This window comes from Equus asinus, chromosome 2 (assembly GCF_041296235.1).
Source record: "Equus asinus isolate D_3611 breed Donkey chromosome 2, EquAss-T2T_v2, whole genome shotgun sequence".
NCBI classification, from domain to species: Eukaryota; Metazoa; Chordata; class Mammalia; order Perissodactyla; family Equidae; genus Equus; species Equus asinus.
The window spans coordinates 131,675,034-132,828,466 of record NC_091791.1 but is presented as its reverse complement, the minus strand read 5'-3'; the positions used below and the strand labels follow the sequence as shown (position 1 = coordinate 132,828,466).

Below are 1,153,433 nucleotides of genomic sequence, written 5' to 3'. Positions count from 1 at the left end.
AATAGTGCTGACCCATTGTGAGCCCTCAGTAGACACTATCTATTGTTTCATTACTGCTCCTCCTGCAGCTCTTGGTGGGTTCCAGCGAGTCCAAGATGGGTATTTCTGTGTTTTGGAGCTGAAGCAGCCCGTAGTCCCACAAACTAGAAGTACAGCTGACACATGAACAGGCCAGTTGCAATAAAAATAGGAGAATGGTCAATTCTGGGAGTGGTTTATGCTACCTGAGAATTAGGAAGGTTTCCCAAGGGAGGTGACAATTGAGCTGGGTTTTGAAGATTGATGAGGGGTTTGCTGGCTGAAAAGCAACCACCACCACCACAACACAAAAACACAAACACAAAAATAACAGTAGCTTAAACAAGGTAGAAGCTTATGTCTGACTCAAGTCGAGATCTGGTGGTGGAGCCCCGGGCTCATAGGGTGCTACGTGGTGACAGGCAACCAGGCTCTTCTTATCTTGTTGCTCCACTGTGCAGGGCCTCTATCCCATACTCTCCTCCTGGCACAAGGTGGCTGCTGGAGCTGCAGCAACTCTGTCTCTTTAAGGACACGCCTGGAAGTAGTACAGTGCACTGACAAGCCACTGTCAAAGGCTTCGTCCATGGCCAATCGAACTGCAAGGGAGACTGAGAAAACTCTTCTTTGTTCTGGGTGGCCGTGTGCCCAGCTAGCAAGGAATTAGGGGTCCCGTTACTAAGGAGGACTTGGGGAACAGGCTCTTAGGTCATAATTGGCCCAGTTTGCCACACTGAGGATGGATGACAGGAAAGGTCTTCTTGCCAGAAGGAACAGCACGTACAAAGGCCTGCGTACTCGAAGCACCTGCGGGTTCCGTCTCCACGGGGCCTCCCAGGATCTCCACACCTTCCCTCCTGGGCACCCGCTGGTCCAGTGTGGCTGCTTCCGCGGACTCGCCGCTAGACCCGCTTCTTGCCAGGCAGACATGTCCCATTCCCAGCTCTCCCATTGCTCCAGAGGCCCCCTCCTACCCAGTGCCCCCACGGAGAAACCGAGATGCCTTGAGGAGCTTGTGGTCCCTGATGAGATGGAGCTGCCGGGTGGGGGGCCACAGAGGGACGGGCAGAGCGCTCGTCAGGCTTCTCACCTAGGTCTGGACGGCTGGAGCCGGCGGCCGAGAGGGCGGCCCAGGCTGGGGGCATGCTGTAAACAAAGGCTAGGCGGTGTCTCCTAAGGCACTTCGGGGGCCATGAGGAGAGCTGTCCTGCTAGTTCTGGGGGCCTGAGGTCTGACAGGCTGGATGCTTGAGGGATGAGCCCACTTCCCCGCAGATCACACCACACAGATATGCCTGCTGTGGCGGCTGGGAGCATGGAGTCAGTGCTGTTGGAGAGGAATGGAAGGCACAGAGACGGGATCTTGGAGCGAGCAGTGGAAGCGCAGGCCCCACCCTGAGCCTCACTCCAGGCGTGGAGACAGGAGAGCGGATCCACCCGGCACAAGATCTTGGCGTGGGAATCCAGTTCTGCCTCGGACGTGCTGGGCAGCTTGGAGCCTCAGTCTTCCCATCTGTAAAGTGGCGGTCTGCTTCTCAAGGGCCCAAGGAGGGTTCCAGACGATGGATGCGAAAGGCCTTCACAAGAGCTCGGGTGCTGCGTGGGTGCCTGTTGCTGTAGAGACTTCTGGAGGAAGGGCTTCCTAGGGGGTGCCATCTCTTCAGAATCCTCCAGGCCTGGGCTTTCAATGAGGGTAGTATTGCCTGGCCTATAAGGCCCCGCTGGGGCAGTGGCTTCTCAGAGAGCTGCCCTTGACCACCTGTGCACCCCCTCCCACACCTCCCAGCCCTTCATATCCCCGGCTCTGGAAAGGGGCCTTCAGTGAGCGCAGCCCTCAGGTCAGAGCTCCTCGTGCAGACCCAGCCAGCAGCCCGGCCCTGCCACCAGGCCAGGATTCCACTAACCCGGGGACTTGGACGGAGGAGGCCTGGTGGCTGGCAATGCCAAGTGCGAGAGCGAATACGCGGCCAGGAAGGACTCCCTGCTCACACGCCCTTGGGGACAAGGCAGGCCACCAATGTGGCACATGGCTCCGGGGGTGGCAGCCTCTGGGCAGGCCACGTGTGCCCAAGTGGAAAGCATGTGCCCACCCACTTCAAAGGAAGTGTTTTCCTGCCCCGAACTCAGAGCCCCGGGCAGCTGCAGTCCGAGGCTTTGTCATTTGGTTTTCCCCCCACAAATGTCTGCTCTGGACATGCTGGGGGAGGAAGGGTGTGTTTTATCACAAACCGATAAAATCAGCCAGCCTAGAAGGGAGAAGTGCCCATCTGCTCTGCTTCTGGGATGGAAGGTGGGGTCCAGGGTCTGAGCGGGTGTGTAGACCCAGAGCTCACAAAGGACGCCTATTGTTTCCTTCACCTAGTGCTGCCCCTTTGCGGGGACTGCTCCCCACTGGCGTCAGCCCTGGGTGTCCAGTGGGGTTTGCCACGGTTATTCTCCCCAGGCGGGGAGCTCCCGACCCTGGCTGAGCCAATCAGCGTCTTCCACAGAGAATTTGGAATTAGAACCACAAGACTTGAGCTGAGGCTGGCTGTCCTCACATTGAGAGGCCACGACAACCTGGGAGCTGTTGACAGCCATGCTTTCCACTGCTGACGGGAGGAGGCGACAGGGCTGGAGCTGTGAGGGCAGGATGAAGAGACAGCAAGGGAGTAATAAGGTGACAGGAGGAGGGCAGCCTGCTGGGCACCCTCGGGGCCTCAGCCCTGACTGCACCGATTCCTGAGGCCGCCTGCGTTCTGGTCCGGGTCCGGGACATACCTCAGGCTCCCTTCAATAACTTCCACATCCTGCCCCCCAACATTTTCTTTTTCTTGCTATAGCTAGTTTAGCTGAGTTTCTGTTGCAACTAAAAGCATCCCAGCTGCCATAAAGAAAAGCACAGTGAGATCTATTTTTATATGACTGCCACTCACTGAGACATCCGCTTCCCCTGCGTTATTTCATTAAATCCTGACGATGACTCTGTGAGGTAGGCTTTATTATTATTTCCATTTGACAGATGAGAAAACTGAGGCCCAGAGGGGCTAAGCAACTTGCCCAGAGCCACCCAGCGGACAGGAGTTTGAGGCTGGGCTGGCAGATTCTGGAGACTGAGTAGAAGTCTTCCGTGCACTTACCCAGCCTGCTGGAGGCGGCTGCATGGGAAAGTCACTGGCCTGGGAGTTCTGTGGGGCCTCCTGCGGAGCCTGGGACCGTCTGGGCTCGTTTGATTCTGTTCTATTAAATAAGTTTGTGCATCTTGAGAAAGAGCCAAGCTGGTTGGGCTTTAAGTTTTCAGTACTGGGCTGGAGGTGGCCTCCTTGGGGAGCACAGCCGGGGCCTGGCCGAGCCCCCAGACCCGGCTGGCCAGCGGAGAAGGCTGACATCATGTCCTGCCACAGCTTTGAGGCCTGCCTGTGAGTTGTGGGCCTGGGCAGCCCGGGGCAGAGATGGTCCTCCCCTGGACCCCAAACCGAAGCCGCCACTTCCAGGAGGCCTTTCAGGGCCCAGGTGGCTGTGACCTCTTTCCTGGGCTCCCTGACATTCCCTTGGCCATGGTCCCATCTCAGGACTCCGCAACCTTTGGCTGGGGGCTCCTGCTGAATAACCATGCAGGACAAAACTGACGCCTGGGATAAGCTTCTCCCCTGACTCCCTGGGGGGCGGGGGCGATTGTCCTTGGAGGGTCAGATGGAGAGACCTAACACTGGCTGGGCTACGAGAAGCCATGGGGTCCCAGGGGTGATAGCAGGGGCCCTGGCAGCCTCCAGGAGCCTCAGGGAATAGGCTCAGCATAGGCATGGCTGTGTGCAGACAGGTGGGCTCTCCAGAGACAGAGACCAGAGGCTCCCACCCTTTGAAAATCTGTAAAATCTGCTCATTTGACTTCTATGAATTTATAGTTTCCAAAAGAAATGGCATCATACTATAAGACATATGCAACTTGTTTTTCCACTAAATAGATGATGGTCATCCTTCTAAATGAACAGACACATCTCAGTCATTCTCGTTAACAGTTATCTGATAGTCTATAGAATGGATAGCTCAAAGAAAACTCAGGACTGGCCTCATTATGGATGTAGAGATAAGAATTCGAAGTAAAATATTAGCAAAAGAAACCTAGCATTACACTAAATTAAGAGAACAATAACTCCTGACCCAGTAGGAGTTTATTTCTGGAATGCAAGGATGGTCGATATTGGGGACGCCACTGCCAGGCTTCCTTACCCTGCCGGAGGAGGGAAAGCACGTGGTTTTTTTCAACAGATGTAGAACAGGTTTGCAAGCTGATGGGCAGCCCTTCCTGATAAAGCTATAAGAAGGAATCCTAAACATGGTCAGAAGCATTCACCAAACCCCAACAGCAAACAGGCGGAGAGAGATTAAAGGCAGCTCGCTCACGTCCGGAGCAGACAAGGCTCCAGGGTGCAGCACCAGGACGATTATTCCACATTGTCCCAACTAGAGGCCCGGGCGGAGTGAAGGCGAGGGCGCTCAGGGCGGCGGTGGGGAGGAGCCGGGCCCCAGTGGCCTCTGGGGAAAGTTTGTCCCCTCACTGGAGTGTCCTGCCCCAGAGGCGAATTTACCCTGAAGCTGAAGAAGTTTCAACCTCAGGGCCCCTCACTGGCAGCAGCCCCTTACAGGACTCTGTAAGCAATTCTATCTTCACCCTTTGGGATTCTTTTTCTTATAGACAGCCCTTGAGTTGTATAAGCTTCGGGCCTCCACGCTGGACCCTCCCTGATTCCCGCTCAGCACCTTCCCCCTGGATTTTAATCACTATGCTACAGCACCCAGCCTGCTCCCAGCTAGGTGTGCGGAACAGATTGTGGAGTGAATGGACGAGGAAAGCAGAGGAACGGGACTTGTCCAAGGTCACTCTGCGGTCAGTGACAAAGCTGAGACCAGAGCCCAGGTCTCTACCCGCTCTCTGTGAGCCCCTGCCCAACTCCTCAGGCCACAGCTTGGCCTGGTTTTTGCCCTCATGTCCACCAGGCGGTTCTGGAAGCATAAAGAGAATTAGTTGTGACCTTGGGTAACTGGAGAGGCACCCAAATGAGGGAAGACACTCAGGCCTCCCCATGTGTGCTATGGAGATGCTATGGAGAGATAGAGGCTGTGGGGGCTGGCACTTGTGTTCCTGACCCTCCACTCACTAACCCCTTAGGGTCCCTGTAGCCAAGCAGCCTGGAAGCCAGCCCTGGAACAAGCCCAATCTCTCCAGTCCTCTCTCTCTCTGGGTCCTTCAAGTACATGTTGAGTTTCTGACACTTTGAGGACAGGCTTAAGTGGAGAGTGACAAGGAGAACACACAATAAACATGGCCCTGTGCCCTCCCCACTCAGGCTGTATTGTACTCAATGAAAATAGCAGCTTGGACAACAGGGTGATTACCCCCACTTTTTTTTTTTTTTTTTTTTTTTTGGTGAGGAAGATTGGCCCCGAGCTAACATCTGTTGCCAGTCCTCCTCTTTTTGCTTGAGGAAGATTGGCCCTGAGTTAACATCTGTGCCAATCTTCCTCTATTTTGTATGTGGGACACCATCTCAGGGCAGCTTGATGAGTGGTGTGTAGGTCCATGCCTAGGATCCGAACCTACAAATCCCGGTCCACCAAAGTGGAGTGCGCAAATGCAACCACTACACCACCAGGCTGGCCCCAAGGTGATTCCATTTTTAAAAAAATAAATCTGTACTTATAGGCATATATTCACATGGGGGAAAATCTAGGAAGCTATACTCCAAAAAAGATAACAAAATTGCTCTCCAGGTAATGAAATCCTGGTGGATTTCTTTTTTTTTTCTTTTAGCTTTTCTGTATTTTCTAATTTTTCTATAGTTATTATATATTACTTGTGGAGAGGCAGAATAGTGCAGTGTTTAGGAGTCAGAATGGGGTTAGCATCCTAGCCATCCCTCATTCTAGCTCTGTGTGATTGCCCGTGTGTGTGCGTGTGTGCATGCGTGTGTGTGTGTGTGTGTGTGTAGGGGGCAGGTCACTTGAGCTTCAGGCTATTCCTCTGCAAAATGAAGTGGAGGCAACATGAAAAGCCCAACACACTGCAGCAGAGAAACCTGCAGACCCCACCCAGCTATCAGATTTTGCATCACTAGGAACGGGGCAGACGCACCCGAGAAGCCCCCAGCCCCAACGTTCCTGCTGAAAACACTGAACCTGAATCTAGTCCTGAGGAAACATCAGATGAATCAATAGAGTGACCTTGTGCAAACACTCGGCCTGGACTTTTCAAAGATGCCAATGGCATGAAAGGAATAAAGAAAGAAAGAGTCTGGAGAACTTTTCTAGATTAAGGGAGAGGCAAAGGGTGATCCTTGATGGGACCCTGGGTAGGATGGGGACCCTATAAGGACATTATTGCGACATGGGGCAAATTTGCATATGGACTGTACCTTAGAAAATAGCACGGCGATGTGGAATTTCCTGAGTGTCATCACTGTATAGGGATTGCGTAGGAAAACGTCCTCCTCCTTAAGAGAGAGTTGCTGAAATACACAGGGGAAAATAGCATGATGTCTGCAACTAAATCTGCAGTGGTTCAGAGGTGAAGTCAATAGAGCTAAATTAAATTCAGTGAAGTGCCCAGCCCAGGGTAGACCTCAGTAATCACCAGCCACTACTCCATCCCGCCTCCAGCTGCCTTGGCCCTGCCCCCTCCCTAGAGGGCTGCTTTTCCTTCCAGCCCCTCCCCGAGCCCCCTTTCCCAGCGGAGGTGGCGGCAGGGAAGGCTCCGGAGAAGAGCGGGAATCAGGCTGCTGCCATCACCGTCACCGAGACTCAAGGTTTCCCTAGACTCACGCTCCAGACAGCCCATCCCCGCCTTGGTCCGCACGCCCCGGCTCCGCATTCAGTACAGATATCCGTGGGCTGTCCCCACTCTTCCAGTTTGCTCACAGTCCCCGTGGCCTGGAATGCCGTGCTTTCCTTTCTCGTCAGTAAGATCCAACTCCCCCTTCAAAGAAACCCCACTTAAGTGCTCAGAGACCCTCCTCTCTCCCAGCCGAAGGAAGAAGCAGCCTTTCTTGAATGCCCCTTGTGCTGTTACTCCACTCTGCAACACCTCGGTCATCCTGTCACTTCCATGAGCCCGGAAGCTCCCATTCACACGGACCAGGCCACAAACGCCCCTGTGTCTCTAGGATGTGCCGGTGCCCGAGCTGTAGGAGACACTCTGCACGTGTTTATTGACAGAAGTTTTGGTGCCAGCACGAATCTGCTGCCATTGTGGAGATAAATTAGATCCACACTGGTATATTCATAGAATGGAATACTATGCAGGTGTCAAAAGAATGACATGGGTTGGTATGGAATAATCCAAGACGTGGTAATGACTGAAAGAAGCAAGGTGCACTATGTGAATGCAGTCAATGCCGTTTGTGTAAGGACAAAAAGTCTATACACTTGCACTAGCGAAGGTGCCCCAGGAGGGGAACGGGGGGCTTGGGGGACGCGAGAGGAGGGAGAGATTTTGACTTTGTGCGCTGTATATATGAATCTGTTTAACAGATTACATGATTTTTATTGACAATAGAGCACCCACTCTTTGGGGGAGGTTGAGGGAACCCCAGGAGTTGGGTGCTGAGGAAAGAGGGGCAGAGCAGGCGGGTATCACCTGGGTGGGGGAGATGTGTGGGCTGCCTGCCTGCGGCTCTCTCTGCAGGACCCTGACACGGAGCCCCCGGCAGTGGAGGGGTGAGCGGCCTCCCAGAATCCTCAGCGCCACAGGCTTCTCCCACACATGTGAGGTCCCGTCCTCTGGGCCCGCAGCGCCCCGTGCCACCCACTTCCATGCCTCTGCCGGCTTGTGCCTTCACTGGGGACGCCCTGCCTCCATGGTCACAGGCTGAGTCCTGCTTGGCTTTCAAGGCCCCTCTCAGCTCCTGCCTCTGCGTCCGTGCTCCTCCAACCCCATCACGCTGTCTTGCTCCCTCGGCCCTCAATGTTCACTTCACAGCCCTCAGAGCCCAGTGGGCCCAACTGGGAGAGAAGGAGAAGGCGGGAAGGGCATCCAAAGAATTCTGCCCCACTGGCCTTTCTCAGGCCTAGGCCTCCTGCTGTCCAAGTCCTTCACCTGTTCCTGGGGCTGGGACAGAGGTGGCTGCCCCAAGCCCGGACTCCCCTCTCACCACCCAAGGACGGGGCACTGTGTGCCTCCTGGGGCCCCTTTGCACAGGGAAGGGACTGGAACATATATAATAGGATGCATGTGTTAAAGAAAAAGTTATTCTGACCCGTGAAAATGGTTCAAACAGTGGGGAAGGAAGCTTTATTCAGGACCATTGTGATGCGTGTCAAGGCCATCACAACAGCAGGGATGGACAGGGCTCAGCTCTGGATGCAGCAAAGACAGCTGGGGATTTGCAGCCCCCAAGCAGGAGGAGGGCTCAGAGGATGAAAAATTACTAAGAGGAGACAGCAAGGGTAGGACTCCCGCTTAAACTGGGCCAGGTGGCCTAAGACAAGGCCTAGGGACAGGCCCAGTTGAAAAGAGGACTCAGAGGAGCCCGTCTGAAGTTTGGTCGAGGAGAGAGTCTTTATCACGTGTTACGGGATCTTGGGAAAACTCCCCTTTCCAGGTGAGGAGCTGGAGGCTCAGAAGTAGTCGTTTGCCTGAGCTCTGCTCTGCTCCACCTCGCCCCCAGGAGGCTCAGCCCCAAAGCTCCTGCTACATCTCTCTGCCCCTTGCTCACAAGTATGGGTGAAAGAACCTGGGCTCTAGCCCCAATGTTGCCACTGACTCATTGCTGTGTGACCCTGGTTAAGTCCAGTCCATCTCTGGGCCTCTTGACATGACCCAGGAACAAAGCCATGGGAATCCTCTGGCCAAGCCGTGGGAGCTCATGGGAGCCGGGTGGTCCAGGCCTGGGCCGGCCAGGCAATAATTAGCTGAGAGCTCCAATGGAATGTTAAGTACCCAGCCCTGGAATGCAGCTCCTGCATCAACCCCCCCCCGACCCTCATCAGACAGGCCCCGCCGTGAAGATAAAAATCAGGGTGGGCAGGCCCTGGGGACCCTGTCTTAGGAGCCCCCCTCCCAGGGAGTGCATCTCTTTGGCCTCTCCCAGGATCTCCCCCCATTTAGAGCTCCCTCTCTCTTAGGGCTTTGCAGGTGCGGTCAGGAGCTCCTGAGGTGGCCCCCGTGCCGCTGCCCACTGTATGGACACGCTGTGCAGTGCCCTCTCCTTCAGTGTGGGCTAGCTCAGCGGCTGCTGCCAACAAAGAGAATACAGCAAAATGATGGCATGTCGCTTCTGACTCTAGGTCACACACAGACCATGGCTTTCATCCTGGGCACCCTTTGCTCTCTCTGAGTGAAGCCAGCTGCCATGTTGTGAGCTGCCCAATAGAGAGGCCCATGCACCAAGGACCAGAGGCAGGCCTCTGGCCACCAGCCAGCGAGGCCAGCAAGGCCAGTGAGGAACAGAGGTCTGCGGTCCAGCAACCCACGAGACACCAACTCCTGCCAACAAGCACGTGAGTGAGCCTGGAAGCAGATCCGTACCCCGTCAAGCTCAGATGACTGCAGTCCTGGCCAGCAGCTTGACTGCAGCCTGGGAGAGACCACGGGGCAGGGGGCCAGCCAGGCCATGCGCACACTCCTGACCCACGGAATCTGGAAGATAGCAAATGTGTGTTGTTTTAAGTTGCTGACTTTGGGGACAATTTGTTACGCGGCTGTGGATAACTAATTCGACACATAAAAATCAAGTGCTTACAGGGTACCTGGCGCCTTTCCCATCATTCTCTCCCCTGCCGTGCTTGGGAGTTCAGCCCATTTCACAGACATGGAAGCTGAGACTCAAGAGGTCCCGTGACTTGCTCAAGAGCGTCTAGCTGGAGAGCTGTGAAGCCAGAACACAAGTCCAGGCTCTTTACCCACAAGCCCCAAGAAGATGGGGCATCCTACCCAAGACTTGTCAGGGCATTTCCACCTGCCTCATTCTTGAGCATCAAAGTCAGGCAGATATTATGACTCCATTGGCCAGATGAGGAAACTGAGGCCCAGAGGGGAGACTGGCTTTTTTAAACTCATAACACATAAAGTCAGTGTTAGTTGCAAAGCCATGGTTGGAACCCAGAGTCCTGAGTTAGGCTCCAGATCCGTATTTACCACACCCCAGGCTGCCTCCCCACACCAGTCCTGCTCAGACAGAATCTCATGGAACGGGGATCAAAAGAAGGCAGACATGAGTGGTTCTCAGCCTGGGTTCCTCAGGCTCAGACCAGGGTAAGTGCCAACCAGGAGGGCACCTGTGCCATCCAAGGCCTATTCTTTGGGGCCTGAGACTTTGAGTCAGGGCCCCGCCCTGACTGAAGCCTAAATGGTCCTGGGGTCAGGAGATGGAGCTCATCCTCAGATGCCAGGACCACAGCCTGACTGTCCTCAGATACCCCGCATGGAGGAGGCAGGAGTCCCAGGCAGGACAAGACGGGCAAAGGGTCTCCCCCATGTGCTCGGCCAGCAGAGATCCGGTGCTCTGCTGTCTCCACTTCTAGTAACGACCTGGGAGTGCCAGATTTGGGGGTCTTGGGCCCAGGCAGAAAGATGGGCAACATCTGGTGAGAGCAATCGCCAGATCCAGCTCCTGGTGCATGGCTGGTCCAGATGCACTGAGAACCCTCTTCCTTCTCACATGACAGGGAGCCGTGTACGGGTAGGACTGCATGGCTCCTGCTGGGGCCTCACCCCAGGAGGACACTCAAGGGAGTCTGACGTGACTCCACTTCCACATTCCTGTCACCAGAATGCTTTAAAGTGAGAGCACCTCCCTCCAAAGACGGCCTCGTTCCCTCCTTCAGACCCAGGCCCCCCTCCCAGCAGTCATGTTGGGAGGTCACCGGCTGTCCCAGGCAGGAAGGACCATCTGGTTCACCTCGAGCTCCCAGGGCCAACCTCGTCAGTTTACACCTAAAGGCTCAGAGGCCCAGGGGAGGGCACCTGACTTGCCCAAAGTCACAGAGCCTGGACCGCCAGGTCCGGGATTAGAACCAAGGTTTTCCAACTCTCAATGCAGGGTGAGGGCCCTGGGCCAGTGCTTCTCAAACCTCCGCTTATATCAGAATCACTGGGGGCTTGTGGAAACACAGGTAGCTGGGCCCCAACCCAGAGTTTCTGATGTAGGCCTGGGCGGGGCCTAAGAATCTGCATTTCTGACAAGTTCCAGGTGCTGATGCTGCTGGCGGACGACCACACTTTGAGAACCTCTCTGTCTCCCAAATCGCTCTCCTGATGGTTGCCCAAAGACAGACCAGGTCACTCTGCAGAGACCCTGCTTGCCTGACCGGGCACCGCCTCCTCTCAGGGAGCGCGGCACGGCTGAAAGAACCAGGAAGGGCAGGGCCCTGTCTCGTTCGTCTGTCAACCATTTGCCAGGCAGCTTCCGTATCTGCTGACCCATAAAACCCACAGATGTAAATGACACACCCCAATTTCATAAGGAAACATTTTTTTAAAAAATTCATTTCTTTTATCATAACCGTACCAAAAGCTTCTCCTTTTGTTCAGGTAAATCGAGTATTACAGGCAGGAATATTTTTGTTAAGAAATGACCAATAGGAGTCAATGGGAAGTGAAATGATTCTCCCTGCCGTCTGTTTTGTGTTTCCACGCTTCGCCGCCAGGGGCTGGTGTATTTTTTTTTGGCACTAAAGTTTCCATCCTCAAAGCTGATGCTTTGGATACCAGGTAACTGGTGGATCCGTGATACAGACGCAGATTCATATGTGGATGTGGCTTCAGAGACAGATAGAGCTGCAGATACAGACACAGCTGAAGATGCAGAAGTGATGTTCCCTAAGGAGAAAGGACACACTTCCTCCCTCCCCTTCCCTCGGCCTAGAATGTGGATGCGGAGGGAGCCAACGTGGACACATCCAGATGGCAGAGCAACGAGGTGGACGGGGCCTGGGTGCCTAGAAAGCCTCGTGGAGAAAGATCAACGTTCCAGTCCTGGGCAATCCTCCCGGGGTCGTCACGGGAGAGAGAAGCCAGCTCCACTCTGACATGGCTCTGACTAATACGTCACACACCATGGCCTCCAGCGGACAAAAAGCTCCTTGAGGGTAGGGACGGAGCTGCCCTCTTTCGCACCAGACCGCCCAGAACAGGGCCCCCCAGCACATTTCAGTTCTGGTCTGCCCTTCCTGGGCAGGTAACCTGGGGCCAATGTCCTCCCTGGCCTGTTTCCTCTTCTATAAAATGGGACTAAGAAACATTCTCCTAAGACCATCGTCAAGCCCAGTGAGATGTGTGTAAAACCTCAGCCCCATGCTGGCACATAACCAGCCACATAAACGGTGCCTGTTATCAGCTATGAGTTTCCAGAAATCCGGTCCTGTCCCCTCCCCCCGCTTCAAACCATTGCTCCCTAGTTCCCTTAAGATAAAGTCTAAACCCCCTACTTTGACCTGTAAGACCCTTTATGCTCCAGTCCTGTCCACCTCCCTAGTCTTATCACTCATACTTTGAACAATACAGCCAGATGGGGTTGCTCTGGCCTCCCATCTTTCCCAGGGAGTTGGCTTAAGGTCAGAGGGAAAGGTAAGAAATATGCTTAGTCCAAACGACCCTTGAAGATCCCGTAAACTGCCCATAGGTACAGTACCCGGACCTAGTACCTCTCAGTAAGTCCAAAGCAATTTTCCTCCAGTGTAGAAACGGGTGGCTATATTTTCAGTTGAGCATAAAGTAGCTGGCTTGTGTTTAGGGGCCTCTTGGAAACAAAAGTATGTCTCTTTAATCACTGGAGTCACATTCTGAATTAAGAGTTCCTACGATGCTTCTCTACTGTATTTTCAGTCCTTGTGACGTGCGCTGTCCTCTTACCTCCAAGCCTTTGCACATGCTGTTCCTTCCACCTGCGATACCCTTCCTGCCTCCCGCTCCACTTGGCCTGACCAATCCTCACTCCTCTTCCAGGCCTCTGTGCAGGTGCCACCTCCTGGAGGAAGCCTTCCCTGGCTACCTCCCACCCCTTCTTCTCCGGGCAAGCGTAGTCCCCGAACCTCCTAGCCCCGGGCAGCCCTTCCCTCGCTGGGCCTCATTGCGTCTCTGCTCGTCGGTCTTTCCTACCGAGTCCTTCCTTCTCTTTCGTTCAGCGCTCAGTCCCAGCGCCTAGCACGGAATTTGGCGCACGAGAAGTTCCCAAAGAAGTGCTTGGAATGAATGCACCAGGAGTGAACGGCGGGGACGGTCAGAGATGCCGCCGCTTCCGCCGCCGGCCTCCCGGGGAGGGGGGACGGGGAGGGCAGGAAGGGGCCGGGGAGCGCGGCGGGGGCCTCTCCTTCCCCAGCCTCCTCCCAGACCCTTCCCTGCCCAACAGGGCGCCACTGGCCTGTCCCACACCCTCTCTGCCGCCTGCCCAGTGACCTAATTATTGTTTTTTCTTCCAGCCCCGCTGAGGGGAAAACAGAAATTCCTGGTGGATGACACAGGCCCGGCGGCCGCCGGAGAGCCGAGCACGGGACCGGCTGCGCCCCGCCCGCCGCCCGCGGGGCCCGCGCGTCCTCGGCTGAGCGCAGAGCGGCCGGCGGCCGGGAAGTCGCGGCGCCCGCGGATGGGGAGCCCGCCGTCCCGAGCGCCCGCGGCCGGGAACAGAGCCGGGGACGGAGCCAGGCCGCGCGGGCCGGGGGCCGGAGGCGCCAGGCGAGGGCGGGGCGGGGGTCCGGACCCGGCCCAGGGTTCGGCCGCGCAGCCCAGAGGCGGGGGCTCGGGGCCGGGGCACCCCTGCCCCTTTCTGGGCCCCGCGCCCACTCCAAAAAGGAGCGCTGGGCCTGGAGCCAGACGGCCTCGGGGTCACGTGCCCCGACCCTGGGGGACCATCCGTGGGTCCTTGATGCTGGAGGAGCCTCAAGTGCCCCTCCGTGAAACGGGTTAACAGCAGCTCCGCAGGCAGTGAGGCGCGCGTGGGTCGCCCCTCTCCTCCGGGCCTGGCAGCTGACGGATGCTCCGTTTCTTTCACTTCTTAGGGAAAAGGGCCCTCAGTCGTTCACGGCTTCCCGCAGCGAATGATGGCTGAACGCCTGCTGTGCCAGGCACTGTGTTAGGCCTTGGGGTTACAGCATGAAGACAGACACGGTCTCACATTCTCAGGGGAGACAAGCAATAAGCAAACGCTAAAAGAGTCAGTGGCACAGAGGGTGCTTCAGATGGTGACAGGCGTCATGGAGAAGAATAAAGGGGTGAGGAGAGTGGGAGGAGTTCTGTTTTAGACTCAGCATCCTCGGAGGAAGGTCTTCATGCAGGGCCCTGGGAGCTGAGGCCTGAGTGAAGTGTGGGAGTGAGCAGGGCAGTGACCTAGGGGAAGGCTTTTGGACAGAGCAAACAGCAGGTGCAAAGGCCCTGCCTCCCCCACTACCCCTGGCTGGCAGAATTACTGTTTCAGGCTCCTGGTCTCCAGAAGTACCGACCACTCCCCTTTCTCCACCAATCCACAGGAAGGAAGCCTGAAGAGCAGATCTGGAGTCAGAGCCTGGCCCTGCTACTCAGTAGCTGTGTGACTTTGCACAAGTCACTTAACCTCTCTGAGTGGTAGTTCTTCCATCTATCACATGGGGAGGATAATGATATGTTCTTTACAGGTTTGTATGAGACTTCAATGAGGTGACACTGACACACTGACGTGTTGCAAGCCCAGGCTTGGGCATACTTACATGCTCAAATGAATGGTCTGTGGGATCCCTAGGAAGCCCTCAGTTTCTACATCTGAAAATTGGGTCTCTTTCTGACTTGGAGTGAAAAGTGGCCTTACGTTTCCCCCGTCTTAGTGCTGATGAGGAGACAAGTAGGAGAACGGTGAGCAGCTTGAACAAACTCTGGGAGACGAGGCCCAACTGTGGTCTGGTGTTGGTCACTCCTGGGAGTCTGAGCCCTGTTTATAGAAGAGAGGGAAGCAGTAGGACAGACAGCCACCCCGCCCCCACGCTGGACTGTCCAATCTCAGCCAGGCATTGGGGGGTTCAGAGAGGAGCCTCCAGCAAGCCCAGGGCAGGGCAAAGGCGTGACACTGCCGCAGCTCACCTTTCCTGTCCTCACCTCTTCCCTCAGCTCCCTCCCTTCCTCCCCCGTTAAACTTGCTCATCCTCAGGAAAGGGCAGGAGGTCATTCACTTCACCCAGCAGAGAATCTCAGTCCTTAGAGATGGTTCCACCATACTCCCTCATTTGACATATGGGAGTGTGAAGCCCAGAGAGGGCAGGACTTTGTCAGACAACACACAGTTGTTCTGGGGTATGAGACTTCATGCCGGCATGAACTAGGGCTGTTTCTTCACTGTCCTTCATGGCCAAGTCCCACCCATTTTACGGAAGGAAGAAACTGAGGCCCAGAGCTGTAACGTGAAGCAGCAAAGGCTCTCAGGCCAGCAAGTAGCAGTGGGGAATGAAGAATATATGCTAGGCAGGGGTGGAGGGGAGGCAGAAACTTCCCAGACCCCTCAAATCATTCCCAGCCCCGCCTCTTTTGAAGATGATCTCTAAGCCCCCACAAGGGTAAAGGCATATGGGGAGGTGTGTGGCCATCAGTTCCCCCCTCACTCGGGAACGCTAAATTCCCCCCATCCTAAAGGGCCAGCCCAGCAGCGTCCAGATGCACACTGGCACCCTTGCCCATCTCGCTCCCCTCCGAGCTGGCTGTTATAGCTGAGTCATGGCCGTGCCTGGAGGCCACCATGTTCAAGCTGGGCCCTGCCACCCCATGCCCACCGGCTCTAGACCAATGCCGTGGTGCAGCTTAGTCTCAGGACTTGGACATCAGCAGCCAGTCTGGCAACAAAAGCCCCTCCTGGCCTGGGACTTTTGCCACTAGCTGCTCCAAGGGGTTGCTTTTCGTTCGTTCATTCATTCATTCATTCAACAAATATTTCTGGAGAGCCTATCAGGTGCCAGGCACCGTTGCACACCTTGACGGTGGAGCACTGAACAAGATGGGGAGGTCCACCCTCCAGGGTTCACGTTCTAGGTGGGGGACAGGCAATAAACAAACAGACACAAAATGTCCCGTCAGAGGGAGGTAAAAGGGGGAGGGGACAGCACGGGATAGGGGTGCTCTTTTAGATTGGGTAGTTGAGCAGAGGCCACCCCAAAGTGGAGGATGCACCCTGTGAGTGTCTGGGGCAGGAGAGGCTTGGAAAGAGGGAGCTGTAGGTGGAAGGCGGGGAGGAGGCATGTGCTCAGCATCCTTGGGGGATGTCGAAGAAGACAGTGGGGCTGGAGCGAGTGGGGAGAGAGGGAGGACATGAGACTGGAGAGCGAGGGCCCAGCCTGGCTGTGCTCTGTGTGGTTCTGAGTGCCCCACTCGTTCTGCGTCACCCTCGGGTGGAGCTGTGCCCTCCCGAGGTGGCCTGGACATCCCTAGAAGCCAACTACAGAGCAGGCTGTCTGGGACACCCCTTAGCTTCTGCTCTCTTTTGGCTCCCTCCACCCTTGCACCCCCTTTACCTGCTCTAAAAAGCAAGATTAAAAAGATGGACAAGGAAGCTGGCCTTCCCCAAGAAGACTTTGGTGTCGGAAATTTCTGGATTCCAGACCAGGCTCACCTACGTAGTAACTGCGTGAGCTTGGCTGAGCTACTTAAACTCTCTGAACCTCTGTCTCCATATCTGTACAATGGGCTACGCATTCCTACTGCCTAAATAGCTGTGACAGCTCAGCGTCCACCTGCCCTCACCCAGGAGGGCCCTCCGAGCTCCACACCCAAGGGAGATGAATGCTCACGTCCCAAAGGCAACTTGTCGGTCACAATAGCCCCCAAATGGAATCAACGCTGACGTCCATCAGCAGAAGAATGGCTGGATAAGGCATGGCACCGTCGTGCAGCGGAGTAGTACCCAGCCACGACATAAACCACAAGACTGATGGATGGACGCACTGATGTGGGTGAATCTGACGTGTTGTCGAGTGAAAGCAGCCAGGAACAGGCACGTGTCATTCCATTCATAAGAAGTCCAAGAACAGGTGAAGCTAATCTGTGGTGACAGCGGTTACCCTCAGGGGTGCTGACTGGGCGAGGCTGGAGGGAAGTTTTCTGTATCGCGATCTGGTTGGTGTCACATGGGTTTATATGTGTGTAAAAGTTAACAAGCGGAGATCTCTGCGGGTCATGCTATGTGTCTTATACCTCAATGAAAAGGTCAAAAGGAGAAGAAGCGTGCTGGCTGGAGAGCTGGCGAAGAGTAAATGAGATGGAGAGCGTGGATGTGCCTGTCCCAGAACAGGACTTGGGGACGTTCCAGCTTCCCCAGTGCCACCCTAAGGGACAGGAGCACCCTCCAGCACACAGGCCCCTCCCAGCCTGTCCCGCCGTGGACCGCCAGGGACCGCCATGGACGGAGCATGAGCCAGGGTCAGATGATGCCGTGCTGTTGGGACTGAGGGATGGAATGGGACCGCGGCTTTTTTTTTTCCCCTTTTTGTTGTTTGTTTTATTTTTTCTGTTGCTTTGCTTTGTGATGCGAAAATTATAGTCTTTATCACTAGATGTGACAACTCGCTGGCACTCAGGTCCCCCTGGAGTAGGGAGCGCTCAGCTTTCCCAGCCTGGGGCCTATGAGATGGCATTGAGAGGAGCCCCTCTCTTTGCAGATGGGCAAGATGCCTCAGAGAGAGGCTTGAGGACCCCAAGATCACCCAGCAGTGGAGCGGCAAAGCCCCACCCCCACCTGCCACTGACCCATGTCCACAATGCCCCCAGGATCAACTGGCTGGGGACAGCTGTACAACTCCTACCTTTCCACACTCTTCCGAAGTCATTGTCCCAAGCCCAGAGAGGGGAGTGACTTCCCGAAGGCCACACAGGAAGTCAGCCACAGAGCCCAGCAAGGCTGTGGTTAGGGGAGGGTGAGAGGCTGAAGGCCTGGCCTGCCTGGGCCACCATCCAAGCTTCCCCCTCATGCCCATGGGGGCAGGGCCCCTCCTGAGCAAAGGCCGGGGTGAGTGTTGCCTCCCACTCTGAAGAGTATCAGTGGGGGGAGTACTTTTATTATCAACTCAGCTCGAGGGGTGGGCTGCTCGGCCAGGTAGGTACATGGTGAACTGTCACCCCCTCCTGTCTCGCTCAGGACACCACGGGGCCCAGCTTCAGAAGAGCTGATTCTCTGGGCTGGGCAAGGGTGCCTTCCAGCTCCCGCAGCAGACTGGGCCTCCCTCAGGGCAGGGCTGTGCCTCCTCCATCACGCCACAGACTCCTTACTCCTGGGCACCTCGGCTCTCCATTCTCCAGCCCTTTGGCCCTGAGTCTCACTCTAGGAGCCCCCAGGCTGACTAGGTGTCCCTTCGTGCAACTCCCACTCCAGGCCAGCCCCCTCGGAAAGCCTGGCATGGAGGCCTGGGTCAGGTCCGGGTGGGGTGGACCTTCCAGTGCCCTCTGCCTGGAAGCTCCTGCGGCTGTGGGCCATGCCTTATTTGTTCCTGGGTCCCTTACCCATCATAGAGCCTGGCATAGAGTGGGCTCTTGTGACATGAAGGAGGTGACTGGGGAGGTCATTTGAGGGCTGTAGGAAGAGATTCCAGGCCCTCCTACCCCACCCCCCAAGTCCCCAGGACCGCAGTCTGGAATTCCATTGAGAGCAGCGCACTTCCTGACATTCTCTTCATGGGAATCAATCAGGGGATTAGTTTATTTCACTCTCGGGCCCAGAGGCCTTAGGAACTTTTGAGGGTCGGACTGAAGACCTGGGTGGGGAGGGGTCTGCCAGCCTGTTGCTCAGCCTCTGGCAGAGAAGGGCTCCGACTCCAGGGAGGGGCTGAACTCTGGAGCCAGGCTTGGGCTGCAGGGGCCCTTGGGGCCGGCGGGAACAGTGGGGCCTGTCTGGGAGGGAGCCTCTGACAGACGCTTTATCAGGCCCTGTCGCCGTCCTTATCTGTGGCTTCTTAGCAAAGAAGGAGCCACAGTCCTCTGCCGCGCTCAGACCACTCCAGGCCTGGAACAAAGCAGCCGAGTCAGCTGGCGGCCCCATGGCTCTACCGTCAGACCCACGGGCTCCACAGCCCCGCAGCCCACGTGGAGTGTTCAGGGGGGTGACCGGCCCAGGCTGGCGACGGCCCGTCTGCTGGGACTCCCCTGCCAAGTGCCCGCCGCCACAGGGACCACCTCCCTGAGGCCTGTCTGCAAAATGGGGATGAGGCACGAGGTCACCCCAGCCCCTCCAGGGCCCGGCTGAAATGTCAGCCACAAAGGACAGGACACAGAGGGGCCTGTCCAGGAACAAGGGCCAAGTGTTGGTGTGGGATGAGGGCTGGGGCCGGGCTGGTCAAATGTTTACTTGGAATGGCTCGAGTAGGCACCCTCGGGCCACGGGGGCAGCTGGCGCCTGGCATGGGGCCCCTCTACCCACCACCACGGGGCATTGCAAAGATTCAGACCTCTCCCAGCTGGGCCCAAATCCAAAAGGACTCAGAGGGGACTGCCAGTCAAAGCCGTGGCAGGGTCCCTCCCTCCCGGTCCCTGCTCACTGTTAGAGGGAGAAGGAGCTGGGGGGACTGTTTCCATCTCATTCTGGAAGCACCTGCTTCTCTGGCTTCCTGCAGGGCTGCCATGAATGGTTGGGAAGGTTGTGCACCACAAAAGGCACGTTGCCACCGAAGCGAGTGGGCCTGAAATCCTTGCACCTGGGCGAGGAGCTGCATCAGCCCAAAGGATGATTTTTGCAACTGCCTGCTAGGAGGGGGCACCTTGGTGTGCTGGGCGCTGGGAGCGTTAAGATGACAACGTGGTTCCTTTGGTATGAGCTCGTAGTCTTTTAAGGGTAGGTTGCCTAGTTGAATTTGAACTCAGATAAACAATGACAGATTTCTTTTGAAAGTATAACTGTGTCCCAATATTGCAATATTGCACCTTCGGAGTGTCAGGAGGGTCAAGTCAGACCTCCCTCACACCCTCCAGCATCTAGGGGCCTAGGGGTCATGGAGGAGACTGTAGGCGGCTGGAGAGGCAGGCGCGTGTGGCTCAGAGCAGCCTGAGAGGTAACAGGGGTGGGACAGAGTGTGGGCTTGGGGGCCGGGGTACTCTGAGCCAGATGGGGCCACTGGAGGGTTTGAGCGCGCACGCTGACGGTGTGACAGGCGCCCTCTGGTGGCCATGTTGAGAATAGGCTGGAGGGGCCCGGCCCAAGCAGGCCGGCCTGGGAGGTTTTCTGCAGGCATCCAGGCCAGAGGACCAGAGCACAGAGCTGGAGAGAAACGGCTGATTCTGGCCGTATGAACTTTGTATAATGGAAATCGCCAAACATGTACAAAAATAGAATAGCACAAGGAGCTCCCACGGCCCCATCATCCGCTTCAACCATCATCAGCTCGTGGCCAATTTTGTTTCAAGGACATCTTTCCCCCCTCCCAGCAGCTGGATGATTTTGAAGCAAATCCCAGATATATTAATTCATCCATAAATATGTCAGAGTGAATCACTAAAAGATAAGGCCTGGATATATGTTGAAGCAGGAGCCACCAGGAATTGTCCCAAAGACCTCCAGCAGCTATTTGGAGAGAGGGGCCCTGACTCCATGAGCCCACTGCTGTGCAGTTAGCTTCCCATCTTAGGGCCATCCCTCCTAAAGCTTTCTAGTGTTTTCCTCCCAGGCTCCCTCTCTCCTACCCTCCTGTCTGCACACTCTGCTAGTGGGATGCTCCCCAGGCTGGGACCTCGGGGTGCTGGCACTGACTGCCCGCCTTCTCCAGACCTCACAGCGGCCCAAAGCCTCTCCTCTGTTTGCCTCTGTTTGTCTAGCGTCCTGAGAACAGGACTGTGCGGTGTGGCCACAGCGGCTCCTCAGGCCTTGGAGACAATCGCTCCCTGGGATCTCAGGAAATGCAGGCGCCCTGGGTGAAGGCGAGGGAAGAAGGCAGGAGTCACAGATGAGGTCCAGGGACGCACATTCAGACGTAGAAGCCCTAGTAAGTGCAGGGAGGCCCTTGGCTTTCCAGGGGGCCACCCCCCTCAGGAAGCAGCCTGCCTCTGCTTCTAATTTCCTGGCAGCCTTTGGCTCCGTCCCTTCCCCTTTCTGGGCCTGGTCATGCAGGGCTTCTCCCTTCTCCCCTTCTCTCAGATTCTGCACCCGCAAAGTCTCTGGGATGGGAGGAGCTGAGGGGCTAGCTGGAGTTGGGGAGAGGCAGCTGGGAACATTCTGACCAGCCACGCACGCACACTGAACCCCATGATGCAGGCCTAGTGTCCCTGCTTTACAGAAGAGGAAAGCGAGGTATGGAGAAGTGAAGACACTTGACTAGGGTCCCCTCGTTTGTAGGCAGCATGACCGGGACTTGAGTCCAAGGCGAAATGCTCGGCGGTAGTGCCCAGGTGCCTCCATAGTTCTTGAGGCCCCATCCCGGGCAGGGCCCTCCTCAGCAGGCCCAGTCCTGCCAGGGCAGGACAGCTCTGCAGTGGGGAAGACGGGGTTGAAACCAGAGATCTCTGACTCCATGTGCACCTTCTACTACACTGCAAGAACTGGCTTAGAACAGTAACGTGTGTCATGACCCAACGCCATTGGTTGTCTGGCTCAGGCATCCTTTTTCTGCAAATAACTCCTCTGTCTTGTTTCATGCACGTGATCACACTTGATCTTTCTGATGACCATCGGAAGAGGGTATGACGCCCATTCGGCTCTTACAGGTGAAGTACCACACGTGCCCCCGGGGAGACTGTGTTTGGAAACATCCTGAATCTTCTCCCAGGTTTGGGTTGCTCCCTTGAGCAGCCATGGATACTTACGTTCTTCTAGCGCCCCCTACAGCCCTTCAATGACGTTGAATCACCCTGCTGGGTCATTCAGAAAGTTTTTCTTGAACAGTTTTCTTTCCCTTTTTAATCTAATACCTCCCTCAGCTGCCACATCTGGGCCTGCCCCTCACAAGTTTGGACCCACCTTGTCCCTCTCACTCCACATATCTAGCTATAGTTACAACACATTTGCCTCTGCAACTCTGTCTTCAAGAAACTAGGGTACTATTATAAAGGCTCCACAAATTGGGGAGGTTGTCAAGCTGGGGAGCCACAAGCAGGAGTCCGGGGTTCGCCAGCCTGGGAACGATTTGGGGTGAGGTCTGTGTTCCCCCATCAGGTTAGACTAAGGGTCTTCCAGGGAAGGAACTGTGTCCCCCACTGGGATAATACCCTTCAGAGCAAGGGCTCTGCCCTCTGCCCACCAGTCAACAGGCATCAGCAATTACCGCCTCAAGGCCTGTGTCAGTTCATCACCCCTCCCCAACAATGACTAAATTTTTACAACTTGTTTGTTTTACAACTTGTTTGTTTGACTCAGGATGCAAATAAGGTGCACCCAGTGTGTTGGTTTATGTTATGTTATGTTATGGTTACGTTACATAAAGACAATGTTTACGTGTCTTTGCGTTACTCTGCTTGGAGGTCATTCGGAAGAGCCCTTCTCTTTGTGGTTCTAGCAGTAACTCAAGGCCGAGATTTATTGGCTTCATTTTGCTTTCAGGTTTTGTGAATTTATTGGAAAATTTTAGATTTTGTTTAAGGTTCCAAAGTCTATCATACAAAATAAAGTATACTTAGAAAGGTCTAACTTTTATTTGGGTCCTCCTCATCCAATTCCCCCTTCCCGTAACTGTTCATTGAAAAAACTACGCTTTATCCTTACATCGATTTATATATATGTGTACACACATACGTGTGTGTGCATCTATTACGGACAGACATATACACGCATATATTCGTATCTGTCCCTTCTTCTCCCAGATGAGTGCTCACACACGGTCACACCTCTCTCCTTCTTGCTTCATTCGTGGGGCATCTTGCCCATGATCTCGCCCCCAGCAGTCTGTCAAGATCTTTCCGTTCCTTATTCTTCTTCACAGCAAGCCCTCCACGGTGCCGACAACCACGGTGCCCTTCCGATAGACGTCTTCCCTGTTTCCGGTCTTTTGCTGTCACAAATAGAGTTGCAATGACAAGCCTGTGCCTACGTCCTTGGATACACCTGCTGGAGCAGATTCCCAGCAAGGGCACTCGTGGGTCGCAGGTCGAATACACACATGTAGTTTCCCAGCTTCGGCCAGATTCCCCTGCAAAAGGATTGCACGGTTCCGCGTTCCCAGCGCCTGCACAGGAAAGTGCCCGCTGCCCCGCAGAACGTGTCCCACTCTGCAGGACTTCTGCCCATCTGAGAGGTAGGAAATGGTACCATCAGGAGTTTCAGTTTACATTTCTTTTATTTGAACGATGTTGATCCTATTTTCCTACCGTTATGAGCTATTTGCATTTCTTTTTCTGTGAATTGTCTGGTAACATTTTTAGCTTATTTTCCTAGAAGGTTGTTGGTTTATTCTTTCTTGACTTTTAGGAGAGTTCTTAATAAATTTGAGACATTAATCCCTTGTCTATGATAAAAGTTCAGGTATTTTCCCCATTTGGTCATTTGTCTTCTTTCTTTCTTTGTTCATTCATCCATTCATTCATTCATTCATCAGTCAAGCTTCTGAGCCCTCCAGGACCACCCTCTCCCAGGCTTCTAGAGGCAAACACCTGCTGTCCTAAAAAAACTCTCAGCCAAGGGGTCTGCCCAGCAAAGCTTGCTCACTCTGTCACTGTCACCATCACGGCTGTGATTAGTCTGGGGGTGGGAGTAGAACACCCTCCCTGATGCCCCCCGGAACTCCCACGAACAGAGAGTTCATTACAGCGTGATGTGTAATAGAATAAAGCTAGAATGTAAATGTCCACAATTAGGAAATACAGTGATAACAATAACGACCATGTTAACACTCACTGAGTGCTTACCGCGCACGTAATCACACCTAACCCTCACAAGGAACTCACAAGGAGGCCCTTCCTGTCTGCATTTCACAGAGGCGGACAGTGAGGCACAGAGAGGGTAAGCGGTGGGGCTGGCATATGATGCGTTCATCTCATGGCACATTAAACCATCATTTAAAATTATGATGATGTGCCAACATTTAATACCATGCGGAAATAGGTACATTATAATGTTAAGGGTGTGTGTGTGTATGAATAGAATAGACAATCTTCCTCAAGGAAAAAGAGAAAGATTGGTACAGATGTTAGCTCAGGGCTGATCTTCCTCACAAATAAATAAATAAGAAACAAACAGGAGTGTGCTTTTTGCCATAACATGCAGTGCTTCTGCCAGGAGGGAGGAGACTGAGGAGGCTGAGAAAGAGTTGGGGGCTTGGGCAGCACAAGGGTTTAGGGCCTGAAAGGCCAAGGCAGCCTGAGGCACAGGCACTGACAAGCCATGTCTGAGGGCTCCTGAAAGTTCTCCAAAATCATCCCTACTGCCTGTTACCATTCAAGGTCCACCATGAAAACTGATCTACAGCATCTCGAAGGCTTTCTAAGCATCAAGAAAATGGAAATCAATGATTTTGGAAAGGAACACCTCATCCTTTATGGTTTGAATTTGAGAGCATCATCTGCAGTAGCAGCTTCATTGCTGCACTAGTCCAAACACTTCTGTGTAATTCTCTTCCACATCCTGAGGACCTCCTGTCCCCTGCTGTTTACAGAAGATAGCCCAAGGAATGGGAGATGGCCATCCCACAACGGTGGAAGCTCCGAACTCTAGGCCTTGGGAATTCTCTACTAATAGGATCTGACACTTTTCTGAAGGGTCATCATAAGTTTAAAAAACTCCTCAGATTCAGAATGTATGAGTGGGAAGGGATCCCAGAGGTGTCAAGGCCATTCCTGTCATAGGGCAGAAGACGTGCAGGGAGACCTTGGAGAGGGGGAAGGGCTCACAGAAGTTAGTGGCAGAACTGGAACTAGAACACAGCTCTCCTGATTTCAGCCCAACTCTCTGGGACCACGTTGTCTCCTTCCATCAAAGAGCAATGAGGCTACACTGAGCAGCAGCTGGAGGGGCCAGGCTCTGAGCCAGCAGCAGGTCACCGTCCCCACCCTTCAGGGGCTCCCAGGGGCTGAGGCTGAGGCTGAGGACTGGGATCAGGACTCATGGAAATGGGGGTGGGTGGAGGGCTGGCAGGGGTGGGTCCAGAGAGCGGTAGGGAGAGACCGGAAAGTTTCCCGAGGGAGTTACATAGGAGGTGGAGGGATGAACGGGACCTCATCACCAGGGGACGCAGAGAAGGGCATCGCAGGAAGGGGAGGAGCAGGGCCACCTCATGGGAGAAGGGAGCCGATCTCTCCTGTCCCCAGGCTGCAGTGGGTTCCCGGCGGGCTGTAACCAGGACCCCTGGTGTCCTCCTCAGGGCCCAAGGGCGCAATCTGTAACCTTACGGGGCATTTGCACGCATGGAGACTGGTGGGACACGGTGTGTTTTAATCTAAAAGAAGGACCCTCGAGTGGCGGAGGCAGGCTTGTGACAGACGGTGAGAGGAGTCCCCCTGGAGCCGTGGTGGTGTGAACGCCGTGTGTGCTGGCGTGGGCTGCCTCTTTCTGTCTTAACTCTGTTGGATTTCAAATTGAAGTTTAAGAGCCAACTACTCGTGTCCAACTGTTGAGGTGACCGCTCTCTCCTCTCTCACTTTGATCACATCACCCCACTCTCTGAGCCTCAGTTTCCCCACATGTAAAACGAGACAGGTGGACTTGGTGTTCTCGGAGGCCCCCTCCGCCTGGGGCCGGCTCTGAAGTCCGGTCTCGGGCTCGCTCTTTGAGGGGCTGTCAGAGGCGCCCTCCGGTGGCCAACATTGGCCGTGCAGCCCGGGATGCGCTTGGCCGCCCGCTCGGCCCTCTGAGCGCGTCTGAGCGCGTGCGTGTGTGTGAGCACGCCTGTGTGTCGGGGATGCGTGGAGGCTCGTCACACACAGAATGCAGAGCTTCTCTAACTGTCTGCTCCTGATGAAAACGCACGCAGAGAGGTGAGGCCCTTCAAAACAAAGGCACAGGCTGGCAGACCCGTCCTGGGGCTTGCCCGGGACCCCCAGGGCTGCGAGCTCCTGAGCCGCCGTCTCGCTCATAGGTGTTGAGAGCATTACCTCTTTGCTCCAAATATCATCCTTGTCGCCCTTCTGCTGAACAGGGTGAATATCAAAGCCCTGGCCAGGGCGTTTGGAGCCCTCCAGAAGCTGACCTCTGCGTCACCCCTCTGGCCTCATTTGTCACTCTTCTCCTTTCTTGTCTCATACCAGGTGAACTATCCCATCCTTTGCCATCTCCTAACCTCTGCTCATACTGGCCCTTTTTCCCAGAGTGTCCTGCCCTCTCCTTTAGTCCCCACAGCATCTTTCAAGACTTGGCTAAACGCCACCTCCTCCAGGAAGACTCCCTAGATTTTTCCACTTAGGTCTGGGCTCTCCTTCCTCTGAACCTCCTGGTAACTTTGTTTACGTCTGTCTCCTGGGACGTAGAGAGTTTGGAGTTTACCCCGGTGACTTAGGTCGAAGATGTCCAGTTCTGTAGACCCTCCCTGAGGACTGGCTCCATGTCTGCTTCATATCTGAGTCCTTCCAAACACTGAGCCCTCCTCGCTGGCATCAAGGCTGTCCTCCGCGGAGCCCTGCCTCCCCTCTTCCTCCCCACCTCCTCTGTACCCTCGGCTTTAGGGCTTTAGACAGTAGGGACTGCTCTCGTGGAAGGAGGTCTGATGGTACAGGAGAAAGACATGAGCCTCACATTCCTGTTGGGTCCTGCCCTTCAGCAGGCCAGTGGCTGCCCAGAACACAAGTCCAGCTGCTGAGCTGTGTGTGGGAGGCCAGTCTCCGGGTGTCCAGGATGAAGGACCAGACCCAGGTCATTGCCCAGCTCTTTCCTTCAAGGACAGAAGTAATAACTGCAATCCAGACAGCAATGCCCCTGGCTTTTATGTGTTTTTGTTTGTTTGTTTGTTTGTTTTGCAGAAGTCTGCTATCGTGTCAGTTTGTTGTGCTCCGTGTCATGAAATTCTCACACAGCCCATTTATAGATGAGGAAACATGGGATCAGGGAGGCTGAGTAACTTATTCAAGGTCACAGAGCTCTGAGTGGGAATGGTCAAACTCAGTCCTTGCTTTCCAAGCGTCTCCAAATCCTGTGCAGTTTCCGGAATACTTTGCTGTCACTTGTGCCCTGCACATAGTAGGTGCTTGGTGAATTCCTGGACAATAAAACAGACATAAATGAATATATAAATCCCTTTCTGCTTGACTGCATCAAGTCTACCCATTCACCTGTGAGTGGGAAGAGTCCCAGAACTGGGTTTGTCTGAGAGGGGAACGGCTCCAGGGGCCGAAGGGGCAGGTGGTGCCTGGGTCCCGGGAGGGGTGAATTCCCTGAGTCTGAGCGCTAGGGGGCGATGGGTCCTGGGCATGGTGAGGACCGGCACCTGCTGGCCCACTGTCCCAGGTGGTGTGTGGCCCATTGGTGTCCCATTCAGAGCCACAGAGTGGTCCCAGGGCCAGGAGTGGCCTGCAGGGTAAAGCTGTGGAATTAATCCACATTCTCTGAGAAGCAGCTGCCAAGGCAGGATTCGACGGGAGAGGTTTCTTGGAGGAAAGACGGATGAGAGGACCGAGAGGGGCTGGAGGCTGGGGGAGATGCTGAAGGAGGAGGGGAGGATCAGGCGGCCGAGGGGAAGTGATTTCGACTGTAGGGCAGTTCTGAGAAGGTCCTGCAAGGCCACTGGGGAGTCCCCTAGCCAAGGCACCTGGGGAGGGTCCGCATCCCCGGGATTGGGGCTCCGTCACTGGCTCGCGGGCGGCCCCCAGGCCCAGGCCTCGCTGGTGCCCCTGGCGGCAGGGGCGGGTGCTGGGACCACCGGCCGCATGGTAGGAAGGCTGTCTGCTGGCTTCTTTGATTTTTAAATTGTAGGCTGACCTCCAACTGGTGAGGGGGCCACTTCCTCCCTCTCTCTCCTTGACCCCGTCACCCTCTGAGCCTCAGTTTCCTCACGTGTAAAATGAGGCAGGTGGACTTTGTTTTTACGGCCCAGAGCACTGCCGCCGAAGCCACTGGTCACTTCTCCCACAGTCAGAGATCTGAGAGGGGTGTCCTCCCGGTCACCCCAAGCCTTCCGCCTCCCAGGGCCTCCTCTCCCAGCATGGCCGGGTGGTGTGTGTGTGGGGGGGCACGGTCCCCAGCGCCGCCCGGTAGCTGGAGGGAAGGAGAGTCAGCACCCTGCAAACCCGGGGGGAAGCTGATTGGCCCAGCTGGGTCAGGTGACCAGCTCTGGTCCCATCAGCTGAGGCCGGTGGGTGGCGCTCCCGCGGGCTGTGGCTCAGCAGGGCGCAGGAGGTGGTCCCCGACATTGGAGGTGCGCCCCGGGGCCTGGGGCTGGCCCTGCGGGGCGGTGGGGGAGGCGTCCACGGCTCTCTCTGGCTGAGCACTTCCTCTCAGGACCACACGCCCGGGGGCTCCGAGCCCCGGTGCTGGACTCTAGTTCATCTGGGCTCTGGGGCCTGCGCCCCGCCTGGTCCCAGGACGTGCTGGCTTGCCTGCCCTGCCCTGGTCCACCAGATAGGCTGGTCTCTGCGGGCCAGGACAGGACCGTGCCTGCCTCGTGGCCGCCGCCCCAGGGCAGGAGCCTCGGCCCGCCCACCTGGAAGCCCCTGGTAGGCGGGGACCACTGAGGTTGGATAGCCCGGGTCTAGTCTTGGGTTTGGGTCCAGCTCATCCACTAACTTGAGCTAGTTCCTTCCCTCCTCTGGCCTCAGTTCCCTCATCTGTCAAGTGGGTATCAACACCCCGAGCTGATGGGGAAGAGGCTGTGTGGTGTGGAGGTTTGGGGCTCGACTTCTGAGCTGATTAGTTTCCAGCTTCTCCGGGTACTTGCTCTGTGACCTTAGGCAAGTTACTCATTTCTTGAAGCCTCAGTTTCCCCATCTATAAAATGGGAACGAAGAAGAATCTCTCCTTTGTTCCCAAAAAGGTGACATGAGGAGTCAATCAGAGAAAGCTCCGAGACCGGCGTCTGGCGTCACCTCCCTGTGATGTGGCCGTGCTATGCAACGTGCCGGGGGGTACTCTTACTCATCTCTTAGTCTCCGCCTCTTCCTCAGCGCTGGCCCTCACAGCCTCCTGGCTAAAGGGTCAGGCAGTGATCAGGGCCTGGCCCACAGCGGGGACTCGACCGGGCATGAAGAGTGGGACTGCATCGTGGACCTCCTGCCTGGGTGGCCTCAGCCTCCTCCGTTCAGCATTTACTGAGTACTTCAGCCTGGCAGGTGAGTCCCTGCCCTGAGGGCTTCCCAGGCACTTCTGCACTGGGCCAGTGCGCCCTGCTCTGTGATGGCTCACGACAGGCTTGGGAGGAGCCTGTCTGGGATGTCTGGAGGGAGGGAGGGAGGAGACTCAGGGGAAGAGAGAGGAGAGGATGGAGTCCCCAGTTGGGTTTGGGGGTCCAAGCACGGTGAGGCCTTGGGCCCCTGGTGCCGCCCAGGAGGTGGGAGGAGCCTGGACCTCCTCGGGCTGCCACAGGTACTGGAGTGGAGTGGACATCGTCCAGTGGGCACGCCCAGGCAGGTGGGCCTGATGTGGCCTCATAGAGCTCCCAGGAGCAGCAGAAGTCTCCAGTGTGCCCAAGAGGGGTTCCCATACCCTGGAGTGGTGGAGACACAGCAGCATGTCTGTGCTGTGCCCAAGAGTATGACACAGACAAGGCACACAGGGCAGAGGACCCCGAGAGGCTGAGGTGGAGCCCAGAGGGAGCCTGTGCATGGTCAGTGGGCACAACGTCTGATGTCCAGACATGTTGGGGGAAGACAGCAAGGCAGGTGACCCAGACCCGTATCCTCCTCCTGCTCCCCTCCCCCACCTCAGTGCTACACAATCCCCACCCCACCCAGGACCTGAGATGTAGCCTTGGCTAAGATGAGCTGTCCTCCATCTAAGCGAAATGAGGGCTCATGATAGAAACACAATTCAGTTAGAGACGGGAAGTTCTGTTTCTCATATACCTCAGCTTGTACCTGCTACCCAAGGGTAAAGCGGACATCATGCAGGTGCATTCAGGCGAAAAGAGGTGGCTTTCAAAGAGAGTCAGACTCCCGTTAAGCTTTACATCTGCAAGACAGGACAATAAAACTTCCACAGACTATTAGGGAAAAGATTTGCAACCCAAGAGTCTTTACCCCGGTCTTGATACCATTAGTTCAGTTGGGGCCCTTTTTGGGAGAGGAGGACTAAACAAAATACTCAAGGAAATACTCAAACCAAATGAAAACTGGGTTAGAAGGGAGATGTCAATATAGGGCATGAAAAAGTGGACAGGAAACTGTAGGAAGGAATGGATCCCTATGGTTAAACCTAAATGGATGATGATGTGATTAACAAAATTAGTAGTTTTAAGCAGGGATTCTTGGAACAAAGCCACGCTATAGGAGTGAGAAATGAAATAATCAACGTCTGCAGTGTCCAGTATGGTAGCCACTAGTCACATGTGGCTCTTTACAATTAAATTAAGTAAACTTAACTGAAATCAACTATTCACTTCCTCAGCGGCACTAGCCGCTTTTCAAGTGTTCAGTGGCCATATGTGACTAGTGGCTCCTATATAGGACAGAGCAGATATAGAACATTTCTGTCATTGCACGAGGTCCTTTTGGACATTGCTGGTCTAAATTATCAGCAAATCCATGGAGGGGAAAGGATGTTTTGGAGAATAGTGAATAAAAGTATTCTAAAGATCTTTTAAAAGGATAGTGGAGAAGTGAACAGGCAAAACTAGCAGCAAACTCGAAAAGCAGAGTAGAATTTGTAAATAAGCAAGTGATGATGGTGGTGGCCAGGGGATTTGAAATAAAGAATAAAGAGAAAGCTGACCAAGCAAGAAAAGGCAAAGGAGAAAGAGGGAGGAAAATAAAATCAGTAGTAAATACGAAGTTAGGTGGGAGAAATAAACCCAAGTTTCTTAGCTATTGCAATCACTGTGACCTGGATGAAGCCCCCTCTCAGATGTCAAGGGTGCCATTTCCAGCACATATATAAAGAGATATCCCCTGGGATGGGACACCTAAAATGCTGGATAAGTTTTTTCAAATATGTTTTTAAAAACATAGTTTAGATGACAGAAAATAAGGGAAATGTCAGTGTTCAGGAGCATCAAGACACATTGAGTCCTCAGAGGTAAATCCATCTTGGCATTTGTCTGAAGGGTGTCTGACTATCCCTGGCAACCCAAAGTCTGGGTTTAACAGGCTGCAATCTCACGGCACAGAAGATGATTCCTGGGGCCCAAGCAAGGTGGGAAATAGGTGAGAAGACCCATGCATAAAGCTAGGATCTGAAAGGGCTAGCAAACTAGGGGAAAAAGTGCCCACAGAGCTTTGTCTGCCTCTGTCTTCACTGGGTTTGGAGCAGGGGAAAGAAGGGTCTTCCCCAGGAATCTCTAGGACAAGCCCAGCTTCAGGTGGGTGTGGCGCCAGAATTCACGCTGTCTATGTTACTCCCCGCGCTCCCTCCTCCACAAAAACTCATCGAAAGTGCAGTTTCAAGTGTTCCCCACATGCCTGATGAAGCAACTGCAAATGGTCCCTGGAGGCACGCACTTTAAATCTAGGCTCCAAAGAATTCTCACAGATAAACTTCCGAGGAACAGGAGGTCACGCTAAAAAAAAAAGTCATTAAACAGAAGAGGAAATAAGCTACATGAAAGGAGAGTCAGCAGAAACAACATTGCTGAATCAGACCAATAATGACTGAAGATATTGGAATTATCTGTTATAGAATATAAAATAATTATGTGTGGTTTGCTTAAAGAAATTAAAGAGGTGATTGAATGTATGACAAAAGAATGAGAAAGAGTACCAAAGCCACTTAGATGAATTTGAAAAAGAACGAAATAGAATTTCTAGAAATGGCAACTATAACTGAAATTAAAACCCAATGGATAAAGGATTGGTTCTAGCAAAAAATGCAGTTGATAAATTAAAATAGAATACTAAAAAATGTTTAAATAACCCAAAGAAAGAAGGAAAAAGGAAGTAGAGGAAGAAAAAACACAGACAGCAAACAGAAAATAAATAATAAAATGACAGACCTCAATCCAAACATGTCAATAATTACGTTAAATTTAAATGGACTAAACACACCAATTAAGAGAAATAAAGGGTCAAACTGTATTTAAAAAAAAAAGATACAACTATATGCTGCCTATAGTTATATTGACATAATCATAATAATATAGATAGGTTAAAAGGCTAACATACATATACTAAAAACCATTGAACAGTGCTCTTTAAATGAGTGCATTTATGGTATGTGAATTATATCTCAAAGTTGTTAAAAAAAAGATTAAGATACACCATGCAAACACCAATCAAAAGAAATCTGGAGTGGCTGTATTAATATCAGACAAAGTAGACTTCAGAGCAAAGAAAATTCCTGGGGATAAAGGGACACATTACAAAACAATAAAAGGGCCTGTTCACCCAGAAGACATAGCAATCCTAAGTATGTCTGCTCCTAATAACAGGACTTCAAAATGCATGAAGCAAAACCTGATTGAACTGAAAGAAGAAATGGAAAACTCCACAATTATACTTGGAGACTTCAACATTCCTCTCTCAGTAATTAATAGAACAGATAAATAGAAAATAGCAAGGCTATAGAAGAACTGAGCCATAAACCAGCTGCATCTAACTGACATTTATAGAATATACTATCAAAAAACAGCAGAAAACAAATTCTTTCCAAGTGTGCAAAGAACATTCACCAAGAAAGACCATGTCTTGGTCATAAAACAAATCTTAACCAATTTAAAGTAATTGAAATCATACAAAGTTATTAGATCACAATGAAATCAAACTAGAAATTTATAGCAGAGCAATAACTGGAAAATCTCTAAACGCTTGGAACTTAGACTAACACACTTTTAAATAATTCATGGGTCAAAAAGAAAGTCTCATGGGAAATCAGAAAGTATTTGGAATGGAACGAAAATAAAACATCAAAATTTGTGAGATTCAGCTTGAGCAATGCTTAGAGGGAAATTGATAGCATTAAATGGTTATATTAGAAAAGAAAGATCTCAAATCAACAATCTAAGCTTTCATCTTCAGAAACTAGAAAAAGAAGAGAAATATAAACCTAAAGCAAGCTGAAGAAAGGAAATAAAAAAGACAAGAGCAAAATTCAATGAAATTGAGAACAAGAAAACAATAGAGAAAAATAAATGAAACAAAAACTAGTACTTTGAAAAGATGAATAAAATTGATAAACCTCTAGGTGGATTGACTAAGAAAAAAAGAGAGAAGACACAAGTTAACCAATATCAGGAATGAGAGATGAGCTATCACAACAGACCTCACACACATTGAAAGGCTAATAAGGGATAATAAAATGAACAACTCTACAAAATAAATTGACAACTTAGATAGAATGAACTAATTCCTTGAAAGCCACAAACTACTACGAACTCATCCAAGAAGAAATAGATAACCTGAGTAGTCCTTTACTTATTGAAGAATTTGAATTTATAGTTAAAAACCATCTGAAAAAGAAAACTCTAGACCTGGAAGATTTCACTGACAAATTCTACCAAGTGTTTAAAGAAGAAATCAAACTGATCTTTTCACAGATAATCTCTTCCAGAGAATATAAGAGAAGGAAACACTTCCCAATTCACTTTATGAGGCTAACTCTATCCTGATACCCAAAACAGACAAAGCTAGTACAAGAAAAGAAAACTACAGGTCAACAACCCTCATGAACATAGATACAAAATCCTTGTTAAAATTTTAACAAATCAAATACAGCACTGTATAAAAAATTAAGTGGGTCTTATCTCAGGAATGTAAGACATTGACAATCAGTCAGTGTAATCTGCTATATTAACAGACCAAAGAAGAAAAACTACATGAGCCTATCAATCAATGCAGAAAAAGCATTTAAATTCAATGTTTATTCATGAACGTCCGTAAAACACTCTCATGACATCCACAAAAACTCTCAGAAACTAGAATAGGGGACCTCCTTAACCTGACAAATGGCATATACAAAAAGACCTGCATCCTGCTCAATAGTGAAGACTGAATGCTTTCCCCCTAAGATCAGGAACATGGCAAGGATGTTCATTCTCATCACTCCTATTCAACCTTGTCCTGGAAGTCCTAGTCAGTGCATTAAGGCAAGACAAAGAAATAGAAGGCACACACATTGGAAAGAAAGAAAGAAAACTATCCCTTTTTGCAGATGACATGATTCCGTCTTGAAAATCCCAATGAATCTACAAAAAACCTACAGCTTATAAGAGAGTTTGACAGTGCTGCAGGAAACAGGATCAATACACACAAATCAATCATATTTCTATATACCAGCAACAAACAATTGGAAGCTGCAGTTTAAAAAGAATAATTGCAATAGCACAAGAAATAAAATAATTAGGTATAAATCTTACAAAACAGTTGCAGGATCTGTGCTGAAATCTACAAAACAGTGATGGAAAAAAATCAAAGTTGACCTAAATAAACAGAGGAGCATACTGTTTTCCTGGACTGGAAGATTCAATATAGTTAAGATGTCAATTCTCCCCAAATAGGTTGATAATGTTTACACAATTCCCATAGAAATGCTGGCAGGGGGCTGGCCCGGTGGCACAGCAGATAAGTTTGTGTGTTCTGCTTTGGTGGCCCAGCGTTCGCCGGTTTGGATCCTGGGTGCAGACCTACATACTGCTTATCAAGCCATACTATGGCATGCATAAACTAGAGGAAGATGGGCATGGATGTTAGCTCAGGGCCTATCTTCCTCAGCAAAAAAAAGGGGGGAAATTGGCAGTGGATGTTAGCTCAGAGCTAATCTTCCTCAAAAAAAAAAAAGAAACACTGGCAAGATTTTTGGTAGATAGTTACAAGCTGATTTTAATATTTATATGGAACTAGACTAACAAAAATCATTTTGAAAGAGAAGAATAAAATTGGAGGACTCAATTACCCAAATTTAAGACTCAATACAGAGCTAAAATTGACCAAATTATAGCACATAAATCAAGTTCCAACACATTTCAAATAATTTGTATCACACAGAAAACATTTCCTCAGCATAATGTAATTAGTTTAGAAACCAACAAAAAATGGCTTTGAAATTTAAACATTTGGAAATTGATAAGTTCACTTGTAGACAACTCATGGATCAAAGAAAAAACATAATGGAAATTAGAAAAACTTAGAACTGAAGAAAATTCTTAGAACTTAATGAAAATACCACCTATCACAATGAGTGGGATGCCATAAAGTGACATTTAGAGGGAAATTTGTAGCCTAAGTGCTTATATTCCAAAGGAAGAAAGGCTGAACATTAATGAGCTAAGTACCCTATTTAAGAAGTTAGAAAAAGAACAGCAGAATAAATAGAAAGAAAGAAGGAAAGATCAAAGCAAAAATAAATGAAATAGAAAATATCTCAAAAAAGAGGACCAATGAAGCCCAAAGCAGATAGTTGTTTTTTTTTTTTAAATTACTAATAAAGTTGACAAACTTTGTTATGGTTTCCTGGAGGATGATGACAACCACCAAAATCTAAACAGTTTCACGTTGCCTCCCCAAAACATAGATTTACAAAAAGAACAAATAAAATAATCTTACAGATAATAAATTCCAACATACATGAGAGAAGGGAAACAACTATAAATGTACGTGAGAGTAGGGATGTTTCATTGAAACCAACAGAGCCTACGGTAGGGCAGAGTCAGATGGAGACTGCAAGAAAAAGAGGAGATTGCAAACCTGGTGGTGGAGCCTAGATAAAACCACCCCCAGAAGGTAAGTCTCGTCCTGAGTGGGAAACACTGATGGATCAGAGCACTGTCTATTGGGGAATTGGAGAGAGGGGCTTGAGAGTGCGGGACTGAAGGTGGCAATCTTAGAAGGCACCATTATTGTGAGAGAGAGAGATGACTTGGAGGGAGAGGAATCTTTTGAATGATTCATGGTGAAAAAAAATGAAGCAAGTAGTAGAAACTTAGGTTCCTATAGAAGCAAAATAAACTTTCTGTTAAAACCGCTTCACTTCACTACACTAGCAAAAGAGGACACTTGAAGTAAGACGCTTAGTCAGCTTCCAAATCCTTTTCCTTTGTCTATGTAGAACTACCTGTAATTGCCGGTCTAGAAAAGCGTAAGATATTAAATCTAAACAGAAAATGGTAGGCAACATTACACAAACCTACTATAAATCAGAAAATGAGAATAAAAAATTTCAGCCAATAAAATCCTCTCTCCAAAACCAATGGTGAAGTAGAGGAAAACTATTACAGAACACCACAACTTGACTTAAATATCCTTAAACAAGCATTTGCAGATATGAAAAAATAAAAACCCATCTCAAATCAGGAACTTGAAAGCGCAGAAAAGAAATAGACAAAACCAAAGCAATAGAAAGATGAGTTTACTAAATTCAGGAAAGAAATGGCAGAAAAAGACAAAATCATCTCAGAAATAAAGAAAAAAATTACAAGCTGCCCAAGGGAGAATAGAATAGATTACAAGGTGATCATAGATGAAGATGAAGAGGAATGAAAACAGCCAAGACTACGAAAATGAAATAAAGAGATCTAAAAAGATCAGAGGGAAACGAATGGCTGGAGAAGGCAGGCAAAGAAGATACAACATTTATGTAACTAGAGTCCCTTAAAAAGAAAAAAAACCCAATTAAACACAACTAAAATTTAAAATTATAACACAATAACAGTTTCTGGAAATAAAATAAGACCTGAAACTGTGTTCAAAGGGTTTACCCTTGGGAAACCGGAGAATTAGTTGGGAAAATAGACCTGGAACAGTCAACTCCAAGACATTAGACTTGAGGAATAGAGAAACAAATCCTCTGGCCTCAAATAAAAAAAGATCAATTCCCTTAGAATGGAAAGAAAATCAGTTTGTCATTAGAGTCTTTAATAGCAATAGATGAAGAAAGACAACAATGGAACAATATTTTCAAGAAACTCAAGGGAAGAAAGTATAAGCTAAGGAGTTTTAGATCCAGACAAACATAAGTATAAAGGCCAGGACTCAGAATATTGTACTCACAAATCATTCCTGAGGAATCTGCCTGAAGATCATCATTATTCCCTTGACTGAAGGAGGCCTGGGTTCTAGTCTTTCTTGGGGCACTCTGTTGTGTGATGTTGGTAAGTCACTTCCTCTCTCTGGACTGTTGACTTGGACATCTTTAAGGTCCCTTTTAGCTTTAACTATTTTAGTTTTAGCTGGTCTTAATAAAGATCTCGGGACTACAGACTTGGTGAAATGGAGTAGAAAGAGCAGGGTCCTATGGTCAGATGGACTTGGGTTGAAATACTCTCTGCCCCATCCATCCATCCAGCCATCCATCATCCAGCCAGCCAGCCAGCCAGCCATCCATCATCCATCCATCCAACCATCCATCCATCCATCCATCCATCCAACCATCCATCCATCTATTCACCAAATATTTGAGAAGCCCCAGTGTGCTAGACACACTAGGCTCTGTGGATATAGTGGTGAGCCAAGCAAACCCAGGGAGCTTACATTCTAGTGGCAGAGGTAGACATTTAACTAATAATCACACAGATGTATTATCACAAATTGTGGTAAGGCCTGTGACAAAGTATGCAGGATTCTCTGAGCACGGACAGTGGTTGGGAATGCAGAGGCCAGGGCAGGCTTTCCTGAGAAGACGACATCTGGGCTGAGCTTGGAAGGATCGGGGAGTCTCCCAGGGGAAAGGGTTTGGGTGGGCGTTCTGGACAGAGGGGACAGGGGCTGAGAGTTCTGTGGAAGAGGAAGCACAAACCTTTGAGGGCAAGTGACAGGAGCAAGAGGCCAAGTGATGTGAGAGATAGGGGCCAGGTCCCAGGCTGAGGGTCCTGTCTATAATAGCAGTGGGAACGCGTTGAAGGGTTTGAAACAGAGGCATGATTAGAACCATGTATTAAAAAGATCATTCTGACTGCACTGGGAAGAATGACTCAGTGGGGGATGGGGGGCAGGCCAGAAGGGAGGGAGGTAAATCAGGTCTTCGCTGTGTGGCCTTGGGTGTGTCACTCAACTTCTCTGAGCCTGAATGCCTGTAAAACTGGAATAATAGTGCTAACCTACAGGACCGCTGTGAGGATAGGATGAAATCAAGGGTGCAAAATGCCTGGCACAGAAGAAGAAATTCAACAAGGGTAGCTCCGTTTTACTATTTAGTTTACCTTAGACAAGGCAGAGCCTCTAAAAATAGTTTATGGTGTCTTCTTTTCCTCTCCCCTCCCTCCCTCTTTGGGCCCTCTGCTCCGCACCCCACTTTGGGAATGTCTGTGGTGGGAACTGAATGTAACTTGCATTTCAGTGCAGCAAAGTCACACTCTGGAGCAGAAACACGTGTGGGGCGTGTGAGGACCGTGACTCCGACAGGAGTAGGACCCCTGGGAGCCGCTCCCCCACCCGCTCTTTCCCTGGTCAGTATTTTTGAGGCTGTAGCTCAGAGCTGTCCAGACCTCTTAGAACAAGAATAGAAATCTCCTCTGCAGGACTATCATTTCCAAAGCAAGCACAAGAAACACTACAACAGGGATTCTCTCTCTTGCTTCTTTTCCTCTCTCTTTTTTACTGCTCTCCATGTCACTCCAGGAATGTAAACTAGTTTGAAGCTCTAACTCCTTGAGCCCTGGGACAGTGGAACCCAGCTTTGAAAAAGCTCCTGCATGCCCTCGCATTGTGGGGCAACAACAGCTGGAACAAGCATGCATTGCACACGTACAGCCTGAGAAGACTGGCCGCAGAATTGTGCACACCCATCTCTTCTTTTCTAATGAGATTTAATATATGTTTGATAAAGTGCACCATGCGTTCCAATCTTACGTGCACAGCTCAATGACATTTGACAAATGTAACTACCACCCTAACCCAAATCTAGAACATTTCCGGCACTCTAGGAGATCTCCTCATGTCCTCTTCCCGGTCAGTACTACTCCTGACCCCAGAGGTCATGATTTTTCTGACTTCTGTTCACTATCGACTAGTTTTGCCTGTTCTTAAATTTCACAGAAAGGGAATCTACAGCATGTACTCTTTTACTCAATCTAATGCCTGCAGATTCAATCATATTGTTTCATGTTCTTGTAGATTGTTTATTTTCATTGCTGTATAGCATTCCATCGTATGGATATACCACAATTTATTTATCCCTTATCCTGTTGATGGATATTGGGTTGTTTCCAGTTTGGGCTGTAAGGAATAGGGCTACTGTGAATACTCTCTGGCACAAGTGTTTAGGTGTACTCGGGCACTCACTTCTGTTGGGCCAGGAGTGGAAGTGCTCGGTCGTCGAGTATGCATAGGTTCAGCTCTCACTGATGCTACTGAACAGTTTTCCTAAGTGGTTGACCCATATTGCATTCCCACCAGGAGCTGAGTGACAGAAATCCAATTCAAACTGGCTTCATCAAAAAGAGTATAGGCCCACACAACCGAAACACGGGACAAGGGAGGGTGCAGCTGCCTCGGGGGTGGAAGAGATCCTGCCAGGCTCCCTCTGCTTCTCTCTGCACATCAACACGATTCTCTTTGACAAAAGACTATCTTCCCTCTTGTGTCAACCCGGCCTCACATTTTGCAGGTCCACTAATTGACCCAACCTGGATTCTGTACCCACCCCTGAGGGCCTGTGATAGGCAGTCCCATTAGAACCAGGGGAAGGTTCTATGGAGGAGGGGAATGGAGGGGGGGAAGAGGAATCCTCGCAAAAGACAGGCAGCACTGTCCCCAGGCTGCACGGGAGCTGTCCACTGCAGGGGCAGCGCTGTCCCCAGGCTGCACAGGCGCTGTCCACTGCAGGGGCAGCACTGTCCCCAGGCTGCGCAGGAGCTGTCCACTGCAGGGGCAGCGCTGTCCCCAGGCTGCATGGGCGCTGTCCACTGCAGGGGGCAGCGCTGTCCCCAGGCTGCATGGGAGCTGTCCACTGCAGGAGCAGTGCAGTTCAGCAGAGACGGCGGAGCGTTGGCATCAGGTGTGTGGACTCTGTTCCCAGCTCTGCGGCACTCTCCTCTGAGCCAGGGAACCCTGGGCAACGGCTACAAACTGAATGTCTGTGTCCCCCCAACATCCGTATGTTGAAATCTAATCCCCAATGTGATCGTATCTGGAGGTGGGGCCTTTGGGAGGTGATGAGGTCATGAGGGCAGAGCCCTTATGAATGGGGCTAGTGCCCTTATAAAAGAGGCCCCAGAGAGCTGCCCTGGCCCCTTCCAGCATGTGAGGGCTCAGCAAGAAGGCGGGCGCTGTCTCTGAACCAGGAAATGGGCTCTCGCCAGACCCAAATCTGCTGGCCCCTTGATCTTGGATTTCCCAGCCTCTAGAACTGTGAGAAATACCTTTCTATTGTTCATAAGCCACTTAGTCTGTGATATTTTGTTATAGTGGCCCAAACGGACTAAGACGGCGATTCATTCAGTTTCTCAGAACCTCAGTTTCCTAATGGATAAAAAGCAACAAACACCTACTCCACAAGGTTCTTGTGAGTAGTAAGTCAGTCAGAACAGCTAAAGCCTCTTGCCCATAATAGATGCTCATAATGCTCCTTCCGTCCATGCCCCACAGAGCAGGAGCTCCCGGGGGCTGGGCTGAGTCCTCTCTCCTCACGACTCCTAGAACTGTGTTCTGTCTCTAGGGGCTGCTTCTCCTTGTCACTGGTTGAGAGAACAAATGTCTGGGGACAGGAGGGGCCGTCACTCTGGACTGCCCATGTGCGTCCCGGCAGCTCCATCGGCTTACCCTGCGCTGGCTTCAGCGGAAAGGAGAGATCTGGATGCTGACTCAGTTAGGAATGATGTTCTGGGAGGTTCCCCAAATGGCAGCTTAGACAAATTAGAGTTTCACTTCCTTCCTTTGAATAAAGGAAGCATGGAGGCAGGCAACCCACTGCTGGTCCAGTGGGTCCTTCATGCCATCAGGGGCCCAGAATCCTTCCTTCACTCGTGGTCCCAATTTGCTGTTCGGCCTCATCCTGCGCACCCATGGTCCTGGAGAGGGGAGGGTCCAGGCACGTGGTCACCAAGCCTCCCCCCTTGTAAGGGGCTTGCCTGGAAGTCTCACTCAACAATCTGCCCTTACGTCTCAATGACTGTGTCACCTGGCCACCCACGTGAAGCGTACGGGGAGGCTGGGAAATGCTCTGGAGGCTCCACGAGTATTAGCTGTTGTGGTCCTGACGTGGTGCCAAGACCATATGGGCAGAGGCTGGCAGCCTCCTCTGGCTAATTTTGGGAATGTTGTCCCAGAGTGGAGAAGAGCCATCACCGTGGAGGACATAGTTTTCTTTCCAGGATGTCTGTCTCAATGGACATAGAGAGCAGCTTCCGGTAATGAAGCTGAGGGCATCAATGTCAGGCAGGTAACCAGTAGAGAGAAGAGCTGCCTGGAGCAGGATTCACTGAGGCCTGGCAGCAGCTGTGCGCTGACTGTGCCAGCGCCACCAGTCAGTGCCCACTGAGGCCATAGCTCCAGTCCTTCCTAAGGAAAACGCCCATGTGCTGCAGGCAGCCTCATTCTGTCCCAAGTGGCCCTGTGCCACCCCTTGCCCCTTGGTCTCAGCTGATTGGACTAAAGGCTGGCACCCACTCCATGAGCAGCCAACCCACAGGCTGGCCAGCCACCTACGCCCTTGCTCAAAAAATGATCCAGCCATTCAGACTGCCTGGTTCAAGGACTTGACCTGACTGTGTGGAAAGAACTTGCGGGTGGGAGCAGAACAAAAGGAAGGAGGCAGCCGGGAATGTTCCGCCCCGGGTGCCAGGGCTTGTCCTAATCCGCATGGTCTCTTGCCAGCCGGGCCCAGGGGGCTCCAGCTCAGATCTCCACCAGCTTCCCTCCTAGCTCCTGGTGAAGTCATCCCTATCGCCAGTGCCCCCACCTTGAGCTGCTTCTTCGAGAGGGCCTCTGCTCCTTACAACCAAACATACTGTATGGTCCCCAGTTTTTAAATCAAGTCCTTCAAGCGCTTCCTGTAGAAATTCAGTTGATTTCAATAATGGGATCAAAGGCAAGCTTTTGCAAGTTCATTCTGGTGAGGGTGAAACATCTGATATTATTGTAAATATTCTTGCAAATTCATTTACAAAGTTCAGCATCAAAGAATTATTTGTGCTTGTAAATATGAATATAAATTTTAGTCAAACACAGCAGCGTAGTAAAAACAATATTTATATCCAATTAGGAAATTCATGGAGCAGAAATGAACTTGGAATTGGCGATGGTGCCCATATAATTGAAAATTGGGAGAAAACAAGCTGTGAGGGTATATCAGTTGAAATAGAAGTTGCAGTTATTCGTATGTACACTCACACACAGAGTAATTACACTACAATATTTTTGTGGCAAAGATGATGTTTCCTAGAAAACATGTTTCAATATGGCAGCAGGACCAGGACGAGGGTCAGGTGAGTTGGCACCCACCTCAGGTGCAAAGTTTCAAGGGACACCAAAAAACCCAGGAATCAAGACAAAGAGTATTTTAAATGCAATATTTTAAATTTCAAAGTTAATGAAAAAGTCCATGAAGAACAAAATATCGAAATTTTAAATAAAGAGAGGATCGGCTGTATGGATGTTTCTTTTTGCCTCAGGCTCCCGAGTGACTTGGCGAAACACAGCATGGCTGCGTGTTTTCTTTTTGCTGTCTGCCCTCAGGCGAATTTCTTAAATGTTTGAGCCTTTGAAGAATTACTTTGTAAATCATCCTAAGTGTTTACAATGGCAATGAACATTTTGTAAATGAGCCCTCTAAATTTTGTTCAAAAGCAATTGAGAATCTTTCATTAGAGTGTTCGACAAGTGTGCCAACGTGAATTTTTTGAAGTTTTATCAAATTTGAGGTGTTGGAAGCAAAGCTTTTAGCAAATTTCAGTTATTGCACGCTGGAAAACATTTACATTTATCCCTCAAAAGCAAGGGAGTTGCTGAACAGATTAAGTGAGCAGAGCTCAAAGGGTGGCCAAGGTTTAATTTAGAAATTCTGTAATTTTTCTTTGTAAGACCTTGAGTAGAGGGGAAAATATTTTGAGCTCCTATTTTTTTTTAACGATTTTATTTTTCCTTTGTTCTCCCCAAAGCGCACCGCCCCCCCCACCCCCACCCCCGTACATAGTTGTATATTTTTAGTTGTGGGTCCTTCTAGTTGTGGCATGTGGGACGCCGCCTCGGCATAGCTTGATGAGCGGTGCCATGTCCGCACCCAGGATCCAGACCTGTGAAACCCTGGGCCGCCAAAGTGGAGCTCGCGAACTCAACCACTCGGCCACGGGGCCAGCCCCGTACTCTCAGTCTTAAGCAAAGGAATGGATCTCCTGTCACAGTCTGGCCCAGGCGTTCCTTCCTGGAAACGAGGCAGTGTGGGGTAACTTTAGGGCCTGCACCCAATCTCTAGCTCCCGTTTCACTTGCTTCAGGACCTCCAGCAAGTCACTTAACCTCTCTGAGCGTCAGAGAGAGAGGTTGGCTGCCTCGCGGGGTTGGCGTGAGGGTTCGAGGATATGATGTGTGTAAAGAGTTTAGCACGCTGACATGGAAGGTGAGTGGCACATAAAAGACAGCTTGTTGTTGCTGTGTTTTATTATTACTAATCAACTCTTTCCAAGAGGCATCTCAGTTTTGAAAATAAGTGTGACCAAAGGGCTCCCTGTGAATATAATGGACCTGCTGTAGGTTTGCGGGGGGAGCCCATTAAAGAGCAGCTGAACGGAGTGACAGTTGAGCGGGGCGCTGCGGCCCCCTTCTCCACCCAGGCCCTCCATCTCAGCAGGGCCCTGGGCACTGCCAGCACCTGGGCCCGGTCCCAGCGTGGGGGTCCCCTGCCCTGCTCTCTATCCTGGTCCCAGCTGGGAGGGAAAAGGCGACCTCGCTGGCTGCAGCTGGGCTGTAAAGGGAAGCTTTGAGGGGATCCTGGCAGATGGCGTCTACATGCTTGGCTGTGCAGGAATGCTGTAGCACGGAGAAGCCTTAGTTACTGAGCGCCCAGTTCCACAGGCTCTGCACACCCCCACACCCATGCTTCTGGGCACGGGCATTCACACACCCTCACCCTCCCTCCATGTGCTTCCGTGCACTCACACTAACGTGTGCGGTAGGCAGAACAACGGCCCCCAAAGAGGTCCACATCCTAATTGCATAACCTGTGACTATGTCACCTTACATGGCAAAAGGGACTTTGCAGATGTGATTAAATTAGGGGTCTTGAGACAGGGAGATTATCCTGGGTTATCTGGGTGGACCCAATGGAACCACAAGGGCCTTATAAAGGAAACAGGGAGGTCCTGCCTTGCTTGATGTTGGCTTTGAAGACGTATAGAGAGGCCACAAGCCAAGGAGTGCAGGCTCTGGACGCCGGAAAAGACTAGGGAGCGGATTCTCCTCAACGGTCTCCAGGGGCGCAGCCCTGCCAGCCCATTTTGGCCTTCTGACCTCCAGAACTCTAAAATAATAAATCTGTGTTGTTTTAAGCCACTATGTTTTTTTAAGCCATTAAAAGTTTTAATACACCTTTGTGTATTCAGCGTCCAGATCAAGAAACAGAACGTTGCCAGCACCACAGACATCAGTCATTCACAGATCACCTCCTGACTTTTGCCTCATCCACATGCCACCTTTGGGATTTTTCTTACAGTTATTTACTTAACATTTTTCTTTAAATATTTACACCTTTACTTAACTATGTTTATTTGAAAAAAAAACTTTATCGCTTTGTTGAGAGTTAAAAACCATTATTATGAGCCATTATTGACGGCCAGTATTCTATTTGAAGGCAAATATAAAAGTAACTACTGTGGGGGCCGGCCCAGTGGCGCAGCGGTTAAATGCGCACCTTCTGCTTCAGTGGCCCAGGGTTCGCTGGTTCGGATTCCAGGTGCGGACATGGCATCACTTGGCACGCCATGCTGTGGTAGGTGTCCCACATATAAAGCAGAGGAAGATGGGCACGGATGTTAGCTCAGGGCCAGTCTTCCTCAGGAAAAAGAGGAGGATTGGCAGCAGTTAGCTCAGGGCTAATCTTCCTCAAAAAAAAAAGTAACTACTGCTGCTGAATTCCAGCTTGATACTCCCACCTGCTGGAGGCTCTGAACCTCAGGAGGAGCTTGAGAGGCATTAAGGACTGACCAGCACCAAGCCCAGGCTTCCACTTGTATCCAAGGACAAGGATTGAAAGATAAATGAAAAAGAACTTTAGATAATGCTATTTAGTGCCCAATCTGTGTCTGCCCCCATACTTTATGTCCCAGGCCACCAGCATTGACCCTACACTGCCTGAAAGAGCAGGGGGCTTGTTTCTGATTCCTCTTAGAATGGCCTACAGCTCACTAGCTGTGCAAGCCCAGGAGGGTGACTTAACCTCTCTGAGCCATAGTTTCTTCAATGGCAAAGGAGGGAAATACAGTCAATTCTGATTATTCACAGTAGCCAGTTTCTGTAAATTACCAGGGAACACTGAGTTAGCAAGTACCTAGCCACATTCCCAGGGAAAATACAGGGTTAGGTTTCTGCCAGCCTCTGATCACATTTTCATCAATTGATCAACACAGTCAGCCCTCCATACCCCTGGTTCCGCATCTGCTGTTCACCCAACCCCAGATGGAAAGGCCCATGATAGCTGCCCCTACTGAACGCCTACAGGCTTTTTTCTCGTCATTATTCCCTACACTACAGCATAACAACTATTTACATGGCATTTACATTGTATTCCGTATTACAAGTAATCGAGACAGAATGTGCTGGAGGTACAGGATGTGCTACAGGTTTTATGCAAATACAGTACTATGGCCGTTTTCCAGAAGGGGCTCAAGCATGCACAGCTTTTGGCATTCCTGGGGTAGGGGGTCCTGGAATCAATCACCCAGGGATACGGAGAGACAACCGTACTTAACCTTGTTTTCTGTGTGTTTCTGTTTAGATACTTTATTTAATATATAGTATTGATTCATTAACAAAACAAACGCACCTGTTCTGACACACCTGTTTTCCCTTTAAGGCACACTACAGCCTGCCTGCTCTTAAGAATACTGGAAAGCACTTCAGCACTACGCTTGGGGCCACTTAAAATAGCGAAATCACCAACAAAAATGTGAAAAGCGTGGCACTAAACAGACCATGAAAAGCACACTTGTTCAGTGTGAGCTGAAACAAGAAGGCAGAGCATCGTGTGCTGGACTTCAGCCACACACGTGTGCACAGGAGGACTCAAAATTTTCAGTGCTCTGCACATGACTGAAAAGGACCGTGAAAGCGAGGTTGAGTCTTCATTGGGAGTTAAAATAAATTTGATGGAGTAGGCAAACCCGCAAGTACAGAATCCATGGACAATGAGGACCGACTGCAGTACCCGCCTCTCTGAGTTGTCGCAAGAGTTAAAAAGGTAACAGACGGAAGGCCTGTAGCTGTTCCCCCTCCGCATAGTAGGTCCTCAATCCACGTAGTTGTTACTGCTGTTCTGCTACTCCCTGGTTCTGCGACTTCAGCACCTCAGACTCTCGAGGCAGCGAGGTACCCATTTTCAAAACGGGGTGCTATGGGGTCAAGTGACAGGATACACGCGGAGGGACCCTGCCCCGAGGTGGCGCTCAGAGCCTTGGTTGAACTGGGTTGAATTTCCCGCAGCGCTTTTCTCCATTCTGAGGAGCCCATGGACATGCACACTCCCGAGCCACGGGCGGCGGAGGACACTGAGGGAAAGCGAGTGGGCTGGACCCGAGGGTGGGGGCCTCCTTAAACTGGGCACTCTGGGCATCTGTCCCCTCAATCTAGTGCCGGGCCTGGCACCTACCCTGAGGGGTCGTCTGGAAAAGCAGGTTGGGCCAGGTGGTGGAGGAAAGCTGGGCACAGGCGCTGGGTTTTACGTTTAGGGTAGAAGGGAGCCATGGAGGTTTGTGGAACAGGACCGTAATCGGGATGAAGTGGGTTTTCAGACGGCAGCTCTGCGGTAGCATGGAGGAGGGGCGCTAGAGATAAGGCTTGGGGCAGCCTGCCTGCTGGGTGGCAAAGGCCGAGAGAAGGCAGCTCGGAGCCACATATTTCTCCTGGTGCCGTGGCTGCGGTTTACCCCAAGAGCACCCCTGACGGCGCTGTGGCCTCTGCTCCTCTCCCTCGGGCTACATCTGCCAAAGCCGCCGAGCATCCAGGTCTCCTGCGCGCTCCACACCATTCCTCTGCTCGCTAGATTATTCATTAAGAAAAACGGTCTCCGAAGAGTGCGGCGGCTGGGTAAAGTTTCACCAGCACTGGTGGGAGATGAACGAGGCAGACCCAGGAGTGTGACCGGGCCTCCCCCCTCATCTCCCGCTGCAGGCCCCGCACTGGCCCGCACATGTGCACGCGTGCACAGCACCCCGCGGGCACACACCTGTGCATGCCTGTGTCAACACTGTCAGATGGATGTGTGGTGCATCACACAGACAAGAATGGCCTGTGCCACACCCACAGGCTGACACAGACCTGCATAGCCCAGGGCGTGGAGTCAGGCCGCTGGTCTGCATCCCGGCTCTGCCACTTACTGGCAAGTCACACAACCTTCCCAGCCTCAGTCATCTCATCTGTAAAATGGGAGTAACAATAGACCCTCTTTCAGACGTCTGTCACAAGGGATGAATGAGACCCCCATGCTTAGCACTGGGCCTGGCGTGCGACAAGTGCTCCATCAGTGTTTGCTTTTACCATTTCTCCTTGTTCGTGGTAACACCATACAGACCAGCTCCACAGGCTTCCCCTCCTCAAACTCCTAATCCCTGACTCCCATCCTTTTATAACCTCTGTGTGGGGAAGGCCTTAAAAGATTACCGAGGCAGCTTTTGGCCAGTCTCTTTTAGATTTTTTATTTTTCCTTCTTCTCTCCAAAGCCCCCTGGTTCATAGTTGTGTATTTTTAGTTGTGGGTCCTTCTAGTTGTGGTATGTGGGATGCCGCGTCAGCATGGCTTGATGAGCAGTGCCATGTCCACGTCCAGGATCCAAACGGGTGAAACTCTGGGCCGCTGAAGTGGAGCGCGCGAACTCTGCCACAGGGCCGGCCCCTGGCCCGTCTCTTTTAAATGGTGCGCAGTGACCTGTTCCTTTCTTGTTTCAGGGATGGTATAGCTATCATTTTAGGGAGGCAGCGAAAACTTCCATTGTAAAGTCCTGCAGCGAGGGGGAAGAAGCAGCGGTGAGAGATGAAGGGGAAGCTGGGAGGGTGACCCGTTCCTGGTTTCAGCCCTTCCTGAGGCCAGCTGCATCTCCTTGGACCCCTCCTGAACCACATTCATGACCTTCCAGAAAATTCCCCTTTTTGATTAAGTAGCTTTAGTTGGATTCTGTTACTTGCAGCCAAAACTAATAGAGAGCCAGGTGAACGGGGTCCGCTTGGCCTCACCTAGAGCTCAGTCCAGCGAGGGACAGGCAGGCACATGGCGGGCAGTCCCCTGTGGGCAGGGCAGAGACCAGGGAGCACGGGCAGCTGGAGCACAGCACAGGGATGCGAAGCCAGCCTGGGTGGGTGGAGGGAAAAGGGGTTTCTCCAAGGAAATGACCTCTGAGGTGAGGAAGGGAGCGGGAGAGGGCAGCCACGGCAGGGGACACAGCTCTCAGACACCCTAGAGAAAGCCTGGCCTGTTTTATACGTGGACGTCCATGTCTGTGTCTTTATGCTTCTCACAAATGGCAACAATCCGGCGGCTTGGAGAACCTCACCACCCTAGGCATTTCCCCTCTCGTGTTCATGGTGGGGACGGTGTCATTCCCCCATTCCCAGGGGGAGATCAAGGCTCAGCCAGCCCTGCCTTTTCTTCCAGCAGACTCCAGGAAGCACCTGGAACCTGGACCTCCAGGCTGAGGTGGCGCTGGAACATGCATCTGAGGCTGTGCAGAGAAGGGGGGGGGGCGCCTGTGTCCTCCACAGGGGCAGTGAGGACCAAGGGGACCCGGTTCTGGGGGCGGTGAGAAGGCCTCCCGTGTGGGGGGCTGAGGGGAGGATGGGGGGCTGGCAGAGGGAGCAGGCAGCCGGTGCCGAGCAAAGGGCGGAGCTGGGAACGCCAGCCTGGGAGGGAGAGGCTCCAGGCACCGAGAGCCTCTGGCCGGATGCATTGCACTGGGAGTGCCAGGAAGGCCCCGGGGCCAGGCGGAGCTGTGATGACACAGCCCAGGTCCATACGCCTGCCCCTAATTTAAACATATTTCTATCTACACCTTAGGGACAGAGACAGAGACCAAGACGGGGGGCACCATGACGGGCGCACTGCTCCATCTCATGTCACTCTTTCCACCATCCTGTGAGGCAGCTATCCTTATTCTCATTTTTCAGATGAAGAAATCAAGACTCAGAGAGGTGATGCCACCTGCCCAAGGTCACACAGGTAGTAAGTGGCCACAGAGCCACCATGTTACGGTAAAACCGCTCCAGTCCGGCCCTCGTCTTAGCCGCAGACTTACTCTCTGAAACTCAGCCTGTGCGGCAGAAGGAAGCGGCCAGGAGAGATGCTGGGAAGCTGGTGAAACACGGCACATACACTCACTCGCAGCTCTGCGTCCCAGGCCACAGCCCTGGGGTGCCGCGATCCTCTCTCCTCCTCCCATCCCCGCCCTGCACTCCTTCAGAACGTACAGACTCTTAGTTTACACAGACTCCTTACAAATGGCACGGAGGAAAGAGCACGGAGCCCTGAGGCAAATCTGTTAGCATCTCCATTTCTCTTTCCTTAGCTGGAAAATTGAGATAAAAATAAGCACTTCAGGGCCCAGGGCTCCTTCAGGTCAGAGAATCTTAAAGTCACGGTGTCCTTCATGGAACACTATGCCACTTTGACATACTTAATTCCATAGGACAAGAGCGCATTTATGGAAGAAAATATAAATAACACATCATGTCTGCAGGATAGTGCATCTTTAGTGAAAATATTACACATAGAACTTAAAATCAAGAAAATGCCTCCTTTAATTTTTTCCCCTGTAAATTGGAAAAGTCTCTGTGATGTTTCCAGCAGGACACCCAGGTCCTGCTCATCCTTCCGGTGCCAGTTTGAGAACCCCTGGGCTGGACATGGGAGACCAGTGTTCTAGTCCCTATCTGGCCATCAGGTTGCTGTGTGACTTTGGGCAAGTCACTCACCTACTCTGGGCTTCTGTTTCTCCTCGATAGAGGGAGGAGTTGGGGTGGACTAGTCCTTTTCAGTTCCAGCCTTCAAAGATGTCCTGGAGTCTTGCTTCTCAGGGTCACATTCAGGATCCCCATGGGCCAAGGTCAGATGTGAAGTCATCTTTTCCTCCAGGTCCCCATCTGTGCCTCCCCTCCCACCCCATGGGGAACCATACATGGGAGCCCTTGGGCCAAGGAAATGCTAAGGAAGTGCTGCTCTGTCCCCTCACTGGAGGCCCAGTCTCCCCAGTCTAGGGCCTCAAGACCCTACCTGATTGTCTGCTGGGGATCCAGGCTATTAAAGTAATTTACATAGTAATTAACAAGGTTCCGTTAGCTGATTCCTGGAGCCAGAATGCTCTGCCTTCCTCTCCTTTAGGAGTTCACAGTCCCAGGCTGGGGACCTGTGGGGGTTTGGCTGGCAGAGCAGTGAGGGGAGGAGTTTTCCGTGCTCATGTGTCCCAGCCCCACACCCAGGGAAGAGAAACAATGACATCGCGAAGGCCCCAGCTGGCGGGGTAACGAGGTCTGGGGCGAAGGGGCGCCTCGTGAGCACTTGGGGCCTGAAACCCCAAGAAGAAAGACAGCCGTGCGTCTCAAGGCATGCGTCTGTTCTGCAGCCCAGGGCCTGGTGCCTCCAGAGCTCCTCTTTCAAGATGACGCAAAATTTCTCATGTCCTTCTGGGCCTCCTGACAACAGATTACGTGTATGACCATAATAAGATACAAAGCCACCCCAGTTACTGCCTTGGAGCCTATCTGCAACCCTGTGAGGGAGATGTTACCTTCTCCATGGGAAGGATGAAGAAACTGAAGCCCAGAGAGGTGAAGTAACTTGCCCAGGGTCACAAAGCCTGTAAGTAGCAGAGTAGGACTAGAACCTGGGTCCTCAGACACAATCCATCTCTTCCCACTTGGCCAGTGGTTCCTAAACAGCTCTGTGGAGCCCCGGGGGATTCTCAGAGTGATTTGCCTCAAAGATAAGGCGTTGCTGAGAGGACTGGAAAACCCCCTCCCATATGTGCAACCCTCCTGTCATGTCCCCACCCACACACACACACTCCCCCAAACAGGGCAGACATCTACCTGTTGGACCTCTAGGTAGGATTGTGTTTGAATGCCACAGCTAGAAAGGCTTTTAAAACCTTTCTTCCACAGAATTGTCGCAAAAGGGACCTGTCCCTGGGCACTTCACTGCATCTCTCCAGCTGTGATTGGAGGCCCTGGAGCTGGGGACCCTCCAAGGCTCTGATCTGGGGTCCCGTACCTCTGGTCCTTGGTCCTCCCATCAGGCTCCCTGCAGGTTAAGCCCGGGGCCCCCTGCCTACCCAGCCCCTCTGGTCCCCCCTTCTCCCACCAAGCCTGGCTGGTGGGCGCCTTTCTTGCTTGTAGCTCCTGATGAGGATTTTAGGCTGGTTAATTTTAAAACTGCAGATGAGAAGCAGGCTCCGAGGAGTGGAATTTGCTTGCCCTTTGATGAGAGACAGTTGCATTTGTGAAGGAAATCTCCATGCCTCCCTCTCTGCGCCAGGAGGAAGGGGGAATGGCCTTATCTCTGGAAACTCTTAATGGGGAAGGCAAGAACTTAAGTTGTTTACTGTCTGGCAACCTCACATAACTGACCCCCCCCAACATCCTCCTTTGTGTTTAGCTGAAGATAATATTTAAGCGGTGACTTCTGCCATTTACTCAATTTGGTTTGATTCTTATCTAAAAGTTGTGGGACCGATGGCCGGACCCTACCCGCAGTGGTACCATTTTAACTTTTTTTTGTCTTGTAAAGAGGTAACTCACATACTTATGCCTTAAATTTAGCCTTACTCTCCACCCATGTTTGCAGCAGAAGCGGCAGCAGCAACATGCCGGCAGCAGCTTTGCCTGCCCATGGGTCCTGTCCCCATGCCAGCGGCGGCAGCAGCAGCTCCCCATGCCAGCAGCAGCTCTGCCTGCCCATGGGTCCTGTCCCCATGCTGTTCCACGCTATTCTCTAAATAAAAGAGCACTACTGTCAGACCTTGAGAGTCCAAGAAATCTTTCTTTCGACTCCTTGGCTCACCGACCCCGCATCGGCTCCCCCTGCCCAGCCACCAGCCTCCCACTGCTCTGTAAAATCTTCTCTTTGGCTCTGTTGTCCCTGATCAACCAAGGAAAAGGACAAATGGGAGGCGGGGATGACAATGATTCTGGCATCTCAACAAGTTTTGAGTAGCTTTCCTAAACTTACTCACTCGGCAAACATTTCAGGAGCTGTAAGGGCCAGCAGCTGAGGATAAAAAGATACATGAGCCTGACCCTGCCCTTGGAGAGCTTATGGGAAGACGCAAGACACTCCCAACTGTCGTTCCCATAGATGATGTGCGGGGTGCAGTGCTGGGGTGTTGCAGACCCCGTGGGGGGGGCAGGAGGAGCGGGCGAGTCCTGATGGGGGACAGGGCAGACATTAGGGAAGGCCACCAGGGTTAGAGGAGCCGGAGACACTGTGAAGGTGGAGGAGCGGTTGGCCAGCCGGGAGGGGCACATCCTCGCCAGAGGGAACGGCATGTGTGAGGGCTCGAGGCAGGAGGACAGAGGGCATTTGTGTGGCTCCACACAGGTGCATGAGGCAAAGCGGGGGAGTGGGTTCTGGGGAGGCAGGCGGCAGCCCAGCTGAGGAGCCCAGTGAGGGGCCTGGCCCTCAGGCCTGCTGCTTCCCGCTCTCCTCTGCAGCTCCCTCCACAGGCCCCTCTCCTCAGGGCACCCTGAGGGGCCACCTGGGCTGTGGGTGAGGCTCAACAGGGGAGTCATAGCCGAGGAGCACCCCCACAATGGTGCCCCCCCACTGTGCTCTCCCTGACGCTGGACCTTCCCTCCCAGGCCTCGCTCCTGAGGGAGGCTCAGCCGTGCCTTCCCAAGACCCGGGGACCAGGTGGAGAAAGTCACAACTAGCGAGACAGCAGCTTCTCCTTGTGGGGCCTCTGTCACTCCTCTGCACTAGTAGGGCTGTGGCAGATGATGGCTAAAGCCCCTTGTGGGCTGGATTCCTCCTGTACAGACAAGGTCACTATTATAATTGCACTCCCCCCCAGAAGCAGGGCCTGAAACAAGTGTTTGAGCACCAGTGGTTTATTAGTGAGGTGATCTCGGGAAGCAGCAGGGGGTGTGAGAGGAGGAAGGAGTGAACACAGGGTGCTGGGTGAGCAGAGCACCCCTGTGGGCAGCCGGGGCTCCGCGCCACCAGGGAGCTCTGGGGGGCTGTGTGACACACGTCTTCAGAGTCGTCCTGTTCAAGGGGACACGAAGCCGGGTCTCCATCCCCCCAATTCCTGTCTCTCTCTTGTTGAAAGCTGTTCCCAGGGGCACCTGATCCCTAGCATTTCTGACCTGCCCCACTTGCGGGGTCAGCATCCTCCTGCAGCCAGAGAAGGTCTCCAGGGAGAGAGTGGCAGAGGCATGCCATTGTCATGAAGGCAACAGGGTGTGCGGAATGGTACTTCCTAAGGGAGTTTGGCTGGCATGGATAGTACATTCTCTAGAAATCCAGACCCAAAGGGACTGACATGACTTTCGCTCGGTCACACTGCGAGTCAGCGACAGGCTGAACCGAGAAACCGAGTCTCCTGTCTGGTGTCACCCAGGACTCGCTCTGCCACCATATCCCTCCCCAGCACCTCCATGTGGTCAGGTCCCCAAATCATCCTTGCCCTTCCTCACATGGTTTAAAAAGAAAACTTTGGTAGCTGATATGAATGTGTCTTGAAAAACACCAAATGGTCCAAATCTATGAGCCTTTGGGCCCTTCACTGAAAAAAGCCTTATCATCTCCATCTTTGCACCCCAGTCCCTAACCCAGTGGCCCAGCACATAGTAGGCCCTCAACACACAGGCTGATCTGCTGTTTTGGCCATTTGCTGTGTGGCATGGGGCAATTCCTACGCCGTTTTGGCTCTCAGTGTCCCCGTTTGAGAAACAGACACGATGCCCGCCCGGCTGACATCCTGGGGGGTTGTAGCAGCTATTCCGCATGACACACGGCTCCTAGGAGGTGCTCCACAGGCGTCTTCACGATCAAGACCGTTTAGGAAGCTGCACGAGGCTCTCACCCCAGAGGGAGGGGCAGTCACGGTGGTTAGCTGGCGAGAATGCATTATGAGTAAGAGACGCCGCCCGCCCCTGCGGGTCCAGTCCCAGGTCGGGTTTCCTCTCCCCCCGCCCCACCCCCGGCACATTCCCGCGTCCCTGAAGCTCATGAGTCAGGTTTTCCGCCTCCCGCGATTTCACAGCTCCCCGCCAGCCAAGCTGTTTTGCAGACCCAAGTTGGTAATGACAGATTCTTCTCTCCTGGCCCTCCACTGGCGAGACCGCGGAAAGTATTTGAAGCACGCAGCCGGGAATGTACAAGCTTCCATTCACCGGGCTTGGCAGGAGCCAGCCGTTTCTCAGCCAGCGCTTTTGACTAAGCCTTCTGCGGCTCCGGTTTCCCAGGAGCTCGGCGGCTCAGTTTTTCGGCAGGGTTTATACCTTCTTTTTTCCTTCAGAAAATTAACCCCAAAGCAGATTCTGAATCATCCCGCCCCGGGAACCTGGCGCGCTCTCTGCTGGGGGCGTGGCTCTGGAGGCTCCCCAGGAGAGCCGGCCTCTGCCTGGAGGGAGTCTGCTGCCCGTCCGGACTCCTTGGGCCCAGGTGGCCTGAATCCAAGGAACCTCTGGGGAAAGTGATACCTGGAGCTCTTTCAGATCTTCTGCCAGAGAAAGATCTGGTTAACCTGTCCCAGGCGTCTGCAACTTTGACTGAAACGCATCCTCCCGTGGAGATGAAGGAAGGGAGAGGGATAGAAAGACCAGGGACTCTGGGCCTCTGTACACCTGGATGTCAGTCGCACATCTGCTCCCACTTGGTTTCATCATCTCTACAATTATTGCCATGAAAACCCACCTCCGGGATATCGTGAGGTTTAAGTGGCAGCACAGGGAAACACCCAGTACAATTCCTACTCACAGTAGGTGCACAATCATTTCCTCTCTTCCTTATGTCTTGGTCACTGATTCTACCATCTCCTCACAAAGCTGTTTGACGAATGAATGAATGAAGGACTTTATATACCTCGACACTTTCTGCTCTGGATGATCCCCTCTTCTCTCAACAGTTCAAAGCCATGGAATAAATATTTGCTGAGCGTCAGTTCTGTGCACAGAGCAGAGCTAGGTGTCATGGAGATGCCCTTGATGCTAAAGCCACAGTCCCTGTGGTAGAGGATTTTCTGGTTGAGGGAGTGAGGGAGCAGGCACCAGGGGGAAACAACAGGGTGGATAAAATGTTGTCCACTGGAGGAATACTCACAATGCTTTTGCTCACTCGCTTACACGTGTTTGCTCATTCCTGCAGCAAGCGTTTACTGCAGGAGGAGGGCCTGACTGCCCCTCACCCCCGATGGTAGTTCAGGGGGCTTCTACAGCAAGCCCTTTCCGTTTTACATCCCTCTGTTCTATTTGCTGTGAAGGGATGCATGAAGTGCTTTGGAAATGAAAGGTCATGCTGTTCCCGCTGCCTAGAACACCCTTCCCTCCTCACACACCTGGAAAACGCAGGACCCAGCCCAGAGAAGGTGGGCACCCCTTCTCTGAGACTCCCTCCCCAGTCCCCTGAGGTGCATTTGGCTGCTCCCTTCTCTGAGCCCCACAGCACTTCGGTCAGAACAGGGGTACTGCCCCCAGTGCACTGCATCCTGACGGGCTGTTTCCATGACTGCCTTTGAGGAGATAGCACGTGAGAGTCGGGCACTGAAGGGGAAAATGGAGTGCCCAGTCCCGGCTCCCTAAAAGCAGAGCCTGAGTTGGGGATTTGGAAGCACGGGGTTTCTGGGGAGCGTGTTCTCAGGAGGAGTGAGGGGAGCAGGATGGGGCAGCAAGGATGTGGTCTCATCTGGAGCCCAGCCTCAGCCTGGTCCACGGGAATCCACTCCAACCCCCTTCTGTCGCGGGGGCAGCCTCTGTACGCCTGAGCCACTTAGTCTGTGGTCGGAGGGGCAGGCAGGGTAACCTCCCAGGTCAGCTGGCTCTTCTTTGGCCAAAGGCAATTCTCTGCAAGAGGATGGCTGTGAGCTTCGGCCGCCAGCACTCCAGCAGTGGGGGACGGGCGCCTCAGCTGTGTAGGGGACCTGGATGGGGTGCCCACAGCATCCCCTGGCGGGGGGCCAAGGAAGGATCAGGAAGGAGCATCAAGATCTCCACCAGCTCTTTTCCAAGATGGTGCCCATGTTCTTGAATTTGACCCCCCATCTTTCTGTCTTTTACTGAAAGGACTCAGAGGCAGGAACAGAGGGGCTCCGCAGAAGCTGCACACCTATGGGTGGGGGCAGGGCCAGCGTCCCCGAGAGGGGCAGCAAGGAGAGGGGGTCCTGCTCTTCACCACTCGCCTCACAGAGTGCCCTGCCGTCCTTTGTGGCCCGGTGGACTGACCTCCCTTCCCCGTCCGGACCCAGTGAGTCTTTCCATCCTCCGGGCACCCTCCGCACTTGACCACAGACCCAGCAGGCAGTGAGGACTTGCTTTGCCTTCCTGAGCCCACAGTGAATTCTTAAAAGCAAGGGCTTTATCTTATTTTAGTTTTCCTACTGCCTACCTCAGTGCCTTGGCATTTAATAGGTGTCCAATAAACATTATTGAGTAAATAAAATAATAGATTCCTTAATTTTCCTATGAGGTGGGGGAGGGGCCAAGATCCCCTCTGGTATCACCGTTTGCCAAGGGTGCGCTTGTGTTCAGGCAGGGCTGGGCTGTCCTTGCTCGTCCCACCCCAAACCCCAGCCCCAGCCAGGGCTGATCCTCCGCTCGGCTCGGCTCCACGTGCATCCTGCGTGGCGGCCTCAGGCGAGGGTGGCCAGTGGGACACGGCAAGGACAGAGAGCTCCCACTGGCCTGGCTCACCGATTCCTTGGCCTTAATTTATATGAAATGTGACTCCATCCCTCACAGCCTGTGCCCAGCCTGGGTCGGTGCAGGTAATGATGATATAGGCTCATTTATGCAAGATTATCCTTTTATCACATTTCCAGACTCATTTATGAGGCTCATGTTTCCCCCCGAGGGCATCATCAAGCAAGTTAAGTTGTACTATTTCCCTCCTGCAGAGAACTGGCGGGAGCCTCCCTCGTTGACGGATGAGGCCCGCTGCCTTTGCCAAATAGGGTCGGCGTGATGGATCTTTTACTTGTGAATATTATAGCTGGAAATTAGCATGTTTATTGAGGTAGAATGTGTTTGTTTACATTCCACTACCCATGGCATTACCTCTTATGACCTGACTTATTTAGTTGAGGATAAGCACAAATGATCCGCATTTTGGCACCCACAAAAAAATTAATGAACTCCCAGATATAGAATTCAGCCTTAAGTAAACACACCAGCGAGGTGGGTGGGGGCAGAGGGGCCGGGAAGGGCTCTGGGGGTTGGATGGTGAGGAAGGTGGACTGTCTGGTACTTTGACCTGACCTGGAAGGGGCAGAAGGTTGAGGGATGGAGGAAGAGTGAGAGCTGTGTGATCGGGCATCCCATGCAGGGCCCAGGGCCAGCATCCAGCCTGTCTATTGAGTGGAGGTGACTTCTCTTGAGGGAGGAGGAAGGAAAGAGGGAGAGGATTAGGAGTGTGAGCCGTTTTCCCAGGGATTCTCCTGGAATTCCTCTGTGGCTTGATGCAGGAGTGAGAGGATGGCCCAAGTTCACAGACTCAGGATGGGGAGAAGCAGACTAGGGATTGGGCAGAGATGATGAAGACGCAGGTGAATGACGATGGGACCCCAGAGGCCAAGTTCCCCCCGGGAGCCTGCTCCTCTCCTCACACTCGTGCCTGCAGCAGCTCTGAAGCCCAGCTTCTCTCTCCACCCCCAGTTTGCTGGGAGGCTGCAGGATCTGGGGTGCAAACACTCATTAACCCTACGTCCTCTTGTCTTAGAAGAAGAATCTGAGGTCCAGAGAAGTGGAAGGATGTGGCCAAGGTCTTAGAGGCAGAGGGACACCAGCACCCTAGCTCCCAGCGCCCCTGCCACCTTCCTGTGGCTTTAAACCCGAGGCCTTATGATAAGGTGCAGAGCGTGCATCCTCCGGGATGTTGCTTTGGGGACCCGGGAAAGCTTGGGCCCTGTGCCTGGCCAGCAGAGGCCTGAATTTCCCCCCTGAAACCAAGATACCTACCTAGTTTATCCCCTTTAAAGAGTAGAGTCCCCGGAAGAGGGCTGAGTTCTTGGTCATTGCTGTGTCAGGGTGTGAGGGATTGAGGGAAGGAGGACAGCTCAAGGCTGACAGTCGAAGGCCCCAGAATAGCGCGACTGAGAGACCCCGGAACACGCTGTCCCCCTGCCTCAGTTCTTCCAAATGAGCAAACCCACTGTCGCTGTCCCAACCCTGAACTGCTGAATGGGAAGATGGGAGGGGGGTCCTGCCTGGACACTGGAATCAGACAGACCTGGCTTCTAATTCTGGCTCTCGCTCTTCCCAGCTCTGTGACCTGTGTGAGCTTGCAGCAGTCACTTAATCCCTGGGGAATTATAACGCTCACCTGCCAGCGTTGCCGTAAGATTAAAAGAAGGAAGCGCTAACGCGCTTAGCTGTAGCACTTAGCGCCCATTAGGGTTTATTATTTTTCCTTCCCACTGAGGTACTGCAATTTACCCTGGCTTTCCCACAAGTGGGGTTTGGTGGAGGGGATTGAAAGAGACGGACAGAGAAGGAGATCGGTTCCCTCCACACTCTCTGTCCCTTTCCCCTTGTTGGGCCCTGATGTGGACCTGCCGGCCCTTCCCATGGAGCCTGCCGGGTGCCCGCGAGGCGGAGTGGGGCAGAGCGAGGTGTGCATTTCAGCTACACATCTGTCAGGGATCCGGGGAAGCTCGATGCTTCCTGACCTCAGTCCCCTCATCTGTGAAATGGGGCCAGCCTCCCTGGTAACCTGGGAAGCAGCCGGGTCCACATCCAATTTGTCTCTGAATCGCCAGTGCCCAGCACAGTGTCAGGCATGGAAGAGGTGTTCGGTGGTGGCTAGATGATGGGCAGAGAGACCGGACACTATAGCCCGTGTTCAGAGGACTTTTTCTCTAAAGGGCCAGAGAGTGAATATTTTGTTTTGTGAGCCATACAATCTCTGTTGCAACTACCCGACTCTCCTGCTGTTGTGCAAAAGTGACCACAAACCAGGTGTGGACAAGTGAGTGTGTCTGTGGTCCGGTAAGACTTTGTGTGTACAATCAGGGGGCCGCTGGATTTGGCCACAGCTCTTCACTTGCGTGGAGTGAGGCCATGGCAGTCTTTGGACTCAGACAGCTGGGCTCAAATTCCAGCACCTCCACTCTTCAGCTGTGTGGTCTTAGACAAGTGACTTACCCTCTCTGAGCCTGCATTTTCTCCTCTGTAAAATAGGGGATGATGGCTTCTACTTTTTCAATATTTCCCTCGCCATGCCTCTGGGGCTGGGCTCAGAGAAGGGCGCAGGAAAGACTTGCAGATTGCCTTAGAAATGGTCTCTGATGATAATCACAATTCCTGACGAGTGTATTGTGCTTTTCGATTTCCTGCACATTTCACATGCATCTCACTTCCTCACTCCATCCCCTCAGGATGGGTGCAGTATTATTATATGCCCACTTTACAGATGAGAAAACCAAGGCCCAGAGAGACTTGGAGACTTTCTGGAGGTCGCTGTCCGAGTCCTCTTGGGCTGCGATAACGAAGTCCCACAGACTGGGTGGCTTACAAACAGCAGAAATTCATTTCTCACAGTTCTGGAGTCTGCAAAGTCCAAGATCGAGGTGCTGGCAGAGTAGGTGTCTGGCGAGGGCCCACTCCTCGCTCCTCGTAGACGGCTGTCTTTCCACTGTAACCTCGCCTGGCCGAAGGGGCTGGGAGCTCTCTCCGGCCTCTTTCATGAGGGCACCGATCCCATTCAGGAGGGCTCTGTCCTCGTAACCTAGTCACCTCCCAAAGGTTTGCCTCCTAATGCCACCACATTGGCCATCAGATTGCTTTCTTTCTTTCTTTTTTTTTTTTTTTATTAAGGTAACTGGTTTATAATGGGCATTAGGTTTCAACATGTGAGTTTTGGGGGACACAGACATTCAGTCTCTCTCTAGGAGTCTAACAATCAGTAAGGGCCAGAACAGGGATTAACCCAGATATTTCAGCAGCAGACCCTTGCATTTCCACCACACCAGAACCATCATAAATAAGCCTCTCCCCCAGTCTGCCTGCCCTGCCATGGGCTGTCAGCAAGTGTTCTGGCTCAGGTGCTGGGCAAGTATGTAGCTCAGGTCCTGGTCTCTCTGTGAGAAGTGGCTACTTCTCATCTCCTTTGAGACTGACAGGCTAGAAACACAGGGATCTGGGCTCTGCAGCAAAGGGTGAGCAGATTGGGCTGGAGTCAGGGTGAGGGGGAGGTGACATTGCTGCAGGCTGAGGGATCCCTCCTGGGGCAGAAGGGGGATGGGCAGGCAGTGCTGACCTGCTCAGAGATCAAGCTTTCATATTCTGATAGAGCAGGAAACCCTGTATCAGTTAAAGATTTAGCATTTGGCAGCAAGTAACCAAGACCCAAAAAGCTAAAGCTTAACAAAAACAAGAAATAAAACAAAACAAAAGACAAGACCTATTTTTCTCTCATGTACTGTGAAATCCAGGGTGGTCAGGACTGGGGCAACAACTCCAAGATGTCATCAAAAATTCGGGCATCTTCTATCTTTCTGCTCAGCCTAGTGGCTCTGCAAATGTCTTCCATCCTTAAGGTTACCTCATAGTCACAAGATGGCCACTGGAGCTCCAACCATCAGGGTCACACTCTAGGTGGGAGAAAGGAGGAAAGGGGGAAGGGTGGAAGGGGTGCCTGCCAGCTGAGTCAGCTCCTTGTTAAAGAAGACTGCTTGGGAACCCCACCCAAGAAGGGAACAACTTTGGCTTTCATCACATTGACCAGAATTGGTCTCAGGGCCAGCCGTATCTAAAACAGAGGTCAGGAAATGTGGATGTTGTAGCTGGTACTTCACTGCCCCAGTCAGGGCTTTGCTAGGAAGGAAAAAGTGGAGAATGGATACAGGGTGGGCAAACCTAGCCTCTGCCTCCTTCCTCTAATTTGCCAGGTGAGGAAATGAAGGCTAAGTTGCCCAAGACAGCACAGAAAGGGGGCATACCTGAGGGCAGACCCCAGAGTTCTTGACTCCAAGGCAGATGCTTTTTCCACTGTCTGTGCTGCTTCACTTTGTAGCCACACAGCGGCTCACAAATAGTAATGTTATTAAAATCATTAATGTGATTAAGCGTGAACTATGTGCCAGGGACTATGCTAAAGTCTTCCCAGCTTTCTTCCATTTAATCCAGTACCAATCATCTGAGGTAGGCCTTGCTGTTATTCCCATTTTACGGAGGGAGAAGCCGAGGCTCAGCTGAGGGAGGGGACTGGTGCAGGCCACAGGGCCTGTAAGTGTTGGAGGGGGCTGGAAACCCCGATTCCCCACCCAGGCTGTGAGCAAGTCAGTGCACGCGATTAAAGTGACCCGGGGACAGCTGTGGGGTCGAGGTGGGTCTCTCAGGGACCCTGCACATCAGGAACGCCTGCAGACCGCAGCAAGAGGCAGGCAGCAAGCCTTCCACCAACCGAGGGGGCTCCCGGCCCCCCACCCACCTGGCCAGCCTCCCTCTCTGCAGCTCCTCATTCCAGCCAATTACTCCTAATGGAGTGATATGAAATGTAACTAACTTGGGGAAATATCTGTATACTTTAATTAAATCAGCTCGCAATTAGCCATCTGAGTAATGAGGCTCAGGTGTTTACTCCCTCTGAGCTGGCGGGCCAGGGGAGCCGACGGCAGAGGGATTTTGTGCAAATCGCACGGTCCCAGTGACAAGTTCCTCAGGGGTATGGAGGCAGGTGCTGGAAGCCCCAGGAGAGGATTTGGCCCAAATTTGCTATGATTAAATAAATACGGCACCTCAGAGAGGAGCTACTCATTTGTGGGACTAAATTTTTAATGGCCACAGCTGTTTTTCTTACTAAAGAAATACCAGGGCCTTTAATCCAAACACCTCATGGCAAAGGGCTGAAAATTACAGGTGTCCACTGCGTGACCCTAAAGTCCCCAAACGTGGTAAAGGCCTGGCCGTGCCGGTTGGCCGCTCTCCAGCAAGGGGTTCCCTAAAGGCCGCCAGCTGGCCCGGCTGGAGCCAGGGCGAGGTGGGTGAAGCATTTGCACTGGGGGCAAAATACAGCAATCAAATAATTTCTTTTTTTTTTTTGAGGAAGATTAGCCCTGAGCTAACATCTGCTGCCAACCCTCCTCTTTCTGCTGAGGAAGACTGGCCCTGAGCTAACATGCATGCCCATCTTCCTCCACTTTATATGTGGGACGCCTACCACAGCATGGCTTGATGCGCGGTGCCATGTCTGCACCCAGGATCCAAACTGGTGAACCCCGGGCCACTGAATCGGAACATGCGCACTTAACCACTGCGCCACTGGGCTGGTCCCTCAAATAATATTTTAATGCAATATATTTTAAAAATCAAAATTAGTGCAAAAAATTGATGATTAAATTTGAAAATTTTACCTAACGACACAGTCTGTAACGATGCCATGCTGTGCTGAGCCATACTGGAGTCTGAAGCAAAAGGAGTGTCTTTATTTACAATTTTGATATTTTGTTCATCATGGATTTTTTTGCATTGCTTGTGAGTTTTAAAAATATAGCATGAAAATATTATGTATCTTGATTACTGCGGTTTTTGGTGCCTCCTTAAATTGTGTTCCCCTAGGCAAGTGTCTCACTTCCTAACCCCAGTCCTGGCCCTTAGAGTTTGTGTCTCCTTTAGTACAATGACCATTCTGTGTGTCCCTCCAGGACCCAGCTGGGTTCGTAAGGGCTCTAAGTGGCAGACTTTACAGTGGCTGAGACGAGGGTGGCAGTTGGAACCCTAGACCATTAAAGTAGACAGCAGTCTCGTGATTGCTCCAGCAAGACCCAGAGACCAGAAGCAGCTGGCCTGAGGTCACACAGCAGGTCGGTGGCAGAGCTGGAGCTGGGTTTTCCCAATTCCCAACAAGGCTGTTCCTCATCAGAGGAGGGAAGGGCTTTTCAGATGACCCGGGGTGAAAACCATCGCAGAGCCGGCCTCCACCAGGGGAGGCCCTCGTAACATGATCCATGGTGGATGGTGTTGACTGGCTGATGCAGACCCCACACACAACCCCCTTCTCTCTCCCAGTGGCTGGTACAGAGGTGGCCACGTGGCCCTGTTCTGGCCATTAAGACATAGCAGAAGTCGTTGGGTGGGGCTGACGGGGACAGACTCAGCTGTCCATTTGGCCTTTTTTGCCTGTTCCTCTTCCCCTTTCCTGTCTTAAACTTGTCCTCTGTGCCTGGAGGTGAGCGGCTGCCTCGTGACCTTGAGGACAAAGGTCACACACTAAGGACGGTAGAGCAGAAAGAGAAGTGGAGTCTGGGCCCCGAGGCCCCATTAACGCTCTGTTCCAGCCCTGGGCTGCCTAGCCCGGCCCTTCTGAGTGAGTTAAATTAAAAAATCAATGCTCTCTGCTCAAGCCACGATTAGCTGGATTTTCTGATGATCACAGCTAGAATGCAATCCTAGCAGTTCCCTTGGCCATGGGACAAGACCAGCTTTGGGGGAAATTCATTCGATATTCACATGGCTCACTCCCTGCTCATCCCGGTCTTCTCCTCCTCACCTCCTCAGAGAAGGCTTCCTTGACCACCCTATCTAGATGTCAGCTCCCATCACTTTCCATTGTGTTTCCCGCATTATTTGTTATGGCTCTTGTCAGTTACTACTTGACATGATGCTGCATAATTATTTGTTTGTTACTTGCCTTCTCCACTGGAATGAGTTCCACGTGGGCAAACCTCCTCTGTCTTGTTACATGGCTGTAGCCCCAGTGCCTAGAGCAGTGGTTAGCATATAGTAGGTCCTCAATGAATATTGTTGAATGAATGGACATAGTCTGAGCCACTCGGGCCCTGAGCCTTCACTCCTGCCTCTGACATCTGCCAGCTCTCTGTGGCGGTGAGTTAACTTGGCCCCTGGAATTAGGATTTCCGCTTCCTCTCTGGCTCAGCCTCTCGGTACCCAGTTGCGAATTCCCATGCAATGAACACCCCTGGACACCCCGGGTCCCGACCAGCTTGCCCATGGGCTCTGCCGCTGCCAGCCTGTCTCACTGGACATCCACTCTATCCATGCCTAATGACAGTCAGGCCCCCTCTACCTGGGACATCCTTCTCCATCCTCATTCCCAGTGTCATCGTCCTTGTGGAATCTCAGGCAGTGATGACACGGTGTGGGAACTCCTGGCTTTCCTGTTGACAATACATCAAAAGCCATTACCTCCTGGTTCTGATTTCCAAGATGGAGCCTGCCTCTAGGAAAACAAAACGAATGGGTTTGGTGTGCCAGACTCCATTAACCGGCTACCCGAAGTAATCAACATCAGGAATTCAAGGAAATTGCTGGAGCAAATTGAGAAGCCAGATTATTTGGGTCTCTTGATTGAGATTAGAAGAATAATTGTTTGAGGGTTCCATTTAATAAGCTTTGTTTACTAACCCCAGATCTTGTTTTGATAGTTCTGCCTCAATTATCGGGAGTATGACCCCACTAAATACATAATTTTGACATTGTTGCTGATAGGGACCTCAAAGGTCCTCTACCCAGATCCTTTCATTTTATAGATGAGAAAATGAGGCCAAGAGAGGAAAGGAACTCCCAAGGCCCCCAGGGATTAGAGACTCCCACCAGGGCGCTTCTACTTCTGAGAAAACCAGAGAGAGGTCCAAGGAGCCTTAGAGGGCATCCTTGTGACCTGGGCCATTGGTGCGTCCCGAGGGGTTTGAAGAACCAAATCTCCTCACTAGGTTAGGAAATACTTGGGCAAATATGATGGGAGGGGGCAGCGTGTCACCGTCTCCAAGTACCTGAGTCTTCCTTGGAAGGTAATGGTGGCTGCCACATAGATGCTCCCTCTGCCAAGGACCCATCTTTACCTTGTAGTTTCTGAGAATGCCATGGAGCCAGAGTATTACAGAGAATCACCGCCTGTGGGGGACAGCCTGGAGAACCTTCCGTGAGGCCTGGAGAGGGGACTGGAGCTGCCCAGGTCTCTAGCAGCCAGGGCTGGAATCTGAGTCTCCAGAGTCCCCAGTTAGAGTGCTGTTCCCGGCTCCACACTGCTCAGTCCAGCTCTCCATCCAGTTCACGGCTCCAGGATGTCCATCTAGGAGGCCGGGAGGGCAGACCCAGACGGCCGGCCCCGCAGATGCCTTCGGGTTCCCAGGGGAGTCGGGGAACAGGGTGTGGAAGAGACAGTGAGTTAGGGAACCAGAAAAGGCAAGGAGAATCATGGCTGGGTGTGGTCAGGGAGGTTTCCTCACGGAGGAGTAGAGGCTCTCTGCCCTTGGAGAAAGAGCAGGATTTAGAGGGCAGACGGGTACTTGATCTCAGTGGGGAACCAGTGGGTGTGTGAGAGCTGTGCAGACGAAGTTCATTGATCCTACAGTTTTTCTGGAACCCTTATTATAAGTCAGGTTCCTGACATATGCCATTTATTTTAATGCTCACAACAACCCTATGAGGGAGCACAGTAGTTTCACTTCTGTTTGGCAGTTAGGGAAATGGGTATAGAGACATTATGAAGAATTTGAACCTAGGAGTGGATGTCTCCTTCCACTACAGGATATGCAAATGACTTATAATCGGAGTCCGAGGGATGGACTTGCATGGAGAGGTTTGAGGGTGGGCTCACAGGAGAGGGGTTCGAGGTACCCCTCCTGCCCTGGGCCCACATCGCAGTTGGGCCCTGGCTCCCTCTTTCCTGTGAAAGCCCTTCTAATATTCACAGAAGCCTCCTCACCCCACCAATCATTCATGCATTCATTCTTCAGACAAACGTGACCAGCACCTTCCCTTCCTTCAGGTGCTGAAGTAGATATTGCAGATACAAAAGTTAAGAGGATATGGTCCCTTCCCTCAGAGCCCACCAGGGACTAGATCTGTCCCTGCTTCCTTCTGTAGCTCAAGCATCACTCTCATCAATTGACTGCATCGTCCTAACCATCTTGGTCACTCATCCCAGAGTCCTTAGTGGGTCTAGCGCCCCCACCATCTTTGATCCACGCTTGCGTTAACACCATCTAACCTGATATTCATTCTTTCAGCAGCTATACCCCATCTGTAGCTCGGAACCAGTTTTACTCAAACCTCAGGGATTTAAAAGAGGAACCCGCTGTCAAGCCAAGTGTCCCCATTCTAGGCTCAGCCAATTGATTGTTTGAACTTAAATGGGAAACTTTACATTTTTTGTAGGTTAAATTTCACCTTATTGCAGTCAGCCTATTTTTTGTAGCCTCTTAAATACTTTTTCCAGTCTATATTTTGTCACTCAAGGCCTTCTGCGATGCCCTGGAATGTGGAAAGTCTGCTTTTAGAGTCTTCATTCAAGAAAGTAAAATGCAAAATAGAACAGAGATAAGGCCAGCCCTACACATTCTCCCCCACCCCCAGACAGCCTTCCCATCAATTGCTCCCTATTCTTTGTGTGGGGTCGACTACACAGCTGTGAATCTGCATATCTAAACTCTCATCTTGTCCCATCTCTCCATTTAGTTCACAAGGCTAACGAGAGAGACTTATCAAATGCTTTGCAGAAGTCGAAACACATTCTGTGAAAAGCACCCCATAAGCAGGAAAATAGGTGACTTTTCCTAGTGAATCCCCACTAATTCCTAGTGGTCACCGTTTCTTTTTTTCTAACTGCTTGTAGACTAGGAGAATACCCACAGTTGCAAAAGGAAGTTCTACAGAGGGAGGCAACCACTTTGCAGACGAAGGATGACAGGATTCCATTGCCGCAGGAGATCCAGCTTCACCCCCCAGGCAGCAGGAGGAAGTGCAGACGTGGAAGAAACTAGCAAAGGAGGCTCCATCAGGGCAAGTGTGCCAAGAACAAAACCACAAGAGCTTTTCCATGAGAGAACAATTTAAAAACTGAATCTGGAAATGATAGTAGAAAGAGAATGAGCTGGAACCTTTGGTCTTGTCTTGGGGGCCAGGCCATGGGAGAGAAGGGCCCGTCCAGTATTGCCGGGGCTGAGGTGTGCAGCCCTGCACTAAGGGCTGGTCGCGCACAAGAAGACAGAACACACTGCTGATTCTCCTGGGAGCTAAGGGTACAAGAGGAGACATGACAGCAGCCCGAGCTGTGGAGCATCTTCAGGAGCCCTTCCCCATGCAGTCACTGAAAGGGGCTGGCTTTTTCATACAGGTGTGCCCCCTCCAGTCCTGGTTAATTGGTACCTAGGCATCGTACCTGCAAATCTCACTACAGCCAGCAGAGGCGGTATTTGCTGTACTTGAAAAGAGGTGGGGTTTTTCCCCAAACATGCCCCCTGGTGGCTGCTGTTGGAATCACAGGACCTCTGTTAAGGATAAGCATCGGTAAGGATGACGATGCCTAGGACAAATCATTCTGCTTGCGAGAGAGTGCCAACTTGCTTTACTGTTTGCAAAGTCACGGGAGCCATCAACAATTCCAGGTGATGAGAAAACCACCTGTGGAGGCGAAACAAAGGAAAACGACTAATGCAAAGAAATTTAATAGGAGTATTTGTGTTGGGGATGGATGGAGGGGTTGTCCAGACAGGACAGAAGACAAGAGGGAGAAATTCAGAAGGAAATGAAAATGGACCAGCTCAATGAGATTGGAAGAGTCCCTGATCTATGCCTTAGACCGAAGCTAATCTGTCACTCTTAGGGGCCTCCCTCACTTTGCCACTTAATTTAATTCCACAGGCCTGTACTGAACAGAGAAGTGCTTGCGAGAGCTACGCAGTCCTGAGTGGTGAGGAGCTGTTCTCGTCTCTTGATCAAGCTGCCCAGAGCGTCCGACCCTGGAATTCTGTGACACGCTTGGGGTCTTGGGGAAGGTGCCTTCCTAACTCATGCATTCTTTCTTTTTTTAAAAAAAATTTTGATTATGGTAAAATACATATAACATAAAGTTCACTGCCTTAACCGTTTTAAAGGATATAGTTCAGTAGTAAGTACATTCACATTGTTGTGCAACCATCACCACGATCCATCTCCAGAACTCTTCTCATCTTCCCAAACTGAAACTCAGTAACTGTTAAATACTAACTCCCCAGTCCCCACTCCCCCTAGCCCATGGCAACTGCCATTCTACTTTCTGTCTCTATGAATTTGACTATTTTAGGTACCTTGTATATGTGGAATCATACAGTATTTGTCTTTTTGTGACTGACTTATTTCACTTAGCATAATGTTTTCAAGGTTCATTCATGTTGTAACTTGTGCCAGAATCTCCTTCCTTTTTAGGGCTGCATAATATTCCATTGTATGTATATACACATTTGCTTATCCATTCATCTCTTGATGGACCCTTGGGTTTTCCCTTCCACTTGGTTATGGTGAGTAATGCTGCTGTGAACGTGGGTGTGCAAACAGCTCTTTGAGTCCTTGCTTTCATTTCTTTTAGGTATGTACCTCAAAGTGATATTGCTGGATCATATGGCCATTCTATTTTTATCTTTTTGAGGAACTTCTGTACTTTTCCACAGCTACTTCACACATTCTTGTGAGGAAATGCCACCCTTGCTTAAGCCAAACTCAAAGTCTCCTGAGGAATGAGAAGTGGAGCGTTCCTGAGGTGGGATCCCATCCCCAGGCGGAAAGGGAGGGCTCGTACTTGTCCAATTTCACCTCTTGCTTCTCTCCCTTATAACCCTCACCCTGGACATGAACAGCACCCACATATTTAAGCCAAATTTCAAATCCACCAAGGCTGGAGCAGAGAAGCACCCCAGCTTCCTTGGCAGATTGGAGCGGGTAGAGGCCCAGAGAGTGGGTTGGGGAGTGCTGTTCTGTCCATATGAAGTCTAATCCTTTTGAGCCAGGGGGAATTGGGGTCCACACTGAGTCCTCATCAGATAAGGAAGGAGAATCAACCCTAAGTGATGAAAGAAACACTCACAAAACCGGGATCTCCTTCTCCCCTCACGGCCCCTGCCTTGTTCAAGAGGGGACAGCTCCTCTTGGAACCCATTCCTGCCATTACTCGATGCCACCTGCAGGGGGCAAACTGGCACAGAGGAAAGTGCGGGTTTGGAATCAGAGAGACCCAGGCTTCCATGTTCCTCAGCTGCTTCCTGGTCAAAGGACCTTGGACGGGTTCCTCAGTTTCACGCAGACTCATTTCATAGCCCACAAGACCAGCGACGATCGTGTCGACTTTTGCACTGTTGTAAAGTTGACATGACATGGCCGTGTGGAGCGCCAAGCGCAGCGCCCGGAAGGGAGGCATTCCACGAGTGTTCCCTGTCTTCCTTCCTGGCCAATCCTTTCTCAGTTACTGACTCGAGTCCTGTTCCTCCAGACTTTTCATCTCTCCAGGCTACCAGGGCCCGTCTTCAGGGACTATTCGCACCAACGCGGCTCCACCTTTGATTATTTCCCGTTGGCTTCTTGGTCCAACTGGTCTCCAGATTGGCTCAGACACGTCCCTCTTGTCCCTCTCGGGCCTCCCAATTCAATGGCTGCCTGGGGAGGCGGAGGGCACCATCCCCTGTCGGAGCTGATTCCAAGGCAAGCAAATGCTTTTGCCTCCAGCCTCCTCTGGCTGCAGACTCTGTGTGAGGGGGGCTTGGCCAGCTCAGGTGAGCACCAGCAGCCCAGCCCCGGCCTTGCCTGGCTTTTGTTAGATTGTGTTACAACCTTAACGTTACTTAACTGGAGAGGACTTTGGGATGTGTGTGTGTGTGTGTGTGTAAGTGTGTTAATAGCAATTTGTGATAGATGCCTTTGGCGCCCACACATTCAATAACACCCACACTCATGAAAAAAAAAAACTGGGGGGAGGGGAGTCGCTTTTATGGGAGATAACATAACTGCTTGCAATTTGGCTATTCATTGTATCTTTGGCATTTTATGTACTGCATTAGCGGAGGCAATTTCATGCATATGGATATAATGCATTAAGTGGAGGCATTTAAATATAGTGAAACTAATTTTATGATGATTAGTTGAAGGAAAACATTGCATTCGTATCATCTATATAGAAGCCAATTTGCATGAAAATGCCCAAAGTTGCTATGCCAACATTTTCTGTGCTGCTGGTCGGGGTCGTCTCCGAGTCAAGACTTTGTATTAAAAATCGGTCTCCAGTGCCCATGTCTTTTAATTCATTGCAAGCTGTAGGCCATTTGCTCACAAAGCGCTCGCAGTAAAACAAATGAATAGCTAAAATACTCATTTGCATGATTCCCATTTGAAAACGATTCCCCTGAAATTAAAAAAGCGTGTTACTCGGTTGTGAAGATGGATGGGCCAGTGAGGCGGGCAATTAATATTTCCGGCGTTCTCTTTAAAGCCCTCCCAAGACCAAGAACAGCACATGCCAGACAAATTGGGCCCCACCACAGTCTCAGGGCCTCAGCGGCAGCAGCTTGCTTCCACTGTCTCCCCTTTATTGTCTCACTTACATTATGCAGTAATTAAAACTATTTACCATTCCTACTTATCCGCCATCTGCCACCACGGAAGGTTCCTCTTCTTTAGAAAGCCTTCTTAAAGAGCAGCGAGAAGAGGGAAGGCTTGGCACTGACTGTGGAGAGGGCTTCACGGGTCTTTTCCCCTCCCCCGCCATGTCTGCCTGTCCCTCGGTGAAAGGAAGGACTGAATGACGGAGGAGGTCAGGTGTGTGATGCTGAGTTGGCTGTGGCTGGGTGGGAGTCAGAACACAGCTTCCTTCCTCTTTTGGGGGGAGTGTTAGCTTAGATCTGGGGTGATCCATGTGTCTCAGGGGAGCCTAGGCCCTGGGTCTTCTCACAAATAATGACTGAAAAAGATCTGGGGGCTTTGGCCATGCAGTTGTAGTCGGGGGCAAAGCCACCAACCACAGTCGTGCAAGTTGTTCACTGCACAAGTGTGCCCAGCACAGGGGGCTGTAAAGGCTGAAGTCCATCCTGTGATCCATGCACCAATCTGAGGTCCTGTGGGCTGTGTCTGCCCCAAGGGGGCGCCACCTTCTAATTCACACAGAGGCGATCTATGACCTAGCTGTGGCCTTGTCTGAGAGAAGCCATTTTGAAAGCAGCCAGGTCGTTGCCTCTTTTCTGTGACAAGTGATGCCCCCCAGGCTGGTTCAACCGGGGCACCTGGCCCTGCACAGGCTTAGCATTTGTCTGCGAAGGCCGAGCTAGGATGTATGAAGAGCGGCCTCCTCTGTGAACATTTCCGTTTCCTCCTGGGCTCAGTCCCCGAAGCCAGCACAGAGTCGAATAAGGAGAAGCCAAACGCAGCAGGAAATGGGGCCTAACTCTCGCCAGGACAACGGGTGGGCCCGGAGCCTGCAGACTTGTGGCCGATGGCACGTCCTGGAGGACAGGGCCTGCATCGACAATGCTTTCTGCTCCCTCTTCGTTTCGGAGCCCACCCGGTGCTGGGCACACAGCAGGTTTCCCAAAGTACTTGTTGAATTAAGTCGACAAGGAAGCCTCCAGTCTTGACGTCTCTGCCCAGTCGTGAAACCTCCTCTGAAGCTGCATCCAGTAGATTCTCTCAGCTCACACCTCGCCTTTCCATTTTAGTGGTCTCTTTCTGGAACTCAGCCAAAGGGTTTGGATGTGCCTAGAACTGAGCCCCTTGGCGGTGACTTTTCTGGCTCCATCCCCCACTAGAGGCCTCGAGGCCGCACATATGTGGCCGTCCTAGGCCTGGAACACCCCTTCCCCGTCTTCTCACCTCGGTAACTTCACCTCTGCTTCTCCATTCTCCTAGGAGATGGACCTAGCTTGCCCAGGGCCCCAGAGACAGCTCTCTTGGCCTCAACCAACTCATGTGGATTTGAGTTGGTACTTGACTTAGCTGTCACACCCTCCAACTCCAGGTGGCTCTGGAACCCCCTGGCACTGCGTGGATCAGAGAGGACGCCTGGCTGTTCACAATCCGGTGATAAATGCTTTACTGAAGATGTTGGTTTGGGTTCCACACAGGAAAGGTGAATTTCAAACAAGAGCTTTGTCCAACAATGGTGTGGACTGTCTCTGAAGTTAGTGAGTTCCATGTCATTGTCACTAAAGATATGATGGCATCTGGGAGTCACACATCAGAATCTCTACCCCCATCACAGAGGCCCCTGCTGGGCACTGAGATGAGTGAGTCTCAGTTTCTAGACTAGAGAAACTCCTTCTCACTAACAGAGAAGGAACGTCGATGGACAGTGTAGGTCATAGAATTAAATAAATACATATGTTGGGAAAAGGCAAGACTTAGCCTAGAGGACAATTCTCTCCAAGGCTTGGCCACAGTCAGGGAGGGAGCGAGGGGTGCCTTCTGGGGCCTCTCAATGCTGTCACATCAGCAGCTACTTATACCACCAACAGGAAACACATTCCCTGCCCAAACCTCAGCCACCATCTATCTCCCTGGGCTCCTACAGACTGGCCAGGGTGAGAGGTGGCTAGCATGCTAGAAAGAGCACTTACCTTGGGGGCCATAGCCCTAGGTGGGGATCTCCCCTCTGCCATCGACTGTCTGACTCCAGGGCAGTCATTGAAACTCTCTGCTAGCCTCGGTTTCCTCATCCACTAAATGGGATTCATGCCTCCCTATCTTGAGACAGGTTGTCTTAAGTCCATTAGTTAATACAGACCTCATATTTTGGTGCCCACTCTGTATCCCCAGAGTGGGTGTGTGCCCTCCTGGAGCAGATGGAAGCATCTTTGTACAGCGGAGAAGCTGTCTGTTCTCTTAGCTCGCACCCAGGCACAGTCCAGCTCTGCGATTCAGAGTCAGGCGCTTGAACACCTGGGCCTGGTCTTGGTGAGGAAGGGCAATATGCCCATATCCAACGTTGCTGAGCACCCACTCTGTGCCATCCCCTTCACGTGAGCGACCTCCCTCCGAGTCTTACGGTCTTCATTCTACCTGGCTCGGAGGACCCATGTTGAGTCCCAGAGTCTAGTGCTTTTTCCTAACTTGCTGTGTGACCTCAGGCAGGTCACTTGCTCTCTCTGAGTCTCCCTCTCCCCATTGCCACTCCACGTCTGCTGCAGTTGCCCATCCCACACTGCCTTTCAAATCCTCCGCTGACTGCTAAGCTGCCTCTCCTGCAAATCTTGATAATTATTATTGTGAAGCTTTGTTATCAAGATGTGAATGAGAGAGAAGCATTCCTAGTGGCTGAAGAAGACATCAGTAAAATGGGAAGCGGGAAGCTGGGAGGGAGGGGAAAAGAGCAGGAAATGCAAAATCGACCCCACGGAAACCGTCACCTGTCATATTTGGAGGCATTGGCCAGAGGGAAAGAAGGGGAAAAGCCAGCTACCCACTTAGTACAGATCAATACTGCACCAAAATAGACTCCCATGCAGGAAACGATCTTGCTTCATGGCCCCGGAAAAAAATTTAACATAGAGAAGCCATTTAAAGCAGAAAAAATATTTGTATGTAAAAGGAAATATTTTAGGTAGGAGTTGAATACCAAATGATTTTGGGTCTCTGTGGGGAGTAATGAGGCATAGCAAACACACAATGCTATATGCATGTGATATTATCATCGCACGCCTCGGAAAGCTTTTAAATCACAGAAATGCAGTTGGGACCATTGTACAAAATAAACATCCCACTTGGTGTCTTGCCTGCCCTAAGTTCCTTGATCTAGAGCGGGACCGCCAGATTTTTACAGCCCCGTAAATTAACGTGGTGCTGATTTGATTGAGCTAAATTAATAAGACTTGTGCTTTGCTGCAAAATAACTATTACAGTATGTTGTGGGGACGCACTGCCGATAAGGAAATTGCCGCCTTTAACAATCCCACTGAAGTTTCATGGAGGATTTCAAAATCGATTTTAATTAAAACAAAAGCCGATGTGTGGCAATAATGTGGGTGTTAAGGAGAGAAAATGCAAAATGTCTTTTTAAATCCATTTTAATATGTCTTAAGGACTGGATGATCGATGTGGTGCCGGCCGCCGGCTGACACTGCACGGGCCGCCGCCTCATCCCACTTTTCTCGCGCTGGCGCCCCGGGCCCACCCGGCTGGCCTCTGTGCTGGCTCTTGGTTTCGGCGAGGGGTCCTCTCTTGAGTTGGGGTCCGGGGGGAAGACTCGTTTTCGAGTGCTCTCCATCCTGGAGACTGCAGCAGGAGCCGGGCCCCGTCTTCCTGGCCCTTCAGGACAGGGCCACAGCTCTGGGCCTGGCTCTGGCCTCAAGCCCCCAGGTCCCCACTAGCCTGTGAGCAGCTCCCTGGCTGCTGCCCGTGCTCGAGGCGGCCTCTGGGAACCTGACGGGCAGGGGTCTTAACTAAGAGACAGCTGGAGGAACGGCCAGGGCCTGAGGAGACCCGGGCAGAGGGGGCAGGCCAGGGCCCCTGCAGACAGGACCATGGAGAGCTGGCCCAGGAAGCTCAAAGCTGGAGCCCCTGGGGGCCTTGGGGCCGCAGGATGCCCAGCCTCAGGGCAGCGAGTGGCGCTGTGCTGGGGCAGGAGCGTGAGTTTGGTTGGTCTGCCTGCGAGACCCATTCTAAGTCTCCACCTCCCGTCACCTCAGTTTCCTCAGCTGTAAAATGGGAATAATAATAGAATTTACCTCATAGAACTGCAGTGAGGATGAAATGAGGTTGGTGCCTGGTGTGCAAATGCCTAGAAATGTTAGCTATTGATACAGAAAAAAACAGCAACAACAATGCTAGCTTCCTGTTTACTTGTCATGTTTTAAATCAGAGACAATCAGCTCTTTCTTCAGGTCCTGCTATATAATATCACAGTACTAACAGGAGAACAGGTACCGATATTTGGAGGCCCTGCAATGTCCCGGGTGCTGTTCTGACGGACTTGTCCGCACACACTGTCTCATTAGTCCTCACAGCAGCCGGTGAGGCTCGGAGGTGGCGGGAAGCGTCCGCGTCACACGATGTAGTAGTCAGTGCTGGAGCTGGGATGGGAATGAGACCTGGGGACCCCACAGCCCTGCTCTGCCACTAGGTCAGGGGCCTTCAAGCTTCTTTGAAAAAATACATTTTCCATGTGGTTCAGTGTATACACCCCTCCCTTATAACTAAAGTAGAAGTCTCACAAAATAATACCTGTATTACATAGGATGCATAGAGTGTTTTTTATTCTATTCTGTTTCCTTTCTGAAAGAAATTGTTCATGACTCACTAAATTCTTTGCAGCCCATTCTTGCAACTCAGCCCTCGGTTTGGAAAACGCCACACACTCCCGCACCGACTGGGAGACCTCTGTTGTCTCGTTTGACCATCCCACCTGTCGCAGGAGGTGGGTAGTGTTGTGTCCATTTTAGGGATGAGGAACAGAGATTCAGGAAGGAGGAGTGGTCTCGCCCCAGCCCTGACCACACAGCTTGTGATTGCTCAGTGTCTCGGCTGTCCCTCAGCCCCTCCCCTAAGCCATATGCTCCATTAGGGGAAGCACCACGTTTGCCTGTTCCCTCCCTGTGTCTGCCGAGCGCCTGGCATGGAGCAGCCCCCAGTAACTGTTTGTTGAATGAATGAATGAGTGGTGGGGCCAGGGCACCACTTCTGGTACTTGACCTCCACAGCTCACCAGGCTCCATTCCTGAGTTCTCTCTGGCTTCTCTCGGGTACCATGCTCCCTCCTTGAGGAGGAGGCCTCCTTGTGTCTCCCAAAGGTAGAGTTGGTTGGCTTCCCAGGTCTCCAGGTCAAAGGTGATAGCTGAGAGGACTAGAAAGACTTTCAGGCAGAGGAAGTGATGGGCCCTCTCAGGGGACCTCTGCAGGGAGAACCCACAGCCCACCGCCTAGTGGGCCAGGAGGGAGGAGTTGTGACCATTCAGAGGAGGCAGGAAGGGAAGTTCATGGAGAAGCAAAGGGAGCTGTGGCCCTCCATTCAGCTGTGGGAGGGGCGTCAGGTCACATCCTTGTAGGACGGAGGCTGCAGTGTCCTCATTGGCTAATCGGGAAACAATTACAGGGCAGAAGCGGCAGCCTCTGTCAGAAGTTTGCCCTTAGACACAGGGGGAACTCGGTCTGCCTGTCCACTCCGCTGGCCCAGACAGGAGGCTGAGCTGGGGCATCCTAACGGTGCTAATGAGGGGGTCCTATGGATCCAGACAGCGCCTGGGGCTGGCAGGAGGCCCAGGGGAGAGGCTGGAGGGCAGGGTGGGGCCACAAGCCAGCTTGGACGTGTGCTGAGTGCCGGGAGCTGGCTAAGGGCCAGGAGCTGTGGGGAGACTGCAGCAGAGCGGCGTCTCAGAAGCCCTGGGGAGGAAGACGGTGAGGGCGCAAGGCCCCTAGGAGGCTGCCAGCCCTCCAAGCCTCAGGCTCCTTCCCACGGGGAGTCTCCACCTCCCTTTGCCAGGGGACACCGGTCCCTTGGCTGTTCCTTCCTGGAGTTTTATCCTGAAGGGGCTGCTCAGTCCTGTTGTAGAAGGTTCCATTTGCCACAGCACCAATGCAGAGGAGACCCCCAAGGGATGAGCCAGCCCTTTGGACAGCTGGGTCCCCACCCCTGACAATAAGGTAAGGTCACCTCATCCGTGCCCTCGCCACACGCTGGCTACCTCGTTCTGTGGGCCTCGAGATAACCACCTCCCCCAAACATACCTCCACCAGTTGGGCTATGGGGTGCAGGGCCACTCCCTCCCACTCATGGCAAAGCAGAACACTGCAGCTCACCAGAGCCAGCCTAGCTGCGTCTAAGCCCCAGGTTGGCTCCTTCCTGAATGGGCGACCCTGGGCAAGTTATTTCAGCGCTCTGAGCCTTGGTTTACCCATCTACAAAATGGGATAATAATAACAGTACTTAGCTTACAGGACTTTCATGAGGATTAAATGAGCCACGGCTCTACTCTCTTTATAGCTGGGGAGGCTGACGTCTGGTGGGGCTGGGGCCAGCGCAGGCCCTGCAGGGATGCAGTCAGACCCAGCTGGATCCGGGTCTCTTGACTCCCAGGCTGAGGACGGCTCCCCGCCTCACAGCACCCCCCGGGGACCCCCTCTGCTTGCTGCTTGGGGTCGGAGGGGAGGAGCAGAAGGCTTCCTGGCCAGGCGCTCCCTCTCCACAGGGGCTCGAGGGCCTGACGGGAATCGGAGTTTTCTTTTTTGCTCCTAATTTTATCTTTAAATCCCCATGTTTCTTCCACTCATTTCAGGTTTTTATCATCCACCTCATTTTTTTACTCCCTCATTCCTATCTAGCATTTACATACCTATCTACTATTCCTACTTACCTTTACCAATCCTCCCACTTTTTTTGCACTTTAAACAATTAATTTACTATCATTTTTACTTTTTGAATTGGAGCCAGCTGCTCTAATTCAAAGTTTGCTCCGAGTGTTTGCTCCCAAGTTTCCTCTCACGTATGTATTTTTTAGCTTTTTATTTCCCAGGTTCTAATATTTTATTTTTTAAAAATCCGATTGATGTTATTATTCATGTCCTCACTATTTTTGACTCTTGAATTCCTTTCACTATTTTTTTAAAAATTTTATCATCTTATTTTCCTTCTTAATTTTGACCTTTTGTGATTCTCTTATCCTGCCCGTATTATCTGAGTCTATTTCCCCCTCCTCTTGCTCCCTTTTTGTAACTTCTTTACCTGGGGATGGTTGTTGACACCAGGAAGCAAGATGGAGGATGCAGGGGAGTCACAATGAAGAAGGAGCCTGTCCTCACCCAGGGATGGTTGGACACCTCAGCCCCACACTGTCTCTGTGGTTGTCGATCTGGAGTGCCCATTTAAGCAAGGGGCTTCAGATCCCTCACAGTTCACTCAATGTGGTCACAGGACTGGCTCATTGGAATCAAGTTGCCTCCTGGCCATTTATGTCAACTGAGCTTTAAGAAGAGCTGTATCTCTTAAAACCCACAGTCTTCACTGTATCAAGTCCGTGGATCTGGAGAACCATGCCAATAGTGCATTGGGTGTTGATGGCACCTCTCGATATCAATCAGTCTTCCACTTCTTTCCCCCTCCCTCACTCCAGTCCAAGCTGCCGTCCTCTCTCACCCTGACCACTGCTACAGCCTCCAGATTTCGCCATCCAAACTGGCTCTGACTGTCTCCAGCCGCTCCTCACACAGCAGCCACAGCCGTCTTTCTTGGAGTGACATCTGATTACATCATTCTCCTGCTTAACAGCCTCCAAGGACCTTGGCGAAACAGTGGGAGGTTAGGAGAATCAGGACCATCCTCCCTGGAGAACACAGACCAATGACTCAGGCGCGTGGGCAGAGCTCATCCAGTGGGTGAGGACCTCCACCATCCTCAGCAGGAGTTTGTGGTCAACAGCCACCACTCCAGAAAAATGTTAAAAAAGAGAAGGAGAGAGAGAGAGATGACATTTTAAAAAGATGGAAATGTTAAATTTAGAAATTAAAAACTTAATAATTGAAGTAAACCCTCAATGGATGCATATAATAGCAGATTAAACATAGCTGAAGAGAGAGTCAGTGAACTAGATGAATGCAGCAAAGAGAGAAAAGGAGATGGGGAATAGAAAAGAGAAGTTAAGAGATATGGGAGATAAAAGAAGATTTCTAATATACATCAAATCAGAGTTCCAGAAAGAGAAGAGTAAGAGAAGTGGGCAGAGGCAATAATTCAGAAAATAATGGCTAAGAATTTCCAAACCTGAAGAAAGATATTAATCCCTAGTTTTAAGAAGCTCAATAAATCCCATAAAGGTTAAATAAATGAAATTCACATGTAAATTCATCAGAATGAAACTGGAGAACATCAAGGACAGAGAAATGATTCTAAAGCTGCCAGAGACAGGGAAAAACAGATTACCATCTATTCAAGAGGAAAATCTAGATTTGCAGCTGACTTTCCACAACAGCAGTGGGAGCCAGAAGATAGAATATTTTAGCACGTGTTGATTAAACATAACCACTGACCTAGAATTCTGTAATCAGTGAAAATGTCTTTCAAGAATAAAGTGAAATTAAGTTTTTCAGATAAAAAAAGAGGAAAAAATTTGCCATTAGCAGTGCCTCACTAAAGGCAAGGCAAAAGGCTGTGTTGAAGGGGGAAAGAAGCTGATCCCAGAATGAGGGACTGAAGTGCGTAAACACTTGAAGAACGCAGCACCTGGTAACTGCATGGATAAGACTAAACAAACGCTAGCTGCTTTAATCTATAACGATAGTGTTACGTGGGATTACAATAAGAGATAGAATTTAAAATATTGAAAACACAAACATATCAATCAGGAGTTAAATGGATTCAAAGTGTTCTAAGGCCCTGTGTGGTCCAGGAGGAGGGTAAGGTATTGACTAATGTTAGCTACTGATAATTTTTGAATAAATGTTGTTGTCATTTCCAGGTTAACTATTAAAAGAATAGAAACAGAATATACCTTTCAAACTAGTTGAGAGCAATTCTGAATGGTCAAAAATATTCCATTGGGGCCAACCCTATGGCCGAGTGGTTAAGTTCATGTGCTCCGCTATGGCAACCCAGGGTTTCACTGGTTCAAATCCTGGGTATGGACATGGCACCACTCATCAGGCCATGCTGAGGCGGCGCCCCACATGTGACAACCAGAAGGACCCACAACTAAGAATATACAACTACGTACTGGGGGGCTTTGGGAGAAAAAAGGAAAAAATAAAATCTTTAAAAAAAAAATTCCATTAATCCAAAAAAGGCAAGAAAGGAGAGTAAAAGAAACATAGAAAAGGTGGAGAGAATAGAAAGCACAAAATAATGTAGTAGAAATAAATCCAAATATATCAGGAATTACATTAAATATAAGTGGAGTAAATGTTCCAGTTAAAAAGCTGAAGATTATCAGACTACATTTAAAAATACTAGAAAAACGTCTAAAGTGCAAGGATACCTCCAAATGGATGGAAAAAAAATTATATCATGCAAATATTTACTGAAAGGAATCTAGTATAGCTATATTTAATATCAAACAGCATAGTCTTTAAGGAGAAAATAATTATTAAAGATAAAGAGGGACTTTGTACAACAAAAAAATGAGCAAAATACAGCTACATGCAAAAACGGGGATGAAATTCACATATGTAATGATGAGTGAAAGAAGCAGGACACCAAAGAATCATTATGGTATAATTCTATTTACATGAAGTTCAAAAAACAGGAAAAATTGAACTATGTTGTTTAGTGACTCACAATTGGTGGTAAAATTATAAAGAAAGACAAGAAAATAAAACCCACCGAACTCAGGGTAGTGATTACATCTTGGGGGAAAGCAGTTGTAATGAGCAAGAGGCACCCAGGAGTTCAGGGGTGCTGATGAAGTTCTGGGTTTGGTAATTGGGGAGGTGATTGCTTAGGGGTTCCGTTTATAATTGTGCTTTACACTGCACGTGTGTATTTAATGTATGTTTGCATGATTTATTTCACAACTGAAAAGTGGACACTCTGAGCTCTAGACCCTTTTCCATCACGTGGTGTCTGTAAATTCTTTGATATTCCTCTCTTCAAGAGATAGAAGCTAATTCTCCTCCCCTTGAATGTGGACTGGACTTAGTGATTTGTTTCTTACAAATTGAATAAAGTGGAAGTAGCGATGTGTGACTTCAGAGACCAGACCATAAAAGGCCCTGTAAATTCCTCATTGCTTTCTCTTGGATCCCTTGCTCTGGGGGAAGCCATGTTGCGAGGACACTCAACCAGCCTGTGGAGAGGCTCATGTGGTGAGGAACTTAGGCCTTTCGCTGACAGCTGAGTGAGCAAGCTTCCTGGGAGGCAGATCCTCCAGCTCTAGTCAAGACTTAGCTGATTTCAGGTCCTGCCAACATCCTGATTGCAACCACGTGAGAGATCCTGAGCCAGAACCACATGGCTAAGCCGCTCCCAGGTTCACGTCACACAGAAACTATGAGTCAATAAATGTTTGTTGTGTTAAGCTGCTGAGTTTTGGGATAATTTGTTACATAGCAAGAGGTAACTAATACGTATCACTAATTTGCCGTGTGGTCAGGTTGCCTCAGTTTGGGGCCTCAGTTTTCTCAACTGCATAGTGGAGAAGTTGGGCTAGATTATGAATGGCAAATATATTTCCTCTTGCCATAGAAATGCCAATCAGTGAAGAAGAATTCTGAGACTGCACCTAAGATCAGGGCGACACAGGGCAGCAATTGACCGAAGGGGACCAGGAGAGTGGCAGCTTATTTACCGTGTGTATTCTGCCCCAGGCTAAAGGATCGCTAAATCCGCGGAGGCGAAATCATCTTACTCTTCCCCCTCACTAGATATAAGTCTTTCGGGAGCCCACACTCCTTAGCCTAGCAGTGACAAAGCAGCCAGTCTCCTTCTAACACGGTGCCTTGGCCTCTCAAGTCCTCAAGTCTGAAATCACTCACCTAAGAAGCATTGGCCGAGGCTCTGGAGATGAACCCGGCTTCCAATCTTGTCTGTCACTTAATAGCTGTGTGACCTACGAAGAAGCTGCATCTCTCTAAGCCTCAGTTTCCCCACCTATAAAATGGAGATTTCTCTTGGGATTGAAGGAAACTCCACGGCAACTAGTCCATCCGTTCATCAGGCGTCATTGGCTCATCCTCCATGAGCCCCTCTTGAGCTGATGGTGTTCTGGGGGATAGAGAGCGGTAGCCCAGAGTCCCTCCCTCAAAGAGCTTGCTGTCTGCCCCAGGAAGCAAGTCTCGGCCACACGGCACTGTCGGAGACCCTTTCAAGCCAGTACGAGCACAGTGCCTACTGGTCTGGAGTGACGGCCTATGCCCTAGCGGTTCTCCAAGTGTCGTCCCCAGACCAGCAGCATCCGCATCACCTGGGAACTTGTTAGGAATGCAGATTCTCAGATTCACTCAGACCTATGAGTCAAATACCCCAAGGGTGGGCCCCGTGGTCTGTGTGGTCCCAAGCCGTCTCTGTGATTCTGAGGCACGCTCAAGTCAGAACCACAGCTCTAGGCAGTCAGACGACAGAGGGAGCAGGCCTAATGGAGGGTCTGGAATCGGAATGCTAAAGAATGACTAGAATTTGGATAGACAAAGAAAGGGCAAAAGCGGTTTCAGGTGAGGGCAACAGTGTGAGCAAAGGTGAGGAGGTGGGACAATTCGGCATGTGCTAGGCCCAGAGGGAAACCCGCTGATGGAACAGAGTACAGGTGCTGGGAAGAGCAGGAGCCGGGCTGGGATAGGTAGGGCCTCAGGTGCTGAGCAAGGAGCTTGGTCCTGTTGGACCAGGCCACAGGGAGCCCTGCAGGTTTTTGAGCAGGAGAGTGACAACCATCTGGCACTTCTTTTAGAGCCACAGGCCAGAGTCCCTTGCCTAGGTCTCACTGAGCTCCTAATGCAGAGGAGTGCCTCATTCATCAGTATCCTCTAAAGCCACGGGGATGCTGCTGCGAGGAGGCGGGCCAGCAGCCACAGCTCCCTCCTGCAGGGGACCTCCCGGGCCCCAGCCTAGCACGGGCCGTGGGCAGGTGTTGAATTATGAATGGAGGTTGCCCAGAAATAATTGCAAACATTATTGCCCCCCACACGTGTGTGTCCTCTGCGCGGCTATGGCAATAGATTTTGTTGCTTTAACTCTCCAGGGTCGTTATAAATTACAGTTCTCGCTTAACAGTGGGGCAGGGAAACCGGGCGGCGGGGGGAGGGAATCCCGTCCGAAAGGCCTAAAAGGGACAGACCCCTCAACCGTGTGCCTTGGTCACCCTCAACTTTTCCTTTCGTTTGATCCATTCTACCCATCCCTATTAAATAACTAATTATTTAACATCTTTTAAAGCTTTGTTATATATTAGAACAGGCAGGACACAAATGAGTGCTTTTAATAATATAAAAGCCCATTAGCTTCATTTACTGTTAATGTTAAAATAAACATGAGGCAATTTAGATATACTATTCCAATTTCACGGAAACTTTGATGTTTTTCTTCTCTAGTCACATAATTAAGGGAAAAACTACTAATGATATTAAGTTTGTACAGTGTTAATGACAGAAACAGGCACAAGCTGAAATTGCAGCCATTAATATGAAAAAATAAAATATTTAACAGGGGAGATAGATGAGTGCAATTTTAATAAACCAAAATGAAGAAAATTAATTTTAGAAAGTTCCACAGTCGTTCACATGTTACCATTACACAAGCTGTCTAATGTTTTATTTTTGGGGTCTGGATTATTTATTGACGGTCCAGAGGAATGCCCTGGTTTTTGCGTACTGTTTTGTGGATGATGAAGGTTTTGCCTTTCTTTGTTTAATTCTCTTCCTTTTCCCCTCGCTCTACCACCAGTCTCCAAACAGAAATGTCTGTATTTACAGCATGTGCTTTGACAGATGGACCTTCCAACAACCTGTAGATGAGATGCAAGAGGTGGTGTCATGTGACCCACCGAGAGAGTATAGCCGTGACCAATGACAGCCAGGAGCTGGGTGGTTACAGGGGCTGAGACGTTGGGGCTCCCTCACAGGTGACAGTTGGCTCCAGAAAAAGGAGTCCTGTGTCTGGGTGGGGACAGCTACTGCTCTGTCTTCAGCTTTCCTCTCTGCATCTGGATCTTTCCGCTTGTAGCGGGTTGAATAGTGTCCCTCCAAAACTCACATCTACCTGGGCCCTCAGAATGTGGACTTATTTAGAAACAGTGTCTTTGTTGATGTCATTAAGGTAACGCTCTAGAGATGAGATCAGACTGTGTTAGAGTGGGCCCTAAATCCAGTGAGAACATCCTTAGAAGAGCAGAAAAGACACAGAGGGGAGAAGGCCAGGAGAAGACAGAGGTAGAGACCGAGCGATGCTGCCACATGCCGAGGAAGGACTGGAGCCCACAGAGCTGGGAGAAACAAGGAAGGATTCTCTCTAGAGCCTTCAGGGGGAGTGCGGCCACGCTGACGCCTTGATTTCGGACTTCCAGGCTCCAGAATTGTGAGAGAAGAAATTCCTGTTGTTTTCAGCCACCAAATGTGTGGTTATTTGTTACAACAGCCCCAGGAAACCAATGCACTGCTGAAGAGCGACACCGTGGAAGTGAGCTTCCCTGACCTGTCTCATGACGGTCGTGAAAAGGTCCAGGGAGCGGGGAGACAGATAAGGTTCTGGGAAGGTAGCAGAATGTGAAAGCAGGACCAGAAGGAAAGGAGGTCCAGGCTGACAGCAGACATGGCATTTGCAGCAAACGTAGCACATGTTACAGAGCCATGGCAACGAGAAGGCGTCAAGTGGGCCAACCCTGAGAAACAGGGAGGAGTCCTGGGGCCTGGGAGCAGGGACTAGGTAGGCTACTGAGCCAGTGACCTGAGCCCAGGGAGGTAAGGCATGGAGCTTGGCTCTAGAGGGTGGAACTGGGTTTTTTGGGAGCCAGTCTGAACAGCAGCATGCGAGCTGATGACCAGTACGAGGAGCTGACAGAGTGCTTGCAACATGAGGCAGGCAGACACCAGCACTCTGCACAGACCCTCTCACGGTCTGCACCAGGATCCAGGGAGACAACTGTTCTAAATACCGACATTGTCTGGATGAGGAACTGGAGACCAGGAGAGGCGAAAACCGGCCTGAAATGGCCTATTGAGTGAGAAGGAGAGATTCAACGTCAGAGTTGGAGTCCTGGCCCCTCACCACCAGGCCAGCCTCAAGGGGCACTTGGGTTCCACCTCATTAATATTTCCAGACGTGGCAGCCCCACACAAGGCCCTGTGGAGGAACAGAGCTGAATAAGACGAGGCTGTGGCAGTGTGGAGCCTGCGTCAGTAACAGGAAAGCCCACCAGGAGTGGCTTATTCATGGAGATGTTAATTTTCTCCCATGACAGGAAATCTGAGGTAGGGCAGCTCCATGGTTTTTCACTTCAGTGACTTAGCAATGTCTTCCAGGATTCAGGCACTCTCCGTCCACATCAGTCATTAGGCTACTATCTCAGCTCCAAACCCACCCTTCTGTGCTGGGCTTTGTGACTCAGGCCTGGAACTCCACAAACCACATTTCTGCTTTGCCAGCTGCTCCCTGTCAAAGTTGGCCAACAGGGGGTGCTGGGGGGAGCCCGCGAGGCTGGAGGAGGGGCTTCCTGTTTTCTTCCTGAGGGCTTCATGCTCCTCTCAGCATGCCTCCAGCAAGGCCTCTTCACCCTGGCAGAGGCCATTCCTTCCAGTAGCAAGGCTGAATGAGTTTGCTGTTTTTCCAACACTCACAGATACAGCCTCATTGCACCCCCTCCTCAGAGTTTGGGTCGAGGCCCCCGTGCGCTCGTCCTCCTAGCTCAGAGATGCCAGCACCAGCCACGCAGCATCTCCTTCTTAGAGGTCTGCGTCTCAGCTCCACGGCACTCCTCCTCTAAGTGTTAATAATTCCAATCTCTTTCCTTTGTTTGCCCAGCCCTAAACGTGGTAGCTGCTTCCTGCAGTTGTTACCTTCCTTTTTTATCCTTTCGGTTACCTAGTTAACATTCTTTGTACCTAGTTAACAATTATTCATAATCAATTCTCCTTAGCATAACTGGTATGGTTCCTGACTCCTGCCTGGACGCTGCCTGATAACACATCTGTAAGGGCATTAGCTGGTGTGCCCCTTTAAAAACCACGTGTCCTTGAGGCTCCTGTCTGTGCTAGGTGCCAGCACTTACGATGATAAGTCCTGGGCTTGGCCAACCCGGCTGCTTTCTCATGGGAGAGTTAGCACCAAGACCCTTGCAGTCTGAGGGAACATGGACGCCCTCCAGGGGAGCGCTGGTCCTTGGAATGCAGGTCATACAGGGACAGTCCCCCTTTGGCAAGCACGTAGCCTTTGTTCCTCTGCCTACTTAAGCAAGTTTCTCTCAGGGGGCGGTAGTGGGTGCACACTGCTGTCCAGCCGGACGCCACTGGACCTTCCCTGTAAGTAACTCCCAATTAATCCGTATGTCTTGTTTGCTGTCTCCAGGTCTTTTCTTTGGTCTCTCGGCAACCTGTCCCACACTGCTCACCGAAGTGGGCGTGTGGCAGGACAACATCTTTCTGCCCTGCTTCCCTGATCTGTCGGTGATGTCACTACTCGTGGTCACAGAGTGGCTGCAGCAATTCCAGCTGACAAATGTTGATGACCAGGCCCAGAGGCAGAAAAGGATCTCTTTCCTCTTGTCCCTGTCCCATATCTTCCTAAGCACAAAGAAACATTCCTACAAGTCCCCCCAGCAAATTTCCCCTTACATTTCATTGGCCAGAATTAGATCACATGTCCCCTCCTCAGCCAGTACCTGGCGGGGGGAATGGGCTACTGGGATTGGTATAGACCAAGCAGGATCCTTCTCCCTGGGGCTGGGCCTGCGGTCACTCCCATGGCCAGGCAGAAGGGGATCAGCTGAGCAAAAGTTGGGCTATAGGCAAGGAAGAAAGAAGAGGGACGGGTCCAGTCAGCGGTGACTGCTCCACCATGCTGTCATCCAGCCAGAGATGCCAACTGTTGCAGATCCGCGTGTTAGGTGCTGAGATGCCGAGCAGGGCACGGTGCGAGCACAGAGGAGGGCACACAGAGGAGTGCAGACGGCCGCTGGATCAGGGGAGGCCTCAGAGCAGGTGGGCTGTGCACTGAGATGTGAAGGATAAGGTGGACTTCACCAGGTAGCAGAGAAAGCAGGACTTTCCAGACAAAACATAGGGCCCGTGCAAAGGCACACACAGGTGGTGAGAAAATGGCACAACTGGGAACAGAGGTGTTGGGTGTGATCTGAGCACAGCGGGACACAGGGGAGTGGTGAGTGTTGTGGCCTTCCAGGTCAACAGAGATGGAGCATAGAAGGCCTGGTGGGGTGTACCCAGGCCTGCTGCGTGTGGCCACAGTGCTTGCGTCAGGCCAGGAGAGGATGGAGCCCGGGCTGCAGGTCTGCAAGCAGGGCCTATGGGAGATGAGTGCCATGGGGCCAGAGAACCAGAGGACCCACAGCTCCCATCTCTGATCCTAGTGGGTGGCTGACCCAGAGACGGCCCTCCCTTCCTCCTTCCCCTTCTCTGCCCACAGGCCTGGCCTTTGTTGATACCACTGAACAGAACGCAAAGAAGAACAAAGACAGGCCCTGCTACAAGGAGTTCAAAGCTTAGGTTTATTTTTTTCTTCACTTTTCTTTTGTGGTTAAAATATACCCCACATAAAATTTACCATTTGAACCGCTTTGGAGTGTACAGTTCCGTGGCATGAAGTGTAGTCATATCATTGGGCACCCGTCAGCACTATCCATCTCCAGAAGCTTTTCGTCTTCCCAGACTGAAACTGTCCCCATAAACAATAAGTCCCCATCCTCCTCCAGCCCTGGCAGCCAACGTTACACCTTCTGTCTCTGTGAATTTGACTATTCTGTGTACCTCATATAAGTGGAATCATATAATATTTGTCCTTTTGTGTCCAGCTTATTTCACTTAGTATGTCTTCAAGGTTCATCCACGTGGTAGCAAGTGTCAGAATTTCCTTCCTTTTGAAGGCTGAACAACATTCCATTGTATGTATTACCACATTTCGTTTTTCCACGCCTCCATCGATGGGTTGTTTCCACCTGTTGGCTAATGTGAATAATGCTGCAATGGACATGTGTGTACAAATATCTGTTTGAGACTGCTTTCACTTCTTTTGTGTATATACCCAGAGCTGGAATTGCTGGATCAAATGGCAATTACATGTTTGATTTTTTCGAAGAACTGCTGTACTGTTTTCCATAGCGGCTGCACCATGTTACATTCCCACCAGCAATGCACAGAGGTTCCGATCTCTCCACGTCCTCCCCAGCATTTGTTTTCTGGGTTGGGGTTTTGTTCTTTTTTAATAATAGCCATCGTAACGAGTGTGATGTGGTCTAGCTTAGCTTTTGAACCGTGGCAAAACCACATGAAAATGAACCAATAATAACACAGTGGAAACATCAACGACCGTGAGGAGGAGGAAGGGACTACGGAGCAAGTAGAAAAGATGTGTGTGTGAGGTGTAAAGATGCTGAGAGCCAGGAGGACATGACATCCCAACAGGCAGGAACTTCGGGGGAAAGCCTGGCCTCGGTTACCGCCTGGTAGAGGGGGGCAGGTCATGGGTGTTGTGGGCCAGTGGGGAAGGCTGTGAATTCGCAGGCGGGGCCTGGACCTGAGGGCCTGTCCCCACTGAATCATATTCCCACCTGACTCTCCCCACCTGCCCAACTTGCACCCTCTCTCCGGGGTCTCGCCAACCTTGGCCCCTCACCATCCCTCCTTTATTTCCCTCTTCTCCAGTTGTATTCCCAGTGCCTAGCCCAGAGTCTGCACACAGCAGGACCTTAATGAGAGTTTGCCAAAGGAAGGAAGAGAGGATGGATGGAAGGATGGTTGTTATTCCCCATTAGACAGACAAGATACTGAAAGGAGAGGGAGATCTCATTCCACGGAATTGCAGCCCAGGCCGAGTCTTCACGATGCTCACTGAGCTCGGAGCCTCACTACTGGCCCAGGGAGAGGAAATTGCTCCTTCAGGTGTCTGCCTCACAGATTCTGCCCAGCAACAGTGCCCCAAATCCGCCCACTCCCCCTCTGCCCACTCCCTCTCTGCCCACTCCCTCCATGGGCCATGCCAACCGGTTGTGACTTCTCCCATGAAACTCCCCCTGCAGAGAGGATGCTGTGCTTTTCCCCATGCCCATGTGTTACAGCAAACAACTGATTACAGGAATTAATTAACTAATAACAGGAAATATTTGAGTAAGTTACTTTCACTTGCAGGTATGTAACGGCTTGTTTGGGCGGCTCCACGTGCATATGAGAGGGTTCGAGACAGCCACAGTGAGGCCCCCCAGGCAGCTCGGATGGTGGGCGCGGGCTCACCTGTTCACTCTGCTGTCCGTGAAGCGAGCCCTTCCCTGGAAAGCAGATCTTCGCTGGTGTCCCCGAGGCATTCAAGCTGTCACGTCTAACAAGATGGCCCTTCATCCCCGACAGTCTCAGAGATTGAGCCGCACACCAAAGGGAAACACATTAACCAATTTAACTATCCGGAATCCAGCGCGATGAACGTCCCAAGGTGTCTTATTACTAGCTCACTGTTGCTTGCCATTACTTATTTGTTAACATTTAAATTTTTCTTAGATTCATTCTTGGGTGGGTATGTTTCCACAAACGCAGGTCTCAGAAAAGGGCTCAGGGACTGTCTGTCTGTGAATGGCTCAGAGTCTCATTGTTCTGAACAAGTTGGTGATCCAAACACCTTCAAACATTTGTGAATGTTTGTGAAAATGCGATTCAAACATTTTCGAGACACCTTCACCTCTGTGACTGAAGTGTTCTTATTAAACCGTATCGAGGAGGCGGGACAGGGTGATTCTCAGATGTGACAAATGGGCGAAGAGGCTGCTGGGGGTGTGGTGGCAGGAAGAGCTGGAGCTGATGAGTCCAAAGACCCGGCTTCTCCCTTCAGGATGTTGCTAACTTGCAGTGTGACCCAGAGAAAGTCACTTCGGTTGGGTCTCAGTTTCTCTGGGAAACTCTGTCAGTGCCCCCACGAATGTCCCCTAGAGGTCCCGTGTCCTTCTGCGCTCACTGTTCCCCACACCGAGCTTTCTTGACCTTGACACTGTGGGCATCTGGAGCTGGATAGCCCTTTGTCGTGCAGGCTGTCCCGTGACCTGGAGCATGTTTAGCAGCAGCCCTGGCCTCCAGACGCTGGTAAGGCCCCTCCCCCGGCATGTGATAATCTAAAGTGTCTCCAGACATTGCCAAATGTCCCTGACTGAGAACCACTGATCTATATGTATGCATGGGCTCTGGGTACGACCCTTCCACTTCTCTGCCACCATGAGGATGGTGGGGTGCTCTGGGAACTGAGAAGAGGGACCCCTAACCTGAGAGGAGGCACCTGGGGGAGGACCCCAGCTGAGTCCTGGGGAGGTACCTGCATGATGTGAAGTGAGGGGGGCCCAAGTCTGGTCCTAGAGCCTCCAGGATGCCCAATGTCAGGTTAACACCTTTGATTTGAGGCACTCGTAGCTCCAACCGGAATGCAAGAATGTGTTCTGAGAGTCATGAGCAACAGGCTCTTGTCAGTCACTGCCATCCTGGCTGGGGCTCTAGTTCAGCAGGTGGAGCCCTGCCACTCGCCGGCATCCTTCAGGGCTTAGCCAGGGGGCCATCTGCTCCGTGAACTTCCCTGGAGGGTTTAGAGGAAAGTGGTCTCCCACTGCTCACCTCCTCTAGCCTAGGGGAATGAGACCTGCCAATCATGGCGAGAGTGGTGGAAAGCATGACCCACAGCATCTGTAGGGGTAGGAGGGGGCAGCCTGGGGGGCGGAGACCTAGGCAGCCAGACACAGGAAGTCTGGCTTTGGGGAACTGGGCCCTGGGACCTAGGAAGAGAGAGGAGAGAAAGATCTCAAGCCCAAACTCCATCTTCCCTACAGTGTTGTCTCTGGCTGATCCACAGGCATCGAGGGCATGCTATATCCAGTTGTCATTACTCAGAATGTGGCCCATGGACCCAGAGCACTGGCATCACCTGGGAGCTGGTTAGAAATGCAGAGTCTCAGGCCCACTGCTAGACCTATTTAATCAGAATCTGATCTTAACAAGATCCCCAAGGACTCATGTGTCCGGTACAGTTTGAGAAGCACTGTTCTAGAAAACTAGAAGTCCCTATTTATTTAGGGAGACTGTTTATGTGACCCTCCCTGTGCTAGGCATTGGGGAGGGTGCGAAGTGGAGCAGATGCCACCCCCCAGGTATTACCTGCCGGCCAGGAGACCAGTCCCCGAGCCTCCTCCCCTGGCAGCCCACCATCCGAAGGGTGAGGTCCCGACTCCTTTGCCCAGCACCCCAAGCCCTGGGCAATCTAAACCTCACGTCCCTTCCAGCCCCTTCCTCCAGGATTCCCCTCCAGATACCTGGGGTCTTGCCAAAAGGAGTAACAAGCCGTTCCCAGCACATGCCTTTCCTCGCAGACCCTGAGGCTCTGAGGGGCCCCATGCCTGTAAAGCACCTCCTGAGTCTCTCTTGTAGTGCCCACTCAAGGGTCACCTCCTCCTGGAAGCCTATCCTAGCCCTGAGGCCAAAGTGAGCTCCGTCCCCTGTGACCTCTCCCGGCCCATCGCCTGCCTCTGTCTGAGGACTGAGTCTCCCTCCCCTGTCGTTAGCCGTGTCCTTGGCCCAGACCCATGGCAAGACCGAGTGCAGGAGCCCAGAGCCCTGCATGGCCAGAGCAGAGCTCAGGGAGGGGTTGTTCACTGACTGACTGACTATGGACAGAGGCAGGGAAATGTGACCCGGTGACCCAAAGAGGGGCCCAGTGGGTGTAGGAAAGTGAAGCATGGAAACTGACGCTTCCTGAGCTTTACCTACGTGATAGCATGCTATGTATTACCCAGCTCCATCCTCAGAGTAATCCCTGAGGCCTCTGTTGTAACCTCATCTGATAGATAAGTCATGTAGGCTCAGAGATGTTAAGCCACTTACCCAAGGTCACACAGATAGTGGGGTTCAAACATCCATCTGTCTGGTTCCAAAGTCCACGGTTGTTAACTATGCCATGAATTGGTCTCAGAAAACCCATAGTTCTGGCTGTGCTGTATAAGTCAATGTGAAGCTAAGAGTTATGGAGCGGAAGATAATTTTGAGTTTATCTGGTTCAGCTAATTGTCTTTACTGATGGTAAATTGAAGTCCAAGGAGCAGAGATATGATTTGCCCAAGGCTGTGGCAGAGCCAAGACCCGATCCCCGGTCTGGGCGACATCAAGGCCTGCTCCCTTTCCTCTGTGCCAGACTCAGGGGAGCGAGAAAGCCCGCAGGCTCAGCTGAGCAGGGAGCCCTCCCAGAGGGGAAGCGTGTCTCCTCCCCTCCAGGCAGTAAGCCGGGCTCTCATTTAACCTTCACAAAGGCCCTCTGTTCATCCCATTTTACGATGGTAGGAAAAATGGTGAAAAGCCGTGAAGTGAGCTTGGTACTCACTTGAAGTGCGCATCAAGACTGGAAGTCTTGAACAGGCGGCCTTTCTGGGCAATCTATACATTTTATCGTCTTTGAGCTATTTTACAACTCTTAAAGAGTTGTAGAAAACTGACAATAATGCACATTATTCTTGTCCATAGGATGCAAATATATTTTGCCTGTTGGAAGGCAAACGACCATTGCCCTGAAGAGAGTGACCAGTTTGGCAACTACAGGCACATGCTGCATAACAATGCTTCTGCCCAGGACAGACAGCATACACCGTGGTGGTCCCATCAGATTAGCACCATGTAGCCTAGGTGTGTAGCAGGCTGTACCATCGAGGTTTGTGTGAGTCACTCTACGATGTTCGCACAGTGATGAAATCGCCTGACAATGCATTTCTCAGAACGCGTCCCTGTCGTTAGGCGATACATGACTGTTTTTCTAAATTCATCTCAGATTGCCTATATCTGTGCTTCTTTGAACCAGTTTTTAACACCTTACTAGTTCCCTCATTAATTAGTGACTTAAATAAAATCTTTTCGATACTAGTTCATCTTTATATTTGTATTAAAGTAGTTTTTTTACGTTTAAAAAATTGTTAAAAACAAGACAGGACAAAAATAGAGTTGCTTATGCTAAGCCCCACGTCACCAACCTGAGACTTCACTTGATTACAGTTTCAGCTCTCCCAGAAATAGAATCCTAAACCAGTTAACGGGGAACAGTCTGGTCAGCACTAGTGGGTCATCCGCCCGAAAGACTCCTACTGTCCCCTAAAGGAAAGTGAACTGGCCACAAGCAGTCTGCTTCTTGCTTGGTGTGACGTCCCTGTTCCCACTCCCTCCTGCCTGTAAAAGGCTTTCATTTTGTACGGCTCCTGGGAGCTCCGTTCTGTCTGCTGCGATGGCTGCTGCCGGACTCATGAATCATCGAAGAGAGCCAATATCTTTAAAATGCACTCGGGTGAATTTTGTTTTTTAACATGACGACACTTAAAATGTAAATACCTTGCCCAGGGTCACAGCTTGTAAGAGCTACAGTCTCGTTCCAAATCTTCTGTTCTTTCTGCTACCCACCCCCTTGCCCAGCTTCGCATCCTTCCTTCTGTAGCTCCTGGTGGACGAGGGTACAGCTGCGTGGTCGCTCAGTTCTCAGAGCGTCAGCCTCCTCAGTTACCAGCTGGGGCTCTCAAATCTTCCCTGCTCGCCTCAACGAGTCAAACAGAGTCGTGGGTGTGGAAGAACCTTGAGGAGCCTGAGAGCCCCACACACAGGTAAGTGTGTTATGACAAAGGAGGTCCGGGGGTCACGGGCTGGGAATTAGAGGATCTGAGGGCAAATTACGGCTCCACGACTTGGCAGCCCTGGGACCTTTTCCAAATTGCTCAGTCCTGCCTGGACCCTCCATCCCCTTAGCTGCCCAATGAGCTTGCCTTGCCTACATCACAGAGATACGGTGGCGATGGAGTGAGACGACGGGCGGGTAAGTGTGTTATAGACCGTCAAGTGCCATGGAGAGGTTAAGCCTTAGTGTGATCATGGCTGCTGTTGTCATTGTCCTCACTCAAACCACGATGGGGGGTGGGGTGAGGGAGCTTGAAGGCAGGAGTTGCTGGCCCCTCTCCTGGTGACTTCTCTGAGGACAAACAGGGGCTTCAAGGAGTGGGGGCTCCTGCCTCGAGCTGTCTGCCCCTCGCCCTCCTCTCTACATCCCTCAGGCACGCCAGCCAGTTGTCCACTCCACCTTCATCTGGAGGAACTTTCCCTGCAAGCCGGGGAGGGCCAGGTTTTCCCAGGCCTTTCAGACTCACGGCTGAGCCGTGCAGGTGTTCCATGTTAACGTCATTCACAGAACCCTTGCATCAGCTCTCGTGCACGTCCCAGTCTATTTATAGCGGCCTGATGATTCTGGAGCCCCGTCCAGCCTGGATGTTTCCCGAGATGACTTTTCACCAGGTGTGAGCTTGTTCAAGTTCAGCCAGCTGAGCAGCTGTGGCGTTCCTCCTTGGCGCAGGGATGAAGAGCAGAGGAAGGCCTGGTCTCTGCCCTCCCCTCCACCGGGAGACAGCATCGCAGGACCTCAGGGTCAAGGGCAGGCAGAGATTATCAAGTCCAAAGGCTCTAAACCCTAGCAGCTAGGTTATCAGAATCACCTGAGGAGCTTTTACAACTCCAGATTTGAGGACCCAGACCCTCTAAATCAGAATCGGAAAGGGCGAGCCATGGCAGGCTTTATTTTTAAAATCTCCCTGGGGCTCCTGGTGCCCAGCAGCCTGGCTTGGAGACCACTGTTCCAAAGCAGTCTCTCTCTGAACACAGAGGAGCCCATGACACAGAGGTGTATGTCAGACGTCAAGGCTGCTCAGGCTTCCCGTGTCCCCTTTTGGATCCCTAGTTCCAGAGGGACAGGTTCTTAAGGGGCTGGCATTTCTCGGAGTGAAACTGCTTGCAGAAGCTGCTGTGGGGGGCAGAGGAAAGCGGAAGGAGCTCTTAGCTGCATTCCAGAACAGATCTGGCTGTGAGCAAACGAGAAAGAGCTTTCCGAAAGCCCGGCTGAATGGATAATTAAACAGATAGCAAAATGGGATGCGGCTGCACACACCTCCCGGGAGCTGGCGGGGGGAGATAATATGCTTTCCTGTCATCAGAAGGCACAGGAGGAAAAACAACTGGGCCTGGCCGTTGGCCATTTAACAATATTGCTTTTGTAAACAAGTTGAAAAATCCAATAACTGTAAAACTTACGGCATGTCCTTAAAAGCCTGTCGCTGTTTTCACCATAAATAGATGAGCGTTTCCAACTGAAGGTGTTCTAATTAAACAGTCCGCATCCCCACGGGCGGCCAGGTCATCCTGGGGGAGGAGGGTCTGATCCCTCCCCATGGCCTCAGGGCCAGGGGTGGGCTGGTGAGCCCGGGCGCGCGGCAGCCATGGAGGTGTTTTGTTGGTAATCATGGCGCTACAACTGAACTACCCTCCCCCGCCTCCCCGTGGTCTCCAACTCGAGGTAGCTCCAAAGAACAAGCCAGCACAAACTCAAAGCAGCCAAGTCTTAAGACGGAGCCCCAGCACTGAGTGCCCACCATGGGCGCCTCTAAGAGGCCAGCCCTTCCCCTGGGAAGAAGGAGAGGCTGTGCAATTCATCTGCAAAGAGACCCTTTGGTGGTGGAAGCGACAAAATAGTAGAAGGTGTAGTTGATGGGGAGAAACACACACACACACACACACACACACACGGAAACCAGGAGAGAGCCCAGCAGTGAGTGAGTGGAACAGGCAGTGGAGCGCAGGCATTTTGGGGCCGGGGGTCTTCATGGGGGAATCACAGAAACTGGATGGGATTCCAAAGGCCATTTGATCCGCCAGCCAGCTCCCATTTTCTGCCTCCCCTGGCCCCACCTACCTCGAATGGGGCCAAACCTCACACGTTAAGGGCACAGCCCTCCACAAGACCCGCACTCCAGATGCCAGCTGCAGGTTCAAGGTTCCCAGGGCCACCCTCGCTCCGACCAGCTGGCTACAAATTCAGGAGTTCCTACGACCACCCTCAGTTTGCTAATTTGCTGGAAAGACTCACAGGACTCAGGAAAGCACTGTATTTATGATTATAGTTTTTTTTAACTTGTGGTAAAATATACATAACACAAAATTTACCATCTTAACCGTTTTTAAGTGTATAAATCAGTAGCGTTAAGTACATTCACATTGTTGTGCAACCAACTCCAGAACTCTTTTCATGTTGCAAAGCTGAGAACTCTGTACCCATTAAACAATAACTCCCTATTCCCCTTCTATCCCGGCCCCTGGCAACCTCCCTCCACCTCCTGTCTCCATGAATTTGATGCTCTAGGGACCTCACGTAAGGGCCATCGTGCAGTATTTGTCTTTTTGATGATTGCAGTTTTATTATAGCAAAAGGTTAGAAATCCAAACCAGCCACAGGCAGAGACACATAGGGCGAGGTCTGGAGGGTTCCACATGCAGAGCTGCTGTCGTCCTCAGGAACGCATCACCCATTTCCAAGAAGGCCTCAGTTCCCTGGAGGATGGGTGGGAAGAGGCAACCCGCTTTTTCTCTTAAAGGACAGGAAACACTAGGAAAACATGCTGCCCTGATATTTGTCAGGTCTTTCTGTATCATTACCCATCAGGCCTCTGTCAGGCAGATGAGGACACTGCAGCTCAGAGGTCAAGGCTCGTGGTAGCCAGTGGGAGAGAGGCCGTGACTTGGGGCCCTGCCCCTCCAAGAGCCTGCGCTGGGCTGGGGTGAACAGGGGCTCCGCCGTGGGCTGAGGAGTGGCCCGCAGGAGACATGCCCGCGTCCAGGGACCTGTGGCTGTGATCTTATTTGAGAAAAAGTGTCTTTGCAGGTGTAATTAAGTTAAAGATCTCAGGATGAACTCATCCTGCGTTATCCGGGGGGTCCTAAATCTAATCACCAGTGTCCTTATCAGAGACACGCAGAGAAGGGACACAGGGAAAAGAGAAGGCCTTGTGGAGACGGAGGTCCAGATGGGAGTGACGCGGCCACAAGCCAAGGAACGCCCGGGGCCCCCAGAAGGTGGAAGAGCAAGGGTGGACTCTCCTCTAGAACTTTCAGAGGGAGTATGGCCCGGCCGACACCGTGCCTTTGGGCTTCTGGCCTCCAGAGACAGGAGAGAACACAGCTCTGTTGTTTTCAGTCGCCGAGTTTGTGATTTGTTACAGCAGCCCCAGGACACTAATACAGAGACCCTAAACTGCACCTCCCACTCACTGTGGCCTCCTCTCAGGATAGATCTAAAGAGGGACTAGCAGGGAAACTGAGGCAGACACCCAGGCAGAAGGGACAGTGAGAGACTGTGGCATATGTGGGCGGCAGTCCAGCTCACAGACTTCTTCCTGGTGGGAGAAGCCCATGGCCTCTGTGTCCACCCTCACTCTGTGCAGCCACTTGCTCAGGGATAGACCCCGTCCTGAGAAGTCTAAGTGGATCACAGTCATCCTTGTCTCTGTTGCCAGTGATTGGTTAGGGGCTGGGCATGTGACCCTGTCCTGGCCAATGAGATGTGAGAGGAAAGGTTTTCTGACTTCTAAAAAGGGATGTAGGGGACCAGACAGTCCCTCATTCTCTCCTGGACCTGTCAGGGGTGGATGGAGCCCCAGTAGCCACTTTGCGACCACGAGGACAGTGAGCTGCCTCGCTGAGGACAGCTGAGGGCAAAAGGAGAAAAGAAAGTACCTGACACCCGATGGTGTTGTCTGGCAGCTGATTAAGCAGCCCCGGAGCGCCCTGCCCCCAGACTTCTTCTTGTGATAATTGAGCTCGTTGGGTCAGAGATTTCTGCACTTGCAGCCAAAGCATCTCCACTCGGTGGTTTTCAAACATTTTTTACCAAATCTCATAGTGAACACATTTTACATTGGAACCCAGCACAGTCATGTAGAGAATGGAAATGAACAATCCATAAGACAGTATGTGCAACGCATTCTGAAATTTTCTATTTTATTCTCTCTCTTTTTCTGTTTGTTTAATTGCTGGTCACAATCTAGTAAATTGATTTCATGACCTATCAACGGTCATGACACACAACTTGGAAAACACTATGCTAAAAAGGCAGAAATGATGCCAGAGGGAGAGAGAATCAAACGACGCAAATGGCACAGACGCCGACATGTTGCAGATGTCTCCGAGGTGGCTCGGGCACAAGACAGACAGAGCCGGACAGGAAGAACCACTCACCCACAGACGCCGACATGACACCCCGAGAAGGGCAGAGATGGAGACAGGTGAGGTCAAGTGGAAATCGCAGAGGCCCAGGGCCAGGGAGCTGGAGACAGAGAGATGGGAAATTAAAAATGAGATGCCGGGACAGAAACACGCCCGGGCGGGGAAATGGAGATTCTGAGACTGAGATGCAGCGGAGGAGGGCGATGGGCCTGTGCGAGAGCCACGGACTCGGAGAACGGAGGCCACCTCTGGGCTGGGATCCCCCGCTGACTAGCTGTGTGGCCTTGGCTGAACCACGTGGCCTCTTGTGGCCTCTGCTTCCTTCTCTGAGAAACGGGACTATGACCTCCTTCGCAGGAGAAAGTCACGATGGGTGCTAGGCCTCCCGGTCTCTGAAGGGCTGTCCCCTGAGCCCCTGCCCTTGACCGGATGGAGAGTCTTAACTGCCACCCACCCAAGGCGTCCCCAGCGTCTGTCCCCCGACAGTCCCCTCCCCTACGCCTCCCAAAGGAGGGAAACCCATTTCCCTGGGAACAGCTGTGTTTCCTCAACAAACAAATGTTCTCTTAAAACGTTTCTGAGGAAGAGCGGATGGTAATGAGTGAACATCTGGCCCATCGGCACACTTTCGTTTTTGGCGGCTCCGGGCGCCCGCCAAGTGACTATTCCCTAATGTTCACCGCGGCCCAGCACCTGCTCTTCCCCATCAGGCTGGTGCCACGACGCCTCCATTAGAGCAGATGCCGGGCTGAGCGGCCGGGGAGGGAGGAACCCCCTCTCCGGCGCCCCTCTGCTCTGCGCAAAGGCAGAGAAGCGGTCTGAGAAGAGAGGTGGCACCCACCTCTGCCCTTCCTTCCTTCCTTCCTTCATTCATTCACCCGCCCCCTGGCCTGTGCAGCTGCTTCTGGGGGTGCAGCTCTGAGTGACACGTCCTTGCCCTCAAGGGGCCCACAAGCTCCTAGACATGCTTCCTCCCTCTGATACAGGGGTTGGCAACCTCGTTTTGTGAAAGGCCAGGTGGCCACGTGGCCTTTGTTCTGTAGAGCTATTCAACTCCGCAGTCATGGTGCAAGAGCAGCTGTGGACGGATGTAAGTGACCCAGCATAGCTGTGTTCTTAGAAAATGTTATTTGTAAAAATGGTGGCAGGCTTGGGGCCGGCCTGGTGGCACAGCAGTTAAGTTTGCATGTTCTGCTTTGGCAGCCCAGGGTTCGCTGGTTCGGATCCTGGGCGTGGACATGGCACTGCTTGTTAAGCCATGCTGTGGGCAGGCGTCCCACATATAAAAAAATAGAGAAAGATGGGCACGGATGTTAGCTCAGGGCCAGTCTTCCTCAAAAAAAAAAAAAAAAAGGTGGCAGGCTTTATTTAGCCAGTGGGTCCTAGATTACCGACCTCTGCTATACTCTAACACCCCAAAGGGAGGCAGTCACATTTTGGGGTCTCTGCCTTAACTGTCCCTCCCACCTGCTGTATTATATGGCCCTACCTGCCCTCCCCCCAGCCGCTGAGGGGCACAATTGGTTGGACCAGGGTGATACTTGACCCAAGCTGGGCCACTCAGAGTCTTGCACCCGACTGGGGAACTGGCCTAAGCGAGTCAGCTTGCGTCTGGGGCTGATCTCGCTGGGAGCCAAAGAGGGCATCTTCCTGTGACTGTGCACAGAGACACAGAAAAGGCTGGGCTGCAGAGCGGGCCGATGAAGCAGACCCCATGGAGAGAGGCTGTCTGGAATCCCAGTGCCCTTCTAGACTCTTCCATTCCCCCAAGGCCTGACTACATCCCAGCCCTGTGTTCTGCAAAGCCCCCCGGATCCTTATTAAAATCTCTGCTTTCCTGTTTAGGCCAGCCCAAATGGTACCTGCTTCAACCAACCAAGCCAGGCACTAGGAACCATTCTGCCTCTGCGCACCGTCCCTGCAGTTAGGTGACATCCGTGCCGGGCCCTGCCCTGTGGTGGATACAGACACGAGTGGGCTCCGTCCTTGCCCCCCCAGCAGCTGATAGGCAACATCCATAGGGGAGATGGACCCCCCGTTCCTCACTCTAGCACGGCCTGTGGTGTACTGAGAAGGAGCCCGTAATCTGCCAGGGAGCGAGAGGTGGGGTGGGAGGTGGGAAATCTGAGGGCCTCGGCAGCAGAGCGGCCAATTGAAGGCCTTGGAGAATGGGTTGACTGGGAAGGAAAATAAGGGGAGGTGGCGTGAGTGCAGAGCAGCATTGTCCAAATCAGCTTCACAGAACAGCAACCCCCCTCTCGCCTTCCTCCTCACCCATACACCTCCCGTTCCATCCAGGTGACAAGGTGCCCCTTAAAATGACTCAACCTTCCAGGCTCCCTTGCAGAGAGGGTGGTCATGTGACACACTTCTGGCCGACGAGATGTGAGCAGAAGTCTGCTGGGGGAGCGTCTGGGATGTGAAGACTCAGACTGACCTTTGCTTTTTGCCTTTTTCCTTCTCCCTGCCTGTTGCCTGAAAGGCTGCTGACACTTTGCAATTGTGGGGATGGGGGGTGCGTGTCAGGGATGGCAGAGCAGGAAGCTACAAGGAGCCTGGGTTCCCAGTGCCATGTCTGAGCCACCACATGGGCGCTGGACCATCCATTTCTTACTGGTTTCTGGCCACTATGGGGGGAGGTGCTTCTCTTACTTGCAGCTCAACACATTCCTAACTGATGCACTATTTTGTGATAAAATGGTACTGTGGACCAAATAAGTTTGGGCATACCAGTTTCAACTGTCAGAGTGTCACAAAAGATATTAGATTATTTATTAGAGGCTCTGAGAAATCTTAATGTAAAAGTAACTGTCTAACCCAATGTTTCTCAAAATATTTGTCCACCAATAGTCCCTCCCACTTTCCAGGACACCCAGGGACAGCCCATGGAACTCACTTTGGGAAACAAGCTATAGTGGAAAGAGTATGGGCTTTGGAGTCAAGGAAGATCTGAGTTGAATGCTGTGGGGCTTCCAACACGTCACTTAACCTCTCTGAGCCTGAGATTCCTACTCCGTAAAACAAGAGACGGTCATATAGACTAAAGGTAATCCAGATGAAGCACCTGGTTCCTACTCAGTCATCAGCAGTTCTCATTAACTCACGTTTTGGAAAGAATACGGCCTTAGGGACAGAAGACCCTGGCTTGAGTATTGCTTCTACCACTTTCTTCTGTGACTTCACTTCTCAGAGCCTCCAGGTTCTGAACTGTAGCAGGGAGATTATAACGTCTGCTTGGGCAGAAGGGGGTTTGTGAAAAAGTGGGGCACAGACAAAAGGCTCACCCAGCGCCGGAGGCATTGTCTGGGCCGAGCTTGTCCTTGGCCCCTGCAGGCCAGCTCCGCCCACCCCACCCTCCCAGAGGCTGCAAACAGAGCAGTTCAGCCTAGGAAGTCAGGCAGGATTGCCTTTGCATTTTCATTTTGTCAGGTGTCTGCCTCGCCTCTCAACTCACCTCTCCATCTTCCTCAGGGATGGCCAGTGGGCCCCTCTGGGGACGCCCCAGGGAGGACCCTCTGCTACAGCCACTCTGTCGCCTTACCACCCAAACCTGCAGGGCTCAGGGCAGCTCCAGCCTTTGCCCATGTCCGGATCCCCCCATGACGAGGTCCCAGGGAGGGGCGGAGTCCTACACTGCCATGTGGGGCCTCAGGGAAACCACTTCTCCTCTGGGCCTCAGGCTCCCCCTCTGTGAAAGGGGGTTTGCAATGTATAATCCTGAGAATGGAGATGAGGAGATGAGTAGACTTGCTTCACAGGGCTGTGGGGAAGATTCAGTGAAAAAAATGTATCTGTAAATATGGCTATAAGTGACAACACGCAACACTCATTGTCACTGTTATTTATCTTTTGTCCTCTCAGCTTCTCTTTGAGGCCTTAGATGCCCACCAACCCCCTAGAGCCCAGAACTTCACTTTTAATTTACCTTGTACTATGTGCCAACTGCTAATAGCCTGCTTTCCCCCACACACCCCTCCAATGCTCCTGGACCAGCCCCTTCGCCCACTGCCAGCCCTCTAAGAGCCCGGGCCCCCTCTCACGAACTCACCTGGTTTCTCCGACTGTCTGAGATCTCCTCTACACTTGGGCCTAAGTAATGTCACAGTTCTTTACTTTCTTGAATCAAGCTCAACCTCAACCTGAATCCACAGCCTCCTGTACCCATTTACAAGGACCAATTCTGGTATCTCTACAGCACCCCATTTCCTGCCCCCTTCTTAGATCCTACTGAAAGCCCCATCACGTGGCGTTCTGAGACGTGGGGCAGGGCCTGGCCCGTGGTCCAGGCTGTGGCTGTTGACATCGCCGCTGCCCCGTCCTCTGCAGATGACTACATGGGGGCTGGTCTTTCTCCTCTGTCCCCTGCTGCATGGGGCTGGCTGCTGAGATGCTCCACTCTGCTGGCTACACCCAGAGCCACAACCCCTGTCCAGCCCCCGACCCCCAGCACCAGCCCATCAAGGCCCTGTCTGCAAAGGGAGGCAGGCACAGGACCCCTCATCTCCTCTCCCAGTGGACCATAGAGAGGCGTCCAGCGCCTTCCAGGCCTGGGGGTACCATCCCTCTGACTCTCAAGTCACCCGGACCCCCAGGCTCTCCCCCCGTCCCCTGGGAACAGCCAGATCCACCCCCAGGATGGACCAAACCTGGTGACAGGCCCTGAAACATACAAAGGCTGTTACTCTGCCCACCTCTCCGGATGCTGGAACTCACAGGTCTGGGCTCCTCTTCCTGGAGAAAGGGAGGGAGGTGCTTTCATTTCCCTCCACCACAAAAGTATGATATTAAATACTTTTTCAATAAATCACCTGTAACCTAACTGCGCAGGCCCCTGGGGCCCACCTACCTGCCCGGGCTCCTGGATTTCTGAAGGAGCGATCCCCTCTAGGCAGCCACCAAGCGCCCAGCCAGCTAAGCGGGCTCAGAACCCAGCTCGGACGGAGACTTGCTTCTGTGATTTGCTAAGGGTGACGCTAAAATGGGTTTGCCTCACGCTCGTACAAGTGTCATGTCCAAAGTGGAAGGGGTGGGAGGAAACCACGGGGGCTCAGAATCCTGAGGGCTTTCAAAAATCCACTACAAAGTGACCCCACAGTGGCAAGCGGCCACATAACTTATCCTTCCCTTGGTAGGTGATCTATACTTGCTGGTGACCAAAGGCTCTATCATTCAAACTGGGACGCGTAGGAGAGAGGAGGGGTCGTTAGTAATTATGCCGGGCAGAGGTGTAAATCAGGCCTTTCCCAGGCAGCCTTGGATGTGTGGCCAGCCATTCAGTGGGGACTGGGGTCTATGTTTTGATCTCATTAGCTCCTGTGAAAGTCTGGGCAAGTCTCACGGTCTCCAACGCAGAAATGATGAAACTGAGGCTGAGAGCAGGGAGGTGATGTGACCAGACCAGGCAGGCAGTTGGGGCAGACTCTGGCCTTCCAGGTGGGCTCCGTTCTCTACAGCCCCTGTCGCTGGCCCAGCCGCTCATCCTGCTGGTTCACCATTAACCTGTCCAGAGAACTTATAAGGGGTCCAGTCCTCGGGCCAGTTTCCAACATCAGGGCCAGAAATGGACACTTATGGAACGTTAAAGGCAAAAGACACAGCAGGTATCTTTATGGTGTTGGTGAGGAGAAACCCTGGCCCACGCAGGGGGCGGGATGAGATGACCTCTGATGACAATTACAGCTAGGGAAGGAAAAGCAAGTCCCAGACCCCATCTGGTGCCGAGTGCTGCATTGTGCAGTGAAGACCACAAGAGGGCGCCCTCGCACCAACAAAGACAGATGCGGGCTTGCCCGGTTCTTCCGAAGATGCAGAGCCAAGAGAGGTCTCTCACTTTTGGTGAATTGTTTGTTTTCATTTTTATTTTTTTCATTTTGAAACAATGTCACACATAAAGAAAAGGTGCAAGTGCAGCACCAGTACTTTTTTCCTCGCATCCTTAAGAGTATGTTGCTGAAACGATGCCCCAGTCCCCCAAGTTCTTCAGCGTGTACCGTATTTCCTCCCAACAGGACGTGCTCGAACGCACGACAGCCACCTACAGCAGAAAACGAGCGTCGAGCCCTGCCTGCCGCCTCATCCGCAGCCCCCATGCATGCTTTGCCAGTTTTGCTCAGGATGTCCTTTGCAGCAAAAGTCTCCAGATCAGAAACACGCTTGCACCTCGTCGTCGAGTCTCTGTCGTCTCCTCCGTCTGGAACAGCCTCTTGGTGTTTCTTTGACTGTTGGGACCTCCGCAGCGTTGGCGCGTTTGCCTCAGTGTGGAGTCGTCTGACGTTTCTCACGACCAGATTCGGGGCCCGCATCTTTGGCAGGAATTGCGCAGTGCTTTTCTGCGATGCCGTCTTCCCATCTCTTCCCGTCCTTCCAGGCGGGGCAGGACTTCCATTTGGCCCGTTCCAGGGGATGGTCGCTTTGCTCACGTGATCAGGGTGGTGCCTGCCAGTCTTCCCCAGGCAACGTTACTCTTTTGCCCTCTGCAATTGAGAAGTATTTTGTGGGAGGTACTTTGACATCATATAACTGTCCTGCTCGTTTTATTCATTTATTTATTCATATGAATATGGGCTCAGGGTGTTTCATCCTGCTCAGTGGGTTATAATCTGTTACCAACATCATATATTTTGGTGCTCAGAATTGTCCCAGATTTGCCAAGTGGGAGCCCCTTCAGGGTGGGGCCTCTGTCCTTTTGACGCGTCCGCATCCGTCTTTGAGCACTTCCTTGCTTTCTAGCACCACTAGATGTTTCAGGCTCATCTTGTGCTTTCTCTGACCCAGTTCTGGAATCAGCCATTTCTCCAGGGAGCCCTGGTTCCCACGGTGGAGAATGGTCTGTAAAAGCCGAGATCTGGTTGCTAGGTGCGCTTGTTGCTGTGGCGATGTTGCTGCTCCCACTCCCCCTTAGTGGTTAGAGCTAGGGAATGACTATATTACTAATTCATGTTTGCTTGCATGTTTATATCAACACACACACGCTCACATGCATCTGTCTGTCTATCTTGAGAACCATGAGTTTACCGTGAAATTTCCGGTTCCAGTCCCCACCACGGTTCCATCTGGTGCTCTCCCTTTCCATATTTGTAACTCCCTTTCCTACCTCTGAGGAATTGGCCTCCCATTATCTTTATATATATATTACTTATCTGGTCAATCCTCTGTACGCAACCAGTCTCCCACTTCTGACACCATCCGCCCCGAGGATGTCCCCTCACCCCACTCAGGCGTTGACACCCCTCCATGGGTCACTGCAGCCACCTTCCTCCACAGGGATGCTGTCCTCCCCTGCTCACCAGGCTGCCCCTCAGTGGGGATGCCCACCTCACCCCACGTGGTCTTCAGCACTCTGTGCAGCCACCACTCAGGCTCCCACCCCTCTCTCTGGGCCATCCCAGTCCCCCAACCCCAAGAGGACACCTGTTGTGCAGCTCAGCCTAAAGGCTTTTGAGCTGTTGAGGAGGAGGAAGAGGGAGAGATTTTTATGTCTAAACAACTGTTGTTTTTTATAGTATCCTGTTCTTGTCTCATGATTGTAATCTCATTTCACGTATTTCTGAGGGTACTGACAGCTTTTGCTTTTTGCTTTGCGATTTCTTCTCCTTGCAGAGTCCGATTCCTTCAAATTGCTTTTTTGTTTGTTTGACAGATATTTAGAGACGTTCTGTGTTAGGGACTCTCTTCAGCCGTCTGGGAATCCCTGGCCACAGGCGCACATCACGGTGAGGAACTAACCAGCGAAGCGGAGCTCTGAGAGCAGGGGGCTTGTCAACTGTGAGAGTTCCTGTGGGGTGAGCTGCCTGGTCATTTAGTTGGGGAACTCCTCACGTCAGGGTCTCCAGGCCACTCTTCTTGAGCTGCTCAGATTCTTGACTCTCTGCCTGGAGGCAGAAGCCTGGCTGCCAGGGCTCAGGGGGCTGGGTTGGGACAGAGGGCTAAGGTGGGGCTGATGTCAGCATCAGGGTGATCACTCAGTCAGTTCTCCAGAGGGTGAGATGGAGCCCTGCCCTCGCCTCTTGCTGGTGCCCACCTGCCAAGAGACCCTCCCATGTTACTCCCTCAAGAAAATAATCCCCAATCTTTGGGGAGGGGCTGAGGGATAAACACCTAGCTGTTTAGAGACGGGGAGAAGCTGGGTCTATCTTTTTCTTGAACAGACTTTCCATGAGTTCTCTTTTAGCCCCTCTCTTCACTGCCTGCTCGGAGATCCTGGAGCGTCCAGTTCCTGAGTCTTCTAACGATTCTGCAGTGTGAGCCAGGCTGGCTCTCGGCTTTCCCCACTGCTGTGTTGGTATTCCATTTCCTTGGGTTTCTGTCTTCCAATATTTTGTTGCCATTACTTCTTCTCCTGCCTTCCCAATCTTTATGCTTTTTAAAGAGTCAACCTTTCCGGTTTCTGTGCTGAGGGCTGAGGAGGCAGCAAAAAGTAGAGGTGGGTGTCTGATCTGCCATCTTGACTCGCTCCACTTGTTACGGGACTGTGTCAGACTCACTCTTTGGTTGTCACCTGCATCATCCCAGCTCTCCAGCTGGACCACAGGACTCTAGCTGGACCTCTGGGAGAGACTCAGTACATCTTTGACGGACAGATACGTCTTTTCTGCAAAGGGGATCTATGACACCTTGACACCCATCATTCATTCAGACCCCACAAATTAGAGTGGCTCCACCAGGACTCGAACCCTAAGGGCCTAGTGACCTCATCCTGCCCCCTGGAGATCCTTCAACCAGCGCCAGGCTGCTCCTGGACTCTGGGAAGTCCCTCTCAGGGGCAGGAAGATGCCAAAGAATGGGCTCGGCTCTGGGGCAGCCATGAATGTGTCGGCTCCCTGCCAAGCTGCTCCCTTGCGTGCCCTCGGGTGGCCCTCCAGCCACTGAGCCTGCCAATGTAAGATAGGGAGGACTAGTGCTGTTTGCCTCCTGCTTCCAGGTGCTTCTCAGCACCTGTGTGGTTGGGCCTGTGTGACTGGTTCTGCCTGATGACCTACAAGCAAAAACAATGTGTGTAATTTTTTAGTTTGGTCACGTCATCGCTGATGCATGGCCCTCCAGAGCCTTCCCGCCTCTGCTGCAGTGATGGGCAGTGTTTCCAACGTGGCTGCTCTTTCATTCTGGGTCTCAGAGTGAGAACGAGGATGACGTGGAACAGAAGTCCCAGCCAACCCACAAAGTTGTAAGGGAGAGACAAACGTGGTGTAGGCCGTGGAAGTGTGAGGGGCTCTTTGTTACTGCAGCATAACCCAGCTTCCCTGACTGATACACCTCATAGAGTTGTGAGGATTTGGTGGTAAGGTATATGAGTGTGCACAGGGCCCTGCCTGGCACTCAGTAAGTGTGATCTCTTTGGTGCCTCAAGGGGACCTGAGAGAGTGTGTGACTCAGGCAGCCTGTTCCAAAACCAGACACAAGAGTCAAAGGTCAGGAGCGGGGTCAACATGGCCACCCTCAGGGGCAAATGAATGCACATTTACTCAGCTCCCAACTCAGTGCTGGGCTCAACTGACGTGTGCTGAGCGACTGCTGTGTGGTGGGCCCAGGGCCAGTGCTCATGATGCGAAGACAGAGAGTTGCAGCCTGGTGGGATCACAGACATAACGGACCATCTTGTGCAATGAGGCAAGTGACAGGAGGACGGAGCAGTAGTTCTGACACTTTTGGGGTGCCGGGCCCCTCGGAGACTCCAGTGAGAACTGTGGGCCTCCTTTCTGGGAAGTGGCATACAAGCATCTGTGCACATACCCACACATTTTTGCACACACTTTCAGGGGTTCCAGGCGCAGGTTAGAATGCCTGAGCCGGGGACAACCAGAAGGCTGTGCAGCTGACGGCCCCTGGCCACAGGTGGCCTCGGGATACGCTCCCTGTAGGAGCCATGGGAGCCGAGTGGCCACAGAGCCTGGGTCCCTGCCTCCAGGAGCTCACAGTCTGGGCCTGGGGGAGAAGACCCACTCCCGAGTGAAGAGCAGTGGCCCCTGGAAGTGTTGGTCCCGACTTGGGTTTTGGGGAGAATTCAGAGATGACAGCTAAGCGGGGGTGGTGCATGGGGAGAATCACCTTGAATTCAGTCACTCTTGTCAGTCTGAAAAGCCTTGAGTCTCCACATGCTCGTTCTGATGCTGGGTGGGGAGTGGGCACAGCAGCCACCATCGGCTCCTCTCCACAGAGATGAAGACCGAGGCCCAGAGAGAGGAGCAATTTCCTCAACTTGCTTCAACTGGACAAACCTTTCCTGACTGGCTCCTGCGTGCCTGGTCCCGTGGCAGGTGCCAGGGAGTCTGGGCATCACCGGGGACCAGACATGTTAGTGGTAAATCGACAGGAATGAGCATGGAGCTGGGAGCGATGGTGTTCCTGGCGGTGTGGTGGGGAGGAAATGCTGAGATGCTTCTGGCCCCAAATCCACCAGTTTAGTCCCTCTGGGAGCAGGGGAGACTCTCACAGAGTCAATGACAGGCAGAGGGAAGGTGTTTCTAGCAGGAGGAGCAGCGGAAGCAGGAGCACAGAGGGGGGCTGATTATGGGCAAGAGAGGCCACGCAAGGACACAGGCAGATTGTGTGGCCCGGGCAGCAGAGGCTGGGCAGGGTTCCCACAGCAGGAGGGCAGTGGCTGAAGAGGGCTGGGTGTGTGGCGGTCTCTCTCAGGGAATGGCATGTTTCTCAGCCCTGAACTGGAGTGCTCAGGCAGGGCATCCCCACCGCTCCTCTCCCAAGGGCTGGGCCAGGGGCTTCCTTTGATTCCACTTCCCACTGACGTGGTCTGGTTGTCTCTGCTCTGCCCCTTCCCACCTGCGACTGCATCTTGGTGGCTAGCTTCCTCCTGGCATCGTTGTGAGCAGAGCACGAGGATCTGGAATTAAGCCCAGACTCCACCACTCACTGGCCATATGACCCGGGGCCTCGGTTTCCTCATCTGTAAGATGTGGATGATGCAAACGCTTGCCCTGCCCTCCCCCAGGAGCCCTGTGAGACTCACGAAGGAAAGTGGGTATGAAAGGCCTTTCCAATCTTGGCCGTCCTTTAGGAATGTACGTGCATTTCAGAGTTCAATCTCAGCCTTCCTGGGGAGCTAGGCGGAGCAAATCATTTTATCCCCATTTTACAGATGAGGAAGCTGAGGCACAGAGAGGTTAAGCGACTCGCCCAATCCCACAAGCAGTGAGGGTCACAATCCTGTGAGTCTGAATCTGGTCTCTGCTTCACTAAGTCACTTCTCTATGAAACCGCCCTGCAAAGAAAATCCCTCTGGATTCCAGCCTGCTGGAAAGGACTTCTCCAGCCCTCAGGGCCCACTCTTCTGGGAGCAAATGAGCAGGAAAGGCGACATCACCCTGAAGTACAGCCAAGATGGTGTGCCTCTCTCCGTCCTGACACACTGGAGTTTGGGGACAGTGAAGCTCAGGATGAGCTGAAGCTGGAATCTGACAAGATGCGGCAGAAATGGTTAACTTGACTGCACCTTCTAGCAAGGTCAGGCCCTTGCAGATCATGAAAGGACCTTGCCCTCAATTCCATGCGGCAAGGAGCTGGTGACTCATGGAGCCCTTGGTCTGTGGTTATGAAATATGTCATCCGTCCATCTGCTCCCCAAACGCTGCCCCTATGCAGCCACCTGTGACTAAGCCTGCCTGAGTCAACAAGCAAGTCAACATGCTGGGGACATTTGGTGGGTGAAAGCTGTCGAGGATATTGGGGGGCCATGTGTTTTTTCTGGCGCCAGGACCAGGGTGACTAAGAGAGGCATGCGTAACCATAGGAACACCCCTCCTACTTATGCAATCTTGATAGTCTTCAAAATACTTTCATCACAGGATCTTGTTGATCCCTGCAGCTATTCTGTAAGCCAAGGAGGGCAGAACTACATACCCTGGGGCTCGAGAGCGTCAACAGGCTGCACCTCGGCCACTCTGAGCTATTCCCTTGCCCATGCAGACATCATTAATCAATCATATCACGCTTTCCAGTCCAGAATCTTTCTCTACACAGCCCTCAGGCAGCCACTACCAATTGATTGAGGATTGTCATCTCTAGTGCAGTGGATGGAGGTCAATTACCCAACCACCTGTGTGACCTAGGACAATTCTTGTCAGTCTTCCCATCTGAAAAACAGGAAGATGGACTGGAAGTCCTGTGTTTCTGTGGAATGGTCTGCCTTCTCTGCTCCCTTCAACACCGCTGGAACTCAGGCTCTTGTTCCTTCTGCAGGGACGCCATGGCGGTCTGCTCCCCAGGCTCCAGCGCATTGCGGGAACTTGCCAACGTGCTCTTCCTAAAGTTCTCTGCTCACGAACTTCCAAAGGCTCTCCGCAGCCTTCCAGAGAGTCCAACTGCAGAGGGTCCGTGATCTGGCCCTTCTGCTCATCTCCAAACTCAATTTCCAGACACCGCTTCACTCTCCTTAGGTTTCACCAAGGTCAACATTTGTTTGTCCGTGTGTCGCCCAAACATCCCACCCCTGGGCCCTTGGCGCTTGTGGTTCCCTCCTCCTGGGGTGCCTGCCCTCACCACCCTTCTCCACATCTACTTCTCAAAACCTTTTCTGTCTTCAAAGGCCGTCTGGGCAAAGGTTGCCACCTCCTTGCCAACTTCATGGATCCCCATAATAGGGGCGCTTTCTGCATCCTGTAAATTTGAGTGCATCATTTTCCTGTTCTCTTTCCACATACCTGTCCCTGCCCCTCCCTCAACCTTCTGACCTACTCAGGAAATTCCAGGTGACTCACAGCCAGCACTAAGTGAAACAAACAGGAGCTACACCTGGTCTGTCCCTTCCTCCAAATAGAAGACATGACGAAGGCATTTTCTGAACCTACTATGTGCAAAGTGCCCAGGGGGCCACCTGGGGCTCTTCGCCCCCTCCACTGCTCTTTCTCCCAGGGAGCAGTGCAGGTGTCAGAGGGGTGGCTTCAGTGCTGAAGGGAGACCTCCTTTGCAAAGTCTGCACCCTGGCAGGTGTGGGGAGTGGGAAGAGGAAGACAGAGGCCAGTCAGGGGACAAGCTCCTCCTCTCTTCCTCCCCCTCTCCAGGAACCCTCATTTTCTGTGCTACTTACTGAGCACTTCCCGAGACACAATGAGGACGTGGTCCCTGCCCTAATCGAGGGGACAAGACACTCATGGCCTCTGTGCCTGAGCTCAGGCTGCTTCCACCATTTGGGCTGCACTTTCACTCCCTCCACCAAGCCCCGTCTAGACTCTCCCAGCTCAGTGCCACCTCCAAGAAGGCCTTCCTGAATGCCCCACCTGGAAATGGCCTCTGCCCACAGACTCCCTTAGCTCTTTAATTGTGCCTGTCACAGAGTGTTCACCTGGCCTCATCTCCCGACAGTCACTTGCGTCCAGGTGACACCACCCCTCCTAGTTCAGGGAGGTCTTTGAGGCCAAGGTCTCTTTCTGAGCCTCTCTGACTCCCCTGGACTAGACATACTGGGGAATGGGTAGCCACAAGGATCTGCCACTCAGAATGCACGAAGAGCATCCGTCGTCAAGCGGACGCTTGGGAGAATGAGTCTCTGGATGCCCTTCCTGAGAGGTCGTCTAAGCCCGCCCCACAAGCAAGCTGGGCCTCAGGGGGCGGCTGCCCTGCCCCTGCTGGCTGAAGACCTTCATGCTGAGCCCATGGGAGTGACAACGGAAACCAAGCCCTCCTCGGGTGGGTTCAGGCCTCAGGCCAGGTGTCCGGGCTCCCCACAACGCCCTCACACCTGCCACACTGGAGGGCCTTGGCAGTCCCACGTTGGGTAGGGACGCCCGTAAACACAGCAGCGAAGTCAGAAGGGCTGTGTGGGCCTGTGTGGAGGAGGGCAGCTCTGGGCTCGAGTCCCGGCTGTGTCACTGACTGGCTGGTGACAGTAGATAAGTGGCTTATTCCCTCTGAGTCTCCATTTCTTTGCTATAAAATGCAGCTGGTGACCACAAAAAGACAAACGCTGTATGATCACACTTACAGGAGGCACCTGCAGGAGTCAGTCCCAGAGACAGAAAGTAGAGGGTGGCGGCCGGGGCGGGGGAGGGGAAGGGGAGCTGGCGTGGAAGGGCGGAGTTCCAGTTCTGCAAGATGAAAAGAGTTCTGGAGATTGGGCGCACGATGCCATGAACGTACTTGACACTCCTGAGCAGCACACTTGAAACTGGTTACCATGGTAAGGTGTACTTTCTGTCTTTTACCACAACTGGTTTTTTTTTTAAAGATTGGCTCTGAGCTAGCATCTGTTGCCAATTTTTTTTTCCTTCTTCTCCCCAAAGCCCCCCGGTACATAGTTGTGTATATTTTAGTTGTGGGTCCCTCTAGTTGTGGCATGTGGGGCACCACCTCAGCATGGCCTGATGAGCGGTGCCGTGTCTGCGCCCAGGATCCGAACTAGCAAAACCCTGGGCCGCCAAAGCTGAGCGCGTGAACTTAACCACTCGGCCACAGGGCCGGCCCCAGAAAAAAGAAGTGGAGCTGATAAGAGCTCTTCCTTCCTGGGGTGGCTAAATGAGTTGATCTCCTCGATCCCTCTGGACACTTGATGAATCTGTCACTTCCTCACTGTCCATTTCCCCAAGAGGGGCGGTCCCTGTGCTGGCGCTGCAGTGAGGGTCCGAGGACAGCTGTAGCCGCAGAAACTGCTCGAGGGTGGCCCGGCCACCATGAGAGGTGGTGAGCTTCTCAGCAGAGGTGGGATGCAAGCGGAGGTCAGGTGGCCAAGCGCTGCTGGCGAGGTGGCCTCAGAACTCCCTCCTCAACCGAGCATTTAGGTGGTTTTGAGCCTGACCTGTGTTAAGCGACTGTGCTCTCGGCCTGGTCATTCTGCCCCGCCCCCACCCCCCATCCAGACCAGGTCCTGAGGACCGGCCACGTGCATCCCCAGGGGACTCACCACCCTGCAGGAGCCTCTGCAAGTCAAGGTGAGCAAGGGAGGAAGTGGTGACAGAAGCAGGCAAGACAGACAACACTTTACCCTTGGGGGTGGGCAGAGGAGAGTGGGCAGTGCCCTCCCTTCCCTGAGCTGCTTTCCTCCTCTGTGAGGCCGTGACAGCAGTGCCTCTTTCACAGGGTAAGTGACAGTAAGTGACAGAATGCAGGAAGGTGCTTGGAACACAGCAAACCCTCAACAAATGGTAATTCATACAAATTGTGAGTTTTTGAGTGTTTAGTGGTGTGTGTATAATTTGTTTTTGAGAGAGAGGGACAGAGATGGGGGGTGAGTGGTTCCAGGCCCAACCCTGGGAGCTGGGTCCTGCCTGGGATGAGGCACCTTCCACACTCTGTCCCCCAACCCCCAGCCATGACCCCTGTCAGAGCAGGGTCAAGAGGCCCAAAGGCCCAGCTCCCCAGAAGCCCTGGGGAGCCCCCAGAGGACCCCACCCCTCAGCTTGTCCTCCCTCGGTGTACAGAGGCCTGGAGCGGGGAGGGACGCCAGGCCCCGGCTTTTCGGCCCAGGGCTCCCTCCTCAGGCCCAGGGGAGCGCCCCCCTCTTGGTGCACTCCCCACACAGGGTCTTTGGCTCTGCCCACCCTGCCAGATGTAGCTCTAAGCTTGTCCATTTCCTCTGTCCCGGGGGAGGTCACTCAACCGGAGGCAGTCCTCAGTGGACAGGAAACCTATGACGGTTGTCAGAAAGCAATTTAGAAGTGACGGAGTCCCAGGACGAGCACAGGAAAACCCATCCCGGGACAGCCCTGGGTTTCCTGTTGTAACTGGTTCTCCAGCTGACCCTCCGGGAGAGGACGCCAGGAGGCGGGGTGGGTGTTCCCGTGAGACTGAACGCCAGGACAAGTCCCGGGAGCTTCCCATTTGCACGATGACAGTAATGATTGTAGGACAGTCACAACATAATCATCCTCATAAGAAACAACAGCTAATATTTATTGCGCACTTGCTGTGGGTTACAGCACTGTTCTAAGGGCTTTGACGTAGATTCTTACTCAATCTTTGCCACAACAGTGAAATAGATGCTATTATCATCCCCATTTTACAGAGGAGGAAACCGAGGCTCAGAGACGGTAAAGCAAAGTCACAAAGCTAGCAAGTGGAGGGTTGGGATCCCGGAGCCCACCTCTCAGCCCCTCTAAGGACCCAGTGGGCAGGATTCGAAGCCCTGTCTCATGCTTCTTGTGGGGTCAGCGAACCAGCGTGTGCAGACACACTCGGGAAACTGCCAACATGAGTTATTAACAACATGACAGCTTCCCTCCCTAGAGAATGTCAGAACCACACGCAAAACCAACACCCTTTTTCTTCAAGAAGAGTCAGCAGGTCACACCTTCCCAGAGGAAGCCAAGAAAAAGCTAGTTTCTTTTTTTTTAAGAAATGAAACATCAGATTTGCATTTTCTTCTCTTTTTTTTTAGAAGATTGGCACCTGAGCTAACATCTGTTGCCAATCTTCTCTTTTTTTTCTGCTGCTTCTTCTCCCCAAAGCCCCCAAGTACATAGTTGTATACACTAGCTGTACGTCCCTCTGGCTGTGGCATGTGGGACGCTGCCTCAGTGTGGCCTGATGAGTGGGGCTAGGTCCACGCCCAGGATCCGAACCAGAGAAACCCTGGGCTGCCGAAGGGGAGCGCACGACCTTCACCGCTGGCCCATGGGGCCGGCCCCAAGAAGCAAGTTTCAAAGAGGACAGTTTCAGAGCAGAAGATGCAGGCCGCACTTAAGGGCCTAAACTGGTGTGATCCAGTCAGATCGTGTTAGAACCAGTTTGCATCCTGATCTGGTCAGAACTGGAATTAGCTAGAATCAGCCTGGACTGGTTAGAAGTGGTCTGAGTCTGTTGTGACTGGTTTGAAGCAGCCAAAACCTGTCTGGCATGGTCATAACCCCCGGCTCTGGTTTCACGAGCGCAGCTTCAAGAACATATTAGAAGTTGGGGATGAGATGTGGGGATGTGGAGTAGGCAGGTGGAGGTAGTGAGAGCCAGGCCTGGCCCTGCCTGGGGAGGGCCTTGACTGCCAAGCTGGAGAGCATGTGACGTCATATCTGTTTCACACCACACGGAACCCTCAAGCGCTGTGCAGACCACGTGCCCGTAAATCAATCAGCCTCTCACCCCGAGATTCAGGGGAGGGAAGCTTTCATCACTTGTTCTGGGTAAATTATTGCACATGGAAGCACATCTTTCGAGTTCTCGCTGGAGCATGAAGTTTCTTGGAGGAGGTTCCCGGAGGAACGTGGAGCCCCAGCAGCCCCCATCCCCCCATAAACACCTCCCATTCCCTCCTTCTCCTCGCCTCCCCCACCTCCCAGCTCTGTGTCCCCAGGAGTCCCCACTGTACCTTCCCAGGCTGAGGGCTCACGAGGGCCCAGGAGGAGGGCTGGGGGAGGCAGTGTTCGCTGCCACCTTCTGCTCCTGGGAGAGCAAGGGCCGAGTGTGCTTTGCAGACGACAGGTGTGATGGAGAAGGGAGACACGGCAGAGTGCAGAAAGCAACTTGTCATTGCCCAGGACCAGATATAACCCACGTCGTCCAGGCCAACCTGCTGTGGGCAGGGGGCTGGGAGCACGGAGGGGCCTGGCCACCCAAGGGGTCCCCTACAGAAGCAGATCTATGAAGCCATGGTGGCTCCAGAACGAGTCCACAGTAGAAACCCAGACAGGGAGAAGTTCTAGGGAAGACCCTTCAGAAGGCGTGGAGGCTAGACCCTCATTTTTCCCAGAGGCCCTGAGTGGGCGGGGCTTGCTCCACGCCCCACAGCCAGGAAGAGAGTCTGCCCTGGCCCTCGGTCCAGAGCCCCGCCTGTCTCAGTAAGGGATGCCCGTCTTTAGGGCTCTTCCATCCACCCGGCCCGCACCTGGAGCACCTGCCTGACACCTCTTGAAGCCCCCCTGCACCCTGGAAACTGGAGGCCACTGACAGGTCACAGGTCAGCCTGTGCAGGCTCCCCCTGTGCCGCTGGCTGGGAGGCCTGACCGCAGGGAGGATCCGCAGCTGCTGGCCTCGGCCTAGCGGGCTCACTGGGCACCTTGCGCCATGGCCATTTCTGGGGCAGCAGATGGCTTGCTGACTACCCTTCCTGGGGCCTCAGCTGTAGGTGGGGGTGACCTCAGGGGCCCCTGACACTAAGGTGCTGGAGGTGACGTTCTCAGAGGAGATTCAAGGAGGAGGGGCTAGTGAGGACAAGCAGGCCTGAGGCACCTGCCGCGCAGCCCCTTCCTCAGATCCCGCGGGAGGGGTAATGTGAGCCGGAGTGGGTCAACCGCACCCCCCAGATGAGCGGCGAGTCCACATCATCACTCCTGGACTAATTGCCACCCCACCCGCCCACCAGGTGCCTGCCCATGTGTCCCCAGCTCTGAGGCCGCTATTAATGACATGTTGCAGCAGCTTTACGAAGCGTGGCTCGGAACAATTTTACACCTCATTTGATTTATGTTCCAGGATTCGCTCCTCTCTTAGAGCCTCCCTCCCTCTGGAGAGATGGTGTGTGTCATCCACACTGGCTTTCTTGTGCTCCCACAGAGCCAGTCCCTGGGCCAGGAGGGGCCAGCCTCAGACCCTATGTCCTGAGCAAACAGCACCCATGACCTGGCCCTTTCTCCCGGGCTTTCTCACCAGGACACGTCCCTGAACCAGGACATGTGAGTGAGGCCTCCACGGGTGGGCTCAGTAATGACCCAGAGACTCCCAGAGCAGAGAAAGTCCTTGGAGCTTGGCCACCAAACCCCCGTCTTACAGATGGGGAAACTGAGGGTTGGAGAGGGTCTTCAGGACCCTCCAGGCCCTTCTGAAGGTCCCATTGCCAGTCTGTGGCAGATGCCTGCCTTCCCAATCTGTAGTGGAGAGGTCAGGATCTGCTCTGGGGGTCACCCAGTCAGCTGTGAGCTGGCCTTCCTGGCAGCAGGACCCAACGGACTGGACTCTTAGTCCAGGCAGTGACCGTGACTAAGGCTGAGGAACGGCCAAGCTTAAAGGCCATTTGTTCCACATCCCTCCTTGTAGAGGGAGGGAAGGAAGGCTCGGAGAGGGGGAGTGACTCCCTGCAAGGTGCACAGCCAACAGGATGCAGAGTTGGGGCCCAAACTCTAGCTTCACTACTCCACGATTTCATCACCTTCTCCCAAGAGGCAAGCCCATTTCCACAAGCAGATCTTCTCATTCGTTTGTTTTTGGGTGTCTCCCAGGAGCTAGGGTTGGTGTTAGGCTCGGAGGATATGACCGTGGACCAGACAGAGAAGCACTCAGGCTACAACCCAGTGTAGTGAGGCTGTGAAGGCAACACGTCTACCCCAGCAGCGGACCCCCATGTTTGGCGAATGATGCCATAGTGAATCTCGGTTGGAAGCCAAGCCTACCTCCCACTTCAGAAGCTGGAAAGGCCAGTAACCCAGAGTCCTAGCCTTGCTTGAGGCATGTGACCCGGGTTCAGCCAATTAGATGGTCCTTCCCAGTTTCGACTCAGCTGGTGACACGAGGAAAGAGGGGACAAGAGTATTCTCTGTGGCCACAGTGCTGGGGCAGCTGCAGTCAGATCGAATGTCCAGGGGCAGGAGCGATGCTGATGGCATCGGTGGTGCAGGCCACAGTGTCCAGTGTTCAGTGCCAGCCTAGAGAGGGCCCCTGGACCAGTTCTGGAGCTTCCTATGGGTGATGTTCCCCACTGCATACCTCAAATATACACCAAAGTAGAGGAGATAGTACAAAGAACCCCCATGTACCCACCACCAAGCTTCAAGACTCATCAACCTTCTGCCATTCTTGTTCATCTTCCCTTTTATAGAACCCATAAACATTTTTTTCTCAAAAAAACTTAATTAAAACTGTATATTTCAGGACAGTTTTAGAGTTACAGTGAATTTGAGCAAATAGCACCAAGCGTTCCCATATACCCCACCCCGCAGGCAATTTCCCGTCTTATTAACATCTTACATTAGTATGGTACGTTTATTACAAGAAATGAACCAGTATCAACACATTCGTATTAACTAAAGTCCACACTTGGTCAGATTTCCTTAGTTTTTACCTACCGCTCTTTACCTGCTCCAGGATCCCACCCAAGAGACCACATTCCATTTAGTTGTTGTGTCTTCTTAGGCTCCTCCCGGCTATGACAGTTTCACAGACTCCCCTTGTTTTTGATGACCTCGACAGTTCTGAGCACTGGTCAGGCATATTGTGGGATGCCCCACTATGGGTATTTGTTACTGTTTTTCTCATGGTTAGACTGGGGTTCTGGGTTTGGGGGAGGGAGACCACAGAAGTGAAGTGGTATTTTCATCGCGCCATATTAAGGTGCTGTGATAGTGTGATATAATAAGAAATACATATTTGGTCTTGTCCCTGGTTCCTGGTACGAGCTCCTAAAACCCTTGTAATTTCCTGAGTGATAGGGTATCAGGAGCATCTTTTGTCATAGTATTTAGTGTGAGTCTCCAGTTCCTGACACAGGAGCTTTAAGGCAGTGGAATCTCCTGAGGGACAAGAGTGTCTTTTGTATGCTAATGAGAGGAGCGGTGGCTGGGGGCCCTAGATAGCATCGGGATGGGGGCTGGTTCTCAGAAAGACCAAGGCAGGATTGGAGGGTAAGAACTTTCACTCCCACCCCACCCCCATCCTCTGGAGAGGAGGAGGGGCTGGAGTCTGACTTAATAATGGAACATCCTAGATGATAAAGCCTCCATAAACTGTGGAGTTCAGAGAGCTCCAAGGTTGGTAAACACATCCGTGTGCTGGGATATCCATGTGGGAGGAACAGAAGCACCTGCACTTGGGACCCTTCTGGGTACCGCTTCAACTGGCTGTTCCTCTGCGCCGCTTATAATATCTTTTATAATAAACTAGGAAATGTTAAGTAAGTGTTTCTCTAAGTTCTGTGAGCCATTATAGCAAATTATGGAACCTGAGGAGAGGATTGTGGGAACCCTCGATTTGCAGCCAAGTCAGACAGAAGTGTGAGTAAACAACCTGAAGGCCTACTACGTGAGATGGTGTCTGAACTGGGGGGCAGTCTTGTGCGACTGAACCCTTAACCTGTGGGGTCTGCCTTAACTCTGGGTAGTGTCAGAATCGAATTAAATTGTAGGTCACCAGTCAGTGTCCGCAGAGAACTGGAGAATTGCTTGGCCTGGGAAATCCACACATCTGGTGTCAGAAGTGTCCTGAGTAGAGAAACAGTTCTTCTTTCACAGACTTCCCTTGTTTCTCACGGCCTTGACAGTTGAGAAGTACTGGTCAGGTACATTGTAGGAGGCCCCCCCGTTGGAATTTGTCCACCATTTTTCTCATGATTAACCTGGGGTTATAAGTTTAGGCCGGAAGAGCACAGAAGTGAAGCGCTGCTTTCATCACACCGTATTAAGGGTGCACGCCCTAAACACGATGTATTGTTGATGTGGCCTGATTGCCTGGCTGAGCTGTGTTTGCTAGGTTTTTCCACTGTGGAGTTACTCATGTTCCCCACTTTCCGTACTGTACTCTCTGGAATGACGTCCCTACGCGCATCCCATGCTTATAGAGTGGGGGCTCCTGCTCCCCACGCGGTGGGGCGGAGGATCTACATAATTTATCTTTTTTTTTTCCTGCTTTTTTTTCTCCCCGAATCCCCCCAGGATGTAGTTGTATTTTCTAGTTGTGGGTCCTTCTAGTTGTGGCATGTGGGACACCACCTCAACGTGGCCTGACGAGCAGTGCCATGTCTGCGCCCAGGATCTGAACCAGCAAAACCCTGGGCTGCTGAAGTGGAGCGCGTGAACTTAACCACTTGGCCACGGGGCCGGCCTCTACATAATTTATCTTAAAGCAGCTTCCAAACATCCCATAATTTTACTCACAAATGCGTCATTATACATCTCTAACAGGTACAGACTTAAAAACCACACATACAGCTATATTACCACTATGCCACCAACACCACCAACAAGGATCCTTCAGTATTACTTAGTATCCAGACCACGTTCAATTTTCCCTAATTGTCTGAAAAAAGTATTTCTGTGGTTGGTTTATCCAAGTCAGGATCCCAAACAACATCTACTCGTTGTATTTGGCTAACATGCTCCTAAATGTGTCTCCATCTATAAAAGTTTTCCTTCCCGTTTTTCGTTTTGCGCCTCTTATTTCCTGAAGAATTAGGGTCAATTCTAGAAACCTTTCTACCTTCTGGTCTTGGCTGATCGCTTTCTCACAGATTTTGTTTAATGTGTCCTCTGGCCTCTGCATTTCCGGGAAACTGGTAGTTACATCAGAGGCTTGATCAGACTCGGGTTCGTTATCTCGGCAAGAATACGTCAGAGGCGGTGCACCACATCAGGGCACATAAATGTCTGGACGTCCCTCTTCTCATGGAGCTGAGATTGACCAGGGGTTGACACATCGTCAACATTTCTCCTCATGGGCTTACCAGTTGCTGCTGATTGAGACCCAGACTGATAGCTTCCTAATAAATCCCTTTTCTTCTTAAACAAAGAAGTCAGTTTCTGTTGCTTATAACTAAGGACTCTGATGGCTAAATCCTAGGTGCCCAACTGAATTCTTTTTTAACGTAACGTGGTAAATACCTGATGAAGTGCCTCCTCCTGAGATGGGAATAGTGTGGAAGTACATGGGGAGGACTCTGGAGCCAGGACCGCCTGAGTTGAGGTCCCACCTCGGCCACCGACTAGCCGTATGCTCAGGGCAACTTTCCTCAATTCCCTCATCTGTAAAATGGGGATGCTGCTGCTGAAAGCAATGCCTACCTCATAAGGTTATCATCAGAATTAAAGTAGTTAATATAGGCAAAGCCCTGAGAACAGCACCTACCATACAGTAAGCATTCAATAATTGTTAGCTGATATTATAATAACAATTTTTTTAAATTTTATTTCCTAGTTGTCTTCTCCTCCCACCCCACATCTTCTCCTTAGGTAATTTCACCCATTCCTGTGGGCTTGGCTATCATCTTCCCTAATACCTCAATGCCAAGAACTCATTTGACTGAAAGATACACCATTGATATAATAGCTTAGTTTTGTTTTGTTGGAGAGGGGAGGGACCTACAGTAAATGCAAACATTGACGCCAAGACATATGTCAATTTCAGAATTGTTAAAGTAGCAGGTGGGAGATTTGCGCTTAGAACTGAGAACATTTGAAACATTCTGACAACTTCCTAAGCCACACTAACCAAACAACCCTCTACCCTGAGGTTAGTGGAGTCTTAGTTGTGGCCCTTCCGGTAGACTTGATGTGCATACAGCCTCTGCGCCATGTGAAGAGGAACCCCAGCTCTGTGCCGTGTGCTCTGCTTGTTAGAAACTGGACATCACCAGGACAGGGAGGTAGATTTGCCCCTGCCACCCTTGGGGAGCATACCCCTGGTGGAAAAAGAGCCCACTCTTAGGTGGAGTGGGTCAGTAGACATGGTCTCTGCCTCAGGACCACCAAGGTGAAGCTGAGAAAGCAGCCCAGTGTCTGGGTCATTGAGTGGCTATCCTCAGATACAAATCTAAGGGATTGGGGCACTTTCTACAAAAGAGTTCTGTGGCATCATAACTGCCATCAAGGAGTTCCATAGGAGCCCCACTGTGAGGGCATATGGAGAGAAATCCATGGGTGACGGCTGTGCCAAGACAATTGGTGGCAGCTCGCCAGCACTGTGGCTCCACTCAGGGATGACCCTGAAGGACAGTGGTGAAGGGAAATCCTCCCAGTGGGCAGACCTTTGAGCAGGGCCCCTGGATGTTTATCTTGCCCGGAAGGAAATACACTAGAAGTTTGGATCTGTGTTCATTCGTGGACGCAGCTAATGGTTTGGTCAGGACTCGGAAGGAACACAGTTGGATACTGGATGGCAAGGATGTCTGAGGAAGAGGCATTTGGATGGGCCTCTCCAAGTGGACTCAGAGGTGAAGATATTTGTGTCCCAAGCAAATGCTCATCAAAGAACAATCTTTGCACAGAGTGATGTTAATAATAAGGTTGACAAGATGACCCATTCTGTGTATTCAACGGGTTCACAAACAAAGCAGCCACGGCAGTATGGATGGAGATTGTGCATGGGTCCCGCAACACGGACTTCCACTTACTAAGACCAATCTGGCTATAGTTATTTCTGAATATTCAACCTACCTACCAACAGCAGAGACCAACACAGAGCTCCCAATATGGCACCACCATCTGGAGAGACCAGCCAAACACCTGGTGGCAGGTTGATTACATTGGACCTCCTCCATTTTGGACGCATCTTTTTTTTCCCCCATTGGAGCAGGTGAGTGTTCTCGATATGGGTTTGTCTTCCCTGGCCCTAATGCTTCTGCCCACATCACCATCCAGGGACTTACGGAATATCTTATTTACTGTCATGGTATTTCACACAGCATTGCTTCTGACCAGGGCGCTCATTTCACAGCTAATGAAGTGCATCATTGTACTTGTGCTCATGCAAGTCATTGGTCTTACCATGTTCCCCATCACTCTAAAGCACCAACCTAACAGAACAGGGGAAATGCTATTTGGAGATCTGGACTTGCAGCCAGACAAACCTGGGTATGAATTCTGCCTCTGACACTTACAGTTGTGTAGATTGGGGAAGCCACATCTCTGTTTCCAGATAGAGTAGAGTGCACACTAAAAATACGGTAGCTGTTATTGTCACTCTTAATGAATAATTATAGGTGCTCCCAAAGAGTCAGCCACATGGATGTTCATCATGGCGTTGTTTATAGTAGTAAAAATTGGAAACTACTGAAATATCCATTAATTGAGGATTGTCTAAAAAATTATGATGCATTAGTTGAATAAAATACTATATAGCTATTAATGTTTTAGAGGAGTATTTAATAAAGTAGGGAGATATTCATGATACATTATTAGGTGAAAAAGGCAAGTTATAAAATAGTAGATACTGTATGATTTCGTTTTATTGTTTTTTCAAAGCTATATATCATGCATAACACTATGCTTGAATAATATAAGATCTAGTGGACATAGTTATTGTTCTCTCTGGGAGATGGAAAATTGGGTGATTTTCATTTTCTCCTTTTGCTTATGCCTATTTTCCAAATTTGTTTTAATGACTATGTATTGGATTTGCAGTGTGAAAAAAGTAAAACCTCCAGAACCCCAGGATTTTTAATGTCGAGAGGCAAAGGGAGACTAGACAAGCTCCGCATGCCTCACCCCAGCAGGCTTCTCCTGCATCCGGGAGGATACTGGCTGGCAGGAAGGAGATTTCGGCCACATCATTTCTGTGACCTCCAGCTCACAGCCCTTCCTTGGCGTGACTCCATCCCTACAGTGCAGCCCCCGGGATGCGGGGCCTGTAAGGGCAGGGAGAGAATTCCCTAGCCCCATCACCCGTAGGGTGGGAGAATGTCACAGCAGCTGCCCCCATGGCCAAGACCAGATATGCCGGCCTCAGGCCATCCGACTGGAATGTGGCTGCCTGGGAGAAACGGGCCCCGACCCAACACCCTGGGCTGCGTGTATTGGCTGAGGTTCACAAAGGCGCTGGCCTTCAGTCTGGCAGATTGAAAATATTTTTCAGTGGAGCCCCAGTATTTGACTGGAGAAACAATAATATTCCTTCTCTGGATGTCAAACATCCGGGTAAATAGAAGCCTTTTTTTCCGTCTTCTCTCTTCCCCAAGGGTTACAAAGGATGCTCTGACACAGGTTTCTGGAAGGGACTCACCTAGCCAGGGTGAGGGCCAACTTGAGCAACAGGGAGTGCTTATTTTTAAAAGGAGAGGGAAATATGTGGCCCATTGCAGGTTTGCTCAAAGGGCCTGGCTTCCTCAGGAGAGGGGGCGTGGGCGAGTGGGACTTGCCTTCTGGACCATGGAGGACTGAGTCGGGTGGTGGGAGTTCAAGCCCCTCTCCTGATGGGAGGCTGGGGCAGGGCAGGGCTCGGAAGGAGCCTGACGGGGAGAACATATCCCACTCAGACTGGGGTTGTGGGTACAGCCAGAGTCAGGGAGCGGCGGAGGGGTCGGGAGTAGAGAGGGAGGTTGAGGGCAGACATTAACTGAAGAACTCCCATTGTTTTCATTGAACTGGAACCCAAGGACTACCGAGCCACAGAAAGCCAATCTCACCCAGCAGCTGGGCAAATCCAGTGGATTTGGCTACACCAAAAAATTAAACGAAAGCATTCCTAACAAGTCCCCAGTTATAACTGGCATTTGGGGGATCCACTGGAGAATTTCTGGGAAAGAAGTTAGAAGGGAGAAACCTTGAGAAACCCTAAAGCTTTCTCAAGTTGCAAAATGAATCCTGAAAACCTTCCCAATGCCTTGGGTTCTGTTGAGCATGATCGTAACCCTAGTCAGCCAGTTACCCCTAGACTGAGCCTTCTGTCCCCTAACTTGCTGCCTGTCTCCACGTCACAGGCACAGCCTGCTTCCTGACTCATGGCCATCCTGCCTGGATATCTGGACCCCTTCAGACATACTCCCCTCCAGGGAAAAAGTACCTCCTTCCAACACTGGTCTGGACAATCCTGAGCCAACCGCAGCTCTGTGGGGCAGACCCACTGACCTGTCTTTCCCCTTAATGGGACATGGTGGCCTCACCCCTCTCAGTGTCATGCTTTACTCTGTAATAATCATTCCTTCACAGGCAGAACCAGCACTCACTTGAGTATCCTTTTACCACAGACGCTCAAAATGAAGACTCGACTGCTTTGACTTGATGGGATAAACTTGAGCCTCTTCCCCAGAAGTTCTTGGAAAACCTTGTGCAGGGCCTCGCTCTTCATATGGACTAGATTCAGCCCAACCCCCAGCAGTCTGTGGAAATCTTGACTCCTCTGCAAAGACTCCAACCCTGAGCCCTGTTGACTCCATTGCCGATCAGCCCCTTATTCTTCACCTCCGCAGCCTCTCCCCGGGTCAAGCACCTTTCTCTCTTTGCTGAATGACTGCAATAGCCTCTTTCCTCTCTCCACTCTGGTCTCCATCCAATCCACTCACTGCACGGTAGTTCCCCTGCTTCAATCTCTTCCCTGGTCTGAATACAATCCGAGCCCCTCACCTGATGGCCCTGTCGCCTGTTCATTGCTTACAGCTCATCTTCATCCACAGTCCTTACCACAGCTCGCCACACTTGCCTTCTCTGTCTCTCTCTGGGTGCACCACTTTGCTGCCTCAGAGCCTACCCCAGGACTGTTCCCACTCCTGGAACACACTCTCCTCACTCAGCTGGCTCTTTGTTATTCTTTATCATCAAGTCCAAGCTTCAGAGAGGCTTTCTCTGACCATCTGAGCCAAGAAAGTCCCTCGTGGCATGCTCTTCTTTCTTCTCATGGCACCTACCATACTTTAAATATTACTTTAAAGTGGATACTTTATTTTATTTATTTATTTACTTTATTTATTTTTATTTATCCACCTCATTCAAAGAGGACACATATTGCTTTAAAGTGGATATCTAATTGGGCATCACTTGTTTAACATCTGGCTTGGCCACTGGACCCTGAGCTCCAGTAGAGCAACAACTACGTCTGTTCATCCCTGTGTGGCAACACCCACATCATCGATGCTCTGAAACAGCTCCTGAGGGAGGGAGCAGGGAAAGGAAAGAGAGATGGGCTGCAAGAGGTGAAGGGCGCCAGCAGCCAGTGTGACTTAATAACAAGAGGCGGCACCCCGGGGTGGAACGGTCCTTGACCACCACCTGTGTGACCTGGGGCAAATTACTTACCCTCACTGAGCCTCAGTTTCCTCACCTGTAAAACACTGATTATAATAATTTCCTTGCTAGGTGGTTTTGAAAATTAAAGGTAATGTATTTGGAGTCTGATCCAATGCCTGGCACTAAACAGGTCTAGTCAGTTATCCAAAAAACACATATTGGAAGTACATGGTGGGCCGGCCCAGTGCTGGGGCCAGGGGCTGCACAAGCCCTCAACTCAAGGAGGATGTCATCTAGGGGCTCTATAAATGGCAGCTATTCATAGTAACAGTACTACTGCGACTACTACTAATAATAAACAAAATGTTAGGAAATTCTCTAGCCGGAGTGAATGAGCCAAGCCCCATGGAAGCCCGCCTGGGAAAACCAGGAGACGAGAGAAGGGAACAGGGTGTGAAGAAAAAATACAGGAGCCAGTGTGTAGTTTACTATAAATCGTCCTTTGATCTTTCTTTCATGGTTGGCTTAGATTTTCCATTTAACCAAACTCAAGAATTCTGTGACTAAGGTATTCATCCACTGAATGGATGTTTATATGTAGGTTGCTCTCAGGACGGAGAGGTTCAGGGGTGAATTTGACGTAGTCTCTGCCCTCAAGAGGCTTACAGGGGAACAAGATACACAGAAAAATCCTATCACAAGGCAGACTCAGGAGATACAGATGAAAGACCATGGGGATCCGGGGACAGGAGCATAGGCTTTGGGAGGAGGAGGCCTTTGAATAGACGGAAGGACAAGTATGAGAGTGAGAAGGAGGGAAGGAGCATGACATAGGGAGAGAAGTGTGGAATATGGAGTCAGATGACCTGTTCCCAGACCCTGGCTAACAATTTGCATTGAGAAAGGTCACAGCTTCTCTGAGCCTTGGCTTTCTCGTCTGTAAAAGGGGGATAATAACATCTCTGCATTGTCGTGATTATTTTGTGTGGTCATCTTCACACACACACACACTCACGCTCACACATGCTCACACACACACACACAGGTTTCCTGGGAAATGTCAGAGCCATGGGACTGAGCCAATGTCCTGAGGTTCTGTTGAGCTCCCAGAAAGCTGGTTCTCACCACCGTCCTCCCTCTGCAGTGGAAAACTGGATTCCCTAGGCCTGGAGGGCATGTGGTCAATAATGGTGATTGGTGACAGTGGCGATGGCAGTGGTGATGGCAGTGGTGCCACATCCTGCCTGGCTCACTGCTCCACACCCTTCCGCTTAATCCATCTGAGATAGAAATCACACTTCCCCAAATCCCAACCACTCCCTCTCTCAGTCAGAGGACTTTCAGGAACACCAGGCTGGGCCTAGCATCCGAGCCAGGGTGGGCCATGAGCCCAGGCTGCCAGAGATGCCAATGGGCTGAAATCGGGCATGGCAGAGCCTGGCCAGCTATTCACCTAACCCACTTCCTTGTCTTCCTGGGCTCGCAGCTAGACTCCATCTTGGTATTTGGGTGAGGCCAGGCAACATAGTTACAATCAATCAAAAGTGAGAGATGTGTGCTCTTTCCAGCCCGGATGAATAAAACCCTCCCACACTCTTTCTCTTGGTCAAGAGACAGTGATGCCCTAGCATGACTGTAGCTTCCATCAGCCAAAGTCTCTGACTGACGGCATGGAGCAGGATGCCCCTACGTCTGAACCCTGCTCTAGAGCTGCCCTGGATTGTTAGATGAGGCATGAAATAAACTTCTATTATGTTTATCCATTATATGTTTGGGTCTATTTGTTACAGCAGCGATCTCTAACTAATACCCCAGAGTAGGGGTGTCCTACCTGAGGGGGAGCTACACAGGAAGGGCCAGAAGAGCAGTTCTAAATCGGCGTCCTTGGAGAAGGCAAGATGTTGTGACCAAGGTGTCTAAATACCAAATGCATGCTCTGTGGGGTCTAAATGGAGTTGAAGGTTAGAAGCTGGGCAAGGAAGGTCAGAGATAGAGGGAAGTGGGTCCTGGGGGGCTGTCGAAAGCAGTGCGGTTGAACCCAGCTTGTTCCCATGAGCTGAGCAGATTTGAAGGTTGCAGCCATTGCTCTTGTGGTTGGGCCCGCCTCACACCTGGCTTGTACCTCCTTCCCTCGACCCAGCCCCAGCCTCAAGCCCAAAGCCTGGTAATAGGGACCCTATGTCATGGCCCTGGGCCCTGATTGATACCCACTACGCAGCCTGATGGCACCACCTATTTTACAGATGAGGAAAAGCAGACCCAGAAAAATGAAGGGACTAATTCATAAAGTTCAAATTGATCTTTCCACCTGGTCTTGGCTCGGGAGCACAGTTTCCGGCAAAGTCCTGCCTCTTTACTGTGCTGGCCAGGCCCTCCCCAGAGGACTGCTTCTGGCGAGCTAGATGTCCAAGCCTGGCCATTGAGAATTAAAAGGAGCTGGTTTCTTCTGGTCCCAAAGAAAAACAAGCTGGTCAGTTTTCTGTTGGTCCCAAGGCAGCTTCTCACTGCCCTGGAGCCCAGCAGACACTAGCCAGTCTGTGCTCAGGGCTGGGGATACAGCACCCACCGGGTAGTGATGACTTCTCGGAGGGAGCTGGCCCCGGCTCAGACCGCCCCGGGTTGGGGGAGAGGAAGCTGAAGACAAAACTGTGCTTCTCGTAAAGGTCTCATGCTAAAAATAAGACAGAGTTAGCCTAGTGAGTGTCTGGAGGGATGCTTGTCTGAGTAGAGCACTGTATTTAGTCTGGATTCTCCAGATGAACAGAACTAATAGGATATATAGACATATATAGATATAGACACACACACGTGTATATAGATACGCACACTAATACGTAGATAATAAGGAATTGGCTCACGCAGTTATGGAAGCTGAGAAGCCCCACACTCTGCAGTCAGCAAGCTGGAGAGCTGGGAGAGATTATGGTATGGTTCCATTCTGAGTCCAAGGGCAGGAGAAGACCAACGCCCTACTTTTAAAGACAGGCAGAGAGAGAAAGTTCTCCCTTCTGGCCCAGTCAAGCTGACGTATAAAATTAACATCACGAGATGGGATGGAGCCCTACAGAGGTTCCTGACTAGGGCAGCCAGACTCAGCAGACTAACACATGAGTGCAAAGCAAGCCTTCTCCTAAGAAAATCAGCATCCCAATAAGATCGTAGCTTTCAGCCTCTGATGACTCTCTTAGGATAAGGTTCTGAGGAACTGAAAACTAGTCTCAGATCTAGCTAAACAATGAAGAGAATTTATTGGTTCTTTTACTGGAAAATTTCAGAAGTGAGCTTCAGACAAGGCTTGATCCAGGGACCCAAATATGTCACCAAGAATCCAGTTTCCTTCTGTATCTCTTCTCTGTCCTCCTTAGAATCACTGTGTTGCCAGAGTTAGCAAGAAAAAAAAAATGAAAATCTAGTTAAATTTGAATTTCAGGTTAACAGTGAATTAATTTTTTAGTATTAATAAGGCTCATTGCAATATTCGAGACATTTATACTAAAAAATCATTTGTTATTGATCTGAAATTTAAATTTTACAGAGTGTCTCGTATTTATCAGACAACCCGATCCTAAGATCAGCACTCTCTCTCTCTCTGTCTCTCTCTCTGTGTCTCTCTCCTTGTTTCGTAGCTCCTATAAATGACAGTTCTTTTCCAGAACCTCAAGCAAACACTGTCTTGTATTTTCTTGGCCTGAAACGCCTATTTCTGAACGAGTTTCTGTGGCTGGGGAATAAGATGAACTGATTGGCTTGGAAAGGAGGCCGGAGGCTTTTGGGAAAGGAGAAGAGGGAAAACGGATGCTGGCGGGGGGGGGGGGGGCACCCAAAAGATGTCTACTACACTGGACTTTCCAGTATCAGTCACAGAATCCAAGTTCCTCAAGGTTGGATGGGACCCTAAAGACCACTGAGTCCAACCTGTGATACAATGCTTGAACCCCCCTTATAACATCCCTGGTGTTCATATCTCTACTGATAGGAAACTCACTTTCTTCCAAGGAGCTCATTCCCTCTTTGGTTACCCTGACCGTTAGAAAGTTCTAGCTGAAGTCTTTGTTTCTTGTATATTTCCACTCATTGGTTCCAGAGCTATCTAGAGGTATCTATAGGGCAGGTTTCTAAAGCAACTCCAGATGAATGGGCACTTACTGTACACCAGGCTCTGGGCTATGTGCTTTCACATCGTTCATCTCATTTCGCCCCACAACACCCTGTGAAATAAGCTAGCGCCTCTTGATAAAGAACTTTGGGAGTTAAGCCAATTGTCCTGATTACACAGCTCATGTAGCGCTGTATTTGAGCACACCCACTTGCCCCTTCACCACGATGAGGAACCAACAGCCTTTCAAATATCTGATGACAGTCTCCCAGCTCGCTTGCTCTCTAGGGACATTTACTCCTTAAAGTTGGTGTCCCAGATGGGACATGCTGTTCAGATGTGGTCAAGGGTTAAAGAGTTGTGGAGGAGGAGAAGCAAGCGGGCCAGAGGGCTTCTTCTACAAATCACTCATCAGTTGATTTCATTGACTTGTCAACAGAAGTTGAGTGTGTGGTATATGCAGACACCACGTGAGGCACTGAGGACAAAGAGAGAGAGAGAGTGAGAGCAGGAGAGAGAGAAAACAAGAGAGAAGATATAGTCTGTAGCAAGAAGGAGCTCAGGGCCAAAAGGGGAAACAGACGTGAAATCAATAATGACAGGAAAATGAGGTCTATAGATATCAAGTATATATATTTACTTGAATATTAGCATGAATCAAATGCTATGAGTCTGGTCACAGGGAGGTCAAGGAGAAAAGGACACTCAGGTAGATGGAACAGCCTAGGCAAAGCAGAGAGTGGTGAGTTCCCACATTCAGACAGAGGATGAAAGGAGAACCTGGTTGTGAAGGTGGTTGTTTGAAAGACTGCCATGCACACGTACGGGTGGGATTCTGACAACATGAAGGAGCTTTGCTTCATGAAGGCCCTCCTGGCCTGGAGCTTCCTTCTTGAAACCATACTGTTTCTGCAGAAAACACTCTCTCTATACATTTCAACAACTTGGTGATTCATTCCCACAGAGGAAACTGGTTTTTAGCATTTGAAAACATCATAAATGAGCAAAGGACACACACAGGCAATTCACACAAAAGGAAATATAGTTAGTAAACAGACATGAGGAAACACAATTAACCTGGCCAGTAATCAAGGAAATGCAAATTAAAACAACAGAGGCGCACATTTCCACCTATTAAATTAACAGCCATAACAAAAAGGTTTAGATGACTATATTCCATTCCGGTGAGGTCTGGGCAAAGTAATGGCTTCAACACTGTTGGAGGCAAGACCGGCTACCAGATCTATAGGGCCCAGTGCAAACTGAAAATGTGGGGTCTCTTGTTTAAAAATTGTTAATAACTTCTAGACAGCAACAGCAGAGAATTTAACCAAATGCTGAACTCTTCTAAGTCCTTGTTGGACATCATATAAGTGAGTGCAGCCCTGTAACAGGAGAGGAGGTGTCCCTTCTCCCACCCAAAGTCAGTCCCTTACCTGTGCTTCTGACCTCATCCCCTCCCACCTGCTCAGGGACCTTATTGCCTATTGTCATTTCTCTCTGGACATTCACTCTCTTGCTTTCAACCAAGTTTTCCCAACAACATTCAATGTACACACAAGTCCACAAGGAAAAAACACCTTCCCTCAAACTCTCACCCCGCCTTCTCCAGGTATCCTCCCACTTCTTCATCTCAGCCACGCTTCTGGAAAGGTCTGTATAGACACGCCATCCCTGTGTCCTTCTTTTCCATATTTCTCCACCCTGTTTGTCTCTCTATCATTACAGGTCTTGCCAAGCTTACCACTGAAATAAATCCATTTGCTGGGACCTTTCAGCAGCATTCCACACTGGTGACCACTCTCTCCTTCCCGTAACACTCTTTCCTCGGCTTCTATGAAATTGGGTCCTCCTGGCTTAAATCCCGTATCTCTTTCAGTCTCCTTGGCCAGCTGTCTTCCATCTGAAAGTGGAAGTTCCTCACTTACCTGGTCTAGACTCTGTTCACCCTCAACCCTTCTCCTTAGGCAAGCTCATCCAGGCCTGTGGCTTTAGTCACCATCTGTACAGTGATGAGTCATAAGATCATGGCTGTAACCCAAATTCTGGTCTGAGTTTCAGACCCACAATCCAACTGCCCACTTGACAGCAACTTTGCCTATCTCAAAGCCACCTTGAACTCCTTAGTACAAAACCACCCCTGTCCTGGTCCTCTTCATTTTTCCCTATGTCTGTGGATGCCACCACCATTCACCCTGTTTCTTATACCAGAAATCTAGCAGTTGTCCTTGATACTCCCGTCTCCTTCCTCTTCTTCTACTATCAAGTCTTGTCAATGTTACCTCCTCAATATTTCCTAAATGCATCCACTTATCTCCATTTCTCTCCCTACTCTTATTATCTAAGCAACTATCATCTTCCATCTTGACCATTTCCATCTTGACCACCTGTTTGTAGCCCACATCCCTTCTCAGACTCCCTCTCCCTACATACTGCAGCCAGAGCGAGGGTTTCAAAGCACACATCCACTTCAGGAGTGTCCTACTGCACTCAGGATAAAGACTAACACCCTTCTCGTGGCTCACAGGCCCCTGCCTGGTCTTGCCCCAGGCTCCCCCAGCTCCTTGAGCTCCAGCTACTGTGGTCTTCTTAACTCTGCCAAAAGGCAGTTGTACATGCTGCTCCCTCTGTCTAGAATTCTGTTCTTTCCACCCCTTTGGTCTAATTATTAGCTTCTAGTCAGGCACAAGTCCCAAGCTCAATCACTTTTTCCTTAGGAAATCCTTCCATTAACCACCGGGCAAAGGAGGGTTCCACCATGAAATACTTTTATAGCTCCATGTCTCTCTCCTTAGTAATGCCTAGCATGCTTATAATTTTATCCATCTGTGCAATGACCTGATCGAGCCTCTCTCCCCAACGAGACGGTAGGGTCTGTGAGTGTAGACTGCGTGTTCTTCCTCATCATTGTAACCCAAACACATAATCAATGTCTGGTAAGAGGAAAGCGCTCAATAAATATTTGGTGAATGAATAGAAATTCATTTAACAATATATTTTGAGAGGTATGGAAATGCTCATATGTTTTGATCCAATAATCCCACTTCTAGGAATTTATCCCAAGAAAATAATCCAAAAAAAAGGAAATGTTTTATACATGAAGATATTAACTACATTTTTTCTAGTAGAACATTTTTAAAAAACATACTGATGTCCAGCACTAGGGGAAATGTTAAAGAGGGGTAGAGCCACAAAGCAAACAACACAGTCATTTAAAAATAGTTGTGAAGACTAAGTAGCAATACCGAAAACAGTTTACAACGTTACAATTGTCTTTCAAAAGCTGAATGCGAAATTGGAATTTTACAACTATGAAAAAATGTTTTATGCACGCAGATAAGTACCAGATGGGAACAAGAAAAAATAAGTGAATTGATTTGTCAAAAAAAGTGGATCATGATTGAATTTTCCATTTCGTCTTGATTTCTCTTAGTGTAGTTCTACTGTTTATGCTCAAATAACACTTTAATGTATTCTGTGAGTTTCATCTAGCAATTACAGGTTGAAGAAAACAGCCCCGTTAAGCTGAGGATCTATCAAAGCACAGCTGGTTCATTTGATTCACTGCACAGAGGGCTCGCAAACGCCTAATAAATAATGTTATTTTAGAACGACATTATGAACCACTTTTGAAGTAGATCCCATGATAATTATACCCTATGTTTATAATATTTTATGTGTGGACATTTTTGCTTTCCTTGGATAAATACCTAGGTGTGGAATAGCTGGGCTATATGGTAGGAATGTGTTTAACTCTTCTCCCCTCACTTCCCTGTGAGCCAGTTTTTTAAATTATTTTATTTTTAATAACAATTGTATATATTTAATAACATATATATTTATAATATATATTTAATAACAATTTGTATACATTATAATATATTTAATTATATATATATAATTGTATATATGTATAACATGATGATTTGATATACACACGCTTAGTGAAATGATGACTACAGCCAAGCTAGTTAACATCCAGCTCCTCACACAGTTACCATTTTTTTGCATGTGGTGAGAGCCCCTCAAGCCTACTCTCTTAGCAAAATTCCAGGATTCAATACATCATTATTAACTGTCGTCATCATGCTGCACGTTAGACCTCCAGACTTAGCCCACCTAACCGAGTCTGGACCCTTTGACCACCATCTCCCCATTTCCCCACCTCCCTGCTCAGGGTAACCACCGTTCTACCCTTTGCTTCTACGAGTTGGACTTTTTTGGATTCCCCGTATGAGTGAGAACATGCTGTGTTTGTCTTTCTGTGTCTGGCATATTTCACCTAAAATACTGTCCTCCAGGTTCATCTATGTTGTCACAAATGATTTCCTTCTTTTTAAGGCTGAATAGTATTCCTGTATGCGCAGCATGGGTGTGGACAATAGGGGAAACGTGACACGGCATATCTCTCACATCTTCTTGGGTTGATTCCATGTCTTGGTTATTGCAAATAATGCTGCAGTGAATATGGGAGTGCAGATGTCTCTTCAAGATACTGATTTCATTTCCTTTGAATATATACCCCGAAGCGGTATTGCTGAATCACATGGCAGTTCCACTTTTAATTTTCTGAGGAACCTGTACACCGTTTTCCCTAATGGCTGCACCATTTTACTTTCTCACCAACAGTGTACAACGGTTCCCTTTTCTCCACATCCTCACCAACATTTGTTATCTTTTATTTTGTTGATAATAGCCATCCTCATAGGTGTGAGGTGACATCTCATTGTGGTTTTGATTTGCATTTCCCTGATGATTGGCGATGTTGAGTATTTTTTCATACACCCGTTGGCCATTTGTGTGTCTTCTTTTGAGAAATATCTATTCAAGTTCTTTGCCCATTTTTAAATTAGGTTATTTATTTTCTTGTTATTGAGTTAACAATATTAAATATTTTGGATATTAACCTCTTATCAGATGTATGGTTTGCAAATATTTTCTCGCATTCTGTAGGTTGTCTCTTCACTCTGTTGATTGTTTCCCTTGCTGTGCCAAGGCTTTTTAGCTTGATACAAACCCATTTGTCTGTTTTTTATTTTTTGTTTATACTTTTGGGGTCATATCCAAAAAACATTGCTCGGACCAATATCAAGAAGGTTTTCCCCTAGAAGTTTATACCTTCAAGTCTTGTATTTAAGGCTTTAATTCATTTTGAGTTGATTTTTGTATATGGAGTGAGATAGGGTCCAATTCCATTTTTCTATACCTGGATAACCAGTTTTTTCAACACCATTTATTGAAGAAATTGTCGTTTCCCCATTATGTGTTCTTGTCATCTTTGTTGAAGATCAATTGACGATAAATGCATGGACTTATTTCTGGGCTCTCTACTCTATTCCACTGGTCTGTATGTCTGTTATGCCATTACTATGCTGTTTTGATTACTATAGTTTTGTATCATATTTTGAAATCAGGTAGTGTGATGCCTCCAACTTTGTTCTTTTTGCTCAAGATTGTTTTGGCTATTGATAGTCTTTTGTGGTTCCATATGAATTTTAGTATTATTTTTTCTATTTTTGTGAAAAATGCCATTGGAATTGTGATAGGGATTGCGTTGATTCTGTAGATTGCTTTGTGTAGTATGAACATTTTAACAATATTAATTCTCCCAATCCACAAATAAGGTATATCTTTCCATTTATTTTTGTCTTCTTCAATTTCTTTCATCAATGTTTTATAGTTTTTTGTGTACAGATCTTTCATCTCCTTGGTTATATTTATTCGTAAGTATTTTTTATGATGCTATTATAAATGTGATTATTTTCTTAATTCCTTTCTCAGCTCCTTTGTCAAAGATAAGCTGTCCATAGATGTGTGGTTTTATTTCTGGGCTTTCAATTCTGTTCCATTGATCCGTGCATGTATATGGCCTTTCTTATGTTGAATTATAGTCCTTCTGTACCTATTTTGTTGAGGGTTTTTATCACGGAAGGATGTTGAACTTTGTCAAATGCTTTTTCTGCATCTATTGAGATGCTCATATGATTTTTATCCTTCATTTTGTTAATATGGTGCATCACATCTATTGATTTGCCTATGTTGAACCATCCTTGCATCCAGGGATAAATCCCACTTGATCATGGTGTATGATCCTTTAGACATCCTATTGAATTCAATTTGCTAGTATTTCATCAAGAACTTTTGCATCCATGTTCATTAGGGATATTGGCTGTAGTTTTCTTTCCTTGTAGTACCCTTGCCTGGTTTTGGTATGAGAGTAATGCTGACCTCATAAAATGAGATTGGAAGTGTTCCCTTCTCTTCAATTTTTGGGAAGAGTTTGAGAAGGATTGGCATTAATTCTTCCTTAAATGATTGGTAGAATTCATGAGTGAAGTCATCTGGTCCTGGGCTTTTCTTTGTTGGGACATTTTTTATTACTGATTCAATCTGTTCAGATTTTCTTTCTCTTTGTGATTCAATCTTGGTAGGTTATGTTTCTAGGCATTCATCCATTTCATCTAGGTTATCCAATTTGTTGGTGTATAGATGTTCATATTAGTGTTTACTTTTTAAGTAACTGTGAAACTGTTTTCCAAAGTGGTTGTACCTTTTTACATTCTTACTAACAGTGTTTGAATGCTAGTGGAATGTAAACGTCCCAAATTCTTGCCAACACATGGTGTGATCCGTCTTTTTGATTTAGCCAATGTAATGGGTGTGTAATGGTGTCTCATTGTGGTTTGGATTTGCATTTCTCTAGTGATTAGTGATGTCAGGAATTTTTCATGTGCTTATTTGATAACTGTGTATAATCTTTGGCAAGGTATCTATTCAAATCTCTTGCCCATTTTAAAATTGAGTTGTTTTTCTTTTTAATATTGAGTTATAAGAGATATTTATATATTCTGAATACAAGTCCCTTATCAGATGTATTTTGCAAATATTTTCTCTCAATCCATGGTTTGCCTTTTCACTTTCTTGACATAATATGGTCATTTGGAGAGAAAATTTTAAAATTTTGATGAACTACAATTCATCAGTGTTTACTTTTACAGTTTGTACTTTCCTTAGCCCAAGGTCACTAAGATTTTTCTCCTCTATTTTGTAGAGTTTTATAGTTCCAGCTATTACCTTTAAGTCTATGACCCATTTAGAGTCAGCTTTTGCATCTGATACAAAGTAAGGGTCAAGGCTCTTTTTTTTTTTTGCATATGTGTATCCAATTGTTCCAACACTGTTTGTGGGAAATATTATCCTTTCCTTATTGAACTTTGTCATCTTTGTCAAAAATCAATTGACCTGGGAAAAGAATAATTTTTTCAACAAATGGTGCTGGGACGAGTAGATATCCAAGAGCAAAAGAATGAAGTTGGAACCCTACTTCATAACCATATACAACAATTAACTAAAAGTGGATCATACACCTATATATAACAGCTAAAACTTTAAAACTCATAGAAGACTACATAGCAATAAAAACAAGCAACAAAAGAAAAAATAGATAAACTGGACCATATCAAAATTAAAAAGTTTTATGTGCAAATGAAAGTATCAAGAAACTGAAATGACAATTCACAGAATGGAAGAAAACAATTGCAAATCACAAATCTGTTAAGGAAGTTGTATCCTGAACCCATTAAAAAACTATTACAACTCAATAATAAAAAGACTACTCAATTTAAAAACAGGCAAAAGTTTTGTAGACATTTCTCCAAGGAAGACATACAAATAGCCCTTAAGAACATGAAAAGATGCTCAGCATCATTAGTCGTTAGGAAAATCAAGTCAAAACCACAAGATACCGCTTTATACCCACTATGATAGCTACAACAAAAAAGATGGCAATAACAAGTGTTGGTAAGGATGCAGAGAAAGTGGACGTCTCATACACTGCTGGTGGGAATGTAAAATGGTGCAGCTGCTTTGGAAAACAGTTTGGCAGTTCCTCAAAAAGTTAAACATAGAGTTATCATGTGACCTGGCAATTCTATTCCTAAGTATATACCCAAGAGAAATGAAAATTATGTCCACACAAAAATTTGTACATGAATGCTCATAGCAGCATTATTCACAACAGCCCAAAAGTGGAAAGAATCTAAATGTCCATCAGTGATGAAGAGAGAAACAAAATGTGGTATATCCATGCAGTGGAATGTTATTTGGCAATAAAAAGGAACGAAGTACTGATACATACTATGACATGGATCAACCTTGAAAACATTATGTTAAGTGAAAGAAGTCAGTCACAAAAGATCATGTATTGTATGATTTCACTTATGTCAAACGTCCAGAAGAGGCAAATCCATGGAGACAGAAAGTAGATTAGAGCTTGCTTAGGGCTGGGTGTTCAGTGATGGTAGAGAGGAATGGCAATGACATCCAATGGGAATGGGATTTCTTTTAGGGGATGAAAATGCTCTACCATTAGATCGTAGTAATGGTTGCCCAACTGCCAATATACTAAAAACCATGGACTTGTACACTTTAAATGAGTGAGTTATATGACATGTGAATTATATCTCAATAAGAGTGTTAAAAAATCAGTTGACCATATATATGTGTGTCTATTTCTAGAGTCTCTATTCTGTTCCATTGAGCTATTTGTCTATCTTGATACCAATACTACAGTCTTGATTACTGTAACTTTATAGATTTGGAAATTAACCAGTGTAATTTCAACAACTTTCTTCTTCTTTTACAAAATTGTTTAGGCTACCATAGGTCATTTTTAGAATCAATTTGTCATTTCCTACACAAAGGTGAGCTGGGGTTTTGAATGGAAAAGCATCGAATCTATAGATCAACTTCAGGAGAACTGAGACCTTAATAATATTGAGTCTTCTGATCCATTTTATATATAAAATTATATATAATCTCCATTTATTTAGGTCATCTTTCACTTCTTTCAGCAATGTTATGTAGTTTTCAGTATGTCAGTCTTGCACATCTTTAATCAAATTTATCCCTAAGATATTTTTCATTTGATGACTCACAAAGTTTTAAAAGAATTATATCAGCAGAAATACTGCTGTGTAGACTGAAAGGGACAGAGACAGCACAGAATGAAAAGAGGCTAAAATACCACCGGCAGGGAGCAGGCTGAGAAAACTGCTCAGCTGCAAATACGTGCTTCCTTTTGTTCAATAGTACTTTTGGCTTTTTAAATTTCCAATTTGTGTGTTGCCAGTATATAAATATATAGTTGATTATCAAATATGTTAATCTTGTATTCTGTGAATTTCCTAAATTCACTTAGTTGTGGTAGTAGCTTTTTGTGGATTCCTTATAATTTTCTACCTAGATGATTGTGTCATCTGCACATTAAGAGTTTTATTTCTTCCTTTCCGGTCTGTATGCATTTTCTTTCTTTCTCTTGCCTTATTGCACCGGCTAGAGCTTCCTACAACGTGGATAGAAGTGGTGAGAGTAACATCCATGCTTTATTCTAGGTGTTAGGGGAACACATTCAGTGTTTTATCACTATGGTCGCCAGTCTCCAAGATGGTCCCAGTGATCCTCACCTGCTGGTATTCATGTCCTTTCTAGTCTTTGTATATTTGGATTGGTCTCTACGTCCAACAGAATAATGAGGAAGTGACAGTGTGTGAATTCAGAGACTAAATCATAAAGGGCCACTGTGGCTTCCATCTTGGACACTCTCTTTAGTATCACTTGTTTAGGCAAAAGCCAGATGCTATACCAAGCAGCCATATGGAAAGGCCCATGTGGCAAGGAACTGTGGCCTCCTTATAACTGCCAGCGTGAAACTGAGCCTTTAACCAACAGCCACGTGAAAGACGCCATGTTAGAAGTGCATCCTCCACCCGCAGTCAAATCTTCCTGGCTGCGGCCCTAGACAGCAAATTGACTGCAACCTCAAGTAAGACCCTGAGCCACAACCAGCCAACTGAGCAACTCCAGACTCCTGACCCTCAGAAACTACCCAAGATAATCAAAGTTTGTTGTTTAAGCTGATACGTTTGGGGATAATTTGTTATAAAGCAGTACATAACTACTACAGATTTTAGTATCTGAAAATGATATGCTATCATAATAAAAACTTAAAATTTGGGGGTGTTTTAGGAACTGAGCCACGAGAAGGAGATGGAAGGACTTTGAGGAGACTCTTCGTGAGGGATTAAGGACAAGCGAGGAGTATGTTATTGGATACTGGAGGAAGGTGGAATCTCGACAGCTATTAGAGAAAGTTTAGCAACACTGTCACCTGCAGTTATATGGAAAATAGAAAACGATCCTAATGAACTGTGTAATTGGGCTAAGGAGATTTCCACCTAGACTGCTGAAGGGGTTCCCTATTGCCTTGCTGCTTATAGTAAAATGCTACAGGAGAGAGAGAAGCTAAAGGACAGATTGTTTTAAAAGAAAAGGAGACAGGACTTGCTGTTTATGAAGATCCCCACTTCTCCAGGTAGCAAACAATGTTAAAATTAAGAAGTGGCTTCTGAGCAAAGATCAAATCCAGGGATCTCTCAGGAAATCACGACCTAGAGATGAAGCTGAGGGAGGGTACGACCATGAAACTCTTTGTTAACACTTCAGAAAGGTCAAAGGTGATGCCTGAGAGGACTGTTCTGCCACACTGTCCCTCTGAAGATTATAAGGGTGGACTCGCTAGAAATGAGTCAGTAAGTGGGACAAGATTCTGGAGCCAGACAGCTAGATAAAGTTGCAAGTGACCCCAAGAGGGATGTGTGGAACAGGTAAGAATTTCCAGGGACTGCCAAGAGGGTAGAGTCTGTGGTCAAGAACATGGACTCTGGTTTAAGTCTCAGTGGTTAAGCCACTTATTGGCTATGTGACCTTGGGCAAGACACTTTGTCCCTGTTTCTTCAGCAGTAAGATGGGGCTCACAGCACATACTTAAAGAGTTGTCGTGATGGTTAAATGGCTTATTCGTGTGAGCACTTAGAACAATGCCTGACGTGTAAACTGTGATTAGTAAGTGGGAGTTGTGGTCATTATTATCTGGGAAGGTGAAGCGAAAAAGCTTGTATTTCTTACAGGAAAGCTGGATGTGGCCTAAGCTATAATTTGGGTGACAAAAGGAACTATAGCCTTAATTTGTTGTCACAGGCTATAGAGGCTGTCACAGTCTATCTAAGACATAGCAGTAACACAGGGACAAATGTGAGACTAGGTCCGAGAGCCATTAATTTGAAAGGGGCAAACAAGTGACACAGACGAGGAGCTGAGAAGTAAAAAGGGGAGAGAGATTGCGATGGTCTGAGAAGACGTAGAAGCAGATGAGGAGAGCTAGAAGGGGTTTTTATGAGCTTGTCCAATATCATCACTTTTGTTAAAGGGAGAAGCTTGGAGGGGAAGCCACACAGCTAAGTGGCAGAGCTGGACCTAGAATGAAGGAATGCACAGTCTCCTGTGCCTGCAGCACAAACGTGAGCATGGGCACCTCCTGCCCTCTCTGCACCAGGCTGGGCAAGGCCTGGCCCAAAATGGCTGGCGCTCACCATCAGAGAAGGGCTGAAATAATAGTAGACCTTTATAGAAGTTTTGCACTTTTAGCTAGTACTTACTATGTTCTAGTCTCAATTGTATTGGGATAAACCAGTTTTGACCAGTAAAAATGACATTTTCATATAGGTCAACCTAACACATTACATTATTTCATCATGATAAAATTCCATGAAATATTTACTATTATTATCTTCATTTTACAGACGAGGAGATTGAGGCACAGAGAGGTGAAGTGACTTACCCAAGGTCACACAGCTGGTAAGTGATGGAGCCAGTTTACAAATCCAGGAGGTGTGATTTCAGAGCCCGTGCTTGTGAACCCCTTCTCCAGACACTGACATAGCTGTGCCCACAGTCTTAGGGGGCTGACCCCGGCACATGTGCCCCAGGCTGACCTCCAGAGTCAGGGAACCAGCTTCTCTCAGGGAATTAGATCAGCCCCAAACCTCCTGGGGCCGTATCAGAAAGCGAGCTCGGGGGCCCAGCCCAGTGAGCTCATGCTGGCGGGGCTTTCCCAACAATGGAACAACTTGTGAGCAGCCGGCATCGCCGTGGAGACAATGTGCTTCTCCAAACACCAGCCACCAGAATAACAAACACCGCTGACTTCCACAGCACCGAAGCCTAAATATTGAAGCTGAGCATCCGTGCCTCACCCCGTGCAGTGATGCTTCAGTGGAAAAAAGTCGACAGTTGCTATTGTCTGGATTCCCCAGAGGGAAGATCTGAGGCTGTGTCTCTAGTCCTGCAAGGCTTCTGCCGCCTGTCTCCAGCCCCCAGGCTGAAAGAGGGCTCGTTTGATGTGAGCCAGACTGGGGGACATCCCACGTCCCTCTGCGATCTTTACGGGCCTACAGCAAAACAAGAAAACAAGGACAAAGGCAGAGTTTTTCCTAAAGCTAAAAGTCTTCCACTTAAAGAATCCTATTTATGGCGCCCAGCTTCCTTTTCACGGCCCCTGTGCTCTCTGTGTCACTGCATCCTCCCCTCTGCCCTTACCAGGCTCCTCTTCTCATGCATACTCCGAATGACACAAGCCTCTCATAGCGGCTTCTGCAGCCCCAGCTCTGGTTCATGACTCAGTGTCAATTTCCACAGCTAACTGCCTCATTCTCTCAATATTTCTTTGCTCATATTCTCCAGAGAGAATCTGATTGACCTAACATGCCTCTTTTACACCGGATCATGTCAGGTGTTGCTGGCCAGCCAATCAGCCAGCTGCCTTTGGGCCGGGTGGCCACCACTGGTTCAATCAGCTGGCATGGCCTAAAACACAACTGCACTTTGAGCAGGTGGTCAGATCAGGCCACTTCCCCTCAGAAGGGACTTAAAAGGCAGGTGCTGTGATTGACACGGCTGGCACAAAAGTCCACTTTGGAGAGTTTGCACCAAAATTGGATTTGCATTTCTCAGTCTAGGAAGGTGTCAGTAGTCATGGATCAGGAAGGTTGCCTGAGATACACAAAGGCGACCAGAGCAGAATCAGGCTCTAGGGGAAATAGTCAAGGGGCAAACTCACACTAAACAGGCAGGATTGAGCCCAAGGAGGGGGTTGCTGAGCAGAGAGGAAGACACAGATTCAGACATATTTCAGAAGAAAATCAGGAAGCCACGGTGAAAAATTGGATATAAGGAATGAACAAGAGGAGGGATAGATGGCATCATGCACTGAGAAAGAACAAGGAAGAACAAGTTTGGGAGATGAAGGAGAAATGGGCAGTTCTCTTCTGCCATGTTGAGACACGAGACATCCTGCTGGATTTACCAACAGGAAGCTGGCTGTTCAAGTATGAAGTTTATGAAAGAAGTCTGGGCTGGAAGGACAGATGTAAGAGTCTTTGGCACGCTGGCAGTTGAAATCGCGGAGTTATGTATCTCACCCAGGGAGAAGCGGCATGTATGACTGACACCTGACAAAAGCGTGTTGGATGAATGGGTGAATGGATGAACGAATGAATGAATGACCTGGCCAAGTCTTGGGATGTGTTCGTGTTTCACTCTTTCCCAAGTGACAAAGCCGCTGGTTGAGACCCTGCATTATGAAAAAGCAGAATGGTAAGTGCAAAGAATACGGGCTTTGAAGGCAACAGAGTTTGGTTGCAGGGTCTGAACTTACCAGCTGTGTGCCTTTGGGCTTTGTCCTTAACCTCTTGCAGCCGTAGTTTCCTCATCTCAAAATGGGTGTAATGATGTTTACCTCATCAGGCCGTAGTGAGGATTAAACAAGATAGCAAGAATAGAGCTCCAAGCACAGGGCTTGATATGTACAGTAGGCATTCAACAGAAGTTACAGACTCCTGCCTCCTCCTGAAGCAAGCATTGAGACCTGGAGAGAATTTGGGTAAGAGCATGACAGAGATTCCGAGAATGTCATACCCTTAGCCAGTGGCCTCTCAAAAGAACCCACTGACTGTGTAAATAATCTCATTTGGAGCTAATGTGAAGAGTCTAAATTTGAGACCTAAGTCAGATAGCCCTCCTGCTCCCTATCCCTACCTCCTGCATGTGCCCTCTGTGAAAGGCCACGCCCATTCATGTGGCCATGGGATCACTCCCCAGTGGATGCTTTCCTCTTGCAGGACTCCCACAGGCCCCAAGGATCTGTCCACCCCCCGCCATAACCCCGGGGAGCCTTCCTCCCGCAGCCTGCAGCTATCCAGGCACCTGCACCCTTGAACGTGAGCGCCAAGTTCCCAGTCCTTGGAACCTTCCCATGAGCCAAGAGCTCCTGTTCTGGCATGCACACCAGTGCTACAGAGATAGAAAATACTCAGGAAAGGGTGTTTCCTTGTTTACCATCAAACACTCAACACTTGGACATTAGTTTACATTAAGTCTTAAGATTTCTTCAAAGAAAGTTATAGAACCCTATTGGGAGAAATAAAGGAAGATGAAAATAAATGGCGAGCCAACCCACTCCAGACTGGAAGATTAGAAATAGCAAAGGCCACACTTTTCCTTGAGTTTCTATACGGATTGAATGTACTACCTATGCAGGCTCCCAAGGGATGCATTCTAAGAGCTGGAGAAATGGACAGTGATGCTCATTTACCAGATTAAATGGTTACAAGGACTAAAATTTCTTTTTAAAGGGTATGATAGTAAATTTAACCTACCAGACTTCATAACATATTACAAAGTGACAATTATCCAAACCATATGGTAACCATGGAGAAAAAGATCAGTGGAAAAGATTAAACGATCCCAAATTAATTCAATATATAGTAAAACTAGAAATAGTCCAACAATGAGGCAAGTAATTACTATATAACAAATGTTTTGGAGAGAACTATAATTAACGCAGAGAGGAGTTACACCTTATACCATTTCCTGCAATAAATTGCAGATGAGATTTTATGCATGTCTGAAAAACAAACCAGAAAAAAAGACAACAGAGTACAATTCCACATTTATCAAATTGGAAGGGAAGCCATCACCAGAGACAAAAAAGATTTTCAAGTTAAAAAATAGGAAACTTTTGTTGAATAAAATATAGGACAAACACAAGAGGAAAATAACAGCCTGGAAAAAAATAAACCATCGATACCTCTAAAATATACTAATTTTTGCTTTTTCACAAAAAGCTCAAATCAGTGCCCAGATTCCACTCAGTTTGCAGCAAAGGAGATGAACAGACAGTTTACACAGGAAGTACAGATGGTAAATCAAAACACGAGAAAGTACATAACTCCACCAGAAACGAGAGAAACACAAACAAACCAGCTCTGAGGTATCAGCACACGCTTATCAAACAAGTCAAAGTAAAATAAAATGGCAAAACCCGGTGTGGGCAGAGCTGTGGGAAACAGGCAGGATAGTCTAGAGGAGGGTGGAGGAGAGAGTGTGGGGCCACACTGCTGGATTCAATCCTGGATCCCCCGTGTGCACTTCCGAGACCTTTAGCGAGTGAGTTAATCTCTCTGTGCCTTGGTTTCCTCATCTGTCAAATGAGGTTTAAACGAGTCCATATCTATAGAAAGTGCTTGGAACCGTGCCTAGCACGTACTAAGTGCTGCACAAGTGTTAGCTGTTATCGTGTCGGGGGGGGCCTTCTCCATCATTTTCTCTTGACTGTAGTAGAAAGGGCATGGCCTTCAGAGCCAAAAAGATCATTCACTCAACAGATATTTACCAAATGCCAGATCCAGGTGCAAATCCCAGTTCCATTAACAATCAGTGATGTCACCTTGTGAAAATTGCTGAAGCTCAGTTTCCTCCATCTGCAAAATGGAATAACACAACCCTCTGCTTAGTCTGGCTCTAGGTGTAAGGCGATACAGCACAATGACGTGCCAGGATGGGGCGTGGCCGGTAGAAGTCCCAAACACAGCTCGGATTCCTCACTCCTCCTCGAGCTCCCGGCCAGTCCACGTGCCCATCCATGTCTGGGGTCACGGCCTCTGCTCTCAGCTGCCTGCCAGCTCGTCCAGATTAAGATTTTTAGATGGCCCAAGCCCTGAAGCCCATGATGACACCTCCCTCCAAAATATGCAAATCAAAATAGCATCACCAATCTGTAAAAGTTGGCTTTTTGATGTACCACAAAACTAATTTGTATGCTACAAACACGTTTGCTTATTTCTGTATTTTCTCTCTCACTCTTGCTTACTGTTTTTGGTTCCCCTGTTTGCTACTGGCCTTTCTCAGGCGGCTTAGCTGGACTGCTGGCAGATCATCTCCATGCTGTAGGGGCCATAATGACCTCAGATTTCCCCCTCCCCAGGGGCATCTGCATTTTAGGTAGTGGGAGCAAGAGCGCCTGCCGACTGAAAGCCTGGCACAGAAGGGACACTGAAAACATTTGTTCGTGAAGTCTCTGAACTGTGATGGGAGGCAGAAGGAGGCTCTCTCTAATGGAGAGACGATGACCAGAGCTCCTCAGATCACACCAGGTCGGTCAGGACTGATATTCAAAATAGTTAACAGGCAGAGCAGCCCGACTGTGGGCCTGGAGACCCTGCTGCGCTAAGCGTCACCTCTTCGCTTATGGGTAATGGGAGGCCCAGGGGTCCTGAAGGGAGGGGTCAGGCAGAGAGCAGGCTCCCGGTATTCCAAAAGCCAGCAGGCCTCGTCACACACACGAGGACCGAACTCCAGGCCGGGTTAGGAGGCTGCGTGGGAACCAAGAGACTTCTGCCATCTCCCCTCCCCAGGCGCCAATTTCCCACAGATGAGACAAAGAAGTCAGACTTACTAATCTTGCAGATCCACTCCAGCTCTGACCGCATGTAATTTTAATATAATAATAACTACAATTTGTAGAAGACAGTGGTATAGTAGAAAAAGCACATGCTCGGATGCTGGAAGACCGAGTTCAAATCTCAGCTGTTGCTGTGTGACTTGGGTCCAAACCGATTGACTGCTCTGAACCTCCACTTTTCACTCATTCAGCAAATGTTTACTGAGCACTCTTTATGTGTCAGGTTTCGGGGACACACTGGTGAATGAGACCTGGTCCTTGTCATCATGAAACTCACCATCTACTTAAGACTCCTTGGATGCAAGCAACAGAAGCTGACTCAAGCCAGCTTAGGCAAAACCAGAATGTATTAGAAGGGTGTAGACCAGTCTGGGGACTCCAGAGGGGAAAGCAGCCAGATGGGAACACCACCAACCACTCTACCGCCCTTCGCATACCTGCCGCGTTGTTCATTCTCTCTCTCCTTCCAGACCCGATTCCTGTGAGCTTCCATTGATACGACATCCCAATTCTAAATTCTCAAGAAAGAGAATCTGATTAGTCCTGCTTGGCTCACATGTCCACTCCCAGTTCAATCTCCTGTGACCATGGGGCAGGGCCACCCAGTACAACCACGGCCTCGGGGACTCGCTCATGTGGTCAGGGGAGGGGTCCAGGTCCCAAAAAAGGGGGTGGAGGGGCTTGTGGATACTGGTGTCCACTCCACACTCTCATGGGTGGTTGTGAAGATTAAACAAAAGTCCATGGCAAGTGGCTGGTACAGAGCCAGGCGGACACAGAGTAGCACTGTGCTGCCGAGCCGCGTTCGTGCTGGTGCCTGAGTCCGAGGGGACATTGCTGTAATGATACTGTCTTTCATGTCTCCAGCTGCGGTATGCCCATTTTTTCCGTTACTTCGTCCCTTTGGGTTGATCGTGGGCCCCACCTCGCTGAGTTGACTTCAGTAAGTTAGCTGGCACACGTGGCGCCCAGGCTGGCCCGCTCCTACGGCTCAACACCTGGCCCACACACGTGGGTGACTGATGTGCTGAGTGAGCGAGAGAGTGAGCAAACGTTCTCCCGCCCAGCCCTCAGCGTGCCACTGGGGGCAGGATGACGGCTGGGGACAGAGGGTCTCCGGAAACTGTCTCATTTCCACTCAGGTCTTCGTTGGAGGACCCTGCTTTCCCCCTTTGATTAGTATCCAAAGGACCAAGAACTCAGCTCCTCTTAAGAACTCGAGGTGGGGATCAAGGACTGGGTTCAAGTCCTCCCACCCTGAGTCTAATTTGCTGAATATCATTGAGCCACTGACCTCACCTCTCTAGCCCTTATTTTCCCCCCTGGCAAATGGATATGGACACAATCATGACGAGGGGACTGGCTGAGGCTGGGGTGGGGCTGGGCGGCAGCCCTTCCCTACCATCCACAGAAGAATCTCCATGCTGCTGAGCAAGCCCTGGCGGCCCCGGAGGGGAAGAGAGCTCGAGGCCTTCCGCCCAGCTGCTCTGTGCCCTTAGGAGCCCCTCTGCCGCTGGCCCATGACTGATGACTTCACCGGCTGTGTGGTTGAAACCCGAGCCGGCTCGCTAGGGGCCGAGCAGGAAGTTTTTTCCTGCGATAGGAGTTTTTGTTCTTGCAAGCCTTGATCTCTAGGCGGAGGAATTTCCAGGCGGCTGACGTCAGCCCCGACTGGGGCCAAGCCCATCGGACCTGCAGCGGGGCTGAGAGAGGGCTGCCAGCAGGTCGGAAGGCGCAGGGTTTCAGGCACCAGGTGGTGGTCCCCTTCCTCTTCTTCCCGCATCAACCAGCTGTGCCCCGGGGTCAGCTCCCTGTGACTCTACTCAGGAGGAAGGCCCTGGGGAAGCTCATTCGCCCTGAAGGTAAACAGAAAGCTGAGTGGAAAGTGGATTCTAATTCTGGTCCAGCCACTTACACTTAGCTGAGTGCCTCAGGCTAGGCACGTAATCTCACTGGGACTCAATTTCCTTTTGTATAAAATGGGAATAATGGTACCTTATACCTCCTGGTAGGGGGTATTAAATGTAAAGCATTAAAAACTGCCCCCCACACAGTAAAGGCTCAGTGAGGATGAGCCACAATTTCTGTTGTTGCTATTCTCTCTCCAGTGAAGAGGAAATGAGATGCCACGTGTGGGCACCAGCAAAGGGCGCAGCTCAAACCCAGAAGCTCTCTTTGCTCACAGACCGTCACGCTTTCCCGTGGCAGGAATCTGGCTGTGCTGTCCTTCCCGGGACCACGAGCCTCCACAAAGGCGACTGAGTGCCCTTCCGAGAGGCTTGGACAACAAAAGTGTAGACCCCCAGTTCTGGGGGCTGGAAGACTGAGCAAGGTGTCAGCAGAGTTGGTTCCTCCTGAGGGCCGGGAGGGAAGGGTCTGTCCCAGGCCTCGCTGCCTGGCTGGTCCACGGCTGTCCTCTCCCTGTGCCTCTTCACCCTGTCTTCCCTCTGTGTATCTCAGTGTCCAAATCTCTGGTCATCGGGACAGCAGTTGTGCTGGATCAGGGCCCCCCTCAAAGACCTCCCTTTAACTTGATTGCCTCTGCAAAGATCCTCTGTCCCAGGACGGTCACATTCTGGGTGCCGGGGGTTAGGACTTCAACATACGAATTCGGGTGGTACACAATTCAGCCAATAACAGTGACCTAGGGGGAGACGGCAAGGCTTAACTCAAAAGTGGATTTCAAATCTTTTAACACCAGAATAGAGAAGATAATTTGGAGCAGAAAGGACTTCTTGGAGTCTGTCAACAACCCCCCCCCCCCGCCCGACCCCAAACATGGCTATTAATGCTAACAATAGTGTTGAGTCTTAAAAGCATTAGAACCTAGTTGGAGCCCAGAAGATTAAATTACTTATTTTCTACTCTAAACTTCCTGCTACCCATTCCTAATTTCATCTGCCAAAATCGAATGTGAAATCCAAGACCCCCCCAATAAAGCTCTGCCATCCTCAATTCCCTTGGCAACAGAGTTGGGCACAAGGAGCACTGACAGGGAGTCCATGGACCCAGATTCTAGTTTAAGCACTTGCTGTGTGGCCTTGGGCGTGTGCCTTCCAGTCTCTGAGCTTCAGCGCCCTCAAGTGTAAAATGTGTGTGTGTATAAGGGTGTGCGTGCAGATGTGGGGAGGTGGGGCAGAGGGTCGGACCGCGGCTCTAACTGGAGCGCCATCAGACGAAGCCGGCACACCTCCCCGAGGGTCAGTTTCACACGAGCATAAGCAACTTAGGATGTAGTTTTAAAACTCCAAACACATGAGTACATTACAGAGCAGGATGCAAAACTGCATGAATGTTTAAACTAAAACATGAGGCTTTAGAGGAACTGGAGAGACACTGGGCTCACGGTGGCTGCTCCGTACTCTACTTGACCCCCAGGGTGAGCTCTTCCCCGTGTGCCAGTAGGCATTTTTCAGTGGAAAAATTTGAGATGCTTTGGACTAGATGTTGGCAAAAGTGTTCCAGTTCAGCGTCCTCGGGGCTTTGCGTCTGAACTCCCTCCAGCATCGAGAACCCCAGGGCGTCTTCCCCTCATCATCCAGGTCAAGCCACCTCTTCACCATGAGGACACCGGCCAATCCCGGGTGAGAGGGCCGCGCCAAATCAGAAGCCCCGCGGCTGGGAGAAGAGGTGCCCGGATGGTGGGCGTGGTAACAGAGGAAGTGGAATTAACCACTGGAGGAAGCAGTCCCTGGCAGCTTGGTAGGGAAATATCTTGGGGCTTCCCCCATCTTCCAGTTCCTCTGATGCTCAAAATGGCAAGAATTTGAAAGTGAGAGTTTGCGTCTCCTTCAAGCTCCAGCCCCCTCTCCTCTCCTTCACAGCAAAGCTACTTGAAGCAGGTGTCTGTACTCACCTCCCACTCGCTTCCCCACCCGCTGTGTTCTAGCTTCTGCCCCCAGCACCCACCTCAACTTGTTCTTTTTGTTTTTTTTAAGATTGGCACCTGAGCTAACATCTATTGCCAGTCTTTTCTTCTTTCTTCTTCTTCTTCTTCTTCTGCACAAACCCCCCAGGACATAGCTGTATGTTCTAGTTGTGAGTGCCTCTGGTTGTGCTATGTGGGACACCACCTCAGCGTGGTTTGATGAGTGGTGCCAAGTCCGCACCCAGGATCCGAACCAGCAAAACCCAGAGCCACGAAGCGGAGCTCGCGAACTTAACCACTGGGCCACAGGGGGCCAGCGCTTACACTTGTTCTTGATCTGTTCCCGAGCGCCCCCTTGTTGCTAATGGCGGATAGTCCTCTTCCGCCCTCATTGCACCCACCTTCCTGGAAGGACACTCCGGCTTTGAGGCGTACTGCCCGCCCTTGGCGTTCGCCTTTCCCCTCCAGGTGCTCCTTCTCAGTCAGCCCTGCAGCTTCTCCTTTCTCTAGCTGCACACCTGCACCACCTCACCTGCTCCGGCAGCTCAATCCCTCTCTTTACGACAACGGCCTCCGTCCCCGTCTCAGGCGGAGAGTTCTGCTGGAGCTTCTGGCCTGGCCACCTGGCTTTTCCCTGGACATCCCATGGGCCTTTCAAATGCGCAGGGCTCAAACGGAGTCAGTGCCCTTTCCCGGACCCCCTCCTTCTACCTGTGTTCCAAAGTGCTGAAACCAACTGGGGGGCTACCCTGCTACCTCCCTCCCCCCCTTCCTCCTCTCATTTTATCTATAGAATAATTGCTTAGCTTCTGCCTCATTTCCCTAACCAGACCATAATCTCCCTGAGGTCAAGGTTTGTGAATTGTACCTCTTGGCATCCCTCACAGGGCCTGGCACAGTTTGGTGCACAGTAGGACCTCAATAAATTGTGTCACTTGATTCCTAAGGGAGGTTAGGGTCAGGTTCTGGAGACCCCTTTCTTCAACATTCTGAGAAAAGCCACCAACGGGGGATGAAAGGCCGTAATCCAGAGCCCTGGGCTTTTGTCCTTGTTCTATCATGAAGTGTCTGTGTGACTGGGAAAGCCATGGCCTGTCAACTCAGCCTCAGTTTCCAAACAGTAAAATGGAGGTTGGGGGAGTGGATTCCTTCTCAGGTTGGGGAGCCTAAAGGGAGCACAGGTTCCTCACAAGGTGGCATGTGGTGGGGGGAAGATGCTGGAAGTGGGGACAAGCAGTCCTGTTCTGTCTTGGGCCAAACCAGCCACCAGACTCCCCTATCTCACAAGCAGGAAAATGGCACGGCCCCCATGACGGATTTCACAGAGAACAACTAGGAAGCAGACCAGGATTCAGACCAGAACACAGCACAGAAATCCAGCCCCTCACCCACTCTCTCCCGCTGCTCTAGACTTTGGTCACCTGTCCAAGTGAATGTCCCGTGTGGTCAGCCAGCCGGACAGCCCGTCCCCACCCCTCCCTGTAACACAGGAGCAAGAACCCGCTTTATGGAACTGGCTTGCAAGCTGCACCGCGAGGACTTTGCTTCCCTGGGTCCAGCTGATTCTAGACGACCTGACACGGAATTTTTAAACCTGAGAGCCGAGGGCCTTTGTGAAGGATGCCCTCGGGAGGCCTCGTGTGAGCAGCCAGCTCGCGTCTCCCTGCAGATGCCTCTCGGATGCCGCACCCAGCCCCGCCCCGCTCGGCTGTTGGGAGGGCTGAGCCGGAACGCCGGCTGCGAGCAGCGGTTCTCAACGGGGAGAGACTTGGCGACGTCTGAAGACACTTTCGGTTGTCACATCTTGGGTGGGGTTGGGGGTGCCACTGATATCCGGTGGGTGGGGGCCAGAGATGCTGCTAAACAGCCTACATGCACAGGACAGCCCTCACAAGGAAGAATTGTCTGAATTATCTGTCCCAACATGTCAACCGTGCCAAGGTTGCGAAACGTTACCACGAAGTCAGACTGCCTGGCTTCGTAGCCCAGCTCCACCGAGAGCAAGTCGCCTCCCTGCCATCTGCCTCAGTTTCCTCAGCTTTAAAATGGGTACAGTACCTATATGTACACATAGGGTGGTTGTCAAGAATAAATGATCTAACTTATGTGAAGCACTTGGAACCGTGCTTGTGACACAACAAAGCGCTGAAGAAAGTATTATTATTACTGTTATTATTTGTGGGATGATATGGGCCTTAACTGTGCTGCTTGTCGCTGCGGCTCGGATGCCAAGCCATTCAGATCTGTAGCGACGTTTTCATCTTGTCACCACATCTGGCAGAATCAGGAAGTCCCACGTCACCGTGGGGGGGCTTGGCCTCTGACGCATGCGCAGTGCTTCCCTGTGGTCTGCCTGAGGATCCCGGGGTTGCTGGGCGGTGCCTCCGAGACCCGCAGCCACCGAGCGCTCGGGCCTTCCGCCGGGGTGGGCTCATCTCCTCACCTTCCTGGCCTCGCTTCCTCGTCCGCCTCTCCAGACTCGGATCCCGAAGCTGCCGGGGCTCCCCGCTCCTGGCAGCAGCCCAGGCTGCTCCCACTCATCTTTTGCTGGAGGCTCAGGGCTGGGCTCCCTGCCCGCTCTCTGGCTGGCGCTCCGGCCTCGGCTCCCCCCAGCATTGCCGCTGGCCGCCTGCGGGGGCCTCCAGGGCACTAGCAAACATGGGGCGGGGGCGGGGGCACATTTCTGTTTTCTTAGTTTTCATGTATAGCTGATCTATACCTGGAACCTTCAAAACCCCCAACAGACAAAGGCAGCAGTGGTGGAAGTTTGTGAGAACGAAAGAGACGAGAAAAGCATTTAAAATGTGCGAATTATAAATATAAATATATCCAGCTTACTTTATATATATATATAAAAGCATTGTGATGAAGTGTATGGGCTACCAAAATCCAATCCTTTTGCCCCCTGAAAGATGTTTTAATTATTTAGGAAGGGTTGGGGGGAGGCAGGGAGAATATTAGAAAATCTAGAATTTGTATAAAAGGAAAACCAGCACTTTCATGGAAGAATTAACTGGCCTTTCCTTTTAATGAAAAAGATCTGTTTTCAAAGGAAGAGATAAAATGCGCTATCATTTAGGGAACAATCAGCTTTAAAAAGGGATCCGGGAGGAACTGGCTCCTGGCGGGGCTGGCGGCATTCTCCCAGAGGACTGGGGCTCCAGAGCGGTTGGCAGACAAGTTTAAGGAGCAGGACAATCCTGCTCGGAACCTGCTCCTCCACTGACGGACAGACAGACAGACAGGAGGGTGAGGGGCTTGCTACACCCCCTCCCCCACGGCTGTACAAGACTGGTCTGTTTCTTGCAAACTGACTGCTCCTCTCTCTGGGAAATTGGACATTTGAAGAAGCTTCTCTCACCCGGTTTGATTCTGAGGACGGGCTAAGTCATTTTCTCACCGGCAAGCCGTTAGCATGGTATCCAAGGTGCCCTCATCCGCTGCGTGATAAACTGAGGCTCTGTTTGATCAAACTGCGGTTTCAGAAGAGCTGTGAGAGAGGAGGCTGCAACCTTTCCCATGAGATCACAGCTCCAAGACCCCAAGACCTTGTCTTCAGTGGGCTCAGGATGCTAGAACTGAGGCCAGCTGTTTGGACTCAGGGATAACAGTACTAAAGACCTCTTTGTTCACTTACTGCTTCATTCATTCAGGGCATATCTATTGAACATCTACTTTGTGCCCCCAGGCATCATTCTTGGGACTGGGGTTACAGCAGAGAACAAAACAGAAAAAGTCCTGCCCACATGGAGCTACTATTTTAGTGGAGGAAGGAGGCTAGTGTGTGGGAAGAGGCGATGCCATTTTAGGGAGTTCTTGGAAGGCCTGCTGAGATGCTGATGATTGAACAAGGACCTGAGAGGTGAGGGGGTGCTGCGCGGACACACCTGGGGAAAGAGTGCTCCAGGCAAAGCAAATGGCCAGTGCAAAGGCCGTGGGGTGGGGGCAAGCCTGGTGTGTTTGGAAAACCAGGGGTGGAACAGGGCAGAGGTGGGAGATTAGGTCATAGGAGTAGTGTGGGGGACAGGGCAGATCATGCAGGGCCTCCTGGGCCAGAGCAAGCCCTTTAGATTTTTCTCCAACAGACAAGAAGCCATTGGAGAGCGTCAGTCAGAAGGACACCACGAATTTTGTAAACTGTTAGCTCATTTCTCAATTGTATTATTGTCCTCATCTTAAAGGTGGGGAAACTGGGTTCAACAAGGCTAAGAGAGTTGCCCATATACAGGCAGCATGAGCTGCCAGGACTCTAAGCCAGACTCCTTGCCTTCCACTCCAGGGCTGTTTCCACCCTCCTGTGTAGTTTCCAAATGTGCTGACCTCTGCTCCTGCCTGAGAGGGCTGGGGAAGCGGCAGACACGCTGGCTCTTCCTGCATCCGACTGCCCGGCCCCTGTTCCACAGCGTCACGTCACTGGAGGGCGCGTCTGGAAGTGCTCTGGAGACCATCAGGTACTGCACATACGGCGAGCTCGACAGGAGCTTGTGAAGAAGCTCCTGACGATTCCTCCTGAACCCAGGTCCCCAGTGCCTGGCAGGCCTCCATTTGAGCACTAGGTTGAGCATTGCTGGCAGCTGTTATTCATCTAGGAAGTTTCTAGTGCCAGCTCCTGTTTCCACCTTTCCCACCCCGCATGTGTGGGTCCACTGGGCTCACCTTGCCCTGGTTCACAGGACAGTCGGCCTGAATAAGGAAGCACTTACACAGCTGGATGTCAGGTCACCCTTTCCGCTGGGCTGCCCGGCACTGTACCTGGCGCCCAGAAAGTGCCACATACCTATGCGTCGCCCTGAGCACTGAGCCTTACTCTCCTGTGTGGCCCCTAGCTGCGGGCCCCTACAACTGGGTCAGGCCTACTCATCCTATGAGGGCTGGGGGCTGACCCCAGAGCTGCCCTGGATCAAGGCCACTGGGTCCTGCTGTAAGGAAACAGCCGGCCTCAATAAATCCAGGACACAGGCCTGGGTAAGGAGTGTGAAGGGCACAGCCATAATTTGGGGTGCTGACATCCAAGTCTGCTTATTTCCCAGCAGGCTGGGGATGAGAAGGAGGTAGTGGTAGCTGGGCCAGTGGAGGGAAACCCCCATCCTCCCTGAAGAGATTGTCCCCCTTTCTTTGCAGGTCAACTCCTCCTAATATCATCACCAGAAGGGTTTACCGCCCCCTGTGGATCCCATAGAAGGTAGATGGACCTACGCTGGCAGACAGGGTGGCCAGAGTTTTGAAGGCCTTCCGTGCCCCTGGACGGTCCTCTCAAAGAAAAGACAGGGAGAAGCGAAATTAGAAGGAAAGAAAGAAAGACTGTAAAAGTTAAACAAAACCACCCACAAATAGCCTGGAAAAAAAAAAAAGACTGTACCATATCATGGCAATTGTGGACAGTTTGGCAGCTGAGCCAGCGATGACTCATTCCTCAGCTCTGGTTGCATAATCCTCCCCAGCCCAGGCAGGAGAATGAAACTAGGAAACGAATGCAGTGACATTTAGTAGCAAAAAGGAAGCCCACACAACATTTGTGCAAGGCCATCCAAAAATAGCGGGCTCCTCCATGCTGGGGTTTGGAAACTATGCATTACACTTGAAAAGCCTGAGTCGCGGCTTTTTTTCTTGGACCACCCACACCCTAATTCAGTTAATTCCAATTCAGCAAATGTTTATTGCAAGCCTACTGTGTGCCAAGCGCTGGGCTAAGGATTTGGGACTGGGAAATCCAGGGGTGCGAGAAACACTAGAAGGAAAATATGGAAAGAAGAATGAATGGGTTTCGGAGCTAGAGAGGCTCTGAACCAGCTCTGAATCTCAGTTTCCTTGTCTGTGAAGTGGGGATAGCAATACCCACCTCACTAAATTAAAGGAGGGTTTAATGAGATGGGGTGTGCTGACGAGCATGTGTAGGGCTTCACCATAGGGCAGCTGCTCCTGCGCACTCTGGAGGAATTCTCACTGTGTGTGTGCACGTGTGTACACTGCAGGACCAAAGTGCCACTGGAGAGTAGAAAGCCCTAAGGGGACTCAACGAAAGGGGCTCTCAAATCTGGTTGGGGTGGTCAGAAGGTCCAGTAGAGAGGAAGAGGCCTTTGAAATGAGCCTTGACTCATTTCAACTGAACTGAACTATTAGACTGAACAGTGGCAGGTATTTCTTCGATGCTCACTGGGTGTCAGGCCCGGTGCCAGGCCCTGGGGATGCAAGGAGAAAGGAAACAAACTCATCATCAATTAGCAATAATCATAACAAAAAAAAGAGAAATAATAATACAGAGAAGGAGTTTGGCATAATGGTTGTGAGTGCTGGTTCTGAAAACAGACTCTGTGTGTACAAATCCCAGCTCTTTTGCTTCTAGCTGTGTGGCTCAAGCAAGTTACTTCACCATTCTATGCCTTAGTTTCCTTTTCTATAAAATGGGGGTGCAAATAGTAACTTCCTGATAGGTTGTTTGCTCTAAAAATTAATTGAAATCATGCTTGCAAAGCACTTAGCAAAATGCCTAGTGCATAAGAAGTGGTCAATAAAGGTAAGCCACCACCATCTCCATTACCACCATCATCACCACCGTCATCACTGTCTTCATCACCACCATCATCACCACCATCTCCATCACCACCATCATCACCACCATCATCACTGTCTTCATCATCACCACCATCTCCATTACCACCATCATCACCACCATCATCATCACCACTATCATCACTGCCTTCATCACCACCATCATCACCAGCATCTCCATCACCACCATCATCATCACCACCATCTTCATCACCACCATCACAGAAGAGAAGGAGGTGCAGAGTCCTCCGGGAGCAGAGACGAACTTGAAGAGTCAGGGAATGCCAGAGAAAGGAAGTGAGTTTTGAAAGACATGTAGGAGTTTGCCAGGAGGATTCTGGAAGGAAGAAGTATTCCAGGCAGGGGGATGATATGAGAAAAAACTATGAATGTGCAGTAGATAAATGTTCAGGAAACAGGAAACGACTTGGGCGGAAAGCCAGGCCCAGAGGATGACCCGAACAGGGAGAGCAAACGCAAGCGGGAAGGGAGTGAAACTCCGTCTTTTCTCGGCGTTTTCCAAGTGTTTCCTGGCGCACCTGAGGCAGTCAGGGAGCTCTGGGCCTGGATGGGGGCACTGGCTCTCCCTTAGAGCCCTTGCTTGCTGTTGGCTTCTTTCTAGGAGATGTCAGACGCGGGCTCATTGAGACTGCGGCCACGATTGCTGTCACATTTTTACTGAGAATACTACCCCTTATGCTGCTCACAGCTCTTGCATCAGGAAACCTCCAGATAAACTCATCTTAGAATTCTGCCAGGAAAAAGTGGAGGTAAAAATGACTTCTAACCTTTATTGGGAGTTTACAATGTGTCAGGCTCTGTTCTGAGCACTTTACACGTATTAGCTCATTTAATTCTCACAACAACCGTACGAAGTAAGCACTATTATTTGTCCTGTTTTATAAGTAGAGGAACTGAATCACAAAGAGCTTAACTAATTTGCCAAAGCAATATAACTAGCAAATGGCAGAGCCAGGACTCAAATCCTGGGAGTCAGTCTCCATAGCTTGTACTCTTAATTCCTTTGTAATGTGGAAAGCTCTTTTCCTTTTTGTGTTTCTCTTTTTGCCTTGGCTACCAGGAGCCTCAGCTGAGTTTTATGATAAAGTGTAGTATCTTCCCACAGCCCAGATTTCCTGGCATAATTGTATTTTTCCTTTAAGACCCTCTAGCCTCCAGATCCAAGCAACTAATCTAGGTTTTCTTCCCACTTCACTCCTCTTTGTAATTTGTGTGCCTGCTACTCTGGACTCCTCACTTTTTCCAGACTTGCCTTCATTGTCATCCCTCCACGCCTTTACTCATGCCAGTCCTCCCACCCAGGATGACTCTTTTTTTAAAATTTAATGAGACATGGAAATTTTATAATTTAGTGAGTAGAAAAGGTAAGTTACAAAACTACATGTATAAAAATACGGGGCTGGCCCTGTGGCATAGTAGTTAAGTTCACACACTCCACTTTGGCAGTCCAGGGTTTGTGGGTTCGAATCTTTGGCATGGACCTATACATTGCTCATCAAGCTATGCTGTGGTGGCGTCCCACATACAAAATAGAGGAAGAGTGGCACAGATGTTAGCTCAGGGACAATCTTCCTCAAGAAAAGAGAGGATGATTGGCAACAGATGTTAGCTCAGAGCCAGTCTCCCTCACCAAGAAAAAAAAAGCCACAAAAACAATAAGATCCCATCTTTAGTAAATAACAATCAAAACATATACACGAAAACAAAGAGAGGTATGCATTAGAATAACATTACATCTGAAAGGTGAAATAACAAATTATTTTTTCTTGATGATCTCTATTTCCTCAATGTTCATGGAAGATATACATCACTACAGTAAATTGCTATTTTTAAGAAAATTATAAGTTAAATTTTTATTTTTAATTTGAAATTTTAAAAATTAATTTGTCACCGTTTGAATCATTTTTAAGAGCACAGTTCTGTGGTATTAAACACATTCACCTTCTTGTGCAACCATCTGGGGTGACTTTCTAACCTCACTCTCAGCTTAGCCACACACACTGTCTTTCCAGAACTGGAGCGATTTTCACCCTCTGTTTACAGCTTTCCCTGTCTCCCTGCTCCCACTCCCCGAGCAGAGATGATGGCTTCTTCCTCCCCACTTTCTCGTGGCAGGGGCCTCTGTGTGTCCCTCATGTCATTCTGCCATAGTGGTGCAGTGACCCAGCTCCAGAGTCTTTGTATCCTGTATTTGACACCTGCTAGCTGTGTAATCCGGGGCAAGTCACTCATCCAATCTGTGCCTCAGTTTCCTCACCTTTAAAAATAGACATTATTAGTCCATTTCACAGATGAGGAAGTCAAAGCTTATAAAGGTTAAGAAGTTCGCCCGAGATCCCACAGCTGGTAAACCGTGGAGCACAGTTAAAGAAGCGGTCTGGCCCTAGAGGAGGCGTGCCCAGTGTCCACCTCCCTGAATGAGGACACTGCCGTTTGCTGATCTCTGACGTGTGGCAGGCTCTAGGCTGGACTCTTGGTGCGATGACCCATTTAATCCTTACAACTAGCCCCGTAAGAAAGGTTACTATCATCCCATTTTACAGATGCAGAAACTGAGGCCCAGAAAGATGAAATCTTTTGCTTAAGTCCCTCAGCAGAGCCGGGATTTGGTGACTATAAAAAATGTCTTCCATGGGGCCGGTCCAGTGGTGCAACAGTTGAGTTTGCATGTTCCGCTTCTCGGTGGCCCGGGGTTCACGGGTTCAGATCCTGGGTGTGGACATGGCACCGCTTGGCACGCCATGCTGTGGAAGGCGTCCCATATAGAAAGTAGAGGAAGATGGGCACAGATGTTAGCTCAGGGCCAGTCTTCCTCGGCAAAAAGAGGAGGATTGGCAGCAGTTAGCTCAGGGCTAATCTTCCTCAAAAAAAAAAAAGAAAGAAGAGAAAAAAATGTCTTCCTTTTCATCACAGTATGAAAAATGATTGATTTCTAAAGTACGTAACTAAAGACTAAAATGATGAGTGCAAATTGTACTTAGGACAGAAAAGGGCAAGACTTTAAGAGTTCAAAGAAGGGGATTCAGTGAGGACTTGAGATTATGGAGAAGCCTTCACAGAAGAGGTGAGGCTGGGCTGAACCCTAAAGACTGGTGGCGACGGCCTGTCCTACCTTGGGCCAGTGGTGAGGCTGAGGGGTCCCCGTAAGCAGTCAGCTCCCAGTTAAGATTAGTGAGGTCAAAACGGGGTCTGGGCCTGAGTCTACTGCCCAGGAGAGGAGGTAAGGCCAAGGCCCAGCCCGAGACGGCCTGTGTCGAAGAGGAGCTCCATCCAGGAGAGGTGAGATTAGAGCAAGAAGGACCCTAGGGTCTGCATCCAGAGGCCCATCCAGCAGGCTGTTGACCGGGCGGCCAGATGTGGGAACAGGCGGAGAGTGGGAAGATCCCACAGGGACACTCATGGGGCCTGCCCCCTATAGTCACAAAGCTCCTCTCCTGAAAGCCACAGCCCCCACCCCTGTGGGTGCCCCTCTACCAGCCTTTCAGACTCAATCTCCAACAGGGAGAGATGCAGGGCAGTGTTCCAGGGGGTCAAAGGCTAGGAGGTGAGCAGGGTGTAATGTGGAGAGCCTGAGAGATAGAGCTGGCGGGAACAGAAGAGGCAGAGAGCCCAGAACACGGAGGGGAGAGGCCCTCTGGAAGTGGCTGTTTATTTACAGCTGAGGCCTTCCTAGGAAGTGGCGTCATCTCTTCCCAAAGCCGGGTCCCCAGGCCTGCACGTCAGAGCTTTGCTGGTTTTGTTCCCGTTGTGTGCTGGAGAGTGAGGCCACTGCCCTTCTGAGGAAACGCTCGGGCGCTCGGGCCCTGTGTGATCAAAGCCGGGCAGGGCCGTCCCGCGTGCTCGCCTTTCTCCTTCCTGGCGACCTCTCACTGGGTTCCACCTTACGTTCACACGACAGCTGGCGCTGCGATTTTGTTTTCTTCCGAAGGCAAGAAGGTAGATCGTGAATAACGGCAACTACTTCTACTGTTGTTTGAGTCTTACTCTGTTCCAGGACTGGCCTCGCCTAATTCCCACAACACTCCCGTCAGTATGATATTAACTCATTTTACAGGTTACACAGCTGAGAGCCGGCCAAGCGGGGCTCCGAGCCCAGGCCTGCCTGATTCCAAGCCTCTTGCTCCAAAGTCCTCTCTGCGGGTTGGGTGGGGGGTGGGAGGGCATCGCCTTTACTGGTTTAATCCTAAAACACCCAACCCGAGACTTTCCCCATCCTTCCTGCTGTACTTTAAGTCATGAACTTCACCAAACCTAGAGATGCAGAGAAGCCAAAAAACAGTCAAACATAATGCCATTTGGTGACAGAGTGCTATGGGGACTCCGAGAGGGGACCTGGTTCAGACTGAGGGGAGGCTTGAAGGATGGAACTTCGAAGTGGAAAGGAAGGATGAGTGAGATGACCCAGTGAAGAAAGCGGCAGGCCATTTAGGCAGAGCTAAGAGCCCGTGGAAAGGTCTGCAGGTGTGGCATACTAGGGCCTTTTCGGGGACACCCTAACGATTTGGTATGAGAGAACCCCCGGGAGTGGCAGGAGATGCCGCTGGTGGAGGTAGCAGGGACTTATCCATCCTTCTAAGGAATTTCGACTTTATCACGATGAAGCAATAGGAAGCCACTGAAGGATTTCAAACAGGACGATGGTGAGGTCTGACTCAGCACATATAGGGGAGCGTTGGAGTCGATCACGGCTCTCCCTACCTTCAAACGGCAGCTGTGACATTGTGGGCAGTGCATGGAGCTCTAATGCTCAATCCTGCATGTGGCCTTAAGCAAGTCACTTCCTCTCTTTGGACTCAGTTTCCTCATCTGGATAAACTGAAGAGGTTGACCAGATGGCCACTGGGATCCTTTCCAACTCTCACATTCCAAGAAAAAAACAAGGATGAGGTTTCCAGATCTGTTCGATTGCTAGGGTGCTCTATGGAACCAAGAAGGCAGTTAGGTGTGAGTTTGGAGTTCAGAAGAGAGGTCTGGTGGAGGAGAAAAACTGGGGACCCCTTGCTGTGGATGAGATTTGAGGCCAGAGGACTGGATGAGATGACCTAGGGAGTGAGTATTGTCACTTTACCCACCCTTCTGCAGTGGGATAACGAGAGAATCTCCCTCCCAGGCTTGTTGTGGGGGTCGAATGGGTTGATGTAGGGGTGGGAGACATCAGATCTGCGGCCAGGTCCAGCGGGTGCATGTCAGGCAGGGACACAGAAGGCCTCCAGCAGTGAGAAGCAAGGCAACTGGCAGACTGTAGCTGGAAGAAGGTGAGCATGAGGCGTGCAGGGCCTGGGTTCCGCCTTGACAGGGCTGGACTGTCCAGACCTCCCTCTAGCTGGGTGCTGGCTGCACGGAGTACTCATGGTCAGACAGCCCGGATTAAAGGATCAGAGGGCACCTGGGAACCTGATCTCTGCAGAGAGGGTGACCGTCCTCTACCAGGCCTGGGGTGAGGTTCTCCCGTTAAGAATCTAGCGCAGTCCCCTCTTCCTGAGAGCCCTGCTGCTCCCGGTCACCCGCCCCCACCCCGCGTCCTCCCTGTACCCATCTGTAAGGGCTCAAGATCAGGCGCCAGGCAGCTGAGCCTGTCAAGCCCCTTGCATTCATCACCCCATTTCATCCTGACAACAGCCGGGTTAGGACGGTTCTCCGTCAGCCCACTTCAGACAAGAGGGGTCAAGCGACAACACTCACTCCCCAGGTCGTCTCACCCAGTCCCTGGCTTTATACATCATCTATCCTCGGGGCTCCCAAATTTCTGTCTCCAATCACACCTCAAGCTCACGTATCCAACTGCCTTCTGAGAATTGGACACTTGGATGTCCAATAGGGACCACAAGCAGAATACGTGCAAAACGGAACTGCTGATCTTCACTGCCCCCGCCTGTGTCCCCACATCTTCCTCGTCTCAGCTAATGCAACTCCAGCCTGCTAGCTGTTTAGGTAAAAAAATGCAAGCATCATCCTCGATTCCTCTGTGGCTCTCCTACCCCACACGCAGTCAACCTTGCTCTGCTCGCTGTGGGGCATGCTTGCTTTCGATGGAGCCGTCCGTGAGGTCACAGAGGTTGAGGGACAGGCTTCTGGGAAGGCAGGTGGGGAAGGGAGATTTCTCTTCCCTCAGGGCCTCAGAAATCACTGATTCCTCAATGAAGAAGAAAGGCACAGTGGGGCAGGGGTCTCCACACCTTCGCCCAGGCCCCTCCTCCCTGGGGAAAATCCATGCTGGGACCTATCGCAGCAGAACCTTAATGGAGGGACCCTGCAAAGAGGAAGAACCAGAGAAATCAAGAAAGAAGAACAAAATGGAGCAAGGAAAGACAGCCCAGCCTCTGCAGACGTTTTCTGGAAGCGTGCATCGGTGGGAGAGGCCACGTGGTGGGGGCGGCCTGATGATCTGCTCCTCACCCGGCCCCACTGTGCACTGCATGTGCCCACACCCCGTGCACCTGTGCTACCCCACAAGCACAGGTCCTCTGCAACCTGGGGTTTGTGACCACGGCCTTGCTCGTCGTGGACTGCCCACTACAGATTCCGTGACTCTGGGGTCTCCCTCTGCAGCATGGGGACTGGCTGCACAGATGGCCCTGCTGCATGTGATAAAAGGCCATTTGCTGGCTGGGGACCCTGAGCTCTCTGACCTCTTGGCAGGAGAGGGTGCCTCCTTCGTTTCTCAAGACTCAAAAGGGCAGAGAGTCTGCTTTCTTCTCCCCTGGGCAGAGAAGTATGTGCACACGGAGCTGGGGAAAGGCTGCATGCAGCCTGGAAGTTGGGCCACCCGGATTCCAGTCCCACTGCTGTCTCTCACTTGCTGTGTGACCTTAGACCAGTTACACACCATCTCAGATTTCCTAACTTTAAAGCCAGCAGTATAGATAAGATGATCTCTACCGTTCCTCCAGAACGGAGATTGTGTCTTATTTATTGTTTCCCGTGGTCCCTGAATTGAGAGATGGGAGAGTACATTCAGTTTGAGAGTGATTGTCTCTATTGTAATGTATTCCTGTTGGAGTTTGTGTGTGTGTTATTTGAACCAGATGTTCTCATTCCAAGTGCAAAGTTATAAATGGCCCCCATTGTCCTGCAGCTGGGGACGCAGAGTAGAGATTTCACACAGATGCCAAATGTGTCTTAAGGTTCAGTTAAACCCCAAGCTCAAGGGACCAAACCACAATGCTCTTGGCCAAAATAAAACGCCCTCCACATTCTACTTCCCGGAACCTCCCCTGCACCTTTGCCGAGGGCGGGTGTCCCAGAGCCGTGGATCCGCCCCAACCCCCGCATGAGAACACAGGAGCCTCAAGGTCAAGTCCGGGGGAGTGAAGAGAAGCGGTGTGGGAGTCACAGTGGACTCGAGTGAGGCCCGCGTCTCCAGACAGGGTCAGCTGGGTGTGGGTGGGGTGGGAAGGGACAGGTTTTCAGGGCTTTTGATGGGGGCTATCTAGAAAACAGTGCACTTCACAGCTTCAGCTGTGTCTGATATTTGCAAGTGCCTTTCCAGTGCCAGGCGTTGTCCAATATGAGAGGGTGCTGTTGAGCTCGGTGCTGTGGGCAGAGCGGGGCTCGGCTCAGCTGGAACCTCCTGAGAAGCACACAGAAGCCCTCCCCTATTTGTCTGAAAGTGAAGTTCAGAGAAGTTAAATAGCTTGCCGAAGGTCACACAGCTCGGGAGGGAGTCACTGACCCAGCAGAGATTAGACCCCTCTGCTTTCAGAGCCTGTGTTTTCTCCCAAGGCTATAGACCAGGGTCTAGATAGAGCTCTGACTTGCCAGGGGATGTGGGCCCCATCGCCTGACCTCTCTATGAAGGTGGCTCAGCTTCTCCCCTGGGCAGAGGCATGATGAAGGTGTTGGCCTGCTTCTCTGCCAGGGATGTCCCAAGGACCCATGCAGAAGGATCACAGGAGCAGGGGAGATGGTCACAGCATAACAGGGCGTGAGCAGGGTGAGGGCAGGGCCAGCACGGTGCGCTGGGTGCAGAGGCTGAGGGTGGAATGCAGAGCCCTGCCTGAAGGGAGACTCTAGGAGGCCAGGCTGCCCACCTTACTTCCCGTCCCCCCGCCCCAGGCCATGGGTCTCCCTAGGCCCCCTTCCCTCAGATTGGATCACACCAACACCTGGTTTGCATCAGGAAGTTCCTGACTGCGAGGGGGCCTCTCCTAGCGCCTTAGCTCTCCCAATTACACAAGGCTTGACGGCTTACCAAGTAGTTCCAATCAGTTTTCATTTTGATCTCCCCACACCTCCTGCAGGTGAGCAGGAAAGGCATTATTATCTCGATTTTACAGCTGCATGGAGACCACAGCCCAGCCCCTTCCTTTATAGAGGCAGATAATGAGGCCCAGAGAGGAGAAGCCACTTGCCCAAGGCCACACAGGTAATGAGTAGCAGAGCCAGGACAAGAAATGAACTCTGCCGGCTCTGCTTTCAGCGGTGTTGTTGCTAACACACAATTTGACCCAGGATGTCCAGGCCTCTAGGACCTCCCCTGGAAGCTGCCTTTTAAAACAAATCCCTGTAATGGTATTTCTCCTGACATCTGTCTTTTCCTCATGAAAGCCAGCTGAAGATTAGGCAAGAAAAAAGATTGTGGGGTGATTCTGACTCCGTTTCCTGTGCGGGGTGACGGGAGAGGAGGAGGCTGATGGAGGGGGGATGGGAGGGATGCGGCGGCGGCCAGCCTTCAGTTCCCGCGGTGCCCTGCAGCCACGTGGTCAGGGGTGGCTGACCCATGTCCTTCTCCTTTTCCATCCTCTCTGTCGCCCAGGCCTGTGGTTATTGATGACCACGCGACTCCTCTGTGACCTGCAAGAACCCTCTTCAGCAAGGATCCATTTAATCACAATCAGAGGGCAGAAAAAGAGGACTCAGACATTTTTTAATAACTAGCAGCCACAAAGAAGACTGAAACAAATTGAATTTTATCAACAGATCCCTCCATTACCCAGAAAATTTCATTACCCTGCGTCCCCCACTCCCTGAGCTTTCTGCTTAACAGAGTATTGACTGAAACCCACATTTCCAAAGTCTGGTCTCAGAGGAGTGGAAGAAGAAAACCCGAATACTTCAGAAAGGCAAGAGACCTCTTCCGGAAATGCAAGAGACCTCACTGAAGTTTTACTCCCTCTGATTGATTTTGGAGGGATGCTGGGCAAAACAAATTAATTAAGCAAGTAACAGGCTGAGGTCCAGCGTGAAGCAAAAGTTCTGTAGACGAGTTATAGAAATAAATGTTAAGCGTCTAAGGGTTAATCATGGAAAACTCAGCAGAATTTTAACCAGCAGCTCCAACGCAGGCTGCTATAATACTAGGGTGTGCGCCAGACCTGGGGAGCAGCTGAGTCTTGGTTCCCAGCAAGGAGAGTGGGTCCTTGCTGTCTGATCCAATTGAGAAATTCATTTTCCACTTTGAAATTTGAAATCACTCCCTTCCTTCCTCTCTCTCCCACCCGTTGTCCCGCAAATTAGCCATCTGGGTGAATGGACCTCATAACCAACTCATCATATCAACACCTTATCAGGGGTATTAACTACTGCCCTTTGGAGTAAGTAGGCAACCATCTGGAACTCAATTTTCCTCCCCAATATAATCCTGAGCATTCAATGGCTCCCTATTGCCTTTAGGAAAAAAGTTAGACTTCTTTGCCTAACATCTCAGGTCCTCCAAATTGGGACCAAAGTTATCCTTCCAGTTTCATCTCCAACAATTGCACATCATATAGCATCTGCCCCAGCCAAGCTACCCTGGCTTTGGCCTTGGCTACCTTCCCACCTATTTATTCGGCTTCTCCCCAACACATATGAGTGCCAGAGAAAAAGATACTCAAGCTCAGCGAAATCTTCCCTTCCCTTCCCTGCCCTGCCTGCAACGCTGATTCTCTGCGGCACTTTTTTGACCTTATATAACTACAAGTGTGACCAATTTAATCCATCATCTGCATATATCTTTTTTCTTCAAGCATGTAGTAAAAATGATGAATTTTCTGAATGAACGAATGAATGAACTTGCAATGAGCCCTTCACAAACGGCAAGCAGGAACAGAATGATTTTTTCAAGCTGTCTGCAGTTCAATGTTCCGTACACAGAAAGGCAAACTGCCATACCACTCTATGAGTAGTTTAAAGGTTAGCTCGTTTAACTGACCAGCTTCATTAGGGGTTGTTAGCACATCAAAGCAGTGTTTACTGAACCTGGGAAAGTGTCAAATTGTGCTCAGGTTCCTCAAACTTCTCCAGAGCTAGGTGATAACAGCTGCTTTCTTTTCAGGAGAAAAATAGTTTCTTTTCTCTGAACACACATCATTGTTCCTTCTGTTGACTAAGATGTCAAGCTGCCTTGAGTTATTTAAAGAGATAGAAAATGTCTTTGTTCCTCAGTGATACTCCCCTTGGATTCCTTTCACTGACAATAAACTTCACCATTATAAGATGTATTTGCTTGCTTTTAAAAGGACACCACGCCATCCATCTACACTCCGTTTTCTGGCTGCTCTCTTTACGTGAAATTGCTCTGGCTCCCTTAAAGTCTTTTCTGTGGGTATCACACTTCTTCAGTGTTGATATGGAAAGACCCCAAGCTTCATGTCCCCTTCCCTGAGGAAGAAAAAAAAACCCCACCTCCTTTTTTTTTTAAGGGCTAATAACTCTATTTTGTGAACATACCATTTAAGCCCCAGCAGTGGAACCAAAGGAGGTGGCTGCTTTGCTGAAATCAGATAAATGGGGCGGCTGCCCTGGTTACAGCGGAGACAAAAGTGCACTTTCCAGGATGACGAGGGCCACATCTGGGAGCCTCAGACCCTCGCCCCTTCCCCCTTGCTGAGGCCTCTTGCTTTCTGTTCAAACAGGAGAGGAGAAAGAATAGCTTCTACTGCTGAGTTCTGACTTCGGGGAGCAGAGGGGAGGGCGCACTAATCTAACACCAGTCTGGTCTGGAGGGTGGGGCATGGGCTGGGGGCCTGCAGGCCCAGGCTTGTGCCCTGACTCAACTGGCTGTTTGGTGACCATGAGCAAATCCCATTCTTCTCTCTGGGCCTCAGTTTCCCCGGCTATAAAATGAGGGAGGTTCGTTGATTGTCTTGGTTTGGGTTTCCCCAGAAGCTGACCTTGAGTCAAGGATTCAGGTGTAAGTAGCTCATTTGGGAGGTGATCCGCAGAACCCCAGGATGAGGGTGTGGAAGTGAGACAGAGAGGGAAGGAAGCCAACACAAGATGTGTTGCTGAGCAGGTCACTGGCGTGGGCACCTGGGGCTCAGTCCCGTCGAGGGGCCCTAGGAGACAGAGTTGGAGCACCCATCAGAGTTATCCTGCCCGAGGGGTGAGGAAGCTGGCGATCCATCGACCGCATCCTCATCCCTTGTCAATGGAGGGCTGTGGCCAGGAGCATTAGCTCTTGGGCGCTTCCGGCTTGCCCTACTCGGGCTCACCGTGCTCGCAGGGACTGGCCTTCCGTGTGGGGGTGTGTGTGAGGAGGACGGAGGGGCGGCACAGACGCATCTGCTCTCAGAATTGCCCGTTGTCTCCCCCAGCCCTGAAAAGCTGTGAGCATACACTTGGGCAAAGCAGGTGAATTTAGGACCTGGGTATGATGTGCAAAGCGAAAGGACGGCATCTTCTGCCATCCCTGACACTCTCTACCCCTTTCCCCGCGGTTCTAGACCTCCAGACTGTTCCCAGAGGCTGATCCAAGTTCATCTCTAACCAGTCAGAATGCTGATCTCAGGCACCGGCCAGAGGAGAACGTGCTGTTCCTATGGACTCCATCCCACCTGCCTCTCCCACTGCATCCAGGATATTGACCCACCCTCCCCACCCCCGCTTCCAAAGCTTTTCACAGTCTGGTTCCAAGACCCCTTATTTTCCTTTGTTTCCCAACACAAATGCTCAGTGCCGTCGGGCCTTCTCCCTCCCCACTTCTGAACAGGTCATTTCTACAGATGCCTCTAGAGTATCTTTCATCTAATTGATCTGTCAGAACTCAGGGCCCAACCGAAACTTCACCTCCTCCAGGAAGTGCTTCATGACCATCCTAGGGTTAGACATGCTCTTCTCAGAGCATCTACTGCCTGGGACGCTCATCTGACCCTATTGCACAAGACTCTGGCATTTCTCGGGGACTTACCTAGCCTCCCTCAAATAGAAGACATTCTTCTTTCTACCTCTTGGCTATCTGTCTTCCAGTGCCTAGCAAGGGTCCAAGAAATAGGAAATGTGGAGATAAAGTGTGAGACAATTAATTTAGTTCAGCAAGTATTTATTGAGCACCTCAGAATACAGATGCTGTGCAAGGAGCAATAGGGTAACTCAAAGATAAATAAGACGCCATTGTGGCTGAGCCAGAGTTTAGAGTCAAAGTTGTCCTAGGTCATAGAAAGTCAGAATTTGTAAGGATGGCCCTAGGAGATCACCAGGTCCAAATCCTTTCCTTCGCAGATGGGAAAGCACAGAAGAAGGGTGACTTGCCTAAGGTCACATAGCTAATGAGTAGTTTTATAGATATTTATTCACAATGGAGGGTCCTAGACTTTCTTTCTTATCTTTTGTGCAAGTTGAGACAATCTTTTTTCTTTTGTCTTTTTTTTTCCCAACTTTGAAGGAACATGAAATTTAATGGTTTCTCTTTCTGAAGATTAGGGGCAAAGAATAAAAATGTCAGTTATATAATAGTCATTTGCCTTAGTCATGCAGCCCTGCCGGAGTGCCGTTGGAACAGAAAGATGATTAAGTTAAACACTGCATATTTATTCCCCTGCGGTCACCCTAATTGGTTCTGCCCCTGTAATTGATTTGACAGGTTATTTTTACTCGGAACGAGCTGAGTTCCTCTGCTGGCTTGTAGATTCAGTGTTGTTCCCAGAGTCCAGGGTGGCAATTGTCCAGATGCCCAGATGTGGGCTGGTTTCCACTTGAGGATCGGGGCGGGGGAGAGACCAAAGCCTAACCTGGGGAGAACGGAGCTTGCAGTGTGCAGGTGTGAGTGTTTAGGGGGTGACGGAGGGAGAGAAGGATAGAGAAGCTCAATGTAATACTTCAAGGGATCGAATCAGGAAGGAGCTAGGAAAAAAATTTAACACGACATCAAACTATGTTAAGGGTTTTACTGTGCGTGCAGAGGAAGTCTTGCATGGCTTGGAGCAGAGGAGTGGGGAGGACTTTTTGCCCACAGAGCCTTCTGTACTTTTTGTCTATTCCAAGCAGCCACCTCTTCCCACCCCTGCAAACTGCTCCCTGAGTACAAAGTACACAGAACCAGCGCGCTCTCGTAGCCTGCAGCACCGGCTACCTACGCATCCTTCTTCCTCTTTGCATGTGGCTCAGTGCCTCCCCTGCGTGCGGGCTGGGAGGGAGAGTGTTGGCAAGTGCTCAGAAACCCATGGGGGGAGGTCTCTAGAGGTGAGAGGGGACCCTTGAGGGAGCTGGCACCCTTCAGAGACAAGCTATGGATTAGGGACATTTCAGTGACCATGTGTGACCCTGGATATCATCAAACCTTTGAAGTCTTCCATGGGCACACAGCTCATAAGTGGTGGCACTTGGGCCGACCCCAGCCGTCGCCTGTTAACACTGTAGTACTCCATTCAGTGTTCTGTGCCAGAAAGAAAATATTTGAAACAGCTGCGTTTAAAACTGCTGAGGGGCCTATTGATGTGAGAATGTTACGGAATCCGGAGTAGTGTAATGCTGGTGGAAGTACATGTGGAAGATGCAGCCCCGCCACTTGCCAGTTTTCTAACCTCTGGGGCATCCCTCCTTCTCATCTGTTAAATGGGCATAACAGTATCCACCGCACATAGTTGTTCTCCGGAGTGTCAGACAGCCCACACGAAGCACCTAGGGCAGGGCCTCCCAATACGTGGCAGCCCTTCCCTCTCTTTTACTTAATCAGGGAGCTGAGCCAATAGGCGCCCCACTTCCCCAGCGCTCCTGGAAGCGGGATTTCCTCCTCGCATTTAACTGCGAACAAGGGCATGGGGTGTGACTCTCCAAAGTCGGGACTGAGTGATGGCAGTGGCCTAACCCAGCCCCACTCAGCAGCCTGCAGGGCCCTGAGCCAGGCCGTGCCCGAGCCCAGGCTGCTGCCCTCCTGTCCGCGGAGCCTGCAGGAGGCGAGGCGGCCCGCGCTGGAGCGGACTGAGGAAGTGAAGTCACCGCCTGGGACAGCAATTCGGAAGTGGGAGAGGGCTGCCAGTGCGGGGCCTGCACAGCGCGGTGGTGGCTTCGGGTCGGCTGGGATTCCAGGCAGGACCGCCCGCAGACGCAGGGGCAAGTGTCAATCCAGGGGCCAGGCCGCGCTTGCAGGGGAGTCCCGGCCCCCAGCCCGTCGCCTCCAGCCGGGTGCCAGGCCCTCCTGGGAGGGGGAGGCGCTGCTTGGGCTTGGAACAGGGCCAGGATGGCCTGGGGAGCAGCTTCTCCCGTGGTCCAGGGGAAGCAGAAGGTGCGCCTCGTGTGTGCCAGGCGCTTTGACACAGATGCAACCATTTCATGGTTCCAGCGGGATCCAACACGACACCAGAAGTCAACTTGACTTTTTTTTTTCTGTCCTTTTTAGACTATTCTCTTTCTTCCCATCCCGAAATAAAATCTGAGGCAGGTCTTGTAGCTTTTCTGGGCCTTTTTAGTCTCCAAGATGCTGTCACTTCAGTAAATAGAAAACCTAGTCGAGTTTAATATCAAAACACCAAGCTCTGATCTAATTAAAATTCTCCCCCCCTGCCGCTCAGGCCCACCCTAGGCTTCAGACCAGCTGGTGGAGGTCCTGGCCATCGCTTGGCTTTCTTCACGGTGCCTCGGCTCCACTTGTTTCTGCTTTGGCCCCTGCAGGGCAAGCCTGGGGTGGAGGAGAGGTGAGGGGCAGGAAAGGTGGCCCACGCTGGTGGGGTGGCACTCGGGTGTTGCAGCATCTTTTGTGGTGCCGGGCCATGAGCCATGCCACTTTCCCTTCTGCTACTTACAAGCCCCCAGCCCCAGCCCTGGGCTCTCAGCTGACCTCCGCTCTGTTAAATTCCCTCCCTGCTTCTGTCTGCCACGGAATCCAGCTGAGAAGCCCCCAGTCGAGCTGCCCCTGAGGCAACAACAGTGGGAGGCTCCCTCCCAGAGCAGCGCCCTCTCTCCCTGCTCCAGCCTGTCCCACCGGCTTCTCACCTTTAGATTTCTCAGGTGTATGTCAGACATCAGTCCCTGTGTGCCCCGAACTCTGAGGCCACATATCTAGCCGTCCGAATGCCCTCCCCAAGCATCTCCTCCCTTCTCCTGTGTGTCCGGGGAACATGTGACACACTCTAACTCTCTTCAAAGAATTTCCCACAACTGTCCCCTTTCGACTCCTCTCTTTGTTACCCTGGAGGTGCTGGCAGAATGTTCTGCAATCTCTTAGCTTGTCCCACGCAGATGCCCCAGGCCCTTGCTTTACGACATGTGGGTACTTGGCACCTGTTGTATTATTTCAGGCCTTTGGGGTGTCAGCTGAGATGAAGGCAGCCAGCACCCCACTGTAGCATCTTGTCAGAAGAGTTCCCTAATGTAATGGTCATGATGGGGGCGCTCCTGCTTTTTTTTTTTTTTTAAAGGAAAGGAATTGGTTTTTTTTGGTTTGGTTTGGTTTTTTTTAAAGGTTGGCACCTGGGCTAACAACTGTTGCCAATCTTTTTTTTTTTTAAGGATTGGCACCTGGGCTAACAACTGATGCCAATCTTTTTTTTTCTGCTTTATCTCCCCAACCCCCCCCCCCCCCCCCGTACACAGTTGTATATCTTAGTTGCAGGTCCTTCTGGTTGTGGGATGTGGGACGCCGCCTCAATGTGGCCTGACGAGTGGTGCCATGTCCGTGCCCAGGATCCGAACCCTGGGCCGCCACAACAGAGTGCACGAACTTAACCACTCAGCCACGGAGCTGGCCCCATGTTTCTTGAGTACTATATGCCAGCCACTATGCGAGGTGGCTTAGATGCAATATTTCATGCCAATTCCCATCTTACAAATGGAGAAACTGAGACTCAGAGAGGTTAAGTGACTGTCCCCAAGGTCACAGAGCTTGTCTGTAGACGAGTTAGGATTTGAACCTAGACTCTCAGACCGACATCTACCCTTTTTTTTTTAAAGATTTTATTTTTTCCTTTTTCTCCCCAAAGCCCCCCAGTACATAGTTGTATATTTCTCGTTGTGGGTTCTTCTAGTTGTGGTATGTGGGACGCCGCCTCAGCGTGGTCTGACGAGCAGCGCCATGTCCGCGCCCAGGATTCGAACCAACGAAACACTGGGACGCCTGTAGCGGAGCGCGCGAACTTAACCACTCGGCCACAGGGCCAGCCCCCGGACATCTACCCTTTTCCCACCACACCTGTGCTGTTCCCTCCGCCCTGTCCTGCCCTGGATCCTCTGCTCTAGCCACAATCTCTCTCTGCTCCCTAAGTACCTCCTGTGCTTGCTCGCTGTCCAGTCGGCGCTCTTGGAATGACCCTGCCCAAACTGTATTCATGAAGGTCCAGTTAAAAGCCCATCTTCTGGGGCTGGCCCGGTGGCACAGTGGTTAAGTGCGCATGTTCTGCTTTGGTGGCCTGGGGTTCGCTGGCCCAGATCCCGGGTGTGGACATGGCACCGCGCATCAAGCCATGCTATGATAGGCGTCCCAAATATAAAGTAGAGGAAGATGGACACAGATGTTAGCTCAGGGCCAGCTTTCCTCAGCAAAAAGAGGAGGATTGGCGGCAGATGTTAGCTCAGGCCTAATCTTCCTAAAAAGAAAACAAAAAAAAGCCCGCCTTCTCCAGGAAGCTGTTCAAGGCGATTTCTCCCTCCTGGTGTGAGAAACACGTCTGAATGTAGCACTTATCCTGAGCCTAGTAATTTACCTTCCCATACACATCTTTATGTTTTAAGTTGTTAATCTATGTATCACTTGCATTAAGTGTACAAATCTTAAGCACAAAGCTTGATGAGTTTTACAAATGAATATGCCTGTCCACCACTTGGATCAAGATATGGAACATTTCTAGAAATTCAGAAAGCTCCTCCTACCCCTTCACCGTCAATACCTCCCCAAAGTGCCACTAGTCTGCCCTCTGTCACTTATAGGTTAGTTTTGCTGGCTTTTGACCTTCATAGGAATGACATACAGCACATGCTGGTTTGTATCTGGCTTATTTCTCCTGTAGGATTACCTATAAGATTGTTGTGTATAACAGTAGTTCATTCTTCTTTACTGTCGTATAGTATTCCATTGTGTGAATACACCATAGTTTATCCATTCTACTGATGATGGATATTTGTGTTATTTACAGTTTGAGGATATTATGAATTTATAAGCATTCTTGAATTTATAAGCATTTCTTTTGATGGGTTTAGTCATTTCGGTTGAGTATATAAGCAGGAAAAGAATTTCTGGGGCACGTTTACACACATTCAGTGACTGATGCTGTCAACAGTTTTCCAAAGTGGTTGCACCAACTTACCTTCCCGCCAGGACTGCATGGGAGCTGCAGCTGATCCCCATCCATGGTAACATTTGGTGTGTCAGTCTTTAAAGTTTTAGCCATCCCAACGGGTGTGTAAGGTTATGGCGTTACGTTTTAATTTGCATTTTCCTGATAATTAATGATGTTGAACACCTTTGTATACACTTAGTGGCCTTTAGATACTCTCCTTCATAAAGTGCCTGTTCAAGTTAGATTTTTAAAAAATTGAATCATCTTTTTCTTATTGGCTTGTAGCAGTTTCTTACATACTTTGGATAAGGTCCTTAGATATTTGTATTATAAATATCTTTTGCTGCTCTCTGTGTTGCTTTTAAATATCCCTTCATTGTCTCTTTTCATGAACAATTTTAAGGACAACCAATTTATCAATTTTATCAATTTTTTTTATGGTTAGTTCTTTTTGTACCCTGTTTCAGAAATCTTTGCCTACCCCCAGGTCATGAAGATATTCTCCTATATTTTCCTCTAGAAGGAATTATTATTTCTCATGCACATCTTTATCCTCTTGCTCCATGTACGTGTATAACTAAGCAAATATAATATTGTTTTGTATATTTTTAGATTTTATACACATATAACATAGTAATAACCTAGTAATATAATAACATATTCTGCAACCTGCTTTGTGTGCTCAGTAGTACATTTATGAGATTAATCTTTGTTGGCATGTGTAGCTCTTATTCATTCACTTTTGCTGGAGCAAAGTTAATTACACTGGATAGATATAACCCCGTCTGTTTACCCTGTCTCCTGCTGATGGACACTCAGGTTGTCTCCCGTGTTCGTCAGCACAAATAACACTTCTGGGGATACCCGTGCAGGTGCCTCCTCGTGTGAGGCTTTCTGTGGGGTGCAGACCTCGCGGACGAGGCTGTGGTTTTAGAGCTGCAGACACAGCACTCAGAAGAGGTGCCTCAGGGGTGTTGAGGAGCAGGACCGGGGAGATGGGTGGGTGGTTGGGGTGGGGTCCTGGGAGTCCCGGCTCTGGGCCCCCATCTGTTTCAGCCAGAGCAGATTTTCTTTTATGCATTACGACCTGGGGTTCTGTTTAACTCTTTGTTTGAAAAATGGATTCTGCTTAAAAAAAAAAGTTTGAAAACAAGTAACTGAGTCAGGGCACTCATTGTTCATAAAGTGTTATAGGTACCACCCGGCTGTGTCAGCTGCAAGGGGATGAGAAATTCCCCCCTCAGCTCAGCCAGGCTACCCCAGCGGCTACTTTGCATCGTTCATTAACTCCACGTGCAGATCCACTTCTCTTCCCAGCTAGACTCTGCAGCCTCAGCATCTGGCTCAGTGAGTGTTTGTTGATGGACTGATTGATGGATAACCTGTTGAATAGCTGGGCACTGTTGTCATCTTGTATTCATGTGTTTTGCAGTTCACAGACCACTTTCATATCTGTCTTTCCCTTCAAACCAGGTAAGTCAGAGCCTTGAGGATTATGCAGTGGAGAGATGACTAGTCCCACTTCACAGAGGAGGATACTGAGGCTCAGGGAGGTGAAGAGATGAGCTCACATGACCGGTAGGCAGCAGATCTGGGACGTGGACCCAGGCCTTCGGATCCGGGCATTGTGCCCATTCCACTGGTATGTGTGGCCTGAAAACACAGCCTTAATGCAGACATTAATTAATAACTAATCCGTGCGCTGCCTTCTGCAGTTTACAAGGTGCTTTCCCTTACATGTTCTCTTAATTTCCACAACCCTTCTGTGGGGAGGATGCTATTATTATTACACCCCTCCTCAGCCCACCCCTTTTCAAAGAGAGAAACTAGTGCTCAGAGGGGGGAGGTGTCTCACCCAGGACCACACAACTGCAGAGTGACGGAGCCACCCTCGACGTCCAACGCCTAGCTCCCCACGCCCTGGTCCACTGGGCCATCTCTCCGCTTTACTCCCCACGCCCTGGAGCAGGGCCCCACACGTCTGGGGGCCAGGCAGGCTTTCAGCAGCCCTCCAGGTCCACCCTCCGGCACGCCTGGCCCTCCCGGGCAGGCCCAGGAAATGGGGTTGGCTCTGCGCTGCTGAGCAGCCCCTCCCATGAGGCCTGGGGTTGTTTTTCTTATCTAAATAAACTCTGCACAAACATGGCTGCATTACTCATGAGTAAGTTATTTGCGATAGCATAGCCCAGAGATGGGGAAGTTCGTTCACCCTGGAATGGTGTCTTAACCTGGAAAAATGAAAGGGGAAGCAGAGTTTTAGACCCAGGTCAGCAAAATCCAAAACGTACTTTTCCTTGGCACCCACCCTCCGTCTCAAGCCTGGGGCACACTTTGCCCCGGTCAGTGGGTCGCACTGGAGGACAGGCAGAACCCACCTGTGCCTGGGGAAAAGGGCGCGTGCGCCCCGAGGGTCGGGGACTGTGTCTTCCGTGGCCTCCGGCTCTTCCCATGGGCTCTCCACAGGAAAGAGGGAGAAACTCTGCTGCATCCTCAGGCCTTTTGTGAAACGGGTGCTGGAATCAACGCCGGGTTCATGTTCCCCACAGTTAAGTTCCCTCACCTTGTGGGCTCGGATCCTTCCTAGGAAGGCCCTGGGATGGGGAGGGGTTGAAGGAGCTGTTATGTAAATGAGGACGTGCATAACTTAGTTCAGAGCCTCCCAGGGCAGCGGCAGCGGTGCGGTTGTTACTGTCGAGGAGGCAGGTAGTCAGGTGGGTGGTGGGAAAGAGAGGATGCTAGAAGCAGTTTATCTTGGCCCACCACCACGTAGCTTTTCACACAGCCTTTCATCTCTCTCTCAGGTGTGTTCATTACCTCATGTTCTGGGCGAGGGCCTGGCTCAGAAGCTCTGTGATGCGCTCAAGGTAGCAACTAGGAGTCCATCATAAACCACAGACAGCGGGGTTTGCGTTTGCCAAGCACTCTTGGACACAAAATCTCAATGGAGCGCCTGGCAGAGCTAGGACAAAAGCCTCGGTCCCTGACTCCTAGATCAGCAGATTCTGGTTTCAGCAGAATGTTTCTAGGATGCCACCTCTGGTCCCTGGATGTGACTGTGCTGGTCCCAAGGAGCATGGGCACTACCTATGGCTTCTGTCCAGGGCTCAGGGACTGCGGTGCCCGGGCTGTGTGGTCACAGGGATCCCTTGCTCCCCTTTACCAGGTGTGGACTGACAGGATGGAGCTTGGAGAGCCTGCAGTTATTGCGCTGTGTGGGCCACGCCCTGGAGGCCTTATCTGATTCCTCTCTGCACTCCCACAGGACGGCCACCAGGACGGGCCGGGGTAAGACCAAGATGCCCCGAGAGATCTGGCCCCTCCTATGAAATTCAAACAAGAACAGTTTTAAACCTGAAAAAGGGCCACCCATCCATGTGGGCTAAACTCAAAATAGCTTCCTGCTTGAATTCTGATTGCACAATCCCCGACGAATGCAAGGAAGCTGGACTTTTCTCCTTGGGCAGGGAGTGGGGCAGGAGCGGGGGGCTTTGCTCTTGGCCTAAGCAGCTATAGCACTGCCTCCTGGGTCACCCAGTCTGCCGAGGGGGCCTTGCACATATGGGTGCTCAGCCCACGTCTTCTAAATTGAATGAGGTGTGCCCAGTTCCCAGAAGAGGACTAAGTCCAAGCAGTACTGTGTTGGGGCGTGGGCAGAGAGTCTGTGCCAGCCCAGCACACACACATGCATGCACACACATGCACGCACACACACGCACACACTCGGGGTGTGGGGAGGAGAATGTGTGTGGGTTCAGTAAACTTTCCTACTTCCAATTTGGAGGAACAGCAGAATAAAAACATGTTGTTCCCTCTCACAGTTAATACCTGTGTTTGGAGTTTCCACATCTGGCCAGGTGTGGACTGACCCCTGATGGTGACTGAGCCTTGTGGACAAGTTTCCCACAGAAGGATCGGCTCTTAGTCCTGAACCAAATGGCTAGAATGCTGGGCCTAGAACCCTCCACTTCAGAGAAGATGCACTTCCACAAAGGGACTTTAGAATTTCCTGCTGCAGCCCCAAGCAGTTGCATTGTACGGCTAACACATTCCTAACCAAAACTAGCCTGGATCTGCTTAAAAAACAACAATGATGGCAAAAATACACTTAATGAAGGTGTAACACACCACAAAACCACAGAAAGTGGGGTTTGAGTTTGAGGGGGAGTGTATAATTGTGTGTGTTTTAGACATTAAGTTAAGGTAACGTGGCTTCACTGGGAAGAATCTGAGGGCAGGAGGGAGAGAACCATGAAAACAGGAGTCTGTGCTGGCTGGGAGCTCAATTCCAGCCTGCCCAGCTCAGCGTCAAGGATGGAGAGTGGTCCTTTGTTAGTGTGTATGTATGTTCATTTTTCATTCATTCATTGAAATATTTATTGAGAGACTGCTTTACACCAGGCACTGTCCTAGACACTTGGTGACACATCCGTTAATTAGATAGACGAGCTCCTGCTCTGTTTATTCAAGTCAGTGGAAACAGAACTCTTATTTTCTGGCTCCCGGATTAAACTGCATGCTCCCCAAGGGCAGGAGGCCAGGCTCTTCTCTTGCGCCTTTCTTCTACAAAGTGCCTGAACATGTGTGCCCACAATGGATGCTCAGGCCACAGGCCCAACGGGCTCACAAAGGAAAGTGAAATCACGTGTCCTGATGCCCCAGGGTGGGGTGGGGGGGCCCTGGACCTCCTTTCCTTCCAGCGTCTCCTCTTCTGTGCTTCTCTCCCAGGCCTCCTGGGTGGCCTTGGCAGGATCAGGCCCTGAGCATTTAGCTGTTGATTAAAGCTGACAAGAACTTGAGGTGTTACTCTCCCACAGTCAGTTGCATCTAGTAGGGGATTCCCGAAGACCAGAGGAATGCGTCTCTATCATGGGATTAGAAGGTCAGAGCTAGAAGAGGCACAAAGGCAGACAGGCTTCAACCAGAATGACAGCTCCCTGGCAGAGTTTAAAGAAAGATTCCAAGGCAGGAGAGAGCTCAGCAGTCCACTTGCAGTGTCTGCCGTGGGTCAAGCAAAGGAGGCTACCTGAGTCTTGTATTTACGGTACCCAAGGTCAGTCCAACCCCTTAATTTTACAGATGAGGAAACTGAGACTGAAATGTAAACACACAAGTAGGGAGCGGGTCAGCTGATGGAACCAGACCCTCCAGAACCCCTGGCACTCCAGTCAGTCAGTTCTCCTGCCACTTAACCAGGCTTCAAGCCCTTCGGAGGAAATCCTCCCCCAACTCACAGCCCACCTCTTCCTGCGTGAGTGAGGTCAGCCCCGATCCAGAGCTGTCTGTCATCCTGCACCCTGTTCCCAGGTTTCTTTTGGTTCCTGTCATTTTCTAGTAATTATTTGTGGGCAGTAAAATACGGTGCAACTAAAGCTGAATCCATACCAGAAATGGCAGGATTGTGGTCCAGGTTGCCTGGATTTTGGCAATTGACACCTCAAACCAATCTTCATGTAAATCCTTCCACGCCTACCCTGCAGATTAGGCCTTTGACATCCCCTACCCAGTGGCCAAATGAGCACTGGGTGAGAACCTGCAATGTAAGTCAGGATGCCACAATTTAGTTATGAGACCTTGGGCACATCACTTAATCTTTCTGGGCCTCAGTTTCCTAATTATTCATTCATTCATCCACCAAACATTTATTAAGTACCTTCGATGTGCTTGAGCACAGGTGTTGGGGATAGGAAAACAAGACAAGGTCTTTGACCTTAAAAGGCTTAAAATCTTCTGTGATGGGTTCTAGGTATTAGCATGGAAGTCTGACTAGGGTAGAGGGAGGGCTCGCTTCTACCTGGGAGTCAGAGACCAGAAGGCTCCATGAGGAGGGTGACACTCGAGCCTAGTCTTGGATGAGGAGGATGTGTTCATCTCATTGAAGAGGTGGGATGTGGAGACCGAAGGGACAGAAAGGACATGGAAGGCAAGAAGGAGTGGCCTGAGCAAAGACACAGTGGCATGAAAGAATCAGGAATATTTGTGATGTGCCTGGAGAGAAGTTGCGATGTGGGGCACAGCAAGAGAGACGAGGCCAGAGATAGCCTGGGTCACACCACTGAGTGCCTTCTGCTCCACAAGGAGTTCAGGCTCTACTGCCTACAGCGGGGCTGTCCAACACGGCAGCCACGAGCCACCTGTGGCTACTGAGCACTTGAAATGCGGCCAGTCCAAATCGAGACGTGAGTGTAAAACACGCAATGGATTTCAAAGACTTTGCACAGAAAAGAATATGGAATAGAGATAATTTTTATATTGATTACATGTTGAAATGATAATATACTAGATATGTTGGGTTAAATAAAATATATTATTAAACTAACTTCACTTTTTTCCTTTTTTAAGTGTGACCTTAAGAAAATTTACAATTACATATGTCACGGTCATGTATTTCTATTGGACAGCACTGCTGTAGACAATGGAAATTACTGAAAGCAGTTTTTTAAAAAGCAGGGGAGATGCAGATTAGATTTGTGCTTTAGAATGCTCACTCTGGCACAGATTGGAGACAATTAGAAGGTGATTGTAGTAATTGGTGGGCAGCAGTGATGGGGGTTGGATTATGGTGGAGGCTGGGTGATTGGGAGATGATGGGGTATTGGTTTCCATAGGGTTTGGTGATGGATTGGATGTGGGAGCCGAGAAGGGAGGAGTCTCTGGGCTGCTGGTTGGGTGACTGTAGACGGTGGTGATGCCCCTGGAGGATGGAGCACTGAGGAGGAGGTTCACGGAGGAAGCTGATGAGTTCACTAACTTGAGATGACTGTGAGCCTCTAATGTCCAGCTGACAGTTTTAGACTGGAGCTCTGGAAAGGAGTTGGGCTGGATGCTTAGGTTAGAGATTGTCAGTTTATAAGGGTTAGGTGAAATTTAAGGGTGAATAAGATCATCAGGGAGAGGAAGTAAGAGAAAAGAGGCAAGGACGTGGCTCTGGGTAGCAACAACACCTGTGGGAGGGCGGGCGAGGACTGAAAACCGCATCTTCACACTGCACGACAACAGTATACCCTCTGATGCCTCAGCGAGGCCACGCAGCCCTCGGCTCCAGGCTAGGAGGGCTTTTAGCAGAGACTTCATTTGTTGATTTCAGAGAAAACAAAAGTCGCAGCTAAAGCTGAAGCTCTCTGGTCCGCTTGAATGGAGCTATTGATGACTAAGTGAGGCAATGAGAAAGGAACCTGCCGCAGGTGCAGTCTCACCTTACAAAGCTGGTGTGGTGAGGACAAGCTGCAAGAATCGCTTTTCAGGGGGCCCTTTGGTAATGGCATCAAAAGTAGCAATTCTCCTTCTAGGGGCTTACTCTAAGAAAATGATCAGAGACGTACATATATGTATATGTAGGAAAACATGTAAAGCAGCACTTTTAGTAATAAGCAAATAAGACTGGGAGCAATGAAATGTCCAATCGTGGGAAACTGGTTTAATAAATTATGGTAGCTCCAAGTGACAAAATGCTCTACAGCCATTCGAAGTAATGTAGTAAATGTATGTTAATTGACATAGAAATGTGAGACCTCATAAAACCTCAATATGTGTTAGCCTTCATTATTTTTAAAAACATCTTTGTTGAGATATAATGCACATATCATACAATTCACCCGCTTAAAAATGTACAATGGTGTTTAGCACATTCGAAGAGTTATGCAACCATCACCACGATTTTAGAACATTTTCATTACCCCAGAAAGAAACTCTGTACCCATTAGAAGTCACTCCCTCCCCCCTCCCTCCCCCAGCCCCTGGCAACTAGTAACCTACTTGTCTCTATAGATTGGCCTATTCCAGGCATTTCATAGAAAAGGAATCATACAATATTTGGTCTTTTGTGACTTGTTCTTTCACTTAGCATTATGTTCTCAAAGATCATCTGTGCCATAGCATGTATCTGTTCTTCATTTCTTTTTTATTGCACATAGCCTTTATTATGGATGTCACTACAAAATTTTAAAATTTCCCTACAATGAAAACATTTTACTTTTATGACAAAAACAACTAAACTCCTCCACTTTAAGCTGGTGTCCTCCTTTTGGTTAGACTGAATTCCTTGGGAGAGGGACAGCTGTCCCTTGTTTCTGTAACTTTCATTTCATTCCTGCAAATCTGAGTGAACTGCAGGATGTTTGTTCCCAGATGCTGGGTTATATGTAAGGTGCAGAGTATTCTAGATGTGTGTATTATTTTGAGAAGTGAGGACTCTGCTTTTCCTTTCACACACCCAGTGCTGGACCACACAAGCATGACCAGGGCCCCTGGAGCATCAGCAGCTGTCAGGCCTGACCGGACTGTCCACATAACCGCTGCCTCCTTCCCCTCCACTCCCCAGAATCCGCAGTCCTTACCCTGGAGAGACCTGGCTGCAATTTCACCCTACGCATTGTTTTCTCTCTCTCTTTAAAATCTTTTGTTTAAAGTGAGGTACGACTTTTATATAGTATATGCTATTCATTTTTAATGTAAAAATAGCATGTCAATATATTAAGAATAATTTAAAGGCATACAATCTCACTGCCTTTATAAAACTATATTTTCATTTCAGCACACCACTCTTTGGTGGCTGTCCATATACACATGTGCTTTTAAAAATAAATACAATTATAATGAACCAACAATTTTCCAACTGATGTTTTTTAGGTCCACATTGCAAACTGAACCCTGGATGGAGGGAGATCCTGGGCCTGAGCCGAGGATGCATTTGTGACTCTTGTTATCCCAGAAAATAGGAAAGGGAAAACACAATGACCTCTAAGAACATACATACATACAAGATGCAAAGATAAAAACACAACCCAGGAAGAAAACACGCAAACATCTGCCCGTTCACTTAAATGTACAGAGCTGGACTCTGTGAAACAATGTGATCTGAACAAGACAGATCTCGGAGGATGGGCAGACAGAAATTTAACACACACGCCTGAATCTCAACACCACCTGTGTATACAGAGAGAAGGACCAACACACCAAACATATACAGTAGTAAAAGCACACACACACACACACACACACAACTAGGCACCTACCGGGATCCTTTCCTGGCCCCCGACTTGCAGACCGGCAATTTCTGAAAGCTGGGAAGGAGCTCCTGCAGGAGAACTCAAGCTAACTGTGAACCCTGCCCTGGGCTCCAATCCATCCGTCCTCCCCCGCAGGCCTGGCCCCTGGGCTCCGTCTGCACAGCTGCGAGTGTCTACGCAGAGCTCCAGGTCCAATCCCCTGGCCCAGATCTCCCTGAGTCAGACCTGGGCCCCTCAGCGCCTTCCTGGGACAGTACCTACACCCAGCTCCTTCAGTCACAGCTCCTCCTCTCAGGGACACTCTGTCGTCAACACCAGGAATGCTGCCGGGGGGCTCTGGGGACAGAGGGACCCATGATAAGCTGGCCATCAGGGTCAGCAGTCCAGCAATTGGACCCTCTGCGTCCCTGGTCCCTGCTCTGTGAAGCGGCAACAATATCCACCTTGTAAGGACTGTGAGAACTTCAAACAAGACCCCATCCCCGAAGCCCGGGCCCAGAGCCTGGCACAGAGCAGACCCACAAATGGTGGTAGTCCCTGGGCCCTCAGTCCCCTGGGCTGTCAGATGGGGCAATGCCTGAGCCTGCAGGCTCCTAGGGGTTGCCGTGAGGCAAGCATTTTAAATAATTTTGACTGGGTTCTCCAAATGTGAGCTATCTGGGCTGGAAGGTGCTGGAAACCAAAGGCTCTGTCTTTTGATCAAACTAGAGAACAATTAGTACGTTGACTGCCACGTGTTGAGCACACCGTGCAGCTGAAGCTCTGGAGCAGAGGGAGAGGTTAGCCATCCTCTAGTACACAGTTCTTCATCATTACAGATCCACGAATTCATTCATTTATTTTCCCCCTTTAGCCTCATCCCCAATTCCCGTATGCCCACCCTCAAATACCTATTCTACTGCGTTCAATGTGTATTTTTCCTTACATATATTTTTATTGTGGCAAAACATAAATAAATAAAATTTGCCATTTTAACCATTTATAAGTATATAGTTATGTAGCATTAATTAGATTCACATTCTTGTACAACCATCACCGCCATCCATCTCCAGAACTTTTCCACCTTCCCCATCTGAAACCCTGTACTCATTGAACACGAGCTCCCCATCCCTCTCCCGCCCCAAGCCCCTGGCAACCACCATTCTACTTTCTGTCTCTACGAATTTGCCTATTCCAGGTAGCTTGGATAAATGGAATCATACAGTATTTGTCATTTTGTGACTGGCTTATTTCACTTCACACAGTGTCTTCAAGATTCATCCATGTTACAGCATGTGACAGGATTTCCTCCCTTTTTAAGGCTGAATAATATTCTCTTGTATGTATACACTACATTTTGTTCATCGATTCACCCATCAATAGACACTAGTGTTGCTTCCACCTTTTGGTTATCATGAATGATGCTATTATGAACATGGGTGTGCAAATATCTGAGTCCCTGCTTTCACTTCTTTTGGGTATATACCCAGAAGCAGACTTGCTGATCAAGTGGGAATTCTATGTTTAAATTTTTTTTTTTTGAGGAAGATTAGCTCTGAGCTAACATCCACCACCAATCCTCCTCTTTTTGCTGAGGAAGATTGGCCCTGAGCTAACATCCGTGCCCATCTTCCTCCACTTTATATGCGGGACGCCTGCCACAGCATGGCTTGATAAGCAGTACATAGGTCCGTGCCTGGGACCCAAACAGTGAACCCCGGGCCACCAAAGTGGAACGTGCGAGCTTAACTGCTGTACCACTGGGCCAGCCCCTACGTTTAATTTTTTGAAGAACCTCCATACCATTTTCCACAGTAGCTGCACCATTTTACATTCCCACCAGCAAAGCACAAGGGTTCCAATTTCTCCATATCCTCTCCAACACTTGTTATTTTCTGTTTTTTTTTTTTAAATAATAGCCATCCTAATGGGTGTGAAGTGGTTCGATGTGTATCTTTTTATTTGTATGACTTCTTTCAAAATATATAGAATTGTTTTGTATATATGTCATTTTTTTACACAAGCAGTATTATGTTATTTATTTCATTCTGCGCGTTACTATTGTCACTTGGAGCTGCTTTTAAGATCCATCCATTTGTTTTATGTACCCAAAGTTCATTGCTTCTAACTTTTGCCTAGTACTCTCTGGTGAGTGTCAGCCATAGCACGTATACTGAGGACGTACGACGTGCTCGTGGCAAGCTCCCTACATGGATTATTTGATTCCTCACAGCAATCCTCAGAGGGAGGTTTTATTACGATTCCCTTCCATGGATGAGGAAACCGACACACAGAGAGGTAAGGGACGTGCCCAAAGTCATACAGCCGGAAGTGGGAGAGCTGGAAATGTCACCCAGTTCTGTCTGGTGCCGTGGGAGAGCTCAGGTGTAAGGGCCACCCAGAGCTACCGACAGAGGCTCTGTCTCAGGAGAGGGCGCTCTGATGAGAGTTTAGTCCTGACTAGATCCTGACTTATCTCCATATTGCCAATCACCTCCCTTCGCCAGATGTCATTTTATGTCTCTGCAAAATGAAGACAGAACAATTTTAATGCTCTTTCTAGATTCACCACTTGCTGGTTAAACCCCCTTTAGCTAATGGAAAAATAAGTCAGGTGTTTGTTTCTTTCCACTATTCCACCTGGCAGCCACTCCAAACACAGGAGAGCCCTTTGGCAAGTCCGCTCGGGAGGCAGTTCCTGGATAGGACCATTGCCAGGGAGACAGTCATTGCCTCCAGCCCCATCCCACCTCTCTTGAACTTTGCACTTAACCATGATGAAAATTTAACTGGGCTAATGTTTCCCTTCCAAGGACAACCTCTGCAAAAGCCTGCCTGGCTGGACCCCAGGAGACCAGGCGCCAGAAGGGAGCTCCTATCCATCTGGAGCGACCCACCCGGTCACTGCCCAAAGTCAAGGGAGCAGGCAGGGTCCCCTTGGCACTGGGGGGAGTCCCTTCCACAGCCCTCCTCACCGCTCTGTGAAACCGGGCTTCTTCCCTTAACTCTTCTCCTGGAGAAAGCGAGGCCAGAGAAGAAAGCACCAGCCCAGAAACGGCCCTTGTTGGACTCACATCTGGGTCCAGCACTGTTTTTCTGCATGTACCGCTGTCCCTGTCACATGGATGCCTGCGTGCAAAGAGTGCAGGAAAGCATGGTTCAGCCGCACAAACTAGCTGCTGACTAGGTATTTCCTCCCCTCAGGAAACTGAGAGGGCTGAACGAAGGGCCCTTCCAATGCCATGAGTTTAGGGGTTAGGTACATGCCAGGCCCTTCCACTACATTAATCTTCAGATCTCTCTTAGTCTCCTTTCCTCCATGGTGCACATCCCCTCCCTGCACCAGACATCATCACTTCTGCCTGTGTAAAATCAGGGGCTTGAATTGGAGGAGAACCATTTTAATGCTCTTTCTAGATTCACCACTCTGCACAGTAAGAACTGTTTGCTCCTTTCTTACAGCTGAGAGAACAGATGCTCAGAGAGGTGAAGTGAGGGAGAGCGCCAGGATTGAAAGCCAGATTAGTCACTGATGGAGCTTGAGGTCCTTTTACTTTATCTGACTGCCTCTCAACAGTTGGACCTGCTTACTTTGATGTTCAGATTCAAATTATCGTTCTATTGGGAGATAATGATTGCAAGGGCCCCTTTCTCCCACCCAGGTACACACCTCCCACCCCGTGGTGCTTCTCCAGGCTGTGAATTTGAGGTTAGGGACTTCCATCTTTCATTTCGGCATCCCCAGAAACGGGGAGGGGGACTGCAACACAGAGATGCTCCATACACACACTCATCTAACCGAAGTGAGCTCCTTCATCCGCACCGCTCTCCATGGCATCTCAGTGGCCCCAAGGTGTGGTCCTATTCCTTTACAACACTTGACTGTTTGCAAAGTTTTTCACATTAGATTTCCACAACTACCCTAGGAGGTTGAGAGCAAAGCTATTTCTAGCCCCATTTTACAGGTGAGCAAACATTGCTCGTAGTGTCACAATAGTGAGCTTGTGTAAAGAACTTTTGTTTTGCAATGAGTTCCATCAGTGATGTCATCTTTGCCTTCCACAACTCTATAAGGCAGCTGGCTGGGGGTAGTGGCAAGAATATGGACTGAGGCCTCACAAAGCATTGGGGTCAAACCCCAGCTTTACTGCTTGGAATCCTAAGTAACCTCTCTGCACCTCTTCTGTAAATGAGGGGTGGGCATAGGGACATCTACCTCAAGGGCCATCGTGAGGATTAAATCAGAGGACAGCACTTGGGCCACCTGGAATGGAGCAAGCCATCAATAAATGTTGATTGCCTGCCTTCCTTCTCTCTTTTGGTGAGGGCTGGGAAGAAGAGAGTGAAACCTAAGATGACAGAGGCTTCAGAATAGCTAGAGGACCAGCCAGGAATTGGAACCAGGTCGTTAAGCGCCAGTTGGGGTTCAAGGATTCTCTTTTAACGGCCAAGCAGGCCGGGAGTTAGAAGGAGGGGAGGGCGGAGAGGTCGCGCTCCGCAGCAGCAGCTGACAGGCTTGTGGGAGGCCGTTCTCTCCGCAAGGCAGGGACCCCCGCAGCTTCTGGGCTGACTTTGTGGATTCGGCCACACCTCATAGGGTTTTGTAACTCCCCACTGGCTTGAGGGTTTGCAGATAACTTCTTTCTCACCACGGGGGTTTCCTGCTGTTAAAAATAAACAAAGGCCTTAGACACCGGGCTAGAGGCCCGGTAGCGGAGGGTCCGCAGAGAAAGGCCCTGGGGCCCTGGGGTAACTTCTGAAAGCAGCCGAGGGGTCTGTGAGCAGATGCCCCTGAATTCTGCTGGTGGGGAGAAAAGCCCCAGAGCTCCGCAATATCCCGGTGTTTCTTCGCTTCCCGCCAAGGCTAACTGAACACATCAACTTCCTGAGCACTGCCCTTTGGCCACAATTTTTGCGAATTCACAGCTTCGGAAACAAAGCTCTCCCCGCTTCTATTCATCGGGTGTGGAATTTCGGATCTTTCTGTGTCATAGGATTCCAAACACTCTGCAATGTAATTTTTCCCCCAGAGGTAAGTTCGAAAGCGCCCCCATCCATTCCTTCATAAATTCAACAGATGTCTTTGAGGCCTATTTTCTGCCAGGCACTCGATTCACAAGGCCCGAGGGATCCCTGGCTCCAGCTATTATTCAGGGTGTCACTGGGGTCCCCAAATCTCCCCTTCTGAGAGCCCAGTTCTTCCTCCTCCCAAGTCCCTCCTTCGTACACAGTCTCGGGGCTCTCCGCCGGTGTGACCTCACCGATGAGACACTAAGAACTGCCCCAGGTCGCCGGCGCCGGCCCAGGCCCCTGACCGGGATCAGCGCGCGCGAGTCCCAGTGCGCGCCCCGACTTCCTGGGCCTCAGCCTTCCGTGCGCCCTCTCTCGGACCCGGGCGCTCCCAGGGGTGCACCGCCAGCCTTTGGCCTGACGGCGCTCACTCGCCGCGAGTCTAACCCTCTCCGGCCGGCAACTCCAACTGAGCTTCCTGAGTGTGGGTTCCGAGCGGACGCCACCGCCCGAGCCCAGCCCTCCCGCCTGGGGCCCCTCTCGCCGCTCCTTTCCCACGACTTCCTCCCGGCGCCCGCAGGACTTCAGGTCGGGGCCGCGCGGGGTCCTGCGCGCTCCAGCCAGGGCCGCCGCTGTCCCCGGTCGCCCACGTGGGCGTGCTCTGCGCCGGGCGGGGGAAGGCCGGGCGCCCTCCCGGAGGCTGGAGGCGGGCAGGGCGCCCGGGGGAGGAGGCGGCGGGGCGCGGGGGAGGAGGCGGGGAGCCCCGGCGGCAAGGGGGCGGTGACAGCGCTTGGAAAGGAGGCTGCACGCGGATTTGCATGAAACACAGACTGGGAGCGGGCGGGAGCGGGAGCGCTGCGCACGCCCCGGGCCGGCCCAGCGAGCGGGCGAGCGGGCCGGGAAGGAGGAGGGAAGCGGGGAGGCAAGGCTGCCTAGGCGGAGGGATCTGCGCATCAAAGCGAGCGAGGCGAGCAAAGTTTGGCTGGGGGTTGGACTTTCCTTCCTGGAGGCGGCACCCAAACAGCTACCCCGTGCGGAAACCCAAACTTTCTTCTGCCACTCCGAGTCTCGCGGCCGCCGCCTCCGCCCCGCGCTCGGGGCCTGCCCGACCCCGCGCCGCTGTCGTCCGCCTGCCCTTCTCCCCGCCGCCCTTCTCCCCGCCGCGGGAGCCCCGCAGGCTGCAGCGCCGCGGCCCGGCCCGGAGCACGGGCAAGTTCGCCGCGAGTTGAGGTGAAGTTTGGGCGGCCGCGGCCGGCCCCGGCCGAGCTCCCCTCTGCGCCCCCGGCGTCCCGCCGTGCCCAGCCCCGCCGGGGGTGCCCCTTGCCGCCCGCGCGCCCTCCCCAGCCATGTCGTCCATCCTGCCCTTCACCCCGCCGATCGTGAAGCGCCTGCTGGGCTGGAAGAAGGGCGAGCAGAACGGGCAGGAGGAGAAGTGGTGCGAGAAGGCGGTCAAGAGTTTGGTCAAGAAGCTCAAGAAGACGGGGCAGCTGGACGAGCTGGAGAAGGCCATCACCACGCAGAACGTCAACACCAAGTGCATTACCATCCCCAGGTGGGGGTCCGAGCGACCCGGGGGCGCGCCCGCCCGGCCCCATCGCATGGCGTGGCCGGCCGGGTGGGGTTGGAGCGGGAGGGATTGTGTGTGTGTGTGTGTGTGTGTGTGCGCGCGCGCGCGTGTGGATGTGTAAGGGGGGGAGTGGGAGCGCGGGCAGGAAGGGGTTGGAAGGGACCCCAAACAAAACCTCTGGATTTGCAAAGATTCCGAGCCTGGGGCTTCCACGCGGCACTCTCACTTCCAGACCTCACATTCGCTTTTCACCTCCGGGAAAGGGGGTGCTGCTGGAGTTGGCCGCCCCCACTCCGAGGAGCTGCGGCTAGAAGTTGAGGCCCGCTTTGTTCGGCTCCGCGGCCCGGAGCCCCTCCTCCGCCGCCGTCTCCCGCCCCCGCGGCCCGCGCTCGTGGAGGTGGTGGTGTCTCTCCCTTTCTTTTCTTCAGTCCTGTCCCCCCACTTCTTTCCTCCTCAACAGGAATGCAGTCCGTACAGCTGGGGCTGTGGGTGAGGAGCGGGAGCCTCCTGATTGACAGATTCCTTCTTCGTTCCCTCTTTGCCTTCGGGATTAGCATTTTTATCGAGTATTTTTAGACTCGGTTGTGCCAGTCTCCCGCCCCCTCCGCACACACGCACTTTAGTTGCCGTGCGCTGCTCTGACTTTCAAATGAGAGACAAGTGGCAGAGAGTAGGGTCTTCTGCCCTGTCTCCGCCGACTGTCTGTGCTCTCCTTTCAGTTTGAGATGGGGAGTGGACGCTGAACAGAGGGGGCTCAGAGCCGATAAGATAACAAAACACACCCCAAAGTGGGCCTCCATCGGCGCTCGCATTCCTGCAGAGCCCTCCTTCCGAAAGCGCTTTGCCATCTGTCTGGACCTCCTTTATCCTCCACTTCACGCTAGCTAGGTCAGGCGGGAGCTCACAGATGGCTGATAGAAGGGGTCAGTGACTTCTCTCCGCTCCCCAGGCCTTCTTTTAGCTTGGCTACGCCTGGCTGAGAATTGGGGTGTGGGGGTGCACCTTGGCCTCCTGCCTCTCTCTCAGCCCCCTTTAAGGTCTGATTCTGCACCAAGGGAGTATGTATGGGGTGGGGGATGTCCCACAGAGACTGTCATCCTTGCTCCTGGGTCAAGAGTGGACTCCATCCTTGGCCACCTGCTTGGGGCAGCTGTACAGGGGCTGCCAGCCGTGTCAGGCAGGCACAAAGCAACATCTGTCCATGGGAACCGAGGGCAGGCCTCCTCTGGAAATAAATGCCACATATGGTGGGAGTGCTGACTTAAAAAATAATAATTCTTTGAAAACTGGGTGGATCCAGTCAATAAAGGGAGAGGGAAGACGGTGTGCTGTCTGGGAATCACGCTCTGCGCTGTGATGGGGAGCCAGAATCGCCTTCAGCAGAGGTGGTGTGACGTGATGGTCAGTGGGCCCTGGGGGCTGGTCCCCGCTCTTGTTCTTGACTCTTCCTTATCCCTTTGGTGGGGGCTGGGGGTAGGGTGAATGAGTGTCCCACTTCTCCCTCCTGGGCAGGGGTTTGCAGAACCTGCCTTCTTACCTGCCTAGGTGCATTGAGGACACGGGCTTTATGCCTTGAAACAGAAACAAAAATTGGTATCAGTTATAAAATGAGTAGCTGCCTGAAGTGTTTTCCAGTTTACAGAGCACTTTCACATGGTTTTATGAGATTCAGAGAGAAACTAACTCCTGGAAAATAGATAAGGCAGTTTGGCTTAAGATTGATCTCACTTTTAAAGTGGAGAAAACTGGAGGAGAGAGGTGGAGAGGCTTGACACAGTAGACTGAGGTTCTGACCCAAAGTGCTCCTTCTCCTACCCGGTGCTGCTCTTCTCCTTGAAGGCTCTGAGTACGTTCTTTGCTGAATGCCAAGCACTGTTAGCTGGTGGGGGGCGCTGGAGGCGGGGGCAGTGTGGATCTTTGTTGGTGAGGTTGCTGATCTTCAATCTGTGGGCTGGTGACAGCCTGCAGGACAGCCTGGCTTTCCCTGGCCTGGGTGGGAGTTTCCCCTCTGGGGGAGTGTAGCTCTGGCCTGCCTCCGAGGTCCTGCAGCCTGAGCCCTGTGAACGCTTTGGGTGTTTCTGAGAGTTGAGGCTGACTTGCCCGCTGGCCTTCTCATGACTCTGTTAGGACCTCTGGTTGCATCTGGATGCATCTTCTGCTTGCCTGGCAGGAACTTAATGCTGAGGCAGATTTTTTTCATCTTTTCTCAGCTAGGAAACCCAGTTGCTTGGGTGGATCCAGACAAAATGGATTTCCATCCCTGGATTTTGTGCCCACGCCTCTGGGTCACCTTGTCTCCCTTGGCAACAGCTGCTGCTGTTTTGGTCATGGGCAGAAAACTAAAGGCCATGTCTTGGGGAGGTGGCTGGCTAGCCTCATGTTGGTGATATCAGTGTGTCTGCGGAGCCCCATAGATCGTGCTGGTGCCTGTGAAATTGTCTGCTCTGGCCACGCTGCCTTTTATAAGTAGGGCTTTAGAAAGTCGACAAAGGGAAGTGTTTACCCTGTTATCCCACCATGTGTGAGGGGTTGGGCACAGGGTGCTTAAAAGTCCTCTCTGAGATCTGGACCCTGGGGTCTCAGGAGCCCTCAGTCTGGGGAGATTTTGATAAGCGTGTTTTGGCTGATATGTAATCGTGAGCAACAACAGCCACGTTTGGCAATTATAGCTGTAAACTCGGGCCTTCCAGACCGCATGCTTGCTTCTCTGTTACACCAGCTCTCACCTGCTTCAGTGAACAGGCGAGCTGGAGTGATGCAGGCTTACTGATATCAAGAATGTGAAAGAGACCGGTGCCAAGGAAGCGGAGAGAGCTTGATTTAGATACACTGACAGAGGGGCTATCAGGATACGCCAAGGTCTGGCAGGATGGGGGAACTTAGACGAGTTGTATAACAGCATCTCACTCCTCACCTGCTTGCATACCTGAGTAAAGCTACAGGCATCTTCCTGGCCAGTTTATAAGAATGGAGTCATTGCATTTGCCACCGAGAGGGAGAGAAGGTGTGTGTGTTATGTCAGTAACAAGGAGCCAGGCACACTTAAAAATGACAGTTCTGATGGACACTGGTAACTTGTGCTTCCACCGATAATGTGGATCCATGTCTTTCCTGTTCCCAGTTGTTGGGAGCTGGACCAACCTTAAGGCCTGGTTTGTTTGGAAGGGAATTTGGGCATTCTGTGTCAAAGCACCAGGTTCAAAGGAAAATGGGGGAATTGAACCAAATGCCAGGAGTGACACACAGCATCCCTACCCTCTCTGTGCATCTATTCTTTTAGCACGGCCACCTCCTGCTATCTACCTGGATGTTGCTAGGCTACTCTTATTCTAGGGAGAAAGAAAAAGATCCTCATCTTTAATACCTCTTTCTTAGGCATCTGGGGACGGACCTATTACCAAGTCTGCAGGAGCGGCTTCTTTCATACCGTCTGGATCTCAGCATCTCTTGTCCTCCCACCTCTCTCAGGTGCTGCTCAGAGAACCATTCTGTGTAGCCCATTGGAAGCAAGCCCACTTCCGGCTGCCAGGGAGGTGGCCCATCCTCTTTCTCTAGTAAATCTTGATTAGAGGAGTTTCACACAGGGGCTGGGAAGAGGAGGGGCCTGCAGGACCGTGGGTAGCTGACTGTGGGGCTGGCTCAGAGCTCTGGCTGAACCTGGGAGCCACCTGACAGTCCCTTGACATTTGGAACATTAGAACTTGCTGCTTGCACCCAGGAGTTGACCGTTACAGACGGCCCCTTGCTTCCTAATCAAGGGTTACACGTTGGATTTTGTTGATTCGTTGATATTCATTGGCCCCCTTTCATGTCTGAGTCAGTATTCCAGGCCATGGGGCGGGGGGGGGGGGGGGGGGGGGGGGGGCGATGCAGAGATAAATTTGCATTGCAGGTCCCTGCCTTTGAGGAGCTTACACTTTAGTAAGGGAAACATTAATTGGGCTTTATTTGAGCGTCTAAATGCTATTTCTTTATAATTCCTAGCTATCAGAAGAAATACGAGCTCTACCATGGAGTGATTTTTTTGAGGTGGGGGGCCTACAATGTGTCATTTAAATATTGTTAAAGTCACTATGTTAGAAAACAAAATAATGACAGCCATATGCTTTCTCTGGAAAAAGCACAGAATTCAGGGCCTAAATCTTGCCATTTTAATACCTAGATGTCTCAGAGCCTTCATGTCCGCACCTGTCAAGTCAGGATGAGAAAAGGCCTGTGGAAGTGTTTTGTAAACCAGAGAGATTGACAGATGTGTTTTGTTTAGCCCTCTGTGTGTATCATTCATTCATTACTAGATTATTCAGTTATTTATTAAATATCTGCTATGATGAGCAAGGTGGGGGCCTGTTCTCAAGGAGCTCCCTGTCTAGAGTGGGTGACGGACTTGCCCGCTGATACAGGGCGTGAGCTGCAGCCGAGGGAGGTAGTGTCCAGGGTCATGGGGGACAGACAGTTAATGCTGTCAGGAGTAGAGGCAGGGATGCCAATGTGAGGTGGAAAACCAAAACGAGGACGGGAGTTACCATCTGAAGGAAGTTTCCAGACTACAGTAGGATCATACAAACTTTAGGGTATACATGGTGATAGTTGCCTCCAAGAACGAGGGCATCTTTATCTTCCGCCTTTTACTAAACTGAGCGCTGCTATGAATATGTCACCTTCTAGCTTGCACCAAAGGGCTAGTGACCTGTGTGCGGTATTTTACTCCGCTGTAAAGCATTCTCTCTTTGAAGTAAAAAGTAATTTAGTATTGCAAACCTGAAATTCAGGTTTCCTCTTTGGAAACAGTTATTTTAGATACATTAGTTCCGAATATAACAGAGAGGGTTGATAAAAAGTGGACAACTTGGGGATGATTGCGGACGCTTAGAATTTCAGAGTTTTGGTGTGACCTAGCTTTTCATTTCTCTGGTTAACACTCGCTGAAAATAAATCCCTGATTGCGGACGCTTAGAATTTCAGAGTTTTGGTGTGACCTAGCTTTTCATTTCTCTGGTTAACACTCGCTGAAAATAAATCCCTGATTGCGGACGCTTAGAATTTCAGAGTTTTGGTGTGACCTAGCTTTTCATTTCTCTGGTTAACACTCGCTGAAAATAAATCCCAGAAGTCTGAGTTTCTGTATGGACACAAGAGCTTTTAATAATACATTTTTAAAAGTCTTTGCAAGGACGTAAAGTTTTGAACGACAATTCTAATAATAGACAAAAGTCAATGAATACAGTAGTCAGTTCTGGTGGGAAATGCAAGAAGTTGATGAAATTGAGAGAATTTGGCTCAGCTTATCACATCAGGAATCCAATTAAATTGAGTTTTTGAAATATAAATATTGGTTTAATAATGTAAACTTGTAATTGCTGTATTATTATAATGGAAATAAAATTAACACGATTTAATGGACTGAGCGACCATTAATTTTCACTTGTTAATTTATTAGGAGGTCTTAATGCCATTTGATGCACAATACAGCCATGATTCTGTGTGAGCTCCTTTATGAAATAAATGGGACTGAGCAGTGCATGCTTTAAAAATTGAAATCAGACTGTATTCCCGTTAGCTTGTTCTCTCCCCTACTTTATCCACCTCTCCCCCAGCCTCCTGTGCGTGCTCTTACATTCTCTAGGGTGGAACGCAGCTTTCTCAATCAACAAGGCTCATGCATAGTCCTAATTAACTTTTGCCCTTGTCTCCTTTGATGTATTGTTCTATTTAAAAAAAAAATAAACCCCGCCCCCTTCTCCAAATCCATATCTGATAGTGTTGGTCAGCTTAGAGGAGAAGGGCCCAGAAAGGCTGCTCATGAAGGCAGCGTGCTGTGCGTGCAGGGCATGCAGGCGGCTGGGAGGTTTCCCAGCTTTTGCAGACACGAATGGCTACTGCCCTGTTGGATGGGACTAGCTCCCCGCCAAGGAGGCCTGGAATCATCTCTTGACCACTGGCAGCTTCCTGGGCCATGGAGCCTTCAACGCCCCTATCTTCAAGCATGGTGGTTCCTGGAAACAGTTGGAAGTGGCCGTATGAACCCTACCCTGCAGAAGTTTGGCTTCTAATTGTACGCTATTCCAAGTTTTAGAACAAAGATCCTAAGAGAACTGGCCTGCCTCATTTTTATGCTTCCCTGCAGGGCACCTCCCAGGTGTCAAACCCTGTGCTAGGTCGCAGGGACAAAACAGTGGCCAAGGCAGACATCGTCCCTGCCCTCCTGTAGCGTCTCGTCCACTGGCTGCTGCCGTGGGCTCTTTGAAGTTGTACTAATGGTGTATGTGTTCGCTCCAGTTAGTTTGTAAATCCTGTTTTCTTGATGCCAGAAAGCCAAATCCCCCATGCTCTGCAGTTCCTTGACTCCTGATGACAGTAAGTGTGTGCGCGCGCGTGTAACATTATTCTTTGTTTTGACTTAATTGTTTGAGGAGTAACAAATCTATAGCACAAGTCACACTATCCACCGTTGATTATCTGAGGTCTCTGCTGTAAGCAGCAGCTGGCCACAGTGGCACACAGCTGCAGAATGTTTTGACAGAGAGACTCAGTTTAAAATGAAAACACAGCAGAAGCCTATTAATTAAGAAGTTTGGCTAATTCTGGACTAGGCTAAAGTTTATTTAGCAGGCCTTTTCTCCCCATAATTGCTGTCAAAGAAAAATTAGTTATAAACAAGGTTTTGGGGATCATTTTGGTGGCAGGAGTCGGCAGACCTGGGTAGGTTCTAGACTTAGCTCTGTTTCTGATTAGCTGTGTGACCTGGGGCAAGTCACTTAACATCTCTGGGCCGCAGATGAGCTGGAAGATAGGCTAGGTAAGCTCTATTGGAGGGCCTTTCCATCTCTAAAGTGGTTTTCATGCAAACGTTTTAGAAGCTCCCATTTACACGCATCCAGTTGGTCAGTGAATCACAGATCTTTCTTAATTGTTAAGGTCCTTAATCCCTATCAGTCTGGTGCCAATTAATTTATATAAATGAAAGTAGTAAAATTATAATTCAGTCCTTAATTGTGGTTATTTTCCCCCTCTCTCCTCTCTGTGTCTCCCTTACCCTGGGAGTCTAAATCGAGTGAAATTACAAAGGAATGTAAAAATAACAAGACGAGGATATAGACGTGGAGGCTGTGTGTCTTGAGATGCTGTGAGCAGTTTTTCTTCTTTTGTTGCTATTTTTGGCTCTTAGAGCAGGAAGTTTACTTAAACTAATGACCACAAATGCCTAAAAATGGTTAAATGTAAGAGGTAGGCATTATAGAGGATACCTGTGGAAAGTGTTTGCTCATATGTCAGAGTTTACCCAGGAAGCGTCCTTTATTTATTTTCAAGCATCTATATAAAGAAAGGCTGTGCCTGATTGCGCAAGTGTGCGCCTGTTCTCGAGCAGCGCGGGGCTTACGGGTTTAAATCCCAGCTAGGAAATGAAAAGTGAGTTTCCCCCGAAACAGTACTTTTTCTGTATCCCCGGGCTTCCCCTGCTTCCATCTGGGAGGTTTTTCTCCTGAATACTTTGCTGGGAGTCAAGACCAGATGACAGTATTGTTTAAGAAACGCCGTGTGAGAGAGGAGCCAAGATGGCGCCGTGAGTAGTCCTCTTTGTCTCTCGCCCTTCGAGTCTACAATTATTTGGACACTTATCGCTTGACAAAGGATATCCAGACAGCATCTCAGGACGTCTGAGACACCCACGCGACTATACATCGGAAGGCGGATGGACTTTCCTCCGGGAGGATGTGGAAATAGGTGAAGGCTCTCCGACCCCGACGGGCAGCCTGGTACCCGCAAGCGGCTTTCTTCCAACGGACGCCCCCAGAGGATCCACGCACGTCTAGGGCAGGAGCGAGAACACAACAGAGGAGCGACGGTGGAAACAGGTGACCAGAACCCTACCTAAACCCCCTGCAATTACTCCTAAACGCAGAGGGAAACTTTGGAGTTGCACACCTGAGCCCGCGGGGAGAGTCTCTCCCCGCCATTGGCGGGGGGATCCAGCCTGGTGCTCGGGGCGCCCGGAGGGTCCCAGAGAGAGACACGGAGGGCACGGAGATCTCCCAGCTGCCGTTGCCCGCCCCGTGGGACTAGGGATTGCCGGAGATCTCGGAGAGGACCGGGGCGGGGGGAATTTTCAAAGGCCGGTCCTGCGACCCGGAGGGGAAGCGCCGGAGCTCCGCCCGGTCAGCAGACAAAACTCTCTGTCTGCCATTAGCAGAGGGGCCACGCTGAGCATTCACGGCTCCGGGAGAGGCCCGGAGAGAAGCCCTGAGGGCGGGGCGACCCCCAGCTGCCGTTGCCCGCCCCGTGGGGCTAGGGATTGCCGGAGATCTCGGAGAGGACCGGGGCGGGGGGAATTTTCAAAGGCCGGTCCTGCGACCCGGAGGGGAAGCGCCGGAGCTCCGCCCGGGCAGCAGACAAAACCCTCTGCCTGCGGTTAGCAGAGGGGCCACGCCCAGCATTCACGCTCCGGCAGAGGCCCGGAGAGAAGCCCTGAGGGCGGGGCGACCCCCAGCTGCCGTTGCCCGCCCCGTGGGGCTAGGGATTGCCGGAGATCTCGGAGAAGACCGGGGCGGGGGGAACTTTCAAAAGGCCGGTCCTGCGACCCGGAGGGGAAGCGCTGGAGCTCCGCCCAGGCAGCAGACAAAACTCTCTGTTTGCTATTAGCAGAGGGGCCACGCTGAGCATTCACGGCTCCGGCAGAGGCCCGGAGAGAAGCCCTGAGGGCGGGGCGACCCCCAGCTGCCGTTGCCCACCCCGTGAGGCTAGGGATTGCCGGAGATCTCGGAGAGGACCGGGGCCGGGGGAATTTTCAAAGGCCGGTTCTGCGACCCGGAGGGGAAGCGCTGGAGCTCCGCTGGGCAGCAGACAAAACTCCCTGTCTGTCATTGGCAGAGGGGCCACGCCCAGCATTCACGGCTCCGGGAGAGGCCAGGAGAGAAGCCCTGAGGGCGGGGCGACCCCCAGCTGCCATTGCCCGCCCCGTGGGTCTAGGGATTGCCGGAGATCTCGGAGAGGACTGGGGCTGGAGAGAGTTCCAGAGACCCAGCTTAGTAGCCTAGGGGGAAACCCTACAGGCTCACAGCAGCCTTAGGGAAAGCCTCTGCACAGCACCAGTAGAAGGCACCCAGCCGCCAGCCACAAGGCTGGAAGACCCCAGGGCAAAAGCAGCATAACTAGGTGTACTAACCACAGACTGTAGAAGATGCCAATAGCTCTCCTGCGACCTATAGAGGACAAGTGAGATTTGGTGGGTGCCGACAGCAACGGAGCGACAAATATAAGTGATCCCACCCCTGGCTGCTGGAAAAGCCCATAACACCGTTGCAGACCCCAAGGAGAGAGCACATCTAGGTGGGCTGCAACAGTAGGCACCTGCAGCCTGAAGCCCCCCTGTGACGGCCCCCACAGCAGAGGAGGGAATCCAAAGGGCCACTGTGGCTACGAAGAGGGGCCCAGGCCCAGTTAGCAACTACGGACAGGGTTCCTGGTTGGTGAAATATAAACAGCTGCTCCTCCCACCGCAGCAGCTGAAACAAGTGAAAGGAGCAACTAAACTCTATCTCCATGCGGAGGCACAAATCAACAACATCAAGCAATATGAAAAAATACATCAAATCTCCAGAACAGAAAGAAAGCAACAAATACACAGAAAACAATCCCAAAGAAAATGAGATGTATAACCTAAATGACGATGACTTCAAAACAGCCATCATTAAGATTCTCAATGAGTTAAGAGAGAATTCTGACCGACAACTCAACGAGTTCAGGAGCTATGTCACAAAAGAGTTTGATACGATAAAGAAGAACCAAACAGAAATATTGGAAATGAAGAACACAATAGAGGAGATTAAGAAAAATCTAGATGCTCTGAACAGTAGGGCCGATAATATGGAGGAAAGAATTAGCAATTTGGAAGATGGCAATATAGAATTGTTGCAGGCAGAGGAGGAGAGAGAAGCAAGACTTAAAAGAAATGAAGAAACTCTCCGAGAATTATCAGACACAATTAGGAGATGCAACGTAAGGATTATAGGTATACCAGAGGGAGAAGAGAAGGAGAAAGGGGCAGAAAACCTATTCAAAGAAATAATGGCTGAGAACTTCCCAAATCTGGTGAGGGAGATGGATCTTCAGGTGACAGAAGCCAATAGATCTCCAAACTTTATCAATGCAAGAAGACCAACTCCACGGCATATAGTAGTGAAGCTAGCAAGAGTCAACGACAAGGAGAAAATATTAAGGACAGCCAGGCAAAAGAAACTAACCTACAAAGGAACCCCCATCAGGCTATCAGCAGATTTCTCAGCAGAAACTTTACAGGCTAGAAGAGAGTGGAATGATATATTCAAAAATCTGAAGGACAAAAATCTACAGCCGAGAATTCTCTACCCAGCGAAAATATCCTTCAAATACGATGGAGAAATAAAAACTTTCCCAGACAAACAAAAATTAAGGGAGTTCATTGCCACAAAACCTCCTCTTCAGGAAATCCTCAGGAAAACCCTCTTTCCTGAAAAATCCAAAAAAGGAAAGGGGCTACAAAACCAAGAGCAGAGGAGATAAGTAGAAGGACAACAACAGAGAGTAGTAGCTCTACATCAGAACAGATTAAACCATGGGACGAGAAACAAAGGAAACTGAAGAAAACCGGAAAACAAGACACAAAATGGGAGTGGTAGGCCCCCACGTCTCAATAATCACTCTAAATGTAAATGGATTGAACTCCCCAATCAAAAGACACAGAGTGGCAGGATGGATCAAAGAACAAGATCCAACAATATGCTGCCTCCAGGAAACACACCTCAGCCCCAAAGACAAACACAGACTCAGAGTGAAGGGATGGAGAACAATACTCCAAGCTAATAATGAACAAAAGAAAGCAGGTGTCGCTATACTAATATCAGACAAGGTAGATTTCAAAGCAAAACAGATAAAGAAAGATAAAGAGGGACAGTATATAATGATAAAAGGGACTCTCCACCAAGAAGACATAACACTTATAAATATATATGCACCCAACACAGGAGCACCAAAATTTGTAAAGCAACTCTTAATAGAACTAAAAGAAGACATCAACAACAATACAATAATAGTAGGGGACCTCAACACACCATTAACACCAATGGACAGAACATCCAGACAGAAAATCAACAAGGAAATAATAGAATTAAATGAAAAATTAGACCAGATGGACTTAATAGATATATATAGAACACTTCATCCAAAAACAGCAGGTTACACATTCTTCTCAAGTGCACATGGAACATTCTCAAGGATTGACCATATTTTGGGAACCAAAGCAAACATCAATAAATACAAGAGAGTTGAAATAATATCAAGCATCTTTTCTGATCATAACGCTATTAAACTAGAAATCAACTACAAGAAAAAAGCAGAGAAAGGTGCAAAAATGTGGAGACTAAACAACACGCTTCTCAACAAACAATGGATCATTGAAGAAATTAAAGAAGAAATCAAATATTATCTGGAGACAAATGAAAATGAGAACACGACATACCAAATCATTTGGGATGCAGCAAAAGCAGTCCTAAGAGGGAAATTCATCGCAATACAGGCTCACCTCACTAAACAAGAAAAAGCTCACGTAAGCAACCTCAAACGACACCTAACAGAACTAGAAAAAGAAGAACAAACAAAGCCCAGAGTCAGTAGAAGGAGGGAAATAATAAAAATAAGAGCAGAAATAAACGATATTGAAACAAAAAAGACAATAGAAAGGATCAATGAAACAAAGAGTTGGTTCTTCGAAAGAATTAACAAAATTGACAAACCCCTAGCCAGACTCACCAAGAAAAGAAGAGAGAAAGCGCAAATTAATAAAATCAGGAATGAGAGAGGAGAAATCACAACAGATACCAATGAAATACAAGAGATCATAAGAGAATACTATGAAAAACTATATGCCAACAAATTGAACAACCTGGAAGAAATGGACAAATTCCTAGACTCCTACAATCTCCCCAAACTGAATCAGGAAGAAATGGAGAATCTGAATAGACCAATCACAAGAAAGGAAATAGAAACGGTAATCAAAAACCTTCCCAAAAACAAGAGTCCAGGACCAGACGGCTTCTCTGGAGAATTCTACCAAACATTCAAAGAAGACTTAATACCTATTCTCCTCAAACTGTTCCAGAAAATTGAGAAAGATGGAGAACTCCCTAACACATTCTATGAAGCCAACATCACTCTGATCCCCAAACCTGACAAGGACAACACAAAGAAGGAGAACTACAGGCCGATATCACTGATGAACATAGATGCAAAAATCCTCAACAAAATTTTGGCAAACCGATTACAGCAATACATCAAAAAGATTATACACCATGATCAAGTGGGATTTATACCAGGGACACAGGGATGGTTCAACATCCGCAAGTCAATCAACGTGATACACTACATCAACAAAATGAAAAACAAAAACCACATGATCATCTCAATAGACGCAGAGAAAGCATTCGACAAGATCCAACACCCATTTATGATAAAAACCCTCAGTAAAATGGGTATAGAAGGAAAGTACCTCAACATAATAAAGGCCATATATGATAGACCCACAGCCAACATCATACTCAATGGACAAAAGCTGAAAGCCATCCCTCTGAGGACAGGAACAAGACAAGGGTGCCCACTTTCACCACTCCTATTCAACATAGTACTGGAGGTGCTGGCCAGAGCAATTCGGCAGGAAAAAAAAATAAAAGGAATCCAAATAGGTAACGAAGAAGTAAAACTCGCGTTGTTTGCAGACGACATGATCTTATACATAGAAAACCCCAAAGAATCCACAGAAAAACTATTAGAAATAATCAACAACTACAGCAAAGTAGCAGGGTATAAAATTAACGTGCATAAATCAGTAGCATTTCTATACACTAACAATAAACTAACAGAAAAAGAACTCAAGAACTCTATCCCATTCACAATCGCAACGAAAAGAATAAAATACCTTGGGATAAACTTAACCAAGGAAGTGAAGGATCTATACAATGAAAACTACAAGACTTTCTTGAAAGAAATTGACGATGACATAAAGAGATGGAAAGACATTCCTTGCACATGGATTGGAAGAATAAACATAGTTAAAATGTCCATACTACCCAAAGCAATATACAGATTCAATGCTATCCCAATCAGAATCCCAAGAACATTCTTCACAGAAATTCAACAAACAATCCTAAAATTCATATGGGGGAACAAAAGACCACGAATTGCTAAAGCAATCTTGAGCAAGAAAAACAAAGCCGGCGGAATCACAATCCCTGATTTCAAAACATACTACAAAGCTACAGTGATCAAAACAGCATGGTACTGGTACAAAAACAGGTGCACAGATCAATGGAACAGAATTGAAAGCCCAGAGATAAAACCACACATCTATGGACAGCTAATCTTCGACAAAGGAGCAGAGGGCCTACAATGGAGAAAAGAAAGTCTCTTCAACAAATGGTGCTGGGAAAACTGGACAGCCACATGCAAAAGATTGAAAATCGACCATTCTTTTTCACCACACACCAAAATAAACTCAAAATGGATCAAAGACCTAAAGATTAGGCCTGAGACAATAAGTCTTTTGGAAGAGAATATAGGTAGTACACTCTTTGACATCAGTTTCAAAAGAATCTTTTCGGACACTGTAACTCCTCAGTTGAGGGAAACAATAGAAAGAATAAACAAATGGGACTTCATCAGACTAAAGAGCTTCTTCAAGGCAAGGGAAAACAGAATTGAAACAAAAAAACAGCTCACTAATTGGGAAAAAATATTTACAAGCCACTTATCCGACAAAGGGTTAATCTCCATAATATACAAAGAACTCACACTGCTTAACAACAAAAAAACAAACAACCCGATCAAAAAATGGGCAGAGGACATGAACAGACATTTCTCAAAAGAAGATATGAATATGGCCAATAGACACATGAAAAGATGTTCATCATCGCTAATCATCAGGGAAATGCAAATCAAAACTACACTAAGATATCACCTTACCCCCGTTAGATTGGCAAAAACATCCAAAACCAAGAACGACAAATGTTGGAGAGGTTGTGGAGAAAGAGGAACCCTCATACACTGTTGGTGGGAATGCAAACTGGTACAGCCACTATGGAAAACAGTATGGAGATTTCTCAAAAAGTTAAAAATAGAAATACCCTATGACCCAGCCATCCCATTACTGGGTATCTATCCTAAGAACCTGATATCAGATATCTCAAGAGTCCGTTGCACCCCTATGTTCATCGCAGCATTATTTACAATAGCCAAGACGTGGAACCAGCCTACATGCCCAGAAACTGATGATTGGATAAAGAAGATGTGGTATATATACACAATGGAATACTACTCAGCCATAAAAAAAGACGAAATTGGCCCATTCACAACAATGTGGATGGACCTCGAGGGCATTATGTTAAGCGAAATAAGTCAGTCAGAGAAAGACGAACTCTATATGACTCCACTCATAGGTGGAAATTAGTATATTGAGAAGGAGATCTGATCGGTGGTTACCAGGGAAAAGGGGGGGTGGGGGGAGGGCACGGAGGGGGTAGTGGTGTACCCACAACATGACTAACAAAAATGTACAACTGAAATTTCACAAGCCTGTAATCCATCATAACATTAATAAAAAAAAAATAAATAAATAAAAAAAAAAAAAAAAAAAAAAAAAAAAAAAAAAAAAAAAAAGAAACGCCGTGTGAGGGTTTGCCTTTGAAACCTCCAGTTATAAATCTGGTCGCTTCTGCCGCGAAGGGTTGCATCACAGACTGCCAGGCCAAGTTGTAGCTCCAAGGTGTCACCGTTTTTTTGTTTTTCTTTTTTCTTTTAGACTGGACTTTTGAAAATAGTAATGCTTTTTGGGTGTGTGTTTTTTAAAGGTCTGTTTTTACGCTGTCACAGCTCAAAAATGCCAAAAGGCATTTTTTCCTTAAAAAATCACCTCTGGGATAAACCCAAATGTGGAGTAATGCATCCAGAAAGGACTTTTTGAGTAGTTACGAGTGGCTGAAAGCAGGCGCTGATGTTGGAAATGGGGTTTTTCCTCTTGCTTCAAATCCTGCTTGTTGTCAGCTTTCTCATACCCTCATTGGATTCAGACTCAAGGTGAGCCCTCTCTCTGCCCCGGAGGGCGGCGGGGGAAGTGGTTTCTTCTGTTACCTCTTTAAATTTTGTGTGTAGCCATTTATCTCTACCCAAACAGATTCTTAAAATATTACCTGTGGAGTAGGGGTGGGGGGCGTGGGTGGAGAGGAAAAGCACAGTACTGAGGAAGGAGCACAGGGCCACAGCCTTGGGTTTGAGCCTGCTAGTCGCTAGCTATGTGGCATCTTTGGGTACATTTGCTTCAGGTGTTTTTTTTTTTTTTTTTCTGCTGAGGAAGATTTGCCCTGAGCTAACGTCTGTGCCAGTCTTCTCTATTTTTTTTTATGTGGGACACTGCCACAGCGTGGCTGGTGAATGGAGTAGGTCTGTGCCTGGGATCCGAACCTGAGAACCCCGGGCCGCTGAAGCCGAGTGCATGGAACTTTAACCACTCAGCCATGGGGCCAGGCACTTGCTTCAGTTTTTTGAGCCCCAGTTTCCTCATCATATATATTCCTCATCATTTTATAATGGGGACGGGACCACCTACCTCATATAAATCAACCTGAATGAGATGAGATAGATCCAGCACTTGGCTGATATTTGTAGCTCACAGCACACAGTAGGTACTCGGTCAGCACTCATTCTTCCCTTTCTAGGGGGACGTTGACTGGTGGTGTCAGTCATTCCAGCAGGGGACCCCTCCCTTGCTCTCCGAGCTCACCATTTGGAGAACCTCGGTTTTCCCTCCAGCACATGCACACCAAGAGCTCACAACCATGCCACTTGTTGGTTTAGGGCTCGGCAGGCTATTGAAAGAGAGACAATCCATGTTCTTAGGTGGTTCTGCCCTCCCCCTTCCCCTTCTCCATCGTCAGTTTTAAAATTGTTTGGCTGACTAAAAATAATAGTATTGAAAACAAACTTTGATGAATCAGGGCTCCTGCGGCGGGGGATGGGCAGGATCCTGAAGGAGAAAGGCCGTGACTCACGCGCTGGTCACCGATAGCCTGCCGGTGAGCGTGTGGAAGTGCACGATGTTTATTGTTGCTGGTGTTTTCTGAGGCCAGTTGGAAAGCAGTTCCGGTTTTAACTACCACCTCACCAGCTAGCTTGGCTGTCAAGTGAGAATGCTCAGCGGCAGAAACTCATGGCCCCACAAGGGCCTGGATGTGGGTGGTGGTACCCGTGACTGCCGTTAGGTGTGTGCAAGATGGGGCTGCCGCTGGGAGGGCCCTGCTGCGGCCCTCCTTCTGGATGTGCTGCTCTTCACAGGGCAGAGTTGTAGGGCCAAGGGACAGCCCATCGAGAGCCTGCACCTCCTCCTTCCAGACCATACTCTGGGTCCCGCCCCTTCGGGTCCCTGCCTCAGTGCTCTCGAGCCTGCTTCCGGGTCCTGTGGGGGCCTTTTCCCCAGGTCTGTCTCCCTAAGGAAGGGCAGCCTGCACCGACCATGGACAACATGTGCACCCCTGGGCCCGAGGGCTGTCAAGGGGTGCAGGGCAGGGGGCTGGAGGAAGTCGATGGAATTCAGGCTTGTGTCTGCAGGGGTGTGCGTGCAGCCTCTCTGAATGTAGGATGGGTGTGCTTGAAGCCCCTCTTAAGTGTGGGATGGTGCTGGGGGTGGGCTGGGATTTGGGGCCAGTTCTCCCCGAGTGTCCACATTCCATGGTGAAACCAAGGAGTCAGAGAACTCTAAGTTCAGACCTGGCCTTCCAGATTTCATTAAGGTATTTGTCAAGGTAGGAGGATGGAGCATATTCTGTTTATCAGTTTGTTACCTTGATTTTCTATCTTTTAAATGTGACATACAGGATGTGGGCCTTCATGTGTCCTCTTGCTCAGGGACCCACGAGGGGTAGGGGCAGGCCTGTTTTTAGCACCATCTCCTTAGTTGTGTGCCCACAACTGATGTCTAGCCTAGGTGGCCCCATTATAGGGACAGAATTGTGGGGACTTCCATGGGGATTGACATCCCTCACCTAGAACCCAGATCAGAGTGGATGAAATGCCGATCAGGGAGAAGGTGAAACATATTGCAGCTGCCCATCTAAAAAAGTGGAGCAGAGATCTGGGTAACTAAGAGAGCATTTGTGGATACGTTTATTGGGCGCTGACTTCGTGCTGGGCCTCACAGAATACAGAGATGTAGAGATGAAGTCCTGTCTCTGAACTGTGCAGAGGCAAAAAGGGACATGCTGACTGCAGATACGGTGGGCTCATGGGAAAGACACTCTAGTAAAGGTCAAACAAAGTGTTTGGGAACCCAGAGGAAGAGCAGCTCTCTTTCTGAGGGATTCAGAAGGCTTCACAGAGGAGGTGATACTCGAGCAGAGCGTTGAAGGATGGATAGGAGTGTAGGAGTAGGGTGGCGGCTGCCGGCTGCTTGGAGTACTGGCCAGACAGCATGGAAGGGCCTGGTGTCTGGGGCAGGCAGGACAGTTGAGGGTGGCCAGAGTGTGGAAGAGGGAGTGGCCAGAGAGGAATCGGAGAAAGATGTTGCCAAGGGCTTCTGTCGGCCAAGCTTGGCATTTGGACCTTGCTCTGTAAGCGCCCAGGAGATTTTAAAGTAGGGGAGTGGCATGGCTGAAGCCACCATTCTGTTCGTGTTTCATTTCCTCCCCCACCCGTGGCCGGTAACAGCAGGTTTTCTGCCTGAGTTATCCAGGTCAGAGTCATAATCCCTTACACCACCATGTGGACAGCTTTAGGCTATGTCTGGACCAGAGTGAAAATAGTGTTTTGTTCGCCGTCAGGAGAGAAGACGAGTTGTACAGCCAGGAGGGCTCTGGGAGCCCAAGTGCTCAGGTAATGAGCCAGTGAGTCATGCCAGCCTCTTGACATGGATTCCTTGGGAAATGAAGCAGAGTGTTGCTGGGCTCCGTGTGGATGTGTGGTCTCCCCCAGCAAAGGCCTCGAGACAGATCTCGGCCTCTCTCGGGGTCTTCCCTGTGCCTGGCATGGGGCCTTTATGTGGAATGTCTCTGGACAGTGTTTTTAGGCTCTTCATTGATGATCCTCTGGGCCAGGCTTTCCAATTTCAGACCACACTACAATCAGTAAAAACACCTAAATTCTCTACTGCAGACTCACAGAATGCCGTAAGCTCATTAAAACAGGTTATATTCCTTAATGAAAGAGTAAAATAGTTCAAGTCAGTGTTGTTCACTTATTTTATCGCCAAGAGCAAACAGCAATCGTGTTGACCATTTAGAGACTGGGTACAATTTACCTTAGCTGGTTAGAGTCAGCTTTTTTGGTTGTTGCTAAGTCTATAGGTTTTTGGAAGATAAAGTTTTGTGTCCGTGGTCTGATTCTGGTTCATGGACCACTTTTGGAAGCGTGGAGAGAGCCCTGTTTCTGAAGGGGCGGCATGCTGCTGTGGAGAGCTCCGAGTTTATGTTGGGAGACCTGAGCGCAAGTCCCTGCTCCCCGCTTATGCTTTGGTGACCTTGGACAAGTCAGCTGACTTCTTTGAGCCTCCCTGTCCTCGTCAGTAAAATGGGAAAAATAATTCCTCCCTGGGCAAGGTTATTGAAATGATTTGTTCAGATGAGCTATGCATTAAAAGCGTCGGCAGACTGTAAAATATTACACAGTGTCACCTGCTATTTCTTTAGGAAGCGCAGCTTTATAGGGTTGCTGAAAACCCTTTTCTGACAGAGATGGAGTTAAGGCGTCCAGGTTCACGTTTAGATTTTCACAGAGACCTTAGAGACAATCACAAATGCTGCAGAGAATTCAGTAGGAGTGTGAACTCAGGGCGGGCATGCTCTGGGGCCTGGTACCGGAAGCTTAGGTGAGGCGATGCTCCTGGCCTTGTCCAAGGATTTGGGTCAGCTGTGCTGACCTGTGGCAGATCACCTGAGCCCTCTCACCTGGGGGTGATCCTTGTACATGTGGCGTGGACTGAGTGCCAACTGTATGCCAGACACCAGGGTGGGCCATCCGTCCCCTGGCTGCTCTTCTTTCCCGGTGTGCAGTACTCCAGGAAGGGTGAGTTGTCCCTGCTTACGGAGGAGCGGCCTCAGGCTTAGAGGACTCAGATGCACAACAGGAATCTGAACTTAGGTTTCTGGCTCCTGACCCCAGTCGTCTGCCCCGAAGCTCCCCAGGAAAGGGCTACCATTCTCATCCTCGTAAGCAAATCCCTGAACTTGCTTAGGTAAGTTGCTTTCGGTCTCATGATAAGAGATGGAGCTGGATTTGCCTCTGAGGCACTCCCCCTTCTAGAATCTAGGGTGACTGTATTATTTATTGAACGAACCAGGACACTTCTAAGAGTGAAAGGAGGCAGTGGTATTATTAATTATAGCCAGAAAGTGGATATAAATGTAGACTGTCCGGGCAAACCTGGGTAAATAGTCACCATGAGTCACCCTGCGTCTGTGTCAGTGATCATGACACCTACCAAGGTAGCTGGGAGGATTGGATCAGTCAGGTCATATGCCACTGCTAAAGTGGAAGGGACTGCCTGAATTATTTACTGCTGTTCTCAGTAAATCGGCCATGAAAACCCTGTGACCAGCAGTGGCACATTGTCTGATACAGCACCGGAAGCTGAGAGGATGGCACGAAAAGACCGGGCAGGGTTCCGCTCTGCTGTTTGCAGGGTGGCGAGGAGTCAGAATTGACCTGATGGCACTAACCACAGATTCTAAGTGAAGTGAACTGCCTAAGGTCATTCAGCAAGTCGGCAACGTAATGTTTGAAAACTGGATGAGAGCTTAGAGATAGTCTAACAAGGTAAAGTTAGCACCAGAGCTTAGTTAATTGGAGTAGGACTCGGACCATTTGGCTGTGCTGATGGCTCCTCTGAGGGGAAGGGGGACCGAAGTGGTAGGTGGCAGTGGTAGGGCATTTACCTGGCTCTAGAATGTCTGCATGCTCATCAGGCCGTGTTCCTTTGAAACCCAGGAGTTGCCGCTAGGCCCAGTGTGACTTAGATGATGTTTAATGGTCAGGAGCGGAGACTTCTGCGAGCTGACCTCTCCTGCTCCCCTGCTCCATTTGAGCTGAGGCCTCAAAGATTCTACTGGCCCGGAGCTGGTGCGAGTTTAGCGGATAATCCTTCTGCTGAAGAATTTTGGAAGGCGTTAAGGAAGGAATTAAAAATAACAGCAAGCGTGCCTTTTCTTTCTCTTTGATTGTGGTAAATGCATGGAATGTGCCAGGGCCGCTGCAGAGCACGTGGCCCCAGATGACCCCCTCTGCCAATGGTATTCTGTAGAGAACACTGAAAGACTTCGGGCTGTTTCATTTCCTCTTAACGTTTTTCAGGATTTATTTCTGTGATTGTCCAAGCCTCATCCTTCTTCTCTTGCCCCAAATAATTAGTTGGAAGTCTGGAGAGAGACTTGAGTCCTCTATACTCTCCAGCCAGACTGTTGCCATGGGCGAGGCCCTGTCTGATGAGCTCCAAGGAGAGCAGCGAGAGTGACAGAGGACAGGCTACAGGCTGGGAAAAGCGAAATGTAAATTCAAACCAAACTTGGCACTTGCTTAGAGAACTTCAGCTGATACTGTGGTGCTCTCGTCATCATCCTTTGTGGCTAGCCGTGTCTTATAAATAGAACAAGATGCATTCCCCATGCCCCCCCCCCTTTTTTTTTTAACCTCACAGACACAAGAAGGCATGTGTGTGGGTGAGTATGGGCAGAGAGTATTAATGATTTATGTTCCAGTTCATCGGATAGTCAGCGTGGGAACTGGGCTCTGGACTTCGTGGAGATGACTAGGCCATCTTGTGGGTAAGGCTGGGATCAGCTTTTGTGTCTGTTGACTCCAGCTCGCCTCACCACGGCCACCCTCTCCTCTGTAGTGGAGATCCCCGGTCCCTCGTGCCTGGATACTGCAGTAAGCCAGTTGGTCCCTTCCCTCTGTGATCCATCCCGTATTCTGTTTCAGGGGTCAGATTCACTGTATTAGGATGCTTTTGGCTGCAAGTAACGCGAAGCCTGACTTCAACAGTGTTGGGGCTTATCATCACCCCTGAGAAGTCTGGAGGCAGGGAGCTGTCAGGCATTAGCAAGGACTCAGGAGCCTTCCATCTTTCTGCTCTGCCGTCTTCAGCCTGATGGCTTTTGTCTTCAAGCTTGACCCTTCATGGTCCACTGATGACCACAGCTGCTCCAGGCATTCCCTGCTTTACACAGTTGCATCCAGGGGCGGAAAAGACTGCTTCTCCTCGGGGGTCTCTTTATCCAGGAAAAACCTTTCCCAGAAGCCTCCTGGTATCTCATTGGCCAGTGTTGTGTCACATGCAGTCAGTGGCAGAAATAATGGATTGGAATAAGCCTCTGGAAGTCAAGGACCCAGGCTATTTCCTTGATTCACTGTGTGCTTAGTACGGTAGTCCCCCCTTATCCACGGGGAAATATTCTAAGACCCTCACTGGATGCCTGAACCATGGGTAGTACTGAACCCTATATACGCTGTGTTTTTTCCTATATGTACATACCTGTGATAAAGTTTAATTTATAAATTGGGCACAGTAAGAGATGAACAACAATAACTAATAATAAAATAGAGAACAATTATATCAATATAATGTAATAAAAGTTATGTGAATGTGGTCTCTCTCTCTCTCAAAATATCTTATTGTACTGTACTCGCCCTTCTTCTTGTGATGGTCTGAGATGATACAATGCCTATGTGGGGCCGTTATTAAGTAAAATGAGCATTATTGAACGCAAGCACTTGGATATTGCCACAGTTGATCTGATAACCGAGACAGCTAAGTGACTAACGGGTGGGTAGCATATACAGCGTGCATACGCTGGACAAAGGCATGACTCATGTCCTGGGCGGGACTTAGTGGCGTGGCATGAGATTTCATCACACTGCTCAGAATGGCGCACAATTTAAAACTTATGAGTTGTTTACTTCTGGAATTTTCCATTTAATATTTTTGGACCAAGGATAACTGAAACCATGGAGAATGAAACTCTGGGTGACGGGGGGACTCCTGTACAGTAGTAGGCACTTAGTAAATTTTAATTAATACTTGTTGACTGCTGTTTTCCTTCTTCTCTGAGTAGACTCCTGAACACTTAGCTGATGTCTTGTTAATTGCTGAGGCTATGGTGGCAAACCAGCCAGAGACGAGTTCCTGCCCTCATGGAGTTTATCAGCTAGATGAGATGGAGAAACACTTATGTAATTGTGTTGGGAGCAGATTGCTGCAGTCTGCCATGGGGCAGCTTTGGGAGAGGTGTCAAATTGGGGCTCGGGGAGACAAATGGAAGTGTGACTAGCAAAGAAGGCTCAGGGCATCTGAATGCTATGCCTGAGGATGACATATTTTGTGACCTAAGCCAGGTCATTTCAAGCAGTTCAGATTTCTGTCTCCACCCCTCCACCAGTCTTGTTTTCCTGTTGACAAAATGAAGATAAAAACTTGCCCATGAGTATGGAGTGGATACTGAGCTAAGAGCCTCCTGCCCCCAGGGGAAATTTTCTAAAGGTTCTTGCGGTATTCTAGCTTCAAAGCTGTGTGCAGTTTAATTGCATGTTTAGTGTCTTTGTGCCTCTCACTGGCTTTGAATCTGCTGGAAACTTTCTCTGAAAGCATACCGATGAAGAAATAAGAATTCTATAAATGTTTAGTGGTTAAAAACAAAGTGCTGGCTGATTTATATAATTTTTTGTCGTTTTCTGATGGAACTTTCAGCAGACGTGGAATACCCTGGAGTCTTCCTGTCACCGTCAGCTAATAACTGACTTCAGGCCTGCAAATGGTTTTTAATTTCAATTTGGAGAAAACAGAGCCTGTCCCAGGGCCTCAAGTTTTACTTTCCCGTTGATCCAGGAGCTGGGATAACTCGGGACCTCGGGGAGCATCTCAGAGCTAATTAAAGATGTTTTGTTTGAGGTTTGCCTGTTTTTCTTGCTTGATTGGAAGAGTTAGTTTTTGCTTTTATCGTTAAAAAAAAGAATCTGTCACCACTGTCGGTCCAGGAGGTGAGGACTGGGGAGAATCGTGCACTTCAGTAAACACGTGTGGCGTTGTCCTCCTGCCCTTTTGGTGTGGTCCCCACAGAGAGACACCTTTGAGCTTGGGCCTGGAACCAAAGCAGCTACTTTTCTTGAAAATTCTTCAGTTTCCAGGAGTGGTGGCCAGGTGAGCCTGGGCGTGAAACCGAACTACGTTGTCCCAGTGTGAGGCCGGTTCTGTTTGATCAGCTTCAGTTCTGAAGGTAATGGCCTGAGTTCGCCTCTCACAGAGGGAGAGTCAGCATGTGGGGAGACGGAGGCCCTGACAGCCATTTCAGGGTGCCCCCAACCCTTTGTTTCACCACGGCTGTGGGCCAGTGGTCTCGGATGTTTGCCTTTGCCTGTTTATAAGAGGGAAGTGTGGTCGTATTTCTCTCTCTCTTGTGGGCTGCACGGTTGCCTTCCTGGGGCTCATGTGGGAAGTGGTTACCGTTAGGAGGGTGAAATAACAGTGCTCACAAAAGAACTTTCATCCAAGAATCTTTTTGAATGTCTTTGGCCACTTTTTTTTGATGTTTATTTTTTGCCTGTCGGCCTTAACTTCAGTGACGAGAAAATCAAACCACGTGCTGGACCTCCTTCTGCCCAGCTGGGCTGAATCAAATCGACGTTCAAACTACTTCTCCTCTCCCCGGGATTCACGGTGGGCATGACTCCCAGGTCCGTAGTTCTCCACAGCTAGAGACCCTCAGCTCCAGCTGCTCCCTGGGTATCAATACCTGAACATCCCAGCAACACCTGGAATAGAACAGGCGCCGTTTCATCCTATCTTTCCCTCACAACCTGAACTGGTCTTCGTCTTCATCATTATCGGAGCCCCCAGATTCAGTGAAGTGTGGAATCAGCGAGTGAACAAATGCTCACAGGAAGGAGCTGCCATCTTGGTGTCCTATTTCCCCGGTGAGGCTGAGGCCCCTTGGCTGCTTTCTGGCAGAGGTTGGCGTTATGACTTTGGGAAAGTTGGCTTGACTTCTCTGAGTATCCGTCTTTGCATCTACAGAATGGCAAAATCAAAGAGAGAATCTCAAAGGTCTAGATCAGCTCTAATATTTCATGGCACCTCTCTGCCCTTTCCTCCTTGGCTGCTTGCCTTTGGCTCTTTTTTTTTTTGTAAAGCTTGGCACCTGAGCTAACAACTGTTGCCAATCTTTTTTTTTTTCTGCTTTTATCTCCCCAACCCCCCCGTACACAGTTGTATATCTTAGTTGCACGTGCTTCTAGTTGTGGGATGTGGGACGCCGCCTCAACGTGGCCTGACGAGCGGTGCCATGTCCGCACCCAGGATCCGAACCCTGGGCGGCCGCAGTGGAGCGCGCGAACTTAACCACTCGGCCACAGATCTGGCCCCTCACTCTTTTCTTGATGCACATATTTTCCTGGGGGACAAATCTAATTTTTCGTCTGATGCTCTGCCTTCAGAGGAGGCCCATTTTTAAATGACCTTATTTAATTCTATTATAGTCACGGTTGAACTCATCCGGTATTTACTGAGCATCTTTAGTTGGTGGTGCCGCCAGATGCTGTCCAGGAGCTGTAAATGCACTGTTGATTTGAACAGTCCTGCATGCTCCTGCCTGCCCGGAGCTTCCCGGCTTGTGTTGAAATGAGGTTCACCTGATGAGAGTCTATTCCCCATTCCTGGTCTAGGAGAAATCAGTATGCAGGCAAAGAGGAATTCTCATTTAACCCAAAGCACAGGCTTCCTGTGCTTCCAGGCACCAGCTGTGTTCCAACCACGGTGCTGTAAAAATACAGGAAGGAAGGGAAACGTGTTCACAGGTTGGTTAGAGATTTTGAAACCAACAATCAACTCTCTCTTATCCACAAGAAACCAGAATCCACTGCTGGCTTTCGGTCTGTCAGACCCGCAGCTCAACAGAGTGCCCTTTCAAAACTGGGGGAGACTTTCTTTGCTGATGGCTTTTTCCATGAACCTCAGCCAGCCAGCAAGTATATTCTTTGAGGATTATGATTTGACCAACACGCTCAGGAATCTTTAAGGACAAGAACCATCTTTGCCCCCGGCTGTTTTAAGGCCAGTGGGGAGATGGAGCCTTCCAGAGATGAAGTAGTGGGAGGATGGCCACTGAAAGCATACAGTCAGTAAACGACGACCATTCCACTGACACTGCTTTTGTCGGGAGTCTGTCACCAGACGGGCTCCTCTGTGGTGCACAGAAGAGAGAACCAGAGGTTGGAGGACCTGGATTCTAGGCCTGGCTCATCGTGAACCAGCCTCATGACCTTGGGTGAGTCACTGTGCTGCCCTGGCCCCTGCTTTCCTCCTCTGTGAACCAAAGGCATTGGCTTAGCAGGATTTTAAAGTTTCTTCCACTTTAAAAATTCTAATTATTGAGCTTGCATTCAAAGAAATGACTGGCTGTGTTACTCATTTGGATAGTTTCAGGATCACTGTAAAATCTCTCTGGGGGCTGGAGACCGGGGCCTGCAGGTGGAGACAGAATGGAAAGAGGTTTGAGGTTCAAGGCAAGCTGTGGCAGCTGAGACTCCTGCCTGACGACTCACATTTGGTTGGTGGGCTCATAAGGCGAGGTCCTCAACCTTGGCTGCTTATAAAAATTCTGATGCCCAGACCACACCTCAGACCAGTTAATTCAGAATTTCTGTGGGTGGGGCCTAGGAATCAGTATGTTTAAAGTTCGCCAGGTAATTCTGGTATGTAGCCGGGATTGAGAATCACAGCCCTAGGTCTTATGTAAAGCTGTGGTTCAGGGTTATGGGTATCTTTTTTGGGGGCTAAAGTGATAGTGGTGGCTTTTAAAAAGACAAAAAGTGCATGCACACAGAAAAAAGTTCTAGATTCTAGAAGCTTGTTGATTTGGTAATCCCAGCCGCCGCTGGTGAACAGTTGCCCTGAGGTTTGGAGCCCCAGTTCTGTCATATCTCTGGGTCAGTGGTTTCTCAACATCTCTGAAGTAGTGGAACCATCTGTAGTTGGTTATTTCTGCTCAGGAGACTCAGAGCATTGAGTTGAGGGGTGGAGCAGGGCTAGGGGTGGAGCAGGAATGGATTAAACAGGCCATTACACACACCCACACTTTTTTCATGAAACTAAGTCAGAGGCCTCAGCCAACGCTGGCATATTTTAGTGTCAGATCCTTGGCAGTGCCCCGGTGCATCCTGGGGGCCGTGAGAGTGTGTGTGCTGTTCTCTGAGCTTCGGAGAAAATGTCCTGCCTTTGGTTGAGAGCGTCCCACCACTTCGTCAGCTGTAGCATCTAAACATCCCTCTTTGTGCCCAGTTGTTGGTGGTTCCCTGCAGGCAGTCTGATGGGGCACAGCTGTCCAGATTAAACATTAATGGGGAAGGGCAGCTAATTCCAGTATCTTTAGGTGGGGAGGGGCACATTGGGGTGGTGGCTGGCAGGCATGTAAAGGTGAGTACTTGATTGGTGTGAAACGAGCTGCAGGAGGGAAGAGGACGCCTCAATTCTGATCAACCCTGAAGGGTTTCACAGATGGGGGTGGGGTTTGAGGAGCTTTTTAAATGACAAAGCTTGAGATGCAGGTGTAGACACATATGCCGGTGTAGGTTGCTGTTTTTCAGACAAATGAGGAATCCATCAGTTAACAAATACTTATGAAGCTGAGCAAGGCACTTAGAGAAATGGAAAATGTGGCCACTAGGTTCAGAGGGCTTCTAGTCTTACTAGGGGTTTGAATACAGTATGGGATGGTAATGAAGGCTGTCTGTGCTGCGGTCCCATGGTGAGTACGTAGGGGTTCTGAAGGAGGCGCGGTGGAGGCTGGGATGGGATGGATGCATCAAGGAAGGTGGACCTGAGTTAGTGAGAGGGAGACACAGCGGCCCCACTATTGAATTGTGCATATCTTCCCCCTGCTAAGATCTTGTGTCTGGGGAGCAGCCCTGGTGGGCACCTCATTGCCAGCAGGAATGGCTTTTTGTTCTTGCTCCCATCAAAATTCTCTGCTTTCAGGGGTAAATTTTCCTCTGGCTTTTCCCTCTTCCTGCACGGGCGGGGTGGTCTTTGCCAGACCCCTGCCCTGATGATTACCATCTGCCCACCTTCATTTCCTGCCTAGTTTCAGTTGGAAAGTCTTTTCTTTCTGGACCCAGAAATACTATGTTATACGATTGTTCTTGGTTCCAGTAGCCAGCTGGCTCCCTCTCAGCGGTGGCTGCGTTTCAGGTATGGATGGGAATGATTATCTGTGCATCAGAAAACTCAAGTTCGTCCTGTGAGCAAGTTGTGTGTTCATCAGTAAATGCAAGACGACTGGCTTTGGTAGGCCCTGGCTGTGGCCAAGCCTGTTATTTCTCTGTGGGTAATTATTCCAGGCTTCACAAGGTCACGAGCTGAGCATAATCAGGGGCAGATAAGAAAGCCATATATAGAGCAAAGTACATATTTCTTAAGGTGGGTGGCAGAGGCATTATATATATGTGTGTGTATGTGTGTTTAAAAAGAGACCTATATTTTCTGGACAGTGGAACTTAAGTTTCCAGTAAACATCTCCTCCCTTTTTACTTTACCTTTTAATTTTGTGTTTATGGTCTCTGTGCTTTGAAATTGTTTTGCTGTGATGCCAGCCCTGCCTGAAACGGGCGGAGCAAGCCGGGCCCTTTGGAAGCCACGCTTTAGGTCAGAGTTCTGAGAGTTACTCTGGCCTGGCTGATTGACAGCTCAGACGTGATTACCGAGCTCATCTAGGAGAATAAAAATAGAAGCTTGGAGCTTGAGCAGGGAGCGAGTATGCATTTATTAGTTTATCTCCACACAGGAGGAATCATCGTGTGTGTAATTCTGGTGTGGGGTTGTGTTCTCTGTTCTCCATTTGCGTGTGTTGATGCCCCCCCTCTGGAGGAAGTCAGAACTGCCAGGAACCCCAAACCTGGAGCTAATTCTCCGAGACTGTGGCTTGGAGGCTGGGCACACACTAGGTTTAGCTGCTGCTAAGTGGAAGTGGCCTCTCCGGATCGGCTTGGTGGATCACACTGTTCATCTTTCTTAGCTTTACTTGTTGGCTGAGGGGCAGTGAGGTGGGGTGGGCAGGGGCTGGGGAAGCCCACCATCGAGACCCTATGGCAGAGAGTATCGCCGAGGCAGGCAGAGTGTCTCAGTGAGTGTGAAAACACGTGGAAGAGGCGAGCAGGAAAAGCTGGGGGAGCAAAACCCACAAAAGCAGCAGAGCTGTAGGGCCGTGCGTTGGGGGCGGTCGCGGAGGAAACTCGGGTGGTGTTTTGCTCCTTCACACACTTTTAGTTCAGCGCTGCTAGGGAGGCTATTTCAGAATCCCCCCTCAAACGGAGGGAGCAGCTGGTCTGGGGTGAGAAGGGGAGCAGCTTCCTGCAGCCGCTCACACCTGGGGGCCCTCAGCACCTGGGAGCACGGGGCGTGGACAGGACTCACCCCCTGCCTTTGTCAGGGCAACCTTTCTCCGGACAAAGCAAGCCCAGTGAACCGAGAAGGGAGGCCCTTCCCTGGGGAGCCTCGGGACCCTGCCCCGCAGAGTTCCCAGGAGACCCCAAATAAAGCGCTTGACGTACAGCAAGCACCCTGAATGTGGGCACGCCCAACAGCTTTCTCTTGCAGAGGGGGCTTTTATGGAGGGAGGAGGTGGCTGCTTTGGGCTGTTCTGAAGAAGCCAGGCTAGGAGACCCCAGGGGGATGAGAGAGACACCCGGAAAACCTGAACTCGCCCCACCATCGGCTCTCCTTGCCAGAAAACCCATTGCTATTTGCTGTTTTTTTCCAACGAATGATCCTTTTTCCCTTTGAGCCCTTTTGGTGCTTTTGAAAGCAGGAGAATAAGCCACATTTCCTTCTCTCTGTGACCTTCATCTTCAGCCTCACTGTGGGGTGACATGTAGCACACTTTCTAGTTTGCAGACAATTTCCATTGTTCTCTCTTTACAGCAGCCCCGGGTGGAGACGGAGCAAGTGGTCTCAGCCCTGCTGTGTAGGTGACCAGGGACAAGTTGTATGTTTGGAGGAGCAGGGACACAGGCGTCCCTCCAGTTCTTTGACAGAGTGGTTCTTTTACTACACCGCGTTGCTCAGAAATAAATGCACATGGTGTGTGTGTACTCACGAGCGTTCCCAATGTGTCCCTTAGATGATAATGGATTCTTATCCACCTGCTGTCCCTGGAAAGGGGAAGCACCACCACCGTGACCTTTCCTATGTATCATATTTTACAGTATACAAAGTGTTCTCACATACGTGATTTCATCTCATCTCCATGACAACTCTTGGAAGTAGGTGCTAGTCGAGATGAGCAAACGAGACCTAGAGATGCTGAGTGACTTGGCCCAGGGCACCCAGCTAGTAAGGGGCCCGGTGGTGAGGGGGTAGCACTGGCTGGATGCTGTGGATGGGGAAGCGAGAGTCCAGTGGAGCAATCAGTGGTATAATCAGTGATCAGAGGCCTTGGGTTTTGCTGTTCTGAAGGCACACAGGGTCCTCGTTCCTGAGCGTGACCCTCTCCTAGGGGGCATGCCTTCCATGTGGAAGCCTGGACCAGTGTGCGAGCAGGAGGCACACCCAGGTCAAGTGAGGGGCCTGCTGAGGAACGGTGACAGGCTGCATGGGAGTGGCTGGAATCGGGGTTCACCCTGCTCAGGGCGGGGCTTTCCTCTTTCACATTACCCAGAGGTGGACTTTGAAGGGTGTATCTGGGAGCGTGGTGCCCTGAGTCCCGGTGCCTCTCCTGGTGTACTAGGTAGACCAGATGGTAGGGGTCTGACAGATTTGTTGACAAACCCAGCTCTGCTACTTTGTAGTTGTGGGCTCTTAAGACAGTCACTTGAACACTTTGAACCTCAGCTTGGGGATACTCAAGATGTCCTTCAGAAGCATGGGGTCCCTGCCACAGTACGGTTTGTATAACAGTAGTCCCCTGGTCAGAAGTGACTTGACAGGTTATCTTGTCCAACCTCCTCAACAGGGGAAACTGAGGCCCTGAGGGATGTAGTCAGATGCCCAAGATCATAGTGAATTAGTGACAGAGCTGGGGTTAGGACCGTGTCTCAATCCCATGCCTGGGGGTTTTGCTTGCTTCTGCTTAGATGACTGGGGTAGTTTTCTCATTAGTTCACACCTTGGCCAATAAGTTGTCTTATGGGGTAAAGTCAGCTGGTGCCTAGGGGTGAAAGTGTGAGGCCTCTGATGTCAGCTGGGGGAGAGGAGATGGTGGGAGAAGGGGCAGGGTGGTGGACCCTTTTTGACGTCTGCCTGTTGGGAACCATGGTTAAGTCGAGTCCTAGTTTTCCACATAAGCTTGATGGCAGACATGTTTCAGACGCTGAGATGTTCCACTCAAGGTTTTGGAAAGTAGACGTACATTTCTCTTAAAGCCCTTGATGCTGCTCTCTACTGCATCCCCACCCCCACCCCCATTTCCCTAGGGCTTTAAATTGTCTTTGGCTCAAGGTTGAAGGTGACCTGTGACAGTGGTAAGGCTGCTGGTCCATTTTGTGCAGTGTTGTTGGGCTGGAATATTGCAAACAGACCACCAAGCTGGGTTTGTCCGAGGCTGAGACCCTCCTCCCCCACTTGAGCGTTTGATTATCGGCTATGGTGTTGAGTCTCGAGTTGGGCACAGGAACCTGTTAGAGTTCCAGAGCAGGGAGCCAGCATCATTTCTTATATTGTTACCATCTGGTTTCATGCAGTCTGTTTCTTTTGATTTTAACTGTGCTTCTTTGGAGAGAAAAACCCTAACAATGGTGGAGAAGTAAGAAACGCCCTCCTCGCCCCCAGCACCCCAGATACACACGTTGCTGTCCTGCTCCTTGGTGGGTGTGGCTGAACAGAATCCTCTCAGTTTTTGAACACCCTCATTTGTTATTCCTGCTCCCCCAGCGGTCTCCGGGCCCCTGTCCCCTCCGATGCGATTTCCCGGCGGGGTTCCAGGCCAGAGCTGGACCTGAGATGGACCTGCCTCCACGGCCCCAGGGGCTGAAAGTGGTTTGGGGTGTCACCCAGTGACCTGCCATGCCCCGGGGCTGGCGATCTGGCCTGGCAGTGATACATTATGTGACCTCTTCAACAAGTGAGTCACTCACCCCCAGATAACCACCCGTACTTTCAGGGGAACTGCTAGTATCATTGTGGCTGTGGCCATGGTTTTTCCAAAATAAGGTGTTTTTAGAAATGAAAGTACAGGGATTGGTTTCCTTAGATTTGTTGTCATGAACTCATGGCTCCCCAACATTTTCTTTGTAAAGACTCACCTTGTTTCCTCTTAAATCGTACTCTTGGACCAGCTTTATATGTTAATAGTAAATAACTGACACTTTTCTAACATTTTTTGGGAAAAAAACCCATGTTTTTATCTCTTAATTTGTCCACGTTTTTTGGAATTGTCCTTTTGCGTAATGTTTTTAGATGGCTGTATCAGAGTGTGTCAGTCAGTCTAACCAGGAAAGCAGGACCTCCATCAAGTATTTATCACAAAGGGAATTTAATACTGGGCCCTGGTTACACAGGTGATAAAGGAGCTGAGAAACTCAATGTGGCAAGGTGAGGTGACATAGAGCTTAGTGGCAGGAAGCCACTGCCATTTCTAGGCTGGAGGGACAGAGGGAAGAGGTGGTATTCCAGAGCCTAGGGTGGGGTCACCGGTGAGCCTATCTAGAGCAGATGTGGCTGCTTCTAAAAATGCCCACCCAAGACAGAAGGGAGAGAGGGGAGAAACGCCCTGGCCTCTCCCTTCCTCCCGCCCTCCACTCTCTTGAGTTCCTGCACTTGTCCAAACCCCACCAGATGCCCCCTGACGTGGGGCCTGGAAAGCCAGGGGTCAGCTCTGGGGGATGCAGAGCACAGGGGATGAGGAACGTATCCAAGGGCAAACGGCACCCAGACCAGCACAGGGTGCATTCCTCCTATTCTAGGTCGGTATTGTCATAAGCATTTCCCCATGTTTCACATGGTCTTCGTAATTGTACATGTTATCTCAAGTGGATGTACCATAGTTAACCTAACCATTCCCCAGCTGGGTGAGTGCTTAAAATGATGATAAATCAGCAGTTCTCAAAGTGTGGTCCCCAGCAGCAGCAGCAGCATCACTGGAGAACTTGTTAGAAATGCAGTCTCAGGCCCCGCCCTGACATCCTGAATTAGAAGCCCTGGGATGGGCCCAGCGATCTGCGCTTTAAAAGCCCTCTGGGTGATGCTGCGTCTTATTGAAGGTGGGGACAGGATGCTGAGGGTGCTGGTGGTTGGGGGTTTTGATCCAGAGCAGTATGGTGTAGTGGAAAAGGCACAAGACTCCAGGGCCGTCTACCTCTAGGGTCAAGCTTCACCCTTGCCATTAACCTCTCTGGGGTTTTTCTTTCCTCTTTCGTTCAACAGCTGAAAATATCAAACCGTGGTGGTGGTAGGAGTGTTAAATGAAATAACGGGCATGATGTTCCCTATCTGGTGGGTCTTCTGGAGCTTTGGGGGAGGAAGTGTGGCAATAGCAGCCAGCCTCTGGGCCATAGTGGCAGTCCCTGAGGCGTGTGGTCTGAACGTCAGTGAGGAGTGCTTAGGAGGCTGGCAAGCGAGCTTTAACTCATTAGGACTCTTGGACTGAGAATTCGATATCAGTAGTCAAGCTTCCCCTGCCCACCCCATTTTTATTAGTGGTACTAACGTGACTCTATGATTATCACCATGCTGTCACTCTGTCCTTTCTGGCCGGTTGGAGTGGAAAGAACTCTGGTCGCAGACCAGGACCCCTGGGTTCCCATGCTGGCTGTATATTCCTGGGCCTATCACTTAACCTTTCTGAGCTGCACTTTCCTTATCTGTGAAACCTCGCTGACCATGGTGCAGATCAGGCAGGGTGACGGCCGTGAAATCTGCCTTCAACCTTAGTGGGCCCCATGAATATGAAGTCTTGAGGGTCCACCCCTCCGCCCAGCCTGTCGCCAGCTTTGCCACCTCTGTAAGCCTCGTGCTCTACTCCCAACGCAGGAGGTGCTTAATCAGAGTTTGTCAGCCAAGGCAGGCAGGCTGGGTGCATCACTCCCCTGACAGTGACCTGTAGAAGGGCACCAGGCCGGGGATCCTCACACATCTTTCTCTTAATCCTCCCAGCAGTCCTATCAAGTAGGGAGTCTTATAAGAAGTAACCAAGGCTCAGAGAGCTTAAGAGGAAGGATGTGAGCAAACCCAGTCCTGAGGGGACAGACAGAGGCCCTCTGTTTCTTAGAGCCATCCAGAGAATTGCTGCTAAGAAGGGAAAAAGGAACTGGGTAAATGTTCTTGCTGACTAGGGGGCTTATTGGGCCCGCGAGTGTTGTGTGTGGGAAGACGAGCCAACAGGAGCTGGTTAGGAGGCTGGTTACCTGAAAGAAACAGAGGCAGCCTGTTGTTCCCTTCTTCCTGCCCCTGGGAGCCCCTGAGAAAAACCTCCTGGACTAGTGGGAGGACCAACAACCATCCCTCTGTAGACTTCGGTGCTTTCCCTCACTTAATGGCTGAGGAAGTAGAGGCTCAGAGAGGTCAAGTGGTTTACCTGAGGTTACACAGGCAGGGAATTTGAGCCCAGATTCTGTTGTTTCTGGTCCAGGCTTTTGTGCATGACATCAGGCTGCTTCCAAGACCCATGGCTGGCCAGTACTTCGCAGTTTTCCAAGCTCTTTCCCACCATCCTGTGGGGGGGTCCTCAGCGTAGGCGGTAGGGCTGCATGAGGCAACTGGCATGGGCTGGTCTTTGGGGTGACAAGTCCAGTGAAGTCAGCCTGAGCCTCGGGCAGGTCGGAAGACGTGTCATCCTCCACCTAGCAAACGTTATCCTCCTGTTTGGGCTGCAACTAGAAGTGACATCAGGATGGGAGGCGGAGCCCCTGGGATGCAACACCAGTTGCTCCCATTCACCCAGCATTTGGGAGTCAGTGGGCGGCCCCTCCTGGGCAGGGCTGAGGGCGTTTACCTGGCCTCCTTCTCAGGTAGACTCAGCGCAAAACGATCTTATTGTTCATACTCTGCTGAAAATTGCTACCCTGCGGAGAAGGCTGTGGCGGGGCAGGCAGGCGGGCTAACGTGGAGCTGGGGCCTGCTCGGGCAGGTCCTGGAGACTGTAGATCACTGCGTTGGAGGCAGGGCTTGGCTTTTCTCTCGATAAGTATACATTATTTCTAATGTAGCCAGGGACGATCTGAAGATCGTAATTAGCTGAGATCTGCTTTACAGGCATTGAGGGAAATGCACGGGGTGCACTAACCCAGGTAAGGGGCGGCCACGGAAGGTTAACGGGCGTCTCAAAGAAGCCTTGTGTTAATGCTCCGCTTAAACCCTGGCAGATTGCAACTGACATGAGGTACCAGAACTTTTAGTCAGTTGGTCTGTCTGTCCTTTCCTTTCCTGAAGTTAAATGCTTTTTAGTTTTAACCCCGCTCCACTACCCAGCCCCTGGGCGGACAGCAGGGCTTTATGGAGGGTGTTTAGAAAGCTCTCCTGTGTGTCTCCTCTACCCTCAGCGCTCACCGAATGCTTCACTTGTGACGTTTCTGGTCACCCAGTGTGCGGCGGGGGATTTCCCCACTCTGAGCAATTCTCAGACTCCCTGGACACCAGCTGGGTGTCCTACAATTTAACTCAATTCTGACACTGGCTACCTGGGCATAGTGTCAGATCCCACAGGTTAAGGGCTCAGTTCTACAAGGCTGCCCCCCCACCCCTTCAGACACCACGCAAGTCCAGATTGTCACCTGTGCTTCTGACCCAGGGGCTGTTGATCAGATTTCCCACCACCTCCTCCTAAGGTCCAGTCAACTTGCTAGAGCGGCTCAGAGAGCTCAGGAAAACATTTTACCAGTTTATTATGTTATATAAAGGATATAACTCAGGAACAGCCAGATGGAAGAGATGCACAGGGCAAGATATTCAGGAAGGAGCTCTGAGCTTCCATGCTTTCTCTGGACACACCTTCCCCCAACATCTCCACCTGGAAGCTCTCTCAGCACTGTCTGGTGGGTTTTGATGGCGCCTTCATTACTTAGGCATGTTTGGTTAAATCGTAGGCTATTGGTGATTGATTCGATCTCCAGCCCCTCTCCCTTTCCCAAAGGTGGGGGCTGTGGCTGCAAGTTCCAACCTTCTGATCACGTGGTTGGTTTCCTTGGCAACCATTCCCAACCCCCTCATCCTTAAGACCTTTCCAGAAGTCCCCTCAGTTAGACAAACTCTGGTGTGGTTGAAAGGGTATTGTTATGGTTAACAAAAGATACCCATTTCACCCTTATTGCTCTAGAGTTCTTTCAGGAACTGGGAACAAAACTAAATATTATAACAAAAGATGCCCCTATAGCTCTTATATAGGAACTTACAGGGACTTTAGGAACTATGTGCCAGGAACGGTGGACAAATCACCATATCACAAGGAGCCCCAGCAGGGTGATGATCAGCCCAGAGATGTCAGCCTGAGCTGGCTGGACAGATCTTGGGAAGTCATGTCACTTTCTGAGCCTCAGTTTCTCCAGCAGTAAAATGGGGATAACGATACCTGCCTCTTGGGGTGCTTGTGAGATTGAGGTAGCGCATGTGCAAAGCTTAGCTCAGTGTTTGTCACCTTTGTAAAAGCCAGTAAATGGTTGGTTCCTTCCTCCCTTCCCTGGTGTTAACCAGATCAAAAGGTGGCTGGTTGCTCACCTAACCTGCTTTACTCTGTTGACAAAGGAACCGTCACACAGTATGGCAGCCTCAGAAAGGTTAAAAAATGCCAGTGACGTCTTCCAGCGAGTCAGGTGCTGAGGTGGAAGGCTTTTCAGTCCACATCCTTTGTGTTTCAGTGTGGGAGCCATCAGCCAACATTTCTTGGACCCGGGGCCTCAGAGTGTAGGGACTTGAGCTAATTTGGCTTTAGACTAACCAGCCAGCAAAGGAAAGGACAGCTGCGAGAGGGTGTCTTGAGCTTGTCCTTCACACAGGTGTGGCTGGCACAGAGGCCAGCCTCCCGGGCACATGGTGTGGGCAGTCACGCAGAGCCCGGCGCTCAGGAGGGTCCTATGCTTGGTTTAACGCCAGTTGTCCGCATCTTGAAATTCTGAATTTCCTTTGGTTTAATGTTTTGTGAGTGAAGCCCGACGAGAGAGCGCAGCATGCCCGTGAGTAGAAGAGACACACACATTGTTCCTTTCTGCCCTGACAGTCTTGTCACTTTCTATTTGAACCAGAACTTCTTTTGGATGCAGAAAGAAGGTGATGTCATTCTAAGAAATGCCAGCGACCGAGGAGTCCTATCATATGCTTTCTTACTTGTGTTACTTCCCTATATTAGCCAACCACTCACACCGAAAATGATGACATACAAGGAAAAGGAAAGGCACGGCACCCACTGTGGCTTTTTCTTACCCCCTCGTTACTCATCAGTAAGCAGAAGGTAGGGAGTGTTGGTGGAATGTGCACATATCAAGAAGTGAAGTAAAAACGGTTGAGTGAGTTTTATGTGTGGTGTTCTTATTCTGGTAAGTCACACGATGTATACGTGTATCCAAGCTACAGAATACGAATTGTGTAATTCTGGTGATTTCACATCCTAGTTAAATGCTCTTTTGTTTGTATTTAATAATGGTATTGCACAGTATAAGTGTGAATGGTAAAATTCATGCTAACAACTTAAAATTCTAATTTTTCTTAGAACAATATTAAATAGCAAATACCAAACACCGTAACAAGTTAAGAGAGAGACATGGAAAAAAGGGAAAAAGTTTTATATTTTAATGTCATTAATGGTCCTTTTATTCCTGCTTTTTGCCCAGAGGGCTCCACGTTTTCATTTTGTACTAGGCCCCACAAATTACAGAGCCAACTCTGCCTGGCATCCTGGGGCTGGAGGTCTCAGGCTGGTCTTGCACACCCAGGCCCTTTGCTAGATCCCTGATCTTCTCGCCATCTTCTGGGTTACAGAGCCAGGAAGCGAAATATAGACAAGTGAGCGTTGGCACTTGCTCTGAAGAGCCCAGGCTGTCTGGGTGAGAGTGGGTCTGTGGATGAAGATCCCAGCTGAGGAATTTCAGAGGCTACAAACACACCCTTGTTGGAGATGTTTTGGGGGCCTACTGTGCATTCACTCTTGTGATTCTGAGTTGTCTAGTGAAGAGGCGTGAGCCGGCAGTGAGCTGAGAGAGAGGCCCAGAATCTCAGCTCTGGCTTGGCCTCCTTGGGCAAGTCCTTTTTGCCTCAGTCAGTTTTCTCATCAGACAATCCTCAGTCTCAGTTATAATCTAGTTAGTAAGAATGTAAGCTACTTGGAGGCTGAATTCTTGGGTCAGATCTCATCTCTACCTCTTACCTAGTTGTTGGATCTCGGGTGTGTTGTTCAAGGTTTCTAGAGCCTCAGTTTCCCTACCTGTAAAATGGGGATAATGGTAACTAAGCACCTCATTGGGTATTAAGTGAGTGTGGGGGAAGGAGTTAACACTGTGTCTGGTACATGGTGTTGAATAAATGGTAGCAATGGTTGTGACAGGGAAGAAGGAAGAATCAAACCGAGAGGTACTAGGACCAAAGTAACATCATCTGGGGACTGTAGCCTTTGAGGTCTAACTTCAGAGATTCTGCGAGTACAAGTACCCAGGGAGCCTCTGCCTTAGACTTCTAAGGAGCTCTTCAGACTGTGTTTTGGAAGTTACTGGAATGAGAGAAAAATTATAGTGCTTGGAGTTTGACCATCTGGGTCCTTGTCTTCTCACCCTCTGTCACCCTCAGGCATGTGACCTTGGATAGGCCCTTCCCCACCAAGCCTCACTTTCTTCATCTGCAAAGTGGAGTGGTGATGGGTCTGTGTGCCTTACAGAGTGAGCTCCAGTTGAGATGGCACAGGTAGAAATCTTTCATAAACTTGAACTCAAGGGAGAGGAGTTAGGAAGAACTGTCTGGCAAATCTTCAGCGTTTGTTTTAATCTTGCTCCCTGTGGTCATGAGAGGCTAAGGAAGAGTTGCTTTGCTTGGGCCCCAGTTCTTCGTCTGTGAGATGAGAGGATAGGACTTTGAGCATAAACTCTCCCATGAGCAGGTTAAAAAGGAAAGAAAGAGGGAGGGAGAGGGAAAGAGAGAAAGAAAATCAGCAGAATTTGGAATTGTCCCCTAACTGGAACCACAATCGCAGGTTTCAGGGACTCAGGAAGGGGTACAGCCCAGCCTTGCGGTTTAGAAACGTCAGATGTTGGGAAGAGAAAGGCCTAGCTTAATGTAGCCGGGGTTCCTTACCACCCCCTGCCTCCTAAGCCCCAGCAGCTTGTTACTCCCCGGCCAACAGCTTGGCAGCACAGAGGCAAACCACAGAGTACATTTGAGGCCCAGATCTGCTCATTTCGAGGGCGGGGCCGCGTTTTTCTCCTGCCACAGTGAGCTAATTAAAGAAAACAAGCTTTGGGAGTTGGGAGAGAGCTGGCCACAGAGCACTTGGGGAGGATTGCTTTGGTTGTGGAGGCCTCCACAGCCCCTGGAGGGCAGGTGAAGTGGGCCTCGGGGTCCCATGCGTCCCCAGGGGAGCCCCGAGGACCCACTGCTGCTTAGCTGGGAGACCCGGATGGGGACAGTGGTAGGGCTTAAGTGGGGTGGGAGGGTGATCTTGGTTTGTGAGGGGACGGGCCAGTGTGGAAGAAGTTCAAGCTACCCGTGAAGATGGGACAGTTTTGAAATGCTTCCTAAATGTGGCCTTTGCCCCAGATTGTGGCCAGAGCCCGTGTCCTGAGAGTTAACTCTGTGAGTGATGATAATTCTCATCTCTCTGGCTCTTTTGATTCTCACGCCGACCTTCGGGAAAGTGGGTGCGACTTCTGTAGTCCCTGAGAGTAAACTGACGCTCAAAGAGGTGGCTGTTCTTGTTCCGAGTCTCAGGGCTGGGAAGTGGGGTAAGGACCCAGGACTTCTGTCTCCAGACCAGCATGCTAATTACGTGGAGGGGGAAGCAGACATCAGTTCCTACTGTCTTGTACCCATCACCGTCCTCCAGGATTGAAGTCCAGCTCCAGCAGCTGCATCCTGTTTTATGGAGGAGGTCTATTGCTGAAACATTGATTGTGTAAATTGAATTATGTTTGCAGCGTACCAGGAAAACCATTTAAAGGAATCCTGTTGTGAGTCATTTTGAAAAATGAGGAATTGCACTATCTCCCCAACAATTTTCTGTTTTGGTAAATTTCATGTGGCAAGATTCCTTAAAAGAGGGGTCCCACTGGTTTGCTAGCTTATGATTAACTGCATAAGGATGCTCTACTCCTCAGGTGCTCAGAAGGAGTCCAGGCATGCTGGAGAGCTGGGGAAGAATGCATAGGACGTGTACAGAATGCCTTGATTCACGTATTCGGAGAAGTTGGGAGCTCGGTGGGGCCTCAGGGGGCATCCAGTCCAGTGATTCGAAAGTGAGCTGGGATGACACTGCTAGGGTGCCATGCGTGCTGTGAGGAATTTTGTCAGGGATGACGATGATGATGATAATGAAGTGAACGCTAATTGAGCACTCACTGTGTACCCGGGACCTTACATAGATTCTTATTTAATTTTTACTAGTAATTAATAGTACTGAAGTTTGTGAATGGTTTACTTACCAATTAATATAAAAAGGCATATTCCTCTATATAATGGAATATTTTTCAGCCAAGAAATGAAGTACATGCTACATCATGGACAAATTTTGGAAACGTTATGCTGAGTGAAAGAAGCCAGATGTAAAACACCACGTATTATATGATTCCATTTACATGATATATTCAGAGTAGGCAAATTCATAGAGACAGAAAGCAGATTAGTGATTGCCACGGGGGCGAGGGTGGGGAGTGACTGCTTAATGGGTCCAGGGTTTCCTGTAGGGGGGGATGAAAACGTTCTGGAACTAAATAAATGGGATGGTTGCACAACACTGTGTATGAACTAAGTTCCAGTGAATTGTGCACATTAAAATGGTTAAAATGGGAAGCTTTTATGTTCTGTGCTTTTTATCTTAATATTTCTTTTTAAATTGTATTCCTCTCACGGTGTCTCTCTCAGAACTTTGGTCCCGATGTGCTTGTGTTGAGTGGGAAAGAAAGGGAAAGGGTCATTTAAGTGTGCACTGAGGTTGAAATAAGCTTGGGGCTTTCCAATTCAGGCTCCACCTTTATGAGGAACCAGAGAGGGCTAGTGACTTGCCCAAGGGCACAGAGCAAGGTACCAGAGTTGGGATTTGGATTCTAGCCATATCACTTTCCATTAGGAAAATCACAGTGGAAAAGTGGTTCTTTTACCTCTGTTATGTTGTAAATTCTGGGCTCTGTTCTGCCTGGTGTTCTGTGCCTTCCCTGGGTACCCATGCTGGTGGAACCACTCCTGGATTAACTCAAGTGTCACGAGGCCCTCGGGTTGTTCGGTAGAAATAGCTGAAGACCTGGGTGATGTCCCCATGCACGTGTCAAGAACAATTCCAGTTGTGCTCCTCAATTTCAGCATTTAGCAAAAGGAACCAATTATGTGTAAACATGTACTTTGGTGTTTGATGAGAGACTCACCATGTGACACTGCTGCTGCTTTTCTTTTCGACTATGAGCATCTGACACTACAGGAAATCAGAAACTTGCCAGTACCTAATTTGTGCTCACTTTGCTTTCAAACCCTCTTGGCCCCAGTACAGGGTAAATGAAACTGTAGCTTATAGTAATATTTATGTATGGGAGTCAATGAGCTGTTTAAATGCTTGGATGTCAGAAAAGCTTTCAAATGTAGCAAGCCCCCTGGCTCTCCCACCCTCTGATTATGTAGTAGATAGGGCTGCCTTCTCCCTCAAGTCATGCTGTAGCAACTGTCCTGGTTGGTGGCAATATGGTGATATTGATGACGACAATGCCATCTAAAGAGGCTGAGCTGTAATTGAATAAAATGTATATTTAATCCATAAGAGAAGGCGAATAAAGTTTCAGGATCTTGGAAGTTAGTTATGCTCTTGGTAAGATCCACGGACAAGGAATGACAGGACCCAAGTTTTATTAGTGACATAACCTTAGCAAAGTGGCCTAAAGTTTCTAAGCTGTGGCTTCCTCCTCTTGAAATGAATAATCTCTCAGCCTCTCCTATGTCCTGGAGTTGGTGTGAGCGTCTGAGTGAGAGGATAGACATTCAAGTGTTTTGTTAGCTGTTTGAGCTTCTTGAGATGATTTATGAAACTGAAGGGTTGGAGGGTCTGAAAGAAACAATGAAGAACTAATGCACACTGGTTTGTGTTGGGAGTTGTGGAGCAGAATTTGCCTTTGTTTTCAGGGGAGCCCAAGTCGTGGGAAGCAGCACTTGGAACGCACGGATATTGATGACTGCCATCAAATCAGCAGGGTTATGGGGCACCTGCTCTGTCTAAAGCAGTAGGAGTAAAACCCAGTTCCTGCCCTTCAGGAGTTCCCAGTTTAATTATGTTTTCATGGGTCACCTGGAAGGCGAGCGTGTTGGGAGCGAGCGCAGCTGACCCGAGGAATCCTCCAGGCCCCCAGGCCCACCGAGCTATTTGCCCCAGAGTCCTGGGGGAAATGCCGTGACTGTGTGCGTGTGTGTTTGTGTTGAAAGAGAGAAAAAAGCCAGGAGAGTAGGATGAGTCAGATTTACCCACTGTTTTTTCCCTTTTGAAACTTCTTATGCTCACACACACACAGCAGTCATGCACTTGCTCAGAAATGTGCGAAAACCACTTAAAATGTGCAAATTGTGGCCCTTTTGAAAGTTAGCCTTGCACCCACATTGTCTTGAGCAGGAATAGATTTGTGAATGTTCAGATCTTTCCTCATGTGCAGGAATTTTGTGTTAGTTTTTTTTTGTGTGTGTGTGCTAGTTCAGGGCCAGCCCAAGTGGACTTGTGTGTGGTGTGTAATGTGGGCTGTGTGTGATGGGAGCAAGGCCCCAGGGAAGTCTGTTAAACAGGAGGAATTCTGAAACTTGTCGTGGTCCCGGTTGGTCTGTAGCAGGCAGTGGCCCAGGATGGCCTGGGAAGAACCACACACCCTGCATTTCTGTAGGCAGGGCATGTGGTCCCCTTAGCTTGGTATTTAAGGTCCTCCAGAGCCCACCACTTTGTGGGTGTACCTTCTCTGTGGCCCTCTGCTCCCGTCAGATGAGGCTCAGCAGGACTCCTCCCCAACCTGCTGTATCCATGGCCTCGCTTTGGCTCACCTTGCTGTTTCCTGGGACCCTTCTCTGAATTCCTCTGTACCTTTCTGTCTTTAAAATCCAGAGCGAGTCCCATCTCCTCTGTGATGTTTTCCTTAACTCTCCCAACTCACTATGACCAGCTCTCCTTTCTCTAAATGGTCTACTGAATCGCTTCCTGGGTCTGGCACATAGTACATCCTCCGTAAATATTTGTGACTGTATTCATTTGGCTCTTCTCCATCATAGGTAACTTGTCTAGGTGTCACTCATCTACCCAAATGTGATCACCGACTTCCCTTGTGCAGGAGCTCAGTCTTAGGCTTGTTTTTTGACTCCTCCCCTGCCGCCCACTACCCTAGTGGTAGGGTAGTAGACAAGGTCTCGCAAGGCCTAGACACTTGTCCCTGTTCCCTGGGGCTTCAGACAAGGCACACAGCCTCCTTGGGACTCACTTCATATCACACAAAGTGCAGATGCTAAGATCCACCCCGCATGTAGTGGAGGCAACCGTGACGATCAGGAGAGAGTGAGGGGCGGGCGCGAATTTTGGAACACTGCAAAGCACTGTGCACACGAGTTATTCACGGTCTTGTGGATAGGCTATCAGAAACTGTGACCTGACATTAATGCTGGGTCCAGCCAGGGGCCTCAGTGTCATGGAGAGCTGGTATATGCTGCAGACTGAGAGTCCAGGACCCCTGAGTTGCACTCACCCTCCCTGGGCCTCTGTTTCCTCAGCTTGACTACCTTTTCCAGCTGGTGGTTGTGGAGCTGTGTAGGGGAGGGGGCGGCAGGTGTGGCCTGTCCACTCCTGTGTGGCTGGAACTCAGCTGAAACAATTAGCAGGGTTCCCTCCAATCCTTAGTGCTTCTGGGTTGGCCATGGCAGCTTTGATGTCCCTGTGAGTGACCTGGACCTCTTTCTTTGTGCCTAGCTTATGGCTAGATCTCCATAAACACTTGCTTTGACAGGTGAGAGAGGCTGTTTGCACTATTTAAGGTGGCAGAATTATTTCACCCTTTCCAGAGGTGTTGACATTTAAGGGTGGTTGGGGTGATGGTACAGGAGGGGAGGCAGGAAACCTGGAGGAAGGAAAGGGGCCAGTAACTGAGAAAGTGTGTATAACAGGCCCTAATTTTCAAAAGTGCCTGCCCCGCTGGTGCGGTGGTGGTGGTGGTGGTGTTCAAAGGCGGGAAGATAGATAAGATCAGACTTCAGGATTTTTGCCTTCTCCCCCAACTTTTGGTGGCTGAGAGCTTTTCCAGGGCAGGCAAGGCAGGGACTGGATATTTTTCAACTTTTGTCACACCTGTATTTAGCACAATGCTTGGTATTTCAGCAGGGTCACTGGATGTTTGAATGAATGAGTAGATGGCGTCCCAATTCTCATCACAGCAGAGTGTCAGGGCGTATGTAAAGTCAAGGTTAGTAACAGATTTCATGGGCCAAGAAATGCTAACCAATGTCTCTGATTATAGAAGATAGGAAGGAAGCTGTCCTCTGTGTCCCTCGTCCCTCTGCATTTTGCGGTCACCCTTCAATATTCTTGACCTCGGGAACGTCTGTGACTGGAAAGGAGTCAAGGCCTTCTCTTCCTCGCTTCCCAGTGGGGGCTTGATTGTGTTCTGCACACAACAAGTGATAAGAATTCATACTAATTATGGGCAGGGCCCTTTTTCCAGTTGATTTCCCTCTCGTCCTGTCTGTTCTGGCAGGTGCTGTCCACAGATAACCTCGTCACGGGACTTGGCACAAATGGTGAAGTTGACACTGGATTGCTGTGTCCGTGTTATCTTGTTGTCTCCTTGATGGTCATTGTCGCACAAGAAACTACTTCCTCTGTGGGCGTCCCTTCACAGAGACCTTTGGGCATAGATAAATTCATAAACTGCATTGCATGAGTGAAGCCATTTCTCTTAAGAATGGGGGTCTTGCTGGAATGCCTCCTCTGATAAGCCCTCTGCGTCCCCAGGCCTCGTCGGTCTCCTGAGGCCCAGTTGTCCCCCGACCTACAGTACCCCACCTGCTTCTCATTGGAGAGTTGTCATGGGAGGACAGACGGTGGCATCCCACGTGCAAACTTCTTTGAGAGTTTGATCTTGCAGGGTGTCCCTGATCTGTTTCCTGTTTTCTCCTGGGGGTCTCAGCGTCAATCTGCCTGCAGCTCCATCTCAGCTACCAGGCCCTGCTGCCTTTGATCGGATGGCCAGGACCCCAGAGAGTGAGCCCTGGCTCAGAGTTTTGTGTTTGACCTTCGGCAAGCTACTTGACTTCTCTGATCCTCCATTTGCTCCTCTGGAAACAAAAAGATTGGCCCAGGTGCTCTCTGAAGTTCCTGCCATCTGTGTCCTTCCTCTGCTGTCCACAGGGAGGGAGGCAGGCACTGCCTCTGTCCTGCAGGGGATCTCGGGCTGGAAGGGCAGGTTGGGTGAGGTTGTGGTGCACCACCACGGAGACCCAGGGCCCTGACCTGTGGGCAGTGAGTCCAGGATGCTGAGAAGCCGTTGGGGTGTAGGGCAAGCGGAGCCCCTCCAGGAGGCACGTATGTTATTCAGCCTTGTGGAATGTGGAGGAACGGCTGGGCTGGGGCAGGGCTACTGAGCAGCTTGTGGCTGTAACTGCGGGCACAATTTCATGGCCTTGAAGAATGGCTACTGTATATACTAGTGATAAATATTAGTCACCGTGGCAGCAGAAGGAGTTTCCTGGGCTGCATTTTTGACACTTCCAGCAAAGGGAAAGCCTTCCTCCTTGACAGGGCGCAGGAGGGAGAAACAGGAAGATGTCTCTCTGGGCTCAGGTGCCAAGCAATTCTCTGACCCTCATACCCTGACTGGGGATCCCATGGGATTTTCAACCACCAGTGACCTATCTCTGCTGGAAGCTGCATAGGGCCTGTTAATGCCCCTTCTTGACATCTCTGCCGGGCCACTCTCTGGGCCTTGCTTGAGCATGTCCCAAATCTAAGCCTTGATTGGCCCTCTTCCCCCCACCCTCCTCATCATCTGCTCAGCCTCCTCCAGTCTTCCCTTTCTCAACGAGAGGACCACCATCCCTTGAGTTGCCTGAGCTAAACCTCAGGAAGTCATCCTTGTGGCCTCCTTCCCCCTCTCCCCATCATCCAGTCCATCACCACACCCTGTCAGTTCTGCCCCCAGAATATCTACATCCCTCTGCTGCCGCATCTTGACTGTGGCTTCCTCGTCCAAACCAGAGTCTCTCTGGCCCAGCCTTCCTCCTAATGGGGCTCTCTGCCTGCCTCTACCTCTCCACCAGGCCCATTCTCCACTGGCAACCAGAATGACCTCTAAAAAATGTACATCTTGTCTGGCACATCTGCTGAAAATCATTCAGGGACTTCCCATTGCCTTCAGGGTAAGGATCCGAATCCCTAACAAGGCTGTGGGGTCTGGCCCTGGCCTGCCTATCCAGCCTCCACCCCCAGCTGGGCTTCTGCCTCCAGCTGGGCTCCCATCCTCACTCTGACCTTCTTACATTTCCTTCCTCAGGGCCTTTGCACATGCTGTCTCTTCTGCCTAGAATGCTCTTCCCCACAGTTGTCAGCTGGCTAATGTAAGTCAGGTCTCAGCTTACCTATTATCTCCTAAGAGAGCCCTCCCTGATTCCCCCCTGCATTTAAATTATATCCCCTGATACACTCTTATAGTACCGGGTTCTTTCCTTCAGAGACCTTACCCCAGTTTGTATTGATAATCTGTGTGGTTATTTGTTTGCTGTCTGTCTGCCCGTGAGGGCAGAGACCATCTCTTTTGTTCTCCACTATGCCCAGGGCATAGGACTGAGGAGCTCAGTAAATATTTGCAGGCATGAATCATTGTGCTGCCATTGCCCCGGCACCCTGATTCCCTCGGGGTCTTCCCCTCCTCTCCAGTCCCCACTGAGTAGCCACTGAGCACCAGCTCTTCCTGGCTTCTGTCCTCTGGCATTAAAACTTATCAGTCCCACATCTCAGACGTTTGCAAGGTGACACTTCATCTGATTACCTAATTCACACTAAGGTGTTAATGTTGCTAATGACATAGTGTTTATTACTCCAGGGGATGCAAAATGATGGTATCAAAGCATATCATTCCCCAGTGGTTTAAAACTCTTCTGTAACTCCCCAGTGAGTCCAAGACGAGTCCAGTCTCCTTGGCCAGGTTTACGAGGCCCCTGTCTGCACAATTGGGCTTCCGTCTCCTTCTGCAGCTTCAGGTCCCCAAGCCTTACTCATCTTCCTCTCTCCCACCCAGCACAATACCTGGCATGGATAGGCCCTTAGTAAGTATTTACTATGTGAATTGTTTTTGTTTTTTGGTGAGGAAGATTGTCTCTGAGCTGACATCTGTGCCAATCTTCCTCTGTTTTGTATGTGGGTCGCCACCACAGCATGGCTTAATGAGTGCTATGTAGGTGCACCCGGCATCGAAACCTGTGAACCCCACGCCACTGAAGTGGAGTGTGTGAACTTAACCACTATGCCACCAGGCTGGCCCCTTACTATGTGAATTTAAAAGAAGTAGATGTTAATGACTCATGCTTTAGCTGAAGCTTTTGGTGTAGTCAGTCGGTCTTTGGGCCGTGGATGCCAGGGGAATGACGGATGGTGGGGATTTCAGGCACAGTGGCCACGATAGTGCCAGGAGACTGCGAAGAGGTAGCTTTATCTCTAAAAAAGGGTAGAGGGGGGTGGCCTTTCAGGGCCCCTGAATCCAGATCCCTCCCCACCTACCACACCACTCACATCGATCGCTTAAGCAACTTGCTTTTCTGCCCAGGATGAGATTTATTAACTCTTTGCTTTCCAGGGTGCCAGAGGATCCTCCTTACTCATCTGATGCAGTTTGTGGTCATCTGTAGGTTGAGGCCAGAGAAGCAGCAAAGGGCTAGAATCAGTCCCTGATGGGAGAATGGCACCCCGGCCCCGCCTGCCCCTCTGAGCCCTGCCACGGTCCCTTGGTCTGCGCAGCCCAATCAGTGCCTGTGCAGCTGTGCTCATTGCGCTGACTGGGCCTCCTTCCTCCCACTCCAACCCCTGCCCCGTAGTCCTTCCCAACCCCCTTGTGGATGTGGCCTGAGAAAACAGGAAGAAAGGAGGAGCCGTTTGGTTTTGTTTTAAGAAAACCCTCCCTTTTTGATTTGTTTTAGTGTTGGGTGCAAAGAGAGTGGCAACTGTTGTTTAAAATGAGTGGGTGATTTTGGCTTAGTGTAGTTTTTGGAAGGGGCAGTTCTCTTCCATGACGCTAACATCTGGGGTGGAAAGTCACCCTCCCTCACCTGGATGACTGAGCCTCCTGGGTTCTCCCTCTGTACCCCCTGCCCTTGGATCTGCTCCTGCACGCCCACGGGAAGCTTCCTGAAGGACGGTCTTGCCCTGGCACCTCCCTGCTTAGAATCGATCCATAGCTTCTAGCACCTTGGGGGTAATTTGGCTTGTCTCTTGGGGTCTGTGCCATGTCCCCCAGCACCTCTTGCTCAGCCTCGCCCTCCTGGCACCTGAAGATGCTGTGAGGTTGCATATTTGCTGCAAACAAGCAGGATTCGTGTGGACACCAGCATTGTCTGTGGAGTATGACTAATTTCAAGTACAACTGCCGTCTTGTGGGAGAGGTCTTTGAAAATCGTTGGCATTCAAGATGGTCACTCTTTGCCCCAAAACATCGAGAATCCCGCTCTGACTCGAGTTCTGCATGCTTCCCCACTCTGCCCCAGGCCATTTCTTGCCTCCTTGCTTTGCCTCCTCTCCAGCCTGGAATGTCCCAAATCTATTCTACCAGCTTCCTCCAAAAGGGAATTTCCTCTTGACCTCCATGAGGAAGCAGCAGTCAGACACCCTCTCCTCCAGTCCTTCCCCGAGCCCCCAGAGCCACTGAGCACACCTGGATCTTAGCATGTACCACAGTAGGTTGAAATCATCTGTGTCTGGATCTGTCTTTTCAGTCTTAGGCAGTGAGCCCCTCGAGGACAGGGGCTCTGTGGGGCTGATCCCTGGGTTGGAGGCTGACAGTGTGCTGGCACCCAGGTCACTCCCTGTAAGTCACTCATTTGGACCACAAGGCAATCTTGCCTTGTTGTGTGAGCTCCATTCTCTGGACTGCACTATTTCTAAATGGAGCTTCTGGCTCTTGTGTATGCCTTCTGGTTGATGGCTTAATATATTGAAATAGATGGTTGTGCTTCATTTTCGTTTGCAAAGAAAGAAAAATAGTGAAAATATAGAGATATGAAAATATGATCTGGAAGTGAAGATAAAGTTATGAAGATTAAAGAGATGTTATGAATGCTATATAAATCAAGACTTGTTTGGAATAGATTTATTTTTCATGGGTTGGTCTTTGTCCTACAGTTTGGTTCTCCTTGAAGGCAGGGCCAGTTCTTATTCTCCTTCGTGTCTTTTGAGCCTAGCAGGGTGCCTGATAGAGCGGTCACTTAATAAATACTTTTCAAATGAATGCATGGGATGAATATGCATTTTGGAATTTCTAGTGCTTGGTGATTAGAAAATTCCCATGGCTCGTTAATTTGTAAGACACGATTTCCATCGTAAATTCTTTGTGTGGGAATGCTTTTTGTGGGGAACGCTTGCCTGCACTGAAACATGCTTTGTGGTAGCAGTTTTGAAAAATTGAGTCATTTTGCTGTGATTGAGGCTAGGTGGCCTTGGGCAAGTCACTGTAACCCCCTGGGACTCGTGACTCTCATCTGTAAAATGGGGTGGGAGGTAGGAATGGACCACATGGCTTCTGAGAGCCTTCTGCTGTCATGCGGCATGTAATTCTCACATCTTCCTCTTTGGCGATTGGACATGGACCATATCCCCAAGGGTTCGTGCACAGAGCTGGAATTCTCCCTGACCTCTTTGACTGCTTTCCAGTGGGTGGAATGCCTAGTTTCTCAGTAGCAGAGAGAAACGTTAATGTGGGGTTAGGAAGGCAAGCCAAGAGCTATCGAATAATTAAAACACGCACGCACAGAAAGAAAAGCGAGAGGGAGAGAAACACGCTTAATGGACAGGGGATGAGTAAAACCCAATGGACTGAGAAAGCCCCAGCGCTGAACTTCACATGACCCCGCGTGCTGCCTGCAGTTGCAACACCCTCGTGCCCCCTGTGCACTGCCGGCCTCTCAGTGATGTCAGCAGGCCTCGGCCCCACAGGAAGCAGGGCTGCCATCAGCCTGGTGGAGCATGCAAAGCCTGCTCCCCTCCACGGCCCAGTTCCCACCCACCCGTAACAAGCAGCCATAGCTCCCAGGCTGGTAGGAGTGGGAAACCAACCCAGTGCTGCTCAGAAAGCAAAACCCCAACCATTAGTGATGTCCGTGCAAGAAAGAGAGGACCAAGGAGGATTGTGGCTTTTTAGGAGTTCTCTGCCTGAAATCAGATTTCCTTTAGAGATGGTGTTTCCTTGTGTTTTCTGAACTCTTCTAGGTCATCAGTTAATGAATGGATTAATTACCTCCTTCATTGTGTGTATATCTGTGAGACCCAGGGGTAGAGGAATAAATAAGACATTGTCTCTTGTGTGCTAGGTGGGGGATAAAACTCATAAACATGCAGAGGTCTAAGGGCTCAAGTCAGGGTACGTGCAAGGACCAACAGCAGACCCGAGAGCTACCACCTCTGCTGGGGACGGAAGGCCAGGAAATGCCTGGCTGGGTTTCCCATGACCCCAGCCCACAGCAGGATGTGTCAGAAGATTTGGATTTAGAGGATGGTGGGTTTGGCAAAAAGAAATGTGTGTATATAAATAGAATGAGATGGGGGGGAGAGAATGCTAATAGTACCTCGGGCTGTCCATCTCCATGAGTGACAGTATTTACCTCACAGTGTTGTTGTGGGGCTTGAAGGAGATAGAGAGGGAAAAAGGACGCAGTTCATTATTAATTAGATCAGCCCCTCTGCCTATGGTTCGCTGAACATCTGTGGTGTATAGACCCGTGTGGGCTGTCCGTGCCCTTAGCTGCTGCCCTCCAGAGGAGAGGTACACTGCAGTCATGGGAGCCTGATTAAATAATTACATAATAGTTAGCTCTATGCAATCAACCTTTTCTTTAAATTTTTTATTTTGAGAAAGCTGTAGATTTACAGATTGCAGGTAACACAGAGTTCCCATGTACCCTTCACTCGGATTTCCCTAATGTTAACGTCTTATGTTACCACCGTACATTTGTTGAAACTAAGAAACCAACATCAGTATGTTACTCTGAACACAACTCTAGACTTTATTTAATCAACCTTTAAAAAAAATAACAGCCTTATTGGCATATAATTCATATACCGTAAAATTCCCTCTCGTAGGGTGTGCACTTCAGTGGTTTTTAGCATATTAACAGAGTTCTGCAGCCATCACTGCTATCTAGTTTTAGAGCATATTCATCACCCCAAAAGAAACCTCATACCCATTAGCAGGTCGTCCCCACCTACCCCCTGGACCTGGCAACCTAATCAACTTACTGTCTCTATGGGTTTGTCTGTTTTGGACATTTCCTATAAATGGAATGGTACAATAGGTTGTCTTTTGTGATTGCCTTTTTTCATTTAACATAATGTTTTCAAGATTTTTGTTGTAGCATGTGTCAGTGCTTCATTCCTTTTTATGGCCAAATAACATTCCGTTGCGTGGATATACCACATTTTGTTTATCCATTCATTAGTTGACGGACATTTGGGTTGTTTCTACTTTTTGGCTATTATGAATAATGCTGCTGTGAACATTTGTGTATAAGTTTTTGTGTGGTCATGTTTTCATTTCTCTTGAGTAGATAGCTAGGTGTAGAATTACTGGGTCATTTGATAACTTTATGTTTAACTTTTTGAGGAACTGCCAAGTTCTTTTTCAGAGTGGCTGTACCATATTACAATCCCACTAGTGTGTGAGAGTTCTAGTTTCTCCAATGCTTGTTATTGTCTGTCTCTCTTAGCTACCCTACTAGGTGTGAAGCAGTATCACATTGTGGTTTTGATTTGCATTTCCCTAATGGCTAAACATACTGAGCATCTTTTCATGCGCTTGTTGGCCAAATATCTCCTTTAGAGAAATGCCTATTCAGATCCTTTGCCTGTTTTTAAATTGGTTGTCTTTCTATTGTTGAGTTGTAAGAGTTCCTTTTATACTCTAGATACAAGTTTCCTTATTAGATAGATGGTTAGCAAATATTTCTCTCCCTCTCTGGGTTGTCCTCCCACTTTCACGATGGCATCCTTTGAAGCACAAAAGTTTTTAATTTTGATGAAGCTAAATTTATTTTTTACTTTTGTTGCTCTTGCTTTTAGTGTTATGTCTAAGAAACCGTTGTCTAACCTAAGGTCACAAAGATTTACTCCCTTATTTTCTTCTAAGAGTTTTATAATTTTAGCTCTTATATTTTAAGTCTTTGGTCCATTTTGATTTAATTTTTGTATATGATATGAGGGTAGGGGTCCAACTTCATTCTTTTGCCTATGAATATCCGGTTATCCAAGCACTATTTGAAAAGAATATTCTTTCCCTACTGAATTGTCTTGGCACACTTGTCGAAGATCAATGACCATAAATGTAAGGGTTTGCTTCTGGACTCTCAATTCTATTCCATTGATCTATATATCTGTCCTCATGCCAGTCTTGATTACTGTAGTTTTGTAGTATTAATCAACTTTTTAAATGTACTTTTTCATAATCTACCTTGTTCCAAAAAGGAATTTGAGGTAACTCTCAGAAATACAGTAAATAAAAAAGGATTGGAGTAGACAGGAAATTAGAAGAGGAGAAAAGGATCAGAAAATAAGATGAGATCAAAGGTAACATTAGTACACGGTATGGCATATGATAAAGTTTTGTGAGATTATTAGATGTGGCCTGCAAATTTGGCTCTGAGCTTCCTAGCAGCCAAAGTTAGAACAGAAATGTGACCTCTGCCAAAAGTAACATAAGTGTCCATAAGATTAAAAAGAAAACCAAATGTTTTCTGGGGAAAAACTCAGTTTTTTCAGTGACTGCAACATGGGGGAATTTCTCCTGTGGGTCCTAGGAACCAGAGCTTCTTAAGCACATAATTGTTTCATTTGTCTTAGTTCTGTCCCTCTAGACTGCTAGCTCTTTGAAGGAAGGATCTGTGACTTATTTCCCTCACATCCACCCATAGTACCTAGAAGGGGACATGGAGGTGCTTAAAAAATCTTGATTGAATTGTTTCTGAAATTCAGAATGTTTATAACATCCTTTGTTGACGGTTCTACCACTAGGTTGAAATTAGTTGGAACTAATTTGGAGGTAGAGAAGTGGCAGCGATTGCTCTTCTGGTTGCATTTTAGAAGTTATTTCTTGCGTTCAGCTCCTTGAGAGCTGGCTGAGTGGTGGTAAACTTTGGGCACAGGTGGGAGGTGTGCCTTTACTCTGGGTGATGGCAGTGACTCTGGAGGCAAGGGAAGCTGCATGGCTTCACCAGCCTTGGAGCCCACCCACCTTTCCACCTCCTCAACCCTGGAGAGTCCTTCTTGTTCACTCTCTCTGACATGCCTTCCAGCTTCCCTGCCTGATGGAAAAATCCAGCATGTGTCAGGGTGGTCCTGGCCCAAACTGGACAATTTCTTGTAGAATTGGGGCCACTGCCACCTATGGTTGTATTTGGCCCAGGATGGCCACTGTACAAAGAGGCCCACCCAGACAGGCCCCCTCACGGGGGGCAAGGAACAAGCTGCCTTTAACTGACTACATATGTCATGTTGGGTGGCCCTCTCCATGGCATCCCCAGTAAAGAGCTTTACTATTTTTTGGTAGCATTCCTTCTTTTTTAAGTAAATTTGAACACCAGCCTCTAGGGGAGGTTATCATTGTTTCACAATTTACAGATGAGGAAATGGAGGCTCAGAGTACGTAAGCCACTTGCTCTAAGTCACAGCTATGTGACTTAGATGTGCAAAGATATGATTCCAGCCCAGGGAATCCTGACTTTGACTTCATCCTCTCCTTCCTTTTCTACCTGCTGGCCCCCAGTCTTATCTAATTTAAGGGGCGTGAGAGGCCAGTATTCTTTCTGCCTTGGGTGGGCACCTTTGGACAGGTGAGTGCAGCTTCCTTGGAAGTTACATTCGCATCCATACGGGAGGCTGTCCACAAGGAGCCCCCTGGGGATCACCTTCTGCACCGTTGGCCCTGTGCCAGGAGCAGCCTTGTGCTAACGTAATAATATAGACTTCTGACTACTGCCTGTAGTCAGAACGTTTCCCACCTGCCGTCTCATTCAAGCCCGGCCACAGCCCTGTGAAGAAGGCAGGATGGGTGCTGTTAACCCCAGTCTGCCCCCAGGGGCACTAAATTGCCCAGGGTTACCAGGTGGTCAGGGTCAGAGGTAGGCTTAGAAGGCAGGTCTCTGACTCGTGGTCTGTGCTCTGACCCAGTCCTTGAGCAAACATGTGTCAAGTTGCACCAACAAGGTTACAATTCCTGGAACTCAGGCTGCTGTGAGTGCCTCCAGGAACACCTGAGCATTTCATTACCCACATGACAAGACAAAGGGAAAGTCTTCTTTCCTCCCACGGAAGTGAAATTTCGCCCACACTCATGGATTTCTTTGTATTGCTCCAGCGCCTGGCTGAGTTCTCAGAACAGAGCGGGTAGAATAGAATCAGGTTGCAAACAGAAGGTGACCTCCCTCCAGAGTCCGCTGTGATGGAAATGCGATGCTGAACAACACCAGCAACAGAACCAGGTTGTTTGGGCTCTACCTCCAAGGTCATTCAGGTGCTGTTTCCAGCCACTTGGATTTCCAGATCTACTGTGTGCTCAGAGCTGGGCTAGTTCCCAAAGACTCCAACTAGAAAGATCCGCATTTGTCATAGTCTTGACTTTGCCCTTGACCCTGGATGAGAGACGTATGTCCTCTGAGCCACGATTTCCTCCTCAGTGAAGTGGGGGTGATGAGGTCTGGTTAGCCTCCCTCCAGGAGTGATGGGGAAGCTGAAATAAGATTTAATGGCATGAACTCATTCGTCCATTCATTCAGCACTTTTTATTGATAGCTTACACTGCCAGGCTCTGGATTCAGTGGTGAATGAGACAGCACCTACCTCGAGACAAGACACTTGCAGTCTGGGGAACCCAGCAGTTACAAATGTCACATTGCACACCGTGGGGACTGGGAATGACCAGGACAGGGAGGGAGCCTGAGAGCTGGAGGCAGAGACACTTGGTTTGTTTGGGGAAGGAGTGGTGGTCAGAGAGGTCTTCCCTGAGAAGTGACATTTGAGCTGAAGTCCAGCGGGTGAGTAGGAGTCAACAAGAGAAGAGTTTGGGTGACAGCAGCCAGGGCAGAGGGAAGAGCAAGTGTGGGAGCCCTGAGGTGAGAGGAACGTTTAACAACAGAGAGAAGTCCACTGGAGGACGGTGGGCATCGCTCTCTACCATCTCCTGTTCAGTTTATTTCAGCAGGTCTTTTTGGAGCAGCTCCTAGGTGCCAAGTGTATCACAAGTGCTGGGGCAGCTCCCAGATAAATCAGGCCACGATGGTTGACGTGAGGGCCCTGAAGGCACAGCCCTGCCGCATGCGTCTGCATGTCCACAGTGCCTGGCACAGAGTGGGCGGAAAGGAGCAGTGGATGTGTTGCTCTAGGATGCAGATCCATGCCTAGCCATGCAAGCCATCTTAGAAACCTTCCCCACGAACTACCATGTGGCCTCAGGCCAGGGACCTGAGCTTTGACTCTCGGATCCATCCTGGTACAGTGCGGGTAACCATAGTACCCATCTCCCGGGGTCCTGTGGGCGTTGCTTCCATCATGGCTGACGTGCTGAGCAAGTGCCTGGCTGGAGAAGCACACGGTCAAGGAGAGCTGCTGGGATGGTTATAGTGGTTATTCCTAGCAGTGCTGTGATTAGTCTTGATAATGGGTGCCACAGGGAATCAGAGAAGGAGAGGTCGCTGGTGCTGGGAGTGTTCCTCAGAGCCCGTGGGAGCTGGAAGGCCAGAGAGGATGGGGGATTCTAGGTAGAGGCTCATGAGCCGAGGCAGGAGACCTCAGCACCAGGAGATGAGGAAGACCCTTGGTGACGGGATCCGTTAGGTATGGAGGAAATGGGTGCATGTTCAGTGAGCTGGGCAGATGGCTTCTCAGCTGTGGGGAAATGACCCAGCCGGCTTTCTGCTTCATGGTCATAGAGAAATCTTGTGACTGGAGATGATGGCATGTCCGATTTGGAAGGCAAAGGTCAGGAGGTGAGAAAGCGGACAAATGGAATGTTTATCTTGAAACAAGTTGTAAATGACTTGGAAATCCCCATGCTTGCTTCCTCCAGGAAGCCGTTCTGGACTCCCCACCCTGTTCTCCTGGGCCCTCCATCACCCCAGCACCTAAACACATACTGTGCGAATGTCTTTGCCCCCCCTTTTGGAGGGTTGGCTCTTTGAGGTCTGGGACCATGGCTGGCCTGTCTAGCAGAGTAACTGGGAAGAGTAATAATTCATTTTGAATGCATAAAGTTTGTGGAGGCCTCACAGGCTGAAAATACTGATTAGGATACATATTCAGGCCTTTTGACCTCAAATCCAGGTGCCTTTCCACCACACTGGCCTCACCCAGGTGGTGGCCCTGGGTTCTGCCCATGAGGAACTAGGTGGCACGGTTTTGTTTAGTCATACCAGGAAGGTAGATGAGAGCCGCTGTCAGAACCAGCAAGGGGCCTCAGACCTTCTAAGTCCAATTCCGTCATTTTCCAGAGGCGGAAGCCGTATGCCCCAAAACAGAAGTGGTGTTGGGGCCAACCCTGAGGTTCGGGTCCTCCGAGTTCCAGCGCCGTGCTGCCCTCACTGCACAGAGTGGCCGTCCCCTTTTGATCATTAGAAAGTGACCACATCCCCAAGTGGGGTTTGAGCAGGTAGTGCAGGCGTAAGACTCTGGTAGAGGTGAGGATGTTTCCCTTCCTGCTGGGAAACCCTCCAAGCTTGTGAGAAAGAGATGTGGTTTGTGGAGCACAGATTTTCAAACTTTCTTTAGAGAGTTCTTGTTAGCTTCAAAATGGCTGGAGACACAGTCAAGTGGTGATGTTTTAATGATAGCAGAGAGAGCAAACAATAAGCACAGTGCATCGGTAATTTATCGTCACAGAGGTCCTTATTAAGACTCTACAGTTCATTCTTTCAGTATGCTTATGGTGGGTGCTGACCTCAGGCGTGGCACGGTGCTGGGCGCCCTGAACTCCCAGCGAGGGATGAGCACATGGCGTCAGTGTGGGCATCGCAGTCGGGGAGCCCGGTGAGGGGCCGTTGGGCACAGCTGAGAGGGACTGAAGGCTGGAGACATGAAATATGGATGGAGCTTTCCTCTTCAGAGCGTTCCTTACCAGCATTAGAGTAAAGGAAGTCTAATGTGTTTTCTGCTGATAAATGGCAGTTCTTATTTCGTCTGACTTCTGGTGTGTTTTGATATTTGCCAAAAAAGTAATACCCCGTCAAGGAGTGAGGGGCAGCCAGCCAACTCTGGTCCAAAGGTGTCTCACTTTTATAGCATACTAGAATTTGGGGGGAGGAAAGATCAGTTTGTCACAAAAAAACCCCAAAAGAGGTCTGCATAGACAATGGCTTTCTCGAGGAGGTTTCATCCAGTGTAGGATGCAAAACCTCTATTTAAAACAGCCAGGTAAGGCTCTGTGCTCTCTCAACATGATGGGGGGGACAGGTACTGAGTCCTGGATACCTCGTCGCGTGGGATAAAAATGCTGGTTTCCTGAGCTGCCTTTCAAGATGCAACCCAGATGCCGCCTTCTCAGTGGTGCCTTCCTCAGGAGCCCTGGCAGATGAGGTCTGCCCTTTCTCTGAGATGCCATGGCATTTCATCATTGTGTCCCCCCTGAGCCCAGGGACAATGCATCTCCTGTTGTGCCTTGCATAGAGCCATGCACAAAGTTAGGTCCTCACTAAATGCTGGTGTGCACCGGCAAACGTTTATGGAGCCCGTGTTACAGGTGACATAAACCAGGCAGCTGGGTGGCTGTGGGAGGAGTTGGGGGGAGACGTCTGAGCTGAGGTACACGTTTGTGAGTAGTCGTCATATGGATGAGGCCAGGTTGAGGAGCGTGTGAGGCTGGGATGAGAAGATCCAGGCCTGCAGCTGAGAAACAGCCCTGTTTAGGGAATGGGGAGAGAGAGAAGAAAAGCAGGGTGGCACATGATGACGTGGAAGCTGAGAGCCACGAGACCCTGCAGTGAGGGGAAGTGAACAGCAGTGCTAGACATCACACAGAATCCAGGATGATAAGGTATGGAAAGCACGTGTTTTGGATTTTGTAACCTGGAGTTCACTTAGTCGCTCACACACCTAAGTAAGGGCGGTTACAGTGGAGTGCTGGGGGCAGGAGCCCATCGTGAAGGGGAGGTGAGGAAGTGGAAATAGAAGACGTGAGTTACTTCTGCTCGTGGCTCAGCTGTGCGGGGAGGAGAGCGCAGGGTGTGGGAGCTAGAGAGGAACCTGGGTGTGAGGGATGTGGCGGGGGGTGGTGGGGGGAGGGAGAGCCCTGTGTGCTTCATGGCCAACTGAATGGAATTGTTTAGTAAGTAGATACATGGAACTCTGGCTGAGTTGTGTCTCAGATTTGCCAAAGACATCCATAAAATTCAGACCAATACACACTCTGGGGAACGGGGCAAATGGATTATTATGTAAGAAGCTTATAGTCCAAAGGTAAAATTGTCTAAGAGCTTCTAAAAGTAAAAAGTCAAGGCAAGTTGGTATTGCTAAAGTGAAATAACACAGGTTGAATTTTTCTAGGAATTTCAAAGGGTAAAGACTTTGGAATTAGTAAGCCTCTTGCATCTCGCTAGGAATGGTTTGTTTGCTTTTTGAACTTTGTTGCTTCTTTTTGCTTAGTAGTAGCCATGAGCCCCTGGAGTATACTGGGTGCTTTTTTGGGAGAAAGAAGAGCATGGGGCAGACTTTGTCCTGAGCGCCTTAGGTGACAGTGAGGAATGGAGGTGGCCCCAGCCTCTGTCAGTGCAGCCATGACTTGGTGTTGGACAGGTGTCGAGGCTGACAAGTCTTGTAATTCTTCTGTGCTGTCTCTTTGGATCAATACGTGAGTGATTCTGTAGACCTCTCTATGTACCAGACTCACTTTGAAGGTATAGGGCGTGGCCTCTGTCCTGGTGACATTAGTATCTGAGCGGGAGGCCTGGCAAAATGTCCATGTTTGGGATGCTTCACGTCACAGGGTGGTATAGAGAGAGCCGATGGATGGGCTGAGGGGAGGCCGGAGGTGGAATGAGATTGCCTGGGAACCTGCATGGAGAGGAGGACGATCTCACCCTGTGCCTGCCCCTTTCTCTTACAGGTGAGGGGTTGGCCTGGGAGGTTAAGTGGATTTCTTAGACTTAGTGGCAACTTCAGGACTTGACCTCAGACCTCTCTTTACAGAGAGTAAGTTATGCTGTGGTAAAAGGGCCTTGAACCCCCTGCCTGATTTGCTGGAACTCTGTCTCGCATGTTTTCAGGCCGGACATGCTTGTATCTGTAACATCTCTAATAACATTTAAGGACTTTCGAGTCTCAGTCTGTGCAGAGGCTGCAGTGTTTCCTGCAGCCTGGCCCCCTGGGTCCTGGCCGAGGCCTGGACCACTGAGTCACACTCTGGCGTGGCGCCCGGTGGGGATTTCCACGCGGCCCGTGTTGTCTTCTCCTCACTTCCTGTCGGCCTCTGACGCAGGCCGGGTGCCAGCGAGGGCCAGGGGGCACTCCCGCCCGCCTGGTGAGCCCCGAGGTGCTGTGGGTGGCTGTCACCCCACGGGTGGCTGTGTCCCCGGCAGGGTGTGCCTGCTGTCTCTGTCATGTGGGTGCTGGGTGGGCAGCTCCCTGGAGGCCCCGGGAGGCTGCAGATGGGCCGGGGGTGGCTCCCCGTTGGATGGGAGGTTTTGTTGAGGAGTGAGAACTTGCTCATGGGGCAGTTTGGGCTGGGCGTTTAGGGTTGTAAAAACCTAGCTTGGCCTAAAATGCCTCCCTTTATCTGCTGACAAGAACATTTGTGAAGAAAACAAAACAGCAGACTTTCAGCCGTTCAGTTTACGCACTTGAGGGAATGATTCCAATAGTGTATCTGATTTCTTTAGGTCTTTCTAAAAAGATCTATGTATCTCTTTGTCTATCTGTCGGCTTCTAGTGCCTCCATTTCTTGATATGAGGATATTCTGCTTTTTAAAAAAACATATCTCCACTGATAGGACTTCCACATCTTGATGCATTTTTCATCCAGAACTTCCCGTGCTGGGTAATTTACAGACGTTATCTTATTTAGCTCTTATCTGTACAGTAGAAAGCCATGTTACGTAATACCATAGCCACTGCCCACATGTGGGTGTTTAAATTTCAGGTAGTTAAAATTAAGTAAAACTCAGAATCGAGTTCCTTCGGGTCCTCAGTAGCCATGTGTGGCTAGTGGCTACCACATTAGCACAGAAGAGGACAGTTTCCTCCTTACAGAAAGTTCTAGCACTGGTCTAAGGTCTGAACTTTATAGGTGAGGAAACTGAGTCCCCCAGAGGTTAAGTTGACTTGACCACTTATAGCCAGTAAATGGCAGAGCTAGAGTTTTAACCCAAATCTGCCTTCTTCCAGAGTCTCTGTGCCTTTTTTTTTTTTTTTTTTTTAAACAAAGCATGTTTATGATTTCTATTTCGGTGGATTCATGTACCAAACCTTTGTTGAATGAGCAACTGAAACATTTTCATTTTATAAATAAGGAAACTGAAGGTACAGTTTTTTTTCTTAGAGAAGAGAGATCGGTCTACAGGCTTCAGGGACTCTTTAGGGCACCTGGGGGTGCTATGAGGACCCCCTCTTCTGCCCTTTTCCCGGACTGCATCCCGCTGAGGGTGCCAGTTTCTGCTGGTGTCTCCACCAGAGTTTGGGAGCGAGGGAGCTAGAATGGCCTTCCTCACGGCGATCCTTTGACCTGTGTCCTATCTGGGGATTTATGGCTGTTGACGATCTCTTGGCAGGGGGGTAATGGGAGGCTGGCCTTTTGTTTGGGCCAAAAGAGGAGACAGGAAATATGTACTAGTTTCTTAGCCAGAAATACTGAGGTCCAGAGAGGTGAGGGCCCTTTGAGGGTCATGCAGCTAACTACGAGCTGGGCTGGTTCTTAAACCTTTGTTTTCAAGCCAGGATTCATCTGATAAGAAAGCAATCACTCCATGGACAGGGAGCGTTTTTTCACGGAGAGAAAAATACAGCAGGGATGTTCCCAGTGGTCCGAAATGCAGCACAATGGGGTGGAAAAGAACAAGGCTGTGGGGTTCAAATCCTGGGGCTCGAAGTTACAGGACTTTAGGCAAGGACTTAAGCTTTCTGAGCCTCATTTCTTCATCTGTAAAATAGGGATAAAATATCTCACTGTGTTTGTTTTAAAGATTAGATTGTAATGTGTAAGAGATTTGCAATTCTTGGCACATTGTAAGTGCTCGTTAAATGGAAGCCATGAATATCACGATGGCATCGTCACCTCTTTCCAGTGCTCTGATGTTACAGCGGGGTGTCCAGCACATAAGGCACTCAGACAGGATGCCCTGAAGTTACACAACCGGATAAACTTATTTTGAAAAGGTCTTTTGGTTACATTTCCAAATAACATGCCCAATGTCTTCTTGCAACCCTTAGACTTCTTTTCAGGTAGAAGACCTCTAAATTTAAAGTGATGGGTCCAACTGCTGATCTGGAAAGATATAATATGTACATCCCAGACTGTCCAAACAGTCTAGAAACAGAGGGGAAATAGTGTATCCTGTTTTCCATCTTTTTGGATACCCTGTGAAATGAGACTGAAGCAAATTAGTGGAAAATAGGTTGTTGTCGTTTTTATTTTAAGGCTTTGGTTTCTTTGAAAGGGAACGTCACTGATGGCTGTCCCGAGGTGTGTAGGTGACCAGCTGACAGCCTGCCTCTACAGCTTATGCAACTTGTCGCTTTCCACAGTGACAATTCACTTCATGATCTGGGCCTGACGGGCCGGAGGAGGAAAAATAGGTTATGTTTAGAGAAAATGGACTTGTTGAAGAAGGGTGGGCAAGTACTTTCTGGAATATTTTCGAAGGGAATTGGAAAAAGAAAAAAAAGGTTTCTGGTTATTCCTGGTGAATGAAAATATTCCTAAATCAGAATGTCTCATTACCCAAAGTCACAGTTGATCAGGGCCTCACCTGTGGCTGTGTTTGAGTAGAACTTAACCATGGCTGAAGGTGAAGTTTCAGCTTTTCATTTCCACCTTCAAAGGTATACCCCTAGGTGTGACCTTGGAGCACCTTGAGAACACTGGCAGGGCTGTGCCCAAGTGAGGGCACAGCTGGAGGGGTTGGGAGGAAAGATGTGACACTGGGGCGGCCAGGAGAAGGCTGGTGGCCAGAAGATGGCCTTGACCTTGGTGAATTTACCTGGCCTAGCCTTACCAATTCAGAAACCTCACTTTGTCAGGCCCGGAGTCAGAACTCCTGGTTCCCACTAACCAGCAAGAAGCTGAAGCACAAATCAAGCCACTAGTTTATTTGTTGAGAAGTATAACCACTGTGAGGTTATGACCAGGGCGTTCTCTCCTTGTGGGCACCCCACCCAGGAAGCTAAATGGTCAGAGGCGTGGGTGGTTCAGGATAAGGGGTGGGGGGAGCCATGGGAAGCAGATGTGTTGAGCGGCCTGGTGCCCTGATGGCTGGGTGCAGCCGTGTGTCCTGGGCAGCCCCCGCTGCTGGGCAGTGCTTGCACAGGCACTGTGGTGGTTGCCCCTGCGCCCCTCAGCCTTGCAGCTTCTGCTGACCACCCACCTTTCTTCTTTGGGAATTAAGACCTGCTCTGTGTGCAGAGAGCCTCTTGGAGGTGACATGTCCCCTTCTCTGCGTAGATCCACAACGTCTTCTGGGTTTACCCTGCCGGGCAGTTACTCTTCGCCTTCTATGGTACCGATGAATGCATGACCCCTGACCTCACTGTTCCTGCCCAAACCAGAAATCGGTCCTGTGCCCTGGCCTCTGGCCGCTCAGTCAGCCCACCAGAGATTAAGGCGGCGGGGCCAGGATGATAGGAATTGACTGCTTTTTTGACTTCCTCGGGCCGTTTCACTTTAATAGCTCAACAGAGGCATCTGTGGTGGCTTGCATCCAGAGTGCGTGGTATTTATTTTTGATTTGAAATATGAAAAGCATTTTTTTAAGACAACTGACTCTCTGAGTCATGCCCAAGGGAGCAAACGGCCTGAAATGTGAGCCGATGCTTGCTGGAGGAGGAGAACAGGAGAGGCTGCTGCTGACTTGACTGGCGCTGGGGTTAGGTCACTGCTGGGATGAAGTGCACTGACCATAAGAGCAACATGTGGGCTAGAGCTGCTGGCGGTGGGGTAATTTATTGCAGCCGCTCGCCTAACCAGGAACTCCACACGCTGGGTTCCCACAGGCTGGGACGACTGCATGGAAACCCACACACGGGCCGTGTTGAGCAACTGCGCTTGAGTAAGAGTTATCTTACTTGGCAGGGTGGGTTACATGTGGGGGTATTTGTCACCGAGCAGCTGTCCGTTTGATGGGCAGCCACTTGATCCCTAGGGGTTGCTCGGTTTTCTTCTTTACTTTTGCTTGGTCTACTCTTACCAGCAGTGTGGTTTAAGAATACACATAATTCCCATTTGTCCAGCCCTTTGTAGCTTACCTTCCTACCTGTCTCTGTGTCTCAGCACCACCCTGCCTGGTAGGCCAGGCCAGGTGTTAGGATCTTCATTTTAGGGATGAGGAGATAGGGGCTTGAGTTGCGCGATTCTTGTCCACTCTGGCTTCACGAGTGGTGGAGCAAGGCCAGAGCACTGTGCCTGGACCCCAGGCCGCCAGAGGCCCATGACCTCCAGTCTCTTAACCCGCTACTAAAGATGTGGATTTCCTGGCTTCTCCCTAGACCTCTAATGGGGGGCAATATACTTCCTTTTATAGCTTCCTGGTGAGGACAAGATAAATCCTCCACACGCAAGCACACGCACTCGGGATGTTCCAGTACACAGGGGGCGCTCAGTAGAGGGCAGCTCGCACTGCGACTGCCTGGTGTCTGGCCATGAGCAGCGGGGTCATCATGGTGGTCAGTTTTTCCACTGCCATCAAATGGGATCCATTTAGCTCGCAGACAGACAAGGTGTAGGGCTGGACTCTGTGCCATGGGCTAAACACTGGCCACTTTGGGCCCCAAATCAAGACCAGACACCAGCATAAACCCAGGTGGCCCAACCAAGGGTGCTCACCAGAGCCAGGCTCATGAATGGATGAGTAAATATTTACCCTGTCTGAAGTCGAATGTGAACCGTCTACCAGGCGTTTTGTTTTTCTCTGTCTCCTCCCTCTCTGCTGGCTGTCCCTCCCCCTTTTAAAAAAAAGACACCGAGAGGCTGAGAGGTTAAGTGACTGGCTTGACACAGCCAACCGTCGGAATGTCCTCTGGTCGTGTCTGAATCCTGCCCCTCCTGCAGGCGCGTCCTCCTTCAAGGCTTCCCAAATTGACTGGCCCACCCTGACCTTTCCCTTCGCCCAACTCTACCTGCAGACAGCCTTCTACCTGTGAACTTGGACAGGTTAGACTTGGACAGGTTAGACGGGAGAGGGCCGTTCGCTCATCCTCTGGCTCCTTCCTCTCCTCCTCTGCAGGCAGTGCTCATTTGGCAAGTAGTTGTGTACAGCTCTTGCATTATTCTTTCATTTTTCATGTCCTTTGTATCCTGTCTTGTGAGTTCCTTAAGGTGCAGAGCTGGGTCTTCTGTTCCTTTCTGTGTGTGTGTGTTTGTACATCTATCGCTTCTCGGCCTTTTGGCTAAGATCAAGTGTGTGTTTGTACATCTGCCTGCTCACCCACCCACCCAACAACACACACTTACGGTCAGCCTATTGTGTGTCCAGCTCGGGGCCTTTTCCCACAGGGTGCTGAAGAAGTCTGTGCCTAAGCTAGAGCTGTCGGCCGGAGCCCAGAGGACAGCGTGGGCTGGGAGGGGCAGGGAGGCAATTTTTAGCGGAGTCAGGAGGAGTTGAGCTTCTGAAAGTTGGGATAACTCAGCCTTTCTGATGAGATCCTCTGAAAAAATACCTGATCGGGCCCTTTGTTGTTCACCAGTCCTTTATTTCCAGGGGCCCGCCTGCACCCTGGCCAGGAAGTTTGTAGGCAACAAAATAGAATCCACCTTCCCTATCACTCACCCCTTTTAAAATGTGACTAATTCTGAGCTGACTGAGCCTGGGCCAGACGTGGAGATGGTTATGCCTGGACCACGTTTTATGGTGTGTCATTTCTGACTTGCTGGGAAATCCTTTGGCGGTAGTGTGGGGGTGGGGCTGGAAAGCAGAGCATTGCTGGGGCTGGAGTTCTTCTAGGATGTGTGCAATTTAGAGACCTCATGCCAACAGGAGTGTGGGCTACGTGCTTTGTCTCATGGACAACAGAGAAGAGCCTGGACTTGGAGTCAGAACGGGCCTGGGTTTGGGTCCTAGCAGTTGGCCCCGACCATCTAGTAGCCTTGGGCATATCGCTGAACCTATCTGAGCCTCCGTTTCCTTATCTGTAAAAAGGCGGATATGAAATTTACCTCATGGGTTTTTGTGAGGGTTAAATGAGCTGGTATATGTTTCTGCCCACTGACATGGTTCCTGGTGCATAGTGACTTCTTGATCCTTTCTAAAAACTTAAGGTTTTATTCATTAGATCCCTAAGAGTATTTTAGGGTGCATTGTGTGTTAAGTGCTATGGGAAAAAAACAAGAGTTAACAGGGGTCTTCTTTCCAGAAGGAATTGCAGTCTCCATGGGGAGAGAATGATGCCCACAGCAATAACTCTTGATTCCTTATATCCTACAGCAATGCCGTCTGAGAGAAATAGAATGCAGGCTACGTAGGTAATGTGAAATCTTCTAGTAGCCATGTTAAAATGTAAAAGGAAAAAGGTGAAATTAATTTTAAATAATATATTTTATTTAACCCAATATATCTAAAATAAAATCATTATCCTTTCAGTGTGTACTCCACATCAAAGTTGTTAATGAGACATTTCACATCTTTTTTTTTTAAAATCATATTAAGTCTTTGAAATCAGTGTGTTCTCTATCCTTGCAGCACATCTCAGTTTGGGCTGGCCACGTTCCGAGGGCTCGGTAGCCGTGTGGGGCTGGTGGCTGTCGTGTTGGACAGTGCAGCTCCTGGACTGATGCGTCAGCTGCTGTCTGCATTTTGGAGGGGAACAGCTGTGCTCATAGGGTCTGTGGTTTGTTTGGGTGATAGAGACAGTGAAGAGCAGAGTGGGGCTAGGGCTCGGGTCTTCACTGCACTAGGAGCAGGGGAAACTTGTATTTGCCGAGTGTCCATTGTGTCCCAGGCACTGTGCCAGACACTCTGTTATTCCGTTGAATTCTCACAACAGCCCGGTGTGGTGGATGGATATCATGTGCATTTTACAGATGAGGTACCAGAGGCTAAAGAGGCCAGGCAGCTTACTCAAGGCCACACAGTCAGGTGGAATTAGAATTCGGACCAAGACTTTCTGACTCCAGGGCCTTCCATTACCTGCTCTCTTCTGTCTACACAGAGAAAGAGAATTTGCACACAGCGTAGTACTTAGGCCAGGCACTCAAGGAAAGCTCCAGGGCACAGGAGGGGCACCTTGGCAGGCCTGTTCCAGAAGGGCTAAAAGCAGCATTCTTTCTGCTCATGGGTTGTGTCTGAAAGGCAGACTCTTAAGCCATTGGGGGGCGGGGCTGCAGAGGTGTGTGGTGAGGGAGAGGAGCCCGGGTTGGGCAGCAGGTGGAGAGGCCGGCTAGCTGAGCCCTGTCCTCCCTGCCACCTGGGAGTGCCAGCTGCTTCATGGAGCTCCAAGCAGCGGAGACTTTCTACTCGGGAAACCCGAAGAATTTGGAGAGGTTGGGACACAGCGAGTTCTGGAATGCACACGTGCTTTCAGCAGTCACATTCTCTCACCAAATACTCACTGAATCTGTGCTCTGGGCCGGAATGATTGGGTGTTATCTTGCCCTGTGTGATGTCGCCGTTTACCTGGGAGGATCCTGCTCTGAGTGTGGTTAGACTTCACAGTAACCTGTGAGAGTCCGCGCGTTATCCTCATTTCACAGCGCAGGAAGCTGGGGCTCAGAGGGGAGATGTCGAGCACGAGGTCCAATGGCTGCTGAATGGAAGCTACAGGACCTCAGAACTAAGTTTTGACTTATTTGTCCGTCTGTCTGTCTAGCTGGCAGTCAGTTATCAGCCTCTCCTACATGCCAGGCATTGAGCTCTGTTCTCAGATCTTTTTGGTTTGTGTGTAGCGTTTGTTCTGTTATATATTTAAGAGCAGTCACGATGCTGTCGGATGTTGAGCAGGGGCATGAGTCTGCTGCACATGAGGCGCTGCTCGAGGTGCTGGGCCCTGTCGACCTCAGGGATTCCTCCCAGTCCTCTTGCAGAGGAGGAAACTGAGAGGCAGAGACACGTTACTTTCCGAGGTCACACAACTCTGGTGGAACTAGGACTTCAGTCCCTTTCTCTTCAGAGCTCAGGAGACAATGCTTCTTTAGGAGAGTGCCTGGCTGAGAATGCTGTATTGACACGAGAGAACGACATCGAGTGTGTGTGAGCCCCATCAAGGCATCTTTTTGTTCCTCTTTCCTGCCCCTCTTCCTTCCTTACGCAGTGCAAGCTCAGGGTGTAGTCCTCTCTAGGTTGGGAGCATCCTGGAGCTGTCATCTTCCATGGAACCAACAGCCTAAGCAGATCTGCAGAGAACCCAGTCCGAACTGCTGGCCATCTGGGAAGCCCTACACTTTAGGGCCAGGGGGGTCTGTGACAGGAAGGTATCTCGGAGAATAACTAGCAAATCGCCCACTTTATAGAGGGGAAACTGAGTCCTACAGAGATCAGCCGTGTAGACTGTGCGTTGTAGGTGCTTCCAAGTATGTCTCTCCCTGTCTGAACAGCAAGTTCCTGTGCTGGGAACCTTGGCCTGACCTTTACCGTTCTTCACAGGAAGTGGATACTGAGAATCACACACTTGCTGGGTGAATGGCTCTGTCCCCACCTCCCCTGCCTGGGCACTTTGAGAGAAACAGCCTCACCATTTGTCCTTTCCTGAGAAGGAAAAATCAAGGAACATTCACACTGCGTGGCATCTGGCCCCCCGGGAGTCTGCATGCTCCTCCGTAGGCAGAAGGAGCAGACCAGGATGGACACCTTGTGCTGCTTGTGGGCAGAGATGAGGGAGCAAACTCCCAAGCCCAGGCTTCCCAACCAAGAGGCAGGGGTTCCGAGGCTCTGGGAGAGGAGGAATTATGGGCGGAAGAGCACTGGTTAGAAGCCTGCATTTATCTGCTGTGTGACTTGGGGCATAGCACCAGCTCTCTGAGCCCCTGTCACCAGAGCGAGGCAGGTGAACTCACAAATAGGTTTGGGTTGATGCCCTTGCAGAACTTGCATAAATCAAATGAGGTGTCACGTTTAACAGTTCTGAATACCCGGGAAACATGACTTAAATGTAAGACAGGCTTTTTTGTCACCAACGAGCTGCCGACACCCTCCACTCGTCACCCTAAGGCAGCCACTGTATTTTCTCTCCTTATAAGAAGACTCCTCCTTGAGTAGGAGCGGGAATGCTCTTCCTTGTGACTTCTGCTCCACCCTTTAGAACAGCCCACCGTCAAGTCTTCTGTGCTCGGGAACATTCGGCCCTGTCCACTCGGACTTCTCTCCTCCCTACAAAGCATCTTCAGCTCCCTCATCCGTTCCTCTCCGACCCATGTTTTGCACCAACTCACTCCCCTTTAAACACTGTCCATCTTGTTGATGGCCCACCCAGTGTCACACCCAGGACAGGATGCAGTAGCCAAATCCAGAGACGTGGCCTCGCTGCTGTGGCCTGTGCCTCCTCTCCAGGCAAGTCGCTGTGACCATCTGACTATGGAAGCGTGAACTCGGTGGCGTTTGCTGAGCTGCTGGTGGAAATGGGAAAAGCCCTCCCGGGTCTCTCATCTGTCATGTTGCCAGAGAAAAACCGTGTCCCGGTCGGCCCGTTTGAGGACTTTCCGGCTTCTGGTTGTAATCTTCCACACTGTAACATAAGTTTGCCCCAGATGCCAATATTATATCGCTGTTTTTTTCAGGAAAACTTAATTGGAATTTTTAATGCATTTTTTGGGGGTGGGCTGTGTTTCCATTTGCCTCTAAAAAACAATGAGAAGGAAAACAAAGTGTGATCTTATTGCCAGAAATGATGGAGCCAAATCTGAAATTAATTTACAAAGTCATTAGTATTTTCCATTTGTGAACCCAGAAATGATTATAAATGCAGTTCCTTGTAATTAACTACAAATTAGAAAAGGGTCAGGAGGACGTTGCAGGGACCGACACACTCAACTCTTGCAGAAGCAGATGGGTGTGGGGGCCCTCAAGGGTTGCTTTGGTTTTTGCTCCAGTCTGTGATTGGGGAAAGTAAGACAGACACAGATATCCTCAGAAGAGAGCACTTTTCCAACAATTCAAACCTGGCAGGAACCTTCAGAATGATCTGTTCTAAGCTTCTTGTTTTCTGAATGAGGCCACTGAGAGACTCAGGGAGGGTAAGCGACTTGCCGAAAGTCACACAGCCAGGAGGGCCAGAACCCCCACTCCAGGCTCCGGACACCCCTGCCCCCGGGTGCTTGTCTGCTTGAGCCCTCCATGTTTGGCACCTGAGATGCTCCTGTCAGCAATGCTCCTCAGTGGAGCAGAGGAAATGAACCGTCCGATCAGTCACCCTCTTCGACACACTTGGGGTTCAGATGTGCTGGTGCGCACTGCATGTCCCCCTGGTTACAGGGAGAAAGCGGTGGTTCTCCTTCCCTTCAGGGAGCCCAGTTATTCCCAAAGTTCATCACAAGCCGAACCCCAGCGCTGCACATGCAGACTCTGCTGTGCTGGGAGCGGCGCGGGCCTGCGGTCAGAGAGCACGTGTGTCCATGCTGAGGTCTTTGCAGCCGGAGCTGTTCCCGCCCGTCCCTCAGCACAGAGACAGGGGCTCTCAGATGTCACCGAGCCATCGGGGGCCTTTTGAAATGCTGTTCCCCTGACCCATTCGATGTGAGGTCCTGTCATGTCAACCCCCCCACCCACCCACCTGGTCGTGGGGTGTGTGTGTGTGTTGGGGGGGACATACAGACCCCGAGATTGGCAGAGCAGCACTGAGAATGGCCACTGCCGAGAGTCCCGGGTCCTGGCTTCCTTGCTTTCCTAACTAACAGGGTCTCTTCACGGGCTGGAAGGGACCCTTCCTTCAAGTTGCACTGCTCTTTCCCGGCTGGACACTTAACCCTATCCCAACCTCTTGGGCTTCCTTTCTTCCCCCTCTGACGCTGGGTGCTGGGACGGTTGTGAAATTACTAAAGGCACGCCACCTGTTCTCCAAGAATCGTATTTGCAAGTGACTGTGCCCGGCTGTGCCCTACCCTGCCCTGCAAGCTGCAGGTGTGATATGGCACCTCACACTCACAGGCACCACGGGAGACCTGATAGCTTTATTTCACAGACGGGGAAACTGAGGTTTACAGAGGTTTCTGTAAATGAGCCTGTGAGGCATGGAGAGGGGGTTGGAACCCAAGCTGTCTGCCCTCTGGAACCTCCCAGTGTCCTGCTGGGCGAGATGTGTCCTGGCTGGCACTGTCCTAGGAGGGTGCCATGGAAGCTGGGGAGGTACTGCGGACAGAGCTGGGCTGGTTTGGGGATGGCAGGAGAGGAGATGGCAGGGGGAAGGGCTGTGTTTGAGGAACATTCCTTGTCTGTCTCGTGGGTCTGCAATCTGAGCTCTGGCACTGTAAGGGTAACAGATGGGTTTTAGGGGAGAGAGGGTGACCCCACCAAGGGTAATCCCAACTTTGGGCAAGAAAGATTGGTTCCAGTGAGTCTCTTTCACCCCGGGACCCCCTCCCTGGACAAGAAGTCCAGGAGGCAGCCCTGGGGGCCCAGCCTGCCCCTCTCACTGCTCTCCTTGCCTGCCAGCTGCGTGACCTTGGGCGGGTGGCTTTGCCCCTTGGAAGCTCACTTTCCTCCTCTGGGAAAGGAAGGGGTCATGACACCTTCTTCATTGTTAAGATTAGATGTGCTGACCCCCGAAACTTCTTGCAAAGTGCCTCGAAGCAAGTAGGTCCTCTCCATGTGATAGTTTTCATTTTCCGTTGCACTCATTTGTTTAAAAAAATAACTTTTTTTCCTCCTATGATAACAAAAATTTTAGAAGACACAGACGAGTTAATATGTTGCTGCATACACTCTCAGGCCAAGAATTTCCTAAGTGTTTACCTACCGGAGGCCTTGGAACTTTGATTTTCTCAGCTGGCTCTGTGTTGATTCAGACACCCTCTCCAAGACGCCAGAAGCAATTCCCCGCCTTGGTCTTTTGTTGTTGGGGTTTTGTGTGTGTGTTTTTGTTGTATTATAAAAATTTGAAACATACAAGTTACAGGTAAATTATAACATGCCCACAGAACTTCCACCAGATTTAACAAATGTTAATATTTTTCCATATTCACTTCAAATGTCTGTAATGTCTTATTTCTTTCCTAAAAGATAGAAAATAAAAAGACTCTGCCGAAGGCCTCCTTTACTCCTTCCCCCTTCTCATTCTTCTTCCTCTCTTCTCACAGGTATTTACTCTCTCGAAATTGATGTGTGTCCTTCCCAGCCAGGATTTTGTTGCTATTGTTTGTAAAGCCAAATAACCCTACTGGAATGTGTTTGAACCACCAAAGCCACTGATCAGCATTTGGGAGAAGCTTAAGTACCCAAGGCCAGGGGAGTGACTTCAGAGAGAGAGCAAACCCACCTACTCCCAAATTGAAATTCCAAAATGATAAATCCGCTGTCTTTGACTTAAAACTTCAGCCTGCCCCCATGGTTAATTGCAGATAGATTCATGTTGTGCTGTTTTGAGCTGCCAGGGTCATCTGGACCTTCCGTGTGAATAAACACATTCTGGAGTCCCTTATTCTTAGAGCAGGTGTTTTGGCTTTTTTCTTTAATGCTTTCCCCCCCTTGATCACAACTGTAACACATGCTTATTGTAGAGAATGTGGAATATACAGAGAAGATTAAAGTCACTCACTGGCCTCCTTACCGGCACCTGCACCCCCAACCCCCAGGGTATAGAGAACTGGAGTCACTGGGTCCTCCAAGTGGGGCAAGCGCCGTGGTCTCTTAGCAGGCAGGCTCTAAGCCTATTTTACAATAGGGTGTGCGTCCCCAAGGTGAGGGAGGCAGCCACCTGCCTACGGTCAGGTCAGTGGCTGGAACCAGAGGCCATCTCCTGGTGGTTGAAGGCCTTTTTCCCATCACGCCTGCTCTTCTTGCTGGGGCCTAATCCTCTGAGCTGCCTTTTCCTGATCTAGGCATTGGGACAGGTACTCATCAGAGGGAAGGGGTCCTGCTCCCTCTTCAGGGAAACTGGGAGGCGTAGCGACAGACCAGGCTGCTTTCCCGGGGTTTTCCTGGGCTTGACCTTTGACCACCTTTTCTGAAAAAGTCTAGGACGTTGTTCATTTTACTATTTTATGCTGACTGCAAGTCAATTTAATACCTCCGCCATTTTCTGGGTGTCACAAACTATTCCCGAGTTCTTCCTTTCTTTTTTTTTTAAACTGAAATTATCTTCATTAGCATCAGTTCTTTTCCAGGGGTGTTGTGCAATAAAACTTCTGTTTTTGTTTGTTTACGGTTGGTACTGATTTTAGCTTCTGCCATTTTGGAATTTTCTTTTGTTCCATTATTCCTACCAAGGCCAATTTTCCTGGGTAAAATTTTGCATATCTCAGTTATTGGATTTTTTTCCGTCAGTTTTTAGTCAGCGACTTTCACTGGATGCAGTTTTAGCTGCTTTTAGTTTTATTTTGTGTTGACCTTTTTTCTCTGAGGTTTATTTTTCCCCTGGGTCAATTGTGCAGTTTTTCAGTGTTGTCAGGAAGATGGGGTTATTCAGTCTGCTTTTTGTCCTCAACAAACATTTGAGGTGTGTGATTTTAGCCATTATCAGTTTTGTTTGGGGTTGATTATTTCTCTCAATCTCATTTTTCTTGGTAATCTGGCCAAGAATGCCCATGGGGATCAGAATGACAGGTCAAAATGTCTTGCTTCTTTTTCGAAGAGTTTGGAACAAGCTTGTAAATTCTTCCTTTGAATTTCTTCTCTCTGCGTGTTTCCAGTGCTTTTCTCTTAGCGACAGAGAAAGTGGGAGCCCTTAGGGGTCAGGCCTGTCCTAGGAAGGGCTGTGTTGTCTCTGTCATCAGATTCCCTGCCTTCTGCCCTGTGACCTCCCAAATTCACCAACACTGAGTGCCTGCACCCTGGGCAACCATCAGAAGAGGCAGCTCCAGGCTGGTATGTCAGGAAGCACAGTGGATGGCGGGTCAGAAGCCCCACACTGGGGACAAGTGCCCTCCCCGCTGTGGGCTGGTCTCCCCATCAGTCCGTGTGTCTACCGGGTTGCTGGCCAGAGAGCTGTTAAAGCTCTTCCAGCTTTCTCCTTCTCTCGGTGAGATGTGGATGCTTAGGGTGTCAGGAAGCCACTGTTCCTGGGGGAAACCCCCACATGGGTAAAGCAGAGGCTTTGCCCATGGTCCTCTGCTCCGTTCCGGTCCCTGGACCCCCTGCTCCCCGCATGACCTCAGGGCCCAGCCTGACACTGCAGCAGGATATGCAGGGTGAGCCTGCTGGCCAGACCACTCGTTCTCCCCAGTCCTGGCTGCGCGGAGTGCCCTCCTGGGACCATTGCACCCAGGGGGACCAAACTCATCTGTGTAAGTAAACATGCACCTCCCCTCAAAGGAGAAGCCCCGCTCAGCCTCTCGGGGCAGCTGGAATGCTGCTCTGGGGGTCTGGGCATTTTTTATTCCTCTGTCCATCCTTTGATTGCTCGCCGTCTCCTTCTGTTAGGCCTGTGACTGTTTTCAGCTGTTTGTATATACAAGTCATGTCAGGCATCATAATTTGTGTTTGTCTGGATCAATAAAAGTAACTCTGGCCGCAGGCCAGCTGAGGATTTATAAACACCCTCCAACTCCTCCCTTCTCTACAAGATGTTAAGACTCCCTCCCATTAGCCCTCCAAGCCGGAGCTGTGGGGTGACTTGATCAGGGAAGGTGTAAAAGGTCATTTCTTTTGATGTGTTTTCTCTTTATCCTTTTTTGTGGAATTTGATCAGTGTTTAAGCAACTGTGGCCTGTCCCTGCCCACTTCAGAGCAAAGCCCTTCCCTGTGCCTATTTACAGAATTACCTTTGAGGGACTGAAGTGCTGGGAACCCATTTAGACAAAGATCCTCCCTTCGTTGAGCTCTCTGTTGCCCAATAAAGTGGGCCTGGGCGTCACCAAGGCAGCCGCCAAGGGGACTTCAAGACGGATCTGGTGGCAGCGATTCTTGTGTGATGTGCTCACTTTGGAAAAGAAGAGGGTCAGGGATTCAGGTTCACACGGACCTTCAGAGTTTTAGGATCCACATTTTCTTCTGTTGGTCACATTAGGGGCAATAATAGGCCTCAGACGCCCTATGAGATCCAGTTACGTCAGGTTTTCTTATAAATGTCAAGGCAGCAATATTCGATTTCCTGCCCTGCCTTTCCCTTCCCGCACGCATGCAGGCCTTCTGCTCTTGCCAGAATTTTTATTAGGGGGAGAGGGCTGTTCGGCTTCCCTCCTCCCTCAGTGGAATCATTCCTTCCCTGGCCTTTAACCCTTTGAAGGTTGGCATGGGAAGACTTTGAATTTAGGGTTAAAGATAAAGCTTCACTATTGGCCTAGGCTGGAATTCAGGTGTGTTGGGAAATCCTTAAGAATGCAGCAGCCCCTCAGGTCCCAGAGCTGGAGCTGGCATCCTGTTAGCGTTTGGTATGAAAAGCAGCTCACGTTCCCTGCTTCCCTTCCGGTGGAGGCTGTGCCTTCGCCAAGCATCCCCTCTAAAGTGAAGTACTACCCTGGCTGTGCTAAAAGGCCCCCAAAATGTTGGCTAAGTAGATTTTTTTTTTTTTTTTTACCCTAACCCAGCTTCCCTCAGTTGAAGGTTTGGTACGACTGTGGGTCTGCAGGCAGGGTGGAAACTGTGCCCCTGGCCCTGACAAGTGAATGTGTTTGATCCAAGAGGGTGGGAGATTCTGGAAGAGACAAGTACAAATTAATGATTTGTGTCACCATAAAAGCTGCCATCCTCTTGGGGCTGGCCTGGTGTCATAGTGGTTAAGTTCACCCACTCCACTTTGTCGACCCTGGGTTTGTGGGTTCAGATCCAGGGCATGGATCTACATACCGCTCATCAAGCCATGCTGTGCTGGCATCCCACACACAGAATAGGGGAAGATCAGTGTAGATGTTAGCTCAGGGTCAATCTTCCTCACCAAAAAAAAAAAAAAACAAAAAACTGCCATCCTCTCTCCTTCCCTAGCCCCCACTGAAAGTAGGGGTGAAGGGTGGGGTAGCCTTAGTTCTCCCTTTGACTTCAGGCAAGAGAAATGGTACCTGGAGGGCGGACTGGTAATGACACTCCTTCCTCTCTCTGTTCTCCCTTCTTCTCCCTACCCTTCTTTTCCTTTCTCTCTTGACCTCTGCCTACCCCAGGTACACTGTGTAGTCCTGGCCATCCCTCCCCAGGCATCCCAGCCTCCCCCACTGTACTCAGTGCAGCAGGCCCTCTTGGGCTGGCCACTGCCACGGCCTGGAGAGAGCCACCACGAGGCTCCCCATGAGCTCTGCAGAGGGTTCGAAGATGTCTTTGCGGGGTGAGCACTGGAAGTTTGAAATCTTCAGGTTGGGAAGCTATGTAGCGAGCCAGTGGCCTTCCTTCTGAGAGCTTTGGGTTCGTAATCCTGGGGGTGAGCCAGGTGGGTGTAGAGCTGGCAGAGGCTCAGGGCGGCCATACAATTTATTACCCAAACCAGGACTCTGTGAGTGAAAGGGGGTGCCATTGATAATGACATCAGGACAATAGGTGTGAATGGAACTGTCCTAAACAAACAGGCCTGTGGCTGTCCTACAACGGCCAGTGCCCGGTGGCCTTTTCCATTTTGTTTTAAGAGGAGTGATGCTCCCCTCCTTGGAAGCGAAGGCTAGAGTTGCCAGCTCAGAGGCTCACAGGGCAGGCAGACTGCGGGAGGTGAGGCCTGATGGCAGAAGACGGAGCAGGAGTGAGGCTTCATTCCCAGTCGAAAAGGGCTTTGGCGACTCGGCATCAGCCGGTGGCCAAGTGTTGCCAGATCTTCTGATTTTTTTTTTTCCAAGAGAAGCCGAAAATCTAGATTTACATATGAAACCTCGCAGTTTTTAAAAGTTGGCAACTAATTTAAAAATCTAAGAAACGCTGTGCAGGCCAACCACAACATCTGTGGGCCGCTGCCTGTTTTCGACCTCCAGCCCAGACCAATTAATTGGTGGCTGTCTTCTTGTCTCCGAATTCCGGCAACGGGAAGTTTCTTACGGAAGTTGCCCAGATTGAGGGTGGGGAGGAGGAGAGAGGAGCTTTACTTGGCTTCCATTGAGCATTCATTTTGCACAATAAATATTTATCGAGCACCTGTTATGTTCAGGGCACTTTCTCCGTTACAGCATGTTTCCTGTTTAACGTTTTGGGATGAGCCGCGTCTCACTCGTGCTGGTGGACTCTATATCGTTCGCTGTTGTGGTCCCATGCCTCTCCCCTGGGATTGTAACCAGGATGGATGCAGTGGGAGGTATCTTAAGAGGGGAGATGGGGAGGGAGGACCTAGGGTCCAGTACTCAGCCTCTGAAAAATTTATTAGCTGCCAGCTTAACACAGCAGAGGTCCCAGGAAACGGTCCTCATCTGAGGAAGAGCCTGGGAAGGTGGAAGCTGGAGCAGAGGCAGCCCAGCCAGAGGTGCTCGTTCTGCGAGGTCCCTGAAAGTTGTACTAGGTCCAGGAGGCAGAAGTCGCCGAGGAACAGCCTGCATTCAGCTCTCTACATGGCAGAACTTTCTAATAGAGCTCTGCATCCTGTGGTGGTTGGGTTAGATGATCTCTAAGCTGGTCTTTCATTATCCAGAAAGTCTGATACCTTGAGGCTGCCTCCTGCACACCCACTAGACTCCTGGGCCTTAACCCCTTTCTGGTTCCTGGCTCTTATTTCTGATGGGCCCCTAGCAGGTACTGGCTTATCTGTACCCTCTGGCAGCTGAGCTGGGGGTCAAGTGCCCCGGGAAAGCCAGGACAACTCTGATTGAAACAGACTCAGTTTGCTGGGGGTGAGGTGGGGGGTGGGGGAGGATAGCAGCTCTTGGAGAGTCTGCTTTGATGCTGTGAAATGGAGCTCACGTCTGGTCTCCTGCACTAGAAATTTTAAATTGGAGATAATAATACCTACCCATAGGATGGTTTGAAGCAACTAAGGCACAGGTTGCTTAAGTAACTTGTTCAAGGCCACACAGCTGGGCAATGAGGAGCTGGGTCCCAGACCAGGTAGTGGCTTCATTGCTCTCTTACCCACTATGCTACACTGTTCGATTTTTAATTTCCTTTTGTGTGTTCATTCTTCCGTGCATCTTTTTTTTTTTCCTTATTGTTTCGGTACTATCAGTGTTCAGATGTTTAATAGCTATGTTTTGTTCCCTGTGCGCTTGGCCAGAAGTAGGAATTCATCACCATCTGTGAACGTTTACTGAGCTGCCATAGTTTGCGTGGAATTGTACTAGCAACGTTTGACCCTGGGACTGCGTTGGCAATAAACTGGGTCTTTCTGCAGAACTTTTGAGGACGAATCACCGACAGGTCGGAAAGAATTTCCTTGAGGAATGAGCTCTGTTGCTCACCTTGCTGATGCTGCCCCCCACCTTTGCTCTTCCCCCTCATGTCAATCTTAAGTATGTTAAGTGCTTTTTCTGCTCAGTGTCCTAGATAAGAGGTTTCCAAATGATGTCCCCTGATAACACCCCTTCGACCCCCTAATCTCAGGCTTCTTGATGGATGGAGAATTGACATCTGGTTTGTTTTGGAATAGGAGGCTGGAATAGGGGAGTCTGGAGGCCTGAGTGACTAGAGGCTGCCAGCATCTTAAGGCATTTGAAAACCACTGTGCTAAATAACAGTGAAGCTGGAGTGACCTCAGACTCTAAAGGCGATGAGAAAAAGAGCTTACCAAGTAGTCTCGCGATACACAGGAAAGGGCCCACGCGGTTTATCAGGTGGGCTCACCATGCTGATCTGGAGCACAGGGGCCTGAGCCGTGTGCAGGAGAGAGCTCGGCATCCCACACACCCAGCAGCTTACTCCTGGTTTGAACACCTTCCTCATTTTCCCTGGCATGTCCCCTTGCTCAGCAGATCATTCCTGGCCAGACCAGACCTCCAGGCAAAACAGCCAGGTCTCTGTGCCCCCGTCCTGGCACCCCTGCGGAAGAGGGGGTGGTCTCTGTGTACGATTTATTCTCTAATGCCAACTTGAAATTTGGTGACCCCCTTGGGGTGCTTCGCCCCTTTGGGCTTTTCATTGTTGACCAGTTGTTCCAAGGTGCGTCAGCCCGGAGTGGTACTTCTCACGTCATCAAATGATGGATCTACAGGCATTTTCACATGAATGAAAAAATAGCTAAGACATGAATGTGGCAGATAGGCCATACTGTTTTTTCAGTGAAATCTTGAGTGTGTACATTTGTCACAATTTTTTAGAACCTAATAATGGAGCCCCTTCGTGTTTCAGCATTGGCTCTTTTCAGAGCTTATCATGCAAGGAACAGAGGAAGACATCCTTGACACAGATTATTGGAACAAAATATGTAGGGCCCTTTGCTTGCTTTTCTGCTTTTTAAAATCAGGCTTCTGATAACTTCCCCATCAGAGTTTAGGGAGTCTTGTTTTTTAAACATTTGTATTGAGGAATAATTGGACAATTATACAATCAATGACATGTATTGAAAGTGCACAATTTGATGAGTTTGACATATATACCCTCTCATGAAACTGTCACCACCATCCAGCTAATGAACGCGCCCGTCACAAGTTTCCTCCTGCCCCTTTGTAATTTTACCCTCCAGTGCCTGCTGCCCCCAGCCCCAGGCAACCACTGAGCTGCTTTCTGTCACTATACATTAGTTTGGATTTCCTAAAATTTTATATTAATGGAATCATACAGGGTGTACTCTTTTTGGGGGGGTCTGGTTTCTTTCATGCACAGCGTAATTTACAGATTCTTCCATGTTTTGGCGTGTTGCAATCGTGAATTTCTTTCTATGGGTGGGTAATATTTCATTGTGTACATACAAATGGAGGAGTTTTGGTCTTAATGTTTGAATAAGCAAAGAACTTAGCTCAGAACATCAGAATTAAGTGATCCGTGGAAAGAGGTATGTCCATGGAGGACTTGTACACTGGTGTTTTCTTTTTGTTTTAAAAGTTTCTTATGGAGGAGTTTTTTCAAAATGTATTTTGAGAGAGCAGATACTTGTTGAGCACTCATCTGACTTTTCACTTAATTAAATCAGAAGGTCTTCAGTGCTCGCCGTGCGGTGCTTGCAGAGCCCAGCGGACTTCGTGTCACGGCCAGGAGCGGGTTTGCAGATGAGGCTCTGTCCGCGGTTAGTGGGCTGCAGCCTATGTGTGCTGGAGCTGCGGTGTTCTAGACACGGAACCCTGCCACCTTTGCAGAAATGTTGCAGTCTTGCCTTCCACAGTCTTCTCCGGGCCTGGCACTGTTTTCCACCTCTGCAGAACGTTACAGCAGATGCGCCTCCCCACCCTCAGTTCTTGGCCGGGTCGGGGTGGGGGCTGAGAGCTGCAGTTTCTGCAGTTCTGTGATTCCTGCTCAGAGCATCGCAGGAAGTTAACTTCGCGGATCCCCTTATCCTCACAGAGCCACGCACACGAGGGGCAGGGTTGCCATGGGAGTTGTGTTCGCGGCATTGGGGCAGTCCCCATCAGGAGGCAGAACGGAATGGTGTTGCTGGAGAGTTGTAAATGTGCTCATTTTTCCATTGTTTAGTGAAATTCTCCTGAAAGAAGTCTTCTGTGTATGAGAAACACCAGTGAGCCTCTGCTTAAGAGTCACAGATTGTCAAAGAAGGGACCTCGGACATATCTGGTCCAACCTGCCCATTGTATGGATGAAGACTGAGGCTCAGAGAGTGGGAGTGACTCACACATAGTCACTAATAACAGACCCGGCACTTGGGAAACCCAGGCAACTGCTTTATGCCTTCACTTTCGTAATCTGTGAGGGTGGGAATTTCGAGAAGACTTGGCAAAATTTGGTAGGCTTTGGAAGGAAATCGTTAATCTCTCAGCCTCTACTCAAAGCTGCTTCTACCATTAAAAAAAAAAAGGACAGCATAAATTGTTCCCAGATGATGTTTCTAGAATGTTCTCTAGTTTCCTGACCTGATCACCAACACATTCCAGAAATTACTTAAAATTCAGTGGCAGGTGATCAGCAGCCTTGTTGGGCATGTCTCTGGCATGTGAATGAAAGGAGACAGGGGACACCTCACGTTTGTGCACCCCTCTCAGTGTGTGAAGGACCTTCATGCGCAGTCTCTCTCTGAACCCCTGGACAGCCTTCCAGGTGAGGAAACTGGCCCTGGGAGATGGAACACCTTGTCTGAGGTCACCCAGGTAGCAAAGAGAGGAGCCAGAACTGTAATCTAGGTGCCAGTTCCCAGTCTCATCTTGTTTCTACCACGTCCCCCTGCAAGGAAAGTGGGTATGCAAGGCAACAGCATGACACAGTGGGAAGACCCTGGGCTTTCGTTTTTGGAGTTCAGAATTTAACTCTGCTCTCCTGCTTGCTGTGTGACCTCGGGGAAGAATCTTACCCTCTCTGAACTTCATTGTCTCCTTTTGGAAAATGGGGCTCTCTCCTATAGGATTAAAGTGTATAAAGTGCTGAGCAAAGAACTTGCTTATAGGAAGCAACTGGTCAACGTTACCTTCTTAATAAAAGTGAGGCAGAGATGGGAAAAGCTAGTTATGAAAAGAGAGCTGGTAAAACAAAAATTAGGACGGATTTGTACAAATTGCGGGATGCCCTTGGCCCTGAGCTTCTTGCACACAGACTTAAATGTTTCCTGGTTTGGTCCATTAGTCCTTGATCCTTTGCAAAGTTAAGATAACTGAGGTACTCACCAGGTGCCTTGCACATAGTAGGCCCTCAGTAAATACAGACTGGCTGATTACGCGCTCTCCCTGCAGGTACTTGGAGCAGCAGAGTGTTTGTGCTTGTGCCTCCCCCCCCCGCAACCCCCCGTTTAAATAAAACAGCAACATCCTGGTGGAGACCAGACTTTGAAGGTGCTCTTCAGGCCCAGGGCAGAGGGGGGTCAGTGGAGGTGAGGCCTGGAGGAGAGCGATGCTGGAGGTGGCTGTGCCATGGCATCAGGGCTCCCAGGATCAGTGCAGACCAGGACGGGGGCAGGGGAGGACGCTGCTCTCTGACACTTAGATGCAGTCTCACTGTCCCCTGTTCGTTTGTTTTTTAAGAACATCTCCGTTTAAGTAATTGATGTTCTGAGCAGGGGAGCGAGGAGCCTATTCCCTCTGCTGGGAGAGCCAGCAGCCACCTAGGCGCAGATTCAGACTTTGTAAGGGGTGTGGGGACAAAGCTCAGCGTTTGGAGAAGAGGTCCTCCTTCCCCATCTGTCCCTCCTGCCGCCTGATGCTGGGCACACAGGACACCCGGGATGCCTCAAGAAGAGGCCCAGAGATGCAGGAACTTGATCTTGCCTGAGGCCTGAAGCAGCTCCCCGCTCATGGCCAGGCCGAGCTGAGGGTGCCCTACTGTGGGGTGAGAAGAGAGCGCCCGGGAACCCTTGCCTCCCACTCCACCAGCCCCGCAAGTGGCCCCAGCCTCCCGTGGCCCCTCCCTCCCCTTTGCTCCTTCCAAGGAGCCTGTTTGAGAATTCAGTGATTCACTTCCCGTCTTCAACCCTTGTTTAGTGTTCGCTCCATTGTTACCAAACAGTCCGGGCCCCAGTGGCATGGGCTGTTCTGTGGCTCTGGCTCAGGAGGGAGGAGAGAGCCAGAGAGCCGGAACTGTTTCCGGAGCCGCAGAGATGGGCCCGGCTTACTTGAAAGCCAGGCTGAGATGGCGCTGGGGCTCCGACAGCTGGGTGTGTGGAGGTTGGGAAATGCGAGAACGCAATCCTCTTTCACAGAAACCGCCCTGGCCTTCCTGCGCTTGACGGAGCCCCTGCCCTTTGTTGTGGTATTAGCTTCTTTGTTAGCCAACAGCTGAGTTTTCCATTTGGGGTCACATAGTTTTGGGATCATGGATTCCTGGAGTAGAAAAAAGAACACTGGAGTTCACTCAGAAGGGTCCTTGGGTAGATGCTGTTCCCTCCCAGGCCTGTTTCCTTGCGTATGGGGGAAAAAAAGGGGGTGGCAGTGAAATGGCTGATCTTTAGAGCTCCCCAAACCCCCAGCTCTGAAGTCCTGGGGTTCCTGAGCCTGGAATACCCCACAGGAGGTCATCTGTGTCCACTCCCATGTCCGGGTCCAATTCCACCAAAACTGGCCACAGATGTAAGCACAGCCGTGAGCCACCGCATTCACTGCATGACCTCTGACTTCTGGGGTCAGCAGGTCTGCAGCCTCCCTCACCTTTCTGGTTGCAAGCACCCTTCTCTCTCAGGAAGTTGTTTGATGTCGATTTAATTCCATCGTGTCGTATCACATCTGCGAGTGCCACTGTTTAGCTGATATTGATGTGAGATTTGGGGGTTTTTTGTTTTGCTGCTAACCTGCAGAGAGAGTCAAAGTTCTGAAGTTTTCTCTCTCCCCTCTGTTTGCTGTTCCATTTATAACAGAGAAGAAAGGGATTTGGTTGGGAGTCCCCATTCCTGATCATGTGTTTGCTCTGCTGGTGGTGATGATTCATGTTTGTTTTCTCCAAGGCCCTACGTGCCTAAAGGAGGTAAAGGAATGGAAGGTGTAGACACGGTCACCTTTAAGCTTCTTTTCACTGCACATCCGTGTATTTCACAGGTATGTGGCATGTCCATGCTAGAAGGCAAGGCGACCCTGGAGATGCATTGAACCCATCATTTTATAGATGAGGTGACACATACCTAGAGATGCCCCGTTATTCAGCAGCACAGCCAGTGTGAGGACCACGGATGCTCTACTTCACTCCCCAGCGTAGGCCCAGATGTCTGCATGCTTTCTCTTCTGCTAAATCCAAGGCTGATAGAATCTCCATTCAACAAATATTTGTTGAGCGAATTTATTACACAGCCTTCTCGCTAATGTCTGCCTACAACTTTAGCCACAGAGGACTTTGTGTCTCTCTGGTATGGCAAGTGAGGTGGGTGGCACTTCCTCGCTCAGAGGCATTGTAACTTCCTGCACTTCCCCACTGGTGGCTTTAGCGTAACTAACTGGCACCTGTGGTTGTCATGCCCCTGCTGTTTTTAGTTGTACCTCTTAAGACCTGCTGATTGCTTAGACCTGCTGATTGCTTAATGAACATTTCTGGATTGGGTCTCTGGCAGTAATATGCATCTGTGGGTCCCTTGCCACGGGGCTTGATGTCTTGATGGGGTTCATAGGGCTAGGGTGCAGCCTGAGGTTTTTATTTGTTTCCTACATCTTCTGATTGTCGATGCACAGAGGAATAATTCTGTTATCATGACCTACTTGTGAACACATGTAACATGCCAGCCTTGTGCTCCATCCAGGGTATAGGGAAAGTTCACTTGGGTCTCCTTGCCCTTGAGGAGCTCATGTCTTAGTTGGGAGGGGAAGTTTCTTAATCATACCAGGCCTTTGGTGCTAAGTGATGATGCGTGTAGGACAGTAGGGACTGTAAGGGGAGGAGAGGAGAACAGAGAGAGGTGTCTCTCAAGAAAGAGCCACAGAGTGGGAAAATTTTTGAGTTGGAGGCATATTTGGGTCTGTCATAGGGCCGGAGAGAGCCTCCGGACCCACGTATCATCTCAGCATGCCACCTCTGGCTGAAGATCCCTGACTTGGGGATGCAGAAGCCCCCTGTTCAGATGCTATGGCTGCAACGTTTTACCTCTGCTGCTTGGGTGAGTTAAACACTTTGAATTTCTGTACCTGTAAATCAGCTTCGAATATCCGTCTGCTGTCTGGGGGTCTGATGAGGTTGGGAGGGGGTGCTGTGTGAATCTTGGCTGGGCCTGGGTGGGCTGGGTGTGGGAGAGGGGGCCTCACCTGGGGGCCTTTCTGTGCTCCTGATCCGAGCTGCTTTGGGCTGCAGCTTCTAGCCCAGAGCCATTTAGTTGTCGAGGCCAGCGTGAGCAGCAGGCTGTCGCCACCCTGACATTGTAAGTGCTTGCCTGGCTCCGCTGAAGTCCTCCTTCTTGTTTGTTTGGAATTCCTATCTTCCTGCCCATAGGGGTTCTTTGCTCTCTTAGGTGAAATTGCCCCCAATGAACCAGAACGTTTTGTTTAGGTACAATAGGAAGTCTGTCCTCTTAGACTGAAAGGAATGCTAATTGGCTGCTTAACTGTCCTCAGGATACCGATGCCCAGAATATACAGGACACCCATTCTTTGTCACCGGTTCGATGAAAACTGCTTATGTAAGCTTGTAAAGCCTTGGTCCAGAAAGAAGCAGAGGGTTTGTGGAATGATGGAGATTGGTGTCCTGCAAATACTATATTTTCTGCATACAAAGTTAGCTATTTAACCTCAAGGTCCTTAAACGAACTTTTTCTAGAAGGGTGGTCATTTCCCACCCCTCCCTTACTTCCAGCCCCCCTACCACGGCTGAACTGAAAGTGCTGAGGATTCTAAAGGCTTTGGGGCCTCTTTTAAAAATAGGGAAAGAGTTGTAAATGTGGCTAAGACTGAAATGTGGGAATGTTCCTTTCCCAGCCCATATTGTACGGTATTTCACTAGGAATTGTTGTAAAATTGAAGCTTGAGGGAGCACTTGTCCGGAAGTACTACCTCTCAGCTCAAAAGTCACTGGGTGCTCAGTTTACTCTTTGCATGTTCTCTCACACTTGTGACATTGTTTTATCTCTCTGGCCAGTGACTCATAATTAAGTCAAAACTGTGCAGTTAACACAAAACCTCCTGATTTGCCCTCTTCACCTCTCCCCCCCAACTCCCCCAGTCACGAATGCCTGCCTGACATTTTCTAGAAGTCTTTGGAAACTTTGATTTGTTTGGTTAATTAGCACAAGGTGGCTAGTTATCATTACTATCGTCATCATCGCCTGGTTCTACTTGTTCAACCAAAAAGTCTGTGAGAATCTTCTCCAAAAAAAGGAGAAGGAAAATCCCACCCGAAACGTGCAGTCTGCCCACAGGAAGTGATTCACGGTGCTCGATTCATGCAAACCTGGTGGGGCAGGAGGTGGGAGGCTGGGAACCGGCTCTGGGAAAAGACGGCCCGGAGAGGATACTCAGACCTTAATGGTTTCTGCTTTGTGGAAGAAAGTGAAAAACAGGATGACTAAGAGTACTGCAATAAGAATTGTTTGTTTAGTGAAGTGAGCTAATATTGAAGCTCTCTGGCAGATAAGACATGAGAAATTACAGTTGTCAGAGGAGGTGACTTTTCGCTGCCCTGCCCTTTTTATTTTTTAAGGGAGCAGAGAGATTTCTCAGTCTTGAGGCATTTATAGCGGAAGGTCGAGGTCTGTGGCCCAGTCCCCCTCGTCACTGTAAGCCCTGATTTTCTCTTCTGCAGAGAAAAGAACCTAAGTTGAGATATTAGATAATAGTCTCCATTAGCTCTTTCTTCCTCTTTTCTCTTCTTTTTACCTTTCCCTCCAAAGTTAGGCTTCGGAGACTGGTAAATGTCTCTCCCTAACCGCTGTTTTTTGTCTCCCACGTGGAGCATCCCGTTGTCAGAGAAAGAAGGAACCCCTTCTGTCCTGTGGCCTTCAGCCTGGCATTCTATTTGGTTCCCCCCCAAATTGAGTATACAAATTAATCCGTTTCTCAAAAGCAGTTTGGAAACCGAGAAGCCTCTGCTTGTTGGCCCTGTGCACAGCCCTGCTGCACAGCGGGACTCCAGGAGGCTGGAATCCCCCAGCAGAGTGATTCTAGACACACCTGGACTCGTGATTCTGTTTCAGACTCACTGTGTTTTATGAGGTGCGCTGTGGGGGTGGCGTGGTCCTGTAAGCTGGAGTGAAGGGCGGGCGCTTTCTGCCTTACGCCCATAGAATGTGCCAAGGGCTGTGAGTGTCCTGAACGTTCTGTGAGTGATCTCTTTAAAAACAAACAGATAAAATGATCGTCAGGCTTAATTCCACTCCCCGTGAATGTTAACTGGCTGAGTGAAATGGCCCTCCCGAAAGTTCTGTGAAGCCTGGCAACTATTCTTTCTTCTTCTTCCCGTAACCAGAGACCAACCCAGATCTCCGTAGCGTCTTCCATTTGTGACTTGAAACCTGTACAATCCAGCTGATATTAGAGAAAAAGCAATCTCCATCAAGTTGGTGCCTGGCAAAAAAAAGCTGTTAAATAGAAAGATTTCAAATGAAACGCTCCCCCTCCTCCCCCTCCCCCTCCTCCCCTCCCCCTCCTCCCCTCCCCCTTCCCCTCCCCCTCCTCCCTCCTCTCCCTCCTCTTCTTCCTTCTTCAGATTTAACTACTCTTTTTGCATGGGGGTGGGGAGAAGGGAGGGGACAAGATGGCTGTCTCACCAGAGCCCAAGGAGAATCTGATGATTCTAACACAGTGGACACACACACATTACAGTCAGAGGGAACTGGGTTTGGGATGTAACCACCCCCCCACCCCGAGTTCAAGGCTGGGCCCTGCTTCTTGCTGTTCTGGGCGGCTTTGGGCTAGTCGCCCACCATCACATGAATCTTGGACCTGTGAAATGGGAGTGAGGAGACCCACCCTGCAGGGTCCCTGTGTCCAGTGAGAAGTGCCAGGTAAACACCTGCTCTGAGGTATAAATTGCTTCTGTTCCCCTCTCCCCTCCACCTGTGCCCACCCCCAGGGCGATTCCTTAGCCCTCACGTTCTCAAGGCCCTCGGGGGCACGCATTTGTCCCTAGGGGACCTTTGGCAATATCTGCAGACATTTTTGGTTACCACAGCTGGGAGTGGGGATGCTGCTGGCATCTAGTGGGGAAAGGCCAAGGATGCTGCTAAACATCCTACGATGTGCAGGACCGCTGTCCTCCCACCCCAGCAAAGAACTTTCTGGCCCCAAACGTCAGGAGAGCTGAGGTTGAGAAACAGTGGGGCTCGCCTTAATCATAGCACGATGTTGAAAAGTTCTCGGTGTACGTGTGCTTTCCAGATGATTATAATTAAGCTGAACTTTCTCCTCAAATCAGCCTCCTTCTTTTCCAAAAAGTACACGCACTGTGCCCACCCCTGGCCCCTTGGGAGAAAGGAAGCCCTGAAGTCTGGATGATCTTCATGTGTTTCCTGTGGGACCAGCCCCCTGCAGAGGGCAGGGCGAGGTCTTCCTTGGCCCCCACCTCCGAGGGTCTGCCCAGGAGGCTTCTGTGATTTCTGAGGCTCCCATTCAGGCCCCGTCTGCCTGGCCGCTTGTGGTGGACCTGAGCCAACTGCTCTGGAAAACCAGCCAGGAGGAGGGGAGACCTAAACCCAGCGGGGAGGAGTACAGAGCACAGCACGGAGGCTTCAGCCTGGCGTTCTGTCAGGTTCCCCTCATCTGGCCGCCGGGAGCACCGGATATTCTCCATCTACAAGTTCAGGTGGGAACTGAGTTCTTGATAGAAATGGTTCAGTGACTGGTATCGAGGGTTGTGAAATCCTGTTTTCAGCTCCTCGTGGGCCAATCTAAACTGGAACATTTAAAAACGTGCTTAGCATACTTACAGAACTTGCTGAGAACACTTATGAAACCAGGCTAGAGCATGTGGTCACTGTGGCAGAGCTTACGACAAAACCTCAATTATCCAGAACCTTCCCCACCACAAACTTCACGTACCCAGATGCCTCCTTTGTGGCACTGAATAACACAAACAGGTTGATGCTGGAAATACTGCTTTTCATTTAAACTCCAACAACCAAAGAAAACATTGGAAGTATCTGGGAATAGTATAGTCAGTACAGCTCAATTTCTTTTTGTTTACAACTTTTTGTTTAATGTAATTTCAAACCTGAGAAAGTTGCCGTGATAGGACAGGAATGACAGCATATGTCCACCCAGAGTCACCAGCTGCTCAGTCCCATTTTTTAAAAGACCTTGGTTTTCCTCAAGAGTGAGACCTTCAGGCAACTTAAGAGTCATACAACAAAGAAGAAATTGTTTTGTTGTACTCAACTTACCAAGGCGGGAAAGTGGACTCAGTATACTTCTTTTTCTTACAGACTCAGACTTCATCAGCAGTGAGGTCTGGCTACAGTGAAGTAGCTACTGGGAGGCCACACTCTGCTCTGTGTTCATTTGCTGGGTGACCTTGGGATGCTTAATGCATCAGTCTGTTTCCTCAACTGCAAAAGGAAGGGATTGGACAAGATGCTGTCAAGGTTCCTCGAGTACCAGCTGTCTGCTGTTCTCCAAAGTGGATTTTCAGGCAGGCTCCTAGTGAACCAGAGCTTCAGCTGACCAGGACACTGTTCACTGAACGTTAGGCCTCTGTGGTTTGTCACCCGCAGCCAGGGGGCCTCAGGCACATAACCTCCGCTAGAACTTCCGCCCAGAACAAAGGATGCTTTGGTTTGGACTTGGTTTAACAAAGGGCAAGGATCCTGGGTGAACCCCAAAACCAAATGACCCTCTCGACAGGAGTGTCTCCAGGGCTGTCACGTACTCTGTTCAGTAGTGGTTCTGGGCTGTCCACGGCACGGAAGAGAGAAAGGCGCGTTCTGATGCTCACATAATGAGGAGCCCCAGAGAATGAGAGATCTCAGAGCAGATCACTGTCACTCAAAGGCCAAATGGAACCAATGCAGGGGGCCTTTTAAAGTCTCTAGCAGAATTTTTTGTACCTTCTTAGAAGGTTTGAAGAGTGAGCACCTAACCCAAACTTGAAGTCATTCAAGCCTTGCTTTTATTTTGAACCATAAAAAAAAAAAAAGCAAAAGTAAAACCCACATACAACACAAAGCTCAAGAAGAGTGGAGGATAAAGATTTTATTGCAGGTGGGTGAACACGAGGATGATGAGCCAGCTTGATTGTGTCAATGGAGGAGAGGTGAGGACCATTCCACTCGTATGGGAGAGGAGCTATTAAACACTCGAGCAGATGGACCTCCCAGCGGCAGCATCTCTGCTCTGGGAGGTATCTTTTCGAGTGTGGGTTTGTGGTAGTAATAGGCAACCCCAAGATGGGAAATAACCCCTTTTTCTCACACTAAAACATAGTGGATATTAAGGGAAAAATATAAGTATACAGAATAAATTGAGTTGAAGTGGATGCCAGAGGTTTGGTTTTACATTATTAATGTGCTACGTGGGCCACTTCAAAAAATTCACATTAGTTGCATATTTGGGGTAAGTTCACATTTTATGCAGATTGACCCTGAAAGCTTATAGGTGGGTGGTTCTCCATAAACAAAATAAGTCCCTCTGAAATGGTCAAGTCTTATCTTGGATGGTATTCAGGGGCAGGAAATCTAGTTATGCCCCATTTTGAGTTAGGAGAAGGAGTAAGTCACACAGCCTGGCTTCAGTTTATGTTACCTCTGGGCCTTAGCAAAGTTGGGTAACCTCTCAGGTGCTCTCTTTCTCCATCAGTCCACGAAGATAATGATACGTGCAAGTTTATTGAGAAGTCTGGTGGTGGAGACAGTGTATCCGTCAGCTAGTATTGGGTGACAACCATTCCAAAAGCTCAGGGGCTTAAAACAGACATCGTGTATGCTGACCGACTCTTCTCTGGCTCACCTTGGCTTGGTGCCGTGCTTGCTGCAGGTTCTGCTCAGTCTCTTCCACTTGTGTTGGTTCCTGGAGCCGGGCCGAGGAGCAGCAGCTGCCCGGGGGAAGCTCTTCCCACGGTGAGGCCAGAGGTGCAAGAGGGCAAGTGGAAACCCATGATGGTATTTGACCCCTTGTGCTCACATTCCATGGGCCAGAGCAAGTCAACAGCTTAACCCAAAGTCGGGAAAGTCCACTCCACCCACGGTAGGAGGAGTAGCAAAGCCATCCAGCAAAGGGCATGGCTACAGAGAGGGTGACCAGCTCAATCTGACACAGTCACCAGGTGACAAGCACACGGCCTGGCACATGGTGGAGTAACTTCTGCCACTATTGTTGTTATTATTACTACTCAATAGGGAAGTCAAAAGAGAAAGCGCGTCTCGGAAAGAAGCCAGAAGGTTGAGTATTGTGTGTGTGTTAAATCTGTTTCAACTGAAATAGGAGAGTGTTAACAAATTTACTTTTCGTTCACTTCTTTGGCTTCAGTGACCAGCACAGGGCCTGGGAGCTGGTAGGTGTTCAGTAACTGGGGATTGCTAAGAGGTCAGCTTCCCTGGTAGGGATGCACTGTGGGATAGCAGAAAAGCACTGTTCACCCCACCCCTCCCCCTCCAGTTCTCAGCGCTGGTCTGGGTTTGAGTTCTGTCCCTAATTTTACAAGTTGTATGCCCTTGGACAAGCCCCTTAAACTCTCTGGGCTAGATGAGGTGCGGTACACCGGTGGTTTGCCATTTTTGTATTCTCACATAGTGGCAGTGTGCCTGGCATGTAGTTTGTGCTGAACAGACTTGGTGTGTTTCTGGAGCTTATGTGCTCTGCTCCCAATCTTCTCCCCAACCCCCGTGTCCACATCTCACCAGTGTTTCACGTCGGCTCCTAGATGGCTCTGGGTAGCTGGTCACTGGTAACAGAGGATGCATGGCAGGAGGCGGCCCCAGCCCCACCCTCTCCTCTGGGAGCGCTCTGGCAGGCTCCACCTCACCGTCAGCATTGGACTCGGGTATGTCCACATCTTTGGCTGTGGCTCCCACCACCATTTTGGGACACTACAGGTCCCATTTGCAGCCAATGGGAGGAAACCTAATTTCCTGCCACAGGAAATAGTTCGGCTGGTGAAGAATATATTTAAGGATTAAAACTTCTGTCAAAAGAGCTTGAGGGAGTTGCTGGAGAAAGACTTTTGGGGGTCTCTCATCCGGAAGCCACCGGGTGTGGGAAGAGATCTCAGTCATAAACGGGGTGGAGGCCCAGAGGCGGTTCCTCAGCAGCTGGTCTTGGGCTAGGAGGCAGGGCTGGGTCAGGGAGAAGAGCGGGTCATAAACAGATCCTTTTCTGCAGCGGGGCTTGTTTCTGGTAACATCAGCTCAGAATTAAGACCTATTTATTAGATTTACTTAAAATGGGCTCTGTGCCCTGTAAGGCTTGGGAGGGTGTGGACCGGACACATGAGCTAAATGAAACCCAGCAGCTGAAACTCCCAATTTGGTATTAGTACTTTGTAAGCACTGGTGTGTATTTTAAGTGGACAGAGGGAGAAAGGAGGACTGCCAGGGGTGACTGTGGGCAGCCCAGACTCTGAACCAAGAGGAGTAGTCACCGATGCATAAAAAGAAGTGAATGAGATGCCCTCCCGTATCATGATTTTGGGAATTGTATGGCCCAGAAGCAGGGGCATGGACCAAATGACTTCTGGGAAATACTGCCAAGCCAGACTAGTGGTCACATGCTCTCAAGCTGGAGATTGTGCCTGTCACCCTGCCCTCAGGGCCCAGCCTGGCAGCCAGGGGCGCTGGCCTCTGCCGGCAGCCCTGGTGCAGACTGCTGTGTGATCCTAGGAGGGGAGACTTGCCCCTTGGGTGTACCGGGTACAGTGAGGTGGGGCCACTACAAACGTGCCCTGTTATCCACCCAGCATTGCAGGGGCTGCTCTGAGATAAGGAACACAGAAGTCTTGTGAGAATTCGAAGCACCAGGCCAGCTGAGGCCTCATAGTGGCCGACCTGGCGGTGCACCCAGATGGCCAAAGCAGGGCACTGGTGTTTTTGACCACCTACTGTACACCTTACTTTGCCAGGTGTTGTCATAATAATAGAGGTGGTAATAATTATACAATGATATTGACAATAGATGGCCGTTGTTTATTGTGTTCCTACTGTGTGCCAAAGGCTTTCCGCACAGAATGTGATTGCATCCTCCCAACAACCCAATGAAAGGGCTGGTATTTCAGAGGAAAAAAAATTAAGAGGAGACATTAAGCAATTTGATCAAGTTCATGGTTATCGAGCACGAGTTCGTACTTGAATCCAGGTTTATGCAAGTCGAAAGCCCCGAAGCTCTTGGCCTTTTTTTGAATTGTGTAATTGACATAAAACAAACTGCACATATTTCAAGTGTGCAATTTGATAAATTTTGACATGTAGACACCTGTGAAACCATCACTACAATCAAGATAGTAAACATAGCCTTTACCCCTTGATAAGCCCCCGCCCCATCCCTCCATACCCACTGTCTGCGGGAACCACTGCTTGGCTTTCTGTCACTCTAGATTAGTTTGCACTTTTCCTTTAAATTACTCTCTCATTTTACATAAACGGAAAGGTGTCTGGCTTCTTTCACTCAGCATAATTATTTTTAGCTTCACCCATGTTGTGTGTATCAAAGGTTTGTTCTTTGTTATTGCTGAGTGGGGTTCCTCTGTATGGGTATCTCACAGTTGGTTTACCCGTTCACCTGCTGATGGACGCCGGGGCTTTTCGGTTTGGGGCTATTACAGATAAAGCTGCTGTGAACATTGGGTGCACCAGTCTGGACAGACAGGTGCTTTCATTCCTCTTGGGTAATCACCTAGGAGCGGAATGAGTGGGTCATGTGGTAGGTTTATGTTTTGAACTTCTGAAGAAACTTCCAGACTGTTTTCCAAAGTAGTTGTACCCTCTTACATTCCCACCAGCAAGGTATGAAGTTTAATTGCCCCACGTCCTTGTCAGCACATGGCACAGTCTTTTTGATTTTAGCCATTCTAATAATTTGTAGTTTTAATTTATACTTCTCTAATGACTAGTGATGTTGAGCACCTCTTCATGTGCTTATTTGCCATCTTTGTATTTTTTTGTGTAGCAGTCTATTCAAATCATTTACCTGTTTGTTTTTTTTTTTTTTTATAGTCGGGTCGTTTGTTTTCTTAATCTTGAGTTTTCAGAATTCTTTATACATCCTGGAAATAGGTGCTCTATCAGATACATTCTTGGCAGGGATTTTCTCCCAGTTTGTAGCTTCTCTTTCTATTCTCTTAAGGATGTCTTTCAAAGACCAGAAGCTTACATTTTGAAGACCAGCTTATCAACTTTATTTTTTAATGGAATGTGCTTCTGATGTGGTATCTAAGCCATGTTTGCCTGTCTCAAGGTCACAGATTCTCTGTTTTCTTCTAAAAGTTGTGTGCTTTTATGCCTTATATTATGACCCACTTCAGTGAATTTCTGCATAGAGTAAAAGGTATAGATTGAAGTTCATTTTTGTATGTGGATATCCAGTTGTTCTAGCACTGTTTGTTGAAGAGACTCTCCTTTCTCTACCCAATTATCTTTGGACCTTTGTTGAAAATCAGTTGTCCATATATATGTGACATTTCTGTACTCTCTATTAGGTTCCATTGATTATCAGTCTTTTTGACATGACCACACTACCTTGTTACTGTACCTTTCTTGATTTTTAAAAATTTAATTATATTATTAAAATAATTCATGTATATAGTTTAAAAACTCAAGAAGTCCTTGAAAAACTCAAGAAGTGTCCCTTCCCCCTCCCTCCCCCTCCCCCCACTCCCTCCCCCCTCCCTCCTCCCTCCCCCCTCTCAACTCAAGAAGTGTCCCTTCCCCCCTCCCTCCCCCTCCCCTTCCCCTCCCTCTTCCCCTCCCCTCCCTTCCCCTCCCTCTTCCGCTCCTATCCTTTCTTTCTCTTCAGGCTCCTAGAGGAAACAGCCCATGTAACATAGAAAGAATTGGATGAGAAATCAGGAAACGGAAGTTCTCTACCTTCAGATGTGATCAACCCTCTGTCCCCCTTCGCCACCTCCTGGATTCTCCTTCCTAACCCTCAACCACAAAAACCGCTCACAACCACATCCCAATCCCCCTCATGCCCAGACCTTACCCTCAGGCACCAGGATTGTGTCAGAGCTTTGCGCAGCACGTGGCTGTCCCGTTTCTGCCCACTCTGTGCCATTTTTTCCTTGTAGGTCCCCGAGCAGGGGTAAGGCCGGAGCCCACTCTGGGTCTCTGTCAGAGTGAGGTGCCTGACTTGAGTGTCCTGGTTCTGGGGGTTTAGGATACAAGGGCCAGAGTGTGAGCGTCCCTTCCCATCAGGGGTGCCCAGAGCATCCTGTCCCCTTCACTTCCCTTCCTAAGGCTCGGCCCTGGGCTGGGGTATCGGGCTGATGGGGACTCTGCCTTTCACGTGCTCTCCTGGGCTGTCTGCCCCATGGAAGCTGAGAGCCTTCTGTGCTGTCCACCAGTACCCCTCCTCCTGTCCTGGATTATCGTTGTTACTGTCAGAGCAAGAGGCCGCCCACTTCCATCAGCCAGGCGGAGACCGGGAGGGCTCCCTCCAGGCCTGAGCCTTTCTCCAGGACCTCCCCTGCAGAGACAGCTACAGATGTCCAGCTGAGGGGCTTTTGTCAAACACTGAAGAGGGAATGTGGCCACTTCCCTGATCTATGGGTACTCATTGGCTTTGCAAGAGCATGAGAAGAGCTGAATAATTCTTTGTCCCTACTCATCTCTTCCCACTCCCTTTCTCCCCCTCAACCCCACTACTCACCGCATTTATCCAGGGCTGGGTTTGGGGAGTGGCTGTTGTAACGTGTAGTGAAAATGCCCTTTGGTGCTTCACAAGGCGCTTTCCAGTGGACACTGAGCTGCGTGAGGTCAGGGGGTGGGAGAATGTTCCTGTTGTACAGGTGAAGTAACTGAGGGTCCTGGAGACCTTGTGACTTGCCCAGTGTCTCACCGCTAGCAGAGTAGAACCCCATCTTGACCCCAGGTCTCATGACTCCACATCTGGCAGTCTTCCTTCTGTACCTCAGGGGCGAGTCCCAGGCTGTCCTCTCTCCTTCTGCCTGGTAATTACTGTTTTTTGGCTGTGGGGGTTCCTTGGTCTGGGGCCCCGCGGGAGGGAGGTAATTACATCCTTTGAGATGCCCTTAGTCAGCAGCTCCCTGTCAGTGCCTGTGACCAGGCCCAGCTCCGACCTTTGTTCTTCCCCATTCCCAGGCCGGTGGCCTGGAGAGTTTCATTGCATTCCTCTGTTTCTCTTTCTTGGGTTGGTGCTTCTAGTTGTGTCTGGCTAGCCCCTCCTTCACAGAGCACCCATGAATTCTATTTATTCAGGCAAATGGGTGCCCTCAGTCACACAGGGGCAGACAGGGAGAGCTTGCGTATGCCTCTCTGCCTACCCTAACCCACTATTGGAAAAGTGGATCTTAGGATGGGCCTTCTTGTAGAAAAAGCAGCACTGCCTCTGGCACCTCGTTATTCCTGAGCATCCATCTCATCCACTCTGAGTGTCCGTGCCCACTGCCCCAGTCTGCCTGTCCACGTGGCCGGAATCATCGCGGGGCCTGTCTCTTCCATATACACAAGCACGCTCAGCCTGGTTAAACATCTCGGAAGCTTCCTATGGCTTTTAGAAAAAAGGCAGACCCTCTTATCATGGCTTCTCAGGCCGTACAGAGTCCACCCTGCCTGCTACCCCAGCTTCACCTGCAGAGTTGATCCTGCCTGCTACCCCAGCCTCATGTTGTGCTCAGTGCTCTCCCTCTCTCCTTTCCTGTCACTCCGGCATTCACTCTGTTCTTCCTCCTCACACATTTTCCATCCTTCCCAGGGCCTTTGTATGTGCTCATCCCTCTGCCTGGAATGCCCCCCTCCCTCACCGTTTTGCCTGGTTAGTTCTTACTTATCCCTTACGCTCTCAGGTCAACCCTCCCCTCCTCAGAGATGCCCTGTCCAGCCCTTCAGCAAAGCAAGGTCCCCAGGGTCCGAAACTCTTGTGGTTCCCTGCACTCTTCCGTCAGAATACTTTCGTAGTTTGTGGCTGTCTTTGATTATTTGATTAATACCGGTCTCGCCCACTGGACCGGGAGCTCCATGGGAGCAGGGACCAGTCTGTGGTCTGTTTCCCTGTGACGTCTCTTTCCCTCACCACTGTGTCCCTAGTGCCACACATAGTAGGAACTCATCAACTATTAAATAAAGGACTCGGTGTGAATGGAGTCTGCTCACTGTCTGAGACCGGCTGTCATCCGAAATCTCCTGGCCCTTCAAAAGCCTCCCCGCTCACTACCTTACTCTTGGCTGATGGTGCTTCTGCCACCCTTGAGCTCCCTGGTTGTCATGTCCTGTAGCGCTGCTCCACCTTTGTCATGCTGATCACCTGGGGATTTTATAAAGAGGAAGATTCTGGTTTGGTAGTTTGGGGTAGGCTCTGAGGTTTTGCGTTTTTAACAAGGTTTCATGGACCCATGCTGCTGGTCCAGGGTCCACGCTTCAGCCTGGCCTGAGAGGTGGGGGCACCAGGTCACAGCGGCTCGGAGGCCAAGTCACCACAGAAGACATTGTTTGCACAGTGATGGGGCACTGTCGCCTGTAGTGTATTTGGCCCAGCGAGGCTGGGGACAGTTGAAGATCTAAGCTTGGTGTGGAGGCGCAGGCCCTGCTCCTGCTCAGCTCCTGCACGACCCCTTAGGACTTAGGTCTGAACTAGGAGAGAGGTGTGCGTGGTGACACCTGGGTCAGCCTGCAGACAACCCTCCAACTGAAAGGTACCCCTGAGAGCTCTGCAGTGTAGACTCTTACCTTTTAAAATTCCCTTTAATTTCCCTCTATCCTGCCCTGCCTCATCACAAATACCAACTGAAAAAGAGAGGGGTTTTTCTTGTTTCCTAGCGTGTGAGGGAGGAACCGGGTGAGTGTTGAGGGCCATTGGAGAGGGCCTGTGTGCTTTGTCATCTTCTCAGTCCCACTGTGGCCCTCACATTTGTACCTAAAGGACTCTCCTTTTCTCGCGCAGTCCTGTCCCTCTCTGCACGCCTCCGCCCGGCTCATGGACCCTTTCAGAGCACGATTCAAGTGCCCTTCCCTTTATGTGGGGGGCTTGGAGAACTCACCCCAGAGCCTGGTGGGCTCAGGGTCTGCTCTGCCAGGCTGGGGAGGACCTGGACCTGCCTTGGTGGGCCTTGGAGTTCTTCTCCTGGGATCCCTTCCAGCACTCACAGTTAGCGATTCTCTGATCTCTTGGCCTCCCGTGTCTGAGAGAAAGGAGGGAGGGGGGAGCTTCCTGAGTCTCCCCAGCAGGCTCGCGGCAGCCACAGGGGGCGGACCTCAGAGAAGCCAAGCCAAATCCACCTCCTGTCTCTTCTCACAGGTCCCTGGATGGCAGACTGCAGGTGTCCCATCGGAAGGGGCTCCCCCACGTCATCTACTGCCGCCTGTGGCGATGGCCCGACCTACACAGCCACCATGAGCTGCGGGCCATGGAGCTGTGTGAGTTCGCCTTCAACATGAAGAAGGACGAGGTCTGCGTGAACCCCTACCACTATCAGAGGGTGGAGACCCCAGGTAGGCACCGCCTGTCGTGGGGTCTGCAGCTACCTGCACAGCATTGCTCCGCCTCCCCCCCAACCCCCGCCACTATCAGAGGGCAGAGACCCCAGGTAGGCACCGCCTGTCGTGGGGTCTGCAGCTACCTGCACAGCATTGCTCCGCCTCCCCCCCCCCCCCCCGCCACTTCCTAAAGGAGCGTCTGGGGTGCCTCTGAGGGTGCAGGGGCTTTGGTGCCAGCCTGGCATTGCCGCTGATCTGCCTCTGCTCTGTCTCCTCTGGACAGTTCTACCTCCTGTGTTGGTGCCACGCCACACAGAGATCCCGGCCGAGTTCCCCCCACTGGATGACTACAGCCATTCCATCCCCGAAAACACTAACTTCCCCGCGGGCATCGAGCCCCAGAGCAATATTCCAGGTAGGCACATGGGCAGGACGGTGGCCTAGGAGGCGGGGGTGCCCTACTGCTCGGCTCTCAGCGTCCTCGGCGTCCCACGCCCTGCACACAGCGCTGGCCCGAGGGGTTCTGACTCAGGACCGCATCCCTGTTGGGAGAGGACCCGTGGCCTTGGCTCCCCGCTCGCTAATGATGCTTTTCTTGGCACGGAGGAGCGGCGGCGTGACCCTTCCGCCCGGCCTCGGTGCAGTCATTTATTTTGGAAGCGGAAATAGCAACGCTGTGTTTCTCTCACCGCCCTCTCGGCCGGGGCTGGAGTTCAGGCAGCATCCCTGACGGTCTGGGGCCTGCAGAGGCCGGGGCAGTGAGGGCCGCTGAGGGTGCGGAGAACTGGCCTGTTGTGAGTAAGCGGGGAGAGGGCTTCCGACCTGGGTGGGAGTTTTTCCTGGGCAAGGAGAAGTGGGCCCCGCCGTCAAAGAGTGCAGATGTTTTTAAAAAGCCCCTTATTTACATGCAAATAATGTGTGAATCGCCCTGACTCTCGGTGGCGTCAGGAAAACTGCTTGGCAGGGCTGGGCTGGTCACAGCGGCAGAGACTGTGGCTGCCTGGCGGTAATCATGTGCCCCTTTCAGAGCGTTCTCATTTGGACGAGCCTTTCCCCCTGAGTGAGTTTCCTGTGCTGAGGTTGACCACAGGCCTGTGCGCGTGGGTCAGAGCGTTAGAGAGAGACCCGCGGTGCGGATCCAGCCTTTTCAGATCTGTCACAGGTGGCGCTGGTCTCTAGGGGGTAGGTCACCCACTCTGTTCATTCGGTAAACCTTAGAGAGCTAGGGCAGGGTCAGGGGGTCATTCAGAGAAGGAGATCACAGTCTGTGCTGTCATTGAACTTGCAACCCACCTGGGAAGCTAAGACGTCCGCTATAGAGGTGACAAATAACAACTCATCTGCATGGGAGTGGATAGAGCAGAAGGGCAGTGTGAGGAGGTCGCCCTTCAGAAGATGGACATGGGCGAGGCTGAGGCAAGCCCCCAGCCTCCCTGGAGGGCTGGGCTTAAACCTGACCTTGAAGGATGGGGAGAAGTTATCTTGGCAGAGGCTCTAGGAACAAGCATTTCAGACTTGGGGGTCGGGATGGTGTGAACAGAGGCAGGTAATGATCCAGGTGGGGAGCTGGGAGGCCAAGGGGCATGAGGACAGCAGGATCCAGGAGCTGGTGTCCTCACTCTGCGGCCCAGAGTTCTTCAGCACCTGCTACTGGCATAGTGGTGTGACTGTGCGACAAGTTTGCAAAAGGTGTCTCGAGGCAAACCGTGGAAGCCATTTAATGAACCACCTTCCTTCTGATTCCCAGAAACCCCACCCCCTGGCTACCTGAGTGAAGATGGAGAGACCAGCGACCACCAGATGAACCACAGCATGGATGCAGGTCAGAGTCTCACAGGGTGTGCACTTAATCCTAGCCAAGTGCCAGCCCTCCCTCCATCTGTCCAGTATTTATGAAGCGACTGCTGTATGCCAGGCACTGTGCCAGGCGCTGTGGATAGAGGAAGAGCTGCTTGCAGTTTGTGGGGGAGACTGACAAGACAACCACCAGTTTCTGTGCCGTCTCATATATGCCCTGATGCGAGATGCCACGTGGCATCACGGGCACAAAGCAGGGTCACCTCACCTAGTCTTGGGAGGAGGTGTTGGGGGCAGAGCAGTATCTTGCAGTGTCGGTTTTTCTTGAGTTGAATCTTGGAGAGGTATAGGTGCTGGCCAAGGTGTCAGGGCGGGCAAAGCGTGTGCCAGGCAGAGTCACGGGGCATGGGTGGGAGAGCTTCGTGTGTTCTGGGGACACTCAGAGAGAGCTCAGTGTGGCTGGAGCATACTCCTCCAGAGTGAGGAGAGACAGGGTGGCCTGTCACTGGAGGCTTCAAGTGTGGTAGGGGCCACTGGGGAGCCACTGCAGGTGTTAAGCAGTCTGTGCCTCAGTGAGATGTTGCTGGCAGCAGTGTGGAGCATAGGCTCCATCACCTGAAATAGCTCAAGAGAACCTGAATGGAGGCAGGGTCTTTGCCAGTGGCCAGCGGAGGCCCCTGAAGCATCTGTTTTTGTATAGTGACCAAATGTGATCTATGTGTTGCTGCCATGAGGGACCCAGCCCAGTTGTCTCCAACCACATCTCCAGATGTTCCCACGTCATTTGTTATGGGACCAAATTGGCTCCACACCAGCGGCTTCTTGAATTGAACCCCAGCTGCCACATAGAATGTGCGCTGCGTTGTGTGTGGTTGGGTGAGGAGGAGGGGGCAGCCAAGCAGATGTTCTGTTGCGATGATGGAGGGCATGCCTTAGACACACACACCCGCTGGACGCAGCAGGGCCCGCTGCCCGTGCACACAGCCCAGGAGAGTATGCAGTTCCTGAAAGAAGGACGAAAGATACTTGCATGCTCGTTGCAAACGTAGTTGCTTAATACCTAGGCTGGGCATTGTGGCACTTTGGGGTTTAGCACCCCCTTCCCAAACACGGCCCTCCGGGTGAGTGTCTGACAGTGTGAACCCAGCTGGAATGCATCGAAGACCTTCCTGTGTTCCATGCCAAGTGACGGCTGCAAGCTTGCAGCTATTAAACGCTGGCATGGGAAGCAGGCCAGCTAAGCAGCGTCTCTCCAGATGCCGTGTTTTTTCTCACTCTCCACTCTTTCTTCCCTCCTTGCTGCTGCTCTTCATGTTTGTAGAATGATTACTGTTACAGAGGAAAACAGACCAAAGGAGACAGTCTGTGTATGGGACAAGCTGCCATCTTTTCTCCCTCTCAGCTCTCCTTTCTTCCCTCTCCTCTCCCTTCTTCCCCATTTTTCTCTGTCCCCACTCCCATCTCCCTCTCCTCCCACAAGGGTACCTCCAGGGCCCTGTTGTGAACATTAGTGATTTACTGAAAACAGACACTGGGCTTTGTAGACCCCAGACAGCCTGTGGGTGGGTGAGTGGTCTCCTGTTTATTCTCGTTCTTCACTCAGAGTTGTCCATGTGGAAACTAGTCCAGTTGCTCATGGACTTGGCTTCCCTGCCGGCTGAGATGTGGGGCCGAGGGTCAATCTTGTCCAGCCCTGTGTCTCCCGTAACATGCATTCGTGCCCTTTCAGACCACTGAGAAGGTCCCACTGCCTTCCTGGGTCTTTATGGCTCCAGCTACCACAAAATAGGAAACCAACATTTATTGAGTGCCTACTGTATACCAGTCATGGTGTAGGCATTTTTTATATGCACGATCTCACTTCATCACCACAAATCACGTAATAGATGGTGTTTTCCCCATTTCGTACCTGTGGGAAAAAATAAAGGCTCAGAGAGGTTAAACCACTTTGCCAAAGTCCCATAGCTGATGCCCGGTGGCGTGTCCAGACCCCACAGCTGATTTGGAAGCTGTGCTTCCTCCAGGACTCTTCCGCATCTCCCGGTGGGAGTGGATGCTGGGGGAGAAGAGGAAACCTGTGGCTCATCCCTTGTCCTTGAGGAGGTTACAGCTGCGTTTAGGAGCGGGAACAGACCTCCATTAACAGCTCAAGGCAGCATATGCTTGAGGCCCAGCCACGAGGACTGGTAGATTTCAGAGGGTGGAGCCGGCCCCACGGGGCTGTGAATAAATAAATAACTCTTCTAGCCCCTTGGATGCTGGAACACAGGAGCAGTGAGCTCAGTGTTGCTCTGTGGAAAGGCAGCCCCTTGGTTTTTTGAAAGGCCGATGCCATGTGGGTCTGTTGCTTTTTTCTAAGAGTACAAGGTGGGGCAGAGGTGATAGAGTAGGAAGACTTGGGTGGGTTTGGACTTTTTCCCACATGCAGCACCGTGTGTTGCAAAAAAAGTCAGTCTGGTTGAGTTGTGGGATTTCTGAGGCAGCTCGCTGAGTTTCCTGAAACCTGGGGAGAGGGCTGGATCGGAATTTCCAGGTGCCTGAGCCTCTGAGAGCAGCGATGGTGATGTCCGGGCCGCCGCCAGCCCCTCCTGTGTGGGAGGGCTAGCCTCCGCTTCCTGGGTCTTTGAGCAGCTGGGGGAGGGCCTTCCCTGCCCCCTCATTTTCCTGGGGGCATAGTTGACAGGGTGGGTTGGTGTAGGGTCAGTGTACCCTCGCTGGGAGCTCAGCAGCCCTGTGGGTCAGGGCTTGGCTAGGAGCATCAACCATTGGGTTGTGGACAAGACCTCGAGATCATCCGCTCATCCATCCGCTGCACGGATGCAGACTCGGGCCCCGGGTGGGGAAGTCCGGGCAGGGATATGGGGTTTGGCCTCCTCCCGGGCCTTGGAGGCTCAGCGCAGCGTTTTCTTCCCACTATGCTGAGCTGCCCCGTCTGGATGCAAGCGTTCAGGAATTTGGCTGTCCAGGCCGAGAGTCTTTTGTAAAGTCTCACAACTGTGTCTCTCCTTACAGGTTCTCCAAACCTATCCCCAAATCCGATGTCCCCAGCACACAATAACTTGGGTGAGTACCTCCTTGTCCATCTGACTGTCACCCCCTCTAGCTGCAGCCCTGACCCGTGGCTGGTGTGGGGAGCGGGCCCTAAGGGTGAGGCTCTAGCCCCCATCCCCCACCACAAGCCCAGGTTTCTGGTTACACTGGTTCTTGGGTCACCCACAGAATGAGGAAACCTGAGAACAGTGGTGGCAGGAAAGACAACCATACGCTGGGTTTGTATTTCCCCTGGGTGGCGGTTAGACGTGAGTGAATGAAAATCCCCCGAACTTCGTGCTCAGGCGATGAGGGTCTGTGGTCAGCCAAGCGTACGTGTGTGGTTTGATGCTGAGCCACCAGCAGCCATGCAGACTCCAGCCCCCCGACTTTCGTAGACTTGTTTCAGATGCACTTATTTGGATTTTATTTGAGCATTTCATCTTACAATGGTGTCTTTTTTATTTAAAACAGCAACATATAAGGAATTATTTTAAAAGGCACAATTGCCCATAATCTCCCCACCCTAATACAGCTGTTTCTATCTCATCACAGTCCTTCTGATGTGTGTGGATCAGGCATATATATTCGTGCCTTTCAGTTGAGATCAAAGTGCATATCTGTTGTTTCATTCGTTCTTATCTTTATATTATTTTGTAAACACATTCTCATATTTAGAGGCCTCCTTTATCATCTCGTGTTCTCTCATGATACCGTGGAGCAGCTGGACCGGCATTTCCACAACCTTCTCTCAGTTGTTGGACTTCTAGGTCATTTTTCTGAGGTTCGCTTTTCTAATCCGGGAGCGTCCTTCAACTCCGGGCCGGGGCCTTCTGGAGGGCTCCAAACAAATGAAACATCTGTTCAGTTTTTATTGTGGGGAATTTTTTATGTGTTGGTTTTAGAAAAATGTGACTTTGGTTTTGTTTTGACCTTTATTGCTAGGGAATAACTGGTGGCTTAGGAAAAGAAAGAGTTAATCCCCAAGCTTGGTGAGTCAGAGTGCATTGGCCTGGCTTCTGTTCCCAGTTGTTCCCAGTCCTTGACTGATAGCATCAGATGAAGAAAGTCATCATTTGGAACGTGGGGAGGTGCTTGAAAACCCTTTAATACAGGCTGACAAGTGGGCGGTGTGAAATGTGACTTTGCGGGATGTGTTTGAACATCTTTGTAAAATAATATCGCTGGGAGCGATGGGCCTTGCAGAAGAAGCTCAGATTCCTGATGTGAAAGGACCGATTGAGTTATTAGAAACAAACTCTGAAGGCCGGAAGCTATGTTAACACTTGAGAAATTAAAGGCCAGGACTGTGAACTTGACTCTGGGCTTTCAGCTTTTGGCTGGTTGAGGTTTAATGTCTGCTCCGTTTTACCCCACTGCGGCCAAGGAAGCGCCTTCTGTCGACAGACTGGGGAGCAGGCATTTGCCTTGGACGCCCGCTGCCTGTCTCAGTGGTTCAGACTGAAAGTTGTCCTGGGTGCGGCTTCGTGTGAGTCGCCCTCTAGGTTGTGTGGACCCAGGATGGCGGGATGGTTCTTGAACTTAGGCTCAAGGCAGGGTGCCCTGTTGATGCCCAGTTCCTCAGGCCCCTTGTCTGCAGGTGGAGAATTCCTAGGTCAGTTCTTCCAAAGGAAGGAACAGCCCCCCAGCCCAGCGGGCAGAGCGGCTGCCACTCTGCTGGGAAGATCTGAATGGGAGGACGAGTCAGCTGACGAGTCAGGGTTAGGACTCATGGTGAGACATGGGCGCTGACAGGCGTGGCTTCCTCTCTGCTTGGCGAGCCCTCAAACCCCCCACTTTACCCATTCAAAACTCTCGGCTTCATCCTGACCCATAAAATCTCCTACCCTCCTGGCATCATAGCCGGAAGCGGGTGAGACGATAGTGAGGATGATGGCAGAGATTTCTCGAGAACTTCTTACTGTCACTCGGAGTGCTTCATGCGCCCGAGCCTAGTCTTCACAACAGCTCTCTACGGTGGTCTTGTCATTTTTCATTTCACAGATTAGGAAACGAAGGAACAGACTGGTTAACTAACTCCTCCCAGGTCACACAACTAGTAAATGCGAGAAGCTGACTTTGAACTCAGGCCTTCAGGATCCAGAGCATGTGCCCCCGTCTGTAGCAGGACCCCACCCTGCTGGCCCCCCGGGGTCAGCTCTCCCCTCTCTCCCTCAGAAGAACAAGGCTCAAGATGGGCACTTACAAACTTGTAGTTGGGGACAGATGTCAGGTTGAGGACCCTGGTGTCCCGTGTGGTCCCTGGATGGGAGCCCTGCCTGCCTGCTTGTCTCTTCCTCACTCATCCATTGCCTAGGTGCTTCCTGCCCAGTCATTGTCTGCCAGTCCAGGTCGGGGGGAGTCAGAGAGGAACCCTGCCGTCCAGGTGCTGATGGCCTTGTTGGGATGAGCAAGGCAGGAGTGCACAATTATAAAGGGAGAAGTCAGTGCAGATGCATTACTGGAGGGTTCAAAGGAGGGAACGATGGCATTCCAGAGGGGACACTTGTTTGCCAGTGGCTCCACTTGTTAGCTCAGTCAGTCAGCCTTGGCTGAGTTCCAAGTATGTACCAATGCTGGGGGTCCAGAGCTGGGGAGGATGCTCGGGCATTCACAGTCTGGCGTGGTTGGCTGGAGGTGTGTGTGTCCCCCTGTGGTACATTGTGCCAGGTGCCAAGGGAAAAGCACAGAGGAGGGAGGAACTGTATATGCTAAGGAAGAAAGTGCCAGATGGGGTGGGAAGACCTCGGAGTTGTGGTGACATGTGTGAGATGGACCTTGAGCGTGAGGTGGGACATGTGAGGCGCACACGGAAGGAAGGACATTGCAGATGAAGGAACGGCATGAAAGAGCAGAGTGAGCTCTGGCGGCATGGTTGGTTGGCATGGCGGGGGCACAGCGGAGAAGATGGGGCTCGGGGGGCACTGAGAAAAGAGCCCTGAATACCAGGCTCATTTAGCCTCTTCTTGCCTACAGAGCAGTCGGTGGTGGGTTCTGAGTTAGAGGGGTTATCTGATGACAGCTTCATAAAGATTAATCTGGCCACTGTGTGGAATTTAAATTCGAAAAGAAATAACTGGAGACCAAAACCCCCACTTTGGCAGCTGTTGCACTGAAGGATGCCAAGATGAATGCTTTAGAGAAATGGCAGCGGGGTTAGGAGGGGGCATTGGAGAGAGAGTCGTGGGCCTGAGTCAGCAGGATTTATTGACCCTCTTTACCTGGGAAGATGGTGAGGCCTCTTAACTCAGGCAGGACACCCAGGGAGACGGGCTGAGTTTGGGTCAGAGGACAAGGGTGAGTTGCCTGTGCTTAACTGTGTCCAGGAAGCAGCTGGACAGTCAGGAGAGAGGCTGGATCTGGAGGTGCAGATTTGGAAGTCATTAGCACGTGTGACAGCCTTTTCCAAAGTGGGGCCAGGGAGACAGGATTTTGTCATCAAGTGAGTTTGGAAAGCCTGTACTGAATCTGGGGTCCCCAGGGCACTCACATAGTAAAGCCTCTGATAAGTCCTGCAAGAAGGAGGCCTGTTTGATCCAGCGTTTCCCCACAGATCTGACCACTGTTGGAACACTTCTCTTATAATCCCATTGACCTTTCATAGATCTCACTCTGGAAACACTGACAAAGTGCAATGAATTCAGCAAAGAGGGAGACCCAGCTCAAGAAGGAAAGAGGGCCAAAGACAGATTGATGGCCCCCTTGGGAGAGAGGCTGAGGGTCAGATGGAGGATGGGGCTGTAGCAGCCAGAGAGGAGGGAGGTGCTGAAGGACGGCAGTGGGCAGGTCCCGCAGAGTAGCAAAATGAGATGTAATAAGAGGCCATTGAGTTTGACATTGAGAGTTCACGGGCATCCTTTGGAGAGCAGTTGTGGGCTGGAGTCAGTGAGCAATGGGCTGAAGGGCCAGTAGAAGGTGCGGAACTGGAGGCAGCATGCAGCAGCGGCAGCCTCTGCCTTTCTTCTTGATGGCCAGTGTGTCCCAAATGGTAGGATGAGGACAGGCACACAGTGAGTTCTTTCTAGAGAAAGATGGAGACATCTCAGGACATCTGATTATGTCTTAGAGAGAAATTATTCTACATAAAGCAAGCATAGGACAGCTGGCTCCTTCTTCATTTTCTCCCAATCCTAGGCAAGGCTGACCCTGCTGTCACAGTAGAGCCACTTCTGGGGGCCTCTGGGGAGCCCCAGGGTGTGATTGAGGGCCAGCTCAGCTCCTCACCAGGGGCAGCTCTCAGGAGACCTGGGGGCTTAGTTTAGCAGGGAAGGGAAGTGAGCAGGTGAGGTTCCTGTTATTACGCCTCGTTCTGGATGAGTCACCTGGAATTTCCTAAGCATTTAAGTCAGAAGGACAGGCTGACGGAGGGGGAGGTGGAGAGAGAGGAAAAGATAGCGAGCTGGATCCTGCCGGTGAGTAAGTTGTTTTCTGCTTTGAAGTGAGACATTTCGGGAGGGGCCTTGGCCTGGAAACAGGGTACCAGGGATGCCCTGGGGTAGCAGCTGAGCTGGAGTTGAAGGAGGTGATGGTTTCCTGGAGGGCCTCTGCAGAGGGAGCCTTCCTCTCCTGCCAGGAGAGAGGGGCCAGAGTGGCAGGGTGGAGGGAAGACCCCTGGCCCCTGAGAGAGGACAGGGGTCAGGTTGCAGGCCCAGCTCAGTTCCAGGTGTCTTCATGCTGCTGAACGGGCCTTTCCTGAGGCCACCTCGGGCTCTCACCTTCTGTAAGCTTGGGAAATCACGGGTGGGTGTCTTAATGACAGGAAGTCAGCTGCTGGCTGTACCCTCAACTCCCGAGGGTCCGGCTCTCAGACTTGGGCCACTCTTCTTGGCCTCACTAACCCGGTCCAAGGCTGGAAGAGCTGGGCTGCTTTCTGTGTACAACTTGGCTTATTGTTACAGGCCATAGGGAGATAGGTGGGAGTTGGTGCCCCGGATGCTGGGACACAGCCGGCCTGGGCCTGCTGGAACAACCCTCAGGTCACAGGTGGCCCAGACACAGGGGCCGATTCTGCACGGAGGCGGTGAGGGGCTGTTTCACAGCACGTGCCCTGGGCCTTAAACGCTGGGTCTGCAGCGATGAGGAGGCGGCAGGCCAGGCAGAGGGAGCAGCAAGGACGGACACAGGGCAGCGTGAAGGCACACGGGGACCGGAGCGTGGAGTCTCCTGGACTGAGGTCAGGCTGCCTCCTGCAGGTGAGGAGACCCAGACGAAGCCAGTCCATCCACCTTTGACCTTGAGCCTCGCAGCGCCAGCGCTCCTGGCCTTTCCCGGTCCCTGCTCTCGGTTTATAGTAGAAAGTTAATTTCCCCTCTGCCTCCCCGCTCTCCTTTACCGGATTTGGCTCTCTCGCACATGTTTTTAATAGGCATCCCTTAATCCAAGGGTTGCCTTCTGGGTTTCATTCTGTTTTCTTTTCCTTAAACAAAACAGAAAGTCTATGCCAGCTTGGAATAGGGCTCAAAACTGAAGCCAGCCAATGCGTTAGGCTGGCAGGGGGCCAGTCATGAATTAAGTGCCCCATGCCACTCGAGAAGTCTGGCCGACACCACACTGGTGGGGGCAGGGGGCCCAGAATGGCAGGAGCTGGAGGTTCCTGCGTCTCCGACACCTCTGCTCCAGGAAGAGAGATTAGCACAGACTCAGCAGTCTGGCCCCGAGCAGGGCTGCTTGAAGGGAAGGTCTTGGACACGCGCCACCGTCTGCCACTCCAGGTGTGCGGAGTCCTTGGCCTGGAGACACAAAACCACTCTCCATTGGGACAAGTCACCTTCCTGCTACAGAATCATCATCCCAGAGGGGCCTTTGGATGGCTTGTCTTCAGGTCCTTTTCAAGAAGCAAGCTTGTGTAAAATTGCTTCTGCATTTGTTGGGGAACTCGTGAAACCAAGGCTGGCTGGTGGGCTTGATTGATGTGGGGGATGGGTCGCCACCTGATGGATTTCTTTTAAGATTTAGTGCCAGGACAAGCGTTGTTTCCTCTGCAGAACTAGTAAGCATTGTGTGTCCACCAACCAGAACCATGTAGCATATTATGCTCCCTTTTTTCCTTGTCTGCTAGGAGGCTCAGTGCCAAGCTGAGTGCTCTTTCAGTAGCTATAATCTCATGGTTATCCTGTGTATAGCCTTCTCCTTTCCAGTGTCCTGACTTTTTGTTTCTCTTGTACTTAACCATGGCATGGATAAGTCTTTTGGTGGGAAAGAAATGAGGGCGTATATGCAATTTAAAAATAAAGTGCCATTCAAAGCAGAACCCAGAGGTGGTAGCCATGCTTTCTGGCCTGCAGCTCCTCTTGCAGACATGCCTTGAGGAAGGAGCAGGGGGCGATGGGAAGGAGAGAGGTAAAGGCAGCGTTCGTTTTTAATTGTTTGCAGAGAAGAGTAAATGCGTGGCTGGGGTGCTGCTCCCGTTCATCCAAACAGCACTCTCTGACATGGCAGCCTTCAGATTTTGCCTTGGCCTGGCTCCACTGCTCCCCCGAACTAGCATCTTCTTAATTATGTGTCAGGCTGCTGCATCCAGTGTTTTCCACAACACTGTCCAGCGTGTGTCTGCAAGTGGCAGGGATGTTTGGATAAAGGCTCAGATCTGCTTGGGAGGGCCTCCTGGGCTAGGACCCCAAGCGCCTCTCTGATTCTGAGATGCCTTGCAGCCCACACTTCCCCAGAGCATGGTTCCGGCGCCATGTTACCCAAGGGGTGGCCTGCCGGCCTTTCTTCTTTTGATGGGTGGGCTGTGTCAGTGTTCCCGAGAGCCTAGCTTGCTCTCTTCTGTCTGGACTCAGCCCAGCGGGGGCTGGACAAGGCTTTATCGTTTGGGGATGAGAACACTGTTCTGTTCTGCACTTTCCTGGGGAAGCCAGGGCCAGCCCAGAACAGCCACAGCTGCCTCTTCTGGCTGACCCTTGCCAGAAGCACAGTGACCTAGATGGTCTGCCCTAGATGTTTTCTACTTCACTGCAGTCACTGCTCAGACTGGGAAACTGAGGCCAGAGAGGGTGGTCATGTCCCCAAGGTCACACAGCCAGGTCAGCAGAGCCTGCCCCTGGGCAGTGGTGGCCAATGGCCCTGACGTGTTGGGTGACCACGTCGAGTGCTTAGATGGCACTTGGATTTCTTTTTTTTTTTTCTTTCAAGATTCTCAAAGCAACATAGCTCACATTTTACTGACCACATTGTTTAGAATACAGCTTATCTCACTGGAATGTCAAAGCATTGAGCAAAGCCAGAGCCGGGTGTGGCTGATGTGGCTCAGCTACCCTCAGGGGCACAGGCTGCAGGCCATAGTGACTCCTGCCGATCACTACCCACTTCCCCAGTAAGTAGCTTAGATCCCCTGTCTTCGCTCCTCTTCCCTTGCTTCACCCTGGGGAGAGAGGAAAGGGCCAGGGAGGCTTTGCCGCTCTTGTGATGGACGTCAGGACAGGAACGGGATGTTCTCAGGTTCATAGAATCAGCATTGTTGTAATTGTTGTTACCGCCTTTTATGGAGTGCTTGATGCCTGCCCTGCACTTCACGTGAGTCAACTCAGTTCATCCACAGACAGCGCCTGGTGGTCAAAAAGATTCTCCATTGGTGGCTGGGGGTGTGCTCACACTCACACAGCTCATCCGTGTCTGAGCAGAGAGTGAATTCCGGTCCCTCTGGCTTGCAAGCTGGTGCTCCATGACCTGGTTAAATGTCTAGGGCCGTGGTTCTCACCTGGGGGCTGTTTTGCCCCCCAGAAGACACCTGGCAACGCCTGCAGACATTTCTTATCATCACAGCTTGGGAGGGTGAGACTGACGTGTGCTCCTGGCATCGAGTGGGTAGAGGCTGGGGATGCTTTGCTGGCTGTCCTGTAATGTACAGATCCTCCTCCCCCGAACAAAGAGTTACTTGACCCAAAATATTGATAATGCCAAGGTCGCGGAACCCGATAGAGGTGTCCCGACCCCCGCTGACAACACCTTCAGGGCGTGTGTGGAGTGTGGGCATGTTGCGGTCTGCAGCTCCTCCCGTGTGTCTAGGTTCTCTTTACCCTCAGGAGGGGTCATGGGTGTAAACCCCAGGAGGAGGTCAGAGCTGCTGTGCCCTCCCCGGGGCACCTGGGCCCCTCCCAGAACAGCTTCGGAATTTTCTCTCTTGGCCTTTACACACTTGCGAAGGTCTGGTGAGCAGAGGTTCGTGGCGGCTCTCGCTGTGGGAAGGTGCCTGGCAGCGGCGAGCAGGGCTCTCGGGCTGGTGCTGAGTCTCGGCATGGTGGGCCCTGCCTGTTGCCCTCACCAGTGCCCACCAAGATGCACCCTGAGGAACCAGGCAGCTCCAAAGAGCGAGTGGTCCCAGCTGGAGGTCCGAGAGGGAGGAAGGAGAAAGAGCAGGAGACCCTCTGATTCTCCATCGAGTGGGTGGGGTTCACGTGGGCAGCATGGGATGTGGTGGGACTTAGTGCTCCCGGCCCAGGCGCGGAGGGTAGGCTGGAGTGTGCGGGTCCTGTTAGAGGGCTGTGGCACTGAGGCAGGTGGGGAATGACGAGGGCTGGCCCGGGGCTAAGAGGACGGGCCGCTGAGGCGTGCGAGATGATGCGGAGATGGGCAGGAGGAGAGCAGGGGCGCCTGGGCGGGTGTCAACCCGGGATGGCTGGGGAGTCACGGGGAAGGAGATGTGGGGTCACCTGAGGGGGAACCTCTGTTTCAGGGGTCCCCAACTCTTCTGAGAAAGAGAACCAACCCCTCCCAAGATGGCAGTTTTGCTTCGAGGAGCCCTTGGTTGAGGAAGCACGCTGACAGCTAGGATAAACTCAGAGTTTCCTTTAGGGGAGTTATCCCTTAGCCACTTGACAGACAGGCGGCTTCTGGGTACATTCGGCAGGTAGTTTCTGTACTGAGCCATGGACCCGCTTCTCTCCGCGCCTGGCGCCTGGGGCCCGTGTGCTTGCAGACACCCAGCCCGGCGCGGAAGCCCGCAGCAGCGCCAGCCTGTCATTTTACGGGCTTGGACGCTGCTGCCCGCCAGGCTAGGAGTCCGTCCAAGACCCGGGAGAGCCAAGAGCTGGAAGCCCTTTTGGGGACAGAGATCAGCACAGGTTACTTCAGGGCCTGTCCAGTCGGGTTGCCCAGGTGCCGGTTGGTGCCTGGCCCTCTTTGGGTTTGGCCCAGCACTTCCCTGAGGACTGCTTCAACCTGAGGCCAGGCCAGGTGGGCAGTGCCTTTAGGAGCTAAACCCAAATGAAAAGTGGCAAGGCTGGTGGCCCGCTTATCCACAAACCTGAGTATTTTGTCCCATTGGATCCTGCAGATTTTATACAATAAAAGGCATGAGGGCGGGGGGATTATAAGACCCCCCCTGAGAGGTGGGGAAACAGTCTTCTGGAGCATCCAGGGGACCCCATCAAGGAGCTGGGGACCTGGGGGGCCCCTGACCCAGCGGCCTGGCCTGTCTCTGCAGACCTGCAGCCCGTCACCTACTGCGAGCCGGCCTTCTGGTGCTCCATCTCCTACTATGAGCTGAACCAGCGCGTCGGGGAGACATTCCACGCCTCGCAGCCCTCCATGACGGTGGATGGCTTCACCGACCCCTCCAACTCGGAGCGCTTCTGCCTAGGGCTGCTGTCCAACGTCAACAGGAACGCGGCCGTGGAGCTCACGCGGAGGCACATCGGTGAGGGGCGCCCGCCTTTCCACGCTCCCCCGACTCCAGCCCCACTCACACGGTGCTGCGCCTCCTGCTGGAAATCGGGGAGAGGACCCATCCCTACCCCCAAGTTCTGATTGCATTTTTAGGGGGCCAGACATGTAGAGTTCAGGTTGCTTGGTCATTCCCGCTCAAAGACATACGTCGTCTCTGAAAATTTGAAAACCACGGAGGGAAACCCTTCACTTAAGGGGGGGCCAGAAAGGGAAGTCTATGAGAAAGCAGCGTATGTAGTTCTCCTAATAAAAATGCCTTAAATTACTGACTGGTGGATAAGCTGGTAGCCAGTCTTAGAGAAGTCATCTTTTCTTTGTTAATTTCCTATATGATTATTCTAGGAAACTTGGAAAAGGTAGAAAGCGAAGAATTGCCCACTGCAGGAACACCACTGCTGCTGACCTTCTGCCTCCTAACACCAGGAGTGCAGCGAAAGACGGCTTTCTTAGTTTAGGGAAGATGGAGCTGTGGGCTGTGTCACTTGGTTTGCTCATAAAATCATCATGCTAAGGATATTCATAATTGTGTGATCCAGAATCACATAGAACGGCTGTATAGATGGTGTAGTGGGGTATTCTCAGATGTCATGCGGAGCCGCCAGGGTTGGCCGAGGGGCTCCAGGGCAAGCTCAGGAGCTGGGCAGGGCCACAGGGGTTCTGGCCCACGTGAACCACAGCGCCTCTGCTCTTGCTGTGTTGTATCTTGGGCGTTCACAGATTTCATTTGAAGAGAGGATTTTGTAATTAAGCAAAGTTTGGAAGCCATGGGTCTGAGCCGAAGTGCTCATTTTCCAGGGGACAACCTGATGCCCAGGGAGGGACAGAGCCCTGCAGAGGCCACACAACAGTCAGTGACAAACAGCCCCCTGCCTCCGAGCCTGCGTCCTTCCCAAACAGCCTCTCCATTTGTTTTACTTTAAAAAAGATGCTGATCCTGATGGCAAACACAGGTGTTTACTTATTCTCTTCATACTTTTCTATGTTAGAAAATCTATATTTCAGAAATTACCCAAAGAGAACAAACGTTTCTGTTCTTTTCACCTGGGTCTTCCCATCTCCACCTCTGCCTCCCGTTCTTGACCGACATAAGGCAGCGGCCCCTCCTTGTGGCCCCCCGAGTCTGCCAGCACCCTGTGTGTCTGTGAGACCAATGCCTGCAGCACCAACCCAAGAAGAAATGGGGAGTGGAGTGGGTGGGGGGTGGGACGGTAGCGGGCCGAGGGGCAGGGGAGCACACTTTCCATTCCACTTGACGTCGCGCCCGGAAAATCGGGCCCTGTGTTCTGACACTCTGGGCCTCTTCCCCAGGAGCGGGAACAGCGACCTTCCCGTGCAGAAGGGAACATCCCCTGGCTGGGCAGAGAGCTCATTGTCAGAGTGTTTACGTAACTGCTTGAATTGCAGAGCCACTTTAAAAATAATTTCTGTCCATCTGGAGGGGATTTAGAGATGACGGAAAAGTAAATGAAATAGACCTGTGGAATGTTTTAGAAAGACGCACTCAGGGGAGGAAGGTGCAGGGGGTGGCACTGAGCCGTTCCTGCAGTGCAGGGCTCCTGGGTGTCTGCTGCCTTGGGAGGAGCCTGCCCATTTACAGAATGAGTTTCTGCATCTTGGAGTGGGAAGGGGCCTAGTGGTCGTGGTGACAGCTGACACCTAGAAGGCACTTACTGTGTGTCTCACAACAACCCCGTGAGGGGCTTATTGTTATTACCCCCACCCTGCAGACGAAGAAACTGAGGCCCGTGGCTAGTCAGTGGCAGAGGCTACCATGGAGACTGAACCCATGCTCTTTTCTCTTGTCCTCTGCCCCCTCCGGCTTCAGGAACCCAGCCTCGCCCATTGTTTCCCCTGCGCGCATTTAGGCTTGGGCTCTGGGTCCCATTCCCTGGTGAAGGTGGCAAAGAGCCAGTCACAGGGAACCCCGGCTGCAGCTCTGCCCCTTTGCTAGCCTCAGCTAGCCCAGAGCCCCAGCGCAGGCTGACCGGCTTCTCTCTAGGGCGGGGCGTGCGGCTGTACTACATCGGAGGGGAGGTCTTCGCAGAGTGCCTCAGCGACAGCGCTATCTTCGTCCAGTCTCCCAACTGTAACCAGCGCTATGGCTGGCACCCGGCCACCGTCTGCAAGATCCCCCCAGGTAAGACCACTTACCCACCCAGCTGCCCTGCGGTCCTCTCCCCGCAGCACATGCCCAGGATGCTGGAGAGGTTTCCTCTTTCTTACCTTTTCTCTTCTTCCGTGTTTGCGTTGCCAACCTGGAGGAGCAAACCTGGAGGGTTTTCTCTGTGCCTTACTGTCTTACTGTGCTCTCCCTGAACCTCCAGGGAGCTGACGCAGCATCGGATGGATCTGCCTTTCACCCATGGGTACCACTCATTGCCCTGTGCACACCCACGTCCATCCTTCCTCCCTCCCTCCCCTCCCGCCCCCAGCAGACCTTAGAGGCCAGCTGAGTATACAAGTCAAAGGCACAAATGGTTTTAATACGAGGGAGGGGTGCCAAGCACCGAGCAAGCGGCACAGATAAGATGCTGTTAGATCCAGGGGGAGAAACACGTGTAATGGTCAGGGTGGATCATGGAAGGCTTTGTGGAGGAGAAGGCATTCAGGCCTTGAAGGAAGGGTCGGCATTAGGCACAAGGTGATGGTGGGGTGGGGACCACGAGGGCTTTCCAGACAGAGGGCACCATATGGGCAAAGGTCTGGAGGTGATGGCGGGCAGGGCATGTACAGGTGGCACTCTGGCTGGAGGAGGGGCTGAGTAAAAGGGGAAATGATTAGAAAGGATGATGGGACCAGGCCTTGGAAGGACGCAAAAAGGTTTTGCTTTTACAGTCATGCATCACTTAACGACAGGGATGTGTTCTGAGAAATGCATCGTTAGGCAATTTCATCGTTGTGTGAGCATAGAGTATCCTTACACAAACCTGGATGGTGTAGCCTACGACACGCCTAAGTGGTACGGTACTAATCTTATGGGGCCACCATCGTACGTGCAGTCCGTCATTGACTGAAACGTCGTTGTGCAGCGTGTGACTATATTCTGGGGAACTGCTAAGGGTTTTCTGAGCAGGGCTGATAAATCCACACCAAGCAGGGATGTCAGACTGCACCTCAGAGGGTAGCTCAAATGAGACCAGGCCAAGGCAGAAGGCCAGGTGGGAGGCTCATCCCACCTAAGGCCTCTACTTAGAAAACCAGGGCACGAGGGCCCAGCCCAAGCCCACTTCTCACAGACGCGCAGCCACTGAGCTTGAGCCCACAGAACACGGACTGTGACGGGCTGGTAGAGTGTGTGGCCTGGGTCAGGCCGTTGACCGTGGCACACATGTGACGTGTCTTTTCCTGCCTGCTAAGTGGCAGATGATAGTGGAGCAGTGGCCCATGCACAGCGTCAACTTAAGAAAGCAGAAAGTCTGAAATGATGAACAGTGCTCTCCATTTCTAGAGCATCGTGTGGTCGTGTTTACAGAGTACGTTTATATCTTTGATCTCACTTGGTCCTCTCCTGTTGTTCTGGCTGTTCAGGTGAGGAGGCATGTTGAGGAGATGAGTTCAGAGAGGTAAAGCCATCTGCCCAAGGACACACAGCTAGTAAATGGCTGAGCCCGGATGAGCCTAGAACTGACTATGTGACCTGCGACTCTAGCGCTCCTCTGCTTCTTGGCTCAGCTGGGGGCCGGAGCCCACGTTCGGCCCTGCTTCCCCACACTTCCCCTTGGGGAGAACGAGAAGAGGAAGCTCAGTTGCCGTGTTGGCGTTCTGCCCCTCCCTTCCCCAGCCCTGCCCTATCTTTCTGGTGAGGGCTGAGTTGGCCATGGTGGTATTTGTTAGCTCATGGAGTGTCATTGCCAGGAGGACCTCCAAGGCCAGCCTCTCGTTTTACAAAGGGGACACAGGCCTACAGAGAGAAAGTGACCAGCCCAGAGTCACACGGCCGGAGGAGGAGCCGCGAGCATTGGCCGGTTGATAGATATCTCCTCAGCTCACCTCCTGGGCGTTTCCGGCGTGTGCTTTTGTCTCTGTTTTTCTGGTTGACACACTCCTGGCACTCGGGCAGCAGGACTTCAAACAAGAGATTTATTAGGGACTTTATTCGTGCCTGTCTCTAGTTTTACGGCTTGGAGAGTTGGACACACACCTTCACGTTGCTGCGAAAGTCACCCCGACCCAGCCTTGTGTCCAGAGGCCAAAACGTGGCCCAGACCTCTCGCTCCGTCCTGGCCCCAGCACAAGACGGCTTTATCAGAGGAGCCCAGGTGCAAGGTGCCCCGGGCTCCTCTGCTGAGCTTCCCATCAGGATGGCGGGCCGCGTAGCCTTTCAGCCGGCCTGTCTCTGCCGGCACGCCCTCTGTCGAATGGCAAGGCCTCCTGTTCGGCAGGTGATCAACTGTGGGCATTCAGCTTGGGTCCCTTGTGTCTCTGTTCCCTGGAGTCCTGCCTGGGCCCCTTGGTCCAGAGCAAGGCCCACCTCTCCAAACCATCTCCCTTGTTCTCAGTGGCTGACTTCACAGTCGCCCTCAGCCTTCCCACAGCGCCGGGAGCTGGCGCTCACAGGCCAGTGTTTAATTCTCCCCCTCACATACGTCAGCTGCGTCTCCCCACTGAGGTGGTGGTGGCTTCAGGGGCAGGGCCTGAGTGGGCCCGTCCCTAGCATGGTGCTGAGCGTGCAGTGCGTGGCCAGTGCGTAGATGGACCACGTGACACTTCAGCTGTGTGGGTTACACCATTCTGGGTGATGCAGGGATGGCTTGAGCCAGAAGGGGAGCACTGGACACATGTGCCTTTCGTCCCCACAAGCGCTGTTTTTCTTCTCTTGGCAGGATGCAACCTGAAGATCTTCAACAACCAGGAGTTTGCAGCCCTCCTGGCGCAGTCAGTCAACCAGGGCTTCGAGGCCGTCTACCAGTTGACACGAATGTGCACGATCCGCATGAGCTTCGTCAAAGGCTGGGGAGCAGAATACAGGTCAGGTCTGGGTGCCATGTGTCACGGGTATCCCCCTACAGGTGACTCCGCAGAGCGGGGGCTCCTCAGAGATGAGCTAGGCCAGCCCTCCCCCCCAAGAGCCGAGAGACCAGGGATCAGAGAGGGTCGGCCTGGCAAGCTGGGGGGGCCGTGCCTCACTTGCTCACCCAGCGCTTCATGCTTTCTCCACTGCTGTGGACACGCTTGTTCCATTTTATCCAGCACAGCCCTGGGTGGGGACATTGGCATCCTCCTCTGTGTGTGGATGAGGAACTAAGGCCCAGGGAGAGAAAGTGACTTGCTTGAAGTCACATCGTGAGTGGAAAAGCTGAGCCTAGAGCTGTGCCCTCGTGGCTGCTTCCTCAGGGCTCATTTGGGGCAGGTGTTGGGACACCCCTCTCCAGGGAGTTAAGTCTTTGTCTCCTTGGTCCTGCCCTCCTCTATGGCTCCATCACTGACTTGGGGGACCCTGAGGATCTAGGCGGCTAACACTGAGAAGCAGGGAAGGGAGGAGATTTGGGGCAGTCATAAAGGAGCAGAGTTTACTTGCTCAGAAAAACGATTTTGTTCAGAGTTTCAGGTATTGGTTTAAACACGGCATTGACCAGGTGCCTGCCTGGTCTGCTCTGTCGAATCTCTCAGACCACTCTGGTTGGGCTTAGAGAAGCCAGTCCCTTTTCTTTCCATGCCTGGACGGGAGTTCCCTGAGAGGCAGGGCCACGTGCCCGTCCTGCTGCCCCCCGCCCAGCCCCACTCCCCGCGGAACGCAGAGGTACCACACGTCAGCCGAGGCCAGCGCCTTGCGAGCTGCTCTCCCCATCTCTTCACTTTTCCAGATGTTTGGAATCCGTGTTGTTGTGCAGTCATTCTGCACCCGGGCCAAACCCATTTCAGTGTTGGCTCTGGGCCACCGTTCATGATGAAATCCAGATGAGCATGACTTATGGAAAGTCAGATTCTCATTAGAGGATTTCGCTCCATGAAATCCTCTTCTTCCATTTACCGTATTTGAGCTGCTGTTCCCTGTCTGCTCCGCGGTGCTGGACAACACAGCACCTTGGTCTGTGGGGTCTCTCTGAGATCCGGGGTGAGTGACCAGTTGAGCAATCAGAGGCCAGATGTCAGGAGAACCCGGTTATGACGGCCTGAGGAGATGAGCCCGGGCCGAAAGGCGCAGTCCGAGGGAAGTTCTAGCCCACCTTTTAGCCCGGGCTGGAATCATTTTAGGGGACGAGAGTTGAAAGGTTATACAATTAATATTTTTTGAGTAGGGAAGGGAAATATTTAAAGATGGACCCCAACAGAAAAGAGCCAGGGGGAGGTCCCTTTGCTTTTCTTACACTCACACTGCAGTCCGGGGGGCCATGCTCTGGGACCCCAGATCGGGCGGGCACCCAAGGCCGAGTGCACAAGCCCATGTCTAGCCCTCCACTTGGGCGAAGTGTCAGCCAAGCAAGGAGGGCGGTATCCTCGGGCCAGCGGCCCTCAACCTGGTGCGGCATCGCAGTCCTCCAGCTTCAAGAGCTGGGGAGAGGCCCCTTGGTGGCAGAAGCCTCGGTGGGGGCCCCGTATCACCACGCTGGACAGGCTGCCAGCAGACCCAGTCCTGGGCGGCCCACCACATCCCCGCCACCTGGCAGCACTGCAGAGCAGCCTCACTGGTGGGTGCGGCCCCTTCCCAGAACAGTCTTGCCCTCCTCCTGCCTCTCGGGCCAAGGAGAGTAAGGTTTCATCCTTTCTGTCTGTGAGGTGGCCGAAAGCGGGGCCCCGGGCCTAGGTCTCTCACCTCCAGCTGGCACCGGCGCCTCCGGCCTCAGCAGATAGCCCTGGGAGCTTGCCTGCGAGCTGCGTCATCAACCAGCCTGAAGTTAGACAAAGTGCTTTGGGGAAAAGAAACGTGTGGTGTGCCTTGGTTTTTTCCAGTAATTGTTCCATGGCTCGCTCTGCTTGTAAGATTTTCCAAAATAAGGCCATAGATGGGAATTATATTAGCCATTGGGAACCGACGGCATGTGGACTCTGTCGGCGCTTTGTAAAAAACACCCCTCGATCAGACAGACACGCGTCATCGCGGGCTGCTGGGGCCGGCCCGGGGCTAGAGGGGGGAGCTGTAGGTGCCGCTCGGGACGGACAGGATCCAGGGAGACCTTTGCTCAGGCCGGAGGGTCTCCGTCGGGGGGCTGATCACGGCAACCGGTGGGCCTCTGGGCTACCTGGAATTTGCCTTACATGTTTAATTCTTTGAGGGCCACCTCCTTCCCCGCGGGAGAACCTGCCTTACTCAAAGCTCTTCCTGATTGGAGGAGTTCAGCCTGGCACCTCCTCTGGGGCCGGATCTAGCAAGGCAGGAGACCGCTCTTTGGCTCTGAGAAGACAACTGTCACCAAAGCAGGAAAAGGTGTTCTCACTTGTCTATGTGTTCTTCTGGACATTTTTTAAGTCCCCCACCCCACCTATTTTCCTGTGTCTTGCAGGAGACAGACAGTGACCAGCACCCCCTGCTGGATCGAGCTGCACCTGAATGGGCCTTTGCAGTGGCTTGACAAGGTCCTCACCCAGATGGGCTCCCCAAGTATCCGCTGTTCCAGTGTGTCTTAGAGACATTGGGTGTGAAGGGGGAGGGTGGGGGAGGGCGGGTTGGGGAAAATGGCCAAGTAGGAGGTGGAGAAAATCAGAATGCAACTCACTGTCATCAAGGAAGAAGAAATTTTTCTCCCTCAACCAAAGCGGCACCAACCTGTTTTCCAAAATACAGAAGCTAACTCAGAGATGGAGTTTATGAACAGCTATGTCTGCTGAACACCTTGGCCCTTTGGCCCCAGTTGGAAGGGCAAGAAATGGCTTCTGCTCTGGTGTCTGGAGCAAACAGGTAGTATTTCGCCATCTGTCCCCTCCCCCCAGCCCTCTTCTTTTTTAATGACAGCAACTGGGATGTCACTGTCCAGCAGGAGATGGCGCTCTGTTCAGGAGCGGAGTGTGAATTCACCTGGAGTGTTTTAGGCGGGTAACAGCCTCTAGGGGTTTGAGCAAACCTCATGCCCAGCACTCTGGCGCTTTTGAGAACAGCCTCTTCAACCGAACATTCCCGAGCCCCGGCCGTCCCACACACCCGCACCCTGCACCCCGGAGCTGGACTGACGTGGTGGGGTAGGGAGGGGGCTCGTCTCTCTCCTCCCCTCTCAGAGTATCCTGACTAGTGTGAGCGGTGTGTTCAGAACGTGCACACGGGGACAGTGGGGAAAAGCTGGTGAGCGACACCCCTTTAAAAACACTCTTAAGTTTGTCCTTTCTCACTTTGAACAGTTGGAAGCATCTGCTGAGGCTCAGTGTGTATACAGTGTAGTTTATATTATCACGTTAATCTCAGAGAGATTTGAATGACGTGAAATAGTCACATGAAGCAGGAGGCAGCTGCCACGTGAGGGTGTTTGGGCTAGGGCGGCACCGCATCGCGGGGTCTCCAGGTGTCTGCGAGACCTCACCCTGTTTCTCATGCATTCGGCTATATTGGTTTACGTAGTCAGTTGCATTAATTAAATGGACTTTATCACATGCTCTTTTAAATGTTTGTTTTATATTAAAAAACAAAAAAATCCTGGCTTGGCGCATTGACTGGGAAACCAGAGTGGGACCCAGCAACTGCCCTCCCGAGGTGAAGCTTTTCCAGGTTTTGTTGAGAAGACACCTGCCAGCACTCTTGGAAGCTGAAATTATGAAGCAAATTCACCAGAAGGGAAAAATCTCAGGCCAACATAGGCAAAGGAAAAGGGCTATTGAAAATTTTTTACACCTTTGAAAATTGCAGGCTTGGTGCAGAGAGCCCTGTCATCTTCCCCCTGGGATCCGAAATTATCTGGCTCACAGTAGAGGATATTCAGCAACAACTATAGCGGGCCTGTCGTGTAATAAGTACTGTTCCCAGTGGCAGTTAGTGAGATAACTCTTATAAATTATTTCAACTGGAAAAAAAAATCAGAGCCCTCGCCTTTGGCCTTTTGCAGAATACAGCAGACAGAATTGCCACTTGCAATTGGTACTTTATTCTTTGCTGCTGTTTTTTGTGTGAAATGACTTATTCCATATTTTGTCATGGATTTCTGCCAGGAAAAAGAAAGGGATTTCCTATGGAAGTCCTGTCTTATTCCAGGTGATGAAAGTGGATACTTTGGGCAGGTATAAACCTCAAATGTGATGACATTTCTGATGCTATATGGAGATGTTGGGGGCGTCCTGGTGCCTCACTGGCAGGATCCTACACTGCTGAAGCTCTAGCCTGGAGGTGTCTAGGTAGGAGAGCTGCTTGCCAAGCCTCCTGAGGACACAGGAGGACGGGAAGAGCACCTTGACCGCCCTGTGCTAGTCTTCTTGCAGGACTGCTGACACAGAACCCAGAGACAACGCAGAGCCCCTCACTCCGCCTGAGATGGTGAAATACTGCAAGGCTGAAGCTTTTGCCTGGGATGAAATGATCTGTGGATTGCTGCTCACAGGCACAGGAGGCTGCCTGAACCTCCTGGGTGTGCATTCCTGCTCCCCGTCAGGTCTCAGTCGTGGTATGAATTGTTCCCTTTCGGCCTCTGCTGGAGCAGTCATGGTGCCCCTCCTAAAAGCATTGGGCAGTGGTCTCGGAGGGCCTGCATTCTCCACCTGCTACATGCTCCCCAAGGTGGGCTTCCTGTGGCACACAGCCGTCTTCCAGGTACTTGGGAACTGGCTTCAGGTACAGCCCCATTTTGGTGATCCAGCAGTCACGTCCTGCTATGTTCGGATGGTGTCTTAGAACCCTCAGTGCTCAGAGCGGAAGGCTACTTCTAGGAAGTGGGAAGTTTGAATTTTGTGTTTTTCCAAAAGCTACTTACTTGGCCCTTTTGCTTTATAGACTAGACTGCTGGAGGAGGATGGATGAGGAAAATGTAGGTAGGCCTACCTTTGGCACCACTGAAAATAAATTCGGTCACACCTAAAGGTTCAGACTTGGTGCCACTCCCATCAGAGAGGCAGTGCGGGCGCCTTGGGGCATGAGTAATATCAGTGTCCTTTCTTTAAGTCACAAAACTAGTTTTAAAATCCTGTTGTATGAAAGGCATTTATACATTAAAGCTTTTTAAAGGACACTTGAAAGGGGCATAAGGAAACAAGGGCGGCTCTAGAGGGGTGACAGTAGGCGCTGGAGAGCAGTTTTAAGTGTAGTTGTCCAGCTACACTCCGTGCGCTGTTCCCCCGGCCCAGGCTCCCTGCCAGGCCCCTTCACCTTGTGGCTTGTGCTGACACTGACCCAAGAGCAGCTAGCACGGGCCCAGGTCCCGGCCCCAGTGCCGGCCCCGGGAGCCAACCTCGATTCCCTTCCTCTCCCCTCCCCTCTCCCTAACTCTATTTAGTAACTTAGATCCTTCCAGCCCTAACCTAGGTAGCTGCCCCAGCGGGTTCGGGTTACAGGCCTGAGCTGGAACGTCATCTCAGTTGGCCACCTTCCTGGCAGGCTGTAGGTCTGACATTTTGAGACAAGCCGAGAGTCAGGAGCGGGGACTTTGACTCTTATCTGGGAAGAATACACATGAGGGCAAGGCTGCTGGCAGACTTCTCCATTGTCCTTATGTTGTCGGGGTTGTATTTTTTTATTGACCGTGGTGATTATTTTTTTAAATCCTTGTTAATGTATTGGAATGAGCTGTAGCACATATCTCGTGCTTAGTTTGTTTTTCTCCATCTCCCCTTGGCTTCCTAGAGTTTGGACATATTCCAGGGCTAAATGCTTTTACTCAAACCACAGAAAAAGGTTTTCTTTAAGTAATGTGTGCCTGTCGTGCATGTGTGCGCGTAGTCTGGGGAGAAGGCGGGGATCTGATTTCATTCTGAGCCTCGAGCTGCCCTTTTGGAGGCTCCATGATGGTTTCTGCTGGGCCGGAGCTCACGTTAGACCCCTCTCGTACTCCTTAAAAGGAAAGCGAGGGAAAGGAATCTGCATGCTTTTCGTGGGACTGTTAACCACGGGGGTTACCAGGAGCGAGAGAGGGCACGAGTTTAGTTCTGGACCCTGTGTCTTACTGTGTGACTTTAAGTGGCAGAGTTGCGAGTTTTCCCCAAATCTAGGGAAAAAACCTCAACACAGCTATGTTGTACCATTTTTCTTTGTGTGGTATAAGTGTTCCCTTCTAGAACGCCTTCAAGTAACAGTCTTTTAAGGAGTATCAACTACTCCTCAAGTGGGTGGGAAAGCAGAACAATGTACACAAAGGGACATGGATCGAAAAAGGCGAGGCGTCTCTGGTTTGGAAGGAGTGAGTGGGGAATGACTTGCTATACAGGCAACTTTTCAGAAACACAGCTATCAGATTAAAAAACTCGGCTATCGTGTAAACTGGATCGAGACGTTCTCTCAGTGATTCTGTAATTGATTTTTTTTTATGCTGAAGTAATGTACACTCTAGCATTCTGGTGTTTTTATATTTATGTAATAATTTCTTAAAACCATTCAAGACATAACTATTTAATTTTTTGAAGAAAGTTGGAAAGGTCTCCTCCCACGGACAGTGGCTGGGAAGAGAATGCTGGTTGAGGGTACAGTGGCTTTTTGGCTCAGCATCCAGAAACCAACCCAGGCTGGCCAAACTCACAGTGGCGTGTAAAAACAGGCAGCTCTGAGTCAGAGAGACGCCCTTCCACGGGGTCCTCTGAACCAGGCAGCGCTCCCTTCCTGAGGGTGAGGACCTTGCATGGACGGATGGAGCTGCCTCCCCTCGCCCTCACTGCTGCTCTCGCAGCCCGGCCATCCTGTTCGGGAAGCGTGTTTTGGTGTGTGTTCCAGGGGGGGTCTGGAACGTGGAGGATGTTGGTTCCCTTCACTTCTCAGCCAGCCTGACCTTTTAATACCTTTGTAAAAAGCATGTATGTATTTATAGTGTTTTAGATTTTTCTAACTTTTGTATCTTAAGAGCAGAGCACCCGTTTAAGCATTGTACCCCTATTGTTAAAGATTTGTGTCCCCTCTCTCCTTCTCTTCCCCCTGTAAGTGCCCTTCTAATAAACTTATCATTGAAAAGCTCCTGTGCCAGGAGCTCAGTCTGATTATTGCTGCCATGTCTGAGTGGGGAGAAGGTTAAAAGGGAGCCCCGCGGGGTCCCAGGGCCTTTGGAATTTGGGCACCAGAGGAAACTCTGAGCCCAAGCGCACTTGGACGAAGGATGCCACGGCCTCCTCTGAGACCTGCCCCCCCTGCCTCATTCGCTCACCAGGGGCAGCACGCAGTGGAAGCCAGTCCTTCAGTGAAAGCAGGAGCCCCTGGGTCAGCTGAGCAAAGGTCAGCAGTCTGGCAGTGGCTGCATCTCGCTTGCTCACTCCCCACACCTAAGCTCCACATGAGTCCCTTCGATACCGTCTGTGCCTGGTCATTGTGCATTCACTTCCCCTGTACTTGAAGGCCCTGGACCTTCAGGATGCCACCTGACCCATCTTCCCACAGGCACAGAGGCAGCTTGAAATTCATAAATAAGTAGGTTTCCACACTTTCCAGCTCAGATGACTTTGTTAGCTCCTGTGAAAACTCATTTTAAATTCAAAACTCCCAAGGCGAAGGACTTCAACATTGTTTCCTTGGCTAAATCTTACACCAATGTGGATTGAGAAACAGGATGATTAGAATGAATAAACAGAATTAGGGGAAGGAGGAGGGCGGAATGGGGCTGGAACAGTCTGTTAGCTGGGCTGCTCTATAGCAGTCTTCCTTCCAAGGACCTCCCTGGAGTCCAGACACCTCCCGGACGGGCACGGGAGGGAGGCAGGTGTCACGGGCACGGCACCTGTGGGCCTCCGGGAACTGTGTCCAGTTCCTACCTTGGTGATTCTTCTTAGCTATTTTTACCCTCCTGCCCTCCAAGCAACTTTCCCCAAGGTTTTATCTTGTCTGTATTTCTCAGCACAAGACTCAGATCTGCACCTCTAAGCCAACCTATTCCTTGAGCTCCACGACTTTAAATTCCAGCTGCTTGTTAAACGTGATCTAAGACATAACACCCCCAGACCGAATCATCTTCCACCTCACTTGAGCAGGCTCCCTTCTCCGACTCCCAGTGTTTATCTGTAGCCTCTCCCCCATTCTCCGACTCCTGAGCAGCTTGCTGCATTCTTTTCCTTGCTCTCCATCACCTCTGCTGCAGCTGCCCTGGTGGATCAAACCTCCCCTTTGCCAAGGCCCTGCTTCCTGAACATGCCGGTTCTCCCTGGCCCTCTCACGCAAGCTGCTCCTGCTGCCTGCTCCTTCTGGGTGGTGCTCCTAGACCACCACACGTACTCTTGACATTCCTCCCTGAATGAGCTCATCTACCCGCAGGATTTCAAACCACATAAATGCTAATGACTCCCAAAACAGTATTTACAGCCCAGATACCAATCGCAAGCTTTAGACAAGTATCCGGCAGCCTGCTGGCTACTGTACGGGGATGTGCCACAGGTACCTCAAACTCACAATTTAAAAAACAGGATTTATGGGGTGGCCTGGTAGCACAGTGGTTGAGTTCAGCAAGCTCCACTTCAGCAGCCTGGGTTCCTGGGTTCGGATCCCAGGTATGACCCTACACCACTCAAGCCATGCTGTGGTGGCGTCCCACATACAAAATAGAGGAAGATGGGCACAGATGTTAGCTCAGGGCCAGTCTTCCTATCAAAAAGAAAAAAAATTCACCATTGCCTTTATTAAATCTCCCTCTCCTCTGGCCTTCAGCCCCATTTTTGCCTCAACAATGTACACACCCTACAGCTACAGAAGTCACAGTTGTCCACCACTCCCTCACCTCTGTCCCATCTGTCCGTTGTCTCCACACTCGCTGCCCTGCACTTCAGGTCCTTGGGCACCTGGACAGCTGCACCAGCTTCCTAACCACTGTCCTAGCCTCCTGCCTGCTCTCCCATAAATGCATCATCCACACTGCCTCCACGAGCTGCCTGACCTCAGGTGGTCCCCCAGTCCACAGCACAAATTCTAAGGTCCTTAACGTGGACCACTTGACCGTTACCATCTGGCCCTTGTCTAGCTCTCTGCAACCCAGCAACGTATGGGGAGTTCCTCACATCTCATAGTTGTCTCCATGACTACTCTGCTTGAATGTCGACTCCTCCCTCCCCAGTCTGCACCCGCTGCCCCGGCCTTTCTGCCACACACTGCCAGTTCACCTGGCTGACTTTCACTAATGCTTTGAGGCTCGGTTCTGGCATCTCCTCCAGAAGCCTTCTGTGAATCCCTCTATCGCCACAGTCTCCTCAACTGTGTGATAACTGTGTCTCTCTTCTCTAGGCTGAGTTCCTTGAAAGCAGGATTTACGTCTTCTTACGGGCCCAGCTGCTTTTGGCCATCACATACTTTTGCTGAATAAATCAATCAATTACTGCCCATATCTAGTAGATTCTACCTTACAATCTTTTGCATCAATTTCCACTGTGCCATCCAATAGTAAGTCCTTATATACGAAGGAATGCCAACAAAATATAGTTCCCGATTACCCTTTATCACAGCCTTTCCAGTATCCTAATTTGTCTCCCTCTAGTCCAGAGACGGCAAATACAGGGGAGAATCACCATCATTCTCTATTTCTCTATCCAGGGTGAAAACCACTCATCATAGTGCTGGGTCCACTCTTAGCCTCAAAATCCCTCTCAACACAGCTGGCCAGGCAGTGTTAATCAGCTGGCCTTGTCTAATACTACTGCTAGATTTCCCTGGAATGTAATTATGGTTAGATGTCTTTTCTGCTCTAAACCCCTTAGCTCCTCGATTACCCCCAGAGTAGGTACAGGCTCCACAAAGTGGTACTTCAGGGTTGTCTCCACCATCACTCCATCCTTATCTACCACCATTTCTCTAACTGGACTACTAGGTTTTCCCAACATAACCCCTTGTTTATCTCCATACCTTTGATCACTAAGAATCGTGCTGCCTCCACCCGTCTGTCTGCCCAAGCTCTTATCCTTATAGCTCAATTCAAGCCTCACTTCCTCTAAGTCAATGGTTAGTCCCAGGTCAGCAGCATCAGTTGTTGCCTGGGACATTAGAAACGCACGTTCACAGGCCCCACCTCCTGAACCAGAAACCCTGGCGTGGGGCCCTCCAGGCGATTCTGATGTGGGCTCAAGTTAGAGAACCAGTGCTCCAAGATGTACTTTATGCTCTTCCCACCCTACTCTGCTCAATCCCTTGGCAATTAATGCTGGGCATGGCACGCTTCACATCCTGCCCGGCACCCTACCTTTTGTGGCCTTGTCTTGCTCGCCCCCTACACCCACCTGAGTTGGACAATGAGCTCCTAAGGAAGAGAACCTGCATGTTACCCAAGTCTGCAGCCTCTGCCATACCTGGCGCAGTCTGGCATCAGAAGGTTCCCCACCAGTGTTGGCTGGATCCTGAGTCCCTGTTTCAGCTCTCACCAGGGTGAAGGAACAGGTTACAGTTGCTTTGTCTCAACTTTAACTTTGAGGCCTCCTAACACCATTAACGACTTCCTGAGAATTTCCTGGAGCAGCAGTATTGATAGAGAACGTGTCCTTGGGCTTCAAATGAAGAGAATCTTCTCTCTCCTCAGTTAGGCGGCTGTTTCCATAAAGTTCCCAGCCCAGGCCTCACTGAGCCCACATTTTTGTGGCACTGAAGCCACTGGTTGATAAGGGAAAGGGGAGAGGCATTGACTGGTCACATCCTTCACAGAAGAGAACCAGGGAGGTTGGTTTTGTGACCTTGTCGTGCCTCCCAGATTTGTAGTTGTGCGGAGGCAGCATTTGAGTCTATCAACAGATACACACAGATATGAAAGTGTTTCAGAGGAAAAAAATTGTTTATTCCCATAGGTTTTGAATCAATACTTTTCCAATAAGAAACAAAGTAGACCATAAACCAATAAGAGCTGGAATGGGCTCAACAGTGCTCCAACAAAAGACCCATGCTGGTCCTATGACCTCTTCTTAATTCTTCCTTCTGCAAACCAGAGAAACACCTTAGAAGCGAGCAAGACACTTCCTAAACTAGAGGAACGGTGACGTATACACTTACCTCTGAATAAAGATATCTGTGCCAAGAGCAAGACTTCTGATGTCACCAACAGGCGCAGGTAGTGCCCCAAATAGGAAACTTAGTTCTAAGACCCTTTCTGCAAGAGCTTACATGCCACAGGGGCAAGGATGGATTACTACACTAAACCCCAAGTGGAATTCAAATCAAAACTGGAGCTTTGCCCTGCACAGTCAGCGTGCTACTTCTATGAGACATACAAATTATGGGCAAGTTAATAGGGTGTTTTCCAACGATGCTGTACTAAGGTGGTACACTTGACCAGATTTTTTTCCATTTTCTGCACCTATGGTCCTCTAATAAGATTTGGTATTTAATGACAGAATGCTAGAGCTAAAATGTCTATTTTCAAATGGGGGAGATGAAGGGCAACTCTGACTCGTTACAGCATTCTCTGGAAGTCTCCATCAATCAGAAGGTTCAATGAATCAGAACCTCTGACCAGTAGACACATGTTTGCTAAATTTAGCCTTGCATCAGCAGACACTCAAGCTCAGAATAGTTCACGGAGCTCTCATCTTACCCTTAGACAGTGATTCTTCTAAGACTGTTTTCCACGGCAGGCCAAGGCAGGGCAAGGGGCACTCCATGTGCTCCTTCGATGGCCATTGTTAAGAGACTGGCCACGGTTAAGGGAATCTGACAAGCTATGGCAAAAATGTTCATCCCCACCTCTCCACAGTAGGAACATGAAGTCAGCCATGGATCACATTTCACGTGTTGTAAGTAGTTTGCAGTAATGGCCTGACATGCTCTATGGTTCTTGAACCACATCCCATATTACTCAGCCATCTAAGTCTAGCTTCCCTGAATCTCCAGCTTCTCTGAATTAGACGTGGCCAAGTTCTATAAATAGAGAGCAAGCAAACTGGTTCTGTCAATCTTCTCATACTCTGGCAGGATAACATATTTTAAAATTATAAAAATATCTATGTCTTCATCACTCTAAAATTATTACATAACACATGATTTTCTCAGGGGGAAAAAAGTTTATTCTTGTCTTTCCCTACCTTCCACCACTCATAGACCTTCAAACTTTGTGATCATAGTCATCATACTATCAAATATGAATCCAAACCAAAATTAAGAGCCTACTATGTGCCAGACACTGTGATACACAGAGAAATGCTGAAGGAAAAAAAGAGTTGTCTCATTTTAAATCCAGATGGACAGTCCATAATGACTGGTCACTTTAGACAGATGGCAACTTTTATTGCACTATTAGCTCATGATCACTCCTCTTAACATGGGCCTTTAGTAGATACCACTGGATACTTTTATCCCACAAGTCCCCTAGAAGGGGCCAATATCCTCAGAGTGGAGATCTTGAAAACATGAGCTGATATTATACATATGCATGGTGGATTCCAAAATAGTGAGTTTGACAAACTCTCCGATTATTCACTCTTTATGCCTAATCCAAAGGCCTCCCCCACACACATCCCCTACTGAAAAACAAGAAAATCATAATACACATGAGCGGACTTTATAAATAAATCACATTTTAATCATCTGGCTTTGTTTAATTCACAAAATCAAGTCCACACCTTTTCCTAGTCTGTTTTCCCTAACCATGTGACTCAACGTATTTTCTGAAGCCTTTCATGTTTTAAGAAAAACATGTTCCACCTTTCATTTTGCAACCCCAGAGCCAAGTGCCCTTCATTCCTAACCAACAGCTAATGCAGGCACCTCAGAGAGACACTGATGGAACGGTGGTGAGCTATAGTTTCAAAAACTTTCAGAATAGTAAAAAAAAAAAAAAAGGAAGGGAAAAAAGTCACTGAGCAAGACAGCCTCCAATATTCCTTGGAATGGCTCTTCCTGAATGTCCCAGTCACTGGAAACTCCCTCCCTGCGGTCGCTCTGGCTGGGACCTGGAGCATTCCATTCCTTCCACCACCTGTTTCAGGGTCTGCAGTGCTTAGAAGACAGTGCACAGAGGGGTCTGGAACTTGCTTCTGCTACTGGCGTAAGGGGCTCCTAGCCCACACTAGGCCAGAAGCAGTTCTTGGCGCCCGTGCCGGCACCATCCCGCCCTGTGCCTGTTTCAAGCCACGGCAGTGACTACACAGCGAAGGTTAATGACATGCATTACAAAGTGTCTACAAAAACAGAAACAGGAGTTTTATTTGCTGGATTTCCCAGTCTTCCTTTGGAAACTTTCCCTTTGGTGGCGTTTCCCAGTTCCCCTGGGGCGGACCCGCTCAGCCCCGGAAGTCACACAAGGCGCTCAGGGATTCAGCGCCTGACGTGTCACATCCTCTCCCACCTCGCCCGCTCCTTACTGTTACTATTTGGGCAGCGATCTCTGGTTTTCAGAGAGAGACGGGGAACCTGGCCTTGTTCTGAGGGTATCAAGGATGACAACACAGCTCTGACCTCTGGAGTAGCAGGGGCGAACTCTAAGGAAGACGAGTTTCTTCACAGTAACACTAATGCAGAAATCTCAGCACTGCTTCCAGGGCCCGTACAGAGAATTCCTCAAGTTTCTCCCTCTCTCTTACACACACACACACACACACACACACACACACACACACACACACTCTCTCTCTCTCTCTCTCTCTCTCTCTCTCTCTCTCTCTCACACACACACACACTCTCTCTCTCTCTCTCTCTCTCTCTCTCTGACTTGGGAGGGGGGCTGTTTTATCCCTACCAGAGCAGGGAAGTTTTACCTCATTTATCATAGTCTAGAAATTCACACTGGCTTCTCAATCCTTCTGAGCATGAGCTCAGATGCTGTATTTCAACTGAAATGCCCAGAAGCATTTTTTTAGCTAGACTAAGGTGAGGGCCACTGACTCTGGCCCCACCTAATCCACAGCACAGATCAAATCTGCAGCTGCAGCACAGCCAGGAGAGGGGGCGCCAGCTCCTGACGCACTGTAACCCGGTGGGAACGCAGGGGATGCTCCTTAAAAGGTCGACCAGGAAGGGCCTGGTGCTGTTCTTCTTCTTTAACTTGGGCAAGTCACACAGACCTCTGAGCCTCATTTCACTTCTGCTCCCAGAACAAAAAAGTCCATTTGAAAAATTCTTACTCCTTATTGTCATTATACTCCTCAATCCTTTATAATATACTGAGGAAGAAAAGAATTCTCCTTAACCCCCTACTGAAAACTAGAATTAAGGGGACCCTGTGAACAAGTCAGGTGGCCAACATGATGATGGGAAGTCCAGCAGGACACAAGCGGGTTGAGCAGGGAAGCATCTCAGGTGAAGAGAGTTAGCATCTTGTCAATCAAACCCTAGTGTGAATAATTCAGTGTTCTTCATCAGATGAGAGGCCTTCAATTTCATCTCTGTCTCCCCCAATGGCCATCCAGAATGCTTTAGCCACCTGGGGAGAGAAGCATGCAACAGATTTTAGGCCACAGCTAAATTTCAGCTCGCTTTATGCATCATACTTTGAACTGATTAAGACCTAAAATTCTACACCTTGCCCTCCAGCCCTGGGGCAACATATATCAAAACCCTTGAATCCCCGACCCAGGACTGCCACTTCTAGAAATTTATACTAAGGATATAATCAGAGTTGTACACAAAGGAGATGTGTAAGGCTATATACAACTTCACTATTTATAGAAGCAAAAACTGCACATGACCTAAATGTCCAAAAGGAGCTAGAGAAATAAATTATGACATGTCCACACAATGGAATACCATAAACCATATACATTTCCTGCCAAGAACATGTGTTGCGTTGGTAATAACAAAACAAAACAAAATAACAAAGAGTTTCCTAGCCCAATAGTTAGGAAGGTAAACATCCTGAGTCTGAATGAAAGTTCCATGTCACTCAACACACATTTGAAAAATCCGGGTTTGACTGCAGCAACTATATTACTATTGTATAAATGTTCAATTAGTTATAATATCCACTGAAACGTTCACACGAAGAGCTTCAGAAGTAAACAAGAGTGACACATCATTCTAACAGCACTGGACCTTTCGTACGTCCTCAATAAATACCTGACGGATTATCTCACCTTTTCTGCATGCAACTTTCTTTGCTCATGAGGAAGCGTCGCAGCCTTGTCTAGGAGGAAAATACATCTTAAGAAATTCATCTAAGAGCACAGGAGAATCGGGAGGGTATGGGTGTTCTAGCACTAGAAGATGGGAGATGGGTCTCAAAGACACATGCTCATAGTGCAGGCATTACAGCTGTTAGGAAGTTTAAGCTCCAAATTCTCCAGATGGGAATCATGTGAGTAAATTGGTAGGAATCTTACTGATTCCATGTTAATGAGACACGCTGAAAGAAACAGAGAGCGGTAAGAGAAGGGAAGGTAAGAGGAAAGAGAAGGGAGGGAGAGGAGAATTTCCCCCAGGGAATTTTTACCAACAGAGGATGGCACAGTCCCCCAGGAGCTAAGTTTCTCAAGACAGCTGAGAGCAGAGCATGGAATCCAATCAGCATTACAAAACAAAACCCTACCGTACAGAACAGAGGAGCGTCGATACGGAGCATGTTAGACACAATCGATCTGATTACCTTTCATTTCCTTTAACTTTGAAAATAGCCTTTCAAAATTCTCCAAATCTCCTCCACCGGTAGTAAGACTGGCTAATTCTTGAATATCCAGATCTAACATGGGATCTGAAATAAGGATTCATCACATTATTTATCACACATTATTTATATATGTGCTAAATATACAGAATCCTAAGGCAAACAATCCTAGCTTTGATGAAAGTCACCGCTGAATGAGCATGCAATGTGGACCAGCTTTACAGCTCATGGCGCTTACCCCTGCTTGGCTGCTGGGGGGTCCTCAAAAAGGAACAGTAACTTATTTTATCCTCACAACACTGAATGAGGCAAGGAATACAGTTTCCATTTTAGAGATGAGAAAACTAGAGGTCTGAGTTGAAGTGACTTGCTCATGGTCACAGCTAGTAAGTCTGACCTTGGATTCAGACTTAGGTGTTTCCAACTCTAAAGGCCACACTCTGCACCAACGTACACTGATTCAACAATAAATGCCTGAAATTTACACCATAGTCACTGTACGGCAAATATCATCACATCTCTGACAACTCCCATAGGGCAATTGACACATGGAGCAACCTGGGTTAAAAATGAGCTCAGCTAAAATTACAGCTAGTCAGAGGTAGAGCTCAATTAAATTCCGACTTTCTTACTACAGATCCTTTACTGTCTCTACCTCAGTATGCTGCCTCTTTATCAATACTTGCTTTTAATCAGAAATTGTATGGGCCGGCCCCATGGCCGAGTGGTTAAGTTTGCATGCTCCGCTTCAGTGGCCCAGGGTTTTACCAGTTTGGATCCTGGGCGCGGACATGGCACGGCTCATAGGCCATGCTGAGGTGGCATCCCACACAGCACAACCAGAGGCACTCACAGCTAGAACATACAATTATGTACTGGGGGGCTTTGGGGAGAAGAAGAAGAAGAAGAAAAAAAAAAGATTGGCAACAGATGTTAGCTCCGGTGCCAATCTTTAAAATAAAAAAAATAAAGAAATTGTACTCATTCTCCACTCCAGGCTGACCACCTCTAGGATGTCTTCCCTGACCGTCACAGCTCACAGGTCTCCTTCCTCAGAATTCGTCCCACACTTCGTGTTTATGGAACCATCTTGGCACTGTCATATGCTACTTTGTTCTCTGACATCTCCCACCATTATGATAAGAAATAAGACTACAGTAAGAGAGAGAGTTCACTTTGCGCCTGACCACTGAGTGCTTTAACCTATATGATCCCATTTCATCTTTGCACAAGTGTTGTGAGGAAAGATTTTTTACCCCTATTTTTACAGAAGGGGAAATCAAGGCCCACGGAGGCTAAATAACTTACTCAAGGTTGTCTCACAAGTGGTAGAGCCACGATTTGACCTAGCTGTCCAGGACTCCACGCCCAAAAATCTCAACCATGACCTTACAAGGCCTGTCTCTACCTTTTTACATGGTAAGCTCCTTGAAGACAAGAATCATAATTCTTTGCATCTACTACAATGCCATACAGATAATTGGAGTTAAAAATGCATTTTGGTTAATAAATTTGCTTTAGTTCAATGAGCATGTCATGCTGGCAGTTGGTATACAGGATAGAGAGAGAAATTTGTGATTTCTCTGTGCCATACGGGGTAATTGAACTGTGGACATGGACAGGGTCACTTCCTGCTTAAACACAGATTTGGAAAAGGAGCTTAAATGGAGCCCTGAGGAACGGAAATATTTAAAGGCTGGTAAAGAAAGGGAACCTACCAAAGAAAGAGAAGGAATAACCAGAGAAGTGGGAAGAAAACCACATGTGTTGGCTGAGTCAAGAGAAAATGTTTCAAAAAGGGATTGATCCATAATATTGAAGGCTGCCAAGAGGTCAAGATGAGGACTGGAAAATATCTATCAGATTTGGTGGCATCGAGGTCACTCGTGAGCTGTTTAGTGGCAAATGGGGCAAAAGGTAGATGAGAGTGAGTCGAGGAGTGAATGGGAGGTGAGGAATGGAAATAAGCTCAGTAAAGAGAGGAGGGAAATGTGAGTTTGAGGAAGTGTTTTACTTTTTGGTTTGGTTTTGTCTTTTTTTTTTTAATTCTGAAATAATTTTAGTCTTACAAAAAAGTTGCAAAAATAGTATATAGAGTTCCCATATGCCCTTCACCCACCTTCCCCTGAAGTTAACATCTTATATAACCAAAGTACAATTACAAATGTCAAGAAGTTAATAATGGTACAGAGCTATTAACTAAACTACAGACTTCCTTCAAACGTCATCAGTTTTTCCACTAATATCTTGTTCCAGGATCGTACACAGAATTTAGCTGTCAAATCTCCTTAGTCTTCTCCAATTTGCGACAGTTCCTTAGTCTTTCCTCGTCTTTCATGACTTTGACACGTTTGAAGAGTACGGGTCAGTTATTTTGTACAATGTCCCTCAATTTGGATTGCCTGACATTTTCTTCTTTGACTGAAGTCATGCCTCTTTGGCAAGAATACCACAGAAGAGACGCATCCTTTCAGCATATCACATCAGAGCGGAGGCGACATCAACATGTCTTATGAATGGTGATGTTAACCATTTAGATGGCTTCTCCAGTGTAAAGTTACTATTTGCCCCTTTGTAATAAATACATATCTCGGGAAAGAAACTTTTAGACCATGCAAATGTCATGTTTCTTCTCAAACTTTCATCTACTAATTGTAACATCCATCAGTGGATCTTGCCTACAATGACTATTACTGTGGTGTGTGGCTAAGGAAGATTCTATTTCCCTCATTCCTTCTACATTTATTAATTGGAATTCTTCTGTAAGGAAGAATAGCCCTCTCTTTCCCAGTTATTTACTCAATTATTTACTTACATTAGTATGGACCTGTGGATATTTATTTTACTCCATGGGTTATAGACTGATATGATATTAATTTATTTTGCTGGTCAAATTGCTCCAGCTTTAGCCACTGCAAGCTCTTTCAGGTTGGTTCCAGTGCCCTTTCCACATGTCCCCATTCTTTTTTGAGCGCTTTGTTACTTTCTGGCACCATGAGATGCTCCCTGTTCATCCTGCATTTTTCCTGCCCCAGCCCTGGCATCAACCACTTCTCCAAGTAGCCCTGGTACCTCTTATTGGAGAATGGTATCTAAAAACCAAGAGCTAAGTGCTAAGTTTGTCCATTGCTACTGGAGTATTGTTGCTTCTAGGCCCTCCCAGTGGACAGAGCTGGGAAATACATATATGTATACTAACACATGCATACCCACATCTGTATTTCTCTATTGCTCTAAGTGTATTTTAAAAAAACATGAGTTCGTACTAATGCCATCCAGTCCAGTACCAAACTGTTCATCCCAGCCTGCCCCTTTCCTCATTTGTAACTTCTTTCTCTTGAGTGTGAGAAACCTGGCTCTCATTACCTGTATTTCCTTATTTTTTCAACCATTATATATATAAAATATATATAATTTCAGAATTTCTAACCCATACCCCTGTGAGAATCGTATTTATTAAGCAGAGTGCAGTACTTCCGGTCAGTCCTTCCTGGTTCAGCCTTATGGTATCCAGTCAGAATACTGTTCCCCGTTATGCGGGTTAGTTCTTGTCTTCCACAGCTCCTTCAGTGTGGTTACTGGTTTGTTTTCATGGCAGAGACTCTATCAGGCTTAAAAGCCAACAGGAAAGACTCAATTGAGTGGACAAGGTTGAATATACTAGAGAAAAGAGACTATATGTAATTTTTTCTTCTTAGTCTTGAGTCTTCTACATGGACTATCTTATAATCAGAAAAAAAGTTTTAAAAATGTATTACTCCACATGAGTCCTCTGCGGCGTAAAGAGGAAACAGAGATGTCAGTAGTCCTCAACAAAAGAACATTTATAGTTACTGTCAACTACGCTCCTGGCTCTCTGGCTTGTGGACAGCAGTCTGGATTCTAGTTTCAGTTCCAGGACCTTCTTGTTAGATGCCCTTGGACAAGTTATTAAACTGCTCTGGGCCTCACCTTCATCTCCATAAACTAACTTCTCTGCCAAACTTCATTACCAAATGAGGAAGAGGATACAAAAGAACTTTAAAATGATGTGAAGGGGCTTCTAAGGTTGTATTATTCTTATTACCATCAATTCTGACGACTGTTAAATACTATGAAAAACCTGTGGAATACGGAGAGAGAAAGCTGTTGCACCGCCTGGTTCTGTTTTAGCTAAGATGATCTGAATTAAGATCCTGCTGAAAGAATGAGAGAGGAACAGAACCCACAGATTTGTTATGTATTCATTCTCGCTCCTTTTTCTGACAGCCATCCACAAGGCTCACATTCGTTTGGGGTACACTATCAATTTTCTCCCCTCGTCCGTGTTTAAAGTCAGTTTCCCCTGGATGATTTGTGCCCGCATACACCTGCTATTCCACGTTCCACAGAGCTGTCCCTTGGCAGCCATGGAGGAACTTACCCACGATGCTATCACCCTGAGCGTCTGCGGTACTCGATGCACCACCCAGATGATCCAAGAGGGATTCAGGCCTATTTGCTGCTTGCAAATGGGGCTGCTGTTGAGGAAAACATACACAAGCAATAATTTAATAGGAGGCGACTTCAGAAATAAATCCAAAAAAGCTCACATTTCTGCTCACTGCTTGGCTTCAGAGAAGCAGCAATAGGAGCTGGACACAGGAGAGATGGAAGAAAGATCAATGTCACACACAAAAATAAGAGGCTACAAATTCACTAACTCAGGTGTATTTTCCCTCAAAGAAAAGTTAGAAAGTGTGATGATTCTGCTATTGACTATTAAAATATATTGTTTGTTTGTTTTGTTTAAAATCCATGTTTTATTCAAAATGTGAAAAGGTACAGGATCATCTCTCAAACAGCTCAGAGACCGATGAGCCGATGAGACAGATGCCTGGGAAGACAACACGGCCCCGTATAACGTGCTCTTGGTGCCAGCACACTGACTGAGGCAAACCTGGACCAAAGTCCTTGAGGACAGAGGGTAGAAATCAGTCTATTAAGCTCACTGAGGGCAGGGACCTCACCTCAGATTTGTACAGGGCCTTGTACACAGGAAGAACTAAAAAAGAAACCATCAATTTTATTTCATATTTAAAGATCTGGAGGCAACTTTATGCCTTATGGAAATTCTAGAACATTTTTTAAAGTACCCTAGCAAAAAAACATAGAATGGCCCAAACAGCAAACACCCTGAGAGGTCTTACTGCTTGAATGCTGAACTAGCCTGCTCTCAACAAACGCCAGGCACTAGGGGGCTGTCTCATATTCTCCTTTTCTCTATTGTTAATACTCTCTGCCACTTCCTAAAGGGAAAGGGAAAAATGATTTACGGTGTAAAGATTCATAATGACAACGAGAAGTTAAAGCCAAAGCAGAAAAAAGATCCAAGAAAAATCTTTACCTCTGAGGGACGGCTCTCTGCTGACCCAATGCTATGGTTTGCTCCGGCCAACGAGCTGAGAAGGCTAAAGCCTTGGTTCCTATCTAAAAAGAAAAAATGCAATCACTGAAATTTTTTATATGCATTTTAAATTGTTAAAATGACTGTGATGATAAAACAATGGCTATTTCTTTATTATAAAAGTTCAACTATAAAAAATAGTTACTATTAATTACCATACTCTCTAAATTCTGAATATTTTTTGAAATCACAGAGTATTAATCCAGGTCAAATATAATGGCAGGGCCATTACAACAAATAAAAGGCCACTCAGGGTTCTGTTTGCAAAGAGTAACAGCACTAAAGTCTTAATAGTCACTATGAACTAATATTCCAGTATTTTAAACAATCAAAAACATTTTTAAAAAAATCAGTGCCAAGGCATTATCATCAGGTGAAAAGGAACATGCATACTTTTTAAAAATAAAGCTCTAATGTCGATCTGCAGCTAAGGCTCCCAGCTCTCGATGTCTGTATTTACAGTGGGGACACGTGTGGAGCAGAACGTCTAGAACTGAGCAAAGTGTAAGCGCCGGCCCTGATCTGCCAGTGTGCCTCAGAATCACCAAGCACTTACTAAAACCGCCCATATCCAAGGGCCCTACTTCGACTGAGGCAGGCTCTTTGGGCCAGAGGCCAAGGCACCTGAACTTTTAGCCAGTACTCCAGGAGAGTCTTAGGATCAGGGAAACTAGACAACAAAACACCGCCTTAGAGGAGAGCATGAAGCCCACAATTCAGGAGTCTAACAGGATAGCAGTCAAAGAACTGCTCTCTCAAAAAGACAACTTCCTCCCACCTTGCCTTTCCTCCCCCATCCCTTCCCTGACCCCATTCTCATCTCTCTTTAAACCACCTACAAACTTCCTGCATCCTCTCCTCTGCCAGGTGAAACCTGTTGTCAGACACTCAGTGACACAGAGGTATCAGAGAAAGAGAATCACTTGCAGTCTCTGTCCTCCTTGCTTTACTAGGGGAGATCTGCCTCTTAAAGTGGACGAAGCCCCCACTGTGGCATGCTGGGTCTAGGCCTGCGGCTCCTTCTGGCCTGACCTCTCACCACGCGGGCAGTTGCCTAGCCTACCTCCTGCAGCATGCGGCTATCCACTCAGGACACCTATGCCTTTAAGGCTACAGAGGTGCTGGGCAGCACAAAGAGCCCGCTCCACAGCCTCCACAGTGGCAGCAGGGCCAAAGGTACACTGTACTCCTGGAGCCCCCTCCTCACCCAGCTTGCTCACTCTGCAAGGAGCTCTCCAGGCCCAGTGCCTGGGTGGGCCCCCTCCAAGGACCAGACATCATCAAGGTTCCACCAAGGTAGGCAGTGGAGGCTCAGAGGCTGAGAGAAGTAGATCCATGTGGTATCCCAAACTGATGGTTTCACAGAGCCTGGTATGTTTATTTAAACATCAGCATAATTCTTTCTTTCTGGGCAATGTGCTACAGATTTTAACGCAATCGTATGCGGTTATGCAATACTCAGGGATTTCACCCGTCAAGTGGATTCATGAGAGCTCTTATGATATACTTCAGGCTCTTTGTACCAAAGGCATTATCTGAGTAATGGAGTACTGCTGTAAGATAGACCTCACTTCTCTTACTGGAAATAACTTAGACTTTGGGTAATTTTCAAACGCAATTCACAAATCTCTCCATATTCCAATTCCACGGCTTATGTGTTTCCTCTGGTGGGCATTACCCAACTTGGCAGGCCAGACTGCAATCCATGAAGAATAAGCAATACAGAGTCAGTTTAGGCATGTTATTAGACCAAAACAGTCCATTTAAACCGCCTCATTCCTTACAGTGCCTGCCTCCAAGGACGGCAGCTGGGACGGGCAGTTTGCGGGGGTTCCAGGGGGTCTGGATACCGCAAACCTTTGTGTATCTGTTGACTTTAGTTCCATGTTCATATGTTTATCTATTCAAAGAGAGTTTTTCTAATTTAACGATTATATGCTATGGGTATTTTACCACAATAAAAAAATTGAATGCAACAATTCTAATAATGGATACAATTATGAAAAAGTCAGGACAGTGGGAAGAGAACTGGCCTAGTGGTCAGAAAGCCTGAATTTCACTTCTGGCCCTGCCTACCAGTGTGATCTTGGACAAATCAATCTTTCCGTGCCTTAATTTTCTGATCTGTAAAATAAGAGGGTTGCTACACATGGTTGGTAAGATGCTTTCCGCTCTAGAAGTTTGTGATTTTATAAAGTAAAGAGGCATTCTTTAGCCTCTCTTGACAGTAACTTTGAAATAGCTGGGCTTAGGGTTTTGGTCTTTTTTGCTGAGAAAGAGTCACCTGAGCTAACATCTGTTGCCAGTCTTCCTCTATTTTGTATGTGGGTCGCTGCCACAGCATGGCTGACAAGTGGTGTAGATCTGCACCTGGGATCCAAACCTGTGAACCTGGGCCGTGAAAGCAGGCCCCCAAAGTGGGGTGCGCCAAACTTAACCACTATGCCACAGGGCTGGCCCATGGGCTTAGGTATTTTTAAAATTACTTAATAGACAGAAAAACAAGAACCTTAAATTTCAGAAGCCTTTTAAGGTTCACAGAGGACTATGAATTTATAATTAGGTTTCAGGCTAATTATAATAATCTGGAAGGGCTTTTGCTCAGTATTTTCTTATAAACAATGGAGAATTTAGTCAACTGAGAGAGTTCACTATATTCCACTGCTTATATTTTAAGGAAGTTAGAAACATAAATTTTCACAATTAGAAAAACAATTCATTTTTGTTTATCCAAAGCAGATTGCTTATCCATTAATGTTGCTCAAACAACTTGGATGATACTTTATACACCTACAGTTTTAAACAAACTCTCAGTACTGCTTGTTCAATGTTTAGCAAAATTCTGCCCATGTCCACCCACTGTAAAACTATTCTTATAGAAAAAGATTACATAAATCTTTTCTTGTTTGCCAGATTTTTCTCCTCAGGATTCAGGGCATGGAAATGTCATCCCTATTAAAAAGGATTTATTCCTTTAGCAGGTAGTTGTTGAAATTGGTGTTAGCGTTTCTGGTTTTATTGATGCCACAAAATACTAGACTACGAAGAAATGAATTAATCTACCTACTCAAATGATTCTTCTGGAACTTCAGAGCTGCAGAAAGGGGAAGTGGCTGAGTGATATAAAATAAATTATTCTGGAAGGCATAGTAAGTACATTAAACTCTGGTCCTAAAAACATCTAATTCAGTTTCAGTTGACTAGTAAGTTGGCACCAGTGGAATAATAGATAAAAACGATAGTGTCATGAAAAAATCTAGTGGTCATTAGCAGAGAATGCTTCCAGGAAGTGTCAGAAACAAAACTATAGCCTCTAGATAAAGATTTGAAGTGACAAATTCTCAAGCCTTGGGGAAAAGCTTATATTTATGGATTTATTTATTTTTAATATGAAGTTTCAAGAAAACTTGAAATATAAGAAATTCTTTGGATACCTCTTTAAAATCTAAAGCCACATTATTATAGAAACATAAAATGCATTTCACATAGCAATTCTGATTTACATTACAAGAGACATTTAGAGAATTAAAAACCTAGGCAAAAAGGGAAATTTTAGTACTATGGGAAAAGGAGAAAATTAGTTCTAAAAAAAGTATTTTTTTCCTGCTAATTCTTCTGCTCTTCTCTCACTTCCCCACTATGTTGTCAAGGTGATGTGATAAGGGTATCAGTTTGCAGGTGGATAAAAGCAGGGACTTGAATCCTAGTCCTACCACTTAGTGTGTGGTCTTACACAGATTACGCCCTCTCTGCACCTCAGTTTCTACATTTACGTATTGAGTCTAACAACACTCACCCTGCAGACTATCGTAAGGGTTAATAGTAACAGCTAATGCTTACTGAGCGCTCCATAGGTGCAAGGTAACATTCCAAGCACTGAACAAACAATGCTTCTTTAATCCTCACAACAACCAAAATATGTCTTCTATACACAAATAGAAATCAACATCTATCTTCTTTATTTCATTATCCTCTTTTACAGAGGATTTATTCATTATTCTCTTTTACAGAGTAAACAGTAACTCAGAGAGATTAAGTAATTTGCCCAAAGTCACACAGTTGGAACTTGAACTTGAAATCCAGAACTCTCTAATTCTAAATTCCATACTCTCTCCATTAAACCCAGAGGTAACATGTAAAGAATAAAGAGTTGAGACGGTCAATGTTTGATATACAAATACTGGATATGACACAAACTTGGCTCAAATGCAAAAAGATGCCTTTTTATTCACACATAGCTCTCTTTTGTTGGTAATCTTTCATGATGCCCCTGGTTTGGACGGATTTTAACTGAACTGAGCTGAACAACTCGGGACCGAATAACGAATCATATGCCACTTCAATGCCACTCATTCCTGATCCCAGCCCAACTCCGTAACTCCTGGAGGCATTGGTCACATGAACTAGTGGCACACAGAGTCCTGGGCATCCCTGCTCTACCTGGCCAGGCCAGCATCCCGGGCCTCTACCCAGCAAATGCCTGTGGTACAGCCAAATATCCCCTGGGGGCAAAATCGCCTCCAACTGAGAACCACTGGTACAGATCTACTAATTAGGACAGGAAAATTCTGGCGAATATTCTCAGATTTTAAGTCATTTCTTGAAAAGATTTTCAACGAAAGAAGAGAATGAAAACATACAAAAGATTCAATCTTGACCTCCTGTCAGCATTAGAGATGCCCTCCCCCAACTCTGGGCAAGTTCTCTAGATGACTTTAGCCCATAATTGCTTCTCCCTCAGCGCCATTCGCCTTTGTAGTCCTATGGTTCAATCAGCACTCTAGAGAACATACTGGTATCAATACTTGTCTTGAGTTTATCTGCCATCCTTAACTGTATCATATACTCCTTGCAGACACAGACATCAGCTAAGGGTTCTTTTACCTTCCATAGCTCCCAGCATCGCTAAATATCCGGGGGGTGCTGAAATATCCGCTGACAGCCTGACGTGACTGTCAGACAAAGGCTGCAAGCATCAGCTCAACAGAGAAGTTTTTACTTCAAATTTATACATCCTGCTCACAATATTGAGAATTTCCATGATCACACCCTGAAAATGCCTTAGATGATCTGTTATATATATATTCTGTGTTCATATTTCAGTCTCATTTCTTTAACGAAGCAATTATTTGGCATCATCCTAAGAAGTTCACATTTTCCCCATGTTTTAAGTTTTCTTTACATCGCTTTTATCTCCCCGCAATATATTTTTTCTACCCATGTGATAAACATGACCAAACTTACCATAACCACAACTAAGATATTTCAACTTACATAGAGAAGCTATGTCTATTTTCAAATGATATTTTAAAATCACATCATCCTATTTACATAAAAACTTATTTTAAGCAAGGACTCCATCAGAAATGATTTCACTAGTATGAGGGAAATAAGCCTACACTTTTATATCACATTCCACTTCTGCTTGACAAATTGAAATGAAACATTTTTGAAATCACAAAAGAATTGGAAGAACCAATTTACTCTCTCTTACTAAACCACTGCTTGAAAAAGACAAAACTTTGAAGTATATTATTGAAAAGAGCACTTACTTAGAGAAACAGGCTTAAGCCCTCACTGCCTCTGGCTGCACCACTGGCTAGGATTCAGGGAGCCTGTGTTCTCCCCATGACATCTGGGACACCTGCTCACAAGTCAAGAACAGTTTCTGCCAATACCTGAACATACAATGAACATGACCAGAAAGTAATCACACTACGTTTTTCCCCTTTTCCTGATTATAAACAATATGTTCCTTGTAGAGAATTTGGAAAACAGAGAAAAGCAGAAAGAAGAAAATTAAATCACCAAAGAAGCCAATTAATACTTTCGTGTGTGTCCTCCTGGTCTTTTTTTCCATGCAGGCACACACACAAACTCTAATAAACTGAACCACACATGAGAAGGAGTACTGTCTTTCCCAAAGGTGTAAAGGAAGGCTGTGCACTAACTCCACTAAGGGTTCCACTGTCAAGTCCTATCTCCAGAGCCTGAAGCAGACTCTTGAAAATCCTCAAAGGAATGTTTAGAATCAAGTCAAAGATCACTCAGAACCAAGTGTGGGGAATAACTAGAGCAATAAAAGGACACTTTCCCATGAAGAAAAAGATGATTTTTCTTATGTGGTTCATAACCAGCTCTAAAAATAATTCCAAAGGAACACCACCTGAAACATTTTGTAAGGTGACCGTGGAATGAGGCCTGCAGTGCCTCCAGGTGACCAACCGGAGGAGATCTCGCACCAGTTATTTGCCTGTAGACAATTTGGGGGTGATTTTTTAGAACAAAGTCTCATCATTTTACTCATACATTTATTCTTTCATCTTCTCTAATTTTTCACACTTCCTTCTGCCCCTTTTTCTCTTAGAACACAATCTCCACCAAATTATGCCTTCTACACACACACACACAGAAATTAATATATGTCTTATTTATTTTATTTTTGACCACAACATTCACAGTTAGACAAGTGTCAGGGATTATTCAAATCATTCTTTCGGTTCCACAATATCAGGCACTGGGATAAAACTCACTCTGACTCGAGGAGCTCAATTCCACAGAACGCAACGTCGCTATATTTCTACTCTATCCTAGGGTTAGGACACTGGTCCAGAGACATGATGCCATTTTCCCAGCATCACCTAGGCAGAGACAGACCCCACGAGAACCCTCTTCATTAACCATTCTTCCTCTCTGTAAATTGATGTTGTTTTGTTTTCTGTAACATTAAATTCAAATTTTTATTTAATAATTTTTTACTCCTTCTTAAAAAAAATTACATTAAAGGCATTAGCCATCTACATTCTCAGGAGAGTAGCCCAGGTATCAGGGAGCAGACAGACCCTGTGTTTTTGGTACTCATTTCTTACCAATCCTGTGTACATCAGTTGCAAATGATTCCTTAAACTGGAATCTGGGATTTCTGCCATGGCCTCTTGTTGCCAAGTAAATTCAGGGGACGTACATTACTAGATGATCGATTCTTTGCATTTATAATAGGAATATAGAAAACTACCATATGAAAGAACTGTTGTTTCTACTATTAAAATTTCACTTAATCCTTGCCCACCTGCATCACTGAAGATTAAACTATAATAGATAAACTGAAAGTAAACTCTCAGGGCTTTTGAAATTCAATCTCTACAATTATTGTTTACCACTGGGGGATCACAGTCACAAGTCTGTAATGTGTGTTTAGTCTAATCCCTCCTCACTGATTAGAAACGGTGAAAGAGCACAGAACTTCCCTTCCTTGCCCTTCACTCCGTGGTGCTATTTGCACAAAGGTCCACTGAATACCCAAGAGCCAGGAGTGCAGCCCTCATCGGTGCTCAGGTGACAAAGCCTGGGATGGGGGCCTTGGGGTAACACTAAACTGACAATTTAAACACGGACACTGTGTACAATGCCACCTTCCTATGAGAAACAGTAAGTGACAACTTCATCTGAAAAACCAAAACAAAGCAACTCATCAGGCTTCTACTAACCATCTTCTTTTCCTTGCCCTTAAAATCAAGTCTTATTTACCAAGTGCCTCCCAAGTTCAAGGCACAGTACTGAGCATGATGCTTGATCATCTAATGATAAAGTGCTTTGCAACCAGGGTTTCTGATGTACCAGACAAGTGGAAAGGTCTCACCAGAGACAAAAAGGGTGGGGGTCGGCGGGATGGACTCACATTGACCCACCGTTTCTCCTTTCATGAAGATAAGGGGACATTATCAAATTATAAAAGACAGACTCAAATGGTAGGTCTCCACAGCCATACACCCTGCTCTGACAGGGGCTGAGGGTAACTCAAGCAGGCAGCTGAGATTTTATCTACCCTCCCTTTCCCTGAGCCACAGCCAGACTTTCAAGTGGAGGAAATGTAAGGCAGACAGTATAGGAAAGGTTGTACAGTGAGCAAACTGATGTGGATGGAGACAGCTAAAAAGCACAGCCTAACTGTAAAGACAGTCGTAACCACTTCATTTCCTGGGCCATCTGAAGTCCTGCTCTCACGCATGTAGTGGAAACTGTGACTTCCCTACAAATCCGACCTTTACAATGCGTACAATGATACCCGGGGATTTCCTTGAAGGCAGAGCTCAGTACAACCAGATCCTTCAGCTCCCTGTTTTTCAACCATTTTCATCATAGCCCCCTAAAGGAAAAACTTCTGTTTCCTTCTCTACTCATAATCAACACTTCTGGGCGCAGGTGTGTGGGTTTTCCCACACCAAGCAATTCTCCAGTTCTTGAAGGACACCAACTGGGTGTCCTACAATTTAACTCTATGCTGACACTAACTTCCCAGAGTTAGTGCAGACCCCCCTGGTTAAGGGCTCAGTCCCACAAGGCTCCCCCTCCTTCAGGCACCAATCCCAGGTCTCAGGTTGTCACTTGTACTTCTGACCAACTGGCTATAAATCAGGGTTCCCATGACCCCCTCTTTAAGTTTGATAATTTGCTAGAACAGCTCATAGAACTCTGGAAAACAGTTTACTTACTAGATTACCAATTTATTATAAAAGACTACAACTCTGGAACAGCCAGATGGAAGAGATGCATAGGCCAAGGCAGCTGGGTGCGCCACCCTCCCAGCACCTCAACGTGTTCACCAACCTGGAGACTCTCCAGACCTCACTGCTTAAGGTTTTTATAGAGGCTCCATTACTAGGCATGATCGATTAAATAATTGGCCATTGGTGATTAACTCTACCTCCAGGCCTTCTCCCCTCCCCAGAGGTCAGGGGGTGAGGCTGAAAGTTCCAACCCTCTAATCACATAGTTGGTTCCCCTGATAACCAGCCCCCAACCTTAGGGGTTTTCCAAAAGTCACTTTATTAACATAAACTCAGGTGTGGCTGAAAGGGGCTTGTTATTGAACAACAAAAGATGCTCCTTTCACATTTATTGCTCTGGAGTTGTTTCAGGAGCCAGGACAAAAACCAAATATTAATTTCTTGTATTACTTTAGGAGCTCTGTGCCAGGAACTGGGGGAAAAGACACACTCCCCTCAGGGCCTTTTTAGATATTTTTTCCTAATTGTGATGCACTCTCCCCACTGAAATATTAATATCGCAGATATACTTTACATGTTTACATATTATATGTATAGCTGCACTTTATACATAAAAAGAGCAACATTTTTTGCCCCCACCTCCAAGTCAATTTTCATCCCTTTGGGGAGATAATGCCCTGTTAAGAACACATGGTTCAGCTTATGAAACAAGACACTGGTAGAGCCAAGAATATAAAACTAGGTTATTACAGGTTAACCCAGAAGTTATGTCTCTGTATCAGAAAGATTCACAATACTCTTAATAATATAAATAAATAAACTATAATCTCCTTCTGGAATAATAATTTGCCTGCAACTGTAGTACTATAATTTAACCTGTTTGCTTTTATAATCTGAAATTAAGTAACAAAAACACATTAACTGAGCACCTAGCACGTACAAATAAGAGTCTTAACTCAAACTGAAGAGAATAATCCATGTGACTCTAAGTAAAATAATGTAAAATGAACTCTCTTTCACTCAAGTAATACATCAATATTTATTACAGTAACTCTCCAGGAGCCATACCTGTACTTTGGATTAAGTGCAAAACTATGGGATTGAGTTAGTATCAACACCATTTCAGACAGCCCTTTACAAAGGATTTATTTAAAATGCAATAAGTAAAAAAGTCCAAAATCTCAGATATGATCATTACTTCCAGCCTGTCTCATTAAAACCTTACTCATGCCTCAACACCTAGGCTGAGGGGGTTCTGTAGGGGATGAACTCTTTTGGCTCTGCCAATAATTTCCCATGCAGCCTGGGTAAATCATTTAACTGCTCCGTGTTCCCTTCTCTAACCAACCAATAACGTAAATCAACACACTGTAATGGAAAAACACACAACACTCCTGGTCAGGAGACCTGCCCTCTGCTCCCACCTTAGCTACTGACTCACTGTGTGAAAATGGGCAAGTCACTTCTCCTCCCTGAGGTCTCATTTTCCCCATCTATAAAAGGAAGTCATCATACCAGATGCATGCATGGAGATTCTGCGTTCTAAATGCCTTCACCTGGCTAATTCATAGACAATATCATACCAAACAAAACAATGCCCCTTATTAAATTCTATAAAATTCAAGAACATATAATCTGAGTCAACCCAGCCAGTACAAGACTTGGTAGAGAAAGTATTGCATAAAAAAATACTGGAAAGAAAAACATGACTGCTCTCCAAGACAACAGTCTTAAAAGTTTAGGCCAAATACCTCCCCAACTTGAATTAGGTACAACTGTCACTCATGAGAATTCACTGTCGCCTCTTTTTGAGCCATATCTATTTTCTGCCTGGATCAGCTCTTAGTGTAATGTTTTCTCCAATAAATTACCTTCTGGAATTTGGGAAATCAAGTCCCTATTTACCCTATAGATACCTTATACCATGTATTCCAATTATATCACGTCTCAGCTTTGGTTTTTCCAAACTTATTACTTTAGATGATCTCCATTCTTGCCACCCCTTTGTTCACTTCAGTAGCCCTAAGCTAACTCTTTTCTGTTGGAACTTTCTTCACCTCCTAGGAAAACTAGGAAGACTGACCAAAATGAAAGCCAGTAACCGGGAGAAGGAAGGAAAATACATCGAGAGAGACAATTTTCGCCACTGTTCTCAGCTCTATGACACAAAGTAAAATAACTATTATTTCCCCAAACTACCAGCATAAAAATATATCCTATCTGCTGAGAATTAACAGGACAGTTCTTTGATTTCTCTATGCAATTAAGTGCTTCTAAGACTGCTTCACAAAGTATTGCAGTACCTCTTATTTGAAGTATTCAACTAAAAAGGGTGGATGATCAGCTGGCAAGGATGCTATAGAAGCCATTCCTGCATTGGATAGAACAGACTAGTTCAAAAGTCCCTAACAGTTTTCTATCCCAAGGCAGTTGAGAGATACGTCATCCTACCAGCCAACTGGTAATACTGGCGTACTAGTTAACATGACCGTCAATGGGAGCCAAGCAACTATGTCAGAGGGTGTTTGCAGCATTGGATATGCACGTCCCTACATCCAGTGGGTCTCAGTTGAGAATCATGGGATTAAATTACTTCTAAAATCTCCTCTAAATATAAAAGTCTACTGATAACCTCACACAGTCTATCTTTATTTGAAGCCAAGTGTCAACGTTTTGCTACCATCATCCAACAGATCCCCCAACCATTCCCCCTCATTTCTTCACAGTTTTAATTACTGGCTAACTGTCATTTTGTCTAATACTACTTCTGTCTGAATTCTTAGCAAGTTCAATACACACACAGATGATCCTTCCAAAAATCTGACTCTCAGTTAACTGAATTTTTGTTTTACCGATGTTGCCTTCTACTTTACTTCAGCCTTGTATTCCCATGGTCAGACCCGAAGACCTTATTATGATCAATAACTACAACCCCTCCATAATCTCAGTTTCATGCATCCCACTCTCAGACCACCACCTCTCTTTCCAGCTCACTCCTCTATACCTCAAACCAACTATCCTTCAATTCCACTGGGACCTCAAAACTACCACCTTTTCACAGACCTTCTCTCCATTGATTTCTCCTTCCCTTTCTTACCCAGCTTAAATTCCACAGCCAATCATTTTAATTAATCTCTCAGGTATACTATCTAATCCTTTGCCTCTCTCTTGCTGTGATACCCATGCTTGGTAAAAGCACAACTGATCATTCCATGGCTGCGCCCATGCAGCTTAAGGCAGCTGGGGAATACACACATACACACACACACACACACACACACAGCCATGCTGCCTGCTTCACTTTTAATTTATCATACCAAATTTCAAGTGGGCCCCTTCATGCTATCTGGCAATCATAGTTTATTTACATCGCTAGGTTTATCTTCTCTCTCCTAGATGACTTTCACATTTTCTTCTCTCCTCAAATCCTAACACTACTTCCTTCTGCTGTCTCATTTGATTAACCTGGCTTCCAACTTCACTAAGAAAACTGAAGCCATCAGAAGAAACTTCCAGATTTCCATACCACATCTCCCCACCCAGCAACATTTGCACCCACATGCACTCTTCCAGGCTCTTTCGACAGATTTACTTTCCTCCTCCTATCCAAAGCCAAGCCGGCCACTGGTACCCCCTCTCACCTACTCAAGGTCGTCACTCCAGCAATTCTCCCTTCTCTCTCCTCCTTCATCAGATTTTCACTCTCTACTGGAGTTCTCCCTTCAGCCTACGAACATGTTGCTCTTATTCTCATCTTAAAACTATAAAAAAATCAACCACACTCTTCTCAGTAGCTCCCACCTATTTCTCTGCTCCTTTATCCTGCAAAAATTTCAAGTCGTTTATAGTCACCATCTCCAATTTCTCTCCTCCCAAACCTATTTCGCCGCAACTACCCTCTTCAAGGTCACTAATGACCTCCACATTGCTAAATCCAAAGGTCAGTCCTCAGTTCTCTTCTTACTTGACCTATTAGCAGCATTTGGCAGAGCGGACCACTCCTTCCACCTTGACAACACTTGACTTTTGCTTCTAGGACTCTAGACTCTTGGTTCTCCTCCCTCACTGATCATCCTTTCTCAGTCTCCTCTGCTGGTTCCTTCTCTTCTCCCTAGCCTCTCGATGTTGGAATGTCCCTGGGCTGAGTCCTTGGTCCTCTTTATTTTGTCCACTTACTCCCTTGGTCATCTCATCCAGGCTCAAGGTTTTAAATGCCATGTATATGCCTCTCTTCCCAAACTCTACATATCTATCCAACTGTCTGCTTGACATCTCCACTCGGAAGTCTAGTAGCCACCGCAAAGTTATCTAGTAGCCACCGCAAAGTTAACATGTCCAAAACTGAATTAATGATATGTCACCCTGCCCCTCAAAGTCTGCTTCATCTGTAGCTTCCTCACTGAAATTGACGGGCAACCTCTCCTTCAAATTGCTCAGGCCCAAATCCCAGAGTCCTCCTTGACAGCTCTCTTTCTCTCATACCCCACATCCAAACTGGCAGGAAATCATGCTGGCTCTACCTCAAAATATATCCAGATCTGACCTTTTCTCAACCCTTCCATGGCTACAGCTCTGATCTAAGCCACCACTACCTCTCACCTAGAACACTGCAACAGTCTCCTAAGAGATCATCTTGGTTCCTCCTCACCTCCACCATCTAGTCTCTACACGGCAGCCAGAGTGATCTTTTTAGACCTGAAGTCAGATCATGTCACTCTCTGCTCGACGCCCTGGAACAGTTCCCAGTTGACTCTGACTAAATGTGAAAGTACCGGCCTACAAAGCCCTAAATAATCTGGTCCTCCCTTATCTCTCTGACCTTCTCCCTTCCTCAGCCACAGTGTGTTCCACGCTATTATTCAAACACATGAGGCACACTTTCACCTGAAGGCCTCTGCTGTAGCTATGCCCCTATGCTCTTCTCCCAGATACCCAGATGGCAAACTATCTCATCTCCTTCCTCAAACCACAAGCTCTCAAGAAGCTCTACCTTGACCATCCTATGTAATATGGCAATCAACACAGCAATCTCAATACCCTTGACCCTGCTTTATTACTTTTTTCATATCACTTACCATCTTCCAACATACCAATGACTTGTACTGTCTAGTGACTACCGCCTCCCCAGAAGGGAAACTCCACAAGGGCAGACATTTTGTTGCCTGGCGTATCCAAAGCATACAGACCAAGGCCTGACACACAAAAAGTACTCGACAAATATTTTTTTGAATGAAAAAATGAACACTTGAAACCAGATCTTAAATGTGGACCAGAGAGAGATTTGAGGTCAACAGAAGAAAACCTTAAATGGCCCAAATACAACTATGGTCTCAATTATGCCCCTAGACAATTAGCTACTTATAAAGGCTGTATTATTGCTTTCAGATCTCAAGGAGGATTGTTTAATAGAAGCACTGGCGACCTTGTCAGGATACTAGCCCATACTAGAGACAAGTACCGAGGAAATCTGGAGGACAGCGCCCACTCTTCCCACCTTTGCCTCTAGGTGACCACACTGGGCACAGTCCTGTCTCTTTCCTCCGGCTTTGTAAATCAGAGAAGTGACTTGCAAATACCACATGATTTAGAAATGGGAGAAAGCAAGTCAGTCAGGGCTAATGCAGCTTTCAAAATGCCTAGTTTACTCCCATGGATTAAGCACAGGCTCTTACAAGTTAGAACTCAATCACTGTCATCCATGTCAGAGGTTCTCAACCAGGGCTGCTATTTGAATTCCTGAGGCACTTACAAAATACTATAGCCGCCCCTCCCTTCTGAAATAAATGGTCTGGGTGAGGCCCGGCAGCACAGGTTGTAAAAGCTTCCCAGGTGATTCAAATGTGCAGCCAGAGCAGGGAGCCAGGGATGGAGATCAACCTCACTTCCCAGACTGAAAATACAGCTCAGACAGAATGACATCTGCCTAAAGTCACATAGCTGAGCGGCAATGTTAGGACTGAAAACTGTCACTTGTCTCTTCAGAGAAACAGCAATAAAGGAGAAATTTCATTACAACACAGTAATTTATAAGGCTACGTGTTATAGTGGTTAAGACTTCAAAATTATACAGATCCACGTTCAACTAGGGCTTTGATAGTTAACAGCTAATATTAGTGGTTCTCAAACTTTGTTGCATATTATAATTACCTTGGGATAATTACCTGGAGAAGATTCTAAAAATCTCTATGCCCAGGCCACACCTCACACCAATTAATACAGAGTCTCTGGGAGTGAGTTTCAGGCAGCAGTACTTTTTAAAGTTGCCCAGCTGATTCCAATATGCAAACAAGTTTGAGATCTGATGAGTTACATAACCTGGAAGAAATCACGTGACCTCTTTAAGCCTAACTCACATGGATATTGTGATTAAATAAGATAATGTATGTATGTAAGCAGCTGCTATGAGTATGATTACCACCTCTCTTCCTTCTACCATTACTATCATCATTAGCGGTACTCCTTCCCTCTTATTGAGATAGTATTCACACATTCTAAAATTCACCTTTTTTAAAGTGTAAAATTCGGTAGTTTTTAGTATATTCATAAAGTTGTGTAACCATCACCACTATCTAATTCCATGAACATTTTCCTCACCTCAAAAAGAAACCCTGTACCCAGCAGTAACCCCTCTTCCCACCCCTGGGAACCACTAAGCTACCTTCTGTCTCTATGAAGTTAACTATTCTGGACATTTCATATAACTGGAATCATAAACTATGTGGCATTTGTAAATGGCTTTTTTCACTTAGCATAACATTTTTGAGATTCATCCACCTTGTAGCATGCATCCATGCTTCATTCCTTTTTACAGTTGAATAATATTCCATTGTATGGATATACCACATTTAGTTTTCAGCAGCTGTTTCCACTTTTTGGCTATTATAAATCATGCTGCTAGGAACATGTGTGTACAAGATTTTGTGTGGACATATGTTTTCACAGTTCTCTTGGGTATAAGACCTATGAGTGGACATTCTCAGCCATATGGTTTAATTTTTTGAGCAACTACTACTGTTCCAAAGTGGCCACAGCACCATTTTACATTCCCACCAGCAGCGTATAGGGGTTCAGAGTTCTCCATATCCTCATCAACACTTGTTATTGTCTCTTTTTGATTGCAGCCGTCCTAGTGGGGGTGAAGTGGTACCTCATCCTGCTTGTAATTTCCCTGATGCCTAACAATGTTATGCATTTTTCACGTTTACTGGCCATGTGTGTATCTTCTTTAGAAAAATGTCTATTCAACTCCTTTGCCATTTTTAAACTGGGTTATTGTCTTCTTATTATTGAATTATGAGTTCTTTATACATCCTAGATACTAGATCCTTATCAGACATATGGTTTACAAATACTTCCTCCCATTCTGAGGGTTATCTCTTCACTTTCCTGAGTATCCTTTGAAGTATGAACGTTTTTCATTTTGATGAAGTCCTATTTATCTATCTTTTCTTTGGTGGTTTGTGCATTATTAATTTTTAAGGAAGAGACTAGAGGCAAAAAGTTATTAGGATATTCTATGACCAGGTAAATTGTTCAGACTTGTAATAAGCAAAGAAGTGAGCTGGCCACTCACTTAAATCATGAATTCCCATTTAGGAAACATACTTTATCTTGGGGGAGGGTAGAAAGGAAGCTACTCATTTCTAAGTGTTTACTTAACTAGATTTTCAGATGAAGTATTTGGCCTTTGAATGCCAAGTGGCCAATAAACTGCAAAAAAATAAAACCCTAGTCAGATTGGTACATTTTCAGGGCTATTTGTCATAACACCTAAATTTTCATAGTCCTTACTAGAACTAGAATTGTTTCTTCAAACTGAGTACATTTAAAATGGATCTTTTTAAACAGTTTCAAACTAGTATTTTTCTGAATCAGTAAAAACTAAAGCCTGGCAGGGCATAACCTCAGTGTTCCATTACTGCTTGATAAATACTAAATAGATAATACATAATTCCAAATAATTAGTGGAGATTATGTAATTTGCGATGTAATAATCTCAAAGGACCAGTCATGACTATAGTAATTTTTCTGACAAAAATAACAAAAAATCAGTTGTTAGTGTCCTTAAGTGGGTGGTGGCACCACTGTCTACGTTTTCCTGTGTCACACTCAGTACGGTATTCACTATTTACATGTGCTCAATTTCTGCCACAGGACTCCATTTCTAATTTGTTCAGTTTCTTTATTTCTCCCCTCTGTATAGAGTCTGAAGTTTTTAAATGCTTTTTTCATTGATTGCCATAATCATATGCTTTTTCCCTCCATAATCTGTTCATGTGGTGATTTAAATGGATTTTTCTTATATTAAAGAATGTTGTGTTCTTGGAATAACCCAACTAGGTCATGACAAACTCTTTTTATGTATTTCTGGGTTGGGGTTGCTAACATTTTGATTAAAATCATGTCATCTCTGTGAATGAGATGGCCTCTAACACTTTTCTTCACTGGCACTGTCTTTAGAGGTTTAGATCATGTTAAGGAACACTGGAATTAATTAGGTCTGCTACCTCTCTTACTATTCTCTAAAATCTTATGTAAAACTTTATTCTTTCATTAAATAATTGGTTGAATTTTCAGGAAAAAAAAAGAATACCTTTAATATCTTTCTTTAATTTGCCAACAAACTTTTTGACTTCATTTTTTGGTTTAAAAAGCTTTGAGTGGTGTTGGCTGCACAACAATGTGAATGTACCTAATGCCTCTGAACTATACACTTAAAAATGGTTAAAATGGTAAATTTTATGCTATGTATATTTAACCACAATTTTTTTTTTTTTAAAGATTGGCACCTGAGCTAACAACTGTTGCCAATCTTTTTTTGTTGTTTTTGCTTTTTTCTCCTCAAATCCCCCAGTACGTAGTTGTATATATTTTAGTTGTGGGTCCTTCTAGTTGTGGCATGTGGGATGCCGCCTCAACAGATGAGCAGTGCCATGTCTGCGCCCAGGATCTGAACCGGTAAAGCCCTAGGCCACTGAAGCAGAGCGCGCGAACTTAACCACTCAGCCATGGGGCCGCCCCTAACCACAATTTTTTAAAAAGTAAGAGAAAAGTAAAAGGAGAGAAAGAGAAAAGTGGGGAGGGAGATGAAAGAGAAAAAGTAGAAAAGATTGAGACCCCCCCCCAAACAAATAAACCAGTCTGAGTACTTGCTGGCAGACAACATTCAAGAAAAGGATGCTGAGAGTAAGGTGCAGTTCACTGGGCACTCAGACCACCCCCAAAGCAAAGGACAGGAGGTAGGTCACCCCGGAAGAGTAACATGACCCACCACATATTCATACAGAGACTTGTCTCGTATCTAAAATGTGGAGCTATTCAAGGATGTCCTTCACACTTCCTAAGACCTGGGTTGCATCCAAATGTCACTTCACTGTATTTCCATATCTAGGGCTCCTCCTAGAGAGAAGATAGTTAAGTTTCCTTCATACCACATAGGCAAGGATCCTCTTAATGGAATTAAGCTAATGGCAATCTTGGTTTTTGACTGACGGCAAATGAATGTACCAATATTGTAGAGAAAAAGAAGAAGAAAAAGATACTTCAGGGCAAAGAACCATGAGAAATCCACAGCATGTCCCTTTGCTTTGCAGTTCTCTTAAGAACACTGTTTAACGTCTAAAACAAGTAAAATGTCATTTTTCCAGAAAATATCTTTGACCATAATTCCAAAGTAATACAGTGTTTTCGGTCCAGCTTCTGAATTTATAGCCATAAATGTAAATGACAAGGCCATACTTCTTTAACATATGAACCAGGGGGACAGATTTGTCAAAAAGTGATTGAAGCCAGATAAGCTTTTCTGAAAATAGTCCTCATAAATATAAAGAGCACCACTGAATATAATTTTATTCCAAATTGATCCAGTTTATGTACCATACCTTAAATATATTTTTAGAGTGAAGACAGTCTACAGCAATGCCTCACTATGCTAAATGCTCAACAAGGATTTGCTGGATGAATCAATGAGAAGGACCAAGCCTCAACTTGAGTTTGTTTTGATAACAGGGAGATGACAACATACGCTAAAATCTCCTTATCTTTTCTAGATCTATCAGGGCCTTATTTTGATTGCTATTGCAAAAAAATAAAATCTACTATCTTTGCAATTCAATGCAACAGACACATTAGATTGCCCCTAGAAAAAATAAAGTGAGAAGGAGGAAGGAGAGAAGGAAAGAAAAGGAGGAAGGAGTATCTTACTATGCCAGAAGGAGCTTCTCCCATGACGACCTGGGTTAGATCAGATTTCAGGCAAACTAAAAAAAAGGAGCCCCAATCTCACTGAATACTCAAGCGTCGACCAAAAATTAAGATGAAATATTCTACTTCTATAAACTGATCTTCCACTTGACCCTTGATCTCAGGGAAGATGGGGTAAGCTCACTGTAAATATGATTTTTCTCATTCCCTTCTACAGTGTTTCACCTAGCATAGCATACCTGGTGAGGCAGCCAATTGTTACAAGACCGAAAAAACACTATACAGGCAGCAGTTCCTAAAGGACTATATTATGGGTTGAACTGTATCCCCTAAAATTCAGATGTTGAAGTTCTAACCTCCAATATCTCAGGATGTTACTTTATTTGGAAATAGAATATTACCTTATTTGCAGATCTAATTAGTTAAGATGAAGTCATACTGGAGTCGGGTGGGCCCTTAATTCAAGACGACTATCGCCCTTATATAAAGAAGAAATCTGAACACAAACAGGCACACAGGGAGAATGCCACGTAAAGACTGGAGTTATGCTGCCACAAGCCAAAGAACTACCAGAAGCTGGAAGAGACCTGGAAGGCCCTAGCACCTTCAGAGAGAGCATGGCCCTGCTGACGCCTTGATTTCAGACTTCTGGCATCTAGAACTGTGAGAGAATAAATCCCCGTTGTTCTGAGCCTCCAGTTTGTCATACTTTGTTACTGCAGCCTCAGCAAACTAATACAGACAACAAGAGGCTAATGTGTGCCAACTAGCCTGCCCCCTTCAGACTGCACTTCAGACCTAGCTTTCCACTTCGCGGCCACTGCCACATCAGCCCGGGCCCCAGCACCTCACTCTTGAGCTGCAGCCACAGCTGCCTGGTCTCCCTGACTTTAGGCTCTCCCTCTACCTGGTTCAGGTGCCAAACTCACCTGCACACCACCATGACATTAACCTTTGAAAGATGCTAACTTCTTTGCATCACTCTCTTGTGAAAAATCTCTAGTGACTCACCATTTCCTGCATGAAAAAGCCCAGATTCTCCTGCCTAGCTCTTTTAAGCTAGCTCCAACTGCTAAGTGAGGTTTTCCTAGTGACCCTGGAAAATACAACCATTATTCTTGATGCTATGCTTTCTCCCCTGCTTGTCACTCTCCCCCTGCACCAACCCAAATCTTGACCATCTCATGAAGACTCCTGCCAAGACCCACTTTCACCTTGAAGCTCTCTCTATACACTCAAGCCCACAGCAAAGGCCACATCTCTGACCTCTATGCATTTACTGCTGTACCAGTCATTCTGCACTCATCAAAGACGGCCTTGCACAGTTACCCAGCATTTTAAAAGTGCACACTTTGATTCCATAGCTGGACTACGAGCTCCTGAAGGACAGGGTTCATGTTTTACAATTCTGGGGGTATTTCTTAAAGCCAAAGACAATGCCAGGTATATTATAGGCAAGCTCTAAATTACTGAATTAACAATTAAACATATATTAAAATTTCTTAGAAATGTTACTTTTGGCTCTTCCTTCAAGTGGGAATTTAAAATTGAACAAATCTATAGATTTCATACAATCCTAATGGTTCCACATACATGTGAATAATTTAAAACTTACAACAGAAGAAAAAACTCCTTGGGGCTTTGAGTCCAAGTTACTTACCATTCTTCATCACTACATTGGACCAGACATTAGCATTCAAGGCTTGAACAATTCGCTTTACTCCTGTAGATTCTGGGAAGTCATCTAATCAGGGAGGGGAAATATATATATTTATACACACAATTATACATACATATATCCCCCTAACCATATTTTTAAATAACTGTGGCTTAATTATCGTGCTTATTTAGTTGTTACTTCACGTTGCAACTTACGTAATAAGGAAAAGAATAAAGCATATACAGAGCTCAGAGCTTCTGATAAGAATATTCTAGAAACTAAAACAATGAAATAAACACACACTATAAAAGGTTTCTATAATAAAGTCATCCCCATTACCTCACCAATGGAATCCACTCATATTCTCCTGAAAATGTCAGTTTCCATTAATTACACAATCCTGGGACAGTACTAGAAATACCAATCTTGGTTATTTATAGATAATGAGTTTCCTGAAGGCAGGAATGGTCCCCTTAGCATGCTATAAAAACCTGTAAATGCCCTAACTTCTCCTGGCAAACACAGAGTAATAATTATTGTTTAAAATAGATATTTAGGGAACAATTTCTTGATCAGAAAAAGATAGTTTAAGAGTGAGAACTGAAATTACTATAACCATAACAGACAAGCAAAGGGTCATTAAAAAAACAACACTAACAACTTAGTTTAGTTAACTTAATATTGGTACTATCCTGACTCTGGAATGTAATTGATACTACTCAAAACAACAGGGCAGTAATCCCCGTTAGCGTACCAATAAAAAGGTGGTATTCTTTGCTACACTATAGATATGAGTGTGAACAAAGGAAATGGAGCTGCTTCAGATAATAATTACTCTAAGACTGCATACAGAAAACAAAGGGAGAAATAGTTTTCATGTAGTTGAAAGAGAAAAGTCTCCTAAGGGTGTACAGAGCACAGTTCACAAAGAACCTGTCTCCAGTGGCCTGGCCCTGGGTGGAAGAGCACAGAATTAGAAGTCAGAAGATCTGAATTTGGACGCAGTCTCTATAACTTACTAGCTATTTAATCAAGGGCAACTCGCCTATGCTGTTCTCAAAGAAAAGTGAGGATGACACCACTCTGTGCACACCTCTCCTAGAGGACAGATGCAATGGAAGTGATGATTTACTGGTGTAACCTTCCCCTCTAGACTGGAAACTCCGTGAAGGCAAGAATTATGTCTTATAGAGTTCATTATTCCCAATGCCTAACACAGCGCCTGAAAGACAGTAGGCAGGCAGTAACTGACGGATTGATGAATCTCTTTAAAGAATACCAACCTACCAACCTAACAGAAACATGGTGAGCATTAAACTGAAAATACTCTATAAAGATGAGTTTATCACCATCAACGTTTAAATGAAGAAATAAAAGCCATGTTTATCTTAACTATGAATGATTCAATTCTTGAAAGAATAACTAATACTTCAGATGATATAACCAGGAACCAAAAATATGGTCTGAAATAAAAAGCCAGAACAAGTAAGATGAAATTAAATATAAATTAGCATAAAGTCTTAGACTGATGTTCAAATAATATATGCAGATGAAGAAGAAGGATATACAGCTTGGGAATAGATTGTATTAAAAAACTCTAGGAAGGTTTCAGTGACCTTATCTAAAGATGGTATGTCAAAAATCTATTTTAAGATTACACTGAATTAATACAAGAACATTGTTCACACAAGGAGCAGGGAGAAGTGTAGTGGTATAAAGGAGATGAGATTCCAAAACGAAAACAGTCTTAAATAAATGACTCAAATGCTGACTCTCAAGGACTATAGGAAGAAAATTCTAGTGCCAGAAATAAGTGATTACACACAAGCTCACAAACACAAAACAGGGCACAAGTTTTATGAGACCTTGAAAAACATGGAAGGAGAAATTGTACTTAATTTTCAACATGCTTAAAAATGTACAGGGAGAAAAATCAGCCTTTTTATTTCATTTTTGTCCTCTTCTTCTCTGCCAGGCTTTTAGTCCCAAATGTGACATTTTGGAAAAATTCTAAATGAGCCAGAATATAGAAAAATGTTTCTTAATTCCTTTTTTAAAAAAATAACGGTTTCATGTAATGATTACTTATATCCTATCTATTTACTTTAATTCATATTGGTTGCCTCTACTTAGAATGTCTCTCCCAAGAACTGGCCTCTTATCAGTGCCACTTCCCTCCCAGTCCTCTTCTACAAGGCCAGTACCTTGTCCATTTCTTCTCCACGGAGCAGCTGACACGTGAGAGGTCACAGTGCCAACAAATTCTTTGAACTTTTAAACAGAAATAACCTCTCCCATCTCTAAAATACCACAGCATCAATATTTTTTTTTATAATACTTATGACATTCCACCTGGCGATTCAATTATTTGTATACATGTTTTGTCTCTTGTACCAGACTATAAGGTTTTCTTGGGCTCAAACCCGTCTTCTCTTGGTAGATCCCACAGCAGCCAGCACAGGTGGACTTGGAAGGAAAAAGATGAGAAGAGGAATAGGGGAGGGAGAAAGAAGAGGGGAGAAACAGAAGGCCCAGAGTGTATCAGCAGGCAGGTAAGTGCAGAGCTACCCCAGGGAAGGGCATTCTGCGTGTATTTCTGGTTTCAAATGTCCAAAAGACATACCAATAGGACTGACGTGCCCCCTGGATTTCTGGGAATTCAGCCTTAGGTTGCTAAGAATTCAAAATAAGGAATATAAACTTTAGGAATATAGGTCAAACTCTCCTTTTTTGGCAGTGGAGAAAGGATAAGAGATTGGGGAAATGAAGAAGATTTAAGGTAGAAATCCTCTACCTTTATCCATAAGAAAAACAAAATTTCAGAAGTCCTAAAATAGGTGGTAAAATCAAATAAACGAATTATTCAACTGGTAGTTAAGACCATATGGATGATTCTGCACAAATATTTTCAAACAGCTAGGGAAAAAATGTTTTTTGAATTTCACTTTGATTCCTCTTCCCTGAATTAAAATAATCTCTCACATCTAAATCCAAAGGCATGTTTTCTCCTGGCACTTAAATACTTACCGTCCTCCTCAGGCAGCTCTTCCGGACTAAGTTCCACCAATTCAAACCCATGTTTGATACACCACTCTTGAGCTTTTTGTCGGCTTACACCTAAAATAATATGCAAAAGAATGTCTGTGAGTAAAAATAAAATAAAACATGAATATTTCTGCAATACTCTCCACAAATCTCAAAGTGTTACCCTTATCGTCAATGTTATTCTAAAGGCATCCAAAATAAACTAATATACAAAAAATGATTTCTCAAACCCAAAGTGTCCATTCTCAAAAAATAAAATGTAGGGGCCGGCCCCAAGGTGTAGTGGTTAAGTTCAGCACACTCTGCTTCGGTGGCCTGGGTTTGCGGGTTCGGATCCTGGGCGTGGACATACACCACTCATCAGCCATGCTGTGGTGGTGACTCACATACAAAAATATAGGAAGACTGGCATAGATCTTAGCTCAGGGCTAGTCTTCCTCAGAAAATAAATAAATTAAATTAAATGTAAATATTGCAAGATTCCAAAGAGAAATAGAAGAAAATATTTTTATAAAGTAATAAAGTCACATGAGAGGTACTGTTCTAGGTTAAGGAAACAAATATATTCTGTCCACCAAGGAATGGCAAACCTATGTACCAACAACTACCACCCCACTGGAGTGCCTTACCATTTTCACACACTCTATCACAGACCAAGATCATCACCTCAGGTAACCATGCCTCTGCCAGTGGAAGCCATGAGGAAACACTATCAAGACCAGATTTCTAGAGGGAGGAAAAACAAACACACAAACAAAAATAGGAAAAGGGACGTTAAGGGAACTCACAGAAAATGTAGGGGGGAAAAAAAGAAAGCACAAAATAATTCCTTATTTAAGGTCCATGGAAAACAAAATCTTACTTGTGAGCTGTCAAAGTAAACCACAAATGCTTGGACAGACTCTGCAATCTCGGCAGTGACGAGAAATTTGTTTGGCACCACACATAGGTTGATATCTGCTGAATAGTATTTATTATCAATGGTCCAGGGATAAAATCTCACAGCATCATTGGCAGTCACTTCCACAGTAAGATCTTCTGTTCCAAGGATATCTAAATAAATGACACAACATTACCATGGAAAGGGTAAAACCAATATACTGGTCAATTTTCTCGGTAAGATACCAGATCAGTATGATACTTTGGCTGCTTCTCTTTATGCAAGAATTTCAAAGGGCCTCCCATTTATTAGGGTATTTTCTTCTCCGATCATTTGATTGTAAAAGTAATGGCGACATAATTTAATTCATTGGCTTTTTTCTTTAAGAACACAAAAATTATTGTGACTAGATTAGATAATAGTAGAGAACAAAACAGTCATCTAACCAAACACCCAGAAAAGAGCAAGGAGAAGAGAAAGAATAATGGCTGTATTTATTTTATTGCTTACATACTTCATGGGAAATGGAAGATTACAATAATCTTCAAGAATTTGTAACTACTTTGTACTTACTGCAAGCTAAAAGGGGGACAGCAGTAAGGCTGCACCATTAAAATGGAAGACCTACACATACTCCTTGGACCAAACGCCTACACATTAATTCAACTAATGAAATAAAAGAACGGATACTGATAAATAACCTCAAGTCCATTTATATTCAGCCTTGTTTAGATTCTTTGAAAGCCAGCTCAAATTCCTGTTTGACAAAGACACTTCTGGCAAATTTTAAATATATAATAGCCAAGCAAATTAAATGATTTAGAATATAACTAAATCTTTCAGAAACCCATGTGCAGCATGGCTATAACTAATGAAATTCGTACAGGAAAAGCCAAGTCAATGATGAAGAAATATAGATGTGGTCATGGAACCACAGAAACATTTTGCTTCCATAATGTCATACAATATTTAGAACTGGAAGAAACATTAGAAATTGTTCTAATTTAAACTCCCATCTCTGATGCCCATACCCACAACCTCCGTTTTATACAGATGTGGAAAACGAGCTTAGAGAAGTAAAATGACATGCCACTAATTGGGTTATTACAAGAATATACAGCAAGAGGCCAGCCCAGTGGCACAGTGGTGAAATTCATGCACTCTGCTTCAGTGGCCCGGGTTTCGCTGGTTCGGATCCCAGGCGTAGATCTATGTACCACTTAGCAAGCCATGCTGTGGCAGTGTCCCACGTATAAAGTAGAAGAAGATGGGCACAGATGTTAGCTCAGAGCCAATCTTCCTCAGCAAAAAGAGAAGGATTGGTGGCAGATGTTAGCTCAGGGCTAATCTTCCTCAAAAGAAAGTGAAAAGAAAAGAATATACAGGGGCCAGCCCTGTGGTTGAGTGGTTATGTTTGCATGCTCCACTTCAGCGGCCCAGGGTTTCACCAGTTCGGATCCTGGGTGCAGACATGGCACCACTCATCAGGCCATGCTGAGGCGGTGTCCCACACAGCACAACCAGAGGCACTCACAACTAGAATATACAACTATGTACTGGCGGCTTTGGGGAGAAAAAGAAGGAAAGAAAAAGAAGATTGGCAATAGATGCTAGCTCAAGTGCCAATCTTTAAAAAAAAGAAAAGAAAAAAAAAGAAGATACAGCAAAATAGCCACAAACTCCTTTTCAATGTATACTAAAATGAATATAAAAAATATTCCTCAAACTCACAATTAGCAGGACACAGAAAACTAGAAGTTAAATTTTAAATTCCAGAGCTAAGATTATATACTTGGAATAGTGCCACAGTTTTTGCTCAACAAAAAGATGTGGGGAAATAATTTAGTCCAAAAGCCTGCTAGGAATAATATATAATAATACATAATGCATGTGTGTATGTGTGCATACGTGCATACTTTTCACTGTTAAACTTTCATCATGTGGTTATTAGGAGGAACTAGTCTGCTGAAAATGAAACCTTTTTAACTAAAAAAACTAAATGTAAAATAAATTTAAGACTTTACCTTTGACACAAGTCACACTTTGATACTAACTTTCTACAATTTTTCATCAAAACCAGAATTCTTATTCTTAAATTAAGAGGGTCTGTGCCAAGATTTGAAAATCTGAATTTACCTTGTCCCTTTCAGAAATCAGCAGTTCTTTCTGCTTAATTTCTCCCTAAAGTCATAATCTTTTATTAATTATCAACCAATTCTCTAGCAACCAGCTGCAACGTCCCTCACAGAGCATTACGACAAGTTTAGGGAGGAAACAAGCAGGAAGAAAACAGAAGTTCTTAAAATCAAAGATCCTGTTTTCATGGAAATGTCTCAGAGGAAAAAGACTCCTAGATCAAAGCCTATGTTGCATTCAAAGCTAATATTCCAAACGTCAAGCAGGTGGCACAGCAATATGCCGAAGGCATACGGACAAAGGCAAACTAGACCAAGGAGAGCAGCCAAAGATGCATAAACCGACTTTTTTTAATGGGTAGGAGGAGCCACCATATGGAATCAGTCTTCATTCATGGGTAATCTTTTAAAATAACAAATTGACTATTTTTTTTAAAGGGGGGAAGCACAAAGAGTAAAATAATGAATTCACTTGTTGTTGAGGGTACAGTACAGAGCATGGGGCCAGTACTCCCAACCATCACCATAATCAGTTCCTGATGTTTCCTAACCTGGTTGTGATGTTAAAAACTGGAATAAAATTTGGGTTATGCTTTTTTTCAAATCAGTGTCTTCAACTAACATGAAAAAATAAAATCAATTAAAATAGATACTAACTGCAATTTGGAATATCTGGACCCATTAAGGGAAGTTCATTTTATTAATCAATGTTCAGAATACAAGAGAACAATGTGTGTTACTCCCAGCTCTTAAAATTTCAATTTTATATTGTCTTTGATTTTCAAATGATTAAGTAAATTTACTTAACACAGAGAAAGAAGCTATTCCTTTCTCTTTTCTCTAAACCTAGATGAGAAGAGAACCAATAAGTTGGAAAATGAATTTCACCTTTCAATGTTTCAGTAGTTGGGTGGTTTTTTCTTTTTTTATTCTTTGTGCTGCCTAAAACAACCTGATAGCTCAATTTACTTATCAGATTTTATTTTTAACATTTTACATCTAATCAGATCCTTTCAATGAGGCTGCATATGGACTTTATTATCACATCTGTGCCATATTAGAACCAGAAAGAGAACAGTGAAGACTGCCTCATTCTAGTTCTTATCATCAATATCATAATGTAGAGTTTAATTTAAAAAATGTAAATGTCTACACTGAACACAGCTTTTCTCTCTCATCTTTTCTATTTAGGTTTCAAATGGTTAGCAAGATTATTCTTTTCCAAATTAAAACAAAAGTCACTCCAACGCTTGTGCACATGGCTAAGAGTTTCTAGAGATCAGCCAGTACAATACACTCCTTTCACAGATGAAAAAACTGAGGGCCAGAGAAAAGAAGCCACTTGCTTAACAGGAGCAGAGCCTAAAACAGAATCCAGGCCACCAGCATTCTCTCCTACGACACTGTGATGCACTGCACGTTACGATATTTAGCATGTGAGCTAGATCACACTAAGTGTCTGCTGGTCACAAGCCAAAACTAACCTACGGGCCTACGGCATCCTCTGCCCTTTTATGAAAACCAGAAATAACAGCCAGAACGAGGGCACCAGAATATATGAGCCTGCAGCCCGCCCAGTGAACCCATCAGAAAACTGTCTATGGGTTTCGGGTATTTATGTGTCAAAAGTGAGTCATAGTGATCTTGTGGGGGTTTTTGCCAGACGGCCCTCCTAGAAAAACCTGCCGTGGTCTCCCTTCTGTGCCCTTCACTAAGCTGGATTTTAGTGCAGTCAAAAAGATGCACAAATAAATTCAAGAGCAGCTGCTCCCTCCTCCTGGTGGATGCTGGCCTGTCTCAGTCACACTGTTGGCAGCCACCTGGTGGAGCTGTAATACATCATTTTTTAAGAGACAAACACTAGGTGATTAATTGCCAGGTCTGTTACTACAAACTTGGTTTCACAGCTTAAAATAGTTAATTTGTAGTGTTTTCAGACGAGAAGTTAAACGTCAAGCCGGTTCCAGTAGCAAGTATAACCTTTCCCCCGTTTTAAGTGCAAGAATAAATCTCCTTCCCCATTTGAGGAACTGTGTCACACAGCCATCAACTCCTGTTGACCTTCTCACTTCCTTGGTGAGCTTATGTCCCTACAGTCGCACAGGGCAAGTTAGTGAAAAGGAGCTGAGAGAGTGGAAGGAAGCTCCACGCCAAGGAGGCGCTCCAGTCCCCCACCCCCGACTCCCTCTTCCTCTCAGCCGCCGGCCTGCTCTGCACCACTCCCTCCGCACCCCTCCCGCCCCCGCCGTCCTAAGTCCCCTCTCCAGAGGAGGCCTCAATGTGGGAAGCAATCAAATGAAAGTGAGCCGGCAGCTAGCTTTCCATGGCTCAGAATCAGTAAGAGGTGATACCCCCTTGAGCATGAATTAGGAAGCGGATTGAAGTTCTAAGGTGAATTCCCAAAACACCACAAATAATCTGTTTTCACACACACACACACAAATACACACACTCATATATATTACCCTCACCTACCCACCCAGCCAAAAAGACAAACAGGTGCATTCCAAGCTAAGAGCACTGATACTTATTGTGGATTATTCATATCTCCTTTAGCACTAGAATTAAGGGCATTTTTAATACTGGAGGAACTAATGTACACTTAACTAATCATGACATTCTCTTCGAAGAAAAACTGTCCAGTGGTTAAATCACATTTTCTACGTGAAGGAAGTGACCGCTGCCACCTCAAATCAAGATGCTCCTTCCAGAAACCAGCACTCTTCTGAGAATGCAGCTGGTTGTATTCTTTCTCACAGAATTGAAACTGCCTCTCCAGCCAGATGTCATAACGTCCCACCCAGATACGAGTCTTTCACAGCATCCCCTCTCCGGGGGACCCGAAGTGCCTCTCCCTTCCCTTTGTGACGCTAGTACTAACCAGAACAGAAGAGGCTGTAGAAGAGAGACAGCACGGACCTGGACTCAGATGGACCTGCATTCGACTGCTCTGCAGCAACAACAAATTAACCCTCTGTGTCTCATTTCCTCACCTGCAAATGGGGACACCACTCTTCATATGGCCTCTTGGAGATTAAGTGACACAATGCATAAGAAAGCTTAGGGGGGCGCTGGACACACAGTAGGCCCTCAGTACATGTTCCCTTCCTCCTTCCCGGCTCTGTTTTTGCATATGTGACAGCACTACTGACAAGAGGGTAGGTTAGAGACACATGGAGGAGACTTCATAAGAAACATTACAATTAGGAAATAACCACTTCTTTTAAACTGCTCTGCCCCTCCCTTCCCCAAATACGCCTTCTCATATTTTTCTTTTCCATTGTTAAGGCAGAGACTGAGACAGAAGAGAAAGCAATTAGGAAAATTACAGGAGGCAGCAAAGTCTGACGTCAGTTGAAGGGGAAAGTAGCCATTATGAAAGAAAAGAACTGAGCGAAATGTGATTTGGGAAAAAATATGAAAGCCAGGGTTTTCATTAACTAGCAAGGAAGGGCAAAGCAAGCCCTTTAAAAATCACAATGGCTCCACACTGTTGCAACCGTTTACAATTTCCTGAGAATGTCATACAAGGTGGATGCAGCTCTGTCAAATACTTTGTAGCAGTCTTTAACCGACAGATTATTCCCCAAGGACTAGGAGTAGATCACGGTGCTGCAATGTACACGGCCTTTGTAGCCCACATGGCATTAAAAGGTTAAAACCGGGGGACGTCCAAGTTGGGGCTTTACACAAACGCCGGGAAATCCTTCTCTGTGATTCTCTGAGTAATCATCCTGCAGCCTCCTGGTGCACGTATATGCAAGATTTGTTTCAGTCTACAGGACAGGTCAGCACTGGAGCAGCATTAAGTTGCTGAGGGAGGAAGAACTGGATTGAGCCAAAGCAACAGCCCACCGCTTTCGCTTTAACAAGAGGACAGCAATTCTGGTTTGCTTACAACACTTAATTACCTTTTCCTCACACACTCCCGCTCTCTGCTCATACTCTAAACTCACATTCCACATGCTTTTGGGCTTTTTATATCACAGTGGAAAAGTTTTAAAAGTTGAAGCAGAGGAAATCCAACTCAGTTCTCCTCCTCCTCCTCAAGTTTACTTTCTCCCAATAGCCATCTGGAACGGGTCACCACAGCTTTATCTTAAAATAATCGGGGAAGGGGGGTCTGTGGTTTCTGCTTGCCCTTAGAAGACCTTCAACGCAGTGAGAGACAAACATGCACAAAAGAACATAAAGAAGCTGGGAGGAAGGGGAGAGGGAATACGGGGAAGTGTTTCACAAGGGCCAAGGAGGAGCCACCAGCCTCTAAGTTTTGCGGGCTGCATGCAAAGACCACTTCATCAAACCCACCGCACAGCCGATGGACAATTCTTACCCATCTTGGGGTGGGGGAGGGAGGGGGACGACACGCTTCTTTGATTCCATTACTGTTACTCATCTACTCGAAATCATAGTTCTAGGCATATATCTAAAGCAGTGGTTCTTTATGGGGAAGTATTTTGCCCCCCAGGGGACTCATGTCAACTTTTGGAGACATTTTTGGTTGTCACAAGTGGGGAGATGCTACCTGGCACCTAGTGGGCTGAGGCCAAGAATACTGGTGAACATCTTACACTGCACAGGACAGCCCCACACAACAAAGAATTACCCAGCCCAAAATGTCAATAGTGCTAAGATAGAGAAACCTTGATCTAATGCAAAGAACTTTTTGGAACTGACTTAATTGTATTCATGAAACAAAATAAAAGTTCTAGAATGCAAAGCCGGTTTTATTCTTTCTCACAGAACTGAAACTAGCCTTTCCAGTCAGGCGTCACAACCTCCCACCACAGACATAAATGCCTTCCAGTTGCATCTGATAAAATCTATCTCAAATGTCTTCTTTAATTATTTCAACCACGAAAATTATCTGGAAATTAATCTTAGATGCTCTGAAAATAATTTATGAATGCTGGTTTTCTGGAAAAAAGAACACATAAGCCTAAACAGGACAATTATAAGATGAAAGTAATGTTTATACTCAAATGGTAATTTTTCCAAACAAATCAGCATCAAGCAATAAAAACCTCAACAGAAAATGTCAGTCTGCTCAGGATGACGACAGTATCTGCAGCAGACGCTAACTCTCTCTGAAAGAAGGTAAACATGGTTGAGATGAATTTTGCAAAACAGAGCAAAGTTTAATAAAGAACATTTACTATGAAGCCCTTGTATTCAAATATCGAAAATAAGCTTGGTCCATTGGAAAAACCACAAAGCTAACAGATCCAACATCCCAGTATCCAATAGGTCCTTCAAGAAGGGTCAAATCATGATTAGGCAACACACCGTCAAAGATCATGAAAAAAGAAAACATTGATAAACTGGACTTCATCAAAATTACAACTTCTGCATTTCAAAAGACAGCATAAAGAAAATGAAAAGACAGGCCACAGAATACGAGAAAATACTTGTAAATTATATACATGATAAGGGACTTGTAACCAGAATATATAAAGTACTCTTATAATTCATTGATAAGAAAACAAAAAACCCAATTTAATAATGGGCAAAAGATTTGAACAGATATTTCACCAAAGAAGACATATGAATGGACGATATGCACATGGAAAGATTCTCAACATTACTAGTTATTAAGGAAATGCAAATTAAAACCACAATGAGATACTACCTCACACCCACTAGAATGGCTATAATCAAAAATACAGATAAGTGCTGTCACAAATGTAGAGAAATCGGAACCATCATGCACTGCTGAAGGGAATGTAAAATGGTGCAGCCACTCTGGAAGACAGTTTGACAGTTTCTTAAAATAGTATAATAGTCTCTTAGAATGTCCATAACAGCATTATTCATAACAGCCAAAAAGGAGAAACAACTCAAATGTCTATCAAATGATGAACGGATAAACAAAATGAGGCATATCCACACAACGGAACATGAAGTATGTGCTACAACATGGTGAATCTCCAAAAGATTAAGCTAGGTAAAAGAAGTCAGACACAAGAGACCTCATATTATATAATTTCCTTTATAAAAAATGTCCAGAAAAGGCAAAAAAGACGGAAAGTACATTAGCGATTGCTGGAAGTGGGGGTAGGCATGGGGAGTGACTGCAAATAGCACAAGGTGGCCCTCTAGGATGACAGAAATGTTCTACACTTAAAAAGCAGATGGATTTTATGGCATTTAAATCACCCCTCAATAAAGCTGCTAAAAAACATGGAAGCTGGAAGAAAATGCCCTCACTTTACTCATGAGGCATGTGACTGAGGCACATGTTTTAGACACTCAGAACAATGATGGCACACATAGAGACATTTGGTTAATATTTATGGAATGAAAAGTTAACCTGCTTAAAGTCAGACAGCTAGGAAGAAGGTAGAACTCAGTGCTCGATTCACAAATTTTTCCCCCCACAAAAGTCCTGGAAACCCGAGCAGAATTCAGACAGAACGGCAATTCTCTTGTGTCACATAACAGTGCTGTTTATTACCAAATGAGCACATATTTTCCAGCTCTGGGTACACTGATTTTGATCCAAGCATGATAATACTTTTCCTCACCTCTATGTAGAACCAGCCTTCAGGTCGCTGTGCGGAAAATTAAACCCTAAATAGGTTATTTGTTACTGAACTTAAAACACCATAAAGGCTCTTGAAGAGTTTCACAACTGTCCTCTTTGTCTTAACCTCTGTCAATCTCGCTTCCCGGATAAGTAACTACTAGAGATGTGTTTGTGGTATCTGTGTGCACCAGCTCCAACACAAATACAATGTCGTATTCAGATTATCATTCTTGCCAGACGTATTTAAAACAATTTTCATACTTTAATCTTTTCAAAAAAACGGTTTTATATCAGATTTCATTATTTATAGAGTGTCATTATTTGTTGAGGAATAATACAGGGCAAAAGGCTGCAAGTTGTTTAAACCAAATGACCACTGCATACTTTCTAGATGTTTCTACCTTTTGCTACACAAAAACAAGCAGTTACATGGCCCTGAAATAGAGGTCTGAGTCTAGATTCGCTCAGAATCTCCAGGACGATACAACACTCTCTGTATCATGAACGGTTTGTGCAACATGGGCTAGGTGTCTAATACTTTTCCCACTGGTGTTTCTTCTCCTACTCTCCACCCCCATTTATTGGAATGCCACTTATTAGGAAGACAAATACCTTATAATCATCTCAGCATCGAAAATATCTAAGGGATTAGTCTAAAACTTCACACACAGAGTCAAATTCTCTACTCTACAAGTAAGGAAACAAATTGGGCACCAACAGAGGTGTTTTCATTTATTATTTAACTTATAGTGCATCTAGTAAGGCTCCAATTACCATGAAAGAAAAAGTGTAAACTTATTTATCACGAGCAGAATAGGGATGAGAGCTTGGGTCTTCTTCTAATTTGTGTTTTTCTGTAGCTGCTTGAGGTAGTCTGAGTGGAGCCTTTTGGTTTACTCTGGGAGTAAGTCATCATTTTTGCGTATCCTTATCCCTAGTCATTTTAGTAAAATCTTCTGTAATTTCTCCTATCCCTACCTCCACCTTGAACACACGCAGTTCTGGTTGCCAAGAGGTTCATCACGTTTCACATATAAAAAAGAACTAAAATTGAATCTTGCCCCCCCCCAACTTTTATGAGCTGAACAATCTTAGAAAATCAAAACTTCTCTGAGCTTTAATTTCGTGCACGCACGCACTTGTGTGCCCACAATGGAAGATAACACAGACGCGTTTCAAAGTCCCTTTGGGTCTGGAGAGAATATGAATTTGTATTTAATCTTTCCCTCTTCCTTAGACTGATGACTTAACATCCTTCTTTTAATAAAAATAAAAATCTTAAGCCTTCTTTTAATGTTAATTGAAGTTTTAAAAATATATTAAGTATGATAGCTAAAAATAAATCAAAGTTCTCCCACGCCCATTATCGGCTGAAATCACTGCTTCAGGCTGACTGCCTACTGAATCACACTCTGTGATGACAACTCTAGGCCCTTGTGGCAGCTCCTGCCGGTCCGATCTTTCTTCTTTTGAAGAAAATAAAGACTTGGGAGTATACATTCCAACCAAAGGCCGAGTCCTACCACAACAAAATAAGCAACTTTGCTTACGCAAAAATGATGACTTATTCCCAGAGTAAACCAAAAGGCTCCACTCAGAATACCTCAAGCAGCTACAGAAAAACACAAATTAGAAGGCAACCCAAGCTCTTACCCCTATTCTGTTGCTAGACAATTTCAGCCATGCTGTACAACAGCCCCTACCTTTGAAATGAGAATGTTCTCCTTGGGAAATTACTTGAAGATCCTTTCGTAAACACAGGAGTCTGACAGATCTAGAAACAAACTCTCAGTCTTGCAGAAGAATGAATGTTTCCCAAAGAAGCAAAGTCATAAATGATGGCTGGCTTTGCCCGTGAAATTCCCCAAAGCTTAGCTCACCCATCGCATAACTGAGGCACCTGCTTCTGCAGTTGTAGAAATCTGAGCACATGGGGATTGCTTCTGTAGGCAAATGCACCTGAATTTCAAACAAAAACGTCAATTTCTCTACAAGTGGAGTGTCTACTGCAACTTTAAAATGGGGCTTGACTCTTCAGTTTTCAAAGTTTAAACACACACACAAAAAATTAAGAATGCCAGAGTTAAGAAGCATTACATAATCTGACATAAAAACAAGTCACACGATAACACAGAATTTTACATCTAGAAAAGATGTTCGAGATGATCTGGAACAACCTTTTATTTTTAACGTTAACCCTACATAGTAGGAGTTACTAATATACAACGTCTCTACTTTGAGTTCACTCAATAGAGAAAATAAAAAGGCTACCAGGCATGCGTAATCCTCTCTTTAAACACAGGGCCTCTGGGCAAGGATTTTTCTTTTTTCTTCCCTCAGAATTAAGACTTCAACCATCCTAGATGGAAATGCGAGTATATTTTAAAACCTTCTTTTAGGGTTAATCTTACACCAATGCCACCACCTTCCATTTAAATAGTTCTGCTTGCTAAGGAATTCCAACACATTTCATTCACACATTCCGGGCACAAAATCTTGAATGTGAACAGACGCCCCCGCACTTACTCCCTGACCACTGTGGGCAAGTCACCTTGTATTTCCAAGCCACAGTTTCTTCCTTCATAAAATGGAGAGAACCTAACTTCAGGGGTTCACAGGGATACAAGAACCAAATCAAACGACGTGAAAACATGTTTGGGAAGAGTACTGACACACATAAATGCTTATGATTATACGATCTCCAAATTTCCACATTTCACTAAAAGAAAGAATTGGGCTCCAAATGCGCACACGTAGAACCCGAATGGCTTAGAGCTGCCGAGGTGGCATTACACACTTTACAACCAAACAAGTCTCCAGCGACTCTTCTACCTAAAGCTCCTTCTAGGAAAGTAGAGGAAGAGGTTAAAACTTAGGCATCCACATTTTAATATTTTCAAAGGTGGAGCGCACAGTTTCAGTACTCCCTCTTGAGGGCAGGAACAGTACCTTAGTCATCATTTTGCTACAGTAACTGCCAGACCAGCTCTGTGCTTACTATCAGAGCACACTCTTCCAGAGTAAAAGTGAAATGTTCATATAACATATATGAGGCAGAGAGAAGTCTGGCCTTGGAGTCAGCATACTTGCTCTCACACTGCACACAGCCTTGCACAAGTCCCTCAGGCGTCCCAGCCTTCACTTCCCTTTAAAAGCCTGCACTGTGGGTCTGTAACGCCCCTTATCTGACGTCAGACATCCACCCAAAACACTGAAAGAGGGCCTCTGAGTGACAAAAATGGAAAAACGTTTCTCACAAAGTCTATCACACACTTTATCTATGTAGAGACTTACTGATTTTTATTTCATGTACATTTGTAACAAACTTGGTTATTTCGTTATGAAATGTTTCCCACTGTGAGTTAAAAGCAGTGAAACAGATCGGATGTCGAAGGAAAGAGAAACTGGAGAACCCTAAAGCTTCCTCTTCCTGACACATGGAATGAAACCAAACCTTCCCCCAAATGTAGGTCAGATTCAATCCTAAATCACACGACGGCCTGATATCACAGAACATTTGACGAGTCATTCATTATGGTAGTCTCCATCTCTTAGGCCAAATTAGACTCAATTCATGATCGATTTAATTCAACCCTTCATTACGGGAAAACAGAATAACGCTCAGCAAACACCGCATACTAACGCTATCCACCATCACCCTCCTCATTACCTGGGAAGAATTCTAAAGCCCTCTTTTATAGTTCACTTTTCTACTCAAGCAATCTCTTCACCAACTGCTCTTGTTTTATTTTTCACTACGTAACATTAATGGAATCACAAAGGAAAGGTCATCTAATTTTAACTGCAAGTTGACTTTTGAGTTATCTAAGAGGCATTTCACATATAGCAATAAAGTGCCTTATTTTACAGAAATAATTTTACCCCCAATGACGCTAATGTACTTTAAAGAAGTACAGGGTTACTATTCGCCAACTAGAGGCGGTCAGCTCCTTCAAGGCAGCGTCCACCATTTCTGAACCTTACAGCACGTGACAGACGACCACAGCCATCAGAATACTTCATAAATATTTCTGATATTGGCTTTGAGAGGACTTTGATATATCAGTAATACAAATCCAAATGCATATAATTCTTTTGGCAAGTTAACTACACCAAGAATCTTGTGCAAATTCTGAGACATTCACTAGATGTAATGTACGATGTAATGTTTATTGAAAAATATCAGGGTCAAAATTATATATGAAAATATAAAATATTAAAACACATTTTATATATGTATATAAATTACATATTATATTAAATATATTAGCAATATATAACATATATTTTTGTATTTAAAATTTTAATTAAAAATATAATATATATTAGATATAAAATGTAAAAAATTATACATAAAGTATCAGGATATGGGGCCGGCCTGGTGGCGCAGCGGTTAAGTGCACACATTCCACTTTGGCAGCCTGGGGTTCGCTAGTTCCAATCCCAGGTGCGGACATGGCACCACTCAGACAGCCATGCTGTGGTAGGCGTCCCACATATAAAGTAGAGAAAGATGAGCACGGATGTTAGCTCAGGGCCAGTCTTCCTCAGCAAAAAGAGGAGGATTGGCAGCAGATGTTAGCTCAGGGCTAATCTTCCTTAAAATATATATATATCAGGATAAAAATCACATGTGAGGGCCAGCCATCGTGGCCTAGTGGTTAAGTTCAGTATGCTCTGAGTTGGTGGCCTGGGTTTGGTTCCTGGGCACCAACTTATACCACTTTGTTAGCAGCCATGCTGTGCTGGAGGCCAACACGCTGAAAAAAAAGAGGAAGAGTGGCATGGGTATTAGCTCAGGGCAAATCTTCCTCAGCAAAAAAATGAAAAATTACATATGAAATGTAATTACAATTTTGTTAAATCCATGCATTGGAAAAAAGACTGGAAGGAAATACACAGAAAAGTCAACAGTAATTGTGTTTGGGTAATGAGACCATGGCTGACATTTTCTCTTCTTCATATGCTAAATCTTATTTAATGAGTCTGTACTACTTTTACAATGAGACAATTTTTAAAAAAGAAAAGCAAGGAAATAAATGGGAAAGAGCACAGCTTGGAAGAAATGGCAGAATTAGAGCAGTTAGTTACCATTTAGTAAGCGCTATACACTTTTACCCTCCCAAGGAAATTTTTAAGTGATCACAAATGATAACTAAGTTATAGAATATTTGTGCTGGAGAGACATCCTGTCTAATTCTGTCATTTGACAGCTACAGAAAAAAAATTATAGCTATATGATGCTTTCCAGATTACAAAGTGCTTTCGGAAATATCACATCACCTGTCTTTCAAACAGTCTGTGAGACAGGTTGATACGCCCCATTTTAAGGATCAGGAAACTGAGGGTGAGAGAATGTCCTTTAACAATAACATCTACCATTTATCGAATGTTTACTATGTGCCAGCCTCTGGGTTAAGCACCATGATCCTGTGAAAACTGTCATCATTTTACAGATAAGAAAACCGAAGGGCAGAGGTTAAGTGTGCTCACTCTCTTGCAGCTGAGAGTCGCTGCTCCGACCTGAAGCCACACACTGAAAACAAGAGTCCTGCGTTATAATCAACCTCACTGAGTCCTTCAGTGGAAGAGCTGAGCTATGACCCAGCCCTGTGCTCTCTACACTGGTCTCCTCGCCTACGGTTTCTTTTCAGTTACTTAGTTTGACAGCCACTATGAAGGTCCAGAGGCAAAGGGAGTAGGCCCAGTCTTACCCAAAAACTAATGCTGGCGGAGGGCCTTCGTCCTAGGAGGAAGGCAAGGCAGCGAACAACTACAGCGGAGGGGACAAGCCAACAGCCTTATATACATCAAGGGGGAGCCCGAACCTCAAGAACAGGGATAGCAACAAAACCCACAATTCCTGCACCTTACACTCGCGTAACTCGCGACCATTTCCAGAGCGCCTTTCGGTTCACCTCCAAGAATTCCCGCAACAGCCCGCGGGCTGGGCGGGCGGGCATTAGCACCACTTTACAGAAAAAGCTGGAAGAAACGCAACAGTGGGACGGGCAGGAAGAAAAGCAAAGAAGGGAAGAACTAGGGGCAGACACCTGGGGGGACTGGGCACCCCGACCGAGTCTGAGGGGCACCCGAGGAGCCACAGGCCCCTGCCGAGCGGAGGGACAGCCCAAGGCCCACGGCAGGGACAAGGAGCCAGAGGGAGGCCGTGGTGCTGAGGCTGTCGCCCGCCCAGGCCCGCGGGTCCGGGAGGTGGCCCAGGAGCCTCCGTACTCACGCTGGACCAGCCTGTCCCCGGTGAAGGAGGAGGAGCAGCTGGTGACGAGCGCGCAGGGGACGCCTGCAGCCATAGCCCCGCTCGCGAGCCGGTTCCGTCCGGGAGCCGCTTCCGCCTTGGGCTGCACCACGGCGGCCGGCGCGCGGGGGAGACACGCCAGGACGGGCGCGTTCTCGGAACGGCGCGGCTGCCCTGACTCCTCCCTCGCCCCCTCTTCCGCTCCCGGTTTAGAACAGGCCAGGCTGCGCTTGGTGTTGCCATGGGGACGAGCACCCTCCGCGGGCGGTTTCCGCGCCTGGGGACTGCGTCCTCCGCTGGGAGGCATCCCTCCCGGGTCCTAGCCATGGCGCAAGAGGCTGAGAACTGCGACCCCATCGGAACCATCTTAATCCAGGTGGGAAATGTGTCTTTCCCGGCCCTGCCCAGCTAAGACCCTTCTGAGCGAGCTGCGGCAGCGCAGATCTACTTGCGCCCACCCATTTGGAGCGGCGCCCCCAGACGGCCTAGATCACGCGAGCGGCACCACCTCTCAGAGAACTCCCAAATATGCCAACCCAGATCTGGTCCACTAGCCGCCTCCTGTGCCTTACCCTGGAGGTTGCGCTCCAGAAGCACGACCATTCTGCCTCTGTTATAACTCGAAAACCATACACGTCACGCCGGAACCTTTACTTCGGAAAAATCCATCTTACACTGAGGCACCATGTTAAAAATGTTATGTTCTGAAAAATTTGAACCCATGATGTGGGGGCGATACAAATCAGCCACACTGGGGAGGTGATAAATTTGGGGAGAAATTGAAACGTGTGAACTGATTTTCTTAAGCACCCAAATTTTGGGGATCTAAAAGTTCCTTGCAAATAAATGAGTCCTGGGGATGTAATGTACAGCATGGTGACTATAGTTAATAATACTGTATTGTATATTTGAAAGTTGCAAACAGAGTAGATCTTAAAAGTTCTCATCGCAAGAAAAAAAAGTTGTAACTATGTGTGGTGATGGATGTTAACTAGACTTATTGTGATGATCATTTAACAATATATACAAATAGCGAATCATTGTGTTGTACACCTGAAACTGTTATATGTCAATTATATCCCAATAAAAATAAATAAGATAAAAGTCCGTTGCTTGGGAACACACACAGAACAATATATTAAAGATAATGGATTGCAAATCAAGTTAAAGTTTTCAATATGAAAATGTGACAAATTTAAAAACTCTGGGAAATAACATTTTCTAATCTGAGGAGGGGAAATATCAAGAAAGTCTTTACTTCCCCAGTACAACTCAGTTTGTGACAGTTACACTCAGATTTTTCCAAAATGGGAAAAGCATTTTGTTGTTTTTTCACATTTACATATGGTAGTTTTAAAACATTTCCATATATCATCCCTTTTAACTTTTGTATTTAGCTCTATTTGATTAAGGCTTGAAGTGATTTGCCTAAGGTCACTCTATTAGGACTTTCACTCAGATCTGCAATGGGTCTAATTTTTCTTCCTGATTTTGGTCTGTTATCTCCCATCTGGGAGAGACTTCTTTAAATTCACCTTTTCCAAAATACAAACCCCTACCCTCACCAATTTCATAGACTTCCCTATCATGAGTCATACCCAGATCATGTTACCTCACCTTTTATTATCCTCTCTTTCTCCATCTCCCTAGAATGAGTTTAGCCAAACTGCAAAGTCTGAGGGAAGTCTCTATAAGACTGCCCTCACTGTGACACCAGGCGCAAGTTCAGGGGTCGCCAGAGCCATCCTCACTTCAGACCAACTGTCTACAAATTTGGGGGCCCCGACCACCTCACACTGGCTGATTTGCTAGAGCAACTCAGACTAATGCATTTACAGTCTCTAGTTCCTCTAGAGGTTGGAACTGATGGGAGCATGGCTCAAAGCCCCCATCACAAATCACATTGTTAGACTGTCTGGTGGCCAAAGCCCTCAAGCAAAGCCACTCCTATCAGGCAGGACACTCGGGGCCTAGAGATCGCCTCCCCCAGTGTCCAAGGGCAAAGCCAAGACCCTTCTTTGGGAAGAGCTAAGAATAGTCACATCCATGCTGATCAGCACCCTACTTGCGGGTGGAGGGCTGTGTAGAGAAAGAGAGCTTACCTGTTAACCTGATTATCGAGGCTGGTCTCTGGATACGGTGTAAAACCCTCCCTGGTACCATGTAGACTGTCTATAACAAGGAAATGTGGAGACTCCACTACTCTCCTGCTGAGTCCCGAGTGTTCGTGAGCACACAGCACCACTCTCAGACATGCCAACAGATTTCACTTCTACCTGGGGCTGTGATCTGCTTCCTGCAAACAGGCTGCCAATAAGCAGCACCTCTAGTGGAGAGAACGCTTGGCTGGGAGTCAGAATCCTGAGGTCTGACCCTGGCAATGACACTCTTCCAGTGGCTCACTGGCTCATCACTTCACCTCTCTGGGCCTCAGTTTTTTCTTCTGGAGGATACACAGCTGGGATTCGATCCAACTCTGATTCTAAATTGGCCCAATTTCCCCAAAGCTACATCATTTCTCTTTACTGTAAAGTGGACTTCCTTTGCTGTTAGCCTAGGCAATCGAATTGTTTCTGTCAATTTATATATTATATATATTTGCCAGAAAAGCAGAGGTACTTCAAATCTCCACTTGTTTCACCCTAATAGAGTACGTGAGGTCGGGGTCTCAATCAGATCCGTGAAGCAACTCTTTAGACGATTGGTTCTCAAGCGTGGTCCTAGGACCAGCATCCTCAGCACCAGCTGGGAACTTGTGAGAAATGCAGATTTGCAGACCCCACTCCAGACCTACTAAATCAGAAGCTCTGGAGGTGGGCACCAGCAACCTTTTTTACAAACCTTTCGGATAACTCTGATGCACACTCAAGTCTGAGAGCTACTGCTTGAGATCATATTGTAAAATAGGAGCTGCAATATGATTTCAAAGAAAAAGAATCAAAGCTAACATGGTGTTTACCAGGTATCATGCACGATTCTAAGTGCTGTGTATATTTTAGCTCATTTAATCCTTACAACAGACCTATCACATAAGTACAATTATTATTTCATGCTATGGAAAGGAAACCAACCAAAGATGAGCATTGCGGGTAGACCCATATACATAGAAAACGTAAGCAATCTTCTCAAACCCTCCATCAATCATGGTAGAAAAAGAAAGTCTTTTTTGAATCCTGCCTTTTCCATTGAATTTTCCCCAACCTTTAGTTTTGTATATTTATAAATTTACATTAGTATATTTGTAGATATTATGCATGCACTGGTTAGTGGCTAGGCTCGAAGGCTCTGGATTCAGACTGCCTAGATTAACCAGCTGTGTTACCTTGCACAGGTTACTTAACCACTTTAAACCTCAGATTTCCTCAAGTATAAAATGAAGATAATAGTATAAACTCCTTCTTAGAAGGCTTCTAAGGATTAAAATATAGGATAACACATAAAGTATAATACTCAACTTAGGTCTAGGGTGGGGCCTGAAAATGTGAATTACTAAAACATTCCCAGGGGAAGCTGGTGCTGCCCCAGGCACCAAGGCTGGGATGAAGGTGCCATTAACAGAGAGAGGGAAGCCAGGAGGAATCCACTCTTTATTTACAGAGATCCTGTTTTTATTTAAATTTTGACATTGTATTCATCATAAAGCTTTGCATTAATTTTGAGGTTTTTTAAATCTTGCATTATAATATTTATTTGAAAAAATACTCAATAGATGTTAGTTATTGGTAGATCTAGTCGCTTCCTCTTTAATATTACTTAGTTTTATGTACATTTCTTTGTCTTTTCAAAGTTAGCCTACTTTTTACTCTAAGCTACTGGAAGAAAAGGAAAAATTGATTTTCACCTGCCTTTTTAACCAGGATTACTCCATTCTCTACTAGAACTTTACGGGTGTTGCTATTTGGCAAACAAGCTATGCCTTGTTTCCCTGATGGAAGCTGATTTTTTGGATATCCCATTTTACCTGGCACAGGATTGGGACATAGATCCTGGGTCTCTGGATAATGATCTACTCATTAATTCAGTCTCCAATAATGTATGCTATGTGCAAAAATGAATGGAACTGGAATAACACTATTATTTAGAAAATATAATAGATGGTACAAGTTAATAATGAAGGTAGTATTTTGATAAAATGTCTAAAATACTTAAGAGAAAATAAGTAAAAAAAGGTCAGTGCTCTAAATTATAAACTCTTTGACTTACTGTGAAAACGTGCCTTATATGTTTGGATTTTTCAGGGCAGTTCTCATTGTTAATATTCCATCCCATTGTCAGATCATGTATCAAGGTCCATGTTTTTAGTTTTGGTTCAGGAAATATGTTTATCGTCTCCACGTGGAGTTCTACTAGGCAGCGTTTCGTTAACTACTACTTTCACTTTCAAGTCTATAATTCAGACTTTTTGCAATTTTAGCGGGATCTTTCCTCAACTAATCAGAATAGTGGGGTTTTACTATAGTGGTAACAATCATCATTGTAATTAAAATGGTAGCCAATTTTTAGTGAGAGCCAAACGCTGTGCTGAGAGCTTTAGATTATCTCAAGTCCGAACAACAACTCTACTAAGCAGGTGTTACTTTTAGCCCCATCTGCAGAAGAAGAAACTAAGGTACAAAGCTGTAAAGTGACTTGCCCACAGTGATAAATCCAGTGTGTCGATCCTTAACGGGTTACGGCATGTTTGTGAAACAATCTTGAAGAAGTTTGGTGTTGACTCTGGGCTGTTTCCTGGGTGCTTTCATTCGTTAGCAGCTCTTAGAAGCTTTGTTTTTGCGATTTATTAATAATAACGTCCTGCCTTTTTAACACATCTTTATAAATGCTTGCTTGACCCAACAATTAAACATATGTTTGTGCAAAGCAAGGATTACCTAGTCTTGCAATCAAAATTAGCTTTTTAATTAGTTTTGGAAATCATATTTCAAAAACCCAACAGTTGTAATGTTAACACCAACCTTATAAATATCGGAGCTAATTGACAGCTTGATATTTCACTGTCTTTTTCATCAATCCCTCTGTCTGATTTGCCAGGAGCATACAACATAACAATGAATGGGAAAGTGATGAGAATGACTTGGCCAACCTCCATCTTTAGAAGAGACGAATCAAATGGGATTACAAGACTGCTTTTGACAATATGGAGCCCGATTGCATGGCTCTTTTAAATTCTAGAGCAAATCTTTGACATTAAATCTTTCAAGGGCTTCTATTAAGCAGCCCTGTCCCCAAATTGTCAAAATAATAATCTCCCTCCAAGTAGGAAATGTATGGAAAGTGATGCGTTTGATGGTCACGGAGATGACGGGTGACACGTAAAATAGAAGAAAGAAAGAAAGAACGAACAGAGATTTAGAACTTAATCTCTTTTCCTACTCAAGTCTGATGACACATTTCCTACAATACTTGCCTCTATTGCAATTATACAAACAGATGTGTGGTTGTTAAAGGGGAGAAAAAAGTATATGGTAAGAAAGGTAAAAAGCTCTTGAGAAAGATTAGGAGAGCAATTCAAATCAATGGGCATTGACTAAGTGCCAGTTATGTGCAAGGAGTCTCACTAGATTTTACAGTTCAGGAGAGGAGAATTTTGTTCTGTGTCCTCCTGTGTGGCTGGTCCTGTACAAAGCACTTTACATACTTTAATTCGTTTTGTTCTTGCCAGTATTCTGAGAGGTAGCTATTTATCCCCATTTTACAGATAAAAACAGTGAAGTTCTAAAAAGCTAAGTAAATCTGCCAAGATCAGTTTAGTAAAGGAGGAAACAGGACTCTAGTTCATATCTGTCTGGCTCCAAAGCCTATATTCATTCACTTTCACATGTATTGCCTCATTTTCATTCAACAATTCTATGAAGTAGAGTAATTCTTTTGTTATCCCTTGGTGAAGAAACTAGAGAAAATATGGATGGTGCACATGGACATCTTAACTATGTACCAGACCAATTACGTATTATCTCAGGACTCCATGAAGAAGTATAATTGTCCACACAAGCCAGATGAAGAAATCAGACCTTTGGTTCCCTGATAAGTAAGCTAGTGCAGTGTTCACTCCCTCCCACAGCTGACAGGTGTAATTACAGAATGATACATGAAGCTGCAAATGCTACAGATACTAGAGCTACGAGAGGGAAATTCAGCACATTCAAAGGATGAACCAAAAATTGTGGGCCTGGAAGTGGGGATTGCCCTTGAACTGCTTCTTTTTACTTTCCAAATGTCTTTAGACAATAGATGGTCAATCAGCTTGCAACAGTAATTTGGACAAAACAATCGAGAGAAGAACATCTTCATCCTCAGTGCCTACAAGCAAACAGTAGGTGTGTTCAAATTTCAATCTGTGAGCCCTGAAGGCTTTACACGACAATTTGTGCAGAGTACAAATGACCAGGTGTGTCTGCCAAGACTGTGATGCCCATTGGTGAAAAGATGCAAATTCTGATCTTTTGACTCCTTGGCTCCGTGGGAACATTCGAGAGGTAATCGATAACATAGGCTGGATCAAGGTGTAGGTCCAGTTATACTAACACAGAAAAGGTAACTGTTTCAAAATGCCTTTAGCAACCCAGTCTGCAGATTGTTATTGGTGTGAGTATTGCTGAAACAGGTGTTGGGTTCATACTTTTGCATAACAAAATGTTTTTCTTGTGGCAGCAGCCCATACAATAATTGGTGCCATCTGTATTTATCCGCAGAAGTTTGGTTTCTAATATGAAAGCAAAGAATCTTATGCTGTCTAATTTCGTAGTGCCCATTTTATTCTGAGGGGGCTTGCCATCGGAGAGATGTTCATCATTTCCAAGGGTAATACACATTGAAGGAAAATGTTACAGTAATAATACGTTGCTTTTTCTTTATGGATCATTTTCATTTCTGACTATGTAAAATAAAATCAAGACCATACACCTATGGAGCTTCTTCAGAGCTGTAAGTGGCGAAGATCCAGCCAGAATGGAAAACTAACAGGCCCTGCCAACATATTTACAATTCTCTTTTTAAAGGCACTGCTTCTATTAGAACCTCTCTTTACTGGAAGTTTTCTATTTTCTCACCTCTTAACCAATTAGTAGAAATCGGAATCTGGCACAAACTGCTTATCATCTCTGGCTCAACTGCTTTACCCTCTGAGAAAGCTCAATCGTGGAGTTACAGTTTTGTCTTGGATCTCTTACTAAAAGAGGAAGTACAAATAGAAAGTCGTATGAAAGCTTAGTTTCTTTAATTCTGAAAGACAATAATGGAATATTCTAATAAAGCATATTTTAGAACCACAGAGACTGTCCTTTTCAATAAATACCATAAAATTCAACTTTATTATCTCTAGCAATTCAAGAAAATTGCAAACCTTTAAAATAACTGTTGCAGGTGGACTATGTACGTATTTTTTCAATATTTTATATTTTTTATCCTTATAGGTCCATGAAGACCTTTATCAGTTAAAGGAGAAATTAACAAACTTCCCACTTGAGGAAAAAGGAGAGACTTTAGACATTCGGAATCTTGAAACAGCAATCAAAAGGACTGAAGTGGGGTTAAAAGTAAGTAGAGATTTAGATATTAAATAAGAGATGGGAAGAAGACAAAGATTCTTCCAGAAGAAAAGAATTGTGGTTCTCACAGGATGCTGTGTAATCCTGTGGCAGAGGTGGACTTAGATTCACCTCTCATTCCTTTCCTTTTATTTCATGATAATGATGATTATTACTGATTGATTGGTTTACATCCTGAAACAATCCACAAAGAATTTAAAATACTGATAATCTAAGATTATGCAGTGATAACCCTAAAATGTGGTTTGATAAAAAGAATTTCGAATTTAAAAAAATAATCACTATTAGTCCAACAATATGCCTGACCAAAAAGAATTCATACCACTCCATTGCAGAGAGTTTCCATCAAATTCACTGGATTCTAAAAAATAAGAGGACTTTTCCCAAATAGCTTAAATATTTTGAGATTTGTCATTTTTTTTCTTGCTTCAGAGCTCATGGGTTTTTTAATGAGGAAGATTGGCCCTAAACTAACATTTATTGCCAATCTTCCTCTTTTTTTTTTTTTTCTCCTCAAAGCCCCCCGGACATAGGTGTATATTCTAGTTGTACATCCTTCTAGTTGTGCTGTGTGAGATGCCACCTCAGCACGGCCTGATGAGCTGTACTAGATCCGTGCCCAGGATCCGAACTGGCAAACCCTGGGCCACCAAAGCAGAGCACGGGAACTTCACCACTCAGCCACGGGGCTGGCTCCTTGAGATTAGTCATTTTTGTGATATTGTAACACAGTGGGTAAAACTAAAGAAATATACTCATATTGGAACAGAGGGAAAAAGCAGATAGGGACTTCATCATTATAGATGGATCTAAGGGCAGGGGAGAATCCAATCTTCAGACCAGGATAATATTCATTTATAAAACAAGGATGTCTTAGTACATGGGTCCAAATAAAGTCCAGCTCCATCTTCTAGATCTCTAACTGTCAGTGTCTCTGCTCTTGCTTCAGACTTTCACTCTACCATGTTATCACTTCATTGCTCAGCTCCGGAGGCAGTGAGGGAGCTGGTGTATTTTGTAGCCTCATGAGACTAGCACATCATTGTTCTATATTACCTGATGGTGAGCGGGCTGGGCCCAGCTGGAGTCTTTGGGTTGGCCATTTTAAATAATCTGTTACCTAAAGGCCAAATTCTTTCCTCGGATGGATGCTTGCTTGAAGTGCTCATAAGAGAAAGACATTACTCCATGTCTGAATTGCCTAGAAATTTACCTGGCTAAGCAATTTACTGACTATTGTACATAGTTTCATTTGTGACAAGGTCTACAGGTCACTCAAGCTTTGAGTCTCAGTTGTTTATTATGCTTTTTGGGATAGTTAAAGTAATTTGGCCTTGAGATGCCTAATGATACCTTAGGCATGTGATAACCACATAGCATGTTGTCTTTTGCCTTAATTACACTATTCAGAGTGTTAACCTAATGAACTGGAGTAAATTAGCTGAGTATCTTAAGTCCATATAATGGCCTAAACTTGAACTTTTCTGTAACAGATTCACATTGAGAAGTATTTAAATGTTGTAAACCAACACGTGTTAACGATTCCTGTTAACGATGATAGCGTATATTCTCCTCACACTTCCAAATGGTAAGTAAAATAGCCATTTCGGGGTCCAAAATAAGTACAATAAAAAAATAACTTTTCTTGTTCAGGTGAGATTACTGTAAAAACAAAATTTTCTTGGCTTTGTTCATATCCATTCCACTAATTTCAGTAGAGGTTTTGCATACAAAGTTAATGGCAGCATTTGGACTTTAATAAAGTTTATTCTGGGTTACTTTTATTGAGTTCTAACGCTTGAAACCATGATAATTATTTCCAGGTCTTAGTTTTGGTGTTACTCTTTTTTTTTTTTTTTTTTTTTTTTAGTGAAAGGTATCCAAAATTCAACTCCTAAAGGAAATATTTTAATGTAAATCAGTTTTTACGCTATTCATGTGGTACTTTCTATACAATTTTTAGTATGTCATATGTGCTTTATTGTAAAGATGATTTTGGTATCCAGGGTAAACAAAACAAAAATAATAAAACTTGCCTGAAATCCTCCTTATGTAATACATTCCTAAGAGATGATTTATCAAAAGTAGAATTGAGTTAAAGAGAAATGACCTTGCCTCGCTTTGGACCTTCTCACATATAGGCTTCCTGAATTTGAGTGTACGTAGATTAAGGTTTTGTACTAAGCTTAAAAATCCTGTGGCCCTATTTGCATTGTAAATATACACCAAGCATAAGTGAATAATATCGGACAGTGAGGTCAAGTTTCAGAAACAGTGCACGAGGAAACATGGAAACGTACTGGCATAGCCAAGTCCTGCACTCAGTATGGGGAGCAGGGCCTTGGATAAAAATCGTACCTGCTTCCTTTCCCCCACGTGATGTAGAGCCACAGGCATCCGTCATCCCCTGGTAGAGACAGCCCTTCCCTGCTCTGTCTAGGTTTTAGTCATTTATGTCTTTGATTTTTACATTTGGGAATTAAAATATGACCTGCAAATAGGTTAATATACACAATCTTTTAAAACAAGGAATCTGTAGGGAAAATAATAAGAAGGATACCATCTTGGAACAAAAAGCATACATCACATATGACAGGAATATCCCTTTTACAACAGTCACAAGATTGCTTTGCTAGCACAGCAGGTCAGTGGTTACAAGGTGAGCGCAGCAGGTCGGTAATTAGTCCTTAGTTTCTAGGAAGAGATCTTTATCCTTAAGGAAGTGCCAATATCGGGGGAAGCTACGTCCCTATCTTTAAGGGCATCATTCTTGTCTTTGGGACATCATAAATGTTTAAAGCAGATGTACAATGTGTACTCAACAGGCCACATCAGGCCCTTTTGGAAAAACAAGGTCAGGGCAAATTAGTTTGAAACCAAATGGCTTCCTCATATACTCCAATATATGCTATTGCTCTTCCTTTGTTATATGTCACCAACCCTAATGAAACTTCTCCTGTCCTGTCTCCAGGTTTCTCTTTGTCCTCTTATCTTGACAAGGAGCAGAGAATCTGGGCTATAGATTTGCGGGTTACAATAGCTGAAAAGAGGAACCTAGGAAGCAATTGCAGCTATAGAGAACCAAACAGAAAGCTTCTGGCAGAGACTTTTTCTTGTGCAGTTCTTCTCCCTTGCCAAGGAGTGTCCTTGCCCCTTATTAGGGTCTGGAAGAGTGAAGGAAGATATTAATCAGGGCGTGGAGCTGGCTCCTAGAAGTGGTCCTTGGACCCTTTCTTTCCTAATCAATACAATATATAATCAGCAGCCCTTCTATCAGGAAGATGGAAGCCTGGAAAGTTTGTATGGGCCCCACAAGCCTGGGGGAGCATCTCAGTCACAGCTGTGGATGTGTGGTGCTAGAGTGGCATGAAATTTGAAAATGCAATGAGATGAGCCAAGGTCAAAAACTGGAGAAAAGTCCAAAGTGGGTGTTCAAAGTAATCAGGCCTGAGGCAGGCGCTGGGAGTCAAAGTGTGAGTCACAAGGAGTGGCTCAGGGAGGAGGAGAAGCGGCAGCAGTAGACGGCAATGGAAAACAGGAGACCCGGGAGATCAGGGGCTGTCGCCTGTGACTGACATGCTCCCAGGTAGATAGTCACACCTGGTTCTGCACTTGCAGGGGTGTCCCAAGAGACTCACGGATAGACTCAGCTTCTGCTGTGGCCTGCTGGGAGATTATATGCAGAGCAGGTTGCAGAACCCAGAATTCCTTCAGGTTCTCCCCTGCCTGAGGGGAGCAGGACTGGCCGATTCATTGCGTTTTTCTTCTGAGGTTCCATGACAAAGTCCTTCATACCCAAGGGAGAAGGTGTTTTTTCGTTACCAATGGCATCACTCACTGAGGAACAGTTTGCTTGGTCTCAGCATTGATGAGCAAGTCAGAGGGGAGACTTAGCTTCATGAAAGCTTCAAGTTGGGACAGAAGCTGGACCTGGCCTTTCATCCCACGTGGCCATCAGTCAAAGAATTTGGGCATGCACCCATAATATGTGTATAATTTATTTATTTATAAGTTACTTACTTATTATTATATAGAGTGAATACATTATAAAATACACCAACATAGAAATTTTTAAATAATGAAATAAACATTTTAAAACATTTTTTTTTTACTTTATTAACAGCACCAAACTAATTTCTCTTGCTAAAAACGATGATTAATTATAACGTTCTGGTTTCTTGACCTTCTTCATCCTGATGGCTTCATACTGGCTGTAGCTAATATCCCAAAACACACTCTACACCTAGCTGAGATTCAGCGTTGGTGCTGGTTAAATGCAAGTCCATATTTCAGTTAGTCTTCTGGATAATTTTTAAGTTTGGGGGGATTTTGGAGGCTGACTTTTTATGGTTCAATTGGGTTATCATCATTTCTACTTTCTAATGTGGCTGAAGAAAAGCTCATACTAAAAGTGTCCATTTTGCCATTTTCTTGTTTTTCACCGATGTTGTTATCATTATCTTCCAAATACAGCGCGCTTTTTGCAGGCATCTTTTGAAGACAACTGTCCGTTTTTTCAGGCTTCGTTTAGTTAAAACCAGATCATATAGTCCATGATCGCTGCATGAGTAAACTGCAGGGCATTCTCACACCCTGAAAGCAGATGTGCCAGGGCTGGCCCCACTCTTCATGCCTTTGTGGTTTGGAGCTTCCACTGTCAGGAGGCCTCCAGAACTGCAGGTGACCTGACTACATGAGGGATCCAATGACAAGCTGAATATCAAATAGTAGGATAAAGTAATTTCTTATTTTATATATTTCTTATTTTATGTGAATAGAAGTTTGTCTATTCTCTTCACACCACCAATGGCATTGTCTTATGTTTCATCTGAGATGTGTGCACCCTATTTGAGAGACCACAGGGCTAGAGTGATGGTTCTTAGTTTTGATTTGCAATCTTCTTTCACTGGAATCCTCTTTCACTGGTTCCCAGATAGGGTCCTGGAATCTGCATTTTAGCAAACAGACTTGATATTCCTAATACCAAGATAATTTGTGCTTGGAATCCCTGGGACAAGCAGGACTCCCTGGAATCAACATTCTTTGGCCACATACAGGGCCTGCCTCTATATGATCAAGAGCCTGGTCCTGGAGGTTCTGCTACCCCATTGCTACGAAGGGTTGGAGCAAGGCTTTTGTGCTAGGATTGAGCCGGGAATGGGACCTGGCAGTCAGGCTGGTAGGACTGCCAACATCTGCCTAAACTGTAAGTTGGAGGGGGTATCAGAGGCCAAAACTCGAGGACAGCAACTCTTTGTGAGAGAGGTGGCATATAACAGGACTACACATCTCTGTTGCTCATTCGACAGCAGAGCACAGTTCCTATGAGTAACTGAGAATCATCATTATTCAGATACACGAGGCTTCATTCTATCCATGGAAACCCAGGAAATCGGGATATTCATTCCAAATGACTGCTATCCTGCATACACCTTTAAAAACTATTTAGAACAGATATACATATCATCATCCTCATTATCATCATTTCACCATCATTGTCACTATTTTCAGTTTGCAAATGGCTGTTTTTTTAACCTATGAAGTGGATTTTGACCCTTTCCTTTTTTTTTTTAATTTTTTTATGTTTTTGAGGAAGATTAGCCCTGAGCTAACTACTGCCAATCCTCCTCTTTTTGCTGAGGAAGACTGGCCCTGAGCTAACATCCGTGCCCATCTTCCTCTACCTTACACATGTGACGCCTACCACAGCATGGCTTTTGCCAAGCAGTGCCATGTCCACACCCGGGATCCAAACCAGTGAACCCCGGGCCGCCGAGCAGCAGAACGTGCGAACTTAACCGCTGCGCCACTGGGCAGGCCCCCCTGACCCTTTCCTTTTAAAGAGGTGCAACATGAGGCTCACACTGGTCTCAAGTCACACAGGTTGTCAATGGTGACGCTCAGATTCAAGTCCAGTCAAATGTCTGCAATCTAACCCTCTTCTCCTTTCCACAGCTGTCTGAAAACCAGGAAGCCTAATTTTCACAAAAGATGGTTTTCCTCTTGAGCAAGTGTTGCTCAAGGGACAATCTGGTAATTTTGTCCAGTAGAGACAAAAACCAGTAGGTACACAAAGTAATGATAATGGATGCCAGCAAATGCGAGATGTTCCTAGCAGTCATTCAGAAAACAACGATAAGGACAATACCAGAAGTGCCATGTTTTCTCCAAAGAGCTCAAAATGCTTTGGCATTGTTTTCAAAATAAGTTTCCCTATTATCCCCCTTTGGCAAGGATTCTTCTTCTGCATCCGAGTGTGGTTCTTGCTCTTATCGTCGCTGACTTTCACTGACCTCTCTGCTTGTGCTATGTGCTCACGCTGTTCTTAACGACCACGCTTCGCTTACTGACACGGGCAGGGTGAGGACCACCTGCACCAGCACCATCAGAACTGCACAGAAATCTTCATTGTATATTCGGTTGTGATGATGTTTGAGGGGGAAAAAACAAGAACAAAGCAAATAAATAACGGTGAGACACAGTGAGAGGGAAAGAAGAGGTTTCTGTGAACTGGCAAGAGTAGATTGGAAGGTACATTTTCACTCAGTTGTTGAAGCACCTTGGAGCCAATCTATTCTGAGTTGTTACAAGGCAGTACACACATCCCACTTATGTAGAACATGACTGCATTCTAGTCATAGAGAGAGATGAAGCACGGGTAACAAGAGGTTAGCACTTGGTCGTCTAGGTGAAAAGTATTCAGATGCCCACTGTTCTTTCAGGTTTTCTGTGGGTTTGAAATTTTTGAAAACAAAAAATAAATTTTTAAAAAGCATCAAAAAAAGATAATACTAACTGGAAAAATATTTGCAACAGATATGTCACAAAACTTCCTAATATTCTTGAGTACAAAGAGCTCTCGCCATTAAAAAAGAAAAACCTAGGGGCTGGCCCCGTAGCCGAGTGGTTAAGTTTGCGCGCTCCGCTGCAGGCGGCCCAGTGTTTCGTTAGTTCGAATCCTGGGCGCGGACATGGCACTGCTCATCAGACCACGCTGAGGCAGCGTCCCACATGCCACAACTAGAAGGGCCCACAACGAAGAATACACAACTATGTACCGGGGGGCTTTGGGGAGAAAAAGGAAAAAATAAAATCTCAAAAAAAAAAAAAAAAAAGAAAAACCTTGATGTAGAAAAAAGGACATCAACAAGCTGCTCACAGAGATAGAAACGCAAATAACCAGTAAAAATGGGAAAAATGTTAATCTCACTGGTAAGCCAAAGAAATGCAAATTAAACGATGTATTGGTATTTTTTCTTTATAAATTAGCAAAACAGATCATTTAAACCACCCTAATGCTCAGTGCTGGTGAGGGGCGGCAGAATGGGCATCCTTCTACTGGTAGAGGTGTGAATTGGCACAAAGTTCTTAAAGGCAATTTTTCAACACATGTGAGAAGATTTTTTAAATTATTATTTTTTAAGTTAGCAGTGGCACCACTAAGAATTTATCCTAGGAAATAAGGAGAGAGATTCATGAATTTCTGTATAAGTTTGTTCATTTCAGTGTTATTTCTAATAGCAATAAATTTGGAAATACCTTAAATGTGAACAGTAAAAGAATGATTAAATCCATAACACATCTATGCATATATTATATAGCTATTAAAACTGATATTGTCCAAGAAATTTTAATGATGTGGAAAAATTCTCACAGTATATGTGGAGGGGAAAAGCGGATTACAACATTTTATTTCAATTAAAATTCACTTCTAAATACATAATCCATGGGGGAAAAAGGATTCCTAAGACATATACTAAGAGAGTTCACTTCTAAGAGGATGGGGTAGACATAATCTCCCCTATTCTGCTAAGTACAACTAAAACTCTGGATATTATATATAAAACAAACCTAAGATGACTTTGAAAGAGAGAGAGAAGAAGGTAGACCAGTTAGGGACCTTGGGACACAAGGAAGGACATGGGATGTGGTTCCCAGATTTCTTTTTGCCTCATATACCCCATATGTGATCTACATCCTTTTTCTTCTCTCTGAAAAACTTCTTTTAACATTTCTTGCACGACAAGTCTGTGGTAACAAATTCCCTTGGTTTTTGTTTGTCTGAGGACATCTTTACTTCCTCTCCACTTTTGAAGGATAATTTTGCTGGATACAGAATTCCTGGTTGATCTTTTCCTTTCCACACTTCAAATATTTCACTCCAATCTCTTCTTTCTTCTGTTGTTTATAAAGAGAAGTCTGACGTAATTCTTATCCTTGTTCTTCTGTAGGTACAGTGTTTTTTCTCTCTGTCTCTTTCCAAGATTTTCTCTTTATCTTTGGTTTTCCGAAGTTTGAATATGATATGCCTAGGTATGGTTTTTTTTTGGCATTTATCATGCTTGGTATTCTCTGAGCTTCCTGGATCTGTGGTTTGGTGTCTGTCATTAATTTTGGAAATTTTTCAGTCATTATTACTCAAATATTTTTTCTGCTCGTTTCTCTCTCTGTCTTCTCTTTCTGACATTCTCACTGCATATCTGTTATACCTTTTGTTATTGTCCCGCAGTTCTTGGATTTTCTGTTCTGTTTCATTCATTCTTTTTTCTCTTTGCATTTCAGTTTTGGAGTTTATATTGACATTTCTTCAAGCTCACTGATTCTTTGGCTGTATGCGATCTACTGATAATCTTGTTAAAGGCATTCCTTAGTTCTTACAGTGTACTTTTATTTCTAGCATTTCCTTTTGATTCTTTCTTAGAGTTTCAATCTCTGTTTACATTACCCATCTGTTCTTGTGTCTTGTCCACTTTTTCCATTGGATATTAATGGATATTAAGATTAATATTTTAGCATATTAATCATAGTTATTTTAAATTTCTGGTTTGATAATTCCAAAATCTGTTATATCCGAATCTGATTCTGATGCTTGCTTTGTCTCTTCAGACTGTTGTTTTCTTGCCTCTTGGAATGCCTTGTAGTTTTTTATTGAAAGCTGGACATAACGTATTGGGTAATAGGAACCAAGGTAAGTAGGCCTTTCTCTGGCTAAGAGTTACACTATGTTTACTGTTTGCTGTAACTGTAGGTGTCTGAGGCTTGAATCTCCTCCACTGTCTTTGTTTTTGTCTCCTCTGTTGTCTTTGGGTTCCCTAGAAGCTCCTTCTTAGATGGAGTCTGAGCCGAGCTGTTCTTTGATTGATGACCCTCTGTTGTACAGAGGCTCTGTAGGTGTGGTGGTAAGGCCTGTGCTGGGGAAGGCATTTGACAATCGTGTGACTAGGTCTCACTCTTTGAGTGGGTCTAGGCTCCTGGACTGTCACCTTCACAAGTTTTTCTCAGCATTTTCCCCTGCCTTAGGTGAGGCGGGAAGACTCGAGGGGGCTGGAGTTCACTAATTGCCCTTCTTCAGGTCTGATAAGGCTTTGGTAAAACAGTTTTTCTTGAAAGCTGGTGCTCATTACAGAGAACGGAACAAAGAACAGAACTCTCTGGGAGTATTTTAACATGGTTTCTTTTCCCTTCCCCACGTGGGGAGCAGGAGATTTTTCTCTGATCTTCACAGTGAGAATATGGGGGCTCCTGGAGGTAAAACTCACCAAGTATGGGGTTCCCTAAGACTTAACCCCTCATAATTTTTAACTCTCAAGCTAATCCATGCGGAGCCTACAGAGATTTGTTGATGAGAGTTTGTGTGTTCTTGCAGGGACTGGCTCTAGCAGCAGGCTTCACTTGGGCCTAACCACCGGTTTTCGGGGCAGCAGTTTTCCCTGTGATCTCAGTTCTCTAAGAGATCTAAGAAGAGATCTTTCTTGGTTTGTTCAACTTTTTCTCGTTGTGAGGATGGGGGTGATAACTTCCAGGTTCTTTACATGTTGGAACAAAGCCAAAAGTCCATAAGTTGTGCTTTTTTTTCTCTTTTCTTTTGGTGAGGAACATTGGGCCTGAGCTAGCATCTGTTGCCGATCTTACTTTTTTTGCTTGAAGAAGATTGTTGCTAAGCTAACATCTATACCAATTTCCCTCTGTTTTGTATGTGGGGCGCTGCCACAGCATGGCTTGATGAATGGTGTATAGGTCTGCGCCAAGGATCCGAACCCACAAACCCCAGACCGCCAAGTGGAATGCATAAACTTAATCACTGTGTCACCAGGCTGGCCCCACAAGTTGCTTTTTAATGATAATTTTACAAAAATGGGCATCAGTATAATCAAGAGATAGAATCATTGGTGGCTGAGTTTCATTGATCTTAATTATGTTGACCATTTTAAAGAACTGGAACCTGCTTTCAAATTAAAATTTTTAAGACACACACTGTACACATATGCTTATTCTTACAACTTTATTTTATTTTACATTACTCTCCCATGGAACTGCCCACTGCTTAATAAGAAAAGCCTTTAACCACTTTTGATCACTAAGTCTTTGCAATTATATAAAATAGCAGAGGTTGAAAGAATGAAAACCTATGAACTGTGTAGGGAGCAGCATTTTAAATATATTTAACATTGGCTATCCTGTGATTTGATTTTCTTAAACAAAAGACAGCATCTTGTATTTTTCTTTCAAGAAATGTTTTACAGTGTAGTAATTCTGTCAATTGTGAGTCATTTAAACACAGCCAGAGATAGAGCTTTTTATTCATGCTATAATGGTCATTATCAGACTTGGAAGCTCTTATGCTTAATAAATAGCTGCAGTTTTTAGTGACTAAAATGCTGAAGATTGGTCTAATTTATTGTAATTACCAATAGGATATTTCCTATAAAATGTAATTTATCTAGGATACATTGTTTTAAAATTACAGTTTGTGAAGCTTTTAAGATAGCAAATTTGATTTTAAATTCTTTTTTTTTTTTTTTTCCCATTTAGGTTGCTTCCAGCTGTAATTGATCAGAAATTATTTATTTTCCCTCTGGAATCTGAGGGTAAACTTTGGAAACCCCAAAAACAGCACAGTACATTTCCACATCCCTTTCCAAGAGTAAAGGTAGGAACAGAGAAATCCAGAGAGACGGAAAGTGGACTAGAGGTTGCTCAGGGCTGGGAGGAGGGGAGAGCCGAGTGACTTCTAATGGATATCCAGTTTCTTTCGGGATAATGAAAACGTTCTGGAATCAGATAGTGGCGGTGGCCGCACAACTCTCTGTATCTACTAAACACCGCTGAATGGTACAATTTAAAAGTGTGAATTTTAATGTATATGAATTATATCTCAGGAAAGTTGTTTGAAAAAAATTTTTTTTAAGATTAAAGGTAGGAAATTTGCTTTGTGTTCTAAATGAGAAAACATGTCGTTGTTTCAGGTATGGTCATGGTATTGTCAATTTCTACGTCAGAAAGCAAAATAAATCAAAACAGAATGCCTTCTAATTTTTGAACAAAGCCCTAGATGGAGAGTCTCCAGGTGGCAAAGGATAGAGCTCAGGAGGTTTCTGACTGTGTCTCCACTGGGTGTTTCTTCAATTTGAGTCCTGTTCCCTCTCGGACTCCCCCAAAGTATTAGTAGGTTGCCTCTTTGGGGTACCAGGTACTGTTACCAGTGCTTTGGGAATACTAACTTCTTTAACCTCCAGAGCAACCCTATAAAGAGGTGTCATTGTTGTCTTCATTTTATTGATGAAGAAACCAAGGTACAGCAACGTTCAGTAAATTGCCCAAGACAACACAGCCAGTAAGAGTCAGAGTCAGGATTATGAACCCAGAAATGTAGGGATCCAGAGCTGTGCTCTTAACCCCTCTGGGACCCTTTTTAAAATAAGAGCTTTATTGAGATATAATTTATATACCATAAAATTCACCCTTTCTAAGTGTTCAATTCAATGGTTTTTAGTATGTTCACAGAGTTGTGCAGCCAACTTATGGTACCCTTTTTATAATTGTTGTATTAGCCTGTATTTTTCCTTCAGTACACTTGCCACAATTTGTAATTAGATATTGGGTTGTATGATTTTTTAAAAAATATCTGTCTGCCCACTAAATTGTAAGCTTAATTAGGGCAACATCCATCTCAGTTTGTTCAGTGCTATATAATGCCAGGGGACTCTCAATAAATGTTTGCTGAAGGAATAAATGAAACCACTACAGTTACCTCTAAGGGTATGCTCATCCCTGTGTAAAATGTCAGTGCAGGCTGCTCTGCACTCCCAAAGCAGCCCGCTCCTACCTTTGTCCTTGCTCTTGTTACACTGGGTTCATTCAGCCACTATCCATGGGAGACTTAATCTGTGCCAAGGACTGTTAGGGGCACGCTGGGATGGGCAATTCAGAGCAGGTCCCTGCCGTCATAGAACTTACATGCTAGTGAGGGGAGACAGACCATCGATAAGAAAATACCAGATGATAATAAAGTCTTGGATGAAAATAAAAGAGAGTGTTGTGATAAAGGGAGCTTAAACTTATCTTGCTTACTATTAAGTACCTGCTTCAGTTAAATTTTTATTATTTTGCCAGGAATCTTAGGAGGGCCACAGAGGGTCTACAAGTGGAAGATTGTAGATCTCTGCTTTATAAGGACGATGAAATAAAGTATCTGAAATTAGAACTGTTGTAGAAGGTAGAGTTGCTATTATTATTCCAGAAAAAAAAACTGGCCAGGAATTAATTTTCCCAAAAGAGTTTTGACTCCTGGCAATGATTATAAAGATAAGGAATCTTATGTGCTGACTATAACCCCGGGTTCTTTTAGCTGCGGTGAGCATGGGTGAGCTTCATTTAGAAAGGGGCAGGGACTGTTTCCCATCCTGACTTCACCTCCAGGGCCTGGATCCCTGTTGATGTTTTATTCCTGATATCAGTGACATCTGCTTAAAAATGCATCACCGCTGGCACAAAAGATAGCCCTAATTTTGCACAGTAAAGTCAATGACAAGCAGTGCTGTTTCGCCAGCTGTTCTGCAAGCCTACTACACCAACTGAAAAGCTTACATTATTAAGTAGTTGTGAAATCCAACTGGGATATTACCACCTCTAATTGCCCACTGCAGACCTTTTCAACTAGGTAAACCCCAGTTGCTCTTTTAAGCTCTTTTTCCAAAGTGGAGAGCTGTTTTTGGAATTCCGTTTCACACCAAAAAACTTAAATGACAAACGGTTAGGAGTTGCTCAGTTGTAATTAAGAATCATAATTAAGAATTGTTTATCAATCTTCTTTTACATTTGAGAAAACCATATTCTGATGGTTTTTCCTCATAGTATGTCTCAGCTCTGACTCAGTGCCAGCCCAGCCCCTCCTGGAAACATCTTGGGCGACAGGCACACGTATCCTCAGAACAGTCAAGGAAAGGGTTTGAAATAAAAACAACGAAAGATGAAGAGGAGGGAAGAAGAGAAGGAGAAAAAGTTTATAGGCCAAGAGAGTATTTGATTTTCTTGTTGTGTCTGACAAGCTAAGTCTGAAGGCAATTTCAAAATAGAAATTCCTAAACTGTTTAGATCAAAGGACCTGCTTAGAAGCGAGATACAGTCGGTGTGTTTGTGGAGGAGGGAAAATAAACCCGTGTCATTGCTTGAGAGTTATTTCCTATGTTAGTTCCATAAAATGGATGCTTTATCAATCAGACATGAAAAAATATAGCATGATCTAATATGCCGCAGCAATGTGTGAGATCTGTGTCTGAGACGGGAATCTTTAATTTTGTGAATTTAGATCTAATTGAGAAAGAAATTTTCAAAGTTTGATCAGAATTAAATTATTGAGGATTTTTTACATTATGAAGAATAATATGGTGAGAGATCAAAGAAGGAAAAGTCAGGGCAAGTAAGGGTGCTTCACAGATTTTCACTGTGAGTTATACCCTACTTCACACTGGGTGGAAAATTGCTGATAAGATGGCAGCTTGATTTTACAGAATAGAGTAGGGAGAGGAGAATGCCTGCCATGAGCCAACCACTGTGAGCTCTGTCTTAGAACGTAAGCTCCATGAGAGCAGAGACTTTTTAAAAATATTCTTTTCCTCTTCCATGGCTTTTTAAAAACGTTTTGAGAATATTCAAACAAACCAAACCATTTCTCCTTCACCTGGATTTAACAGTGTTAACCTTTACCATCTTTGCTTTATCTATCTTTTATTGAAGTGTTTTAAAATATAGACCTACTGATGTTTCACCCTTTAATGCTTGCACAGGCGTCTTTAGAAATGAGCGTATTCCTACTTACCTACAATACCATTATCAGGCCTTAAAAAATTACCAATAATTCTTGAATATAATGACTACCGAGCTCACACTCAGATTTCCCCAATTATCCCCCAAATGGCTTTTACTGATCTTTTATCCAACCCTGGATCTGCTAAGATTTATCCATTGCATTTCGTTGTTTTGTTGCTTAAGTCTCTATCAATCTAAAGGAGAGAGACTCTCTCTCGTTCATTGCTGCCACCAGTGCCTAGATGTGCCCTGTGTGGCATCAGATGACAATATCTGGTTAGAAGTGTAGATTCACATCCTGGCTCTACCACTTACACTGGCACCTTGGCAAGTCACTTAACCTCTCTGTGCCTCAGCTCCACATCTGCAGAATGGGCGTAATGATAACACCCACCTCATAGCGCTTTGTAAGGATAAATGAGTTAACACAGGTAAATGTTTATAACAGGGCCCCATACATGGTGAGTGCTATATAAGTGTTAATTCTTCTTATTATTTGTTGATGAATACTGGTCAACCTCGATTATGTACCTAGTATGTGCCAGCCACTATTTTAGGCGTCAGTCATACTTCTCTGCTCTCTTGGAGCTCACATTCTAGTTGGGGTGGGGTAGGCATTAGGAAAACAAAAAAGGATTTGAAAAGTAAATGTACAGGATGTAAGTTGGCGAGAGAAAAGCTGGAGAAGGAACATAGGGGTGTTGGGACGGTCTCACTTGTAGGGTGACACGAGCAGAAATCTGCTGGACGTGAGGGAGCGGTCATTTGGCTATTTGGAGGAGGAGCATTCTGAGCAGAGGAAACAGAATGTGCAAAGATCCTGAGATAGGAGAGTGAACAACAAGGAAGCCGGAGAGGGATGCGCGAGGGGGAGAGAAGTAGGAAAGGAGGAGGGGCCAGATCTTGTGGCCCATTGTGAGGACTGCGGATGTTACTCTGATGAGAAAGAGACGCGCTGGAGGCTCTTCATCTGATTTGCAACTTGAAAGGGTCGCTCTGGCTTCCATGTTGAGAATATGACGTAAAGGGCAAGGGCAGAAGCAGAAGACCATTCGGGAGCCTCTGTTAGCGGTGATGATGAAGTCCTCTCTCATCCTCACAGCAATTTCTGGGAAGGAATTATCATCATCCCTATTTTACAGATGAGGGAACTGAGGATGAGAGATGATAGTAATTTACAGCTAAGAAATGGGAGGACTAGGGTTCAAACTCAGATGTGTTTGACCTCAAAGTCATGGCTTTTCCTCACCACTGCTAAAAATGCAAAATCCTGGGGCTGGCCAGGTGGCCTAGCGGTTAAGTGCGCACGTTCCACTTTGGCAGCTCAGGGTTCGCCGGTTCAGATCCCAATACGGACATGGCACTGCTTGGCAAGCCATGCTGTGGTAGGCGTCCCACATAGAAAGTAGAGGAAGATGGGCACGGATGTTAGCTCAGGGCCAGTCTTCCTCAGCAAAAAGAGGAGGATTGGCAGCAGTTAGCTCAGGGCTAATCTTCCTCAAAAAAAGAAAACATACGAGATCTTGAGCTCCCTTCCTGTGTTTGCCCCAGGGAAATTTATAACTGGAAAAAAAAAGCAGCAGAATAAATTCTTTATTTTGTCCACAAGTAGCCCTAAGTATCCTCAGAATTTTCCTCAGATATGTCCCTCTAAACTTTCCCAAAGAAACTTCTCAATGTGGTGCTCGTAATAAAGGTGACCTTTTTACGTTCTGATTTTTTGCAGTAATATTAATGTGGCAGTTATGAAGCCACATTAGAATGATGTATAATACGTTATGATACTCTATCATATGTAATGCTGTTTTACCATAATTGGTTACCATTCAATTGGTTTACATATACACTTCAAAGAGGTGTATATTTTACAGTGTGCGTAAGTTGTAGGTAATAGAAGAGGTGATTAGGCATGGTATTTGGGATTTTTTCTATAAAAAATGGGCATCAAAAATTGGTCCTTAGGACTGTATCTTCTGAAACATTGTTGCTATGAGAAGATTCAGTTAGCTACATATTTTTGACTCATAGGACCTTTTCCAGAAACAGAAGGTACTTACTACAACTGCTAAGACTGCCTAAATGTTTTTATATGGCATTCCATATGTCAGTAACATTTCAAAGGTGGCATCCCAGATTTCTCATGCTTTTCTCGCTGGCTTGCAGGAGATGCTAACTTCTGGGCATGCAGGAGAGCCATCACTCCTCGGCCACCAACTCCTGAGAGTTGTTGCAGTGAAGGAAGGGAGGGCGTGGAGTCAGCAATTGGCCATGTGCCATGAAATTGGTACTCTACTGCTATAAGCTGATGATTGTGTCCCTGTGGCGTGTTGTAAGAACAACACAAACATAGTAAAACTAAAAATGTTTTGCGCCAGCCCCTATGGCTTAGTGGTTAAAGTTGGGCACTCTCACTGCTTTGGCGGCCTGGGTTTGTTTCCCGGTTGCAGAACCACACCACCCATCTGTCAGTTACCATGCTGTGCCAGCTGCTCACATAGAAGAACTAGAAGGACTCACAACTGGAATATACAACTATGTACTGGGGCTTTGGAGAGAAAAAAAAAAAAAAGAGGAAGGTTGGCAAAAGATGTTTGCTCAGGGCAAATCTTTCCCTGCAAAAAAAAAAAAGAAAACTAAAAATGTCTTTCATCATTGGTGTGCTATTTCATTTCCTCAAATGTTTTAATTTTAATGCTACTATGTGCTAGGTGCTGGGGATGCAACTCTCAGTGCTGTCGGAGCTCACAGTCTATAGACAGGCGTTCTGCAGACAGTGTGCTGAGGGCTTTAATAGCAGTTTGAAAAAAACGCTCTGGTAGGACTAGTGGTGTGTGCCTCATGCCTGGGCTTCGTGGAACCAGTAAGTGCCTCATCTCTAAAATATGTTTCCAGCACTACGGTCTCTGACCTCAGCATCCCAGTCTGCCTGCTCACATAGCACGTTCTTCCAAGAATTCTTCAACACTACAAGCACCTCCAATCCGTTGACCTCTCATTATCTCACTATTTATCACTTTTGCCCCTTGTCCCTTTCCTCCTTAGCTACATTAGATTACATGTTTGTGGCAGAAATTGTTAGTCCCCTACCCACTATCCATTCCCCAATCTGCATTACTAACAGAACTGTGATTTTGTTTGGGATGTCATCTCTCCATGAGGAAGAAGATTCCTCATGTCTGAGCCTTCCCTGCAGCTCAGTGTGACCGTATGCCCCAGTTCTGTGCAGTGAGTACTGAGCAGCAGTCTACTGGGGGTTGGTCCTAAGGAATTGTTTTGCTTTCCTGATAAAAGGGGATAATCACAACTGGCATGTCCCTTCTCCCCTTCTCCCCTTTCCCCTTTCTTTTTGCCTTGAACAAAGACATGACATCTGGAGCCGCGGCAATCATCTCACAACTACGAGGTGACGAGCCTAAGGACAAAAGGCAACGCTCTGAGAATGGCAGAATGGAAAGGGGAAGAGGAACTGAGCCCCAGTAGCTTTTCTGAGCAGCTGATTTTTAGCTAGAAATATGGCTGCCCAATATAAAGACTACATTTCCCAGCTTCCCTTGCAGTTGGACATAGCTATCTGAGCAAGTACTGGCTAATGAAATGTAAGGGGAGGTATTAAGGGAAGTTTTCTGGAAACTTGCCTAAAAGATAGCTGGCTTACGCCCTTTGACTCTTTTCTTCTCCTTCCACTCTTCTCTGCCTGGATTGAGGTCATGATGGCTGGAACTATTAAGCCAGGAGGAGGTGGCCCATACGTTAGGGACAGCAGAACACTAAGCTGGAAGAAGCCTGGTTCCTAGCAACTTCATGGACTTCCAACTCTGAACAGCCTATCTCTGGACTTCACATACATGAGAGGAACAAATTTTGTCTTATTTAAGCAATATTTTTTGAATTTTCAGTCACATACAAAGAAACTTAGTCCTAACCTTCCTATTATCAAATTCATCAATTTTTCTATGTCTGGACTTATATTTTATGTCTTCTCCTTTGTCTTAATGGAAGAAATATCCCTTCCCATATTAACAGGAACCTCTTATTAAGGGCTTAGCTTTTGCAATTATCCCCTCTCATTAATCATCAATTTCTCACTCTTCAGTATTCCCAGATTCTTGCATGACCAGCTCAGTTTTTTCACTCAGGTCTCAGTAGAACTGTCATCTCCTCAGAGAGGCTGTCCTTGACCACCATATCAAAGGGAGCCTCCCCTTATTCTCTATCCTATTATTCTACTGTATTTTATTTAGAGCACTTATGGCAATCTGAAATTAATTGTCTATCTGTTTATGTGGTTATTATCTGATTCCTTACATCCCTTCAAGAATGTAAGACCCCTGTGGGCAGGGACTTTATCTTTCCTGTTCACCAACACCTAGTAGACTCTCAATAACTGTTTGAATGAATGATTGAATTTTGGGGGAGTAGAAAAGGAGAGATAGAGTTAGGGGAGGACTCTCAGAGGAGTTTATACCTGCTCTGAGTTCAAGGTTGAGCAAAACTGTGCCCAGAAGACACTGAAGAGGGGAGAAGAGGACATTCCCAGAAGAAGACTTTATCTTTCCTGTTCACCAACACCTAGTAGACTCTCAATAACTGTTTGAATGAATGATTGAATTTTGGGGGAGTAGAAAAGGAGAGATAGAGTTAGGGGAGGACTCTCAGAGGAGTTTATACCTGCTCTGAGTTCAAGGTTGAGCAAAACTGTGCCCAGAAGACACTGAAGAGGGGAGAAGAGGACATTCCCAGAAGAGGGAACAGGATGCGCACTGGCAGAGGTGGAGAGAACGTGCCATATGTGGAGAAGGCTGGCCATCCAGCATGAATGGAGCACAGAGCAGTCACGAGGGAATGGCTGGAGAGGGAGCTAGAAAGTAAGAAGGCGCCAGATCACGCCACCCTACGGGAAGCTATTAGAGGACTTTAAAGAGGTGAAAGCATATTTCAGTTAGTGGCCAGAGGTTCAGTCGTTCTGGAGGTGATGCAGAGGATGGGTTGGAGGTCCGAAGACCCATCTTAGGGGCCATTAAGGGGTCCACATAATAATCACTGAGGGCACAGGCCATAGCAGTGCCAGTGGGGATTGGAGAGAGAGTAAAGGATCTGATGGACAGATAGGAGGTTGAATCAAGAGCGCATCGACTAACATGTCTTTACAATGCGGCAGCGCGTTTTGATGGAAAGACTTTGGAGTCAGAGACATAAATCAAATCTTGACTCTCCGCTTTTGGGTTGTGTCACCTTGAGAAGTCACTTATCTTCATTGGTAAAGGAGTGATAACATCACACACTCCCTCTTGTCACTTTTAGGACTAAAGTAAATCGCTTGGGTTCTGACAACACCCTCCTGTCATGGTGGTGATGCTCTGATTGTGGATCCCTCCAGCCCTAGCGGGAGGTCAGAGAGGATATCGTAGGGCATAGCATGTTAGAGTTGAAATAAAAACTAAATCATCAAGAATTACATTTTAATTACACTTTAACTTCACATATGACTTTTTATTAAGAAAATTTATTTTGGAATAGACACAAAAATAGAATGCAACCCATGTAACCGTCACCCAGCTTTAACAGTTCCCATAATTTACCACTTTTATTTCATCTATTCCCTCTGCTTATTTTGGGTAAAGTCTTCAAAAGCAAATCCCAGGCATCATATCATTTTAGCCTTAAATACTTCAGATAAGGTCTTAAAAAAACGTATTATCACACCTAACAAATTCAACAATGCATCAATATTATATAATTCCAAGTCCACATTCAGTTTTCCCTATTTGTCTTAAAATTGTCTTTCTGCAGTTGTTTGTGCAAATTAGGATGTAAACAAAGTCCACACACTGCAGGTGCATCTCATTTTATTTATAAAAGTTTTCTCATTTAAAAAATATCATTTATTGGTTAAAGAAACCAGGTCATTTGTCATATAGGCTTTTCCCCTACAGTCTGGATTTGGCTGGTTGCAATCTCATGGTGTCATTTAACGTGTTCCTCTGTTCCTAGTATTTCATGTAAACTGGTAGTTTTTTCTCAAAGCTTGATCAGATTCAAATAACATCTTTTTGGTGGGAATATTTCATGAGTGGTGCTGTATAGTTCCTTTTATAATGTCTCAAGAGGCAATTTCTTTTTCCTCTTTGAATGAGGTGAAGATTGATCAGTGAGTCCAATTATCACCAGCTCAATCTATTCTTTATAAAGTTCCCCACAACCTTTCACCTAATGGTATTAGCAACCATTGATGTTTACCTAAATATGTCATTTCATTAGGGACTGCAAAGTAGTGATTTTATAATTCTATCATTCCTTCTGCATTTATTAGCTTCTATGAAGAACTTTCCCTTAGCAACTCTTTGGTGAATCTGAAAAAAATAGATCTTCAGGAAAAGCAGGATAAATACTTGATTCTTTCTTTTATCTACCAGCTTTCAGATTTGTTTCTCAATTTTATCAATTAGGTTTTTGGGGGAGAAGGGGAAATATTATTAAGAACACACAGATTTTTATGTATTTGAAGTGTCTCAATCCTTTGCAGTCATTAGTTTTTGACCAGTAGGCTCCTGAGTAGTACTTTATCATTTGCAAGAAACTTAACAAACAACCCCGTGAAGGTAGGTATTATTACCAAGTTTTGCAAATGAGAAATCTAGATCATATGGCTTGAACCAGAACTTGGTGTCTATTATCCTTTCCATTAAACATATAATGGTTGAAAGAATCAGAGTGTTAAAGATGACTGGATTGTTTGTCTTTTTTCCTGTTTTCTGGTTTTGAGATTAAACAGCAGATGTCTTTAACCAGTGGGAATATGATATTAAGCAATATACACTTTAGAAGGCATTACTTGTAGCAAACACTGTTGAGAATAATGTTACGCTGATAATACTGTAACTTAGTAAATAGCCTGTCTCAACTTTGTTTGTGAAGCATTTCAATTTTGATTACTCTGTGTGGGATCTACCGCTCAGATGTATGTCATTTTATGGTCTGCCCATGTCTGGGGAGTTGGCATTACACGCTGCCTAGTGTTTTTAATTCAGAACTTCTTCTAAAAGAAACCTTAGCCTCTTGTGTTCAAACCCTAGTTTTAATAGCATAAGCTATTTCCTTCTTATATAGCTTTGTGGGCATAGTAATAAAATAAATACCACAAAATCACTGATGAGATGAAAATTGAGCTCCCTGCTTCTGTGCAGCCATGTAGGTAAAACAGTAATTGGCTCTGATAATAACTTTTGTTTTTACAAACCAAAGTCTAAATGAGAGTCACATTTGATATATCTGCTTGTAATTACTATCAAAAGGAGAGAATACAAAATTTAGATTGGTTAGTGACTCAAGATAGATTAAATAAATTGCTGTCTTTTCTTGACCAATTTAAGGAAAATTTTTGAAATTATTTCTGATATTTATCTTACTGTTGGTAAAAAATGATCATCTTCCAGAACATGCTTTTCTGCTTAATGAGATGATTAATTTTGTTTTTTAAATCACTTATGCTTATAACTATTTTCCTGTACATCTCTATAGATGGTTTGTAAGACAAATTTAGGTTATGAACGTATTTGTTAGTGATTTTCAGTGAAACCATTTGATATGTTAATATTATTTAAATATAGACTCCTTCAATATGTTTTATAAAGGGAAATTAAATCATTTGTGCTACATATTGTTATTTTGGTATACACATGCTTTCGTGCCAAAATAGTAAAGATTAGAATCTTAATAATTCTAAAGGAGCTTTCCCATTGCTTTAGAAGCCAACTATTACAGAATTGATATTACAAGCTGTAATTTCTGTTGGATTCCTATTTACATTTTGATTTCTTTCCAAAAATATCTGTGCTGGACACTGGTGCCACAGAAATGTAAAAATGAGCATAGAACAACCGGATTTTAATGCCAGTTTTCACAATGATTCTGTATTTGATCATTTCCTCTCTCCATCAGTCCAAGAGCCACACAAGGTTGATGGAACATAAGAAAACCAAGAAAACAGCTAAGGTCCACTGAACCAATGATCCCTGAATTAAAAAGTTCTAACAGAGGTTAGACATGAGAGATGAAGCTGTTACCGTCAACTGTATACAGAATACATATTTGAAAAACACCCTAATTACAGAAGCCACATCCAGTCAATATAATGCATATTAGCAATTTCCCAATCCTTGGTAGAATGGAAATTATTCCGAAAGTTTAATTAAGAAGGAACAAATTATGTGCAGGTTTTAATTTCAATAAAAGAGGCACCGAGCTTCCATGAAAAACTCTGGTATAGTGCTGTGAGTGGGGGCTCCCCACGGAAGGAAGCCATGTATAATTAGGCACTACATTGCTTTTGTCATCACATGTACTTCAAGGAGAAGGGAAGAGATATGCCTTATTTGCAACCTGTGTCCCTGCGTGGGTTAAATAAAGTGGACAGTTGAGTGCAGTTATTTGGAGATTTGGTTTAAAAACTGCTATTGAAAAAATAAAAGGAAGATTTGGAGCCTGTGTTATGAAATAACTTATCTAGACAGCATGCATTCCACGGTATTTTTGTTGTCTTCTCCTTCATTTTGACCTTATGAATGGCACGGGCCACTTATGAATGCTTCAGATCAAAGAAATACCTGGATGATGAACTAAGCCGTCTGATTCCTACAACCATTTTGACAATTGCATCAGATCCTCCTCAGAACTAAGACACTCAGTTGAAAGGAAGTCAGTTTTTTTAATTGCTCACAACGCCTCCTTTTAAAAAAGTCTCAAAGGCCACATGTTATATGATTCCATTTATGTGAAATGTCCAAAAGGAGCAGATCCAAGAAACAGAAAGATTAGCAGTTGCCAGGGCCTGAGAGGAGGCGGGAATGGGGAGTGATCCTTAATGTGTACGAGGTTTCTTTTTGGGGTGATGAAAATGTTCTAGAATTAGATAGGGGTGAGGGTTGTACAACTTTGTGAATATGCTAAAACCCACTGAATTATATACTTTTAAAGGGGTGAATTTGATAGTATGTAAATTATATCACAATAAGAACGTCACCAAAGACTTCAGAAACTGTTGGGACCACCATATTCCTTAAGTGTCAGGTTGCCTTTTAGCATCAAATCGTAGAATGCCAAAGCAGGGGAGGGAGGGTCGGGGGTGGATATTTCTTCAAGAGACCAAGTCTAAGTGGTTCGTTTTGCAGATAAAGAAACTGACTTCCAAAGAGAGGAAGTGACTTCCCAAGGTCGCATGCAGGCAGTTCAGGATAGGGCAAGACTGGAACCCACGTTTCTGGACACCTATCCAGTGCTCCTTTCCACGGCCACTCTTCTGCCTATTTAAGCATATCAGCAATAACTAATTTGAATTGTTTAAAATGAGGAATACCTGGCTCAAAGTGACGCTCTTAGTTTTTCTAATGGAAGCATACATTTTTCCTACAGATAGCAAAATCTCCGTGACGAAGTAAATAAATTTGTTGTGGTAAATTTACCAAGTCCAAACTGAGATTTACCTGTAAACGTCCCTTGAGGAAAATGGCCACATTAACAGACCGAGGGAGCCCTCTACCTGTGTGTGTGTAGTATAGATTTCACTGGCAAAATCCTTGACCTGGAAAGCTAAAAATAAATCAAGACCAGGTATTCTAGTCCTTTGTCCACCTTGGTTGGCTTCTAGCATTATTTCTGAGAAAATGAATAGCATCCAAGGATGCATTTGTATGAGGAGTAGGACACATGGAGGAAAATCTGCAGAAAGTTCCTGTTCCATGAACAAAAGAGACCAATTAGCAGCGTAAATAAAAGACCCAAATAATAGATACATATTTTCCAGTGGGAATTACATTAAAATAATTATTTTCAAAGAACTTTATACTCCTTTGAGGATATAAAATGTTAGTAAGCATTTTTGTTCTTCCAGCATGAAAGTTTCATTGTTTCTTTGTTTCAGCGAAAGATAGGGTTGGATGTAAGAATCATGCAGGATCCTGAGAACATCCGCCACAGAGCTGCTGTCAAAGCCAACTATGGAATCAGTTTGCCACATATTAATCAGAGAAAAGCAAGTGTAAGTAATGAGCTGTTTAAATGAGCTCTTAATTTTCTTAAGACTTAAAAGTTACATATTAGTAGGGTAAGACCCAATGTAGATTTTAAGTAAAGATTTTGATCCTTTCGTCCTTAGAATTTCTGAAGATGAAATGGAGTGGCTTTCATTCTTCTTTTAATTAGAAATGATTTTAAAAATGTAAACTTATTTTTAAAAGGTCTATTTGTAGCTCATTCAGATTTCTCTATTTTATTTGCTGTTCCTAAATAATCTAGTACCGTAATTTTAACAAGGATGGAATAATTTAATAACAAGAAGAATTAATAGAGAAATTTAAAATATTTTATTTCTTTGATAGTAGGCTCACCACTAGAAAAATCAAAACGAAACAACAGCACAGTATCAGCTTCAATGGTATATACTCACACAATATGCAAAATCTAAGAATATTATTCTGAATCTGAAGCAAGCAAGGATTAATCCTCCATGTCAGCAAGATGATGAGAGGGAAAAATAATCAAGTAGCTTTTGGCATTAAGGGATCTCAGAATCTGTGCCTATTTTTGCACGTTAACTTGCTGCTAAGTGTCCAAAGCAAGGATTGTACTCTTTCTGTGTTGTGGGGTTTTCTTAGGAGAATTAAGAGTAGTGCTTCATTTTAATTGGGAAATCATTTTATTTGAGATCATTTCTAATACTGAAAATAACTAGTGAGGTGGTATCTATACATTTTTAAATACATGTGTAACCTTTGGCATCTCTCAAAAGCTCTTAAATGTATACTTTGGTGAAATCAAAACGAAAAGCAAGATTAATTTTAGAGTTAAATTGAAAAACCATTTTCAACCAGCATAATAGTCTCTTAGATTAATCTTCCAAATTTCCTACGTAGACATTTTCAACTGCTTACTCCATTCACGTAACCCTGGAATATATTTTTAGTTCCTCTCGGTGTACTTTGTGTTATTCTAACAGGTTTGGTTTAAGAGCACTTTATCATAGAAATGCTTTTATAGCCTAAGAAATAACCAGAAAGTTAGATATTTTTATTCCTGCTGAAACTTTATTTAAAATGTCACTGTGAATAATATGAAAGGGTCTTTATCTGCTTCCCATGAGCCCAAAGCCCTTGAAAGAAAAATATTATTTCTCTGGCTGTACAGACAGAAGCGGATTTGTCTTGTGTTGTTGTTGGTTTTCCCCTTCAATCTAGAATTAATATTGGCTTAGCTGGTGGAGCGCTGAGGCTTCGTAGCCCAAGGCAACTGCTGCATTGCTTGGAAACTTTTCCCGGTGAATATGGAAGTTTAAAAAGGCATACTTCCAGATTTAGAGAGGATTGTGCTTTGCTTTAATGAATCCAAGTGAAGATTCAGACATAAATAGGAATTCAAAGTTATATCCAAAATTTGGGGCAGAATCTTAGTCGTTCATTATATTCTTTCTAATTCGCAAATAGCCTGAGTGCCTTGGATACTGTGCCCATGTACTTTGAACACAGAGGATTTGGGAAAACACTTTGCCTTGTAGGACATACAGATAATGTACACTCATTGATTGCATTAAAGAGCCTTTTTTTTTTCCCATAAAACTTGACTCTGTAAAAATCCACACCAGAGCACTTTAACATGTATGTACACGATGTATATTTTGCTCAAACTGACTCCTGGCATTTCGATCAAAATAGTTGACCGTATCATTTTATGTTGATGTACAGGTGTGTGAGGGCGCTAACTGAAAACTGGCATTTCCATTTGGGATTTACAGAACACTGTGAAGCATGGTGCAAAAAGTCCTGTGAAAGAAATATTCAGGTGTTTGGTTTTCAACAGTCATGCGGAGCATTTGGGAATAAATACGGTTGAGACTTACCACGTATAAAAAATGGTTTTGAAAGCACTTCCCTAAGCTGCAGCACCGTGTCTAGCATTGTGATGCATGGTTAATTAGAGAAGCCGCATCAAGGCTAATCGCTTTCTAGAACAACTCCAAACACTCAGAGGGGGTTATTATTTGGCTGCCGAGGGCCATGTGTTTCCTTACTTCTTCTGAAACTTGAACAGCTTGTCAAAAGCCTGTAAATAATCTGAGACACTTTGACAGAGCATATTTGAGTATGTAACTAGTTTACATTATTAGTTCCTAGAAACTGGTATTTTCTCCATTTTATGAAGAGGTGTATCCTTCCTGCTAATAAGGGGCCGATGCAAAGATTTTAGTGCATTGAAAACACACTCCAGACACACACACATACGTACACACTCATACACACATCACAAAATTGCCTTCCGAATGTTATGTCCTGTAACTCTGTTATGTAAAATCAATTTATGAAAAAGTATTAAAAGTGAAACTCATCGACTATTTTTTCAGTATCTTAAATCTGCCAAATAATGAAAAAAACAAAACTCTCTCACAGGTTTGTGAGTAGGGCCTTAGAGGTGCAGGGAGGTGAGAAGAAATCTCTGGTACTTTTCATACTTCCTCACTGACATTTGGCTCCAGTCAGACTTTCTAGTGCAACACATTAAAAGGCCTACAGAAAATTTGACTTTGATTTATTTTTTTTAAATAAAAAGTGTTTCTTAAAAGGCTTGAAACATGTATCTGTTAACATGAATTTTAAAAGAACGATTATGAATGCATAACAAAATAGCCAAAGAAAACATTGCTTTGAATTGCGGCACAAATAACTCTGATTATAACTGTTATGACCTAGAAAAGAATCATAAAAACATTTTTCTTTTTGGCAAGATATGAGTTGCTGCAAAATTATACCAGTTCTTTGGTCCCACTTTCCAAATAAATAAATATATAATGCAACGTAAACTTAGAATCCTTTACTTATTCATGAGGTTGAATTTAATACTATTATGATTTCTAGATTTTATGAGTCATACATTATGCAGTGTTTTTCACTAACTTAGTTGGGTAGAAACCACACGTCACAAATCATGGTTTCATTCTTTACGGTGTCACTTGGGGTGTACACAGTAATCTCTCTCACTGAAAGAGCATCCATTTCTGCAGTGATAAAGTAATGGAAAGTGAGGCAATTGTGTTAATGTCAAATGATTAGAAGAAGCACCAGGAGTAAGGGGCGGGGAGAAGGAGGGCGGAGAAAGAAGGACGACTTCAAAACACAATTGTGTTTTAAGCCCATGCATATGGCCACAATTACAGTCACAACATAATTTGGCAACGGTAGCAGAATTAGATTTAAACAAATTGATGTTACACTGCAGTAATTCAGAATGAGCTTGTTGCATTTATAAACCATAACAAGAAGCCGAGTGAATTAATAAACCCTTCTTGTCACTAAAAATAAAAAAGGGAATAATTGCTGAGATGGAGTTAACTTAACAGATGACTATAGTCAGCATCCTTTCAGCCTAGATATGGGAAAGTGAAGGTCACCCCCATCTCAGATGACAAAGAGGGAACATTTTGTTGGTAAACAAATTAATCTTTTGAAAGGTCGCCATTTGTTTTAAGTTTTTATCCAGTTCTTGTCATCTGGAATCAGAGATTGACTGTCATTTCACTAGGCAGGGGTGCAGTTGAAGCAGACAAAGCTGCTTCTGTACATATCAGCATTCCTTGACAAAACTCGGTGCCTGATTGGGATGCTATGGGCTGCTGGTTTACAGCTGTCTCCGGACAAGAATGGAGGCCCACCCCTGAATTCCAATAAGATGGGCCTGCATATTCCGCCTGCTGTAAGCTGGCCCTCTGCCCACAAGTAAAATGTATTGTAGTTCAAGCCAGCAATTATCTCTTTTACTTCCTTCTGTGCTGCTTCTGTTCCCTTTTTCCAAAAACAGATGTGGGTATTCACTCAAGTTCTGCATCTATTCTTTCTCACACCTGCCGGGGCAGAATTTTGACAGAGGTAGAGTTTGAGGGAGCCAGCAGACAACAATCAGATGTAATTTCTTTGAGAGCAGCTTAAAAAGAAAATGTTGATTTTTCAGGAAATGTGGAATCAGCATCTTGGTCCCCCTCCCTTTCCCCAGGAGCATTTGGTAAATTAAATTAGTTGAACAAAAGGAAATAGCTTTAAAGACATTCAGAAATGCCATATCCTATTTATGACGCACAGTCATTACCCAAGGACAGCGATGGCGTACGCCACATCCCATTTCTATCGTTAGGGAGCTTTCTCTTCAGGTTGCTTACAAAGAGTTTTCAAGAAAATGATGACTTTTCATGTATTCCACCAACACGGTGGTGGCGGCGGTGGTAGAAGCGGTGGTATATTGCCTTTGTATGTTGTTATTTAGAATTTTGGTTTTGCATTCGTTTGGAGTGCTGAGAAAGTGAAGAAAGTGATATGACAATTGTCATTGGCTGGTGTCCGGCTTTCTCACAAACGCCCGTTATTCTGGGAGTGGGGAGAGAGAGGCAAACAGAGGCCACACGCTGTCAGATGACGTCCACAGAAAATCTAGCTCTAGAGAGTTCTCTAACCTCCTAAGAAGGCTGTGTTTCTTGAGTTTCTGTGCGAGGATTCCACACGTTCCCAACCCAACCCTGTGCTCACTCTAAGCACTTTCTAGCTCTGAGCATAGTGATTCTGGGTCAGACTGCCTGGTGTGAATGCTTACTAAATGGGGGACCTCCCAGAAACAGCCTCCATTTCCTCGTGTGTAAAATGTCCATAGTAAGAGTATCTCAATTTAAATGAGATAATTCAAAGTAGTTAACAAAGGTCCTGGTACAAATAAGTGCGCTGAAAATATTAGCTATGACCATTGGCCATTTTCACATAGCTTATTGTGCCATGTTTTATACTGTCCTCTAAAGCTTACATTATTGTAGGGGTTGGGGGGGGAGAACCAGAATATTACTGAGGCCCCTTCCAGGGATTCTATTTAATATTTCATATGATGATGGCTTCTTTCCCGCATGGAAATGAAGACAGGGACCTTGTTGTCTGTTCCGTTGGTCTGTGTTTCTAATCCTCCACTGCACCACGCAGTGTTCTGCACGTAGTAGGTACTCAGGAGACACCCAATTTGTCTCCTTGTCCGTCCAGTCTCTGCATTGAAACTATATAACCTGATGCCGAGTCTGGAAGTGAAGTAGCGGTTTTGCTGGCCCACAGTAGGCCAGATTGCACAGGGCATCCTGCCACTGAGCCGTCTGATCGAGTTTACCTGGTAAAACACCCTTGCTCCTGGATTCATATTGTAGCCTTGCCTCCAGCTGTTTCCAGGAACAAGTTACTCTACCTCGCTCATTCTCATTTTCCCAGTTTATCAAATGGGGAGGCTAGATGGGATGCAGTTGGTGTGGTGGGAGGGGTTTGGAGTCGAGTGGATCAGTCTATCTGCCATTTTCCAGGCGTGAAACCCTAAGCAAGCAAACTAACGTCTCCAGTCCTCAGTTTTCTTTTCTGTAAGGTCAAGATAACGGTGCCTGCTAGGCAAGGGTGTTACAGGGATTATGATAATATATTAACATTGCTGGCACATGATACTGCCTAATATGGTTCCTGTCTTTCTGAAAAATGAATTAATATTAAACATTTCATACTTCCGTCTTCACACCTGTGCTTCCAGAAAAGGATCTGATTTGGCTCTTTTCACACACCAGTAAAGGAGTGATACGGCTTAATGCCCTGGTTTTCAAATTGTTGCAGAGAACTCCAATGAGTTTCAGGGAGGTTGCAAGCATTTGATTCATATTTATTTAATTCATATTTCACTTTTTGTGATAAATATTTAAACTATTCTAAAGTGTAATAAAGAACAGTACAGACATACTTAAGTTAGGTACCAAATTTTAATGCATTAGGTACCATTAATGGGTTAATTTGTGCCATCGGGTTAACTGTGAGCACAGGGGTGTGCATGTGTGCATGCATGTGTGTGTATGTACATTTGAATTTCCTATAAAGGTGTTTTTATTAGATAGGGTGTATCTTGGTACAAGTCATATTTTGAAATGCCAATCTGCTCATATACACTCCTATAAATCATACAAAATAAATAAGTGAAGATTAAATGAGCTAATACATGTCAAGTTCTTAAAGCAGTTCTTAGCCCCCAGTAAGCATTCAATAAATGTTAACTGGTATTACTATTTCAACACACGTGTGCTCCCATCCATTAAAAGCCAGGCAAGTCCTCTGGTGCACACGTTTGGCACAGCATACTAGTCAACGGTGCAGTTACAATAATATGTATTGCATCATGATAATATAGCATTACAGATTGTTGCATTGCACATTTTCAGTTTGGGTTGGTTCCTTCCTGATTCGAAGTGTGCTGTACAGTCTTCATTTGGCATCACGGGGTTGCAATGTCACTTTGTTTACAACTGCAGATTAAAGGTCAGCAATAAAGCATCATTTTAAATTTGGACTCCGCATGCAAAGCAAAATTAGCTAGCTTTGAAACTGAGTGAATATCTGAAAGGGAAGGGTCCTGAGATATCCAAAAAGAAACTTAAATGGGACAGGAGGGAACGTCTGAAAGTGTTACAAGACACATTTGAAAAGAACTTTTGGTCATTCAACCCTTCAATAATAATAGCTTTTATTAAGTGTGCCAGCCACTAGGCTAGTGCTTTATGTACAGTATCTTATTTAACCCTTCCACCTATAAAATAGATGTTTTTATAACCGTTTTACACATGAGGAAACTGAGACTAAGATTAAGCTACTTGCCTAAGGTTATAAAGTAAGTAAGAGAGTCAGGGTTCAAATTATTTATGAATCTATTTGTCAGATCTGCCCAAATTGAGCTCGTACCAACTAATTCTTATTTACTAAGGAATGTGAGCAGTTATAGATATTGCTAGTGATTGTATTTTGAAACAAAAGAATCCTACTATTCTTTAAAGCTTCTGGATCATTTTAGCTGAAGAAAATCCTGAGATTATAGGCACCTCAACAAATGGTTAGCAATAGGAAATTACTTCTCTGTTAATGTTAGGATTTTCTCCATCTTGTGCGGCCCAAATAAAATATAGAAATAAATTGTATGCTGTGACAGATGTAAGATTGCAGTCGTTATCTATAACCCTTGATTTCATAAGTTTGCCTTCATCAAAACAGCCTCATTATTTCCAGTGTTTATTATAAACACTTACAAATATAACTAATATGTATACTTATACTTATTTATGTATTTAAAATTCAACATATAAAATTATACTAAATTCTTATAAAACCTGCATTTATTTACGTATCAGCATTCTATTTAAGGTCGCATTTGAAAAGCAGATTCTATTGCTGAAAATAAATTTGAAAATCTTTGGCAGAGAGTATCACCTCTCCCATGGGTTTTTGCTTCTTAACAAGAGTAAATCCTCTATTTAATTAAACCAAAGGAGTTAGACTCTATTAAGGGATTTCAAGCATGAGTGGACAGGGAGCAGAGGGATTTGGGGGGTGCAGGAGGAGAGCCTTTGCACGGCCCTGGACTCATCCCCGGTCGGCAGCCACCTGTGAAGCAGCTAGCCCGGCCCCCGCAGGAGAGCCAGGGCCTTTGCGCTTTGTGACTTGAGCTTTGGACCTGAGTTTGGTATTTGTTAGACTTCGTACTAAGAGGTTATGTTTCTAATCTTGTAATTCCACTTTGATGAGCCAAAAATTAGGAAGATGGAGGCGGCCAAGTCAGCTGTATGATAGGTTTATGTCACAAGGGGTCCATGGATAGAATTGTATTTCAATATAATTGGCTTCCAATGTATGTTATTTTATGCATTTATAAAAACATTATTTTGAGAAGGGGTCCGTGGCCTTTGCTAGACTGCCAACGGGGTCCCTGTCCCGCCAAAAGTTAGAACTCTCTGTGATAGATCTCCTTTCCTTTCATGTGAGCATCTAGCGTGGGGCAAAGTATGTATAAGAACAGAGGAGCATCCTAAAAGCTCTGTATTCTTTATGGAGGGAAGATCCAGTTCTCTCAGTTGACCGTGTAGGAGACCTACGAAAAAGTGCACATATCTGGACTTCCACTCCAGATTTTCAAAAGAATTGCATCTTCGTGAGTAAAAATATAAAACTTCATGCTTTCATCTAACTACCATTGCTTTTCTGTGGCAAGGAGGAAAATGGAACAGCTACAAAAGTGGTAATGCTTGCAATATTGTAGTAAGTATTCTGTTTAAAATGAAGCAAAGGAAAAATACTACAGCAAGTAGCACAATAGCATTAGCCACAAGAGAAACGGGCTGAATAGAATTGTTTTTATCATGGCCCAGGTTAATTATCTACTGAGAGGTACTTGAGATGAATAAATACTGTTGCTGTGTTCTCCAATATTCTAACTCATGGTACCTTAAACTGTACTGGAATTCAAGTATACATTCCTAGCCTTTTAAAAACCTCTTTGGTAGAATATAAGTAAGTACCCATAGACTAGAGTGATTCACTCTATCCTTTCTTTAAAAGCATAGCCTCTGAATCAGAATGTGTAGTGTAAGCCCAGAAGATATTTATCTAGAGGAGATCCCTCTTGTTAGGCTGTAAAGTTGGCATAGTATGCCACCAAATTACCTGATTTATACAGTCTTTTGATATCTATCTCTATCTCCAATGATAGCCTAAATAAATCTGCTTATGGTTAGCAAGTAAATGGTCTGAAAGCAGCCAGGCACACATTAGTGGAAAGAACCACAGACAAGAGTCAGAAGACTTGGGCGCTAATCCTGCCTTTGCCACTGAGACAAGCCAAGTTATGATAGGCACACCATTTAGTCTCTAAAGACTGAGATTCCTCATCTGTACACTGAGAAGACAAACTGGCTTGTTCAGAGTCTTTGCCGGACCCACAGCCCGGATTGTGTGACTCCCAGATTAATGCTCCTTTGGCTCCTTGCAGAACCACCAGTCTCTCAGGAGAGACAAAGCAGTGATCAGTGTAACCGCTGGATGGAGGCAAGCCTTAAGATGGGCCTTTGAGGAGCTGATGGACATGGCTGAAAGCAGAGGTGGCGTGTATGTTAAGCACCGGAAGCAATACAAGCAAAGGCAGAGGTGGAGAATAATGGGAGTAATGGAGGATGGCTTAGAGCTTTGCCTAATCTTGAATTTTTATAAAAGCAAAGCCCAAAAGATGTGGTTAGATGTGTAAGGCCGATTGATGGATGGCCTTGAAAGAGCCACTGAAATATAATTGGGTGATCTCAGTCTAGATCATAAAAAGAAGGGCTTAAGGCAGTTTCTGAAATTAGATCACTCCTCCAGATGCTCTAACTGAAGGGCAGCTTTAGAATTCTCCTGAACGATCTCTCTCCCTTGATGTCCTCATTGGTTATTAAACTTTATTTCCTCTCCCTTTGGCTATAAAGAGTTCTTGAATAGCATTATCTCCTGAACTTGTTAAATGTTCATGAAACTGCCTAATCAGAGTTCCACAGGCTGTACCCCTCCTTGACCATTAACATATAACTCCCTGTCCCCTTCGTATGAATGGCCAGCTGGATAGCTGAGATTGCCTCTTAGCCCTTCCTACTTTCTGACCTAATGCTGAATATCCCACTGCTACCCAGGATTCTACCTGTGAATCCCTCCCTAATCCCCACGTCTCACCTCTCCTTCCAATGTTAGTCAAAAGCAGGTCTTGTTGGGGCAAGAGTTATGGGGGCAAGAGCGAAGGAAAGAGAAAAGGAGTGGTTGACTCCTCGCAAACACTGTCTGCTGTTCTCCTTCTCCCCACACGTGACCCCCACCCCCCATCGCTAATTACCAGCCTCAGCATTGGACAGTCTGAACCACTTCCCCCAATCTCACCCGCCCACCAACCCCCTGTAGTCCCATCCGCCCATGCGAAGAAATGCCCAGGAGACTATCTTAATCCAAGTGCTTCCTGAAATATGGGTGTGTTTCCACACTTGCCATCTGTTTATGCTAAACGGGAAATAAAGGAAAAGTTTGACAGGCTTTTTTCTTCCTGACTTTTCCCCTCTTTTGCAAGAAGTAAAAACCCTCAGAAAATGCCCAGAGTGTTGTTATTTAGCATGAGGATCACAAAAGTAAGTCCACTGGGGCCAGGCAGGTAATAACCGATGGAAGCGACTGAGGGTCAGGGCTGGGTCTACACACTGGGTGCTGAACTGAGAAGGCAGGCCCTCCCTGCGGGAGGAGCGCCTCAGCTCTAGCCCTGTGGCTGGGTTTTCAAAAGAAGCTGGAAATTCATATTCATATTTTTGGTGAAACCTCCTGATTTTTAAATATTTGCTCAAATAATTTATAAAACCCTGTGTAGTTCAAAGAAAGTTGTCTCCAGTCTATACCTGTTTTATAGGTCAGTAATTTGCAGCTTAGCATCTTCTAGAATGCTATTACTTTGGTGCAGCTCAGGATATGACCCTCAGCTTTATAGGATTAGAGACTTGATTTTGGTGGAGTTAATCAACTCTTGGAAGCAACTGAAGTCACAAGAGACTGATGTATAAACTGGAATGCCACTTTATTTATTCTAAAGAGAGCTATAATGGTCCAACAGACCTGAATGTTCAAGTCAGCCTGATCTGATGAACATATTGTGTCCTTATTACAAAGCTACACAGAAAGCCCAGTCAGAAGCCTGCTTAGTGAACAGAGAAACTGACCGAGGGTAATTAGTTGGACGCTCTTCATGGTGAGCAGCACCACACATTTATAGTCTGATGCATCCATCTGTGAAGCTACTCCTGCCAAAGCGATGTGAATACATGCCTGTGAAGTGAGTGGTTTATGGCACTGAGAAATTCTGACTCTCTGATTCAACCTTTTATAATAAATAGCTACTATCTGCTTGGACTTGACGATGTGAGTTATGTTGCGCTGTCCTGAACTTCTTATAGCGTGACCACATTTCTCCCATGGGATGAGTTTACTCATCTTCCTGATATTACGCCCATCTTCCTGAAGAGGAAACTGCAGCTTAGAGAAATTAAGTTACTTGCTCCAGTCATCCAATTAGGGAGTAGTTGAGCCCAGATTCAAATCCAGGCCCACCTGATGTTCGAGCCTATGTTCTTAACCACTGACTTCCTGCTGTAAGAGACCACTCACCTTCAGCTGACTCTTGTTTCTTTGATGACACTAATTAGACCACATTCCTCTTGGGGGCCTGGGTCTTTTAAATCTACTTCTATATGGAGTTGACCACATTGATCGCGTATTTATTTTTCTAGTTTAACACTCAGAGTTGGGTAGCAGGGAGGGGGGATCACATAGTCTGCTTCTGACCTAAGTAATTAGACTATGCAGAGGAGGAGAGGAGCCCTGGCTGGATGAAACAGGAAGCATCAGGAGGAGACAGAGAAAGATGAGAGGTGAGAAGGGACCAGTCCATAATGAAAAGTATTCTTGGGGGACTTCTTGTCGAGATAGCCTGCCTCCCTGATCTGCCCGTGGTTCCCAACCAGGAGAGCCACGTAGAGCCAAAGAGTTCTCCTTCCCGTGCCAGCTGGTGGGATCCCAGTTACGGCCGACGGTTTGTGAGATCCCAGTTATGGCTGATGGTTGGTGAGATCCCAGCTACGGCCGATGGTTGGTGAGATCCCAGCTACGGCCGATGGTTGGTGAGATCCCAGCTACTGCCAATGGTTGGTGAGATCCCAGCTATGGCTGATGGTTTGTGGGATCCCAGCTATGGCCGATGGTTTGGTTCAATTGTGCTAATATCTCACGTGAGCTTGCCTGAGGACCTAACCATTTTCTTTAAGATGTTCCTAAGAAAACTCTTTTCTGAGTTTCAGAATACCCTTTTCCATTTCTAACTTAAAAGGGGCTGATCCTTGTAGAAGGTTATCAGGGGAACTTGGAAAGTGAAAACATGCACTCACCCCAAGGCGGGTAGCTGGCCAAGGAAACATTAACTCAACGTCCTCTTCTCCACCCGTTTAAAGATGTACTGGATACTTAAATATTGGATTAGTGTAATATAACCATAATTTAGGGGGAAAGAGGATTGACTCAGCAAAGTATTTTCAAAACTGTGACCTTCTCATTATGGAATTATCGTTTAATCCAAACACTGAAATCCCAGGGGAAGTACCTGTCACCGTCTTTCCACAGTTGTGGGTTTCTTGTTCCACTTACCCGTAGTCTCGAGTGTAGGACCTAGACTTCGATAGCAGGGAAGATAATTCCCCACAGCCTCCACTTTCTAACTTAAACACTTGCAGGCTGCCTGGCTGTGCTTTTGCTCCAGGCTGCATTGTGAGCTGAAACGTGTTACCTGCTCAGGAAACTGCACAGGAAGTAATAACGAGCGCTTCCGAGTGCTTCTCTGCGTTGGGCATCGTGTTAAGTGCAATACACATGGACTATCTCATGTAATCTTCACAGTACTCCTAGGAGTTAAGTACTGTTACTACTTTCATTTTATTTTTGGGGAAACTGAGGCAAAAGTGGTTAAATAACTTTCCCAAAGTACACAGCTAAAAGTCAAAGAGTCATAATTCAAACTCAGCCAGTCTGACTTCCAAATTGGCTTTTTTTTTTTTGTGAGGAAGGTTGGCCCTGAGCTAACATCCATGCCCACCTGCCCATCTTCCTCTATTTTGTATGTGGGACACCACCACAGCATGGCTTGATGAGTGGTATGTAGGGCTGTGCCTCACATCCGGGCCTGCAAACCCTGGGCTGCCAAAGCAGAGTGCAGAACGTAACCACTATGCCACTGGGCCAGCCCCCAAGTTGGCATTCTTAATTCTTATTCTATGCTACCTCCAGGTAGCTTTGAGGATGGTGATTGTGACCTGCATCTGAGGAGCAGATCTTGGACTCAGCCAAATATTGCTTCCTCGGTGACAAAGGAATTTGATGGAGAAATTTCTCTGCCTTGGTCTGGGAATAGAAGTAAAAGATCCAACTCCTTAGTAAGAGGCTACATGAACTCAAGGATTAGAACAAGAAGGGGCGCTAGTACTTTCCTGCCCCAGATTTGTTGCGATATAACTGACGTATAACATTGTGTAAGTTTAAGGTGTATAGGGTGATGATTAGATATGCATATATATTGTGAAATGGTGACCTCAATCAGGTTAGTTAACACGTCCATCACCTCACACATGACCTTTTGTGTGAGTGATGTATGCTGAGAACTTTTAAGATCTCTCTACGGCTGGTACTTCTAAGATGGAAACTTCTCCCAGCTAGATTGTAAACTCCTCTGAGGGCGGGGACCACATCTCGGACATCAAGCATAGTGCTCGATTTGGTCAGAATCCAATATAAATTCACTGTTGATTTGTGTCTGCGGTTAATGACTTTGAATAACAACTTGTTAAGGGCTTGTGTGATTGAGTCAGGCTGTGTCAAGTTAACGTGAGTCACGGAATACCATGTACCTCATTTGACTACATTTGTAGAGCACTCCTCTTTTTGGCCATAAAAATAAATCCTAGATTTCTTCAGGTAGAATGAATTTTCCCCTCCCTAGATCATCACTGCACGCTCTTAAAGCTTTTACATGCTATGCCTTGAATTTACTGAGCGACATCAAAGAACAGTGGAATAAATACAAAGATATAGTCCTGAAAAGGAAAAAAGATTATAATAAGAATAGCAGTTCTTTCCAAGTTAATCTTTATATCTAATGTAACTCCAATCAAAATTCTTATGGGTTTTATTTGGTTTGCGTGGAATATCAATTCTTTTCAACTTGCCAATATTTATCATCTTGAAAAATAAATGGACAAAGGCTTCCTTTCATTTAATGAAGGTGAATTTTTCAAACTACTTATTAAAACATATAATTACAATAACTGTAATAGCATCTCTGGGTAGAAAAATTAACAGACGGATCAATGGAATAAAAAAATGACCATAGACATTGACTTAGTATAAAAAATAACTTAGAATGTAATAAAAGTGACACTGTAAGTCAGTGGGAAAGGGAGGGCTTGTTAGATAAATGGTGCTGAGTCATTTGGCTAACGATTTGGGAAAAAAGCGTTAAGTTAAATCCTACCCTTACATCCTACACGAAAGAAAACTGGATGAATTAAATTAAAGTAAAATGTTGAAAAAGAAAAAAATAAGAAAACTATAAAAAAAGAATTATTCTTCAAGTCAGTCAAAGAAGATTTTTTTAAACACCATAACCTCATATAATTACAATCCTCATTACAAGAAAAGTCCATATATTGGGTTCCAATCCTAGATCTGTCACTATCTTCTATGTGATTTGGGGGCCAATCTCTTACATTCCTCGGGCCTTAGTATGATCATTTGTAAATTTAGGACATTGGATCAAGTCATCTCTAAGGTCCCTTCCAGTGCTGACCATCCATAACTCTGATTCTGATCAAAATCCGTTTCCTTCCGTTCCCTTCCTTTCCCGTTTATGACCACCAACATAAGACGTGTCAAACAGAAAAGCAGACCAGGTTCAGCTGTTTTCTCTCGTGATTGTGGAAATAAAATTCACAGAAGGTATTAATGTTTTTCGTTTTCCATTTACGCATTTAACAAAGCATTTGCCGAGTACCTATTGTGTACTTGACCCCATCCTAGTGACGCTGATGTGTTATCGCTTTCACGACTCAGAGCACGTCAGAGAGATTACTACTCCCATTTTACAGAGAAGAAACTCAGGATCGTAGAGGTTAAGATCTATGACCAAGTCCTATAATTAATATGTGGCTTGCTCAAAATTGGACCTATATTTTCTTTTGACAGTCTGATTCAGAGTCTAGGAAAATTATCCCAAGAGAAATCGTGCAAAAAAGGACAAGCTCTTACACATACACACACACACACAGTGTTGAGATGTTCTATTCCTTACAAATCAGAGTTTCTCTACTAAATGAATAATGTATTTTTTTAATGGACTTAATTTTTGTTTGGGGTTAATTCCTTCATTGATTTAAGCAAAACCCCCTGAACTAGAAGCGCCTCTCGCCTCCCTCCAGGTTTGCTCAGGCGTCTCTCCCGCAGACTTCAGTGATACAACATAGAAATTATGGCGAAACCCAGCGGAGTCGTTGGAGGGAAAGCCTCAGGCCTGCTCAGGAAGGGCTGCCAGATCAATAGGAAGAGCCCCAGCAGGTCTGCAGCGTGTGCCAACTCGGCTGCTGGGGTGAGGTGAATGAGGACTGAACTTCACTTCGCTCCTGACCCTAGCCGGTATTTGAACCAAAATGCCCGGAGACTGGCACACTTTCTATAATGTGGGAATAAATAGCAATAGCAGACGTAATTATAATGAATGCTAAGTCTCTTCACAAAGTCTCTCTTAGATCTTAATGGAAAGGACTAGCATTTAAACTCATTTCCCCTCATGTGGTTCCTAGTACAAGTTGGGCCAGTAGATTCTGTCTAGACATCAACTTGTAATAGTAACCCTAAGTTCGCAGGAGAAAAATAGATAGAAGGCAGAGGAACATTGGTTGCTCTTCTCCTTTCCTTGTCTTGTGATGGTGTTTGAGTGAGGGTGCGGTATAATATTCACCAATATGCAAAAATCACTCACGTGAGCAACTCAGTCCTTTTTTTCTTGTATGAGATGTAGTAGATGAGTAGGGGAAATGCCAGTACGTGATTATTCTCTACTGATGACTTTCCAGAACTTTAAAATTCCTATTGAAATGCTACAAGTAAATGCTATTAAATATAGAGAGAAAAATAGCAACAAGAAATAGATTTTTATTTGTCTGACTCCATCAGAAAATCCTGAGTCCAGTGTGTTTCAAGCTCCTTTGAAGAAAAGTTTCATGTAAAACCAAGTTATCACTCACCTTTTAACTTTGCAGAATGGCCTAAGATTAACAATTTATAGGAAGTGTAGTTGTTAGCTATGGATTAATCCTTTTAATTAGTTTTTTCCAAAATATATTCCAAAGATTACTAGTGCCTGGGAATGTTAATAGGTATTCCATGAAAGGAGAGTTTTGTGGTCCCGTAAAGTTGGGAAACATGAGGGTACAGAGTCAGACTGATTTTTATACTTTCAGGCCACCTGGAGTCGCTAACATGCTGACGGACGTTATGAATCTTTAGGAGGAGGATGGCGATGCAGTGAAAAGTGCTTCCCGGACTTCCTCCGAGCCCTTTCCTGCCGAACAGCTCGTAGAACTATGTCAGAGGGTCACAGCTCGGGAAGTGTTGCTTCAGTGCTGCATTTTAACGGAAAGATTTTTAGACCATATTACATATTTTCCTTCCTTAGTCACATTTTACTGGAATTTAATATTTTCTTGGGGGCTTTGGGGCGTCATCACTAACTCCACGTTTTTTTAACGTGGTGTGCTGTACAGGGCCTGTGAGGCGTGCAGATGCTCACACCTCAGACCGCCATGCGTTCAAAATGATATTTCTTCTGGAGCCTCCTCCGTGGCCATCGTTACTCACCACATACTTTCTGTTCACAATCACTGCTGCTACCAGCTGCCCTTTCATCATCCTGAGACCCCTTCTAGTTCTGAGAACTGTGACCCCGTGTGTGCCTTTTCTCTTCCTTCCTCCCTCCTTCCTTCTTTCCCTCTTTCTTTTTCTTTCTTCCTTCCTTTTCTCTTTCTCTCCTTCTCTCTCTCTCCCACCCGCCCCCCCTTCTGGCTCTCTTTCTTTCTCTTTTTCTCTCTCTTTTATTTCTGATATTGGTAATTTATGCTTTCTCTTTTTCTTGATCACTCTTGCTGGGGTTCATTGATTTTATTAATCTTTTCTTAGAATCACTTTTGGCGTGGTTAGTTTTCTCTATTATTTGTTTTCTGTTTCATGGATTTCTCCTCTTATCTTTTTTATTCTCTTCCTTCGACTTATTTTGAGTTTCTTTTACTATTCTTTTTTTAAGCTTTTTAAGGTAGAATCTTAGATCATTGATATTAGACCTTTCTTCTTTTCTAACATAAGCATTTAGACTGATAAATTTCTCTCTAAGCAGTGTTTTAGCTGCATCCCACAAATTTGCATATATTGTACTTTCATAATCATTCAATTCAAAATTCCCCTGGTGATGTTTTTCTTTCACTAGTGAGCTATTGGGAACTGTGTTGTTTAATTTCCAAATATTTGGGGATTATTTTAGTTTTCTCATTCTTATTGAATTCCAGCTTAATCCCATTGGGGTCAGAGAACATACTCTGTAAGATTTAAATCTTTTGAAGTTGATTGAGACCTATTTTATGGCCCAGGATATTCTGGTGAATGTTCTATGTACATTTGAAAAGAATGTATATCCCACAGTTGTTGGTTGCACTGCTCTATATATAGGTCAAGGTGGCCGATGGTGATGTTCAGATCTTCTATATCCTTGCTGATTTTTAGAATCAATCTGTTCTACAAATTACTGAGAAGGAATTTTGACATCTTCAACTCTGATTGAAGATTTGTCTATTTCTTCTGTTCTGATAATTTTTGTCTTGTATATTTGGTGTTACTGTTATTAGAGGCATATGTGTTTATGATTCTTATATTTTCTTGGCTAACTCATGCTTGATCTCTCTTTCTCTTTGATAACACTGCTCGTCTTAAAGTCTACTTTGTCTGATATTAATATAGCCCCTCCCTCTTTATTTTGCTTACTGTTGACACAGTTTATCAATCTTTTTTGTTGTTGATACTTCAACCTGTGTCTTTAAAATTAAAATTCATCTCTTATAATAACATATAGTTTTATCCTTTTTTGCTGAAGAAGATTCACCTTGAGTTAACATCTATGCCAATCTTCCTCTATTTTGTATGTGGGTTGCCACCACATCATGGCTGCTGATGAGTGGTATAGGTCTGCACGTGGCAACCAAACCCAGGCTGCAGAAGCAAAGCACACTGGACTTAACCACTAGGCAACAGGGCCAGCCCCTGTTTTATCTTGTTTTTAATATCCAATCTGATAATCTCTGCTTTTTAATTAGAGTGTTTATTCCATTTCCATTTAATGTAATTACTGACATGATTTGATTCAGAACAACCATTTTTCTACCTGTTTTCTGTTTTTCCCATCTCTTTTTGTTCCTTTGTTTCCTGTCTGACTTAGAGTTACACGATTTTTAAAATTTTTTTAATCTATTTTATAGGCTTTTAAGTTATACCTCTTTGTATTATTTTTAGTGGTCACTCTAGGGATTACAATATGCATCCTTAACTTATTAGAGTTCCTTGGAATGATATTGCACCAGTTCACATATAATGTAAGGAACTTGCAACTACAGAATTCCATCCACCTCCCAATCCTTTATGCTTTGTTGTCACATAATTTACATATATTGTAAACTGCACACTATGTTGTAATCTTCGCCTTAAACAGTCAATTGTATTTGAGAGAAATTAAGGGAAGAAAAATACGTATAGTCTTTTATATTTACCATAGAGATCTGAGTTTCCATCTTGCGTCGTCTTCTGTCAGCCTAAAGAACTTCCTTTAAGCATTTCTTGTAACACATGCCTGCTGGTGACACATTGTCTTCTTTTGTCAAAAAAAGTCTTTATATTGCCTTTATATACAATTTTGTGTTGCCAGGTTTTTTTTTTCTTATTCAATGCTTTAACATTCCATTGTTTCTGATGAGAAGTCAGCCATAATTTGGATCATTGATTCCCTATATATAGTTTTTTTTTTTTTCTGGCTGCTTTCAAGTTTTTCTCTTTGTCTTTGGCCTCTAGGGGTTTATGGGTTTATGATGAGCTCACATGTGCTTTTCTTTGTGTTCAGCCTGCTTGGGTTTCTTTGAGCTTCCAGGATCTGCAAGTTTACATTTTCCAGAAAATATGGGGACATTTTGGCCATTATTTCTTTAAATATTTTCCTCCACTATTCTCTCTCTCCTCTCTTTCTGGGATTTTTCAATTACATACAAATTATACAACATGATAGTGTCCTGTAGGTCACTGAGGATCTATTCTTTTTTAAATATTTCTTTTCTTTCTGTTCTTCAGAGTATATAATATCTATTGATCTCTCTTCAAGTTCACTACATTCTCTTCTGCCCACTCCAATCTGCTATCAAGCCGTTTCATTTCAGATATTTTAATTTTCAGTTCTAGAATTCCCATTTGGTTCTTTTTTATAGTTTTCATTTCTCTGTCGAGATTTTCCATCCAATATTTCATTATGATCATATTTCCCTTTAAGTTCTTTAAAATATGTATAACAACAGCTTTAAAGTCTTTATCTGCTAATTCTACTCTCTAGTTCATCTTGACATCTATTTCTTTCTTTTTTGAAAACCTACTTGATTAGGGTATGATTGACATACAAAAAGCTGTATGTATTTAATGTACACAACTTGATGAGTTTGGAGATAAGTATACACCCATGAAACCATCACCACAACCTATACCATAAACTTATCCATTACCTCCAGGGTCTGTTTCTATTGATGACTATTTCTCTTGTGTGGACATTTTCCTGTTTCTTTGTATATGCAATAACTTTTTATTGTTATGGACGTTATAAACAACGTGTTGTACAGACTCTGAATTCCGTTACCTTGCTCTATGTGCTCATTATTATTCAAGCAGCCAATTAATTTGACTAGACTCACATTCCAAACTCTATCCTTGGTGAGTAGCAGCTGAAATCACTGCTCAGTTTTTTCAAATCATTAACTGTTGCACCTTTGCTGGGCTCCTTAGAATCTCTTCCATATATGTGTCGCTCAAAGGTCAGCCAAGGACTTGTATGACCTTTATTTGTAAATTTTGGATCCCTCCCTTGCAACTTCCTCCTTCCTAGATTCCCCCTTATTTTCAGCCTTTATGAAAGCCATAAACTCCATCCTCTTACTTCTCTAGCCAGTAAGACTGGGCCCTTCTTCTTGAATTATAGCCACTCTGCATCTCATGGACTGAGGAGTACTTCTGGGCCCAAAGTCACACACACATAAATCTCAGCTGTTGCAGTTCAAGATCATCTCCCTTCCAGCTTCTGCATGTTTTCAGTTTATCTCAGTACCTTCAAAAAGTTGTTTTTAAAAAATATTTTAGCCAGAGTTTATAATTGTTATCTTCAGGAGGACAGCCTATTAAAAGCTACTCCACCATTACCACAGGGTAACTAAGCTATTATTTAGTCTTGCCATTGTATTATCTTTATCAAAAAGGAAAATATTTGCTATTAATATGTCTATGTTAATTGCTCCTTCCCAATAAATCTTAAGTGGTTGGATTTGTTAAAATATTCTTTTGCTCTATTCCTTCTTTAAATGAGAGAATAAGACAATCAGATGAGTTCTGAATTATGTAATGCCTCCAGGGTACTATACAAATTCTTACAATATATGTTGTAAATGTAATGAGAGAAGTACAAAACAAGTTGTAGGAACCCAGAGGAGGAAGAGATCAGAGGTTATTTCCTAGAGGAGGTTACCTTTAAGCTAGTTGTCAAAAGATGATAGGAATTTACTAGCCAGAGCTGAGAGAGAACATTCTAGAAGGAACATTATAAGCAATGCAAAAAAGTGGGAGCTTGGAGGCTCAAGTCTTACTGGCATAAGTATAATTTATAACTCAAAATCAAGACTTAAAATTTCATGGTGTGAACATACTGCTAGACACAATATGGATAACTCTCACACCAATTTTAAAAGAAAAAAGTCAGGGGCTGGCCACGTGGCCGAGTGGTTGAGTTCACGCACTCTGCTTCAGCGGCCCAGGGTTTCTCTGGTTCGGATCCTGGGAGCAGACATGACACCACTCATCAGGCCATGCTGAGACGGCGTCCCACATGCCACAACTGGAAGGACCCACAACTAAAAATACGCAACTATGTACCAGGGGGCTTTGGGGAGAAAAGGCAGGAAAAAAAAAGAAGATTGGCAACAGCTGTTAGCTCAGGTGCCAATCTTTGAAAAAAAAAAAAGTTTAGAAAAAAAGAAAAAAGCCAGATAGAAAAGAATACGTACTATAATAATCCATTTATGTTAAGTTTGAAAACAGAAAAATAATAGCTGGTACTGGAATTCAGGACAGTGGCGACCTCTGAGTTATGGCAGCCGCTGCAAGGGAGCACAAGGGGGGCCTCTGGGCTGCTCGGAATGCTCTTTCTTGCTCCGGATGCTGGTTACCCAGCGTGTCCGCTTCATGAGAAACGTACCAACTGATGACCTTATGACTAGTGGCTTTTCAAAAATGAATGTTATACTGCAATAAAATATTTGTGGTCAAAAAACCCCCCAACTTCTGTTGTGAAAAAAAAGTTTATGTTATGTATTTCCATATATTAATTCATTATTTCCTCACGACAGCCTTACGGAAGATCAGTGATACTGAATTTTATCTGAAATTGGATTATATAAATCTGAAATACTATGATGTAAAATAACAATAATAAATTATTGCTTTATACACAAAGTTCGAAATAATTCAGACCTCCAAATTTAAAAAATAAAACAAAATTTCGGTTTTTTTCAAAGCTGGTACAGTCTGAGTAGTAAGATATATTTACACTGAAGTTTCTGCAGAGAGGCACTACTTGAGTAAATAAAAATACCCTGTGTTATTTAGGATAAGCGTTCAGCAAACGTAACAAATAACAGTAGATTAAACAGGACAGTGATGTTCTCTCGCCTCGTAGTTTGAGCATAAGCAGCTGGTGGCTGATACGGCAGCTCTACAGCGCCAGCACCCATGCACTTTCCATTTTGTTGCTCTGTCCTCTGGAACAGGCAGTTTTCCACCTTTGATTTAAGATGGCTGCCACACTACCACCGTCACGTCTGTATTCCAGTGAGTCAAATCACTACGATTCTTTACCACTGGCCAGAAAAGACATATAAAGCTACAAGGGAAGCTGGGAAATATCGTTTCTGGCTGGGTAGCACACTGAAGATCAGCCAGCAGTCCTTTCCATACCTGCCATTCTTTGTGTGGCTGTCTTGAATTATGTGAGTTCAGAATTAGGAAACACCTCCGGGAATAGACCCTGTACGTAAAATTCAGCTGCCCTGGAGATAAGAATATCTCTATTTTACAGAAGATGTAACTGAGACTCAGAGAAGTTACATGACTTACTCGCTGTATATTGCTAATTAAAGGACAGAGCTAGGACTCAAATTCAGCGCTCCACGCGCTGGATTTTTGCTTTTATGCTACAGATGCCTCTCCAGGGAGTTTTTCTTCTAGCTTCAAGAATGCTGGTAATCCTGAGTCTGAGAGAAAGTGAGACTCCTGCTGTATCTAAGCTGCGTGGCACAGGGAAAGGAGGGAGACAGGAGACAGCTGGAGGACTTTACTCTCAGGACACAGGAGTAGAGCCGACGACCTGAGCTGTGTTTGGCTCTAAAGGTTCAAGAACTCAGGACGCAGGAAAATACAGTAAAAAGCACCTGGGCCGTGAAGTGGTGACGTGCGTTTGCGGTTCTGCGTCTGGACTAAAAGGCAGTTTAGATGAGTGCCCTAGTTATTTTTCCCTCCCAATCTTTAGTTTCCCTATTCATAATATGGGGAGGAGGATTGGGGTAGAGTTGCAGAAAAAAAGTCATGCAGGTTGCACATAATTTTTTAAATTCACCAAGCAGAAGATTCTGGATCAGAGTAGAGGGGTACAGCATAGCTTTGATCCTAATCCCTTCAGAAATACTACTGGTAAATTATCAAAATGTTGGGATTCTCAGGAATGCTACAAAATCTGGAGAGAAAACCATCAAGGAGGGATCCTTATTTCCCTTCTGACAAGGGGACTTGGAAGAAACAGGTAAATTGGAAAGTGATGTGTCTGATTCTTCCTGAGAGAAGTGAAGTCTTCAGGACGCCACAGAAATGTTCCAAAGCCGCTGGGGTGGGGGTAGAGAGGGATGGCTTCATCCTCAACCAGGCAGGGCAAACCCTGATACAGGATGTTCATAGACTCTCGGGGGAGTGAGGAGGGCCTAAATAGTTTAACAAAGACCGCGTAGGACCTAAAACGAAGGCTGCCCCACCCCAGCCCGCAGGTCACAGACAGGTGGAGAAAACCCAGAATACCCAGTTCTCACGTGTTGCTGGGAGGGAAAAACACACTGGTGCCAGACAATGGGCGAGGACGTACTACATCAGAGCAAGCAGAATGTCTGGGCAGAGCTGCCCAAGTGTGTGCAAGGGGAAGAGAAATGACACGGCGACTGTGCTGATTTGTTATATGAGTGTCAGTATTTCACCCACAACCAACAAAAGAAAGGCGGGCAGGGAGGGAGGGAGAACCATGGGCTGCAAAAGACAAAGAGTCACCCAGAAAACAAGCATAACTCAAAGAACAGAAGGAATTTTCTCACAATTTCTTCACATTATAGCGCAGCTTGAGAGGAGCATAAATTGGAGTTCAACCGTGAGATGATAAACTAGCAGAATGAGATTAAAAGGGAGGTTGCAGACATAAGGAAACAAATTGAATACAAAAATACTTTATGGAACTAATAAATAAACCCTAAATAGAAAGAACAGAACAGACACTGCTGAATATTGAAATATTGACATGGAGAAAAGACTGTAAGCACACTAAATGCAGAGGGGAACGATAAAGGAAATTAATTAGAAGCTAAGAGATATGCATATTAATTTGCTACAGGCTAATCTGCTGTAACAAGGAAATCCAAAAATATAAAGCCTTAAATAAATTAGTTTATTTCTCACTCACAAAACAGTCCACAGGCAAGGAGTTCAAGGCTGGCAGGACAGCTGTGCCCCGGGAAGTCGTCCAAGCCATGGTTCCTTGTATCTTGGTGCTCCATCATCTCCTCTTGCTGTGGTTCCAGACCTTCTCATTCCCAGGGTTGAAGGTGGCTCCTCTCCACACCCATGGTTCAGCCCAGAGGAAGGATGGGAAGGGTCCAGGGCAAGCACTCTAAGGAGATGACCCAGACGTTACACATATCACTTCTGCTGACATCTTATTGGCCTGAATTTGGTCACACGTCCACATTTAGCCACAGGGGACACTGGGAAATATAGTCTGTAACTGGCTAGCTACGAGCTTAGCTAAAACTCAGGTTGTTCTATTCTAAAAGGTACCAGGAGAGAATGAATAGTTAGGTACCACAGTATGAAAGATAAAGATGAGCCAACATTGAATAACATTTAGTGTTCCCAAAACAGAGAACCCAGCAAATGAAAGAGAAGATGTATCCAGTGATAGGATAGAGGAAAATTTTCCGGAAGTTAAGAAAGAGCTGAATCTGCAGATGGAAAGAAAACATTGACTCTCAGGAAAATTTGATTTGGAAAATTTGATTTAAAGGTATTTCCTAGTTAAACATCTGAACTTCAAAGACAAAGAATGCTTCAGACATCCAGGCAGAAGGAAAAATCACCTACCAGGGGCAAACAATGGGGCTGGCCTCAGAGTTCACAGTATTCGTTGTAGAAGACAATGGTGCAGCATCTACAAGGTTTTGAGAAAAGAAGGGATGACCCCAGACATAGTTCAAGTATAAAGGCTCAGGGAAGTAAAATGCCCATGAACACTTGTCGGAAGGAACTGCTCGATAACCAAAGCCAGTCAATCAAGAAGTCAGTCAAAATAAAGATGTCAAGTATAGAGAAGCCGTGACATAAAGAGCTGCTGGCGAGCATTGGGTCCATCTACACGTAGAACTAACACGACATGATCAGAGCAGTTATGCCTGGAGAACAGAGTGTGAAGAGCATAAATCTGGACAATGTAAAATAATATGATCAAAAATTGGGAGGTGAGAGAGAGGAGAGGGGAGTAGCAAGAGAGTTCTAATGTGCTCATCTTTTGAAGCTTGGATATGCTATCCAAAATAAAAACATGATAAAAAAACTTATTGTTTTTTCATAATCACGTTTAATTCAGAGAAGGGTCCACAAACTACTACCTGAGGACCGACCACTTGTTTTTGTAAACAAAGTTTCATTGGAACACAGCGTCACCAATTTGTTTACATATTATTTATGCTGCTTTTTAAAAAAAATATATATATATAACAACAGATCTGAACAGCCTAAAATATGTACTATCTGGCCCTTTAAGAAAAAATTTGTCAATCCTTGCAGTGGAATCTTTTTTAACTCACAAGAATCTTGTAGTAAAGAAATATTTCTTTGAGGTTTAATAATTTGCGTTTAATTCAGCCCTTTCTCCTCCTATTAAATTCATGTCAAATTAAGTTTAATAATGTAATATAAATCCTATTTTTATAAAACGATCTATCAATCATCCTAGAGATGTCGAGGATAATGGATCACCTAATGATATTTGGCAAGGTTTCTTAAACTTTCATCTTTGTGTTTTTCTGCATTATTTGGAATCTTTATAATGAGCATATATCATTTTTACCAGAATAATAAAATAGAATGGGTTTTCTATGTGAAAACACTGGAAGCAAATATACCAAGATAGTAACAATGATTAATTCTGGCTGACAGGAATATGATTGCTCTTTTCTTCTTTAAGCTTTTCTATATTTTTTAAATTTTGAGAAAATTTTAAGCTATTACAGAAGGTTTAGACATAGAGTGATAGAGTTTTGGAAATAGTAATGAAATACCAGATATAAGGGACATTGTTCTATTTATAATATGATTCTTTTATAGTATTATATTCCATATCATATTATACAGACTACAAGGCATGGCTCCAGCATAAAATATAAGGCACGACACAAAGGAGAAGCCAGAGCAGGTGATATTCGACTTCTCTTAGGCAACCAGCACATTCATAAAGCTGGTTTCTTTCACTTGCGTTAATCTCCACCTTCTGGTCCAGTCTCATCCCTGACCCTGCCCTCCTCCTCACGCCCACACCATACTCCAGCCACATAGGGCTCCTCACCTTCGATGACATCTTCACGCATTTGTATGCTATTTTGCTTTGTTGCTGCCGTTCTTTCTACCTATAATCGCATCCTCAGCCTTGGCTGCACGTCAGAATCACTGGGGGGAGCTTTATAAAAGTATGGAGGCCCAGGCTCCAGCCCAGCTATTCTGATTTAATTGCCCAGGGTTGGGGCCCAGGCAGCAGTATTTTTAAAAGCTCCTTGAGTGATTCTAATATACAGCCAGGGCTGAGAGCCATTGCAAAGCCGTCTGCGATACCAGCAGGCGCAGATAATTAGTCCCTCTTCTGCACTCCCAGACCCCTTAGCTTTTCCATTGCTCGTGAAATTTAATGCTTATCGCATTACAGTTAGGGTTATATAGTAAGTGCTCAGTAAATGCTGAAGGTTGTTACATTCCTTCTCCTTCCAACCAAGCAACACACTCCCAAGTGTAACCCTCCCCTCCTACACACGCGCACACACACACACACCCCTCGCTGCCTTTTCAGCACAGCCCTGGGGTCTGGCTTTTACATTGTTGAGATTGACACAATTTAAAGAAGCCAGCAACTTGAACGTGCAGACTGCCTGACAGAATCCGAGTATCACCCGCCTTCCACCTTCTCCTTTGTGGCTTACTTTACACTGTGTTTTATGATGGGTCCCGCGGCTTTAGCTTTCACGAGCAGGTTGTCAGATGTGCTTTATCAAAGGCATTTAGAAAATCCAGATAAACGATGCCGTGTGTCCTGAAACTGCCAAACCTATATTTTACATCTTCACAATGCTCCACAATTTTCTTTCAGTTGAATCTCTCTCTTCCTCCGGTTTACATTTGCCTCCCTGACCCTGAGGTCTGTCAGAGCGGTGGAGACCCTGCCATTTTTGACACTGCACATCCCCGGCTATGTTGATGCCGTGTCTGGAGGACAGTACCCGGGGCGATTATCTCAGCCTCCCTGAGTAGAGGAGCCTCTGGGAGCTACTCAGGCCTGGAGGTGAGGTGGGGAGAGGAGAGCTGAGGATGAGGAAAAGAGACCAAGGCGGTTCGGCAAGACGGATGTTCCATGATAACACCGTGCGCATGTGGGCTCCTCACCCTCGTCAAGGCAAGGCCTTGGCAGCCCCCCGTTCCTCTTCCAACTCTCCTGGAAGGAAACAGACTGCGCTGACGGACCACTCTTTCCTGTTACTCCTGTCTACTCTTTCCTACTCTTTCCAACGACTATTTACAGTCCTTTTAAACTGTCCTCACCAAACATCATCAAAGGGCTCAGTGTTCACGGGGTGGTTGCTGCTCATAGTTTCCCTTAAGCACCACCTCCTGGCAGGGGATCTTAACAACTCTGTCCACGCAGACATTTCTCACCTGGTACAGATTTATTTTGTACAGTGATTTTCTCCCCTCAGTCTTGATGAAACTTCCCTTTCTTTTTCCCTAAGGTCACCATGACCTTGATGAGCAATAAGGTGCAGTACAACTGAGTCTGACGGCAAACTTCACTAATGTAAAATCAGATTAGTCTTAAGGTTGTCTTAAATCCTGAAATGATCGGCGTACGTCTAGTAGACTGTGTGACCTTTCTGTCTTGATTCTTTATTAGCTAAATAGCGAACTGTTAACCTGGTTCCCTTGGAAGTTATGCAAATTAATTAATGTTTGGAAAATGACTTGAAAATTTAAATCGGTCTATAAATACCAAACAGTTGCATCTCCCCTGCTGAGAGGACCCAGGTAATTCATAACCTCCTGTAATAAAGGTAAAAATAGCGTCCTTGGGTCCAACAAGCAAGTGTGATTTATATGCAACACATATCATCTTTAAAATCTAGAAACCATTTAATAGAAACAATCCATATTTCATAACTATAATAAAAGCATTTTGTGACTTTAGGAAAAGTAATTATCTCCTGTAACTGATCCAGTCATGATGTCTTTAACCATTTCTGAAATCTGCACGAGTTCATCTTTAACTGTTAATGTTGACTGATATATTTATCTTTAAATTCTCCCAGTTCTTTTTTTTACCCTCAAAACACTAATATGCATCTCCTGGGGAATTTGCCTGTACAAAACTTTGCTGTATTCAAAACCTCCTCTGTCAAGATTTAGCGCTTTTATATTGAAGTCATTAAAATTGAACAAAATCTTAATAGTTCCTTTATTAACTACTATCTTGACTTTGCATAGTGGAAATCACAACATGTTAATTGGATTTAATTAACTATTTTAAATTACACAAACTCCTGACAGTAGACAATAGCACCGGGAACTCATGAGCAATAAAATTGGAGCTGATATTACTCCTTTATTAAAACTTAATGAAACTATTCATAATCTTATTTATTGTTTACAAGAAGAAAACTGTGTTCATTTTGAAAGCAAAAATGTCTGCTGAAAACAAATTTTGGATCATCTAGGTGAAGGTTCAGAAGTTAATAAAAGGGTCCACCACTTCCAACCTCACGGTTCTGCCAGCTTCTCATCGCACAAGTCCCTATTTCATCCCCATACCGGTCTTACAAGAGGACGCCAGTAAAGGTGAGTGATTCAATGGCCACTTTATGTGTGCAGGAATGTGTGTATGTGGAAGGGAAAGAGTGCTGAGGTGGAATCGGAGGTCTAGGTTTGAATTCGGGCTCAGCCACTAGTTGTCCTGGTTGACCTCAGACAAGTCAGGTCCTCCCTCTGGCCTGGGTGTCCTCCTCTGTAAATCAGAAGGTTGGACTCGATGATCACTGGAGTCCCTTCCACCTCTAAAATCCATCATTCTATGGATTTAATATTTATTTAGACATTGGTGTTATGTATTAAAATTATTATTGCATTTAAGTGACATTATTAGAATTTTTCAAGCTTCTGAACAGATAGCTTTTGAGGCTATTCTGGTAGCATTTAGAAAATTTATTTCAATATACCATTATGCAGAAATCGGAAGCTAGTGTTAATGTAATTAGCATTTAAACCATACAAGTCTTGGTCTAAATTCCAGTCTTTGTGAAACCAGTGGATTTCTAGTTTTTAAGCAAAAGATCATATCACTTTTATCTCCGTATCCCCAGTGCCTAGAGCCATATCTAATATTTGGTAGATACTATTGGTTGAATGAATAAGCAAATGAAAGAGTAAGTGAATGGATGACTAAGGACTGAGTGTCCTCAGTGTAACCCTCTTTACCTCTCCCTGCTACTTAATTTAATTGGCTGAAGTGTTAAAGAATGCCTAAGCGGGTCCCCTTTCATATCTCAAATATAGCCAAGTGAGATGGTCTTTAATTATTCCTCTCTCACTTTCTATCTGCTGTCTGGAGTCTTTTGGACCTGTGGTTCCCAAGGGTTCTTCTGGCACCTGGAGATTTAAAGAGCTCCATCTTGGAGCTCCTTTATCTTCTGACTGTTCGACTGGAGGTGGAGGTGCAGCAAAACTCAAGAGAACTCAGCATCGGCCTAAGTCTGAATTTGTTAAGCTTCCCGCAACTGTAACTATTACTTGCCTAGTTAGGAACCATTCTTGTTCAGAAATCTTTGTGACATAGGCTTTTAGTTAGTTTGCATAATATCTACTCCCTGGGAACACCAAAAAACTCCAGCAGAGTTTCTATTTCTTGTTTTAGTATCATCTTGTATTCTTCCTGGATCAGATTAGGGTGAATGAATGAATCAATTGATCCACCCTTGCTTTAGCAGTAAACACAATAAAAAAATTGCTGCAAAGCAAAGATAAATCTAGAACTATGGCAACTTGGTCCAGAAAAAAATTACATTTTCATCCCTCAATTATCTACCAGAGAACACATGGCCTACCATAATATTTGTAATTAATCAACATATATTTATTACGTACTTGCCATATGTCTGGTACTGTGCAAGGTAATATGAGCGTCAGGAAAGCACAAGCTGCAGAAATGCAGATGCAGTGTCTAGGTTTTTCACATGTTCCTGATGCTCTTAAATGTCATTTAAGCCTCATTCCAGGTCTACACAAGTCCTACATGAGCTGAAAGATTAACAACATGCAAAAGAGAGAATCATTTTGAAAAATGTATGGCAAACTTCCCAACTTTTTCTTGAATTATCTTGCTAAATTCAAAAAAGACAGCTTACTTTCTTTGTTTTTTTTTAATGGTTAAGAATGTGTGTCTCACAGTACACAGACCACATTTTCAACTCAGGCTCTGTGTGACCTCGGGAAGGTTGCTCTCTGATCTTAAAATAAACCCTAAACTCCATAGAGAAGGCATGGCTGACCTGGCCTTCACCCCGTTCTCATCCCACTCTGCTATCTCTGCGCTCCAGCCGCGCGGACCTTCTCTCTTCCTTATCCGGCCATCGCATTTTCCTATCAGGCCTTCACAAGCGCCTTTATCTCTGCCTGTAAAAGTCACTTCCTCACTATCTGTCTTTCTCCTTCATAGATGATTATGTTTTTTGTAACTATATTCTTTATTGTCTCTCACTCAACAGGAAATAGCTCTCTATAAGACGTTAATCCATTTACAGAGATCACCAAATCCCCACTCATCGTAGCTACCAACAAGAAATAATTTCTCAACCATAAACAAACCAAAAATAAAAACAAGACACAAAATTAATAGGGAGTAATACTAAAATTAGAAAAACAGTGTCAACAAAGTTCTATCGCCACTTTGAACTTAGCTGTGGGAGCCAAGAAAATACGTATCTGTGCTTGGTTCCCTGTGAGGTGCACCTTTTCCAGCAATTTCGGATGAATCTTTGGCTCGCCTTGGTGGAATCTCTAAAATTCTTAAAGGATATATATTCCTTAAAGTAAAATCATAAATATCATATAAATATAAAATGAATGCATGTCAAAGATTTTGTTTAACTCATTAAGTAAGGGAACCAGTAAGATGTTACAGTTGATTCAAAGGAGAATCCAAACATCAGAGACATTTATAAATCAAGAATACTGAAATAGATTTGCAAACGGATGCAAAACTGGCTTTTGGCAGGGGTGGGAAGAATTGCCCCTCCATGTGACAGAATTTATTTGCATGTGCATAAACAAAAATTATTTGCATTGCTTTCAGTTTTCCATAAATTAACTTTAATCTCTACAGAACTGTAAAATAAACTAATCAAAACCAAAGGTGATTATAGGATCAGATAATCTCCAGAGGTTCCAGCACTTCAATGAAAAGATATCCAGTAATCTCTTTGGCTTATTCTGAAGTCTTAGATTTTTCCTTCCAATGGTAAATGTGAACATGTGTGTTTGTCTAAAATTAAATGAATTGCTTCAACCAGTGCTAAAGCAAGGGTTAAAATCAGGCTTATATTCTTTGGGATTCTCAGAGAGTGAAACTAACTCTGGTAATTAAAGTATACTGAGTTAGAGGGAGCACTGTTTTTCATACCTGCAAAGCAGACATAGCTCTTGGAAATGGGATTTGATATCTCTAGGTGGAAAATATTTGTGAGGACAAAGAATTAGTCTTAATATTTTAAAGTAGTTAAATTTGGTGTTATAAAAATTTTTTAATGAAGTACTAATTTCAAAAAGGGCTTGACGAGTTACACTCTGGATTGGTAGTTCTTAAGTTTTAAGAGTACACAAGATTGACTTGGATGCTCATTTAAAGTGTAGATTACTGGGCCCAAGCTCCAGTGGTTCTCAAACTTCAAGGAGCACAACTATTTCCTGGAGGCTTCAAAAATGCAGATTCCCAGGCCCGGCCTCAGAAATTTGGACAGGTCTGGGATGGAGCCCAGGAATCTCCATTTTTAATAAGAAGTTCTCCCCCCAAATGATTCCGCAGTGAGTAAACTGAAGATTTCTCTTTGGAATCATTGTTTTACCAGTGAAGTCTTCTTCAGCTCTCCGATCCCTCAGTGATCATTCTTCTGAATTCCTAGAACACTAGACTTCCACATCCTTAATAACAACATAATATAGTCATAGAGGCCGTAAAGCCGAGGGAAACGATATTTGTCCCTCTTAGAGTGTATGCCAACTTCTTTGGCTTAGTCCAGGTTGGCACGCGGTTTGTATCTAGGATTTCCTTGAGACCCAGAATTCTTTACTTCTCTTTCTATGACGTGAGAGCAGCAAGAAGCTGCAGCCCTATCACGAGTTTCTGTCAAGCACTCCTCAAGTTTCTGGGCTTCTGGCTTCAATACAATAGATCCACCTTAATGAAAATTTTGCCCCTGACAGCAAGCTTTGTTCAATTATTCATTTACTCATTAATTTATTCATTTGTTTATTTTTTTTTACAATGCCTCTTGTCCTTAAAAAGCTTTGGCACCAGCTATGCTGACACAGTATGAGTTCTGGGCATTGTAAATCAGTTGCATTAATACCAACCACTTTGCCCAGTTACACTAAAGTAACCTACTTGGGCATTCATATCTTCTGGTGATAGGAGCAATATCGAAAAATAACTCTTTCTTTTATAAAAGATGACGTTACAACAGAGGCATAATTTTAAACACACAGGTTTTCTTTCTTTCAGAACAAAACATTTCCTTAGTTATTACAACTGTGATCTGATTTCTCCGAATTTTTTAAAGAATAACAATATTATCAATAATTGAAAATGTTGTAAGCATGAAGAAGTTTTAGTTTACCTTGAAATTATATTTCTACCTTAAAATACAATTATCATAGTACAAGTTTATTTCATAATACCACTATTAGAAATGCCATTTTTTCTGGGGTTAGAATATGAGGCTTAAACGTACAGGTACTATAGCTCTTCTTTCATGCAAAGGATCATGACATTAGATGTCCTCTCACAAATACGATAATGGATAGAATAAGTCACACTTGTGAAATCTACAGAGCTCGGACTTTGTGGAAATGCTTGGAGTTAAATTCATGTTCTTCTAACCTTCCTTTTTAGGGGTTTTAAGTATGATAGAGCGAGGATTGATTCCACCAACAGCAAGGATTACCTTTCAGAATCCACCCGTTTTACCAAGAGCGGCTCCTCTGCATAATTTTGGTGAAGCACGTAGGATTCCAGCTGCCGGTGAGACAGTCTTGCCTGTATGCTTATTTGGGGATACACCCAAGTTGCCTCCCACCAAAATCTAGTCTTCTAGCATCCAACTTTGATTTCCAATAATAGGACAAGATGAAAGTTGTAATGATTCTGAGTTTCATTTTACTGTGTAAAGTATGTTTAGTCTCTTTGTAAAATACTTATTGAGGGCCTGTGTGCTCTTTGTGTTAGAAGGTTAGTGTTTTCAAGGAGCTTACAGCTTGGTTGGGAAAACAAGACAGACATAAGAAAGATAAATAATAATACAAGTAGCATAGAATAAAAACCAAATGGATGTTAAAGTCTAGTGACACAGGAGTTCAGAGGAATGACTACTGAGAGGTGAGATGATAGAAGAAGACCAAAGAAGAAACAGGATGGAATAGAGTGTTCAACAAAAGCGCCAACCTGAAATCTACTGACTAGTTGCAGAACCTCCGGCAAGCCATTTAATTTCTCTGGGCCTCAGCTTTCCCAGTTATAAAATGAGGGGTTTTGGCTAAACTAAGTCATCTGTTCAACAACTATTTGTTGAATGCTTGCTTTATCCGAGGTAGCATTTAGGTGCTGGGGATGCAACAGAGACTAAGACAGACAACATTTCTGCTCTCATGGTGTTTACATTCTAGTGGGAGATACAGATAATAAGCAGGTAAGCAAATGAGAATTTAAGCTAGTGCGAAGTGCTAGAAATAAAATAAAACAACATGGGTTAGAGAGTGATAAGGAATTGGTTACTTTGCTTGTGAGGGAAGGGTCAGGGAGTGTCTGTCAGAAGAGGTATGAGGCTTGAGATGAGATCCAGATGATGAAAAAGGGCCAGTCATGTAAAGATCTATGAAAGAGCATTTCAGATATAGGACGGCACAGGCACAAAGCCCTGAGGACTAAGGGGGGAATGAACAAGAACTCTAGTGTGATTGGAGGTCCAAGAGCAAGAGAGAGAAAGGGAGGAGATGAGGCTGGAGAGGTAGAGAGTGGTGACCTGATGTAGGCTAGAACAGAGACTATGAGTTGTCCTCAGTATTCGTTCTTTCCCACCTCCACAGTAATAGAGTCATGGGTGGGCACGTGTCATCTTGGCTAAAGACAACATTTCCCAGGCTTCCTTTCAGCTAGATGTGCCACGCAAACAGGTTCTGGACAATGAGGATATAAGCGGAAGTGGAAAGAGAAATGTCTGGACTGTGCCCTTAAGAGGAAAGGACCATTTCCCCTTTCCTTTCCCCTCTCTGGCTAGCTAGGATGCAGAAATGATGGATTTGGGGAGGATAGTATCAGTGGATATGAAGAAAAGTGAACAAATTCAGGTTATATTTTGGAGGTGGAGCCATGAGGACTGGCTGATGGGTAGGCATGAGGGAAAGACAGGCATCAAGTATAAATATGTATGAATGTATAAAAGAATATGTATAAATGTACATCAATTTTGTATCCATTCTACTGTTAATGGGAATTTCAACAGTTTATACTATAGAGTTATTAAGAACTATGAACATTCTTGTAAATGTCTTTTAAAGCACATATGTATGCATTTCTGTTGGATACATATCAAAAAGTAGAATTGCTGAGTCATAGTATATACATATGCTCAGATTTAGTAGATATTGCCAAACAGTTTTCCAAGGTGGTTATACTGATTTATTTTCCTACTAGCAGTACAGGAGAATTTCAGATAATATATATCTTTGTCAACATGATATTTCAGGCTTTGTTTTTTTTTTTTTCAATTTTAGCCATCCTGAAGAGTCTATTGTGGTATCTCTTTGTGGGTTTAATTTCTATTTCCCTGGTGACCAATAAAGTTGAGCGGTTTTTTTTGATATCTGTATTGGTCATTTGAGTATCTTCTTTTGTAAAGTGATTTAAGACCCTGAGCTGTTTTTTTAAAAAATGAGTTGTCTTTATTTTTCTTAGTTATTTATAGGAATTATGTGTGTATTCTGGATACTAATCTTTTATCAGTTGCATGTATTGCAAATAATTTTTCCTACTCTATGGCGTGGCATTTCATTCTCCTGCTGGAGTCTTTTTAAGTTAAACTTGATTTTGAGATAATTGTAGATTCACATGCAGTTGTAAGAAATAGCATGGAGAGATCCTTTACACTCTTAGCTCAGTTTTTTCCAGTAATAACATATTGTAAAACCATAGTACAATATCACAACTGGGGCACTGCTACAGCCAAGATACAGAACATTTCCTTCACCACAAGGGTTCCTCCTGTTGTCATTTTATAGCCACACCCACTTCCCTCCCACCCCACACCCCCTTGTTCCCTGGCAACCAATAATCTGCTCTTCATTTCTATAATTTTATCATTTCAAGTATGTTAGATAAATGGAGTCATATAGTGTGTAACCTTTTGGGATTGGCTTTTTTCACTCAGCATAATTCTCTGAAGATTCATCCAGGTTGTTGCTTATATCAGTAATTTATTGCTTTTTATTGATGACTAGTATTTCATGGTATGAATGTACCACAGTTGTCACACCATTCACCTGTCAAAGGACAGGTGAGTTGTTTCCAGTTTTTGGCTACTATGAATAAAGCTGCTATAAACCTTTGTGTACAGGTTTTTGTATGAACATACGTTTTTGTTTTTTTATGATAAATGACCAGGAGTGTAATTGCTGGGTCTTATGATAGTTGCATGTTTACTTCCTCTATATACATTTAGAACCACATCAGATGGTGTTATAATTTTTGTTTCAACCATGAAATATAATTTAGAAAACTCAAGAGGAAAAGGAAAGTCTATTGTTTTTATCCATATTTTTGCTTACCGTGTTGTTTCTTCCTTCCTGTTGTTCCAAGATTCCTTCTTTCATCATTTCCTTCCTATTTAGAGAATTTTCTTTAGCCATTCTTTTAGGATTGGTATACTAGTGACAAATTATCTTGGTTTTTCTTCATCTTAGAATGCCTTGATTTCCTCTTTATCCCTAAAGGATATTTTCACTAGGTAGAGGATTCTGGGTTGACAGTTTTCTTTTCTTTCAGTACTTAAAAAAAAGTTGAGCCACTTCCTTTTGGCCTCCATGGTTTCTGATGAGACATCCACTGTCATTTGAATTGTTTCTCCCTTGTAGGTAAGGTATTGTTTTTCTCTTGCTGCTTCCAAGATGTTTTTCTCTGTCTTTAGTTTTCAGAAGTTTAACTATGTCTTGGTGTGGATTGCTTTGGTTTTTTCCTGTTTGAGTTTGGCTCAGTTTCTTGAATCTGCAGGTTTGTCTTTTGCCAAATTTGGGAAGTTTTCAGACATTCTTTCTTTGAGTACTTTTTTCAGCTTTGTCTTCTATCCCCTCTCTTTCTGGGACTACAATGATACAAGTGCTGGCTCTAGTCCCACAGTCCTTAAGGCTCTGTTCACTTTTTTCCCAATCTATTTTCTCCCTGTTCTTCAGATTGGGTAATTTCTATTTTTCTATCTTCTAGTTCACTGGTTCCTCTCGCCCCTTTATTCTGTTCTTGAGCCATCCCCTGAAATTTATATTTAGATAATTGTATTTTTCAATTCTAAAATTTTAATTTGGTTCCTCTTTAAATGTTTTATTTTCTTGAGGAGGCTTTCTATTTCTTTGGTGAGATTTTATATTTTTTCATTTGTTTCAAGTGTTTTTCTAATTGCTTGTGGAAGCATTTTTATGATGTCTGCTTTGAAATATTTGTCAGATAATTCTAAGATCTCTATCATCTTAATGTTGGTATCTATTCATTGTCTTTTTTCATTCATTTTGAGATCTCCTCAGTTCTTGGTATGGTAAGTGATTTTCAATAGGAACTTTGACATTTTGCATATTATGTTATGAGACTCTGGTGCTTAAATCTGCTTTAGCTGGTTCCTCTGACACTCCTATTTATTCCCTCTGCATTTGAGGAATAACTCCAATTAGTTGGAATATATTGTCTTGGTTATATATGCTGGATTTTATTTGCTATTACATAGGGATTTGTGGAACAAAGATTTAGCAGCAAAGTTTGTGCTTTATGTCATTCCTCATAGTTAACATGTTATAGTAACTGAAATTTGAACCGTATTGTTGGAGGACTGACATTATTTAACTAAACTATGGTAACAATTTTGTGCATATTGGAACAGTAAAAAGTGAGGACTGTATGTACATTAAATGTGAATGGTCTAAATTCACCAATTAAAAGACACAGATTGTCAGATTGGATAAATAAGCAAGACTCAACTATATGTGGTCTATGAGAAACTCATTTTAAATATAGAGATGTAGAGAGGTTAAAATAGAAGGAGAAAGAGAAGAAACAAATTTTCCTTACAGAAGTATTCCAAATAATATAAGTAGTTACTTCTCCCTCCAGAGGTGGAGCTTAATTCTCCCTCCCTTGACTTACTTGCTCATATCCAAATAAGCATATGGAAAAGGAAAAATAGAAAATTTACAGTGGAGAAACCTAGCAGACCCTACCTTAACCCAATGACCAAGGTTAATGTCACCAGTGATGTCCCCTGATATGATGTGATGAGGAGGGAACTTCACCTCTGTGTTATTCTCCCTAAAAACCCTCAACTCAGTGTAACTATGAGAAAAACATAGACAAACCCAAATTGAGGATATTCTACAAAATACCTGACCAGTATTCCTCAAAACTATTAAGGTCATGAAAAATAAAGAAAGACTGAGAAACTGTCACAAACCGGAGGAGACTAAGGAGACATGATGATTAAATACAATGTGGTATCCTGGTCAGATCCTGGAACACTAAAAGGACAGTGTAAAAACTAATGAAATCTGAATGAAGACTGGAATTTGGTTAATAGTAATATACCAATGCTGGTTTCTTAGTTTTAACAAATGCATAGTAAGGAAATATGTTAACATTAGGGGAAATTGAATGAGGATATATAGCAAGTTTTCTGTGAGTCTAAAATTATTCTAAATTTAAAAATTTGTTTTTTACAAGAAGTCCAAAATAAATGATGAGAAAAGGCATCAATTAAATGTAAATTAAAGATTAATAAAAAGAACAATGGGCAATCATATACCATGCAAAAAATAATCAAAGCTGGATTGACTGTATTAATATCAGACAAACAAGATACATTAGCAAGGATAAAGAGAAATGTCAGTGATAAAAGAGCCAATTCAGGAAGAATATATAACAATCCTAAATTGTGTACCTCATAACAGAGATTGGAAATCCATGAAGCAAAAATTAATGAAATTTAAAAAATAGTCAAATCAACAACTTTAATTGGATATTCCAACACTCTTCTCTCAATAATTGATAGAACTAGAAAACAAACAAAAAAAATCAGTAACAATATAGAAGACTTGAACAACACTATCAACCAATTTTAACACATTTATAGAACATAAAAGCACAACAGCAGAACACTAATTCATTTCAAATGCACTTGGAACATTCACCACAATAGATCATATTCTGGACCTTAAAACAAATCTTAACAAACTTAAAAGAATTGGAATTATACAAAATATACTCTCTGGCCATAACAGAATTAAACTAGAAACCAATTAGAGAAAAATATCTGGGAAATCTCCCAAATATGTGCAAATTAAAGAACACACATCTAAGTAACCCATAGGTCAAAGAGGAAGTCATATGGATATTTAAAAATATTTTGAATCGAATGAAAATAACAACACAAGGTATAAATATTTGTAGGATGCAGCTAAAGTAGAATCTACAGGAAAATTTATTATTATTAAGTATGCAATAGATTATGTCTTAAAAATGTACATATCTTAATTTTAAAACACTTTATTGCTAAAAAATGCTAACCATCATCTGAGCCTTCAGTGAATCATAATCTCTGTTTTTTTTCTGGTGGAGGGGCTTGCCTTGATGTTGATGGCTGCTGACTGATTAGGGTGGTGGTTGCTGAAGGCTGGGGTGCCACATCGATTGACTCTTCCTTTCACAAATGATTTTTCTGTAGCATGCAATGCTATTTGATAGTATTTTATCCACATAGAACATCTTTCAAAATTGGAGTCAATCCTCTCAAACCTTTCTGCTTTATCAGCCAAGTTTATACTATATTTCAACAATCTTCAGAGCATCTTCACCAGGAGTAGATGCCATCTCAAGAGAACAATATTTCCTCATCCATAAGAAGCAGCTCTTCATCCATTCAAGTTTTATCATGAGATCACAGCGGTTCAGTCCCATCTTCAGGCTCTACTTCTAATTCTAGTTCTCTTGCTATTTCCACCACGTTTGCAGTTATTTCCTCCACTGAAGCCTTGAGCTCCTCAAAGTCATGCATGAGGGTTGGAATCAACTAATCAGCTTCTTCCAAACTCCTGTTAATGTTGATATTTTGACCTCTTCCTATGAATCACAAGTGTTCTTAATGGAATCTAGAATGGTGAATCCTTTCCAGAAGGTTTTCAATTTACTTTGCCCAGGTCCATCAGAGGAATCCCTATCTATGGCAGCTAGAGCCTTAGGAAATGTGGTTCCTAAATAATAAGACTTGAAATTACACCTTGATCCATGGGCTGCACAATGGATGTTGTGTTAGCGGGCATGAAAACAACATTAATATTAATCTCATTGTGCGTCTCCATCAGAGCTCTTGGGTGACCAGGTGCCTTGTCAATGGGCAGTAGTATTTTGAAAAGAATTTTTTTCTTTTTGAGCAGTAGGTCTCAACAGTGGGCTTAAAATATTCAGCAAACCATGCTGTAAACAGATGTGTTGTCATCCAGGCTTTGTTGTTCCATTTATAGAGCACAGGCAGAGGAGATTTAGCATAATTCTTAAGGGCCCTAGGATTTTGGGAATGGTAAATCAGGACTGGCTTCAACTTAAAGTCACCAGCTGCATTAGCCTCCAACAAGAGAGTCAGCCTGTCCTTTGAAACTTTGAAGCCAGGCATTGACTTCTCTTCTCTAGCTATGAAAGTCCTAGATGGCATCTTCTTCCAACAGAAAGCTATTTCGTCTACACTGAAAATCTGTTGTTCAGTGTAGCCCCTTCATTAATGATCTCAGCTGGATCTTCTGGAGAACTTGCTGCAGCTTCTGCATCAGCACTTGCTGCTTCACCCTGTACTTTTATGTTATGGAGATGGCTTCTTTCCTTAAACCTCATGAACCAACCTCTACTAGCTTCAGACTTTTCTTCTGCAGCGTCCTCACCTCTCTCAGGCTTCATAGAGTTGAACAGAGTTAGGGCCTTGCTCTGGACTAGGCTTTGGTTTATGGGAATGTTGTGGCTGGTTTGCTCTTCTATCCAGACCACTAAAACTTTCTCCATATCAGCAATAAAGCTGTTTTGCTTTCCTGTCACTCATGTGTTCACTGGAGTAGCACTTTTAATTTTCTTCAAGAACTTTTCCTTTGCATTCACAACTTGGCTAATTGTTTGACACGAGAGGCCTAGCTTTTGGCCTATCTCAGCTTTTGACATGCCTTCCTCACCAGGCTTAATCATTTCTAGCTTGTGATTTAAAGTGAGAGATGTGCGACTCTTCCTTTCACTTGAACACTTAGAGGCCATTGTAGGGTTATTAATTGGCCTAATTTCAATATTGTTGTGTCTCAGGGAATAGGGAGGCCCGAGGAGGGGGAGAGAGACGAGGAAATGGCTGATTGATGGAGCAGTCAGGACACACACAGCATTCATCAATTAAGTTTGCCATGGGCACGGTTCATGGTGCCCCAAAACAACCACAATAGTAACATCAAAGATCAGTAGTCATAGATCACCATAACAAATATAATAATAATGAAAAAGTTTGAAATATTGTGAGAATTACCAAAATGTGACATGGAGACACAAAGTATACAAATGCTATTGGAAAAACAGCGCCAACAGACTTATTTGACACAGGGTTGCCATAAACTTTCAATTTGTAAAAAACGCAGTATCTGCAAAGCACAATAAAGCAAAGTGCAATAAAACAAAGTATGCCTATGTTAGAAAAGTAGGGAGAGCTAAGCTCCCCCCTTAAGAAACTAGAAAAAGAAAGGCAAATTTTACCAAAATCAAGCAGAAGGAAAGAAATGATAGGAAAAAAAGTAAAAGTCAAAGTAATTGAAAAGTAGAAAAAAATAGAGAAACTTAGTGAAACTGAATTCTATTTCTTGGAAAATATCAGCCAAATTGGTAATGTTCTAGCCAGACTAACCAAGATAAAAAGAGAGAAGGCACAAATTACCCATATCAGGAATGAAGGGGCAACATCGTTACAATATACGCCAACATAAAAAATAATCATTTGTGGGGCTGGCCCAGTGGTGTAGTGGTTAACTTTGCGTGCTCTGCTTCAGCAGCCTGGGGTTCGAAGGTCCAGATCCCGGGTGTGGACCCAGCACAGCTTGTCAAGCCATGCTGTGACAGCATCCCACATACAAAATAGAGGAAGATTGGCACAGGCGTTAGCTCAGGGACAATCTTCCTCAAGCAGAAAAAGAGGAAGATTGACAACAGATGTTAGCTCAGGGCCAATCTTCCTTACAAAAATAAATAAATAAATAAATAGATCAGCAGCATCATCATTATCATCATTCAATATAGTTCAACATTGATGACAGGGAAAAAGTCTCCGGACAGAGTAGAAGTAGAAGAGAATTTTGTGAAGCTGATTATTGTTTTCAACCAAAACCCCAGAGTAAGCAATACTCTTAGTAGGGAAACTTTAGAAGCATCCTATTTCTCCATTAAAAGCAGAGACAGTTCAGGGCCTGCCCACTGGTGTAGGGGTTAAGTTCGTGCACTCTGCTTCTGTGGCCAGGGGTTCGCTGGTTCGGATCCAGGCGTAGACCTGAGCACTGCTTATCAAGCCATGCTGTGGCAGGCGTCCCACATATCAAATGGAGGAAGATGGGCACAGATGTTAGCTCAGGGGCCAGTCTTCCTCGGCAAAAAGAGGAGGATTGGCGGCAGATGTTAGCTCAGGGCTAATCTTCCTCAAAAAAAAAAAAAATAAAGCAGAGACAGTTCAAGGATGACCACTACTGCCACCACTGGCCAACTGTTGAACATTGTCCTTGAGGCCCCAGCACATGCAATAAGACAAAGAATGGAATGGAGAGAACAAGGAGGGAGGAATGGGTACCAGCCAGAAATGCATGTGACTACAAACATCAGAAACCCTAACTACCAGTGGCTTAAACACTGAGGAGTTCATTTGTCTCACACATAAGAACTCAGGAAGGAGGGAGTCTAGGGCTGGTGGTGCTGATGAACAGGGCTGCGCGGCTCTCTTTCTGCTTTGCCTTCCTTAGCATGTTTGATTTCATCCTCATGCTTGCCACCTCATGGCTCTAAGACGGCTCCCGTAGAGTTGGGCCTTAACTTACACAGTCCAGGCAGGAAGAAGGGGAAATAGTGGTGCCAGTCTCTTCCCAGAAGCCCCTGGATGGACGTCACCTTACATCTCATTGGTCATATGGCCACTGTTAACTATAAGAAAGGCTGGGAAAGTGAATGTCCAGGGATAAGATTAGCGTTAGGGTTAGGATTTGGGACACACATACTATATACTTAGTATGACACGTTATGCTTGGACTAGTCCATTCATGAAAGTCTGTTCTTCCTCGAGTATTAAATATAGTTAATATTCAGGGCATATTTATACTAAAATGATATTTGTTGTTCATCTAAAATTAAAATTTAACTGTGTGTTCTTTTTAAGATTTTTTGCTAAATCTTGTGACACTAGGACGTGGGCACGTTGTTACCCTGAAGAAACTGAGCTTCTAAAATTAGCCAGGAAGAGAGGGTGATGGCTGCTTGAGAGGCACGTGTCAGTAACTTCCGCAGAAGCCTACAAGTTTCCCCAGAAAGACAACGGTTTTCAGCTGACGTTAACACTGGCAAAATGTATCATACAGATTTTTACAGAAGGAAAATTGAGTCACAAAATAGGTGGTGCCTTCAGACACAGACGCGTTCTTCAAATGCCTGTGTCCCGTAAAATTCGAGGCTGCGTGAAGTTATAATTTAGAGATAGAATTTCTGCAGGTAACTAAGAAAAACTTAAAAAAAAAATTTTCAGAGATACCATTAACTGTGGATAATCCATGTGAAATTACAAACCTTTTAGATCTTTATCCTACCAAATTTCATTAAAATTTTACTAAAATCCTTTTAATATTAGGCCCACTTGAAAACTTCTCAGCTGCTATTTTGTTTCACTTTGGGAGTTTAACCGTAAACCTCGCTTGTCTGCCGGAGCCTGAAAGTTAAACAAAAAGTGTACGGAGCCTGAAGACAATGGGAGTAACCGGCTTTACAGTGAATCTGTGGGTTCAGTCAGCCTGGGGGCAGGGTGTGGACTGGCTTCACAAGTGGGAGAGCCAAGTCCAGGCGGACAGTGGGGCAGGAGAGCACAAAGGTCGAGGCACAAATGTATAGGCTGTAAATGGAGTCTTCGTCCACTTTAGCCCACAGCCCAGGGCTGGGGAGGTGGGGGGCTGGCTCGGTCAGGGAGGCTCCCTGGAAACCAGCAAAACCCAGAAAGGTAGTAAAACTGGATTGGTCAGATGCAACAAACACATCCGTTTTGTGGAGGGGAGTTTTAGTGATAAGACTCTGGAATTCCTGCTACTTTTCAAGAGATGGCTGAAGACATTCCTTGCAGCCCACTCAAGGCAGCGTGAGAGAACTGAGTCCTCAAGGCGAATTCTAAATTGTACCCTGATGGGCTGTATTTGATCCACATCTGTCAATTCTTTCTGAGACTGTTGTTATAGAACTAACACAAAAGGGTGGACTAAGGAAGTGAGTGGAAAGACGCCTCACTTCTTTGACTCAATGAACTATTTAAATAAATTACTTGTTCTCTTTCTTGGAATCAGTAGTGTAAGGATCTTTCTCCCCTGAGAATGTCAGACTCCGGCTGTTTGTAAAGGGCAGTTGGGCTGCTGCCAGGCAACAGGAAAGAGGTAATTTCTCTCCCAAGTATTATCTACCATGTAGGCTTAACTCCCTATGGAGTAGATGTGGTCCCCAAAATTTGTTGCTTATGGATTTAATTAATTTCAAAAATAATATTTACTGTTTTTCACTTGTATTATTTCCCCCAAGCCATTTAAATTCTTTAGAATCATCTTTTTCAGTGACTACACAACAGAATAGTCCATCATATGTAGTTACGTTAATTTACCTTTTAAGTGATTTTGGGAATAATGTTATTTAAAGAAATCTTATAGCAAAACATTTTATAAGACAAAGGTTACTCTCTAATTCACTTGCTTTTAAAATTTGCCTTTTCATCTAGGCAGTTTGTGTAAGGCGAGCTGACCTTATATTCTGATGGAAACGTTGCCCTCCCATGCTTTTGTTTTCCTTTTGAAGTCAATGATTACAAATGTTTCATTGAATTGATGCGCGAAGACTGGTAGTGAACAGTCAATGGGTGACAGAGCCATTTGACTGTCAAGGTGCGAACCCAATAGCATCAACCCAATGACTCAGCCTCTCCTTCTGGAAGAGGTAACATTGCACCACCTCCATCCACAGCCCCTTTCGCTACATCTCGGAAATCACAGCAGACTCCAGCAGAAGTGAAGATCTCTCCCAAGAAACAAAGATCGAAGGTATTCATATTTCTAACTAAGAAAAGAAAATTGTGCTCATTTACAATATTCTCTGAGAGTTTTGGAAATACACATGTCTTGTAGAGTTGTACCTTTCCCATAGAAATTAATACTGTTTCAGCTGCTGCTGGGACGCATTTGATTTTAAAAGAGGGGATTGTTATACAAGTAAATTCTACCATGACATTATCAGTGGAGGCTAAAAGAATTCAATCATGTCACATTATTGCAAGATTAACTAAATGACTGGGTCAACCTAGACCATTAGCTGGTCAGGAGTCCCAGAGTCTTAGCAGTAGGTATTGCTTTATATCCAAATTTGTGTCGCATGGGGTATGTTATCGTGAGGTTTTACTGTATTTCACTTGTCTTTATGCAGAGGATAAAAAAAGCAAGGCATCCAATTTTGCACAGACTACCTTAATGAGGAAGGGGGAAGGAATTCTATATTCTTCCACATTAGGACGTCACAGTACAACATATTCAGCCTCACGAGATTCTCCTGGTTTAAGGAGGCTGGACGTTTGTAGCTTGCTTTCTTATGTTTATGAGCCGCAGACTGACTTGTGATAATTGAAACTTTTCACCACAGAAAGGAGACAGCTGGCAGTGTCTTTTTCAGGGTTTACCCTACGTGGTCATGTTTACAGCTGCTCCCATTAAAAAAAAAGAAAGAGAAACTGAAGAGTGGCACAGAAGAGATTACTCCTACCATGTCTACAGTCAACTGTTACCTGCTCCTCCCAGACCTTCATCTTTTAACGCCCAAATCCCCCTCGAGATGTTTTCACTGCCTTTGCAGCACTGGGGGGCTGTTTCCCCTTAAGAGATTTCCAAGCTGTTTATGGAGCAGCATGTCATGTGACACCCCAGTTGCCATGGCAAATATTTGTGTTTCATGAAAAACGTGGGTAAAAAAAAAAAATCAATGTAAATGGCCAAATCCCAAGATAGACGAGCCTTCGGGCTAGTGTTTGGCCCGCACCATTACGGCTTCAACTTCAGCTGTTTCACAGGCTGTGCGCAGGCCATGGGCTAATGTGCATAATGGGAACAGGCGGGGGCACCTGTTTTGATTCCCACCCTGTTCCCACAGTTTTATAGAGAACAGATCTACAGGTAATGCAAATATGACTAAGTTTTAGCCAGTAAGGGGTCTGCCTCAAAAAGAATTTTTTTTTAATAATGACGTTTTCTGAATGCTAATTAACCCTGCCTTTAATTTCCCTCTGTTGACTTCACAAAGCTTCCCCTACTGCTAGAAGCAGTAGTATTTAAAGACTCTTTCCTGTGGTCTCGAATTGGTACATTTCTGAATTGACTCTTCAATGGTAAATGTCATTATTCATATACTCTGTGGACAGTGTCCTAGCGTGGACGTTAAAAGTCTGAGAGACAGACTGCCTCCTGCCTGGCCTCCTGATAGAGCCGGAACAGATTTAGGATCAGTCCCCACCCCTCAGAGTGGTGCCACACAGAGAAGCCCTTTCTTGTAAATACTTCTCTGCATGTCCTCTAGAAGTGGGACTTGGCATCTGATTATAGTTGTTTTTGTAAATATTTACTTTGTCAAGCCCTTTCTTCAAAGCGAACAGGGCCCTTGGCAAGTAGAGCATCATTGTCTGGGGTGGGAAGGGCTTTCGTGTCTGCACGGAAAGAGGGAACAGGCTGGCCCAGCGGGGGAAGCTGGGGAGGGAGGGGGCGGGAGACTCTGTGCCTTCTATTTGTTTTGCAAAATTGCCCATGAGAGTCATTTTGATTTAAGCTGTGTCTCCTTCTTTATTGTAGGGGAAAGGCAAAAGGTCAAGAGGACATCATGATAAGAAGGTCTGTAATTTGTGTGACTAGTTGAAATTTGGGGTCTGTCACCTGATGTCCCTTCCTTTTGCTGCAGGGCAAAAGTATGGGAGGCAGCTTTGACAGCTGGACACGGCAACAAAAGTTCTTTTGCTCTTCTTTTACAAAAGAAATTAGATCCTGTTTTCAGAAAAAAACCATGGTTCATTTAAAGTGAAAACCCTTTTTCTTCCCCCCTCTGTTGGGACTGAATTACTTCTCAGGCTTCAGTCCAAAAAAGTGATTTAGCATACTCAAAATTTGACTGAATCACGACCGTCTTCAACCTCAATCTAATTTTTCGTGTTTTAAAAGTATACTTAAAAAGAAAGAAAACGCAAAAAAGGATTCAGTTGTCCTCCAGCACGTGCTCGTGTGCGTGCATGGGTGAGTGTGCATTCGTACTCATGCGCACACGCACACTGCATATGTGATGTACTAGGTGAGGGTATGGGATTTAGAGCTAAGCTGACTAAAACAAAGCAACAAAAAAGTTGGAAAAATGAAATAGTCCCCACCACGGCAAGTACATGCCAGCAAGGACCATTCCAGGGGGCCACACAGGTAATCAAAGTTCTGAACTGGAAGCGGGAGGGAGCTGGATTCTCCTCTTACAAATAGAGGAGCTCTGAGCACGCCCCTTAAATTCTCTGCACCTCCCTTTCCTCTCTGAGGAGTCAGTGTGTGAAAGAGCTTTGGAACTACGAAGGGCTTGTTATCATATTTCAATGGTCTATTTTTAAGAGCATCTTCTAGGCCTCCCTTTCTCAGTGATCTCATCAGTAAGAATTTCAGAGGGAGCTCAGCCACCCCTTTTCAAGGAAAAAAGCGCACCTTTTGGGCTCCGCATACTCCTGCAGAGCTGTGACAGACAGGGCTGTGTCTCGGCGATGGATGACGGCATACGGTCCTTGCGAACCTAGACGTGCTGCTCCTGGATAAACTCGTCAGTGCACTTAGACCCTCCAGCTCCCCTGACTGCTTGGGGTGAGGAACCCGTGAGCTTGCTTCTGCGCTTTAAAAATAGGGTGTGCTTTAAGAATACTGAGGCGTTCTTTATCTGGAATATTTCTAACAGCTAATGTTGACTGAGCATGTTCTCAGGGCACAGCACTGATCACCCTCCATACCACTGAACGCTCACAGCAGCCCCAGAAGCTCTGTGCTGGCATTGTCCCCAGGCCCACGCAGCTGGCAAAGGGGTGCGGAGGATCCAGATGACAGAGCGAGCTCCAGAGTTGGTGGTGTCTCCACATACCAGCTTATGAACTCTTGAACATGGGCTAGTTTTCCAAATATGACTACTAGTCCTTGCTGCTACTAGAAGCTAACATGTACTGTGTGCTTACTCGGTGCCGGCTCTGTTCCTCACGCTTTCCATGGAATAGCTCACTTCATTCTCACACCTCAATGCAGCAGGGACTAGGATTACTCCCATTTTACTGGGAAAACCTGGAGACAGAGAGGGGGAGGTCATCCAGTTAGTGACAGAGCCAGCGTACAAAACCGGGCTGTGTGACTGCCAGAGCCTCAAAGCATTCGAAATTTTTTTAAATCTCAACAATTTTTGATGGAAATCTTTCTAAAAGATATTGTGCCTCTCTGCCTTCCTAAAGTAATTTAACGTTTTCTCTAGCCAATGTCATATAGGCATAGAGCCAGTTTCTGCTGTCTTTTTTTGTTTCCTTCGTTATCAGGGCAGTAGTCACTTTGCTGTCATGTCTGCTTTTATTAGCTCTGACTTTAACAGCCTTTCTGTCTTCTAGATCAGGTAACCAGATTAAGTTTGATTGAATGATAAATTTGAGTCAATCAGGTTCTGCATAAGGATCCAAGGAATAAAATCATAAACAACAGTAGACTTTGTAGTAGTTATTTCAAGAATTCTGAGGTCTTTATTTTCAGGAATCTAGTTCAAAGGTTTGAAGTTGCTAGAATTGACTTTCTTGGCAAAAAAATCTTATTACCTCAAGGCAAGCATGTTAACAACTATGTTAGGATCCACTTAATTTTGATTAATATTTTGATCATAAAAAATCTTTTTTTATGGGTAAAACAAGCAAACAAACAAATATGTTTATTGGATGTGAGAGTCCAGGTTAAATTTATGAGGGTGTTTCTTCTGCAAGTAGGGGAGGAGAGGAATGGGCTAAAAAGAAATATAGAGGGGACTTCAATTGTACCTAATGTGTTTCTTTTATTTAAATACATACATAAATATATAAATAATTTAAATATATTTAAATTTTATATTACATTATAAATACAAAATGTACTATATTTTAAAAATATTAAAAACTTGAATATATATTTTTGTCTTCTTTCCTTTAGATATATATATATCATATATATTGTATATATTCTGTATCATCGAACATTAGGACCTCACAGCACAATATAATTCATCCTCATGGGGCTTCTCCTGGCTTAAAGATGCTGGCTTTCTGTAGCTTGCTTTCTTATGTTATGAGCCACAGGCAGACATATAAATACATATATGACATATATATATATGAAATAAAGAAGACAAAAGATTAACATGTGTCCATGGTAGTTTTTTATATTATTCTCTATACTTTTCTGTATTTTTGAGACTTTTTCCAAATTAAAAAAGACAAAATAAAAGAAAATCCTGTTTCCTAAGCCATACTGCTATTGTAAAATATCCTTTGGTATAGAAAGAATAGGTTTAGGTGATAACATTTTAACGTCAAATTTGGAGTCTTGCTTCTCTTAGTCATTTTGTTATATTATTACTTTCTTTAGTATTTTCCCAACGTAGACTCTTAATCTTCTTGTTAGAAAACTGATTATTTTACGGGTAAGTCCGCTGAACTATTTTAATCAAGCAGCATGGGTGACCTTGAACGTCATCGCAGCCCTGTGTGGTCTCGTTTCCCGTGGTCTGTACAAGGAGGAGAGCAGACCAGATCAGTGTCTTTAAGGACGCTCTGTATCCCCTACAACGTCACCCAACACCCCGGGGAAGGAAGAGCAGCAGATGTTCCCAACAGGTGGGGCTCCAGGCCCCTCCCACCCACAGCAGCTGTGTTAACTGCTTTGTGTCTTTACCATCAAATTATAAGTGTTCCAGCTTAAAAATATATCCTATGACAACCACTAGGTGATGTCAGCAGCAGTGCTGGCTTTCACATGTCACATCTAGTAGGGAACAAGCTTACTTCCTGGAGAGTGACAGAGCCCCCGTGGTTTGTGCTCCCAGCACAGTCCAGTCCGCTTTCTTGACTTGCCCGAAAGGGTCAAAGAGGGGGAGGGCATACTTTGGCCAGAATTAGCAAATCAGTCCAGAATTAGTCTGTCTGCAACCTGCAGATGAGGTTCAAAAGGAAGTCCAAGGCTATTTCTTTCTCTTTTAGACTCACTTTCTCTCTTGAAACTTCATTAATTTACCATCTTAAAGGAAGAGGCGAAAAAAAATCTGAAAACAGAAGAAAAACTGTGGAATCTTTTAAAACCATTTTCCATCTTCTCTAATTCGTTAGAAATTGCCACCCTCACATAGGCGTTTTGGGCATGAAACTTTCGAAATGAGTCAAAATTATACAGTTTTATTTGCAAAACACTTTCTCTTGTGAGAAGTTATTGAGAAAAACATCTTTACAAAATTATTCTTTTACTCCTCTTCATAGCATTGTCTAACTGTACATTTTTATTGCATATGATTAACAATTTTACCTATATGCGCCAGAAACAAAGGTTATCAGTAAGGCACAAAATAATCTTCATTTTTTTGACTGTATCTCTTTCATTTATCAAATTATGACTTGATAACTCATAGAAAATTTGGAAAATTCAGAAAGGAGAACAAAGCATGCCTAAGTATGCAAGAAAACTTTTTTCCATAGTACCACAATCCTTTGGCATTATTTGCCCTTTGGCACGCCCCTTTGTTGGTATCATACTGTCTACTCAAAAGTGGCTCTGCTCTTTTCATCTAACAATTTATCATAGGCCTTTACATATATGATTTAAAACTTTATAAAACATCTTAACAGCTACATACTAGTCTGTCTTGATGATATGCCATATTTTTCTTAGCCATTATCCTATTGTTTGACATTAAATTATAAATGTCAAATTATTAATAAGTATTGTAATTATTAGTAAATAATTAAATTAGGGCCGGCCTGGTAGCATAGTGGTTAAGGTCACGTGCTCCACTTCGGTGGCCCGGGGTTCACCGGTTCAGATCCTGGGCACAGACCTACACATTGCTCATCAAGTCATGCTGTGGCAGCATCCCACATATACAATAGAGGAGGATTGGCACATATGTTAGCTCAGAGCCAGTCTTCCTCACCAAAAATCAATCAATAAGTAATTTCCAGTTTTTCTGTGTTAAATAAAATTGCCACAAACATCTTTCCTATTTGTACATAAATTTCTGTAGTTAGGCTCAATCTTAGCAGTAGAACTCCTTGGTCAAAGGCTATGGACATTTTCAGGTCCAAGTAGCCAAATTTTCTATAGTGCTCCAAAACTCAACCTATGAGTTTGCCCATAACTTGTATGATCATAGAACAGCTTTGTGCTATAAACCCAGCCCAAGTAATTGTGAGCTTAAATTTTACTATTCACTCATTCATTCATTCAACTAATCTTTACTGAACTTTTACCGTGTGCCAGGCAGTATACTGGGCACTGGGACTACAGCAGTGAACAGAACAAACCACGTCTTTGCCCTCTGGGATTTATATTCTAGTAAAGGAGGCAGAAAATAAACAGATATTTAACATAATGTCAGGTAGTAATAGGTGCAATGAATTAAAATAAAGCAAAATACATGTGTGGGTGTAGAGAGTGTGACAAAGCGAGGTATTTTAAGAATTCTGCAAGTGTTTTTTAGTGATCTATGATCAACGGACTTGCTGTACGCACATTTTTCCTCAGGAAAATTGTAATGTCAAGCTTTACTTTGGTGATAATGGAAGTTCTTTTTGAGGCTTGCTCTTTTTCCTTCACTTATAGAAAAAACGATGGTGGGTCTTCTCTCGGGAAACTGGGAACCCAGGCTGCTTCTGATCCCCATCCCGACAGGCTCCCTGTAAATATCCCCAGCAAGTTCCACCCATCAATCATAATTGTCCCAAGTGGTCCTCAACTGTGTCACATCCTCTCGGAGAATGTCATAAAGGTAGCAGGAAAGATGAATTCAACGTAGCAGTAAAATGAAATGTCTCTTTAGAAAAGGAAATTTCACATTTGACTGAAAACATACTCCGTCTATTTTTTAAAATCTTCCTGATTTTGTTCTGTTTTATCTTCAACCAGAATTGGATGCACTGAGTGTTTTCGTTCCATGAGGACGCATCTCGGGGTGGGGATTTCTTCTCCTCAGGAAGTGGTTCAGAGTTCAGGAAGACATGTGAATAAAGATGCCTTTAAAGCAACTGCAGAAATTATCACTAGAAAACTGCTGCTGATCTGAGCAGCCTTTCCTCTCAATTCTCTTCTTTTATCTGTCTCCACTCACTGAGTTGTCATTTTGCTTTCTGTTCTCTTTATAAAGGTTAAGGGCTCTGACTCTCACTTTTAGTTGACACTTAAGGTTTACGCAGTTTCTAGGTCCTACGAACTGAGAACTGTCCTGTAGGCCTGCAGACCCTGAAATACTGGAATGTCACTCTTTGGGATTCTCTCCTCATGGCCACCTTTACACATAGTTAGCACAGGCAGCTATTCCTCTGTTGTGGTTTGTAAGTTGCTAGAAAGAGCTTCCTATCTAAAAAATAGAAAAGGAAAAAAAATTCCTGGGTCTTTTTCATGGTACGTGGAGTGATGCTATCAGAGATGTTGCCCTTTGATGAGATGGTTTGACTAGCTCCAGGAGTTTATGAAACAGCAGATACTCCTGGAAGGGGGTCACTTTAAGTCAGAGACACAGAGTGTCAAAATTAGAAGCACCCTGAGTGATCCCCTAATGGAAACTGAAACTTCACAGGAGAAATGACCTTCCGAGACCACAGAGGAAGGTGATGACAGAGTAGAACCCAAATCTTCTCACTTCAAATCCATCACTTTTCCACCAGGCCATGGTTGATCATCATGTTCATAGGGGTTAGTTCAACAGATGGCTTTCCACATAAGAAAGGAACAGTAGGCCAAGGCCAGGTTGGCTCCGATATAGGAGCTGGTAAAAGGAAGTCTGATCAAGAAGAGCACAGCTTGATAAGGGGCCATATGGGAAGTTCTGGGCAGTTAGGGCTATGGGCATTGGTGGTATGGAATATGGAACAGTAACTAGCTATGTGATCTTGGGCAAGTCACTTAACCTCTCTGAGCCTCACTTTCCTCATCTATGGTAATAACCACATGAACTGGAGGTGAGGCACTGTGAAAGATTCTTTACACATATTGTGATCTTCACAGCAACCCTACAGGGACCTTTCATTTTTACAAATGAGAAACATTTAGATTCAGAGAGGATGTTGTCTTAGTCAGCTCAGGGTGCCATAACAAAATACCATAGACCAGGTGATAACAAACATTTGTTTATTTGCTGTCAAATAACAAACATTTATTTCTCACAGTTCTGGAGGTGAGAAGTCCAAGGTCAGAGTGCCAGTATGGCTGAGTTCTGGTGAGAGCCCTGTTCCTCGTTTGTAAATGGCAGACTTCTTGATGTATCTTCAGAGGATGGAGAGAAAGATCATCTCTCTTTTGTCTCTTCTTATAAGGGCACCAAGCTCATTATGAAGGCTCCATCCACCCTCATGATCTAGTTACGTCTCAGAGGCCCGTCCTCCAAATATCATCACGGGGACTAGGGCTTCAACATAAAAACTTTGTGGGGACACAAACATTCAGTCTCTAACAGATGGTAATTTGCCCAAGAGTATGTAGCAGATAGTGGCTCAGCTTGGACTTGATCTCAGATTAGTCAGATTTCAGGGCCAAGGCTTTCCCTGGACCCATCAGAGCCTATTGAGTAAAAGGCAAGGCCAGTGACCTTCAAGACCTCTCCTGCTCTAAACTTTAGGACTGTGGTTATGCTGGATCTCTGAAAACCCTGATGAGGTCGGCTACTCGCTCTGAATATTGTATGTAGCCTTCAAACAATTCTAGCAAGCTGAGGTCTTGATGTCTGTTCTGTACAAAACTTAACACATGGTGGACCCTCAACAAATTTTAAAGAACAGGCCAGACAAATGGCCCACCTGGTCTGCAGGGAATAATGGAGACTCCATCTCTGAGGGTCACTGCACTCCTACTCTGAACCAAGCTCTCGCTTAGAGCCGTAATGGCAGGAAGACATCATTCTTTTTCACACAATGAAATCGCCTGGTTTAATAACTAATAGATATGTTTGGGTGTTTGAGAAACTGAACATTGGCTTAAAGATTTAAAAGTAATTTAGTTTATCCTTCTAGGCAAATCATTCTCTAAAGATGATATCCATGTTGGATTATCCCAAATACTCGACCATTTACCACCAGGAGATCTCGGTTGTATCCAATTTAGAGATCTTTGGCTTCAGTTTAATCCTACATCCACATGCCATCCACACGTTTGAAAACAACACTTTTTATAAAAACATTCAGCTCAGAAATACATGCCTTTTTTTCTGGCATTTTTCTTTGTGGCAATTATTTCTGAATTCCAGAAGGTGATGCTGGGTCTGTCTTTTTTGGTTCACATCTGTCACTTACTGACCTATGTAATCATCATCCTGCCTTCCTGTTTTTTGCTTTAGATTTTGAGTTTCCCCTAAATAACTGCTCCTGAAACTCTCAAAGTTACCTAATTAGTCATTACACTTTGCAAATGCAGAAGCGCATTTCCCAGCTAGTTGACTCGGTTAGTTAAAGCAGGATGCTAATAATTAGGCCACGGCCACAGATACGGGCTGTGTGTGGGCCAGTTAGTGTGGCCAGGGTCCCAAGAAGGACCAGGTGAGCATGTGGACGGCACAACAGAGAGCCATCCCTGCTGGAAGGAAACAGCGTGGCTACTGAGTCAGTAACGTCATGCTGGAAGGACAACACATCTTGACAAAAAAGAAGAGAAGGAAGGAAAGAAGAAAGAGAGAAGAAGGGAAGGAGGGAAGGCAGGCAGGCAGGCAACAAATAATTGTAGTAGATAAGTTCATGGAGGTAAAGAGTAAAGGAGGAATAACAGAAGGAACCAGAACCGGAAGCATGGCGTGACCTTTAATCAGGGCTCTTCTTCCCGGCAGGCTGTGAAGCAGCTTTGTATTTACCTGCTCAATGGATCTCACAGTGCTGATGCACTGCTTTAATTTGGGAAGCCTTTCTCTTGAGAGACATGTCTTTTCTTGCTCCAAGTGTAAAGTGCTCCCAAGAGTGGCATTCCCCGTGACAGATGTACTACAGTTATGCTTTAGCTGACTCCAAACCCATAGCTTCCCCGTGCCTGAGTGGTCTATTTGATGTCCAAGAGTGTGTTTCCTTTGAGAGCAGATCTTTACTGGAATATCATCCAAGAAGGTAGGGAGGTACAATCCCTTTGTTCTAAAACAACCACTGTTTAAATTCTGCAACCCCACTCCCACCCCACGGCTATTCTTTCCAAAGGTCTTAAATCCATTTGCTGGTGTTTGCAAATGCCCTAGACCTACCCATGGAAAGACACTGTCCCAGAGAGACTTAAGAGCCCTCTCCTTTCTAAAGGTCTCCTAAGGTTGTTCTATTTTCATAGATGGTCCCAATTCCACATGACTTTCTGTAAAGATAAGGAATTTCAAAAGTAGTTTAACATTACCAAGGAAACTCGATTTTCTGGCAAGTCTTCCATCCGTGGCTGTGCTTCTTAGAGGAGTCTCAGGCTCTTGTTGACAGGATCAAGCATGTGACTGGCAGGGCCAGCCAGCTCCATACACGGCCATCTGCGATTATTTTGCGTGTCTGTTTCTCACTGATGAAGTACTGTCGTTCTTCTCTGAATTCTAAACTTCCCACCATCAGAGCCCAGTCTTGAAGGAAGATGTAGCCACAGGCCATTTCTGTTGGAACATGTGCCACTTGTCTTCTCCCAGGACGTGCAGCTCCTCCTGCCCACACCGATGTCTGCTAAAGGAGGCATTACTTCTCTAACTCTCTTTTGCCCGTCCAAGAAGTAGGAATTTTTTTCCATCTACCAGTTTGTATTCTCTCTTGGTGCTTTGATTAGATCAGAAAGGACTAAAGTCTTGGCGAGAAGCCTTTTCTATCATTCTTATGCCTATAATAATTCTTAAAAGTATACAAAGCCTGCTGCTGTTTAAGGTCTGCTTCTGACGTTCAAGGAAATTCCCCCTTTTGGACTTACTTCTTGCTTTTCAGCATTTTTACTTGCAATGCCAGTCGAATTAATTATTCCACTACCTGAAACCTACGAAAGGAAAGAATTTGAAGGGTTTTTTTTTTAATTTCTTGCGCTAGCTTATTGTGCTTTTACTGTATATCTCTTGGCTTGCTTTTCTCTTAGATAGCTTTCTGCCTTGAATTTGTTAATTAATATCAGTTAATATTTGCTTAGTAAAGACAAAGCATGAATAATCTAACATAGTAATATTCAACACAGGGCTGTGACATCATAGTTATTGATAAATTAACTGGGTCTTTTTTTTGACCATGGGGCAGAGTGCCTATTTTTCTAGTGCAACAGGTTTCAATAATGAAATGTAGTGGCTTCACAGTGGGCATAGACACAACAAAATTTCCTTTTCTTTTTTTCTCTTTTTTTTTTATAAAGGGGTGTGTGTCACATCGATTGCTGTTGTCATCCAAACCTCTTCTGACTTTATTTTTAAAATAGCGTTTATTCAGTTTTTTTCAAACAGAAAAGCATAAAGAAGGAAAAAACTGCCCATCATCCCATTCTTACAGAACCCCTCTTGACACTTAAAAATAAAAGTAGTATATTTTCATGATTTAAAAATTCAATCAGTACAGATAGGAACAAAATGAAAAGTGGTTGCTTCCTTGGTATTTGTTGTGAGATTTCAGATTTTTGTCTACTGGGGACAGCTCCAGATATGTCCCTAAGAAGACACCAGATTTAAGAATAAAAGAACATATGTCAAGAGAAACCCAGAAAGTGGCAAGGATGGTAGCACACAACACAGTGCTCCTTGTGAAACTCACTCCTAGATATTAAGAGAAGGGGGCAGAAGACTCTAAAATGCTAGGAAGTGATGACCTGTTAGAAAGTCTGAATAGACAGGACGGTGGTGATGAGACGACTTGAAGTTACCATAAAGACTGCACAGAAAGCCTTCACCCTGTTTTTCAGGATTGGTGGGTAACTTATGAGCGAGCAGTGACATGATTCCGCCCATGCAGGTGCAAAAAGTAAATCACAGAGATTATGGGGGCAGCTGACCTCTAACGTATTCTTCTGCTAATGAGTTTTAGGATATATAGTGGCCAAACTTTCGTATTTTGACATGTATGCATTAAATCAAAACTACGATCCATATCTTCCCACCATTGAGTAATAAATGATAATGTGATAGTGTGTTTCTTGACCACTCCTTTAAAGCGGATCACAATTATATTTCATCTCTGACGACACCTTCCTTCCGCAGGCCATGAAAGCCACAATATCTTCCAGGGCTCTGAAGTCACCGTGGGATTATGACTTTTTCATTTATAACGGCGTCATAGACAAGACAGCCCCGGACTTCTTAGCATTCAAGGAATATTTTAGTTTCTCTTGGGGAAGTATTTTTTCTCTCTTGGAGCACATCGAGCAGTTTCTCAGGGACTATGCAATCCCGGAAGTCAAGATAAAAGGCGATAGTTTGGTAGCTCTCCTTCCTGACTTTGAGCTGAAGAATAGACTCAGCAGAAGTGACCTTCTCTCAGTGTTAGAGGACCCAGCTCACGTCCAAAAGTTGTTAAACCTTCCGGGGCAAAGGTACAAGGGCCAAGACGGAAAGGTAAAGGCTGTTGCCAAGATCCAAGCCACGTGGAAATGCTACAAAGCAAGAAAATTCTTCCTCACTTATCGCCAGCAGAAGTGGGCGTCAGGGGTGATCGCCATTGCCTGGCTCCTACACTGCCATAAGTCCCGAGTGAAGAAGATCCTGAAGGAGTCTCGGGAAAGACACCTGGAGAATTTCCGCATCCGAGCCAAGGTACACAAGGCTGCCAGCTGTTAAGGCAGACCTCTTTTTCTAAACATTTCCTGCTTGAGCGATCGCAATAAGTTGTCTCTTTATCTTCCCTTCCTCTCTCCAGCTACCCTCCCTCTCAGCCTCCACTCATCTCAACACATGATGCGCAAACCCTACACTTTTTTATATGTCATATTTTAGCCCTAATCAGCAATCCAGCTTTTGCGCTCACAAAATCTGCTGCAATTTTTCTATAGAAAAAAAAGTCCCTTCACTTTGACTATGGTAGTTCCATCAGAAAATCAATGTTTTAACTGCTTTACCTTTTCTCCCTATATATACCTTCTGGCACTTTAATTTGCTAGGGGAAAAAAAAAATCCTCTCTTGTCTACATTGCTGTCACCACTTTGTCAGAAAGTATTTAAGTTTGCAGACAGCCTTTTAATTAGTGCTCACAATTTCATTTATGTTTGCTTTCTCTTTTTTTCATTCATATTCTGTTAATTAAGTGAGCCGCCTCTAATCTTCCGCTGCCAGTAGCATCATGTAGCCACCTAATTAAATTAATTGGGGAAGATGTTTTAAGTATGTAATTAAATCAATTAATATAATTTATGCCTGGCTTAACTGTACAGTGGAAAAACAGCTGAAGTTTGACTAGATGAAGCCACTGCAGCTTCCTGTCACTGATCAATGCTCTTCTTGATTTTTAGCATCTGGCAGCCAACTGGAATCGCATCAGGACCTCCAGGAGGACTATTATCCATATCCCATCATTAGGTATAACACTTTTGCCTGCAAATCTATCAGCAACCTCTATTACCCACCACATTATGGCTCCTTGATTGAGTTCAAGGAAGGCCCCTTGTTTTATTCAAATTGGTCTCGGCAGGAAAATGTTCTCGACATGATGAGAGTAATAACACAGGGCCCTCGCTCGAAACGGCGTTTAATTTGGGGATTAAGCAAATAAAGTCATTATGTGGGGGCCGCTATTCAGTGGAGAGGTGATTTGCTGTAATTCGCTTTCATCTGTATGAAATGAACTAAAAAGTTGTATTTTTTCCCCCTGAAATAACAGATAATGTTTTCGATCTTCTTTAATGATGGAAGAACACAGGCTTGCATGTGTTGTGGCTGTTACGCCAATAAGCCAGGATATTGCTTGTACACTGTTTTTAATCAAATGTGCAGTCAAAATGATAAGCTACATTCTCTGAAATTATTTAGTTCTAATTACGAGCAGATGGGGTGCTTTATTTGCACCTAGGGCGCCTGAGCAAAAGGAAATGCTGTGTGAACAAGAATAATTAAGAAGTTGAATAGTGTTTTTTGCGCTTAAATAATCTGCAGTTTCATGTTAATTAGCACGAATGTAATTATTTAATTACATTTATGAATTGGGGAGCTTAAAAGCTGTTGTCTGCAACGCAGTGGTAAAATAGGTATGCCAAAGCCACATTGGGAATTTCAGAAATTTGCATTGGATGTTCTTTTCAAACATGAGCCGCTGTCAAAATATTTAGGATTTGTTTGCTTGCTTATTTTGTTTTGTTTTGCATTTTATCAACCTAACGTGTTAAGTTTTCTTGGTGAGGCCAAATTCCCCAAGCTGACTTGGTAGCGTTTTGACAAACAGCAAGACTCATTGAATCTTCATGTTACCTATTAGCTCTTTGTTAAGGCCTTTTAAGTAGAGCAATGCATTAAGGAACCTATCATAATAGAATTCTGGATGGCAACTTATTTGTGTTCCTATGTGAGTATACGTGCTTGTGTACTTATGGGTAGTGTAGGACATAACACATTTAAACCGTAATATGAAAAGCAAAAGAAAAATTGAAATTATTATATAAATATAATTAAGATTATATTTTAAATTAGTAAAATATTAGTAGCAATAAATTAATGCAAACTTTCCTAGATTCTAGAGTGCTTACTCTAGAAAATTTGAGAAAATAGAAAAAAGTTGTAGAAAAGTTGAGAAAATACCTCAGTTGCACAGAGCCTTTTAGTTTTGGGGGTTTTTATGGCTCACAGATGAAATTAGTTCTCTCTTAGGATGTAAGTGAGGGAAGGCACATCTGAACTTCATTCTGACTTAAGCTTTTGTTTGGGTGGCACTCTTTCTGCACACAAAATTAGTTCACACGCAGAAATTGCACTTGTAATTGATTACAACCAGAGAGGCTAATTTCAGACCCAATGAATGGACCTGAGGCTTTAGAATAAGGTGCGAGAGGCTTTGCTTTTACAGCTAATTGTGGGCCTGACCCGATATTATGTGGGAAATTTTGTTTGCGTTCTTTATTTTATTCAAAACTAGAAATAGAAACAGGATCCCCACTTGGCAATGCTGACAAGCACAAAAGTATTATAAACACAATTTCCACAAACTTCTTCCCTCCTGTTCCCCCACCTCTGACCCTTCGAAGCCCCCGTGCAATCAGCCCCGTGGAGAAGTCTGATAGAAAGGAACCTCCGAAGAGGAAAAATCATGAAGGTCATGGTCATGAATAGAAACTGGGCAATAAAAAATAAATCTAAATGAAAGTGTCTGGAGGTTCCCAAAGGGCTTGCGGAATATAAATTAAGTAGAAAAATAACCAGTCAGAAGCTAGAATTAGAAAGCATTATTTTAAAACTAGTTTTCTTCTAGATTACGTAAAATCAGTTTAAATAAATACGTAATAAATCTGAAAGTCTTCCCTATTGCAGTAATTTTTGTTTGTTCACAACATAACCCACTTTAAAGAAAAATTGCTAATCATGTATTTTCTAAGAGATAAGAAGAGGCTCAGCTATTTTTCTCAACTGAACCTTTAAAACTCGCAGTTATGCATTTCGCTAGAGAATACTACTTGGGCTTTGATTAAATAGTATTTGTTTCAAATAAATCTATGCTTTAAGTTTTATGAGATGACTTGTGGACATTAAATTAAGTTTAAATAACGTTAAACTGTCATCGCATACCTATTCCACAGACATAATTGTCAAACCATACTTTAAAAAAAAAATGATGATGATGTACCTTTTCCTGTGACCCGCTCCCTGGGAATACTTGAAGAAGACTTCAGCAACGTTGGCTACACCGCTACTTTGTACCCCCTGCAGGGACTTACCTACACAATTCATGAAAATAGAAGTCAGTGAAAGAGGAGCAAATTTTTTCTCTAAATACAGCCCCCGACCCCAGTCTATTCAAGATAATAATTTTGTTTCCAGAGTTGAGAGCAATTCACTAATCAGAATGGTTGGTAGGAGTGTGAGGCTCAGGAAGGCATCTAATACAAGTTGCAGCCTTCTCCTCTTTTTCTCTTTCTGGAGGAAATTTGCGATCAATTCCAGTGTAGAATTAGTCCCAGAAAGAATTACACCGTGCAGCTAGCCAACTGGGGCTGCACTAACTTGTTTGAACCCTAAAAATGAAAGGTTAGTATCTGATGACTATATTGCAGTTGTAGGCATTTGGTTATTTGCTTTTGCAATTTTGTACCCACAGGAATAATCACATTCTCCAAACCCACCAGCACAGAAAGGATGGCCTTTCAGTAACATTTTTGACCACAAAATATTTATCATGTGTTTAAAAATCTATGGCTTGGTAATGTGAACATTAAGACGATCACATGTTGCAGAGTCACTGTTTTGAAAGGAGGAGTTCTGAAACACGATTGACTGCTACACATTTGGGGAAGTATTTCCAGAGGTGAGAAGAAGTTTCAGCAGCTATTTTTAACCAACAGGAGAGGTTGGATGCTGTTGATTAATTGTCCAAAGAAACGGATTGGCCTTGTCATTTTATAAGATGATAAGAAGAAAGCCATCCTTTCCAGATTGTATAGGCTGAGCTCTTAATGGGATATTGCATATTTTATCATTTTTATTAATTAAATATAACAAAATACTCTGCTGTGGTTCATAGCAAAAATAGAATACTAGAGTCTATTTTAGGCAAAATCTATCAGTCAAATAAGAAAGAACTGCAACAAAGAAACCTAAATCCTCTAGAAAAATCAGAGGTCTAAATAAAACCTACAACTAATTCTGCTTCTAGTTTCTTTGGCTAAGTTATTTCCTCCACTTTTAAATTAAACCCTGTGCTTCATTATTACAGGGCATCATTTGGTGCCACACAAACTCAGTGGCATTTTGTTGTTGTTGAGGAAGATTCGCCCTGAGCTAACATCCATTGCCAATCTTCCTGGTTTATTTATGTATTTATTTTTGCTTGAGGAAGACTAGCCCTGTGCCAATCTTCCTCTATTTTGTGTGTGGGACGCCTCCAAAGCATGGCTGGTGAGTGGAATAGGTCCGTGCCCTGGATCCGAACCTGTGAACCCAGGCCACTGAAGCAGAGTGTGCAGAAGTTGAACCACTCAGCCACGGGGACAAGCCCGCTCAGTGGCATTTTTAAGTATATTGACATTAAATGAAATGCGCCAAGTATGGGGCTCTGATGCTGTGAGCAGGTAGATGAGGCCGCTGCCAGCCGATTAACCCCTAGTGATGAGCTTCCCCCTCACTTCTCTTCCTCCTTTAAAATACAAATAGGGGATATATTGAGGTGGGCTTTTCTCTTTTCTCTCTGTAAGCTTTATTTTATTGCCAAATTGATTTAACGGCTACGAGAAATGTGTATAGTTCAGCTTCATTTTTTTTCCTCTCTGTGCATTATTTCAGCAAATTATCCTTGAAGCTAACATGATTAGTGGTCTCCAAGATACTCCATTCCATAAAATGGTGGATCCTGTTATTGTGAGGTTCATGAAAAACAGTGTTTCCCGCTGGTCTGTACTGCCACAAAAGCCTAAAAGAAAGGATAGGAAAACTTACTTTTGTGCACAACTGACCATGCACTGAGCTGAGAAAGCCCCCGTGCCCATTAGACAGTTGCTCCCTAACACCATGCTCTTCCGCCAGAGGATCAGAACTTGCGCTCACCTCCGTTCGTGAACAGGGGCAGGGTAGAGGACCACGGCCCAGAGTGTAACATCTGAAATCCCATTCTCACTGTGCCTCCAAGCAGCTTGGCACCTGTCTACGTTCTCGTTTCTGAGCTGACAACTCAAAGACAAGATAGACTCTGTTCCTTCCACCTCAGGGCTGGGACCTGAGGACTTTCGATCAAATCTTCACGGTCTTCCACATGTATTTTGGCAAGTAGTATGGAATCCATAGTTTAGCGGTGGTGTTGCCACACCAGATGCTTGAGACAGATGTACTGCCAAGATCTCCCAGACAGCATTCCCAAACACAGCCAGATCTTTGGGATCAGGAACAAAGTATACTTAACTGTTCACATTTCTTGATAATCCAAGTTAAAATTAAAACATATTTGTATTCATCCAATAATCCAAATCAACGCTCATTCACTGGTTACATCAGAGTTGGCCCCAGGACCTTGTAATATTAAATTCCCCAGTTGGGTTTTGAGCCAAGTGATATTGAACCTTGAAATGCAGAAACGGCATTTCAAGTGATGCCAGTCATGGGCCTTTCATAAAAAGAGTCTTGTATATGCTAAGCTATAACTATAATCTTTGTCATCTCCTTCATTCTTGTAAAAAAAAAAAAATTAAAACGCTTGTTCAGCAGTTCTCAGACCTACACTTGTAATGATTTTTGAGGGCCCTAAAGAGTGTTGGTTTAAGTGGTTATATCCATCAATGTTTACCACACTAGAAACTAACACTGAGAAACTTTTTAAAATATTTATTTCAAAATAATAATAAACCTATTACCAAGGTTAACCTAAATAACATAGCTTTATTTTTTTAAAAAACTTTATTTTCAAAAGTGAAAAAATTTAGTGAAAAGAGTGGCATTGGTTGACAAGTTTGCAAATCTCTTAATAGAAGGTAGTTGGATATCTATTTCTGAATTCAATCTGTTGAAATATGTTGTTTTGTTTGAAGCACAGGAGAAAAACCTGGCCTTACATAGATAAGTATTTTGAAAAGAGAAGAACATTTTATAAATTTTATATAGCCTTTTCAGATAATTGTATATATTCTTCTTTGATTTTATACCAAAACTCAACAATGATAATTCTTAAGTGTTAGTTGCAATGTGGAATCTGAAATCACATCTGTAAACTTTTATATTTTGTGAGAGAGTAGGATTGGAAAATGCAAATGTCATTTAGTATTATTTTGAAAATAGTTTTGACCTTCCAGCCCCCCTGAAAGGGTCTTGGGACCTCCCAGGGCCTGCAGACCACACTTTGATAATCACTCGCTTTAGTTGCATGCAATGCTGTGCCAGCCACTGACAGAGAATTTGAACAAGAGAAAGTCCTAACCCTTTTGAAGAGAAAGCTTTCAGAACCACACAGAATCCATTTGGCCAGTTTGCTTTGAGAATATTTTCAAAACTCAACAAATATTTGAGAACCTCCTGTGTTTTCTGTGTTCTCATCACAAAATTCCCTAATCCCCCTCAGCAGCTTCCCCACAAACTCTCATCAACCTGGCATTGGACAGCCTACCTACACAAGCCGGGTAGGCCTCCCTTCTGCTATATCTTCTCCCTTATCTCAGGAACTTGTGCTTTCACACTTGCACAAGTAATTAAAACCTGGGTATAACCATAATGTCTAGATCACATTTCTCTAGATTACTGCAACATGCTGATGTGCAATCAGTTGTGCGGTAGGTCACATGTTCCCCTGCATTTTCACTAGTAGAGTCCTACAGTTGGCTAATGGTTAACACTTTTTTATGATTTGGAGCAATTGAAGGTTATCTGTCTAATGATGCCACTCTTGCTCAGCTTGCATCCAGCGTGCTTTCTTGATTGGAGGAGAAAGGGGTGGAGTTACTGCCACTGTTATAATAACCCTGTGTATGCCCCTAGGAGTGCATGATACATTTGAACATCACCCCTCATGTATTTCAAAATGGGAAAAAGGTTGAGAACTACCGTTCCAGTCCATGGAACTGAGGTGTGGTTGACTACCATCTCAGACCACGTGATCAAATGAATGACAACTACTTGGTAACTGGAAGTCTATTGTTAACCCTTTCTCTGCCTCGGATACCATTGTAAGAAATAGGATTTGGAGACAAAAGAAACAAGGAATCAATCAGAGTAATAAGCAAGGTGTTCAAGAATATGTGATGCCACTGTAACAGCAGGGTCTGTCACAGAGGTGCACAGTCCCAAGGACGCTTAGTCGCTGAGCATGGCCTTGCCCGTGTTCTTGGGTTTCTATGGTTGCTGTGAAGGAAAAGCCAATCCTAGAAGAGCTAGTTTAGTGTGCGTAAAGAGGCAATTGGTGTCATCTGATAGGAGTTTGTGTGGGAGCGGGGATAGAGATGGGAAAGGAGGTGAAGGTAGCTATGGAGAAATGATAGCCAGTAACCATTGATGAGCATCTGTGGTTCAACAGAGGACCAAAAGTCGTTGGATTACTTCAGAGAGGCAGCTCTCAGGTACCCTTCTCTGATGTGAAATGGAGGCAATAATATTTTGAAAAAATATAGAATGCTCTATCAAACTAGGAGTATTTTGCAGGTGACAGGGATGGCCGCAAGGAAAGAGACTGTGTTCTTCCTCTCTGTAGTGACAGGGAAGGGAAAGTACCCATTTATGCCAGTGCTGTTTTATCCTGTTGCTGATGAAGACCTAGAAAAAGCTACAAATCCCTCTTACCATTCTTTGAATTCCCCAGAAGCTCTCCAGATCAGAGAACCCAATTCTATGAGTTGAAAGGAGGGAGGGAATGATGAGAACACATAGGGGAAAGGGCTAGGAATTTAAAAGACAGATTCTTGGAGTAGGGTCTTCAGACCACATTTCATTCACTCATTCGATGGGGATATCACACTGTTCCTGCTCCAATGGAGCTTCCAGTCTGATTCCAGGAGCCGGAGTGATGCGGGGGAGAGGAGACGTACAACAAACAAGGAAGCAAGCAAGCAAAGAAACATGTAATGACAAAATGAGAGAATGCAGGGGAGAAAGGGTGCAGAGAATGACAGGGAGGGGAGACTGAGAGCCTTAGAAGAGCGGTCAGGCACACCTGACAGTGATGAGGGGCTGTGGGCTCCCTACCCTAGAAAAACTGTACTTTGATAGCTCAAATAATCGTGTGCGTGTAATAATAATAATGCCCCTCATTCAAATGAAGCTCCTTTTGAGAACTTAAGTCTGGCTCAGCTGAAGTCAGGAAAGAAATAACAATAATAAGAGTAACAATAACACGTTGAGTGCTTGCTGTGAGATCCCTGGCGCCCCCTCCTCGTCTTTCAATTAGACTGAGAGAGTTATCTGCCAGGGATGGGACTTTACCGGGAGTAAGAGAAGGTAGACAATCTTATTAGTTTTCTCTCACTCTGTAACAAGTTACCAAAAGCTTAGTGGCTTAAAACAATCCAAGTTTGTTGCCTTACAGTTCTGTCGTTCAGAAGTCCTAAAGGACCTAAAGTCAAGGTGCCACAGGGCTGCATTCCTTTCTGGAGGTCCGAGGGGAGAGCATGTTTCCTTGCCCTTTCCGGCTTCTAGAAGCCACTCACAAAAGAACGAACAAGGAAAGCCCCTGGCCCTCCTCCTCCCTCTTTAAAGCCAGCAACTTGCATCTGTCTGTGCCTTTCTTCTCCAGTCACATCCTTTCTTCTGTAGTCACGTCTTCTCCAACTCTCTTCTCTCCCGCCTCCCTCCTCCACTTTTAAGGACCTTGTGATGACGTTGGGTCCACCTAGATAATCTAGATGAAATATCCCTATTTTAAGGTTATCTGTTTAGTAACCTTAATTCCATCTGCAACTTTGTTTCCCCTATGCTGTGTAACCTAACATATTCGCAGGTTCCAGGGACCAGGACATGGATATCTTTGGAGGGCCGCTATTCTGCCTATCACAATAATTGAAAATAAAAGTGAGAAAAGAAGCAAAGCTCTTGGTCCCTTCTGGAGTTCTCTGTTCACACTTGGAAAGTCTTGTCCTCTCTCTTATTTTATGTAACCACATTTGTCATAACAGCTAAATATGTAGTATCTGAACTATATAATAATTTGTAGGTTTGTGTGATCTTGGACGAGAGACAAGGCACTCACTTTGAATTTTCCCACCTACAACATGACAGGATGGAAGTAGATGTTCTCTCAAAACTCCGCCAGTGTTTCTAGTCTGACCTTTGAAATATCCATGTCTTTGTAGATTTCATTCCACAGTGTGATGTGTCACGCCACTGAGCATGTCTGCTGAACGCCCCAAAGCCACAGCATCCTTGCTGGTAGTTTTGTGGTTAAGTCACTGTTGAATTTAATACATGCTGCCAGCGTTGAGGAGATCTTTTCACCCAGGTGTCAACACAGGTACTTTGTGGATGTACAAAACATGAGAACAAATCTGACTTTTTAAAAAATTAACTCCCAACTTCTGCTCTGCTGAGGGTGATGTGCATTGCATTGTGTCTGGCCCACGTAGAATGATCTGTTGCATTTGTTGCAACAGAGAATTTGTCGTTGCTATTGTTATAAGCTTTGGAAGTGCACATACTTCGTAACATTAAAATATAACAGTTTACAGTTTACAAAAGTTTCATATCTGTTATTTCATGTGATCTTCTGTAACAATGTTCTGAGATTGTTAACATACACTTCTTTAAAATGGGTGTATTTTTAGGGTTAACTGGGTAACCAGTCCTATCATAATTCGGCATAGACACTTTATATGCATCCTTGATCAGTGGTAACAGAGGTACCAAGTAATTTGTTGGAAAACTGACCTCAAGCACTTGATTGAAACACAGACTTATTCACTCACATGCTGCATATGCGGCAACAAAGTGATCAGACATCCTTTATGTCTTAAATTGGACATGATCTTAATGAGACAGCTCATCCTGCCTTTTATCTTTTTACCTTTGAAAGGAAATGCACTCACAGAATGCTCTCAGGCACTTTTCTTAATCATACTTTATTCTATAAGCATTTTTCCTGCCTTCTCACAGTCTGGAAATACGTTATTCACAATATATCTTTCTAAACATTTATCTGAATATTAGATAGAATTATACATATGCAAAGTCCCAAGAGTTACAGTATTGCAACCACACATCAAGACGGCATTGTTTATAGCTGTCTATACTAACTTTCATATGTGGAATAATTCCCCCAAATTATTTTAGAAATTAATAATTTTTCAAAAATAATTCAAACAACCCATTTGTCCTTCTGCCTTTTTCGTTCTTAAGTTCAACTGCGTAAAACAAAAGAGAGACTTTTAGATGAATTATAAACTCATTTAATTTCCAGACATTGTCTAATGTTTAAACACTGACATCAAAGCAAAGAACCAATTATCAGAGTTCATTTGATCTGAAGCCCTGTTGCCTGAATTACTGTAGTTTTCCTTATGCTGAAAAGGAAATCTGTGTCACATCTCAAAGTCGCAGTATTTAAAACCACTTTATCCATAGCGGTTTAACTTGAAACATGTGTTTGGGCTCACTAACCACAAGGAGGCATTGAAGCATCTCTTCAAAATGTGGAAAGCAATTTTACTTAAAAAAAAAATTGTTCCTACAGTTGCTGAATTTCATCTAAGCAATCATACCTGCTTGTGAATATGCATGCCTTTTAAACTCCTGTTTTAACCCACTTATTTTCTCTAACCCTTGAAATAGCAGCAGAAAGTGTCGCTGTTGTTTCTTTTGTGGAAGATTTTTGGTCAGTTGTCATCCACATGCATTTTCCTCCTGCTCTGTTTCCAACGGACATGAAGGCAAACTGCAGGACTTCTGTTAGAGCTGACGCCGTAACGGCATTAACCTTCATTGCCCTTTAAAGGTTAAAAGTTCTTTTGACTGTGTGAGCAGAAGCATATTTCTTTAGTATTTTATTACTTAAATACGTATTTCTGACAGCAAGGGTTTCTCTGAAATCTGTGTGTTAGTTTAGAATGATTCTGGGACACATCTTCAAAAGGCCACATAGGAAGCATAAGTTAAAAGCTAAAATAGTTTTTTTCAAACTTGAGCATGACTTTCTTACATGCTGCTTTGAACATTCCTGTTAAATGTCAGAAATTTTCCCCATGCTTTTGTAATCCTAATTCCCAGCAGCTTTGCTGGTATTGAAAAATATGAACCTCTCTGTTGCAGAATACGCTGCTTAGCACATCTTCCAGAATAATGCTTAATCCCCTGAGAAGCAGGGATCACATTCTTAGGAGTTAGATTGTTTCTGCAAGATGCTTCAGAGAAGATCCTTTCCTGGAGTGTGGACTGTGACACTTTGAAATCCTAGTGTGCCATTGTGCCATACTGACTTGCTCTTTCTGGGTTTTGACACCTTCTTTGCCTTTTAGGATATTCCCGGCCTGTGCGACAAAATATTGCCGACTTCAACACACAGCAGAACATGCAGCTGGGGAGGCTGTGTGACATCTTAGGTACTGTAAATGTTTTTACACAAATGGCTCTTTGGAATGTTTGTCAGTGAATGTTGATAAAATGTTTATTTTTTGCTTACTTTTTTTCCTCTATACGGAAAAAGCTTAGATTTCTAATCTGCCTGTGGGTCAACTGAACGTTTTGTTTTAAAGGGCCAATTTACAGTGAAGTCAACTTGAATTAAAAAATAACATTTTTAACCCATTTACTTGGATAGTTTTCTAAATTCTCTTTGCAGCAGGTTTGGATAAGAATTTCTTTCCCATAGCCCCAAATCTTCTTCTTTTACTGAATTTTGCAGTGAGTGAAGTCAAAATTTTATATTTGTGTCAATATTGTCTATTATGATATCTGCGGAATGAGTAGAAGGTGGTATCAGAAATGAAAAGCATTGTGTTTTCATTATAAGAATAAGAGGGAAATGAAGATAGATTTTTAAAAGAAGCTTTTATTTGAGTATATATCATCTAGTTATTAGAAAACAAGAAGTGCCTAGTGGAGGGAATTCTTAGAAATACAGACCTTACGTGAAAGATACACCTTTGTAAAGGTCAAGTTCTGATACTGGTTTGGTCAGTTCTAGATCAGACGCCCTCTGGGCTGAGGAGAGAGGGCTTTGGCTCCTGTTTGACGCTAAGCTTCAGGTTGGGCTTAGAGAATAGAGGTTGCAAAGGCTCAGCAGTAAGAGGGAACCCGTGTGGGAGGTACGGGCCAAAAATTCAAGGTTAAACAAAAATTAGTTTTTAATTAGTTGCCAAATAAGATCTTCTTTGTTTTGTTAAAATATAATTGCTTTGTCCCTTATTTAAGCAAAACGAGGAAGAATTTTAAATTATCAATGACCAACTTAGCTGGCTCCCTGGAATGACATACTTTACATGATCATATATATTTCAGCATCATTATTATTTTATAAATGCCATTTGGTAACAAAAATACATCAGCACAAGAAATTTACAGTGTCCTACAATAATAATAGTGTAATTGCTTTAATCTATTATCTAGGCATTCATATTGTTTTTCAGCATTACAAAAAAAAATTCTTTTTAATGACTTGAGATTGATTTGTTAGTGTTGAGCTATTTCAACTAAAAACCTGACCGGGTGGAAACCACTGAAGTGCGGCAGAGGGCAGACTTTGCTCTAATTTATTTGAATTAATTTTTTTCCTCAGCTTTTTTTATACCCTTCTATATATAGTACAAACCATCAGCAAAGAATTTCTGTACAAAATATTCTCATTATGGGGAAGGACTCGAAAGTATTAGGCTTCAATTTTAAATAATTGAATAATTCAGTCTATGCCCACCTGCAATGGAAAATTTTGCTAATATGGACATTTCTGAGAGATTATGAACCAAATGTCTTTTCTTTGTACACTATCCTCATGATATAGCAATGCAATCCTCAAACCTTTTCAAGAGGAGTAATGAAAGTTCAGAAATAGTGGTTAGAATGTAGAAAAAGTATTTGCTTGTTAAAGTAGGAAGAAACTAGAAAAATTAGTAATAATTTTGTAGAAAAATGAATGAGTCTCTTTTTATTATTCTATTAATTCCTAGTAAAGGGTGTTGATTTTTCTGCTTATTCAGGGAAAAAAAGATAATCCGATCACACTGGGAAGACTTGTCATTTCGATATTGGCTGTGAACTCAGGGTGTCAAGTGGGGACAGCAATGGCTAGTGTTTTCAATTCCTAGATGAGTTAAGCAAGAGAGTGACTGATATTGACTATTGAGTAGCAATCAAAGCAGCCTTCATCTTCATATTAATTCCTTTCCAAAATTACCTGTCAATTAACTTTGAAATTTGTGGATTCATTATCAAACCACATTAATATTGGATACTTTTTTTTGGCCAGAAATGAACAGAAAAGGTGAAATTAGCAACATGATTTATCATTTGTAACTGAGACATTTCTTCCCAAGAAAGATTTATTTTTCTCCTGCTATGAGTCTTTAACTTATTTTTGTTGTTTGTTTTTGTGTCCTACTTTTTTATACTTTAAAAAAACACTGGTTTGGTAAAGCTCTAGTCTCTTCTTGACAACAAGACTTGGAATGACTAATTGGATCATTCAGCAATTGGGTACAAGCTATCTAACTACTGTCTCCCCATTAATTTATTTTGAGGTTTATGTGGCAATTTGGGTTCCAAATTAAATAGGAGCCACTTAAATATTTACATCTCTAGATCACTTGCTCTAGAGCCAGCACTGTGCCAGTTCAGAACACATTGCTTCTAGCTACAAGATGCTTTGTCTCTGGAAAGGGAGATTTCTCCTGCATGCCGAGGATCTCACTTACTGTGTAAGACTTTCCGTCTCCTGAATCCCTCCATTCTCCGCAGTCCCTTTGGTCAGCTCCCGCACACGCTACACTGTACCACGGCTTGGGGGAATAGAAGAAAAAATACACGCCTCACCTGTGGGAAGTTTGGAGAAACAGGATTAATAGATTCAAAACAACAGGATGGAACAAAGAGGACATAATTTCATCGTGTTAACTCTTGAGGCACTGACTAAAAGGAGCACTAGTGTGGAAGGCGGGCTGGGGACTCACTGTGGGCTGGCCCCGTCAGGATGGGCCGTGGGGTAGATTCGTGCATCTGGACTATTTGTTGAGCAGCTACTGTGAGCCAGATCCTGCACCGGGGCTTTATATATATTCTTTCATTTAACACTCCTCAAGCTCCATGCCCCAGGTGATTTTGTTCCCCATTTTACAGATGAAGAAACCGATGCTTAGAAAGGTTATATAACGTGCCCAGGGTCCCTAGGCAGCTGAGCTAGAATTTGATCAGTCTACATTCCGTATACTCTGCCAAACTGAACAGAGGAGTCTTAAGATCCTCTCTTGGCCCTGCCTGACCAAGGAGACATTTTACAGCCCTCCCTCCTTTGGACTTCCCTAAGCACCTGTCTGCATGCTTCTTTGTACCCATTACACCACGCCATGTTTTACGGCTGTGTGCGCATGCGAAATGGTTGCTACCTGGCTGTTGGTTGCCATGCTGTGGTGGCTGCATGTTGCTGTGCTGCTGTAAGCTATGCCACCTGTATTTCAAATACCAGCAGGGTCACCTGTCCCCTGGTGGACAGGATTCAGCGGAGCTTCCAGACTAAGATAGACTAGGAAGAAGGACCTGGCCTCTCACTTCCAAAAAAATTGGCATGAAAACCCTGTGAATAGCAGTGCCAGAAGATGAGAAGATGGCGTGAAAAGACCGGGCAGGGTTCTGCTCTGCTGTGCACAGGGGCACTAGGAGTCGGATCGACTCGGTGGCACTAACAACAATAAAAAAGTGGTTGTTTCTCACAGGTAGCATTTCAGTTGCTTTGATTCCTGTGTTTCCCTCCATGTCTAGCCAAGGGCTTTGCCCCTACCGAGCAGTCATTTTATGAATGAATGGATGACTCGATTGGCTGCTGATCTCCTCTCCATACTCCCTGAACATCCTGCAGCCTGGAGTGGGTAATCTTGTCTCGCTATTCCATTTGGATGGGATATTTAATTAGGATTTCTTTCTATGTTCCTAATAAGAAGGCTGTCTTAAGAAGAAGAACAGTAGGGCCAGCCCTGGGGTGGAGTGGTTAAAGTTCTGCATGCTCCACTTCGGCAGCCCAGGTTCACAGGTTCAGATCCTGGGTGCAGACCTACTCCACTTGTCAGCCATGCTGTGGAGGCGTCCCACACACAAAATAGAAGAAGACTGGCACTGATGTTAGCTCAGGACTAATCTTCCTCAAGCAAAAAAAAGAGAAAGATTGACAATGAATGTTAGCTCAGGGAGAATCTTCCTCACCAAAAAAAAAAAAAAGGAGAACAGCTAAATTAACGCAGTGTTTTTTTTAAGCCAAGAATCACTAAATGTGCTCTTTAAGTAATCTCCTCCTCTTTGGGAATGGAGCAGGGAAAACGTTGGTTTCCTGAAATAATCATTTCTGTGGTCATAATCAGACCATTTATTTGGACAGGACATTCCCTCAATTGGCCCTGCCAAGACCAGGCAGAATAAGAAATTGTAATTTCATCAGCTTTCTAAAGTTAATAGCTCTGTTTTATAATTTACTAAAGTTAATGGGATAAATTTTTAAAGCAGCATGCAATTCCCATTGATGTTAATGGGAGTTCTGGGGCTAAATCCCTACGTATTACTTGAAAGTACACTTCCACGGTACCTCACAGCCCTCCTTCTGAAGAAATTGTTGTGTCTATTTTTTTTGGTGGTAGTGTTATTTATCTTTTCTTTAGAGAAATGCTAAAGTGCAAAAGAAGCCGGTTAAATTGCTAACATTTGTACAAAACGAAACGAAACTAAATTCACCGTGGCTTTTGGATATGGTCTTTATTTTAAACTGTGTGACATCAATCTGATGTCAGAGCTCATAATGTCATTTACCTTTATACCAGTAATTAACATTCTGCTTGTTGCTTTCAGATGCCAACGTGAGCGTCATCTACATCTGCTCCCATCAAATGAGTGACGAGCTACTGCAGTATTACAATAAAATCCTGAGTCTACAGGCAGCTGTCAAATCTGGGAACCTGAAGGACAGAAGTGACCTGCAGGACAGGTTCAAAATTATCACCCCTGAAGCTGTAAACATCTTCACTGTGAGTTTGTCTTCTAATTACTACGGCTTCAGGGATGCAGTAAAATTAAATTGGAAATTTTATAACTTGCAACGCTCTGGTACACATCAGTGAAATATTATTGCAAGTTTAACAGCTTTACTGATTAGACTACTAGTTGGGCTGTAGGAAATAAATATTCCAGTTTAACTTTCAGACTTAGTTGAGCTACCCCCGCCCAGTGTCTCTGTGGCTGAAGCCTAATTGCAATGTTGGGTGGTACCATCAAGTAGGTGAATTTACATCATCTACGGTTCCTTTTTCTTAATTTTGTGTGGAGGACACCAAGGCAGAGAAAGGCTGGGCCTGCCCACGGTCACAAAGCTAGTTAGGGACAGAATCTAACCCAGGGCCCCTGTTTTCTCGTTTCCACAGTGGCATTCCTTGTTACCCCATGGGTTTTTTTCCTCAGGGGAATTTGGCCTGATTTACCATATCACATGGTCCAGAATGAACAAGTTAAAGAAAACATTTTTTTAACTTGCACTGATTTTTAATGAATAGAAGGAATTCTGAGTGGAAACCTGTCCCTAGACAAGAGCTTTTGGGAAATTCATGGAACCACGAGGGCAGCGTTCTAGAATAAGGCAGTGCAAATAATGGCTTGAAATGAATTTCTTTATATTTTAATGAGAATTTAAACTTCCCGTGTTAAACAACCAACATTTTAATATCTAATGGACTACACAATTTTGAGGAAACTTTTTTTTGTATAATTAAGAGTCTGAATTTGCTGATAAAGAGAGCTCTCTCCATTCACAAATGGGATGCACCGAAGTCAACTCTCTATTGCCAGAGAAACTGATTGCGTGCTTTATGTAGGAAATATCTCTGTGCTGAGTTACTGCCCACTAACCCTTCAGATGTGCCATGATTTGACCCAAAAAGAGGCCTGCCAGGGCTGGAGGGGGCTGCTATTGCATTTCTACTTTGCTGGTATACTCAGTGAATTGTTATCAGTTTTTACTCTCTTCTACCACCATGAAGATTTTATTTTTTCATAACTGGTTATCTCAATGTTCCCAAAAAACTCTCTGCCCAGCTCTGTTTCATTGGCATCAGTTGGCTGTGGAAGATGAAGGCAAGGTCAGGGACAGGGTAAGCAAGAGAAAGGACAGGGGACAAGTCATCATATTCTTACTTATATTCTTGGGAACCTCCCAATGTCCTCCACCAACGCCAGCATTGCCTTGGTGCCTCCTAGCTATCCTCTGGCCCTAAGGGCAGAGTTACTGTGGACACTGGGAAGCAAGGGAAAAAAGAACTATCATTAGTGTGCAGTTAATTTCCTGATTTTCTCCAGCCATAAACTGGAGCTAATGCCTGAGAGCTGCCAAGAAGGAGTTTCTGCACATCTGAAATGCCACAGACATTGAAGAGGCGTGGAATGGGGAAGGGGCACTCATTTGGGAGAAGGAACGGGAGTAAACTAACATTTGTCAAATGCTTAGCATCCATTTTCTCCTTTGATCCTCAGAACAGCGCAAGAAGACAGAAATGATCTGTCTCCTTCTATGGCTGAGGAAACCAAGACTTGTTTTCTAGTCCAAAGTTATGAAGCAAAAGTTAGCCAAGAGTATGAACCCAAATCTGTCTGACTGCAGAACACCATCATGAACTGGAGGGACTGCTTTGTTCCCAGATGACCTTGTGGCCTTGGGCAAGCCCCTGTACCTCTCTGGTCCTCTGTTCTTCATCTATAAAATGAGGTGATGGGTTGGAGCGTTTCAGTAATCCTGTTGCCTGAGAAGTGCACCCTCACCGGTCCCCTCTTTGACTTCCAAGCAGGAGACAGGCAGTTAGCACCACCAGAGGCACTGGGCTGCCTTCCTAGTGTCGGTTCGCATCTTTGTGAGTAGAAACAAGTAGGAAATATTTTAAGTCCTCAATATTTCTCCTATGTGTTTAAGTTTAAATTATTTGAGCAATTAATCACTCATAGGCAATCAACTTGTTAAAATACAAAAATTAAACTCTTACTTTCAAATCAGTTCCTGCTCACGTTTGGCTATGGCTTGCTTTCTTTTTAATGGGTTTGAGATTGTATCAGTGCCGCTTTTCATTCAAATGGATGGCTTTGAGGAGATTTTTTTAAAGCATGCCAGAAATCTGTTTGTACATCTCTCCAAGTTACTATACAATGTTTGAATCTGTAATGGTAAAAAGTGCTGTTATAAAGTCATCATGTCTCATTTTGAACATTTTAATGTTTATGAAGACATCTTGAACAACTATCTTTTCTCTCAGGTCAAAAAAAAAATCAGTGGTGATAAATTAAATGTAGCTATAATGTTATGGAATTAGGAGAATTTTAGATTTTTGTCATCCGTGTTAATCCACTGCCTGGATCTGATGATACTGATTTTCTCTAAATGGTCATACAAGACCCGAGGTCAGTGATGTGTCCTCTGCCATCCCTCACTCACATTCAAATCTTTATTAAACTCATGTTGAACACAATGCTACGCTACCATACTGCCCGAAGAAGAAGGCATGCCCACAGACAACTGTAACGGAGTCGGATGGGGTACTTGCCAATAAAGATAAGCAAACTGAGAGAAGACGGAAATCACGCTGCCGGAAATGTGCACAGAACTTTAACATTAGGGTTTATTGCTGCATCTGCCATCCCTTCATTACACCTCATAAACCGACCAGACCTTCACTACCCGATCTGTGAAATGGGAGAAATTGTGGCAGCTGGGGAGTGACACCCGCGCTAATACTGGGGTTGAATCCTGCCTCTGCTCTTTACTAGCTGAGTGACTTTGGGCAAATCCCCTGAGCGTCACTTTCCTCCTCTCCACACAAGGGGCTGTTAACTGGTACAGTGTTGTGTGGATCCCGTGAGAGAAGACGCGTCACAATGCTTTAACCTTGTGAACCTAACATGAAAGGATCGCCACCTTTGAAACATTCTTCTAGGTATCCTGAAAAGCCCGCCCCATACATTGTGACTCAAGTCTCCAGTTCTCCCTGACATTTAATTTTCTTACATTTCTTCATTTGAATAATTTGTAGGGAAAGGAAAGGAGTGAAATAAGCAAAGGGGAAAGACAGTGATCAATCAGATATGAAATGAAAACTCACCACCACCACGTGTTGTCACCAGCCATTGTCTAATGGAACATTGGGTTTCTTAAAACTGCATTCTTAGAAGTGGGTTTTGAAAATGGACTTAAATTATCATGGAAAAGGCATACTGCAGAGATCTAAGGAGCTTAGAATAGAACACTTACTCTGGAGGAAGAGTCCAATATGGAAATCATAGAAATCCTCTTCTCACAGGAGCTCTGTTGTCTTGGGGTGGGGGTGGGGGGTAAAAGATACATAACATAAAATTTACCACGTCACCATTTTAAATGTACAGTTCAATGGCATTAGTACATCCACATTGTTGTGCAACCATCGTATTACCCATTTTCAAAACGTTTTCAACGCCTCAAGCAGAAATTCGGTGCCCACTAAGCAGTAAGTCCAGAAAAGCCCCGGTGTTACATGGAAAGACATCTCAGAGCTGGAAGGACCCTAGAGACTTTAGTCCAACAGCTCATTTGAATATGCGGAACTGAGGCTCCGAAAGGGTGAGCTTTCTAAATCAACTTGCAGGTTACAAAATTAGGCAGGACTGAAATCCGGCGGCTCCCCTCAGTCTCTTTCTCCCACACTCACCAGTTAGACCAGCCAAGTTTGCAAACTGGTGCAGCTGATATTCCTGGGAAACAGTTGCGTGACGTTTCTCCGCATTTTAATGCCATGTTGAGTAGATAATTTTGACTGGACTTGGGGGAGTAGATGCTAGTCTACAAAATCTTTCTGGCACCTTGCATTGAATTATTTGCATGACGTTTTAATGACTTTATTTTAAAAAGAGAGCTTTCTCTGTAACAATAACTACTACTATTTATTCAATATCAACTCAATGGCATGCATTATAAAGCTGTTTTACATTCATGGTCTTTTCTTATCCTTAGAGCAACCCAGCAAATGGGCATTTTTATTCCCATTTAACAGATGGAGCAACTTAGGCTCAGGGAGTCTAAGTCGTTTGTCTAAGTTCAGGGAGCTTATAAGCGATAGAGCTCGATTCACAGCCAGAACTGTTTGATTCCTAGACCCCAGGACTTTCTCGTGTGCCATGCTGCCCTCTTCTCTGGAGGAAGAGAGCACAGTCTTGGGTTTTCACATTCCATCCTTGGCTACGGTCTTTCCCATGCCCATCCTCACCTGATAAAATCCTACCCATCCTTCAAAATGCACCTCAACCCCAATGTCTGTCATAATAATAATGACACCAGCTAACATTCATTAAGTGTTTAGTATGTCCAGGCACTATTGTAAGTGCTTTACGTGCATCATCTCGTTTAATCCTCACAGCATCCCTCTGAGATGGGCACTATTATTATACACATTCCACAGATGAGGAAACGGAGCCCCGAGGAGAATGAGCAACCTGCTTTTTCAGCTCTCCCCACCAGCATGTGGCCTCTGCCTCCCTCCTCCAGGCCTCCGAGGCCCTCTGTGGCTCCTTATGGCCCTTCTCAGCCTTGAATTAGTTCTGCATTAACCGTACTCATTTGTGTCCCTGCTCTTTGAACGCAGAGATGTGATTGTGTTAGTTTTGGTGTGTGCTGACCATCTGGCTCCGTCCTCTGCCCGTGTTAGACCCGCCAGAATTATTTACTTAATCGAATGAGTCAGTCACATGTATTGCTATGCTGGGTCTAAATAGTCAAAAGTGAAATAAAGTTTTCCATTGGAAAATGAATTTGAGTCCTGCTGAAATTTTCAAATATTTTCCATTCGTGAATCCTCTCCGGAGTGTTGGCTAAAACCATGCTAATCATTATAAAAGCACTTAGTCTCTGAAACGGAGTTTGTGGTAGAACTTTGGAAAGAGTATCGAGTCAAGGGCCTTTTTCCTATCGAATCATTTCTAGAGTTGCCAGGTTGGGAGTCCCGTTTGAGAAGAATACTGTGGGGCTTTTTTCTTCATTTTTTGTATTGATTTTCCAGACACCAGTGTTAAACCATGCCAGAAGTGTTGCAGAGATGAATCAGTATTATCCAAAGGCCCCAGCCTCTTTTCCTTCTGACAGAAGGATAATTCCACGTGGATCAAATAAATACAGATGTGTAGTAATTAGTTCTATTCCCAGTGAGCCTATTTCCAACGCACTAAAGATGTGAGCGATTATGGAGCCTCACCCCAACAGCTTTTATCAATTTAAACTGCTAAACAACGGGATAGGTCATAACCCAGCCTGCTATTAATAATGCATTTATTGTGTGCAACGTTATAAATTAGGTGTATGGACTAGAAAAAGAACACCTTTTAACAAGAATAATATGATTTTCCCCCAGAAGCATCATATGTGCCTGGCCACTCTCCTAATGTACAGTCCCAAGGCAATGAAAAGAATAAAAAATCTCATCCAGGGAAAAGACGCCTACATCGTCGGTGGGTTCCTCCACAGAGATGATTTAGCTGTGGCGGATATGTTAAACATACCCATCCTGGGCCCGGAACCTGAGCTGGCTCATCTTTATAGTACCAAGTCCGGAAGTAAACGGATCTTTGAAAGCGCCAATGTGCCAGTCCCTCCTGGAATATATGACATCTTTAGTCACCAACAGGTATGTGGGGTGGACAGGTGAGGCTCTGTTCAAATACTTCGCACCCTCTGCTCTTGTGGGACCTTTAGGTCTTCTGGAGCCAGCCCTCCCGGATGAAGAGCATGTGAAACGCTTGAGTTGATTTGATGGGCTCTCCTTTAGGCCTTCATGTTTCAAAGTGTCTTCCTAATAGCCTTGCAGAAATTGCTGGAATTCCCAAAATATGTACTCATTTGGATTAAGATATTGCAGGCCCTGTTAATGTACTAACCTGCTATCAATATGTATGGCCTTAACATGCATTATCTGATCCTCATATTAGCCAGCCAGTCAGGTAGCAGGACCCCGTGAAATGAGAGTGCGCTTTGGCTAAAAGGAGCAGGTTTGGAAAGCTCCAGAGAGTGAGCCCTTCTGCCTAGTCAGGTTGCAGAGGGCCTGTAGCAGAGGCTGCAGACATCCTTGGCTCTGTAAAAACAATCCTTTGGCTCCTCAGGAAGGGGCCATAAAGGGAGTATGGGGAAAATCCCAGAAAGGTGAAGGGAAATGGCTCCAGACATAAAACTATCTGCTTCTAGGTTTTTGCCTCGGACCAGGTCTATGGCTATGCGTCCTTCCAGCAGATAGTTAGGCCTCTTACTATTTGGAGAACTATAATATCAGCCACCAGAAATGATTTTTGAGTTCACTCTGGCAGGTGTTCTCCCATTTAATTGCTATCTTCTTTCAAAATAAAGAAAATAAAAAGACAAATGGTTGTGAACAGTTCCTAACTTCTGTGTCAGTACATCTCTTGACCATTACTCTGAGGCAATCACAACCGATCCCCACCCTGCCCTGGGAAACTGAAGCACCGTGCACGACGAGGCAGTCTGTGAGAGACAATATTTAGGGATCCTCCTTCTCTCTCAGTTGCCTGATCATGATGCTCGTATCTCACAGCTGCTGAGCCCTAAAATCAAGCCTTTCAGCAAATCATACTTTTCAGAGACTAGTTTGAAGATATTTTTAGCTTATTAAATTGCCCTAAAATGTTCATTCTTGCTAGAGTGTTCTAGGGCAATACATGGCTCACGAAGGAAGTTGCTCTTAAAGGTAGCAGAGCCTGGAAAAGGCACAGGCATTTTTAACAGCAGCAGAAGAGAGAGGCGCCCCTGATCTGGTGTGTCCCTTTCATTGTCATTAGCCTCCACTGGAATCTAAAGATAACAATGTGGATTTCCCGACCCTGCCTCCCAGTACTCGACTGATGGACTTAATGCACGTGAAATGCATTTTCAAACAATCCAATTTCATATGTGTACATTACACTAAATAACCTTCAAAACTTTAAAATGTATGTGCCATATTTATATTGAGTCTCGCTTTCATCTTCACCGGTGAGGACTCAGGCAATCTTTGCTATGAAATATTTTAGAACTTTCTATGTTGATTGTGGTTAAAGATACAAACACATTAAATAGAGCAAACATCCCTCTAATGCTGGATACAGAAGTAGGAATAAAAACCTCCTCCTCGCAGACAAATTGGATTTGAGGGGTGCCATTTTGCCTCTGGCATGTGCAATCTCTGTCACAATAAGCCAAGTTATAACTGAGTTCTACTCTAGTTCTATGAAAACATACGTCTGAGGTCAGCAAGAACTGAAGGACTCCGCTGAGATTCTTCCAGATAGTGACCACCCTCCTAATCTATCTGAGCGTATCAGTGTTTTGAATTTGCCAATGGTGGGGAATCAATAACGCTTTTTACCAATGTGCATCATAAACATAAAGCCAGTGAAAGAAAGCTGTGATTATTTTAATTTGGCTTAATAAATATTCCTATCAGTTGGATTTTAGCAGTAGACGTTTTTCTATTTCTGTTCTGCACCAGTATAAAATGAGTGGCAATGAAAATATTTATTACATCTTTTGAACAGAGAGACTCAAATAGAAAATGATAAATGTTTGGAAGTAGCACAAAGTCATTTGGTTTATGATTAAGTAACTTATTTATTTATTTTTTACATCTAGCATGAGTACAGTGAGCATTTCCTGTTTTGATCCATAAAGTAACCATGCAAGTTCTCTTTCTGGAGTGTGCTGCATATGAAATATTGACAGCTTTGGTTAAATAATCAAAAATGGCGATGCTATTTTAAAGTACTATTCAATTTTCACTTAAAGATAGCACATAATTCTTTCCACTGGTGCAGTCTTTACAATACTATTGATCCTTTTCATTACTGTAGGGGATCCATCAACAGATGCCCATTTATAGGATTCTCAGAAGCAACAAATAATAGGATTTGGAAGAAACAGATAAGAATTCTGATTAGTAGTTGAAACCTCCAAATAGACAATATATCCAAATACACAATGAAAAAGGCTATGCCAGATCACCTTTCCTTCACTAGCAAAAGAGTTTTATTGGATATTAACAGGCCAAAGACCATGTCTACTTCTGCAAAGTATGAATACAGCAAAATATGGTTGAATATAGAATCTACCTTCTAACACAACGTTAGAAAAAGAGGGGACGTAACTTTGGAAGGCACATTGAAAAACTTTCCTAGGCTATGCTCATAGCCGTGTGGTGTGTAGACCAGAGTACTTTTCATTTAAACACCCAAATTATCCACAGACACTACTTGATAATTAGGGAGCTAAGACAATTCCATTTTCACCCTAATTGAATACCCCATGGTTGCATGGGGCTTCCAGGGATCCAAAGTATGCGCCTCATGGTATAACTTCCACACTGCTGTGGACTGTAACATCCCCAGGAAGATTCGCTGGAAAGATGGGACTCAAGAGAACATATTGTGCCTTTAATCCAAATAATCCTAATCAGCTAGCTCCAGACTTCAGCAGAACTATAATCCTGAGTCCTTTCACATTCTTTAGTTAAAAAAATAAAAAATAAAAATCCATTTGGTGAGCAAAAACTCATCAAAAGAGAAGAGAATAAGAGTGTTGCAGAGGCCTAAGTACAGAAAACCATAACCAAGAACAGCATGGGGTAGTCTCAGGAGAGAGAAGGTTTTGTGTTGCTTTGTTTCTTTGTGGGAAGTATAAACTGGAAAGTCTAAAGAGAAGACCAAATAAAAAATCATTTTGCGATCTAATGAATTATTTGTCCCCAAGGCTCTCCTAGCACAGTATTATTTATAATTAAGCAATCTTGCTATAGACTGTTATCTGATTCAAACGTATCCCAAATGGCTTATTGACTGTAAGGAAAGTTGCTTCTCTTGCTCTCTTCTGACTCCCTTCTCCACCTCCACCTTCTCCCCCACCTCTCTGCAGGCTGACAGGAAGCACAGTGAAGAGGGCATGAGCCTAGGTGCTGGAGTCAGAGCCACCTGGGTAGAGCCTGCCCTGCCACTCAGTGCTGTGTGATGTGGGCAGGTTATTTAAATTAGCTGAGTCTCAGTTACTTACATACAAAATGGAGCTAACAGTGGCCTCTACCTCACAGGTTTTTGTGAGTATTAAATGAGAAAACTCGTGTAAAGATCTTAGCCAAAGACCTGGCTCCTACTGACAGTTCAGTAATGTTAGATATTATTATTAATATCGTTGTGATATTAGAGCTTGAACTTCTATCCCTTAGATTTCCATGTGCTTGAGCCCAGTTCTTGAGAAAATACTGTTTCAAATAAAATGTAGGATAGTTGTGTATTCTAGAAAAGTTGCTTTCATGACTGTGTTATCTCCTTTATCTGTCTTGTTCACATAACACTCTTGGCCAGTTGACCAGCCGAACAAATGTATTTCATGTACATTAATGAGGAAAAAATTAGATATTTTATAGGTTATAACATTTAAAAGCTCAGCAAAGCTCCAAGCAGTTAAAGTTTTCAAGACTGTAACTCTTTATAGTCTTGAAACTATAAAAAATATCATTTGAAGAATCAATAAGTAAACACATAATTCTCCAAAAAAGAAAGAAAACAATACCAAGATTCAATTACAGATATTCGAGGATGCTTTCTTTTGCCTTCAAAAGCCAGCAAAATGATAATTTGAGGATTTCTCATAAAGAGGACTATACTTTGAAACATGTCATTGGTCCCATTGGTTAGTGATTTCTTCATATCACACACATAGCACTTAAAACTTCTAATCTGCCTTAATAACTGCAAGATAATTGAATGAACAGACCATTTGAAATAAAGATGCATGAAAAGTACAACTAAGTGACTATAATAATAAGGAATCCAGGAAACTAGCTGTAGTAAGTATTGCTGTGTCTTGGGCCCCACAGATGATAGAACAGCTGAGTCAGCTGATTACCGATCACCTGGAAATCCAGCGCTGGCTCTTTAAAATGGACTATGAGCTCAGAGGAAACGGGACTGCATTCTGTGACATTCCTTCCCACCTAAAGTGCTACAAGTGGATCCTAAAGGAGAGGGGCAAATATGGCCGTGAAGACTGGAGCAAGAAATGGGCGCAAGTGAGTGTTCAATGGTGACGTAAGCCCACGGTGTCTGACAGTTAGGAGATGGAACAGCAGGCTCAGCCGGGAGATGAGAGCACGTCCTTCTAGACTCAGCTGTGCGACCTGCCAGCCGTGAGACCTTAGGCTAGTCATTTTGACCTCCTTCGGCTTTAGTCTTTACATGCAAAGCGAATGGGGTTGATCAGGTTATTTTAAATGTCCCTTCTTTGGGCCCTAAAAGTCTTCATTCACGTCTTCAAATGGATTATGATAATTAGAAAGGGTTTTTTGGTTTTTTTTTTTTTACCATATTCAAATAACATTACAAATCTCATTCCTTCTAAGTGATCTTGATCATATGCTTCTAACAACTGTTGTTATCAAGCTCGCTGTATTTTATTATGAGAGAGAAATTCTATTAGTGAGCGGCTGTCACCTGGAAGCTAGTGTAGGATAGCATTCTGTCAGGAGTCATACGTTTTTGAAGACAATTCAAGGAAATTTATGTAACTGCTGGTCCCTGTGAGATCTTGAGAAAATTATACATCCTCGCCAGAAAATCTCCAGGCAAAAGCTGAATAATACGTAAGAAGTCTTAGCATGTGAGTGGACGTATACAGATTTTTCCATGTATGTTGGTGGAAGAATGAATTGTACAACTTCTTAGTCTGTTCCAAACTTGCTTAATAATTAAAGTAATTTTATACGGTTAAATATAGAAATTAAACCCACCATTCTAAAAGCTGCCTCACTTTGCACCCAGGGGCCTAGACTTGCCCGGCTTCTCTTAATCTCCAGTCTCTGTTTGGGCTGTCCCACTGGTGAAATCATAACTTAGGAAAATAGCAGAAATCAGGAAAATTCAGATGCAAATTCCCTTAGTTGATTCCTTCCCTCCCAACCACATAGTGGTGGGCAGCGGAGTGATTTGCATCCGCTTTGAGCATCCCACCACAGAGGTGCATGAATCAAGACACAAGTGATAGAAAGGGAGGGGCACACGGGAGAACCACATTATTCTTGTGAAAGTGAAATGATGAATAAATCTAGAGAACAGTCAGAAGAGAGAGTTCCCTTTGACAAATGTTGCTGTTCTCCCCATGATCTATTCTGGGCTTTTCTTCCCCCTCCATCAGTGAAGGGACTAAATGCAGTACCTGTCAGGCCAGCTTTTTACATATTATTTAAAGGATACAAAGTGAATTACTCTTCTAGAAAAAAATAAAACAAGGAAAATGTATTTAATTTTGAGGCCCATAGAGGTTTCTCCTGTGTTCTCTTTGAACTGGATTTTATTTTATATTGTATAGAATTTTCTTTTTAAAGCAAAACTGTTGAGATTAAACCATGAAAATTATGACATTTTATTTAAGAAATTGAAATGTTAGTGTGCAAAGTATTTGCTGGTCCCAATATTTCAAACTAGTAATTTTTAAAGAATTCTCCTATCCCTAGACTATGACAAATTGGAAACGTCTGACTTTAAGTTTAAAAAATATGTAAAATATTGACCTTTGGCTGAATTGCACCTAGAAGGCTGACCATACATTATTTAATTTCAATTATTTTAAACTGTACCATTTTAAATTGTCACCAAATACATTTGGCATTGTTGTTAATGTTATTAAATGTGCAACTTTTGAATAATTAATAATCTATTTAAATCATTTTTTAAAATTTAACAAGGGAAATACAATTACTCAGAAATCTCTTTATACTCTGAGAGCTGTGCTTAGTCATGGCGTGGTTAGAAGCCAAAATAAAAATAAAAAATAAAGCGGTTCTGAAGAGCTTTTGTTTTGTTTGTAGAAGACTATTGACATTCTTTGCCTTCAAAGTGAAATCGTATTCAGAGTGGAAGTGAACCGCGGTCTCCATGGCGTGGAGCTGTGGAGAGTTCGGGGGTGGAATGATCCTTTGTTCCAGAAGACCATCATAATGGTGCACATTTAGACATCAAAGCATTACTTTATGAGCACAGGCGTGTTTTAACGTCCTATTACAGTTTGTAGACCTGTTTCTTTCAATAATGAAGATGTTGTGTCATCAAGCCTAGCCTGGCACATACAAAACATATGCTGGCAGGTTATTAAAAATTTCAGCTTCTTGATGAAAGACTATCCTGCAGGCTAAGAGTCCAGAGAAAGACTCCATTCTGGGAGAATTATTAGAAATGAGAATATGACTGTAAGCACTAAATTATGTTAATACTTACAAATAGCATCATTTGCATAGCAGTTTATGACACGATACCATGATTTTTCTCATTGGTATGTTGTAGGCAACAGATTAAAAACAGTGCTGTTTATGGGAGTTTGAACTCTTTTGAGTCTCTTGCGTCTTATGCAGATAGTGGTTTTAGATGTGGGCATGACTCAGTGTAGACTCAAGGATCTAATATATAGGTTATCTTTTTTTCTACCTATCTAATTTAGAACCAGAGTCATTTGACTGGTTGCAGTTGAGATTGGAAACAAAGTCGTGGAGTCAACAAATACTGAAAAGCTATAGTTACATTTTAAAAATCAGTATGGAATGTAGGTGATTTTAGGAAAAGCAGAATGTTACATGATGGCCACAATGAAAACAGAGCACAACTCATTTCTTTCATGGTATGTTGGTACCAACCTTATTCTCCTGATCCTACCAGCTAACAAAACCTGCTTCCCCACCCCCTCAGGTTCCAGTAAACCCACTCACTTACGTACTCAGTGCTTGTTAGCGTTTAATGAATCCACACACTTATACACACTCCAAACTCCCCACTCTCAGTCGGGGGTACTTCTTTTCATTTAGAGGAATGAAGGCTAACGCAAAGGAAGGCACAAGTGTAGGGGAGATACCTTCCTGGACACTCACCTAAGACCGTGCAGGGAGACTCAGGCAGACATTTGCTGTGGTACCAGTCCTTCTTGTGGCTTTTTTCCCCTTTCTTCTTTTAAAGGGTAAGTCTTCCCTCCCTCATTCCTGGGAGATGGGTTTAGAGGCAGTGATGCTACTGGTGACGCCACTTTGCAAAAGATCTTTGCAGAACAGTTTCTCCGTGTACAGAGCTAAGCCAGCTTACTTTTGGGTTTCTCTGTGCAGTCCTTCTTTGGGCCTCTGTTACCTGGATGGAGAGTGTTAGATGTGGAGGTCTTGGCATCCCAATTTTACCACTTAGGAGAAAAAGGATATTGAATTAGCTCTTGAATGGCACTATATAATATTGCAATTTTAGCCCTTTGCAAGAGCAGTTTCCCCATTACTTGTACTTCCGTGTACTTTGTTGAACATTTGATATTAATCTGGGAATCTCCAAGGGAGGAAAATACATACATGTATGTAACTAATTCAAGGCACCCAAGCCTAGAAAAAGTAGAAGAAGCCACAGTCATTATTTTGCTTCCTTGTAGAACTAAATCAGCGAAGAAATACACTATTATGAGAGAGAACCATCAACCCATCAGTGCTTTAGAACTCTCTACATCTCCACTGTGAAGACCTCCACCCATTAGGATGGCCTTATAACTGGGTCCTAGGAGCCACTGTAGGATGGCCAAGCTTGGTGCCTTGTGTAGAAGTTAGTAGGCCGTTACTAGGTGATCCCAAATAACCATTACCCTGTAACCACATAATTTTTTGGAAAAGTTAAAAGATAATGTAACAAGGTTAAAGAAATATTTAACCAAATAAGTACATAATCATTTCCCTCAAACATAGTTGTTTTCATTTTTGGGTATTAATTTCCAAAGGTGCTGCATTTATTTCTTACAGCTACAATGATAGTGTACATGCTGTTTAAACATCAGATCTTAAACATTCTCCATGATCACATGTAGTCGTCACGATTCATGGCTGTATAATATTCCCTTATATTGATTTACTCTAATAGATTAAACCTTTCACCTAAGTTGGAAATTTAGATTATTTCCAGCTTTCCCTTTTTTTGGTGGTGGTGGGGAGGGAGGGAAGAAGGAGGAGGAAGGAAAGATTAGTTTGTTTTTATTTTTGGTTTTGGTATACACCTCTTTTTGCTTCTGTTGAATCATTCCCTAGGAGAAAGACCCAGGAGTAGATTGCCTGATGGCCCTTGTTAGGTATTGCCACATTACCTTCCAAGAAGACCGTACTGATTTCCAAAGCTACTAGCAGAGAATAAGCACACTAGTTTTGCCACCACCTCACCAGCATCGGATATTATAAACTATTTTCACTTTTATTTTAGATGTCAAAATGTATAATTGTTATTACTTGATTACAAGCAAGAGACATCCTTTTCTCATGTCCTTATTTATAATTTTATTTTATGTCAGAAACACATTTTGGTATTAAGAGAAAAATCTAGGTTTTCCAGATTAAGAAAAAAATCTAGAGTATTATTTTTCCCTAGTCATTAAACTACATACAAATGATTATTCATTTGTTTATTTTTTTATCTTAAAATCTTGACTTCTTAGATTATGTATTTAGTAGTTGCCACAATACTGGCCTACACATGAGATTAAGCCTTTTGTAGATCGATAAATACACTGTTAAGGTCTTGACATTTTCCCTGTATTTCATAATAACAATAATAAATAGCATTGTAGAAAACCTGCTGGGTGCCAGGAATTGTGCTAAGCACTTTACATGAATCATCTCATTCCATCCCAAAAAACCCTGGCATTCTTACTCACTCACTTCCACACAGCTTTGATAAGGAAGGTATTGTTACTCTGTTTACAGATGGAGAGACTGATGCTTGGGAAGTTCAGTGACTGGCCCAAGCTCACATGGCTAAGAAATGATCGTGCCTAGCTTGGAACCCACATCCACTGCTCCTGGCCCAGCGCTCTTGCCACACTGAACTGAATCCACTTAGAAAAGACCCCATGTTTGAAAATCCCGGAGCAGTGTTCTCCCTCAGGTCCCTGCTGTTGTGACGCCCTGCCCCTGTGGCAGGTTTTCTGCTTTCTACAGAGACTTGTAGGAAACACAAAGATCCCCGGAACGCAGCAGCCATTGGTCTCAGATTTCTTCCCTTCCTGGCCGCCAGGGGAGCTGCTGTCAGGAAAGGCAGTGAGCTGGGGGAGGTGGAGGGCCGGCCGGCACACCCCTCAGAGCTGCCGGAGGAGCCCTGTCCAGGAGTCCCCATGATTCAGCTTTTGCAACCCAACCGCCTCACGTGCCTATTTACTTGCATGGGTGTTGAGAGTGAGTTTTAGATAGCACCCTTTGGCTGTTGATGGAGGTGACAGATTTCAATGCCTTTCTCAACTATCGTGCTCATTTTAGTGAGCCTCAAATTCTCACAGAGCTTTGAGTGGTCCGTCTTCATAATCAGACGCAGCATTAAAAATACGGTGAGCATTTAAAACCCTGTTTTTTTGGATAAGCAACCAAACGTTTTGTTTGTTTTGGTTCTTTCAATCCCCTGTTCCAGGTTGACATGGTAAATTCCCTTTGAAGCGGAATGAGTGTGGGAATAGGTTAGTCTGAATAACTGAACAGTCAAGGATAACTAAGAGGTAGTCTGGCTTGGGGGGGTCCATAGCCTGGGACACTGAGGTCAGACTCCCACACTCACTAGGGGGAACCATGGGCAAATCTCTGCAGCTCTCCAAGCCTTCATCGGTAAATAGGGATAACATTAGTACCTGCCACCTGGAGGTGGTGAGAATTAAATGAGATAACCTTTATGAATTGGCTAGCATGTACTTAGCACATAAGCCTTTGAGAAATGCTATTTGTTATTATTCTTGTCAATATTACCATAAAATTGCATTACAATTAAATACTGGTAACGTTGAACAACTACATACAATTTAATCTTTTTTTGGTGATTTAGAAGGTCTTTTAGGGTCTTGTAGGCTTCCAGAATATTGTTCTGTACGTCAGTTGTCATTACATAGGATTGTGGCTGTTGAAAATACAGAACATTGACCCGACTGTGCCTACCCAATGATTTACCCAGATAATGCCTTTCAAAGAATAAACCTTGAGAGTGTCTTGGTTTCTTATCATTTGAAAAGAGAAAATAATTCCAATTATTTGAACTTCCTACATGTTGAATAAAGAGGCATTGACCTGATAAAGTAGAAATTATTCTGACCACAAGATTGAGACCCAGTTGCTTCATTTTCTGGTTCCAGTTGGTGTCTTTTCTAATTAGTGTAGCAGCACGGCACCAGGAGCATCCGAAAGGCTTAATTATTTACATATCTTTCCTTATCTCTGAAAATGACTTAGAATGTTTTCTTCCAGTTCAATGGTTATTTTCATGAAGCTGCCAGGCTTGGGTTTGAGGTACTTCTCTGTGCCTGAGGAAGATGACAGGAGAAGGAAAATTGCCTCCCCAAGTTAAATGAAAGCCTGGTCCCCCTTCTGAGGACCTATAATAATCAGCTATACAAGCTGTTGGTTTGTGTGTCCTATTGATTTAATATGGTTCTAATCAGTACATAAAGCTATGGGCCTGCAGTGTGAATTTTTCATATGCTTACAAAGTACCCTTTGATTTTCTGTCACACGTTAATTACAGCGTTTTGCCATTAAATAGGAAGCTTTGTGTAAACTAATTACTAGGTAATCATTGTCTACTGCAAGCGTGCTGTTTGTACCTTTTATTTTATTCTAAAAATGCGCAGATCTCACAGTCTGGAAACACTCTACCTTCCAGCCATTAGCTCTCACTAATTCATAGCATTATTGTGGTGAGAGTGTAGGAGTTGTAATTGTTGTGGTATCAGAGCTGTTAATTACCGGAGTAAACAGTTGAAATGGTGCCAAGGTCTATTGTACAAGGCAGAGAAAAGGAGGTTTAAATGTTACTCCCACCATCTGGGGACTGGGGGAGAGGCAAATGCTCGGGAACAGCAGTGAGGCGCTATCGCCGCCTCAGCTCCGGGGTTGGCGGCCATATGGATCCGGAATATTTTGAATCAATTGAATTTAACTGCCAGTTTTTCGCAATAACAGCGTGGAAGGAAGGAATAAAGCAAAAGATGAGAGGAACGAGAATTGGTTAGTGTTTTCACATCCAGGAAGTCCCCGCTGGAGTTCTTTTGGAAATATCTGCTTTGCTGAAAACCACAGAGCAGGCATGGGCATTTGGAATGGATTCAGAATGAGTTTTACTCTCCTCCGCCCGCGACTGCGCCATTTGCTTCTGGTCGTCTGTCCTCGCGCCCCCTCGGGGAGAGAGGGATGCCCTTGAGAAGGCGCGGACTTTCGTGTAATTGTGCGAGATCAAACAAACAGCCTCACTTTTGGAATTCACTGATTTACGACCCTGGTATTTTAATGAGCATGGTCTACACAAAAATAATAATAATAAACATAGAATGCTATTATATCCACCTCAACTATACACAAATGTATGTGAAAATATCAAAGACGGTACGGCTCTTCACTCTGATTAAGAAAAGTAGATGCTTGCCCATTTCGTTTGCATAAAATTAAAGTATAAATTCTCATGATAGTCTCTTATTTCATTCCACAAACTCTCCCTCATTACTCGAATTAAAAATCAAATTCAAAGAGCACATATGTTTTCTTTTGTTTTTAATTTTCAGTTAAAGGGTTTTTATTAGCATATGCAATTTTCTCAACCAGTGATATTTCTCTAACGGGAAAGAAAGAAACCTATTACCAATAATAATAATTATGGCTACTTCTACTTATGGTTGATTTTAGAACTGCGTGGTTTCTGCTTGAAAATATTGCATAATCTTTAAAGCAGCCATATGTATTTACTTGATGTTGCTCTATATTTAATGTAATTTCCTTTAGAACCATGTTCCAATGTTAAAAATATTTTTTTAAAAATCAGCCACTTGCTGCTGTAACTACTTTTTAGTATCATTCCCCAAATGTGAACATATTCTTCTTTTTTTTAAACCACGCTGGATTATTTATTTTTAATTGTTCCTTTAGCAGATGTTGAAGTAATTCAGTGTAGGGTAAACAGCTCCTTTAAGAAGAGACATCACAGACCACCACATACACCAGGAACGAAGGACAGTGCTTGCCGGGCTTTTATGGTGGCAATTTTGGCCTCTGGGGGAAAATTTTTCCTGCTTTTGTGTATGTTCAATTAAGAATTTCGAGAAACACTTAATCTTTATCTATTGAAACTCCCAGCATGCAGTGCGACAGGGTGAGCCTAGAAAGAAAACCATGGCCCCCTGTGGTGAGAGGGAAAAAGAAACAGCCGTTTAAGTGCTGGAAAGTTGAAAAGGAATGAACCTTTCTAGCGTTTCTGGTCGGGGGGGAAGCAGTTGTGCTGAGCTTTGGAATGGAGGCACGACATATGTGCCTCAGTTGGACAAAACGCTTCTCAAGTCAAATTGACTGCGAGGCCTGCATGTTGGTGCAAGGTGGAGGCCTCGATAATGAGGGACAGACTCCTCGAGAAGCAGCGAGCGGATAATGCTACATAAGTATGGAATTATATACCGCATTTTCACCGTTCTGTTTAATGAGAGCCGCCACCGCAGCGAATCACTTACCACCCAGCCGAAATGGGCCATTAGCTATCAAGGGAAAATTGTCTTTGCCGCTTTCAGCAGATGGAGCAAATATTTTACAAAGCAATTTTACATACCAAAAACATTTGTGTGCCTTGGTAATGTTGGCTGTTTTACATTATGTTACCTTCTACAGCGGCATAATTTTCCATCTCATCGAAGGCAAAGTTGGCATTTTTGATTTTTAAATTCTCAATTAACAATTAAACATGGAGTATTAAAGCAGTCCTTAAACTTTAAGTAGGTGTAGGAAGTGGTTTATGACTTGCTGAAGACATTTTCATTTTTCCTTCTTCCTCTCAGCATATTTTTGCACTCTAAAGAGGGACTCTTTCTAATGATCTTAATGGAAAGGAATGAGTGAAAACGTGACTACTGATTGCAGAATGACAGCAACCAATGCACAGAGCAATCAGAGCATTTGCTCGCTTAAAACGTCCATCTTGGATTGTGGGTACACAGTCTGGCCCACCCAATTGTACCGGTTTAAAATGTTTAAGCTTCAAGTAACAGAAAATCCAACTCAAAATGGCTTTAAAAATAAGGAGAATTTGCTATCTCAGCTAACTGGAAATCCAAAGATTGGCTCTGGCTTCAGATACACCTTAATCCAGTGGCTCAATGTCACCAAGGGCCCAGTTACTTTCCATCTCTCCTCCGTGCTGCTCTCAATCAACTCGTTAGCTAAGAACGGGGTAAGGGCAGTTCCTGAAAGGAACTTTGGGACATTGTTACCCTGAACAAGGGGACAAAGATGCTAGGCAGCCAACAAGAGATGTCCACACTACCATTTTTTCATAAATTTGACAGCACAGACTTACCAGCACTTGTGGATGATGTAAGCTGACCCAGATTGACCATTTAGGCCCACTGATGGCAGTTACAGACGCAGATCCCCTCGCCCTATGGCATACTGGTAGCAACTGGATTTGAATCCCAGGTTGCTGCTTCATGGCTGTGTGACATGAAATGGGAATGATAACAACTACCTCAGAGAATGGCTTTGAGATAATAAATAGAAAAAACCCCTGGCACAGGCCTGCCACTTGATAAGCTTTCAATAAGTGAGAGTGGTTATTTTGCCTAAAAATGACTACGGTGGTAAAATGTATCCTGTGCACAGCAGAGCAACCCTGCTCCATTCACCCTCAAATATGGGATCCCTCCTTTCTCTCCACCTCTGTGCCACCAGCCAATTCAAATCCTGAGCACCTTTCAGGGTACCCCACCCTTTGCCCTCTGAAGGAGGCAGCAGGGGTGGTGGAGAGGATGCTCCCAGGAGTCAGAGGCAGCAGAGGGCTCCTGCGGTCCCACGGTCCCATTCCCTCCTCTGTTCCATGGGGCATTTGTCTTACATGGTCCCTATGGCCCCTTCAACACTGACAGTCTTGCTTAGTGTTTTAGGTCATCGTCCTGCCTTTTGACCTTATGACACCCTCCATTCCTCCATTTAGGGATGTCAGAAGGCTCTAGAAAGCACAACGATCAGGGGAGGTCCCTTGGTTTCTCTTTTGAAAACCTGAGGTTTACAACAATGTCTGAGGTGAGAGATTGGAGGTGATTCGCCAAGAAGTTATTTTACTTAATTCATCACTGCAGATCCAGCAAAGAAGCTTTTAGATAAATGAGTTTTGGTGGGATTGACATTTAAAGCATTCCAATTTGTATTCCTTCTTCTTCCTCGCCCATCCTCCTCAACACACATACACACACACACACACACACATAGAATTTACTCGGGAAAGTTAACTCTCTGGAGTTTGAAGTCGCTTCAGTCATTGAGGGTAGTATTAAATTGGATATGCCAGTGGCTTCCCCTGAGATAGCCTGAATTTCTTTCAGTCAAATATCTCTTCCTTCAAATTTACACTCTCTTGATAGGAAAAGAGCTGAGAGGCAAGGCCCACGCTTGATGGACAAGAATCTCTAGGATGCAATGATCAGGCCGATGGAGGCCCTGTGCCTTCTGCAGACATCTTGGAACTCTCCAAGGTCATGACTACTGTCAATGCACCCTGAGGGGCAAATGTGAATACTGGACAAAGGGTGACAAGGCTGTGCGGTGGTGCAGATGGGCTGAAGTTTCTCCCGGATGGGAATTGCTCCAGAGCCAGCAGCTCCACGGAGAGCGGCTAATACGCGTTGCCAGAGCCAGGGCAATCATGATGGAATGAAAACTCTGGAATTCTGATTTTTCTCAAAAAGTAAAGTGAATTTTTCTAACATTTGTTTATCATCCACAAGGTATATACTTTCCTTTCCACAGCCCCAGAGTCGTTAGCTCTAAATGATCGGCTAGTGTGGATTGTTGCAGTGAGGGCCAAATGAGCTAAGAAACGAGAGTCTGCTGGGACAGGAGCAAGTATTATACAAACGCTGTTCTGATGATTCACATGAATTAGGGGTTTTCCTGGCATGGGTGTGTGTGTGTGTGTGTGTGCGCGCACGCGTATGTGTGTGGTCAAATTTATTCTGAACACAATAAGCCTGGATAGCTACAGATCTTCCCTCACCAGCATCTGCCCTTCACGTTGTGGTAATTGTGTTTGAACTATGCAAAATGGTAATCACCAGAGAACAGAAACTCCCCCCAAAACTGAGAGCTCGTGTCTGACGTCGGTAGGCCCTTGGTGGCCGTTGAGCCCTTGTTGCTCGTAAGGAAGAGGGTGATGTGGGTTTGTCACACCACTGCTGTGACGGAGCCACCCACCAGTTCACAGCCCTCACTGTGCTGTCGAGGGCTGCTTAGGGGGCGGGGATAAGATGAAGCTCGTACCCAGAATGTCTGTTTGCTGCCCTTTCTTGAATGTATGAGCTGCAAGTCCTGCTGTATTTTTTTGTGTGTGTGGTTGGGGAGACAATTCTCTCTTCATTGGTACCAGGGCCATTCTTAGTATAATCCTTGCGTTTCCTATCAGATGCTTTCAAAGTAAAGAAAGAAATTGAACAGTTAATACTCCCTCCATTATTCCTCTCCATCTCTTTTTCTCAGAGTTAATCATGGCCCCAAGCTACCTCTGTGTGTCCCAGCATCCTCAATTGAACGTCACCCCACCAGTGCCTTCAGCTGTGTACTTCTCATGATGGGACGTGATTCATCCTCCAGATCCGTGGAGCAGACTTTCCTCTAGGAAACGCACTCCCTTGCTGTGGTTTGTGCACAGCGTAAAGGCTGTGGATGAAGGCGCAATGGCTGGCTGTGTGAGCAGAGGCAGTGGCGGCAGCCTGGCACAGGGTCTAGATGCCTCACACAAGCTGCGGCCTTATGAGTTAATTGTTGGCCCTCACGTAGCATGTTGCCTCTGAGGTGACACTTCATAAATGGCACCTCATTTATCTTCCCAGTGCCCCTCAGAGGCAGGGAATCCCAGAAAATCCACTCGAGAAGAATTGGTGCTTCTTAAGTGGTCATCCCCCCAGGTGAGTTCCTGGGCAGCGAGGAGGGAGCCTGTTGAGAAGTTCCACATTTTCTCTGATTCTGTAACTCTAGCTGCTCAGGGCTGGGTTCCTGTGTTTACCGCCACCATGATTCATTCCCCAAAAATGTAGTGTTCCCTGTGCAGAGCGCTGGGGAGACTGACCTCAAAGCCACTGACCACGCCATTAAGGAGCCCCCAGGGAGCTGGAGAGCATGAAGAAAGGACACTCAACTGGGGTAGCAGAGAAGGCTTCCTGGAGGAGGTGTGACCAGAACTAACTCAGAAAGGGTGGGGAGGAGTCAGCCGGGGCAGGAAGAGCAGGAAGGAAGGCAGAGGAAAGAAACTGAGCCAGGGCACTTTGGGGCGAGGCTGGGAGCTGGAGAGGAGAGAAGGAATCGGAGGCCAGTCACAGAGGGCCTTCTGCGTGCGTCATGCTGAGGAGTTTCAGCTCGATCCTCAAGGTGATGCAGGCCTAGTTTCAGGATGGAGGTGGCAAGGCTTCCACCTCTTCTTTCACTGCCTCTTCTCCGTCTTTACCCCCCAAAACACACAAACACTTTTTTCCCCTAGTTCAGTTCCTTTAAAGGCCACACATTCTGTAATTTTTTCCCAGTTGTTTTTATTGTGGTCAAATACACATAACATAAAATGTATCATCTTAATCATTTCAAATGTACAGTTCAGTGGTATTAAATACGTCCATAACGTTCTGCAACCGTCATCACCATCCATCTGCATAACTCTTTTTATCTTGTAAAACTGAAATTCTGTACCCGCCAGCTCCCCGTCCCCTCCCCCAGCCCCTGACAACCACCATTCTGCTGTCTGAATATGATTTCTGATACTCTAAGCTATCTGTAATTTTTTGATATATGGATGAGTGAAGGAATGAATGAATGATTTCTCTTTGATGTCTTCACGTGAATGGCCACATAGCAGATCACTGGGCAGGTGGTGCAACACCGTTCAACAGCAGGCAGGAGAGGCCCTTCAATCAGGGCAGAGCAAGAGGAAGTCTCTGCTATCCTGGGAGAGGGCCTGGCCTGCGAGGCTTCCTCCCTGGACACTCGGCTTTCCCAGCGGGGCGGGAATCGGCAGCCGTGCTTCCTCGTCCCACTCTGGGGCATTTCATGACTCACAGACAATCGGTCTTCTTCGATAGAGGAGAATGGTTTTAACTGAAACAAGTATAAAACAAAAGGAAAGATGGGTTTGCAGGACAGTACGCAAAGATGGAACAAACAAGGGCCCAGGTTGTTGGAAAGGTGCATTTTGTGTGCTTGTTTATGATTTAGATGCGGGGCTTCGGGAAGAAGAGGGAATGTAAGGTAGAGAGCAGGGGAAATGTGTACATTGGGCAGGATCCGAAGGGGGAAAGGCCTGAGGCAGAGGCTGGCTGCCCGAGGCTGCTCCCTGCCCTTCCTAAGGGACCTCTCCTGGCGGGGTGTGGGGAGCCATCCTGAACTGCTCGCAGGCCAGGGCACTGCCTCTTCCTCATGGCATTTTTGTTTTATATGTCAAGCACTTACTAAGCTGACTAATGAGACTCTCCCACCAGTATTTTCTGGATATTTCGGAAATTATTCAGATTATTTGGACCTGCCCAGAGAATGCTCTCAGATGTGAACAGATGCTCCAAGGAGCTGGATGGGGTGGGGGAGGGGAGAAGAAGACAATCACGTTTTAATGTCATGGAAATTGGAAATAAATGAGGATACAGAATAGTTCTAAGATTCCTTCCAGCCCCACCTGCCAAAGCTGATCCTTTCCGATTCCTCTGAATTATGGAGTGTTCACTCATAGATTCGGAAGTTCCCCGGCAGCCCAAAGCAAGCCTGAGTTTTTCTTGTCGGTGTCCCATATTTTGACTATGAACACTGCCCATCCAGTGGTTTTGTATCTAGTGCCCTGCCCTACTTCTGGCAGAAATAAAAAAATTAAATGAGTTTTAGTCTAAGACTATCCAAAAAAAAAAAAAATTGTCCTGGCAAACCAAGGCTATTTATATCAAAAAGCCAGGCTTCTTATTCATCAGAGGATTTCCTACTGTTTTCATTTTGACAGGAGGCTTTGTAGTTTGGGGTTGTTTTATGATGATGTGGGGCCAGCCCCACATCTAGTCAGATGAGGCTGTGACCTTGTGGGGAATGTCAGGTGACTGAGGCTGGGCCCCCCAACCACCTCACTCTCCCAACCTGCCCCCACCTAAAATCCCACCTTTACAGTGTCAGTCCATGGTTTAAGAATTTGATCCCACAGTTGTAGGATGTGGAGGCCCCCCAGCAAGGAGGAAAGAGCACAGCTTAAAGAGATGGAGGAGCCAAAGAAGGACCCTGCCAATTCCATGATTTCTCCCAGGGTCAGCCCTATTAGGGTCATAGAATAAAAACCATTCAGTCTGAAGGGTCCCAGGGCCAAGGTAGTTAACCCCACATTCTACATAAAGGGAAACTGAGGCCCAGAGTGGGAAGGCACATTGCCCACGGACATCCAGCTTGTCAGGCTGAACCTGGGGTATCCTGATGCCCAGACAGAAGCCTGCCTTTTAGAGACAACAATTAGCATGAATATTTAGGGGCCCAATCACTTTGAAATATGAAAACCGAAATGGCTGGAAAAATAGAGAAAAATTTCAAAATGGTTTTCTGACTCTGGGTAAACAGTAACCACATTTTTTTTGCCTGTTGGAGGCCTGGTTTTTAATCACTCCACAAGCAGTTTTCATTTCTGTAGTAAAATTGCTTGTGGTTCTATTTAATTTGTTTCTGCAGGAGCCAGCTTTGGTGAAGATCTCCGAGGAGCTGGCGGGCATTTTAGCACAGCACGCACAGCCAGTCAATGAGAAACGGTTCCCGACGTGGGGGAAATTCTTCCAAACATTTCTCAGTCAAGGTAAATAAGACTGGAAAGGTTCTACTGAGGACTAGTCGACACAACCTTGAATTCTAGTTTTGGGTCAACCTGGGGCCAATTTAAATGCCTAGCATCCCTTGTGTTGATTTAGAAAAGTGCTCCTACAGGCAGACTTTGTTTTCTTTTTTAAACTTTGCCTAAATATTTATCTTGCATTCAGCCTCTTAAGTAAATAGGAACCGAGCATGCCAAGCATGACACGCATAGCTCAGGATGCCGGTCCATTTTTTTTGCAGCACGGACTTCTCCTGAGGTGCGGGCTTTGGAATCAGATGACCTGGATCTGAGTCTCATCTGTGACCTTGAGCAAGTTCTTAACCCCTCTGAGGCCCAATTTGCTCACTTACTTCCCAGGTTGTTGGGAGGATTCAATGAAATACAGATGTGAACCTTTCTAGCATGAAGCTGACAGATCTGTTGGTTGTGGGATTACACGGGCCCGGGCAGGGTGGGAAGGGAGGGTGTAGCAAGGACTCCGTTAATGAATAATTTAAGCAAGAGGTTGGCTGGCCAGCCGTCTAACAGGAAGGCTAGAAAGGGATTCTTCACTCAAGGAGGGAGAAGTGGCAGAGTTATGCTGCGTGATCACCAATGTCCTCTCAGATCTAAATTTCTATGATTCTACAAATTTCCACACACACTCCCTGACAGAAAAGTAAAACTAAGAGTCCATCCCATGTATAAATGGAAGAAAATAAGGTGCCCGCAACAAAAAAGGGTCAAGAAGAGGGATTTTCTTAAGTTAGGAGGAGAAGACCATGAAGATCCCCAGGTCCATCCAGGACAGGATGTTAGGAAGTTTCCAGATCTTCTAAGGGCAGCCTGCAAACCTTTCTCTAATTTATTTATTTTCACGTGAGCTTTGTGGAGTGGAAAGAGTCTTCCCAGCCACTGTCTCCCCTCAGCTGCACAGCCACAAGCATAGGCTTTGCCTCAACTTCCTTTCCTCTCTATCCTTTCTTCCTGTCTTTCAGGAACGTTGTAAACACAGGGCTTATGAACAGGAGGCAGAATCAGCTTTGTCGAGCCTGTTTTATACACGAAGAAACAGGCTCAAGGCTGGGAAGTGACCAAGACAAACTCATACAACAAATTCGTGGTGATGGGAACACAGATCTTATCATTTTAGCCCATCTCAAAACTCTGGTTCCACTAAGTCATGTGTTTTCAAATGTTTGCCCAGCTCCAGGCCCAGTGCATACAGCAGGCTCTGCATAAATGTTCACTCACTGCCAGGCCACCCCACCCCAGGTTTCCTAACTCTAAGGCCACCATCTCCTGCCATCTTCCACTATTGCCACAAAATATGCTACAGATTTGACTTCTACATTGTCATAGGATTATATCAAGGGTAATACAATTTTTTAGAAATGTATTTTTTTTCTTTTAAAGATTTTATTTTTTTCCTTTTTCTCCCCAAAGCCCCTTGGTACATAGTTGTATGTTCTTCGTTGTGGGTCCTTCTAGTTGTGGCATGTGGGACGCTGCCTCAGCGTGGTTTGATGAGCAGTGCCATGTCTGCGCCCAGGACTCGAACCAACGAAACACTGGGCCGCCTGCAGTGGAGCGCGCGAACTTAACCACTCGGCCACGGGGCCAGCCCCAATACAATTTTTTAAAAGAGGAATTAATTTCTTTGAAAGGAAAAAAATTAACAGTGAAAAGATGGTGGTCATGATGCTGAGAAGACAATACAAATAAGCTACTTTGAAGAAAAAATAATCTTGTAGGCATAGAGGACAATGTGTTACCACTAAAGCACTATCTTTAAAAATATGCATGATGGCTAAAGCCACAAAGTTATCTGAATCAGACAGACTCAGTGGGTTTTTTTGCTTGTTTTTGTGCATTTTGTTGCATTTACCTTGCTAAATCCCCAACAACTGGTATTTAGCTACAGCACACATTAGCAGGCCTCATTTGAAGAAAAACACATCTCAAATCAACCAAATAGTTTTCCTTCTGAAATTCAGCTTCCTTTAAGGCCAGCTTCAACCAAATGTATAGACATTTAAGGAAAACACCTTTTGTTTAAAGCAACCAATGGCTGCATTTGAGAATTGCTAAAATCTCAGGATTTAACCATATAAGCTGTTCAAAGCCTGTGGGCAGAGGTCACCTCCCAGCAAATTTGTGAAATACAGGCCAAGTTTATATATATATATATATTTTTTTTTTAATTAGATGAAATGGTATCAGTAATCATTACAATTTCTTTTTTTTTTAAGATTGGCATCTGCGCTAACATCTGTTGCCAATCTTTTTTTTTTCTTCTTCTTCTCCCCAAAGCCCCCCGGGACATAGTTGTATATTCTAGTTGGGAGTGCCTCTGGTTGTGCTACATGGGATGCTGCCTCAGCATGGCCTGATGAGCGGTGCCACGTCCATGCCCAGGATCCAAACCGGCGAAACCCTGGGCCACTGAAGCAGAGCGCACGAACTTAACCACTGGGCCTGAGGCCAGCCCCAAAATTTATCTTAATACACCAGGCTCCAGAGGCCATCCTGTTTAAGGAACACTTAGTTGTTTTTACTTTTAAATTACATTATCTAATTCTTTACAAATAATATTTTTAAAAATTTTTTCTATAAAATAAGATTTACGTGAGGCCTAAAAGCCGAAAATCAGAGCTGTGTAATTTTTGTGGACACCACTGAGCTAGCCCACAAAATTAGCCCAGGCTAATATTGTTTCTGTGATGGAGCATCAGATTTGCCTCTGTGATTTTTGTTATTCAGAACAAAAGATAAACTATGACAAATTATAAAGCTCTCCTTATCACCAAGAAGGAATCACACCTATTCCTCAAGAACCACAGCATCTCGCAGCTCTACATTTTTTAAAATGTTTTATAATTGGCTTTATATAGGAGCCCTGTGCCAGACATAATGGTCAGCGTTCTCTTTTGCCTGATAAAAGCCCTAACTTGTCAAAACTTCAAAAAGCAGTGAAGTTGAACAGAAAGTGTCGTCAAGGTACAACCTGTGGACTCTGGGCAGTTAATGCCCCCTGAGGGATCTTCCTGTAATTCTTAGGTTTGTCGTTTATGTAATGAACGGGCACAGACTTGATGATCTTTATAGTGTCTTCCTAGTTATGATCAGAATCACAACTCACATTCATCCAGTCCTAGTACGTGCCAAACATGGGGCTAAATACTCCAGACACAGTATCTCTGAGATTCACAACATCCTGGTGAGGTAGGTTTTATTGTGCCCATTTTACAGATGAGGAAAAGAAAGTTCAGAGAATTGAAGCTATTTGCCCAAAGTCTCACAAGACATGGCAGAGGCAGGATCTGAGCCCAAGTCCGTCTGCCAAAGCCCAGGCTCTTTCTTCCTGCTCTAACTAGGCACAGCCCGTGTGAGCCTGTCCTTTCATCTCCTCCGTGCGTTTCCCACCAGGAGGCGTGGTCGAAGCGTACCCACCTGCAGAAAGCATCACCAACCTGACGGTGGACATGCTGATAGAGCCCAACGGAGAGATCCAGCTGCTGTCAACGGGGGACCAGTTTCATGCCGATGGCCCCTTCATCTCCTCTGGAACCACCGTGCCTCAGGCCTCGGTGGATCCCCAAGTCCTCAGTTCTTTGTGCCTCCAAATTGGAAATGCTTGCAAAATGAGAAATGTGGTTGGCTACCTTTCTATAGACCTGGTGACTTTTATTCACCCCAAGACCATGGAACAGCAGGTAAGTTGACTCGATGCCACGTGAAATACTAAAATGTGTAAAGACTCCGCGCCGTCCACACCTGTGCCGCAGGGAATATGAGAGGGCTTCTCAGATTCCCTGCTCCTTTGGTGAGCTGACTTGTAAATCCCGCCTGTGCTCAGTCCATGCCAATCGAGTGAGACCAGGTGTTATGTCTGGAGAAACTGGACCAGGATCTTCTCGATGGGGCACGGTTGGAGTTTAAGTAACTGCAACTCATCCTGCAGAGCTCTATCATCTGGGCCTCAATTCTGCCCACTGGTGCTCTGCCTGCGTCTCATCGTGAGACTAGTTTATGCCATGCGGGGCCCGAACCTGTCTAGAGTCTGTTCTTAGGTAGAAAGTCAATCCCTAGAAAGGAGTTAAGCATCCTTGTTTCTGTTCCTTTTCTGATCAGCAGTTCACCAGCAACTTGGGCTGTCAATTTTTTTTAAACTTATTGGGAAATATTCCGTAAATATAAAAAGGTCTGAATAATAATATAAAAACATCATGTGCCCACACCCAGCTTAAGAAATAAAGTGGTGCCAGTACCACCTCCAGTCCTGTGGACTCCTTGCCGATGCTCTGAGCAATGTCCTTCCTCCTCCGGGGGGTGACCACTGGCTTACATTTGGGACTTTGGCTCCCTTCCATATCTTTACACTTTTCCTACACATGGGTGTACTCATAAATAATATACAGTTTCATTTTGCATGTTTTTAACTTTCTATAGATCATGACATCCTGTGCATTATTACTCTACAACATGCTTTCATTTATTTAATATTTCATCTGTGAGATTCTTCGTGGGTACATAGGTGGCTCTGATGTATAACATTCTCAAGAAATAATTTTTAACCGTTTTTGCTTTGCCTCCCGCCCCCCAACCAATTATAATGTTTGAATTCACTACTACTTCACAAGTCGTTTTCTAAAATGCCCGTCGCTCCTCCGTGAGCGGTGGGTGACCAGACCTCTGTCTAAAGGCAGCGACCTCCCGCTCTCCCTCTCCTGACAGCCTCTGGCCACCCAACGTTGTAAAATACTGTAGTTGTTTTATATTCATTATTTTCAGTTTTACCATTCTCCATTTCAGCCGGATGATGGTTTCCAGGTGAGAGTTTATGTGTTGGGCAGTTTTCAGCTTGTTTAATAATCGTTTTCCTCTTGCCTTCCTGGGCCTTCCATGGGTTTCAGTTCCTTTCTCAGGCCCAGGCGCTGAGAGAAGAAAGGACGAACTGAAGTGCCTTCAGGAATCCACCTGGTGGGGAGGGAGCACAGAGGCGATGCCCTCCGGTGAGAGAGCCTGGGGTAGGGAAGCAGGGCAGGCTGCCCTCCCCACACCCTTCCTTGAGAAGGAGGGACTACATCTGCAGTCCCTGGGGCGGCAGGGAGGACGGCACTGTGGGGACAGTTGACTTGTACTGGAGCTTGGTATAGGCAGAATGGCAGGCAGCAGTGAAGGGATCTTCTCCAGCCCCAGAGGTGGTCCCATCCCTGGGCTTACCGCCTTTCCAGGCTTCTGGGATAAAGGTCCCATCCTTCACTTGGCGGCTCCCAGGTGCCTTGCCAGCCTCTTCTCACCCTAACTCCCCCTCTTTTCCTGTCTTCTCCCACCACACCAGCCTCTCTAATTCTCCCTTATTCATCCTACTACCTCCTGCCACAGGGCATTTACACATGCTGCCCCTCAGCCTGAAATGCTCTTATCTCTTCTTTTTTACCTAGTTAACCCCCTTCCCATCCCTCATATTTCAGCTCAAGCCACCCTTTCTTACGGAAGCTTTCCCTGCCCTCCCTGGCAAGGTCACATTCACATCTTCCTCTCCTTCATACCACCTACCTTAGTTACAATTTTAAGCTTATATACATGGTTATCTGATTAAAGCTGTCTCCCCACAGACTGTAAGCTCCCTGAGGAGATGTACTATGTCTCTTTTTACTCCTCACTCAAGTCTCAGCGGTATTCCACCCTGGAACAAAGTAGGTTTCAGTAAATATTTGTTGAAAGAATGAATGAATGAACCGTAGAGGTATTCTAGCAGATGGTGGATGGTGGTGCCAAGGCTTTTAGAGAAGAAGCTTAGACATTAGTTGGATGGATGGGATAAATAAATACTACCCCAAGATTCTCTGATTTTATCATACTGTGACTTCTCCTTACCCCACCCTGCTAACACTTGAGTGTATGGCCATTTGTGCCACAGTCTTCAGTAGAACATTGAGGCAGTTCTCAGTGAGCACACCAAAGGGTATTTCCACACTGGCAAGGGAAGTATGCTAGCTCTCTGTAGAGAACAGATTTGCAAAATCACTGGCATATTCTCTAGCCATTTTGCAAATCATGTCACTTTGGAAAGCACCTGAATTTCTTTTCTAATTGGCTTGCTTTGTGGTGTCAATGAAGAGATTGGCATATTACCAACCCCTCATTTCTGCCAGTCTAACGGGGGGGATAATGTTATGTTGTTTTCCTCAGTATTTCCTTGATTGTTAGTGATAATGAACATTTTTTCATATGTTTTTTGGCCATTTATAAAACTTGTCTTAATTGCCTTAGCATATCTTTTGCCCCTTTTAAATTGGACTGTAACACAAATGTTGATTTGTAGACACTCTTCGTATATAAGGAACTCTTATCCTTTGACTGTTACACGTGTTGCAAATATCTTCTCCCAGATTGTCATTTGTGTCTTTTCTCTCTTTTTTCCAGTCATGTCTCTCCACCACAAAATCACTATTTTTTCCTTTGTAACTGATTAGTAATATTTTGTGTGAAGTTGTTCCAAGAGTACACCAATATCTTACTCCTCACCAAATTTCCACCCACAATACTTAGCACCCATTGCCAACTTTCTCCTGAGTCAACCACCACTGTGATAGTAATATTCTGTCTCCATCATTCTTTCTACATTTGTCAGTAGGCAATCCACTGCAGGAAAGACTTTTTCCTTCTCCCGCTTTCCTTTGTATACGTATGCATGTGTATATTTCTACCAGTATGCATGTGTATATTTCTACCAGTTTGAACGCATGCATTTCTATTCTCTTCAGTCAGTTGTATTTTGATACTTTCATCATTTTGATGCTCAAAGTGTCCTAGATTTGGCTAATGGGAGACCTTTCAGGGTGGCTTTTGTGTACTTTTGATATGTCCCCATCATTCTTTGAGCATTGTCTTGCTTTCCAGCACAATGAGATGTTCCAGAGTCATCTTACATTTTCCCTGCCCCAGACCAGGATCAACTTAAGAGCCTTGGGTCCTTTTAGTAGAGGATGGTGTTAAGATCTGAGCCCTTACTGTTCTCATTACTACCAGAGGGTCATGGCTTCTGGTCTCTCTCAGTGGACAGAGCTAGGAAATACATGTGTTATATGTTTACAATACACACACACACATATATACATATATATATATACATGCATGCATCTATAACTGTTTCTATATCTATCAGAACCATGCATTCCTGCCAATATGTCTAATTCCAATCAAACACTTCAAGATTCTTGCTAGACTTCCCCTTTTCCACACTTAGAAATAAATACCTTCTCCAACAGAGAGAAACCTGAGTCTTCATCCTCAATATATTTACTTATTTACTCAATCAATTTATTTATTTGTTCAGTGTAACCAGTCTCCCAATGAATCCTGCCATCTTCCTCGCCTGCCACATCTGTGCCGCACCCCCGCCCACCTGTGCTTGGATGCCAGATGCTGTCATTTGTGTTTCAACTTTATTTGTAATGTTCTTCATCATACTAAAGTTTCAAATAGTCAAATCTAGCTTTTTTCCTAAGCTACTGTATTACCATGAGCTTGTCACTTTCTTTCTGTCGTCTCCAGTTTTCTCAGCTATGAAATGAGTAGGTTAGCTTATTTGACTTCTGAGGAACCTTTCAGTTCAAAAATTATTTATTTCAGTAACGTTTTCATAGTACTTATTTTTATATTCAAAGCTTAATAATAATAATAGTAAGAGTCCCCTTGTTAGAAATTATCACAAGGAAATAACCACCAAGATTTATGTACATGTATATTAATCCCAACATTATTAAGGATAGTAAAAAATTTCAAATAGCTGAAATTCCAATAACAGAGAATTGTTAAGCAAATTATGATAGAGCGATAGAATTGAATACCATGAGAACAGTCAAACTCGTGTTTTTGAAGAATATTTAACAGGAAATTGTTCTTAGAATAATGGAAGGGTAAAACGCATATTACAAAGTGATATATGCAACAAGATAACAATTTTATAAAAAGAAAAAAAAATGTGCGTGCAGAGCAAAGAGAACCTAAAGAGATACACTAAGATGTAATAAGTCATGATTTCCCAATGGAAGATTGAGGGTGTGGTGGGCGGAGTAATGGCCCCGGCAAAGATGGCCGTGTCCTCACCCCTGAAGCCTGTGCATGAGACCGTACGTGGTCACACGTATACAGGATTCTTTTAAGGCTCTTGGGATGGGAAGATCATCCTGGATTATCCAGGCTGCCAATGTAGTCACAAGGGTCCTGCTGGCTTTGAAAATGGAGCAAGTGACTGTGAGCCAGTGAGCGCGCAGCCTCTCGGAGCTGGAGGAGGAGGGAAGCAGCCTCTGCTCTAGAGCCTCTAGGGGGAACGCGGCCCTGCGGACACTTGATGTCAGCCCACTGAGACTTCTGACTTCTCGCTCTTTGAGCCACTAAGCTTCTGGCAATTTGTCACAGCAGCAATAGGAAACTAACACAGAGAGTGAGTTCTGTTTTGTTCTTTGTGCTTTCTGCATTTGCGTTTTTAAAAGCAAACATGCATTATATTTGTGATCAAAAAAGTGTGAATAATGGTAGTCATAAATTTGCATAGTATGTTATAGTTTGCAAAGCACCTGCACGTACATGATCTCACTCACATGCAAACACGTCTTGCAGTAGACACGGCAGGCAGGAAACCGAAGTGGCTGCATCCATCCCCAGTTCTTGCCCTCTGGCCCCAGTTGGGCTCCATAACTTACCATGCTAGTGTGGTAAGAGCAAAGGGGAACGAGAACCAAAGAAAAGGAAATAAAATGACAGTGGCACACCAACGACACAGTTGTGAATCAACTCCAGATAAGAGTGTGGAAAATCCTGTCCAGCCTTCAGGAGATGAGAGTGAGGTTCTAGGGTAGCAGAATGGAGGAACAGTTTTGGAAATGTGGGGTTTAAATATTGGGAACATCAGACAGAACGCAGGATCATTTGGGAATAAAAGGAAACGGGCCAATCTCTGGGAATTGGAGCCGAGAGGAGCACAGTACAAAACCTCTCCTGCCAGCGGACTTACGTCCAAGATTTCAGTACCCTAGGAATGGGGAAATTCCAGGCTTCCCAAGACTCCGTGCAGAATACATGGAGCTACAAGGTAGCCGTGTAGGAGATTTGGCCTTCCCACGTGAGGATGAAGGGAGGGCTCTGCCCCAGGTTACTGTGGAGGAGTCAAACTCTTAAACAAAGGGCAGCACAAGCTATTTCCATACCTGGATGGGTCCCGGAGCCACAGCCCTTGATAGGCAGTATCTGGCCGGTTCCAATAGGAGCATGAAGCACCTACCAAAGGCCTTAGATTGAGGAGAGACCGACATGTTATTGAACAAATACCTTCTGAGGGCTGACTCTGGCCCTGTGCTAGATGCTGAAGGAACAGAGAAAATAAACAAGACATATTCCCTGTCATGAGGAAGCTCATTTCACATCCTTCATCCAGTCTTATTTGATAAACACGCACACAATTGTTTTGTACTCTTACTGGTTCTTAGGCATAAATATTGCCTCTGTGAGATTTCTAAATCATCTAGAAAGCACTGGACCTTGACTTTTTTTTTTTTTTTGGCTCCTCGTGACATCTAAAACAGTGATAGTCACATGACAACCAGTTGATTGATGGACTTTTGGAACTTCTAGAAGATCCAGATCTGTTGGGCTTACTTATTTACCTCTGGGAAATTCTAAAAGAAAGAACAAGTGTTTATTGAGCATCTATTATGTACAAGCCATTATGGTAGGTGCTAGGGAAGCTGCAAAAATGCAAAAGATGTGGAAGTGCCTGCCCTGAGGGAGTTCACAATCTATTTGGGGAGACAGACTTGAAAAATGAATTACAAGAAAAAGCTTAAGTGACAACTACACAGAACAATAAAAAGAGACATCAAAAAGGTAATGTCAGTTTAACTGCCTGCCGTCTGTTTGGAGCAATCAAGAAAGGTTTTTACAGAGTAGGTGGGATTTGAGCTGAATGATAATTAGGATTTGAAGGAGGGTAAGAAAGAGTGTATGTATTCCAAGTGGGAGAGATGCTGTGAAGGACGGTGGCAAAAAGCACAAAACACATGTGGGTAAAAATGATGATCTAAGTCTTACAAACATCATGTCTGACTTGCCTCATATACATATGCATTTATATATGATTCTCCAGTTCTTTTTCTTTAAAGTCACTAAACAATAGAGTGGTAAAGATGTTTTCTGTAGAAATTCCCAGATTAAAAACTTCTTTGTTTTTAGATAGTTGTGAACTTTTGAAATAACTATCTCTGTTATGAGCATTGACAGTTATTACTTAAAAAAAAAAAAAGGAAAGGAAATGCAATCTTTAAGAAAAGAATTTAGATGAAAAACAGCTGCAGGTGACCAGTGATGGCCCTTCCTGGAGAAGTAAGGTAGCTACGCATGGAAATGAGACTTGTTAGAAAGTACAAATTGTGAAGAAAGACAAAAACGGAGACCCTGATGTATAACAGAGAACATGCCATACCTTCTGAAAACTATTTCTAAGAGCTCCTAAATACAAATATATCAGCCTGGAATAGAAAAAAAAAAAGATATCAATGAAAATATTTTCATCGTGATGGGTAACGGGTTCCAGCCCCAGTCTTTCCACTAACCAGTTATAACACTTTAGACAACTCGCTGGACCTCTCTGAGCCTCGTTTTTTCATTGACAAATGGCAAATTCCTGCGCTCCTTCCCAGAGGATGTTCTGAGAGGCTGAGCAGATATAAGGTGCTGTTCTTATTAAATCAAATGGCATAATCACATGTAAAGCTGTCACTCGAGCCCTCAGCAGGTCCTCAAACTGTGAGTGGAATCTGAATTGAATTAGCATTCTTTTTAAAAGTCAGTGAGCATTATCATCATCTCAAAGTGATATATAAGCATCAAAAATGAATATACTTATTTCAGAGAGTGGAAAAACCAAGGTCTACAGAAACATCATAATTCCTTCTTATTCATTGCTATATAGCCAGCACCTAGCACCATGTCTAGCATATAATAGATTCACAATAAATATTTATTAAATGAATGAATGAATACCTCTCTCTGAGTCCCCCTCTAGTGCTCTCATTTGCAAGATCTCCCTATCTCTGTTTTTAAGATATACAAAGTATTCACCAAGGGAGCTCAATGAGATTTACTTTTTCTCTTTAGGGAAGGTATTTTATTTATATAGAAGAAGGTTAACAGTGTATATCTAAATTAAAATTTAATAGACCTTTGGTATGAACAGAAGTGCCAATTATTCAGTGTTTTTAAATGCTATAACAGGCACATTGTGAATCCCAGGTTAATACCTAGTGAAGGGAAAATAGATCCCAAAGGGTTTTGAAGCATTAAAGACCTGTCCCTGTAAAAGGTCTGTGTGTTTGTGTCAATGAAACAGACCTGTAATATACAAGTAATAATAATGATGGTGATGATGATGACTTCTGCAATAAACACAAAGGCAACGATGACAAATTTTACAGCAAAAATTACAATTCTGTTTCTTAACACTAATAATGCAGGTAAACTACTGGCCAACTTTGCTGTATGTATTATTACCACATGTGACTGTCCTTACATGTTGGGGTAACCCCTTACATTGTAAACCTTAACCTTCAGAAAGATTGGACTCAAGCTTAACATGAGCTCCTGAGTAGAACTTTGGTTGGTCTACATGTAACAGACCCGATTCTTCCATTTACATCCAGTCGTCCCACCCGAGACGTCTTCAGATGCCCACGCTCATCATGCAGATCCTTGCTTCCTTTCGAATGAAACCCAGACACATCTCTGCAGACTTTGAGGTCTCTAACTAACTTTAATCACCAGAAACATTGCCAGGGCAGGGCAAGTCTGGGCACTCACACTGCCTCCTGGACTTTTCAGGAGGGGCCATGGTTCCACAGGACCCAGGAGGGCAGTAGGCAGGGGAAAGGAACAGCCTCCTTGTTCATGCTTGGTTAGACCAAAAGATCCTCCCCGTACATGTTTACAGCTTGTCCCCTGGTATCACAACAACAAAGCCGAGTGGCCCTTTCCTACTTCCAGCTGTCCCCTGGGTCAAGACCTTTTGTGTGATAAATTTTCCTTTGCAAAGTTGTTGTTAACATTTATTTTAACTTAACTTTACCTGTACCACAATGTTGGGGTGACAAAGTACAGAGTAATTTGCTCTAGGCCTTACCTCTAGCTTAAAATAGCCCTGAATCACCCCCCTCCCACAATATGGCACTAATTGCTTTTCTCATTGATCACGTCCCAAGTACTCTCCAGGACAAGCAAGCTGACTGGCTTGGTGGTTCCCATGTTGCATAACCGCATCCTCATCCCGCCTCCCACCTGCCACCTTCACTCCTACAACTTGCCTTTCCTTTCTTTTCTGTACTTCCTTTCTTTCAAACATGTTTCAAAGTCCAGCTCCCCATGGAAACTCACCTTAATTAATCCCACTTCAACTGCCACTTCATCCTCTAGCCTCCCAGAGCTGAGGTAACATATTGATGGCCAGAGTAATTATCAACAATAATGTTAACTATTTATTGAATTTTTGTCAAGTACCAGGCCCTCCATTATGTATTTTACATGTAGTATTCCTAATCCTCACACCCTGAGAAGTGGGTATTATTATCCCCAACTTACAAATGAGGAAACTGAGGCCAGGGTGATGCATTCAAGGTCACACAGCTACTAAGTGGCAAATCCAGGGCTTAAACCATGACTTCACTGGCTGCCAAGCCCCAGCGCTTTCTCACTCAGCAGATGCTCACTGTTATACTGCACTGAATTGATGCTGACTTCCTTTGTAAGTCTCTCTTCCCTCCTCAACCACCATCACCAAAGAAAATGTATATTTCTCTTGTATATCCTCAATATGCTTGTTGAATTGAGTTGAACAGCTTAAAGCCAGAAAATACATCTCCTATTTTTTTTAATATATTCCATCCTTGTGCTCAGCACATAAGGTAATCATTAAATGTTAATGACTAAGCAAAATGGAATAAAATCAGTGTTGTGGTAGCCATTTTTAAGCTTTAAGAGTTTAAATGAGCAAGCCCATGCACAGCAACCACAGCTGGGAGCGCCATATTGCCATTAAGCCAGAAGGTGGATTCATGGGATGGGAACATTGAAAACAGACACCACAAGAATGGTTGTCAGTTTTCTAAACCACTTTCTACAAGTAGCTACTGCTTCCTCCTGATAAGAATTTCACATTGATTAGCCTACTAGGTGAAAAATCCCAGGCAAAAACCTTAGTGTCAGAGGAGTTTAGAATAACCAGTAAGTACTGGGCCAACGTTGGAGGTGATATGGGCAATAGAGAGAGTCATTCCCATGTAGCTGGTCAAAAACGTAACAGAACGGCCATCCAGATTTCTATTAGGGGCTTTATCTTTCAGGGTAAATGCCTTTGTTCTTATCATTAGATTAATGAAATGCAATCTCACATTCCAACATATACGGATAGCCAAATGTGTATTTGGTGAGGAATAGTGTCTTATGCTACCAATTTCTGCTTCCTTTTGCTTTCTTTGCTCATAGCACGAAATTTCAGACTTTTCGCCAAAACCTTACTATGTAGCTTTTTAACTTAATTAAATATATAGGCAATTACTGACACCATCTGTCTTCATAGAAAAAGAACAAGGAGTGACACAAAAGACTGGGACTCTGAAGGGAATATTTAGCAAACAAAACCTTTAGCTCCACAGTAATATTTCTTTTTAGAACCCCTTATCTTATTTTAAATGATTTTTTTTTAGAAATAATGAATTTAGGCTATACTTAAAATGTGGTGGCTTTGGCATGATTTTTTAAAGAGGGAATATCAAGTAATTCATTGCTTTTTCAGTAAAACAAAAACTTAAACACGCCGTTGAACATCTGTTACTAGTACAGTCTAACACAGCACTTAAAATCCTTTCAAGTCCCTGAAAACCTTTATAAAGTCACATGAATCTTTTGCATAAAGAGAACTGTTTTAACAACATGTATATTCCTTTAAACATATATTTTGCTTTCTTAAACATCAGATCCATTGTGTTGCCCTGCTATTCCAAGACCTTGTAAATAAATAAATGGAATGGGTTCACTTCTTGGGAAAGTTGGTCTTCCCGGATTGTGCCACATTCCTAGCCCTCACTAGAGTACTTAGTTCTTTATGTGTGTTCTTTAACCTTTTTGGATTTCTCCACAAATGTCTCAATATTTCTTTGTCTTTATCCAGCCCTTTTATTATAAGCTCTCAAAGTGCTTTACGGACAAATAATGGGGAAGGTGAGGCAGAAAGATGTTAAGTGACTTGTCCAAAGTCCCACAGTAAACCACAGGCCTTGCTCTGGCTTAGGAACCAGCTAGGAAGTGGTGCAGCTTCTGGATGTGGCTGCAGCATCACGGCACTCTCTCGAGTCCTGCCAAGCACGTGTTCCCCTTGCCAGGTGGAGAGGAATCTCCACGACTGAGCACAGGAGAGAAAACCTGGACTTCAGAGTTAGGCAAACCAGGATCTTAATCTGAGCCCTGTTGCTTAGCTGTGGAACCCAGGCACGTTTCTGGGTTCTTTGAGCTCCACTTCCACTTCTGTAAAATGGGAGTGTCAATATCTGCCTCACAAGGGTCTTGTGAGGATGACATGAGAAAATTCCAGAGAGCCTTGTACATAATCGACCCTTAACATGCATTGCTTTCCCTTCCTCTCTTCTGCCCCACGTCTCCCTGGAGTCTGTCCTCCACGTGGTCAAATAGGCAGCTTTTAAATGTTGCTGCTGTCAAAAAAGATGGCCTGTGGCCCTGATAGGGTGCTGATCTTTCAAACACCAGAGTCTGTAGACAACAAAGGCAAAGTCCTGGAATCTAGATATATCTCTCAGCCAAATCCGAAAGGTTCCATTATGACAAACGTGTTATCTGGCACTCAGCCCTCAACTGTCAGGATTAGTCAGGATTTATTGGATTAACTTGGTGGGGACGAGGAGGTGTCCCTTGGAGCGCATAGGGTTTGCGGGAGCCCTGACCACAGAAGGCAGGCAGAGATTCTGGGAGGCCCCTGGAACGAGCAACAGGAAGCAAGAGGGGAAGTGGACATGTCTAGGACAAAGCTGTGCTGTGTCAAGTGCCCCCTTGCCTGACCAGTCCTGCCTGTCTTCTGGATTTGACCATGCCCAGGCCTGCTCGCTCCCGGAGCTGATAGGAAGTGAAAGCCCGCCATGGGAAGTAGGAGCAAGTGCACTTACTGCCTTTTAGGAAAGCAACGCTGTGTCCTCAGAGCCAATTGAGTCTTTTTGACACATGCTAACATGTTATCCCTTCCAGCCCGGGACTGCTTGCTGAGCCCCAGGTGTTAACCTCGCTGGCCACTAGTTTGCGTTAGTGTCTGTAGCAGGTATTTTTCACCCACATATGGAAAAGCTTTTTAAGGTATAGACTTGAAGAATACTTAGAATAAATTCAGAGGGCACTTTGGGAGGTGGTTTATCACAGGCTGCCTCATTCAGTCGTTATTTACACACTCAACTAGATTCAAAAAAGTGGCCATACAAATCGTGTGGGTGTCCTTCCTAAAATGGGTCTCCCAGGGATTGGTGTGTGTGTGTCTGTGTGTGTGTGTGTGTAACAGCTTCACTGAAGTATCACATACCATAAAATTCACCCCTTTAAAGCATATACTTCATGAGTTTTAGTATATTCACAGAGTTATGCAATCATCACCATTGACTAATTTTAGATCATTTCCCTTACACTAAAAAGAAACTCTTTACCCATTAGAATTCATTCCCCATACCCTTTTTCCCTCAGCCACTGGAAAACATGTTCTGCCCCTGTGGCTTTCCCTATTCTGGACATTTCATATAAATGGGATCACATAATAGGTGGTCTTTTGTCACTGGCTTCTTTCACTTTTATCATAACCTTTTCAAGGTGCATCCATGTTGTCACATGTATCAGTGCTTCATTCCTTTTAACGGCTGAATAATATTCCATAGTATGGATAGCCCACATTTTGTTTATCTATTCATCAGTTGATGGACACTTGGGTTGCTTCCACTTTTTGACTGTTATGAATAATATTGCTGTGAACACTCATGTACAAGTTTTTGGGTGAACACGTCTCATTTCTCTTGGTTGTATACCTAGAAGTAGAAGTGATAGGTCATATGGCAACCCAAAGTTTAACTTTTTAAGGAACTGCCATTGTGGCTGCACCATTTTACAGCCTCACTAGCAATGTATGAGGGTTCCAATTTCTCCCTAGCTTTGCCAATACTTATTAATGTCTTTTTTATTTCAGCCATCCTTGCGGGTGTGAAGTGGTATCTCTCCTGCCTGTGTTTTAAAGGGAAGATTTTTTTCCTTATGTTATTTAATTGAATCATCCAACAAAGATTTATTGCACCCACTAATATCAGGAGTGCTGTGCTAGGCGTTTTGCAGGATGCAGAGATGAATAAGAAAAGTCCCTGCTCTCGGTCTCATTCTCGTCTCTGGGAATTTCCCAAGTGTAAACAAACATGCCTTGGACTTGAGATCAAGAGCTCTGAGCTCTGGTCTGAACTCTGCTCTTGACCAGATTTCCTGGCTGAACTAGACCAACTTCAAGGCCACAGCTCTGATAGCCCATGTTTCCCGCCTACATATTCTACAACCGAGGCTGTTCTTTATAAAAATTCTTGTTTACTGGAGCTGTGAAGGAAGCTGGGGGGGAAAGGCAGACTCTGCTAACTCATCGCACGGAGGGGGCCAGTGCCGCGCACTCGGCCTCATCGCACTTTGCATGTGAGTCTCCACGTCCGCAAGGACTGGGCACAGGAACCTCCCAACGGGAGCCACAGAGCAAGAGCTTTCTGCTTTGAAAATTCACACAAAAGCCTTTTGGAGATTATTTGTAGTAGCTTTAAAGGAACACTTCTCAACCAAGCAGATCGTTCCCCAGCCATGACGTGTATAGCGTGAAAACTAAAGGAGAATAACTATCGACAGCGTGGGATTATTAGATTGAATTGCCATAGAAGAAGCATCTATAATTACTAGTCCTAGAAACCTGCAATAGGTTATAAATATTGGGTTTTCATGTTTTTTACAGTTTAGTGCTTAATGTCAAAATAAGAAAGTGGGCTTCCAAAAATGCATGATAAAAAAGAAGTGAGTGTGTCATTCTGTACCTTAAGAATACAAATAACGTCAGTTAGGCCATCAGTCTAGAAAGTAATAGACGATCATAAATGTATAGAGGTAGTGGGAGAAACTTGGAAAGGAAGCCGAGAAAGCAAAAGTATATTAAAAGATTTGTGGGGGTTTTTTGTAAAAGTGAAAAACAAATGCAACTGCTGCTGATGCAGGTTTAAATTTCAATATTTTTCATATTGTATCCCCAACTTAATTTTGAATGTAGTTTCTACATATCTTGAAAGAATTTCCAAAGTCACAGAGAAGCTTCTGGTACTAGAAAGAAATCGGGCTATTGATGCTGGTAATTCGGTGTCATGGAAAGAGCTGGACCAGGAGTCAGGAAACTTGGGCTTTGATCCCAGCTCTTCCCCTAATTGTGGGACCTGGGCAAGTGAGTTCACCTCTCAGGGTCCTCGTCAGTAAAATGAGGAGGTGGAATGAGGGAGGTCTGAAGTTGGCCAGAACAGGACTCTTTAAGACCTCCCTGGGCCCTGAGTATTTTTAGTTTTAGAGAATCTAAAGTATTAAAATTCACTGTCATGGAAATGTGATTTAGACATAACCGTGTAAGAGTTGTGTGGCATTTAACTGACATATCAAAATTTTTAATACTTTTTAAACATTTTTTATTGTTATTTTGAGGTTTGCTTTTCATATTTGGGAGCCAGTCACATTTTTTGTTCAGAAGCCAAACATTTTGAAGGCCTTTGAAAATTGTGGAGGCCCTAGGCATGGCCCCAGACTCCAAAGGCTCACATAAGGCAGAGTCCAGGGTGGGTGGTACAGAGAATGGATGCTCTAGTCGCTCAGAGACAGCCTCGTGCAGCTGTGATTTAAATCGTGCCCAGAAGGACAAATAGGATTAATAGAAACAGAGGGAATGACCTCCAAGATGAATGCTGAGAGTCTCAGTTGCTGATCAGGGCCCAGGTGACTGCCCCATACGGCAGCAACAGCCCTTCTTCTCCTCTCCCGCGGACTGGGCTATCCCAGCAGCTGCCACTAGGTGGCAACATGCCAAGAGGCAGCAGTCCCCTCTGCCTGTCTATTGATTTTTTTTATGTAATACAAACCATTCTTACCAAATATCATAATCACATTAATATTTTGCTAACTGAAAACTCTTACAGTCCAGTCTATCACCTTCTTTAAAATTAAGTATCGAGTGTGTTGTTTACCACAATGAAGAGCTCTGTACTGTCTGGTGATAATCAAAATGGGAAGAATTATCGCTTCTTAGCTGCCTATGGAAGTATGTTCTCTGTGTGATAGCTGGAATTCTGGAGCCCGTTTTGAAACAGCACCTGAGAAGAGGTGAATGTGCACCCCGTCTTTGAGAAGATGGCAAAATGCCGAAGTCAAGAGCCAAGCATACGAGTCCCCCCCCCCACCCCCCCCCCCCGCCCCCGCGAACCCCCCCAGACTCTGCTCCTGGCAGTCACACAGGGAAGAAGCAGCTGGGGTCCTAGGCGGAGACCATCACAGATAGGTCTGTGCTTATAGACAAGGAACCTGAGGCTCAGAGAGGAGAAGGAAGTTAGGATCACAGAGACAGTAAAGGGCAAGGCTGACGCGCCCGGCAAGGTCCTGTGACTCTGATCCAGTGCTCTTTCTATTTCAGCGAAGCCACTGACCTCCCTCAAGGCACAAGGTCTTCAGTCCCCATTACCCCCAAGATGCTGTCACTTCTTTTTCTCTGCCAATCTGCCCCTGTCCTTCTCAACCTTATTTCGTCTTGGCCTAGACATAGTGAGAAGCATGTCCCTTAGCGAAGGCCTCAGGTCCTACAGACCTCACTTCTCCCCAGCCAAGGAGAGCCTTGAGCCCAAGGCTCAAAAGTGACAGCAGAGGAAAAGAGGCCTCCCTACCAGGGACTGATTCTGCTTCATCCCTCCAACCCAGTCAAGCACACCCTCCCGATTTCACAGCTGAGAGAGGAGACAAGATGCCTGAGATCTTAGGCCACCCTCTAGAACTTCATTCCACAAAGGCGTTTCCAACTTGACAGGCCCAAACCTGAAATCTTGATTGTACCCTTTAAACTATTCATCCTGCAGTCTGCCCCTGTCAATAAATGGTAGTACCATCCTTCCATTTTTTCAGGGCAAAAGTCTTGGAGACATCCTGACTCCTCTCTTTCTCTCACACCCTGCATCCAACCCATCAGTAAGTCCTTTAGATTCTAGTTTTGAAATATGTCTATAAAATGGCTACTTCTCTTACTCTGTACTGTTAGCATGCTGGCCCGACCACCGTTCTCTCTCACCTGGATTACTGCAATAGCCGTGAACTGGCCTCCCTTTTCCATCCTTGCCCCCTCACGGGCTCTTCCACCCACCACAACCAGAGTGTCCCTTTAGAAATATAAGTTAGATCATGGCAGTCCTCTGCTCAACGCTTTCCAATGGATGCCCCGCCTCCACAGTTGCAAGTGGGAAAAAAGCCCTCGAGTCTGTATTCAGCCAAACCAATAAGGACAGAGGGAACCTTGGCCTACCTATGGCTGCATTGCTCAGCAAGCAGAGTTGCTGGGCGGGTGGCCTGGCCTCTACAGCTTAGCCACAGCTGTGGGGACCCAGGACTGAGGGTTTGGTCTCGCTCTAGGAAGAATCAAGTGGTCCCGTGTTGGTTTCCTATCCGACCGGGACCGTCAATAAAGATACGAACACCGGCAGGGAGGTGGTGCACACTTCCCTCAGCCAAGATGGGAGCGGAGGACGGCGGGCTGTGTGTCACACTCCGCACTCTGATGCCGTCCCTGTGGGGAGTGAATTCTCAGTGCTGCATCTCTCAGTTGCCTTGGTTGGAGGATGTGCCTTTTAGAAACTTCTCCCTGAGTGAGGAATCTGCACAATCCCCAGTTAGCTCCATAGACACATCTGGAAGCCACCGAGGGAAGGTCCACCAGGACCATTATCTCCAGTGCTTAGTCAAGGAAAGTGTGGCCCAGAGAGGTGACTTGCTGAGCATCACGGATATTTGTCTCAGACCCTGGTACCCAGATCTGGGCCTTTAGCAGGTCAGGCATCCTTCTGGAGCCTTGGGTTCTTCTCCTTACCAGAAAGAAAAAAAGATGATGATGATGAAGAAGAAAAGAAAACCCAGAGATGGGTCTGTAAAACATCTAGGAAATTCTATGCATCTTCAACGAATGTTTTTTGCTCTATAAACTCATCTCTCAGTCCCATACCTACCCTGATGCCCATAAGAGTAGGTTGGCAAGACCGAACTCTTTGCTACAGAACTTTATTTGCACTTGGAGGCAGCCACAGAATGCAGAGCCCCAGCACATCTGCCCACATCTGCATGCTCTGCCACCAATCCATCCTGCCTGTCACAGGAACCAGGCCAACGCAGCAGGGGTGAGCAGGCGCCTCCATCTGCCTAGAACACCTAAGGCAAAAAGGGCTCAGTCCTGGCCTCCCTCCCACACCTCCCCATATAGAAGCATATCTACCTTTTCATCCCAAAGCTTGCAGCCCAAACAGGACCCAGAGCCTGGGAACAGAACAATTCTGGGCAAGCTCGCCTCTGCCTGACCCTGTCTTCTGGTTCTCAGATACTTTAAAGGTCGGTGAGGTGGCTGCAGTTTCTCGGCTTCCCTTCTGCCTGGGTTGCGCCCACTCTGCCCCAGGACTCCGACACAGCTGCAGTGCGCAGGGCTTCCCGCGCAATGCGAGTCAGGACGGTGGAGAGCTGGGGCCTCTGCAGCAAGTCCCCCGCCCCACCCCTACTGGCCCCGCCCCTGCTGAAGTTGCAACAGACCGTTTTGCAACTAATCCGATAGAAATAGAATGTAAGCCACATGCATAATTTTTAACTTTCTAGTAGCCTCATTTTAAAATGTAACCAAAAAAGGATGCACACAACTTTAGTAATGTGTTTTATTTAACCCAACATAATCAAACTATTATCATTCAGCATGTAATCAGTATAAAATATTATTAATGAAATATTTCATGTTCTTTTTGACCCCCACAGTCTCCAAAATCTGGTGTTACTAGACATCTCAATTTGAAACAGCCACATTTCAAGTGCTCAAGAGCCACAAGTGGCTAGTGGCTACCATATTAGATAGTGCCAATCTAGAATATACATGAAAGTCTGTGTACAATTGCACTTACCATAATTCTGCTAGTAGTAGCAACCAACTGTTAACATTTGGTTATATTCTCATCTAGTCTTTTCCATGTATAGTATTAGTTTTGCAAAGCTGAAGTCATAAGGCCTACAGGACTTTATATCCTGTTCTTGCTGTTTTGAGTATCTTCCTACATCATCAAAAGTTATTCACAATCATTATCTTTAGTGACAATATCACAGACTATTCCATCCCTTGCATGTGTCCTCTTTTTAACCAAGGTCCAAATGTTGGAAAGCTGCAATTTTTCATTATTACAAGTAATGCTGAGATGAATATTTTGGTCTTGCTTGTGCTTCTTAAGGCCTTGATGTAAATCTCTTTAGTATTCTAGCCATTTTTGATAAAATAATTTTCAAATATCATCAATCAGTCAAAGAACTATCCACAAGTGATTTATGACTAGGAGCTGGGACACCTTGGTTCCTCATCCCACCCCTTTGATACCTGGCTCTGTAACATAGGGCAGACCACTTCCCTCTCCACCAGAGTTGCTCCACTTCTAAAGCAAACTGATTGTATTAGGCGATTTTTAAGAGTCTTTCGAGCACTAACCTTCAGTGATGTTTTCCCTCGCCCTCACATCTAATCAATTAACCTGTCAAGCTAGTCGTTACAAGTCCTGCAAGTCATGTCAAAGCCACCTCCTAGACATTTAAAAATCCATCCACTTCTCTCCATGCCCACTCAGAGTGCCTCTGTACAAGCTTCATCGTCGCTCATCTAAATGGTGATGGGGGTAGCCAGCACAGAGAAAGATTAGGTTCTCAAGTTAGCATCCAAGTCCAAAAGCAAGAATAGGATTAAACGAGACCCTGTGTGAAGGCATGGGGCTGGCACAGGGGGGATGCTCAAGGAATATTTGCTGCATTTGAATCTGAAACCAGCTTCAAGAGACCCACCTAGACCCTGTTCCGGAAAGGCTGCAGAGGAGGGAAGCATCGGAGGTGCCCTGCTGCGAGCCGAGCCCTGCCCCAGACACGGGGCTGCGGGAAGACAAAGACAGCAGCCTCCCCTAAAGGGCTGCCGGTCCAGAGGGGGGACAGGAACCCCTGTACACAAAGCAAGCATGCCGCAGGCGGTGTCTTCAATGGAGAAACCAGATGGAGAACAGAACAATTATCTGAGCCATTCAGGCAAGCCTGCTGCTGAGGAAAAGGCTGAAAGAAATTTGTTCTACTATTTCTTTTGTGAACCGAGGGGGTAGGGCAGCCTGGGGAAGCAAAGTTCTTCTGCTCTGGAAAGACCAGAGTTCTGGCCCGTGCTCTATGATCTTAGGCAAACCAGGAAGCCACTTTTCCATCTCAGTACCTTCGTTGGTCAAATGGAGATAGAGTAATACCAGCATTGCCCAAAGCTAACCACCTACAGGATTGGGGTGTTGTGAGGTTGAAGACAACGATTATGAATGGGGAAAACAGGTATGATGTGGGGCAATCTAATAATAGCTGCATCGGCGACTGAAAATGTGTGTCCTAAGATCCCACTCCTCTAAAAGGAAATGCTTAGTAATCATAAATAACATTCGCATAGAACTTTATCATTTGTAAGGCAATTTCATGTGTATTTATTTTATTTTGTTTTCAAAATCTTTGGTAGGTATTATCATTTGCTCCTTTTACGCTTGAGGATCCTGAGATTGAAGGAGTTTAAATAACTCATTCAAGTTCACACTACTTGAGGGCCAGATTTAGGCTGTGCGCCTCCTCAGTTCTCTCTTTCCCCTACACTGTACTGCCTTCCCATTAAAATCCTGATCACCAAAACATTAATGTTATTAGCATAAATATTAAAAATGGGTGTTAGATACATTTCCCTTTGATCGAGAACATTAAAACATCAAAATAGAGGCTCTTGGAAAAAAAACCAAGCCTGACGCGCAAGAATAGCAAAGTTCACTTTCTCGTGTTAAGGAAAAGTAGCTCTCTCCATCTGATTTGCATTTCATGCCATACAGCAGGAAATATTTAAGTTGACAAATAGGATGTTTACAACTGCAACAGATACTTGGCAGTTAGTTTTTAACAATTGTTGCAAATGTGATTTATTTGCTATTATAAAAGGGCATTACTGTGCGAATATGACTCCTGAAATTAGCTTCAGTTTAGCAAGGGGCCCTGACAGTTTGACCTCTTAATATCCTTATAATGATGCCATTTACAGTCAATGCTTACTCAAGTCACTCACTGCTAGATTTGTTTGAGAGGAGTCCACTCTAGGGCAGATATATTATGTATTTTAACATACCGAGTTGGTGTATGGGGCAGATGTAGGCCTTCTAAGACGAAAAAAATGTTTAATCAAGTCTTCACAAAAATGTGTTAGTTTCCAACTTCCTACAGTGAAAATGCATTACTGCTAATTACAGCATACTCCAGAAATACAATACTTCATGTTTTCTCCACAAGACGTTTCCACGGCGTGGATTATATTAAACAAGAAAGTGTTTTGATTCTCTGCAACTTGAGCTTTTAATTTGACTGGGAACTGGTACAGGGTAAGGAATGGCCGGGCCAGGAGCAGTGCCATCTCCTCCATCAGGGAATGGGAAGAGGGTGGACTTGGAGCCAGGCAGAACTAGATTCAAATCCCAACATGACCACTTCCTGGCTCTATGGACTTGGGTACCTCTCTGAACCTCTGTTTCTTCATCTATGATGTTTATTTTTAGGTTATTGTAAAGATCTGAGGTGTTTGTGAAGCAAGTACTTGATACGTGGGAGCCAATCACGTTTGTGTTGCTTGTCAAAGCTCAAATGTCACCTTGTTCGTGATGCAGCCCTGACTTCACTAGACAAACTCAGTCTGTCCTTTCTTTCTGCTTCAGCAGTACTTTGTTCCGTCCCTTTATTATATCATGTATTACATTGTGTTGTAATTAATTGAATACGTATGTATTTGTCTTCCCCTTCTTGATGGCAGGACCTGAGCCTATTTATCTTAGACACTTGCGTGACTAGCATAATAATACACCTTGAGCATTGAACCAAGGAGGATTCTGGGGTGCTGCTGGATTCAGTGTAGGGATGGGGGTGACGTGCGCAATTAAGGATGGTCTGCCGCAGGAGAGGGGAGAGGTGGCACATGACCCACTTTTGCCATCGCCAGTTTAGCACACAGTAGATCCTCAGGAAACATGTGTCAAAGGAATTGATGGACATTACTCAGTTACCTATTAGCTTTCTGTAGCTGATTGCTCACATATGTCTATTTTTCAAAGCATTTTAATTTTCATTGCACCATCATATTCCTCTAATAACGCTGTGATTCAGCCGGGGTGGGAGTTTTCACTGCTTCCCAGTTGAGGATACTGTGACATCGTGGGGGTAGTGAAGAGACTTTCCTGCACTCTCCTAGCAAAATGGTGGTACAGCTCAGACTTACAGGCCAACCACAGGTTTCCTTAAGAATCACTGAGAGGCCCAGGGAGGCCAGCTGGCACTGCTTTTTCTGAAATCAGGGCAAATTGCCCTTTTCTCATAATTACTCATTCTCCCCGTCTCTGTCTGCTCCCTTTAGTCTCCCGCCCTCTGAAGCTCCTGTCCAGCCTCATTTTTCTCAGTAGAAAACATTGCCCTGACCGTCTTAGAAATGGCAAACCACAGGCAGAAAAATCAGAGTCAACATAAACCTTTCAGAACCGCTGCCTCCATTAGACTATCTTGGCTAGGTGTTTGCGTTTGTGTAACTTCCCACAGGAACCTTGAATCTTCTGTTGAGAATCAGACTGGGGGCTCCACCCTTCAGCTGAACGAAGGAGAGACAGAAGCAAAAACATCTATTCCATTCAGTCACGTGTTCACTGGTTTAGTTGGGTCTGGTGTGGTTTGGTCTCGTCCCGGGAGGCTGAGCCTTTCTCTCCCGATTGCTCATCTCAGCCTCACTTCTACGGCTCCTGTTTCACCAGGTGTGGGCGACAGGCCTCAAGCTCTCCTACAGTGACCAGCTGGCCCTGACTCAGCTCACCTTATACCTGACCAACGGCCATCTGGATTGCAGTCTAAGCACTCTTAACATGCCCCGCTTTGTCCCCAAGAAAGAGAAGAAAACGAGACGCCTTAATGCCCCATCAGTGCCGGTAAGCACCAGACGCCGCCTGATTCTCTATGGTGTTCGGCAACACTCAGCCGCCACTTTCTGAGCCCGGGCTGCGTGCCAGGCTCTGAGTACAGAAGGAAGAAAGACCCTCAGGCAAGTCACTTACCCTCTCAGAAATGGGTTTCTGGAATACGAATGTATTGGTCAGAGGAAAGGGGAGAGGGCATTCCAGAAAGAGGAAGCAATGTGTGGAAAGGTGAAAGAGCATGGGGTTTTCCAGGGCAAATCTGTTTGGGTGTTTCCCTCAGTCCTCAACTCACTCCCCTGGGCAGGTATATCTACACCCACTGCTTCAGTTACCAGCACCTTCTGACAAAACCCATAGAGTTCTAGCCCCAATCTCTTTTTTGAGCTTCAGCTACCTAGATCCAATATTCTACAGAACTTTTCTGCCTAGAGTCCTCAGGGTCACACTATTCCAAACTGAATTTGTCATCTCTCCTCTCCTTAGACTTCCTCTTGGGGGGTCAGGCCAGAGGCTGGTCAGACACCCCCACACCCCCTATTCCACATCCAGTCAGCAACCAGCTCACGCTGACGCGAGCTGCTGAGATGCCTCAACTCAGACCCCTCCTCTCCCTCCACAAAGACTCTGCCTGAGTTTCGGCTTTCATCATCTCACACCGGTATTATGATAGCTCCTCGCCAAGATTCTCTGCCCCGCTCTCTCCCCTCGGCCTAACCACACACAGTCAAGGTGGTCACGGGCGAAAAGAAAATCTGAGCATATCGCTGCCCTACTTACAATTTTGAAATCATCTGTCATCTTCAGGAAAATCCCAGCTTCCCAGGCCCCAACCTCCCATCTCATCACTAGCCCCATCGCTAGGGTGGCTGAGGCCAGCAGTCCTGGTGCCCGTTGAGGTTTACCAAGCTCAGAACCCCGGGTGACAAAGGGGGCTGTCCGTGGGGACAGTGGGCTAGGTTGGGGAAGGAGAACAAAGGTCAAGAGGACCAGGTGGCCCTTAGTGTAGGTGGGATGTGAGAGCAGATTGGGGCTCTCTGGCCACAGCTGCTCTGACAGCCAGTGGGTTTCCTCTGCCTTCTCCTACAATAGTGGGCTTCAAGCCCTTTGTGCAAATGAAGCTCTGCTTGAGATCCAAATATATCAAACAGATAAAAGAGGAATTCCAGTGGTTAATGGGGCTCCCACACGGGTGCCCTAGAGACATCTTTTCAGAGCAGTATCTCCTGTCTCTCTGCCGGGCCTCTTTGGGTCCAAGAGATGCTTCTGGATTTCAAGAATTCTTGTTTAGGGGGACGGCCTGGTGGTGTAGTGATTAAGTTTGCATGCTCCACTCTGGCAGCCCGGGGCTGGCAGATTCGGATCCCGGGTGCAGACCTATACACCATTCGTCAAGCCACGCTGTGGCGTCCCACCTACAAAATAGAGGAAGATTGGCACAGATGTTAGCTCAGGGACAATCTTCCTCAAGTAAAAAAATTTTTTAAAAAATCTTTGACTTTGCCCAGGGTCCCCACAGTCACTGGCCTTGGTAGGAACTCAGTGAACACTTGGAAGGGTAACCTGGAGAGAGTGCCAGACGTCTCGGGGTCTCAGGCAGCAGCCTCCTTCTCCTCCTCAATCCGCTTATCCTGTGAGGTACCCTTGCTCATGGGAACGCCCTAAATCTCTTTGCTTATTAAGAAGAGAAGCAGAGTTGGACTCAGGAGGAGAAACAGACCTCTTTTAATTAGATCCCAGAACCTCGCTGGGAATTTCCCAGGTCCGACCGTACCTGTGGCCTCCGTCCTCACCAAAGGAACCTGCAGGACCCTAAGTTCAATACTAGAGGGAGGGACAGGAACAAAAATGGAGTCCTTCTGGCCTAGAGAACCTAACTCTGTGCCATTTCGAAAAGGAAGCTGAGTTAGTATCCAGCAGAAGACTTCCAGAGACTATTGGCCGCGCTTGAGCGTGTTGCTTCAGAAGGCGGGAAGCAGAGGTTGTGCTCTGCATCAGAGAGACACTCTCGCACTTTCCTCATCTCGCTTCTAGGTTTCAATCCTAGCCAGAGGCAACATATGAGCATTCTCCTGTGATCTAGAGTCTTAAACACTTTTAGGAGTTGCCTGCACGCAAAAAGGAAGCATTATGGTCATCCATAATTCAAGTATCTACACAATCACGGAATAAAAGCTATGTAGGTTTTCTGATGTGGGGGTAAATTGGTTTTGGTTTTAGAAAGATAAGTTGATGGTCTCATCCTGGTGCTGCTGTGCATGTGTACACAGGCGATAGGCGATTTTTAAAAGAAGCATGCACATTTGCACACACGGTACAATTTACAACTAAACTGAAGCTTCCTGAACAAGTGTGAACAGACTGCGATGCCGTCAGGTTTAGGATCAGTCAGTTGACAGCCCCCTTTGAAGACTGAAGAAAAAGGAAATGCACAGATGAAACCACGATGGTAATGAGGGAGCTTTCAGAACTAATGCCTATAAAATGCGTCCAGTTTGGGCCTATTCCCTTATATAATATGCTATGCAGGGGGAAAGCAAAAACTTTTCTGGACTCTAAAAAGAGCCGTTGTCACATATCAGAAACAGGTGGCAAACACCTGTCATTTAGACCCAGTCAGACCAGGTGCACAGACTTCTGATCCAGTGTCCACCACAAATAACTGCGTGAAGGCAGATACAAGACCGGGTGAGTCCCAGACGTGCGTGTTTTAGAAACGAAAAGGAGTCACCTAACGACTTTTTAACTTTTAATTAATGTTCTGTCAGAATGGGCATAAATTGTTACCCTTTTCTACCCATCTCACTCCTCCTCTCTTTGTGGACCCCCCGCGTCACGGTTGGTAAGCAGCCAAAAGGGACCCTCTTTGCAAACATCTTAAAACAACCCAAGTCATTTATAAGCATTTTAACAGCACATGATCTATAATGAATGATTAAGTAAAACCTTTTGTGTTAAATTATGATGTTAATAATGATTCTGTCTCCTGTAATTTATTATGGATTCTCAAACGCTTCGGGTTTGATTTTGATAGAATGCAGCAACAACAGAGTTTATGTGATGACTTTATTTTTAGAACTCTTCTTTGAAGGCACACATTTTCCCGCTACTGCTGCTACTGTAATTATGTACAAAACCAATCACTCATTAGAGTTAGGATACATTATCTTCTAGACAGATGAGGCTAAATAAGCAACACATTAATAATTCAGAGAGCAGTTCATTATGCATCTGGATGCCTGCTTCGTAACTGAAATAAGAACCTCATCAGCCTCTGCCAACCCTTAAACAATAGTTCTGTGTTATTGCAACCACAGTCAAGTTTACGCTTGTTAAACTGCTACTTGGATTATTTTATCAAACATTCATTTATTTGTGGTCCCTCACTGCTGAGAACAGATTTTGGAAGCTCCTTTTTTAAGTTAATGATTTGAGCAATGGGTGTTATTAATTCTCAGAATATTATAAACATGATTAATTTTCAGGCAGAGATTTATTACATAAGGATTTCAACTATGTCAACGGAAATGCATCACTGTCAAAACAAGTATCATGGCGAAAATAGAATATGCTCCACACTTCAAGTGCTGGTGCTCAGAACTAAATCAATTTAAATTGTGGCTGAAGCAAAATTATATTCTCCAGTGAAAAGGAGTATTTCGAGCTTCCTTTATTTGGCTGGAAGCATTCTTGTTAGACTGTGATTTAGATAGGTAGTTTAATAAGACCAGACTTCTACCGATAATATTTTGTCTTCTCTTTTTTCCCCCTTGTTTTACGAGAAAAGGCGAACCTCTGAAATTCCCGCACATTCCAAATGTGGCCGGTGGGAATTTGGAGTGAAGAGCACTGGTCTGGAAGTCAGGGATCATGAATTCTAGACCTCTCTCTGCCTCAGTTTCCTCATTTGTAAAATAAGGGAGGGCTAAATGACCCCCAAGGTCTCTTGAGGGATTTGACTTTATGGGGCCTCTAGAACGGGGTCTGTACCAAGCCTGGCCCAGCAGCCTCATGTGCAGCGTGGTGCTAGGAGTGGGGGCATTTCCTCTGAGGGACACAGGAAGGGCCCATCCCTCCCTTTTCTGCAAGAAAAGGTCTTTTTCTTGCATAATCTTTTAGAAGGGAGTAATATTGTTGTGACAGGTCATATCCTAAGTCCTCATCAGCTGTCACCTTAGCCATCAGTAAATACTTTCAGCAAAAACCAAGAAGAAGTAAATTCCGCAGGTATTAACTCAACACCTGCTTTATCCCAGGCTCTCGACCAAGCACAGAGGACATGAGGATGAGTAAGCACAGAGCTCCAAGTTTATCAAAGGACACAGACAGGCCAGCAGATAACTATAATGCATTTAATAACATGATAATAACATCCAAATGCATTGAGGCTTACTCCACATCAGGTATTTCATCTAAGTGCTTTACGTGAATCTTTATACAATCCACTATATTAGGCAAGTGCTGTTATTATGCTTGTTTTTAGATAAGAAGACTGAGGTTAAGAGATGTTAAGCAACTTATGGAAGGTCACTCAGCAAGCAAGTAGGGAAGCCAGGATGTCACCCCAGGTTTGTCAGACTTTAAAGCCTGTGTGTCTGACCATTGCACTATCCAATGATCCGACCCCAGAGTAGAGCCTCATTCTGGAAGAAGTCTCTGGTTGAGGCCCTAGAGAAAGCTCCTCTTCCACAGGCACCTTCACCTCCCTGTGTGATGAGGTTGTTTCCAGGCATATTGCCATTATCCACTGGCTTCTCATCTCCTCTGAGCTCAGCTGAGACTCAGTGAGCACTGAACAGACCAGATGGTCGTGGAGGAGTCTTCTGATGCTGCAAAATCCATTTAGCTTGTGATTTCCTTGGCAAACCTAAATAGAATGTACAGCATGAGAAGAGAGTTGATTACACAAGTGAACCTTTTAAAAATGATGTTTTCTATTTTTGTATAATACTTATACAGTTATATTCTCAATGGACATGAGCTTATTTGGTCCCCATGACAACCCCAAGAAATAGATGAGACGGGGATTATCATACCCATTTTATAGATCAGGAAACTGAGGCTATGCAAAGTTAAGTGAGCTGCCCAAGGTCATAAAGTTAAGTGAGGAGCAAAGCCCAGGCCTTCTGATTCAAGCCCCTTTCAAATGAAAAGATTTATTGGTTGGTTGGTCAGTTTTTACTTTAAATTATTTACTTTATTTGTGAAATTATTTAGTTTAACAAATGATAATAAGAGCTAACAGTTTGTGAGTGCATACTCTGTGCCAGACACTGTTCCAAGGTCTTTACATATTCATTTAATCTTCATGATGATCCTGTCACTTGTGCTATCAGGCTGGAAGACAACCCTGCATTAGTGACAGTTTTTTCTGGTAGCATCCATGGAGTTGGTTAAGACAAAAAACAAGTAGGTGAACCATGTATGTTCACCTTTATTGGCATTATTATAACCCATTTATTAAGCACTTAATATATGCCAGGGATTTCACCAAGCACCAAGGATACAAAGACATTTGGCAAAGTCCCTGTCCTCAAGGAGTTGAAAAGAAATGTAAAAATAGCACATTCACAAGGAGAAACCGCAAGGCCGCATTTCAGTGCCCTTTGAGTGACAGCCACGCAACCTGCTGCTGGAGCTCTTAGGAGAAATGAGTGTGGACTGGCAGGGACAGGGGACACTTTACTAAGAACACAGAACTTTGTCTGTCCTTAAAGACCATGGCAGTCAGTACATAGTGAGGAGAGGGAGACCTCCTCCAGGAGAAGGGCAGAGGCTGAAGGGAGCTCGTGGTCTGTCAGGAGATGGCAACGAACCAGCTGGGCTGGGGCAGAGAATCTGGGAAGCGAGTAGTGAGAGAAGCAGTTGGAGCAGTCCACTGAGCAGGTTTGGGAGAGTCTGCCTGCCAAGCCACGTGTCTGGATTTCATCTTGAAGGCAAGGATGAGACCCTGAAGAGCTCCGAGCGTTGACTAACCTGAGTTTGGGAAACGATCAATCTGGTGGTAATGCTCAGAATCCCAGGGACCAGTCAGGGAAGGAACAGCCTGGGAAATTACCTTTAGTGCTGGTCCAAAATGCTCCAGGCCCTGGAGATGCTTTCAAAGAAAGAGCAACACGAGTAACTACCACGTGTCAGGTGCCACGTGCCGTGGTAGGTGCTTATCTAATCATCAGGAGTCAGAGAACTTAAAGGACATAGTCAGATCACATGTACAGTGAGTGGCCTAGTCAGCTCTGAACCTCAGTCTTTCTGACTCCATATAACCTTCCCACTACAGAATTCTGTCTGCATCTCCATCTCCCAGGCAGAAGGAGAGGCAGCTCTCCAGGCCATAAAGGTCTGGAGTAGGATGGTGAAAGTAATGGAAAAGACATAGCTAGGAGACATGGACCAAATATCCTGGCTTTTCCTTCAGATTCTTCATGAATCACAAGCCCAGCTCTGGCAGGAGGGAGAATTGCATCTGTCTCTGTAGAGAGGAAGAAACCCCAGGATAGCCCGTCCTTACTTGCCGTCCAGTAATACTGGACAGGGAGCTCTTCTGCCCAGCTTTGGAGCCAAGATACATAGCACTGAGCTGGATCCTGCGACCAGATGCCTGCCTATCTCTCTCCCTCGCTCACTGGGGCCTGCTCTTGGGTTTGCTAGTTTATATACCATGGCAGCATAAGACAAGTTTAAAAGACAAAAATAACCTTGGAATTATCTTGTGAATTCATGGTAATTACTATGCAATTACATGCTCAGTAACCACAATGGAATTCCAGAGTATTTACAGTTCATTTCCATGTACAAAAACTCAGGCTCCTGGGCCTTCCTCGTGAAGGTAGGAGCGTGGCACAGCCTGGCATGGCAGAAGGAGCAGGCCTGGTGGCCACGCCCCTCCAGACTGACTAAAGAGCTGAGCCAGAACATCTCTTAGCCAGTTCTTGTCAACCCACCAATCATTTCTGCCAAGCCCACCAGAGTTACACTGTCCTCCAAAAGATATCCTCTGGGGCAAGGCCTGGAATGATTGTCCTAGGTTGTCATTCTCTAGGGATGGTGTGACTGTCCTCTGTGCTTTATGAATCATCTGCTGCTGCCCCAAAGCCCTCATTGACTGGAAGTCCCCTGAATTATATCCTTTGAAGAGTCTCGAGTCAGACGGAAGTGCTATCTACTTACTCTGTGTCATGTATCCATTCTTTCTTTCATTCAAGAAACACCGAATGCCTGTCCTCTGTTAGCATCATGTCCAGGCTGGGGATTCAGAAAGCGAACAGTGCCTACCCTCAGGAAACCCCAGTCATGCAAGGGAGACAGCCAGGGTAACAATTCATGACAGGTCGGGGTGATAACAAAGGACAGCTGCGGGGCATTTGGGGGTCAAATAGTTTTTCTTTTGTAAAAATAAAATTCTCAACGGTTACAGATGGAACAATACTAATGGAGGTGTGCAACTCAAGAGGCATTAGCCTGCGGGAGCCTAACATTTTTGTAGATGTGGACTCTGCTTACACGTGGGAAGAGCAGGCTTAATTAATAGTACTGATAACGTGACTGTCAGATACAGTACTTTATGTAAGTGTGGAAGGAAAAGACACAATATGTGGAAGAAATATATCACAAAAGGTGAACCTGAAATCTGAGCGTGTGTGTGTGTTCGCACGCGCGTGTGTGTGTTGTGCAGGCGGGGAAAGGATGTTCATTCTCCACTGGGCACTCAGTCAGCCCCAGTTCCCCTGTGTTATCTCAGAGATGGAGAGAAAGCCTGATGTCTCACAATAGACAGTCTTGGGTCATTATAAGATCCTTGCAGCCAGCTGTGGACCGGCGGCACCTCCTTTTTCTTCTCCTGCTCCTAGTCACTGCACAAGGGCAGACACCTGGTTGCCCAGCACTTGAGGGCTCCCGAAGTTCAGAATCTGGGCCAGGCACCTTCATTTTCTATGCTCTAAGCTTGGCCATGGCTCTATGTGCAGTTCTCCAAATTCCCAGTTATCCAAGGACAAACAAAGGTGATTGTCAAAGGCAAATAGCACATCTCACAAAGGACATGATACAAAACTGCCAGGATCCAATGCTTTCTTTTGCACATATTAAATTTAAATTTTTTAGGTGATATCATTATTGAAATACTTTAAGCTACTATAACCAGTCTCTTTGGGATAGCTCCCACTGATAGGCAGGCAAGATACAGAATAGCAGTTTCCCAAACTAAGAAAGCAGCTGGAATCAAAATTCTAACATTGGTCCCCTCAAGAGGTGGACTACACTTAGTGACTTGCTGCCAAGGAGTGCAGTATGGGAAGGGGGAAATATCCTTACAGTGAGAAACCTGGCAAGAATGACCTTGGCCAGGTGATCAAGGTGGGCAGCATCAGCGATAAGTCAGGCTGATAGATGTACCCTTGATACCAGGTGATGAAAATGGCAGTTCACTGATGTAGGCCTCTTCTCAAATACACGTGAGAAAAATATCAAACAAACTCAAATTGAGGGGCATTCTACAAAATACCTGATCAGTACTCCTCAAAACAGTCAAGATCAGGAAAAACAAGGAAAGACTGAGAAACTGTCACAGCCAAGAGGGGCCCAAGGAGACAAGATGACTAAGTATAATGTGGTATTCTGGACGGGATCCTGGGACAGAAAATGGGAATCGGGAAAAACTCAATGAAATCCAAATAAAGCACGGACTTCGATAGCAATGTAGCAACTGGGTTCCTTAGTTGTAACAAGTATACGCATCAATGTAAGAGGTTAACAATAGGCAAATGGGGTGAGGGGGATACAGGAACTCTCAGTATTATCTTTGCAAATTTTCTGTTAATCCACAACAATTCCAAAATTGAAAGCTTATTTGTCTAAAGAGTCTGACGTTCAGTTGTGGTCTTTTCCAGTCGCTGGCAGCCAGCCGCTATGCAATGATGAGCACCCAGCTGAAGCACAACAATCTCTCGCTGGTTTTCCACTATGTTTTTCTCCAGATGTGTAAGGCCCACGGCATTGGCTATGACATTGAGGTATGAAGGATACAGCTGGCCAGGACTGTACCAAATACAGGCCTGCAGATGATCTAGGCAGCTAATAGTTTGGTGCCCCTTCAAACAGATATTCTTTAAGCGTTAGTTTGGCGTGCAGTCAGAGGAGGGCTGAGTGTGCTTGGGGAAGGGTGGAAGGGCAGCTCCACAGTGGGTGGCATTTGGTCCTGGGAAGTTGAGCTCTGTCCCCAGACTTGCAGACCCACCTTGGTCAGGCAGATTTAGGAGGCATTTGGGGGACCATCTCTTGTCTTGAAGCAGGCCCTGAGCTTCCTGACCCCACCTGAAGCTGCTTATCAGTGAACAGCCTTATTCTGCTCGGGCTGCCATAACAAAACACCAGACTGGGGGGCTTAAACAACACAAATTCCTTTCTCGCAGCTCTGGAGGCTGGAAGTCCAAGGGGAAGGTGCCAGCCAGGTCGGTGAGAACTCTCTTCCTGGCTTGAGGATGACTGCTTTTCTGCTGTGTCCTAACATGGTGGAGAGAAAGAGATCTCTGGTGTCTCCGTAACCTCTCTTATAAGGACACGGGTTCTACTGGAAAAGGGCTCCACCCTTATGACCTCACTTAACCTTAATCACTTCCTTAAAAGTCACTTCCTTAAAATCACTTCTATTTCCAAGATAGTCACATGAGGAGTTAGGGTTTCAACATAGGAATTTGGGAGCAGTTCGCCTGAGGGTGAGAGCTACAGAAAGGGACAGACAGAGAGGCACCAAAGACATAACTGGCATAGTTTAATGGGCTCTGCCTCCAGGTTGCCTATGCTAAACAACTTATAAAGTAAGAAAGGTGAAATAGGGAAGAAAGAGAAATATGGATTGTAGGTAATGGGGTGATAGAACTATATGAAGATGAAAAAGTAACAGAAGAAAAGAGAGAGATAAACTCCAGAGACTAGAAGAATCCGTAAAAGGGGAGTCAGGGGGCAGAGGAGGGGATAAACAGAAAGACAGAAAGAGACCAAATAATAAACAGAAGTGGAAGAAGAGAGAAGAACAGACAGAGTCACAAAAATCTGAAGTGAGAAGAAGGAGCCATGTGACTACTTGGAAAATTTGGAAATTCTCCAACAATATCCTTGCTTTAGTTTTCCTGAGATGGGTTCCCATCTCTTCAGACCCTGGCGTCCATCCCAGGTCAGAACTCTCCACTTGTTCTTTTAATTACCTTTTCTTGGAGAGGCAGCTGATGAACCAGTGTTTACAGAGCACCCAGTATGAGCTAAGCACTATCACTTCACCAACTCTTTATTCTTCATATCTCTCCTGTAAGAAGCTAATATTTCTACCATATCACGGGGGGAGGAATTTAGGCTTAAAGGGTCTAAGCAGTTTCCCAAGGCATTTTGTAGACTGCCTGACTCTGTAATTGTCCATAAAGTCAAACACGATTCTTTCTCTTACACCAAGGCATCCCCATATGCCTTTTTCCCCCGAAGGGCTATACCTCTTCCATGTATATTTCTAAAATATTATTACCAATCAAGTCCAAGAATTCTTCAATCCATTTCAAATACTTCTTATGTATTCTTATTATGAATACTTACGTATTCTTCAGCTGAAGCAACACAAACTTCTCTATAGCCCCCATGACTATCTCTCTGTATTTTCTTACAAAAGAAGAAAAAAAGATGTGCTTAGCAATTAATTTCCCTAAAATTTTATTGCCTCCTTGGGTTGTGCTGAATCTAAAAAAAAGATCACTTGCCCTAATTCCAGTGTAACCTCTGCCCCCTGCTCCCCCTCTTGGTCGAATTTAATGTGGATGCTCTTTCCAGAAAAAGAAGCAACGTTAACAATACATCATTATCAATGCTACCAAAAGAAGAATCCTCAAAAGTCCTTATTCTCAACATGTTTTTCTTCCCATCACTATCACAGAATTTCAAATGATATTTCTTGTCCAAAATCACAGGGGGGAAAAAAAGGGAAATGAGATCACCCTGTGAGTTTATTTTTCCTTGCTGAATAGTGGAAGGAAGCATTGCTGAGTTTGTAACCAACTTGGTGGGTCTCATTCCTGGTATTTCTGTAATGCTACAAAATACCCCCACTGATTTCCTAATGAAATGAAGTTGTAATGAAAGCCATATGGAGAGAAGTGTCATGTTTACTGCTTGTGACAGTGTGGGGCAGGACTGGTCTCACACATACATGAACAGTGTGCCATGGTCCCAAATAGCTCCAAAACCACCAGCGATCATTTCCTCAGGCCAGGATATTGCATGGTGGCAATCACTAGAGCTTTTCACAAATACTCAGATTCTCTTCCTTCCAGGCACATGATGGAATTATGCTTCCATATTGGACATCACGTAAAGGATGCAAGATACCTTGCAGATCAACTAGTCAGTGGTTCTCAACCCCAGCTGCCCATTAGAATGACTTGAGTGAGGAGCTTTAAAAAGTACAGATGCCCAGGCAGGGCTGGGATTAGGGTGAGGAAAGTGAGGCACTTAGCCAGAGCACAAAATTTAAGGGAGCACAAAAAAAATCCTCAGTAATAAAGGTAAATAATATTGTTATGCAATATGTTAAAAATAAGAATTATTGCAAAAAATCCACGATGAACAAAATATCAAAATTTTAAATAAAAACATACTGATTTTTTCTTTTTCCTCAAGCTCCACTATGGCTCAGCATGGCACCCAGAGCCCACCCTGGACCAATTAAATCAGTATTTCTGGGGATGGAGCTGAGGCATTATATCTTTTGAAGCACTCAGATAATTCTAACATGCAGCCTGCATTGAGAGCCACTGTTCTGGTCCAGTGTCTGTCCTATTCCCAGATTTCCTAATAAAATGGGGAGTCATGAGCACTCCAAATTCTGGCATGTGATATTTTTTACCAAATCCCCAAAATGTAGTTTTCTTTTTGTCCTTTCAGTGATGAGGAGTTCACAACTTCACGGGGCAGCCATTTCCACTATGAGACAACTCTAATGTTAATGTTTTATTTGGAGAAAACTGTTAAAAGATAATTTTCAAAAAAGGATAAAATCATGCCTCTCATACAGATACAAAGTTAAACACGTGATAAAGATTTTATTTAACAGAGAAGAATTAGGCAGGTGTTATAACCAGTACAAAAAAGAATCCAAAAAAACAAACATCTTTATAGATCAGGAATATTGAAAAGAACAAGCAAATGGAGGCAAAACTGGTTTTTCCAGCAGGGGAACAGGAGAGGAAAATCAATTCAACCTCTACCAGACTGGACAGAATTTGCTTATCTCTCAGTCACCTACGACTTAGAGAGTTGATAAATATCTCCCATGGAATCAGGGCAATAGAGTGTGGTTTAGACAACACATAGTTTTCCATTGGAGGACAAATTATTTTCCAAATAACAAATTATTTTCCAGTTTTTTTAATCCATTGCTGTTAGAGCAGTGGTTTTCAAATTTTGATGTGCATGAGAATCACCCAGGAAGTGAGCTAAAAGGCAGATTCCCTCCCAAAGATCCTGAGCTTGGACAATGGCCATGAAAATGCCTTTTTAGAGCCAGCCCTGATGGCCGAGCAATTAAAGTTCAGCATGCTCCACTTTGGTGGCCTGGGTTCAGTTCCCAGGCATGGAACCACACCACTCGTCTGTCAGTAGCCATGCTGTGGTGGTGGCTCACATGGAAGAACTAGAAGCACTTAGAACTAGAATATACAAACATGTACTGGGACTTTAGGGAGGAAAAAGAAAAAGAGAGACAGATGAAGATTGGCAACAGATGTTAGCTAAGGGCGAATCTTTCCCAGCAAACAAAAAAAAGATTTTGAAAAATGGCTTTTTAATACACACACTAGATGATTCTGAATGCAGTTCTGAGGCTCAGACTTCAAAAAACACCTAGTCCTGGACAAGAGATAACAAGTGTTGGCAGGATGTGGAGAAAAGGGAACCCTTGTGCACTGCTAGTGGGAATGTAAACTGGTATAGCCACTATGAAAAATAGTATGGAGGTTCCTCAAAAAATTAAAAATACAACCACCATATGATCCAGCCATCCTACTTTTGGGTAGATATCCAAAGGAAACAAAATCACCATCTTGAAGAGATATCTATACCCCCACATTCGTTTAATCATTATTCACAATAGCCAAGATATGAAAGCAACCTAAGTGTCCATCTATAGATGAATGGATAAAGAAGATGTGATATATATACACACAATGGAATATTATTCAGCCATGAGAAAGAAGGAAATCCTGCCAATTGCAACAAGACAGATGGACCTTGAGTGCATTATGCTAAGTGAGATAAGCCAGACAAAGACAAATACTCTATAATATCACTTACATGCAACCTAAAAAACCAAACTCGTCGAAACAGAGAGTAGAATGATGGTTACCAGGGACAGGGGTTGGGGGAATTGGGGAGATGTGGGTCAAAGGGTACCAACTTGCAACTAGAAGATGAATAAGTTCTGGAGATCTAATGCACAGCACAGTGATTATACTGTCTTATATATTCAAAATTGCTAAGAAACTAGATCTTAAATGTTCTCACCACAAAAACGAAATGGTAATTTTGTGATGTGATAAAGGTCTTAGCTAAAACTACAGTGATAATCATATTGCAATATATAAATATATAAATCAAATGTAGACCTTAAACTTATTATATGTAAATTATATCTCAATGTTATATGTAAACTATATCTTAATTTTTTTAAAAAAAATCTGTCCTAGAACACATCTATTCCATATTCTGGAGGCAGCCTTTCCAAATGTGTTTCTCACAATATTTGTAGGTAGCGGTACAGTTCAATTCAAACAGTCTCAGTGGTCTTAGTATAGAACATTTTCTCTACTTTGCTTCCAACATAATATGCTATTTCTTTTCTCCCCATTCAAATTTTGTAGGAAAGACAAGGAACTGTTTTTATATTATACGAACACCTGAAGAGAGACAAGTTTGGAATGTTGTGAGTATGAAGTGTGTCTATGAGACGTAATAAGCTAAGAAAATAGACTATAACAACCAAGAAGAATGATGCTCCTCCTGCATTTTAATCAGCATGCTGATTTAGCAGAAGTCTGTCTTGTTTTATTTGGATCGTCAAGTATTTCATAAAATGACTTTAGATGTGTCAGTGGGAGTTCATAAATATAATTGATTAATTATCCAAAATGGATGGGTAAGAGACTAGTTTGAACCACATATTCCACTCAAACACATACACATACAAGGCACAACAATCTGACTGATGAGGAACCAGCTCAGATGTCCTGATTGTGGAAGGGCAGTTGTCATTCTGGAATGCTTAAAAAAGTGCTCTGGTGACTTGGCAAGATGCTCCCCAAAAGGCAGGGTCTGTAGCCCCTCCTCAGGTCCGGTTTCAGCCCTGACAGTCTTTTTAAGATACATTCATGCTAAGAAAAATCTTGCGAGTAGCATTGGGAGCTTTCTCTATGCTGCCCTGTTTCCCCCAAATTTCTCTCCAGGGCACTTTGGAGAACTGGCAAAATTGTCTCCTCATCTAGGACTCAAACCTTTAGAGCCACAGCCCTGAACTGTGTCTTACTCATGTCTTAGAATATGGTTATTTGGCACCTTTAAGTCATCCTAAATTGGGAAACTGTTTCTACCCTATATTTCTCTTCCTTATAACATCTACAGTGTATTGAAAAAGAAAAGATGAGCAAATATATACTTCTCTTCTTCGTGTTGCTTGATTTTCTCTGGAGCTTTAAGGAGAGGCTTTTCATGAGATGGCTGGGCTTGGTGTGGCTTTATTGCAATCAGGTCACATCCGGTGAAGAACGTTAGTTGGCCATATCTTTAGGAAAGATGAGGGTTCCAAGAGGGGATGACTTTACAGACCAGAATTTTGTGGTTTGGCTTTGCTGGGATAACTTCATACTGACTCTGTTTATATTGGGGTATTCCTGGGAATAGTGGAATTTGAGGAGAAATTTCAAGAAAGGGAAAATGAAGGAAATTCTAGATAAGATTTAATTAATAGGAAGAGGACTTAGAGTTCATTCAGTCTCTTGCTTCCCAACCTGGGAACCATGGACCCCAGGAGGCTGATGAGGGATGGTGACAGGGGCTTGAATCCATGTGTGGACCCAGATCATACAAACACAAACACACACACACGCGCACACACACATCTGTATATATTTTTTAAGTATGGCTCTCAATCTTTAGTATATATAAGAATCACCTGAGAGGCTTGGTGAAACTACACATTTCCTTGTCCCAAACCCAAATTCGGATTTCATTGATCTGGGGTAGAGCCCAGGAATCTGCTGTTTTAAGAAGCATCCAGGATCTAATACATACTGACCCTGTAGCAGTAAAATACAAATCATTGTTAAAAATTATCGACTCTGAAATTGCCTTTGGCTATTATTCATTCTCTGAAAAGAAGAGATGCTAATGTTCATTAGCTATAAGGGGTAGGGATGGGCAGTCCTTGGATTTGGGGAATGTAACTTGAAGTTTGAAAACACTGATCTAGTTCAAGTCCTTCATTTCGGAGAAAAAGAAATAAAGACCCAAAGAGCTTAAGTAACTCTCCTCAAAGTCACACCATCAGTGAGTGGCAGGACAAAGAGCCCTGGTCTCCTGTCTTTGGGCCTAGGAAGACTTCTACTCCCACCCTGACCCAATGGAAACGCCAGCCAGGCTAGAAGGCAGCCATTCCAACAGGGTCTAAGCCGTAGACTCAAAGGTGACTTCTTTACAGGTAGAAACTGGCACAGAAACAAGCCCCAAAGTTTTCTGCAGCTGCCTTAAAGGGTAGCTCTTCAGCTTCACCCCCACAGGATAGAGCAATTTTTAAAAATTAATCCATTCACTTAATCTATTTTTTTCCTTACACTCAAAAAATAACTAGAAAAAAACACCCTGGAGTTTTGTTTCCAAGTTAAAACTTAACAACAATCTGGTTGTTCAGGAATGTTCACTGACCGCAGTATAATTCTACAGGATGGTTTGCAAGTTGTCTCTGAAATCTTGAAGTGTGTGTTCAGCTTTATAAAGGCAGCTGTTCATGAACGGGGCACATTCTTCTCTAAACATGGATGGGGCACACTCATATGCAGCAGGAATCACTTGTAGACGTGAAATAGAAACTAAACCCCAGATAAGAAGTCTCCAGAATACTGAGGTGCACATGTCACCGTAGACAAGGGAATTGTTAGGCATAAATTAAACTTAGCAACAATTCTCTTAAACCGATTTAAACAATTTTTAAAATGAGCTAATACATCTGTCCTAGCTCAGTGGTAGCCTTTTGCTAGGAACGACAGAAACTATTCCTATATTCTGCTAAGTTGATTAATAAAAAATATTTATTACACAAATCCTTTTTGTTGACAAGTTAAAATGGAGCCTCATCTTTCATATCTCCCTGAAGATTGCCACCTTGTGAGATTGAAAATACTCATTAAATTCCATCACCAGACAGGCACAAATGAGAGGGTGATTGTCTCTAAGCATGTGAGGGGAATCGTTGGTAAACTCATTTGTTTGGATATCATTAACAGAACAATCGGTGAGAATCTCCAGGGGGTCCTCGTGACCTTTGCTCGCAATCTCTTCATCATCCATCAAGAAATATCAGCACCTAATATGCAAGGCGAGACCAATTTTAAGGTGAGGTGTTAATTAACTAACGATCCTGGTTAATTTCTATACAAGGGCTGAAAATACCTCATGCTGGATTGTAAACAAGTGCTAAATCATTTTTTTTTTAATTGTAAGCAGTACATATTTTACGATGTGCAGGGTCAATATTGTAAGGTTCCCACTGAACCCGTTAGTTAAATTTAATAGTTTGAAACTTTGTCTTTGAAATATAGTAGACTTGTGTTAAGCTGCTGCCATTTTCCAAACCCAAGCTTAGAAGACAATGAGACTTTTTGATGTTGGAGGTGAAGTTGAAACGTCACAATGGAGCCAAAACAAAGACTGTCGCAGCCAAAAATCCTTAATATAATCTACCTACATTTCAGATAACACAATGTCTGGCTAAGGATTCCTGGGGAGCCCAACTTTCTAGAGCCAGAGAAGTTCTGAGACCCCAGGAAGGACCAGGTGTGTGGGAAGAAGCAGAAGAAAACCTCAGCTTCTACATGAGCCTGCTACTCCACCTGTTTCTCTAAAGTGGGGTAGATGTTTCATCACTAACCTTTTGAAGCTTCCAAGCGGCCTTTAAAGATCTTGGATCAGGAAATCCAGTCATGTGTAATTGACTAGACGTCTCTAAACTCTAGAAAACAGGAGCAAGATCTGTATAAGAGTTTTAAAAATACCAGCTGAACAGAGGTGAACACTTGGTACGGACCACCAGTGTCTGTACCTGATTCCCAGCTTGAGTCTTCATCATGTTTGAATGGGTCAAATAACTCCAAGGACTCAATCAGAAACCACATGTGATTCTTCTCTAAAAGGAAAGTCCAACAAAAGCTTGATGAAAATATAATTTTTAAATACATTTTTTTTTCCTTGAGCTAGGGCCTGCTCCCTCTAGTAACAGTAATAATAATAATATTGCTTTACTCTTTAATGTGATTTTATGAGTTGGAAGAATGACCATTGCTTTTCCCACAACATGACTCAGAAGATTCAATAAAGAATAGGCCCGATGTTGCATCATCGACTTTCATTGGTCCTAAAGGACCTATGCTCATCATTTATATTCTAAGTTCCTGCCAGCTAGCATCATTTCATCTGTTACTGTCATGTGCAAAACTCTGAGCCTGTCTATATGTCATCAGTTTAGTCTGTCCAAATATAGCTAACAATCAGAATCAGATGGTGCTATGGATTGAACTGTGTCCTCCCAAAGTCTGTGTATTGAAGCCTTAACCCATAATGTGATCATATTTGAAGATGGGGACTTTTGGAAGTAATTACGTTTCAATAAAGTTTATGAGAGTGGGGTCCTCATGATGGAATTAGTGCCCTTATAGGAGACCAGAGAGCTTGCTCTCTCTCCCTCCCTACCATGTGAGGATACAGCAAAAGATGACTATCTGCAGGCCAGGAAGAGAGCCGTCACCAGGAACTGAATCAGCTAGCACCTTGGCTTTGGAATTCCCAGCCTCCAGAACTGTGAGAAATAAATTTTTGTTAAGACACCCAGTCTATGGTATTTTGTTACAGCAGCCTGGGCAGACCAAGACAGATGGTTTATCCCCAAACCACACAGACTTAGCAGACTCCAAGCTTGGACGTGAGGTTGGCAGAGCCAACTACCGTTGACAAAATGAAGCCTATTTCTCTGACCTTTGTCTGACTCCCCAAATCATCTCAATGTTTCTAGGCTTCTCCAGTGAATCATTGTTACCTTGACTTTTCTACTCTTGCTAGAAGGTCTAAGGTAAAAACTTTAAATCTCAACAAAATAGGAATAATAGCAAAAACGTGAAAAGTGGAATAGATTCATTTTTAGTAGTATTTTCTGTCTACTATCCTCGCGACATTCTAATAAGTATTTTCGGTTTGTAAACAAGGATTTACCAGCAAAGTAAAGGCTGAATAAAAATAGAAGGTAATGCAGAAAAAGCATTTAACAAAATCTAACATCCTTTACTGATAAAAACACTCAGAGAAACTAGGAATAAAAGGTAACTTCCTAAACCTGATAAGGGCATCTAGGAAAAACCCACAGCTAACATCATAGTTAATGGTGCAGGACTGAAAGCTTTCCCCCTAAGATCAGGAGCAAGACAAGGATGTCTGCTCTCACCACTTCTATTCATCATTGTACTGGAAGTTCTAGCCAGGGGATTTGGGCAAGAAAAGGAAATAAAAGCCATGTAGATCGGAAAGAAAGAAGTAAAACTATCTCTATTCACAGATGACATGATCTTGTATATAAAAAAATCCTAAAGAACCGAGAAAAAACCTATTAGAGCTAATTAACAAGTTCAGCAAGGTTTCAGGACCCAAGATCAATATACAAACATCAACTGTATTCCTATACACTAGCAGTGAATAATCCAAAAGTAAAAAATTTTTTAAATTCCATTTACAATAGCATCAAAAAGAATAAAATACTTAGGAACAAATTTAACAGAAGTACAAGATCTGTCCACTGAAAACTACTATGGGGGGTCAGAATTGGCCACCCCAAATGTGTCTCTTTGGCTTGACTATTTTTAAGAATAAAAGACTGAAAGAAACTTTGACCTTCCCCTCTCTAACTGCCTAAAAGCATTTGAGATAAAAGGCCTGTCCTGGGAACAGCCATCCCCATAGATAACTCTGGGTATCAGAAGACTGTGAGGGTCCTTGCTAAGCCCATTCTTATCAAAGTTCTGTCTACCAAACATTTGCTTTTCCATTTCCATGTGAATTGCCTACCTCCCCTTTGAAGTCCCAAACCACTACCAGCAACATCGTTCTTTGTCTTTAGCTGAAGATCATATTTAAGGTGGCAGCTTTGGCCATTCTGGTGAGTTGCTCAGTTTTCCTGAGTTTCTCCTGTGTATACATGTTATAAAGCTTTGTTTGATTTTCTCCTGTTATTCTGTCTCATGTCAATTTAATTCATAGACCAGCCAGAAGGACCCAGAGGGTAGAGGAATTGTCTCCCTCCCCTACGCTACAAAACATCATAAAAGAAAAAAGACCTAAGAAAATGGAAAGAGATTCTGTGTTCATGGATTGGAAGACTTAATATTGTTCAAACAGCAATACTCCCCAATTGATCTACAGTTTCAATGCACTTCCTATCAAAATCCCAGCTGGCTTTACTGAGTAAATTTACAAGATGATCCTAAAATTCATGTGGAAATGTAAGGGACCCAGAATAGTCAAAATAATCTGCAGAAAGAAGAACAAAGTTAGAGGATTCATGCATCTCGATTTTAAAACTTACTACAAAGCTACAGTAATCAAGATGGTGTGGTACTGGCATAAGAAAAGACATATAGATCAATGGAATCGAATTGAGAGTCCAGAATAAATCCATACATTTATAATCAATCAATTTTTAACAAGGTTGCCAAAACAATTCAATGGGAAAAGAATAGTATTTTTAACAGATGGTGCTGGACAAATGGATACCCACATACAAATTAATGAAATTGCACCTCTACTCCATGGCATATACAGAAATTAAGTAAAAATGGATCAAAGACCTAAATGTAAGAGCTAAAAGTATAAAACTCTGAGAAGAAAAACATACATATAAATCCTCATGACTTTGTGGTTAGCAATGCTTTCTTAGATATGGTACCTAAAGTGCAAGCAACCAAAGTAAAAATAGATAATAGATACAATGGAACATTATTTAGCCATAAAAAAGAAATGAAGTTCTGATACATGCTACAACATGGATAAACCTTTAAGACATTATGGTAAATGAAAGAAGCCAGACATAAAAGGTGACATATTGTATCACTGCATTTATATGAAATGCCCATATTAGGCAACTCCATAGAGACAGAAAGTAGGTTAGTGGTTGCCAGGAGGTAGGGCAGGAGGAAAGTGGGGAAAGGCTATGAATGGTTCCAGAGGTTCTATTTGAGGTAATGAAAATATTCTGGAATTACTTGGTAGTGATGCTTGCTTGTGAATACACTAAACCCACTGAATTGTACACTTTATAAGGGTGAATTTTATGGTATGTGAATTCTACCTCAATAAAAAAATAACTAACTAAAATAAAATGGAAAGGTGCCATTTTTCTCTCCAGAAACCAATGGAAATAAATACTCCCATCAGCCTACTAGCCCCCATTTTAGGATGGCTTGACCAGTGCTTCCAAAATTATCTGTAGGGAAGGACGTGCTTGTTTCATTTTTTCCAGTCTATCATGGATCAATACTTTTGTAAAATACAACAAAAATGAATTACTAGAAAAATGAAATGAAAACATTAGACATAAAATAGAAGCCCATTTTTTTCATTACTACATTTAATAGACATAAAAATTTCTAGGAAGGTTTCCAAGTTCTTACTGTCAACTTTTTTACTCATTTCATCAAGACTGATAACCAACAATTTGTAGATGGGTGCTGGTTGGTAGAGCACACTTTGAGTAGACCTGGTCTAAAGCACTCAACTCCAAAAAGAAGCAAATAACTGAGGGCCTCGGGGGAGGAGCTATAAGAGGTCTTTAAGTAAGGAATATTGTTTTTATTGTTCATTTACAGACCGCCATTGATGATATTGAAGACATTCTAGGAGTAACAGAGGAAAACAAATTGAGATTTCAAGAAGAGCTACAGTCCAAAGATGACAAAAACCTCTCTAAATCTGATAAATGAATGATCCTGGAATCCATTGCTGATTTTGGATTCCAATCTGAAGCGAGCTTTCCTTTTGCTGTTAGGAATAAAAGGGGGAAAGTTAGGTTGCTTTGTTTGCTGGGAAGCGTTATCAGAACGGGTTACAATCTAATGCTCTTTTGAAAAAATTGTGTATTAAGTGATCTTATTTTACTTATTAAACCAAAACCTATTTGTGTTTTCACTTGAGAGTGCTGAACAATCTCTCTTCCCAAACTCAGGAAGAAATAGTCTAACAAGAAAGTTACAAGACTTACTAATGTTGCTTCTGCATCAACCTCTTTATAAACTTCAGGATTATGGAGATTTTGTTTTATAAAGTTTTCTCCTCTTATTGTTAATAGTAATTTGTCTTCTGCATTTAAAAAATTGAATGAAGGCTTAAGCATTGCTATTTGGCAAAACACAAATGTCTTTTCTTTTTCAAGAAAATTACATTTGTATGGACTTTTAAAGCAACTCTTTATCATTCATTGTATTTTTATTGTACCAAGCCACTGTTTGTTGTTGCCATTTTTCAAAAAGTAAGGTAAGCCAACATCTAGTTAACTAAAGCATCAGAATTTATCTAGGTGGCAGTATCTGCTCTTAGTTTAAGATATAGTGTAACTCAAGCCCTCTAGCTTGAATAAACATTCGTACTCTCTAGTTCTCCATTTAATACAGCAGTAGAATATTTACAAGCTTAATTCAACAGTACCTTTTAAGGGGCAGATTGTTAAAATTATGCAGTGCTGACACTAACTCTCCGCATTTGCTTCGTAATTATTCAAAATATTTCTACATCACCCAGCTTTACGAAAGGGTGAATATGCAAGTCACAACACCAAAATCACGTAGTTGTTTTAAAGAATGACCTTTATATCTTTAAAAATACTTGAGTGCGTTGAGGAAAGAAGGGGGATTTCTTTACCTATGGAATTTCAATAATTTTTAACTGTGCCTCAGCCACAGGCTGAGTTTCTACAATAAAATTAACATTTGTGTGTGTGTCAGCTTTTGTTTTGCTATAGTTGGAAATACATTAATTAGCCAGGTTTCCTGTCTGTGCTAGGTACAAGGATGACCTCTTTTTCTTGCCAGATCGCTCTAGTCCATATGAGGGGCCCATTGTCCAGACACTTGACGGATAGGAAGTACTACATGCCCATTAGAGCCTCGCCTCGATTGAAGCCAGAGCAACATAAGGTCCAAGAGACTCATTAGTTCACTGGCACAATCGTGTCCTGAGAGTAAATGAAACCCTCTGTCTCCTTATGGCTCTCATCTGCTCTGGACTTTAAAAGAAAACTGTCTCTGTTTTGTTCAGCACAGCAGTGCATCTTTCACACGGTGAGATCCCCCTCCACAGTACACACCGGTAAATCTACGGGGGAAGTTTTGCATGTGAATTTTGATTAGCACTCTTGAGCCTCAAGCTGCTGGCAAGAGTAAAATGAGTTCACTCTCCAGGACCTTTTTTTTTCACTCACATGATTGGTTTCTCAAACAATGCACTTCCCTTCGTTGCGTCGATCATTAGCATACCCCACAGAATGCCTGCTTCCAAATTCAGGCCTTATGTTCCGATTCAGGGCTCACTAGAAAGTGATTGGGAGTAAAATTCTCTACCCAAAAACCTACACATTTGAAATGAAAGGAGAAAGATTGGTATAATAAAACAATCACTTTGACTAATTAAGAAGAAGCCAGAGGACCAGATTAAATTAGTGAAAGGTTTTAAATACAGAACATTTGAAAAGAAGCATAGTCCATTATCCTTTAGCACATATATGTAGCAAAGATATTGTGCTATTGGTAAACTAAGTTTGAAAAAAAACTCCTATGTGTGTGTACAATGTATCCTAAACACAAACTAACCGCGATGAATGGCTGAGCTTTTACTATTCTAAACAGGAAACTGAAATCTTTGTTGATAAGAGGATTTTTTGAAAATGATGTGCCACTTTTCAGGAAGTTTTTGGGAGAAGCATACATTTAGTAGAGCTATCTTTGTATGAGAAATGACCATTGTTTCATATTGAATGTTTACATTGGTTTGAGAAGCAAATGGTGCTAACCATTTAGGAGTGCATTATTGGATGATAAGTCTCTCTCTTTACAGCTACCCATTTTACATTGATTTTAAAGAAACCAAATAGATGATATTTAATGACAAACTGTCCTATCTACTTACCTACCTCCCACTATCTACTTACATTTACCTTTTATTGAACATTTATCATGGGCTAGGTGTGTACTGTACTAGAAGATTTACACTATTTTATGGCATCTTTCCGATAACCCCATGTGGGTAGGTACAACTACTGTCCTCATTTTACATATGAGGAAACTGAGATTTAGTGAGGGTATCTCACTCCACGTCTCAGGTTAAATGAAAAGAAATTTGGGATTTGCACACTTTTAGCACAAATTCTAGCATGTTGTATAAAGTTCCGTTTTCACTTGTTCCAGATCATGCAGGGGACTTGCACTTTTTTATAACAAATTCTAGTGTGTTGCTTGAAAAGTATAAAAGGACAGTTTAACTTACACACACTTCCTGCTAATAAAACGAACTTGCACAACTGACAGCATTGTGAGGCATCACAATTATGTGATCAAAAAAATCAGGAGAAAAAAATTAAAAATAGAAATACAGTATGATCCAACTATCCCACCACTGGGTATTTATCCAAAGAACTTGAAATCAACAATTCAAATAGACTTCTGCACCCCTATGTTCATTGCAGCATTATTCACAATAGCCAAGATGTGGAAGCAACCCAAATGTCCATCAACTGATGACAGATAAAGAAGATGTGGTTTATAGATAGATAGATAGATAGATAGGTAGATAGATAGACAGATAGAGATACAGATATAGATATATACACAATGGAATATTACTGAGCCATAAAAAAGACAAAATTATCCCATTTGCAACAACATGGATGGACCTTGAGGGTATTATGTTAAGTGATATAAGCCAGACGTAGAAAGACAAACACTGTATGATTTCACTTATATGTGGAAGATAAACAAACACATAGACAAAGAGAACAGATTAGTGGTTACCAGAGGGGAAGGGGGTTGGAGAGTGGCTGAAAGGGGTTAAGGAGCACATATATACGGTGATGGATAAAAATTAGACCATTGGTGGCGAGCACGATGCAGTCTATACAGAAACTGATAAATAACAATGTACACATGAAATTTCACAATGTTATAAACCATTATGACCTCAATAAAGTAATTTTTAAAAAAAGGAAATCAGGAGAAGAGAAAGCGGTGTCAGTAGAATTCTCCTATGGTGATGGAAACGTAAGACTTTGGTGGAGGAATGACTGGGAAGTCATGCGCTGTAATTTTGTTTGAAAGATAGGTATGAGGTCAAGAAACGGGAAGGATTAACAAAGGACTTCCAACAAGACATAGAGGAACCTGGGAGGAGTTTGGGGAGCATTATTTCAGCTATATCATCCTAAGAATTGCAAGTATAAAAAGATGTATTTTATCATAAGTAATATATTAGTAACTATCTGATAGCTTTAACAATTAATAATCACTTGTATTCATCTGGCACCTTTCTTCTAAAGAGCTCAAAGCACTTTACATTTGTTATCTCATTAATTCTCAACCCTGTCCCTGTGGGGAAGGTAACAAGTATTTTAACATTTAAATGTTTATCTTTCAGAATTTCTCAAGCATACATTAATTATATTTCCCAAAATGTAAATGTTCATTAGTTTTATTTTACTGTTCCCCTGGCTTTAATGTGCATAACAAGTTTGTTCAGCTCTTCAAATGTACTAATCATAGTAAATCTTATTTGGAAGACTATACATTAAGTTGCCAAGATAATGTGAGGGTGGAAGTTGCAGGGAGGGAGGAAGCATGTGACTTTGCTTTTCTCACTGGAAGAAGTCTGGTCCGATCCATTATTATCCATTGCCAAGTGCAGATGAAATGTGCTCTGGCTCTGTTGCATCTTTTCTGTATCCCGTTCTTTCCAAAAGGTGTGCCTCAGGATGGTAAGGACTGTGTCTAAAAGCCTGAGGCAGGTTGAGCTACTATTCATACCTTTGTTTTGTTGATGATTTCATCAATGTGGAAGAGAAACCTGATGCATTCTATTAGGAGTACATCCCAAAGAGTCACGGAATAATAAGGGCCAGAAAATAGTCTCCCCAGCCCTCCCTCTCTGAGCCGGTCATACCTTCCTCCAGTTTCTACCAGAAAAATGGCAGATAGTAACACCTGCTCCTTAGGGAAGCCGTGGAGATTAATTGGCCAATGTTGGGACAGTGTGTCAAAGATGAAGCATTCTACATAAATGTTTAAACATTATTATTACATTGCAACTTCAAATGGAAGTTCTAACTTTGAAATGTGATTATACACTTTCCCAAAAAATCCCTTCATAACCACATATATAGGTTTATTTTTCAGCCTAACAGTCTAACTCATGGTTGTGAAACTTTATTGCATTTGATGGAGGGCCCTGGCTTTTATTAGTTTTAAACTGCTGGTTTCTGGGGTATTTATGTAAATGAGGGAAAGATACCAAAACAGTAAATAACAAGCACGTCCCTGCTGTTTAAAAATCTGTTGGTAACAACAGATTTGTTATAAGAAGACCCTAAACATAGCCCAGGAAAATATAGCCTTGGTATCTATGCATAAAACAGTGTTTTTGGGTTTTCTGGTTTTTTGATGGTGGTTTTCCCCCTAAGCATTTCTTTACCATTCTGGAAACATTTTGCTTCACTTCCACAATTGTCACCATATACATCATATATATATATATGTGGGTATGTATGTATGAAAAGAGAGAGAAGTGAGTAAAATGCTACATTTTAAGATTTTTTTGTTTAACAAAATGTTAGAAAGTATACCAGATGGCTAATTATAGCTCCAGGAAACAAAAGGCCACACCTCAGTTTATTGCAGTTGCCCCATAAGGAATCACTGGAAACTACCCAAATGTCTACCAACAGACTTTTGGGTATTGGGTAAACAAATTGTGGGATATCCTTACAATGGAATACTGCTAGGCAATGAAAAAGAATGAGCTGTTGATAAACTCAAAGACAGGGATGAATTTCAATATAATTATGCTGAATGAAAAAATCCAGACAAAAAAGTGTACATATCCATTTATATAACATTCCAGAAAATAAAATCTACAGTGACAAAAAGCAGATCCATGGTTGCCTAGGGGTGGGAAGTGGGGTGGTGGGGATGAGGAGGAGCAGAAGGATTACAAAGGGGCGTAAGGAAAATTTTAGGGGTGATGGATAGCTTCACTATGTAGATTGTGAAAATGGTCTCTCACAAGTATGCATATGTCAAAACTTATCAAATTGTACATCTTAAGTACATGCAATGGTTGAATGTCAACTACACTTCAAAAGCTGTTTTTTAAAAAATCATGTCTTAGGAGAATATGTTATATCAGAAGAAAATGAACTGATATTTAATTACTATTAAGTAAAGAAGCATATTTTAAAACAGAAGGAAAACTATGACTCCAGTTATGGCTTTTGAAAAATGTGTATATGTATATGTGCACACATGCACACGAGACTGTAAAGATAATTCCCAAAATTAACAGATTTATTTTTTATCTGTCTCACCCAGTGGATTCTAAGTGTAAGGACATAGCCCTGGCTCCTAGACAATACCTATCCATAGTAAGAGTTGCTCGATTAACATATATGTTGCATTTATTCTTTTATCAAATATATATTGAGTTCCTATTATATAGTCTTATCTTTGTGTATATAGTTTTTTCAATAGGATCATGTCAGACATACTGTTTTCCAGACTGTGTTTTTCACTTAGCAATAAATTATGAAGGCACACCGAAAATTCTTACCCACTGCGATTTTAATAATGGTATAAAGGATGTTAATAATTCCCCTATTGTCAGACTAGTACGTGAGCATCTTGATGCATCCTTCAAATACGTATCTCGTTAATGTCAACCAGTTAAGATATTAATAATATTAACAATGCCTTGTACTCATATGGTATTTTATAGTTTACGAACGATTTTCACAACTCATTTGATCCTTACAATAAACTCAAGTAAACAGAACAGAAACTCAGACAGGTTAAATAATTTCCCTAAAATAATAAACCAGTAATAGGAGTCCAGACTCAAACCTAGGTCTATCTGTCTGTGCAGCTTGGGCTCCCACGGTACCTCGTCGTCCCTGGTTGAAGCCTTCATTTCACAGATGAGTGATCCATGCGTAGAGAAGGGGGTAGTAATGTGCCCAGAGTCCCAGAGCTTCTTCAAGGAAGAATATGGATAGAGTAGAACCCAGGACTCCTGACTCCCTGTCTAACGCTCTCTCAGCTACCCTCTCTCTCAACTACATGCTGGCTCAATAAATCAGAAAAAAAATCCTAAATTACTGCATAATTAAAATGGTGACCAACACATGCTGTTACATTTCTCTGAAGATTACACCGTATATTTGCTCGGTGCTGCGAAGTGCCAGCCTGATGACACTTGCAATCCTGAGCTTATTTGAGGTGGTTGGGAAGCAAATGAGATTCCAGTGCCCCTGTTGCGCATAGGTGCTCAATGAGCATTTCCTGCATGGTGGGGAAGTGCCCTATATTTACAGTATTTGATCCAGTTTAACAGCAAGATCTAATGTTAAAATTAGCCTTGTGAAAGTTTTCACCCTGGTTCACACAAAAACAAGATTCTGAGATTATGACTAGCAATTTTTCATGAGTTGATTTATCTGAATAAAACCTATAAGGTTTTGAACCATTAAACATTCGATTTAGGAAAAAAAAAACAGCATACAGACTAAACGGAGAAATGGAACAGATTTGTTTCTTGTAATAATTATGAGCAATATCTCAAACTCAGCATCCTTAGACCATTGAGCTGTGTAGGATGAATGTGCTAATTAATCAATTACTACCCAAGAACGTACCCTGTTTATTTACTGAAATGCACCAGAAACGTGTGCAGAACTGGTAATTATTAATCATCTTCAGTAACAAATATGACTCAAGTTCACCTTCATATAATTAATAGAGCATGTAGTTAGTTTTAACATCTTGCTTTATTAGAAACGGCAATAAGGAATAAAAAGAAAGAGCTGAACCACAGTTGTGGTTCACTGAAATGCTGGCTTGGACTAAATGTGCCCATTATCCATAGCAGCAGTGTTACTCAAACCATCCAAATTATGGCCAGATGCTCTCTCCATTAAAACCCAAGTTATTAAAACTAAACTTTTTAATATGAAGAAAGTTTTAGTCATAAAAAAGTTGTAAAAACAGTACAAAGAATTCCCATACACTCTTTACTCAGGTTCCCCAATTAAAACCCAAGTTTTAGGGCTTGACAGCTTGCTTAGATTTGGGATGTTTGTTGATGGTGCCCAAGCTCCTTATCGTGCGGCTCTCAATTTTAACAATCTTTTAAAAGTACTTTCAATATACATAGAAACAGCTGTTTTACAACAAATTTTGCAAGTGATCCAGTTTTGACAAATCATTCTATTTTTTTTTTTTCCTGAAAGTCATCATGTAGGCTCCCAAATTTCGTTTGAGCCAGACAGACTCCTGGGCTAGATGAGCCATATTTTGGATCTAGAATGCTATTTCCTGTGTCCTTACTGATTGCGCAACATCTTAGGGATGTTAAATTGTGGCAGGTACATTTACATCCGAGTCTGGCATCATGAGACTCTTTTTAACTGTGCTCAAAGCATGGGGTTTTGAGTCCTGTGGATGCAGGTTCAAAACCCCACTCCACCACCCACCTGCTCCATGACTACAGGCAACTCCTTTAACCTCTAACTTCTGGCATTCCGTTTCCTGAGCTTGAAAACCAGGAAAATGAAACTTGGCTTTGGAGTGTTGTTTAAATGAGACGATAGGTGTAAGTAAACTCCCTGGCAGGAAGAAACACTCAGTAACTGGTAGACATTATTGTGTTGATATCATTACCCTTTGTGGCCACTTTTAGCTTAAGAAACTGAAATGTGCACATCTATGCACACACAAATAAAAAGGTATTCCAGAGGCCGGCCTGGTGGCACAGCAGTTAAGTATACACATTCTGCTTCAGCAGCCAGGGTTCACCGGCCGGGATCCTGGGTGCGGACATGGCACCGCTTGCACGCCATGCTGTGGTAGGCGTCCCACATATAAAGCAGAGGAAGTTGGGCACAGATGTTAGCTCAGGGCCAGTCTTCCTCAGCAAAAAGAGGAGGATTGGCAGCAGATGTTAGTTCAGAGCTAATCTTCCTAAAAAAAAAAAGAAAAGGAAAAAGGGATTTCATACTATGAAAACTGCAAATGTCTTGTTAAATATTTTTGAAAGTTTTCTCCTGAAGGAAAAAATCAGATAAAATTTAATGTTACTGTACAGTAATTTAAAAGCCTGTCCCATCTGAAAATACCAGAGGAACATCACTTTGAAAACCTAAACTGACAAATCATAAATCAGTGGGTGGACTACCGTATTTCTATTATAAAATGATTCAAAGCCCCTTTAAATGGAGAGCCCCCTTAGGGCATCTCAGTATTTGTTTATAGATCATTAACTACTTGACAGTGAGACTGGGGAGGGGGCACAAATACTCACAGCTAAAGTGCTGAGAGCCACTGTCGGCTGAAGATCAGCAATAAAGCCAAAATACCTTAGGAATTGGATATAAAAATATGATTTGTGCTACAAAAATGTCGTATGCTATTCATGAATGTCCCTGTTAGTAAAACAAGACTCAATTTACAAAGCTGGGACCATAACTATGACCCATAGGACAAGGTGAATTTGCTTGGCCATGTTTTCAAATGCTTCCTCAAACACTGACTAGGTGTTATGAAGTTTGTAATATTGGAAACATGCCCATAAAATGGATTGTGTTATCTACCAGCATAAACCGTTATCTGGGTTCAAAAAGTCACAAACATGTCTCCTTGCTACTGAATTCTAGCATCCACATCAGGAGAAGGGAATAGAAATGTCTCCTAACGAAAAGTTCACTGAAAATCTAAGAGGCCAGAAGTTTGATTCTTGATGCTGGTACGTGCTCTTGGATACATTTATTACCTATTCTGTAGTTTAATTTCTCCAACTACCAAAATTAAATTTTTAATTAAATTGAAACCACTGATCATACATATTATAATTTCTTATCTCCAACATCCCTCAAACACACTAATTGTATTCACTTCACCCACTTTTTTTTTTCATATATTCAACAAGTAGAGTATCTACTATGTGCCAACTACGGTCCAGGTGCTGGGATCACAAATGTTAACAAAACAGACATAAATCCCCGGCCTTAGCAAGTTTACCCTCCAGTGGGGGTAGAACTTGAGAGTAGTTTAGACACAAGATGCTTTTGGATGAGATCTCTGTATCCACTATGTTCCCAGTAAAATGTTTGACCAGAGTAATTATTCTCGCCACTCTTAGTAACAACAGCCCCTGCTGCCAGCCGACTCCTTGGGGGCCTTCAGGACATCAGTTGGTTCCACAGAAGGACTCAGGAAGATCTGGATAAGAATACAGCAGGTCCTGCCTTTCCTAATGACTTCCGCCATAACTCAGTACTTCCACGAGGATAATTCTGCATAAAGCCAATGTATCTCGTCCGTGTCAGGGTAGACACAAGGATCCAGGAAGGGAGCAGCAAGCAGTGTTTGCCACTGATGGGAGTGGGGAGAACTAAGGAGCATTCACCCAGCTGTAGGGGTAACTCACGCCACCTCCTCTGGTGCTGAGCTTGGCTTAGAGGGCACAGCACCACGAAGCAGATTTGGGTTCCTAGGAGATTGGGTTGGCAGCTCTTTTGGGTGTCAGTTTTTAAGTTCCAAAGCATGCTAGAATATGAATCAGGGCAGCACCGTCTCCATGGTCCTTCTTTTCTTGAACCAAAAGTCCTTAAGCCTCAAACTGGACATTGTAAATGAAATCCTAAATGTAAATATTTCTATCCCTTTTTCATAATTCCTTTAACTCTACCAACATGCTGACAAATGCACCCAGTATCTTTCTTATAATTCTCCCTATGAGAATGACAGTGAATTAAAATCTACATGCCTACCCTACTTCCTTTTAAATCACACTATTAGAATACGTGAGTAAATAGGATCTTACAGTAAGGTTGTAAAAACAGCCTGACAATAAATATTCTATATATGTATCAGGTCATGTTTGGGTCATGTCCACTATATACGTTCTCTGTACATATTTCTTAATAAACACTAATAGGATGTGTTAATATATAACACTACCTGTAGAGCTCATTTTTTCCAAGCTTTTTATTGAAGTATAATATACATACAGACAAGTGCACATATCAGATGTGTTCAGTTAAAAGAATCTTCATAAACTGAATACACCCATTTAACTAGGATCCAGATCAAGAAAGAGAATAATTCCTGGGTTCATCAATTATAACAAATGTACCGCTCTCATGAGGGATGCTGATAATGGGGGAGGTGATGCATGTGGCGGGCGGGGGATACATGAGAAATCTCTGTACCTTCCTCTTAATTTTGCCATGAGCCTAAAACTACGCTAAAAAAAATAAAGTCTTAAAAAAAGAGCTACAGAAATAAAAGAATAAAAGAGAGAAGAATCGCAGTGCCCCCGAAGTCCCCTCACACTCCTTCTAGTTAGTGGCTGCCCTTCTCCACCAGCCCCCTCCCAGCTAAGGGTGACCGCTATCCAGCCTTCTAACAACATAGATGAGTTTGGGCCAGTTTTTATACTTTATATAAATGAAATCATATAGTACGTACTTTAGTGTCTGGCTTCTTTCACTCTTTCTTATGTCTAGGAGATTCACGCATGTTGTGCGTGATTGCAGAGCATTCCTTCTCATTGCCGTATAGTATTCCACCATGTGAATCTGCTACAGCTTGTCTGTCTGCTCTGCTATTGGTAGGCATTTCAGTAATTTCCAGGTCGAATATTACAAACATGAACAGTGTGGCCATGAATATTCTAGTACACGTCTTTTGGAGGACATACACACACAATTTCTGTTGGGTGTTGTTATGGACTGAATGTTTGTACCCGCCTCAAAATTCACATGTTGAAGCCCTAATACCCAATGTGATTGTATTTGGAGGCAGGATCTGTGAGGAGGAGATAAAGGTTATATGGGGTCATTTGGGTGGGACCCTAATCCCACAGGGCTGGTGCCCTTATCAGAAGAGGAAGAGACAGACACCAGAGCTGGCTCTCTCTGCCATGGGAGGATACAGCAAGAAGGAGCACCAAGCCAGGAGGAGAACTCTCACCAGGAACCCAGTCAGCTGGCACCTTGATCTTGGACTTCCCAGTCTGCAGACTGTAAAAAATAAACTTCTGTTGTTTAGCCATCCGGTCTATGGCATTTTGTTATGGCAGCCTGAGCACACTAATACCAATACATACAATACAGTGCTAATACAAATACACAGGAGTAGTATGGCTGGGTCCCAAGGCAGGCATATGTTCAGCTGTACTATGTACTGCCAAGAAATGTTTCAAAGTGGTTGCCAGCACTGTATAAAACTTCTAATTGCTGCATATCCTCACCAAAACTTAGTACTTTGCATCTTTCCTACTTTAGCTACTCTGGCGGGTGTGTAATGATGTTGCATTGTGGTTTTAATTTCCATTGCTGAGATGACTACTGAAATCAAACACTTTTCCACATGTTTACTGACATCTAGATGCTCACCTTTGTGAAGAGTCCATTCAAATATTTTGTCCACTCTTCCATTGGATTGTCTTTTTTTAATGATTTGTTCTAGATACAAAATGCTTTGTCGGATATATGTATTGCAAATACTTCTTCCACTCTGTGGATTACCTTTTCACTCTTTTAATAGTGCCTTTTAATGAACGGAAATTCTTAATTTTAATATACTCCAATTTATCAATTTTGTAGATCTCATTTTTCCTTTTTGTGAGGAAGATTGGCCCTGAGCTAACCTGTGCCAATCTTCCTCTATTTTGTACGTGGGACACCACCACAGCATGACCTGATGAGTGGTGTGTAGGTCGGTGCCCAGGATCCAAATCTGTGAACCCCAGCCCACCCGAAGCAAAGTGCATGAACTTAACCACTTGGCCACAGGGCCGGCCCCTGGAACTCATTTTCAAGATGTTCTGAACATCTACAATGTCCTAGGTGCCTTTAAAGCAAAAATAAGAAGGCTGAATCTCTTCTTTCTAGGAGCAGCATGATATACCCATGCACATGCTAAATGCTATTCACAATATGGTTCTTTATAGTTACTTTTAAGGAGTTCCTTCTAAGGGATATGCCATCTCTCCATGCTCTGTGGAAAACTAAGCAGTTGTGTACTTAAAGCATTTAATTCTTAATTATTGGACACTGTTTTTTAAAAACTGACTTAAGCTTTTGAATGCCAATTTCTAAGCCCCTTTGTCTCATAGCCATCAAGAAGTGGAACTGAGGGGCTGGCCTGCTGGCGCAATGGTTAAGTGCACACGTTCCCCTTTGGCAGCCCGGGGTTCACCGGTTCGGAACCCGAGTGCAGACATGGCATCGCTTGACAAGCCATGCTGTGGTAGGCGTCCTACATATAAAGTGGAGGAAGATGGGTACGGATGTTAGCTCAGGACCAGTCTTCCTCAGCAAAAAAGAGGAGGATTGGCAGCAGATGTTAGCTCAGGGCTAATCTTCCTCAAAAAAAAAAAAAAAAAAAAGAATTGGAACTGAAAAGAAAATCAAGCATCTGATATGAGTTGTGGGTTTTTTGAGAAATTATCTTATTTCAATTATGGAAGTGGCACCTTATAATCTGAAATTCAGAAGAGATATCTAGAAGTCCTGTTCTCCAGCTCTGCATCTTTAGGTTAGGGTAGTACTTCATTCAAACACTCTTGAATAGCTGGGTGTGGTCCACCATCTATCAGCTCTCCTTGGAGGGATTTCCTGAGCACAGAAAACAGAGGGAGATAGTCAAAAGAGCCTTGGGTTAGGGAAACCCTCTTCGCTGAGGAGGTTTCCCAGGAGGACATCTTCCAACAGAAATCCTTCAGTTCCCTAAGTCTTTGTGAGGGATTGCAGTGAAACCTATCTAGATATCTGGTTCTCTTTATCAGTGCTTTTTACCTTATATGCCACAGAACCCAGGGTTTCTCAGACATACTTCAGAGGTTCCACAAATGTTTGATGCAAATTTTATTTTAAAAATTTATATATTGCTAAAAGAGATATAACGCCCAAATTCAACATATTGCAAAGTGCCCATGCATTAATTCGAGATTAATCATTTCCCTATAGATCTCAGAATTGATCTCCTCCTGCCATCTTTGTAATCAAAGCTCATGCCCGAGATTTCAAGGTGAACCATTTAAAAACCACTCCTATTTGTATCTATTTCTCTGCAGGGATTAGGATTTTCTGGATAGAATACCACCAAACAGAGGAACAAGAAATAAACTGTCCTGAGGCTGCTATAACTGCAACTGTTGTCCATAACCCCGAACTTCAAAATTTTTCAAGCATAAAGCGGCAGGGTCAAGGGTCCAGTGGCAGCAGGGCCAGCCACAGTATCCTAACCAGACTAGTTCCTGTTGGTCTCCTCTAAGCCTTCATGGTCCAGACTCCCTGGGTTCCTTCCTATTTTCTGAGCTTGGTTCTCCAGATTTCCTGTTTATTATTTTAGCCACCTAATTTCCTTCCAATAAAGTCCTTTTCTGCTAAAAATAAATAAAAAAAACTCCAAGACAACAAACCAACCTCTTTGTTGTTTTATTTACCTATAAAGTTAATGCTAAAAATTCGAACTTATAAATGTTTAGTAATAAAACACAAGTTCTCATCTACTTAATTTGTTGGGGTTCTGTGACAGATTTTGATGGAAAAAGGACTCTAATGCTTTTTAAATTTTAATTTGAAAATCACAGTACTGAATCACCTCGCCGACTCCTGTCTTAGCCTCCCTCTGGCCATTTCTGTGCAAATCTCATCCCATCATGCTGTCACCTAAAATCCTTTAAAAACTTTTATCTAATAGGGAATTCTAGAAGGCAAAGATAAAATCATTTGCATGACTTCAAGGCCCCTCAAGATCTGGCACGTGGTAGTGGGCGCTCAATCAATGTTTGTTGAATGAATCAACAAAAATTGGAGAATATAAAAACCAGCCACACTATCCTACATCTCCCTTGAGTTGTCGACAACAATAAGGGTAACTGTTATATGGTGCTAACATATAATTATCTCATTCACATACAGTGCTTTCCAGACAGATCATCTTATTTATGTTTGATTTCTCCAAACAAGATGAGTTTAGATCAAGTAAGAGGAGATGCTTCTTTAGAAAGCAGGTGTATACAAGTTACGACCTCAAGAGGCTGCAGTTTGAGAACAGGTTTTCTAAAGTAATAGATCTGATGAGTGGCTGAGGACTGTAAAGGTTTATAACTCTAAGACTCCCGGCATTCACAGGCTTAGGAGGGAGGACTGGTGCGCATCGGGGCGCTGCAGAGAGAGACACGGGGCTTTTTCAAAAATAAATTTTTTATTTTGAAATATTTGAGACTCATTTTAAACAGTGAACACGACAGCGAAGACCTAAACATAAAAGTGTTCCTCGACTTTACGCGGCGATGCAAATCTGGGGACCCTGAGGACACCTTCCCAAGCGTTTCTTCAACACCACCAACCAAGGATTTCACTCGAGCCCACGGCTTGGAGGAGAGATCTGGGCTTGAGTTCTGCCACTCACGAGGGTGGTTATTTAATTGCTTTAAACCTTAATTTTCCTCATACCCAAACTGACAAAATCTCCCGCAGCCACCTCCCTGCCCAGCCCAGGGTCATCAACGACTACGAGAGGTCTCGCAACGACTTACCCACTTTCCCGCCCCTGAGCCCCTTGCCCGCCCCTCGGCCCCTCCGCGGGACCTCCGTGCGCACGCGCCGCCGCGCTCCAGGGGCTCGCGCACCCGCGCGGCGCCCGTTAGGCGTCCCCGCCGCCCGCCCCGGGGAGCGGGCACGCGCGCGCGCTCCGGCGGTCCCGCCCCCTGCGGCGCGCGCCCCACGGCGGCCGAGGGGCGGGGGAGGCGGCGAGGCCGGCCATGGAGGCCCTGCGGAGGGCCCACGAGGCCGCGTTGCGGCTGCTGCTGTGCCGGCCCTGGGCCTCGGGCGCCGCCTCCCGCCCGAAGCCCCGCGCCTCGGAGGTGCTGACGCTGCACCTGCTGCAGCGGCGCCTCCCGCACTGGACCTCCTTCTGCGTGCCCTACAGCGCCGTCCGCAACGACCAGTTCGGCCTCTCGCACTTCAACTGGTCCGTGCAGGGCGCCAACTACCACGTCCTGCGCACCGGCTGCTTCCCCTTCATCAAGTACCACTGCTCCAAGGCCCCCTGGCAGGACCTGGCCCGGCAGGACCGGTTCTTCACGGCGCTCAAGGTCGTCAACCTCGGTGAGTGGCCCGGGCCGGTGAAGCACGTCCCGCCGCCGCCGGCGCCCCTGTTTGCAAAGCACGCCGACGTTCTGGCTCCGAGGCCGAGACCCCGGCCAAGGTCAGCCCACGTGGGCGCGGGGGGAGCCCGGCCCGGCCCCGCCACGCTTCGCCGGGCGCTTTAGGGTTTTCCAGACACTGCCTCCGCGTCCCACGTACGCGGCAGCCCTCTGGGACTGGCCTTGCTCTGGTCTTCTGTAATCCCCACCCAGTAGGTGCTTGTAGGGGCTAAGTTGCTGCTGAATCGTTCCCCGGAAAGTGGCGTTTATCCACAGGCCTGTACTGAGGGACCACCCGCATCACCCCTGGGTAGGGGGCCTTCCGTCCTCACTTCCTGCAGCTCTTACCTGGGAGGACCCCTACATTGGCAGGAAGGAGGAGGCTGTAAGGAAACGTCGCCACTGGAAAGTGGCTCTCAAGTTAAGAAATGTCTTAGTGCACGGCAGGATTCGCTCCCGTGAACATCACTTTGTGGGTGCGTTCATATTATGAAAACTGGAACTGCTTTTTAAGTTTCTTTGCTTTCTTTATGTGAAATCCCAGCAAGTTCCTTTTACTAAAAGCACTAAAGGTTTTCACCAGTCATTAGCTTCCTCAGGTGCTAGGCCTAAAAGATATTTAAAAGACTCTGCCTCTTTACTATTTCTATGTTTTCATGGAAATATTCTAATTCTGAGAGTATTTATTCTTGCAGGATGTTTATTTTCTTTTGAAAGACAGAAGAGGCATGAACATTGACGTGGGTATATCTTTTATAGGTCAGTGAAAAGTAGAGAGGCCTTAAGATGTTTTTTGAACCTATTAGTAGCTGATATCAAATTAATCCAGATTTCAGTAACCCAAAATCTAGACGTGGGAGCTGAACCATGTTACTCAACCAGTTTTTAAAAACCAGAATTAAAGCAAAACCCCTGTGTAGCTACACTAGTATTATATAACCTGATAGCTCAGTAAATTTAAATATAGTATGTGTGTTTTTGCTTAAAGTAACGGACATATGTCAGTCATCGGATTTTTGAGCCATTGCTCCACTGGGACTGTCCTGGTTCCGTCCAATAAGGAGATTATTTAGCAATGTGTACTCCTTTAAGAATGTCTTATTTGGCTGATGGACTATATAGAGCATGCCTCCTAATTTTGAGGGTGATACAAAGTTGAAGGGTGAGGTGACTTAGAAAATTCAATTCAAAAGTATTTGGAAAGACTGGAGTGAGGACTAGATTCAAGAAGTTGTTTATTTTAGCATTTTCAGAATTAGAAGCAATCATTCCTCCCAAATGGAAAGAGTAATAGGTTAGGAAAAGTGTAACTGGAGTGTTACAGGTAAACCATGACATGAATGCCTTTCTTAAAGGTTTTCACCATTTAAAACCTAACACTTTAAGAAGACCTTAACGATTAGGGGCTTCTCTTTTAAATATAAAGACATTCAAAGAAAAATAGGATATCCAGAACAATCTCACACAGAAAAGTAACACCTTTTGAGGGAAGAAACAACAGTTTTTTTATGTGGAAAAGAAGGCTGAAGAGTGATTTAATGGTCTTTGGAAATTCTAAAAATGCTGCTTAAATGGGAATAAGAGTTTTAAGTTAAACAAAAAGGAAAACTTTCTGCTCATGCATGATTTAATACACATTAGCTTATACTGATAAAAGGAATTTTTTTCTGGACTTTTTAAAGAGTAGTGTATTCACCAATTGGCTAATGTTTATTTTGTATTTTTGTCTGAAGGTAGGGAGTTAGAGAATAGGATTCTTTCCTATTCTGTGATGTACAATTGCCCTTCTGGATCATCAAGTACATATTCTATTAATAGAAATATTTAGGATTTTATTCCTCTTCTTCCCTTCCAAATTAGTAATTATCAGAGTAATTCGCTTTTCCATTTTGGAAATAATAAAGATTTCTCTTTCACCCATTTGTTCCCTTTCTCCTCTGCCTTCCCTGCGGTGGAAGCTGAGGTTTTACTGATGGTTTATCAGTCTGGGTGTCCTGCTGGGAAGCAGATTGAGATTTAAGAAAAGCAACTTACCATTGGAATGAATGGGTAATCAGAGACTTGCTACGAAGTTCTAATTTTTTTTAAGTGCTTAATTTGACAGTGGTTTACCTACTGTTCAGCTGACTCAAAATGAATTATGCACAGAACTGACTTTCACATTCATTTTGATGTTATGATATGTTTCAGACTGGAAAAATTTAATTTTTCTGTAGACTTTAAAACATATGTTCTATAAATAAAATTATTTTTTAATGCGTAAATTAAATTGTAAGTGGCAGAGCTTCCCATTTAGTGTATTAGCGTGACTGCATTAAATAGCCTGCAGAAAAAAAGAGATATAGAATTTCTGACTCCTATATCACAACTCCATCCCCTATCAAACAGCGTTACTAATAATGGTTGCTAGTTGTTTCTTAGTAAGAGATAACATAGTTATTATTAAGCTAGTAATCTTTGATCAGTCCTCCATTTTAGCTGAAAAAAAATATTGACCATTTATTTATGTGATTTTTTTTAAAGTATCAATATTTTAACTGAAAACTGTGATAACAGTTTTCAATACATGGCACCTGCAAACAAACTACTGCAAAACAAACAAGATTTTCAGTGTCACCAGCCATTCCTTAAATTTATGTCCTTAGCATTGGTTTAAAAGGCATATTTTATATATTTTACTCTCAGTATATTTAGAAAATTAATAATTGTTTCTAGAGCCTGTTTTTTCTTCCTCCAATAATTTTCAGCTTTTGAAGTTGTGATACCGTATTTTAAAAGTATTTTTATTTCAACTGCTCCCTCTACTCTTTACTCACTTCTGTCTGTCTTGTTCTTCTCTTATCCACTCCCCCGCCCCACACCCTAGTTGTCTCTTTTCTTTTTGGTTAAATGATTTATAGATAGCTTTATGATGCTAATTTTTGTGGATTTTTTTTGTGACATTCCCTTGAGGCATTTAGAGATTCTTTTTGGGTATTACCAAGGCAAAGAAGGCAATATACTGTAAAAGATTGCATAGGAGTTCCAGGGAACCCTGTGACAATGACAAGCTGTGACCTAGTACATTCCTAAAAATAGAGGTGCCAGCCTGAATGGGCATTTTTGCCTCTTCTCATTGCCAGCTAGTGATGCTTCTCCTGATTAATCTTTGCCATCACAGTGGCTGGAATGCAGCTGCAGGGGATAAGCACAAAGTAGTCCAATGCACTTACACACTCAAAAAGAGCATAACACAACAAATGTAGTCTTGCAGAAAAATGAAAACATTTAGCAATATGGTTAGTCCTGAGCATGTGTTGCTTTCCCTATTAACTAGAAAGACAGTGATTTTCCAAATGTACAGCTTTTCTTTTAAATCATCATTTTTTCCCCAGCTCCTACATGGGAGCAATAAAAGTAATACTTGTTTACAGAATACAGTATTTGTTATTGATTCATGTGCCTGTGGTTTATACATATGTTTTTAATATGTTAACAGTCATTGATTTTAACTAAGTGCCTTAAAAAACACAGGAATCGTGAAAGTTTGTTTTGTGTCCAACATAGCATCATGTGAATGAGTGTTTAATCCACATCTCTGGGTAGTATGTATTTAGTGTCATGTGTCACAAGTAGCAAGTGATCTCAAATGTAACAGCAAAATCTTATCAAATGGAAATATTCCAAAGAAGAAACATGCTGTTGGAGCCTACTATAGACGTCTTTCAAATAGGTTGAAACCAGGTTGTTTTCAAATCAGTTGCAAAAATACTAACGGGAGTGTTTCTTTCTTCTCATGCCTGTTATTATACAAAAATCTTCCCTAGAGTTAGGTTTTGCCTTAGGTTTTTTTTTTTTTGAGGAAGATTAGCCCTGAACTAACATCTGCTGCCAATCCTCCTCTTTTTGCTGAGGAAGACTGCCCTGAGCTCACATCCGTGCCCATCTTCCTCTACTTTATATGTGGGACGCCTACCACAGCATGGCGTGCCAAGTGGTGCCATGTCTGCCCCCCAGATCCGAACCGGTTGAACCCCAGGCCGCTGAAGCAGAACGTGTGCACTTAACCACTGCACCACTGGGCCAGCCCCTGCCTTAGGTTTTGAAGACAGCTATTTGACCCAGTTTCTTTTACGTTGTACAAAAAATTACTTGAGCCATCAGTGTTACTGTTTAACTTAAAGTACAGTAAAGTTGGCCTAGTAATTTATGCTGAAGGTCAGTAATCAAGAGCACCTACAACTCAATTAATGAATAATCTCTGTTTTCTGATTTGTGAAGAGTATAGATTTACTTCATAATTACTTGGAGGTAATGAATTAGTGCTTGTAAAGTGCTTTGAATTAAAATTTATACCAGCCTATCTATAGTTTTAAAAAATCTCTAGGCTCACACAGTTGTTACCATGTTCCACCAACAGATGAAATAGAGCTCTTTGATAGAGTCAGTGTTTACTCATATTTTTATATTTTTTAAAACTTTAAATTTGTTGACATTGCTGAAGAGTGCTATGTGATTTGTACCATGACAGATATATGGGTGCATGGTTAATAAGTATTGATGTTCATAAATCACATATTCATTTGTTTTCTAGGTATTCCAACTTTATTATATGGACTTGGCTCCTGGTTGTTTGCTAGAGTCACAGAGACTGTGCATACCAGTTATGGACCAATAACAGTTTATTTTCTAAATAAAGAAGATGAAGGTGCCATGTATTGAAAATGTGCACTGGAGAACATGAATATCTGGCTTTTCTCTTGTGTGTACGTACAATATTTATTTTTGATCCTTTAAAATAAAACTTATGCAAACACCTTTTTCTTTCTACTGTGTCTGGTTCTTTAAGATAAATCATTGCCCTCAAGAGGCAAAGCTTTTTGTACGTTGTTATATATTGCATACTCCGTTTAGCCAATGGGAACTACAAACACATGAAGCTTATACCAATTTTTTTCTAGAACTATGTTAAACTACAAATAAAAAATGATTATAACCTATATGTAGATTCTATAGTTAGTTATTAACCATTTAAATTGGCTCTTTGAAGAGAAAATATAGACACTCATACCAGGAAGGAAGGGAAAAAATCCTTTATATAACATTGGAAAAAGAAGTAAAGGATTTTAGGATATATGGAGGAGAGAATATTATTGGCAAATCCAAAATTGATGAGAATTCTAATTGCAATCTGAAATCTAAACCATTCAGCTGCCACGATTTTAAATGGAAATGTTTCAAAGGCTTTATGCTGTTTACCTGGATGAGAGGTCCAGGTGTAATGCTGAAACTTCTTATTGTCTAAAGAATCAAATACCAGACTACTTTTTTAAAAATAACAACTCTGGTTAATGTAAATGTAGCCAGATGAATGAGATTAAGACTTATTAAAAGTTAAAATAGCATGCTGATAAAGCTGTAAGAACAATTAAGATCTAGAAAGACCCAGAAAAATAAATTTGGTAACTCGTTAGAAAAGCAATTAGCTGAAATGGTACATATCCATAGCCTTATTGGCAATGGGAAGTGGGCTGAAATTTTAAAGACCTGATGGCAGTTTTGTGTTAGAATTTTATTAAGTTAATTGCATTTTTGAAAGCAAAGTCATTAAAAAAAATTTATCCTTGGGGGTAGTTACAAAATACCCAGACGAATGGTAAATTTCAGAAATTTGGAGTAATTTAGGGAGAACTAAGTAGAAGTACTTAATTTCTAAACCAATGGCTGTTTCAGATTTATGATCTCTCCCATAATTACAAACATACATTATATATCATTTTATGTTAATGTTTTGTTGATACTCTGGAACATTTACACATTTTTGTAGCAAGATATTTTATAAAATTCATTCTAACCAACATTTGAGTGCTTACTTCTGGCAACTCAGTAGAGAAAGTGAGTGGAAGTGATTGAGGTGAAAGCACCAGAATAATGAAGTCATACAAACTGGCTTCGTTAAAGGTAGTCATTTTAAATCCGCTGCAGAGTGAATTGTTCTTCAAATATATGTAGTGTTCACTTGTCTAAAAGCAATTCTAAATAACACTTTAATCAAAGAAGTACTTAAGCCAATATATTTAGTCCAGAAGAATATAGTTGACACTAGTTAAATGAATGGCTTACACAAAGGAGATAGTGTTACATTAAGCTTCATTAATAATAAAACTGACTATTAGCATTTTGCAAGGAAGGCTAGAACTGATTTCCTAAGTAATGGGCAAAGTTAAATAACTACAGCTGCTAAGTTTTAAGTCAAATACTGCTCATTCATTGCTGCTGATCTTGTCAATATTTGCTGTAAAGGTTTGATCCCAACACAAAGCTGATAAAATGTTTTTTAATTATTAGACTATAAATACAGCTTCTCAGTAGGATTGTACTTCTTTTCACACTGGCCTGTTTGATTTCTGATAATGTGTACTGCTGACTCTGCTTACCTGTTTTTCAATAGCTACAGTCAGTGTGACTTCTTGTCCATATGGTGATAGGTAAGTCTCCTTGGAGAACGTCTTTGACAAACTACCCTATTGATCTCTGTAATTCTCTGCTGCTTGCAGCATTAAAGAGCGCCTTGATTTCTTGTCTGATGTGCTCACTGTGTAACAATTAAGCAAATGTAATATTTTCTTGTATTACATGAAAATCAATAGACCTCTTGCTCTCATGGAGTTGATCATGGTGAAGGATGAACTCAACAATGGCTAAGGGCACGGTTCAAATATTAAAATATCATTTATTGGATCTATTAAGTCTTGTGGTGAACCTTTTAGTTTGAAAAATGGTCCTTATTGAACAGTGATGGTTTAAGTTTTTTTTTCATTAAAGTTGGATATTATATCGAAGCATTGTGGCCTGAAAGGGATAAAGTATAAATGCTGGAAGTCAGGAGACAGATTCTATTTTTAGTATCAGTGCTGTCTTACTTTTTGACCTCAGGCTAATAACTCTACCCCTTTGTGTCTTAGTTTTTTCCACCTGTAATCTGAGGACAAAACAAGAAACCGTTCTACCTTAAAATGTAACATGAATATGCTTGTAAGTGAATGTGAGTTTTACTTTTAAAACCGTAAAAGCTGTTTTTGTAATTCTCATTCTTCTGTTTCATATATATTTATATTTAAAATACTTCATTAATAAAAGGATTTTAAAAATAGAGGAGGAAAGCAGGACACACTGAAGGCCTTTTGCGTGAGTGTCTGTGTACCAGTTCTGAGTGGACCCTGCCCTTCAGGATATCAGGAGTTTTCTTAGTTGAGGAAACAGCCAAAGACAGCTTTCCTGCTGACACTTCTTTAATGGGATTTTTGTCTTTGGCAAAACTATTTTTTAACGATGTGTTTTTAGTATAGAATTTGCATCTCTTCTATGGTTTTTTTCTATACAAATCAATTACCAAATATTGGAAGAAATTTCTAGTCAAAATTCTTGGTTCCGGTGTAAGTTGTGAAGCACCATAAAGATGCAGTAACAGAGTGGGGAGCATGGAAGAGGCTGCTGATGTAAAAATCCCTAGTGTCTCAGTGCTAAGGTCTTAACATACCAAGTTGTACAAAGAGTTGTAATTTCTTTCATCGCACTACTTGGTTACTAATATTTTTCTAATTGTTGATTTCAGTAAAAATTGAAACATTTTCAATTATTAAAAGCATATGTATTTCTTTTAAAATGTACATATTTTGTGTCATTTATATTTATTCAAAACTATAAGCAGACAACATCTATAATTCTTCATGAAATATCTCAACTCTATTAAAGAATGAATGATGTTTCAATGAGTGTGGTGACATGAAGACAAGGATCTTGGTTTCATTTCATTTAAAAGCTATTGCAGATAACAGAAACCTTATCCTAAACCTAGTGGATTGGGTATCTACTTTTTTTCAGCCCTTACCATTCAGACAGTAATGGCGTTTGAGGGCATCTTAACCTAAACAAGTACTTAGCATTACATCTCACCTGGGTCAACAGTCTAGGGTATCAGAGTTAAACTGTGTTACTGTAAATTAATGGAAAATGTAACTGCACTTTGCTGAAAGATCAATGTCCAATAAAGGCTGCACAATCAAATCTTGTTGCAATGATTGAGGTCTTTAATTGCCTTTCAAAGATAAGGTGGTAATCAACGCAGCTTTAACTGATCTTTTTTACTAGTTCAATTACATGCTAATGACTAGTGCCAAGTCAGAATCTTTAACTACTTATACTTATTAAATCTTATGTTAGTAATGAAAAATTACTTTAGCTACACAATCGATAGAACATAAATCTTAACTACTATATTTCACTTTTATACCATTTTATGTGCTTGACAAATGTTTCACAGGAGCTTTCCCAACAATAAGAAGTGTTATTAGGAGTGACTGTAGTCCACAGAGCATTCTCTAATATAAATTGGAGATCAGATGTTGAGAAAATTTTTTTCTTTAAATGAAAATGTAGCTAAAATAGTTTCCACGGACACAAGCCAGGCTCCAACTACTTCTCAGAACTGTTCTGCCAATTGAGGACACATTCAATACAACTGGGATGAAGTAAATCTAGATTGTTTTTAGTAAGTGTATTTCTAAAAATTCAGTTAGCTTTCTGGTAAACTGTGATTTCATGAAAGGAGAAAAGTTAGTAAAGGCAAACAATAAAAGAAAAAATAGATCAAGTGGACTTCATCAAAATTAAAAACTTGTGCTTCAAAGGACACTATCAAGAAAATAAAAAGACAACTGGCAGAGTGGGAGAAAATATTTGCAAATAATATTTCTGATAAGGGACTTGTAGCCAAAATATTTAAGAACTCTTATAACTCAACAACCCAATTGAAAAATAGATTTGAACAGACATTTCTCCAAAGAAGTTATACAAATGGCTACTAAGCACATGAAAAGATGTTCAACATTAACTATTAGGGAAATGCAAATCAAAACCACAATGAAATACCACTTCATATCCATGAGGATGGCTATAATAAAAAAAGGCAGACAATAACAAGTGCTGGTGAGGATGTGGAGAAATTGGAACTCTCATACATTGCTAGTGGGAATGTAAAATGGAATAGCCACTTTGGAAAAGGGTGGCAGTTCCTCAAAATATTAACCGTGGAGTTACCATATGAGCCAGCAATTCTATTCCCAGCCATATATCCTAGAGAATTGAAAACATGTTTACACAAAAACTTGTACACAAATGTTCATAGCAGCACTATTCACTCTAGCCAAAAAGTGGAAACAACTCAAATATCCATCAATCGATGAACGCAGAAATAAAAGGGAATATTACTTGGCCAAAAAAGGATTGAAGTCCTAATGCATGCTGCTGCACTGATGAAGCTTGAGAACGTTACGCTAAGTGAAAGAAGCCAGTCATAAAAGACCACATATTGTATGATTCCATTTATACGAAATGTCCAGAATAGGCAAATCTATGGAGACAGTGGATTAGTGATTGCCTAGGCCTGGGGAGGGTGGCAGGAAATGAGGAGTGACTGTTAATGGGTATGGAGTTTCTTTTTGGGGTGATGAAACTGTTCTAAAATTGACTGTGGTGATAGTTGCACAATTCTGTGACTATACTCAAACCTTGAATTGTACCTCTTAAGTGGAAGAACTGTATGGCATGTGAATTATTTCTCAATAAAGCTGTTAAAAAAATTAGTAAAGTGGGGAGGGAAAACGGGCAGTCAATGTTTAACAAGTATAAAGTTGCAATTTTGCAAGATGAAAAGAGTTCTAGAGATAGATGGTATTGACGGTTGCACAGTAATGTGAATGTACTTAATACCACTGAACCATACACATAAAAATAGTTAACATGGTAAATTTTGTGTTATATGTATTTTATCACAATTGAAAATAACTTTCAAAAATTAGTAAAGGATTCAATATTACTATGATAAGACATAACTCATTGCATGATTTCTATAGAAAATATCTGAGTTTAGGGGCTGGACCCGTGGCCGAGTGGTTAAGTTTTCGTGCTCCGCCTCAGCGGCCCAGGGTTTCACCCGTTCGGATCCTGGGTGCGGACATGGCACCACTCATCAGGCCATGCTGAGGTGGCATCACATGCCACAACTAGAAGGACCCACAACTAAAAGTATACAACTATCTACTGGAGGGGATTAGGGGAGAAAAAAAGCAAAAAAAAAAAAAAAAAAAAATCTGAGTTTAGAAAAATGTTAGAGATTAAAAGAGGTAAATCATGTTAACATCACTTTATAAGTTGCAGTCTTGGAATTTAAAAAATTTTAGTTATGAAGCCTAATCTTAATTAAGTAGATGAAACCTCATTTGGGATCATTTTTAGTAGCATTAAGAAAAGGATATACTTGGTTTGAGATTATTTAAGATGATACCAAAGAAAAGCATGTAAAATGTTAGTAAATGAAAATATTCTCTTTTAGATCCTAGTTGTTGGATAAAGAATATCAGCTACTACTAGTATGAGGTTTTATATAGTACTGCTTATAGCTATTTTAGTTGCACTTATATCATTTTAAATACAGTTTATGAACATGGTACTATGTTATATTATTAATTTATCTTTAGTGATATTTATAGTATCAATTTAAAAGCTGTAAAACTTCATGAAAAAGTAGCTTCAACACAAGGATTTTGATAAAAGCTTTCAGTTTTTAAAAGCAAATCATGGAAGCTGTACTTTTTAAAGAAGATCTGAAGTTTTTTTGGTGGTGGTTGGTGATAGAATTATGAACCTTATAAACTCAGTATCTTTTAGTTAACCTAAATACATAAATCTATTTGAATTCATCTTATGAAAAGAGATATGTCATTAGATACATGATCATTATACGCTTCGGTGATTCATGGACCTTGTTACATACATGCTTTGTAATGTATGAATAATTTAGTAAGAAAAATCACAATAATTTTGTTGTTACTCAAAAATTTATGGGTTGGCAGAAACAATTATACAGCCCCTGAAGCTGGTATGTTAAGGTAACATCATTAACGCTACATCGTATGATTTTTTTAGTAGTTATTTGACATAACCTTTACTGCTTCTGCTAGAATATATCAGTAATTTTATAACTATCTGTCTGTAAACAGAACATTGAATTTATTAAACACAAAGTGATTCATTTTACTCTATTTTCATATAAGTGCATGATTTAAAATCAGACCTAAAAAGTTGTCTACCCAAACCCTAAAGGAAGACTAAAGATATACAAAATAAAAATCAACACTCTAATAAACAGATATAAATTGAAACTCGATTTAATTAAAGTGGATATTTTATTTTAAAAAATGTACATGTTTAAGAATTGGATGAAAATAATTCACGAATGTAGGAAAACATCTTGTAACCTTTCTTCACATGTGGTATTAAGGCCTTTACTGTGAGATGAAGCCAACATTTTAGTTTCTTATGCTTTCAACTCTCCACATTTACCAAATGAAGGAACCAAGAATTTGAAAGTTTGAATAAAGAAATCTAAATAGTGTCATTTAATGTTAGATTACATTTAAAAATCAAGTCATTCTTTCATCCTACAAATACTTTCACATTGACCACGTTGAAGGCAAATTTTAGTAATTTTACCTGTCAACAAAATCTTGTAGTTCTGAATCTACAGACAGGGTCCATTCAAGCCATACTGAAAAAGACTGCTTCAGTACACAGCTGGATGAGAACCATGTGTTACTAATTTTTGTGTTTCCAGTACTTGTCATATAATGAAGGCTCTATGTTGGATGAATGTGTGATGATTCAAAATTAAAAAGAAAACTTGCCTTCATTTTTAAGAGCTTTGAAAGGATACTGAATTGGAGATTATATGGATTCTTTACAAGAACAGCAACAAGTTTTGAAACCTTATCTCAGATGTAATGAATTAACCTATGCTGTTCTATGTATTCTGAACACTGGAATCTTGTTGCATTATCCTTTTGAGGAATTTCAAAAGGTGCCATCTATTTTCTCACACAGGAACTTTTCTATTTTAAAGTCGAACAGAATGATATGTAGAAGTAAGTGAAACATTAAACAGAAAATACTAGGATCAGTTAGACTTACTCTTTTTAAACATAGCTAGAAACAATGTGTTAGTAACTAGGAGATAAGAAGAATGTTTTAATTGTGTTGCCAAAAAATAGAACGGGTTACCTCGTGAGGCAGTGAGTCCTGCCGTTGGAGATGTTTCCAGAGGCTGCATAACAATTCCTTAGGCAGTGTGGAGAGAATTCTTGAATTGGGCAGAGGATTAGATTGGTGATTTTCTAAGTTTCCTTTCACTCTGAAACTATATTGTCATTCTTGCATGCCTCTGTTTGATTCCCAATCACGCTGAGTTGGTAATTATTGCTGTTCCACTATGTGTGTAATACAAAGAACCTTGTTTTGAAGATAAAAAATATGGTTTAAGTTCTTACTGTACCATTACTGTTGAATAACTTTGAGAAAAATTAGAGCTTTCTTAGTGTCTTCACATATACAATAAGGAGTTTATCTAACATTTACACAGTATTTATTTATGCCAGGTCCTAGACTAAACACTACACATAGTAACTCACTTAATCCTTTCACAACAACCCTATGAGCTAGGCACTATTTTTACCCCCATTTTTTAGCTATGGAAACCAATAAATGTTGCCCAAGGTCACATATGGTGAATGTTATTCCCGTCTCTGCAGTGTGTCAACAGCGTCCATGTTCTTAACCATTACTCTGTATTTCCCTACGATGCCCAAGATAATTCTGTCCAATAAAGGATATGGAAGTGCTTTGCAAGCCATAAAGTGCCACAAAAATCTGAGATATATTTTGTTAGTTAATATAAAGAAAATAATATAGATATGTTGAAACAACAAAAAGAGGGAAATAACAAAGCTTAAGTGATTTGTAGGAACACCAGCCTACTGTACCTAAAGGAAAATGTATTATGTAGAAGTTAAATCTATTGACATTTTAAATTAATGCTTCATTTTAGCGCATCTAAACTTCACAGTACCTGGCACATAGTAGGTGTTCCATGAATATTTGTTGAACTGTCATTTCACTTCTGTTTGAGTGCTGGAATTGTTCCCTGTTCTTTTCCATTCCTGCCAAGACAGAAGAGAGCAGACTTTCCTGTCACACTTTCAGGGGTTGTCTCTGATCATTTTTGTCTATGCCTCTTTATATTCTTCTTTTTTTTTAAAACTAAGGATATTAAGCAACATGAGGAAAATGCTTATGTTTATTGTTTAGTGGTTATTGCTATTGTAAATTAATCTTCAAAATTAAAATTTCTAAGGCATTTGCTGGTGTGTAGAAACACAGCTTACTTAAAAAAAAACTTTTTATTCTGGAATAGTTTTAGATTTATAGAAAAGTTGCAAAGATAGTCCAGAGAGTTCCCGGATACCCTCACTCAGATTCCCCTAATGTTAGCATCTCATATACTCAGTGTGTGTATGTCAAAACTACAAAGTCAACACTGGTACACTATTACTAACTAAGCTCCAGACTTTATTCAGATGTCACCAGGGTTTCGTTCCCGTCCTTTTCCTGCTCCAGGATACCACTGAGGATCCCACAGTACATTTAGTTGTCATGTCTCCTTAGTCTCCTCAGGTCTGTGACGGTTTCTTCGTTTTTTTTTTTATGACCTTGACAGTTTTGAGGAGTACTTGTCAGATATTTTGTAGAATGTACCTCAATCTGGGTTTGTCTGACGTTTTTCTCATGATTAGGTTGGGCTTATGAGTTTTAGAGAGAAGCCCACAGAGGTCAGTGCCCTTCCTATTGCATCATATCAGAGTACATGTTATTGACATGACATCACTGATGACGTTAACCTTGATACTTGGTTAGGATGGTGTCTGCTAGGTTTACCCACTGGAAACTGACTGTTTTCATTCTCTATTCTCATCATATCCTTTTAAATCAAAATTAATCAACAAGTATTTGAGTGTTATACACAAGGGCCCACACTAGGCAATGAAGGAGACAAGAGGAATTCTTGAACATGGGAGGTAATCTATATTTGCTACAAAATTTGTGGTTCTATGGGAGTCTATAAGGTTGTTGTATCAGTCGTGGTGGTGCTGTGGACAGGCAAAGGAGCAAGTGAGGCTCAAGCCAGGCAGGAGGTGCACACGGTAGCTGCATGCCTATCACTCAATCCGCTTTGCCTTCCAAATCCATTCATTCATTCAACAAATATGATTCAAGTGCCCACGGTGTGCCAGGTACTCTTTTAGGTACTAGGGATATGGCGGTGAGTAAAACACATATGGTTCCCTCCCCTCATGAAGTTACAGTTTAGTGGGGAGACAAATAAGTAAAACATGCGGTGTGTCAGGTAATGATAAGTGCCAGGAGAAAAATAAACCAGGGAGGTGGGCTAGGAATTGTGCACACCCGCGGGCCTGTAGCTATGGATGGGGTGGGTTTGGGGTGGTTTGAAATTTTCAATAGCTTGCTAAGGGAAGGCCTCAGCAAGAAGACGATGTTTAAGTCGAGAGTCACAGAATGTGAGGGAGTGAGCCATGTGGATATCGGGGGTCAGAGGAATCCAGGCAGAGGACGTGGCAAAGGCCCTGAGGTGGGATGCCTGACAGGCTCAAGGAACAGTGAGGAGGAGGCTGGTGTGACTGAGGGTGAGAGTTCAGCAGCTGCGGAGGGCAGAATGTGTAGAGTTTTGCAGGTCAAGGAAGGGACTTGAGCTTTTAACCTGCACAAGTTAGGAAGCAATCTGGAGAGTTTTAACCAAAGGAGGGACTTGATCTAATCCTGGCAATTGGCTTGAGAATAGACGGTTGGTAGCAGCAGGCAGAGCAGAAAGAGACTAGGAGAGAAGTATAACGGTCTTTTGGACTGAAGCAGTAGCAGTAAAGTGTGGGATGGGGTCAAATTCTGGGTTAAGAATTCAAGATTGAGAGTAAGGTAAAAAGAGTTGAAGGAAAATCTCTCTGAATTTGTAATAGTAAATTATCATCTTCCTCATTAAAAAAAATCACTTGAGGCGCTGGCCTGGTGGTGCAGTGGTTAAATTTGCACGTTCTGCTTCGGCAGCCCGGGGTTCGCTGCTTGGGATCCTGGGTGCGGACATGGCACCGCTTGGCAAGCCATGCTGTGGTAGGTGTCCCACATATAAAGTAGAGGAAGATGGGCATGGATGTTAGCTCAGGGCCAGTCTTCCTCAGCAAAAAGAGGAGGATTGGCAGTAGAAGTGAGCTCAGGGCTAATCTTCCTCAAAAAAAAAAAAAAATCACTTGATAACAACAACAAAAAAACCTGATTAAAAATGGGCAAAGGACTTGAATAAATAATTCTCTAAAGAAGATATACAAATGGCCAACAAGCACATGAAAAGAAGCTCAACATCACTAATCACCAGGGACACGCAAATCAAAACCACAATGAAATATTACTTCACACCCATTAGGATGACAACTAACAAAAATACAAAAAATAACAAGTATTGGTGAAGATGTGGAGAAATTGGAACCCTTGGGCACTATTGGTGGGAATGTAAAACGGTGCAGTCATTGCGGAAAACAGCATGGCAGTCCCTTAAAAAATTAAAAATAGAATTACCATACGATCCAGCAAATCTACCTCTGGGTATAAATCCAAAAGAATTGAAAGCACAAACTGAGTTGGTTTTTCCCACAGCACTATGCATAAAACAGCCGTTTTAACAAATCTTAGGTTCATAGAAAAATCTCTAGTTTTACAGTCTGTTTTCTCAAATAATAGGAAACGAACTTTCAATAAAAAGTACTTGGGGACCCTGAGCAAACGATTTATTTTTCACAGGACTGAAGTGTAGGTGGAAAGGAGCAATTCCTAGAACGTGTGGAGGATGTGAGTAAATTAATTTCTACTTAAGCTATTAATTTAGAATAACTGAAAAGAGAGAATTCATCTCCTACAATGGACTTCCAGATTAAAGATAAAAGAAACTAGGCAGAGAAAACATGCAGAAAAAAATTTTGGTATTATACTGAAAGTAACCAAGATTTAAATTATTTTCTCTCATTCACCAACTATCCGACTACTACAGGGGGAAACGACACTCCTCTCCCACCAAGTTTATACAAAATCTAGTCTCCAAAAGCAAAGCGATATGTGTACTCTCATTAGAATGAGATAAAGGACGGAGCTACACGTTGCAATTTGTAAACAAACTTCTGTACAGGCAGCATAGATCAACACAATTATGCAATTTAAAATCTGAGGTTAACAAGGCATTTAAAAATAACCAAGGGTTATTGCTACTGCCTGTGACATCACCGGTTGCGCAAACATTGCTATCTAGTTGAAAATTTATGGACTAGATATTTTTTGCAAACGTTTAATGAGAGAAGATGATGCCACTACTGCAGCTGTCCCCAGGCACTCAGACTCTTCACTGAATTTCTTCACTGTCGCTTTTGAATAGGGGTCCCTTGGCTATTTCAGGGCAATCGTGGGGTAAAGAACCTCGCCGAATAACCCAGACTCGCTTTGCTAATACGGGCGATAATGATCCCTGGATCTGTAACTTCGAAGAAGGAAACGAAAAAGACAACTATTTTTGGAGTCCTTGCTTTGCTGCACAAACCCCCAGGAATATTTAGGTACCCGGCTTCCGAAGTAGGGAGAGACGAGGGCTGCAGTTGTCTTTCTGAGGCTTCTTTCCGTAAAGGCAAACAGCACGCAATTTTAAGCCAATTGGTTTTTGGCCGACTCCTGCCCAACTTCAGTTTCCTCCTTCGCGTGTTAGATGTGTTCACCTCGCCGCCTTTAACGAGGGTCAGGAAAGGAAAGGGTCGGCACTCGGCCACCGTGGGCGCTCAGTTGGCGATGCGGGTCCCGCAACTTTTAGTCCCCTCATTCTCGCCCGGGCGCCCGGCTCGCTCCCCGGGTCCCGCCCTCCCGTCGCGGGGGCGGGTCCAGCCGGGGCTGCCCTCTTCCAACATGGCGCCGCGGGAGGCGGGTCCCGCTCGCCGGTTCCGCGGGTTCCGGCGCCGCGCGTTTTGGTTCCGGAGTAGTCGTGCCCTCGCCGCCGCCGCCTTCCTCCTCCTTCGCTCGCCGCCGCCGCTGCTGCCGGAAAGCGCGGCCTCGGACAGCCGCGCGCCGCGCCCTCCGGCTCGTGGTCAGGCAGAGGACGCGCCCCCTGCCCGTCCCGCGGAGGGGCCCCTCGGCTTCCTCGCGGTCCGGCGGCCCCCGGGCTCCTTCCTGTCAGCCCCGGACAGAGTCCGCTCCAGTCGGGGACCCTCCGCTCGTCCACTGAGGAAGAGTGGACACCTGCCGCTGTATCTCGCTAAACGGGGGCTTCTCTCTGCCGTCCCCTCACACCCACACAGGTGGCAGAGATCCCGTTTTGCCCTCTTTTCCAACTCCAGAACCTTCTGACCTCCCCTAGTTCCTGCTGGCCCCTGCCCTCGCCCGGTCCACGCTCGCGGGGAGACAGCCCTCGGCCCCCGACGGCCTGGGCCTGGCGCGGTGCCTGCGGGCCCCTTCGCCACCACCGTCGCCTCCTCGCGCCTCCTCGCCCTTGGAGCCCCCGCCTGACCAGGGGCCAGTGGGGACCTGCTACCCAGGATGTGAGCCCTTTTAGCCTGTAATGCTGTGGCTGGCCCTTGGCCCCTTCCGTGCCATGGAGAACCAGGTGCTGGTGATTCGTATCAAGATTCCAAATAGTGGCGCGGTGGACTGGACAGTGCACTCCGGGCCGCAGCTACTCTTCAGGGATGTGCTGGTGAGTGCTGATCTCAGTGCCCAAATCCCAGCGAGGGGGGCCAGGAGTTTGTGGGGTAGTCAGCGCCTGGACCGCTGAATGTCACCCTAGGGGCCTGAGCTGGTGGCGATGGCCATTGCTGGCCTCCTGTGGGGGCAGTTTTATTGCTTCCACCACAAGCATTGACTGATTGCATGGACTGAAATCTGGCAAATGTGCTGGGCCCTGGGGAAATAGAGTTGAATCAGATTGAACCTCTGCCCTCAAGGAGCTCACAGCCTGGAATGGGACATACCCACAGAAACAACCAACTGGGATATGAAAAGCTGAGTGTAGACGTTTTTCCCGTGTTTGGTGGAATGTCCCTGGCCAGAGTGCAGCCATGTCTTTCTACTGAGTTCCTTGAACTTGGTGACCAGTGGGAAGGAGAAACAAGGCAACTCTAACGTAGCATGTTTCAACAAACCTAAGGTGTCATTGGTCTTAAGATATTGTTTTATGTACCACTAAGGGAAAAAATGCTGCTTATTAAACTGTGACACACCCCACATTGTACAAAAACAGCCCAGTTGCAGAGATGTTAAGATAGAGAAAATGTGCATCTTAGAATTAGTGATGTAGTCTTACTTTCATAATAAATACTCAGTATGTATTTCAAATAAAACCATGGAACGTTAGAGCAGAGTGGGCCCTTGGAGGTGGCCTGTGGGGGCCTCTGATCTTTTTTACAGGTAGTTCCTGAGGAGCAGTGAAGTGAAATGGCTTTTCCAAAGCTGCTTGTGAAGGAGGGAGAGTCAGCACCAGAACTCAGATTTCCTTACTTTTACTTAGTATTTATTTCCAAATGCTGAATGACACTTTAGCATTCATTGGAGATAGAGTGATTGTGCCCATTTTATATAGGGCATAACTGAGTTATCAAAGGCAGAACTGACATACCAAGAAGCACGTTGCAAGTACCAGGTCTGTAGCGGAACTTACCTGCGAGATAAGATGGGGCTGAGTGAGGGTTCTTGGGAGGGGGAAGACCTGTGATGTGATTTTTGATTGCCGTAGGTTACTCAAAGTCTGATTTTTGGACCTTCATTTTGAGTTCTGGATGTGACTGACTACCCAGATCATACAGATTTTCAAGTGTCTGGGCCAGAAGCGCAGAGGCTGGAGTGAACCAGCAGCCTCCAGTCTTGCACACCAAATGCCATCCCTCTCTTTGCATCCGAAATTCTCCACACACTCACATGCAAATAGATTTCTCCTCAGGACTAGGCCCAGACTTCTTAGCATGTCCCCCTGGGCCCATCTTGATCTATCGGCTTGTGCCTGCCTGGCACCAGCTTAGTCTCTCTCCACACCCCCATGAGCATCCTGTGCTCCAAGTATATGGAAGTAACCTTGAGTTCTCTCAAGCGCCCATGCCTTCTCCACTCAGCCCCTTTCTTCAGCTGCCCGACTCCCACCTGTCTGTCAAAGCCCAGCCTCACTTTTCCTCCTGTTGGTCTTGGTTACATGCCCCTCCTCTGTGTTCCCGCAGCTTCATTCTGGCAAAGCACACAGGTTTTATCATAACTCTGTCCGTCTCCTCCACTGGATGGTAGACTTCTGGAGGTGGACATCTGACTCCCCTCTGTTTCTGGTGCTTCATAGGATCCTGAAGTATTTGTTTAATGAGGGAGCTTAAGAGAGAGTGCATGCAATTGTGGTTTTGTGGACAGCACACTAGTTTTTGAATCAAGGAATTTGGGTTTAATTGCAAGCTGTCCTACTAACTAGGCAAGTCGATCTGCCTCTCTGAGGCTCAGTTTCCTTCCTTGGAAAGTAGGGGTAATACTTGCCTCCAAGACTTGTAAGGTAAAGTGAGATTGTGTCTAGGAGGAGAAAGACATGAGCTTTCTTTCACTTTACTCATTTGGGACAACAGAAGGTATTATTTTAAGTAGAATGGCACAGGGTTTCAAAACACAAACTCTGGAGCCAGACTGCCTGGGTTTAAATTGCAAGGCCTGCCAGACTCACTTGAGCGTGTGTCTTCTGCATCTCCTTTCTTCCGTTAAAAAGAAAAAAATAGCACCTACCTCCTAGAGTTCTGAGGATTACTGGAGCTGACATATGTAAAGCACTTGGAACAATCTGGAACCTAGTGAGTGCTCTCTAAGTGGTGGTGGTGTTGTTATTACAACATAAGGGATGGGGCCTGCGTCTTCTGCTTTCAAGCATCTCTCAGTTGTACCTTGGCTCAAGGCTGACTGGCCTAAAAGTAAACTTTGCCCACCTGGTCCCACCATCTAGAGCTTGTGCACGTGGCTTCACACGAGCGTGCTCAGGTAAACCCCGGTGGAGGATGTTTTGTTGGGAAGGCCTGATGAAGGGCTTGTGGCAATGGGTGCTGTGTTATCTCCTAGTGCTCCTTACAGCAAGTTCTTTGAACAGCAAGCCCAGACCCTGGAGGACTCCTGCAATCTCTTCTCCAGGTTCACCTCATCTCTTCATCAAGAAATTGCCAAAAAACTCCAGATGTATCAGCATTTTTGGCTTGGAACCTTAAAATTTAAAGCCAAATGAAACCTGTTAGCATCCCCTTCATCTAATATAACTCTCCTTACCCCAGTTTTCAAATGAGGAGGCATGAACCCCAGAGGGGAAAATGCCAAAGCCACACAGCTAGTTTTTGGCGAAACTGGACACAGAAGCCAGATGCAGTTTGTAGTCACTGAGTCACCTGTCACTAAGAGTGTTTTGGAGCTGGAGTCAGTGTTGAGGGCTTCAGACACAGCTTCATCAAGTACCTGGGAGACCTTGGGCAAGTCACTGGGCCTCTTTGGGCCTGTGTTCTTCGTTTGAATAATTAGAGGCTGGCTGCTTCTCAAGGGCAGAGACATTTGGGTTTTCTGTTTTTCAGTTTTCTGTGTTTCTCTTCCTTGTAGATATAGTCCCCAGTTTTGGGGAGATTGTGCAGGAGATCTGGGTTAGTGAGTGGGAGGAGAGAATGTTCACTCTTCCTCTTGCCGTTTGAATCCTGTCTCCCAGGTCCCAGCTCAGATTTCCCCTCATCTGTCTAAACCAAGCCTGTGATTTTTCCTTGCTCTTGAGTTAGCAAATAGTGTTTGCTGTTTGCGTCTTTTGTTTGCTTTCTATCATACTGTCAGTGCTCTTCTTGTTAGTCTTTTAGGCTTGTCTTTATCTCCACGACCAGATTATAATCTTCCTAAGGTCAAGGAGCACGTCTCATTCTTTGGTAGCTTACGGCTTTGTGATCGTTATGCTCCTGGCATGTTGTAGATTCTTTTTTTTTTTTTAACTGAGGAAGATTCGCCTTGAGCTAATATCCATACCCGTCTTCCTCTATTTTTCAGTATGTGGGCTGCCAGCACAGCATGGCTGCTAACAGAGCGGTGTAGGTCCACGCATGGGAACTGAACCCTGGGCTGCCAAAGCCGAGCGTGGTGAACTTAACCACTAGACTGCTGGGGCTGGCCCATGTTGTAGATTCTTAATTATACTTTCGGGCTGTCATATATTTGACTTATTTATTAAAAGGTAGGAGAAGAAAAGGATCAAGAAAAGATCACCATCAAGATATATAAACGTAAGTTTTCTTTTGGTCACATAAATGTTGAGAATAAGACAGGGTCACTTTGAAATAAGTCACTTAAGAATATAACTGGAAAATACACATAAAATCATAAAATGTACCCTGCTTAGAAATGACTAGTAAATATTGACTAACTTTCAAACGTTTTACTGCTTTGTCGTTGTGATAACCCCACTTTAGTTGCTTTAACAAAACGAGACAGTCAGTTGTATTCTGATGATTCTCTCAAGCAAGTTTGTTTTTTCTCTCTCTTTTTCGCCTGCATTAGATGTAAAGTATGTGTGGCTCCTTGTTTATGCTAATGGGCAAAGGGTGCCATTGATGCCTGGCAGGGTTTTCAGCTAGTTATTAGGAATTTGCTGTTTGATGGGGTTTGCTCTTCATAAATAGGAAGGATCCTAAATTAGTCTGTAGAGTTCACCTCTCAAGCTTGGTTGTCTGAGTGATGGGAGTTCCCTGGAGGTGACCAGTGATAGTCCAGACCTGGAGGGTTGAGGGTGGAGTCCCCCCCCTTTTTTGGTTACTAATACTACCTAGAAAAGGTCCCTAATAAATGCTGTGGATGGATGAAGTGAACAAATGACCATCCTCCACCGATTGTCAGGTGCTGAAATGTAAGGTTTCATCATGAGGTAAGTTTGTAATGTTCTGGTCATCAATGGCTTGTTTTATTTGTTTAACACACTATATATAGATCTATATGTATATATATGATGCTTTCCGTTTGCTAGACACTCTTCTAAGCACTTTATTATTAACCATTTTGTCCTATGCAGGAGGTACAGTTATGATCTCATTTTACACAGGAGGAAACTGAGGCACAGAGAGGCTGAGTGCCAACCCCAGCAGTGTGGCTCTCAGGTTTTACACTGGCAGCCTTATAGTTTATTCTGTACTCGCTCTACAGTTTCCACTTACTTGTCAATAAATACTTTCTACCTACCAGTGTGTAGAAAAGAATTTTTTTTAACACTAAAATCTTTTACAAATACTTCCTCAAAAAAGTTGCTATTTCATTTGCTAATACTAGGGTCAGAAGGAAAAAAAACTCTCCTTTGGCACTAATGAGTGAGGGTTGCCTGTGATAGTTCCCTTTGATCAATTTTATATACACAGATTTATTTAAAAAAAAAAAAAGCCCTGTAGAGGTGAGGCTATTATGCAAATTGCCACTGCAGTGCAAGCTTCTGAAGAACTGCCTTTAGAAGGATGTTGCAGCCACCACTCTGCCAAGTGCCCTGCTCCGAGGGCTGTGGCTCCCTGCTGAGGAATGCTGCCAGTGGCTTTGTCAGCCCCCTGCTTGGTGCCAGTTCTGGCACTACCCAGGAGGGACGTTGTAGCGGAGCTCCCTAAGAGCAGCGAGGTTTGCAGGCCATGTGGGTTGGCCTGGACACAATGGAGGGTCACTTTTCGCAGAACTCACTATTTCTTGAAGGTGTTCTCTGCCTCTTTAATTAAACTGCCTCTGTAGACTAATTTTCAAGTTTATAAGTTCATGTAAACATTGATATTGCATTATATACACTTAAAAAATTTTTCTAGGCTAGGTTAACTTTATTTCAGTGCCATTAAATATATATTCTTCAGTTGCTTGAGAGTGAAGGTTGATAAGAATTGTTTGTATTAAATGCAGCAATATGGGTTTATATTGTCATCACAGAAACTTGTGTTTTGAACTCTTCCTGCTGTGAGTCCAAGGCAAGGTGTTGCTAGTTATCTATCAGGAACTACATTTGTTGAATGTCTACAGTGTGCTAGACTACCTTATGTTTATCACATTGTTCAATTTTTACATTACCTCCAGGAGTATTGCTAGACCCATAGGATAATCATATTGAGGCTCAGAGAGGTTAAGTAATTTGTTACCAGTCACACACCTAGTAAGTGCAGAGCTGGGATTCAAACCCAGGCCAGTCTGACCCCCAAACTCTTACTCTTTCTATTGCAGTGCAGCCTCCCATAGAAGGAACCAGTTTTTTTTGGTAACTACATAACAGTGTATTTGTATATACTGTTGAATTGAGAGTGGAAGATTATTTTATTAATATACAGTAGGAAAGATTTTGTGAAGATACCCCCCCCCCCCCAGAGATTTAAACTCTGGGCTTACCTTGTTGGGCTAAGTGTGATTATGAGCTAATGTTTTTATAGTTTATGCCAACGTTTCAGAAACCTTTTCCGGGTTGTCATATTTCCTCTAGGATTTGCCGCATGTTAGCAATAAAGAAGATGGCTAATTGTGTTTCTTTATTCTTTCTTTGTCTAGGATGTGATAGGACAGGTTCTGCCTGAAGCAACAACCACAGCATTTGAATGTAAGTCTGGCTTGTATACTTTCTTGACTGTTTCTTTCTGCAGTAATTTTTCAAAGGGTTTATGGGTTGCATTACTTTAGAAACTGACAAAAACAGATTATTTATGATCATCATATGGTACATTTAAATATTTATAAATTAATGCAAGTTTAATGATGGTACTGAACCAAGTAATATTTTCTTATTTAATCATATCTTGGGTGTGCATATTTCTATAATATAGCTTTAATTACCACCATGACCTTTATCTGCTCTTGCTCCTCACTGTAATAATATTGTGGGACAAAATGAAACGTGTAAACTACCTGTAGGCCAATGATTATTGATTAAGAGATTTTATTCCATTGCTGCTTTAAAACAGCAACAGAGTAGAGCTTTTAATTGAACGTTGCATGGAATAATTCTGTTTTAATGGGGCTTGGCGTGGCTGCTAGATGATGACAGCAACACCTCAGGTCTTGTAGTTCCCCACCCCCAAACCAATTGGCTTGGAGATGGGGGGTGGGGGCAGGCGTACTGGAAACTGGATTTGATGTGAGCCAGGTCACTGCAGGGGAGGGCAGGGTCCAAGTCATGTTAAGAGGAGAGTTTAGTCAGCAGCCAGGGTCTCTAGCATTGAGAAGGGTAAAGTAAGGATTTGCAACTGTGGTTCCCATCTTCTTTTGAAGATGAGGGCCACTTCTCCATAGAGAAAAATGTATGGTTTCTCTGCATGATAGTATACTTTTTATTCTTGTTTTTTAAACAGATGGTTAATGACAGAGAGTGCAATGTCTTCTCTTTTATTTATGTTCTCTTTGGGGGACAATTTGGCAATACACACCAAAATATAAAATGTGCAAAACCTTTGACTCGGCAGATCCATTTTTAGGAAGCAGTCCAACAGAAATACCTACACATGTGTTGAATGCCCTTCAGACAAAGTGTTCATTGTGGAATTATTTTTAGTAGCAACAAGTTAGAGGTAAGGTAAATGCCTAGAATAATGGATTAATAAATTATTTATCCATAATCTGAAGTATTAAGCAGTGGCTAAAAGGAATGAGTTAGGGTTTTATGCATTGACGTGGAAGGATAGCCATGACGTATTATTGAATGAACAAATAATGTTTGTAGTATGATCCCGTTTTGTGAAATATCGAATCCTTCCTCCTCCCAGCTTCATGTGTGTATTGAGAGACAGGGCTTTGAAGAGTGCCCACCACAGTGCCTTCCACTGGTCTCCCTGGAAAGAGCACTTGGGGCCTGGAGTGAGGGAACAGTTGGCTGAATGAGCACATGTTTTACTTTATATATTTCTCTATTGTTTGAATATTTTTCAACAATCATTGTGTGTTTTTAAAAGCTACCATGAGTAGAACTCTTAAAATAATTAGTATTTTATTAACCACAGTGGATTCTATATACTACTGAAAAATAGTATGTATATCTGAAATGCATATTAGTGTTGCAAGCTCTATTCAGACCCCGGGCGGTAACCCTTCGGGGTGCCAGGGCTTTCATGGACAGTCTGAGAGTTAACGTTTGGAGTACTTACAGTTGCCAGATGCTGTGCTAAGAGCATTCCGTGGGCTGTCTCATTTAATTTAACCTTCACAATATCCCCATGAAGTTCTTTGAAGGACCATTACTAGCTCTGTTTTAGTTAAGGAAAGGACATCTCCTCTAAGCGACTTGCTCAAAGTATCGCAGCTAGTAGTGGTGAGTGGAATTTCTGGAGTAGACTCCAGAGCATGCATATATATATATATATATATATATATATATATATATGTATTCTCAACCACTGTGGAGGCTTGTTCTGATTATTCTTAAGTGTGGCAAAAAGAAGCTTACTTGTACTTTCTACTTCTCGCTTTCTGTGTTCCCCAATGTGGCTTCATGTACCTGTGCCCCACTACCTTCCAGAGTTAGGGCTCATAGTCACAGTACCGATGATTTTGGCTGTCCTTTACTGATGGCCTGCTCTGTGCCTGGCAGTGTCCCGGATGATTTACCTAGATTGTTGCTAATCTTTACAACTCTGTGAGGTAGGAAAATTATACCTGTGAGGAAACTGAAGCTCAGAGATGTGGAATGATTGCCGATGGTGATCAGCTAGGCAGTGATGGAGCCCGGATTCATGTGCAGCTGTGACTGTAGAACTTGCACTCTATAATCAAGAGTGTTGACAGCCTGTGAGGAGCGTTAAGTATGGCTTATGTGGTCTGTGGGTTTATGGTTTATGGGTATTATGGAACAACTCTTGAATAAATAAAACTTTGATCAAAGAAATATTTATGGTAATGTGTTTAATACAGAAGAGTCTACCTAACACTAACAGAAAAAAAAGTTTAAACTTTTAGGTTTAAGTTCTTAGAGATCTCATTCCTTCTTTTCCCCCAACAAGAGCAGCAGTTCTATACCCGTCTGCATCTGGACCAGTTTTAGATGGAAAAAATAAAAACACACACAGACAAAATAATGATAGTCATTTGTTTTTTGTGCTTAGATTATCATATACTTTTCATTATAGACTTAAAATCCTAGGCTGACTTTTTTTCATGATTGTTCTAGGGTGACCTTATTTTCTGAACCAGAGATCTGCACTAATAAATGGAATCTGTGTATAAGAGATAGTTAGAAAGATGTAGTGTGTAAGCTAATTTGCTGAAATTTTTGAGATATTTCAGTGGTTTATGGGTATGATGAAACACCTCTTGAATAAATAAAACTTTAATGGAAGAAATATTGATTTAATATATTTACTACTGAAAAGTATACCTAACACGAATTGATTTCTTATACAAAAGAGATGGTATTATATTTAGTGATGTGAATTAAGCAGCCAGAGAAAGGACAGCCATCAAATTTACCTGTCTTACATAAATGTAAAGAAAAAGAGAGTTGAGCAAGTGGAAAAAGGGGAAATTCAGGTAATCTTACAGTTTCTTCCTTTCTGAGAAGTCCTGTCTCTTCAGTGAAGCCTCTGGTCCCCCAGATGCAGTGGACCTCTCTGTGCTCCTTTACTAGAGCAGGTGACCCATTGGGCCTGCCTCCTGGCTGGCTGTGTGCATGCTTCCTGTCCTCACTAGATTTTGAATGGCTTGGTACCAGGGACTGTGTTTTATTTCACTTTTACTGTCTTTTTAGTACTTATCTTTGTGCCTTGTAGAATGTTACATGTGTCCATATTCAAATGAGAATTATAAAATGCATGTGACCTAAAACAAAGTAAGTAATTCGCTTTTTTGGATTATTTGTGCTGTTGCACAGGCATGGGATATAATTGATTAGTGGTGGACAATTCAGGCTCCAAATTCAAATTCCCACACTTGACTGGGCCCGATGTCCTGAGGGGCAGAGGGTCTGCAGTGGGTGTATTCATTCTGCTTCTGTCTCTGGGGATGGTGCTTCCGAGGGGAGTTAGGGCTGGATGAGGGAGGGAGGCCCCCGGTGCTGAATTCCCCTCTTGGACTGATGGCCCTAAACGTTTTTTTCCTCCCCCTTGTAGGTCCTTTCTCCCTTACAACTAGAGCACAAATGAAAGTACTTTTCAGTATCTAGTGTTTGATTTTTTTTTTTAATTAAGGTATAGATCATCTTTAAAAAAAATTCAAGCAGCGTAAAATAAAGCAAAAAGTAAAAGTTTGCATTTCCTCAATTAACTAGTTAACAATTTCTTTTGTATCCTTACAAAAATTTTCTATGTACTTAATCTATACTGTACTACAACTAGTTTACCCTGCCCCCACTTAATAGTATATATTGGACCTCTTGCCAGCATCAGTGTGCACAGATCAACTTCATTCTTTCAGATGACTACATTACACTTACTTTTATGGCTATAGCTTACTTTATTTAACCTATTGATGGACCACACTTAATTTTAAGTTTGTAACCAGTTTTTCAGTATTTATTAGAAAAAATGCTGCAGTCACCAACGTCTTAAATCTTTCCACGTTATGGTAATATCTTTGTAGGATAAATTCCTAGGCGTTGGAACTACCAAGACTAGAGAACCCATATTTTACATTTTAATAGCTATTACCATGTTGTTCTCCAAAGGTGGAACCAGTTACACTTGCACCGACTGTGTTTGAGAATGTCCACTTCTCTCCACCCTCACCAACTCTGAGTATTGGCAAACTTCTTAGTCAATGTTAATTTGATAGGTGAAAAAGTTATTATGTTATTGTTTTATTTTGTATTTCTTCAATTACAAATAAGTTTGAGTATCTTTTCATTTATATTTTGGTCATTTGTATTTAATTTCTGTGAACTATTTGTCGCCTTGCCTACTTTTCTATAATGTTATTTCTTTTTCTAATTGATTTGGGAGCTTTCCAATATTAAGAAAATTGGCGCTTCGTCTTATATGTTAAAAATATTTTTGTTTAGTTTTTTGCTTTCCTTTCATCTTGTTCTGGTCTTTTTTTTTCCATGGAGAAATTTAAAGTTTTTACGTGGTCAGAATTATCATATTTTCCTTTGTGACTTCTGGATTTATGTCATGCTTAGAAAGGTCTTCCATTTTCCACAATCCATTGGAAAAAAATTCATCCGTATCCTTTTTTTCTACTTTAATGAGGTTAAGCACACACACATTGGGTATGTATACAAACATGTACCTTTGTATGTGTATGACTGTGGGGTGTTTTTGTGGGGTTTTTTTGGTAAGACAGCATGCATTTTTATTACAAAGGTCAGAAGTTTTTTTTTTTAATTCTTGTACCATCTTCAATTTATTTTGGTGAAAGAGGATCCAGCTTTATTCTTCAAGCGGATAGACAGTTGACTCCACACCAGTTATTGAATAATTTGTCTTTTCCTGGATGTGAGACCACTTCTGAGATGAAACGAAATGCTATAACCATAAAAAATCTTGTATATTTGCATGCGTGGGCCCTACATATGCTGTAGGAGCTTGACATTCATATAGGCCCAGAGACCCCTGCTGATTTTCACAGTTTCATTAACAGATTAATGAGTAGACCAACACATGAGGTGATGGAAATCAACTGTGCCCTCTAATGAGTTTCCTGGGCATATCTGTTACATGTCTTCCTCTCCCTGGATTTTCTCTAGACAAGTTACTGCTGTAAAATGACTGTTGTGCTGCTGTTGCTGGATAGTAAAATCTTACTAGTGACCTGGAAGATGCATTTTAAGTCTATATGGACAAGTGCTGACTTATATCTGTAAATACCATATGGCTCCACTTTTCCAAGATGCTCTGACTTCACATATTCTGGTCTGTAGCCCTCATAGTGTCTTCACATGTGTCAAACTGTGTGTCTGAGTTTTGGTTCAGAAAATAGGCTATAGGATAAATTTTTATTTTATTTATGTCTTTCTTCAACCATGACCGTTTATACTCACTTCACGTTGAATAGAATCCTTTTCAGTTGTTGTATGAATTTCTGGAAGATTATTTTGGTTGGAAATTTTAAAACCAGTACGTCATATCTTATTTTAAGTTAATTAATATGACCATTTAAAGCAAAATTGCAGTTACATAAGTTGTAAATTCTTAAGAGTACAAGGGGCTGGCCCGGTGGCACAGCGTTTAAGTTCGCACGTTCTGCTTCTCGCTGGCCCGGGGTTCATAGGCCCAGATCCCGGGTGCGGACATGGCACTGCTTGGCAAAAAGCCATGCTGTGCTAGGCATCCCACGTATAAAATAGAGGAAGATGGGCATGGATGTTAGCTCAGGGCCAGTCTTTCTCAGCAAAAAAAAGAGGAAGATTGGCAGTAGTTAGCCCAGGGCTAATCTTCCTCAAAAAAAAAAAAAAGTATGAAAACAACTATAGCTGATTACTGGAACGACACCTGTAGGGGACACCCCTCATGTCCAAATAGCAAAGACAACCTCATTTAGAATAGTTGGTTGGGAACTCCTTTTTGCTTTGGAGAAAAGTCTAAATCATAAAATATTTGGAAAAAATGAAGTTTCATTTTCTTAAACTATAGTATATGTAAAAGATAACTGGTTGTTTATAAGTAAAACTAGGTAGGTTAATGAAAAATTGTAATTCGCAATAGACCTACACTGAATCTAAAAATTATTTAATATTTAAGAGTTAATTGAACATCCTAGAACTTGAGACGATTTGAAGACAACTTTAATTTATTGAAATTTTGGTTTGAAATATCATTGATGCAAAAGTGCAAATCCTTTTTAGCCTTTTGAAAGTAGTTAGTAGTAGCAGTAGGTATTAGTAGTATTACTAGTTATTGGTTACTTATTATTAGTGGTAGTAGGTAGTAGGTAGTAGCAGTCTTGCTATTTTGCATGAGAATTAAGAAGTTTAAGTCCTTTACCCAAGTACCAGGCTAGTTCTTCTTGAGGGCAGTAGAGAGTGCTGCTGAATTTTGAATCCCTAGAAACCCAGCCTAGTACCTGGCACATGGTGGACTCTCAAAAGGTGTTTCTGGAATGCATGGATGGCTGAAGGAGTGAAGTAGTAAGGACAGGTCTTCTATATCTCATCCATCAGCAAATCCTCTTGGCTCTATCTTTAAAATATATCCAGCGTGTGATGACTGCTCAAAACCTCAGCTTGGTTTGGGCCACCATCATCTCACCTGGACCAGGACAGCGGTCTCCTAACTGGTCTCCCTCTTTCTGCTTTTGCCTCCACACAGCCTCTTCTTCACACAGCAACCAAAGTGATCCTTTTAGACCTTAAGTGAGATCACGACACTCAGAACCCTCCAGTGGTTTCCATCTCACTCAGGAGTGAAAGCCAAGTCTTTAAAAAGCCCTACAAGGCTCTGCCTTTTCTCATCCGCCCCAGCTCTGCCCACCATTACTTCTCCGAGCTCATCTGTTTCTCTCCCCGTCTCCTTCTGCTCCAGCTACTCTAGCTGTCTTTCAGTCTCTGGAATATGCTAGGTATTGTTCTGCCTCAGGGCCTTAACATTAGCTCCTCCCTCTGCCTGGAACATTCTTTCTCCAGATAGCCGTACAGCCCACTCCCTCATCCTTTCAGTCTCTCAACTAGAGTGTAAGCTCCGTGAGGGCAGGATTTTCTCTTTCCACTGTTACTACCCCCAGTGCCCAGAATGTTGCCTGCTACATAGTGGACACTTACAGATTTTCTGGAAAGAGGAAGGAAGCAAAGAAGTGAAGAAGGAATCAGGAGATGGGAGTCATGGAGCTAAATTAAAACTCGTGAGTATAACGATTTGGCCATAGAAACTGTGGCCTCTAGTCCTGTCCAGATCTTTGATTCTACCCCTGAGAAGGGCTCTAAACTTGACAGTTTTTCAGATAGTTTCCTGTTGATGTCTTTCTGACCTCTACAATTACCTTTTCATTTCTTTCCTCTTGCCTCGGAAAAATGCCTTTGCTGTAGTTTTAATCGACTCTCACCTGGCACTGAAGGAATGTGACAAATGACGTATAATATATTGCCTTAACTTTCTGTTCCTTTGTAGAAGCTAGATTGTTTCTCTCAAGACCCCACTTGAGCCCTGTCACTGCAGTGGGTGCTGTTTGGCTGAGAGCTCCCTGGTGTCTGCTGTTTGTCTGCTAGTTTACTCAGAAGGCACTGTGCTTGCTATTCTGAACGCCCTTACCTGGGGCTGCCTCTCCTCTCTTGGGCCTTTATGTTCCTCCTCTTGGTTTCTCTTTTGGATTGCATGTTTCTTCAAATAAAATCACTAACAACATATGGCCTGTTATGATTCTCTTTTCCCAAACTCTGCCATTTTGTATATTTGTGACACACTGCAGATTTTGTGAAGATTGCTTCATAATATTTGTTTACCATCTGCTGCACTCTATTTGGTATCTTGCTAGGATTTTTTCCTCCATTTTAAGTGACATTAACAAAATCCAGCCAGTACATAGACTTTCTGGTTCTACTTTTGCTTCCCTAATGTGCTGGAAAATCATATTACTATGCTCCAGGCAACTAGAGAAGCCTGGAATTCTCATTGTGAACCAGTGTATCAGAGCTCTCCCCCCACCCCTTCTTGGTCATATCTAGTAATGCTTTTTTGGTCAGGTGGCAAAGAACCTCCATGTTTAAGATAAAAAGAGTTCAAATTATTTTTTCTGCTTCTCTCTACTTAGTACCATGACTTTCTAGTGTTCTTCATCAACATGTTTATACCTTGGAAACTCTTTGTGCCATTTTAGTAAGTTTTATGATTTATAGTTGCCATTGGTGTACTTTTTACAGCTAATCCAGTCTGATAGGCAAATTGCCAGAGTCTTTGCTGGATGAGCTGTGTATATCCAACTTTTATTCGGAAAAGTATTTTAAGTTATTGTTGTACTAAATTGCTTGGTATATATTTCTACTTTCTTACACTTTACTAACTTGTCATTTCTGTCAATTCATTGTCTTTATTTTTTAATTTTTCCCAGCTTTATTGAGAAATAATTGATATAGAACGTTGTGTGAGTTTGATGTGTACAGCACATTGATTTTGATGTAGTTCTATATTACAAAATGATCACCAGCAGAGCATTAGCTAACACTTCCCTCCCATCACATAATTACCGTTTCTTTTTTGTGGTGAGAAAATTTAAGATTTACTCTCTTAGCAACTTTCAAGTATATAATACAGTATCATTAGCTATAATCACCATCCTATACATTAGATCCCCAGACCTTGTTAATCTTTATAACTGGAAGTTTGTACCCTGTGACAAGTATCTCCCCACTTCCCATATCTCCCAGCCCCTAGTAACCACCTCTCTACTCTCTTTTACTGAGTTTGGCTTTTTTAGATTCCACATGTAAGTGATACCGTATAGTATTTGTTCTTCTCTGTTTGACTTATTTCACTTAGCACAATGTCTTTGAGGTTATCCAAGTTGTCACATATGACAGGATTTCTATGTTTTTCATGACTATGCATATATATGTGGCTGTGTATACCACGTCTTCTTATCAGTTCATCTAGTGATGGACACTTAGGTTGTTTCCATATCTTGGCTGTTGTGAATAATGCTGCAGCGAACCTGGGAGGGTAGATATCTCTACCAGATCCTGATTTCATTTCCTTTGGATATAGACCCAGAAGTACGATTGCTGGATCATATAGTAGTTGTAGTTTAAATTTTTTTAGGAACCCACAGACTGTTTTTCATAGTGGCTGTACCAATTTGCTTTCCTACCAACTGTACACAAACGTTCTCTTTTCCCCACAACCTTGCCAACACGTGTTTTTCCTTGCTTTTTGATACTGGCCATTGTAACAGGAGTGAGGCGATAGCTCGTTGTGGTTTTGATTTTCATTTCTCTGATGATTAGAGAAAGGTGTGGAGCACCTTTTCATGTCCTTGTTGGCTATTTGTATGTCTTCTTTAGAATTCATTGTCTTTAGATAGAAATGTATTCTCACTTTAAATGCCAAGGCCAATGGTTGCTCTGAGATTGCCATCAGGGAGTTAGATAGCTTGGATTTTGGCCAAATGTCATCAGTTTTCTCTTAGGTGTAATTACTTTTCCAACTCAGTCTCCTCTTTGACAAGAAGAAGGAGTCTTCATTAAAACTACCAATTACGAATATTAAAGAGTGAAGCAGACGGTCCACCAAGGAGCAACTTGTAAAGACAAGCAGTACCTACATAAAATGAAGTTTCTTGTTAATCCGTAGGAACTGTTAATCACTGTCATTTGAGCCTGATTTTACCCCCAGTCTTTATTAGAATGTCTCTTCAACTTACCTGAGACTTTTCTGTTGGAGTCAGACCCATGGTGGGGCAGCTCCAGCGCTTTCCACTAGGCTGGCGTCAAAGGCTATTCTGGTATTTTGTCCTCAGTTTTCTGTCCACTGAGAGCAGAGTGCCCTTGCAGTGTTTCGTCTGCTTTTCATGGAACTGCTATGGAAGAAATTATTCTGGTACCCGACTTCCCTCACAGTTTTTTGGTGAAATAATCCCACAGAGATTTCGTGGAATTCTAGAATTCCAGAATCTTTTGTTTTCAGTAGCCTTAAATGGTCAAGCCCTTGTTTTGAGAGCCTAGAGAACCCAGTTGTTGTTCCTGTTTTAGAGAGACTGATTTAAATGATCTTTCTGTAATCTGCGCCCTCTCTTTACAAGTTATAAGGAGACTTTTCACCTGCCTTATTAACTCCAAGAACTTCCTCATCCCATGTAAGCGATACTTTATTTAGTTCTTGTATATATTCAGATTTGAATACGAGCAGTCCCTTCATTACCACCGTCTCTATAGCTAGCTCTGGTACAGGAATGAGATTTTCAGAAAGCTGCTTTGTTCAGGCTGGAAATTTTACCAAGTTTCGGACTTCGTCAAGAACAAATCATTTTAGCCCACATTTAAACAGAAAATTTGACTTGGTTTTAAAACAAAAATGCAAAGTGCTTTCATGTGTGGTAACATGTAACATTATGTCCCTTTATACTATATCTGTTTTTTTCCCCTTTGTTTCCTGCATTTGGAGGAAGACTTTTTGACTTAACCTTGAAAATACTAGTTTTTAGAACCTGTGTAGAAACTCCTTCTGTTTCTAAAACTAGAATGGCATTTCTCCCCCAGTTTGGCTTTATAAAGTCTGTACCAAAAAAAAAGGGAAAGTGCTAGATCCCTATACAGACTTTTATATATTTAACATTACCTAGGAATGCACCTTCTTTGTTACTGAAGGTGACCACCGTGTGCCTTTTATACTGAAAATGGGCAGCTCTTGGTAGCATAATACCAGTAGTGACTCTTGACAGCTCCTACCTATGTAGATATTTAGGCAGTGTGATTCGATACTGATTTATATCGAGGTGAGAACTCTGCAGGAGTGAACCAGCATCCAGAATCCAGGAACAAATGCTTTGGAGAGAAAACTCCAGTGAGAGCCGTTGGCTTGGTCAGCCAGCAGGGCTGGCTCAAGTGCAGGTTTCCATCTTGCTGTCAGATTGCTATTGGCTACTGAGGAGAAAAAGGAAGTAGCATTTTGCTCTGAAATAGGCTAATTAGGGAGAACACATGCTCCCTCCTAGGTTCCCATGGTCTGGTCACCAAGCAGAGGGATATCTTCAGAACTGCTGCTGGACAGGAGGGAGGGCCCCCTGACGTGTGGTGGGGCCCTAAGATCCATGTGCTGAGCTGAACCGCCCCGTATTTTCAGTGAGAGTCCCCTGAGCATGTCATGCTGGCTTATTCTCTTTATGACCAGAGATTCCTCTGTTTCTCCAGGCCTGTGATCAGGTTTCCTTCATCTGGTCAAATCAACAATTAGAAGCCCAGAAGTGACCAAAAAAATAATCACACTGATTGTTTAACAAGCTCACCAGAGCTGAGGCATCCAAGTGAGACCCTTCCCCTTTCAAGATGTCCCCTGGGAGGCTGTGTACTTTCCACAATGCTGCCGTTGCTCAAAATGTTCTTGGCATTTTTCTTCAGCTATGCCACCATATAGGCTGTTCTCCTATTGACGGATCTTTATCTATAGAAAAATGAAGTAGCTAACTAAATATTTAGAAATGGCCAAAAGTCATTCTGAGTCCTGCCTGGCAGATAGTGTAGGTAGGTGATCAGGCAGACAGTTCCATTTGGGGTTAAAAATGAGATGTGATATTTTCATGTGATTTATCTTCAGGTTCTTAAAGCAGTTTTTGAGGAGCTATTTCAAAACTATTTTGAATAAGAGAAGCGTCATTGAAATAAGTACATTGTTTCTGGATGTAGCTATTTAGATGATACATTTATTCAAATGCACACATTCTGGTTATATATTTTGTAAAGTCTTATTATCCCCAGTTTTAAGACCGTTAAATTATTTCAAAGTAGCATGCATCACCATTTGAAACTTACTGTGGTCAGAGAGTACCCGATACAAATGAAACCATTCAGAAAGAGAAAGAAAGGTGCTAGATTGAGAGGGGTATGGGGAGAACTGTATTAGAGTTGCTTTGCAAGTTCACTTTGTGCTAGGTCCCCAAAAGGGAATGAAAAAAGGGACATGGGGAAATGAAATAAAAAGGGAATGAAAATAACTGTCCGACTGTCTGCATCGTAGGATCATTGTGAGGTTTTTGAGAAGGTGCTGTGTATGAAGCACAAGTCACAGTGCCTATAGTGGTGTTCAGGAAACGTTAGGCATTTTTCTGATGCTATTGTGACGTGGTAGATTGCCTGGGAGAGAGGAAGAATGGAGAAACAGAGCAATAGGGTGCTGTGAAGGAGAGAGAAGAGTACTGATAGTTGAACAAGAGTGGCCTCTCTCCGGTTTTTAAAGTTCTCCAAACCAAATCTGTTTAGTCATACTCCAGTGATGTTTACTTTTAACGTAGATACATGTCATGAATGACATGAGCAATATTTGAATTTTCAGCTGTCCCTAAGTTTTTTAGTTCTTTATTGAGATTCTGGTTGTGTTCTGAACAAAAACCAAAACTAAACAACAAACCAATAACCTCAACATCCCCAAAAATATGGTGTTGAGGATTTGAATATCAAGTTGTAAAAACCGATTGTGTTGTGTTCCCACCTGATATGGTTTTTGCATATTAAAAAAATGGAAATCTTTTTTTTGTGGCAAATTCAGGAAAAAAACGCAAATCTTATCACTTGCATTATATTGCTTTTTAAACAGATGAAGATGAAGATGGTGATCGAATTACAGTGAGAAGTGATGAAGAAATGAAGGCAATGCTGTCATATGTAAGTACATTACAAATGAGGACTGTTTTTAAAATGTTAATGTAATTGAGGATGCTGTTTCTTGGCATAGGGAAGATATAAAAGTAAATCACAGTGTCGATAACATTTTTCTATATAATATATAAGGTTTTCAAAGATTTCCTTACGTGAAAGTTAAAGGCATTTTCAAAAGATGCTTACTGATAATATCATGAACATTAAGAATAATGCATCTTAATGACTTTTGCATTAGGTATGGTGCAGACTAAATGGACTATCAATTTCCTGTATTTTTTATGCAGTACTTAAAGTAACGGCTCATTAAAAATGAACCCCTGGGCTCTAAAAAATTTTTCAAAATCTACTTTCAACTGGAGATCTCTTTCACCCTTCCAGACAGACTACAGTTATAATGTAGCTGCAGGCTTAATACGGATACACGATTTAAAGATGTACTCTCAGTCATTTTATGCACTCACCACCCCTCAGCCCCACCCCAAAATGAACTACAGGGTTACTTAATCAAAGTGACCTGAATATATCCTGAAATGGCTTTTCTTTTGTGTTTCAAATTTCGGTGAAAATTTGCATTAACATTCATCTCAGGACTGAAGTAGATAAACAAGAGAAAAGGGTACATTTCTAGAACTTAAGCTTGAAAAATTCAACTACTGTGAAGAGTCATAGCCTCCCTGAGCCCTGATTTGTGCTTTCCTCTTATGTGGTTTTATTTCCTCTTATTTGTTTTATTCTATTTTATCTGAGTTTGTGATCTGTTTATAAAACCTTCGCTAGTGATCTGGTAGAAAGAGCGTTGGGTTGGAAGTCAAGAGACCACTGCTCTCCTCTGGCTCCCTGGCCTTAGGCAAATCACTTAACCTTTCTGTGCTGTAGTTGCCTCATCTGTCAATTGCGGATAATAATACTTGTCCTTTCTACTGCACAGGGTCATTGTAATGATCAAATGGGATAATAGATGTGAAAGCCCTTTGAAAAGTTAGAAGTCCTATACAAATGCAAAGTGGTATTATGGTGGAAATGCTGGAGCTGGGGCCCCTGCTTTCTAGTGAGGCTCTAATCTTAGCCAGCAGTTTGGTTGTAGGTTTTGATAGACGTCAACTTCAACCAGGATATTGTTTCATTGTAATGAAAACTATAAAATATCTGTATGGGTTTCCGCCAATAGTTTTAATTTAGGATAGGAGGAAAGAGAACAAGAAGGATGGCATGATTAACAGAGCGTTGCATTCAGACCAGCACAAAGTAGGAAAAGTCAATTTCCCATTGACTTCCCATTAACTTATTTGAGAGTCTTTGTGCCCTGAGAATTTAGAGCGGGGCTCATCAGTACCTTGAAAGGCAGAGTAGGATTGTCTGCTGCAAGGTCTAGCACTGGTGTTGATAGATTGGCTAACTCTCCTGAGAATGTGACATGCTTATTTTTAGAAAACGCATGCACACAGATGGGTTCTAGTTTTTTCACGTATGTCCATTGCAGAGAACTCACATCAGTGTACTTTCATTATGTCTCTGACATAATCACACACAAAGGTATGTTTTCAGTAATGTACTTTTGGGAAAATCTGACAAATTGTGCTTTTTGAGAAATGTTACTGCATGTGATCATAGTGATGATAATTATTTTCATTTCTAAGTGCCTAGTATATACTAGATGCTTCAGGTATTTAATTTTCTTACATCTTAAATTATCTACCTTTGTGAGGTAGATATCATCATCCCTAATTTTTAGATGAGGGAGCTATGGTTAAGAGATGTGCCCAAGGTCTTATAGCTAGTATATGTAATGTGAATATGGAATTTAAGCTCAGCTTTTCCTTATCCCAAAGCCCCTGCTCCTTTATGTTTCACACTCTTTCTCTCCCATCCACCTCCTTACACATTAGTTTGTCATCACCATTATTAAATTCTGAATGATTTATCCTTATATAATACCTTGAGATCTCTGTTGTATATGTTTCTTATGACTTACGCTTATTTTCTCAAATGCAGTGTTTATTTTTGTCTTGTAGGAAAATATTAGAGTTGTAGAATTGTCCTTAAAAGTTGCTGAGATTTCTTGAGAGCCACTTTTTAGTCTGAACAGAAATCATCTAGCTCATTGATCCCCAAGTATTTGGATTTCATGAGCTAATCAGTCTTTCATTTTTAGCTTGGGGGACAGACATAGGCATAGTAACTTTTAATTTTGGCAAATAAAAAATTAATAAAATAAACTAATAAAATTATCTACTGTTAACTATTATTTTATTAACAAAGAAAAACAGTGAGAGTCATTTAAAGATTAAAACATTGGGCAGTACATAATCTCAAAAGTAAAGATGACCATTAAAGGGAGTAAATTTAGTTTTATATAAAACTCACTACAGGGGCCGGCCCGGTGGCGTAGTTGTTTGTGCACTCTGCTTTGGGAGCCCAGGGTTTGTGGGTTTGGATCCTGGGCACGGACCTACGTGTTGCTCATCAGGCCACGCTGTGGTGGCGTACCACGTACAAACTGCAAGAAGATGGGCACGGATGTTAGCTCAGTAACGATCTTCCTCAAGCAAAAAGAGGAGGATTGCAGCAGACATTAGCTCAGGGACAATCTTCCTCATCAAAAAACAAAACAAAACCCCAACTCACTACATTATTCTTATTTTTATTAATTTGCTATGAGTAGTGAAAACTTTTTAATGAATTGGCAGTAATCTATGGATTGTGGTCTGGTTGACCAGGTCCAGATTTTCTCATTAATTCAGTTAATAAATATTTATAGGTGGGAACCTGAGACCCTTAAAGAATTTTAACTTAAGGTAGAGCTCACTTTTCTGATTCTGGGTGCTTGAGCAAAATATTTTAAAATGAAAATGAAAACATTCCTGAGAGAGAGAAGGTTTTTTTTGTTTTTGTTTTTGTTTTTAAAGATTGGCACCTGAGGGGCCAGCCTGGTGGCACAGTGGTTAAGTGCGCACGTTCCGCTTCAGTGGCCCAGGGTTCACTGGTTTAGATCTGGGGTGCAGACATGGCACTGCTTGGCAAGCCATGCTGTGGCAGGAGTCCCACATGTAAAGTAGAGGAAGATGGGCATGGGTGTTAGCTCAGGGCCAGTCTTCCTCAGCAAAAAGAGGAGAATTGGCAGCAGATGTTAGCTCAGGACTAATCTTCCTCAAAAAAAAAAAAAAAAAGATTGGCACCTGAGCTAACAACTGTTGCCAATTTTTTTTCTCTTCCCCTGCTTTTTCTCCCCAAATCCTCCTAGTACGTAGTTGTATATTATAGTTGAGGGTCCTTCTGGTTGTGGCATGTGGGATGCCGTCTCAGCATGGCCTGATGAGCCGTGCCATGTCCCTGCCCAGGATCTGAACCAGTGAAACCCTGGGCCGCCCAAGCAGAGCTCGAGAACTTAACCACTCAGCCACGGGGCCAGCCCCGAGAGAGAAGTTTCAATTCATTTAAAACTTAAATGGATTTCCTTTTCCTCCTGTCTGTTGCAGTAACCCCTGCCATTACATATTCTTTGTTTATGTAGAGTCAGACTCTGAATAAAGTAAAGAGTAGGGGAATCTCTTTCTCAAAGAAGCACAAACAAGGTTGGATGGCTTTGATTTTGATCTGTCTTGGTTCTTGTGGTCAGAATTCCTTTGGGTTCCAATTTTGTGAAAAAGTAAACCATTTGGACCTAATAGATTTTGGTTGATGGTCTTCAGTTGCCTATTATTAAAAACCTGCATTGGCCTTTATATTTTAGGTTCAATTTGACTCTGAAAAATTTTGATTCCAGGATTTGGGTGGTGGCATAGGGAAGATACTGACAAATGATGAGGCATTTACTGTAAGAAAACAGCTTAGTTTTTCATGTGGAATTCAATACATTTGTAGTCTCCATAGTGTTTGTCTTTCTTTCTTTCTTTCTTTTTTTTCTGAGGAAGATTAGCCCTGAGCTAACATGTGTGCCCATCTTCCTCTTTTTTTGCCTAAGGAAGGTTAGCCCTGAGGGGCCGGCCCTGTGGCCAAGTGGTTAAGTTCGCACGCTCTGCTTTGGTGGCCCAGGGTTTCGCCAGTTTGCTTCCTGGGTGCGGACCTCCTCACTGCTCATCAAGCCCTGCTGAGGTGGCATCCCACATAGCAGAACCAGAAGGTCCTACAACCAGCATATACAGCTAGTACTAGGGGGCTTTGGGGAGAAGAAGAAGAGGGAAAAAAAAATAGAAGATTGGCAACAGATGTTAGCTCAGGTGCCAATCCTTAAAAAAATAAAAAATAAAATAAATGTTGTTAAAAAAAAAAAAAGATTAGCCCTGAGCTGACGTCTGTGCCAGTCCTCCTCCACTTTATATGTGGGTCACTGCCACAACATGGCTGACGAGTGGTGACGAGCCGTACCAGGGAACCAAACCAAAGAACCCAGACCACCTAAGTGGAGTGCACTGAACTTAACCACTATGCCACAGGGCCGGCCCCCCACTGTAATATTTCTTTAAAAGCCATATAGGAAAAGCAAAACTAGAAACACTTTTGCTGTAAATTTTTTAATCATTCTTTTTCATTGATTGCAAAGGTTAAATGAATAAATAGCCTGGATCTCTGCATAAAATAAAAAATTTGCAATGTCTAAGTTGAAACTTGCACAATTACTTTTTTCCCCCATTGGATGCAAGCATTTCTGGCTTTGTGCCAACAGAAGTGTAAGTTTTTATCAGTAATTTAAATAGATTTTTGTCTTAGACCTGAAAGTGTTGCCTTTTTAATTGAAAACTTATCAATTATTTAAATTGCCAGCAGCCTTAGGCTGTTAATTTTATGTGTGTCATAATAATGGCATACAGTGGTTTTTGATCCATGTGACACATGGAATATCACATTGTGGTAAGGATTTGTCGTGACAATAGGTTGTTGTGTGCTGTTAAATAATAACCAGCATATTAAACCAAAGTCTGTTGTCGCACGTTAGTACCATTTTATGTAAGTTATTTAGAAGTTGTATTCTTTTCTTCATTAGATATATTTTTAAGAGATAATGAGAAGAAAACAAAGCTGTAATAAATTGTCTTTTAAGAAAATGTAAAGTAATTTGGTCTCCAAGGAGATATTTAATGTATTGAGAGAATTCAGCAGCCAAGTGTTATTACAGCAGCATTGTGATAGCTCTCTGCGTTTTGTTATGAGTTTGTGTTAATCAACAATCTGTTTTTATAGCGTAGTTTCTTGTAAGTTATGTTGTTAGAATATTCCACTTCTGGGATCATGGCTTTTCCTCTGACTCTATTGTTTCTTTTTAATTCCTCTATAAAGTATTTTTTTAATTAGAATTTGAAATGCTTTATTAGAGAAAAAATCCACCCAACCTACATATTCTGAAAACTAAATACCTGATCATTACTAATTGTTTAAAGGGCCCTGTTAAATATTCCCTAAATGTAGTTTAAATTTTTTTGTTCTTGTTTTTCTCTCTCATTTTCTAGAAAAACTGAAGACAGTATGCTGCATTTCTCCTTCCATCTTTTTGTGTTTGTTGTCTGGTAGTCCTGGCTTCATTTCCTTACAGCGTCAACCAGCAATGCTGGGCCCTGTTTATTGATTCATCATAAGCTTTGTCTATCATTGAGACCCAGTTATAGGAGGGGGTTATTTTAATGTTAACCTCTGCCTTTGGGTGACCTTTCATTAAGAAACTCAGCAGTACATCTTGTTCTTGTAAATGGATTCATATTTGTTTCTGCTAAATCCCATGTCTAGTAAAGGATTTATTATATGTGATTCTCTTGATACTGAGAGGCTTATATGAGTGGAGCACAGTATTAACACAAATAATTTTCTTCATTTTGCCTGTTCTCTCTTTATACCATTTTTCCACATTGCCAGAAGAGTATGGAACAAGTTTAATTGTAATGCCTCCCATTATGGCAGAGACCTTGTGTTTCCGTGGAGTGTAAGTATTCCCCTTGGTGTACTTGACTATAGCGTACCTTGTTAGATATTGGGTACTATGAGGGAAAATACTTTCTGACCTCTGAAGCACCTTGTAAATTGAGATATGATTAGCTTTATCCTAGTATGCATAACTTGGAGATTGCCTCTAAAATTCTATGGTTACTCAAATAGAGTTGGAAGGGAGCCTTAGAGGTCTTGTCCAACTGTTTCATTTTTTTTTTTTTCTAAGATTTTATTTTTTCCTTTTTCTCCCCAAAGCCCCCCGGCACATAGTTGTATATTCTTCGTTGTGGGTCCTTCTAGTTGTGGCATGTGGGACGCCGCCTCAGCGTGGTTTGATGAGCAGCGTCATGTCCACGCCCAGGACTCGAACCAACGAAACACTGGGCCGCCTGCAGCGGAGCGTGCGAACTTAACCGCTCGGCCACGGGGCCAGCCCCCCAACTGTTTCATTTTATAGACAAGGAAACTGAGGCCCAAGGAGATCAGATTCAGTAGGAGGTCACATTGCTAATGAGTGGGAAGTCCTGGACGCAGACTCCCAGTTTCTTCACTCCTGGTAGTTTTAAATGATGTTTTTGCTTTAGCACCTCTTGAGGACCTGCTGAGGAAGCTTTGCAAATACTTTTTCCCTGGTAGCAAAAAATAATTCTGTCTACTAGAATGTTAGTCTACCTGAGTTTGAATAGGAATGTAAAAAATACTCTGGGCTTTTGAAGTTTAAAGATTTTGTTTGTACCTACAAGGCTGAGTTTTACCACAAAATTTGTTGCCTGCTTAGGAGTTGGACATTTAACAGTCTCAGGGCCTTTGCTATTAGAAGTTTTCTTCAGCGAGCAAAGAGAGTAGAAGCTCGTTTTCCATGTGGTGCTTTCAAATATGCCCCATATGAAGTAGGTCCTACTTCGAACTTTGTACTCTGCAAAATCAGCTCAGCCTTCAGTGAGTGGTTAATCCCCTATTTCAATGCAGTTCATCTGAACAACTGATAATGCAGTATATTCTCTCGGCAGGGTGGAGAAACTGTGAAAAGAGACAGAAAGGCAAACTGAGTAAAATAAATAAATTGTTTTGGAAATTATTCAGTTTTTCTTAAATAATGACATGCTCTAAGCTGTAGGTAAAGTTTTTGTTTTGTCTTCTCATCCTAGTCAAAGAATAAAACTTTTTTCAGAGGCAGATTATTTTAACCCCCTGTCTGTGTTGTCTGGGACATTTGGATGCCCTCGAAATAGTGATAAAAATGTAGCCCCTTGGGGCCGGCCCAGTGGCGCAGTGGTTAAATGCACACGTTCCTCTTCTCGGCAGCCCGGGGTTCGCCAGTTCAGATCCTGGGTGCGGACATGGCACCACTTGGCACACCATGCTGTGGTAGGTGTCCCACATATAAAGTAGAGTAAGATGGGCATGGATGTTAGCTCAGGGCCAGGCTTCCTCAGCAAAAAGAGGAGGACTGGCAGTCGTTAGCTCAGGACTAATCTTCCTCAAAAAAAAAAAAAAAGTAGCCCCTTATTTAGTCCCTGTTGTGAACCATCTTGGGGTATCTTTGCCAGCAAGAAGAAGAAGCATCCTCAAATTTGCGTCAGAATGAGGGGTTTATTTTGCAGCTCCTGGAAGCAAAGAAAAGGATGAGCACAAGCAGGCCTCAGCTGGGGTGGCACCCGAGCAGTCTGGGGACCGCTGGCATAGGAGATTTGGACCACCAATATTTTTTCATTACTGTGGCTCCCAATTCAGCTCCATCTCTGTGAAGGGCTCAGCGTAGCCTGTAGGTTGGTTCCCCTGTGTGGTGGTGGTTGGCATGAGGGGGCAGAACCCCTGGGGGCTCTGGCTAAGAGCTTCTCTTCAAAAGATGTGGGTGGTGAGGAAATGAAGGCCCTCTAGCAGTAGCATTGGTGTGGGGCGCAACCAAGGTTGAGGTCCTTGTTGGCAGCTCCTGTGGAACCTCTGTGCGCTCAGGCCAGTTTTACTAGAAACAAGAGGGATATTTTCTACATGTGTCTGAAAGGTGGAGGTGAATTTGCTACCATACTGTAAAGTTAGAGGAATTCAGTAAGTTATCGACTTCGGAAACATAGTGTGTTCAAAACGGGATAAATTGAGGTAATTGAAAATTTCAAAACAAGTTGTTTCTCTCTAAATGTATGTTTCTTTATTACATTTATTATATGTTCCTTACTAATTTCTCACTACCTTATTTTTTATTTATTTTTTAATAGCAGTTGAGCAGTAGGCCGGATCTTTATCAAAGCACTGTTGGAACTGGCTGAATAAAGTAGTCTCTTTATAAGGGAATGTCCCAGTTGGCCACCTGTCTGTGTGGCCTGATGGTCCTATTTTATTTAAGTGTCAAGTTCCCAGAAGCTACTATTTAAACTGCTCCTGCTTCAGAAGTATAGCAGAATTGCTTCAGCCTAGAAGTCAGGTGAAAGGTCAGTGTAGAGACTGGCCCAAACTAACTATGGTGGTAACTCTTCAGCTGAGAGGATCCTACAGGTTTTGGACCCGTCACCGAATACAAATTTACACTCTTCTGCCAATGCACATTACCTTAAACTTAGCCAAGTTGAATTTCATCTGCTGTTGGCTGCCCAAACCTCTATTAAGACCTTCTGAAGCTCCCCTAATGCTCTTTATGGTTTTACTATCCAAAACAAATAGTGTTATCATTAAACTTGGCCAACTTACTGTCTTTTTCACTTCCAAATCATTAATGAATACATCTCTTCAATAACCTTAGCCTATAAACAGGCCCAAGAGTTGTTCCCTATTGACCTTTTCACTGGAAGACTTTTCATTGTGATTTTCTTTCTCACTGTCTGATCAGTCCATGACTGTACGTGGCCCCTTGGTCTAGAGTCATTTAAGGAAGGGCATGTGCACATTGTAGTCACCTCAAGGCAGGGACAATGAGTTATTGGGGAGTCAGGGGACCTGAATCCAGGTAATTAAATATAGTTATTAATTTGGTATTCAAAATAGATTGACTTCATATGTTATTTTTGACTACTGGAGCAGTTGTGTGCTTCCTGAGAGGTCAGTGTCACAGAGGGAAAGCCTCTTAACGTTGAGTATAAGAAGTAATTGAAAGAAGGTATAACTGATGACACATCTGAGTAGTGTTGTAATTGAATTTGTAGCCATTTGGCAGAGTTAAGATTGTTGAGTTCTTCACTGGGAAAACTAATAAATTAACTATGGACTGCAAATAGTTGGCTAGTTTATTGATTATTGCTGTGATTACTGACTGAGCCACGTGTAATGGGGGTATGCTTGCAGTATTGACAAAGCAAGAATTTGAAAATTTTATCATTAATAGGAAAAACCAGCATGCATATTCCTTGTAAGTTGAAATACTGTACTAATTATGTTGTCTGTTAGAAAGCATGCTAAAGAGAGATTTAGGAAACTGTCCTGTTATAAAGGTGTAGAAGAAGAAGAAGCAAACCTGATTTGATGTGTAAGACTTGCCGCTGAGTGAGTCAGAGGGTGCGACCAGGGCGAGTAGTGGGCATGGCCGCATTAGTTCCTGCCTGCCTTCTTCCCTTGTGTGGCACCTCTTAAGTGTAGGGCACAGTGCTAGGCACTGTATGCCAGTAGTTTCTTAGGTTTTTGGAGACTCAGGTATTTTTGAACATCTGAGGAAGATTGTTTATTCTTTTCTCAGAAAATTCACACAATGCAACATTTCACATATAATTTGAGGAAATTCAAGGATCTTCTAAAGCTCATATAGACCCGAGATTAATACCTCTGCCATAAAAGGTAATAAAAACACATAAGACGTAGTCCCTGTCCTTGATGAACTTCCAGAAGAGAAACAGACAGTGTTCCTTATGATACCCTTCTGCTTATTTTATTGTTTATAGTACTGTAGTTACTGAGGGAAGGGGAGGCAATGCTGACTCGGCCTTGGTGAATCAGTTAGTTAAATTATACCTCTGTACTTGGTCTGAAAATCTCAGGGATCTTGTGGGTGGTTTCTGTGTCACTCTATTGTTAAGAACATTTTTCTTCTATGTACTGTTTTCTTGGAAGTGGGAGCTTCATGGTACTGTGCCCTATTTCAAGATTTTTTTCGGGGCCGGCCCAGTGGCACAGCAGTTAAGTGCACACGTTCTGCTTTGGCGGCCCGGGGTTCACTGGTTCAGATCCCGGGTGCAGACATGGCACTGCTTGGCAAGCCATGCTGTGGTGGGCGTCCCACATGTAAAGTAGAGGAAGATGGGCACAGATGTTAGCTCAGGGCCAGTCTTCCTCAGCAAAAAGAGGAGGATTGGCAGCAGTCAGCTCAGGGCTAATCTTCCTCAAAGAAAAAAAAATGATTTTGTTTGGGGCTGGCCCCGTGGCCGAGTGGTTAAGTTCGCCAGCCTGGGGTTTCACCGGTTTGAATCCTGGGCGCGGACATGGCACCGCTCATAAAGCCCTGCAGAGGCAGCATCCCACATGCCACAACTAGAGGGACCCACAACCAAAAATATACAACTATGTACGGGGGGGTAAAAAGAAAAATAAAATCTTTAAAAAAAAAAAAGATTTTTTTCAAGTACTTTATAGGAAGGTTTCCTATACATCAGCTCCTTTGGTTTTGATCTTCCTAACACCTTTAGGAGGTGAGCAAGGCAAGTATTTTTCCAACTTTTACAGCCCAGGAGACTGAGGCACAAATTGCATAACTTTCTCCAGGTCACACAGCTAGTAAATGTAGAGCGGGGACCTGAGATCACTCACTGATTTGCTCACTTAGTTGTACAGCCAGGTTTTCTTACAGTAAATATTTATGAGATGGCAACTGTCTGGCTGAGTGCTCTGCTAGGTGGTGGAGGTGCAGTGAATATATAGCTCATTCCTTCAAGGGGCTTATGGTCCAGTCAGGCAGATTAACAAAAAAAGAAATAGTATTCAGTATGGGAGGACAAGAAAAACCCATAGTTACCAGGCAGAGTGATAAGTGCCATAATATGCTTGTGTTAGGTGCCCTATGAGCACAAGGAAGGAGCACCTGATCTAGCTTTGGGGACAGAGAAGGCTTCCTGAAGAGGGTGGTGTCTAGGTGGAGTAAGCTAGGACAAGGGGACTGGAAAGGGTGTTTTGGGCAGAGAGAACAGTGTGTTTAAAGGCTCTGGTGAAAGGATGCTCGGTGCATTCAGGAGGAGCTAAGCTACCTGCAACTCAGTGTGGTGTGGATAGTGAGGGAGGGAGCATATGAGATGAGTTTGGGAAGAAAGGTGGGCTAGATCATGAAGGGCCCTATCTTGAGGGATTTGGAAAGTGAGGAAGATGGAGAGTTAATAAGACTGGTGATTGACTGAACGTGGGGAAGAAGGAAAGAGAGGTGGTCTGGACTGCTTCCAGATATCTGGTTTGGGAAACTAGGTCATGCTGATCTCATTCACTGAGATAATGAACCCAGGTGGCAGAAGACAGGTCCAGGGCATGAGGGCGAGGTGGGAGAGGTAGGGATCTGTTCAATTTGAGGAGCCTCTGGACAACCCATTAGGTATCTTCCAAATCTTAGGAGAGAAATCTGGGTTGGAAATAAAGATTTGTGATTCATCAGCTCCTAATTAGTCTCAATGACTCCTCTGGTAATTGAAACCTTTGAAGTGGCTGAAGTTAACTCAAGGAGAGTATAAAATAAGAAGAGAAGGTTGATGAAAAACCATAGGGAACTCCAGCATTTAGAGGAGGAGTCGGGGAAAAAACCACTTAGAGGAAACTGAGTAGAGTGGTTAGAGAGGTAGGAGGAAAACCAAAGGAGGGTCGCTAAAGAAAGAGGGAGAGGTCACCCGTCAGCACAGGTGTCTTTGCACTGCACAGTCCTGTGCTTCCCAAGTCTCTGAAAGATGAGGTGACATGGCCTAACCCCCACAGGGTATGAGTGAAGAAACCACACCCTCCACTAGCTCAGCAGTCTACCCAGTAGCCCAGTTTATTTAGTTAAATGTTTTGAGGTATGAGAAATATGAGATAACTTATCTTTTGGCTCTTAAATAGTATACATATATTTTATGTTCTGAGTGTATGGACTAGAATGAAAGAAGTGTTTTTCTTGGTTCACTGATAAACATTTGCTTCATATGGTGAGATGGGGTAGTGATACTTGTAGAAGAGGATAGGGTTGTGAGAAATTAAATGAATAAACATATACACATAGTACCGAGCCAACGCACAGTAGGGATTCAGTATGTGATAGCTGTTTCTGTGTGTGTGCATCTCTCTCTCTTTTTGTCTCTCTCTTCTCTCTCTCTTAATAGAGAACTTGTGCCTTAAATTAAACTATGCTGTTTTGGAACTCAAGTTTTTTATATGGCAGATTTCCATGAAAAAAATGTTGTAATTATTGATTGAATTGTGCTGTTAGAATTAAAATTAGGTTTCTAACAAATAGGAACACTGTTTGATGAACTTGCAAACAAAACAGAGCCAAAAATTGTACTTGCTATCCCCTTATTGAATCTGGCCCTCTGTTTCAAATTAATTAGATTTTTGGATAACTATGCTAAACTTTGTCACATCCTTATTAAAATTGTTTAAGGATTTTGAAGAACATCTCAGAGGGCCTCTGAAACTAATCTGACTCTGGTACTGGAGATTCCATTAGCAGTCACAAAACTGATTAATCTTTTACTCAGCTTATTGATTATTGCTGCAATTACTGCATGTAACGGATTCTGCAAGAGATCCCAGCAGAAAACACATTTTATAACTGTTGGTGATGTATTCAGTTTGAAAGCAATATTTTGTACTTTTTATACATAACTATCTTTGTGTTTTTAAATGATGAGAACACTTCTACTCAGTTAATATTGTTTCAATATTAGGAGGTCCACTTTTTAATTTCTCATCTACTACTAATGCATTGTAGTTTACAAAGTGCCTTCCCTAATTCTATTGCTGCAGTGTAATTTTGAGCTTCACAGTATCCATATGTAATAAAGTAGGCATCTTTACTCTCATTTGGAGGAAACTAAGCTTCAGTGAAGTTAAACGACTTCCTGAAGGCTACACAAGTTAATAAGTAGCAAAGTCAGTATTGGATCTCATTTCAATCAATAAATACCTGTCAAACACCTACTATGTACAGGTCTTTGTGTTAGGGGTAATGAAAGCCAGGATCAGATTATAGAGATTAAGCTAAGGAAGTTATTTGGATAACTTCAGTTTTGGCTTCATTAATGTTATATCGGTGACTTTGTTACTTTTCTGTACAAGCCATGTTAAGTATCTTGGTGTACAAGATTTATGTTTTTGTTTGTTTTTTCATTTTGTTTAATAGAAGTTTTGCTTTTGTCATCATTGCTTATTTTATCACTATTTAGAACAAAATTGGAAAGAATCCCTTTAAAGGGAAAATACATAAAAACACTGAGAGATGATTAAGATCTAAAAACAACTTGCTTTGCAGCTTTTTAAGTGCTGTCTTACCTTTTTCTTCATGTGAGTCTCACAATAATCTTGTGGGTAAAAGATCATCTTCATTTTACAAATGAGTCAGCTGAGGTGCAGGGTGTGTTTCCTCCCTGGAGTCGTGTGCTAGCAAATGGACAGCACTGAGACTCCTGGGTTTGAGTCCTTTAACACCTCCAGTGCCTGGCTTGTCTCACTGGGCAGCACAGGCCTCGTGGCCCACCTGGACTGCTCTGTGCCAGGAGGTATCACACATGGCCTCAAGTTTTATCCTTGTCCCTTGGGGAATGCTATGTAAGCAGTGGCCTGAGCTCCTGGGACTGGTGCCTCGTTGGCAGCCACCGGCCCTCACAGGCCTGCTGGTGAGAGATCAGTTGCCTAGAGTGGACCCACGCCATGGGTTTAAACCACCCTTCATAGCTTCTCCTTGATGGTGAATTACTTTGCTGCGTGGATCACAAGCTTCTCTGTTAATACAAACACACATCAAACCTGGTATTTCAGCAACAGAAAATGTTCCTTGGCTTTGGAGGAATTGAGAGAGCAAAAAAGCAAATCTTAACTACTTGCTTTAGAGACGTTGGCGAGTGGCATACTAATATGATTACTGTGGCTGCTAATCATAGTACGAAGAACTGTATAGATTGCTAAAAAATTGTCACAGTGATTATAAAAGCATATACAGTTTGCCATTTGATTTGGCACATATCTGAAATGAAAGGGAAACTATTTTTATTTACTTATTTTGTGAGGTAAATAAATAATGTTGGAAAACAGGTCAATTTCATGCATGCAAGGTTTTATAGTAGGGAAAAAATGCGTTGCACCTGTTCTAACCCTTTACATTTGAGGTTATTTGTTTTCAAACTTGACCCCAAGCTCCAGTTTGAGACAACTATAATTAATTTGTTAGAGAAAGCATAAGGGTATTTTATTTATTTTCATTTCTAGGACTGTGGCAAAGTAGTAACTGAAATTACTAACCTCTTGTACATAGCAGTTAATTAAAGAAAAGCATTAACTATAGGAGAACACCACCACTGCTGTTGTCTTGTATCAGTATAAAAAGGCAGTAATTTTTTTGACAGCTGCTGATTGGAAAGTTGCTTGCAGCCTTCCAGAAGCAAGGGGGTACATGCTGTGGATCAATAACCGGCAAATTTCCCATTAAAAAGAATACCTGAGCAATGTTCCAAATAGCCACTGGCATCTTAATTTTCCATGGAAACCTCAAATACTTGTGTGCCGAGGACAAGTCATTTTCGGACAATTTTTCCAGACTACTTGTTAACAGTTATTGCTGTCCCAAAAGGTTGACAGCCTACATGATTGATATTTCATTTACTTGTCATCACTGTTTGAGTAATGGCGAGTGCTATATTTCTGTGGTTTTGAGGAACATAGTCTCCTGAAAGGCATTTGCCTTAGTGTGTATTCCAGAGTATGTCACACATGTTTATGCTGTATGTGTATAAGTTTTTGCATTCATAGAAGGAGAGGATTGGTTTCCTTTACAGTTTGAAAGCCTTTGGAGAGCAGGGTACACTTATATCAGTCCATAGCTATCAAAGATCTACCTTGGGGGCCAGCCCTGGGGCTGAGTGGTTAAGTTTGTGCGCTCCGCTTCGGAGGCCCAGGGTTTCACCAGTTCGGATCCTAGCTCTGCTCATCAGGCCACGCTGAGGTGGTGTCCCACATAGCAGAGCCAGAAGGACCTACAACTAGAATACACAACTATGTACTGGGGGGCTTTAGGGAGAAGAAGAAGAAGAAAAAAAAAGAAGATTGGCAACAGATATTACCTCAGGTGCCAGTCTTTAAAAAACAAAAAAATCTACCTTCACTTTATTTGTTTTTAGGGCCAAGAGCTTTAGACTTGTTAACTTGTGATTCCCAAGATAATGTAGAATTTTATAGCTCCACATTCTTTTTTTTTTTGGAGGAAGATTAGTCCTGAGGTAACATCTGCTGCCAATCCTCCTCTTTTTGCTGAGGAAGACTGGCCCTGAGCTAACATCCATGCCCATCTTCCTCTACTTTATATGTGGGACGCCTGCCACAGCATGGCTTGCCAAGTGGTGCTATGTTCACACCCGGGATCTGAACTGGCGAACCCCGGGCTGCCGAAGTGGAACGTGCGTACTTAACCACTGTGCCATTGCGCCGCCCCCAACTCCACATTATTTCTAAGAGAAAAAACTTGATCTTGTAATAATTTTAATGTATATGAAAGCAATAGGAAGATATGTGTATATATATCTTCTAAAAAGAAACTTTTAGAATGTCAGCAAATAATTATCAAGGAAGAATTTCCTGAAAATGTGATAGTTAAGTTACGAGTGTGTTTTTAATATAAAAACGGCGAGGATTAAAGGGGATTTCTGCTCTGTGATAGCCCCTCAAAACACACAATCACTGGTTTTCATCATTGATGTTTTTCCACCAAGAACATCACTTTTTTGTTTGTCAAGTGATAAAAGAAGTGAGGTTACAGAAGCCATCTCCAGGTCGGGCGGACATATGCTCACCAGTTAGCATGTTAAGGAAAATGGGAATCAGACCATAATACAACCTACTGAATGAATTTGTGTTTATGAAGCAGTGTGAAAACACTTGGAACTTTATTTTTTTGTGCCTGGAATTTTAAAGTGAAATTTGATGTGAAGTGTTTATGAGACTAAAACATGAAGGGTATGTTTGCTTGAAGGTGGGCTACCTTTTTATCATATGAATCCTGTCATGTGTGGATGGATCATATCTTGTTTGCTCATTCCACAGTCTCTATGACTTAGATTTCCATTATCTGTGCATTTTTTACACAAATATGAATGTTTTATTAACTAACTGGCGTATCGATCCAAGCTAAATGTGAGGTGTCTTCATTTTGCTTTGCAAAATTTGGGGAAAAAGAACAAGAGGCAATTTGAGAAATTTCCACTAAGATGCTTTTTGTGTCATTTCAAATACATATCATTTTCAAAATATTTCTAGAGATCCAGTATTAGATTAGTATTAGACCTTAGATTAAGGTCTTAATCCACATTTTTACTTTTAAAGATAAACGACAGTGTGGAGGGTGACACTGTACCGTACGTTCAATCCTGAATATTCGCTATAGTCATTTTGATGTGCAAATAGGGAAAAAATATTCTCGAGGCTGATATGTATATACTAGCAGTTTGCAAAAGTACTATGAATTAAACAACCCATAAGTGTCTGTTCCAGTATTCATACATTACTGAGTAATCTCTTTCTATAATCTCTTTGCAGTATTATTCCACAGTAATGGAACAGCAAGTAAATGGACAGTTAATAGAGCCTCTGCAGATATTTCCAAGAGGTAATGTTGAACAAATTCTAATCAACAATGATTATTTCTGTAAACTATTTCATCAACAGTTATGTTTTCCAAAGGTTTAAATGCACATAACATGATGTTTAGCTCTTAATTTGAAAAAAACAAAAGAAGTATTCATTATCGTGGGGATTGCAGGCTATATTATAGTTATGGCAGATAAAATATCTAATTTACTAGAGTAAATTAAGCTAACTAGATTGTGTTTTTGTTTTTAAAGTACATACTTACATTTGCTTAAAGAACTCTTTGGGGGTCCACATGGGCTCTAAACCAAGGCAAATGAATGACTTTAATTTTGGATATTTATAAATTCTGACTCATGATGATAGCCAAAGCTGCTGCTGAGGAGAAAGCTTTTGGCTAGTACCGAAGCTAAGATTTACTGAGGGGGTTTTAGGAGAGAAATTTTGGTGGAATGTTTGGTGCTTGATCTTTTCAGGAGGCATTTTCTAAATAATGGAAAATCCTTGTAAATGGGAACTCGATTGTCAAAATCTCCAAAAATATGAGCTGATGAGGGTGGGTCTTGGTGAATCACCTGGTCAAATAATTTTCTTTTTCCCTTTTAGGTTTGACGGTACTAGCCTTGTATCAGATGTGATTATTCCACTATATATATAAATGTTCCCTCAAAATTTGAATAATGGTGGAAAAGAACAGTTTAGTAAACCGTTAAGTCTTTCACCCATTATTCATTGCCCGACTTGGAATCCATGTTTTCTAACTGATGGGACAGATGAGGAAATTCTCTGAGTAGCTCTTCTAGAAATAACTTAATTGAAATAATTAAAAGCTAAAAGTACTTTGGTTAACTGATACTGTAAATATATCATGGTATGAGTTTTCCAATTAAACATTCTAGACTTTCATTACCTGTAACTCTCTGAATTTTGAATGGCTCAATTAACCAGCAGACTCTTATTCGCATTGATTAAGTCTCCAAAGGCAGCCGGCTCGGCCAGCCTGTGAGAAGATCTGGGTTCAAGAGTAATCCTGCTTTTCTAGCATTAATGTGAGTGGCAGGATTGGGAGTACTTAGTACATTATTAATAATAACCTACTAAAGAGCTAGGTAAGTAAATAAAATTGAGCCTTTGATAGTGTGTCTGAAACAAGGATTGTGATTAATTCAGTTCTCTTGCACCTGAAGACTGAAAGCTGAAACGGAAAAAAAGAAATGTTACTATTTCTATGTATTAGGTCAATAACAAGGATGCAGACTGTTTCTTCATGTTTTCCATGACTAGAGAATTTGGGCAAGTTTCAAAATTGTTTCTCCACAAACAGTATTGTTTTACCAGCTGGAAATTTCCGTTAGCTTCTTCCTTACTTGATGACATTATAGCTCTGTTTTTGTAGCAAATCCTAGTACAGTGTCCTGGAGAATTGTAGTTCCAATACTGTGGGTCTTCTTTTTTTTTTTCCAATAAAATATTTATTTCTCTTCATCCAAAATCTTTTCAAGTTTTGTTTTGTGAGCAGTCGCTGTCAGTGTCACAGTTCATACTGTTGTGCCCCCTCCCATAATAACAACCATTGTTAGACACCTCCTCTGTTCAGGCACTAATATTGCTTTAAGTGTCATCCATCGTTTCTCATTCTCCCAATCTAATTCTATTAGGTATTATTGCTTCCATTTTATAGATGGGACTATTAAGATTCAGAGAAGTTAAGCAACTCAGAGTCACACAGTTTATAAGTGGTTAATATACCCTTTGAGTAAGAATTTTGTTTAAATTATAATTTACTTAAAGTGTAAGGGCATCTAAGTTACAATATTAGTGGAGTGTGCATGGGTGTAGTTTGGAGGGCGTGCTAGGAGTGTGGACAGAGTATATTGTAGGGAGGAGATACTTGAAAGAAGAAAATAGATGAGATGTTAATGTCACATATAGTCCTAGTACAGAGCATATGAGGCTCCAACATATTATTAAACATAGTTCTTCGAAGACAAATTTACATTTTTTAAAATATAAGGCTCAGTCTCCCTATCTCTATGGTGTTTTTACATGCTATTGTACAAGTCTTTTTAGTTTTTTGTAGTCTTTTGCTTTTTGCTTACTTATTTACATGTTATGTCGATAAGGACGATTATGCAAATTTCTACAATTAGGGTATAGACATATTGTGTATGTTACCTGGGTCTACCTTGATGGTTAGAGACCCTCAGACATTAGATTCCATGATCAGGCCCCACGTTACAAAGGATCTCTAGACTGAACAAGTTAGAAGGACAGGAGAAAACACTTCTGTTCTACATCAGATGTGCATAAGTATGAAAATTTATTAGCTTTATAGTAACTTCTGACTCCATAACTGTAGGAAATATGAGGTTAGTGGGTTTTTAAAATACTGTTTAGATTTCTAATCTTAAAAGTTTGAGAAGCCAGTTGAGGAACGAGGCAGATGTTAAGGTAAGAGATAAGATCTGATGTCTGTCTCTAATTCCTTAGTTAGGTACTTTCTTATTAAGTGAAGTTTATGAATGCACTGGGTACTTTAGTGGAAATACTCTGAAGTGTTGTCTTAGTGAGTATTAATGGTCCCTCAAGGAATAGGCATCAAATGTATGTGACTGTTCTTTTGTTCAAAAACTTAATTTCCATTTTAAGGAAAGAAGATCTGGAGTCTTAATTTTAATGTATTTTAGAAAAACAAAATACTTTATTAAAGTTTAGATATATTTTCTAGGAAAATCAATTTGAATATACTTGACATATACAAAATTAAAGCAACTGATGTGCTTTGTAATTATTGCCCACATCTTAGTATTAAATAGCTCTGTTTCTTGTTGTCAGAAAACAGGAAAAATACATGTATATCTGAGAGAGAGGTAAAAAAATCAAATTCATCCTTCCCCAAACAATCAATCAAAATTGACGGCCCCTTAACATACAATATGTGGGGCACTGTAGTTTTCAGATGGAAGCAGCCTCTAACATGGGTAGGAAGCTTTTGTATTTTTAACATTTGGTGAAGAAGCATTTGCTGAATTGGAAAGGTACTGAGCTGTAACTCAGGATGATGTCAGAAAATTATTATTTTTCCTGGCACTGTGTTATCTTTAGATTTAAATATTAGCAGATGTCAAGATTTGTAAGAAATGCAGTGAAATTAGTGATATCTCTGTATTTTAATAAATTTAACTGCTTATTGCTGTGCAAACTAATATTGAATATTTCACCCTATACTATCTACAATCTTTTTGTCATTAAAAGACCCTTCTTTCACTCCCTCTGCCCTACCCCCCACCCCAAACCCTAGCTATTTTCAAAATAGTTTAAGTGATAGCAGATATACAATGTAATAGAGTGAGGAAAGATTGCAGAAATTTGAATTATGAAAGGAATATAATCATTTTAGCTGAGTTAACTTGATTTTTATATGTTTTAAGCAGAAATTGGAATTTATATGAGGTGGTGTCAGAAAGCTCTTTGCATTTGTAAATGCTCACTCCTGCAAGTTAAAAACCCTGGTTCATAATTCCCACTTTGGGTCTTGGGAGCCACTTTTCAATCATTTCTCTCTGCTAATTTTGGTGTCACCCTCATTTCTTTTTAAACGATTCATTTTGAGCAAATTCGTAAATGGCCCTGATGTGTTCTACAATTTAGTCAATTACTGTTTCAGCCTGCAAGCCTCCTGGGGAACGGAACATACATGGCCTGAAGGTACGAATTTCAATAATTGTTTCAGTAAAGTTAGATGGATTTGTAATGCTGTGTTCCACTTATTGAAATGTCAAATAAAACTGCACTTTCTCAAGCTCTGACAAGCGATCCTTTTTTTTTTTTAAACGGGAGGTGGAGGGGGATTCGTCTTTAGTATTTGCTTAATATGTGTATATATTTGGATACAGGGGTTTTGGTGCCATATTTTTTGTTATTTGGAATTGTTTTGTTGGTCCCTTTCTTCAGGATGATCCTGGGTACTGGTCTCCACAAAGATTTATTTGAGTGCAAATATAGACTTCATTTCTGTGATTAATTAAGCACATAAGCATATTGCACACAGAATACCCCCTCTTCTTTTGACATATTTATGCTAGAAACATATATCTATTTAATGTCTTTTTATTGTTCTGTGAATTTTGAATTCTGGGTTTCTGCTTAAGGCTTCACATTTGAAGGAAAAGCTGGCTATTGTATTAGACGCAAGCATTTTATAATTAATTACTTGGGCCTTATTTTTCAGTGAATAAGAAACATTCTTCAGTTTTCTGCTTGGTTTTAGAACTGGAAGGATATGACAACTTGAGATTTACTACTAATCCCTGGATGTATTCTTTTGTTTTAATTGAGGTTATAATCATTTATAACATTGTGAAATTTCTGTTGTACTTTCTTATTTGTCAGTCACCATATAAATGTGCCCCTTCACCCCTTTGCCCCCCACCCCGAATCCCCTTCCCTCTGGTAACCACTAAACTGTTCTCTTTGTCTGTGGGTTAGTTTATCCCTGGATGTATTCTTAATGTACCTTTTTGTACATACTGGTTTTGTATATGAAACAAAACAGCGAATTGAATTTTTTCTCTAGAATTGAAATTTTTCCCTGTTTGTCTCTCCTTTTTTCAGCACTATTTAAGCATTTGAATAATGACAGGAACAGAGTATTATGTAATATAAGGGTTGTACAGTTCTGTAACCTATATACTGAATAGGCTCCAACCATGGGTCTGTCTAGCAACAAGCTAATTAACCTTCATAGTGGAATGAGAAATTTGTGGCAAATTATAGGTTAATTAGAACTGTGTCCTCAGAACACAAGACTGATCGAGATTCTTTCTTTACTTGTAGGTGAATACCCGGGCTGGACCTTCTCAACACAGCAGCCCAGCAGTCTCAGATTCACTTCCAAGCAATAGGTGGGAGCAAACAAGTGAAGGGGGCCCGTATGCACGATCATTTACAAAGTTGGGGTGGGGAAGAGGCTTGTGGGATGACACCTCTTTTCTATAAGGCCAAAAAAATGTGTATAGTAGTCCCCACTTACCTGCGGGGGATATGTTCCAAGACCCCTACTGGATGCCTGAAACTGCGGATAGTACTGAACCCTATATACACTGTGTTTTTTCCTATGTGTACATACCTGTGATCAAGTTTAATTTATAAATTAGGCACAGTAGGAGATTAACAACAATAACTAATAACAGGATACTGTAATAAAAGTTACCGTGGTTCTTAGCAACTTCAGCATACGATTTTTTTTCTTATTAAATCAAGAACTTTCACCTTTTCACTTAAAGGAAGCACCTTATGGCTTCTCTTTGGCATATCTGAATTGTCAGCATCACTAGTCTTTCGCTTTGGGGCCATCATAAAGTAAAATAAGGGTTACTTGAATGTAAGCACTGCGATACCATGACAGTTGATCTGATAACCAGGAGGGCTACTAAGTGACTAATGGGCAGGTAGCGTGTACGGTGGAGGATATGCTGGACAAAGGGATAAGTCATGCCCTGGGCAGTATAGAGTGGGATGGTGTGAGATTTCATCACTCTACTCAGAATGGTATGCAGTTTAAAACTTATAAATTGTTTACTTCTGGATTTACCATTTAATATTTTTGGACTGTGGTTGACCGCGGGTAACTGAAACTGTGGAAAGCAAAACTGGGGATAAGGGGGGACTATTTTACGTGGCTAAGAAGAAATTTGACCAGTTAGGTAACTCTAGCTATGTATTGACTGAAGAGAAAGACCTCATAGAGAAAGATGAAATTAAACATGTGGAATGATTTTCCTTCAGTCTCCAAATTCTATGGAAAATTCAGTGCCTTTGACTATTTCATATCTTGATGATGTGGTTTGTAAATTGTATAATGCTTATTATTTTTTTCTTGCTTGTCCGTCTTTTGCCAGTGTCATTATCCACTGACGTCTTTATCAGAGAGAAGCAAAGAGAGTAAAGTGATGAAATTTAAATTGACCAGCCATGTTGCTCCTTTTTGTATCTTTGGTGATACAAGAGATTGAAGCTATGATAGAAGGAAGATAATTTTCATTAATTCATGCTAACATTGCCCTATGCTGGGGTGGATCCTAAGACTTGAGAAAGTGTTCTTCTGACAGGCCTGAGAACTTACTTCCAGACTGTTAAGATCCTCAAGTAGAAGGAATAACTTGCTTAAGCTGATAGAATTCTAGGTCATTTTGGTTATACATTCAGTTATTCAGCCAGTAAACATCATATTGCTGTACTTGAAGATGGCACTGTGAAGTGATTGCTCCGTGTGTACATATTCACGTTGGTGACTGAAAAGCCAGCATCGAGCCAGAAAACCCATTCTGTGCCCAGGTTCTTCTGGGTTTAGAGCAGCAGCCAATCTTTACATAGCCCTTCATCTGCTGAGATGTAGTCTAGGCTTCTACTTCGCCTTCCATACCCTCCCTACCCCAGAGTCTTGGTTCTTTTGCCAAGGGGCTTTACTGTAGGTAATTTAAAGTCTCTCTCACTGAATGTCTCTTTACTCTCCTGTCCTCTCCCCAAAAGTCACTTCCTTGAGAGCTTCGTGACAGCGTCAGTATGTCTACCCACCAGCTTTCCTGCTGTGAGCGCTCTACTCTTAAAGTCTGTTTCCTTCTTGAAGAATTTATTCTGTCTTAACATACAGTTAGCCTGGTTATTCACCAGTGGATCATCTCCCTTGTGGTCACAAGGGGTAGGTCTTTTAGTTCTCGTTCAAGGGCTTGGCCCTGCCGGGCAGTGCTTTACAGCTTCTCCTTTCCTGCTTGTTGGGCGTGTGCGCCATGGCCCAACAGAGTTGAGGCACGGGAACTGAGGGCCACTTGTTACACTCAGCTCCAAGAGGGCAGGGCGTTTAGTATTAGCACTACTTCCAGAAAGAGGTTATTCAGACAGACTGTCCATGAGCCTCGAAGGAAGACAAGGACTTTCCTGGTGTTTTAAATCAAAGTTCATCATGGTATAAAAAGCATGATGGAGTTGAAAAAGATGGTAAGATAGAGAAGAATGCAGGATAACTTTTCAGTTCTTTCAGATTTGGTTTTAAAACGTGAGTGGATTAGCTTGGTTTTGGCAATACTATCATTTCTGTTCACAGACTATTATAAAATCTTTGGGTTGGACAGAGACTGTCTGATCTAGTGATTCTCAGCCTTTTGTTGCAACGTCTTCCCTTAGGGATGCGACAGCCTCCCAAATAGTAATCGTAGTTTGCTCCAGTAGTGATTTCTGTTGTGGGAGGAATGCAAGTTGCAGAAGTCCTCCAGGTGATGTAATGTGCTACCCTAAGTTGGCCATTTTCTGTGCCCCATGTTGATAAGTAATCAAAAGTATTTACTGAGTGCCTCCTGTCCATTAGTTGCTGTCCTATGCACCAGGAATACAGTATGGCCCTTATCCTCTGGAGCTTGCTATCTACTAGGCATTCAGACAAAAAAAAACCCCAAATATACCAATAGTTATTACTTTATAATTGTGTTATGAAGGCAAAACAAGCAGATTTTGAAGAGAGAAAACACTAGGCAGGAATATGTTTAGATTTAGACTGGGTGCTCAGGAAAGACTCTCTGGGGAAGAGTGACATTCCCTCTAGGGCTGAAGGATGAGAAGGACCTAGCCACTTCGAGAGCCAGAGAAGGGCATTTCAGAGGGAGGGAGAGCATAAGTGAAGGCTCTGGGGTGGAGAAGGAGCTCAGCGTGTTTGTAGGTAGGCCGGTTTGGCTGGAGCCCAGGGAGAGGTACTGGACTGTGGGAGGGTGTGAAGGGAGGGGAGGAGAGCAATAGGAGTGATAGGAGAGAAGGAGGTAGACGGGAGCCAGATTGTGCAGGGGCTTGTGTTTGAATTTTCTTCTCAGTCTGTTGGGAAGCCATTAGATGGCTTTCAGCAGGAGAGTGCCACAGCCAGCTCTGTGTTTATGACTCTTTGCCTGTGGGATGGAGAATGAGAAGGAGAAGCAGCCATCGAATCCTGCTCTCCTTAGATGTTGGGCTCCACGCTTGGCAGAAGGTCATCCAGGCTCTACCTGAACATCCCTGTGGCAGGAATGCACTTTATTGGCTAAGGCAGCCCCTTCCATTTTCACGTAGCTATACCTTAGAACATTGTTTTTCATGAGCTGAGATTTGTCTTCCTTTACTGCCCACTCGTGAAGATTTAGTTTAGCCCTCAGAACAAGGCTGTTCCCTCTTCTAGGTGGTAGCTCTTCCAATCGTCTTCCTTCCAAACACATCTTCTCCTAGATTTCCTGTCTCAGTAAGTTCTCCCACATTCACCCAGTTGCTCACTCCAGGTAACCTGCTTCCTGGGCCTCCTCAGCCCCGCATCCAGTCAGTCCCTACATTTGTAGGTTCTACCTTCTGAATCACTCTAGAGTCTGTCTACTTGTCAGCACCCGTGTTGTTGCCAAGGCAGTTCAGGCTCTCTAGATGACTGCTATAGCCTTCTAATAGTTCCCCCTCCAGTCTCACCCCGTTGCAATCCCTCCTCAGCACTGCAGCCAGAGTGATCTTGCTGACACGAGTTCTAAGCCCATCATTCCTCCCTTTACTGCTCTTCACAACCTTCAAGACAAAGTGTACCCTCCAAAGCAAGTGAGCAGTGGCCTCTTACATGTGAGTCCTCTGCCCACACCAGCCCTGGCCTGCCACTCTGCCCCTTCCTACCTGACATTCCAGCTTTGCTGATGAACACATGGTGCCCTTGTTGGATCACGTTTCCTCTCCCTCCTGGGCTCTCATGTCTGCTGCTGCCTCTTTCCTGCTTTCCTCCTCTTTTAACCCCTCCTTTGCCTTCAGTCTGGATAATCTTCGTCATCTTTGAGGAACAAAACTATCATCTTCTGAAGACCATCCCTGATTATTATTACCAGCCTCCCAGTCTACACCAGGTACCCTTTCTGTGAATTCCCATGGTCCCTGTGCTTGCTTTTACTGTAGCAGTTAGCTCATTGTGTTGTAGTCGCCTCTGTCCCCCAATAGATTCTGTGCCCTTTGAGGGCAAGGACTATAGCATATTCATTGTTGAATTCCCCATTCCCAACCTGATGCTTAGAACATAGGAGACAGTCAATAATGCTTGAATGAATGAATGAACGAGCAAACAAATGTATATTCCCTTTAAGTCTGGTCTCTGAATTAAATTCTCGCAACTCACCCAGCTTTTCTGATATGATAGTATCTCTAGTTCCCTCACCCTTTTATTCTTCTTTGGATGTCTCAACGTCCCTCTTAAAGTGTTATACCCAGTTTGTAATTGTATCACATTTACATTTTAAAATGTTTTTAAGAGTGATTTTTTGGGTAGCTTAAGTCACTGTTGCCATGCAAATAAACTAAGTATTGAGTGAATTGGGGCACAAAGAAATTGCCAGGATATATACATATATTTTTTTACCAGACCAAATTGGTAGCCAGTTATTGGCATAATGAATGAAATCAGCTTTTTCCTCTTTTCCTCTCAAAGCATGAATTGGTCTTTGCCTTAGGTAGATGGCTGTTTATCAAACTGAGCTTACTAATGCACACGGTGTTCCTAGGTCATAATTACTGAATTCAAGTCCCACTGCCAAGGCAAGGCCTTTCCTGAACATCTTAGCTTTCTTCTGTAAAATTAGGATGATTCAACTTTCCGTCTATCTACCTCTGGTGTTAGGAAGATTGATGAAGCTGTATTAAGGAATCATGTTTTGTTTCTTGGATGAAAGGTGTTTTGTAAATGCAATGAATCAAAATGTTATTATTTCAAGTTGTATGACATAATGGAATATCCATGGAGAAATGTTGCCTGGGCGTTATTTCGTTATTTCTGTTTTTAGAATAATTGCGACTGTTAAATTGGGTGTCGTCTGTGGGAATACAAGGATCTAAATGTTTCCCAGAAAAAACAAAGTGTGTGTATAAGAGAGAGAGACTGACTTTGAGCAAGGTCTGTACCTTAGTTTCCTTTATAAATTAGGAATAACTGTACCTAGCAGGGTTGTAGTTATTGTACAGATTAAATCGGGATAGTAAGTAATGGCATTTAGCACAGTGCCTGGCGCATGGCCATCTCTCAATAAATGGTAGCTGCTGCTATTATTTTTTCAACTAAACTGATTTTAGGCAGTTGTTTATTTTTTGTCATATGTTTCAGCTTTAGTCCCATTCTACAAAATTCTTAACTGCCACTTCAGAGCATGAATTCTTAGCCCTGGGAGGACATTATTAAAGTTTAGACCCCCTGGTTGAGGGCGTTTAAATCTGGGGAAAGTAGGGACTAAGGCTTCAAAGTCTGCATTTGACCATAGCAGAAGTGTAAGAAGTATTTAGAAAGAGGAAGAATTATAATTTGGAAGGGTGAGTTTGATCAAATTTAAGTCTGAGATTTTCTCAAATATAACTTATTAAAGGCAGCAAATGAATGTGTGTGTGTGTGTGTGTGTGTGTTACCAGCATATAATAACCAGAACAGCAACCACCATTTACTTTATACTCAGCATATGCCAAGTCGCTGGGCTAAGTTCAAGGGTGAGAAGGGAATGGAATAATTAGAGAGGTAAGGTATGATCTGTGTTGTCAGGGAGCTTCCAGTCTTGGGGGAGGGTTTAGTGGGAAGAAAGACATCTACACAGATAACTAACACAAGGGAGGAGAGTTAATTTGGTATATGGGTAGAGGGTTAGAGTAGATAAATTAAGAATAGAGTTACCAGGCTTTAGGTTTCCAATTAGAACATTAATGGGAAGAGGTACTATTTTATACGCCACTCTACTAACTGGGCAGATGCGTACAGGTACAACTCATTATAAAGCAAGGAGGACTTCAGAGCCTTGGACACTTTCCCTAAACTCATCCACATAAATGTTTACATAGTCATATGTGTCCGGAGAAGAACATTTTCATATTCCTTAAATAACTTTGGAAGCTGGTTCTCAAACCTGTAGGAAAGGAAAGGAAAGAGAAGGCAGCTGAAATTTATTTAACACCTGCTGTGTGCAAGATGCAATACTAGGCTTTTTTAATATTTAATTTTTGTTGGTGAGCCAATAAAGTTGATATTTTCCCCATTTTATAGAAAGAGAAAAATGAGGTTCAGAGAGAATAAGTAACTTGTTCCAGAGCACACAGCTAGTGAGTACCAGGATTTATTTCTGCTACACATTTGCTTCCCAGGAAGCTCAATTGTAACTGTTAGCTATAGCAAAAGATCAGGATTTAAACTATTTTATCTTTTGAAGTTCTGTAATCTTAGTTGGCTGTGTACATTCTGAGAGTGCATTGTAAGTACTTTGTATTTAGTAGATGACAGGCTACGTAAAACAGCCACTGAAAGGCTACCCAAAGGCAGCAGAATAGCCAAGAAAAGCTCACTGAATTAGTCTGTGCGATACTCCAGCTTCATTTTGACTGTAGGCTTCTTTATTGCTTTTGACTACTAATGGGGTTTCAGCCTCTTTATTATAAAATACCTGTGCCATTTGGCCAGTTACTTTTGAAAAAAATTTATACAAGGAGAAGGATTAACGAGTGTTGTCCATGTCTACATCTAAAACAAAGGTATATTTTAGTCTGGAATTTTCAGTGATGTTCAAAGGTGTCGATGCTCATGCCATTGAAAATTATGTCTTTCCTTTTCAGCTTAAAGAAGTCTTCTGCTGAACTGAAAAAAATACTAGCCAATGGCCAGGTAGGTGTCATTGCACATTAAGATTTTTCAGATAGTAGTAACTTATTACTGTCCAGTTTTTGAATCCGTAAACTTAATAAACAGATAAAGAGTCTGTGAATTTCTCCTTGTCATAAATGAATTACATGGCTTAATTTGATTGGCAGAACAATTTGCAACACGTTCTTCAAACTGTGCTAATGGGTTTCACTCCCAGCAGATTGAAGTACCATGCACACACCCTGCTGCCATCTCAGTTTAAGAAAAGTTAATCAGTTCTGAACAAATGTGTCACCCATGGGTTGTTGAAATGGCCCGGCATCCAGAGCTGACTGTTTCTTTCATTATCTTTGGGGAGAAAAACAAAAACTGTTACTTTCTCACCTTAGCTCCTTCTTTTGTCCTGAAACCAACACTGTCTTTTTAGGGGAACAGAGTAACAGCAGACCTTTGGCATTTAAAATCCTTGGCTTTAGGAGGCCTTGGTTTGCCTAGTCAACTGGCTATCGAAAGCTGAATGACCTATCCTAGCCAGTGAGGGACAAACAGGCCTGCAGGCCAGTTATTTCTCACTAATTTTGATTCAAGTAAATGGACACATCTGAAATAGTATAGTGCTTTTAAACATACACTGGTAAATTAAGCTACCTACAGGGTCCTCGATTCTTCAATAGCAACATAAATGTGTTTTAATGTTTGTTATAGAGGAAGCCCTTTGATAGCCTTGGAGGCAGGCGCCTGTCCATTGCGATCAAGCCTGCCTATTAGGCTCTATTGACTGAGACATCTGTGTCACTGCAAATAAAAGACTCTTATTGATTTTCTTAACTGCTGTTCACTTCCCCTCCATGTTTCGAAGGCTGAAATCTTAATTATCTCAGATGCTTATTCAGTGCCTTCACACGCTGACCTCTCCAAGCCTCATTGGCATTTCATGAATCAAGTGCTTGTAGTGGAGCATGTCAAGAAGACAAAGCTGGGTCCTCACACTTGTCCTTTAATATCACCTGTAACTTTGTGGCCTAATAGATGTGTGCACCTTAAAATGGTGACTGTATAGTAGTGCTTCTGGAAGCCTTGCTTATTTAGCGCACAATCCCTTGAATACAGTTAGAAAAAGCAAGGCGATCTGGTTCTGACATCTGATTGTCCATCTAGAGTATATGAATTCTAGTCCTTAAATATTCTATGTACAGCTAAAGAGAATCTGGTGTCGTATGTAAAATTTTGATGGTCTCAAAATTTTAGGTAGTATTTACTTAATACTTTTAACTTTAAGCAGCCAAAGATTTGTTTAGATTGAAGTCCACATTTATGTCCCCCTAGTGCCCTGGATGTGTTCAGAACCAGTATGAAACAAAGCCTGACTAAAAGCAGAAATATTGAGCCAAGGATATTTATGTATCTTCAACATGCTTGCATTCTAGTTACTAATTGTAATTTATGTATGAGTCACTTGTGTTCTTCAGCTGGAAAATATATTTCAAAATTGACATAAATTCAGAAGCTTTAACTACATTTGTTCAACCTAGGCAATGGAAAATAGCCTGTCATAGATTCTTCTTTCAAAGATGAGAAACAGTTTATTTCCACTGCAAAAAACAAACATTCTGAAATGTTCCTAATGTTTTGATAACAAACCTAGTACTGTAAATATCTCAGTGGTCTCAGTTATGAGGTTCTCTGTGCTAGAAGATTGTCATGGCAATGATTTTTGACACTTAAAGACTGTTTATTGTTTTCCCTTGGGAATGTGGTAACCCCACATTAAACAGTTTGGCATTTTATTTCTTTTAAGGATTAGCCTCTATTATATTTACTTTAAATTCACAAAAACAAACAAAACAAAAACCCCCCACCTTTGGAAGTCTTCAAAGTGCCTCCTTCCTCTACTAATTCCTCAATTCCTTGATGCTATAGGGTAACTAAAGAGTGAGCGAGATTGCATTGCAGTGAGGTAATGTGCACAGTTGTGGGCGTCAATAAATTTCTGGGCTGAACACTGACACCACTTGATATGGAAGATGTAAGTCACATTTAACGATACTTTAACACTTGAGCATAGTTTTTTATTTTAGTGGTTTATGCTCTCAAGCATTAATAATGATTTGCCTTTCCACTAGCCTCCACTTAGATTTAATAAGGAATTCATATTAATCATTAAAAGAAAGGGACATGATTCTTCAAGATAATCAAATATTGACAGGTTAGAAATAGCTTTCTGCCTGGGTTCATTGATATAGGTTATGTGATATAAATATTTATTTCTTTTCTGTCACTCAGAGTAAATGCCACCAATTGATTCAGCATTGATATAGTGTCAACAGTTCATAAGAAACATTTGACTGGCTTGTGTTTTCCGATTAGTCTCTGCTCTATAAAGTGGGATTTACTAAATCTCTCCAATTGTCTGCTCATAGAGTGTGACTGCTTTCTGAAACCATTATTGCTTCAATTTGTGAAGCAAAGGTCTAGGGATAGGACTACTTTCTGTCAGACCTTTACATATAAAATAAGGATTATTTGAGCATTTTCATTGTAATGATTTATAAGCGATAGGTACTGATTCTTCTTAACACAGGCAGACAATAAACAAAGAATACTTTCTTTGCTGATCTGTAATTGAATTCCATTTCATTTTTCCCATTAATTTCATAATATTGTATTAAAACAAGCACTTTTAAAAAAGTTTAACATTTAGTGGTTGGAATGGGGATGCTATTTTTCTGTTATTGCTTTAGGATGGAGGATTTTTTCTTTCAGCTTAAAACAAATTATAAGGTATTTTTGGCATGTTTTATTGAGAGCTACAAGTCAGTACTACTGATGTGTTTTCTGTATGTATTTTTTCCACTTCAGTTTTAGTGTGGTATCATCTGTTACACATTGACCCTTGATTTGAAACTAATTATAAATGGCCGAATGGGACAATTTAAAGAATTTAAAAAGTGCACATTGGCTCCAAGGATGTACGATTTGGCCTTTGCATCTCTAATGTTGTTTTTCCTCTTTCTATTTTTTAGATTTTGTAGGAGAGGGTGACAGTGTTTCCTATTCCTGATAAATCAAGTATAAATGTACTAAGAAGTAACAGATCTATAACTAATTCTGATTCTGCTGCACATTTGGTTGTTATTTTGAGAACTTCACATGCCTTTGGAAGAACTTTTTGTGTTTAGGGAATAAAAGGAAGAAGAAAAAATAGATATTCTACTGTAAAATTAGCTTTAACAACTATATTATCACCAGTATATAAAACTCTTAGATTCTTAAGGTTTATCTCAGATCCCACATGAAGACTAAAACTTAAATGAGACTGTGTACGTAAGTCTGAACCACATGACACCCGCCTCTGCCCACACAGACGCCTTTCCGTCCCGTGGGTTGTCATGTCTACATTTCTTTCACAGCCCCTTTTTTTCAGCTGGAGCAGAGCCCAGTGCCAGTCATTTCTCCCAGGTCATTTTCTGTCTTGGCAATTGACACGTAATTGTAATTCTGGGGGCTTTTTCTTCCTCTTGCCTCATGTCTATTATTCTGGCTTTTGTTTGCTTTTAGGAAACTGAGTTATATTTAAAAATTATTTTGGTATCCTTATTGAATAAAAACTTTATTTCACCTCTTTTCTATATAAAGAGCTATGTGATTTTAAAAACACTTCTCATCTTAAAAACAAATATTGTAGCTAATGAAATTGCTCTTAACTTGTGAGTCCCTTCAGTTGATTGTTTTCCTTCCTGTGGACCAGTGCCTCTGGACGGGAGGATGTCTCTCCACACGTACACGAGATCGACTGCTAAGATACAGCAGCAAGCGCGGTATACTGAGAGACTGCATTCTGGCCTTGACTATTGTTATGGACTACCTATATCACCTAAGTGAATTGGGCTAAATGCTTAAAATGCTGTAAAATTCTGTGATTTTTATGATACCTGATCCCAACTATAACATTTAAATGTTGTACTCTGTGGGCTTATAAATTGCCCTCTTGTGTCATAATGAGCACTGTTCCTGTACTTCCTTTTGAAAAGTTTAACTAATATGCTTATCTAAACTAAAAAGGCAAAAATGTTATTAGCCGTTTGTTGATCTCTTTAATGATTTTTACATAGTTAAGATCAATTAAAGTAACCCATTTTGATCAGAGATAATGAAATTATCAAAATATTGATAAAACAACTAAATTGATTACAAATTCATGAAGTTGGCTCTAATAGTTTTCCTTGTTAAGACTCTTTTTACATGAATAATGTTCGTATACCATATAAAAATTAGAAAATTCAAATAAGCAAAAAAGAACAAGAATCTGATATTTTTTAATATAAAAATCTATCAGTCAGTTTATAGGCCAGGCAAAGGTCTATAAAACTTTAAAACACAGAAACATTTTATCCGCTTTTTTTATCGATACTGTCTTTTTAAGTGAACTTGTTCTTCAGAACCATTTTTATCTTTATAAGACACTTAAAATCTTTCTCATTATCTGAGGGATTCCAAATTTCCATCCTCGAGTTTACTTACGCAGTGCTTAGTGCACACAGACACACACGCACACACACACTCACACACCATACAACATCTCCCAGCCCCCCTGGGTCTCTCAGCCTGTCCCCTGACTGTTTGGGATACATGCCACTCCTGGTTAGGGTGAAGTGCTGGGAATGCTGGGTGGGTGGCTGCTCCACTTCTCTTTTCAACCCAGTGGGTATTAGAGGTAAAAAGATTACAATGTTGGGATTATAAAGGTTAAAGCTGCTCAGAGACATGCCGTACCTACCCCTTTGCCTTTTCTTCCTCCAATAGAATACCACAAGATCAGGCCTCCTCCAAGGTGCTAGGTCTATCTCAGGGTATTATTGCAATGTATGATATCAGTGTCTTGATGTGTGTATTTTTCTAAGAGGAAACTACTGATCTTTTTACCTGGAAGGCCGTGATCGAGTAGTGCAGGTGGAGGGGATGTGACTGCAGATGGTGGCCCCATCAGAGCCTGGGTCCTATATGCCCCCTCCCTGCATCCTGCTTACCTGTAATTCCCAGGGCCACTAATTCAGAATTTGTGGACTCGAGTGAGTGAAATTTCTCTCTCCTAGAAATTTGCTTCAAGCCATGATGAGGGTGCAGCTTGTTAGGCAAGTTAATGGCATGAATTAGGTTGTTAGAGTCATGTTTAGATTAGCTAGAGAAATGTTTTAGAGGAATTAGCCTGTTTGTACCCACAAATAGATAGCACTATTTGTGTTTGTTTCCTTCATACCCATAGATCAAAGTAAACCCAATAGCAACTCTGCTAGTTTAGCATTTCAAGTTACTTTATGTGCCACTTTTCTTCATGCTGTTTTAAAGTTTATCATTTGTCCAGAATAATGCGGTTTTTTTCTTTTATTCATGCCACACCTTTTATACAAATGAAAATGTGTTTGATGGTTTTTTCTATATTAGTAATATAAACGTAGCAAAGAACAGAATTTTGCTCAAATAGGAAAATAGTTGCCAATTTTTGACTTGTCTGTCATTTCTCTACTGACCCTAAATATAGTAATTAGCTGATTGTAAATTGCATCAGTCAGGTTGTACTATAATTAAATTGGGTGCTGGATTGGCCTTTACACATTAATCTGTCAATATTCTTTTAGGGATTGGCAAAACGGCTTGGAAAGGAAGCTGTTTCTGTTACCTGTACTATACTCCTAATTATCACAGCTCTCTGAAGCTTCAACCTCAGAAATGTATAGAAGAAAAATATTTCCCTTGATAGATGAAGGCTTGCTTTATTCAATCAGTGGAAGTTTGGAGTAGAGCAAAATATTTAAAGCTGTATTATAATGGTCTGAAAGCAGACTATTTTTTTTCCAGGTGATATTGAATTAAAAACTCCATCCATTTTCTGCCCATGCAAGGCAGTGCAATTCCCTGGAAATTGATTGTTTTTTTCAGGGCTTAGTATGGCTTTTCCTAAGCTTTAGCTGTATGGAAAATAACGCCTTTATTGAATCCACTTAGTGAATAAAGTTGGCAGTTAATTTTTAAGCAACTGGACCAGTATGTAGAAAATTAGTGAATGCATCAAATATAATCTGAGTAGTCTTCAAGTCATTTGATAAATAATTATTTAGGGAGTTCTTAAAACTCTTAAAACATTATTTTGTGGGTGCTAAAATAATTCACAACTATTCACAATACAAATGAGACTAGTATTTGTGGTATAACAGTTTTATAGAACCTGGGAAAACGTGTATGCTGTTTTATATATTAAATTATGAAAATGACTTTATAAGAATCACATGGTTATGTTTTCCCTTTATGTATTATGATATTTGACTATATGTGCATTTTAAGGTACATTGATTTGGCACTTTTCCATCAGCATAATATAATTTCTACCCAGTTATTGATGTATACTAATTTATGATTTCCAAAGAAAAGCTATATCCACTCTAGGAAGATCATTAACATCATTCAGTTAGTTTGTTTAATGTTAATTGTAGGGTCACCTGAGGAGTTTTCGGGGGCTGATTTATTTACAGATCATGGTTAGATTACTGGGTATGTGTCTGTGTGTCTTGTCTCTCCAAATTTGGCTTTGGTTATGTGCAGTGCTGTTTGGCTTTGGTTATGTGTAGTACTAGAGACTGTGTTCTTATCGGTATCTATGACCTGACCCTTTTGAGCTATGTTATATCATTCCATTTTGACACCTTTTATCAAACTTTAATGAAATGACCCAGGCAAACAAATTGTCATTAAACTTTCCATCACTTTGTCCCTTGGTATCGTCTTTTATAAATTGGACAGCAAATGTTGTATTGATCTTCTCGTTCTTGCAGCTGAACTTGAAATGACCCAGCCTGCTTGTTGTTTATGGCCCAGAGTTGCTTTTCCTTGACATTTCCATCCACAGCATGACACCCTTTTTGTTTTTCTTTCTTTCTTGTGGAGATGAATGAACAAGACATACGGTATCGAGACACTCTTGGTCATGGCAACGGAGGCACAGTCTACAAGTGAGTAGTCAATTTTGTTTAAACTTTCTATCCACTTTTGCCAAATGTGGGTATCGAACTTCTTTTTGGCAGAGATTTTTAAATGACCACAAACACTTAGATTTTATTTCCACTTTTGATTCCAAAATTCTGCAAGGCATCTATTTTCTCAGGAATTGCTTGGAAAAGTGCATTTATATTGCCTTTTTAATATTTTTGAGTCTGCATCTCTCCTGGGTGAGCAGTTAATAGTCCACCATTAGCAAGTGTACCTTTAACTGGCCTGAAGTTTAATGCATTTTTTTTCCTTTGCCCTTTAACACCATTATTATTTTTTTAACTTGCCAGCACCCTATGCTAGTCCCCTGCCTGTTTACAGCTATGCCCACTGAAAGACAAACCTGATAAATACCATTGCTTTGCCCTGTGTCAACACTCTAAGTTATTAAAAAGCCTTCATCCTGTTGTATTTCCTTCTCTCTTCACCCGACTCCCCTGAGAGAATGTCTACACATTGATGAATATGTTAAGCTATAAGATTCTCCCAAATTCCAGTTGCAGTGATCTTACCCTAAAGGAGTGTTCATTTTCATATTAAAAAATGCTAACCGTAAAAAATAGTTCTCTCGACAGGGAAGTCTTTCTCATGGAGTCATGCAAAGTTTAAACTACATAATGTAATATCTAGTACTTAATAGTCTGCAATGGTGTATGAAAAATATTCTACTAGGAATTAAAAAATCTATACTCTGTAAGAAAGCCCTGAGGGAATAATAAAGCTTTTCCTCAGAGAGCTGTTTTCCATATATACGCTAACCCTGCATCACATTATGATTGTGTTTTTACCTTAGATATTTTAACATTGATATCAATATGTATTTTCAAAGTTGTAAAATAATTTATTTTCTAATTAGTTACTAATGTTCTTAGGATTTTAAGTTCTTACTAACCACATGAATACAGGTAAAAATTACCCTATTGCCCTATGACCATGAAGGGTCATATCCTAAAATCGCAGAGCATCCTCCACACATAGATGCAGCCTTGGCATAGAATTAGATTTCTCAGGGTTGGAAGCTCCTTCAGGCTCATCTGATCAGTGCCCTACCCAGGGCAGAACCAGGGTGTGAGTCCTTTCTCCTGAATGTGGTCCTTTAAGAACTTGTGTTTACATATTTGGATTATTTCTTTCTACAGATGACTGATTATTGTGAATAGCTCGTCTGAAAGTTGAGTGCTTCCACTGCGCTAATTCAGAGAATTAAATAATAACGTATTTCTTGCACAGTCCTTGGGTCTTACCCTTAAAATGTTTGATGTCTAATGTGTCTAATGACTTTGAGGCTGCTGTTGTCATTCCCTAGGTCCTACCAACATTCCTTCCCATGCAGCCCCCAGGAGTGCATAAATAGCATCTCTTCATCCTAGTCTTCTCCTCCTTACTCGTACCTAACTTGAATTTTTACCCTGTTCTTAAGGTTCTTGGGTTCAGATACCCTTACAAAGGAAAGAAAAAGGAGCATGTATACTCTGATTTGCTTCTCTTGAGTTCCCTGGAGGGAGCAGTTTTCAAAGCCTCAACCTTTCTTCCTCTTAATGCTTTTTTTTTTTTTTTGGTGAGGAAGATTTGCCCTGAGCTAACATCTGTTGCCGATCTTCTTTTTTTTGGTTGAGGAAGATTGTCCCTGAGCCAACATCCATGTCAATCTTCCTCTATTTTGTATGTGGGACACCTCTACAACATAGCTTCATGGGCAGTGTATGGGTCCCCACGGGGTCTGGGCTGCCAAAATGGAGTGTGCAAACTTAACCACTATTCCATCAGGCCAGCCCCCTCTCTTAATGCTTTTATGCAGATAGCCAGATATAATAAAATAGGAAAGATTTCTAGCAGCTCTTTGGATTCCTTTTATTGGCTTCAAATGGGATGCAAACATATTTCTTCAGACTCCTAACCTACTTCTTATTTGTGCCATTTCACCAAATGTTTAACTTTCAAGCATATTTGTATTTTTTGATTGAAGGCCTGTTGTGAATTTACTGTCTTGGTTTATTCTAGAAGAAAGAAAACGTAAGACCACCAAACCCCAGCAGATAATTTTTATTAGAAATAATATCCTAGATGTTAAAATTCTAATCTTTTACCTTAAAAAATGTTTATTTTAAAAAAAGGAGGGAGAATACAGAGGAGTGGAAGTAACATGCCCATCCAGTAAGGAAAAATTACAGCATAAAATTATGTTAGTGTTGCTTTTTTTAGTTATTATTATTATTTTTTTTTAAGATTTTATTTTTTCCTTTTTCTCCCCAAAGCCCCCCGGTACATAGTTGTATATTCTTCATTGTGGGTCCTTCTAGTTGTGGTATGTGGGATACTGCTTCAGCGTGGTTTGATGAGCAGTGCCATGTCCGCGCCCAGGATTCGAACCAACGAAACACTGGGCTGCCTGCAGTGGAGTGCGCAAACTTAACCACTCGGCCACGGGGTTATTATTATTAATCGTGGTAAAATATACATAACATAAAATTTACCATCTCAGCCAATTTTTAGTCTGGAATTCAGTGGCATAAAGTACGTTCACGTCGTGGTGCAGCTATTGACACCCTCCATTTGCAGATCTCTTTTCATCTTGCACATCTGAAACTCTGTACCCATTAAACTCCCCATTTGCCAAGTTAATGTTTTTAGCTAAGAAGCATGGCTTGGACTTCTACGACTGGAATATCCAAGGGAACATCCTCCCGCACATCCTTAGCACAAGTTCTTTAATTTGCTAGAATGCTGTGGTGACATTAGCAACTTATTCCGAGAGTTTGTTTAGTCACCATTGCCAATGCTGAATGTGTGTTTTGTAAGATTGATTATGTTTTTGCCAGTGGTTGTTATGGAGGGTGAGTGGCAGTATCATGATCATTTTAGTAGTTTATTTTATATAGTAGATTTCTTTTAAAAAGAAGAAATTTCATTTATCTTATTGCCTAGGTGATTCTTAAGGGCACAGAACATGAAGATACCGAATTGCTTAACCGCTTGTCATTGCCTTCATTTCTGCCTGGGCTTCAGTTTGTGTTGTTCTTATATCTGTGGCTTTTAGTTCCTCACAAAAAAATGGTATGATCGTCAAGAAATGAAAATCCACTTTACTGAAGTCTCTATAAAACTAAGTGTTTGATGTGTTATGAGTGACTTTCTCCTACACTAAGTTTACCTTAATGGTGTTGACTATAAAAATTGTGATTTTTCAAACAAAATGATTACATTACAGGCTATGCTACATAAACTAGATGAAGAAAATATTGGAAAATCCACTCATTGGTAACAAAACTGCCTAATGGGCCTATTTAATTTTTTTCTTATAAAGTATAATAAAGCTAATAAATGCAAAACAAAAGTTTAATATTTCAGTCTTATCTGCTCTACTTGATGGGATGTTGTGAATTTCAAGGGATATGATATCACGTGTAACTGCAGTATATATTATTTAATGGTTGATCCCATTGTCATCCTTTAAGTTTAGATGTTCTGCCTGGTTATACAATATGAAATTCTGGGCCCAGACATTTAAACCAAATGTAGGCTCTGTGTGTAATCCCCCATTGAGCTATTCCCTGTATTGTGATAGTGACCTAGACAGGTAATTTTAAGTTGGTATTTCTTGGATTACAAATTTGGGTGAAAGGGATCACAAAGGAAATACCTTAGACTAAAGTATAGCCCAAGTCTAGGAAGAATAACAATTTAGGAAAAGGGAATGAATGCACTTTCATTATTGTTCCATTTCCCAAAGTGCTACAAGTTGCTCTAAAAAAATAAATTCAGGAAAGACACATGTTCTATTCCCCTCTGAGAGATTCACAGTTAATTTCAAAAACTTTGTGAAAGTAAAGAACAGCATTCATTGTGGTTAAGTTTGGGGCTCAGAGTTTGAATCCTCCATCTGCCACTCACTAGCTGTATGATCTTTGGAAAGTTATATAATGTCTTCTGCCTCAGTTTCGCCTTTTGTAAAACAGGGATAATAATAATATCTATAAAGTTGTTGCAAGGTTAAATGACATGTTCCATAGAAAAATCCTTAGCACTGTGACTGACTGTTACTGAAAGTTACCTAATGGAAATGGTAGTACTAATAATAGAAAAATCATTAAGCCCTGTGCTTCCTATGCTACTTGGCCATGGATTCTTTTTTTTTGAGGAACATTTATAAACATCTCACAGAATTAGAGTTGTGTGAATTAACTTTGAGAAATTCTGCATTATATTATGATACACAGTATACTTCTAGGTTCCCTTCTGTTCTCTAGTTGTCCTGTGAATATGATTTATTATTGTGTCTTACATATTAAGATTTTTTTTTTTGAGTTTCAAAGTATTTTCTCTTTTATCGTAATTTATTTTCAAATTGCTATAGGACAGCTGGTATACTGTTCAGCCCATTTTACCACTGGAAAAAGCTAGGGCTCACATTCATGTGGCCACATTCAGTGGCAAAGCCAGAACTCCACCCAGCGTCTCTTCTTTTCACTGTTTTTCCCCCAGGCAGTGTTGTTTCTCAAGGTCAAGCAGAGTCCTTTGTGTTTCCTTGTATTTTCTAGTGTACTCAGCACAGTTCTAAACATAGAGAATGAGGCAAGTGGAGGTTTTTTTCAAGCAGGTTTTAGTAGGGTTAGTTGGGCCCTTTAATTGGACCTTCCCCATAAGTAGGCAGTTTTAGAGCCTGTGTAGTTTAGAGGCTGCATAAATTGCTTTAGAACATTCACCTAGAAAAACAGAGATTTGTAAACTAAGGGCATATATTTGAATGATTAATTTTCTTTCAAATGTTAAAACTTTGAGTACTTATAATGTCCATTAACCCAACCTACTAGGTACTGTCCTCTTCTTGGATGGTATGTCACATTAAATGAACATAATTAAACATGCCCAGTTACTTTGGAAACATTCTGTGGTGATGAAGGCCAGTCACTCAGGTTTTTGCTCCCTCAATTCATTGTTTAATGGAGTCACTTAAGCTTTGAGTCCAGAAATGGAGTAATATTTAACTCTTAGGACATAAGTTGTGCTAAGTTAGTTAGCCAACAAGCACTTAAGGATCATCTTTTATATTATTTTTTTCCTTAATGCAGATTATTCAGTCTAAGACTCAAGTTGTCAGCTTTTGGGCCATGTATTCTAGTCTCTAGGTGTTTGAAAACAGCAGTGAATTTTCTACTTCCGGCTGCTTCCTACAGTACAGTTAAGGGTCTAATCTGGATTTGGGGTAGGATTTTCTCAGCGGCATGATGGGTAGCATATATGCTGCCTACATGGTGTTTTGAAGATTTGGTATATGGCATTATTTAAGAATTAATTTGGCCACAGCTAGAGGCAATTAGAAGAGGTGTTGGTCTCTTCTCCTTTCTGTTGTCTTACCTGTTTTATGGGATATTTGTTGGGCAGTAGCGTGATCATAGTCCTTGGAGATGGAACTGAGATCACGTGAACTATTAAGTTGTATTCTGCCCTTCTGATATGGCCAACTGTATGGGCCGACTAAAACATTACATTTGTGTTTTGGAGCTGGAGTTATGTCAACTCGTTATAGTTACATAATTTATTTCATGAAAATTAGAAGCTCTGGTGGTCAGTTATATAAAATGAGAAAATACATGAATTATCTAAGTGCTGTGTAGTAAACAAAATATTTCAAAACATGGGATCCCTGAGGGGAAAACGTAATAAAAAGAGTCCTTGATGAAAATATTGGGAATCACATAGTATCCAGAAAACTCTCTCATCCTCTTTCACCAGCCAATCCAAAGGTACGAAACGAAAACAGCAGTAGGTCTGACCCCAGCTCTCCTGACTGCCTCAGTGATCCCAATACTTTATGTTTTTCCCATGAAGTGCATCTTGTAAATTAAGAGTAGTTTTTAAATGGGTTTGATATTGACCCAAGAGCTAGGGTGATTGTTTGATTTATTTTAACTTTAAATTTCCAATCAAATGAAGAGCCTTTTCCTTGCAGCCAAGATCATATTTTAAACAAGCAAACAAGACATCATCTTAATGTAAAATTAAATACTTGTATATGGCCGGATTGCATTATAGTATCATGTGACAAGCAAGGATATTAATATTTTCAGAAAATCAATAAGCATTTGTCAAATAAAATTAATTATGTATGTTTCCCTCTCTGCACCTCTCAGCATTCACCACTGTAGGTTTGTTTCATACAATAATGTGTATTGTATTGATTAGAATCTAAAGAATGAACCTGAGCTCGTGGTTCTCTACACCTTTCCCACCTTTGCTTCCTCCCTCCACGTTCCTATAACTTCACACATGCTCATATCCATTATGGCAATGATGGATTATTGGCATCCAGCCAACATGACAGGATGTCATAGGTTGCTGAGCACAGATTTTCAGACTCTGTTTCCACCCGAATTAACTATTATTGAAATAGTTTATTGAGATTGAAGTATTGATCATTTTCTGCTAACCTTGGCTTAAGGGAAGGAAGAGGAGGCAGTGGTGTTTTTGAAAGACACTAAATTTCATTTAAAAAAATCTCATTTATTTAGCCTTTTCTTCTTCCTATTTTATAGCCCCTATTGTTTTATTGCTTGGAAAAGGGTATCTTGGCTTTATTTTTATGACAGTATAATTATACTTCAGAAATGCACTTGATTACTATGGGTAACAAAATTGTTCTAGTATATTGGTTTGGCCAATATTGCTATACAAACAACTTTTCAGTCAATTGAGTCTGGTAAAAATCAATACATTATGGTAATATTTCAAGTAAGAATTTGCTGAATCTAACTATTTCAACACCATCTCCTTTCAGGGAAAAATAGCTATGAAGTGGCAAGACTTCTTTGTGATATTTTAATAAAAATGCTTTCTTTATAAAGAAATTTAGAGTCCCCAGCAGAAGTGGTTATGAACAGATAAACATTAACACACTTCTGTTTTTATAGAGTGGAAGAGATCTAGTTTCCATTAGAAATCTATTCTCTGGCTTTCTTAGGAGGGTATAATATCCCGGTTTGACTTCATCTTGCAGTATGCCACTTTTGGATTCGTGTGTCTAGTTCTGGATACTGAGTGTACAGAGAAGTGCGGATAGTTTAGAGACCACACAGAGGAACACGGAGAGAATAATAAGGGGTCTGGGAATTGTGCCTGTCCAATCCTTCATTCATTTGTGGAACAGTCATGTTCTGAGCGTGTGCTTTGTGGAGGGCACTGTGTGACTGTTGGGGACAGCCCAGCTCTCATCAGACCTGTGTCCAGAGGGATGGAGAAGCTCTGTCCACAGGTAAGTACGGGATCTCACCATCTATGGCAAGTGTCTGTCTGTGTGGTACACAGGTCTCGGGGACAGAAGAAGGAGAGATGACTTTTAGCTCTTTCCTCAGCAAGAACCAGGAAAGGCCTCAGGGAGGAATGGTATTTGAGGTGAGAAGTGGTCAAGGAGTTGACTTTTATCTGAAGAAGAGAAAATTAAGGGGCTCTGAGATAGCTGTCTTAGAAAAAGTCTGAGAGGCATTCCTGTAGACAGGAACAGGTTTGCTTTGTGTTCTGAAGGCTAGCCTCAAATTGCTTGTCGTGAATGTCTCTGTGACAGCCTGTCTTTGTTAGAGTGGGAGATGTGTTCTTCCTGCTGTTCTTCCAAGTGGACTGTCCTCCCTGGAGGAGGGTCGTGTCCGGGTAGTCTGGCTGGGCATCCTCACAGGGCCCAGCCCTGCGCTTTACCTTTATTGTTTCAAGAATTAACCTGCAGAGGCAGATTCTTTTCCACCTAAGGATGGACACAAAGTGGTGTCCGTTTGTGTGCCTCTCTAGGAGATGTGAACTGTCCTTCCTTAGGCAGAACGACATGGCTGTTGTTCAGAACCGCTGAGGAAGGAACTCCCACTTAGACCTGGACATGAGATGACCACAGAGGTTGCTCTCCAGTCTAAAGCTCCAGAACTAAATTCAGCATTCAGCCACCATAAAAATCTTATAGCAGGTGTTGCTTGGTTTTATTCTTTTAAATTTTGTGTTATCATACATTCATTTATTCATTGAACAAATACCAACTGTCACTCTGTGCCAAGGACTGTTCTAAGCATGTGCGATCCAGTAGTGCACAAGACAGATGAGTTCTCTGTGTTCCTGGACTCACACCACTGGAGCAGACAGACAGTAGTCGAGGAAATGAATACTGAAGTACAATGATGTAGACCTTGCAAGTGCTGTAAAGATTGTAAAATAGGTGCTCAGCAAGGCTTATCTGAGGAGCTGCTTTCTGAGCTGAGACCTGAGGGGACAGGAAGGAGCCAGCCATGGGAAAATGTAGGAGAAGAACCTTCAAGGCAGAAGAACCAGTCTTGGCAAAACCCTAAGATGGATGTGAACGTGTTGTGGCTAGGCCAGTGTGGCTGGAGTAGTTAATGAGCTCGGGAGAGCACAGAGAGGGGCAGGGGCCTCATCTGGATCTTTTAGACCTTGCTAAGTCCTTGCTAAGAAGGCATAGTCAGTATGGTTACCCCTTTTTACAGTGAGAAAGGTAAAGCTTGGAAGGGTTAGGTGGTATGCCCAAGATCAAATCAAGACTAGAACTCAGTGTCAAACATCGACCGGTACACCTTAAATGTATACAGTTTTTATTTGTCGTTTGTGCCTTAGTAAAGCTGGGGGGCAAAAGACTAGAACTCAGGTCTTCTGATACCTAGATCAGCACTTGGGACTGCCTCTCAAGCCAGGGTTTTTCTGTTTGCCATACTCTCTCTTATGTTTCCTAATTTTCACCTGAATTGTTTTTTAATGTGAGATGTAAATTAATATATAATCTTGAAAGTGATGTGCCATCTCTAGTTAATTTTAGAGGTTTTTTAGTAGATGTTAGAACAACCATTCCTTGGCTGACAGAATTATTGCAACGTAACTTGTTATTTGGTCTATCCTTTGGGTCTTTTTACGTATCAAAAACTTAGAATTTAATAATTGAATCCCTAGATTAATTGCATGGTTATACTAGTGGAGTTGGTGCATTTCTTGATTTATAAGACACATTAATTTTTTTTTTTTTAGCTATTTTACAGTATCTGATGTGCTAGAAAATTGTAGTCTCTTGGTTGGCATATAGCACAAGCAAATATTTGTATACCATAGCATCTAGGGTATTTACTTAAATTGCTTTTTTGGGAAATAATTTACTGGAAAGTCCAAAAGGCATTTACTGTGTATAACTTTCTGCCACAGTTTTTTTCAGTACTCTGTTGTTTGGTACTTTGATATAAGAGACCATGTTTCTGTTAAATTGCTGCCTTACTGGAGTGAAATATGTTTAGGTTCTGATTTGTGCACTGATGCTGAATCGGAAGAACAGATTACTAAATTAGAGGGGGAATGGCAATAGAGACTTAGGCTGTGGATATTAATCATAAAATTTTTTTAAATATTAATTTGATTTTTAAATGTGAGATTGTATCATGTTATCCACTTGACTCTAAAATTTACATACTTTTCCTTGTTAGTATTACAAAAGAAGAAAAGAATGTACAAAATTATTGCTAAAAGCAGAATTCATGGTTTTTGTTTTGTCAGTCCAAATAATGAAATGAAAAATGTTCAGATAAAATTAGAACTTGCTTTAGGGCACAATCAATATAGCATTTTAACAAGCTTAGTATATTTGGAAAATATGTATTGTGTAAGGTTCTCAAACATACTGATTCTGATACAACTGCTAACTGTAGCAGCAAAGTCTAACAATATAGTCAATAAACATAAAGCTCTGATTAAACCATAATTAAGTTTTCAGAAAAGTTATCTAAAAACTATGAATAAAATCTATTTTTACATTGTCTCAACAACAAAATGCATAGCCAACAAAACTTTATAGTGATAGAGAAAACAATACATGGGATAAAATTACAGAATGAACTTTTACCGCAAACACACGTACCAAGTTAAGTTTCTGTACGTTATTTATTTCTTGTTCCTTTTAACTTTTTTGAAGGTGAGTCTTAGTGTTGCAGAATATAACCACTGGGATAGCTGACTGAAAGGGCAGATGGCAAGTTTCCCTGCTTCCCAGGAAGCCCAAGTAAAGTGTTCCAAGGCCATGCCTACGCGTACCCAAACGTAAGAGGTGCTCAGAATCACAGTGGCTGCATTTCCGTTCCAAACTGGGCCACAGTCACATGCCCAGGGTTATCCCCCAGCAGCAGTGGAAGGAGCTGGGTAGAGTAGATGTCACCATCCTCATTTGACCTATGAGGAAACTGAAACAGAGAAATTAAGGAATTTCCTTGAGGATTCAAAACAAGACATGAGTAGGACCACTGAAACTCATGCTTTCTTATTTCTTAGTCCCTTCCCAGTGCCTGTCCTAGTAAATAATTACATTTTGGTTCTATAAGGAGCTAAGGCAAGCAGATTATGTGCAAGCCTAAGAATTTCTGCTGGCATTTTCTAGCAAATATACTACAGTTGTACTTTTTCTTTTTATTTTTTTGCATCAGGCACACATATCCTACAGGTGACCCATATGAACAAACAGCTGTCTTCCTTCTTCCTTCCTTCTCTGAAGCTTGTAATCTTTGAAGTAACTCATTAATCCAGTGTCAAAAACATTAATGCTGATCTCCAAACTTCAGTCACTTCAGCATTTGATTCTTCAGAAATGATATCTTTGGGTTTTTTCATTACCCGTGATTTTGTGAGTGTATTTGTGTGTGTTTAAATCATCTTTGAAATCTTGTTGGTGTTTTTGGCTGCTGATCTTTATAAGGAAGTTAGTTAATCCGCCTTCCACACAAACCCCTCTTTCTCTCTCCTCCCGTTAATCTTACTTTAAAAATATATGTGACGTCATTAATTCCATCTCGTGAATATCCGGATTGGAGAATAGCACCTTCTCTTGCCTAATCTCAGATGACTCTAAAAACAGAATGTTGCATAATTTTTGAAGAGAATGTTCAAATACAGTTTATATATTTTTGGAAGTCACTAAAGACAGCTCAAAAACGACGTGGTGGAATTGTGTTTAGAATCCAGACACTTTCCTTCTGTTGTCCAAAACGTAGCCCCTCAACTTAGAGGCACAGTGCCGTGTGCAGGAAAGTCACTCAAATGCCTTCTTGCTTTGGGGTTTAAAGACGACTGTCCCCGGATGGCGGGAGGTATCTTGGTAGTTTAACTGTTGTTCAGTTTTCTGTTAACGAAATAGTCCCTCTTGGTTTGTTTTGACCCTAGTCATGATACACCTGTTTCATGAAGTCTGTTATGCACAAAAGTGCACAAAATGAAGATAAAGTGCCTCTCTCTCATCTGACAAAAGCCATTCCTTCGCAGAATGGTAGCTGCAGTGAAAGTAAATAAATGAATGGACAGCAATCACAGCCTAGTTGATGAAACTGTTCAATTAAAGCACAGGCATTTACATGGTGTAATTTCCCTAAATTGCCAATGAGCCCCTTTAGACACAACCAGTGTTCAAATTGATTTCAGCATTGATTTTGGCTGAAGCTGATAAATTTCTGCTTGTTAGTTAAAGTAATTTTGCAAAGACTTTGTACTGCAGTATTGAAGTGTTCATTTAGCTGATGGTTAAAAGAGGAGTTATTTACAGAGGCGTCTACTGTTGTTGTGAGATGGGACAATTCCCCAATCATCTTTTACTTTTAATTTTTTAGGCTTCAGTATACCAATCAATAGGTGATTGAAACTGATTAAAACTTATCCAACCAGCTGCCTATGGCAGTTTAATTAGAGGCTGGATGATTCTTAAATTAAAGTTGTCTTATTTTCATTGCATAGCTGTCTTCCAGCAGAGTAAGGGACTAACAGTGCTGAAAACTTAGTTTGGCATTGTTAAGTATCTTGCAAGTGTTAAACCACTCAATAGCTATTCCTAAGGCAACTCAAACATGTCTTCAGAGGCTTTTGCCTTTATAGAGATTAGACATAATAATATACTTACCTTCTAGCCAAGGAATTTTTTTTTCAGACAAAGGGATAACCAGAGTGTAGTGAGATACCTGAAAGAATAGCTGTTTGTGATATATATCTTATTTCATAAGCAAGATGAGTGGTTGAGCTTATTTTTTAAATACTGCAGTACAGGATGAAACTAGCCATCGTGATAGCCTATGCATCTCCCCCCTGAAAAACATCAGCTCTGAATTTATATTTTTTATTCTATTTTGAGGTCTTGATTAAAATCAGTCTCCAATGAATGAAAAATAAGTATTTTCATAGAAATGTATGTTGACTTTTCAACAGGATTGTGGGCAGGGTTATAAAAGAGAGAGATTTTTGCTTTTTTTTTTTTTTTTCCCAGGGAAGCGTCCCTGTTTTCTGTAGTGTGGGACAGTTTCTTGAGTTTTCAATGGAAATGGGTTAATATTTCTGTCATAGGGGACATATTACATCTGTTACTATGGGGAAGAAGGGAATAAACGGCTCACTTTTCAGAGGTGCATTTACTCTTTGACCCACTAGGGTACTGTTTAGTGTTCTAGGAGAGGTAATTTAGTAAATTGCACCCCAGTGGCCTGAAAAAGTTAATGCAACTCTGAAAAGTGAGTCATTCAATCGATTTTCCCTATTGCTTTTTAAAAATCAACACTGACCATATCCAGAGAACCTTGAAGACAACTGGAATTAGAGCATCTAGAAGCAGCCAGTTTATGTTCACACAGGCTTATTGGGACATGCATTGTATTTGGCTTCAGAGGACTCGAGTCCACATCTCACTCCAGCGCTTATCAGATAAGAATCTTGAAGCAGTTGTTAGCCTCTCCAAGCTTGGGTTCCTTATCTGTAAAGTGGTGATAATAAGAAAATCTACCTCATAAATTTTTGTGCAAATAAAATAGCTTCTCTCTCTATGAAGTATTTTATAAACTATAAAACACAATAGAATATTAATTACTACTAGAAGGAGGTTTTCTAAACAGCCATTTTTGGATCTGATTTTGGAAAGTGATTTATTGTTAGTTTTCTACCAAGAAACTGTGAACAGAGATTACATTGTGATCAAGGTATTTCAGGAGAAAAGTTTCCTAGCTAGTTACTCCTCAGGGTATTCTTATTTTGCCCCACATGTATTGCCTGACTACCCCATTTCTCTCCTTCATTCTCATCATTAGGCTTTATATCTCTTGCCTCTCTGTTTTGCCCATTACGTTGTTTCAGAACCTTTGAAGAAGAGATCACTATGACTGTAGCTTCCTTGATCTCAAAGGTATTTAGGTCATATATTAAAAGACATTACTCTAGTTGATGTGGGAATATTAAAGTCTCGAACTAGGGCGCATCAACTTAGGGAAGAAATATGGAGGCCGTGATGACCACATTGACTTTGAGGCAGATGTGGGAGTAAAAAGGAGTATATAACCATAGTAAAGAAGAAGACAAAATGATAAAATGTAGGGTTACAGTAGCTTTTCTCTAGTTGGAACTCTTTCTAAACCTACCAAGTTTCCCATATCGTACGTTAGGTTTGATTTGTGAGCCTGATGTGTATGATCAGCATCTTGAAAGAGTTGTTAGTATCTGTAACTTAATAACATGTTTGATTTGACACTTAAACATTCTGGGGAGCCCTGTTGCTTAACTACAGATTATTTTGCAATCAGTAGCCAAGCATCTGTAATGGCTTTTTAGGCAGAAGGAAGGTTGGCATAGACTGCTATTTGAACTAGTACAGTTTACATAAAAGCTTCCTTTTACAACTGCTGTTTACTTTGGATTTCCTATTTTAACAGCTAGAGCCTGGCTAATGTGTTTATCTCTTATGGAAGGCAACAACTGTCAGTGTTGATTCCCCTGAAACTATTTGAATTTTTTCTGTGGATGGCTATTTTAGTACTATGTGGCATATTGGTAAAATCCACCCCCAAAGAAACCTACCAAGAGAACAAATCTCTAAAAAGATCAAGCAATGAAACAAAATTTTCATTAACTGAACCACAGCTACTTTATATTTGGTTACTGAAACCATGTCGTTGCATTAAAAGATGACATCCAGGATTTAAAAAAATTAATCTCACAAGATAAAAGATTTTTGTTTCGTTTGTATAAGTATGTATATACTCACATGCATTTATGCCCTTTCCTTTTATAAGGCAAAAAAGTATTCTGTTTGTTTGGTATTGTCTTCAGAATTGTTCAGACTTATAATCTTTTGGTATAATGTAATACAGTCAACTCTCAGGTTCCTTATTTTAAATAGGGGACTGAAAGTGTATCACCTCATGCTGGGTGTCTCCTAGTGGAGCATTTAGCCCTTTGATTTCCATCATCTTCTTTCTTTTTGCTGTAGTTCTCTTTTGTGCCAGGGCTATAAAGTCTCTGAGATGGAAAAACTTCTAAGTTGGAGAAAGACTTCCATTTGTTATTCTAAATTTATATAAAATCAGAGTTACTTTGTTTTGGTCAATAAATAAAATGTCATATAAAGAGCAAGGAAACAGCATCTGTAAGTATGAGAACCAATGATCTTACTTCATATTTGCTTTAATGGATACCATATTTTCTTGATAAGGAAGTACATTTAGTAATTAAATCTGAATATGGCCAACTCTTAACTTTCTATGCTAATGAGAATTAAGAGTTGCATAGATAATTAAAATGGACAACTAATCAGAAATCTCATTTTAGGCAATGGTTTGTCTCCTCCCAATCAAACTTTTTGTCATAATGAATCAGGTCTGAGAGGTCACTTTGTCTCCTTTCCTCTGCCTGTTTCCAATGGACATCTTGGAAATCTCTATGGCATTCAAAGATCAGAGAAGCAGAGAATCTAGGATACCCCACAAGCTGTGAAATCTTTGCCTGAGAAACAGAGAACCCGATTTTATCATTTAAGAGAGCCATTACTATGTATGTCTCTAGTGAGCTCATAACAATGCATTTGTAACTTACTTATTTTAAAATACTCTTTGCTGACCGTCTTGCTTGCCTCCTACTTTTCCTCTAAGAGACCCAAGGAGCAAATAAATAAACATCATATTTTTTTCTGCTTACCTAGAAAAATACCATCCTTTCTAATTGCTGGTTATTTCTTAAGCTGAATTCTAACTATTGCTTTCACTGTTTTAGTGACTGGATTATTTTCTTAGGTTTCCCCTCCATTTGGACAATTTTTCAACAATTGATAGCACTCTATAAATAATTCACAGAGTACTTGTGTCCTTCTTTTCACTAACCTTCTCTGAAGTATGTTATGTTAGAAGTAGAACTTAAGTCAATGGTGTTTATTCCACATGGTGTGTGAAAGAATCACCCTGCCCTCTTTACAGGACAGTGGCAATACTGTCATTTCAATGTTCTTGTTTGCCGTTGTGATTAAAAGTTATCATCCATGCAGTTAATCTTGAAATTCTTGCTCCAAGAAGCAAAAAAATAGAAAAGATGTTTCGCTACTCATTTTGATGACCATTTTGCTAACAAATGAACATTTATAACATATTATCAGTTATGCTGAAATATGAAATATTTACAGTCAAATCATAGGTCAGTCCCTCCATTCTTAAGTTGTATCCTACCTCACAATCACTAGACAAGCACAGATACTCCCTATTATGAATTCTTTCTGCTCATAATTTAAAATAATTTAATTATAATGTGTTCAGAAATTAATATGCAGAATAGTGCCATAGAAATTAGATGCCAACTTTAATTGTATGAGATTGTACAAGCTTTATCAGAAAATATATGATCAGCTCTAGGTTATTTATTTTGTGAGCAGGAGTCAGCTGGGACAATTCATATTTTTTTGGTTCTCCTAGAATTTGAAATTCTAAGCATAAATAATTTCAGTAAACATTGTGAAATACAGATGCAGTTGACATAAATTTGTGTGGGAGTCCAGCTGTTGGAATGTGAGCACAGGTTGTTTCTCCCTTATGTCCTGTGTGAATGTAGGACTTTTTAACATTGTGTTTTCAAATTTTTCTTTTTTTTACTCACTTTTGAAGATTCTTATAGAAATTCAGTTTATTCTTTGGACTGATGTATCTTTTAATAAATTCTCATTAGGATTTAGATGAAGGTGATTATACCTAAAGCTTTATATGTATTGTACTAGACCCGTCCTTAAAATTTCAAAGAGCAGAAATAGAATTAGTTGCATGTGTCCCCAAGTATTGCTTTTGAAATCAGTCACCTACCTACGTGAATACCTACTCTGTGTAAGGTACTGTACCTGGCAATGTGAAAGATCTAACACCAACATTCGGGGCCTTAGAGACACCATTCTCTGGATTCTGTTGCTGGCTTACTATCTGCACCTTCTCATCTTCTTTACTGATTTCTTCTCATCTTTCTGACTTCTGATTTTGGAGTGCCTTAGGTCCAGTCCTCAAACCTCATCTCTATTTAATTTAATTTTTAAGAGAGCTTTTGTAGTTCCATGGCTTTACATGTCATCTATATGTCGAAGAAGCCCAAATGTTTATCTCCCTGTCCTCTGTCCTGAACTTCAGATTCATCTCTAATTGCCAGTTGGATATCTTTCAAGCGTTTCAACATCACCCAAAACTGAACTCTTGATATCCTCCAAAACCTGCTCCTTCTACAGTTTTTCCAGTCTGAGTAAATGAAACTCTATTCTACAAGTTGCTCATGACAAAAACTTTGCATTTGTTCTCAATCCTTCTTTTTCTCTCAGACCATCCATCATATTTACCCACAAATCTTGTTGGCTCTTCCTCAAAACTATTTCAAGAAGTCACCACCTCTCACCACTCTTCCTACCACCCTACTCTAAGGCACTGTTATTTCTTGCTGGGATTATTGCAGTAGCCTCCCAAACAGTCTCCCAGTTTCTATCCTTGCTTTGCTACAAAGTGTTCTCTCCACCCAGCAGCCAAAATGACCTTTCTAAAATATAAACCCCCGTCCCTCCCACCATGGCTTCTCATGTCACTCATGATAATAGTTAAAGTCCTCACTGTGGCGTAAATGGTACTACACAATCTGTATTCTCGTCACCTTCTCTCCCACCTCTAGCCCTCCTGCTTGTTCCACCTCCACACACACCAAATACACACTTCTGCCTTAGGGCCTTCGAACATACCAGTCCTCTGCTAGATTCCTCTTCTTCCAGATATCTAAGTGATGTCCTCCCTTACTGCTCAAATATAACCTGGTAAGAGAGGTGTTCCCTGACCTTTTCCCCAAAGCTAATATAAAAAAAAAAATGCCCCAATCTTGGTTGCTCTCTATATCCTTACCTTTATTCTTTTGTGTTGCGTTTTCACTACCTGACATACTGTATATTTATTTGATTATAGTCAGTCTTCCCCCATTGGAAAGTAAGCTCCATGAGAGCTGGAACTTTGTCTAGTTTGTTCTCTGCTCCATCCACAATGCCCAGAGAGTGCTTGACAATTTGAGATGTGCATTAGGTGTTTGTTAAATAGATAAACTAAGTTTCTGTGGTAGAAGTTAGGGATAAAGCAGTAAACAAAATGGAACTTGAGCCTGATCTTGAAACTTAGAATAAAATAGGATAACACATAGATTGTATATTAAGAATTTACAATATAGTCAGGTAATTAGAGTTTACAATATAGTTAAATAAAGCATGTACTAGTGAAGTTAAATAGCAGTTTTGAAGAGAACTAACAATTTATAACAGCCACACATGAAGTATTATAAGACATTAGAGTAGTTGATGCCAGTGGATAAATTCAATCACATAAGCCACAGAGTACAGGGAATCTGGTAGGTGGAATTTTAATGCATTCTTTTCCTGAACCCCACCTTCAGCATTGACAATATCCTAGAGTACACTTATTTCAAACTATTCTCTGTGTATACTCTGTCTATAACGGAAAGAGCCCAAGGGTTGAATTGAGATAGATCCAGATTTGAATCCTGTATCTGCCATTCATGAACTCTTATTACCTTGAGTGAGTTTCTTAATACCTTAATATCCCTGAATCTATTTCTATTATTATCTGTAAAATGTGGCTTATGATAACTTACGATACATACATCATGGGGAAGTTAGAAAAATTCTGTAAACCTTTAGGAATTGTTACTTTCCTGTTTCCTTTTCCTTTCTTCCTTCTCCTGACTACCCCATTTATTTATTAACTTCTAAATATTTGAGTATCTACTCCGTGGTAAGTATTATGCTAGGTAGTGTGTACATGTTGTTGAATGAATTAAATGTGGTCTCTGTTCTCATGGAGCTAAAAAGTGCAGGATTATATAGCCTAAGGCTGACTAGGTAAGGTTCCTATATTTCTGTTAATAAATACTATAATTTTCCTATTATCTTAGCTTGAAATTTTAGATTCATCTTTCTCATCCCTATGTTTCATAAATTCTCTCTGGCCAAAGTCGTGTGTATCTCTTTCTCCTTTTCCACACCTGTGATTACTACCCAGGTTCATATCACCACTTCTTGCATAGACTAGTGTAACAGCTTTCTAAGTGCTCTTTGCTTTTTCTAGTTTCTCCTCTTTTCCAGTAGTATTATTATGATATGCAACCAGAATAAGGATTTAAAGTTAAGTTCTGATCATATCACTTCTCTGTCCAAAAACCTTCAGTGGCTTTGTATTGGCCAGCAAATTGGGTACAGTAAACTTTCAACAACGGTAATGAAAGCTGAAAGACAGTGGTATCTTCAAAAGACTGAGAGAAAATAATTGTCTCAGTTAATTGTCATTCAAGAGTGAGGGCAAAATGTATCTTCAGAAATGAATATAAAAGATTATACATATGTGTCTATATATGTGTAGACAGAAAAAGATATATGTTTATGGGAGAGGGGAGAGTTAGTTTATTACTGAGGGAAGTACTTTAGGTAGAAAGAAATTGAATCCAGTTGAATCCAGAAAGGAATAAAATGAAAGAAGGAATGCTGACCCTGTAAATAAACCTGAATATATAAGACAACAATACTAGTGATTAATTTAGGGACGTCAAAATGAAGTGAAACAAAAACACTAGAGGCCGGCCCCGTGGCCGAGTGGTTAAGTTTGCGTTCTCTGCTTCAGCGGCCCAGGGTTTCACCAGTTGGGATCCTGGGTGTGGACATGGCACCGCTCATCAAGCCATGCTGAGGCAGCATCCCACATAGCATAGCCAGAAGGACCTACAACCAGAATTTACAACTATGTACTGGGGAGCTTTGGGGAGAAGAAGAAGGAAAAACAAAACAAAACAAAAAGACTAGACAAAATAATCTAAGATGAGAAGGGCTGATTGGAATTCTAAGATTTTTATATGGTTTGAGAGAAGGATAGAGATAGTAATTAACTTTTTATTTGGTTATCAAGAATGATTGTTAAAAATTGTATGGGTAACTACTAAAAGACAATGAATGGAATGTATAACGTCAAAACCAATAGAAGGATTAAAGGGGGAGTAATCGAGTATAGTAGAGGGAGAGAGGTGTGAGGTAAGTGAATAAGATGGTAGGAATAAATCCAAATATATCAGTAATTATAATAAGTATAAGTAGACTAACATTGCCAGTTAATAGATTGTTTAGATTAAACTTTAAAAAATATAGCTGTAACTATTTTAGACTATTTTAGGAGACATTCCTAAAACATAAAGGCAGAAAAAAGTTGAAATGAATAGGATGGGGAAAAGATACCAGGCAAAAACTAATCAAGAGAGAGCTGTTGTGGTTATATTAGTATAAGACAAAACAGACTTTAAGACAAAAAGTATTATTAGGGATAGAAAGGAGTGCTATGTGATGATAGAAGAAACAGAAACTGTGAACACTTAATTGTCCTAAACTCATACGTAACTAATAACATAATCACAAAATATGTAAAGCAAAAAATTTACAGAATTACAAGGAAAATTTGGTAAATCCACAGTCACAGTGGGAGAATGTCTCTCAGTAATCAACAGATCAATCAGACCAAAATTAGTAGGGATATAGAAGATTTTAACATCACAATTAATAGACTGGTCACATGATCATACGTGGAGCTCTTCATCAGTCAAATTGAGAATATACATTATTTTCAGGTACAAAAATATTTTTTAAAAACTTATGTACTAGGGAACAAAGCAACTCTCAGTAACGTCTATAACATACAAATCACTTTTTCTAACTACAATACAGTTAGTTTAGAAATCAATCATAATAAGTTAACCCCCGATACATTTGTAAATCAAAGTGCACAAATCTGAATAACTTACGAGTCATACAATATGTCATAATGGAAATAAAAATGTTTACAACTGAACATGAGAGAAATACCATATATGAAAACTCATGAGATGCAGCCAAAGTCATATTTAAAGGATAGTTTGTTGTACATACAGTAGAAAAGAATAACTGGATAGTGATAGGCTTAGCATCTACCTCAAGAAATTTTTTTTTTAAAGGGAAGGGGTTAAACCCAAAGAAAGTAGAAGGAAAATAATGCTAAAGAAAAAGCAATCAATGAAATTAAAATTCAGGAGATAATTCAAGAAAACCAAAAGCTGGTTCCTTGGAAAAATTGATCAAGTATAACACAGAGCAGACAGAAATAACGAAGTTAAGATTAAAAGAGGGGACATAATTCTAGACAGAGCAGAGATCTTCAAAATAAGAGGATACAATGAGTAACTTTATGCCAGTAAATTTGAAAACAGAAAATGGACAGTTTCCTAGAAAAGCTTAAAACTGTTTTAAGAAAGATAAAAAACAAAAATAGACTTATAGCAATTAAGAGAATTTATTCATTCATTTAACAAATATTTATAAAATGTGCCCACACAGTTTTAGGTACTGGAGATACAGTAGTGAACAAAAAAAGAGAAAGTCCCTGTTTTCATGGAGCTTGTTTCTAGCAGCAGGAGACAGATAATAAGTTAATAAATAAGGTGTTGATGAATTCTATGAAGAAAAAGGAAGAGAGAATGGGCTGTTTTATGTAGGATAGTCAAAGTAAAATTGGACCTGAAGGAAGTGATAGAGCAAGCCAAGTTTGTATCAGAGGAAGAGTGACCCAGGCCCGAGGAGTAGGTACAAAGGGCCTTAGGAAGGAATAGGTCTGGTAGAACAGAGTGAGAATTGTGAATAAGAGAGATCGGCAGGGGCTGGCCCTGTGGCCGAGTGGTTAAGTTCTTGTGCTTGGCTTTTGCAGCCCAGGGTTTCACTGGTTGGGATCCTGGGCATGGACTTGGCACCACTCGTCAGGCCATGCTGAGGCGGCATCCCACGTGTCACAACTGGGAGGACCCACAACTAAAAGACACAACTATGTGGTGGACAGATTTGGGGAGAAAAAGCAGAAAGGAAAAAAAAGAGAGAGATTGGCAGAAGCAGAGATGAGTGAGATAACCAAGGACCAGATCGTGAAATCCGTGTAAGGACTTAGGAATTCAGCAGTTAGAAATCTACCTATAAAATGGAGATGATGATGATAATTCCTACTTATGTTATATGTCAGTTATATCTCAATAAGGCTGGGGAAAAAACTACTCATAAGATTTTGGAATGAGTTAATTAAATGCATGTGGAATTTCTTTGTTAGACACTATCCAAGTGATAGATTTTTTTTCATCCAGAAGTAATAATCATTTGTCAAACATTTATTAACTATGGAGCACTTACCATGAGCCAGGAGTTATGCAAAGTGTGAAGAATACAAGATGATTAAGACATGGTAGTGTTCACTGCCCAGTATGGGAGACAGGCATGTGGACAATTTTTCTGCAGTGTGCTAGGGGTTATAACAGAGCCACCAGAGTCTGAAGACTAGGAGAAGCCTCAAAATTTTATTTTTTATAGAATCTACAAGGGTGTATATTAAAGGGAAGTATGTGGATTTTTTAGGGTAGCTTCTATTTTCCCATTTATTAATGCAAGGAGAGTGAAAAATTAGGCTTCTTGTTTAGCAACAGTGGTGGTCAGATGGCGTTTCTGCCAAGACAAACGCTTGGATGTGGCACGTATCGTACCTGTCTGTAGTGTAAATAAGTTACAACAGTGGGCAAAGGATAAACAGGGTGAGAAATCTAGAATTTGAATCATGATACGATCATAGCATTTCAAATGACTAATTCTTTGTCTTCAAAGTTATTTCAACATGACGTAATACTAGTTGCTTTTCTTAACAATGAATAGTATATTGCAGCCTTTTGCCAGTCTTCATTGTTAAAGCTTTATTTGTCTTCATTTGTTGAGCACATAGCCTGACTCTTAAAACATAGAGATAATTCTTGCTCTTTCACTCTGTTTTAGCAGGATTTACTCTTAAAACACCTAGCTACCCTGAAAACTTTGTTTCCTAATATTTTATGCGTACTTACTGTGTGCCACACCCTGTCCTCAGTGCTTTACCTAAATTATCTCATTGAAACCTCATAACTCTATAAGGTGGGCACCATTTTCCCCATTTCAAACTTGAGACACCTGAGACACAGTGAAGTTTTCTAACAGTCCAGGTTCACACTGTTGAGAAATGGCAGAGCTGGGATCAGAACCTGACAGTGACTTCAGAGTCTACAGCTGTCAATATTCTGCGTCCCATGATAGATTGGTGATGAGTGCAGGATGCTTCCTTGTTTAGAGAAATTTGGTTGTGATGGTCTTTAGCCTGATTGAAGTATGTCAGCACTTTTGTAAGTTTTGAATTGTGTGTTTCCCTGCTCTAGAACACAGTTAGGAAAATTGGAACATCACCACATCTTTTCTTTAGGTCCTAAAATATCTATATTCTGCCACAGTTCTAGTCTTGGCTTTGCCTTTGACTAACTGTGAGCTTGGACAAATCTTTTAACCTGGCTTTTGGCTGTTTCTACTGTAAAAGGAAGAGATTAAACTAGACAATTCTCTATATTCCCTACTAGCTCAATAATTACCTGGTTCTGTTCTGTATCAGAATTAAAGGTTGATACCAACTTTTTGTCCGGTCATCTAGAACCTATTGTTCCAAATGAAAAAAGAATGTAAGAAAGTATGAATAATAAGGATTCTTCTTTTTTACTGGTCTCTTTGTTGTTTTAAATACTCAAAAAATTTACGCCAGGCTACCAGCTTTTGCCATCCTGAAGTGTATATGTTGTGTACTCAATTTAAGGGCTGGGACTATTCCCAGAAGGTCTGTGCTGATCACAAACAAAATGGAACACTCAAGGCCTCCACACTAAAAATATCTCATAAAAATGGTTCCTCCATGCGCTCACTGGAACAGGTAATTACTGTGGCAACAACAAACTAATTTGAAGTGTTAGCTGTTAATTAAAACAATGCAAAGGTGTATAGTTGTCTTTTGGTGTAACCAGAGCCTCCGTTCAAACTTCATTAATCACTTTACAGTTAATGTGTTGAGGAAGGTCAAGACAATTGAGATGCGGTATCCGTTGAAAGTAAACAAGTTCCTTTTCTCCAAGTAGAATGCCATTTGCAAAGTTAAGGGACATACTGCACTCATACCTGGCATTGCCTTTGTCATCCACTTCTCCTTGATGATTAAATGTTAAATTGGTACTGTCATTGTACTGTAAACCAAACCACACAGCATCTTTATTGCTCGAAATCGAACCCAAACTTCCACGGATGAATTAGCGTGCATCATAATTAAATCATCAAGCCTCCCCTTTTAATTCACTTGGAAATAGGAGACCTTTCTTTTGGAAAAGAGATCAGCTTTCTTGACAAGCTAATTAAGTTGCCAAACTGTCCAATATGGTATATATATTAGACTATCTGCTAATCATTTCCTTATCGCTGCTGTTGGTCTCAAAAGTCCAGGTGTTGCTCGTTCTCCAGAGTAACAACACTGTTCTTTTATTATTATTATTATTGAGGTCATAATAGTTTATAACATTGTGAAATTTCAGTTGTACATTATTTTTAGTCAGTCACCATATATATGTGCCCCTTTACCCCTTTTGCCCAACCTCCAAGCCCCTTCTCCTCTAGTAACCACTAAACTCTTCTCTTTGTCTGACAACACTATTCTTTTTACAACTTTTGAATCCTTGTGTATGCACTCAGTTATTTATCTTTATATTTCAGTCCTTGGTTAGTGATTCTAATATATGGTATTTTAAAAAGTTGGAATTGGAAAAAGTCAGTGGTATACAAGGAGAAAAATAATGTATCATTAAATCTTACACATTATATTACCTGTATTTACGTGGAATAAAGTTACTAAATTCCTTTGAATCACATTTCGATTAGCTTAGTCTGTCAACTTCTCTGTCAGGCATTGAGAAAAATACAATGAGTCTATCTACCAATTTATTACGTGAGTTCAGATATATCATGAGTCAAATCACGACCTGAAATGTAGCTTCACATTGTACAAGTCTGGTATTAACACAGCTAGTAGAGTAAGCAGTGTAACATAGGGGTTCCAGTTATAAAATGTATATCACTTTATACAAAGTATGACAAAATTTTAAATAATTTAAGATTTATAAATGTATTAGTCTTTATATATACTAAGGAGGTTGATATTTAGAGAAAGACTTTAGACACTTTCCAGATTAAAGAACTCTTTGGTAAAGTGAATAATTGCCATCTAATTTTTATAATCTTGCCTTTCCTGTAAATGAGATAAAACTACCTGAATTTCTCTACAATTGATTGTTAAAATAAAAGCTAAGTTTACCTTCCGTGATTGGCTTGACCTTTGTCCACTCTAGTAGGAAAAACAGAATGAATTTCTTATAACACTCATATATATGGATATAAACATACATACATATAGTATATATTTTTTCTAAACTTACCTGAATTTGTAACATTTTATATTTGAAAAGTTGCTAATATTTGTAGGTTCTTAATAACTAAACCATATCAATAAGTCAGTCACTTTAAAATGCTTGGGGCCTAGTGGTTAAGCTTGGCACACTCTGCTTCCATGGCCCAGGTTTGGTTCTGGGATGCAGAGCCACACCATTTGTCTGCTAGTGGCCACACTGTGGGGCGGCTCACATACAAACAAAGGAAGATTGGCAACAGATGTTAGCCCAGGGAGAATCTTCCTCAGCAAAGAAGTAAAAAATAAATGAAAACACTTGTCAGTGATTGTGCAACTCTGCAAGTTTACTAAAAATCATTGAATTGATCACTGAAGTGAATTTTAAAGCTGTTAAAAAAATTTGTCAGAGTAGCCACACAAATATTTCTGCCAAAACAACAGAAAGTGATGTTTTCATTTGATAACAGTAGAATATATATTTCGTTTTTGTTTTAAGGAATGAGCAATTTTTACTACTAAGTCATTACTAAGTAAAAATTGGGAGCCTGATAAATATATTTTGCAACTTGACAGGTGAGGTGGGAAAATTCCTGAGAAGCTAACTTCCATCCCCTGCGTTTTCTCCACCCTACTCACGTCTTAAAGCTGGGTGGGCGAGGGGAGAACAATCTGATCTTTGCTGATATAGAGAGTCCTCTATGGAGCAAGATTTTAGTTCTTCCAAACTAATTTGTGTCTTTATACTTTTATAGGCTTGTAATAACAGTGCTTGTTTATGTTGCATGGCTAGTTTTGAAATTTTTAAATATGGCAAATTGTTTCTGGATAATGGTCAGAATGTGCAGTCCTTGCAGTACATGTATGAAAGGCCACTTTTCATTTAAACACAAAAGCTTGTGATGAGAAGGGATAGTGTTTTATTTCTGCAAACCTTATTCTCTTACTTGTTTTCATAAGTGAATGTATTCATATACCTTGTTTTAAATTGTAGTTATTTCACTGTATCTGATCATTTGAACTTGTGTCTTCTCTACAGCATTTTTAATATTGAGAGGTACCACCTTTAGGAAAAGATGAACCACATACTTGAGCCTAATAACTCTGTGATTTCTTATATGAATTTATATCTTAAGCCATAGCTAATTCCATGTGTTTTGAGATTATTTTGATGAAATGTAGGGATGTAGTTTATCTGGATCTATAATTGAAATAAAAGGAAAACTTCCCGTTTTGTATGGCTCTGTGCAGAGCTTAGCAGAGGCTCTAGAAGACTGCCCCCCCCCCCACCGCCCCGCCTCCACCCAGTGACAGTCTTCATAAGGGATCTGGAGCCAGAAGACTTGGGTTTGAAGTCTAGTTCTGCAACTTACTGACTTTGTGCCGTTGGGCAAACTGCTTAACTTCTCTGTGCTTCAGAATCTATAAAAGGAGGGTGATAAGTCCAGCATTACCTCAGAGGGTTATTTTAAGGTAATGTATAATGAATCACTGTGTAAACCATTAAGCTCAATAGAAATGTAAATTACTAATGTTATTAGTGTTCTTTGAAAGTATCAGATCCCATTGCTGCAGATTTGTATTTGTGTCCTTAACCATTTTGTAGGTTGTTTAGGGATCCCAAGTGATTTTGTTATTTTTTTTCTCCCATAGAGCATATCATGTCCCGAGTGGGAAAATATTAGCTGTAAAGGTAAGTGCTGGATAAATTTTATGAAATTTATGAAATCCTCGATACTCATTGCTTTCTCTTCCCCCGCTGTTAGCTTAAGTCACAGGGATTGTGGAAGAGGAGAGGAAATGGTTTAAAGTTCGGGTGGTAGGTGGTGGAATCTGTGGCCCTGTTGTGACGTTCAGACTCCTGAAGATATTTTACTTATGCCTTAGAATGGTCAGTTGTAAGCTCTTTGCATTGTGAGTCTTCTCATCCTGGTTACCTACACTTCTTTCTGTGTTCCCTGCTAAATGGCATCACTGTCCTGGTTTTGAAGCTCAGAACCTTAGTAGTTACTCACTGCTCTTTTTCCATTATCTGCCACATCCTGTAAGTCACTGTATCCTGTCAGAAATTTTCCCTGAAATATGTCCATTTGTCACTTCCTTTCTATTGTCATTGTCGTTGCCTTGACCTTATATCAGGCTCACATGCCTCCTACCTGCACTTCTATAATCACTTTCTCACTGTACCTTCAGTCTTTTTCTTCTCCCGTGTACTTTTTCTCTGCTACCAGAGTTGAATCACAGATCTGACCATGTCACTGTCTTGGCACTACCTGCGCCCCCATCCCCACTTGTGTGCTACATAAAGCCTAACATATCTGCCTCACTTCTGACCTTTTTCAGCATCCTGAAGTACCCCAGCACCACATCCACCACTAGAGTCCCACTGCCGTAACTCAGGAATATTCTAGGCAGTTACCTAAGAGGATCCTCACTTGTTTCCATCCTATCTGTAATCCACACCCCACCCCTGCCATCCTCCAAGATCCAGTCCTTCCATGCCACTTTGGATTTAGTCTCTGGCACTTGCTGTTGGTGCTTGATCTCCCCATCTTTTTGTCTCAGCTTTCCTTCATGGACTCTTGACTTGCACCTCTGACTGCACCCTATGCGACCTCCAGTCCCACCCCATAGAACCTGTCTTCCAGCACTGGATTTTTTAGCTAACAAACTGGTCAGGCCTGCTTCAGTCCTTACCCTCCCCACAAATTGGTCAGGCCTTCTGCAGATGGTCCCCTGCCTACCTGTACAGCCACATCTTCTCTTTTACCTGTCTGCTGCTTTCTGTCATGCCCTTTATCTTCAGTCTCTAGGCCCTTCATAATGAAAGCTTTTATTTTTTGAATGGCGACTACTCATAATATGCCAGGTATTATGCTAGATGCTCTATAACTATTATCTTTAATTCTTAAAACTACAAAGTAAGCCTATATATTTTATAAAGGTGCAGCAGGGGCTGGCCTGGTGGTGGAGCAGTTAAGTTCACATGCTCTGCTTCAGTGGCCTGGGGTTCGTGGGTTTGGATCCCGGGTGTGGAGCAACACACCACTTATGAAGCCATGCTGTGGCAGGTGTCCCACAATCAACATAGAGAAAGATAGGCATGCAGGGATGTTAGCTCAGGGCCAGTCTTCTTCAGCAAAAAAAAGGAGGATTGGCAGCAGATGTTAGCTCAGGGCTAATCTTCCTAAAAAAAAAAAAAACTTAAAAAAAAAAAGAGTTGATATGATTACTGTGTTTAAACTTTTTGTTTAGCCCTAAGCTTCTTGATAGCCAAGGCAAAAGCTATGTTGCTTATATAATAGTCATAATCTAAGAGAAAGAAATGTACCATTTCTTCAAAACAGGCAGAGTTTTTCATTAAATCTTAGAGAAGTGTGTTATTTAGTTTCCAAATATTTGGGGATTTTCCAGACATCTTTCCGTTACTGATTTCTAATTTATGTCTGTTGTGGTCAGAGAATGTACTTGTTTAATTGGAATTGTTTTAAATTTATTGAGATTTGTTTTGTGGCCCGGTATGAATTATCTTGGTAAGTGTTCCCTGTGCACATGAAAACAATGTACAGTGTGTTGTATAGGGTGTTGTGTAAATGTCAGGTAGATCAAGTTGGCTGATAGTGTGGTTCAGAATTTCTGTATCTTCACTGATTTTTATCTACTTGTTTTATCAATTATTGAAAGATTGCTGTTGAAATCTCCACCAATAATTGTAGATTTGCCTGTTTTTTTCCTTGCCATTCTTTCATTTTTTTACTTCATATTTTCTGAAGATCTATTGAATACATTTAGGATTGTTAGGTCCTCTTGATGATTTGGCCCCTTTATCATTCATTACAAAGTGACCTTCTTATCCACGTTAATATCCTTTGCTCTAAAATCTACATTGTCTGATATTAATAAACCTACTGCATCTTTTCTTTTTTTTCTTGCAAGGAAGATTGGCCCTGAGCTAACGTCTGTTGCCAATCTTCCTCTTTTTTGCTTGAGGAAGATTGTCGCTGAGCTAACATCTGTGCCAATCTTCCTCTGTTTTATGTGGGATGCTGCCGCAGTGTGGCTTGACAAGCAGTGCTAGGTCCACGCCCAGGATCCGAACATGCAAACACTTTGCCGGCTGAAGTGGAGTGTGTGAACTTAACCACTACGCCACCAGGCTGGCCCCTGCTGCACCTTTATTTTGACTACTGTTAACATGATATTACCTTTTACTTTTGATCTGTTATGTCTTCATATTTGAGATGGATTTCTTGTAGGCAGCATATAGTTGGGTCTTGTATTTTAATCCAGTCTGATAATCTCTGCTTTTTAATTGAGTTGTTTAGATCATTTGCATTTCGTGTGATTAAAGATGTGTTTGGATTCAAGTCTGTCATCTTGCTCTTTGTTTTCTGTTTGTTCTGTCTGTTTGTCCTTTTTTTAGTGGTGGCTTTAGAGTTAATAGTATACATCTTTAACTTATCGTAGGCTGCCTTCAATTAATATTGTACCACTTTGTCTATTGTATGGGAACTTTACAATAGTATACTTTCGTTTACCTCATCCTGACATTTGTTATCATACATTTTACTTTCTCATATGTTACAAATCCCAAAACATGGTTAGTATTTTTCTTTAGACAGTTATTTGTCTTTTAAAGACATTTAAAAAGTAAGAAAAGATTCATTTTTTATTTACTCGCGTTTTTACCAAATCCGGTGCTCTTCGTTCCTTTGTGTAAATCCAGACCTCCATCTGGTCTCATTTTTTTCTGTCTGAAGGACTTCCTTCTTTTACATTTCTTATAGTACGTGAGTCTTTTGGTAATCAGTTCGTTCAGCTTTTGTGTGTTTAAATGTATATTTGACTTAATTTTTGGAAGATATTTTCGCCAGATAGAGAACTCTAGGTTGATTGCTCTTTTCTTTCAATATCTTAAAGGTTTTGTTTCACTGTCTTCTGGCTTGCATTCTTTCCAGTGAAAAGCTTACTGTCATTTTAAGTCTTTATTCCTTTCTACATTAGAACTGACTTCTTCTCTGACTGCTTTTAAGATTTTTTCCTTTATCACTAGTCTTTTGCAGTTTGATTATGATGAGCTTTTATTTAGTTTTCTTCATGATTTATGTCCTTAGGAGTTGTTGAGATTCTTGAATCTGTGGATTTTTAGCTTTCATCAAATTGGAAAAATTTTTCCCGTTATTTCTTTTTGTATGTCCCCTCCCCCTTTGGGAACTTAAATTGCACATATTTTAGGTCACTTGAAGTTGTCCCAGAGCAAAGTGACGCTCTGTGTTTGTTTCAGTCTTTTTTTTCTCTCTAATCTTTCATTTTTAGATAGTTTCTGTTGTCAGATATTCAAGTTTTCTTCTTTTAATCTGCATTGTCTCATCTGCTATTAATCTTGCCCAGTGTATTTTTTATTTTAGACCTTGTGCTTTTTATCACCTAAAAGTGCACGTGGGTCTTTTTTACATCTTCCATGTCTTTGCTTAACATGCTCAGTCTTTCTTCTGCCTCCTTGAATATATGGAATATAGTTAGGGAATATATGGAATAAAATGAACTGAATTAATAGTCTTGTCTATTAATTCTATCGTATATATCATTTTGGGTTCAGTTTTCACTGATTGCTTTTTCTCCTCATTTTGAGTTATATTTTCTTGTTTTTATAATACCTTATCATTTTTTATTGGATGCCAGTCATGTGGCATAGGTGCTAGATATTTTTGCATTCCTAAAAATATTCTTGAGCTTTATTCTGAGATGCCATTTAGTGACTTTGAAACAATTTGATCCTTGCAAGACTTGCTTTTGAGCTTTATTAGATGGGACCAGCCCACTTCTTAGTCTAGAACTAATTTTCGCCATTCCACTGAGGCAATAGTCATCTGAATACTCTGCCCAGCACCCTGGCAATTACAAGGTATTCTACCTGGGCTGGTGGGAAAATCTTTCTGCCCATCGTGAGGTCTGGAGATTGTTTCCTCTGGTCCTTTCTGGTGGTTCTTTCCCTGGCCTCAGGTAGTTTCCTGACATCCGTGTGCTGGTCATTACTCAGCTGAAGACTTAGGGGGCCCCCTTGGCAGATCTCTGGAGCTTTCTCCCTTTGTTCGTCTGCCAGTGAACACTAGTGGCCTTGGCCTCCTCAGACTCCCAGTTCTGTCTCTTCAACTTGGGGAGATGGCTGTGCTCCACCTGGATTCCCCTCCCTGCGTGGGGGCCTGGAAATTCTCTCCAGTCAGTGAGCTGGACAATCATAGGGTTCACCTCATTTGTTTTCCATCTCTCAGGGATCACTGTCCTGTTTTAGCTAATGTCCAATGTCTGGAAGCCTGTTGATTTTTCTGGTTTGGGGGTTTTTCTTAGTATCTCTTCCTTTCTTGTCACCACTCTAATCCAGATGCTTATTTTTGTCTCTTGTCAGACATGTTGATCAGCTTTTAAACTGTTCTTTCAGAAATAGAAGCTACCATTTATTGATCATTTATACTGTGCTCAGCAAGCGTTCTACATACGTTTTCCTCACTGAATGCTCGCAGCGACCTTGTGCAGTTGTTACCATTGTTGATCCCCATTTTAAGACGCAGAAACTGAGGCACAGAGGAGTTAAATAGCTTGCCCAAGGTCCCACAACTAATAAGAAATGGAATTAGAACTTGAACCCAGGCGAGTCTTACCCCAAGTCCATGTTCTTAACCTCTATTCTGTATTGCCTCTCACTCCTCTCAGGTTTGGCTCCCTAAAGCATAGTTCTGATCCCCTCTCTTCCCTTCTCCAGAATCTTCAAAGGCTCTACATTACTTCCCAAATAAACTAAAAACTCTATAGGATGGAACTCAAGATCTCGCACAGTATGTCATCAGCCTACTTTTGTAGCATTATCTTATGTGTCTGAATCCTGTGCTTAAGTTGAACTCACTACCTTTTCTGAACCCGGATACTTTCTCACTTCAACACTTCAATTCACTTATTTCTCTCTAATTAGAATGGCTTCACCCATATCTCCACCTATCAAAATCCTTAGCACCCTTCAAGGGTCAGCTCCAAAGCCTGCTCCTCCGTTGAACTTGGATAAATCCTGTCACGTATGGTATATCTATCACTCACTCACTTCTCCTTTGAACCTCTAGAATTCTCTGTATATGTTTCTGATGGGTATTATCACATTCTGCCTTGTATTTTGCTATTAGTGTACATGGACATTTCTCCTATTATGTTGAAATCTCTGAAAGTGGAGAACAGATCTTATTTATCTTCTCATCTTACTCATTGAATATGCAGGACCTTGCATATGGGGCCTAGTACTGAACACTACATGTAATGACTAGATGTTCAAAACATAATTTGTTGAATCACTGACTGAATAAATATATTTTGTTCTTTCGTTTGTTCTTTAGTTCGTTCATTCATCTTTTGAAGTAGCATCTTGAAAGGAGGTTTAGCTCCCAAACAAAATGTCCCATAGTGTTCTGTATGGACCATTGCTCTCACCCAGAGTATTCTTAGCTTTTTTTATATTAAAGGGTGAAATGAAAGGTTAAGAGTTAGAAGTGCATTTGATCTTTTCCTGACCCTCTCCTGACTTTTGTGTGACTTCAAGCATGTCACTTGAACCTCTCAGTGACCTCAGCTGTGAAACAGGGCTGCCTGGTGTCACAGAGGGATTGTGAAGAGCAGCAAATCACAGTCCTTGTCTAAACAGAATCACCTGCAGAGCTCTCACACCTGCATAGAATGATGAGAGAAATTTAATTTCCCCAGTTAAGTGGTCAGTTGGACCCACACTTTGAATGTCTGTGGGAGCGATGAGATGAGAGTCCTTGAAAATCTGTTACTCTTCACTTCCTACTCAAAATGTTTCTATTTTTATACGTCTAAATGTTCTTGTTTTTTAGACAAAGCATATTGTAATATTTCCCTTTTCAGACTTCAAAGGTGGGAAAATATCATGAGATATTTTAAAAGCAAGTTGAATTTTGGGAAGGGTAGAAGTACCTTGAATTTTTATTTTATACCACTGAATTAAGAAAACTTTTTGCCGTGAAGAGAGCATTTTCAAAATGATGCTGATCGTGTTTTAAAAATAACTATTTCATAATGTCTGTACATAACTCATGAAATGTGTATCTAGCTGTTTTTTCAGGGGGATGTGTAGTAAGACTATTGCAAACAAGTAGAGCAGAAACCAAATAAAACTACTGCTAGCCATCCTGCAAACAGAACCTTCTTATACCTTTAATGTAGTCTATAAAATCTTTCAAAGAGTAGAGCTTAACAGATGACCTAGTATTGTTTATTTTCTAATTGGGAAAAATCCATCTAACTGGAAATTTCTTAGCATTGTGTATAGCATGTGCTGATTATCATTCTCTGACTGCTTTGGGTTTCTGCTGCTTTTAAACTAGCATTTAAATGGACCATTTGATTAATCATTTGTATACTGACTGTAATCCTCCCAAATTTCCTTTCTGAGTTGTACATACTGTAGAAGACAATTATGTCACCACAGATTAAATAAGAGAATTAAAACAGAATAGCGGCTTAATTTGACCTGTGATTTTGCTCTCCTTCCCTTTACTGGAGCGTGTGCCACTCCAGCAAATAAATGAAGTCATCCATGACAGCTTGTGATGAATTGCCGTATTTATACTGTATATTTTAATAGCCTCACACTAATTTAAATTGAGCACAGAGTAAATTATAATTCAGTCACTTGACTGCTTATATTTAACTTGACAACTCATCCTTATTTGTCCTGGAGGTGCAGTGGAGAGCCGCAGAAACGCACGCAGGTATTTCAGTTTCTCACTTAACCCTTTCTCCAGGAAATGTTTCGTGTTCAAAGTCTCTCCAGTTTGAAAATTTTGGCTCTTCCTGAGGAGAAACAATAACAATAATAATGAACACTCAGGGAGTCCATACTTACCTTATACTTCAAAAAGAAAATTGATATTTGCCATGCTTTTTCTCTTGCCTTCAGATAAGGAAGTGGGCGAGTTTATTTCTAGCAGTTTTAAAGCTCACTCACCGGAGTGCCCAGGGGAAGGGGCATTGACCTTCCACCCAGAGTGCCATCTCCCAGACGAGAGATGGGCATTTCAGTACACTTCTGTTAAGGTGGATTTTACTTTCCCTCTCAAGTTCCACGGAATTACTTTGTTCACTTTTGCATCATTATGGAATCTCCACTATTTTGGACGACAGCAAATACCAAGAATGATTAAGACCTATTAGCATGCAGTGGATTGGCCCTACAAATACAGTGTTACTTGCTACATTTTAGGCCAGTATGGCACTTTTATTTGTTTTGGTGTTTTTGTCTTTGGTTTTGCAGAAAGTAAGCAGTCCTCTTCCTTCCTGTCTAGAAACAGTTTCTTATTTAGAGGATTATGGTTGTAAGGAGCACTTTAGTTAAATCCCACATCACTTATTAGGCACTACTGTAGGACCCTGTGCGGGGAAAGGGGCCAGAGAAAGACGCACAGGCTCAGTCCTTGCCCTTGAGGGGCTCACAGCCGCTCTGCCATCTAGGCTTCTGTTACTAGGAGATGGGGCATAGATGCTAAAGGCTGAATGTGATCGGGAGAAATATAAAGGGCCAGAGCTAGAGATAACTTCTGATGGAGGGCTTTGGGATGGCTTTGTGGAGGTGATGGCAGCATTCAAACTGGGTCTAAAAGATAGAAAAGGTTTTACAATTAGTGACTGGAATGGAGAGAGGAAGCACACTTTAGGTGGAGGGAATAGCAGGAGCAGAGACTGGAAGTGGAGGAGAGCACAGGACATGTCTGCGGACCAGTAAAACATCTGATTTCATGTAAAGATTGGGTTTGTGGTGAGGAGTAGTGGGAGAAGGAGTTAGAATAACAAGTTGGGGCTACATTGTGGAAGAATTATTTGAATGTCATGCTGGAATTGTAACTTAGTACTAGGCCGTGGGAACCCAATTAAGGTTCTTGACCGGGGAGTGATGGGTTTACGGCCGGTAGTTTGGGGTTAATGCTAAGGTGTTGGCCAGCCTTGGGGAATCACATCATTTCCAGATTGGGGCCTGGAGATGCGGGATGTCTTGGTAGTCATAGTAAGCACTGAATAATGACATTTTTGAAATCTTAAGTAAGTGGTTCTCAACCTTCGTGTGGGTTAGAAATCATCTGAGGAGTTTTTAAGAAATACTGAGATGTGGGCCCAACCCTGGAGATTCTGATTCCGTTATTCTGGGGTAAGCCCTGTGCATCAGGGTTTGTTTAAAGTACCCCCATATATTTATATGAATACCTTTATATAAAGGTAAGTATAATGTGAGGCCAGGGTTGAGAACCATTGTTTTAAGGTAAATAATAACTTCATTCCTTTTACCAGAGATTTTTAGGGTGAGGGATTCCCTGTATTTGACATAGTAATGTAAATAGCTCTAATATTTTTTGGCATAGAATTGAAAGACTAGATGATTTTATTTTGTTTGGAAGTTTTCTACAGGAACAAAAATGTAAGTGAATATTGTTGGCAAATGACTATTGATTGGGAGAAATGTTTAAATGTTTCTGGGCAGTTTTGTATTACACTTACCATCTAGTTTAGTGAGAGCTTTTATAAATAACCCTAAAGCAAACTCTTCATAGAAACTGGCTATGCCTTTTTTCCTCACTTTTCTCTCCCCCAAATGGATGTCAGTACTATAAAATGTGTGGTTTAGAATTATCCTTTTCTTTCCTTACTCTGTCAGTAGTTTGCAATTCATAATTTGTTTTTTTCCTCCAGTATGATTATATGTATTCTGCAGTTGTGATAAAAATGTAGTTTAATATTGGATGGTGTATAACTACACTATCATAGTAATCTTGAATGTTGAATTTTTATCTAGAAATATCTAGAATCAGAAACTCTGCCACAAATCTTAAAAATTCCCTTCCAGTTATTTTATTCTTATCATTGTCTTTTTCAAGTAAAGAACAACTTCCCTTGAATTGACTTCACTAAAGTGTTAAGTAAAATTTGAACGATTGATGGTTTTGAAAAATAGGTGTTTGAAATAAACTAGAATTTATTCTAGGTAAGTTTATAAATAAACTACTTTACATTTCTATGTTATGAATCTGACTCAGTGGTTGATATTTTAAGGAAAACCACAAAGCATCAGGACATACTGGAAAGTGCATGTTCCTCAGAGTCAGAGAGGGGCCCTGACATTGTCACTGCATTGCCGCTCCTCAGAACCTTGATTTCCTTCTCTGAAAGAAGGGGATTAGATGAGATTTCTGAGATTCCTTCAAGCTCCAACATTTTATAACAATGTTAACAAAGAAACATTATCCACCTGGAAGAATAGAAAAAGATGATGTATTTTAAAAATTCTTTATTTCTCTCAAAGCTAAAAACCCTACTCTACATGTCATTTTTACTCATGCTCTCTGCTTGTTGCCTAGTGTCTAAATTATAAGACAGTTCTTTTTTAATGGTTTCAGGGTCATTTCTATCTTCCTCTTCTCAAAATAACCAATGTGGCCAAAATAGGGTGTATAAATTAAGGGTGTTAGAACTTAACTGACTTTTAAAGCCATTAATACTGACCTTTGAGACCTTGCTTTTTCCTTGGTCCCATCAATCACTTCTATACCACCTCTCCCAATACAAAGGGTCAGGCAGATGTGGATACAGTTTGTATTACTGGGTTTATGGTGGTGGGGAGGAGAAAGGGTGAATGAATAAACATCGTACTTTTTAGATTTTATATTTCATAGTGAATATAGCTATATTTAATTTAAAGGTGAATAAATGTGTGAATGTTGATTCCTTTTCTATATTTAGGTCATACTACTAGATATTACACTGGAACTTCAGAAACAAATTATGTCTGAGTTGGAAATTCTTTATAAGGTAATTTTTTCTTGGTCATTTTTTCTTATAAAGCATACCTATAGTTTTGGCTTGCAGGTTTTTAACTACTTTTGTTTTATTTTTGTTACAGTGTGATTCATCATATATCATAGGGTTTTATGGTGCATTTTTTGTAGAAAACAGAATTTCGATATGTACAGAATTCATGGATGGTGAGTTTTCCCTTTTATAATACTTTAAAAATGGTTTTGAGGATAGAGTGTTTTAAAACCTGGTTCTGATAATAGATGTCAAGCAGAATTAAAAATGATTGAAATATACTAATAATTACCTCCTGTATACTCTAAAACATCTTAGTGTTAGGGGTTCCTGGTGTTAGATATTTGGAGCTGAGCTATAATTTCAAGAATGTATTTTTGTTTACTTTTATTGAAAATTTAAATAGAACAGATTAAATGCTAGTCTAATCAGTGGTTTGATATTTGATTCTTCCATACAATCTGTCTTTACTTGCAAAACAGATGTTCTGTTCTTTTAATGTTTCAATAGCCAAAACAGATTTTCTTTTAAAGAAATCTATTAACCCAATGTCCTGTGTCTTTTAGAAAGAAATCGGTTCTTAATTGCAAGATAAGAAATTGTTTTTCAACACAGCTGTTTAGCCAAGATGTGTTTAGTTTTCTTTGGACTCTAGCCCTTTCCTTCCTTCTGTGTTTTTTATTCATTTTTATTTGGGTAACTCTTTCTTGATCTGAATATTATGGCAAAATGCAGATTTCTTGGTACCCTATTAGTGAAATGGTGTCATCATTGTTATTGTTTACCCATGTTAAATCAAAACAGTCATTAAATTTTACATATTCAGTTTGTCAATGTCTAGCCCATTAAAACTCAACTTTTTTTTTCTGGAGCTTTTTAATTTAAATTAATTTATTTTTAAAAAAACTTTTTGATGAAGATTAGCCCTGAGCTAACATCTGCTACCAGTCCTCCTCTTTTTTTTTGTTTTTTTGCTGAGGAAGACTGGCCCTGAGCTAACATCTGTGCCCATCTTCCTCTACTTTATATGTGGGATGCTTACCACAGCATGGCTTGCCAAGCGGTGCCATGTCCACACCTGGGATCCAAACCACCAAAACCTGGGCTGCCAAAGCAGAATGTGTGCACTTACTGCTGCGCCACCAGGCCAGCCCACAACTTTTTTTCTTTCATATACTCAGTTCATTTTGAGGATTCTCAATACATTACTAAAGCAGTTCATCCCCCACAAAACCTTTCAATGAGCCAATATTGATACCTTGATACTATAATAAGGTGTATCATGTGTTCTAAATTAGTCATAGTAGATGCCAAGAATTAAGTCTTAGAACCATATAGGTAGTATGACAATTACTATTCAAGGAGACTGACTGAAAAAGTGGGTTCATAGAGCCAGTACATGTTATTATTTAATGACTTTTCATCTTTTTTTTCTGAAGTCCTCAATTTTTTAGTTACATTAGAAAATTTTTTTATTGAGATGGTATATTCAAACACCATAAAATTTACCCTTTTAATGTGCACTATTCCATGGGTTTTAGTATATTCACAAGGTTGTGCAACCATCACCACTAATTCCAAAACATTTTTGTCACCCTAGAAACAAAGTCCCTATCCATTTGCAGTCACTCTCCACTCCTGCTTCCCTCTGGTCCCTGGTAACCACTAATCTAGTTGCTGTTTCTATGGATTTCCCTATTTTGGACATTTCATATATGTGAAATCATACAGTATGTGGCTTTTGTGCGTGGCTTCTTTCACTTAGTATAATGTTCTCAAGGTTCATCCCTGTCACAGCATCAGTACTTCATTCCTTTTTATGACAATAATAATCTGTTGTATGGATGTACCACATTTTGTTTACTCTTTGATCAGTTGATGGGCATTTGGGATGTTTCTGCTTTTTGGCTGTTATGAATAATGCTGCTGTGTACATTTGTGTACAAGTTTTTCTGTGCACCTATGATTTCAGTTCTTTTGAGTATATATCTGGGAATGGAATTGCTAGTTCACGTGGTCACTCTTTTTAACTTTTTGAGGAAGTGCCTAACTGCTTCATTTCATTTTACGCCAGTTTACACTCACAGCTGCAATGTATGAGGGTTCCAATTTCTCCACGTCTTTGCCAACCCTGGTTATTGTGTGTCTTTTAATATTTTTGTTGAGCCTATTGTTTACTCTAGCTGTTATCCACCACCTCAGTCAGTTGCAAAGTTAATCAGTTGCTTCTAGTTGTTTTCAACAAATGCCCCTAAAGAAAAGGCATTTTTACTTGGCAAGCTCTGAGTCTGGTCAATTATAGAAAGCATTGCAAGTGAGGTCTTCCAGGGAACTGCCAGATAGGTCAAAAGTGAAACTTTTCTGAGAATGTGGATTTGAAGGAGCACCTGCTCACTTCTGCCTGTCCAGTGGCTATCAAGCTTCTGGTGTTCACTGTGGTTGCAGGCTGCTGGTTTTCAAGGCTGCAGTGGAGCTGGAGAGGTGGCAATGGGAATAGAACAAGTTAAACTGCCACAAAGCTTGCTGTTCTTACCAAGATTCAGGCATTTATCTTGAATAAATAATTTGGGGGTTGCTGCAATCCTTTGGGTAATTTTAAGAGTTCTGAAAAAGTTGATTCTGACCATTTTTGTCTATTTCTTCATTGCTTTTGTGAAAAAGAGAATTTTCAAAGGTCCTTATTCTTCCATTTTTGCTGATGTCACATTTTAGTTATTTTTAATACTTTATATTCTTACCTTAAAATATTCACTTTACAGCCTATGTTTAACCTTTTTTTTGAGACTCCTCACTTTCTGGACTTGAGCTGCTTAAAGCTCTTTCTCCTACTGCTGCTTGGCAGCTTCTCTTTACTCCATGCTAACCAGTTCCTGAACGCTAAAATTTCCCAGTTCTTAAGTTTTGTACTCTCATTCCCGTCTTCCCTGTTGTTTCCCACATCAATTATTCTGAAATTTATTACCCTCCCCGAGATCTGTCTTTTTCTTTCTCTCTCAGAGATAACATAGACCATCAGGTATGGGCTCTCTTACTTGCTCTTTAACCTATAGCTCAGCCACAACTGCACCCGCCTGATCCACCTCTCAAATGACGAGCTCCTTAAGGTCAGTCCCTTCACATGTGCATCCACTTGGTGGAGTTCTCTCCATCAACAACTCTCTGTCTTTTGACCTTCGTTCTCTCTGTAGTACAGCAAAATGTACCCAAAAAAATATGGATCAAAAACAGTGTACCACTCTCTAGCTATCATTCCTTCTTTCTTCTTCCCATTACAGTTAAACTTCTTGTCAACTTTCTCCCAATTTCAAAACTATTTCTTTAGTGTAAACTCTCATTATCTATTTTAATCTCTTAGTCATTTTTTTCTAAATATTTATTGACCACTTTCTTTCAGACACTATTTTAAACCTGGGGATACAACAGTGAACAAGACTTAATCCCTGTCATTATGGGGCTTAAGTTCTAGGAGGGGAGACAGACAAGAAACATACAATGCACTCTCAGAGAAGGATAACTCTGTTTAGAACATAAAGCAGGTAGATGAGAACTCACAGGAGCAGAGGTGCTACATAGGATGGTCAGTGATTTTTTTTTTATGGGGGGCTGGCATTTTAGCAAAGACTTTAATGTCAATAAGCCAACTCAGGGAAGGTCATGGGAAGATCTTTGAGGCAGAGGGATTATCAAATATAAATGCTCCAAGGTAGAAGCAAGTTTGAGGCAATCAAGGCCCCGTCAGAAGGCCAAGATGACTAGAGAGTAGTGATGAGATGACCTGGGGCCAGACAGGAGACATAGGAAGAAGCTACATTGTGTAGGCCTTGTAGGTCATGGTAAAGAATTTGTGTTTCAGTCTGAATTTATTAGAATGCATTGGAAGATTTCAAGTAGGGGAGTGATATGATATGCTGTCTCATTAAGTCAGAACTAAATCCATTCAGAAATAGACCATCTCAGAATATACATACATGTATTTGGATTGCTATCATGGCAATAAATTGTTTCTCCAAAAACCTATATTGCAAAGAAAGAAAGAGCTCTATTTGTTCAACTAGCAGAGGCTAAGAGAGTTTCTTCTCAAAGTTTTGCTTGTAGCTTCAGATTTCAGTTTTGTTAGTATTAATAATAATCGTTGTCATTTTAGGGAAAATGTTGGGATGAATGTTGCTTCTCATTCATTTACTACATTATTTCTGTTTATCCTACATGCAAGACATTACTTTATATTTAGACCCTGTATTAGGATAAGCGCAGACCTAACTATATGAGTCCTTTTGGCCTAGTTGAGTGGAGACGGTAGCCTGGATTCATCAAACATTTAGTTGTTTGGCAGTTGAGATGGGTTTTTTGGTAAGCCATTAGCACTCTTCCTCCTGGTTCCCATGGTGGATAGTGGCATGCAATGAGATTATTGGCCAGGGATGATCTGAGGCCAGGGAACAAGGGAAGTGACAGGTCATGGAGAGTAAACCAGTGACCTGGGAATCACGAGCAAAAGGGTCAAACCAACCGTGCCATAGATAAATGAGTTTCTAAATGCCTAGAATGCCACCATCTCAGCTAAGATTAAACTGTCTCTCTGGGTAGGTGTCATAGAATATCACATTGCAGTGAGGCTTTTTAAACTGTGAAAAGTTCACACATGATTTTCAAGCTATGTATGATATTATGGGGAAAGCTTTTCAATTTTTGCAGTTCTGGGAATTGAAACGCTCAGATCTTTTCTGAGCTCTGCCATTAATTGACTCATGGCTGTGGCTAGACCACTCACCTCCCTGGGACTGAGTTTCCTCTATTTGTCAAATAAAGTCATTGGACTGATCTCTAATGTCCTTCTAGCACTAATGTTTAATGATTTGGTGAGTCTAAGAATTGCCTTTTGGGGGTAGGCCTGTAGGATGGAAATGATAGTAAAAGTGAGTAAACATTTAAGTGAAAAGCTTCTGCCACTTTTACCCTGATAAGAGTTTTTTAACTGCACGAACGGAACTCATAGGTTTAATAGGAACTCTTGATTCTGAGTGGATCTGCTACATCATGTTTTTGCCTCTGACAATTATCTCTAATGAGCATGTCAAGGACAGGATGAATCTGTGATGACACAAAGCTAGCTATATAAAGATTTACCAGCCTGGATGGCTAGGGAGAGTACAATATAACTGAAATTAAGTGGATATTTACAAAAACCTGTGAACTACCTCAAAATGAGATTCTTCCTTGGTTTGTTCTACAGTTAATGGTAGTAACGTAAGTTTTGGCTTTTTGGTTTAGCTTATTGACTACTGTCCATTTAGCTAATTAATTCCAGATTTATATCCTATGTAAAAATAAATCTCCTCTTAGGACTTCTTACTAGTATATGTGAATAGATTTGTACCTCTAGTTTTGAGCCATGCAAGCTGTTCACTTCATAAGGGATTGGCCCAATAAACTGCATTTGTCAGTATTCCAAATATCAACATGTAAAGCTTGATCTTCTTTAGACTGTTCATCCTTGCAACTGCCAGTTCATCTGAAAGATCAGTGAGAAATAAAATGTTTTTTCTATCATATTTTCACTTTTATTGCATCCATAATAAAAATGCTATTTTAGTAAATAAAGATGGTTAGCTCATTGCAGAAATGTCTTCTTTTCACTATCTTTCCAGTAGCACCCAGAGCCAAAGCATAAAGTTTAGTCACACTGTGGTTTTCTAGCTTCTTGTCAGAATCTGGAAACTATAAGCCAAAGTTACTTAAAGAAGTGATCATTTGCCTGCTTTAAACAGGATAAATACAAAGCCAGTAGGTATATAATATGTTTAATATATATATAATATTTTTTTTACAGGGGAAAATTTTTTTCTCTGATGTTCAGTTTTAGGAAAATTTGACATATAAAAATAGTCTTTTGGCTAAATAGAATTAACCTCATTTCAAAAGAATAACATGTTCCATGTGAATACCTTATGAAGCATACTTATAAATCATCCAGAAGTGATTAATATCAATTTTTAGCCTCTGATAGAAACAGAAATTATCTCTCAGATATCCTGGGTAATTCCTTTATAGGAACTGAAAGACTCTACACCTCAGCTTGACTCAAAGAAAGGTTATTACACATTGTTAAAATAGTTCTTACATAATCATATCATTAATATCAGTAAAGTAGTGGTTCTTTGCATATCTTCCTGAAATTCTTATACTACTTGTGTAAGATTAAAAATTTAACAAGCGTGCCCAAATTTATACTTCCAAGTGAATATTTGTTCCTTTAAAATAGTTTCCTAGGAAAGCTATGCCGTTATGTCAGTGATGGTGTTGTTCCTGCAAAGGGTTTGCAGTCCCTTCTTTTGAAACTGCTTTCAGAGCAGAGTGCCTATCTGGTGAAATTCAAGGTGATTTTCATTCATTTGTTTAATTTGTTACTCATCTGACAGATATTTATTGAATATCTACTATCTGCTAGTTGTGCTAACTTCTAGATTGGTGAAATTTTTTTAAAAGACAAACAGCATGACTCCTGCCTTTATTATGTTCACAGTTTAGTGGTTTTGGTTTGGGGAAACTGCCAAAAGCTGAATTTGCTAAAGGCGAAGGATGTTAGTGAATACCATTTTAGTGAAAAATATTATGACTTAAGATTAGTTTTTCTTTTTTACCCCCATAAAGGGGTTTTCAAAGTGGCATCAAAGAGAAATTCCAAAAATATCATTTTGAACTTAGAATCTTTGGAATAGATTGATTGCTTATCTTGGTACCTAATTTGAAGGGTAGCATTCATTTAGATAGATGTTTACATTATTAGTTTTTATGTGTATTTTGGACCTTATATTTACCAGCTTTTGTTTGGTTAATGTGAAAATTCTAAGATAGGGTCCTAGTTTACATTTGAGAAAAACTGTTACACAAGGCAGATACCTAAATGTGATTGTCCTATTGATCTTTAGTTTTGTGTATGTATTTAAATTTACGTAAAATGCAGGTTCTTGGTCTGCCCTTGACTAGTTTCCTTCAGTTTTTACATGTGTGTTGTTATACACTTGGGAATAAAATGGAAGTATCTAGTTATGCTTCTTGTGGAAGTATGATTATGTCATAAATAAAACTGGACTAAAAATCAGTTTTACCCTAGACATCCAATGCATGATATAAGAAGAGAAAAAAATGTTCTCATAATGAGTGCGTAGAGGAGGGGCTGAGTGCACTTCGCCAGTAGTTTCATGTGTAGTAACACAGCATATTTGCCTCTACAGGGGGATCTTTGGATGTATATAGAAAAATTCCAGAGCATGTCCTTGGAAGAATTGCAGTAGCAGTGAGTATATGGCTTCAACCTTATGAAATTTGGGTGATTTGACCTTTCTAGTCAAACCTGATTCTCCTTATATCCTCAGGACGTTTTTTTGTTTTTATTCAATCCCTGTTGACTGCCAGGCCTTCTTAACTCTCTTTTCTTATCATTTTTGTCCTTTCTTCTTTTCATAGACCAATCCTCAGTGACGACATAGTCACATGACATCCTTCAGGCTTATAGGTACTCTCACCTGTTCTAGTTCCGTGAGTTTGCAGGGACCTTGATGCTTTTGTTAACCAGTAAAATTTCCAAGTTCTTCAAAAAGACACTGATGTTTAGACGTTTTGCAGTTATAGGCGTATGATTAGAAAATACTTTTCAAGTCTAAATTATCAAAATAAAACAGTCTATATGAAAGTAATACTTTATTCTTAAAGATTTTTGCAGATTTTATATGTTCATGGTTTTTAATTTTTTCACCAACTATATCTAGGAATTTATTTCCTTTGTGATTAAAAACAGTTTTCCTATTTTCTATATTCACTAATAAACTGATGAAATATATCAACTTAAACTAAGATTACTGTATGAGCTCCAGATTTCAAATTTGGATGATGTAGGCTAAACAGTGTCTAAGAGAAGTCATGGGGTGGTGTAATAGTAAACAATTGCTAAACTAAAGGCACTCTGATAACTTAAGCAGTTTAATGCAGAACAAAGTGGTTATACCATGTACTATTTAATTAAATGGCTGATTTTCGCCTTCATTATACATCAAACTGACAACTCAAATCCTTTAATCCAACATGGACACTTATTTAGTCTTAGTTCATTGTAATTCACAGCTTTCCTTTTTTCCTTCTAATTATTAGTGTGAACTGCCCAGAGCCATGAGAACTTTTTCTTCTGATGTTGTTGCTGCTAAGTAGCTTCTAATCTACATGTTTAGGTAGATTAGTATGATATTTGAGTACTTAAATCCCTTTTTGAGATGAAAATAAAAATGTTTCATTTCCTCTTTTAATCTCGGGAGGAATGAATGCTTTGTGGCTTTTGGCAGTTCTTGGCTCTAAAGTTTAATAACACGTATAATAAAGGACGAAGAAAGGCAAGGATACCAATTGAAAATGAAAAAAGTTTATGAGTTCTGTGTACTCAATTATCTGTTGAACTTGACTAAAATAGGAATCTGCCTTCTTCACTAGAGAAGCATGTTCTTCCTGAACCTCATAAATCTTGCCTCCCTCATTTGTAGGGCATCCACACAAGGCCACTGGTGGTTTCAATTCTACTGGAGTGGGAAGCCTGTGAAGTGAATGGAGTCAGCAAAAAAAATAGATAACCCAGCGTCAAGTATAGGGCTTACCTATTGGGTAATTGAAAATATGACAAAAATTATTTTAGTGAAAGCTATTTAAAAATAAGTGCTAACCCAAAGCATTGTTTATATTTGCCCTTATATTTTTAAAAATTAGAATTTTGGGGATTTTTTCCTTTCTAAAATGTGTTCAATTTCTCCAGCTTTTATGGCTCATCAGGTCATAGTAATGAAAACTGCCTGTGGCCAGAGTAGAAGAAATGCTTTTGATAATTTTGCTCTTCATCTGCCACTTTTTATAAACTCTGCTGGGGCCTGCACTTGTATAATGCCTCCAAAGTGTATTTTTAAATGTAATTTGAGTGGGATACAAACATGGCTAATCCTTTGTTGCAGCTGACAAACACCAGTGGAAGGATTCTACCAATCAAAATAAGACCAACAAATTGAGGGGTTGTAGGTCATCATTTATAAAGTAAACGTTCTCAAAGCCTGATTGAGTTCCCAGTATTCTTATTATCTCTCCTCTAGTGTTCTGAAGACAGCATCAGCCTCCTTCCCTTGAGTTCCCTCAGTGAGGCCGAGAAAGCACCTGGGTCCTGTGGCTAGGTCAGAAGCAGCAGAATCAAAAAAAGAGAGGAGGGAAATAGATGTATATTGAATACTTTTGTGCCAATCGTTGATAAGTGTTTTTAGGTATGGATATTATGTCATTTAACCTTTACAGTAACTCTGCAAAGTGTAGATTATTGAACCTATTTTATACATGTGCAAGGTGAGGTTTACAAAAGTTAAATAACTTGCCCAGAGTTATCATATAACTAGTCAGGAATAATTTAAAGCCAGCGTTGTTTGACTCCAGACCCCATGCTCTTTCATTCTGCTCTCCTAAGAGAATGAGAAAAAGAAGAGGAATGAGTGAAAAGGAGAACAAGATTAAGAAGAAAAAAAGAGAGAGAGAATAATGGGGTAACATATACAGTTGCTTCAGATTCCTTTCATATCTTAGAACCACATCTAGGCATCTTTCCCTTCCCAAGTTAACTTTGTTTTCCAGGTTCTAGTAATCTGGAGTGCAATTGAAGTCCGAACATCCAAGCTTCATTACAGGATGGACTCCTGTAGCCTTTATGATATGTTGTTCAAATTTTCTCTTGTAGGATGTATGACAAGACAATATTTTTTCCAGAGAAAGAAATCCATATAAACTGGCTGGTTTCAGCTTTCCTACTTGCTCAATGATTTTTATCCACTTTCCGTTTGAATCTGGTCTCCTGTGAAGAGGAATGCCTTTCTGCCTTTCCCTGCCACCTAACGCATTTTATTTTCCCTCTCATTTCTGAAGCAGTGACACTGTGTACTGTATTTTGAGTGCTAATGTTGATTGAAGTTGTCCCTGAAAGGATTGCACTTGACATGTCAAGGAGTGAGTGATTGACAGCAGATATAAGTACTTTTAGTGTCAAGGCTTTGTCAAGTCATTGTGGTGAAACCTAGCCTACTGAATACCAATACATAATACCCTCTAGATTTGCAGTGAACAGATTTCTAGCTCCCTGAACACTGATTCCTATATGCTTCTAAAGGAAAACGTAATATATTTTGACAAAGTTGGAAGAATATTTTATTTTTAAATCTATAACAAAATGTATAATTTTAGCAGGTATCATAAAATCAGTATTCGTTTTACTTTTTTCCTGCCTAATAATCTGAATATGATGGATTGCCTTCCCCTTGTGCGTTTCTGACTATTCATTTTCTATGGGACTAAGTTTTAGTGGTATGCTATCTTTAATGGGAAGGTTTGTAGTATGCAACTAGGCTTGTAAATTGAGAAGTTTAACCCTATTTCCAGAACTCAGAAGATGATTACTTCCATGCTAAATAAGATGATTTTGTCCTACTACTCAAAGAAAAAATTATTTTCGTTATTGCTGTTATTTTGTATAAGCATTTAAGGAAATATTTTTGTCCTGTTTCCTCCTTCTTTATTAGTTATCATTATTACTATTTTGATGTTTTCTTTTTTTTACTATCTTATTGTCCAAAACACATGTATTTTATTGTAATGCCACTTATTCCAAACCCTGGAAAAAATTATTTGCTGTAAAATGTATTCTGTTCTCTTAAAATAGACAAACATGGAATTGATGATATAATGTTAGCACATCTTTCAGTAGTACATTCCACTCTGTGAGAACAATTAAAATATGTTAACCTCTGCTCAGCATCAATTGATATAGATTTTATCTTCTTCTAGATCTCTAGTATTTGGAAATTAGGTTTCTCATTTTGCATTTCTGTTTTTAATACTGCTCTTAGTCTTTCTTGATCAGCTGAAATCGTTGCATATTTAGCCCCCAACCCTCTTTTCCTCGTTACTCAGTTACTTCTCATAATGGTAGGTTTTCTTGTTCTTATAATCCTTACTCACTTAAAATTTTCTGTAATGATAAGTGCTTTTAAATTCTTACAGTAAATTTTGAGTAATAGTGGTTCCTTCGTTGTATCTGATACCAAATTATGAAGTCAGCCTTGAAATTGGTAAGTTGACACTCATGTGCATAAGGGGTCAGTGAGTGTGAATAAACACATATGCATCTCCTTTTACGACAATTTCTATATAAAAATTTTTAAAGCTTTTAATGATTAAATTTCCCAGATAGAAGGTAGCACAGAGCCTGGCACGGAAAAGGGGGATGTTCAATAAATGCTTATTGGTTCACAGAGTTTTAAAGGAAGAATATGGTTTTATGATTATATGCTTAACCATGTGGAGAGTTCCATATAAAAACCATCATCATACTGTTTTGTCTTTCTTAAATTTAGGTTGTTAAAGGCCTTACCTATTTGTGGAGTTTAAAGATTTTACATAGAGGTAGGTACTGAGCTTACAAGCTCTAACTTAATTTGGGGTGGGATGGGGAGCTTTCTGGGCATCTTGATTTTTATAGTGAATAAATGATTAGATATTTAAGCCAGCTGATATATTTGCTAGTCAAAAATATGGCTGCTTTATAAATGTTATTTTTTTATTTTCTCCCTCAACTGCTCTGATTTATATTATAAACTTGGTATTATATTTTTGTGAATCATGTTTACCAAACACGTAAAATTGTGTTTCATAATATTTGAAAGTGACAGATCTTATTTTTCTTATTTAACTCTAGTTAATGCAAAACCTTCACTTTTTTATACAATTGCATCCCTTTCTTTTTTTCTTTTTTTTAAAGATTGGCACCTGAGCTAACAACTGTTGCCAATCTTCTTTTTTTTTTTTTTTCTGCTTCATCTCCCCAAACTCTCCTGTACACGGTTGTATATCTTAGTTGCAGGTCCTTCTAGTTGTGGGATGTGGGACGCCGCCTCAACGTGGCCTGACGAGCGGTGCCATGTCCACGCCCAGGATCCGAACCCTGGGTCGCCGCAGCAGAGTGCGCGAACTTAACCACTCGGCCACGGAGCTGGCCCCCCATTTCTTTTTTTTTTTTTTTTAAAGATTTTATTTTTTCCTTTTTCTCCCCAAAGCCCCCCGGTACATAGTTGTGTATTCTTCGTTGTGGGTTCCTCTAGTTGTGTCATGTGGGATGCTGCCTCAGCGTGGTCTGACGAGCAGTGCCATGTCCGCGCCCAGGATTCGAACCGACGAAACACTGGTCCGCCTGCAGCAGAGCGCATGAACTTAACCACTCGGCCACGGGGCCAGCCCCAGGCCCCCCATTTCTTTCATTAATATTTCTTATATCATCATACACTGTTCTTTAAGAGATTGCTTCACATACCGTGAGAGTGAAACTTTATAGAAGGAATTAGTGAAAGCATCAGAAATTAGTCTCCTAGTCTATTAACAGAGCACTTGAGAGAATAACAGATTAACTGTTGAATGTTGCAAAAGGAACCTCCCTTTGCTTTTTTTTAATGTTCCTAAAATGTCTGAATTCATTTGGAGCAAAAAGAAACAGACTATAATAAAGCACCTTCAGGGCCTAATGTTACTAACAGTACTGTTTCATTTTACACATCTGCTTGGCCTAGCTTTATGCACATTGGGGAATGCAACAGCATATGCATTAGATGTGATTAAAGGAAAGTTTTTTTAGAAAAGGTATCAACTATGAAAGAAAACAACTGATGTCTTCAATTGTAGTATCACATCTGTCACTAAGGGTTGTTTTTGTTTGGGGTGGTTTTAATATCCTAGTGATTCCAAATTTCTTCTTAAATCCTCCTGCCTCTTTTGAAGAGGGTATATAGATGTGACAAGTAAAATATCAATTCAGTTCTTGAGTGTTTATGCTGATTAAATGGAATCATAAACCAAATTTTTCTTTAAAGCCGGTCTACTCTATTTCTAGAGTATAGTTGGTGCCAAATGTAGATGCAGGGAAAGTGAGCTGAGTTGTGTTAGCATTACTCTTCTTGGGTGTAAGTCAGCATGTAAACACATCTGGTGGGTGAGAGAACACCACCAAGATTAAGAGAGAATAGTATTTAACATAATATGACTTATATTGTTTCTATTCCCTGTACTCCTACCTCCCCCCCTCATCAACCCATAAAGTGGTTATAGCCATTTTAATAGGAATTAACACAGTGGTCAATTCTTGTCATTTTATTGATTTTTGTGAACATCTGCTATCCATTTAACAAAGGAACTCAAGGAAGTCATCAATTCTCAATAGCATCCCTTCATTAAAAGGACCTTGCCGTGGAAATGCAAATGTTATTATTAAAGTGATCCTTAGGACCATCCTGTACTCTGGGCATACAGCATCATTTTGGCTTGTAATGAATTCTCACTAGCCTTAGCTTTCTGTGAGGAATCTAGTAGCACTAAGGACTATAGTGGATGGGGAAATACTGTTTAGTTATTCTGCAATCATCTTTGTTTTTCTTCTTTAAAATCAGAAATCATGCTGATAAGTAGGTATACCTCTAGTATTTCCTGTATCTAAATTATTTGGTTTTAGTTTTACTCTTTGTTTTGAAGAAATAATTAAATTTTTCTTTTGAAATGGGATCTTGATAGACCTGTTTCATATAGATTTATGTCTGGATCTAAAAATAAAGTCTAAGCTGTTTGTCAGATTCTCAGTACAACCACACTGTAATCACCGTGTGCAAGTGTGATTAACCAGGTCCTTCTTCCAAGCTCTGGATGCAACTCGGGCTAAGAAAGCGTTCTTTGATCAGTGACATACCAGGGTCTTAAAGGTTTGACCAAATTGAGAACATAGAGGTTTCAAAAAGGAATCCTGAGCCTGTACTTCTCTTTTCAGTCTGTGCTGGCCAGCCCAATTCCCACAGAGAGTAACCTGCTATAAAATGCAACTAGTTATGGAAAGAAGATATCTGCCAGGGCCTGAGAGGGGGCGGTGGTAGTGGACCAGCAAACCCTCTCAAAGGATTTCATTTTTAAATAAATACCAGTGAGTGACTGTGCATCTGCATCTGTCTAGATGGAAACACTAAGGAATTACAGTGCAGAGGAATGGTTATTTACTGGTAGTTAGGGATACCCAACTATAGAAATAATATGCTGTGCTAAGGCACCTCATTAAATATATTTATATGCTAAGCTTTTGAGTTTCCTGGTTATTCATGGAAACTTTTACCTTCTGGATTTAAAAGCATGTGTTTTTATTGAAAGGTGGAAGAAGCCAGATGTCCCTGAAGACTTTTGTAAAGCACTGTAATAAGAATTTTACTCCAGATTGAGTAGTTAACGTAATATTTTAGAGCTTTTTGTCCATACTTAATAACTTGGATTCCATAAAAATAAGATTAAAGATGCCTTTTTATTTATCAAAAAGCCATTTAATTTTCTCCTTGATTAAAAAATTGTAGCTTTTTAGATCAGTTCAATCAGGCAATTAAAGATCAGAGCTTTTAAGTTCAGCTAAGGCAATTAAATAGGTAATATACTTGTTTATACACTTTTACTATATAAGCTGATTGCTGTATCTTCTTACAAGCACATATACTCATTTTTGCTTTCTCTAAATGAATGATGATGGGAATTCTATCTGAATATGTGTCACATTGTCAAATCAAAGAGAGGTGTCCTTCTGCAGGAAGGGGGGCCTGGTCCTGGTGCCTTGAGAAAATAGAGAGTGAAAAGAAGATGGTGAAAGAGAATTACTGCTGAGGGATCTAAGGCTCTTTCTCCTTTGTCTTGGGCTCAGTACCCATGTTCTCCTCTGATCATCATTTTCTTCCCTACCAAATGCTGCCCCTGAAAACAAGGGTCTTGTACTTCTAAACAAGCTGTTGAAAATCTAGAATCTTTCCTATGGTGCATATCCAGTGAAGACTGTAGGGTAGAATGAAATCTGAGTGACAAGCAGTGACAAGCCATCCATCCCATGAGGCTCGTTAGTCTGATACAGATGAGTTTATTCGATAGTGTATTATGTCAACTGTATATTTTTTTAGAAATTGAAGTATAACAGTTGCCATTCATAATGGATCACTGAATATCATATTCAATCAGGTTTTACTATTATTTTGTTCTTTTTAAGAATTGGTTGAGATGATATATGTGAAAGTACTTTATAAACTATCAAATGCTAATAATTCAAGCATGTTTTTATTGTATAATAACTATGAATTAATCACTTTATCTGATTAATAAGCATACCCCAATACCAAATAAAGCCAAGGAGAGAGTTTATTATACTTTGTATTACAGGGTCAAAAATTATGAATATTTTTCTCTAGGATAAACATGTGATATCACACAAAGACGTAATCACTAAACATATTTGAAACTTCCACCAAGATTAACTACTGTGGAAAAATTGTCTTTATTAAAAAAGCATATGTGTGAGCCCTGTAAGCATAGCATGTACTGACTGGGTAAAAACAAAGAAAATGAACAGTGAGAGTCTGTTAGGCCAGATCCGGCATTACAGCAAACATTGCAGCTTAACTTCAAAACATACATCGCCACTAATGAGGTGAGAGCCCTGCATATTAATAAACCTGCAGCTCCAGTCATAGCCATCATTACCCACATCAAACATAAATACAAGATTAACACCTATGCCATTTCTTTGGAAGATGTGAGAATGCCCTGGCAGTAACTGCTCTCTCTTTCCCTGAGGATAAAAAATAGAAATGGAAGGGTAATGAGAATAGAACTTAGATTAAGAAAATAAAATTGGCAATCAGGCTGGGGCAATCTTACACAGAAGGAGAAGTTTATAAGAAAGAAAAAACCTAGACAGTTAGTGTCCCAGGATATTTTTTGTATTTATGAGCCTGGTTAGTTTCATTTATTTTCTCTAATAGGAGACCTTTTTAATATTTCTTATTTTTTATATTATATATATATTTTTTATATTATTTTGAAGGCAAAACCTGCCCAGATAGACTTGTATTTAGAGAAACTAAGTCTGTGGTTTCAGCATGCATGTTAGAAATTTTGTTTTCTACCCCTTGCTTTCCTTTTTATAAATCTGGCCTAACACGAGTCTTCCAACTGGTGCTTGATTAGACGCCAAAGCCAGTGTTGTTATTTTATTCATTCACAACTATTTATTTTATACCTGCTAAGTTGCAAGCACTGGTCTAAGTCCTTAGAATACAACGATATGTAAAATAAAAAATTTCTATACTCATGAAACTTATATTCTAGCAGGGGTAGGGCAGGGTTGGGTAAGTAAATACGGTCATGTGCCGCATAACAACATTTCAGTCAACAATGGACTGCATATATGATGGTGGTCCCATAAGATTATAATAAAGCTGAAAAATTCCTATTGCCTAGTGATGTTGTAACCATCGTAACATCATAGCAAGAGAAAAGGAAACTGCAGGAGAAGAACAAGAAGAAAAACCTCCAAGAAAATTCACAATGAAGGGTTTAACAGAAGCTTCGCAGACTTCAGCAGCCTCCTTAAAAAGCTTGAAAACATAGACCCCAACACCAAAGGGTTTTCGTTAATAGAGAGGAATGTTCATGGTGCACTATGTGCTTAAAAGCAAATCTATGATGAAAAAAAGAAACAAACCAAGCAAATCACCATGGATATATTTCTGAAGAGAGTGATACCTCCTCAGGAAGAGCCTCAAGCAAGTCCTTCAGGAAGTATTCAAGAAGGCATTGTTATCATAGGAGATGACAGTTCTTTACATGTTCTTGCCCCAGAAGACCTCCCTGTGGGACAAGACGTGGAGGTGGAAGAGAGTGATATTGATGATCCTGACCCTGTGTAGGCCTAGGCTAATGTGTGTGTTTGTGTCTTAGTTTTTCACAAAAAAGCTTACAAAGTAAAAAAAAAAAAAAAAATTTTAATAGAAAATGTTTATAGAGTAAGGATAGAAAAAAAATATTTGTGTACAATTGTGCAATGTATTTGTGTTTTAAACTAAGTATTATTACAAAAGAATCAAAAAGTATTAAAAAATTTAAGAGTTTCCCACAACTAGAAGGACCTGCAACTAAGATATACAACTGTGTACAGGGGATTTTGGGGAGATAAAGCAGGGGAAAAAAAAAAAAAGGTTGGCAACAGTTGTTAGCCCAGCTGCCAATCCTTAAAAAAAAAAAAGAAAAAAAAAATTTAAGAGTTTATAAAGTAAAAAAGTTAGAGTAAGCTAAGGTTAATTTATTATTGAGGAAAGAAAAATGTTTTTTTATAAATTTAATGTAGCCTAAGTGTACAGAGGTTATAAAGTCTGTAGCAGTGTACAGTAGTGTCCTGGGCCTTCACATCCAGTCACCACTCACTCACAGACTGACCTAGAGCAACTTCCAGTCCTGCAGCCTCCATTCATGGTAAGTGCCCTATGCAGGTGTACCATTTTTATCTTTTATGCTGTATTTTTACTGTACCTTTTTTATGTTTAGATATACAAATCCTTACCATTGTGCTACGTTTACCTACAGTATTCAGTACAATAACATGCTGTACAGGTTTGTAGCCTAGGTGTGGAGTAGGCTATACCATCTAGGCTTGTGAAGTACACTCTGTGTTGTTCGCACAAGGATGAAATCGTGTAATAGTGCATTTCTCAGAATGTATCCCTGTTGTTAAGTGACCCCTGACTGTACAGAGTGTGTTAGGAGGTGATTAGTAATATGAAGAAAAGAAAAACTAGATCAAGTTTAGGGGAGGCAAAGGGTAGGTTGCAGTGCTCATCAGGTAGACCTCACAGAGAAGATGAGATTGGAGCAAATGCTTTTGAAGGAGGAGAGTTGCTAGTCAGTTAGGTGTGTGGTGGAGTAGAGCAGAAGACGGCAGGTAGGATGTGCCTGAAGTGTTCAGGATACCGTGAGGAGGCAAGTGTGTCAGTGGGCAACAGTAGAAGCAGCTGTTAGAAACTGCTGCAGTAATCCAGGTGAGTTATAAAAGCTCAGATCAGGAAGACGGGAGAAGATGGAGAGAATTGGTGAGATTCTGGATATATTTTAAGTGTAGAGTCAATAGAATTTTCTGCTGGATTGCTTGTGAGTTTTAGGAGGACGAGAGGAATCAAGGTTGCTTAAACTTTCGGCAGTAGTTCAGTATGCTAAAAAATGTTTCCTGCTACTTTTTTTCTGTTAAAAGAGAGACCTTCATTAAAATTAAAGAAAAAACTGATAATATCAAGTGCTGACAAGAATACAGAACAACTGAAACTCTGATTCATTGCTGGTGGGAATATAAATGGTACAGCCATTTTGGAATACAGTTTGGCACTTTGCTGCAACATGATCAGCAAATCCCAGTGCTAGCGGCTTTATTCGTAAGAGCCCCAAACTGGAAACAACCCAACTGTGGTACATCCACACAGTGGATACTACTCAGCAGTAGTAGGGAGCAAACCACTGATACACACGATGTGGATGAGTATCAAATGCTTTATGCTGAGTGAAAGAAGCCAGACTTGAAGGACTACCTATTGTGTCATTTCATTAATATGACATTCTGGAAAAGGCAAAACTGTAAAGATGGAAAATACGTCAGTGGTTGCCAAGGGTAGAGTAAGGGTTGACTGTAAAGCTATGAGGGAATTTGGGGGTGGTGTTAGAAATGGTCTGTATCTTGATTTTGATGGTTACATGACTGTACACATTTGTTAGAAGGACCTGGAAAGGGTTAATTTTACTCTAAATTATACCTCCGTAAATCAGACTTTTAAAGAAAAAGAAAGGAAGAGAAAAAAGGCATATTCTCTTACTTAGTAGTGTGGTAGAAGCCCTACTTTAGAAAGAAATTTCCTCTGCCAAAAAGACAAACCATTCTTTCAAAGGATCTTGGTGATTCTGTTATTATCACCATGTTTCATGGCTCATGGAAAATCCTGCCTAGGTTTGGCTTAGCAACTCAGTAGCTTGAAAAAAAAAATCCCTCATGATTTAAAGGACATCTACTATGTCAAAAAGAGAGGGGGAGGGAGTAATAGAGAAACTTAAAAGTCACTGTCCAACAATTTGGAGGATCTGGAAATTGGAGAAAATTTTCTTAATCCATTTTTTCCCCTCAGATATTATTAAAGAGCTTCAGATTGCAGCACTGACATGGCCTGACTTGGACAGTTTAAAAAGCTCAGTTTCTAAGAAGGAATAAAGCTTTATTTGAATTCCCGATTCAGTCCCACTGCCTGCCTGCCTTGTTGTGTGACCCTGAAAGGCAGGTCACTCCTGCTCTCTGAGCCTCGGTTTCCTCATATATACGGTGAAGGGATGGCTAAATGATCACTCAGTTTCCTTCAAGCACCAGGATTCTGGATGCTGTGATCCATGACTGAAGGAAGTATGATGCATTGGCCAAGGTAAGGGAACAAAGCAAATCAGAGGGCATACGGGAGGGAGAAGAAAGAAAAAGATAGAAACCCCCAAGAGTCGATTTTGCTATGAAAATAGTAATAATGATGAATATTTATTAAGCACTTACTTTCTGTACCAGGCACTGTTCTGAGTGCTTAACGTGTATAAACTATTTTGTGTTCCTTCAAAGTGGGGAATTCTAGGAAACATGAAATATTTTAGAACTGAAGATGAGAGTGAAATGCAAACACATAATTGAGAAAGCAGTATGGCTTAGTAAGAAAATGGTTACTTTCTAAACCAGACTGGTAGAATCAAATCAACAGACATCTTTAAGGGGAAAGGTTTTTAAACGATAAAGTATACTGAATATAAAGCATTAACATTAACAAAGAATTATAAAAAAGACACGTAGAGTCACAACTAGGATGGAAAGCAAGGGCATTCTCTTTAAAAAATCTTTTTATTTTGAAATAATTGTAGCTCCACAGGAAGTTGCCAAAAGGGTACAAGAAGGTCTCATGAAAGGGCATCCTTGTTAAGGAAGGAATTTGGAAGAAAATTGGAGGCTGATAATCCAAAAGAGTGTAGGCAGGTAAATGTTACATATATTTGCTAATACCTTTTAAATGAGATCAGTGTAAATTTTAAGATTTAAAGAATGTTTGTATTATATTCCAAATTATTCGATTATATTTATTGAGAAAAGAAGAATGAAATCGTAGAAGAAATTTTGATGTCAAGTTGATAATGTAAAAGAATACCTTTGTGTATGTAAAAATTGGGGTTTGTGGCAAAAATAGGGAATGATCATTTCCTGGATAAATTGATTCTTTAGGGAAAGAATTATAGGAAAGCATTACTATCAGTAGAAAACTAACCTGATTAATTTTAAGGAATTTATGAAAAAATGTAATTTGCACAAAACTGTCCTAACAACCTCTTTTGCAGAGACTTATACAGTTTGTGCTTATTTATAGGTTAGAGTGAGTTTTGAAATAATGTAAGCCGTATTTTGCTATCTAGAGGACCAGAGTTTTTTTTTAAGGAATTGCCTAGTGTTTGAGCAAGGCAAGTCGTAAAAGGACCATCCCCAGTTGGTTTTATGTGGCGACATGTGATGATGAGAGAGCTGAGGTGTGGGGCCGCCTTCCCTGAGCTTTGTGACTGCATAGTGTGTCTGGAAAGGGCGGCATTTATGTTAAGCAAGTGCTAGTGATGAGAGCACCATTACACCTGGGCTCCTGTTTTTAAATCCTTTAAATATTGTCCTTTAACTGTTAATCATATGCCAATGCTGTGGTAAATCATAATTCATGAACATTTATGCTTTTGGGGGGAAAAAAAGCCGTAGCCCATTAACTGAGGTAAACAAACTAGTTTAATGACTCTGGGTTGTTGGTTTTTCTCCAGCTCTGACTATCTACACAAGTGAACGTCTCTAGAAATTAAGCCTCCTTTCCCACGTTGGTCATTCATTCTCTTTGCCTCGGGTAATCACTGAGGATTTCTGTATTTGTGGTAATAATTTTCAAAAGACAAGAAACCTCATATAGCATTACTTAAAAATGTTCTTCTAAGGAATATGTGTGTAGAATATATAAAGAACTCTCAAAACTCAACAGTAGAAAAACAATCCAATTAGAAAATGAGCAAAAGATGTGAAGAGACATTCTGCTGAAGAAGATATACAAATGGCAAATAAGCGCATGAAAGGATGTTCAGCATCGTTAGCCACTAAGGAAATGCAAATTAAAACCACAGTGAGATAGTACTACACACCTACCAGAATAGCTAAAGTGAAAAAAATAGTGATAACACAAAATACTGACAAGGATGCAGGGAAATTAGATCACTAATACATTGCCGATAGGAATGTGAAATGATACAGCCCCACTGTAAAACAATTTGGCATTTCTTAAAAATCTAAACATGCAGCTTACCATATGACTCAGCAGTTACACTCCTGAGCATTTATCCCAGAGAAATGAAAACAAAACCTGTACACAAATATTTATAGCAGCTTTATTCATCGTAGCCCAAAACTGGTAACAACCCACATGTCCTTCAGTGAGCGGATGGTCAAACAAGCTGTGATACATTCATACCATATAATCTACTGCTCAGCAATAAAAGGGAATGAGCTATTGATATACATAACCTGGGTGGATCTCCATATAATTATGCTGAGTGAAAAAAATGACCATAAAATGTTACATACTATATGGTTCCATTTTTATGACATTCTTGAAATGAGAAAATTATAGAAATGGAGAGGAGATTAATGGTTTCCAGGGGCTAATGAGAAGATGCTGAAGTGGGAGAGAAGTGGGTGTGGCTATGAAAGGGTATGGTGATGGAGACATTCTCTGTCTTGGCAGTGTCAAGTAGTGTCAGTACCCTGTTCATGATGTTGTATTATAGTTTTACAAGATGTCACCATTGGGAGAAAATGGATAGAAGGTACACAGGATATCTCAGTATTTCTTTCAACTGCATGAATCTACAATTATCTGAAAATAAAAGGCTTAATTTAAAAAAAACGTGATCTTTCTATAGTTGTCTGTATTTGAATGGTCTACTTAATTAAGAGACAGTTGTCCTGAACTTAATTTTTCTTTCTCCCATGGATCTGTGTTAGGATTTATCATAGACAGAGTCATCCCTTTTAGGATCTCTCTAACAGGGTGAGGAACCCAGGGGAAATTACCCTGCAGGCCACCTCCCCTTCCCGGTCTGAAAATTTCATCAGTGAAAGCAGTAGAGGATAGACAAGAGGTCATGTGTCATACAGGGAAGGAATACAAATGGGATAGGGTAGTTAGTCCCCCATCCCCTTGCCTAAAATCATTTATCTTGCTGGGGATTGGGATTTAAAGTAGATTATATGATGATTGTGTGTTTGACTCACAGGTCTTCATGGTACCCTAAAATGAGCGCCTCACCTTTATGGTGAGCCCCTGTCTAAGCACCCTGCAAGATGTGGTCTGATGAGTGTTTGATCGACCAAGCCCCACAGATAGCTCTGATCATAGCTTTGTCTCTTCAGCAAACCATGAAATTTAGGAGCTCATCAGAGAGAAAGAGAGAACAGCTGTATGATGGGTCACTTCTCTTGGCAGAGGTTGGAGATCACAGTTAATTTATGACACTGTATGCCAAATATGTCTTAATTGGAAGTCATCCTTTGTCCCCCTTTCTAGTTTTAGAGTAAGGTATTTATCCTCAGATAGAATATTCTGCCAAGAATGTTTAGCAGTTGGAAGACCTTTCCACATCTGTCTCTTTCTCCAAAGGCATGGTTTAAGGTGATCAGCACCATGGAAATCAAATCTATTCTTTTGCTATTGGAGGACTGAGTTCCTTCTGGATTGGGTACAATAAAAAATATTATTGCTATTAATATTACTGTTCATTGAGTGCCTTCTGTGTACTCTGTGCCATCTGTATGCTAGATTTTTTGTATACATTATTTTATTCAAGCTTCATGATAACCTTGCAAGGAAGGTATCATCGTATCCCCATTTTTAGATGAGGAAACTAAGGCCCCAAAAAGGTAAATAACTTAGTCATAAGAAAGGCAATAAGTGATTGGCAGCCTAACGGGAGAGCTCTAGTTTTAGTGTCAGACCCAGGTTTAATTGCTGCTTCTGACTCTTAATTCAACTCAGCTATGTGGCCTTGGGTTAGATCCTTAACCTCTTTGAGGTCATAGCACTCACTGCGTCTGGTACATAATAGCTATTGATAGAGTTCAAATAACAGTTTCTCAAGAGAAGTTGCAAGAGATTGAGAGAATAGAACCTTCCCCAGACCGCTCTCCTATATATACTTTTCTGTAAGAAGTGGAAAAATCTAAAATAAAACATCTGAAGATCAGCCAGCTCTTCATGCCAAAGCTGGCATAAAAATCTAGCCCATAAATTCAGATGAAATTTATCTCATAAATATAATATAGTTTGTTACGGCTTAAGAGTTAGGATTGGAGACTAGTTGTGTGGCCTTGGGCAAGTAATTTCATTAATTTGAGCCACAATTTGCTCATCTGTAAAATGGAGTTAATAGTACCTATCCCAAGATTTATGAGAATTAGATGAGATAATAATGCATTTGTTAGTAATGCATTTAGCCCACTGCTTGGCATATAGCAAGTGGCAAGTAAGTGTTGTCTGCTGTAATTTGTATTATTTCTTGAGAATAATTAATCAGAGTTGGTCTTCTGGATATGCTCCTCCAAGTCAAGTCTACAATAAAAATGTGTTTTACGATTATGTCTGCATTTAATGTAGTATTCCGTTGTTTACTTTGCTTTTTCACTGAAAAGGTTTTCTAGTCACTAGGAGTCTTACAATTGGTAGTATCTTAGACTTGGGGGAGCAGATTGTTGTAGAGCTAGGGCAAAAATAGAGGTTCCTTCTGACTCTCAGGAACTTGTTTCCCCACACGTGGTGTTTCCCATAGACCAAGAATTAGTACATATTGCCAGCTAGGAATCTGAGATCCACGGTGAAGGGAACCTCCTTTACTTGCTATGCAGGCACTGGGGGAAGGCAGAACTGGGAAGCCCAGGCCTTTTTGCCCTTGATATTAGCCTTGTAAATGCTGCATGTCTCTTGCGTTTTTCATTCATGAATGAGGAAAACCTTATTTGTTGCCTCCTTTCTGAACTGAATCATGAGACTCTAGATAATAACTGTCATTTAGGATGGCTAATTATGCTGCTTAATTTTATTTAAGGCTTTTGCAAGAATATTTGGATGACCTACCCTTTATTATGTTATGGAGTGATTAGAATAACTTTTATATCTCATTGTGGTTTTCTCTTAAGTGTGTTCCTGTTGTGCACAGATGAATTTATAATGCAGAATGTCAGCATAGTCTATATTTAATTGTACCTGCTGTTCTCATTCATTAGAATGCAGTCCCCAAGAAATAACTAGATAGATATATTAGTTGTCTTTTCATAAGACAATTAAGCATAATGAAAGAAGGTTGCTAAAGCACCCTGGCACAGTGCTAGAAGAGTTTACTAGAGTGGAGACCTGCTAATGTCTCCTCTGGCTCCTGGTAAACTGAAAGTGGCTTCCTGGCATTCAAGCAAAACAGTGTAATTGCTTTATAGAGGGGGAAAAGTTGAAGAGAAGTTTATTTCTGCTTCCGTTATGATCCCACAACAGAGCCACATGCCTTATTTTAAAACTCAACTCACATTTCCTTAAGAATTGTACCATGCCTATTTCTAAAAACATGAAGTGAGGTTTACACATAAAAGCACAGAACAAATTAAATATTCTAAGTATAAAACAAAATGGAAACCAAAAGGGAGCCAAAGTAGGATATCACCATCACTTGATGTGAATAGATCACTCAAAAAAAGAATTCTCAATTTGCATGGTTTTCCTTTCCTGAAAAAAGAAAGTGTATATAGTAGCATGTACAGAAGTTGCAATTTTCTTTGGAACTAATCCTACCAGGATATTGACATATAGATCCCTATACAAAGCACACTGGGTAACTCCAACTGTAGTTTTATGAAAGAGTTTTTTTGTATCTGTTTTGAACAGTGCCCTGGCGCCCAGCCCTAGCCTGACTGAGGGTAACCTCCCACTCTGCCCCCTGATGTGTTGAGGGCGGGGCCTGGGTGGTGGGCAGAGGAGCCTTTTGTGAGGAGCTGCAGAAAGCACATGCTCTTGAAGCTCTGGGCTTTATTAGCAAGCTTCAGCTTGATGCTGTTTATGTGGATTGTTTAATGGCTAATTGATGCAGCATGTGTAAAGATACAGTTTCTTGCATGAGGCGGTTATGGGTGGCAACATGGGTTGTCTCAACATGATACCAATTTCCACAGTCAATTTGGTCAATTCAGTGGAAAAAAAAAAAAATGAGTCAGTCCAGCCTGAAAATCAGAGCAGAGCAGAGCAGTTACTGGAGGTTACTGAGGCAACTATGGTTCATTGACCAAATTTTTCATGTTTGAACCAGTTGTTTTTGCATTTATGTATATAACCTTAGTGGACTATTTTGGGAAATAATCTGAAACACACAGAAGTGACATTGAAAAATTAGTATCTTTCTTTAAATATTTATGATGACAATCAGGCTTTCTAGTGTGTATCAGTTTTGAGAAGGAATAACCATTTTACCATATGACGAGTGTAATTAACTGATGTTTCATATTTTGTTATGAATAGAGTAGGAAAGAGACCATGGGACCAGAAAGCACCTAAAAAACTATGGAGGAGTTAATAAGTGAAAATATGTTTTGAGGCTGATTTTTTTAAACAGCTTTATTTATATATAACTTACCTATCATAAAATTCATCCATTTTAAGTATATGATTCAGGGATTTTTAATAAGTTATAGAACTGTGCAACTATCACAATAATCCATTTTAAATTATTCCATCATCCCAAAAAAGAGTCCTCATGCCCATTTGCAATCGATCCTTGCTTCCAGCCCCAGGGAACCACTAATCTATTTTCTGACTTTATAGATTTGCCTTTTTAGATATTTTATATAAATAGAATCACACAATGTAAAATCTTTTATATCTCACTTCTTTGACTTAGCATAATGTTTTTAAGGTTCATTCATGTACTTGTTGCATGTGTTAGCAGTCCATTCCTTTTTTATTGCTGAATAATGTTCCATTGTATGGATATATCACATTTTATCCATCTATTTATTAGTAGAGAGACATTTGGATTGTATCCAGTTTGGGGCTATTTTGAATAATGCTGCTATTCATATACAAGTCTTTATTTGGTTCTCCGATTGCATTTCTCTTGAGTAGATACTTGGGAGTGGTTAGTATCTGTCTTTAAATATTTGTGATCACAGTGCATCAGATCATCTAGTCCATATCAGTTTTGAGAACAAATAACCATTTTATCATTGATACATAGTATATGATCAGTGTAATTAACTGATGTTTCATACTGTCTCAAAGATAGAATAGGAAAGTGACTACAAACGTTATATGGTAAGTTTATGTTTAATTTTTAAAGACATTTTGAAGCTGATTTTTATTCAGTTACAGCCTCCTGTAGAAAACCACCTACTATTTTCTGCATGACATGAGACCCCCATTTGTAAATTCTTCCATTCTTACAACTCCTTGGTATTTTTCTAATAACCTTCTAAGTGCTTCAATTTATTAAACAGAATTGCATCATAACTACCTGTTATCTACGTGGGCTGTCACTGCTGCATTACATTACATCATTGTTAAAAAGCCCAGCTTACTGTGAAATCTCACTGAATGAGTGGGAAAACATTGTGACAGGAGACACTTGTTGTGATTGGGTAATTGTTAACTCTTCTGTGATCCCAGCTGAACAGCACTTGCCATTCTGGAAGAAGCCTGCCTTCAGGTGGAGCTTATATAATTAAAGTGAACCTTATTTAGCATTTGGGTCTAGTCCAGTGTATTAGATGATCCACATCCTGACTTCCTAGGCTGAGTCATTGTCATTACCAATTCTAGAAAGCAGTAGCTTCCAGTATACGTAGTGCACTCAAGTTTACAAAATGTTTCTAAAATTTAGTTTTATTCATTCAATTCACTGAGCCCCAGCTCTGTGAGAGGCACTGCTAAGCACAGTCTCACTTAATTCTTATAACAACCTTGTCAATGTGGGAAGATCAGATATCACCCTTAAGCTTGTATGTCATACAGCACACACATGCACACGTTCACACTCACACGCTGTCCATGCCATCTCTGCTTGCTCTGAGAGGATGTGACAAACAGGAATCTATCTTGACTCCTATAAAAACCCTGTCTGCATAAAATGACTAAATTTTTTTCTAAAATGAAATAAGATAAGAAATATCTGATATTAAAAATAGTCACTTTGCGTTATACTTTATCTCATTTTCTCCAATGTGATATTGACCTCTTGGTCAAGATGGATTAAAACCAAACCTCAAGTTACAGAACACCAAAACATGATATTTCATATGTAATGCAAAGGGGATTAGAGTTAATTTGATTTTTCACTAAAGGCTTGTGTTTTACATTAGAAGTGTATTTCTTTTTAGTGGTATGAAAAGGACCTGTAATTTCTGGATTCTACACACCTCATTTGTATTTTCTTTGAGAAAAGGTCTCAGTTAAAATCAATGCCCTACTATTCATTGAAGCTCCCTTGCCTTCAATAAAACTAATTGATAAACCCTAATAATTAATGGCCTGATTAAACCAAAATGACTTACATCTGCCCTGATGATTGCCATTTATAATCAGTCACTTGAATGAGTCATCTTTTCTGTGCTTTGCTTACAGAAGAAAGGCTAGAATGTTTTTAAAGTAAGCTGAATGAAAAGCTGTATGCCTTCAATTGTTTGTTTTCTATAACTTGAGATTGCACTAAAATAAGTCTAAATATAACTACCTCCTTAAAAGTAATCTTGCTGCCTAATCTGTTGTACTGTTGTCTATGGCTTGGAGTGAAGTTGAAAACAAACCAAAACCAAAATTAAATCGTTTTAGTATTCCTGGAACTATTCTTGAGAATTGTAGCATTTGCACATTTTAAATAAAACCTTGGAAGTAGTAAGTTCAGTGGCTATATACTAGGATTTTTTATACCTCAGGTATAAGGTGGAATATTTTATTCAGATAAAGTAAAACTTAGAGGAGCTATCCTCATTCCAACATTTAAAGAATTCCATTTGCTTCAAATTCTGCCACAGGAATTCAGATTTAGCTTAACTAATTAAAATCCTAATATTATTTATATTCCATCTATTTCAAAAAAGGATTTGAAGCAGCTTATGATATAAAGTCAAAACAATGAACAAAAGATAAGAACTTTAAAGGCATATTTCCACTTCTGCCCAGGAAGAAATCACTGCTATGGGACTTGCCCTTCACCAAAAACAACTAGGAAACTGGAAAATATTTATGAAACATCTGTTTTCAGACACTAGACAACAAGCAGTGCAAGACTCTGAGCCCAGAGAGAAGGGAAAAAGATGAGGTGGGCCCTATAATCAACCAAGCTTTCTACCCGGAGACGGTTTCCAGACTGCAGCATAAGGAGGAGGAACCTAAACAGACCCCAGAAGTCTTACTTAGTTGAAGAGACAGAATTTGGAGATTGAGACAGACAAAATGGCTAGAATTTACAAGGTAGAGTCCTAGAGAGGCAGGAGCTGTGATGAAAAGAGCTCAAGAAATTGTAAAGGAGTCTCCTTGAGTCTTTGGCTAAACATCCATCTCTGCATTCATAGGGTGAAATCTTACAAAGCTACACAAAGAACTGCTGTCTGGGAAAGAAAATTTGGGGGGAGCTATAAGCTAAGTAATTCCCAAAGATTACACAAGTTTGAGAATTTTAATAATTTCAACCAACCAGAGGAGAGAGACCTTGTTGAATACATTGGAGCATTCAAGAGGGACTTTAGAAGGGTCCTGCTTGAAGAGTGGGGCTAAACTAGCCCTAGAGGAGGGGTTACTCTAGGCTCTCCATAAATAAAAACTCTAAAATAAACCTCAGAATGATTGGCTGTCTGCAAATAAGTTAATTACCTGCCAGTATCAAGTCCAACACTTTCTAAAGGATTACAACAAAATTGAGTACTCAAGAACGTAAGATTTACAGTATCTGGTATCCGGTTAAAAATTAGTAGGTGAACAGAGAATTCTTCTGACGATAATGGGTGAAAGACCATAACCAGGAGAAAAACCAGTCAGTAGAAACGGGACCCGCCCCCCAAGATAATGAACTTGCCAGATAAGGACTTTAGAGCAGTTACTATAAATATTTTAAGTATACTCAAAGATTTCAAGGAAAAAATGAACATTATGAGGAGAGAAATGGAAGACGTAAAAAAGAACAAAGTGGAACGTTTAGAGATGAAAAAATATCTGAAATCAAAATTTCACTTGATGGAATTAACAGTGGATTAGACACAACGGAAGAAACGATTAGTGATCTTGATGTTAGAGAGAAATTATCCAAAATTACTACAAATAAAAAAGAGACCAAAAAAATGAATATAGCTTCAGTGATCTTTGAGACAGTGGCATGATGTCTAAGATTTATGTGTATCTAGAGTCTCAGAAGGAAAGAAGAGAGAAAAGGAAACAAAAATTAATTTGAAGAATTGATGCCCCCAGACTTGCCAAATTTGATGAAACACATAAACTCACAGGTCTAAGAAGCTAAACAAACGCTAACCAGGACAACACAAAGCCATACCAAAGTAAAATAAAAAATTTGAAAACCAGTGGTTTAAAAAAAATCTTTAAAATATTCAGAAAAAACAAAGTACATTAAGTAGAGAGGAACAAAAATAAGAATGACAGCAGACTTCTTGTCAGAAGCTATGCAAGCCAGAAGATAATGGAAAGACATTTTAAATGTTGGGGGGAAAACCCTATCAGAATTCTATGTCCAGAAAATGTATTTTTCAAAAATAACAGCTAAATATAAATCATCTTAGGCAAACAAAGCAAGGAAAATTCTTTGCCAGTAGACTAGCATTATAACAAATAAAGCAAGTTGTTTAGGCAGAAGGAAAATACCAGATGGAAGGTTGGATCTGCACAAAGGAATAAATAGTACCAGCAATGGTAAACATGCAGATGTATGTAAAAGACTTGTTTCTCACTTTTAAGCTTCTTTAAAAGATAATTATTTAAAGCAAAAATAAAAATAGTGTATTGTGGAGCTTATAATGCATGTAGAGGAAAGATAATAGCAGAAAGGATGTGAGAAAGAAAATGGAAATATACTACTATAAGTTTCTTACGTTATAAATGAAGCACTCAATATTATTTGAAAGTAGACTGTGACAAGTTAAAGAAACGTTGCAAATCCTAGAACAGCCATTAAAAACAAACAAACAAACTTCAAGCAGAGGCTGGCAAACTTTAGCCCACAGGCTAAATTTGGCTCTCTACCTGTTTTTGTAAACAAAATTTAATTGGAACACAGTTATGCCTACTCATTTACATATTACCTATGACTGCTTTTGAATTACAGTGGCAAAATTGAATATTTACAACAAAAGCGATATGGCTCTCAAAACCTGAAATTGAGTTTTAAAAAAAAAGGTTTGCCAACCTCTGGCTAGAAGCCAATAGTAGAGATCAGTGGAATGCTAAAAAGAGCCCAGCTAATCCAAAAGAAGGCAAGAAAAGAAGAAAAAGGGAACCACAGATGGGACAAATAGTAAGATGGTAGAGTTGAACTCAGTCATATCAATAATTACATTAAATGTAAATGGTCTAAATGCTCCAATTAAAGCATGAATTGTCAGACTGGTTAAAAAAGCAAGACCCAACTGTGTGCTATCCGCGAGATACCCACATTAAATATTAATGACAGAGACAGACCACCCAAACACTAATTGTCAGACTAAGGCAGAAATTATAGCGACATAGTACAGAGTTTATAATGTATATAGGAAAGGCAAAACTAATCTATAACAACAGAAACCAATTAGTGGTTGCAGAGGTCAGGGTGGAGTTGACTGTGAAGAGTCACAGGGAACTTTTCGGTGATAGAAATCTTTCATATCTTGACTGTGGTGTGGTTACATGGATGTATACACTTGTCAAACTCATCAAACTATGCATTCAAAATGATTGTAATAAAATTGATTTTTTTTAAATGAATAAAATTGATTTTAAAAAGTAAAGTAAAACGAGAAGAAATTTCTCTTCAGATGTTCTGAACTTTCTAGCAGTTAAATCAAAGAGAAATACAGTGGGTTATATCAGTCTTTTCTAAATGCTGGCTTAAAGACTGGACTGTATTAGATTCAATTCTGATTCATTAGGTCTGAAATGGAACTGAAAAAGTTTTTTTTCAAATGCACAGCCAGGCTTGGTAGCTGTTTAGTTACATAACTCTCATTGTCTTTATTGTAGGAAGCATGCCAATTGTTCAGGAAGAAAATCCCATCTAAAGTATACATAGGCAATGTTATCCTGAAATCTCATGTGCAGTATTTTTGGTCAAAGAATATATTCCTGAAGGGCAGAGACAGGGACTTACTCATGTTTCTCTCCACTGCACCTACTACCTTATCTGGCACGTGGTAAGATGTCAATAAATATTTGCTGAATGAGTATTTTTGAATGACTGGATTCTTCTCAGAGTGAAAAACATCATTTAGAAATGTATTCCTTAACAGTGAAATGTGTTCCTTCTGAAGTATATGCTACTAAGTAGGGAAAGATGTAGCTGCTTCTCAGGCTGAATTCGTGCTTTGCTGGGTGAGTACGTCTGCCCATCTGTTTAGTAGAGAGATACACTCACCGTTTGCTCAATAAGTATTGTTTTTAGTCTGTACGAGGCACCATTCTGGATGTAGTAGTGAACGAAACAGATCAAGTCTCTGCATTCATGAAGCTTCCCTTCAAGAGGCAGAACTGTGAGGGAACAGATTTCCTTGTGCTGACACAGTGTGTCCGTGGTGTAAATGTTAAGAAGAACATTGAAACAGAGAAGAAGGAAAGGGAGTATCTGGGGTGGGAAGGTATTGCTGTTCATATTGGGTGGTTAGGGAAGACTTCTCCTAAAAAGGTAGCATTTGAACAGAAGCCTCAAAGAAGTGAAGGAGCCAGCCATGCATATGTATGGGAGCAGAGTATTCCAGGGATATGGAACCACAGAACAGGAGCTTGCCTGGCAAGGAGGCAGGTGAGATGAAGCAGAGTGGGCCGGGAGAGGAGGAGGAAGGATGAGAGCACAGAGGTAGTGGGGGGCCAGCTAAGAGAAGGCCTTAGAGACCATCATGAGGACCTTGCATTGAGTTGCGAAGCCCTTGGAGGTATTAGGCAGAAAAGTGACGTGGTCTGATGTAAGTTTTAAAAGGATCACTTTAGCTGCTGTGCTCAACACAGACTATAGTAGAGCAGGTGCAAAAATAGGGAGACCAGTTCAGTAGCCTTGTTGAGGAATGAGTGCATATGGTCTGGCAAAAATGCCTCCTCATAAACGTTAAATTGTTTTTATAGTTCTACTTACTGGGCTTTGGAAATTATTTCCTTTCAGCTAGTATTTTATTCAAATACAGCTTAAGTTTGCTACAGTAGCAATGGAAACTATTTGCTAAATATAATGAAATATACCACCTGTGTAGCTTGATTGATTACCAATGGATAATAATAATACCTTACATTTATACAGTGTTTGACAGTTGAAGAGCAATTTTACATTCATCTCATTTAATCCGCACAGTTCTTTAAGATTGGCACAGAGATGGAAACTAAAATGTCACGTGCCTAGTCCAAAGTCACATGCCAAGTTTATGGCAGTAACAAAATGACTAAAACTCAGCTCTTTTGTCCCCTAGCCTGAATCCATTGATTTTGTTTAAAGGGGTCTATTGTGTTCAAACGATGTCTCAAGGTGTTGGTGGGGAGGGGGACACTTAATATTAACAAATTTAATATATTGTTTAAAAAACCATCAACCAGTGAGCAAGATACTGTGCTCAGAAGGGATACGTACAGAGATGTATGAAGCTTTTTCCTCCCCTGTGAACTTAATGCTTGGGGTAGTGATGTCTGTAACAGTAAATATGGCAACTACTGGTAAGAAAGTATTATGTGCGCAGTTCCAACAATGGCACAGACAGTAAATGCTTGGGGTAGTGATGTCTGTAACAGTAAATATGGTAACTACTGGTAAAAAGGATTATGTGCGCAGTTCCAGACAATGGTACAGACAGTAAATGCTTGGGGTAGTGGTGTCTGTAACAGTAAATATGGTAACTACTGGTAAAAAGGATTATGTGCGCAGTTCCAAACAATGGCACAGACAGTAAATGCTTGGGCCGTTCAAAGGCAGCAGTGACTTTGATGACCTGAGTAGCTAGGGCAGCAGGGAAGCAGGTACTTGAGTTGAAGGATGGGCAGGATTCCGTCAGAAAATATCCAGGAAGGGTTTCTAAACCTGGGGTGGGGAGAAAAGAACACACAGCATGAACAAAGGCTTAGTGATGGGGTTTTTTGAGTTGGGTTTTTTTTGTTGTTGTTTTTTTTTTTGAGACAATGATTAAAACAGTCTATTTGGAATACAAAGGTTGGTTTGAAGATGACTGGTTGTCTACTACTTTCATACATAAAGTATTCCTAAAAAGTAGGCTGAGAGGTGAATGTGCAAAAGTCTTATAGTAGGCTTCCATGTAAGTTAAAAAAGATGTTGTTGGAGAGCTGAAAAATGCAGTAAAGTTTTTATTTACACCTTGCCTTTTAGAATATAATTATAACATAGTTTTCTTGCTTTGTTTTCTCTATTGATCCACTTAAGTCAAATGTATGTCTGATTAAAGATTTGTTAATTTTAGCATAACTTGTGATTTCCAGGCAGCTCCTTCTTCCAAAAGCTCAAAATATTTGTTCATTAACTGTCTCCCTCTGATGTGATGTGTTCAGAGCGGTTTAAGGATGGCAATATACAAAAGGAGCAGATTGTCTAAAAGAAAAATATTCTAAGTTGAGGGCCTGTAATGAGAATTAGATTTGGAAAATAAGACCAGGCTATGTAGAGGCTAACATTTCTTTCAGTTCAGCGAACATTTATTTAGTGTCTACTGTGGCTGTCTGTGATGTGTATGTATTTTGCTATCTGCTGGGGCAAGTTTGAAAGCACAACCCTATTCTTAAAGAGTTCACATTTGGATTAGCAGGGGAAGTCAGGAAATGTTTTACTTCCTCCTCAAGGAGAGAAATGATGTAGTGAAAATTGTACATTTAATGTGGTAGTGGTGTAAGATTTGTATTGAAATTGGGGGCAGAGAGACCAGTTGGTAAAAGAGCTTACACCTGCCTAGGCAAACTACTTTCTGTTCAGAGAGCGAGCCCCCTAAAGGAAGTATGTGGTGTGTCTCGTCTGAAGGGCACGTTATGGAGATATGTTCTACTGCTAACCCCTGACCCTTCAACCAGAATCATCAACAGAAAATAATGCATGTGTGTTCGTGGTTTCCGTTCATTTATTCTCTCATCCATTCAGCAAAAGTGCTTTATTAAGCACTTACTGTATGCCTGGCACTCTTCTACGGACTGGGAATATAGTAGTCAATAAAAGAGGTAAAGTCCTGCCTTCATGGAGTTTACATTCTAGTGTCAGTCAGGCAACACCAAATAAGTACATGTATGAGAAAGTACCTGGCACATTGCCTGTCACATAGCAGGTAGGGTTCAATAATTGTTGGTTACTGAGTTTGAACTTGAAGTTTGAATTAAGTACCTACAATTGGCAAGATACTTTTTTGGAGTACCCTTTTGTAGGATAGACAGTTGGGGTAAGATTATTACTCACAGATTTTTTTTTTTTAATGTTACATAAAAAATTGAATCTCTTGTTCTGTTTTGGGTAATTAAGGTTATATGCTGTATTAAATATAACAAGTTGTCTGTTCCAGACTACTTTTGCCATTGAAGATGAAGCGGTGAAGCAGGTGCTATTCTGTACCATCAAAAGTAGTGTGCTCTTATCCTGCTTGGATGGTTTTTGTGGGCTTCCTGAATTCCTGAAAAGGCTCATTGTTGTCACTGACAATGCTGCACAGAAACCCTTTGTGTCATTATTTAGCAACTGACTGCCTTGGCAAAAGCTCTGTCACTTCTTTTGTTAACTATAACAGCAGTCAAAAATGATGTAAGGGAAGAGAAGGATAAATGAAACAAAGACTAAGTGCATGCATGCACACACATACACACGTCTTTTAGATCAATTTCTGAGTATTACCTGAAGTAGCGTTTGTCACGTAAAACCAGGAGATAGGAGTACTGCATTCGTTTTCTCATTGTTTCGTTCAGATATGACCTGTTACCAGAAACATATGAATGATTTTTTCCTTGTTGGCTTCCCTTTGGCCTTACTGCTTCTCAGATGGGAGGAGTGGTTTCACCTTGAAAGCAAAGCTAAGCCTTTTTGTGCAAATTCTTTGCAAGATTACATTTTCTTATCTACCTACTTTTCCTAGAAGGCTGGCGATAGGATGATGTATTTACTGTTGTTGGAAGCCAAGATTTTACTTAAGTTTCACTTAAAATAAACCTTTGCTTCTATAGAAACTAGAAATGGTTGGAAGTGGGAGTTAGGACCTTACGTTTTGCCTCCAGATAAAATGTTTTACCTTAAATTTGTGATTGGAATTCTGGATGTCATTTCTGCAATATGGTATGGTGTGCATGTGCGCCGTTTTTTAGAACAAGCACTGTAGATGTGGAATTAGTTACGTGGACTTTTCTGGTCCCTTTTTAGATGTGAAGCCCTCCAATATGCTAGTAAACACAAGCGGACAGGTCAAGCTGTGTGATTTTGGAGTTAGCACTCAGGTAGGTCTCTTTTTCCTTCCAGTCTGCTCTCCTCTCTATAACATCCACTTTTTATTTTCAGTCTACTCTCTGGATTGAAAAATCGCCTAGCTGCCAGACAAACAGAACTCTGCATCTTCTCCTCGGCTGGGATTGTGTCATTCATTTTTAATCTCTGAGCGAGTTTCCTTCATCAGAATATGATTGTTCATTGTTTAATGACAGTAAAAACTGCTGATATTGTAATTACTACTTACGAATAGCAAACTTCATTGATATGCAGCTTTGATATGAAAGTGTTTTGGCCAGACAAAAGGGAGGGCAGAGTGGGAGCTGTGCCTGGGGAGCCCAACTGGCCCACAATAAAAATTAATATTGGGAGCAACAATGGTGGAGGGCCATGACAATGTGCGGCACAAATTTTAATTAATTTCCATTTTGGGCCTCCCCGGAGGACCCCAGTGATAGTGACCCATGAGCGTGCTGTGATGTTGATTTGAATTGCAGCCGCCTTTACTCCCAGCCAAACACGAAGACCAAAGCAAAGGTCATCGTTGTATTATGAGTTGTCAGAGTCTGTTATCCCTCCAGCATATTTAGTGTGCGTTTCATTCTAGTAATGCACAGGGCTTCAATCACATCTTGAGCCATTTGACTAAAAAATGAGTGTGTTCAAATTCTACTTCAAATTGACTTTTTATATCAGGCGGGTTTGGGGTACTAAAGCTATAAGCATCCTGCTTAAGTGAATTCTTTAAGGGTATCTGCTATAAACTGTAATGCTGTGCTTGTTTAAATTGGAAATCACATTCAAAAGAAAAGAGAGATTTAATCATTTTTAATGCCTTTGTAGATAAATTTGTTCCCTTTTACATAATTTTTAGTTGATTTATAGAAATGATGATTGTAGGTTAAATGGGGAATAATTGCCCATTTTATTTCCACATTATCTTTATATTGTTCTAACAGACTGTTTTGTCTCATAGCTGGTGAATTCTATAGCCAAGACGTATGTTGGAACAAATGCTTATATGGCGGTAAGTAAACTTATGCAAAAATAACATTTAAAACCAACATCTTTATCTTTATGTACTTGGTAATGTATAATTCTTGAATTAATTCCACAGCTTTAGCCTAACAGTTCATAAATTACAGAGTCAATCCAGTCATGATTCTATTTTTAAATCTTTCTGAAAGACATTAGGGTTTATACAGGAGCTACCAACTTATCTGATTTTGTTGACTTAACTGGTTGGTTCAAGTGGAAAATCGCTGAGTTTTGAAGTTTAATCCTACAGAAAAATTGCACCTGATAGCGTATTGGCTACTTTGCCACATTGCTTATTTAATTAACCCTCAAATATACCAAAATGTGAGTAAATAAAATTGGTCGTTTTTTCCAAGATTACAAACATGCTTTGTCACCAGATCAAAATTAAATTATCCATGTGACCAGCTCTTACTTATGGATCTCTGAAGAAAAGTGTTTAGCAGGCAGTTCTCTTTAGAACTTGGACATCTATGTTCTGTTTATTTGTTAGTCATACCTCTTGTAAGATAACTTGCTTAGTTCCACGCAAATAAATTTACCAAGAATAAAAAGTGGAAGTGCAGAACTATTTCAAAGACCAACGTGTACTTGGTTTTGACCTTTTTTCTCCTTACCTTTTAAGTAAGGGAAGTTATTTGTGTCTATAAAAATGCTTTTGTGTATTGGTTTCCACAATCACTTCAGAATGGAGGGTGGGGAGAGATGAACAAAAAGCTTATCTAGTATCAGTTTTGGAGCAAAGTTTTGTTTTAACATCTTCAGGTTAGTTATTTTAATGAGGGTTCTAGATTTATTCAGGTAGTCTGTTTGACTTCTAATAGTCTGTATGTGAAGTTAAAGTGTTGGTATGGATGGAACCCTGGATGTTATTCTCAGTATTCTTTGTTCATATATTATCTTGATAAAAAGATGTTGATATGGATAGAACCCTGGATCTTACTCTCAGAATAGTACAAAGCAATTTTTTTACTGAGATACTAGAATAGTTTATTTTTGTCTTGCATTGCTTTTACAGAAAATTCATTCCTTCTCATTTTTTTAGGTAATATGAAAAAGAAATTAACGTCTGAAGTCATCATATCTGTTTTTATAAAACTTAATCACCCTCTTGGCTCTACCTGGTTAGCTGAGATTAGTGAGCCACCTTTATAATTAACAAAACCCTGCTAAATGCCGTGATTTCAGTCTTTGAAAGAATATGGAATACTGATTTTAAAAAAAAGAACTATAAATGAAACAACTTCTCAACTACCCCTCATGGTCTTAGGTTTAAATTGCTCTAATAATTAAATTGCCTTATGTTTGAATGTACAAATTCAGATTACAGTTGTCTTTCCCAGGTGTACGTTAAAGAAATTACTTTATTTCCATTTTGTTTATGGATGCATGTGATGCGTCTGTCTGTTAATTGAAAATGTGTGGATTAAAATTATGAAACGTTAGCTCAGATTGGCAAAGTTAAAATTGCTTTGTTTCTTGGGTGAGTGAATTCTAGTCATCAGCTTTATAGTTCAAGCTGTAAAAAGCATAAGATACCTAGGAAGTGAGAAGTGATAGGCTCATAGTGAGCTTCACTCAATTCAGCAGGCCGTCGTTGGCCATGTACTTGCCTGACTGGTGAGAGATCAGAGGTTGAGAGTCAGGGAAGATGGAAATAATATTTATTATTCTGTTACTGGTATTAATCCCTGCCTTAGACATGGTGATAATTTTATTGTATTACTACCATTGGGGGGGGACTGGGTGAATGGTGCACAAAATCTCCCTGTATATATATTTTTTCAACTTCTTGTGAATCAATAAGTATTCCAAAATAAAAATTAAATAGGAGAAAAGAAAGTTTGATTGGAACACAGCTTCACCCATTTATTTCCTCATTGTTTATGGCTGCTTTAGTGCTGTGATTGCAGACTGGAGTAGTTGTGACAGTTGCAGCAGAGACCATATGGCCCACAAAGTGAAAAATATTTACTATCTGGCCCTTTACAGAAAAAGTTTGCCAACCTCTGGTGTCTGCCAGTAAAAGCTGTATCTGACACTGAGTTCCTTCCATTAATCAACCAGTATTTACTGAGCACCTTCCATCTTCTTAGCCAGATACAGTGGAACCACTCTATAATCCACATGAGACATGGGCAAGATAGGAAACATAGCATTATATACGGCCACATTATGTGTAACATCATAAAAACCGAAGTTGTACCAAGCATACATTTAGAGAATAAGAAGGCATACAGTGTACGAATTTGATGATTCAAGCAGTATGTAAAAAGAGCACTTATAAAAGAGAGAGATCACTGTGGAAGGATGAGCAAAGACTCAGAAGTAGATGATAATGTGACATGGGTGGGGGCGAGGAAGTTGGGCAGAGGACAAATAATAAATTGTGGGAGGGGCCGGCCCGGTGGCCGACTGGTTAAGTTTGCGTGCTCTGCCTTTCGGCAGCCCAGGGTTTCACCACTTTGGATCCTGGGCGTGGACATGGCACTGCTCATCGGGCCATGCTGAGGTAGCATCCCACACAGCACAACCACAAGGTACTACAGCTAGAATATACAACTATGTATGGGGGCTTTGGGGAGAAGAAGGAAAAAAGGGGAAGATTGGCAACAGATGTTCGCTGATGTGCCAATCTTTAAAAAAGTAAAAATAAAAATAAATTTTGGGAATATACAGTTGGAGGTCACCTGATGTAATGCCCTCATTTTACCCCCATTTCTCTCACTTTATATTCGTACATACTTCTGTACAGTGATACTAATAGTAATAGCTAATACTTAATTAGCACCATGTGCCAGTCACTCTTTTAAACTCTTACATCTACTAACTCTTTAAATCCTCACAACAATCTTATAAGGTAGGTAATTTTATTCTCATTTTACAGATGAAGAAACCAAGGGATAGAGAAGTTAAGTGACTTACCCAGTTCATATAGCTAAAAATTGGCAGAAGTGGGATTCAAACCTAAGTAATCAGTCTCCAGAAACTAAACTTGTAACTGCTCTGCCTCTCCCTATATCCAAATCATTTATGTGTGTCTCTCAATCTAGATTATGAACTTTACAGGGACAGGGTTTATTCTGCTCATTCTCTGTATGCAGTCCATCACAGTGCTAAATGAAGGAATTCATGAAAGCTGCATTTCAAAACAGACTTGTTCATTAATTATGAGCAGAGCACTTAACTTTTCATATTAAGTATCTTACTTGCATTATAAGGTGTAGAAGACGCCCCAGATTACTCAAATACAGTCAGCTAGGCTACTCAGATATTGAAAAGAAAATGAATCAAAGAAATAGTCTTGCATGTGTGAACAGTCTCACCTCATTCTCCTGTAATCTGAAGTGTGAGGTGCAAGAAAATGATAATTAGGAAAACGCAGTGAGGTTTTTCTAAGATCCTAGCTCATTTAAAAAAACAAAACAAAACAACGTATGAGCACATTAAGCAGTGGAGCTTGTGGGAGACTTGGAAAGTCATCTGGTCCAACCTCCTCATTGGCTGTTGAGACTGAGACCCAGAAAGTGAAGTGGCATATTCAAGGATACATTACATTTTAGGGGAAGATAATTAGGCTCAACAGACACTTTAATCCAAAGGAAGAAAGATTTTCAACCACATTTTAAAAGGATTTCATCCAGAAGGATTATAAAAGGGGTCCAGAAGGCTTTTGGGGGCTTACATTAAGTTAAACCATTTCTCAGAAATTCTAGTTACTAAAAATTTTACTCTGTTTTAAAAATAGAAGTCCCTAAAACCTTAACCCACTGTTTAATCACTGTGGTTTGTTTATTATAATTTTTTAAATCAAATGTAAAGGTTTGACAATATTGTTATGAATAAATAAAGTTTTGAAATTTGCAAGAAAGATCTTGCCCAAATATTTGTCCTTTGGGATCAGAAAGACAATCTAAATAACTATTCTTATCTCCTGAACATTTTTTCCTACCTGGGCTATTCCTATCCTTAGAAATTATCTTTACCCAGAATAAAACTTGACAGACTATAAGGTCCATCTCAGTTGACCATGCTCGTGCAGTGATGGTGATGATGGTAGCGTTGACCGGAAGGAGGCTGGTATTTACTGAGCATTCCCATGTGGCATGTACTGAATCAAGTACATTACATAGATTGGTTTAATCTTCACACAACCCCATGACATATATGTATTACTATTATTGTCTTCATTTTACAGATGAGGAAACCAAAGGTGAAGCAGCTTTAGCCCAGGGTTTCAGAGTTGGTCAAGTAGTGAGAGTCAAGATTTAATTAGGACTCCAGCTTCTAGTTTCTGGTAATAGCAAGTTAGGTTATTTGGACCAACTATTCTGCTGAAAAATGCTAGTTAAAATACTTTTAAAACCATCTCAAATGCACTGAAGAGCTAAAAAGATAATGAGGAACTCCAAGGACAATTTTCAGATGGAATCCTGCAACAGATGGGCAAGCAGAATGTTAGAACACCAAAGCTCCTTATTCCTGAGGGCATTTGCCCGTACCACAGCTGTGAATGACATGGGGGCCCCTAAGCCAGAGGGTCCAGGAGATCTTCCCCATATCATGCTGGAAGCCTGAAGGGCTCACCTTTAGAGTAAAAGCAAACCAGAACTAAAGCTGTTCCTTCTCCCCCAGTTCCAGGGAACAGAACAGAAGGCTTCTCAGAGCCAAGCAGAGAAGCAGGAGAAAAAGAAAGAAGGGGAAGTTGTGGCCATAGACTAACTCTGGCACAGATTTGCACCCTGGGTATTTGTATATATGACCTAAATTGTAAAGGGAACTTCATGCTGAAAACTTGATATGAGGTGGGCACATTCACCTCGGGCCTCAGAGAACCTCTCCAAATTTTTTTTTCACGAGGAAAATCTAGCAAGCAGTCAAAGAAGACCAGGCACACAAGGACACAAAGCAACATGAAGAAGAACCAGCAGAAACAACAGATGCACACAGACTTCAGATCATAAATTTTAGAAGTGACATAGTAGATTTGAGAAAGTCTCAAACAAAACTACTAGATTAAAATCAAAACCTTGCTACTTTGTAGCATATTGGACATAGCAGAAGAGAGATTTAGTGAACTGGAAGATAGACTGAGTTAGAGTAGTCTGACCAGTATACTCTACTACTCACACAGGGATCTTGCCAACTTAAAAAAAACCATTGTTTGTGATAACGTATTTTGGTTACATACTAACCTGAAGTATTTGTTCATACTTTGTTCATTTTCTGAGTAGCCTAATCCTGAGCAGAAATTCCTTTATCAGAAGAGATGAGATGTACCTTGGTATCCTCCTGCTTTTGACAAGTAAACTCTGGGATATTGGGTTGTAAATAGAGACAGTTCTGGGAGGAGTTGACTAAATATGTGTCCTGGGTAAATGCTAAGTCACAGAGGGTAGCTGGAAGGAGTGGAACGTGCATGCCAGCTCGGAGCCACTGCCCTTTGAAATCTTCTATAAATCCTGCTTTTTATATGATCATGACTCTTTACTGTTCTTGTTAAGAACAGACCAGAGTTTTTTCCCCTACACTTTAAACCCCATTACAGAGGCGTTCCAGAGAAGATTCATGTTTTTCCTATTATTTAGCTTTCCATGCTAAATAATAACAGCTGTCATGTCAGCAAGTAACCCAGCTTTAGCTTTTTGACTGCAAAATGTCCATCACAGATCTTCTGTCAGTAGTCTAGTACCTGTTGGTTGGTTTTGTTTTGTTTTGTTTCAGAGGGGACAAGACAGGGCTACCTTGGCCTCAAGTGTGAGAAGAGAGTTGAATTCTGCAGCCTTAGGCCATCGAGTCCTGGCTCCATAAATTCAGAATGTATTAGGGCTTATCCTGTGCCTGTGTCAGTTTCAGGGGCCTGGGATCATTTCCCATCCCTATCTGCCATACAAATTCTTTAGGATAGACTCTGCTTTTTCTGAGCATTTGTGCTTAGGCACTGCCATCACAGCAGTAATCTCATTTTGATAGCTTATTGCAAGAATAATTTTTCCAATGAGAGGTTAGCAGAATCTCATCCTTAAGGAGTTCTCTTATTTGCCACCTGATATCTGTGACCATTATCACTTTTTTATTTTTTCTTTTTAAATTAAATTTAATTTTTCTATGCCTTATTTTCAGCTTACAGTTTGCATTTGTTTTGGTAGATCAGTGGGTAAATGTTATCAATGTATTTAATCTTAATGTTGGTCCTGCCAAAATATTTTATATGTGGGTTCCACTTTTGTTTGTTTATTTGTTTCTTCTGTACTCTGGATGAAGTGCTATACTGATAACTGTCAGCTAGTGGAATGAAGAAAGAGAGGAACGAAAGAAAAGACAGGGAGGAAGGCAACAGGAAGGAAGAGGCTCTTCTGACTTCTAGTTCTGGGAGGTATTTGACACACTGGAAAGAACTGTGACTGTGCAGTCGGCCATACCTGGGTTTGAATCCTGGCTGTGTTCCTAACCAGTACTCTTAAAGCTAGTCCATAGCTCTAGACTTCAACAAGTCACTTAATCTTACTAAGCTTCAGTTTTTATATCTGTAAAATGAAGACAATAATATCTAACTTTGCAAGATTGTTATGAAGTGTAGAGGATGCAAAGTATCTAGCCCAGTGTCTAGCACATACCAGATAGTCATTAAATGATAGCTATTACTATCCTTATGTAGTGGGTGCAAACTAAACCTGTCTGTGCCTCATTTTCCTTTCTGTTAAATGGGGATGATAATAGTACCAATCTAACATGGGTGTTTATGAATCTGAAATGAGACATGCATGAAGAGCACTTAAAACAATGCCTGGCACATGGGAATTCTTCAGTAAATGCACAAAATGATGATTTTGTTGTTGATGATTATGATGGCAGCAGCATCACTCCAGCAACTGACTGGCCAGTGGCATATGAATATATCCTAGTACCTATTGAACCAGCTAGGATTGGATAATGGGTTCATTCATGTATGAACAAGGAACTTGAAAATGATGGCAAAGTGGATTAGAACATAAAAGAAAAAGTATTAAGGAATTGGAATGACCATGTCTATTAGCAGCTGCAAGAAATGGTCACGTGACACTTGGCCCTTGGGAAGAATTATTCTTGGTAGGAAAGGGGTTTTACAAATTAAAGAAATAAATAAAAGAAGGGAAATAAGACAATCCGTCCTACTCCCTCAGGGCAGGGCTTTGTGTAATTTTATGGAAAGTGGTCCCAGGAGAAGGCAGCAACTACACTGAAGTAACCAGTAGTTGGGAGTGGGAAGTAGGTTACAAAGTTCTGGGTCCCAGCTAAGCCAACTTTCTGAGATGTAAGACTGTGCCCTCTCACCTGAGAACATCTGGCCCACATCTTGTACACCCCTGGTGTATCCCTTGCTGGTGACTGGTGGATGCCCACTTCCTCCATCTGCAGTGGACTAGGCTGACTCTGACCCCAGTTACTCTTAAGGGCTCTCATGGCAGCTCCTAAAGGGTGATGGCTTTGGTGGCTGCCAGGAACTCCAGGGATGGTACAAAGAGTAAACTGCTGTCCTGGAGGCCAAGAGATGTGGGTTATCATCCCAGCCTTGTCGTGACTATCTCTATAACCTTGAGCAACTATTCCATTTCCATGAGAAGTGACTCTTATTCCTTTGTTCATGTTCACTCAAAAGACTTCTGTGAAGTACCCAACTGAATGCCAAATCCTGGAAGAATAGAGAGAACAGGCAGCACTCACTTCAGTATGAAATTATTCCTGTTGAAGTAGAGAGTGTGCGTATAGTGGCTTTCTAAACCGGGTATTTGCTACACATCTTGAATGGAGGACCAATAGTCCCAAATGGACCTTTCAGACTGTTCCTTGGTTCATATCAAAAGAAACAATGATAATTGGAATAAAATACTGAACAGTAAGTGAATCTGGGCAAACGAAATATGAGTGTTCTTCATACTAGTCTTAATCTTTCAACTTTTCTGTAAATTCGAAATTATTTCCAAATAAAAGATTAAAAATTTTAAAATGAAAGAATCCCTAATGATCCAGACCAATCAATCAAAATGCAAATAAGTGATAATATTATATAATAGCGCGTGATTTGTCACTCCACAACTAAGACCACTGGATTTGGAGGGAGAAGACCTGGGATCAAGTCTCAGCTCATTTACCAGTTTAGGATTTTGCCTAAATTATTTTACCAATCTGAGCTTCCATTTCTTTCATCTATAAAATAAAGATGATAAAGTTTCCCTCACAGGGACTTTGTGAGGATTCAGTGAGATTATATATAAAATATCTATATTAACTATATAATTTCTATGTATTATCTACATAATGTACACACATATATGTATACACGTCCATATAAAATTGTTTTGCTCCTCATAAAGTACTATGCAACTATTGATGGCTCCCCGCCTTAGCTGAGCTCATCTGAGTGTATCTGTTTCCTGGAGCAGCTTACATCAACTCTCAAGCTCCCTTCTGTTTTCTTACAGCCTGAAAGAATTTCAGGGGAGCAGTATGGAATCCATTCTGACGTCTGGAGCTTAGGAATCTCTTTCATGGAGGTATGTTGTTGTTTGCAAATAGATGCTTCTGTGTATTTCTGTACTAATATGTTCTATCAGGAAGAATGAAGATTTTGAAAAAAAATTAAACCTTCAGTTTGTTAAATGTATGTGTACACAGAATTTAATTCTAAAGTCCTTATTTTTATATCCTTGCGTGGCTTGTGAACTGACTGTTCTAAAGTGCTACTTCTCACAGATCACCTGTATAAAACTTACCTGGAGTGCTTCTTAAAAATGCAGCTTCCCAGACTCCATCCAAGACCAGTTAAATCCAGATCTCTAAGACTCTGCATTATTAACATGTTCCCTGAGTGATCCTTATGCACACTAAATCTGGGAAACCTGTGTTGTGAAAGAGATTCAAGAAGAATTATGTGTGATGGTAGCCTTGTTGGAATGCATATATAACTTCCAAAGGTGATTACTTTAAAGAGTACAGCCCTACTCATTTGGATGTATAAATTCTATGTGTTGATTTAGAAAGAAAAAAGCCACCTTGTTCCAATATGGTCATATCGTGTGTTGGGGGATGGGCTGTGATATGATCTGGGAGACAATAAGGGGTGTGTATTTAACACAATTTTAATGTCTTTACTCTTTATAGCTGTGCTTAGAATGGATTTTATCTTACTGTGCTACTTGTAGCCCCACTAGAACTCTGTGGTAAGGTTTCTATACAATGACTGTTGATCTGTAAGGAAATGCACATGATTTATATTAGAAGGATATCTGGCTCAATGTGAGTTACAGTAATATAGAGTCTGGATATTCACTAGTGTGCTTCGAGAATTGTTTCTCACATACACTAGTTCAGATAAAGGAGGACTTTTTAAAAAGTAGAAAAGACTCCTTAAATAAGGTCATGGTTAGAGTTGAGATCATGATTTTACCACTTTTCTTTGGTCAAATACTTTTTCTGTGGTTTTTGTAATGCATGAATGCAGTTGAGTTTGTAAGGAAATGTCTTCAGACTCAATTCACCTGTGCTATAGAAGGAAAGCAAAAATAAAGTATTGAATGTATAAACCGTATTCTTCTGATTCTCATAAAAGGGAATCTAAGAGGAAATACAATATGTGTGCATCAGGTGAAAAGTTAGCAATAATGGTAGACAAATGCTTAGAACTGAGTCTCCCAATGGAATCCTGAAGGGCTTGTTCAGTTAGCCTATTTCAGAGGAAACTAGTGCTGTTGACGTGTGGGGCTCAGGTCTTGTTTTATAATTTTCCTTTGCATATTTTAAGTCATTTGTCATTGAATGTATTTAATAAACAACCAGATCCAGTGTAGAGTATTTTGGAAGTTACATGGTGTAGAGATAAGAATCCTAGATTGGGAATGAATCCTAGATTGTACTTCGAGCTTTGCTACTGGTTTTCTAGGTGGCCCTGTGCAAGCCACTGTCCCTCACTTTGGGCCTCAGTTTCTTCATCTGTAAAATAATGGTCTCTACGCCCCTTTCCAGACTAACATTCTATGATTCTAAACAGTCTGCTGTTGTCTTTCTTTAACTTTCTGCAGCAACTCTGGAGTTGTGTGACTTAGTGATATACCCTCGCATGACATAATATGAGAGGCATAGCAATATTGTGAGAGACCACCACTAATAGATTTAAGATTTAGAACATATGTGAATATTCACCATTCATTCCTTCCACATTTATTTTTTCATTCATATATTGAGCTCCTGCTATGCCTGCTAGATAGGCAATGGGGATATAGTAATGAAAAGACACTCTAGACTTGACTCTCATGGAGTTGAGTTTGGTGAGGGCTTGAGGCGTGAGGAAAAGGACAGAAAACAGAAGGATAACTAAATATATAATTTTTCAGGTGGTGGTAAGTCCTATGGAGAAAAATAAAGTGGAGTAGTCCTTTCTGATAAAGTAACCTTTGAGCAGAGACCTGAATGATGTGAAAGGAGGGAGCCATCGGGCAACAGCAGATACAAAGGTGCGAAGCTGCAGTGTGTTTGGCATATTTAAGAAAGGCTGAGAGACCAGGGTGACTGGAGTAGAGTTAGCAAGGGAAAAAGTACATTCAGAGAGGTAGCCAGGGACCAGACCATATACCACCTTGTAGGCCATAGTAAGGACTTGAGATTTTACTCTGAGAGTAAATGATCTGAATTACATTTGCAAAGGATCACTGGGTGCTCTGTGGCTCACAAGACTATAGAGAGGCAGGCACAGAAACAGGGAGATCAGTTAAGATAGGTAGGTAGGTAGATAGATGCCTAGTAAATAGAACGTATTTACATGGCATATTGAAAATATGTCTGTCAAGTATTTTGCTGGGTGCTAGGGAGACAAAGATTAATAAAAAGAGATTCATTGTAATAGAGGGAGGGAGATTGACATTGATGTATTTGAGGTTTTGTTGATCGTCTTCGTTTATCTGGAGGTACATTATTGAATGGTCTCTGGAAGACTGAAGAAGACAGACTCATTGAATTTGTAAGATTGAGGAGGATTAAGGCATAGGGAACTGTGTGAAAAGTGTCAGCGCTAAGTGTGGGACACCTGAATGCCAGAAGGAATGGTTTGGCTCATGTGGTGAAGAGGATGGTAGAAGAGCTCAGGAGTGAGGGCCAGAAAAGGTTAGGCATTTTGATTCTTCTTGTGTTTTAAAATGGATGGTGAGAAGCCAGATGTTAATTCAGAAGGAGGAGAAGATATCGTTACAGGATGTAAAGTGCAGTCTGATTATGATCATCAAAAAGGGTGGTTGAGCACCTCTTTGTGCATCTGGCTTAACTAAGTGTTTTCAGAGGAACTATGTGATTGCAGCCTCTCTCTTCTAGGAGGTTATGATCCACCAGACAAGCACGTGACAACATATGACCAAACACGAGTGGTAGACCAGTAAGTGGTTAGAGAATAGAGTAAGGCCCCCGGCATGTTTTATACCAAATTTATTTGGGGTACAAGGTGATGAGAAATATGTGATAGGGAAAGGGAAGTTGGAAGTTCTGAGTCCATACATGAGAAATTGTTGGTGATTCAATAATGAAGAGAACCCCAAAGGTTCTTTTTTCCTTAGGGGTAGATGCGATGAGAACATTATCTGAAGAGATGGGAAAGTTAGTCCAAAAGAAGCACTTGAAGGCCAAGATTCTTCTTTGTTTCCACCACAGTATGCTTAGAATAGATGTGGTAAATCCTGTTTAAAACTACTACAGATAGAGGGGCTGGCCCCGTGGCCGAGTGGTTAAGTTCGCGCGCTCCGCTGCAGGCGGCCCAGTGTTTCGTTAGTTCGAATCCTGGGCGCGGACATGGCACTGCTCATCAAACCACGCTGAGGCAGTGTCCCACATGCCAGAACTAGAAGGACCCACAACGAAGAATACACAACTATGTACCGGGGGGCTTTGGGGAGAAAAAGGAAAAAATAAAATCTTTAAAAAAAAAAACTACTACAGATAGAGAAAAGTGTGAATCTCAATAGAATTTTAAAATTTGAGTAACTAATTGTGTTCTGAAACATTCTCAACATCTTCAAAGAAGAATTGCTCCTCTTCTGTTTATCCTCACTTTTTTTTTTTTTTTGAGGAAGATTATCCTTGAGCTAACATCTGCTGCCAATCCTCCTCTTTTTGCTGAGGAAGACTGGCCCTGAGCTAACATCCGTGCCCATCTTCCTCTATTTATATGTGGGACGCCTGCCACAGCATGGCTTGACAAGCAGTGCTAGATCCACACCCAGAATCCGAACCAGCTATCCCCGGGCCGCCAAAGCAGAACATGCGAACTTAACCCCTGTGCTCCTGGATTGGCCCCTGTTTATCCTCACTTTTAACAACAAGATTCCCTTTCTAGGTGTGCACTTTGAAGAGTAGAAACTTTCATTTATTCAATAATTATTATTTAAGCACTAACCACGTGCTAGGCCTTGGAGAATGGAGCACACAAAGCTGAGAAAAGCCTACCTCTGATAGAGAAGACAGACACCTACAGCCCGGAACAGTGTGACAAAGTCCTCAGTAAAGATATTTGTGAAGGATTCTGAACCACAGAGGAGAGGGAAGGGCAGGAGTTTCTCAAAGGAATTGACAGTTGAGGTAGAGTAGTCTTAAAGGGAGTTTGCCAATGGGAGAAAGAAGGAAAAGGTGGAGGAGTCCCTCCCCCCATCCCCTAGCACACTCTAAGATGGATCCCTGTAAACTCTTCAGGAGAGATCAAATGTCAAAGTATGCAAGGTCTCACCTAGTGCCACTTCACTCCGTTTGTGTGGATACCTTCCTCAAATGTTTTGAGGCAATCAGTTTATTCTCTTAGGATACCTGTGGTAATGAAACGAATGGGATAAAAATATAGGAAACTGGGGCCAGCCCCGTGGCGGAGTGGTTAAGTTTGTGCGCTCCGCTTCAGCAGCCCCGGGTTTCGCCGGTTTGGATCCTGGACACGGACATGGCACCACTCATCAGGCCTTGCTGAGGCGGCGTCCCACATGCCACAACTGGAAGGACCCAGAACTAAAAAAAATACACAACTCTGTACCGGGGGGCTTTGGGGAGAAAAAGGAAAAATAAAATCTTTAAAAAAAGAAAAAAAAAAATATATATATATATAGGAAACCGAGCAAAGGAATTTTCCTGAAATGACACAAGAAGCAAATGAGACAAAATGGGAGTTAGAGTTTTCTATCCTTTCTACCTCTACCTAGCACCCCCACCCCCAGTCCAATAAACTCTCATCCCATCCCTGAGGTTTGGTGATGCAGGAATCAGAAGGTCACTTCATTGTTTTAAACTCCTAAAATAACAAAGTTCACCCTTGCTTGCCTTCGTCATTCTTCTCCTTCCCTTGTTAATGTGCTGTCACACTCTCCATGGGGAGTCATAACGAGGCCTCTTGCCATACTCTTTCATAAAAGATAATGCTACATGCCACTAAAATGTGCCATTAAAAAAGTCACAGACAGGTACATTTGTGCCTTAAGCAAAGAATCTTTAATATCAGAGCATCTTTTATCCAGAGACAGAACTGCCCCCATCACCTCTTGGTTCAGCATCCCTCCATTTGTGGGATAAAGTGGGTCTCTTCTAGGATTTTGTCAGCTGTATTTAGTATTTGGAGTTAGCAGAAGTAACCTGAAGATGGAAACCCTTAAGAAGGGAAAAAATGTTATTATTCTGCTAGACTAAAGCACAGCAGTTTTATTAGATGGGAAGAATTTGACGCTTTCTATTTTTTTTGTGGATTTATTGTACGGTTTTCAATTCAGATCTTTAAATGTATTGTAGTTCTCGTGTGGATTAGTTATGGAAGCAAATAAAGGTCATTGCAGTCTGTGGGGTTTGTATGGGCTCACTTTGTAATGGGGAAAAGAACCCATATGGAATTGCACTTCTTCCTCCTGCCAGGAATCAGTGGCAGGAATCAAAAAAAAGAAGATCCACTAACAAGGATAGAGAATTCCTGAACTAGGGCAAACAGGGGGGATTAATCCTGCCCCCGGAGTATTTGTTTGACTCTTCTAGAAAGCTTGCACAGATTCAGTTGACTGACTGATTTTTAGGACTATTCACGCTCATAGTTGCCATTCAAGACTTTAGGGCCAACTTTTAAAATGAAAATGAGTTTGGTACATAATAAGGTCTTTGTTTTACCAAGTGTGAGGATTTTATTTAATTCTTAGTGGTGGGGAGTAACTAAAACATTTAGGGCACAATTTTGTAATTTCACAAGCAGCTCAGTACTTATCTCCTCCTGCAGAATGGCTTGAGGAGAGAGTCCTACTGTTGTTTTTCACTAATTAGTTACTCCACTCATATTCTTGTGTGATTTGAGTCACAACATGTTTGCAAAAGCTGGAGTTTTAAGTTGGCCCTTCTTGGGTCAAAAAATAAGCCAACATACACCCTGCTCTAGGCTTGCCTTTGCAATGCCCAGGATGGCACATATACATTTAAGAAGGCACCAGGCCAGTCTTGTAATGTTCTTACTCTCACTGAGTGTGTTGTGCAAGTACATGTTCTGGTTTGTGATTCTATCTGGCAGGTTATTATAAACCTTATTAAGGTTGGTGATGAATAATCTTCTGATGGGCTTTTCCGCAGGAGTCAGACGGAAGCGCTATCTTTAGCACATGCATTTTGCTTTCTTCACTTGGGTCCTTGCTCTTCGTGTCTTTGTTTGCCTCCTCTCTCTGCCAGTCTCTTGAGTCCGAGGCATAAAACAGTCTGGCTCAATGTGCTTGGTTAATTGGAGTGTCATCTAGTCCTCTGAGACCCCTCTTCAGCATGATCACTGTTTTATTGAAGTGGTGTCAGTGATGTGTTAAGTGATGACAGCAAGGTCCATGGCTTAGAAAAATCTCTCTAGATAGGTGAAGAACATATTCAGAGAGCCACACAAGGTTATTGTCATCAAAGTAATACCATCTTCTGAAGATTTTTATGGGTTCTGTTGTTTTAACAAAGTTTTTCTTTTGAGTTTCAGAATTACCTTTACCAAGTTAAAAAATAAATCCATGGAATACTAACTATAGTGCTCGCTCTACATGGAATATCATTTTTCTGCATCTCCCCGAGATACAGTTTAAATGCCAGTCCTTTGTGATACCAACTCTGATCTCTCCAGCTGAAAGTAGTATCTTCTTCTGACCTACATCTGCATCTTCCTTGTGGCATGTGCATCTTCCATTTTGCATTATAGTAATTTGTAGGTGTGTCATAGTTCCTTATGATAGGATTCAAATCTGATTCTCTCGAAATCTACACTCTCTAGCACAATTCCACTGCCCTAGTGGGTACTCAAGAAATATTTTTGGCTCAATTTCTTCAGACTTTTGTAATGATTTTAAAGCAGTTTCTGAGAATAAAGATCAGAGTTTAAAGTTTGATGCAGCCTTGAATATAGTGCTCATAAATGTTTGCTGAATAGATCACAAATGTTTTCTTGTGAAGAAGGGCTTTCTGTTTGCCAGAGTATCAGACCCAGATTCAAATTCCACTTTTGCCAGTATAAACTATAGATCCTTAGATAAGTCATTTAATCTCTCTGGGCCTTAGTTTCCTCATCTTTAGATGGAAACTCTACTCCAGAGCTTCTGGACAAAGATCACAGTGAGAAAATTAAGCCATTATCCCCTCTCTTTAGAAGGAATTACCTTTTGAAATGTTTATATTTGGTTCAAAAGCCTACTAATTTGGTAAAGCATGGAATATATGCTTTAGCTTCCACTCTCACCTCAAACTTCACTAAAAACAACCATAAAAGAATTTATTTTTAAAGGCATGATACCATAAAGACAAAGTGAAAGGGGAAGGAGACAACAGCAACTGAATTTTGGATGTGGGAAAGCTGATGGGCAATGGTAAACAACTTAACAACGCTGAGAATGCCGAAATCCTAAGCCAGCAGGAGTAAGAAGCACCCTGATTTCCTGGAGAACACCCAAAAGGCTCAGGAAGTGGTAGTACCAGATATCTGGAACTAGGAGTGAAGATGGAAACAAAGAGAAGAGAATTATTTTGAAGTTTTTTTGAGAAGCAGTTAAGCTGTTTGACCCACAGATTCTGCCCCTAACTCAGCAAAAGCAGACAGTTAACCCTCTCCAGCCCTAACCTAAGACTGGAAGGAGGTTTTTTTGTTTTTGGAGAGAATAAAATAAGTGATGCCTGGCACTGTGGAAGACTGTGTCCCTTTACTGAGTACAGAGGCATTAAGTGAGTTTGGACTTTTAACGTAAAGACGTCCCAGCCTTCTTACCACGCCCTGTTCCTAGGACACTGGCAGCCAAAATTACCTTTCAGGCAGGAGATCAGAAGAGACTTTCCCTAGGGAAATGGGACCAAGAAGTCTTAAAGATCCAGACATTGAGAGTTCTCCAAGGAAACAGCCCAATTTGGTGATGTTCCCTCAGTCTGCAAGCTCCACAGGTGAGCACAGTGCTTCCAGTCAGATTTTCAGTGCCTTACTCTTAGCAAGACATTTGAGGAAGGCCTTTAAGGTGAGAACAGAGACCTCAAATAACTGAAAAAAAGCAACTTGGAGGGCCTTGGAACCTATGCAGGGGAGGAAAATTCCAATGAACTACTGTAGTATTCTCAGAGGGATAAGAGAAAATGTTACATCCAGGAAACAAGAACTGGCTGCTGTTACAAAGGAACTTTCAGAGAACAATAACAACAAATAAAGAAATGAAAATCAGAGAACCTGGTCAGGAAGTCTAACATGAAAAACAGAAGTTTCAGGAAAAAAGAATAGAGAAAACAGAGGGGAGGAAATCATCAAAGAAAATGTTTTCATTTTAATTTTTATAACATGAGGGAAACACTTATATGCTGTTTGAAACTGCCCTTCTCTTAGTATTCCTACAGCAAAAACAAAACCTTAGTTTTTTTCTAAATAACCTGTGTCAATGCTTTTCCCCAGAGACAGTGAGTTTTTGTTGATAAATAGTAAATTTTTAAATTTTCTGTAGACATCTATATTAGAATTTTTCCTAAGGAGAATTTAGCATAAAAAGTACAAGTAGTTGGATGTAACTACCTTGTCTTATGGAAATGTTAAAAGCTGCAAACACATCTCATTTTTGAAAATTTTGCCTTTCTCTATATTGTTTAATGGGTGCCAGATAAGACTCATTAGATACCAAGAAAATAAAATATAATCTACATTTATAAGCAAACACATAAAGCTATTTGAAGTTAAAATAAAAGTGTTGAAAAAGTGGCATAGATCACCCAGCCTAGTACCCTTGACAGAAGCTTCTGGAGAAGTTTGATGAAGAGGATGTAGTTTTCTTTCTGTGATGTCAGTTTCAGATTCAAGGGCTGTCATCCTAATTCTTGAACTGTTAAAATCCAGATTAACCAGATCTGTTGGCACCACCGCTTAGAATCAGTGTGAGCTTGAACAAGTCATTTTGCCACTCCAGCTGTCAGTTTCTGATCTGTAAAATGAAGATAACATTAGAATTCTTTCATTTCTCAAATATTTGCTCAGTGCCTTTTATGTGCCAAACACTTTACTAGGTGCTGGGGAAACATTGGTAGGTAAAATAGGCCTGTTCTCTTTCCTTGCTGAACCTACAATGTAATGAGGCAGGCAGATGATAATAATAGTAAATTCTTATTTTTTGAAAGCAGACACCTTCTTTTGTGAACACTTTCATTTAACAACAACAACCTTATGAGGTTACTTTGAGAAGTAAGCTTCTCTTTGAAATAACATCCTCATCTACGTGTTGGGTGTTTACTGGGTGATGAGAATTAGGGAGCATTATCTAGACGTGGTCCCTGCCGCTAAATGGATAGAAGAAGCCATTCCCTGCTCTCCCTACACAAAGCCCCTGGAGACACAGCTGTCTCTAGTGGGCCAAGCTGCGGCTCTGTTTGCCTTTGTGGCCCTTGGTGATTGTGAACCGGTTCTGAGGGGTGACGGATGACTCCAGATGCCCTATGAGCGGCTGCTGTCAACTTCTCTGTACCATAACAACTTGGCATTTGGTGTGCTTAAGTACTGACATTTTCTCCTCTTGTTTTTTAAAATTATTGTCAAGAAGATGAGTGAAAGTTGAATTTTGTTATACTGTGCTCTGTCTGCTGCTCCAACTAGTGAAAATCTTACCTGTTGAGCAGGTGGTTTCTGCTGAAAACCATCAAAAGGCAAAAGGATCAAAACTGAAGGATCCAAACACCACGGAAATTTCAGTGGAAGATTGTATAGGAAAGTGGGTGGGAGTTTCCTTTACAAGGCTGAGAGGCCTTGTCAGTGGGCCTCCCTTCCTTCCATTGAAGAATGTTGAGGAAAATGGCATGTAAGTTTCCATCACTCATTCCCCTGCTTTTACTCCCATTTTTGTAATTGTTTTAACTTGAGTTTTCTCACTGTCATTTTTTTGTCTAAAATTTTTTGTAACTTACTGCAAAAAGGAGCTGTTAAAATGACCTTTGGCATATGATGGATTGACTAGTTTAATCCTCTGCAAGGTTTGTGAAGGGATCCAGCTGTCTCAGATTACCATGCCTAAATGTGCATTTTCCAAGGTTGTCAGTGATTGTAGTGAATGTGAAACTGGCAGACAAAGTGACGTGTTTTCCACTGAATGAGCCATTGTTGAGCTTGCTTTGTGCTCTCAGCTATCGTGAACAACCATGAGATTGACAAAACAAGTTGGAACAGGTGCTAGCAGTCCCAGCTAAGCATTTTATTATTTTGATGGATTTCGGACTGATTTTAAAGTTTTTACAACAGCACATGGCCAAATTCTGTATGCACACAAACACACACAATTTGGACTTCAAAAAAACCATTAAATCAACAAAGTCTTGATAGGAAGAATAAAGAAAGGAAGAGAAGACAAAGCAAGCATTTGACAAGCCATATTCAGATGTTTGAAGGACTGTCATTAGAGAAGAGGCGGGCTGCTGCTTTATGACTGATTGGCTGAACTTTCTGAAACTAAGAAACAAACAGAAAAAGCCCATAGTTTTCTATTCTATATAAAGAATACTTTTCTAATGGCTGGATCCCTATACCCTTCCTACTCAACAGTGGCATCGTCGCCTTTAGGGGTTAAAGTGCCCCATCCATGGGGGGCATTGAAGTAGTGACTGAATAACCACTTGTCTCAGATTTTTTTTTAAAGAAGAAATACTTTGTAGAAGAGACAAGTATAAGGTTAGACAGGCTGCCATCATTTATTTGGTCACTCAGCAAATTTTTGTTGAGTGCCTATTATGTGGCAGGTACTGTGCTGGTCCCTGGGGACATTGCCGTGAAGGAAACTGACAAAACCCCTGCTTTCACAGAGCCTATGTTTGAAAGAAAGATGCTTGACAATAGTAACTTGTGGGACAGAAATAAACAGCATTGTGTGATGGGGGTAGCTGAGTGATGTGGAGTTACTTCTGAGTCGAGATCTAACAGATAAGAAGGAGCCAGTCTTCTAGTGACATCTGTCAACTCTAAAATTCTGTGTGAGTGTGATATTTGGGGAAGCGTTGCTACTACCTTTAAGATATCCAGTGGTAAAAACCACTAGAATTCTATCAATACTCAAATCCAGTGACCTGGAATTGGCTTTAAAAATCCTCTCAATCCAAAAGTCCCATGCACCCCTATGTTCACTGCAGCATTATTTACAATAGCCAAGGTGTGGCAGCAATCTAAATGCCCATCAACTGATGATTGGATAAAGAAGATATGGTGTATATATATACAATGGAATACTACTCAGCCATAAAAAAGATAAAATCGTCCCATTCACAACAACATGGATGGTCCTTGAAAGTATTATGTTAAGAGAAATAAGCCGGATAGAGAAAGACAAACTCTGCATGACTCCACTCATAAGTAGAAGTTAAACATAGAGACAAAGAGAATTGATTGATGGTTACCAGGGGAAAGGGGGGGTGGGGGGAGGGCACAAAGGGTGAAGTGGTGCACCTACAACATGACTAACAATAATGTACAACTGAAATTCCACAAGGTTGTAGACTATCATAATCTTAATAAAAAGTTTTTTAAAAATCCTCTGGAATATCCTACGGACAATATTACATACTTTGGTTCTGAACTGGATAGTAATAACTTTGACATCTTTATAGTATTTATTTAGAAAAGTCTTTTACATACCTTGTCTTGTATTTAGAGACTAACATGCTTTTTAACCAGAAGAGAGACTTTATAACTTGTTACGTCAGATCCCTCCTCTTGCCTGTGAGGAAGCTTGGGTCCAGAGAAGGGAGGGAATGTTTCCACACTTACAGCACTGTGCAGAAGAGAACTGGAATCGAGGACTTCTGGTGTGAAGTCTAGTGCTCTTTCCTCTATTTCTAGCTGTTGACATCTTCTTGCTCAGTGTCATTCTAACAAGAAGGATGGCAGCATAACACTTTACGTGTACATAAGACTTAAAGCCTTTTGACATTCCTTATCTCATTCAAGCTTCTCCTCACTATGAGGGGAAATAACTGAAAAATCAGTAATGTAAGGCACCCAAGATTGTTCCAACGTATAAGCTTCAAAGCTCCCATTTTGCAAATAAGGAAACTGAGATCCAGAGAAATCAAAGGACTTTTCCCCAAAGGTTAAGTGACTGAACCAGGCAGCAGCAGTTAAGTGTCCTGACTCTGGATTAAAGTCTGCTTCTTCCATTATGCTGTAGAGAAGAAGTAGATCGAGTAGACTGAAAAAAGAAGAGGTAAATGATAAATGTAAATGGACAGGAAATTAGATAAAGGAAAAGACTGGTTTATTGTGACTCTGCTCTTTAGGCAAGACTGCTTTTCACAGGATTATTACCTACACTATTCCTATAGCTGGTTCAGTTTTACCATATTTCAAAGTGTACAATTGCCATTGTTTTTTAGAAACCAAGGCCTAGGTTATTTTTTTTAAAAAAACATATAAATTAACCTAATCTCCAATATGTCTGCTATAACAGGAAGTGGGTAGGTGAGAATTCCATCTAATCAGTAAACGTTTATATAGTGCTGCCCTGTTGGCGGAAAGGATACAGACTTGGCTCTCAGGAGCTCCTTGACCAGTAGGGACAAAGAGAAGTAAAAGTGCAATGGAAGCACAGAGGCCTGAGCAGATGAGAGGGGCAGCTGATATCAATGTCAAAGCATTTCACTTATCTGTGACTGCTTAACAAACTACCCGACACTAGTGGCTTAAAATGGCGACCATTTATTTACTCACAATTCTGTGGATCAGGAATCCTAGCAAGGCTCAACCATTCCATGTAGTATCCACAGTGGCCTCTAGTGAGGGTGCAGTCAGATGGTGTGTAAGAACGGAATATCCAAGATGGCTTTGCCTGCATGCATGGTGGGGGTGGCCACTCCATCCGTCCTTCCGTCTGTCTCTCTCGCTCGCTCGCTCTCTCTCATTCTTTCTCACAGGAGCAACAACACATACAGAGGCCAGAAGTGTGAGTGTGAGAATATTACTTGATTATGACTTCCTTGACCTTGAAATGTCTAGAAATAGAAGTGTAGATTAGGTTGAGCTTGATAGACTATACCCCAGTGCTGATGTTTTCTCAGGTACTCACAGCTGCATGACTCCAGTGAGCAGTTTGGAAATGGAGACGTCCCCAGTGCTAAGTCTCTAGGGATGGTGATCATGATTAAAGTCACCCACTGTCAGAGGACACAGGTCAGCATTACACAAACATTTTGAAAGGGTGTCATTTCTTAATTCTTACTATGAAGATTAAAATGGTTATCAAATTAAGCACATGAGATGATTTTGGAGACACTTAACTCTAATCTTTTCCCTTCTTGTGACCTTTTAGTCTTTAATAAGAAATAAGCCATCTAAATTAATCATAATGCTTAAATATGTGAGAGTGATTATTCTAAGCAGTGATGTGTAAGAGGGCCCTGTCAGTTAAGACTATCAACCCCGATACTGAAGAGTTTGTGTACTACGTTCATTAAAGTATTGTAGCGTAGAAACAACCAAGCCGTGTACCACCAGACTGACCAGGCTCTGGGAGACCTCACATCACCATCATGGGATCATCATAATCAACAAACGCTTATTATCTGCCTACTGCAAAATACTATTTCTCACGTCACAGAGAATATATAAACGTTTATGACTTAGAGTTTACCCTTAAACAAGTTAGAACTTGCCAGGCATTACAGACACACAACGATGCAGAACACTAGGAACTGTCACCAGGTGGGATGTAATAGATGGCCAGGGAATGATACGGACAGGGACTGATGTGAATTTGGTCCTAAAATTGTCCTCTGGAACTAACTCCTGACAGAAGAGGAGGAACAATTTGAACCAAGTCCAGAAAGGATAGGTAGCTTGGACTTCCATCTATTCCTCTCTTACACCATCTCAGATTCCAGATGGGAAAATTACCCTCAGGACTGCATTTTGAGTTGTGCAAAAATTTGAAGAACATTTATTTTTGTATTAGAAAGGTAAAGTGTTTGCTTTCATCCGTCATGACTGGACTTTCTCTTTAATTCAGTCTCTCACTAAATTTCCTCTCAATGTGCAGAACACCATCGAAGAGACCTTTGCAGCTGTTTTTAAATGACTTTTAGAGATTTGGTTATATACCCAGATATTTTAATTAGCTTTGCTCTGATTAGAGCTACTGATAGAAATCACCTTGGAACAATGAGTGTCTTCAAAGCTACAAAAGTGGGTCTGTTTAAATGGAAGAGTTTTTTTCCTTTTTTTTTTTAATCAGTTAGCTGCCTCATATTTACTATGGCCTAGTTGAAAAAATATATATAATTTAAACCATAGTATACAACCAAAAAATTATTCAGTCAGAGTTTTTAGTCTAATATAGATAGATTGATATATATACACACACACAAACACATATACATATATACACACATGTAAACACACACACTCTTTTTTAAGAAAGTGATGCCGGTGAAATAGCCTAATGGGAAAGGAAGGAGAATTATGTGTTTCGAGACAGCAGGGTTAGAAAGACCAAGCAACATTTAAAGATTGAAAACAATAGCATTTAGCATGAAATCTATTTTTTATCATCCTTACCCAGCCATTAGAATGAAGAAAGACAGTGTCCAGCTGTAGCAGTAGTTTGCTAGCAGGAGAATTAGAAGTAAAGGTACTAGTGCCTGAGGGGCGGGTCATGAATTAATAATTGCTATGTGGCGGATGAGCCCCGTCAGAAGAGCTGAAAATGAGGAAGTTGCCTTGCAGAGCACTATCAATCACTCAGTGACCATAACTTCCAGTAATTAGTGTATTTTATGGGCCTTTGCTTCAGTGACTCGAAAGCACATATGCTCCAGTCAGAGCTAAACTTTGCCGGAGTAATATTCCAGGATGATTTATCCTCCTGCTGCACTGGGATATAACCCTATATTAGGTGAAGATTGTGAACTAAGCTGCAATAAAGTGTAAGTTTAGGTACAGTTTGCCCAGGTTGAGACCTCAATGTATCATGCTTTTCAGCATTTGTGGTTAGGCTGAAGCAAGCAATCATTTTTAACAGTGAAACAAATAAAGCAATTAAAGGAACAGCATTAGGATATTGTACTGGTGAATTACTGTTGGCCTCTCCTTATTTAAGTGTCCACTGTAATGAGCCCATTTCTAATTTTAAAAAAAAACTCTATTAGAAACATTTATTTGTAATGCTGTCCTTTCTCCACTGTTATTAGTAATCTGTGGGATATAATGCAAGACCTTCTGAATGATGGGGAAGTGCTTGATTTCTTTGTGCTACTGTGTTTGGGCTCCTTAAGTTAAAATAAATTTTCTTTTTATCAGTGGACTCTGGGGAGGATGAGGAATTCTTTTGTAAATAATGGCACCTGCTTAGAAGCACTCCTGATGGGAACCTCACATTTAGGCTCTTTCTACACAAAGAAAACGTTTTATTTGTGAGCTCTCAGAAGCACTTGGCGCTTTCTGTGCAGGTGTAATGCATTGTTTGCAATGGTTCGCCCATTGCACTAGAAGTCTCTGGGGCTTCTGCAGACAGGGTCCTTTGCCATCGCCAAAACATCTGTATAGTCCAGCGTTCCTAGTAATTTAACAAGCTTTGTCACCAACCTACAGTGTAACCTTGGGCAAATTAATTAAGCTTCTGGTGCCTCCATTGGGTCATAATTCTGTTTGTGTTAAAGAAATCCTTAGAGTTTATAGGAAAGTGTTATGTGAAAAGAAGTATAAATTGAATAAGGAAAAGATATGCTTGGTTTCACTGTGTTCTTTTTTGAATGAAATGTTTCTACACCACTTTTAATGATGGTGTCCTTGAATTTCCTCAAAAAGACACCAGTGATAAGCTAATGTCACCAAGCTTGGGTGGAAAGGTGTATACAGTTTGATGTTTTTGTTATATTTATTATCCCATCTTTAATTTGCAATGTATTATAATATCATGCAAGTTAAAACAATAATAGTAAAACAAACTAATTTTCTTTAATTAAAGTGAATTAGGCTTTGATTTTAATATATTTGATGTAGTGAGAACTGATAATGTGGAGGGTCCCAAAGGTTATTAGGGCATATTTCTGTTGGGCCTGATGGTGTTAGTAATAACCCTGTTCCTCGTAGTTCTAGACATGAACAAATATGTCACTTCATCAGTCTCTGTTACTCGCACTTCTGCCCCTCCGCAGGGGTTGCAGATTCCACAAGTTATCAGCTAATGGCGTTATACATTAAAAATTGAAGCTTTCCTCACTCCGAGGCCTTGCAAGGCTTTGTTCTTAAGCCCTAGACACTTTGGAGTGCAGCTGCAAACTATAGGCAGAAGATTAAATTAATTTGTAACCTTTTTTTTTGGTCCTGCATTACTAAATCCTCCACGTTTAATTGAAATCCTACTTCAAGACGCTTTCTGTTTCTGTGTTCTTTGTTGTCAGTTTAACCTCCGAAGCACTTTAACATTGGTAAATTGCTGTTATATCCTTTGGATTGTTTTTAAACCATTCAGTAAGAGGACAGTGAAATTGATACATGGGAAGAAAAGGAAAGTCGTAGGGTAGATTTTGAGGTATTTAATATTTATTATGGTTCTTCCAGCATAGTTTCAGATGATTTAAACTCTCTCTCTAGGACTGTGTAAATTGGTCTTGGGATGAAACCTCACCTAGGGAATTTTATGTAATCCAGTAGTTAAGTCTGATTTTTTAAAGTTTCCCTGTGTCTGAGTGTTCCAAAGTGGCTGCTGCATTTCTATAAAACAAAGGTTTAACTGCAGTGCAAAATCCTTGCATGGAAATTTAATTGTGTAAAATGTGCACAAGGTAATTAAGAACAAATTTTAGAACATTTCAGACTATAAAGTCCTCCTTCAGCTAGATCACTGCCTGTATTGAAAATGCTTATTTTCAATTTGCAGTTACGTCGAGAAACATAGAATATGTCAAAATTAAGACTAAAAAAAACCCAGTGCTCTTCAGTATAACAGTAAATTTAAAACTATTCCCACATTGTTGCTATTCTAAGTAGGAGACCTGATCACCAAAACATATCCTGCGTTTGTGTTCTGTACTTACCTTCTGGCTACAATGTATGTTATCTCTTTATCATTTATGACTTTGTGACAATAATAATCATTATCAACAGAAGCTATTTTTGTTTCTTTGTACATAGCTATCTTCTATCCTAACTGTTGTTAAAATATGAAGGTTTCTATCATGCAATTGTTCTATATTTGGTAATTGTTATGATTACACCCCCACACACGTATAATTGTTATTTAGATAGTAAAATCCAACATATTCAAATGCTGCTAAATCAAGAGTATTTCATAGATTATGGTTGGACAAATCCAAGGTGACACTAAGCAACAGTTCTAGTTTTATAGTAAAATATTAGTAGTTCACTGTTATTTAAATGTATTCCCAACTGTAAATGTTTTCAGAGCTTTTTTTTTTTTGCCTTTTGCATAGTAAATCGCTCACAGTAAACAGAGTATTAGCAGTTTGCTGAATCTTAAGTATTTGGAATTAAAATCCACTTTTTAAATTTAACGTTAAATAGAATCCTCTCCCTTCCTCATTTCTACCTCCACCCCCTGAAAAATAAATAAAGCTTTTCCAAATATTTTACAGTGTGAGCCGCTCCCCTCCTGGGAATGAAAAGGACGTGAGAGTCCTTTGATGAACTGCTGGCGTTTATGTGGGTCCACATTTTTCAATATATTTTTTTAAAAACTGGACTTAAGCTGCCTATATTTAAATGCTTCTTTTGTAAAAATGATAAAGAGAGCAAAGATTTCTATTGGCTTAGCCCTAATCTGTTTGCTTTGTTGTGATTCTTTTTTTTTCTTTAACTGTTAACCTATTTATAAATCTAAATCTACACACAAAGGTCGTTGGTTGGCTGAACTTAAACCATTTTAGTCAGTAAATTTAATTAAGAAAATACAGTGCAACTCATAAGCAAATGAGTTTTTTCCTAGTTTTAAACCAAACCACCCTCTTGAGTGCTGATTGCCTTGCCCGACCCCTGGTGATACAGAAACAGGCAAAATTAAAAAGGACATTAAAGCTTCATTAAATCTGAAACACATTTAGTACAGTGACATATCTGCAGGCCATTTCAGAGAAGATTACATACTCTCTTTTGTAAGTTTCCTAATTTATAATACCTTGACAATAAAAACTGGGGAAATGCAAGTAGATTAATAGACCAGTTGGGGTAAAAGATACAGAATGGCCCCAGGTCCAGCTGTCTCTGAAATATTCACTCATAGCATATGTGCTCCCTCTTCCCCATAAGGGTTCAGTGTTTATTTTGACTTTTGACAGCCTCATGAAGAACTTGTTCTTCATGCAGGCATATCTGCTACAAGCCCTTTTCCTTTTTAACCTTCTCCTAATTGAACTTGATAAAAGAGTTCTAGGCCCTGGCTATATATTTCCTTCTCTTTTGCCATCAGACAAAATAGTGTGGAACATAAACACTGCAGCTACATTAAACCTAGAAGGACAGGAACATACATGGAAGGCAGCTCCCTCTCCCGGGGCCTTAAAGTGACTGCTGTGGTGCCAGCCTAATAGTGCCACTGCCAGTTTTCACGGGCGCAGAATTGGAATCCTTGGCCGGCTGCTGGAGCAGCCCAGTGGTGACACTCTGTGTGAGAGAACATGATTATTTGACTGCTCTGGTCAAGGACAAGAAACCATTCTCTATCCTCTGACTCAAAAGAGGTCAGACATGCAAGATGTCTTAGAAGCAGTTCTCTCAGGACTATAGTTGACAGGCAGGCCTGAGATTCCACAGGATGTCAGGAAAGTACACACAAAGCAAAGCCAACCCCAGGAGTGGTGAGTTCACTAGTTCAAGCACTGCCACCTGCTCCCAGGCAGACTGGTACAGAGAGGCTCCAGTTGGCCAGCCTGTACTGAATTTCTCTCTGTTCTCCTGCATGGTGGTATCTTACAGAAGAAATGAATGATCAGCCATCCTTGTTACCTTGTACCAGTCATGACAGAGGGGGCCGAGTAGATGTGTGCATGTTCCCAAGTCAGCTGTAGCCTGTCCTCTCTATAGAACAGTGATGACTTGAGAATTTGAGGCTTTGTGGTGAAGTGGGAAGATTCATATTTTTCACCTTATCCCACTCTTTTTTAAAACCTTCCATTTATCATTGCTTAGTTCTTTAAACTGCAAGAACCAGTGGCCAGTGTTGGCACCCGCCAGCTAGTTTAGATCTTAAATATACTGTGGTAGACAAGTTTCTTCTGCTGGTAAGTCATGTGGACAGAATTCTTCCATAGTCCTTAATGACATGTTGAACATGTACCCAATTGGATGGCAGAGCCCCTGTAGAGGCGCTTGAGATAGAATGTTCCAAATGCTTTTTAGTAGTTATTAAGCTGTTGGTTTTTATAGATGAGAGATCCTCCTCTTGGTAGTTTTCTAACTCCAAATGGAGGAATATGCAAAATTTGTAATCCACAGATGAGTGTGATGATAGGTGACAGCTTTTGATGAGCTGTCACTGCCTGTCAGTTCAGTAGAGAATGGTGCAAACGCCTAGTCCACCCATTAGTGCCACAATAGACCACAGTAGCTCCTCCTGAATTGGTGTGCACACTCATTGGCCAGAAACACACTGTATTTTCAAAATGTGAGGCAAATTGATGGCACATATTGGGTGGGAGTGGAGTAGGGGCAGTGGAGAGCTGAATCCCTCCCCTTCCAAATAAATAACTGTTTATAGACAACAAACATAATCACACAACACCTTAAAAGGGAGTTTGGTTAATATCCACACTCTCTTTCCTTCACCCTACGTTGTAATGTTTTACTATTTATATTTGAAGGGATTAATGATATCCACCAAATGAAATAACAATAGTATAACTTTATATCTTGAAAATCAATGACCTCTGAGTATTCAAGAAATGAGTGCAAGGTAATGAAACATACAAGGTTTTCCAAAACAGATATATATAAATATACATCCAAATGAGTGTTGCTTCTTTCAAAGTAGTCACCTTTCCTGGTCATGTGGTTTTTTTTCCTTTACATTGCTGTTGCTCAAACTGGTCTTACAACTTTGAAAATTAAACTCAGCACTTCATGTTTATCCTTAGTAAGGAACAAAACATTTATTCTTTGAAGGTGGCTTTGGGTTTTGGTCATACCTATAGGGCATTCAAACCTTAGTCAACAAATAATTTAGTGGAGCAAAAATCTGAGGAGTATAATTTTAAATCCAAGATACAATTCTAACAAAATGAAGTAGATGTTCTTCTCTTGCTTGAAATGATTCTGAATACAGTTCCAAAAGAGGAGTTCAGAAATGTTTGAGCAGTGTCAGTGTGTTTGAAATAAATGCACAACTTCTCAAAATCTAGAAAAGCAATGTAACAACACTGGAAAGAACAATGGATTAAGGTACAGATCTTGGGGTCAGTCGCTAGGCTTCTACTGATAAACTGTGTGGGAACTTCTTCAATGGGACTCTGAGGTTCTAATCTGTAAAATGGATTGATTCTTTCTTGGATCCATTCCAGCTTCAGAGTTCCCTGATGTAGTGATTCTGCTTTGAAAGTAGTTACAAATACGTGTAACGGATTTTAGCCCTGAGACTGGGCCACATTATGAAGTTGCAAAATTTTGCCGCTATTTACTTTAAATACGTTATGGTATGTTTGGTAAATTTGATCTCATTACTTTATATCAATCCTGTTCCTAGTTGAATCTTTTGTTTGTATAGTGAGAATCCAAAGGCCGAAATTAAGTAACTGGCCTAGAAACATAGCAGTTTACAAATCAAGCAAAATCAAAAGCTCTAAGGATTCACTTTCCCAATTTCAGACTTAAACTTATAGTTCTGACTTCTCAGTCTTAAAATTGCCATTTACCCACTAGTAGTGTCTCTTTTCTTCTAACTATAGATAGAAAATGGATGAAAAAAACTAACAGATAAATGGAAATAATGGCAAAATTTTCTGTTTCATATGGCCCATTCCTCACTTCCTATAACCCTCCCTGTATACTTGTAACTGAAAACTCTACAGAGCTGTGGGCTAGGAACAGTTAGGTGTTCCCATTTTACAAGAGAAAAGCCAACAGTCTCCTTCCATTGTTTTATATCTCTGTCTAGAAGAAACTGTAGCTCACATGTAAATGTGAATAATGCCCATAGAGCTGAGAATATTCCTAAGAGAAACCACATAAGGACAATATTTAGTTGTTAAAATTAGAGTATTTTATTGGAGATGCATCACTGTCCATTGAAAATGTCCATTCTGAATTCAACTCTTAATGTAATTACAGCAGTAATTTAGTTCATGCATTCAAGGTTGTGAGCTTTTTATATTTGCTGGATACAGTTCTGAAATTTAGTACTTGTCTGTCTTAAGGAGATCTGCCCTGCATGCAAATCTATAACTAGACAAATATTATTTCCTTTCCCAGCTTGCTCTTGGGAGGTTTCCATATCCTCAGGTAAGATTGTTCATTACTGCCGTTTGCCACTGTGACATTCATTCCTATGTATGAAGGTGCAGGGAGCAATTGTGAACATTTGAGCCACATACAAATAAATCTGTCCTGTTAAATTGAAAAGTGATATCTTAAAGGAGTCATTTAGAAGTCTCTATTGATTTTTTATTTTTTTAAACTCCAGATTTTTTTCGTCTTTGTTAAAGGTTGAAAGCCATCATCGTGCTCTTCCTTTGTGTGACATTGGTGATGTTTTCCTTATCCTCACTCAGCACCATGTGCTCAGATTGAGGTTGAGGGAGAGGCACAGCCTTTTCTTGATACACTATTCGAGTGTTTGGATTTAATTAAAGTTATTTGAATTAAAGGATTGAGATGAATGGTAAAAATATCTAAATAGGTCATTATTTTTGCTAAGCAAGTAGACGGACCCCAAATTTTATGCAGGTGTGATTTTGAACATATTCCTTTCTAAAATTTTGCCTCTTCCTATCCACATTTCTAAGAAAACAAACCATTGTATTACTATTGCTGATGATAATCTTTATAATTTCTTTAATGTTTTTATTATAGAAGGATGCTAACACTTAAAACATAAAGCTATTTTGTGATTTGAAAATGATTCCCCAGTGCGTGTGGGGAAATAAGTGAAATGTCTAGAGGGATGAAAAATGAATGGTTTGACTGTTTTCCTCTGGTTGATGCTCACTGTTTTTCTGGCATCTTGGTCTGTACAGGCCAAAGTGCCTGGAGGCATGTCTGATTTAAAGGTGGTGTTGGTCTCTGCTCTTTAAGCATCTATTAACTTGCTATTATTATGCAAATAAGTATTGTATTACACATACTAATTTATGCATGGTTAGATTATGCAGATGCATCACAAACATGGTTATTGAATAATAGGATGGGGCTCGTTCTCTCCACCATCTTTATAAGCGATTTTAAGCAAATTCTCCTGGTACCCATGTGAGCATTTAAAGACCCTTCACATACTGAAATGTCTCTTTTGTATCCTTTTTCTTTTACAGTTAGAGTCATCAGATAAATGGAAGAGAAATTCTCCAAGTTGTTAGGTTCAAGAATGTTAATCTCATTTTTCAAATTTTTAGGCTTCTTTGTTTAAACATTATCTTTTCCTTAAAGAGAAAATTCTAAAATGTAATCACTTGGCATGCATTCTAGCATTTAGTGAGATTTTAGTATATACAGCCTTGTTGCTTAGCTCTAGGTAGCCCATCAAATTAAAATCACATTTTCAGGATTTATAGCTCATTAGAATATTTATCTTGGTAAGCCTATTACTCTGTCAGTAATTTTTAAACAATTCACTATTTGGCCAATTTATGCAATCCCCTAAAATTTTGTAATTGAAGAGAAGAGACCCTGAATAATATATCTCTCGAACAAGTCTTGGTAGAAAACTTGTAAGCCATCTAATAAAAATGCCAAAGATTGAGAATGTAGCTATATTCTTGAGATTCCTAATATTTAGAGTAATTAATCAGTGAGATTTGATAAGTGATAAGTCTAAGAAATGGATTGCCATTGCATTTGACAAGTGAAGCGTTTGAAGGCTCTGGTCAGTTTGGGAAGAGACTGAATACCTTTGCAATATTGTTTTCTTGAGTGTCTAAGTATACATTTACTTGATCAGTCAGCTGGAGGTGGGAAAATCTAATGTGCTGAGCTCCCTAGTTAGCAATAATCTTTATGCCAGAGTCGGGGGAAAACTGTATTCCTTAAGTCATGATAGAATATTGTCATCAGATTGGGACATTTATTTCAAATAAAAGAAGCAGCTTTGATACCATCAGGCCTGTTTCCCAGATCTTTCAACAGAAGTTTGTGTGCTTTGTTGCTAGAATCAATAATGACTTTTGGTGGAGTTGGCGTTTATTTTACAGGCTTTGTTCTATAGACTGAAGATTAGGAAAGAATACTTGATAAATTCTTTTCCTGACCCTCCCTTTTGCCCTCAAATAAAGCACAAAAGAAGAATGTTTATTTTTATAGTATCACAGAAATTGGATTATGAGATAATACCTTCTCTTTGGCCCATATTATCTTATTTGAACCCCCAACCACTCTGTGCGATGGCCTCCCTTCATAAATTGGGCAAACAGAATGGCTGATTGGCTCGTTGTTGAACTGCAGATGGTTTGGTGCCATTGAATCCCAAATGGAGTAGGCAGGAGTGAATCACAGACTCTCAGGATTGGAAGGGATCTCAGACATCGTTGAATCAAACCTGTCTACAATATCAGAAAGCAAACATCTACACTCTACTTGAACACCTCCAGTGGTAGGAAACTCACTACTTTGCAAAGCAGCCATAGAGTCAAAACAGTGTTCTTTTTACCGAACTGAGGACTGCCTCATCCCAATTGTCATCCGGGGGTCTGGTCCTTGAACACATGAGCCTTTCGTATATCCTTAAGATTACATAGATTTGAATCCCTTCTGTACTCAAGACTGGGGACAGTGCCAGGGCATTGCTGCTCTGAACTCTAAGTCAAATCAGGGCACCAGATCTGGGTACGCTTCACTGATGGCAAGTTGAGAAGAAGGGTGGAGTGTTGGAAAGAGCTCTGGACCAGGAGCCAGAAGATAGGAATTAGAACTCAGCTCTACCACAAACTCTCTGGTCACCACAGGCCTTAATTCTTCTTTGTTAACTCTTTGAGGCTTCAGTTTCCTTGTCTCTAAAATGAGGTTCTTAATACCTATCTTTCCCATTGGAGAAGAGGAAGTATACAGATCAAATAAGATTGTGGATATGAAACCACTCAGGAAAGTACCAAGGGCCACCCTACTGATCCTGATGTTGGGCTGTAACACAAAATAAAATTTCTAATCGCCAACTGAAGGTTGCAAAAGGATGTGCTCAGCAATCTGCCAGCTGCAACTGGAGCAGAGTGTAAAATGAGCAGAGGGGAAAGTGAGGAGGAGAGGCTAGCTTCAAGACTTGTTCTTCCCCAAGCCCGGCATCAGTGCTGCTGACAGCGTCGTTAGCAGCACCTCTTCTTGCCAGTGACATACTGTGTTATCAGGTGGGGACGCAGATGAAGGAGGGGTATTGGGAAGATATCAGGGAGAGTCAGTGGCCTGGGTCCAACATAAAAGTTAAAGGACTAGTTTTTTTGAAATAATCATTCTATATGAATGTCATTGTTTTGTGGGTTGGTTTTTTATTTATTTTAAAATACTATTTTCGTTTCCTTTAGACCTTAAGTTTGCATAGCCTCATTGGCATACGGTTTAGGACTCGATAGAAAAAATTGTTAAGAGCCACTAAAAATGCACAGTCTATTACTGCAGCTAATAATAGGAAGAGCAATGATGTCTTGGATTCGTCTAGCACCTTTCTGACATCGAGCTCCAGAGTGCTTTCTGTTGTCTGACTCAGGCTGTACGTCCCACCTGCAGGGACTATTATTCCCAGCCTCCAGGTGAGCAGACTGAGTCTCAGAGAGGCGAGGCATCTTGCCTCAGGGATGAAGGGGTACAGTTAGGTCTTGGACTGGCTCTGTGTACTCTGAATTTGGTTAGCCATTCATACCACTGCTCTTCTTTACCCTCAGCCCCACCAAGCCCTTCTCCTGGTTTGCCTTCTCTGCCCTAGGGAGGCCTCTTGTGTAGATGAGAAATGCTGAACATTGGGGGGTTGTGCCATTGCAGATGATGACAAGACCCCTCCCTAGAGCCCTTTTGCTCTTCTTAACATGTCTTTAGCAGAGTGACAGGGGGATCTGGAGAGCCCCAGAGCTCTCACTGACCCCAGTGACATTAAATTCTGGGTGCCTGTGAAGCATATTATATTCTACAATATGATAATGAAAAAATTATGTTTTTAAACATCTTGCAAACAATATCTCAATTTCTTGAACAATTTAGCTTTAATAATAATCTGGAAAGATGTGCAGGTCTGGACAAGGACTGGAGCTGTGTGTAGTTAATCATGTAGATACAAATTCAGTTGACTTAAAAAACATGATGGTGGGCAATGGTTTGTTTAATGACACCATAATTTAGGAGAAATGAAAAAGATTGCCTGCTAAAAATTGTCATCCTTCATTCAAACTTTACAACAGTGCCCTGCATTAGGATGTTAGTAAAACCATTAAGGAGACTTCTCAGGGGATGTGCCAACTCTAGCATTTGGAAATTTGGTAAGCAACATGCCACAGGAAAGTGAAGATATTACAGATACAAATGTATTTAAAGTACTTTTCCATATATAAAAATGTTGTTCTTCTTTTGGCTACAATTCCTGATCTTGGTTAATAAATTACATCAAAATGACCTGAAGTTAGAAAAAGGAAAAAAATCTGAGCAAATAGTGCCCCTGGTATTGTAAAGCTTTGAATGTTTTCACACCCCATTAATTTATTACTTCTCTTTCTTCATCTTTAAATTTCATTTTTTTTTTCAAAATTCCGACTCCCCGCTGCTGCAGTGATTTTCATCTTGTTGTTAATTTTCCCTGCTCCATATGGAGCTCCAGACATTTCACCTGGAGGCTGTACTAGATTTTGCTGTAGTGATCGTACTTCCGGAGGCCAAAACTGTCATTTAGGGTTCCTGGTGCATCTGTCTGCGCCAGGCTTTTCACTGGCATGGGAGAGTGTGAATAACAAATTGGATGCACCTGAGATTCAGATGATTAGTGTGTTTTGTGAATCTCCACGACTTGTAAGCAGATAGCTCTGGGGGTGGGGGGTGGGGAGGAGGGCTAAACAGCGACTGTGGGTGAATCTGTACTCACACCTTACATTTGGGGCTTTGCAAGGGAAGTGCAAACATCCTAGGCAGTCTGTGAGTGCAGAGAGAGTAACAAATATTTCATCCTGCCTTGTCATTGATTAGAAAAGAGCCTTTAATTTCATTTCACCCCATGTTGTGATTAATTTGCATTCTTTGTCAGAAGTTAATGGAGTTTTTTATGGTTCACTCTGAAATCCTTGAAGACATCAGACTTGATCTGATGTTTATACAACCGCCAGCGGAATTTTTTCGTTTGATTGATGGCAAGCTTGATGTTATTCCAAACGGCTTTTTAAGCTGTTTTTAAGAATTATTTGAATAAAATGCAAGCAAGATATTGTTGTAACGATCAAGATTATCTGTTAAAAATCTGTTTCAAATAAAGAAGATGATAAGTAGTAAAAAGGATCAAAAACATAAGAGATGTATAGTGTATATGCAATGTTATTTGTTAAAAATACATAAGAATGGCATTCAAAGAAATTATTGCAAATCAAGAGATCACTTTTATTGAAAAAGAATATACCATCATCTGGCCAAATAGAATAATTAAGGCTAAGGTACAAGGAAAGTCTGGATCTTTGGGATTAAAAACCTTTACTACCAATTGGCTAATTCTCATTTATTCTGCCAGCTTTTGCCACCAATGTACAAAATAGAGATCTACTGTTCTTAACTCGAGGAGACAGGGTCTGTCAGGCCTGTTAGCTGAACAAAATGATGACATATTACTTGTCTCAATAAAGAGGCATTCTTAAATCCCAATACGAGTTAAACATAAGTGGATAATAGAGGATTTTAAGTGAAAGACGTGCATTCTTAATAGTATAACAACTGGCCTTTTTCACAAGATGGTACAGAAATGAAAATATCCTCTTGTTAAAAGCAAAATACCGGAGTTCTTTGTGGGTAAGAGGAATGTGTGTTCACCCCCATACACTATCCATCAGAGTAGGAGGGAAGCTGTAGGTGCCATTTGCTCCGAACCTCCTGCTACTAACCAGGGAAATATGTTTTGACAATGCTTTTTGATTACTAATACCATTTGTTTGATTTGGGGGCTTTGCCTTGCTTCAGCAGATTCTTGCTTAGCTGCAATTGCTGCTGGTGAGACTTACTCATAGGTCAAAAAGCTACTTATCTGAGCACTTTCATTTAAAACAGAGTAATTTATTTGCTGTATCTGAAAACTTGCTAAATAATTGGGTGGTTTTAATTGAAGTTACTCTTTTCTGATTCTTGTATTAACATGATCTAAGGTCCTTTTTATTATATGCAATCCATATTATTGACCAAATTTGCCCTGTTTTCGTTTAAATGTAAGCAGCTTGTCAAAGAGAAAATGTTTTGTTTGACTTGGCTTGGAAACCTGCTTTTTTAATGTGGGTTTTTTTTCAATTGACAGACTGTCTTTTAAACATTCATTTATTTTGTAGTAATAAATTGTGCTCTGGATAGAGTATTTGTCTCATAATAGAGTAGAAAGCATACGTTCTTAAAACTGTTTTAAAATATTAAACACTTCAAAAGCTAATGTCAGAGTACTAGTTTTTTGCTTTTTGTGGTTTTTTTTTTCAGTGAGGAATATTGGCCCTAAACTAGCATCCGTTGCCAATTTTCCTCTTTTTGCTTGAGGGACTCGCCCTGAGCTAACATCTGTGGCAATCTTCCTCTATTTTGTATGTGGGACGCCAACACAGCATGGCTTGATGAGCAGTGTGTAGATTCACGCCTGGGATCCAAACCTGCAAACCCTCGGCCACCAAAACAAAGCATGTGAACTTAACCACTATGCCACCAGGCCGGCCCAAATGTACCTAATTTTATTCCTGTTTTAAAAGCCATTGACTATATTATTACTAATCCTAATTTTGATAATTTAATATTGTTTTATATTCAATGTTAAATCTAGACCATAGATATCTTTATCTTATTGATGTGTTAATATACTGATCATGCCTAGACCAACCTAGAATTGCAAAATAATACCTAAAAAGTTGGCCTTCTTTGAAAAGAGATATTTGGAATCTATCCTTTGTTGCATGAACTTTTTGAAGTTCAGACCATCAAAGATTTTAGTCAATTATAAGTATCTAGTTTTTGTGTGAGGTCTCTAATCAGAGGAAAAAAACAGTAGTGGAAAATTACCCTGAACTTCAAGTACTCACCTTTAATTGGCAAAATTCCAAAAGAGTGATACGCATGCAGTTTTTTCCCTAAACAAATTTCTAGCCTACATGTTTAAATTCGTTGTTTATTTTCATCCTCACTATTTAGGTTATAGACATTTTAAAATATGCTGATATTTCAAGCCATAAAATCAGATTTTATGTTCCATAAAATGCAGAGGTGAAATCTAAGTGATATGAAGATGTTCATTTATACACATTTGCTTCTTCCCAGGAATTTTTTAATTGCCCATGTCAAATTCTTCTCCCAATGTCTATCTCATACTTATCAAGAAGACTCATAATTTTATTTGCTTAGCCTATGCCAAAGACAGGAGGTGGGTTTCTAGTATGTCCTTAAAATAGAGCAGAAATGGAAGCAAAATTATCCCCGAAGTGTGGCTAGCTTAGAATTGTGACATTTTCCATTAAAGATAAATTACTTGTTGATACCGCAATTGAGATATATGTAGTTAGTCAGCAGGTTAGTGATTCCTGTCTTTTTTTAAAGCACTAACCCCATGTTGGTTTGATTTTATAGCACCTTCCAAACTAGTGTTTGACATACATCTCTATTCAACTCATATTTGTCTTGGAGCACCCGCTCTATCCTGGCAGTCTGCTGAGCACTAGGAGTACAGTGATGAGACAGATGTGGTCCCTGCTCTCAAAGAGTCTAGTCCAGTGAAGAGGAAAACATAAAACAAATGAGTGGAAGTTGATATAAAAGGAACCCAACAGGAGGTGGTGTGCTCTGGCCTCAAGAGGAAGAGGTCAGCTCACTTTAGGAAGTCATGAAGGTTTCACAGTCATGAAGTCATGATGCTTGAGCTGAGGCTCTGAGGCTAGAAGGACGGGCAAGAACTTTGCAGGCATTCTAGTCAAAAGGAGAGTGATCTGGTAAAAGATACGGGTCTAAAGCAGCATGGTGTAATTGGTGTCCTGCCAGTACTTTAACCTGATAGTGTACTACTACTGTTGTTACTTTCATTTCCCTAACAGTTTAGGAATTTCCCTAGGTAACTTTTAAAGCAAGACTTGGAGGGAAGTAAGAAAGAGGAGGGAAGAATGGTAGAGGAGAGGTGGTGTGTCAGGATGGAGATGGCAGGTGTCGCAGAGACCAGATAGTAAAATTGGGTTTGAATCCCTTTGAGATGACTGAGAGCCAGTCTGAGGTTGGAAATCAGTGCATTTTAAAATCTCTGCCCCTAAGGTCAGTTGGCTCTTGCCTCTGAGGGGTTCCCTGCCACCATCTATGAATTTGAATTGGCACATTATAGGACATTTTCTAGACTGCTGGGGGAGGAGAGTGGGAATTGTCATGGTCAAATGAGCTAATGCCTAAGAGAGCACTCTGAAAAATATAAGGTGGTGAGCAAGAGCAAGGTAATATTAGTATTATTTATATTTCCAGAAAGTACTTTAGGGATTTACCTTTGTAGCTCTGGAAATATATGACCATGTCTCACACCAGAAAGGACTAAAATGAATTACTTTTCTGATCCCATAAGAGCCTTTCTTTACAGTCTTTCTTTTTTGAGTTATAATTTATCATTCACAATCACAATCATAATATATAGAATTATATACAGAATCTAGTCATTTTTAGTTCAGTAACTGGGGACCATGATTCTATTATAATTTTTAAATAATCAGCTTAGCCTAGAAATAGAATTGAAGTTTGAAGTAATGAACTTGGTGCCCACTCTGGCTTTTAAGTGATGACTTTGCCATCTTCTCTCCCTCTTAGACTCTATGGTCTGGAAGGCCTTCCGTTTTTCTCCCTCAGGTTTTATTGGTGCTGCCTGCTACTTCACAGCTTCATAGAATTTCAGGATGTGAAGAGTACTTACAATGATCTGATCCAACTGCTTTATTTTCTAGAGGAGGAAATGGGGGTTCCTAGCCATTTAGTGACTCATTCGTGATTACCAGCTATTTGGCAACAGGATCAGACTGTATCCCACTCTAGAGGGACGATGCGGGGAGAAAGTGAGATAAGGCACTCAGAGGCTTTGAGCCCAAGTGACCATCCTTATTATATACACCCACCCACTCAAGTACTGCCTCCAACTGGTGTGTCTGCAGAGATGGAAATTACTGTCCCAGGATGCTCCAGGCCTGCCAAATAATTGCTAGTGGATATGGATCCCTGGGGGGAAAGTGGCCCTCAACAGTGGTAGTAGCAGCAGCAACGGACAAAGACAGCAACTTTTATTGTACCCCACTGATTTACTTTTCACCATTCAGTATAGAAAACAGGTAGATTTGGAGCTAGGAGGTCATTCGCATCCAAGTTAAAAGGGGGGCAGACCTGCCTGAGCTTTGTTTGAGCACAGATTACTTTTTAGATGTTTAACAGTTCTGGATTAATGAATGGGAGGTTGGGAATTCTTCCTCAACTAAAATGTTAATGATACTAAGAACCCAACCTTCTTTAGTACCAATAAAACAGACAAGCTAAGTTCATTGAAAAATCAATGAGTTGCCTAAAAGGAGCAAAGAGCTGATTCAATTTAGCACTGGAGATTGCCCAGGACACACCAGGTAGAAGAGGGTCCCAGGGACCTCTAGGAGCTAGGAAAGGAGGCAGTTGTCTGTTTATGCACAGAGCCAAGGTGTCACTTCCAAAGGATTGTGGGAAACTGAGGCAACCAGTTAGAACCAAGTGTGGACTCTGTTATGCTGTACACTGTCAGGGTCTACAGTTGGTGACCACCAGGGGGAGAAGGAGAGAAAAGCTGGGGAACAGAATGGTCTTATGAGGAAAGAAGCTCAGAGGAGGAAAGAAAGACCAAAGAGCTTGTCTTGTTTTCTGTTCAGAAACAGGTTGCAGAGAGCACCATTCTGGGTGTGAGGAGACCTTGACTCTAGCCTTAGTTCTAGTTATAAAAATACAGTAAACAAAAGAAAGTTCCCAGCCAGAGGCCTCCCTCCAGCCCCTTTGGATAGCCCTGTGCCTCCTTGGTAACCAGACAGCTAGAAATGCTCAGTGACTCAGGGCAGAGGGGACTGGGAGGCAGCAAATGACACACCCAACAAGTGACAGGTTAAGTCATTGTCAGTGTATGGTTTCTGCCCAAACACACACATAACTAACCTGAGTTCTGGTCCTGGCTTTCCTTGTTAGTTGTTTGACCTTATTTCTTTTCGAACCTCAGTTTCCTCATCTGGAAGATGATAGAGGTGTCCTGGGTCAGTGATTTGCAGAATTATGGGAAGACAGGACATAGAGTAAGTGGGAATCTACTCCCCAACACATACACACATGCATGCACACACAAACACAATAGCAGTTCTACTTTTATCTGCTAATTTTTTAAACATGTCTAAGCAATATCTTGTATGGACTAGGAATTATTTGGTAAACAGAGTCTGAAAAAAATGCTGGACTATGCATTCTGTGGTCTCCTTTCATCTTGTGGGAGCAGTTTCCTCCTCTTTTCCACATCTTGAGCTATTCTTCTCATCATCATCTCCCTGAGTTCTCTCTTGGAGTTTATTGAAACCTGATTTTACCTATGTCACAATATGAGAGGTGCAAAATAAAATTCTGAAATGAAAGTCAAACTTTGTTCAGTTTATTCTAGATCCATGACTTCTTTTCTTTAAATCTATTTTGAATTTCATTTACAGTCAAGCCCGTAAGACACATGTTAATTAACATGGTTGTATGGGACTATGTTTCAAGATTCTTTCCTTCCTGATCCCATATGAATCATGTATTGGCTGCAATTGCAGCTTATCGCAGAATCTCAGCAGGCCAAACAGTGTTGTCAAATAGACGTGTTTAAAAAAAAGAATGCAGCAATGTATAGAGTCTTAGCTCACAAAGAACACCTCCCTTGCAATGCCTAAAAACATCACTTGTTGGGAGGAAGCTGTCTTAAAAATCTACACCACCCTTCATCCAGCAAATTGTGTTTTATCCAAATATGGAGTGACGTTTAGAGGAGAATGCAAGCCCTGTACTTTAAGTCTTAGCTCTGCCAGTACATTTCAGGGACCTTAGATAAGTTACTTCATTTTTGTGGACCAGCAATTTTATCTTATCCAACTTCTGGGTCCTAGAGTCTAGTACAGTGCCTGGCATAGAGCACGTACTTGATAAACATGTATGAATCAATAAATTAATGATTTAGTCTAACTTTACTTTTTTACATGCTGGCATAGTAGATTTTAGAATCAGAAGGAACTGATTCCATCTAAGGATCAATTCATCTTGCCGCTTTAAATGAATAATTTTGTCCCCTTTTTTTCTTACATGTTTGTACTCCCACTCAACACCACCAGCATTAATATCAGAAGGATAAAAGGTTCCAAGGAGATGTGATAGTTGTCTTCAGATAATTGAGGGTTCTCATGTAAGAAAAGACACAGATTTGTGCCATCAGGAGGGTAGAACTGGAAGGAGAGGTAGAATGGACAGTCAGAAGACGTAAGCTCCCCATCACGAGATGCGTTCAGATGAAAGCCTGGTCGGCAGGGGTGTAATGAAGGAGGGATTCAAGGATCAGGTGAGGTGGAGAGCTAGGTCAGATTTAAAAGCCTTTAAGATCCTTTCAGTCCCCAGAAGTCTACGATTGTGCCTCTCCTCAGTCAAAAAATAAAAGGATGCAGTTTCTCTCTGTTGCAGAGGAGAGCAATAGGTAGAAACTTCATCAGACTTGTCTAGATTCTATAATTCGTTTAATCATTTACTTATTTTGATTCTCAAATGCTCCGTTGGTATGAAACACGTAAGAAATAGAAGAGTACAGGAAAGAAGTAATTCTTTTTCAGTCCAAGATTATGTCCTTCTCTCTTTTTCTCAGTTGAGCCAACTCTGTGATATGGCTATAAAAAAATGTGAAGGCACTTGTTGCCTCCATGAGTTTCTTCTAAATAGTGTATAGTGTCCAAAACAAGAAGATGTAAACCAGTCCATCCAGGTATTTGTTCAGGTGTGGGCCTCATGCTTTATGAGGAAGGTACACATGTGGCACCACTTTCAGAGAAAGGTGACTGTGGTGGTGGAGAAAGTGAAATCCTGCCTGGGTCCTTCCAGGCACCTTTCTCGTTCAGGTAGCAGAAAACCCAACTCAAAGTTGCCTCAACCACAAGGAGAGTTTGTTAAATGGCAGGACCGAAAAGCCAAGTATTACTAGTTTTAGGTAGAACTTGATCCAACAAGTTACTTTTGGCTCTAAGTAATCTTCTCCCTTCACAAACCAAGAATGGCTGTTGGAGTTCCTGGGGCGACCTGCTTTAAGCAGATCTCTTTTCCCCACAGGCAACCAGAGGCCCTAGGCTTCATTTTGATTGGACAGTTTAACTCCCTGTGCCCAGGGGATTTAGATGATGCTGACTAGTTAAGCCTGAACCATCTGCCCCACCCGTAAAGCTGGGGGTAAAGTCATCTTCCCAGGAAGCACACAGGCTGCTTGGGGGCAGGGGATGTTGTTAGAGCATCATCATTAATAGAAGGCGAGGATAGAGGGCAACCACACATAGCAGTGGTCACAGGAGGAGAAGTGTTCATTCAGGACAAAAGACATCATGGGGACATGATAGCTGTCTGCAGATTGTAAAAAGCTGCCGTTAGACCTGATCGCCCGCAGCTCCAGACCACGGGCACATCTTATAGGAAGACACGTTTGGACTCAAAATAAGAAACTTTCTAACAATTTAAGCTACCCAAGATAGAATAATTGAAATCCATCATTGAAAGTCTTGTAGCCAAGGCAGGATGCCTGCCTGTCAGGAATATGATAAAGAGGATTTCTTTATAGGGCAAGGAGTTGGACTTGGTGACATCTAACATCGTTCTGGATTCTGTGTCGTGGGGAGGACTTAAGCTAATAGAGATGCAAACTAAATGATGGTCCAGAAAAAACCCTTTCAAACATTTTGATGCATTAAAAAAACTTTTGCTATAGCAGATTTATTTGACCTTAAAAAGTAGAATATGGTCAACAGGCCTTTTCTCAGAAAAAGCAACATCTTCCCCCAGTTCCCATACACACATAACTAATATTCTTAAACTAGATTTTGAAATAAGACCACTCTTTTTTGGAAAAAAGAAAAGGGAAAAGTTGGATACAGCAAATGTCTAAAATCATCTTCAAAAGGAAAATGTTTAATGGACTCGTTGGCCAGACCTCATACCATTAGAGAAAAAGTTAATTTTGTAATTCACATTGATCATTTTGAATTGCGGTTTCTAAGCCTCTGCTTTTCTCACAAAATTCAGGTCTAAATATTAAAACTTACATTTGCCCAGAGGATGATTTACTAAGGCTCCTATATACCTATGTGGAGTAGGACATGAGCTGTGTCAATTTTAAATACAAAAGGGAAAAAAGAGTATAGACTGGCAATCAGGTCCTTTCTTTTCTGCTCACTGACTGGCAGATCCAGCAAATGAATAATGTTATGCCATACCTTGATGCTCCAGCTGTTGTATTTTGTGTGAAAATGCATTGTCCTTGATACTCGGGAAGCAGTAAGAGCCAAGTGATCTAATTTATGGCTGTGATGATTTTCTGTCGGGTCCCATCTGAGCTGTGCCCTCCTCTAGGCATCTCAGAACCTTCCTTTCCCACCCAGCTGTTTGTTAAACTCAGGGACATCTAGTTTCAGCTCTTCGAAACTGGTCCCTCCTGAATGCAGCACCCTGGCTGGAATTTGAGATGTGCGGCAGAGAGAAGGTGCCAGTAAGTGGATCTTTGAATGTGGGAATTATAGTGATTCCCAATCAGTGAGAACCAGTCATTCTTATGCCCTGTTTAGTAGGTCCCTGCTAAACCCTCTTATGACTTATTTTTGTTTTGTCGTTTATTTTTGCTTAAATAAGTCTTATGACTTAATTTTTTGTTTTTGTTCTATCCAAGATACACCAATAGACTCACAGGCCTGATAACAACTTGAACAAAGACAGAGGCTGATGAATAGAGGAGATAGGATGGCATAAGTGAATTATACCTGTTCATTTTATATTATTAGAAATAGTATATATTGTTCATTTATTTTGTCTCATAATGTGTTCAGTATCTAAAATATCAGTTTGCTAAAATTCCCATTTTTAGTTAGCTAGAGTAAATTTTGTTCTATTCCTTTTTGAAAAGCACTCCTTTGTTTGGGAAATCTTATTTTAAGTTAGTAATACTGAGTAATGTGTGTTCAGTTTGTGGTCATGTGGAAGTGAATTTTTTTTTTCCTCTCCTTGAAGGCTTTCTGAGATTTGGGCACTTTGTTTTCACAAGTAATAATGGATTGGAGGTGGTGCGTCCCGAAGTTTTAGCACCTAACAACAGTGCCAGATAAAATTAGATTGAACGCTGGAACTAGTTTTCCCTCAGATAGGAAGACAATCCTGGCACTTGGATGAGAAGCTCCACCTTGGAGGAACCGTTGGCCTCCTCTAGCTCCTGCCTTCACTTTGTAGACAAAAGTCCTGAGCCTAGAGAAGGCAGGGAGCTTCTGAAGCCGTGGGGTCTGGCTGGAATTCCAGGGGTCTTTCTGACTCTGACATTGGTGTCTTTTCCCTACACTAGGCAGCTTCCTGAATCAGCAGCCACTTCTAGGCCAGGTTCTATCCGTGACCCTGGGCACTGCTCCCTTGGAGCCTCAGTGTCCCTAACAGCAGAATGAGTAGATTGCACTAGATCTCTGAGGTCCCTTCCATTTCAAAAATTCTTTAGGTCATTATTCTTCATTTAGAATATGGAAGTCTCAACCTACCATAATCTCTGTTTATATTTAGCCAGGGTTATTGCTTAATGCAACTGATTTGAAAAGAGAGTGTTTGCAAAATAGCCACACTTCCTAAAATTAGAAGTTTTTTAAAAAATGAAGAATTCAACATCGATAGCTAGAATGTGATGCCAGTAGCACGACAAATAAAAAAGATATTCTCTAAAAATTCCAACCATATGATTTAATTTTCTATTTCTTTTTTCTATTTAAGAGAAAATAACACAAGCTTGAAAAGCAGTAAATATGTAAAGAGAAAATTTGTCAACTGATATTGGAAGATCTGACCTAGGTCACACATAAATCTCTCAGACAAGAGCTGCAGGGCAAGCCATAATTTCAGAGAGTAAAAGAGAAAATGAAAGCTATAGCTGGTGTCTTCTCTAAGTTACATAGGTGGATTCATTTTAGTTTTCTGATTGTGCTTCTGAATATAATGTGAAAGGGCTGGTAGCAAGGTCTGTTTTACCACTGTGTGTAAAAAGTACCTCTACAGAGATGGAAGCATAATGTGAGACTTCCAGAGTTGCTTTGTATCACCAGAGCCATTACCTAAATAGTTGAGGCCCTACAAGCAAACTTCTGCATTGGCAATTTCCTGTCCAGGATCATTTTCCAAAGTCATAAGTCATGTTATAGGAGCTTTTCTAGTTGCCAACTCTATGGTCCTTGCAAGGAAATATACGAAAATGTTACTTCTATAATACTCTAAGACCTAACTGATATTTATGCCTGCCTGTTATAAAGTCATTCTTCCACATTTAAACACATAAAGGTCTGTCTTATATCAGGATGAGGCAAAACTATCCACTATTAGTGTGGCTTAAAATCTTGGACCTAACAGCTGATGAAATAAAGAAAAAGCTATGCCCAGAAGAGGGAAGAGATTCATCTAATTAGTGTATCAAAATGCTAGTAGTTCTAGAGACTGATTAGCAAAATGTATGACTGGAGCAATGATTGTTCTGTTATTGTCCAAAAATATTAGTTAGACATAGAAAACTCAACACAAGCAAAATGTACCAGCAAGAATGTGGACTTGGACAAGTTAGTTGTAAACAGCATTTCATATGTTGTGAAGGGCAGGCAATACGTCAGCCCTAACAACATTATTGTGTTCCTCTGAACTCTGCTCCCACAGCTCGGCGTTTGGAAGGCAGACCCAGAATAAAGAGAGGCATTCACAAAGCTAAGATTTTATATTGAGTACCCTTAGTACCACTTTAATGTGCTATAAAACTAGGGGCTTCACTTTTTCATGAACTGTGTGCAAAAGCAAAGGCAGTGACTGGAGGTTGACTTTGTTTGGATCTGTTTTATGGTTGCTGTGCCTGTACAGTAATGTGATCTTGAAAAAGGTAAACAACAAAGAGTTTAGCCGTGAAAAATATGCCTAATATAAATACAGTTGAGTACATGGCAGTTCAGAATTTGAAAAATATGACTGTGGCGTTAAATTTTCTGGTGGAATTAACAGAGGAACAGAATATATCCTTTAAGGCAATATATCTGAGACAGAGAAAGGAGATAATACATCTAACTCTATGGTCTATGTGGCATTTATATAAAGAAAAGCACAGTAGCTTTATTTAATTGAGAAAATGAATCAATTACAATGATGTTGCATCATCAAATTCTTGTGAAATAGAAGATATAAGTCACCGCATTGTGTAACAGTGTTAAAAGGTAATTGAGTATCTTAAGCATTTTGAATCAATTTCAGGTACTGGCACTGCTACCTTAATACAAAATTTATGAAGATGATTTCTTATAATATGTTGCTATCAAAACTGTGTAATAAAACCTGGTAACAACATCTCTCTTTAAAAACATGGGTAAAACAGTGTAGTTATAAGATCATAAGAAAAAGACTTTGATATTGCCGTTTCTCCCTTTCTTGTAGTGAAGAGGAAGCATTAAAATACTGCAGATTTGTCTTAAACCATGCTTTTAATCCACAGAATAGGACAGAGTGGAGACATTCTCTAAAATCTCCTTTCTTGAGGAAGTGTCCTCCCGTCAGTCCATTTGGTTCACACAGCTCCTGTTACTGGTAGCAATGTCTCACAATCCATTCCTAAATTCATTTTGAAACATCTTACTCAGAATGTTCACTGCATGTTTTCCTCAGAGAATGTTGTAATCCCCCTAACTGTTGAAAATTTGTGAAAAACATTCTCTTTGATGTAAAAAATGGATTTGTTCATTATAAACAACCCTCCTGTTGAAGTAGATACATCTTACTAAGGATGTGGGGGGTGGGGGTGGGGAGTATCCCACATGGTCTTGAAAAAAATGTAAGCAAACACCAAAGGCATCTTGTATCATAGGAGAAGTTACCTGGGATGGTCAAGATTTTCTTTTTTTTTCTTTCCTTTTTTTTTTGGTGAAGATGATTGGCCCTGAGCCAACATCTGTGCCAATCTTCCTCTATTTTCTATGCAGGACGCTGCCACAGCATTGCTTGATGAGCAGTGTGTAGGTCCATGCCTGAGATCTGAACCCATGAACCCCAGGCCACTGAAGCTGAGCATGCGAATTTAACCACTATGCCACCCGGCTGTATGGCTTGTTACTAAAATCTTTAACCACTCCAGGGTGGTAGTTAACAGCTCTGTCTTCCTTTTTAATGTAAATCTTTACCTGCAGAGCCTTATCCAGAAGTACTCATTGGCTAGAGAAACAGGAAGCAGCAGTAATTCTGGACAGCTTTAAGTAGGAGCTGTCAAAGTAGACGAAGAACCAGTCATCCTGGGACAGGTTTCAGGGAGTGGTGGCTGGGGAGGTGGGTGCTGAGGAGCCAGGAGCAGCTGTGAGTGGGCACTGTGTTCAGCTGAGATGATAACATGGGAAAGCAGTTTTTAAAACACTCAAGCACGAGGTGGAAGGGTCTGCTGATCAGCCATGTGGATGCAGAAGAAATACAAAAAGATAGCTGCTGCCCTTGAGCAGCTTATATTCTATGTGAAAAGAGCCCATATGCCAAAATTGATCATTTATCAACTTCATCATGCCAAGTATAAATATATGCAAATCCAATTGTTTTTAAATAATGCCGTGCTTGTAAGCAGATACAATGCAGAAGCTGGAGAAAAAGGATCATGGGAGAAACCCCAGCTCAACCATAGCCTGTTCCTGAGGCCTTGGGCCTGCACCATCCTCTGGGAGGCCCAGTTTTCTCATCATAGAATAGAGGTGATGATCCCTGCCAACCTCAGGGCTGGTGCAGATCACATGAGGATGTGTATGTGAAGGAACTTTTAAAAGCACCATTGAAAACATATTAGGGACTATTACTATTTTCCCTTATTTTCCCAGCTGGTTGGAGCTCAGTTATTCCAGCAAACAACTGACCCCTCAGTAGTTGTATTTGGTTCCTGAAATTTTTCTTCTTAGGAAATTGAGTACCTGGACTCCATTCTCATTGAGTTTATGATAACCGTAGGCATTTTTCGGGGGGAAGGGAGTCATTGAAGTGTTTAATACTTTAATTGCTAAGTAGATGTTTTATTAATTTGGTGTCACATTTTAGTACCTTTCTAAGAGATATGGTTTACTGGTGTTAGATTTGTGAGCAGCTGGCCTTCAGAACAGGCATGCTTAACTTTCTGCTTTTATCCCCTGAAAAACAGTGTAAAACTTGCATGGATTTGATTTTCCCAGAGAGCATTGCTGCCCTGGAAACAGGCTGAAGGAACTTTGGAAAAGGTGGAATCTTCACCCCACTCCTGAGTTAGAGGCAGATACTTCAACCACATAATTAAAGTTTTCTTCACAAAATAGGGGATTGTGAGCAGACACTGGCAGGAATCCAAAATTCTAATTTCTGACTATGATTTAATTTCAATTTTAAATAAATCGGTTTTTAATTTAAAAAGAGTGAGCTTCATAACATTAGCAATGATTGCAACATTAAGCCCAGTGTTCACAATCTAGCAATATAAAACATTATTTATATCTGAATCGTAAACAGCCTTTTGAAATGGATTATGGTTTTTCTCCCTATTCTAATACAACCTGGAGGGTACTAAAAAGTGTTGTGTGAAATTAACATTCTGCTGACTTTCGCCTATAAATGAGAAGCGAGCTATTAACATTTGTGTATTTTCATTATGTAAATTGTGTTAACACATGCCCACAAATTGCCACCAGCAATGCAATAATTTTCTCTCAGTGATCATAATGTGTCCAAGTGAGTCATTTTGATTATGACATGCTAATTACATATTGCCTTTTTTCAGATTCAGAAAAACCAGGGATCTTTAATGGTAAGCTTTATGAGTTCAGAAAAAAATTCACTTTTCTTTTTCCTGATGGCTGCTTCCTTTGCATGCTTGAATGCCTTGTTTTAAACTTAGCAAATTGCATTTTGAAGAAAATGCAAACCTTTAACTGCCTGTATTAGATTAGGTACCATTAGAAATAATAGAACATCCTGAGCGTCGATGTTTTTATAAGAGTTTGCTGTTGTTGATTAATCTTGCTGTATTTTATTGCATTAATGATTTTTTCTTTCCACTCCACTGTAAGGATATTGCATAGAGGCTAATACTTTTTCCTCTCTTCTTCCCCATCGCAGCCTCTCCAGCTTCTGCAGTGCATTGTTGATGAGGTGAGGCATCGTCTTATGTGCTTTCACTCCTAAAGTCATTCCTAATGGTGTGGAAAGCTTATATTTTGTTTCCTAATGAAGCACAATGCCCAACATCCTTGGAGCAAGTTGTGTTGTATGCCTCTGAGCTGTGTTACGTGAACTGGCCTTGTCCTGAATCCTGCTCTTCTGATTCTGCCTGAGAATCCCTGCCAAAACAGACTGTCCCACGGGCTGGTCCTTGGGGGTGTCAGAAGCCCTAAAGACAAAACACGATAATATTAATTTATCCTCTCCCTGGCCAGATGGGGATGGAGCTGGAAATGAAAGTGGTATCATTTTTTTTCCATAACAGATATTTAAAGTCATTCAGTAGGCAAGGGTCAGAGTTGAATAGCACACACAAGCTGGGTAAAATTTGTCTTCCTTGCTTTATTTACCCAGAGCATATCAGAGTGATAAGAGTGTTCAAAAGCTCTAGCTCAACAGTTCAGCTTTAATTTCCTAATTAGGCATTTCCCCCAGAATAGACTCCTAACTTTTTGTGCTTTTAACTAGTATTCTCCCATTTTAAAGTTGTCGTCTCTCTGGTCACCCTGATCGGTGGAGCTCCACTGTCCCTTCGACTTCATGGAGTTAATCTACCTTCATTTCTTTCTCAGTCAACTTTTTCTACTTCTGATTCTGACTTAAATTCCTTTTTTCTATAAATTAGCAGTCTTATAGTACAGAAGACTCTCAATTAAGAAACATTAATGTTTAAAAACTGAGTTTCTCTGGGCTTGGGCTTACCTACTAGCATTGGTTTTTTTTAAACTTTAATTTTACAATATTTAAAACACTTGTAATGAAGGCGATGAATGATTCAGATAGGAAAGTTTGAAAGAAAAAAACAAATCGTAATTCATAATTATTCCTCTCAATTAAACATCTGTATAACCAGTTATGAGATTTGGGAGAAAAAATAAAGATCCTCCTAGGAAAAAAGCAAATGTGTACACATATCACAATAATAGTAAGAATGGGGCTCTAACATCCTTAATGGTTGCATCAGTCAGTCCATATATCCCCTGCAAGCCATAAACCATGTTAGTGCAAAAATGAAGGCATCGTCCTGAAACAAATGGAGGCCCCATTTTCTCAAATATCAGACAGGCCTCCTGGATCTAACAGCTCATCAACATCTTCTGTCATCTTAGATTCCAAAAGCATCCTATCCACATCAGAATCCTCCCAATTAAACTGATTTTCCTGAGGTCCCCCTCCAGGATTGCTTAGGGACCTGCCCAGAGAAACCTGGCCCTCCCGGTCTAAGGCACAGCCTGCCCTGCTCCTGGACTCTGCTGTTCTCTGCCTGCCAGGCTCCTGGCATCAAATGTTCGGGTGCAGACACTCTTCACCAATAATATATATTTTACTAGAGAGCTAATTTGAAGGATTTCTGCATGAAATGGATGTTTCCATGTCTTATTTAAAGTAGCAGTGATTGCTATTAAATTTAAAATATTTTACTTATTTGGGCAAAATCCTGAGACTTTTGAAATTATTGTAGCGAGATGTTCTGTCTAAGGAGGGAAAGCCTATGTGATGAAGGACAACAGCATGTAATTTAAATGGGTTTTTTTTTAACATTTCTTCCTCATTTGAGAGAAAAATATAATTTAGACACCTATTCCCACTTACACTAAAAACATATTAAAATATCTTCTTTATGGAAACTTGGGAACTTCACATTGTCATTACTAAAACAAACATAAGTTGGTCTTAGAACTGAGCTGATGTTCAGTAGTAAGAATATTAGGAAAGAGTTGGCCAGATGACCTGCCTTAGGCAAGGTGCACCATAGCTTCTAGGTAAGAAAGGATTGAGGGGTCCTTTAATTACTGTGTTTATCCCGTGTTTGCCAGATTTCTCATTGCTGTGATACTGTGTTTCTCAAAGGGAGAAAGGACTAACTGCATCAGAATTACCTAAGGCTCATGTTAAAAATGCAGATTCTTGGACCCAGATCACTAAATTAGACTTTCTAGGGGTGGAGCCCAGGAATCTTCATTTTACTGGCTTCCCAGGTCACTCTTTGCAAATTAAAGTTGAAGAACGTCTTCTGTAATGGCTTTTTAGGGCTAAGTCTGCCCAGACCTGGAGCCCAGAAGGCAAGTAACTGTCTGTCTTCATTTGCATCTGACTTTTAGGGCTTCTATTCCTGAGTGCATATAACCAGCCAGGATTTGAGCCATTTTACTCCTTGGGAGTGGGACGTACCTGATTGTGAAATGGATATCTATTGATAGTATGTACTGTTTCTATTAAAGTCAGATCAAAAAGTACCACCCCTGAGGGAGCCTAATTCAAACAAGATGGAGTATTTGGAGTCATGTACAAAATAGCTGAGCAAAGCCCAGTGTAACATACTTCATTATTATGTGGATGCACTTGACCTCCTGGCATGGCCTGACAAAGGGTGAGGAAGTAGTAAAACAAGACAAGTGGGCAGGAGGCAGCCCTAGAGTGGCCAGAAGTGGACGTCAGAGCCAGTCTGGGAGTCAGGAGGTGGAATCGTGGGACAAAGCCAGAGTCAGCCACCAGGTGTCCAAATAGAAGACACCAAAATTCACACAGAGGCGTGAGAATCATGAACATGAAACTGGAACCACAGAATGGGAACTGGAAGGGTAGCTGAGGTAACAGGAGAATCAAGCTCCAATCAGAAATCTGGGCAATCCACTTTAATTGTGGTGGGTGGAGTTTGGCGTGAGTGGAGTATCTGGTTTGGACCTGGCTAACTTGGGATATGAGTGATGTCTTAAAGACACCACCTGATGCCTCCGAGTTCTCTCAAAAGAACTTCTTACTTTAACACCCTTGTGTAACAGGCCCTCTCTAGGTCCCTGCCTGCCTCTGAGTGCTGTGATGCCTTAGCTATCTGATATCTTTGGGGAATAAGGTGGCCCTTATGGTCTACATAACTGATATTTACTACTTTAAGCTCTAACATCAATGAGAAAATTTGCATTTTTGGAAAGAAATGTTTCTAAAATGTATTTGCTGTTGGCAGCCTGTTGATAGAGTATAGTGACTATCATTTAACCTTTTCTTGATGACTCAGGTCCTTGTTTTGAAAATGGGACTGAACTAAACTTTGATGTGTTGATGCCCTCCAGGGCTATAGAATTGTGTGGGGCTTGCCTTGTTCTTTCACTGAATTTTACCAACCATTTTGCCAGTATGTTTGGCCTTGGCTCTCAGTGATGTGCATGGGCCTCTTGAGATGTATAGAGCCGTTTGCTCCCAGGCAAAAGGGCCCTACATGGCTGTGCTAATCTGCTTGGTACTTTTCCCATGTTCTCTTGTGATCGCCGCTGTTTCCTATGGTCACTCCCCTTTCTTGTCAGTGACTCCCTGCTGCCCCAGTGACCTGACCATCTGTCTTCAGTCTTTCCACTCCTGATAGTGACCCTGGCAAAACTAGAAGATGCCAAATGAAATCAGATACCCAAGTGGTATGTGTAAGGTCAAACACACTCATCTGAGAAGAGAGACAGAGGCTTGAAGCCCGCCTTACTGAAGTAAAATAGGTGGGCTTATGTTCAGTCATTCAACAGATAGTTATGAAAAGTGCCCACTATATGCAAGCCCAAGTTGGACCAGCCATGATCAGGACAGCCCCCAAGCTTAGACACAACTGAGCTTCTGGGCAAAGCACCCAGGCCAACTGCAGACTAGGTCTTTGAGTCAGGGTAGAAAAGCAGAAGCACAGCCCCAAATCCTGGGCCAACACAGTGTACTGGGACTCAGGAGGCTATGTAACCATCTAACACTTCCCCTGGTGCCTGAGCTCCCAGTTTGCCTAGCAACAAGGGGCTGGCCACACTGGGGATGTGGCCAGTGGGAATACAGCAGTGATATCTAAGTCCCCAGTCCCAGGCTGGCTGGAGCCAGCTAGTGGGGGCCATCAGTGGATTGAGGTGCATGCTGGGAATTGCAAAGATTGAAGTGGGGACTTCTCCCTTGGGCCTGCCCCCAAGTAGTCCAAAGCCTTGGAAAAGATATGACACAGAAATGAATAATTGTTGTTCAGTATAGGGTGCATACCATTTAACCCAGAGACAGGAGAGTTTGTTCTGCCAGGAGAAGGTTTGTTCTGTGAGTGGATTGGGAGAGGCCCCTCAGGGAACGTGACATTTAAGCTTGGTCTTAAAGGATGAGTAAAAGTTTGTCAGGTCAAGAAAGGAAAAAAATAGAGGGCCAAGCCCAGGGGCGCAGCGGTTGAGTTCACACATTCCGCTTTGGCAGCCCGGTGTTCACCAGTTCAGATCCTGGGTGCAGACTTTTGTATCATTTATGAAGCCATGCTGTGGCAGGCATCCCACATAGAAAATAGAGGAAGATGGGTATGGTTGTTAGCTCAGGGCCAATCTTACCTCAGCAAAAAGAGGAGGATTGGTGGCAGATGTTAGCTCAGGGCTAATCTTCCTCAAAAAAAAAAAGAAATAAGAAAGGAAAAAAGTAAATGTTAGGCAGAAGGACTTGAAACTTTGTTGTGAACCATTTTTGAGTTCACAGATGTGTTTCAGAATGTTCAGGTTGTCTGAAATATGACAACCAGGAAATGGATTATTACTCTGACTATATATATGTTTCAAGCATATTACAACTAAAAATAAATTTCTATCTAACATCTGTAGGTGCTCAGCAGGACAATTAGCAAATCCCTGATTTATGCTTCTGTTTATTTATTCATTTTACTAGTAAAAGTGGATTCATATAAGTCATGTTTTATACCCAATCAGGAATATCTTCTACATGAAAGTGTTGATTTCTTAGTAAGAACTACAAGATTTGTAAAATACCAAAATGATTCTGAAATATAAGCACAAACTTTTAGTGGTCGGTAATGGCCTACAATTGGGCCAAGTATACAGACAAACAGTGGGCTTAATTGTCTAAGATGCTAGCTGAATAATTCAGATATACCGATTGTTCTTCCCTGGTGTGGCTAGAAAGGGAGAAGGATTTGGTGTCAGGGATGACATGACATAGCACTCTATTAGAACATCTAGGTAGGTCTGATGAAGAGTTTATCTCACGTGCTTACTCTAAGAAGGCTTCCCAAGGAGGTGAACACAGGGCTTTGATAGAGGACAGTGGCATTTACAGAGTATGGAGACTGAATAGACAGATGGCCAAGGAGCCAAGGGATCCCGGAGGTTGAAAACAGATAATTAATAACAGAAGGAAATTTGGAAAAGTCACAAATATGTGGAAATAATCCACTGCTATATAATCAATGGGACAAAGAAGAAATTGAAAGAGAAGTTAGAAAATACTTTGAGATGAGCAAAAATGAAAACACAGTATACCAAAACTTATGGGATACAGTGAAAGCAGTGTTCAGAGGGAAATTTTTAGTTGTAAATGCCTGCATTATACAAGAAGAAAGGGGGGCCGGCCCAGTGTCATAGTGGTTAAGTTCATGCACTCCTCTTCGGCAGCCCAGGGTTCTTCGGTTTGAATCCTGGGCATAGACATAGCACCACTCATCAAGCCATGCTGAGACGGCGCCCCACATAGAAGAACTAGAAGGACATACAACTAGGATATACAACTATGTACTGGGACTTTGGGGAGAAAAAAAAAAGAGGAAGATTGGCAACAGATGTTAGGTCAGGGCCAATCTTCAAAAACAAAGAAGAAAGATCTTGGGGCTGGCCCAGTGGCATGGTGGTGAAGTTTGTGCACTCCACTTCAGCAGCCTGGGGTTTGCATGTTCAGATCCTGGGTGTGGACCTACACGCTGCTCATCAAACCATGCTGTGGTGGCATCCCACATAGAAAATACAGGAAAAATGGCACAGATGTTAGCTCAAGGACAATCTTCCTCAAGCAAAAAGAGGAAGATTGGCAACAGATGTTTGCTCAGGGCCAGTCTTCCTCACCAAAAAAAAAACCTCAAAAAACTCAAATCAGTAACCTGATCTTCTGCCTTAAACTAGAAAAAGAAGAGTAAACTATACTCAAAGCTAGCAGAAGGAAAGAAATAATAAAATTAGAGCAGAAATAAACAAAACAGAGAATAGAAAAACAACAGGGAAAATCAATAAAACCAAAAGTTGGTCCTCTGAAAAATCAACAAAATTGACATACCTGTGTTGGATTGACCAAAAAAAAAAAAAAAAACAGATGGAAGACTCAAATGGCTAAAATCAGGACCAAAAGCAGGTACCTTACTACCAACCTTACAGAAATAGAGTTATAAGGGAATACTATGAACAATTGTATGCCAACAAATTAGATAACCTAGATGAAATGGATAAATTCCTAGAAAAACAATGTATCAATACTGACTCAAGAAGAAATACAAAATCTGAGTAGACTTATAACAAGTAAATAAATTTTTAAAAAATCTTCCCACAAAGGAAAGCCCAGGATCATATGGCTTCACAGGTGAATTCTACCAACTGTTTAAACTTTTAACACTAGTCCTTCTCAAACTCTTCCAGAAAATAGAGAGGGAGCACTTCCTAACTTCTTCTGTGAAGCCATTATTACCCTGATACCAAAACCAAACAGACACCTCACAAGAAAAGAAGACTACAGACCAATTTCCCTTATCAGTATAGATGCAAAAATCTTCAAGAGGGGCCGGCCCTGTGGTGTAGTGGTTAAGTTTGGCACACTCCACTTCAGCAGCCCGGGTTTGTGGGTTCAGATCCCAGGTCCAGACCTCCACTACTCGTCAGCCATGCTGTGGTGGCTACCCACGTACAAAATAGAGGAAGATGGGCACTGCTGTTAGCTCAGGGCCAATCTTCCTCATGCACACAAAAAAGAGGAAGATAGGCAACAGATGTTACCTCAGGGCAAATCTTCCTCAGCAAAAAAACAAAACAAAACAAAAAAAGAATCCTCAAGAAAATGCCAGCAAACCAAATGCAGAAGTATATAAAAAAAATATGTCATGACCAAATGGGATTTATCCCAGAAATGCAAGGTTGGTCCAGCATACAAAAATCAGTCAATGTATTACATCATATTAGTAGAATAATGGGAATAATGGGAAAAGTCCCATGATAGCTCAATAGTCACTTGACAAAATCTAACACCCTTTCATGTTAAAAACACTCAAAAAACTTGGAAGAGAAGGGGACTTCCACAACTTGATAAAGGACATCTACTGAAAACCCACAGGTAACATCATAATTAATGGTAAAAGACTGAAAGCTTTCCCTCTACGATCAGGAGCAAGAGGATGATGTGTACTCTTGCCACTTCTATTCTACATTGTACTGGAGGTTCTACCCAGGGCAGTTAGTCAAGAAAAAGAAAAGGCATCCAAGTTGAAGAGGCAGAAGTAAAACTATATTTGCAGATGACACAATATTATATATAGAAAAGCCTAGAAAATCCAGAAATAAAAACTGTTGATTAGGGGCCGGCCCCGTGGCTGAGCAGTTGGGTTCATGTGCTCTGCTTCAGCGGCCCCGGGTTTCGCTGATTCAGATCCTGGGCACGGACATGGCACCACTCATCAGGCCATGCTGAGGCGGCGTCCCACATGCCACAACTAGAAGGACCCACAACTAAAATATACAACTGTGTACTGGGAGTATTTGGGGAGAAAAAGAAAAAGGAAGAAAAAAAGATTGGCAACAGTTGTTCGCTGAGGTACCAATCTTTAAAACAAAACACTGTTGATTGAACAAGTTCCTAAGAATAGACATATAGAATAGAATTGAGGGGCTGGCCCCGTGGCCAAGTGGTTAAGTTCGCACGCTCCGCTGCAGGCAGCCCAGTGTTTCGTTGGTTCGAATCCTGGGCGCGGACATGCCACTGCTCATCAAACCACACTGAGGCAGCGTCCCACATGCCACAACTAGAAGGACCCGCAACAAAGAATATACAACTATGTACCGGGGGGGCTTTGGGGAGAAAAAGGAAAAAAATAAAATCTTTAAAAAAAAAAAAAAGAATAGAATTGAGAGTCCAGAAATAAACCCATATATCCATGGTCACTTGTTTTCTGAGAGGATGCCAAGACCGTTCAATGGTAAAGGAATAGTCTTTTCAACAAATAATGCTGGACAATTGCATATCCACATGCAAAGAATGAATTTGGACCCCTCCCTCACGTCATACACAAAAATTAAAATGGATCAAAGACCTAAATGTAAGAGCTAAAATTATGAAGCTCTTTAAAGGAAACATAGATGTAAATCTTTGTGACCTTAGATTAGGTAACAGTTTCTTGGTTATGACACCATCAAGATAGTGGAATCGCTGTGACAATGCCAGGGTTCCAGGCCGATAGACAGGTAGAGCCATGACAAGCCACAGCTCTAAGAAGAGGACCTTTGTGCCCCAGTGTGGGAGGTGGGAGAGATGCTGGCTTTCTCTGTAAGGTCTGTAGCTAGGAAAAGCAGATTGACAGGAATGCCACAGTGGCGGTTGCAGGAAGGATGACAGAAAGGAAGTGACCAGCTGAGTGATGGGCAAGAAGAGGAGAAAGTAAGGGGTGAGTGTTGCTGTGGGGCCTGACTTTGGGTCCTCAATGATGAGGAGGAGTAAAGTGGACTTGCTTAAGTTGAGAACAGACTCTCTTGGCCAAAAACATACTTAACAGCTCATCATTACAAAATTCCATTTATAAAAGTAGATGCCTTCTGTGAGTTAGTATGACTCTATTTACTCATAAAACTTAATGAAGACATAAGAGAGCCTGGCTTTTATCTGCCTGGCTGGCATATGCACGTCATTACAGTGGTACTAACAAGAGTCATTATGAATGGGGACACTAGTCCTCCGCACCAAACACCTGCACTCACGAGAGGCCTCACGTAGACTCTTAGACGTGGCTCCTCTGATGTTCACTAGAAATGCCAGCAAACCTGTCCAATGCTGGAAGGAAGCAGCGTTTGATGCCAGCCCGCACCTGGCAGCTCAGTGGATAAGAGGAAGGAGGTTAATCACACAGCCAAGCACCTCCACATGAGCCGGGTGAACCAGGAGGCAGCCAGCATCTCTGTTCTAGAAGAGAGAGGTATGAAGAAGGGGATGAGAAAACCTAGGACTGGGGAAGGGAGGAAGAGGAGAGAAGAGTCTGCTTTGTTACTGCGTTGTTAAAAAATGTCTAAGCTTTTCTCTCTGCCTTGTTTCTCCACCACCAAGAGAACTGAAAACGTACATCCACATAAAAACTTGTACACGAATGTTTGTAGCAGCATTATTCGTAACAGCCAAAACATAGAAACAACTCAAATATTCATAGACCGATGGATAGATAACAAAATGTGGTATATCCATACATTGGACTATTATTCAGCACAGAATTGTCTTTTAAAGATTTTATTTTTTTCCTTTTTCTCCCCAAAGCCCCCCAGTACATAGTTGTATATTCTTCGTTGTGGGTCCTTCTAGTTGTGGCATGTGGGACGCTGCCTCAGTGTGGTTTGATGAGCAGTGGCATGTCCGCGCCCAGGATTCGAACCAACGAAACACTGGGCCACCTGCAGCGGAGCGCGTGAACCTAACCACTCAGCCATGGGGCCAGCCCCACAGAATTGTCTTTTAAAAAATACAGATCTCAACCTGTCAACCCTTCCAGGGATCCCCCTGCCTATAGGGTAATATCTAAACTTCTTAACACAGCATTTAAGACGCCTGCGTATTTTTTTCAGCCTCACTTTGGGTCAGTCATTAGTCTTCAAAGCTGCCCCACAGTTTCACACCTATGGTGGTACTCCTCCAGCTTGGAACGGCCTTCTCCGCTTTTTCACTTTGTAAATGCCTAGGCATCCTCAAAGGCCCACAGGTCAAACCTCATCTCCTCTTTGAAGCTGTCTCTGTTACCTCTCCACCTCTTCTGTCCTACCACACTCCCGCCCAGTGTGAGCGGAATTCAGCGTATCATTGTTTACAAAGCTGTGTTATAGTTGTTAGTCACACCGAGTCAAATTTAGTTGGTGAGTTTGCCTCCCAGTAGACCATGAAGTCATCCAGCATGAGGATTTATCCCAGCACCTGGTAAAGATCATGGCCCAAGTAGGAGCTCAGGAAATGCTCCTTGAAGTAAATTAAATATGGATTTTTTTAGCAGGGCTAGTCCTACACAAAATGGAATGTGGTCTAAGTTTATCTTTTCTTCCACTGAGGCCCATTATATCCAGCTGAAAAGGACCTCTGTCCTATAACACAGCAGTGAAGTACAGAGGCCATCATAGAGAAATTCATTTCTCTTTCCTTTTTTCCTTTGAAATTTTTTTATTGAAATATAATTCACATAAAATTCACTCCTTTAAAGTATACCACTCAGTTCCAGAACATTTCCATCACTCCATAAAGAAACCCAGCACTTGTTAACAGTCACTCCTAATTCCTCTCTTTCCTCCAATCCCTGGCAACCACTAACTAATCTACTTTCTGTCTCTATGGATTTTCCTGTTGTGGATATTTCATATAATTTGGACCATACAATATCTGGCATTTTGTGATTGTTTTCTTGCATTTAACATAATGTTTCCAAGGTACACCACGTCATAGCATTTATCACTGCTTCATTACTATTTATGGCTGAGTAATATTCCACGGTGTGGATATACCATATTTTGTTTATCTGTTCATCAGTTGATGAACATTTGAGTTGTTTCTACTTTTTGGCTGTTATGAATAATGCTGCTATGAACATTCGTGTACAAGTTTTTATGTGGATGTATGTTTTCAGTTCTCTTGGATATATACCTAGGAGTAGAATTGCTGGGTCATATGAAAATTCTATATTTAACTTTTTGATGAACTTCCAAACTGTTCTTTCACAGCAATTGCACCATGTTACATTCCCACCAGCAATTTATGAGGGTTCAAATTTCTCCACATTCTTGCCAACGCTTGTTATTTTTTGGGTTTTTTTATTATAATCATCCTAATGGATGTGAAGTAGTCTCTTGCGGTTTTGATATTCATTTCCCTTATGATTAATGATGAGCATATTGTCATGTATTTGTTGGCCATTTGAATATCTTCTTTGAAGAAATGTCTGTTCAATTCCATTGTCCATTTTTAAATTGGGTTGTCTTTTTATTATTGAGTTGTAAGAGTTCTTTACATATTCTGGATACTAAACTTAAATTTTTTCTCCCTTTCTATGGATTGTCTTTTCAGTTTATTGATGGTGTCCTTTGACACACACAAGTTTTAAATTTATTTTTTTTTTTGGAATTTGAAGCCATTCTGGTTTGATTAAAGGGTGGAAGGCTTAGATCATCACCCTATCCCCACCCCACCCCTGGCACCCACATAAAAGTCCTTAGAGTTTCATAGATTATAGTTTGAAAACCATTCATTGTAGCCCAAACAATCATTCTGTAAACCTGTATTAATCCCAGAGCTAGGTACTGGAGACAGGGAATAAGATGCAATTGCCACCGTTAAAGTCTCCACTCGAGTCAGGGAGGCAGACCATAAACAGTCATACATAAATAGATCACTTTAAACTAAACCGCAGGTAGTACAAGTGGTATGAGACTTGATGGACTGAGCTCTCAGAGGAGCACAGCAACTGTCATGTTAACCACTCACATAAATGGGTATTACTCACATAATAAGGTATTTAATGATGTTTGCAGCTATATAAATTTACAATTATATATTTGTAAATATACAAGGTGCTAGGGAAACACAGAGAAGAAAGCTGATAATAGAGGAGATGATAATGTACCAGAGGGCCCAACAGAGAAGGGGAGCCCAAAGGGCCAGTAGGAGTTAGCTCCAGAGAGTCTTGAAGCCCCTACAGGGAGTTCAATGTGGCTTCAGCGCTTGGCATAGTATTAAGAGATGAGGCAAGGGCCACATTTCTAGGGATCTTTATACACTGTGCCTGAAGGCATTTGCAGCAGTCGGGGGACTAAAAGAGTTTTAAGTAGGGGATCAACAGAGCCAGATTTGTGCTTTAGAAAAATCACTCTGAGAGAGTTGTGGAAGATGGAATGGGAGGGACAGTTAGGCAGCTATAGTTCTGGTCAGAAATTATGAGGGCTTTGGGACAGCCTTAGCACGTTTGAAGGGTATTTAGGAGGTAGAATAAACGGGATTGGTGAGTAATTGGATGTAGGGGAGGGTGGAGAGGTGGGGTCAGGGGTAAAGCACATGGCTTGGGCAGTCAGGTCTTCCCTGAGATGGGGCACACCCACAGGAAGATGATGAGCATTCTATTCATAGGACAGCACCAAGCGCCTCATTCAAAACTATATTAATTCCTCTTTCAGACCCAGTTATAAGAAGTTTATCAACTAAACTCTTAAGTCCCTGGCTTTTCATTTCTGTCTTCCAGGTATTGCACCTAATGTACAGTAGTCACTCATAAATATTGATTGAGTGAAATTTGGGCGTAATTATAAGAACTTACTACTTGTTTTTTCAAGATCTCAGAAAAACAAATCCAAAAAATAATAGAGAGTATATGATGAGGAGTACTTAACTAATATATATGGTCCTTTATGGAAATTCAGAAATCTATCCTTAACCCTTAGGAGTTACAAAATGTTTTCCCATGTCATGTTGCTTTTCCACAGCACTCCGTTTTACAGATGAGAAAACTGAGTGACAGTCAAAGAGTAGGGCTCCTTCTGTTGTACTGTAACTGACCTTGATGGAACCGAAAAATGACAGCTGAACATTTTGGCATCAAGAGGAGAGATTATTTTAAAATCCATAAAAGAAGACAACTTAGAAAGCATTGCAGACATGCCCCAAGGGCGTAGCTATATTGCAACACAGTTCAGTTTTGCTGTCTATAAGAATGACTCCATGTTTTTAAAAAAAGAATTGAATTCTATTCTGCATATTTTGTTTATGTTGGCAAGGAGAAGCTTGACTCCTTTTAGAAAGATTTATATATACAAAAGCTTTGGCTCTTAGAGAATTCATTCATGCAGTCACTCATTCCTGGACAGGTTAACTGAGAAACTGCTGGGCTGTCAACAGAGCAGGTGTTCTCTAGGGGGAGGGGCATGAGAATGGTTGCCTAATAATATCTCTCTGGAATTCACAAAGTGAAGTTAACCAGCTCCAGAGGGAATAGTATCCATTTTTTTCCCTGAGGGACTTTGGCATAATTCTGGCTTCTGAAGTTAGCAGGAAGTAAAAGGAACATCCCCCATCTCTCCTGCTCCCAGCATCCTAAGCATGGCCTGTTCCTGACACAACGTGTAACTGCAGATAGTTTAAAGTGAGACAAGACTTGCTAGCCTGAGCTCTCCAATGACTGGTGGAGGCCCAGCGCTCTGACCACGGTCACTAACACCGTAACCACTCGCATAAACAGGTACTGATGATGTGGGATTTCCTGATGTTTGCGGCTTGTGTGAGTTAATGACTGAGGCATTAGAAACTTGTAAATTAATACAAGTGGATATACGATAGTCTTGTCCTCCAGCAATATCGTTAACTGGACCCGTGTCTCGTAGTGTTAGAAATATATAATTGGGAGCCTGAAAACTGATATTCCTCTTTTATGTGAGGCAACCATTAGAAATCTAACACTCCCGTTGAAAAGTCCAGTATGTTTAAATTAATTCAGTTTGGCTGGTTTGAAGGTTGAAAATAGGTTAGCATTAAAGCCATGATTCCTTTAGTAATTACTTTTTCTATTGGTAATAACTATTTCTTTAGAAATGACATTAACATTCTACCAAAACCCAGCAGTAATCCAAAAGTTAATGTTCTGTTCATTTATAATTATATTTAATTCATATTTATGAGTTGTCGGAAGGGAGGAGAAAGAAAGGAGTTTAAAAAATGTAACAGAAGAAACAAGTTAAAAGCACAGTTTTTCCTGATAGCCTGAAGGATGTACAAAGTCACTTTTAAAGTGGGAAAAATAAATTTTTTAAACACACAGTTATATAGAATCAGATTTTATTGGCTTCCGCTGAAAAAAAACTGTATTCTTATTATTTCCTGGTGGCACCGAGTGAGTTCAGTGGATAGGCTTTCTCCATTTCTTCTTTTTTACTAACTAAAATATTAGCATAAACATCCCTATGATATTGATTTCAGTAAATCAATTAGATTTGGGGGGATTTTTTAACCAGGAAAAATTCTGAGTCTTTAGGCAGTCGTTGAACAAGTAGCTTTGTGTTGTTTTCTTTGAATTGTCTGCGAAGCCTGATGTATTATTAATGAATTGATTTCTTGGTGGTGGAGGCCTGTGAACAGTGTTCTATGAATGGGCAGTTGCCTGGTGGGGCCAGTTTTGGCTGCTGTCATTTAACATGTGTTGCTCTATTGTGAAGTCTTACCCAGCCGTAGGACAATGCTCATTTAATCCACCATGATGGGACCTACACACCCTGAGCCCAAGTTGGATGCCAGGGTCAGTTACCCAGCAGCTTGGGCTGGGGCACTGCTCTGCCTCACTGCCTAGTTGCTGTAATCATTTTGCCTGCCGTTAATTTTCCCTAAACCAGGGAAAACGCGTCTGTGAGCAGTGCAAATGTTCTCAAAAGAGATTCCAAACGGGTCGGCTGGGGTGTTGCCTCCCTTCCAGAATGGAGGCAGCATTCCAGGGAGTGCGAGTTCCTTCTTTCCTCCTGGAAATGGAAGCGTCTGGGCCCACGAGATCCCTGATGTTCTGAGGTCCAGAGTAGCAGATGGCATTATGGTTTTCCAAATCCTGAACATTCTAACTGAACTTGTTCATTTCACAGTATGTAGTTTTGTTTTGTTTTTTTTCACTTCCTCTCCCTTCTTCCCTCCCTGTCTCCCTCTCTTTGTTCCTCTCAGATTGACTAATTTTAAACTGATGCAGTATCTCCTTTAGCCAACTTTAAATTCCCTTCTCTCTGTGTTTATTGTACGCAACCAGGTATAGCACAATTTCACATATAATTCTCAGGCTTTGAGTCACAGCTGACATAGCCTTTGAATTTGGTTATAAAAATGTGTAAGCAGATAACCGTCAACGCTCCTACCCCCGGCAGCCCCTGGAAGTTCTGTTTCCCTCCTATCCATAGCTTGCAGTGGAGGTGGCAAATGGCAGTAATTATTTTAACTAACAGTTGAGTGAACATTCAGGAGGACATCCAGTGTGGCGATGTGGACTTTGGATTTCAGCGAGTTCTCAGAGTCTGACTTGATGGTGTTATGGCTTGTTGATTTTTCAGGACACGGACCTGCCAGGTTCTTGCCCTTGAATAGTGTGTGGATGTAGTTCAGATGTTTTGATGTTAACGCTTTACCTATGAAAAGAGGAATAATTCCCTTCATTTAGGAATCTGTTAAGCGTTATTTTTCACTCCTAGAGTTTCCTCTTTCCTTTTTGTTTAATATAATTTATGATCTATCTTTCATCTAAGATTTTAAGTGCGTTTAATCAGCACTTCTACACATAGAATGTGGTGAAATGCCAGTGTGTATATTAACATTATAATTTAGGTCCTGGATCAAACATGTGTAGCTGGACTTTTCCTGAGGAAAAAAAATTGACCTTACTAGTGTATGGAATTCAAACACTATATAGGGACAAGTTAAACCACAGGTAGGAATTGCTGAATAATTACCTTTAGACCAGCCTGAGCAGGAGGCTTCCCACGAGGGTGAGCTCATTTAATGGTTCCTAAAACTCAATCTCATGGATGTCAATGGTCATGCTTGATTATTTGCAGCAGTGTTTTATGAAAAAGCGATAGAAATGCTTTGGGAGGCTACAGAGAAAGAGGACAATAACGGGTTTGACTTTTGTAAATGAAATCCCTTTGGTATGAGACAAGCATGCTTTTTGTTCTGCTTAAGCCATCAAAAAGGGAGGTCTGTGTGGATGTTAGTGTGCGCGTGTGTGTGTGACTGTGTATTTGTGTGTGTGTTCTGTTCATACAGACACCTCTAAATAACACTGTGCACTATAGCTTATGACCAACAAGAGACCTAAAATAAAAAGAGAAAAAAGGTGTTCATTGGCTTTGGAAAGGAAGCAATTTCAAATACAGTTTAAAAGATTAATCCGTTTTCCAGTTCTCCACTTACCTGTTTTCAAGGAATTTTATAAAACACGAAGATCTTTGCCATATGTTTGGAAAATCTCTAAGTAAATATAAGTCTTTTAAATGACAAAAATTAGATAGACTAAATGAAGGGTTAGTTTTGACTTAATGACAAAATTTCTTCCCTTCCCCTTTATCCCAAAACTGAAGAACTTCCAAAACACTTAGGAGAAAAAAGAGAATAGGAAAAATATCTATAATCTCAAATTTCAATTACCTAGAGACAAATTCCTTTAGACCTGTTCATTTATATTTTGTGGGTTTTTTTATAAGCCTTCTGATTATGATGTTCACTTGGCTAACAGCTGATTCTCCCTTGATTTAAGGGTTTATGGGTAAGGTGGGTATTTCAGTGGTGAAAATACAGGCGTTTTGCTCCTGGTACCAGGTCCATCTGAGACAAGTTAAATGAGCTGCTACTGTCAGTCTGGACCCAGTGGACAGAACTTCACACCAAAATGCTCACACATGTAATTTGTCACGTCTGGCAACCCAGAGCATGGGCTGACCCAGGAAATTGAATCATCTTTCACTTTCTCTGCTCAAGGCTTGATGTGGAGTCGTATGAGTAAAAGGAGGGCTTTCTGGTCTCCAGCTGAGGAGGGTCAGAGGCTTGCTTTTCTGATGACGTCCATCCGTAAGCCTTCCTAAATTCAAATCCTCATTCCCACCCCAGTGCTGTCCTTGTATATAACAGCCCACAGATTAGGTCAGTTCCGTCTACATCATGAAATCCAAAACACATTTAATGTCGTGATACTGATTGTTCCCTCACAGAGGCCATGTTTTTAAGTAAACTAAGTGTTTTCAACAAGCATTGATTGAATTCGTACAAATCTGATATGTAATCCTGGTTTACTCATATCTTAAAGTAGGCTGACTCATTCTTTGACTGACCAGGAGCACTTGTCCATCTATTTCCCACCTTTCTCTGTTTCCCACCTTTCCTGCAGATAGGAACATTAGGGACCTTCAAAATATTAATACTAAGCTAATTTCCCAGAATCTCCCATTGGATTACACTTTGGACAGGTAGATATTTTGGTATGTAGATTAGCTTCTGTGAAAATCTTTAAAGATGAGGGTCCGCTTTTTTTGTTTTTCTGCTTTTGTGTCTTTGATTTTTTTTTTTCAAACAAACAAAGTTTCCTCCCCAACCGAGAGGAGACTTCTTGTATGGATTCTGCCAGTTGTCTCACAAAGACACTAAGGCAGTGAACAGTGGAGGATCAAAAACCAGTTTGGGGTTCGACAAGGCAAAATGCTATTCTGCCTGACATGAAGCCACTGGAATCACAAATGACCTTTGATCTCAGCACTGTGGATAGATGTGGAGGGATCGAAGAGAGCTGTGGCAATTAGTGTAAACTCCAGTGTATTGGGCCAGGCCAAAGGAACATTAGGCTTGAATGAGAAGACTTAGCATGACTCTCAATACTGGGCAGACTCCAGGTGATTCTCTGATGTTAACCACCTGTTGGCTTGATGGCTTGACACCGTGATGTCTAAAAATAGACTATTAAAAATCTTAGAAGGCTATCCATATTTTATTTAACTTGCCAGGCTGGTTTAATCTAACCACAGTACAACTCACCTTAGAATTCACCATTGTGGCAAACACCTTGAGATTTTTGAGTTGTGCTTCTATCTTCCTTGTTTTACTGCCAATAAGTGTGAAATCTTGGTTTGAAGGAATGTCTGTTTGGCACAAAGAGAAGGGAACAGGACACAGATTAAGATGTTCAAGGTCCCTTCACCACCAGTGCTCTCCAGGAGTGAGGAAGGAAGAAAGTAGAAGAGCAGAGAAGGTATCTCACAGCCTCCAGACTCTTCTATCTTATTCTCCATCACTCTCCTTTAGGGACTCAAATACACCAGCCAAAGTAAATCGAACACCAGGAGCTCCCCGTACTGCCTGAGTACCAGCCATGGCATCTCACTTGGCCAGTTCCTCCATCTTGCAGGGCTGTTTATTAGGGGTGCATATCTTGTCTCCTGAAGAATACACAGATTCTCTGGGGGTATAGATTAAGTATCAGCCATCCCACAAGCCAGGGTCAGTGCCTTTGACATGGTGAGTGGTCAAGAAAATTGTTGAATGAATGAACTAATAAATAAGTAGTGAAGGATTTCATCATTTTTATATAGTATTTTATGTGTATTCCCTATCAGTGTCTGAATTAAGCACCACATCATTTTCAGGTTCCATTGTCATCTTTAATTATGAATTAAAGGCAAAAATTAAATTCTCAGGTATATTTTTTAAGCAATGTCTCTTAACTTTTTTCCAGTTAAGTAGGTATGTCAGGCTGTTTTCCGTTATACAAAGCAGAGCTCTGCTAAGAATTTGGACCTCACCACAGTTTTTTAAAATAGCTCCTTACCTTTTTCTTTTTAGACTTTCAATTTTGACATCATTTTAGATTCGCATGCAGATCTAAGAAATAATATGGAGAGATCCTGTATACCCTTCACCCAGTTTCCCCCAGTGGTAACAGCTCGTAAGTATAGTACAATCTCACAACCAGGAAGTTGAAATTGATACAATCCTTTGAATTTATTCAGATTCTACCAGTTTTACATGCACTCCTGTGTATGTGTGAACATTAATGACATGGATCCTTTCAAAGCCAAGAAACATGGCCTCCAAAAAAAAACAAGTATTTAAAATAATGATCTCCCTTTTAAGTAAGTCATTTCAAAAGCATTTTTCTCATATGTTTTCTGTGTTTGGAGTATCCACCTGACCTGCCTGCTCTCAGGATCACAGAGTGTACTTACTGGCAAACTTACTCTGCGAGTGAGCCAGCAGCGGCTGTGGTTGGACTTGGACCTCCTCCTCCCACCTCCTCTCCACCTCTTTGAGTGTGCAGGTACACACACACTCTCAGATTTTCTGCTGCTTGCCTTTTTTTATGCCTGAGTACCTTGCTGACAAGTGCTAATAACAAAATACCCAGAGAGAGTCCAGTTGAAGTTACATACATTAAACATTCTGAACTTGTCCTTTTGCTCATAGATTGTGCATAATTAATAATTAAACAGTTTCAGTTGTAATGGGTTGACCTTCCTGAACTGTTCATTATTCACAAGGCAAAGGCATCACTCAAACTTTTTTCCCATTGTCCTTCGCTGTTCTCTAGCATGCCGCGTGCTTGTGTTCCAGTTGTTTAGTGAAAGGGGCTGACCAGGTAGTTACTGAAACCTCTGAGACTTGGAGACTGTCCTCCTTGATGACCAGAATTGCTTACTGAAATGGTTTGTGGCAGCTATTTTTATATGACAGTTTCCTGCTCGATAACAGGATCCAGCTCGGGCCCCTCCAGCAGGGCCCTAAAGTGGATTTGGGACCAGAATCTCAGGATAAGGCTTTTGGTTAAGGTTGTGTCCACTGTTTCGTTCCATGCCTGCGTGCTTAGAAGTTCAACAGAAGAGCATCCCCGAAAAAGCCCTTAAGGTGAAGTATGGCACCCAAGGTCTCAAAGAGAGTGACGTTTATTAACAATTTAGAGTTGGTTTCAGCCAGTACTTTGAGTTATTAGTGTAACTGCTTCTCCAATTCGTGTTTATATTTTTGAAATGTATTTCTTCATCTTGCCTGACCCCATATCCCGTATTTCACAGAGAACATTTTTGATAAGGAGCAGCAACTGCTAGATCCTCTGAACCCCTTGGCATGGTTCTCAGTCTCCCTCTAACCAGGCGGTGACTTTTCCCCTCTCTGGGAGCTGCTGTGAAACTGGAGCAGCTTTACTGTGCTCTCCCCTCTCTCCTTCGAACAGATTTGAATTAGATAATGAAATAGGTTCTTGGAGGTTTTTACATCCTGATCTAAACTAATTCCAATTTTACTTGCTTAAAAATGAGAAAAGTACACTTTAAACTCCCCCAGCGTGGTGAGCGCTGTCAGGCTGTTGGTTGCTTTCCTTTGGAGTGTTGACAGCCTGCGTGCTTTTGTGCAGTTGGAGGCTCTCAGAGGACTCCGTTGCCCCTCCCTCATGTCTGTGTGTGACATTCTGACCCCCTCCCCCACAACTAGTCATCTTCTGCATTGCAGGAAATTCTCCTTTGAGGTATGCAAGAGATGTGGATTTTAAAATGAAAAGAAATATCTGGCATTATGCATGTGAGATTAGAATTTCCCCCTGCATCTTTGATGAGTGATTCTTTCCAGGCACCACTGAGATGAGAATCCACTCTCTGTGGTTCTGCAAAGTCGACTTGGGCTGGCATTTTCACAAGTGAAATAAATTATTCATGGGTACCACCCAGTGTTCCTTAGTTTTATATTATGAGGAACTTAACAGGCTACAATATCAGGTCTTAAATAAAATTAACTACCCATGCAACGATGTCACATTTCCTCGTTTTATTTCTCATCCATGTTAAAATGACATCTTCATCAAGTTGCCTAGTCTATAATTCATTAATTTACTCTTAGTATCATACTTTGAAATGAGGCTCACGTTAGCATCACGCTTTATACCAGGATCTTTATAGAAAACCAGTGCAGAATTTTAACCATCTTGGTAAATATTCAGCCACATTACAACAGGAGGCTTTTATTTTCCTAAACATTACATTTTAAAGCAACCACTACTCAGACACTTCCAGTACTACAGCCTCCCAAAAAATTTTAGAAAAGAATAACTTGGAGAATTAACTACCTGATCAGAGTCCATAGTTTTTGTACCTCAGACTTTGAACTATCTTTTTACTAATAGTTTTTGAGACAGTAAAATGTCATTTCTTGAACTGGGCCTTGTAGAATCTTGCAGGCTTGATGATATATATGGCTTTCCTAAAACAGGCCAGGCTAAAATTGATATCATGTTTTATTTTTGCTCTTCAAACCGATGGGACTTCTGTGACCATTTTAGAGTACCTTGGTCGAGGCCTTGTGTTATTGCGTGCCTTCTTTCCTTTGAGTGGACTATTTCATCAGCCCCCCCGTTTTTCATGTCTTCTCTACGTAATGCCTACATGTAATCCTTTGAACTTGGCAGGATTTTATGTCACTCCCATTTTCCTTTGTTTTCCTTTCCTCTTGGAAGCCTCTCTCCACTGATGAGAATTTTAAGCTTACAATTACTAACCTTCCTCTGCTCTGGATGAACAGAGTAAATTCAAAGAGGACAGATACGCAAAAACTAAGAAACATTTTGTTCACATTCCTTTTCTTTTAATCTCTTTGGGATTTTTCTCTTTTTTTGGCTGCTTTGACCCCCTCAGTTCGTTTTGATTTAATTGTATTTTCCAGCAGTTTCCAATTGTTTGAATTGGAAACAAAGCCTTAATAAGAGTTCTAGTTAATTTTCTGTCTTGTAATTACCGATCTCATTTTTCTGATAATTGGCCACAGCAATTATATGTATATTTACTAATCACATAGGAGGCTGTGCAATTGTATCTATCTGCCACCATTGATAATGACACGCATATTGCAGAGGTGCTTTTATCATCTTCTTTTTTCCACTACATCAAAGCTATTTCCTCTCGTTCTCAATAATGAATACATGCATGCATTTGACACAGTTGTGTGCTAGAGAAATTGTTTGGCTCCCACCAAATGCTGCATGCTCTGAGTTTCTTGCCTGCAGCGCTGGAAGGTTGTATGTAATGATATATTGCTCATCCAAATGGCCAAAGCACTCCAAAGCACAGTGAGATTAAAATAAGTCATTCCTTTGTTAATTTAAATAGGTGCATGTATCATACTTTGCAGGGCACTTTGTGTAGGGATGTCAGGGAGGAAAAAAGCCGCCGAAAGGTATTTTTAATAGCAAATGAGAATAGATGAGAATGGAGTCATTTGCAGCTGCCTACTTTATGTGGCTCTCTTGTTCCAACTGTAGGTCTAATGAGATGACTGTTAAAGTACTCTGCAGTGTAATTTCATTACATCCTGAGCCGTTACACTATAAACACAGTGGCGCTCTCTGTCATTCTTGGAAAAACTCCTAAATTCTTAAAGCCTTCCTTTGCAAATGGTAATGGGGTTTGCTCCCTGTGTTACTCGGTGGTTGTCGTTTGTGGCCGTGTGGTTTTCTGCTCTTTTGAGTGACTCCCGCCTCCACCCCAGTTCTGTTTGGTGGTCAAGATGGGAGTTGTTCATCGTGTCCTGAATTCACTGGCTTTCTCCTATGATGAGTTAGCCTAGACTGGCAAATAGGCCGAAATTCCTTTTCAGGAAACAGCTTCTTCTATAAAAGCCTTTCTATTCAAATAAAAAAAATCCGACCCAGATGATTCAGTTATGGGCAAGCAGTTAAGAGCAGTTAAATATACAAATAAATGTAAATAAAAAGGAAAGTGTAAATAAATAGCAAATCCAGTAAAAGAAACAAAGGTCAACACAAGAATAATTTCACAGCTCTTCGTTAATTACAAGACCATTTGTGTGTTACTTAAATAATCATTAATTTCTCATTTACACTTTCGTACCTTCTTTCCTCCCCTGTGGCTATCATTGTCCTTTTTTCACCTCACCTCCCCCTTTGCTCTCATGTTCCTCACCATCGTAAAATGTGTGTGGCTTTAAATTTGGCAGTTTTACATGAATGTGGAAGAGGATGTAGACAGTCTTTTTAATAGATGAGGCCTTATTCTCCTTCCCACATGGTGGTGAATCCTTGTTATATATTCATCTTCATACTGCTTCTTTTGGCCAGGGGTGCTGTGGGGGTGGGGGTGCGGTATAAAGAAAGAAGAAATTGCTGTGACTTTTGGTGACTTGTTTTTCCTCCATCCCAGGATTCGCCCGTCCTTCCGGTTGGAGAGTTCTCCGAGCCATTTGTACATTTCATCACTCAGTGGTGAGCCCGTTTGCAAACATGCCATGCCCTCAATGTAAATGATACATGCCATTAACTCGGCGGCTCCGGGAGACCTTATGGCTCTCCCTGCTTCCTTTTGGAGATGGAGGGACTTCGGGGCCTTGGGCAGATGGGGCAGCAAAGCCGAAGAAATTGTTTAAATTATGTAAACGTTATTTACACAAAGGGTCGTAAATGTACTTTAGAGGCTTTTTCCTGTTTTAATAAACTGCTGAGAATCAGGCTACTTCTTTGAGCACAGATACTGTTGCTATCCAATTTTTTTTTTTTTAAGAAATATGCAATTTTATAGCCCCTATTGAACAGACATATGAAGCTTATTTTTATTAATGTAACCTCAAGTTACCCATAAAACTGTCTGTCACTTAGTAGAAGCAGCATAGTTTATTAATTCATCGGATTTTCAGTAAATAACTTTTATCTTTGGTTATATTTTAAACATGATACTGGTGTCCCATTTCAATGAATTTTGATGTTTGAAAGACTATGAGAACATGGTTCCATTAGGCCCACTTTAACCATTAAAGAACTGAGAGGAACCACAGGATTTAGATCAAAGGGGCCCTCAGAGTCTCTAGGCATCCCCTTGTCATTTTACAAAATACCTGAGGAAACAGGCATTTTTCTGCCAAAGGTTTTCAGCTTCTGCCTTTTTCCTCCCAGTAGAACCAGTTTTTCTTTCATTATCCCTTTCATGTCATCCATCTCTCCCATCTGGGCAGTACTTGTGTGGCCTTGGAAGGCCCAGTTGCCCCACTGCCCTCCCCCTGCCCTCTCCCTCACCCCAGCAGGGAGAGAGGGGAAATTAGGAGCATAGAAATGACCAAAGCAGGAGATAGAACTAACTAGAAACTGTTCTGGACATTCTGGAACTCCTTTGTAACTACATTTGCTTCTCTTTCCCTCCTTCACCAAATTCCTCATTTCATCACTCCTTTGGAATCATGTCCACTGGTGGAAAATGAACCCTCCATTCCTCTGGTGCCACTAAATGGTACAGTCAGGAGCCCTTGCTAAATGGAAACACTGTCCCCTTCCCCACCACCCCAGGATCCATCTGATGATTACGCTAAAGTGAAACCAAGACATATTCTTTAATAAAGATGTCAAGCTTTATCACCTTTTTGACTAGGTGTAATATGTTACCTCTTAATAAAAATGTCTCATACGGTTTATATACCATAGGAAAATATGTAGGGAAGAGATTTTCCCCCCAACTTTTAAAACGTTATTAACATTGTTTCTATTTTTTAAAATACTTATGTAATATTCCATAGCTGTTAAAAACTATTTTCACTCTGCAGACATTTTATTTCCAAAGCATGCCATGTTGGAAAACATATATGTTGGTTAAACATTGGAATCCTGAGCTCATTAATAATATTAGAGCAATTATCCAGAGAAATATGTATTAATTTCTCTTAATTTCCTTTATGTGGAGATTCCTAAAAACACTTAGAAGCCCATCATGGGAATGCCCTGTTTTGAAATGTAGAAATTGAAAAACTGTGCGATTCCTAAGCTACCTGGAATGTCTGGTTTAGGCATCACTCGCTCCAGAGGTGCTGGATTTGTGACGGGACCAGCACGCTTATCTCGCTGCGTGGTCCAAGACCAACCTGGGGGTGGGGCCGCTTCTGGGCAGACAGGGAGAAAAGCAGATAAGGCTTTCCCTTCCTTCTGTCTAAAAAATTAATCAGCTATTATATAAAAGTTTTATGGAGACAGAGGGAAGGATAACCTGTGTTGAAATTTCCAGAGATGTCAAGCCAAAACAGAAATGATAGTGGGTAATAGCTTTGTTTTCCCAAGAGATACAGCTACTTTGGAATGTCAGATTAGGACTGTTACCAACTCCACTGGCGAGACAGCTTAAATTACTTACTAATGGGTGCAGTATTTGAGAGGTGCATATGGTTATTTATAGGGAAGGAAAATGTCCTCAATGTCATTAATGGTTCCTAACTACCGTTCTCGTTTAGCAAATGATCATTAAATCTCTCTACTTAAAACAAAAATAGTGTCAGCAAATGCAGAGATTGTATGGAGGGTTATCTTCTTGCTTGTTAGAGGTTGCCTTATATAAAGAAACAGCGTTGGTGCGATTTTCCAAATAACAGAAGCAACAGTCTCTTTTCTCGACTGCATCCCACAACACTCTGAGTTTAGGCCAGGTGCCCACAGTCCCGTCAGTCCCGTGTGTGGCTGCTTCAGCGTGTAGCTAAGTGCGTGCCACAGCCACTAGTGATGCCATGGCGTGTAAGACAAGAAATAGTTTGCATGAGAAATGTGGTTCTTTAAGCAGTTTAAACAAACTTAACTTTCCCACAGCTGTTTAATGAATTATCAACTTGTAGCCAAAATAAATGAAAGTCTAGATAATGTAATAACCCATTTGTAATTTTTAGCATTATCTAGATTCCTGACCTCTTTTATGTATTACTTGTCATTTGGAATAATAATGAAGGAATGAGATGTTTTCTCATTTGACTTGATAGTCATGTTTCTTTTCATATTGTCTTATCCTGTTTACCAAAAAGAAATAGATCGTTCCCTAAATTTAAGTTTGAAATAAATTGATAATTGAGTCAGGAAGAGAATATTGCTGCTCTTTTGCACATTAGTTTCAAAAGTAGAATTGGAATAAATTTAAATTCATTTTTCATCTGTATTGCAAGAGTAACTCCAAAAAGAACCTTTGTGTTTCTGATTCATGAGATCTCCCAAAATCTGATTAATTAAAGGCCAAAATAAAACAAGGGGAATAGATGCTAATACTTTGGCCAAGAATTGAACATGCTGAATTTTGAAAACATTGAAATTCCAGGGGAAATAGTCAATAGTGGAAATTAGAGCAGAAATTTCCAAGTGACATAGATAACATGAGGGGTTTCTTTTTCTCCTACAGCATGCGAAAACAGCCAAAAGAAAGGCCAGCTCCTGAGGAATTGATGGTGAGTAAATTTCTTTAATTACATTAGAATTCTCCATTTATATATCTGTGCTTAACATTCTGTTAAAAGGACCAGAATGGAGTTTAAAACATCCGAAGGCTCTGGAGAGGCAACATTATTTACTTTATTTGGTTAGGTGTTTTTAAAGCACATATCCTTAGATAGGAGTTTTTACTTTTTAAAATTCCATCCCCATTTTGACACTTAATGCAGAACTCTTTTCCTTTGCCTCACACTCAAGGGTCACAAGTTAATCTAGGTTACTCCTTGTCCTCATTTGCTATTACAACCTCTCAGAATTAAGAGGATTGGTAACAGAGAAGACAGTCAGCCTATTAAGTTTTTAGTGCTATCCTACAGGAAATTCTGAATGGTGTGGAGTCCTCTCGAATTCATGTAGAATGAAATTAGATTGGCTGCAAAAGACCAAGTTAATGTGAATCTTCTGTCTTTCCTCAGAAGGAGACAACTACAAGGCTGCTAGTGCTGTGTTCGCAGCTCCAAGGCCACTTTCTTTGATTGCAAATGACAGTTTTTAGTCAAGCAGGGAGAGAACAGAGACGCTTCCTAACAATTCCCAAATGGTCATTTATTTAGTGCAGATTGTTGATTTGACAATGCGCAAGCTGTTAGAATACGTTAGGCTCGAGCATTAGTAAATAATAATTATAGTCTGCTCTTTCTAATGTTTTGCATACCATTCCTTGTCTTTAGATTATTGTAATCAGAGCAAATTCCGACCAATTTTCTTTTACCACTTTAAACAATAAGCGTTTTACAGATATCGGCTCACAGGTTTTCATCCTTTGTATTTCATCCTAATAAACATTCTAAGCACCCAAACTTCTTTACGATACAGATTTCACCCCCAAATATAAAATAACAGTATATTTCCCCTTTGCATTGTGAGTACTTTCCAGAAAGGTGGTTTTCTCCTTCATGTTACCCCTGGAGCAAAATCGCAGTTTTCAGGGTAGTTTCAAGCTAAAGTTCATCCCTAAAACTTCGGCAGTTTATAACTGTGCACATTTCATGTCTAGAATAAACTGGTCTTTTTGGGGAGTGGGTCTCTTTGATGGTTGGGAAATTCATGCAGTTAGTCACGTTTGAGAAAACTTGGAACAGATTCTAGAGATGGAGACCATTTACCTTATACATTATTATGCTATGGCTGGATAGCTCAGCTGTTAAAACAAAGGCATAGGGTTTCATAAAACAGATATCTGTTTGTAAATGCATGTTTCGATGCTGCAATGAGTTGGCCACTTATAAATAAAACATCTGTAGATTGTACAAACTCCCGTAAATGTATAGGGATGTACATGTTGGTAAGGAACCCCACTCCAGGGTGGCAAGTCATAAAGACAAGGCTAAAGATGAGTACTTTCAGTGCCTTGGAAGCAAGTGGATGTGGATGTCTGTGTGTTTGTATGTGTGTGTGGAGAGACACAGGGATACGTATTTCAATATATCTCTTTACAACTATACACCCTGGTCTGTGCTGTCCTGCATTTTTAATTGATAAATACCAATAAATCAATAAAATACAATGAAAAATTTAGTCACAGGAAGCACCATCCTATACTTAATTTAACATTGTTTCTGGTACTGCTCACAGTTTGATTTAAATGAATTTATTCCCTTAGGTATAGCAATAGAGAGGCACCCCCTGGCTTAGAAAAGGCTTAGTGAGGAGACAGGAAACAATGGGATGTGTGTGGGGCTCCTGTGGTCCAAGGGAGTTGAGCCCTGCCTGCCTTTGGCCAAAATATTGGATCCAGTTGGGGATGCGAAGAAAGCAGGTCATCTCTGGTTTGAGGAATCTGAGTCACATCCTAGGGACCCAGTCTTAAGGAACCAGTCCTTTATTCCTTGTATCATATTAAAGGCTTTAATTTTTCCTTTTCCCTGTCCGCCTACAACCTATTTGATGGTGCTCCCATCTGGAAGCTGAGAGCGTCCTCTGGAAGGCATGAACTGTAGAACACATTTGTCTGTGGGTGGGGGCCTGCCTTTCACCAAATGAGCACTTTATCTCCCAAGCACGGTAACTCTAGCCAGCAGGGTACCAACCTGGTCTGCACAGCTTGGGCCACATCAACTGTGAGGCCTGCAGAATTGTCCAGGTTTCCCTATGGGCCTGCATTTCCCAAATCAAAGGAAGAAAATCAGAGATGGGATCAGGTGGAAATACTGAGAGTTACAGATTCACCATCAGAGAACTCTTGAAATTCGGGTGTCACCTTGACCACTGGTGATCACAGCAAGTCCCAGCCTGAGTAAATCAGAATGTAGGAAGGGAGGGCCATGAACACAGGGGCACTCAAGCAGTTTTTGTCTTTTTATTTGGTAGGCTCACCTTATATACCAGGATACCCAATAGCATCATCTTTGCAATTTTTGACCATATCGATCTTAAAGATGAAATGTAAAACTCAAGTTTAGACCCTTGAAGCCATTCAAATCTCATTTGGTTGTTTAGCTATTTAATTCTCTCTACTTTGTGGGGTTGTTCCTAAGATGGTTACCAGTTTTTATGTTCTAAGTGGAAGTGTTTTAAAGCTGGACCAAGAAATTCCCTTAACACTCACATTTTGGGGAGACCAGCATCCACATGAGCCAGTGCACTTTTCTGACAGTAGTCATTAAGCTACATAAAGAATTCACTCAAAAGTTTCATCATTGGCATCCACATCATCTCAGGAGATCTCAGAACCAGGCAAACAATTGAATTCAGTGGATCTTTATAGACCATTATGTGCAAAGTCCTGTGCTAGACTCAGCAAAAGATACAAAGAAGAGTAAGTCCCGTGCATCCAATCTTACGGGAGACATGGCAAGTATACAAGTAACTAGAATAAAATAACTGCTCTGAAAGAACTGCAGAGCTCTGGGGGATCCCTTTGGGAAAATGGGGAAAAGTTACATGGAGAAGGTACCATTTGAAAAGAGCTTTTGGAGGATAGGCTGAATTTTATAGAGAGTTTTCAAAGGGTCCTTCCAGGCAAAGGCAACAGGATGGGCAAAGCATAAGTGTGTGGAGGCCCTAGACCTTTTCAGAGCAAGATGAAACCTCCAGTGCCTCTTGTCATTGGCCTCATGGAGTCCCAAACCCACAAAGGTGAAGTTTAGATAGGCAGCGTATTCACCACCAGCTGGGCAACCTGTTAAGATATTTCATTTCTTATAGAAGGAACCCTAGTGTTTAGGTCTGAAAACTTTGACCTGACATAGAAGCGGCACATGTACCTTTTTTCTTGAGTGAGTTCTCTTGAGTGGACTCCCATTCAAGATAGGGAAGTCCTTCACCCTTAGGGAAGATCTGACCTTTCTTCAATTCTTTAAGAGCTATAGCATAAATCAGGAGTCGTCTTTAAACCCAACAAAGGAAAACCAGCCATGCATGTAGCCAAGAACATTCAACTGCTGACACAACTAGACAGTTAGGGACCCCTGCACACACGCTTTCTGCTCCTATGATAACGATTACATTATTAGAGAACCCATTTTTAAGTCCCCCTGACGTAAATCACAGCAAAGACCTAGGTCAGTACTGCCCCAGTTCTGTGACCCAGGACCAGCCAACATAGAAAAGGTTTCCAGGCTGTGGAAGCTCTGGAGCTGGCAGAGTGTTCAGCAGGCTTGAGACAACCAAGCCAGGGGTGTCACGACTTCCATGGAAAATACCAGCTTCTGCCAGTCAGGAAGGATTGGTGGGACTGTAACAAGAGGAGAGAGGATGGTAATGCAAAGATGGTAGAGAAGCTGTCCCAAAATGTCAATAATCAGATTGAGGGAAGCAAAAAAGTAAAAATCAGACCGTTAAACTCAAGGACAGAGTCAACCTGAGATGGGAGCGTTAAGAGGGAGAGGTTCAAGTCTGATTTTGCTATTCAAATTATATGTTTAGGTATTTTTTAGATAAAAGGGATATGGTAAGAAGCATTACTGTATAGACCATTTGCTTGTGTAAATCACAAAGAATTCCTTGTGCCGAATCAGTCTTGCTTTAGTGTTCTTTTGTAGCTAAGGCCGTGCTCTGATTTAGCAGAGAAGGCCTCCACACTTCCCTTCTCTTGTCAGCACCTCCCCATCCCCTCCCCACCTGTGTCTTCATCTGCAAAATGAGGGGATGGACGAGAGCAGCAGTCCCTGACCTAGGGTCTGTGACTTCAGGAAGTCTGTTAGAGCTCCTGAAATTACATCCAAAATCAGGCATGCTTGTGGAGATTTACATTTTTTTCTGAAAAGAGGAATTCCTGGCTGTCATCAGTTTTTCAAAGGGGACCATGACCCTGAATGATTGTTAAGCTCCCTTGCTACCCTCTCATTCTCTTAGTTAGAGCTGTGCAGCCAGGACCAGACCAGCAGCTTCTTACTAGCATCTTGCGAGGGAGGTATTCACTGGGAAGGTGCTTGCTTGCTGGGGGGGGGGCGTGCAGGAAGGCGAAGGCCCTCCCTATGGGACTCAGCAGGGCTTCCCACCAGCTGTCAGGCGGCCCTTTAACCTCCCAGCCTATCCTGAATGTGGGCCTTGACTTGATCAGGGAGGGTGTGGGCCATGGGCACCTCTGCAGTTACAATTTGGGTTCAGAGTGCTGCAGATCCTTCTATGCATTTAGAGTATTTCCAGAAGCTTTCCATTTCTAAGCTCTATTTAATGGAATCTATGCATAGCAAGTAATCAGGTCAGAAGAAGCAACATCCCGGTTTGAGATCAATCGCTGGATAATACTTTATCTAGGCCACTTTATTATCTCATGCTGATCCGATTCCCATTCTCCTCCTCCTTTGTAGCATGCACTTCGGCTGTGGTAAAAGTACGTATCACATACATATTAAAAACATATACCCATTCTATCTGTATGTAAATGCATGAGGCACAGCTGGATATTGCAGAGGAGTTTGATTTACTAATAGTTATTATCTGTTCTAGCTGTTCAGTGGCAGAATTTCAGAGAAACAAGCTGGCGCAGAAATTGTCTTTATGCTGTTACTCTACTGCTTTAGTAATTGTTTAAAAACATGGGTTTTCTCCCTAGGTTCTAATGCCAGTTATTTTGCGCATTTCTTTGTACATTCCAGAGCAGGGTGTCCCCAGTTAGTATTTCCTCAGGTCTGGTTTTCTGTTCAGGCTGCTAAGAAGAAACAGAGTGCAGTTTTGCAATTGAAATTTGACATTTTGCTTAGAAAGCAAGTAAATAGTGGGGCTGGAAATACAAGAAGCAGGTGTGGGTTTTGCGGGAGGAGCGTCAGCTATAATCAAAATAGTGCTTTTAGATTTTTTCCCCTTCGTCTAAATCCCGGCAGCTGCAAACTTGAAGGCACCTCGTCTCTCAGAGAAGGCTTTATGGAGAAGAGGTGGAATTGTTTGGGGGCTAGTAAACATCAAACTGCTCCAGAAAAATCTGTTTAAACATTTAATTACTTGCAAAGAGATGTTAACTTGTTTAACTCCTCTAAATTAAATTGTCAGTGGTAGCTTTTCTGCTTATCCAAAGCTGATGGCCATTACATTTTTAGATAGTTTGGTTGGTTGTTCTCTCAGTTAATCAAGGTATGTGATAAATTGGACATCTGTATGGTCCCTTTTAAAAATTGGGGAAATCACCACGTTAGATTTCTGTCTCTCCAGCACTCAAATTCCGGTGTAACTTTTGGGTTTACATCAAATGGCTTTGTTCACCATTATTAGACCCAAACCTTTTGACCATTATGAAAGTAAAATGCACTGGACAATTAAGGAGATGATTTTATTCAGACTAGTACAATAGGGAAAATGTTTATTAGTGAGGAATGTCTCAAAGAAAAGGGAGGGGGCCAAGGTTAGGGAGGCAGGTAAACAAGGAAGTCATCAGCCAGTCTTATGGAAGTCATGAGAAAGGATGGAAAAGGGTCTTATCTCTGTGAGACTAGTGTGGTCCTTTGTAGCTAACAAAAGAACGGGGAGCTTTCTCACCCGTTACTGCTCTCTGGGAGCACAGGGCTCAGATAAAATTCATTATCACCACATTCTACTAAATGGACCAAAGATGAGTTTTAGTTTATTTTGATCGAGGGCTTTCATGTCCTAAGCACAAATAGGAGGAAAGGCACATTTTGGCAGCCCCCTTGCATAGTGCTCATGGACCACTCTGCTTGCAGTCTAGGCTTTTTAAGATACTAATGATGGTTTAATAAGAAAGTCTGAACTTGGTTGTAGTTTACCGCATTTAACCTTTGCCTTTGTCTTACTGAACATGTTTTAAAATAGACCAGGGCCAGACTCATATGTGTGTCTGGCCGCCCATTCTTGCAGGCATCATTTTTGCTTTTGGTTACTCATTTGGAAGTGAAAATCAGCTCGTTAGCTAAGGCACCTGGAATTTGCAGGGCGAAACCCTGGCTGGGATTGTAATTTCAACTAAATATTTTCTTTGAGCACAAAAGACATCACAGAAGGTTTGGAGCTCCATGTTGGGTCCAGCTGACAGTGATGTAATGATTTTTTTTATTATTTTCAAGTTCTGAAGGCCATTAAAATCATGTTTGTGCCTGCTTATAAATAGGAATCCACTAGTAAGAAGTTGATTTTAGCTTTTTAATTGCACATAATTACAACGGCAGAATCACTGTCTGGATGTTTGAGATCGCACTAAATCAGACAGCTTTAATTTGAATTTTTGATGACACGTTAGCACTTCAGCAAGAACAGAGGGATTATAACCCCAGAAAACAAGCTTTGTCTTTCCATAGACGTGACTGCTTAATCTTTTCACAAGACTATAGCAGATAAATATATGTGTGTATTTATACACATGTGTGTAGCAAGAGATACACATAGATAAAAATCTGTCATTCCTTGATCATGGCAATCTGACAGTTTTAATTTCCCAGTTAAGGATAACTTTTTTCCTCTATCAGTCAAGTCAGATCTCTTAATATGGTGGTGATTTGCCTGTTTAAGATTTTGGTTGTTTGAACTCCTGCCTGCAATACTTCTTTCTTGTTTTACTGAGCTGTCATCTTCCCAGCATCAAGTTACAAGGCACAATGAGGCTGTGCAGACTTGACCGCAGGAACAGTTTGGTTACCTTGAATGCGGTCAAGTGGATAGATCAGGCTGCTCTTCAGTGGGGCTACGCTGGGTCTTTGGAGTGTGTCGTTTGACACTGCTCAGCTCCTGGGGAGTCTCTGTTATTAGGGTGGGGGCCTCACCCTAGAATGCCCTCCTCCCCCGTGTCGTTGAAGGCCTCCGTCCTCCTCCCTTAAGCTTCTCCTCGCTCTTTCCCTTCCTAGTGCTTACTGCCTTCTCTGAAGCCCTCCATAATTTATCTCCAACTTGGAACAGCACTTAATTATATAAATCGCATTCTTATTTTATATTCACAAATTGGTCTGTGTACTGACCACGGCAACTCATTAGAATCTCTGAGTGGGCTAAAAAAAGAAAAAGAAAGGGGCCAGCCCCATGGCATAGTGGTTAAGTTCAGCGCACTCCACTTCAGCAGTCTGGGTTGGTGGGTTTGGATCCTGGGCATGGATCTACACCACTTGCCAGCCATGCTGTGGCAGCAACCCACATATAAAATGGAGGAAGACTGGCACAGATGTTAGGTCAAGGCTAATCTTCCTCAAGCAAAAAAAGAGGAAGATTGGTCACAGATATTAGCTCAGGGCAAATCTTCCTCAGGGGGAAAAAAAATGCCTAGATCCCAACCTGGATCAAAGAATCTCTGGCATTTGGACTGGGGAGCAGGTACTGTTTTATTTTTTAAAGCTCTCCAGGTGATTGTATGGAGCAGCCCAAAGGTGACACTTACTGGTTTAAGACTTTTTTCTCCAGCTAAATTATAAGTTCCTTGAAGGAGGATCGTGATCTTATAATTCAGTGCCTAGCTTGGTCCTATGCTACTGTCATTCTGGAGAGGTCTCTGATCTAATTAAAAGAAGAGAAATCACCATCAGTTACTCTTTGCATGTGGCGCTCTTTCTAATCCAATTCAATAAAACGCTGTACTAGACATTGAACAGGTAAAGACAAACTAGACATGTCCCTGGTTCTCCAGGAACTCACAGAGTAAAGCTCAGGAAACCGACACAAGAACAAGCAATCTCTGGACACTGTGAGATACAGTAGAAGTTAGGGTGACCATATGGAATACGTGGTCTGATCAGAGGTTTTTGTTTGATGTCCTGCTATGAGAGGGCATCTGGGTAAAATAATTTGGTGCCAAAATAAAGGAATTTCTAGGATGTTGCAGAGATAATATTTAAAGCACTTAACAGCCAGTATAGCATGGGCATGACCAATCAGAACAGACACCAGCGTTGGGCCATCCCACCCTGGAAGTGTGGGAAGAGCAAGAAAGTGTGAAGCAGGTGTTGCTCGGCAGCACCTGTGGTCTCTGGCATGTGTTCTGACCGCTGGAGAATTCACCTCTGACAGTTAATTCCAAATCAAGAGGTCATTAGAGAGCCGAGACCTAAAGGAGACCACCTGGCCAGCACCATCTTTGCCTGGTTAGATTGATAGCAAGGGACCCCAAGGTCTTTATCTATCAGCATATCAGATGCATGCCACCCCACCCCCCCCAGCTCTGGGGGATAATGGATTAGGCTGAAAAAGATCGGAAACATTTAGCCATTTGTGGGGAGCATAAAAGGATCTTGAAGCCTGGTCTCTGATTTGGGATTTGCTGTTGAAGGCAGCAAACTTGTTTTCCTGTGAGTACACTCCAATAAATAGATGCAATTCTTATCAATAATTAATGAGTCTAACCAGGAATTTCAAGGGCTGGAAAAATATTAGAAGCCTCCTATTTACAGTTGTAACCAGCTGGATTTGTTTAATGGGTTGTTTGCTTTTTAATTTGTAGCAGGTTTGAGAGAGACCTTTGGGGATGGCAAGCCTTGTGGTTTCAGTGAGGCCTTTTGTAGATACACAGTTATTTGGGGGGCCAAATCTGCCTGCAGATAATTTGAGGTTCACTTGGCTATTTAGGGACTGCAGAAAAGCAGTAGAGACATTTGGGCCTTCTGTCCTCTGTTTAATTTTCAAGATTAGAATTAAACATTAGGCCTTGGTCTACTGAGAGACATTTGCCAGAGCACGGACTAGTTTCTTTCCAGTATCCTGGTTTACCGTTTCTCTGTTCTCTTAATATAAATGGTCACTGATTCTGAAGTAGGAGAATAGGTACCATTCATTTATTCTTGCAAAGGATCCCTTGACACAAATAAAAATGGAATTTTCAAATGTAACCCGATTAACTCTTAATTGTATACCAATAGCCTGTGTGTGTCTCAACTCCCTCAGAAGGCTTCTGAATGGCCTGCATCTCTTTTTAAACTTGGGGGCGGGAGGGATTCAATTAATAGCAGGACTTTCTAATTGTGGGATTGGTATGGAGTTGACAAAAATTTGTATAAATAGGGTACATTTTTCCACTTAAGAGGGCTGTGCTGAAACATTTTTAATTGGATTTTCATGGTGATTGACAGCGTTTGATTATGACAGTAACTTTATTTGGCTGGACTGCTTTAGCCTCTTATTCGGATTTTTCCATCAAAGCTCTTTTTCATCCCCTGAATCCCCGGCGGAGCAGCAGTCATTGTGGAAGAGCCTTTTAGCACCTTTGTTGCAGCCATCCCTGGTGACGATTGGGCCCAGCTGGTAGTAGATGGGAAAATGGGCCTTTCACAAAGAGGCCGTGTCTCCTGCCTCTGCGGTTTCAATAATTTTAAGAGCCCCCAAAACCTGTTGAGGATTAGAAGTAGCTTTAGATGTGAAATGAGTGTTAAGTATTAGTAATCGGGAGATTAGGGCCCCAGGGACAATGAGAGATAAACAACTGCAATTAAGGCAAATCTGCCGATGTAAACAAAATTTAGCAGAAACAGATGCCCTAACCATTTTGGGGGATTGATTTGAGGGCACCGAGGAATCGATTTTTGTCTTGTTTACACTTTCAAACCCCTGTGATATACTGGAAGGCTAAATATTTCATACAGCCTGATTTTAGTTAATTTTTTTTTCAGCGCCTCACAGTAGGCGCCTCTCTTCTCGCAGTGACCAGGCCTGAGTTTATTCAGCATTCACAGGGAGCAGCTAATTGTCTATGAAGGGCCCCCGTGTTTAAATGGGCTTGACAGGAATTTAAATTTTGTTTCAATCAACCCCTGTGCTCACAGCCTGCTCCAGTTTCTAATTTTTAAATTAAACATGATTTTTTTTTAAGCCACAGCCTTGCCTCTGGAATACTCTCACTCTCACTTTCTGGAAGGCAAATCGACATCCCTGGCATGCTGGTGTACTCAGGGCCTGAGGCGCCAGCTCTGAGGCTGGAAAGTTCTTTCTCCAAGACAAGCTTTTCCTCCCCCTGTCAGGGAGGTCAGCCGGGCTTTGGCTGGGCACATTCTCCTTCCTGCCTTCTGAAATGGCCTCCTTTCCAGCTCTCCTGTGCAGGGAGCAGTACCCCATCATCTGGAAAGTGGGTTAAGTACCAAAGGAAGGTGTAAGGATAGCTTTGAGAGGGTGGCTGAATTATAACCCACTGCACGTCTGGTACAGATTTGTAGAAAAGTAGAGGCCTTTTCTCCTCCTGTGAGATAGGGGAGGACACACTGTGAGCCTCACAAATGTGCATTTCAGTGTGCACTCACCATTTTTATTTGTTGAGCATCTGCTGTGTGCCGAGCATCCTGCCTGATGCCACTGTCAGCCCTGAGTCCTGACCTCAGCCAGCTTACAGTCTAGCAAGGAAGACGAGGATATGAACAGCCAAGCACAGGATGGAATGTGAGACTCGCCAAAGACCCTCCCTCCCTGACCCCGCCCCCTTCACCTCAGGGCATCCCTCCCCAGCGCCTGCATTCCCACATCCTAACAGTCCCCAGATGCCTGAGGCATTCTCACAAGGTCAGGTCTTTGCTAGTGCTGCTTCCTCGGCCAAGAATGCCCTTTCCTTGCATCCACCTGGTGAACTCCTATTCAGCCTCCAAGACCCAGCTGGCACAGCCTCTGTGAAGCTTTCCCAGGCCTTCTTCAGTAGGGTTGATGACTTCCTCTTGTATGTCATCCTTCCTCCTGGCTAGTACCTCTGTCAGTGCACTTTCACACTTTGTGGCAGTAACTTGTTTACATAACTGGTAACAGCCCATAAACAAGACCACGAGTTCCTGGAGGGTGAGATCTTGTCCTGTTTATCTTTGTATCCTTATCATCGGAGTCCTTAGCTCCAAGTAGAATGCTCAGGAAACAGTTATTGAGTTGAAATGATAGGAATTTAACAGGTAAAATGAGTTCTGAGGAGGGCAAGATTTCTTCCAGCCCAGGGTATCTGGGGAGGCTTTGTGAATGGGGTGACAAGTGAGCCAGGCCTCGAAGAAGATTTGGATATTTATGTGAGTGTATTACTTTCTGCACACAATGTGAAACAGCTTGGATCATAAGGAAAAGTACCAGACCCTCTAATATCCACACTAGCCAAAATCTGTACTGCAACCTATTGCAAGAAATTGGAGTAACAATTGCATGCAACTTGAAGGTTTGGATAAATTCAGAAAGGCTTCGGTTCTTTAACCTTAAAAAAAAATATTATAGAGAGAGAAATTAATCTAAACAGATAACGTTTTTTTAAACATAAGTTTACAGAGTTCTTTCATCTAAGTTTTCCCATTTTACTGATGTGTCAAACTTGGACTCAGAGAGGCTAATCAACTTGCCTGGAGTCATACAGCCAGGAAGAATAGAGGACCATTCTGCGCTACATCAAAGCTGTATCTATTGGTGCATAGTGGGTAGGGGTGTGCTATTGTGGTTGTGAGAATTGCAGCTAAGTCAACTATAATAATAAAACTAAATACAAAAATAAAACGAAATAGGGGCTGGCCCGGTGACGCAGCAGTTAAGTGCACACGTTCCGCTTCTCGGTGGCCCAGTGTTTGCCGGTTCAGATCCCGGGTGCGGACATGACACTGCTTGGCACTCCATGCTGTGGTCGGTGTCCCACATATAAAGTAGAGGAAGATGGGCATGGATGTGAGCTCAGGGCCAGTCTTCCTCAGCAAAAAGAGGAGGATTGGCAGCAGATGTTAGCTCAGGGCTAATCTTCCTCAACAAAAAAAAGTAAATAAATAAAACTAAATACAAATACCGTACAAGGAAACGTGTAGTATTACAGCAAGTTTGTGCTCATGAACCAAGGTGCCCCTCTGGGATGATTTCTCAACTCATTCCATATGGTCCCATCCACCTTGGCCCCGTCCCACATCTGCAGGCTGCGGTCGAAGCAGAAAGCTGGTATCTGTACACCGTGGCGGGGGCCTGGCTGAAGCCTGAACCTCTGCAAACAAAACCAATGAGAAGAGAGAGAGGATTCCCCAGCAGTTTGCACCTGGTCTGTCGGTTGGTTATCGGAGAGGAAGCTATGAGAATCTGTGTAACTGTTTTTTGGTTTTGTCAACCTGCTGCAAAAACTGAGGGCAGAGTATGTTCTGCCATTTGTCTGACCGCAAACCTTTTCTCCGAGTTTCTGGTTCTGCTATTATGGTCATAGCAATGAGAGCTTCCAAGAGCTATTGTTCCTTGAGTTTGGGAGAAATTCACTGAGCACATTCCATGTGCAGAATATATTGCTAGTGCTTTGGTTTAGTGCTACTCAAACATGGGCCATGGACCAGTGGTGGTATCCGAACCATTTCCTGAACACAGGAAGTTTGTGCCAGAATATAAATCAAGCATGCCTCAAAGCATTCTGTTTAGTTCAGCTGACATTTTTTGTAGCAGAACTTCCTCAGTGAAGGAAGCTGTGTGCTCATTCACATTACCGCACAGCTCCTTATCTTGTTGCAAAACAGGAGCAAGGAGTTCCCAGACCAGCTACTTGAGTCGCACAGCTGTAGGGCGTTCAGAGGCTGATCAGACACTACTCCTACCCTCCAGGAGCTTACAGTTGGTGAGGAAGTGAGGCTTTTCTGTAACTATCACGTCCCCTGCCACTGGCATGATACAAAGGTCCAAGTAACTGTTCAATAATCTCTGTTTAATAGATGATCAGAAACAACTAAATGAAGTAAAAGCCAGACTGGTGAGTGCTTTAAAAGACATGTGAACAAAGTAGTCAGATCACACCCAGAATATGGAGCAGGCAGAGAGTGGGGTCCATCAGGAAGGCAGAAGGAAGACTGGCACTGGGGAGACAGCCCACAGGTATCCGTGCCAACACAGATACTCAGGGAGTGAGAACAGCAGGAGCGCAGGCATGGAGCCAGGATCTCGCTCATTTCTGTAACCCTGACGGGGAGAACTGGAGGTGGGGAGGTTTGTGGCCAGACAACTGGCAGGATGTGCTCTGTCCTCTCTGTGTGAAGTCTGGGGTGCTGAAGATAGGCTCTAGATCTTGAGAATGAGTGTATTGTGACTGTGAGACAAGAAGAAGCATGGTAAACTGGAAAGAGCGTTGATCTGGTAATCAGAAATAGGATTTCAAGAACAGGCTCTACCTCTCAGTAATTGGGTAATCAGCAATTGCTTAGCTTTTCTGGGCTTCAGCTTCATCTATAAAATGGGGGTAGTGATACCAACCTTGAAAGGTGGTTTGTTTTTTAATAAGGTGGAGTTTTTGAAAATGTGTTTGTAAACTGTAAAGTGCTAGGCATATGTGGGGCACTAAATCATTCAGCCTCTTTGGGTTGTGATTGTTCTCATCTGTCTAATGTTCCTGGGCATTTTAGACTAGTAACTTCTTGGAAGACAGATGTGTTTAGTGGAGCTTACTGTGACTTAGAACAAAGTATATGTGTGTCAGATGTTTGCAGCTAGTGTCCAAAGGATTGGTCATTTCTTTGGGGTGGACCTCAGTGCGTTATTCCTTACCAGTCATTAGAAAGCCTTAACTTTTTGTGTTTGTCTTCTATTATCTGTAACATGTAATGAACATCTCCTTGGAGTTATTGTGAAACAGTCAATCAATAAATATTTGCTGCCTGTGTCTGTGAGGTGCTGTGGTGGGTTCAAAAGGAATGTAAGAAACATCCAGGTCCTCAAGGATCAGACAGACACGTTCATAGGAGACATGTCTGTGTGCTGCTGACGTGCACGGTGTGAGAGCTGGGGAAAGGATGCGGAAGGGTTCACTGCTCAGGGAGGCAGCTCTGTTCCGGCTAGACCTGTAGGATTGTTAGCATTTGTCTGAGTGTGGGAACTGGAAAGTGGTGGCTCAGCAGAGAATCAGCTCCTCCCATCCCTCCACCCCTCCTTTACTAGCTGCTCCACTTCAAACATGTCATTGAACCTCTCTCTGGCGCAGGTTCCTTACCTGCGGGGTCTCACAAAGTGGGAAATTTAAGTGAGATAAAAGCATGATACATGCTTAGCATGGTGTTCAACATAAAATAAGTACTCGGTAACTGGTAACCATCATTATTATCCTAATCACTGCTAATAACAAGAGCGAAGGTGTTCCAAGAAGAACCAGCACAGGCTGAGGCCAGAGAAAGCAAGGGACAGTGAGGAAGCCACCCGCCGCCCCAGCCAAAGCAAAGAGACGTCTGGACATAAACGGGGTGACGTTAGCTGGATGGGGTAGATCTGATCTGAAGGGCTTCGCACACCAGGGAGGAGTGTGGCTACAGGACGCTGCTGTTGGTTCTGAAGCAGGGCGGTGGCTGGACGAGCTGCAGCACGACAGGCAGACGGACACCCAGGACTGATCTCTGCCTGCTCCGCGTGGACAGACTCTGGCTGGAACTGATTTGTGAACAGGGGTGTCCTACCCCTCTGCTTCTTTCTGAAATGCCATGAAGGTCTCCAGCCAGAAGAATCGGAAACTGAGTTCAGAGCCAGTAGCTTCTTGGCAGCATGTCATTTGTCTCTCTTTCTGCATCTTCTTTTCAGTGTCCTTTCTGTCACTATCAGGGAAAATCATTAGTATGCTAATCTAGCTAGCCGTCATTTTAACACTGACCTTTGCTAACCTGCCTTTGCAATTTCAGGAACTATGTTTGACTTCTCTAAAAGTAACCTTAAATTGTAGTCTTGTAAGAATTCCAGAGCTGTATCCTTCACTCCTTCTTCTAATGAGGTTATGACCAAATGCTCATTATAATTGCTTTAGACTCCTTTTAATTTTCAAGCTTATTAATCATAAGAAGAGTTATTTAAAATTGCATAAATTAATCTTAGATTAAAAGCCCATCAAAGCCTCGAAACAATTAAGAATAAGTAGGATTTCCCTGGGGCAGCAAGTTTTATTTTAATATTGTAGTCAGGTGGATATCAGAACCTTGAAGTATGGTAGTGATTAATGTATGCAAAATTTAAATGAGATTTTTTAAATGGCAAATCTAAATCACATATTGACCTAACTGTAGGCTTTAACTGCATTGTCTGTCTCATATTTAAACTGTTTACTAATCAACATTTTAATTACAGCATGTGCTGGCAGACCCTAGGACAAATAAAATCTAGCCTTTTTAAATGTTACTGCAAAGTCTGTTATCTGAAAATAACAAGACACCTTTATTGGGAAGAATGGAGGAATGGGAAAACAGACTTGGCCTGGACAGTCCTGAGGAGTGGGGCTGCCCGGTCCTTCCTGCCTCTGCTCTCACCTTGGGCTTCTGCTGGTCTGACGCAAGCTACCTCTCCACGGAACTTCGGCCGGGTTTCCTTTGAAGTTGATTCATGTTTAATTAGGGAAATACTTCCCTCCATGTGTTTGAGCCCCGGTTGCCAAGCATTATTTACTTGAACAGTGTGTAGCCCTGGGGTCCCTAGGACCTCCCCTTTTGTGATATGGAGATAAGATATTTCCAGAAATTTGGTTTAACCTCAGGCAGAGTCATCAGCCTTCTGTCTTGCGTTCCTCCTGCACCTCCTCAGGAGCTCCTATCACCACCAGGGTGGGCACGCTGTCCCCAGGAGGGCAGTCATGGGCTGCATCACAGTCTGGAAAGAACTTCTCTATTTTACAAATCCTCTGTTTCGTTATTGAAGGTAGATAGGTAAGAGGGTCGCCTTGAACAAATTATTTCACCCCTGAAACTTCACTTCTCACTTCATGGAGAGGGGCTAATAGTGACCAACTTACTGTTTCTGTTTCTGGAAAAATCCAGACAAGATGAAGCATGTAAAGAACTTAGCATAGGAGTTGTAAAATAAGATTTCCCAAAATGTTTGCTCCTGCCCTCATCATTTATTTTCTAAAACCAGTTTTTAAATTATGGTTAAAAATTCAAATAGTACAGAGGATATACAGTAAGAAGTTAGTCTTCTTCCTTGCACGGCCCCAGCCCCACTCTCGGAGTTAAGCACTGTTAATAGTAGTTTGTGTGTCCTTCTAGGATTTTTAATGTTATTGTTCTGCACCTTGGTTTTTCACTTAATATATCTTTGAAATTTTTTCGTATCATGTAAAAGTCTACCTCATTTTTTGTAATGACTGCATGGCATCCCATAATATGGATGTACCGTATTTATTTAACCAGCACCGTGTCATAGAACATTTTGACCATGGCCAGATCTTTGCTGTTAAGATGGTGACCACCTATATCTGTATACATCTTTGTATACTGGATGTGAGAATGCCAGCTCCCCTTCACCTCTTCTAATGCTAAATTATCAGACTTTAATCTTTGCCAGTCTAATCAGTGTTAAATGCTATCTAGTTGTTGTTTTAATTTGCATTCTTTTGTTAAGTATGAAGTTGAACACTTTTTTTCATACGTTTATTGGCCATTTGCAATTTTTTTGCATACTTTGCCCATTTTTCTGTTGGATAGGTTGTCTCTTCCTCCTTTTTGAGCCTTGATTTCCCCATGGCGAGGGAGGTAGACCCACAGTCTCAAGGCCCCTTCTGCCTCTCTAGTCTGTGGTCCAGAACAAAGTGTCCTTTGGGCAGCTTTTACGCTACCGAAGGTGCCCGTCTGTTTATGACCTTGGCGAACCGCATTGAGGCTGCATAGCCTATAGCTGGGGGTAACCTGCAAGAGGGTCATTTTCTTCTTTTGTTTAGTTGTGTATCTTCCTCCCTTAAAAAAGCAGGCTTGGAAATTACAAGGCAGAGCTGGGATTGAACTTCCTTTAAAGCTGCCTGTAGACATCAGGAATATTTATTTTCTCTATTTGTTTTAAGCCTGGGAAGACTGTGGTTTTCTCGACACTGTCCTGATGGAGCCCTGACCAGCAAGCGTGCAATGCCCCTAGCCCTAATGTGCCATTAATGATAGGTTAATGTACAGTATAATGTTTTTGGGACTATGGGTTCATTACACTTCTGAGTGTGAGGTCTTTCCACAGAGCGCCCAAGGTCCCATTGCATTATATCATGCAATAAAAATACCCTTTTCATATCACACACTAATAAACTGTATTTGAAATGCTGTCTGAGGGCACTGCTATCTTGTCTATAGGCTGTGCACAAGTGCAACAGTTGGGATGCCTTTTTTCTATTTTGTATTTTAGTTACACGGAATTCTGAACCCAGGGAAGTCTGCTCATTCTTGTTTTAAATGGTGAAGCGAGTTGGGTCTTTAGGCCTGAGGCTCAGGGGACAGGCTGCTCAGTGAGCAGTGAGGGTCCTTAATACATGGAGCAAGGCCCTCATTGTCTACTGCCCACCCACCCACACAGCGTGCAGCTGTCAGGGGAGCTGGTCTAGAGTCTTCCACACTTAGCCCTGACCATGCATTAGGTGTCATAAAAATGTCCATAGAAGAGGAGTATGGTAAGTCCCGCCAAGTTTAGGCCATCGATAGTCAAGACTCCAGCACTGTTTCCATCACAGCCTTTGTGCTAGGAAGTTCACTCAGGCAGCCTTCCTCTGAGGTTGGTGCTGTTCTCCTTATTTTACAGGAGAGCTAGGGGAAAGCTGTGCTGTAGAGGGTGAAATCCACAGGCTCCTAGGAACCACAGGTAAATTACCTGCCTGCTCAGATGCAGACAGAGCCCCTCGCACGCAGAACTCTAGTCACCCAAGAGATCAGAGATGCGGGCGGGGCTGGGGCGAGCTTCCTCTTCTCAAATGCACGGAGTCCTGGTGCTCTCTTTAGTTACTCACAGCTTCCTGTGAATTTGCTTAATCAGGTGGTTTTCTTCCCAACAGTTAGCTGATAGCGGAGGTGGCTTTGAAGCTTGGGGCCCTTTGGAAAAGGAGACTGCTCTTCTACATCAGAAAGGAAGAAGGCGTCCGAATCCAGGGCTGAGGCAAAGGCTGGGATGAGACAGCTTCAAATCACCTACTTCATACCTGGGTCCAGGGCAGGCCATGGCACCTGTGGGCTTTTTGGCAGTTGTAGCGTTTGGGGAAAGAATGACATGCGAGGTCCAAGAACCTGGTCTCAAGCCGGCCCCTGAGACTTGAGCCTGAAGCAGAGTCCTTTCCTCTTCGGAGCTCCAGTGTCCTTCCTTATAGAATAGGTAACATCTACTTCTGACAGGGCTGGAGGTCACATGAAATAACGTAAATGAAGACACTTAATTGGTACCTGGCACAGGGTAGGTGCTCACAACTGGTGACATTGTATTGCTGATATTACCGCGTTATAACAAAAGGCATAGGCTTTGGAGCTGGTGTCTGTTCAAATCCCAACTCTACCTTAGGCAAGTCACTTCTCTGAACCCACTTTTTGAATCCACGAATTGGAGGTAATAACAGTAATGCCACCCAGCTGCTTCATGGGATTGTCGTGACACTAGAATTAGATAATGAGATTAAAAGTACTTTGTGGAATGAAAAACTCAAATGCTGGTATCTGTAAATATACATACATCTCTCTCCAAATCAACGTATTCAAACTGGGTTATTTTTTTAATAAATCCCCTTATAGCAAAGCCAATAAGGGCAGCTATTAAAAAGATTCAGTGGTCTGTCCCCCTCACCACCAGGGAGCATGTCGTGGCCAAAATATAGACTTAGAATATTAGCACGAAACATATAAAAGTCAGTATGCCGCCTTTTCATAAGAACAGAGCAGCGGAGTAGGGGCGGGATCTGTCCTCACCTCAGGTAGTCTGAGGTTCCAGTACCTGCATGAGGTGGACAGTATTGCGTGGAACAGTGGTTGAAAGATCAAGGGACCATGTTGAAGGATTGAGTTGGTCTAGGGAGCCAAGAAGATGTTAGAAAGGAAAGATTGGAAGTTGCTGAGACCAGGCTGCAAAAGGCTGGACCTTGTGGCTCTAGGCAAAGTCCCCTTAACTGTTAAGAGAAGAGTATTTAAGTTGCAAGGATAATTAGTTTTTCTTTCAGGGTTATGGGGTTGGACTAATTCTTTTGTTTTCAGATGTGAGGACTTTGGAGCACTTATATAAACCTCTCAGGGGTTAAATCTGTGTTTAGGGCTACCAGGACTTGAAAAATGTTACCCGGTATCAAGAAAACCAGAAGTGACAAGTTCATTTTAAAAGGCTGGTTTGTCATTGTTTATCTAATTTTCAGAGTTGACACAGAAAATTAAACCAGCTGACACTCACTCTCTGACTGTCCCCCCGGCTCGTTTCCCTGCTCCTTTCCTCCCTGACCTTTGCAAGTACCAAATGCTCCAAACCCCAAAATATAAAACTTCTCGCCGAGTTTCCAAGTTGCTCCACAGTCACTCCAAGATTCTGTCAGAGGGTGTCATCCCTAATGTTATTAAAACCAAGATGAGGTTATAAATCTGCTCTGTGAGGTATTTCTTTTTTCCCTCCGCTTTGACCATAAATCTTAGAAGTAATCAAACTCTGCAAAGGAAGCCACGATAAACGTGGGCCCTGTGTGGCCCCAGATGTCTTTACTAAATTCAGAGGATCTGAAGGCTGTCTGCCCATGACGTCACACAGTGCTGCCGCGAGGCGGCGAGTGGGGTGAGCGGGAGCGCTCACCCTGTTCACTACTGATATTCGAAACTCACGGGCCGGCCGGCTTTTGTTCAGCACCATCGGTGAAGGAGCTGCTGCTCCATAGAGGGGAAATTACTCAGATAACTGGAGCTCACTCTTTATAAAATCAAAACTTTAAAAAACGAGTATAGGTAAGAGGTCATCTTAAATGTGTATCCTCTTACACAGATCATGTGCATCAGGATCTAGCTTTTTTAACAGACTTCCTTAGATCATCGTTATGAACACTGTCTGCTGTATTCTGCTGTACCCATGTCTCCTGACACTCTCGTGTGTAGGGCCATTTGTCCCTACACTGGGTGACCCCAGGCTGGGTTTTTGTTTTGGTTGTATGGTGTCACTTCTTACCCTGCCCGTGTTCCTCTGACAGCCCTCCCCTCCTCCTCTTCCATTTGGCTATTTCTTTTGTGCTTTGATTGAGAAACCAGGTACTAAACTTGTTAGCATTAAGTCTAAAATATAAGGAAATTGGCTTGAAAAAGGCTTGAGGGAGTAGCTAAAAGTAGCATATCCAAGTTTTAGCTTAATTTCCAGTTTCTTAGCCTTAGATAAGGATGTCAAATTATAGGGACTTCTCCATATGTAAGATGCCTCTGGACTTGAAAACAGACTGTTTCACTAAATAGGAAATACATTACTCAATAAAGTTGCATATGAATGTCCAGGTTTGAAACAGTATGACCACTTTGGTCTTGAATCAATAATTAGTGTAGACTTCAAATTGTTGAAGTTTTGTCATTTTCTGAGGTGCCCAAATAAGCCACGAAGGTGCCAAGGGGAGTCCTTAGGCTCTAAAAACCAGACAGAGCCAGGCACAGTGAAGCTCTCCATACATCCATACTGAATTTGATTGAATTCAAGTTTCCTTGCAAACTGGAGCAGTGCTAGCAGGAGAAGCAAGCTTGTAACTGAATAACTTTGTCCTTCTTGAAAGTGAAAATAGACTTTGGCTTCATAAGGCTCTGCAGGGAAGGCAGCCAGCTTATTTGTAACCAGATGAAGTGTGCTCCCTTAGTCATTCATCGTGCGCGTGACCAATGACACCACCTCAGAAAACACAGGCCGCACCGTTCACCACCACAGAAAACGCATTTCAGGCTTCCGTACATTTAATTTTCTTCAACATTACCTTGCAAACCACAGTAAATCAATAACAGAATAGTTAAGTACCACAGGTTCTTTGTGTTTTGTTTTAAAAAATATTGCTCAAGGCTAAAAGGGGGTTCTATTGATGATTTTTATTTGCTGCTGGGACACAAAATGATCAGAATTTTCAAATGGTTTGCTTCCTTTTTGTGGATTTCCTTTTAAAAAAAGAGGAAGGGGCAGTTTCAAATGGAGACGTTGGTTGCTGATAGCAGAAACCCGAGAGTAGCTGGTAGTTTTCAATCCTGTATTTTATAGACTAGGCCTGGCAGCTTCAGACTGTGTTAGGCTTTTATTTCAAAATTTCCAAAAGGGCTACCCTAGCCAGCCCCATGAGCGCCCCCACACTCAGCGCAACTCCCTATTCCACTGAATCGAGTGAGGTTCACACAACTCTGGGGCACCAGAGCTGAAAACAGTAAAAAAGATGGCACTTCAGTTAAAGTTATTTACCCTAAATGTTGACATCTAGTGTCTTTAACAGTTTTTTTCTCTGTTTTTTTGTTGATTTGATTGCATCAAAAAATTTCCACTTTGGCTTCAGTTTTTGTGTGAATGGTTGTTTCTCCTTGTTAAGAAACTGGAAAAGCTGATACTAAGATGGATTTCACGAGGTAGCAGCCTTTACTTAATTGGTTGCTTCTTGAAATAAGATGCAGCAGTAGATAAGAAGTGCTTTGAACAGTTAAAAGTGTGATACCAGGGCTGGAAGCCCGTGACTCACCTGCCCGGAGTGATATTTTGTCAATGCTGGTTGGCACCTCCCAGTCACCACCATTGTTACCCGTCCCAATGCCCCCACCATCTCTCTCTCTCCCCCCTCTGCTGAGGAGTCGTCACTCTACATTTTCAAATATGTTGGCCTCATAGTATTCATATGGTATATGTCCTTATTATTTTTAAATTTTTGCTGGATTTGTGGTTATGTGTCCTTTTTTCATTCCTGATGATGTTTGCTTATGTCTTCTCTTTACCAATTCTGTCAGAGGTTAGTTTACTTTACTAGTCTTTTTAAAGAACCAGTATTTTATTGACTTCATCGTCTCTTTGATATCTTTCTATTTAATTCCATTGTGTTCTTTATTAGTTGCTATCTTATGTTTTCTTTGGATTTACTTTTTGTTCTGTTTATAATTTATTGAATTAGACACTTAGCTCATAAATTTCCCATCTTTTTTCCCTTAATATATCTATATAAAGCTATAAATTACCTTCTAAGCATTACTTTAGCTGCATCTCACAAATATTTATAGGTAGTGTTTTCATTATCATTCAGTTCTAAGTGATTTCCAATTTCTATTAGGATTTCTTTTTTGACCCATGAATTATTTAGAAGTCTGGTTTATTTGCAGATACTCAGAGGTGTTTTACTGTCTTGTGGTGGTTGTCTGCTTTTTGTGCCCCATGGTCAGAGAACGCAGCTGGTGTGATGTCAGATCTGTGTTACTTGAGACTCCCCTTCTACATGGTGACAGTTGTTTCAGTGTTCCCTTTTGGCTTGAAAGAAATGTGTATTCTCTAATTGTTGAGTGCAGTGTCCTGTTTACATTCTTTAGATCAAGCTTGTTAATTGTGTTACTCATATATTTTGTGGCCTGATTTTCTCCCTGCTTTATCCACTACTAAGAGAGCTCTATTGAAGTCTCCCACTGTTAGGGCAGCTTGTCTGCTTCTCCCTGCAGTTCCGTCAGTGTTTGCTTTAAGGCAGTGATGGTAGGTGCCTATGTCAAAATAGTATAGCTTCATTTAGAAGCCTTTCTTTTATCTTTTTGCAATGACTCTTTATCTCTAATAGATTTAAAGAGATAAGTATTTTATGTCTTTATCTCTAGTATATTTTGCTTTAAATTTTATTTTCATCTGATATTAATATAACTATGCTATCTTTTGGTTACTACTTGTCTGCTATGTGTGTTACTAGCCCTTTGCTTTCATCATTTCTGGGTTCTTTTGTTTTAAATGATTCTCTGTGTTTTGTTGTTGGTGTTTTTAATTTTATCTAAGACTCTCTTTTCATCGATTAGTTTAATATTTATATTTATTGCTTATTGACATACTTGAGTTTTTTCCCTACTCTCCTGTTTTGTACTTTTCTACAATACTTTTCTGACTTCTTTCTTCTCCTTTTTCCACTCTGTTGGATTAATTTCTTCTCTTTATTCTTTCCATTGGTTTAGAAATTATATTCTATTTCAAGCCTCTTATTGATTAGAGTAGTCCTCCCTTATTCATGGTTTCTCTTTCTGTGGTTTCTGTTACCCGCGGTCCAAAAATATTAAATGGAAAATTCCAGAAATAAACAATTCATAAGTGTTAAATTGCACGCTATTCTAAGTAGCATGGTGAAATCTCACGCCATCCTGCTCCATCCCACCCATGAGGTGATCATCTATTTGTTGGACATCATCATCTGCTCCTGACTTCCAACCATCGACATTGTCATGGCTCAATGATCCTCCATCTGACGTATCATCAGAGGTCAAAGGAGCCTAACACTACGTCACAATGCCTGTGTCATCACCTCACCACGTAGACATTACATTGTCTCACATCATCAAAACAAGGGAGAGTACAGTACAATAAGATATTTTGAAAGAGAGAGACCACATTCACATAACTTTTATTACAGTATATTGATGTAATTGTTGTATTTTGTTATTGTTGGTAATCTCTTACTGCACCTAATATATAAATTAAACTTTATCCTAGGTATGTATTATGTATAGGAAAAAGCATAGTATATATAGGGTTTGGTACTGTCCATGGTTTCAGGCATCCAATGGGAGTCTTGGAGTGTATCCCCTGCAGATAAGGGGGGACTACTGTGTCCCTAGATTTTTAGCTTAATTTAGCAAAGCCTAAGGTTAATCACTAAATATACCCCCCTCCCAAACAATACTCAGCTTTAGGCCAGTCTCCTACCTGTATATTAGGTAGAATTAGCTTCAACTGCATATGATAGAAAACAACAATGTAACCAAGGCAGCAGGTCTTGTAAAAGAAGCCAGAAAGTGGGGTGCCCAGACTAGTTTGGCAGCTCCTTCTATCTTACCAGCCAAGGAGCATTCAAGCTCCAGCCAACAGGAATGAGAAAGGACAGTGGAAATGCTTGCTTTATTTTAAGGACAGTTCTAGGGATTGGCACACAGCCTATGTGCTCACATGGCATTGGCCAAAACTAGCTGCAAGAGAGGCTGGGTGTGCAGTTGCTTTGCTGAGTGACAGTGTTCCTTATTAAAATCAGGGTTCGTATCACTAAGGAAGAAGGGAGAATGGATATTGAGAGGCAGCTAGCAGTCTCTGCCACAGCCCCTCTCCCTGCAGATACAGGGGCTGAAGAGTTTCTTTTTCTTTTTTAGGAAGTTTAGCTGTGAGCTAACACCTGCTGCCAATCCACTTCTTTTTGCTGAGAAAGACTGGCCCTGAGCTAACATCCGTGCCCATCTTCCTCTGCTTTATATGTGGGATGGCTGCCACAGCATGGCTTGCCAAGCAGTGCCGTGTCCTCACCCAGGATCCAAACTGGCAAACCCCGGGCCGCCACTTAACTGCTGCACCACTGGGCCAGCCCCTAAGTGTACATTTTTTTACGCCTTTCCAATTATTTTTCTATTATCTCAGTTGTGAGAACTCTAATCTCCCTCTGTGTTATGTCTGCTGACTCGTGTCCATGGTGAATTATTTCCTCACCTATTTTGGAATTTTTACTGTAAGCTCATACTGAGTGGGGCGTATTATTGTGGAAATTCTTGAATTTCAGAAGTGTTGCCCCAGAATGGTCTTTCATCTGCTTCTGAGGACACCCCAGAGTATCACTAGATCAGGGTCCATGTTATATTAGTTTATCAGCCTGGGGTTCTCAGACCACAGAGGTGGTACGTTGGGCCTCAACCTGCACAAGTCTCGGCCTTGTTTTCGTATTCCTCTGAGGGGAGTTGCCCTTATGGTCCCCTTTGCTGATGGGCAGAATTTTTCTCACTCACCCCTTCTGTAGTCCCAGCTTTGTTCAGAGTCTCAGGGTCAGCTCCCCAGGTGGACCTTGTCTCCTGTTTCTGCTTACTTCTTCACACTTTCCAGATCCTGCATTCCTGGAACCAGTAGCTCCCCCAGGGCCCACAAGGCTTCCACTCACACACTTAGGATTCTGGTTTTCAGTTCACTCGTCATTTTTGGTACTTGTATATTTCCTTCTTCCTTATGAGTTTAGCTGTGCTTTTAGAAAATGTTCCATTTTGTCTGGCGTGGCTCGGGGTTTGCAGAGGGAGGGCTTATAGGCTGTCGCAGTCTCTCAGCATCTTTCATTCACACATCGTCAGAATCACTCCCTTCTATTTGTTCAACAAACTTACTGTGTTCCCATTGTGTGCCAGAAATGGTGCTGGTTTCATTGTCTCTTCCCTCCTTTCTGTACAGTCACATGCCCTCACATGCACACACATGCATGAGCACATGCACACACACACAGCCAAGGTCTCAGGGCTCAAAGATCAAACCTCAAGAGGTCAGGAAAAAAGAGGGCAGGAGAGAATCCATCCTTCTGAGCATCGTCTTTAAACCTCCACCACCACACATCCAGATTCCTATAATTGGCGCCATATTCACTGCTTGGACATGCTGCAGCTTTAGCCTCAACGTTATTGGAGCAAGGCTCCCCCTCTCCCTCTGGCACCCTCTGATCCTGACTCCTCTGGGCCTCTACCCAGCCCAAGGCTGCCTGGGGGAGCCAGCATGCTCCCTGCTTTCCCTCCACCCCAGTCCTATCTGAGTTCCCTGCCCGGACAGCCACCACAGCCCCCTGTAAATGGACTAGCTGCACCGTTCTGCCACTCACATGGGTCAGTTCCCTTTGACTCAGACTCATGGGTACTGGCATCCCATGTGTCTACCCCCCGTCCATGGCCCATGAGAGTCATCCTGTGCCCCATCCCCTGCACTGGTCCTGTGGCTGCCCTGTAAGCACAGGCCCCAGAATGACTCACAGAGACCTCTAGAAACGTCTTGTTCTCTCAATGGGCCATTTTCTGACCAATTACTCTGTGTGGGAACACATAGATCTGCTCAGATGAAAGATGGAGCACTCCTTGACCCCCTTAGGTGCCTATGTACAGTCTAAGATGGCTAGAGGTAAGCAATTTGCTGCTAATAATTGAATATTTGGGGAGAAACATCTATTTCTGTAGCAGTTGTGAAAAATAAACTTGGGAAGGTTGATTGAAATGGCATGTCACAACTGCAAACCATTTCTGAGGTCTTAAAAGAAAATGAAGGGCTGGAAGAGTACCCCCCCACCACCAGCCAGGGAAACATTTTAGGAATCAGAGGCTGACAAAGCACGTCCTCAGAAGATGCCTTGCCTCAGGAAGCTCTGTGCCCATGGCATTTGCCCACTTAAGCCGGGCTAGGTGCACAGGCAGACTCTGCACTGGCTGCACAGAGAGAAGGCTCATGCCCTCATCTGACTGCTGTGCCCCAAATGCAGAACCCTAGGGCCTGCGTTCTGTGTGGAGGAACAGCACCCACCCCTCACGCTGCCCAGCGTGTGTCTGTGAAGCCCGGTGTTCAGACAGGCAATCTCATCTACTCCTCGCCACCCAGCGCTAGAGGAGGAGAGAGCAGTGGAATTCACTGGGGGTGAGGAGGCCAGCACACAGCCTCGCCATGCTGAAAACCAGCTGAGAAATAAGACTCAGGAAATGATGGAAAGGAAGTATCCACTTTACTTCTATAAAGATCTGGATTGAAGGATGTGCTTACGTGTGTGGTCCGAGTAGCCTTGCTGGGAACTCATCACTGAATCCCGGTCAGAGGTGAACAACTGCAGGCCTCCCCCGTCGGGTCTGGAGCCTGCCTGGAGCTTACCACGAGAAGGCAGGCCCAGTGCGCCCTCCCTGTGGCCGGGAGACCCCTGAGCCAGCCTGCTCAGTACTTCCTCTCAGTGCTGCCCCACCTCCCCACTGGGACAGGGCTCAGGAGTGTAGTAACAGAAGTCCCTCCACATAGAATGATGAAGCCAGGGAAATGCAGGTTCCCTCGTAGTGTTGTCTCTCTTATAGGTGAGGCAACTGTGGCCCTTCCCAAGCCTTCACAGCTCCTGGGCTGGCGAGAGAAGGCTTTCTGACTCTTAGTCCAGGACTCCGTGCATTACCCGACACAGGGGCAGACAGAAGAATCTTTATTGAAGTCTTCATTTTCTCCCTACTGAGTCATTCATGGGTCTCCCCTTCAGCCTCAACACCAGCCACCTCCTCCCAGTGTTGATTAGCCTGGGCACACCCAGCCTGGAAGGAAGAACTGACCCCCAGGGATGGTTATGACTTATTATCTCATAGTTAATATTATCATGAAGGCTGCCCTGCCGCTTGTCAGTTTAGCAGACATTGGACATCTGTGTGTCCTTCCATAAATTAACTTCTCTAATCTGAAGTTATCTCCTGGGTAAGTAGGGATTAGACTTGGTCATTGTGAAACTTTAGCAGTGGAACGCTTTTTATTATGTAAAATTAATGCAGAATCTCAATATAGGGCAAATACAGGCCTTGATCCACACCTTCCTAGCTGGTTGTCACGTGACAGACTACTGGGCAGACGTGCTCCATGGGCTCAGTGCACCTGGCTCTAGTGTGGCACTCATGGTTTTGCACATGTGTACAGTGCGAGTGGACGTGACAGCACTGTTTTCAAATGGCCAGTGCACCACAGTGGCCCTCCTAGATGTCAGCCTGCGTGTAAGTTCAGTAGTATGCACAGATCTAACAAGCGGACTGACTGTTGTAAGAGCTGCAAAACAAGTTCCATCACAAGGCAGGGTCACAGATCACCAGTGTTCAGTGTAACATTGAGTTGAACATAGATGAGTATGTATGTTATTTTTTAATTAGATTTTTACAAATATAGTTAAAAATATATCTGAAGAATTTGAATCAGACATCTGTAGAAGCCCCAACACACCTTACACCCTCCAGCTCCGCCTGTCTCTGAGGTCCATCCAGTCCTCCTGCTCCTCCATTAGTGCTGAGAAGGAACTGAAGTGTTGCTCCTGCCATGAGGGCTGGAATCCCAAAGGGACGTGCAGAGAGCCTTCAGGCAAAGCTCACAGGCCCAGTGAGGAAAGGTAAAGTGACAGGCAGTGCTTTGACATCCGGACCTCCCCAGCCACTTGGAGCGCCTCTGACGGGCACCACCTAATTACAGGAGAGGCCCTCACTTGAACAGCCTCCTAGAGTGGTTAATTGTTTTGGACTTGGCTGGGATGTAACTGGGCCAAGCTTACTTGCTTAAACAGGCTCATAGGTCTTTGGCATTCTCTCCCATGCAGCGTCCTTGGTGGGAGAGGAGATGCCTGGGGTTCACCTTAAGGGAGGGGAGCCTTGTGATCCAGAGAGTTCCCGCAGGAGTCTAGAGCAGCCGCAGCTTGTGGAGCCTTCTCCCTGCCCACCCCAACCTGGGGGGGGCCTCTCAACCTAGCATCAGGCTCCTGGGGAAGCACCGTAACTTACCAATCAATCCAGCTAATTTTTCTTACAGGCTGCTATGAGAGTAGCACTGCCTTGCCCTCAAGTGGCTTCCAGTCTAGTGTTAGGATAAAATGGGCTCAAAGGACAATAAAACACGGCAGAATAAGTGTGTACTCTTGGGAGGCCAACACGAAGGTGTTTGCGCAATTCCATAGAGGAAAGGATGGCATCTGTTGGGAAGAGACATGAAGAAAGGCTCCACAGAGGTACATCTTAGGTTTGGGGTGCAGTCTGCTACTGGGCATCCTGTTTCTGATTGTTCTTTCTGCTCTTACCTCCTGGTTCTGGTGTCCGTAGCCCTGGGAAACTTCTTCCGGGCCCTGGGCCTCCATTTTCCTGCTTCTCTGGAGTCTAGACCCAAAGAGAAGGAATGGAGAACCAGGGAAGCTGGGGTTCTCTGACAGAGCAGCAGCTCCTGCTGGAGGGCAGGCTGTCCTGCAGGGTGGGTGCCACCATCCTCCGACCCTGGCATTGATGAGAAAGGACAGCTGAGAGCTTGGGCTCTGGAGACCGTGCCACGTTCAAGCTCTGTGGCCTTGGACATGTTCCTTTATCTTTCTTGCTTGAGTTTCCTCATCTGTCAAATGGGGATAATATTAATACTTAACAGAGTTGCTTAGTATTAAATAAATTATTTGATTAGAAATGCCTGACACATACAACTTCAAACAAGGAGGTCACAGATATGCTCTTTGCTACCCTAACTTCAGTTTATCAGTTAAAAATTACTTGTTGAGCACCTATAATGTACAAGATAGTCCTTTTGTCTGTGTGTGTGTGTGTGCGTGTGCGCGTGCAAGAGAGGAAGATTCACCCTGAGCTAACGTCTGTGCCAGTCTTCCTCTATGTATGTGGCACACCACCACAGCATGGCTGGCGAGTGGAGTAGGTCTGAACCCACGAACCCGGGCAGCCGAAGCAGAGCACATGGAACTTTAACCACTTAGCCACGGGGCCGGCCCCAAGATGCTCTTTTTAAAAAGTAGGAATCGAAAACTCCCTGTGCCCGACCTCAGTGAGCACCGTAGTGTCGTGTCCTCTGTGGCAGAAGAAAGTCCTGGGTTCAGACCCTAACTCTGCCACTTTCTAGCTCTGCGACCTTGCCCAAAGTCATGTTTCTTGGCGCCTTGGTTTCTTTTGTGTGTAGATGGGGGTGCTGGGAGGGTTCAAGGCTATGTGCAGATGCAGGGCAGCCAGCGGGCACACATATTTACCGCATGCTTGGTAAATAGATGCAGACATACAGAATATCAAGATCACCTGGTCATGCCTAGGCCTGCTGCTGACTGTGGGCTTGCTACATGCTAGCTGTCACAGCAGGCCTTGCAGCCACGCCAGCAAGTTATTAAATGACTCACTTGCATGATGTTCTTTGGGAAGTTATACAATAAAAGAAGGTGTGGGGACCCCAAATAGGTAAATTCCTATTTGGGAAGAAACTCGAAGCCTAACTAAGGGCAGAAAGTGAGGTGTCAGTGAGTGAGCACTGGACTGGGAGTCCAGACAGCTGAGCCTCAGCAGCACTTTTCCCGCTTTGGCAGGGCTGGAACCTCCATTTCCTGCCCATGCAGTGAACACACTAACCCCTCCTCTCCCTGCCTCCTGCACAAGTTAGCACCGTCCACGCAGGAGGGACTCGGCAGTGTCCTGCTGTCAGTCTCCAGGAGGGCATCTCATCATGATGAAATGGATGGAGGAAAATTAGGGACATTATGACAGAAGTAGAGAGCCCAGCTATAGCGAAACACTGGATACTAAGGCCCAGAGGAAGGGGAGTGTCCTGAAGAGCCGCCACTCCTCTTCAGCAGTTAGAGTTTCCCCAGCACCCTCCACGGCGCTGGCAGGATCTGCTGCTCAGCCCCACTGGTGAGGCATCTGTACCAGGTGACGCCAGCCATCTTTGGTTGTATTGACTCGTCTGTCTCACTCTCCCCCGTGTCCCACTTTTGGATCCATCCTACCTCTTGCAGTCCCATCCTTTTCCTTTCATTGAGTGTCTATCTTCTGTGGTGAAGTTTGTGGACCATAATACTTCAACCCTCACCGGTTTAATTGTTGCAATTGGCCCTGAGAGAATCCAGGAAATGAAGTGGCTCCCACTGCCTGGTGATGAGGCCAGCGAAATCATTCAGCAGCTACATCCTGGCGTGCACTGCGCCAGGCTCTGCAGAGTGGACGCTAACACTTTCTGTGTGGAGGACGGAGGCCTAGGTGTCTGGGACAGTCACTTGGGTGGGGGATGCTCTTGACAAGCAGCTTCTGGGTGTCTTGGCTCCAGGGAGGTGGGCCACACCACGCTCCATCCGTTCCTGGTAGCCTGATGGGACTGAGAGAGCTTGTCCACACCTGGATTCCTCTGCCTGAGAGGGATGTGCATTTCACTCAAGCACAGGGAGGCTCCAGGGGGCTGCAGAGAGACCTCAGAGAGACCCGAAGAGGGCCTGTGAGGTCAGCTCTCTGTTGGCAGGTGCAGGAGAGCACGTGGTCCTGAGCATGGCATTTGGAGTCAGGAGACCCCCTTGTGGGTCCAGCCCAGCCACTTGCTTCAGTGATCCCGGACAGGTCCCTGAATGTCTGTTTCCTCATCTGGAAGGTGGAGCTGCGTAGCTGTGTGGACGTCCAAAGTGAGCATGGGGATTCAGTGGGAAAATCAGCACAAAGCCCTTCGCAAGTGCTTGGCACACAGCACTCAGTTCATGGTGCTGGACTCTATTAATATTATTTGGTGTGCAGTTCCCATCCGTCTCCGGGCCTTTGGCCTTTCTAGGACTCCTAGAGCAGCTGGCTGTGCCAGCATCTGCTCAGGTCTGTCCGGAGCCAACTGAGAACTTGGGCACTTCAGAGTGGCTGAGTGATTTTCGTGCTTTCCCCAGAACTGTCCATCAGATTTTGTTTGTTTCTCATTAAACTCATGAGGAGTACCTGCATTGTGTGTCACAGGGCTGGAGGAGTACACCTGTATTCTAGGGAGGAGGGGAGAACACACCCTGCCAGGGTCACAGGAGATGCACTCCAGCCCTAAAAGTACACCAGAGTAGAAACCAGAAGACCTGAGTTCAGCCCCAACACTTAACTGGTCACTTCCCCTCCCCGGACCTCAGTGTCTTCTGTAAAATGGGATGATGCTGTGCTTTCCCTGCTTTTCACACGGGGCTCATGGGAGGAGGGAGAATCCAGTAAGAGTGACCTGCCACTGCAACAGGGCACTCTCCCAGAGTGTCCAAGGGATGATGCTGACAGAGGTCAGGACCTGGGACAGTTCAGGCTCAAAGCCTGCAGCCCTGGTCCCACCTCTGGCCACGTGGGCCTGAACTGCATGATTCGCATGAGAGGGAATTGCAGTCTGGATGTTCATTCTCCTACCTCTGTCCGCCCCAGGTCAGCCTGAGGAGAGCCCTGGGCAGTGGGTTTAGGTTACAGAGACTTGTGACCCAGCCTCAGCTCTGGGAGCCCAGGCAGGTCAACCATGAGCACATGGCATCCGTTTCCTCATCTGTGCAGTGGAGATGATAGTGTCCACCTTTGTGACTTAGTGCCTCTAAGCTCAGACTCTGAAGGGCTTATGGACCCTGCAGGTGGAGATGCTGCCAGGGCCCGGTATCATGGCCCCCAAGAATCTCCACTGCTATCCTGACACCCTCCTGCCCCACTCTGCCTCTCTCTGTGCAGCCCAGTGCTCTCACTCCTGGCACACTAGCTTTCTTGGTGTGTTCAGTCATGGTGGTCCCTGCTGCCAACAGCTCCCAGGTTTGCATGTCACAGCCCTGGATGCCTAGAAAGTCTGAGGTCTCTCCTCCATGTCTTGTTTGCCTGTCTCTCTCCCCTCTCTGTCTCCCTCTCAAACCAATCAACAATAGCTGAGGACAAAACCACTTGTCCAGGTCACACCCTTGCAGAGTGGTGTAAAGCATCAGGGATGCACAGGAGACAGAAGTCACCTCCCAGCCAAAGAGGGCAGGAGTGGGGCAGAGTCTCTACCAGAGTGGAGGATGCCAGCTTTCTCCTCCCCCGTCTCCCAGGACACTTGGGCAAAATGCTTCCCTGCAGTGTGGCCATCAGCTTCCCGTAACTGGAGGAATGCCTCCACTCTCCCCTCCTGCAGTTCCGCTCTGCTTGTTCCGGAACAGATGATAACAGAGATGGAGCATATGGGCCCCAAAGTCACCGGGCATTCTGGGAAAGTGACACTGTGCTACCCCAGGCTTGGGGGGAGGGGGCCCTGCGGCTCCTGAGCACAGCTTCTCCCTTTGTTCTTTCTTCACAAGGGCGTAAGGTCGCCTCTCCTGAGCCTCCTGAAAAGGCAGTGTGCACACTGACTTCAGGGAGGCCTCCCTTTGTCTAGGCAGCGATTCAGGAAGGCGGGTGTTAGGTAGACGCATACACGGGGGGAGAACGTAGGGGAGCCAAGAGAGAGTCCCTCCTGGGCCTCTCCTGCCTGAGCCCCCCACCCAGGCCTGTGCCGCCTGTTGGACACCCACCCTTCCCCAGCGGCAGGCTGCACCAGGCGCCTGCTGCCTTAGGGGTCCTGCAGGTATGTTGGGAGCCCCCACAGAGTGCCACAGGCAGATCACAGGAGGTGCCCAGCTGGGCTCCAGGCCCAGCTCCTCTGTGGCCTCAGTGAGTCCCTGCCCTGGGCTGGGGCCCTTTGGCACCCTCTGAGTTTCCTCTGTCCCTGCCCCTGACAGTGTTCTGTGTGCCTCTGAGTTAGACCGTGCAAGATGCTCCAGGGATGGTTTTCCTTGTGTGAATTGGGAAAACCAGGTAAGGGGGCACAGTGTCAGCCCAGGCTGAGAAAGCCTGGACATTCTTCTATCCTATCCCCAGAGACATCTCAGGTCTAACAAGCAATCTTTTTCCTTTTGGCCTAGTCCTCGACTGCTCTCGCAGACACAGGCGTCTGGGTACCCAGGGCACTGAGCCCTGGCTCACATCTCTCCTGGCCATGTGATGAGCCCATTTCGAGGCAGCTCAGAGCTTTGAGCATGTGGCCATCCCTCAGGGCTGCAGGTCAACACTGGGATGTATTGGGAAAACAGCCCTGAGAGCCCAGGTCAGGCCAGTGGGGAGGAAAGAGGAGGGGGCCCAAGAAGGGCACAGAAGGCAGGAGGGAGCAGGGAAGCTGGAGCTGGAAGGCGGGCAGGGGAGAGAGAGAAGGAGCTGGGAGAGGGGCGGGAGGCGGCAGAGAAGGCTGCCACCCACCCATCCACCCCCACTCCTCTCTGCTTGCCCATGTGGCTCCCTGAGTCTCAGGCTATGAAATTTTTGAGGAAGCTGCCAGGTATGCATTCCTTAGAGAAACCACTTGGGGAGGAGGGAGGAGAAGAACGCTTTGCCATTTTCCTTTTACCTTTGCCCTATGGCCAGGGTGACCCTACGGCTGCCCTTGCTTGTTTTTTTGACCTTCCCTGGGAACTCCCGGAGGCCCTCAGATTGTAAGTGTGAACCTTGATTCTTCAGGACAGCAAGGGAGAGGACTGACTAAATATAGCCTGACCTGCCTGTGGGCTAAGTAGGTTAGAGCCTGAGACGGGCCTCATCTTGTGGACACAGGCCTGGCCCCTCCAAATCCAGCCCCAGCTTCTCGGCAGGACCCGGAGTGGATCCGCAGACGCCAACACATCCCTCCTTGCCCTGACACCTGCCTTCCCTCCTCTTGTAGATTGTGAGTTCTTTATAGAGCTTCAGACAAGAAATCTAGAAGGAACTGACATAGTCTCTGACGAGACGATTCTCTGCTCTCTGGGCAGCAGGTGGGCTGGAATGCTGGCTGCTCCAGAGGCAGGCCTGGCCGGGCAGCTGTTGGAGAGAACCTGGGCTGAGGAGGCCCAGGCCATGTGGGGTTAAGACAAGCCCTCATTCCTGGGGAGCTTTCAGGCTGATCGGAGTTTCAGGAGAAGGGGCCAAGCACAGGCAGAATCAGAGGTGTGCAGTGAGGGCTCCAGAGGGTGTGTCACTGCTCCACCTTGGGCCTCAGTCATCCAGCTGCAAAGTGGGGCTGATAGCTGTCCTCCTTCCATCACAGAGCTTTTGGGGAAAAGACGCAAGATCCAGGCTGAGAACAGGCGTTGGAAAGTGTGATGACGCGCAGAGTCTGGGGAATGCCTGTCACAGCCTCCTCTTCTTCCCCACAGGGCCACCCGTTCATCGTGCAGTTCAACGACGGAAACGCCGCTGTGGTGTCCATGTGGGTGTGCAGGGCCCTGGAAGAGAGGCGGAGCCAGCAGGGGCCTCCATGAGGCCACCGTGGGATGCTGAAAGCCCAAGACTGGTCACCAAGGGGAAAACCCACCTGTTGCGCCCTCTTTCCATTTGCTGTCTGCACCAGAAGAGCTTTGCTGGGCCCAGGCCTCTCTGCTCACCTTCAGCTCTGCTGGCAGAGGGCCTTGCCCAGGGAGTCCTCAAGGGTGGCCAGCCCCTGCCCCGCCAGGGCAAGCCCTCACCCCCTCCAGTCTGGAGGCACTGACTGGAGGGCGCTAGAGGAGTAGGGCATCAAGAATGAAGGCTCCTAGGCCCCTGCCCCTTTTCCTTTTCCTAACATTTTTCTTTGTAAAGGGTCAGGCCCTGTCAGCATCACTGATGGGAATAAAAGTGTTACTGCTTTGCAACTGCCTCCCCCATGAGGGTTGTATTGTTCAGGGAGTCTGTTACCTACCCAGGGTGGGGGGCAGGGATGTGTGGCAGTGCCAGCTCCTTGTGCCTGGAGCTGCCCTTACCCTGGCACCTGCCAACGCCCTGAGTTCTTACAGTGCTGTGATGAGGCCCATAGCCCAGCCCCTTTGACAGATGAGAAACTGAGGCATGGAAGTCCCCAGACCAAGTTCCATGGCAAGGATAGCTGAGCTGGGATCTCAGGACCCCTGCTGTGTGATCCTTGCTGGACAGCAGTTTGTCTGCCCCCACACTTGAGGGCTGGGCAGCCCGGACAGCAGCGCTGGCTCCCACGCAGGGATCTGACCTGCAGCGGTAGGTGAGGAGGGAGCAGGAGACCAAGAGTTGGAGAAGGGCCCAGGCGGTTTTGAGAGGCTCTTCTACCTCCCACCCCCACACCCTGCCACCAGCTGCTCTCTACAGCAAGCTGCTCCTGGCGGCCTCTCCCTGGCCCTGACCCCACACCCAGCGCACCTCACTCCCCTGGGGCCACTCACATCCATCCTCTCAGGTAATCCTCTCAGCCACTCACCAGGTAAGTGTGGTTACCCCATTTTACAGGCCAGGCACTGAGGCTCACAGACCCTCTGTTCCCCACTTGGAGGTCTAAGTGGCATCCTGACACGTCCAAAAGCGTACTCTTGGTGCCATGCATACATCCGGCACCTCCTGCACCCCTTTCCCATCTCAGCCCCCAGTGCCCGAGTTAATGTGCTGGGACTGGCCTTGACTCCCTTCTCTTCCACACCCCATATCTGGCCCACCAGGAAGTCCTGGTCTCTTTGCCTTATCCACCACTTCCTGCCCTGGTGCAAGGCACCACACCTAGACCACAACCGCAGCCTGCTTCCAGGCCCTGCTCCCACCCTGCAGTCTGTTCTCCACACGGCGGCTAGAGGGAGCCTGCGCAAACAGGCCGATCATGGACCAAACCCACTGAGAACCTCCAGGGGCTCCCAGCTCCCTCAGAGGACAAAGCCCTATGTGACCCTGTGTGACCTTACAGTCTCTGATCTCAACTCCCATCACCTCCAACTCTCAGTCTGCTCCAGCCACCTGGCCTTGGCCTCCTCACGGAGCCTTGAACATCCAGGCACACTCCCCCATCAGGGCCAAGGCAGAGACCCCGAAAGGTTCGCATTCCCTCCAGAGTGAAGAGCTGTTGCAGGAAGCCGTGGCCCAGCCCGGGACTGCATCTCCAGCCCACTCACATTTCACCGGGGCCACATGACTAGTTCTTGTCAATGGAATGAGAGCAGGTGGTATGTTGCTTCCTGGGCAAGAGGCTGAAGACGCAGATGTGCCTCCTCCACTACCCTTTCTCCATCCTTCTGCTAAATGGAGAAACGACCATGGCGGGAGGTCGGAAGGGCTGAGCCACAAATGGGAAGAGCCTGAATCCTTGAGTCGCCACATAGAAGAGCATGCCGCTCGACTGCATTGGACTGTTAAATGAGCTCAAACTAAACTATTTTGTTGACATATTACTGACAGCCAGTATTGTGCCAACTAACATAGGCCTTTGTACCTGGCGTGGGAGCACTGTTCCCCATGTATCCATGGGGCTCACTTCTGCATCCTTCAGATCTTTGTTCAAACGGCATCTCAGTGGGTCCTGACCTGACCACTCTTTAAGGTCACACACCTGCTCCCTAGGACTCATGTTCCCCTCGCCTCCACCATTTTGCTCCATTGCATTGTTACTGTGTGACAACCACTAATTTTACTTATCTTCTGTCTCCTCCCTCTCCATCCCCCACTAGAATGTACACTCCACAAGGGCAGAGAGTCTGCTGTGTTTTCTTCACACAGTATCCCCAGTGCCAAGAACAGACCCTGGCCTGATAGGTGCCCAATAAATGTCTGTTGGCAGAATGACCAATGTGGCAGAGCTGTGGTTTCCAGCCCATGCTCAGTCCGTTGCCCCTGAAGGGGCCACCCTATGTGAGGCATCATTTTGTCTCCTGGGGCAGGGTTGGAGTGGTCGTATCTTTAATAGCACTTTTCAAGGTGGTACAGGCCTCTGGCTGCCCCTGGTCTCCTTGCTGAGCACCTTCTGTTCCCTGGAGGCCCAGGACCGGGAACCTTGTGCTCGAGCTGGATAGACCGCGTCTTTGGGGGAAGACGTGCTTTCAGGTCTCTGCACACTCAGGGCTGAAGGGCAGAGAATAACCTCAGGGTGAGGCGCCGGGACGAGGCCAGGCATGCAGGCTGGCGGCTCCCCTGGAACCCCTCCATCACACGGTTGGTCAGAAGGGGATGGATGCTGCCTCCACCTCGGGTAGGGGAGCCCAGAGAGGGCCACGACGCTGCCTCCAAGACGTCTTCCATCCTTACTGACTGCTGCCCTGATTCCCCATCGGAGCTTCATCCTTTAGCTAAGTTTGGGCCCTATCAGGATGGGGACCTGTGTTCTCAGTGTAGCGGGAGGACGGGGAGGGGGAGGAAGGCAGTGCCAGGCAAGCCGGCAGAAGGGCCTGAAGCGATGGGAACAGGAGGGCAAGAAGGGAGCCAGTACTGACAGCACCCAGTGGCCTAAGCAAACAGCGGTGTCCTGACTCCATATTGGGGCCAGGTGGACTCCCAAGACTTCTGCACTGAGGGGTCGGGGTGTTTTCACTTAAACCATCCAGAAACAGCTCAGTCCAAGGGCAGCTGGGAGGCTGAGGCCAGCATCAGCTCCAAGGGGCATGTGGTGAAGGCCAACAGGTGTGATGATGTGAGAAGGAGTGGGCAGGGGAGCCCTGGGCAGATGGAAGCAGTAAATGGCTCTGGAAGGAGCCCGAGCCTGGGTTTTTGTGGGAGCTGGCTGCTTGCACAGGGCAGAGGGGAGTGGGCAGGAAGTAGGAGGAGTCAGCCAGCCCTCCGTGGCAGGGCTGGGTTTCCATGGCTCTTCTTGGCTTTTCGTGACTCCTTTCTGGTTGGCAGAAATCATGTCCTGGATCCACCAGAGAGGCTCATAAACTAGGGGGCAGGCAAGTGAGGTGGGGCTGGCAGGGGGTGGGGCCCCTCAGAGGGAGGCCAGGTAGAGTCCCAGAGACAGCCTGGGCGAGCACGAGCCACCAAGATGGATTACAATGTGGGGCAGGGACAGCCAGCAGAGCCCAGGCCTCGTAATGACAAATTTCTGCTGAACAACTACAAATATTCACTGTGACTTTGGACAGAGGCTGGAAAGATTTTGCTTCCTCCCTTGGCGGTATCATTTGTCTTGTTTTGAAGCTGTGAGATTGCAGGCGAGAACTTACAGACGAAAGTTTGTCTTAATTGCTGTGGTGTCACCACCCCTCTGGCAGATAACAGCACAATGAACGAGTCGATGGGGCTGAGCCCTCCAGGTCCTTCTTCTAAAGTGAGACAAATTTCCCTCCTTTGAACCCAACAGTCCATCGGCAGCTCTGTCATTTATTTATCTCCCTAACAGTTTGCATTAACTTGCAAAGGATAGAAAGTCTCTCCTGCCCGCAGACTTAGTTAAAAGCACCCAGTCAGGGGAAGTCAGGCTGTGCTGCTGATCCTTCCTAAGAATTTGCTTTTTATTTTTCCCCCGTTTTGGGGGGGAGGGTAGTAGGAAGAACAGTGGGGCACACTCTGGTAAAAGTAGTGAGGGTGGCAGGATGGAAAAAGAATGTAGCGGGTACCCAGAGTTCCAGTGTCCAGTTCACTTTAGTTCTGAGAAAGAAAAAAATACTCTCTCGCAATATCAGCTGGGCGTGGCAAACTGCCTTCACACTCGTCTCATGTGGTCCCCCCAGCATCCCTGCTAGGGCGGGGCCGTAGTGATCCCACCTCTGTCTCCCACTCGATGTTCCCATCACAGGGGGCGATGCTCTGCTCCCTGACTGAACGAACCATGCTCTCTCTGACCCCCAGCCATTGCACAGACTGTTCCCTCAGCCCCACACACCTTTCCCGGCCACCCCTTTGTCTCCTGCCCAGCTCCTATTCATCCTCCAAGGCTCGGCTGAAATGCAGTCCCTCTGGCGGCCTTTTCCTACCTCCCTGTGGACCCTGGGGCTCCCTGTCACTGACTGACCTCACTGTATTGTCCTTATCTGTTTCCTGACACTGTCTGCCTCCCTCCGATGAAAGCCCAAGGAAGCCGGGAGCTAGGTCAGTGCCTGGCACTCAGGAGACGCTCAAGAAATCGCGGTTAAATAAATGGAGGGGAGGCAGGCAGGACTTAGGGCTTCACATAACTTAGTGGCCTGGCCTCCACTCTCCAGCCGTCGAGGAACAAGACCTTAATAAAGGCCGCACAGTGATGGGGTGTGGGTGCTCTTTAATTTCCTCCCTACTGTTCTGCTTTTTTCTAATATAACACAATGGACATGTATTATTTTTATAATAAAAATAATTTGTTTAAAAAGTATTCTAAGTCTTTTGGTCACCAAGGCCGTGGGAAAGGCAGCATTCAATGTCGAGCCCTTCTCCATCCCACAGCCTCCTGGGTCCCTTTTTTGGCAGTCCTGTGGGGGAAGCAGTGAAAGGTCGCAATGAAAGGCATGGGCTTGGAAAGTCACACAGGCACACAGACCTGAACCCAAGTCCTGGCTCCTCCACTGACTCGCTGTGTGACCCTGGGCAGAATGCCTAACCTCTCAGGGCTTCAGTTTCCTCATTGGTAAAATGGGGTAATGACAGTGCCCAGCCCCTGAGTTGTTGTGGATGTTGTTGATGTCATTATTAAATCATCCTCGCTACTGACCAGGACATGCACAAAACACTTCCAAAGGGCTGGTTTCCTCCACCTTCCTCCTGCCAGGCACCCCTGCCCCACATACACAGATCGACACACAGCCACTCCTCAGTGCCTATGACTCCCCTTGTCATCTGCCTCCCACCCTCCAGGTCTGGAGAAGGACGAAGGATGAAGGTGTAAGGTGTGTCAGCTCCAGTGAGGGCCGCTACACATTTGGCATGAGGGCCTGGCATGGGTGTTCTGGGCTCTAATGGCAGCGCCTGTGGGTGACCACACTGCCCCCTCCCCTCCAGTGTGATGCTCCAGATTCCAGGTGGTGGCTCAGGAGGCTGAGGGTGGGGACAGAAGTGCCCCCTCCTACAGGGGCACACCTGCTCTCCTCATACTTGGGAATCAACTTCCTCCCACACATCCCAGCTCCCAAGCACCTCTTTTTTGAGACACCTGTAGTAGGCAGAATATGACAGCCCCCCGGCTGTCATAGATGTCACATCCTAATGTCACAGATACTCACATCCTAATACCCAGAAACTATGGCTATGTTATGTTACATGGCAAAGGGGCATCAAATTTGCAGATGGAATTAAGGTTGCTAATCAGCCAACCTTAAAATAAGATTGTGCTGGATTCTCCAGGTGGGCCCAGTGTCATCACAAGGGTCCTTTAAAGTGGAAGAGTGAGGCAGGAGAGGCAAGGAAGCGTCAGAGAGAGAGATCTGAGGATGCTACACTGCTGGCTTTGAAGATGGAGGGAGGAGCCAGGGGCCAAGGAGTGCAGGAGGCTTCTAGAAGCTGGAAGAGGCAGGAAGCTGGGTTCTCCCTGGAACCTCCAGAAGGGATGCCTCGATTTTAGGCCAGTGAGATGTGTTTCCAACCTCTGACCTCCAGAATTGTGAAATAATAAGTGTATGTTGTTTTAAAACACTGTGGTAATTTGTTAGAGCAGCAATAGGAAACTGGAACAACATTTCCCCTCATTTCCAAGCCAGGCTGTCCCCAGCGCCTTTGCAGCAAACCCTGCCATGTGTGCATCCCTTTACAGTTCACACAGCCCGTGTTCCAGGCCTCCATTCTCAGCTGTCTTTCCCTCGCTCACACGCGCGCACACACGCTCTCTCTCTCTCTCTCTCTCTCCCTTCCTCTCCCCAGCACCATGCACCCAGCATTCTTCAAGAGTCAGGCTCCTGGGGCCGGCCGAGTGGCGTAGCAATTAAGTGCACATGTTCTGCTTCTCGGTGGCCCAGGGTTCACTGGTTCAGATCCCAGGTGCGGACATGGCACTGCTTGGCAAAAAAAAGCCATGCTGTGGTAGGCGTCCCACATATAAAGTAGAGGGAGATGGGTATGGATGTTAGCTCACGGCCAATCTTCCTCAAAAAAGAAAAAAGAGTCAGGCTCCCCTTCCCCTCCCCCACAGAGCTCAGCCTCCTTGAGCCCTGGAGGCTGGACCCTTACAGAGCCTCACCCTCCCCGGGAACCAGCTGGGGTGGGGGACTCTCCCAGGGCCTCTCTGAATCCTCTGCAGTGCCCAACACAGATGCTGGAGACACTGTGTATTCATCAAATACTTCCTCAGCACCTCCTGTGTGCCAGGAGTTGGGGACACAGTGGGGACCAAGACAAGAGAGTCCCTGCACTCTGGAGCTCACATTCCAGCAGTGAAGACAGACAAGAAAGAAGACGGTAAGTTCAGGTGAGGACAATTGCTGTGAAGAAGAAATAAAGCGAGGGACAGGGGATAGAAAGGGACAGGATTGGGGCTGGGGTGGCAGCGGTGGCGTTGGTGGGAGGGTCACATTCCTATTTCCATTGATACCAGCTAAGGGAACTTGAGCCCCCGCTGTGTGCCAGGTACTGTGCTGGGCCCTGGGCGCCTCTCAACTGGGTTAGTTTCCCAACAGTCCTATGAAGCCAGTATGCTCATTTCATGGTCCAGGAAGCTGAGGTTCAGAGAGGTAAAGTGATTTGCCCAAAGCCACAGCCAGGAAGTAGTAGCTACTTAGTACTTAAGTAACTTAGTACTTAGTAACCTTAGATTCAAACCCAGACCTGACGAAAGGGAAGGCTGTTTCTTCAGCAATAGGTACCTCCCTGTAAGATGCGGGCTGTGTTCTCTTAGGACTCCCGCTCCAGTGAGAGAGGCAGAACACCCCATAGTCACTCCCTCCCAGGCCAGGCTAGTGGTAGAGGCACATGCCACGTACATCGGAAGGGGGAGGGGAAAAGTGAATCATCAGTGGGGGAGGGAGGGGGGAAGAGCCTCACCCCTGTTTACCGGCTCCCGATTCCTGAGCAGTCACAGTGGGCTTCCACTTGTGTCTGCAGAGGGAGGAGGCTGTGTGGCCCCTTCTCTGGGGAAGCCTCATCTCTCCTGGGGGACGGAGGACAGTTACTTCTCCAGACCAGAAAAGCCAGTGGGGTGCCAAGACAGTTTAATGGGGAGAGAATAATCTTGTCAACAAATGGTGGGGGCCAATGGGATATCCATATATAAAAGAATGAATTTGGATCTCTACCTCATACCCTACACAAAAATTAACTCAAAATGGATCACAGACCTAAATGTAAGAGCTAAAACTATGACGTTCTTTAAGGAAAATATAGGAGAAATCTTATGACTTTGTGTTCAGTAAAGCTTTCTTAGACATTATACCAAAAGCACAAGCAGCAAAAAATAAAATAGATAAATTGAATGCCATCAAAATTAAAAAGTTTTTTGCTTCAAAGGACATGATTAAGTGAAAAGACAACACAGAAGAGAAGATATTTGCAAATCATATATCTAAAAAGGGACATGTATCCAGAATACATAAAGAACTCTTTCAACTCAATAATAAAAATACAAATAACCCCAATGAAAAAGTGGGCAAAGCATCTGCATAAACATTTCTCCAAAGAAGATGTGCAAATGGCTAATAAGAACATGAAAAGGTGCTCAAAATCATTCATCGTTAAAGAAATGCAAGTCAAAACCACAATGAGCTGCTGTTTCACGCCCACTAGGGTGGCTATAATAAAAAAGACCAACAGTAACAAGTGCTGCCACGGATGTGAAGTAAGGAGAACCCTCGTGCATCACTGGTGGGAATGTAAAATGGTGCAGTGCTTTGGGGAACCAGTCTGGCAGTTCCTTAAAAAGTTAGACATAGAGTTACCATATGACCCGGCAATTCTACATCTAGATACATACCCAAGAGAAATTAAAACATTCAGCCACACAAAAAACTTCTACATGAATGTTCATAGCAGCTTCATTCATAATAGGCAAAAAGTGGAAACAACGCAAATATTCATCAATGGATGAACAGATAAACAAAATGTGGTATATCCATACAATGGAATATTACTTGGCAATAAAAAGGAATGAAGTACTGATCCATGCTACCACACGGATGACCTTGAAACAGTATGCTAAGTGAAAGAAGCCAGACACAAAAGACCACATATTGAATGTTTCCATTTATATGAAATGTCCAGAATAGGCAAATTTATAGAGACAGAAAGTAGAATAGTGGTCACCAGGGGCTGGAGAGGGTGGAGAGATGGGGTGATGGTTGATGGGTAGGGGGTTTCTCTCTGGGGTGATGAAAAATTCTAAAATTGATAGTGATGATGGCTGCACAACTCTGAATATATGAAAAACCATTGAACTGTACACTTGAAATAGGTGAATTATATGGTATGTGAACTGTATCTCAATAAAGCTTGACTTGTCCCAGAAAGCCGAGTAGATTGCACCACTGTTGAGGCAGGAGCCATCCGGAGGCGATCTGAGGCTGTCAGGGCAGGGGGAGTTTACGGGTGCTGAGCACCTACTCTGTGCCGGCGGCTTTGTGCAGGGCTGGGACTAGGGGAGGATTTTCAGGACCCTGACAGTGAATGCCTCCTTAAATTTTGTGCCCTAGGCACCTCAATCTAGTCCCAGACCTAGCTATGTGCCCCACACCCAGCACCTTATTTAGTCCTTATGACGTCCCAGTAAGACCCATCTGACTGCTTTACAGATGCAGTTTTGCAGATTCAAATAGCACAGAGCTGGGGTTTGAACCCGGGTCTCACTGACTCCAGAGTCTGTTCTCTTTCCAGCCCCTTCCCCCACCACGCTGAGCAGAGGAGGCCCTGGGAAGGAAGCCCCTTACAACCAGGGAGAGCTCAGCAAGCCTGCCAGCTACTCCACACCTGCCTGCCAGGGCCCATCCTCTCCTCCTAAGAGAAGAAGCCTTCGGAGGCTCGGCCCGAGTAGACTTGCCTGTGTGGAAGGTGGGAATCCCAAACCTCCTAGACCACCAGGGAGCACAGAACCATCTACTCTTGAAAAACCGGATTGGCCACTAGATGCCAAGGGCGGCACTCAATCACTATGGCCAGTAAGTCAGCCGAGACCTGGGCTGGGGCTCACAGCCCGTACACTTGAATGCTGTTCACTCATTCATTCAACAAACATGTTGAGCACCAGCTGAGTGCTAGGTCCTGGGAATACAACAGCAAACAAAACTTTCCAGTGGGAGAAACAGAAAACACCGCGAACAAATAACTAATCAGGAAGTACTAACTAGTAAACAATCCAATGATGAAAACAAAACAGCATGCACCAGGGAGAGATGAGGGGCCCAGGTGGGCTCCAGAGAGAGATGAGGGGCCCAGGTGGGCTCCGAGAAGGCCCTGTGTAGTGTCCAGGAGAGACCTCTGCTGCTTCGGAAAGGCAGGCACTGGAGAGGGAAGGAAGGCAGCCGGTTCTGTGGGGCGGCAGCCTCTGGGCGCTGGTGAATTTTCGTGGTGTGTTTCCCTGGGTCGGTAGGAAATTTCTAAGTGTCCGCAGAGTCTCCGTTGCGCTAAGGACCTTGGACAGAGGCCCGTGGGGCAGCTGGGGCTGACAGGAGGGGAATCCTTGATGGGGGCAGGGCTGCTGGGATATGGGTGGGGACCCAAACTAGAGATTTAGGGGAGGAGGAGTGCCGGGCTCAGCTGAGCTCCTCACCCACCCTCTTTCCCGAACACCTCTGCTCAGGCCTTGGGGACTTCTATGGGGTTCAGGGCAAAGAAGTCTGGTCCTGGGCTCTCTCCTTAGTCCCTCCTTCAAGTGCAGAGAGAGCCCTAAGACGGGCACAGCCTGGCCTCACGACCTGCAAACCATGCCCAGGTCCTCCTGGCTCTGCCCCTCCCTCTAAGCTTAAGCGACCGACCCCCAAGCAGAGCCCCTGAAGCCCCCCCCCCCACACACACACACAGCGTCAGGGCTCCAGAATTCTTCTCACGTTCATCTGTAGTTCCCTTGGGCCTCCTGGTCCGTATGTTCTTCACTCCAGCAAAGTGCCGGTCCGTGTGTCCATCCTACAGATGCACATATTGAGGCCAAGGTCCATGGTCACTCAAGTGGTCAAGAACCAGATCCGGACCGCGACTTGTCTCGCTCCTTTTGCTGTCCCAGAAGCAGGGAGCCCTCCGCCGGGAGGAGCGCTGGCCTGGCCCCTGATCCCAAAGAGCCGGCTCAGGGCGGAAGGACCCCGGAGTGTGCGGCCTCGGGCAAGTCCCAGCCCTCCCCGAGCCTCAGACTTCCCGTCCACACCCGGAGTCAAGTGGGCTGGGAGCTCTGAGCACCTCGGCGCCGCCTCTGGGGTTCCCGCTTCCCCCACGGCCTCGCCTCGGCTCTGGGGCTGCGCCCTGGAGGCCCCGCCCAGCCACCTTCTCTCGCCTGGGCCCGGGCCGCGGCGCCGGCTCGAGTCTATCTGGCCGTCGGATTAATATCCAGATATTAAGTAAACAATAAATTAGCAAAACTACAAGAAAATTTTACAGCCCTTTGCATTTGGCAATCATTGAGTGTTAATTAGAAATTCATTACAATTAAAACCCTGCCTAAACAGGGCCTGCGCGCCTTAATTACATCTGATTTTTAATTCAGAATACGTGTTTACACAGTAAGCGCTACGTACCCCATGATTATCCCCAATCCTCTTTATACTGTACTAATTATGTAAATTAAACCTAATTAACTGACGAAAACTGCCGTTAATTCAACTGGTAAAAGATATGTGCTTGCGGAGGAGGCGCGGCCGCCCAGCCCAAGCCCAAGCCGAAGCCTGTATGGGCGCGGGCCGCCCGGCCGCGTGGACGCGACGCCGGGGACGCAGAGGCAGCACAGACCCGGCTGGGGGGGCGGGACACGTGAGGCGCGTCCCCGATCCGGAGTCGGGCCCTCAGACTCTGGTGCCACCTGGCAGCGGATAAAAGAGAGAATCTGCACTAATGGGGGTCAGGAAGGCCAAGGGCACCGATTCGCGCGGGCTCCCCAGCTCTGGACAGGGCCGCAGGACCCAGAGCCCCCTCGGAGGAAGAGGGGTCCCCTGCTGCCCCTTCTGAGCCTGAGTTCAAGTCCTAGCTCCGCCCCGCCGCGGCGGCCTGAACCGGAGCAGGTCACCTGGCTTTGCTAGGCCTGTCTCCTCCACGCGGATTGTGGCGAGGGCGATAATAAAATGTCCTCGTGGCTGCGCAGCGCTGCGCACTCCTATCGTCCCTTCGCCAAGCGAGGACGTCGAGAGCAAGGCACGAGATTTAGGGGCTGGGAGATCAGCCTCCGTCCCTTATTGATCGAGGAACATGGGTGGATTGGCTTGCACTGCCTGACCCTCAGTTTCCTGCCTATGAAATGGGAATAAATAATCCCTACCTATTCCCAGGGCCGTTGTGAGAACCGGCACTGCAAACTATAAAATGTGGTTCGCGGTGATACTAACCAATTGGACGCTGGTCCAGAGCAGGGTCCAGGCCCGACCCTCAAGACCCGCTCCCCGGAGACCACTACCCCTCAAGTGAGCGGCGGCGCCTCCCCAGTCTCTCTCCACCCGCCTTCAGTCTCTGTCTCAGACCCGGTGCGAGAGCCAGGTGGGCCGGCAAAGCCGGACGCTGGCGCGGGAGCTGTCCGCAGCTTGGTGCTGAACGGAGACGCAGAGGCGACGCTGCGTGGCCCTGGTGCGGTAACCCGAGGAGGGAACTTTTGTCTGAGAGGTCCCTGGGGCCCCGCGGCCAGGCTGCCGGGAACGCCCCAGAGGCGGGCCCCGAGGCGCTGTGGGCCTTCGCAGTACAATAGAGGCAGGACAGGCAGGCCCTGCTCAGGGGGACCCTGCCCATCCTTTTCCCACTCCCACCCCCCCCCCCCCGGGGGCGTCCTGGCTCCGCAATTGTTGTCACCACCACACTGAATTCTGAGATGCCTTTTAAAAAATCATTAGGAGGCTAAGAATAATTATTGAACGGGATTGTAATTATGGGGTGGGGGAGGCCAAGCCGAGGGAGAGGGGACAAACATGTGGAGGCTGGGGGCGGCTCTCGGACTGGAATGGAAAATAGGTTCTTGTTTTCCTCGGAGGGAAGTGGGCGTGAGGGTAGAGAGCGACAGAGTTAGAGCGGGACAGAGGCAGAGCCCGGGGACGACGCGCCAATGGAGGGGCCAGAGGCAGAGAGAGACAAGGGCTGATCAGGCTCTGGGAGAAAAGAGAGACAAGCAGGGGATCCAAGACGGAAACTGAGGCAAGCGAACAAGCAGAAACTCGCTCTAGAAGAGACTCCGCAGAGAAGACACAGCCCTCAAACTTGGGGGTAGTTTTCGAGGCCTCAGAGGACACGTTAGCCAAGGGGATAAGGAGGTGGCAAGCGAGTCCTCAGGCCGGCCCGGCCGCTCCCTCTCTCCGAGGGCTACGCCAGGGCGATCCGTTCGCACCCCCACAGGCTATTCCCAGGGTCCTTGCAAGCCCGCAGAGAAGAGAAAAGCGAGAGGGGAGAAGTGGAGGCGAAGCGGAGACGAACCCCCGAGAGCCGGAATGCAGGAGGGGAGAGGGCCTGTAACCCGGAGCGAGAAGGAAAACGAGGGGGCGGGGCAGGGCGACCCGGCGCCGCTGGCCGCAGAAGATTTATGGCGCCGCCCGGGTTCCAAGGACGGGCTGCGCTCGCCTTTGCTGCCACCGTCGGTAGCCGGTAGCCGCCGTGGCTGCTGCGCCCCCTGCCCGGGCGGCCCGCCGCGCCCCGGGCCATCCCTGCCATTATTAACTTCTGTTTGATTAGGGTAATTGTTCAAACTTGGGCCGGACAGTATGATTAATTACAGTTTAATTAACGTGTCCATTAAGGACACTTAATGCCACTGCGGGTTGGGGGAGAGGCGAGAGGGCGCCCGGATGCCGGCAAAGAGGGAGGGGTGTTCAAATGAACTAGAGACTGAGGTTGAGAGAGAGGGAGAACACGGGACTCAGTGGGGTAGTGGGGGGAAAGAATGGTGAAAACAGAAACCGACAGAGAGAGGAGAGAGGGATGGAGAGAAATGGAGCTTTGGGAAGAGAAAAGATGCCACGGAGCTTCAGCAGCGTCAGGGGGCTAAACTCCCACCACCGGGAAACTGAGTTAGCAAGAGAGCTAGAGAGAAGTCCAGCGGTCAACTAGACAGTGGTTGACCCCAGGTATCTCCCAGCGATGACTTGGCTTCTGCCCTGTGCCTGTTGGTGTTGGTGGGGGGACGCATTCAAGGCCGGGGCTGGGGGTGGAGGCGCCTCAAATCCAGTTCCCCAGTCCACTGCGTGAAGGAGGCGGGAGGTCTCCCTTCTTCAGGCTGGAGCTGTCCCGACGTCTCCCATGCAAGTCAGAAGCGTGCGGGGTGGTGGGGGAGGCAGTTGGGTTCTGCCCCTTCCCAGCCGCCACCCTTGCCTTCCCTCTCCCCAACACACACCCTGGTCTCTGCTCAGGCCGCTGGTAAGCCTACTGGCTCCACAGGACCACTCTTCGGCTCCACCGCCTTGGCCCGAAAAGGCGGTACCCCTCCCCGCGCCCCTTCCTCCTAGCTAGGAGCCTTCCTTAGCCCCATTAGCCAGCCTTGGCCAGGATGGATCCTGGCCCCTTGGCGGGGAGCGCTGGGCCCTCCCCACTTCGTTCCTGAGGGCAAACTTTGCTGCCCCGGCCCTTCCTCTCTCCCGGCCCCTTTGGCGAGCGTGGGCCGCAGGTGCTGGGGGCAGGGCGCAGGTGTGCGGCCGCTTACCTGGGGCAGGCAGGCCTGGGGGTCCGGGGAGGCGGCGGGCGCGGCTGTGGCCCGCGGGCTAGCGGACCCCGGGAGGGCGCGAGTGACTGCGCGGGCGGTGGGTGTGGCGCCCCGGCTCGCAGCTGTCAGGCTAGCCCGCCCCGCGCCGGCCTCACCACTCCGGCTGTGACCGCGCCGTGCCCGTCGCCGCGCCATGCGCTCCAGGCTTCGGCCTCCGCTCCGGGCCCGTCCGGGGCCTCGGGGACAGAGGCTCAGGGCTCACATCTCCGCGCCAGGGGACCTTGCGCCCCGCGCCTGCTGACAGCGGGCGCCGCGCGGGAGGGGCCGGCGGGGCCTCGGGTGTGAACGCGGGGAGCCCGGGAGCGCGGCTGTGCGCGCGCGCGGGGAGGGGCCGCGCCGTCACCCGGAGAGCCCGGCGGATCCAGGACTCCCGCCCGCCGCTCCGCCCGCCGCGCACCTCCGCTCGCCGCTCGCCCGGCTCCAGCCGCCGCCGCACGGTGAGTACCCGTTGGGTCGCCCGCCACCCTCGCGCCCTTCCCGTACAGCTTTTTTCGTTTAGTTCCGATTTGGGTTCTTGTGGCTGTTTGTTTTTGTTATTATACCTAAAGACTCCATCGCCTCACTCGCACCACTGTCCGCCTCCCGCCTCATCGCCCTCTCCAAGCTCACCCTTCAAGCCCCCAGGAGCCGGCGAGGGCTCCCCGAGTCGCCCTGGCCGCTGCTCCTTGTCGCTGCGTACAGCCTTTTGCCCGGGCTTTCTGCTCTGGTCCTCGAAATTCGGTTCCTTTCCTAGGGCCCCCGTTCTCCTAGCTCCGGAGCCCGGAGCTCCCTCTTCCCACTTGGGAAAACCTCGCGGGGACCCAAGACCCTCAGCTTGAGGAGGATGCGCTCAGCTTCGGGCGATCCTTTCACTGTATGCGGGCAGGGCACACTTGCCGATTTCGGGAGACTGAGAAGACATCGTCATTTCCCTGAGCCGCGGCGCCCGGGCCACCTCCCCAGCCCGCCTCCCCAGCCCGCCTGAGAGCCGTTGCGGGTGTGGGGGGGCTGGTCTTGTTGACCCCTCAGCCGGGGAGTCAGGACAATGCTTTTGCCTCCTAAAATGTTACAAGAGACTTCAACGCTAAAGGAGGGTCAACTTGTTTCAATTCGATCCGCAGAGATAAAGAGGAAACAGACAGATAACAGATAAATAGCTTGATACTTGAAGAAGGAATGAAGACAAATGGGAGAAAGAGGAGCGAGCTGGGAGAGACAGACAGCTCAGGGAACATAAGATCGACAGATGAGGGGCACCTAGACAAGCAGAAAGAGGGAGAGAGACAGACAGACAGAGATCTCAGCCTCCTCCTTGAAGGCTTTTGAACTCGGATCCCTTGTCCGGCTCGAACTGTGCCTCTGAAAATGGATTTGCCTTTCCTGCCTAGTTCAGGGGAGGGTCCTCAGGGTTGGGCTTCCTGGGCCTCAGGAGCGCCTGCAGCCGTGGGCCAAGCAGGAGCCTTCTGTACCTGAGGACACGTGGTTGGGCCGGGCCACCTAGTGGGCCCCAAGCATCAGTACCCGGGTCCTCCCGCTGCTGAGGTCCGGGGACGCACCTGCCTCCCTCCCTTTGCCAGAGAGCAGAGCGCGGGACCGCAGCAACTTTTGACCTGGAGGCTTGTGGTGGCTTCTGAGACCGGCCAGGATTCTGCTCAGCCCATATGAGCCGGGACAGCCCGACATGAAGGATACTCAGAAGAGACTCCGAAAAGAGTAAGCCCAGAGCCCGGTGAGACTGCATTTGGCCTGAGCGGGAAAGGCATATCTAAAGGAAGAAAACTTAGGGAGTGGGCAGTTAGAAGCGAAGCAGAAGTGGCTCCTGAGAAACTTCCTTGAGAAGCTCTCCCTCCCAGGCACTGACCCGGATGGAAAGCAGCTTTGGTCTGGAACGCAGCTAAAAATGCAGAAAATGTAGTTAGGAACTGTGTGACTCTGGTCCCATTGATGGCTGGAAAGAAAATGGCTTATATTTCCAGCCGGAATCTTTCTGCTCAACGAACGCGGGGCTCCGGGCGTGAGAAGAGAAACTCGAGTTTGCGGAAACCAGCGCCGTTGTTCCGAGGAGCCGGCTCAGCGCGGAGCTGGGTGCGGTGGAGGCTGCCCCGGGGCTGGGCGCGCAAGGCGAGCTTTGGCGAGAGTCGAGTTCAGCACCGCGAACAGCGGCCGCCTCAGCCTCTCCCCCGAACCCCCGCCTCGAGATCCTCCTCCTTTTCCTTGGCCCCCCCCCCCCGCCCCCTGCTGTCTGGAGACTGGCAGTGACCGCCCCTTTCCCCCCTCCCTGCGCTGCCCCCGCCTGCCCGCGTGCAAGCGAGACTGAGCAGAGGGGCAGCCTGTCCCCGAAGTCCTGGCTTCAGGACCCGGGCCGGTAGGGCAGACTGCGAGGGTGGCCGCAGGCGCACGGATTTGGGCGCCGGAAAGGCTGGGTTCGGCAATGGCTTTGCTGTGTGGCCTTGGGCAAGTCATTCTCCGTCTCTGGGCCCCACTCCCTTCCCAATCCGAAAACACGATTGGGTTCCTGGCTGCCAGGGCATTCCTGAGGTCTCAGTTACCCCTTCTCCTCCCCCAAACCCCGGGGACTTTTGTTCCGGCGCCAGTAGGCATCTGAATAACAAAAGGCGCCCGTCCAGGGGGCGAATGAGCTTGGACTCCCCATTGCCAAGTTTCCCCGCGCGCCCGACTGGCGCGTCCCGCTGGGCGGGCCGGAACCGCCGCGGAGCTGAAAATGGCTTATCTGCTGTCTGCTTTCTCTGTTTCGCAGGAGCGGCGGCATGGAGGCTCTCACCACTCAGCTGGGGCCGGGGCGCGAGGGCAACTCCTCGCCCAACTCGAAGCAGGAGTTGCAGCCCTACTCGGGCTCCAGCGCTCTCAAACCCAACCAGGTGGGCGAGACGTCGCTGTATGGGGTGCCTATCGTGTCTCTGGTCATCGACGGCCAGGAGCGCCTGTGCCTGGCTCAGATCTCCAACACCCTCCTTAAGAACTACAGCTACAACGAGATCCACAACCGCCGCGTGGCCCTCGGCATCACGTGCGTGCAATGCACGCCGGTGCAGCTGGAGATTCTGCGTCGGGCCGGGGCCATGCCCATCTCATCGCGCCGCTGCGGCATGATCACGAAGCGCGAGGCTGAACGCCTGTGCAAGTCGTTCCTGGGCGAGCACAAGCCACCCAAGCTGCCTGAGAACTTCGCCTTCGATGTGGTGCACGAGTGCGCGTGGGGCTCGCGTGGCAGCTTCATCCCTGCGCGTTACAACAGCTCGCGTGCCAAGTGCATCAAGTGCGGGTACTGCAGCATGTACTTCTCGCCTAACAAGTTCATCTTCCACTCGCACCGCACACCCGACGCCAAGTATACGCAGCCTGACGCCGCCAACTTCAACTCGTGGCGCCGTCACCTCAAACTCAGTGACAAGTCGGCCACGGACGAACTGAGCCACGCTTGGGAGGACGTCAAGGCCATGTTCAATGGTGGCACACGCAAACGGACCTTCTCGCTGCAAGGAGGAGGCGGCGGCGGCGCTAATGGCGGGTCGGGTGGGCAGGGGAAAGGTGGTGCTGGCGGCGGGGGCGGGGGCGGCCCGGGTTGCAGCGCGGAGATGGCTCCAGGCCCACCGCCCCACAAAAGCCTGCGCTGTGGCGAAGATGAGGCCACCGGGCCTCCTGGGCCGCCTCCTCCCCACCCGCAGCGGGGACTTGGTCTGGCAGCGGGAGCCGGTGGCCCCGCGGGCCCTGGAGGGCCTGGTGGCGGCGCCGGCGTTCGCAGCTACCCGGTGATTCCAGTACCCAGCAAGGGCTTTGGCCTTCTGCAGAAGCTGCCCCCGCCGCTTTTCCCTCATCCCTACGGCTTCCCCACGGCCTTCGGCCTCTGCCCCAAAAAGGACGACCCCGTACTAGGTGCGGGCGAACCCAAGGGCGGCCCAGGCACCGGGACCGGCGGGGGCGCGGGCACTGGCGGAGGCGCGGGCGGCCCAGGAGCCGGCCACTTGCCCCCGGGGGCCGGGGCTGGCCCAGGCGGCGGCGCCATGTTCTGGGGTCACCAGCCCTCCGGGGCAGCCAAGGACGCAGCGGCCGTGGCTGCAGCGGCCGCCGCAGCCACCGTGTACCCGACGTTTCCCATGTTCTGGCCGGCGGCAGGCAGCCTCCCGGTGCCGCCCTATCCAGCTGCGCAGAGCCAAGCCAAGGCCGTGGCGGCCGCTGTAGCGGCTGCAGCGGCGGCGGCGGCGGCGGCTGCAGGTGGCGGCGGCCCCGAACCCCTGGACGGTGCCGAGCCGACCAAGGAGGGCGGCCTGGGCGCAGAGGAGCGCTGCCCGAGCGCCCTGTCCCGCGGGCCGCTGGACGAGGACGGCGCGGACGAGGCGCTGCCGCCGCCGCTGGCCCCACTGCCCCCGCCTCCGCCGCCGCCGCCGCCCGCGCGCAAAGGCTCCTACGTGTCGGCCTTCCGGCCCGTGGTCAAGGACGCTGAGAGCATTGCCAAGCTCTACGGTAGCGCACGCGACGCCTACGGCGCGGGGCCGGCTCGTGGGCCGGGGCCCGGCGCGGGGTCCGGCGGCGGCTACGTAAGCCCGGACTTTCTGAGCGAGGGCAGCTCCAGTTACCACTCCGCCTCGCCCGACGTGGACACTGCCGACGAGCCGGAGGTGGACGTGGAGTCCAACCGCTTCCCCGACGACGAGGGCGCCCCGGACGAGACCGAGCCCAGTGTTCCCCGCGCACCCAGCACGGGAGGCGGCCCGGATGGAGACCAGCCCGCAGGGCCCCAATCTAGCACCTCCTCGGGCGCAGACGGTCCCACAGACTCTCCCGACTGCGGTAGCCCTCGCCCCCGGCGCCGTCCGGGGATACCCGCAGCCAGCCGGTCCGTATTTGGGGACCTGGCGGCCGACGACGTGGTGCGGAGACCTGAGAGGAGCCCGCCCAGCAGTGGCTATGAGCTGCGAGAGCCTTGCGGGCCGCTGGGGGGTCCCGCGCCGGCCAAGGTGAGCCCCGCGCCCGCCCCGCTGGGGCGCCTCCCCGCTTACCCCTGGGCACCGCGAGGATGTGGGGCGGGCCCCGGCCCGGTGGGGGATGGGAATTTTGTTCTGAGAGGGCATTCGAGCAGCAAGCCCCGGCTGCTCTGGGTAGGCCCAGCTTCCGGAGCGCTGTGCAGCTGGCCTCGCTGGAACCCCTGACTGAGGGTTTTGGAAGATCTGGGGGAGCAGGCCTGAGAGACGCGTGTGCTGGGTTTTTGTGAATGGGAGTGGGGAAGAGACAGGCAGAGACCGTCAGTCACACAGAGACAGAAAGGGAGAAGTAAAAGGGGTCTGGAGAGAGAATGCGAAGCAAAGAAAGGCACCCAAAGCCAGAGAAAAGAGCTCTGGAGGCCGGGCCTGCAGCGTGCCCGCCCGGATGCGGATCAGAGCCCTGGGGAAGATGAGCGGGTAAGGCGAGGAGAGGGCGGCCTCTCCCCCAAACCGGGACCCAGCAGGATGGGGGTCCCCGGAATCTTCCTCCACCCCAACTGTACCTTTCCGAGTCTCTTCGAACTCCCGCCTTGAGAACCATGGGGGTCGTTGATAGGAAGCTGTCGAGACCGTGTGCGGGGCGGGAGAGGGCCTCTCAGGTTGGCACGGCCGCGGGTTCGGGTACGGGGTGGGCCGCTAAGCCCGAATCGTCGGCCATTTGAAAGTGGGTGCGCACACCTGTACATTTCCACTCGGTTCATGAAAACACGAACCATTAGCCGGATGCGAAAGGCGTCATTTATGCCGGGCACCGGGTGCGAGCGGGAGAGAAGATGCCTAAAAGGAGGCAGGCGAAGAGGGTGGGGGAGACTTTGAACGCCCCTTGGCTTGGGAGCCGCTTTGTGTTTCGGACAATTTTCTCGAGGGCGTTAATAATTACCCCGAATCTACAATAGCGATGCAGCCTCCGAGGGCGTTCCGGTCCCGCGGGCGAGCCGACCTCTGCTACCCGCTCAGCTTTCCCTCCCGGCCGGGCCGCGGCGCAGGGCTGGGGAGCTCGGAGCCGCCGCCAAGCGCCCCCCTAACCGCCTGTCATTTCTCGGCCGCGGCAGGTGTACGCGCCCGAGCGGGACGAGCACGTGAAGAGCGCGGCGGCGGCGCTGGCGCCCGCAGCCTCGTACCTCTGCACCCCGGAGGCCCACGGTAACGCCCCCAGCCCCCCTGCCGAGGTCGCTGACCACTGTGATGGGGGAACCGCAGGCAGGGGGCCGGGGCCAAGGGGAGGCCTGGGAGGGAAGACGAGGGGAGAAAGAGGGACGCAGAGAAAGCGAGAGAAAGAGGGAGAGAGGAAGAAAAATAATGGAAGAAAAAGGAAGCTAAGCGAGAACTCCCAACAACTTCCATCCTTGGTTACCTAAAACAACGGGCTGCTCTCCCCACACCCACACCCACACCCACACACGCGCGCGCGCGCACTCCCCTACACCTCCGACACTGGCTTAAAACCTTTTTACAATCACCCCTGGCAGTCCTCTCATTTATTCAGCAAGTATTTTGGGTCGTGAGGTCCCCTGTGGTCAGGCCGGTTCGGGCGGAGGGTGGGGGCGCTTGGCCGCGCGCTTGGGGTACCCTGGAGGTGCCGCGGTGGCCGCGGCCCAACGCGACCAGGAGCCGTGCACGTGCGCGCGGGAGCCTGCAGCTCGAAGAAGAGAGGCCTCGGGCCTCGGAAATCCGGGCAGGCAGAGTCCGGGAGGATGGCTCCCCCGCCGCCACCACCCCACGGGTCGCCGCCTGGGCCACGTTCTCGGCGGGAACGGCGCAGGCAGACCCGGCGGCCACGCGCGCTCGCGGTGCCCCAGTATCTGCGCGCGATGTAGGTCGCTAGTCCCTGGTGGGCTCGGCTGCTGGTCTTGTTCTTTTCGGAGGGGCTGGGGAGGGGGCGTGGAGCCCAAGAAGAGCAGACCGCGCGCGGGGGAGGGGCCCGAAGCCTGAGGGTGCGAGCCCAGGCGCACAGCCGGGAACCAGCGGCGGCCAGGACGCTTTTAATTAGGGCTGGGGCGCCCCGACCGCGGCAGCTCTGGCCGTATCGGGGTCACAGTTTCTTTGCCTCTCCTTGAAACTCGGTTTATTGCCATTAAGAGCCAGATAAGGAAGACAATCACTCGACCGCCGACGATTTGGAAACGAGGAAATCCTATCCAGACCAAAGGAGCATCTCCCAGCCAAGTCCCGCAACCACAGACCGAGGTGAGCCTTAGGACTCTCGAGCAGCACCCCCGCCCGGGAGCCGGGGCCGAGGTCGCCCAGGTTCCCACCGGCTGCAGCCTGCGAGGAAGGCTTTCCATCAACCGTAAGCGGCTGCCGGTCCCCTCTCGTGGCTGGCAGATAAATATTTAAACAGCTGGCGAGGTGCAAGCCAGGTTTCTTGAGTTTGGGAGTCTTCTGGGTAAGGGAAGGGGTGTACTAAAAGGAAATGAGAGACACCATCACCCACATAAAACAGGTCATAGGGCACTTTCTGCCCGAAGGGCCTGTCTTCCCTGGGGCCACTCTCCTACAGTGGGTCACTCTCTAGAATGATGACTACACTCCTAAAATGATGGCTTGGAAGGTGGCTAGTGCTGGATACTGTAACTGTCTCCCCTGAAGGCAGAGGGGCTGGAGTAGGTCCCTGACTTAGTATATTTCCTGGGAAGCTCTCCCCTCCCCTCCCAAGGCCTCTCCCAGGACAGAATCCCTCTTACCTGCCCTTGTATCCCAGGCGAAGATGGGCTCACGCTGGATGTCACGGGAACTCAGCTAGTGGAGAAAGACATCGAGAACCTGGCCAGAGGTGAGGTTAAATCTGTGCACTGTGCTTGAGGGAGATGGGCCCTTCTCGTAGAGGGTGTTATTCCTGTAGGAGTAAGTCTGAGAAGATAGGGCTCTGGGGACTCAGTTTCCATTGAGTGGAAGGATAGTCCCCTGGACACGTTATCCTGGCACAGAGGGGCACGTGCATGTAGGGGGTAGGGAGAGTGAACCAAATCCCCAGAGGTTCATTGGAAGTTTGGGTTCCCGAGGCCAGGCCTGTCTGAATAGCCCAGGGAGAAAGAGAAATGAGTAATAATGCTCAGAACTTGATGCACAATCAGAAAGGACAAATCTAGGTCTCCCAGCCTCCCTGAAGAACAGGACTTTTTTTGAACAGGAAGATTGCAGGGAGGCATTCACTTTAGGAATGTCTGAGAGATTAGTTTTTTCCTGTAATTAACGCATAACCACCCCACCCTAAATGGGGCAAAGATGGAGCTTGTTCTCGAATGGGATCCTGGGGCTGCTGCTCAGCCTGCAAGGGGGAGCCTGGCCTGAGGCACGGAGGAAGGAGCCTCTGAGGCCACTTCGCTCCTCTATCTCCCATGTTCATGTTTTCTCAGCACCTGCTGGGGGGTTGGGGGGATTTCTCAGAAAGCCTTCCCAGGGGAAGGACCCATGGTCAGGGCAGCCCCCTGGCACCCCTCTGGAGCTGGTTTCTGAGGGCACTAAAGGGGCTTTCCACACTCACCTGCCCCCCTCCCCCAAACCAGCCCAGGGATGGGCTTGGAAATTGTTGTAGGGGAGGGAGAGAAGCATCAGTGGTCCTCCACTCTTCCTAGTCACAGATTTACAGAGTATGCAGTTACCTCCAAAATCACTGGTGCTTTATGTGAGGGTTCTTAGCATGGATTTGGGTTCTGAGGACCTCCTGAAATTGAAAACAGACTGTTGTGAATGTGTTGTTTTCCGGGGGTGGGGCATGTTCCAAGGCTTTGCCCAGATTCTCCCGGCTCTGTATTATTGAAGGGAGGGATGGGATTAGGTCTGCCATTTGAAGGGGTAAATGAGTCCTCCTGGACCAGTCTCTAAGGTTAGGGAGTTAGGAACAACTTAAACTTGATACCAGGCCGGTAGGCCTGGAGGCAGGGTCTAGAAGTCCAGTGCATTCTACCATCTTGAATTGATTCTCCTGGGCAGTGTATCTCCTAGCTTTTTCGTGGCCCAAATGCTTCGAAAGCAAATGGGAAAACAGTGCTGAGGACCTTTACCTACCAGCCCCACCCTCCCCAGGTCCCATCTCAGGGCTATGGGCCAGGGCAGGACCTGCCTGCTTTCTGGGCCCCCTGAATCCTGCCCGTCCCTCCCCCTTACTTCTGACTCTCCCACCTTTACAGACGAATTGCAAAAACTGCTCCTGGAGCAAATGGAACTCCGCAAGAAGCTGGAGCGAGAATTTCAGAGTCTCAAAGGTACCCCTATCCCGACCCACCCCACCCCATCGCCAGAGCCTTGCTCCCACTCCGGGCCCCCAGTGCAGGCAGCTGCTGCCGCAGGCCCTGCAAGACCCGACCCCTCCTTTTCCAGGGTATCCAGCCAGGCCAAAGACTGAGGGGGTGGGGCCGGGGGTGGGGGTGGGGAGTGGGGAAATGGGGCTGAGGGAGGGAGCTGTGCATAACAGCTCTCACTTAATCAATTTGCACAGATAATTTTCAGGATCAAATGAAGAGGGAATTGGCTTATCGAGAAGAAATGGTGCAACAGCTGCAAATTGTCAGAGGTAAGACGGGAGTCAGGTGAGCGCGCGCACGGGCGTAACTGCCTCTCGTCTGGCAGGAGCCGCAATGTTGGCTCAGTCGTTTGGATTTAAATTGAAGGTAATTTAACAATTATTTTTTTTATTTAATATCCTTTGTATACTCTGATTAGCCTCAGAATGGCAAGCGAGCCCAGCAAACGGCTTGCAGGCATCATTACGTGGAGTGATTGAACTTCTTATCGCGGCAATTTCCATGGTTTCTAAATTAAAAATCGAGGCGTAAAATTACCTGGGAAGTAATGCCTAAGTTTGCTTTAATTTTGGTTAGATCCGTCTGCCTTTAAGCGCCATCCCAGGCCATTTCCTCCCTCGCCAGGCTGCAGTTTGGAGCGTTGATGCCCCCTCCCTCGGTCCCCCGACTGGTTTCTACGAGGGGCGGAGCGCTGGGGAGAGGGTGAGGCCCTGGCAGTGACCTCCGCTGGCCCGAGGGTGGTCTCATTTCCTCCCCGGCCCCTCCCCATGTCTTCCAGACACTCTGTGTAACGAACTCGACCAGGAGCGGAAGGCGCGCTACGCCATCCAGCAGAAATTAAAAGGTTCGGAAGCCCGGGAACAAAGATAGGAGGGGTGCCAGGCAGTGGTGCTGTCGAATGAATGATGGATCCAATGAATGAACGAATAACGGGGCTAGTGAGAGGGGAAGGCCGGGTCTACCCCGGTCAGATGCTGAGCAGAGGGAAGTGGAAATTGGTGTTAGTGGGGAAATGATTCTAGAACCACTGTTCTAGGGATAGGAAGAAAGAGCCCTTCTGACTCTGGGCGTTGGGAAATCTGCCGTCGGGTCCAAATCTGGCCTTGGGCAGATCGACCTCCCTCTCACCGTGCTTCACTTTCCTCTTCTGTAAAATGGGGCTATTGAACCAGAGCAGTGGTTCTGAATCGCCAGGATCTCTCTCCTACCTTCCTACCTTCTGATCCGCTCCCTGAGCCGGAAGCGGGTGGGTGAGACCCTCGCAGGCAGGGGAGGGGGGCGGGTGGGTCGCCTGGGTCAGGCGAGGCAGAGGAGGCACCCAACATGGCCCGCTCGACTGTCTCTCCAGAAGCCCACGACGCCCTGCACCACTTCTCCTGCAAGATGCTGACGCCCCGCCACTGCACTGGCAACTGCTCCTTCAAGCCCCCGCTGTTGCCCTAGGGCCGGCCCGGGCCGCCCCACGCGCCCTCAAGCCATGCTGCTCTCTTCTTGTAAATACCCGCGGCCGCGGCGGCCGAGAGCGAGGAACAAGCCATTCAGACCGGACCGATGTAAATACAGCCTCCCGCCCGCCCGCCCCCGCCCGGGCACCCGGTCCAGGGGCCCGTCTCTGTTTCCAAGTGTAAATATCACCTCGCCCCACGGTTGAACTCCAGGGCATCGGACCTCATGGGGTTAACTGGACCGAAGGGGGTAAGAAAGGGGAGGGGGGCCCCTCCCCACACCTGTACAGCCTCGGACCCCCAATTGTGATTACAATGTAGCAACTTCTCCGGCGCTGGTCCTGCGCTCCCCCGTCCCGTCCACTTCTGAAACTTGTTCCTGATGACAAAGTGGCTATGTGCAATGGATATAAATGTACTGTGAGTCTCTTGGTTCAGTATTGGGTTCACTTTAATTTATTCATGCTTTAAGTTATTTTGCTTCCTTCTCCTGGACGTACTTCCAGTCCCGTTTGACATTCCCCTTTGGGTTTTGCTTTGTCTATTTTTTGTTGTAACCTCTTGTTGTAACAGCACTTTAAAAAGGGCGACAACTGACTCACGAAAGAGAGACCACCTTGAGCCTGTTTGGAGAGACCACCCCTGTATCCGTGACTTTTGTTTTGTTTTTAATAAAAAAAAAACCAATCTGTCACTTCCTGGGGCTGTGGAGATAGGAGTTGGGGGGGCCGGAAGTGGGGCAGAGGCTGGCTGAGGGCTGCGCAACAGGTGGAGCGTGGGGGCCGCAGCTCCGGTTCTGGGGTGCCCTGGCTGAGAATCGCGTCCCCTCAGGTGGGCAGCAGGGAGCGCCAGACATCTCCACCAATCCTTCAGACACACCCAGCGTGCCCCCCAGGCCACCCCGTCCCTGCGTTTAAGACCCTTCCTTGGGCTTTGGCGCGACGACCGCCTGGTTCCTGGTGGCGAGGTCTTTGGTTCTCGAGCGCTCTCAGGGGCCGAGAGTTTATTCGTGCCCATTTCCACGCCTGCCCCACCGGGAAGTCACCTCCGGGGCGCTCAGAGACCGGACGCTGTTTCCTGGTAGTTTGCACGGCGCCCTGCCCCCACGCCCAGGTTCACCCGGAATCGCCAGAAGGAGCGGGCACCGCCGGCCTGGCTCTGGAGCGCTGGAACGGGGGGGTCGAGGTTCGCAGGGTGGGCGATTCTTTCCCGGGCAGGCCTGGAAACGAAGGGCGAGACTCGACGCTCGTGCGCAGCTGCCCTGCCGCCGCCGGAACGGAGCGAGCCCTGACGGATTCTAACCTTCCGTCCATTTTAGTCCCAGCGAGTTTGCGGACAGGAGCCCGAGGAGCAAAGCGAGGCCCGCCGGCTGCAGGTGTCCGGGTCGCCGGGCTCGCCAGGGCCCCCGTGGGAGGGAGTGGGGGGAATGCCCGGGCTGCGGATGCTGAGGCCTCACCTTGCCGCTGTCCTCCGGTAGGCCTCAGTTTCCACAGATCACTTGCTGGTTCGGCTACAGATAAGGGAGGGAACGTGGGGCGAGGGGGAGGAAAGTGTGGGTGGAGTGGGAAAGGGCACAGTGTTGGGCGTCATTCAGCCCCGGCTTCCAGTTTCGCCTCCTCGGCTGCCTAGCAGGGTGCTGCGTCGCGTCCTTTATGCTTCCTAGGCCACCGGTTTGGCTTCTGTAAAATAACATTCAGGCCTCTGTCCCCGGCGGCGCGTGGAAGCGCTCTGGGAAGGAAGCGGAGCGCAGGGCAGCCGTCAGCGGCCGGGCCAGCGCCCGGACGACCCCGCCCTCCCGACCCCTGGGCTCTCACTGCGATGCTCCGGGGGGCGCGAGGCGCCCCGGGGGGGACCCTGGAGGCAGGCGTGCGGGCTGCGCCTCCGAGCGAGCAGCTCGGGCCAGGAAGTTTCGTGGCGGGTGGTCTAGAGAGCCCGGGGCTGAGCCGACCAGCAGGGGCGCCGGCCGGGAGCCCCCCGGCGCGGTCGTGGCACGAAGCCAGGCCGCAGAGCACCCTGCGCTGGGTCTGCGAGCCCTCAGGTCCCGGGGTACTCCGAGGGCTAGACACAGAGAGGAAGGACACCAGCAAGATAATGACTGTGAGGGCGCCGGGCAAACCGAGGCGTCCCCGAGGGATGAAGTCGCCTCGAGACGTGCGATCTCCCAGTAGGGACCCTCCAGGGAGCGGGAACGTTTCCTATGGGTGGAACCAACCAGATCAGTTCTCCACTGTTCACCAGCAGTGAAACTGTAGTGCAGAGACGAAGTGACTTCCGTCCCCAGGGCGTGCCAGGGGCGAGCGGAGCTGGGACGGGGCGGGGCGGCGCGGGCGCTGGAGAGCGCGCGCGGTTCCCCCCGGACGTCACCGCACTTTCCTTCTCTGTAAAATGGGAGTAACAGTTACTGCCCCGGCAGGAAGTTCCGTGTCTGCGGCTGCACAGAGGAACCTAGCAAATCAGTCCTTTTCACCTTTCCTTTTCGAATTCGCGAAAGTGGAGAAAAGCGCCATAGGCAGCTGGGCCCTTCCCGAAAGGGCGCCCCAACTGGGCCGGCATCGCTGAGGATTGGAGTGTAGGCGGATCCGACCCAGAAAACTCTGTCGCAAAAAACCCTCCTGGGCTCCGCGTCCCTCCAGAAGTGGTTTGTTCCCCCACAAATGTTAATAACCAAACGATTTGTATGGATGTAATTATCAATAATTATACGAATTATTGCTGATTGCGGGGCTCGTAGCTACTTTAATTAGTTTACCAGATTCTAATTAAGTTAAATGAAACATTAATAGGGGAAATATGCTTTGAAAAGAAAAAGAACCCAGGCTTTTTTAGTCTATTTCTCGCCACAACGTTGCCACCTTGCGATACATTGTAGGCATTACAGTCGACGGCCGAAGGCCCCAGACTAGGGCGCTTTGTCTTCGGGAGAAAAAGTGGGGCTTGGGGAATTGGGAACGGGTCGCGGGACACAGAATGTCCTCTCAGCTGTTCTTTCGCCGCGTTTGGCTCCTCTCCTCGGCCCCCGGCGGTGCCCACAGGAGGGCGGACTCTGGAGTCCGAGGTCTGGAAGTAAAGAACCCTTTGAACTCCCACTCCTGCTCCAGCAGAGGAACTCCGGATTCTACATAGGGAGGCCTGGTGGGAGAGGCGGTCTTTACCTTCACCTGTCCCGGCAAATCCAGAGTGAGAAACTGAGCGAAGCTGGAGACTGCTTGATTTTTCACTCCCCTGGGAGAAACCAGAAGGGCGATCCTCACCTCCATTTCTTCTGCAAATTGGGGTAACCTGTGGGCAAAAGACACCCGGAAGGCTCTTTGGATTCCTGGGACTAACTTCTGTGTTCCTGTGGCACTTGGTTCTTGAGGCTAAAGGTGCTCACCTTCCCGAGTCATCCTTGGGTGTGCGTTTCTGTTTCCCACAGGACTTTAAGTACCTTGGCTGCAGGGGTGTATCTTGCTCTTCCTTGTGGCCTCCAGCACACGGCCCAGTGCATCACAGGTGCTCAGGGATGTCTAGGCGAATGGGTTCCAACTTTGTGGTTCCCCTAGGTGCTGGAAATGTCTGAGGGAAGGAATCCCCAGGTGCCTCTGGACAACAGCTGCTGGGAAGCAATTAAGCTCATTTGTGTAAGGTTAATTAAGCACAGGCTTACTACTCAGAAGATCCTTCATCAATAGGATTAGTTTTGGGGGCAGGTGTCAGGTAAGTGATGTTAACCCCCAACAGGAAAACTTTCTTCCTCTTCCAACTGCATCCCACAGAGGGTGCTCCTTCACATCTTTATTTATTTATTTATTTATTTATTTATTTATTTATTGGTGTGGAAAATTGGCTCTGAGCTAACACCTGTGCCAGTCTTCCTCTATTTTGTACCTGGGACACCTCCACAGCATGGCTTGACAAGCAGTGTGTATATCCAGGCCTAGGATCTGAACCAGTGAACCCTGGCCACCCAAGGGGAGCAAGAACTTAACCACTATGCCACTGGGCCAGCCCCACTCCCTCACATCTTGCAGGGTCACTGGGCACATACATGTCCACTCTTTCCCAGCTACTCTGATCTAAAGTATAGCCTTGATCCTTCACAAAAGTTCGACTCCTGTCCTTGAGTTCAGAACACCAACAAAAGCAGAAGTGGACCTGCATGCTCTTTCTATTAATTCTAACCAGTCTTACCTCCCACTCTACACCCTCAAAAGGAGCATAATGTTTGGTTAAGAGCACAAACTCTATAGCCAGATTTCCTGCATCTCAATCCCTTCTCTGCCATTGACTAGTTGCGTGACATTAGGCAAGTCATTGAGGCTCTCTGTGCCTCGGCTTCCTCATGTATAACGCGATGGGGAAAAGGGTAGCGACTTCATGGAACTGTGCAGAGCCAGGAAAGTCAGCCAGGGCTCTGGCTTTTCCAGAACTAGGAATTGCCTGTGTCTTTCCTCATTTCTTCTCTGCGACAACCTTCATGTCAAGAAGTACAATGAGTTTCTTTAGAAGGAGACGGAGCCACACCAACATTGGTCATATCCTTATTTGGCATGCCAGAAGGAGACCTTTAAAACTATCCACCCAGTTGCCCGAGTGGCCTCCAAAGAACCAGGTATCTTTGGGGCAAGAAAGGAAAACAAAAGGTTGTCCTCTAACACCATGCACTGGAGGCCGTGAGCCGAGGAGAACGCGCGACAAGAGGTCCCATAGACTCCTATTCTCGGCTGTTACCTGGAAAGGATCATTTCGCCTCCACTGAAGAGAACAGAAATGGACCCCTGATGGCACGCTGCTCGGCGGCTCCGAGCGCCCGCCAGGAGAGGACCCGCCACTGCCCTGGCTGCGGCGGCCGCTGGAGGCAACCGGCTTGGGCTGCTCGCGGCCGCAGAGACCGCCAGGCGGACTACGTGCGTGCTCAGGCACTTGCAAAGCAGATGCGGCAACTGTTCTCTCCTGGAAAGAAATTGCTATTTCAAAAAACATTGATGAAGTCATCACAGGAAATCTGAAGGTCGTTGGATTTTTTTTTTCTTCTTATCTTACTAATTAGGACTGTGCTTTTTGCAAATGAATTACGTCGGGGCAGGGCACTGATCTTTTCAGGGTTTGTGCCTCTAAAGGTTTTATCAGGCCTTGCCTCGGCCTACTAGTTACATGATCCCGCCCAGGTTCCTTTACCTCGCAGTGTCTCCTGTAAAGTGGTGGCAGTAATACCCACAAGGCAAGGCTGTCGGGAATACTAAAGTAAGATAGTGGTGAAGCCCCTCGTACGTGGTAGGTGCTCACCAAGGGGTGGGCACTATTTTTTGTTGAGTTCCAGAGGCAGCATGAGAAGTCAGCCTTGTTGCAAGTTCCTGTTATAATACATCTCATGTTTATCGTAGCACTAACGTCCTGTGATGTTTTGGACCTGAAATGGATCAACTTTGGAAAGGCCGTTGCGTAAGTGTAATTACAGGTCCCGTAGAACTCAGGATAGTGCACGGGGAAACAGAGGCAAGATGGAAAAGATTGGGGGCCAAAGGGCCAGATGTAAAGAGCACCGCAAAACGATGAATATGACTATGCCCCACCTCCTTACCATCTCCTGGGAGTACACTTTCCTTTTAGTCCAACAAAGGATAGAAACTGTATGCGAAAAGCGCTGCATCGAAGTACAAACTCCGCCCGGGGGTAAACTCAGGTCCAAAACATGGAACGCTTCACGAATTTGCGTGTCATCCTTGCGCAGGGGCCATGCTAATCTTCTCTGTATCGTTCCAATTTTAGTATATGTGCTGCCGAAGCGAGCACGATTGTGTAGCTCTCTCAGGAGGTAAATAAAGCCAAGAGTAGCAAAACTTTTATAGTTATGGTGACTACACTGTGCACTTTTTAAAACCCAAAAATATTCAAGAAGCTATGGCCTCCTGGATCACACATACTGTAATTGTATCTTTGTGATTACTGCCAAATTAAATCAATTTCTCACTAACCGTCTTACACCGCATATGCAAATGAAGGAACCATGGGAAATTGTCCCTCCGCCCGCCCGACCTCTGCGCGTCTGGCGGGCGGGCAGCCCCGTTCGGTCACGTGGTGGGCGCTGCCCGCGCCTCTTCCGCTCGGACCGGGAGGGGTGCAGAGGGTCGGGGCGCGGCGGGCGGGCCCGGAAGCTGCGGGGGCCGCGTGTGCGCGCGCGAGTGCACTTTTGTGGTGAGGGGCCATGGTGCCAATGAGGTCCCCACAGAGGTCCGGTCCGGGAACGCTAAACGGTCCCGAGCTGGTCGGGCCCGTCCGCGCCGGACCTGTGACCCTTCCGAGAGCTGGAGCCGGCGACCGTGACCCGGAAGGGGCTGGGCAGGGGCGGCTGAGGCTGCGGCTCGGGGCTGGGCGGCGCCTGGCGAGGGCCGGGCGCACCGCTGCCGCCCTGGGGTTCTCAGACCCAGCGCGCTGCGCCGGAAGCCAAGGGGAAGGGGAGGGAGCCCACTTTGCGGGCCGGGCTGTCCGTAGTGTGACTCGGAGCTGGTGGCGGTCTGGGGTAGTTCACTGCCCTTTGATCCAGCACTGGGCCAGGCGCTTAGCCCGATCGGTGTCCCTAAACTGAGGCTCTAGATGGTTAAACTATCAAGGCCAAAACTATCCTGCCAGTGGTGAAAGAAGTTGGGATTTGGATGCATGTCTGGTTTTAAAGACTGATCTTTTCCTCTTTGCAGTGGAACTCGAGAGAGGCAAGATCTGGGACCCAGAGCGCGGCCTCCCCTAAGTAAGGGAATACTTAGAATACTCGCCAGTCCTTATCAGCTCAGACTTTCCTTCCTGCTATCCTTCATCAAATGTCGAGCAGCTGTGATGGCAGCGCTGGGGCTGCAGGGTGAACACGTGGTTAGGGATGCTGTAGTCATGGAGCTTCCCTTCCAGCAGGGGAGCCAGGCAGACGTGGGAGAGCGTTCTCAGGGCTGAGATGGACTAGAAAGAACGTGGGGGGATGAAGGCCACTTCAGTGGGTGGGCGAGAGGGGAGCGGACATATGATATACATGCAGCCCTGAGAACAGGACAGAGAGTTCCAGGCAGGGGAAGACCTTGGAACCTCCTGAGTCAGTGTCGCCCATCTGGGCCGGTCCTTCAGGGAGGGCCACAGTGGAGGTAGTTGGTGCTCCAGGCTGTGCTCCGGCTCAGCATGTCAGGCTGACTCAGCCACAACCAGAGCACCTGGCCCGGCCTTGGTCGACTTTGGATTTCCTCCGCCCACCTGTCTTCAGTGAAATGGAAATCAGGTGCAGGCTGCTCACCTTCTCATCTGACCTCTCTAAATAAGCAGTAAGCAAATGCAAACCGCAGAATACTAATATGGCCTTTATTGAGTGAAAAGAGCTAATTTGGGCAATGATGTTTCCCTTGGATTTACAAAAGAGAATTGCAAGTAACCAAAAAGCGTATTAGCATTGATGGGAGATGATGCTAATCTTCACTCAGCATCCACGTTTTTATTCATTTATTTGGAAGGAGAGCCTTTTCAACAGAGTCAATGCGCACACGTGTCATAGTGACAGGTACATCTTGTGGGTTCATAACTGCCTTACTGCGGAAGCCAGCAGGAGGTAGACCAGGTTGTTCACCATTTCTGGCTACACGAGCATGTGTTATTTTGAGCCAGAGGTGGGTTTTTTTTGGTTTGTTTTTTCTTTTTGAGCAATTGTGGTACAGAGGAGAGAGATTTGAGTTCTAGTTCTTGTTCCTTCTTGCGCCTGTCTTAGTGACCTTGGCCAACTCCCTAGACCTCTGGTCCTGATTTGTCTTCTGTAAAGTGAGAGGACTGCCCTAGAGATGATCTTTACCATCTCTTCCAGCTTTGACATGCTGTGGTTTTTGTAACTGGGTAACTGAAGGACTTTTTTTGAGACTATAATTAGCAAGAGGTAAAAATTCAACCTTTTGTTTTCTATTTTAGAAGGGTAGAGCTTGCTGGTCATCCTTGGGGCCTGGAAGGCTCCAGGAACAGTCCACAGGGGCCGTTGTGGACCTAGGGTCTGGGATCTGCTGAACCATGCAACACTTGCCTCTGTGCCCTGGGGCCCGGCATGGAGGATGGTGGGGGTTGAGGGGTGGGGAGAAGGGTTGGGTATGACTTGAAGCTGGAGGAGACACATGGAGGGACTCAGTGAGGGAGAATCGCGGGGATCACAACTTCCAGGGAGGTCCAAGCCCCCGCAGACCCTGAGGGGACAGATGCTAAAGGCCAGGAGGAGTGTGGTTGCCAGAGAGGCAGTCTCGGCAGCAGTGGAAGCCTGGCTCCTGCAGGCCTCAGCTGTTGGCTTCTCCACTCTGCAGACCCGAGGTGGTCCGAATTCCAACAATCTTCCCCATCCTCCTGGGCTGCAGAACCCCGAGAAGTGAGGAGTGGTCCCCCAATTGTGTCTGAGGTGGTACTTCCCACCCCCCTGAGTGGGAGAAGACAGAGCCAGCTTTAATTTGATTTTGGACAATAAAGAAATGGGCTGTTTCATATTGAAAAAATGTCAGTGAAGACATGAGATCTTAGGATTCTCTAAAGTGATGGCATTTCCCGTACAGCCAGAGAGCACTGAGCATTTTCATCTATCATTTCATTTGAAGTGAGAAGGGCCAGGGATTGCCATCAGCCCCAGCAGAGGGAGGAAGAAGCAGGGATGTGGAGACAAGCAGCATGGCCTCCTCTGTACTGGGAACCCTGGGGATGAACAGTGTCCGTGCCTTTAGGAGGTGTCGCCCAGGATTGTGGGGCAGGGAAATGCTGAGTTCACAGGCCTAAGCGGAAGCTCCAAAGGGCCCAAGCACAGAGCATGTGGGCGAGGACCCACATCCCAGGCTGCCAGAAATCCCTTCCAGCAGCTCACACTCTGACTCAGGCTTGTTCCTGTAGCATCTCTTGAAGTGTCCTCTCCTGCCAAAATCATCTCAGTGTTTTCCAAAGTTTCCTTCTTTGCCACCCAGTAAAGGAGGCCAGGAGGTGGATGGGGCAGGCAGAAGAGGGTCTGTTTGCCCACAGCTCAGGGGGTGGCCTGAAGAAAGGGGCAGCGTCAGCCGTGGCCAGCGGACCTCTCAGAGGGAGTCTGTCCTTCCCAGCCCCTCTCTTGCTCTGTGGGCTGGGTCCCTGCTGCGGTTCGGTCAGTTCCAGTCCATCCCAGATGTCGGACCTCAACGGCACCCTCTCATCCTGCCCCTTGCCCAGCTGGCATTTGGAGAGGGGCGCACAGCCCAGGCCACACCTTTCACTGCGCCCCAGATCTCTTATTTGTGTCTGGATCTTAAGTCTCTGGCTGTTTCCCCACCTGTAGGATAGTGGCTGTTTGAAGGCTGAGGATTGCAGCAGGAAGGCCCGAGCTGGCTCCAGGGGAAGTGTTTAGAATAGGCCCTGGGCCCATGGGAAGTACATGGTGGGTATGGAATACTCCATACATAACTACTCCTTCCTCTCTTTTCTTCTTTCCTTAATTTTCCAACTAACTGTATGAAACAAAGTTGTCAAAAGTGAAAACAGCTCCTTTTTCTTTTTAGCTACTAAGTAGCTTTCTTTTCCTCTTCTTGGCTACCACAGGGACTGTTTTCACCCAGAGGTCTTTAATCCTTTGAGTTTGCGTTACTGAAGGCCCTGGTTAAAATGCAGCTATGTTGCTGGGAAGGAAGACCGCATAGACTCACGGACTCCTGTTTACTCAGCTTAGTGTGGCTCCTGGCCCTTTAAGATCAACCCGGGTCTGCTGAGGCTATTTCATTTTAGTGTCTCTGAGAGATGGGTACAAGGGAGTTTATTACTCCTATATTACACGTGGGGGAAACGTAGGTAAAGTGACACAGCTCGTCAGTGATGATTCCGGAGCTGGAACGTGGATTTGGATCTCTCTGACTCCAAGGGTTAGTTTTGCACCTCGATGGAATACGCGCGTACAATTGGAGGGGTTTGGGGAAGCTCCCTCCAAAAGGTCGCTCCCTGTTGCCTCAAATCCTGCAATGATGCATCGTTACTTCGAGCCGCTGCTATCTTAAGGGTTCCCTGTGAGTTAGTTCCTCAAGAGCCTTTTCCGCGGCAATCCCCGCGTGGCCTACGAACACTAGGTGCTTGGGTTTCGGTGTGGAGGGCATGCTCTGAAGGAGAGTGTGAGAAGAATTGCCAGGTGCAAATAAAAAGTCTGCCGGCTTCTCCGTGGCTCTGTCAGTTTCTCTATGTGCGGTTGCACAGCGTGGGAGGAAAAGTGTGGCCGCTCCCCAAATCCTCACGGCCCTGGAGTCCAGACATCACTCGCCCCTGGGTCACACTGACCGCAGCTGTGGTGCAGGGAGAAACTGCAGGGCTTTGAGCCAAGAAGGGCTGTGTTTACAGCCCAGCAGTGGGCCTCAGGTTCCTCATCTCCAAAACGGAAGTCGTGATTTCCCCGCTTGCTTACAGGGTCAGGAAGCCCCGGGAGAAATCCCGCTGCGAAGTGCTGTACACCGCTAGGCAGGAGTATGGTCTTGTCAGACACCCATTCGAGCCTCCGGCCCGTAAATGCTTCCCGTACCTGGGGAGTGGGCATTTGTGCATCAGGAACAAACCTACAAAACATGAGCACCGAGACGAACCATCACATTGTATTAATATTTTCACACCACTTAACTCTCATTAAAATGTACTTTGCTGAATTTAATATGTGATTTCAAATGACACAACATATTAAGTGCTTAATATACTAGAAATTATGAAACTATTATAGTCGATGCCACATGAAATAATTAGACTGAATTAAACTTCAGCAGCGAAGTGAAGGAAAGACTTCACCTTATAACGTTTTAAAGTAGCTTAAGCCACCACTGTAATCCCCAAAATGAATGTCCAGAAATTAGGATCTTTAAATAAAAACTGGAACTTAATCTGTACTCAGACCCGGCTCTTCTGAGGTTTGGTGACTCGGGGTCTTGTTGCCTCGGGAGGTGAGGAGCCCTGAGACCCACCCAAGTCGCTGCTTCCCTGGTGCCTGCCTGGGGGATGACTCAGGCAGCTCAAGTAGGAGTACAGCCTCTGCTCAAGGGACAGATTGGTCTTCTTTGACCTGAATTAGCCTTTTGACAAGTTAAAAATAAAAACAAACCCACTTTATTTAACATTTATTGAGTACTGCCTTTCTGCCAGGCATTTTATGTGCATTTTCTCATTTAATCCTCATGATGCATCCATGTTATAAGCCATCATTTTCAGGTGAGGAAACTGAGGCTCAGAAAGATTGTGAATCATCCAAGGCCTTTACAATCAGAATCTATAGTGTTCACCCCTCCATCACACTCGACCTTCTCATTAGCGTGTGTGTATGAGTGCGCAGGTGTCCACCACTTCCTGTTGTAATAATGATTCCATGACCAAACACAAGAGCCTGCAGATAGTGACTTACAACCTGTGTCTTCATTGCAGTACATCGTGGAGGAGGGGACATGACTGGAGAGTCTCACTTGGAACAGGAGGCAGCCTGGCTAACTCACACAGCGAGTTCTCTGTCAGTATTTGCTGCTCATTCAGTTCAAAAAGAATGAATTCATTACGTCCTGAGTACCCTGACATTTCCCTATGTGTAGCTGTCATAAACAAGACAACTTAGAGAGGAAGGAATACTTTCTATCAGAGGGAATACTAATTTCTTAGCTATTTAAGTTTCACGTCTCAATTACTCAGATCAGCATGAAAATACTGACTCAATGGGCTCCTCGAAAAATATAACTTTGAGGGTGGAGATTTAAATATATCTTAACTGACCAGCAAAAATAACTTTAATGGAAACAGGAAAACTTACCTCAAGCAAACGTGTTTATAATTAATCGAAAACGTATTTTCCATAAGTATCAGGATTAGATTCTGCCTCTATAATAGAAAACCAAATGACAGTGGCTTTTAAGATGACAGAGGTTCATTTCTCTCTTGCATGAAGCAAATTGTCTTTCAAGGCCTGGGCCGGTAGCTCCACTGTGTCCCTGAGCCAGGCTCTTTTATCCTTTAGGGCAACAACTTATGGTCCAAGATGGTGCTGGAGCTGCAAGTTCTGGGCGTCAGGAAGGAGGAAGGCGGCAAGGATGCCCATTACTGCCCTGAACAAGATCTGTAAGATCTGTGAGAGAGGGGAAGAGAATGGCAATGATGGGCAAGCAGCTGTCCTTGGTATACGGCCTGGCGCTCGAGTAGCAGTCAGTAAATGCTACTCTTAACCGTTGCTCTCGCTTTCTGCAGAGCATCGAGAAGGGGGAAGAGATGTAAGATTTAGTAATAGCATACAGGGTTCCAGGGACCCTGCTGGACCTTTACACATTATCTCATTCAATTATCATAATCCAGTGTGGGCGGCATAGCAGCAGGTCAGGTGAGAAGAGAGCTGTAACTTGGGGTGAGGCTCTATCCACGTGTGGAGGTAGGAAGTTGGGAGAAGTTGGAATGTTTGCATAAGCAGCCCAGGGGCTTCTGGGAAGGAAGGGATTAAAACCTCCAACACTTGTTCTCTGAGATTCAAATTACTAAAAATTTTCAGGGTGGAGCAGATGGTATTGACCAAGATTCAGGGGCAGGAAAGTTAACACTGTACCCTTAAAATAAAATTGCCGTGAGTGTTGAAAGTGAAGAGATTCAAACATTTTTCCGTTTTAAATACTTTATTTTTCTTTTTTTTCCTCCCAAAGCCCCCGGTACATAGTTGTATATTTTTAGTTGTGGGTCCTTCTAGTTGTGGCATGTGGGACGCCGCCTCAGCATGGCTTGATGAGTGGTGCCATGTCCGCGCCCAGGATCCGAACTGGTGAAACCCTGGGCCACCGAAGTGGAGCGCATGAACTTAACCACTCGGCCACAGGGCCGGCCCCCATAGATTCAAAAATTCAAAGGATAACAATTTGCAAAAGACTTGAATAGGCACTTCACAAAATGGGAGCTTGAGATAGCCAATGTGGAAATATACTCAATCCTGTTAGCCATCAGGGAAAGGCAAAATAAACTACCTCACAATTAACATTGACAAGTCTGATGATATCAGGAGGTACAGCAATGGAGATGTGGGAATACACGGCTGAGGAGGGGAGAAATCGGTGCAGCCGCTTCGGAAAACTGTTTGCATATCTTCTAAAATTGAAGATAAACTTACCCTGTGACTCAGTTCTTCCATTTCTAGTTATAAACCCTAGAAAACTCACGTGCACATGCACCAAGTTACAGGTAAAGGAATATTCAAAGCAGCATTGTTCGTAATGGCCCCAAACTGGAAACAACTCAAGTGCCCATCGACAGGAGAATGGATAAATTTGTCATAGTGTATTCATGCCATAGAATGCTATACAGTAATAAAAAGGAGTGAACTACAGTCACATCCAGTGTTAGACTCAACTGTATCTCCCCCACCTTGCCAAATTCATATGCTGAAGTCCTAACCCCTAGACTTCAGAGTGTGACCGTATTTTATTACATAGGTAATTCAGTTAAAATGAGGTCATATGGGTGGGGCCCAATCCAATAGGGCTGATGCCCTTATAGGAAGAGGAGATTTGGACATAGACACACACAGAGAGGAGACGATGTGAAGACACAGGGAGAAGACAGCTGGCTACAAGGTAAGGAGCGAGACGGGAGCAGAGCCTTCTCTCACCGCCTTCAGAAGGAGCCAACCCTCCTGATCCCTTGCTCTTGGACTTCTGGCCTCTAGAACTGTGAGAAAGTAAATTTCTTTTGTTAAGCCAGTCTGTGGTACTTTGTTGCAGCAGCCCTGATGAACCAATACACCCAGCAAGACGGATGACTTTTGTAAACACAATGTTGCATGAAAGAAGTAAGACACAAAGAATATACACAGAATTATACCATTTACGTGAAGTTCAAAATTAGGCAAAACTAAACCATATTGTTAGGGCCACATATATAGATTGTAAAAAATGATAAGAAAAGCAAGGAAGGGTTACCAGAAATGACAAGAAAATGGGAAGGAACACGTGCAGGCTTCTGGGGTGGTGCAATACTGTATCTCTTCCTTGGGCGCTGGTCACTCAAGTGTTCTCCCCATAATTATTCACTACACTGGACCTTTATCTGCTTATTTATAATAAACTTTCCAGTGTTTACTTATAACAAAATGTTGTAAAAACAAGAAGGGGAAGGAGATGGGGAAGAAAGAGAAGAAGAGGAGGGGAGAAGGGGAGGGCGGGGCAAAGAGGAGGACGAGGGGGAGAAGATGGGGGGGAAGAAATCAAGCGGAGGAACCAGTGGGCTGGTCCCTTATCTAGTGGGTTGGTCTAAGGCTCTGTGAGACCACAACTGTCTGCCAACTGAGGGTCTGAGGGTCGGGGGCTGCCTCTGAGTACCTCACTGGGCCCAGAATCTCAGGAGGAACACCCACTCCTAGAGAAGTCTTAGGAACTTTGTAATCTAGAGAAAACCCCTGCACTCCTGTGAGGTTGGTTTCTTCATCTTTAGATGGGAAGCTGCACTCAATGTTGTAAGGCTCTTTCTCTTGCTAATTCAGTTCTCTACTCAGATGTCACCTCCCCCAGGAGGCCTTCCCTGACCACTTCTTGACAATGGCACCTCCTTTCATTCTTTCTCCCTTTATTTCTCTTCATAGTACTCAATGCTGGTGGAAAGTATTTATCACTGAAATTCTGTCAAATAATTGTTGATTTGTGTACAGGGAGCAGGATTTTTGTTTTGTTTACCACTGTATTCCCAGTGCCTAAAACAGTGTTTGGCACATAGTAGTGCTCAGTGAAGACGTGCAGAGGGACAGAGATTAGACAAGATTAGACTAGGGCCTGACACCGAGAAGTCGCTCTATAAATGTGAGTTTCCCCTCCCCTTTGAGCTGAGACCCCACCCACCTTTCCTGGGGCTGGACTCAGCCAGCTCCTATCTCGTTCCTGCCTCCTCTCCATCCTGGGACTGAAAATGCCCACAACTCACCCCTCCGATCATTAGCAACATTTCACCTTGGGTAACGTCAGAAGCCTGAAGTCCTCAGGGTTGGGGTCCCCTGCAAGATGACACCTCATCCTGAGCTGCTGCTTCCCCTGAACCCAAGGTGACCATTTCATGTGTCCCCTCCCCACACCCTGCCAAGGATCACAGCCTCCTTGCTCCAGGGGAGGGGGCCTTCTCCTCAGTGGCTCAGCGGCCCGGATGCCCCAGGCTGTGAATGCGGACAGCACTTGGGGCGTGTGGGTATCCACACTTACAGTTTCCTGTCGTGGGCTCAGAGCGCGGCCCTGCAGCCTCACCATAAAGCCTCTCCTTCCCCCACCAGCATTAGTTGCTCCCTTCTCCCTGATCTTGCCACACGGTGCCTATATTGAGCGCTGACTTTCTTTCACCTCGTATTAGAGTCTGGTGGGGCTGGGCAAAGTGGCTCCGCCGGCGCCCAGTGCGTGCCTTGCCCTCTAAACTGACCCAGGACCTGCAGATGGGAAGCCTGTGGGAGGAAGCCTGATCCTCACTCACTGTTGGTGGTTGTTCTAGCCAGAAAACTGAGAGGCACCTCCTATTACACTGTGTGGCTTCCTGAGGGGGTCACTTCTGTCCACCCTGGCCCTTCTATTAGACTGAGCCTGCCCCTGACCCTGAAGACTACCGCTCAGCACCTATGGGGAGGGGCACCGAGCGGGACTGGCGAGGGGCTCCTCTGGAAGGCACATTTGCCTACCACATGGATGCTACAGATGCAGAGTGTTGTTTCATTTAGCCATATCCTATGTACAGTAATATGGATGCATTGTGGTAATTAAATTGTATTAACTCACCTGGAGGGTCTTTTGGCTTTTAGAAGGGAAGTATCATGCATTTATATTTATTCTGGCATGTTTGGTCTAATTTTCATGTCTGGGTTTTATTTTCATGTTTTGGTCTATGCTTTCTCTTTTTTTATGTTTCTTTTATTTTTGCCTTCTGTGATATGCACAATGAGTTATTTGTTTTTATCTTCTGTGATTTGGAAAGTGTACAGCCTATTGTTTTAATCCTGTTAACACCCTCAAGATTGTAAAAACTTTCTTGAGCCCACATTTCTCTAACTATCAGATTCAGGATGTCTGTAATTTCTGCCTCCCTTACAAGGTCGGTGAGGAGTTTTCCAGCTCCCTGCCTGCACGCTTCGCCATCAAAGGCTCAGGTTATCATAGCTGTCTGTTTAAAAACTATACAGATCTTCTTTCTCCAAAAATTGGTTTTGAATTTAACATCTAAATTTTAACCATGCTTACAATAATTATTTATATTAAATTCTCTGTGTTTAACTGATTTCCATGTGGACTATATGTTTCAGTTACTGTGGCTGCACGAATTACCTCAAAACTTAATGGCTTAAAACGGTAATCATTTATTATCCTTTGCAGTTTCTGCTCATTAGGACTTGAGACCGGCTGCAGCAGGGATGGCTCAGCTCTCCTCCTTGAGGTCTGAGGCCGCAGCAGGAAGACTCAAAAGCTTTAGTCTCCAGCTTGGCTTTAATCATCTGAAGGCTTCTTCACCTGTGTTTGGTGCTGACTGTCCCCCAGCTGGGGCCTGGCTGGGCTATTAACCAGAACTCCCACACAGAGCCTCTTGCCTTCCTCACAATATACGGGCTGAGTTCCAAGGGCAAGTGGCCCCCGAGAGAGAGAGCCAGGTGGAAGCAATATTGCCATTTATGACCTAATCTCGGAAATTATTCAGTGCCACTTCTGTTGCATCTGTTGACTGGGGCGGTTACAAAGGTCCACCCAGATTCAATGGAAGAGTGTCAACGTCACTGTGTAAGATGAAAATGTGGGACGCTCACACACATACGTAAATGTACATGTGTATACACATTACATACATATCTATGTTAGTATGGTCCTCTTTGAAAAATACCATCAGCCATGCTGCATTTCCTTAAAGTCTTGATTTTGATTTGTGTTTCAGGCAGTTGGAGTATGTGTTTGAGTAGTTCTTTCAGCAAGATTGCATGAGTGAATATCTGAAAGCATCCATGAAGTCTTAAGGTGTAGCATGTAAAACTGCCATCTTCCTTCTTATTTTAAAAGTTATAAAAGTAATACAGCTTCATTATAAGTAACTCAAACATTGCGCAAAAAAACCCCCCTAAAGGTGATGAAAATCCTTCATAGTTCCACCTTCCAGAGATAAACACTGTTGGCAGTTTGGTATATATTCTGTAGATTTTTCTATATACATTTTAGCATATATTACTATTACTATAAAATGGGATCATACCATCCATATTGGTTTTTAGCTTGCTTGATGGAGTGGATTTCCTTTCAACCCCACTTTGGTAAGTGATCTGCGAGTGTTTCCTCCTGGCGATCATGAGTGGCCTGGCCAGCTGCATCTGGTGTATTCCCAGCTGAGACTGTATCACGCCTTCAGCCTTCATAGCAAACCAGCTGTGTGAGAGGACCCTTTCACAGTACGACAGATGACTCCAGCCAGCAGCAGAAACGTTTCAGAACCTGCCAGAATTCAGTCCAGTGGGCATTCAGTTGACTTCCCTCCCGACTGTGGACGAAGCCAGTTTTGACTCCATTCGCACGTTTATTTCAATATTCCTGATCTATAAATGTCCCTGTTCTTGACATTCGCCTTTGAACTAGTTGTAGCATCTTCCTGGGTCCATGGTTAATAAGCAGTTAAATAGAATCTTTAATATGAGTTCATTTTGTATCTGCATAAGAGCCATGATATTACCTTTCTTTTTATTTATTTTTAAAGATTTTATTTTTTCCTTTTTCTCCCCAAAGCCCCCGGTACATAGTTGTGTATTCTTCGTTGTGGGTCCTTCTAGTTGTGGCATGTGGGATGCTGCCTCAGCGTGGTCTGATGAGCAGTGCCATGTCCGCGCCCAGGATTCGAACCAACGAAACACTGGGCCGCCTGCAGCGGAGCACGCGAACTTAACCACTCGGCCACGGGGCCAGACCCTACCTTTCTTTTTAAAATTATCCTTTGGTAGTTCTTTCCTGAAAAGTTGAGAAATGGTGTATTCAGCATTCTCTACAATGTAGCAGGCATGATGTAATGCTACGTATGGACAATAGAATTTGAGTAAGTATATGCAGTATGATTAGAACTACATTTAATGCTCATACAAACAAAAGACTGGAAAAGATATACCAAAGTGTATATCGTTTACACTGCTTGATATTTTTATTATATTTCCCCCCAAATTTAAAAAATGGGCTGATGCTACCTTTGTTACAGACGGCCAGGGAGGCTACAGTCTAAGACTTTGTTTTATCGATGGAGTAATGATTGCTTTCTGGGTCATGAAGGACTGGAGTGGGGCATCCTGTCTGCTGCACAGCTACTGGGGTCAGTCCTCCCAGCAGAACTCACTGCTGACGAGGGAGGGGCATATGATGAGAGGAACAGTAATAATAATAATAAAATCAGAAGCACATCTAATGTCCCAGGAACCCTCATAACACCCCTTTGAATACTACTGGTGTAATATTGGTATTCCCATTTCACAGATGAGGAAACTGAGGGAGTTAGGAGGCTTAGGGGGTTAGGTAACGTGCCATCTAGTATGTGGTGAAGCAGGAATTGAAAGTCAGGCTAATGGCCTTGCTACCCTTCATCACGTAAGACACAATTGGAAAGAAAATCCTGGGATCCCCCTCTGAAAAATCAGCCCCACTACTGAATCCACGCCCCCCAGAATCAGTTCATCCAGGAAACATTTACTGACCCTCCTCTGTGTCCCAGGCCCTGAGGATAAGACACGGCCGAGTCTTCAAGGAACTCACGAGCCAGGATGAGCTGGCAGGGATGGAAGCAGAAGGGAGGGGTGCTGTGAGAGCATGAGGAGGGGCCCTGCAGGGGCAGGGGGAGGGTTTGGCGGTGCTTTCAGGCGGAGGGACAGCCAACTTGAGTCTCAGAGGATGGGAAGAGCTGGCCTGGTAAAGGGGTTGGTAAAGGGGCATTCAGGGCAGAAGAAGGGCCTCAGCAGAAGGGTAACCAAGAAACACCAGAGAAGCACAGTGAGGGCATTCATTCTGGCACTGCTGTCCCTGCCTCCAGGGCCCACCCATCCATCCCCTCCCCAGTGATCAGAAGGCCATTTCATTCAGTGGGAAGGTGGCTACAGTTGATCGTTGGAGATGGGTACCAGAACATGCCAATCAGAGCCCACCTTTCTCCAGGATGTTTGGACTTGGGTCCGATCGTGCCCCCCCCAAGGCCTAATGGTGTAGGACGCAGGTGGAGAAGGTATGGCAATGGTGCACAGAGGATGTCAGAAGAGTAAGACCAGGCGGTGTGAGGTCTGAGCAATGGGTCTACACATCCCTGAGGTCCAGCCATCCGCCCAGCATGGGGTCCCAGGCACGTGCCAGGTCTTCTTAATACATTCCTCATTTCCTTTAGATTGTCCAAATGGGGTTTCTGTCACCTGTAACCAAAAATCCCTGCCTGTCTCCAAGTTGGTGAGAGTCAGGAGAGTCTGCTCAGGACAGGGTCATTCCTGCGGACTCAGAGAGGCTGGAAGCCCACGGCTTCATTTACTGGGAGACATTCCACTGCTCAGCGGATCAGCCTTCCAACTCATTATTGCTGGTGTCTCCTCTCCCTGGAGGAAAGGCGCCTGGATTGACAAATGGCCCCTGGGAACCTGCTTGGTGAATAGGCCCCAGTGCCAGCCGTGATCTTTGCAGCTAGTGGCATCCAGGTCGGGTTGCCCAGGAGTCGGCAAACTGTTTCTGTTGATGCCAGATAATAACTGTTTTAGGCGCTGTCACAATTGTTCACCTCTGCCACGGCAGTGCAAAACAGCCAAAGACAGTACCTAAGTGAAGGAGCGTAGCCAGCTTCCAATAAACTTTATTTATAGACAAGGAGATTTGAATTTTATGTGATTTTCATGTGTCTTGCTATATTATTCTTCTTTTGATTTTTTTCAACTATTTAAGAATATAAAAGCCATTCTCAGCTCTCAGACCAAGCAAACACAGGGGGCAGAGGGCCAGGTTTGGCCACCTGCTGACGAAGAGCATAAACCTTCATGCCAAGAAGGAAGATGACTGTCAAAGAGGCTGGACAGCTGGGTCAGCTGGTTAAGGATACTGCTGGGGCCACTGTCCAGGCCTGTCACACTGGATTCCTCTTCTCTCCGGTCATTCAGACTACCCTCTTCAGTTGACACCCTCCTACGAATGAAGCTCAGGACCTGTGAGTGGGCTCAAGTGCCTGGAGATAGTGACATTTCCAGCCTGGCTTCCCAAACTGTAGCCTCGGACCACCTTGATTCAGCTGCTCCTGACACTGCTAACGGCCGCTCTTCTGCCTTGACCACTGTGAGAAGCAGATCATTTAAACCCACCCACCATATACCCCTGACAACTGAGGGGCCAGAGTGGGATGCCTGCCAGAAGCTAGGCGGGGCGTGGGCCAGCTGCAGTTGGTGACTTGTGGCCTGGCTAGAAAACAAGGGCTGTCTTTTGAGAGGTGTCTTGAAAGACCCAGAGGAAGCTGCAGTTAGGGCGGGCTCTGTGGCAGAGGTCAAGTAGACTCCGACGCTGGGGTGGCGCAAGTGGCCAGGTGCCAGTTGAAGTTATGGGGAGTAGAGCTGTGGGTGAGAAAGGGAGCTGGTTAGGAAGAGAAACAGAGTGGGTGCCCTAGAGACAGACAGACAGACTGGCTACTGGGAGAGACGTGGGAGCTGAATCCCAGAACTGCCCCGTTGCTGGCCCTTCCTGAGACTTGACTCGGGCGCTTCCCTGTGTCTTCCCAGCCCTGACGCCTGCCTTTCCTCAGTGATCCCAACCCTTGGCTGACACACTCCAGCAACCTGAAAGCCATGACTGGAGCAGGTCATTTCTGCTGCTGGCTGGGCTCATCCCTTGCACTGGGACTTTATGACTTTACCCTCAGAGGGAGCTTTGAAGGCAGGCTGGGCTCTCCTTGCTGTGCTGGCATCTGCAGGCTGGAATCTTGCCTCAGCCAGTAAGACTCAGGGCGCTGACCTGGGCCCTGCTTTCCCCACCTCTCAAATGGCCAGCCTGCAGCCTGCTCCATTGATTATGACGACACTGAACTCTATCTGAGTCCTATGCCCCCGAAAGGCAGTGATGGTTAAGAACTCCCCTCACTTCTTTCAGTCCCGGGGAAAAAGCTAATCGCGAAGGACCACCTTGCTCTTGCAAATTCCAAGAAAAATACCCTTCTCCATTCTTTCTTAGTCTTCCAAGACTTACCGATGGCTCTTGGTTACCTGCCTCTCTAAAACCTCAGGCCCCTGCCTTTTCCTTGAGACGTTCCTCACTAGCGAACATTCTCCCTGTTGGAACAGCCTGAATAAAATCTCCTTCATTGTTTGGTGCCTTTTGCTCTCACAATTGCCAGAGGTTGTTGTAAGCATCAACTGGGTGGGGTATCCGGAGTCCTAGGTTCCAGTCCTGGCTCACCCATGCCCGGCATTCCCTTCCGGCCGGTTTCGGGTCTCCGGTCTCGGTTGGGAACTCGCTAAAGGTCCCTTGCTTGCAAGGTGTGAGCGGCAACTCAGCTCCTAGCCCCTGCGAGGGGAGGCGGGGCCAATCGAGCAGCTGTAACTTTTGCACGCCGCCACCAGAGGGCGGCGGCTCCGCGATGGAAGGCTCTCGCCTGTACACCAGCTCACTGCTGCAGTCTTTAAAATACGCTTTGGAAGTGGACGCCACGCCGTGTTTTCAGCTCTCCAGCACTCTCCCCTGCTACGGTCCGCTGCGTTCCAGGCGTTCCTCTTTCACTCCCACACCCAGAGTCCTCCTCCGCCCATGCCCGTCACAAGACTCTCGAGTGCGCTGGAGGGGGTGCTCAAAAGCCATCCTCCAGCCTGTGGGCGTCTAGCGCTTGTCGGATGACAATGTCCCTTCCCCTCTCGCGGCCTTCTGGCCCTCTTCTCCACTTGAGACAAGTTGAAGAATCTCTGAGGCAGTCGGGGAGTGAGGAGGAGAGGCAGAGGGAGGAGCCCGAAGACGACTGCCCTGGGGGCAGCCATTTGGAGAGCCACAGTGTCCTCATAAAGTGGGCAAGGCAAGAACTGTTACCCTGTCTGAAAGATGGAGAAACAAGGCTCCCAGAGAGAAAAAGTGATTCGCCTCTGGTCGCACAGCTAGTAAATGGCAGAATTAGGACAGGGATTCAGTTCTCCAGGCCCCGAACCTGGAGCCCTCGGGCTGGCCAGGCACAGTCAGAGATGGCCCGCCACTTGGCCAAATTCAGCTTGGGCCGCTCCTGCAGAAAGGGACCCCGGACGTCTCTCAGGGCACAAACGAAAACGCAGCCGCTTAAAGGGCTCAAGCTGTAGAGTTTTACGTGTTAACATGGTAAAATGGTCACGTTTGCTTTTTAAAGTGTCTATGTCTACATACACATTTTAAAAGCAAATATAAATACAAAAGCCAAACTGGCCACAGCGGCTGTCTGGTGACTGGGACAGCAATGGTGGGAAGGGATTTGCATTTTCTCTGTACTGTTCAAATTCCTCGCTGCTGGCCTATATAAAGCGGAAAGAAGGAGGAGGATCGGGATTTCTGTTTGACAAAAAGTAATTCTTCGTCGTTAAAGAATTGGAAAATACAAAAGAGTATAAAGAAAATAAAACATTAGTAATCCCCTTTCGTTCCCATAGATATTGATGTTTTTCTTTCTAGTTGGTTTCTTTTTCTACAAAATGTGAGTAAGAGTATTAACTGCACAGGAATGTCGTGAAGATTGAGTGAGAGAGTGTATATAATAGATAATGTTCCAGAAGTGTTTGCTATTTTAATATGTAACAAAATTGGCGTCTTACTGTATATATTGTTTATGTGCTACTGGTTTCATTTATAACATTGCCTCATGACTAGTTTCCCATGTCAACTGTGCTTTAAAAGTTACAATTTGTGATTGCACAAAATTTCATTATATTTAAGTACAATTTCTTTAACCTAGCCCCTATTGTTGCACTTTAGATTGTTTCCAATTTTTGCTGTTAAAATAACAGTGAGATTAACATCTTTAAACATCTCTCCTTGTCAGCATTTCTGAGTACTTCCTTAGATGGGTTTCTAGAGGTAGGATTACTGGGACAAAGGGTGCAAATATTTTTCAGGCTTTTGATTCAGGTTACCAAATTGCTTCCCAGAAAGACCTTGCCAATTTATACTCCCACCTGCAGTGCGTGAGAATGCCCGTCCCCCTGCACACAAAGGAGGGACTTTTTGGGGATGGGTGAGATTTGATTATGTTGTTGGACTGAGGGGAAGCAGCCCTGTGGGGGAGGAGAGTATAAATTTCAGGAGAGAGAGGGGATGTCTAAAGAAGAGAGGTCCCGGGGAGAAAGGGGGTGGGGAGCACCTTTATAGGGATTGCCTTGGGCTTTAGAAGGGGCGCCTCACTTGTTGAGACTAGGGGAAAGAGGTGTGATTGGATATGGATGTGCAGTCACTGTTAGTACACAGGGGAGAGTCAAGAGAGCTAGTCCCTGGGGGTCCCCTTTTCTCAATAAAGTAGGAGGCTGAATCATCTAGTCAAAGGTGAAAGGGGCTGGCTGGTGGCATAGTGGTTAAGTTCGTGTGCTCCACTTTGGCAGCCTGGGGTTCACGGGTTAGGATCCAGGCAAGGACCTACACACCACTCATCAAGCCATGCTGTGGTGGCTTCTCACATACAAAACAGAGGAATACTTTCTGAGCTAATATTAGCTGAGCTAATAGATGTTAACTCAGCGACAATCTTCCTCAAGCAAAAAGAGGAAGATTGACAAAGGATGTTAGCTCAGGGCCAATCTTCCTCACCCCCCCAAAAAAGAGAAAAAGAAAAAGGTGAAGGATGAGGGCTAAGAAGGGAGGGGACTTGAGGAGAGGGATGCAACACTTTCACTTAAGGAGAGTGAAAGGGTTGACAATCTGGTTGCGGTGGACAACCTTGTTTGTGTGGCAACATTCTTAAGGGCTGTGTGTACTTTCTCTACAGTGTACAGCCACCTGGGGAAAGAAAAAGTTGTACACGTGTTAATTTAAACCAAATCCTTCAAAACATTTGGTAAATGTAGTAGAAAACATAGTAGAAAAGAATGGGGCTGAGGGAGTCATGACAGTGAAAAGGTTACGAACTTTTGGAGTTGTACCAAACTTTCAAAGAACAGGTAATTCCTATCTTATATAAGTTTTCCTAGAAAATTGGAAGAAAAATTAGCTGCCTGGATCATCTTATGAAACCAGTGTAATCTTGAATCCAAAATCAGTAAGAACAAAGCAATAAGTGAAAAGAATAGGCTCATTTCACCTTTGATGTTGGTATAAAAATCCTAAATAAAATATCAGTTAACTAATCCAGTTATATATTTTAAAAATGCACTTTGATTAAGTAGGGTTTATCGTAGGAATTCCAAGGCAGTTCATCAGAAATCACCCCCATAATAAAGGACAAAAGTCATATGATTCTCTCAATTGATGAAGAAAAAGCATTTGATAAAATTCATCAGCTATTTACGATTAAATAATAACTTAGCAAACTGGATATAGGAGAGACAGCCTTAACTTGGTGAAGGTTATACAGCAAAAACTTGAAGAAAACATTCCATTTAATGAAGAAACTTTAAGTGCGTTCTCTTTAAGAGCTGGAATAAAATAAGGAATCCAGCTATCCTGCTAGCATTCAATATATAATAATGAAAGTTCTGGACAAAACTGTCAGGGAAGAAAAAATAAGAGAAATAAAAATGAGAAGAGAAGAGATAAAAAACTATCATTATGTAAATATTTTCATTTGCCTTGAAAAACCAAGAGAATCAACAGATAGACTGTTAAAACTGTTAAGAGGGGGCCAGCCCTGCGGCCGAGTGGTTAAGTTCACACGCTCTGCTTTGGCGGCCCAAGGTTTGCCGGTTTGGATCCTGGGCATAGACCTAGCACCGCTCATCGAGCCACACTGTGGTGGCGCTCCACGTAGAAGAACTAGAATGACTTACAACTAGGGTGTACAACCATGTTCTGGGGCTTTGGCGAGGACAAAAAAAGAGAGGAAGACTGGCAACAGATGTTAGCTCAGGGCCAATCTTCCTCACACACACAAAAAAGCTATTAAGAGAATTCAGAAAAATCACTACATATAAGATGAACCTAAGGACTTAAATTTGTAACATTTCTCTTCACCAGCAGTAACCAACTTCTATTTACAATAACAAAAAAGAGTGTACAATATCTAGGAATGAACTTAACCAAGAATATACAAGAAACCTATGGAGGAAACTTTAAAATTGTAGTAGAGGATGTAGAAATTAACCTGAATAAACGGAGGGAAATTTTACGCTCTCGGACGGAATGGCTTAATATCATACAGGAGTCAGTTCTTTATGGATTAATCTATAAAGGCAATGAAATCCCAATCAAAATTCCAGGTGTATCTTCCCGGGACTTGAAACTCATTCTAAAATGTATCTAGACGAACAGGACCAAGTCAACCTTACAAAAGGAGAGTAAGGAGTTGTGTAAAAAGCCAAGCCAAGCAAAACAATGATAGACCAATAGACCGTGGAACAGAACAGAAACTCAAGTCAGACCGTGAGCATATGGGTGGGAGGCATCACAAGTCGATGAAGAAGGGGCAGATCAAACCAGCTTATAAATGGAGAAAATAAAACAGCCTCCCTGCCTGACGCCAAAGAAAAGGGTACATTCCCAATGACGGATGACCTCAATGTGCAAAATAAAGCTCTGAAGTAAATAGAATATAAGAGGGCGTGTTTGGGACCTGGGTTGGGAGAGGGACTCCTCGCATAAAACTTCAAAATCACGAACCAAAAGGAAAAAATTAATTTCATGACATCAAAATTAAGGATTTCTGTTCCAAAGAGGAGACCATAGGCAATAGGTGATAGAATGGAGAAGATATTTGTAAATCTAAAAGTGATAAGGGATTAATACATAGAATATACAAGTAACTCATGCAAACCCATAAGCAAAAGAGAGACAGTTTCTGGTCTGGCAAGTAAGGGGCTTGGAAGTCTGCACTCTGTCCTAACAAGTAAAAAGCTGAACGAACTGAAAATAAGTGGCTCTTCTTAGATCTGTCAGAGAACTGAGAACACAGGGAAAACTGCTGTTCCGAAAATTGGAGACACAGGTGGATGCTCACAACTTACCAGAGCGGAAACCTCCGCGGGAACCAGTTCTAGCGGAGGAAAACCTGAACTGTAGTTGATGAATTACGGAGGCTCCGTATGGACAAGTCTGAGATTTACAAACTCCCGGAGGGCCCAGGCTTAGAGGGGCACCCAAACTTTTGTGAGTTTTATCTCCAGGAGCTCGGCCAGGTTCTCACAGCAAATGTCAGAAAAAAATCAGGTCATGCTTCCAGCAGGGGGAGGGAAAAAGTAACCATTCTGAAATATGCCAGAAGGTTCTGTTCTTCTTAACACTTGCCCTCCGAAGAAACTATTTTGCCTGAGCTTAATCTGCACTGTGGTTTTATCAAAGCCTACCCAAACTGGAAGAAGGGAAATAACAAACTCTAAGCAGCTCGAGCCATCCTTAAGGGGGTGAAAAACACTGAGAAGCACTTGTGAAGTCCACGGTCCAGAGGTACAGGCTCACTAAAAGACTGAGGCCTAAGCACAGGACTATGGGAACCTCCCCCCCACCCCCACACCACCACCACATCACTAGAGGCCTGTTTACTGCCGTTCCTTTTATCCAGTACATCATGTCTGGCTTTTAAGAAAAAATTACAATGTGTACTCCAAGGCAAAAAACACAGTTTGAAGAGACAGAGAAAGCCTCAGAACCAGGCTCAGATCTGGCAGAGATGTTGGAATGATCACACGGGGTTTTTCAGTAACTATGATCAACATGCTAAGGGCACTGATGGATAAAGTAGACAACATGCAAGGGTTGTATAAGCAGAGAGAGGGAAATTCTAAGAAAGAATCAAAAAGAAATGCTAGAGATCAAAAACACTGTAGCAGAAATGAAGAATGCCTTCGATGAACTCATTAGTGGACTGGACATGGCTGAACAAAGAATCTCTGAGCTTGAGGATGTGTCAGTAGACTGTCCAAAACTGAAAAGCAAAGAGAAAAATGTCTGAAAAATATGGAACAGAATATCCGAAGACTGTGGAGCAACTACAAAAGGTGTAACGTACGCATAATGGGAAGACCAAAGAATGAAAGGAGCAGAAGAAATATTTGAAGTAATAATGACTGAGAATTTCCCAAAATTGATGTCGGACACCAAAACACAGATCTAGGAAGCTCAGAGAACACCAATCAAGATAAATGCCCTCAACACCTCCACCATACGTAGGCATATTATATTCCAACAGCAGCAAATCAATGATAAAATCTTGAAGGAAGCCAGGAGAAAGAACCTATTACCTACAGAGGAGCAAAAATGAGAATTAATCCGACTTATACTCAGAAACCATACGAGCAAGAAAAGAGTAGAGTGACATACTTCAAGCATTAAGAGAATCCCCACCCCCAACTTATAATTCTGTATCCTGAGAAATTATCCTTCAAAACTGAAGGAGAAATAAAGACTTTCTCAGACAAACAGGAATTGAGGGCATTTGTTGCCAGTAATCCTGCCTTGCAAGAAATGTTGAAAGAAGTTCTTCAGAGAGAAGGAAAATGATACAGGTCAGAAACTTGGATCTACATAAAGAAAGGAACAGCATGAGACAAGGAATAAGTGAAGGTAAAATAACCACTTTTAGTTTTCTTATTCTTAATAGATCAACAGGTAACAGTTTGATCAAAATAATAATAGCAGTAATGTATTCAGTGATTATCGCTTATGTGTAAGTGAAATGAATGACAGCAATGATAGACAGGATGGGAGGGAGGAATTAGGAATAAAAAATGGTTATTATAAAGTACTTGCAGTACTGGTAAAGTGGGGCAGTATATTTTGAAAGTGGACTTGGGTTAGTTGTAAATGTATATTGCAAACTCTAGAGAAACTATTGAAAAAAGGAAAAAAGGAAAACTGATTGCTAAGAAAGGAGAGAAAGTGGAATCATATAAAGTGCTCAGCTAAAACCACAAAAGGTAGAACAAGTGTAGAGGACAAAAATAGGAGCAAAGAACAGGGATAACATAAAGAAAATAGTAACAAATATGGTAGGTATTAATCCAACTATATTAATAAACACTTTAAATGTCACTGGTCTAAATACACCAACTAGAAGATAGAGATGGTCAGAGTGGATCAAAAAACATGACCCAATTATGTCATCTATAAGAAATCCACTTTAAATATAAAGATACATATAGATTAAAAGTGAAAGAATGGAGAAAGATATACCAGGCTAACACTAACCTAGAGAAACCTGGAGTAGCTAAATTAATTTCAGGTAGAAAGACTACAGAGCGAGGAAAGTTATAAGGGATAAAGGGAGGCATTATATAACATTGAAAGACTCACTTCTCCAAGAAGACATAAAAATTTTTAATGTGCATGCACCTAACAAGAGAGTGTCAGTATATATGAGGCAAAACTGATAGAAATGCAAGAAAAATAGATGAATCCACGATCATTGTTGGAGGCTTCCACACCCCTCCATCAGAAACGGATGGTCTACCAGGCAGGAAATCTGTGAGGACATAGTTGAAGGCAACAATTTCATCAACCAAGTGAATATAATTGATGTCTATAGACTGCTTCATCCATCCACTGCAGAATACACATTCTTCTCAAGCTCCTATGGAACATTTGCCAAGATAGAACATTCGCCAACACAAACCACATTCTGGACCATAAAACACACCTTAGGAAACTTAAAAAATAGAAATCATACAATGTCTGCTTTCAGACCCAAATGGAATTAAACTAGCAATCAATAACAAAGATAGCTGGAAAATCCCAAGATATTTGAACATTAAACAACACACTTCTAAATGACACGTGGGTCAAAGAAGAAGTCTCGGGAGAAATTTTAAAATAGTTGGAACTACATGAAAATGGAAATACAGCTAATCCAAAACTATGTGAGGCAGCGAAAGCAGTGCTTAGAGAGAAATTTATAGCATTGATGCATATATTAGAAGAGAAGAAAGAACTAAAATCAGTGATCTAAGCTGCCATCTTAGAAAACTAAAAAAAGAAGAGCAAATTAGACCCAAAATAAGCAAAAGCTAGCAGGTCCTATAGAAAAATGGGCAAACTTTATCAACGGGCAGTTTATAAAAGTGGTAATCCAAAGGCATATGAAGAGAATTATTAAGAATTAAAATCATCAGTAATCAGAAAAGTTCAAATTAAGACAACAATGAAATATCACCTTACGCTTGTTAGACTGACAAAAATTGGAAAGTTGGAAAACGCCAGGTCTTGGCAGGTGTGTAGGCCACTTCGTGTGCTGCTGGTGCAGATGCAGAGCATCTGGGGAGCAGTCTGGCGCTGCACAGACAAATTAGACATGTGCAGAGCCTGGACCCAGCAAACCCACTCCTGGGTGGATCTTCCAAACGATGATCACACAGGTCCATCAGGGGATATGGATTAGAATGTTCTCTGTTGTCAATTTCTCTCTCTCTTTAGGTCTGTTAATAGTTGCTTTATATACTTTGGCACTCCTAGGTTACGGGCATATATATTAATAAATGCTGTGTCTTCCTGGTGGATTGTCCCCTTTGTCATTATATAATGTCTCTCTTTGTCTTTTGTTATCTTTTTGGCTTGAAGCCTATGTTCCTCTCTTATATGAGTACAGCTACTCCTACTTTCTTTTGTTTGCCATTTGCTTGGAGTGTCATCTTCCATCCCTTTACTCTGAGCCTATGTTTGTCTTTAGAGGCAGCATATTATTGGGTCTTGCTTTTTAATTTATCCAGCCACTCTGAGTCTTTTGATTGGTGAATTCAATCCATTTACATTTAGGGTGATTATTTGATATATGAGGGCTTAATACTGCCATTTTATCTTTTATTTTCTGATTGTTCTATATTTCCATTGTTTCTTTTTCCTCGTCTTCCTGTCTGCCATTTCAGTTTGGTGGTTTTCTGTGATGTGTTTCTCAGTTTCCTCTTTTTTTGTTTTGTGACTCTGCTCTGAATTTTTCTTTTGTGGTTACCCCGAGGTTTGTATAAAGTATCTCATAGATGAAATAGTCCTTTTTCTGCTGATAGCATCTTATCTCCGTTTGCCTATGCAGGTTCCATCCTGTTCCTCATCCTCTTCTATGTTTTTATTGTCACAAATTATCCCTTTTTGTATAGTGACCTTGGCACTGAATTGAAGAGGTTATAGTTATTTTTAATGCTTTCATTCTCTTTAGCCTTTATGTTGTAACTAAGAGTTTACTAACCTATTCTGGTACAGAGTTGCAATTTTCTGATTCTGTCGCCTTGTTTAAAGCTTTGTAAACCTTTGCCTTTTTGTTTCAGGTAGGAGGGCTCTTTTCAAGATTTCTTATACAGCAGGTCTAGTGGTCATGAACTCCCTCAGCTTTTGTTTTTCTGGGAAAGCCTTTATATCTCCTTCATATTTGAAAGATAACTTTGCCAGATATTCTTGGCTGACAGTTTTTTCCTTTCAATATTTTGAATGCATCATTCCCCTCGTTCTTGGCCTGTAGAGTTTCTGCTGAGAAATCTGCTGATAGCCTAATGGGGGGTTCCTTTGTAAGTTATTCCTTCTCTCTGGCCACCCTTAATATTCTTTGTTGTTGACTGTGTGTGTGTGTGTATGTGTGTGAGTGTGTGTGTGTGTGAGGAAGATTGGCTCTGAGCTAACATCTGTTGCCAATCTTCCTCTCTTTGTTTGAGGAAGATTGTCGCTGAGCTAACCTCTGTGCCAATCTCCCTCCATTCTATGTGGGACACCGCCATAGTGTGGCCTGATGAGCAGTGCTAACTAAGTCTGCACCCGGGATCTGAACATGCAAACCCCAGGCTGCCGAGGTGGAGCACATGAACTTAACCACTATACCACCAGGCTGGCCAACTCTTTGTTATTGACTTTTGAAGTTTTAATATAATGTGCCTTGGGGAAGGTTTTTTTGTGTTGAGATAATAGGTATTCTATTAGCTTCATGTACTTGTATATCCAGTTTCTTCCTCAGGTTTGGGAGTTCTCAGCTATTATTTCTTTACAAAAGTTCCCTGCTTCTTTCTTCCTTTCTTCTCCTTTTGGGATACCCATTATCCTTATGTTGCTTTTCCTAGTTGACTCGGATATTTTGGTAGAATTTCTCCATTTTTAAAAAATCTGAGTTCTCTCTCCTCTTCCACCTGAATCACTTCTAGATTTCCATCTTCAAGCTTACCAATTCTCTCTTCTATATGGTCTGCTCTATGTCCAACGCTTTCTATTTTATTCTTCATCCCATTTATTGTATTCTTCAGCTCCAGAATTTCCATTTGGTTCTTTTTTAGAATTTCAGTCTGTTTGGTGAAGTATTCCTCTGTTCGTTAATTTTATTCCTGAGCTCATTGAACTGTCTTTCTGAGTTTTCTTGCAACTTGTTCAGTTTCTTCATGACAGCTATTTTGAATTCTCTGTCACTTAGATTGCAATCTTCTGTGATTTCGAGCTTGGTTTTTGGAGAGTTGTCATTTTCCCTTTGTGATACCTTGTTACTGTAGTTCTTAAGGGTGCTTCATGATTGTTCCTCTGCTGGCACATCTGTGATGACAAACATCTCTCTTATTTGGGCTTTGTTGACTTTGACTTTGAGCTACTTCTTTGAGAGCCTGCACTTTCCACACTCCACTACCTCTGACAAAGGAATCATCAGTCCTCTTGTGCTGCTTGTGCCTTTGAGGTTGCTGACGCCTTGCTGTTTACAGTGCCACTGCAGTTGTGGGTGTCACCTCTGGGGTCATTGGGCTGGCAAGCATCTCTTCTGCTTCTGGGATTGCCTGGGTCATAGGTTCCCCCACTGTGGTGGGTGGAGGGGAGAGTAGGGCAGGAGCTGGGGTCACGGGCACCTCCATCATGTCCTGGTTTGTTGGATCTGCAGGCACTGCTGATACAGGTTAGGGGGCTGAAGTTGCAGGAAACCCTGAAGCTTGAGGGGACCAGAGTCATGGGCTCTGCTGTCACTATTACCTGGCTCTCCATGGGCTCTCCACAAACTTGGGCACTGCCGCCACATGCACTGCCTGCGCTACTGCTCCCAGGTTATCTGGGGTGCTGGCAACACCAATGCTGGGGGGTGCTGGGTTCACAGGTGTCATTGCCACTGCTGGGCAGACCAGGGTCATGGGTGACACTGCCAGCACCACAGGTGGAGGGGTACCTGGGTCACGAGTGCTTCTGGGGTTCCTGAAGCCTCAGGTCGTGGGTGCCACCCACCACTGCTGGGGGAGGCAGAGGGGCCAAGTCACAAGTGTGGCTTCAGTTCCTGCAGCCTCTGATCTATGGACCAATGCAATGCCTGGAACTTCAGGTCTTGGGCACCGCTACTGCTGATGCTGGGGGAATTAGGGTCTTGGATACAGCCCCCACTGCTGGGGGGGCCAGAGTTGAAGGCACCACTGCCAGGGGCTGGGGAGGGACTAGGTTACAGGTATCATCACAGTTCCTGGAGCTGGCTGCAATTCCTCATGGGTGTTACCTCAGTTCCTGGGACCTCTGGTTGCAGGTTTGGCCAGAGTTCCTGGAATTTCCCATTTGGGGAGTTGCCACCACTGCTCCCCTGATTCCACTGCCCCTAGGAAGTCCAGTCCACCCACCTTCAGATGTATAGATGAACGGATCACTCAAGTGTTCTGGTGTGCTGCACAGAGAGTCCACTGTTGGTCTATAGATGTCCTACTGGTTGTAACTCAGAGGGAAGAGACAAAAGGAACAGATTACTCTGCCACGATGCTGCCATCACTGCTCAGTGGTTGCAATGTGTGTTCTCAGGAACCTTTTTGCATCATTTTGTTTTAGATATGTCTCTTCTAAGAAGTATATGGTTGATTTCTTTTTAACCCAAACTGAGTCTTTGTCTTCTAATAGGGGGTTTAACTCACTTACATGTATTGTTTGGATTATGTAGTTTGTTTTTGGTGATCTTGCTTACATTCATGCTTGTTTATGATTCTAATTACTTTTTTCTTGTCTTTTGTTATGAGACTGTTTTGTTTGCCTTTATCTTGCTGTGATTTGGAAGACAGATATCCTATTTTTTAATTCTACTATGGTTAATTTTAAATTAAAAAAAATCTTGGGTATAGCATGGTAAAGGTCTTGGACTTGGTACAAAATAAATCTGTAACTTATCACACATACTGATACTCAGAAGTCCAGCTTTGATCTTCTTGAGTGACCCTTTTAAATTGCAGCTGATCTTATAATTAGTTTTATTAGGATTTATTGATAATGTGGTGAATTTTCTTTTGTTTCTCAGCCTTTTTTATCCCAACGACATACATAGTGAATGACATTCACATACAAGGCACATTCTCATGGACAGAAACCCATTTTTGAGGAATATTAAACATTTCATAGAGAATTAAAATAAATAGCCCCTCATAGATTTTTTGGCATGATATTTATAAAAGCATTTTGTAAACATACGAGTGATAAAATCAGCCGTTTAAAGAACTTTTTAAACCCTTGTTATTTTATAAGGAAAAGTACATAAATATAAGCAACTTAATTTTTAAAATATGAAGCTTTATTTAAATTAAAGTTTATCTTTTAACTAATTTTATTTTTCCCATGTCTTCATACCATAGATAATATTAGGAAAGGAATAAGTACACATTGTTGCCAAATACACGAGTTAATCTTATTTTGCTATTTAAAATTATAGCAGAATTCAAACATATATATCAATGTGACTGTGATTATGACAAATTGCACTTGTGCCATAGGTTTGATTTGGTAATTGTAGCTGCCATGTGGCTCTTAAGAGAGATGATCCTCGGGTCACGCTACTTCCTATGCCTTCTGGATGTGGATGCAGTCTTTTGTTTAATTCATCTCCCCTGCCTCCTTCCCTATTAAGAATTTATCTATGGGTAGGGGCCGGCCCAGTGGGGCAGCAGTTAAGTGCACACGTTCCACTTCTCAGCAGCCCGGGGTTCGCCGGTTCAGATCTTGGGTGCAGACATGGCACTGCTTGTCAAGCCATGCTGTGGTAGGCGTCCCACATATAAAGTAGAGGAAGATGGGCACGGATGTGAGCTCAGGGCCAGTCTTCCTCAGCAAAAAGAGGAGGATTGGCAGCAGATGTTAGCTCAGGGCTAATCTTCCTCAAAAAAAAAAAAATTTATCTATGGGTAGAATTAAGAAGAAAATGCAAGTAAGCATAAGAATCATGACTCACAGGCACCAAGATCATTCATAACCCCACAACTATTTGTGGTGCCACTGTCAGGTGTAGCCATGAGACAAGCGGAGGCAGAGACAAGCTGTGGGTCCTGTGCACTATGCCAGTGGGTCTCTGCTTCTCGGAAAGTGCGCTGTCAAGGGACCGAGAGGGCTTGATTCTATGGGAATGCACTCTGAGTTCTCTGAGTTAGTTAATTAAGTTCAAATTAGGAAATATTCCAGGCAATCAAAGAAAAATAGTGAATGATAAGACAAAGAACAATATACTTGCCACCTAGCTTGAGAGAGAAAACATTAGAAATACAATTAAAACTCTGAAACAATTAAGTCTCTCTGATTTAAATAAAACAAGGCAAAAAAAGAAAACCCCCAACCCCTACTTTTATTAAAGTATAGCATACATCTGCTAATTTATTCTTAATGAATAAAGAATTTTCCAAACTCAGTTCTTGAACCACCACTTGGGATTAATTTTGTGGGACAACTTTGTCTCTGATGATGACATAGCAAGGTGTTGCAATAACACGACTGGTGGACATTGTATTTCTTGAGCCATCAAACTGATGAATGAAATAGTGTCTTTTGACTTTCCTCATTGTAAGCTGTTATGTCAACATTTTTTGTTGAATTTATAAATGCCAACAACTCAACTTTCAAAAATATAAAACTATAAATGAAAACTAAGTCTCTTGCCCACCCCTGTTCTCCAATCACTCATGACTTCTCCTTCCAGGAGAGGCGGCTATGGTGCGGTATCCTTCCAGAGATATTCTGTGAGTTCTGTGAATTCCCTGTGATAGTCAGTGAATTTTCAAGATATATATACATCAGTTAGGCTGCGTAAACAGAAAGGCAACTCTCCTGGCTTAGCCAAGTAGGAACTTCTGTTTTTCATTAATGAGAAGTCTGGAGGCAGGCAGGCAGGGTGGGGTAGCATTGTCACGATGTCATCAATGTCCTGGCTACCTTCCGTCTTTCCACTCTGTCAAACTTAACATGTGGCTTTTGCTTTCTTGCTTAGAGTCTCATAGCCACAAGTTGACTGCTCCACACTCACATCTGTATTTCAGAAATCAAGAAGAAGGAGGAAGGAAGAGAGAGAGTGATGGCTGTATGAAAGCGAAAACCTCAGAGGCCTCCTGCTGTCTTCCATTTATATCTGATTGGCCACAGTGGTGTCACACGGCCATTTGGAGGGAGCCCGGGAAGGGAAACCTTTTATCTGGGGCCACTGTGACTTCCCACAAAACGTCTCTTAGGAAAGAAAGGCAGCAAATAATTGCATCAATCAATCCTACTTTTATTCTTTCATTTAACTGTGCAGTTCAACATGCTTTTCCTCTTCACAGTACAGGTTTTCAACGTCAGTTAGATGTGTTTATTTTTATTCATTTAACAAATAAGAACGTGCTGCTTCCTTAGGTGGCAGAGACTAATTGCCTTCCAATATCCGTTTCTACTGTCTTTAGAATCACTGATATTTGGATGGATACAAAGCCACCCAGAAATTGGGGCCAGCCCTGTGACCGAGTGGTTAAGTTCACATGCTCCGCTTCAGTGGCCCAGGGTTTTGCCAGTTCGGATTCTAGGCGTGGACATGGCACCACTTGTCAGGCCATGTTGAGGCAGCATCCCACATGCCACAACTAGAAGGACCCACAACTAAAATATACAACTATGTATTGGGGGCATTTGGGGAGAAAAAGCAAAAAAAAAAAAAAAAAAAGATTGGCAACAGATGTTGGCTCAGGTGCCAATCTTTAAAAAAAAAAAAAAAAGCCACCCAGAATAAAACTAAATTTCTAAGCATCCTTTCAGCAAGGTGTGGCCATAAGACTAAGTGCTGGCCTATGGGATGAGAGCCAAAGTTATATATGCAACTTCCGGGTCCCGCCTCTGAAGAGGACACATGGGCCTTCCTCTTCCTCTTCTTTCCTTCCTGCTGGCTGCACTGTGGACTTTCTCTTGCTCTCTCATACAGATGAGATGCACATGTAACAGAAGCCAAACTGACCTCCTAACTGTTACCTCTGTGAATGTGCCAGACACTGCTCTAGGGACCCAGGACACAAACAATGATAAAATTAACTTCTTGCCTTTGAAGAGCTCAAAATCTCCTGGGGAAGACCAATGGGTAGACGAATACCTTTGAAGTCATATGGTCAGTGCTGCGGTCATTGCTGTGGGAGGCCCAAGGACCTTGGAGCCCAGCAAATTCAATCACCTACCATTCCCCCATCTGTCCATTTGTGCAGCTCTCTAGACAGTCACACGTTTATTCGTTTGCCCACTCACCCATGGATTGATTCATCTATCATCCACCCATTCGTTCTCCCATCCGCCATCCGTCTCTCCCACGTATCTCAGCAGGACCCTGCAGCGATTTGTTACGGAGAGTTATGCAGGACCGTTCTGATGTATTTTTCCTAGCATCAAGCCAATCAGAATGGCACCTTTTATCAAATTTTAACTGATGCCAGGTACCAAGATCATCATACACATGCAATGTAATGATGAAATTTCATATTCAAATCACATAACAAATGCTTATTTGGGCACATTTTTAGATTTTCCTAGATAACAAAAATTATATATTCACTAGTCTTTTTCAAGCAGTTCCTTCCACTTGTCCTGAGTCAGACATGACACCATCCCACATCACAGTCAACCCTGGGGAAACGCAGCAAGGCAGGCAGGATGAATTCGGTGTGTGCTGTAACCAACTTGATGCTATAAAACTAAGGGCCGCCCCTAGATGTGTACTCCCCTTATTCTCAAGGGCTGGGGTGAGGTGGGGTGACCAGAGGAGGCCCACAGGCTTCATTCCCCTCCAGCCAATGCAACTCCCTCCCTCCCTCTCTTTTCTCACTTACTTTCAACAACGCTTTCATCTTAACAATAAAGAGAAAACCAAGGATTCAGATTATGGTAAGAACATAGTCAAGGTATGAATTTTCTGTTACATTTAATGAGGAAACCTAGCTGTTGTGTTAAGAAATTAGTTCACATATTGACCCCCATTAACATACATTGAACGTTATTTATCAAAAATGCTGTGCACAACTAGTAGGACCCACAACTAAAATATACAACTATGTACTGGGGGGATTTGGAGAGAAAAAGCAGAAAAAAAAAATGCTGTGAATTTATTTGGCTTAAAACTTTACCTATCACACCTCAAACAAATCAGACTTAAGCAGTTAGGTCTAATATTAAATTCAGCCCTGTTCTTGGCACTGAGAGGTACAAAGACTCAGGTCCCTTCTTCCCCTGTCCTGAGACAGGAAATTTCCTCTCTGCTCAGGCAGATGAGAGACACGACCGCAAAGTCAAATCGCAGAATGGGACGATATGACAAGAGATGTCACCAAGGGGATATGATAAGCCAAATGTTGAGTAAATGGTACAAGTAAGAAATGCATCCTCCTCCTACGGGGTCGTAGTCACAATGGTTGGAATGGCCAGGGAAGCTGGTCTTCCCTCCTCTTCCTTTCCTTCCTCCCAGTTCCAGGCAGTGGGGGACGCAGTGAGGACGAGCACAGAGGGAAATCGCTATCCTCATGGAACTTCCCTTCTGGGGGGCAAGACAGACGATAAGCAAAATAAATAAAAATAACGAGAGTTTAGGACAGTGATATGTGCTGTGGAAAGAATAAATCTGGGAAAAGGAATCAGAACTACCGTCAGGGTGTAAGTTAAATTTGGAGGTCAGGCAAGGCCCCACAAAGAAGGTGACCTGAGTAAAAACTGAAGGAGGTGAGGGAGGAAGCCATGCAGGTATCGAGAGGAAGAGCGTTCCAGGCAGAGGGAACATACGTGGAAAGCAGTTATTCAGTGCCTACTGTGTGCCCACATGACGCCAACAGCAATATGTGGCTATTTGCCAAGCCATCTTGGACAAACATTTACTGCCTACTACAAAGAACAAGAGTGTGCTTTCTTTCCCAGAAGGTGGCAGGTGGAGGGGATGTGGGGGATGGGTGCACAGAAGCAACAGCAACATTTGCATTTTTAAAAGAAGGCTGCCCCCAACTCTGGTGGGGGAGTGATGGGAGCCCAATAATGACTCTCTGGTCAGCCTGATGGAGGGATTGTAAAGGGGAGGGACATAAGGACACAGGGACAGGGCGATTCTGCTGCAGAGCACTCCTTCATCAGACCTTAGGGCGACTGACCTGCCCCCTGCCCTCTGCTGAGAGTCTGGCAGGACATGCTCCCCCCCCCCGGCTCCAGGCAGCTGGGCTCCTGGAAGCAGCACACCCAGGAGAGAGGAGCAGCTCCGCGGCTGGTGTTGGCCATCAGCCGGGACTCGCTACACTCTGCAGAGCTCCTCAGATTACCAGGCAGGGCTGCCTGTGACAACATTTGGAGGAGGACTGTCCTTCCAGGCGCGCCTCTGTAATCAGACTCTGCCTCCCTATAAAATCCGACAGGAGGCGACAGCTAAGCCACTGTGGGCTCTGGCTTCAGGATGAATGAGTCCCTCCTCCTAGAATCAAATGATGCGCCAGTGCCTCGATTCTTTCATCCATAAAATGGGGAGAATAATAGTAGCACTTATCTCATAGGGTGTTGTGAGAATCACAGCCCTCAACTGGTGGTAATTGTCACTACTTAGTATCAATTATTATTAATACTTCCTCAGAATTGTACAAATTGCAGTATGTCCAAATAAACAGATTTTAAAGGCCTCCTGAGGCTGGCAGGGGGGAGGCAGTATCTGTCGAGGTTGAGTAGAGGCTCTGGGTCTGACTGCCTGGGTTTGACCCGAGGATGGCCACTTAGGAGCTGTGTGCCCTTGGGCCACTGACTTAACCTCCTTGAGCTTCTGCTTCTTCATCTTTAAAGTGAAAATGGTATGTAGTGCACATTTCACTACCTGGCAGGAGGCTGGACCAGGCTTTTTACAGCCCGAGCATCTGTGCTGTCCAAAGGACCTGGGCAGTGAGACAGTATTATTCTACTACTGGGATAATTACGTGATTGTATTAACAGCAACTACCTCAAAGGGGTGTTACGAGGGATGAGCACTTGTAGCGCACTCCACAACAGCGCCTGGCAATAACTATGCGCCACTATTATTAACCCCATTTTGTAGATGAGGAAATTGAGGCCCACAGGGCTTAACAGACCCGACCCCAGGGGCATGCAGCTGGCCGGGGGCACGGCTGGCACTGGAATCCAGGGGTTCCGTCCAGTGCCCGGCGGCGGCCCAGCCTGGGAACTAGACAACTCCCCGCCCCCCTTCTCTCCCTGGGAACGGAAAGCTGGCCGCCCTCCAAGTCCCAGGGGCCCCGAGCTCTGCCCCCGCTCCACTCCACCCTCCCCATCCCCAGAACAAAGTACACCGCGCTGCGGGAACATTCCAGCCCGCTGAAGGCAAGACGGGCGCGGCGGCCTCGCCCCCAGGGCTGCGCAGGTCCGCGCCCCGGGCCGGCCTCTCGGGGCCCCCTCCCGGCCGCTCCCGGCCCCGCAGCAGCCGGGTGTGCAGACGCAACTGCACCGCAGGAGCTCTCTTTGCTCTTGCTAACTCGGGGACCAGCACCTACGAGGCCGCGGCCGCGGGGGGCGGGGCGGACGGAGAGGCCGGCAGGCGGGGCGGGGCGGACGGAGAGGCCGGGGCCGCGGGGGGCGGGGCGGGGCGGGGCGGACGGAGAGACCGGCGGGCGGGGCGGAGAGGCCGCGGCCCGCGGGGGGCGGGGCGGGCGGAGGGGCCGGGGCCGCGGGGGGCGGCGCGGGGCGGACGGAGAGGCCGAGGCCCCGCGGGGCTGGGTGGCTGGAGAGGCCGGCGGGCGGGGCAGAGAGGCCGCGGCCCGCGGGGGGGCGGGGCGGGCGGAGAGGCAGCTGCCTGCTCGGGCCGTCGGCCGGCTGGGGCAGACCCCGCTGCCCACTTTATTCCTTTATTGGAAACTAATGCGTGCTTTTGTTAAGAAAATAAGCTTAGGTAAAACTAGGTGAAAGATGGCCATTAATCCTACTACACTGAGATAACTGCTATTAATTTTGGTTGTCCTTCCAGACTTTTCTATGCACAGAAACAAACATGTATAGTGACAGGAAAGGGGTCCTGCTATTATACTGTTTGTTTTTAAGTTAATAGACTTTAGTTTTTAGGTCGGCTTTAGCTTTACAGAAAATCAAGGAGATAGTGCAGGGTTCCTGTATACCCCTCTTTGTTCTTCCTATTAGCACTTTGAGTAAGTGTGGTACATTTGTTATAATTAATGAACCAATATTGATACATTATTATTAACTAAAGTCCATAGCTCAATCAAGGTTCACTCTGTGCCGTAAAGTTCAAAGTTTTGATAAGCGGAGGACCTCACGCATCCACCGTGACATTAGCACACAGAACAGTTTCCCTACCCTGCACTCCTATGCTCCATGTGTTCATCCTGCCCCCTCCACCCCAGTGCAACCACTGATGTCTTTCCTGTCTCTCTAGTTTTGCCTTTTCCAGAATGTTGTATGGTTGGGGGTCATACAGTATGAGCATTTTTAGCCTGGCTTCTTTCACTAAACAATATCCTTTTAAGGTTCCTCCTTTTACGGTTCCTCCATGTTTTCTCATGGATTAAAAGCTCATTTCTTTTTATCACTGAATAATATTCTATCGAATGAACCTACCACAGTTTATCCATTCACCTTTGGAAGGATGTCTTGGTTACCTACAGTTTTTGTCAGTTAGGAACAAGCTGCTATAAACATTCATGTACGGGTTTATTATACTGTTTTCTAGCTTTTTTTTTTTTTTTGGCAGGGAAAGATTCACCAATCTTTCTCTTTTTTTTTTTCTCCCCAAAGCCACAGTGCATGGTTGTATATCCTAGTTGTAAGTCCTTCTAGTACTTCTGTGTGAGCTCCCACCACAGCATGGCAGCTGACAGACCCTCAGGAACCGAACTGGGAGGCAGAAGTGGTGAGAGCACCCCACCTTAACCACTACGTGGTCAGGGCTGGCTCTAGCTCACTTTTTTCAATTATGTTATGAATGGTTTTCTGTGTTATAAATATAGATCTTTATCATCTTTTTAATGGCTACATAAGATTCTATCACAGTTTATTTAACCAGCCCCTTCTGTTAACATATTGATTGTTGTCTCTGATTCTAACCTCACAAACCTGCCGCTACTAGTTGGTCAATGCTTGACGGTATCTTGTAGTTAACGCCTGGCTGCCTGAATCCTGTGTTTAATTCCCAGCCACCTCACTTACTGGGTAACCCTGGGCAAAGTTTTTAATTCCCTATGACTTGGTTCCTCATCTGTGAAATGGAAATAATAATTATACTTAATATGAGGATTAAATGAGCTGATGCATGTAAAGTGTTTAGAACAGTTTAGAACCTGGCACATATAAACCTAAAATAAAATTTCTTCTTATAATTTATTATCCATTGAGCACCTCCTGTGTGTCCTGAGCCAGGCAGGCATTGTGGAAGTTATCAGAGACTAAGTCAAACGTGTAATTGTCCCCTTGAGGAGCTGGGTTCAGCTCCCGCTGGGGGGTGGGGCGGGTAACACAAAACACAGTAGCACTACCCCTCTGTGTGGTTTTCTCTGGGCCAGGCACGGGGCACCATTCTGGAGCCTGGGAGTGGCAGGGCTGGAATTTGAACAGAGGTCTGGTTCTAACCACTTCGCTACCCTGCCTCTCGGTACACGAAATTCCCATATAATACGAAACAAGATGGGTCCTAATGAAGTGGAGATGAAGAACTGTGAGCATTCAGGGGACTCAGTGATGGCTTCCAGCTGGGCATACCAGGGAAGGCTTTAGTTAAAATCCATTCACTGAACACGGAAAGATAGCTACACCAGGCACAGCCCTAAACACTAGATGAATAAAGAGGCAGATAAAACCATGGGCAGCATATAATCTGGTGGGAGATAAGGGAAACAAAGTCAAGAAGCAAATGTCAGATGACAGCTGGTAACATGAGCTACAAAGGAAATCCAGGCTGCCATGGGATACCAGAGCGGGTAGTGGGGGCTGCCACCTTAAAATGGTCAGGGAGGCGCCTTGGACAAGGCGACTTTGAAACACTGAGGACTGTGGGACGAGGGACCAGCCATTCGAGGAGTTGTGTAGAATATTCTAGCAGCAAGAACGAACAAAGGCCCGGAGGTAGAAGGGGGTTTTTGGTGAGTTCTACATGCTGTCAGAAGCCAGTGTGGGAGGAGCTCAGGGAGCAAGGGGAAAATGACTAAAGCTGAAGTTGCAGAGTGCACACACACTAGTTTCTAAGAACTTTCCGACTTAACTGAAAGTGGCTGGGCAGCCTGGAAGGCAAGAGCAAGAATGTCCATTTCGTGTGCACCTATTACAGCCCAGGCTTCATACGGTTCACACAGTATTGTATTTGACCTTTCCAACGACTTACTTTACAGATGTGGAAACTGAGGCTTGAGTCTTACTCCAAGTGAAAAGGGAAGCCATTGAAGGGTTTTAAGCAAGGAAGTAGCGACGCTGGGTTGATATTGTCACAAGATCCAGCTGGCAGCTCTGTGGGGCATGGAGTGGAGGTTTGCATAGGGGGATCTGGGGGACCGGTTAAGAGACTGCTGCGCTCAGCTAGGTAAGAGAGAGAATGGAGATCTGACTAGAATGATGCCGGAGAGAGAGTTGTATCGACTTGAGACTGAGAGGCCATGTCGATGGATTGGATTAGTAAGGAGAGGAAGGAAGCTGATACATGCTATTTTAAATGCCTCAAACTGTTCAGGAAAGTATAAACAAGAAACCATTTAAAATCCTCTGAAACCCAACTTCCCAGAGATAACGACTGTTAATTTTTATTGGAACGTCCTTCCAGACGTCTTTCTGTGTCCAAATAGAATAAATAAATGGGCTCCTTCAGTTGTAAAATACAAAGACCCGCTCAAGCTAACTTACGTAATGTGGATTTTGTTATGAGGAATCAGGGGTTATCTCCTAGAATTGCAAGCCAGTCAGCTTTCACGGAGACCTGGAAGCAGGGCAGGAAGCCAAGAACTCAGGTAACCCTCTCTTCTCTCCAAGGCTCATCGTCACTTCTCTCTGTGTCCCTCTGCCTGCCTGCTCTGGTCCTCTCTCTCTTTTGGCTGACTGATCATGGTGTGCATTCACCTCCCCCATGGCTGCCCTCCCTGGCTTTGTATCACTGTCCAATTCAAGTATCTGACAAGGATGAGCTGACGTCACTTGGCCACAGATTGCATTTTCTGGGAGAGGAAATGGGATCTGGTGCCATAATGATGAGATGGTCCATCCTTTATAACATGGAGAAAGGCCATGGGCACGGATGCAGGTTGGCTGCTGCATTTGGTGATGGGAAGATGAGGTAGTTCTCCTGATTGCTTCTTTTATCTCAAGGAAATGAGTGAGGTTGGCAGCTGAGAAGCTGAGAGTGGAGTGCGGATGGGGATGGAAGGTTTCCTAAAAGATGAGAAGATATGAAATTATCTCTGAAAGTGGGGATGTGAATTTATGAGGATTAGTGCAAATGGCCCACTTGAGTTTTGTGGTCATAAATTGAAAGAGAGATTAGTAGGCACAATTGTGTTTTCCTCTAGCTACATCTAGCTGCTCAGGTGGGGGTGTGAGGTGCAGGAAATTGGCTTTTTCCATTTTTCAGACAATATGATGAGAAAGAGAGGAACAAGGAGTGGTTATAGTGATGGACTGTGGAATCTAGAGGGATAATGAAGAAAGTGAGGAGATGAGTAAAGTGATGGGCAGTGAAAACATTGGGGAGTCTCTCTGGGGTTGAAGAATTGAGTCAAGATGTAAGAGTAAGAGAGCTGGAAAGATTAGAAGGGATGGCCAAAGAGTGGATGCTGGAAACTGACTTTAAAGGCAGTGACTGTCGTTGATGACAGTCTAGGGCATAACCACGGCAGTGGGAGGATGAGGTTGTGTGGAGGACAAGGTAGTTGGAGGTGAAGAAATCAGGAACCAGCTTCTACCCTGGCCCCCAGGGATTCTCGCCGGGTGGTGCTCACACTTCTTGGGTAGTCCCTCCCACGTTCAATAGGGCGGACCTTTGTAACTAATGACTGTGTGTGACTTCCAAGGCTAGGTTATAAAAAACACTGTGGCTTCTGCCTTGCTCTCTCTTGGGGGAAGCCAGCCACCACATCCTAAGGACACTCAAGGGGCCCACATGGTGAGGACCAACCAGCAGTAACTTGCCAGGCCGGTTTGTGAGCCACCTTGGAAGCCAGACCTCCTGCCACAGTCAGGCCTTGAGATGACTGCAGCCGCCCCAGCAGACGAAATGCGGCATCACAGAGACTCAGAGCCAGAACGACTGTTCTAGGGTGCTCCTGAGTTCCTGACCCATAGAGGCAATGTCAGAGAATAAACGCTTCTCGTTTTAAGTTTGGGGATAATTTGTTACACAACAATAGATAAGTAATACAGAACCTGAAAAGCTAGGATGTTGTGTAGGTCTTTGATGGATGTTGGCTGAAGTCACAAAAAATGGCAAGGTACTGGGCCTGGCCCGGTGGCTAAGTGGTTAGTTCCACGTGCTCTGCTTTGGCAGCCTGGCTTCACGGGTTTGGATCCCCGGTGCAGACCTACTCCATTCACCAGCTATACTGTAGAGGTGTGCCACATACAAAAAAGGAGGGGGATTGGCACAATATTAGCTCAGGGCAAATCCTCCTCAGCAAACAAACAAACAAACAAAAAACCAAGGTACTAATCGTAGAGAGTGAAGCTGAGAGCCAGGCTTTAAACTCTTCAGGAAGTGAGGCACAGTAGCCAGGAGGCTGGCAGAAGCCTCCAACAAGAAGAATAGCGGCTGGTATAGCCTAAAGACACAAAGTTGAAGGGAAGAGAGGTTTTGTAGAGAAAAGGAAGGATAATTAGTCTAAAAAAGGCAAAGAAGAGAAGGAGGACCCCTCCCCCACCTCTAGATCTGTGATACACAGAGGCTAAGAGGAAAACCAGCTGCCACATGAGAGGACTGCAAGAAAAGCAATGTCCCCAAGCAGAACCAGATTTCGGTGAGAGCAAGGAAGAGGAATGAATGTTGGGAGTGTTGAGTGTCTAGGGCGTATTACCAAGGGTGCACTGTGACTTCCAGGGTCACGGTGGGAGAATGGGGGAAGTAGGAAGAGTAGGAAATTGGATTAGATTAAGGGATGTGCATAAGAGCCTGGGTGAGGGTAGATGACCATCAATGGATGTTGAATTTTATTACTTTTTTAATTGCAAACCTATCATATGATTATATGAATCTTCTCCTTTATTCTGTTTATATTGTAAGTGTTAATGATTAATTTCAAATTTATACCAACCCTGCATTCTTGCAATAGCACAAACTTTCAGGATGTATTATCTTTTGTGGATATAGTTGAATTCACTTTGCTGTTAAAATTTTGCTTAGGATATTTTGTGTCTGTGTTCATTAATGAGATTGACTTATACTTTTCCTTGCTTTTAATATCCTTGTTAGGTTTTAGTAACAAGGTTATGCTGGCCTCATAATTTGAAATTGGATATGTTTCTTCTTTTCTAGTGTCTGGAAAAGTCTGTGTAATCACGATATTTTTCTTCCTTAAATGTTTATTAGAATTTGCCAGTGAAGCCATTTGGGACTGGAGTTTTCTTTGTTGGAAGTTTTAAATTGTAAATTCAATTTCTTTAATAGATATAATACTATTCAGATTTTCTATTCCTTCTTTTGTTGGTTTTTGGAAGTTGTAGTTTTCTAGGAACTTTGTCAACTCAAATTTTCAATTTATTGGAAGACATCAGGATGTTCATAATCTTATCTTTATAAAGTCTATAGGATCTGGAGCAATGTACTTTTTTCAATCCTGATATTGATAATTCACGCCTTCTCTCATTTCTTTATCAATTTTCCTAGGGGCTTTTATATTTTATTAATGTTCTCACAGAACAGTCTTTGACTTAGATCATCCTTTGTATCGTAAGTTTGTTTTTTGTTGCCTTCATTTCTGCTGTTATCTTTATGGATTCCTTTATACTTTTTAAAGTTTAATTTGTTAAAACATAGAGTTACCATGTTACCCAGGATGTCACTTCTAAATATACCTAAGAGAAATAGAAACATATGCCCACACAAAAACTTGTGCATGAACATTCACAGCAGCATTGTTCATAATAGCCAACAAGTGGAAACAACCCAAGTGCCACCAACCGATAAGTAGAAAAACAGAATATGGTATATCCATACTCTGTTAGTCGACTGGGGCTCCCATAACGGGATACTGCAGACTGGGTGGCTTAAACATCGGAGATTTATTGTCTCACAATTCTGGAGGCTGGAAGTCCAAGATCAGGGTTTGGCAGGTTGGATTTCTCCTGAGACCTCTCACCTTGGCTTGCAGACAGACCCTTTCTCGCTGTGTCCCCACATGGCCATCTCTGTTCATGTGCATCTCTGGTGTCTCATCCTCTTCTTATAAGGACACCAGTTCTGTTGGATTAGGGCCCCACCCTCAGGACCTCGTTTACCCTTATCTGTCTCTTTAAGGGCCCCGTCTTCAAATACAGTCTCATTGGGTTTAGCTTCAGCATGTGAATGGCGCAGGGTGTGGGGGACACAATTCCGTCCATAACAATATGATTGCTGTATGGAAATTCTTTGTGTGAATATACCATGTTTTACTTATCTGTACTACTGTTGATGGACACTGGGCTAGTTTCGAATTTGAGGTTATTGTGAATAGTATTTCTATGAACATGCTATGTCTTTTGGGTGAACATTAAACATTTCTGTTGGATATATGCCTAAGAATTCCTGGGTCCATTAAATATCCTTATTTTTGGCTTTGAAATGAACAATTTTCCCATAGATCAGTTTACACTCCTACCAGCAGTTCCTGAGAGTTCTGTGTATTGTACATCTTTGTCAACACTTGGTATTATCTGACTCTTTTTTTTTTTTCATTTTTTAAGTCAATTCTGGAGGTAGTCTGGGATGTCTTGTGATTTTAATTTGTATTTCCTTCATGAATAATGAAGTTGAGTCCTTTTCTGTGTTTATTGGCCATGGGGATATAATTTATTGTGAAGTACTTGTTAATTTTCTGTCATTGTTATTGATTTATAAAGGTTTTAAGTATATTCTGGCCACGTGAACACATTCTCTGTTATTGAAAATATCTTCTTACACACTGTGGTTTGCCATTTTACTTTTTTTCAACTAGCAAAGACTTTTACTCTTAATATAGTCCAATTTATCATTTTTGTCCCTATATAGTTAGCCAATTATTTTGGTCCTGTTTTAAAAATCTTTGCATACTACAAAGTTGTGAAGATGTTCTCTTATGTTTCCTCCTAAAAGCTCTTTTGTTTTTCCATTCATATTTAGACCTGCAGGGGAATTATTTTTCATGTGTGATGTCACATGGGGACCAAAATTCTTTCTTCCATATGGACATCCAGTTAGCGCAGCACCATATAGTCAAAGATCTTCCTTGCCCCAATGTACTGCAGTGTTAACTTTGCTGGAAATCAGGTGACCAAGTAAGTGTAAATCTGATTCTATCTATTGGTTTATTTGTCTATGTTCAGATTGATATATTTTATCATTCTATTTCCACTTTTGAATTAGCTTGAAAATTATGTACTCTTTTATTATTCTGTTAGTGGTTACCCCAGTGATTACAAAAGAATTTGTGACTTATCAAAGTGTAATATTACTTGGTAGTTTTACTTTCTTCCCAAATAATGTAAGGAATTTAGAATACTTTAACTCCATCTATCATCCTCCTCAACTTAGCTGTGATTTTTTAAAATGCGTTTTAGTTCCATATATATTTCAAACGTCTCAAAATATTCTTATTGTTTTGGCAATCGATAGTCAATTCAATTTTTCTCTATATATCTGCTTACTTTGTTGCTCTTCATTTCTTCCTGCATCTCTGCACTTCCATCTGCTATCTTTTTCCACTTGCCTGAAGAATACCCTTTAGTGTTTTCTTTGAATCAGATCTGCTGGTGATGAATTCTCTTAATTTTTATTTGTCTGAAAATGTTTTTTTCCCCCAAGATTTTTAATTTTTCCTTTTTTCTCTCCAAAGCCCCCTGGTACATAGTTGTATATTTTTAGTTGTAGGTCCTTCTAGTTGTGGCATGCAGGAGGCTGCCTCAACATGGCCTGATGAGCGGTGCCGCATCCGTGCCCAGGATCCAAACCAGCAAAATCCAAGACAGCTGAAGCAGAGTGCATGAACTTAACCACTCGGCCATGGGGCCAGCCCCTGAAAATGTTTTTATTTCATTTTCAGTCTTGAAGAGTGTTTCTTCTGGGTGCAGTATTTCAGCTCTCTGATGACACTAATGCATTGTATTTTGGACTTCATTGTTCTGTTGAGATTTTATGTGTCATTCTAATGATTGCTCCTTTGAAGGAAAGCTATCTGTTCTCTCTTGTCTAGGTGTGATTTTCTTTTATAAATCCTCTTTGGGAGTTGATAGAAATTCTTGCATCTGTGACTTGATATCTTTAATCAATTTTGGAAAATTCTCAGTCGTTGTCTCTTCAAATATTGTTTCTGCATCATTTCTCTCTCCTTTATGTATAAGGACTCCGATTACACCTATATTAGGCCTTCTTAATGTATTGCTTGCTTTTACTTCTACATTTTATTTATTTTTGACTCTCCATGCAATTTGGATATTTCTTCAGTTTTATTTTTTAGTACATTAATTCTCTCCTCAGCTTTGTCTAATCTGCCATTAATTCCACACATTGAGTTCCTATTTCTCAGTTATGGTGTTATTTATGTCTAGAATTTCTACTTGTTTTTTTTTAATGGTTTCTAGTTCTTTGATGAAGTTCTGAGGGAATACAAAGAGTTACCCAGCATGTCCACGGCAGGTAGACTCTTGCCCTAAGACTGGCTTTGGAACCATCTGAGGAGCTGCTGGAAGCTGTTGCAACATTGGTGGTGCCCTGTGAACAGATCTCTGGTGACCAACAAAGAGCTTCTTGGCTCACAGATGGAAGTTCCAAGATGAGCAGACAGCATCTTGTTTGGAAGGCTGCCACTCTGACTGAAAAAGGCAAAAACAAATCAAGTATATTGGGAAATGGAGTTAAAAGCCTCCTATCCTTATCCCGCCCTGTGTCCTCCAAACGTTAGGCATATTCATGTTGGACTCCTGCTGCCTATGTTATATAAATGCTACACCAAATGGAGGTGCTCAGACAGGTTTGATCATTCTGTTGTAAGGGAACCATGCCCAAAGACCAGGGGGTGGCCTCTGTTTATAAGAAAGAACTTGTCTGGTCTTTGTCCTGAGTTCCTGGAACAGAGCTTCTAGAGCTTGAAATTTCCTGGGTGATCAGAGTGTCTCGTAACTCATGAGCCCCTTGTATTACACCTGAGTTTATGCTCATGAGGTGACTCATGGTGAGCCCTTAGATAGCTTCAGGACAGGTCCTGGTTTGAGCCATGTGATATCAGCACGACCTCCCAACCTCCAGGGAGAAGATGGGGCCTGGAGATTGAGTTCCATCACATGGCCAGCGATTCAATCAAGCTTGCTTATGTAATGGAACCCTAAGAAAAACTGGGCTACTGAAGCTCTGTGAAACCTCCTGGCTGGTGAACACACAGATGTGCCAGGAGAGTAATATGCCCTGATTCCACGGGGAGAGGGCACAGAAGCTCTGTGTTTGGGAACTTCCCAAGCATAGCCCTCTATGTCTTTTCATTTGGCTGGTCCTTTATAATAAAACTACAATCATAAATATTCTGCTTTCCTGAGCTCTGTGAGTCATTATAATGAAATATTGAACCTAGGGTGTCATGGGAACCCTTGAATCTGTACCAGTTGGTCAAAAGTGCAGGTGGCCTGGGGACCCCCAAGGTGAGGACAGTCTTGCTGGGCACTGACCATGCCCTTAAACCTGTGGAGTTTGACGCTAACTCCAGGTGGTTAGTATCAGGATTGGATTTTAGTAAGCTAGTTGGTATCAGGACAGATTCCACTTTTTACCCCTAACCGCAAAAGGCTGTCAGATACTCTGCTCAGCTTCTCAAGCTCTCAACTGCTTCTTCTGGACTCAACTGATGCCCACTGGGGAAAGGCAACACTAAATGCTGAGCTTGCCTCTCTAGCTTTCCTTCTGAATTTTGGCCCTATAATTTCTCGTTGCCCTGTTAGAACTTCAGTCCTTCAGTCAGATGTTTTCATATTCTGTCTGGATTTTCTATTTGTCGTCAGTGGAAAGTTTGCTCTGCATTATCCAGTCTACCATTAATGGAAACATAAATCCCTCTTCTCATAGATTTTTTTTTTCATTGTGGTTAAATACACATTGACATAAAATATATCATTTGAACCGTTTTAAAGTGTACAATTCAGTGACATTTAGTATATTTTCAATGTTCTACAACCGTCACCACTATCTAGTTCCAGAATATTTTCGTCACCTCAAAAGGAAACCCCACATCCATTAAAAAGTCATTCCCCATTCCATCTCCCCCAGCCCCTGGCAGCCACTAATCTGCTTTCTGTCTCCATGGATTTGCCTATTTTGGGTATTTCAGAGAAATGAAATCATGCAGTATGTGGCCTTTTGTGTCTGGCTTCTTTCACTTAGTATGTTTTCAAGGTCATAGATTTTTTTTATGTGGTGTTTTCTTTGTTTTTTAAATATTCTTCAGTTACGTTTTGTTTTCCTTTTTGACTCAGGAGGCATTTAGGAGACTGTTTTCTAATTTTTGTTCTATTTGTATTATTCATTGTTAGTTTTGGTGCACCATAGTCCGAGAATATAACTGATTCTATTTCCATTTTTTTGTTAATAATTTTCTTTTTGGCCTATTGTACTATCAAATTTTGTAAATGTCTCATGGGGGCTTGAAAATAAGATATAGTCTCTATATTCAGAATAGACACATATATTTATTCTATGTATTTACCTGTCTAGCCAGCTGGTTAGCTAACTATCATCAATCTTATTAAATATATTATTCAAAATCTCAGAATCATAACTTATTTTTTGTATATCTGATTTGTCAAGGTCTGAGAGAGATGAGTTAAAGTGACTTATTACAGTTTTATTTCTGTATTTATTCCAGCATTGTATTCTGTAAATTAATCCTTAAATTTTTATATTTTCACTTTCTTTATTTCAATGCTGTTATTTATTGTAATGTTTATTAGCCTGAATTCAGCCTGTTATTATTACAGAACACTTGCCCACTTTTTGTTTGTATTTACATGCGATAAATATGTTGGTTCCCGGATTAATTTCAGCCTTTCTGGGTTCTTTGGTTTCAGCTATATTTCTTGTTGGTAACATATGACTGGCTTTCATTTTCCTTTGAAGAGTGTGTTTGCATTCGTTGTGTTGAACAGGTTGAGTCCGCTTCTGTTCTACTTTGTATTCTCTGCTTTATGCTGCTGTAGGGTCTGGTTTTTTTGTTGCTTTCTGGTAATCTGGAAGGAATTCAGACCATTTTTAGTTCTACTGGTGGTTACCTTTGTAATTTTAAATAATAGGTTTAACCAACATTTCTTAATTCATCACCTTCAGAAAAGAAAGACTATCACTCACTCCCTCCTAAGAAAAATAAAAATATTGATGATTTAAACAACCTTCCTTGCAGCTGCTACGGAAAACAGTATAGCAGTTCTTCAAAAAGTTAAACAAAGAATTACCATAGGACCCAGCAATCCCACCTCTGGGTGTATATTCAGAATAAGCGAAAGCAGGGTCTCAAACAGATATTTGTACATTGATGTCCATAGGAGCATTATTCACAATAGCCAAAAGGTGGAAGCAAGCCAAGTGTCCATCAACACATGAATGGATAAACAAAATGTGGGATTTGAATATTATTCAGCCTGAAAAATAAAGGAAATTCTGGGGCCAGCCTGGTGGTGTAGTGGTTAAGTTTTTGCTCTCCGCTTCAGGATCCGAGGGTTCACGGGTTCGGATCCCAGGTGCAGACCTAGCACCGCTCACCAAGCCATGCTGTGACAGCATCTCACATAAAATAGAGGAGGATTGGCACAGATGTTAGCTCAGCAGCAATCTTCCTCAAGCAAAAAGAGGAGGATTGGCAACAGATGTTAATTCAGGGCCAATCTTCCTCACACACACAAAAAAAGGAAATTCTGACATGTGATGCACCATGAATAAACCTTGAAGACGTTATGCTAAATGAAAGAAGCCTGTCACAAAAGGACAGATGCTGTATGAGTCCTCTTATATGAGATTCCTAAAGTAGTCAAATACATGGAGACAGAAAGTAGAGTGGTGGTTGCCAGGGGCTGGGGGAAGAAGGAGGGGGAGCCAGTGTTTAATGGGTGCAGAGTTTCAGTTTGGAAGATACAAAAGTTCTGGAGATGGATGGTAGGGATGGTTGCCCAACAACATGGATGTACTTAATGCCATGGAATTGTACATTTAAAAATGGTTAAAATGGTAAATTTTATCACAATAAAAACTGGCAAACATCAATCTCTTTTCCTTCTCTTCTCTCCCATACCCTTTTTAATGGAAATTTTGGGATTTTTTTTTTCCTCCTATAAGCTATTATCAACAACAATTAACAAAAAGAAGCATTTTGTAGGGTTTTTTCACAATAACTATAACAATTATATTATTTTCCTGGTAAACATAATTGTTACAGTTACATGTGTAATTACATGTTTAAATAGATTTAACGTTTACCATCAACCTGTTTATACCTCAGTTTCCTCCTATGTAAGTTCTTAATATGGATTCCTCCTTTGGTTGTTTCTATCAGGTCTTCAGGTAGAATGAAAGAGTTCCTGCTGGTGGAATGGATGAGGAGAATGTTACTTCTTGGGTAATGTCTGTGGAGGAGGACCCTTCCGGCCTGGGGATGGGAGCAGCTTCCTGCTCTTGCTAGCCCTGGGGCGCAGCACATTCCCTTTGGTTTCCCTCAACTCTTGCCTACCTCTCATCAATCGTCCTTTCACTAAACTCTCCCAAGTGATGCGGCCTGAGTGGGGCTTCTGTTTCCAGCTGGGACCATGACTGAGGCAGCCAGTGCCTCCTCTTCCCTCCACATACTCCTTGCCTCCAGTCCCCTTTCTGCCTCTCTTTCTCTTTCACCATTCCTCACCCTTACCCCTCCCTATTCTCTTTCTGCCTCTCGTTTTGGAGCTAGGTGACAGGTGACAAATAAAAATGGCAAGTAATAGGATATATTGAAATATATGAGGAAGCCATTTGGTGTAAACCTAATTCGGCCTGACCTGGTCTTTCCAAAAGGGCCTGACCGAGGCCACTGAGCATGCATTGTATATCTGCTTTAGAGATTCCCTATGGCAAGAGCAAAAGGCCCTTGAGATAAAGATGCAACTTCCCTCCCCCTCCCAACGTTGGCATCTCCTTAAGGATTAAGTATCTTTCCTTAGGCTAGAAGCTGATTGCTGCGCTCACCTGTGACTGCCCAGCTGGAGACAATAGACTTGCCTCCTGCTACGCCCACCAAGATAGCAGACCCACTGCCTGCTGTGTCCCTCAAGCGCTGTGCCGACAGGGCAATCTTGTGACTATTGTGGGAGGGACATTTCAATCATATGTGAAACACCCTCTTTGAGGGTATATAACCACCCTTATACCCCCACTTCTTTGGAGTGCTCTGTTCCTTTGTGGAAAGACTCTCCTGGGTTATAATCCTAAAATTTAAGCTCAGAATAAACTCACCCAAATTTTCATTTATAGATTGGCCATGGATTATGTTTATCGACAGTTCTTGGCGTAGTCGGCAGGATTTCAGAGAAACCCTCCGGAGGCCACCTGGAATCTACACTGAACCGGCATTCGGTACCAATAAGGGCCCATTGAGCCCCCTGGATCACTGCATTCTTCAGGTGACCTTGGTGAGTTCTCCTGAAACCCTGACCTCCTTACTTTAAGTTGACGGTCCAAGAGTTTATATGAGCTGGGTAAGGTCTTAAGACTAGAGGTTTTGAGGGGTACCAGTACAGTTCCTAGGTGGAGAAAAACCTAGAGAGAATTCCTAAGCCTCAGGGGCTTAGAGGAGCTTGGAGTGAGCTGGGTTGGTTGTCCTTTTAATTTGGCTTTAAATTGGAAAGAATTGTGTTTATAAAGTCTGAACAAACTGCCTGATAGAGAAATGAGAGACTGACCATGTTCAGCTCTGAAGAAAAGGGACACTTGCTCCTCCCGGCCTTTACCAAAAGGCGCCCTTAGGTGACTAAGGACCTCAGTGGGAGTGTCAGAGGATCACTCCTCGAGACGTGCAGCAGTCCCATAGGGAACTCCACTCTTATTCATGGTAATTAATTACAGGCTCGTCCGGGGACGCGCACATAAGGGTTGGTCACCCTCGCTCCGAGCCCCACGGTGGTTTTAGACTGCCGGAGGAAAAACCGAGGCACGTAAGAGAGTGTTTACGACCTTTCTATAGGGAGTAACACTCACAACCAGCACACTTCTGACCCACTACACTGTCCTTAGAAATTGTTCAGACTTTATTTAAAATAAAAAAAAAAAACAGACAAGCAAAAAGAAAATGGGAAAACCGTGCTTTTAAAGCCGGCCAGCTCCCGGATGGACAACCTCCCAATGGAACTCCATCTGGTTTCCTGTATGGAAACAATGCTTGCAAGTATCTAACAAAATGGGAAGGATTAACTAAGAATGACTTAAGTGGCCAAAGTGGGGAACATTCGATATCTCAAAGCTACTGTATTTGCGCTCACAAGTAGAAAGAGCCGGCTCTAAAACTAAAGCAAAAGAATGGGAAGCTTATTATGATTGGCATTTAGAGGCTTCAAAACGTAATAATGATAAAGTGAATTCTTTACAGGAGACTAACCGTAAATTGGCAGAGACTGTATCTGAATTGAAAAAAAAGGATAAGTCAGAAACCGTCCCAGCCCGCTTATCACTTCCATCTCCTCTGCAGCTGCCTTTGGAATCTCAGAGCTCATCTCCTTCTTCTTTTCTAAAGAGCTCTATTCCATTGACTTAAAGTAAGCGCTTAGAAAAGGTTTTTCTAAATAGAACTAACCCAAATGTCTTCATCTCTCTTAGAGTTACAATGGCCATTTTCGTCTCCTTTTGAGCTTTGCAACCGGGAAACAAAGAAATCTTTAAAGAGTCAAAGGCTCCACCCCTGGGAGCCCCAACTTTGGGTTTCTGGGCCTGATCACCCCAGCAACCCTAAGTGGGGTGCCCTCTCTTGACAGTTGACTCATTGAGTATTTTAGTCACCTACTGAGTCAGTTATAAGGGTAGGAGACCTGTGATTTATTCTGTGAACTGTCCTGCTGGGGTTGTGTGCCCAGCATGGGAACTGTTGTGTGACTCTTATCTTGATAACCCTCTGGAAGAGGCCATGAGGGCGAGGTCTGATCTCTTCTTTTCTTTTCTTTGTCTGTTTTGCTCATCATCTCTTCTGTTGTCACCGAGTCAAGGTTAAGTTCAGGCTGGACCTGACCAGAACCTGGACCTTCTGTAAAACTGAAAACTTGAGGGGTTTCTCTGTGCCTTTGTGATGCAGTTGGACAGGTAGATCAACCTGGAATGTAATTTGAGTTACAACCCAGTTTCTGGGAAATCAAGAGCAACTGTCCTTAGAAAATCCTTGCAAGACTGGAAATACTGCTCTAGAGGCAGTTCAGATTCCACCCAGTTCCTTTATCTTGAAAAGGATTACCATCTCCCCTCTCCAGGAACTACTACCTCGCCCATCACTAATTCCTAAAACTGAAGGAAAAAAAAGGGGGGGAGGAGGAAAAAACAGCTTCCAAATTCTTTTTGGTAGCAATCTTGAGTTCTGCTAAGTTAAGTGATAAAAATCTGAGTATCTGGGTAATTTTTGGATTGGATAGAACAAATGTTGCTAAACATCTCAGTTTATCTGCTTTTGGTTTTTATTGCAGAGATGCTAAAAATCTTTGGGTCTTTTACTGTAAAGTGATGTGTTCCTAGAAATTATGAAGTGTTTAGAATGCTGATATAAAAGAAAATTTGTAATTGCTTACCTTTTAGTGTTTACTAGGGTCTGTTAATGGTTAAAAGTTCTAATTAACATATATAATTAAAGCTACTGGAAATTAATAAGGAAAACAGCTCTGTATTCAAGGAAAGTTAAAATGTATGTTTTCAGTAAAAAGGGTATAAAGAATGGAAATATTTTGTTTGATGGGTTAAGAAAGATAAATTTGTCCTAATGTACTAGAAAGGAAAACAGGAAAGACTTTGGGACAAATTCTGAAGGCAAAAAGAAAGTTGTAGAAGGTTTGTGGAGGAGAAATTCTGAAAGGAGTTTTATGCCTGGTCAAGTAGACTAAGGTTAAAGTAAATCCAATTAAGCAAATGAGTTTTAATGTTAAAAAACAAAACTGCTAACAGAGATTAAGATCAAGAACCTGTTATACAGGACTGAATGAACTGAGGATGATTATAATTTTTTTACGACTTTTGTTTGAAATATTGTTTTTGATGTGTTGTTTTGTTTTCTCAGATTTAAGGAAATCTTTTCTCTTATGCTAACCATGTCTTATAGCAATTAGTGAAATAATACCTTTATGAGCAAAACTGAAACATTTATCTTTTTCTCCCTACCTGATCCCTCCAGAATTTGGAAACTCTTTGTGAGTGAGTATGGTTATTTCGTGGCAATATAGTTATTTGCATAAGTTCAATAAGAATCTGTTCTCCTTATAACAGGACACATTTGTTATCTTACCAAAACTTTGACTGGAATGTCATGTTTGAGAGAAAGATACAGACTCAGATATGACAATACTGCCTTTGAGGAATAAGGTTGACTTTCTGGAAAGAAACCCACTTGGAAATATGGGCCTGGTACCTTGCTTTACAGAGAGAGATTCCAGCAATCTTACCTGGTAAGTAAGGAAGCTTGCTTATCTGGCAGGTGCAATGAACCTCGAAATATTCTGGGGAATCTCAAGAAAGGAGAGAAAGTCACCCAAATCTAAGGTATTGCAGGCAAGGCCTCATGGCACAAATCCTTGGCTTGGCTTTTCTGGCCTCAAGAAGTCTTTAAAGTTCAATCTGAGATTCCTCATAAAAAATTCCAGCAAAAGCAGGTTTGAGAGCCTATATGATCAATTGCTATTCTTGCTGCACTTATGTAAATAATTGGGCCAAGTTTCTTGAAACTAAACTTATTTTGGCAAACCAATTAGTCTTAACTTGACTATCTTTGGTAAAAATGAGCGTGATTTTAGAGAGAAGAATTGTTTCAGTGAAAAATTATAATACGCGTTTGTGGATATTAGATCCTAGTTCTGTTAATTCTCTTTGAGGCTTTTTCTACCTGTGAGCTGGACTGGATCCTGAATTCTTCTACTGAAATATCTGGTTACAAACCTCCAAACTAATGTTTTCAATTTTTCCCTCATTTTCATTTGGAATCATTGAGAATTGAACATGCTCTTTTTCCTGAAGCCTTGCAAACTGAAGTTGAACGACGTGATAGAAACTTGAGAGATTCCCGTCTGTTGCTGTGTAAGCTGTAAGCCACTCACAAAGATACCTGAATGCCCGATGACATCATCAGAGACCTTTCAAGCTGCAAAAAGATGCTTTGACTCTGACATCTAGAAGTCTTCTTGACTGCCTGCCCCCTGGACGCAGGAACTAATTTATAATTTGCTCCAACCATTAACCTTCTTACCTTGCTTCCAACATCACAAGGGAGAGAAGACCACGACTGCATTCTATTATTTAATTTGGTTTACAAATGAGTCTTACTGAAATGATAAGTGAGGATGTTACCTGTCTAGCCTCAAGAATGCCTGCTACTTTCTGTTAACTCTGCTAACCCAGTAAAAGATTTCCTTCTACAGGCTCAAGAAATTGCCACGGAACAAGAGAAACAGATATGGCAGTCAAAAGGGGGAATTTTTGACACCCCCTTGCAGATGTGGTTCAGGCCCAATAAGAAACCCACTCCATGGGTCACAAGGCCACTTTCCCTTCCTTTGAGGTATGACAATTGGACTTTGTCCAAATGCCACCATCTCAAGGATAAACATATCTTGTAATGATCTGTATGTTCTCACATTGTTTTGAGGCCTTTCCTTGCAGAAGAGCAACGGCTTTAACAGTAGGTAAATTACTGTTAGAGAGAATAATTCCTGTTTGAGGAATTCCTCGCGAGTTACGCAGTGACTGGGGAACTCAAATCTGTTTGTAATGTTTGGCCACTATTGCAGCATTTCCACTGCGCTTACCATCCTTGATCCTCAGGACTGGTAAAACTAATGGCACAACTAGAACTTAATTGGCAAGCTTTCAGAAGCATTTACTCTCTCACTGCCAAAAGCTCTTGTGCTAGTGCTCCTTAATCTTAGATCTATACTTTTTGTAAACATCGGCTGTCTCATCTTGAAATAATAATAAAACAGCCTATGGAATTAGATGAAGAAATATATGAACCAGCTTTCCTTAAGGGATATATTACATTGTTGTCACGGTCTTATTGAGGTACTTAAAGTAAAATGAAAGATTGGTAGCTGATTCTTTCACAGAGCTCCCAGATCTTAAGGATCTTGGACTGTAACCTGAAGAATTTATTTATTGAAAGAGACATCAAATAAGACTGTTTGCAGCCCTGTCGAAAAGGACCAAACCAGGAGGAGAAGAAGATGACATCTGTTGTAGACAGCTATCCCAAGACTCTGGACCAGGCCTGTAGTTCCAACCTTGTATCTCCTCATTTAAACATTTGTTATGCTTAAACTGTATACCTGTTTTATAATTTGTTTGGAATATTATTATACTTAAAGAAAGTGATTAATTTGGAACAGACTTGTCTTGAAGGCCAGGAATTTATCGAGTGACTCCTAATGGAACTTAATGGTTATGTGGAACAAATCTTTGGCCTTGGCTACTGCCTGGATGGCTAAAACATTGCACCCTGAGTTTCCTTTAAAAGCAGGGAAGGAGTCAGGCTGAGTTAAAACCTGTTGCCAATCTCCCTCTCTTTAAGGCCGGATGGGCTTGTTCAGTGTTCCACTGGTATGGCTATATTGCAGCTATATTTGCTCCTTCTTTGGAGCTAAAAGATGTCATTATTACATATGGAAGATCTGACTAAATTTACTCAAGAAGCCCTTAGTGTTAGTCAAGCAGGAATAGTCTTATTAAATAGTGAAATGCCTTTAATGAGAAGGGCTGTCCTTCAAAACAGAATGGCTTTAGATATTCTTACTGCATCCCAGGGTGGTACATACACAGTCATTCAGACTGGATGCTGTGCTTTTATACCTGATGAGTCTTCCAATGTGTCATCTCTGCTAAAGCACGTGAGGAAGCAAGTGGATGCCTTAAGTGATCCTACACCCACTTTGATTTGCTTGATTGGTTCCCTTTTCAGTATCAGTTCCCTTTTTCGATCCAGAATGGAATTCCTATTTCTATTATTTATTGGAATCCTTGTACTGGTCATAATATTCAAACTAATTGTTGTTTTCTTTACTCAGTGTTGTAAGAGCATCATACAAACTAGAGTAATGATTGCTCGATGGCTTGAGATGGTTGATCTGTCTTATAACCCTGGACAAATTTCCTTTTCTGATAGGGACTACGACTAAGAATTCATTTCAGACTAATCCTTTTAAAAATGCTGAGTTATTATTGTTACTGTACTTGTTCTATAATCATATACAATGTAAATGTGAAGCGTCATAGAAAAGCACATATACAATGCTTGCGCAACAATCTAAAATTAATTGGAAATTACTTGACATATGAAATGCTTCCTCTGTTAATATATATGACTCTATGCTTGTCCACTATTTCCCCCAATGTGGACAACTAGGCAAATAAATGAAATAAAAGCCTAGCACCGAGGGACATGATGGACCCAGGGCAGGCAGCAACCACCCTGGTGCCGAGGGACAATATTTTGATCATCATTGCTTTCTATCGAAAGATTAGAGATCAAAAGGGGAAAATGACAAATAAAAATGGCAAGTAATAGGATATATTGAAATATATGAGGAAGCCATTTGGTGTAAACCTAATTCGGCCTGACCTGGTCTTTCCAAAAGGGCCTGACCGAGGCCACTGAGCATGCATTGTATATCTGCTTTAGAGATTCCCTATGGCAAGAGCAAAAGGCCCTTGAGATAAAGATGCAACTTCCCTCCCCCTCCCAACGTTGGCATCTCCTTAAGGATTAAGTATCTTTCCTTAGGCTAGAAGCTGATTGCTGCGCTCACCTGTGACTGCCCAGCTGGAGACAATAGACTTGCCTCCTGCTACGCCCACCAAGATAGCAGACCCACTGCCTGCTGTGTCCATCAAGCGCTGTGCCGACAGGGCAATCTTGTGACTATTGTGGGAGGGACATTTCAATCATATGTGAAACACCCTCTTTGAGGGTATATAACCACCCTTATACCCCCACTTCTTTGGAGTGCTCTGTTCCTTTGTGGAAAGACTCTCCTGGGTTATAATCCTAAAATTTAAGCTCAGAATAAACCACCCAAATTTTCATTTATAGATTGGTTATGGATTATTTTCGTCGACACAGGCAAGTGTGTAGGTTAGCATATCACGCTCCTCATCTGGTCTGTGGTTGCCCTCGTCCCTGGGTGGTCAAGAACAGAGTATTCCTTCTTTGTGCACTGCTCAGGATTCTGGCTGATTTTCAGAATGTGCAGCCCGTCTCCCAGCCTTGCAGAAGCCCCACCCTCACCAGCAGCCTGGGAGAGCTCACAGTTCTGCCCTGTGCTTTCTTCCTTATAGACAACTCCTTTTATTTCCTGGTCTGCCATCTCGGGAGGGTGGGTGAGACCAAATCTGTTATATCAGTGTCTAGTGGAGCCTAAGCCGATTCAGGCCAAGACATTGTAAGTTGCGTTTTTATTGCTTTCTCAATCCTTGTGTGCAGATTTTATTGTGCTAGGAGTTTAAAATGTAAGAAACAAGGAGAAAAAATTTTGTAAGTCACTCTGGCTAAAGACTCCAGCCTAACAAAATTCTTAACAGACCCTTGTAAGTCCTGTTACCCGGGAGTATTTGTCCAACAGACCTGGAACAGTTTAAAAAAGGAGGAGTGGGGGTTTGGTTAACATTAAAGAAACACAAAGATTTTTCATCTGGCTCTGGGGGAGACCAGAGCCACAGAGGGAACGAGAAAAGAAAGAGGGGATTGAGCATTTTTGCAAACAAATGATAAAACTGCCTTTTAAAGGAGGGGGAGGGGGCCCTTGTCCAAACAAGACTTTTGCCAGGGTAGGAAATCATTTCTGCAATTGTTTACAATGCTCAGGCAGCCCGTCCAAAGTCAACATGGCCTGGGAGCGTTGCCCTCGAGCGTCCCGCTCCCTGCCAGCCGCCTGCCAGCTCGGGCTCAGCTATTTCTGACACTTAGTTCCCTCCCTTGAAAAACAAACTGTGGCCCTCACTGTCATCCTCAATAAAACCCCCACTTTTGCAGCCTTAATCATGTTTTCCACAAGAGTTGTCCAACTGGGGGCCTGGATGCAAAGCATTGGACTTAGGAGAGCCAGTTTGGGGGGAGGGGGCCTTGCATTTGCAAGGTGCCAAGATGGAAATTTCCATTGCTCTCCAAGATGGCTTCACTTGTGGCCAGGGAAACCTATTCTGTCTTCAAGGAGGAGACCCGAGCTAATGAAGGGGCGTAACGAAATTTACGCCCCTTCCTACAGTCTGTTCCACAAATCTGGAGCAAAGTTTGCTTTTACTAAAAAGCAACATAATTACTAGTAATAACCCTTTACATCTAGATATCATTTTAGTGTAGAAAAGACTTTCACTTCTGTTATCTTACTGGATCTCCACCCTGAGAAAGAGATTATTCACCTCATTTATTTAATTAATCCATCTATTTCTTTCCTTGTTTTGTGTTAATATTACAGTCACATGGTTTGAAAATTTGAAAGTAAAAATAAAGTCTCTCTTCCACTCTGTCCCCCATCCTCCCAGTCTCTACCTGCCCGCAGGTAACCACTGTTGTTCATTTGTTGTGGATCTTCCCAGAGGCGCTTTATGCGTGTGTAAGCAACTTGGAGCGGTGCAAGGAGAGAGTAGGGCGCTGAGACAGAAGAGTCCCAGGCACTAGGCCTAGCTCACCTCTAATCTGCTGTGTGACATTGTGCATGCCACTTTCCCTCTCTGGACCTCACTTGTGTCATCTGTGAAAATGGGAATACTAACAACTAACGTTCATTAGGCTTCTATGTACCTGCCACCGAGTGAAGTGTTTTCACATGTATTAGTTGGATTAAGCTCCCCACAACCCTAAAAGGAGACATTATTAGCCCCATTTATCAGTGACAAAACTGAGGCACAGAGAAATTAAATAAGTTGCCTAGGTCATAGCTAATTAGAGGGAAAGCCTAGATTTCATGAAGCTAGGTTGTCTAACAGTAGTGCTCAAACTTCTTAAACCACTCTGCTATTCTGCTGCCACTCATTGATGAGATTGACGACATGGAATGATGGCTTGGGGCAGGAGGCTGGCCCAGAGTGGCTCCTCCCAAGTCTGATACACAGGGTCCTGGGTCCAGTCCCTGGGAAACTCTGGCCATGCAGCTCTGAGTCACTCAGCTCCATTTAGACGGGATGGTAGACAGCTGGCAAAGAGCAGGAGGCAGCAGGGCAAGGCAGGTGTGAACCCTGATGTCAGCCCAGTGCCTTTGTCCCTCCAGGGGCATCAGGACAACTCCTTACAAACAATGATTTTTTAATTTTTATCGAAAGTAGTAATGCACATAATTTTTTTGCGGGCAGGGCAGTGAGGAAAATTGGCCCCGAGCTAACACCTTTGCCAATTTTCCTCTTTTTGCTCAAGGAAGATTGGCCCTGAGCCAACATCTGTGTCAGTCTTCCTCTATTTTGTATGTGGGATGCCACCACAGCATGGCTTGATGAGCAGTGTGTAGGTCCACGCCCAGGATCCAAACCTGCAAACCTCGGGCCAATGAAGCAGAGTGCCCGAACTTTACCACTACACCACTGGGCCACCAGTGATGCACCTAATTTTAAAAGTCAGCCAATATTTGGAATCTTATAACAAAAAGAAAGCATCCCAGAATAACCACTTTTAACCCTTTTGGCTACTTCTTTATGTATTTGTCTCATTTATTCTAAATCGGGGGCAGCAAACTTTTTCTGTAAAGGGCCAGATAATACATATTTTCAGCTCTGTGGGCCAGACAGTCTTTGTTGGAACTACACGCCTCTCCTTGTAGCTGGAAAGCAGCCACAGGCAAAATGTAATCGAGCGGCTGTGGGCATGCAGTGCAACTTTATTTACAATAACAGATTTATTTACAAAAATGGATTTGGCCTGTGCAATGTAGTTTGTTGACACCTGTTCTAATTGCTCAAACTTCTATTTCTTACTTTTCTTAATTTGTAATTTTAGGCATTACCCATTCATTTTTAATTCTGGCAGATTATAGTTTAATTTCCTTAAATAGCTACCCTCTCTGCAGTTGTTTATCCTCCTAAATCATCCTACTAGAGTTATATTGCAATTATCAGTTAAATCAATATTCAGTGTTTGCATTATTATGACTGAGTAAATCCTGTTCTCTGATGAGTCAAGTAGTATTCCATGTGACGTCTCCTTTCCCATACAGCTTTTGTTTTTACCTGGAATTGATAATTATCTCATTCTTTTTTTCATTTGCATCATTTCTTTGACCTTCAACAGTGTGTCTCAGACAATTTTCTACATGGTTAAACAGGTAGTGTATCCATGCCTTTTTTTCAGTACTATTCTTTTACTAAAGCCTCTCCTAAATCCTTCAGCCTCCTACTCCAATGTGGACTGCGTACTCCCTGGGCTTGGGCTCAGCTCTTATCCTAGTACTTCCTTTCTCCGTTGTCTTGGAAATCCACTTGATCTCTTTTCAGTGTTGGATGTCTTTTTCCCAGATCCTATGTCTTCTTCTCTGACTTACTTCTTCATTTTGCTGGAGCACATCCTTTGGTAGTGTGAGGAGTGGATTTGGCCACCCCAATATATGTCTTTTTGGCATGAGGATTATTTGAGGCTGATTGCTTTTGATAAACTGGGACAGGGAAGGAGGCTCTGAGGGGTGGAACTTGCTTGCCCTTTGTTAGGAGACATTTACATTGTAAAGGAAATCTCTATCTGTAAAGGTGCCTCCCTCTCTGTACCAGGAAGAAGAAAGGAGATGACCTTCTCTCTAGAAACTCTTAATCAATGCCAAAGGCAAGGACTTAAATCTGCATAACAATCTTATTCCTGTTTCTGGTAATCTCCTGTAACTGACTTCCCTCCCCCTCCCAACTTTGGCATTTCTTTAAGGATTAAGCATCTTTCCTTAGGCTAGGAACTGATTGCTGCGCTCACCTGTGGCCGCCCAGCTCAAGACAATAGACTTGCCTCCTGCTACGTCCACCAAGATAGCAGACCCACTACCTGCTGTGTCCATCAAGTGCTGTGCCGACAGGGCAATCTTGTGACTATTGTGGGAGGGACATTTCAATCATATGTGAAACACCCTGTTTGGGGGTATATAACCACTCTGTGCACCCCGCTTGTTCAGTGCCCTTTCTTCCTTCGGGAAGAAAGGCCCCGGGCCATGGTTCCTCATAAAGCTTTGTTTAATTTTCTCTTGCTATTCTGTCTCATGTGAATTTAATTCGTTCTCTGGCCAGACAAACCCACATTTGGGAAGAGGAAATGTCTTCCTCCCCTACAGTAGCTTCCTGAGAAAGGCTACATGGGAGGTAAAATTCTTAAATTTGGTATATCTGAAAATGTCTTTAATCTACCATCACTCTTGAATGACAGTTTTGCAGGGTGTATAATTATAGACTGCAAATCATTCTTTTCTCAATATTTTGAAGGTTGGTAGAAATCTGATGCTTTTTTGATTCTGAATTTTTTGTATGCAATCTGTTTTTTCTTCTCTAGAAGTTTTTATGATCTTCTTTTTACTCTTAATGTTCTGAAATTTCAGCGTGATGTGCGCTCTTTCAGTTTGGACATTCACAGCCTTCAGTTCTCAGAAATTTCTTTGTGATATTTACTTCATAATTTCCTCCCCTCCATTTTCTTTGTTCTTTCTTTCTGAAAATCCAATTCATTGACTTTTAGACCTCTTGGATTGATCCCTCAGTTAAAATTTTTTTTCTATTTTCTTCCTTTATCTTTTTAATTTACTTTTGGAGCAATTTCCTAGACTATATTTTCCAACCCTTCTACTTAAATTATTACCATACTTTTGATTTCTCAAAGCTGTCTTGTTCTCTGTTGCTTTCTGTAGCATTACACTCTCTTTGTACATTCACAGTGTCTTCTCTTACTCTCCTGAGGATGTTTAGTATGGATGGGACTTTAATCATCAGTTTTATTCTGCTCTCTGCATTGTCCTTGTTTCCTCCAGAGTCCTATTTTCTGGTTGTTTTATTCTGTCTTTAATGTTGGAGACTTTCCTCGAATTTCTGGTAATCTTGGTCTATTCTTATTAAACAGTGAGACCCTGAAAAGCTTGCTGGAAGTCCTGTATCCACAGAGAGGGCCGTCAGCTGGTGGGCCTCCCTGTAGGGACAGAGCAGGGAGAGAATTCTCAAAGTGTCATTATCAACCAAGCCTCTTGTTTCTAGCTTCCTAGTAGCCTTCTGCATTACCTGGTACCTCCAGTCACTGAGCCTTTCTGGATTTCTGCAGGGAAACTGGCCTGCTTCTCATGGTATCACTGATGCACAGTCTCTTAAGAGTCAGCTTTGTCTATTCTGGTAACACAGACTGGATTCCTCCATCAGCTTCTCATCCTCCAAACTTGTCAACAGCTCTTTTCCCCTATTGTTTCCATTCTTGTACCCTTGTCCTTGAGGGCTTAAAGTTTGTTCTTGTGGCAATGCCCCCAAGTCTGTCTCCTGGCTTCCACCTTGTCCATTAACAGTCTATTGTCCACACACAAGCAAGAGGGGTCCTTTAAACACGTAAGTCACAATACCAGAATGTGGACATTCCACAGGACATGCCCTACCTCTCTGATAGAGCATGAAAAAAGGGGGCGGGGAATCGGGTGGGAGACTGCCCGAGATTCCAAGTGTTCAGGAGACATACGAAAAAATGCAATGTGTGACCCTGAATTAAACAGACCAACTGTTAAAAGACATTTTGGGACAATTTGAGAAATTCGAATACAAGCATTAAAGAGTCATTCGTTTCATTAGGAATGAACATGGTATCATGGTTATGTAGGAAACATCTTTATTTTCTAGAGATGTGTATTTAATTTTGATGAAATGTCATGATGTCTGAAAATTTGCTTTCAAAAACTCAGCAAAAAAAAAAGATGAAGCAAATATGGCAAAATGTTAATAATTGTTAAATCCAGGTGATAGGTATATGCTATCCTACTTTTCCTGCTTTTACATATGCTTGAAATTAAAAAGAAAACAAAACAAAAGTGGGAGGAAGTAATATGATGCTACTCAAGCCTTCCCATGGCTTCCCAATTCCTTAAAGTAAAACCCGAGGCTCTTGCCATGGCCTTCAAGGCTCTGTGAGATCTGGCCCCTGCCGCCCCAGGACCATGGTGCCTGCTGCACTTCCATTCTCAGGGTTCCCACCACATCAGCCTCCTCACAGGTCTCACCAAGCCCATCACTGCTGCCACAGGGCCATTGCATTCACTGTTGCCTCTGCCTGGCATGTTAGTCCTGTACCCCACAGTCAACTGGTCACCCCTCTGCCTCATTCAGAACTCTGCTTCAATGTCAGCTGATCATACAGATCTTTCCTGACCTTCTGTCTAGAAGAACATTTCCCCTCTTCTCCAGAGCATTTCCTATTCCCCTTCCTCTGCTTTTGTTTCTTCTTTTTCTTCTTCTTCTTCGTCTTCTTTTTTGTGCTGAGGAAGAGTGGCCCTGAGCTAACATCTGTTGCCAATCTTCCTCTATTTTGTATGTGAGCCACCACCACAGCATGGCCACTGACAGACGAATGGTGTAGGTCTGTGCCCTGGAACCAAACCCAGTCCACAGAAGTGGGGTGCACCAAACTTAACCACTAGGCCACCAGGGCAGGCCCTGCTTTTGTTTCTTCATAGCATCTGTGATCACCTGCCTTTGTGTGTGTGTGTGTGCACGTGCGCATGTGGTAAAATGTACATAATGTGAAATTTACCATTTTAACCATTTTAAAGTGTACAACTTGATGGCATTAAGTACCTTCCCATTGTTGTGCAACCATCACCACCATCCATCTCCAGAACTTTTTTGTCTTCCCCAACTGAAACCCGGCTCCCATAAACACTAGCTCCCCAGACCCTCCCCCAGCCCCTGGCAACCACCGTTCTACTTTCTGTCTCTCAGAATCTGACTCCTCCAGGTCCCTCATGTGAGTGGAATCACTCAGTATTTGTCCTTTTGAGTCTGGCTTATCTCACTCAGCATAACATCTTCAAGGTTCACCATGTTGTGCCCGTGTTAGAATTTCATGTCACCTGCCATTTTACATACTTACTTGTTCATTTGCTTGTTACTGTTATTGTCTTCCCTCCCACCCCCCACTCGAAGGGAAAGTCCTTGGGGGCAGGAGCTTTGTCTGTTTTGCTCATTCATCTAGAGCGGTGCCTGGGCACAGAGCGAGCATTCCATAATTCATTGTGTGACTTGCCTCCCGTTGGGGTAATTTCCCCTGTTATGCGAGGGCAGGCCTTCTCTGAGCAGGACTTGTGCATTCAGCAAGCAATCTTGAGCTCCACTGTGCAGAGCACTCTGGGGGATAGAAAGATAAGACAGTGAAACCCACGTAGCTGAGACAGGGAAAGTGATAGAGTGGGTACCCGTTTTCATTGGTTTTTCTCTGCCCAACATTTACTCCTCTTTTTCCGATAATAGCAATGAGATTTTCCTTTGAGGTGTCTTCCTTCCCCACTCTCAACCTATGTGGTTCTGAGGGATCCATCTTATCCTCTGAGTTCAAGGAAACACAAGCAACCCAGGCCTGGGACTTCTGTTGCAACCTTGAGGAAAGAAATGCAGCCATTCCACTGAGACAGCAAAACTGGAAGAATGTTAGCCAAGAGTTTTGAAGAAGAACTGCAGTTAAAAGCTTATATTTGAGACATAAGAAAGCATAGTTAAGAGATGAACGAAGTGAAACTGAGTCCTGATAACATTGTTTGAGCTCCTGGATCCAGCCACGCCTGAAGGCACAGATCTATTTTCTGGAATTTTCAGCTTTGTGAGCCAAAATATTCTCAAACCCCCCTCCCTTATTTATTAGTCTCACTTTGATTTGAATTGGATTTCTATCACCAGCTACTGAAAGATTCCTGACCAATATAAACAAGATGGACAAAATGGAAAGCGAGTAGAGAGAAGCTGCTTGTGAGGTTAGGAAACTCAGAGCTCTTATCTAGGAAAAGGTTAAAAGACGTGGGATGTTCACCTCGAGAGAGAGAAGCCTCTGGAAGACAGGGCTATCACTTTAGGTATATAAAGAGCTGTCACATGGGAGAGGAATTAGATTTGCTTTAGATGGTGTGAGAAGGAACATGAGGGCCAGCAGATGAATGTTTTCAGGAAAAAGATGTCAGTTCAGTTGAAAGAAAAATGTTGAGGCCTCAGAGGCAGCCCAGAGTTACAGTGGTGACTTGGGAATGAATGAGCCCAAGGGTGAGAGACATCAATGAGCCCAAGGGTGGGGTGTATACAGTGAGAAAAAAATGGCAGTGCTGCGTGGGTGGGTCTCATTCTAGATGACTCTTAAGTTCCCTCTAGTCTGGAATTGGGGACTCTCTGCCTGTGCTGACTGATGCAGGCAGAGAATAAGTTTGTCACAGGACGACATTAAACACACGCCCCCTCCTCCTGCCCATTGAGCCCAGCATCGACATCCCAGAAGTTAATTGCAAGATTGTCCAAAAACACAATGGACACGGGCTGAGGGCCATGTTGGGCCATGGGTTACAAGAGAAGTGGGCTTTTCCAACGATTTTGAAAAACGCTTTTCTTATTAGATTCCCCTTTCCTATAAAACAATTTCTGGAACCAAAACATATGCTTTGGTTTTGTTAAGAATTATTTTTTAATGTGAAGAGTCCGCGTCACAGCCCTGGAGAGTTTCTGGGTGGCAGCTGCAGCACAGTCCTGAAATAAAAGATGCTCCCACGATGCTACCATCCTGAGGCCCCCCGCTCTTCCCGCGGCAAGGCAGGAGGTCTAGAAAGAGGCCTTGACCCCTCGCCTGCCTGTCTCCTCTGGTCTCCCAGCACCAACCTTCAGAACGTTTTCCAGATAAGAAGAAAAGCTGTAGCGACAAAGAAAATACAGCAGTCTGGCGTCACTAGGCTGTGGCAAGAAGAGTCTGGGCTTTGGAGTTAGACAAAAGCGGGTTCGATTTCTGACTCTACCTGGGATCAGACCCTCGATTTTCCAGAGTCTCAATTTCCTCACTTATAAAAAGTGGATAATGACGCTCTCTTAATGGGGTATTTTGAGGATTAAAGATGATACTGTTAGGTGCTCAGTATAAAGGATGGATGGGAATTAAAAGAATGAAAAAACATTTAAATAATGATGACTAGAAGACCAAAGGGCCTTCAAAACCCAAAGGTGGCCCTTAAATGGTTGGTTTTCAGGTACAAGGAGAGGTTAGTGAGAAAGAGAGAGTTATTTTCTTGGGAGGGGGTGAAGGACAGTATGAAGAACAGTTGGAGATTTTCAAAGCTTTGTGTGAGAGATTCTACTAGTTACCCAGCCAAATCCATCCTTCCTGGGCACATAGCAGGGTTATATCTCCCAGTCCCCCTTGTGGTTAAGGGTGGCATGTGACCAAATTCTCTCCAGTGGAATGTGAGTGGTAATATCTGGCCTTTGGGGGCTCAGACTTTAAGATCATGGGCATGTCTCTTCCGCTTTTCTCTTCCCACCAGCTGCAACCCAGATGTGGCTGCAAAACTAGCTTCAGTCGTGTAGATCATAAATGGGCTCTGCAGATGGCAGAGCAACAACTTGGAAGGAACCTGGGTCTTGACAGACTGAGTGCAGCAGAGCTGCCAGCCATCATAGACTATTACGTGAGAGAAAAATCAACTCTTTTGCTCCCTAAGCCATAGTTTTATAGGCTCTCGTTGTTATAGCTGCTGAGCTCTGCCCTGACATCTGGTATGGATCATCTTGGGTGGGGCATCCATTCCTCAGGTTGGCTTCCTTTTTTTTTTTTTTAAAGGTTTTTATTTTTCCTTTTTCTCTCCAAAGCCCCCCAGGTACATAGTTGTGTATTTTTAGTTGTGAGTCCTTCTAGTTGTGGCATGTGGGACACCGCCTTAGCATGGCCTGACAGCAGTGCCATGTCCGCACCCAGGATCCAAACTGGCAAAACCACAGGCCACCGAAGTGGGGCGTGTGAATTTAACCACTCGGCCACGGGGCCGGCCCACAAAGTTGGCTTCCTTTTAATAAACAATAGGCAGCTGTGGTACAGTGGAAAAAGCCCTAGACTCAAAATTAGGATATTTGGCTCCTTAGTGAAAATAATTAGCACTTTGTGCTTTGCGTTATAGCTGACAAAGATTTCCTCTGTGAGGCCTGGTTTCCTCATCTGTAAGATGGCAACCACAGAAGTATGAGGAGAGTAAGTGAAAGTGTCATAAATCGTCGAACATCATTCAAACGCCAGGGCCTCTTGACATCCCGGTTGATGGAGGGCCCTGGACGTGCTCTGTCTCAGCTGAGTGGCAGCAGAGGGGGTCATCGGCAGAGGAGCTGGGGCACAAAAGTGGCTGGAGTCTGCTGCTGCATGCAAGGGGCCACAGGGGGATGGACTCCTAGCCCACTAACTGCCACAATGTGCAGCATTCCCGATACAGTGAGAGCCTGTGTAGCTGCTCACGTGACAAAGAACGGTCCCCGCAGAGGAGTGCGGCATGGAAACAACAGCGGCAGCCGCACGGCCGCCTTCTGAGACAAATGCTTGAGTTGGCTCTAAATGCCAACATCCTTAGCTAATCTAAGTAATGCATGAGCAGGAAGAATTTGGTGGCTGGGAGCCCAAGTGGAGTTGTATAAAGAACTCTTCAGAGCAGCTAGTAACCTCTGAGCAGTAGGCCCAAGAGCATGATGGGAAATGTAACATTTAATCAAGTCTGAGGGGAGAGGGGCTGCTGAGAGGGCTGGGGGCGGGGGCTCGGGGCTTGGCAAGAGGCAGGCTGCTCAGGGGCCTCCGGCAGGGTCTCCACCACACCACAGATGGTTTTCGTCACTGTGGTTCATTTGTTCCGGGTGAGATGGGCCCCTTGCGAGTCAGGAGTCCTGGATTAGAATGTCTACTATCCTCCTGTTAAAGAGGCCAAGAGGGGCTCAGCCAAAAACTCCAGGGAAAAGACATCTCTCCCCTTGAGAAGGGAGGCAGCCTCTTGCCTCAGAGGTGATGGCCCCGTGATTTTTTGAACTGGAAAGTCCATCCAGAGATCTGCTCCCCCATTCCCCACCCCCCACTACCATCTCCAACTCCCGTTTTACAGTTGAGGGAACTGAGGCCGAGAGTGGGGAACAAAGTTCCCAAGGTCACACAGCAAGTTAGGGTCCTTGGAGATCCTCTCCCCCAATCCGAAGCACCCCACCAGTCCTCACCCCATTATTTTCCAGTACACGGGTACTGAGGTGCAGAGAAAGTGACAAACTCGATTTCAGGGCAGAAGGGGAGCAGCCAGGTTCCCTGGTCCAAATCCAGGGCATTTTGACCACCACAGTTCAGCCTCTTCTCAGCTGAGAGTGATGGCCGTCAAGGCCCCTCCTGTTGGGGCTCACTGGCTCTCTCTGCAGCTGTTAGCAGTTGGGGAAGATCCCTGAAGGACAGGGGGTGGTCTGCTGCCCAGAGGGTCAGATGCCCGCCCTTGAACCAATCAGCTGTGGCCAGGAGGCAGCATAATTGCAGATCCTGGCTGCTCCTACAATAAGCAGGTAGACAGAGCTGCGGGGAGGAGATTCCCAGGAGAAGGGGACACTGAGCAGGTGATGTCCGTGGATGTACGCTGCAGCCTCCTTGACCTCGACTCTCCTCATCTGTAAAATGGGGACAATAATTGTGCCCAAACCACAGGGCTGTTATAAAGAGTAAACAGCATAAAATATGTAAAGTCTGACATAAGTACCTAATACATATTAGTTCCTTTCTCCCTTTGTTTTTTCAGAAGTATTTCTAAAATTGGAAGCTATCTCCTATACCAAATATGGTAAAAGGGAAAGTGAAAGTTTGTCCTAAAATCTCCAGATTGACGAAGGGGAGTGACACGATCCAACTTTTAATTTTTAAAGATGCCTCCGGCAACTGGATGGAACATGATCAGGAAAGGAGGAATGGCTGGAAGTGGGGAGAATGGTTAGGAAGCTACTGCAATGGTCTGGGCAAAAGATGCCTGTGCTTGGTCCAGAGTAGTGGAGTGAAGATGGAGAGACAGAAGTGGGACAGATGTGAGATATTCTGAAAGTAGAGGTGACAGCATTTGGATGTGGGGAATGAGAGGCAGGGATGAATCACTCACAGCTCCTCAGTTTGGGGCTTAATTAATTGCTTTTTAAAAAAATTTATCTTCATTTTCTTTGTCCTGGGTGGTTTAGTGACTTATTCTTTTAAAAATATATTGGGCTAGGGGCTGGCCCCGTGGCCGAGTGGTTAAGTTCGCGCGCTCCCCTGCAGGCGGCCCAGTGTTTCGTTAGTTCGAATCCTGGGCGCGGACATGGCACTGCTCATCAGACCACGCTGAGGCAGCGTCCCACATGCCACAACTAGAAGAACCCACAACGAAGAATACACAACTATGTACCGGGGGGCTTTGGGGAGAAAAAGGAAAAACTAAAATCTTTAAAAAAATATATATATATATTGGGCTTATTTTGAGTCATTAATGCTTTCACATGATACAGAATAAAGACATAAAAGGTATACAGCAAAAATTCTTCCTCCTCCAACCACCAAGTCCTCTGCCTGGAAGCAACCCAAATTACAAATTCAATGTGCATCCTTCTAGGGATAGGCTATGCATATAGAAGCATATAGAAGCAAATGTATATATGGATACACATATATTGATCACACACACATATGGGAATATAGATATATTTCCCCTTTATAAAGAAATAATAACATACTATACACATTTTTCTACGCTTTCATTTTTCTACTTAGGGATACATCTTGAAGATTATTCCTGTCTTAATTATCTACTGCTGCATAACAAATTACCCCAAAACCTAGCGGCTTGCAACAAGAGTTCTCTCTCAGTTTCTGTCGCTCGGGAGCCTGGGCACTGCCTGACTGGGTCCTATGCTCAGGGCCTCTCCCAGGCTGTCACCAAGGGGGCAGCAGGGTTTGTAGGCAGCTCAAGGCTCAGCTGGGATCAGATGCAAACCTCCTTCTTGAAGCTGTTGGCAGGATTCAGTTCCTTAGGAGCTGCTGGACCCGGTGGCTTAGTTCCTCTGGGGTCCTGGCCATATGGGCATCTCCAACACAGCAGCTTAGAGCATGAAAGTGAAGGTAATGAGAAGGAAGGGAGTGCAAGCAAGTTGGAAGTCCAGGCTTCTAGAGCCTAATCTGGGAAGAGACATCCCTCACTTGTGCTGTATTCTACTTGTTAGAAGAAGGCGTTAGGTCCAGCTGTCTCCCTAGCCCCACCCCGACCACCACACACATGCACACACACAAGGAGGGGATTACACAAGGGTGTGAATACCAGGAGGCAGGATCAGTGGGCACTATCTCAGAAGCTGCCGACTGTAATTCTCCAGCAGCACCTCATGAAAAGCATGCTTCGTTAGTTCCAGCCTTCCATGGTATGGACGGGCCCTTGTCCCTTTCTCCAGGGCTCTGCTGATAGGTTGACGAGCTAATGTCTTTTACCCCTACTGGTTGGGAAGCTCATGGGAGCAGGGATCTTGTGTACATGCTGCATGTAGCTGGCACTCGGCTAATAGTGTGCTCTTTTGGGTGTGTGGGAGGCGGAGAAAGGTTTCTTGGTTCTGTTTTAATCAGGAGTGCACTGGGTGATAAACTGTTGCTTCTTCTGTGTGGAACAGTGGCCGCTTTGAATGGATGTTTTGGAAGATTTTTGAAACTCCAATCCAGAGGACCACAGAAAGCACATTTGGACATGACTGTCGCCTGGAAAAGAAACTGTCAAAAGAGCCGGGACCAGGCTGGGCTGGACACACATAATAGACACAGAATATCCTGGACGCTGATCTTGGGCCAGTCCGTATTTCTGTAATTGTTCTGCTGTTCACAAAGAGCAAGACCATGGCCTTAGGAGGGGGGTAAATTCCGCCAAAGGAAAGTTCCCCTGCCAGTCATCCGGGAAGAAGACTGTCCTGGGGCAGAAAATGAGGACTCAGGATGTGGGCCTTTGGGTTGGTAGAGAAGTTTGTTCTCTCTTTCTCTTTCTTTCTGTCTTAAGAAAGTGGAGTCTACCCTATGAGGGAAGACATGCTCCCAGCCACCCCAGAGGTGGCCTGCGCTGGACCCTGCCATGTGGAGCAAGCTGGGGCTGGTCAGGTAGGTGGCCCTGGGTACCAGCCTGGGATCTGTGGGCCCTGAGGACAACCACATTGATCAAAGTTGTGGGTATGGCCGTGTTTTACTCTCCTTCCACGATCCCCAAATTTTGTCAGCTCCTGCTAGAAGCTGTGCCTGGGTTCTGTTAAGTATGATGCTTTGAGAACAGGGCCCCAGACATGTTTGGGTATGAGTGGCTAAGAGGACTCCACAGTGGTGTGCTCAGTGGTGGCCGCTACTACAGAGGATGGCCATGTCTGGCAGGGTGGGTGTCACAGAGGGTGTGGGGACCTACCGAGGAAGCTGGAGGGGAAGAACATAAAGGGCAAGCTCTGGGGCTGGCACAACCCAGCAGGAGGGGCTCTCCGAACTAGTGCGGGACACGCTGCAGGGGCTGAGTGCCCGTGGGGGCCAGTAGGGTTCAAAGAAAAACGTAATTTGAGTATTTAACGGCGATAAGATGGTTTATTATCATTGGTGGGGGAAGCCTGAACATAACCATTCTATTAGAATTCTATTAGTAATAAAAATAGGTAATACCAACAATCTAGTGTGTCAACATTTTAACAGAACTTTTCACTTCACAAAGAGTTTTTACATATGCTCATCTCTAGTTGATCCTCAAATAATCCTATAAGATATGTAGAACAGGTATTAGAATAATTATTCTTATTAATTACCAGGATGAACCACACTGAATCTCTGTATTTATAGGTCAAATGTGGTTAACTGTCAACAGTTTATATGGTTCAGCTTAATATTATTACACAAATCAAAACCATAATCATTATTATAAACGACAACAATAATAGGTACCTCTTTTAAAAAACATTGTGTACCTGGCATATTGCTAAGCTCTTAGCACGTTTTGTTACTGAGTTCTCACGAGAGTTACAGAGATGAGTACCACAGTGGATACAGCAGTGCTCCTCCTGGATCTGCATTCAAGGCTCACACACCCATTCTCGGCTATTGGGAACATTGGTACTGCTGTCTCACAGTTCCTTCTCTCCCTGGGAATTGTCCTCGGCCACAAGTCGCTGCCTCCACCAAGGCGAGGCCCAGTCCCTGAGGGCAGTCTTCAGCCAGTGACTGGCTGATGCAGGAACAGAAAGGCCCGGCCTCCTTTCTTCCATTTGGGGCCCTGTGAAGCTCCCCTTAGCTGGAAGATCACACACATGTCTCCTACAGAACCCATCTTCACCTCCTCTCTGACTATCTGATGGACAACAAGTCAAATCCCAACTGTGCTGGGCCTGCTAAGGGAGGAGACAGACTAGACGCCAAAGGACCTACAGGATCTGGCTAATCATTCAGGCAGGAAGTGTCCACAGGCTGAATCCTGAGGGGGCCAGATCAAGAGAAGAGGAACGTGAAGTTGGATAAGAGCAGGCGTTGGTATGGAAGTACTCGCCCAGGTACAGCCTTTAACACCCTGGCAAGGAACCCAGGAGATGGTGCTAACACACTTTAAAGATGGATAGAAGCTTGGGAAAAGCAATGGTCCATATGAAGTGAAGCAGAAATGTCAGAACTGCCGTAGCAAAGAGTGGAGGAAGAGATCAAAAGGCTCAGAGAAGTGCGCATGCTAAAGTGTTTGTAGTACACAAGGCCAGAAACCCACCAGCCAGCTCTGCTCTGAGGGTGCCCTGGAGACACTTTATCTATCAAAGCAAAAAAGAATGAGCTGGTGAGGGAGGCACCAGATTTACTGACAGTAGGAGATGCTATTACAGAACTGGGCTCCGGGATACTTATGGGGTTTATAGGCTCCCAAAGTAATAGAGGTCAGATGGTGGTGCTTAACCTTCAGAGCCCAGGTGGGTGCAATCATTGCAATGAGCAGCAAAATCAGAGTGGCAGTCAGGAGGGCCTGACCCACAGAGGGCTGTGGAGATGGTTAAAAGAACACAGTGTTCCCAGAGGCAAGATAGATGGGAAGCCAACAATGTATTGCTTAGTTTAGACAATCAAAAGAAATCAAGGATGGATGATCAGGTTGCTAAAGGCAGCCGCCCCTAGTAAAATGTCATGATTCCTTACCCTGTTTCTGGACCCAAGCCGTTGACTAAAGGACCTGCAACATCACAGAAAATGTATTCAGTAGTATTTCCCCAGCTCTTTTTGAAAGGAATCCATGGCCATTTATTTGTGTAACTGAGCGTGAGAAGTGGGGAACAGCAAGGACTTTGAAGAATTGTTGACTACAGGCTCTGAACTAACATTGGTATTTGGTGACCCAAAGGGCCATTATACGCACCCCCACTGGAGTGAGGGAGTATGGGAGCCAGGTAATACTGGAGCCCTGGCCTTGCTCCAGCTCGCAGTGAGTTCCCTGGGTCCACGGGTGCACACTGGTTACTTCCCTGTGCCTGAGCATGTGATTGGAATGGACATACTTGGTAGCTGGTAGGATCCCAGCACTGGCTCCTTGACCTACGGAATATGAGCTAGTGTAGTGAGGATGGCCAGCTGAAGTCTCAAAACTGCTCCCTCTCCCTGGCCACGACAGTAAAGCAAACACAAGACTATCCCAGGGGGAATGGCAGGAATTGGTGCCACCTTCCAAGATGGAAGAATACAGGGATGGTCTCTGTTGTATTCCCATTTATTTCACCAGCCCCTACAAAAACTGGATGAAATGGCTGACGAGAGTGAACTACCACAAACTTAACCGAGCAGTGGCTCCCATTGTTGCTATGGTGCTAAGTACAGTGTCTTTGCTGGAGCAGATCAACACAGCCTTCGGTACACGATGCATGACCATTGAGATGTTTATTACCTTCTTTTCTACCCTGTCCGAGAGGGGAATGAAATCAGCTCACATTCACATGGAGCAGATGACAGGACACATTTGCATCAGAGCTATGTTACTCTCCCGCCTCCTCCCATAACATGGTCTGAAGGGACCGAGCCCATCTGGACATTCCACAGAACATCACAGGAGTTCACCATACCAATGATGTCATGTTAATGAGACCAAAGGAGCAAGAAGTGACAAGTAGGATGCATTCACTCTAGAGGGTGGGAAATAAATCCCACCCAGGTTCAGGACCCAGACACATCAGTGAAGCGTGCAGAGGTCCAGAGACCTGGGGACATCCCCTCCCAAGGGAAGAATGTAAAGAACAAATGCTGGGACATCGCCAGCACAGGGGAGTCTGGGCTCGTGGGAAACTGTCCCCCACAGCTGCAGCTGATATCAGAGGAAGGCTGAGGGGATGTGACACAGGACACTAGAGGTGTCTACTATACCCTATTTTACCCATGAGGCAACTAAGTCTCAGAGAGGTTGAATAAATTGCCCCAAAACACGGAGCTGGCAAGTGGTGAATCTAGGATTAAAATCTAGTTCTGTCTGACTTCAAAGCCCATATTCTTTAATACCTGTGTTGGATAGCCAAGGAGCCTGGGAACAGAGCGCTTACAGCCTCTGGCTGTATAGTGACTTCCCCAAGAAGCAGGCTCTGAGACAGACTGGCCTGCAGCGAGTTTACTGGGAAGTGCTCTTGGGATCAGCAACCCGGGGAAGAGGAGAAGGCAGGACTGGGCAAAGAGAAAGGCTGGGCTGGGATGCACCACTACAAAAGCCTCAAACAATCCCACAGGTTGCTCTGGAGTTGGGGTGGCTCTGCAGTGATGTTGCCTGTTGGCAAGAGGGGGCCGAGCCTTTCTATTCCTACATGGAGGCAGTCCTTGGGCTGTCCAAGGGACAGGAGGTCACCTTGAGAGAGGTGGTCCTTTTGGTCAAGGGCAGTTCCCCCCGGGGGCTCAGCTGAGAGCCCTCAGCCTTCAACACTTCTCACTGCTGGGGCCTGGCTGCTTCAGCCCTGGAGGGGTTCTGGGTGACGCACCATAGCATCCCCTGCATCTCTCCACGTCGCCACAGCTAGTGGCTGAGTGGGAACACAAATGCAGGTCCTTGGACTGCAAACCTAACATGGTTGGCCCTATTTTTCCAGCTCCATAATATGCTCCTCTCTCTCAGGGTACACAGCCAAGGCCACGGTCTCCAGCTGGGAATCACTGATGAGAAAGAACAGTAGGCCCCTCAAACTTGATCAGATCAGACGGAGAGGGTATTGTTAAGTAGAAATCTCATCCACATCTGAGGAGATAGAAGAAATTTACTTCATTCAAAAATATTTACTGAGGGCTGGCCCCGTGGCCGAGTGGTTAAGTTCATGTGCTCCGCTGCAGGCGGCCCAGTGTTTCGTCAGTTTGAATCCTGGGCGCGGACATGGCACTGCTCATCAAACCACGCTGAGGCGGCGTCCCACATGCCACAACTAGAATGACCCACAACTAAGAATGTACAACTATGTACCGGGGGGCTTTGGGGAGAAAAAGGAAAAAATAAAATCTTTAAAAAAAAAATATTTACTGAGCGCTTACCATACCCCAAGCTCTGCTCTATGTGCTGGAGAAACAAGAAGAAAGGATACAACCTCCCGCCCTGTACGGTTTCCTTTCTATGGAGCGGACACCAGGCAGCCCTGGTCCTCCAGAGCATCAAGCAGATTTGCATTCTTGAGAGAAGGAGGAGCAAAATGTGTCTCTTGTCTTTTCATAAAATGCCTACAGGAAAATAACACTCAGTTCATTCTGCATCTGATTATCTGCCTTATATAAGTCAACGAGTGAGGAAAAAGGAACCAGGAATGTTGGTAACAGTTGTCACCTCTGGGAGGGAGGAAGATGGGTGGGGTGGGGGAATAAAGGGGAACTTTAATTTTCTTTCTCTCCCTCCCTCCATCTCCCTCCCTCCCTTTCTTTCCCTCACTTCCTCACTTGCCTGGTGTGCGCAGGGCACAGCTGCCGGGTACACTGGCATGCGTCCGAGACAGCCGTGCTTTCTCCTCAGCTCTGGCTTCAGGTCTGGAACAGTGGTTGGAATCTCCCTGCCCTGTCTTCTCTGTCCCTTGACTTGAGCGGCTCCTCTCGCTGTCAGCTGGGAAGGGGAGGGAGGTACCTGGAGATTCCGTAGATCGGGGCACAGATCTGGGAGAGTTGGGGGAATGACAGAGTTATTTCACAGACTGTTTTTTACTTTACATAGTTCTGCACGACTTGAATGTTTTATAACACGCGTGCTTTGTGCATTGCCTGTCTAGCTGTTGCTGTTGTGAGTTTTTTTGCTTGTTTATATCTCTTTTGTTGGCACTGTGGAAAAAAGACTGGCTGCCAAGCCAGTCCTGCCTCGAGACTTCTCAGAGCAAAGACCTCTAGGCCAGCACCTGCCTTTGGCCAAATGGTGATGGGGATCATTCTGCCTGCAGGAACCCAGGCCTCTCTGTCTGGGTTCTCCCTTTGTGACCATGTCCTCTCCCCTCTCTCACTAAAACCCATTCCATTGAAAGGTTCTGATTCTGACTGTGGGTCATCCCGCGGAGGACGACGGTCTCTCCAGATGGGCTCCTTCCCCCTGGGGCCTTTGCACTGTATGCTGGACCTTCTTGCTCAGGGTGAAAGGCTCTGTGTCTTGAGTCAGGAACATCTGGCAGAGCTGCTGATGCTGGGATCTGGCAATGGCAGACCCTCCCTAGAGATGACTTGAGAGTGGGGGGTGAGGGCCAGGCTGACTGTGGAGGCAAGTCGTAGCATCTGTCATCAAGAGCTTTGACTTGCTCCTGCCCACCATTCAGTGCCCACTTTTCTGGTGACAGCACCACAATTTTGCTGTAGTAATTGACCCGTCTGTCATTTCATGCAGTCTTGGTGGGACTACCCATCAAGGGACTCCTCCATCCCTGGCCAAGGGATGGACCAGGTCACCTAAGTTAGGCCAATCAGAGACGTTTCCGAGGAAATTGAATCTTGAGCACATGATACAAAAACAGAAAATGTTTGAGGCCAATTCATCCTAGTTCTGGTTACGACCCTGTGCTGTCTGCTTCCCAGACTCCTGGCACTGCCTTCCTGCCTGTTCTTCTGGAGCCTGGGGCTTCAGCTTTTCCTTCAGTTCTCTGTTGCCTCTGTTTCCAATAAAGTACTTTCTGAGTAAGTTACCCCGAGTCAATTTCTGTTGCTCACCACCTAAGACCCCTGACTAATATGGCACCCATGTCACCCAGATCTTTCAAGCCCCATTTCCTCCCCAAACAATGGTTCAGGCTTTTCAGTTTGTATGTGTGTGTCTGTGGTCTTACTAACTCTGGCTGTGTCCTATTTATGCCGTGGATGTGGTGTGGACAGCAGTTGAGTAGGACATGTTGGGTGTCAGGGGCTAAGAAAGATGGTGGAGTCAGTCAGATTCATATCCCAGTTCCTCAGCCATGCTGTCAAACTGGGATTCCACAGCCATGGAAGGGGACCTGTGGCAGATACGGACAGAGCCTGAAGCTGCAGGCTGAACACTCTGCATCTTCTGGGAGTGCCAATTTGAAGATTTTATGGGAGTGGGGAGATGAGGTGTTTTTTTTTTTTTAATTTTAAATTTAATACATATATATTTTGGCATAGAATTAAGAATCTGCAAGAATTTTTATGAGAACACAAGTGTGTTCTAAGAAATTTCCTACTGGTAGAAAGCCAATTTCACATGCATATCTAAACCTCTTGGCAGTATCCATTCTTCTCTGCAACTATAAAGAGTTCTTTGGTGGAAATTTAGAGAAACACAGACCAATAGTGTGGGGAGCTTTGATTAAACTACACAGTCTGTTCTAATCCAGGTCCCTTCTTTGTCTGCCCACAGATTCCTTTTAGGGTTGGGCTAGAAGTAGAGGCCTCTCAGAGTCCTGTTATCCCTGACATCTTTTCATAGACTCTCACTACCATTACTATCATGGTCAACCTTGTTAAAAACCATTCACCAAAGAAAGACAGCCCCTTCCTCCATGGGTAAATACAGGAATCTTAAATCAGTGTGGTGGGGCTCATGATGCAGAAGGAAGTCAATAAAGAAAGCCCACAGCTCTCTTTTGGCGTACCTGAAAGTCTAAATATATGGATTCCTATAATGTTCTGGTATTTTCCACATTTAATCATTACAACCACAAAGTGAAGGTGGTATTATTCCCATGGTATAGATGAAGATTCTGGGGCTCAGTCAGGTTGAGTAAGTGACCCAAAGTCACACAGCTAATTAGGCCATTTTTCTTAAATATCATTCAGGTTCTATCTTCTCTTTTGAGACTGCACTCACGGCCTGCATGAGGAATACATTAAATCCACAAAATTTCAGTCTGAATGGGTTTATCGTCTGCTGCCTTCCTCCCAATGGGAAGGCCTCTGCTTACCAAGAGGGCCCAGGCCACCAGGGGCCATGGGTGCTGGAGATAGGCACCGAGAGGAGGAGGGGGTCTGAAGACAACTGCCCCCAACGACCCTATACTGTCAAGGTTGTCGGTTTTGAGCACAAACAGAGCTGGATTTGAGAATCCTTTCTCCTACTCATTGTGTAGACGAGAGGGACAGGGCAGGGGGTACAGAGAGAGAGAAGCCCAGCACTGCCAGCAAGCCACAGACTCCAGAGGGTTGGGTTCAAAACCAACTCTGTTCTTAGTGTCTTCACAAAGAAGAATGGCAGCTGCTACAACTCCCACGCCATCTGATCAAGGGTCCTGCAGAATGTTACCAATTACAGAGAGGCTGATGGCAAAGGGGCTGTGGACGGGCCTGGCAGCCTGGCCCTGGCCAAACCTACTGCTTGGCCACTTGCTCTTATGACCTTATCCTGACCTGAAGCATCCACCCTGCAGATGCTCCTGCCTGTCCCCTGACACCACTGACCTGGGAGCTCAGCAAGGTGCCAGGACCACAAGACACCCTTCCTCGAGACTCCTGGGTTGGAGTCCACAGTAGTGACCGCTCCTTGCCGAGCTTCCTTTGGTGGCAAGAGTGTTGTCTCCCGCCCTCAGCTTTCCCGGAATGTCCTATGCAGCAGGCACTGATAATACTATGCTCAAGCTGCCAGGGAAGACGTCCCTTGTAGCCAGGCCCTGAACACTCTGCCCCTGAGCCTGGGATCCTGGCAGCCGGGAATCCAGGATCGTAGTAACCTCTACGTGGAGGAGCCAGAGTCAGCTAATGTATCGCCAACTTTAACATTTTTTAAAACTTCTTTTCCATTATACGTTTCTTTTAAGGGAAGAAATTCCACTGTGCACTGTAACACTGACCAATTTTACGCTGTGCAGAGTCCCACCGGGGACTATTCAGGCCCCCGAGGAACCACTAGAGTTTCTACTGCTGGAGGGCAGGGGCCTTGTCTTAGAGGCTGGGATGCTCCAGCCTGGAAAGGCCCTTAGGGATGGTCTGGTTCATCCCAGAAGGAGGGAGGAGCTTGTCCAAGAACCCATGACCAGCAGAGCCTGAGCTAATGGAATGGCCCATGGAGGGAGAAGCTGTATGTTTGCTCCCAGCACAAGGCCTTGCCTATAGTTGGCTCTCAAAAGTTTTGTGATGAATGAAGGAATGAACAGACCAAGCAAGCCCAGGAGGGCGTTCTCTGCCTCTCCGGCGGTCTTGCCTGGACCTTGCCTTGCCTCTCAAAGAGCCGCTTTGACGGGGAATTGAGGCAAACCATATGCCCAGGTGGCAGCCAAGCCTCTCATGCTACCACTTGTCATCTCACCAGCTGGGGCTGCATCTCAGCATCCCCATCGCCTAACACGGTAGGTTTTGCAGAGAAGAAGCGCAGAGGAAGTTTGCCTAGCGAATGGGTTTGTCGAATGGGCATAGGATAAGATGCTCTGTCCTCCAGCTATTTATCCACATGGGGAGCATGGAGGCGGTTGCCCTCACTTGGATCCCCCTAAAGCAGGCCCTAAGACAAGAGTTTGGTGGTAGCAATTTATTGGGGAGATGATGCCAGGAAGTCAGGGTGAGGGAGTGGGCAGGGAGACAGGGAAGACAGGAAAGTCACCCCTTTCTTAAGGGTGTTGATGAGCAGGTTATCCCCCTGGGCGACTGGAACCTCTGAGGGGCCAGAGAGTTTTATCCACCAACACCTGTTCCTCAGGGTTGAGGCTTACGTCTGGGGCTGATTTTCTACCCTTTCAGCCAGCCCCATGCTCCTGCTGCTAGGGCAAGCCCTCAGGCCACGAGCAGCTGGCTTTGAGATAGAAGGCCTGTGAATGCACGAACTGTCCACCACAGCTACAGGTGACCTCCAGGGCGGGCCACAGGGATACTGGGGGACACTGACAGTGTCTGCTGGAGGGCTGTCTACGCTGTGATCCCCACTCCCTCATCACCAGCCCAGGATGTCTGCAGGTACAGCGTGCCCAGAAGGCAGCAAAGCTACCTGATGGGCACAGCCTGAGTCTGTGACCCTGACTTCATCCCAGCCAGACAGCCATCCTCCTAAAACAGTTCCAGAAGGCTCCGTGGAGTCGATGGTGCCAACTGTTCTAAGGGGCTGGTGAATGAAGACCATAAAGCACGCCCTCCTCTTATGCTGCCGTGAGTCCTCAAGCGTGGGGTGGGGGGGGGGGGGGTGGGGACGTCAGGTACCAAGCGAGGAGTGGAGGTGCACCGTCAACTGGCTGAGTGTCAGTGTCTGTCACGAACTCACTGGGTGACCCTGAGCAAATCATTTGACCTCTCTGGACCTTGTACGGTTCATCTAATATTAATAATATAATTGTGTTAAGTCATTATGGCTGCAATGCACTTTACCATTTATAAATCGTGCTCACTCATCCGGAGTCTCATAGCTTCCCTATAGACTTGAGGCAGGTTTTTTAACCCTATTTCTAAGTTGAAACTGAGGTCTAGAGAGGGCTAGTGACTTTCTTCAGATCACGCAGCTAAAAGTGCCAGCATAGGCTTTCTCCTGCTCTTCTTTAGCTAACAGGAACACGCCTCCAGGGCCAGTCTTTTGTGAATTAGACTGAAGAAAATGGAGACAAGATGACGTGTTGAGTGACATGGTGACACTTGATGGGGAACAATCAACTACCTTTAAAAACATTTTTTTGAACCTTAGTGGAAACGTTCATGTCTCCCTTCATTCATTTATTCATGCGTCCGTACAGCAAACAAAATTTTGTGAGGCGTGGAATATACGCTGGGCATGACGAAAGGGGCGGAGATAAAGAGAGGAATCCGCCATGACTCTGGCCCTGGAAAAATTCGCGGTGTGTAGGAAGACAGACGTGGAGACACAACCACAGCAGAAAGGCACTTATTTATCCCTTTCATCTGTGAAAGGTTTTCAGTCTTCCAACAGCCCTTGTGGAAAAACAAATACCCGTAGGAAGACCTCTTAAGCAGGGAGGCGTACTTGGGGGTTGGGGTGGGCGTTTGAGCACAAAGTTTAGCAACTCACAATTGTGTTGAGACTTGTGTGTGTGTGTGTGTGTGTGCATGTGTGCCGGGGCTGTGGGGGGCAGCCTGAGCAGAATCCCTCCCACGCATTCTCCATCGCGTCTCCCCAGTCACAGGAACTGGGTAATCACATCCAGCCTGGGACTTAAGCAAACACAGCATTCCACCGCCCTCTGCAACCTCTTTGTTTGATCTTCCCCCCGGAGACACAGGTCACGAGGAAGAGAAGGGGGAGGGGTGCAAACTGCAGGGAGTGCGTGTGGGGGCTTCCTCTGAATGTCTTCTAATTCAGGAACTGACAACAAGATGCTGGTTCCCAAGGCCTCCTGAGTTAGCACTCCTCACATTAAAGGAGCTCCAGCACAGAACCTCAGAGTGGGGGACACCTTGGAGGTCACCAGTCCAACCCACTCAGTTTACAGAAACCAGAAAGGGGCAGTAACTTCTTTGATGTCACACAGCAGAGAGGAGACGCTTTGCTTAAAATAGCCATCCACGGAGCGTGATTTCAGAAGCCCTGGGAAGAGACTTCCACTTCAGAGGCTTCCCTACCAGTCGCTGACGACGCCTAAGCTGCCTGGCATAGGACACTGCCTTCTAGTTCACCATCAGAGATCAGCCTAACAAGCAAACGACAGGAGGGGGCAGGCGGGAGGCGGCAATGGAGATTCATGGATGCTAGGGCATAGATGACTGATAACGTGGTTTTTGACACCAAGAGGTTTAGGTGGGTGGTAGAGGGGGGCACTGCATTCTGCAAAGGCTCAGCCTAGAGGGAGGAGGGCACAGAGCTGGGAGACCTAAGGCACCAAAGAGAAACTTAATACCTGCTTTGTAGGCCCTGGGTCCTGTGCCTGATTTTCTCTTTCCTCTGGGAAGGAAGCCGTGAGCTTCCTAAAGTGTCAAATCACTCTTCAGGTCTAATCCTGTTGCCTTCTAGAGAGAATGTGTTTCGGATTTATTTTCAAACAGCTCCTAAAGGTATCAGCAGGGCCCTTCGTTTCAGCTACCTGGGTTTGGTGGAGGCCTCAGCTTTCCTGCACAGCAGCACTTCCTTCCTCCCGCCCTGTGGGAAATGAGGCATTTCTCAGAGTGAGCTCTCTGCTTTGTCTTGTTTTGTTTTTTAATAATTTAAGCTCCCTGCTTTATGTATCTAATCTCTTCAGATTCTCCATATGGAAATAGTTCTAAGGGCATTTTACATTCTCTGAGTGTGTTAAAATTGTTGTTTATAACTTAAATTTAACTTAATCTTTTTCTTTCTTTAGTGTTTTTAATTACTGAGGAAATACATACTCAAGGATTCAAAAAATAGAAAGCCTGTGAAGTGAAAAGTACACAGCACTTTATCACTTTCTCCTGCTAGAGGTAGCCATTGTTAGCACTTCGGTGTGTAGCTTGGGTTTTTTTGCCTTTTTTTTTTTTTTTAACAAAAAAAGGGATTATATGCTACATCAGCAGTTCTCAAATGGTTGCCTTATGAATTCCCAAAGGTCCCCCAGACCATTTCAGACGGTCTACAAAGCCAGAGTTCTTTTCATAGTAATTCTTGGGCGGCATTGTTTGCTTTTTTCACAGTGTTGACATTTTCACTGAAGTTACAAAAAGCAAAAGTGGGTAAGACTGCTGGTGCCTTAGCTCAAGGTGCCACCAAAGTGCCCTAGTGATCATTGTATCCTTCACCGCCACACACTCAGAATGACAGGGATGCCAGTTTCCTTAAGAATGCCCTTGAGGAAGCAGTGAAGAGGACTCATTTTATTAAATTTCAACCCTGGAATACCTGTCTTTTTAAGGTTCTGTATAACGAGGTGAGAAGTACACGTAAAGCGCTTGGGCTGCATTCCAGAGGACAAGGGTCCGCCGAAGGAGCGGGGCTTGTGCACTTGTTTGACTCGCAAACTGAACTCAACTGTTTGGTCACGGAACGCCATTTTTACTTGAAATTATGACTAACAGGCAAACTATGGTGGTTCAAATTTGGGAATTTTTCAGACATTTTCTCAAAAATGAATGAAACGAGCCTGTCACTTCAGGGAAAACTGTGTTTATTACTAATGATGAAATTCAAACTTTCAAGCAAAAATTAGAATTTTTTTTTTAACAAAAAAGAGTTTATAGGCAACACCAGCGGTTCGCAAAGGGTGCTGTGTGACATATTTGCCATGAGCTGGCCAGCTTCCCAGCACTTAAAGACTTTAGGGATGAGACTGACGGTAATATTAACAAATGTGATTTTTGATATTGTTCATAAAATGTGTCAATATCAGAAAGATCTGTATAACTCAGTGAGCCAACATTTTTCAAATGACCAATGCATGATGTAACAAAATCATGCATGGGTAAAAGAATCATTCAGAGTGGAAGACAGACCAATGGATTTAATGTAACAGCATAGGAAAACTTCACTGACATGATTCCAGAATCCACATTGCAACTAACTTTTGAGAAAACTCAACTTGTTGAATTTTGGTGAACTATCTAAGAAGAATATGCACAATGATCTGAAAAGGTTATTGAGATAATCCTCCCTTTTCCAACTACATATGTGGATGAGGCTGGATTTTCTTCCTGTACTTTAACCAAAACAACATATCAAAACAGATTGAATGCAGAAGCAGACATGAGAATCCTGCTGTCTTCTATTAAGACAGATATTAAATACATTTGCAGAAATATGAAATATGCCAGCCTTCTCACTAAATTATGTTTTCATATAGTTCATTTTCATAAAAAGGATGTGACTTACGTAAAAATGTAATTAGTTTATTGTTGTTACTTTAAATAAATCAATAAGTACCCTTTTAAAATGTCAGTCTTAATTTCTAATATGGTAAATATCAAGACATAACCTACATAACAACAGCTCTTTAAGATCCTCATTAACTTATAAGAATATGAAGAAGCCCAAGACCTAAAAGTTTGAAAACTGCTGCTTTACATATCGTCCCATAGTTGATCATTATGACATATCAGTAAACACAGGTCTAGCTCACTCTTTGTAGCTGTTGCAAATTTTCCCATAATTTACTTCACCACTCCCCTATTGACAGACATTTAGATTTGTGGGGACCTGGAATTGGCCACCCCAAGATATGTCTCTTTGGCATCAGGATTATTTGAGGCTGGTTGCTTTTGATAAACTGGGACAGGGAAGGAGGAATGGAACTTGCCCTGTGTTAGGACACGTTTACATTTGTAAGGTAAATCTCTATCTGTAAAAGGTGCCTCCCTCTCTGTACCAGGAAGAAGAAAGGAGATGACCTTCTCTCTAAAAACTCTTAATCAATACCAAAGGCAAGGACTTAAATCTGCATTTTATTGTGCTAGTCTGGTAACCTCCTGTAACTGACTTCCCTCCCCCTCCCAATTTTGGCATTTCTTTAAGGATTAAGCATCTTTCCTTAGGCTAGGAACTGATTGCTGCGCTCACCTGTGACTGCCCAGCTCCAGACAATCAACTAGCCTCCTGCTACGCCCACCAAGATAGCCGACCACTACCTGCTGTGTCTATCAAGCACTGTGCCGACAGGGCAATCTTGTGACTATTGTGGGAGGGACATTTCAATCACATGTGAAACACCCTGTTTGGGGGTATATAACCACTACGTGCACCCCACTTCTTCAGTGCCCTTTCTTCCTTTGGGAAGAAAGGCCCCGGGCCATGGTTCCTCATAAAGCTTTGTTTAATTTTCTCTTGCTATTCTGTCTCATGTGAATTTAATTCGTTCTCCGGCCAGACGAACCCCCATTTGGGAAGAGGAAATGTCTTCCTCCCCTACAGATTGGTTATAATTTTTCGTTATTATTTGTAATGAACAATGAATGTCCTTTGAACTTATATCTTATATACTTCTGCAAGTACTTTTTGTAAGACAGATTCCTAGAACTGTTGAATCAAAGACCATGTACATTTAAAAAATTAATAGACACTTCCAAATTACACTCTAAGAAGACCGTATCATTTTAAACTTCTGTCAAAAGTGTGTGTGAGTGCCCACTTTCTTGTCTTCTTCAATCGAGTATTTTATTTTTATTCTTTCCCTTCTTTTTTGACTATTTTGCCTCAGAAAGGATTAGAGTAGGCTTACAATGAAAGTCAGAAGGAAGGATAAACTAACCAAAGCCAGGTAAGAGGTGGAATATGATGGCAGGGATGGTGGTGTTATACTGGAAATCTAGATAAGCGGAAGATGCTGTATCTACACACTAAATTTTGCTCACTCCCTTTTAAGCTAAATAGTATTCCACCATGTGGTTGTAACATAGTTTATGCTACTAGCCCCATATTTCTGGATATTTGAGTTATTTGCACTATTTTTGCTGTCATAAACAGTGCTCTATTATCACAAGAATTTTTTTGAAGTTTTTTTTTTTTTTTTTTTTTTTAAATCTTACGTACAAAGAGCTAGCACTGTTTTTTTCACGAGGCAGATGTCTGGGATGATGCATTCAAGGAAGATCACTTAGTCCAACTTGATGAAGTCTGTACCCTCTGTGTACTGACAGAAAGAACCCTGGCTGGATTTTCACAGGTGGCTCCAGTAATGCTGTTGGTGAACCCTCTTGCTTTCAAGGGTGCAAGAAGGTAAAAGGAACATGAATTTTTCTAGAACGGGCTCTGCAATCACAAAAGGCAGGATGTCACTCAAGTCAGTGATTACTCTGCAGGGCGGGACCTCTACTTTCATGGGGCTATCCAGTCCTCAGCTTTGCAGGTCTGGAAATGCTCAGGCCCAAGTCACATTAGCCACACTTATAAGACCCTGATAGGCATCCAAAATTAGCAATTAATTGATATTAAATGGAGGTGATCCTTTAGATTTGCTGAAATCCTCACGCCTACTTCCTCTATAGGACACCGCCTTCCCCAAAGGCATCTCCCACCCACAGGAAGTGGACAGTCCTGACAGATATTTCATCCAGACATGACAGATTCCTGTCCCCAAACCAAGTGTGCCTCTCTCCTTTTATCAGATAACTCATGTCCACTGGGTTCACCATTTACTGCACAGTATTATCCCTCTGGGCCGTGTTTTCAGAGATGCCTTGGAAACTAGATGCCTTCTGTTGACATGCTCTTTCCTCAGACAGAGCACAGAATGCTTGAAGATTTCACCTTGCTTGGTGATGGTCAAGTTTCAGTGTAGTTTCAAGTCTTCCCCAAACTCCTCAATCATATAACCACAATATCTTTGATATTGTTATCATGATATATGGTGGTTTTAAAATATGTCCACAAGTTCTTTACTAATCTTCCCTCTAAGAGATGGGTTTGACTGTGGGCTGGGCTTTGTGACTTGCTTCTCGTGAACAGCATATGGCAGAAGTGATGGTGAATAACTTGTGAGACTAGATCATAAAAGGCAGTGTGTTTCCTCCCTGCTTTGCTCTCTTGGGTCACTCACTTGGGGGGGAAGCCAATTGCCATGTCCTAAGGACACTCTGCTGGCCCTGTGGAGAGATCCATGTGGTGAGGAGCTGAGGCCTCCTGACAAAAACCAGCACTAACTTGCAAGGCGAGTAAGTGACCACAGAGGAAGTGGGTCCTTCAGCCCCAGTCAAGCCTTTGGATGACTGCAGCCCTGGCCAACTCTTGACAATCTCCTGAGAGACTCTGAGCTAGAGCCACTCGACCAAACTGCTCCTGACCCACAGAGACTGTGTGAAGTGATAAATGTTTACTATTTTACGCTACTAAATTTTGAGGTAATTTGTTAGCAGCAACAGATAACTTACATGCCCTAGATAGCAGAGACCATCCTTTTATGTTTTAATTTTTCTCAGAGGGTCATCTCAACTTCTTTTCTGCAGGGACACTGGAGAGCACAGCAGCCTGTGAAGCATCATTTCCTTGTCTGCAAAGGGCAGAGTTGGTGTGAAAGGCGCAGAGAAGGGGCTCAAATAGAAGCTATTATTAGTATTGTTGTCACTGCATTATGAATATAACAATATTAATTTTATTAATACCATTGTCATTGATAACAGAAGCACCAGACATCTCCTATTCGCCTTTCTCACTCACCCCGCCTCTTCCCCACTCTACGCTGCTTCCCAGGAGACCGACCTCCGTGGACCATCTCCCACACTCAGGCTTCCGGTAGGCTTAGGCCCATGGGCAATAGTGGCGACAGGAGGGCCAGAGGAAAGTGGGGAGGGGGTATATTTCCCTGGTTTCCTCCCTGCCAGGTCACCATGGTTTGGCTTTGTGCCTCTATTAAGGCCACAGCCAGTGTCAGAGGACCCTCTCCATAGACATCCCCGTCTTGGAGCTGGTGTCACCACTTCCTCCCCTCTAGGCCCAGGGATGGGGTCTACACTCCCTCCTGTTGCTGGCCCCAGGCTGCCGCACTGTCCCTTGGTAGTTTTCCTAAGCTCTGCCCTCACCCTTTTGTAAACAGTCCCTTTTGTAAACTCCCCTCAAATCCCACAGACCCCCTGCGGCAATCCTGAGTGACACACATAGCTTAGAAATGATGTAGAATTGCTAGCTGTGGCTGTTTTTAATAATGATCCCGGACAAAAAACGTGGTATAATCTGAAAAGCTGCTAAGAATCCAAATAAATATAAGATCCTGAGGTGCTTCTCTGGCAAATGTGTGTATTGTAGGTATGGAAGGGACCTTGCTTCCCTCATCAATGCAAAACCCGGGGCCTCCAAGGTCAGCTCTGGAAGGGCCTTGCCAGGTAAGAGAGCAGAGAGAGGGAGGGTGGGGGAAGGAGGCCGGCCCAGCCTTGACTTTGTTCCCAGGGGACGTTTCTTACTCCGTCCCACCGCCCCTGCTGCTGCTCCCCTTTAATGCTCTCTCCGAAATTTCAACCACAGCCACAAAAACAACCTTATAAACATTTAAGGAGAACAAAAAGGAGAGAGCCTGAGCAAGAACCGCCCAGTGAAGCTGCTTCCAAACCAGCCTGGAAGACCAGGGAGCGTCGTTCTGTTCCCCAACTGGCTCACACTCTCTCCAGGCTCTGAGGTCCTGTCCCACCCAGGGGCCAGCACACCTTCACAGGCACCTGGCTTGAGTTTCTCACCTTCAAGGTGGGCGTAATGCCATTGTAAGGGTATCAAAAGCATTCATCTATGTAAAGGGCCTGATGCTATTTTCAATAGCAGCAGCAGCAGCAGCTGTAGTTATTAATGAAGATGATGGCTGTGGAACACGAACACGTGTTTTGACATCTAGGGTTGGAATTTACGCCAGGAGCCTGTGTCTAAACACACAGTCCAAAGAGTGTCTGGGCTAGAGGATGAAAAAGCGTGAAACGCCTGGTGTCTGCACAGAGACTATACAAGTTGGCCCGTAGATGACTTTTGTCAACAGAATGAAGGCATGATGACAGACCGATAATCAAAAACTTATGTTGTTCTTAACCACCGAGTCTTTAGAACCCAGCTTAACATTTCCACATCTCAGCTTTATGCTGAATCTCAAGTACTATTCAGTGCTGTCACATAGGGGTAGGCTCTGGTGACTGAAGGCGCAAGGCTTGCCCTGACCCTAAATGACCCCACTTGGTAGCTTCTTGAGTACTTATATCTCAGTGATGCTTTTTGTATTATGATTTGGCCTGTTTCCTCACTGTAGGCTTTTAGTAACCATACCTTATTGCTTAGAAAATGATAAGTGTGTTGAAATATGTTGAAATGTTAATAAATATTGGTTGATAATGTTTGGCTAGAGTATGGGGGCCCAACCACCTCAGAGTTATCAGTGGTCTTGAGACAACCCCATAGCTCGAGACTCTGGATTTTGAAGAAGCACCAGTTCTCCGTGGACCTGACCTGTGAAGGCTGGTATAATGCGGTCACGCAGGGCCTCACCAAGCTGGGAGAAGTTCAGTTTGACATTGACCTGCCCAGCAAGAAGGTTCGCATCGACTGTGAATACAGTGTGGACTCTCTGCTGGAGACCCTGAGGCAAACAGGAAAGGCCATTTCCTGACTCGGCCCCAAGTAGTGAGGGCCCTGGGCACAGGGCCCGCAGGATGAACCCAAGGGGGCAGATGCTGGTCCTCTCCTGACTTTCAGACAGACCTGGGACCTGACAGGCCTGCTCAGCGACGGGAGTGTCTGCAGAGACCCCCACTTGCCCTGCTCCTCCCTAGCTTCCCTGCAATAAAGTCAAGATACAAATAATAATAATAATAATAATAATGTTTGGCTAATGATCGCAAATGCTTTCTCATCTTCCATTTCCCCTCTTTATCATTAACTGCTTCTAATCTACTATAAACTGGGGAGCCAGAAGTGAAATCTTGTAGCTGGGTGCGCTGCTGGAAGGAGTCAGTATTGGAAAGCAGCTTATTTTTCCTTGGGGCCTAAAGCCCGTGTGAAGCTCCTTTTGGGGAAAGCTGGCTGCTTGACCCTGCTACCATGAAGCAGGAGCGGGCAACAAACCCAAGAACAGCCGGCTAGCGATCATCCAGCAGCCGATGAGACGACCCCCAAAGGATGCCAGTAACTATCGGAACCAGTCAGACCGTCTCTTTTGGAGAGTTTGAATGTGAGTCTCAAGAGGGCATTCCATGGTGGGGAGGCTGGGGAGGAGGAAGAAGCCTGCAGAAGTGCAGAAAGAAGGCAGTGAGCAGAAGCCCCAAGGTAGAGAAGGTACAAGAGTAGCAACGGCAGAGGCAGAGAATAGCTTTGTTGCCTGATGGTGGAGCCGCAGAGTCAGGAGCAATGGGTGCCAGGGGCCATCAGGCAATGCTCCAGCCACCAGAGCTGCAGCGATGGCAAACGACCCCCTGGACCGGGTCCTGTGACTCCAGGGCTGTTTCATGGAGAGAGTTGGTGCAGCGTAGGTGCTCTCGTGTCTGTGGCTGTCTGGGCTGCTTTCATTTGTTTGTTTAGGAAGGTGAACCGTGTGGAGGTAAGGAACTCAGATTTGCTCCAACTAGAGTATCCTTACTTCCTTGATTTTTTAAAAAAAATTTAAGCATTCAATCTATGGAGCCTGGAATATATATTAAAATTCACTCAAAAGGAGACGTACTTTTGAGCTGAGGTCCTATTTTCCAATTTCTTTTCCTTTCATTTTGGGTTTGGCAGGAGGTTTTTATACCGCCTCCCAGGTGTGGGGACCAGCCACTATGCAGGGCTTGTAAAGAATGAAAGGGATTCTGAAAAAAGTTCCACCAAATTCCTTTCCAAGATGCTGTTAGCTTTAAAATTCCTACTCAAAGTATCAGCTAGCATGACTTTCAGACACTCAGTTCAAGGTCATGGAATGCCTCTGCCTCCTCATGTCTGCTTTCTCAGCCCCTCAGCTCCACCAACTCCCACCCTACGCTGTTGCTACCTTCTCAGACTGTCTTGCTCCGCCACTCTTGCCTTTCTCTGTGTTCTTCTGACACAATGTAATACTTCCCAGCACCAGACATTATTACACCGTGTTGATAGATAAGGAACCCAACTGCCAGTGTGAGAGACAGAGCAGAGCTCAGTGAAGACATTCGTTGTCAGCTGTCTCTGGGGAGTGGATGGAGAACATAGCTATGAGCCCAGGAAAGCCAGAAAAGAAAGGCTTTCTAAACAACCCCCCAAAAATCCAGAAGCCATAAAGAAAAAGGAACATATGTGATTACATAAAATATGTAAAACTTCTGAATGGCAAAAGATACCATAAATAAAATCAGAAGGCAAATGACAGAGTGGAGAAAAATATTTGCAGCACACGTAACAGACAAAAGGTAAATGTCTTTCCTATACAAAGAGCACTCTACAATTCAATAATAAAAACATGAAAAGCCCAAGAGAAAAAATGGGTTAAGATTTGAAGAGATTTTTGCTTTATGCATTTTCACTAATTTTCAACCAAATTATAAAATGTGATAGCATTGTAAGGATGTTTGTGATAACCGATCAATCGGTGGCATGGCTATTTTGCTTTAGTTACTGTACCAGGGCATTTCCATGTGTTAATTTTTGTTATCCTTACAACCCCCTATGAAAGATACTATTAGAACCATTTTGCAGGTGAGGAAGATGGAACTTAAAGAGCTGAAATGACTTATCCACAGACTCTTGCTGTGGCCATGGCTCATAGGCAATTAGAAGCAAAGGTGTGGTCAACAGAGGTGACACCTAGGTTGTTACAGGACTGGATTTAAAGTTGCCAATCTGATGAAGCCCCTTTGAAGGGCCTGAATAGTCCTTAAAAACTGGGTCTCAATGTATCCTTCCCCTGCTTCCTCTTCGGAAGGCTTTCGATGTCCTGGCTTCATTGAATCACCATACTCCAGCCCGGGGACCCAAGTGAGGGTGGAGTAAGAGCAGGGCTTGAAGTCCCCAGCACTAGAGGGCGACTTTACCTCCTGCCACTACTCCTGGATTAAGCAATACCTAATGGTAGTCCAGGTGTGTCAACTGCCCACATTTTCAACAACACTTCCAACTCTTTTGCCACCTCTTTCTTAGGACACATCCCCAGCTGGGAAACCCCCAGAATGCCCCTTCCACAAAGCTGACAGCCCTTGCACAGGCTGTGGCAATGACTCCAGACCTCTGGAGAGTCTAATTTTGTATAGAGGGAGGGAGCGCTAGTCTTCCTTGCTGGGGTAGGGTAGTAGGGGGAGTCTGTGTAAGGCCAAAGATGCCAGGAGATGCTGGACCCAGGGGAGCGGGTGACATCCAAGAAGGGCAAAGCCAGTAGTTCTGAAATGAGTCTGCATGGGTCATTAAAAAATCTGGAGCCACAAAACAATCTTGGGGAGTAAGGTAGCCTGGAAAATACAAAACACCATGAAAGAGACAGCTAAACGCCTGAGACAGTTCCTCGGTTTGTGTTAAACGATACTGGTGTGTATTTATGTGTGCTTGCACATGGAGAGGAGTCTTCTGAGTCCTGATGACTTGATTCAAGTATCACAGCACCTGTCACAAGCTTTAATCTCCCCACCTTCCAGTTGAAGAACCTTCCCTCCTCCCTGACTGCAGTCCCCAGTGCAGGCCACCGTCCCAGCTTTCCTGGGGGATGGGCAAATTGTCCAGGATCTTCAGTCCTGCCCACTGAATCAGATCTGCTTCCCTGCAGCAGGCAGCCGTCCTCTGTTTGGCTCGGGGATCTTCAGAAAGCCCCTGGGTGTTACCAGATCATGGCCTTCAAACTTTAACTGCAACCCTCAGCAAGAAATACATATTATATCACAACCCAGTACCCAGGTGCTTGTTAGTGTGGGTGCGTGCCCACACGTGCACACACACAGACACTGGAACAAAGTTTCAACAAACAATACTTAATACTTACCCAATTTCCATGAAGCACTCTGGCCGTTTTCCATTCTATTCTTTATCATTTTTTGAAACATTTGCAACTGCTTGCAATTCACTCAGTTGATTTCAAGACCAATGGTTTAAGACCAACAGGTTGAAACACACTCAAGAGAACCAAATTATGCAGACATTTTGGAGAGAATAGTTCAGTTTGCCACAGCCATGTGTACTACAGGAGAAACCAAATCTCTCCGGGAGAGAGTCTCAGTCACCATAGGGTTGACTGCATTGAGTCAAATGATAAAAGGGACCACTGTAATTCTAGAATAAAAATAAGATTAATTATTGAGGGCTTCCTATATGCTAGGTATTGTTCAAAGCACTTTACTCCAGTTAATGCATTTCATCCTCACACCACCACCACACCACGTGTAGTATTATTAATCCCTGATGGACAGATAGTTTGAGAACTTCACCTCCAGGAAATAGCTAATAAGTATGGATGCAGGAATCGGAGACAGGCAGATTGGTTCCAGAGCCCCCAACTTCTAAGTGCCACACCTACCTCTGTGACCAGAAACCAGGCAAGGAAAGAGCTAATGAAAATCTGATCCATGACCAAACATGGTCTGTCAAATGTTTTCCAGACAGGGAGGAAGCTAAATGTGCTGTTTTTCAGAAGTGGATGTTGCCATCCTACAGTGAAATTTATACAGTTGCAGCAGGATCCCTGCAAAGTGCTCCAGCTCTAAGTGTTCAAAAGTTACCTTGGGCCTGTTATGTAACGGCATGTTGCATTGAACCTGTTATGTCATGGCACACACATGCGCCCTGATCAGTGCCAGTTGTTACACAGTTGTAACAAATCCTCTGCACTCTGGTGTATAAAAGCTCCGGCTGCACTAAGCTTGGGGGGCACTGCTGTGGGAGCTATCCCTGGTGTTCTCCATTGCTTGTGCAAGCAATAAACCTTTTTTCTTCACCCACTTCAGCACTGATTGTGCTTTTCAGTTCTGCACTCATCAAGAGACGGACCCATTGAGTTTGGTTACACCTCCTCCCTACCCAGACATTTTCGGGCCTTTCACCACAGGTTCCTTCTGCCATCTTTTCAAAGAATGCCATCCACTGCTGAGCTCAGCAGGCTCTGGCAGAATTCCACAGCAGACTTGGACTACGGCTGGAGCTCTGGTGTGGTCACTAGTCCAGGACCCTTAGTCCTGGTGGCCTCTGTGGAGCATTGCTTCAACACACATTTCCTAAGCACCTTAAACTCAGAAGATCAGGGCTGGAAGGCATCTCAGAAACTATCCGAGTGCTTCGGAACTTTCACATGGGGTAAAAGGGGCACAAAGACCTCCTGCCTCAGGACCCCCACTTTTGTCTGTTTCAGATATGGAGTTTCTGCATAAGCTCATACCTGAACAAAACAGTTCTGCTGTTAAAACAAGCTTACTTTGGAAGGTGAGCAAAAATTTTAGGGAGTTAGCTTTCTTTTGGAAAACAATTCATTGAACGTTTTATTATAAGAGTAAAATACACATAATGTAAAATTTACCCTTAGCAACATTTAGTACATTCACACTGTCGTGCAGCATCAACCACCACCTAGTCCTAGAACATTTTTATCGCCCCACCAGGAAACCTCATACTCATTAAACAACCACTCCCTATTACTCTCTCCCCAGGCCGTGGCAACCACTAATCCACCTTCTGTATCTATGGATTTGCCTATTCTGGGTATTTCATATAAAGGAGATCATACAGTACATGGTTTTTTCTGTCTGGCTTCTTTCACTTAGCATAATGTTTTCAAAATTCATCCATGATGTAGCATGTATCAGTATTTCATTCTTTTTCATGGGTGAATAATGTTCCATTATATGAATATACCACATTTTGTTTATCCATTTATCAGCTGATGGAAATTTGGATTGTTTCTACCTTTTAGCTATTATGAATAATACTGCTAAGAACAATTGTGTACGGGTTTTTGTTTGAACACCTGTTTTCAATTCTTCTGGATATACCCAGGAGAGGAATGGCTAGGCCAAACGTTTAAGTTATTGAGGAACTGCCAAAGTGTTTTCTGTAGTGGCTGCACCATTTTACATTCCCACCAGCAACGTATGAGGGTTCTGATTTTTCCACATCCTTGCCAATACTTATTATTTTCTATTTTAAAAAAAATTATAGGGGCTGGCCCCATGGCCCAGTGATTAAGCTTGCACACACCCCACTGTGGTGGCCCAGGATTTTGCTGGTTTGCATCCTGGGTGCGGACATGGCACCACTCATCAAGCCATGCTGAGGTGCTGTCCCATAGCACAACTAGAAGGACCTGCAACTAGAATTTACAACTATGTACTGGGGAGTTTTGGGAAAGAGAGGAAAGAAAAAAAGATTGGCAACAGATGTTAGCTCAGGTGTCAATCTAAAAAAAAAAATTATAACCATCCTAGTGGGTGTGAAGTGGTATCTTACTGTGGTTTTGATTTGCATTTCTCTAATGACTAATGATACTGAGCATTTTTTCATGTTCTTATTGGCCATTGTATATTTTCTTTAGATAAGTGTCCATTCATGTCCTTTGCCCAGTTTTAATTGAGTTGTTTGTCTTTTTGTTGATGAGTTGTAGAAGTTTTTAATAATATATTCTGGATACAAGTCCCTTATCAGATATATGATTTGCAAATATTTTGTCTCTTTCTGTGGGTTGTCATAGCAGCACTCTCTTGATAGCATCTTTTGATGCACGAAGGTTTTTAATGTTGATCAAGTCCAACTTACCTATTTTTTACTTTTATTCCTTGTGCTTTTGGTGTCTTTTTTAAAAAAACCACTACCAAAGCTGAGGTCATGGTGATCCACCATGTGCTCTCCTACGGTTTCTCACATTTAGGCCTTCTATTCCTTTTGAGTTCATTTTTTAATATGGTACAAGGTAAGGTTCAACTTCATCCTTTTGAAGGTGGATATTGAGTTTTCTCACCACAATTTGTTGAAGAGAATCTTTCCCCATTGAATGGTCTTCACACCCTTCAAAAATCAATTGACCATAGATGTAAGGGTTTATTCCTGGACTCTCAGTTCTATTCCATTGATCTATACCCATCCTTATGCCAGTTCCAAACTGTTTTGATTACTGTAGCTTTGTAGTAAATTTTGAAATCAGCAAGGATAAGTCCTCTAACTTAGTTCTTTTTCAAGATTTTTTTGGCTATTTGCAGACCCTTGCAATTCCATATGAATTTTAGGCTCACCTTGTCCATTTCCACAAAAAGGTCCTTAGGATTTTGATAGGGCTGGCACTGAATCCATACACTACTTTGCATAGTATTGCCATCTTAACAATATTAAGTATCTGAATCCATGAACCCAGAAGGTTTTTCCAGTTATTTAGATCTTCTTTATTTTCTTTCAGTAATGTTTACAGTGTATGTCTTGCATCTCCCTGGTTGAATTTATTCCCAATTTTTTAAAAAAAATTAATGGTCTATTTTGGGGAACAGTTTCAGGTTTACAGAAAAATTGAGAAGAAAGTACAGAGAGTTCTGATATACCCTCTTATTTTATCCCTTCTGATGCTGTTATCAATGGAATTGTTTTAATTTCCTTTGGGGGTTGTTAATTGCTACTATACAGAAATACAACTGATTTTTGTGTATTGATCTTGTACCCTGTAACTTTGCTGAATATGTTTATTAGCTCTCATTGCTGTAAATATCTGACCTTTGCTCTGGTCCACACCTTCTCCCACCCCCATTTAACTGTTGAAGAAGCCAGTAGCTGGGCCTTGCCCGAGGTCCTGCTGCCCATGAAGGCTGAGCCTCTGCCCAGCTTAGGCTTTCCCTTCCACATTCAGAGCCCCAGCTCACTCCCTTAATTGAACCTGGGACTTTGCAGGGTAATTTGCAGGCACAAATTCCAGCGAGTTTCCTCTACAAAGTCTCCTGTCCATCCCTTCCAACTCCCCAGTCTCCACCCCTCACTCGCCTTATCATGAACCCAGCCGGATTCCCACTGGGACTCTGGCCCCCAGCTCTGGCCACCTGGTTGCAGAGATAACTCCCAATAAATTAAACCTCAGAACCCTTTGCCCCTGACCTCCCACTTGCAGCAGAGAACTGCCCGGGGTCCTACCCGGTCTGCTCCCCACCATTCCCCCGACCCTGGTCTCCCCAGGCACCAACTCGGGCCTCCCAGAGCTCCCAGAGCGCAGCGCAGCGAGCGCTGCCCTGGCAAGCTCAGACCCTCTGCCTGCAAGATGCCTGCCAGGAAAACAGGCAAATTCAGCATGTAAACCAGGATTATTTTAGGGGTTATGGGCCCCCGCTTGGAATCTGTTTTTTATGCTCACCAAAGGCAGCCCTAAAGGTGGAACTTGCATCTCCAGACGCAGAGAAGCTGTGGGCAGAAACAGAGAGGTGGGACTGCGGCCTGGCGTTGAGTGGGTGAGGAGGGAGGGGGAAGGAGGCACCGCAGGCCCGGCGCCCCGCCCGGTTGCCTAGGTGACGAGGGAGGGGGAGGGGGATGAGGGCGAAGTCACTGAGCGCGCTGAGCTGATCAGAGCATATCAGATCTTAACACCATCTAGTAGCACCCATCTCCGCTTCTTCTGCTCCCAATAGCTCAGCCCCGATGGAGGACGCGGGGTCCAGGTTCCCAAGCCCAGCTGAATCTTCCCCATTCTTTTACCCTGGTACCCAGTGTTCTGTGCCTCCTGAAGAAATAAAATCCCAGCCCTGGAAAAGGGATTGCAAAGTCTCCTGGCTCAGTGGTTTTCAAGAAGATTTGTAGCAACAGATCCTTGTTTCAAAGGAAATTTTACCCAGAACGCCAACATGCAAAACAGACACATAGGGAGCTTCTCACCCCACCCACTCTCCCCAGGACTCTTGGGTTGCAACACCCAGCATGTGAACACCTCTGGTCTGGGCCCAAACCATCATTTTACAGATGGGAAAAATGAGGTCCCCAGGTGCCCACTGACTTGCTCAAGGACACTCAGCCAATGAGTTCATGGCAGAACCGGCCTCCCCAGGACCATGACAGAGCCAGCAGAAAGCAGCAGAACCCTTGAGGCAGCAGGAAGGAGAACAGGGGTTGCGCGTTGTCTCAGGAACCTGGAATTGCTCGATCTGTTGGGACAACACAACTCTCTCATTTTATAGAAGAGGAAACTGAGGCCCAGACAGGGGCAGTGGTTTATTAGTGGAGTGACCCTAAGAAGGAGTCATACGCCATTAGAAAGAAGACGAATTTGAGCATTTGGCTCTTTGGCTAGCTTACGCAGTCTTTGATGAAATTCCGAGGTGCCAGATGGTCCGGGGGAGGGGCGCTGGCCTGGGAGTTTCATCCCCCTCTGTTGCAGACAAGCCCCGTGACCTTGGGAGGTTTATCTTAAAGAGCCAAAAGGATCATCCCCCGGTTTGTAAGCGGTCCGGAAGAGTAATAGGATTAAACGGTGCTTCAGAGTGTTTTATATTGTTTCTAAATGTCGCGGCCTGCTTTAGAGGGAAGGGGAGTAAGCACACTGTTCTTTAAAGATTGAATTTGACAGTGGGTTTTTAAAAGGCCTTTTATTTTTCTTTTGCATTTTTCATGGCTAATTATAAAGTAACACATGGCCATTCCAGAAAATGTGTAAAGTACAGAAAATGAAAAAAAAAAGCAGAAAATAAAATCACCCATAAACACATGATCCAGCGCAACTGTTGCTCAACCTTGTTGTACATTTCCTTCCAGTCTTTTTTTCTATATTTTTTCCTCATACAGAGTATATTATATTGTAATTAAAAAAAATAATTTTACTTAATGATTAATAAAGCAGTTCCTTTTACCCAGTATGTCATGTCTGGCTATTAAGAAAAAAATGACAAAGCGTACCAAAAGGTGAAAAACACAGTTTGAAGAAACAGAGCAAGCACCAGAAGAAGACATAGCAGGAATGTTGGAATCATCAGACAGGGAAATTAAAATAACTATGATTAATATGCTAAGGGCTCTAATGGGTAATGTAGACAGCACACAATAACAGATGGGCAATGTAAGCAGAGAGAAGGAAAGCCTAAGGAAGAACCAAATAGAAATGCTGGAGATAAAAACACCGTAAGGAATTGAAGAATGCCTTTGATGCCCTCGTTAGTAGACTGTACGTCGCTGAGAAAAGAATCTCTGAGTTAGAGGATGCATCAACAAAATCTTCAAAACCGACTGAAAAAAAATAACAGAAGAGCTAAGGACTGTGGGACAACTGTATGAGGTATAACATATGTGTAATGGGAATACTAGAAGGAGCTGAAAGAGAGAAAGGAACAGAAGAAATATTTGAAATCATAAGGACTGAGAATTTCCCCAAATTAATGTCAGATACCAAACCACAGATCAGGAATCTCAGAGAATACCAAGCAGGATGAATATCCAAAAAACCCTACATCCCAGCTTATCATTTTCAAATTACAGAAAACCAAAGATAAAGAAAAAATCCTGAAAGAAGCAAGAGGAAAAAAGTACCTTACAGACAGAGAAACAAAAATAAGAGTTATGTCTGACTTCTCCTCAGAAAACCATGCAAGCAAGAAGAGAGTGGAAGTGAAATGTTTAAAGTGTTCAGAGAAAAAAATCCCTACTCACCTAGAATTCTGTACCCTGCGAAATTGTCCTCCAAAAGGAGAAATAAAGACTTTCTCAGATAAACAGAAATTGAGGGAATTTGTTGCCAAGACCTGCCTTGTAGGAGATTTTAAAAGAAGTTCTTTAGAGAGAAGGAAAATAATATAAGTCAAAAATTCAGATCTACATAAAGGAAAAAAGAGCATCAAAAGAAGAATAAGCAAGATAGAATAAAACTTTTATTTTTCTTATTCTTAATTGATCTCACAGATGATAGTTTGCTGGAGGGTAATAGCAACAATGTATTCGATTAGGTATGCTTATGTGTATACTATATATATTCTGATGTGTTCTGAGAGATGAGTGTTGAAATCTCTCACTATGATAGTGGATCCAACTATTTCTCTTTGCAGTTCTATCAGTTTTTGCCTCGTGTGGTTTGAAGCTCTGTTGTTACACATATACATGTTTTCTTATGTATGCTTATATGTACATGAAATGAATGACGGCAATGATACAAGGGATGAGCTGAAGGAATTAGGATTATTTTGTTATTATAAAGTACTCAGACTACCTGTGAATCGGTATAGTGTTATTTGAAAGCAGACTGGATTAGTTACAAGTGTATTTTGCAAATTCTAGGGCAAACACTAGAAAAAGAAGTACAACTGATAGGTTAAGAAGAGAGAGAAATGGAATCACATAAAATGCTCAATTAAAACCACAAAAGGCAGAAAAGTAGTGGAAGACAAAAAAAGGAACATAGAACAAAGGCAACAAATAGAAAACAGTAACAAATATGGTAGATATTAATCTAACTATATCAGTAATCACTTTGAATGTCAGTGGTCTAAATGCACCAATTAAAGGACAGATATTGTCAGAGTGGATCAAAAAATACAACCCAATTATATGTTGTTTACAAGAAACTCACTTTAAATATAAAGACGTGTAAAGATTAAAAGTAAATGGATGGATAAAAATATACCATGCAAAAAAAAAGCAGGAATACCTATATTAATTTCAGACAGAGCTGACTTCAAAGTAAGAAAGTTATCAGAGATAATTTTTAAAAAGGGCATTATGAGCCAGCCCTGATGGCCTAGTAGTTAAAGTTCGGTGTACTTGCTTCAGTGGCCCAGGATGGGTTCCTGGGTGCAAAAACCACACCACTCACCTATCAGCAGCCAAGCTGTGGCAGCAGCTCACAGAGATGAACTAGAAGATACAACTGTGTACTGGGGCTTTGGGGAGGAAAAAAAAAAGAGAGAGGAAGATTGGCAACAGATGTTAGCTCAGGATGAATCTTTCCCAGCAAAAAAAAAGGGGGGCATGACATAATGATAAAGAGGTCAATTCTCCAAGAAGACATGACAGTTCTTGACACGTTAGTGTCTAACAACGGAGCATCAAACTACATGAGGCAAAAGCTAATGGAACTTCAAGGAGAAACAGGAGAACCCAGTCTCACAGTTGGAGGCCTCAACACTCCACTGCTAGAAATGAACAGATCCAGCAGGCAGAAAGTCGGTGAGGACAGAGCTGAACTCAACGCCACCATCAATCAACTGAGTATTGTTGACATCTCCATCCTACTTCATCCAAAAACAGCAGAATAAACATTTTTCTCAAGGTCACATGGAACATCCACCAAGAAGATAAGATGAGCAGCTTCTCTTTTTCTTTTCTCTTAAGGATTTACATAAGACAGGAATTATCTGTTCCAATATGGTTTGGTGAAACTCTGCCACAGAACCATATGGACCAGTCTCTTCTTAGTGGGTAGATCTTTGACTATCATTTCAATTTCTTTTATAGTTGATAATTTATATTTTCCTGTTTGCATTTCATCTGGATTTCACATTTATTTGCATCACATTGTTTAGAAGTCTTTCATAACTGTAAAATCTCTTTTGAGTCAGTAGTTTGTAGTTTGATTACTGTTAATCTATACAATGTTAATTTTCCCTCCCTTTGTTTCACTTAAGTTTGAAAAAGTTTCTTTCTTTGTCTTTTCAAAGAATCTTTTTTTTTTTTTTTTGGTGAGAAAGATTCACTCTGAGCTAACCTCTATTGCCAATCTTCCTATTATTTTGCTTGAGGAAGATTCGCCCTGAGCTAACATCTGTGCCAGTCTTCCTCTATTTTGTATGTGGATCGCCACCATAGCATGGCTTAACGAGTGGTGTAGGTCCACACCTGAAATCCAAACCCACAAACCCAGGCTGCCAAAGTGGAGTGTGCCAGATGTAACCACTACGCCACGGGGCCAGCCCCCAAGAATCATTTTTATTTATTAACTTTTTTCCTATTTTATTACTCTTTACTTCAGTTTACCATTTTCCTTTATTCTACTTTCTTCATATTTTATAGTTCTTTTTTCCAATTTTTTTTATTGTAAGCTGTACTGGGTTGAATAGTATCCCCCAAAACTGATGTCTACCCACAACCTAGAAATGTGACCTTATTTGGAAACAGGGTCTCAGCAGATGTAATGAAATTAAGATGAGGTCGTATTGGATTCAATTGGGCCCTAAATCCAATGTAACTGATGTCTCTATAAGAGAAAAAAAAATTGGACCCAGAGACAGACACCCAGGGAGAATACGATGTGATGATGGAGGCGGAGAGTGGAGTGATGCATCTGCAGGCCAGGAGTGCCAAGGCTTGCCTGCAATCACCAAAAGCTAGCGAGGGGCAAGGAAGTGTCCTCCCCTCGGGCCTTCAGAGAGAGCATAGCCCTGCCAACACCTTCTGTCAGTCTCCGAGCCTCCAGAACCATGAGACAATACATTTCTGTTGTGGCAAGCCACTCTGTTTGTGGTTATCTGTTATGGCAGCCCCACTACAAACACTGAGTTCATTCATCATTAGTCTTTCTTGTTTTATAATAAGTGCAGGTAAGTTGATACATTTCCTTGAAAACTAATTTGACTGCATCCCAAAGTAGTACTTCCTTCAATTCTAATTTTATTATAATTTTTCTTCAACCCATTAATTCTTTAGACCTGTGTTTTAAAAATTTCAGATATATACAAGTTTCTAGCCATCTTTATATTGTTTTGACATCTATTGTTTTGACATCTATTTATTGATGACATTTATTTCTGTCATCAATAAATGTTTTGTATTATATCAATTTTTTTTCTGCTTTTGCTCCCCAAATCCCCCCAGTACACAGTTGCATATTTTAGTTGTGGGTCCTTCTAGTTGTGGCATGTGGGACGCTGCCTCAGCATGGCCTGATGAGCGGTGCTGTGTCCGCCCCCAGGATTCAAACTGGTGAAACCCTGGGCCGCCAAAGCAGAGCACGTGAACTTAACCACTCGGCCACGGGGCTGGCCCCCATATTATATCAATTTTTTTAAAAATTGTGCACTGTGCAGCCTCATATTTAGTGAACTTTTGTAAATGTTCCATTTGTGTTTGAAGAGAACATACATTCTCCGTTGGGTTCAGAGCTCCACACATAGCTGTTCGATTCACAGGTTGTTAATAAGTGTATTAAACACTAGCTAACTGATAAACAACCCTGTCTCCACTTTCCTCCTGGGCACACAGCTAGGTTACATTTCCTGGCCTTTCTAGCAGTTAGATGTGGCCGTATGACTGAGTTTTGGCCAATGAAATGTGAGCAGAAGTTTTATGTGTCGCTTCCGGGACCAGCTCACTTGCCGCTCTCCATCCTCTCTCTTACTATGCTGTAGGCTGGGTCTCAACACGCAGGTGACCTTAGAAGCCACGTTTTGAAGCTGGCAGATATCTATCAGCTTGGATCTCTTAATGACTGTGTGGAACAGAGGCCTTTCCTCAGAACCCGGTGATTAAAGATTGGGCTTTACGTGATAGAAATAAACCTCTATTGTTTGAGGGTTAAGCTCCTGATATTTAAGAGTTTATTTGCTACAGTTGCTAATATGACCTAAACTAATACATTTTTGCTCTCAGATAATCCATAATTTTATACTTTTTATATATTTATATGTCTTACTTATTTGTCAGATCCGAGGGATGTGTGTTAGAGTCTCTCAATAGAAATAGATTCATAAATTTATCTAAGTAATTCTATAAAATCTTGCAGTAGGTTCCATAGCTATGTTGTTAGGTGCATACAATCTTGTAAGTGTTATAATTTCTTGGCAAATTATTCCTTCTATCAATATGAAAAATATTTTTGCTGATTATTTTCCAGGTGGTTTTTTTTCAACTTTCCTGTATAATTTTTAAAGTGTATTTTATATATAAACAATATATAGCTATATTTTTTACAAGTGCAAAATGAAAACTGAGTTTAACCATTCACATTTTTTATAATTACTGATATTCTTGCACTTATCCCTGACCGTATTATTTGTATTTTCTATTTCCATGTTTCTCTGAGTTTCTTTTATTTTTTGCTTACTCTCTTGGATTTTTTTGGAATCATTATGATTTTGTCTATTCAATTCTTTCACCTACTGATTTGAAAGTTGCATATTCTGTTCTAGAATTCTAGTGGTTAACATTCATTTTTTTATTGCGGAAAAATGTACATAAAATGAAATTTACCATTTTAACCATTTTTAAATGTTCAGTTCAGTGGCATTAAGTACATGCACATTGTCATGCAATCATCACCACCATCCATCTCTGAAACTTTTTCTTCTTCTCCTATGGAACCTCTGTACCCATTACACATTAACTCTGCATTTCCCTTTCCAATAGCTCCTAGCGACTACCATTTTACCTTCTGTCTCTATGAGTTTCACCACTCTAGGTACCTCGTATAAGTGGAATCATACAGTGTCTGTCCTTTTGTGACTGGTTTATTTCACTTAGTGTAATGTCTTCAAGTTCCATCCATGTTGTAACACGTGTCAGAATTTCCTTCCTTTCTTTAGCCTGAATAATATTCCATTGTAACACTCAGTTTTTTACAACAGCTTTGTTGAGATAAAATTCACCGTTTTCAAGTGTGCAATTGAGTGTTTTTGGTATATTTATAGAGTTGCCCAACCATCACTACTATCTAATTTCAGAACCTTTTCATCACCTCCAAAAGAAACTCCATAACCATTAGCAGTCACTCCCCTTGCTCCCCTCCCCATAGGCCATAGAAACCATTAATTTACTTTCTCGCTCTATGGTTTTGCCTCTTCTGAACATTTCATATAAACAGAATCATACAATATTTGGCCTTTACGTCTGACATCTTTCTCTTAGCACAACGTTTTCAAGGTCTATTCATGTTGTAGCATGGGTCTGAACTTCATTTCTTTTTATGGTTGAATAATATTCCATTGTATGAGTATACTGCATTTTATTTATACATTCATCAGTTGATGGACACTTGAGTCATTTTCACTTTTCAGCTATTAAGAATAATGCTGTGATGAACATTTGTGTACAGGTTTTTGTGTGGACATATGTTTTCAGTTCTTTTGGGTATACACCAGGAGTGGAATTGGTGGATCACATAGTAACTCGAGTTAACATTTTGAGGAAATGCCAAACTGTATTCCAAAGTGACTGTACCATTTAGAAATCCCACCAGCAATGTTTGAGGGTTCCAATTTCTCCATAAGTATCCTCACCAATATTTATTATCTGTCGTTTTTTGTTATAGCCATCCTGGCGAGTATGAAGTGATATCTCATTGTGGTGGGTTTTTTTGGTGAGGAAGATTGGCCCTGAGCTAACATCTGTTGCCAATCTTCCTTGGGTTCTTTTTCCTCCCCAAAGTCCAAGTACATAGTTCTATATTCTAGTTGTAGGTCATTCTAGTTCTTCCATATGGCATTCTACCACAGCATGGCTTGATGAGCAGTGTGTAGGTCTGTACCCAGGATCCAAACCAGCGAACCCTGGGCTGCCAAAGTGGAGTGTGCAGACTTAACCATTCGGCCACAGAGCCAGCCCCATCATTGTGGTTTTGATTTGCATTTCCCTGATGACTAATGATTTTGAGCATCTTTTCATGTTCCTATTAATATTTATTTTTAATGCACATATGCAAATATATTTTCAAAGAGTTCATTAATATCTATGCCCTCACCCAAACAAGGCCAAAATGTTGACAAGAAGCTTTTTTTCCCCCTCTACTTTTTTTTTAGATTGCCCTGAGCTAACATCTGTTGCCACTCTTTTTTTTTTTTCTTCTTCTCCCCAAAACCCCCCCAGTACATGGTTGTATATTCTAGTTGTAGGTCCTTCTGGCTCTGCTATGTGGGATGCCGCCTCAGCATGGCTTGATGAGCAGTGCTAGGTCCATGCCCAGGATCCGAACCAGCAAAACCCTGGGCCACTGAAGCAGACTACATGAACTTAACCACTCGGCCACGGGGCCGGCCCCTCCCTCTGCTTTTTATGGGGTATTTCTACTCACATTTACTTAACTGACATCTGAAATTTTAGTCCCAGGTTGTTATTTGATAACTTTTTCAGGAAGTTCTTATTAAGATTCCTTACGTTCTTTGTTCACCTTTAGTTTTTTGCATGACACTGTTTCTTCCTGAGTTTATTTTTTTTGCTTAACTGGAGCACAACAACTAATTGTTTTTTGTTTTGTTTTCAGAAGGGAGAGATGAGATCTAGAGAGGGAGAGATGAGTCAACGTCTAACCACATTTACGTCTGAAAATGCCTCTATTTCAACCTCACGTTTAAATAATAATTTGGCTATTAAATAATAAATTTAAATGTCCCTTATGTTAGCATTTTGAAGACACTGAACTGATGTTGACAAAAGGAAATCTGACATCATTCTTTTGTAGTATGTAAATCTGATTTTTTTTTTCCTCTGAGCATTTAATTTAGAAGTTTTTCTTTATCCTTGATGTTCTGAAATTTCACTACGCTTAGTCTAGTTGGGTAAAAAAATTGTCTTGTTGATACCTGGTGGACCCTCTCAACCTGAACACTTACTTTTTTTTTCTTTAATTCTGGGAAATCTCTGATTATTATTTCTTTAAATATTGCCTCCTTTCTATGATCTCTGCCCCCTGTCTCTGGAACTCTTATTAGATAGTTATTAGCACTTCTGAATCTCCCTTATATCTTTAAGTTTTCTTTTTACCATCCATTTCTATTGCTTTGTGTTGCATTCTAAAAGAATTCCTAGACCTCATCTTCCAGTTCCCTGATTCACTCTTTAGCTGTGTTCTTTTTGCTATTAGCCCATCTATTTTTTAATTTCAATAATTATGTCTTTCATTACAAAATCTGTAGTTGTTTCTTTTTTTTGTAACCAGCTATTCCTGTTTCATGAATGAAATCTTCTTCTTTCTCTCTCTGAGGGTTCATAATTACATTTATTTTTAAGTCTAGCGCGGTTACCCTATTAACTCTCATCCCTCCTATGTGCACTTACCTGTTTGTTGGCTCTATGGTCTCTCTCTCTCTTTTTTTTTTTTGTTGTTAATATTACACACCTCAAGCATTTGGTGGTTCTCTACTGTGTGTGCATTTTTGCAGGTCCTGTTAGGCTGATGGCTGCCTCTGGTTGAGCAGTTTGCTTATGGGGAGGCACAAAACAGTTGCTGGAACTTGTATCCCACACTGTTTTGACGGGCAGGACATGCTGCTGGGTGGGAACTTCAGCAGGTGGTCTTCCAGGCTTAGATGTTTTTCATTCCTTCCAGACTTTGACAGCCGCTCAGTACGTGGCACTTTCTCATTACTCCCAGCACTTACCGCCAGCACTCTTGCACACAGCGTACGTGGAGAAGTGCACAGTTGATAGGCTGGCTGTGCCTGCTATAGCTCCCCAGTTAATTCCCCTATCAATTTCTCCTGGGCACTCTTTTGTTTCCAGCTTTCCCCCATCACCTCTGGACATGGCACATCTTGGTGTTGTACCTTCATTTTGGGAGGCTCACTCCAGCTATTGCTGTTGCTGCTTTCCTCGAATCCAGTCCTGTCTGCTTCCAGTCTCACAGAACTTCCTCACACTTTTGGACCATAGAGAGAGCCCCTAATTGCTTTTGGACATATGTCTTGTCCCACTATCTTTTCTAAGGTTACGAGTAGGCTCACTCTGCCATATATGTATATTTCTGTATTTTTCCACTTAAGATTGTATTAAAACATATTTTCAGATATGCAAGTTTAAATATGCGTGTGTCTGTGTGTGTATATGTTTCCCAACTGTGTCTGCTGATGGGACCTAGAGGCGAAGACACTTTATTAGCAAAGAGTATGCTTATTGCCCAAATTTTGGTTTCTAAACTACTATCCACTAAAAGTACCCAAGCCTGCTTTGGAGAAATGGCTGATTCTAGGCCTGAGGCATGGACAGTACAAGAGAAGCCTGGAACATTGTTTTACATAAGATAGTAAGGAAGTGCCAGAACAAATGATGGGGTTATACCAAAAGGACACAGGAGTCAGTTGAAGGGGCTCCCATTGGCAATTCTGGGATAATTTGGGCGTCAAAATAAATAATGATATAATAGACAGTAACTCATAGAATAAAAATAAATAAAATAAGAATCCATGCAGATATAAAAAAAAGAATAAATAAATAAGTGGAGGAGAAGGGAAAGTTCTTCCTTACAGTAGAATTACAATTAATATGTGAGGAAAGATTGATGGAATCAGAAAATCACCACTTGGCAACCACCATAGTAATAAGTGTTTCAAATAAGTATCATCAGCAGATGCTAAAACTAGTGGGTAAAAATTTAATAGGAAACAGGATATTTGCATAGTCTCAAAGCATTCCCACAAGATGCTTATTGATTATAAAGGGAAAAGTAGTCAGTTTACAGTGGAGAGACCTGAGAGTCACCACCTTAATCAAGTGATCAAAGTTAATGTCACCGGTAATGTGACAAGGAGACAGTATGTGCCCCTGATTTGATAAGGACACTCCGCCACCTCTGTCGTGTTTCTGACAAGCATGTATAACCAGAATCTAACCATGAGGAAACATCAGACAAACCCAAATCAAGGGACAGTCTACAAAACAACTGACTCATAATACCGTTCAAAAGTACCGAAATCATGAAAGACAAGAAAAGAGTGAGACACTGTTCCAGGTTAAAGGAGACTAAAGAGACACGACAACTAAGTGCAATGTGTGATCCCAGATGGTATCCTGGACCAGAAGAAACACTGTTTCTCTTTTGCTACAAAGGATATTACCAGGACAATGGTAAAATGTGTATGTCTGTGGATTAAGTAATCATGTCATATCATTATTAATTTTCTGATTTTGATTTTTTTAACGTAAAAAAGTCTTTGTTTTTAGGAAAAACATGCTGAAGTGTTTAGGGATAAACAAACCAACACACACACACACATATTTTTATGCCATTAAAACCTATTCCATGAATATCCGTTGTAGGGCCTGCATGCTACTTCACTGGCTGTGTATATTGTAATTTACTTAATCATAGCCTTCATGTAGGACATTTCTATTATTTCTGATTTTTCCCCTATGATAAATAATAGTGAAATCAACACCTTTATATTTAATACTCTGTCTACATTTCAGATTTCTTCCTTCAGATAAATTCATAGAAATGTTAATTACTGTCTAGTGGTATGAACATTTTAAGATTCTTAATACATTCTTGATTCATATGAATTGGAATAACCCAATCATGCGCATGCATATTCTCCTTCATTTAAAAGTTTTGCTAATTTGAGGAGGAAATGGTAAATTATATTCCGTACCGTTTTAATTGACATTAAATCATTAATGTCCATATTGTTTTAATTGACATTAAATCCTTAATCATTAGAGAGGATGGTTCTTTTCCCCTAAAAATAGTGGATATTTTTCAAAAAAACAAAACACACACTAAGGGGCTGGCCCAGTGGCAGCCCAGGGTTCACAGGTCCAGATCCTGGGTGCAGACCTACACACTGCTCATCAAGCCATGCTGTGGTGGTGTGCCACATACAAAATAGAGGACGACTGGCACAGATGTTAGCTTGGCGACCGTCTCCCTCATTAGTAAATAAATAAATAAATAAAAAGCAGCTCCTTTCAGAAAAAAAACAATAGTAGATTTTTTAAGTGTTTGTTCCTGGTTCCTGAGGGGATTTGTGACAGTCACACATTCCTCTTGGGGGTGAGAACAGCAAAGCTGTTTGTAACTTCCAGGACGTAATAAATAGTGATTGCCATACTGGAACATGCAGTCGAATCATTTGTGACACAACCACATTACCACACAGGATGGAACTGACAATTTATTTAGACTCCTACAATGAGGAAACACACTATCTCCAGGGAAGGGTAAACAGCGGGTGACAGGAGGAGGTAATTTCCCTGCCTGTTTGTGTACTTACTCCCTTCTTTCCCTCTTCACGTCTCCCCCACTCCTCCCTTCTAAATATTTGTATGCATAGATAATATATTGTGTACATAGAATATATAAGGTATATATTATAATATGTTATACACTATTATTAATATAATCAATCTATGATAATATCATATAATCTGTGATAATATAACGTATGCATGACTTTGCCAGGCATCGAGAGGATTCACAGCTATGAGGCCGGCCATCTTTCCTCTGGGGCATACACTCCAGGGAAGGCAACAGGATACACACCTCACGACTCCAGAGCAAGGGGCTCAGCCTGGCCCCAGCACCCTTGATAAGCACCTTGCATTGCTCGCCAACCTGAGCTCTGCCTTTTCTCAGACACCCTCCTTGCTTTCTTCCTCAGCACCTTGCTGTGACTGGAGTTCCCTTCACTTACTGCCCCTTATCTATCTTCATCACCCTTCAAGGCCCGCTCAGATGCCACCACCTCCAAGAAGCCTCCTCTGACTCTGTCGGAGCTCTCTCTGTACTCTCACCTCTCCTGGGCACTCGGCACTCTAGACCTGGCACTGCAGCTATTATTGTACTTGTCATACGTCCTCAATTAGTCTGTGAGCTCCTAAAGGGCAGGACCTGGTCTGACGCATCTCTGTACCCTGATGTCACCTACCACAGCTCCGCCATAGAGGAGGCATACTCCGAGTATTGGGATAAGTGGATGAATGAACATATCTGGACAATATCCTTCAGTTTCACAGTTTTCCCAGATCATCTGCAATGCATGCTGTGTGTGCACAAGCTCGGACTAGATGTTGTCAGTTCTGAGTGATTACACGCAAGTCGGTATGTGGGCAAGTTCCCAAAGGGAAAACAGAAACTGAGCATGTGGGTGTGGAAGGGCACCGGACTGGGCATCAGGAAGCCTGGGTTTTTGCCTCAGTCCTGCTGCTCCCCAGTTGTGTTGTGTGACCTTGGAAATTCATTTCTTCCTCCCCAGGCCTTGATATACCCATCTATAGAATGGGAGTTGGGGGCGATCTCCGAAGATCTCTCCTCTTTACACATTCTTCCTCTGGCACAAAGTGTGTCAAGTGCCCTGTCCCTCCTGACAGTTCCTGACAGGCTTCAGGCTCAGAGATTAAACTGGAAAAGAGATGGTGGCCGGGAGTGACCAGCGCAAATACGAGCTTTCCATTTTCTTGCAGGCTGTGAAGTCTCAGTAAAGATATTTCCCAGGTGATACCTTTTCTCTCGTAGGTTTCATAAATTATTTCACTCACATCCGCTTATATACATGTGACCTGTCTTAAAAAGTCACCATGAATATGAAGGGCAACCCTAGGCACAGGCCAGAAGATTAGCTGTCAAAATAGAAAGATGAGTCCATTTCCTACGGGAACAATATATATAAATAAATATATATATATAAATAATATATATAAATATATATAAATAAATATATAAATGTAAATGCATAGGAAAGGGCAAAGGAGTTTACACAGCACACTGGTAATAATGGTTTCCTCAGGGGAGGAGGGAGGGTGCTGGGATCAGGGGCTCCAAAAGGACTTTAGCCTTCTCAGCAATGCTCAATTTTTACCAGAAGAATGCATCCATGTATTATTTGCATAATTAAAAATTAAACAATAATCAACAATAAATTAAAAGGTCCAGGTGGCATCTAGTGCTGCACCGCCATAATTTTGGGTCTTGATACCTGTATGAGTATACCTCTTTTTTTTAAAGATTTTATTTTTGCTTTTTTTCCCCAAAGCCCCCTGGTACGTAGTTGTGTATTTTTAGTTGTGGGTCCATCTAGTTGTGGCATGTGGGATGCTGCCTCAGCATGTCCTGATGAGCGGTGCCATGTCCGCGCCCAGGATCTGAACTGGCGAAACCCTGGACCACCAAAGCAGAGCGCGTGAACTTAACCACTCGGCCACGGGGCCGGCCCCTTAGTCCACTCTTTATTGTTATTTCCCCATCTTTCTGTCTGTCTATCCATCTCTCTCTCCTGTTTAAATATGAGGATGGGAAATCATCAAATTTCTAGCAACAAGGGATTGGTTAAACAAAAGTTCTTCAATTCGTAAGAATATTCCCCAAGCATTAAAACTCCTACCTCCTAGGGGTATATATTTTCATGGAAAAGAAGCAGTTTAAGTGAAAAGAAGAATCAAGAATCAAAATTTTACAACAAAGGACAAACTTAAAGTAAGAACAATAACGTGGAGAATGGAGTCCAGGAGGAGGAGATAGCAGACACATCACAAAAGAGGGACTTTTTGCTGGGCTTGGGCCTCAAACTTGCTTCTGAGCTTCCTGGCAGCCAGGGAGGAGAAAGGAAAACACAATTGCTTTCATAATGCTTCTTATCAAAAAGAAGGCTGAATATCAGTTACGCGGGGAGAAGGCTTGCTGTGAAATTCTAAAAAGTTTTATATGTGTCATTATTATTGTCCCATGAGAGAACTGAGGCTCAGAATGATTTAGTAACTTGCCTAATATCCCATGACCAGTAAGTGGTATGGAAGGAAATTAAACTGGTGCTTTCCTGTTCATTATCTTATCTAATCCTTGCAATGGTGATGAGGAATAGGTGTTATTGTCCTTGTTTTAGAGATAAGGAAATGGTGACTCACAAAGGTTGATGCGCCCACGGGCACAGAAGGAAAAGGCAAAAATCGGATTCAGACCCATGTTTTAGGCCTCCAGCTCCAAGAGGCCACAAAGCACCTCTTCTCCACCAATATCACTCCCCATCCCTCCATGGCCCTATGCCCCAGTACCCCATTGCTTGCTTTCTGCAGACAAATGCTTCCTTTCACCTCTAAGGCCCATCATTGGGATGCTGTCCCACCCCTGCCCTTCTTGGAAAGTCTTCTTGTTCTTCAACATCTGTATCAAATGTCCCCCTCGTTGCTCTCCCTCGTATTCATGATCATAGCTTCATTTGAGCACCTATCAGGATGTCCTATAATTTAATATTTGCCAATCCATTGACCTCTCCAGATTCTGACTTCCCTAAGAGTCTAGATTTTGTCTTAATCATCTTTACATGCCGAGAACCTAGCATTGTGCCTGGCACAGAGTAGGTGATCAATAAATGGTTAGTGAACGGATGTGTAATATCTATCAATCTGCCCTTGTTCTGGGTGGTGGAGGTCATACGATGATGTATGACAGTGTCCCTATTCCAGAATAATTTGTAATTTCATTGAAAATACAAGACACAACACCCATGAAGCAAAAAGAGAACAAAATATATGCAGTCAGATGCCAAACTGTGTGGTTTAAATTATGAGTGTCGATGAGGAAAAGAGGGGTGAGATCCCGTAGCCAGCGGTGCTGGTGGAGGCTTCAGGGGCCTCAACCAGACCTGGGGGTGGGGGGTAAAACCCTCCCCTTAGTGGGGTCCACGACACTTACTAGGCGACAACGTTAGTTGGTCACATAAGCTGAGGAAAGGCTGAGACTTTGACACATGGGTGGACAGAATGACTCTCCATGGCATCACGGACTCTTAGACTTTCTAAACTAGGAAGATGGATAATAAAAATTGTTCTGCCAAACAAAAGAGGAAAGGAAGGCCCAGGGAAATTAACTTCTGTTCATTTAAACCAATGTTCTTTTTGTAAAAGTTAATTTGTTAGAGGCGCAGTGTATTTTTAAATGTTTCAGGTACCTTAATGCATGATTAGAATTTTAATAATTGATAATTTTAATATCTATGATTGAGAGTTAAAATTTGATAAGCTATTTAATTTCTAACCCTGATACCTCTATTTTCTCATAAAGTGAAATGTGATGGAGATTACTCACAGGACAGGCACATCCTCCTTGGTTTGTCATTGAGAAGGTCACTGATGGTCATAATTATCTCCTCCTTTATGTGCTCTTGTACAACTGAGACGTTTCTTGAAACTTTATACTTGTTCAGGGTTTCTAAACCTGTCAATGTCAATTGCTTTTGCTCTTATGCCAACACACGTTGCCACGTGAAAACCTAAGGCCCCTCTTTGTGAAGAAGTGGGAAACTACTGGGTGCCTACCAAGACTTTGAGACTAAGGATCCCCTCTGTGATGATCAGGGTCACAGCAAGGAGTAGAATTCACTCCAGATGATTCAAATGAAGACATTTGACAGAAGGAGATACGTAAAGAGATATGAGCAGAGTTCAGGGAACCAACAAGGAATGTTGGGGCCCTCAGAGACCAGCATCTAAGGGAGAGAGGGAAGCTGTTACCACCCTTAGGCCTGAAGTGACAAGAGTGGTGGAGCCCGGTATGAGCTGGACCTGGAAGGAGGGATCGCCCATCAGGAGCTGTAGCCATGGCGGGAGGCAGCCACTGCCAAAGACAGCCATCACAGCAGGGAGATAGAGGGGAAGAAAAAGATCTGACCCATAACCCTTCCTGTCCCCAATCTCCTGCCAACGAGAAACGAAGCAGCAAGGGAGGCCAGGAGGCACATCCACAGAGGCAGATTTTGAGGCACAGAGTAAACAAGAGAACAGAGCTGGGTAGGGTGTGAGTGTGTGCTGCCAGGGAGCAGGGGATGGCTAGCCAGCACACTCTCTGAGAGCCAAACTAGAAAAAACTACACGTGATGGATGCCATCAGTCACTCTAAAGCAACCATTGGTAGGTGACCCAAAGGGTCAAGTGCACCCAGGACTCCAGCCACAGTGCTTTGGACGTCATTCCCGGGAGGCAGAACTGGAATGTGATTGCAGGTACAGAACTTGGTTGAAGGTTGATTGCATTGTACCCAACCTGGGAGCTGTAAGAACTCTCAGAAGGCATATGGACAGCTGGGTGAGGACTCAGAGCACAGAATTTGGCTATGTGTCTCAACACTGTCGTCAAGGGAGCCGGTAGGCCCACCGTCAGTCCCCCTGCGAGCCTGCCCCCAAAGAGGGATGGATGCATCAGACTGTCGTCTCTTAGTGACACCTGCCTTGAAGACTACCTGCTCCTTCCCATGGCTCTGAATCCAGACTCCCCAAACAGCCTTGTATCTAGCATCTGCTGTCCCACACAGCTTTCTAGAGAGAGAATGTGCTGATCAGCCCATGAAAGGTTCTGATTCTCTTGACAGTTATATCTCACTGTAAATTAATAATTTGGCCTCTGTTGTGGTTGTGGCAGAGTCTCTGTGCCCTCTGCCACCACTGCAGCCAAGATGGATATTTCCATGCACACTGACAATGCCCCACCTCAGGCATCTTACCCCTTTTTCTGCCTCAAATCTTTCTCCAAAGCTTCAGAAGTTCACCCAGCCGAAGTGCAGGGCAGCCTTGAAGGGCAGAGGAGTCAGCATCCCCTGGGTAACCTTCTGCCACGAAGGATGAAGGTCAGGACCTCAATGTCCCAGCCTCTCATCCTTCAAAGGGACGACTCTAACACACATTCACTATGATTCCTCAGAGGTTTGCCAGCAGGACCGAAGCCCACCTGTCCACAGCAGTAACGCCTGCACCCTTTACTGGCTTTCCCCCCTTCCCTGTCTTGCTCTCCCCATTCCCTCACTCCCGTTTCCTGGGATCATCTCCCAAAAAACCGCCTGCACTGAAGTCCTTGTCTCAGGCTCTGCTTTTAGGAGAACACAAATTAAGACGCTAGTCAAAGAGGTCTACTTTTCTTTCCCCAAAAGGAAGATGCTGCTATTTATTCATGCATGTATGCATTCCTTCTTTCCAGATAAGACATTTAAGGCTCTGAGTGGTTGAGGGACTTTTCCAAATTCACAAGACAATAAGTGACATTGCTGTGCTAGACGAATACCAACCCAGAGGACAATTCCCAGTCACGGACCTACAGAATCTCATAGCTGGAAGGACCTTTAAAATCATCCAGTGCAGTGTTCTCAACCTGTTATTACCTTCCCAAGAGTCTTTTTAGACATTTTTTTCCCTAACCACTGCCCCTGTGAAATTTTAATACCACAGATATATTGTATATCCATTTATGCATTGTGTGTGTGTGTGTGTGTGTGTATGTGTGTGTTTGGCTAGATATTCTTTCAGATCTTGCTGAAATTTTTTCTTTTCAGCACTTGACATAATTCTTGATGGATTGAACAACTTAGTAGAATGAAATAGTAAAATATAAACTATTTTTTATTTAATTCTTGAAGCCCAAGTCACACACAAAACACTGAGAAATAAAGATAAACAACACGCGCAAGTCAGCTAATGGCAGCCAATAGGCACGCATGAGCCATCTCTCACGCGTGCCAAAAGTCTCTCTGATGAAGAGGAAAGTGCTCCAGTCACAGCCATCTATTTGCCTTGGCTTTGCAGCACTACTCTCGCATGCGTTTTTGTATCTTCCATGAACTTAATGTCGATGCTGTTCATTTGATACCAAAGAAAACCTAATAAGAGAAATAAATTAAACACTAAGGAATAAGATTTTGCCTGATAGGGTTGAGCTTTGGAGGGCCACAAACCATTGTAATACTTAAGATTTTTTTGCCTCTCCAAGAAGTAATTTTTTCCCCCTTGGATGCGATGAGAATGCGTGATTTAGTCCAACACCATCATTTTATGGATTCAGAAGGATGCTGAGAGCTAGAGGGGTGGTCACGCAATGGAATCAGGCAGAGCTGGAATGAAAATCAGCTCTTCAGATTCCGAGTCCAGAGCCCATTTGCGATCACCCAAAAACTTTGCTCGCCACTTGGTATGAATTGGTTGGAGGCTCAGCTGTCTTGGTGCCGTCTGGCCCTCAATTTTTATTGGGGAAAAAAAAATCTTCATTTTGCTGTGGAATGTATCATGATTATTAAGCTGCATTACAGTTGCTCCTCAGCCCAGTTTCCGCTGGGGCATATAAAAGCAGAGAGCTAATTATATGATAGCAATTACCTGGAAATTATATGTTTATTGGTTTTCCACAGGCGGATACTACTATTTTGAACTTTGCATTGTTCTGCTCAGTGACAGGAGTCACGCTGTCTCTACTCCAAATGTTCTCTCCAATCTCATGATTAGCAGACTTTTTAAACGGAGCCACTGCCGGCAGCCCGGACAGCCTCTGGGGTAGAGAGGGAGTGTGTTGACTCAGCTCATGCAGGAGGCACCCGGAAGACTCCATCGCCCACACTCACATGCACCGCTCTTCTTGACAGAAGCCTTTAATAATAAAGTGCTCAGCATCCTCTGGTCTAAATGAAGCCCATTCCTATCTTTGCCCTTGGATACTGGGAATAGTATCCAATAGGAAGGGGCCCCATCTGCCACCGGATATATTTGTCTACCCTTCAATTATGTGCCTTAGTTAATTGTCCCTTTTCCACCAGCTCTTTTTACGACAGAGATCCTGAGCCTCGCCTGTAATTATGGTGAGGAAATATTTCTATGAGCTTTTAAAAGAGAAGCCTAAACTGGGTCAAAACATTGCAGGTGAAAGGTCAGGGAGCAAGCGTCAATGTTGGCTTTGCTCTGATGAGCTGGTTTCCAGGGGCTTTGAGGGCTGGAGGGCTCTGGCCTGAAATTTCACCATCCACTGCTCATCCTATTGTTGTTATTATTACGGTTAAGAATGATAGACAAGATCTGCAGAGGATTTTACAGTTTACAAAGTGCCTTTTACATGAAGTGCCTCACTCATCTTCTCCACAAATGCTGAGAGCAGTTAGATAACTTGGTCTACTCACTCAGCCATTGTAATGCGCCTCCTTACCTCTCCGCAAGGGCCACAGGGCAAGCTGCTTCCAGCCCTGTTCATGCTTCACTGTGGGTGAACAGCCAGCTTACAGCACCAGCAGCTCTGTGTGTGTCATTCATTCACAAGAGGATCTCAGTACCTAGCACAATGCCCGACAGCTCGGAGGACGCAGGAAGGTTCATGGAGTGAATGCATGCATCCAGCACAGGAATTTATGAAATTATTGTTAATTTACGGCCCCTCTCTCTGTTCAGTACACTCTCACCTCCACGCCTTTGCTGATTGTACCTGCTTGGAATGCCCTTCTGCTTATCTAAATGTGGCCGTCAGCTTTGGCATGAATTCTACTAACTTAGGGACCCTCTCAGGGACATGGACCCACTGGGATCCCCTCCTTTTCTGTTCTTTTCCAGCCCTCCTCACCCAAATCATCACTCCACTCACTTAGCCTTGACATGAGATTCGAAACCGATTAATCACCTACCCAACAACCTCATTTAACAGATGAGAGAACAGACCTACAGAGGTAAACAGCCTTGCCCAAGCCCCAGATAGCCTAGTGAGTCAATGGCAGGATTGAAACCAGAATCCAGCGTACTACCCCTTACACCAAGGATAGGAAATAGGTTTCATCACAGTTGTCAGCTTTGTGCAAGCTGTAGTGGCTGCCCAGAGTGATGGACTGAGAAGGCTTGTGAGGGAGTAGCCAGCTTGGTGGGAAAGTGTGCTGCGATTGTTTAATCATGGCTGCCAGGCTGTGGGAATGGGCAGCATGTGGGATGGAGAGTGGCTCACATTGCAACATTGGGGACCTCTGGTTAACTTGACCTGAATCCTCTACTGCAACTGCTGTTGGCTGCCCCTTCATTCTCCCAAGTCTTAGTGACTTGATTCAGAGCAATTCTTTTCTGCTCACACTGAGAAGAAGAGCACAGTCTGAAGGCCAGTCCCAGAGCCAGGTCAGAACCTCTCTCCTGCTCAGCTTGGTGGTATGGATATGGTGCAGCCTACCCTTCCCACTATCTTGCCCCAACCCCACAGACAGTTTCAAAACTTTGACAGTTTGTTGGTATAATTAGAAGAACAACATTTAAGAGACAAGGAGCCAATAATGGAATTTTAAAATTCCAATAGAGCCAAGGAAGCCTATTTGAAAGGAGGAAGGGGGTTACAGGAAAAGATCAGATCAGGCACAATACCAGTAATAATGTGCAGGACCAACTCCACCGAGAGAGAAGCAGACTTCCAAATTAGGGGACAATTAGGAAAATGTTTCTCTTCTTCCTCATGGGTTTGGAAGAGTAGTTGCAAACCCAGATGCCTATGGGGCAACACAGATAATATAAATGAGCGAATTAGCCTGGATGTAGGGCACCAGGAAACAGTGGGGACAGTGGCTAATTGAGGGGGCATGCCCTATCTAAAGGAGTTCAAATTCTCAAACATTTTCGAAAACACAGCACTGGCCAAATAGAAGATGTTTGCAGACTTCATTTAGCTTTAGGGCTTTAGATTGAAAACTGTTTATTAGAGATGTGTGTGTTATCTAATAGCTATCCACTGGTTAATCAGAAAAGTAAAGAAGCTTACCTGATACTCACAGGGTGGTGGTAGTGGGGGGGAGGGGAGGTTCTAAAGGAGACTGGTGAGATGTTCCCCAACCTGCCTGACTATTTTGTGGAACAGAGTGCCACTACCCTCTGTGGTCTGCCCTGCTGACCCTCTGGATATCATTCCAGACTAAATAACTCAGGCTTAAGGAATTGTACTGCTGGGGAAGGGAATGCTTTGGGGTGAGAAAAATCCCTGGGGTTTGAAGGTGGGGTTTCCTAAAAAGTCGGAGAAGATTTGCAAGGCAGAATGGAAAGATTTGCAAGTCAGACCTGCAAGGCAAACACAAAAAGAAGGAAGCTTTCTCAGAGAAGCACGAGGCTGGGGCACACGGTTAGGGACTGGCAAGGCCCCAGGTAGGGCTGAGCTGTGCAATGTGGCAGCCCTGGGGGCTTGTGGTACTAACAGACATACCTGGGATGAAGGGTTTAACTTCTTGGCACTCTCTCTCAATCTATGGGGGAAAAAAAATCATATTTAGCATGCATGCTTAAAATTTTTTCCATTGCTACATTGAGATTCCCCCTAGTTCCCCTGACCCCAGTAGGTTAGCCTCATATGATGATTCCGTGGAGAATAAAGGGAGGGAGCAGAAGGGTGAGCGTGACCTGCCCCTCTCGTTTGGAGAAAGCAGTTTGCTCTCAAGGGGACCATGAGCAAGGTGCCAGGGGGCCCAGGAGCTGTCGGGGAGGAGTCCGTGGTGCTGGCAGGTCCCTACCATGCAAACGCCCTCCATTGTGACACACAGTGGAGGACTGTAACCCTCGAAAGGGGAAGCCGCTGAGGCTTGGAGCAGCTCAGTTCAAGCCTGGTCTCTGCCTTCCAGAAGCGGCCGTGGTCATATATGCTCCAGCTCCCTCACAGGGCGCCGATTAATCACCTACCCAACAACCTCATTTAACAGATGAGAGAACAGACCTACAGAGGTAAACAGCCTTGCCCAAGCCCCAGATAGCCTAGTGAGTCAATGGCAGGATTGAAACCAGAATCCAGGGTGACTCAGGGCAGTGGAAACTATAAAATACTCGGAAAATAGAGTCCTGTAAATCCAAAATATCCCCACACACTTTTCACCTTTATGAGGTGTTGTCTTTAAGGCCCAGTCAGAATGACTTGAGTTATAAGATTAAGCAAACATTTGGAGGAACCCCAGGCCCTTGGAAACAGCAGCCCTTGTGTTGGCCTCGCCTCTCATCCCTGGGAGGAGAGAGCATGCAGGGCAGTGGGAAGCGCATGGACTGGGGCTTCTGGCAAGTCTGGGTTTGAATCTCAGCTTCACAAACAGCGGGAGTTACCCTCGAAGCCTCAGTTTGCTCACCTCTAGGATGGGATGATGACACCTCCCTCACCAAGCTCCTGCGTGGAATAGTCCCTTGGAGTCCCTGAAAATTTGAGCAACATAAAGTGGCGTGACAGGTGAATTTGTACACAGTTGGGAGGGGAGGAATGTCTGTTGGATTCTCAGAAGACCAGATGGTGTTCACACTTTGGATATAATTCAGCTATTTCCCCAAAGGATAGATCAAGGACAAAGGAGCTGCGTCCCTAGTAAGATAGCATTCTTGCAATACGAAGACGTATTTTTGGCCACAAGGGGCCTTTTGAAAACTACCTCTTGGGCAGTTACAGACTCTGTGGCCCTTGAGAGCCACAGGTCAAAGGTCAAGGCCCATAGAAATGGCTGTATCCCAGGACTCGGGGCAGTGGGACTGCTTATCCTCCTGAGGCCCCTGTGGTGTGGTCATGGGTACTGCCAATGTCTGCGCCGCTCTGGGCACTCTCTCAAGCAAAGTTTCCCTGTGACTGGAACACCCGCAGCCCTACTCAGCACGCAGGCAGCGACACAGCAGCAAACAACTTGCGTCTGTTTCCTGGTGGCTTGTTCTCTGGGACGCAGAAAAGAACATGGCGACCGCCAACATTCAGGCCTATCTGGTAAGGCAATGGGAGTTCCTGGAACGTGAGGGTCCAGAGCCACCTCTTCTTAACTGAAGAGAAGCTCTCCTCTTTGTCTGTAGGATAAAGCTAAGCTCTGGAGCCTCTCCTCAGCCTCCCCAACGTGGCTCGAGCCCACTGGCCCAGGCTCCCTGGAAGCCACAGCCTCCCTGGCCCAGAGCCCAGCCCCTCACACACTTCCTGCCTTTGCACACAAGTCTCCCTTACCCCCTATTTCTACCAGCTCAACACCTGCCTGTTTATCGATGTCTCTGAGAAAATTTCCCCTCAAGGAACAAGATACGCTGTTCATGGCATCCTTAACCCTCAGACTTGGCTGATCCACCCACGCATCCCACCCCTGACAAGCATGAAAAAGCAATCAAAACAGAAGCAAACCTAGCATGCAGCTCCATCCTCGGGGCCCCTGCTGGGCCACTTAACCCACTGGTTGCTGGATCAAGGGGAGGTCCCAGGGGAGAGACAGGGGTGGAGGAGCCGCAGAAGGTACACAGGTGATGGTGGTCAGTCTGGCCTCCCTGGTTCCCCAGATCTGGGGCTCTGTGCTCCACCACTGACGGTTGCCTCTGAGCCCTTTGTCTCGTCCACCCTAGGACTTTCCCCTGGCTCTGGTGTTCGGCTTTCTGCATGGAACCTGGTTCAAACTCCTGGTTTTGCTGGCCCAACTATCTGTGATGGAGGATTTCCCGCCCCCGCCTCGGATTCTCAGACCCTCTCTAGCTTTCCACCCTCAAGGGAGTAGTCAGGCTGCTCCTTCCTCCGGGCTCCTCAGCTTTTTGTTCTGTAATTCATCATTTTGTCTTGTAACTATTTGTCTTCATGACGGAGCCCCTCCCCGGGTCTGTGAGCAATTTGAGGGTCGAAATATGGCAGAGTCAATGTCGAAACATATTTCATAAACGAATGCATGTATAAATTATCATCAGTCTTTTATAAGACTACAAATGATGTTTGAGTGCAATGAATTCCGTGGAAAATTGTCTTTATCATCCATAACTTCCATTTCAAGCCTCCCAAGGGGGAGGAAAAATAATCTCTGCCTGTCTGGCCTTACTTGGAGTCAAAGGAACATTTCAGTTCTCTTCCTTGTATTTTTCTAATATCACTACTTTCTTTGGGGCTTGTCTACCCGAGTACCCCTGGTTTGAATTTCGATGAAGTCTGTTGCTTGGTTCTGCATTCTGAACTTCATCTTAAATTGGCCGTGGTTCATCACTATTGCTTCACTGTTCTTCCGTTGTGTTTCCTCTTTTATTACGTCTATAGGTTGTGAGTTAGGATAATAAAGTCAAGACAAAATCACCCCAAGCCATTTCAGCTCTGGGAAGCTGGCACAGGGCTGTCAGAAGCTGGCTGGCTGCCACTGAGAGGAGGAAATGTTCTTCCATGTTGCCAGCCTTATCAGGACTCCTAACAGCTTCTTGCCAAAATTTTAGGAAAATGATGAAATACTCCCTAGGAGCTATCCTGTTACGTTTCTATAGGTGGCGAGTCTTTCAACAAGTATTTTGGCTATAAATACGTCTCGTGTTTTTCCATTGGATTAAGTCTGTAACTTGAGCTCCATATTGTGAAATACTGACATGGAGATATTAATCACTGTGCATAGCTGAGGTATCGTTGTCATCATCCCCAGCCACTCACACTACCTGAAGGTTTTTAGCGTATGGAATCCCATTCAGGATATGCTCGTGAAAGAATAATTGGAGAGCTTTTTTTTAAATCATGAAAATGTTCTTTTTGGGGGGATGGGGAACAGGGAGAATGGAAAGAGCTTATGAAAAGCTGGTTGGTAATCACGACTCTGTTCTTTTAAATACTCTATGTCTCTTAGATGCCAATTCAGATAAAGACTCAATTAAGATAATTCAATTTATATGTACGTATGTGGTGTTTTTCTTACTTGGTGGAGGAGTTTGTCAGTCTGGCACAGATAAACTGAACTTCAGATTCTTGTTTAAGTGTTGAGAAGACAGAGCCAGGAACACGTCTTTACTCAATCAGTTGATCATCAATCCACAGTGCTTGCTGAGCATTGACTATGTGCCCAGGCGCGTGTGTGGAAGGATAGAGAGAGGAATTAGGCACTGTGTCTCTTTTCTTTAGTCAGGTAGTCCTGGGTTCAAATCCTAGTCCTGTAACTTGGTAACAAAGTGAAACTTTAGCAAGTGTTGTAATGTCTCTGAGCTGCTGTTTCTGTCAAAATGGAGATGATGATAATACCTACTTCACAGGGCTTCTGTAAGAATTGAAGGACATAGTGGGTGAATTTTGCAGGGTCCATCTACAATGTTGGCTTTCTTCCCCTTCCCTTAGTCTTTAGCCTGGAGAAGCTCCAGTGGAAAGGGTAGTCCTGGCACCTGTGTCAAGGCCTTATTCTCAAGGCCAAGGGCCATTACGTCCATGGTCACATGCAAGCAGGCCTATGGTGTCTGGCTTTAAGCAGAGGGTGCAGACTGGCTGCCTGCTGGTCAAAGAGGACCTTAGACACTTCCAATTTGTGCCACGTGATGTTAAAAAAAAAAAAGAATTATTGCAATGTTTAAATACTAGAAGATATCCATAAAACCTGAAATTTTGGGATTCTCTTGAAAATGAGAAGATTCTGGCCTTTGACATTCAGAGCTGAGCAGAAGCTGTGTTCTTTGCACGGGTCAGGTACTCTGCTGATTGCTGTGATTTCCCACAGGGAGATGAGCTGTGGTGAAAGGGTTCCATTTAGTTCAGATCCAGTCGGAATTAAAAGCTTAAGTAGAAGAACCAAGCCAAGAGTGAAGAGCCCGGGGCAGCACCAGCCCTAAGAGGATCCCTCAGAAGAGCAGAGGCTTCATTCCTTCACTCATTCATTTAACACATGTTACGACTGAGCTACAAGAGAAAGAACATGTATTGAGAAGCTACTATGTGTCAGGTTCTAACATGAGAGGACAACCACTGGACAGCCCCCTACAACAATTATCCAGTCCACGGTGCAACAGTGTCAAGGTTGAGAAACCCTGAATTATAGGCATTCATATGGATGAATCTCATAAACACAATGTTGAGTGCAGAAAGCAAGTTGCAGAAGAACTAATATAGCATAATACTGTTTTTTTTAAGAGTTCAAAGGCGAGAAAACAAAAAGAGTATATTGTTTAGGGATTCACACATGTATAGTAAAATTATACTGAAAGCAAGAGAAGTAACAACAGAAAAACTCGTTTCTCTAGTGGGCAGACTGGGGGATGGGCTTGGGAAGGAGTATACGAGAAAACGCAGTGCTCTTGGAATGTTTTAATTCTTAAAGTGGGAGATGGGTTCATTGTTACTATGGAGTTTTATGCTTCATAACTTTCATGTACATTACACATATTCTTTTATAAGTATCAAATACTTCAAAATTAAATTACTATATTTAAAATATATTTTGGTATACTTTGAAAAGCATATACACGGCTCTGTTTTCAGTGGTATGTCTGGGCGTTGAGTTTATGAGGGACTTCTATCTCTTTCATTTCTGAATTTTTTTATCTTTCATGATGCATATGCAAATATTTGTATTGGGAAGAAAACAATAAGGAAAGAAACAAGGAACAAATATATCAGAGTCCTTTCATTCACAAGGGCTGTGTTTCAAAACCTCAGAACTACAGAACTCCAAATACTACCACCATTATCCGTGGAATCTAAGATGCCACCAATTATATGATACACTATCATCTTACGTATCACTAAGAATTTTTTAAAATGCTGACAAACTGTGACACAGTACTTTCTTATCACTTAGACTTTTTATTTTATACTCATCGAAAGAGCTCTTTCAGACCCATTTAGACATTTACTTTTATTATGTATTGCTCATACCTAAAAAGGGAAATTAAACAACAATTGGCTAAGGGATTCCTAGAATATCTTCACATCCCAAGGCCGACACTCCTAGATCACTTTTCAACCGAGAGTAATTGCTATCTGTATTTTCCACACAATGCTGTCGTTTCAGCTGCGAAAAGCATTAGTGATGCGGCCTTTCCTCAAAGAGCATTCCATGACTGTCTCTGGGATTTTCTTCCAAGCCCCTGCCTCCCATTCTGTTAGTTAATCTTACCAGAAGGTGTCAACAGAGGTTTTCAAACAAGTAGGACCCATGTTCTTTCCTCAAATGGTTCTTAAACGGCTTGTGCACAGACGCGTTGCTGGTTAGCGGCAGGCTGGTCACGCGGGGGAAGCAGTAACCAAGTTCCCACATGCGTGGGCAATGCCAGCAGCACCCCCACCGCTCTGTGGCCCAGAGCGATTTTAAGATGCCATCGATTAGAGATCTCAATTTCAGAGGTGTTATAATGTGAAAACAATGTACGTACCAGAATTGATGAATTACAGCAAAGCAAACGTTATCTCCCCCAGATTCATCTGTGACCAAAAGTAGAAAATAATGAAGCAAAAAAGAGGTAAAGGGCAAATGACTGTGGGCAGTCGCAGGCCTTCAGGGTCTCTTAAAACCAGCAGTGTTGGATGTTGCAGGAGTGATGGTGGTGAACCAAGAACCGGGGTGAGCGGCCCCCCTGGGCACAGGCAACAACGTTGTGGATAATCCCTAGGGAACTGAAAAACAAAAATAAAACCTTATAAGAATCCCTTTGCTTGTTTTTATCACAATGTGCTGGCAGTTTTAAACAATGTCAGTAACAAAATAAAACTCTCTGAAGGTTTTCTCAATTTCTTTCCTCTAGTCCAGCTATTATGAAGTGGTTTGTGGACCCCTGTTGAGCCCCTAGAACATTCCACGGGGTTTGTCAAAACTATTTTCATAACAATACCAAGATGTTACTTGCTTTTTTTCCTAGGTTGACATTTGCACTGATGATGCAAAAGCAATGATGGGTAAAGCTGCTGGGACCTTAGCACAAGTTAAGATAGTGGCACCAGGGGCCAGCCCGTGGCGCAGCGGTTAAGTTCACACATTCTGCTTTGGCGGCTTGGGATTTGCCGGTTTGGATCCCGGGTGTGGACATGGCACCGCTTATCAAGCCAGGCTGTGGTAGGCATCCCAAATATAAAGTAGAGGAAGATAGTCACAGATGTTAGCTCAGGGCCAGTCTTCCTCAGAAAAAAGAGGAGGATTGGCGACAGATGTTAGCTCAGGGCTAATCTTCCTCAAAAAAAAAAAAAAGATAGTGGCACCAAACCATACTGGTAGTCATGGCATTCTTCACTGCTGTGCACTCTCAGTTAAAAAAAAACCAAAAAACAGCTAGATTCACTGAGAATGTCCTTAATGAAGCAGAAGTATTAATTTTGTTGAATCTTGACCCTTGAGCACAATTTTTTTAATACTATCCTATATGATGAAATGGAAAGTTTGAGTAAAGCACTTCTACTAAATCCTAAAGAACACTAGTTGTCTCAAGGAGAAGCATTTGTGCAACGGTTTTGCGTTGTCAACGGAATTGCCCACTTTTTTCCTGAAATTCTGTTTTTACTTGAAAGAACTCAAGACTGACAAAGTGTAGTTACTCAGACTTGAATATTTGGCAAACACTCTATTAAATATAAACAAAGTGAGCCAATCACCTTGAGGAAAACAACTGATAATATTTGTGGCCAATGATAAAATTCAAGTTTTAATTAAAAACTAGAATTTGGAAAACCTGTATTTGCCATTGGGATCTTAACAGCTGTCCAATACTTCAAAACTCTCCTGATGAGATTAGTGGTGATATTAACAAATGTGATTTTTTGATATTATGCAATGAAATATGTCAACATTTGGAAGATCTGTATAACTCCGTGAGCTAATATTTCCCAAATGAACAAAGCATAATGTTACAAAATCATACATGAGTAAAATGAGCCAAAGTACCTGGATTCTAATGTAACAGAGTGGGAAGAGTTCATAGATGTGGTTTCATAATCTGGATTGCAAATAACTTTTTTTTTTTGAGGAAGATTATCCCTGAGCTAACATTGGCCTCCAATCCTCCTCTTTTTGTTGAGGAAGACTGGCCCTGAGCTAACATCCATGCCCATCTTTCCCTATTTTATATGTGGGACACCTACCACAGCATGGCTTGCCAAGTGGTGCCATGTCCACACCCGGGATCTGAACCGGCGAACCCCAGGCCACCGAAGCGGAATGTGCACACTTAACTGCTGTGCCACCGGACCAGGCCGAGATTGCAAATAACTTTTAAGAAACTATCACTTAATAAGATTTGGAATGGTAGCAAAGAGGAATACCCAAAATTATATGAAAAGGCTATTAAAACACTCCCCCTTGTTCATCGACTTATCTGTGAGGCTGGATTTTCTTCCTGTACTCCAACCAAAGTAACATATTACAGCGAATTGAATGCAGAAGCAGGTATGTGTTCTATTAGCCAGACAGCAAAGATATTGCCAAAAATCTAGAACAATGTCACTCTTCTCACCATTTTTTTGGTGTAGAAAATACAGCTATTTTTCATAAACTATGTTATTTATGTTAACATGTAATTAGTTTGTTATTGTTATTTGTAAAAGAATAAAAAATAAACATTCTTAAATGTTTTTCAGTTTTAATTTTTAACACTGTAAATATCAACAGGTATAGCCTACATAAACAAAAGTTCTTAGGATCCTTGATAATTTTTTTAACTTTTTTTTTTCTTTTGTGAGGAAGATTGGTCGTGAGCTAACATCTGTGGTGATCTTCCTCTATTTTGTATATAGGATGCCACCACAGTGTGACTTGATGAGCAGTGTGTCGGTCCGCACCTGGAATCCAGGCCGAGAACCCTGGGCCACTGAAGCGGAGCCCGAGAACTTAACCGCTACGCCACCAGGCTGGCCCCTGGATCCTCAATAATTTTTAAGAGTGTAAAGAGATCTTGAGACCAAATGGTTTGAGAACAGCTGCCCTGGTCTAAGACAGATCTATTCCCTTTATCTCCTCTCCCATTTTGGCCTCTGGAAGAGTTCTGTTTATTGAGTGCCTACTGTGGAAAAACACTCTCAGCTCTCTCTCATTTGTAAGGAGGATGAAACAGTTATGAAATACACGTGACTTGGCATCTCAGCCTTTAACTCCTGGTCTCTACTTTCAGCAAATGTCTGAGTAGATTTTCTCCAAGTTATTTTCTTCCTCCTCCTTTCTTTGTATTTACTCATTCATTGAATAAACATCATAGGACACCCTTTAATAAGAAATAAAATTAGCTAATTTTTATCAAACACTTACCTGAGCTAGATGCTATACTTTATATGGGTTAGTTAGCTCGTTTAATCCCTTAACCACCCTATGAGGCAGGCAATATTCTTACTTTACAAGTACGAAACTACAGGTTAAATGAGTGACTTGCTCAGGGTCACGCAGGCATTAAGAGACGGAGTCAGGACACGACCTCAGGCCTAGTAGGCTGCAGACCCAGTGGGTTTAGCCCCTATCTTGAGCTCACTTACAATTGTGCTTGGGAGGGGTGTGAATAAATGGATAAGACATATTCTCTGTTTGTTTGGGAGCTTATAGGCTAGTAGAAAAGATTCAGTAATTTTGCAAACATTTGTTGTTTTAAAATGTATTTCTATCCTGTTTTGCTTAAGGAAAAAAAATTTTTTAAAAAAGATTTTTCCTTCTTCTCCCCAAAGCCCCCCAGTACATAGTTGTGTATTTTTAGTTGTGGGTCCCTCCGCCTGTGGCACATGGGAAGCCACCTTATCGTGGCCTGACGAGTGGCGCCATGTCCACGCCCAGGATCCAAACCAACGAAACCCTGGGCTGCTGAAGCAGAGCGCGTGAACTCAAACACTCGGCCACCGGGCTGGCCCCCTTAAGAATAAAAAAATTTTAGGAGCTTTAGTGGTTTGTATTCATTTACTGACTGATTATCCCAAGATTTGGGGAACATTAATAATCGTTCACTGAAGATTGACCATGTACTGACCAGAGCATTGAAGAGATAAAAAAAAAAAAAGCAAAAATAGATCTTGCACTCCAAGAGCTTACTGAGTAGTGTGTATTGGGAGGGAGGATGTGGAAGGCTCACGAATACCTACAATATTGGGGAGAATGAGGCAAGTTCAATAAAAGAGGTGCACCATCTAAAGTGGTGGCAGAGATTACTGGATGAAGAGAGCATATCTGATTAGGGCAACTAGGAAAGGCTTCTTGCAAGAGGTGGCATCTGAAGGATAGGATGCATTGGTGCAGGAAGAGATGGTGGGAGACAGGAAATCTAGGTGGGCGGAAGGATATGTGCAGTTGCCGAAGCTTGGCTTCTCTGGAAGCAGGCGCTGAGGCAGAGTGTATCAGAGATCAACATCTATGAAAGGAAGGGAGAGGAAGAAGTGGAATTGCAACACAGGCTTCACAAAGCCTCAGCCAATCGAGTGGGAAATTCTGCCCAGAGTAGTGCCCGGCAGAGCTGTCCCAAGTCAGGTTGCGGTGGCCAGGGCTTTGTTCTCCATCTCACTCGGTCTCACGTAGGGTGGCGATTGGCTGACCCGAGCAGTGACTGTGGGTGAGGCGACTCTATAGCTGAGGTCAAGTTGCTGAGTAAAAGTGTCTTGGTCAGAGCTCTCCTTTGGAAAGGATAACCTCATGGCAGCTTGCCAGGCAGATTCAAGGCCAAAGGTGTAAATTCATCCTTGGGTTGTTTGTCCAGCTCCTCTTCTCTGGGAACGGCCCTGCCCCTTCCACATGGCAATGGTGCTGTATCATGGACAGTCTTTGGCATTGTGGAACCCTGTCGCCAGAACACAGTTGACTGGTCCAAGGGTGGCCATGTGGGCTAATCAGAGTCCCTTGCATGGGCATTTGGAATTGAACCCGGGAGATCCTAGTCCTTGTCAAGTCTTGCCTCTTGAAAGCAGATGTAAAACTTCAACTGTGGGTCAATGGCCATGATTTCCACCACGAGGTCTGAGGAACAGGAGAAAGATGTGGAGACTAAAATCTCTAGGAAGTGCACAGAAAGAGGCACCCAAAGAGCCTCGGTGACTTCTTGTCTCTGACTCTAGCATTTTTTTTGAGGTTTCGTAGGTCGTTTCTGAAATCTTTCAATGAATCTTCCCTTCCAGGCTTTTTTCTTTTTTAAAAAATCAGTCTATTTTCATTATTGGCTCCATTTCCCAAAGTCCTAATTGGGAGACCAGTTAGGAGCTATTAGACTAAGAAGTCATGAGAGTCTTAACAAAGGAACCACTAACGGGAATGGAAAGAGGATTGATTTGAGAAACATTTAATTTGGCAGCAAATTGAAAGTGGAGGGGGAAAAAAAAGAGAGAAAAGAGGAGGAGTTTTGGTATCTTTGTTACTGGAAGGATGGCAGTCTCAGAAACCAAAATAGGGAAGTCAAGAAGAGCTGGCCCGGAAGTGGGGCAGGGCATGGTGACTCCAGTGTGGCTTGTGCTGGAAGGCGCTTCACGAGTGCCCCACTTCACTCTGGCCTTCCTCCTGCCTGAACACAATACTTCTAAACACTCTTCCTATCTCCAGGACAAGCACATGCTCTCTACTCCCCTTCCCCCAAATTTTCATCATTCCATTCTTGTATATCTAGTCGTCCTGCCCAAGGAAAGATCCTACAGCCCTTGCAACCTGAGTCTTCAATTCCATTCATTCATTTATTTAATCACTTATTCCTATAATATCCAACAAGAATTTGTAGACTAACCACCGTGTGCTGGATGCTGGGATACAAAGATGATGAAGGAAATGTCCCTGGATCACCATCTAACAGGTCAAATAAACCAGCTATGGCAGAGTAATGCACAAAGACAGAAAAGTGCACAGATCGTAAATGTACAGCTTGAGAAATTTTCACAAAGTGAACACATCCATGTAGCCAAGAAGCTAAGACAAGAAATAGGACGAGATCAGCATCCCAGAAGCCCCTTTTGGTCCCCACTCCTTCCCAAGGACACAGATCCATTTGCAAAACCCTCTCTAGCAGAAACTCGAGGCAGGGTTTGGAGGGGTTGAAACTGAAGACCGAGAAATTTGTTAGGAGGCAACAGCAATGGTCCACGCAAGAGATGGCAAGGCCAGACGCAAGGTGGTATGGCAGAAAAGTGGAGAAAGGGTCAGGTTCAAAGAGCTGTGAGTGTGATGGAATCGACGATATCCCCGCTGCAGGAATTCACGATATACATTTATCTACTCCTTGAGGCAATTGAGCTCTGACCCTAAAAATTTCCAATGGCTTCCCTTATAATTTAAAAGTACCCAAGACCTGATAAGTATAAGCAAATGCCTACGCCCTCAAAAAGAGCTGCATCTCAATGCACTGTGGCTTTTACAGGAAGGGAGTGCTGTGGTCAGTTTCCTGGATCGTTTGAAAACAGCAGAAACCAAACTGGACCTGGTAATAAGAGACTTCAGATACTTGCTGAGGCTCTTCGGCCTGGAAGAGTCTCTTTGCAGGTCGGAACTGCTCGCTGAGGCACACCGGCAGAGCTATGTGGCACTGACTCAAGCTGTTTAATTTCATAAACACCCACACAATCTTATAAGGGGAAAATTTTTAAAAGCAATAAAAAAAAACCCAGATAATTGCTATACATGTTTCTGCAATACTGACACAGTAATGACTTGCCTGTAAACACCTTCCTTGAAGAATTGGTTAATAGGGTGTATAATACGTGGCAAAGGAAATCGTTTATCCCACAAAGTCTTTAAAAATGGCTATTGATGCTTCTTATGAGCCTGTGAGGATTCTAGAAGATTGGAGAGAATAAAGCGACAGCTTTCTAAGGATGTAGGGTGCAGTAGGTGTATGTGAAATAGAAATGTCCCTTGGCCATGGTTGTCTCTTAACAAAGCAAAGGCATTGGGTGAGACCTGTGGGTGTTTGATTTTGGCCTGTGGAGGTGGGTCCATGGGCATCACTCGGCACCACGTCTCCCCTGCTTTAACTAGAGCTTCTCTGCTCTCACCTAAATATTTAAATGTTGGGTTTCCATGTAAGATTTTGTTTGAAAAAAGAGCTTGCAGAACTAAAATATAATTGGAAAACCACTGGATTAGATGACCTCCAAGGTCCCTTATAGCTCTAAAATTTTAGGAACCCATCTAACATACGCCTGACTTGTGAAAGGTGCTGAAGACACAAAGATTTTTAAAAGAACACAATTCCTATCCATAAAAAATTCACCAGTATGAGGTGTGCATGTGGGTATATGGAGGGGGGTGTGAATCAACATGTGTAATATTAATGATAACAACACAATGAGGCCTAAAATGGAAGTATGAATCAAGTGTTTGGGAGACGATTTTGGAAGTTTGTTAGAGAAGGTGGCATTTAAGTGAGTGGTAAATGAGAATAAGAGCTCGCCAAGTATAGGAAGGAGGAGGGGGAGCCATCAGAGCAGAGTGATGGAGGCCGCAAAAGGGTGCATGTTGGGGGAACCTCAGGTAGCTCATTATGTTCCCCATGTACCCAGGGAGAGCGGCTAGAAGTGGCCAAGAGGGATGCTGAGGGACCAGCTGAATAGAATAGAGACATTCCTCCCAAACTCCCAGCCCCTATGAGTTCTTTTTAGGTTGATGCTGGATTTTGCAAGATGTGACCCACTAACAATAGGTTGTTTAATCGTTGACCACACCACTCCCTCTTTCCATTATTTTGCCGCTCTACAGGGTTAAGCAAAAGAGGAATATGTTGATAAGACAATAGGTGAGTCTACAATAAAAGACCAGAAAAGGCAAAGTCATAGCTACCTGCACTGGCAGTGCTCACCCCGTGCCCTATTTGGGGAAAAGGGAACGCTGGCCCAGGGATGTGACTTGCTTTGATCAAGCCAGGGCCAGGATTCTCCTCTATGCCAAACGGATTGCTTCAGGCTGACAGGCTGGTGCCTTTCAGCAAACAGAACTTTGTGTTGAATTCTGAAACTGGTTTTTCTGGGAGAAGGAAGTTTTCCAGTGTTGAGGAAGCAGTCAGCTTCCCCAAGACAGGGAAGTGACTGAGTATTCAGGGCTAGGGGGCCCATGGGTGATGAACTCCTGGGCATCCATGGGCACACAGTGCCCCAGAACGAGTGTGGCTGTGGGAAGCTGGCCAGGGAAGCTGGATCCCACTTCCACTGGCATGGAAGTCTAGGTTGAAAGATCTTTGTGACCTGCTTGAATCAGAGGGAATGGAGCTGCCTCACAGGTTGTGTCACCTACTAGTTACTTGGAGGAACTCAAGGGTTGGTTTGGATATTTAAATTGTTCTTTTTCCTTTCGTTATGTTAAGGAGATGCAATCACCAACCATCCTCAAGCGTCTAAGACCAAGCCTCACCATGAGAGCTGTGCCTATGACCTTTGCCTTATTTTTAATGCAAAGATCTCTCCAGGAGGAGTTTGGGTCTTATGACCATAACCTGCAGCGTATGTGGAAGCTTGTTTTCCAACTGAGCCTGTGCAAGCGAAGGCCCACCTCTCCCTTTTGAATATTCATTCCCCATCCGAAATAAATGTCCCTGCTTCCCTTTGTTCGGGGACGCCACGACTCTGGAAATGATTCCACATGGTCTCCTATTTGCCGCAAATCTACTTTACTCTCTGAGACAACTGCTTCTGGTGGACAGTCTGATTTAACTCGCCAGGACGGAACCGACTTTGGTTTTGGTAACAGTTGGATAAGGAGTATCTGAGCAGTGACCAAAATGTGCCTAAAGGGGCTTTCCCCACGCTTTCTGGCCTTTTCAGCTTCCTGGGATTCCTGGATAAGTCTTGGAAAGAAAAGCTTCAACAATAAGCCACTCTCCTGGAAGATGGATGCTCAAAGTCAATTTAATTTGGTTTAGAAAGATAATGAGATGCTATATTTCTGGAATCCAGATATTGTAGTGCAAAGGCTTGCCACTATAATGGCTTTTCAGTGGATGTTAAGACACGACCAGACCTGTATTTCAGAAAGATTGCTCTGGTAATTGGAAGAGGCTGTGCTGGAGGAGGAGAGATTGACTGTGGGGAGACCAGTCAAGAAGCTATTATGGCAGTCTGGGTGAGGGAGCAACGGAGCCAAGACAGTAGAAATGGAGATTCGCAGTGGGTTTGGGAGACATTTTGGAGGAAGCATTGACTGGGCTTTGGCAGCTAATTAAAAGTAAATGCTAACAGGGAACAGGTAAAGACGACACTAGAGCAGTGGTTTGCAACTTGGCTGTACATCAAATCACCTGGGAATCTTTTAAGCCTCCCCTCCCCCAGTGCCCAGGCTACACCTCAGACCAATTAAGTCTGAATCGCTGCCGTGGGACTCAGGCACAGTTAACTTTGAAGGTAGCCAAGGTTGAGAACTACTGCATTAAGAGTTCCAGCTTGGTAAACACAGTGAATGGGGATGGTATTAAATGAGATAGGGAACAAACAGCTCTTTGTGGTTAGGATGTAAAAATAGATGGAGAAGGGAGAGGAAGAGCAAGTTCAGGCAGAAAATAATGAGTTTGGTTTAAGATGGGCTGACTGCAATTAATGGCCTAAGGTCCCGGAGGAGGTAGCTGAGAGCAGGAGCACAGGTTTCGGGGTCCAGGGGCCTTGGAAAAGGTGGGACATCACTTCTTCTGAAAGAAGGATTTAGAACAGCTTCCAAGGGAATGAGAAGGTTCTGAATAAGAAGGACAAGAACAAAAGAATGTATGTATCCAACACTAGCAATGAGGGGTTAGGTGAGATTACTCTGTATTAGCTATAACAGTAACCCAGTATCGAACCTGTCTGTGAATTTGACCAACAAACATTCATCTCAATCAGTGGTGTGCTGGAGCCAGCTTGTACGGGTTTGCAAAAGCACATGGTCAAATTTACAGAAATTTTGCCAGTTACTTAATAAACACAGCCATTATTAAAATTGAATTACATAAATTTTAATATAGTAAATACACTATATTAAAAACAAAAGTAATAAATACTCATTCAATACCCATCACTTCCTAATTATTTTACTATGTGTTACTATGATCGATGCTCTTGAGGCAATTTACACCTATTGTATGTGTATGAAGAAATATCGGATAATAGCATGCTACCGTGCTGCTTTTCTTAACTGTGCATTTGCTGACTTTACGTTGATAGCTTGAAATTAGCCATGAATAGAGTATATACATCTTGGAAATTGGCAAATGCTACAAATCAGGGCTCACTGCCCACCCCCCTCAAAGTCAGTTGTTAAACGTTTACCAGCATATCACTGATCTTAATTCATTCCACCAGTATTTCTCAACAACGTCCTAGCACCATGGTATCCTCTGCACAAAGCAAAGGACTGTAAGAGTTAAATGCAGCAATGAAGGGTGAAATTCATCCAACTGCAAACCTTTAGGCCCCGCTCTACCTCGGCTCTGGCACTAGCCAGTGGTGTCAGTATTGTCTCCTCTCCTCAAATTCCTAGCGCAATTTATATTTACCTGTGTATAATATGGCCTGTGTAATAGTTATGGATCTTTTGACTAATAGATTAAACCAAGCTAGTAGTAGAATAAATGTATTTGGTAATTAGACATTAGATAATAGAAACCAATTTGTTCTAACTTAAGCAAATAGGGGAAATTTATTGTAAGGTGACAGAGGAGTCTCAGAGAATCCCAATAAATAGCCAAGTCTCAGAAAAGAGCTAGAATGTTGTCAGAACTTTCCCAGTTTTCATCCTTTCCTTCTTTCTTTTTTTCTAACTGAATTCTGGCTTTCTTTGCTCCATAGACCATATCTGTGGCAGAAATCACCCTTCCCAGATCCTGAGTTTATAAGTCCTGTCTATAAACCAGTATTACTGAAAATGGAATAGTCTTGATTCTAGATTCCCGGCGAAGGAGCTTATCGGATCAGCTTGCTCCACATGCCCAGCCCAGGACCCATCGGTCACAGTTTCTTCTTTAAAATAAGGCTGGGGACATATGGAAGCCAGACAGAAAAAAAGGTCTGCATCTCTGCGTACATTTTTTCCTTAGGAGGAAATGCATCGTTTGTGCCCAGAGTCCACTGGATGTTGTAAAAGATGACAGCTGTGTCCTGAGACCAGCCATCCAAAACTTTATAGGAGACCTCATTGTTCTTGCTGCAGCCTGAGATAAAACCAAGATATCACATATCTGTGTCCTCTCTGGCAGAGAGATGAACAGCTCCAGAGGACATCAGGCAAACAAAATGTTATTAGCCCAAGTGGCAGTTTGTAATTTTAATCGCCCAACTACTGGTCATGGTGTTGTGGGAGACATTTCAATCTAGTACTCTTTGCTGTGAGTAAGACAGAGTTCCCCCCATCATTCGCTGTGAAATGTCTGTGGCTGATCAGTCTAGTCAAGATTCAGGGCAGTTGCTGGTTTAGGGCTTGGCTGACTTCTTAGTTCATTAACTTCTCATTGACCAGCTTGAGGTACAGAGGGAGAACAGAGCACAAATCTGTGGACTTGAGCAGAAGCCAAGGTGAAGCTTGGGAATGGCGCCCTGTTTGTTATCTTCCGCTGTAAGATTGTAAACAGTTGAAGGCAGGGCTGTCTAGAATCTAGACTCTAGATTATCTTGGCCAACACATAGTTCCTGGCGTCAGGCCTCACATGTACTGGACTTTGATATTTTTTTAAGAGGAAAAGACCTGTTCCCAATTCCTATAATTTATGAAACATAGAACACCCTCAGCTCTGAGTTGTGGTAAACAATAAGAATGTATGCAGTTAATTTTGTACCCACATTGGTCAAGGAAAGTTGTATTATGTTTACCAACTACTCAGCAAATGCTTCTCGAGAACATTTCATAGGCACAAGGAGGCAAGACAAAGAATTATCAAGCCCTTCGAGGAGGAACTTATGATCTGCTTGGGGCTGGATGGTGACTAGCTATGTTATATTTAAGCTGTATTTGGATTACCAATTTTCAGGAAATTCAATTGTGGTAAGACAAGCTTGGCACTGAAACTGCTGGGGCCATCAATGAATCTGTTTTTGATAACTCAGAGAGCTTATTTGTATCTTCCTTCATTTAAGAGATATTCAAATATTAAGTGTCTATTACATGTGAGGCCCCCTTCTAGACCTTAGAAATACAATGATAAACAAGACACAATCCTTACTCTCCAGGAGCTGGCTGGGTTAGTTGGGGAGAGGGTGCTCTCAGGGAAGAGGAGGGGTCTGATGGGCTGGTGAATGGGGGAATTTCAGTGCTAAAGGGACAGCATACACATGTCAGGACTGCCCAGAGAAGGAGCGTGGCACCCGGATGTTTGGGTATAGTGTGGTCCAGGAAGGTCTTCGAGAGGAGGTGACATCTTACATCGGGACCAGAAGATCAATAGGGATTTGCAAAGGAAAACTGGGGCGGGCACGGCAGGGCAAGGTGTTCCAGGAAAGGGGAGCAGGCTGTGCAAAGGCTAAGATACCAGAGAGCACAGCCTGCAGGAACAGAACTGCCCTTGAAGGTCAAGCAGGGCCTTGGGGCTGTGGTTATTATGTGTGAACGTGCTAGTTGTTATAAATCTTCCTGATGTTATTCTTAAACCCAGACATTTGTAAGTACAGTTTTATTTCGTCTTCATTATCACATGCTCACCAGGAATCCTATGAGGTAGGTGTTGCAGCCCATTTCACAGATGAGGAGCCTGAGGTCAGACATTGTCACATGGCTCAGCTAGTCTTAGGGAGTCCATGGCTGTGCCAGCCTGAGCTCCTTCACTCCTCACAGCTGCCTCAGGAGAGGGGTCACCTAAAAAGGCATTTGATATACCCTCAGCCTCTGAGGCAAGAGGGTACCAGTCATTCCTCAGAGAGCTAATGGAAATATTAAGGTGCTGAATTTCCGCAATCCTGCAGAGTAATTGAGCACGTGGGTTCTAAAGCCCATAGACCTGACCTTAAATATCAACTCTGCCACTCATTAGCAGTTATATGAACTTGGACAAGTTGCTTAACTGACTTCGAGGCCACCCCACTGAGACTTGACCTGAGTTCTTCCCCATTTCACCAGCAGGGGTGGTGCCACACAGCTTGAGTCTCATCCAGCGCCAAGATGGGGGTGGGTGGCAATGTGCTCCTCATCAGACATGTGGTACCACTGAGACAACCATTGACCCTGCCCACAAGGCCCCTTCAGGCCCAGCAATTCTCTGTTACCTTTGTGCGACATTGGGGATTTGAGCATCTTTTGTGACTCTGCTTATAGCCACCCAGCCTAGATGCAGCCAGTGGCCCTCCTCGCTCCCCACCTCATACCCTCCCGCCCCCCTCAGGACTTGCTACCTCCCAGGAAGCAGAAGCAAGCTCCCTGTTGATCAGGGACCTCCCCTACCAAGGAACTCTATTTTTGCCCCTAAACACTGTCTATACCTTCAAACAACCTTCTTCCCTTCTTTCCTTTGCAAACCTTCTAATTTTCCCTCAAGCTCCTTGGGTTTGGGGAAAACAAAAGCCAGAGATCTCTGCCTGCTTCTGCCTTCTGCTCTGCCTCCGACCTTTCTCCAGGTTTCATAGTTCAGAACTGACCTTCTGCTTGAACGGGAGGAAGAGAGAGGAGCAAACATGGCGGGCGGGGGACAACGTATTAAAATCTCGAAGTACAAAATCTAGCTACATAGAGCAGAGATGACTGAGGTCCCTGAACACAGTGGAGCTAGAAGGAGATGGATTCAAGAGATGTGTAGAAGAAAGAATCATTAATTTTTGCCAATCAATTCAGTGTGGGGGTTACAGGATGCCCGCCTGAAGAAGCACTATGACCCAAGTCAATCAATGTGATCAGTAGTTGTCATTTTAAGTTGACCTTCAGTTACCTGCAAGTAAATTAGTTGACACCTCATCTAGTGACTGCATTCACTCAACTGAACACAGTAGAAATAAATATGTCCATTTTAGAAAGATTAGGCTGGATGGTGGGTACATGCGGGTTCATCGTATAATTTCTCTTGTGTATGTTTAAAATTTTGCATACTAACATTTTTTTTAGTAAGTAAGTAAATCTATTTTAAAAGCAACTTTTCACAATCCATCAGCTTTTATAGTATGACAAGAAATACTTGAACTAATATTTCAAGCACAGTGTGAACATTTCATTCTACTAGTTAGATGTTCTCCATAACCCTTAGTTCTGACCTAATGAATTTGTGAAAGTTAAGAAGGTCTCCTGCTAAAGAATGAAACATGCAGACCAAGAGAGCAAAAAATTATGGGGAAAAACCTAAAATGGTAGGGAGCCATGTCTATATTTTCTTAGAGGTGAACCTAAAGCCAAAAAGGAAAGGGAGCTTATTAGAACGTGCGTGTGCTTGGCTGTATCCTCCACACCATGGGTTAATGGGGAGAGAAGGGGCACTAGAGCCTGAGGGGATGGAGCTAGAGAAAATGAGCCTGCCATCAGACAAGACCCCAGGGGAGCTGGCAGCAGTCCAAGACAGTGTCCGAAGGGACATGCAGTACTCAGAGTCAGACAGGCGGAAGCACCTTTGTTCTGGGTCATCAGTTGATTCAGAACAAGACTGGAGCTAGAAGTTGGGGGTTTAGAAAACACTGGCAAGTTCCTCAAAGGGAGAAGTTGACAAATATAGACAGTATCCCGGTCACATGGTTCCGGGGTCAAGGAAAGAAGTGGAAAGACAATAAGGACACAAGGTAGATGCCTGGCTGAGTGTGGTCCTAAGGCTCTTTCTGGTTGGAAGAGAGGGAGATAATGCAGGTTACTTCAACCGATTTTAAGTATACATTAAGAAAGTGATTTGACATCTCTCTATTTTTCTTCTCTTTCTTTAACTGTAGCTCCTGACTTCTGAACAGTTTCTGGTGTCTGCTGCCTCACAGCTTTTGTTCACTGTCTTCTCTGATGGTCTCTAGGCTTCTGCTCCACTGTCTGCTTCCCGCCCCGCCCCCGGTCTTAGGAAGGATTCCCTAGGAAAAAGACTGAGGTGGAGATTTGTCTGCTGGCAGTTTATTCGGGAGAACTCTCAGGATCAACACCTGTGAGGAGTGAGGTACACAGGAGAAGTTGGATTTCTATGCAGTTAATGCAAAGGCCTCAGCGACTCCCCGGGGAATTCCAGAGCTGGGATGGCCTTTCAAAGCTGCTCCAAATTGAGACAGTGGGGTCAAGCCATTGTACTCTCACTAGGCATTAGATGCTGGCCGCTCCTGGAGGAGGAGTATAATTTGGCTGAGGGCCTGGCTAGGACTGGGACTCAGCTGTGGGTTTTTAGCAGCCAGTAATGCCAGCAGCTGGGGAAATGAGTGCCTGAGTCCTGAAGGGTGATATGGTGGCCCATCGCGGCATCCCCTACGTCTTCTGTCCGACTAGAGAGTAGTTCTGCCCCTAGAGAGTAGTTCTGGGGGGCCCACTGGTCACTCTGCAGTAGAGAAGGTGCCTGTTTGTCAGTATGCTCATGGCTGGCACCCTACAGACCTCCCTCGTTTCCAGTCTATAAAGATGGCCACTGTTGACTTGGGCTTAATCCTCTATCTAATCAGTTGGGGGATAGGTTGCAGAGCTACCTGACTTAGAGCAAGACAGTTTTCTCAGAAGGGCGTGTAAGAATGGTGTCATGTGCTACCAGTAAGACAAGTGTTAGGGAAATGTGTAACCAGTGCCCAGAGGCCCCAACAGGGTTGCCGAAGCTCACTTAATCCCAAACCCACCTGCTTGAAGGATCTGTGGCTGCTCATACTCTCTCTACTATGGTCAGTATTGGCCTGGAACCTGTGTGGAGCTGAGGCTGTACACGGTGGGCTGGATGGTCTCTAGCTGTGAGGGCCTAAGGAAGAGTTTTAACTCCACAATTTACTAATTTTAAGCCCAAGCTTAGTCAGTCGGCAAATATTTAGTTACCACCTATGTGCCAAGAACTCTGCCTGGCCTTGGTGAGTTTCTCTCTGGGCTCCATGCTCTTCTTTGTAAAATAGGAGTGTTAGAGTAGATGATCTCAATGGATTAAAGTGGTGACCATAGTATCAGAAACAAAAATCCAGGATACACTGTCTGCCAATGCCAGGATATTTGATATTGAGCATGCCCCCAGGAAATCCAGGATGTATGTTCTCATTGTACACCTACAGATGGACTCCATCTCTCCCAACCCCCATCTTTATTTCCCTCAGACATGCCACAGAGAATGACCTCTGCCTTAGGACAGTGGATGGAGGCTATATATTATTCCAACTCCTACCTTGCTAATCTTTAAAATCATTTAAGTGTTTACCCTTTTTTTTTGAATTCCTTAGAATTTAAACGGTCTGAGTTTAAATAGTCCTGAACACATTCCTCAAACACTGTTATTTAAACAAAGCCTAGCCATGATGATTACACAGCCAGGTTTTTTCCAACCCCTGGAGACTTTATAACAATTTTATCTTAAGGCCGAGCATCCATACCTCCTAAGTGTTTTGCATTTGAATACTCTTTTAGAGGTTGGCGCTGGAGGGAGTTCTCTACAGAACTCTACAGTCCACAGCGGTTCAGGCAGACTGGGTAAGGTGGGGCCACTGGCATTACCTTAATCACGTGTACACTCTCCCCCTGGTCACAGAGCCCCAAGAACTGAACGTTGGGACAAGGATCAGAGGCCTAGTATTTGGCTTGCCATTGTAGACAGTGCTTCTGGTGACAAGGAGGGGCATGAAAGTGAGTGAGTGGTGAGTGTTTTGTACATACAAGGCACTGTCCTGGGCTGGCCTGGTGGTGTAGTGGTTAAGTTCGCATGGTCCGCTTCGGCAGCCTGGGGTTTGCAGGTTCAGATCCTGGGCGTGGGCCTATGCACCACTCATCAAGCCACACTGTAGTGGTGTCCCACATACAAAATAGAGGAAGATTGCTACAGATGTTAGCTCGGGGCCAAACTTCTTCGCCAAAAGAAAAAAAAAGAAGGCACTGTCCTAAGTGCTGTAAGATGTAAAGGGAAGGGAAGGAAGATTAAAATCTATTGTTTGTTTTACATTAGGCACTTGTATATACACTAACATTCAATCAATCATAATAATAACAATAACAATAGTAAGTACTGTGAAGTGCTTACTATAGACGAGGCACTGTGCTTCATGCTTTATGTTTTCTTTTCTTTTATATCATTCACTCATTCAAGACATTTGTTTTAGCATCTACATACTAGGTAGTAAGTGCTGGGAGACATCAGTGGACAAAATCCTGCCCCAGAGGAGATTTCATTCTCGTGGGAAAGACAGGCCCACAGATGTAAAAAAAAGTAAGTTAAGTGAAGTATTAGAAGATGACAATTAGTATGGAAAAGAATAGAGCTGAGTTAGGTGGATCAGGAGTGCCCATATTAGGAGGCATAGAGGTGGCTTGAATATTAAATAGGTGGTTGAGGTAGGCCTCCCTGGGAAGGTGACACTTGAGCCAAGATTGAATTGAAGGTGGTGAAGGAGTGAGCTATGCAGATACATGGGGACGAGCATTCCAAAGTGAAGAAACAGCCAGAGCAAAGGTCCTGAGGCCAAGTGTGACTGGTATATGAACAGCAGGGAAGTCAGAGTGACTGAGCATTCTGAGCCTGCGGGCGATATTGGGCCTGTGAGCCATTGTTTGCTACCCTACTTTAAAAGAGTGACATGATCTAACTGAGCTTCAACTGGAGCACTCCAGCTGCTGTGTTGAGAAGAGACTGGAAGAGGAAGCAGGGAGACCTGAGGAGGCCATTGCTGTCAACTTGGAGAGAGGTGATGATGATCCTCGGACCAGTGAGGTCACAGCGATTACAATGTCATTTCATCCTCCACCAAACCTTTGAACTAGGTACTATACTGACCCTTCATATACGGAGGACAATATTCAGGTCAGAGGTCAAATGACTTGCCTCACAGTGGCAGAGCTTAGACATGAAGCCCAGTCCACACCAAAGCCCTTGTTCTTAACAGTCATAACTCTACAGTCACGTCACGTGGGCCTTATTATCCCAAATTGCCGAGGAGAACACTGAGACTCCAAGAAGCCAAGAAACTTGCCCAAGATCAAGTAGATCTTGATGACTCCAAAGCCATGACTCTTATTACTAACCTAGACTAAATCTCAACCTGAAATAAAATTCCTGCTCACAAGGTGCTTTTGTTCTAGGTGGGAGGATTCTTTATATAATGAGTGCTCCTGAGGTGCCAATAAAGTGCCTAGGGCATTCAGAGGAGGTGGAGCGACATCCGCCTGGAGTGACAGGAGGAGGAGACTGATGGAAGGGTTGCTGTTTGCCATATAGACCTGGAAGCACAGCTAGCTAGCTCTTGGACAGTTCTTGCAATCAGGACTGCTTGTTGGTTCTCCTCAGAGCTACTTTGCTGGTTCTGCTTTTGTGGTGTGGGACCGGGGAAGGCAGTAATTCAGGAACTGTGTTATTCCTCTGTAGCTAAAGAGTCACATGAGAAAAAGCAGTGGGGCCCCTAAGGTGTATCACAAAGATATATATACATATATATATATATATATATATATATATATATATATATGATTTTTTTTTTTACTTTTCTCTTAAAAGATACAAGGAAATAAAATTTTAAAATAAAAATTACTCAAAATCCCACACTCTGAGATAACTACTGTTTAATATATTAAAGCATACTTGTCCATATTTTTTCCATGTATAAATATACCTTTTGAAAATTGGATTATAGGGTATATATTATTTTATAATGGGATTTTCTCTTTTAATATATTTTAAACATTTTCCCACATTACTAAATGTGGAGATTTAATTCTATAAAATTATTTTTAACAGTTTCAAAGTATGCCATTATTCACTTACTCTGTAAATATTAATTGAGCATCTACTATGTGAGAGGTACTGTCTTGGGCTCTTGGAATACATCAGTTAACAAAAGTGAGAAAAATCTCTGTCCTCAAATAACTTAGATTTTAGCAGGAGGAGATAGACATTAAAAAAAGAAGAAGAAGAGGGGCCGGCCCAGTGGCGCAGCAGTTAAGCTCGCATGTTCCACTTCTCAGTGGCCCAGGGTTCGCCAGTTTGGATCCCGGGTGTGGACATGGCACCGCTTGGCAAGCCATGCTGTGGTAGGTGTCCCACATATAGAGTGGAGGAAGGTGGGCACAGATGTTAGCTCAGGGCCAGGCCTCCTCGGCAAAAGGAGGAGGACTGGCAGCAGTTAGCTCAGGGCTAATCTTCCTCAAAGAAAAAAAAGGAGAAGAAACATAATAAACAAATAAATGTAGGGCGTTATAGGCCATTGTAAGGATTTTAATTTTTACTGTGAGTGAAATGGGGAACTGTTGCACTGCCCATTATGTGAATATGTAATTTATCCAACAAATCCAGGCATTGGTTGGACATTTAGGTTATTTGCAATATTTTGCTATTACAAAGAACATATTTTTATACATAGCTAAGATCTTACAATAAACACATTTTTTGTCTATTGGATATTTGACATTTTAATCATAAAAGTAATATATTTTAATTGTGACAAGCAAAACAATATAGAGATATATGTATATAGAAAATCTAGTAATCTCCTCACTATCCTCTTCCAATTTCACCCTTCTGAGGTAATTAAAGTGAATCAGTCAAGAAAACAGAAAATACATCAGTATTTTAACAGAGATAATTTTATCTAGGATGGTGTCAGCACACTAAGGCCTATTGGCCAAATTCCACCCACCACCTATTTTTGTAAATAAAGTTTTATCGGAACACAGCCATGCTCATTGGTTTCTGTGTTGTCTATGGCTACTTTCACGCTATAACAGCAAGTTGAATAGTTGTGACAGACATCGTATGGCCTGTATAGCCTAAAATATTTCCTGTCTGATCCTTTATGGTAAAAGTTTACAAACCCCTGATCTAGGGGATTGGGGTGGTAGACAGAATAACTGTCACCAGAGATGTCCATGTCCTAGTCTCCAGAACCTGTTACTATGTTACTTTACATGGCTAAAAGGACTCTGTAGACATGTGATTGTGCTAAGGATCTTGAGATGGGGAGACGGTCGTGGATTATCTACATGGATCCAGTGTAATCACAAGGGTCCTAATAAGGGATGGAGGGAAGGAGGAGAGTCAGAGAGAAATTTGAAGATGCTGTGCTGCTGTCTTTGAAAGCCGAGGAAGGGGCCGCAAACAAAAGAATGCAGTCAGCTTATAGAAGCTGGAAAAGGCAAGAAAATAGATTCTCCCCAGAGCCTCAATAAGGAATGTAGCCTTGCTGACCCCTTGATTCTAACTCAGTGAAGCCCATTTGGACTTCTGACCTCCGGAACTGTAAGATAATAAATTTGTGTTGTTTTAAGCCAAGAGGTTTTCGGTAATCTGTTACAGCAGCAATAGCAAACGAATGCAGCTGACTTAACAGGTGTCGGAGGACTGAGAAGGCAACAAAGGGCACTGAGCTGACAGGAGCTGCAGGCGACTCCCATCCCTAGGGCAGGTGGAAAAAGGGAACGGGCCAGGGTCCTCTGAACTCAGAGCTCGGAGAAGGGGCACCGTGGAGCTGGAACCCAGACCGCTGATGAGTGGGCACTGGAGGACCGGGGCTGTGAGGAGGCACCTTGAAGCTCATTCTGGGGATGTGGAAAATACTGGAAATGAACTAAGTGTCGCTGCCAGGGTAAAAAATTACTGGGGATACTCTGACAGGAACGGGAAGGCCTCAGGAAGCAAATAGGAAGTCTCTCCTCCAGCCTTCAGCATCCCATGTTAACAGAGTGTAGCAGAGAGCAGCCAGCAGAGCAGAAATGTAGTTTGTGGAGTCGCAGCCCCCGCATCGCAAAGCAGATTAAAGGATTGGTTTGGACCTGAGACAATGGGCTAATAACTAGCACACAATGCTGACGATTTGGTCCGTATCATTGCACACTTTTCTCTATTCTCCTACAAAGATATATTCACATTTATTATGGGCTTTTCCCCTTTCTTTCCTATTTAGAAAAAATGTGGTTATATTAAACACATTGCTTGGAAATTTTCATGTAAGCATACTAGAGCTATCTCGTTTGTAAAAACTGTTCAGTAATTTCTCATGGAAATGCCTAAATTTATCCAATCAGACTGGGAAAGTCTCAAGGATTGGTTCAGGGTTTGGCATGTGACTTGATCTAGTCTGGGCCCCACTTAGAGCTGAGGATGTGGTCAAACCTGCCCAAATCGCATGCCTGAGAACGTAAGAAGGGCAGTTCCCCCGAAGGAAAATCTAGCTGCTTTTGGCAGGAGAAGAAAAAACAATGCTAGAGAAGGAAACAACAGATACCCACCATGACTGCCTCATATCCTTTGCCTGTTGTTTCCATTGGGTTGTTTTGTTATCAATTTATTGATGATCTATTGAAGATAGCTAACGTTAACCCTTTGTATTTTATTGCAATTGTTTTTCCCAGTATGTAAGTTCTTTATAGTGTCTTTTACTGTACAAAATTAATATTAGTATATAGTCTGAGGTAACTTTCTTTATGGCTCATGGATTTCCTTTCTTGCTTAATAATGTTTTCCTCCTACAAAGATAAGCACACTGGTCACTGTATTGGTCAGGATAGGTTAGGGGTGCTATGGTAAGGGGAAAAAACGCTCTAAAATCTCAGTGGAGTCACTCAATAAAAGTATTTCTTGCTCACATCACATGGCGGGCGGGCAGAAGGCTGTGTGGCTTGTAGTCACTCATGGACCCAGGTTGATGGAGGCTCCATCTGAAGATGTGCTTCTACGGTCGCCAAGATAGGGGGAAGATGAGGGTGGGAAATGATAAGTAAGCATCGGCTCTTAAAGTTTCTGCCCCAAAGTGACATACATGATTTCCTTTCACATTTTATTGACCAAATTCATTCACATGATCAGGATTAATTTCGAATGGAATGAGGAGGTATAATCCTATATGCTTAGGAGAAGAGAACCAAAATATTTGTGAAGAGCCATAAGGACTACTATAATCCACATTTCTAGTCACCAAATGCCTTTCCCACAACCAAAATACCCTCACTCACCCTCTCCCAAGGAAGTCAACCCCAAAGTGCCATTCTGGTTGGACCTTTATTTTGACGCCTTAATCCATTCAGAATTTTAAAACATGGATGTGAGGGCAAAGCCAAGGATTATATCCTTGCTGTAAGGCTGAGTTTTCATTGCTACCTGTTATCTAATTTGTATAGAGAAGCAGTCTGTCTTCCACCTCTGCAAGTCTCTGAATTTCTGGACTTTTTCTTTTACCTTTCATTCCTATTTGTAAACCAGCCAGTTGTCTCTCTAACATCTTGTCAAATGCAGCCAACATTATGCTTTCTTATTGCTTCTTCTAGAGCTACAAGTTCATTTGTTCCATAATCTACCTTCCAAGTACTTTCAGGCAAGAGTTTTACTGGATGTTTCACCATTGTGTAGTATGGCTCACCATCCTTGTCAATGCCATCTGACCGCTAATTCTGTAACAGTTTTTTTAGGTTTTTGCTCTGGCAGCATCTTATATTAGGGGTCAGTCAGGATAAGCTAGGTTATGCTATAGGAACAAACTTCAAAATCTCAACCACTTAAAACAGTAAAAGTTTATTTCTTGCCTTCACGTCCAATGTGGGTCAGCAGGGCCATCTGTACATTGTGGTCACTCAAGAATCTGGCTAATGGAAGCTCCACTTCAACATATGCTTCCATAATCATCACAGCAGGAAGAAGGGAGACACAGCACAGATGCCTAGAGCTGCCACATCTTCCCTCTCCTGACCCTTTCTTATTCAAAGCAAATCACATGAGTATCCTAACTTCAGTGTGGGACAATGTCCATTTTATCAGGTTCACGGAAAAGAGAACCCCTGGGTATTTGTGAACAAACTTAGTGACTATCACGTGTATTTTTGTTTTGAGGATTTATTGCAGTGAAACAGGCTGTAGGTGACAATAACAACCTTTCATTATCCTTATCCCTGGGTCTCGTTTTTTAACTCCAAGTAGCTTCTGCTACTCTATCTTTATGTTTCTGAGGGTAGGTCACCATATTCGGAGTCACCTTCAAATAAAATTTAATTTTGCTTTAAAGCTGAATAAAAATACCTAATCCTTGAGATTAAATTCCTTCCACTAAGACACCCTCACTCGAAATATGTCATAATTGGAATATTTCCTTATGCTTTCCTCTCTTCTTTACCTGCTATTTCATTCCGTAATTCTATTAAAGACTGAAAACCACAGTTAATAATGTATTTTGGCAAGAGGACAATTCAGAAAAACTAAAAATGTTTGTTTTTATTAAAAAGAAAAGTTTTTTGTTTTTATTCAAAATAAAAAAATGGCTTAATTTAATTCGTTAAAACAATGGATATTCTTAAAGTTATAGTTATTTACTTAGTTGAATGGAAGAATGTTAGTGAGAAAGAAAATGGAACTGTTTTTTAGTGACTAAAAGGTGAATATAAATATCTGGGCATATTTGAGAAGTAGCAACATGAGGCAACTTTCTAATCTTTCATCCTGAAATTGGATCCGAGGCCTATCTTGAAGCTGGGCTCACTAAATGCAGGCTCCTTAATCATTGGCTTAAAATGTCCTGACAAGAAAATATGTCAAGTTAAACATTTCAGTGAAGATGGCTGCTGAAAATTCCTTGTCTGCAAAGAAACAGACAAGACAGCAGGGTAGAAAGGAAAGGAGGCATTCATTCATTCATCCATCCACTGGGCATTTATTGAGTTCCTGTATGTCAGGCCCTGTTCTAAGTGAAGGGGATAGTACAGTGGAAAACAAGACGGATGTGAACCCTGACCTCCTGGAGCTTATTCTTAGGTATGAGTCAGCACTGCATAGACACACAAATGAATAAAGTAGTTATATACTATGAAAAGTGAAATGAAAAAATGAACAAGAGAATGAAGCTTCAGTCAGGACTCTTGATTGTATGCAAGGAAATCCACTTTAAAAAAGAAAAGAAAATTTATTGGAAGATAATTGGGAGTTCTGAGGATCAAAGGGAAGCCAGCCCTGGTGGTGTAGTGGTTAAGATTTGGCCGCCATATCTATTGGCCATTTGGAATATGCTCTTTAGTGAAGCGCCAATTCGTCTTCTGTTCCTTTGCTCTATGGGATTGTCTGCTTTTTATTTTGTTAAATTGATTTGAAGGAGTTTTATAAATTTCTAATATAATATTCTAGATGATTTCTTTTGTTGGATACATGTATTTTAAATATCTTCTCCCACTATTGGCTTGACTTTTCTCTCTCTTAATAGTGTCTTATGATGAAGAAGTTTTAAATTTTAACATACTCCAATTTATTAATGTTTTCCTTTGTGGTTGGCACTTTTTGTATCCTATTTAAGAAATCTCTGCCTACCTTAAGGTCATGAAGATATTCTTCTATGTTAACTTACAGAAGATTTATTTATTTATTTTGCATTTCCTGTTTAGATTTATAATCTATCTGGAATTGCTTTCTATGTATGATTTGAGATAGGGGTCAAGATTCATTTTTTGCTAAATGATATCTGACTGACCTATATCTTTCATTGAAGAGGTCATCCCTTCCCCAAGTGTCTCTGAACTATTTCTTCTTCTTTTTTTTTTTTTTTAATATTGTATTTTTTTTCCTTTTTCCTCAGCAAAGCCCCCCAGGACATAGTTGTATGTTCTTTGTTGTGGGTCCTTCTAGTTGTGGCATGTGGGACGCTGCCTCAGCGTGGTTTGATGAGCAGTGCCATGTCCACGCCCAGGATTCGAACCAACGAAACACTGGGCCGCCTGCAGCGGAGTGCACGAACTTAACCACTCAGCCACGGGGCCAGCCCCTGAACTATTCCTTCTGTTCGTTGGTCTATTCATCTATCCTTGTGCTAGTATTACAATGATTTAATCACTGCAGGTTTATGATGTCTTGATATCTTGTAGTGTGAGGTCTCTGCTTAGGTTGTTCCTTGTGAGATTGCATTTGCTATTCCTGAATCATTGCATTTTTATAAATATAGGAATCAGTTTTTTAGTATCTATAACAAATCTAGTAGGATTTTTGACTGCAATTGCAATAAATATATTCCAACTGAATATATATCAATTTAGGAAGAACTGACGTCTTTACAATATTGAGTATTCAAATCTATGAAAAGAGTATAATCCTTCTATTTATTTAGATCTTCTTTAATTTCAGCAAAAGCTTAATAGTTTTCAGTGCAGAGGTCTTTTTTTTAAGATGTGTTCCAAGATATTTTTTATTTTAAAAATGTAATTGTAGTTGGCATCTTTTTCTGAATTACATTTTCTATTTGTTTATTGCTGATATGTAGAAATATAATCAATTTTTGTTAGCTCACCTTGCATCCAGTGAACTTGATAAATTCACTTATTAATTCTAATATCTAATAGTTTTTTGGAGAATTCTTTTAGATTTTTTCTAGGCACAGTCATACTCCCTGTGAATGACAGTTTTATTGCTTCCTTTCTAATCCTGGTATTTTCTTCTACTTACCTTATCATCTTTGTCTCATTCCCATTATCAAAGGAATATTTTCAATATTTTACCATTAACAATGCTTTCTGTAGATTTTTGGTAGATACTTGTAATCATATAAAGTAATTCCCTTCTATTACTAGTTTACTAAAGTTAGTATCATAAATAGGTATTAAATTTTTATTAAATGCCTTCTCTGCATCTGTCAACATGATCATGTGATTTTTCTTTTTTTGTTTCTGGTTAATGTGGTAAATTAAAATGGTTGGTTTCCAAACATTAAACAACATTTTGTATTCCTAGAATAAATCCCTCTTGGTTATATTCTATTATACTTTTATACTGCTAATATTTTGCTCAAGATATTTGCCACCATAGGAATGAGAGAGAATTGTCTATACTTTTCTTTTCCTATAATATCCTCGTCAGGCTTTGGTTTCAAGGTCCTGGCTTTATAAGGAGTTGAGTATGTTATATCTTTTCCTATTCTTGGGAAGACTTTGTGCAAGATTGCTTATAATTCCTTGACTGTTTGGAAAATTCACTGGTGAAATCATCTGTGTCTGGAGTTTTCAAAGATTTTAAATAGTGGATTCAATTTCTTTACTAGATGTAGGACTATTCTCATTTTCTATTTCTTCTTGAGTCAGTTTTGGTAAGTTATATGTTTTAAGGAATTTGCTCATTTCACGTAAATCATCAGCTGTGTTGGAATCGGGCTGTTCATAGCATCCTTTTATTATCTTTCTTGGTCTCTATAGGATCTGTAGTGATCCTTTGTTCATTCCTGATAATGATAATTTCTTTCTTGTTTTTCCTTCTTGATCAATCTTCTTAGGCAGTAACCAATTTTATTAAAATTTTCACATAGCTGATTTTTGGCTTTGTCGATCTTCTCTATTTTATATTTGTTTTAAATTTTATTTCTTCTCTCATTTTTGTTATTTCCTTACTGCTAGTTTAAGTTTGACTTGCTGTTCTCCTAACACCTTCCTGACATGGAAACATATAATTGATTTTCAGCCTTTTAATTTTTCTAACAAAGGCATATATGGCTATAAATTTCCTTTAAGTTTGTTTGTTTTATTATTTTTTTAATTGTGGTAAATTATATAACACAAAAGTTGCCACTTAAGAGTTAAACTAATTCAGCGAAGGTGTGAAATACAAAATCAACATACAAAAATCAGCTGTATTTCTATACACTAGCAATGAACAATTTGAAAAGGCAATTAAGAAAATAATTTCATTTATGATAGTATCAAAAATAACAAAATTCTTAGGATAAATTTAGTCAAGGGATTCATAAAGGATATTGGTCTGTAGTTTTCTTATAATGTCGTTGCATGGCTTCAGTATCAAGCCAATGCTCATCTTATAGAACGAGTTAGGAAGTATCACCCTCTCTTCAATTTTTTGGAAGAGTTTATGAAGGATTGGTGTTAATTATTCTTTAAATGTTTGATAGGTGTCACCACTGAAGCCATCTGGTCCTGGGATTTCTTTGTTGGGAGGATTTGTTTCATTACTGATTCAATTTACTTGCTTGTTATATGTCTGTTCAGATTTTCTTTCTTCATGAGTCAGTTTGGCAGATGGTGTGTTTCTCGGAATGTGTCCATTTCATCTAAGTTTCACAATTTGTTGGAGTACAGTTGTTTATAGTATTCTCTTAAAATCCTTTCTATTTCCATGAAGTTGATAATAATGTCCACTCTTTCATTTCTGATTTTAGTAATTTGAGTTTTCTCTCGTTTTTTTCCTTAGTCAGTCTCGCTAAAGATTTGTCAATTTTATTGATCTTCTCAAGGGGCAACTTTTGGTTTTATTGATTTTCTCTATCGTTTTTCTACTCTCTGTTTTGTTTACCTCCACTCTATTCTTTTTTATTTCTTTCCTTCAGCTATCTTTGGGTTTAATTTGCTCTTCTTTTTCTGGTTTCTTAAGGTGTACAATTAGATTATTGATTTGAGATCCTTCTCCTTATTTTAACGTAGGCCTTCATAGCTATAAATTTCACTCTGAGCATTGCTTTCATTGCACCCCATAAGTTTTAGTATGTTGTGTTTTGTTTACATTTGTCACAAGATATTTTCTAATTTCTCTTGTGGTTTCTTCTTTGATCCATTTGCTGTTTATGCATGTGATAATTTCCACATATTTGTGCATTTTCCAGTTTTCCTTCTGTTATTGATTTATGGTTTCATTCCATCGTGGTTGGAAAAGATTTTGTATGATTTCAATATTTTTGCATTTATTAAGAATTGTTTTGTGGCCTAACATATAGTCTAGCCTGGAGAATGTTTCATGTGTACTTGCCTCATATAATTTGGGACTGTGTCATTAGGTATACATATGTTTATATGTGTTATATCTTCTTTATGGATTAAACCTTTCATCAACATAAATGTAAATGAATTAAACTCTAATTAAAAGGCAGAGATTGGCAGAATGGATTTTTAAAAAACCCTTTTATTAATATTTAATGCCCTTCTTTGTCTCCTATAACCTTTTATTTATTTATTTATTTATTTTTTTTGAGGAAGATTAGCCCTGAGCTAACATCTGCTACCAAATCCTCCTCTTTTTGCCAAGGAAGACTGACCCTGAGCCAACATCCATGCCCATCCTCCTCCACTTTACATGCGGGATGCCTACCACAGCATGGCTTGCCAAGTGGTGCCATGTCTGCACCCAGGATCCGAACCAGTGAACACCGGGCCACCGAAGCGGAATGTGCACACATAACTGCTGCACCACTGGGCCGGCCCCTCCTATAACCTTCTTTGATTTAAAATCTATTTTGTCTGATAATAACATAAACACTCCAGCTCTCTTTTGGATACTATTTGCATGAAATATCTTTTCCCTATCCTTTTACTTTCAACCTCTTTGTGTCTCTGTATCTAAAGACTGTCTTTTGTAGATAACACATAAATGGATAATGTTTTTTTAATCCATTCTGCCAATCTCCACCTTTTAACTAGAGAATTTAATCCATTTACATTTAATGAGAAGGTAGGACTTCCTTCTGTCATCTAACTATTTTCTGGATGATTTCTATCCGTTTCATTCCTTAACTCCTCAATTACTGTCCGTTTTTGTATCTGTTGATTTTTTGGTAGTGTTGTTTTGATTCCCTTCTTTCCTTTTCTGTACATATTTTAGTGATTTTCCAACCTAATTTGAGTGGTACCAACTAAATTTCGGTAATATACTAACATTCTGCTCCCACAGATCCCTGTCCCTCCCTTTTTATATTGTTCTTGTCACAGATTGCATCTTTATACATTGTGTGCCAATGTATAGATTTATAGTTATTTTGTGTTTTTTGTCTTTTAAATCATATAGAAAAAAAAGAAGTTACTTACCAAAAGTACAATAATACTGACCGTTATATTTACTTATGTAGTTACCTTTACCAGTGTTCTTTATTTCTTCACATAGCTTTGAGTTACTGTCTACTACCCTTTCATTTCAGCCTAAAGGATTCTCATTAGCGTTTCTTCTAGGGTAGGTTTATTAGTAACAAACTCTCTTGGCTTTTATCCTGGAATGTCTTATAATCTCCTTCATTCTTCTTTTCTTTTTAATAAAGGATGTATTATATTTTATTAGATCATTTCTTTTATAAACAGTATGTTTCTAAGATCCATGCATTTGTTTGTGTTTGAGGAAGATTGGCCCTGAGCTAACATCCGTGCCAATCTTCCTCTATTTTCTATGTGGGATGCCTCCACAGCATGGCTTGATGAGCAGTGTGTAGGTCTACACCTGGGATCTGAACCCATGAACCCCAGGCTACCGAAGTGGAGAGCGTGAACTTAACCACTATGCTACCAGGCTGGCCCCTCTCCATTCTTGAAGGATAGTTTTGCAGGATATAGAATTCTTATTTGGCATTTTTTTCTTTTAGCACTTCAAATATAATTTCATCCCATTGATTTCTAGCCTCTGTGGTTTCTGATGAGAAATCAGCTGTTAGTCTGATTGAAGATATTCGTATGTGATAAATCATTTTTCTCTTGCAGCTTTCAAGATTCTCTCTTTGTCTTTGACTTTTGACAGTTTGACTATAATATGTCTTGTGGATCAATCTGAGTTTACTTTACTCAGAGTTTATCGAGCTCTTTGGATATGTAGATTCATATATTTCACCAAATTTGGAAAGTTTCTGCTCATTATTTCTTCAAATAGTCTCTTTTTCTTCTGGAAATACATATGTTGGGCCACTTGATGGTGTCCCACAGTTCCCTTAGGATGTTCACTTTTCTTCATTCTTTTTTTTCTTTCTGCTCCTCAGATTGGATAATTTCAATTGTTTTATCTTCAAGTTTATTGATTCTTTCTTCTGCCTGCTCAAATCTTAGTGAATTTTTCGTTTTAGTTATTGTACTTTTCAGCTCCAGAATTTCTACTTGGTTCCTTTTAATAATTTCTATCTTTTTATTGACATTCTCATTTTTTTCAAAAATCATTTTCCTGGTTTCCTTTAGCTCTTTGAAAATATTTAAGACAGTGGCTTTTAAAGTCTTTGTAGAACTAAGTCCAATGTCTGAGCTTCCTCAGGGATAGTTTCTGTCAATTACTTTTTTCATTAAATGGGCCATATTTTCTTGTTTCTTTGTATCTTTTGTGGGGTTTTTTTGTGCTCAAAAACTGAACATTTACATATTATAATGTGTTATCTCTGGAAATCAAATTGTCTCTTCCCCAGTATTTGCTATTCTCGACTGTTGAAGTCTCAGTTTGTGTTCAGCCAGTGTTCTTACTGATATATCCTTGAACACTGGGAACTTAAAACAAAAAACAACAAGAAAATACCTTTCCCAATCTTTGCAGTTTGGCTCTGTGTGTGGGCATCCTTTTAATACTTAGCGAGGCCATTTGAAATTCTTCTTCAGTCTTCACTTCCTGATTGCACTGAGTGAGCATCTAGATCAGCCAGTGGTGGAATCTTAATATCTTCTCAGTCTTTCCTGAGCATGCATACTATCCCAGGCACATGTGTGGCCTTCTAAATGACCCTGTGTTCACAAGCACTTTTGAATTTGAGTGTCCCAATTTCCAGTGAATTTCTCTCCCAGGCTTTTACACCCGGGCTTTAGGTGGTCTATTGTATGCACCAACCATGACCTTTGGCCTAGGCAATTGTAGGTTGTTCACCTTACACTGTTTTCAAGCAATGCCTGCTGCTTTTCTGTTGTGGATTCCAGGTTAGGCAAAACAGAGACGAGTGCCTGGCATTAGTCTTTCAGCTAGCCCCTAGACAGATTAAAACAGAAAAACACAATGATTGCCAGAAGCCAGGGTTCTACCCTGGGATGGTGGGCTGCCAGCTTTAAGACTGCTGCTGAGTCAGTAGGGCAGGGGCAAGTAAAAACGTCTTAAAGTTTTCTTACCATTTTTAAAGTTGCCTTTTTTTTTTTTGATTCAGCATTTGCTTGAATAATTTTTATAGCATTTGCTGTAAACTTCTGACTGTTTTCCAGAGTTCTGACAAGGTTGGTCTGAGAGTTTCTGGTTGTTTTTTCAATATTTCTGTGGAGGTATGAGAGTTTGAAGCTACATACTCTGCCATTTTGCTAATGTCCCTCTCCCCACAAATTTTGATATATTGCATCATATGTATATACACACACAAGTATACTTTTCAGACACACTTCTACATATATATGTACTTTCATTCTGAAGTAATTGTAGATTCACAGGAGATTGCAAAGAAATGTATAAAGAAGTCACATGCATCCTTCCCCCAGTCTCCCCCAAAGTTAACATCTTTTGAAACTATAATACAATATCAAAACCAGGAAACTGACATTGGTAAGAGCCATCCTCTCCCTCTATCCCTAACCCCCTGGCAGCCAGTCTGTTCTCCATCTCCATAATTATGTTATTTCATTAATGTTACATAAATGGAATCATGCAATAAGCATCCTTTGGGATTATTGTCTTTCATTCAGCATAATGTCCATGAGGTTTATCCAAGTTGTTGTGTGTATTCATAGTTTTCTTTTTTAATTGCTCAGTAGTATTTCATGGTATAGATGTATAACAGTTTGTTTGGCCATTTACCCATTAAAGGAGATTTGGATAGTTTCCAGTTTTGGGCTCTTATAAAGCTGCTATGAACATTCTTGTACAAACTCCTGTGTGAAAATAAGTCTTCATTTCTCTAAGACTAATGTCCAAGGATGCAATTGTTGAGTTGTACACTAAGTACATTTTTAGTTTTCAAAGACAATTTTCCAAAGTGGCTATACCATTCCTACCAATAATATATGTGTGATCCATATCTAAGAAAGCTACACCTAACCCAAGATCATAGAAATTTACTCTTAAGTTTTCTTCTAAGAGTTTTATAGTTTTAACTCATATTTAGGTCTATGATTCATTTTGAGTTAATTTTTATGTGTTGGGTGAAGACCACAATAGTCTTAGGGTCCCACAAAAATGTTTTAAATCTTCAAAATCACAAGAAAAAAAGTATCCTTGCTTGGATTACAGTACTCTTTATACCAAGGCAGTAGTAAAATATAATTTTTAATATTTTTTTATGGAAAAAGAGGTCTCTGAGGTTCCTTCTGACACCAAACATGTGGTGTCTTTCCATACCAATTCTCCAATACCAACTGGATATCTAACAAGTCAATTTTGATACTAACTCCAAGAGTAAGCTCAGACCCCAAAAGTTAAGGGCTCAATCCCACAAGACTACCTCTACTTCAGATGCCAGTCACTAGTCCTATGGGCCACTTGTGCTTCTGACTGACCAAATTTGAGGACTCCTACAATCCTCTCCTCAGGTACGATAATTCATTGGAATGACTCACAGAACTCAGGAAAACACTTTACTTATGTTTACCAATTTATTTTAAAGGAAACGACTCAGGAACAGTCAAATGGAAGAGATGGATAGGGCAAGACACGAGGGGAGGGGATGCAGAGCTTCCGTGCCCTCTCTGGGCACTCACCTCCCAGGACTTCCCTGTGTTCACTAACATCCCTCTAGTCTAGTTTGGTCTTTCTCGTGACCAGCCCCCATCCTGAAGCTATCTAGGAGCCCCACTCTGAGTTACCCCATTAGCATAGACTCAGGAGTGGTGGAAAGGGACTCATGAACAACAAAAGACAATCCTATCACTCAGGAAATTTCAAGGGTTTTAGGTGCTCTGTGCCAAGAATCAGGGACAAAGTTGAATTATATTTTTTATTATACCACTGTCCCTAGAAGGCAAAAGTGCCTAGGGCCACAAAAGTCATAATGTGGTCCTGTCAGGTAAACAGCTTTCCCAGCAGTCTGTTTGTGAAATTATGGCAGCTTGGGATAGGGTGATGGCAGTGGAGATCCAGTGAAATGGACTGGCTTGGGATCTGTTTTAGAGGCAGAGTCAGCTGGACTGGCTGATGGATTGGCTGTGAGAGGTGAATGGAAGAGAGGAACCAAGAATGATTTCCAGATTTTTGGCTTGAACAACTGGGTAGATAATGGTGCCATCCACTGGGAATACTGGGAAAGGAGCAAGATTGGGGGTCAAATCAAGGTTCTCTTTGACATGATGAGTTTGAGATGACTATGAGTCACGAAGTAGAGATATTAAGTAGCCATTGGATTTGTGAACCTGGGTTTTGGTGGAGGTATCTGGGCTGGACGGAAATTTGAAAGTCATCAGTTTATAGACTTAAAGTCAGGAGTTGGATGAAATCACCTAGCGAGAGTAAAATAGAGAAGAGGGTAAGGACTGAGCTCTGGAACACTGCAACATTTAAGACTGAGCCAAAGAGGAGAAATCAGCAAAGGATTTTGAAAAGGAGGCCCAGTGAGAGGACAGGAAAATCAGGACAGTGAGATGTTGACGGAAGTTCAGGGGAAAAAGTGTTTTAAGAGAAAGGAAGCTTGTCAACTGTTTGCAGTTCTGCTGAGAGTTTAGTTTAGATAAGAATAGAGAATTGGCAACTGGCTTGGAAACATGGAGATCAATAGTAATCTTGATAAGTGATCTTGATGAGGGAAGTCATAGCATCAGAGTAGGCTGAGAAGTGAATGAAGTGAGGAAGGGAACAAGCACTGCAGACACATCTTGAAAAACCTTTCTGAGAATTTTTGCAGTAAAGAGCAGAGAAATAGGGCAGTTCTGGAGGCGATTCTGAAGTCAAGGGAGGTTTGCTTTAGACGGGAGGAATTTCAGTATGTTTATATGCTGATAGGAGTAATCTAATAGAGAGGGGCAAAAGTAATGATGCTGGAAGGTGAGGTAATTATAGTAGTAAAATCATTAGGAATGTGGGAGGCAAAGGAATCCAGGTCACTGGTGGAGGGACCGGCTTTCATAGGCACAAAGACGCTTCATTCGTAGTATCGCAAATGCTGCTATGCCTATACCAGTAGTTTTGATGGTGAGAACATAAGAGAGTTCAAATTATCTTTTATCGTTTAATTTTTTCCATGAGATCTGAGGCAAAGTTGAGCAGCAAAATCTTGGGGTTGGAGAGGACATACAGGAGGCTTTTAGTAGAGAGGAGAAGGTCTCAAATAATTCTTTCATCACATCTACTTAAATGTGAATTTAGAGGAGACCGCCCTCCCAGGATGAAGGACATCTCCTCCCAGTCCCTTTTTCTCTCACTGGACCATTCACGCTTTTCTGGTACTCATCTCCGTTTGTAATTGTATCCTTACAGGTTCACTGGTCTGTTCCCCCATTAGGGAACCATGGGAGGGCAGGGACTTTGTTGTATTTAATTTCCCAATGTGTATATAGCCCTTAGAAACAGGGCCGGTACACAGTCACTAAATAATTACTTGAAACAAAGAAGTAAATGAATGAAAGCCTTCAGAATTTTGTCGTAGGCCACCCCTGTTAAGTACATGTTTGGGCAAGTCACTTTTGCTCTCTGAGCTTTATTTCTGAAAATACGCCACGGGAACAGGAGTCTCTTCCCTGCCTACCTCACCGCGATGTCATGAGGAGGATCTGAGCTAAGAGACCTGGAAACACTTCGTCAGGTGATCCTTAAATGTAATGGAGTGTTATTTTTAGCCCACGTGTAGCCTCGCAGGTAGCAGGTGCCGAAAAGGACTTGCTGCTTGGGGGAAGGGGTATTATCGTTCCTGTGACTGCAGGCATCCAAGCTTTGCAGAAGGGTTCCGCAGGCCGCGGAGGGGCGGGGCTCAGGCCAGCAGCCCTCTCGCTCCGGCCGGTCCCTGGAGGCGCTGGCCGGGCGACGATGGGGGGCGGGGAGGCCTAGGGGGGAGTAACTGTCAAATCTCCCCGCTTGGCGCCATTATTTAAATAGTACGTGCCTGTCTCGCAGCTGTACGTGCCCGGGGCGGGGCTCCGAGCGCCCGGAACGGGGCGGAGGCCGGGGGCGGGCCGAGGAGGCGGAGGGGCGAGAGGGGACGGGCCGGGGCGGGGCCAGGCTGGCTAGAGGGGCGGGTCTAGCGGCGGCCCCCGGCGAGGTTCACTGCGCTTGCGCTGACAGACGCAAGATGGCGGACAGTGCGGAACTAAAGGTAAAGCGCAGCTCGAATTCACTTCTAATATTCGGCCGCGGAGACGGCGCCGCTGGCGCCGGGGGGGATGGGTCCGACCCTGGGGGGCCGCTCGGGCCTGACTCCATCCGGGCCTGGAGTTGTGGGGAGGAGCGGCGCGCCCGGCCCCAGCTGAGGGGGCCCGGCAGCGGCGGGCCGCGGGCCCCGGGTGCCTCGGGGGCGCTGACGGGTCGTCCCCGGCGTGTTATTGTTGTGGGCGCCTCTGGCGGGGGTGGCGGGGGAAGAGATCGCGAGTCGGGAGGTGGGGGCCGCGGCCGTCCCGGGGGCCCGGCTTCCTCACCTTCCAGGCAGCCTCCCCGCCCCCATGGGGAGCGGGGGCTGGGGCAGGGTGTTCGTGTCGGGGGGATTGGGAAAGCTCCCCGCCGCCGCTTCCTCTTCCTCCTCTGCGGTCCCGGGCTCCTGTCAGGCGCTCTGCTCAGACCCCCGGGAACTTGGCTCCGGCCGCCCCGCCCCTCCGCGGCTCGCTGCCGCCCCCGCCCCGGACTCGGCTCTCCCCGGCTGCCCGCTGTCAGGAGGCGCCTGGGGTGCCCCGCTTGTGCGCAGCGCGATCCCGGGGCGGTGGCGTGGGGATGTGGGGAGAAGCTCTGGGAAAGTTTAGTGAGCCTCGGGCCGGCGTTCGGGTTCGGCGGAGGGGTGGCGGGGGAGTCTGCCTGGGCGGGACGTTACTCTTTCTGATTCTGGGTAACCGGGGGGAGAAACCCCCTGGAAGGGTGTGTATTTGGAAGCCGTGGTGGGTGGTGGGCAGCAGCTACCTCTCCCCTCTTCTCCTTCTCTTCCTTTGGCTGTCGTGGAGGGTGAGAGGAGCCTTTGGGGGTCTCTGCACACACCATGATGGCGATGCTATAGCTGATGGAGGTGAATGGTTCGTGTTTATATCCCCCCGTTGCCTTTTGTTTGTAGGGACATCTTGCTGGCCATGTTGATTTGAACGAAATTCTCCCCTCATCCTACTTCAACCCCCAATAAATAGAACGTTCCTCCGTTCCTCTCAACTGTACCAATTACTCACGCCTCGCGAAATTGGATGAAAGGGTGCCCCCTTTTCCCCGCTTTTCCTCCCACCCCAATCTTCTTTACCTGATGATGGCTTCTTTACCGAAGCAGATATACCACTACACAAGCAGGGGAGGGGGGTGGAACCCTTATGATTGGATTGTGACAAATGGGGCTCCGCTTGAATAATTTTGGTTTAGTAGCAAGCAGTTTTTAACTAACGCGTATTATTTCGAGGCTGTGAACGCGATATTCCCTTCTCCGTGGCTTCCTGTGTGTGATCCAAGCAGCTGGTTATGTCTTGACCCAGAGAACTGACATCTCTGTCACAGTGGAGATTGGGATATGCAGGTGTAAATCTTTGGAGGAGGGTCCTCTTTTTATAATTAATAAAAATTGTTTAAATTTTTTTCTCCGTTATAAGGAAGCGACAACTTCTAGAATAACCAAATGTCAGGTTTGTTTCTGGAGAGTTTTTCTGTGGAAAGCATCGCTGAAAGATGGTTTTCCCCAGTAATCTTGCAGTGTTAACATTCCAAAATTCGCATATTAAGGCACTGGCTTTGAGTGTCGTTCTTTTAAAATTTATGGCTAATTACAAATTAATTAAAGGAAGAGCACATTTAGGATGGTTGCTTCTTTTTTTTCCAGTTTCAAACTATTGACTGAAATGAAAAAGCCTCAAGAGTTTTAGTATTCGGAGATAATTAACTCTTGAAGTAAAAAAGTACACAACTTTAAGATAAATGTTTTCTATAGTTTTATTCTTAAAATGTAGTCACTATGTTGCTGTAAGCTTTGCCTTCTAATATTTATGTTGTTTGGTATCCTTTTGAATGATAGCTAATCAGTTCTGTTATACATGGACCACAGAGTACAGCTGAAAAGCTTGTGCTGGCTATGTTGTCACTCTTGATGCTGTCCAAAGAAACTGGTATGGAAAGCACATGCTGGGAGATTTCCTCCTTTGTTCTTTCTCATTTTAAGAAAGTGCCTTCAGGGGTAGATCAGGTCCCTGGTGTGAGTCTTGTTAGGTAAAGTTTCTCTTTACAAAAATGAGCCTGTATCAGATAAACGCTAAGCACTTGGGAGAAACATTATTTTTCTAAAATTGGTCTCCTTTTTTGCTCTCTTCCAAAATCTACTTGAGTTTTTCCAGAGGAGTTGTTTTCTACTTTTACCTTCCTGTTGTACATTTTTTTCAAATTCTACTAACTGTTTTGACATGCTGGTTTGTCATTGTGTGCGCCCAATACTATGAGGAGCTGTGATAAATTGCTTAGCTGGTGTTAGCTGTGTTGAAGTTTTGTTAATACTTGATTGTGATTAGATTTGCTGTTCTGTTTTTTGGAGGGGGGAGATGATCTTAGGAAGGCCAACCTAAGTTATTTGAGAATGTATATATATAATTTTCTGTGCAGTAAGCTTTGGAAGATACTCCTTTTGGAAATTATGTTTTCTGATGGCTTTTTGTTTGTGGTTTTTGGAGGTAAGTAGCATTTATTCCTAATAATGTAGAAAAAGTCAGAATAAGAATTAAGATAAACCCAGATTTTTCAAGATTTTAGGTGAAAATACAGTACTTGCAATGAGTTTCCAACTGTGAGGTTTTGAGTAAATAGTGACTTTTTGTTACCTTCATTCACAACCCACATTTCATTTTGCTGTGGATTGTATTCATAATTATTTTCCTCATGGCCCATTTTAGTAAGTCCTTTTAAATCTATGACAAATCTGCAAAGATCAGATGGGAAAAATGGATAGATCTGTATCCCCTGTAGGAATAGTGCAAGCTGCAACACTTAAAGATACTGCCAATAAAAATTAGATTGTGAGTCATACATATCAAAAAGAGTTCTCTGCACACATCTGTTTAGGAAAGGTTTAATTTTTCATTAAGGGAATACCCATAAATGACATTTGGAAGAATATAGAGGGCCAGCTTTTTGTTATCTTTAGGAATTTAAAAGCAGGAGGGCGTGATGGCCAGATGATCTTGGAAGTTAATAATCTGACAGCTTCATGTAGCTCCTCTTAAAGTACTTTTTAAAGCAAATGTTTTTTGCATTAAAACTCAAAGCAAGTTATATTGCCACTTTAACTCATAGGAGGAAGAGTGGGAAGGAAGTAGTTCTTCATTTTAGTGAAGTAAATAATGAATTTCCATGGGAAGAGAAACCATTTAAAAGTATAGTTTTAAAAGTATCTATAAGCATGTCAGTAAATTGTCCTATTCTGCCTCTTTTTTTCAAGAAATAGCCACTTAATTTTGATCTTTGTGGTGTAGTTGTCTGCTTTTATTTCAGATAGAAGCAAGTAAATCTGACAATTTATTCATGAATTTGATTCGAATCTCCATAACTTGGTTTTTTCAAGTGCCACATTTAGATGGCTTGTGTTTTAAGTCACCGTTTTTATCAACAGTGTTTAAAACAATTTATAGAGTACTTCGTTTTTAAGCATTTCATATAATTGTTTTGAAATGCCGCCTTTTCCTCCGCCGTTTTCTCTTGGGTGCTTGTATTGTCTTTCTCTTCAAAGAGTCTCCTGTAATCCCAGTTGATTGCAGTAGTGCTTAGTGGTGAGTCCACAGCTGATTAATCTCGGGTTTCTCCTGGTGAACTCCGTCAATATGCTGCTCCCGGGTTCTTGCTGAGACTTTTGAGTTCAGTGTAATTTGTACCCTTTCTTGCTGGTAACTAGGGATCAGAAAATAAAATGGCTCATGGTTGTAGGGGAACTGGGAAGTAATATCTAAGTTTCTGAAAAACTCAGTGTTTATGATGAATGTAGCGTTTTAAAACAAACAAAACTGGTTCATTACTTCATAGAATTGATTGAAGTGTTTTCTGAAGTATTCTGCTCTGGCATTAAGCACTATTTTTTTTTTTAATATTTGAATAATATCATACTTATATGGTACTTTACAGTTCATAATGTATCACATTATCTTATTTGATCTTTCCAGCAGTTCTTTGAGGTAGAAAAGGCAGGTAATATCTTCCTTTTATCCATAAAGTGAGCCCAAAAAGGGTAAGTGACTTGTCCAAGGTCATGCAAATAAAAGTGGCAGGAACTTAAACCTAGGTCTTGTGATTTCAAACCCTGCACTGTAGGCTGCTTTGAAGGTATCCTGTCAGTCCTGGAGCCCTCTAGGGTGCCTTGCTCACAAAGAATTCTAGTTATGTTGTTGCTAATACTTTCCCTCTTGCTCTATGCCAGGGTATTTTTGGGATTTTTGCAAGGAAGATTTTGGAGTTTGTTAGTTGGAATCATAGAAATTAATTCAGGCAGATGCCGTTTTACTTGGGAAAGTTTCAGAGAATACTGAAAAGTAAACAGAAAAATAAACAACACCTGTAATCCCAGCGCTTAGAAATCTCATGGTTAACATCTGGTTATCTATCCTTTTAGACTTTCTCTCTGTGAGCATCACAAAAAGAGATCATACTACTCTTTATATGTAATCTGCTATTTTCATGGCTGACTTTCCAGGTTAGTAAATATAAGTGATGATCATTTGAGGGTAATATTGTGTTTTATTCAGCTAGTCTCTTGTCGTTGAAGAATTAGATTATTTCCACTTTTTTGCTATTTTAAACAGTTTCTTGCCAAGCAGCCTGATACAAAAGTTTGCAAATATTTTATTCTAACTATATTGGTGTGACAGAACTTTTTTTGTGCTTTAGGGAGCACTGCAAATGATATTTTGATTAGATGAAGTGTTGTGAGCGAAATAAGTAAATTCTTTATTTGTTCATTGTCTATACCTTTATGGTTTCATTTTCTATAAACCTGTGAGATAAGATTATTAAATTATGGCAGAGATAGGTAAGTAAACATTGCTTCTGAATCAGAACATTTGATAAAGTATGAAACAGATTATGGATTAGCATGTATAATTTATATCGAGTATGTCTGATTTTGGAAATTATAACACAGTAATCAAATATTGCAAGTTTGAGTTCATCTGTTTTTTTTTTTTTTTAAAGATTTTATTTTTTTCCTTTTTCTCCCCAAAGCCCAAAGCCCCCCGGTACATAGCTGTACATTCTTCGCTGTGGGTCCCTCCAGTTGTGGCATGTGGGACGCTGCCCCAGCGTGGCTCGACAAGCAGTGTCATGTCCGCGCCCAGGACTCGAACCAACGAAACACTGGGCCGTCTGCAGCGGAGCTCGCGAACCCAACCACTCGGCCACGGGGCCAGCCCCTGAGTTCATCTGTTTTTAATTGGCGTTCAGGGGCCGGCCCTGTGGCCGAGTGGTTAAGTTCGAGTGCTCCCCTTTGGCGGTCCAGGGTTACACTGGTTTGGATCCTGGGCGCAGACATGGCACTGCTCATTATGCCGTGCTGAGGCTGTATCCCTCGTGCCACAACTAGAAGGACCCACAACTAAAATACGCAACTATGTACTGGGGGGCTTTGGGGAGAAGAAGGAAAAATAAAAAATAAAATATTTTTAAAAAAAGCGGTGATGAACGTTAATATAAAGAAAGTGGATATGAGAATTTGCCTTACTCATATTTTTAATCTCAATGCGAAGTGTTGCCACAGTATTTATTAGATTGGTAGGTAACTTTTCTAGGAGGCTGATATAGAAAGGAGGTTACATAGGCAATGAAAACATTTTTCTATTTTAAGAAGGAAGCTTTATGGGTTAAAAATTAATAAATGCATATGTGAATTAAGGATATTATTTGTGCGGCATCTGAAAAGTAGAAGGAATAGTTGCATTGTGGAAGGAATAGTTGATAGAATTAAGGCCGTGAAATTGATCATGCTCTAAATTTGATATGTTCAGTTTGGTCCTCACCTAAACATGCATTTATATAACAAATTTTATCATTAGGATTTTTTTTGAAATAGGGGATAGAGAAATTTTAAAGTATTTAGCTGTCCTTTACTATCAATTTCAGAAGTATCACTAATTGCCGTGCAATTTTCCTACTCTCACTACAAAACTACACTTTCTCTTCCATGTTAAAAATCATGGAACTCTTACTGCTTTTGATTCCCTCTCCTCTTCGTTTCAGTGGTGTCGCATGAAAAGATGACTCCCCAAACCCCTCTTCTCCTCAGAATTTTCTGGTAAACCTTCTTTCTTTGCATGAACTTCTAAAATTCATCAAAATGACCAAAACCACCTTTTTTTCTTTTCTGCTTCACCTTAGATCAAGCAAACATAAACCTTTTGAACATTAACTAGTAACTTTGAAATATCAATAACTCTCACAGGACTGTTGCAAATGTTCCTATTTTTTTAAAAGCTTCATCTCTTCCTTACTTTTCCTGCTATTCTTCTCTGCTTTCAATTTCCCCCCTTTGGTTGCCAGGTTCATTTTCCTAAAACATTCTTTTCATCCTGTTACTCCAATGGCTTTCCATCAAAAACAGGATAAAGTCTTAGCACTCAGTTTGGTATTCAAGATTTTCTATAGTCTGACCCCAGTCTACTTTGTGTATGTTCTGTCTCCTCCACTATATGTCTAGCAAAAGCCCTTAACTAAAGCCAGTGCTTTTAGTTTGCTTCTTTGTATTTACTAGTGTTCTGCTTTGTACACCACTCCATTCTCCCCCATCCCTACCCTGTGGACACAGTAGGTGCGTAAGATATACTTGTCAAATGAACAAATTATGTTCAGGATTTGTTTGTCTTAGTGAGAGGCAGATGCACATGTCTATATAACAGTCTAAATTGTAAATGTTCTGAGATAAGTTCATATCTTCACACTTTTTTTCATGGCTGCTTCTTAGATAAACTTGAATAACATTAAATCCAGAATAATTCATGAAGGACTGTTTTAGGTTTACCTTTTGCATTTTTTTAAGTTATATAGGTAATAAATGAATACATTTCTCATTGTAATGATATAGCGGTAAGAGTAAAATTTTAAAGGCCTTTATCATCTTCACCCTCTTCCACTAGGCAGCCACTTTGGTATCTGTTCTTTGTTTGGTGGGGAGAGCATAACAGCTTTATTGAGATATAATTCACATTCCATTCATTTAAAGTGCATAATGAAATGGTTTTTAATTATTCACAAAGTTGTACAACCATTACCACAACTAATTTTAGAATTTTTCTTACCCCAAAAAGAAATCCTGCACCCTTCAGCTTTCACCCCCTTTGCCCATAGCTCGCCTCACCCTCAAGCAACCGTTAATCTATTTGCTGTCTCTGTAGATTTGCCTACTTTGGACATTTCATATAAATGGAATCATATAATATGTAGCCTTGTGTGTCTGACCTATTCATTTTTATTTTTGTGGGTATTATGTATGTCTGTATAATATTTGTGATTTATTGTATGTATATGTTTAGATTCAGAACACACTGGGTACATAGAAGGAACTCAATAAATATTTATTAAATGAATGTACATGTACATAAATATATTTTCTAAAAAACATAAATGGGATCATACTATACATAGTATTCTTTGACTTGCTTTTTTCACTTACTATATATTGAAGATGTTTCCATGACGTGTCCCAAAATGAGATGGTCTCATTCTAACAGTGCACATATCTCATATGTATGTTTGTAGAGGTTTACCTCTTGAATTTATCAATGTATATATCTAAAAGTTCTTAACAACTTGTTCTGATGATTTTATACTGTTGTTTTTTTTAAAAAAAAAATCGTCACATTTAGTGTAACCACTATAGTATTAATATTGGAGTTTCACTTGAAAATAGGAATGAAAACGGTAACAGGTAAGGGTTGTTTGGTTTGAGGAAAAATGGAATGTCGGCTCTTTGTAGGGTTCTAGCGGTGCACAGCCAAAGCAATTCATTTTGTATTTGGGTTTCTGAATGTGAGCAAGACTGTTTTTAGCTTCATGGCATGGTGCTTAAAATAGAATTTAACATGCTATCTTGTGCTTTATGGTGAATTTTGAGACTTTTTTCTTGCAGTTGTGTAGGTCTAATCTTAAAAAAAGATCTGAAAGACTTAAGGATAAATATTTTTCTCATATGTTAAAATCATCATTCTGGTCTAGGGGCTTCTGTAAGTTACCCAAGAAAGGGAATATAGAGGCACCTGGCTCAGAGCCTATCCTTTGATAGGTACTTGGTAATTATTTGTCATTTATTCAAGAAGTGTCTGTCACATTCTGTCCTTCATTATATGTTTTGAGTTTCGACTCTGTGTGAGGTACCAGGCTGTCAGTGGTTTGAGTATATCATCGTGTGTGTGTGTATTTATTTAAATACTCTTGTTATAATGGAATACTTACTAAAATATTATCTTTTTCTTAATCATACAGGTAATGTATCAGCTATTACAGTGGTTCTCAAAGTCTGTTTTCCAGACCTCTGGTGGTTCTCCAGACTCTTTCTGGGGTGGGGTTGGGGGGGCATCCTCCAGGTCAAAACTGTTTTCCTAATAATAGTAAGGCATTATTTGCTGTATTGACATTTGCAAAATCAGTGGTGGGTAAAATTGCTGGTGTCCTATTATGAATTAAGGCAGTGGTACTAAACTGTACTAGCTTAGACCATCATTATGCCCTTTGAATTAAAAAATAAATGTCAGTTACATGTAATGTCCTTGATGAAGCAATAAACATTATTTATTTTATTATGTCTCGATGTCTGAGTACATTTTAAAATATATTTTTTATGATGAAATGGAAAGTACCTCTAAAGCACTTTTACGGAATACCAAATCGGATGGTTAACTCAAGGGAAAGAACTTGTGCAGTTTGAGTTGCGTGCTGGACTAGCTGCTTTTTTAATAGAATACTGTTTTTATTTGAAAGAGTGGCTGACGAAGTATGGTTATAAAGACTTGGGTGGTCGGCAGACATTTTCTCAAAACTAAACCAGGTGAGGCTGTCACTGCAAGGAAAACCACTGACAATATTTGTTGCTAATGATAAAATTCAATCTTTCAAGTAAAAATAGAATTTTGGAACATGTGCATTTGCCACTGTGAGCTTGACAGCTTCCCAGTATTTGGCTTTTTTTAATAAGATTAGTGGTAGTATTAACCAGATTCCGTATTGCAACAGCCTTTAAGAAATTGCCACATGTTGAGTTTTGGTGAAGGATCAAAGCATATCTACAGTTATCTGAAAAGGCTGTTGAACTACTCCATCTTTGTCCAACTACATATCTGTGTGAGGCTGAATTTTCTTCATACACTTCAATCAAAACAACCTAATGCAGCAGAGAGTACAAAAGCAAATATGAGAATCAGGCTGTCTATATAAGCCAGATGTTAAAGACATTTGCAAAAATGTAAAACAATAACAGTCTTCTCACTAATATTTTTTTGTTTTGGAATATAGTTTTTAAAATTTAATACATGATTTTATGTTAACAAGTAATGGTTTATTATTTTTAAATGATAGTGTACCTTTCAAGAATTTCTCAGTTTTAATTTTTTTTTATTGAGTTAATGATAGGTTGCAATCTTGTGTGATTTCAGTTGTACATTAATGTTTGTCATTCGTGTTGTAGGTGCACCATTTCACCCTTTGGGCCCAGCCCCCACCCCACCTTTCCCCCGGTAGCCACTAATCTGTTCTCTTTGTCCACATTTTTAAATTCCTCATATGAGTGGAGTCATACAGAGATTATCCTTCTCTAACTGGCTTATTTCACTTAACATAATTCCCTCAAAGTCCATCCATGTTGTTGCAAATGGGATGATTTTGTTCTGTTTTGCAGCTGAGTAGTATTCCATTGTATATATATACCACAACTTCTTTATCCATTCATCTATTGATGGGCACTTAGGTTGCTTTCGTGTCTTGGCTATTGTATATAATGCTGCAATGAACATTGGGGTGCATAGGACTTTTGGAATTGCTGACTTCAAGCTCTTAGGATAGATACCCAGTAGTGGAATGGCTGGATCGTATGGTAGTTCTATTTTTAATTTTTTGAGGAATCTCCATACTGTTTTCCATAGTGGCTGCACTAGTTTGCATTCCCACCAGCAGTGTGTGAGGGTTCCATTCTCTCCACAACCTCTCCAACATTTGTTACTATTAGATTTAGATATTTTTGTCATTCTAATGGGTGTAAGGTGATAGCTTAGTGTAGTTTTGATTTGCATTTCCCTGATGATCAGCGATGATGAGCATCTTTTCATGTGCCTGTTGGCCATCCGTATATCTTCTTTGGAGAAATGTCTGTTCATGTCTCCAGCCCATTTTTTGATCGGGTTGTTTGATTTTTTGTTGTTGAGTTGTGAGAGTTCTTTATATATTATGGATATTAAGCCTTTGTCAGATATATGACTTGCAAGTATTTTTTCCCAGTTAGTGGGTTGTTTTTTTGTTTCAATCCTGTTTTCATTTGCCTTGAAGAAGCTCTTTAGTCTGATGAAGTCCCATTTGTTTATTCTTTCTTTTGTTTCCCTTCTCTGAGAAGGCATGGTGTCCGAAAAGGTCCTTTTACTGCTGATGTCAAAGAGTGTACTGCCTACATTTTCTTCTAGAAGGCTTATGGTTTCAGGTCTCACCTTTAGGTCTTTGATCCATTTTGAGTTTATTTTGGTGAATGGTGAAAAAGAATGGTCACTTTTCATTCTTTTACATATGGCTTTCCAGTTTTCCCAGCACCATTTGTTGAGAAGACTTTCTTTTCTCCATTGTATGCCCTCAGCTCCTTTGTGTAAGATAAGCTGTCCATAGATGTGCGTCAGTTTTAATTTCTAATACAATAAATATGGATAGATTTAATCAACAAAGTTTTTTTGGGTCCTCCCTTTTCAAGACTATAGAGGAGTACAGAGAACAAAAACTTTTGAGAACCTGAACACTCGTTTTGTATAAGATTCACAATACAGGAGTCTGTAGTTTAAAATGTGAATATCCCCTTCACCCTCTCACTCATGGCATTTTTTATAATTTAAAAGAAAAAATAGTTTGCTTATAGTTAATACTTATCCTCTTACAAGGCAGATTTGCTAAGCAGAAGTTGATTTATAGTATCCTGCATCTCCTTAGTGAAAATGCTAAGCACATTGAATGAATGTGTCCAAGTACAGTACTTTAAATCAGTAGTAGTGTGGGAATTGTATAATTTTTTGTTTTCTGAAGCTTATGTCTCAACCCTTGATTGCCTTTTTTTTCTCTAGTAGGGGATGGAATAGCTTGGATAAATGAAAAATCCGTACAGATGTCCCCTAACCTAATTTTAGCCCATAATTTCCTCTTCAGTAGATCTTATTAGCTTTTACCAAATACCTGAAGTGATTGATTTGCATTCAACCTATTTTGTTTTCTTCCTTTCACTCTTGTGAGATTAAAGTGGGACCTAGAGATTATAAGATCTAAATGCTTTTCAGTTTCTCTTCTTTCTTTAGAGTTGTATTTGAAAAACTTCAGCCTCTGTGTTTTTTAAGTATCTTTCCCCAGGTTGTCAAAGTAGGACTGTGTATTAATTGTGTATGGTATTATATAGGGAAAAGAACATGTATTTTAGGATTGCCATTGGTTTTCACTCCTGAATTTGGATAGTAATCCCAGGAATAGTTCAGACTAATGGGAAGGATGAACAGTTAAAATTAATAACCCTTAATTCTAGACCGTTTTTAAAAAGTTCTTGATATATGTGGCAACTGTTTTAAAAAGTTTTTCCAAGTGGCAACCCAGCTATGTTCAATGGAAGGGATATTAGATAAGGCTTGTTTGTAATTAGCAGTATTTGCATATAAACATAATGTGCTGTAACTACTGAATAGTTTGTTTTGTTGAGTAGGTTAAACTTTGCTACTTAGAGGTTGGTCGATAATTATTTACAACACATTTTCTTGTAGGTAAACATTTCATACTGTGCTGAGTTGTTCGTTTTTTGGAGTCTGCTGATCCTAACAGGTGATTCTGTTGAATGTGGAGGGTGATACTGAGCATTGTGTTTTGCAAACAGATTTTGGTTTTATTTGTAGCTTTAGTAAAAGTGGCCCATTTTTTGTTGTTCAAACATCTGTCATCCTAACCGCATAATCCATTTGAAGTAATGGGGTCTGAAGGTGACGTGTGTTTGTGTGTGTAGAGAGGGGTGGTGTGATGAGAATGTTGTGAATGCTATTGGAATTCAAAGGTTTTGTCATCCTCCATTGAAGATAATTCTACAAATAAAGTTAATCAAGGAAAAAGGTGATACTGATGTAGTGCAGATAGTTAAGTTCTTATTAATTAGCTATGGGTTTATGGTATTTGAAGAAGTAAATAATACCTTATGAATACAAAAATAACTTTTTCATTTGATTTAAAAATTACTTGATCCTTTAGAATTTTGCCTTTTAGAGTCTTGGCTCGTTAAAAACATGGTATTGAAGAAAACTTGTTTTACTTCCTATATAGGTAGGCCTTTTCATGCACTTGTCTATTCAGTAAATATTTGAGTATATACTATGTGCCTGGTACTGTGCTAGTCATGAGTATACAAAGATAATTAAAACGTAATTCCTGACAGAAGGGAATTCAGTCTGGTGGAGAGATGGGCACATACTATCTTCTTAATTATCTTCTTTAGATCAATAATAGAGGCATGCGTGATTGATCTGTACTTTTTTACTTAACTTTGAATCCTTACATTCCTGAATTATTATATTTAAGAAAATTAACTGTTTCTCCTCAGCTTTCACATATGAATGCTTTAAGTTGATTTAAAAAAAAACAACCTAGTTACCGTAACTTATTCTTTTGAAAAATCTATATAAAGTCTTGTTCTGGGATTCCTGTGTCTCTCCCAGCCAGCTACCTGCCCCCTGCCCACCCTCCTTCCTCCCCATGGTTTTAAAAAAGAATCATTTTCTGGTTAGTTATTTTGCCAAGCTAAATTAAAGTAACCAAATTCTATTAGGAGCAAAAGGAGTTTAAATAAAGTTAACATTGAACTTTAGTAATAATCTTAGTGTTAAATCTTTGACAGATCTTAGCTTTTCAGAGAATTTTCTCTAACCGCTAGTTTAGCTCTTGAATAAAACTCTAGACAGTTGGAGGTGTGGAATATATTTTGAACAGTTAAGTTAAACATTTTCTCTTCTAAACACTTACCTTTGTAACATAAACTAAAGATGATTTGCACATGGTACAGAGTACAGAGTGACATTTCAATTCTTGAACCCTTACATGGCACCTGTCTGGAGATTTTAGGATCTTTGTTCCTGGTGTGCTCAAACTTGATGAGGAAATGCCCTGGTGTGGCTATTTTTCAGTTACTGTCCTAAGGTATTTGGTGGCCCAGTCTGGAAACACATGTCCTTTATTTCTAGGAAATTTTCTTGTATTAATTCTTTAGTAATTGTCTCCTTTTCATTTTCTCTATTTTCTCTTGTCAGAGGACTGGACTTCTGCCTTTACCTTTTTTTTTTTCTTTTAATTAGTCGATTATTGTCTTTTGCTCTTTGTGCTTGTGAATTAATTTTTCCTTTTTTCTTCTTTTGTCTTCCTGTAAACTATTTTGTTTCCTTTGAGGGAGGGAATATGGTAGATGTTTGTGTATGGTCAGTTCATATTTAACTGGTGGACATTGTAAACTTTCTGTGAAGCTCATAATACAAACTATTAGTATATGGTAACCATTCTTAAATAGTGTGCCAATGTTGAATTAAGATTTATATTGAGTAATAATAGAAATTGTGCTCTTGTCTGAGAGAAAGCTAGGTTGCTTTAAAAAAATAAATGTATATACAAATTAATATGTATAACTTCGTAGAAGAATGTATAACCCATTTGTAGAAGACTAGGAAAACAAACATCAAACTTAATAGAGTATGGCGAAACGTTGAGGCCTTCTTTTGTGTACCCTCATTCTGTCTCCTCCCCACTTCCTCCCAGGTAATTTGTATTAATAGGTTACTTTTAAAATCAAAACTGGTAGTGAAGTATTAGTTTTGTATATTATTTACTTGTAAGGTTTTTAAGCCCTTGCTTCTAATTAAACTAGTTATATCATAGTCTTACAAATTTTCAAATTTGGTAGCATTCTTTGAAGAGGAGGATTCCAGAGGTGGAGAGACAAGTTTTGGAGACCTCATTTTGAAAATATGTATAACTGGCAAAAATACATGCCCATAGAATCTAGCAATTATGCCTAATGATGTTTAGGGAGGAAGAAGAGACTTAAGTTAATTGCCACAGTGACCCACACTTGGTTAAGTCTTGAAAAGTGCTTAGTTTACATGTCTCCATGCTGTAATCCATGAAGAAGATAAATCAGTTATGAGAAAAGTTTGGCTTTTTGGTGGAAGCATAAACCATTAAAGTCCATTATACTTTATATATTTTTGTTCATTATTTTGTTTAATACATTTAAAAAAGTTTTATGTGAAATAAAGATAGTTAGTCCTTTAATGGGCTGTAGATATTTTGTGCTAAATCTTGAAAACAAATAAACACTCTCCCCTCCCCCTTCCTGTTGCCTGTTTCAAGTTTAGCCTTTCATATTGCAGTTTCTTTTTTTTTTTTTTTGAGGAAGATTAGCCCTGAGCTAACTACTGCCAGACCTCCTCTTTTTTGCTGAGGAAGCCTGGCCCTGAGCTAACATCTTTGCCCATCTTCCTCTACTTTATATGTGGGACACCTACTACAGCATGGCTTTTTGCCAAGCAGTGCCCTGTCCGCACCCGGGATCCGAACTGGTGAACCCCGGGCTGCCGAGAAGCGGAACGTGCGCACTTAACCGCTGCGCCACTGGGCCAGCCCCTCATGTTGCAGTTTCTTAAAGCAAGATTCTTATTCATTCTGTCAGTAAAAACGAGTGCTGATTTGTGTGTGTCAGATGTTGTGTTAGATACTGAATAGTCAGATGGGAATGAAATAGATCAAGTCTTTGCCCTTGTGAAACTTGCATTCTAGTGTTCCGGTAAGTACATGAAAAATAGTTTGGTCCTCTTCCATCTTTCTGTATCTGAAGATTTATAAAGAGCACATGTTTTTATAATTAGCAAAACATGCTGTTTTTTAATTTTGGAAGTTTTTGAGTATCAAATAACAATGTTGAATGCATTGTTAAGGAAAGTTGAGGGTTATTTGTTTTGTGTCTGCTTCTTAAAGGTAGTTTTTGGAGGAAGGAGATGTGGAAGGAGCAAGGAAGAGATATGAAGTAATTATTGTGGGAAGTTTGATTGCTGGCTTACTGGAAAATTTAGTAGGATGCCTGTGCCCATTGAGGTTGACGATTATGGATGTATAGTAACATCTGTTTGCCTGCGTGAATGCATTCTTCTGTCTGCCTGAGATGGAAAGTTGGAACCAGTTGAGTGTGCCAGGCATAGAGGGGGAAGGGAATTTTGCAAAGGAATATTTAGTGATGTACCATGGAATCTTACTAAAGTGGACCTGAAGGGGTCTGATGGATAGAGAGGGATAGCATCAGTGAATTGGAGATTTTTGTGAAGTTGAATTGTTGGAATGGAGATACTTAAGCAAGTCAGAATAGGAAGTGGTAGTTGGAGAACGGAGTGTTTGGATTAGTGATTTTGGAGGTGGTACAGGTTCTGATGGAGAGTTCTAAGGTGTAGCCATGGGAGTGAGTGGCTGAGGGTGGAGAGTAATGATGAAGAGTTAAGAAATACAGCCTGGGGTTTTGGGTTGGAGCCTGGATAATTGAGGCAGGTGCTGAAACCTTCGGTGAATGACAGGGATGTTCCAAAACGGCACCGTCCAGTACTATAGCCACTAGTCATATGTGGCTGTTGAGCATTTGAAAGCTGGCTAGTCTGAATTGAGATGTGGTATAAGTGTAAAATATACACTGGATTTCGAAGGCATAGTGTGAAGAAAAGAATGGAAAATATCTCATTAATAGTTGTTTTATATTGATTACACGTTGGAATGACACTATTTTGGATATCTTGGATTAAGCAATATGTATTATTAATTTTATGTTTCTTTTTACTTTTTTAAATGTGCTAGTAGAAAATTTAAAATTACATGTTTGGCTTGCATTTGCAGTTTACCTTATATTTCTTTTGAGCAGTGATTTTCTAGAAATATTATCACCAAAAGTACTGTGAGGATTAGGAGGGAAGACATCTGTAGGGATGTATTGAACCCAGTAGAAGAATCTTTTGGGAGAGCAAATGGAATTTTCTTAGATTTATTTTTGTTGAGTTCTCTGGTGCTTTCTCTTCTGCTGTTTTTCATGCTTAGAATTCCCTTCTGTCCAGCCCCTCCGCTCCCACCTCCGTTCCCTTTGCCCCACAGCTAGCCTCAAGAAGTTTGTCTCATTCTTGTGGGGGAAAGAAATGTCTAGAACAACTATAGTTACCATGTAACCATGTAAATAGTTAACAGTATATTCATAAGAGGAAGAAGTCACTTCTGGCTAAGCTTATTTCTAACTGGGCCTTAAAAGAGAAAACTTCTGATAGTTGGTGATTACAGGGAGGTTATTTCAAGCAGAGGGAGCAGCATGAACAAAGGTAATGAGGAGAGGAAACGTTAAGGTATGTTTATGGAACACCCAGTAGATCTGTGTGTGGAGATATATATAAGAGAGCAATGCAAATTCTGGGAAATTGGAGACAGATTGTTATCAGAACTTTTCACATTGAAATTATGAGCATCTGAAGCTCTACTAAGTTCTATAAAGGAAAAGGACAGAATTCTATAAGCACATGTAACAAGGAGACCTGACCTAGTTTCGGTGTTCAAGAAAGGCTTCTCTATTTCTGAACCATCTGAACTGCAAACTTCCTCCATATCCAGGTCTTGCCAAGTCTTTCTGAATGATATGCCTTCTTTCCTTCCCATCTACTCATTATTTCAGACTCTCATAGTTTCATATTGGTATTAATCAACGACCTCTAAATTAGGTCTCATATCTTAATTTCCCTTTTCAATTTATTTACTCTTCAGTCAGATTGACTTTTTGATTATATGTCAATCTCTTCCCGGCTGCTACATTTCCTACAATTTGAAAAGCTTATATACCTTCCCATTCTTTATAGGATTAGGAAGAAAATTCTTTAACTTAGCTGTCCAAACTAATTTATTATTTGGGTACCAGTAACATGCTGAGTAGGCACTGAGCAGAATTATATAATGTCTTTATTTGTGGGAGGTAATATGTATAATTGCTAATAGGTTTGCACTACCAATATGGTTCATAATGATTAAGACAAATGCCAGACCATCGCTACTTTTATTCATTGGCAATGAACAAGACACAGTCTGTATAGACAGAGCTTATAGTTTGGTAGAGACTAGACAAGTAAACAGGGCCTCTCTACATATAGCATAAGGGCTGTATTGGGTTAAACTGGGGAGCACATAAGAGGGTAAATTTATTAATGTTGTGGGTGGCCTGAGGAAAGTTTCCCCAAAGGTGATGACATCTATGAGACCTGAATGAATTGGGGTTAGCTAGAAAAAGGTTGGGATGGTAGAGGGAGAAGAGTTACTTGCTGAAAGAACAGCATGTATATAAAAGTCCTGGAGGATGGAGAGCTGGTTAAGGGAATTAATAGCAGTGGCTGAGACTTGATCATGAAGTATATCTTAGGCCATGCTAAGAAGCTTGGCCTTTATCCTGAGTGGAGTTGCTAACCATTGAAAGGTTTAAGCAGGAGAGTGACATGCTTAGACTTATATTTTAGAAAGAGAATGAGTTGGAGGGGGTAATGTTGGAGATAGAACAATTGAGTCTCTTGCAGACATCTAGGAAGAGATCATAGTAGTCTGTATTAAAGTGTTAAGAGGGACTTAGACATTTTAAGGGGTAGGATTGACATGGTAAATAGACTTGAGTGAAGGAAAAGGTGGCATTGAAGTTTCTGGATGGACATCTGGTTAGGAGGATGGAAGATTTGAGAGAAATTTGATATGTTAGGTTTGGACATGTTGAGTTGAGTACTTCTGGGACATAGAGGTGTTTGCCAGAAGTGGATTTATAATTCAGGAGACAAAGGCTAGACTGGAAATAAAGATTTGGGAATTATTAACTTAGAGATGGCGTTTTGAAGTCATGAGTTGGATGAGGTCACCCAGGAAGACTGGGCTGAGTGAAAATAGAGTCAAGAATTCTGAGGAACTCTCACAATTAAGGCCTGGAATAATTTTTTTAAAATATCTTTTATAAAACTTTAAATATCTTCTGTGGACTGCTATAATGTTTTTAAAAGTTTTCCTTTCCTTAAAGTTAGATATGATGGACTCTTGTAAAAATTATGCAATTACAGATATCTTTCACCCTCTAAATCTGTTTGGTTCAGGTGTTCAGTTAGTGAGAATTCAGTGGTCCAGAGTATTTTGAAAATATACGTAAGATTTCTAGCAGAGAATTCCTTCGGAAGTTTGAGAAAAGGGTTCGAGATTCAGCATCATCTACATACGTTTTAACTGCATGCAGTAACATGGCTGTGTTAATTTGACATTTGGTAAAGGTAGTTTGTATGTCTTATAATGTGTGCTCAGTTTTAGAGTATTAATTCTAGGGTGACCATATAATTTATCGTCCAAACGGGGACATGTTTAAGAGTGGAGGGGATTTTTAACAATTTTGCTAAAGCAACAGACATAAAATGAAACTCCTGGAAAGCTTGAAGATCTTGTAATTTTTCCAAGAATTCTTCCTTTGTGAAGTGCTAAGAAATGAGATGATAATAGATTAAACAATAATAATAATAAAGAAGGGTTTTGTGGCCAAGTAAATTTGCAAAATAGATGCACAGTTAACATATTTCTTTCTGCTGGACTTATTTGGAGCATCAGTATGTTAATATGATTTGAGAAGGAGGGCATGGTGGGGAATTATAGTATCTTGAATTTCCTGAACATGTTTTGTTGCAGAACCCTATTTCTCTGAATGTCTATTAACACTATGAAAAGATACTTAATTTTGGAAAATGCTGATTTAGAATAGTCTATTGTTTAGATTAGAGCTCTTTAATGTGAAGTCCAGTCAGATTGCTTATTAGTTATAAATTTTATTTTGGGATTTTGATTGGTGATGTCCACACAGCTAACTGTATTAAAATAAGTAAATTTTTGGCCTACCCCTGGCCTAGTGGTTAAGTTCAGTGCACTCCACGTCAGCAGCCCAGGTTTGGTTCCAGGCATGGTTCTCTACACCACTGGTCAGCGACCATGCTGTGGCAGCAGCCCACATACAAACTTGAGGAAGTTTGGCACAGATGTTAGCTCAGGGTGAATCTTCCTCAGCAGAAAAAGAGTACAATTTGGAGGTTTAATAAAATAGACCCTCGGGGCTGGCCCTGTGGCCAAGTGGTTAAGTTCGTGTGCTCCACTTCAGTGGCCCAGGGTTTCACTAGTTCAGATCCTGGCCACCGACATGGCACTGCTCATCAAGCCATGCTGAGGTGGCATCCTACATAGCACAACCAGAGGGACCTACAACTAGAATATACACCTATGTACTGAGGGGCTTTGGGGAGAAAGAAGAAGGAAAAAAAGATTGGTGGCAGATGTTAGCTCAGGTGCCAATCTTAAAAAAAAAAAATAGAGCCTCAATTACATTTTCCTGAAAAATACTGCAGTTTTGTTGTTAGGAGAACTTTGAGGATTGAATACCAGTTTATTGAACAGATTTTTAAAAAGCCTTTTCCATGTTATTTCTTCCAAACTAAGCAATATGCCTGCATTTGTTTCTTCCTTTTTATCATTTTAGACTTAGGATGCACTGATAGGCATTGTTTCTCCTCTGTCACAGAATCTGTGATTTTGCTCCTCAAATGGAAATTATGCCTTCTAGACTTAGGAAATAAAGAATTGAACTTCTACTTTTAAGAATGTTGGTTGCTTTGAGCATTTGGAGAAATGCTCTGGAATTTGATTATTTATATGTTTAGGGAATGGCGTTAAGACTGAGTTTCTGCTTACTTTTCTTTAGATTGATTATCATAAAGCTCATACTTGATTTCATTTTCTAATGGCAACAAAAGCTAAAATACTTTCTTAGCATAACCATAGTACATTTATTTTTCTTTTCTTGGCTAGTTTATAAATTGTCCTTTAGATATAACAGTTAAACATTTTTCCCCTATTTTTGTACTTTAAAAAAATTTACTCCTTCCTTGTCAGTAGGTTTAGCATTGCTTGTTTTTTTTTAAAGATTTTTTTTTCCTTTTTCTCCCCAAAGCCCCCCAGTACGTATTGTATATTCTTCGTTGTGGGTCCTTCTAGTTGTGGCATGTGGGATGCTGCCTCAGCGTGGTTTGATGAGCAGAGCCATGTCTGTGCTTAGTATTCGAACCAACGAAACACTGGGCCACTTGCAGCAGAGCGCGCAAACTTAACCACTTGGCCACGGGGCCAGCCCCAGCATCGCTTGTTTTTTGTTGTTAAAATTCTGGATATGTTAAACTGGATGCTGTTAGGGTGTTTAGCATCAGAGGTTTGTGAGTAGCTTATCTTCCCTCTCCTCTACATATTTCAGGAAGAGTGTGTAGTGTTTTCATGGTCGTCATCTTGAGATGTATTTTTGTGTTCATTAATAGGATTTCTCAGAAGAGAGTATGAGCATTTACTTAAACTTGATTTCACTACTATAAAAACTTTGCATGTAAATATTAATTGTAATGATCTGTGTAAGTTTTGCAATAGGTTAGCAATTTTACTTTATGTAGAATAAAGTATGTTTTGTTGGGAAGTTGTTTTTCTTATCTATAACTAGTAGAATAATCAGGTGAAAGTATTCTATTCTGTGTAGAAAAGGAAGAAGTGTTATCATTAATAGGTTTTTCTTGGGATTTAAAAGAATATTTAGGCAAGCTGTCATTGCAAGACTTGAACAACTATTCCTGCAGTCTGGTTTTTTTTTTGTTTTTTGTTTTTTGTTTTTAATATTTCTCTGTAGTTTGTAAGGAATCATTCCCAGGGCTTTTAGAAAATTTGTGTACATCTTTTTCTAAGTTTGTTTTTCCCTGAAAAACAAGTCTATAAATCAAGACTGAAATGTAATGGCTTTTGTTATTTTTCTTGTGCACCCTATACAGTGTTTATTGACCCATTGTCTTAAGATTGGGGCATCCTGGGGAAAATATTCATCTGAATTCTAAGTAGTTGAACAGTCTTATAGGTAACCTTAAATTTTAGTGTTATCTGGAGGGAAATCTCTTACCATGTGCCACAGGGCTCTATTATCTTGACCCTGTTATATCCCAAGTTTTAAGGCTGATTTGTATGAATGGTTAAGAAGCAAAACTCAGATTTTGTAGATGGCACAGAACTGGAAAGAATACGCGAAATGACAGAATCAAAGGGAGTTAGTTCATCATCATTATCTCTCAGGAACTTACTAGGTGTCATGTACTATACTTAGCATAGGTGATATGGAGATAAGTGCTTGTCCTTGAAAAACTCAAAGTCTAGGAGAGGACATAGACTAGAAAGTCAATGATTTACAACACCGTGTGATAAGTGCTACAACAGAGGGTGTAGGGTGCAGTTCTCCAAAAGAGTTTTGAAAGGCTGGAATGATGAACTGAGGAAAAAAATGAAGTTTAACAGCACTAAATGTAAAGTTCTACTTTTAAATAGAAAAAAATTATATTAGAAGATGAGGGGGTTTAACCTAATAATAATTCATGTGAAAAAAATCAAATGTTTTAGTTAATTTTAAGCTTAATATGAGCTACAACACGATGTGAATGCAACTCCCCCTTCCTGCTGAAACAAAACCATAACACATACCACATCCTTCCCCTTGCCCAAATAAAACAAACCAGTCAGCCTAAAATGTGAAGGCCTTGTTAAGTTACATTGTTAGAAATGCTGGGTTCATATTGAGAGGTAGTAATACTGCTGTATTCAAGATTAGTCAAACCTTTATCTGGATTATTTCATTCACTCTGAGTACAATGGACTGCAGAATGCTCAGGAAACAATGATCAGGCTGGAAAGGGGTCTAGAAACCAAACCAGTTGAAGGCAGAGAGCCTTCATTTTATGAATAGACTTGGCACACCAGTAGGACAAAATTTAGAACCATTGGGTGGAAGTTAAAGGAGAATTTTGATTCATAGAGCTTTTCAGTAATGTAGGCCGCTTTAAGATTAGGTTATGAACTCTTTTCTGGGGAGGAGGGAGGGGGGGGTGTGAGGAAGATTGGCCCTGAGCCAACATCTGTTGCCAGTCTTCCTCTTTTTTTTTCCCTCCCTAATGCCCCAGTACATAGTTGTATATCCTAGTTGTAAGTCCTTCTAGTTCTTCTGTGTGGGACACCACCACAGCATGGCTTGATGAGCAGTGTGTAGGTCCACGCCCAGGATCCGATGAACCCCGGACTGCCAAAGCAGAGCACACAAACTTAACCACTACACCACTGGGCCGACCCCCAGGTTATGGACACTTAGGAGTGTTTTCAGCAGAGGCTGAATCCATCAGCAGAGATCATCAATTAAGGAGGTTACAGTAAAACTTCATACATTAGATGGAGAGTTGGACAGGAAGGTTTCTAAAGTTTTAGTTTATGTTATATCCTATGATTCTACTATTTCCAAAAACATCATTTTCAAGTTATCTAATAGTGTGTGTCATCGTCAGTACTCTGCCATTGTGTAGTCTTTGGCATTTGACTTTTGAGTCTGAGCTCCATTACTTCCCAGCTCTGTAACCTTGAGTAGATTACACGTATTACTCTGAAATAGTTCTCTTGATACTTTTCTTCTAGGGCTCTCCTTATCTCTTTTCTGGGACCCACATTGAAGGATATGATTTAAAGACTTTGTTTAGTTATAGAATGCATTTTGTTTTTCACTTTTTGTTTTGTTAATACTTGTCTTTTCCTCCTTTTAGGCTTCTTAACTTTCTCTCAGATAGAGTATACTGTTATATTGCTTCTTGTCTTGTCTGAAACTTAAATTAGATGAGATGGTATCTCCAATTGCAAATGCAGTGTTTTGTTTATTTTTGGTTGGGGCTGGTGTTGGGAAAGAATACTCAGTCTTTTATGATTTGATAGAATTAAAATTTCTTAAAGCCCTGCTTATTATTTTTAAATTCTATATTTTATTTGACAATATAATGATGATTGTTCTCATGATCATGTATAGTATGAATTTTTTAAAGACTCACCTCTAGCTAGAATATTGAATGCAACCTACAGGTTTTGTTTTTGTTTGCGGTATTTCTTGGTCCTGTTTCCTTTATTTTGACTGTCACAGTTCCTTCTTACCTCATATGTAGATAAATAATTGTTGCTTGTTGCCATATCTTTCAGCTTATCTTATTTCTTAGTCTTTTCTTGTTTCGTCCATTCCATGGGTGACTGCTTGAATAGTCTTAAACACTATTTTTATCTCATTTTTACTGCCCCTAAACAGGCATTTATTTCACCACTTGTTCACTCTGTATAGTCTAAATTCCATAACAGTCATTTAGTGCCCCCTGTCCCAGTGTAACACATAGTCTGCCCTGGCTGAGATTTTTGGTAAGACCCTTGTATTGGTTAGTAATTATAAGCTTTAGGCTCTGGAGTCAGGTCAGGTTTGAGCCCAGTCTCCATCACTTATTTACTCTTTGAACTCAGGTTTAGCATCAGTTTTCTTATCCATACAATAGGAATAATGGTCTCTCTCTTGGGTTCATGTGAGGGTTAAATAAAATAATTGTTTACTATAATTAGTATGTAATTGGCATATTGTAAGCATTTAACATATATTAGATTTTTCACTATTATTACTCTATCAACCCATGTAAAAGACAGTTAAAATTTTGATTGAAAACATTGCTGAAATAGAAAGATTTCACTGACTATATGGATTGTTTGTGTTTCCTTAACTATGGAAAAGTAGAAGAATGAGAAGATTTCATTTAGTCGAGTTACATAGCATCATAGAATTTTGAATTTTTAAGAAACCTGTGAGAACTTCTAGTTAATCTCACATTTTTTGAAGTGAGAAAATAGACCCTGAAAGATTGTGATTTAGTAAATTGGGGATCAAGTCAGTACTAAAATACCCCTTCTGTATATACTAGTACCATATTATATTGTATGTGTACGTAGCACCTAGTAGGTGTTCAGTAACTTTTGAGAATTGAATTAATATGGTGATTATGTGTGTCTGTCTCTGAAGACTAGCTTATCTCTATATGTTCATTGTTTGTTCCTATATTCCCTCTTTCTGCATACTCATTTTGGGACTGTGCATTGATCCATAAAGTATTTATTGAACACCTGTGTGCAGAGCAACTTTTTACTTAAATAAAAATTATATTTTCCTATCCTTGCATAAGAAGTTTAGTAATGTGTTAGAATTTTAGACTCTGAATTTTTAAATTAAATTAAATTTGTTCTTTTGGGTTTTTTTTTTTTTACTCAGGAATATTCACCCTGAGCTAACGTCTGTTGCCAATCCTCCTCTTTTTGCTTGAGGAAGATAGGCCCTGAGCTAACATCTCTGCCAGTTTTCCTCTATTTTGTATGTGGGTTGCCGCCACAGCATGGTCTGCCATGGGGAACCAAACCTGGGCTGCTGAAGCAGAGCATGCCGAACTTAACCACTAGGCCATGGGGCCAGCCCCTAAACTTTGATTTTACTAGAAAAAGTATTTCATCCAAATTTTAAAATGTTCTGAGTTGGGTTTATTTTTAGTAGTCAAGTTATCATCTAGAAGGAGCTGTTCTGAGTTGGGTTTATTTTTAGTAGTCAAGTTATCATCTAGAAGGAGCTGTTTGAAGGATATATGCATATGTTTCATGAAATGTGATAGTACATAAAGGGGGATGATGTTTAAATTATCTATCAAAAATTGAAGCCATGGTATACCATTTCAACAGAGTGTTAGGTTTATACTTTGCTTAAAAGAGAATGGGATGTCCATATTTTGTCATTATGTGAGTGCTCAGTGTAGCTTGTGTCATAAGATAGGGACCAGGAGAGGAGGAATTTGATCAACTAGAGGAGTGGGCACTACAGTTCATTTTTCAGTTATCTTATATTGAGAAATAAATAAAAGCTGAGAAATTGGGTGGAACAAGCTTAGGGAGAAGTATGTAACCACCCTGATTTGCTGCTTTAGTAGAAACTGTCTAACTAGGTTTTCTGGTCGAACTGGGCATTGTTGACAAATTGCTAATCTAGCAGCTACTTATTAACTATTTCAAACGGAGAGGATTAGAAATGATCCAGAAGTCAGTTCCATTGAATGAAGAATCTGACTTTGAAAATAATGAATAAAATATTTTTGTTGTACTGTACAGGCTTTAATGTATGCGATTATAGAAGTTTTGACGACTGCTTTTGTGGGTAGAAAGCAAAAGTATAAAAGAAATATTATGGCATTGTTAAATGCCTATTTTGTCTATCTTCAGAGTTCATTTTGGTTTAGAGTTGGTTATAAATTGATACTAGATAAAGATTCCTAATATAGAGTCTGCTTTATGACTAATCTTCTAAACTACCGCAGTGGGATATATGAACGAGAGTAATTATGTTGTTCAACAGGAAGTACTGAGTTCTTATTCACAGTTTAAATATGACCTTTAATAATGTAAGGTCATAGCTAATGAGACAATAAAACTGGCACTTTTTATTTAATTGCAAAAAGCACTCTGCCTACAATACCTATTGATATTGCTTGAATATTCTCTTGTATTTATCTTTCTCAGAATATAGTCCCTCCCTCTGTAGTTGGAATAGTGTTCACACACACACACACATATACATACACGTTTGTGAAATTTTACATATCTGAAAAGGAAATTAAATTGAAATGTCTTCTTATTGAATGATGAAGACCACCCCCAATTTCCTCTCTCCCAATTTCCCTACTCTGCCCTGAGAACACTGGAAGCCAATTTTGTACTGACAAAGCAGATTAGAGGATTCCTCTCTGTCAAAAGTGATTAGATAAAAGGAATCTTCAAAATACCTAGGTTCCTGCCTGATCATCCTAGAATGAAGAGCCCTAGTCTACTCACTCACACAGATCATCTGATCATCTTTTTAGTGTCTTACTCTTGGATATAAATGTACAGCTAAGGGTTCCCTCTCATTTGAGGAAAACATCAAGCCTGAAAGCAGAGACCAAAGCAAATAGCAAAAGAGAACTCAGAAGTTACAGAGACAGTGGCAGGCAACAGAAGAAAACACCAACAACCTCAAACACTCAGTTTATTTACATCCTCGGAGAGGAAGGAAGGTACTACATTCGTGAAAAACAAGAACACGATGTAGGGGAAGAAGAAAAGAAAAAAAGAAATATGCAGCAAACAGAAAAGAGTTCATGGAAATTAAAATTTTAATAGAAAAGTTAGAAGATAAAGTTGAGGAAATCTCTCAGAAAGTGGAGCTAAAAGACAAAGAGATGTAATATGCAAGAGGAAAAAGAAAATAAAGGAAAGTTAGAGAATGAGTCTAGGAAGGCCAGTATCTAAATAATAGGCATACAAGAAAGAAAATAAAAAATAGTCAAAGGAAGGTTATTGTAAGAAAACTTCCCAGGACTGAAGGACCTGCATCTCTAAATTCAAAAGACTCAGCAATAATCAGTTTATATAATTAAAAAAAAACCCAAACCAACCAAACAAACAAAATCTACCCAACCCCAAGACACAGCATTGTAAAATTTCAGAACGTGTAAAGAGAAGCTTCTCTAAGCTTCCTGAGGGGGATATACAGATGACTATGAAGAATTGGGGATCAGAATGGTGCCAGGCTTAAGAGCAACACTGGAAGCCGGAAGACGATGAGGAAAGGCCCTCAAAATTCTGATAGAACATGCTTTCCTGTCTAGAATTCTGTACTGAGCCAACCTCAATTGTTAAGTACAGTCAAATGAAGGTATTTTTAGACAACACAAGGAATTAAAAAATGTATCTCCTATGCTCCCTTCTAAGGAAGTTACTAGATGAAATATCCTACTAAAAAGAGAAAATCAAGAAGAAGTGAGATCAAGGAAACAGAGGATCCAATATGGAGAAGAGACAAGAGAATTCCCAGGATAAGTTAAAGGGAGATTCCATGACCATAGTTATGTACCAGGCCTAGAGAGCAAGCAGTCCCAATTGGAACCTGATGGAGGGTTACAGAAAGAAATCAAAACAAATTTACCTGATGTATTTGAATATGCTGAATGGAAGTTACACTTTTAGCACAGTTTGCAGGTGAATTAGCAGTAGTTACATAGAGAACTAAGCAAATGCAAAAATGGTGCCGTTATTGACTATAAGGAAGGCAAACTCATACAAAAAAGGAAGAGTAATCACGATGTGCTTTTGGCTCAGCTGTGAATATTATTTATAGCCATAGTAATAACATAAACAACAATTGATTTAACCAAAAATTATGATGGGAAGATGGGGGTAGAAGAGATGTAACAGAGCTAAACCATTATCTTTTATAATAGAAAGTAATTTTTTCCTACAAGTAAAAATTAAAAAATAGTCAAATCAGCCTACTATACATAGAATATAGTGAAAAATGCTAGAAGAAATAGCTAAAACAGACTTGAAAGTTCTTGCCTCAGGGATATGAAAAATGGGGGCAGGGCAAGGGACATCTGTTTTTCTTGTAAAACTGTTTGACTTTTTAAACTGTGCATGTCTGTCTGATTAAAAAAAATTAATTTAAAAAAGATGCCCCTCAGAATGCTTTCTGTACAGAATATATACATTTCTCAGGCATTTTAAATTCCCTCAGATTCTGAGAACTGTATCATTTGGGGATATAGAGTCAGCAGAATAGTAGTGATTTCTGGTAGCAGCAGTGGTTGATGTTATTCTTAGTTATAAATATTCATTTGGTTGTAGTGCTAACAAATGGGGATTTTTAGACACATGACAGATCAAAATATATTGCATTTCAACATCTCAGATGTAAGTGTTTAGTTTTCCTGTGTGTTGTCAACACTTTACATTGTGAATTGACTGCTCATGCTTCTTGGAAGCTTTTCGGTTGAGTGCTGCTTCAGATGTTTGTGTTTCCCATCACCTTTTATTTAGTTTTTAAAAATACTACATGCTTATTACAGTCCTTAGGAGATTACAGCAGCTACACCAATAATAGCAATAGATAGCACCTCATCTTTCACTATAACTGATTGTAAGGTTAATATGAATCTGGATGCATTCTTTTCCTATCTTAACCACGAATTTTTTTAAAAGCCAGAGTGTTAAAGTTTGAAATGGAGATTGAGTGTTAAATAAATTAATCTTTGAAAAGGTTTTTCTGTTTCCTAATTAAAAGTTATGTGATTTGTTTCCTCTAAAACACAGTATCATAGTGTAAAAGCGCAACATTTGGAGCAGAATAGTAGTATAACATTCAACAAATTTTTTAACCTTCCTAGGCCTGAGTTTTCCCATCTGTAAAATGAGGACAATACCTGCCTCATAATTGTGATGATTAAGTAGCCATCCTGTGAAAACAAAAATAAGAATTATCCTTATGTCATTAACTTTTTTCCTTTGACTATCAGGCAGGAGATTTTATTTTATGTGAATTGTCAATGTGTTTTCCCCTAAAAATAGAAGAATAATACATCTGTGCTGCATTTAAATCCTTATACCCATCGAATAAGGACAAAAGCTGTCATCAATGAAGAGTTTATTGTAATCACTGAATTTTGGTTTTTGTTTGTGTTTGACTTAGGAAAAGGGAGTCGAATTGAAATGGAAAGACGATCTTCTCTTTCTAAAATTTATATTGTTTTTCCTGTAAAATGAAGTACATTTGACCAATGCCAACTTAAATTTATTTTTAACCCCTAATCTTTGAAGCATAATTCATACTATTTCTCTGAAAGCAGAAGCTTACTTATCAATATAGTGCTTTTCTGTTGAAGTCGCTGTTCCTTTTAAAATTAGTAATAAAAATCTTTAAAACTATTTTGTACTCTTAGGATATTTTGGATAGTAGGGAGAAATTGATAACGTGCTGACAGTATAGTTAGTAATTATAATAATCTCTGATAACATTATCTAAAAAGAGAAACATTTATAGGATTTAGGGTAGAATTTGTTTTTAAGGCCTACATTATATCTTTGCATACCTTCTAGAGTTTGGGAGCTCATTTGGATTTATATTATAGTTATGTGTATAACTTATCACTGTAGATTCCACCCCACCCTTTCTTCTAGTGTGACTTACTTGTTTATTTTCTTTATTGATTCATTCATTGTCCAGGCATTTGATGAGCTTCTGCTGTTGTCAGGCCCCAGTGTTAGATGCTAAGGGTAACATGTCGTTGTGCCCTAGAGGACCTCAATGTGGTCATGGAATCACTTATATAAACAGAAGATTATAATTCAGCAAGATAAGTGGTAAGATAAAGATATGACAAATGGCCAGTAAAAAATAGTGAGGAGAGACTCGTTGGTTCTGCCAGGCCTAATGGGCAAAGGCTGACAAAAGCTGGACTTTGAAGAAACAAAGCATTTTCCAGCCACATAACTAGGGGAAGGGCTCATTTTTCTTTGATTAACCAGCTATATTGCTTATAAAGCTCTTTATACTTTTTCTCACTATTTTATTTTTTACTTAATTGCATGTTTTGCAATCCGCAAAGAACTTCTAGATGATCAGCTAGGGGAAAGTGTCATCTCAGGAGTCATGGTGGATTAGGGAAGGCAGCTTGGCTTTTGTGTATTGGTATTTGGTATGAGACGATGGGATAAAACAGTTGGGGAAATAGAGAGCAAATGGTAAGCTTACCACTGTCTTCCATCCTAACACCTCCCTGTCAGTGGTGGTGAAGTCAGGATTTTTTGCTGTTAGGAGCCGTGTGATCCTGGGTAAGCCATTTCTTTGGATTCCATTTTCCTCCACTTTAAAATGAGTGATTTGGTATAGATGGGCATTTCTTGTTGGTAGTCTCCTGATAGTTGGGACAGAGGAGAAACTGACCAAATAAGTTTGGGAACACAGAGTTAAACAAAGTTAAATAGATTTCTTTCCTACAGCCTCATGCATTGTGGCATGTGGATTGAATTCCTGAACTTTTTAGCCTGGCCTTGCCAGTAGAGTGAGTCAATAGTATGTTTCCAGCTCCGTCCTTTTCCTAATGGTTTAGTGGAAAGAGCATGGACTTTAGAATCATACATATCTGGGTTTGAATCCTGACTGCTACTTAGTAGCTTTGTGGCCATAGGTAAGTTATTTAACCTTTCTTAACTAGTTTCTTCATATGTAAAGCAAGAAGGATAACTCCTTGTGGAGTTGTAAAGATTTAGTGACAACTCAAGAAAATATCAAATGTATCTGGTATATAATGGATCATAAAAGGTATAGTTTAAGTCTTATAAATTCCAGAATTAGAATAGAATGCAATACCTGATAATATGTTATTTGTACCCTACCTACACCTGGTGTTTGAGGTGGGCTGTTCATATGTTTCATATATACTTGTATAATTTTCCCCCAAGAAAACAAATGTTCTTGAGGGCTCATCGTTATCTTTTGCCATTCACATCGCACTTAGCACTCTCCTGGAGACTCAGTAAGTGCTTGATAAATACCTGACAATTTCATCAAAACAGTGGAGTGAGATGAGATGTGGTCCTACCTGGTGTATACTTGATCTTTCATCTTTACACTCTGGGGAGAAGTCAGTAATTTATAAATATCAATTTTAAGTTTCTTTGGTTGTTTATGTTAAATAATTAAATTTTAAGTTTGAAATAACTAGATTTGACTGTAAATGAGCTGGCCTTTAAGCAAATCATAAGGAGAAAGCGTTTTAATAAAGTATTGTTTATTATTGTAAATTATGTTATTGGAATACTAATGTTTTACATTTTGTTTTGTCTCCAAGCAAATGGTTATGAGCCTTAGAGTTTCTGAACTCCAAGTACTGTTGGGCTACGCTGGGAGAAACAAGCACGGACGCAAACACGAACTTCTCACAAAAGCCCTGCATTTGCTAAAGGCTGGCTGCAGTCCTGCTGTACAAATGAAAATTAAAGAACTCTATAGGCGGAGGTTCCCCCAGAAAATCATGACGCCCGCGGACTTGTCCATCCCCAACGTACATTCAAGTCCTATGCCAGCAACTTTGTCTCCATCTACCATTCCACAACTCACTTATGATGGTCACCCTGCATCATCACCGTTACTCCCTGTTTCTCTTCTGGGACCTAAACATGAACTGGAACTCCCACATCTTACATCAGCTCTTCACCCAGTCCATCCGGATATAAAACTTCAAAAATTACCATTTTATGATTTACTGGATGAACTGATAAAACCCACCAGTCTAGGTAAGATTATTCTGTAATGGTTATTTTGTTACTTTTGGGGGATACATTTTCATTTTAGAGTTTGAATTTGACCCAGTTTTTTATTCATAATGAAATTTACATTTGGTAGTAGCATCCAGATGATAATAAGGAACTTTCAGTTTTAGACAAAATCAAATATATAAAAGCTGTCCTTAGACAAAGAAAAAAAGTATAGTCAAGTTTCCAGTGATGATTGCTGACACAGTAAATATTAAAAAGTTTCCAAGAATATAAACTTTTAAAGTATAATATTTTAGATTGTTGATTGATATTTTACAATAACTCTTACAAATTAAAAACTTAAAACCCACTAATTACTACTAGCCTCTGAATTAAGTTCTTAATTTTCAAGTGTTGATGACATCTGAAACAAGTGACTGACTAGTTTTGATTATTTAAGTGAGTAAATGGTTTTAATTATTATAAATGGAGATTTGAGCTTTGATGTGTAGTATTTCAGTTTCACCTGACTTTTTTAAGTGGATGTATGGGCTTTGTAGGTGCACACATGATCATAGTTATATAATACCAATACTTGAAGTTTCATTTTCTGTATTTTCCCATCATTTGATTAGTGTCTAGCATATTAATGGAATTCAATGTGTTAATCAACTTGTAATTTTAATTGCTATAGTGCTGCCTTACTTTATTTAATGTAGAATAAAACTGACGCTATTGTGATCTCTGATGCCTTTGATGTAATATATTTAACGTGTCAGACTTCCAGATGTTGATTGTTACAAATCAGTGGTTGACAGACTGGCGGTTGAGGCAAATCCAGCCTACGGTGTACTTTTTGTGGATCTGAGCTGAGAATGTTTTTTGATATTCCTAAAGGATTGGAAAACAAAAGTGAAAACAAAAACAAAGAATATGTGACAGAGACTGTATCTCTCTGCAAAACCTAAGATATTTACTGTCTGGCCCTTATAGAAAAAGTTTACTGACCCCTGTTACAAATCATTAAACATTTCAGTTTGGGGGATTGGTCAGTGTTGAATTTGGGAATATTTACTGAAATTCTTTGGACTGGTAAATATTTGAAATACTTGTTTTAAATTTTTTTCTTTTCCTTTTTTTTTTTTTTTTTTTTTGGTGAGGAAGATTGGCCTTGAGTTAACATCTGTTGCCAGTCTTCCTCTTTTTGCTTGAGGAAGATTGTCACTGAGGTAACATCTGTGCCAATTTTCTTCTGTTTCATATGGGATGATGCCACAGTGTGGCTTGATAAGTAGTGTGCAGGTCCGCACATGGGATCCCAACCTGTGAACCCTGGGCCCCTGAAGCGGAGTGTGTGAACTTAACCTCTATGCCACCAGGCCGGCCCCCATATTTTCTATTTTTAATTGAAGGCCATATATACACACACACATATGTATATGTGTACATATGTGAGCATGTATATTTATATTCTAGCTTGTTTCTTATTAAAGACTGCATACTATTTCATGATTTAAATAACTCCTCTATTAAAGGACAGAGTTTTCTAGTTTTTTGCTGCCAAAGACATGCTGCAGTGAATGTCATCTGAAATTTAAAAGGAAAAAATATTGGTTGCTTTTATCTGATTCAATTTCTATCACTCAAATTTTCTTCTGGCCTTAATAATTAACATATCTGACTGTTTTCATTTTTGCTAATATAAATTTCAAGTACTAGTGTGAATAGATGATGTTTATGTATGTATCTAAGTTTTGTTATGAAGAGTAGAAATGCAAACTGGACACATTATGATTATATTGGGTAATATTTTAAATAAATTAAAGTTAAGAGAATCTTAAGTTGATTATTTTTTACTGAAGTACTTTGCTTGAATACATATGTTCATTTCTAATGGTCTACACTAGGTGTCTTTTCATGCCTTTGTAGCTTAACTTTATATGTCATAATTTGCATCTCATATCTTATTGCATTAATACTTCAGGGTACTTTTATCCTTGTGAACTTTTTGATGTGTAATAGTAATGGGTCAATATATCTGATTTTCCCCTAAAAAGATACTAAAAGAAGATGGTTCATAAGAAATTACGTTGTTAAAGCTGCAGTTTTTGATATTTTTACAAATATCATTTATTTCCCCCCGATGACTGTTTTTAAAGAATAGGCAGTAAATTTTAAATATTTTTTCCGTCTTTTCTCTTCATCTGAAAATTTATAGAATGCTTCAATGGAGTGTTTTTGTGTTACAATTTAGAAACAGTGTAATAGAGTTTTGCCTGTTCTTTGATAACCAGTAAGTAAACCCTTGGATTTACAAGATTGGCTGGGCTGAAGTACTAAAGTGTTTCCCAAGAGATTTATTTAATTGAGCTTTCTTTGTGCTGTCAATCTTCATTATTCGCACATTCTGTTTTTGTGAATGTCTGCTGTCTCAAATTTATTTGTAAGTCCAAAGTCAATACAACAGTTTCACAGTCATTTGTAGACATGTTCAGAGTAGTGAAGAATTTGAGTTGACTGATGCACACTTTCCCAACTGTGGTTGAACAAGGTGACACTTGCTGCCTTGTTTTCAGCTCTCCTGCTGTAAACACATGTCCTCTTTGTGCTCTATTTAGTGCCATACTTTTTGCATTTTTGTACTTATTATTGGTGATTTCACTGTTTAAAATGGCCCTCAAACATATTGCTGAAGTTCTGTCTAACATTCCTAAATGCAGGAAGGCTGTGATGGGCCATATGGAGAAAATACATATATTAGATCAGTTTTCTTCAGGCATGAGTTAAAGTGCTACTGGCCATGAGTTCAGTGTTAATGAATCATCAATATATATAAGGTGTCTTTAAACAGAAACACTCATAGAACAAGGTTACATATTGATCAGTTGATGAAAATGTTGTGATCAGAAGCTTGTAGGAACCTAACCTTGTATTTCCCCTAGGAGCAGTAGTTCAGTATTCACTAATTCATTGTTTATGGTGACTTTATGGAACATAACTACCACAAGTCATAAAAATCAATTATACATTTGAAGTATAATTTGATTTGAATACCAGATTTCATGAGTAAATCCACTGTTTGTGGATTTCTGTCTTCCTTGACTGAGGTAAATTTTCAAAGAGTAAATACATTTTTTAACAGTGCCTTTAAATATTTTTAATAGTTGTAAGAATTTCAAAGGCTAACATTAGAGAACAGACAGCTTTGCATTCATTTGGAGTAGTCATGTGAAAGTTTCCTGAGTCATCTAAATGTTTGCTTTATATCAAATTTAAGCCAAATTATGTCTTCTCAAGGGATGTCTTCCCTTTCACGTTTTGAAGATCTTTGGCAATATATCTGAATAAGCTCATATCATGTGTCTGTGGATTAGAGATCTCATAAATTGGTATGAGGAATAATAATTGTTGACGCTGAGTATTATTTGTAATGTTCTAGTTCAGTGTTCTTCTAATTGATTATAGAAGGATACAGTATCCCCTCTTATCCAAATTGGAACCAATAGTTAATTGATAAAAGTGATGAATGATAAAATGATACATAATAACTTAAACATCTTACTTTAATGTAAAATGCATTAATGTATATTCACTTGACAGTCTTTTGATATAAGTCAAGGCCTTTTCTTTGAGACTGCTAATTTCCCAGTTGTAGCTTTTTTTTTTTTTGAAGATTGGCACCTGAGCTAACATGTGTTGCCAGTCTTCTTTTTTTCCCCCTTTTTCCTCTCCCCAAAGCCACCCAGTACATAGATGTGTATTCTAGTTGTAGCTCCTTCTGGTTGTGCTATGTGGGACGCTGCCTCAGCATGGCCTGCTGAGCAGTACCATGTCTGCGCCCAGGATCTGAACTGATGAAACCTGGGGCTGCTGAAGCAGAGTGTGTGAACTTAATCACTTGGCCATGGGCCCAGACCCCCAGTTTCAGCTTCTTTAAAGCAGGGGGAGAATTGAAAGACTTTTGTGAAGCAATTTGAGTACAGAATCTGTTAGAACTGGGGAAAATAACCTTTTGTAGTTGTGTCACTCACCTAATTCCATTGCATGTTTTTTTAAGCAACTTTTATTTGGTCTTTGCAGAACATTCAACTTTTCATAAAAACAGCAATTCTTTCTTTTTGCACATGTATTTCATTGGTTTTGTAATATTTAAGTGTTATAATTTACAAGTGCAACTGGCATAAACAGGTTTGAGAATAAATACCTCTGGCTCTTGGTAAACAGACCAAGTAGTGTGCGCAGAAGCACTGGAGAGTGGTCTGCTGGCAGGCACTCAGCTTGCTAGAGCGTCAGTCAGGATGTATAAAGGCAATGGGGAGCATCAGTTAATCCAGTTAAAAAGGCTTCTACTGATTTTCTTTTGCACCATTTTTATTAAACTCTCCAAAGACATTGAAATTAGAAGTTTATTTGTTCTCTTGCCTAAGAATAATTCAAGTGGTTTCTTTTTTGGAGGAACAACATGGATCATAATTTTTATGATTGAATTTTTTTTTTTTTTAAAGAAATCTACTTTTATCTCCCTGTCCCCTCTTTGGGAGGGTTATAGTGGGGGGAAGGATTGGGAGAACTGGAGGGAAATAAGCAAATTATGTTTTTTTGTCGTACAGTTTTATGTTTTTAGTCTTGCTTTTAGAACTCATTGCAGTTTAACCCTTTCCTCATTAAGGACAGTGACGGTAAAAGAATAAAATGAAACAATTTCACAGACTTGTTCTCTTAAATTTGTTTTTTTTTTTTTTTACTAAAACTTGTCATAAAAATTTGGAAATTATCTGTAAACATGATCTCTTCTTCTTGTCCTCCTAAATTCTACAAATGTTCTAATATTTTTTGGAAAGTATTTGGATGCTGCAGACTGAAGAATCTGAAACACCGAGGCACATTTTACTTGATCACGTGGGTGTCATTCTTCAGTTTGTGATTAAACAAGTCACATGTTTATGTTTTATCTCCCTCTTTTAAGTCTTGGAAGGTGCTTCTATGTAAGTTTTCATGTTTGTCGAACAGTTTTTTCCATTAAACACCACAAATACCAGTTGTCTGGGTTATATATATTTGCATTTTCCTGACTTCTCTTACAACCGGTTCTAACTTGATGTGGGACAATATACCAGTACTTCCTAGGGAAGACCAGCAGCCTAGGTGTACTGGGTTTATAGTCTCAGTATTTTAGAAAGTGAGGTTGATCTCTTTCCTTTTTAAAGTAGAACATTCTATAGAGAACATCACAATTATTTTAGATTTGGAAAGATGTATGAATAATTTATAGAAAAGGTTTGAATTAAAAAATATATATATATATATGTATAAACTTGGATTTTGCCTTAGGAAGAAAGGCAGCAGATGCTTTAGCACTCCTAAATAGTTAAAATGATCCGTCTTGTTTTGTGCAGTGTGGGTAAGGTTTCTGCTACATCTTAATAACATTGGTTACCAGTGTTTTCTGCCAAGGGCTCCTCTGGCATTGGATTAGATTTCACAGTTTCCTTCTCCTCTCATTTTTTATAATTGAGTTTGCCTTCCTCCACATGCCTAATAGCCAGTGCCTGGAGATCAGGTGATGTAAATTCAAGGACGCAGGCTCTGATAAGTATTGGAAAGGGCATTCAAAGGTTTTATGATTCCCTCCACTCTGCTTTTAGAAAATTTGCCTTCTAACAATTCAACACAAGCTGTGCTCTTCTGTACTTGAATTTTGGGAAATGAAAAGCGCTAATTTTTCTGTAGGCGAGTTTCTTCCCTAGAAACTTATCTTCCTAATTTGACAGCACTGGTTTCTGACTTTCAAAACAAAATCTAAGATTTACTTTCTAAATCTACATTCCTTTGTAGATAATAGTCTTTTTATCTGGTGAATTCAACTTAATATTTTCATTGCTGTTTGTATAGTGACCCAGAAGCCCAAAGGCATCTAGTGTGTTTTTAATAAATGAGTGTCTGTGTTTTTGTGTGTTATGTTGGGAACTAGGAATGATAGACTTTTTTTGGTTGGAAAGGAATCTTGATAATCAGAATCAGTAAAGACCCCCCTCTATATAATTGTAAATATGAAATTAAAAATTTTAAATTGAGAGATTAATGAGTCTGGCATTTAGGTTCAGAAGCAAGTAAGTACAATTTAACAGAAAACTCTAACATAAGATTTTACGGAGGTGAAATTTAAAGATCAGACATGTAGCATATGTAGTGTTCGAAATCCAGCGTTTCAGAATTTGCCAGTGGGTCATATACCACTTTGGTTCAGTTTCCCCAGCACAAATTGAGTTGCAGATGAGCCAGCTGGAGGACAGCTGGGGGACTTGGTTGTGGTAATCATGAGGCAGGTAGAATAGTACAACAAAGGAAGGACCCAGTTTTGTCCATCCATTTCTTTCTTTTTCTTTCTTTCTTTTTTTTTTTTTAAGAAATCTTGATAGATACCTGGGTGATTAGAAGATAATTTTAAGCCATTCTCTTTCTTGAGCCATATTACTTTGGTGCTGGCAGTGCTTGCAGATGACCCCCAATAGTTTTGAGCAGAGATTAGTCATTCTAATTCTTTGGCACTACTGCTGTTAAATTTATTAAAATATAAATAAGCTTTAGTTGTGCCAAAGGTGGGAATATTGCAGTGCAAAAGAAGCTGGATGTTGAGTGAAGTATTAGAATTAAATCACTTTAAGGTAGGTAAAAATAAAAAGGCTGAATTATTATTATTCTTTCTCTCTTTTTTTGAGGAAGATTAGCCCTGAGCTAACTACTGCCAATCCTCCTCTTTTTATGCTGAGGAAAAGTGGCCCTGAGCTAACATCCATGCCCATCTTCCTCTGCTTTATATGTGGGACGCCTACCACACCATGGCTTTTGCCGAGCGGTGCCATGTCTGCACCCAGGATCGTAACTGTCGAACCCCGGGCTGCCAAGAAGCAGAACGTGCAAACTTAACCGCTGTGCCACCTGGCTGGCCCCTATTATTTCTTTTTTAAATAACATTTTTATTTTATTTATTTATTTATTATTATTATTTTTAAAGATTTTATTTTTCCTTCTTCTCCCAAAGCACCCCAGTACATAGTTGTGAATTTTCAGTTGTGGGTCATTCTAGTTGTGGCGTGTGGGATGCTGTCTCAGCACTGCTTGATGAGTGGGGCCATTTCCCCTCCCAGGATCCAAATGGGTGAAACCCTGAGCCGCCAAAGCAGAGTGTGCGACCTTAACCACTCGGCCATAGGGCAGGCCTCAAGGCTGAATTATTTTTAAAAAACAATTTCAGGTTATCACTTTTATATGTTCCCTGCAGTTCCTAGAATTTTGTTTCACTGTTTATTTTGGAGCTATATTTTTGAATATTTTATTTCTGCTCTTAAATTTTATTTTAATTTTAAAATTAATGATTTTATTATATAAGATATGGATTAGAGGGAAAAAATCACTTATCTGTAATACAAATATTCCTAAGTATTTTGTGCATCTTTTCACCACCTCCTTGTGTAAAGTTTAAATGTAAAGGTAGCAATTTATGTTTACATATAATTTAAGAAATAACAAAAGAAATGATGGATAGTTGATTACATAAAAATATTGAACTCTGTGCATCAGTTTAAAAGTAAATACCAAATAGAAAAATGTTTGAATCAAACATGAAACTAAAGGAAAGAACTCAATATGGGGAGGATACTAAGACTATTAGGCAAAATGTATGACTAGGCAAGTATTAAAGGGGAAATGCAACTTGGAAACATCAAAAGATACTCACTTTCTTAACTAGTTCTTAAAGAAAATTCAAAATAAGTCAATAAAGAAGGTTTTAAATCTTGTCTGTAGTATTAGATTTTTTAAAAATGTATTTCTATCCAGTATCGATGAGATTTATTGAAATGTATGTTCACTGCTGGTAGCAATATAAATTATTATAGAGCTTTTTGAGAGTACAGTTTGGCAATATGTAGCAAGAGCTTAAAAATGTTTTTTGATTTATTCTGCCTCTGGGAACCCAAAGCCTAAGAATACTCATTGCAACAATATGTATTATGTTTTTCTAGTATAAAAATTAGCAAAACCTAAATATCTAATAATAGAATAATATTTAATTAACCTATGATATATATACTATGTGTACTATTTTAAAGCTCAGTTAAAAATGATTATCATGAAGTCTTTAATATATGAGTTCGGAAGAAAAATGGAATACACAACTAAAAATTATTGGGCATCTACTCTGATGAACATTAAGCTAGAAGCTTTGTATCTGTTATCTCATTTAAGCCTCCAAACAACTTTGGAAGGTTAGACCAATAAGCTAAATTTTATGAAAGAGGTAGCTGAGATCTGAAGAAGGTAATTCACAAACCTTAAGGGTCAGAATTTGACACAATTACATTTGCTTTCAAAGCCAATGTTCTTTCTAATATGTAACATAAGATATTAAAAATTAAAAAAAGATTAAAAAAATTGTACTCTAAAATAATTTGGCAACTTTATAATATCTTTTGATCTCAGTTTTAATTAGAAAAATCTTCTTGAATTTTTTCGGTAGAATTCATAGGCTCAACAAATGGGATCACTGTGTTTAAATTTACTTTATGGAGAACTGCTGAAGGTCTTTTGTATTCCAAACATACACTGAAAGAGGGTTTGAGACTTTAATTTTACATGATAGTCTTTACCAGTACATGCTATAAATGAAATGGAGTTTTATGTCAACGGATCACTTTGGACCTGTGTGAAATTCACGGTACATACGAGGAATTCTGATTTATTACCTCTGGATGTTAGTCTCTGGATTAAAAAAAAAAAGTGTATTTTGTTAAAATAATAGGCCGTTCATAACTCACTACCTAAATATTTTAAAGAAAAACTCAGTTTTTTCCCAGTCCAGTCTAGAGTTCAGATTTTTGCTAAGATTCGTTCTGTTGAAATGACATGTATGTAATTAATCTCAAAATCTTCTTGATGATTTTCTAATATTGTGAGAGAGCAAAACCTTTTTTGCTGTAAGGAAAATAATTTGAAGCATTTTCTAAGATGTAGAGTGACCTTAAAAATAAGATGAAGATTGTAAGGCTCCTCAAAACCAGTAGGGGAACAATTATAAGCAAAATTTTTAAAGTTCTTCTAAAAATTCCTTGAATAAAAGAGAACTATAAAATGGAATTATACAGGATTCATTTATTTTATTGATTTTCTTCTTTAGTTTGTTGTTGTTTTTTGCTGATTTTTATCTTTTCCGTATGGATCAAGCCACTGTAGTAAAATATTCCAAAAGAACAAAGATCTTAATAAAGCATTTTTTCATATTTATATGAAGATCCATGGTCATGGAAATAGAATCTTCTCCATCCTTTCTTCCCAAAAGATTTGTGACTTTTTAAAAAATATAAATATAAAAATAACTTATTGTTGATTTTTTTAAAAATTCATTCATTCAACTAATATTCATTAAGTGCATTTTTGCCAAGCACTGTTCTTTTTGCTGGGAAAGAATAAGACATAGTTATTCAAGATGTTTGGGATGTAGTGGAGCAGTCAGACATTCATTAATTCATCTTAGAAAACACAAGGCAGAGTAAATAAACTAAAGGCATAATCTAGGGATAAAAACTAAAGGGATTATATTTACCAGGGAGCGTGAGTTAACATTTTTGTCTTGTGGAGTAGTTGAATCAGAATTACTGAGGGTGCTTCTTAAAAATAGACATTTTCTACAACCCAAATCTTCTGAATTGTGTTTAACATCATGGTATATTACACACACCTTCTCATGTAGATCACCTCCTTTCTTTCAACTCCTACAGAATGTATTATAGTGTAATCATAAACTTTAGTTTTCTCCTTTCCATGGATGTATAGATTGTTTCCATTTTTTTGTTACTATACCAGTGACATCCTTATATGTAAGAATATGTATTTTAATAATTATGTGAGTAATTCTTTAAATCCAAAGTAGTTTTGCTAGGTCAAAAGATGTGCATACTTATAATTTGCTATTATCAAATTGCACCCTCCCACCCCAAAAGTTTACACTCCTACCAGCATTCTTATGAGAGTGCCTATTACCTATAGTGTTATCAGTAATATAAAAAATTTTGTATACTGATTATATCTTGATTTAATTTGCATACCTTTGCTTACTCTGAAGTTGAACATTTTTGTGATTATTAACTGTTTGTGGTCTCTGTGAATTGTTTGTTCATATTCTTTGCTCCTTTTCCTATTCTATATTTTTTCCTTATTGGTTTGTACTTTGTACATATAATGCATACTAGCCAGCCCTCTGTTATATGTTGTAAATATTTCATCTTGGTCTGTAACTTATCTTATTATGTAATTTATATCATCTTTCATTATACAGAAATTGAAAACAGTTAAGTTGTGAAACGTAGTAGTTAGGACTTCATGGTGTTTGGATTTCTAAAATAACAGCTTCATTGAGATATAATTCACATTAAAATTCACCCTATTAAAGTGTACAATTCAGTGGTTTTTAATGTATTCATGGAGTTGTACATTTATTACCACTATTTAATTCAAAAAGTTTTCATCACCCCAAAAAGAAATACTGTATTAATTAGCAGTCATTTTCATTCTTCCCTCTCCCAGCCCATGAAAACTACCAATCATCTTTCTGTCTCTATGGATTTGCCTATTCTGGATGTTTCATACAAATGCAATCTTAGTCTTTTGTGACTGGCATCTTTCACTTAGCATAATGTTTTCAGGATTCATCCATGTTATAGCATGCATTGGTACTTTATTCTCCTTTTTGAGAGGTATATAATTATTTTTAATGGGATGTGTCTAAATTACCTTTTTAAAAATTGTTAATTGTGGTAAAAAAAAATTTACCCTCTTAACCGTTTTTAAGTATACAGTTCAGTACTGTTAATCACATTCACATTGTTTTGCAACAGACCTGTGCAACTTTTTTATCTTGCAGAACTGAAAGTCTATACCCATTGAACAACTCCCCATTTCCTTCTCCCCCCAGCCCTTGGTAATCACCATTTCACATTCTCTTTCTAAGAATTTGACTACTTTAGATACCTCGTATAATTGGAATCATACAGTATTTGTCGTTTTGTGATTGGCTTATTTCACGTAACACAGTGCCCTTAAGGTACATCGATATTGTAACTTGACAGGATTTCCTTCCTTTTTAAGGCTGATTAATATTTCATTGTATGCGTATACCACGTTTGGTTAACCATTCATCTGTACTTGGACATTTAGGTTGCTTCCACCTCTCAGCTGTTGTGAACAATGCTGCTCTAAACATGGGTGTGCAAATATCCCTTTGAGATCTTGCTTTCAGTTCTTTTGGATGTGTATCCAAAAGTGGTAGTGCCCGATCATATAGTAGTTCTGTTTTTAACTTTTTGAGGAACTACCATACTGTTTTCCATAGCAGCTGCATCATTTTACATTCACTCTGACAGTGCACCGGGGTTCCAGCTTCTCTGCATCCTCACCAACACTTATTTTCTGTTTTTTTCAATAGTACATCCTAATGGACGTGAGCTGGTATCTCATTGATGTTTTGATTTGCATTTCTCTAATGACTTGTGATGTTGACCATCTGTTCATGTACCTGTGAGCCATTTGTGTATTTTCTTTGGAGAAATGTCTATTCAAGTCCTTTGCTCATTTTTTAATTGGGTTATTTGTATTTTTGTTATTGAGTTGTATGAGTTCTTTTATTTATTCTGAATATTACCTCCTGATTAAATATATGATTTCCAAATATTTTCTTCCACTCAGTAGGTTGCCTTTTCACTCTCTTGATTGTTTCCTTTGATGCACAGAAATTTTTAAGTTTGATATACTCCCCAGTGTTTATTTTTACTCTTGTTGTCTGTGCTTTTGGTGACATTTGCAAGAAATTGTTGCCAAATGTAGTATTATGAAGCATCTCCCCTATGGTTTCTTCCAGAAGTTTTATAGTTTCAGGTCTGTAATCCATTTTGAGTTAGTTTTTGTATATGCTATAAGGGAAGGGTCCAGCTTCATTATTTTGCATGTGAATATTCAGTTTCCCCTGTATCATTGTTGAAGAGACTATTCTTCCCCATTGTGTGGTCTTGGCACCTTTGTCAAAGAGCATTTGACCTTATGTGAGAGGGCTTACTTCTGGTCTCTTTTCTTTTCTGTTGGTCTATATGTCTGTCTTTATTCCAGTGCCACAGTGCTTTGATTACTGTAGTTTCGTTGTGTGTTTTGACATTGGGAAAGATGAGGCTTCTGATTTTGTTGTTCTTTTTCAAGATTGTTTTGGCTCCTTGAGACTCCACATGGATTTTAAGATGATTTTTTCTGTTTCTGCAGAAAGGGCCAATGGGATTTTTATAGGGATTGCATTGAATCTGTAGTATGGACTTTTTAACAAGATTAAGTCTTCTAATTCATGAGCACTGGGTGTGTTTCCATTTATTTGTGTTAATTTCTTTCACTAGTGCTTTGTGATGTTCACCATCAAAGTCTTTCACCTCCTTAGTTAAGTTGATTCCTAAGTATGTCATCCTTTTTGATGCTATAGAAAATGAGATTGTTTTCTAATTTCCTTTTCAGATTGGTCATTGTTAGTGTATGGAAATACAACTGATTTTTGAGTGTTGATTTTGTATCCTGTAACTTTCCTGAATTTGTTTATTCTAGTAGTTTTTTTGTGGGCTTTTTAGGGTTTTCTACATCTAAGTTATGTCATCTGTGAACAGAGATAATTTTACTTCTTTCAAATCAGGGTGCCTTTTCTTTCTTTTTCTTGCCTAATTGCTCTGGCTAGGACTTCTAGTATGATTTTGAATAGAAGTTGCCTTGTTCCTAATCTTAGAGGAAAAGCTTTCAGTCTTTTACCATTGAGTGTGATGTTAGTTGTGGATTTTTCATATATGACCTTTATTATGTTGAGATAATTTTCTTCTAGGCATAGTTTGAGTGTTTTTATTTTGGAAAGGTGTTGAACTTTTTCAAATGCTTTTTCTGCATCAATTGCGATGATCATGTGGTTTTTTTCTTTCATTCTATTAATGTGGTATATTACATCGATTAACTTTTGTATTTTGAACCATCCTTGCATTCCACGAATGAATCCCAATTGGTCATGATGTATAACCCTTTTCATATACTATTGAATTTGAGGAGTAGACATTCTTTTTTTTTTTTTTTTTTTGGAGGAAGATTAGCCCTCAGCTAACTACTGCCAGTCCTCCTCTTTTTGCTGAGGAAGCCTGGCTCTGAGCTAACATCCGTGCCCATCTTCCTCTAGTTTATACGTGGGACGCCTACCACAGCATGGCTGCCAAGCAGTGCCATGTCCGCACCCGGGATCCGAACCAGCGAACCCCGGGCCGCCGAGAAGCAGAACGTGCGAACTTAAGCACTGCGCCACCGGGCCGGCCCTGAGGAGTAGACATTCTTATCTTGCTCTTTAGAGGGAAAGCATAGTCTTTCATCACTGAGTATGATGTCAACTATGGATTTTTTCCATAGATGCCCTTTTTGTTGAATTTTTTTAAATCATGAAAGTGTGTTGGAATTTGTTTAAATGCTTTTTCTCCATCTGTTAAGATGATCCTGTGGTTTTTGTTCTTTATTCTATTAATATGGTCTGTCACATTGGTTGCTTTTCCTATGTTTAAACAGTGGCTTTTGGATTTTGTCTGATTTTTGATGACCTATCTCTGAGATGAGTAAGTTAAAAGTCCCCTACATTTTCCATTTCTGACATTTGGGTTTTTTTTTGTTTTTTTGTTTTTTAAATCAATCCTGGGTTTTAGTTTTATTTATATGAGAGTAAGGCTCTTATTTCTCTAAAACTTTTTGAATGAGTATTTTTCTGAACTTTATTCTATTCCACTGCTCTGTTTGTATATTTCTCCATTAACATGGAATTATTGTATTTAATTGTTTGATTATTTTAAAATTTTTGAATAGGTGATAACGTTCACTTGATACAAAAATCAAAAGTTACACAAGAGATTATAATGAAAAGGAAGTCCCTCTCCTACTTTTATCTCACCCACAAGTGTTTTCAGTTCCTTTTGTTTTTCCAGAGAGTTCTCTGCATATATAAATATGTTTGCCTCATTCTTTTTTTAGTATCTCCTTAGTGTGTGATTGATTAGATTATGCTTTATTAAATGTTCTCCTATTGATTGACATTTAAGTAGTTTCCTGCTATTAAAAACACTACAGAGAATTTTCTGTGATATATATCACTATGTACATATAGTGCATATGTATATATAGTGCATATATCCAGTATTTTTTAAGATAAATTCCTAGAAGTAGAATGTGTATTTAAAATTTTGATAGATATTGCCAAATTTCTCTCCAGAGAAGGTTTTTGCTAATTCATAATCCTACTGGCTATGTAGAGAGTGTTTTTCCTCTGTGCCTTCAACGTTACCATGTGTCATTAAAGTTTTTGATCATTTCAAATAGGTGAATGTTTGTAACTTATAGTTTTAACTTGCATTTCTCTTAAGAGTGAGGATCAGTTAAGGTTTTTTTTTTATGTTTGAGATAGTTATCTTTTTATTTGAGCTTTTTCATGAACTTTGCACATTTAAAAATTGACTTTTGGGGTTTTTTCCTCTGAATTGTAGAATTAAGGAATTTAGCATTTTGTCATATAAATTGCAACTGTTTTTTTCTAATGTAATGTGCTTTGACTTTATTTATGATTGGTGTTGGAAATTTGCCATCCATTCCTTTTTATTGTTAAGTAATATTTCATGGTATGGATGTATCATAGTTTCTGTTCCTTTTCATCTCTTGATGGGCATTTTGGTTGTTTCTCTTCTAGTTCCTTTGCCTTTCCATACAAATTTTAGAATTATCTTGTCTATCTCTACAAAAAAATCTTACTGGGATTTTGATAGGAATTGCATCAAACCTGCATATCAATTTAGGGATAATTAACAGTTTATCTATTTGAGTCTTCCAGTATACCAACATGGTATGTCTGTCTATTTAGATCTTTCATTTTGTTCATTAGCATTTTGTAGTTTTCAGTATACAAGTCCTGGACTTGTTTGTTAGACCTATACCTAAATATTTTACTTTTTTGGGTGATTACAGATGTTATTATTTTTTAAATTTCGATTTTCATGTGTTCATTGCTAGTATATAAATGTACAATTTTTTTTTTGCTGTTGATTTTGTATTTTGTGACTTTGCTGGACTCACTTCTTAGTGCTACAAAGTTTTTTGTAAGTTTTTTGGGATTTTGTACGTAAACTACTGCATAATCTGCAAATAGGCAAAGTTTTATTTCTTCCTTTACTGTCTGTATGCCTTTCATTTATTTACCTTGCCTTTGCACTGGTTGGGCTTCCAGTACAGTGTTGAATAATAGTGGTGAGAGTGAGAATCCTTTCTTTGTTTTCAGTCTTAGGGGGAAAGCCTCAAGATAAACTGATTTTTTTTTTTCCTATTTTCAGACTTTTTCCCTTAATGGCTACCTTGTTTTGTCTTTTTATTCTTTCTTAAGCTTCCTTTTTGTTAGCATTTGCCTGATAGACACTTTGTTCTTTCTTTCTTCAACTTTTTGTGGTGTTTTGTTTTATGGTGTTCTTTGTGTTTTGAGTAACAGCTTTATTGAGATTAATTCACATACCATAAAATTCACCCTTTTAAAGTTACAGTTCATTGGTTTTAATATATTCACAGAGTTCTACAACCATCACTTCTGTCAATTTTAGAACATTTTCGTCACCCCAAAAAGAGACCCTGTACCCATTACCAGTCACTTCCCATTCCCACCTACCCCTGCCCTTGGAACTACTAATGTAGTTTCTATCTCTATGGATTTGCCTGTTCTGGACATTTCATATAAATGGTATCATATAATATGTGACCTTTTGTGACTGGCTTCTATCCCTTAACATAATGTTGTCAAGGTTTATCCATGTTGTAGCATGTATCAGTACTTCATTCCTTTTTATGGCCAAATAATATTCCATTGTATGGATATACCACTTTTTTAATCAGTTCATCAGTTCATGGACATTTGGGTTGTTTCCACATTTTTGCTATTATGAATAATAGTGCTGTGAATATTGGTGTATAAGTTTTCATATGGATATATGTTTTCATTTCTCTTAGGTTTATATGTAGGAGTGGAATTGCTGGGTCATATGGTAACTCTGTTTAACCTTTGAGGAACTGCTAGACTGTTTTCCAAAGCAGCTGCACCATTTTATGTTCTCACCAGTAATGTATGAGGGTTCCTGTTTCTCCACATCCTTGCTAACACTTGTGATTGTATGTCTTTCTGATTAGAGCCAACCTAGTGGGTGTGAAGTGGTGCCTTATTGTGGCAGATTTCTCTTAAAAATAGCAAGCATGTAGCTGACTTTTTAAAAACTCCATCTAAAAATGTAACTTATTCTCATTTTTATGTTATCACTGTTATATTTGTTCTTTGTTGTGCCATCTTTGTTTCCTTTTATCATTTATTTTTCTTTGCTGATCTCTGTGAGATGAATTATGCTTTCTTTGTTTCTCTTTCATTTTCTAGTGGTTTGGGAATTCTCCCTTCTCTCTCTCTCTTCTGTAAGTAGTTACTGTAGAACACATTTAAATCTAAATTTTCCTACCAACATCAATAATTTTTCAGTGTAATCAATGTGTCTTGTCTCTTCCCCCTTCATTAATTTAATCATTGATTTCTTTTATCAGAAATATGTTGATGGCTATTTCCTCAAAATTTATAACAATTAAAGCTTACATAAGAGTCATTGACAGAAGAGTCATTTTCCCTCATTGCGTTCTGAGAGTCAAAATCTTAACAGAGTCAATAATTACGGTTATTAAAGAATTGCTGTCAAGTGGAGAAATATACATTCATCTTTGGTGCTTTACTTCAGATTATTTTGAGGACTCTAGTGTATGGAATCCAAAAGAAGCAATCATTCAACTCAAGGTAGTTGGCAGGGGATAAGAAAGTCTGATGAATACACTGAGAATTGAGTTAAAGCTCAACCAAGAGAGTAGAGCTATAACAATATTTAACACGTCAAATTACAATTTATCCATCTAGCAGAATAGGAAATTCAGATTTTCAAGTTCACTCAAGATGTGAGTTGTTAACTTTCTTTTTAGTAGAAATAATACATTGTTGTTTAACACATAGCCTTGACACTGTAACTTATACAGTAAACCCCCTGATCCATCGGGGATATGTTCCAAGACCCCCAGGGGATTCCTGAAACAGTGGATGGTACCAAAACCTATATATACTGTGTTTTCTTCTATACATACATACCTGTGATAAAGTTTAATGTATAAATTAGGCACAGTAAGAGAGTAACAGCAATAACTAAAAATAAAAGAATTATAACAATATACTGTAATAAAAGTTACTGTAGATCTTAGCAACCTCAGCATACAATTTTTTTTCTTAAGTTGAGAACTTTCATCTTTTCACTTAAAGGAAGCACTTTCTGGCTTCTCTGTGGCATTTCTGAATTGCCAGCATCACTACTCTTGTGCTTCGGGGCCATTATTAAGTAGAATAAGGGTTAGTTGAATGTAAGCACTGCCATACCGCCACAGTTGGTCTGATAACCGAGACAGCTTCTAAGTGACTAACAGGCAGGTAGTGTATCCAGTGTGGGTATGCTGGACATTCCGGCAGGACTGAGCAGGATGGAGCGGGACGGGGAGAAGTTTCATTATGCTACTCAGAATGGTGTGCAGTTTCAAACTTATGAGTTGATTATTTCTGGAATTTTCCATTCAATATTTTTGGACCACAGTTGACCATGGGTAATAGACTGTGGAAAGCAAAACCATGGGTAGAGGAGGGACTACTGTGTTTTACTTAAGGTTGAAGTTTCTCTAGAATTCCTCCCATGGTTACTTTTGGATAAAGTAAATCAGAGCATGTTTATATTTATTGTTTGTAGATTTCTGGATAATTTGCTTATGCTTGTGTAGATTATGGAGTGCTTTTGAAGTCAATTTTAAGTCAAGATTATATTTCTGTGTGATGATTTTTTCATGTTCTTACCTTCCCACCATAAGATTTCAGTTTGCTACATCAGAAGAATATTTGGAGGAGAATGATACTCAGTGTGACTAGAATAAAAATGCTGCAGCTTTTACTACCTTATGAATAATCTATATGGGCCTTTCTAAGTCGGCAGTTTTAGCATCATGGAAAGATGGTTTTGAGCAAGGAGCTAAATCTAAGAAGCCCATTTTTGCTTGAGCATTCTTCTGGGTCAGCTCCATTAAATTAATCTTGATATTCTTCATATTTCTACCTTTGAACATATAGAGTCTCTACTTCGGGATGGGAGTTTGGGATAGTAGTAGCTCTTAGTACATGTTTGCTTATTTGTAATTTAGGTGTTTGTCAGGGATTATCCATTAACTTACAGCTATTCCCTCTGGTTACTGTTTTATAGCAAGTATGCTTGGGTATGGGCTCTCTTGCCACCGCCTTCACCTTATGAGTCCTCTTAATCCTTATCAGAAGGAAATTCCATTTCTTCCTGGGGGAAAGTAAACATAATAGTTCGTAAGATTGAGTTTTCTTTTAAGCAGTGTGCTTCAGAAGTATAAACTAGTATTTACCCAAATGCCTGGAATTTCTAGTTCATCTATTGTAAATATAAAATCAGTTATGGGTAAATGTTATTAAATGCCTAATATTTACACTAGATAATTATAGTCTTTGGAGCCTTTTTTGTGTTCATGAATTTAGGCTGCTACTCAGATTTTAATATTTTACCCTCATACTTTATTTAAGAAAGAAAGGATAGTGTAGAATGGATTTGAAAATGGCTATTAAACTATATCTAAATGCAATTATACAACTAATAGTAACATATGATGAAAGATAAAGTGGCTAACATTTATAAACAGGGAAAAAGTTGATGGTAAATACTTACTGCTTATACTTAGCTAGGGAAAATATGCATTTGAAGAAAAACTAATAAGTGCACAGTCGTTTTGTTTCAGTTTATACTACCAGGTAGATGGTGAAACATTATTTAAAATAGTTTTCCTTTCTAGTCTAGAGTTGTAGTGTAGCCAGAAACTTCTAGCTACTTTTATATAAGAACTCTTGTACAAGAAAACTGCTGGAGAATCAACTGTGAGCAACTGTTATAACTAATTAAGAGTTCAGCATGAGAGCTAATTAAAAGTTAATGTGAAAAAAATCACTATTCTTTTTACTGCAAATGATAGAAAATCCACCTAAAACTGGCATAAAACATAAAAGCTAATGCATTAATTTATATAGCCAAAGAGTAAGGGGTTTGATGCTGAGCTCAGTATCCTTTTCTTGACCCTCCACTTCCCCTGCCAGTTTCTACCTCACTGCTTTGCTTCTCATTGTGGCAAAATTCCATGAACAAATCTTCTTATAGTCTCTGTCTCCAGTTCCTCACCTTCTATTCTGTAAGTTCACTTCAGCCAGGCTTTTGCTCCAGTGAATCCACTGAAACTTTTCTTGTCGAGAACTATGATGCCAAAACATGATTCCTTCTCAGCCCCCAGTTTACTTGATCTGTTAGCAGCATTTGACATAATTAATCAGGTTCTCCTACTTGCAGCACTTTGTCGCTTGACTCCCAGGGTGCTACTCTCTCTGTTGATTTCCCGTCTATCTCCCTGGTCCTTTCTTACACTTCTTTGCTTGTTCCTCTTCTTCTACCAGATCTCTTTTCTGTCTTCACTTGACTTCCTTAGTGATTTTATCTGGTCTCAAGGTTTTAAATAGTAATTGAACATTAGCGACCCTAAATTTATATCTCTACTAAGACCTCTCTCATGAGTTCCAGAGTCTCATCCAACTGCCTATATAAAATCACCTTTCAGATGTCTATCTGAAACTTAATTGTGTCCAGAAGTGAAGTTTTGTTCTTTCTTCCAAAGCAGATTCTACTCACAGTCTTCTCCTCCTTGATTAAGAGCACTTCATCTTTCTGTTGCTCAGGCTAAAATCTTTAGAGTCATCCTGGATTCTTCTCTTTTATTATATCCCAGGCTAATTATAATTAGTTAGGAAATCCTGTTGGCTGTGCCTTTAAAATATTTCCGGAATCTGACCACTTCTCATAAACTTTGCTGCTACTACCATGATCTGAGCCACCATCATCTCTCACCTGAATTAGTACTTTGATCTCTGCTTCTACCTTTACCCCCTTTGCAGTATTTTCACTTAGCGGCCAGAGTCATTCTTTTAAATGTAAGCTAATCATTTTACTTCTCTGTTTAAAACTCTCCGCTGGCCTCACATGTGACTCAGAGTAAAATCCAAAATCCTTATGATCTTACCCTCTCTTTGTTACCTGTCTGATATCATCATGTGCTAATATTCTAGTTAACTTGGCTCTAACCACATTGGCTTTCTTGCTGCTCCTCAAATACACTGTATGCTCTTGTCTCAGGGCTTTGGCATGGGTGTTTTCTTTACCTGGAGTGCCTTTCTCACGGATATTCACATGGCTATCTCCTTCACCTCCTTCAAGTCAAGGTATTAATATTTTTGATGAGAACATACCCAGACTACCCTATTTAAAATTCCACCTAATTCTTTCCAATCTCCATTACCCTGCCCTGTTTTTTCCTTACTGTTTATTGCTTTCTATCATACTTTATTATTATATTATTTATTATCTTTCTTTTCTGATTAGAATCTAAGTACCATAAAGGCAGAGATTTTGGTTTCTTGTTCATTGATTATCCCAAACACGTAGAATAATATCTTATGCATATTAGGTGTTCAATAAATATTTGTTGAATGAATGTTTGGGTAGTGAATCTGTTTCACGCTCTCCATTTCATGGCTCTGTTTCCTTGATGTTGGTCCCATGTTTGTAGGCATTATGTTGTTCCCCAGCAGTTCCTGGAATCCTTCCAGATCCCAGTCTAGCCAATAGGAGGAAAAATCTTTGTCCTAACATCACAGGAAAAGTTCTGAGGTTCACTATGTTTGAACTACTTTAAATGCCATGTGGAACTCTTGACCATTCAACCCTGGCAGGGGAACGCAATGCACTTTTTGGCCTAGTCTTTGCTCATATGCTCCATTCTGAAACTGGAAGTAAAGCTACAAACAAAAATGTCTGTTTGGGAATAGAAGCTGCTAAGTAAGTATACAAGAAGTGTCCACTAGCTTGTATACCACTGTTTTACAAAATATGATCCTTGGATCCTGGTTCCATGGGATGTCAGTAGGTGTTCTTTGACCATGTCCCATTAAGTTTGGAAACTTAAATAAGTTTTGTTACTGCAGAATTTCTCAGTGTTTTAAATATGACAGTGTGCTCTATGAATCTCTTAGTGGAAGATGTTATGCAACAACTTCCCCGACTTCTTTGAACATGGAACTCTTTTTCTCTTCATAACCTCTCAAGATATGTTCTCATGGACCACACTATGAGAAATATTGATATGTTTGCTAAGAACTAGTTAGAAAATTGAAGAAAACTCTTATGCAGCAATAAAAAAAATAAAATACAAATACTTGTCAAACACACAGGACTTATTTGAAGGAAAAAAATGTTTACAGACCCCCAAAGACTTCATACATGGAAAGACACAGTCCTTTGAAAGATGTCTATTCTCAATGAATTTGTCGTGATTAGAAATCTAATTTAATAGAGAGAGAGATGAAGGAAAGAGAAGTAGAACTTTACCAAATGATTCTAAAGTTCATTTGAGTTGTAGGCTTTTTTGATTGTAAGGAAGGATAACACCTCAGGTCACCTAAGAAAAGTTCATTGTAAAGATACATGGGAATTAAAACCAGAATCAGAAAGTTATGGTTGTGTTCTGTCTGTCTGGTTATGTATGCTCTCTCCCTCTGTGGCGCCTCTGAATCTTTCTAAGCATCTATTTTATTTGCTTGTGGCTACAGAGAGTTCTTGGAGACTCTCCATGTTCCACACTCCAAATCCTAGAAGAAGCTAGTTTGAATTGATTTCAGTTACTATGTTGCTAATGGATGGATACCTTCAGGCCTAGTCATTTTATGGTTGTCCAGACGTTGGTGGATGGATGGGCAACCCCTGGGAAAATTATGCTCCTTTGTCCTATCAATGGTTGTTCAGTACAGAAAACAGTTTAGGGCTGCTTCTCTGGTAGGAGGTGTGGGCTGGGAAGATTCCACTAGAAGGGGAAGTTGGATATGACTAAAATGTCCAGTATAATCTAGAAGAAAAAATAAGTATAGACAGAGGAATTCTGAAAAAGGAGTGTATGTCATGCCGTATACATATAAAATATGCTATTTATATATATAACAAAGCTATAGTAATTGAAACTGTGGAACTGGTGCCTCAAGAAGCAGTTAATGAAGTAGAAGTACATTTAAAAATAATGTGAAAGTGAAATTTCTAATTAGTGACATGAACTAATTAGTAAATTGTTCAGGAGTACCTAATTAATCATTAAAAAGTAAGAGTCCTGCCTTGCAAATTACCAGAATAATACCCAAATGGTTTAAATGTTTACATGCTTAAAAATGAAACTAAAACAATATCAGAGGGAAATGTAAGTTGTATTTAAATAAATGCATAAATAATACATTGAAATACATAAATAATATTTAAGTAATATTAAAGTGAGGAAGGAATTTTCCCCAAGGAAAAAAATAAGATTTCATTTTGAGGACACACACAAAAAACACCCTTATTACATTAAATGGCAAAATAAACCAAAGGAAAATATTTATAATCTATGACTATATTACATATCTTTAATATATGAAAAACTGTTAGAAATAATTTGTGTGTGGATAGGAGTGCTTAATCCTACCCAGCCATCAAATAGTGTTACCCTAGTCCATACACTCTTCCACTTTGCTAGATGACTATTTCATATCTTATTCTCTCATGACTCGCTGTTCTCTCCTGAACTATTCTTCCACTTTAACTCTTTGCTGATGACTTGCCTTTTATTTATTTTTCACTGAGAAAATAGAACCAATCACAGTTAGCTTCTAAAAGTTCCCACCATCGTAAGTACCTTATACCTACCCACCTACCTACGTCTCTGCCCATATGCTATATACTTTTTTTTCTGTGACCTTGGATGAACTCTGGTCTCTGGGCTAAGGCCAATCCTTACATTTGCACATTAGATCCTATTCACTTTCTTATTCAAGGACCTTGCTTAGTAATTCTTCCCTCTCTCCTACATCATCAATTTTTTTGCCTCTTTACTAGGTCATTCACATTAATATACAACTTTATGCTAACTTTCCTGTCTTAAAAAACAAACTGCTCTTCTCCTAATTTCCTTCTAGCTAACCCCATTTTGTGTTCCTTCACCACAAAATTCCCTGCTGGGAGTGTCTCTATTTACTGTCTCCAGTTTCTTTCCTCCCTTTCTTTCATGAACCCTTTCCAGGTAGGTTTTCACCTACCCTAAAGAAACTGCTGCTATCTAGGTCATCAGTGACCATTATGTCACTATAAGAAACGGTCGTTTCTCAATTTTGAAGCATCAGAAGAAAAAATTAAAAGATGACTAATAGAGCATAATAGAGTGATTCACAATACAAAGAAAGCCAATAAGGGTAAGAAAAGTAGTCAAGTTGAGTAGCCAAAGAAACGCAGAGTTAAGACAGTAAGATGTTTTTCATCTACTGCCCCAGTGTTGGCAAGGAAATCTAGAACTCTCATATACCACTGAACTTATACAAGTGGACAACATTGCTTCTGGAAGCAATTTAGCAACTTGTACAGAATCTTTAAAAATGTATCTATCTTTTGACCCACCCATTCCCTTTCTAAGAGGATGTTCTAAGAAAATAAAGGTCTTACAAATACAGTCCCACCCCACCCCCCACCCCACCCCCCACCTCACCCCCGGGAGGGAGGAAAAGATTCATCAAGACACTGATTCTGGAAGAAAAAGATGGAAAACAACCTAAATGTCCAGCAATAGGGGATTAGTTAAATTATGGCACAGCTCTATAATAAAATACTGTGTAGCAACTTAAAATGATGACAAAGATACTTATATTGACGTGGAAAGTTTTTATTGTACTTTTTTAAGTGAGAAAAGTATTCAATGCAATTTTTGTGGGAAACAATGTGTGTATTACACTCGTGGATGTACTTATGTACATACATATGTATGCATACGTGTATAGGAAAATGCCTGGAGGAATATATACCAAAATGTTTTTTAGCTGCTGTCATCAAGTAGCAGAATTTTAGATTTTTTTCTAACTTGGAATGGTTGTATTACCAACAACAAAAACAGAAGAAAATGAAAAGAAATTTTTGCAAAAGAAAGAGAAAACTAACTTCCTAATTGTAGTCTGTTTCCTTTTTCTATTTTTGCATTTAAACATTGGTGATCAGACTTGGTTCATAGCTGACTGGCTTGGTTTGACCCAGTCCTCTTTTTTAAACCCACTGGACTTAAAATAGCCTGACAGCCTGCCAGCTGTGAGAGAATAGATGGGCCAGATAAAATATTTACCATACCTTTAGCTTTAAAGTTGCCCAAGAGTCTATATGGACTGATTCAAGTAAGTGTGTCAGGAAACCTGCTACTAACTCAGTAAAGTATCTGAGAAATAATATAAAGACAAAGTAAATAAGACAGAGTTAAGCTCCAGAGAAGAAAGATGATGAAAAACATAGTCAAGCTTACTGAAAATGAGTTTATTAGGAACCTGCAATTAGGTGTAAATAAATCAAATCGAAGGATTTTATAGGTCTAAAGTCCAATAGTTATTGCATGTTACAGTTGTTGTTTTCTGTTTCTCAGTATTGGCAATTCTTCTTCTGTATGAGTGGAAAAATTCACCTGTAACTTCCATTGTACCCCAGAGAACTTTAGCCAGGTTTTATTGTGAAATATTTGCCACCATGAAAATTCTTAAAATCTAGCAATAGAACATCACAGCTGTATACTTAATGTGTGTATGATATTACATTGTTTTTTGTACATGATACGCAAAGCAAAAAATTACTATAAAAGCAATACATACTCAGTTTGAAGAATTTTAAAAGTAAAGTTACAAGGAAGTAAGTTTTTGCTGCCTCTTTTGATCTTTCAATGCATATATGTAAATAATTTTGCTTATGCTGTACATTTCAAGTTTATATCTTGCCCTTTTTCCCCTTAATATTTTATGACTGTGTTCTCATGTCGTTAATATTGTTTGCTTCAAAAGTTCCTCTTTTAAAGATAGTCAAAGCAGTGTAAATTTGTTGATGATTTGGTATATGCCTTTTATTGGAAGAAACAAATTTTCTGCAACCTTGTGTCTTAATGGTAGTTTAGCAGCCTAATGATGAAACTGTATCATTCCCACTATGTTTTAGAAAATTACTTGGTTGCCCAGGTTTTTGTTTGTTTATGTGAATAAAGCAGAGCGCTCATAAAGATGTTAAGGCTGACATTTGTAGATAGGTACTTTAGTTTCACTTTCCCCCAGACAGCAAGAAATATTCTATAACAGAAAGATGACTATTTATAGCTTTTCTTTCTGCTGGTGAGGTGGAATGGCGAATATTTTTAGAGCAGTTGAAAGTACAGCCACTTAGATTAGCTCAGTGTTTCTATCATCAGAATCTCAATAACCTTGTTTATTTTATGTATCTAGGTTTTACCTTCCAATGTTCTGAGTTTAGGTAAATTGCAACATGATTCCTCTTTCTCTTTTTAGTCTAGTTCATCTCTCTGTGGAACAATATATTAAAAAAGATGAAATTTTAAAACCTTAACTTTCTCTCTGCACATTTTATGTATTTTGAATTACAATTTTATCCTGGTTATTATGGTCATTTCTTTCTTACAGATGGAACATAGGTAATTAATACTTATGGTGGGGGGTGGTGGTTGTTGAAAATCTCCCATGAGTACAATAAGCTCTTAATATTCGTGAGAAATATCCCCCGTGACCTTTGTAAGTATCCTTAATTATGAGCACCACTAGAACATTTGATCTTTTTCTCTAAATTGGAGCATAGGATAAGTGAAAATCTGAGTGACTTCTGTTTTTACCTTCAGTGAGAGCTACTGACAACAAGCATACGAAATTCAGGTCACGTTGAGAGGCTGAGGTACTGCCTGAGGGACACCCATCCTACATTCCCAAAACAGCCAATATTCACACTCCTGTCTTAGCAAAATTTCAGATTACTTACAATATAGAACTTTGGAGACCTTCAAAATTGGTTACAGTGATTCAAAAAGTATGGTAATTAATTCACAAATCTGAGACATTAATTTAATTTTCTCTTGCAGATATGAAAACAATTGAAGATCTCATATTTCAGTGTTAAAAATCAATGACTTGGTAAACCATTCACACCTGAACCCATTGCAGTCTGGCTTTTGCTCCTACCATTCCCCTGAAACAGGTCCAGCCAAGATTACCTATGACTCGCTAGTTAAATCCAGTTCTCAGTTCTTATCTTAACTGAACTCTGAGCATTTAAGACTGTCCACACTTGCTTTGAAATTTTCTCTTCCCTTCCTATCAAGGACACCATTTTCCCTTGTTTTTCTCTCTGAATTTCTGGCTATTTCTTCCTTGACTTGAGCCTTAAATGTTGGTATCAGTTACCCAGGGTTCTGTTGTTCATCCCCCCTTCCCCTTTGCCTTTTTTTTTTTTTTTTTTTGCCATTTTGCTTTAGACACTATTTTTTAAAACAACTTTATTGAAGTATTCTTGACTTACCATAAACTGTACATATTTAAAGTGTACAGTTTAATACATTTTGACTATATGAAATCATCCCCAGTCAAAATAATGAACATATTCATCACTCCCCATAGTTTCCTCATCCCGTCAGTAATCCCTCCATGCTACTCCAGCCCCTTCCATTGCCACCCACTCCCTAGATTGGATGTGCTTTCTGTCTCTATAGATTATTTTGCATTTTCTAAAATTTTATGTAATGAAATCATGGAGCATGTACTCTTTTTTTGAGGGGGGTGGTCTGGCTTCTTATACTCAAGATTGTGTTCTAAGATGTATCCATGTTATTTGTATCAGTAGTTTATTCCTTTTTATTGCTGAGTAGTATTTCATTGTGTGAATATAGCATTGTTTATTTTACCTATTGATAGACAATAAGGTTGTTTCCACTTTTTGGCTGCTGAAAACAAAGCTGCTATGAAAATTTTGGACCAAATGTTTATATAATTATATGCTTATATTTTTCTTGGGTAAATTACTTAGGAATGGAATAAGTGGGTCCTATGCAGGTTTAACTTTAAGTAACTGCCAAACTGTTTTTCAAAGTGTTGGGCCGTTTTACCTTCCCACCAGCATTGTATGAGCTTTCCTGTTGCTCTACATCTTTATCAACACTTGCCGTTTTAAAATTTTAGATATTCAAATGGTATTGTATCTCATTGTGGTTTTAATTTGCATTTCCCACAGACTAAGGATGTTGAACATCTTTTAATGTGCTTTTTTGCCATCCATCTGTTTATCTTCTTTGGTGAGGTGTCTCTTCAGCTCCTTTGCCCATTTTAAATTTTGTTAGGTTGTTTGCTTTCTTTTTAGTGACTTGTAAGTGTTCTTTATGTATTCTAGCTACAAGTCCTTTAATGGATATGTGATTTGTAAATATTTTCTCTCAAGTCTGTGGCTTCTCTCTTCATTATTTTAATAGTGTCTCTCCAAGAGCATAAGTTCTTAATTTTGACAAAGTCCAGTTCATTAATTGGAAAAGAAAAAGGGGATTCTGCTTTTGGTATCATATCTTAAGAAATCTTTGCCTAACACAGGGTCACAAAGATTTTCTTTTATATGTTCTTCCAGAAGTTCTGTAGTTTTAGGTCTTACATTTGGGTCTATGACTTGTTTGATTAACCTTTTTATTGTGGTTAAATATAATATAAATAAAATTTACCATTTTATCATTTTAAAGTATATAATTCAGTGCATTAATTACATTCACAATGTTGTGCAACCATTACCACTATTACCAGAAATTTTTACAGTACCACAAATAGTAACTTTGTACCCGTTGAGCAATAACTCCCCATTCCTCCTTTCTCTCAGCCCCTAGTAATGCTTTGTGTCTTTATGAATTTGCCTACTCTATGTTTCGTATAAGTGGAATTATATAATATTTGCCTTTTTGTGTCTGTCCTTTTACACTTAGCATAATGTTTTTAAGGTTCATCCATGTTGTAGCATGTATCAGAACTTTATTTCTTTTTATGGCTGAATAATATATTCCATTATATGGATATACCTCATTTTGTTTATTCATTCATCTGCTGGTGGACACTTGGATTTCTTCCACCTTTAGGCTATTGTGAATAAAGCTGCTGTGAACATTGGGATACAGGTATCTGTTTGAGTCCCTGCTTTCAATTCTTTGGGGTAGTACATACCTAGGAGTAGAATTTCTGGTCTTATGATAATTCTGTGTTTAACTTTTTGGGGAACTGCCAAATTATTTTCCACAACATCTGCACCATTTTAATATTTCTACTATCAATGTACGAGGGGTTCCAATTTCTCTGTATCCTCACCAACACTTGTTATTTTCTGTTTTTTGTTTTTAATTATAGCAATCCTAGTTGGTGTAAAGTGGTATCTGGTTTTGATTTGCATTTCTTTAATGACAGTGATGTTGCGCATCTTTTCATGTGCTTATTGGCCTTTTGTGTATATTCTTTAGATAGATTATATATTTGTGTTCTTTACCTATTTTTTAATTGGGTTATTTGTCTTTTTGTTGTTGAATTGCAGTAATTCTTTATATATTCTAGATATTAAACCCTTATCAGATATATGATTGTAAACATTTTCTCCCATTCTTTTAGTGTCCTTTGATGCACAAGTGTTTTTAATTTTAATGAAGTCCAGTGTATCTAGTTTTTTTTTTTTTTTTTTTGCCTGGGCTCTTAATGTCATATTGAAGAAACCATTGCAAAATCCAATGTCATGAAGATTGTTTTCTTCTAAGATTTTCGTATTTTAGCTCTTAAGTTTAATCTTTGATCCATTTTGAGTTAATTCTTGTATGTGATGTAAGGTGTAAGGGTCTAATGTCATTCTTTTGCCTGTGGATATCCAGTTTTCCTGGCACCGTTTCTTGAAGAGACTCTTCTTTCCCCATTAAGTGGTCTTAGCATGCTTGTTGAAAATCAATTGACCATAGATATGAGGGTTTATTTCTGGGCTCTCAGTTGATTCCATTGGTCTATATGTCTATCCTTTTTTTTTGAGAACTAGCTGTTTTGAGTATTTTAATATGCTAACTCTGGAAACCAGATTCTCCCTCTTCTCAGGGGCTGCTTTTGTTCCTTATTGAGGCCTGCAGCTGTTTGTATGGTGACTTTTCCACACCTTTTTTCAAAGTCTCTATTCCTCATTGTATGTGGTCTGTGAAGTTTCTCTTCCGTTGTCTCGTCAGTCAGCCTGTGAACTGACAGAGATTTCTCCAAATGTCTGGATCCTCCCCAAGACAAAAAAAAAAAAAAAGTGTGTGTATCTCTTTAAGTCTTCTGATGGATCCTGTTAAGAAAGAGGGCCTTGAAACAAAGGGAAATATCTGTTCTCCTCTCTTAGGCAACAGCCAGACCAGACAAAATGCTCAACCCCACAGTTTACTGCCACAGTCAGTCTCTCTAGGAATACAGTCCGCGGTCCCCACAGCTACAATGCGGTCTTCAGCTACAGCTGAAGAATGGGGCATAGCTGTTAGATCACTTACATGCTCTCAGCAAATTTCAGCAGTCTGTCTTCATCAAGTACTCCCCTGGTTGCTGTCAGTGTCTGATCAGGTTCCACAGTTCTGAAATCATTGATTCTGATGAGTTTTTGTTCCAGCTTCATGGTTGGTTTGGAGAAGGGACTTTGAGCTTCCTACTCTGACATGTCCATGATGTCACTTACGATCATTTTGAGTTAATTTTTGTATTTAGTGTACTCTGTGATTCTGGTCTCTTTTTTTTTCTCCCTGCATTTGGGTATCCAGTTGTTGCAGCACCATTCATTGAAAAGATTGTTCTTTTTCAACTAAATTCCTGTGTACCTTTGTCAAAAATCAGTTGTGTGTGTGTATATATGTATATTCATATATGTGTGTGTGTGTGTGTGTAATATATATATTTATTTCGAGACTCTCTGTTCTGTTCCATAGATCTCTTTTTCCATCTTGACACCAACATCACACTGTCAGAGTTACTGTAGCTTTATAATAGGTCTTGAAATCAACTAATCTTAGCCCTCCAGCTTCGTTCTTTTTTTCTCAAAGTTGTTTTGGCTCTTCTAGGTCCTTTGCATTTCCACATGAGTTTTAGAAACACCTTGTTAATTTCTACAAAAAAAAATCTAGCGAGGATTTTGATTGGATTACATTGAATCTGTAGACCATTTTGGAAACAACCGCTATCTTAATAGCATTGAGTCTTCTGATCCTCGAACACTGTATATCTCTTCATTTATTTGGGTCTGTAATTTCTCTGAGCAGCGTTTGGCACTTTTCAGTACACAGGTCTTGCACCTTTTTTGTCAGATTTATCCCTAAGTATTTCTGCTGTTGTAAATGTGTTTTTTGAATTTCAGTTTCTGATTGTTTGCTACTAATATATAGAAATACAACGGATTTTTGTATGTCGTCTTTACCTTGCTAAATTCAGTTATTCTAATAGCTTTTTGTAGATTCTATCAGATTTTCTACATAGATCATCATATTGGCTGTGGATAAACAGTTTTACTTAGTTTCCAATTTTGATGCTTTTTATTTCTTTTTCTTGCCCTGTTGCACTGGTAAGAATCTCCAGTACATTGTTGAACAGAATTGATGAGAGTGAATATCATTGTCTTGCTCCTAATTTTTTAGGGAAAATGTTTATTCTTTCACCTTTAATTATAATGTCAGCTGAAAGTTTTTGATAGAAATCTTTTCTTGGGTTCAGGAAATTTACTTCTATTCCTGGTTTGCTGAGAGTTTTCTAAAAAAATCAGGAATGGATGTTGAATTTTTGTCAAATGCATTTTCTACGTCTATTGAGATGGCAATGTGGTATTTCTTTTTAGTTTGTTAATCTAGGGAGTTGAATGTTGAACCCACCTGCATTCCTGGGATAAATCTCCCTTGGTTGTGATATGTTGTCCTTTTTATATATAGTTGGATTTGATTTGCTTAAGTTTTGTTTAGAATGTTTGTGTTTATGCTCATGAGAGGTAATGGTTGGTAATTTTCTCTTATAATGTCTTTGTCTTGTTTTGGTACTGTGATAATACTGGCCTCATAGAATGAGTTGAGAAGTATTCCCTCCATTTTAATTTGTTTTGAAAGAGTTTTTCTAGAATTTGTATTACTTCTTTCTTAAATGTTTGATAGAATTCGTCAGTTTTTTTAACCAATTTATGTAGAATTGTTATTATTTCTTTCTTAAATATTTAGTAGAATTTCCCCAAGCAACATCTGGGCCTGCCTGGTGTTTTCTTTCGGGAAAGATATTTAACTATAAATTCAATTTCTTTACTAAATAATAGAACTATTCAGATTATCTGTTTGTTCTTGAGTATACTTTGGTAGTTTTTGTTTTTCAAGAAATTTTTCTTTTCTCAGTTGTCAGAATTTGTGGCATAAAGGTGTCCATTAATATCCCTTTATATGCTTTTAATATCTGTAGACTCTGTAGTGATGTCACCTCTTATTCCTGATATTGGTCATTTGTGACTTCTCTTCTTTTTCGACTAGTCAGACTAGAAATTTAACATTTTTATTTTTATTGATCTTCAAAAAGAAACCAGCTTTTGGTGTTACTATTACTGACCTTTCTCTGATTTTTTGGTTGCAGGGTATTCCATTATATGAATGTTTATTCAGTTATTCTATTATTGATTGATATTTGGCATAAAAATAATCTTATTTGGAACTGTATAACTAATCTATATGATGAAAATCATAAAACCTTGAGGATATGAATAAATGGACACAGGTATAATACTCCCAGATGGGAAGATTAGAGAAGTAAAGATGTCAGCTCTCCAAATAATTCATAGGTTTATGGTAATTCTACTCAAAATACTATTAGACTTTGAAAATCATGGCAGAAAGATTCAGAAGTTCCTCTAGATGAATAAATATTTGAGTTGATGTTAAAGTTCTGAGAAAAAGAAGAATGGATGGAGAGAAACCTAACTATAAGATATTAAAACATAATGAATTTAAAAAAGAATGCCAGCACCAAGATAAAAAAGGCTAATGGGAAAATAGCCTGGAAATGGAACATGTTGGATATAAGGATTTAACAAATGATAAAGAAAGCACACATATCTATAGGAAAGGATTAGTTTAACAAATGGTGTTAGTATAACTGTGGGCAATTTGGAACAGCAGAGATTTAGATTTTCTTAAATATCACATACTAAAATAAGTTATACTCTAAGCAATTTGGAGCAGCAGAAATTTAGATTTTTTAAATAACACATACTAAAATAAGTTCCAGATGGATTAATAATTATACAGAAATAATAAGCCAAAGAACTGAATTGTGTATTGATTGAACCTAAGAAGGGGATCAACTAGAATTTACATAGGCAGTGATTGACAGATTAGACTACATAAAAATTTAACTTTTGTATCATCCAAAAATGTAGCCAAAAAGAAAAAATGTAGCAGACTGGGGGAGATATTTGCAGCAAATTTCTAAGAGTTAATATTCTTATATATAAAACCCTTATGCAGATATAAAAATGGGCATAGGAGAAGATTGGATAATTAACTAAATAGGAAATTAAACAAAAACAAACAGGGAAAAAAATCTTAATGCAAATTAAACTGCTAAGGGGTTACTAGGATCCACCCATTAAATTAGCAACAGCTCCCGTTCAGGCCAGAGTAGGGTGTAATTAGTACATGTATAAATTGCTCATGGCCTTATATATATGGTGTTACAGCCATTTGAAATCCACTGTTGTGATGTGTCAAGATTCATAAAAATCTCCATGCTTTTTTGACCCAGAAATCACACATCTGGAATTGATCCAAAGAAAATAATAACTGGCCACTCCTTCCAAAAAAGAAACATATAAGCCCAAAGATGTTCACAGAGTTGTTTCAAGTAATGAAAAATTAGAAACAAGCTAAATGACTAATCAAGGGAGTAATTAAAATTTTCATATACCTTGTAGATAGAATACAGTACAATAATGAAAATGTGGTAATAGAGACTGGAATTGAAAAGTGTGATAAGGGTAATTTTTTAAAAGTGAGCTTTCAAATTGTATATACAATTTGATATAAAAATGACTGGAAGGAAATATGTACAAATGATAAGCAGTTATGAGGAGGGTAGTGGGTAATTCTTTTCCTATTTTCTGGGATCCAGTAGAATGCTAGGCTGCATTACCAGAAGTACAGCACCTACGTCAGGAGAGCTAATAGACCTATGTTATGAGAAGAGCATGCGCTTTGGAGATGTGTAGCTCTGAGTGCCAGTTCTGGTTCTACTTACCTAGTATGAGGTCCTCACAGTTACGTAACTACTTTGAACCTCAATTTCTAGATATGAAAAAGGAGCAAATACCCTTTATTCAATATTATGTGGATTAACAATAGTAGATGGTAGTTGTTGATAGAAATACTCTTCTAGTTACATCACATCTGGAATAATATATTAGCTTACACGCAACTATAAATCTCAATGGCGAACAGCTAAGGTTTATTTCTTGCTTATGTTACTTATTAGCTACAGATTGGCTGTGGCTCTGCTCTGTGTTCTCTTCATTCTAGAATCCAGGGAGACCGGAAAGGAAGATGGTGATACGAAAGGATAGTTCTTAAAGGTCTGCTTGGAGGTGGTATACTTCTGCTCGCATTTCACTGGCCAAGGCTAATGTCAGTAGCACCGGAAGTGTGATCCTCCTCTGGGAATGGGCCAGTACAGAGGGGCAGCAAATATTTTGAACAAATAGTATATGCTGTGACGCAGTGTGTCTAGTTCTGGCTGTCACTGTAAGGCTGTGACAAGCTGGAGTATGTTCAGAGGAGAAAGATCAGGGTGGTAAGTAATTCTGAGATCTCACCTGAAATACAGTGGGAAGAGTTGATGGAGAGAGAGGGGTACATTAATGCTGTTTAAAACATTTGGAGAATGGTTGTCACTAGATATGCTGTATGACATCAATGGATGGAATTTAACAGCATATTTTTTGATTCGGTATAAGGGCATAACGAGGAAAGGGGACAGAAAAGGAAATTCTTGGTTGTTTTATCTTACCTCATTTATATTCTTCAAAATAACCTATGAAGGTTTCTGTGTGTGTATGTGTTTATGTTTAAATATTGGAGGAAACAGCCTCAGAGTGGATAAGTACCTAAGGTCACATGGCAAATAAGTGGCAAAACCAGTTTGGAATCCAAGTCTGTATGATCTCATCTCTTTCCACTGAACTTTGCTACCCTCTATAGGGCTGCAAGTTTTCTTCAGTTAAACTGTTTATCGCCAGCCGTCTTCTGCCTGAGAAGGTGATAGCCACTCTAAAAGGGTAAGAACCCATCTCTAAAAGGGTTCAAACAAAGTATGAATGGAAGGATTGAAAGGAAGGTTGAACTCTAGATTAATGGTCTGCAGACTTATTTGATTACATGCACCTCTCAGCAAAATAATCTAGCATATGCCATACATATATCTGCTAAATATATTAAGCTATTATACTAATATTATATATATCACACAACACACAAAAAATAAAAGTTAAAGAAGTTAAGGGTTTACATAAAATTTTAGATATTCTCATAAATTAGATTTTAGATTTTGTGTAAAATCTCAACTTTTTAAAACTTCTATTTTACAGGTAGGTAGATATTTTTTCCTGCATCCCTGTGGGTTGTCTTGTGTGCCCACAGAGGTGCATACCCCCAGTGCTGGAGATCATTGTCCTGGGTGATTTGTAAGACTCCTTTTTCAGTATGAAGATTTTATGATTCTGTTTAGCCTGAATTTTTCTGAAAGGGATAATGATAGCTTAATTCACTTCAGAAAAGTTTTTATATAGTCTGTTATCTAAGACCAAAACTATAAATTCTTCACTGGCATTCTTAGCAGAAATTAAACCTGAATACCACATAGTATGAAAGGTGCTTTTCCAGATAAATAGTAATAACCCTATGAGTGTTACAATCTCTATATAAAAGAGGGTGTAAATAGGGGTTATTATTAAGTAATAAACCTGATTTCTATGTGTGGCACAAGAAACTTCCTCATTATTTTAATCGTATCTTCTCTATCTAAATCTACATGTGTATGTCTAAAACTTACTGTACTCATATATTCTAAAATGAATCTGAAGTTTTGCCTAGAGAGTAATATGAATTTTTGTACATGGGAAGTTATTTTAGTACTGTTTTAGAATGGAGCCAGAAATCTAAATTAGGCTAAGCCTACTGGACTAAAATCTTTATAAAGATATATGCTCTGAGAAGCAAAGGAGTTACTTGCATTGCCTGACAGAGGAAACTGTCTGCTTTTCTACATTCTGGTCGTTGGTTATCGGCCATTTACCAGGCTGATACTTCACAATGAAGACAAGTTTCTATTTAGTAATTATTTCTTGGGGATAGAGTACTTAAGAAAAACCGGCCAAGATCACAAAGCAGAAACACAAATCTAGCATTTAAAAGATGCTCCTGTATTGAGATGAAATTGTAGATCAGCAGTGCTCTTTTCCATTTTTTCCCTCACACTCATACATTTGTACAGATTTCTCACCATGACATACTGCGGTTTGGTGGTAGTTGCAGTGGAAGTGTTGCTTGCAATTAGGATCAAACCCAGTTTAAGCAAGAGATGATCAAGTTCGGTTACTTTTTCTGCAGCAGTTTAAGTGACCTACAGGCCAGAATTTCCTTGGTAATAACTTGTAGTAATTTTTTCCCCCTAGAAAATTAGCATGGAAAAGTACAGGTTAAATAGTTTAATCTGCTATTTCTTAATTTTCATATTCTTTGATTCATTCAACAAGCAGTCATTCAGTGCTTCTTTGTGCCAAGCCCTAAGGAAACACTAGTGAACGAGGATATTGACCACTGATTTTTTAAATATACATCAGGTGTATTAAAAGCCAGTGGAGCTGTTGTTGCTCACAGCAGCTTACTGTAGGAGTCTGCTCTACACTGACTTGTGCTTGCCTTCCTGTTCTCTTGCTCTGTTCTCTCCCCTCACCTGCCTTTCTCTCCTTCCCTTCCTCTCTTTTCTCTTCCTTCCTTTCTTTATTTTTCTTCTTTTAAGTGGTGACCACAGGCAAATTTTGAAGTCAAGTCATCTAAGCATAGGAGAAACTATGATATTTATTGTATAAAACTTACATGATATGGTTACATGGAAGATGGTAAAATTCTTAATTTCCCTTAAAGACCAAATGTCATCTCACCTGTGCAGATCTTATGGCATGTATGTTTGTTACTTTGCTCTGAAACTATATATCTTTAAATGGCTTTATATTATTCTAGTTAAAGTAAAACTAATATCAAGTGTGCTTTTTATTTTTTATTTATTTTTTATTTATTTTTTTGAGGAAGATTAACCTTGAGCTAACTACTGCCAATCCTCCTCTTTTTTGCTGAGGAAGACTGGCCCTGAGCTTATCATCTGTGCCCATCTTCCTTTACTTTATATGTGAGACACCTACCACAGCATGGCTTTTGCCAAGTGGTGCCATGCCCACACCCGGGATCCGAAATAGCGAACCCTGGGCCGCTGAGAAGCAGAACATGTGAACTTAACCGCTGCGCCACCGGGTCGGCCCCTTCAAGTGTGCTTTTTAGATGCAAACGTTTATATGATTAGATAGTTTTTTATTAGTGTTTCTTCATGTGTTTTCTGAATTTGAATCCTGATGTATCTTCTGGAATTAGCCATTTTTTTGCCTATTTCTGTTATATGACAACTGGCATGTTTTTATTTTTCAGGGCTTTAATTGCCTTGGCATCTAAACTCCAGAATACATCCCAGTTAATTAAAGACATGTGAATGGTTTGGGGGTTTTTTTGCTGTTGTGCTCTCTATTGATGAATTTGAAGGCAATTAAAAGTATAATTCTTTTCTCCTTTAGCATCAGACAACAGTCAGCGCTTTCGAGAAACCTGTTTTGCATTTGCATTGACACCACAACAAGTGCAGCAGATCAGTAGTTCCATGTAAGTTGTCTTCACGTGTAACTTGCATTTTGGTCTTTGAATCTAGTCTTCTTTATAATAAGTGATTTTTTTTAGAACAGTTATTGGGTGAGTATTAGTGTCGTGCCAGTATTAATATTGAAAATACTATTAAAGTGTTAGTTACTCTAAGAACAGTTTTATCTCTGACAGTTTGAAAGACTTTCTGGAGTAACAGTGTCCTTGAATCACTTTTCATGTGCATGTTTTTAAAATAATTGTAGCTCTTATTCTGTCTTTTGTAGGGATATTTCTGGGACCAAATGTGACTTCACAGTGCAGGTCCAGTTAAGGTAGAGTATTGACTACAATATATATCCAAAGTTTAAAAGTTAATATTCCTTAAAGACTTGAAAAAAAATCTACCTAATTTCCAATAAGTATATTGAAAGTATTGGGTTCAGATGTTTGAATGAGGAAAAAACTTCTCCTGTTACGAAATACCCTAATTTTTATAGAATTTAGATTTTGATGTAGCAAGTCATGTACCATATATCTAACCACATTTCTTCATTTTGGTTACCCTCAATTAGTTGAGAAGCTCCAGCTAATGATGCATTTAAAGATCACAGTAGTCAGCTCTTTAGAAATACCAAGTTTTATGAAAGCAAAGGCCTGATCCATGAGTGGCAAACTTCTGGGATAAGGAACTAGTACTTAGGTTAAGTTTACAGTGTCTCGTGGACAAACAAAAACCAAAATATTCTAATTTGCTTTGTCCTCTGTTTTAAATCGTCAGTTTAAATCTAGATTCCATTGTGAGACATTTCTTGATAGTTTTGCAAGATGAATGGGAATTTTCCAATGTGAATTCACAGCTGCCCCATAATTTCTCTTCTTAGCCCATTTCTTCTAAGAGTATCTAAGAAATATTTTATGTCAATATGTCTCTCCCTTCCTTATATAAACCATCTTATGCTACTCTCTTCACTCAGTGACTGTCCATGTGTGAGCCTAAGTGCCTCCCATTGTCCCTATTGCAGTAGGGATAGAAGAGGAAATACAAGACAGTTGTTTTCTTTAGCCAGCTGTTTTCCCCAGAGAGCGGGAGGGATAGGTCCAACAGAAAGCCCAGTCTCAATTACCAAAAACTGAGTTGTACGTACAAATTATAAATATAGTAGGAGGTCAGAAAAGAGATTAAAGCACCTGCTCAGTGCTTTGTGGAACAATGTGAAAACTCTGATCTAAGCTTAAAAATAGTGTGATAAAAACAGTGAGAAAGCAGAGGAGAAGTTGAGTTCTTTGTTTTGGAAGGCACTGACAAAGATGTTGCTATGTAAAAGGTAATTTATCCTCTGTTGGGGCAGACTCTGATAATGACTGAATAAATTAAAGGACTAAAAAATGATGCCTTCGTAACTGATTATATATTGCTGTAATCTTTTTTACTTCCTGCGTCAACAATTTACATTTTGTTTGTACTGGTATGTGACATTATCCTTTAAACAATGGTTTTCAGACTGATGCTTGGGGCCATCCTTAGGGGTCTACACTCTGGCTACCATTCCACCTCCCCTATGCAACGCCCTCCACCCCCCAACACACACACTGAACCAAAGTAGTGCTGCTTTAATCTTTTCTGCATGTTTGACTTTGGGTTAGTTTTCATTTGAAGAAAGAATCCCAAGACTAAAAATTTGACAACCATAGCTCTGGAACCAAAGATCTAGTTACTAGCCTCAGTATTTTATATTAATGTATGTGCATTCTTTAAAGCAGCAGTGGGCGTGGTTCACATTCTAAAGGAAGAGTATTTTCCCTAAGATAGATCAACTTTCTAATTCAGAGATTCCAAGGGAATCTTGTTGGTTAAAAATGATTTAGCCGTTTATAATTCAGATTTATCCCAGATCTTAGGAAGAAAGAACTGTGTTGTATTATATTTGGTAATTGTTAGACATCTACCCCTCCCCACCTCCCGTTGCTAGGTCTGCAGTCCCATTGTATTATTTAAGTTAGGAGTGTATACCTAGCTACTATCCTAATTATAAATCTTTATCTAAAACATGATAGTAATTTGGTCAGAATTGGGGTCGGTGTTTTCTCTATTAGATTCCTAGCCTGTTTTCATTTATGTACCTGTTCCTCTTCCCACCCCCATGAACTCCTTCACAGAAACTTTTTGCTATTGTTCCCTCTTTTTTCTTTTTTTCCCTTTAATTTGTTAGGGTGGTTTAGATTTTCGCTTTTTTACTGAATTGAATAGGAGTCTACTTGTCATATAAATTATTCTTTTCCTATAGCTTCAGGCAGCTAAGGTCCATGTTTTAAATTTGTCACTGCGTTAGACTAATTGATTAAAAACTTTGTGGCATCCTCTTACTGTTGCAGTGTAAAGACTGGCCTGTACTAGAAGGTTCTACTGGGGTTAGAAATGATCCTGTGAGCTTTGTCATCTGTTTCCTAAGTGTATTTCTAGAAAATCTTTCTAGATTAGTAATTCTTAACCTTTTTATGGATCCCTGATCCCTTTGAGAATGTGATGGAAGCAATAAATTGTCTTCCCATAAAGAGGAACATGTATATGTACTCATAAAATTTTATGTAGAAAATTGTCCCATTTTGTGGACCCTTTCCACACACAGATCTCAGTCGGCAGGTTAAGACCCTGCACCGCAGATGTTGAGGAAAGATGTTTGTGCGTGATGAATATTTCACAGAATTCCAGAGATAGGGTTCTTCTTAACATGTAACTCAAATATATTGTGAACATTGTGTAAATGTGGAATGAGCCTCAGCCATATATTGGGAATAGGAGGTAATTAAGGATAGATGTCTTAAATAGCAAATTAATAATTCATTTCTTGATCTATATAAGAGTGAGAATTTATAAATTATGTAGCTGTCCTTCTTTTTCCCAAAAGATTATGCCTTTAATTTAGAAATACATGTTTTCATGAGTTTCTAGAGTAGTATTCTAAATACATGTGGCTATAATATAAATGATGTTGTTATTCTCCATCGTCATTTCTCAGGGAATGATGGCGTACCTTGGCTTAGAGGCCAGAACTTGGTCCTGGGGATGAGCTTGACAGTATTTTCAGTATGTTCTGCTGAGAGCCAAAAAAATGTTTCATAGGCAAATAAGTTTGGGTAGAACTGTATATTATATCTCCCTTTTGAAAAGTTACAGTGCATGGTAGCCTAGCTCTTGAGAAGTTCTGTATTAAGGAAACTTAATTTTTTGATTCAAAATTTATTAAGCTTATTCAACTCCAGAGTCTTTTTTCTTGCCCCCCTGAGAACATGCTTAAACAAATGATTGGAAATATTATGAAGACAACTGCAGGTTGATAGCTGTGATCACTGAAACTCTACATTGATGGAATTATTTATATTAAACCTGTTTAAATATGCTTATTCATCATTGTCTAGTTTTAATAGTTTTTTTGTTCTTGTTAAGTCTGACCATCTTTTAGATTAGCTATTGAGCAAAAATATTAATCAGATCATCCTTTAATAAAGGAAATTAAACTTGTCTTTTATCATTTAGGTTTTGTTTATCAGAAACCAGTTGTCCACAAGAAGATCACTTCCCACCCAATCTTTGTGTGAAAGTGAATACAAAACCTTGCAGCCTTCCAGTGAGTTCTAAAAGTTATTTTTTAAATACATTGCCAAGATAGCTATCCAATGTCATCACAGCTGTTGTTAATCATAGTTTTTCATTAAGAAAACATCTTTATTTTGGATATATGTTCATGTGACTGAGTGAAACACTTGTACCAAGTATGTACAATTAACAGCTGTGACATTAGCTATGGGGACAAAGTCTAGGACTTGGAGTTGGGTGTGGTCGTTTAGTGTTGTACTGGACTTTGGGGAGAGAAATTGTTTCAACACAATCTCAACTGTATTAGTGTGAATCTGGAAGCCTGTGGTAGAATAGAGACTTGAAGAATACTATGCCTTAAACAGAGGATGAGAGTGGGGGCTGTTAGTGGTCACATTTAAAATATTCCTTATGTACTTATCCAGACTCTTCATGAATTCATCCTAATTCTTAAATTTTAGAGATTTTTAAGTTATACATCCTTTTTTGCATACTTACTATAATGAGATTATAGGATTGTTTAGAGAAACACAAGAAACTCTTGTGAATATTTACTCCTCTACTTTTTAATGAAAATATTCATATTTTCTAGTATGTAGTTTGTAGGGGTTCTTTTTAGGAATTTAAAATGATGGTTGAAATAATAAGTAGAAATCAATTTATTTCATCCTTAGGGTTATCTTCCACCTACTAAAAATGGTGTGGAACCAAAGCGACCCAGCCGACCAATTAATATCACCTCACTTGTTCGATTGTCCACAACAGTACCAAACACCATTGTTGTTTCTTGGACTGCAGAAATTGGAAGAGTAAGTAAATTTTTGTTTCTACCAGATTTTTGTATTACAGGGAAGGGTTAATCTCCATGGTTGCCTGAGCTTGTATGTAGATGATATTGTAAAGTGAGTTGCAAAAGGACTTATTTTTGTTTTACAATGAGTTTTCAACATGTTCCCATTTAAAACATGGGATCATATTGTATCCAGTGTTTTATAACCGGATCCTTTCACTCAGCAATTTATCACAAATGTCTTCCTGTGTCATTCCATGTTCATCTGCATGATTTTAAATGATTACATCGTATTCCAATATGAGGTAGCCTATTCCCTATTGTTGAGCACTTATTTGATTTACTGATTTGGTTGCTATTTCAAAGAACATTTTGAAGACCATCCTAGTAGCTATAGCTTTGCATACATATGTAATAATTTCCTTAGAGTAAATTCCCAGAAGTGGAATTGCTGAGTCAAAAAGCTTACAGAGTTTTAAGAAATTTTGTGTACATTGACAGATGCCTTACCAAAAGATGTTGTACAAATTTATTCTCTAACTTTCAGTGTTTATTCATGTGCCTGTTGACCCATACTCTGTCAACATTGAGTTTTATCTTCTTTAAAATCTTTACCAATTTTAATAGGTAAAGAATGGCACCATACTTTAATTAGTACTCCTTTTATTATTACTGAGATTGAACATATTTTATGTTTGTGATTACTTGCAGTTGAAGATTATCCATCTGTTTCTCTGTTGCTGTTTTTCTCATTATTGGTTTATGAGTTCTTCATATATTAAGACTTAATCCTCTTTCACATGTTGCAAATATTTGTTTCCTGTTTGCCTTTTATTTTTATTTACGTGAAATAAATTTTAATTTTAATGTGTAGAAGATTTAAATTATTATGGAGCCAAATCTTAATCAGTTTTTCTTTCCTTTATAGTCTTTCCCCCTCAGAGCCTACCATACTTAAGTCTATCTGCTCTCCTAAGCTTACATAAATATTTGTTTATATTTTCTTCTAGACTTTCGAGGTTTCTTGTTTTACTTTTAAATATTTAATCCATTATAAATTTATGTGTGGTGTGAAATAAAGATTTACTTTCATCTTTTAAATAGTCACCCAGTTGTTCTAACACTATTAACTAAATAAATGGTGATTCAGAAGCCACCATTATTATATATTTGATATTTATTTATCCTAGGTGTGTTTCTGAGCTTTTTCTACATTGTTTCTTAGTCTAGCATTCTTTTTCTTTTTGGAGGAAGATTAGCCCTCGAGCTAACATCTGCTGCCAATCCTCCTCTTTTTGCTGAGGAAGACTGGCCCTGAGCTAACATCCGTGCCCATCTTCCTCTACTTTATATGTGGGACGCCTACCACATATATCCTTGCCAAGCGGTGCCATGTCCGCACCCGGGATCCAAACCAGCACACCCAGGGCGGCCAAAGCAGAATATGCGCACTTAACTGTTGCACCACCAGGCCGGCCCCTAGCATTCTTTTTATGGGACAATTTCAGAATGTTTTTGATTATTGCAGTTTTGTCATATGAGCTCGTATCTATTCACTAATTCATTTGAAATCTATTGAATGCTTACTCTGTGCCATGCACTATACTGAAAACCAGCAGTACTGAAGCAAGAAAAAAGTCCCTGCTCTTTTGGAGCCTGAGATCTAGGGGCCAGGTGGTCACACACAAAAATGTGAACTTTCTTAATGTAAGTACTATAAAAGAGAGGTGTGTGGTGATTTTAGAGTATATTAAAGGGCATTTTGAACTAGAGAAAGGTCAGGCCGGGCTTCCCTGAGGAAGCAGTGATGAGCCAAGAACTGAGAGAAGGGTAGAAGAATTCACTTAGGCAGAAGGTTCAGAGGAAGCAACCTGCTCAATAGCCCAGGGGCAGGAGTGAGCCTGGTTCTTTTCAAGAAACTGAAAGGGAGCCACTGTGGTAAGAGTGTGGAGACTGGGGCAGAGCAATATGCAAGATGAGGCTAGAGAGGTAACAACGGGCCAAACCTTGCAGGGCCTTTGAGGTAGTGTTAATGTTAAGAATGTTCCCTTTTTAAGCAGAAAATTTACAGGGCCATATTTCTGTTTAGAAAAAGTCACTCTCCGGAGTGGTAAACAGCTTGGACAGAGGCCAGAATCATGCAGAGAGGTCGCCTCTTAGGAGCAAACTATTGCTTTATTATTAGTGAGAGAAATACTGTGTTAGCCTAGAATGGTGGCAGTGAGAATGGAGGTAAATAGGTGGATCTCTGGGACTAAGTGATAGATTAGAAGTAGGAGCTGAGAGAAAGGGAGATATCAAGGATGATTCCTTAGTTTCTGGCTTCAGTAACAAGGTAAATGATAACGTTACTGAGATAGAGGAAACACTGAAAAAGGACTGAGTTTAGGTGCATTTTGTTTGCATTGGAGGAGGGAGTGTTGGAGGACTAGATGGAGAAAATCATGAGTTTAGTTTTGACGGTTTTGAGTTTGAGATGCCTTTGAGATGTTCTGAATATGCAATTGGGTCTATAGGCTTAAAGGATAAGTTTGGGCTAGAGAGAAAAATGTGAGTTATCTGCTTATTGCTGGTTATTGGAGCCGCACGAGCAAGACTGATGTTGTTTAAGGGGAATGTATCAAGTAGGAAGAAGAGAGTGCCCAAGACTTAATTTTGAGGAACTATAACATTTAATACTGGGTGGAAGAGAATGAACCTGCAGAGGACATGGGGAAATAGTGCCAGAGAGATGGAGCAGAACGGGGGGTGGGTATGAGAAGCCAAGGGAAGAGTTTCCAAAAAGGAAAGAGATGGTAAGTAGTATTGAACAGATGTTGAGAAGTCAAGTATGTTGAAGTCTAAAAAATACCCTTTGAATTAGGAACACGAAGGTGACTTTAGCATGAGCTGTTTTGGTGGATGGTAGGAGGAGAAGCCAGATTGTGACTAGGTGGTGAGGCAGTGGAGATAGTGAGTTTTGCAAGTGTGGCTTTGGAAAGAGAGAAAGGTGAGCTGGAGGGAAATGTGAGATGAGAGTTATTTGTTTGTTTTAATGAGAGAGTCTTTAACATGTATAAAAGATGAAGGCAAGTATCTTCTTGAGTTGTTAGTGTCATCGATTTGATTCCAATTCCTAGTGACTCTCTGTACAGCAGAGCTGAACCCTGCCTGGTCTTTTTGCACCATCCTCTCACACCGATGCCGTATCAGCCAATGCTCTGCTACTATTCATAGGGTTTTCATGGCCAGTTTTTTCGGAAGTGGGTGGCCAGGTCCTTCTTCCTAGCCTGTCTTCCTAGTCTGTCTTAGTCTGGAAGTTCCTATGAAACCTGTCCACCATGAGTGACCCTGCTTGTATTTGAAATACCAGTGGCATAGCTTTCAGCATCACAGCAACATGCAGCTGCCACAGTATGACGGTCAATAAGATAGACCAGGAAGTGAACCCAGGCCATGACAATGAGAGCACTGAATCTTAACAGGGCTGGTGTCTTCTTGATGAGAGGAAGAGATTAAATATACAAGAGAAGGAAGAAGAAAGAGTAATCAGTAGTGAATTGCATAGTAAGTCATGGAAGGTAGGAGGGACAGCTTCTTTAGTTAATGGAAGAAGAAAAGGATTGGATGAGTGTATGTGATTGGTACTGAAGAGATGAGTAAGTTCTGATCTGATGACTTCTCTTATGTCTGTGAGATAGGAAGTGAGGTAGGTCTCCTGAGAGTGAGAGAAGAAATAGGGCCTTTGAGGAGAGTAGAAATGTTGGAAAAGTGATTACACAGAGTGAGATGTGTTTCCCTGCATTACTCCCCAAATCTTTCTGGGAATTTGAATGAGATTGCTTTAAATTTGTATATAAGTTAGGGAGGATTAATTTATTTACAATATTTAATGTTCCCATTCCAGGAACTGTATGTTTCTCCATTTATTCAAATCTTCTTTTATGTTTCTCAGTAACCTAATAGATTTCTTCTTATAAATCTTCCATATTATTAATTACTGTGTTACTATTGCTATTGTAAATAGATCTTTTTTCTATTATATTTTCTAAAGAATTTATTTATTGGCTTTATTTAAAAGCTAGTTATAGTTAAATGTGTACTTAACATGTGAATTCATATTTGTTAGCAATAGCTTTTTAGTTGATTTCTTGGTATTTCCAGGTAGGCAGCTTTAGGTTTGAGATGTATCGTCATAAAAATAATGGTAACCCTTATATTTATGCCATAGGTTCTTGTTCTGTTGTGCTGGTGAGAACCTCCAGAGCAATGTTAAATAATGAGAGTGAACCTTCAGAACAGTGTTAAATAATGAGAGTGCTAGTGAACATACTTGACTTGTTCCTTAGATTAATGAGAATACTAGTGTCACAACATTAAGTATTATAATGACTATTAATTTTTGATAGAACTTAATTATATCAATGATGTATTCCTATACTCCTCTTTTACTGGATATCTTTGTGAGAAATGGATTTTGAATTTTATCAGTATCCTTTTTGACATCTGTCAAGGTTATATTGTTTTTCTTTGTCTAATTAATATGTCACTGTTAGGTTTTAAAAATCCTTTAAAATATTTTACTTCGGGAGCCAGCCCAGTGGCAAAGTAGTTTACTTCCGCCACATGCTCCGCTTTGGCAGCCTGCGGTTCACCAGTTCAGATCCAGGACAGGGACTTGCACACCTCTCATCAAGCCTTGCTATAGTGGCATCCTACATACAAAATAGAGGATGATTGGCACAGATGTTAGCTCAGCAACAATCTTCCTCACTGAAAAAAATAAAATAAATATTTTACTTCCAGTGTACCTTGGGCCTTGCCTGTTTTGTCCCCCTTTTTGAAGAGAGTGTTGAAGATATTTTGTTTTTGTGTGTTTGTGGAAAGTGTAGCCTACTAGGGAAGTATGGTAGACACCAGCGTGTTTACAGTGAACTGTGAAAGAAGTCTCCAGCTGTGGGAGAGGGGGAAATGTGGTTGCAGGTATATAGCACCTGAGGAGGGCAGAGTGCTCTTCCAGGGAACCCTTTCAAACCTCAGAAAGAGCACAGTGTCTTCAATGATTTGAAGGTCCACCAGGTAAGATCCATAAGTTGGAGACCTTCTTTTTGAAATGAAAGACTGAAAGAAAAGTGTTCTTTTCCAAAGCCCGGAATATAACTTCTTAGATTGTTTTTCAATCACTAGTTTTTAATTCAACTCTTATTGTTTTGGGGATTCATTTGTATTATTAGTTGCTATTGAGAAATGTTAGAAATATGTCTTTAAAGAAAATAAATAGGAGAGCTAGTATTAGCTGAATCTACAGTGGTGATCATATTGCAGTATGTAAATGTCTGTAAGTGTACACCTTAAACTATCACAATGTTATATGTCAATTATAGCTCAATTTTTGAAAAAAGAAAAAATAATATATATTAAAAAAAGAGCTTGTGCGATGGTTGAAGGAAATAAGCAAAGTGAACTATATTGTAACATCTTACCTACCTCAGGGTAATCACTGCATTTAGCATTTGTTAAACTTTATAGAGAAGTTATCTAGATATTGGTGTAAAGGACACTTAATGGGTACATTATATATATATATATATATATATATATATACACATCTTAATTACGGAGAAAATGTCCTGTGAATTTGCTAGACAGTTTTGAAGGCTTTCAAAAAAGCATTTGACAGAACGTCAGTGTAATGCAATATATATCAATAGTTGGAGTTAGGTAGTACTTTGAAGGGTTGGCAGGAACAATATGATATCATCTACCTAGAAAAGATACTATAGCATCATGAAGTTTTGGGGCTTTTTGCTGCTGAATCTCTTTCATGTGATAGAAAATTTAATTCCATATTATCAGTACAAGTGGCATTTGTTACTACCTGACATTCTTTTTTGCTGCTGCTTTTTTTTTCTTATTTGGTTACATGTTTCAGCTAGAGGGAACGTACCTTTTCACTGAAGTTATAGTTGTAGTTTCTACTTGATCTCTCCTTAAAAATTTATATAAAGCCTTAGGGTAATTCCTAGTTCTGAAGACTCAAGCTGTCAGTACATAATTTCACAGTGTTAATTAGCATTTTTCCAGTTTCTGTTGTACCTGAAGCATTAATCAAATAAATAATAAAGGTACATAAGGTTTTTTCCCTAAAAGAAGCTTTTTAGTTTTATATTAGGTTGATATTGTATGTTGTAAAATTTAGGCAAGTTGTAAGGTTAGTTGTTCCTCATTAATAAATTGTGAAGTTTATTAATGAAAGTAAATTGGCTTTTTTGACATTTCATTTGTTCTCCAGAAGATGTGTAACATGTGAACATGGATAGGTTTCTGAACTCTAAATGAAAATTTGACCTTCCAGAGGGTATTATAGGATATTTTCTCTTGTTGCCAGAAGAGAGGAATGTGTTCTCAAAAATGTGAAAGTAACTGAAAGTTGGAATGAACATTGGCCTAGGTTAGGGGAGCCAAGGCAAACAAGGTGTGTGAAAGCAGGAACTGCAAAGAATGCTGCTGGCCTTGGCCATTGAGTAAGTCTGTTGTCCTAATATCCCTACTCTTTCCTGGCTCTGTCACCAAGCAGATACATGATCATGGGCAGATTATGTGCCTTTTTGTGCCTTGGTTTCATCAGTCCTTCACTTAGAAAAATACTTATCTTACCTATCTCTTATAGGCCTTCTGCGAGGTTTAAATGAAGTAGATAGTATATGTTGAGTGCTTCGAAAACCATATATAGCTATAAGATAGAGAGTGGCAGTAATTATTTTTCCTTTTGCTTCCTTCCAAATCGCTTGATCTTCCTCTTGATCCCAACATCAAATGGAAGGTGAGCCTTCTCATTTAGATTTCTCACTTCCCCTTCATAAGCCTCAGCCCTTTTTTATTCCTCTTATCTAGCCACGTACCTTTCACTTCTACCTTGGCTTGTTAACTGTTTCCTTTGTCCCCTTCCCTGACTACCATCTCCAGGTAGTCCCTCTGCTGGTAATGGATATTCATCTATTCATTTGCTGAACCAGCAGCTTCTCTCTGAAAATCTTTACTGTTCCCTCTGCGTCTTGTGATAATGGCTCAAGTAGGATCTTTTCAAGAACTAGTTAAAGGCATACAGAGAGATTAAGTGGTATAGATTAGGAAGCCAATCTAATTTGTAATTTTTTTAATAGCTGCTATTTTAGATATATCTATTATCTACTAAATATGGTTTATGATGACTTTGCCCTCTTATTGGCCTTGGTTTATATTTAGTTTTAACATCATTCTTTTATAAAAGTGCCTTAAATTGATTAGCTTCATGAAGTACAGGTAGTCAGGTAATATAGAAGCATGACAGAACTGGCTTTATTGCTTGAAAGTTGCAAAATTAGGGCAAGTTCTTTTATTTCTCAAAACTTCACCTTTCTCATCTATAAAAGTAGGGTTATGACCACCTCAGCAGCTTTTTGGTTAGGATTAAGTGAATTACTTACTGTTCATGAAAACACCTAAGACAGTGCTTGGCACACAGTAGGTGTTTTAAGAAGTGTTAATTTTCTTTCCCTATCACTGTGGGATTAAAATAGATGTACTATTTACTTACATATGTTGTTTGTTTTCTACATCTTTTTTTTTTTCCAGAACTATTCCATGGCAGTATATCTTGTAAAACAGTTGTCCTCAACAGTTCTTCTTCAGAGGTTACGAGCAAAGGGAATAAGGAATCCGGATCATTCTAGAGCTTTAAGTACGTATGATAAACTTATTTTATTTATGTAGCTGAACTGTTTTGGTAAAGGTTAGAGTAGTATTTTCTTAACTCAAGAAATTTTAGGGTTTGTTTTTTTACTAGAGCTTATATAGAAGATTTAAAAAACTGAAAACTTTGTTTTGTGAGCAAGAGTAAATAAGACTTAAGAAGTAGTTTTAATATCTTTGTCATAACCTGATCTTAAAATTAACTTTGTGAAGTCAGTACATGAACACAGAGGAATATTTTATCAGAACTTCATAAAAGAAGTAAATGTTTAAGGAAGTCCAGGAGATGGGAAGGAAATCTTGGCATATATTTCATGAGAATTATTTTATATTTAAAGTTTCTCCAGGAAAGATGAGCAGGGATATGTGATGACTACATCTGTGCATTAATAAAGTAAAAAGGGAGTCAGTGGGGTGGTAGATGTATTAATGAAGTAGGCAGGTTCTGTTTGTAATCGATTATATGGCCTTGAAAAGTCACACTACTCCTCTGGGTCTCATATTTCTCATCTGTAGCAAGAGGTTTGTGTTCCACATGATTTAGAACCCCTCCAAAGTCTGAGTTCATAGGTATGAATAACTAGATGGTTCATTTTGTTGTGTTGAATTTGAGGTTTGTCTGCAAATTGGCTGTTCTGGCTTCATTCTTGGAGGCTTAAGGCCAGAGGTTGGTGGCCTTGCCAAAGAGGTAAACTAAGTTCTTCCTTTATTCTGTTCTTTGGCAGAGAGAGATTCTTTGTGGATGGATTTGGGGGTGGGGCTGAGGACTTAGGGGGCAAAACATGTACAGACAGGTGTTAGAGAGCCAGACTTTAAGGATTCTTGATGTGAGTTGATTAGTGAAACCCACTGTCAGAGTTGTAGTTAGAAGCACTGTGGTGGAAAGAACTAAAGTGGTAAGGCCAGCTTTCCTCCCAATTCCCTTCATGGCGTAGCTTTTATCTTTTTTTCTAACCTGTTTTTATGCCAGAGGAAAAGATCCCAGTACTTCTGAATATCAGAATACCCTGAGTAGTTCATTGAAGGATTTTTGTGTCTTTTAAAAATGCAAATAATCCTGAGTCAAGAAGAGCACACTTTTGGCTAATGCCTTTGTAGGCATTCTTTGGCAGGCAGTGAACTAGAATGACAACACTGGTTTGAGGTCTAGAGGCGTGGAAGCACCATTTGGCAGGGACAAGGAGATGGTGGAGGATCCTGAAAGAAAAGAAGGGACAGACATCTGCTTTGAAGGAGATTGCAAGAGAAGAACTTTTCTATTTTCACACTGTTGCTGAGTTCTATTCCTGGTCATTCTAGTGAGAATCTTCATATTTGCCACATAGTGCTAGAATCTCATCTAGTCAGAAAGCGTTATGGAATTATGTGAGCCTGTATGGAAAAGGTAATACCAAGAAATAAGGCAGAGGAAGTTGTTATATTTAGTGGTGGTGGTGGTGGTGGTGATGATGATGATGATGATGATGATGATGATGATGATGATGATAAGGCAAGCTGTCTTTGCTCAAGCTGTTAATCTTCTCCACTTGTAGCTGTAGCACCATCTGGAGGGAGAGTGGGAAGGTCAGCCTAGAATTATTTTATTTTCTGGAAGGAACCACTGTTAGCCACTATTGAGCAGCAAAAGCTGCTTAATTCAAAAGCTGTTTATTTCATCTCTGATCCAATGCTGGAGGTGGAGAGTAGTTGCAGATTGGGTAGGATTCTTGTGGCACTTTATATCTTATCTTACTTACTGGCCTGGGGAACCAACAAAACATTAATTTGGATCCTACCAATAAGACATTTGTTGTCATGGACTAAAGAACAGATTGTTTGCCTTCATGCTATCTATAAAGAAATGACTTTCCCCACAAATTAACTGTATAATTAAAACTTTGTGTAAAACAACTTAACAGAAGAAAATGTTGGCAGGTGTCTCAGATATTTTTGAAGAAATCAGATTACCTACAAATATGATCATTGTAAGTTATTCTTAATCTTATCAATCAGTTCTACTGGCAAAGGTTTATTAGTCAAATCAGGTACTATTGTGTTGTGAGAATAAAGTCGATAGTATTTAGGCTTTTCACAGAGAAATCCATTCTTTGATTAATTTGATTCAGTAGATTTTTGTATTGTGGTTTCCACCTTTGTATAGAGATACCTCCTCACAACTTTTACACAAACAGTTCTTTACTAATTCTTGGTCAAGTTCCTGTCTCCTCTTCCGGCTTCCCTTCAGCATTCACTTTAAACCTTGGCTGTACTTTACTCACACACTATTCCCCCTCTCGCAGCACATTGCCAATGCAAGAAAATTGAGGCTACAAGATGTGAATTTTTTAAACTGCCGATTTCTTCCTTAATCTTAGTGCCACTGTAACTGCTTTTCAACTTATCTACATTTGTACCCATCCTTACTCATTCTTTTCAGTCTCAGGAGGAAATATCCCTTTTCCTTCTGAAAATTAATCTTTTATTCATTTATTCTTCTCACTCAGGAAATTATATTACAAGTCTACTGTGTTCCAGGCACAGGAGAATATAGCATTAAACAAGACACACACTGTCTCTGCATCCCCCAGAAGTTTTCAGTCTAATGGGAAAGACAGAATTAAATGATTACGCAAGTCGTTAACGAATTAGACTTGTGGCATGTGCCTTAAAGAAGAAGACAGGGAACTCTGGAGGTAACAAGAGGAGAACATAGTCCTCTCTGGTACTGTGATGTTTAGGAAGATTATAAGGATGAGGAAGAGTTAAGCCCCAAGATGGGAGGGAAATATGCCAAGAGACAAGGCCACTGGAGCTGGAGCAAAGAGAACAAAGGAGGAGAGTGGCCAGAGAAATAGCTACAGGATGAGTTCGTATAGATGATAGAAAATCCTTAAAGGATTTTTAAGCAGAGTGACATGATCAGATTTGGGCAATAAAAATATCACTTTGAAGACTGAATTGAAGGGAGCTAGGCTGATGCAGTGAGGCCAGCCAGTTAGGAACGTATTATACAGATAAGAGATGGTGGTTTCTTGCACTAAGGTAATGGTGATGGAAATAGGGAGAATTTGACGGTTTGAGAAGTGCTGAAGCGTAGAAATGGTAATGAATTATGTGTTGGGGGAGTGAAGAAAAAGGAGAGGTCAAGGAGAAGTTCTAGGCTTTTTTTAAGCACCAGGTTACATGGTAGCACTATTTACTGAAATGGAGAACAGCGTTGAAAAGATCAGGTTGCAGGGAAAAGCTCAGAGTGCAGTCTTAGACTTTTTGGTATTTGAGATGTCTGTGAGATATCCAGGTGGAGATGCTCAGAAATAATATTATAGATCTAGTTCCCTCATTTGTCTGCTCTCTGTCTTGTGTTTTTGGTTCCTTCTTCTCTGCAGGCTCTTCCTACTTTCACTGTCAAGTCTCTTTCATGCTTTGAAAATACAAAAACAAGCTACTCTCTGGATAGAATTTTGTGTTCCCCTATTGTTCTCATCCTAGTTTCTTCAAAGAGTATTCTTCACTTGCTCTTTCTACCTCCTCACTGTAACCCATTGTGATCTTTTAACTCCACCGAAGCTGCTCTTGCAGATGTTGCAAGTGACAATCTGATTGCCACATTTCAAGCTTATCTTTTCAGTTTTTGTCTTAGATACTTTTGCTGCATTTCATACCAGCCACTTTCTCCTTGAAATTCTCTTCTCTGTTTGGTCTCAATTACTTGCCTTCAGTGGATTCTCTTAAGGGAAGCATCCTAAATGTTTGTTTTCCCTGGGGTTTCACCCTTGGTCTACATACTTCCCCTAGAGGTAATCACATCTACTCTTGTGGTTTAAACCAGCATCAACTCCCAAATACATACCTTCATCCCAGACCTTCCTCTGAATTTCAAATATAGATATGTATAGCTAACTGCCTTCACTGAAACATTCCGCTGCTTCCTCAAATTTCAGTATTTAAAACTGAACTCATCAAGTCCTATCAAACTTACACCCTACATATTTCTCAAATCTGTCTTTTCTCTCTTCCTACCATCACTGCCCTCATTTAAGCTCTCATATCCTGCTTTTATTTTAAAAACCGTCTCTTAAATAATATATTGCTCTCCTTTCTTGGCTTCTTTTCCTATTCTCTCTTCTGGTAGCATCCTAAGTGATTAATGCAGATCTCATCTTACCGTTCCTTTGCAATCCATGGCTTCTTAACACCAATGGAATAAAAACTCCAACTTCCTTAGCATGACGTATACAGCTTTCCATGATTTGGCACCTCCTTTTATTACTTTCTGTTGTCATCTGTATCCACTCTTCTTCTCATACCTTATATTACAAAAATACTGAATTCTTTTCTTTTCCTCACTGCTTCACCAGTATTGTTCTCTCTGCCTCAGAACTTCTCTGTTGCCTCCTAACTCCACTTATCCTTCATGTTTTACTTTTTCTAGGAGGCATTTCAGAACCCCCAGAGTAGATGAGTTGACTTTCATCTAGCTTGAACACACTTCCATCAGAGCACATTAGAGATGATCTCACTGAGCATCTTTATATTAGACTATGAGTTCCTTTGGGCTGGAATTTAATCTTATTTTTCTTTGAATTCCTAGTGCTTAGCACAGTGCCTGGTATATAGTAGATCCTCAGATTTCTGTTGAAATAAACTGATGAAAAGAGAGCTAGGGTAAAAATCTGGTCCCTGTGCTTCTGTTTCCTTGCCTATAAGGCGAAATATTGGACTTAATATGTTCACTTGTCTCCAGCTTTAGAATTCTAAAAGGTCGAATATAAAATAATCTGATATTAAGGAAGGATAGAAATTACAGTTATGCGTCACTTAACAACAGGCATATGTTCTAAGAAGTGCATCGTTAGGCAGTTCCGTTGTTCTGTGGATGTCATAGAGTGTACTACACAAACCTAGGTGGTGTAGCCTACACCCAGGCTACATGGCACTAATCTTATGGGACCACCGTTGTATATGCAGTCTATGGTTGACTGAAACGGTTGTTATGTGGCTCATGACCATATAGAAAAATAAAACAAAACGCTACAACAGCACTGTCTAACAGAAGAATCTGTGTTGATGGAAATATTCTACATCTGCACTGTCCCATGTGGTAGCCACTAGCAACATGTGGCTAGTGAGCACTTAGCACTTGATATGTGGCTAGTACAACTGAGGAACAGAGTTTTAAATTTAATTAAACTTAAATTTAAATATAGCCACATGCGATTAGTGGCTAACTCTCATAGCTTGTGACAATAGGGATTAAAAATAGATTAACTTTAAATGTGGCTAACTGTGACTTTATTATAGGACATATAATAAAATATTGTTACCACTGCAACTCACAATGATACAAGAAAACTTTAACTTCCCATGTGTCAGTTGATGCAGCAGGATGAATATTATGTTGTTTTTATTTTTTACTTCCTTGCCCACAAAGGATAAGTACTTTATTTTTCCTCCATACTTTCTTGTGATTAAATTTAACATAGTAATTCTGCCCCTTCTTTCTTTCTTTGTTATGTTTATTGAAGTATAGTTTATAAGCAGTAACAATTCACCTTTTCAAGTGTACAGTTTGATAGATGTATATAAATAATCTGCCATGATCAAAATATAGAACATCCTTCACCCCAGAAAGTTCCCCTGTGGCCCTTTGCAGTCCATCTCATCCCCTTACCCCTAATTCCTGTAACCATTGATGTGATTTCTGACTCTGTAGTTTGGTCTTTTCCAGGATGTCAAATATTTGAAATCCTATAGCAGGTTGCCTTTTTGTCTAGCTTCTTTCACTTCATATAATGCTTTTGAGGTTCATCGATGTAGTTTGTTCCTCTTTGTTATTGAGTAGTTTTCCATTTTATGTGTACTATAATTTATTTATCCATTTATCAGTTGATGGACATTTAGACTGTTTCTAGTTTTGTGCTATCATGAATAAAGCTGCTAAAACATTTACATTTTGCATGTGAATATCCCAGTTTTGTGGGCACGTGTTTTCATTTCTCTTGGGTAGATATTTAGGACTGGGATCACTGGGTCACATGATAAGTGTATGGAAAACAGATTGGCAGTGTCTTGTAGAGTACATATACCATTTTTGCATTCCCACCAACAATGTATGAGATTTTGAGTTGTTCCTATTCCTTACTGGCACTTGGTATTGTCAAGCTGCTTTGATTTTAGCTATTTTTGGTCAATATGTGGTGGTATCTCATTGTGGTTTTAATTTGCATTCCTAATAACAAACGATGTTAAGCACCTTTTCATGCGTTTATTTGCCATCCTTATAGCGTCTCTGATGACGTCTGTTCAAATATCTTGCCCATTTCTCTTTATAGTTTGTGCTTTTTGTATGAAATCCTTGCCTAACCCAAGATTACAAACTTTTTTTTTCTAGAAGTTTTATTGTTTGAGCTGTTAGTTTTAGGTCTTAAGTTCACTTTAAGTAAATTTTTGTGTATGATGCACAGTAAGGTTAGAGGTTTATTTTCTCCCCATATAGATACCCAGTTGTTCCACAGCATTTGTTGAAAAGACTATCTTTTTCTCCATTTGATTACCTTGGCACTTTTGCAAAAACCAGTTGACAACAGATGTATGAATCTATTTCTGGACTCTGTTATTTTCCATTGACATATATGTCTATCCTTATGCCAGCACTACAGTCTTGATTACTGAAGCTTGATAGTAAGTCTTGAAATCAGGTAGAGTCTTCCAACTTTGATTTTTTGTTTGTTTGTTTATTTTCCTGGAATTGTTTTGACTGAGTCAAATAATTCTAAGTCTGGTGTATAAAAAAATACATAGTGACCAAATCGAGTTTATTCCAGGAATATTAGGTTGATACAACTTTTGAAATCAATCAGTATAATTTACCTTCTCAACAAACTAAAAAAAGAAAAAATCATGTCATCATCTCCATAGATGCAGAAGAAGCATTTGGTCAAATTCAGCATTCATTGATGATAAAGCTCTCAGCAAAATAGAAAGAGAAGGTAACTACCTCAGTGTAATAAAGTGTGTTTATAAAAAGCTGTTAGCTAATATCATAGTTAATGATGAAAAATTGAATGCTTCACCCACAAGACTGGGAACAAGGCAAGAATATCTGCTCTTAATAACTCTATTCAGCATTGCCCTTGAGACCCTAGCCAGCACAATAAGGCAAGAAAAAAGAGGCATACAGATTAGAAATGAATAAATAATTGTTGTCTTTATTTGAAGATGACCTCATTGTCTGTAGAAAAAAATCCCAAAGAATCTATAAAACTTTACTCGAGCTAATATGTGAATTTAGCAAGGTTGTAGAATTACACCATCAATTTATAAAAATCAATTGTGTTTCCATTAGCAGTGAACAACTGGAAATTGAAATTTGAAAAACAAGAATTTAGTGTAGCATCCAAAAATGTGAAATACTTAGGGATACATTGCACAAAATATGTTCAAGATTTGTATGATGAAAACTGCAAAACATTGCTGAGAGAAGTTAAAATAAGACTTGAATAATGGAGAGATAAACCATGTTAATGGATCAGAACACTCGATACTGTTATTGGAGAGATGTCAATTCCTCAGTTCTCTCCAAATTGATCTATAGATTAAATTTAATCCAATCAAGATCCTGGTAGGTTCTTTAAAAGTATCTTTACATGAAAGGATTAAGATTGAGTCTAAAATGGCAAAGATGAAAGGCAAAGCCTTTTTTAAAAATAGGAATTGACAAACTGATTCTAAAATAATTTCAGGAAATTCTCCCACCTCCGAAAGTAAAAATACAAATCATATTTTATTTTAAGTAGCAATAGCTAATGTTTATTGAGTATAATGTTAAGTTATTTAAAGCATTTGAGATATGTTAACTAATTTAATCCTTAAAACAGTGCTATGAAGTATTGTTATTCCCATTTACAAGATGATGAAACTGAGGCAAAGAGAGGTTAAATGACTTGTCTGAGGCCGAATTCTAACCTAATTTAACCACTAACTCAGGTTGCCTCTCCTGTTTCAATTTCTTTTGAACTTACTAAACACTGATCTTTGTTCTGCATAAGGTTGATATTATGATTTATAGTATTGCTTAATTTAAGTGGAAGTTTAAATAGACCAAACCCAAAGTCAGTTACTGTTCCCGTTGTTGTGTGTATGGTGGGTGCTGGAGGGCTGGTTGGTGAAGTCGTGCAGAATGGTTTGTAATCACATTAGAATTCCATTTACGTATTTGCATGGCAATTATTTGTTACCTTTAAAAAAATACTGTTGGTTAAGTGTTTCTTTATAAGAAAGGATTGACTAGGATTGGATCTATAATAGCCAAAGGCATACTTTTCATAATTTGCATATGATAGTAAGTAGCATAAGTGATGTGATAACTGTATTTTCCAAACTAAAACCTAGGGGTTTTATGCCTTTTCAGGTGTGAGAGGCAGCCTCTGAGTTATATAGATTTCTAAAACTTGGAATTCCCCAGCCATGAAATGACTTTTTAGTCTGGCATTAGAATCACATCTGGAGCTTTTAAAAAACAACCCATTGGTGTCCCTCTTCTCCATTCTGATTCAGGGGCAGTTATAAGTTAAAAAGCTCTATAGGTAGTTCTGCTATGCATCTTAGTTGAGATCCACTAATTTATAGAGACAGTTGGATAGAATGTCTAAGATTTGGACCATCTCAAAAAATTCAGACTGTATGATCACCATGTTTAATAAAGGCAGTATTCTTAATTCTTATAAATGGTTGTTAGCATAACAGATGTCTACTCTGAAATCATTCTTCCTTATCTGAGTACTTTTCCCCTCATTTTCTTTACTATATGTTAACATACTTAGTTGTGCCACAGCTCTGAAATTCAGTGATTGACTGTGTACACAATCACTCCACTTGGCCTGCTTGTGGAACAATTTCTAAAATTATTGGAATATTACATTTAGGCATTTCCAGTCTTACTTCTGTGTTGAAGTTTAATTGAAGTTCTAAATTGAAGTTTTCAAAAGTGACAGATACTCAGGATTCCAGATAGGTATAAAGGTCCTTGATTTATTAGACTGACAGAGAGTAACAGAATAGTCATTAAAAGTAAAATTCCGAGTATCTCCTCTCTTAAGAACCATAGGAAGTTTGAACTGAAAAGACTTAGTGGCTATCTAGTGTGGGTTCCTATTTTGCTAGAAGTAAAGTTAAACTCAGAGAGGAGGATTTACTTGCCAAAGGTAGCATAATTAGTTTATGGATAAATAAATGTAAAACTCAAATAATTATATGTAAAAAAGCAGTTGAACTTTTTTCTTTTCATAATTTGAAATTAGAATTAATGTATCTTACAATGAGTGTTTTGTTTATTATCTGAGCTTAGGAAAAAATTGTGTGTTAGTTTTGTAGTTGCTATTTAATTTCTTTTAAAATAATATTAGCCATATTTTAAAAGAAAGAAAATCTTTATCCAGTATCTTAGAGTTATTAAAAAAAGTCTGCCATCAGTTGAATATGTCAACTTGCTATAGAAATTTCCTGTATGTTACTGCAGTATAGTTTCTGTTCCTTGGGTGAGAAATAGGAAACTTACAGGAAATGTAGTCAGTCAGTTGTTTTCCTTCCTTCCTTATTGTAGAAATTATAAACCATATAATTGTTTTTATCTTCCAATTGATTGGAAAATAATTGAGCAGATTATTTTTTAGCTCCTTTTTTTTAACGTTTCTCAGTTTAAGTTCCTTATTCTTTTTCTTATGTTGCATCAGTGATGTATCTTTAATAAACTTGTTCTGTTTGTTTGTTTTCTCTTCAATGAATGTCAGTTAAAGAGAAATTGACTGCGGATCCAGACAGTGAAATAGCTACAACCAGCCTAAGAGTTTCTCTACTATGTCCAGTAAGTCTTAACTAATAACTTGCTTTCCAGAAGATTGAACATACATTTTGTCCTTTTATTAAGTATTTCCAGTATTTGAGAAGTTCTGTTTACTTTTGAAATATGCCCATCTTTTCGAAAAGTAGAAAAGCATTATTTAATCATAGAATTTGGAATCTAAACGAATTTGTAAGTCTATAAAAATTTTCTATTCTTAGAAAGGTATATTTAAGTATTGCTTGTGTGATTAAGGACTATCAGATTCAAGTGTAAAATCTCCAAATACGAAATGTTCATTAACTCCATGTATTTATAAAAATTACTTTTTTTTTTTTTTTTTTTGCTGAGAAAGGTTAGCCCTGAGCTAACATCTGTTGCCAATCTTCCTCTTTTTTTGCTAGTAGAAGATTGTCCCTCAGCTAACATCTGTGCCAGTCTTCCTCTATTTTATAAATGGGTTACTGCCACAGCATGGCTGATGAGTGGTGTAGGTCTGTGCCCAGGATCCAAACCTGTGAACCCAGGCCACTGAAGTAAAGCGTGCCAAACTTAACCACTAGGCCACAAGGCTGGCCCCTATAAAAATGTCCTTTTTTAAAGTAGCATCCTTCTGAATAAAAATCTGACCATGATTACCTGCACATTCAGTTTAACCATTTTGCCAATGACGAATACGTTATAAGAATCCACCAATTGAAAACTATGGTATTTAACCTGAATAATTGAATTGGTTCGGCATATAAAAATAACCTACAGGCTGGCCGCGTGGCTGAGTGGTTAAGTTCACGTGCTCCGCTTTGCTGGCCCAGGATTTTCCCCGTTCAGATCCTAGGCATGGGTATGGTACTGCTCATCAAGCCATGCTAAGGCGGCATCCCACATGCCACAGCTAGAAGGACCCACAACTAAAAATACACAACTATGTACCAGGGGGCTTTGAGGAGAAAAACGACAAGTAAAATCTTTAAAAAAAAAAAATTAAAAAATAACCTAGAAATATTTTTAAACCAGAAAATGAGGTCAAAAGCAATCATTTGCCATTTATCAAAATAAATACAAGGCCTAAGACATCCCAAGTGATTAAACTTGTAGTGAGATAGTTTCCAAAAAATGTACTGTTCAGGTTTATTTCTTAAGTAGTTTGATGTTAGGTCCCCTAGTAGTAGTAGTAGTGGTAGTAGTAGTAGTAATTGAATGTGGCTTTCATACAAAAATATGTGAAAAACTAAGAGTAAATTACTTTGACGTTTTGATTACCTTTTGTTCTATAATTAATCAAGTTAATCATATCTAAATTGGAGAGAGTATATGAAGAATAAGAGGACACAGCTGTTTTCCGATTTGCCTGTATTGTTCAGGCAGGCCTGATATTGAAAGCTTTTAATATTGATATCCTACGAATCTAAGTTGGAGACGAAGTTCTGTTCTTAAAGAAACAAAGGATTTAAACAGAAATTAAATGTTATTTGTCCAACATCTTAGTATTTTGTACTTTATAAAACCTCAAACACAATATGAAAGTCTGTAGCTCATGAATTAGTTTATAATGCTGTACTTTATGTAGCTCTTTTAAAAAAACTTTTTTTGTTTTGTAATTGCTATGGGACCTCCTGTTACTTATTAGACTTTTGTAAATTGCTGAAAAAATACAATGAATTTAATAAAAACCACCAAATTCCGTCATTTTGTATATATCTATCTTTTTATTCCTTACTATAGCGAGTCTTTTTCTTAGGGAAAATATTTTGACTCCAGGCTCTTTACATTATTATTAAAAATTCTTTCCCAAATATATGATGCAATCATTTACGGAACTGAAGGGAGAAATAGATAGCAACACAATAACAATAGGAGAGTTAGATACCCCACTTTCACTTATGGATAGAACAACCAGACAGAAGAAAGCAGAGGACTTAAACAACACTATAGACCATTTGGGCCTGATAGACATATACAGAATAGGGAACAACAGCAGATGACACATTCTTCTCAAGTAGACACACAACATTCTCCAAGATAGACTACACGTTAGGCCACAAAACAAGTCTTAACAACTTTAAGATGAAAATCATACCAAGTATCTTCTCTGATCGCAGTGGGATGAAGCTGGAAATCAATATTAGGAGCAAAACAGGAAAATCCACAAATATGTGGAAATTAAACAACACGCTCTTAAAACAATCGATGGGTCAAAGAAGAAATCACAAGGGAATTTAGAAAATATCTGGAGATAAATGAAAACACAATATACCAAAACTTAGGGCATGCAGCAAAAGCAGTAGGAAGAGGGAAGTTTATAGTAGTAAATGCTTACATTAAAAAAGAAAGATCTCAAATCAATAACCTTACTCCTCAAAAAACTGGAGAAAGAAAAACAAAATACAAAGTCAGCAGAAGGAAAGAAATAATAAAGATTATAGCAGAGATAAATGGAAGAGAGAATAGAAAAAAAAACATCAGTGAGACCAAGAGTTGGTTTTTTTGAAAAGATCAAAATTGACAACTTCTTAGCTAGACTAAGAAAAAAAGAAGGAAGATTCAAATAGCTAAAATTAGAACTGAAAAGGGAGACATTACAACTGATGCCACAGAAATAAAAAGGATTATAGGAGACTACTGTGGAAAATTATATGCCAACAAATTGGATAACCTAGAAGAAATGGATAAATTCCTAGAAATACACAACTTACCAAGACTGAACATGAAGAAATGAGAAATCTGAACAAACCTATAACTAGTGAGGAGGTTGAAGCTGCAATCGAAAAGCCCAGGGCCTCATGGCCTCATTGGAGAATCCTACCAAACATTTAAAGAAGAGTTAATACCAATCCTTTTCAAACCCTTCCAGTGAATTGAAGAAGGAATACTCGCAAACTCATTCTATGAGGCCAGCATTACCCTGATCCAAAAACCAGCCAAAGACACAAGAAAAAAGAAAAAAAATTGCATACCAATATCTCTGATGAATATTGATACCAGAACTTTAAACAAAATACTAGTAAACTGAATTCACCAGCACATTAAAGGATCATACAGCATGACCAAGTGGAATTTATAGCTGGAGTGTAAGGATGTTTCAGCATATGATAATCAATATGATATACCACATTAACAAAATGAAGGACAAAAACCACATGATTGTCTCAATGCAGAAAAAGCATTTGAGGTTGGCCCCGTGGCCGAGTGGTTAAGTTTGCGCACTCCGCCTCAGGTGGCCCAGTGTTTCGTTGGTTCGAATCCTGGGTGTGGACATGGCACTGCTCATCAAACCACGCTGAGGAAGCGTCCCACATGCCACAACTAGAAGGACCCACAACGAAGAATATACAACTATGTACCGGGGGGCTTTGGGGAGAAAAAGGAAAAAATAAAATCTTAAAAAAAAAAAAAGAAAAAGCATTTGACAAAATTCAGCACCCTTTTATGATAAAAACTAGGATCAGAAGGAAGCTTCTCATCATAATAAAAGCCATATATGAAAAGACAGCAGCGAATATCGTACTCAATGTGTAAAGACTGAAGGCTCTTCCTCTAAGATCAGGAACGAGGCAAAGATGCCCACTCTCACCACTATTATTCAACATAGTACTGGAAGTTCTAGTCAGAGCAATTAGACAAGAAAAAGAAATAAGACATATAAATTGTAGAGGAAGAAGTAAAATGATCTGCGTTTGCAGATAACATGATCTTTTATGTAGAAGACCCTAAAGATTCCACAAAAACTGTTAGAACTAATCAGCGAATTCAGCAAAGTTGCAGGATGCAAAATCAATGGTCAAAAATTTCTTACATTTCTATATGCTAACAATGACTAATCTGAAAAGGAAGTTAAGCAAACAATTGCATCAGAAAGGATAAAATATTTAGGAATAAACTTAACCAAGAAGAGGGAAGCCTTGTACATTGGAAACAACAAAACATTACTAAGAGAATTCAGAGGATAGAAATAAATGGAAAGACATCCCGTACCCATGTATGTCACTACTACCCAAAGTGATCTACGGATTCAATGAGATCCCTATCAAAAGCCCAATGGCATTTTTTGTAGAAATAGAAAAAAAGAATCCTAGAATTCCTCTGGAATCTCAAGGGACCTCAAATAGCCAAAACACTCTTTTAATGAAGACAGAGTTTGAGGCCTCATACACCTTGATTTCAAAACATTCTGCTAAGCCACAGTGATTAAGACAGTGTGGGACTGACATAAAGACAGATAATATAGACCGATGGAACAGAATAGAGATGCCAGAAAGAAACTCTTGCATATATGGCCAAATGACTTTCAACAAGGGTGCCAGGACTGCGCAATGGGGAAAAGACAGTCTCTTCAACAAGTGGTGTTGGTAAAACTGGATGTTCACGTGCAGAATAATGAAGTTGGACCCTTTACACCATGTGCAAAAATTAACTCAAAATGGATGAAAGACCTAAAAAGTAAGACCTTAAACTATTAAACTCCTAGAAAAAAATGTAGGGAAAAAGCTTCAGTTGAATTTGGCAACGATGTCTTGGATATGACACCAAAAGCACAGGCAACAAAAGGAAAAATAGACAAATGGGACTACACCAAACTTAAAAACTTCTACATGTCGAAACAATCAGCAGAATGAAAAGGCAACCTATAGAATGGGAGGAAATAATTGCAAATCATATATCTGATAAGGGGTTAAAATCCAGAATATATAAGGAACTTCTATAACTCAACAATAAAGAACCAAACAACTTGATTAAAAAATGGGCAAAGGACTTGAATAGACATTTCTCCAAAGAAGATACACAAATGGCCAACAAGCACACAAAATGATGTTCAACTTCACTGATGATTAAGGAAAGGTAAATTAAAACCACGTGAGCTATCATTTCACACCTTCTCAGGATGGCCACTATCAAAAGAACCAGAGGATGTGGAAACACTGGAATCCTCGCCTACTATTGGGGGGAATGTAAAATGCTGTAGCCTTTATGGAAAACAGTATGGGGGGTCCCTCAAAAAATAAAAATTAGAATTACCATATGATCCAGCAATTCCCCCTCTGGGTATATATCCAGAAGAAGTCAAAGCAGGATCTTGAAGGGATAATTTGCACACCTATGTTCATCACAACATTAGTCACAATAGCCAAGAGGTGGAAGTAACCCAGATGTCAATGAACAGATGAATGCATAAAGAAAATGTGGTATATACATACAATGGAATATTATGCAGTATTAAAAAAGGAAGGAAATCCTGTCATATGCTACAGCATAGATGAACCTCAAGAACATTATGATAAGCAAAATAAGCCAGTCACAAAAGCATAAATGCTGTATGATTATACTCGTGTGAAGCATCTAAAGTAGTCAAAATCATAGAAACAGAAAGTAGAAATAGAGGTTACCAAGGGGGTGGGGAAATTAGTGTTTAGTGAGTATAAAGTTTCAGTGTTTCATAACAAAAAAGTTCTAGAGATCTCTTGAACAACAATGTGAATATACTGAACACTACTCAATTTCACACTTAAAAATGGTTAAGGTGGTAAATTTAATGTTATGTGTTTTTTACCACAATAAAAAATATTGGCCAGGGTAGGGGGAAGGTAGATTCTTAAGTAACCAGGTAAACGTTGTAACTGATTATGGTTTAAAGGAAGGTAGTATTTTTAACATTGAGAAAAATGGTTCACAGACCAGGTAAGTAGAGAGTGGGAAGAAGGCAAAGATTAAAAGAAAAGGCTATGTATTTATCCTACCCTCTTTCCCCAAAATCCTGGTTTATCCACCTTCCCCTCCACATGCCACCATGTGGGAGGGGAAGGATTACTTGCCACCCCATTCCATTATGAAACATGGGTTCAGAGAATATGAGAAATTTAGAAAAGTGCATAAGCTTCATTTTCCATTTAAATCACTGGAAGAAGTCTTGTTTTGCTGCAGTCTTATTTTAAAAGTGTTTATAGTTGTGCTAATATATATGATGTTTATATCATTTAACATTTAGATGAAACGTTCATATAAATAAACACTACAATATAAATGTTGACTATTTATAGAACTAGTTTTGAGTTTTATAGTGCAGGTGATCTTCTTTGTATTATTAGAAAATGTTAATCATATTTTACTCCTTGTACCTCTTAATTTAGTGGGCCAGCTTTTAATTTTTCTTTCCATATCCCCCTGCTGCTCTCTTTTTAGTTTCAGTAGTTTTAGCAGTTTATTTTAAATTGACATCAGCTTTCAAAATTCAGATTACAGAAAAACAATTATAGATATAATCCATAATTATAGTACTTTTATTGTTTTCTGTTTGGCTAAAGGAACAATCCCTTTAGAGTTATTCTAGAACAGTAAAGTAATATATTTTAGGTATGTTTTTACTCTAAAAAGTAAAACTTAGTAATGACAACTCATCTATATATCAAATTTGTAGAATAATAAAAGAGATTTGTTCCCTTTGAAATATGTAAATATGGTGTCTGACTGTGCATTTGAATTGCCCTTGTGATATACACAGCTCAAAATAAATGAGTTTCTGTTGTTTGTGTGCCATTTAGCTAAAGGCAAGGAAAATAATTAAAAATGTTTTTGCTCCTTGGGAAATGTTTAGTTCCCATTTATTAAAAATAGAGGTAGAAGGGGGCCGGCCCTGTGGCCAAGTGGTTAAGTTCGCCACTCCGCTTCTGTAGCCCAGGGTTTTCTCCAGTTCGGATCCTGGGCACAGACATGGCACCGCTTATCAAGCCATGCTGAGGCGGCGTCCCACATAGCACAACCAGAAGAACCTACAACTAGAATATACAACTATGTACCAAGGAGTTTTGGGGAGAAGAAGAAAAGAAGAGGAAGATTGGCAACAGATGTTAGCTCAGGGCCAATCTTTAAAAAAAAAAAAAACAGAGTAGAAGAATGTTTGAGAACCTACTTTGTGAAATGCTCACCAGACCTATAAATTAAAATACAATGACTTGGAGTTGATAAAGAAAAAAAAAAAACTTGTTGGAAACTTATTTATGATGATGACAAAGAAAAAGTTGTGAAATTATTCTTTTGTTTTTTTGGGGGGTTTTTTTTGAGGAAGATTAGCCCTGAGCTAACTACTGCCAATCCTCCTCTTTTTGCTGAGGAAGACTCGCCCTGAGCTAACATCCGTGCCCATCTTACCCTACTTTATACGTGAGACACCTACCACAGCATGGCTTTTTGCCAGGGGGTGCCATGTCCGTACCTGGGATCCGAACCGGCAAACCCCGGGCCGCCAAGAAGCGGAACGTGCAAAGTTAACTGCTGTACCACTGGGCTGGCCCCCTGAAATTATTCTTAATATCACACTATTTCTTTCTTTTTACAAGGAAAAATACATATTTTATTGACTTTTTTAGGATCCTTTTGATATAAGCTGATTTAAATTTGTATCTAAGTAGGGCATTTTCTCCTCTCTCTCAGCATTATCATAATACAGCAGTATTATGTTATAGTAAGGTTAATGGCATCAGAAAACTTGTTTGGGAGTTGTTTTCACAGTGTTTATTTGCAAATGATGCAGATAACCACTGTGTCCTATAAAGGGAAAAGGGGAATTTGTAATTACAAGATGCAGATGTTCAAAACTCAGCTTCTCTTCTGATAGCAAGTTAGAGAAATCAGTCTCCATTTGTAGATAAGTATTTAGAATTTCATGATTGTTTTTAAAATCCAGGAATATGAGGATAATTATCATATAATACTTTGTGAATCTTTGAAGCAAGGCATTTGTGTGACAGCTAATAATAACGCATTTGAAAGTGAACTTTTCCTTTCTTATACCCATTTATAAATGTCTTCCTGTGCCATTCATGTAGCAGTGTTCCTTAAAAACTCTGTTGGGAAACTTGTCAGTGTGGCTGATCATAAGGGCTTAAGAGTTGCTCTCTCCCCAGAAAGATGGACTGACAGCTGGGGATTATAGGGATGAAGATATGTGAGATAAAGCGTGTTAGAGAATAACTGCTTTCCAGAGTAGACATTTACGGCCTATGGCTTAGAGTCTGAAACAATCTTTATTTCTTATCTCCTTATCCATTGTTTTAAACTATCAGAAGTAGCTTACTAGTTCTGTAGTACATGAAACTTGTCTACTATTACTGTATTTGTCTAGGATTTTTAGTCTATGATTTCTCTACAGTATTAAGGCAGTAACAAAAATACCTGCTTACGAGGAATTTGCACTTCACAAGTAAGTTAGGATCTGACTTAAGACACAAAAATTTAATTTAGCACCTTCAACCAGATCGTTATTTGGAAAATGTTTCTGAACTAATGCAGCATGTCTTGGTTAATGGTAAATAGATGATTTTTCTGTTAGAAGAGCTAGTTTGTTCTTTTTTGCATTTTCATCAGGTACTTAAGTAAATCAAATCATAAAAATTGAACAGAAGTGTAGAAGGGAGTGGTGAAGTTGTTTAATCCTGTGTGAGCATAGAAAAGAATGACTGAGCTGGGGTTTGGATGGGTCTCCTGTTACCTTACAAAATGATTTGAAGCAAATACGTTTCTGTATTTTAATTAATAATGGGTGACATATATTGAGCACTTACTATCTGTCAGGCACTATGCAATAAATATAATGTAACCCCCAAAATTTTATGATGTAGATGATATTTTTATCCCCATTTTACAAAACTGAGGCTCAGAGAGACTTAATGACATTCAAGATTCACACAGTAAGTAGTGGGGTCAGGATTCAAACCTAGGTAGTCTAACTCCAGAATTCATACTCAGGGCTGCCTCGTAAAGTGTTGCATACATCCTACACAAAGTCCATGAATGCTGCTTCCTGGAACTCCTCCATGTGCCTGCCAAAGCCTTATCAGTACATAGGACCATCTTCCTGCTGTATATTTCCAAGTGCTGAGGATAAGGAGATGAGTCTGATGTATTTCTAGTAGGAGGAGACACACACATAAATAAATAGTATAGTCATATGCATGGTAAAGTTGGGAGCAGAGAAGGAATCTACCAGTTTTCTCTGCGTCCTCGCTGTCCATACTTCTGATACTGTAAACTTGCATTACTCCCTTCTCATGAGTTTATCGCACATTCTGGGTCCTTTTTTATTCTTCATCACTACATCCTGTTGAAGTAAGAAGGAAACAGTGTTACTTTAGAGATAGAAAAAGAGACGCAGAAAGGTTAAGTTCTTTTCCTAGAGGCGCAGTAAATCATTGATACCAGAACAATAATTTGGGGCCCCAAATGACAGTTAATTTCCTTGGTAGACTAGAAAATTGCACATTTCCCTGAAATTCTTCCAAGAATCTTTTCTTCATTTAACTCATATCCTTTTCAAGCCTTTATATTTTTCAAGCTTGCAAATATGTGGAAAATCTTTTCCTGGTATTTTAGCAAGTAATGTGGTTATTCAAAGTAGATAACTTCTATAGTTTATGGCCATTGTGGCCTCTGGGGACCCCACAGCGGTAATCCAGCTGCAGTGTATGAGGTGTCCTCCACCGAAGGAGGTCGTGATATGGCAGATCTCTGGGCAGCTTCTCTGCCTTGTACCAAAGCTAGCAGTTCAGGGACCAGATGAAGCAGATTTTATTGTTCAAAGGACAGACTCAACCTGTGTCAGCTTAAGCAACATTTGCAGGGCCGGAAGAGAAAGTCTTATAACATACTGGAGATACTAGAGGTCCAGGGGTATTTGTTGAATTGCCTGTGTGGGTGCCAAGTGAGGGAAGAATACAGAGGGTGAACACACCTGGCTTCCTTCTCAGAGCTGCCATTTGGCAATTATGCCAAACATCATGGGGAATGCTTGCCATTCATTTCATTTTGACCTGTGAACTGCTCTAGTTCAGAGCTCAGATTGATAGTAAATGTCATATATCTGTATCCCTCAGTATTTAGTAACACATTCTTTTTTCCTTTCCCAAATTCCTTGTAAAGTGGTTCTTAACTTTTTTGGATCAGGGACTATACTAAGAATTTCATGAAAGCACTCTCTCCAGAAAAATGCACACACTTAGAAAATTTTGCATATAATTTCAAGGGGTTCAAGGCCCTTTCCCTCAAACGCCCATCTGTGAGCTGTGGCTTGGGAGTAAATAACTGTTGACTGTAGACTTTCCATAGTCACTGTGTTTAATATCCGAAGAAATACTATAACTTTTAACCTGTAGATGTTTCACAGAAAATGTGTTTAATCTTCTGCCATATTGATGAAAAGTAAATGCAGTATGTGTTAAATCAGAACACAGACACATTGCTTCAGAAAATTTTTATCATAAACTTAAATTTTGAATAACAGCTATCTAATATTTCCTTTTGTCTCCCTATTTTAAAGCTCGGTAAAATGAGGCTGACAATTCCATGTCGGGCCCTTACATGCTCTCATCTGCAGTGTTTTGATGCAACTCTTTATATTCAAATGAATGAGAAAAAACCAACCTGGGTTTGTCCTGTGTGTGATAAGAAGGCTCCCTATGAACACCTTATTATTGATGGGTATGTGAACTTGAAAGTTTTTCCTTGTACTTTGAAATGATCGTCTGTTATCTGAGTTTGTTATCCATCAGGTTTGGGATAAAAATTCTACAGGTAGTGTTTCCTGTTTATGTATTTTAGAGTTTTCATGATTCTAGAAATCAATATTTTTTCAAAGTAATTAACATTGTATACATTTTTCCTTTTTAACTTGATGTCCTCTTGTTTTGGAAATGCATTCTTTACTCTCAGTGCCTGCTGACATTGACCATTTAAAGCACCAGTGCAGGATGTGCGTACCCCTTTTCCTAACATGAATCCATCTACCCCCTAGACTTGCAGACCATATTAGATAAAGAATGAAGGAGTTGTGAAACTGTGGTTAACTTAAGCTCACCAGAAATTGGGCTTGTTTTTGCACATTTTCTGTTGCTTGAATCATGGTCCATCATACCTATTCCGCACTGAAGGTCTCCTAAAACTGATCAGCACGCTGAGTAGCAGCTTACTTTGTTTTTCTATCCCCTCTGAAATACTTGTTTTTGTCATTCTTGTCCACCTGCAGCATGACAACAGTTATTTTTTTAACACTCCTGTGTTTGATCTGTCCCAGCAGACATTTTGGGATGTTTCTCTAAATTCTCCCCTATTCTCTAGCTTCCTTTTTGCCACTGAACAAAGATAAATTGTGAAAAGAAAGATCTTAATATTTCCTGTACTCTCTAGTAAAACACTTAAGGCAACTGATCTATAGTATGTGAGAAAACATAGGAGTCTGGGTGTGTAACATCAGGAATGGAATACATTTAGCAATACAAGTGTAACCCAGAGCTTGAAAGATGTCAGATCAGTCACAGGAGAAAAAGTAAACATGTAACTTAAATGTTTTATGCTTAATTTTTCAGAGATGACAGTGATCACTAACTCTGAATTGAATAATATTTTACCAGCTGTGTATATTATATAGCTTTAGATATCCCCATCAATTGGAATTTTTCTTTCATTATAAAAGCCATGCACACACGCGCACACACACTTAGAAATTGGAAAACGCAGGAAAATAAAAAGCTTTTGTGGTGTGTTATTTTCTGATTTTTGTTTTCACATAATTGTGATTGCACAGTATTAATATTTTTTATCCTTTGGTTTCATTTAACATTATAACCTAAGAATTTGACCATTAATTTTACACAGTTTTTGCAAATCTCATTTTTAAATATCTGCATGATATTTGTCAAGGAGACTTGACATTCAGTACATATTTTTGTATTGCTTCAGTTTATCCATTATGCTTATTGTAGGCGATTTAGACTATGTAAAAAGGGTATAAAGAAGAAAAATATCCATAATGTCACCACTCAGATAACTGCTATTTATATACCAGACTAACACAGAATTTTATTTTTAGAATATAGAGTTTTCTTTTCTTCGCCTCTTCCTACTTTTTATATTTTCCCATGTTATTAAAAATCTTTGGAAACCTCATTTTTCATGGTTGCATAATATTTCCTTGCATAAAGTTACCATAATTTAGGTAGCTGTTTTCTTATTTAGCCCTAGATTTTGAGAACAAATATAACTGTCTATTCCACTTTCTTCCTCCTCATTTGTACTTGTGCAAAGCATAGAAGGTCTGAATGTTTTTTGAACAGTAATAATTCTAATCTGTGTTCATTTTGAATGTGATATTCAAATGACAAATTGTTTTTTATAGCTTGTTTATGGAAATCCTAAAGTACTGTACAGATTGTGATGAAATACAGTTTAAGGAGGATGGCTCTTGGGCACCTATGAGATCAAAAAAGGAAGTGCAGGAAGTTTCTGCCTCTTACAATGGAGTTGATGGTGAGTGTTAGTTTTCCAGAAGGGTGGGGCAATCTCCCTGCTGTTGTAAAGCCTTGGTTTTCAATAGTAAAAAGCATAAATTTTTAAAAATCACTCAGCAGTATATGGATAGCTCAATAACTCTTATTAAATTATTAAATGTTCAGAAGTAGTAAAACTCCGTTTAAATTCACTTTTTTGCCAGCTTTTAAAATTTTGTGGTATAGATTTCAAAATAACATAGTCTAATAAGTCATTTGTAAAGTCATGCTTTTGAAATGGTATCCTTTAAAATTTTTAACAGATTTTGTACAGATTAGTGAACATTCCTTTTTCATTTACATTTTTTTTCCTGGCCTTTAGTATGTTTTTGCTGGAAGGAGGCTATAACTTTTTTAAAATGTTACCATAGCATTCCTTAAGCATATCAGGCACTGTACAGGTAAACATATGTAATGTATAGTCTTTGCCTTCAAACTGCTTTTATTCTGAAGTGGACATACATTTTGATGTTTGCCCTATTTCATGATTGTTTTTCAAAAAAATCCTTTAACAACCAATAATAAATAGTAGGGGTTTTTTGTTTGTTTTGTTTTAATAATAAATAGTAGTTTTAATCTTAGGGGAACAGAGCCACTGTTGGTTTTCTAGTTTCTCACCCCAGCAATGTTATAGGTCTAAACTATACCTGATAAATTAATCCACAGACACACTGAGAAAAAGAAGAGAGGTGTCATAGGTCTTCTTTGCCTTGTGTTTTTAATCATTCCTACACAGGATGCTTGACCTCCACGTTGGAGCATCAAGTGGCTTCTCACCACCAGTCCTCAAATAAAAATAAGAAAGTAGAGGTGATAGACCTAACCATAGACAGTTCATCTGATGAAGAGGAGGAAGAGCCATCTGCCAAGAGGACCTGTCCTTCCTTGTCTCCCACATCACCACTGAATAATAAAGGGTAAGTGCTAAGCCCTTAAAAAAGTCATTGTGAAAGTAAATTTTAAAAGATCTGCCAAATAACATGATTATGCATGATAGTAATACTTAGCAATCAAAGAATCGGTTGAATTTTTCCCAGGTGTGTGATAATTCTTGAGGGGTTGGGATAATGCATTAAAGGGGTCACTTGGATACAGTATTCATCATACCAAAAGATGATTCTAGTACAGTGGTTCTCAAACTTTAGTGTACATCAGAATCACCTGGAGGGCTTATTAAAACACATATGCTTCCCTATCCCCCCATGTCTGATTCAGGAATAGGGACTGAGAAAATTTGTATTTCTAGTAAGTTCCCAGGTGATCCTAATACTGATTATAGGATTTAGAACATTTACTCCAACGGGAAAATGTGTGCTGTGAATTAACCCTAAGTTGAGTGTTTCAAGTGGAAAGCAGAGGAACACCAGATGAATGCTTTAAACCTGTCCCACGATGTGTAAGGCTGGCAGTGAAAGAAGTCTAAGACCTAAGTTACAGTACACAGTGCTTTCTGTTTTGCAGACTCATTTCCCGTATTTCCCATTAGTCTCATGTCAGTAATAATGTGCCTTGGTTATGCTTCAGTTCAGTTCATGAAACACTGTTATCTACTTGATGTAAAACTCCCTGTGCTAAACATGGGTGATAATAAAGTGAGTAAGTACAGTCCTAACCTTAAACAGCTTAACATTTTCTAGAGAATAGTAAAGCAAGTAGCTAACTCTAGCTGTACTCTTAAACAGACTTATTGTTAGTCTCAAGAGACACATCGGGGATTCTTAGCAAAAAGACTTCCTGTTTTGCTGAGGCCCAATTGGAACACACTAAAGGTAAATCTAGAAATAGATGCGCCCCTTTTTAGGTATCGTGAGAATTATGTGGCCTGTGGTAACTGAATAGGGGCTCTTGGAAAAATCTCGTTCCAACAAACAGTCGTGCCTGAGGAAAGAATGAGAATGAGAGGAGAGCAGTCCACAGAAACCGTGGTTACAGGTTTCAAGGTGCAAGAGGGGAAGTTAACACTAGACCAAGAGCAGGCATTCCGTGCGTGGAGTCAAATCATTTTCAGGTTAGATACTGTTTCATGAGATAAAAAGATCTTCTATTTGAACATATTTGTAGTTACTTGAAAGATAAAGTTGCCACAGTAAAGAGCACAATCATGATAAATGTAGCTCCTCTCTCATTAGGGGACTTACACTGTTTCAGGAATCTTCATAATACAAACAGACTACACAAGTTGATATTTTCACTCTCGAGTAGCTTATCTCAGCATTACACACAGACAGAAAGAAAGACATTACAAGCAGTATCCTTATTCTAAACAAAGTGAATATTTAAACACTAATTCTACTTTAAATCCTACTTTATGAACTTTACCTCTGATGAAAGCCTACCTTGATGGCTGTTGCCCAGCAAGCCTGACCTTATTATTACACTAACTTATTGTATAAATCTCCGTGGGAGAAAAAAGAAAAGTCAAATTACCAGAAGCTGATGTAGTTAGAACAAATTTCTATAGAATTTTGATTCCAAGATATTTTATATTTAATATCAAAACATAGTATAACCAGATACATGTTATATTATTTCTTTAAATGCCATACCTGCAACATTAAAAGATATTTCATAAATCTCTGGGTATACAAATACTTTATGGATTAAATGCATCATTATATATGTTAGTTCTACTCTTTAGAATATTAATAGTCATATATGTATGTAAACTATGTAATAATTTTACTGTCTGACTATACATTTTTCCTTGAACTTTTTTGAATGTTTAGAAATCTACTATTTCTTCTTTGGATATTTACTTTGCTGTTTCTCCAAAAATAGCTGTGTTTATTATGTTTGGAAAATTACATTAGACGCATTAGCTGCTTCCTTGAGCTTCCCAGTGACTAATTAAACCCAGATATAATATTTGCAAATGCCAGACCTTTCCCTCTCTATTTTCAGATAGAAACAGCAACCTGAAAGTTTATGATATTTTTAGAAGGATAACACCATATTCAATACGAGTGGCCATTTTACAATAATGACTAGCCAATAAGTAGAAACCTACACCCAGCATATTGTATTTGTTGTTGTGCATTGTAAAGGTAGAAACTCATTTCAGAATATTATCACAAAATTGAAAGAAAAGGAGCCAGCCAGGAATTAAAAAGAGACAAACATTGGTAAATGTAAAATGTTTTGCTGTATTTAATCACTGAGTGTTTAGTATTCATCCAGAAATTTCCTTTGCTGTTTGGTATACCAAGATGTTTTCAAAGACTAGGATTTCAACTGCTTTCTTCTCTCTTGTAATCCCTTAGGCGTTGTCAGAGGAGACAGCTAATGGAAATTGGTACTTTTTATAGATGTAAGAGGTTTAATTAAGTTTCCATTAAGCGAAACGTTTTTATGAGGTGGATGAGAGTGTATTTTATGCTTCATTTCCCATTCATAAAAATGTGGTAGATGGTCATAACTAGAACTCTATTCCTGGAAATCCAACCTTGGCATCTTGCAAAATGTTCTGTATCAATGAAATGGCATCTCTACACCCCAAGTACTTTCCATGAAGTTTTAAAAGCAAAAGACAGTCTCTTGATACCTTCTTTTCTCTTTATTTTCTATAACTTAATGTGCCTATTCACCTCTTGTATGGTTGGGATAGCATATGACCCTTTGTTTGCACTCAGAACTATTAGAATTTTTTCTTTTTCTTTTCAAAATCGTTTCAGTTCTTCCTTTTCTTTTTCCTTTCTCCATCCTTTTTGCTTTTTCCTCAATTTTTGATGAAGAAAAAAAGATTCAACAACTTAGCTACTTAAAACATTTCACTCTGTTCTTCCAGAATCCCTCTTTTTGTTTTTTTTTCTTTTCCAGTTATACTATTCTCCCTTTAAAAACTCTCCACCACCTGTTCATTTTAGAGCATGGCTTCTCCTTGTCTTGCTCTCTTCGTTCATTCAGCAGGCCTTTTATGCAGTGTGCTGATGACTGTGTGACTGTGCTGGGCACCGTGTGTACCAAGAAAAACAGTACCTAGCTTCTGTTGTCATAAAGTTTACAAGTCTGGGGGCCAGCTGTTAAATCCTCACTGCTCAGTTTGCTCCATTCCCCAGTCTTGTCTATATGCGTTTTCTTTGTAAGAACTTACCTGTACTTTTTTTTTTTTTAAGATTCTATGTTTTTCCTTTTTCTCCCCAAAGCCCCCCAGTACATAGTTGTATATTCTTCGTTGTGGGTCCTTCTAGTTGTGGCATGTGGGACGCTGCCTCAGCGTGGTTTGACGAGCAGAGCCATGTCCGCGCCCAGGATTCGAACCAACGAAACACTGGGCCGCCTGCAGCAGAGCGCCCAAACCCAACCACTCTGCCACGGGGCCAGCCCCTACCTGTACTTTTTTAATAGCCGATATTCCAGTGTTTATTTTTAAGAGGTTTCAGAATTTCCTGTGCTGTAGATACATTTCACTCATATCCCATTGAAGTGGCTCAGCCATGCCTTCCCCCTGCATTCTTGAAAGTGTAGATGATGATGTTCCGAAGACAGCATATGACTTAGGAATGTTGGATACTGTTGTATCTAACCATTTCTCCCTGTAGCCTCTCTGAAATGCTATTAAGTATACAAATTATTTCCTAATAATTATGGTAGTCTAAGTTAGATATTACTCTGCTTGTCTTTCATTCTAGCACAAAAGCTAGGATTCATTGTAAGATGTAACCCCTTTGTTTGTCAAACTTAAAAGTTTAGTTGACTCATGAAAATTATGCAGACCTTTCCTTTTTCTAGCATATTAAGTCTTCCACATCAAGCATCTCCAGTGTCCCGCACCCCAAGCCTCCCTGCTGTAGACACAAGCTACATTAACACATCCCTCATCCAAGACTACAGGCATCCTTTCCACATGACACCCATGCCTTATGACTTACAAGGTGAGTCACCGGTTCTTCTGTCTTGTCAGATAGCATTATGAATTTCTTTGATGTATATAGTCTTCTTCGGGGTGAGTCTGAGGAGGAACTGAAAGATTGAAAAAACAGGAGCTTGGACCTAGGGAACTGAGAGAGATACGTACTGTGGTCATAAGTAAATACACATCCCGTTCCTTGTTTGTATCTTCATCAATAGCCAGTGTTTTACTACCAGTGGTAAAACTAGGGCAATGATAGGAGTTTCAAATGTTTCAAATGTTTTCAGTGTGAGTTTCAAAGTAGTCTAGTTGTTTTTGGATGACTTCCACTATGTTGCCTTGAATTCTTACATTTATGAAAATTATTTTTTGTTCCCTGAATCCAGTTATAATGCAGCAGGCATTGTGGGTAACTATGTTGTATTGTCTTTTAGGTAATGCTGAATTGAGACATTGGAAAGTTTTAATTTTTGTTCCAGTGAGCTTGATTCTTCTTTTTAAAAGTAGTCTGAAATGTCAGTATACTCATTTGTACAATGTATTTTGAGTTCATAATAATCATTTCCATTATCAAGAATTATTAGTTATTCCCATATGTTTTTGTAATTTAATTTGTATATTTAGCCATATAATCTAAGAACATTTTTCTTTTTTATTACAAAAATCCATATATGCTCATAGTAGAAAATTTAATACAAAAACAAAGTGAAGTTTCACTCAACTCCCCCCCAAGGAATCTTGGGAGCTAAGATAGTTGAGTAGATTTTTAGTGATTTTTAGTAGATTTTTTAGTGATTTTAGTAGATTTTTATTTCAGCTCTATCCAAGAGAACTTTCTGCAGTGAGGGAAATGTGATGTCTACCAGCCAGTATGGTACATATGATATTGAGCGTTTGAAATGTGGCTAGTGTGACTGAAGAACTGAATTTTTTATTTTACTTAATCTGAGGAAACCACGTCATGTGGTTAGTGTCTATTCTATTGGACAGTGCAGCCCTTTTTCTCACTTAGCTCACTGCCAGGTCTCACTATCAAGAACCACAGTGCTATGCATTTTGCAGGTCCTCGTGTTATAATCGTTCTAGTCAGACTTCTTCGCCACAAGGCCACTGGAGAGTCTCTCAGTTAGAATCTGTTATAGATAGTGGCAAGTGAGCAAATTTGGGAAAGAAAAAGAAAATGTGTACTTCAACTTGCTTAACTTCTTTCAACTTCAAACTTCCTTATCCACAGAATGAGGCCAAAAATAATTACAAATTTCATGGGGTGCTTGTGAGCAGTAAATTAGAGTAGAGTGAAAGGTTACTTAAGAGGAATCAGTGAGAGCATTTGGTGAAAAGTGTTATGTCAGTTTAAGGGATCAGTGTTAGATCCACAGGGCAGCACTGGCCCGAGTCCCACAAGTGGAGTCAGAGGGAGGGTGGATCCTTGCTGAAGCTTGGACTTCGGCCCTGGTAATCTGGAGATGGGAGATATGTAAAACCTTCAGCTCAACTCTTCATGTTTAAATAAATTCTAAATGAATTTAGAATTAGCATTTAAGATTTGTATTTGTTTTTCAAGTATTTGGGAGGGTTTTTTCTTTGTTTTCAAAACTAAAATAATTTTTTCTCCCACAGGGTTAGATTTCTTTCCTTTCTTATCAGGAGACAATCAGGTATGTTATATGAAAAAAATTAGTTATTTTAATTGTATATTAAAATATTTAGTTATAATGTGTAGCCAAGAGAAAGAAAATAAACTTCCTTAGGAAATTCAGATTACTATAGTCATACCCATTATTGTTAAGGTTTTAAGAATTTAAATAAAATCCCTTTGTTTCAGCTGTGCCTGAGAATATAGTAAGAACAGTATCTATTTGTTGGTTTCTAGTATTGTTTTATAAGGAAACAGGGCAGTGAGTCATATTGACTGATAAATTTCTTGGCCAAATATTTCCAGAAGAGTAAGAGTATGGACTGTCCTCTTTACTGCTGCTTTGGAGCACGTGCCTCTTTGGAAATAGAATTTTAAGAATTGCTTGCAATACAAATTAAAACAAAAAACAATAAAAATTTTATTTTGCTTTTTTCCCCCAGTTTCAGATACAAAAATACCTCTCAAGATCAATTATGTGATCATTACGTAAGGCCATTTGATTTTGCAAAATGTTTTATTGTTTGAGAAACACCAGATACTCAGAATATATTAAATTTAGGACTTTGTTCTGCTGACAAGAAAGTTTATTGATGTCTAATGAGCATTTTGTTCTGTCTTCTGTGTCCCTCCCCAGCATTATAACACCTCCCTTCTTGCCGCGGCCGCAGCAGCAGTTTCAGATGATCAAGACCTCTTACACTCGTCTCGGTTTTTTCCGTATACCTCCTCACAGATGTTTCTTGATCAGTTAAGTGCAGGAGGCAGTACTTCTCTGCCAACCACCAATGGAAGCAGTAGCGGCAGTAATAGCAGCCTTGTATCCTCCAACAGCCTAAGGGAGAGCCACAGCCACCCCGTTGCAAATAGGAGCAGCACGGACACAGCTTCCATCTTCGGCATCATACCAGACATTATCTCATTGGACTGATTCCTTTGCCCCTGCTGCTCCTCCCCACCCTAGATTAAATGAACTTGGCAGAAAGAAGAGAACTTTGTGCTATGTTTTACCTTATTCTGTTTAGAAAAGTACACAAGCGTGTTTTTTTTCCTTTTTTTAGGGAAAAAATTAAAAGAAATGTACAGAGAACAAAACTATATTTTCAGTTTTACTTTTGTATATAAATCTAAGACTGCCTGTCTGATAAAACACTTGTAAAAAAAACCAAAAAAAGGAAAGAAAAGAAAAAAAGAAAAAAACAAGTACCCACAAACCACCTTCATTTCATTTTTTTCTGGATTCTGAAGAATTTTTTCATCATTTGTCCTCTGGTTTTGGTTTTGTTTTACTTCAATGGCATTATTTTATTTGCAATAACAGAAAAGGAATTGCATGTTTGAAGTTTTAAATTGTGGGCTTTTCTCTGTTGTGGGGAGGGGCCTGGGGGAGATAGTTTTAATTTCTATTTTCTAAAAATGACAGACTTGGATTCTGTTGTGTGTGTGCATATTTTATCCAGCCTTAAGTTATAAATCTCATCTGTCCCACTGCATTCCCTCTGTATTTTCAGGACATAACTCGTGGGTGTATGTCAGTGTGTGTGTCTGTGTGTCTCTTTCTGTCATACTGTTCCTTCTCCCGAGTTTGCATTCAGTTCATAAATCAGTTGCCTGCTTCTTTCAAAGTGCTTTGAAGGTCTTGAACTCACATATGAGCATCTTTATTGACTATCCCAGTTGCATGTTCTCCATCACATATTCGCTCTTTTTTGCTGAATACCCCCTGAGAATATGTGTTAGAGATTGGGATAAAGCTGTCTGGGTAACGAGTAGGCTTAGCAGACCTGTGAATAATACACTTTAGTCTAGTTCTTTCTTCTAAATTTGGATTGCCAGTATTATGTATTAAAACCAAGTCTGTGAACACCTGCTTTTTTGGCCACAGGGTAACAAGTTTTCATGTAAGATCTTCATACCAAAGTAGGAAGTAAAAATAGCTTAGAAAGCCCTGTTGGGTGTCTTGTGCAGCTGACAGAGGTAAGGTTACATCACTTCAAAAAAGAAAGAAAGTCGATTATTCTAAAAGTAAATTCGCTTCAGAAAATACAGTGCACCACACGTCAATCTGTAGAAATCTACTCTCTGATAAATAGTTGAAATTCAAAATGGTCTTGATTCTTAGTCATGTTTACTCTCTGGCTCTGAGTGTACTTATTTTCTTAGCCTGGCTATCTTGTTTATTTTTTCTTTACCTTTTAAAGACAAGCATGACATAGGAAAATCTTTTTTTTTTTTTTTTTTTTTTTTTAGAATTCATGGAGTAGTCTGATCTATTCTTATTAATAATGGAACATGTAAATATACTGAAAACTGTTTTTCAGGAGATGAGTGAGGTGTGGAGGGAAGGAAAAGTGGCTCTACTTATGTTCCAAAATCCTCATCAGAGAAGGTATTATGTTCCTCAGGTAATACCTGACGCTGTGGAAATATTTCTTAGCTGATTCAGAGGTTTAGCAGGTTTAACAGAAAACATAAAGAAGGGGCATAACAATCACCAGTTTTCCAGACTGGATTTTTATGTTACAACGTAAGGTTCTCAGAGTTCTCAGAGTTGATGAAGGACCACCTTTGTGTATCAAATGGTCATGTTAAACCTTGCGGTGGTAACAAAATGACCTACTTTAATCCAGGTAGAATTCAAGATGGCTGTGTCTGCAGTTGTATGATAAAGTTAATGGTTCTCATGACGGCGTGGCATCTAAAAATAATACCTGTTTTTACAGCATCTCTCTGCCACTAAATTGTTGACTTGAATTTTGAAAAACAAGTTGGTGTTGATATGTATATGTGTGTGTTGTATATATGTATTTATAGACAAGTGTGTGTGAGTGACAGGTGAGTTCTGTAGTCCTCCCCTACGCATGTATTCCACACATACATGGCTGAGTTACAGTCACTAAACAATTGGCAATAAAAAAAATTCCTTGTCAGTTAAAACAGGAAATAGTTGAGTTTTTAAATGAATCTGGTATTGTGGTGAGTAAACACTTTAACTCTCATTGCCATATTAACTTAGGCTAATATCTAATAGTACAATTTGTGTCTAAATTCAGATTGGAATAGAAATTACTTAAATTGTGGGGAGTTGCCTCTTATTTCACATTGTAATAGGAGATATTTCTATTAATTCAGATACCTAAGGGAAAATGAATTGTTTTCTTTTTTTTCTGTCGTTAGTGGTCTCAAAATTCTGATCAATAACTTTGTGTATGATGCTGAATTACAAACTCTTTGAATGATCCAGTTGAAAACCCATCCCTCCACTTTCTTCAGCCCAGTAATGGAGAGGGTTAGTTTCCCTCAGTGTCCGGCATTATACCAACCTAAGGGAAGAACAGGTAATAGGGAGAAAGAAATGTCTGTCTAGTGGCTTTGGTCATGTCTCCACAAGAGAAGCTAACCATTCAGTTGTCTTTTTATTTTAGTTCATTCCACTCTAAGGAGTTTGTTTCCTTCAGTTGTTGATGTTCCACAATGTTGCATTAGTAGTTGCTATCACTCTGTTGGTCTCATGGCCAATATTAGTCAATCAGACTTTCATGATCTATAGTAATTATTAATAGAGTCATGCACTGCATCTTTATCTTCTAAGTTTAAAAAGAAAAAAAGCATAGTCATTTCATCTCTTTTTTTCCTTTGCCCACCCTCACTCTCCCACCCATGCCAACATTGACATGCTGTCTGTGGACAAATAGCGATTGTCAGAATCTTTAGGCAGCTTGCCACCATCCCCCTTGCCTTGGTCTTTCATAGCAGACGTGCATCTGTTTGTGTTTCTGTACAGTACTGTATGTGCGTGTGCGTGTGTGCATGTGCTACGCACACGCACATCCTTGATAAAACAGCTGTTTGAGTAGCAGGGTTGAAGTGGCTTTCAATTATTTTGTGGGCATTATTGGACACATCTTTTTAAAACGATCTGAACCTTAACCATGCCACACTTGGTTGACTAATTTGTTTTGAGCATTAAAATTTTTCTACTTCTGTTAGTTTAGACATTATCACAATTCTTAATTATTACTGACTTAGGAAAGATTCACTTAAGCTTCTGAAAAATGTGATTTCTTGGCAGATTCCTTTGAGTCAAATATCTGAAATTGAATGAAAATATGTCCCAATTTTAAATGATTAATTGTGGAAAGAGCATTGTTTTTAAACAATTCCAGTTTTAAATACATAAAACACTTCAAGATCTTCAGGACTTTAAAGCACATTTGAAATTATTTTAGTGAGAATTTTGTTTTATCAATACCTGTCGAATTCTGTTTTTTAATTTAAAAAACCACAAAGCTTAGATTTCAGAAAGAGGGAGGGAGAATAGCTGGGGGTCCCAGAGTGCGCTGCTGTTAATTGTTCAATTAACAAAGGGGGAAATGTATATAAACAGATATAAAAGTTACCATAAATTCCATGAACTTAAATCTGTGATTCATTGCCTTAAAACTTTCTCTCTTAGAATTTCCATACCGCATGCCAAACCAGTAAAATGGCTTTTAAAAATGTATAGTAGACCAATGTCAGTTTGTATAAAAGTACCAAGTGAAAATATTTATTACATGCATTGGAAAAAAAATTGTTTACCTATTGAATGTTACCTGTTTATGTAGAGCTCTTTAGATGTAATAAAAGAAAAGCCTTCAGTTAATTTGTCTTCTGTAAAATATACTGCCGGGTATACCAGGGGACAGTCCCTGTGAGAAGTGATAATGCTCTGTGCTTCCAAAGCACCTTTGATCCAGAGATTTCAAAGCACGACAGGTAACTAATTGTCTTGCAACATGCTTTGAGGTAAGTAATGAGTACACAGCCATCATTCCCCTTTCTTATGGAAATACGGCCAGCTTTGTAATGAACCACAGTATCTGTTTAGTTTTAAATCTCTTTAATAATCTGCAATTTGAGTACTAAGCACTGTGGCCTTTTTTGTAAACAATACTAGGTGCTAGATGAACCAATTGGAATTTCAGGAATGAGCATGAAATCTGGACGTGGGGTAGTGCAAAAGCCTTTCCTGGGGTAGAGGTTTAAATAAGAACACGTCGTCGGATCTTAGGATCCTAGCCACCGAACACCCTTAATGAGAAACACTGAGTCCGTGGAGAGGCGCTCCAGGCTCTAATGAGCACTCCACAGCGCTTACGTGTGTTTGGCAAGCTATACTTCACACTCCTGTTAGGCAAATGAGATTAATAAAACTTGCTTTAAAACTATACTGGGACCATTCAGTGACAAAGACAAAAAAAGCCTTTGAGGGAAAGCAGCCTCATTTATTATAGCCCAGAACTTCCTTTTCCTGTCCCATCTAAATCCCAGGTGTCTGCTGTCTAATCCTTGGTATTCCAGATTGGCTGTGCAGGACTTGCTTCCTAATGTCCATGATGAGTTAAAAAGAGAGGTGGGGCTAGACGTGGGAGCTTTGCCTGAAAGTGAAATACAGCAGTTCTCAGGGTGCCAACATCCAAGCAGGACACAGGTCCATTTACCATGAACGTAATGAAGTTTAAGACCAGGGCCCCTCACTTGCTCTGGCCTCTTCCAGGGTCCTGGGAGCAGCCCTAGCAATCGTGTATTTCTATTTTTGTATTTTTAAAGAAGTCTACCAAGTTGCAGAAACCTCAGACCCCACAAAACTGGGATCTATCTGCCCCTGCCCTGTGTGAACCTAGGCTCCCCAAGACTTCACCCAGCTGGTGTTAGGGCCATTTACTGCCTGCCCCCCACAAAACCCTCCTCTATAGCTCCTAGGAATTCCTGCTCACCCCCACTGGCAATTACACTGTTGGGAAAATGAGCTCTCCTTTCTCAGGACCTCAGTTTGATCAGAAGCCACATGGCATCCTGAGATAGTTGCCTAAAAACTGACTGTTTTGTCCCCTGCAGTTTCCCCTGTGCCTAGCCCTTAGATTTGTGTCTTGTATAACCTCCCAAAAGACACACCACCCCCTTAATTTGGTTTTCTTTTGCTTTAGCCACTAAGGCACCATTAGACAAAGCCACAGCCCAGAGAGCCCAATTTTGATACATATAAGGATGAAAATCTCTACTTAGAGTTCTGCCCTGCCCCTCCCCTTCCCCAACATGCTGATGTGTGACTCCGGCCCTTTTTAGGGCTGTGCTAACACTGCCAATGGATCCACAAATTTGATGAGCGCACAGGCAGCACCAGCCTGGCACCTCTTGGCTACATAACTCACTTAAAAAGCCACTTGAGCTGCAAGAGCTCCCAGCAAGACCAATACCCCTTCTACTGTTTTCCAGGGCTCTTGCTGTATCGTGGCCATGGCCTGTTAGATCCCTTATTACTTTCCATTAGTCCAGGGGAAATGGCTTGAAGCCACGAGCAATTTGACCCACTTGAGAAGACCACCCAGTCTCGTCAGCCTCTCTGATAATAGGCCAGTGGAGAGTTCAAAATTCTGCCAGGAGCATCAGAAAGGGCCTTCTCAAGCTCTGCAAGGCCTCACCGAATGCAACGTGTCACATCTGCTTTCCTTCGGTGTGGGCTATAAAGGCAGATCACTCTTCCCGCTGCTTAACTGATGCTGCCTTGTTTTGAGTGTTTTCACCCTATACTCTTTATGAATATCCTGAACTATGTTACCATGTGTTGAGATGGGAATGAGAATTTAAGTGGCCCTGTGCTGCAAGAAATGTTGCCATAGTTTTTTGTTTTTTGGTGTTTTAGCTCTTTGCTTGTTGCTATTTCTCAGCTGGCACTGGCTTTATCTTGGAAATGTGGAAGATGGTTCTAGCACCCAGATACGGAATATAGTCATGCACTGCATAATGACATTTCAGTCAACAATGGACCAGATATGTGACAGTGGTCCCATAAAATTAGTACCATATAGCCTTGGTGTGTAGGAGACAATACCATTTAGGTTTGTGTAAGTGCACTCTATGATGTTTGCACAACGACGGAATCGCTCAACGACGCATTTCTCAGAACTATCCTTGTGGTTAAGCGACACGTGACTGTATAGTCTTTTGGTAGCTTGCCCTTTTTAGGAGAAGCACTACCATGGCAACTCAGGATTGCACAGTGCTCTACAGTTTGCAAAGGCCTTTTCAAGTCATTATATAAGATCATCCTCAACAGGCTCCATGAGGTAAGAAGTAGGACTCCAACGTTAGTGAGGATCCTGAGGCTTTGAGGGGTGAAGTGACTTGCCCAGTCACATAGCTGGGAAATGGCAGAGTCAGGACTTGGAACCCAGGCCCGACTCCAAATCATAGGCTCTTTCCAGCTGTAAAGGGCTCAACCAATGCACTTACTAACATCAATACAAATCTTTTATTAAAGACATGCTAACACCATGGCTGAAATTATTTCTTTTCATTGCTGAGTTCTCTGCCACAGTCGGGTAATGTCATCTTGCTGCTGTGTTTGCCATCTCCCTAGAGTGTAAGGAACCCTTTGCTTTTTAAAAATCAATCAGTCTGCGTTTCCAGGCCCAGGAGGCCCTCCTGCGTTCTCTTCATTCAGTAGTCCTGCACAGGAATCGTGATCTTGCGGATAAATTCATCATACTTCACTTTGCCATTTGGTTCGATATTTGCTTCGCGGAAAAGCTCATCGACTGCAATAAATCACATGAATTTTTCAGTTTGGCTTTAGTGTTACGGTACAGGACATCGAGTTCTTAGGGGCTGGGGCTCTCCAGAGGTCTTCCCTGAGTGTCCCGTGGACTGTTCCCGTAGACAGGGAGGTAAAGCAGTGAATGGAACAGGACAATTCCCCTTCCCCCTTGGAGACCCCAGATTCCATTTTGAGTTAATCGGGCTTTCTGCAGGGGCTGGGGCAGGTACTGGTGAGGAGCATTCAGTCACTGCAGCCACCTTGTGCTTTGTTTTGTAGAAAATATCTGATCCCTGTGCCTATACTTCCAGAAACCTTTGGCATGGATTTTGCCTTCCACAGCCCACCCTCTCAGACTCCCGGCAGGCAGACAACCTCCACCAGCCCAGGCTTGGCCTGCCCTGGCCGGCCTGCCTTCCTCCCCACTTCGGCATTCCCTACCACCCCCACCCCAAGAGGGGACTTAGCGACAAGTGGTGTCTGCCACCATCACCTCTTTTTTTTAAAGTGTGTGTTTTGGGAGTGGAGGTAGTATGAGAGAAAATAAATTCAACTCTGTCTAAAGTTAAAGTGTACAAAACTGCCATTGTTCTCTGACATTGCTCAAAAAAAAAATCACATTTGCTTGTTTCTTCTGGTTCTGGATTCCTGAGACAAAATACTAGCTTGTCCCAGGCGTTGGCAAGAAAAGCCTTCTCAGCTCACACATCTCCACAGTGGCCCCTCGGGGCCAACCCATCTTTGGCTCTTTGGACCATCCTCACTGTCATGCAAAACCGTCTCACAGCCCTGTGTTAACCTCGCTGCCCCTGGACATCAACACATAATTCTGGGCAGTTGGAGAATACCCCGTGAGTCTCTGCTTCACCGTCCTCTGAATGCAATTCCTGTACTCCGTGCCTGAGCTGATGGCAGTTCTGAGTCTTTTTAGAAGGTGGAGGAGACTGTAATTTGTCTTATTTCACGGGGAAGCTTCTACCCACAGCCACTTGATTAAAACTGTCCCTGTGGACAGGTCCAACGCCCGCTCCAGTGCCAACCACGGCAGCCTCCTCCGGTCCAGAAGAGGGGCAGCACCTCTTAGCCCGGTGCCGGGTCCTGATGATGGCTTCCGGGTAGAACGGCACTTCCCTCTGTGAACCCATAAAGGACCGGGCTGCAAAAGTCAGCCTTTCCCAGGCCTCGGAAGGGAGGCCTTCCCAGCAGCCGTCTCCAGCTGCTCCAAGGATGCTTTGTAATAAAATTAAAGGTTTTCTTTCAATCACCCAAGGTAAAGGATTGCTACTTCTCGTATCATCTTTCTGTCTCCCACAGCAAGAGGAAGGGAAATCGGCCTCCCTGCCTGTCTGGGACACATTGCTAGTTTCTTTAATGGTTAAACAAATGAGAGATGCGTGGGTTTAGGGGCTGTGGTATTGCTTTAGCCAGAGATCATTAACTGTAAGAACGAAGGCCCCAGCTGGCCCTCTCAGCTAACTCTCCACCTGGTACATAAAAGGCCAAGCGGTGTCCTCAGAGTCTGGGAGGGAAGGAGAGCCTGTTTCCCCATTCACGTAAAGCAGCCACGGTGAAAGCTGAGCTGGTGAGAGCTGCTAGCCTGAAACAGTGGGGAGAGCGCGTGGCATCTGCCTTCTGGAGCGCTGTTTGTAAATGCTTTGCGCTGTGCCTTTGTGACTGCAGATAAAGTCCAAGCAGACTGCTTCATAGAATGTTAGCTCTTGGAGGGACCTGAGCGATTGTCTGCTGTAACCTCATTTCCCAAGGAGAAAACTGAGGAGGGTGAGAGAGGTTAAGAAACTCATCTGAGGGCCCCCAGAAGGAGGGGGAGCCAGGATTCAAGTCTAATTCAAACCACAACCTTGTAACCTCTCCACTGATCTGTTGTGACTTAACCCAAGGCTAAAGGCCCATCATCATTGAAGCCTTTTTCCTCCACCCACTTATGTCCTACACCAGCCCTCCCATCCCAACTACAGACAAGCCCAGGGGCCTAACTAGAAATCCCGGCCTCTTGGGTTGGTGGGTGTGGACTCCGGCAGCAACTTGCGGCAGCTGGGGCAGGGCCGAGGAACCGGTTAGCCAGGCAGGCTGGAAGAACACCACCGGCAAATGGCCCAGCACTGAGGTCGCCCTTTCCCATGTATAAAGGGCTTTCCCAGAAGACCCAGGCTGCTGGTCCTGCTCTGAGGCAGGAAGGCATGCTGGGCTGCTGGAAGGTGCGAGACAAAGGCCCCCTGGTAGGGTTCTGTGACCAGCAGTCCCGGCAAAGACCACCATGGACACCCCTTCTGGAAGAGCTCCTAGTGCTGGCTGAGCCATGAGGAAAGGGGCCAATGTAGCACATGAGTTTGGAAACTCTTGGCATCAGCAGCAAATTCAGAAGACAGTTGTGGGGAGGAGACGAGCCTGAGATGGGCTAGGGGCGGGCAAGTGTCTAACTGACCTGCATTCGGCTCCTAGCATGACTACTTGTAAGCCCCACACTTCACCTGTTTATCAGTATAAGGGGGGCACTACTGCTCCCAGGGGTGCCATAAGCAGTAAATGTTGGCCCACAGTGAAAGTTTAAACAGAGTGATGCCCAAGTGGACCCTAGCTGGGTTTCCCCAGGCCGTTCCTTCTCCCTGCTGACTTCTCCACTGTCAGCCAACCCCAAAGCCCCTTAGTTCTCCCCCGGGCTCCAGTCCAGAGTTCACCCACCTCAACCGACATCCAGTTGCAGCCTCCAGAGCACGCATCAAATGTGGTATCTGCACAATCCTGGTGGCATGGATTGGGCTTTGCTGTCCTCCCCCCAACTCCCTAATCCTCTCCTGCTACTGGGATAGATGGACCCAGGCCATTACCTTCCTTGTGGGTGAGCTTCTCCCCAAGTTGCATGAGTTTTGACCGCAGCTCGGACGCCATGATGTAGCCTTTCTTCTCCTTGTCTGCCATCAACATGGCCAATAGAATTTCTTTCTTTGGGTCCTCTTGTTTGATTTGCATGTGCATAATGGTCAGGAAAGTGGAGAAATCCAGCTCTCCATTTCTGTCTAGGAAACCCCCAAACACAGCAGAGTGAGCAGGGAGGAAAAGGCTCTGCTTGGGCAAGCCAACTGGCCTTCTGCCCAAGCCTTCATGACCAGCTCAAAGGCCACCTAATTCAAGAGGCGCCATGATGGTGGCACAGGTCATGGTGAAGAGGCTACAGCCCTCTGAGTTCCCACCACGGATACACTTCATTTAATCCTCCCAACAATCCTCAGAGACCATCATCTCATTTTGCCCACGAAGGAGGCAGCAGCTCAGAGTGTGGAGTCATTTCACAGAGAGTGGTCAGATCAGGATGGAGTACCACCTCCTCTGCTCTCTTCTGGCTGCTTCTCTCCTGCCCTGAATTAGAGGGAAGTACATCTTTGTGTCCATCCCCCTTGGCGGCCACTGCAGCACATCCACCAAGATAAACGGGTGACCCCACTGGGGGCCTCCAGCGCCAGTCCCAGCTGGGCTGTTCACCTGTCTTTCCCCTCACTGCAGCCTCCACCCTAGGCTGCCCAGTCTGTGCCCCTCCTCCGAGCTAGCCTGGGGACCTGGCCAGGCTACAACTGCAGGAAAGAGCTTCCCCTGGCCACAACTTCCTGTTTGGAGGAGACAGAAACCAAAGGAAACCACCACCCCTTCGCAGCTGGAAGTGGGGATCTCAGTTGCTGAACGCCCCACCAGCGGGCTCCAGCCTCCGGAGGCCCGCCCCAGCCCGCCAGGCCTGCGCCAGGAGCGGCTCCCAGCACTGCTGCAGGCTCGCTCTGACGGGACCTCAGGACAACCCTGGCAGGTGGTGGACCCATCCGAGAGGAGGAAACTGAGGTCCAGAGACTGAGAAGTCGCCTCTGGGCTCCAGGTCAATTGCTCTTTCCAGGCTGCCCCCTTCCTCTGGGCCCGTCTTTCCTTCCTAAGCTACCAATGCAAACAGCCACCGCAGCCTCTGACACCCCTCCCTTTCTCTTCTCAAAAAAAAAAACACAACTTGTTTGTTTCTGGTTATAAAAGTCCTATATGTTCCCCTTGTCAAAAACAGGAAACGACAATAAAGGGAATGAAAATCACCCATAACCCCATGACCAGAGAGAACCTCTTGGGAAGTTTTGGGTGGGTTTCCCTCCACATTTTTTCTCACAGTATCGTGTCGCTTTTAGGTCAGTCTTTGAAATTAGAAGAATTGAGTTCCACTGGCTTAATTAAGCACTCGGGCCAGGTACCTAACGACTCTGAACCTTGACCTCTACCTGTAAGCAGGGACTCGGGTAGCGCCTACTTCATAGGAGTTGAGCCGAGCACAGGACAAATCCTCCATCCAGGGAAACTGTTCTGTCGGAACAACACGGGGATGGCCGTGGGCACTGCCTTCACTGCGGGTTTGCGCTAACCTAGTGGAATGCCGCGACCCCAGGGTCCTCTGGGAGAGGGGGTGTCAGCGATCGCCGTGAGGACTCATGGCAGCCGAGCGATGCATGAGCCAGTGAGCTCTGCACACTCCTCAAACGTCCCAGCTCTTCACACCCCACGGCCGGGCCCCTGGGCAGGACCACAGCTGCCGGCTCCAGGCCCACCCACCAGCCCAGGCGGCTGCTTCCCCAGCGCCGGGCTCCGCGCCCGCCCGCCGGCGCACTCACCCAGCCCGTGCGTCTGCAGGTGCCGCTGCACCTCCCCCGGCGTCGGGCTGGCCCCCAGGCACCGCATCACCAGCAGGAGGTCAGTGGCTTTTATCTTGCCCCGCTGCTGCTTGTCGTACAGGGAGAAGCATTCCTTGTAGTCTGCACGGCCCAGAGGGAGAATTGGGAGAATCATTCGCTCTCCACCCGCGCGCCACCGGCCCAGACCTCTCCCTCCTCCCTCTGCTCCCTCCGCCTCTCCTCCTCCCTCCTAGGCTTGCCAGATTTGGCAAATAAAAATACAGAACTGCCAATTTAAATTGAATTTCAGATAAACAATGAATACGTTTTTAGTATAAGTATGTCCAAAATTTTGCCTGGGATATACTCATCAAAAAAAAGTATTTGTGTGTATCTGGAATTCAGATTTAACTGGGTGCCCTGTATTTCCTCTAGCAACCCTATTCCCCTTGCCTCCTCCCTCTCTCCCCCTTCCTGCTCCTTCCTCCTTCCTTCTCCTTCTCTCCCTTCTCTCCCCTCCCACAACCGAGGAAAACCACAGGAAGGCTCTCTCAGGCCAGGGAGACCAGACGCCCAGGGGACTTTAGCAAAGACCATTTATGTGGAAAAGGGGAATAATAATGCCCCTGGGTTACTGAGAGGACCAGAAATCCCCTCTGGGAGGACGTGGCAGAGAGTGGCTCTCGTATGTGGTGACAGTTATTATCACAACTGCGGGCACTTCTCAGTCCATTGCTCCAGCCCCTAGCCTGCAGGCTGCTGAACTCTCAAGCTGCCCTCTGACACAAGGCCTGGCCTGTCCTCGGGGACATCAAGGGGTACTGCGCTCTGATGGGATCTGGCATGCTGGTCTCCCAAACCCTTTCTCCCTTGGTGGAGATGAAATGGCTGCCAGAGCTAAGCCTCCGGATCCACAGTCTCATGGCCCAGCGGAGCTCAGCATCCCCCTGCATCTCCATCCCCGCCTCCCAGCCCTGCAGGCACGGAGGCCAGCTGGGAGCTCCCCAAGATAACAGGACATCCCCCCAGCCCCCCCGACACCCACCCAGAGATTCTGACCAGGGTGGGGCTGCCATCAGAACAGGTCAAAAGCTCCCTGGTGACTCTCCTTTAGTCCCCGAGGCCCACAGGGTGGAGCTGCTGCTTGAGTCCCACCTGGGGACCTGCGGGGCCTGCACGGGGGCATCTCAGCACCCTGCTCTCTGCTGCTTCTCACACCACCAAGGTGGTTCCTCGGAGGCCGGGACCAGCAGCCCCTTAGCTCATAACAACAACAAAAACAACAAGGACAGCTCACACTACTGAGCACTTTGCCCCAGGCCCTTGTGTAATCTTGAGTGCCCTCTGCTGTGTCCCTTTATTGTTCCCATTGTGCAGATGAGGCAGTGAGGGCTGAGGCAGCTGAGCACCTCCCCTGGGCAGCCTTGCTCCTGAGGCGAGCTCTGCCCAAGGCCACACTGGATCCTCGATTCCCAGGCAGAGGGCAGCAGAGTGGGCGAAGGGAGGGAGGAAACCCCCAATGACCCCCTGCCCCCCCAAACCAGGCCTAGGGCCCCTTCCTGTTCCCTAGACAAGGCCTCTCCTGGCAGCCTAGGAGTGCAGGGGGGGTTGCTAATAAAAGGTCGGCCAGGGCTGGCCCAATGGCATAGTGGTTTGTTTTGTGTGCTCCGCTTCCATCGCCCAGGGTTTATGGGTTTGGATCCCAGGTGCAGACCTATGCACTGCTCATCAAGCCATGCTGTGGCAGCACCCCACATACAAAATAGTGGAAGACTGGCATAGATGTTAGCTTAGAGACAATCTTCTTCACCAAGAAACAAAAGGCCAGCCGGCCCAATGGGGTTTAGAGACAATTTGCTGCCTTTGTGCTGGTGGAGAGTTTGAAGGGGAAGCCCCTCCCCCTTCTAGTTTCAAAGATTCCAGAGCCTGGGCTTCAGGAGGGGCAGACCACAGACAGGACCCAGTGGCAGGGGCTGGAGTGGCCCAGGGTCAGCAGGTCAGGGCCTGGCCTAAGACCCCACTTTGGTTTCTGCAAAACCCAATTCTTTCCAAGAGGAACCAGCACCAGCGGAGCCATCACCTAACATCAGGGGGACAGAGGGGGGCCACTGTGCATGCAGGGCTTAAACTCAGCTCTCCCCCACTGTGTCCCTCCTGGGGACCTCTCAAGGGTACCCAACCTTGTCTTTTGTCTGGGTTTGCGCCTGGGCGAGGAGTGGGCCCACTGCCCTCCTGAGGCCTTGTCCTATGACGGTTGTGCTAGAAGGTGGCCATCCCACCCTGGGGGCCTGGAACTACAGGTGGGCAAACTGCCCCCTCCCACGTGCCCTGCATCAGGACCTGGGGCGCATGGCCTCTGACATCAGCAGGGCCGGGGTCAAACGGAGGCCCACTTCCTAACGAACTGCTACATAGAGCACACTGTGTCTTCCTACCTGACAAACACACCATTTAAGGTCCTGGGCAGCCAGATCTGAACTTGTAATTCCAGCACTGGAACAAGAAGACTGGGCTGTTCTCTCTATCCACCCAGCCCCGCACACCTCCTGTCCCCTTCCGGCCTTCTCTCCTGATAGGTCGGCCATCTAGCATCCTATATATTTTACTGCTTTCCTTTGTTGCTCCCCTCCCTGGAATGTGACCCCCCAAGAGGGCCGGGATTTGGCTATTGTGTTCTCTGCTGCATCCTGAATGTCTAGAACTGGGCTGGCAGGAAGAAAGGACTCATATATTTGTTGAATGACAGAATAAATTGGGTTAAATGAATTGGATTAAAAATTCTTGCTAGATGGTACTGGTACAAAAACAGATGCAGAGATCAATGGAACAGAATTGAAAGCCCAGAAATAAAACCACACATCTATGGACAGCTAATCTTTGACAGAGGAGCTGAGGGCCTACAATGGAGGAAAGAAAGTCTCTTCAACAAATGGTGCTGGGAAAACTGGACAGCCACATGTAAAAGAATGAAAATCAACCATTCTTTTTCACCATTTACTAAAATAAACTCAAAATGGATCAAAGACCTAAAGATTAGGCCTGAAACAATAAGTCTGCTAGAAGAGAATATCGGCAGCACACTCTTTGACATCAGCTTCAAAAGAATCTTTTCAGATACCATAACCCCTCACATGAGGGAAACAATAGAAAGAATAAACAAATGGGACTTCATCAGACTAAAGAGCTTCTTCAAGGCAAGGGAAAACAGGATTGAAACAAAAAAACAGCCCACTAATTGGGAAAAAATATTCACAAGTTATTTATCCGACAAAGGGTTAATCTCCGTAATATACAAAGAACTCACACAACTCAACAATAAGAAATCAAATAACCCAATTACAAAATGGGCAGGGGACATGAACAGACATTTCTCCAAAGAAGATATACGGATGGCCAATAGACACATGAAAAGATGCTCATCATCACTAATCATCAGGGAAATGCAAATCAAAACTACACTAAGATATCACCTTACATCTGTTAGAATGGCAAAAATATCCAAAACCAAGAGTGACAAATGTTGGAGAGGCTGTGGAGAAAAGGGAACCCTCATACACTGTTGGTGGGAATGCAAACTGGGGCAGCCACTATGGAAAACAGTATGGAGATTCCTCAAAAAGTTAAGAATAGAAATACCTTATGACCCAGCCATCCCACTACTGGGTATCTATCCTAAGAACCTGAAATCAGCAATTCCAAAAGTTCCATGCACCCCTATGTTCATCGAAGCATTATTCACAATAGCCAAGTCATGGAACCAACCTAAGTACCCAGCAACTGATGACTGGATAAAGAAGATGTGGTATATATATACAATGGAATACTACTCAGCTATAAAAAAGGACAAAGTCGTCCCACTCACAACAACATGGATGGACCTTGAGGGTATTATATTGAGTAATAACAGAGAAAGATGAACTCTGTATGACTCCACTCATAGGTGGTAGTTAACATATGGACAAAGAGAACTGATCGGTGGTTGCCAGGGGAAAAGAGGGTGGGGGGAGGGCACTAGGGGTGAAGTGGTGTACCTACAACATGACTAATAATAATGTACAACTGTAATTTCACAAGGATGTTAACTTTTATAACCTTAATTAAAAAAAAAAGATAAAAAAAAAAATTCTTGCTAGGTCTTCCCTTTCAAGATGCAAATACTCCGGGGCAAGAAAGAGCTCTCCCTGGGGCCTGGGATAATGGGCTGTCGAAGGTTTAACACCTGGCTCTGATGACACATGTATATGAGTTTATTATAAATTTTATAGACATAAGGGATGTGTAGCACGCAATTCACAAATAATAAAACATGCAATATTCTGCATTATAAATTCCATCTAGCCAATTGATGATCACAAGCGAGTTGTATCTGTTGCCAACCTACAGTTTTCAATTTTCTTTTTTTTTTTTTAGGAAGATTAGCCCTGAGCTAACTGTTGCCAACCCTCCTCTTTTTGCTGAGGAAGGCTGGCCCTGAGCGAACATCCGTGCCCATCTTCCTCTACTTTATGTGGGGGACGCCTACCACAGCATGGCCTGCCAAGCGGTGTGTAGGTCCACACTTGGCATCCGAACCCACGAACCCTGGGCCTTGGAAGCAGAACATGCGAACTTAACCACTGTGCCACCAGGCCAACCTATAGTTTTGATTCAATCATGATTTGCCCAATGACGTTGCATGCCAAAGAATGCACCTCTTTTCCTAATGAATGAATATTGTAATTAAATCTCCTAAGTGATCTTCTGTTAAACTATTTCTCACCCTTGTACAAATTATATTCATTAAACCAAAGCCTCTTTCAAATCTTCAGCACTGCTGATTGCAATAGGACTTTTTTTTTTGTATAGATGCAGGATTGGAATATTGTTTGATTTTACGTTATGTAATAATGACTAATTTTAACAATCAGCTCGCAAAATTCCTAAAACTGTACCACCGGGCTTGCGCTAGCTAGAGCAGGCTGGCCCCAGCACAGAGCTCCATGACCCAGAGTCAGGTGCATGACTGACATCACCTTCTTTGTCCCTTGCTCACAACAGCCTGGGGAGGGAGTGTCACCCCCACTTGACAGATGAGAAAACTGAGGCTCAGGGTGAGTGGATCCCAGGCCCGCGGCCTCTGAGGCCCCTGTTCTTCCCACTTGAGCAGGCCGCCCCTGCCCAGTCCTTCATCAGCCACTTTCTTGATGTCAGATACTGGGATACAAAGGGATGCTTACCTTCTTCCCTTCCGAGGTCTTCAGGGGCCCCGGGAGGGAGGGCCAGGGGACCTCAGAACCAGGCGTGGGTCGGGGGACACTGAGGCTGACAGGTAGACTCCAGCCCTGAGACCCACTCAGTCCTGCCTTGAGACCTGGGCAGGAGAGGCCCCTACCCTGGGCCTGGTGTTTTAAACGTCCCTGCTCTGGCCCTCCTCTTGGCGTGAGGATATCAAGGGGTCTATGCGGAGGTGCCCACCTGGAGCCTGCAACTCGCTCACCTACTCTCCCTTCTAGACCAAGCTCTGGGTGCCGAGAACTCTGGAATCCCTGCCCAAGTAACCCTGAGCCCACCTGGGCTCTGTTGAGCCTCTCCTGGTCCACAGCTGGGCCCCTGAGTTCTGGGTAACCCAATTCTTTCCCCTTGGCCTTTGGAAAGAGAACAATGCACTGTGTGAAACTGAAGCCTGCTTGGGGGCTAGCAGGTTAGGGGACTCGGAATAAAGCGCTCCGAACACCAAAAGTAGGCTTGATGTCAGGGCAGAGGGACCTCAGAGACCACCTAAGCTGATGCCCCCACTTTACAGATGGGGAGACTGAGGCCCAGAGAGCAGAAGTATCGTGCCTGGGGGTGCAGACCTGGGCTCTTCTCTCTATCTCAGCCCGAAGCTCCCTTCTTTTGTTTGGCCCTTGGCCATAGCCAGTTAATGGTGTCTCTCGCCATCTCCTATTCCCATCCGCCCCCAAATCCATCTGTCAGGTTCTGGAGGAAAAACTTAGCGAGCTCTCCTCTCACCTCCCACCCCATCATGTGTCAGTCACACTGCCACATGTAATACCAACATTTCTACCTCGGAGCATTACCCCACCCCCTCCCCCGGCAGAGCCGGCCCCTTGCCTGTGGGTGGGCCCAGCTCTCCCACCAGCCGTCTTCCTTCCCACCAACAAAAAAAACGAGCAGAGCAAATTGCCTAATGAGACCCATATTTTGCTGTGAGTTGCTAATTAAGGAGCAAACCCAACCTACCATTAATTTGGTCCTGGGAAAGAAACTTGGCCTGCAGCAGAGAGAGGAAAACAGTCAGGGAGGGCCTCGTGAAGGCGCCCCTCCCTCCCCCATCCCGGGTCAGCCGAGCGGGGTGACACAGACCCTCCATTACCATCGTGGAGCCTCTGGCTGCCACCCTGGGCTCGCTGCTCCCAGAAGCGCCTTCCCGGTTCCCCTTCCTCCCGGCTTCAAGTCGAAAGTCCGCCAAGCTGGGTGGAGGCCCCAGTAATAAATCCGCGGCTGCCATGGAGACCAGGCCCAACGCCAGGGGTCAGATTCCAGCTTCCGTGCACAGCTGATGCCCCGGCCACCGCCTGGGCCAAGCAGCAGGTTGGAGTTTGAGAAAACGGGGCTGCAGAAGGGCTCCCCCCGGACCACTCCTGCATCGGCAAGCTGAGGCTCTGTAGCAAGCGGATAAGCGCCCTTGTTCCTTCCTGGGAGCCCTCCGTGGACACGGAGAGGAGATCGGTGACACAGAGAAAGGGGGCCCGGGGCAGGGCTGCTCCTGGACCCTGCCCTGGGCCTTAGGGGGCCTTTCTTTCTCTCCTGGGACTAAGATGGAAAGCTGACAAGCTCCTACTATGTGTCGGGCCCTTTGCACACTGTCTTATCAAAGGCTCATCACACACCGTCTTGCAGCTGGGAAGGAAACCCCGCTGCCAGGGCACGGCCCCGGGACAGACGCCTCCACCGACAAAGCCTTGGGGTGCAGTATGTAGTGGGGACACAGGCTTTGGTGCTCACAGGCTGGATTCAGTCCTTCCCCTCACGTCCGTGTGCTGAGTGGCCTTGGGGCATCATTTCACCGCTCTGAGCCTCAGTTTCCTCGCCAGGCCTCATCACAGGGCTGTTGAGAGAATCAAAGGGCCAGCGCACAGTCGGTTCTCAACATGTGTCAATTCCCTGCCCCCTCCGGGGACCCTGGGGGTGGCGGTAGGGGTCGGGTGGGTGCCTGCGCCGGGGTCTCAGGCCGCACAGCCGGCTGCCCAGGGGCTCGCAGGGAGGCCTCTTAGGTTTCTTTCCCGGGCCAGGAAGGCTCCTTCTCTTCCTCTCCCTGTTCTCCCCACCGCAGCCCCCACCCCTTCCGCAGAAACCGCCTCCTCCCGTTTCCTCAGTGGTTTGTGCGCCCTCCTGACCCCGGAAGTGAGGGTAGGGTGGGGCGTTCCCTAGAGCTGCTGCCATGGCCCGCTGGGTTCTCGCCCTCCACCTCCCTGTCCACAGCTCGCCGCCGCCTTGTCTGGGGGGCTCCAATCCAGGCTCCGCCCACTTTGGTAAGACCGGCTTGTATGGCCGCACAGGTTGTGCCCTACACAAGGGCTCCTGGCTCAGGTGACCCGTGGGTCCTGGGAGGGGCCGCACGTGCCCAGAAGAAAAGGGACCTCTTGCTAATTTGTACAAGGCACGTGACGGGCGGAGCCTGCCTTTGGTCCATTCTGCCTCCCTCCTTTCCTGATCACCTCCACGTGGAAGGTTCTCTTCCCCCCCAAATCGTGTCTCCTGCGTCACCCCTTCATACCTGTTTCTAGACCCAGAGAATTTCAGCCGGAGGATTCTGAGGCCTCTCCGTGGGGCTGAGAAAAGGAAGGGCTGGCCAGGGTACAGGGGAGGAAGAGAGGTTCTCCACACAGCCTTGGGGGAGAAGAAGTGAAGGAAAGTCAGGCGGGGCCTTGGAAGTGTGGGGGCTGTAGAGGTGAGGCTTGTGGGGGACCTGGGAGGAGCCAGGGCGAAGCTCCCGCTCAAAATCACCCTGTGTTTGGGAGGGGCTCAAGGGGGAGAGAAGCTATTTTTCTAAGATTGGCATCTGGGCTAACAACTGTTGCCAATCTTTTTTTTTTTCTGCTTTATCTCCCCAACCCCCGCCTGTACACAGTTGTATATCTTAGTTGCACATCCTTCTAGTTGTGGGATGTGGGACGCTGCCTCAACGTGGCCTGACCAGTGGTGCCATGTCCACGGCCAGGATCCGAAACCTGGGCCGCCGCAGCAGAGCGTGCGAACTTAACCACTCGGCCACGGAGCCGGCCCCGAGAGAAGCTATTTCCTTGGCTTTGGGTCAGTACGTGGCCAGCCCTGGTGGTCTAGTGGTTAAGATTTGGCGCTCTCACCACCACAGCCCAGGTTCGTTTCCTGGCCAGGGAAGCCCACCACCCGTCTGTCAGCTGTCACACTGTGGCAGCCGCGTGTTGCTGTGCTGCTGAAAGCTGTGCCCCTGGTATTTCAAATACCAGCAGGGTCACCCATGGTGGACAAATTACAGTGGAGCTTCCAGACTAGACAGACTAGGAAGAAAGACCTGGCCACCCACTTGTGAAAAAAAACTGGCCACCAAAACCATATGAATAGCAGAAGAACATCGTCTGATATTGTGCTGGGGGGTGAGAGGACGGTGCAGAAAAGGAGCAGGCAGGCTTCTGTTCTGCTATACACAGGGTCGCTAAGAGTTGGAATCCACTCAAACGCTACTGACAGCAAAGGCTGGCGTGTGCTGGGGTTTGGGGCTGTGTGCCCCCAAAGGCATCCCAGCTTGCCACCTCCTTCGTGTTTTTAGGGGTCTCACCCACAGGGGTGGTGGGATGTCAGGTTCACTGTACAAAAACCCCTCAAGCTGTGTGCCTCACTCTGCTGTGTGCGCCACGCGTCAGCCCAACGTGAGAAAACACCATCTCTGATACCACTCGGGGCCCGAGACTTTGTTCACCTGGAGGTTCTGATTCAGCAGGCGGAAGGGGACGAGGATTTGCATTTTCCTCTGCGGTCCTGCTGCTGCCAGTGAGGCCACACCTTGAGAACCAATGGCTGTGAGGTGAAGCCAGGTTGCAATTAAGAAGTATTTCTGGGGAGACATTTCCAGCAACTACCCAAAAGGGTCTTGGTCAAGAGGGAAGGAAATCTCCAAGGCTCTATTTGCTGTGATTTCTTTTCCATTGTAAATATTCACTTTCATACCTAATTTTTTATTCATCTTTTTGGACTGTTTTCTTTTTTAACTTTTTTTTTGGCAGGGAAATACTCACCCTGAGTTAACCTCTGTTGCTATCTTCCTTTTCTTTTTTTTCTCCCCCAAACCCCAGTGCATGGTTGTATATCCTAGTTATAAGTCCTTCTAGTTCTTCTATGTGAGCCGCCACCACAGCATGGCAGCTGACAGACGGTGGTTTTGTTCCATGACCAAGAAATGAACCCGGGCCGCCAAGGTGGAGAGTGCAGAACTTTAACCACTAGGCCATCTGGGCTGGCTCTACTGTTTTCTTATCAAGGCCCCCCACAACCAGGCCCACCTCTGCCCATAAGACATCCATTAAGTCCTTCTGTGGAGAACGGGCCCAGCACAGGGGTTTGGAGCGAGGTAAGGAAGGAATCAAATGATGTTGCTGGGCAGGTGGGGACACACAGCCTATGACAGTGCAAGTGTCTCCTGTCCCCTCCTGTGTTGTCTGATAATAGTCACCCAGTAAGTCTCTGGTGGCTTCTGGTGAGGCTGAGACGCATATCAATAGCAGAGGCCCTAAGGGATCAAGTGGTTACCCAAGGCTGAGTGCCAACCTCCAACAAACCAGCCACCCCACCTTCCCCCAGAGGGCACCCTCTCTGCTTCAGCCTCTGGAAGGGGCTGACAGCACAGCTGAGAGGCTCGACGTGACCTCTTCCAAGGGCAGGTCTGGAGACGCCTTAGCTTGGCCCCCCAACTCCTGTAGCCCCCAGACTCCTTTAAAAAGAGCCCTTCTTGCCACTCCCCCCAACCCCAGGATTCTACTGTTATGAAGGGCCACTGGGCAGTGGCTCTCGGCCAGACGGGGCTGAGTGGGCCCTTGGGGTATGCCCAGGACTCCTGCCTGGACCCCAGACTAGCCACTCTCTGTCCTGCTCCAAGGACCTCCCACCTTCCCAAATTCACACCCAAAGTAAGCAGCAGTCCCCAGGCAGGCTTGGCTGCATATGCCTTTATTCACACCTCTCACCACCTGTTGCTGCCAGCAGACAGGGACCGACCAGGGGCTGGGGGACCCCTAAGGGGGCTGCAGAGGGACCCCAACATGAAGGGAGAATCTGAGGCACGGGGCTCCCTGAGAACACAGGAGAGGAGGAGGGGTCCAGGGAGGGCAAGGCAGGCTGCCTGAGACCCATGAGCACAAATAGGCCAGTGCTGGCTCGAAAGGAGGCTGTGGGGCCCGCAGCTGTGTGAGGAGCCCTGGCCCCAGTGCCTGGGAGAAGGTGTGGGGTGGGGGGCGTCCTGCTGGGAATGAGGCCTCCCTTTCCTAGGAGCAGCGCCACTGGCAACAAGCAGGAGATTCAGGCTGAGACAAGGCCAACTGGAGAGACCTTCGGGACGCGCTCCCCTCCCCCCGCCGACCCTAGAATGCGGCTCTGGGAACTGTGTAAGTGTTTGAGAACTCTGCTTCAGCTGTGGCTCAGAAACCTGCAGGGAGGCCGATGCAAGGCGGTGCCACAGTTCTCCCGGAGGGAGAGGAGCTGACAGAGCTCCTGGCAGAGGGAGATGGCTGGAGAGCAACCACCGCCAGACCCCACGATCAGCTGGTGGTTAGGGCAGGGGGTGGCCTCTGGCTCCCTGGGGTGAGGGTGGTCCAACACCCCATGGGGGCTGAGGTTGGGTGAGGGTTTTGGGTGCACATCTCTCTCCCAGGGAAGGAGAGAGCAGTGACAAGATAGCACTACTCGTCCATCCCAGAGCTGCCCCAAGAAGAGACAGACCAACCCACGGATCCACTTTGGGATCAAGGGCCCATCTAGTGCAACTGACGCCCAGAGAGGGGCCACGCTTTGCTCAAGAATACACATAACGGTGCCGTAACCTAGGTAATCTAGCCTTCAGGGTCAGGGCAGGTCTGAGGGGCCAGCCAGGTGGTGGGTGACATGCCAAGTCCCCTCCCAGCTTCTGCCCCACCCAGGCCTCTCCTGCACGGCTACCAGAAGACATCCCAGGAAGAAGAGACGGGCCCTGAACAGTGGGAGGGAGAGGGCCCCGCCTCCAGTCAGGTGCACAGTGGGGCAGGGCCCAGATCTTGGCCTGGACACACTGCCGAAAACTAAAGCCCACCCTGAAAAGATCCAGACCAAAGAGAAACTGCACCAGAACAGTCGAGTCTCGTGGTGAGGCACTCCACACACACACAGACACACCTATCCATGTGCACCATGCACTCACCCATGTTCTCAGTCATGGATTGCACATGTCAGTGGACACAGACACACGCACGCACACGCATTCTCAGATGCCCTCTGGGGTCCATCTCCGGCCCGGCAGAGCACCAGTGGCTGGTGCCAGGGACTCAGTGTCGGCTGCTGACGTGGAGGGTGTAGAAGGCCCAGGGCTCAGGGACGTAGATGACACCGGGGTACTTTTTCCTGAGTACAGGGTCATTCCACAGCCAGGCGACCCAGAGGGCCACAAGCAGGAGGGTGAGGGCAAAGGAGTAGAAGAGGAAGAGGCCGTTGCTGTCTAGGAAGAGGCGCTTGCGCTTCTGGTGCAGGACCAGGGCCAGCATGGCGAAGAAGGTGAAGATGAAGAGGATGAAGATCTGGCCCTCGGTGACCAGGTACCTGAAAAGGCCAGTGGGTGAGGGGAGGTAGGTGCCATGACAGCCGCATCCTGCCCAGCATCCCTCCCTCTACCCAAGTACCAGGCTGCCCTCCCAGTCAGTCAGAACGGCTCATCTAATGGCAGGGCTCAGGGATACACACCACTCTGAGCCACAGCCTGCCCATATGCAGCTGTGTTAAATGTGTTGAGTTTGTTGCTAATATTTAAATTACAGATTACCTGAAAATGTGGATTTCTGGTTTCTCTGGTCACATTAGGCTTGTATTCCCACATGACAACAACCAATTAGAGGAGAAAGCAGCTGCCCCCTTTAGAGAGAGCATTGTTCTACAGTTTGCCACAGTCCCCACCATTCCCTGTTGCCTCGCTTGGTACCTGCTTGATGCATTTTTTACCAGCTTGGTTCCTATAGGCATTTGAGTTTGGGAATGCAGTTGCAATTTATGGGGGTTGTCATTGCTGTCTCCTTGAAGGGTGGGACACAGTCTCAGATCTCCCAGGGTTCCCTGCAGTTCCTAAGGCTGTACCTAGCACATGGCCAGGAACTCAGTAACACTTGTTGGAGGGCATCTGGGAGGTTATCTGGTCCACTCCCCTGCCTCTAGAGAGAACCACAATGCTGACCCGTTCTACTCAAGGAACTACAGCTCTGCAACTTAGTGGCTGTGTGACCTTGGGGAATTTACATGACATCTCGGAGCCTCTGTGTTCTTACTATAAAGGGGCATAAATGGCACTATTTCCCAAGATTACAGACAAGAGCTGTATACAACTCTTACTTGGAAAAACATATTGTTCAACAAATGGTTGCTGCTCCGACTGTAGCTATCACTGCGCTAACACGTTGCAGGTGAGAACTGGCTAGGAAGCTTTTTCCATGTCTGATCTCTTTCCCTCTTGCTGTAGTTGCCACCTGTTCCTTTTAATCCTGTCCTCAGGGGCCATCAGACTTGCCCTGGTGGACCCTCTCAGCAGTCAGGGGACAGACCCTGCATGTGGGCGGGAGCTGGCCCCAGGAAAGGAGGCCCTTTTCATTTTGACAGAGGCTTCCTATCAGAGAAGGGCCAGTCCTTCCTATGACACCCACAATCCCTGGGAGGGAGCCTGTCTCTGGAGCAAAAGTGACAGAGGAGGGGTAAGACCTGGCTGAAGCCTGGTCCTCTGTAATGGGCAGAGAGCTGGAGGGAAAAGGAGCCAGGCCATGGAAGTCCCCCCTTCTCTGTCCTTGGCGTCTCCGTGGTGCTTTACAGCTCACAAAGCCCCTCTCTCACCCTGGAGTTTCATCACCTCCTCAGAAGGAGACATTTCCCCGTTTCATCAGAAGGTCTCATCCCCATTTCAGAGGAGGAAACTGAGGCCCACGGGGCTCTACAGGGCTTGGTGTTGGGGACGGATACTCTTGGCCCCAAGGTGGCACTGGGGTTCTGAGAGGTGGGGCACAGGGCAGAGGAGTATAAGAATGGAGAGGCCACACTCAGGCCTGGCTTCCTGGTAACAGAGAGGCCACCACAAGGCACTGTCACAGTCCCTACTAGACAGAGGAGGGTGCAGGGGCCCCAAGAAGGAGCACCTCACTGGGGTCAGCCAGCAGCTCGGTGGTCAAGAGCACATTTTTACTGCCTGGCTCACTAAGAGCCCCTGCTCCTCCCCCACCCCAGGACCAATGTCCACTCACCAGTAGTACAGGCCACTGGGCACCACCAGGAGCAGGGCCGCCCCTGGCATGGAGCTCTTGGCTTTGGTTGGAGTGAAACAGCCGCTGAAGTACATGAAGAGGATGAGGAAGAAGGGGATGTACCTGCAAGAGGGAGGCCGGTGCCTCAGAGGGCCCCCCAGCTGCCCCGCCCACCAGCCTCCACCCAGGCCCTCTTCCCTACGGGTCCCTGTACTGGGTCCTTGCACCATTCCATGCAGTGTCACTCCATGGTTTACAAAACGCCTGGTTTGGGTGAGGCCGCTTGTCCTGCCAGCCTGTCCCACGCTGGGGGGCCACGGTGGGATAGCAGGGAGGCAGGAAGATGAGGCCTGCTCCCTGGGCACATGCCAATCAGGGAGCCCACAGGCTGCATGGCGGGGCCCCTCCCACACTGCCCTGGCGCCTCACTCCGTGGCTGGGGGGGGGGGGTCTCTGCCTCCTGTACACATCCTACACGCCAGCAGCCGCAGCCCCTCACTGGCCTGGAAACAGGTGTACCCAGCAGGGCTGAGCAGGGAGAGGCCTGAGGCCCAAGTAGAAAAAAAAAGAGAACAGCATCTGCCGGGGCCTCCAAGGAGCTCTGGGAAGCCCCCTCACTGACACACAGCCCACCGCCTTGGCCCCTTCCCACACACGCAAAATCTCATCCAAAAAGCGCCTCCCTCTCTCCTCCCCACGTACCTGCGCTGTCTTTACACGCCCCTCTTTTCTCTTCTCGTGTACCATCTTGCCTCCTTACCCACCCTCCCCTCTTCCCCCCTGACGGAGCCCCCATCCCCTCCCACATCCTCTCCTGCTATTTCACTTCTCCGGGCCTTGTTCCTCCCGCAAACGCCAGGGAGAGCTGGCAAGAGGCCTGTCCAGAGACCCCCTGAGCCAGAGGATCAGCTTTCCATGCCTCACAACAAACCCTGGAAAGACAAGTGTAGGGTGTCTGTGACATGAGTGAGCCCACCTCTCTCAGGACCACCCAGGTCCAAGGATGGCTCTGGCACTAACTAGCTGCCAACCCACGGTCAAACCTCCTCCCACCGGCCCCAGTTTATCCTGTGGAAAGTGAGCCCACGTGTGTGAGGTTTCCTGCAACTGCAGGGTGAAGCCGGGGGAGCCCTCGCGGGAGTTCAGAGGAGGGGGGCGCACAAAGCACCCCCAACCTGGTCCAGCGAGCCCTCCTCAGCTTCCTCCCCGCCACCATCCCGGAACCCACGGCCCGACGCGGCTGGGTCCCCTGGCGCTGCCCACCCATCACGGGGGGCGGGGTTGTTTACCGGCGCCGGCCTCCGCCTGCCCGCCGCCTCGGGCTCCAGGCCCGCCGAGGGAGGACGGCCGCCCGCCGTCCCCTAGTGGCCGCCGCGGGTACCGCCGGCTGGGAGGAGGCGGAGGCGGCAGGGCGGGGGGCGCGCTCACAGCGCCCCCGCAGGGCAGGAGCACGCCTGCCGGCCGGGGCGCTCCACACCCAGGGACCCGAGGCTGGCGGCAGAGCTGGCCGGGCCAGGGCTCCCAGGTAGAGACCAGCTGTTACGTACTCTTCTGGCCGAGGCTGGCCCCATCACTCACCACATGGAGTGGCCCAGGTACTCGTCGTAGTAGTAGAGCAGCTCAAAGGAATCGATCTGGGGGCGGCAGGGCATGGCCGGTTAGAGCGGGAGGCGCTCGGAGCAGTGCTGGGGCCCCCAGCCCTCCAGCCACCCTCCCCTACGCCCCGGCCTCCCCGCAACTGCCCTCCTTCCCCACCCTCAGGGTCCTGCCCTCTACTAGAGGGGGTCCAGGTGGGATCCAGTCAATGTGCCACTTTCTAATAACACACGAGTGTCCTAGCTTGGAGGGGGGGCAGGGCCCTCACCTAGCAGAATGCCTTCAGCAGAAGGTCAAGCTCAGTGATGGGCTGGGGCCATCTCTCCGGCCCCCAGGACAGGCTGTGCCCACAGCGCTTACGTGCAGTGGGGGGAGGCGGCCTCACCAGCGTCTCCGGCTTGAGATTCTTCATGATCGGGTTCTCGCGGACCGACAGGTGGTGCTGGTACCCACTGAAGAGCAGGCGGTGGTTCACGGAGTCGCCCACCAGGTGGATGCTGGCGCCCATGATGAAAGTGATGATGCTGACGTAGATCATGGAGCGCGGCAGGGTGCGGGGGGACCGCTCGATGAGCTGAGGTCAGAGGGAGGCCCAGCAGCATGACCGCGGCATCCATCACCGTACCAGACACCTCCTGTATCCCACCCTCACTCTTGGGTGGGACGGACACCCCCAGCTGGGAAGTCACTCACAAATCAGTGGGTCCTTTTAGCAGCCCAGCTCAGCCTTCAGAGTCTCCCAGGGCCCCTGTGAGCGGAGCTCAGGCTGGGGAACAACAGCCCCTTTTCCCAGAGAGGATACAGGCTCAAAGGGCCAGCTCATTGCTCAAGGTCACACACAAGCCACGTGCTGGAGGTGACAGCCAGGCCTTCGACACAGGCATCCAGACTCCAGGCCCCGCCCTCCCATCGCCCCTCATTGTCCCCCAGTTGTGCCCTGGGAGGCTGGGCTGGCCTGCTGAAGGGCCCTCTGACTTCTGAGCGATTGGTTCACGGCAAACACACAGAAAATGACAGGGATGGGTGGCTGTTTCTGAAACTAAATTATTTAACTAAAAACTCCTCTGAATTCCGAAATTATACATTTCCTACTTTTGGAGATTTGAAATGTCTTTCTAAAAACAAAATGATGGGGATAGTAGATGGCCACAGTTGTTTTAAGAGCCCTTATTGGCAAAGTGCAAAGCTGGCAGCCCTGGCTAGCTCTGTGCTCCCAGTGGCATCTCAAAGTCAGGGATCTCCAGGCCAGAGGATAGAGGTCACCCTCCATTGCTGCCATTCCTGCCACCTGGCCTGCACCTGCCTTCCCAACCGGTCCCTGACCTCTCCCTGGGTACCCCAGCCACTCCTTCTGCCTCGGCCTCCCCAGAGGTATTATGGCTTCTCAAGCATGGCCTTGTCTTCAGGTCCTGCTGCCTGAACACCTCTCCCTCCCACCCCACCCCCAGGACACCAGGCTGAGGCCCAAATCAAATGCCCCTCCTTGGGGAGGCCTTCTCCATCCCGCCTGTCCCCCAGGCCCTGATGTACCCCTCTCTCACAACCTTCACCCCCAGAATCAGCAGGGAAAGCCCGAGGCAGGGCACTCGCCAGGCTTGGCACCAGCTCCCTGCCAGCCGGCGGAGGGAACAAGGGCAGGAGGGGACACTGTACCTTGAGCAGGAGAAAGGGCGTGATGATGTTGTAGGCCATGTGGAAGTAGTCCCCCACGCTCGGCTTGTTGAGCGGAAACCACTCGAGAGGGAACACCAGCTGGGGAGCAAGGGGAGGAATGGTGCTCACCAGGCACGGCCCATGAGGCCCTCCACACACACTTCATTCTCTCTGTGATCTCTTGGGATCCTTTCCGCAGCCCTGGAGCGAAGGTGTTTCCAGACACACAAGCCGAGCCCCAGAGAAGATAAATGGACTTGTCCCCAGGCACAGTAGACGCCAATCCAGGGCCTACCCTGTGCCCTCTCCCTGTGGGCACTAAGTAAATGTCCCTGGGTACCAGCCTGTGAGTTAGAGGCTACCTTGGTACTCAGGTGTGCCACCAACTTCCTAGGTGACCCTGGGCAAGTCCTTCCCCTCTCTAGGCCTTGGTTCCCCCTCTGTAACACACGAAGTGTGGTCTACATGGACCCTTAGGGATCTGGCACTCCAGGTCCTATGATGAAGACAAGATCCCCTGGCCACAGGAGGTTCGGATCCTGGGCACAGACTTACACACCACTCATCAAGCCATGCTGTGCCTGTGTCCCACAACAAAAAATAGAGGAAGATTAGCACAGATGTTAGCTCAGAGACAATCTTTCTCAAGCAAAAAGAGGAAGATTGGCAACAGATGTTAGCTAAGGGCCAATCTTCCTCATCAAAGGAAAAAAAAAATGTACTGAGGACTTATCACAAATGCTAGGCACTATTCTAGGTACTAGTTGTCACCTTGACAAACTGTTTTCCAAAAGGGCTTTGCTAATTTGCGTTATCACTAGTATGTACCCACTGCCTTCCTCGCAGCCTTGGCATAGTAGTATTTTCCTGGAGGTGAAGAGTATAGGCTGACTTTGCATATTATATAAGATTCTGAGCCTCAGGTAATTTTTAGTGCCACCTGGTGAAACCATCCCCTTCCCTTTCCCTAAGGCTACTTCATGCATCAGTGTACAGCGGTGGCCTCCACAGAGGAGATTAATCCTGGGAGAGCACCAAAGCCCTTCACTTGTGATAGACAGATAGAGAGATAGATGACAGAATGTGAAAAAAATTGAGTGAGGTACCACCATGGACCAAGTTGATAATTTTTGCATGTGGGTGGTAAAAATAACACTATCAACCACTGAAACTGACACCTTGTACATGCTAGTGATAATGCAAATTAGCCCTCTGTCTGGCTGGGTGATTTGGTTAAACCTGGATGTGGGATATAGGGGGGCACAGTACTGACTGTTCAGGGCTACCAGTTCCCCCATGACAGTTGGGGCACAATTTGACTGTTCAGGCCCCCTAGTCTCCCCTGTTTGCTGGCAGTGCCTCACTGAGCACAGTCACAGAGCCAAAGGATCCGAGATCATCCAGGCCTATTCTTGTAGTTTACTCGTGGAGGAAGTCACTTGCCTAAGGTTGCTCAGTCAGTTACCCTCACTGCTGGTGGGGGCTCTGTCCACAGCTTCACACTCACCATGGCAATGGGGCGGCCAAAGTCCAGAACCCAGTTCTGCAGGGTGAAGTAGAACCAGAGGTCGAGGTGGAAGGGAGCCGTGCCGGCAGCCTCCTCAGCCTTGACGGAGCTGTGCCTGGGAAGAAACCAGAAGAGAGGGGTCAGCTCGTCTCTCCTCCCATGGGAACCTTCCCCCCGAGATGAGCCGCAGGGAGATCTGGGGACTTGGCAGCAGGAGGATACTTCTAGGAAAAGGATTTTGCAGGAAATATGGGGGTCTGGCCCTGCGGCCAAGGGAAGGGTGTCCTGGAAGTGGACTCCAGCTGCCCTGACCTTAGCTCCTCTGTGATTCAGGAAGGAAACTGCCAAACGGGTATAATACCAGTTGAGCTTTGTCATCGACAGAGTGAGGAGGTCAAACGGCAAACAGGATGCAAATGCAGCTGGAAAACATGAAACATGACGATGGGTGATAGTAGCTAAACTTGACTGACCATTTACTATATTCCACTATATTGCACTGCTACAGGTGTTTGCATGTATTATCTCATTTAACTCTTTTAATCCTCACAGAAACCCTTTGAGGTTGGAATATTACCCCCTTTTACAAGTAAAAAAAATCTGAGGCCCAAGATGTTAGGCACCTTGCCCAAAGTTACACAGCTAAATATAGGAACCTAGATGATTTGGCTCAGAGCTTATATTTTTTTTTTTAAAGATTTTTAAAATTTTTTTCCTTTTTTCTCCCCAAAGCCCCCCAGTACATAGTTGTATATTCTTCGTTGTGGGTCCTTCTAGTTGTGGCATGTGGGATGCCACCTCAGCGTGGTTTGATGAGCAGTGCCATGTCCGCGCCCAGGATTCGAACCAATGAAACAGTGGGCCACCTGCAGCGGAGTACGCGAACTTAACCACTGGGCCACGGGGCCAGCCACCTTAGAGCTTATACTTTTAACCCAGATTCCATCATTGTGTGCAGTGATTGGTCCATGGGATAGGCATGTGACCTGAGCTGGACCAATCTGAGTCCTATAGGGAGATGTGCCTTAGAGACTATGGACCGGGATGAACAGGGCCCCGTCTCCCTTGCTTCCTGAACCATGAGGAGGTAAGAATGGGGCCGCTGGTGTCCCTTTTTCATCAATCCACAGTGAAACCTAAGAAGGAAGCCAGCAGGGATAAGCTGATGTGGGAGACACGGCCAGAAGTGGAACACCATCTGACAGTACATCTTTGGATGCCTGTCCCTCTTGCAAAGAAGTTAGCCCATCTGCTCTTCACAGAGGAGCTGAGGTTCAAGGGCCAGTGCGTGTGCCACCTCCTCCAGGAAGGCGTTTCTGATGAAGCTTTTCCCATAGCCCCACCAGCCCCACTACAGGGAGTGCTTCATCCCTAACCCACAGGGCGGGAATTTACCCTCCTATCTAGACCCTCAAGAAGACGAGTGACATTTAAAGTTCTCTCCACTCACCCACGTCCCCATCAGAGTCCAAATCCTCCTTACAGCTTCCCTGCCACTACTTGCATACCTCAAGTGACAAGCAGCCCGCTACTTGCTAAGATGATGGAGGTGTGAGTTTGATCACCCCGTTTGTGCCAAGAACAGGAGCTGTGTCACAGGGGTGCGTATTCTCCAGAGGTCTCAGCTCAGGATCTGGTTTATGCTTAGTGATTACTGGCTGGTTTAGAACAATCTCAATGACCAGTTATTCCTTCTTTTTAGTGGCAAACACTAGCTTGGAGGCACCATGAAGGTTTTCCGCTGTCAACGCTGCATAACTATCCGGATCCTTCTCAGCCAGTTCTGAGAATGGTCCACCCTGGGCTGAGGGAGCAACAGAGCCGAGGAGGCCAGCTCTTTGGGGATGGCACCATCCTTTGGTGGCAGGCAAGGCAGGTAGAATGGGCCTATCCTCAGTCAACTAAGTGTTCCTGTCCCCTCTACTCAGTGCCCCCACCACTTATTGAGCACCGACTGTGTGCTGTTTTCTGAGCTTCGCCTGCACCACCTCACCTAATTGGCACAGCAACACCAGGAGGCTCCCGCCCTCCTGCTTTCCAAATGAGGATACTGCGGCTTCCAGGGGTGCAGTGCTTAGCCAGGTCCCCCGTCAAAGGAGCTGCCCCAGCGCGTCCTTTTGTGAGCCTGTTCCCCACTCCCTGCTTCTTCTGGTAAGAGACGTTTCCTTAGCCACAGGGAGGGCCGGTGACCCAGGCCAGCCCAGTGCAACTTTTCTAACTAGAGTTGGTGGAAACAACACCTTCCTTTCTGGTGCTGGGTGCTAAGGATGCAAGCCCAGGGCTGCCTGTGGCCAAGGTTCCAGCCTGGAGGGACAGCCAGGTGAGAATGAAGCAGCCCTGTAGAGAGGCTCAGGGAAAGGGAGGAGAAGCCCTGAGAATGTTCACGTCCGGATCCGGGCATCCCCACGGCAGTGGTTTGCCCACATGAGCCAGTACATTCCCTCTTGCTAAGGGTGCTGCATTTCCCACCGGCCTTCTGTCACGTGCAACCCGGGAATCTTGAATAACATAGAATTTACACCTGGGTCTGTATGAATTCAAGACCTGTGCTCTCAATAGCTCGCTATTCTGTTTCTGATCATTATAATAAGCCAAGTGGCATATTAAGGAGATCAAGACAGAGAGGGATCAGTGCGGCCTGGAGCAATATGCGGAGGCTGCATGGAGGAGAGCCCGGAAGCAGGGATGGGTGGATTTAACGAGAGAGGAAAGCCACAGGAGAGCAGGACCAAAGGCCTGGAGGAGGAAGTGAGAAAGGCACTGCCTGGAGGTGAGACGCCTGCTCACTGGCGGAGATGGAGGGCAGGGAGGGCTGGCTGGGCCTTCGGACTGGGCAGGTACTCAGACTAACTGCGAGGACTGCTCTGGGGTAAGTCTGAGACGACTGATTGGCACAGAGGCCCCAGCTGCCCCTTCCTCTTAGTGACTATCACGGCAAGGCCTCAGAAAGCAGATGGTGATAACCTCCAGGCCTGAAGAACTTGGATGGAGGAGAATAACAGCCCTCGGTGTTTTGTTCTGGAAAGCCTCAATCTGGGCAAAGAGTAGGATGTTTGGTCCAGGGAATAAAGGCATTTTGACAGCCTGCGGAAGCACTTAGGTGTGGGTCTCTGGAAGCTGTGGATGCCTAGTGCATACTAAGAGCTCAGTAACCATATTCTCCTTCACCTCAGGAGGCACCTCGGTCAACAGGGATCCCTGTCATTGGTCCAGCCTGGCTTAGCAGGACAACAAAAATTAGGGCAGGTACAGCGCAGACACCAACTTGGGAATCAAGACTGGTCAGCATCTGACTGGTTTTCTTCTGCTGGGACTCTGACCATGGCACGCAGATCTTAGAGGGTGAAGGCATCCTCTCCCCCAGTCGCTGTCCTGGGGATGAGCAGCGTCAAGCCTGTCCCAGGTTCCTGACTCCACAGACTTCACAAGCTGAGGCCCCAGCCTGGGCCAGCTCTGGGTCTCAAGCATCAGAAACTGCTGCTGAGAACAATGGTAAAAGCACAATGGCAGGTAACCTGAAACAAGGATGGCCTTTTCTCTCCTCCGCAGCTTACAAGTCTACCATATGGGAAACTGATATCATGACAGTTGGGGAGCGCATGCCATACAGTTGAAATATTCAAAGCAGGCAGCAGCATCTGCAGGACTGCCTTGCAGAAAAGGAAGGTGTCTCCACCATGGTGGGGACAAGCAGGGACCCACAAATGGGGACTTCAGAGGGACTGATTTTGGTTCTATATAAAGAATGCTGAAATACCTGACATGGTGGAAAGTTTGAAAAAAAAAATGAGAAAATGAAGGCAAATAATACGAGAAAAAAAAGAAAGGCAATTAGAAACTCCAGGAAAAACAAAAGCAAATGTAACTGTTAAACATTATTTGGCTCTGTAGGGAACAATATTTACATGGCTTAACTAATAAAAACATTGTATAATGATTTTCAAAGTTTAGAATCAATCTGCAAACAAAACATGGAAGACAATTATGGCTAAAAAACAGAAGGTAAATACTGTTTACCTTGTCAATGTGAAAGACAAAATATGGATGACAGGAGTTGGGAGAAAGGGTAAGAAAAGCTAAAGGTTAGAGTAGGGGACAATATTCTCCTTTTAAAAAGGTATCAAGAGATACTGGCTACAGTTGACCAAAATAGAAATAATTGTGTATGCATATTCCCTAAGGCTATAAAGGTAACAGAGAAAAACTAAAAACAGTAATAAAAAGAACTATCTGGTTAAGATGGGGGGGCGGTGGGTATAAGTGAGCCAAATCATAACAGGAAGTCAGCAGGTAAACATTACCTTAGAGGCGAAAATTGTTAATCCAATAAATAGCAGTAAGCATAGCTTTTAAGAGGATGGGCTCTGAGACCGCCTGGGTTCACATCCCAGCTTTGCCACTAACCAGATCTTGAGCAAGTTACTTAACCTCTTGGGCCTCAATGTTCTCATCTGTAAAATGGGGGATAATAGTACTTCCTACCTCATTTGTAGTTGAATTGATATTATGTGCAAAAACTTAGAGCAGGGCCTGGTCCACAGAAAGTGCTACATAGTGTTTGTTATTATTATTTAGAAATATGAATTTAACTGTGGAAGAAACAGCTAAAAAAGTTAATGTGGTTGTCTCTGGTGCCTGGGAGAGGTGGAACAGAGGACTGCTGCTTTTTACTCGTAGCCCTTCTGTGCTATTTGATTTAGTCGTGGGCATGTAATACTTTGATTACAATACAAAAAACTGTCAGTGGAGCAGGCACAAGCTGGAATGGCCTATCTTGAAAGGTAGTGAGCACCTTGTCATTAGAGGTCTGTAAGCAAAGCATGGATGCAGCACAGGGAATCCAGGCATCCTAGGAATTGGACAGGATGATTTTTGCCTCCTGTCTTGAGCAGCAATGATATTGAGAACAGGCCCAGAGGCACCCAATGAGGGGGGCAGAGACACCCTGGAAGAGAGCCAGCCCCTCATGCCACCCCCAGGCAGCATCCTGGCTGGTGGAGGGCTCATGCAGGAATAAGGATGGACATCGCTCCTCAGCAGCCAAAGTGGAACAGTAAGGGCGGAAACCGGAAGTCAGCAGCCCTGGGTTAGGCCCCGGGTCTTGCCAGTAAATGGTGTACCCTCTCTGGGCCTCAGTTTCCACATATATGAAACACAGAAAGACTGAGTAAGGTGCTGCATATGGAAGTCCCACCCGTGAGATAAAGTGGTAACCATATCTGATGCCCACAGACTGTTCTAACTGGGCCACCACAGTTCAGGGCAGCCAAAGGCCCCCAACTTGAAGGGGAGCCAGAACAGAGCTGTCTCCCAGCAGCAGGAGAAAGAGCTACCCTCAGCCAAGTCCCTCAGAAGTCTCCCCTCATCCCAAATCACACCACAACTTCCTACAGTTGAGCACACCAGGGCTCAGAAACCTTCCATGGCTCCCCTGTGCCTACAGAATAAAGGCTGCATCCTTAACCTGCCACTTAGGGCAGGAACTAGGGTGAGGCAAGTGAGGCACAGAGGGCCCATTTCAGCAGGCAAAGGGTGGTCCCTTGTCCGGCGGGAGCCTCTCCTTACATTCTGTACTCCAGGCTTTCACTCTAGTCCCAGCCCCCTGCCTTTATAAAGGCCTCCACAGTCAGTCCGCATCCTCCTGCCACTGTACACCCAGAAGGCCCCAGCACCGCTGCACTCCCTGCAACAGCCTTTCTTCCCTGTGTCAGCTCAAGTGCCACTTCCTCCACGAAGCCCTCCAACATGACCTCTCAGCCCCAGTGGGGCTCTGTCCCTCCAGCTGTCCCACAGCTCTTACCAGACTGTGAGCCCTTCCCGGCTTCACCTTACCCACGCCCTTAGTGCCTGGCACAGCGCTGGGCACACCAGAGATACTTAATGAATGCCTGCCCAACGCAACGGAGGTTTCTGGGCAGTAAAACGGGATGAAGGCAGAATGGAGGGAAAGATTAAAAGGTGGCTTCCGTGCCTCTTCCTCTGCCCCACCTGGCTTCGACTACCCAAGCCAGTAACTTCTTCCCCTTGCTGAGAGCAGGGAACAGCAACTGCGTGAGCAAAGCCCTTCCTCGCTGTTCCCTGGAGGGGGGCTTCCAAACTTCGCGGTCTCTTCCCTTTACATTCTCGGGGGCCTCCGGGCATGAGTGCGCCTCCTGATTGACACCGGAAGGCAGGTCCTATTCAGGGTTGGAGGGGAGCCGAGAACTTGGCGGTGGCATCCGGGCTTGCAGGTGCGTTGGGGGCCCGAGTGAGCGGAGGTGGCCTCTGGGCCTGTCGCACCACCTCGAGTTTCCTGGGTCCCCAGCGAGGTCTCCGCCTCTGAGCGGCTGTCCTAAAGCCAGCGCGGCCGCGGGACGCGGAGCCGCATTGGGCCGGGGCGCCCGCAGGAAGAGGCAGGATCGCGGAGGTGGGCTCGGCCGAGGGAGCGGCCGCAAGGGCAGCGCAGGCAAGACCGACTCCGGAGGCGCCCTCCGGCCCACCCGGACCCGCCCACCCGGCCGCCGCGCGCCCACCTGGCCTGCAGGAAGGAGGCGCCCGGCTGCGCACCCTGGCCGCCCGCCGCTCCGGGCTGCTGCCTCTTCCGCGCCGCCGCCTCCATGCTGCCCCGCCGGCCTCGGCTCGGCTGCCCAGCGTTAGAGTCGCGCGCGCCGGGCCCGGGGCTGTGACAGAGAACCCGTGCGCGGGGGCGGGGCCGTTGCGGGAGGCGGGGACGCGGGGAGGGACCCAGGGCGCACGGGGGGCGGGGCGAGCTCAGCGATGGGGAGGAGGGGCGCGACGAGCGTGGCGTCCCGGCGGGGAGCGAGGGCGGAGGCGTGCGCGCGCAGCGCCCTGGCCGTGGAGGGCTTGCTTTGCGGAGCCGCTTGAGTTGCAGCGGGCGGGAAACTTTGGCTTGGCTGGCTGAGGGCCGGGTGTTGGTCTAGGGTCGGGGAGGGACCTGGGGAAAGACTGACCTGACCCAAAGGCTCCCCTGCGGAGGAGGCGAGGTGTCATTTTCCTGGTCTTTGGGGACCGGAAGGCTTGCCAGGCGCCTTCTCTCTTCAAATGGAAGATGTCGCTTCTTAAAATGTCAACTCTGGCCTTTGACGCTAAGAATTGAATAATTGGTGGGCTAGGAGGGTAGGACCCAGAGGAGCAGCGAATTCTTTCCAAGTTGGGGGTGGGGTGGGGGTGATGCAGATTCTAGTTCTGGCTTTATCGTCCTCTTGGACTTTGTGGCTTTGGAAAAGTCACTTCCCGTCTCTCCCATTCGAACATGTATTAACTCCCTGCTGTGAGCAGCGCACTGTGCAGGCAGGAACGGATGAACCCTGCTCTGGTAGGCCTTACATGGGGCAGGGGGGTGCAGCATTGGTCAGTGGTGTGATGGGGACAGTGTTGTGCCGGCAGAGACTTGGAGGGGGTCAGCCAAGGCTTCTGAAGGACGGACATCTTAGCTGTGACTTTGGACTTCAGTGCTGACAATGAAGTGTGAGCAGCAGTCCAGAGAACACAGAGGGTAGGAAGAGGGTTCCAGGCAAAGGAAACAGCCAGCCAGGAGGCCCCGCGTCCAGAGAGACGCTGGTGTTTGGAGGGACGAAAAGAAGTTCAGTGGTAGCAGCAGCGTGGAGGGAGGAAGAGCAGCAGAAGTTGACCTGGGGAAGGGACTGGTGCAGACAGGCAGCGCTGTATCCTTAGAACAATGGAAAGCAGGACAAGGGTGTTGGACAGGGGAGTGGCACCATCGTATTTGCATTTTAGACCTGGCCCCTTCGCAACTGGGGGTGGATGAGAGGAGGCAAGACTGCAGACAGGGAGGTGGGACACGTTGGGTGCCGTTGTTCTAGTGAGGCGCCCAGACCGCTGTAGTGGCGGGGAAAGGAGCGAGTTGATGACATCAAGTGCTGTGTGGGAGGTGCTGTGGCTGGTACTTGGATGTTGGGGTGAGGGGAGAAGTGTTCAGGCAGTGCCAGGTTCTGCAGCTGGGTGGATGGTGGAGGTGCCCCTGGGAAGTGGGTTGGAGCAGGTTTAGGGTACCTGAGAATTCATCCTTGGACACATTAAGCTGGTGAGTCAGGAAGGCTATTGGACCCATGAATCTGAACCTTAGGCCAGACCTGAGAGCTGGGTGGACAGACTTGTGCATCACGGGAATATAGATGACAACCAGAACTTAAGAGGCTGCGTGGGAAGACAGCATCCCTGGGAGAAGAGAGAACAAGGGCAAAGCCCAAGCCTTGCATTGCGATCCTGGTACCATTGCTAATGAGCTGTGACACGTGGGTAAATTGCTCAACCCCGCTCAGCCTCAGTTTACTCATCAGTAACAAAGGGAAGCCCCTTGCATCTTCTGCGTTGGGAGGGTGATGAGTAAATGAAGTCATGCACAGGAAGCACGGAGCACAGGGCCTGGCACTGGTAGATTTGTTATTTACAATAGTCTGTCCCTGGGCCTGACGTTTCCCTCCATGATGTGAGGGGTTTGAGCTATGCCTATTCCATTCTATTTTCTTCCCTGTCTTTTCTCTTGGGAGACGTTTATTGGGTTTATTCCTTCTCCTTTTGGACAGAACCCACATGTCCTGTCTTTGCCGTGGCTGGTGCCTGCGTCGGGGTCGTTTTCCATCAGCCCCATCCTGGGCTCCTGCAGCCCACAGGCCACTCCCCAGAGCTCATCCTGGCCCCACGAAAGGGCACGTTTACTGTACAGCTTTCTTTCTCTCGCTTGCTCCTCAACATGTCATAATCAGAGCAGGCGATGTCCCTGTTTTGCCGCAGAGAAGACCAATGTCCTGAGCTGAAGTAGTGTGCCCAGTGACAATCTCAGACTGAACCCCAGGTTTAATTTTGGTGAATCTGCTCTTCTATCTACAGATTGATCTATGTGTACACCAGAAAGAAGCATTGAGGCTGCCTGCTCTGACCCCAATCTCTCATTCCTTGCTGGCTTTGCAAGCCTGCTGGGCTCCCAAGGAAGGGGCGTGAGTGCCCACGGTGTAATCATGGATTTAACAACAGTCAGGGATGGGCTTCCAGCCATTAGAGGATGAGGCTGTGTGGAGGGACCCATTTAATCCTTCAATCCCTTAAATACCAACAAATCTGCCTCGTGTCTGGAGCTGGTAGCTGCCCCCTGAGTGGAGGGGAGCCCAGGCTGGCAGTGGGGCCAGGCCTTCCTGAATGAACATGATGAAAACTCCCCCAGCCTGGTGGGATTATCAGTCCCTCTCTTTCCTGTCCCATCAGGACTCTTCTTCGTTAGTTTTCAAATTGCATGGACATTTGGGGGTATGTGGGGTGGGGGGTAGGGCAAAGTTGGCACCAACTCATGGGCACTGAGGGGCACCCCTTTCTGGGGATCTTCTTGCAACTGTCCTGGGACATGGTTCCCACGCATGAGAAGGGCAAATGGCCTCCGCTTTCTGAGCTGCAATTTCAGTGAGCAGCATCAGGAACTTGTCAGCTGGAAGGTCCTTGGGGACTGTCCAGCCCGGTGGTTTCAAGTTTCCTTTTAGCAGACCTCACTCTTTTGACTTAGAGCTGTATTAATACTTTTTAATGCACCTACTAAGATCTTCTCAGCTACACCTGTCTTCCAGGGCTTTCTACTTCTGTCGTTCCAACGCAAGCCAAGTGCATCCCCCCAAACTTATGGCCTCAGAAGTGCAGGAGGATCAGACACTCCATGGGGTCAACGTTTGACCAACAAGAGACAGGGCCTGGCAGATGCATTCTTTCTTCCCCTTTCTGGGTGGACTGTCCTAAACTTCATACAGCCTCTTTAAGGAAGGTCCCACAAGATCTAGCATCACTTGATGCTCATGGTGGCCAGCTCAGCAAAGCTCTCTTGTGTGCTCTCCCTCTCTCTGTCTCGACCCCTTTTCCCTCACTTCCGCTTCCTGGCGTTGTACTCCCCCATAAAGTGTTGGCACATACGCTTCTGCCTCAAGTTCTGTTCCTTAGGGAACCCAGGCTAAGACAACATCTCAGAAGAATGCTCAGTGTATAAAACAGATGCGGATGGGGCTTCTCTGAGTGAAGAGAAACAGGGCCCTGGGTGCCGTCTCTTTTTCCCCTATGCTTTCCAAGGCGATAAGCGAGGCCCCGCCACAAGGCTCCCTGGAAAGCCTTTGATCTCATCCAATTCTGTCATTCTGCAGCTGAAGAAACTGAAGCTGAAGTCACAGAGTGAGTTAGTTACAAAACCAGGACCAGCATCCAGTCTCCCTCCTAATCCACGAGACTGATCCTAATCTTTCTATCAAGTCAGCATAAGAACTTTTGAAGAATTTTCTTTTCCCAAAACATCTTCCCACACTGGTCTGCCCCTGGAAGGCTCTGAAGGCCGCTGTTAGACTGTGACCACCACCTAGGAGGCATGACACACAGCCAGCTCAGAAGCTGGGACTCAAGAGGGCAGACAAAGAGGAAATGGACCTGGGCTGGGCAGGTATGCTCGAGGAAGGCAGGCAGGAAAGGCCTGACTTCGGGACCTCTGCATGTGAGAAACAGGGATTGCTTCTGGTTAGAAGGCTGCATGAGGACAGACCCCAGGGAAGAGTGGGAGACAGGCCTGGGGAAAGAGAGAGGAGCTGCAGAAGGAGATGGGGGCCAGCTTTCCCTGGCAGCGGGTGTCACCTGTCAGACACCCTTCTCCAGGCTGATGTTGTCCTTTAGGAAGCTGGGAGGTGACCAGAAGTCACACTGTCGGGAAAGAGACAGAAGGTGTTGGCCTCAAATTGCTTTCATTAATATTCTTGTGGTTGTGACTATTGGAAACAACTGGGGACAGGTTGATGACAAAAAGGGATTTTATATTATAAGGATACAGGGGCGTCTTAAGGAATCCAAGCAAAAGGATGTAACTGGGCCTTGGGGAACAGATGAGAACCAGGGTCTGGACTTAGAGAACCCAGAAAAATGCCTCTCTTAACTCTATTTCTCTTCCGTCCTTCTGTCTCCCTCAAGACTGGCTTTCCCTGCATCCTAGAGAGCATGGCAGCTAAGGGCCTCAGCCAGCAGCTTCTAAGTCCACCTCTCTTCCAAGAGAGAAGCAGAGTGAGCCTGGACTCTGCTGGGCCCACTTCTGGTTCCCGCAGAGGGATTCGGGTTGGCCTGGCTTGAGGCCGGTGCTCACCCTGGGCCATCAGTGAAGCCTGGGGCTGGCCACAGTCCTGGCTGCTCCCTCTCTGACCAGACAGGCAAGAGGAGGAGAAGGGGCAGTTCACTACCTTGGGCTTGCACACTCGAACAAAAGCCCTGAGACAGGAGATTCTGTGCTCCTCCGCCACTCCTTCACGGAAGAGACCGCTCTCTTCTACATGAGGGTGTAAACTCAGACCTTGTCGAGAAGCCCGCCTGGCCCAGGGCGGCCAGAGCTGAATTGTTCTCAGCTAGCCCCTCCCCTCCCATCTGCTGCTGAGAGCTGAGAGGGTCCCAGGGCCTGCCACTGTCCTAATGTCACATCCCTAGCACTTAAGGGAACACTAGCAAGTTTACTTAAGTTTGATTTTAGACTCATTTTTTCAGGCAGGTTGATGGGCCTCAAAAGAATTCCTCCGGACCTGCTTCTGAGCCCGGATGGAAAAGACTGATGCGGGCTCTAAACCCAGAGCTTACGTGGTGCTTTCTGCTTGGAGAGTGCGTAGGTTCAAAGCCGAGCGAGGAATTCAGGGTCCTTTTCTCTCACTCTGATCAGTTGGGTTTACTGCACCATGGCTGTGTGCTGGCGCTGCTCTCAGTGCTCTGTGTATGAGCTCATTTAGTCTTCATGAGACCCTCCCTAAGGGGTAAGAAGAAGTTTTGCCTTGCTCACAGATGAGGAAACTCAAGCACAGGGAGGTGGAGTCACCCAGCCAAGACCACACAGCCTGTCCGTGGTGTAGTCATAGTGCCCCAGGGCAGCTGCCTCTGGGGCCTGCGCTCTTCAGGAACCACCGCACAAACTGCCTGGGCAGGCGGGCCCTGCAGACGTGAGGGAGGTTTTCACGGCCGTAGTGAACAACGAGTAATATCTGCTTTGAAAACTATTTAAGAATTGTCAACCCTGAACTCTGGGTTGTTGGACTTTGAAATTTAATTATCTGTTCAAGTGTTACAGGGACCCAGAGGGAATAGGTCTTCAGAAAACCTTAGCTTTTCCTGGGGGCGTCTTCATAGGTCTAATCCTTTCAGAGTAGGAGAGCTGTTTGCCGAGTGGACGGCCGTGCTGCCCAGAGCCCCGGCTTGGTGGCTGGCCCAGGCTCGTGGGGAGAGCGAGGGCTTTGAAGAGGAAGCTGTAGATAGGATCTGACCCCATCTAGGTTGATTCAGGGCTGTGTGATCCTAGAAAAGCCACTGCAGCTCTCTGAGTCTTGGTTTCTTTACCTGTAAAATGGGGATAAAATAGCCCCCTTCCAAGGTTATGGGGGGCTCAGAGAAGATGGTAGAAGCTTGAGAACTCGTGATCATTGTCCTGGTGGCAGGAAATGTGTTTCCCAAGTGGGAAGCTCTCGGAAGGCAGTGCTTAATCAAGAGGAGGTGCTGAGACTGGAAGTTCAGCTCCAGTGTGGGTCATCTGAAGGAAAACTTCCTGGGTCCCCTCAGACCCCACCAGGTGGTCCGGATCCTGCTCCACATGGTAGGAGTCACCCTGAATTCCTTTCTGAGCTTTGAACCTATGGACTCTTGTAGCAGAAAGCACCACGTAAACTGTGGGTTTCGAGCCGCGTTGGCCTTTTCCGCCTGGGCTCAGAAGCAGATCCTTAGGAACTCTTTTGAGGCCCACCGACCTGCCTGAAAAATGAGTCTAAGATCAGACGTAAGTGAACTTAGCTAGTCTCGGGTTTTATTGAGAGATAAACATGATAACTTCAAGTCACACAATTTTCTAAAAAATCAGCTTTACTGAGGTATAATTTACACACGATGAAGTTCTTTAATTTTAAGTACAATTCAATGAGTTTTGACAAATGTGTATCCTGATGTAACCACCACCCCAGTTATGATACGGAATGCTTCCATCACCTAGAAGGTTCCCCGTGCCCCTTTGCGGTCGCTCCCTTCTGCCACCCCAACCTCTCACAACAATGATCTTATTTAAGTTGTTGTATTTCACCTTTTCTTTCATTTCACATACATACACATCATCTAGCTTTTTCTGTCTGGATTCTTCCACTGAGGATGATGCTTTTCAGATTCATTCATGTTGTTGTCTATATCGAGAGCTCAGTTCTTCTTATTAGTGAGTCAAGTTCTGTTGTCAGGTGTACCACAGCTTGTTAATCTGTGCACCAGCTGAAGGATGCTGGAGTGGTTTCCAGTTTGGGGCTATTCTGATAAAGCTGCTGGGGACACTCATGTATGAGTCTGTGTGTGGACGAATGTTTCATTTCTCTTAGGCAGACGGGATTGCTGGGTGATATGGCAAGTGTACATTTAACTTTATAAGAAACTGAAAACTGTTTTCCAAAGTAGCTGAACCATTTCAAGGGACTTTTGCTTTTTCCCCTTCTTCTCCCTGAAGCCCCCCAGTACGTAGTTGTATATTCTAGTTGTAGGTCCTTCTACTTGTGGCATGTGGGACGCTGCCTCAGCATGGCCTGATGAGCAGGGCCATGTCCGCGCCCAGGATCCAAACCAATGAAACCCTGAGCCACTGAAGCAGAGCGCGTGAACTTAACCACTCGGCCGTGGGGCCGGCCCCATCAAGTGATCTTTGATCTTAAAAGCTTCAGGAGCTCTCCTCGTGGCAGGGTCAGGAAAGATTACCTTCTAGACTATAGCAGAGGTAACCACAGCATCATCACCCTGATGATGGATCAAGTCGCGTGTTCAACTCTTGTGCCCCAGAGGTTCCTTATCCCTGCAATCTGAGAGGGACGCTCTAAACTGGGTCGTTCACTCCGACCCCGTCTCTCACCCTCCCCTGCCCTTCCATGATCTTCCTGTGCTGGGCCCTGACCTGAGTGCCAAGTGCAGAAGCAGGTCAAGGCAGGCTATGCATAATGTATGGATTGTCTGGGAATTACGTTTCCACACAAAGCAAAAGCCCTAGTTGCCTGACTTTAGATTAACTATTCATTTGTTTGGCTACAGGATCCCCCGTTGAACAATGGGCAAGTCAGAGCTCTAAATGGACCCAGCAGACAAAGCCGGATCTCTTTTGCTAGCTAGACAATTAACTAGAAACAGTTCTCAGTTACTCAGTCAGTAAGCATGTGTCGAGCTGCACCATGGAACCAATATTTCTTGCAACCTTGCTGTCCTTGCCCGACCACTCAGTGGTATTGTCATTACTCCTTGATAGATGATTAAATGGACGCTTGGAGACGTGAGCTAACTGGCCCAAAGCTGCCCAGCAGAAGCCAGAATGGACCCCCAGGTGTTCCTGCTGTGCCCTTCTTCCCTGGGGAACGCACAAGGCCAAGACTAACACACATGAAACAGGACAATCCAGTTTTTCACCAGGGCGTTCCTGAAAACAGTTGAAAAAACTGACCATTGCGTAAAACTGTTTTCCCCATAAGAACGTTGTTTGAATTGAGAGTTTATTCCTGATTAAGGCCTTGACATAAATTAAGTGATGAAAATCTCATATAAGAAAAGTTATTACGAA

At 43.9% G+C, this 1,153,433-nt stretch overlaps 9 protein-coding genes, 2 long non-coding RNA genes and 1 other non-coding gene across 44 annotated transcripts; 7 read left to right on the top strand and 5 right to left on the bottom strand.

Annotated features, from left to right (window-relative positions):
* Positions 1 to 187,544: 187,544 nt before the first annotated feature.
* On the top strand, positions 187,545 to 312,240 carry SMAD3 (SMAD family member 3). 5 transcript variants are annotated; one of them, XM_070499390.1, is made up of 9 exons: positions 187,545 to 187,655; positions 285,558 to 285,751; positions 286,020 to 286,151; positions 287,484 to 287,558; positions 290,546 to 290,596; positions 299,988 to 300,200; positions 302,229 to 302,366; positions 305,053 to 305,197; positions 307,672 to 312,240. In XM_070499390.1, the coding sequence occupies exons 2-9, from the start codon at positions 285,667 to 285,669 to the stop codon at positions 307,793 to 307,795; spliced, it is 963 nt and encodes a 320-aa protein (XP_070355491.1). In that variant the 5' UTR covers positions 187,545 to 187,655; positions 285,558 to 285,666; the 3' UTR covers positions 307,796 to 312,240. The 5 variants fall into 5 exon arrangements, with proteins under 5 accessions (XP_070355491.1, XP_044620597.1, XP_044620598.1 ...); XM_044764662.2 differs by lacking the exon at positions 187,545 to 187,655 and adding an exon at positions 188,454 to 189,185; XM_044764663.2 differs by lacking the exon at positions 187,545 to 187,655 and adding an exon at positions 203,918 to 204,296.
* Positions 312,241 to 315,995: 3,755 nt separating this feature from the next.
* AAGAB (alpha and gamma adaptin binding protein) lies at positions 315,996 to 365,601 on the bottom strand. Its single transcript, XM_014856220.3, has 10 exons — positions 365,389 to 365,601; positions 350,472 to 350,662; positions 350,239 to 350,335; positions 349,592 to 349,681; positions 346,565 to 346,648; positions 326,135 to 326,217; positions 325,172 to 325,268; positions 320,752 to 320,856; positions 320,243 to 320,292; positions 315,996 to 319,593 (listed from the first exon to the last, which is right to left on the bottom strand). Exons 1-10 carry the CDS (start codon positions 365,459 to 365,461, stop codon positions 319,516 to 319,518), a joined length of 948 nt encoding a protein of 315 aa, XP_014711706.1. The 5' UTR covers positions 365,462 to 365,601; the 3' UTR covers positions 315,996 to 319,515.
* A 59-nt stretch (positions 365,602 to 365,660) lies between these two features.
* Positions 365,661 to 542,687, top strand: IQCH (IQ motif containing H). 2 transcript variants are annotated; one of them, XM_070499300.1, is made up of 21 exons: positions 365,661 to 365,782; positions 372,819 to 372,941; positions 374,447 to 374,541; positions 383,766 to 383,883; positions 425,119 to 425,239; positions 429,564 to 429,692; positions 441,177 to 441,253; positions 443,042 to 443,080; positions 453,639 to 454,190; positions 454,884 to 454,950; positions 465,486 to 465,569; positions 470,011 to 470,186; positions 475,569 to 475,841; positions 480,069 to 480,260; positions 494,925 to 495,045; positions 498,472 to 498,758; positions 520,254 to 520,424; positions 529,298 to 529,420; positions 534,305 to 534,366; positions 536,939 to 537,047; positions 541,559 to 542,687. In XM_070499300.1, exons 1-21 carry the CDS (start codon positions 365,732 to 365,734, stop codon positions 541,670 to 541,672), a joined length of 3,084 nt encoding a protein of 1,027 aa, XP_070355401.1. In that variant the 5' UTR covers positions 365,661 to 365,731; the 3' UTR covers positions 541,673 to 542,687. The 2 variants fall into 2 exon arrangements, with proteins under 2 accessions (XP_070355401.1, XP_070355399.1); XM_070499298.1 differs by lacking the exons at positions 365,661 to 365,782; positions 372,819 to 372,941; positions 374,447 to 374,541; ... (3 more) ...; positions 441,177 to 441,253; positions 443,042 to 443,080 and adding an exon at positions 443,941 to 444,076.
* LOC139042218 (uncharacterized) lies at positions 523,467 to 554,600 on the bottom strand. Its single transcript, XR_011498709.1, has 4 exons — positions 554,478 to 554,600; positions 537,754 to 537,837; positions 537,583 to 537,663; positions 523,467 to 525,276 (listed from the first exon to the last, which is right to left on the bottom strand). It is a non-coding gene; the product is annotated as an uncharacterized lncRNA (long non-coding RNA).
* Positions 554,601 to 556,712: 2,112 nt separating this feature from the next.
* On the top strand, positions 556,713 to 561,951 carry C2H15orf61 (chromosome 2 C15orf61 homolog). Its single transcript, XM_014856231.3, has 2 exons — positions 556,713 to 557,118; positions 561,730 to 561,951. The coding sequence occupies exons 1-2, from the start codon at positions 556,773 to 556,775 to the stop codon at positions 561,855 to 561,857; spliced, it is 474 nt and encodes a 157-aa protein (XP_014711717.2). The 5' UTR covers positions 556,713 to 556,772; the 3' UTR covers positions 561,858 to 561,951.
* Positions 561,952 to 574,074: 12,123 nt separating this feature from the next.
* MAP2K5 (mitogen-activated protein kinase kinase 5) lies at positions 574,075 to 811,941 on the top strand. 21 transcript variants are annotated; one of them, XM_070499352.1, is made up of 26 exons: positions 574,710 to 574,818; positions 578,332 to 578,380; positions 580,653 to 580,701; positions 593,255 to 593,322; positions 599,164 to 599,230; positions 609,913 to 609,982; positions 613,631 to 613,671; positions 614,800 to 614,867; positions 621,583 to 621,631; positions 628,550 to 628,614; positions 654,916 to 654,955; positions 665,053 to 665,121; positions 665,213 to 665,294; positions 672,357 to 672,418; positions 676,545 to 676,593; positions 700,708 to 700,781; positions 701,747 to 701,797; positions 710,271 to 710,342; positions 731,708 to 731,737; positions 750,642 to 750,668; positions 750,980 to 751,012; positions 769,421 to 769,523; positions 769,785 to 769,895; positions 773,776 to 773,837; positions 776,767 to 776,812; positions 811,468 to 811,941. In XM_070499352.1, the coding sequence occupies exons 6-25, from the start codon at positions 609,928 to 609,930 to the stop codon at positions 776,800 to 776,802; spliced, it is 1,179 nt and encodes a 392-aa protein (XP_070355453.1). In that variant the 5' UTR covers positions 574,710 to 574,818; positions 578,332 to 578,380; positions 580,653 to 580,701; positions 593,255 to 593,322; positions 599,164 to 599,230; positions 609,913 to 609,927; the 3' UTR covers positions 776,803 to 776,812; positions 811,468 to 811,941. The 21 variants fall into 21 exon arrangements, 19 of the variants coding, with proteins under 19 accessions (XP_014711713.1, XP_014711715.1, XP_070355405.1 ...); XM_070499350.1 differs by lacking the exon at positions 599,164 to 599,230 and having other exon boundaries at positions 574,711 to 574,818; XR_006523191.2 differs by lacking the exons at positions 578,332 to 578,380; positions 599,164 to 599,230 and having other exon boundaries at positions 574,096 to 574,818; positions 769,759 to 769,895.
* Positions 811,942 to 828,091: 16,150 nt separating this feature from the next.
* On the top strand, positions 828,092 to 837,134 carry SKOR1 (SKI family transcriptional corepressor 1). 2 transcript variants are annotated; one of them, XM_070499292.1, is made up of 9 exons: positions 828,092 to 828,284; positions 828,505 to 830,722; positions 831,799 to 831,889; positions 832,826 to 832,933; positions 833,448 to 833,519; positions 834,877 to 834,951; positions 835,185 to 835,259; positions 835,769 to 835,834; positions 836,339 to 837,134. In XM_070499292.1, the coding sequence occupies exons 1-9, from the start codon at positions 828,178 to 828,180 to the stop codon at positions 836,431 to 836,433; spliced, it is 2,907 nt and encodes a 968-aa protein (XP_070355393.1). In that variant the 5' UTR covers positions 828,092 to 828,177; the 3' UTR covers positions 836,434 to 837,134. The 2 variants fall into 2 exon arrangements, with proteins under 2 accessions (XP_070355393.1, XP_044620584.1); XM_044764649.2 differs by lacking the exon at positions 828,092 to 828,284 and having other exon boundaries at positions 828,382 to 830,722.
* A 4,966-nt stretch (positions 837,135 to 842,100) lies between these two features.
* On the bottom strand, positions 842,101 to 842,207 carry LOC123283694 (U6 spliceosomal RNA). Its single transcript, XR_006524360.2, has one exon. It is a non-coding gene; the product is annotated as a U6 spliceosomal RNA (small nuclear RNA).
* Positions 842,208 to 876,419: 34,212 nt separating this feature from the next.
* On the top strand, positions 876,420 to 898,497 carry LOC139042198 (uncharacterized). 3 transcript variants are annotated; one of them, XR_011498647.1, is made up of 3 exons: positions 876,420 to 884,113; positions 884,700 to 884,813; positions 885,416 to 898,497. It is a non-coding gene; the product is annotated as an uncharacterized lncRNA (long non-coding RNA). The 3 variants fall into 3 exon arrangements; XR_011498645.1 differs by having other exon boundaries at positions 876,424 to 877,547; positions 883,959 to 884,113; positions 884,700 to 898,497; XR_011498652.1 differs by having other exon boundaries at positions 876,424 to 884,113; positions 884,700 to 889,422; positions 890,307 to 898,497.
* Positions 898,498 to 999,401: 100,904 nt separating this feature from the next.
* On the top strand, positions 999,402 to 1,113,041 carry PIAS1 (protein inhibitor of activated STAT 1). Of its 2 annotated transcripts, none has more exons than XM_044764644.2 (14): positions 999,402 to 999,502; positions 1,030,218 to 1,030,662; positions 1,067,628 to 1,067,712; positions 1,067,976 to 1,068,023; positions 1,071,227 to 1,071,317; positions 1,071,961 to 1,072,095; positions 1,079,670 to 1,079,775; positions 1,089,554 to 1,089,627; positions 1,099,907 to 1,100,067; positions 1,101,761 to 1,101,891; positions 1,102,648 to 1,102,828; positions 1,106,640 to 1,106,782; positions 1,108,381 to 1,108,418; positions 1,109,034 to 1,113,041. In XM_044764644.2, the coding sequence occupies exons 1-14, from the start codon at positions 999,479 to 999,481 to the stop codon at positions 1,109,325 to 1,109,327; spliced, it is 1,956 nt and encodes a 651-aa protein (XP_044620579.1). In that variant the 5' UTR covers positions 999,402 to 999,478; the 3' UTR covers positions 1,109,328 to 1,113,041. The 2 variants fall into 2 exon arrangements, with proteins under 2 accessions (XP_044620579.1, XP_070355346.1); XM_070499245.1 differs by lacking the exon at positions 999,402 to 999,502 and adding an exon at positions 1,011,310 to 1,011,369.
* Positions 1,113,042 to 1,115,671: 2,630 nt separating this feature from the next.
* CALML4 (calmodulin like 4) lies at positions 1,115,672 to 1,130,830 on the bottom strand. 4 transcript variants are annotated; one of them, XM_070499284.1, is made up of 7 exons: positions 1,128,387 to 1,130,830; positions 1,127,500 to 1,127,717; positions 1,126,973 to 1,127,184; positions 1,126,850 to 1,126,880; positions 1,120,628 to 1,120,768; positions 1,118,822 to 1,119,010; positions 1,115,672 to 1,115,976 (listed from the first exon to the last, which is right to left on the bottom strand). In XM_070499284.1, exons 5-7 carry the CDS (start codon positions 1,120,692 to 1,120,694, stop codon positions 1,115,879 to 1,115,881), a joined length of 354 nt encoding a protein of 117 aa, XP_070355385.1. In that variant the 5' UTR covers positions 1,120,695 to 1,120,768; positions 1,126,850 to 1,126,880; positions 1,126,973 to 1,127,184; positions 1,127,500 to 1,127,717; positions 1,128,387 to 1,130,830; the 3' UTR covers positions 1,115,672 to 1,115,878. The 4 variants fall into 4 exon arrangements, with proteins under 4 accessions (XP_070355385.1, XP_070355375.1, XP_070355364.1 ...); XM_070499274.1 differs by having other exon boundaries at positions 1,126,983 to 1,127,717; XM_070499263.1 differs by lacking the exon at positions 1,128,387 to 1,130,830 and having other exon boundaries at positions 1,126,983 to 1,127,965.
* Positions 1,130,797 to 1,145,559, bottom strand: CLN6 (CLN6 transmembrane ER protein). Its single transcript, XM_044764646.2, has 7 exons — positions 1,145,374 to 1,145,559; positions 1,138,862 to 1,138,976; positions 1,137,355 to 1,137,453; positions 1,136,087 to 1,136,275; positions 1,135,684 to 1,135,739; positions 1,134,106 to 1,134,228; positions 1,130,797 to 1,132,429 (listed from the first exon to the last, which is right to left on the bottom strand). The coding sequence occupies exons 1-7, from the start codon at positions 1,145,457 to 1,145,459 to the stop codon at positions 1,132,159 to 1,132,161; spliced, it is 939 nt and encodes a 312-aa protein (XP_044620581.1). The 5' UTR covers positions 1,145,460 to 1,145,559; the 3' UTR covers positions 1,130,797 to 1,132,158.
* Positions 1,145,560 to 1,153,433: the final 7,874 nt, after the last annotated feature.

Excerpts from the sequence above, each read along its gene's own strand:
- CALML4 (XM_070499274.1), bottom strand. The coding sequence starts at position 1,127,117 with ATGGCAGCCGCGGATTTATTACTGGGGCCTCCACCCAGCTTGGCGGAC. Across the intron at positions 1,120,769-1,126,849 it reads TTCCCAGGACCAAATTAATG|ACTACAAGGAATGCTTCTCC; the intron begins GTAGGTTGGGTT and ends TGGGCCGTGCAG. Across the intron at positions 1,115,977-1,118,821 it reads GAAGCTCACCCACAAGGAAG|TCGATGAGCTTTTCCGCGAA; the intron begins GTAATGGCCTGG and ends GATTTATTGCAG.
- IQCH (XM_070499300.1), top strand. The coding sequence starts at position 365,732 with ATGGCGCAAGAGGCTGAGAACTGCGACCCCATCGGAACCATCTTAATC. Across the intron at positions 374,542-383,765 it reads TCTCCTCACACTTCCAAATG|GTTGCTTCCAGCTGTAATTG; the intron begins GTAAGTAAAATA and ends TTTCCCATTTAG. Across the intron at positions 454,951-465,485 it reads TATCCATATCCCATCATTAG|GATATTCCCGGCCTGTGCGA; the intron begins GTATAACACTTT and ends TTTGCCTTTTAG.
- PIAS1 (XM_044764644.2), top strand. The coding sequence starts at position 999,479 with ATGGCGGACAGTGCGGAACTAAAG. Across the intron at positions 1,030,663-1,067,627 it reads GATAAAACCCACCAGTCTAG|CATCAGACAACAGTCAGCGC; the intron begins GTAAGATTATTC and ends TTTCTCCTTTAG. Across the intron at positions 1,102,829-1,106,639 it reads TCACCACTGAATAATAAAGG|CATATTAAGTCTTCCACATC; the intron begins GTAAGTGCTAAG and ends TCCTTTTTCTAG.
- C2H15orf61 (XM_014856231.3), top strand. The coding sequence starts at position 556,773 with ATGGAGGCCCTGCGGAGGGCCCACGAGGCCGCGTTGCGGCTGCTGCTG. Across the intron at positions 557,119-561,729 it reads GCTCAAGGTCGTCAACCTCG|GTATTCCAACTTTATTATAT; the intron begins GTGAGTGGCCCG and ends TTTGTTTTCTAG.
- SKOR1 (XM_070499292.1), top strand. The coding sequence starts at position 828,178 with ATGGCTTTGCTGTGTGGCCTTGGGCAAGTCATTCTCCGTCTCTGGGCC. Across the intron at positions 828,285-828,504 it reads GCTGCCAGGGCATTCCTGAG|GAGCGGCGGCATGGAGGCTC; the intron begins GTCTCAGTTACC and ends TCTGTTTCGCAG. Across the intron at positions 831,890-832,825 it reads CTGCACCCCGGAGGCCCACG|AGCCAGATAAGGAAGACAAT; the intron begins GTAACGCCCCCA and ends ATTGCCATTAAG.
- CLN6 (XM_044764646.2), bottom strand. The coding sequence starts at position 1,145,459 with ATGGAGGCGGCGGCGCGGAAGAGGCAGCAGCCCGGAGCGGCGGGCGGC. Across the intron at positions 1,135,740-1,136,086 it reads ATCTCAAGCCGGAGACGCTG|ATCGATTCCTTTGAGCTGCT; the intron begins GTGAGGCCGCCT and ends TGCCGCCCCCAG. Across the intron at positions 1,134,229-1,135,683 it reads TACCTGGGCCACTCCATGTG|GTACATCCCCTTCTTCCTCA; the intron begins GTGAGTGATGGG and ends TCCCTCTTGCAG.
- MAP2K5 (XM_070499304.1), top strand. The coding sequence starts at position 574,684 with ATGCTGTGGCTGGCCCTTGGCCCCTTCCGTGCCATGGAGAACCAGGTG. Across the intron at positions 665,295-672,356 it reads ATGTACAGAATTCATGGATG|GGGGATCTTTGGATGTATAT; the intron begins GTGAGTTTTCCC and ends TTGCCTCTACAG. Across the intron at positions 700,782-701,746 it reads ATTTTGGAGTTAGCACTCAG|CTGGTGAATTCTATAGCCAA; the intron begins GTAGGTCTCTTT and ends TTTGTCTCATAG.
- SMAD3 (XM_044764662.2), top strand. The coding sequence starts at position 188,980 with ATGTCGTCCATCCTGCCCTTCACCCCGCCGATCGTGAAGCGCCTGCTG. Across the intron at positions 189,186-285,557 it reads AAGTGCATTACCATCCCCAG|GTCCCTGGATGGCAGACTGC; the intron begins GTGGGGGTCCGA and ends CTCTTCTCACAG. Across the intron at positions 305,198-307,671 it reads GGCTGGGGAGCAGAATACAG|GAGACAGACAGTGACCAGCA; the intron begins GTCAGGTCTGGG and ends TGTGTCTTGCAG.
- AAGAB (XM_014856220.3), bottom strand. The coding sequence starts at position 365,461 with ATGGCTGCAGGCGTCCCCTGCGCGCTCGTCACCAGCTGCTCCTCCTCC. Across the intron at positions 325,269-326,134 it reads CAGAGAGCCGTCCCTCAGAG|CAGCCCCATTTGCAAGCAGC; the intron begins GTAAAGATTTTT and ends TTTCCTCAACAG. Across the intron at positions 320,293-320,751 it reads AAAGTTAAAGGAAATGAAAG|ACAAGGCTGCGACGCTTCCT; the intron begins GTAATCAGATCG and ends TTTTCCTCCTAG.